Raw genomic sequence first — 1,001,376 nt, 5'->3', positions numbered from 1 at the left:
TTTTTGGGGTTTTATTTTTTCCGAGCACTAAAGACGGCTTGGCAGAGGTTCTTGTGGAAATATCCGCTCATTTTCGCTTCATTCCATTTCACTTGCCGAAATTACCATCGGTTTTCTCGGCTATTTGATTTTATTATTTATTTATTATTTTGTATTCCCAGTAGGGCGTCATATATGGCAGGTTACTATCATAAATGACGCCATACTAAAACTTAAGAATCAATTACGTTGAATACCCCTTTTCTATTATCATGATGACGTCATTTTGTGTGTCTGTGTTTCCGTGTTTATGTCGTCAAAATAAAATCGAAAGACTAAAAAGTAAAACATGACTTTTCAATTGTCAACGAGTTTTTTGGTGTGTATTTGGTCTATTATCCGCGCAATAAGCAATACTTTTCACATATCCTTCCAGCCGATGAAGCTACAGCTCAGCGCTAAAAACCATGTCGATGATCCAAGCACTCTAAGGTGCCAAATAAAAATGAGTTGAATTTTAACGATCGAAGCAAGGTAACAAGGTGACACTTCTTGATGCCAAAAGTCTGATATTTACGTGAAATATTTGATAGCTAATTGGTTGTATGCTTTCTGGGAAAAAGGGAAACCACCAGCCGAAATTTCGGTGATCTTGTTGGAAATGACACTTTTACATATACAAGAAACCTATACCATAGGATTCATATTCATATATACGAAAATACAAAATGCTGGTTTTTTTTTACATAAATGTGGTCACGGATACTTGCTCTTTTCTTTTTCTATTGCATTATTACCCAGTGGGATCATATTTAACCTGTAGTCGTAGAAAATTTTGTAGGTTTCTCATTTGAACAGATACTGGATGTTCTAGCATCCTTCTAAAATGTCAGAGGTGATTGGAGGGCAACTAGGCATCTTCTCTTGGAATAAAATTTCAAAGCACAAATTATTTTGTCACAAATTATGCAAATTTACACATTAAGCGTAAAGGCTAATTCATAAACTTTAGACAAAAACGTGAGCATACTTTAAATTTTGAACTTATCTTTAAGATTATAAGTAGTCTCATTAGATTGACAGACTCTGTGCCCTCCTCTTCCACATTTCTACCTAAAACTACAACCACGAGGGCTCTTCGGATCAAGCCGATTGTTATAAGATATTGAAAGAGGCGCAATGTCCCATCAAAGCAGACCATGGCGTGATCTTTCCAATAGTATTCTATTTTAGCAGAGTGAGTTGATCCCTACTTAATAATTTAGAATCTGTGGTCTGTTTTATTTCTTAGTATGGGACGTGTTCGTCTCTTTTTAGGCTGCCGCTACCGCTACAACCCTGATGTGGGGCCTAGAGTTAGGTCCCAGCAGCTGCCAAGCTAAGAGAAAGCCTTGGCTTTCTCTTGCACAGAGTAGAGGTGCTCTGAAAGCACCTCTAATTGTAAATGCGCCTTAAAAACTGAAAAAACAATCCCCGGCAACTAACGTCCTATGTGATATCAATGACTCTACAGAAACATTTTCTTTATAATGTTGCTCTTATCTTTCATTTGAAGTTTCTTCGTTAGATTTAAGAGACATGTAATAAAATCTTGAATGCAAAACACATTGTTCTTTCACAGATCTACTTATAAACTTCTTATTTTATTGACAGAATTGCAAAAATACAAAAAAAAATTCAAATGATGCTCAATAAGATGATTAAACATTCCAAGAAATTGAACGGAAGACCATTTTATTTTTCAAAAAAACAATCAAAGTGATCGTTTGTTTATAAACAGGAAAGACTTATGATCACCCAAATCTTTACAGATTATGAAAATAGTTGTAACTACCATTATAGTGGCAACATTGCTTAAGTTCACTACTGTTGCTGCCTTTGACGAGCAAGGGACCATTGCCACTGACAAATTAAAGGCAATGAAAGAATGTATTGGCCCTCTACAGAAATCGAATTGTGAAGGCAAACCAAGGGGTCTGTGCTCTTGTAAAACATTATTTCTATGGACAGATAGAACTGCCCCTGAATATTGCGAAAAATTAGTCGGTGATCTCACAGAGTATTTCTTTTTAGAGCTGGAAGAAAATTGGAAAGCAGGAATATCGAAACATTTCAACACATTAAGAGACGAAAAGAATTTCAAAGGAATAAATGATACAGACAAAATATGGGTTTGCGAACACAAGTTGCAAGATGGTCCAATGTACTTTGATGTGTCTAAATTAAGACATTGCAAAAATAGAAAAAGTAAAATTTCCTATGGATGCGTTGGTAACCCAAAGAGGAAATGCATTTGTGAAAGCGCTTTTCTATGGGAGGTCACAAGGAAAGAAGCATCGGAAATTTGTAAAAAAGGAAACGGTAAACTTACTGGTCATGACGAAACGGCTGAAATTTTCTTCGACCATCTAAAGCACAAATTTCCAATTAATAACACTATAACAAATTTTAAGCGATTTAATTTGGAGGAAAACGTATCCACGAAAGTGGACTGGTCGGAACCAAAAGGTAAGAAGCTAACTGATGAAAATTCAACAAGTGAAAATACCTATATGCCTTTTGTTTGTGAATTCACCATAACCGATGATCTAAAATACCTTAAGACATCGTCTCTAAAAGATTGTAATATTTATGATATACAATATCCTTATGATTGTCTTGGGAATACCAAGGGGAAATGTTCATGTTTGACAGCTTTACAACATCCAAAATCAAGAAAAGAAGCAAAAGAATACTGTGAAGAGGCGAATGGGAGACTGTCTAATGCTTCAAAGATAGAACTAAATTACATTTTTGACAGGCTATATGCTAAAAAAAGGAAAAACATAGACACAACGAATTTATTCAGTGTGGGAGGTGGAAGGTACATAAAAATCAACTGGTCAAATGCCCCTAATAGCAGAGTAACTGAAATGGAGGAAACAGCTGAAACACTGAAGATGGATATGCCTTTCCTTTGTGAGCTAATTGTGAATGATAAATTAGAGTTTGTAGATAAAGATAAGTTAAAGCTTTGTAAATTGCATAAAATACAAAAACTTTATAACTGTTCTGGAGGCATGTGCTTATGCATGGCAGCATTGCAGCATCCTATATCAAGAGAAGAAGCAAAGGAATTTTGTGCTGAATCGAACGGTATTCTGACGATGGGGTCATCTAAGAACATTACAAGACTGCTTAAGTATCTGATGGATTTAAATGGTGATATTGTTAAAAAGCATACTCAATTCTTTATTGGGGATGAAAAGTTCGTAGAAGTTGATTGGTCAAAAGAGCCCGATCCCGTATTAACTATTAAAAATTTAACAAAGGAAACAAGAACAACAAAGATGGCCTTTCTTTGTGACTTCCCAATACAAGACAGTACTCAAAGTTCGGGGGTCGAGAGTACAGACGTCATTCGTTTTTTCAAAGCAAATTGGAAGTTATTTGCAATAGGAATTGCAATTTTTCTGGTAATTTTGGTAATTTCTGTGGTAATTTGGTGTTGTCTATACAAATAAGACGGTAGTCTATCCAAATACCTTATTGAGAATTACAGTCGAATGAAGGAACGCGTTATTTTTCCGCCGTTAAAAAAAAAAAGAAGTAAGGAGAATCAAAGCCGATATTATTAACCACTACCAAGAGAATACAAATTGTATGCAAGTTATGACTCTGTGAATTATAATCAGGAAGGAGATATTTAATTCACGCGAGGATTTCTTAATTCAATTGAATTTGGTGATTTGTCACCGCTTAACTTAAAGCTAAAGAATAGCACGATGATTACGATACTGCATAATTTGAGGATCACTCGTATTTTTCTGTATTTTCTGTAAAAAAAAAATACCTTATTTACCATAGCAGCAATACAAATTTTTGCCAAGTTTTAAAGCAAAAATTGGTAGTAAAGGGAAAAATAATTATATAAAAATGTTGCCTGATGCATAAATTCGAATGAAAACCATTAAATATGTCTAAAACATCAGCGTTCAAATTGTAAGCTTGATTCATCGCCTCAAGACGCAAATTATTCTCGAACATCGATATTTAAGCCACGAGGTAGCCAATTTCTTATCTGTGAAAAGTTTATTCTCACTTAGCTAAATTTTCGAAAAACTGCAATTTCAAGCAAGCCGAATCATGCGTGAGAAAATTCCCATAGTAATTTTTAACTTATATTTTAATTCCGTCAACGGATGTGTTGGTCTACAATTATCGCCTTTGAATGTTTTCTTTCTTTGTAGAATGCAAATTAACAAACCTGTTAGCGCGATATTTTAGTTGTACTTGGATCTCTGTTATCAGAAAGTACTATCTCTATTCAATTGCATATGTATTGAACAAACCTTTTCTCCTTCTTAAATTTTACCAAAATTGAAAGGATAAAAATATGCAAAGAAATTTTATTATTTTCTTAGTTAACAAAAATGTTTATAGAGATCATAGTCGAAAGAATAGCGTTGAGATAATAAAGAGTGATGCGTCTAAAATGTTTTTTTCCTATTTCGTGACATGAAACAAGTGAACATGGTTGTGGATGCCACAACCACGAAAAGCCAATCAGAGGACGCCCGAACACCCCTTCAATACCATTGGTGTCCTGGACACACGACCCCAGGTTACATTTTACCCAATCTTAAAATTAGGAGATTTTCATCAAAATAGCCAGAAAGCACAAAACATGTACCTGTGACGGCAATAAGATCCTTGCAGTCCTCCTGGCAAATATACAAGAATTACGTAAGTTTTCTATTTTAAACAAAAAGAAGCTTTATAAATACATTCTAGTGCAAAACAGAACATGTTTTAGAAAACAGAATCATGAAAATACTTTCAGCCTGTGTGCTCAGAGCCAAAAGTGAGATCCGCGGCCCTTCCCTCTCCCAACTTCATGCATAATTAGACGCTTGACCTGTTACAAATCGTGGTCACGAAGGCTTTTAGAATAATAATTTCCTTCAGGTTTTGATTCTAAAATCACAGTCTTAATTCAAAATTTAGTGTATGTACATTTTACGAAAAAGCATTTTCCAGTCACTAATTAGGAATGTGAGGCTAAAATTGCAATATAATTATGGTGAGTGTTGTCCGTCGGTATCATTTGCGTAACCCTTCAGTATCACTGTTCTGGCATCGGTTTTATATTTGAACCACCTGTCTCGAATTGGAGACCATCAGTCTCGACTAAAGGCTTAAAGTACCACTTTCGCTTTCAATAGCTTTGAATCAGCAGAAAATAAATCTGACTAGTTGAAAGTGGTGTCGTGCGATTATTTTCATCATGATTTCCCTCTTAGTGGTAACCTGGTAAAGAACAGATCCTAACCCATAGTAACCAAAAATTTGAAAACAGATTTAGAGAAAACCATGTTTAGTAAGGAAGAACCATGATGCAATGATGATTTAAAAAACGTAACTATTATTCCAATTAATTTAATTGGTAAATGTCTATTGTGAAAACTAATTTATGAAAATTTCACCAAATAGCTTAAACGCCGTAAAAATGGTGTTGGATTGAAAGAAAAACTGAGCCATTGGAATAACCATAGTGGAAACCCATCTAGGAAAATTACAGTCTCGCATCTTAAGCAACAAGGAAAATCACTATCAAACAGTTCGTGATAGCGAACTGTAAGTAAGGAGCGACAATATTCAATAGTAACCAAAACTCCAATAACTAGAACTTTGACACCAAAAGATATATCGAACGAATTTGTTTATTATGGCTATTCCAAACATATAATATTCATTAAGTGTGGTGTCACCCATCAAAGGCAAAGAGCCTGAGAAAATTTACCTGATTATCAAAAAAAGGGAAAACACCCCATAAAAATCAAGTGAAAACAACACCATCAGATTCAGTGTATCTGAAAACCCTATTGTGACGTGTCAATCTCCCATCTGCAAAAATGTGCAATTTATGTTTTTTGCTGCAAGTAAGATCACGGGTGCTTGTTTATTTGTTGTTGTTTTTTTTTCCAGGGATGATTACATCGAACCAATAGTCCTAGAATACCGGGAAAGGATCATTTTGACATAACTTCAAATTTAAATGGACATTTTTAGGTTACCAAAAAGATTAGAGGGCAACTAGTCCCCCTTCCATCCCCCCTTTTCCCTCAATTTCGTCCGATAAAAATTTTAAATTAGCCATTTTGTTCAGCATAGATGGAAGGTCCAGTAACTATCCCTTTGGGGACAGCTTGACTCCCCGCGTCTCCTGGGAGAGGTCTGTAAGTAATGAAATTTGTCGATTGTTTACGTGTAGCGTTTGTTATTGGGAAGCATACAGATATTTTCGGGGAGGAGGGGTGAATTTTCTGTTGTTGAGATTTTCCATGGGGATAATTTCCCGTGGAGAGGAGATTTTCTGGGGAAGAACTTCCCAGGGAAAATTTTATAGTGGAGAATTTACCAGAATTCTTACACAAGTTCTTTTTATTTGTCTTAATCTCTCTTTGCCAACTCAATTTTACATGTTGAGATGTTAAGGGGAATTGTCAAGGGGAATAAGGGAAAACTTTTCCATAGAGGAGGGAATATCCGGCATGGTTATAAAAACAAACAGAATTTTTCTTTTTTTTTCAAATGAAAGTTCGCTAAGAAAAAATTTTTACGCGGCATAACCCGCAGTAAATTTTCTGGGGGTAATTTTCTGCTAAATGGAATTATCTGGAAGGAATTTTCCTGGTAGGAGGGGGTATTTTACGTGAAAAAACTTTTCATAGAAGGATTATTCGTGGGGGAAAAGAATTTTCCAAGGAGGGGGAGCCGTATTTCCCGCATCTCAACTATTTCAGAAACATCCATATTGAGTCTAGACAGCCATCGTGATCTTGATTATAGTGGGTGGTCATGGTAAATGTTCGACATTCAGTTGAAGTGTTATTTATTTTGGTTACATTAGCTTAAGAATAAATTAATTTTTTATTCATAAACATTTATTGAACATCAATTAAATATTGACATTATTAAAATTATTAACGGGAGGAGTGCGATATGCGCTTGTTATTCACCATTTAACTTCTCAAAACCGGAATGAAATTAGACATGACACCCCCATTTATTGTTCAGTGCTAATGCTTGAGCGATTCCTACTTTTTATAAAAAAAAATCAACCGAAAGGAGCTGAAAGCTTTCAACTGAAGGTAAGGAGCAACATCAAAATTGAAACGAACAAAAATTATTCCGTATATGAGTGTCCCTTCCTCAACCCTTGTTTTTTCACGCTAGGCTTTAAGTTATTTATGTCCTTTAAAAAACTTATCATTCAAATTCAAAGATCTCTTTGTGTTTTAAGCATATGAAAGGTATGGCTGACTCCCGGCATTTGGATACTAGTCCTTATTCATTTCCTCTGTAACAAAAACCTCCTACGAAAGCAAAACGAAGTCAGTGAATGCTAGGGTACAAAAAGCGGGGCATACACATGATCCAAATTTAGAAGGTTTTCAAATCGTTTTGGTGGGTGGTAGGAGATCAGATTTTTTTCTAATATCTCTCCAAAAGCCTAAAGGTTCGCTATAGTAAAAGTATTAGAAATTAAATAATGAAATAAAAAACCTCTACTTGATATATTGCCTAGTTTTGTTTAAAAAAACCGCCTCTTGAAAATAAGTGTTTCATTTGTTTTAACTTGATTCAAATTAAAGTATTGAACAAAACATTGCCGTCTAGAGTAGGCTTATTAAAATAATTAAATAAAAAAAACTAGTTATTTTAACTTAAAGTAAGGAGCAACATTAAAACTTAAAACGAACAGAAATTGCTTCGTATATGAAAGGGGGTGCTTCCTCACCAACGCCCCGCTCTTTCCGCTAAAGTTTGACTCTTTCTCTCAACTCTTCTTTTTAAAACAGTAAAAAACTTTAGCGTAAAGAGCGGGGCGTTGGTGAGGAAGCAGCCCCTTTACGCTAAAGTTTGACTCTTTCTCTCAACTCTTCTTTTTAAAACAGTAAAAAACTTTAGCGTAAAGAGCGGGGCGTTGGTGAGGAAGCAGCCCCTTTCATATACGAAGCAATTTCTGTTCGTTTTAAGTTTTAATGTCGCTCCTTACTTTCAGTTAAAAAAAACTTGTTTTTTTTTTTATTTAATTTCTGAACGTTTTTGAATCAATGCATGTTTTGATTTTGGCTCTCCGCAGAAGAATAATTAAAACGAAATTTGCATTTTTTTTTATTTTTTTTTTTTGGTTAAATGGCTTTCGCATAATTTTGATCGAATGATTTTGAGAAAAAAGAGCGGGGGAGGAAGCCTGGTTGCCCTCCGATTTTTTGGTTAATTAAAAAGGCAACTATAATTTTTAATTTTTTACGAATCTATTTTTTAGTAAAAGATATACGTAACTTTGAAATTAGCGAAAGAAGTTTTGTATTCTCATGTTTTTATTACATATATGAAGGGGTTCGCCCTCTCGTCAGTAACTCGCTCTTTACACTAAAGCTTAAATTTTGTCCCAATTCATTAAGAATGACCCCTGAATAACAAAGCCGTAGAATAAATAGTTGACATTACTAAAAATACTTTAGCGTAAAGAGCGGGGTATTAGGAGGAGGTGAGCCCCTCATATGGGTAATAATTTCTCTTCGTTTTAAGTTTTAGTGCTGCTCCTTACTTACAGCTGAAAAAAACTTTTTCATATTTATTTTTCCATTGTTCTTTTTTTAAATAATGCTAGTAAATCCTGCGCTCCCTTCATGGAAATTTTCTTCCACCATGACAAATTCCTCGATGGAAAGTTCCCCCAGCCTATCCCCCTCTTGTCAACCCCTCCCCCAAACCAAAAAGTCCTCCTGAAAACGCCTGTACACTTCCCAATAACCATTACTATATGTAAGCACTGGTCAAAGTTTGTAACTTGTAGCGAAAGTAAAACAGTTCAAAATAGGGATGAAACCTTTTAATTGACAGTGAATATATATAAAAATTATTTAACTGGATATTTCGAACACATATACAGTGTTCATCATCAGTTTTACTGCTGATTATGAACACTGTATATGTGTTCGAAATATCCAGTTAAATAATTTTTATATATATTCACTGTCAATTAAAAGGTTTCGTCCCTATTTTGAACTGTTTTACTTTCGTCAAGGAAAGGCAGTGTGGTCTTCGAAGTTATCTACGTAACTTGTAGCCCCTCCCACTGGGACTCTGGGGGAGTAAGTCGTCCCCAAAGACATAGTTATAAGGTTTTTCGACTACGCTGAATAAAATGGCTATCTCCGAATTTTGATCCGTTGACTTTGGGAAAATAATTAGCGTGGGAGGGGGTCTAGGTGCCTTCCAATTTTTTTGGTCACTTAAAAAGGACACAAGAACTTTTCATTTCCGTTAGAATGAGACCTCTCGCAACATTCTAGGACAACTGGGTCGAAGTCCTAGGCACACTAATTTCAGGAAATGGCACAGAGCGGTCAAGCAAATCACTGGCAAGTCCATTCATAACAGCATAAAAATAAGCCACCCTGACGGAACTTACACAACTGCTGATGAGGTTAATCAATATTTCACCCGCATCTGGACCTCATTTCCTTCTCCCACACAAGCCCAGAAGTCTGAAATACTTGACTCCTGTGCAGATGAACGTGAAGTTGTTATCGATGAGATGACAACCTATAAGACCCTGATGAAGGTGAAAGTAAACTGTTCAAATTATCCAGACGAACTTCCACCCAAACTGATTCGAGAATACGCCCCTTTCATTGCGAAACCACTCTCAGTGCTGATAAACCTTTGCTTTCGTATAGGGATCTTTCTAGCTGTTTGGAAGAAAGCTTACGTTAGAGTAATTCCGAAGGTTACCAACCCTAAGAGCTGTGACGAACTTACACCTATTTCGCAAAGACCATGCCTGGCGAAAGTGGCCGAGACCTTTATCATGAGGGTCTTACTTGATCAAATCCAGGGATCTATCGACCAGAGACAATACGGCGGACTGAAAGACTGTAATACCTCAGTGTGCCTAGTGAGGATGTACGATAGTCTCCTTAAGTGTATCGAAAAAGGTCACAGTTTTGTAGACGTTGGTGCCATAGGTTTCCGAAAGGCATTTGATCTAATCAATCACATTGTAGCTGCCCTTTATCTCAAGCTAATGGGGGCTAAGAAAAAGACTCTTACGCTCGTGTTGGACTTTCTCAGTCAGAGGATGCATCGTGTGTTTGCTCTCTACGAAGGAACACCAATTCCGAATGGTCCTCATCCACCTGTGGAGCCCCTCAGGGCACTAAGCTTGCAGCTATTGTATTCTTGTCTGTAATTAACTTCCTCATAGCTGATTATGACGACCGCTACAAGTTCGTAGATGACCTGTCATTTATCCTGAAATATTTAGTACAAAACGGAGTTGTGACGCCACAGTTCAGTTCAAATTTTTTCTGTGTTTTCACAAAAGAGTGCGCGGATCTAAATCTTAAGATTAATCTGAACAAGTCGAAGATAGTGCGCTTTAACCCGCTAAAAAGTGATGTCATGGAGCCAAATGTTCCATTCCCTCTAGCAAACAGTATCAAGATCCTTGGAGTTACTTTTTCCAATGACTTCAGCTTTGCCACACATATTGAAAACGTGGTTAAAAGTGCAAACGCTAGTCTACAGACTTTAAACGGTATGCGTAGGTTCAGAGCAAACACAGAGCGTATTAAGTATGCATACATAGCGTTTGTCCGCCCCATTCTGGAATATGCGTGTCCTGTTTGGGTGCCCTCAGCATTGAGAACAGTGTATCTTTGTCAGGAGCTTGAATCGGTTCAGAAGCAAGCGGTATCGATCATCTTGGGCCGCCGTGACATCTCCTAGGAAAAGGCTCTAGAAGTGCTAGGACTGCCGTCACTCCAAAACCGGTACGAAACTCTGATAATGAGTTTCGGAAAGTACTTGCTTTCTAAATCTTAGCAAACGTCTACCATCAAGAACGAGAAAGCAAGATAAGTTAGTTCCCGTTAAAGCAAGAACAAACCGATATGGTGATTCTTTCGTCCCGGTTTTCGTCAAAATGTATAATAAGAGTTAATATTTATAGTTTTATTTATATTTACAAGTGTAGCTTGATTTTGTATATGTTGTAAAGAAACACAAATCAGCGACAGCTGTCAAGTTTTTGCTATTAAACCTGTCTTCTACTACTACTCTACGATACGATCACCCCTGGGAAAAAAAAACAAACAAACAAATAAACACGCATCCGTGATCTGCCTTCTGGCAAAAAATACAAAATTCCACATTTCGTAGATAGGAGCTTGAAACCTCTACAGTAGGGTTCTCTGATACGCTGAATCTGAAGGTGTGATTTTCGTGTAGATTCTATGACTTTTAGGGGGTGTTTTCTCCTATTTTCTAAAATAACGCAACTTTTTTCAGGTTCGTAGCTTTTGATGGGTAAGACTAAACTTGATGAAACTTATATATTTAAAATCAGCATTAAAATGTGATTCTTTGGATGTAGCTTTTGGTATAAAAATTCCATTTTTTAGAGTTTTGGTTACTATTGAGCCGGGTCGCTCCTTACTACAGTTCGTTACCACGAACAGTTTGAAATCTGTTTTTCAAGTGTTGTATTGTTCAGGCGAGCCTACTGAAATTGTAAAATGTTATTGAAATATATTGATAGGCCATTAAAAGACAATAGGAAAAAGTGGGAGTTATTAAGGGTGTGTTCGAGGACTCAATGATCATTGCACTCATTATTACTTGTTGCTACCTTTAGTCTAGAATTGTAGACAACAGAACATTTTTTTTTTCGAAAACACCTCGAAAATTTTATATCAAAATTGGTACTAAATTTTTCTTGTCTAGAAAGACGATCTAGAAACGTCAGGACATTCAGAAGACTCGTTTAGAGCCTCAATTCTGAAAAAGAAAATATTTTTTGCATGAGTGGAGTCACAATCATGTGCATTCAAAGATCAACTTTTATCGCAGGGGTAATCGTAATGATTTTGGTACTTGTATTTACACACTCCGAAAAGTTTGCTGAATGTAACATCATTCAAAACCAATTTCATAGCTACAAAAAGAAATGACGCGTGACAGAATGCATAGGACTTGTATAATCTGGGTTATAAATTTGCACATTGGGAAATGGGGAGGGGGGTAAAGCATTTGTACAGCGTGGTGTTAGAAAACAACTCTTAATTCCTAATATGCAGAATAATTGTAGGTAATACACTTTGTAAGGAGACCCACTATACTTTACCACCTAACATGCTTAACTTCACTTCTCGATTGTGTACAGAATTTTACACAGCTACCGATTTTGGTATTTATCATGTATGCATAATTATACAAGATTGCCAATGAATCCGAACAGCTAAATCAAAAGGTACGGAAAACATATATGAGTTGATGATGAACGACAATGAAGCACAACAAAATATGTGGCTAGAAGATATACAACAATGACCATCACAGCAATTAACAAATAATTTCGCAAATGAAAACGACGTACAACCACATATGCGGTCATAAGACAAGTAACAGTGAGAATCCCAACGAATTGTAAACGAAAAATCTGCAAAACAAAACCTGCAGTTAGGAGACAAATCAAAATTCCAATTTAATGAAGGGACACGTTATCTTAGCGGTGCTCCAAGAAGAAGTAAACAAATTTAATGCTGAGATTGTGAATCGCCTCCCAGAAGAACACAAATTCTATGAAAGTTACAATTCTGTGAAGGATTAACAGGAGGGAGGAGTTGACTTCATGCCAGCACGTGTATAGGAACTTAATCTAAGGAGGAGCCTTTTTTCAGTTTATGAAATTGAAAACAAATACGATCATGAAAGCAAAAAATACGCATCGTCTGAACAGTCTGGTAGGAAAAATGGTCACTAAAATGGAAAAATAATTATTACACTATGCGTATCTGCATTGTACGTTAGAGGAAAACAAGGCACGTTCAATGGCATCAAGCTAGTTAATCGTCTTTCAGAACGGCTTAGTTCCAGGGTATTCCTGCCGTTTTCGAACAATAAGGAAATGAGGATAATTTTTAGTTTATTAAACTAAACATAAATATATGAACCAAATGTGCACGCAGGAGCCCCCTTCTCCCTGAAGCTCGTGATGTGATTAGGATTTCAACACATATTTACCTATAATATCACATATACTCCATTTAATTCATTTATTTTAGTTACGCTTTTTGAAGTCATATCCTCCCCCTGAGTATAAGGATAAACACAGGTCTAATATGAATACTTTATTATATATATATTCGGTTATTCTGTAATTATTTTTTTTAATCAGTTTCCACATTTATTCAACATAGGTAAAGTTCTAGTCAAGGGACTTATTGCTATCTTGGAAAGTAGCTGAGTTTCTTGAATAGAATTTTTACAATGTACCTTTTCCCTATTTTATGGGTTTAAAAGATTGTATAGATCACAAGCATATGACCTATCTAAATTTTGACAAAAAATACTTCACCTTAAATGTAAGTCTCCTGTCTCTTTTTTATTTGCTCTAGTTTTTGAAAAATTCCTATAATTTCAGTAGATTTTCAAGAATTTTTCCTAAATCTAAAATATAAATTTTCAAATCTTTAAAACCTCATAAATTATGGCTGAGTAAATGTATGAGGAATAAAAACACCTTTCTCGTGCCACATTTACTCAGTAGGCTATATTTATCTCTAAAGATTTCTAAAGGTTAAGAAATCTTTAAATATCATCAAAGTTCAGTGCCCTTTGGAGGAGGAAGAAGTAGAGGTATGTACTTCAAAGTATATACCCACAGATCCAATTATGGCTTTTATTTCATTCCTGAAATTTGCATTCACCTTCCTCAACAACTTTCCAAGATAGACAAAAAACCTTCGTCTGGAATGTCACCATACCACTAACAAACGAAGGTGTAGGCTACCGAAGTCCTAAAGCTATAAGATTGATAAAAAGAATGGGATAGAAATGGCTTTCCTACAGGACGTTCAAGAATTTTCTTGCATGCTCCATACAATAACATTCATTGCTAATGCTATTACAGCAGTCTTATCCCCCCCCCCCTTTAAGAAAATTTTGAATCTAAAAAAATAAAAGTTTATTTATTTTATTGAAATGCCCATACATCCTGAACATTAATTTTTAAGGAAGCTGTATAATTAAACAACTGTTGATATAAAAATAAAAAATAAAACGCTCCCAGCGAAATAAAAACTATGTTAGACAGACCTGAAGGAAAGTACCAAATTTTTAACTTTACTTGCCCACAGTCAAAGCAAGACTGAAGAAATGACTCCGCCCTTATTGATCGCATCATTTAAGGCAGTTTTATGCAAAGTAAGTAACTTCAAGGCTTTTCCAATATTCTCTTGAACCTTTTTCCAGAAAATTACAGGTCATAGGGCGTCGCTCCTTCCTTAAAAAAGAGACGCCGAGTTTCGAATATCCAGTGAGTGGCTAAGATATAAGCTGTATAAGCTTTGAGGTAATAATTTTAGAATCTTTGTCCTTCCAAAAGCTTGAATAGTATTTATAAAAATATGTTAAAAATCGATTTTAGTAAATTGCAAATGTCTCTGATAAGTGACATCATTAAAAAAAAAACGTACCTTTTAAAGAGAGAGAGAAAAAAAATGGAAAGACATTACGATGTGATCTTACTTTCGAGATTCTGATAATACGGAGAGTTACGCTTATTGGGGCCTTCCAATTTTTCTCTTCAGGGTGGGGTAAGAACGCCCTTTTTAAAAATCTTTCTTCTCTTTAACATGTACATTTTATGGGCATGTTAAGGCTGTTCAGGCCGTTGGTGATGGTGGGGGTTTATGAAATGAAGATTTCAGAGGTTGTAGCCTCATTCATTTTCAGCCCAAAATTATTTCACTTCCTATTTAAAATAAATAAACAAAAATCTTGTTGATTATTAAAACCATAAATTGTCAAACAAATTTATATAATGTCAGATGTCTATAATTACAATTTCAATGTTAAGTTTTGATGCTAGAGAGTGGTAGTTCCCCTACTTTCAAGCAAGAAACTTTTCTATAGAAAAGAAAAATATGAATTAAATAAAAATATACATTTTTTTACCAAAGTTTAGGACGAAGTTAAAACGTAAAACGAACAAAGACTACCTTAGAGATGAGGAGGCTGCCCCCTCCCTTTCATTTCATTTTCTTTATAGTGAAGTTGACTTGCGTTTTACTGTCCAATCGACGTTTCGATTACGTGTGTTTCAGGATTAATATGTCCGAAGGGCTGGATCGAGTAGGTGCGGGGCCCGATTGGATTTTTTTTGCGGGACCCCAAAATTTTTGAACAAAATTTCAATGGAGAACACAGATACACAAACGCGCGCATATATATATATATATATATATATATATATATATATATATATATATATATATATATATATATATATATATATATATATATATTTATATTTATATATATCGAATTTCCATATGACCTTTAGCATAGCTGGTTGTGTCTTGCATTATTTCTTCCAAGAGATCTGGTCGGTTACGACTGATCTATTGGTTTAAAAGATATGAAAGGTGTTCTTTAACATCTTCATTGGGGTCTAAAAGTACATTTGGCCATATGAATACGGTTCAAAATCATCTTCAGAGGTCTGTAATTGGTGTGCCGTTATATTGATTTTCTGATAAAAAATTTCAGCTATTTTGAAGCTGAAAACATTACGACTATTTACGGTTTGATCATCCCTTAAGTTGAATAAAGCTAAAGCAAAACATGAGTTCAAGTTTCGTATTTGTTTGTGAAATTCTTTAGAGAGCAAATGAAATCCTGTAACAGACCAAACAAATTTAGTTTGGAAATTGTTGATACAGGAATGACATTGACCAAGTAGGCAGTAGCCCCCAAGTAAATCATCTTTGTTGGCTACTTCTCCTGTGGGATAATTGAGGACTCCACAGTGGATACATACAGAATTGAAGGGTCCTAATGACTTGTAACTAATGCTTGCGTAGTTTACGACATCTTTGTAGATTTTTACTGGGTTTTACGTCACAGTTTGATGGCATCGAAGATTGTGATGGTGTTGTTCTTCTAACATAATATTTATTCTTCTGTACTTTTTTTAATCGTTCTGATTCCTGTTGTCTTCTAACTGCACAGTTCTTTGTTCTTCACTGTCATTTTTGACGCTTTCTAATATTCGCTTTCGCGTGTATGCTAGCCCTACAACTCTTGGTTGTTCACTTTCATTTCGTACACGTTCTGATTCCTACTGTTGCTTGTAGTTCTCGCTGTTTATTTATCTTCTAACTACCTATTTCTTTGTTCTCGTTGTCCTATTTCTTCTAACCACACATTTCTTTGTTCTTCATTTTGATTTTGATTCTTTTGGTCTTCATTGTCGCAAGTCTTGTAATTGCATATATTTTTTTTCTTCCCTTTCTTTCTTGAGTCACTACGATTCTCGCTGCTACTTTTCTATTAATTGCATGTTTCTGTGTTCTTCAATTTTGTTTTTGATTTGTTCTAAATGTTGATTTTAATAACATTCTAACTTAATATTTCTTGACTCTTTATTCTTGTTTATCATTGTTTCAGACATTTTCCAGTGCCTTTTGCCTTAGCTGCTTGGATTGGTCTTATCACTTGTGATGGTAAGGTTGTCCATTATTACCCGGACATTTACATTTCTCAGGTCATTATTTTGATCTTGTCTCATTTGAAGATCCGGTTTATTCGTTTTGAGCTTATATTTTTGTCCTCTTTTGTTCTTTTTCTGTCCTCAATTCGTGCTTATGTTAATTTATGTTTGCGTCTCCTAGATATAATAAAACTTCCGAAAATACCTTTTGAAATTTACATCAAGGGGACACATGAATTTACATATTTATAAATTTTTGTTCTTTAAATTCTTCATAACGGTTTTAAAATCTATTTCCCTTGCGTTTTCAGTTTCGATCAACATAAATACTAAACAATTTAGTCTATCCTAATTAATTGTTGATATCAGATAGTTTCTTTTAATGCTTTTAGACTGTAAAATGATCTCTCTTCAGAAGCTAAGCCTACTGAAATTGTCAAGAACATTTCACAAATTTGAAAATCAATTGTTTGATTTTGGGGCCCTTTCAAACGCAGGGCCTGATTAAGTCCAATCGTTCAAATCGCCCTTTTTCCGGCCCTGCATGCCCGCTTCAAAGTTAATCACTCTTTTAATAGTTTAATTTTAATTCAGGTGTGTTAATTGACAATGGGGACAAGAGAAAATTCCGTCTAACAACTGATTCTATTTATTGCACTCTATTAAGCTATCAGCAAAAGGAACTTAGCCTTGAGCTTAAAGAGCAGTGGGTTGGTGAAGATAATTTTGTTAATTTATCTCGTTTTTAGTTTTGAATTTGCTCTTCACTTTCAAATGGTATAAATAATTTAGAAATATCAAGAGAAATAAAAAAAAATTAATTATTAAATCAGATTTGTAAAAAAGGAGACGAAAATAGAATACAGACCATAATGACACTTAAGAGGGATTTCAAGGTTAATGGTGCCAATTCACCGAAGAAACAAAAACATATGTCAAAATTCTTTTTGTTTCTTGTTTTAAACAGAGTTTGGCACTAAGTCAAGGTAAAGCCTATTGTTTCCACTTCAATTCCTAGCACACGACACTGCAGATGAACTACACGCTTTTGTGGTCTAAATACGTTCCCCTTGAATGCGGAACATAATTACGTTCACCACTCTACGCTCATCAAATATGAAACCGTGGATAAAAGCAGTTTGTTCAGCCTTTGTTGTTTTTTTTTTCCATACACTTTACAAAAAATCATTTGCCTAGAATATAACCTGCCCGTTATTTTTATAAGGATTCTATGCTGTTGTACCAAAATATTTATAATATTTTTTCCTTTCTTATTTGGTATGCCAAACACTTCATTGTAACGAACTGTAAATAAGGAGCAATGCAGCTCAATAGTAACCAAAACTCTAAGAAACAGTCTTGATAACAATATATACATCAAAAGAATCAAATTTTGATGATTATTCAAAATATGTAAAATTCATCAAATTTAATGGAACCCATCAAAAGTTAGGAACCTAGAAAAATTTGCCTAATTTTTGAAAAAAGTGGGACACCCCAAAACATCAAGTGGTCTTAATAAAAATCAAACCATCAGATTCAGCATACCAGAAAACCCTGCTCTAGAGGTTTCAAGCTTTTATGGGCAAAACGTGGAATTTTGAATTTTTTGCCAGAAGAAATATCACGGATGCATGTTTATTTGCTTTTTTTTCCTAGGGGTGACCATATCTAACCAATGATCATAGAAGATTGGGATAGGGCTCATTTTATCAGAAATAAAAAGTTCTAGTGGCCTTTTAAATTGGCCAAAAATATTGAGGGGGGGGCAGCTGGCCCCCCTCTCACGCTCATTTTAGGGTTTTGCGGTTACGTGGGAGTTTCTTTCCATGAAGGAATTTTCATAGAGGAAAAGAATTTTCCATCGAGGGGAACCAGATTTCACAGCAATATTAAAAAAAGAACTATCAGAAATCAATTTTAAAAAGAAGTTTTTTTTCAACTGAAAGTAAGGAGCAACATTAAAACTTAACCGAGCAGAAATTAGTACGTATATGAGGGGGTTCACTCTTCGTCAATACCTTGATCTTTTAAAGTTTTTTTTTACTTTTATAAGCATTATTTATTCTAATTAAGCGGCCTTTGTGATTCAGGAGTCATTCTTAAGGAATTGGGACACAAGTCGAACTTAAGCGTAAAGAGCGAGGTATTGATGAGGGGGAGACCCCTTCAGATACGTACTAATTTCTGTTTGTTTTAAGTTCTAATGTTTCTCCTTACTTTTAGCTGAAAAAACTTGATTTATTATATAATATTAATAAGAAATCTTAACTTATTTTCAGTGCTAGATTTTTGTAAATTAGTTATAATTTGATATATTTATCATTTTCACAATTTAATTGATGTTCAGTTTTTGCATGCATTTTTAATAAACAAAAATTGTTTAAAATATTTTTTATTTGTCACCCAAAATTTTTAAGTTACTGGTTATGCTATACAGAGTAAGTTAGTCAAGAAAAAAAGAAAAGTAACAAGTTTTATTGTAATTGAAACTTTACAAAGATTTTTTTGTACAACTAACTTTGTTTTTCTTTGTTATTGAGCTGCTTAAGTCTTCACTGTTATATTGAAAGACACAAGTTCTTTAAGAATAGGCCTGATAACTGAAGCATTTTACTACTGTCCTTCCTTTTAAAGAGGTGCTAAGCGAGTAAAAGATACTGCTTTACATTGACGCAGGTATGATAAATATTGTTGCAGGTCATTAATAGTCAACTGATTTTGTTCGATTGTTAATCAAGTTGAATTAAAGAGGAGTTTTATATCTAAATATTTGCCATGGACCTCTCTCATAGGATAACCCTGACTACATAAGAGAGATCGACACATCAAATGAAGAATACAATGAATTGCTGTTATCTTGCATGGCATACTATCGTATCTACCAAGAATCGGATTTTAGATTTTGGATTTTTTTTTTTTTTTGAATAGACCTAAAATCCAGCTCAAAGTCATTTAGAATTTTCAGAAAATATAGAACCCTTATCAGAATCCTAATTCATAATTCAGAAGGTTCTGTAAATGTATAAATGACTTTGAACTGGATTTTCAGTTTATTTACGGAAAAGAAATCTGACATCTGATTTTTAGCAGATGTGATAGTACAGAAGACAGGTGACAAAATGTGTTGGAAATTATTGCTTCGTATATTGCATGACATATTGCTGGAAACAAACTAATTCAGAAAGAAAAATAAATAAAGCGGGAAGAAACTTATAAAGCCAATTAATGCCATTATGCAAGCTTTGGAAAACGATAATTAAACTGTCCATGTATCGTACTTTAGGGAGGAGATATCGTATTCTTTAAAATCCATGGTTGCGAAGTCACAACTAGTGGGGTAGTATAGTTAAACTGTAGCCTTGCTAAAAATATTATATATGGTCAACTCTGCAGTTATTCTTTGAATTTGGACTCATGTAAACAAGTAAAATTGGTCTTGATTCAATTTTCTTATCTGGTAGTTTAAGACGTATTGGAAAACTAATCAACAAATAAAAATGCGAGAGAACTGTTGCGAGAAAACTGTTGCGAGAAAAAGGCTTTTAACTAACTCAGAAAGTTCTATGCTACTTGAATTGAACAAACTTTCAGAAATGTATCTACTGCCAGAATCACGATCCAGGCGATGATTTCAGGACTCTACTAACCCACCCTCCGTCTTTCAAGCTTAAAAACATTTTTTGAAGATGGGTCTGTTTCATAATTCGACAACCTGTTTTAACTAACCACCCCTCCTAAGAAGTAAAATTGACTAATAACTTTTTCTCTCTTTATCTGTCGTTTCTAATAAGGCAGCTTTCAGTATTTTAGGTGGATTTCAAGCAGAATTGTATTTTTTTTTCCAAATTTTAAAGGACCAAGCGGAATTAGGAGGTTTCAAATCCCTTTTCTAAACTAGTTTTGCCTAATCGTTTGGGGGAGGGGTCTTTACCCCTTTGCATGGGTTCAAATTCACTTATGACGAATCTGTTAGGCAAAACAGGTCAACAAAAACCTAGACCATCGAAGTGACAGGTCAAGGGACAATTTTATGCTATGCCCTTTCATTTTTTGTGGAAGAATTCGGGTACGGTTCAATTGCTTCAAAATTACTTACGATTTTTCAATGAATTAAACGTATACCTGGAAAGCTGTTGGATTGAATGTCTTATCCGGATTTGGTTAATAGGTATATAAAAAAAATTAAAGGGAAAGGAGATAATATGAAAATACGAACAAAAAATAAAATCAGCTTTACTCCTTTATAAAAAAAACATCCGTAAACAAATCAAGATTAGTGAACTGATTGACATACGACTAATTCAGTGGTACAAATTCAAAAGAATGTTGGGAGAGGAGAATATTTGTTTTTCAAAATCTAGGAGAGGGCAATCATTTTTTTTTTAAATAAAAATTTCAAGAAAAAGGCTTTTTTAAACCCACAAAAAAGGATTTTTCCAAAACTTAGGGTGGGCAGATTCCTCTTTGTACCCCCACCTCTCCCCCGCCGATTGGTACCACTGAACTCAATACAGTACCTTCAAGAAGTAAGTGAAAGCTAATGTTGAATGTTGTTAAAAATAAGTCTGACAATTAAGATAAAACAGATTGGACACCAAATATGACTGATTGTATTCACACACAAAAACAAATCAATCAATCAGCCAATTTATATAACAGACATGAACAGTTTTGAATCTTTCATTGGATCTTTGAATTGTATTTTATCAAGCAGCTGCCTTGGCCTGAATTGTTCGTGAAGTTGATTCGACATCCTCGTCTTTGACCCTATTTAACAATATTTAATTTAAAGAAAGTTTTAACAACTGACTTGATGGAAAGCAAAGCTTCGTAGCAAGCTTTATCATAAAATTTGTTGTAAGGAAAGACTTGTGTATTTGTTGGAACAAAAGTTCGATCACGTTAAAAGTCTCCCGGCATGTATAAAGTCAACGAAAGCTCAACTAATCTGACAAAAACGAAGTACCTTAGTATCTTAGCAAGGTAACACTTTGCAACACAAAGAAGAAAAATACATGTTAAAAATGAAGTTGAAAGCTCTGATTTAGTCCTATCTTTTCCAGGCAAAGTCAGCTAAGTGCTGTGTCAGTTAAGATAGCTGTTTGATACCAAACTTGACTTTCCCTGCAAAGCCACTGCTAGTCGCCTAATTTTTGCACCTTAAAAGTCGTAATGATGATTACTACTCTGAGAAACTGTCATAAATTACTCTGTAAGAGCTATAGTGTCAAGCAAAATTTATTAAAACAAAAATGGGTTTTTCAAGAAAAAAAAAATAAATAAAAAGAAAGCTTAAGACTCTGTCCAAATTGTCATGACAAAAATTAAAACCCTATTTAAAATATATATTAGGCACATTAGGAGGCTTTTGTCTAGGAAATTACAGTCGGTGTTCAGGAAACTGTCATGACTGACACAAAACTTTGCCACTTTGCCTAAAACACCAATAGGCGTCGATAAATGGGCTTTTATTTGCATGTAATGCCAATTTAGCCGATGATAGCTACGCACCACTTTGCGACGGCTGTGAAACGTGGTTGTGCGTAGAATGCCTGGACATGTCGAAATCAGAATACGAGCTTTTCACGAAAATGAGTCGTCGCCTGGGGTCGACATGGTACTGCCCGTTTGCCCGTTTGCGGATAAACGTTCAAAAGGCGAAGTAAAAGTCGCAGTTTTGCAGGAAATTTCAAAAGTGAGGAAAATTCTATGTGAAGATCCCTTGAGCACCCAAGTAAAATCCTCTACAAATTCCGTTCAAGCAGTGCAACATGAGCTCTGTGATTTAACACAAAAACAGAAAAACCTTATATTGTTCGGGCTACAAGTGAAAGGGATGGCAAGTCCAAAACTGCAGAATAATGTCGATCTAAAATTCATTAATAATGAAATGGTGCAGATCTGTTCAGTTAAATGTTCTCTTTCGGTGTGTTTAGATCGTAAGGGGATTAACAGAAATAGACCAGTTTGTTAATGTTTAGTATTCTTGAAAAGTTAGACACATAAAAATCACCAGATACAGACGGATTCGCGAATGAAATGATGAAAAAATAGCTGAGGAAATTGCAGAGCCACTTACTTCCATATTTAATTTGTCTTTTGCACGTGGGTTGTATCACTCTTGCTGGAAGAAAGCATTAGTAAAAACCCTTTCATAAAAAGGGTTCCAAATCAGATTTTACAATTTATCGGCCAATGTCAATAACATCTTTTTTTGTCGAGTGATGGAAAAATTGATTGCAGAGCAAATTCAGAAGTACTTCGATGACAGTAGTCTTTGGAGTCCTGCTCAACATGGTTTTCAAAAACGAAGATTTTGTAACGAAGATCTTGAGGCAATTTTTGACTTTCAGGGCTTTGCAGACCTAGGTATACCATTTGATTTTGTATATACTGACTCTTCAAAGGCTTTCGATAAGGTATCGATACCCTTACTTCTTCGTAAATGTGCTATATACAACCTAGGACCAAGAACAGTTTCGTTCATAGCTGATTATCTAAAAGAGTGTACTCAACAGGTAGTTATTGGGGAGGTGATATCATCTCCGCTTGAAGCAATAAGTGGAGTGCCCAAGGGCAGCTGCCTAGGACCTGTTTTATTATGTTTATTTGTTAGTGACCTGCCCTCTTCTATCCATCATTCGTTTTTAAAGTTGTTTGCCGGTAATGGGAAAGTCTAGTTGTCCATTAAATATCTAACGGATATACAATTTATGCAAGAGGACTTTGATTCACATTGTTTAGTAGGGCCGTTTCACCTTGGAATAGTCTACCCTTTGAAGTCGTGGAAGCTGGAAATGTGCAGATATTTAAACGTTCTTTAGTGGAAACACCTTTCTATTTGGGAGTTTGTGATATTTAGTTATTAGTTATAAGTTGATCTTTGGGCTATTAGTTTTTGTTTGAATTTATGAGTTTTGGATATGGGTTGCTTTTTTTTCTTTCTTCTTCTAACATTTTTAAGTGTTGCTAATTAGCTTATTTTTCGTTTTGTGTTTATGGTGACAAGCATTATTGCTTACCGTTTGATGTATTAATAATTAAATAATAAATAAATACAAATTTAATGTTACCTGTCTAGTCAACCTAACAACAAAATTTTCAAAATAGCAGTAATGGCTTTTCAATTACCACAACCAACAGAAAATATTATTTATTTCTAGTAAGATCCCTTAATAATTTTAAACGCTCTTCGAAAAAAACAAAAAACAGAAGGATTTTCAGCACCAAATTAAATCAAACAGTTCGTGGTAACGAACTGTAGTAAGGAGCGACCCGGCTCAATAGTAACCAAAACTCTAAAAAATGGAATTTTGATATCGATAGCTACATCAAAAGAATCTCATTTTAATGCTGATTTTAAATATATAAGTTTCATCAAGTTTAGTCTAACCCATCAAAAGTTACGAGCCTGAGAAAATTTACCTTATTTAGGAAAATAGGGGAAAACACCCCCTAAAAGTCGTAGGATCTTAACGAAAATGACACCATCAGATTCAGCGTATCAGAGAACCTTACTGTAGAAGTTTCAAGCTCCTATCTACAAAAATGTGGAATTTTGTATTTTTTGCCAGAAGACAAATCACGGATGCGTGTTTATTTGCTTGTTTTTTTGTTGTTGTTTTTCCCCAGGGGTCATCGTATCGACCAAGTGGTCCTAGAATGTCGCAAGAGGGCTCATTCTAACGGAAATAAAAAGTTCTAGTGCCCTTTTTAAGTGACCAAAAAAATTGGAGGGCATCTAGGCCCCCTCCCACGCTCATTTTTTTCCGAAAGTCAACGGATCAAAATTCTGAGATAGCCATTTTGTTCAGCATAGTCAAAAACCATAATAACTATGTCTTTGGGAATGACTTACTCCCCCACAATCCCTGGGGGAGGGGCTGCAAGTTACAAACTTTGACCAGTGTTTACATATAATAATGGTTATTGGGAAGTGTAAAGATGTTTTCAGGGGGATTTTATTTTGTTTGGGAGTGGGGCTGAGGAGAGGGGGCTATGTTGGAGGATCTTCCCTTGGAGGAATCTGTCATGGGGGAAGAAAAATTCAATGAAAAGGGCGAAGGATTTTCTAGCATTACTATAAGAAAACAAGGAAAAATAAACATGAAAACGTTTTTTCAAATGAAAGGAAGAAGTAGCATTGAAACTTAAAACGAACAGAGATTATTACGCATATGAGGGGTTCTAAAAATACTTTAGCATAAAGAGCGAGGTATTTAGGAGGAGATAAATACCTTGCTCTTTATGCAAAAGTATTTTTAGTAATTTCAACTATTTATTCTACGGCCTTTTTGATTCAGGGGTCATTCTTAAAGAATTGGGACAAAACTTACGATTTAGTGTAAAGAGCGAGGTATTAACGAGGGTACAAACCCCCTCGTATACATAATAAAAACATAAGGTTATGAAAGTTTGTTGCGTAAGTTAATTCTTAAGTTACGTATATTTTTTACTAATAAAAACGTTCGTTAAAAATTAAAAGTTCTAGTTGCCTTTTTAAGTAACCGAAAAATTGGAGGGCAACTAGGCCTCCTTCTCCACGCCTTATTTCTCAAAATCGTCTGATCAAAACTAAGAGAAAGCCATTTAGCCAAAAAAAGAATTAATATACAAATTTCATTTTAATAATTTATGTGCGGAGAGCCAAAACCAAACATGCATTAATTCAAAAACGTTCAGAAATTAAATAAAAAAAACTGATTTTTTTAGCTGAAAGTAAGGAGCGACATTAAAACTTAAAACGAACAGAAATTACTCCGTATATGAAATGGGTTGTCCCCTCCGCAATCCCTCGCTCTTTACGCTAAAGTTTGACTCTTTGCCTCAATTCTACTTTTAAAAAAAATTAAAAGCTTTAGCGTAAAGAGCGAGGGATTGCGGAGGGGACAACCCATTTCATATACGGAGTAATTTCTGTTCGTTTTAAGTTTTAATGTCACTCCTTACTTTCAGCTAAAAAAATTAGTTTTTTTTATTTAATAACTTCAAAGAATGAAAATAAAACTTGTAAATTTTCATGCTTAAGAAGTAGCTGCAGACGTATTTTGGCTTTTACTTTTCTGACTGGTAGCTTTATTCTTGTTTTGGAGTTTTTAATGCTGCTGCAAACCTTTGCTTGTTTTTGGAAGTCTGTTATTTGATTTTTCTCCCTGTTAATGAGTTTTCCAAATTTTTTTGTGTTAACACGAGCAAGTGGAAAATTGTTGTTAAGAACTTTCTCGACTGGAGGAAATAAAACTTATAACTCAGAGAAATATGTATATAACCCAAATATACAGCCCAAATTATATACATCATATCTACCTCCCAAGCGTCCTAGTCGTTTCAATCCCGTACCTGTAAATTGAATTATACACGAGCTAGTGGAAAATTGTTGCTAAGAAATTTTTCCGCTGGAGGAAATAAAACTGAAAACTCAAAGAAATATGTATATAGCCCAAATATACAGCCCAAATTATATACATCATATCTACCTCCCAAGCGTCCTAGTTGTTTCAACCCGTACCTGTAAATTGAATCAACTTGAGTGTTTTCTGAATAATGGCAAGTACCAAATGTAGTTATAAACTGTGAAACACAAAAGTTACCAGTAAATTTTCCTTAAATGAAAAATTATGAGTTTTAATTTCTGTGCAATTGCTCTTCAGCTTTGGCTTCAATATAGGCCAGAGGACCAGGAGAATGCCAGATTCAGCAACATTCAGCCGTTAGATCGGTCTCGCACCATATTTACATTTTTGAAATCATGGTCGCAATTTTAAGATTCAGCTAGATAGTATTGAAATTTGTATGATTATCCTCTATTTGATCGTATAAAAATGGAAGAAGAAGCATTTCAAACAGTAACTTAAACTTTTCAAATTGATACCAAAATTTAATTGTATCAGATCCCGACGCTTCTTGACTACTAAGGTCCCTGTGTCGGCCCTGCAGTGCATTGCTGCAGCATGATTCGATCTCTGGGTCCCGTATTACCAAGCTAAGGTCAAACCCACTGCGCGACCACAGGACTCCAAAATTTAATTATTCTGTATCACGACACAATCCGATCAAAATTGTTTTGCCAAACCTAGCCCCTATCCTTTTTTTTTCGTATTCTTAAAGTTTAAAAAAAAATTTACCAAAATGATTTTCTGTTCGCTGGAAGACACAATATTGGTTCTAAAATTATTGCTGCATCTTTTTGTACAGTGAAAATAGACCCAAAAGAAAATTTAAGTTTTCTTAGATGGCGTATGACAAATAAACTTTTGAACGATTACCAACCGGAATCCAGCACATAGGTAGCCTACGGAAGCAGAGTTGCTGGAGCTGGAAAAGTTACATTGGTTTGTGTTAAATAAACCTATACTATACTAGCAGTAAAATTCTACTTTTCGCTATCTCGGGAAGGTGTTAGGTTAAGAAAATGAAACTTCTAGGGATGGATCTACAGATTAAAGTACGTCCCAGGAGGGTATTTTGAAGTAGCCTACCTCCACTCCTTCTCCCTCAAGAGGATCCTGAAATTTGCCTAGGCTAAGTGACAGGTCTATATCTAATGAAGTTTTGACAAAACAACATTTTACCTTAATTTTTAGTTATTAGCCTAGTTTCTTTTTCTCTGGTTTTAGTTCTAAAAATGTAATTTCTGCTATTTGAGTAGAACTTTCAGCCATATCAATGATTTTTCTTCAAAATCTAGGAAATGTATTTGCATATCTTTAAAACCTTATAAATTAGAATTGAGCAAAGTTGTGAAGCTGAAAACAATTTTGTTGTACTTCATTTAAGCAGAAGATATATTTTGCAAGGTTTTACTTTTATAACACACATATTTTTAAAGGTCATCAAAGGTCAGGGCCCTCTAGAGGGAGAAGGAGTAGATATAGCTGCTTCAAAATATTTTAAGTGCTATTGCAAACACTAAAATTTGTGATATGGAGCAGTGCTTGATCAGCAAAAACAAGAGTGGTATTATTGTAAGTTATGGTTGAATATATAAAGTGGGATGTGAATTAATCCAATAGGGAGGGTAGTGATAGTAAAGCAAAGCAATGCATAGAATGATATAAGTTAACATTTATGGGGTAAATTTGCAGTAGTGTAATTTAGCTAGGATGAAAATGAGTACATTGAATACAACTAATTTGCTGTTTGAGTATCAGCTACATTGACATGTTTAGATTAGCCAACCAGATGGTTATTTGATATCACCCATCTATGCACTTCAGTCTGAATTAGTCAGCTTATAAGAGAACTTTATACACTTTACAGAATTAGCTAACTAGTTGACTGTTAATATCCCATGTATATATAAACTTTAGTTTGAAATAGCCAACTAGTCAGCTATCAATAAAGTTTTAATAAACAGTAGATGTAGCTAACTAGTTTGCTGTTATAGTCTCAGCTATATACATATTTAGATTAGCCAACCAGTTGGCTATTTGACCTCACTTATATATAGGCTACACTTTAGCTTGAATTAGACAGCTAGTCAGCTACTAAGAGAACTATATATTCTTTATTGAATTAGCTAACTAGTTGGCTATTAATATCCCATGTATATATAAACTTTAGTCTAAAATAGCAAACTAGTCAGCTATTGATAAAATTTATAATATGCTTGACAAATTAGCTAACTAGTTGGCTGTTAAGATCTCACCTACTCATACTTCTCAGCCTGAAGTAGACAAATAGCTAGCTATCAATACAGTTTTTAATAGTCTATACAGCAGAATTAGCTAACTAGTTGACTATCTCAGTATTTATTCTTTGTGTTTTTAAAACTCTCACCAGATTATTATATCTCTATGGTTTGTTAGCTAACATTGTTTCTTGGCAACATTTTGTTCAACAGCTCTATTTTTGCTATATTAACAACAATTATTACCTGGCTTTCTTAGCTTTAAATTGGGTGGCAGAAAAAAAAGCCTTGCCAATTTGAAGGCCTAATGTAAGAGAAAAAAAAAGACTTTACCAATAGTATATTCTTTTGCCATATAGAAGAAGACTTACACAATATTTACCCCATTACTCTCAGACATGCTCTTTTTTAGCCAGAATCTTAAGATATTGTTCATTCTTGTTTTGTTTGAGTAAAAAGCACAATACTCTTTTTATTCAATTTTTCCAATAAATTTTTTAGAGTATGCATATCTCAGCAAAATGGATTTGAAGATGAATTCTTGCTGAATTTATTGATTTAAGTACTGGAAGTGGCTTATCAATGGGGATGTCACCAGATGCCCCCTTCCCTTCAAAAAGAAAACTATTTGCAAGTGTACTTGCTGTTTATCCTGGCTTGCTGATGCCCTTTTATAGCTCTCTATCCTAAAACTAAACTCTGCTAACTTGTGAACCCCCCACAAAAAAATTGTTCCATTTTTTCTCTATGCATAAACTATATTTTTTGTAGAGCTCTGTGGTAAATATCTGTTTTAATATTAGCCAAATATTTTAATATTATCTAAAGATGCAAGAAGAAAGCAAGATACTCCATATCCCTGACCCCTCCTGCTCAATCATAGTAAAATGATGGGAAAGAGAAAATATAAATTAATTGGCACTTCAAATCAATTATAATTTGCACTTTGCAAACATAATCATATTTTTCCTTAATCCTGGCACTGCTTTTCTAATCTCTTTTTTCCTTAGATAAACTCCAGTCAACACCCTTGTACCTACTCCTCTCTCATCCATTAAAGAAAAATATTAGCTCTTGTCAGCAGACAATCATACTTTGCTAATTTCCTTTCCCGTATATACATAGACTCAAACCAGTAGCCAACCAGTTCACTTTTTTTTTATTCTTGTGTATATTCCAACTGTTTTTGAATTGCCAGCTGGTTGGTTATTTTCAGGATGTTTATACATTAAGCAGTATCAAAGTAAAATGATGGGAAAGAGAAAATCCCAGTTAATTGGTACTTCAAATCAATTATAATTTGCATTCTGCTAAAATAATCATGTTTTTTCTTAGTCCTGGCAGCCTTTTTTCTAACCCCCTTCTTCCTACCCCTTAAATGTATCCAAATCAGGGTATATATTTGCACATCATGGGGGTGGGTTGAAGTTCATTTGTGATGAAAACGAATGTTATATTTAGATTCAGGATGTAATTCTGGGTATATATTTGTACATTAGGGGGGGGGGGGTATGGATACTCTGCTAATATATAGGTTCTAAAAGAATTCGTGAATTTCTTTGAAAAACAAGAAGATCATGGAAAGAAGTGAAGACAGAGATTCTCACCCTGCAAAATGTGTTAACTATGATTATTCTGCATATTATAAAGTAAGAATTGTTTTCTTGACATGTTTCCTTATGTCCGGCTGGAATCCTAGGCTTTCACCCTTAATGGGTTCCCATTTGGCCCCAAAAGGTAAAACAGTCCATATTTGCCAAAAGTTTAAACGCATGTTCTTTAAAAAACAAGCCTGAAACCCCTCAAAACTTACATCATGTCATTTTAAGGGGTTTCTGGCTCTTTTTAAGCTGGTGCAAATTTGTTTTCTAAGAATATTTTAAGACAAAGGAATATAAAAAGTTATTTTTCCTGAATTAGATACAAATGGCAATTTTTCTAACTAGCAAGTTTTTTATAAACATGCTTTTGACTTTTGGTGACTATGGGCTATTCCAAGCCCTTTGAGTGGCTAAAAATGGAATTTGCCCTCAAGCCATTCTTGCACCAAAACAGAACTTGGTTAATTTTAAAATGAATTTTATATTCTGAATTTATTTACACTAAATTTTATACTGTTTATTTATTGAATTTCTTATACTCATTCATTTTTTACTCCAAGTCAGTTGCTTGCTTATTATTGTGCCTAGTTAGAACTTAGCCTGTTTGCTCATCTTGTCAGTTTTCTGCTGTGGCTTAGCTCATTTTTGTACTGTGTCAGGAATTTGATTGTTTATGCAAAGAATTTTTCATGAGTTTGAATTCTACCCATTTTTTAGCATCAAGTCAGTTTTCAGCTGAGTCCTAGCTTGTTTTACATATATCCACTGTAGTGGTTCTGTCTCAAATTTGGACCACTGTATCTCCTCTCCTTCATTACAAACTTCAGTACTACATGTCAATGAAGATGAGAGAGATTATGATCATTTACCTCTGTATTTTGATATTACGGTTACTTCTGACGTATACTTGGGTCAGCCATCACTATTGCATAAGTGGTTTGAAAAACGTGATTGGTCTAGTGCAAATATGCCTCTTTACCTTGCTACACTTGGAGCTCTACTGTCCACCGTATGTGTCCTTTTCCATCTTCTTTGCACAAACGCGTACCCCACTATTGACAATGCTCCTGCTGATTTGAATTGCTATTATCGTGACATTATCTCATGTATAAAGCAAGCTGAAGATCTGACCATCCTGCTGATCCATGTCAGGCAGAATACCCAAAATCAATATGGAAGTGTAATCCTATGCTGAAAAAAGTCAAGAATAAGGCCAAATTCTGGTTAAGGATCTGGTCTGCCTACAGTCAACCTTCTTGGGGTAATGTGTGAAACTTGGAAACTTGAATTTAAGTGCCATCTTTGTGGTGTTTGTTACTCCAGTGAAACTTTTCCGAAAAGTAATTGTGAGTGGCGAAAAGTGATAAATTCTGCCCAAGTTTCCAGATACAAGTTCTGGTGATGCTATACCTCGTCCATCTTGGATCAAATATTATTCAAAAATATTTTCGAAAGTTAAGTATACAGTGCATAAGCGTTTCTCATGTTTGCTCTTGCCATCACGTTTATGTCAGGGACATGTGATTCCAGTTGAAAAGTTGGTTATTATTAAAGATATTAAGGGTTTAAAATCAAAATCTTTGGATCTTCCTAATTCTTTTGAACTGGTATCTCATCTCCAACTGTTTTTTCAAATGTGTTTTAGTAGTTCGTGTATGCCCGATTTGTTCTTATACGGTAGCGTCATGTCACTTCTAAAAAAGGAAAAGACCTGGTTTCTTGCAGTTCTTATAGGCCATAATGGTAGCATGTACTCTTAGCAAGTTCTTTGAATACCTCCTGCTACCTTATATCACTAAGCTTGCTCTAAATGATGATAATCAATTTGGTTTTAGATCTGGGCTAGGCTGTCAGCATGCTCACCACGCTTTGACTTCTTTGTTAAAAGATGCCCATTGCACTCATCACATACTTCATTTTGCAACCCTAGGCTTGTCTAAAGCATTCAACAGTGTTTGTCATACTCAATCATGGACAGCGTTATTCCGGAGAGGAGTAAATCCGTTGGTAATTCACGTGCTTCGTTTTTCGTACTCCTGCTCTTACCTTCGCCTTAAGTCATTAGATAATTCTTATTTTGGTCATATCCCTGTTCGTTGTGGAGTAAGACAAGGGGGAGTTCTTTCTCTGTATATTTTTAATGCTTGTATTGAAAATGTGTTATCAAAAATATCGACTGCATGCCTACTAGGATTAGATGTCTCATATCTGGCTTATACAGATGACCTTCTTATGATTAGTCAAACTGAGTCTGGTCTTGCCCATTCATTGAAGTCAGTTACTTCTGCTTTCTGCGATATCAGCCTGTACCTAAATATTGACAAGTGCAAGTTTCTTGTTTTCAACTGTAATAATTGTTCAGAATCACTATACTACAGTGGTTTTAGTATTCCTCGTGTTAAATTGTTTTCTTGGCTTGGCATAACAGTTTGCGATTCTATGAAAGCTCTCCTGTCTCGTGCTGTCAAAGATATTAGTGATAAGCTGAGGCTCGGCTACTCTAAGATTGTGGCAAATCGTGGACACTATAGGAGAAGAGCGCTAACTTGGCTTTACTAAAATTTTTGTGATCATTCTGTACTCTTATGTTGACTGGTGATCTAAAACGTATTTGTATAAATTATTACTGGTACTGCAAATTTCTTTTATATCTGCCTTGTTCTTACCGGAATACAAAACTGGTCAAAAAGTATTTTGTGACAGATATCACTGGTGTTTTCGAAAAATTATGTGCCAAGCCAGCTATTGAAGCGCCTTATAGGCTAGGGTGTTTTCATTGCCCTATCCGTCTTTTTTCTGTATGTGATTAACTATGTTTCTTGTTTTTTCTTTTGCTATTTTTCTTTTGTATTTACTCCACTTAACCTCTGTATTGTAAAGTGGGTGATAAATAAATTCTTGTTATTATTATATTAAGTCACCAATTAGCTCATTTTTACCCAAATTAGTCTGTAGCTTAGACCTAACTCATTTTTTGCATCAAGTCAGCTCGAAGCTTTGATTTTGCTTGTTTTTGCACTGATTGAGAACCTAGCTCATTTTCCCACCATATCTCCACGGTTTTGCAGCTTGGAATTTGCTTGTTTTTGGGCCAAATCAGGACATTGCTTGCTTTTACACTAAAATTAAGATGTTGTTTGTCTTTACACAGAGTCATGACTTGTTCTTGACTGAGTTGGTTTTGCACCAAGCCAGTCCCTGGACTTGGTTTGTTGTTGCATTGATTTTGGGAATTCTTCAAACAACCTTTTGAATTGGCTTACCTTTCGCTAAAATGTTGGAAGCGAGAGGGTGTTAGGGGGTCATGGGCCTAGTTTTTACCCCATATCATACAAGTTTGACTTCCTTGGAAGATTTTGGTTGTTTCCAATGCGTAATGTGCCCACAATCCTTGTCCTTTGGACTGCATGGGATAACAGGGACTTGCACCTTGTTCAGCATCATGATTGACAAATTTTGATGACTGGCAAAGATAAAAAATTTAATATTTAATGAAAGGGAACAATTGAAGGGTAATTCTTGAGAAAGTCTTACAGAATTTTTAGTTTACCTTAAATCGCACTTGCTAGCGATATGGATGAATCCAGTGTATGCCAGTTAGTGATTATGGGGCCACGAGACATCTGCTGCATCCCATTGAGTGAGCCATAGTTCTGTTGCCCAGTTCTTTTTTAGATTGGATTTGAAGCTATCAATTCTTGTAGATCCCATTGTCATCTCACTTGGGCAATTCAACAGACTTATGATTCAATTGTAGAAGAAATTGTTTCTTTTTCTTGTCTTGGCACACTTGCAGAACAGCTGTGCTGAATGACCTCTGGTACTTGACGATTGGACAGGTTTAAACATATCTTTGTCGTCAGACTGGAGCAACTTATAGGTCATTATTATACCGCCTCTGGGTCGACGGTATATCAGAGTTGGCAGCTTCAGGCTTTGCAGTTGACATCAATACTCTTTATTGTTGAGACCCTTTATGCATTTAATTGCCCGTATCTTAACAGATTCGAGAGCCATCTGGCATGTTTTATTAATGATGCAAATGCAGATATACTTGGATTCATAATGTAATACCTCTCATCCTCAGCTCCTTAGCTTATGAGAAGAATACCTATTGTGAGGTGGTATGAATTTCCTCTTTGAGCCTACAATAATTTTATTTTCCCAGTCTAATTTGATTAGTTGCATTGTATCTGCTGCATCAGAGAAAATATAAAGTCTTTGAAAGGAAGTGATACTCTTCTTCATGAGTTTTGGATAATCGTCTTATATTCTTCTGTCCAGGTATTTACTACTAAACATTATTAGTTTAATGCATTGTTCTCAATGTATTGATAGTAAAGAAGAAAAAAATGATTGTTTTAGAATCATATTTTATGTTTTTCATGGCCAATTTTTCAGTATCAATTGAAAAAAAATATCCTCACCATGCTTTCAGTTTAGCTTGCACATGGTACATGCATAATGATTGCATATCTAAAGGAAAATATGAAGCAATCTTCTTTGGAAGTATTCTTGTGGCTGGTGTCAAAGAAGCAGATGAAACTAAGAATTGGTTCCACAAATCATCTTTGGTGGTTTTTGTGAATATTTTTGAGTATGATTTCTTCTGATTCTTTTCTTCTTCTTTCTCTTACTGATGTACACTACTAAGACCTGTTCAGTTTTTCAAATATTAGTTTTTAATTTATTGGATTCCTTCTGATAGTGTTTCTATTGGTATAGTTACAAACTAATTGGTATAGTTACAATCCCTGCTCAGAAGCTATGTTAAGAATTCAAACAGAATGCACCCTTTTTTTAGCTTGCAAAAACGAAGGCAAACAAAATTAATTGAAGATGGGTTTGGCTCTTGAAAAAAATAAACTTCTGTCAATTGAAACTTGTCACAGCGTTATGCCAGCTAATCTCCAGTGATTAATGGTTCTCTGTCACCCTATTTTTGACAAAAGTTTGTTGAATTTACCCAGATTTCTTGTTGATATTTAATTGAACTGTATTGAAAAAACCAACTTACCCATTTATTGTACATTTAATAAGATCATTCTTGTTAGCTGTTTGTTCCTGGAGCAACTTGTAATCCATTTTAGATGTTACTTACAATCCTGGTAATAGCAGGAAAACAGTATTCAGAATGCCAAAAACCTATCCTTTAAGTGTATAAGTAAATAATATAAGTAAAAGTAAACAACTTGGCTCAAAAAAGAAATTAAGACATTTGTATTAAAGATAAATTTAAATATTTTTGTGATACATAACAATTTTACCATTGAATTTTTAATTGTTTTCCTTGCATATTTTTATTGTTTGTTGTATCTTTATGACTTTTTTTTTTTTTATAGAAACAGCAATTGTTTGATTGTAGACCCTTTTGCTGCTATGAATTGATTCTAATGCAGATTTGAGGCTATGATAGAAGTTTGCAGAAGTCATTTCTACAAAATAATACTTGGCTTAGTTTGTGCTCTTACCCTATGGCAGCTGCTTGTCTTGCAAAATGTTCAAGAACGAGTATTTATTGCAAACTTCCAGTATAACATCTCAAACATTGTCAACCACTTTAGCAGTGAAAAGGTCTCAAACAGTTTCAGTCTACCCAAGGAAACCAGATCAGCAGGGGGAGTCAACTTCAGTTCCTTCTGGGAGCCTAGTAATTTGTATTTAAGGAACGAAACTGAGTTTGGAAATTCAAGTTATGATTTATGTCCAGAGACACCTATAAATCTCGGTAAGTTATCTTTTTGATTTCGTTGAGACAAACAATCTTTGCTGTCTCTGTATTTTCAGAATATATTTCTCTAGGATGGGGGGTGGGGGAATATGGAGAGGTTTAACGTTAGAAAAGTGTTCTTTCGTACCATTTTTACATATTTTTGTTGGAGACCCCCCCCCCCTGATTTTCGTCTTCAGGACTCCCCTCCGCCCGCCAATCAGAAAATTAAAGAATAATGACCTAAAATACAATTTTCCTCTCCGAAATTCCAAAAATGGTAATTCATTTTTAATGTCAAGTGCTGTATTTACTCTTAACTTGATTTGAATGAGAACGATAAATTGGATATTCCCAATATAGTTGTAAAACAGGATAGGGGCAAAGTTATAGAACTTGCTTAATTTTAGCAAGTTTGATTATGTTGTGAAGTTAGGATTTGGATTAAACTCATGGGGACTTCTTTTTTTGGAATTTACTCAAAACCTGAACAATAAATATTCAGGACTTTAGTTCTACACGGCTTATAGAGCCAAGGTGAAGTTTTTCTTGCTTAGGATTACAATTTTCATGCCCAAATCCATATATGGTAATTCAACAGTTGAAAATTTTTGGTAAACTTGGATTGTCCTTTCACTGTTTAGTCCACAGTATCAAAATGATCATGGTTATATTATATGTTCTTGCATGATTCCATGCTGTGTAAAGTGTAAGATGTCTGCCTTTTCTGGTTAAAGGTTGTGTTTAATAAAAAAAGAAGAAAAAATAGTAACCAGTAAAAAAAAAGAGAGATAAAGCAGATTCATCAGAAAGACCTTCACTAAACCCTCTTCAACACTCTAAAAAAGGAAGGAAAAAGTTATACTAAAAGTTAAACTAAACCTTCGAAGTAAGCTTTACCTAAACAGGGATCTGACTGAACAAAAAAAAACAACAAAAAAACAAATGCCAAACAATTGAAACAGTAACCAAGAATCAGATTGGACAAGAATTCCCTAGCAATTACTGCTGCCTTTCTACTGACCTGATTTGTGGTAACACTGCTAATTGATTTTGTTTTAACATGAGGATGTACAATTTGAATTTCTTTCCACAAAATCATCATGAATTAGGTTTGTAAAAATATCTTTAGTATCTCTGTTTAAAGTGAGGCTTTTGCGTATACAGGCTATTTTATAATTTCAATTGCCACCTTGGAACATTGTGGTAAACCATTTACTATAGACGCTAAAGTTGTTTCGTCAAAAATAACTAAATGCTGCGGATGTTTGAAAGCAGAGAAGGCTAAAACACAATCAAAATCATGATTTATTTTTCTTTTAGGTTAGAGACATGTTTTTTTGAAAGCTCATGTTTGTGTGACCTTTCTCCCAACTGTTGACGATTTCTTCCAATGTAAAATTTTCCGCAGGAATATGGGCCTCGGTATACGCCACTACCAAGAACAGAATCAGTTTTTGCTTTTTTTTTTAAGGAGCCCGAAAGGATGTATTTCTGTTAAAAAAAAGTTTATCTATGTCATTTTTTCTTTGTTCTTCTCATTTATTGTCAAACGTTATGTATAGCCAGTATGATCTCAGAACATATTTAGGCAAAAGATCATTAATAAAGGGGAAAAGGTAGTGAGTTTCGAGGGGTGATACGTCTATTTTTACATCTAGCCATACATATTTAAATTCCTTGTATGATTTTAGTCTTATCAAGATACAGTCTGACCGCCTTTTTGACTAAAATGGGTCTGAGTAATGTGCAGATTATATGATTTGTGTCATAACCTATCAAGTTCCGTAAGGCTGAATGGGTCATATCCCCCTTGGAACGTTATTTGTAACTTTTTGACCAATCTGAGCGAATGCCTATCTCACAATTTTGATTCAATGCTACTAAGATCTTGAGGGATCTCTTTAAGCAAAAGACATGGGAGGGTGGATGATAGTCTCCTGATTACTTTTCATCCCTCAAAACTGTACTGGAACTGTCAATTCCTGATCAAATGAGCCCTCAATAAATTTTGCGATCATCTATTCTACTCAAAGTGACAAATAATAATAATTGTATCACAGAGACATATTGCGCCTTATGATTTCAACACTGCTGTGTCGACTTTGATGTCTGACGGTCACTATAGCTAGGTGTAATTAATTAATTAGTTGTGTGGCTCAGTATTGAACGGATCTTGTTCATATTTAATAACTTAGTGCAGGTTCTGGTCTGCAACTGCTTAAAATTTCACATAACTCTTTTCAGAACCTTTGAAATATGACCGTCAGCTTGGCATGTGTAAAACTCGTTGTTTAAAAAAAAAGATATTCTGAAAGAGCAGCGTGGTGATTTAAAAGGTTTTTTGACCTACAATTTCCTTGTTCTGGACCGTTTGTCTTCTTTGCGGGTATAAGGTTGACATGAAACATAGATGCCATCTGCTGTCAACAGAACTGCCTGGGAGGGTGCATGGATGGCAACATTGTCGTGCATCTAAAGACTTCAGTTGCAAGTTTTTCCCTGTCAAATTAATATTTTTTACTCGCCAACCAACTGATTATGCTTAGGACTTGTGCTCTTGAGAGTATCATACAATAGGTCATTAACAGTAAGTATACATAGGAGGGTTTATAGCACCGTGCATTTTTTTCTCCTCTGTTTCATACACCTAGGGTTTAACAAGAAAACGTTTTATTCATGTCTCTATTTGTTTGTTCCAGATGGGCATATCACCGTTTTAAAGACATCTCCTACACTAGAAGAATTGGAATCTCACATAACTAACCTGATGCCAGGAGGAAGATTCAAGCCTTTTCACTGTAAAGCTCGCCATAAAGTTGCCATTGTTGTTCCCTATAGGGACAGAAAACAGCATCTTGCTGTGTTTCTTCAGCATTTGCATCCTTTCTTACAGAAACAGGAATTAGACTACGGGATTTATGTAGTAGAACAGATAGGTATGCAGTTTTTTCTTATTTTTTTTTTTATCTGGAAAGGTGCTATTATACAATGACAAATTACAATAAATGGATTTTTTTTGGTCTCTTTACGCTCTGTTTACTGATTGTAGGCTTAGATTAAATATTTTGTAACCAGTCATAGTTCTGAAAACCTTGAATATCAACTGTGGATTTTTATTTTAGGTAGAAGGGGGTGGAAAGAGGTTTCATAAAGATAGTTTAAGAACTGCAAAATGACCTGATAATCTTGATAGTGCTCATCAGATCATGGTGATTTTATCTAGCACCAATAAAAAGTCAAAATCAATTCTGTAAATGGCCTTTTAAGCACCGAATGTCTTATTCTAGTCTTGGATAAATAGTTTTACCATTGTATTTTAAATTACCAAAGGCTCTCAAAAAAGTGTACTAGCCCCCATCCTCCTCCGTCACCTCCTCAAAATAATCTGGTTCAATTATAAAAAAAAACATTCAATGTGAAAGTAAGTAACTTAGGTTTGATTCCATGGATGTCTTAAAGTGTACTTGTACGCTTGTATCCAGGGGAGGCATTGGATTTCTCCTGTGGCGATTCCAAGACGTAGGAAAATCCAATTTAAATGGCATCTGATTCATTGAAGTTAAGAAGTTGAAGTTCAAAAAATGATGTTTAGAAATTTTTTAAGCTGATTTAGAGTTTTGCCTAGCTTTAGTAGCTGATGTTTACAAACTTCAAACAATTTGACGATCCTTGAAAAATTGAATAGTAGTTGCATATACTCTTTCAATGCGTTTCTGTTACATATGTGAATATCTCACCCATAGACCGGATAATAAACAGAATAAAAATGTTTACACGGGATTAGATTGATGTCTTAGTTTTAGAGGGAATTTGTAATTTGAGGTTGGTTAAGGGGTAAATAGACACATTTCATAATTGAGTGCATTGTCTTGTATCCCTTAATAAAACCTTAATCGGATGATATGTTTTAAAGTTTGATGCGTTTTATTAATTCAAGTTATTTGATCATAGATAATTCCCCGCAGGCGTACAGGAAGAATTCCCTCAGGAAATTGCATATAAACCTTAAAATGTGTGAAAATCTGAAAAATTTAAACTTCCTATATTTTCTTCTAACATGTTTTCTCCTTCTTCTCTCCTGGGAAGATTTTCCTGATTCCTCTAGTATAGGGATCTTATGTAAGTTTCCCATTGACTTTGAAAAAAAAATTGGGGAAATTAACATCTACATTTTGTTCGAATAAAAATTTACTAGTGTTGATCTTGCATCATTGCTAGACTTTCTGTCAACTACCGACATAATACGTGTTATTTGATTTTGGATTTGGTCTAGGAATCTGTAATATTGTTCAGTGATGGGTACATAAAGTAAAACTTATTTCGCTTGGTTCTATTCCACTCCTATTAGAGTTCCTGGAAGGGTCAATACTATAAAGACGGCATTAAGTTGAACATTTTCGCATTGACAACCTTGATCAACCGTATTATTGGCGCGCAAAAGTCCAGAAAAGGGGCTGGTCCAAAGCCAAATCTCCCTATGTGGCTCATATGGTGATTTAAGTGTTTCAACAGCTTGTGAATGCTGCTTTTGCTCCAAATAGGGTGTATCTGATGCCAAAATATGACGAAAAATTCCTGATATCATATGACATATGAGAACTCTAAAATATTTTTTGCACTTTGTTTTCATGTAATTAACTTTGGTGTCAAGCTTCATTGAGGTTTTTGGATTTCTATACTCCCTCGGGCCTGGTCCCCCCTCCCACCCCCCTAAGAAAAGAAAAACAGCTTTTGAAAATAACTCCATACCAAAAAAGATAATACAAAAATAACTAATTCCAAAAATGTATCCTTAAAACAGAAACCCCCTAACCCTCAACCGCTACTGGTACCTCACGGGCAATTTTCAAACACAGCGCTTTTGATGACTAATAAAGTGATTTCCAATACTCACACATATGAGTCACGAAAAAAAAACAGAACTTGTGACCGACGAATCTGTCATTCAATTAGTGTCTGTCTATTTAGGAGTGGGGTCATTTCATTTATATTATGGATTCTCCATACTGCACAAATAACCCTTTTTGTATCTTAATTATCCCTTTCGCGCAATTGGGATTATAGTGGGTAGCATAATCAAATCCGATCGGCAAAGCTTCCTATGTTTGGGTAGTTCTTTTAATTTGAGTCATTATGAATACAATAGGTATTGCGCCTACGAAAAGCCTAAACAACAGGTACCTACAATGCTGAAGCCATTGCAGATTGCATGAGCCGTCAAGAACCTCCCTTAGGTATATATATGACAAACTGGTTACAGTGGTTCCGTGGCACACCACTGGCTCCAAAAAAAAAAAAATACCAAAAAAAAATTGATCATTCTCATGTTGAATGAGAGACTGATAATTTTTTTTACCCAGGTAAAATAGAAGTGTGCGTGCTTCTTTTGTAATGCAAGCGAATCAATTGGCAAGAAAGGAAATGTTGATTATCTTAACAAAATTATTCAATCCAGTATTGAAAAGGATTTAGCTCAGAATTCGTCCTTACAGAAAAGAGAAGGTATTACAATTAAAATCCCAGTTAAATGCTCAACAATCTCAATTTTCCAGAAAACTCGAAAGAAGCAAATTTTTTGGTATCTTTTCCTGTTTAAAAAGATTCAGGATTCATTTATTTAAAACAGCTTTCATAGTATTGGCAAAAGCCTCAACCAAATTACGTTATCTCTTGGAACACAGGAAAAAAAAGAGAAAAACTAAGCATGATTAAAGACACTTGTTTAAAACGAATAAAAGAATTGCTGAAGCGATTCGTTGTGCATCTTATTTGCTGAACTTGTTTGTGTGTCGAGTGGTGGCTTTGGGGGCACCACTTTGTTGTGTGGCTTTGGTATCAATAAAAGGAGGCAACAACATACTGTGTTTTTCACTAACGAGGAGTGATTGTCCAAATTTGCACATGAGATTGAACCTCTGTTCTCTCAGCCTTGGTATTTTCAACGTTGCCGTTGTATACGTGTCATATTTGGGGCCCAGTAGGATTTTGTCGCCCGTTTTTGTATAGCCTTGGAATCTTCAAATAAGTAGTCAATGTTGTACACCAGTGGTCCCCGATCAGGGCACGCGTATTCTAGCTAGTTGTGTATAGATATACGCTAGTCGTAACTGATTCACTGAGAAACCTAGTCGTCGGAGTTAGCGACCGCAAAGCATAGTTACTCTTTTTCACAAGGTTAGAAACGTGGTAGCTGAAAGAACAGTCAGTACTGAAAGTCACACCAAAAATAATTGCAGTTGAAGTGGTAGAGAACCAGAGTTCAGGACAAGCTACGTCCTTTCTAAGCGGATTAAAACGCATCACTTTTGTTTTATTGACATTAGTTTGAAGTACATTCACTAATCAGTGAAACTGTCTTTCAATTCACATTGGAAATGGGGTATTGCTCGGGATTCATCAAAGTCAATGCGAACATAGTTGATCACAGTCAAGAACAGTAAGACAGCCAGCTTGGTACCTTGCAGAGCAACACGTGTTATTTCAGATTCAGACTATTCAGAGCTGAGGTCTCCTGCAAAAAGTGCGAACACTGGTGACGGCTTCTGAGGAAATTGACTATCAACACAAGGGTCTGTTTTCTAGCCCCCATATCTTTGAGGTTTTATGCAGCAGTGATATGGCCGAATAAATTGAACGCTTTACGGTAATCAGCGAGCAGGTCTACTATGGAGTTTCCCCTGTCTAGCCATTCAGTTATCAGGTGATTGAGACGCAGAAGATGGGCAGGGCTGCTTCCTTTCAAGCAGGCATACTGGAAAGGGTCTATGGAAGGTTTGATATGCGTAAGGAGTTCACGATAAAAGATTCGGTGACCTTGGCGAGATTCGGGTTTTTGAAATTGGACAGAGTTGTTCACACGATTTCGGGTCCTTCACTTTAGGTATATCCCCTACATATGGTCTTTTTCATTCTTGAGGGAATGTCTGATCTCTGAAGCACTGATTAATTTCGGACGCCAAAGGTTCAGCCAAGAATGGTGCATATTCAATTAGAAATTTGACTGGCTATCATAGCTGTTTTAGTGAGGAAATGTTAATAATTTTTCTGCATGAATTGAAAAGTTAGTAACTCGACTTTTGAGGTTGATGTCTTTTAATGAACACATTTCGTCAAAGTCGAAGGTTCCTATCCATCTCCCAAAAGAAGAGATAGACTCCTTAGTCATGGTTCGAGTTGTAAACTTCTTCTTTGGCCTGGGGAAGGTAATCTTAGCTTGCCTCAGAATCATGAAGTGATCGGAACTTTGTAGTAAACCGAGGGAACGAGGAGGGAGGTAGTAGTTAGAAAGGTTAGTAAGTGTGAGATCCGGCTTACTACCACTCTGGTGGTGGGAATTTCCACAACTTTCTGCAAGTCGAGCATGCTGGACATCCACTGTTAGCGAGTCTGATTGAAATTGCCGGTAACTATGAACACAAAACCAGCGCACTGATGGCGCACATTGTCAATAAACGTTTGTAAATAATGTATCAGGTGTTTCCTGTTCTTAGCAGTTGCATGATAGTACATAACTGCGAGTCTAAGACACGAAAATTGTCTAGAGAGAAAGTTCGGCTTGCATTCAGCCCATATCATTGCATGATAAGTGTCCGTACGTTGGCTTAACAGCTTATGCGGTGTGTCTTGCAAAGTGCACACGCCAAAACCTCCACCACGGCGCTGCAAGCCTTGATCCCATCTTGTATTAAACAAGTTCGTATAATAGTTTATACGACCAGTTTCGTCAGTAATGTCCCAGCATTCGGCAACAGCTGCAATCAGGACATTGTCTGTTTGATAAGAACTTCTAGCTTGTCTACCTTGTTGTTTAGATACCTTGTGTAATTTAGCAAGATATTAGGCAATCGCGTCTTTGCTGTGAATAAACCCTTTTTTACTGTTTTAAAATGTAGAGTTAAAAGAAAGAGTCAAACTTTAGCGTAAAAAGTGGGGCGTTGAGGAGGAAAAGCCCCATTCATATACGAAGTAATTTCTGTTCGTTTTAAGTTTTAATGTCGCTCCTTACTTTCATTTTAAAAAACTTGTTTTTTTGGTTTAATGTCGTAAAGGCAAGAGTGTTCCAAAGTTACTGTCTTACCATTGCATAGGACACCAGCAATCATTATGTGGCAAGTTTTTCAGTATGAGCAATATGATGAAAACAGTCATCAAATTCATATATAAAGTAAAAGTTCAAGCACTTCAGAGAGAATTACAGTCCTCCGATTTAGGAGCATTAGGAAGCAGTGGTTTGTCTACTTTTCTCTCTCTCTCTTTTTCCTCGTCTGTTTTGGGACACTGAAACATAATAGATATTTTATTTCTTGAAGCTTAAGAATTAGGACAAAAAAGTGCCATCTCAGTGTTACCCATGCATTTAATTTGAGATTTAGAAAACTAATCAATCAAATTTTAATTATATTATCGCTTCGTATATTATACAAGAGATATGTATAAAACTAGATAAAAAAAAACTAACTCGGGATATTTCGCAGTATTTGTAGAATAGTGATAACTGAAAAGACTAGAGAGGAAATCAGCTGTAGTGTTGATATTCAGGCCTTCTTTAAAAGTTATTCTTTGCAAGATATTATTTTTTCTAATTAGGATATTACTTTCACGCCAATATATTCTATATCCGTGAGGCAAATATAACACCACCTTTGATCTTTGCCTCAGATTTAAGGAAAATTAAAGCATACATGGTACATCTAACTCAAAATCTATTCTTTTACCGAAAAACTAATCAGAAAAAAAAAACGCTCTTGTTCTTGTTGCTTCAGCTGAGTGGATGAGATGCTGCCCATCCATACTAAAGGTGACTGTGTTTCAATAAGGCTGAGGTAATTTCTGGGGTAAGCTGACTGAAGAAGCAAGCCTGAAAACAGGTGAAAGATTAAAAAAAAGCAGCCTTTTTTGCGTTAGAGAACCATCAAGAATTTTCATTTATTTAAAGTATAATGAAATTGAAACGTCGAGGACAGATTCCATCATGGCTGGAGCGTCAGATGCAATTTAGTACAGACCGAATTTGAGCTCATTGTAACCGAAAATTTTAAAATGCGTTTTTGGAAAAGCTATCAAGTGCGGAAGGATCGCCGTTTGAATTTGGTATAGAAATGGTAACTGTCGTTTTCGTTGTTCTTAATGGTAATAATTGAAAAATAAGGTTTGAAAGTAAGTTGTAACTGGCCAAGTTTTCCTTGACCAGTCGAATTTTCGCGATTAATCTGATACAAAGCTGTGAAGAGTATTTTCTATTATATAACAAAATAAAACTGAAAAAGATTGAACTCTATTATACACTTCAATGAAATGGCGTGCGAACTTACAAGAAGCTTACTGAAGGCATTCCTTACCATCTTGCTCGAAAAATGTTTTTTTTTTTAAATATATATGATTGACTTCTTTCCAGGTAAATCTTTGTTTAATAGAGCCATGCTGATGAATATTGGGGCTGCTGAGGCACTTCGACAGTATGATTACCAGTGTTTTATTTTTCATGACGTTGATCTCTTGCCTGAAGACGATAGGAACATTTATTCGTGTCCTGAAATGCCTAGACACATGTCAGTTGCTGTGGATGTTTTTGACTACAAGTAAGAATGTACATTCAGAATATTTGGATTTAACTTAGTAATTGGACATTTCATGTTTTAATCATTATTTCGGTTGTTTTCTTTAGAAATTAGCTGAAACGCTGTTTTTACTAAACGAAAAGAGTCTATGGACCATAATTTGTATGATTATTGAATTTTGTTAACATATTCTGTTGCTATAGGCCAAGCTGGATTAACGAATATGCACAGTAAAGCATATGCGTAGGGCATCAAGTGAAGGGGGCACAATGCACACTGATTAGGTCAATATTTTGGCTTTTATAAAAGGAAAGAAAAAATATAGAATTTCAGGGCAAATGTTTGCTTGTGTCCAGTACTTTGGATCGTACGTTGCCTACTCTATCGTGGGCACCTGTGAGAAGGTGGGCAATGGCTCCCCTTTATGAAACATGAAGTCATTGTATCAGATTAACGACGCTTCTTGACTACTAAGGTCCCTGCGTCGGCCCTGCGGTGCATGCATGAAGTCATTTAAAAATGTGAAACATCCATTTGAATCTTGGCAAAAAAACAAAGCTCCTGATAGCGCTTTCCCCCGTTGGTATATTTTCTAGAGGTGATTTTCTGGAGGCGCAAAAATTACATTGAACTGCAAACGAAAATGTGACTTAAAAATATAGAATGACACGATAATTGTATAATTTAGGTATTTCAGAAACTACAATGAAATAAGGAATGTGTTATTTTAGCGTCTGTAAAGGATAAACAGGAAGGAGGAATATTCATGTCTGAACTTTTTAATTCAACTGAAATCGCTAATTTGCCATCCCATGACATGAAACTAAAGAGTAAAACAATGATTACGCTAGTCTGCAATTTATTTAAGAGGACATAGGCAGTGGAACATTCGTGGTTGCTACTGAATTTTATAACAACGCAATTAGAGCAAAAATGTAACGACTGAGAAAAAGTTGGGAAAGAAGGTTGTTGGTATCTATGATATCGTGCAAAATTGTTCTTGATTTTGGATGAATCTGAACAGTTAAGGCAAAAGGCATGGGAAAATACCTGAGCTAATGATGCACGAAAAGGAGGTACAGCGAAATCCGTGGCTTTAAGACATACGGCAACAAGCTTCACATCGAATTCCCAATTAAAATAATGGACAAGCAAACCTGCGGTTAGAATATATCGACAGGGATGATGACAACGAACCTTAGATTAAATCTGCAATAAGAAGAGAAGCATCAGTGAGAATAACAACAAGTCCCAGGAGCAAACAAATCCAATGAAATGGATAATTCTTTGGTACATTAACAGGAAGGAGGAATTGAATTAACCCCAGAATTTCTTAACTCAATTGAAATTGCTGACTTGACACCTCAGGATTTAAAACGAAAGAATAAGGCACAGGGCCTATCATGACGGCAACACAGGTTCGTTACGACCATCCCAGGAAAAATATAAATTCTTCCTTAAAGTCCTGACCTATTTAGACCTCTCTTTTCCTGACCTCTATATATGGATATATGGACTATCGCTTGTATTCTAACCGCAGACGTGAGCCTCTTCTTTATGTCATGACGGCAACACAGGTTCATTACGACCATCCTAGGAAAAATATAAATTCTTCCTTGAAGTCCGGACCTATTTAGATAGTTCTTGTGACCTGAAATGTCAATGATGTAATATATATTATAATTATTAATCGTTTAATTAATTTAAAAAAAGATATCACTCTAACAGTAAGACGTTATGTTGGTAGTTGTCAGGGCTTCCTTCCACACTTCATCATATGTTCTTTGGTCATTTTCAGGTGGTAGCAGAACTTTTAAGCTACGTTGTCTTTTCACAAGAGAAAATGCAACGTATAACACTCCATCATTAACAAGAGCTAAGAGCCCATATGGCACATGTGACGAGGTCAGAAGAGCCAAGAGTTCATATAGCATGAGCTCTAGAAAAATTCTAAGCATCAATAGATTGATTTAAAAGGAAAATCAGAGGCGTCCGGTCGGGATTCAAAATAAGAGCTCTGAGACACGAGGTCCTTCTAAATATCAAAATTCATTAAGATCCGATCACCCTCTCTTAAGTTAAAAATACCGAATTTTTTCTAATTTTTCCTCTCCCTTCAGCCCCCCAGATGGTCGAATCGGGGAAAACGACTTTATCAAGTCAATTTGTGCAAATCCCTGACACGTCTACCAATTTTCATGGTCCTCACACGTCCAGAAGCACCAAACTTGCCAAAGCACTGCACCCCTAACTCCCCCAAAGAGAGCGGATCCAGTCAGATTACGTCAATCACGCATCTACGACATTTACTTATTCTACCCACCAAGTTTCATCCTGATCTCTCCACTCTAAGCGTTTTCCAAGATTTCCGGTTTCCCCCTTCAACTCTCCCCAATATCACCAGATCTGGTCGGGATTTAAAATAAGAGCTCTGAGACATGAGTTCCTTCTAAATATCAAATTTCATGAAAATCTGGTCACCCATTCATAAGTGAAAAATACTCCAATTTTCTAATTTTTCCGAATTAACACCCCCCCCCAACTCCCCCAAAGAGAGTTTATCCATTCCAATTATGTCAATCACGCATCTAGAACTTGTGCTTATTCTTCCCATCAAGTTTCATCCCGATCTCTCTACTCTAAGCGTTTTCCAAGATTTCTGGTTTCCAAGATTTGTTTCTCCCTCCAGCTCCCTATGTCTCGGATCTGATTCGAATTGAAAATGGAGCATTTGATAAATAAGATCTTTCTATATCAAGTTTCATTTAGATCCGATCACCCATTCGTAAGATAAAGACACCTCAATGTTGACGTTTTCCAAGATTTTTGGTTTCTCCCTCCAACTCCCCGTCAATGTCACCGGATCTGTTTGGGACTTAAAATAAGAGATCTGAAGCACAATATCCTCCTAATAATCAAATTTCACTAAGATCTGGTCACCCGTTCGTAATTTACAAATACCTCATTTTTTCTAATTTTTCCGAATAACCCCCTCCCCCCAACTCCCCCAAAGAGAGCGGACTCGGTCTGGTTATCTCAGTCACGTATCTTGGACTTGTGCTTATTCTTCCCACCAAGTTTCATCCTCATCTCTCCATTCTAAACGTTTTCCAATATTTCTGCCCCCCCCCCCACGACACTGGATCCGGTCGGGATTTAAAATAAGAGATTTGAGTTACTAGGTCCTTCTAAATATGAAATTTCATTAAGATCTGATCACTCCTTCGTAAGTTAAAAATACTTCATTTCTTCTAATTTGTCAGAATTAACTCTCTCATCCCCCCCAACTCCCCCAAAAGAGAGCGGATCTGTTCCGGTTATGTCAATCACGTATCTAAGACTTGTGCATATTTCTTTCACCAAGTTTCATCCCGATCCCTCCACACTAAGTGTTTTCCAAGATTTTAGGTTTCCCCCTCCTACTCTCCCCAACGTCATCGGATTTTATCGGCATTTGAAATAAGAGCTCTGAGACACAATACCCTTCTAAATGTTAAATTCCATTAAGGTCCGATCGCCCGTTCGTAAGTTAAAAATACCTCATTTTTTTAATTTTTCTGATTTTACCGTCTCCCACTCCTTCCCTCCAGATGGTCGAATCGGGAAAACGAATTTAATCTGCTCTGGTCCCTGATGCGCCTGCCAAATTTCATCGTCCTAGCTTATCTGGAAGTGCCTAAACTAGCGAAACCGGGACCGACAGACAGACCGACAGAATTTTCGATCGCTATATGTCACTTGGTAAATACCAAGTGCCACAAATAACTGGAGTACTAAGGTCGACTCCAACAAATTCAAAAGTTTGCCCTCGCGACTTATGCATAGCCATGCTGATTTGCATCATCCTCCATTTGACGCATTTTTCTTAACCTTTGGCATAGTCGTCTGTGTCTCGTAATATTTCTTCCAAAAGACTCATTAGATTACGAGAGATTTCATAATTCAAAGGATGTGTGAGGCATTCCTCAACAGCTTCATTGGAGTCTAAAAAGTACATTTGCCCATGCGAAGGTGGCTCAATTTCACCTTCAGTAGTTTGTGATGGATGTGCTGCTAAATGGATTTTGGGATAAATTTGTCCGGCTACTTTAAAGCTAAATATAACGCGACTATTTATGGTTCGATCATTGCTTAAGTTGAATGAAGCAAGATCAAAACACGGGTTCAAGCTTCGAGTACGTTAGTGAAACTTTGGAAAGCAAGTGACGTCTAAAAAAAGGCAAACCAATTCATTTGGAATTTGTGGTGGTGACAATGCAATTTGACCAATCTCCAAAGGAATTACCTTTATTTGCTTCTCTTTTCTCTGGAAAATGAAGGGCTCCACAGTGAATACAAATGATGTTGAGGAGTCCCAATGACGTATATTTAACGTTTACCGAGTCTATGGCATGATTGTAGTATATGCTTGACACCGGGACACAAATGACGACCGGGACACCGGGACACAAGGAATATAAATGACGCCTGGGACACTCAAAGAGAAATCACAGACTGGGACACCAGGACACAAATGACGACCGGGACACAGGGAATATAAATGACGACCGGGACACAGGGACACAACTACAACGGGGACGCCGGAGGGCACAGGGGGATATATAAATGACGACGGCGACAGAGGGAATGGTCGATTAGCAATCACCATCAACAAAGCTCTAGGGCAATCATTAGAATCATGAGATATAGATCTGAATACGGATTGTTTTCCCATGGACCATTATATGTTGCATGTTCAAGAGTCGGTAAACCTGACAATCTATTTATATGCACAGACAATGGGACAGCAAAGAATGTTGTATATTCGCAAGTTTTACGTAGTTAAAAACATATATATATGTATATATATATATATATATATATATATATATATATATATATATATATATATATATATATATATATACCCTATATAGCCAGTGTATTCTCCTGATGAGCCCTTATGTTGGGTGTTGCCTCTGAATTATTTGTCTATATTATTTTTTCTATTGTTTGGTAAATGACGACTTATACTTATTGACGACATGACTGCCTGTCCATGGATTATTCTTTATGGTTGATTGTGTGTGGCTATGCTGTTTGACCTATGTGATTGTATGGATGAGTAGGGTTAAGGCCTCATTCAAGTGCTGGTCTATATTAATCACTAATTTAGGAAAACAGTCTTCCTTTTCTCTTTCTGTCTCTTTTTTTTTTTTTTTTTGTGTTTGTGCTGTTGCATTGGTGATTTCTCTTTTCATGATATTATTCCAGGTTTGATCCAGTGCTGGTGGAGAAATTTTTTTTAGTTTTCTCCCCGACAGACCTTTACCCTGGTCCAGGTTTTTAACCTGATATTGTTAATTATTGGTGAGATGGCACTTATGCAAATTTCATGTTCTTTCATGTTTTTGTTTATGTATTTATTGACCTATTGACCTTGGCATGTTTTTTGGACTTTGATTGTTGGATTTTGATTTGGATGTTGGTTTGTTTTGGATTTATTTTCAATAACTTTTTATCATGAAAAGAGAAATCACCAATGCTACAGCACAAACACAAAAAAAAAAAAAAAAAAAAAAAAAAAAAAAAAAAAAAAAAAAAAAAAAAAAAAAAGGAGACAGAAGGAGAAAAGGAAGACTGTTTTCCTAAATTAGTGATTAATATAGACCAGCACTTGAATGAGGCCTTAACCCTACTCATCCATACAATCACATAGGTCAAACAGCATTTTTTTGAAAGTTAGTAAGTGTAAAAGTCGTTGTTTTCTTTGCCAAGATCATTTTGTCCCACGGACTTCTGTTAAGAGTACATTGTATAATAAAAATTTTGCATGCAAGTTACATGGTAATGTTAATTGTAGAACAACCAATGTAATTTACCTATTAGAATGTAATAAATGCTGCCTACAATATGTGGGGGAAACAACTAATAATATATACAAAAGATTTTCTGGACATAAGACAACAGTTAATAATGAAAAAACTAATAACTATCTAGTTCAACACTGTAATAATGGTAAATGTTCCATATCAGATATAACTGTCACAATTTTAGAAAATTTAGAATTAGAAAATTTAAATAAAGAAGAGAAGAATAATAGACTACGTAAACAGGAGGATTTCTGGATCCATACTCTTGGTACAGCTTATCCTTTTGGGCTAAATGATCGTGTAGCAAAATATGGTGACATGTCTCATGTTGTTGTTAAATGTATTGATGGTTTTATGGACCATCCTTCTTTTACCTGTCCTACTAAACGTAAAAAACGATCGAGAGGACATAGGAAAAATAATAGAAAAAATGAATTAGATGTACATATGCATTCTATAGATCTATGCCAGCTACTTGAATCTAGGGGTATGATTTCTGTAATAAAATGTCTAAATAATTTATCCAAGAAGAATTTAATCAAACTTTTCTGGATTGTTAAGAATAATACAGCTCTTGATTATAATTTTAAAGTAATATGTGATACAATTTGTATTCTAACTAAAACGAAATTTATTTCAAAAAAGAAAAAGTTCGATAAGATTAGTAATAAGGATAACAGATTATATTTACCTATTAATTTTACTTGTAAGCAGATTGAAGATATTAATTTACCAGAAATTTTAAATCAGCGGCATGTGAAACAGGCCCTTCCTAGTAATTTGAATTATAATGATAGTCCAGTTTTAACTTATAAATTTTCAAAAACTATTGGGCAAATTATTTTTAATTATAATTTAATACTAAAAAGACTAGATAGTGATATAAATTGGAAACCGGTTTGTAATTGTAAGCAACTTGGCCCATTTGTAAATCCTACTTACAAACATGTTATAACAGGGGACTTGTCAATAATAAAGCATGATGATCTTCAAATTATAATGAATAAAGGGGCTAATTTCCGTCTTTCTCATCATCTGAAACCATCGAGTGTTCTTGATGGCTTGGAAAATGATTTTGATTTATTTATTGATAAGTGGTGTAAGAAAGAGAATAAAAATAAAGAGAGTTTTCAAAGTTGGAAGAATTTAATTATTAGTAGAATAAGAAATAAAATATACTCCAACTTAAAAAATAGTAACACTAAATCATTATTTTATAATGCGAAGATTAAACAAGTAATTGCTAATTTAAAGAATGAATTTGTAATTGTGCCAGTGGATAAAGCTAATAATAATTTTGCCATAATTTGTCAGAAGCTGTATTGTGATATCTTAAAAAGGGAGTTATGCACAACTAATGTTTACGAAAAGGTAAATATAGAGGATGAGAATTTAATTAAAAAGACTGAAGAAATACTTTTAAAAAAATTTAATATTAAAATAAATGACAATGATAAAAAGTTCCCTTTTCTATATTGGACTGTAAAATTTCATAAGAATCCCCCTAAACCACGGTTTATTTCTGGAGCAGCTAAATGTCCAACCCGCATTGCTGCTACTGACCTCTCTTTAATTTTAAAGGAAATTGTAAATAAACTTAAAACCTATTGTTCTGGTATTAAAAAATTTTCGAATTTTAATCCATATTGGAGTGTTAATAATTCACTGCAGGTGATAGATTCTTTAACAAAGGTTTCAGCTAAAAGAACTGAGTCTTTCGATTTTGCGACAATGTATACTAATTTATCACTTAATGTAGTGTTTGATAATTTAAAAACTGTTATCAAGAAATCTTTCCTCTTATCTAGTAAAAGGTTCTTAAAAATAGACATTTATAATAAAAAAGCTATATGGACAAATTGCTTTAATACTACAGTTAACTTGAGATGTTACAGCTTGGATGTGATTTTTGAGTTATTGGAATTTGTTTTATACAATACTTATATAAGATTTGGGGGTGATTTGTACAAGCAAATTGTGGGAATTCCCATGGGGGTGAATGCCAGCCCATTTATAGCTGACTTGTTTTTAAGTCAACTAAAATATAAATATATGATGGATTAGAATAATCCAATTAATTTAAAACATGTTTGTCAAATAATAAAAGATATTTAGATCATATTTTGGTCTTAAATTGTAAGGATTTCATTGATGTTTCTAAAAATATATATCCATCAGAGCTTATTCTTGAGCCTAGTCATGGCGCTGGTCATGAAGATCCTTTCTTAGATTTAAATATTAATATTTGTGATAATAATAAATTAAGTTTTAAAATGCATAATAAAACGGATGATTTTGATTTTGAAGTGATTAGTTTCCCATTCCCTGAAAGTAATATACACTCAAATATCACATATTCAGCGTTTTTCTCACAGTTACTTCGTTATGCAAGGATTTGTAGTAATTATATTGATTTTAAAAATAGATGTAAAATCTTAAGCCAAAAATTGATATCAAGAGGTTTTTCTGCAAATAAATTAACTTGGCAATTTTTAAAAAAATTTAGTTTTCATTATAACGAACTTTTAAATAAATATCAAAAGAATTATCTAGAAATACTTAAAGAAATTTTCAACTAATTTCGGAGGTTCGAGAAATGTTGTCGCAGCGCCATTTATTTTGAATTGTGTTTCTAATTGAGCGGATTTTCTTAAAAATTAGCCACATGGTAAAGATGAATTCTATAATTGTTTAGTTCATTCAGGTTTTTTGCAATGTGTTAATATTTGTGATTTGGTAAAATTTATAATATTTAGTTTACCTATTGTTGTTAAAGGGAGGGATATATTAACAGGATAAGCTTGTTTTTGTTTTACTTGGTTGTTTTACATTTGCTGTTTTTTTTCTTTCATAGGCATGTATTTTGGGGGTGATACCTGACGCGGGGATGCCATGGATATTCTGTGGTAGCCACAACACTGTGCTGGGTAGAGAATTTAGAGTGGCGAAACCCTATATAGGCCAGTGTATTCTCCTGATGAGCCCTTATGTTGGGTGTTGCCTCTGAATTATTTGTCTATATTATTTTTTCTATTGTTTGGTAAATGACGACTTATACTTATTGACGACATGACTGCCTTTCCATGGATAATTCTTTATGGTTGATTGTGTGTGGCTATGCTGTTTGACCTATGTGATTGTATGGATGAGTAGGGTTAAGGCCTCATTCAAGTGCTGGTCTATATTAATCACTAATTTTGTCACTCTTTTTTTGTGTTTTTGCTGTTGCATTGGTGATTTCTCTTTTCATGATATATATATACATTTATATATATATATATATATATATATATACTAGCTGTTGGGGTGGCGCTTCGCGCCACCCCAACACCTAGTTGGTGGGGGCGCTTCGCGCCCCCCCAAGCCCCCCCGCGCGCGTCCCTGTTTCCCCCGGTGTCCCCGTTGTAGTTGTGTCCCTGTGTCCCGGTCGTTATTTATATTCCCTGTGTCCCGGTCGTCATTTGTATCCCGGTGTACCGGTCTGTATATACATTCGTTTTTTAGTTTTGTTTTTCTCCTTTATTTTTTTCCTTTTTTTTTCTTTTTTAGTTTATTTAGATTTTTAGATTTTTTAGTTTTTTTATTAGTTTTTAGTTTTTTTTCTTTTTAGTTTTTTTGTAGTTTTTACCTTCTTTTTAGTTTTGTTAATTTTTTTTTTTACTTGTGTCCTGGTCGTCATTTATACTCCCTGTGTCCCGGTGCTTTGTTGATTGCTAATCGAACATTCCTTTTGTCCTGGTCGCTTTCTCTTTGAGTGTCGTCATTTATTTTTTTCTTTTTTAGTTCTTTTAGTTTTTACCTTTTTTAGTTTTTTTTTAGTTTTTAGTTTTTTTAGTTTTTTACCTTTTTTTAGTTTTTTTAGTTTTTTAGCTTTTTTATTTTTTTTATTAGTTTTTAGTTTTTTTGTAGTTTTTGCCTTTTTTTTTAGTTTTTTGTCCTGGTCGCTTTCTCTTTGAGTGTCGTCATTTATTAGTTTTTTCCTTTTTTTTTTTAGTTTTTTATTGGTTTTTACCTTTATTTTAGCTTATTTTTCAGTATTTTCCTTTTTTTTAGTTTTTTTTATTTTTTATTTTTTTTAGTTTTTTACCTTTTTTTAGTTTTTTTAGTTTTTTTAGTTTTTTAGCTTTTTTACTTTTTTTATTAGTTTTTAGTTTTTTTTTGTAGTTTTTGCCTTTTTTTAGTTTTTTCAGTTTTTTTTTTAGTTTTTTATTGGTTTTTACCTTTATAGTTTTTTTAGTTTTTTAGCTTTTTTATTTTTTTTATTAGTTTTTAGTTTTTTTTGTAGTTTTTGCCTTTTTTTAGTTTTTTCAGTTTTGACGTCACCTAATCCAGTTTTTTCAGGTGACGTCACCTGACACATCCATCCACACATCCATCCACACATCCACAGACAGACAACTTATTTTTATATATATAGATAGATAGATATATATATATATATATATATATATATATATATATATATATATATATATATATATATATATATATATATATATATATATATATATATATATATATATATATATATATATATATATACATATATTCACAGGTGGGACACATGGACACAACTACAATGGCGCGTAACGACTTACGCGCGCGGGGGGGAGCTTGGGGGGGGCGCGAAGCGCCCCCACCAACTAGGTGTTGGGGTGGCGCAAAGCGCCACCCCAACAGCTGGTATCTATATATATATATATATATATATATATATATATATATATATATATATATATATATATATATATATATATATAAATAAGTTGTCTGTGTGTCTGTCGAGTGACGTCATGTTTGTGTGTTGACTGACGTCATGTTTGTCGACTGACGAAATTACAGACCGGGACATCAGGACACAAATGACGACCGGGACACCGGGACATAGGAAATATAAATGACGACCGGGACCCTCAAAGAGAAAGCGACCGGGACACAAGGAATGTTCGATTAGCAATCACCATCAACGAAGTACCGGGACACAATTGACGACCGGGACACAGGGAATATAAACGACGACCAGGACACTCAAAGAGAAATTACAGACCGGGACACCGGAACACAAATGACGACCGGGACAAAAATGACGACCGGGACACAGGGAATATAAGTGACGACCGCGACACTCAAAGAGAAATTACAGACTGGGACACCGGGACACAAATGATGACCGGGACACAGGGAAACAACATTAACGGGGACGCCGGGGGGCACAGGGGAATATATAAATGACCACGGGGACACAGGGAATGTTCGATTAGCAATCACAATCAACAAAGCTCAAGGGCAATCATTAGAATAATGAGGTATAGATCTGAATACAGATTGTTTTTCCCATGGACAATTATATGTTGCATGTTCAAGAGTCGGTAAACCTGACAATCTATTTATATGCACAGACAATGGGACAGCCAAGAATGTTGTATATTCGCAAGTTTTACGTAGTTAAATATATATATATATATATATATATATATATATATATATATATATATATATATATATATATATATATATATATATATATATATATATATATATATATATATATATATATACACAGGTGGGACACAGGGACACAACTACAATGGCGCGTAACTAATATGGTGCGTAACGACTTACGCACGCGGGGGGGGGGCTTTGGGGGGTTGCGCGAAGCGCCCCCACCAACTAGTGTATATATATATATATATATATCTATATATATATAAATAAGTTGTTTGTCTTTTGACTAACGTCATGTTTGTGTGTCGGCTGACGTCATGTTTGTCGACTGACGTCATTACAAGGATTCAAATAACGACCGGGACACAGGGAATAAAAATGACCACCGGGACACAGGGACACAACTACAACGGGGACGCCGGGGGCACAGGGGGGATATATAAATGACGACCGGAACACAGGGAATGTTCGATTAGCAATCACCATCAACAAAGCTCAAGGGCAATCATTATAATAATGAGGTATAGATCTGAATACGGATTGTTTTTCCCATGGACAATTATATGTTGCATGTTCAAGAGTCGGTAAACCTGACAATTTATTTATATGCACAGACAATGGGACAGCGAAGAATGTTGTATATTCGCAAGTTTTACAAACATATATATATATATATATATATATATATATATATATATATATATATATATATATATATATCTATCTATATTCACAGGTGGAACACAGGGACACAACTACAATGGCGCGTAACTAATATGGTGCGAAAAAAGCTAAAAAGAAGAAAAAACCCAAAAAAAAAGAAACTTAAAAAAAAGGAAAAAAATAAAAAAGGTAAAAAACTAAAAAGAAAAAAACACCGGGACACAGGGAATATAAATGACGACCGGGACACAGGGACACAACTACAACGGGGACGCCGGGGGGCACAGGGGGATATATAAATGACGACGGGGACACAGGGAATGTTCGATTAGCAATCACCATCAACAAAGCTCAAGGGCAATCATTAGAATAATGAGGTATAGATCTGAATACGGATTGTTTTTCCCATGGATAATTATATATTGCATGTTCAAGAGTCGGTAAACCCGACAATATATTTATATGTACAGACAATGGGACAGCGAAGAATGTTGTATATTCGCAAGTTTTACGTAGTTAAAAACATATATATATATATATATATATATATATATCTATCTATATTCACATGGGACACAGGGACACAACTACAATGGCGCGTAACTAATATGGCGCGTAACGACTTAACGTAACGCGTAACACCAACTAGGTGTTGGGGTGATGCTTCGCGCCACCCCAACAGCTAGTATATATATATATATATATATATATATATATATATATATATATATATATATATATATATACTACAAGTATACTAAATTGTAGTATCGTCCTAAGAATAGGAAGGAACTGGAACTATAGAGTGAAAATTGAAACTTTGGCGTCCATTTAAATCTGCCGAAAATTGTATGCAAATCCTGAAGCTGAGATTCAAATGACTTTTCAGTTATGGAGCAGCAAATTTCACATTACTACATATATTTAAATTCATTCGTTCTTTGAAAGTTAAAGTGAATGACTAAACTTTAGAGAGAGCATATTGTAGCGTTAACGAATTAAATTTTCCAATAGTGCTGTTTTACTCCGAACGGTAATAAAGCCAATGTAGCGAGAATCGTTTCATTGCAAATCTCTTTTTTTAAGAAATCTTATTTGCTATATTCCGTTGTTAGAGCTGAATCTTTGAAGAACAAAAAAAGGTAGAATTTTGAAAACGTGTCATTAAATTTTTTTAACTTTTTACTTCAAATCGGGATGAGTCGATGAAAAAGAATCATCATGCCCAAAATTAAAGGGTAGGACTCACATCTTTTTATTTTGTGGGAAGGCGAAAATTAGTTCTTAAACTTTTGGCATGATTAGTTTTTTGTTAGAGGACTTAAATTCACATGAAAAAAAATACATATTTTTTCTCAAGTTAGTGTTTTATCCAATACCAATTTGGCGTAATTTTTCTATTAGGTATATAAAAGTATTTTGGTAATTTGTAAGTAAGAGGCACTGAATTTTTTTTGCTCACATACCAACCCTTCCTCTATATTTGACCGTCCATGCTGTCTGCATTTGAACTACTGCTTCTGACAGTTTTCTTATAAGGAAAAAAAGGTCCTCGTGCATTGTTGTATATAATTAATACTTCAGAGGAGGAATGGCTTTAAGAATGCAATAATCTCAAACATTTTGAAAATAAACTAAGCAAATTAGAAATTTACTCCATATTTTGTTTATCTCAGTTTATTATTGGCAAATAATATAACAGATTTTGACTGATCGTCTTCAATAATTAAAAACTTGGAATGTGGCATTTCTTGTAAGGCTTGTATTTTTAATAGCTTCTGTAAAACTGGATTGGAATTTACCTTACGTTTTAATTTGTTTTCGAAAGGGGGAGAGATATGTCATCTTGATAATAGGAAGGACGATACCAAAACCCAATTTTTATCAATATTCAAGAGTCATTACAGAATTTGATAAAATCGAGATTTACTCAGGAATTCATATTGGCAAGAGGAGGGGGGACTTCATCAAAACATTTGAAAATAAGCAAATTATAATTAAAATATTTAAGCACGGAAAAATACTCTTTAAATTAGTGGCAGTTCTAGGCTTGGGCAATGGGGGGGGGGGTAGCTACCCCTCCCAGCTTTTCTGAAATTAACTTCGTTTTATTTTATGCTTTTCTCTCCTATGCTATACCTTGGTCCCCACCCCCGAGATTATGAGGCCTAAAACAGCTACTAGTTCAAAGTTTAAAATTTCTGTGGGTAGTCCCCAGGCTTTTCTTCACATATTATGAAAATACGCATTAATTTCTTATTTCTCTGTTTATTTAGGTTACCTTATCAGGGTTTATTTGGTGGTGTATCGGCCATGAACCGATCTCACTTTGAAAAAGTGAACGGTTTTAGCAACATGTTTTGGGGATGGGGAGGAGAAGATGATGATATGAGCAACCGTATTCGCTATAAAAAGCTGCTGATTTCACGTTATCCAGCGAATATTGCCAGATATGTCATGTTGTCACATAGCAAGGCAAAACCTAATCCTAGTCGGTAAGTTTTTTTCTTTTACACAGTTTCTCTGATTTTAGATTTATTCTCCTTTGTGAACCTATTTGAAACATTCCATTTCATGTCCCCAAAAATTTTACATTTATGGTCCTTATAAACTGTTTCTTATGAGGTTGGGGCACTCATACCTGTTTTCTTTTCCCTTCCTTTAAATTTCCGGGGATTTTAACCAAGGTAGTACTGATCTTGCATATTTAAGACACGCCCAAGTCATTTTATGTTTCAAAACGCTACTGCCTCCGTCCCTATTCCAGCAGGCTACCATTCAAAAATTTGTTTGTATAACCATACCGTTAAAGCGTGTATTTTTTTTAATCATACCGTTAATATTGAGAATGATACCTAAAACGACCTAACTTGTTTTTTATATTTGATTTATTTTTTATGTTGGATTGTTTAACTAAAATTTAGGAATAAAGGAATTAGTCTTTTTTTATATTTTTAATGAGACCTTACTGATTTATTTGATAGCCTTTGACCATTTTTCTATTTTTTTGTCTATAAATAATTCGCTTTTTTCCTTAAATATGCTTCTGTATGGGATTCTGTTCTGCTTTTTTTTAAGTGTTCATCATTTGCCCTTCTGAATTACGACCTGGTCTGCCCTGTGGACATCATGTTAGTTATTGGCTAGTTTTCCTTGATGTAGGGCAATCATGGGGAGTATGCCCTCACTCAAGTATATGATCTTCTGCAGTATCACTAAGGGAGTCATCCTTTCCCCTTTCAGATGTTTTCTTCTACTATTTTTTTTTCATGTCTTTATAAAAGAAAAAAAATAAGGACAAGTCTTTATGATGCTAACAAATTTTTATTTTCTATTATTTAATGTTTTGCTTATCGTCAGACCATGACGATTTCTTTCTAACATATTTTATTTACTTGCTAGTAGAAAACGTAATTAAAAATCAAAGAGCAAGATCTAGGTTGGGGTTGAGACACCATTTCACCGTTGCGTTCTATTTCACCGTTCCTTTTGCATTATTTTAAGTGTGTATATCATTTTTTTGCGTGTTGTGTGCCAAAAGAAATCATGACTTGTCAGATCTATTGCCTGATCTAGATTGTTTTCTTTCGATTTTTTTTCCTTTCTTCTTTTATCTAAGCTGATCAACTAGAAGTCACAAGTTTGCCACTTGAGTTACCAATGACCCACTTGCTTCAAGTTCTGAAAAGTGTCTGGGATATCCACAAGAATAAATTTTTTTGGGAATATGTAAGCGAAGTAAAACCCGATATTCCCATCCAGACTGAAAGGTTATCACAAATAGGGTTTTATAAATAGAAAGCAAGTCGCCGAAATCCAATAAATATCGAAGGGGGTAATACAAAGTAATACAGGTAATACAAAGTTAATAGCTGTGTTGACTAAACATTAGGCACGTACCTGATAATGTCTTTGAACTTGTTGGAAGAGAAGACACTTTGTGTCTGCGAGGTGATATATTTGTCAGAAAAAAAAAATTCATAGAATTTGTTTTTGTCTATACAAAGAGGAGAATCTCGTATTATCATCATTTTGTAAGAGTTAAAATATGGTTCTTAAAAGAAAGGCCTTGAGTTTAAGAAATGCCTTGGGATTGTCTTTAGTATAAGGAAGGTCTTTGGAGTAGATAATATCTTGGGTATAAAGATCTTAAGCTTTTCGCGGAATAACTTTTTGCCTGGGATTTGAATGAGAGGAAAATGTGTAAAATTATTGTTTAGCTCCCTCTGATATTGGTCCATAGAGTCCAATCATCCTGGAACAGTTGAGAAACACTACCATAAAAACGTACCTTTTTAGTGTTTCTCCCCTCTTCCCATAGGGATCGGGGGTTTATTCACCTGTGGAAAATGAAATTCCGTTCAATGATCCTTGGTTCTTGAGATATTACAGATGCGCCATTTTAATAGTCTGGATGCATATACCTTCTTTAGATTTTTAGCTCAACATCATGCTCAGCATTCCCTAAAAGTTTTAACTTAATACACTTTGCAGTTATACCTTTTTGACAGTTCGATGCAGAGTATTGTTTGATTTGGTTTTAGAAACTCTCAACTTTCCCTGAAAGTTTTTGCTAACTACTCTTAGTTCCTCCTGAGCTACTGCATATATGCCAATTTGACAACCATAATGCACTTGGTTTCTTTTGATTTAGTAAAACATCCTCTCGACTGAAAATTTGTACTCAATACTCTTAGGCATTCTTGAGATGCTACAAATGCTGCCTTTTTACGACCTTTATGCTCATAGTGTCCTTTAATTTTGTTCCACGCCTTCCTCACCATTCCCCTGAACTTTCAACTTAATACCATCATAAGTTCCTGATATATTACAGATATTCCCTTTTGACAACCTGGATATGCTTAGCTTCTTATGATTTAATTCTACACCCCCAAAAAATTTTCTGACAGTTTCAACTTGCCTCTTGGTGTTCCTGAACTATTGCTTATATGCTGTTTTGAAAACCATGATGCCCTTAGATTCTTTTGATTGAGTTCAATATCCCCCTTGATATTTCCTGAAAATTTCAACTTGATACTCTTAGCCCTTCCTGAGATATTGTAGATGAGCCTTTTTTACGACCTTGATGCAAATAGTGTCTTTTGATTTTGTTCTGCACCTTCCTCGCCGTTTGCTGAAAGTTTCAACTTGAAACCCTTAGCCATTCCTGGTATTTTCCAGATGCGCCCTTTCGACCCATTGGATGTATATATTGTGTTTTGAGAAGCTTAAACTAAAAATCATGGTTTGTCTCCCTATCTTTCTTGAACTAAGCCTCCACCTGCAAATTTAATAATTAAATAAAGATTCATTCGAGGAATTATCTGTGCATTTTCGAAATTAGAGTGAAATACACTCTTATTTTGATAGCTATGACATAAAGGAGTACTTGCTCAAATTGTTTTCTTCTATACCACGTTTCATCCCTGTCAGGACTTTTTCGCTTCTTGTTCGAGTCTCTTGTTCTTCTTTAGCTGTTCTTTTTATTGTTATCTTTATATTCCGCAGGTTCCGTGTGATGAAAAATGGAGCAAAAAGAGCCCAAGTAGATGGATTAAAAAATCTCCGCTACAAAAGAGTAAAAATTCAGTTTATGAAACTATGCACATGGATATCAGTTGATATATCGCCCAAAGAAAGATCTTAGATTGTGATACATTGATAAAATAGTAAGATTCTTATTTTGAAGTTGTTTTAATTTGAAGTATGTGTGTGTTCAAACTATTCTAAAACTTCGAAATCATGATTATGCAAATGATTATCCTTCTAAATAACTAATTTTTTAGCTTTATTTACCTAGAATCCTAGATGACCAAAAAAAAAACACCAAAGAAATGAATATAAAGACAAAAAAACGGGTCTATGACCAGTAAAGGAAAACGAAGAGACACAAAAAAAATCAAATGAATATTTCACCCGTATACAACAAGGTGTTTTCAGCCTAGAAAAAAAAAAACAACTAGAAACTAAAACTAAAAAATGTAACTGAAAAATATATATAAAACTAAAATAGACTAACATAGAATATTTAGTATACAATTAGTTACATTTAAAATTGGCAGCTACCTTCAAATATAAGTAATTGTATATTATATATTTTATGTTAGTCTATTTTAGTTTTATATATATTTTTAGTTTTTTTTTTCTTCTACGCTGGAGACGCTTTGTTGTATAAAGGCGAAATATTCGTTTAATGTTTTTTGTGTCTCTTCGCTTTGATTTACTGCCTATAGACCGGTTTCGTTGTCTTTACATTCATTTCTTTGTCATAGATGGCCAGTTCGTTTTAGATTTTTTATTCAATCCAATATGAGCAACTAGCGGGTGCCAACAAGCGTTTTAATCTTAGATGAATAGTCAAATTTCGGAAAAATTCGAAGTACGATAAAGAAGATCTGTCGAGCAATTATATTAATAAGGCAGAGTGAAGGATTCAAAGTAACCCAGACATTACATTCGCGCGTTTATATTGAGGAACAACATGATGAATTCTTAGTTATGGTAATTTCAAATGGGTTATGTTTTTTTGTCAGATTAAATTCTATTTTTGCATATCTTAAACTGGAAACGCGTGAAAAGTTAACCAAATCTGTTTACGAGCATCTGATTTTAGTCTCCAGATATCTGGAGCTTTCTGCTTTTTTCTTATGCCGCATAATTTCTCCTTTTCTCGCTTGCATAGGAGGTTGATAGGAAATTCCATTTTTGATACTAAAATTGCGTTGTCGTGTCTTGAAGGCCGAACAAATTATCCTTGTATAAAAAAATAATCATTATTAACAGTCAAAACCCGAAAATCCTTTCCTTCCATTTTTGCTCTCCACTATAACTCATGTCTTTAAACTTTCTGCATTTTGATTTGCTAAGTGGATATCGAGGTAAATGAATTTCATACAAAAAAATCCATCCAACTGTTGAAGTTATATGAAGTATAAAATTCATTAAATGATTTACTTAAATCTTGGCTTTATTTACGTGCAATGATCGAATTTTCGAAACGTTTGTGCTATATAGTGATGTATGTGCATAACCATCACAGTATCGGAAATAGATTATATTTCATGTTTGCTCAATGTCTACAATGTATCATGAACTTCCTCTAAGCATATGGTATACGCTTGTGGCTGCTATTTTCAACGTTTAGCTGCTAAATATTTATGTAATGTTGTTCCTATTTTTGGACGCCTTTTGCAAGTTTCTTGAAAGTTTTATATAACTGTAGTTTTTTGATTAGAATTCGTGTTGTTTGTTAAGGATTTTGTTGAAAATTTACTTTTATTGTGCGTACATAAGAAAGTAACGTCATGCATTCTTTAATCGGATTTTGTGTCAAACCTGTTTTTAGTTTCTGAATTAGATGATAATGAATTTGTTTTTATTAAAGCCTATGAATCTCCATGCAGTCACTATGCTCCTTAAAGAAAATACCAAATATGACCCTCGATTTTAATTGCCAAAGATTTCTGTTGTTTAATTTTTTCTTTCATGAATTAATCAGGAATAAACAACTTTCCTCTTTGGATTTACTCTTTTACAACGAATCTGAGAAAAATCTTATTCTGTTTAAAATTGATTTTCCTGGACATATGATTTTTTTTGTGTTTTAAAGCCATATTGTATGTTTTAAAAGTACTTTCATAAGGAAAAGTGGGTAGATGTCTAAAAGTATGTAGACTTTACAATAATTGTCTTTTATTTCACATTTTCTCTAATTATGTTAATTTCTTTTTTAAATGCAAAGAAGTGAGGATTTGTTTGAAGTTTCGTTTTGATTTTTCTTTCCTTTTTAATGTAAGATACGCGTTGTTTTATAAAATGTCCTTTAAGAACTTTAAGAAGTATCCCACCAATATTCAAGTCTAGCTTACCTATGTTAAGATCTTTATGAGGATTACGTTTTTACCTCTAAATTAACATTTTCTTTTTTGAATTTACGATTGAATAACTTCTGTTGTTATTATAGTCAACTGTTCTAATCTAGTACCACAAGCCCAATACCAGTTTTTTTTTTTTAATTCACATTTTATTTTGGTTTTCTTTCAAGGAAATCTAAATATAATTTATTGTTTAATTATATATGCTATTATAGATCATTTAGAAACATAAAGGTTGGGGACATTTCCGACTTTTATTATAGAATAACCTCTGTTATACCGACCTTCAAAAAGGAAAGTGAAATCGCTCTTTGCCGTATTTTAATGAATTGTTTTTGTTTTTATTTGTTTCTATTGTCATTTTTGTTCCAATGTTATGAGCTTTTATGATTGACCTATAATTTACTAAATTTACACCCAGCAGTTTTATTTTGCCTCTATACAAGCCAGGAGCTAGGATAGACCTGTATGTGTTAGAATGGACAGTAACAATAGAAAATAATGTCAAAAATAAAGACAATGATACATGCCATTTTCATTGAGCTTTTGACATTTATTTTGTTTTCATACAATTTTTTTTTGTTTTGACTTTAATCAAGTATTTATATTCTCCTTTTATTCATGGGTTTTTGACGTAAAAAGGAATTGCAGGAATCTTAGTTATTGAAAGCCATTTTTAGACCATAGTGTTTCTAATTTAACATACAACTTATTGCATTAAAGCTTAAATTGCTTATTTCTGTTTAGTCGTTGTACCCCCCCCCCCCCCCCGAAAAAAGTAAGCTGAAAGGCATCTAAAGAGGATTTTAGGAAGGGCTTTGCTGCTTTGTTTGTAATTTTTGGTAGAGTATGGTAAATCAGAAAATTGTAATTATACAGAAGATATGATTTGGACCGTACCCCTGCATGCGTGCCTGTAGAAACATGGATAGCAGGGATACGTTTGCACAAAAAGAAAGACTGTAATACAAATAGGGGTAAAAATGAAACCATTATTTTCTTTAGTAGTTCCTATAGCCAAAACTAAAAAAGAGACTTACAAAACACAAACAGGAATCACGTGTTCCTAAATTTGGGCCTTTTCGCATCTTACGTGTGTATATTTTAATCTGAGAGTTTTAAAATAAAATTACTTTCCGGACTAAAGTGCAGATGGAAAAGAGAAAAATTTTATTTTAAAATATAACATTGACATGAAAAAAAAGGTATGTCCCTTAAAGCCTTATGTTGCATATCACAATAGTATTACCAGTTTCCAAAAAGTCATCCATCACGAAAGAATACGTAGACATCTTCAAAACACTATAAAAACCGCAGAATTTCTTGTGAAAAACCTCGTCTGACGATCTGCAAAATATATAAATTAATGAATTTTCATAAATAAAAATTACAAGAGATAGAAAAACGAAAACACGGCTAAAATCGCAAAGGTATGATCAATGAATTAGCATTACACAGTACCACTATTTTTTGATATATTAATAGAAGTGTTACCGGTATTTGCAGTTGTTATTAAAAAAAAAAAATCCCAGTCGATTTTTTTTTCGCACGAACAAAAATAAACATGCATCCATGATAATTTTCTTGAAAAAAATCCAAAATTTTGCATTCTTGTAGATAAGGACTTGAAACCACTTTGAAAAGTTTCTCTGGTATGCTATATTTGATGTTGTGGTTTGAATCAAAATTACTCACCCTTTTGGAGGTGTTTTGTACCTTTTTCCAAAATAGTGCTAATTTTCTGAGGCTTGTTTCTTTTGGTGAGTAGCTTAAGATTCAATAAATTTTACATATTTAGAATATCCCATTAAAAGGCAATTCTTTCGATATGTATATTGTTATCAAAACTTTTTTTTATAGTTTTGGTTACTATTAGCATGAGAAGCTGCTTACTTACAGTTTGTTACAACAAACTGTTTGATTTCCAAAATAACGTTCCATCTAATTTTTTTTCCTTAAACTACTTGGCAGTGATGCAAAAGCTTACGACTCATGTGTTGTTGTTTTTTTATTCTTACGTTTTGAATTCTTTTCCTATATATCTCAGTCAAAGTAAATCGTATTTCATTCTTTCCAAAGAAAACTTTGGTTGGTCTTTTTGAAATAAAGTATATTCTATTTTTCTTTGTTTTTTTTTATATTCTTATTTATCTATTTAATGAGTAAAAATTGGAAACCATAACCTTAGAATCACAGTTGTTCGCATAGAAGTACTATTCGATTGTCGCCATAATTTAATAGTCAACTTTAACCATTTATTGATTACAGCTCTTATGGGACAACTAGGGCATTTTTTGTACACAACAGCAAAAGCCAAGGAACAGGCAAGTTTTGGAATGAAAAATTGGCTGACGTAAAAAATCTTGGGTGAACACAGCATCAATTAAAGTTGTCACTGATCCAATTCATGAATACTCTCTATCACAGCAATGTTTTCTGAGGGTAATTTTATTAAGGTGGTCAAAAGTGATGTAAATAACGCCTACTTGAAAGCTATATGTATTTAAGGAACCTCCTTATTAGCTTTTTGTTTCATTCTTTTAGCAGTTTTTCTTTTTTCAAAACTTTGAAGAATAGCAGGGAGTAAGGAATGAAAAGAAATATGTCTGAGGTTTGGACAAGTTCAAATAGGTGGAGTTCCTATTTAATAAGACCAAGGACTATAATTCTGCTTTGAAAAAAAAAAGAAAACCACAAGATATCGAGCAAGAAAATAGCTTCTACCTGAGTGAGTTTAAAATATCAGTTTATCAACAAAACATTTCTTGAATAATTTATCTTATTTTTATGTAACTTGCCACAGAGAAATATTTAAAAAAAATTATTTTTTTAGACATAAAAGAAGCAATTTTCTAACTTGTATACAATTGCAGTAAACTACAGTACAGAAACAACAAAGAATGGAAAATAATTCCATTTAGTTCTTCAGTACAAAATGAAATGCGTAATCTCTCCCAGTACTACTGTAAAGCAACAACGACAACAGAAGAAAACTACGACTATGGCATATGCTTTAATAATCATCTATGATTCCTGGCTAAAACCATTCCAAGAACAATACTCCAAGAAAAAAGCAAAGCAACTTCTTCCAAAAAAAAAAAAAGATTCATAACTGTTTTTTTTAACCCTGAATGTTACAGTTATCCCTAGTAAGCTGGTTGTACAAAACATCTACTGTTAATATAAAAATGATTTTGTAAATATAAAAACAAGGGTACAGAAGTAAAAACATCTTTTTATCTTAGTAATCCCAAGTAAATATCATATTTTCAATTAAATTTTACATGGCCAAGGAGCTTGATTAAGCGCATACCAAGACTGAGTGGCAGGGTAGATGAATGAGTTCCCATGGACCTTTTTAGAAAAACGGGTTAAAACAGGGCCTTAGACATTGGGGCCCCCTGGCAAATCCTCTGATGTCCCCCTAAAAAAAAAATATAGATGTTTACACCAACAAGTGCAGATGTCTGATCCTTAAGGGTAGAGCAGAATTTTCTGGAGGGGGGGGAGCGAGCGCATTAGAAAAGTGCAAGCTTAAGCCAAGATGTTTTAGTTTTTTAGGAGGCGAAAATCCCTTCTCCTCCTGTATCCAGGTATGTTATATAATACGGCATCTATAATTAATTAGCTTGTATTTCAAGTTCAACTTACATTGTCATTAAGAACACATTAAAAAAAATCAATGCTTTTTTCTAAAATATCGTGGAATTTCTTATAATTCATGTGTCCATATATGCCTGAATATCATACACAGAGAGGATAGGTAATATTTTGGCAGTACAATGTACCAATTGATTGATGTGCAGTTGTAATTGCAGAGATTTTTTAAGATGTAATAAGTTTTATCTAAAAAAAAATAGCTATCATGCAGTCAGATGGACTGAATTCGCACTTTAGAGTCAAACGTAAAAACAAACACACCAAAACAAATATGATTGGTCTGATAAAAAATTAGATGCATAAGCCAACATATCAAACAGACTAAAAACAATGAAAATTAGTTGAGTTTATAAAGGAAATGATGTAAATAACAAGGTAGAGGGAAACTATAGGGATTCGATTTCTTAAATTGTATTTCGATAATGCTATGGGAAACTTTTAAGAAATATAAAAAAAAATGACTATACAAATAGAATGTTCAAAATTAGTAAAACAGGTTTTATGCAATGATTGGTAAAATTTGCTTGTGTTAAATATTGGTTATGCAGGGAAAAAAGTGCTCTTGTGTTTTTTCTCTGGAAAATTTTCTTGGGGCGAAAACTGAATTTTTGTTTGAAGCAGAACAAGGAAGGCACGATCTGGGGGGGGGATCACTAGTGAAAAGTGTATTTTCCTTGGGGTTAGTGAGGGCACTACTGGTGAAATGGTGGGAAATTTTAAGTGGTTCAGTCAATTTACATTTAAGTGGGTATGTAATTTCAACTGAAGGCTGCATAGCCCTTCCAGGCTGTTATACTTACATCTTCCAAGTGTGAACGGACACCTTCTTGAAGCTTCAAAACTGTGTCCTTCACTGCACCTATTAAAGTCTGGTCACCGGTTGTAATGAAATTTTTAATGCCTGTTTTTTGGCTTGGGGTAACAGCTCTGATTTCAACTTTTCGTGAAGAAGGAAGTTTTCTATCTAAATAGTTCTCATAAAGGGCTTTCAAGCTTCCACTAAAATTTTCAGAGTCCCATAGCTTAAGACTTTCTTGATAGTAATGCAGATAATGCACTTTTGAAATGCGGCTGAGAAAATAAGTAAATAAATATGCTGTTTCTGAATGAACTAGAACATAGTCCAAAGACTTCAATTCAACAATTCCCTTGAGAATGGAGATAGAGACACTTCTAACCAATGTAGGCCACTCATGAGTTTCCAATTCAGTGCCATTTTGATTGGCCATTTCTTAAAGAAGAAGAAAATTCATGAAAATCTCAATCCAAATCCTAGAAAAAAAGTGATGGTCTGAAGTTTTTAAGCAGCTAGAAGGGGCTTGTATATTAATAGTTAGAATACAAAGCTTTCACTTATTAGCAATTTCGCTAGTAAAATCAGCAATTCATTAATTCTCATCTTTGTCAAACAGCTTTGAACATTTCCTCAGCATATGTTTAAACTATCAAAGATTCAGTATTGTTGACTTTTTTTTGTTTTACATTATTAATTGCTTATTTATCAGACAATGAATATATTGTCAGGATACCAGAGTAGGAAGTCATCTGACTTCCATAGTTGAAAGTCCTTCATCACTTGAGCACATTAAATAAACATCTTAGTTTACAGCTTTGTTCTCAACCAAATGTCATCCACGTCTGGAAGCAATTTGTTCTTACAAGCAGTGCTTTCTTAGCTAAAGTGGTTGTTTGTACCATATTGTTCAATTCGCTGAGAGAGGGAGAAATCCCCCCCTTTTCCCGTTTTCAAGCACACAGTTGGTAAAGTAAAAATCAGTTTTTGTTCTTGGACGTTCATGTATGACAAGATGATTATTTATAATATTGATATTTTTATTAAATACTACCAAACCTTATCTAAATATTTGTAAGCAAACCCTCGATGAGGAGATATGTCATTATGACACAATGTTATTAACTGGTTGGTTTTCAGTTCTTTTCATTGCTGCAAAAAAAGATGCCTTGGAATAACACTAAATGCATATTTTCACGATGTTATAATCTTTCCTTTTAATTTGCAATAGCAAAGTTGGATCAAATACAGTATTATTTTTCTAATTGAAAGTAGTATTTTATAAATAATTTTACTATTCCCTGAAGTTACTATGACCTCTTTTGCAGAAGAAAAACAAGAACATTGGCAACATTCACCAAAAGTAAGATATCATATATAAAGCAAGATAAGTGATACATATATGAATTCAGTGAATATTGACTGAAGTGACACCCAAGCAAGCTAGTGATTAAATAAGGCACAGAAAAATTAAGTGATACAACGTCTATGATCTATTGTTTGAATGTGTCAAACTCCAAACAAGAAAAGCAAGATAACTTACATGAAAATATTTTTGCTTCTCCTAGTTTTTTTCTGCAAATACAGAATACTTTGGTTAGCCTTTGGTAATATAAACATGGAATGGTGGTCAAGGAAAATAAGTCTTTAGTCAAAAATTTTGCTTTTCCTTCAGCAGATCTTCCTATTCCTGTAACTAGATATTCATCTACAGTTCAAGACTTAGCCAGCAACATTTTGGTTTTGTCCTTTTTATTTACTTTTGCTTATGCTGCCAGTTTCAGTTAATTGCAACCAAATATTTTTGCTGTTGAGGGGAAAGCTTTGTTTAAGCAGGCAAGTTAGAAGTTTCTAATTGTTGAAGTTAGATTAAAATTCAAAAGCACTTAAGACGTGTAGCAATTTCCTAGCCCTGTTACCAAAATACTTTCTTAGAATCTGAAATAGAAAAACTTACAGCTTCAAAAAAGGAGAATTTTCCCATGAGTTTGCAAGCCCTACCATTTGCTTTTACCTATCTGTTCTTAATTTGATTTGGTTAAGTTTGCTTTCTTGCTTCTATGTTTGGTACTAAGGCAAAGGAACAGTATCACTTACCCAAAATTTACATTCTCCCATTGCCAAAAAAAAGAAAATAGGGGTATATCTCCTTTTGCTACCTTCTTAGAAGTGTTAATAAAAATTTAGACCAGAGCAAGAAAGTTAGCTTTTGAGCTAAGAGGTAAAATTTTCTTTTCAATGCTGATCAGTACAGTACTCTCAAGAAAGCTGATGAATGATATTGTATCAGTTGTCTTGTACAACAATTTTTCAGTGAGGTGTGCCATTTCAAAATGTTCGAGGGAATAAAAATTATTTATTGCAGTACATACCAAAAAAAAGAAACCTTAATAATCCCTGTGCTCAAAGCAAGCTACGACCTGGTTTTTTGCAATAGCAACCTGGAGGTATAAGTGAGTCCTTGGCTCATTGGTCACACCCAACTCAACTTTTGGCAAAAAGGTAGGCATGTTGTGGTTAGTTGAATCAGAATTACAAAAAAAAAATCAATTTGTATGATTGAAGAGGGAAAGTGGGCCAGTGGCAGCTTTACTACCCTACTGCTGCAAACTCTTTAGCAGAAAAGTAGGCAATTTGCATCCTATTTGAAGCAGAATTGTACAAGATCTGTACAATTCGAGGCAAAAAGTGGCTCAATTCCTTTTTTTTCTTTCTTTCTTTCTTTACTGATCAGCATGAAATTTATAGGATCAGTATCCTCAGCCAATGGAACATTAAAATGATGACTTTTTATCTATGTTCCCTTTACCAGCCTCCAATCTGCTTGAAACTCACAGAGCAATTTATTTTAGCCAAGAAAACAGAACAGATAGATTTTCAAAGCCACCCACCACTTCCCACCTAGTTTATGCACAAAAGTGACTGCATCCCTTGAAATTTGGTAGAAAGAGGAGGCTACCTACACCCAAAAAGATATTGATCAAGAAACTACATACCAAGAAAACTGAACAGATAGATTTTCAAAGGCACCCACCACTAGCCTATTTACAAAAGTCCCACCTAGGCTATGCACAAAAGTGACAGCATTAACTTGAAATTTGGTAAAAGGAGAGACTACCTACACACAAAGAAACATTGGTCAAGAAATTTTAAACCACAAACTTTACAACCCAGGCACTAACAGGCTTCAATGTTCTTTTGTTTGGGTGCTGCTCCTCCATAGCAAAATGCAACTGCAAGCAAGAATCATAAAGCATCTTCATCTTGAGGGATACAAGGTTACATACTTGTGGTAGTTGACCCACCTTTTATTAATTTTTAATACATTTTAGGGTAAGGAAATTTTTCTCAAAGAGGTTATACAACAATCATAAATAATAACACAAGATAATAATCTACTTTTGTAATTATTTGATAAATTGTTCTTGTGGCAATTATCAGGTCATAGACACAAATTCAAATTGCTCAATAACAAAAACAACTAACAGGCACCATGTTTTGAGATAAACTAACTTATTCTTAGTCTGTACATGCTGTAATTTTGAAATGGTAATGTAGATTTCCTGTTATTTCTTTTTACAATATAAATTTGCCATATTTTGCCATAAAGTTACATACCTTTTGCTTGTACATGCTGCAATTTAGAGAAATCAGCAGAATTTGAGACCATCATTAGGGAATCAGTCATTATTTTATTTTTTTGACTAAAGATTATTCTTGAAACATAGCATACTACTTTTAAATATGACAACTGCATTCAACTGATGGCAAAGGAACAAAATCCAAATGTTGCTCCTGCAATAATTTTGTTTGCAAAGCTGACCAAAGGTTGCTATAACACTTCAAGTTGCACCAGCAATGTAAATCTAAATGGCATTTTGTGCAAGTCAATATGCCAGTAACTAGATCATTAAGTGACTTAAGAATTACTTGGCACAAATCAATTTTTTTCCTGTAACAACATAAATACTTCAGTTTCTGTGCTGAATCCTTACAGTCTGTTAGTTTTAATCATCAAGAGTTTTATGAGTCAAATAGTGTTTTTCATCCAGAAAGTACCATGTTCAGAGTTGTTTATTTCCAGACAATTGAACAAGAAAATTGATCAGCAGCAAGAAAAGTATGTGGAGCATGAGCTGGTTAATGGAATCTTCCTAAAATATACAAGCAGAATTCAACATTTTAAAATGTGATGCATTGTAAAATGAAGTCTGGTGGCATTGTCCATGTTTCTTATATTATTGCAATGCATTGTAAAATAAAGTCTGACAGCATTATTCAAGTTTCGAGGTTCCAATGTACCTCTTACACTCTTCTGCCTTAGTTGCTGTATCATTGACTGGTTAATACTTTAACATATGCTACCTGCTGCTACAATACAAAGTTTTTACTTAGCCAAAAGTTAAATTTTCAGCAGTTTTGAGGGGTGCTGGTGTCTGGTTCACTGGTTACTTCTGCTTCGGGGACAATAAAAATTACACAAAATAATTTGCAATAAAAGGAACATAAGTTTTTATCTTCTCTACCATGTGCACATATGGCATACAAAATTTGGATCAAACTGGAAGTAGCTCTTAAATTCTAGTAAGCTGAAATTTTCAAAAGACAGTGAAATAAGAATTTTTATATTACAGTGCTTAACTTTGAAGAGGACCCACAGTAAATGGTACTAGGAACCTTACATTACATTTACCTTGGGGGCAGAAGAACATGGTAGGCCAAAAAACTATTTTGACTTACACAGCAGCACCTTTTTGTGCTTAGTAAGAGGAGTCACCCAAAGAAACCATGGCTAAGAAATAAAATAATGCAGGTTGCACAGCAAAAATAGAGGACAAGAGTTCTTAGAGACATGTCAACTTACCAAAGGCTCAATGGAGTTTAGAATAGACTCATTCACCAGAACCAAGCCCAGTTTGTTGCAAGAAAAGCCATTGAAATCAAACTAGCAGCAAAAAAAGAATACAAGTAGCCTATTCAAGCATCTCTGAGATATCATAGAAAATAAAGCTCCTACATTGGGACCTGTAAATATCCAGGGATAAGACACATCTTTCTTCTTGTCTTGAGCAGTAAAGGGAGCACTTCTGCTCACTCCTCAACAATAGATGCCCATCTGTACCTCCTACTGATAGTCCTAACAAACCTAGCAGTCTAAGCCCTGAAGCAGATGCTCACCATCCAGACAAGCCTTTTGGTCCCTCAGAAATTGGGAACACAGTGAAAAGACTCAAAATAAAAAGCTTCTGGTGTCTGCTGCATTCCAAATCATGACAAGAAACTGCCAAGGATGCACAGTGGCCCCAGAACTTTTCAATGTTGCAATGGATTATACTATGAAATAGATAAATTCATGTCTCAGCTTTGGGCTGAAGCTCAAAGACTGAGTCAATGCACATCTGCTGCATCCCATTATATGAGCCAATGGTTTAATTGTCCAGTCCTTGTCATAATTTAATTTGAAGCTATTGATCCCACTGTTGTCTTGCTTTGACTGTTTAATAGACTTATGATGTAGTTGTAGAATAAATAACCCCCAGCAACAATACATAATGACCCAAAACCCAGAGAGTCACCACATACTGGAACATGTTTAGGAGGAGAGAGACCTTGGAGTTATTGTAGACTCCCAGTTGAAATTCAGCTCCTGCTCACAGAAGATCTCAGCCAATGCTAGCAGAGCACTAGGCATCATTAAACACAGCATTACCAGCAGAAGTAGACATGTAATCACCAAGCTCTACAAAGGACTGGTAAGACTGTGTTTGGAGGTGGGGACCATCCTGGCCACCCCTTGATATAAAAAGGACAAGGTAGTGCTTGAGCAAATCCAATGAAGGGCCACTAAGCTGATTGCCAGTATTGAAAACAAGCCCTACAGTGAATGGCTGAGGGAACTCAACCTCCCCTCTTTAGTCTACATGCAGATATGATCCAGGCACACAAACTCCTCTCTACCAATCAAGAAAATAAGCTCCTAGAGATTAACCCCTCCCACATAGCATGAGGACACCCAAAAAAAAACTGCAAACTTCATGCAAGGACTGGAGCAAGATGCAGCTTCTTCTCAAACCAGATTGTGAACCTCTGGAACAACCTCAAGGAGAATATTGTTTCTGCTGAATCAACAGATGTATTCAAATGCCGTCTGGATGCTGAGTGGAGTGACAAACCATGGAGATTTGGCTGGGATGCACCAGAATCTAATCAACCACATATGTAACTGTCATCACAAGGAGTGATTAAACAGGATCAAAAGCCCTTATTTCACTCCAAGCTGTGATTTAAGGTAATTTAAGGTAATTTAAGGTAAATGGTTTCTTTTTCTTGTTATGGCATACTTGCATAACAGCTTTGCTGAATGACTTCTGGTACTTGATGACTGGGCAGGCTGAAACATGTAATTTTGGTGATGATTACTAGTGTTGCTGTCTGTTAGCCAAGACAGCAACACTAGCATTGATATCCACCTAGTAGTGCTAAAATCCACCTACCTGGGCTCCATAACATTGTCAAGTGGCTCACAAGCTGCAAGTATGAATATCCAAGCCATCTTTGGCCAAGGGCAGAATAAATGGTCAACTGGCAAAACCAAATATCATTCATACAACAAAGTTTTTAATTTTCTATATACTCATCAGCTCTAAGATACTTTACAAGTTTAGACATGACAAGCATCACATACAACTGTCAAGGTTATTGAAGTCTTTCAGTTTAAGAGCCTGATGAGGATCAAAGGTCTACAATGGTTTGACTTTGTCAGCAATGAAAAGCTGCTGCAGTTCTCTAAACAGCCTTGGTTTTCAACCCAAGCAGCTGGGTGCACCTTATAGTGGTTTAGACACCTACTGTAAATGCCTTCACATCTATCTGTAAAGATAATCTACAACTGTGACTCTACCCAAGCTGTCTAGAAGTGACCCTGGGGTTAACTGAAGAAGCAATAGTCTAACAGTATGTCCAACTTCCTGACAATTGTAAACATCTCATAGAGCAAAACACAAACACTCACCATGGACCAAAGTGGACAGAGGAGGCAGTGTTCACTCTCCTTACTGAGCAGCACCAAGCAGGAGACATAAGTGTCTCTTTAAATGGCTTTTTACTACTATTGGCAATGCTTCAGCATGGCCTCTGATTTTCATTTTAAAAACATAATATTTGTGTAAGTTCATAAGAGACCAGCACCCTATGGAGAGGGAAGAGTAGGAGATAGATACTTTAAAGACCTTCTCAGGATATTCATTAGACTCTGGAAACATTCTTGTTGATTTTGTTAAATTAAAGCAACAATTGTGCTTTCCAAAATAGCAGAAAGCCCTTCATCAAGAATTTTACTGATTTAAGTATTAGATGAAGATTCAACCTTGTATATTTGTTTCTTTTTATAATCAAAGGTAAACCTGTAGAGGAACAGGTTTCTAAAAAAAGTTTTGATAAACAAAAAAGAGGCATTTTTGGATTGCATATTTTATGCGCTTTTTTATGGTTAAAGTTGTGTTAGTGATAATTCACCCTCACCTGTAATGGTCTCAAACATAGGACTAGGCTATACGCAAAACTAGAATAATATAAATTATAAACCATTAAACATATTATTTAATGCTCCTTTTAAATATAAAGGATGTTACCCTGACAATGCACCCTAACTTGCCTGATACCAATATATAGCTCTAATAATATGTTTGTTTCAGCAATCTAAAAATTCCTCTCTTTTTCAGGTAACACGTCTTTATCTGGAGAGCCGCAGTTCTACATATTTACCTAAGCCAAAAAAATGGCCTTGTTTGCAATTTTTGAATTTCTACGGCAGAAAGGATCATAACTATCAGAAACGAAAAGTGAAATTACTTGCATTTCTAGCGAAATCTTTAAACGGGTGAAACATACTAAATTTATAATTTGTTTGCTCTTTTCTTTAAAGCTTTAGAAGATAGGAAGTATGTTTCCCAGGGAGTAAAATAGTGTGAGCCTGTTGACAAATGCGATACTTTTATCGTGAAGAGCACTGTCACCCGATAATGTGACAAACAAATCAATGGATATCATCAATGGAAGTAGGTTAGTATATATGCTAGTTCAATATTAGTTCCATACAGAGGTGTTGCTAGTTAAATTTTGTTTTGTGTGTGTGTTTTACCATTTTGCTGCTCATTTCTACTGACCCTATAATTTAATCAATAAATACTACAATATCCTTTTTCTCATACCTAATAATTAAGAGAAAAATTGATTATGAAATTATCTTTCATCTAATGAACCACATAGAAAGGATGCTTCAGAAATTGTCAGATGGTTTTTGATCTTTGAATAGGAATAAATATTAAATCTGTTCACTTATTCGAAAATGGCAGAATTTCACCTAATTGTGCTGTTTGTTAATTTTACAGGACTAAGGCATAAGGTTATATCAAGGGTAGTTTTCAGGATTATGACAAGGATCTTTGGTTACTGCAATATCTAGGCCCTTTCCCAGAATCAGATTTGTTGCTCTGGAAAGTCTTTCATATCGTCATCCTTTTGGCCCATTAGTATGCTGGCTCCAGAGATAACCGAATTGTTGTAGATCCAAGCATTAACCCTGTTTTTTAGCACTAAGATCTTATTTTAAGATATCACATCTTTCTGTAACGATTACCATTCTTTAATTCGTCACTGTTCTAATATCTTACAGCTCACTGATGCTGGCAAAAAGTATGAAGAACGCCATTGTTCTGCCACATAGAACAGTGATGAAAGAACTTTAATAAAATACTCAACTTTTTTCTTAGACGGTTGATCGAAGCAGAATGATGAAAACCGTTTGTATAAAAACGGTGTAAGAAGTAAGATCTTAGTCTTAAGATTTCCCTTTCCCGTAATATTATATCAAGGGAAATATTACTACTATTATTATTATATTATAATATTACCAAATCTTACATTAAGATTTCCCTTCCCGCATTATATATATATATATATATATATATATATATATATATATATATATATATATATATATATATATATATATATATATATATATATATATATATAATATATATATATATGCTCAACATTTTTCTTAGACCGTTGATAACAGCAGAATGATGAGAAATACGTTTTTATAAAAACGGCATAAGAAGTAAGATCTTAGTCCTAAGATTTCCCGCGATATTATATCAAGGAAAATGTTATTCTATTATTATCATTATTATATTGCAATATTATCAAATCTTACATAAAGTTATTTGTGAATGTTATTGAGACAGGTTTTGTAATTTTTTAAGGAATACTAGTTATAAAATTGTATTAAGGTCTATTTTGGACAACTGGTGTAAACATTAATTGGTAAATATACTTCCATCTATTATCCAGATATTTGGGCAAAAACTCCACAAGTGAAAATGAACTGAAGGTGAGTTTCGATAAAACTGCAAGGATTGAACTCATTCCTGCTCAGTTTCTGATTTAATTCCAAACCAACTATTATACCTTAACGCAACAATAATCCTATGCTATATAACGCTGATCACTTTTATGTATTTATCTTACATAACAAACAAGGATATGACCTCCAGTAAGCCCCTTCTATGGGCTGATCAGACGCTTGTTAGAATTCTATAAGACTGAGGGCCAACGGATTCTGTTGATTCTCATACTTCTCAGTCGTTAATCTAAGAGTGAAAAGTTGGTCGACACATCTTTTCCCCTTCCTAAATGCATACTGTTTCTCTCTTTAAGCTCTAAATATAGCATTGCTAAGTCTAAAAAGTATCACCATACTCAGTAATGTGCCTCCTACAGAGGCCAAGTTAATGTCTCTGTAATTACCAAACTCAATATTGTCACCTTTCTTATAAAAAAGTATAACTCAAATTTTCTTAAAGCGCTAGGCACTTCCCCTTTTCTAGAATAATATTCATAATCTTTAGTAATTTACTTCTAATTTCGCAACCAACACGTTTAAAAAACTCATTTACCAAGCAATCAGTGCCAGAGTCTTAGTGTTTTGTAATCCTTTTAGCATTATGTTTAGCACTTCTTCGTGAAATAAATATTCCTTCCCTTCCAAACTGTCACATACTTTTTCATTCATTCCAAAATTATATCTTGTTATATTGTACCGCTTTAGCAGTTTTTAAAACTTTCTGCTGATATCTCCTTGACACTTTATACTTGTCATGAATCGAGGTCCCTTTTATATATTTAACTGGGAGAAGTCCATGCTGAGTGCTTCGTCTCAGTTTTTTAACATGGCAATGCAGTGCTTTCCTATTATTTTGTCTGGCTGAATCTTCCGGATCTTCTGCAATTTCATACATGGCCTCCACTCTACTCGTTCCCAATGGTATTTTCTGCTTCCCTTACTTTCTTCTTTCTATCACATGGTCTGTGACTCAAATAATTTTTGCACAAACCCCCTATTTTCTACTAAGATTAAAACGTTTCCATAAATATTCTCAGCTGCATTTCTACCTTTCTTCACTATTACCATTTTATACTTCCAAGACTATTTTCTAAAATTATTCTATCCATATCCTGGATTGCTAAATTTTATACTCTCCAGTTTCATATACAAACGTTCCTGGAAAGTTTGTTTCAATTTATTACTTTGAAATCCACCAGCGTCTGAGCTTCCCGGAAAACAGTTATTATTGCTAAATTTCAACTTCCTAAATTTTGCTTTTAATACCAACAACATCCTATGTTCACTTGTATTGATCCTACCCAGTGGCGGTTCTGACTCTTTGCCTGGGCAGGGGGACATCTGCCCCCTCCCCCAGATTTTTCTGATAGCTGACATTTAAAATCTTTTTTTTTTATAATTTACACTCCTATGGCATATTTTGCACCACCCCAGATTATAAGGCCAAAAACCGCTATTTCTTACCATTCTTTCAATTTAGGTTGGCTTTCTTACCGTCATATGAGTATAATAATAACTTACGGGCTATTTTATGAACAAATACTGTGTTGCTATATAACGAGATTGTTATACCAATAAAATTGCAGCAGTCTATAACCGTTGCTATTTTCCTTTTCTACACCAAATTTTCCTAAGCCAGTATACCGTCTATACCTTTTCTTTCCAACCTGGGCATTAAAAGCCTCTAATAAAAAACAAATAAAAATACTTGGGATCCACTCTATTTTTTACTGTAAAACTAAACAAGATTCATCTGAATTAGTGCTATCTAGATACCTTGCACTTTTCAGTCGAAAAACGAGCAGCTAGAATTCTATTATTGATACCTTCCCAACACAAGAAAGACTTTTGAAGCTTCTTTATTAATCAGAAGCCCTACCCCTTGCCTTCAAGTGAGGAAATGGGTAGATTCAAAGGCACTCTTTAAACTTTCCACACACCTGCATTTACAACTATTTTTAGACTGAAATGGGCATAACTGACGTCGGAATAAGTGACTGATCAATGTGTGCTTTGGCATGGCTGGACCAGCTCCTTCTTACTTAAGTCTGTCGTTTGATACCTATAGGTTTTCGTAACACTTAATGTCAAAAAGATTTATTTTGTTGACAGAAAATTGTTTGACACTACCGCTGACATTTGGAGCAGAAATCAAAAAAGCTATATAGGTATTACGGCCCATTGGCTTGACTCTGATTATGTAAGGAAGTCCGCTGCAATTGTGTGCAGACATTTTATTGGAATCCATGCTTTTTCTGGTTGTGCTGCTCATCTGAACTCAATCAATAAAGACTTTAGCTTATGCCAGACAAAAAAAAAGTCAAAACAGTCACGGATAATGGCAGCAATTTTGTCAAAGTTTTCAGTGAGTATACTGCTCGATCATTGATAGAAAAAGAGAGTGAAATGCCAGTCTTTAGCGTTTTGGAGTATTTTGATGATGGGTTTGACTCTGATGAAGACACTGTTGCCATGGAATCCGTTGTTCATATTCTCAACAACAGCATATATGATATGGACAGTAGAATTTTTATCTACAAGAGCATTTGTGATACTATAGTCATACACTGAACCTGGTTGCACAAAAAGATAGTGAGTGAGCATTTTTTTAGTGTTTCATTTCAAAAACTTTATCAATCTGCCATGTCCAAATGCCAAAGCATATGGATTGCAACAAATCATAGCGCAAAAGCTGCTAACACATTTTGTAAATTGCTGGAAGGCGCCCAGTCGTATCATATGCTACACGCTGGAACACTCTCCATGATGCAGTAAAGAATGTTATAGACATATCTGATGCGGAAAAGTTATCCAGTACCTGTAATGAACTGAAACTTACAAAGTTGAAACCTGTAGAAAGGAATCTGCTTAAGCAGTATGTTATTATTACACATCCATTCTGCCAAGCCTTATTTTTTGCAAAGAAATCTACGGTGAAAAAAAAATAGCCGTATTGGTGCTGTTTTGCTAGTAATTTATGGTTTTGGAGACAAAACTAAAGGGTTTTCAGAATATCCGCACTCTCAAGCATGCTTTGTCATTAGTAGAGGCCATTTTAGGTAAATTGCATGAACGCTTCTTGCAAGTTTTTTCGATGGAATTGGAAGAGAAAGCCTTCAGTGAACTAGTCATAGCTACTTGCTCTCACTCGAGTTTCAAATTACGATGGTTGACTGCAGCCTTGCAAGGGCAAAAAAAACGAATAATAAACATAGTGAATTTAGAAATGAAAAAAGTGGCCATGCTTGTCACCAGTGATGAGGTGGCTGAAGATGCTGTGGAGTCTGGTACAAATGAGACTAGTGGTTTATTTTCATTAATGGAAGATGATGATACTATCAATAATTAAGAAGTAAATATAGGCACTAGTCTCAAAGTTTAATTAACCAAATTTCTTAAAGACAAGAGGAGGACCGTCGATTCTCTGAAAGATTACCCGAAATTTGGAAAACTGTTTAAAAATTTTAATACCCCTCTCCCATCATCTGCACCTGTTGAACGCTTATTTTCCGAAGCAGGAGAAATATTGACCGCAAATAGACGCCGCTTAGAAGATACTAAGTTAAAGAGGTTTTTGATACTAACAATAAACAAAGATGCCATGACTCCTGATTAAAATAAGGGCTTTTTCCCAGATATCTTTTTTTGCAGTAGTGTTATATTAAACTGCGCTGTTGATCATAGTAATATGGCAACTGCTTAGACAAAGTTTTCATGGTTCAAGTTCCTTCTTTATTGACAGATTCTGGTGCCAGATTACGGAATTCCGACCAATGAAGACAAATCATCTGTCGACGGATCTGTCAATCTGTCCGAAAATGACCGATCTTCATTAGTCCAAATTCTGAAATTTGGTGTCAGAATCTGTCAAAAAAGACTGAACTTTAATTTCTTAAGTAAATGTAATGCGTTGTTCAAACTGATGTGATAAGAAATGTTACCTGACTATATCCAAATTTGATAAAACAGCCACACAAAGCTAATATTTTGGTCATTTTGACTTCCACATCTTTCTTGATCAATACTTTGATCCATACCCAAAATCATTCTGATTGGTGATTCATGCGAGAAAATAGAAGCGAGCTTAATTTTACTTATTAAGAATTGAAAAAGGTTGAAAAAAAAATTGAAAAAAATTGAAAAAGGTAGGAAAGCTTATTTGACATAGGAATTGGATATGCTATGTTTGTCACGTCACCTGTCATGCTCACTCAATGAAGCCTCTATGAAAGTCGGTACTGGTATAATTTTTAGATACTTTATATTATTATAATGAATTCATTATTCAAACCAATTTCAGAGGTTCAAACCTGATAACTGTCGACCCTGGATATGGCCAAGAATCGTGAGTTCTTTTTTACTTCTCCACTAGAAATAATGCCAAAACTAATTTCAGTTTCTCTTTTGACGACCTAACCATATTCTTTACCATGCAAAAAGCCTTCAAGTCATATACTTCTGTACTTAAGGCCCAGGTATACGGTCTTTTCTTTCAATCATTTCCATTTTCCCGAGAAAGGGTCAAGTTCTTAGGCCCAGACCTCATCATAGGGTTTTGTCGCAACGCTGCTTATTATCGCTCTGTGTTTATTTAAATTTATAAGTCAGTAGTTGGACCGCAAGGTGTAAAGGGTCTTTTGGTATTTCACTTCACTGCTATGGCTGTTGATAACACAATAATTGCAAATCCGCTTAAGTAAGCTAATCATCGATCCTTTAAAAAATCAAAGTGTTAGAAGTAGGCCTAGGCTGTATAATTCGGGCCAGGCCTTAATATATTTGTGCATTAAGGGGGGGGGGCTGAAGTATAGCAGGGAAGAATGTGTTAGGTAGGCTATAACCGAGTTATTCTGCATGTTATGAATTGTTTTCTTGTTGTTGATGTAATTTAATAGAGCATGTAGAATTTCTTCTCTATGCTCCATAATTGTTTTCTTAATATATTTCCTTCTCAAGGCACCAAAGGTATGGTTGTAGATGACTCTTTTTACTACATTGAAAAATACTTACATTAGGAGTGTTACTTTTAAAATTGAATTAGGTTCCTAATTGACTTGGTCCTGGGAAGGTGTTTTCAAGGTCTTATATCTCTTCTTTAAAATTTTTCAGATTGGTACCTTAGCTCCAGTAAGACTTCTATCTCAATGAATTGTAGTAGGCCTAGTCCTCCTCTAGAATTTCCTTTAATGCCCTTGTTGAGGCTGCTTTCATCCTGTCCACTAGAATAAATTAGAGATAGGTGTTTAAAAAATTCTTCCCATGACATATTTTATTCAGTAGACTCATCTCTGCAAGTTTCATTTTCCTAACCTAACCCCTGTCCAGGATAGTGAAAAATAGCTAAATTAGAGTTTTACCCTAAAATGCGTGTGTAATTTTTTCCTCTTATGCATAGTTTAGCTATAAAGAAATTAAATACATGACTTGATGGCTTTTTATGGTTTTTCTGTGTAGCCAATAATAATTGTTTATGGGGAAAATTCCTTTTTGGGCCCTAAAAGGTAACTTGCTACCTTATCCATAGTTTTGAAAATGACATAATGTTAAAATATTAGTTAAGAACTCACAATACAATTATTAAATCTATTACTTTAAAATAATATATTCCAAAGGCATTAGGTAAATTTATGACAGTTCATATTATTGACTTACCAATAAAGTGAACATACCACTTGATGCCTTTTTTATGATCTTTATGAATATAGTAATTGATTCTATTGCAAACTCAAATTTAAGCACTTTTTGACCTAACCCAGCCTAACCTAAACTAACCTTATATGATATTGGTTTCCATTGCAAATTCAATTTTAACCCAACCTATTCTTTCTAGCCTTACCCAAATATATATCACATGTTTTATATTCCCTATGCATTTATTGATTCTTGATTTTGTCATTGTTGGTTAAATTTACAGGTATATAAGCTGTATCTTAAATAATGGGAAAAGGTATCATTTTTGAGGGTCTGTAGAGGGCTTAAAATTGAATTTGCAACAGAAGAGAATATCATACTGAGTCTTGTACCTTTGCTAAATGGTGATTTATTAGGTTTTAAAAAATATGGAATAGAGTTTTGTAAATAAAAAAAAAAAAATGCCGTTCATGGCTTAAAATCTCATTGAAATTATTGAAATTGTGTTGTTAAAAATTAACCATGAGATTAATCCTTAGAAGAATTGTAAAGGTAGAGGCAGGAGATGGAAAGGGCCAGCCAGGGATTTAATTGGTCTTTGAGTCAGGTCATATGAGTTTTCTGAACTACAGTACTTTCCAAGATAGGAAAATTTTAGGTAATGGTCTTCTTTTTATCTTGAGAGGTAGTTGAGTCAGATGAACAAAACTTCTGGAATGAACTCAGAGCCTGAATCTTGACCCAAGATTGTATTTTGAAAGCTCTTCCATATTTTCTAATGATCATTTCATGTTGCACTTTAAGTTACATAGAAAACACTATTTCTTTTTACCGGAGTTCACAAATGCATAAAATTATGTTGTAATTAGGACTAGGACAGGGTAGACCTAATTCACAAGAAAGAAGTGTTAGCTGCTATTATTGTACAAAAAAGGCTTCTTCAATTCTGATTAGTCTTCATGTCATTAAATTTCCCTGTAGCATGGGAAAGCCACCTCCAGATTATGAGCACTAAACAGGGCTGAAAGCTGGTTATTTCAGTATGACCAGAATCCAAACACCAAAGCCTAGAATGAAATTGGCAAGGAATTCCCCCAAAGATGGAAATATGTGGGTGACTTGTCAATCCTTGAAGTATGTCATAGGAATATTAAAAGTGACCCTGTTGAAATCATAACCCAATGTTTGGATGAATCTAAGAATCTAAATATGACAGTAAATCCCACTAAATCACAGATAATGACAATCAACTTCTTGAAATCTACCCCTGCGTTTTGCAACCCAATCCCAAGCAATATGCTAGTGAAACATGTTAAGCTTCTTGGTGTACAATTTATAATGATCTTAAGTGGGATACACATGTTTCCAACATTGTTAAACAAGCAAATGTTTCACTCCATTTTTAAGCTGCAAAACAAATTTAATTGTCCTAAGATACATTCCCTCCATGTTTACTTATCCTTTATCATGCCGTTACTAGAATATGCATGTCTGGTCTGGCATTCACAACTTTCAAATGAACTTAATGACAAAATCGAGTCAGTCCAAAAACGTTTGCTAAGGATCATTTACAAAGAAGGCAAAATTCCATACTCCTTCCTCCTTAAAGCTGCACGCATTACCACCTTAAAAGAAAGGAGGGAAAAAACTTGCCTGCTTTTCACTAAATCAGTCATTTCCAATCCCCATACTGAGGACTTACTCCCTGATTTTCAAAACCCCATTAGACTCCAACTCCCCCAGTCAGCCTCCTTAGCAATCCCAACTTACTCTCCAATCCATGCTGTTACAGAAAGGTTTCGTAAAAGTTTTATGCCCTTTATTCTGGAACACCTTAATAATAATTTGTGATTATGTACTTGCCAAATTCCCCTTTTCCTCTATTGTTGTTTTTATTTTTTTTTTATTTACTGCAATGTTTTTGTAATTTAATTGTTAAGTTTACTGATTTGCCCTTTATCTTTTATGATTTTGCTTTTACTGACATATAAAGCAAATTCGGCTCTATAGAGCTTGTGATAGTCTTTTGAAAATAAATATTATCTTATCTTTTATCTTATCTGAATGGCATATGATGCTGTACTACCTGTCTTCTCTGGAGAAGAATGTCATGTTGCAGAAATGACATGCCAAAACAGTTGTTGGTGTCATTTGTTGTTGCTGATAACATAGTTATCTGTGTTATCACAGTTACTTGTCATTTATTTGGCAGTTAATACAGTTATCTGACCAATAAATTTGTCAGAACTTATTTGTTTCTTTTTCTTTTCTTTCTTTATTACTCCATCAGTGTTCTATCTTACATTTTTGATTGGCACTAAATTTATATGATAATATAGTGAATAGAGAGTTTATGCCATAGGATATTTCTGTGAGCTGACAATATCATTAAAGTGTAATGTAATGTCCTATTACACAAACAACAAATTGGCATATTTTTTGTTTAGAATAAAACTGGCTCCCTTGTCCACATAGTTCAACTTTTGCTTATCTTTTATTATTTAGGACCTAAAGAAGGAAAGAATGAGGGACCAGATTTTGAGGGAAAAACTTTTTCAGACTTGCAAACAGAATCAAAAGCAGATTAGAACCAGTGTTTTTTGTAAATATACAACTTATTTGAACAAATTATATGGAATAAATTCACTTGTTTAAAAAAATCCAAGATATAACCTGCTATGCATCATTGGGCATCCTGAATATTGATTCCTGGGCAGACATGTGTCTACATGCAAGTCTAACCAGATATGCGTGGGAAAACTGCTTGAAAGAACTAACATACCTGGTATTTTTAGGATACAAACCAACTGTAATCACTTGCATTTGGCTACCAGAGACAACTCACACAGGGAATATAATATGCACTAGCATAATACACTAGCAGCTGAATATGTTTTTTATGAGGGAATAACTTTTCTGGACTTACAAACACAATCAAAAGCAGATTAGAACCAGTATTTTTTGTAAATATATGACATTTTTAAACAAATTACATTGAATAAGATCACTTGTTTTAAAAAAAATCCAAGATATAACCTGCTATGCATCGATTTTGGCCATCTTGGAAATATTTTTCAGTTATGAGAACTCCATGTTTCTGCTTTTTTTTATTTTTTAGGTACAAAAATAAATAAAAATTAGTGAAGTTTGAATTCCATAAGCACAGTAGACACATTTTTGGCTATTGACTTCAAAATTACAAGTTTCTATAAAGCACGGTTTTGGTTTCTTATTTATTTTTGTATGAGTGAAAAAAGGGGAAAAAAGTTATTTATGATATATAATCCTTATTAACTTCTGAGTTACCAGCTAAAAGTTTTTCAAACTGGGAAATATCTCTAAAACATGGGATCCTCCTGTAAATTTTCTTGTGCAATTTGTTTAGGGAAATCAAAACCGTACTTTATGAGAACTCGTTCTTTCGAAGTCTATACCCAAAAATCTGTCTGCTATGCTTATAGAATTCAAACTTCATTAATTTTTATTTTAGACCCAAAGAAAAAAAAAATCAGCTGAAATATGGCCTTGATAATTTTTGTGCAAAGGCTGGGCTTACCTCATTCCAATTAAGTGTAAATTGATAGTAGGCCTACTTGCTGATCGGTTTTGTATACTTATTCGTACAGAGCAAGTAGTTTTGCAAAAGCCTGAATGGATTCTAAAGAAAATAGACTTTTCTTATATACACTGTCTCTAAAATGCAGCTTAGGAAGTTTTGCAGCTGGCATGTATGCTATTACAGGCGAGTATTATTAATACTTTATGAAGATTGAAAGAGCAAAATGAAAGATCACAAGTAACCTTTCAGTGACACTGACTTCTGTTTTTCATGTGATATCTTTACTTGGGGAGGTATATCCCTTAGACATAGATACTAGTCTCTTTGGTCATATGCATGTCAGCCCTCAAGTATGAGCATAAGTGCTAGTCATGTTTGAAAAGTGGGATAATTAACAACGAGTGAAATATAGATTGATGTATGGTGAAGCTTTAGAAAAATGCAAGCACCATTAAAATAGCAGGAAGTTTTGTATTGATTAGCTATTAATAGTAAATATTTAGTATTAATTGTTATCTAATTTTTATTTGTTGTCTTTTAGATTGCTGAAATACACTGAAGTTCTGGAATATTCTTTGGTATGTATCAACTTTGTTAAATTGTTAGGTTAAATGTTGTTGTTAGGTAATTATAGTTTTTGTTTAATCTTAGTTATTAATGCAGGAAGAGGAACACAGATCATAACAACCCAAGGTACTGCTTAGAGAGCCTGAAACCCTTGCTCCTTTGAAGCTTGTCCCTTTGGTACTGAAAGTTTCTACTTTCCATGTTATATATGAAATTTGTGGTGAAATTATTGATTTTGTTGTTACCACAATCTGATCAAATTAAAACAATGTGCCCCAACCCCCTTCAAAAATGAAAATATAATGCATATTGTTTAAGCCCTCTTGAGAACCTAAAAATTATGCTAAGGTGTGGCTAACCTATGGCCTACAAGCCCTATGCAACCTGCCTTTAAAATTTTCATGGCAATGAGAATCATGATACTGTTACAAATTGTATTTGTTTTTAAAATGTCAAAAATAGGGGAATGAATATATTGAAAATTTCAATATTTTTGTATCCATGTATTCAAAAGTTGACCGTCAAAATTACAACAAAAGAACTAAGTCTGACTTGAAAAATAGTTTGGCTAAATTCTTGCAAAAGTTTGAGTGATATTGCCTGATTTGTTTCAGAGTTTACAATTATGAAGTCCTAGAATGATATTATTACATTTTTTGAAGGAGCAATGTGCACACATCATGGAGTATCCAATTTCTAATATATGCACTTGTAAGCGCTGCCTTGACCCCTTGATATGTAAAGGTAATTTTGATAACGGAACAAATTCTCAATTTTAAGTAAAAATTAGATTTTTCTTTCGTTTTGTGTACTGAGACTGCAGGATCATATTTTACTGCACAAGTATAAGGGCAAAAAAAGAAGAATAGTGGCGAAAATAGAAAGTATGCCAAGGAATGTGGAGAAAAGTAGTTCTTCATAGTTCAAAATACAAAAATTTTGTGTTTGATTTGTCATTAGGTCATTGCTGTATTCAAACAATTTAATGTTAAGAAGAATTACAAAACAAAACACCAAGATTTTTGCAAGCAATATAATTGAAGGTCAAAGAGTCTCATTTGCAATTAATGGTTCAATGAAAATGGTTGGTGCAGCATTGCAGCAGCTTTCCAAATTGTTAAGGCAAGCTATTCTTTTTCATTTTGATTTGAGTTGTTTTAAAAAAGCTTTTCAAAAAAGAAGTTTTTCACTGAAAATCAAAGAGCCATATTGAAACTAAAACGACCAAAAACAAAGTCATATATTATTTAAACAAAAATAAACAGAAATTACTATGAATGAATAGATGAATCCGAAAACGAACAAAAATTAAAATGAATAATCATATCGAGTATAAAGGCACCAGATGCCAGTTTGGACGAATCCTAAAACGAAGAGAAATTATAATAAATAATCAGGTTAAACTTAAACGAATAGAAGCTTCCACAAATAAAAATAGGGCTACCAGCTTTGCTTAAATCATGACCAGAGCATCATATGTGCTTCATTGTAAACGATTTCTATTTTGAGCCGTATGTTTGTTTTTATTTTTCCTAATATCATCAATAATACAACAGCAAATAGCATTGCAAGACTAATTAAGGGTTAAAAAAAGGAGCTGCCACAAATAAGTGGGGGGCTATACCACTCCCTCTTGAATCATCTAAAAGGCTTGAGTTTTATTTGGACTTTGCTGAAAACCAAAGAATCAACAAAGAAAATCACAAACAAGATTATGGGACCGAATTTTTTTTTGTACTATTACATGTTTGACTTTCAGTTTAATTTGTTTTTAAAAGAATGTTTGTTTTTATCAAAGCTTCTTTTTCTGATTCAAACATATAGAAAATTAATCCTTAAATGATATTTGTCAAACCAACATTGGTAATCTTTGAAGTAATCTTTTTAGTTTGTTGAAGTGGTATTTTGAGTTGATGAAACAATGAATGATTTAAATATGAATTGTCTATGTTTTTGAAAGGAATTCATTTAAAAGGACAAAAGTACAGATAAAAATTTACTGTTTTTAGACTAATGAAACTAGATCAGTTGTTTAAAATATATAAAGATGTTAATCCCTGAAAGTGTCAGCAGTTTTTGTTTTTCAATGTTATAATCAGGGTTGTATCCAGGAATTTTTTTTTTTTTTTTGGGGGGGGGGGGTATAAAAAATCTTCAAAAAACGTGTCAAAAATGTGTTTATATTCATTTTTGTTATGTTTTTACGAGTCGGACAAACGTTTCAGGGGGTGGGGTCCAAACTCCTTCCCCTGGATATGGCCTTGTGTTATAATTGTAAAAGAGAAACTATTTAGCTAAACTTTGTTTCCAGTAAAAGCGCAAATGACTCTCTGGCTCTTAGAGGGTGAAGTGGGGAAGGTCAATAGCACTTTTATTTGTAATAATGTCTGTTCATTTTAGGTTTTACTTAATTATAAATTGTAATTTCTGTTCCTTTTAGGATTCACTTATTCATCCATAGCAGTATCTGTTAGCTTTACATTTCATGTTATTATTGATTTTAATTTCTGTTCTTTTTGAGTTACAATTCTTCATTTAAAGTAATTGTGTTGCGAGAGCAACACTTTGGTTTTGTCGTGTTTTTTTTTTTTTTTTTGTTCCTAGCACCCCGATTTCAGCTTATTCCTAGAAAGTGGTAAGGGTCTAACCTCTGTGGTTTTTACGGAAAGTGTGGACCTTAGGCCGGATTGATGAATATCAATCAATCAATCAATCAATCAATTTATTAATACTAAAGAAAACTATTACAAAAGTAAATCAATTAATAGGCCCAAGAAGCTATGCTTGTAATGGGCCACAGAGCACAAAAAAAAAAAAAAAAACACTTATAAAATATATACAAAAAAAAAAAAAAAAAAAAAAAAAAAACAAACACTGGAACAAGACAAGATTTTAAAAGAAGAGAAGTGACATACAAATTGGGATAGAATTAAAAGAGAGACAAAAATTATTTAACTGGAAAGACCCGACGAAATAATGCATTTGCAGAAAGAAAAAGAGGGACATCCAAAGGGATGGAGTTCCATAATAGAATTGACTGATATACAGGAGACCTCTGAGCTGCTGTAGAGGATCGTTTTGGTAAAATAAATCGTCGAGAAGAATTACGCAAAGAAGAAAAGTACCTACCTGAGCCTGTCCTTGAGAAAAACTGCTGCAGGGTCGGTGGAAGAGTACCTAGAAAAGTAGAATACGCTAAATAAAGAGTATTTTTACCTATAATATGATCCAGCGGAGCTATTCCAGTATCATTATAAAGATCAGAGGAAGGGTAAAGCCGAGGGAGAAGAAAAGTAGCCTTCACTGCCCTATTTTGGGCTCTTTGAAGTGAGCAGAGAAGAGATTTATTAGTATTGCCCCAGACAGAGCAGCAATAAGAAAGGTAAGGATGAATAAAAGCATGATAAAGAGAAACCATAATATCAGGAGGAAGAAATGAATTAATCCGGTGCAACATTGAAGACTGGCGGAGTATTAAGGAACGGGTGTGAGTTATATGCGGTTTAAAAGAAAGAAAACAGTCAAGATACACACCAAGAAGTTTCACCATAGTAGCTTGGGGTATAATATCATTCCCAAAAGTCAGGGTGATTGGCTCCCGTACGTCTCTCATGCGGTAAGGGGTCCTAAAGTTGACAATGGCACTCTTTCGGCTGTTAAGAGCCATACCATTTGACCAGCACCAATCCTTTACTTTATCAAGAAGACCTTGAGCTATAGAAGTGGCAGATGGCAGGTCCACCGCAGCAATGAAAAAATTACTGTCATCAGCAAAAAGAACAGGGTGAATATGGGGATGAATACCATCAACAAGATCATTAATGTAGATTAGAAACAAAAGTGGTCCAAGCACAGAGCCTTGTGGGACACCTTTCAATACAGGCAAAGTAGTGGAAGAAGTACGGTTAACCAAAACATACTGAGATCTATCTGAGAGGTAGGACCTAAACCAATCTAGTGGGACTCCATGCACACCAAATAAGGATAGTTTAGACAGAAGAACATTGTGGTCAACCATATCAAAGGCCTTTGAAAAGTCAAGAAATAGACCCAAAACACACAAGCCCTTGTCCAGATTAACACGCACAAACTCTGTAGCATCAGTAAGTGCATGTAAGGTAGAGAATGAGGGACGAAAACCATACTGATGGTTAGTGATGAGAGAATTTCCATCAGTCGAATTAGTACTAAATACAAATGAAGAGAGTCGACGATACACTACTTTTTCAACAACCTTTGAGATGACGGGAAGAAGAGAAATAGGTCTGTAGTTTGAAATTAGAGACGAATCACCTTTTTTATGCAAAGGTAGAACAGTAGCAACTTTAAATGAATGAGGGAAAATACCAGAAGAAAGAGAGAGGTTAGTTATGTGTGAAATCGGATGAGAAACAAACTGACTAATTTTTTTAAGGACATTATTACTCAAACCAAAACTATCAACTGAACGACTGCTAGGAAGTTGGGAAATAATACTAGAAATCTCAGTAGTACTACATGGGGAAAGGAAAAAAGACTTCTCTGCCAAGGGAAAACAACTTACTCTACTCGGGGGTGGAATTAGAACTGAAGGAAGTGTGGTGAAATACGAATTGAAGGCACTCGCTGAGGATTTTTTGTCTACAACAGAACCATCAGCATTTCTATAAAAACATGGAGAGGAATGTTTGTGTTTCTTGCGAGAGAGAGCTTCATTAATTACAGTCCAAACCTTGCGCAAATTCCCCTTGCATTCATTAATTCGACGCGAAAAATACAGCTTTTTTGCTACACGAACTGAAGAAGTGAGCACATTTTTGTAATGTTTATACTTCAAAAGATCATCCTGTGTCTTACTTTTACATGCAGCCTTGAACAAAGAGGCTTTCATATGGGTTGCATTGATCAGACCTCTAGACATCCATGGGCATTTGGGTGCAAAATTCCTTGGCTTATTTCTAAGAGGAAAATGCTTATCCAACAGAGTCCCCATACGACACAAAAATAATCTAGTTGCACAATCAGCATCATTAGCTTCAAGAACACTAGACCAATCATTACTCTGAAGACCATATATTAAATTAGAAATTTCCTTATCTGTAAAAGTTCTGAAAGAAGATTTACCTTTCTCATCCACAGTAATCTCAGTTTTAGGCACAGATAGTGATAGATAAATAGGAAAGTGATCAGAAAGATCAGTGAAAACAAGACCAGAAGAGAACTTCAGATTAGGAGAATGAGAAGTGAAAATATTATCTATTAAAGTGGCAGAATTTCTTGAAGGGTCAACACGAGAAGGAAAAAAAATTGAAGGAAGTAGCCCTGAAGAAGAAAATACATCAAAAAGATGGTCACATTCATCATTTGATCCAACATTTAACATATTGCAATTAAAGTCTCCCAAAACACAAATTCGTTTTTTAGAGAAAGTCCCCACACCAGAAAGCTGATCAAGCAAATCACAGAACAGATGTGTTGGAAAAGGAGGGGGCTTATAAAACAAACAAACAGTATCACATGCAAACTGGCTTTTCAGATCAATGACAAGAGAATAAACTGTCCTACTATTAGACACCACTGATGTAAACAAGGATTCAAGGTCAGATCTTCTACAAAATTCAATATTAGATTTTATAAACAAAGAAATACCCCCAGAACACTTTGTTACCATTCTAGGGACATGAATAGCCATATAACCATCCATATCATAAGCTGTAAAATTATCACTATCAGATAACCATGTTTCTGTCAAGCCTATGACATCAAAAGGGCAAGAATTATTAGACCACAAATACGATTTAAGACTGTCCCACTTATCTCTTATTCCACGCACATTCAAACAAAATACATTAAAGCAACTATTTGAAGAGAGTGAGGGCAAAATGTTATCACAATAATCAATGGTGGTGTGATAATTGCAGCTAGAACTAACCATAGATTCAAGGAGAGGGTCAAAAGTGTGTGCCTCCTGTCTACCAGCACTACTTGGTTGATCAAATATAACTGAATTAAGAATAGATGAATTCAAAAGAAAGGAGAAATCACCCATATATACTACACAAGACAAATGTATACAACAACTTTACAAATGAACACAATATCCATACAAGCAGGCTGAAGTAAGAGAGGGTGGATTGAAAGGTAAGACATATAGGCAACAATAGAGAAAACAACTGCAAGAACAAAGACAATAATAAACTACTAGGTTCAAAGGGAATAAAAATAATAAACAACATTATGCAAACATAAGAAAAACAATTAAATCATAAATAAATTTACAAAACAGAGCTGAAAAAAAGAGAAATGATTTATTTCACTCCTGGGAGGGGCTTTGATGGACTTGGATGAGCTGTAATTAACTGATAGAGAGTATCAACTTGAGATGCCTCTTTGACAGTAATCACTTTACCATCAGAAAGCTTTGTGAGTATTTCTCCTCCACTAGACCATGTAGACCTCTTCCCAAGCTTTGATTTAGTATAATTAAGTAGCTGAAGTCTAGACTTTGTGAGTGACTCAGAAATAAAGACACCTCTACCTTGCAAGCATTTCTTTTCTCTAAGAATGAGCTGCTGCATTCTAGAACTGCAAAATTCCACAACAAATGGACGAGGTTTCAAACCTGAGCCATGCTTACCAATCCTTCTAGCAGAAACTATATCATTCTGGGTCACAGGAATACCAGGAAATCTAGTACTGCAAAATCCAAGGAATCTGCTTTCAGAAGCTTCTGGATAAGGGTCTTCTTTTAAACCAAATAGAACCAGCTGATTTGAGAGTTTCATTTGGTCAAACTGATCACTCAGATGATCAACATTGGATTGAATTGGTTTCAGAGAATTTTGCAGCTTTGACAGACCTGAGTCAAGCAATGTCAGGGAGGATTCAAGCTTTGTCATCCTCAGATCATATTGTTTGAGTGATTTTTCAACAAGCACATCAAAATCCATTTTCAGGCTAGAGTATACCTCTTGTTTGATTATTTCTATACTGTTGGCATCAAAAGTAGCAGGTTCATGACTAGGGGTAAGTTTTTTAACAGAGGCCTCAACCAATGGACCAACTTCAGTAGACAGTGCTTGACTGACAACTTCTGCCATTGTAGTTTTGAGCGTTTGATCATTCAGCTTCTGCTTATTCTTTAGGGTGTTTAAGTGAGAGGTGAGCAATGCAATTTGATCATTAATGGATTCAGTACCACTAAACTGTATGGAGCAGTCTGATCTCATCTCTCTGGTGTTAGGTCTATAGCTCTTTTTTGTATCACCCATGATTTAAAGATATAGCAGAGATATAGGCATCAAGCACAAAATAAAAAGACTGTACCTGTACCAGTTTCAAATTGAAGATGGACTAAAATCTATAAGTGTTAAATATATGCGACAGTTACCCTGCCCCACAGCCAATATATCTTCTTTGAATGATCAATGGAAAAAATTACAGAAATAAAAAAGTGGGAACCGAAAGTGCTGCCATCTATTGTTTCTACCCATTTCTGTTCCGTGATTTCAGCTGAGTTTATCATTCGGTTTTTCGCACTTGGGACTGCGGTAGAGAAATGGTATCAGATGTGCCTCTTAAACTTTAAAAGTTCTCTCATTGCTAAAGAAATTAGAGTTTATCCTTTGCTCCTTTCTAAGTGATGACGTTAGAAAGTTGGCCTACGGCAAAAAAGTCAACTTTTGAACTAAGACAGATAGATTTTTTTTCGACGGCAGTCGATAGCTTTTGATGAGCTGATCAAAGTATATGTCATCCATTTTTTTGTACAAAAATTCCTTCATGAGATATACCAGTTTGAAAGTTTAAAGGGGTTGACAACTTCAGTAGTAAGGTACACACTGAAACCAAAAATAGGCCGATACCAATTGTGAGACATATGGGGGAGTTGTAAGCAAAAGTCGGCTGTTAGCTCATAATCATCCTCGGCAATGAGGGGTTTGCAACTCTTACTAGTTGGTGTACCTATTTTTTGTTTCTGTTGTATTTGATGGTAAGACCAATTTGGTTCCAGTGGTAAGGCATGTAGGGGACTTGTAAGTAATAATCGGCTGTAAGGCTACAATCATCTTTAGCAATGAGGAGTTTGCAACTTTTGTGAGTTGGTGTACCTAGTATGTATTTTAGCATCCTTATAGATTAACAACTTCAGCGTTTAGTCGCAGCGAGGAAACAAAACCAAAGTGTTGCTTTCGCAACACTTTACTCGGCGAAGCCGAGCAAAGTTTGCCGCAACACCTCACGTTGCCCATGCAACGTAGATCTAGTTTCTGTTTGTTTTAAGTTTTTTGTTATTGTAAGACTTTATTTCTGTTTGTGTTGACAATTGTTGATTAATAATAGGAACATTTGTGTATTTTTGACAGTTTCCCTGCTTAAAAACTAATATTCTGGATTGTAATTAACATATTCGACTAAATTTGAATGTCCAGTCAATGCTTGGAAAACATTTCATTAAATTAATTTATATTCGTTTTTAATTGACAATTGTTGGTTAATTGTAGGAACGTTTGAAAAGTTTCGACTGTTCTCCTGCTTAAGAACTAAAATTTTGGATTGTAATTAACATTTTGCGTAAAATTTTAATATTCAGTAAAAAAAATTTGACCAGCCATAGACTTGTGCAATAATTTTTAATAATATATTTATTATAAAATATTGGTTGATGTGTTTACTTTATTCATTTAGATCGAAAATCTGTGTAACTTTTGGTCATCTGTATGGATGAAAGCTATCCAGTAGAAGCTCTTGAACATTCACATACCTTATTCACCATTTTATTAAAAGAAATTTTTTATGTTCTATTTTTTGTAACTGTTATTACAAAAAACATTGAAAATAAAAATTAACCAGACGTCACAAATCAACACAACCGGAGTTGTTTTCCTAATTTTGTGTCTTATTAGAGGTTCCCTAGGCCCTATTGAATGTCCGGAGATTTTCAACCTGGATCAACGAAAAAAAGTAAGAAAATTGATTTTTCTATGCAAAGAATCAATACAACCAAATTGTTGTTCTTACTAAGGTGTGTTTTTTCAAAACCTTCCCTATTCCTCAATTATGAACACTTATGGACACAAGGATCTTATAAGAAGCGTTAACCCTTTGAGTATGGAGGACCTATTTTAGTGATATATAGTTTAGTCAAAACTTCTACAATATTTATAGAAGTTCTAGAGTTTCCTATGATTTCTAAAAATTAAATATAACAGTCTGAAGTTTTCTATAACTATTATAGAAAGGTGGACTGCGACCGGATGGAAGAACTCCTGGTGAAGCAAGAGAAGCTGCTATATCATCCGGTTTTATTGGTACAGCAAATGGCTCGGGCTGTATGAAACTTGATCGAACCTCTGCTGTGTGTGGTATCAAAGTGGTAAGTGAAATATATCACTCTCTTCATCTTGAGGAGGTCTTTGCCAATTTATTAGTGGAACGAAAAGTTAATGTGTGGGTGCAATTCAGGGGTTTCCTTCACCTAAAAAGTTAAAATTACTCAGTCTAGAACATGTTATTAAATTGATGCGTCGCTTCTAAGATATTGTGATTTTTGCTGTGGATTTAAAGAACTTTTGAAGAAAATTCGAAATTGTTGTGTGTCTGTAGATTAGATACTGCAATAAATGTGTGATTTTCCGATCTTCTTAGCAGTTTTATTTCAAACTAACACCATTTTGGGTTTATTTGTACATTACAAAACATCACCTATCCTTATACTTTTGATTTATTTGTGTATTTTTATATTTTAATGCTTTATCCTTTGCATCAGTTCACTTTTAGATGTTTTTTGACCAAGTGAGAATAAAGGAAAAGAGGAGTTAAATACGCCGAAAACTTTTGTTTTGCGGATTTTTTTTTTATTGTATTGGCTATAAAAGATGGAAAGCTTTAGTGTTTAAAAGCTCAAGTTAAACGTGCAAGTTACCATTTGGTTCTATTTCAGGATTTTCTCTTACAGGCCAGTGTTGCCACTTATGCCGCATTTTGCGGCATTACGCCGCAATTCTGAGAGAAATGCCGCATAAAATTTTAATCATGCCGCACGCCGCGATTATGCCGCGAAATGGCTTTTTATACCGCATTTGTTCCCGTATGTAAAATTTGTCCAACTTTAAGTTTCTTATCTTTCGCAAGCATAAAATGGGGATTTCAAAATTTCGCTGAAGTCAACTACAGACCTTGATTAATGACCCAACGGTCGGCAGCTTGTCCCCTGGGAGGCCAGTGTGTTCGAAGGGGATTGAGTTATTTTTGCGGGTTTGACGAAATTTGACGTTTGAGTTTCTCAGTTCATCTCATGACTTCATGACCTCTATCAGCTCAGCCCTGAAGTGTTTTCAGGCCAAGTGTTTTCAGAAGTGTTTAACACTTCTTCAAATAATCGAAATAATAATCGAAGGTCTCTAATAGTGGTTTTACAGAAGGAAACATGCTAGAACAAAAAAGATACTTAAAAGACATAACATAGTTTAAAGATAAAAGTATAATTTGCAAACTATATATCTGCTGCAGCATGCCTCCCTGTGATTATTAAATAAAAGAACAAGTTTTTTTAAATGAAAGTAAGGAGTGACATTAAAACTTAAAACGAACAGAAATTACTCCGTATATGAAAGGGGCTTTTCTTCCTCAACGCCTCCCTCTGTACGCTAAAGTTTGACTCTTTCTCTTAGCTCTACTTTTTAAAAAAGGAAAAAATTTTAGCGTAAAGAGCGGGGCGTTTATGTTTTATTTCCAACAAAATAATACTATGTTTTCTCTGTGTTATTTTCAGCAAAATAATACTACATTTTCTCAGTGCTAAAATTATTTATAATAATGTTAGATTAGGTTAAAATGTACTTGAATCTGAATTTGTGGTAGAAGTTATTAGTGTTTTTGTAAAGAGCATAAAAAAGGCATCAAGTGGTAACTTATTGATGGGTTGGATCAAAATGCTGAACATGCTCAGAACAAAACACTAAAAAAAATAATATAGCCTATTTGTCACTTCTATAGCCTACCTAGATTAGAATAAGTATAAAAGTACATTATAGCATAAATTCCAGTTTTAATTTCTTGTTCTGTGCTTTTAGTTTTGATATTGTAATTCCTGTTATTTGAGCAAAATGGTAAAATTTTAGAGTTGCTACTTGTTGCTATCTTGGAAAGGAATTAGGTTAGAAAAATGAAACTTTCAGTAGTCTTGAAAATCCTGGTAAAAAATATATACTCTGGGAAAGTATTGCCAAGCTTTTATGTTCACCCTCCTCTGATTTCTAAGGCTTCAACATTTGCCTATTTCACAGGTCCTATACCTATTGAAACTTTGGAAAAACAACATTTTACCTTCATTTTCAGTTCACAGTTTCTTTTTCTCTGGTTTTAGTTCTGAAAATGCAATTCCTGTTGTTTGAGTTGCATTTTAAGCCATATCCGTGAGTTATTTCTAAATTTAGGAAATGTTTTTGTGGATCTTTAAAACCTCATAAATTGGTATTGAGCAAAGTTGTGAAGCTGAAAACAGTTTTGTTGTACTTCATTTAAGCAAAAAATCTATTTTGCAAGGTTTTTCTTTTATATAACAAAGATTTTAAAGGTCATCAAAGGTCAGAGCCCTCTAGAGGGAGGAGTGATGGCAGGTACATCAAAATACCTTTCTGGTACATGCTTTTAGTCTGTAGACTCGTCCCTTAAAGTTACATTTTATTACCCTAGGCTTTTCCAAGATAGCAAAAGGTAGCTAAAGTAGAATTTTACCATGCAAAATTTCAGGCTACATCAATTGTTCAGAAATCAGACCAGATTAAATTAGAAATAGTCTCTTCCCCAATTCAAATATCTGAGGGGAGTTGAGGGATGGTTAATTAAAAAAAAAATAGAAAGATTGAGGTATTTTTAACTTACAAAGGGGTGAATGGCTCTTAATGAAATTTGATATTTAGAAGGATCTTATTTTAAACTTCAGAGCTCTTATTGTAAGTCCTGACTAGATCTGGTGATATTGTGGGGAATTGAAGAGAGAAACCAGTGGAAAAATGCCTAGAGTGAGTGGAGAGATCAGGATGAAACTTGGTGGGATGAATAAGCACAAGTCCTAGATACATGATTGAAATAACCAGACTGGGTCTGCTCTCTTTGGGGGAGTTGGGGGGTTCAGTGCTTTGGCAAGTTTGGTGCTTCTGAACATGCTAGGGCAATAAAAAAATAAGACCAAAGGTTCTATGGGATCCCAAAAATGCAATATTTAATCCAGACATTGGGTTTTTTCTTCGCTTGATCCAGTCTTTGCCAGACTCCTTGAACATTTTTACTCTTAAAGATCTAGAAACAGATTAAGGCCAAATGGCTAATCCTCTGAGAAATCCAAGTTCAGATTTGGATTCAACATGTGTGTTTACCTCTATAAGTCATATCTATTTTGACGATACCGATCGAAACGATCCTGCCTTTTGCCAATTTTCCGGTTTCGCCGAAATTCCGGAGCTACTTGTCTGGCGAAAAATTGAAGCTCAGAAACGAATTTAGCGTATCTCCTTGAGTCCTTACCCCTATTTCCAACATCTAGTCAACTTCAAATAAAAAATGTACGTATAACAAATTATCCGGTTTCAGTCGGATTCCAGACGAAATATATGTCCGGCTAAAAAACGATTGTCATATACGGTTTCAGCATGCCCTCTTACCCCGAAATCGAACATCTTATCAACTTCAAATAAAACTGTTACTTTTAACTAGCTTTCCAGTTTTGGCCGGATTCCCGGCGAAGGATTTATCCGGAAAGAACAAAGGGTTCTCAGCAGGCTGGCGCTGGAAGAAATTAAACTAATGGAGGTTCGTTTCTTTCACCAGCAAGTCAATCCATGAAAGAAAGGACATAACAGCTAAATATTTCTCTTGTTTATAGACCAAACGTGTTACAACATAATGGCAGAAGTGACAGATATCGATCAGGAATATAAGGACGGTGATAAAGACTCAGACGATAGTGAACCCTCCAACAAAAAACCAAGGATCACAAAGAAAAGGGCCGACCAAAGATACAAGACTGAGTGGGAAAGAGAATCTGACTTTAATGAATGGTTACGAAAAGGAAAGGTGCAGACTGGTCAAAACAGTGGATATTTAGCTCACTGTCTTTACTGCAAAAAGGATTTCGTTTGTAAAAAAGGGAAACACGACGCAAAAAGGCGCAAACAGACCAAAGCTCACGAAGAAAATAAAAAAGCGTGGATAACTTCGTCTTCTAAGACCATGCCATTGAGTCTTCATTATTCTGGTGATTCAAAAATCGAAAGAGTCACTGTTGAAGCGAAGCTAGTGACATTTCTCGTTGAGCACGATCTATCCTATTCGCTTTCTGAAGACTTGCTGAAACTTGTGAAAGTATGCCAGGCCCAGATCTTCTAAGCCAGGCCACTTTTGGTAGAACTAAAGCAACTAATATTGCTCGACAAGCGTTGGCCCCTCATTTTCATGAAAAGCTTCTTGAAAGCCTGAAAACGAATCTTTTCTCCGTAGTAATTGACAAGACCACAGATTCCTCTGTAGCCAAACAACTTGCTGTTTGTGTCAGCTTTTGTGACGAAGCAATGAATGTGCAGGTATATTTGCTCGCTCTTGTCGAATGCAGCGACGGATCAGCGTCTGGTCTATTCAACCAGCTAGTGAAGGTGATGGATTATGTCAAGAAGGCGGGTGTTCCTCTACAAAACTGGGTCTGATTCTGCTCTGACACAACGAATGCTATGATGGGGATAAACCACTCAGTTAAAACACTTGTTGAAGGGAAATATCCCTGGGTTACAGCTGTGAAATGAAGCTGCCATCTGTGTGCCCTAGTTGCAAGTCATGCTTGCAAAAAACTGTCCAAGAGCCTCGAAGATCTATGTCGGACTGTGTGCAATCAGTTCAGGCACAGTACAAAATGCCAAGATGCATATAGGAAGGAATTTCAAGTCTTTACTCAAGTGGAACAGCACAGATTCCTTGCTTTGGCTCCAACACGCTGGTTGTCGTTTCAAAACTGTGCACGCCGTATTCTCGAACAGTGGGATACTCTTACGTTGTACTGGGACTCGTTGGTACTTGATGATCCCTCGCATGCTAATGATCATGTAAGAATGACACTAAACAACCCATATTCGAGGGTTATGATGTTCTTTGTCGAGTACGTGTTGGGAGAGCTGAATGAGTTCAACACCATCTTCCAGTCTGAAAAACCCCTATTTCACCTCATGAAAACCCAGGTGGAAAAACTTCTTCGGACATTAGCCATGAACTTTATGAAGCCTTCATATGTTAGAACAGTCAACCCTTTTGACATCAATCCGCATGACGCAGTGAACTATCTTCCCGACGAAAATGTCTATATCAGCTACAAAGGATACAATTTCCTTGTGGGGCTCGAAACGAGAGAAGTTACCAGTGGCCGTTTTGTAACGGAAAGTCTCCGAATTCGTCGCTCCGCGAGGGATCTCTACGTCGAAGCTGTTCAAACAAATTCTTGACCGTTTTCCATTCTCTGAAAAGATCTACGACCTGGTACACTTGCTTACCCCAAGCTCTAGTTATGAACTGAAAGTTCCCAGTCTTCGTCAGTTCTTCGATTACTACTATTCTGCGCTTTGGAATAAAGCAAAGCTAGATCAGGAATGGCGGTCTATACCGAGTGTAGCTCTACCTAGTACTGTCGATCTCCCTGACGTAGATGACATGGACATTGTCGTTTACTGGCGCCACATCTTGCAAACGAAGTCACCAAATGGTAGTCGGATGTTCCCAAATGTCGGGAAAATTGTTCAGTACTTTTTCTCACTCCCTTTCTCAAACGTTATTGCCGAGCGTCTCTTCAGTTTGCTCAAGGAAGTGAAAACTGATCAGCAAAACCGACTGAGTGCAGTGACTCTTTCGGCAACACTGAAAACCAAGTGTGGCCTTAAGCGCAATTCTAAAGCGCATCGGGCAAGTCAGTGCTAGAGCTAGAACCCGGACTAGTCAAGCGTGTACTCAAAGTGAAGGCTAGTGCCTCTTCTTGTGACTGTAACGTTTTGAACCAAAGCATTGTGTTTGGTCTGGCCAAAGATATTGTTTGTGACACACGTGAACAGTCCGATTCCGATTAATCTTGTCTGTTTGTCTTGTATTATTTATCTGAAATTAATCTTGTCTGTTTGTCTTGTATTATTTATCTGAATGTTCCTTCTTGAAGCTTTTGATATTGATTTTCACTAAACATTAATCAAAAAAGGTCGAGATACGAGAATCTAGTTACTCATCAATTATTCTATTGGATAGGCTTGAAGGCCCAAGGGAAAATCGCTTTTAATTTCTTCACTATTCACTTAACATTTACACGGTTTTCCCACCGTGGACTTTCCCTGCTGTGATACCTCTGCACTTTTATTTCTGTTGCGTGCTTGACGAAAACGATGAACGACAAATGTGTGTTCACGGACTGAGCTGACCATACTTGCCTTTGACCGCTGAAAAGAAGGATAGACAGCACGTGTTTTCTCAAATTTATGACAGATCTTCACCACACTTCACTTGCCACTGAATCAACATTCATATTAAAGCGAGATTTTTCACCCATTCTCTCTCAAAAATACAAAACACAGCTTTTCCGAGAATTTCGGGCATGCCGCGGTTTTTACCGCATTTTGGTTCAAGGATGCCGCAGAAATGCCGCTTTTTGACGAGGCCGGTGCCGCGGAGCGCTGCCGGTCGAGTGGCAACACTGTTACAGGCATAGGGAAAAATATATCTTACAGGTCTTAAATAATTTTAAAACCCCAAGTGAAAGTCAGATGTTGAAGGATATAAGGAGTAATACTGTATTTCTTAGGATACCAGTGAGTTGTGACTGGAGGAAGGGTTTAAATCCCCCTGGAGGATGGGTTTGAACCTCTTTAGAGTCATCTCCACTCTCCGACGTTTCTTTGGCCGAGGTCACGTTTTTTATGCAGCTCTTGTTTTATAATCATAAAAGTGACTAAACAGATAAATTCAGGAAAAACGGCACTGTAAACATAGTTCAGACATCAAGAGCCTTTCTGATTTACTAAACAAATAGTTTTCTTCATTCTTCAGTCATTTCTTGGCTTCAAACCGAGTGCTTAGAGTATACTATTTAATACTCGTCACATAAAGCTTCTTTTTTGTCTTGACAAAATAGGATTAGTTTTTCTTAGAAAATTAAAAAAAAAATGTTCTAAATGATTTTTTTTTGTTCTTTGTGCTTATCTTTTCTTCCCTGGGATATTTTTGTAATGAATTAAACAAAAGGGAATATTCAGTTTAATGTAGACCCATGTCTTTTTCACTTTTTTTGATTAGAAACAAAGGCGCCTTTTTTGAAAATGAAAAGCTCTCTCTTTTCTAAAGATGCAAAGGTGATTTTAGTAGCTTAGCTAAAACCTTTTTGTGTTTGCTTCAAAGTGTGATCTCATAAATCCATTTAATTGGTTTAGCTTCTCGTTCATTCTAGGAATTGTCAAAGGTTCCATTAAGTTACACGAAAGGGAATTTTTCGTGCAAAGTTCAGTTTCCTGCAGTTTGTTCGGTGAATTCACGTAAAGGTCAAATACAGCAAACGGATATATGTAACTCCATTGAGCTTTTAATATCAGAACTAATTGAGCCAGGAATAATAAATCTTCCAGGTAGGTATGCTTAGAAAAATGAATTTTATTGTCTGATTGTCAAAAGGAACCCGGAGTCAAGATATTATTGCTTATCTAAAATTCTGGTGCAAGTTCACTTTTTATGGAGAAGTAGGGACCTATACGGAATTTGGGGAGAAAGAATCTCTGGGTTTCGTACCCATAATCGAAATAATTGAGGCTTTAAACGGGATTGCAATTTTTATTTATTTATACGTTGGTGCTTCCCAATTTCAAAAGGAGACTAGATGACACTACCTGTTCCTAGTTCTGTCATAAAGGCTCTCGAATATTCAGTTGTCGTAACGACATTATTTGCTAAAAGATCATGGTTGTAGTTTAAATAAATGTTTTGCAAGATTAGGGCCGTGTAAAGTTTTGACAATTAATTTATTTTATTGTCTTTTGACAAACTTCAATCGCCTAATCTATTTTCACTGTTTCTTAAGACTTCCATTGCGAAGATAAGGGATAAAGATTTGGAATTGAAGACAGTGTTTCATATATGTATGTTAGTATTTTGAGAAAAATTTAGCTGAATCCAAGACAGTGTACAGGTGCTAAATGTCGTAATAACCCATCTGTTTAAGGCTAAGATTTGTCCTGATTAGGTGGAATAAAAAAAAAAGTTAACAATCAACTATATTAAATGAAAGAATAGAAAACTGAAAAGAAAGGCTGATGACTGGCTGTTATACTTACTGTGGCGTAGATTTAGATCATTGTTAATATATAGCAGTCCGAAAGTCAGGTAACAAGACGATTCAGCTGGCTCTATATATATATATATATATATATATATATATATATATATATATATATATATATATATATATGTATATGTATATATATATAGATAGAGAGAGAGAGAGAAAACATTTATTATTAAACCAATACAAAACAGTAATAACAGCCACCCCGAGAATTAAACACTTGTCCGAGGGGGTGGCAAAAATAAATTAGAAATAATACAGGAAAAAGAAAACAAAATTATTTATAAAGCCAATAAAACGACCTTAGACAATATGCCATCAAAATCTTTGGAGAAATGCCCACGATGAGGTGGAATCCACTTTCAACACCAGTCTTATCGTTAGAATTTTGTAGGAACATGTCAATGCATGAGTTTAGCATCAGTTGAAGATACTAAGATTTATTAGTTCTATTCCGTGATGCGAAAAACCTTAGGAAACCGCTTGAATCTTAACGTAGAGTAAAACTCATAGTAGTTACTCAACATAGTTAGACTAGGAATAATTTCCTGTTGAAATATTCTTCGGAGATATTAGCTTAATCTCAGCTGCTTTTTTTCAATTAGGAACTGAGAAGCCATTGATCAAGCTTGAAGACCTTCGAATATTAGACACAAATTGGGTTTGGAACTTAGATGCTAATGTCTTGTGTACATCTTATGATGGAAATGCTACTGATGTCTGTATTGGAGCATTTGTTGCAGCGTTGAAAAGCTGTAAGACCCCTTTTCTTTCTGGTTGTATATTTCTTTCTAGGGAATTTGTTTGTAAGAGTTAGAAGCGTAGTTATACGAGGTTACGAGTTTCACTTTTTTGGTCCCCTTACAAAATCTAAACCTTCTAGCGATTTCAGCTGTGAACTTGTACTTAAATTTTGGATTATATTATTTTCTTTAGACTTTGACTAAGCCCTAGTCATTTTTAATATTTCAAGACGGTTGTAAGCCATGTAAATGCAAGATATATAAATATGTAAGTTCTGGATTATATTATTTTTACTTTGACCTAACGCCGGTTTTTTTTTTTTCTGATATTGACATTCCCAGGCAGCCAGACAGAGAAGCTGCTAATAGTAAAAAAAGGAGCTCAAACTTGGGAAATTTTGTTATAATAACAGGGTTTAAGGCGACCCGTAATATCTTGTTTCTTCTTGATTTTCTTTTGTATCGTGTTTGAGCTTTTATGAATACTTTTAGTCAACACAAAAATATAATCATAAATGTGTTTAATGAACTCATATGATGGCAGCCAGAGAGGCTGCCATCAAAGAAAAATGGCAAAAAGAGAGGCTAAAGCTTCTTTTTGTAATAACAGTGCATGGTGACTTCTTTTACATACTTTTGTAGGTTTTATGCATACGATAAACTAGTCCAAAATTTAAGAGCCTATCAAAATAAAAATTGGTTTAATATTGATTTTCCAATTTCGGACTCAGCACATACATGCAAACTTTTTGTAATATCTCTTTTACTAATGAACCAAGGATATCGTTGAAAACTATTCTGTACTACGGCTTGGATATGATATTTTATTTGTTAGTTTGGGAGTTATTCAGGTCAGAATGTATTTTCAGACATACTCTGGCTCGGAAATTAAATCCTGACATTTCCAAATTACTGAACAATTTTTTTTTTCTTTTAACTATGCAAGTAATCAACGTTTCGCTGGTTTTGGGAGAAAATGTCATCCCTTAAGTTTAAGTTTCACATTTTGAGAAAAAAAAGTAAGTAGTATGTATTACATCAAATGCAGATTATTTTCTTGGAGGATTTGCTTCTATTTAAAACATGGGTTGAGGCTTTCCCTCTATTTGACTCTGAAAGGAGACTCCTAAGCGTATTCCCAACTTTCAACTCTGACTCCAAAAACCCAAAACTTCTTTGGTAAACAATTCCTAGAAGAGTTTTTGCACTGTTTATTATACTTATTCTTTCTGTCTGTTTTGAACCCTTGAAACGAATGGGGTAGACTGAAACAGGCACATGCATAGAATATTTTTTTTTTTTGTGGGACGTAATTTTGAAACAAAATTTACAAAGATAGGCGAATTATATAGAAAATTTTATATATCAAGAGCAAATTATAAAAACATTGAGATTTAGATGGGGGCACAGGCTACTAGTATGCTACTTTGGTGGTCTTAGTTAAACCGTATTAATTTGTTTTTAACTTACAAATTTTTTCGCTTTTTTTTCATAAATATAAGCATCTAGTATGAATAGGGGCTCTCAATAAATATTGTATATAAGTTAAAGAGATGTTCTGTCTTGTTCTTATGCTTTATTCTTCGACAATCATTGCTGAAAATTCTTCAGTGCTTGAATTTTCATTCAAAATCACATTTATGGTTAATAAAGTTTCTTTTTTTTTATTTTATCAGTAGAACTGCCCGCTGTTGTAGTAAATAAGGACGATGGGAAACCTTTAATTGACGAGAATGGGCCAAGAACAGGACTAGCTTTAAATAGCCACCCGTTCTCCACAACATTTGCTTTGTACGACCAGTGAGTACCTCTTGTTAGTGTTAGTATTTTAATCCTTAATTAGCTATTTTTTCTCTCATTTGTTATTTTAGTTGCTTTTTCTTACTAAGTATTACGTAACTGAGGCCGTGTCCCATTTTTGAACTGAAGGAATTGTATTGTAACCCTGGATAGCCTTTCTTGTTACATTGTAATATCTGTCAGCTACCATACTGGGAATCTGATTACATTAGTCTTATGGGATTGCCATTTTGCATAAATTTTCCGTAAATTGTTTAATCAAGCCCGAATTCGGACTACCGGTACTGCTGCTGAACTGTTAATTCGAGCGATTGAAAAACAAGCTGGATTTGACTTCGATCAGATTTGGATTTACAAAAAAAAACAAAAAAAACAAAGCGTTAGAAATCTGAGAAAGATATCCGGAAGTGGGGGGAGAGGGTATTCTAGTTTCCTATTAGAACTTCCTTTCAGGTCTATACCTCTTCTACGAATGATTTTTTCACGCTTTCACATCAGGGACTATCTCTTGTGGCAACATTAATGTCTATGTGCTATATAATATCCAGTATTTTATTATATATTACCCCACTCCGTGGTCGCCAGTATGAATCCACCTTACATCTTCATCTGGTCGAGTGGATAAAATGGGCTTCTACCTGTATTGTAATGTTATCATATAATGTTTCTGCGATACTACGACCCTAAATTCTAGCGGTAAAAAGAAAGTTAGAGCATCTTTACACCTTTAACTTGTTAGCTTCCTCATTTGTCTGCATTTATGACTTCTGTTCGTGTGAAAACGTGCATAATTGAGACAAGGTTTTCTGATTAATATATCCAGCCTATACAGACGTCCAACCTGTCCAAATTTTTACAGTAACTACTAATGTATACTGTTTTTACTATTAGGACATTAAATACTTGGTATGAAGTGTGCTTTAATAGTTTCATCTGCTTTTTTCGATATGCAAGGCTTTTAGGAGTTAATATTGACTAAACAGTATATGGGTTTTCTTTTCGTAAAGTTGGGGCTGGCAAAAGGAACTCTGTTTCATTTGAATTTTGGTGATGATGAAGTTAATGTTCAGGTTAGTTTGTTTTTCAATCATATATACATAACATACTTAATATACAAATCTGGCAGAGAGACAACATCGTTTCGTACAGATAAAAACAGCTAAAGAAATAAATGGATAATCAATCAAAGAAAGACATGACAAAGAAGAAAAAAATAATAGACATAATATTAATTATTCACCACGCCATAGCAGACACCCCACCCGATATACAAAAAATATTTTTCTTCAACCAGCAATGGGACAGCCAGAGGGAAATCAAGACCCGAGAACCCCTCCCCCCCCCCCGCCCTGTCAAAAAAAGACAAACAAGTAGAATAAATAATAATAACTATCCAAAAGGAAGTATTTCAGCTTAATTTTTGAAATTTCGAACGACAAATCAAAATCGAAAGTAGACTCATTTCAGTTTCATGCAGCAACTCCTCTGTTTATTAGAGAAAACGGGACCTCTCTGAAATTATCAATGGCTGGTGTAGTTCGCGTATATCATGCGTCAAATGTGAAGATAGCACAGAAACTGGGAACAAATCAAAAGAAAAGAAATAGCTAAGCAGTGTCAGGAGAAAATTTTGTAACTTTGAATAATAACGAACGTAAAAGTAACTGCCAGTTCAACGGGAGGAATATTCAATAAAGAATATGAACTTCTTTTAGAGGACTTACTTGGAAAAGGAAGGGAAGAAAACTTTTGAAAATACGAAGCGCCTTATCTTGTTGTCTTTGGAGTGAAAATAAAATGGGATCTGAAAGTATTCAAGTAAATAAGTGAACAGTAATTTAGGTAAGAATGAACAAGAGCAAAATAAATAGAACGGATAGCTTCCAGAGGCAAAACGAATTTCGTACGGTGCATAATACCTATGTTCCTTCCAAGCTTCAGTCTTACACTTTTAAAATGGGGCTTCCAACTTAAATCTAAGTCCCTTGGGATAGAAGACTTAATCAACTTAAGATCTGGCAGTCTTAAGTTGCCTTATCATCTGCCTTATTAAACAATAACAATAAGGCAGATATTAAACAATCTGCCTATTAAACTTTGTGCAGGCCATATTCCTGCATCCTATTTAGCTCTGAATGTAATTGTAAGTTCCGTGGTTTCCAAATGCAATATTGCCTTTTCTCAAATGCAAAAATAGTTAGAATTAGGAGCTTTTGACATCAAGTTTGTTCTTGTCTTATCTTGGAAGCAAGACAACAATCGCACCTTTTGAATTACTACCACTGAACTATTGTCTCTGCTTGACTTTTTCCTTTTTCCATTGCAATGATAGAAAAAACTGCAACGATGATTTAACATGAAAATTAAATTGAATACTGCTAAGTAGGCTCATGAAAAAAGTGTTAATCTTTGCCACATTTTAGCCTAATCAGTCTGTGATTTGACGGCTAATTTTTCGCTGTAAAATTATTTGCCGGAAAAGTTGATATCAAATTACTCTGGTTTTATTGATGGGAGATGAAATAAATAACGTAGTTCCTTGATTTTGTTTCTTTTTTTAAGTGGCAATGTTTCAGCCTTTCACTTTAACGGAAAAATGAGCATACATTTTTTATATCTTTGTGATTACACCATGGAACAGAGTATCTTGCCGCTCTTATTGGCTGGTAACACTATAACCGAGTAGCTTTTAAGGAAGATTCAAGATGTCGTTTCGGCTCAGCTCCTATGATAACCAAGGTCCATTTATTTTTCTTTTAGAATCCTACTTATGGATCCCACCGGTTTGGAAGAAGAGGCTTTGTTTGGTAACAGCTTAACAATTATTTCAGATGGAAAAGAACCAATTAAGGTCTCAAAATCAGGTAATTTTTCTTTCTCGTGGGAAAATACTTACAAGAAAATTATATCATCTTTGAAGTCAGAATTATAACTTCAGTTTATCTGAAGACCTTGAGCAGTCTTCCCTAACCGTATTAGGCGCTGGAATGACTCTTAATGCTGACTTCGTATAGGTCCATTATAAATCCAATAGGGGTAAGTACTGCCTTGGCTTTCTCATTGTTTATTATTATTCCTCTCCCCGACCCTTGATCATACGTTAGTATAGACACTAAATATCAAAACTCCTTCGGTTTCTACTGGCCCTTTAAGGTGTGGTCTCGTTGACTTTTTGACTGGTTGACCATCAAAACCTTGGTTTTTTGATTGAATATTAGGCTGAGGTTTCCACAACTTGTTTCACAGCCCTTTAAAGACCACCAGCTTTGCCATCCAAGATCACAGGATCTGTACAACCAGAATTAGTGCTTGCCAGTGGAATATTGTTTAATTGACAAGTAGAATTCTTGGTGAGATGCCAGGACATTAGAAATTATTTAATCTGTCTCAAAATTGAAGGGACATAGAGAGAGTGGTCAACCTTGCTTGACTCCGTAGTTTATAACAAGACTCTCACTTTCATATTTTCAACCTGTGCTACTCTCAACTTTCTACTGTTATAAATATTTTGTAACGTCATAATTACTTTCCATGATCCCGATCGCGACAAGGTGGCACTGCATCTTTGGCCACCCTTTCAGCCAAACGATAGAGAGAGTTGGAGGTGCTGTGTATATATCAACTATGATGTTCTCGCCTCAACACTTGCAAAACATCTGCAATGGTTGATGTACTTACTTGTCTTTGGAGCAGGACACGAGCGTTAGCTCTCCCTGGTGTCATATAGCTTCATCACGATCGTGTGCCAAGAGCCTTTATCTTTCTTGAGTGACTTGATTAGTTCAAGTAAGGACTTGTCCCAGAGCCTCTCATACCTTCTATATCTGTCGAGTGGCTCCGATTTTAGCTTTAAAGACACTCATCCACTTTTTCTTCTCTCCCCCCCCCCTCTCTCTCTTTCTCTGTGTCCGGGTAGCGAAAGGCACTTGGCGACTTTTTGAATAAAAGTGCTTTCAGACCGCCTCTGGGCGCGGCCGAATCCCGAGAGGGGTCTCTGTTGGATCACCGTATCACTGAGCTTAAATTCCACATCTTCATCTGTTTCTTCTCCTCCAGAAAGGGAAAAAAAATCCATTATTTTGCGATTTTTTCGAGAACTTGAGAAATTCAGATACTGGGCTCTGGCTGAGGACAGCCGATCTCTGTCTATATCTTATTTTTAATTGATTTTTAGTTACGGTAAAGATGATTCTCTAGATTTGCAGTAATTCTAAAGGTGGTTTGTGAAATGTTTTACATTTACAGCCTAGCCTTTTAAACTAAGGAAGTTTCATCGATGGGTGTAACAGGTTTTCTGCTTTCTCATAAGGGTTTTAAGATAGTTTCACATTCTTTTCCTTTTAAAATGTGACATTTTTCATTTTCTACTCACAGTGCTATACAGTCGGAAACTAGAATGAGTTTTTAAATGTAGTTCGTAAAAGTGCTTATAACCAAGATACTTTTTTATCAGTATTTTCACTCAAAATTTAATTACTAATTCAAGAGTGAAGGTCTTTAAATGTCAAATGTTATTGATTCCGGCTATTTCCTAAGTATGTGGTGGTAAATTTTAAGGTCTTCAAATCCGATTTACAAAAAATGGAGTCTTGCAAGGAACGACATTGCTTTCTGGCTAAGGCCCCCTGTTAAATACGTATAGATCTATTTTCCATATTTTATGTAGGTACTGCTTTTACTCTCCAATGCTACTTGGTTTTAAATTTGGTAAAGGTTGAATAGATGAAAGACAAAATTCAAGTTTTTAAGAATTTTCATATGACTCGTGTGCAGCATCTATAAACATTTAATTTCATGATTAGGCTGAAACTAAAATACAAGGTTAGGCAAGATATTTGCTTGTAATATAAAACTTGCTAACCTGTAAATGGAAAAATTAAATTTGTTAAAAAGTTTATATTTACATATTTTTTTAGGAGGGTCAATCTCAGCCACGAAGCTCAGAGAAGCCATCAACATTGCAAATATTAGGCAGGCCACTCTATTCCAGTTGATGATGGACAATGGAGAGAGTATTGATAAATAAATTCATTAATGTGCTATTTTGATTCGAACTTATTCTTATTCCTATTCTCGGTAAATAGTTCCAGACCTTGGATAAGGATAAAAATAGAAAAAAAAAATAGATAGTTTTTTCAAGACTTCAATCACGTAACTGTGTTGCCCTAAATGTCCTAAATCTCAGAAGCCTGGCCACTGGTTACAAATCTGAGGCAAAGATTGCATTATGGCCATCCAAAAACAGTAAATCATCAACATATTTTACTTTTTTGCGTTTCATCTGCAATATATGTATATCAGTTTCATCGCACCAATTAATGACATCTAATAATAATACCTGGCTGACATAGGCATTATGCCAGTCAATATGCTGCCTGCAGTTTTCTATAAATGTATATATATATATATATATAAATGAACTTTTTCTTCTTTCTTTTTTTTTGCATGATGTATTAATGAGAATTTAAGCAAAAATCATCCAAATTGGGGTCCGAAAATTGAGAGTTGCCATCCTTAGTCGGTGAAACCACAATTGAACTTACTTTTGCTGTGAAAAAAACAACAAAAAAACAAACAATCGAGTACTACTGACAAAATTCAGAAAATTGACACACAAATGACTCCGGGCAGGTGTATAAGCTAAAAACGAACAGTGGATCCACCCAACTTCGCCCAAAATCGCGTGATTGTATGCCTTATTCCTATTGTATGTTATATATTTCCTTTACGGTAGCCTGCTGTTTGTTGTCAATCAAAATTGTGTTCCCCTAAAATCGGCTGTGATAATTAAAAGGGTGTCTTATCCCCATTTTAACGTTTATATGTTCGTAAAAGGGCGACATATGCCATTTTGGTCGAAAATGAGCTATGCAAGTGTCGTGGGTAAACTCAGCGCGAGGAATCGAACGGTGCAGTCAAAATTGTCTTCTCTATCTCGTATCGTTACGAAGAAAAAGACACGAGCAGTGCACATGTCTCCTTTTTGACCCTGTTCTTTTGGGACTTTGTTATCATCTTATGGAGCTATAACATGGGGACCTGGCATTTATCTCCTTTTTTGTCAAGGAAAATGGAGACATACGCCTTAAAATGGAATAATTTTGAATCCTTCCAGAATACTTGAGTTTAATTTATACCGCTGAAAAGAGCATCAAAAATGGTTTAAAAAATGTTCCCTTTAACTCCATTAGCCTTATTCTTGAGAGCGACCACAGCTGACAAACTTCTTTCTGTTTTTGGCTCTCCTGAAAAGTTACAAAAACGGCGTATGTCACCCTTCTAATTATCACAGCCAAAATCCCCCCCCCCTAAAAAGCTCTGCGTTCATATCTGGTCAAGAATGTACACAAGGGTCCGTTGTTCTCTCTCTAATCTAAAAAATGTAATGACTTCCCGTGACTTTATTATTTATATAATTAGTCAGTTTTTTTTGTTCTGTTTTTTTTTCGTTTCGCACACTCTTTACAAACGCAAGCCCTCTGAAATAAGTTTCTGCATACGGGTACGATACGCTTAACCGCTTAGATCCTTATGTAATAACATTAGTATTGACAAAACATTATCCAACATAATGCTTTTATGCTACTAGTAGGATTTAAAAGGGGGTGAAATACGATTTACCTTCTCGTGGTTTGTGATTTGAGACTAAACAAGGTCTGATTCTCGTTCTTTTATTATTCCTTTCTGGAGCAAACAAGTTGGTCTTTATCCTCCTAGGGGACCAGGCGAACCAGCCCGAAATCTTTAGTATATAATTTCGTGTATTCCCAGCATAATATTGTACATTTGCTTTCTCAGCACCCCCCTTCCACCCCTAAAACTAATTCCTGTACCTGAGGTAACTGATATTCCATATGTTTAGTTGATGTTCTTTTTCTTTAACTTGCTTCTCATCAGATAACCCAGCAATTTCAAATTCAGCTCACACTGGAAAAACCTAAGTTTACGTTAGGTTTTGTCAAGTTTAACTTGTTGAATATGTGTTTTCATATGACTTGTTGATTTATTTCGCCCGAAATCATGTTGATTTTTCAACATGAGTTAAAAATTATGCATTTTTATGCTTATTTTTATTATGCATTACATTTTCCAAATAATTCGTATTTTGCTTGTTTTTATCAAAGCTGTTTCTTCCCAAAATGTCCCCTTCCCGTCCCGTCCTTAAAAATCATCATACATTCATGCCTGGCCGTGTATGTACACAGTGGACCTTGGGCCCTTTCCTAAATCTAAAAATACTGTGGTTTTCTCTAATTCTCATATAAATTAGCCTTTTTTTTCTTTGTTTACATTATATCAGTTTTCAACTCACAGCTATGTATCATCATACGTCCTGTAAATTTCTATTGACGGTGACTTCAAGGTGCAAAACATATGATATGATATAGATCTAATAACTACCAAGTTTGTAGAAAATACGATAGGCGGCAGAGTTTAAGAAAAATAATAAATAAAGTAAACAAGAGCTAAGAGCTCATATGACACTTGTGAAAAGAGATCGGATCCGGTCCGGTTATGTCAATCACGTATCTAGAACTTGTGCTTATTCTCGAACTCGCCAAAGCACTATAAATCCCCCCCAACTCCCCCAAAGAGATCGGATCTGGTCCGTTTATTTCAATCACGTATCTAGAACTTATGCTTATTCTTCCCATGAAGTTTCATCCCGCTCTCCTCACTCTAAGCGTTTTCCAAGATTTCCGTTTCCCCACTTAACCCCCCGATGTCCCCGGATCCGATATGAATTTAAAATGGAGTATCTGAGACATGACATCTTTCTTTATATCAAATTTCATTAAGAGCCGATCACCCATTCGTGAGATAAACATTCCTCAATTTTTACCACTTCCCCTCCCTCCAGCCTTTCCCCCCCAGATGGTCGAATCGGGGAAACGACTGTTATCAAGTCAATTTGTGCTGGTCCCTGACATGCCTACCAATTTTCATCGTCCTAGCACGTCCAGAAGCACCGAACTCGCCAAAGCACTGGAAAGCCCCCCCCCCCAACTCCACCAAAGAGAGTGGATCCGGTCTGGTTATGTCAATCACGTATCTGGGACTTCTTCTTATTCTTCCCACCAAGTTTCATCCCGATCTCTCCACTCTAAGCGTTTTCCAAGATTTTCGGTTTCCCCCTCCAACTCCCCCCAGTGTCACTGCATCCGGTTGAGATTCAAAATAAGAACTCGGAGGTACGTGGTCCTTCTAAATATCAAACTTCATTAAGATCTGATCAACCGTTCGTAAGTTAAAAATACCTCAATTTTTCTAATTTTTCCGAATGTCCTTCCACTCACCCCCTCCCCAGACGGTCGGATCGGGAAGCGACTATTTCTAATTTAATATTGTCCCATCCCTGATACGCCTGCCAACTTTCAGCGATCGCTATATTGATCACGTATCTAGTTTCGGATCTTCTTCATGTAAAAATTGGATGGTCCGAGATTCGACCCTAAGGGTGCGACCTCTCGCACCCTGAGCAAGAATCACACCACTAGACCAGCAAGCCACACTTAAGAAAAACAATCATTTGTTTTATCGGCAAATAAAATTCTTCTCAACCATCTCGTTCGCTTGCTCCCCCCTCCCCCAAGATGGTCGAATAGGGGAAGCGACTATTTCTAATTTAATCTGGTCTTGTCCCTGATACGCCTACCAACTTTCATCGTCCTAGCTTATCTGGAACTGCCCGAACTAGCAAAACTGGGACCGACGGCAGAAATTGCGAACCTTATATGTCACTTGGTAAATACCAAGTGCCACAAAAAGATTTTGACTTTCAAAATCAATTTTGACTTTCAAATAAATTATTCATCTCAAGTCTGCCCCTGAAAAGTTACCCAAGGATGACGAAGAGCTTCTTATGGAAGTTTGCTCCTCTTATAGGAAATGACATAGTGGGGTCTAACAATCCAAATATACTGACCAAATGCCGGTTTTTGGAACATGGTGGAAGCTCAAACAAATACGTGGCATATTTAAAATAAATTGCACGTAGCTTTGTCTCCTCTGTCTGTGCAAAACGATCCCAAGACAGAGAAATGTAGAGACAATTTGGTAAACAAGCGTATTATACAATCGAGCTAGAATTTCGCGACTAAATCTTGCATTACTCGGGACAAGCTTTCCATAAGGATAAGGAACTTTTCTAAGGAAATCTACAATAATAAGTGCACCAGTGGTCTTCAATGAAGTACCGATTGGGGCCCCTAGGTAAATAAGCGCTTGAGCTGGTCCTTATTTTCTAGGATTACCCGTGTATCCTCAGTCGACACTTTATAATTAAAAAATAACTATTCAGTTTTCGATGGATTGAATGGTCACATACATTCAATGTACGACGGATTGACTGTATGGCCACAACAGCAAATTCTACCTTTAATGCACTAAAACATACCGTTATTCCATGTAGAGTACTATTAATATTTTAAATGTCAGCATAATTTATAAGCGGCATATCAATTCTGTATAAAATGCACGTTGTTGGGGCTTCCTATTACACTTTGATTACGGAACTATTGAAAAGTATTGGTGAATTTACTAACCTTGTCTTATGCCCCTTTTCACTGGTATATCAATTTCCATAAGGATATTGCAATCCCGATTGGGATACTTTATTTTAACACGAAGATTGCTATACACTGAGTCAAAGGGCTCGATGATCGAATGTTCTACGCCTCTTTCTGCTGCAGCATGCAGGATATGTTTGTGGACAGATGAGTCAAAAGCACAGGCAAGATCATGAAGTGTTAAAAGTAGAGTATCACCGTTATTTTCTGAGTCGGTCAGTGCAAACACCATCGAATAAAGGACATGAACACGTCTGAGCTATCCTTGGAACCCAAACTGGTGTATCTTATTTGATACTAGTGTAGAATATTCCCTCTTCTGAACTAAACAATATAATAACAAATTCGTACTTTATTGAATGCTTGGATAGCGCCCTAAGATATATACGAAAATTTTCTGTTTTTTCCTTTAAAATGGATATTATTTGGCATTATAAACCAACTTTTGGTGAGAAAGAAGTACACTAAATTATACTAACCAAAAACATCGAGATAATGAGTGGGGCTGAGATGTAGTAAAACTTCAGGTAAATCTAATAAGTTAAAATTCCCTACATGTAATTTTAATTAATTTTTGGCCTTATGTCTAATTCACAGTTGATTCATAATCCATTAAAAAAACTACATAACCAGAAAATTTTCGCATAAAGCCGTCGGCTATATTCATTGTGTACATAATATAATGCTATTACTCCCCGTAATGGCATAATAGTCATGAATATATAATGAGTTGGAGTTAATAGGCTTGAGATTGTCTGTGCTGGCTTACAGCCCCATTTGATAGAAGAGCATCGGCAAATGCTAAAAACCTGCTGAAAAGTGTTGTGACCGACATGGGGCCAGGATTACACAAAGTCTCCGTTCAACTGGAGGTCCCAGGGATTTCTTGGTGTCCGGGTTTAAGCCGGCTCAAGCGCCTTGTGTAGACTTTAGAAGATGTGCTAGTCCCCATCCTGCACTGGTTCTGGGACCACTGCTTTTCCTAAGGCGACAACAGTTTTAATGAATCAAAGAATATGAAAATACAACTTGGAATGGTACAACGTTAAAAAATCACTATCGTATCAACATTTTGACCGACGAATTTAAAGGCTTCGAGCTGGATTTATTAAGAGTTTTAGAAACTCATATCACAGGAGTAGGAAACATGGAATTAGTTAATATAGAATTTATTTGCTCATGCGTAAAGAATGGGGTATATAGACAGGGTGTAGGGCTCATGGTCAATAAGGAAGGTAAGTCTTGTTTAGGTTGGGAGGGTATTGATAATAGAATGTTAATCACTCGTTTTATTACCAAAAAAGTAGTTGGTATCAGTCATAGTAGTATATGTCCCTGTAGAACCGACTGACGAAGATAATAGTGACTCGGACGAATTTCACTTGTAGAAATGAGGATATATGGTAGAAATAGCGATTGATAATGTAAAAGATGGATGGAATAATTTTTATGGAAGTAGTATGTGAAGTCGGCGAGGGTGTCCTAGGGAAGAAAGTTTAGAATGCAGCTAGGAATATTAGTGAAAATGCTTTATATATAATAGAGAGGAGGAGGTTCTTGTACAGAAATTATCGGAGTGATTAATCACATGAAAATAAAAGGAATGTAAAGAAAATGGAGAAAGAATTAAAAAATGAACTAAGGTTGTGTGAAGTGGAGGTCATAGATAAGGTTGTTGAAGTTCTGAAAGATACGGCATAAGATACTGGTATGTTAATTATAGGTTAATCTGGACTTGTCTCAGTTAAAGATAGGAATGGCACCACAATTAGTGATAAGCAAAGAGTTAAAGAGAGATTGGCAGAATGTGTTGAGAATGTGCTTAACCGTGATAAGAGTTACAAGAAAAGGTATCGATGAGAATGTAAGTTTGTGACACCTTAGATGTTGTGGAAAATATATTTTGTGTGGAAGAATTAGTGACAGTACTAAAAGCAATAAAAAAAAAAATAATAATAATGGCACCAGGTGCGGGTAATATTATGCGATTTTTGGAAAACCCTAATTAAACCCTAATTAAACCCCTGTATAAGAAAGTAATATAGAGGTATTAGCCTGGTTTTAGTAGGTAGCAAATTACTTTGATAATACTTTTTAGACTTAGAGATGCTGTAGACAAGGTTTCAAGAGAAAAACAGTGTGGTTTTAGGAGGGGTAGAGGATGTGTCGACCGGGTTTTCACTCTTAAATTACCGATTAAGTCACTAAACAACTTTGGTCCTCAGTTTTATAGCTTATGAGCAAGCATTTGACTCAGCGGATAGAAGAGTTCCAGCGAAGGTCTCATCCTTGTATGATATACCAGACAAATGCACAAAAGTAACTAGTGCTATTTACGAGAATAAGGTAGGAAATAAGGTTAGTAGCGGGTTCCGTATTAAATCAGGAGTTAAGCAGGATTGTGTTCTATCCTCATTTATATGGATCATTTTGATAGACTTTGTCTTAATGAGCTCAGCAAAGGCATTGGGAAGACACGGAATCAGATGGAGAAGTAAAACTTTCCTGGACTTATATTATGTTGATGATTTAAGCATCCTAGATGAAAGTGTTAGCGAAATGAATAAAGTTTTGCAAGTTCAGGGTGCAAGAATATATTTGAAAATTAATGTTACGAAGACTAAGTTGCAAAGGCTAGGAGTAACTGAAGATGAAAAGGTGATGTTGAGTAACGAAAAGACCGATCAAGTGGACAGCCTCACTTACCTAGGCAGTGTTAATAGAATAGCTAAGGCTAAGGATGTTTTAACACAGCTAAAAAAAAAAACTTTAAAAATAGAAAGATAAGTCTGCTAACCAAGATTAGAAGCTACAGGGCTGACAGTGGTCAAGTATGGTTTTGAAGCATGGACGCTCCGAAAAACGGAGGAAGAATTGCTTCTTTTTTCCAGATAAATTGCCTATGGATTGTTTTGAGTACCTGACTGGCTGACCGTATATCATCCGGCTTTCTGGGATATAATGAAAGAAAGGCTTAGATGGCTGCGAAAAGCAGGACGTCCTCGGGTGGAGTGAGAGGATGTTATAAAGAAACATTTAAGGGGAATAGAAACTACTTGGGAGGGTGTAAAGAGGGAGGCTTTGAATGGGATGTAGGAGGATCATGTATGATCCTCCTACGAAGCGACATGGTGGAATATAACACTTAATGTTCAGGTGTCCAATTTTTAATCGGCGACCGTGACCGGAAATAAAAGATCTGATGTTATTTGTCGGTTTTCTGTAAATTTAAAAATCCAGACTATTTTAATTCTCCAAAAAAAGAACATCCACAAAAGGAACTTTCCCATCCTCTTCTAATTCTACAGTTAATTTTAAGTTCCCCCAAACACATCATTTTTTACATCTTTTAATTTTTAGATGTGTTTGCGGGGGAGGGGAGGGGCGAGGATTCAAAGTTAACTGTAGAATAAGAAGAGGATTTGAAACTTCCATTTCTGGATGTTCTTCTTTTAAAGTATGAAAATAGTCTGGATTTTTAAGTTTACAGAAAACCGACTAATAACATCAGATCTTTGTCTTTTATTTCCGGTCACGGTCGCCAAGTAAAAATTGGACACCTGAACATTAAGTGTTAGGTTCCACCATGTCAGTTCGGGTTTCAGCCACTTCTCGGTTGTGCCCTGCTTTGTCCGTTGTCCCGAACGCGTTGATATGAGCAGAAGGGTTTGATTCTCTCATTCACGCCGCCATGTTACTTCATGCATTAAAACGTGGGGTGAGACCTTCATACATCAGAGCCCTCCGAGAAATGCATTCTCGCTTTAGAGTTCGCCTAGTGCTTCACTCATCATCGAAAGCGGATGGCCATACAATGTACCATTCTGCTTTTAACCACACACCCACTCCTTGTGTTTTAATGGACGTCGAGAAAGGTATCTGTCAAGGTTCCGCCCCCCCTTCACTCTTCATCAATGGACTTCTTGATGCGAAGTCCGCTTCCTCCTCACCTTTCATCCTGTCCTGTCTCAATTCGTCTCTCGTCTGTAATGCAGATGACATTTTGAGCTTTAAGTAGCACTATCCAGCACATCAGCGACTTCTTAATATCACTACAGTCTGATAATGCCAAAATTGGTCTTGAATTCAATGATGAAACATCCGAAGTTGTATTCTTCAACTGCAAGCACGCAACACCAGCAGATATTCCTCTCGGAAACAGCAGGATCAAGCCAGTTAATCACATTACGTACCTCGGTTTTCCCATTGGCTCCTATATAAAAAAAAAACGATAACTCCTTGTTCTCAAACGCCGAGTGGGGCTATCGTATGCTTCTTTTGTGATAAATAAGCTACGGTTCAACTGCCGTCTTCTTTCAAAACTTTTTAACTCAGTTGCTCTACTGCATTGTTTATACATAGCACCGTTTTGGAAATGTTAACTAAAACTGATAAGTCAGAACTTCGTTCACTTTTCTTTCGTTTCATAAAATATCTTCTACGTTTCCCCTCTCCACCCCCAACGAACTCGCAACTCATATCTTGTAAGAAAATTCAGCTTAGCTGACCCTGTTTTAGCTGTAGAAAAGCAAGTCTCTATTAACAATATTACATTAATTTATCGAAGTATTTGATGTTCTGTATTTATTTGTGTTTAGTTGTATTTAATTGTGTTGCGAGATCAACACTTTGGTTTTGTCGTGTTTTTTTTTTCTAGCACTTCGATTTCAGCTTATTCGTAGAAAGTGGCAAGGGTCTAACCTCTGCGTTTTTTACGGAAAGTATGGACCTTAGGCCGGATTGATGAATATGATTTTGCATTTTGGAAAGCTTCGTAGAGCTCCTGCCTAGGGCCAAAAAGGATGGTTTTTGCTTGTTCTTGAGCCAGAGCCTATAGTGAGTGAAATGACTTCGAGTTTTATAGCCTATGTCAGAGAGAACTATCTGAGGTTATGCAGTCAAGCTTTCGTTTCATCAGACCATGTTTCTGCTTTCGAGTAAAAAGCCCCGTTCTAGCAGGTAGGCACCAGTTTCAAATTGAAGATGGACTAAACTTTATAAGTGTTAAATGTATGCGGCAGTTACCTGGCCCCATAGCCAATATACCTTCTTTGAGTGATAAATAGAAAAATTTACAGAAACAAAAGAGTAGTGACCGAAAGTGCTCCCATCTACTGTTTCTACCCATTTCTGTTCGTGATTTCAGCTGAGTTTATCCTTCGGTTTTTCGCACTTGGGATTGCGGTAGAGAAATGGTTTCAGATGTGCCTCTTAAACTTTACAAGTTCTCTCATTGCTAAAGAAATTAGACTTTATCCTTTGCTCCTTTCTAAGTGCAGAAGTTAGAAACTTCGCCTACTGCAAAAAGTCAACTTTTAAACTAAGATGGATAGTTTTTTTTTTTTTTCAACGGAAGTCGGTAGCTCTTAATGAGCTGATCAAAGTATATGTCATCCATTTTTTGGTAGAAAAATTCCTTCATGAGATGTAACAGTTTGAAAGTTTAAAGGGGTTAACAATTTCAGTAGTAAGGTACACACAGAAACCAAAAAAGGCCGATACAGAAATGGTATCAGATGTACATCTTAAACTTTAAAAATTATCTAATTGGTAAAGAAATTAGAGTTTATCCTTTGCTCCTTTCTAAGTGGTGACGTTAGAAACTTGGCCTACGGTAAAAAAGTCAACTTTTGAAATAAGACAGAGATTTTTTTTCGACGGCAGTCGATAGCTCTTGATTCCTTGATGAGATATAACAGTTTGAAAGTTTAAAGGGGTTGACAACTTCAATAGTAAGGTACACACTGAAACCAAAAATAGGATGATACCAATTTTGAAACATATAGGGGAGTTATAAGCAACGGTCGACTGTTAGCTCATAGGCCTAATCATCTTCGGCAATGAAGGTTCCGCAATTTTCGCTAGTTGGTGTACCTATAATTTGTTTTCGGTGTGTTTGATGGTAAGACTAATTTGGTTCCAGTGGAAAGACATGTAGAGGACTTGTAAGCAACAATCGGCTGTTACGCTACAATCATCTGCAGCGATGACGGGTTTGCAACTTTTGCGAGTTGCAATGAGAGGTTTGCAACTTTTGTGAGTTGGTGTACCTAGTGTTTATTTTAAGATCCTTACAAATTAACAACTTCAGCGTTTAATTGAAGCGAGGAAACAAAACCAAATTGTTGCTCTCGCAATACTTTATTCGGCGAAGCTGGACAAAGGTTGTCGCAACACCTCACGTTGCCCATGCAACGTAGATCTAGTTTTTTATGCTTCGTCTTTCTTTTATTTTGTGTGATGAGTTCTGAAGTAAATTATCATTATTAAAATGGATTAAAAATAAATATATTTTTCCTTGAGAACCAATGTTTAATACAAAAGAAATCAGGGACACAAAACAGATTGAACTTTCTGTAACTTGATCTTTTTAACTCTTTTTCCTCAACTCAGATTTTTTTTTTTTTTTCATTTATGCACTTATGCCTTAGATCAATTTGATATCTACGTCCCTCCTATAGGTAAACATGGTATACCTTGCTCGAATCAAGATATGCAATGATTATCAATATGTATGATTTGGTGCATAGAGCTCCACCCCCCCTCCAGCAACTTTTAAGCAGTAAGATGGATATACTGTACCTTGTTTCAAGCGGTTCCATGCAACCCAATTTCCAATCTGTATTGGGGCGAAAGGTGACCGCTTAGCTTCTTCAACACCCCCCTCCCTTCAATTTCAAATTTTTAGCAGCAGAATAGGCATACTGCACACTGTTTGAACAAGAGTCTCTTAAGGCTTTTAATTTGTATAATTAGAGAATTGAAGTGGGACAATTGCCCCTTCTGAGCCCACCAGTTTAGAGCTCGCCTACCTTCCACACTAGAGCCACATTCACTTTAGATTTGGTAGGAGGGTTCCTACAGTCAGTAAATCGTTCATTAAAATTTTTTAGACCACTGAAGAATATAGCCCAGGTGCTAGCAGGTCTCAAAGTTTCATTCTTTGGCGATTCCTCTTCTACTAAAAGGAGTACATGTAAGCATGAAACGCAAAAATACAAGACGTGTTTATCTTCTGTGATGAGGGGTTACATACGAGCAACCCCTATTACATATACTAATCAGCTTGCCTTTTGTTCATTTCTTATATACTTTAGAGAAGGAAAATTGGTCTTGATGCAAGTGGTTACTCAACGATTATAAATAATAATATAGCTCAATGACGTAGACTATTAATAAAGCGTTTTTGGGTAGCCACTCGGTGATAGACATAAAATCAAACTGATGTAACATTCAAACATGTAGGAGAAACTCAATATGAGCTACTTTGAGACCGTCAATAAGAGGCACGTCCTCTTTTTCTTCATCTTTTTAAAGAAAAATTCTTCTTCAAACGCATCATTCTTAAAGTTTAGCAGCCCATAACACTATAGTCGTGGAGGCCTACCAAAGGTTACAGCAAAACTTGGAGTTACCCTAGCAATAAATCTAGTTGTAGTTTTTTCTTTTTAATTCTGTACTATCGTCACTATGTCACTATTAACACCCACAACAAGGAACAAATTTCACGGTTGTCCAGGATGAAAAAACATTTTTGACACCTTCAAGTTAGATACGTAATACATTAATATCCAAAAACCACCCTAGAGGCCTCATTTGAAACAAAATACATTTTCTGCACAAAATATTAACGTTTGATGCCGCACATTTGCTCTCCCTATTTTTGATTTACTGATGAAAAGACATTTTTGCATTTTATAAAAATAAAAGAAGATAACTAAGATAAATCGTATGCGAATTTACAATAGTCAAAAGTAAACTTAAAAGAAAAATCCTTCAAAGGAAAAATTAGGTGAAACTTCTAAATGAATTTAGGCTGAAAAACAAATTAGAAATTTCATTCATAGTTCTCAAGTTACAGAAATCACTGGCTTTAAATAAGCACTGACAGCCAATTAAGAAAAAAAAAGAAGATAATAAATAAACCGTTCTTACTATAATGAATTTATTCATAGCAGTATCTTATAAGGTTGGCAATCCGCGTAACATTAAAACTTATAAAACTTTCTCCGTTGGAATGTCAGAAAATAATGCTTAACTAGACTTACCTACCAAATAATCCAAAATAAGAATCTCAAATAATAGTAAAGAAATATAAGGTGAGTAATAAGGTGCAGAAGGTAATGATCAAAATGAAATGTATTTTTTCCAAACAAAAAGATGTACTAAAATAAATAGTTTACTTTTTCATTCCATCACCCCTTATGAACTGACTCGCAGAAAACATCTAGAAACATTCCATACAGACAAAATTTAAGTATTCTAACGTTTGAAGAGGGAAACTTCATTACACCAAATTTGCTGTGTAAATAGAATTTTTTTTTTTCAAACATAAGACTTTCATGAATCAGGTCTAATGAAACGATACTTTAATGATAGCAAAAGAAATTTTCTAAACTATCATATTTAATAAAAATGATACCAATGGTAGTTCAGAATTTCACAGAAAAAAGTTCTGTATAAGTAGTGTTATCAACAAAGTTTCCTTCTTTTAAGTTAAGAATATTTGCTTAAATTTTCGTTTTAATCTTCCTCTTCGTCTTCAATGACTGCATCGTCATCCTCATCAGTAGCATACTCGGATTCAACAGCAGATGCTTCCTTCTTTTCATCTTCATCCGAGGATATATCCCATTGGGGATGGTCTTTGGGCAGTTCAGGAGCTCGTTTCACATCCATCTACAGACACAAAAGTTTTTGTTTCAAAATGATATATAATGTAAGCCACCATGTTTTTAACTGGTGAACCATTGGCCGTCACATATGTAAGAAATTAAGCTTTAAGCAAAAGAAATTTGAGACAACCAGTTTATTTAATGATGGTGATTCAGAAGATAGTTGCTTTGATTTTGATAGATCTTATGCTGGGCACATATAGCCTTATATTCTCAATAACTTTTGATTGCCGTTATATATTATATATATTGCGTTATATATATTGCCGTATTGCCGTTTCGATTATATTTTTAATGCCGTTTGAACAAAAGATGGTCAGTTTTACTTGAACAGTTCTTTTTTTTTTTTTGCGAAATTGAAGAACTAAAAAAAAAAACAACACAGAAGATTATATTACTATCACGCATACTTAATCACTACCAAAGATCATTTGGTAACCAAATATATATGATACACGTATGGACAAACAAGCACTTGAAAATGCTCTGAGGTAACTTTCAGGAGGCAACTAGTTAAACTGAAAAATCGAAGTAAAATTTGCAATATTGAGATAATTGTAATGCTACTTTGACTGGACTAAGAGGACATATGACGGCAGTACAAGCAAACATTAAAAAGATTAAAACGCAGTATCAAAATAAAAAATTAACAAATACGCACTTAAGATGATATATAATTGCAATTTAAATTCAAACGGCCTTACCAATTAGCTATTAGGAAATTATGTGTCATTTAAATTGCCGCTTTTTCTCTTCTTCTTTTTTTTAAATCCATTTTCCTCCCAATTTCATGTCTAAAATTGGCGGATTCTATTGTTCTCCGATTGTTCTCATTATTTGAAGCTTGAACCATTTTACGAGGCCTACGCCAATTCATCAACTGCCTAGTGCCGAATTGACCACTGTTATTCAATAAAAGACGGACTAACTGCTCAGATTGGGAAATTTGGTTTAGTATATTAGCATGATAATAATAATAGCATATGATTACTTTTAGCAGACGTTACACACTGACCCCCCCCCCCCCACTGAACAGGCCCCTACACATAAGAAATGCTACAACACTCTAGACGTAAGAAATGCCACTAGATTGAATTAACAAAGTGAACAGTAAAAGATAAAGAGTTGTAGGATTTAAAGAGGAACTTAATGTTACATAATTATTTAGCTGTCTACATCATATTAGTAACATCATTCAGGCGTAGATACTTGGATAGAACCAAGTTTCTTAATTACTTATGTTAGCATATCTATAGTGGCTGTACTCGTTGTTTTTTTTCATTTCTTGAATCGTTTTGTTTGCAATATTTATAATTCGAATTGTAAAGCGAATTGTCAGAAGCAATAATAGTTCAGATTGACTCGCATGCCAGTTAATAGACAGCCACACATTTAAAAACAAACGAGTAAACAAAGATTAAGCCATTTACATATAGGATTCGCGAATGATGCAGACTATTACTCAGTTCATCATAAAATCCACGTAAAGCATAAAATATACAAATCTGCCCCAGCAGTTTTGCCGGTTTCTATGCTTTTGATCAACAAGGAGTAGCTTCGAAATTTCAAATTATATCCCATACAGAATGCTACGCATTTGTAATCCACAAAAAGAGGCAGATTTCCATTAAATAATGAAAGGCACTATTCGAAATGTTGTGCTGATGCTGAAACCCTTTTATTTTTAGCTTTTTTAGAAGCATCCACCATCCCAAAAAAGTTTCACATAAAATTATTTTTTTGCCGTTGGAGATTTACAAATACGCACCATTCCACGAGCAGCGCCATTTTCAATTCAAATGTTACCCCAAAAGTTTCATCCAGCAACAATTCTAATTTGCTTCAAGATCTGAATACTTTTTTTACAATGTATATTTAAAACTTACAGCATCTTACTTGGATTGGTTAGGTTAGGTTGGATTGTATACCTATCATATTGGTCAAGTCCTTAAGTGGCTCTTTAAACCGGCAGTGAAATAGGATTCGGAATAAAAAATAAAATGTTGTGTAAAAACTAATTTCTAAATATTTTAACCGTTTATAAAACTCGGAAAGAAACATTGGAAGTTCTGCAACCGAAAATTGTTATTGGAAGGGGAGGAAGATATCTTAGACTAGAGAGGTGATTTCTGAGAATTCGTTCTAGTTCGGAGACGCGGGGTTGGATACTATACGAGCCGTTATTAGGAAAGATTCCTGCTTTCATTCCCCCTGCCTGAAGGCATGATCGAGAGCTTAATCTATACATCTTAATTTACCTAGCACACGAAAGGAGCAAAAAAAAAAAAAAAAAGTGGCAACCCATCTTACCTTAATATCCTTGAACTGGTCAAACCCAAGGTATGAATCCGACCTAACACACAATGTGAATGTGTAAATTCCAGGCGCTAGAGGTGCAGTAAATCTCATCGGAATTTCTTCTTTATCTACCAAATTTGTTACATAAAACGGAGCTGTTAACATTGTCTGAGTTTTTCTATCAGTCAAGTAAACCCACCAATACTCTTGCTTATCCTAAAAATTAAAACATAAATAGAAAGCAAAATATTTTGAAATAAGCGCCTTTGAAAATACCAGAGCATAACAAGGGGAAGACAATAGTATCATAAGCTAATAGCTTATGCAAATAGCTTTATGTACCAAAAACAAAATCTTTAATTCAAAAGCCCTTAATAAGAGGGATTCAAGACCTTGTTCAATTTTTACTGAATTCAAGTTTGTAGTATTTATTCAAAGCTAGGCTACGATTCTCCAAAAGAAATTACTCGCCAGAATTATGTTGCAATTTAGCTATAAACAACTAGTAATACATTTACAGCATGACAAACAACGAGGTGTTGGAGACAACTTTTAAAAGTTCGTGAACAAGATTGAAAAGTTGGGTTGAAGTCAATATAAAACCTTGTGCTCCATATGCATCAAATTACACTCTGGAAAAAAAGAAGCAAATTAAAAGAATTCGCAGGTTCTTCAGATAATCAGAGCAAGCTGTGTGTCTATGTATTTGTCAAGCAAAGCTCCAGCTGAATTTAAAAAATACATTTGAAATGTCTGTAACTATGACGATCTAAAGAATAAGTCAGCAGCATTACACGATTTTGGCAGCCTGGATATCAACAATGGTCGTTAAGCTCATTGAGACTCAAAAGGACCCAGATATGCCCAGATCAAAGAGGTCTTTGATTTTGAATAACTATTTTATATTGTGTTTACCGTCCGAGATATTAAGGACCTGATTTAGCACTGAAGCGAATTGTCTACCATTGAAAAATAGCATTATTGAAATAGAATTATTGAAAAATAGAATACCATTGAAAAAGTTTCTAAAAGAAAAGGCAAGCTTCAGATAAGGGTTATTCCTCCCCCAGGTGTAATTTAGGAATTGAGAATGTGTCACATTTTCTTTTCAGGTGTCAGGGGCTAAAAGAGCTAAGAGGGAACTTTCTTAGGGTGGGTGGTCGTGAGCCTTTTCTCGGAACTTTGAAGTCGACGTCAAAAGCAAATATAGTAGCAGTGGGAAATTTTGTCCAGAAGGGCCTTATTATTCGAAAGTCGAGTGTTACATGATTACAGCTAACCTCAATAAGGTTAGCTGTCTCACCAAAACATCATATGAATACCTTGTTAAGCTTTGGGCCATTTTGTAACCAAATACTGTATTGGTTATAACTAAACTAATTGCAACAGCTTGAAACCGTTTTCGTTTTCTGTACCAATTTCACATCTACTAGGATACCATCAATCCATATTTCTGCCGGCCTGGGCATTAAAATTCCCTGATAAAAATACTATATTTCTACCTGGGATCCTGTCTATTTGTTCCTGTAGCTGCAAGTAAAATTCATCTGAGTTACTGCTATCTCCATCTGTCGGTTCTACAGGGGCCTCTATTACTATGCCTGAAACCCTGCACTTTTTAGTCATGAAATGAATTTTATTATTCAAACCTTCCCAACCCAATTGACTTAGCAGCTTTCGTATTCATCGTAAGCCCTACTCCCTACCTAAGCACCCAATCCTTCCACCTGAGTAAATAACTTCTATATCACTTAATTTCATACATCTGAAACTCCTAAAAGCCCAGTTCGAAGCGTCTAGATTCGTCACTCAAAATGTCGATAAGATAATTGTTTTTTTTTTAACGTTGTAACATTCCAAGTTGCAATTTACATATTCTTTAGATCATTGAAACTAATACGGCCTCGGGAAAAGCAACGGTCCCAGAACCAGTGCAGGGCGGGGACTAGCACATCTTCCCAAGTCTAGCATGAAGCGTTTAAGTCGGTTTAGAACCAGACAACAAGAAGTTCCAGGGATCTCCAGTTGAATGGAGGCTTGTGCAATCCTGGGCACATCTAGGTCACAACATGATTTTCCATGTTTGGCGATGCTCTTTTTTCAACAATGGTCGAAACCCGGCACAGACAATCTCAAGCCTATTACTTATGACTCATTATATTTACTTGTGTCTATAAATACTATGCAACTAAGAGGAGGCAGCCCATAACGTAGCTAAGAAGAGGCTATTCAGCCCCAAACAGCCCATCAAAACAGACCAAACCAAGAAAAATTATCTTTTCGTCAGAATCCAGTGCAAATGCTGTGTCATTTAACATGCTCTGTTTTATGGAGCAAGCTACTAATCCTAGTTTTGGAGGTAATATCACATAGTACAGTTTGAATTACCACAGACAGAATATGCTGATTGAAATTTCGTAATAAAAAAATGTCATATCCCCGAAACAGGAGATATACTGTAACAATATGAAAACCTCATTTCAAATACCCTGTACAGCTAAAGTTCAGCGACCGAAGCGGATGGAAAGACAATAACAACTTTAAAAAGATCCCTACGATATAAGATTACGCAAATGAAAGATCAAGATCACTAGTTTACGTGTCGCGTGACTCTCAAAGAGGTCATAAGGATGATTTAAAGGGTTGAATAACAAAATATCTATATACCTAATTACTTTCATTTCAAGCTTTCAAAAACAAACTATTAAATAGTCAAGTAGATTCAAATTCAAAACGCAACTGATGAGCCAAAGGTAATGAAAGAGAGGCGATACCGAACTCTGAACTGCCATTCTTGGGTGACACCTGACAGTCTACATTTCCTACGCGGATATACAGACTTTGGTCTTGACAGAATTGGAGCTAAAATTTTCTCTGCGACTCTCTGGTTTGAGGTGTTGATTCTGTCAATTTCCTACACTTTGCATAAGTAAAATGCCCTAGCTTCGAAGATAACCGTTTAGAAATCAAACAACTTGTAAATCTAATAGAACTTCATATTATCTCTAAGACAGCCTATGCAAAATTTCCGCATATCTCATAAATTTTTGGAGAATAGTGACTTCAAAAAAGAAGTTTCTTTTTTTTTAGCTGAAATTTTGTTTTGATCTTCACCATATTTCAGACGTTTAATACTATGAAAATAAGCAAGGAGACATCCACTATTCGAAATCTGAGAAAGAACCGTACACTAAGAAATAAGAGTTTACACAATGAGCAGTTTCACGGATATTCATTAACCACAGTAAATAGTATACAGCCTAGTCTTATTACAAGCAAAAGCAAAAATAATGTAGACACAGAGTCTGGTGATCAATTCGTACAAACAAAACTTATTTCAGAAGTTCTCTAAATTACACGCTGACCTTATAAATAAATACTCACAATAAACGTAACGCATCTCCAAACGTGATACGGAAGCATATACAATTATTGTCCATGGGACAGTTGCATGTGGTGCTTCGCAACAGTGAGTCACGGATCATAGTTGATGCAATACTCAACGGGGTCTTGACCCCAGAGGTCTTATATTATTATTTTTTTTTTTTTAGTTTCTGCCCGATTTAGGTTTCATTTCTTCAGCCATAGCAATTTTCACTCGTTTTAGCTTTTAAATCGCTCTTTACTTCCCAAAAGGCTAATATATCGATTGCACTTTGTTAAAAACAAAATCGACGGTTTGTTTTAGTATAGAATTTAAGAAAAACCACTCAAACTTTATTTACGAAACCACTCAGGATATAATTTTCGACATAACTATATTTGTGTAAATCAATTTAGTTCTATTGTGAAGACCTAATATGTTAGTAACTTACATCACTCTTTTATAACTATTTAATGGATTCCTTTCAATGGTATAAAAACTCAGTTGACTAGCCAAAACGTTTAATTCACGAAATTTATCTAGTTTTCAGTAAAGTACAAATGATATTTTCGTGCCATGACGCTTGTGCAAGGCACTCGCCTTTTGGGAATTGGGAGGGGGATAACATTAAAATTCTTTATGGCAATATATTTTCAATTTAAATACCACTCCATTGCTAATAGTAATTGCTATTCATTTTAGGTTTCATTTCTTCATTCATTGCCTCGTTTTAGGTTTGACATTTTAATTATTGTAGTTTCAGCCCGTGTTATGTTTTAAATTCACTCAGAACAAAAGTTGAACAGTTTTTCCACTTCTGGTGAATTTTTTTTTTAATAAATTTAGTAAGAAAAGGTATAAACTTAGGCAGTAAAGATTGAAGCCTTAAAAGCGTCTGTGAAAATGCTTCATACCTGAAGACGTTTTGTTAGCTTATGTTGAGGTGAGCGACCTACTTGTAGCAATAAAAGGCAAAATATCACCTGTCAATGCAAAGCAATTAACCATGCTATAAAAAGCATCATTTAGGGGTGTAATATTATGATTTGCTCTACTCAACCCCAAACGTTTTATCACCTCAATGGGTATATATATTTGAACCACATTTCGAAACTAATAGTCAACTCAAAGCTCAAGTGATATGAAGTTGTTCATTGCAGTAAGTTTAAATGTTTTATATATAAACAAAAAAAAACTTTGTTTCATATTTTAGTCTTCTTTTTGTCAGTCAAAAGATTGATAAATCAAATATACAAATTAAATTTTTTTTTCAAGCTATGGGTGCTAAAATTACAACTTTAGGAAATACTAAGGACGAGACTTAGTAGTTCCGCGATATACTTACCTAACTTAATATACACGATGTTGTTGGTTCGTGTCCAACCGACAGCACGATTTCCCTTATAGTAGACAATTAGAAACTTCATATATATTAACATAAAATAATTCAAAAAAATTGCATGCAAAGGGAAGTGTGGAAGCCTGTAAGTCAGTATTTTAAAAAGTTTCAAATGTTGGTAGAGTTTCATAGTGAAGCTGAATACGTTTTATTTCAAAACGTACAGCGTACATCAAATGCGAAATTAGTAGACTTCTATCTTTATCTGTGTAGCCTATGAGCCATTGAAACACGATTTTGTGCCAAACGCTATGTTTGCTCCATTAAAAATAGGAAATTTCAAAAAAACAAATGCAATTCCAAGCCATAGTCCTACTTCATACTCCATTTCGTAGATCGCTTTAAACAAGACCAATATTTTAATTTTGAAAAATTTTCAAAATAAAGATTTAGGACAAAAAAAGGATAAAACATGAATAAAAATTAATTAGTACCCTCAGGATATTCGTATTATTTTCGTTTTGTATGTAATCTCTTTCAAATCCAAACATCTATTTTAACGCGGTGTCAATATATCACTGTGCTTCAACTTGCCACCATCAAATTATTGATTCATACCTGAACATAATTAAATATAAAAAAGAAGTTTTTTCCACTGAAAGTAAACATTAAAAATTTAAACGAACAGAAATTATTCCGTATATTAAGGGATTGCTCCCACCTAAATCTCCCGCTCTTCATTCTAAAGTTCTTTAGTACTTTTTAAAAAGCTCCTTATTCTAATTATACAAACTTGTAATTCAGGAGTCTTTCTATAAGAATAGGGACAAAAAGTCAAACTTTAGCGTAAAGAACGAGGTATTAAAACGGGACAGCCTTCTAAAGTACAGAATAATTTCTTTTCGTTTTAATTTTTAATATTGCTCCTTACTTTCAGCTGAAAAAGATTGTTCTTTTTTATATTTAATGTTTTGATCGTTTCTCGAATAATGCCGGGAAATCAAGCTTCCCTCCATGGAAAATTCTCTCCCCCATATAGAATATTCTTCAAAGTAAAGATCCTCCCAGGTAATATCCCCCACCCACCTATAAAATACCCCCCCGGGCAAGTCCATTCATGTTGAAAATTCTCCAGGAAAAATTCTCGCGGACGATTCTGCCTGAAAAGTTTTCCTTGGCATATTTTCATTTGAAAGGACTTTACTTTCTGATCGTTTCTCATATAATGTCGGAAATCCCCCTCCGTGGAAATTTTTCCCAGAAATCCCTTCAGTGCGTGTGGAAAGTTGCTCCCGCGAAAAAATTCCCCAATGGAGATTTTTTTCACGTATCCCCCTACTCTTCCATGGAAAAATCCTCCAGGCAATTCCCCGCTGAAAATTTCCCCCGGAACATCTCCACATAAATTTAGTAGGCAAAAAACCCCTGCAAAGTTCACCCCCAGAAACTTCCTTCCCCACTGAAAATTCTCATCGTGGAAAATCCCCCAACCAGACCCCCCCCCCCGAAAAAACACAAACAAATTTCTGTATGCTTCCCAGTAACAAATGCTATGCGTAAATAATGGGTAAACGGGTAAAAAATTTCATAATTTACAGCCCTTTCCCCAGGGGGCAGGGGGTCATATTATCCCCAAATGCGTAGTTAATGGGACCTTTCAACTATGCTGAACAAAACGTCTACCTCAAAATTTGGATAGGGTGAAATTAGGGGCAAAAGTTGCGTTAGAGGGGGGGACTAGCTGCCCTCCAATCTTTTGGGCCACATAAAAAGGTACTAGAGCTTTTTTATTTCCAATCAAATGAGCCCTCACCCCATCTTCTAGGATCTGAAAAAAATCTTCTATTACCCCTGAAAAAAATATATAAAAAACAATAACAAATTAACACGACTCTGTGATCTTTCTTCTGGCAAAAAAATGCAAAGTTCAACATTTTGTATATAAGAGTTTGAGGCCTCTGCATTAGCGTTTGCTAATATGCTGAATGTGATGGTGTGACTTTCATTAAGATCGCTTGACATTTTGGGGCTGTTCCCTCCTCCCCCCTTTTCAAAAAATTAGGTAGATTTTCTCGGACTCTTAACGTTTGAAGGGTAATATTAAACTCAATGAACTTAACATATTTCGTATCAGATTAAAATTCCATTCTTTTGATGCTTTGTTATTAAAATTCTGTTTTTTGGTGTTTCGGTTACCATTGAGCCGCGTCGCTCCTTACTTTCAGTTCGATACCACGAATTGTTTGATTCGACATCCTAGTTCTTGAGCTTACCTGCAAAACTTTTGCAGGTTACTAAGGTGATCACTTTTTTTCGGGTAGATAGTTGTCAAGACGAGATAAAGTAAATAACTATTCTATGATTTGACACCTGGGTTAACACACCAAAGGAATAGAATCAATTAATTGACAAGGCGATGAATTCCAAAAACTAAACAATAGGGACAAAGACAAATTTCTTAGACAAAAAAGATAAATCGGTGTTTGTCTAAATTGAGTAGCATTTTGAAAATGGCAGCACAGGGTGAGAGTGAAGAAAAGGGAGAGAACCAATAGACAATATCAGTAAAAGAAATGTATAAAAATCAGACACGTATGCAGCAATAATTTCGCGGGGCCCAATAAAAACTTCGGGAGTGGGGGCTCAATACTAAAAAACAATCTTTATTTGAGAATTTGTATAAGAGGTACCTAGAAATTAAATAATTCAGGATTTGGGGTGCACTTGGATCCAGACCCCCCCCTCATAGGTCCCTGACTAATATGATTTTTCATCTCCCCAGAATAATAATGATGTGACAATCATCTGGTTTGAAATGTTCTGTGTTTGTGTTGACGTAAAATATTTTCGTCTTAATTTATATGGATGTTATTTGCAAACGCGAGTTTAATTTTCCCGGTCCAATGTGCAAAAATTAAAAGAAAAGGTCCACATCTCCTAATTGTTATTTCAAAGTGCCCTACTCACAAGAAGACTCTCTTATAATCGAAATGACCCCAAAAATGATCGATTTACAGAAAACCAAAGCTCACTACCAAAAGCGATTAATTCAGGAGTTAATATTTTAGCATGGCTATTGAAGGATTTGTCCATAATTCTCAAGAGTGATTCAAAGTTCATCAAATTATAAAGTGATATAATCTGATACAGTTATCACTGATGATGTCTTGTTTTAGTCTAGCATTGCCTAACCAAGTCTGTAGATTCAGGTTATTAAGAGTTTGAATAACAATAACAAATATATAAGACTTAAAAATTTGGAGAGAATATTCAGAAAAAAAGATAAAATTTTTGATTGAAATGTATAGTTGAGAAAGATAAAGAAAGAAGAAAAAAAAACATCCGCATTTTTTAAATCAAAATAAAGGGATCTAATCTGTCACAGCTTTATTTTATATTCGAAAATTTTTAATTCAGCCCGGGTATTCAAGCCTACCAAAGTGCATATTATAATCTAGATAATGCAATATTACACCAACAGGGATTTACTTATTTTATCTTCAAAATTTGTATTCGAAGAAATAAGCGAGATACACACGATAGAAAGTTGACAGAGGTCGTAATGGTTTGTCAAATTTTAGAAAATCGTTTGATTCGATAAGGATTTATATACAGATTTTTAATTGTATGATATAAGTCTTTCAAATACCAGTCGATTGTTTTTTTATTTCTTATTTTCTTTCTAGATGTTGTTTGGTAGCTTAACATTTGCACAAAGGAGCTACAAGTACTCGTGGAGAATAAACGATGGCAGTACAAATGACATAAAATCACACGAGGAAACTGGCGATGGTGATACAGTACATGGGGTGTATACTGTGTTACATCCAGATGGTTGCGAACAACAAGTTAAGTATCAAGCAGACGAAGACGGATATAAGCCAAAAATTACATATAAGGGAAACTGCAATGCAGATATATATTTTCCGCATCAGAGTCTATCTGCTATATGGAAAAGTGGATACGTAGTAAACCTTCCTGACGGCTGTGTCCAAACTGTACAGTATGAAGCAGACGAAAATGGGTATAGACCGAGGATAACCTATAGTGGCAACTGCAATCCAGCTCTTTACATACCAATATCACCACAAATTCCGGCACAAGGCCAACCTTCTCCCAACGATCCACAAGGGCCCACTCGGAATTTCAATTCACCATTACAAGAATCAATAGCCAAGTCTGAAACTCTACCGACGAATCCTTCGATTAAACTTCAAGTCCCATCTATAAGGCCGACATCCGAGTCTAGTCCTAAAATCAATCCAGCCTCGAGTGCGCTTTTGTCAGAAGAAAATACACAGAACGAAGCTGCAGAAACTGAACTGATTTTTAAACCTACAACACCAATTAGGCACAAATCGAACGCAGTACCAGTAAATGAAGTCCAATCCTTCATGAACTTTGGAAAATCAAGTTCAGACTCAATTGACCTAGCCCGTAAAGAATCAAGCGCAATCAATGCTAAAGATCCTCAAGGCAGAGATGAGTTTTTAGAAGAAAGCCGTGTAGAACTGAGCCCTGGTTCAAGTGATACAAGTTTCAGCTCTGACAAGGTGAAAGTAGCAGAGCTTATAAAGACACACGATGAACTTGAGCTGAACAGGACCGTAGATGAATTGGTATTTAACGACCTAGTAGAAGACTCAAAGGCAAGAAATACAATTCAAGATGAAAACCCAAGTTTGGATCGAGACACTAGCACCAAGGAACAAAAGTCAAACAACAAGGAAGCTAAATCTATTACTATTCTTCCAATTCTAAGTAAATCAGCAAATAGAACCCCTGAAACATCTAAAATTAGTTCTCTTAGTCTTGAAGGTCAAAATCAAAATCTGTCTCCATTTCCTGGGCCTGCTACAAAAGGTCTATCCCAATTAACAGATCAATCACAAGAGATGCAACTTAATGATAATGATACTAGTCAAATACTGGACACTATCACCAAAAAATTAAATGATTCCTTACGAAGTTCTCCCAAGACCTTTTCTAAAGTTCAGCAAAACTCAAGCCAAAATACTGATGACGTTAATGCGCCAACGCTGAGCGACACTGCCCTAAACAGCAATATATTTCATCAAAGCTTGACAAACTTGGAGCCAAAATTAGACGATGGGCGAAAGAGAAAAGAAGGAAATATATTCTTTCAAACTTCAAGAGAACCCATAACCAGTACAAGCAATGAGCCTCTCCTTTTACCTGAAGGTTCAGAAACTCTGGAACCAGCCAAAACCCCTTTTCCAGTAAGCTTTAAACCAACGGCACACATATTAAGTACAAATTTTTTTGGAACTGGAATTGGAAACTTGCCTTTAGAAGGCGAATTCAGCAATAATGAATTATCAGAGAATCCAGGTATATTCGCAACTGCAGAACCGGTGTCAAGATTTATAAGAATGACCGACACAGAAACAGTCGAACAAGTCGTTTCGAACCGTAACTTCAAAGGAAACGAAAGGGAAGTGCTGGCATACCAGGGGAAAGAACAAAAAACATTTCCTAATGAAACGGCAGCAGAGACAAACAATATAAAAGCTTCAAGTCTCCCCAAATTAGGGCATTTAAGACATCGATTCCCGACTGCAGCAACTCAAGAGAATACACAGCCAAATAGTAGCACTATTGAAAAAGTAGCGAAGACCACAGATATCAGAGAGGAAACGAAACATCTTAATGCGCCACCAAGAACATTGAACAAAGGGTTAGGTCAAATAAAACGACCATACCCTATTCCTTATTACTGAAGTTAATAGATATAGTCACATTTATATTTTTATGCAATTGTTTTAATTATTAAAAGATCTATTTCGTTCAAATTCTATCGCTATCCTGGGAATCGCGCCAGATGCAACACTATCACATGGGATTGATATTTATTATCTAATAAATCAATGAAGCTAAGGGGGTTGGAAACATTTCGGTTGTAACTTGTCAGCAGCTATTCAAAGGGTGAGTAATTCAGGTATGTAAGGGCCCCTCCAGTCACTTAACTTTTCTTGTTACAAAATTTAGGAACCATCTACGAGATGGATATGGCTATAAGGTTATCAATCAGGCTAGTTAGACCAAGTTTGGATTGATCTCACTAAAGGAGTTATTTGATCTGAACACAGTTCCAAATTAGCTCTAATACCATTATCATATTCTATTTTCTTTAATGTTCACCTTCTGGAATCTTCTAGTAGTATTAATGACAGATCAGGGAGGTCATGATTCTTTCGCCGGACTTGGTTGCAGTTCACTGAATTCAAATTAAACTCAACATCTACACGAGTTTTCAAAGGCTGTCCCACAAGGCCCGCACACAGAGGATGGGGGACTAAGGGTCCAGGACCCCCCCCCAACTGAAATTGTGATTTTTCCAAATTTCCGAATACTTCTTACTCACATTGTTGAATAAATTTTTTCATTATTTCCTCCCCCCCCCAATTAAATTATGGAAAAAAACTATTTACTAGAGAAAAAAAGAACAGAAATTAAGTTATTTTTTTCAAACACAAATTAAAGATCGACCTTCAAGCTTGAAACAGACATAATTAATTTAAATGGGAGGGGGTCCACTACACCCCTTCGTAACTTGAAACTAATGCTTGCGCTTTACTGAGTACTTATTATCATACATTAGATACTTACTCAAACTGAACTTACACAGCAAATTTGTCAAATTCAACAGACATCAGAAGATATCACGAGTTAGTCTAGTTGAGGCAGTTTAGGAGGTATATATTACGTGGGTATTCTTCAAAACGATAATTGTTTTCGTTTTAAGTTTCAGTTTCGCTCTTTGCTTCCGTAAGAATTACTTTGTTTTTTAGAATAATTTTTACTAGTTTTTATTTCTTTTAGATATACTGGATAAACCTTACAGAAAGATTATTTGTCAAACAGTTCGAGGTAACGAACTGTAAATAAGAAGCGATGCGGCTAAATAGAAACCGAAACTGTAAGAAACCCAAGACTCTAAGAGTCTTGATAACAATAGATACATCAAAAGAATTGAATTTAGATGCTTATTCAAAATATGCAAAAAAAATTCATCAAATTTAATGTCACCCATCAAAAGCTACGAGCCTGAAAGGTATGCCCACTTTTGAAAAAGATGGAAAACTCCCCCCCCCAAAAAAAAAATATTAAGTGATCTTAATGAAAATCCCTCCATCAAAGTCAGCATACCATGTAACCCTCCTCTAGACGTTTCAAGCTCCTATGTACAAAAATGTGGAATTTTTGCACGGCTGACCAGTGATCGTAGAAGAGCGGGAGAGGGGTTACCAAAAATATTGGAGGGCAGCTAGTCCCTTTCCAACGCTCATTTCTACTTCAAAGTCACCCGATCAAAATTTTGCCATTGTTTCAATATAGTATTGGTTATTGAGAAGTATACAGACGTTTTCAGGGGGAGCTTTTCTAGTGAAGGGGTCGGGGAGTTGAGTGTTACGCGGGGGGCTCTTTCCATGGAGGAAGGGAATTTTTTCATGGAGGGGAAGCCGAACGTCTAAGCATTATTTAAAAAAACGATCAGAAATTAAATAAAAAAACAAGTTTTTTTAATGAAAGTAAGGAGCAACATTAAAACTTAAAACGAACAGAAACGATTACTTATATAAGGGGGTCACCCCCTCGTCATTACCTCGCTCTTTACGCTGAAGTTTTTTAGTACTTTTAAAAGAGCTATTTATTTTATTTGATCGGCCTTTATGATTCAGGAGTAATTCTTAAAGAATTGAAACACAATTCGAACTTTAGCGTAAAGAACGATGTAATGACGAGGGGGTGATCCCCTCATATACGTAAAAGTTTCTGTCATTTTTAGATTTAATGTTGATCGTTACTTTCAGTTGAAAAAACTTGTTTTTTTATTTGATTTACTTTAGGTGATGAAACTAAAAGTCAATATAATTTTTTTTTTTATTGTCAATATAAAGGAAACACGTCCGTGCTACCAGTGTAAAAAAGTGATTTTCCTTGTTGTAGAATGTGGCTTCAATTCTCCTGCATAGGGTTTTCTACCATGATGATTCCAACACTGCACCTTTCATTTTCATCCTACACTGTTTTCGTGGGATTTCAGACTCCTTTCGAAAGTTCCATAAATTCGTTCCACAATAAACTTTCATGGTTGCTGCAACCATGTAAAAGGTCAACCATGGCCCTTAGTAACAGGAAGTTTAAAAAGGCGTTTTAAAAATTGACAAACCAGGATGATTAATTTTAATACCCCTTAGACTCTTTACGACAAAATTGCAGTTTTTTTTATAGGGAAGTTTAAGAGATACTAAGTAGAACTAAGATACATTTAATGCCCTATTTGAAAAAAAACTCATGCTGACTTCATTAGACACAGACGAACCTGCAAGGTTTATTGAGTACATATTAAAAACCTAAAAGCGAACAAAAACTACCTTAAAACAACAAGCTTTTTGAAGAAAGTAAAGAGCACTGAAGAAAGTAAAGTCGAAACTTTAAAACAAAAATCACTGCTTCGCAATATATGCAACATATATCTGAAAAAAGGGTTTCAATAAACTGACTCGTAACACCTCCCCATATCTGTAAAATTCTCGAAATTTGGGACTTCCCTGAAAACTACGCTTGCTTGAATTGTGTTCAGATTTTCAGGCTATTAAAGGACTTCTCTGCTCTTAATCCTGTTCTGTTGCGTCGGTTTTGTATTTTTAGTAAAGCGCTAGTTTTACAGAATTCTAAAAACAGAGGGAAATATCAGGTATCATTTTATTTGAACCAGTTTTTCAGATACATGTTGCATAAACTGTTTTCACGCGTTATTTGCAACTAGCCGGTATAATTTTCACTAGCCTGTCTGATAAGCCACCTTAGTTTTCCATCTAATTTTCGCGACCATCACTTTTTTGGCGTTAAGACATGTCTTGTGGCGAATACCTCGCTTTGATGACGCCTCGAATGAATCAATTTAGTCAAATACAGCTTAAAAATAAGTGTCTGTAACACATACAATACAGTTATAAAAACTCGATTTATTTTTGGGACACAGTGCGCGGTAGCGATCTTAGCGGCTGGAGACAGGAAACTGGCAGTCTGAATCTAAAAGTCGGAGCAATTCACAGCATAGATGCCAATATAAAACAAAATTGCGTTCCCGGCTATGGTGTTGTAGTACGATCTACGCGTCGGAGCGCGCTTGGAGGAGGCGCCAAGTTCAGAGCTCTGAACCAAAAGCTTCTCATGGGCAAGATAGGAGTTTTCATAACTGTATTGTATATATAAGCTGTGGTCTGTAATAACTGTTCGTTTCGTACAGACTGCATATATGCTCAGGGACGATTGCGCCAACGCGGCACCCCTTTTTTCATGGGTGACTGTCATTTTCAAAGGACAGTTCATGATAAAGTAAAAAAATTTGATAGTGGGAATTGAATGGGACGACGTCCCCCTCATATTAGAAATAACATATAGAATAGAAGTTATAATTAAAATGGGAGAATTAAACATGAAAAATAAATAAAATAGCCTACATATGAGACCAATGATAGGACTTGTGCATAAGAAATTATCCTTTATGTGAGGGGAATGCCACCCCCCTAAAACCCAAAATATTAATGCTAAAGTTTCGCTTATATTTATTGACAGTATAAGGAAAACATCCATAATATGCTGAAAATTTAGCGGAAGCTCCCTATACTCCCATCATATACCAAAAACTGAAAAAAAATAGGAGCTTTGATAACAATATGCTGCATTTACAACAAAAATCTCTTTTTCCAAAATATGTGACTCCAAATATGTGAAATTTATTATTTTAATATGCAACATATTACATGCATAAAAAACAAATATATTTGGAAAAGGAGAATTAAAATCCCTAAAAAAGGGGTACGATGTACACCATTGATCGCCAACCTTTTTAGTTAAATTTAGCTGGGACACAATAAAGAACGAACCATATGAAATAAGGCATCAGTCACGTACTTATGACATCATACCATAAAAAACCAACTTTTAAAAAGATATTTATTACTAGTTGTTGGTGTGGCGTTATAGTTAATTTTAATGTCTTTACATGTGCCCATAAATTACAATTTTTCAGGCAAGCATTCATTTCGTCCGCAGGGGTTGATCTAGGTATTATAGGTAATGTTTGCCTGAAATCTCCCGCAAGCAATATTAATGTGCTGCCAAAGGGTTTCGAATTTTGTATATGACTATGCAGCTTTTGTCAAAAATTACTACTTTTTTTTTTAATTTTCCTACTTATTACCTTTCCTACTTACAAAAGCCCGTAGATTAAAAAAAGCTTTTAAATTAGCCCTTAAAAATATCTCTATGATGTTTCAGTGCCCCACTAGGAGCGAAGAAAAAAAAACAGAAGAAAAAGCCGACACATCACTGCTTCCCATAGCAAAAGTGATTTTCCCTGTCCCTCAAGACGGGGGACTGTTAGTCTCCTATGTAGGATTTCCTGCTATGGATACTCCAATAGTGAAGTTTTGTTTCGATTGACACCTTTTTGTGGACCGTCAGCCTTCAGGCTATTTTTGGAAACACCCATTAACTTGTTTTCACAATAAACTTTAATCATTAAGACTATTCGAAATAATAGTTATCTTATCTGAATCAGGTTCAACTGGCCTTACTTGACAGTTTTATTCAAAACGCGTTTTTATGGCACTTGGTATTAACCAAGTGACATATAGCAGTCGCCAATTCTGTCGGTCTGTCTGTCTGTCTGTCGGTCTGTCGGTCTGTCTGTCTGTCCCGGTTTTGCTACTTTAGGCACTTCCAGGTAAGCTAGGACGATGAAATTTGGCAAGCGTATCAGGGACCGGACCAGATTAAATTAGAAATAGTCGTTTTCCCGATTTGACCATCTGGGGGGGAGTGGGGGCCCGGTTAATTCGCAAAAAATAGAAAAAATGAAGTATTTTTAACTTATCAGCGGGTATTTGGATCTTAATGAAATTTGATGTTTGGAATGATATTGTGTCTTAGAGCTCTTATTTTTAATCTCGACCGGATCTGATGACATTGGGGGGAGTTGGAGGGGGAAAACCTAAAGTCCCGGTTTTGCTACTTTAGGCACTTCCAGGTAAGCTAGGACGATGAAATTTGGCAAGCGTATCAGGGACCGGACCAGATTAAATTAGAAATAGTCGTTTTCCCGATTTGACCATCTGGGGGGGAGAAGGGGCCGGTTAATTCGGAAAAATAGAAAAAATGAAGTATTTTTAACTTATGAGCGGGTGATTGGATCTTAATGAAATTTGATGTTTGGAATGATATTGTGTCTCAGAGCTCTTATTTTAAATCCCGACTGGGTCTGATGACATTGGGGGGAGTTGGAGGGGGGAAACCTAAAATCTTGGAAAACACTTAGAGTAGAGGGATCGGGATGAAACTTGATGGGAAAAATAAGCGCAAGTCCCAGATACATGATTGACATAATCGGAACTTATTTGCTCTCTTTGGGGTAGTTGGGAGGGGGGAGTAAGTCTTAAAAATTAGAAAAATGAGGTATTTTCAACTTACGAACGGGTGATCGGATCTCAATGAAATTTGATGTTTAGAAGGATATCGTGTCTTAGAGCTCTTATTTTAAATCCCGACCGGATCTGGTGATGGGGGCGGGGAGTTGGGAGGGGGAAACCTAAAACTTGGAAAACACTTAGAGTGGAGGGATCGGGATGAAACATGGTGGGAAAAATAAACATAAGTCCTAGATAGATGATTGACATAAACGGAACGGATCCGCTCTCTTTTGGGTAGTTGGGGGGGGGGTTAATTCTGAAAAATTAGAAAAAATGAGGTATTTTTAACTTACGAATGGGTGATTGGATCTCCATGAAATTTGATTTTTAGAAGGATATCGTGGCTCAAAGCTCTTATTTTAAATCCTGACCGGATCTGGTGACATTGGGGGAAGTTTGGGGTGGGGAGACCTAAAATGATGGGAAACCCTTAGATTGGAAGGATTGGGATGAAACTTGGTTGGAAAAATAAGCAAAAGTCTTGCATACGTAATTTACATAATTGGAATGGATCCGCTCAATTGCGGGGGGGGGGGGGTAATTCTGAAAAATAAGAAAAATAACGTATTTTTAACTTACGAAGGAGTGATCGGAACTTCATGAAACTTCATATTTTGAAGGACCTCGTAACTCTGATATCTTATTTTAAATCTCAACCGGATCAAACGTAATTGGGGGGGGGGCAGTTGGGGGGACCGGAAATCTTAGAAAATACTTAAAGCGGTGAGATCAGGATGAAACTGGATGGGAAGAATAGAAACCTGTCTAAGATACGTGACTGACATAACTGGACCGGATCTGCTCTCTTTGGTGGAATTGGGAGGGGGGAGGTAATTTTGAAAATTGAGGTATTTGTAACTTACGAAAGGGTGACCAGATCTTAATGAAATTTGATATTTAGAAGGATCTTGTGCTATAAAGTTTAACTTTAGGTTCTGACCTTCTCACAAGTGCCAAATGAGCTCTTGGCTCTTGGCTCTTCCGACCTCGTCCAAATGAGCTCTTAGCTCTTCCGACCTCGTACCATATGAGCTCTCGGCTCTTCCGACCTCGTCACAAGTGCCATATGAGCTCTTAGCTCTTGTTAAATTTCCAGTTACTAAAATCAAATATTCTATCATAAACTTATTTTTTCCAGCCTAATCAGATCGATATTGCGTTATAAAGGTAAAAGGTTACAACCTTTTACCTTTATAGCCCCTGTAGGAATGGCTGCAAGCTATAAAAGGTTATAAAGATCATCTGCGTTCAACACATCACAACATTAGCAACAGTTCCAAATGTATGGGTGCAAATTCTCTTATATGTAGTGTGATAGCAAGGTAGAAATATGATGCATGCGAGTTTTAGTTGAGGGGGAATAGCCCCTCTAGTATGTATATCAACATGTATATGATTTCAAAATGAAAAGTAATTTAATATTAAAAAATAAACAAATATTCCCGAATGACAGCAAAGAACGTCATTGAAGCTACAAATGAGTAAACATTATATTAAATATGAAGGGACTGCCGCTCATAATGCCAAAGTACGATTTTTTTTCTCTCAATGCTTCAAGAATGACTGCACTTACAAGAGAATTCAAGTTAATAACATTAAATACATTAAATATTAGATATGAAAAAAAAATGAGGACAACCAAGTTTAAGGACCAAATCCAGGGAGTGGCTCTTGTCTTGCTAACGGATATTCTTCGTGCCTTCTTTTCGTTTTTTTTTTCTGCCGTCTCACAGGCATTTATTTGTAATGAACATTTCAATTTTCTGGTTTGTCAACTAGAGGTTTGAAACACATTTTCTTTTAACGCGTTTTAAGGTAATTATATTTTTCTTTAAGGTATACTTCGGTGTAACTTTGTAATTTCCCTTCGATAATTCGTCCTATATGTGCCCTATAGAATAACGCCATTAGATACAGGAGTGTTTGTGGAATTACTTCGTATATGAAAGGGGCTGCTTCCTCATCAACGCCCCGCTCTTTACGCTAAAGTTTGACTTTCTCTCAACTGTACTTTTTAAAACAGCAAAAAACTTTAGCGCAAAGAGCGGGGCGTTGATGAGGAAGCAGCCTCTTTCATATACGAAGTAATTTCTGTTCGTTTTAATCAAGTTTTAATGTCGCTCCTTACTTTCAGTTAAAAAAAACTTCGTTTTTTTTTTTTTTAATTTCTGAACGTTTTTGAATCAATACATGTTTTGATTTTGGCTCTCCACAGATGAATAATTAAAACAAAATTTGCATATTTATTTATTTAGGCTAAATGGCTTTCTCATAGTTTTGATCGAATGATTTCGAGAAAAAAGAGCGGAGGAGGAGGTCTAGTTGCTCTCCTATTTTTTGGTTACTTAAAGAGGCAACTAGAACTTACAAATTTTTTATGAATGTTTTTATTAGTAAAAGATATACGTAACTTACAAATTAGCTTACAGAACGAACTTTGGCATTCTCATGTTTTTATTACGTATATGAGGGGGTTCACCATCTCGTCAGTACCTCGCTCTTTACACTAAAGCTTAAATTTTGTCCCAATTCCTTAAGAATGACCCCTGAATCACAAAAGCCGTAGAATAAATAGTTGAAATTACTAAAAATACTTTAGCGTAAAGAGCGAGGTATTAGGAGGAGGTGAGTCCCTCATATGAGTAATAATTTCTGTTTGTTTCAAGTTTTAATGCTGCTCCTTGCTTCCAGTTGAAAAAACTTTTTCACATTTATTTTTTCATTGTTTTTTTTTTTTTAATAATGCTAGAAAATTCTGCGCTCCCTTCATGGAAATTTTCTTCCCCCATGACAAATTCCTCGATGGAAAGTTCCCCCAACATACCCTCCTCTTCTCAACCCCTCCCCCAACCAAAAAATCCCCCTTAAAACGTCTGTACACTTCCCAATAACCATTACTATATGTAAGCACTGGTCAAAGTTTGTAACTTGTAGCCCCTCCCACAGGGACTGTAGGGGAGTAAGTCGCCCCTAAAGCCATATTTATAAGGTTTTTCGACTACGCTGAATAAAATGGCTATCTCAGAATTTTGATCTGGTGACTTTCGGAAAATAAGTAGCGTGGGAGGGGGCCTAGGTGCCCTCCAATTTTTTTAGTCACTCAAAAAGGGCACTAGATTTTTGCATTTCCGTTAGAATGAGCCCTCTCGCAACGTTCTAGGACCACTGGGTCGATACGATCACCCCTGGGGAAAAAAAAACAAACAAACAAATAAACACGCATCCATGATCTGCCTTCTGGCAAAAAATACAAAATTCCACACTTGAAACTTTTATAATAGGGTTCTCTGATACGCTGAATCTGATGGTGTGATTTTCGTTAAGATTCTGTGACTTTTAGGGGGTGTTTCCCCCTATTTTCTAAAACAAGGCAAATTTTCTCAGGCTCGTAACTTTTAATTGGATAAGACTAAACTTGATGAAACTTATATATTTAAAATAAACATTAAATTGCGATTCTTTTGATGTAGCTATTGATATCAAAATTCCATTTTTTTTAGTTTTGGTTACTATTGAGCCGGGTCACTCCATACTACAGTTCGTTACTACGAACTGTTTGATAGAGACTCCTGTGTATTTGAGGTAGCCTATGTGTATATGGTGAAATCACTACAATGCCAAAACTGGTTTCCGTGATTAATATATAATGATTTTCATGTATAAGTATTCTATTAGAAGCCTTCCAGATTGTTTTACAGGTGCAATTCTCAGAGGGTTGAAGTTCATTATCACAACATTCGGAAGTTAGCAAGATTTAAATTTTACCCTGGCGTAGTGATTTATATCTGTAATAGTATATATTTTTATTTATTATGTAAATAAAAGTAAAAAAAAAGTCAAACTAAGTTTCCTCGTCTTAGTTCAAGTTGGAGCGCTTCTTAATTATTTATATAGGGCCTATCATCTAAACTTTGGAATAAGCTAAGTCCAAGCATAAAAGGATAAATCAGTTCGATCAATTTAATTTTGAATTAAATATGGAACTGCTGAATATTCATACTCTTGGAATAGATTTAAAGGGATTCATTTAGTAAAATTTAGTCTTCTTTTTTTATATGGGAAATTTCATATTGTTCCAGGTTATGAAGGTTTCGGTACATGGTTTCACCCCTGATTATTATTTTTATTGATTAAAAAAAATATGATTTATTCGCTTCTATTTACTAATAGTTTCACTTTTTAGTTATTACTATTCTGTCAACATGCCGCCACAAGCCTAGCTTTTGGTGTGTTGTTAATCTATTTCCTTGTATTTTAATTTATAATATACTTTTATTTTACTACTACCACTACTGCTATTATTAAGAGGCATTTGTTCGAACACGCAGTTTTCAACCTGTTTATGCATTCATTTTCCCAAATTGTAAGTAGTTTAGTAAGTGTGACACCTTATGTCATCTTGATCATCGTTTCTAGTTCTGCACACTTGTGTATCCATAATAATTATGGACACTAGCGTTTTATCACGGGAAATCATTGATGGGCTACTGGAATTTAACTTAACTGGTTGAACTAAACATGCACAATAGGATGTTCAACAAGTAGCCTAGGGTCTAAAAATAAGAATTATTAGTAAGAAAAAACGTATAATGCCAATAGTAAAAAAAGGAAATAAAACCACCTCAGTTAACTTATGGTCGAAGCAAAATTTGCTAAGCCTAATTAAACTTCGGCAAATAAAGCAGCTTTAGCATTCTGAAAGAAAACTAGACCTTGGGTCAACAAGGTTGCTGAAGTTTTACAGCAACGTACAGCAATGGGTCTCAGTTGCGCAGCAACATATGCACCTATATTTCACAGGGAATGATTTTCAGTTTTTCCTCTTATGTAACAACCCTGGGCGATTTCAAGTAGTTACGGATGTAAAATGATCATTTAGGGACACGAATACACACTTTAACCAAATCGAAAGCCAAACCTAAATGCTCAAAAATGCTGACTTTTCTATAGTAGTAAAAGTCCTGTAAACCAATGGTTTGGACTGGATACTCCTCACCTACCTGCCACTCCCTTATAAATTTAGTTGAGATCTGACGAGCCCATCTGATGGATCCAAATGATACGAATATGACCTTTTCCTCGCAGAGGTCGAACATCCAAAACCGCAAATGTAGCTGGTGACCAGTTTTAGCCAAACAAACTCCACCCACCCACCTAATATCAAAGGCAGGTGACAAGATAATCTGAAACCTTGCCACCCTAAAGCCCACAGAGTCAGATCCGTACCCTAAAAATATACAACTGTGCCTAGCGCTTGCTTCTTACCAAGTTTGGTAAGGGATCTGAAGTTTCGTTCTGGTTCCAATTAAAATGATTTTGGGCCTCCCTTCCCTCCTTGCAGGGATCGAAAGTACAATTAGAACACAAGTTCCAACCAAGTAAGGTTAGGGCCCGACGTCTCCTTCTGGAAAATGTCGACGATAAAAATTTTAGAGGTCCCCTTCCTCTCCTGCACAGAAGTTAAATCGGTCTTTGAGTCCGAATAGACAGAACTAGCTCATCAAATATTGCCTATCACTCAACTACTTCTGGTAGCCATTTTTATAAAAAACCCTCTCCACCTCTCCAAGCAGAATTTAAATTATGACTGGAGACTCAAGAGGCACAACCACGAGACTAGCTCTCACTTTCCATCAAGTTTGGTCGATACCCGACATCCCTTTCTTGCCGATAAGTTGATTAAAAGAAATTAAGATCCCCCCCCCTCTCCAGAAGTTGGATCAAGATTAGATGGAACAATTAGGATACAAGCGCTTACTTAACCCTAGGGAAAAGTTTAATTTCCGATAACACTTGTTGGAAGAAATCGTAGCAACAAGAATTTAGGGCTCCACTTTCTCCTCTCTCAAGAAAAATTGGGTGTAGGCCCGGAAAGGCGCAGCCTGACCACTCCCTCAGGGGGTTTCTACCAACTTTCTGTTGAGATCTGACAACCTTTTATGGTAAATCTCGAGGAGATATGAATTTAGAGACCCCTTCCCCATCCCCGCCCCCAAGAGGTCACATTGGACTCCAAAGTGGCAAAGGGGAATTCAGTACTCATTTTTCACAATTTCTTTCAATCTGACCCCTGTTCTGCTAGGATCACAATTTAAGAAATTTGGATATCCCTCCCCTTTCACCAAGCTCTTATTTTTCAGATTGGGTTGAAATCTGACAACTTCTGGTGCTTGCCATGGGGAAGGAAATCTTGGTAAATTCCCTCCCCTTACCGTCAATGATTTAGACCATGACCAAGCTCCAAGCTAAATATATACCTAATATTTTTTTTCAAAATTCAAAACTACCAAGAAGCCAAAAAAGCGGAACTCGGCATTTTGGGCGTCTTGAAATTTCAAGCGTTGAGCTCGAACCCCTTACCGTTATCGATCGAACCCTCGGATATGAAACATTATTTAAATGAAATTGGAACATATCACTTCATGTTTACTTAAGTTACAAAAGTATCACATTCAAACTAAAACCAGATCTAATGAAACTTATTACTATATTTTCAAAAGTTGTCCCCCTCCCGCTTCAAAGAAAAATGGACCACTGTTTATCCCCAGTAAAACATTTTTTACGAGTTTAGCAGAAGGGGGCAGGAGGGGAAGGGTCTGATTTACTTTTTCAAAGATACTGTCGTTCTTGTGATAATTTCGTGCAGTTTTCTTAGAATTCGCGTGTTTTACAAAACTATTCATCTTCCTTCCAGAAATACATTCCCACATACATACCTACTTGACCCATTATATTGCCGTCAAATTATGAACAAGCAAGAAACTATGCAATGAAGCCAGATAGTTGTAAATTGAAGCTGTTATTCATAAGATAAAATCACGTAATCTAGTGCAAGGACGTTCAAACTTTGATCAGAATATGAGTAAAAACAACCCTTTGAAATCACCCTTGAGGACAATTACCTCTTACAGTATATAAGCTTGCAGCAAACCATTCATCAATATCAGTCAAGTTTCGAATTCTTAAAAGTAACATGAGAAGATTTCTTGTGGTAAGTGGAATACTCTTTTAGCAGTACTATTGGAATACAAACATTATTTATGAAATATTGCATGAAAGCAAAATAAAAATATTGCTTGGAAGCCACAAATTTCATCTTGTAATGTAAACGACTTTTAGTGTATATAAGAATTCCCTGAAGTACTTAAAATACAATCAGAGTCGTAATCTATGTTGAGATAGTTGTATTGGTTTCCTCGAACAATTCGAAAAAGTTTAAATTCCACTAATTTAGATCCCAAACGGTACCAATGACTATGAGGCTACTTATGGCCCCAAAGGCGATAGGCTATCTTTGAATATGCCTGATTCAAAGCAGATCCTCAGCCTGAATTCTCAGTTCAATAAATCGAAACCCACAATTTAATTGGTAGTGACGATCTTCTTGTTTCCCTGAAGCATACAGAATTTGTCATCATGGTCTTTAGCCCTTAATTTAGATTCGCTTTTAATGTTCCATATAATAACCTATAATAGCCTTACCGAGAGGGGCAAGGTTCGTGGTTTCCACATTGTTTGGTTCTCCTTTAAACCAGTACTGCCAACACAGATAATAGAAATATATGCCAAAAAAGAGTGTAAAAAGAAATGATAATTTTGGACGCTAAAAATTGGCTACCTTGCGGCGTAGTAATATTTTACCCTCCAAAATAGTCTTAAGAGAAAGTTATTTTCGGAAAAATTAATTTTTAGCGGTAAGATTCATTATTCTCTGCTTATAAGTAGAGGACATTTTGGAGATCTATCCAAGGATTATTCTGAACCTAAATTAGTTTTCCTTATCTTCACACTACAGAAAGTCTTCAGGGTGTTTAAATTAATCTTAGACTTTCATGATGACATACTAAACGTATCTCGGCCGAGCAAGCAATGATAGGAATTAACTTTATTTACAGTTGATAATTAAGAATATCTAAGCAACTCGGTAGATTCCTAAAACCACATCTTTTTATTTTCTCCTTTTTTCGGTTATATGTTGTTTTTAATTATTATCTTCTATTTAAAATAGATAACTATATATATATATATATATATATATATATATATATATATATATATATATATATATATATATATATATATATATATATATATATATATATATATATATATATATTATATATTATATATATATATATTACTTGAGTAATATTCATTATTTGTAGTTTCTTTTAAAAAAACGCAGTTCATCCTCCCTTTTAAACGAAACACTACAATAAAACAATTCCAACTTTATTACATTCACAAAATTTACATTTATTGGATTTTTCAAATTGGTATACAGTTCAACTGTATGCCATCCCCTCTTCACCTAAACCCTGACAATAGCCCTAGTCTACATCCAAATCTTTGCAGATTCTGAAATTTTTTCAATTGGCATGAATTGGCATTATGAACAAACTGTTCATGAGAAATAAGTACACAAAATATTGCAAACGAACAAAACCAGTAAATTTTTGCACATACTATGGGACCATATTCAGGCATTACAGGGAAAGTGGAGGGGTATGATATGCTGGGATGCAGTTAAAATGGGAAACGACTCTTACTCAGTACAAAATTTTCTGTATGTAAAGAAGTAAAAAAAAAATATTATAGCGTTTTGTTCAGAACAGGGGGATGTACTATACTGTTAAAGAAATAAGTAAACAAAAAGAACGCGAAATAACAAAATCAGCAAATTTAGCATTTAGCAGAAGGCTATATCCAGGCATTAGGGTCGAGGGAAGGGGGGGGAGCTAATATAAAAATCAGTTGAAAACGAATATGATAGTTGGTAGTCTTAAGTGCAAGTTTCCCCTTCTAAACTAGCTACAACAACAGTTCGGTTCATGCCTTCTGAAACAAACACTGTAATGACAAAATTTGTAATTCATTCACATTCAGAAAATGTATATTTATCGTACTCTCCCTCCTAATGCCTGGATATAGCCCTAGGCTAGTTAGTTAAACCCCCTAAAAACCCAATAAATAAAATTTTCTAAGATATAGAGTCTAATCACAGACTTGGAAATAAGAGTGCTGAAAGTAGTTTAAATGTATTGCAAGTGGGGTAAGATTGTGCATAACTGAATTCGGCAAATATATAGAAATTACTCTATAAATATTTCAAACTGAATAATTATGAAGTCATTTGAAAGTTTTGAAGTTTTGAAGCATCAAGATACAGAATTAGTAATATCTAAACTTGGGGTTCTTAAACGAATTTTACAGGCTAGAACTGAGACTACAGAAGGTCACAAACATAGAGATCACAATAAGAAATAGCGGCCAGATTGTCGCTAGTTTTTACTATTTATTTCATTCTTCCACTTTTCAATGTGACTCCGAATTAACGGTAAAATCTGACCGCAAAATTTTGGAGAACTTGTTCTCTATTTATATTTTCTATCTACGATCAGAACAAATCAAGAGATTGTATTACATTTTTTAGAACAGATTTATGCACCGTCTCCGCAAGTGGGGCAATAGTATTCTGAAGGGTCTTTTCTGCTTTCCAGTGCCAAATTTAGTTCTCGATACAGTGACGAGTCTTCGCAATTCCCTAACGATTCTAAAGGATTTTAATTCATTAAAATGACCATTATGCCAAAGCAGCTATAATTCCTTATGCGCATAAGAAAATTTCGATAATAGCTATGGAACTAGAGCTAGCTATGGAACAGGGTATCTTTAGCAATTAGATAACCGATATTCTGTATTTTCATATTCTCTGGTTTTTTTTTTTCTGAACTTTATTGTCGACGAGTATATCTGGTTAAAACGGGGGGAATCTCTCTCAACAATCAGTCTCAAATCAAAACAAAGCACAAAAAATGATCTGCTCACTTTCCCTAGGACAAATTATCTGGACAATCAAAACAGGATGTACCTGATTCTGATTGATTCTTTCTTGCAACTCTACTTTTTAAAATAATAAAAAACTTTAGCGTAAAGAGCGGGGTGTCGAGGAGGAAAAGCCCCTTTCATATACGGAGTAATTTCTGTTCGTTTTAATTTTTAATGTCGCTCCTTACTTTCATTTCAAAAAACTTGTTCTTTTTTATTTAATTTGAACAAGAATCGATGGTGATAAATAAAAGCGAAATGCAACTGAAGAAGAAAATACCTTGTCATTAAATCGGGATAGAAATAAACTAACAAGAGGACATACAGAAGTTAATACAGCGCAAGTGTTTACTAATCCAATAGAATTTAGAAAGGTGCTTTTATTTTTATTTTTTTCAGGTGTTGTTTACCGGGTTAGCGTTGGCCCAGGAAGGCTATGACTTTTCATGGAGCGTCAACGATGGTATCAACAACGACATCAAATCACATCAGGAAAGCAGTGATGGTAATACGGTTCGTGGGGAGTATTCTGTGGTACATCCAGATGGCTGCACACAACTTGTGAGGTACGAAGCTGATGAAAATGGGTACCGTCCAGAAATAACTTACAAAGGAAACTGTGATCCAACCATCTATTTCCCAGAACAAGAACAATCTTTAGATCCAAAGGGAGGAGAATACATGATCACCTTTTCTGATGGCTGTACTCAAACTGTGAGGTACGTAGCAGATGAAAATGGTTACAAACCAGACATATCTTACAGCGGTAACTGTAATCCAGCTTTATATTTTCCCATTGTTCCTCTTCCACCAGCACCCCCAATGTCCGAAGGCCAAGTTAGTTCCAGTGGTACAACAGCATTTGCAGGATCAGTTACATCGACTTCCTCACTTTCACAGGGGTCGTTTTTACCAATCGGACCTTCATTTAACCAACAAAACCTACCAGTAGGCCCAACATTCAATCCCACTCTTCCTATTGGTCCCACTTTTAATCCCGTCCTACCTATCGGTCCCTCTTTCAATCCCAGACTACCTGTTGGGCCTACTTTCAATCCTACACTTCCCGTAGGACCAACGTTTAACCCAGAACTTCCAACAGGCCCGACATTTAACGGAGTACAAGCCAATCAAGCTACCTTATCTGCAATCTCTAATGTACAAAGCTCAGGTTCAGTCATGTCGGCTGGTGGAATGTCAAGCATGGGTACTGTAGGAAGTTCCGGGAGTGCCAATCAACTCGTAGGCCCAACCTTCAATCCCGAGCCACTCAGAGGACCAGTATTCAACCCTGTCGGACAGAGTGGTCCAACATTTAACCCTGAACTGCCAAATGCCCCACAATCAGCAGGTGCTATTCAGAGACCGATTTTTAACGGCGGAGTAAAAGGACCAACATTTGATGGTGCTATAAAAGGGCCAAATTTTGATGGTGCTCTTCCAACACCAGCTAATATTGGAGCAGGTGGAGTGAAAGGTCCAAATTTTAATGATGCTCTTCCAACACCAACTAACTTTGGCAATAGTTCCGTTCAAGCCCCTAATTTTAATCCTGTTCTACCACTAGGACCCACATTTAACCCTACACTCCCCGGTGGGCCAACATTTAATCCTTCCCTTCCTGTTGGACCAACATTTAACCCAACTCTTCCAGTTGGACCAACATTTAACCCAACTCTTCCTGTTGGACCAACATTTAACCCAACTCTTCCAGTTGGACCAACATTTAACCCAACTCTTCCAATTGGACCAATATTTAATCCTCAGCCACCCAACGGTCCACAATCAGCAGGTAGTGTTAAGGGACCAGACTTCAGTGGTGGAGTAAAAGGACCAAAGTTTGACGGGATAGTAAAAGGACCAAAGTTTGAAGGCACCCTCCCAATATCATCTAATATTGGTGCTGGAGGAGTCAAAGAACCGAACTTTAATGGTGCTGTTCCAAAACCAGCTAATTCAGGCGCTGGATCTGTCAAAACTCCTACTTTTAACTCTATTCAACAAGTTGGACCAACATTCAACCCTACTCTACCTGTTGAACCAACATTCAACCCAACTCTTCCAGTCGGACCAACATTTAATCCTAAAATGCCCAAAGGTCCACAGTCTTCGGATAACATTCAAGGACCGGATTTCAACGGTGGAGTAAAAGTGCCAATGTTTGATGGCTCAGTGAAACGTCCCAATTCTAACGAACCCATTCCAATTCCTAACACTTTTGGCACTGGTTTTATCAAAGGGCCACAGTTTAATAACGCTTTCCAAACTTCAGGTAATTTTGCAGCTGTTGCTCTTCAAGGTCAATCTAACAATGCACCTTTTAATGGTCAAAGCTTCAACCAAGATTCTTTTTCAAGACCAGCTTTCAGTCAAACCCTACAGCAAGGGCAAGAATTCAATGAAGTCAATACTGGATCGAAAACACCAAATAGTTTTAAAGAACCTGCATTCAATGGAGCAATGAAAGGACAAGCAGCATACGGCGCTGAAGCACTAGCACCTGCCGAATCCCCTTTCCCTAGTTCCTTCCATCCCACTAAGAAAACTTCGTCCGCGATGTTCCCTGCAGCGGGGGTAGGCAGTCTGCCTTTGGAAGTTCAAACAGGACATGTGGCAATGCCACAGAAACATACACAATCTGCTCAGAAAAACCAAATTATGACAGAACTCGGGACCATGGCTTCTCTTGAAAATAATAACGACCAATCATATTTATCTGGTTCCCCAGTTTCAAACTCAGAGAATTACTTTGAAACACCTAACCATGTTCAGACCAATCTCAAATCTCCTAAAGACTATGTCTTATCAAGCAAGCCCGAAAATGGTTATTATAATAATCCATACGCACAGGGACTTGAACCAAATAAACCAATGATGGTGAATCCAGAGAACAAGCCTTTGAAAAATGGATACATTGTTCCAGTAATATTCAAAGACATTCAACCAACAACTACAATGGCACCTAGACCACAATACGCAGAAGTGACCAAAGCACCATCTGTCCCAACGATGTCCCACTCAGAAGTTAGTAGCAACCAAGATAAAGAGCATGATGTATCAAAAAACACTGTCCCAATGGGGGTTTACGAGACCAAACCAAGTCAAACAAATAAGCCAAAATACACTGAAGCTTCTAGAGAAGAGCCAAGCATTCAAGACGCTCCAGCAAACGACGTAATGACAAAAATACAAGAAGCACCTAAATATGCTATTCCAAATGCACTGAAGCCTGTTGAACAGTATAATATTGACTACTCATACCAGCAGTTATCAGAGCCGGTAATCCCAGCTGTGAAACAACAAGCTCAACTAGATTACGTTACTCCTATAGTAGCCAAGACTGGTCAGTCTGAACAAGTGCCACCAAAGACGGAAGTTCGCCCAATGGCCCCTGCTAAGCTCATGCAGCAGGGCAATACCGGTTACTCACATCATTATTCATTAGAACCGGTAGCCTCAGTTATGAAACAACCAGCTCAACAAGGTTATGCTGGCCCAGTAGAGATAAAGACCAGTCAGGCTGAACAAGTTCCGCTGAAGACAGAAGTTCGTCCCATCGAGCCAGTTAAGTCTATGGTAGAACCAAGACCCTACCCACTTCCTTACTATTAATGTTACTGAAATCGAAAACAATTTGACTGTGTTCCTAAAAGTTGACATAATCTGTGTTTTACTTTTGTAAACAGGGGGGTTGTGGATTGTATATAATAAAATAATTATTTTGTTGTAAAAGGTGTTCACGTTCTGAGTTTCAAAGGGTTCTGAATCAACTTGTTCAGTTTTTTTGGTCAAATCCGACATATTATGACTTTTAAAAAAAGTCAGGCGGATTTTTATAATAGCCCATTATGGAACAAATCCATATTATATGTATTTGAATAAACGTGCGCTAAAGAGCGACAATTTGCTTCAGCTTCATATTGCTTAATGTTACTAAATATGTCTTTGAACGAACTTAGTATTCTGGAAAGCGACATTTTGCTTCAGCTTATATTTTCTTCTTGTTCTCTTCCTTTTTCTTTAACCTCCTTTCATGAGTTTCCCAATTGTTAGTTACGGTATGGCCCCCGAAAAATATAAGTTTTCAACATAAGAGAAGACAAAAGTAAAACAGTTCAAAACAGGGATGAAACCTTTTAATTGACAGTGAATAGATATAGAATTATTTAACTGGATATTTCGAACACATATACAGTTATCTGCTGATAACTGTATATCATCTGCTCATCTGCTGATGATGAACACTGTATATGCGTTCGAAATATCCAGTTAAATAATTTTATATCTCTTCACTGTCAATTAAAAGGTTTCATCCCTATTTTGAACTGTTTTACTTTCGTCAGGGAAAGGCAGTGTGGTCTTCGAAGTTATCTGAGAGAAGACAAGTTCCGCTTGAAACGCTGTTTTGGGGAACTTACTGTAAAACTGGCCAGGGAAGTAAAACATGGCATCTTTCAAGATGCAATTTAAATAGTTTGTGGGATAACTATAAATGTATCCATAAAATATCAGATTTTAAAAGACTGAAGATTTCGTTGTGCCGACACAACGAAACTGTAAGAAAATCTCAAGAAATAATTCGCTCGGATGTCTAAAGCGTATAGACGAGTCAGCTATTAAGAAAGAAGGTTAACTTCTATTAGTTGGGTTTAGCATAAAACTTTCAGAGATATACCTCATTTGGGACAATACAGTTACGTCACTATACTGAATAAATACAGCAAAGACAAGGTTTGATGTGAATGCATGCGAGCAGCGAACAAGTAAAGGTTTCAACAGTCGACAGAGGCATCAAACTTTCGAAATTTAAAGGAAAAATTGGTTTCTAATGTACCTTAGATTATATTGAAAAGAATAATTCCATTTATCCAATAGAGATTATTATACAGCCAATCTTCAAAACGGGTCTAAGATATCTTTTTATTTTATTTTTGTTGGGTTCGTCAAAGCTTCCATACCCAGTATTGCTTTTGGATTAGGATCAAGTTCGTTGTTATTTTTTGCAACTAAAAGTAGTTTATATTTGCAAAGAACTTTTAAACTGGAATAAGAAATGTCGCGTCAGGCAAAAAAAAGTAAAGCTTGAAAATCAAACTCATGTGAAATATAAGAAAGGGGATTTTTATGACCCACTGTTCCAAGTCCTGTTTTAAAACCACGATTTACGGTATTATTTACGCTAAAAATCAATCAAAAACAAAGACTGACATTAATCAAGTACGCTAATGTTAAAAAAAGAGTTTAAGAAACATTTGTATGCAATAGCTTTTTTTAAATATACAAAACATAAATAACCATTAATTGAAAAGAGCATAGCTTTTTAAGTAACAGGAGGGAACAATCAAAAATAGCAGATATGGTGCAGCGGGTCCAATTATAAAAAGGCAGAAAGTATACGCTGTGTGATGTCTGATCGCGCTAATTCTGGGTACCTCCCAGCAAATTGTAAGAAGACTTTTGACCGGCGTTGAAAATACCAAGATATATAGGAAAAACCACAACGATAGATGCAAAAAAAGTTTCTACAACCAGCTTGTTGAAGAGAAAACTGAATTTTGCGTTGAATAAGATAATTCACAATGATGAGAAAAATAGAAGTTCCAAGCTTAAAACACGAAGATCGAACCGTAATTTTGATCCCAATAACACCCGTTCCTTAGTGGCAAAACGCTCTTGATTTATAGATTACAGACAAGGGAAAAACTTCCTGACACAGACGGAATATTCTTTTAAGTCAACCATAGCTGCACAGTTAAAAACATTTCTTCAACTAGAGATATGTCATAAACATAATTTATTTCATACTACTATCACAGAACAAATATGTCATGGGGGCACACATAAGAGTGCACACAATAATAACACAATAATATGATATAAAAAAATCAACATTTTGATATCTTGACTTGAGAAAAAAAAAGTGAAACTTGATTACTGTTGAAAATACGAATTAAGCTCATAAGATATTGAACTGTAAAAATGGGAATAAGCGTGATAAGTTTTAATTACTTGTAATATTATAAGTAAACTTAGACAAGCGAGAAAAAAATATAGGCCGACAATTAGCCAATTCCCAACAAAAACAATCGAACTAAGTATTAAAAGTAAAAACATTCGCAAAAAAAAACTATAGTAGGCTAATAAACTCTTATAAAAAAAAGACTTGTGATATGGACTAACTACATTGAGTCTAACTAGTTTATTAAATAGAAAGAAAATTGTTTTTTTATCCCACTAAAAGTTAGGAGCAACATCAAAACTTAAAACGAACAGAAATTATTCCATATATAAGGGGAGCTGCCCCTCCTCAATCTGTTCACGCTAAAGTTTTTTAAGAAGTTTTAAAAGAGGTTCTGGATTTTAATTACACAGCTATTGTGTTTCAGGAATCATTTTTAAAGAATTTGGACAAAAGGTCGAACTTTAGCGTAGGGGTATTGAAGGGAGGGCAGATTCCCTCACATAAAGAAAAATTTATGTTCGTTTAAATTTTAATGTTGATCCTTGCTTTTAGCGGAAAAACTCGTTTAAAAACGATTAATTTCTGATCGTTTTTCAGATAACCCCTGGAAATCCAGCCCCTCCGTGTAAATTCCCCCCTCCCCACAAAAATGAGGGGAGTTCCATATAAAGTTCTTCACAGTAAAATTCGTCCACTAGGAAACTCCCCCTCCCTAAAAAAATTCCTCCATAAAAAGGTCTTAGTACGTAAAATTCTTCCGCCAGGAAATTCCCCAGAAAATGTCTTGCTTACGATTCCGCCTGAAAATACTCCTTAGCATACTTTCATTTACAGAAATACTTGTTTTTACTTTGTTTCTGATCCTTTTTAAGGTCATGGGGGAATCCTCCCTTTGTGGAAAATATTTTCCAGAAATCCCCCCCCCCCCCCTCCTTCAACGGAAAGTTTCAACCGCAAAAAATTTCCACAAGGAGAATTTCTCCAAGTGACAATTCCCCAACGGAGAATTTCTCTCTTGGAAAATCTCCTTCCCCTCCCCCCCACCACGTAAAAATTCAACAGAGAATTTCAACTCTACTGAAAATTTCCATGTAAAATGGGGTTGCCAACGAGAAAGACAAATAAAACGAAGTTCGTATAAGAATTCTGGCAAATTCCCCATGTAAAATTTCCCCCTGGAAATTTAATCTCCTGAAACTTCTATCCCAATGGTAAATTCTTCCCGTAGAAAATCTACCCCAGAAATCCTCCCTTGAAATCTTTTGGTATACTTCCCTATGACAAATACTGATATAAACAATGGGCAAATTTCATGACTCGCGGCCCTTTCTCCGGTGGTTCTGGGGGGTCATGTCATCTCCAAAGATTTAGTTATGGTACCTTTCAGCTATACTGAACAAAATGGCTATTTCAGAATACTGATCTGACTTTTGGGGGGAAAGGCGCAAGGGGGGGGCTAGCTGCCCTCCAATTTCAGGCGAAAATTACAAAATTTTCAATAAAAAATTACTATTTTCTTCAGGGAAAAATTACAAAATTCCATATTTTTGAAGATAGGAGCTTAGAACATCTACAGCAGGATTCTCTGATACGCCAAATCTGATGGTTTGCTTTTCAAATATTATGCATTTGGAATCAGCATAATAAGCCAATTCTTTAGATAGACATTGATATGAAAATTCCCGTCTTTTAGAGTTTTGCTCATTACTTACAGTTCGTTACCACGAACTGTTTGATAAGCTAGACTTTATTAACTTCATATTTTCTTGTGACAAAATAACGATATACCTACATCCTGAATTCGACAGAAACGTTCTCTTTCCACGAGTATGTCACAAAAAACCACTGTGCGAAGCGTTGTGGTTTTACCGGCTCATTCTTCAAGTTTAATAGAAGATAAGAACAATAATATTAAAAATTAAAGAATAATGATATCAATTAACGATAAAAATACTAACATAACAACCACTGAAATCTCGATTGTCAAAATATCAGTCTCAGTCGGTAAATGCAGCAATTTTAGCAACTTTATTTGTAAGTTAGGTTAAAAAGATGGATATAGGATTGACAAAAATAATTATTAGATCTACCGCCAGCTTGATAATATTCGGTAATTACAGTAGTTTATCCAGCTGATAACAACAGATAATTCCATGGAAACATTAGCATGCGGTAACAACTACTTGGCATGACAACTACAATTTTGGTAAAAGCTGTGATTAGGTACCAACTGACTGGGAAATAACCCACTAGTGTGATACCAGGAATCAATTCTACTATCGATTCTTAAGCTCAAAATAAATAATTTCTCAAGAGCACGGACCAGTCAAGCAAAAATAAAGTGCTTAGTATGCACAAGTACATTCAAGGAGTACTCTTAGCGTCAAAATATGAAACTTGAGCTAAAATGGATTTTAGCGATCATTCAAGTTGTGCTCAATCTGCTTGCTGGATCAATCCTAAGCTACATTAAATTGGTGGTTTGTTCCAGCCAAAAGAAAGAAAAGGTATACATTTAAATTGCTCAATACCCATCGAGATGTGGATGGACTATCCATCAACTCGGTCTCGCGACCTGACCTCAAATCTCAAGATTTTTCGATATCTTCTAATATTTTACATACGATATGAATTTTTTGTTGTCTCCCAACCAAAAAAAAATCGACCAAATAAACTCACGCTTAAGTAGTCTTCAGCCCTTTCTCGTAGTAAGGCGATACCATTTAGCAACAACAATATCTAAGAGGAAATAGCTCAGTAATCTCTAATCATAAACATGAGATTTATGAACAATTCCAGAGCCTTCCCCTCTTCGAAAAGTAAAAGTTGACTGCTATATTGCACGTGTGTTGTTTCTTTCTGAACCGTAACACAAAAAGACAGAAAGTCCACAAGTAAAAAGTGGACTATGTTATTGGAGTAAGAAGACGAGCGAGATGGCCGAGAAAAGAAAAGTAAAGTGAATGAATATTTTCAAAGGCGATTTCTTATTCTGCACAACTCGCTGGATGACTGAAAATGTTTTTATGTTAACAAAATCTATGGTTACCTCAGATTCAAAGACAGTTCTTCGGGAATTTTAACTAAATATAAAATTACTGGTGGAAATTAGGACCCTTTTTCACGGCTATTAACAGTTTGATACAGATTATTTAACCTCAATCATTTGTTATTCTTGTTAGTGAAAAATAATAAGAAATGATTTTCTTCTTCCTTCAAGAAATTATCGATAGTGAAATAAATAAAATGATTGAGTTGTATTGAGAGAGGAGGTAAACATGCAAAAAGGGGTTTTAGGAAGAGAATTGTCATCCTTACTGAAAGAGTAAATTTTACCACCAAGACACCATTCCCGAGCTAGACCTATGATGAGATGGCTTTTACCGATGCCAGGGATTACCAAAAATAAGTATATTTCCATACCGATCTATAAATTCTCATTGCACCAGATATTGTATCCTGGTTGATGATAATCCGGTAATATGTTTTAGCTCGAAGTAGCTAGGCAGCTTACCCCGAGAGCTTTGTCAGCCTTAGTAGTAAATAGCCTTGATTATACAATCCACAACAATTGCTTTTTTCAGGAACAAGCAAATCAAGGTCTATTAACGAAAATGGGTGATAGCTATGAAAGGCTTTCGAGAGTACCAAAGCTGTTACCAGAACAGAAAAATCCTGCCAAAACCACGTTGGACAAAAAGTCCTAGTTATATTTTTGTCCCCGGACTGAGATTTTCAGCAATACAATCAACATATATTGCGTGGTTTTTAGGCTCTCTCCAAAGAAAAATTTGCTGTCAAGTAGATGTTCTTAACTCTCTAGTCTGCCAATTGCTGCCGCGACGGAAAGAACTTTACAAAGAGAAAAATTTAATTGCCACAAGGTATTAAACACATTTAATATGCATTTACGTTTAATATACTGTAAGGAGGCTAAACGTTTAATTCTTATTGAATGAGTACAATTGAAAGAGTAAAATTCTTTTTATAATAAATAAAACTTAATAAGTAAAATTCGAATAGCGTAATATGTATTTACATTTCACTACTGTAGTAACTGGAAAATATAATATTTGTAATATAATTCGCTTTCAGTACAGCGCCAATGACGCAATAGGATTTAGATTTTTAAGTTGGGAGAGGAGGCAGTAGCTAAATTCTTGTTTGTAGTGGAACTAAATTTGTCATGAACGGTTTTGTGAAGAAATAAGATTAAACTAAATATTTGATATATAATGTTAACTGTTGAAAAGCCCATCACTTCAAAACGAGCAGAAATTATTCCGTATATGAAAAAATGTTGTCCCGTCCTCAACGCCTCACTCTTTATGCTAAAGTTTTTATTGTTTTACAAAGTAGAGTTGTGACAAAGAGTCAAACTTTAGTGCACAGAGGGAGGTGTTGAGAAGGGAACAGCGCCTTTCATACACGGAATAGTTTCTGTTCGTTTTGAGTTTTAGTGTCGTTCCTTACTTTCAGTTAAAAAACTTGTTTTTTTTTTCATTTGATTCAAAAAAGAAAAGCCTATTGCCTATAGCATACACATAGCATTTGTTATTAGAAAGTAAACAGACATTTTTCGGGAGGCAAAATTTTCTGGGGGGAATTTTCTGTGGTGGGATGTGGGGGAAGACCCCTCTTAAGTATTTCGCTCTTTACACTAAAGTATGACTTTATATCCCAATCCTTTAGAACAAAAAGTGAAACACAAGGTTAGTTAAATTAGAATAAGATTACTTTTTGAACATTCTTGATAACGCTAGCGTGAAGGGCGAGGTATTGTTTCCTGCCCTTATCGTAATAATTTCGGTTTGTTTCATTCTTAATTTTTGATCCTTAATTTCAGTTGAAATTAACTTGCTTTTTTTTTTGTTTAATCACGAAAAGGCACAGACGATTCTCAGGAGGAAACATTGAAATGTCACTGATTTTTAATAGCTTAAAATAGCCAGTAGTACATTTTCCTTTATCCTGAGGCTGAGTCCGGGTAATTCAAATTTAGATTTTTATGGTAAGCATTTATGTCATCAAAGCTTGTTTTTACATTATTCAATGTTTGGAAACAAACTGTGCAAAATACTCTTTAATTTCAGTTTTTGTTATTGAATTTGGGCAAAGCGAAGAGCTAGTTAATTGAGCAAAAAAAAAATGATCGGAGATACCAAAATCATTATATCAGTTTATTATGGTTAATTTTAAATACACAATGCATTTTTTTTAAAAATCTTGTATTTTCGAGGTATTTTGACAAGTCTGTGTTATCCGAACAGTTTGACTGCAAATTCACGGGAAGAAAATAAATTCCCACACTTGATACACTAGGTATTCAAAAGCATAAACGGATTCCCGTGTCATTTATACAGGAATAATGTTAAGGTGGAATTCCTGAAAACATCTATGTACGTCTGAAAAGACAGTGCACGAAGTGTTTTAGAAGTTCTGCAATTTTTACGTATTTTCTGCAAAACTCATTCGCTAGGAAAATGGTACTCACATGAACATAAGAGCTTTTATCTGACGTATTTTGGAAGTACAGATAAAGGCTGGCACGGATTTTAAATCTTCGGTTCTAGGTATGCCACTGTTGATAAAAAGTTTCCTTTATAATTTCAGGTAAAAATATTGTTGATTTTACGGACATACAGCAAATTGGGGGAGTCCCCGCCAGAAATTTATCGAAAGGATCCCTTTCTAGAAAACATTGGCTTCAAAATTAGCTTCTTTTGCCAAAACTTACTTAAGAACTTACTTGTTTTTTTAGTGCCCAGAAGTTGTGATTGCAAGAACTTACTGGAAAAAATGCTACTTTTTTTCTATAATCCTACTAGGTGATGTGAAAAGTGCTTACCTCCGGAAAATAGGGACAATGGACGGAATGTGATATCCTAGATTTTCCTTCTAATGCTTTTTGCCGTTTATTGAGTGGATTTTGGAATCTATCCCAATCCTCGTCATCTTCGTCACCTCGTTTGTTTTCAGACTACAAGAAAGAGAAGAGATGTCAATTATCCAGTAGAATTAACTCAATACATTGAAGTCACCGGAAAAAAAATATACTAACAATTATCAAAAGTTGTAAAATCATCGAATACCAAGGAAAATGAGGAATCTTGCGGAGGCTTAGAGTTTAATAGTAGAAGTCTTGAATTTAAAGTCAGCAGTATATTTGCAGCTAAAGGAGTTGAAGCAAAATCACAAACTAGAAATTAAAAGTCAAAATTATTTTTAGCGGGGTTAGTGTCTGAGTCAGTGAAATATAGTTCTACATAGAAAAAAAAATCGTACATATCTCAATGCTTAAATAGATCATTAGCATTAAATGTGTAAGAATTTTATCAATATCTAATATTTTACAAAGTAATGCCCAAAGAATGCCCCTAATATCTTTTTTCACATGAGCACAATTTCAGCTCATATAGAAAATTTCTGTGAGTAGAGAAAATGACACTTGAATTCATTTAAAAATTAAATAGAAAAAAACTAGTTTTTTTAACTGAAAGTAAGGAGCGACATTAAAACTTAAAACGAACAGAAATTACTCCGTATATGAAATGGGTTGTCCCCTCCGCAATCCCTCGCTCTTTACACTGAAGTTTTTAATTGTTTTAAAAAGTAGAATTGTGGCAAAGAGTCAAACTTTAGCGTAAAGAGCGAGGGATGGCAGAGGGGACAACCCATTTCATATACGGAGTAATTTCTGTTTGTTTTAAGTTTTAATGTCGCTCCTTACTTTCAGTTAAAAAAACTAGTTTTGTTTTATTTAATTTCTGAACGTTTTTGAATTAATGCATGTTTGATTTTTGCTCTCCGCACATAAATTATTAAAATGAAATTTGCATATTAATTCTTTTTTTGGCTAAATGGCTTTCTCTTAGTTTTGATCAGATGATTTTGAGAAATAAGGGTTGGGGAAGGAGGCCTAGTTGCACTCCAATTTTTCGGTTACTTAAAAAGGCAACTAGAACTTTTAATTTTTAACGAACGTTTCTATTAGTAAAAATTATACGTAACTTAAGAATTAACTCAGGTAACAAACTTTTATGTTCTTATATTTTTATTATGTAAATGAGGGGGTGTGTCCCCTCGTTAATACCTCGCTCTTTAAACTAAAGGTTAAATTAATAAAAATACTTTAGCATAAAGAGCGAGGTATTTATCTTCTCCTAAATACCTCGCTTTTTATGCTAAAGTATTTTTAGAACCCCCCATATGCGTAGTAATCTCTGTTCGTTTTAAGTTTTAAGGCTACTCCTTACTTACAATTAAAAAAACTTTTTCATGCTTATTTTTTAATTGTTTTTTTTTTATAGTAATGCTAGAAAATCCCGCGCCCTTTTCATTGAATTTCTCTTCCCCATAACATATTCCTCCAAGGAAAGATCCTCCCACATAGCCCCCTCCCCTCAACCACACCCCAAACCAAAAAAATCCCCCTGAAAACGTCTGTGCGCTTCCCAATAACCATTACTGTATATAAAGACTGGTCAAAGTTTGTAACTTGCAGCCTCTCCCGCAGGGACTGTGGGGGGTAAGTCATCCCCAAAGACATAGTTATTATGGCTTTCGACTATGCGGAACAAAACGGCTATCTCAAAATTTCGATCCGTTGACTTTGGGGAAAAAATGAGCGTGGGAGGGGGCCTAGGTGCCCTCCAATGCTTTTGTCACTTAAAAAGGGCACTAGAACTTTTCATTTCCGTTAGAATGAGCCCTCTTGCGACATTCTAGGACCCCTTGGTCGATACGATTACCCCTGGAGAAAAAAAAAATAAATAAATAAACACGCACCCGTGATCTGTCTTCTGGCAAAAAATACGAAATTCCACATTCTTGTAGATAGGAGCTTGAAATGTTTGCTACAGGGTTCTCTGATACGCTGAATGCGATGGTGTGATTTTCGTTAAGATTCTATGACTTTTAGGGGGGTGTTCCCCCCTATTTTCCAAAATAAGGCAAATTTTCTCAGGCTCGTAACTTTCGATGACAAAGACTAAATGATGAAACTTATATATTTAAAATCAGCATGAAAATCCGATTCTTTTGATGTATCTTTTAGCATCAAAATTCCGTTTTTAGCGTTTCGTTTACTATTGAGCCGGGTCGCTCCTATTGAGCCCTACTTGAGTTCGTTACCACGAACTGTTTGAAACAATAAGAAAGTATTTTCCCTCGTGTCAACGGGCAATAATAAAATATAAACAATAAGAGTTGCAAGCAAAAATATTTGCCATTTAGTTGCTTACTTTTTCATCTTGAGATATACTATCCTCTGAATCTGAATCCCTTTCATCATCTTCAATCTCAGAGTCTTCACTATCACTTTCATTCTTTTTCGTTTGCTTTTTGGCTTGGGCCTGAAAACAGAGAAGATATATTAAATGGTAATGTAACCAAAGCGAATGAACTCACAATCAAGCAGTACCAGATTTAACCAGGAGAAAATACCGTAGCTAATAAAAAGGATAAATATTTTCCTGAGCCATTGCTGGTACATAGACGTCGAACCGACATTTCAGTTTTTTTTTTTTTTTTTTTCACAGGGAAAAGTAGCAAGCTTGTCGCCCAAGCTTGCTGCAGTAGAATCAAACCCTGGACTCCGTATTGCCAAGCACAGACTCGATTAATTGTGCTACAACAATGTTACCCAGCTAGTGCAAGAACAAAATAGAGAAGCGCAGTTAGCTGATCTGTAAGACGATGCTTGTAGAATTTGTGAGCGAAGAAAGCATTCTCCATCTAGGAAAAGGTCTAAATGATGAAAAAACCTTCTCAGACCCTCCAACCTCAGTAAGCAAGCCATCATGGAGTAAGTCCTCAAATGCGCAGCATAAGCTACATTCCCAGTCAGAGGCTTTACCAGAACCTCCTTCTTGAGGAATCTGGTTCAACTTTGGCAGTTGCCACCAGAACAGAAGCTAACATCCTGAAACAAATCCCAATATGGGCTAAAAGGCGCGCTGGGAGGCCATACGGTTAGTCTAAACATTGACTTAATATGCTAGACCTTAGCCCCTTTCTTCAGATCTACCTCAAATACGGAACACATGCAGGAGGATCTAGGACGGCAAGGACCATCGCTGAAATAAGATAGATGTAATTCATTTCTCACTTGGTTGGTAAGAAATTTACAGACAGCTTTGTTCAAAACCTAAAAAATTCACAGTCACAGAATTCACAGAAAAAAATCGCAAAAACTCTTAAGTTTTGATATGGTGAATTCAAAGGACATTTCATTAAATTACTACTCAAAACTAACAAATGTATTAACTTGAAAGGTGGACTGTTTCTTTTTTACATTCTGCAAAAAAACAGCCTTCCAGTTTTTATATTTTTTTTTTCGCATATTAGAAAGCTACACTTAATAATGGCCGGGAAGTTCCATCAAACATGGAGTGATCGCCTAATAATTTAAAGTTCTGATCAATACTGACGAATCCGCAATTAAATTTCCTTATAGGACAATGACATAACAAACAACTTTTTAACCACGTATGTATCAAGCATTGTAACAAACGTATGGTAACGCATAGTATGTTCTAGAGATCTAGAAACTAAGATAAAGACGGTTCTTTCTTAAACAGTCGATGAAGAATGCTATATTCGATGCTCCAACAGGAACAGATAGAGAAACAAAGTGAGAGAGAGAGAGAGAGAAAGAGAGAGAGAGAGAGGGGGGGTGAGGGGTAAAGTGGAAGAAAGGAAAAATAATCTTGCCCTTTTCTTTGGAGTTGTATTCTCCTTCTTGTCCTCTTTCTTTTCTTCGGGAGCCTGTTCAACGGGAGCTTTAACAATATTGTTGTGTTGACTAGGCTTTTTGGAGGCTTTTTTCCCAGCTCCTCCTTTCTTGGATTTGTTCTTTGGCTTCCATACAGGAGTTTTCTTCTTCTAAAAAAAAAACAAGAAAAAAAAACAATAACATTTTACAGAGAATCCCATGCTATGTAAATGAAGCAGGTACCCAATACACATTATTCAACAATTATCTTACCCTCATTCCTCCCTCGGGAAAAACTTGATCAACACAGGTATTACCTGAGCCGAACTCTGATCCAATTATTCCCAGAACCAGCGAAATCTTAGACAGCACCAAAACTGATTCGGACTGTTTTGATTTATTCGCCTCTCATAAAGAGCTCGACCTGTTCCCCCTCATCACCACATTTACCTCTCAAAGTATATGGCTACATCCTTTGTAATCTTGTAAATATTCTATAAGGAAGAAATAAGGGGAATTTAAAGCAAGATATTCCGCTTCTAACAGAGTTGTAATCCTTAAGGGACTAACATTTAAATTTTTACAAAGGTAAAAGGGGGAGGAGGTCTAAGGCCTTTTCAGACCTGAGTATACCGTCTGATAGTGTCGAGAGAGTGATTGTGTTTAATTGTCTAAAGTAGGATGTCCTTTGCCTTTCATTGGATTTACTGTTTTGAAGCATTCTGGGGAGATGAGCATAGTAATAACAACAACAACAACAACAATCTTTTAAAACCCTTTTTACATGCAAGGAAATTGAAGAAACACAAAGAAAATAAAACAGAAAATAAATAAATTGTCCCTAAAACAAAACTACAAAAGGAATGCATCAAAATAATCAAACAAGAGGGTGATATAAACCTAACCGATCCCGACTTTTAATAACATCTAAACATCAGAGTAGCTCCAAAATTATGAACAATCTTTCAGTATTTGTGCCACCAAAAGGAAAACGTCAGCTACAATGAAAATACATAACTCATATATCTGGCATATCTTGATCATTAAACAATGGGTGCAAACCTGATAGAAACAATAGAAAGAATAATTTGTGCATAAATTTTTTTAAACAGAAAGCAAAAATTTTAACAAACAAAATGTGCCAAAAGATGAAGGAGAAGACGATGAGACAACTCCTTTGTCTATTCTCTTAAATAAGAGGAATGTAAAGAAGAAACAGTAATTCAGTTCATAAGAAAAGTTATGTTTCTCCAGGGTGATTCATCCTTCCATGCTAAATAAACTAAAAGCATATTCACAAATTAGCATATTTTGAGCAAATAATTAAGTTGAGATGTTAATTACGACGCTCTATTAATGATTTGCGATGTCAGTTTAGGAGTATTACAGACTGAACAAAAAAGGACTTATTGGTGGATAAAAAAAAGCATAATCTTATTTTTAAAAATTCGCAAAAAGCCATTTCCGTGGGACGATCCATGTATCTATCTTGGGTATACTGAAAGCATATCCCTACGCTAAACCGTTTTCAGGAAAAAATGAAGTTGTCAAATAATGAAACAACGTGAGAGATTGTATGAAGACGGAAAAACTTGCGGATCCCAAATATAATACGAACCGATTTATCATTCCATCTTATTTAAATTAAAAGTACGTTGCCAAGTTGGAGCATTTTTAGGCAATATTATCAGTTATTTTTAGCTAACCTTTTTAATTTTCAGTAAATTCCATCAAATAAAACAAAGCAAAATGAATCATTTTTAACCAATCACGACAATCTTTAATCTGTCATGACCTTCAATTATCAGCAAACTACATGTATCCAAGATTGCAGAGCAATAAATTAATAAAGAGAAAAATAACAACTAACATTTTTTTGGCCCGCTTGTATGTAAATTGCCATCTACATTCTCATAACCAATATGATTAAAAGACGATGCTAGGCTAGTTGCGTTACTGATCTATTCTCTCTTTTTTCATCTTGTTAGGCTAATTTGGAATAATGTGAAATACATAATTTCATTTGCACCCATTAAGAGCCTTACTGACATGAAAATTAAGCGTCATGATCTGCTTTTAGCTATTTGATGAAAAGTATTAACTTTCTAAAGAGTAAAAGGCTACTGGGTTAGTTCCTACTACATTTAAACGCAGGTGTACAAGAAATTTTGCATCATTTGAAAAATTCTCCTTTACCGTATTTTTTTTTTTTTTTTACGAAATAAGAGTTCATTTTTGAAATTTAATTTTTTTGGAGAATTTCTAATAAAAATTGTGTTTCACCACTTTTTTTAGGTTTTCCAAATCTGATAATTTTCATGCCAAACTGAATCAATAAAAAAGAAAGAGCAAATAAAACAATTAAAAAATATAAGAAACACATTCACAACAAAATAAATACTTTTTTTGTTCAATTAAAACTTTTCTATTACTTTCTTACTACACTGAAATTAATCTACAACTTCTACACATATTTTCACTCATGATTTAATATAATAAAGTAAACTTTCAGAAGGAAGTAGTCCATAGCAGGTCTCAATGAACTAAATCCAAATATTACAAGTTTTCGCTAGTAAACAAAAAAAATTCGGATTTGAAGGGCTGTGCATCGAAATTCGACTTGTTTAGAAAGCCCATAATAAATGAAACAGACTTACCTCTTCTTCTTCTTTTTCCTCTTTGACTTCCTCCTCTTTAATTTTAGGCTCATTTAGTAGTACACTAGTAATAGTAGATTCGCCTCCCACATTCAACAACGAAGAAAATGATTTCCTTGACAAAGAAACTGTGACAGTAACAATAGCACCAGCTGTTATAACATTTGTTTCTTCATCGTCGACAACTAAAACCAGAAAAGGAAATTGTAAATATAAACAGAACAAAGCAAACAAAATATTAAAATAATGGAGAAGTAGAAAAAGGTCAAAATAAAGGATAAAGATAAACAAAAGATAGATAAATCGCGTCTCAATTTTTTAGGCAATCTTTCAGCAACAATCTGCTTCCTCCATGACGATTTTGGCAACATACCCTTCCTTTAGATGGAGGTGGTATTTCTCTACATTATTTATGTAGTGAAATAATCGTACAAATTAATATTGTAATTTAATCTTCCAACTGAGCCTTATTTTTGGTGGCTAGACTTGACTGAAGTAGAAGGTTGTTTATGACCTACCTAAGAACTCAAGAGTGACTGATAACTTTACATTTACTAAAATGCAGCTTTAAAGGATAGATTACTCCACATTTATCCACAACGGATTATCCATAATGGATTACCATCCCCTCGGTTGAAAAAAAAAATCGTTATCTTTTTGTACACCATGTTTAGTGGTGACATCAACAACTATATAAAGAGCGAACGTTTTAAGCCTAAGGCAAGCTTAGATGACTTAACCTGGTTAAAGGCCACAGGCTATTATAGTAATATTACTAGCTCTGAAGATTTTAAACCGGTCAATACTTAGCAGCATTTACCCAGTAGGATTGACAGCATCCCTTTGACGCATATAACAATCACGCACCCTTCTCAAAAGTGGCAAAATTGAAAATTGACCGCACCTTTTACGTAACAAAATTGATGTTATATGACCAATAGTTTACCAATGAAAATTTCCAGACGAGGTCGAAAACAGCTCAAATCTTTGCTTTAAACTAAATATCTGAAAATGGTTCTAAGCAAAAGCTATTATCTCTATTATCAGACCGATCAAAGCCGATCAAGACCGTAAAAACCGATCAAGAGCTTGAGCTACAAATTGATTCAACTCCAACTGTTTCCTAATAGACCTAGATATATTACATTCAAAAAAAAAAACAAAATCGAGTGCGTCGAATATCCGAAGTAAAAATTTTATGATGCTTATCCCAAAACATATCGCTTTAGAATGCTAAATCTCAAACAAAATCAGGTTCGAAAGCTTGGATGTTTCGATTTTTCTCGCATCGGGAATAGCTCTTTATTGTTGCTCTACAATCCCTAGTGAGCTGATCAATTTCCTTGAAATAGTTAACACTCCAGATATAAAATATTATGGATATCGGCAAGACCAAAGAACTACACGAAAAAGTCTATATCGTCTATACTATTTAGCGGCATTGATTACCTTTCCTAAAGCGTCATTAAAAGATAGCTTCTGAAGTATCTAGAAATTTTGAAGTTATGACTAAACAGCTTGAGTTCCCGCGCTACGCCACATCAAGAAACATTTTTAAGAACAAAATCCTGTCCATGAGGCATTCTGGCAATTGATCAGTTAGCGAACAGAACTGGCTCAATGAACACGAGCAGCAGTCTCTATAAAGAAGCGATAAAGTAAAAATTAAGAATTTCGTAGATCAATGCTGCCATATTGAATTTGTCAAAAATGTTAGTGATGACAGAAATGGGTTGGCACACGATGACATAAATGTCATGGCAAAACCATAAAAACTGGTCGGTCCAATTTCGCCACACATAAAAAATGCACACCTAAGTCGCTCAAACACCAAGTGGATGTTGATTATTTTATTGTGAACTGTTGTGAACTTGTTCATCACCAATCTTTACTACAGTCAGCAAGGAATTCTACGTACAAATTTTTAACTTGTAAGATGAAGATGTGTGACGGACGAAGCCTGAACTATTGAAAAACAAGGGATGGATTGTGCAACACACCAACGCTCTAAGTCACTCGTCTCTTCTGGTTCGCCAGTTTTCGACAAATAACAAAGCGATTATCCTACCCTCCCTCTACATATGCCACTAGCAGAATTTTTTCCTCTCTGAACCAAAAAGATAACTTAAGATATCACTGGTACAACTAAACGACATTGCGCTACAGGAGTTCTAAGGAGTACATGAACGGAGGAAAAACGCTGGGACGGTGCTTAGCAAGCAAGGCTGAGTACTTCAAAGGACACAAGCAAGTACAAAGTTGTTAGCATTTTAATCAAGATGTTAAGACAAATTTCCTTCCTTTTTTGAATAGACCTCACACACTAAAAAAATTCTGTACGTGCTACCCTTACAGTGGTAAACAAGTTCATAGACGTTTTTGTAGTACTACCCAGCCCTTTTAACAAGCTCTCCATGTTCTGCCAAAAATTAAGATAAAACATAACACGCAATATTACTGAATTGCAGCTAGTTGCAATAATTACCAAAAAGACCCTTGGCTTAGGACGCCAAAGCTGAATAGCCCTTGATTCTAGTGAACATGTCCCTCAACCAAAAGGTAAATACGCTGTTTGGATGTTCATCTAACACAATAACCTAAGAAAATTTTAAACCATGGATTACTCGTGACTTTTGAGAATTAATCAAATTGCGTGACAGATTGTAGGAAGAAGCACAGCCTTATGAATCCAAAAACTCTCGTTATCATCATTAACAAAACTCGTAAAATCCGTAAAAATGGCCACCATAGTATCTACAACAGATTTTTTAGCTCTCAGCCAAAGAAATTACATAATACAGTTAAAAACTGTAGATATGTTTAATACTTCAACTTCAACAATATATGCCCCAACAAAAAGCAAAGCTCGAAAGGCTAGGACAGTACAAAGACATAGAAAAAACATCAACATCTCATCATACTAATAATTCCAAAATTTAACACGGCAAAAACAAATAAAAATAGAAAAAAAACACAAAAGAGAAGTAATAAGGATAAGTAAATAACTAAATATCGGGCAGGAAGGGCGTGGGAGGCCATCCCAAACACAGGGACACAAAAACAAAACACACAAAGAAGATCAAATAATTTGATATTCCATCATCAATGGTGAATAATCAAACATTAACAAACAATTTTTACTAATTGTTTTTTAAATTCAGCTGAGATTTTTGGGATGGATCAAACATATAATAATAACTTTCTATTTTTCAGTGATCAAGGTATACCTATTAGTGCAAGTGTTATAAATGATTATTTTTTGTTGGTATGTCGAAGCCATCCTCCACTTCCCCTGCTTTCTGGTGACACTGGTGACAACAAACAAATTTTTTAAAAATAACGAAGTTCAGAAAAGACTTCAAAATCTTGAATTAAACTTGGGATAAAAAATCCCTGATATCCCGCTGAAACTAATCAAAGATTATTTATATTTCATAAATTGACCAGTAACTTACATTTCTAAGTATTGTCGTATTGTTAGTATTTTCCACGCATTTTTAAACGTACTTTATTTCTCCAATCCCCAACATATATTCCCTAGTAATCTTAGTCACCATAAGCCAATTTATAGCAAATCAATTTTTCCGAGTTTTTCGAAGTTTATTTGCGTTTTAATGATTTGTTTAAGAACTATCCATCTTTCTAATACTTGATCCTGTATTGATCAACCTTGCCCCGCTAAAACCTTGTTTCAAAAAAGATCATACATCTAAAATTGGAAATATTCAAAAAAGGCTTTTAAAAGTTATAACAAAGGAGCCTTCAATATTCGACAGTAAACTGAAGCATGGATGCTCATTCTTTCTGTTTTAGAAAAGCAAACTATGCAGGGACGGATCCAGGATTTTTCTTAGAGGAGGGCTCATAATAGGTTGCTCCGATGAACTTGTGAACAAAGAAATACCAGCAATTTAAAGCGAAACTCAACAATTATACGTCGTAGGTAAGTAGTGGAAATGGTCGTAAATTTAATCTATAATCTGTCTAGGATTAAAGTTTTGATAAATCTGTTGAAGTTCAAATGATTTAAAAATACTGAAAGAAAAAACATTAAGCTATAAAAACCACCCCACCATCAAAAAAAATAAAAGTCTGTTAAACATCTACAAAAAAACACATGATATTTAATATTTTCTGCATAATTTTTAGCCTTTGTACTTCTGACTACTATAGCGAGTGAGTTAAGCTTTGTATTGTCAAAAAAAAAAAAAAAAAAAAAAAAAAAAAAAAAAAAAAAAAATCTTGAGCCATCTTTTGGAGTCATGCACCTATTTTTATAGGTCAAACCATTTAGCATATCGCCTAACTACATGCCATTGCTTAGTAATTATGATGGTAATGAAGAGTAGGAAATTGGGATTAGAATATATAATAAAACATTAACTAATCACTTTTTCTTTTTAAAAGTAATATTTTAATAAACAGCGTCAACTTTGGCAAAATCTCAAAAATTTACAAATTAAAATTTCACTGTTAATAACAAATGTAGCGTATCATTCCACTTTTTAAAGTTCGATATATTTTGCTAAAATTACAGAATTTACAATTTTATAAGAAAAAGTCTATTTTTTCCTTTTTAATCCCGCCATATCTATTTATTACACGGTCGATGTCTACCTCAATATTTCGTTGAACGTTTATAATGGCGAGTCTATCAGTTTAGAGTTCTTCGTCAGTATTTCTTCTTCTATTCATCCTAAAATAATTCAAATAAAGACAAAAATTGTCAGAAAAATATGAGCTCTAATAAGGATGCATGTAGGTATGCGCTTCAAACTAAGAGTACGAGTCAAAATACTCCTTAAAAAACTAACAATTATGTGTTAGTTATTTTTGTATTTGATAGGTCCCCTTGTATTTTTGTATTTTCGTATTATTGTATAATTCGTGATTTAAATTCTCAGGGTTTCAAGCTGAAGTAGAGTTTAAATTTAAATTTTTTTAACTTGAAATTTTCAGATATTCAATTCAAACATTTAAATCTCCATATCGTCAACTGGGTATCAAAAGGATGTATCTCCATAACTGTCAAATTTCAAAAGAGCAAAAACAAATCTCATAACTTTTTATTTTTCCTACGATAACCGTGAAACAAAAACAGATCGATATGTAAATCAACACATATCAATCCATTTTTGTTTTACGGTTGTCGAAGGGAAACAAAAAAGTTGTGAGTTTTTTTTTTGCTCTTTTGAAAATTTACAATTATGGACAAACGTCCTTTTGACAAATTTTATCTTTGGCCCAGATTTAGCATTAAGTAAGAGAGTTGTCCTAAAATAATTTCGAATTTACTGACAACTAATCGTGGAAATATGATAGGATGGCATGTACCAAAATAAGCATAAAAATCCTCCACGGTATATACAGCAGCATGTTCAATTTTATGGACAAATATATGCAGCCCCTATACATAAACACAACTATATTTTGTGACTGGTTGGTATAGAGAAGGTGAGAAATTCTAAAGTAATATTGTAGTTGCATTCCGTTTCCGTTAACTCAAGTTTTAACACCGAAATTTCGTTTCGGTTAACTCAAGTGGTGTGAATTTTTTTCAAGATTTCATTAGTAAATGCTTGAAAAAAAAAATCGATGCCATTTTACTGATTTACATTGAGAATTCAAAGACCCATCTTTACCGGCTAGATAAAAAAAAACATAATTATTCGCCTTTTTTATAAACAATTTTTTGAAAATCTATTTTGCAAAGGTCGTGTGGCAACTAGACCTTTGAAGAAAATCTGTGTTTCTTCAAAGGCCGAAGCACTCCGAACTTTGAAGGAATATTTCGACTCATATACTTAGTTTTAAGTGCATACTTATATGAACCTTTATTAAAAGTCAGATATTCTTAAGAGTTTGGCCTTTATTTTAAAGTTTAGATGAACAGAGGCGGTGATATGTCATATAACGCAGCTCTTTAAGCCCTAGCCGAAGTCCAGACATTTTATTCCCTAGTCTTTTCATATGCGGCAAATCAGTCAAAGTCAAAGTTATATCAGTTTTCTTCACCGCTTCCACTAAACAAATATGAGAAGGTTGAACTCACGGGGTTTCTCACTCAAAATTATGATTATTGCATTGTTATTCTTCGTAATTTGGCAAGTGAATAGGAAGATTTATTTGCAAAAGAAATATTATTCGAGGGGAAAATTAGAGAAATTATTATTCGAAAATAATTTTTTTCTTGGGGGGGGGGTCAATTCTTACGCAAGAAATACCAGGAAAACACGGGAAAATTAAACATTTTGCAGGAAAAATTAAGTATTTTGCAAAGTTTGGGAGAGGGGGCGAATCCCTCCCCTGCGTGCGTGCCTGTGGTCTGGTCATCATTATTTGCCAGGGTGCAGTAAAAACTTGCGGAAATTACAAATAAAAACTACATGTTTTCGGGTTTTTACTTCATGCAGACCTATTTACACAAATAAAATTTTAATAATTGCTTGCAGCGAAGTGACCAATTTACTTAATTTTATTTATCTATACGGGTCAATAAATAAATTCTAAAGCTTGAGTGATGCTTGTGTATTTGTATATCTGAATTTGTATTCGGATAAGACAGTAATTACACATGACAACTACCTACACCTGGCATAATTTGATTCATTTAAACGGTTCCCGTATCTCCATACTTCTTGGCAACCTTTCGTCGACGATGTCTGATAACAGCGGTTGAAACTAACTAACTCTTCACTGAATCGCTCAAGAACAATCCGAGTCGTAAGTCCCTTGGTCTAATTCATGTATTCTCACGCGCTCCGATAACAACTGCATCTAGTCTTTTGAGGGGAATTTTTGACTTCGGAACACAAATATGTAAAGTATTTGAAGGGACTGCAGCCAGCAAGTACATATTATAGAAGTAAGTTTCTGATTGTTGAATAGAATATCTTTTGCTCTATTTTTTGATACCCCACAACAACAATGTCAAGTGTAGCAATCTAGAATGCAAACCCAAAACAGGCTTTATAATTATTTTGGCATTGTAAAAAAAATAATTGTCGGCTTTAAGATTTGATTAGATCAAAATATTCGCCAGATCTTTTTCCATCTGTTAAAATAAAAACCGCCGAGATCACTAAGTCAGGAACGTCAGGCAAACTCCAAATGTTTAGCATGGGAGGTATAGGAAGACTCCTTGAGAGTCCGTCCTGCCTTAATTAGACAAAAACAGGCAGTAAAGTGGCCACCATTTGCTAACCGAAACCCAAAACGTAAATTAATAATATCGTTGCACTTTTCATACATTTACTTTTTATTATACAAATCTCCCAAAAAAAACATCAATGTTGTAGAAACCACCTCGCCTCGCAAAAAAAGCAAACCCAAACTTTTTGACATTCCAAAAAAGTAATGATATCAATTTCTATTAATTTACTTTTTCGCATAAAAAAGCCAATCCAAATTTTATGACAGCCAAAAAGTAATGATATCAACTTCTTCGCCTCTGTGCCATAGCAAGACTCGAAAACAAATCTTTGACAGTAAAAAGAAATTTAAATATTAAGTTTCTCAGCCCTGTTGTGACAGCAAAAATCCTGAAATATCCTTTCGACAGCCTAGAGAAGCTATAATCTTAAATTTCCCTTCCTTTTTAACACGAAATGAAGATTTTCACCTCCCACTTGGCTTTTGTGGTAACACGGACACATTCCCGTGATAAATCTAAATTTAATTAAAATAATCTTAGGTGGTACGCGTCAGAAGTAAAATCTGAATCTTTATTTCAAACTGGCTTGGAAAAAGAGACAGTCTTAACAACTAAAAGCGTATTTGTAACTTAACTATTAAAAATCAATTACAAAAATAGCTTTAAAATGTTACATCGTCCTAACCCCAACCGGAGAAAGCGCACCCGACCCCAACCCCAAATCAGCCACTATGTTAAAGAGGGAGGACTCCCCCCCCCCACCTGGATCCACCACTGAATCTGTGCATATTCAGTTTAGCACAGCACAACTTCACCGACAAACAGTTTCTGCAGCAAATAAAATTTCCCTTAACAGAGAAAAAACTGAAAAAAGCTGATGAATTAGGACTTGTGCTCAAAAATAAGACTAATAAAAAAAGAAGAAAGAAATACGTATATTTACCTTCTACTTTAGTTTGAACATCAAGCAAAGGCATATTGGCAAGCACTTTACAAACATTACGATACTGATCTTCAGTTAAGCTTCTGAAACACATTCTTCTATCATCTTCACCAAGTCGAGCCAATTGTTCTAAAGTTTTAACATGATACTTTTTAGAATTGAAATGTTTCAACATATCTTCCTCAACATGAGGCAGTTGAAGAAGTGGACTCTTGTAGTCCCAAAGGGCTTGGACGATCATGGGACATAGCTTCATAGCATTTTCTAATGAACATAAGTTTGGCATTTTGCTAATCCGTCCTGCATGGGCTAACATCATCAGCTGGCTTATACACACACCCATCTCTTGAATTAACGTAGGACATTTCCTGACGACAGCTATTCTATCTTTTTCCAAAGTATGGGGATTCAGGGGTAAACGAGATAAATGGGCGTGTATTAATGCTCTTGCTTTCACCGAATAAGAAAAACATAACGGCCTTTCCTTATTCTTTTCGTTTAATTGCGGTAGAACTTTGAACAACTGAAAAAAAATACCAGCATTCATTAAATATATATATGTATAAATACGTATCAAATATATTTAAAACTGTTAGCTGGGAGCCCAGCTGAGCAGTACGGCGATTCCTAACATCGAAGTACATGGAATCGTTAGACATGGCGTTGAAACGTGCCAAGGAAACATCGACATATGCAAAAGTGGTAGGAAATACTGGACAATGTCATTGCGGGTGGCGAGACTTGGGTATCTGGGTATAAAGGAAGAAAGACAGAAAGAAAGAAAGAAAGAAAGAAAGAAAGAGACGAGAGAGAGGGGGAGAGAGAAAGAGAGGGAGGGAGAGAAAGAGAGTGGAGGGAGAGGGAGAGATTTTCCCTTTCCAAAAAAATCACCAAATAAAGACTAAGTTTTACAAAGGAAAAGCGCCAAATTTTGTCGAGGTCAAGTTACAGCTTAGAAACGGTGACTTTCAAGTTCCAAAACTTTTACAGTCTGCTCTAAAATATTGTTTATTTGATGCCTGACAACTGCAGGCTCGTAAAAAAATGGAAAAAGGTGATTGGGCCCTAATAAAATATATAAATGTATTATATATGTATTGCGGCCGAAATAACAACTCCAAAAATATTGACCCCATTTTATACTACTAACTATGTAACTATGTTAAAAATAATTACGGTAATTTAAATATACGGATCTTTACAAAGTAAAGTTTTTTAAAAATAAATTATAGGTTTGTTATTCATCAGTATAAGCAGTTTAGACAACATAAAACTATTATTATCGCCTTATAACAACAATTTAGCCATGCTTTGAATATGATCAAAGTTTAGTCACTCTTATAATAAACTTTCAGAAATATTTACCATAGGAATTTCTTGGTTGTCACTGGGTCTTTCTTGGATCTCAGAATTATGTTTGACATGAAACTCAGCAGATGCACCTAATACCATGATAACCCGTTTCAGTATCATATTGGGCGTCTTATGGAAAAAGTAGTAATACATTTGCGAAGTATCGAGCAGAACCTTCTCACCTGAATATTTAATCGATCGACTCCACCAAATACCTGTCAAATATAAGGAGAACGGGTAAGTAAAACACTGCTGACACAAATTTTCCAGCTTTTTAGGGGACAGAGGGTCATATCTACACGCAGGGAATGAATGAGGCGGGGGGGGGGGGGTCATCCATGGCGAGTGATCTAAACGACTCCTCTATCCAAAATCAGTGGTTCTTCAATACACTTCGTAACATTTTTCGATTGTCTCAGCCGTCAAACCGCATAAAATTCTTGTGTAAGTTTCCTGTAATTTTGGCTAAAGGCATCAATGGAATAGAGATACCAAAGCCGGATAAAGAGCTGACACCTTTAAATATATTTTCTAGGCCAAAGAATACAGATGTTTAGAAAAAGCTTCTTTGTGCAAGTGTTGGAGGAACATTTCCCTCCTGTGCAAATGCAGACAAAACATCTTCATATTTTCTAGTCAAAAGATTTAATTTTATTCGTGTCTTATTTTTTACGTTTTATCTCTATTATTAAACTAATATTAAACTAACTAATTCAAAAGTTTTAGGTGAAGAAATAAAAATGAGCTCATGGTTGTAGCAATATGTACAACCAAGTAAAGAGCAAACTATAACCAGTAATAGCTTAAAAAAATATGTTTTGAAAGAAGTTGTATAATGCTAAAAGAATCAGGTATGAAAAATACTATGTATAATGTAACCATTAACAGTAAAAATTACTTATTAGTAAAACGAAATTAATACCAATTACGAAAGCAAGCATTCAGTTGTTTCAAAAAAGAGCTCAAAACCGCTCATAAAAACCGGTAGATTGAATTTCAAAATACACAATTAGAATTAACATGACAGAAAACCGAATAAAATCAACATGTTTAAGTCTGAGTACCTGATGTTGTTTTCCCCTCCAGAACTAGCAGGCATTGGAATATCATAGAGAGATGATTAAGGACTCATTTCAAAGCTAATTCTTACATTTACGTGATTTTCATAAACACGTCAATATAGCACCAGAATAAACGGGCATAGGGAGCCAAAAACATCACTTTTCTGTTTCAACTATATACGTCATCTATCCTGATGCCCATTCATTATTTCACAAAATAAAATTTTCCATTGCCAAAGGATAAACTCTTTTTAAAAAACGGTAGCTGCATGAACATGCAGCTGCACACTAATTTTTTTTCTGTGCAAAAATAAGACTTAAAGGGAAATTTTTTTTAAGTCAGTGTCAAAGAAAATTTTTGACAATATTTGATCAATTTAAAAACAAATTCTGACACTATCTTTAGAATAGGAAAGTAACAACACAGACTGGATCTTCATTTATAAAGAAAAATATCAACTGATTTTTTTCCTACAAAACCATTTCAAGCGGAATTTATCTTTAGCACGGATTATTAGAATAATTATCCTTACTTCTGATTATTCGTAGGGAAAGCATGAGCATCGGAATTGTTGGTTGAGGTTCCAACAAAAAAAAGTGATTTTTTTTCAGTTTCAGTAGTATTACAAAAGAATAAACCGTTTCATTTCCTCAGTATCACCCGTTTTCTCGGAACATAGTATGGTCTGAGAGTTGATCATACTTAATTTTTCACAAAAACGATAAGTTCAGAAGCTACAAATAATATCAGCATAAAAATATACTTAATTTACTAGAATAAAGACATACTAGATGCACAAGGCTTTAGAAACTCAAAAGCGAAAGGGTCGAGTGCCAGCTCCCTGGCGCACATCAATAGAAGCATGGGGAAAAGAAAATCAGTAAACATTGCAAAGAGGGCTATATACATCTTATTTAGGTCAATATCAATAGGGTTATTCACTCCCGGGTCTCCTATTATTTAGAGGAACATATTTGGACTAAAATGTCAAAAGAAAAAGAGCACAGAGATTTAAAAAAAAAAGAGTTAAAAAAATGAAGCAAACCAGAGTTGGTCAGTGACAAATGGGTGGAAACAAATAGCAATAGAAGGAAATCAAGAAGAAAATCAATTATATAAGGCAGAACAATAACAAAAACAGAAAAATCAAAAGAAACCTAAGGTAAAAACGTTAACTGTTGTAGAATTATCAAATTAGTGACATTAAGGAAAAATTCAAAGTTTTTTAGTGTTCTTTACAAAAACATTCAAAACGTATTATTTTCAGTATAGCACCAGAAATCACTTGAACGATATAGAATGGAAAGGGACAAGAGCTGCTTTTCTATTCCAGGTACTTTTCACTCCTTTTGACTTTGAAAGTCACGCTTGAAAACTATTAAAAAAAAAAACTTGCTTTTCTGTATGCAAGTTCGGATAATAGCCAAAAATCACCCACAATCCACAAAATCATTGCAGTTTTCCTCAAAACGTAGCACGTGGGAATCACGGAATGATAGTTTTACCTTAAGGAAAGATGATTATTTGTTAATGCAAATATTTGGACACTTCACTCATTACATGAAATACGTTGGGCTCTGAAGCTTTGGGGCCCGTATGCTATAATCTAAAATAGTCTATTGAGTTGACAAGTTGTTTCGGCAATGGGCCTAAATCTAATATTTAATGAATTCAACCTATGTTAAAACAGCAATTTACAAATTAAGTAGTTAACGCGCCGAACTCACGAGCGAAGGGTCGCTGGTTCGAATCTCGGTGGTGCCGACTGTTTGGTTTTAGGACGAGGGTTAGTGGCGTTTCCCCGTAAGACAAGCCAAAAGTTTACCCAGTTTCAAATGGGTACCTAGAGAAATCTAGGGAAAAGCACGGGAAAGCGTCGGATGACTAGCCCCCAACCACGCATTGCACCCCGGCCGAGGGCGGAGAATCAGGAGATCGGCACCTGCGCTACGCGAACCCTAATCGGTTTGCATGCGAAAGTTTGCTTGTTTGCTAATTTAGGTTCCGGGCGCCTCATGCCTCAATCGTAAAACTCTATAATCTATCTTTATGGTACTAGTAAATAGTGTACAACAGTAATCTGTCGCAGTTCCAAGGAATAGTAACTGGATATAAGGAACCAATATTGCTTTTATATTTTTTTTGTTTTGTTTTTTTATTAGCAAGCTCTGAGACTGGATTACTTTTGGCACCAATAAATTTCAGTAATCAATAAAGCAAACATTTATTGGACTAGATTGGTATCGATCCCTCCAATCAAGCTCAGAATAGACGACGACGAATCCCAATTAATCCCAAAGAATTTGGCTTTTTATATTTATTACCTGTATGACCCAACATCTGTCAGGGAGTTTAATTCCAACTGCAGAAAAAACTTAGGATCTTTTGTAAAGATCTAATAATTATGACTCACCGACGGTAACAGGTAAAACGATCATAAAAATTAAAACGTAGACTAGTAGAACGAGCATTGAATTTTCTTTTTCTACAATCCAAGAGGGTAAAGCTATTCCAAAGCTTATTGCACTTGGGCCATCAGGATTCCCATATTGCTCCCAGTTTCTTTTTGCAGTTTCATCAGTTAGCGCATCGTAAGCTAAAGGAGAGAAAGAGACATTCTAAGAAAAATAAACTCAAAAAATAAGTAAAATGATGCTTAGATGAGACATTTATCCATATACCGTCGACAAACAATATTAAACCATAACAGCACATTCAACATCACATACCTCCCACAAAGCTAAAGAAAAAAGAAGAAGAGAAAAAGAAAAAAGAGAAAAAAGAAAGAAAAAAAAACAACAAAAAGTAAACTAAAACCCACTGAAAATGAACCTCTTATTAACCAAGTATTAATCTTAAAATACCACCATTTCACACAGAAACTATAAAAACATATCCTTTACGCCACGTCATAGTTTCAGGAGAAAGCGCAAGACCATAACAGCAAAAAGTTATTCTTCCCAAAAATGGAATAGTTGTGGGCATCAAGCTATGGCTAAGTGTAGAAAAAGCCAAGACAGATGGTTCAATTGAGTGAGAGACAATTCTGGCATTAATTCCCTCCTTATTAGGATTGTATAAAAATGAAGAAATGATGTTAATTCATTTGTTAATAGATATGTCTATCTATTATCCGTCCATGCGTCGTTCCTAGGGCAGTAGAACCATGGAAGATAGTCATAGAGCTAAGATAGTGAAAAAAAAGAGAGAAAAAAAGAAAGAAAAAACAAACATAAGTAAACAAAACATACTGAAAATGAAAATCGAACAAATCAGGTCTTGAAACAGATCTATATTAGGTCCTTAATGAATCCATAATTTTTTAAGAGCTGAAACTTACGTAGTAAAGTCTTTCAGTATCAATTCTACTTTATCTATAAATAAAAAATAAACAACCTTAAAAAGAAAACATCAAAAGAAAATGTAATTCGTGAAGACGTACAATTATTAGGCTTAATGTATATTTGCACGAACTTGAAAAAAACGCATATGGAATAAAAAGAAAAAAATAAACAAACGAATAATTATATACTGAAACTTGTTTTCAAAATGGACTAAAAAGCAGATTTCTTTTTACGAGGGGCGTAAAACAATTGGGTTTTACGGAACACAGGCATCAAATTGGTCTAAGTTATAAACTTAAAAACGAAAAATGTTGGTGTGTTTAAAAATATGAGTTAAAAACATCAATTCATGGGAAACCAATCTGTTTTGGGACCATTTGATTCTTCTCTGGGATCAAAAAAGACCTTTACTCTTCTCTAACAAAATAATTTTGTCTTATCTAACATTCAAACCCGAAATACTACGATCGTAGGCAAGTATTCTAACCATTGCACTATTAGGTCTTGTATAATTTAAAAAAAAAAGTTTTTTTCAACTGAAAGTAAGGAGCAACATTAAAACTTAAAATGAAGAGAAATTATTCCGGATATGTTGGAGGACCTATTCCTTCCCCAACCCTTGCTCTTTACGCTAAAGTCTTGACGTTCTTTAAAAATACTTTCATTAGTAAATGGATCAAATTCTTAGGTGTCACTGCTACACCAATTCGGTCTGACTGTTGGAACCTGATTACTACTTTATCTTTTTTGCTCGTTTGGTATCTTTTTTTGCTCGTTTGGTAAATAAAACCGGGAAGTTTTTTCTGTGGTACTTTTCCGTTAAAATTCGAAACGTAACTCTCCAATGCATATCTTTTTATTCTTTTATTGTTTGTTTTTTTCTTGATTGTGCTTTGTTGTAGTCAAGAATGCTCTTCAGATGTTGAACCATCCACTTTATCCGTCTCTTTTCATTTGTACATCCAACTATACTCTGCTTCTTCTAATTGCTACTTAAAGATTTTTCAATTAGTTTTTTTTTGTATTAAACCCATATGTTGGAGTCAGAATGTTACACACCTGGACAATTGGTAATAAATCCCTACTAACAGAGTATTGATAGGAAAAATCTTCTTTCAATTTTGCAGAGGTCACTTTTGCGGTTTGGGTTGTAAAAACGTAATATTTCCATTGACGTTTCAAATTAATCTTTTTTAAGATTATTCATAAAATTCACACCTGCTAATGAAGCTTTTTTGTGTTTGTGATTCCACCCTCCTTCCGAGAATATTTTAATCCCTCTCCCCACCCAGGTTCAGATTTGTCTGCACCTATGATTAATGTAATTGTAAAAGTTGAGAAAATCTAGCAGAATGTTACATAGTGGTTAATCATCTAAAACTCAGATGCAGTTAGAAACATATACGGTGAAAAAAAATCTTTTATTGTCGTTGGATTTTAGGGTATCTCGGCCTTTAATTGTCTTTTTACATATTTGTTTTATTTTGGGATTAACTTTTTTTTTATTCTTATTAATATTCTGCCCCAATAATAATAAATTAAACTCGTACTATCAAAGCAAATAAATCTTCACCTTTTGTTAATTTCATAAATAGCATTTCATCTCCAGTTTCTTTGTCAGGGTGATAGACCAGGGCTTTTTTCTTGTAGGCTTTCTTGATTTCAGCATTTGATGCTCCAATATCTATACCAAGGATATCATATGGATCGAAGTTAGCATATTCATAGTCAAACTGCTGAGCTTTATAGGCAACAAATACCAAAAGTAGCCATCCACAGATCAGTATACTCTGACTAAAAGAGAAAAATAAATCACTAAAAACAGATTTATGAGTTATATGGGTAGCATCAGAATAATTAGGCTGTACACCACACCCTACCCTTTTCAGCTGAATAGCAATAAAAACAATAGGGGGCATACACTAAGCCAGCCCCCAAGCCACATACTACATGAAACGACCTACAATAACTTTTTTGGAGTCAGGTTGGTTAATTTGAGGAATAACCTTTTAAAATACCATATGTGCACCCATATTCAAGAAGATATTAGACAAGGAGTGGTCTGCTACACCACTGTAATTTGACTCAGATGTTCCTAGGCCATCCACTCAAATGTGATTTAATCAAACAATTGACTCCAACAAATCAGACGTTCCAAACTTCGTGTAGTCATCAACAGGGGATGAATCTACAATATGACAAACTTTTCATCCCTTTAAGATTTCAATTAATACAATAATATTAAGATTTACAGTTTTGGAATTAATCCTGGCACAAATCTTTTGAATCTAGAGATATTATCAAAAAATAAAAAAAAATGTAGCCAAAGAATAACATTTTGAAAGCTGGTTATTAGCTTTTGAGAATGTTACTATTTTTCCAATAAATGAGGTTTAATGATAAATACCAACATAACCAAAATATTGAAAAATAAATATATAAAAGGGTGAAGGGAGGCTAAGGTTTCCTAATTTCTTCAAAGCAGTGCTGAATACATTAAAAACCTCTTTGAAATATCACAATAAGGTATTACTCAATAAGCCAAAATCACATCAAATTGTGAAATGTGGTGAGTTTTTTTTTATTTCCATAAACACAAAAAATCAGAGACTAGATTATCTTTCTGTAACACCCTACTGCTGAAACAAAAGTGTGGAAATTAGACACTATTTGTGATTTTTTTTTTATGAGCCTGTCACAAGGACAAAGTTGAATTGCGTAAGGCTTAATATAAGCATAAAAAAACAAGAAAGAATTAGAACAAACAACAAAGAATCTTCGTGCAAAAACTAGAACAGCATTTTTGCCAGTCCCATGTTCTTTCTGATATCGATAAAAAAAATGGCTACAGTGCTCAGTTGCACAGTTCATGAAAATGTCTTATAGTTTTTCTTAGTTATGTGAATTCTTCTTCTATTTCAGCAAACGTAGGCTTTTCAGTCCAGATTTTTTAGCCCTTTTCCTTTTGACTCACTCTGTAAATTGAAATGATCTACTGCAAAGGTTGCTCCTTATTTATCTTGAATCTGCTTAGATATCTTGCAGTAAATATTTTGATTCTAGGAATTTAAATATAAGAGGATATACATTGAGTTCTGTGCTCTGTGTGCAGGTACGGTCTGCTAGACTTTTTGCTGATAGTGCTGATAGCGAGATTTTGTGGTGTTTGAAGCACTTTAACAGTTCATATTGCAGGGTATATGATGCAGACGTCAGCATATTACATTCAAATAGGCAATGGTCAATTGTTTCATTTTTTATACTGAAGTGTCTTCAAAGAGAGGATGAGGGAATTGAGCCACTTGAATTAGGAAACTGATACAAAAACGCAAGAGAATTTAGCCCATTTGACCCAGACCAAATTCTATGATAAATTTTAGAAAGGTACTTATTGGGGAAGGGAGATAAATTTGGTTTCCTCATAATCTCCAGCGATAAATGTATCTAATGCTGATTGGTCTTCCACTTGGCTGTTCAATATTTAGAGTATTTTTTTGCAATTTCATCTGCCTGGTGGTTACCAGTTATACCTGAGTGGCTTGGAACATACTGAAGGTATGTTCTTATGCCTCTTGAAGCAAGAGTGTTAATAATGCTAAGACAATAAAATGTGTTAATATCCATCTTATACTGAGAACCTGAATATAGCAGCTCTAGGCCTTGACAAAGAGTCAGAATAAATTATAATATTTTGTTAATTGGAATCCAAGGTTGATTATTCATAAGGTGCTTGGAATGTAGGTGCAAGAGACTTTGCTGGGACTGGGAGTTCCTTCTGAGTACTGGCAAATTCATTTGCAATGCCTCTATACACGGATGGATTTCTTAACCAGTCATGCAGGGTATGTGAGTTATTGACTTCAATTTTTTCAGATACTTTATTAAAAGAAATCTTCGTCTATCATATATTGTTGATAATCCACTCTCAGAAAGCAGTAACTTAGTACTTGTTGGTTTTCTAAGACCAAATATGAGACTGACTATATCTTTGTGTGTTGTTTCAATTTTTTGCATCTGGGCCTTAGCAGAAGTACCATAAACAATGGGCCAACGATCAACACAGGGTCTTATATGTGATTTATAAAATTGGAGTACAGTTTTCTCATTACAACCCCAGGGTGTGGATAGTAGTCTTTTTACTACTCTGATTTTCATATAGTCATTTTTACTGTATTTGTGATGTGAAGGTGGAAATTAAGTTTTTGGTCAAGTATAAGATCTAGGTAATTTATTTGATTATCCTCTGGAATGATTATACAGTTTAGCATTAGTTTTGCATTAACTTTTTTTTTTGCTTATGGTGGAATTGGATGATTTTTGACTTGGTAGGTGCAACGGATTAATCAGGATTTTAAGAAAAAATTTCAAATAGAAAAGTGACTTTTGCAACTTTAAATGTGCAATCTCAAAGGTATTTCCTGTTACCCATAATATCAGATCATCAGCATATTATAAATTGGTGTGTGGTAGGTTCATGTCCCAGAGAAATAGGGAGATGAATAGGCAGCTCAGGACTGCACCCTGTAGACGACCTTCTGTTGTTGCAGTTTTGGGTGAGGAGGCTGAACCTGCACAAACAATGAAACTTTGATTTCCAATGAAAGATTTTATGAAGGATACTAGCTTTGGAGGCAATCCAAGATTTGCAAGTTTGGCTAAAGGATCTGGTGGCTCAAATTGTCATATGTCCCTGCAAAATCTAAGAATGCGGAAACTAGGACATTATTTTTTTATAGATTCATTTATGGCATTTGCTAACAAAATAAAAGCATCTGTTGAGGAATGGTGTTTCCTGAAACCACTTCGAGCATGAAATATCATATTATTCTTCTGAACAAACTAAAAGAGACGGTTGTAAATCATTTTCTCCATTAATTTTCGCAGCACAGGAGTAATCATTATAGGCCTGTAAGACTCTGGGTCATATTTAGGTTTATTATTTTTTTTTATTGGTGGGAGGGACGAGCATGTCCAAACATTGGGGAATGAAGAAGTAGCCCCTGCATGATTATAGCAATTTAGGAGTCCCTGTTTGCAAGAAGGGGTGAGATTTTTTACCCATGTATGGTGTATGTTGTCGTAGCTACTAGTAGCTTAAGTCCTAATTAACGTGCTACTAGTAGCATGTCCAAACATCGGGGAATGAAGAAGTAGCCCCTGCATGATTATAGCAATTTAGGAGTCCCTGTTTGCAAGAAGGGGTGAGATTTTTTACCCATGTATGGTGTATGTTGTCGTAGCTACTAGTAGCTTAAGTCCTAATTAACATGCTACTAGTAGCATGTCCAAACATTGGGGAATGAAGAAGTAGCCCCTGCATGATTATAGCAATTTAGGAGTCCCTGTTTGCAAGAAGGGGTGAGATTTTTTACCCATGTATGGTGCATGTTGTCGTAGCTACTAGTAGCTTAAGTCCTAATTAACATGCTACTAGTAGCATGTCCAAACATTGGGGAATGAAGAAGTAGCCCCTGCATGATTATAGCAATTTAGGAGTCCCTGTTTGCAAGAAGGGGTGAGATTTTTTACCCATGTATGGTGTATGTTGTCGTAGCTACTAGTAGCTTGAGTCCTAATTAACAGGCTACTAATAGCATGTCCAAACATTGGGGAATGAAGAAGTATCCCCTGCATGATTATAGCAATTTAGGAGTCCCTGTTTGCATGAAGGGGTGAGATTTTTTACCCATGTATGGTGTATGTTGTCGTAGCTACTAGTAGCTTAAGTCCTAATGTGTTGCATTGCATTATTCAGTTCGCAAATTGTGAATGGTTCGGTTATTTCTGAGTCTGGGCGAGGCTAGTACATGGGATTCATGGAATTTGATGAATTGTTACTATTATTTGATGGTATAGCTTATTGGATAAAAAAAAGTGGCATAAAAGTTTTTCTTTTCATTATCCCTATCATAATGACTATTTATATAATACCTCATACTGGAGTGGGCTGGGAAATGTTTTTCCCCACAGATGTGGCTTATGAGTTTATGTATAATTGGCTTACGTGCTTCTCTGGATAAACTATTTGCAAAATTATTCCAGTAATTAAATTTGGCATTTAATATAGCCTTTTTGAGATTAGCCTGAGCTTGTAATGTATTTAAATATGTAGCAAGAGAGTGTTTTTTCAGATATGTTCTTCCAGCTACTTTTTTTGTTCTCCATTTATTTTGGCACTCATTGAATTACCATGCTTTGGGAGTGTGTTTAGGGGTCATTTTTCTAGGTTTTGTCTTGGGGATAGCATGATTAGCTGCATTTGTTGGTATGGTTGCCAAAACTTTAGCATGTGTGTCAGTTGATATATTTGAAATATATGATCCCTGGATGAGGCTTGGAATTTTATCATTAAGCTTATTCTTGAACAGTCCAATTTGCTTTAGTGTTAATATATTAGGGGATATGTGACTGAGTTTTAGCAGGTTCATCTATTGAACCAACTATGGCAAAGTGGACTGTGCAAAGGTTATCAATTTTCTTCATATAGATTTTATTCATAATATTGGAGAAATCAATCAACCCTGATTGACGTTTGAGACTGAAGTCCACCCTATGAAACCAGTTCAGAGACCTTAATAGCAATCTGGCCTAGACTTTGAAAATAGTAGCCATTCTAAAACATAACACAATCTGTCCATGATTTCTGGCATCAAACTTAAACAACACCTCAAGCCAGAAGTGGTTCTTCTGATCATATAGGGTTTACTTACAATGAGACGCATTAGTATTTTTGAGAGGCTCAGCTATAGTGAATCATTTTCTTTGGGAATTCAATTGCACTAAAAACATAATTTCCCAAAGAAAATCTGTATCATTAAAGAAAATCAGGGTAAAAATAAAAGCAAACAAAAAATATCTTTTAGAACTTTAGCTGCATTTCTGTCTAAACAGATGAACAGACATCTTTCCAGATCCTGAAAAATATCCAGAGAATTAAAGTTATGATGGTAGTGTGCTGAACAAGATATGAAGCAAGTAAAATTGCTCTAAATTATGACACATCTTCCTGTTGAAAGCAATGATAAATCCAAAATTGTCAACATATGATCTAACATTCTTTTTAGACTTGGAAGCAAGAAGGACAAACAAAATGTTTGGAAGAATTGTTTGGAAAAAAATTGTTTGGAAGACAAACAAAACTTGTATAAAGGAAATAGGCAAACAGAAATAAATTTACCTAATAAACTTGAAAATTACCTCCCGTTTTATGAGAACTACAAGCTGTTACTGGAATAAGGGAAAGATGAAGGAGAAGATTGTTTGCTTTTTGGAAAAGAGAACACCTCTATACTAAGGATACAGATGAAAACAACATTAGTCATATAGAATCGCCTCAGAGATGGATTTTCGGTTTAAAAAGAAAAGAAGTACATGTGTGTACTCAAAGGTTCTTATTTGAAAACCTGAGAATACAAAATTTACTTACATTACATACTGTCTAAAATTCTTCAAAGGCTTTTGCTTCTCTAAGAGTCCATCCTTTATTCTACATCTATCACAGCTACATTCTTTGATCTTCTTTTCTGGATCTAAGGAAAAATAGAAAACCATAAGGACCATTACACTGTTCTGTTTTTCTTCTTCCTTTTAAATAAATATAAGCTGCCCAAAAATTTTACTATACATGGATATTTCATTCAAAAAATGATTCACAGAGGGATTCTAGATTTTATCTACAGCTATTTATTACAAGTGACTATCAAACAGTTCGTGGTAACGAACGGTAGTAAGGATCGACCTGGCTCAATAGTAACCAGAACTCTAAAAAATGGAATTTTAATACCAATAGTTACATCAAAAGAATCGAATTTTAATGCTGATTTTAAATATATAAGTTTCATCAAGATTAGTCTTTTAGAAAATAGGGGGAAACAACCCCTAAAAGTCATACAATCTTAACGAAAATCACATGTCAGATTCAGCGTATCAGAGAACCTTATTGTAGAAGTTTCAAGCTCCTATCTACAAAAATGTGGAATGGATCTTCCCATGGAGGAACTTTTCAGGGGGGAGAGAATTTCAATGAAGGGGGCGCAGGATTTTCTAGCATTATTTTTAAAAAAAATGAAAAAATAAATATGAAAAGTTTTTTCTACTGAAAGTGAGGAGCAGCATTAAAACTTAATACGAACAGATATTATTACGCATGTGACGGGTTTTTCTCCTTGTAATACCTCGCTCTTTACGCTGAAGTATTTTTAGTAATTTCAACTATTTATTCTATGGCCTTTGTGATTCCGGGGTCATTCTTAAGGAATTGGGACAAAATTTAAGCTTTAGTATAAAGAGCAAGGTATCGATGAGGGGTGAACCCCCTCATATACGCAATAAAAACATACGAATATAGAAGTTCGTTACGTAAGTTAATTCGTAAGTTACGTATATTTTTTTACTAATGAAAACGTTTGTAAAAAATTAAAAGTTCTAGTTGCCTTCTTAAGTAATCAAAAAATTGGAGGGCAACTAGACCTCCTCCCTCACTCCTTTTTTCTAAAAATCTTCCGATTAAAACTATCAGAAAGCCATTTAGCCAAAAAAAAATTATTTATGTGCGGAGCGCCAAGATCAAAACATACATTAATTCAAAAACGTCCAGAAATTAAATAAAAAAAACATGTTTTTTAAATGAAAGTAAGGAGCGACATTAAAACTTAAAACGAACAGAAATTACTCCGTATATGAAAGACGCTTTTCCTCCTCGACGCTCCACTCTTTACGTTAAAGTTTTTTACTGTTTTAAAAAGTAGAGTTAAGAGAAAGAGTCAATTTTTAGCCTAAAGAGCGGTGCGTTGAGGAGGAAAAGCACCTTTCATATACGGAGTAATTTCTGTTCGTTTTAAGTTTCAATGTCGCTCCTTACTTTCATTTAAAAAAAAACTGTTTCTTTTTAATTTAATTGTTTTATAAATCTGCAGTAAGAAAGAGAGAGAGAGAAAAAAAACACAGTTCCTACATACCAGAGCAGAACCACATTATTATACATTTTTTTTAGTAACTTACAAGAAATCAAACATAAGGTAGAAATTTCTAATTAAAAGTAGGCTAGTATTTATTTTCTCTTTCCAGTTATACTGATATGTAGTATATTGGTATTTGTTGAGCAACAGACATGTTGCTCAGAACCATAGCTTTATACCACTCTTTTCTTGAACTTCTACAATTTGCTGGAAGTATCTTTCCCCTTTTTTATTCAACTAATATCATAGGTAGCGCAATAGCGTTGCCTAAGTAAAGAGTAATTTGAGCACAATATTTGCTATTTTTGGGGAGGAAGGGGGGAACTAGGGCACTTCGTTCACAGGGTGATGTCATAGAAAGTTCGAAAAGACTCATTCAATTGGAAATTGCAATTTCTAGTACCTTTTTTTTAATCCACAAAAGTGATTGGAGGACAAACAGCCCTCCCATGCCCATTGTTTCAACAAATACATCCAACCAAAATTTTGAGATAGTCATTTTGTTCAGCATAGTTAAAAGGTCCATTATTTATGTCTTTGGAAGATTACACCCTCCCCCCCCACACACATACAGCCGTTAGAATAAGGGTTGCAAGTTATGACCTGGGAGCATATAACGTTTTTATGGAAAGAGTTGTTGTATAAACTTCGGAGGGGGCTCATTGGATTGGAAATCATTAGTTCTAATGCCTTTTTTAATACCTAGAAAGTAATTGGAAGGCAACCAGCCCCCCATACTCATTATTTCCCCAGTTACATTCAATCAAAATTTTTAGATAGCCATCTTGTTCAGCATAGTTGAAAGGCCCTGTAGTCATGTCTTTGAGGATAACCCCCAAGCTCTCAGGACGAGAGTTGTTATTTATGCCCCAGGGGCAAATAAGATAGATAGATAGTTTATTTTAGCCCACCATCAGAACAACAACATGGCGGAGTATAAAGAAAAAAAATAAAAAGGAAAAAGAAAAATGCAAAAACAATACTACAAGATTAAATGATTAGATTACATTCACTATATATATTCATAGCTCGTATATGACGTGCAACGGCAGGAAATCATAAAGGTGCTCAAGGGCACCTTTTCTAGCATTAATTTCCTGTTCTGCCACAGCTTCACAGGGATCTGGAATTTGATACTTATTCAAAAGAAATGAGTTTCTCTCGAATAGCAGTATGCGTATCAAAAACTTCAAATATCTACAAAACGCGGACCTAACTTTTAGTCTCTCTGTTTCTGTGAACCATTCCCAAAGCAGGGAAAGGTAAAGGACATGTGGTAATGCCACTGCTCTGTACATCCTCGCCAAAATTTGCTGATTGTAAGAATACTTTATCGGGGCTAGTTTAGCATAGCTCACTCGCAGGTTAGACACAAGGCTATCAAGGCAAAGAGTTCTTGTCGTTTTCTTATCTCGTCCGTACCGAAGTCCTAAATATTTGAGCGAAGAAGACGGTGCGATAATAGCATCATCTACGGATACAGTTGGTGCTGGTGCCTCTTGTTTCGCAGAGCTGAAAACCAGAAATTCAGTTTTCTGGCCATTGACTTGTAGACCAATAGCACTATAACCAGATACATGTTCAACTAAATTATCCTGCAGTACAATCAATGAGAAACTCAACATAAGTAAATCATCAGCATAGCTTATTAAACTCAAATCACAAGTATCAAATCTTAGCCCGTCAGAAACTTGTTTTGTAACCTTAGAAGTCAACGTGTTAAATAATATCGGACTTAAGACGGAACCTTGTCGAAGTCCTCTCTTTAGTTTAACTGGCTCACTGAGTTTTTCAAGCCCAAGTTTCATTCTTATATAGCTATTAGAGTATCAAAATGATAACATAGCTACTATATGGGCGTTCACACCGGCATCTAGCAAGGTGTGGAACACAGCAGACTGGATTACTGAATCAAATGCAGCAGAAATGTCAACACTACATATATGTACAGATAACTCAAGTGAATCAGCCTTGGCAAGAATACGCTTCAGAAGTTTATGGGCGAGATGCTTTCGAAACCCAAACTGCCTGTAGTCTATCACACACTTCAATATAACTTCGTGAAGGACCAATTTTTCCAGCACCTTGCTCAATGTACTTGAGACAGTAATCAGCCTGCAGCCTCCACACTCATTTGCGTTTTTTCCTTTCTTCAGGATGTTTGTAACGACTCCGGTACAAAACGATTTGGGGACAGTGGCATTATCTATACACATCTGAAAAAGTAGTTGCATATGCTGGATCAAAAGCGATGAACCATTGCACAGATGATTACCACTGACACCATCAACACCTGGAGCCTTGTTAACCTTTAACTGGCAAACAGCCCTCAAAACGTCATTCACGGATATAAAAAAATAATTTCTCTTTTTCAGCAGTAAATCAAGACGCGATTCATCAAATTCCTTTTCCAAGAGAGTATCTTTAGACCCGAAGACCTTCAAATAATGTCTTAACCACTGTTCCTCAGGTATCATGACACGTGGCTTGGACTGCATTTTACTACTTCTGAATTTTCCCACATATTTTGTCAAATAAACTTCAAAGGGAACTCATTGAATTCGAAATCAGAAGTTCTAGTTCCCTTTTTAAGAGTCAATGTAATTGAAAGGAAACTAGCCCCCCCCCCCCGTCTCATGTCCTATTTTCCCCACATATATCTTATAGAAATTTTAAAATAGCCATTTGTTCAAAACATAGTCCAAAGATCACACAACAAGGCCCCCAGAGTCTGGGGGAAAAGGTTGTAAGTTATGCTCTCAGGGCATATAAGATTTTTTATGGAAGGTGTGGTTGTGTGAGCTTTAATGAAGGCTCATTTGGTTGGAAATATGAAGTTCTAGATCCCTTTTAAGAGTCCAGAAGGATGGAGGGCAACTGCTCTCCCCCTCTCTGACACCCTCTTTTCCCTAAACATAAATGATCAAATTTTGAAATAAACACTTTGTTTACAATGCCCATAGAGCATACAACAATGCCATTAGGGTGTACATCACCCCCAGGAGCCAAGTAGCAAGGGTTGTAAGTTATACCCTGAGGCATATGAGGTTTTTAAATAATAGATGGTAGGAAGTTCTAACAGATCATTGGAAGATCTTGGAGGTTGGAAGCTCTAATGCCCTTTTTAAAAGTCAAAAGTGAATGGAGGGCAACCACCTCCCCCAAGCATATCATTTCCTAAATCACATCCAATCATAGTTTTAAGCAAGTTATTTTGTTCAGCACTGTTCAAAAGTCCATTAATTATGTATTTGGGGATTTCAACCTCCCACAGTTTTCAGGGCATGAGTTGTAGGCAAGGCAATTTGTTCATTGTTTACATATGGTACATGTTATTGGAAAAGGTATGTCTGTTTGAACTTAGCTTTCCAAAAAGACAAATGGCATTCAGGTGAGCCTTTCAGAGAATGTTAAGGAGAGTATTTAAGTAAATCAAAACATATTGTGCAAATAGATTGTCAAAAGGATGTAACTCTGGAATGACTGAGTATATTAATTTGGAACTTTCAGGAAATAACAAGGAAGATGATAGAAAAAGCACTTTGCATGATACCACTACAACTGCTACCACCACTACTACCAAACTACTCCATTTACAATACTGAGAGGAAATTTGAACATAATCGAAAGAAACTATTTGCAAGTATATTGTCAAAAGAGCATATATCAAGAATTGATTTGGCCATTAAGTTGGAACTTTAAGAGAATGCTTAAATGGGAAGATTACCTGAACAAAAGGCAATATGTGCATGCTACTACTCATACTACTATCACTGCTACATTTACTACTACTACTACTTCTATTAAACTGCTCGTAAGGGTAAGAGCATTGATATGAAAATTTCAAGAAGTGTATGAGTATGCAGGTTATCAAAAAGACGTATCAGCAATGTCATAGCAATGGCTAATTGTATGAAGCTAAAACTTCCCTCATTACTTCTACTTTGCTACTATTATTACTACTTCTGCAACTACTAGTGCCACTAAAGCTAAGGCTGCTACTATTAATTTCTACTGCTACTAAAACTAAGGGCATTAAGGTTACAAATTTAGAAATTTTGTAACTGTATGGAAGTAAATCGAAACAGACCATACTTACACAGGTTGGTAAGAGGATACATTAGAAAATACTATTAATACTACCACTAGAATTACTGTAACTAACTAACTATGCTAATGACACTAAGGTAAAATTTTTAGGGAGTGTTTAGGGAGAGTTTTACTTAAACAAAAAAAAACTACATACATGCAGGTTTCCAAAAGAAGATATAAGCAATATCATAGGCAACACTGCTCTACAATAATTAGAAACATCATAGAAACTTTTAAATGAGCTAATTTGATTGGTCAAATGCTAAAGATCTAATGCTCATTTAAAGAGTCAAAAGAGATTGGAGGTCAAGCAGCTCTCCTCCTATGCCCATTCATTTTCCCAAACATATCCAGTCAATATTTTGAAACAACCATTTTGTTCTGTCCAGTAAATAGGCTTATGTTTCTTGGGATATTTGGTATATCAAACCCCCACAATTGTGCATTTAGCTAATTAAGCTTTAAAACTAAATGTGACTTTAAAACTAAGCCAAAAAGCACTTTGTGTATGGTTGCCATAATTTTGAAATACTTTCTAACAAAAAGTATTTCATGAAATTGACATGTATTGAAATACTTGGGGAATACTTGTGGACAGATCCTGGTGCATTTAACACCCCTATTCTTTTTACTTTATTTCTTTGTTTCTCTTCAACTTTGTTTAATTTGTAAATTCACAAAACAATATTCAACATTTTTCAGATAGCAGAAGCAAAAAAATTGCCTCTGGTATAGGAACAAAATTGCATAATTATATGGAATGTAATCTTGTGACCTAGGTCATATGTCTTTATTCTTTTTGTCACATATGCCACAAGAATAGGATCTCCAAATGCTATCTGGAATGGCCCACTTCCTCTCAGCTTTACATGGTCCAGCAAAGATTTCTTTGTTGCTCACAGTGAATATAATGTCAACATTTAGCCATATCAGAGTTAATCTGCCATTTTAATCCAGTTAAAAAAAATTTGTTTTGACCATCCTTTGTCTAGAGTATACAGAATCCTTGAAATATGCAAATCCTACTTAAGACTATTAGAAATTTGTGACACAAAGGAGATTAACATGTTTCACTGGCATTTTGGATGGGATAGGGTCTAAAAAAACAAAAAAAAACAGGAGGTGATAGTTGGTATAAAACATTGTTTTTGTTTAGTTTGTTGCTTGTTTTTATGTGAATAAAAAAGGAACAGAAATGAATTTGGGATATAGAAATACACTTTTGAATGTTTTCTCTCTTTTGACTTTCATAAACAAAAAAAAATATTAGAACTTAAGGAATAAATATCAGCATATGTATATCCAATTGATAAAACTCCATGATCATTTTTTTTCAGTAAGATGGAAACTATGTTCTGGTCTTGAGAAGGCATGGGGGTTGTACTACTCATGTTAATTTTTGCTCATTTTGAGTTTGACTCTATTATTTATTGCAATTTCAGTTTGTTTTAGTTTCACATTTATTGATGGCAATTTGTGGTAGTTTTACACTTGGAAGATTATTTAACTTTATTTCAGCTCATTGTTGGTTTAATGTAGCTCTTTACTTTCCTTTGATTGACTTGTTTTTTGGAAATAGTTTTTAGATTTAATTACAGTTAAGAGCCTCCCCTAGATAATACATCAAAACCTGCAAGCCTGAAACATTTTACAAATATTTTCTCACATGCACAATACAGAGCACTTTCAGTAGTAATCAAATATTCACCAAAACAGTTTGCTATTTCTTTTCCACTGTTCTTTCACACAAGCAACATATAAAATGTGGTCAAAACAGGATTTTTTTTTAATTTGATGTAATTTTCCTTTACTGTCATCAGCCACCTCTCAGAGGAGTATCTACAGTTTATACAGTGCTTGTAATTTTAATTAGGACCTTTACTCCTTGTCATTTTTTAATTGTTTTTTTTTCTTGGTCCCTTATATTTATTAAAACGTTTTTCTAATTCTGAACTTAAACTTTCTATAGCCCACCATATCAAAAACAGGTTAGTGGAACTTTGATAATGTTTATTCAACTAACTATGGTTCTCAGCCACTCAGCTCATCATCTTATTAAAATACTACTGTTTAGGTTTTACCAATATATATTTTGTTCTTTCATGCTTTAATCCAAAACAACATGTTTACAAAGCAGCATAGTTAGATCTTGCTTCCAAAGGAAGGGGGAACTATGGTCTTCTTCCTAGACACACCCTTAATCTATATCTAAACCAGATGTCCATAAATTGTAGTTACTATATTTTTTCTGGTTTGATGTTGCTGTTTTGGAGTGACAGAGCTGAAGACCATATAAGCTCAAATTCATTTCAGGGGAGGTACATTTTCAGACATGGGGGAATTTACAAATATACAATAAAATAGAAATCTTAAGTACAACATAGGAATTTACATAAACAATTTTTAGATTCAATATCACTTTGCTAAACAAATTGGGATTAAGTAGTTTACAAAGATAGTCTACTGGGTGGAATAGACTGCCAATTTAATAGTGCGAAAAATTAATGCAGCAAACAGGCTAGCACAACCTACTTATTTATAACCCATTTCAACTTGGGCTTGGTTTAGATGGGAAGCAGCATTTTGACGCTAGTATGATTCCCTATTGAAAATAATAGCACATGTCAACCCTATATATTCACTTGACTGGCCCTTAAACTTGATAGATTTCGTTATTCTTTGGTTTCTTTATTCTGTTTCTAGCTTGCATGGTTGTTTCCAGCTTGCAAAACTGCTGTAATTACTGAACAAGACAAAGATAGTAGTAGATACTATGTCACAATTTTCATCTATTTGGTCAATCCTTTTATGTTATTTATTTCTTACATCAACTTAGATGTTGACTCTGTAAAATTACTGTATTTACTATACAGAAGAAAATGTTTTAGCTGATCCAAATTCAAGCAGTTATCATGTCAGTGTTTTCATCTCTTCTACTTGTCTTATCATCAAATGTTGTTTATTGTTCTTGTTTATTTAATTTAAATACCAAGTCAATAACCATATGGTGCTTTGCATTATAGTTTACTTTTACTGAATTACAAACAATACTCAGGTAAGTCCTCCTCCCTTTCCATACAGATCAGCTTTGATTGTATTTATATGCAGTACTTCTTGATTTTAAGCATGTTGATTGTTAAACTATCAATATTTACAGTGAAAGCCATGTTTATACTGGCTGGTGTTTAATTCCTTGGGAGGATATACAAGTTTTGATTAAACACTAAAGAAAGTAATGATTAAAAAGTAGTGATACATCCTACAAGTAAGAAAAAAATTGAAACATGAGGTTGAAAACCCCTTCAACTACTTTGCTTGGATAAAATTATAGCTTTTTACCAGCTCAGAAAGTATTTGAGCAAGGTGAAAAGGCTCAGGAATTGAGCTATAGCCTGATGGTGGATTGGGGGAGTATCTCTCAGGATTTTATCTGTATCACTCTCCCACATAGTATTACAGATCTCTTACAATCTAGGCATTAGATACACATATGAGTTTTACATAGACCCCTGCAAAAAGCATAAAAATTCGGTTTTCTTAAATATTTGCTGGATACAAGATGAAAATACCACTTAATGTACCTTTTAACACTCTTTCCAAATACACTAATCCCTACCATTGCAAATGGATCTTGCTCCCACCCCCCCCCCCCTTAATGTCCCATTCTACACAGAAAACTTTGCTAATGTTTTTGTTTTGCATTAGCTTATGAGCTTATTTATATTAACACATACAATCAAAATAATCTTTCATACCTATTGGTGTTATAATACCAAAATAATAATGTTTCTTTATAATACAAGATTTGGTCAACATACAAAATAACCTACATCAGCAAAGTTTTACAAGCAGCCTAAAGCTCTATTAGGAGGGGGGATGCTTTTGAAGAGCAGCAATTATTATGTTCAAAAAGAGTGCTAGAAGGTGCAAGAGGTAGCACATTCATTTTTAACAAATTAATTGAGATGACAAAATGAGTTGATGTAGAACAACAGAATATAGATTAATATCGATCATAAGTGAATGAATATTATATATTTAGAATATATATATTATATATTTAGAAAGAGCATAAAAAGAGGCATCGAGTAGTAAAGTCATCTTGTCCATATGACAGCAATGCAGCTAGGTATATATTTACCCAATGATCCCCCAGGAATGTGTTTTCAGTATTGATCTCTACTCCTTTCTTTCTAAAAGGTGCTGACCTTATATTGACTTTTATAGTCTTTGTATTGTAAAAGTGAAATCTTGAGGTATACATTTACTATTCAAATAAGGTATAAGCAAAGAGTTTTGAGCTTCATATTGTTAATCTATCCTTATTTATAAAGCTTAATTTTTATTTAATTTTAAAAGATTTAATGTTTTTTTCAATTTAGGGCAAGAACCCTTGATACAGCTAATCCTGCTGAAGCAACAGGTTCCAAAAACAATGGCCTATGAAAAAGAAACTGAAAATCCAAAATTAAGGTCAACTAGAAACTAGTCCCACAACTAGAACTTCATTGCCATTTCTAAATGTCATGGTTCCTTATCTGACAATGTACTCCTCACCCTGATGGGTCTAAACTTAGCCCCCACAATATATTTCATTGTTAAGCTACATGCCATCAAGATGTCATTACTCTTTGCTAAGGAAGTTTTTGTGTTCTCAACTCTAATGGATTTTAGTTTTGTCTTAGTGAACAATACAATTATTGATATAATTCTTTTTAATGATTTAAAAATGTGGAAAATGGAAGAAAACATGATAACCTGATTAATAAAACATCTTGGTAAATATTTATTGGTTTTCACTCCCTAGGAAAAAAGACATACTAAAGAAATAAAAAACATACCATTAGCTCCTTAATTTTATACTACCACTCCTCCCTCCCCTGATGGTCTTATATATAGCTTTGATAGTATTTTTTTTTATCTTTCTCTCTTGATGTGTAATATAATGGAAGCCTGTTAAGACTTGAAGAATCCAGTTTGTACTCCTGTATCTTTGCCTTGATTGGGAGCATTATTTACCACACTGTTGTTCTTAATCTGTTTAAAACCAGTTTCTCTATTTGTAAGTGGAGATAATCAGTATAGCCTGAATAAAATAATCTTTTATGCAGGTTCATTTTAGTAAAATATTAAACAAATAGAGTTGGTTGGTTTAGGTATTTAATATAGCCTAATGCATTCTGGGCAACATTCACATTCCTTATTTATTTAGAATTATATTCCCTAATTCTCTTTTGTATTCACATTCTCTGCTTCCATAATTTTGTTACTGAAATCTTATGTCTTAATCATATTTTGGTATATTTTATTCTGATTAACCTAGCTTCACTTCTTGAGTGTTGTAGAGTATTAAGTACTTGCCAAAACATTATTTGAAATGTTTTAAGAAAGTGGAGAACAGTAGAAGAAAACATAAAACATGTTATAAAATAAGCAATCAAATACTAGTACTTTTATTGCATTGACATGCTTCCTTACAAAGAGTTTAACCAGTAAGCTGATATGATTATAGCCTGGATCTAGGCAATATATAAAAGTTAGTGAATTTGAATGTTTTGTCAGTATTCTTGTTTGTTTTTTACCTCATCAATATTGTGTTCATAATGTAAGATAAATCCAATTGAAAAATAAAATCAGCAAACATTTGTAAATAGAGTAAAACTAAATCTCCCTTAATAGGGAGGGGAACTGTGATATAAGTGCAACAATAGTGATCATATTTAGAAAGGGTGATCATATTATTACATCATCCTAAATGATGGGCTTTTGTATATCTTAGAAAGTAGCAGATGAGAATCTTGGGGACAGATTGTAAGCTTTAAAGATCAGTAGATAGAAACAAAATGACATTACTGACAAGGTGAACATGTTACTTGATGCCTTTTTCATAATCTTTCCAAATCTAAAAATTGTCTCACTTGTAGATAGCCTTCCTACACCAGGTGAAGCATAGTTACCATATACACTCATTAAAATATAATGGCTTTTGGAAACATTTTTCTTCATATTGAAGTAATAATGTAGCCTAGAATTCCTCACAAAAAAGGGACTATTTGGCAGAAATTTTGTTTTAGTATTTTACAAAATATTTGAAATAGGCCTATGTCTACTTTTCAGAGTGCATGGTGCAGCCTTCTGAAGAATAACTATGCTATACTGATAGCCTATACAATTTTCAATTACGGGAGAGAGGCTATAGGAAAGCATTGGACTTTTAGGATTGAGATAGTCTAGTAGGCTAGTCTAGGCTATAAAAAGGAATGGTAGGCTAGTATATTTAAAATTATTGTAGTTATTTTCAGAATTTTTAAGAGCTTCCTTCAAATGCATCCCTCTCCTTAATTTTTCTTAAATTTTTTCAACACTTACCTTCTTGTTTTTTCCTTGGCCAGAAAAAATAAGTGAGAGGTATAAGAACTAATGCCAAAAAGGACAGCAAAAAATAGTAGAAAGTTGATCCAGATTCATCATACTGAAATTTTTGAGCCATATCAGCTTCCTTACATCAGGTACTTTACACTTGTGTCTCTACCTTCTTTTGTAGGCTATTTGTTAATTTCTCAACTTTGGAAAGTCAAGTAGCTTCCAATTCTTCCTTTGATTACTAAATGAAGTGTTAACACCATGTTGTCTTCATCTTAACACAATTAATAGTATTATTAGGCCGAAAAACAAACTACTTCTGTGCTGGTTTGTTCCGTAAAATAAGCGTAATTGTTGGTTCAGTTCTTTTGATGAAATATCGTGACAAAATTGGACTTATAAACCATATTTTAAGACAGTAAATATTATATTATAACATTATTCAGGTCTCAGCAAAATTTAAAAGAAAAGCAAAATGATGTTTCCGAGTTCTAGAAAAAATATACTTATGGCTTCATGCCTTCTTCAAAAAATGTCAAATAAGTAAAATATGAGAAAAGTAGGGCGTAGTAAAGTTTTGAATGGTGATTATTTTGCTGTCTTAGATAAATTGTGTCCAGGGAAGGTTTTTTGAAATTTCTAACTCCACCCCTTCCCCTTTTATGCGCCAATGACCTTTAACAAACTTAGCCAGCCTATGTGTTAAAAAAAGAACATTTTAGACATAAATCTACAGTTAAAATGAGCTTAATCTTTCTGTCGTCTTAATTATTTTTCTAGTGTATTTTTAGAAGATAACATTTGATGTGCATTTTGACACTCTATCCCTAATGTCTGCTACCCAAAAATTGAACCCAGCCCACTCTTCTTATTAAAGCCAGATATATTCCTAGATTTTACACAAGGTTCAGCAGAACTTTATTTTGGTGCATATTTTGAATCAAAAGTTGATTCGTAATGCAATGTATAGCAAATTCGAAAAGAAACAACAAAAAGGAAACCCTTCAAAATAACCTCGGGCTAAGCATATATTTTGGTAAACTAGGATTAAAAAGTTTGGATGCAATTTTAATAATGGCAATTATTCTATTTAAAAATAGTGCTGAAAGGGAAATTCAATGGAATGTTGTTTTTTTCTATCTGATTTCTGTCCTACATTATAAAGAGAAGAAACCACTCAAAGTTTCATTGCCAGGAACAACCCGCTGTGTGCAAGTTTAGGTGTTTCACTGCTTAGCTGGTAGTTGCTGTAAAAGGGTATTTGAGTGACAAATTTGCAATATACTACTCGAAACAAAATTACCCACTATGCTTAGCCTTCTAATCTGGTCTTCTAGTTTTATTTGTTGCTAGATATTATTCGATGCTTCCAATATCATCAGCCTATTTGTATGTTCTCTGCAAACTTTTAGATGTAAACTGCATGATTCCTAACCGACAAAATCACTCTTATAATATCTCTTTTTAACATTTTTAGCCAATTTTAGTTATTCCGATGGGAGTTATAAATCCAAAATGTTAGAAAACTAGAGATCCAATCAGTGGCAGATCAAGGAGATGCGGGGGGGCAGGTACACCCACCCTGACGTGGTGGTGGATAAGTGGTTGGGACTACTTGCTCTGGTTTGGGTTGGGACAAAAGTAGTTTTTTTGTAATTGCTTTTTAATAGCTAATTTTTAATAAGTTTTTAATTATTAAGACCGTTTCTTCCTGCAAACAAGTTTGAAACAAGGTTTTAGTCACTTTGTGCGATCTCTATTAGATTTTACCAATGTCACATACCGAAAAAAAGATTTAATTAAATTTAGGTTTATCAAGGGAATTTGTCCGTATTATCACAAAAGCGAACTGGAAGGAGAAAATCTTTATTTCGTAATAACAAATAAGGGAAATTTTAAATAATAACTTCTTTGGGCTGTCGAAATGATATTTCAGGATTGTGCTGTCACAACAGGGCTGAAAAGCAAAATATTTTATTCTTTTTACTGTCAAAAATTTGTTTTCAAGTCTTGCTATGTCTTTAATGTATATACAATATATATTACGAAATATATATTATTATAATATATTATAATAATATTATATATTATTATAATATATATATATATATATATATATATATATATATATATATATATATATATATATATATATATATATATATATATATATATATATATATATATATATATATATACTAGCTGTTGGGGTGGCGCTTCGCGCCACCCCAACACCTAGTTGGTGGGGGCGCTTCGCGCCCCCCCAAGCCCCCCCGCGCGCGTAAGTCGTTACGCGCCATAATAGTTACGCGCCATTGTAGTTGTGTCCCTATGTCCCACCTGTGAATATAGATAGATATATATATATGGTTTTAACTACGTAAAACTTGCGAATATACAACATTCTTTGCTGTCCCATTGTCTTTGCATATAAATAGATTGTCAGGTTTACCGACTCTTGAACATGCAACATATAATGGTCCATGGGAAAACAATCTGTATTCAGATCTATACCTCATGATTCTAATGATTGCCCTTGAGCTTTGTTGATGGTGATTGCTAATCGACCATTCCCTGTCCCGGTGTCCCGGTCGTCATTTACATCCCCCTGTTTCCCCCGGTGTCCCCGTTGTAGTTGTGTCCCTGTGTCCCGGTCGTCATTTATATTCCCTGTGTCCCGGGTCCCGGTCATCATTTGTATCCCGGTGTCCCGGTCTGTATATACATTCGTTTTTTAGTTTTGTTTTTCTCCTTTATTTTTTTCCTTTTTTTTTCTTTTTTAGCTTATTTAGATTTTTAGATTTTTTAGTTTTTTTTATTAGTTTTTAGTTTTTTTTTCTTTTTAGTTTTTTTGTCCCGGTCGTCATTTATATCCCCCTGTTTCCCCCGGTGTCCCCGTTGTAGTTGTGTCCCTGTGTCCCGGTCGTTATTTATATTCCCTGTGTCCCGGTCGTCATTTGTATCCCGGTGTACCGGTCTGTATATACATTCGTTTTTTAGTTTTGTTTTTCTCCTTTATTTTTTTCCTTTTTTTTTCTTTTTTAGTAGATAGTTTTTTTTTTTTTACTTATGTCCTGGTCGTCATTTATACTCCCTGTGTCCCGGTGCTTTGTTGATTGCTAATCGAACATTCCTTTTGTCCTGGTCGCTTTCTCTTTGAGTGTCGTCATTTATTAGTTTTTTCCTTTTTTTTTTAGTTTTTTATTGGTTTTTACCTTTATTTTAGCTTATTTTTCAGTTTTTTCCTTTTTTTAGTTTTTTTTTATTTTTTATTTTTTTTAGTTTTTTACCTTTTTTTAGTTTTTTTAGTTTTTTTAGTTTTTTTAGTTTTTTTAGTTTTTTAGCTTTTTTACTTTTTTTATTAGTTTTTAGTTTTTTTTTGTAGTTTTTGCCTTTTTTTAGTTTTTTCAGTTTTTTTTTTAGTTTTTTATTGGTTTTTACCTTTATAGTTTTTTTAGTTTTTTAGCTTTTTTATTTTTTTTATTAGTTTTTAGTTTTTTTTGTAGTTTTTGCCTTTTTTTAGTTTTTTCAGTTTTGATGTCACCTAATCCAGTTTCTTCAGGTGACGTCACCTGACACATCCATCCATCCACAGACAGACAACTTATTTTTATATATATAGATATATACATACATATATATATATATATATATATATATATATATATATATATATATATATATATATATATATATATATATATATATAATATATTACGAAGTACGGTGAGAGATTCTTACTTACTGCTAAATCTGATTCAAATTTTCATTTTGGTGCTCAACAGACGTATTGAGATTTAAACCTATGAATTGAATATCTCAAAATCTCAAGATTAAAATAAAAAACTAATTAGAAATCTACCACTGCTTGAAACCTTGAGAATTTAAATCACCAATCTATACCTATAAAATACAAAAATAACAAACACCTTAACAATTTGTTTTTAAGGGAGTATTTCGACCCATATACTTAGTTGAAGCAAATACCTACATGCATCTTTATTACGAGTTCATATTTTTCGGACAATTTTGGTCTTAATTTGAAAATTCGTGGATGAATAGAAGAGGAAATACTAACGAAGAGCTCTAAACTGACAAGACTCTAGACTGACAGGACTAGCCATTACAAACATTCACCGAAATATTTAGGTAGACATCGACCGTTTAATTAATAGATATGGCGGGATTGGAAATAGAGAAATCGACTTTTTCTTATAAGTGTGAATTCTGTAATTTAAGCGAAATATATTGAACTTTTTAAGGTGGAAAGATACGCTACGTTGTGATAAACAGCAAAATTTTTGTTAGTGAGTTTTTGAGATTTCATCAAAGTTGAAACTTTTTATTGAAACACTATTTTTAAAAAGAAACAGAGATTAATTAATGCTTTATTGCCTATACTTAAAACTCTCGTTTTAAATGTCTTCTATGCATTTCCTTGTTCTTTTTTTTGTTACATTCCTAAAAGAACTAGTATTTAATGCTTAATATGTCTTTTACGAATATACAAGCTGTATCTTTATCCTCATATCCTACTCTTCAGTACTATCATAGCTACTAAGTGATGCCACAAGGTTAAGCGACATGCTAAATGGCTTGACCTGTACAAATTGTCATAAAGCGTGCGTGACCCCAAAAGATGGTTCAAGACCAAATTTTGTGTTGATAATAAAAGGCTTAATTCACTCACTATAGTGATCAGAAGTACAAAGACAAAAAATTATGCAGAAAATATTAAATATCATTTTTTATATAGATGGTGAGCAGTTTATTATTATTATTTTTTTTTTTTTTAATGGCGGGATGGTTCTGACAACTTACTATTTTTGTATCAATATTTTTTTAGCATTTTAATTTCAACAGATTTATCAGAACTTTACCTCTCACCAGATTTTGGATTAAATTTACAACCATTTCCACTACCTACCTACGACAAATAACTGTCGAAGTTCCCTTTAAATTGCAGGCATTTCTTTATTCGCAGGTTTATTCAAGCAACCTATTATGCACCCCTTCTAAAGACAATCCTGGATCCGCCCCCGGGTCCAATGTAAAATTACATGATTCCTAACAATGTCACACACATTCCTTGGGCAAACTTCTTGTTTCTGGTCGATAAAAGTGTAATAAATCGGCAGCGAGGAACTTCAGATATTTTAAAACAATGGTCTTGCAAGAATGTGTTAGACGGGACGTTTCAAAACAAGGTCATCGAAAAATAACAGTGCTATTTAATAGTTGAGAAAGAGCGAATCACAGGGGTGACATGTGCAAACGACCAGTTAGCCCTTCTCACTGGTCTCATATAGCAGAATAGTTAGATTAGAAAATAACTATATGATAGAAATAGCAAGGAAAATTTAAAAGTCCAAGGGATCAGGCCCCCTCCAATTGGTGCCACCAGGCTGACGAGGCCCCGTAGGAATGATACGTTTTTTACATAGTACTACTTATATCTTATGGAACTATTTTTCGTCTATGCTCATTCGTAATACTGGGTAATAAAGATTTTCTTTGACTTTCCTTGCTTTAAAAACGCACAGTATTTTGCGAAAGGTCGTGGATTTGACACCGTCTGAAATGATTGATAAGCGACACATAACTTTTTTATACAAAGCTATTTTGTAGTTTTTCCTCCCACCACACACTAAAAAAAATATGTGGGTTATGAAGGCTAGGCTCCAGTGTAAAAAAATTTATTTTTCTTACTTACTCATTGTGTAATAGTAAATCCACCTTTATTCATTCTTAGCACTCAAATACTCGTTTTTGCAAAAACAAAAGGTGAGAATAACTAAATAATCTCAAACTTTCAATACGAAAATATATATTGTACAACTAAAAATAAGACAAGTTAGAACCGATATAGATAGCTTACACTTTTCTGTTCAACCCGAGAAACGGCGAAAATGTAACAATAGGTGTCTTTAACAGTAAAACATATCCCCAGTAATCCGATTTTGTGCTTTCAACATAACGTCCCGATCGCAATGATGCCATGTTCTAAGCCATAAGTGTCACTAAGAAAATAGGTTATAAATTTCATAATTTTGATTATATTTCATTTCGTTCCACTTATGCTCTACATCAGAAAAATGCTGCTCTACTAAAAATCAGGATCGTGATTTCCTAATCTAGATTTTGAATTCAAAACGTCGTTCAAAAAACGAATATTGATTTTCCTGAGTGGTTGGTCTGATTTATACCTTTATCTAAGCTTTATATTTCAATAATTTAACCTTTTTTATTGCTTTTATAAGCGTCTTTGTTTTGTTACCCTGATGGCTCATAATTTATTTTTGTTCGTCAGTGGGAAATGCTTTTAAACCTCTTTGCGTTAGTCCTTAAGAAAGATATCGAAGACGGCTAGACCTTTAATTTTTCTAACCCAGAAGAAATTTTTTAAAATTAAGAAAAAATTGACATAACGATGGATCAAGGAAGGATTACTGGTGCCCAAAGAGAGCAGCTTATAGAACAAGTTAAGGAACAGATAGCTGTAGCTAATGCTCAGGAGCTATTAAGTGTGAGTTTTAATTGACAAGGCTAGTCTAGTGTGTATGACAGGGTGATCAATTCCTTCCTGAATAAATTTTAGGTAATTCTGCACAGTCATTCCCAACATGAAGGAAAAATTAAGGCAAAATTCTACTTTAGTTACTTTTGGCTATCTTTGAAAGGGCTATGTTATGAAAATGAAACTTTCAGGGATGGGTCTACAGGCTAAAGTATGCCCCATGAAGGTATTTTGAAGTACCTACCTCCACGCCCTCTCCCTTTAGTGGGTCCTAACGTTTGATGACCTTTGAAAATATGTGTTATAAAAGTGAAACCTTGCAATATAGATCTTCTGCTTGAATGAAGTACAACAAAATTGTTTTCAGCTTCACAACTTTGCTCAATCCCAATTTATAAAGTTTTTGTAGACATTCAAATACATTTCCTAAATTTTGAAAGAAAAAAAATATTGATATGGCTCAGAATTCTACTCAAATAACAGGAATTGCATTTCAGAACTAAAGCCAGAGAAAAAGCAACTGGTAACTGAAAATTAAGGTAAAATGTTGTTTTAAAATGTTGAAAATTAAGGTAACATGTCATGTAGACAAATTTCAGGGCTGTCTAGAGGGAGAAGGAATGGAGGTGAGTAGCCTACTTTAAAATACCTTCCCAGGATATACTTGAGCCTATAGACCCATCCCTAAAAGTTTCATTTTCCTAACCTAGCCCCTTTCCAAGATAGCAAGAAGTCACTAAACTAGAATTTTACCAAATTATTATTTAAAAATTTGCTTTCCATTCTCTTGGCACACCCCTTGCATTCTGGTACTAGAGGACATTCAATGAAGCTCCCCATGCAGCATTCCACAAGTAGACATAGAAATCATTTCTTCAGCCAAAGAGTCCTCAGTCTATAGAGTCAACTGTCTGAGGAAACAGTTTTTACAGCTTCAACCAACATGTTCTAGTCCCACCTCACCTTGATTGGGAATGGCTCTGCCAGGAGTTTCTTTACAATTGGGAAGCTGCAGAGTCCTCCACAAGAGTCTAGATCAACAACCACAATCTACACCAAATAATTTTTTTTTTTCATCACTAGAGCATCACAAGGATGGAAAATCCTTATATTGCTCCAAGCTGTGATTTAAGGTAATTTAAGATAATTATAGATCCCATGCCTCTTGACTATCCACATATGGAGCCCTTTCCCCCCCCCCCCAATAAAAATGCCTAAGATTTGCTCCTGGTTGGCTCTCATTCTTTATTTCAATTATTTTTCTAGTTGGCTAGTATCTTGTTTGCTTAAAAGTAATGTTCAATTAGCTAATTAGTTGGATAAATTATACTAAAATTGAGTATAGTTAGACATTATTTTTACATTTTACAGAATATAAATTTTAGACATTTTCCATTGAGTTGGGTTTATTCCAACCTTGTCTCTACATCAGTAACAGAGTTGTATAAATATCTAGCATAGCCAACCAAGAATAACCCAGTTTGCCAATGTTTCATTAATTTTGTTTCTATGTTATTAGAGGGCAACTCTCTCCTTTTGCCTCCCCCCTCTATACAATGCTCCTGGAGCCAACTTAGTGTCTCTAGCTAGGTGGTTAATACTTTATCTTAACTCTTCCGATATATATTTAACTAGGAAAACTAATTAAACATTTCATGCAAACTAGTAATAATATCCAACTAGCTAGATAATTTTTTCTCTTGTTTTTTTTGCCCTATCTATGCATTGCATTACTATCCTATACACCTCTAAGAAATGCTCAGTAAAATAAATACTTAATAAAAAAAAATATGTTTTTTACTGAGTGTTTCTCAGTAATATATAGGATAGTATTGCTATTGGCCAATTGGGTGGTTAAAAAAAAAAAAAAAAAAACTTGGTAAAACAAACATTGATGGTGGCAATGCATCTGTATATTATCAGTACAATAAACAGTGGGCAAATAAAAAATCATTTATTTTAATGCTAATGTTGAGATGGAAGCAGAATAAAATGGAAGGGTCATGCTCAGTTTTTTTTTTCTTTTTTAAGCTGATGAGTGAGTTTGTTTGCAGAGGTTATATCATAAAAAAATTAAATTGCAAGTGATCAATGTTTTTTTCTTCTGGGAAGGGAGAGGACAATTGCCAAAAAAATGCTAGATAATTTGATTGGGGAGTGTCCAGAAATCCAAGAAAGTTTAAAATGTCTGGAGATTGGGCCCAAATTAGCCCCTGTCTTTGACTCTATGCAAACCAAACCCTATTTATTATGAATAAATAAAATGAGTGTCATTCAGCTTATTTGTCCTAAACTGAATAATATTTTAACAAAACTTGAATTCATTTATGTTATAGAAAATGCTACCCATTGTTATAGAAAATGCTACCCATTGTTATAGAAAATGCTCCCATTGGTTTTCAGAATAGTTTCTAGTTTAACTGCTGTCTTCTCCCAAGACTGTATCTGTAGTTAATTCTTACAAATATAGAGGCAGAAAATGACTGTGATGTATTTATGATCTACTATGATTGACTGACAGTGCAGTGGTAGAATGTTCACCACCTAGCATGTCCATGCTGAAGCAGTAACATCAAAAATTGATTGGTAAAAAGCACCAATCTTGCCTATATATTATAATATTATATATTTTGTACAAATTTGTATTATTTTTAAATATTTATTTCATTTAAAAATGTTATAATATTTTACATTCTTTCATTATTAAATATCTAATTATTCTTATTATTATTCAGATCTTCTTATGTTCATACTGAAGAGAAAAAAAATTGAGGATTTCTTTTTTTATAATCATAATGAAATTTGACACCATTCTCAACACCAAAACAACACAAAGCAAAACCAAAAACAAGAAAAATTCTCAAGCTGAAATCAATGCTGTTTTCATAAGAAAACAGCACCCAATTTACCAAATTTTGCTGGAAAAAGCTATGTGTGTTCTTGGCTTTTGACTGGGTAAGATTATTGCATGTCCACAGGCCAAATGATATTGCTTTCTAAAAATTTTATGTAAACTGGTCATTAAAAAATAATAAGCAAATGTAAATAAGGTGATAAGCAGTAAAAGAAGGGCTAGTTGAACACCAATTAATCACTCAATCATAAACACTTCACAGCAAAATTAATGAGTGCAATATTCAGTTATATTACTTTCTTTTGCTCTGCTGTGTAGCCAGTAAAATTATGATAACAATATCATATCCAAACCTGTTTCTCCCAGCCTTTTGGCAGTTTTTTGCAATGATAAATACAGGGCGCCATATAATATGTCAGTAAAATATATAAAATGCCAATAAAATAAGTAAAATAGCAACTTTTACAGGGGTACATAAAATTATGGTAAAATAAATAAAATACCCAGTGTATGGGCAACTGAACTACCATGTGACTGAACCACCATGCAGACAAACCCTTGTGTAACTGAAGCTTTGTGCAACTGAACCCTCGTGCAACTTGATCCCCTCAGAATTCAACCTTATTTAACTGAACTCCTGTGTAAAGCAACTATACAGCTGAATTGTTTGTGACTGAACCCTTGTACAACTGAACCACTGTACTCAGTTTTTCAGCATTCTACAATATGAGGCAATATTATTGGGCAAACCAATCTAATGACCATTTGATAGCTAGTTCAAATCTTCTTTCAAATCTGAGTGTTCTTAAGTTGGTTGTACAGTTGTTTATGTGCATGCTCAACAATGTAGGACCCAGGATGATCCCCTGAGGTACTCCACTCTTGAATGATTGCAATTCAGAAAAGAGAGCATTGCCATTGTAGTTGTACACCAATACCATCTGAGTCCTGCTGGTTAGAAACCTTCTATTGAATGTACTACATCTTTGAGCACTTCATATGCCTTAAATTAAAAAAATACTAGTTTTTGCTGAACTTTGTCCAAGGCTTTGGATGGGTTCAGCAATATAACATCCACTGATAGACATTTGTGAATGATAAAATTGGGTATTTTGGTTCTATTGCAATTGAACCACTTTGTAACTGAACCTCATGCAATTGGACCCCTGTGTAACTGAGCCACTGTGCAACTGAACCACTGTACTGAGTTTTTCAGTATTCTGCAAATATGAGACAATATCATTTGGTAAAACACAAGTTAGAATCTTTACAGGTTCAACGTTGTTGGAATTGTTTTTTGTTTTTTTTTTTAAGTCATTATATGTCAAGATGATTCATGAAAAAGCTCTGTTTTGTTGTCACAAAAACAAAGATAATTGGATGTCACAAACCATTAAAGCCAGATTTATCTCTCCTTTTTTAATGTCTGTTGACGGGGTTCCCTACACCCTGCCACTGTATACAGGTCTAGGCGTTTACCCCTCCCCCAGAACGCCCCTTCCCTGCAGCTGGTTGGTTTTCAATCACTTTTGACTTATAGAAAAAGACTAGAATACTTAATTTCTTTTTGAATGAGCATCCTCCAAAGCTTATACAACCATGAGGCAGAAATGGGGATGAGGAAAGGGCAGTCCCCCACCTATACAGAATAAATTCTTCTCATTTTGGGATCTAATGTTACTCTTTACTTTCATAATAACAACATAGACCATAAATATTCCCAGAAATCTAGAGGGATTAAATATCAATTTCACATTTTTTATGTGTTTTTTAGATTTTTTGTCCCCCCCCCCCCTGAAAAAAACCCCCCAAAGAAAAGTCCTGAACATGGCCCAAAGGGTTATGTGTCAATTTGTACCTTCACCCCCCCCCCTTGTCTCTTTCTTAGAACTACGTCTGTATTTATCTTAAGGCTCAATGGAAGTTGGGGTGTTTTGGTGTTAAAATGCATCCTTTGAGGCATCTCCCTCCCTCCCTAACTATCCAAAATACTTTTAAGGTCTATACAAATTTCACTGTCTTAGGTAAGTTTCCTGTTGATTTACTATTCCAAACATTTTGCATATAAGGGCTTTAGATCTCTACAATGGGGTTCTATAATTATTTTGTAGTTAGGGAGAGAGGAGATGCATCAGAGCGCATTTTAATACCAAAGCATCCCAACTCATTGAGCCTTCAGATAAATACAGAATGAGTTCTTAGGGAGAGACAAGGGGAGGGTAGAGGTAGAAATTGATATATAATCTTCAGGGCCAGATCCAGGACTTTTGTTAAGGGGGATTCTTTTTTTTGGAAGGGGGTGTAAAAATTTGGAAAACAAATTAAAAATGTGAAATTGATATTTAATCTCTCTTGATTTCTGGAAGTATTTCTGGTTTACACTGTTATTATAAAATAAAAATTAATATTAAACCCTAAAATGAGCAGAATTCATTCTGTATAGGAGGGGGACTGCTCCTTCCTCATCTCCACTTCTGCCTCATGGTCATAGAAACTTTAGAAGATGCTCTTTTGATCAGAAATTGAGAGTTCTAGTCCTCGTTTTATAGGTCAAAAGTGATTGGAAACCAACCAGTCGCAGGAAATATTTCCAAGGGGGGATTTTCTGGGGGTAGACACCTAGACTCACAGACAGTGGTAGGGCAAAGGAACCCCCATTAACAGACAAAAAGGAGAAATAAATCTGGCGACATCCAATTTTCTTTGTTTTTCTGACAAAAAAACAAGCTTTTTTATGAATCATCTTAACAGGCATTTATGTCTTGACTTTAAAAAACAAACAATGCCAACAAGGTTGAACATGAAAAGAACTAACTTGTATTTTACCCAATGACATTGCCTCATATTTGTAGAATACCGAAAAACTGGGTACAGTGGTTCAGTTGTGCAAGGGTTCAGATGTACAGGGTTCAGTTGCATGGGGGTTCAGTTGCAAGGGGGTTCAGTTGCATGGGGGTCCAGTTGCACAAGGATTCAGTTGCACAGGGGCTCTGTTGCACAGGGGTTCAGTTGCAATGGAACCAAAATACCAAATTTTACCATTTACAACACTATCTATCAGTGGATGTTATATTGCTGAACCCAGCCAAAGCTTTTGACAAAGTTCAACAAAAACTTTTAATTTTTGAATCAAAGGCATATGAAGTGCACAAAAATGTAGTACATAGAAGGTTTCTAACTGGTAGGACTCATAGGCTGTAGGTGTACAACTGCAATGACAATGCTATCTTTTTGGATTTGCAATCACTCAAGAGTGGAGTACCTCAGGGGACCATCCTGGGCCATACATTATTGAGCAGGTACATCAACGACTGCACAACCAGCTTGATGACCAGTCAAATATGCAAGAAGATTTGAAATAGCTATCAAATGGTTGTCAGATTGGTTTCTGGAGTTCAATGCCTCAAAACAGAAAGTCCTGTACCTTGGATATAACAATGCAAATTGACCATTTCATTCAGGAGACACCCAGCTTGAGGCAGTTAGTGAGAAGAAGGATCCGGGGTCATTGTTGACTGATTGTTGTAGTTTTTTAGTTGTAGGCAGTACATTGGTGCTGCCTAAGTAAAGAGCAATGTGGGCACAATGAATTCTTTTCTTTTTCGTCAAGACACTATGTGTAGAACGAGTTGTTGTAGAAACTTCAAAAGGAGCCCATTTTATTGGAAATTGAAAGTTCTTGTGGCTGGAAATAGAAAGTTTTAGTTCTAGGGCAACCAGCCCCCCTCCCATACCCATTAATTCCCTAAACACACTCAATAAAAATTTTGAGATGGCCATTTGTTCAGCATAGTAGAAATGTCTAGAAACTATGTCTCTGGGGATGTCAAGCCCTCAGGGTAAGGCCTGTAAGCTATACAATTTGCCCATTGTTTAAACATAGCATTTGTTTTTGGGAAAGAGGGCTTGTTTGACCTTAAGTGTTCAAAAAGATCAAGAGCATTCAAGCAAAGCTCTCAGAGAATGTTGAGGGGAGTGTTGAACTAAGTCCAAAAACATTATGTGCATAAAGGTTGTCAAAAGGGCATAAATCAGTAATGACTGAGGGTATTAAGTTGGAACTTCGAGGCAATGATCAAGGGGGTGATCAATTGACCAAGAAGGCAATATTTGCATACTACTACTATTGCTACTGCTATTGCTACAGACGATTTTCCAGAGGACTTGGGGACATCCAAACACAAAGAAATGACGTATTGATGTCACCTTTTTAACTTCCTTAATTTAAATTTTTAACTTAAATTTTTTTAACTTTTTGAGAGAAGGAATCCTTCAAGTCAATCTGAGGTAGGTACTGCACCTCCCCTCTCCATAGCAAACAGGTTGCACAATACTAAACCCTCCTAAAACTTGTACTTTTTTCTGTAAAAAAAGAGCAAAAGACTAATACATCCTATATGTTGGCATTTACAAGCTATTGTTAATATAGTTACATATGATTATAATGATTTATTGCTGTTTTTTTTTCAGAAAATGACAGACAAATGCTTCAAAAAATGTGTTGTTAAACCTGGCTCTTCTCTAGATAGTTCTGAACAGGTATGTATGTATGTCTGTATTTCCGAAAAAGCTGTCAGGCTATAGGGGAAAAAAAAAGAACATAAACATAACAAGACCAACAAAAAACATAAATAAATTAAAAAGAAAAACGTACTTATATATGAATCTTCACGAAATTATTTATAAAGAGATACATCTTTCATGATGTATTAGCCCTTCATCTACATACTTAGCTATATTCCTTAATGTCATTTTAACTTGTATATATCAGCCTATTTTCTAATAATTTTTTCTTTTTTGCTAGATAAAAAAAAACTAAATAAAATTAGTTTTTTCCGTTTTGCCAAATTTTCTTTGAGTATTTGTTTAAAAATTGTATATATCTACTATATTTTGTGCCTTCAAAACTTTTTGTTTATATTCTTTCTGTGTAATTATTTGGGTGGACAATTTTTACAGTATGCTAGGGTACATTGTCCATTCTTAAGATTTTTTAATGGTGTCTTCCCATTTCTTACCCTCTCCCTAAATCAGTTAAGTTATATTTTATAGAATGTGTTTGAATACTGGTGATTTTTACCATCTTCCTTTTAAAACATTGCTTAGAAAAGAATGATTAAAAGCAAATGGTGAACATGTAACTGAACCCTGTTCAACCGATCCCGATTTAACTGAGCCTTCGTTCAACTGAACACCTGTGCAATTCAACCCCATTTAGCTGAATCCTTGTGCAACTGAACTCTTGTTTAAATTTAAACCCCCGTTAAAATCAAACCCTATTTGACTCAACTCAAAAACGGCCTAAGAAAAAGCTTGAGCTAATAAGGCCTGATTTTTTCCTCTTTTTTTGCAATCTATGAGCTTTTCAATTAGTGCTTGGGTCAGGATTTTGCAAAGGGGCAAGGGAAAAATTTTGATTTTATACCCTATGCGATGGGGAAATAAAACACTAATTCCGACAACCTTGGATGGTTACCCATTTCACCGCCCCTGCGATGTTCCAGTAACCTGTTAGTGCTGGAGAAAGAAAAAGAAGACACATCTGGGTATCAAGCATTTTCTTGTAATTCCTAAGAATTTGTTTCGTAATTATTTCTAGTGTTGAAATGCCAAGAAATAAAGTCTATCATTAGCGGATCAGCTTTGTATTTTAATGATCTTTTTTCACTTGGTAGTTTTTTTAAAATTCGTTCTTTTTTTCACTTTCAGAGGTGACTGGGAAGGGGAGTATTAAAGGAGAGGGAGGAGGGGGTTCAGCACAAGTTTAAGGGTTTTCGATTGTGGAGATTTCAGTGGTAACTCTTATATTTTCAAGCCTTTACACCAGAAATGACACTAAAATCTTATTTTGGTGCAGTATGGAATTTTATGATGGTGTTGCCATGACGAAACTATAAAAAGCGTATTTTTGTAAATTTTAGCTGTCAAACGACCTTAAACAGCTTTCTACGTAGTTTTTTAAAATACCCACATATTTTTCTTCTGAAATAAACTTTTATCATTAAGATGACTTTGAATAATAGCTATCATTCCTAAATCAGTATTAACTGGAAGTTTTTTTTTCAACGAGGGTTCGGTTGCATTAGGGGTTGATTTGAATGAGGGTTCAGTTGAATGGGGTTGGATTGGACGAGAATTCAGTTAAACTGGGGTTTAGTTGCACAGGGGCTGAGTTTCCTGAGGATTCAGTTGAATGGGGTTCAGATGCACTAGGGATCAGTTGCAATGAAACCAAATTAAATACGAAACATTTTAGCATTGGTGATAAATCCGATTTGTGACTACCCTCACAGAGTGTAGTTCTCTTTTGGAAAAACATAATAGGTGTTAGGATCTTAGTCTATTAAATGGGCCCTAGTATAATTGGGATAACCGGAAAAAAAACAACAACTAGAGTTTAAACTCAAAATATTATAGATTATGACAAAAAAAATATGGTACGTGTCAATTACATTTTCAAACAGCATAAAAATTAACTCTATAGTACTGACAAGTAACGTTCCAACACAGGTGCACCCAGGCTCAACACTTGGAAGGGAGGAGTGTTTATGCCAGTGGAAGGGCCCATTCAGACCAATTCCAGTGGGGAAGTTCTTTACCATGTGGCCAGGCATGCTGTAAAAATAAATCACACAGATTTGGGGTTTAAAACCTGGTGTGTACGAGCACTGTTTGAAAGTATGATTAAAAAAAAAATAATCGTCCTTTTGTCCTTTTTTATCAGTTATAAACTGATAAAATTATTCGATGTTCATCGAATAATTTTGCTGTAATTTGGCAAAGAATTACTTGCATGAACTGCCTTTCAGAGAGTGCATTATGACTGAAATTCTACAAGACTTTGTCTATTTTTTTATGGATTAGAATAATTAGGCTCATCATCTAAAAAGAAAATGAATAAGACCAATAAAAGTTTCAACTTTTTTTTTTTTTTTTTTTTTTTTTTTTTTTTTTTTTTTTTTTTTTTTTTTTTGGCTGTATTGTTTGTAGAGTTTTGGTTAAGAAACAAATTGTTATACCAAAATGGTGCACAGAATAATATTGTGGCCTAGAATGTCAATTCAAATTACATGTACTTACAACTATTCCTATTATCTCAATAATAGCTACATATACAGCGTTTGAACAATCCCATCATGTATCTTGTGGCTGAAAATGCCAGAAACATTCCTCAAAATCATAAAGATGGTCCGTAGATTTTGACGGCCACTTCTCGTTTTTTTTTTGTTAGAGGGTTTTGATGTTTGACTTTGTCTTTTCTGTTACCAAGGGATTCTGTTCTACAATAAAACCAGTATTCGCAAGACTATATTATCATAGAGATACATTTGCTGATAGTCATATCATTGAGTAAGGGACTTGGTTTTGTCTTTTGTTGCCAAAAGTATTTTGGTGATTGATATTAATTTAATTCCGTAGCAATTACTTTTGTGCCAGAAAACATTAAGAATAATTCCAACAGCCCGCTAATGAGAAAAACAATTATTAATCCTCTATCAATATTTATTAATTCTGTATGTATGATCAATGGATCAATCTTATCTGACCTTTTGGTGTCAGTTAAGACAGATCCAAGTTCCCCCATTTATTGATGCCAATTTGCTATATCTATGCCCAGAATATCCTATTTTGTACACAAGATCTTTGTTCTTAGGATATACATTTTCAAACTCTTGTAATTTGGAATCAAGGAATACTGAAAAAAAAAATCGAATTACCTAGAGTTCAAAATAACAAGTAGTAATAGTAGTAGACAGGTTTAATAGCAAAAACTTGACAGCTATCGCTGATTTGTGTTTCTTTATAACGTATAGAAAATCAAACTACACTTGTACATTTTGACGAAAACCGGGACGAAAGAATTACCATATCGGTTTGTGTGATTTTTATATCATGGAATCTGTACGATTATTGATTCATGCTTTTGTGCAGTAAATGCACAATACGTACTTTAAAAGTTCATTTAAAAAAGTCCCGTTATTTTCTTTCAAGCAATGGACCATTTAGCATTGTCAAGTCAATTTTTGATTCTGATAAGATCTAAAAGACTTGATTTTTTGTTTTTCCTTCAACAAGAAACCACCCATAGGGGCGTTTTGTCCTTTACACTGACAAATCTACTTGCAATTTTTTGAGACAGAAGTTTACCCCGGATTAACTTTTTTGTGCTCACCCTCAAGAAACTTTTGGTGACACAATCTTTGTCTTTTGACATCGTCAACATTGTTAATGAAAGAGTTTGAGTTGATTTTGATATTTAAACATTCCAAAAACACAAATTAAACCAATTGTGTACTAAACTTCAAAACTTAGATTAACTGGATTAACTTTTTTGTGCTCACCCTTAACAAAATTTTGGTGATGTAATCTTTGTTTTTGTCACCGTCAAAATTGTCAATGAAAGATTTTGTGCCGATTTTGATATTTTAAACATTCCAAAAACACAAATAAAACCAATTGTGTACCAGACTTCAAAACTTGGATTAACTTGAATAACTTTTTTGTGCTAATTTAAGAAAGTTCTGGTTACATAATCTTCGTTTTTTGACATCATCAATAATGCTAATGACATTTAACATTTTTTCCAAAAACACAAATTAAACCAAAGCATACCAGACTTTAAACCTTGAGAAAAGATTGTGAATTCAAATTATTCGGATTAGGGAAGCATTGACTTTAAGTTATAAACATGTCAGCGAGCAAGATATCTTGCTACAAATTCAAACTACCGAGGAGACCAACTCATGTTTGTTTTTTCAAGGGGTTATGAAAAACCTCAGATTAATTAACGATTCTAATTAAAAAGGACAAATTATTAAGAGTTGACTCTATGTTAAAAGACTGTCTAACTGAAGCTTGTCTATCACTCAAGTATTGATTTTTTGAAAAATAACTAGTATTTTTTTTTTCAGAAGTGCATTGCAATGTGTATGGATAGATATATGGACGCATGGAATCTAGTATCAAAAACGTATTCAAGTAGATTGCAAAGAGAAAGATAATTTGACTTTCAAGCGTTTACTTTTGTCTTTTTAGTTAAAGTTTGTAATAAAGATGTTGAGACTAGACCAAAAGCATCATGGTTTCTCTTTGTTTTTATCTTTTGAAAAAATAGTGTTTGTTTTTGTTCTTATTTTATCTCTGGCAAATTTGGATTTATTTCGTTCCAAACTCTTGGAATACAGCCTGTGAAAAGTACTGAACATTTTTTTTTTTTTTTTTTTTTTTTTTTTTTTTTTTTTTTTTTTTTTTTTTTTTTTTTGCACATTTTGTCTTTTATACTCAAGAACCGAACAGACTGTAACAGTGGGGACGGAAGGTAAATTTGCACACTAATACTTGTCAAAACAATTGTCTATAGTCATACCACAATGTTGGTTTTATCCTCAGAGGTGATAATGGTTAACAGAAAATGTATAAATAGAATATTTTGATTGAAAATTATTTATTTATTCCACCCACCATTCTCTCATTCTTTTCGTTTAAGGGTTTACTTTTGATTTTGAATGTTTTGTTCTAAAATAAAGCAACTCTAAATCAGAGCAATTATAATGAATCCATCTTAGGTTTCTTACGAGGTTTGCTATTATCTTGACCCAAAAAGAGAAGACTAATCGAAATTTTTACTTTTTTTGTGATTTTTGAATAGTTTCTTGTGGAAGTTAGCGATATGTAGTATTTAATATAAACGCAGAAAAAGATAGAAATGATGATCTGCTTTTAGTTTTTTAGTGCTATTTGCCTTTTTCTGAGGAAAATATTGATCAACTTGTTTACTTTTATCAAATCTAGCTCTTACAAGCATGGAAAAAATCTGTGAGGTTTATTTCGTGCTCTTTTACTGTATGAAATACAAATTTGCTGCAACAATCATGGTTATCACTATTTTTATTTATTTATTTTGTTTTTCACCCACACGATGCGTAAAGTAAATATGGCGGAGAAAGAATAAATATAAAAAAAAAACACAAAGAGAAAAACAAATAAACACACAAAATCAATGAAAAAAAACGGATAAGACGGTGGTGAGGGGATAGGCGCGCAGAAGCTGCACTGGAGAGTTTCTGTGTAGAATCTCCAACTTTAAAGTTCTATCAGCAACTCAAAATTTTCTAACAATAATCCGATTTTTTGTCCAAGATGGAAGATAGAGAAGAAATTTAAAAAATTGGAAATAAATTATCCGAATTCTTTTTAAATTACCATTATTAAGAAGGGGGAAAATCCCTGAAGCATAAAGGATAGAATGATCACAGAAAGTAGAATAAAGTTGGCCAGCGCACGTCTATTGTACTTCTCTCTGTTTGCAACAATCTTTGCATAGTCAATCTGGATCTTTCTACTTATTAAATCAAAAAACTAGTTTTTTTAGCTGAAAGTAAGGAGCGACATTAAAACTTAAAACGAACAGAAATTACTCCGTGTATGAAAGGGACTGTTTCCTTCTCAAGGCCCCGCTCTTTACGCTAAAGGTTGACTCTTTTTTTCAATTCTTCTCTATTAAAAAGTAAAAAAAAGTTTAGCGTAAAGAGCGGGGCGTTGAGAAGGGAACAGCCCTTTCATACTCGCAGTACTTTCTGTTCGTTTTAAGTTTTAATGTCGCTCCATACTTTCAGTTAAAAAAAAACTATTTTTTTATTTAATTTCTAAACGTTTTTGAATTAATGCATGTTGGATTTTGGCTCTCCGCATATAAATAATTAAAATGAAATTTGCATAATAATTATTTTTTTGGCTAAATGACTTTCTCTTAGTCTTGATCAGACAATTTTGAGAAAAAGGGGTGGGGGAGGAGGTCTAGTTGCCCTCCAATTTTTCGGTTACTTAAAAAGGCAACTAGAACTTTTAGTTTTTAACGAACGTTTTTAGTAGTAAAAAATTTACGTAACTTAAGAATTAACTTACTTAACGAACTTCTATATTCGTATATTTTTATTATATATATGAGGGGGTTTGTCCCCTCGTTAATACATTGCTCTTTACATTAAAGCTTAAATTTTGTCCCAATCCTTTAAGAATGACCCCTGAATCACAAAGGCTGTAGAATAAATAGTCGAAATTAATAAAAATACTTTAGCGTAAAGAGCGAAGTATTTAGGAGGAAAAGAACCTCATATGCGTAATAATCTCCGTTCGTGTTAAGTTTTAATGATGTTCCTTTCTTTCAGTTGAAAAAACTTTTTCATATTTATTTTTTCATTGTTTTTTTTTTATTTAATAATGCCAGAAAATCCTGTCCCCCTTCATTGAATTTCTCATCCCCATGACAAATTCCTCCAAGGAAATATCCCCCACAGAGCCCCCTCCCCCAACTAAAAAAATTCCCCTGAAAACGTCTGTACATTTCCCAATAACCATTACTATATGGAAGCACTGGTCAAAGTTTGTAACTTGCAGCCCCTCCCCCGGGGCTGTGGGAGAGTACGTCATCTCCAAAGACATAGTTATTATGTTTTGACTATGCTGAACAAAACGGCTATCTCAAAATTTTGATCTATTGACTTGGGAAAAATATGAGCGTGGGAGGGGGCCTAGGTGCCCTCCTATTTTTTTGGTCATTTAAAAAGAGCTCTAGAACTTTTAATTCCTGTTAGAATGAGCCATATTGCGACATTCTAGGACCACTCGGTCGATACGATGACCCGTGAAAAAAAAACGCACCCGTGATCGGTCTTCAGGCAAAAAATATGAAGTTCCACATTTCTGTAGATAGGAGCTTAAAACTTCTACTCTAGAGTTCTCTGGTATCCTGAATGCGATGGTGTGATTTTCGTTCAGATTTTACGACTTTTAGGGGGGCGTTTCCCCCTATTTTCCAAAATAAGGAAAATTTTCTCAGACTCGTAACTTTTGATGAGTAAGAATAAATTTGATGAAACTTAAAATTTTAAAATCAGCTAAATATCCGATTCTTTTAATGTATCTCTCAGTATCAGAATTCCGTTATTTAGAGTTTCGTTTATTACTGAGCCGGGTCGCTCCTTACTACAGTTCGTTACCACGAACTGTTTGATATCACAAACAGTACACTGACGTAAGCTCAAAAGAGTGTTAGTAATAGAGATACCAAGCCAACAATCAACAAGAGGGATAGTGAAGTTATTACGGTGAAGGGGGGTAGCAGTAGTACAATTGTAGGGAAAAAACTCCCATTTATCTATATCAAGTGAAAGGCCAATATCAAAGAAAGCATCAGAAACTATAGAGACCATTTGGGAAAGACTCTTTCGGTATATTTGCTTTGCTCCAGTTGCTTTTTTCAAACCACTTAAATTTTTCTCGCGAGCAACTGGTTTTCGATAGGTCAGTATCCATTGCAATTGTCGCTGAAATTTGCTTGTGGTCAATATCTTGCTCGTTAACATGAACAGAAGCCGAAGAAGAGATAATACCAGGCGAGCAAATAATATGGTCAATATCACTTGTACTTCCAGAGTGATGAACATTTGAAAATTTGTGGGACTTGGGTACAACGCAGTACAATGGAAGACACTCAAAAAGCGAATCACTTCTAACAGAAGATCGATTAATATCAGTATTAAGGTCCCCAATTATTGTATACTGTAGCCGAGTTTGACAGTACGTGATTCACCAGATTCTTCCGCATACCACAAACCTTTAAGAATTAAGTCAAGGATCAGATCGAGTATCCTTCATATTGGAGATAAGAATTTATAAATACGATACTGCCGACACGCACAGCCAAAAAAAAAAATTGTGGGAGCAGAAGAGTACTGGGGAGGGTAGACGAATGTCCCGTTTAAAGACGCAGGCTAGTCCACCGGAAGGGCGACCACCAGTAACTTTTGCTGGACTCAGGAACGCGGTATGATGCTGATTTCGACGCAAAAAATTCAACTTGAAGCAGTGAGAAGATGCTCCTGGAGACCTACCAAATCGTAGGAACCATACAACTCATCAACAATAAATCCTTATCTTTTGTGCCGTTTATATTAAACGAAATAACTGAGACTGATGCACTCATGGTTGAAAGTTGGAGTTGTACTTTATCCGATCTTTAATAACAGGGCAGGAAAATCTATAGGAAGGGGGTTTCTGGCTGCAGTTTGCGCAGTTGGGATCAGCAATGCATGGTTCATCTTTTGTTGATATGTGCGGCCCTCCACAACGACCACATTGGGGAGAATGCTGGGAAAGGAGTTCTGCTGATGGTCTAATAATCGGTATTTAAAACAGTATTTGCTCGCTTACTGGTAAAATAAAATGATTCTCGCTTTCTGGTTCAAATGATTCAATAGTAATAACTCAATAATTCCTTTCTATAGTTTTTAATGTACAAATAGTTCTTTTGATAATCCTCTTATGTTGGCCAGAGTTATATGCCACTTATTATTGCGAAACCTTGAATTATAACGAACTAGTTTTCATTAGATAAAGGCTTATAGCCGAGTGTTGAAATAATTCACAATTCTTGAACTCAAAGGGCTTACTTAATTAACAAGTTCATAAAATATCCAATTTAATCCAAGTGTGCCCCAAGTCTCAGAAGGACTCCACTTTCAAGTTTTATTTTTTTTAATAAAAAAAATTGTATCTTAACATTTTACTTATCATAGAAACACACCCATTCCTTGGATTAAATAAAAAAAAACAAGTTTTTTAAATGAAAGTAAGGAGCGACATTAAAACTTAAAACGAACAGAAATTACTCCGTATATGAAAGGGGCTTTTCCTTCTCAACGCCCCGCTCTTTACGCTAAAGTTTGACTCTTTCTCTTAACTCTAAATTTTAAAACAGTAAAAAACTTTAGCGTAAAGAGCGGGGCGTTGAGAAGGAAAAGCCCCTTTCATATACGGAGTAATTTCTGTTCGTTTTAAGTTTTAAGTAATGCTAGTAAATCCTGCGCTCCCTTCATGGAAATTTTCTTCCCCCATGACAAATTCCTCGATGGAAAGCTCCCCCAGCATATCCCCCTCTTCTCAACCCCTGCCTCCAACCAAAAAATCCTCCTGAAAACGCCTGTACACTTCCCAATAACCATTACTATATGTAAGCACTGGTCAAAGTTTTTGAACTTGTAACCCCTCTCACGGGGACTGGGGGGGAGTAAGTCGTCCCCAAAGACATAGTTATAAGGTTTTTCGACTACGCTGAATAAAATGGCTATCTCAGAATTTTGATCCGTTGACTTTGGGAAAATAATTAGCATGGGAGGGGGCCTAGGTGCCCTCCAATTTTTTGGTCACTTAAAAAGGGCACTAGAACTTTTCATTTCCGTTAGAATGAGCCCTCTCGCAATATTCTAGGACAATTTGTTCGATACGATCACCCTTGGGGGAAAAAAAAACAAACAAATAAACCCGCATCCGTGATCTGCCTTCTGGCAAAAAATATAAAATTCCACATTTTTGTAGATAGGAGCTTGAAACTTCTACAGTAGGGTTCTCTGATACGCTGAATCTGATGGTGTGATTTTCGTGAAAATTCTATGACTTTTAGGGGGTGTTTTCCCCTATTTTCTAAAATAATGCAAATTTTCTCAGGCTCGTAACTTTTGATGGGTAAGACTAAACTTGATGAAACTTATATATTTAAAATCAGCATTAAAATGCAATTCTTTTGATGTAGCTATTGGTACCAAAATTCCATTTTTTAGAGTTTTGGTTACTATTGAGCCGGGTCGCTCCTTACTACAGTTCATTACCACGAACTGTTTGATATTGGCAAGTCTGATTGAAAATAAGCTAATGGGTTTCGACTGTTAGTTGTCGATTATCTCTTTATGAATGAGTTAAAGCCAGTCATTTCTTTATACAGTTCTCGACTTTAATGACATAATAAATTAGGATCATCTATTTCGTTTGTCGGGCATCGTGGAAATAATTATTTCTGTTTAGATTTAGCTCTTATTCATTAGTTGAACCTATAATTTTTTTGCAAGAAAGATATGCACATGTTCTGGGCGAAAATAAAATTAAATATATACCTTAATATGGCATATTCTCATCATTTCTGGTCGTAGTTTAATTTTCCTTCTTTTCCGTTTTAATATAAACCGGCAAAAACACGCGTAATCTTGCCGCAACTAAATTGAGATGGAAACAATTCATCACATCAAGTGACAAAAATTAAATCGAGAGAGAAAAAAAATGGGGAATGAATCACAGAGGAAAGTGAATCATGAAAGAAACAGAAGTCGTGAAAAAAGAGGAGGAGACTGAGATAGAGGAGAAAATATAATGGTCAACAGCATCGATCATACTACTACTATTACTAATAACCCATTACAGCACCAACCCGCCTGAGACCAACACAGCTACACACGGTCTTCCTCCATCTCAGTCTATTCAAAACCTTCTTCTTTATACTCTCCCAGGAAGGACACATTTCCCTTCTATCTTTTCTTACGACATCCTCCATCCTTTTCGGGATGATCTGCTTTTTGTTTGGCCCTAGATGGCTCGCTGACAAGTACAATCTTTGGTAATCTGTCATCCTTCGCATGTAGAACGTCCTAGAAAGCGGGATTGAACCGTATTATCAGTGCAGCTGAGTGTTTGAGATACGTTTAGTCAGTCGGGTACCCAAAACAATCCAAAGGCAATTTCTCTGGAAGAATCTAGCAAATCCTCATTCTTTTTTTGGATAACTCACGCTTCAGAACCATACTTGGCCATGTCATCACTGTAGCTTCCAATATTCTAATCTTCGCTCACCAACTTATCTTTTTATTCTTCCAAACTTTTCAATTGTGAAAAATACCCTGGGCCTTAACTATTCTACTTTTAGCATCTTCACTGCACCCACCGTCTTTACTAATAATATTACCTAGGTAAGTGAAGCTGCTCACTTGGTCGATCTTCGCGTTACCCATCGTCACCTTTTCACCTGCACTTATTCCTAGTCTTAGTGACATATAGTCTCTTTATTATTGTGTTGCAACACTTTGGTTTTGTCGGTTTTTTTTTTTTTTTTTTTGCTCCTAGCACCCCGATTTTAGCTTATTCCTACTAAGTGGCAAGGGTCTAACCTCTGCGGTTTTTACGGAAAGTATGGACCTTAGGCCAGATTGATGAATATGACTTTGCATTTTGGAAACTTCGTAAAACTCTTGCCTGGTACCAAAAAGGATGGTTTTCGCTTGTGTTTCTACCCATTTCTGTTCTTGATTTCAGCACAGTTTATCATTCGGCTTTCCGCACTTGGGATTGCGGAAGAGAAATGATATCAGATGTGCCTCTTAAACTTTAGAAGTTCTCTGATTGCTGAAGAAATTAGAGTTTATCCTTTGCTCCTTTCTAAGTAATGCCGTTAGAAACTTGGCCAACGGCAAAAAGTAAACTTTTGAACTAAGACAGATAGATTTTTTTTTCGACGGCACTCGATAGCTCTTGATGAGCTGATCAAAGTACAAGTCATCCATTTTTTGGTAGAAAAGTTCCTTCGTGAGATGTACCAGTTTGAAAGTTTAAAGGGGTTGACAATTTCAGTAGTAAGGTACAAACTGAAACCAAAAATAGGCCGATACTAATTGTGAGACATATAGTGAAGTTTTAAGCAACAGTCGGCTGTTAGCTTATAATTATCTTCGGCAATGAGGGGTTTGCAACTTTTGCTAGTTGGTGTAACTATTATTTGTTTCCGGTGGTAAGACATGTAGGGGACTTGTAAGTAATAATCGACTGTTAGACTACAATCATCTTCAGAAATGAGGGGTTTGCAACCATTCCTAGTTGCAAAGGGGGGTTTGCAACTTTTGCGAGTTGGTGTACCTATTATTTATTTTAAGATCCTTACAGATTAACAACTTCAGAGTTTAATCGAAGCGAGGAAACAAAACCAAAGTGTTGTTCTCGCAACCTTTACTCGACGAAACCGAACAAGGGTTACCGCAACACCTCACATTGCCCATGTAACGTAGATCTAGTTAATTTTCAAACCTGTTCTTCCACTCTGAACTCGCAAAACCTCTAAGAATTCATTCATTTTGTTAATATTTTCATCTAGAGTGCTTAAATCATTTTACTAATCTAAGAATAAAGATTTTTACTTCATCATTTCATTCCGTATAGTCCATTGCCTTTGCTGTGCTCCTACAAATATCATCAAAATGATCCACATAAATGGGGATAGAATGCAACTCTGCTCAACTCCTAATTTAATGCAATACCAGCTGCTAACCTCATTTCCTACCTTAACCACAGCAATGTTATTCTTATATCGCACTAATACCGCTCGATAGCACTAATCACTTTAATATATTTGTTTGGTATACCATACAAGGGCAGGACCTTCGCTAAAGCTATTCTATCGGCTGGGCCAAACGCTTGCTCATAATCTATAAAACTGAGGACTAAAGGCGTTTGAAATTACAGGCACTCCTCAATTATTAATCTAAGAATGAAGATGTGGTCGACACATCCTCTACCCTTCCTAAAACCGCACTGTTCTTCTCTTAAAATTTTGTCAAGAATATCTTTAAGTCTAAAAAATATCATCATACTAAGTAATTTGCTTCCTACCGAAACCAGTGTAATGTCTCTATAATTAACACACTCACTCTTGTCACCTTTCTTATAGATTGGTTTAGTTTCCTTAAAATGCGCTAGATGCTTTCCCTTTTTCAAAAACCTTATTCATAATGTTCAGTAACTTGTCTCTAACCTCATAACCACCATATTTCAAAAACTCATTTACCACACATATTAGCACCTGGGGCCTTATAATTTTTCAATCCTTTTAGTACGTCACTAATTCTTCCTCACAAAGCAAATCTTCCTTCGCTTCCAAAATTTTGCAAACTTTTTCATTCTTTTCTACATCTCTTCCCGTAACTCTACCACGGTTAAGCACATTCTCAAAATGTTCTGCCTATCTTGAACTCTTCCTTATCGCTAACTCTGGCTCCGTTCCAATTTTTAACAGGAACAAGTTCAGATTTTCTATTCCCTCTCAATTGATGAACATGCCAGAACAATATTTTACTATTGTGATGTCTGGCTGCACCTTCCAGCTGTTCGTCAATTTTATCCATGGCCTCCACTTGATGCCTCCTTAATTCGTATTTTAATCCTTTCTTTACTTTCCTCTTATTTTCATATTTTCGTACATTCCTCTATATTTAACATAAAGCATTTTCATTGATATTATTAGTTGTGTTTCTAACATTTTCCCTAAGAGACCATTAGTGGCTTCTCAAACTATTTTCCTAAAGCTATTCCATCCATGTTTTACATTGTCAAATTTTAAATTCTCCGGTAAGTAGCCAACTGTTCCTGGAAAGTATCTTTCAAATTCTCATCCTGGACTCTAACAACATCAATAACAGCACTCCTATATACCCTAGTACCTTGAGCTGAACCTGCCAGTCTTCGGTTGTAAATGCTATATTGGTTGTAACTAGAATATTTTCTTTTCCTACACCAAATTTACATAGGCTAAAATACCATCTATCCCTCTTTCTACCGACCTGGGCGTTGAAATCTAATAAAAATGCCATATTTCTACCTGGGATTCTATTTGTTCCTATAGCTCCAAGTAAAATTTATCTGAGTCACTACTATCTCCATCATTCGGTTCTACAGAGGCATATACTACTATGTCTGATACCCTGCACTTTTTAGTCATAAAATAAAGGACTAGCATTCTATTATCAATACTTTCCTACCCTAAAAAAAAACTTAGCGGCTTCCTTATTCATCATGAACCCTACTTCCTGCCTTTGCACCCATTCTTCCTGTCTGAGTAGATAAATTCTATATCACCCTAAAGGGGCGTTTCGTACCCCTGGAATATGAGTTTCTGAAACTCCTAACAAGTCCAGTTCGATTGGTCTGAATTTTTCAATCCGAATGTCGATACAATGATGGTTTTTTAATGTTGTAACACTCCAAGTTGCAATTTTCTTGTTCTTTATATCACTAAAATTATTATGGCCTCAAAAAAGCAATGGTCCCAGAGCCAGTGCAGGACGGGGACTAAGATATCTTCTCAAGTCTACCCGAACCGCTTAAGCTGGCTTAGAACCGGGCAGCAAGAAGTCCCTATGACTTCCGGCTGAAAAGGGGGCTTTTGTGTAATCCTGGACCGATTTTGGGCACAGCATGGTTTTCCACTCTTGGCGATACTCTTCTATCAACAATTTAATGTTTTCGTAGTACTGGATGCATAAAAATAGCACTTTTTTTTAGATACTTAAGAAGGTCCAATATTGTGAAATACTAATGAGTTAGATACAATAATACTTAAACTTTTCTGCGTTAGTCTTTTCCGATAATCGTTTTGAAGCAAATCGAGGTTAATTTTTGTATAAAAATGTGTCTAATACAAAGGCACAGAATTGTTATGCAAAAAGAGGGGGGGTGAGTTTGTCAAAAGCCTAGAAAATAAGCACATTATTTCTTTTGCTCCTCATTAAAACCTTTACCTTAAAACAATGTATCCCGAGATATGTCAAGAACAGCTTCTCAACATTCTTTATATGGACTTGAGAAATGCGTTTCATTGTGCTGTTTTAGTGTAAATTGTCAGTCGGAAACTACATAATAAATAGTTCAAGCAATTCGTAAAGTCCCCAAATCCCACTCATTGTGGCTATCTGCATCATGTTCCAAATTACTTTGTAATTTCTAGTCTATCTAAGATTAACCTCATCTTTAAATTCCGTCATTGTGGATTTTATCTCCCTTTGAAATTTTACCGCGGTTAGTGTTAGTCTAAATTGTTCTTTTGATCGTTTTCTTGTAATTTGAGATTGTTTTCCTCCTTCTTTTGCATTGGGTTGCTAGCGTTTGGTTACTTTGCATTTTGTCCTTCTTCTCACTCAGTTCCTTTATTCTCTCTCTCCCTTGATAAAGGGCTTGTGGTGTCTCTCAATGCTGTTAAGCGTTTATGTATTAAAATAGAAAAGAGGGGAGTGAACTTCTCTTTTCCTGATGTACAAACCAGAAAAACAGTCAAAAACTTCAATAATCTTCCAACATTATTTTTTTTATACTATTTTACTATTTACTGAGTCTACAGTCAAAATCTTGGAGATTCTATTGTTCATTCCAACGTAAGGTAAAGCTAAAAATTGTATTACTCACAGTTCCAACGATTTTTTTTTTCATGCTGGATACAAATATGTCACAATTATACAAGTTCCAATCAAACATCTGCCATTCAGTGGCACTAATTTACGAAAATATAGGGGGAGGGATATTGCAATGAAGATACCAAAAAAGGTGTTTAAAATCTAGCGGGACCGTCTCCCAATCGCCCCCAACTACCGTTATAATTGCTGAAGACCAATATTCAGTCATAATTAGAGAAGAAAGTCTTTTAGTGGGGGGGGGGCAATCTTGTTTCATAATTTGTAGGCTAGGGAACAGATTCTGTCTGGAGCTCCACAGTCAGTATTTACAAGGGTCATTCTCTTTTTCCTCCTCGATAGATATGTTGATTGATATTATATTTCGTTAATCAAAATGTACTTGTTTTTCAAGACCTTCTAAAAAATAATAATCCTGTGACCAAAATTTCGCTTTTGATGACATAAGTCATTGTTATTTTCATAAGAGGAGACAAGAAGGAAGGGGAAGGATGGCCTTCGTTAGTGAAGCACAGATAGACTGAGTCTACATATAGAGATTTTTGGTAAGGGCTGCGTCCTTCACATTGCAAGATAGCTGACTCTGAGTGACTTTTTAACCAAATTAATTGACTTTGTGAAATAAAGAAAGATGACTAAGAAAATAAAAAATTCTTTTAACCATTTTGGAACAATCATTTCAACAAAACTACTCTGTAATTGCTTCCTTGTATGAGCCAAAATATAAATTGCTTCTGTACGACAAAACTGACCCAAAACTTAAAAGGAAGAAGACGAAATTTTAATTTGAAAGGTGCGAGATAGAAATATTTTAATGGGAAAATTTAAACACTTCTTCTAGAAGTGTATTCGTATAATTTGTACTTTGGCTCATTGTAGGAGACGGTTTTCCGTTTGGGTGTAGATGGCGAAAATGTGCGAAATTTTCAAAAATAGGAATCACGCAAAATATCGACAAAACGATTATTTCAATGGAAAAAAATATGTAATTCCAAAATGGTACGAGAAACCCTATTGTTTCATGTACGCTTAATGACTGATTAGAAACATGTTTTTCAGACAATGTCAGTGTTCACAAAAATCGGTTGTAAAAAGCAACCTTACACATATACAAATTAAAACAACAAATAAAATATTCAATTGAAAATTAAAATCGCCCAAAACCCAATTAAAAAGCATTCAAATTTTAAAGCACAACCATTTATACGTTACGGACCAAATGATTAACAAATGGCATTATTCATAATGTCATGCTCGTTTTTTGAAAGCGTCAAAGCAAAAAATAAACAGAAAAAAGCATATATTTGAGTAGCGAATGCTAAATGATTTGAGCAACTATAAAATGACCTGTTATAAAATGGGCATAATTTTAATTTGACAAGTAGGCAGTCATTGGTCGCACAGTAGTTACGTCATTTTTAAAAGAATTTAGATATCAATGTTCAGATTTTAGCTCAAGTGACAAGAATAATTACTATCGTTAACCATGAAAATTTTGAGTAATATCTAAATTAATTAAATATTTCAATCAGGGAAAAAAGCAAAAAAACTAAAGTCCGAGTACTATCTTCTTTTAAGAAGAAATAGTGGACTTTCTAAAGTAACTTTTCAAATTCTTGAAAAAAACTTCGTTTTTGAGTTGTGACTTCCAGAGATCATGGGCAATATCTAAGTGATATTCGTATTGGTCCAGCATCGCAAATAATGCCATATATTCTCACTATGTCCATAACATACATTCGTTTTCTGCATGCTAGTTTCACTTATAATGGGAATAAGATTTGCATGATTGTCTTCTTTAATAGGTACATTCTTCTGGATAAAACGGTCAAAATATTGTCGACAGTGTTGTAGTCTGAGGCAATAGGGAGATATATTATTCACAATTTACTATGTGAATTCAGTTCTCAAATTTGACAATGAAAGTCATGATAGCTTGAGAACTATGCACTTTTAATTTTAGAAAGATACGAATTAACTGTACAATTGAGCACTTCTAGCGTTCGCCATAGGGTGTGTTTGTTTTCACTGGAAATTACTTTCACCTGCCCCTCCATACATTGATGACTACGTCACTGTTGAAATACTTCAAGGGTTAATGTTCAGTGTCACTATCTGAATAACCTCCGTTTTCGTCGTTCATGACAGCCACTAAACTCCCAACAGCCTTTCCAAGGTCGTCTGAAAAAGAAAAAGCGATCAAAACTTTTTTTTTATAATAAATGGGAAAAAACGGGCGTAGTTACATTATAATCTTCAGGTGAGTAACTAGTCTAGATATGTGATTAATTTGAGGTCTCTGCATGCGATCGCTTTTTTTTCAAATTACAGACAATCTATTTGGCTTTGTTTTGTGTTGTATGATTTTCCGTCAGTTGACGTTGGATTATGTCTTGTATTACATCTAACGGGCATCGGATTATATATAATAGAGAACAATTTAGTTTATTTCCATTGAACATATAAGATACAGTCAACTATCAGTCAGTCTTACTTTCTTCATATTGACCATTTTCATTCATCTAAATCTAATTGAGAATTTTGGTTAACAGATACTAACATACAGCAAGCATGCTTTATTTTTAGACTAAATCGCAAATTATATTAAATGCCTCTAGTGAGGCATTTACAATAATTGGCGATTGAAACTTGTTTGGAATTAGACATCCTCTTGAGAATAATTCCTGCCGTTGTAACAAACCAATCAATCAATAAGACATTGCTTCGCTAAATATTGCTAAAAGATGAAGAAGAATAAAACAGTGATATAAAAAGCAAATTCATTACTAAGAATTCGATGTAGCAACATCGAATTGTCAATTTTCGTCGGCTGACGATTTTCCTCGACGGAAATTTCACCATCATTTTCCTAATAAAAGAACTGAACTGATGTAATGCTAAATTGTAGCGGCTAAATCTTTTTCTATTGTTACTTAGTTTTGTTTTACAAAATTTATTCTTCTTCTTATAGGAAAACAGAGGTTGTTATTTTAACATTGTTTCTTAAAAAAATTATTTATTTTCTTCTGTTTTATTATTTTACGGTTTATAGTTGATTTTGACCATAAAAAGCTCTTGTTTTTTTTGGAATATATTTGTTCTGTGTTATTACATAGTTTTTGGCTGGTTTTATCCATTTATCCTCTTGAAACCTTCTGAATTCAATATTTTGAGCTTTAAAATGAGATGTTTCCCATTCTACATAGTCACTATTCCTTTACAAAATAAAAGTATGTGACAACTATGCAACCAGCTTTGATCATAAGATGAATGACGGCTAAGTTCGAAAGGCAACTTCTAAAGATAAGCATAAATAAATGTACGACTAATGATAATATACTCACCAACCATACTGAAAAGGTTACCGACTCCTCGTGCCATAGGAGGAGGTGGTGGTCTTGACGCACTCCTGGAATCACGGGAAGTCAGAGACTGAGAGTCTGATAAGGCTTCCGTTGACACTGCAAATAAAGCAAGAGAAATTGATCGTTAAAAGATGAAGGAATTCGTAGAATCTTTGACATGTTATCCTTGCTTAGATCGATGGAAAAAAGGCATAAGATAAAGGAAAAATGGTGAAGTAAGAGTGAAAAATTATAAATAAGAGACAGAAATTTTCAATATGAGAAAAAGGGAAAAGAACCTAATTATTCATTAAATTTATGACTACAAAGTAATTACTCCTTACTTCAATAAATTTTATATTATAAAAACATAATTTACAATTTTAGTTTTCTAGTATGGTAAAGGCAAGCCCTGCAACAGGGAAAAGCTTCGCAATAGAGTTGTATTTTGCTTTTTCTCCTTTCTACTTTTCTTTTCTGCTAAGCTTGATCCTCTAGAAGATAGTTTTAGAACAGGTGACATTGACAGAATATCAGTATTACTTCTTTAGTCATTCCTTTTTTGCAACCTTGATTGTTTATTACAGTGCATAGTACAGACCGTAGGACACTTCCCAATATTTTATTCGTCAAATAACCTACCATCAACTAGAAGGTAAAAATCACCATACCTTAAAGTAAGGCTAAACATATTAAAGTGTCCAAAAGCGAAGAAGATCTAAAAATTAAATTGATTAGAGAACTTGATCAGAAAAGTCTATTAAAACTTCTTTGGCCTCTCGAGATACTTTTCATCCCTCGGGGCTAAGCTTGCAGTAATCCATGATAACAATTGTTTCTTTTACATCTAAAATACTTTGCTTACTCAAAACCTATGCTAGAAATATAATGCACAGAGTTCACCTAACCCAAATGAAGAGTCAAAAATTGCTCTTGTTAAGCACATTGACAAAGCAATTCATTTGAAAGGAAAGGGAAATCGCTGTTTTTTGGGACCAAATTCGCTTACAATAGGGTATTTTTCAGGTAAGTTAGGTAACGGTATCTTAGCTTTAACAGGTCTATTTCGGCGTTCAAAGTTTAGCTAATGTCCGAGTTTACATTGCGAACGCTAGGAAATGAGAGAGAGAAAGAGAGAGGAACCCAGAAAATGTCTCAGCAACTTTCTGACTTTTGGTAAATCTAACAGTTTACTATTTAATTAAAGGCATCAAACATTTACTTCATAGTTTAAATAAACTCAGAGAGATTAATGAAACAACAGTTAAAATAATACCTAGGTATCAGGAAACTATTCGCGAAGCGGTTCTAAAACTGTAGTGGAACTCGAGTAGAAGTAAAAAAAAGGAATAAAAACATTTAGAACACGGTACCACATGTGCACTGCATTATACAAAACTAAAGGTTTTTTCAGAAGAAAGAAACAACTAATTTGGTTTCTACCAAAAAACGTACAAGAAATCAAAAAAATGCGCATGAGTATGTCATTTAGGACGCTTATGCATGAAAATCAGGCAAATTCAACGGTAATGATACAATACATATAAATATTTTTCAGATTTGTACAAACATACGATACACTCATTTTGGTTTTACCGAAAAATCGGTAAATTTTCGCATTACACCGTTCGACAAGGCTCAAAAAATTGACTGCTTAAGAAATTTTTCCTAAATATTTGAATTCCAGGCATACACACGACGACTGCAAAAAGTAATTCGTCGAAAGCCATTTATAGAAAAAAAGGAAAGGAAAGCTATAGATTACTTACATCTACTACTGGATTCGTGATGCTCATGTCCATTCACACGGTATGGTATATCTGTGGCAAGCTGAGATGCTGTAACAGCTCGAGTTTGAAGCGTCCCTGATCGACTTGGAGACGATGAAGGTACAGGCTAAAATAAGACAGTGACCGTTACTGGCTGATGAGCAAGCGCTATTCAGAATTTAAATTGGAATTTAACAACACTATGGTTAACATAAGAAAGGAGGCTAAAAACTTGTTTGCATAAAACTTTCTAAAGAAGATGAATACATTTAAAAAGGAGAAAGTGCTGCAGTTCAGCACCAAAACATTTACAACTTTATTATAAGATATTATAAGGAATATCATAAGCAAAAATTCTTTTGATGTAACTATTGGTATCAAAATTCAGTTTTTTTTAGTTTCGGTTACTATTGAGCCGGATCGCTCCTTACTACAGTTCGTTACCACGAACTGTTTGAAAGCGGGGTAAACTTATAGCAAATCGTATAACTGGCTTTCGTATAAAGTGAATATACCACTCGATACCTTTTTTAATGCTCTTTATGAATATAATAATCGCTTCTACCTTAAATTTAAATTTAAGCACTTTTTCACCTAGCCTAACCTAACCTAAACTAACCTTATTATAAAAAATTTTAGCACTGAGAAAATGTAGTATTATTTTGTCGAAAACGGGGCGGAGAAAACGTAGTATCATTTTGACGGAAACGACGAATAACTCGTACTTTAATTGAAAATTCGTCATTTTTAAGAGCTTAAAAAGTGCGTAACTTTGAATTTGTAGTAGAAGCGATTATTATATTCGTAAAGAACATGAAAAAAAGGCAACAGTGGTATATTCGCTTTATTGGTACGTCAGTTATATGAACTGTCATAATTTATTGAAAATTCGTCATTTCTCAATAAATCAAATTAAGAGCTCAATTAAATCAAAAAAGTGCTTAAATCTCAATTTAAGGTAGAAGCGATTATTATATTCGTAAAGAGCATAAAAAGAGGCATCAAGCGGTATATTCACTTTATACGACAGCCAGTTATACAAATTACAACAATTTTACCGAAAGCGTTTCTCGTGATTTACTAGTTTAATTTTAAAATAACTGAATTGCCTATTGGCCAATATGAATTCAAATGGTACGAAAATGTTCCACTGAATTCACTATTATTTCAAAGTCAGATATACGTTATGTTTGGCTTTTGGCAAATTAAAAAAAAAAAATCGTAGAAATTCAGAAATTCAAAAAAGAGTAATTTTTTTAAAGAAGAAAAAAAGAAGCAACTGCATGAATAGTCTTAAGGAGCTGTAACAAATTTCAAGGAACCCAATTTACCTAATTGGACCAACTAGTACAACATCTAATAGCCAACTAAACTAAAAATAAGATACCACTCTACTTCCATTGACGTGTAGCATAATTCATACTTACTTCTGCTAAAAGCTTCCGCAGTCTGGCTAGCTGTGCCTCTAGCTGCTTATTGTGCTCCTCTAGAATATTCATCCTTGCTTCTAGCCTAGCCTTGTGCTGTCGAAGCATTCGTGCTTCAGCTAGCATTTCCCGCTCTGTATCTGTGGTCAAGACAATTCCATCTAAGGATTGATTTGGATCAGATGTGGACGACATACTTAAACTAGGTGACTGGTGGCCTCTAAGTCTCTCATACTCTGCTTGAAGAGATGCATTCTCTTCTTCTAGTTCGCTATAATGTATAACCATTTAGAATTGTAGCTTAGTGTACATGCTGACGATGTCAAAACCTTAATAAATATGAAAATTTAATATCAGCTCAATTCAAAGCAGCTGAGGATTATAGAGCCGTTTCTTTTACGTTCTTTCAGACAAAATTCCTCAGGAAAAAAGAAAAAACCCTTGTGCAAGGCTAAAGTTAATAAAATCGTACCCTGGTACATTTCTAAGCAAAAAAACACCATGTGTATTCTTATAGCTAAAAAAAAACAAAACAAAAATATTGAAATAATTTTTAAAATTATATTTTTCCTTAACATTCCATACAAAATACGAAATTACCGAAAAGAGTTTTATTCATAAAATTGTGTTTCATATTTCAAGCATGTTGTTAAAATATTGTGTTCTAGAATTTTATTGCAGTATTTTTATTCACACTTCTTGGGAAATTTTTAATGACCACTTAAATACACAGACTGTCAAACACTCAGCTTAGTCTTACGCCTGAGGTTGGAATTCCCACGCTCCTTTTAAAATTAAATTAAAAAACAAGTTTTTGCTACTGAAAATAAGGAGCGACATTAAAATTTAAATCATATCAGGAATTATCAGAAAATTTAAATTAGGTCAGAAAGTATTCCGTATACCAAAGTGGCAATTTCTCCTGACAAGCTCACTCCCTGAAAACTTCCCTCTCAATGAAAAATTCCCCCATGTAAAAAACCCATCAGAAAATTTGTTCCCCCCCATCCGATAATGTATGCATGCATCCCAATAACAAATACTATGCGTAAACAGTGGGCGAATTTTATTACTTAAAGACCTTTCCCCTGGGGCTTTGGGGCTTCCGATATTCTAGGACCACTAGGTTGATAAGATCATCCCTCGCAAAAAAAAAAAACAACAACAAGTAAACATGCTGATCTTTCTTCTGGCAAATACAAAATTCCACATTTTTGCAGATTGGAGCTTGAAACCTATACAGTAGGGTTTTCTGATTACACTGAATCTGACGATGTGATTTTCATTAAGATCACTTGACTTTTTGGGAGTTGTTTCCCCCTTTTTTCGAAAATCAAGAAAATTTTCTCAGGCTCATAACCTTTGATGGGTAAGACTAGACTTAATGAAATTTATATATTTGAAATCAACATAAAAAGCCGATTCTTTTAATATACCTATTGGTATCAAAATCCTTTTTTTAAATCGTTTTTTTAGAGTTGCCGTTACTATTGAGCCGGGTCGCTCTTTACTTACAGTTCGTGACCACGAATTGTTTGAACCACAATTTTCTCAGATTTTTCTTTAGGTTGTTATTACGTATATGAGGGAATTGCCCCTCCTCAGTACCTCGCTCTTTACGCTAAAATGTTTGTGAACTTGTAAAAAGCTTATTAATCTAATTAAACAGTCATTGTGTGTCAGGAATCATTTCTTAAATAATTGGAACAAAAAGTCTAACATTAGTGTAAAGAGTGAGGTACTGAGAAGGGGGCAAATATACGCATAATTTCTGTTCGTTTTAACTTTCAATATTGTTCCTTACTTTCAATTGGAAAAAAAAACTTCCTTTTTTTATATTTAATAACAACCACAAGCTGAAAACATACAATATTTTTGGTTTATTATCACATAAAAATCATAGTTAAGAAGCTGCTTAAGATAATAGGAAATACTAAGATTGGCCGAAAAGTAAAACAAATTATTGTATATATCGGCCACTATTTAAAAAAATTCGAACTTTAGCGTAAGAGCGAGATACTGACCAGGGGAAGAAACTCCCTCATATACGTAATATGAAGGGGTTCGCCCTCTAGTCAATACCTCGATCTTTACGCTAAAGTTCGAATTTTGTAGCAATTATTTAAGAATTTCCCCTGAATCCTAAAGCTTTAAGTTTAATTAGACTAAATAGCTCTTATGAAATTACTAAAAATACTTTGGCGTAAAGAGCGAGATATTAACGAGGAGGCGAATCCCATCACATACGTAATAATTTCTGTTCGTTTCAAGTTTTAATGTTGCTCCTTACTTTCAGTTGAAGAAATTTGTTTTTTTTTTTTAATTTAATTTCTGATTGCTTTTTAAATAATGCTGGAAAATCCAGTATTGCCAAATATGCCAGATTTGCCTCTCACTCAATCGGATTATCTCTCTTGGCTTTTTGTACAATTAGCCATGGCTTGATGCCCACAACTACTTTATTTTGATTCCCCCTTCATAGAAATTCTCTTCCCCACATTAAAAATTCCTCCATGGAAAGATCTTACAACGTAACCCTCTCCCCCCGACCCCCCTCACCCCAAAAAATCCCCCTGAAAATGTCTTTATGCTTTTCAATAGCCAATACAGTATGTAAACAATAGGCAAAGGTCATAACTTGCAGCCCTTCCCCCGGGGACTGTGGGGGATTAAATCGTCCTCAAAGACATAGTTATTAGATTTTTCGACTATGTTGAACAAAATGGCTAAGTTGTCTCAAAATTTTTATACGGTGACTTTGGGAAAAAAATGAGCGTGGGAGGGGGCCTAGTTGCACTCCAATTTTTTGATAACTTAAATAGGGCACTAAAAGTCTTAATTTCCGCTCGAATGAACCCTCTCGTGACATTCTAGGACCAATGGGTCGAAACAATCACCCCTGGATAAAAAACAATAAAAACATATATACACGAATGCGTGATCTTTATACGGCACACGGTGTAACAATTGGTGGGTGAAATTATCCCGATTTCATATTTCTGTACAATCATCATCCGGCAAGTCAATTAGACTTGATATACTTAATAATTTTATGCTAATCTTATGACTTATTTTCAATTTTTTAGACATTCAAAATTATACCAAAAATGCAAGAAGATTTACATGATTTTCTAAAAAATTGAGCTAAAAAGACAACCCTCATAAAATAATGGGATATAACATAGTGGAGCATAATAGAGCAGCCAGGTATAAATTACAAGCATAAGATTCATCAATAAAGAGAAAATACTGGTTACCCTGCCGTTTACCCTATAGGCTATAAAATGGATAAAATGGGAAATGCCGTTATTGACCTTCTCTTGATTTTAGACATTTGAACAGGTCTAAAGCCTATTGTTCTCTGTTTTTCCAATTCACGTTCCGTTACACTTACGGGTTTTTATGGCAGTTGGTATCTACCAAGTAACATAACGCGACTGCAAGTTGTGTCGGTCAGTCTGTTGGTCCCGGTTTTGCTAGTGTAGGCACTTCCAGATAAGCTAGGACGATGAAATTTGCCAGAAGTATCAGGAACCAGACCAGATGTAATTAGAAATTATCACTTCCTCGATTCGATCACCTGGGGGGAGCCGGGGGACGGTTAATTCGGAAAAACCAGAAAAAACGAGGTATTTTTTACTCACGAACGGGTGATCAAATCTTAATGAAATTTGATGTCTGGAAGGATATCGTGTCTTATAGCTCTTATTTTAAATCCCGACCTGACCCGGTGACACTGGGGGGAAATTTTGAAAAATTAGAAAAAATGAGATATTTGCAACTTACGAACGGGTGATCAGATCTTAATGAAATTTGATATTTAGAAAGACCTTATACTTCAGAGCTCTATTTTAAATCCCGACCAGATCCGGTGACACTGGAAGGAGTTGCAGGGGGAAACCGGAAATCTCGGAAAGCATGAAAATTGAGGTATCTTTATCTTAGAATCGGTGATCGGATCTTAATGAAACTTGACATATAGAAAGATCTTATGTCTCAGATACTCTATTTTCAATTCGAATAGAATCTGGGGACACAGGGGGTTGGAGGGGGAGAAACAGAAATCTTGGAAACTGGAAATATTGGAAAACGCTTAGAGTGGAGAGATCAGGATGAAACTTGATGGGAAGAATAAGCACAAGTTATAGATACGTGATTGACATAATCGGAACGGATCCGTTCTCTTTGGGGGGGATGGGGGGTGTTAATTTGGAAAAATTAGAAAAATAGAGGTATTTTTGACTTAAGAAAAAAGGATCTTAATGAAATTTAAATTTTAGATGGAACTCATGTCTCAGAGCTCTTCTTTAAAATCCCAACCACATCTGTTGACATTGGGGGGAGTTGGAGGGGGAAACCGGAAATCTTGGGAAACGCTTAGAGTGAAGAGATCGGGATGAAGGTTGGCGGGTAGTATAAGAAAATGTCATAGATACGTGATTGACGTAACCGGACTGGATCCGCTCTCTTTGGGGGAGTTAAGGGTGGGGTTCAGTGTTTTGGCGAGTTTGGTGCTTCTGGACGTGCTAGGTCCATGAAAATTGGTAGGCGTGTCGGGCAGCAGCACAAACCGACTTGATAAAGTTGTTTCCCTGATTCAACCATCTAGGGGGCTGAAGGGAGATGAAATATTAGAAAAAATGAGGTATTTTTAACTAACGAGTGTGTGATAGGATATTAATGAATTTTTATATTTAGAAGGACCTCGTGACTCAGAGCTCTTATTTTAAATCCCAACCAGCATTAAGCCTCTGATTTTCCTTTTAAATCAATCTATTGATTCTTAGAATTTTGCTAGGGCTCATGCCATATGAGCGCTTGGCTCTTCTCCAGCCTCGTCACAAGGAACTCTTAGCTCTTGTTTTTCGTAAAGATCAAGACTTTAAGAAAGCTTTCTGCACGACTGCTTGAAATTTACAATAGACTCTAGCATTTAGATAAGTAATTTTTTTAAGCTGAGACGTACCTCTAATACTCCTTATTTTGCAAACTTGATAAATAATATTTTAAGGAATCTGAGGACAGTTGCGTCAATTGGGGAGGCCCCCTCGGATATTTAAAGAATACCGTTTTTGGTATTTTCATTGAAGAAACTGAAAGGAAAGAACGCAATTGTCCCCTCTAGATTTTGAAAAATATATTCTACCCCCCTCCCTCGACATTCAGCCTCTAAAAAGGTGTTGACCTCCAAAAAAGCCTACTACCTAGCTGATCATGATATTCTAATCATAAGTTGTAAAACATCAGAATTTATACTCTGGTCTCTTCGTATTCATTTTCGGGTAGCGCAGCGAACTATATCGGGTTCCCTGCGATAAGGTTCCCAGCACGTTCCCTTTAATTCACCAGTCCGTACCCTTATTGGAAGCAACATGAGGAACTTCATTCCCCTTGTAACTAAACAGCTAGAGTTGTGCTGCTTTGACCTCAAAAAAATGGAATTATACGAAGGAAAAGAAGAAACAAAACTTTCATAAAACATTAATATAAAAATTAAATTGAGATTTAGTTGTGTCAACTGACTCTCTCGCAATCTATATTTTTTTTTCTACATGGCACTGCTCTATTTTATCTTGCTAGAACGTTTGTTCATTCTCACCGTATCATAGACTCGAGTTCTTCCTTATGGCTTTGGTCAATTGCAGCAATTAGTTGAGCTGGCGATTTTGGTCCAATATTTGTGTCTAATCGTTCACTGGATCGTTCGTTTCGACTATTGGCAGTCAAAGATCGACAATACTGAGCTATTAATGCATGCTCGTCTTCTCTAAAAAAAGATGACTTGATGAACTATAGCTGAACATTACTTTTACGGAGCCAATAAAAGAAAAATAGAAAAACCTGATTAATAGTTTGCATGTAAAAGGACGACATTCAATCTGAAAACTAATATGTATTTAATAAACAGTAAAATTCCCTATGGTTAGAAGCATTTTTAGTGGTTCACCAACAATTAAACTGACTAATAGAGTTCTCGGTACCATTTTGTTTTACTAATTATATTACTTTACGATTATTCGCAATCAAAGAAAAAACTTGGAATAATCAATTCAACCATAGAAACTAAAACTTCATCTCGAAAAGCTTTTGACTCAACAGTACTAGACAACCGTATACCAGGAAGAAACAAAAATTTTCCTGTAATTGCGATTAAAATGAGATTATTTTCTTTCGCATTACATCACTGACTTCATTTGGCAGCTCATCAGTTCAACTTCTATAAGACCAGGTAAGCTATTACTAGAGAGTGCTTGTCGTGACCCCCCACCCCACCCACCCTCGTGAAAAAAGGTAATTAGGTGGAAATACAAATGTACATTTTAAATCAGGATTTGTTCGTCTGCCTTGAGTTCCTTGCTTGTTACATTTTTCATTTTGATTTGTCTTATTTCTGTTCTTAGGTGTAATATAATAATAACCAGAAATATGTCAACCCTGAAAATCAACTTACGAATCTGGAGAAAGGTCACGGGTCAAAGAAGTGCGACTAGGAGTCCCACCATCAACGTGTGACTCAGCTTCAGCCAGCCTACTTGCATAGAGCTCTAGACGAGCATGGACATCTTCCCCAACTCCTGTTGATTGGGGTGTATCAAGGTTCGACTGAAAACAAAAAAATATAAATAAAAATATCTGAGCCCTAGCGGGAAAAGCGCTCATTTGTGGCCTAATTTGGGAACGCTAAGAATGATTTGTTAGAATAAAAGTGTACGGCAATCCTCTATTCTGGAAAAAAACATAGTCTATTGAGCAAAAGCAAGTCTTTTCTTGCCCGTTCCTCAGCAATAGAGTTGCAAATAATAGATTTACACAGGAAGTGGAAACACCCATCAAGAGCTGCCCGAAACGCCATTCCAAAAAGAAAATAAAAAACGTTAACCAATGCATAACTTTTCTAAGGTGGTGTGCAGTTTAACTCATAGCCATTTATAACTTTATTTGTAATATTAATAAAACGGTTATTTTGTTGGTTTGTTAGTTTTTTCGCAATAATATCCTAAATTAATAAATCGATTAGGCTGAAACTTGATATGTGTGACTATTCCTGGCAAGAAAAAATCAAAAAGAAGGTGGGGAGAGGGTGGTAATTTATAAAACTTCATTTAATGCGATTATAGCACGTGTAAAATTCTCTAGGAGGAGAACGTCATGAAGGGGGTGGGGAAGGTACCAGCGGAAAAAGAGGGAGGGGATGCTGTTGAAAGAAAGGTACCAACTGAAAGATTCATTTCCAGTTACTTACATTATACATGAATTGGCAGGTGATATTATTATCCACAGCTATCTCAAGGTTCTTTAATGAAAGAAAGATAAACTTAAAATAAGTCATTGTGTGATTTCTCCAATGTCAATTTGGTATATTAGGGCAAAAATTCTGCTTTAACGGTGGCCAATGGTGAATAATGACTGGAAAAGTCAAAAGCAGTTGATGGAGAGTTTGCTGAAGGATATTTGGTAGTAGGGTGGCAACACAAAGCACTGACAAATTAGAAATGTGATAATATTATAAGGATTCCCCAGTAACGACAGACAATTTTAGCTGGTTAGTATACAATAAAAGAATAAAATGGACAGCCCAAAAGTGAAAAAAGCAATGTTTTTCCACAATGATTAATATCAGTTTTAGCTAAAAAGCAGCCAAATTGGCTCCAAAGACAAAGTGACAGACTGGCAAAAGTAACCGGTCTGCAAAGGATAAAAAGCTGAATGGCACTAGTCTAACCTGTCAGAATTGTTAAAGCTGGCCTTCACAAATTTCATTGAACTAAGAGGAAGAGAATAACAATAAAATAAGACCAAACACAATTAGCCTTTAGTCATATTTTGTGAGTTATGGAATAGCGGACATCACCCTAAAATACGTCTAGAGCACATTTGTGGCCGATTCAACTAGTCCAGTGTTCGGCAAACTTATTTGCAACAGAGTCGAAAATCAACAGTAAAATGATAAAAAGAAACGTGAGAACCAAGTCAGTCTATTTGCCTATGTATACCTTCACAAAGTTACAGGACTACTGAATAAACCTCGATTTTGTTCTGAATAATTTTTTTTTACATATTATTGAAGAATATGACAAACATTTACTGCGAAGAACGTTCCCGCATCTCCTTGGAAAGTTTGGGTATGTCAGGTTTGTATATTGTTAATACTAATAATAGACACCCTTCCAGGTTTTGTGCATAATACGACTTCTTTTACTGTACATAAAATTCCTCCTTGACTCCCCACACCCCCGATAAAAATTTCCTGGGAAAATACCTTTTAGGAATACATTGAGAAACGGATGCTATCAAAGTTTTTATATTTGCCTTCACAATGCAAATATTAGGAGTATAAAAACCCTCCCACCCAGAAAAATTCTCCTGGCATTACCTGCTCCTCTTAAAATTGCAACGTAGAAAGTGAAGTACCATCTTAAGAAATGTATATGCATATTGTTAAGCTAAGCTACCATATCTTAATTTCTCTCTGGCTAATTGTGCACAATTTTGGGTTGAATCTTCCGGATAGATTGTTTAAACTATCGAAATTGACCCTATTTCTTGTGTGTTTATTATTCATTTTGATCATAGAATAAGCAAGGTTTTTGCTAGCTTCATTTTTAACTTTTCCGTTAATGATATACACAATTGTTTTTGATTTGACATTTTGAAATCTTATAGATAATTCAGAGCCACACATGAAGAGCCAAACAGCTAACTGTGGCTCAAGACCCGCACTTTACCGAACCTCGGCCTAGTCTTCCAAATGAAAAATCATCCAAGATTGCAGTATTAGTTGAGAATATTGTATTTAAAACTTTCGGAACCACTTAATCACCCAAAATTAGTTTTATCGTATACCCGGACAGAGCTAAATAAACCTGGTCGTTCTGAATTACCGGTAAAATTAATGCCACAATTCTTGAATTTATGAGAAGGACATGTTTTCATCTATTGACAAAAAAAATGTGTAATTCTGCGAATGATCCAAACGGCGTTATAGATCTTAGTGAACTTAAGTTTATGTTTTTATAAACCTATGCTGTGTCGTAGTAATTAGAGACTTGTTCAATTCGTTCAATTCAAAAGCTAATAAGAAAAGCTGATAATTCCAGCATTATTATTTAGATCTAGTCGACAAAATATGTGTTTCATTTGTTCTACTAAAACTATTGCTGACCCGGTTTCTGAAAATTCGCACTTTGTAAAATCAAAAAGAGGGACGGATGAGGGACGAAATTCCTTTACGAAAGACGTTCAGTTTTATTTTCACCTGTAGGAAGAGTTTTTTTTCTGTATTTGTGCGAAGTTGGTGCAAAACTGCAAAATTAGCGAAGCTATGCTTCTAACAGTTGCAACTTTGGCAAATTAGAGAGATTTTTTTTCTGTTCTTGTACAAAGTTGTTAGAAGAAATGATAGGACAAAAAAGAAAGGGCTAGATTTTTTGTACCTATCATATTTTCCTTTTCAGCCAAAAATTTCATTGAACAAGTGGAGACGTTCCTCCGAGGGAACCGTCCCTTTGAAACTAAGCCTCACTGCTCAACTTATGGCAGTGTGTCTTATTAAGCCTCCCTCTGGTTAGCAAGTGTAAAATTTTAAGCTAAATTTGAGGCCCTGAAAGTTTAGCTATTACCTTTCCCATAAACAAAGCATAACTCATTTTAGTGAATCTTTAGTTTTTCCAAACAAGTCCATTGTTCTTTCAAATCTTTCGTTTTCCACTTTCAAACGCTAGGGGTCCAATTATTCATCAACAAATAAGGGATTCATAATAGAATAGTCGTTCAGTTAAATTCAGTCAGTTTACAAGAATTACTGGATATTGCCACTGTAAACCAAAGATGCCTACAATACAGTAAACCCTTCTTGCTTTAGAAGGAAAGGCTAGTTTCTAATCAAATAAAAGAACAGCTCTCCGAAAAATACAGCAAAAGGTTAAACTAACTGAAATCTACATCGATATCTTTTGTAAATACATGACTCCCATACTTTCATATCCAGCCCAATTGGTAAATCCTTTAATACGTTTTAGCTGATTCAATCAACTCAACCGAGGGAGAAGACCCTGATTATCGTTATGTAGTTGAAAATAAAATTAAAAGAGTGGCTCTGCAATAGCAAACAGTCGCATCAATTAGGGGTGTGTGTGTGTGACATTTCCCTCCTTAAATTCTTTACTTTGTCCCTAGATTTTGAGAGTTACCTAATTCTTGTTTTGGACGGGGGGTATTCTCATGACAACTAAAAAATTTGCCCTCCCGTCAGATCTTCGAGAATTGAAGCCACTGTTGGATAACCTAACACCCTTTAATTACTTTAAAATTTACAGTTCTAAATTCCAGGCAAAGACGGGTCAATTTTGACCATTCATTGTTACAGTTGTAAGAAAGAAATAGTCCACTGCTATACTAGACCGAGAAGAAAAATACACTAGCTTACCATTGACGGTGTGATTTGCCCTGAAGTTGTACTATCCCCAGCTGTACTTTGGTTGGCGGAATCATTTTCTAGCTGAACTGGTAGATACCCGAGCTTCTGGTGCTTTTGAAAATATTTTTTTGACTTGAATTTGTTTTTCAAAGCCTTCGTGAAGTCCTTGATATCTTCGCCAGATGTAGACTACAAATAAAAACTGTCATAAGTAAGCAATTTGACGACAAGCTAATTGACGATTCTTTGGAATGCAAAGAATTCCAGATATACAATAATCCCAGAGGTCCGAGATCCATTTTAGTAGAAAATTTGTAAACGAGCTTACAGTAATTAAATACATCCAGAAGCTTCTAAGCCTGAATGAGTAATTTGAAGCATCAACAAATAGAGTTAATCAGAGGTTACATTGTTGAGGAACAGATAACTTCATTGATACGTGAATTACTGTAGGAAACTGCCTATATACAACGATGGTAAAATCTTAAGCATGTAAATGATTTGATAGTATTATATAATTTCTAGGATGGAATTAGGTAATCATGGCGAATAAGAAAATCCAAGATTCTGAAATTAAGAAACAAGGAAATGGAATCAATAATAGTTAAAGAGCGACAGATTTTGGGCCTATTTTCGTTGTTCGCCTCCCAAGGGCGCCACCAGTAAATTTTCAGGCGGGGGGGGGAGACGCCAAAATAGAAGTGCTGGTGGGGTGACAGGGGACAAATTTCAGGATATTTTTTCGTAGGAATAAGTTTATTTTTTAATACTTTTAGGAAAAACTCTCAAATAAAAAGAGCAATTAAATTGCACGCAAAATGAAACAAAATACAGTAAATTTTAAACAACAAGGATTCCTGGCAAAGGGATCAATTTATCTAAAGAAAACCAAACTCAAACCAAAATTACAGAAAGATTTATTGCGTTTGTAGATTATAACAGATGTAGACTTGTACATGATGTACTACAATAGTTTACAGAAGGAGTAAACTATTCACACATTTAAAAAAAAATAGAATAGCGAAAGAAAAGAATATTTAAACTTAAGTATCCAGCTGTCAAGTTGACCCTCTTTCTTTTTATTGTCCTATTCAACTAAATAAAATGAACAGGTTCAAAAAAAATTTCGTAACAAGAGAATCTTATCAAATAGTTTGTGATAAAAAACTGGAAGTAAAAAGTGACTTGGGCTAATATTCACGAAAATTAAAATGCAATTCTCATGAAAATTTCTATACCGGCAGTATCGACTCTTTATGCTGATTCTAAATACATAAAATTCTTTCAGTTTATTATTACCCACCCAGAACCAAAAATCTGGGAAAATTTGCCTTATTTTTGGAAAAAGAGGAAACACCCCCTCCCAAAAGCAAGCGATCTTATTGAAAATCCTTTCATTAGATTCATCATATCAGAGAACCTTACCGCAGAGGTTTCAAGCTCGAATCTTCAAAATGTGGTATTTCGCATTATTTTTTTTTTTCAAAACAAGGTCGATGTATGTTTATTTGTTTTATTTTTTTCCCGGCGGTGATTGTATCAAACTGGAGGTCGAAGATACTGGAGAGGGAGGACATTCAAACGTAAATTTAAAGCTCTTTTTTAAGTTACCATACAAGTTGGACCAGGGGAAATTCTTGGGCAAGGGCACGCTTAATTTGTAATGAAATTAGGCTACGTTTGGTGATCTGTAATTGCGTATCAGCTACGATGAGGGGATGGGTTGAGTCATTGTTTAGGTGGGGGGTAGGATAGATTCATAGAAAAGTACATTTTAATGTATAAACTGCTTACTCTGCATGTGGCTTCAGATAAATGTTAAAAGAGTTAGGGGGGAGTAGGCATTAATGAAAATGTTTCTCCATACAGCTAAAATGTTACATTCCCATATCTTTCAGCACAGAGATGGAAAAAGCACGGCAAGCCATCATCAACCCCGCCAGAACATTTCTTTGGGGTGGCAAATGCTGCTAGGAATTTACTTTTCAGCAATTTAAATTGGTAATATTTTTCTTTTTCTATTTATATGAAGTACTTCACTGTATTTAAACAAATGTATGTGATGTATTTATCGATAAGAAAACACTATTGTAGAAATTGTGATGGCTTCAATTATTTAGAAGCTCAAAAGTCTCACAGAATTTCCATCAATACAAACAGCATACATCCATGTATACTGTTGGATCCATTCCATACATCCATGCAACAGCACAGTATTATTATCCTCCTTTTCATCCAACCAAAATTCTTTAGTAGTAATATTAACAAGGGCATTTTACCAAAATTGCCACACATCGCCAATTTTTTCAGTATATTCAAATTTTCATCAAAATTTGCAAATTTTAACCCAAGACAGCACTAATCAACTTAAGATTGTCGATTTACACATTTTAAAAGCAATTAACCAGGAATTTAAGGGACTGGTACCTCAAATTATATCTTGGTTAGGCCTAAGCATGATCTAGAAAAAAAATCAGAAATTCAATAAAACAAGGAGCTTTTCAACTGAAAGCAAGGAGCAGATTTGAAATCTATTCGAACAAATTATTCTTTATATAACGGAGGCTGTTTCCTTCTTAGCTCCTTACTCTTTAGTGTGAAGTTTGACTTTTGTCCAAATTTTTAAAGTAAATTTGCAATTGGAAATTTTTTTTTTCAAAACACTTAAAAACTTTTGTTTAATGAACAAGGTGTTGAGAAGGGGACATTCCCCTTATATACAGAGTAATTTCAATTTATTTTAAATTTGCTCATTATTTTGGTTGAAACTATTTTTTTCCTAATTGTTTAATTACATTCCAAGAAATTGTAAAGTTTTATGAATACAATACTTTTGGTAATGCAAAAAAACGATCAATATCTCAATGATCTCTGTTTAGATTTTAATGGGTATAGTAAACACCTTAAATTAAGTATCAAACTGTTCATGGTAACGAACTCTATGTAAGGAGCGACCCGACTCAATAGTATCCAAAACTCCAAAAAAGAGATTTTGATAACAATATATATATTAAAAGAATTAGATTTTTATGCTGATTTCAAAAATATAAGTTTCATCAAGCTTAGTCTTAACCATCAAAAGTTACAAGCCTGAGAAAATTTGTCTGATTTTCAAAAAAAAGGGGGAAAAACCCTCTAGAAGTCATAGAATCTTAATGAAAATCAGACCATTAGGTTTAGCGTATTAAAGAACCTTACACTAGAGGTTTCAAGTTCATATCTATAAAAATGTGGATTTTTGTTCTTTTTTATCACAAGAAAGATCACGAATGTGTGTGTGTTTTTTTTTGTCTTCTTTTTGTATTGACACAGTTGGCCTAGAATGTCGGAAGAGGGCTCATTATAACGATAATGGAAGCTTCTAGTGCTCTTATTAAATGACCAAAAAAATGGAGGGCAACTAGGCCCCCTCCCATGCCACGCTTTTTCCAAAAATCGTCCGATTAAAATTTTGAGATAGCTATTTTGTTCAGCATAGTTGAAAAACCCAATAACTATGTCTTTGGAGATAAAATGACCCCCCTACAGCCCCTGAAGAAAGGTTTTTAAGTTATAAAACTTGCCCATTGTTTACATATAGTATTTATTATTAGAAAATATTCATACATTTTCGGGTGGGGAGGGGAGGGTGAATTTTCTGCTGGAAGGATTTTGCACGGGGAGAATTTTCCATGGAGAGGGAAGTGTCCAGGGAGTGAACTTTTCAGGGGAAATTTTATACTGGGTGAATTTGCCAGAATTCCTTTACAAAATTTCTTTATATGTCTTGGTTTTCTCTTTACCGATTCAATTTTACACGTGGAAATGTAAAAGGTAATTTTCCGGGGCAAATTTTTGCCAGGATTGAATTGTCCAGAGAATATTTCTGTGGGGAGTGGGATTTTTTCGTGGATACGGAGCCAGATATCCTGGCGTTATTAAAAAAAACGATCAGAAATTAAATAAAAAAAAACAAGTTTATTCAACTGAAAGTTAGGAGGAACATTAAAACTGAAAACGAACTGAAATTGTTACATATATGAGGGGAGTCTCCCCTTCATCAACACCACGATCTTTATGCTAAAGTTAAAGTTTTGAAACCCAAGGGTCGTTTAATTAAAACAATAAGTAATTTTTTAAAGTGCCGAAACACTGTGGCCTGAAGAGCGAGGTGTTGAGGAGGGGACAGCCCCCCTCATATACGTAATAATTTCTGTTGGTTTTAAGTTTTAACGTTGCTTCTTATTTTCAGTTGAAAAAACCTGTTCTTTTTTCTTTATTTCATGAGGCTTAGAGACTAACATTTTTCTAAAGGCAATTGAAAAAGTATGTCAATTAAAGTAAAAGTATATAAAATGAAAAAAGTAAGTATTTACAAAAAAATACACAAAACAATAACCTACTTACAAAAACTAAGATATAAAATCCCAGCATTCAGTTCTGTTGAGCAATGCCGAAGCGTTGGATATCGACAGTTTTGAACTTGGTTATCAAACACCAAAATATTTAATTTCTTTGGTCCAAGTGTTTGTACAAAGAAACACATTATCAAAGTAGTTTGTTCAAAGTAAAACATTAAAACCAAGATTAAGAAAATCAATAACTTATATTTAAGCAAATATTAATTTATATCTTTTTTTACTAACGGTCAAATTTATTGGCAGGCAGCCAACGATAGAGCAACACACATTTTTGTCATGGTTTTTCCCTATTCTACTCTCTTTCCTCTGGTTTCCTTATAATTATTTTATACTCCCAAATTTTCAGGGGGACATGCCCCCCCCCTGCAGGCACTAATGTCGCCTTCATCGCGGGAAAAATAATGTAAAGAATAACAAGAAGAGCTAAAACTAAACAGTCATAAAAACTAGGCATAAGATCTCACGAGAAAAATAAAAAAAAAGAAGTATGAAATCAAGAAAAGTCAATAATTAGTTAACAGGAAAAATGAGGGCAGAGTTTCAATCGGTAGCTGATTACTATAATTGTTAAGTTAAATAAGTGTGTATTTTAATAGTTTTTAGTCTTCTTTTGTTTTATTTGGCGGGTTTATGGTCTTATTTTAACAACTTGTGTTTACACTTTCATTTTTGGGTGCCAAGGACAGACTGTGTCCAACACAGGTCCAAGAAATCTACTACTTTTTTTTAAAGCTAATATTGACCTTATCGTTTTGTTTTATCTTAGAATTTTATGTTTTCTCAGATTTTTCTTATTGGGCAGAGGTTAACATGTGATTGCATGTCTTTTACCTCTAAAATACATGGGTAATTCGATATCCATAGACCATTGAACACGTGGGACTGCAGAAGGTGCCTAAATTGATCTAATCCCCTGCATATTCCAATTTTCTCAGTTACATTGCATACCCATCAAACTTTTCAATCAAAATTACCATGATCAGCCAAAAAAAGCAAAAAAGAAAAAGAACCTGGCTGATAGTATACTCCTAGACACATATCCGGGTATTAGTATTTAATTTCACGATTACTGCAGTAGCTACAAAAATGAAACAGCCAATCATGGCCCATTAACTGAAAATCAAAAACACCTTTTTAAAGAAATTCTCCAATAAAAAAGACTTACCATTTTTCCTTTTGATTCAGGAATGGTAACTCTTTTCTAGGTTATTGCAAAGTAATTACAAAAACTTTACATTTACCTTTAAGAGTAATTACGAAAACAAATTGTCGGGAAAATTTAAAATAGAGTTTGAAGTCACTTTAAATGGGAGTGGATAAAAAAAAGAAAAAAGAAAAGGGTAAACCATCGTAATTACCATGGCCCAAACCATTGACAGGAGTTTTTGCTCCCCCCCCCCTATCTTGAAAAACAAGCGCATCAAATTTTAATTTAGGTTGCACAGATATGGGCTGCTACTTAAAGGTAGCACAGATATTTCTTTCTTGAGGAAAAAATCATAATCTAAATTGAATTATATAAGTTAAATGAGAGCATTCTTTCGTTTTCACTAAATTCCGTTTCATTTCGTTTTCAACTGTAGTGGGATTGTTCCATAGCAAAAAAAAAAAAAATTAATCCTATACAGACACATAGCTTTTCTGTTTATTTTGCTTCTCCTTAAATGTTCAGTTGATTTTTCTTCTTCAGAAATCTAATTTCTGTCCTTAAGTATTTTCATTCTCGACCACCAAAGACATGCGGAATTGTCATATAAACTAAGATAATCACAAAAGTACCTTCGTCACTGACGTATTTTGCCATTACATTGCAAGGTAAAAAAGCAGTAAAAAAGGAAGCCAGTTATTGGTAATTTAGGAAAACCTTCAGTAATGAAAGAAAAATAGAAACACGTAAAGAGATACAAATTTAATCTCTCAGGGCTGCAAAAAAAGACTACAGTGATTTATTTCTCTCTCTTCACATTTCTATAATCGAAAAACTGTAATAAAAAGAGAAAAGGTACGAAAATCTAATCCCTGTAGCCTTTTCTCCGTGTTTTGAGCAAGAATAAGCCCCTCAAGTTTTCCTATTTTCTTTCTTTATTGTTTTTCAACTAAAATCACTGGAATTCTTTTTATAGTTTTAACATCAACAGTACAAATTTATTCAAGGAAGATTCGTAATAACAGCTGAGTGTGTCTCCCATAATTAACTAATGTACAATCTTCTTTCAATTTGAAAATTCGTTTACATTATTCATTTACGTTTAGTTTCACAAAATTGCAAGAATATATGATCAAAATCGAAGGGCGTATAATTTTGCATGAAAACATACGGAGTAGGTAGGATTTGCTGCACTAAATTTAAATCCAGATTTATTTGTAGTCTATTATCTCTGGTGTGCCTCATAAGATTATTCATCCATCAGCCAGAAACTAATCAAATTTAAAGTTTTTTGGTTGGCATTAAAACGCCATCAAACTGGTAATTAAATCAGAGAACTGCTATTTATAATGATAAACACTCAAATACAATATTTTAGCGGATGTGACAACGCTTTATTCAAATTTGGTAAAAAAAAAGCAGTTTCACCCATTTTTATTTTTTTCTTTCCATTTTTTTTAAATGTAGAGGACTGAAAAATATAAGATTTTTAAAGGCTCTTCCCAACTATGTAGGCACATATTCTATAGCCTATTTTATTTGATTTCATTATTAATTTTTAAAAATAGAACTTACCGTTTCTGAACGATCAGAAATGGCCAATTTGAAACACAAGTCATAAATTGAAACAAAGTTTATTTTCTTCGAATTCATGAAAAAAGGAAACTGGGTGGAGTGGAGAAGCTTTAAAAGTAGAAAGTTCCGTGATCATTGCCCACATTTTATACGCTATTTTTACTAGGATAGGAAGCGAGGGAGACATTTTCGAAAGCTATATTAGGTTGTAAAAAATTATCAATTCAAATGAGTCACGGAAAGTTAGTTCACATTAGAACCCTCCCAAGCAATATTTAAATAAATCATTTCCCCTTTCTTTCATAATAATTTTTCCTTTTTGAAATATACTAGGATCTACTGTATTAGGACATAATGATCGGATTCAAGGTTCAAATTCTCAACATATTACTATATTTAAGCTTCAGACTTCATGCATCCTCCCTTTTCATTTTCAACAGACACACAACGCTTTCTCTCTCGGTATATATTTTAAGCTAGGGAAATGGGTCAAAAAGCATAAGCAAACAGATTTAGTGTTCGTAAAAGATCTGTTCAAATACACTATAAATAATACTAAAAAAACTATAAAATGAGGTGAGAATGCCGAAACATCTCGAACCACGAAAATATAACTGAGAAATTCAATTTTGAAGTCGCTTAGTGTAGACTAAAAATCACTTAAATATACCATAAATAATACTAAAAGCTACAAATCGATGTAAACATGTCAAAACATGTCAAACCACTAATATACACTTACGAGTTTCAATTTCAATTCAATGAAGTCTTGATCGCGGTTCAGAGAAATGAAGACAAAAATGAAGACAAACAGAGCCATAATTAGTACTAGTGGGCAGAATTTTCTATATATCACATTAATGCCCATAAAAACCTTTTTTTTTAAATTTTTACCTTAATCCGTAGCCCATATATCCGTGCTCAATGATCACTGTAATTTTACCAAAAACAACGAAGTCACTTTAATTTATAGATGGTGCTGAAAGGGGCAAGAGATATAATGTCCTCATCTTAAAACTTTATCAAAAAGTATTGTCCATATTAGCACCTTTAGCCTAATAAAAGCTTAAGTACAGTATTTCAGCCTAGCTAAGCGTCAAATACCTATCTCAATAAAAAAAACTTCAGATTATGAAAATGTCGATGAAGCGATCTATCCTCTCCAATTAAGATTTGAATGATTGTTCGCCATGTTAAACCATTTCCAAAAAATATAGCTTTTACATTAACAGCAAAACTAAGTGACTCCTTCAGTGCCTACCAAGCTCAGAAGGCATATTTTTAGAAGCCAATCAAGGGTTACGAAGAGGCAGAATCCTCATTCATTTTTCATATCTACTTTATTTGTTTTCATATCTTACGCGGAATCATTCAGGCATGTTTACTTTTGCATTTCGGATACACTTTTATTGCTGGGGCAGAGAGGAGGGGAAATGAATTAGAAGTTGAAGCAACTTATTTTCTTAAATAAGTGCTTTGTTATCATGTTACACATCCAAGATATAAGAAATACGTTTTAAGATACACTAAAATAATATAGACTAAGAATAATATTATAGACTAATAATCACTACAGCATTAGAGGGAGAAAAGTCGACAAAAACGAAGAAAAAAAAGAAACAAACTTACGTGTGAACAGTATTCGTGCATAGGGTGGCTTAGCTTATGATGTTTGGCAATTTTTCCAGAGAAAAAACAGCTTTGACACAAATCAAAGTTGAAACATTTCAGACAACGATATCTAAACGAAAAGAAATGAATAGTTTTTAAAATTTCGATCAAGGATTAAAAAACAACAGCAGTATTTTACCAAGATTTCTATCCAGGTAACAGTTTAAATAGCAAAAATTTATATTCATTCAATTAAAAAATGTAATTGTTGCTTCAGCCAAAGTAAAAATATTGGTCTCGTTATAAAAAAAAAACAACAACAAAAAACAAGAACGTTAATTGGACAAAAAAACTTCCTAGTAAAAAAGACATATTACGATAAATCTATGCGCTTAGTATACGCTAACCGTGATATATTTAATATTTTGACAGTAGCGTCATCTCATCAAATATGTTTATCATGTTGGATGAGAATCTAAAACATAGTGTTAGACTTAAAGTTAGACGTGTTAAAAGTGTAACTTTCGACAAAGAATACATGCCATTCATAAACAATTTTTTTTTTTTTTAACAGGAGCCATTATGTTTTCCAATCATTCAGGACATTAACAGCAGTGCTTAGACTTTCGAGATGCAAGCCGTATTAGAGGCGTTTTTTTTCACCAATTTATAGTGAAATTTTAGAGTTAAGGTTTTATATTTTTGTTTCTTTTTGCTTACCAAGATAATCTGAGTTTAAAAATGATGAACTTAAACGTCTTAGTAGATTAAGAATCTACAATGTTTTTGTAGTGCAAATATGATGACATGATTATGCGGTCTGGTTTCTGACCGCACAAGATTATACGTGATTCAGTTTCTATTAATCACGCTTTATAGTTATGTCTGCGCTCACTAGACCAGTGGGCATGACCATACCAAAATGGTCAAATCAAAATCATTATAGCAAAAACAGTAGACAAATCTCGGGATATCAAATGGTTTGGTTCCCGAGACTCCCTGCATATTAGCCTAATCTTTATTTTGCACAATTCCTTCTATAAGAACAGCAATCTTCTGCAATGATTGCTAATACGAGTAACCGAGTGACCAAGGAGACGAGGTGACTTACAACGAGTCAAAGAAAGGTAAAACGTCACCATTCGAGTGAGAAGGTGATTCTTGACTTTTGTTTTTGGTTTGTCTATTTTTCTGTTTGCAATGAGGACGGCCGAGCGGAGATCTCGGCTGAAATATCTGCATTTCCCTTCTTTTTTTTTTCACTGGCTATAAATCACCTCATTCGGTTTCCTTATCAAAATGTTTAGCCAGTGCGGTCTCGGAAATTATTTATTTAACCACTTTTTTACATGCTCTAAGAAAAGATGAAGCAAAAGCTGAAATGTTTTTCGTGCACAAAAGAAGAGAGTATAGATTTATTAAAGTTATCTTCTTTATAAATTATCCTAGTGTATACCTCAGCGGTTTCAAATATAGCTTCCACATAGGGGCTTAATCTCGCAACTAGTTTAAGGGTTATTTTTGTGCATTTCCTCGAAAGTAGTAAAATTTTTTAACCATGTATTCTAGCATAAATATAAATTTCCGGGGAAAATTAGACTAATTAAATTTCTTAGATCTGGTAGCTTTTCCTCTCGATTTGCTTTTTTCCCGAAAAAAAAAGGCACCGCAGAAGACATACATTCTTTCTTTAGTTCCACATTATGTTGTACCTTTATCAACACAGATTTTTAGTTGTGGCCACCTATGGTATTACAGGTAAAAAGAAATAAATAGTTGGTATACTCGATAGATAACTCCTTTAGGGGGCTTCATATTTAGTAATATTTTCGCCACAATCAAAATAAGACGAACAATATGAAGGTTTCATTTATGTGCAAAAAAGAATAATAAGTGAAGAAAGTAAGAGAAGCAGGGAAAGAGGCGAGAAGAAAGGCATGGGAACAATATAAAGCATTTTATAAAAGTTTTGACAAGGTCGTTTAAAGAAAAATTGATCATACTATTAGACAGATCAGATATATTATTAAAATGAAAGCGCTGAAGTCTCTTTCAAGGCAATTTAAAAAACTTATTTTTTTAATCCTCATTATTTACACACACCTTATTTCGATTTCTTGGGAAAGCATGTTATTTGTCATGTAAAACTAAGCAATGCTTCAGAAGTTATATAAAAAAGAAAGGAAACAGTAGTACTGATAATAAGGTCTAAAAGAAAAGTTTTGGTCCTAAAAAAGAAATAACGCCAATTACCTGAGCCCTACGATAGGTGACATTTTACAGATATTGCACTTAGCTTGATGTTTAGCCATCTCAGAGGCAGATATTCTGTGCAATACTGGAAGCCAAACTAGACTCTGAGGTTCTGCTTTCAACCAAGACATGAAATGAACAACCTTAAAAGATAAAAAAAAAGAAGCATAATTTCGCTTTAATGAAGGTTAAAATGAGATCTAAAGCAGGGTTTCCCCGATTCAAAACGTAAAAACGCTTAAGGAGGACAGAAGCTTTCCATAAGGGCCTTTATTTAATTCTTAGCTCTCTGAAGACAAAAAAAAAATAATTCCAAATTCTGCTTGCGCCATAAATCCAACTAATCTTTCCTTCCCATACCCAACTGGCATACCCAACTACCGTAGATACGAGAAAACTATCTACCTGTCTTGCGTTGTTTTAATTGCTACATATGACACTAATAATAAATCTGGTGCAGCGGAGGCCATCTTTCAAGAAAAAGAAAACATTTCGAGAAAAATAAAAAGCATTAAATTGACAAACTGTAGGGTTTTCCTTAAAAGTTTCTAGAAATCCCCTCAGAGTCATCTTAATCCACCAAATATCGTATCCCTTAAATATATACTTCATATAAACAACCAGATGAAGTGACCAAAAGCTATGTTTTTATATGGATTGTGACGCTTTTCAGTCGTTGTTTTTTTAAATGTAAGTTTGGCTTCAGTTTCAAATTTCCTTACTACTAAACTGTACCTCGTCAAAAATGTGGTGGCAGAAGGCAGCCACCCTCATTGAAAGACGTGTTGGTAAGTTTTGTTCTCAAACTGAAACGAACACATTGCAATGCAAACAAGGATTTAAAAATGGCCCTAAAATCAAAGGTCAGGAACTTCCTTCGAAATATTTCAATAGCATTACATAAAAATCTCTGGAAGCGGCGCAGAATACCTCTTAAGTTGCGTCTATACAGTATCTTAACATTTCTGTAGGCTTCTTAAAACCTACCATTGATTGTTAATTAAGAACTTATTTCCAAATCCTGCATAGCCAAACGTGACAAAACTGTGGGTTGTCGGTCATCAAGTGGTTGATATTTCAATGGGACACAAATACAGCATTACCCCTACCAGAAAGATCGGGTTTTTCCAATTTTTTGCTATGTTATATTTGTATTGTTTTTTTCTTCGCACTTATAATTCCTTAACCATGCCCACAAAAGATCATAATTTATTCTGTGAAATGACGAATGTCCAAGAAAATATGAAAATACTTAAATAGGAGTCAAATAGATCAGCCAAAGCGGGTTAATAATTACTAATAGAATTAATCTGATAAGCCCTTTTAAGTTCTGAACAAAGCCAAATGTATAATTCTGACTTAAAAAGGTTTTTAAAAGATAGCTGATAAAAAAACTATTTATAAAAATTGGAAAATTCATTTTAATATACAGTGACAAACAATTTGCAATACAAACACCCTAACTGTTAGACACGTTTATACATATAATGAAAAAAAAATTTAAGGCAAATAATCAATAAAAGTAATTTAAGTCAAAGACGTAAGAAAGAAAGAGTTATAGAGAGAGAGGGAAAGAGAGAGAGAGAGAGAGAGAGAGGAGAGAGAGAGAGAGAGAGAGAGAGAAGAGAGAGAGGAGAGAGAGAGAGAGAGAGAGAGTCGTAATGAAATGGTACTAAAATAGAGATAAAAATTACTTCAATTGTAGTTTTATCCTTTCCAGCTTTTTGTATGCAAGACCTAACAGATGGTTCCGTGTTCGATCCACCAAAGGAGTTTATCTCGCCCAGTTCTTTAGGGACTTGCATGCAGGCATCAAGAAGACTACTGATTCCAGAGGAATCTGCCTGTCTTTGCTCATTGGCGACAAGCCGGAAAAGATCTAAAACAGAAAAGAACGTTATTATTTTATTCAGAATCTTCAGACCCTAGAAACAACAAGAGCTAAGAGCTCATATGGCACTTGTGACGGGGCAAGAAGAGCTAAGAGCCAAGAGCTCTTATGGTATTAGCGCTAACAAAATCCTAAGAATCAATAGATTGATTTAAAAGGAATATCAGAGGCTTAATGCCGGTCAGGATTTAAAATAAGAGCTCTGAGTCACGATGTCCTTCTAAATATCAAAATTAATTAAGATCCGATCACCCACTCGTGAGTTATAAATACCTAATTTTTTCTAGTTTTTCCTCTCCCTTTAGCCCCCCAGATGGTCGAATCTGGGAAAACGACTTTATCAAGTCAATTTGTGCAGCTCCCTGACACGCCTACAAATTTTCATTGTCCTAGCACGTCCAGAAGAACCAAACTCGCCAAATCGATGAACCCCTCCCTCCAACTCCCCCAAAGAGAACGAATCCAGTACGGTTACGGCAATCACGTATCAAGGACATTTGCTTATTCTATCCACCAAACTTCATCCCGATTCCTCCACTCCAAGTGTATTCCAAGATTTTCCCCTCCAACTCCCCCCAATGTCAAAAGATCTGGTCGAAATTTGAAATAAGAGCTCTGAGACACGAATTCCTTCTAAATATCAAATTTCATTAAGATCCGATAACCTATTCGTAAGATAAAAATACCCCAATTTTCACATTTTCCAAGAATTCCGGTTTCCCCCTCCAACTCCCCCAATGTCACAGGATCTGGTCGGAATTTAAGATTAGAGCTTTAAAGGACAAAATCCTTCTAAATATCAAATTTCATTAAGATCTGGTCACCCTTTCGTAAGTTACAAATACCTCAATTTTCAAAATTACCCGCCACCCAACTCCACCAAAGAGAGCAGATCCGGTCCGGTTATGTCAGTCACGTATCTTAGACAGGTTTTTATTCTTCCCATCCAGTTTCATCCTGATCTCTCCGCTTTAAGTATTTTCTAAGATTTCCAGCCCCCCCCCCCAATGACGCTGGATCCGGTTCAGATACAAAATAAGAGATAAAGTTACGAGGTCCTTCTAAATATGAAGTTTCATGAAGATCCAATCACTCCGTCGTACGTTAAAAATACGTCATTTTTTCTAATTTTTCAGAATTAACCCCCCTCCCCCCAGTAGAGCGGATCCGTTCCATTTCTGTAAATCACGTATCTAAGACTTCTGCTTATTTTTCCCACCAAGTGTCATCTCGATCCCTCCAATCTAAGCGTTTTCCGTGTTTTTAGGTTCCCCCACCCCAAACTCCCCCCAATTTAACCAGATCCAGTCCGGATTTAAAATAAGACAGATCCAGTCCGGACTTAAAATAAGAGCTTTGAGACACGATATCCTTCTAAATATCAAATTTCATTGAGATCCGATCACCCGTTCATAAGTTAAAAATACCTCATTTTTTCTAATTTTTCAGAATTAATCCCCCCACCCCCCAACTACCCCAAAGAGAGCGGGTCCGTTCCAGTTATGTCAATCATGTATCTAGGACTTGTGCTTATTTTTCCCACCAAGTTTCATCCCGATCCCTCCACTCTAAGTGTTTGCCAAGATTTTAGGTTTCCCCCTACCAACCCCCCCCCCCCCAATGTCACCAGATCCGGTCGAGATTTAAAATAAGAGCTCTGAGACACGATATCCTTCTAAATATCAAATTTCATTGAGATCCGATCATCCGTTCGTAAGTTAAAAATACCTCATTTTTTCTAATTTTTCAGAATTAATCCCCTCCCCAGCCACCCCAAAGAGAGAGGATCCGTTCCGGTTATGTCAATCATGAATCTAGGACTTGTGCTTATTTTCCCCACCAAGTTTCACCCCGATCCTTCCACTCTAAGTGTTTTCCAAGATTTTAGGTTTCCCCCTCCCCCCCCCCCCCCAATGTCACCAGATCCGGTCAGGATTTAAAATAACAGTTCTGAGACATGATATCCCTCCAAACATCAAATTTTATTAAGATCTGATGAACCGTTCGTAAGTTAAAAATACTTCAATTTTTCTATTTTTTCCGAATTAACGGGCCCCCACTCCCCCCCCAGATGGTCAAATCGGGAAAACAATTCTAATTTTCGAATTTAATCTGGTAAGGTCCCTGATACACCTACCAAATTTCATCGTCCTAGCTTACCTGGAAGTGCCTAAAGTAGCAAAACCGGGACCGACAGACAGACCGATGTCACTTGGTTAATACCAAGTGCCATAAAAATCGACAATTGCAAAGCTATGGTAATATCAAAGTATTTACCAAAGAGAGAACCGAAGACGTCTAATAAATTTTAGACGAAAAAAGAGCTAAATTACAGTTAGCCCACCAGTGCTGGTTCTGAATCCATGTTGCTGAAACATTAATAAACCCAGGCCAAAGTTTCAGCGATATTTCATCTTAAATTTAGACAGAGATTTAACATATGATATGTTTCGTTTAGAGCCAGGTCACATTCATAATAATTGGTTTTTATTTGCAATCCCTGCTGTAGTATATAATTTCCGAGTTGCAGCGGTAGCTAGCAACTTAGTGAGAGACAATCACGTCTCATAATAAAAACTACAATGCCCCATAACTCCTAAACTACCAACAAAAACATGCCTGGCCTCTTAAGAAGATAACTTGGACGGATGTCAAAACTACTTGTTTCCCTCGATCCGTTATTCTTGTTTTCTAGAAAAGTGTTAATTTGGCTTCATTCTAAAGAAGCTTTCAATTTTATAGTTTTTTAAGATTACCCTCTAAATGAATGGGAAATGATTACATAATGGAAAAGCTTGGTTGGATTAATGGTTATTTAGGAACAAAAACTTCAGATTGTTCCCGAATAACTGTATCATATTAATGAGATTGGTTTTTTAGTCTGTTTTCACTCAAAAGGATATCACCTTTGGCAAACTGAGTTTTTGCAAAATATATATGCATATCAATAAAACAGGAGCATCAATACCTACCCCCCTGCCAAGCACCATTGAATGCTTAGTAAATACATTTCTTCAAACCAAAAAAAATTATGAGTAAATTGATTCCCATTCCCCCCCCCTTCCTCCCCAGCTGATATTACCTAATCACCATACATTTAGATCCCTTCGCGCAACAGTTGTCGTTTTGTGGCACAAAAGGGTCAAAAGAATACTTTAGTGTGGCAGGATCCCTTTTTTTTTACTCATAAACAGTACTAGAACTGTTAATATCAGTTAAACGAGCCCTGCCCTGATCTTCTGTGACCGTGGGGTTGATAAAGCCACCCCTGAAAAAAAAAACGAAAAAAAAAAACGAAACGCAAAAAAACGCAAATCTGACTTCAAGTATTTGTCACACCCGTTTGGAGCGATAATGTACTTTTTTTTAGATCAAACCCTTTCGAGAGTTTTTCATACCGTTTTTTTAGAATTATACAAATCTTCTTTTACTAATAAATTTTGGCAGGTAACTTAAAACCAAATTCGTTTTATATATTTGAGTTGAGCATAAAAGTGGATTATTTTGATGCATAAATTCTGCTCAAAATGTCGATTGAAGCCCTTTGGTTGGAATGTTGCTTTGCCTCATCATTGTCCACTATCATAAATAATTTGACAGAAAAGCCTTGCTTAATTTAGGAACAGTCTAGAATGACATGCCAAAGAAGACGCATAATTTTGTCGAAGGGAGTATAATCTTCGTCCCAAACGATTTGTACTGTAATATGTGTTTAACAGTAAGCAGTGGCAGTAAGCCACATAAATCTTTATGTCTTGTTTAATTAACCTACTTGAGATTATAAACATAAATAAGGTAGATAAAACATACATCTGTACTTACATTTGTACTTGTCGTCGAGATGACCATTCGTAAGAAGACAAATGCCAACTTTAAACGATAAAATCTGAACTTCCCCACTTCTTTGACTAAAATTAAAAATAGAATTCTCAACAAAGAAATAACAATTGCGATGCTTTGGAACAAAAAAAACATTTAACCACATTTGAGCACCTCTTCTGTGAAATTTCATCCTTATTTCTAGCGTTTTCAGGGTCTAATTTGTTTTATAATTAATCTAATTAAAAATTTTCACCAAGATCTCCTTGGTTTTACCGACTTAAAAGATTCCATTCAAATGTGTTTTAATATCACATTAAAAGCAATAAGGAAAAATCAACTCGGAAAGAGAAAAGAGAGGAAAGAGTAATTTATTTCCAATGCTTTTATAGAAATTGATCAAAAAACACTAGAAAGAGAGATTGCAACATTGGAATTATTTAAAAACTTCTGGGAGGGATTCTGAGAGCTTCCAATGGCCAATTTCATATATAAATATGGTACAATGAAGGAAAAATCTTTGAAGAATGTCAAAAATGTCTTTTGATTTAATATAAGAAGGCAAGTCCTTTTATTATCTCCGAATTCAGACAATTATAAATAGCAAAAAGAAACGAAAAAAGACCCAGGGAAATTGAATTCAACAACATATATTCGTTTGTTTGCATAATGCACTACTGTATGAGGCTCTACAAACCATAAATGTGTTCATGCATTGCATTTGATTTGATTACAATGCACTGTATTTATATATGGTAATTTTTAGTTGTAATTCTAAAGAAGTACTTATTATAACCTTTACCGTTCACAAACTTATAGCTAAAAGGTTATGATTCATTTTAACAGTTTGTATGCTTTTCTTTACAGCTTTACTTGGAATACTAGGCAAAATATTTTTCTACTAAGTTATTTCGCTAGTCTGTTCTATGGCATATTAAAGCAAATAAATTATAACATTTCGTCACGCAACAGAATACTTATTACGGCACAAAGTTGGAACAAAAATAAACATCTATTAAATCATGATGTTTAAGAACGAAACATTAATTTTCTATTACACAACAGTTAGGGAATCCCATGGTGATCTTTGGGAAAAGCACAAATCTTCGAATTTGTGTACTATATATATATATATATATATATATATATATATATATATATATATATATATATATATATATATATACATATATATATATATATAAATGATACCGAGAGCTTAGCGGCTTCACCGTCGGACCACGGCACTCGGCATGCGGCAGGCTTCTATACATGGATTCTCACTGTCGCTAAACGCGACAATTTGTCTTCTAAACGCAGACAATTTGAGCCTTTTCTTGATGTCATGACGTCCAAATGGACCTTAAATTAGAAGTAGTACCTTCGTAATATTACGAAAGTGCATTTCGTCATTATGGAATACATATCGCCGAAGCTTTGTTTTTTAACAAAGGTATAGTAGGCATTGGTGATTTTATCCATGTCAAAACCACAAACCCAATCATCATCGCAATCACTTTCAATTTTGAAACGTTTTGACTCTCGCTGTCTAGATGGATTTTGATTGACTCGCTCACATGTTCGGTGTCGAACGTCTTCTAACCGCGTGTGTCTGCTCTTCATTTTCAATTTGACACGTTGCCGCTGTTCTCCTAACCGTGTGCGTATTTGCTCTTCATTTTCATTTTTGCCTCGCCCACATGCTCGGTGTCGCATGTCAGACTTCCAAATTATAAGAAAGATCTTTACGAACCGAATATGTACAACCATTAGTAATGTAAAAATCAAGACCTCCTTTGGACATTCTCGACCCATTTAACCATTCAATTGCATAACCTGGAATTTCAACCAATGAATCATTATTATCATTTAAAAATGTTTCATACAATCCGATTATGCGATTCACAAAGAAGGAATTTAAATCATCAATAGACGAACAAAGGCCTTGAATATTCAACTGTGTAACTGATAGCTCACCGACTCCAACTTGGCCTTCGATCAATCTACTTCTATATTTGGTCTCATTTTTATCAACAACCCTTAAATAATCCTCTTGCCGCATAATTCCACTTCCCTCATTCAATACCTCTTCTGAATCTAACGGTTCTTTTTCCAAACGCTCAAGACGGCCCAGGACAGAAAAACCACTAGATACATTTAATGTATTATTACAAGCCAGTTCAATCAACTGCTCACCTTTGTCTGAATACGCCATGATAGCTTGGAGATAATCGTGGATTCAGTATTAGGGATAGGTAATGCCAACAAATTTTCAAGCAAAAACATAAGAAAGAAGACACGAACATATAATAAATAAAGACAAATAAAATGAAACCAACCGAAAAAAGAAAAATGTCAGAAAAAAGCTAATTCTTTTTACTAGAAGAAAAAAATAATAACACAGCACATGAAAAAGACACACACACACACAAAAAAAGAATGATAAGTTGAAAGATCATACACGGTCTGCAATAGACCTGATTTTTCGTGCAGAAGGGTCTCCAGGTAACTTAACGAGAATCTGGCTGCGATCTGACCACACATTTTTCACGCCAAATTTGTCCCTTACTAGATTCATGACGTTCCAGCGACTTTTTGTAAGAGCTTACGAAACGTAGATAACAGTTTTTACCAGTTTGGACATTGCCTTGTATATTCTGTAAGCCAAATTTTGACTTGTGATTTTGACAAAAACCGGAGGGAATTTTTCCAAACTATTCTGTGATTGCGATGTATTGTCCATTCTGAACCGGTAAGTGCTATGTCACTCTCCGATACTTTAACATCCATATTTTGGTTGATCACACCAAGCAGGGTAGTTTTCCGACTCACTCCTGGTTTCTGCTTCATTCCTTTGAACACAAGACTGTCACGCACAGCATTCTGGTCGCATCCATCCAGCTTCAGTTCAAGTCTTTCGATTCGCTCTTCCATGTTTTCAATTCCAGTCCTAAGACTTATAAGTGACTGTTGGGTACTCTGAAACTTCAGACTATATTCTAGCATTATAGCATCATAAATTTCATTTGTTATTGTTTGACAAGCCTGTCTAAGAACACTCTCGTTGTCTTTTAATTTTTCAGGTATCTTACGGCTAATATCGTCCTCAATCCTTTGTTTAGTTTCCGCAAGGTTTTCTTCTGTTGCAGCAAATTTTTCTAATAGTCCAGATGCTGTGATTGCTCTTGGGTTTGAGCCGCATTAAGAGCAGCAAAACTTTTGGAAACGATTTTATAAATTTCTGTTGACGTTTAGACTTCCTCAAATGCTTTTTTGCCCCCGTTTGTAGTTTTCTTAGCGGCTTCATCAGAATGATCCTGGAAGGATGTTCAGCTAGCTTCAAATACTCGGTGCTCAGAATCCGATCCATAGCAAAACAACAAGTAGCTAGTGCCTCCTTTAGCATCAGTAGAAACTTTTAGGATCCTAGCAGGCCATAGTGGGTATTCCCGGAAATTTGATAAAACCAATTCGGACTGCTTAAATTTGGCCTTCATATAAATAAATTAAACCAAGGATCGATCAGATGTACTTAACTTAAGTGGGTCAGGCCCAAGGTAATATTCATGGTCACCTTGTGGAAAGGTAAATGAAAGCTAGATAAAACTTATCTTTAAGTAAGGGCTGGATCTCATGAGAACATCCAAAGTTCAAATCCAACTTTTGTGAGGTCAGCTCATTTGCATTACACAGTTCTTACAATATATTCTAAGCATATTCATTAATCCTTCAAATAATGCTAGAGAAAAATTCGTTCACAGAATTCATTAACAGAATAATTAATCACAGTGTTTTTACAATAAATAACAGTTGTCTATGAACTAATGTTTTATTTGTTTTACATTATAGTCAAGTACAACTAAAGTTGTACTTATATAATTTGTCCTCCCGCCTTAATACACAGTCACAAATTGGGCTTTTTATTACGATGAAAGCAGTGTGGTATAATACCTGCAAAGCTGCCTACTATAATTTGTAATATTATTTGTACTTTATAGTAAAGTTTGCATTATATTTTATAATTAACATTAAAGACAAAATCAGAAGTTCTATGTACCTTCTATACAGCAGTGATCTTCCATTAAAGCTGGAACATTGTCTAGCATAAAATTATAAAATTATGTTATGTATTATGTATATGAACAAGAGTAAAAATGGAATGTAAGATTTCATCCCCAGCAATTTTTTTCAAGTGATTCTCTCAGTCAAACTTTGAATAGTGGGGTCTAGTTCTCTCCCATCTTGCAAAAAACTTCTCCATCCCCCCTACATGCTTAATCTACATGCAACATAGACTCAATTGTCTATCGACTGATCTGTTCTTAGTTTTCCACCAGATGTTCTTTTCTAACCCAAAGAAGGCTGAAAAATCCTGAAAAACTTACCAATCAAAGAGATTAAGAATCCAATTAAGACACAAATCCACGGAAAGGGGCAAATTAATTTGAAGGGAAGAATTAACTTTAGAGTACATCGATCTTAAAACAGTCACTATTTCATTCACAGTAATAACTCCTTCATTTCGAGATCGAAGGCCATGAGCATCAAATGTTTCTATGGCACTTGATAAAGGGATTTGATGCACTAGAATAAAGATACTGAATTAGTAAGCTTAACATAAAAAAATAATTTGAGCTTGTCGAAAGAGGCTGGTTTCAACGAGAAGTAGTGTGTGTGTGTGTGTGTGTGTGTGTGTGTGTGTGTGTGTGTGTGTGTGTGTGTGTGTGTGTGTGTGTGTGTGTGTGTGTAAAATGTCAAAAGCGAAAATAATATATAATATAAGAAAGTTATGAAACGAATGCAGCCGAATAAATTTTCGGCAATAGTTCAAGAACTTTCTTTTTTAGTTTTGTTGTCACTTCCAATTGTTTCTAACTATTGGCAATGTACAGAATATAGGGGGCCAGGGAAGAAAACAAACAGTGAAACAAAACACACATTAAAAGATATTGTATAGCTATTAGGGTTTCAAATAATTCTAAGGAGCAACATTAAAAACTATTGGATTCCTTAGTAATTAGTGTGCATACATATTTGAAAAGATCAACTTCCTGGAACAATTGAAGAAATAAGCCCCCACATTTACCTCTTTTATAGATTAGTACATTCATTTTCTTTTCTCGTTGCTGTTGTTCGAGAAATTTACTCAAATTTCTAGTCGGATTTTGTTTTTGTTTTTAAAGAAATTTTGAACTAATCTCAGATGTAAATAAGTAACATGTTTATGCAAAAAGACGCATTCAATATAGCTTTTGAAATGCAGTAGCTGCATTATATGGTTAGCCAGATTCTTAAGCAGCTCTATTAAAAGATCAATGTTTTCTTTCACTAGTGGAACTGCATTAGGACTTCATACAAAGCATGTTGATTAAGTCTGATCTTTCAATTAAAAAAAAAGTTATATAAATAGCCAATACTTACATGACACTAGCAAGTGTCAGGGTGTTTTGCAATTTTCGGATGATTTTGGAGAAATTTAAGCAACAATAAAAGCTATACTATTTGCCAAATATTTCTTTGTCACAACACTAAGCATGTTTTTTTTAAGGCAGGTGTTGCAGCGTATCAAATTTATTACAGTAGATATCTGTCAAAGAGTAACAAGTGAAATTACTCGAAAGCATCAGTTCATGCGATAAACTAAAATACGAAATTGACTGAATCAGTCCAAATTGGCACCTAATTCATTTTCCGATGAGTTTGTCTGGAAAATCTAGCATGTCTTCCACTAAAAGTATTGGCTTGATCTAATTTGACCCTTTAGCATATTGCCGAAATATACATCGATATTTATAAAACCGAATGCATGTCTATCCGTCTGTCTGTCCTTTACACAGTACTAGCTGTACTATACCATAAATTATTGATGCTTACGCAGGTATCTCACTTCATCATTATTATCAAAAGTGATCCGATCAGATGATTTGCCTTCCTAAAGATTGATCATATCCAATTAAATCGCGCGGGCGGAGCGTTAGCCAATCCAATGACAGTGCACGGGCGGGTGAATTTTGTTAGACAGCCAATATAGTAGAGGAATACCTCGTCCAATGTATTTCGCTGGGAGTGAGATACTTGGTGAAGCCTAATAGATAACCTGTGACTACACTGTTTAGCCGATCGCCAAGAAACTAGAAGAAGTTGTTGAGTACATAATTGCGGAGATTTGGGCATAAAATTCCCCCCTCCATGACGTTCCTAATTTATTTCACGTTGATGAAATTGGAAATCCCTCAGCACAAATAACTGACAGTTTTATCCAGTAAAATTATTCAGATTTTCCGGATATTCAGTTAACGGATTAGTTAACTATGAATTTTATCATCTAAAACAATTCCGGGAATTATAAATTCCTTTTTCAGTAAACTCTCTTAATTTGTTATTAAATAATGCTTTTCAAATATAAAAATAATACAGTTATTTTATACGTTTGAAAAATTTTCCTGGGGGGATTGTTGAAGGAGAGAACTCCGTGGGGGTGGGGGGTGGGGTGAATTTTCCATATTGAAATGAATTTGATTTACATGTCTTTTTCCGACTCTTGGCACAAGAAATGAAAATTAATTAATTAGATAATTCGTATATAGGCTAAAGGACAACCTTATTAAGCATGGCATTAATCTATTGTGGAAAGCATGATGTTTGAAAAAAAATCGATGATCTTGTTTTTCCATTCTATGCACTATTTTGTTTTTCTACATATTAAGAGAAACCGCCACAGGAATTTTCCACACGGAGTGGAGAAGACGGAGAATTACAGTGGAAAATTTTCGGTGGGAGGACGGGCGGGAAAATTCAGCAGGAGAATGGTACACGAGGGGAGGTGTTTTCCGGGAAATCTTTTCAAAAACTTATAAATTTAAAAATGTGATCATTATTAATGCACAGGGGGACTTTTCCGCAGGGGAGGGGGGTTGATTTTTTGCAGGAGTTTTCTAGGGGATAACTTCCACAGTGGAATTTTACTTGAAGGGGGCTTTTACGCAGGAGACTATTTTCAACGTGAGAAATTTTCATATAATGTTCATCCAATCGCCAAGAAACGTTAAGAAGCTGTTGAGCACGCTTCTGCGAAGATATTAGATATAAATCCCCTTCCCCTAAGGCCCTCTTAATACTTTTCGCACTAACACAAAAATTACAAACCCTCCGTGACAAATGCTTGACAGTTCCTTCCAATTATATTATTCACATTTTCTGGATATTCAATTAGCCGGTTGGTCAATTCTGAATTCTGTCATCTAAGACACATCCGAAATTATAAAACTTCCTTTTCAATAATTTCTCTGAACTTGGTGTTTCTCTGAATTTTGACGCTAAACCTAAGGTTTCAAATACTTTTAAATTTAAAAACAGTATGTTTATTTTTTATGTAACCCTCAAAAGGACTATTGTCGGAGGGGGGATTCTGTGGGCGGTGGGGGCATTCCATATTAAAATGAAATTGATTTGCTTGTATTTTTCCAACTCTTTGTAAATATAAACAAACTAAATTAATTAGATAATTAATGTAATTGTAGGGTGAAAGAAAACTTATGTATTTTATGTAATGTGCTTTAAGATTATGTTCCTTATGGAACATGCAATTTTGCGAAGGACAAACTGCTGTTACTTGCACTAAAAGGTGCAAGTAGATACTTATACAATTAAGTTCGTTAGTTTAAGATTTATCCATTCACGAAGCCTACATTATTTTATTACTTAAACTTTAACGTCTCAGAGCGATTTAATTTAGTTATATTTTGGTCTAAACTTGATTAAAGATACAAAATGTTCCTGTTTTTGTACTTTTTTTCATAGATTATCAACGTATTTTATCAATAAAACAAGAGCTAAGAGCTCTTATGGCACTTGTGAAGAGGTCAGAAGAGCCAAGAGCCAAGAGCTCGTACGGTATGGAGTCTAGCAAAATTCTACGAATCAATAGATTGATTTAAAAGGAAAATCCGAACCTTAATGCCGGTCAGGATTTAAAATAAGAGCTCGGAGTCACGAGGTTCTTCTAAATATAAAAATTCATTTAGATCCGATCACCCATTCGTAAGTTAAAAACCTCAATTTTCAAGGTTTTCCTCTCCCTTCAGCCTCCCAGATGGTCGAATCGGGGAAAACGACTTTATCAAGTCAATTTGTCCAGGTTCCTGACACGCCTACCAATTTTCATCGTCCTAGGACGTCCAGAAGCACCAAACTAGCCAAAGCACTGAATTCCAGCCCCCTAACTCCCCCAAAGAGAGCGTATCCAGTCCGATTACGTCAATCACGTATCTACGACAGTTGCTTATTTTACCCACCAAGTTTCATCCCAATCTCTCCACAAAGCGTTTTCAAGATTCCCGATTTCCCCCTCCAACTCCCCCAATGTCAACAGATCTGGTCGGGATTTGAAATAAGTGCTCTGAGACATGAGTTTCTTCTAAATATCAAATTTCATCACCCGTTCTTAAGTTAAAAATACCTCAATTTTTCTAATTTTCCAAATTAACAACCACCAGCTCCCCCAAAGAGAGCGGATTCAGTCCGGTTATGTCAATCGCGTATCTAGGACTTATGCTTATTTTTCCCACAAAATTTCATCCCGATCTCTCCACTCTAAGCGTTTTCCAAGATTTCTGTTTCCCCCCTCCAACCCCTTATGTCGGCGGATCCGATTCGAATTGAAAATGGAGCATCTGAGACATAAGATCTTTCTATATACCAGGTTTCATTAAGAACCGATCACCCTTTCGTAGGATACAGATGCCTGAATTTTCACATTTTCCATGATTTCCGGTTTCCCCCTCCATCCCCCCCCCAATGTCGAAATCTCTTGTCATGATTTAAAATAGGAGCTCTAAAGCACAGGATCCTTCTAAATATCAAAATTCATTAAGATCTGATCATCCGTTCGTAAGTTACATATACCTCATTTTTTTCTAATTTTTCTGAATTACCCCCCCCCCCCCAACTCCAACAAAGAGAGTGGATCCGGTTCGGTTATTACAGTCACGTATCTTGGACTTGGGCTTATTCTTCCCACCAATTTTCATCCTGATCTCTCTGCTTTAAGCGTTTTCCAAGATTTCCGATTCCCCCATCCCCCCAATGACATTGGATCCATTCGGGATTTAAAATAAGATATCAAACCCACGAGATCCTTCTAAATATAAAATTTCATTAAGATATGATCACTCCTTCGTAAGTTAAAAATATCTCATTTTTCCTAATTTTTCAGAACTAACCCTAGCCCCCCCAACTCCCCCGAAGAGACAGATCCATTCCGGTTATGTCAATCACGTGTCTAGAATTTGTGATTATTTTTCCCACCAAGTTTCATCCCAATCGCTCCACTCTAAGCGTTTTCCAAGATTTTAGGTTCCCCCCATCAACTCCCCCCAATGTCACAGGATCTGGTCGGGATTTAAAATAAGAGCTCTGAGACACGATATCCTTCCAAACTTCAAATTTCATTAAGATCCGATCACTCCTTCGTAAGTTAAAAATACCTATTTTTTTCTAATTTTTCAGAATTAACCCTCCCTCCAACCCTCCAAACAAATCAAATCCGTTCCGGTTATGTCAATCACGTATCTAGAACTTCTGTTTATTTTTCCCGCCAAGTTTCATCCTGATCCCTCCACTCTAAGCGTTTTCCAAGATTTTAGGTTCCCCCTCCAACTCCCCCCAATGTCATCAGATCTGTTCGAGATTTAAAATAAGAACTAAGAAACTCGATATCATTCCAAGCATCAAACTTCAAGCCTGCCAAATTTCATCGTCCTAGCTTACCTGGAAGTGCCTAAAGTAGCAAAACCGGGACCGACAGACCGACAGAATTTGCGATCGCTATATGTCACTTGGTTAATACCAAGTGCCATAAAAAAAGAAAAGCAATATGCAAAAACTAAGTTTTGAATAACAATAAAGCCGAATCCCAGCTATCGACAGATAAGAAAATTTTGAATTTACGTTGAAACATTAAAACTCTAGGACAACAGAAAAATAAATACAAGAAACGCATACAGAGAACACAAACTTGAAGGGAAACTTATTATTTTTGCATTTAACATTTAAAACTAGTTTTAATACGAATGAAAGCTGAAATAGTTATTTCTTTGAGACAACTAAGAAGTAAAATAAAAAAAAATACATAAAAAATAAATATTTAAAAATTTTAAAACAGCTAGAGAGTTCCACCTACTTCTTAGAAAAAAAAATGAACGAATTGAAATTTTCCAGTAATAATTGCAAAAGAGTTTCAGTAATTCTATTAAGAAAAGCCAATGAGAACTAAAGAAAATGTCTCTTTTGATATCGGGGTACTGACTATTACCAGCAAACAAGATATCTACTTACATTCAAGGGCTTTTTGGATGTGTCTTAATTTGAGGCCTGTGCGGTATGCTGAATATCGAACGTCATTAAATGTAGTAAGCTCATTCATTATAGCATCCAACCTGGGATGGTCCCAGTGAGTTGTCTCTGTTTGGTGGCTGAAAAAACATTATTATTAACGAATGGGTACAACTTAGTACAAGATACAAAAGACCTTCTCTTATTTGAATTTCGATCAGGAAATTGCTGGCCATATGATATGCTCAGTAAAACTGACCCTAACTATCACCTTTTAAGCTAAATTAAATAAAAACAAAACAAGTTTTTTTTTACTGAAAGTAAGGAGCGACATTAAAACTTAAAACGAACAGAAATTACTTCGTACACGAAAGCTCCCTCTTCAAAGCCCCGTCCTTTACGCTAAAGTTTTATTTAAAAAAAGCAGAGCTGTTAGAAAGAGTCGAACTTTAGCATAAAGAGCAAGGCGTTGAAGAGGGAGCAGCCCCTTTCATATACGAAGTATTTTCTGTTCGTTTTAAGTTTTAATGTCGCTCCTTACTTTAAGTTAAAAAACTTGTTTTTTTTCTAATTTAATTTCTGAACGTTTTTTAGTTAATCCATGTTTTGATTTCGGCGATAATCGATATGCAAGGATTTGTAGTAATTATATTGATTTTCAAAATTGATTGCCAAAAATTGATATTAAGAGGTTTTTCTGCAAATACATTAACTTGGCAATTTAAAAAAAAATAGTTTTCATTATAACGAACTCTTAAATAAATACCAAAAGAATTATCTGGAAATACTTAGGGAATTTTTCGGTTAAATTTCGTAGGTTCGCGAAAAGTTGATGTAGCGCCATCTATTTTGTGAAGTGTGTATCAAAAAGAGCGGATTTTTCAAAAATATCCACATGGTAATGATTATATCTGTAATTATTTTAGTTCATTCAGTTTATTTATTCAGTTATTATTCAGTTTATTTATTCAGTTATTATTTATTCAGTTCAGTTATTATTTTAGTTCATTCAGCAAAGAGTTATTATTTGTGATTTGGTAAAGTTTATCACATTTAGTATAACTACTGCTGCTAAACAGAGGATTATATTAACAGGATAAGCTTGTTTTGGTGTTACTTGGTTGTTCTACAATTGCCGGGTTGTTTTTTTTCATAGGCATATATTTTGGGGGTGATACCTGACACGGGGATACCATGGATATTCTGTGGTAGATAAAACACTTGACTGGGTAGAGAATTTAAAGTGCCGAAACCCTATAGGCAAGTGTATTCTCCTGATGAGCCCTTGTGTTGGGTTGTTGCCCCTGAATTATTTGTATTTTTTGTTTTTATTGTTTGGTAAATGACGACTTATACTTATTGACGACATGACTGCCTGTCCACGGATTATTCTTCATGGTTGATTGTGTATGGCTATGCTGTTTGACCTATGTGATTGTATGGATGAGTAGGTTTAAGGCCTCATACAAGTGCTGGTCTATATTAATCACTAATTTAGGAAAACAGTCTTCCTTTTCTCCTTCTGTCTCCTTTTTTTTGTGTTTGTGCTGTTGCATTGGTAATTTCTCTTTTCGTTATATATATATATATATATATATATATATATATATATATATATATATATATATATATATATATATATATATATATATATATATATACATATATATAATTTTTTAGTCATAATGACGAGGAATTAGAGCTATTGCCTTGTCGGTTTTTATCAGAAATATTCTTTCAGTACTTAAATTTGATATTAGCCGATATGCCTTACAGTTAATTAGCACTATTGACGCTTGCGACTATAAATTATATCTATTCGACAACGTTTTTATTGCTTCCCAGACTTTTATAGATACCTATTTCCGGCTTCTACTTTATTACTAAGCGACAAAATTTTACGGCTTTTATTTGTAGCTGTAATAAGATTTTAATATGATACTCCAAAAGGCGTAAAAACACCTACTACGGTTGTGAATTAGTTTGACCGTCCGTCTTTTACAGGTATATTCTCTTCATTACACTCCATTCAAATTTATAAACGTAAGCTAAGAACGTAATTACGGGTACTCATAGAGGATATTTGCCAGATACATTGAGAAAAACTATGGCAATTCTTACAATAAATTAGAGAGGATTATACAAGTCAAGTTCACATGATATTGGTAGTTAACTTGCAGAACCAAGGAATTCAAAATAAAAAAAAAATGTTTCCCCCTAAGCCCACCCTGGGATCATATACATGAAAGCCGAAATTTTCTAAGATTTTGCTTTTGGTTGTTTCAAATTATAGAGTTTTTGGGGCTGTACCATACTTTCATTTGCGTTGCCATATTAATTCGTGAAAATAAATCAGTAGATAATTAGTAAGTGAATTAGCTAAATTTGGCAACATTTTTGTCAGTAAAAAATCCAGTATAAACATCGTTTGCTTCCCAGAGACAACTACACTTTCAAATGAAAGCTAAATCTTTTTAAGCCATTTGGTGTCATGTGGTTTTAACTTATTTTTTTGCTAATTTTTCAACTACATTTTTTTTTATTTGGATTCTGCTCTTATCAAAAATAACATAGCTGCGTATGGATGCCTTTTTAATTAGGAATTCTCGATTTACATGAAATACACCTGGTTGTGTAAGTTTCTGGTGAACCAATTCCAATAATGAGATTTCATTTCACTTTCCTTGATACTTTAAACATTCTGAAAACTTTAAACATGCTTGGTAAATATGTATGAAGTGTATAAATAAATGGTCTATTGCTCAATTATGGCTACACTAAATTTACGTATTAAATAGTACCCATCATTCAAAATGTTTGGAAATATTACGTATCTTATTTATCTAGTAGCTTGCATTTTCTCACAACCATAAAAGTATGATGGTTTAATTGAAAACAGTTACTTAGTCATTTTTGACATTTTCATATTCTGTGGAATGCTCCCAAACAGAATGATAAGAAGGAGTTTCCAAATTATTAACCTCAAGTATTTTACTTCTTCGAAGATTAATTTCAAGATGTAACTCTGGCGATTTGCAACTCTAAATTATCAAATCGGAGCATTATTAGTTCCGCTCTAAAACAAGGACGAAACAAGATCCAAAGATCAGCCAGGGACGTACACACCGTTTTTCGGGAAGGGGGATCCATTAAGAATACATAAAATTTGCTTAACAGTTCTAGCAAATTTTTGCTTCATCAAATAAAAAAAATTGAGTTATGAAAATAATTGGGTATCTAAATACTGAAGGGTAAAAAAAAGCCAAAGTGCTCACCGAACCAAACTTTGGATACAATTTTCCACAATAGTATTTAGGGGTGGCAAAAGATGCTCCGGAACTATGGAAATATAAATCTACACAAAGTAATAGAAAAAAAAAATGCCCTTTTCAATAGCATCAATTTGCGATAATTTAGGGAGAGTGGGGCAAAATGCACTTTTCAACATCCAGGGAAGATTGCTGTTTTTTCAATTTTTCCAATGAAAATATAAAAAGACATCTGTCAATGAAAATACCCCGAAAACGTATCTATCGAAATCTAGAAGGGCACAGGCTCGCCACCAATCGACAAAAGTGTTTACTTCACTGACTACTAAATCGACTCTATTTTTACTTTCGATTTATGTACTTTCACTTCTAACGGTTAATTAATAAAGTGTATTTGACATAAACCTGTCATTTAAGAGTTTGCGCCAGAAAAAAAAAAAAAAAAAAACCTAATTGTCAACTTCCCAAAAAGAAATCTCAAGACGAATAAGAGGTAATTTCTAAAATTTTCTAGGGAAAAAAATCAATAAAGACAGCAGCCCCATTCATCAAGAATAGGGAAAGAAGATTCCTTTGTCATGTTAACAGCTCAATGCAGTGAAACATAACATAATATTTCTCATTTTCACAAAAAAAGAGGTTTAAGAGACTATTAAATATATTTAATCTATCTGAGGGGTCACAGGTGTATTATTGATGTGGGAAATTAGTTAAGAGAAAGGCGTTTAACAGCATATGTTCCACAATACGAACCTGAATATACTGTTCATATCTTCTGGTAACAAATAAAGAAAATGTGATTAAATGATCATAAAAATGTGTTAACAATAATATTTCGTTGAAACATTTTGTACAATCAGGTTCTTAAGTTTGATATCCTAATGCTGATTTTCATTTAGAGGATTAAACGAAGTATTTCAAATTTATTCTTTTAGAGGCCATTTGAACAAGATAACTTTTTATATTTTTGGAAGCACAAATAGAACAGACAAGAGAACTTGTTCTTCCAGTACGTTTTTGATTTTTTATGTGAGAATATCTCAAACTTGTCCATGCTTCGAAACAAATCAATTGGAGGTAGCTAGAGTATTCTGGAAAAGACACTATTGGTCTGAAATGATGTGTCATTATTTGAATGAAAAAGCAAAATAAAAATTTTGAATTAAAAGCAAAGAGTGAGAGTATTACCGGAATTTTAATTTTAGTTTTCCACCGCAGTGTTTATGCAGAAAAGGCATAAAAAAAAGAAGAAAACTTGCCACAAGTTGTTAAGTAATGTGTATGCACAGCCGGAATAAGACACTTAAACGTTCCATGCCAATGAAAGAATTAATCATCCCCTTCCCCTCTCTTCCCGATGCCTACAATTCAGAAACAAACAATAATAAGCCATTAAAGAAAAAAATTCCTGATTGTAAATTTGATAAAACTTTCAATGAATATTTTTTGATCATCAGAACATACATCCGCGTAGAGAAAGTATACTTTTTGGTGAATATTTCTACACTAGGCTTACCTAAGCCATCTAATATTTCGAAAATTTTTATATAATTAAAATTCAGCTTGGGTTAAATTTGTTTTAAAGGTTACTTCTTTCAGCAAACCCTGAAAATTCTATTATAAAACATTTCTGCTTTTCTAATTCGAAAAATAATAAAAATAAGGTATTGCTCTATTTCAAATCTCACGTAGCAAAAATATTTCAACCTGAAAATGTATACTATAGCTGAGGAACAGAGTTCATCACTAAATATGAGGCCAAATTTTCTATACGCCAAATACATGTTGCATACAAAAGTATTACTCCTGAAACTTAACCAAAGAACTTGCATTGAAAGCCATAGCTTGTTTATCTAATCAGGCTCACTTTATTATATAATCTAGAAGAATTAAACTAAAGTAAATATTTGCAGAATTGCTTACCCTTGATGCCCTGAAGACCTGCTTATTGGTTAATCTAGCATTTGGATATATTATTTCAAAAGAAAACATTCAGATGTACACCTTCCGAATAAGCCAAATCATCTATTTGTGAGAATTTTAGAGACAGGTGTGTGTTGTTCATCCAATTTTATAAGATTTTTATTAATCCTTTTATTCTACATTACGAAAGCTCAAATATAAACTTGCAGCCAAGTTTAAGAGATTAGATTACATTTAAAAGTGAAGCAACTCCAGAGGGTAGGATTTGACCAAATTGACACTTTCCTTATTTTTCGCTAAAGTATACTTACTTGATATAGTAGGGTACATCAGTAGCCATTAGGGCTCTTTCCCAAGGATGATCCACACTGACAACTAAGAAATTTTGACCTCCAATGCCCGTAGTGGCTCCTCCCAATGCTGACAGTTGTTGATATCGTTCATCTAAAGACGACTGCAACAGTCTCCATCTAAAATATTTGGCTTTTTTAGAATAGATAAAGGGGATCTCCCAATAATTTTAATAATTTCTAAATAGTTATAATATAAATCCTCTTTGGTCCAAAAATTTACGACAAGGGGGAGGAGGTAGGGGCTTTTGTCCAAGAGAAAGAAAAAAGCGCTTTAATTAATTAAAAAACTGAAAACTGAGACGAAATATTTTTAAATCAAGATTTCTAGAGCTTTGAGAAAATGACAAAACAAGTCAATTGACTTCAGGTTAACCAGTTTAGTATGTTGTAGCTAGGTTAAATGAAATAAAAGATGGTAAATAACTTGTTTCTGAGACCACACTGGCTAAGTACGACAATATTAAAAAAAAAACTTATCAAGGACATTTTATTTCGCAATGAAAATCCCGTTAGTTTGCTAGAAATAATTATATAAAAAGGCTAAGAAAGGCAGTAAAAGATGTATCAGCATCCCAAGCCCCAACTGAAAGCACTTCATTGATGATAAGAAAAATTTCATTGCTTTACCCTATAATCCAAAATTGTATTAAAACAATATAACCTTAATGTCAGATGTAAGGTATAAACAAAGTACAGATCTTTTTTAACTGCAGGAAGGATAAATCTAGGTAGTGAGGTGTATAAAATCCCACGTTCTTATGGTCATTTTTATATCGGGGAGGTTACGAAACACAATCATCTATCGACAAAGCCATGAAGTCATGTCAAAGGACCGAGCGATTTGATTCCGGCTTGGCTTAACATGTTTATGATAACCCATATCATTTCATTTTTTTATTGTATTTTCATTATTTCTCCAGATGAAGGTCTCTTACATGTTTTCAAGGAGGCAGTAGAAATCTAGAAGTATATACACAAAAAAAACACCCTTGACAGAGATACTTGAAAAATTTATTGAAACAAACCCAAATTTGCCAACTGATGTCGGGTAATATCACGCCTGGTAAGCGATTGGCGTTCCAAAAAGCTTCATATAAAATGGTTTCCCATTTATGAATAGCCATTCAATGTCGGATTTTTTTTTTATTCAGTTGCTCTTTCATAGTTACTTGGAATGGGCCTCATTTACTTTAGTTTTTGTTTTTAGTGTTTTTCTTTTTTTATTCTATCCTGCGGACTTTATCTATATTTTTCACTTATTGCTTCCTTATTTTGCACTGAGGACGGTTGAACGGAGGTCTTGGCCAAAATATCTGCACACTATTCTTCTTTTTTTCAGCGGCTGGAATTATCTTCTATTTTTCCTTCGCTAAAATTTTTTTTTCTTTTGTCCCGAAAGACATCAATAAGGACAAGAAACAAACTCCTAAAAGAACTTAAAAAAGATTAATAAGTTAAAAAATATGAGTTTTTAGGCTCATGTATGACCCCGAAAATGAAAGAGTGGGTATAAAGGGCTGGAGCTGTTATGGCGTTGGGGAATGTTTGTAAAGTCTTGATCCGCCACAGGCTCGAGTTTCTGTCCCCAATCCTTGAAGAGAGAGCGTTCAAGACAGTCTTTCAGCAGCGTCAGCGAAACCCTCTCATGAGCTCAGCTGACCAGAATTGTGATTGCAAACAGCCTAACACGGTGAACATTGGGACAGATGTCTCTTGAGAATACAATCAACTACTTGATGACGCAAGACTCAAATGGATTTTGAGCAATGGACAGTTTCTACAAATTTAGTTTGTTTTAGAGAGCTTTTTTGGGTTACTGAACCTCCTCTCGAGATACTATTCTTTTATAATTTTCTTTTTGCAATAGAATTCAGAGTAACAGCGAGAGTTTCTAGAATTTTCACTCGCAGCAAAGATGCTTGTGAGTTCTAGCTTCTTATAGAGGACTGTATCTCAAATTGGACTTATTGGCTGGTTTCATAAGCTGAGAAAAAGCTTCGATATAAGGTTCATATTACAAACTTTGACAACATCACATTTTAAAATCACCACATTAGAAACCCGAAATTTTTTCGCTAATATTCTTTGCTGCTTGTATAGTTTTCTTTTCTAGTCATTTCTAGCTGGTAATCAAGTAACTTTACAGTCTATCATTTTTGGCGAATCAGCTGAGACTAAACGAGAAGCATGGCTTAGAAAGGGACGGATAGAGGCTGCAAAAAAAAAAAAAAAAAAAAACAAGCTGAAGAATACATGAGAGGGAGTAAGAGCAAGGCCTTAAATAGAGTTGGATGAAGAGGGAGCATTTAATGCTAATCTAACCTCGGGCACTTTGATGCTGCGAAAATTGTTATTAGCTGCTGTGAGATTTATTTATTTTGAAATTTCCCTAGTAAATTTTATCTATAGTCAGACTAAATTGTAAAGTTTTACTGAAAAAGCTCCAAGAAGTCTTCGCTCAAAATTTCGTTCATTTGTCTATCTAACTTATGCATTAAATCAATTTGAATCACTAATTTGTAAGGATATAGAGCATATCTCTATATTTTACTTACCTGGTGTTGAGCTCATCAATTCTAGATAGATTTGAATGGGAGACTGGTAGACCATTGTCAGCAAGTCTAGTTGCTGCGTCATTTATTTCGTCAACTATCTCTTGAACAGGTGTGAGGGAATCACTAAACATCTGAAATATTAAAAAGAAAATAAATATACAACTCGCTGGGTTCCGTTGTAATCAACTACTTCTTTTGAAAATCACAAGGAATCCGATCCTTCTGCCCGTAATCGGAGGGGGTATCTCACGTATTCATGGCTTTGGAGGAGTAAAAAAAAAACAAGGCGCTCCGTAAAAAAATTGATTTCCCAAGGATTAATTTGAAAAAAAAGCAAAAATCACCATGTATGATGTAAAACCACGAGAAATTGTAAATTATGTGGCCTCATTTTAGTATGTAATACAGGAGAATTACATTAATTATCAAGCCGTAGGTGGTAAGTATATTTCGACCCCGATTACCTCTTTTATCTTCTATGGAGTAAACACATCTCTGAACACAAAGAATGAACGAACGGGAAAACCTCGGACTTGAAACCCCCAATTCTCATAACGAAAAAAGCTATCCGACAGTCCAAAACAAAACAAAGCAGTTGGTCATTTGGATCTTAAAAAGTTACTTTGAAAGTTAGTTTGGAACATACAAAGAGTGCTAGGCTTCTAGACCCTTTAATTAGTTGTTTATCGACAGCCCTGGCCATAACTCATAATACCAAAACTAGTTCTGCTAACATAACGGAAGGTTAAGAATTAAGGGGTGATACCAATTAGAGGCAAAATATTCAACGTGAGACATGTATGTCCTCGTAATTTTCATAAATTTTTCAATGGTAGATAAATTGACTTAGAACAGGTGAAAAATAGTAAGGGTTTTGGCGACCTCGATGCGATTATTCTTTCATTTCGCCACCAAAGGTTTTCTACATATTCTTTCAGAAGTTTTCTTTATTATTTTATATTTCCTAAGCGAAGCCGCTATTGTTGCCAGCCAAAGGTGGCTCCGTACTTTCCCACCAATTGCAATCATTTTCTTTTACTAACCTGGTAATGAATTTACTTCATAGATATATGGTAACATTATGGCTGCTGTGTGAACGCCTTATATAGAACATTTTCACCGAAAATAACTCCTTATGTTCCGGTCCAGTGTTTAATGTCATCTCTTTTAGGTATCGGAAAAAAAATTATCACTAAATCTTTTAAGTTTTCCCACTAAAAAATGTTTCATATTTTTCTAAAATCGTTTGAAACGTGTTTTATTGTATAACCTAAAAATTTTTAAAAATCATCGTCTTTCTCTTTTGACTGGAGTAGGCTAATAGTATTTCCATATCCCGCGTCGCTTAGATTTTAGGTAAATTACATTTTTAATAATCAAAGTAAAAATTTACATTTTTCTCTAATTTTGCTGCTTGAAACAAAGATGTTTTCCAGATTTGACACTTCATCCCCCAAAAAGAATAAAGACTTATAGCCTCAACTTTGGCAGCAATCATATTTGGAATTTCCCTAAAAGTGCGATATAGCATATAGTAAAAAAAAAAAAAAAAAAAAGAAAAAAAAAAAACAAAAAAAAAACGCCAAGATGGTTGACTACTTTTCCACCTATTCTGTATTCTTCGGATTTGTGAATCTGTCAAAATAGCAAAAACAGGCAAAAATATGAAAATGGTGAAAGTAATCATAAGATTATGGGTTTGAATAACATTGTGGCATTTATACTCAATCTAGGTAGGCATGGGATATAGGTGATAGCAAAATGATATAGAATTTCATTGGAAACGGCCACTTAAAAGAATTAAACATAATGCAGAAGCATTAAGGCTCATTAAATAATAAACAGTAGCGCACATCGAGATAGGACGGAGGGGAGGGCATGCATCCCCTAGATTTTTTGCCCCTCCCCCTCACTTAAAGACTCTTTGCCCCTCCTATTTTGGACAGTACATTTTGCCTCCTCCCTAAATTTTGTGATTTGGCACCACCGATAATATCTCTTTTACCAATGAGACGCTTCTACTTAATAGAATATTGCAGTCTTACCTGGTATGTAGTTTCTTACACACCTACTAGGAATGTAATCGTTTATGATAATTATCTTTCTAGAGTAAAGTTAAACTTAATGAATTTTACGCATTTGGAATCACTATAAAAACGATTTATCAAAAAACTATGGTATACACTATGTTTTCGATACATTCTATGAGAAAATAGGGGCGGCAATCATTTATGCTAATAATTTCTCATGAGAAACTTTAAATTTAATGAATTTCGCTTATTTCGAATCACCATAGAAACCTTTAACAACAAATTTCTATATATACTATATTTTCAATAGATTCTATACGCAATGAATCTGAAAATGGCGACCTACTCCTGAAACTCCTGATTTCTATATATAATATATTTTTTTAATAGATTCTATACGAAAGGGGCATTGAATCTGAAACTGGCACTGAATCTACTCCTGAAACCGCTGATCATTTGGAGACACAGCATTGCAATTGAACACCTATTTCATCCAGCATCCTTTCATCATAACCCAAAATCACACATATTTGCGACATATTTTGATGAATTCAATATGAAAAAAGAGTGATGAAACCCAAAACTAAGGGTGAATTTACAGTTAATAAATTTGAGCAGCCCGGGATGTGCATCATCAATGTATCGCCACCATTAAACACTTGTCATCAAGTATTCATTCCTCTTATCGCAGGATTCTCCCATCAATACAATACATTTTGAATGCTCAAATAAGGAAAAAATTTATCAAATCTGAAAACATATTGACAAAAAAAATTTCTAGAGGTGAAACTTTGGTGGGTATACTCTTGAAATTTCTGAAACTCTTAGACTTGAAAGCGGATACTCTCTTGAAACTTGAACGCAAGTATGCTCTTGAAGATTTTGAAAACGATTTATTCCGGAAACCTCCATCCTTACCCAGAATTTCGTACTTATAACGATAATTACGACCTATTTGGCTGATTTCTATACGAAACAAGAGCTAAGAGCTCATATGGCACTTGTGACGAGGTCGGAAGAGTCGAGAGCTCATATGGTACGAGGTCGGAAGAGCCAAGAGCTCATTTGGACGAGGTCGGAAGAGCCGAGAGCTCATATGGTACGAGGTCGGAAGAGCCAAGAGCCAAGAGCTCATTTGGCACTTGTGAGAAGGTCAGAACCTAAAGTTAAACTTTATAGCACAAGATCCTTCTAAATATCAAATTTCATTAAGATCTGGTCACCCTTTCGTAAGTTACAAATACCTCAATTTTCAAAATTACCTCCCCCCTCCCAATTCCACCAAAGAGAGCAGATCCGGTCCAGTTATGTCAGTCACGTATCTTAGACAGGTTTCTATTCTTCCCATCCAGTTTCATCCTGATCTCACCGCTTTAAGTATTTTCTAAGATTTCCGGTCCCCCCAACTGCCCCCCCCCAATTACGTTTGATCCGGTTGAGATTTAAAATAAGATATCAGAGTTACGAGGTCCTTCTAAATATGAAGTTTCATGAAGATCCGATCACTCCTTCGTAAGTTAAAAATACATTATTTTTCTTATTTTTCAGAATTACCCCCCCCCCCGCAATTGAGCGGATCCGTTCCAATTATGTAAATTACGTATGCAAGACTTTTGCTTATTTTTCCAACCAAGTTTCATCCCAATCCCTCCAATCTAAGCGTTTCCCATCATTTTAGGTCTCCCCACCCCAAACTTCCCCCAATGTCACCAGATCCGGTCAGGATTTAAAATAAGAGCTTTGAGCCACGATATCCTTCTAAAAATCAAATTTCATGGAGATCCAATCACCCGTTCGTAAGTTAAAAATACCTCATTTTTTCTAATTTTTCAGAATTAACCCCCCCCCCCCCCAACTACCCAAAAGAGAGCGGATCCGTTCCGTTTATGTCAATCATCTATCTAGGACTTGTGTTTATTTTTCCCACCATGTTTCATCCCGATCCCTCCACTCTAAGTGTTTTCCAAGTTTTAGGTTCCCCCTCCCAACTCCCCGCCCCCATCACAAGATCTGGTCGGGATTTAAAATAAGAGCTCTAAGACACGATATCCTTCTAAACATCAAATTTCATTGAGATCCGATCACCCGTTCGCAAGTTGAAAATACCTCATTTTTCTAATTTTTAAGACTTACTCCCCCCCCCCCAACTACCCCAAAGAGAACAAATAAGTTCCGATTATGTCAATCATGTATCTAGGACTTGCGCTTATTTTTCCCATCAAGTTTCATCCCGATCCCTCTACTCTAAGTGTTTTCCAAGATTTTAGGTTTCCCCCCTCCAACTCCCCCCAATGTCATCAGACCCAGTCGGGATTTAAAATAAGAGCTCTGAGACACAATATCATTCCAAACATCAAATTTCATTAAGATCCAATCACCCGCTCATAAGTTAAAAATACTTCATTTTTTCTATTTTTCCGAATTAACCGGCCCCTACTCCCCCCCCCCCCAGATGGTCAAATCGGGAAAACGACTATTTCTAATTTAATCTGGTCCGGTCCCTGATACGCTTGCCAAATTTCATCGTCCTAGCTTACCTGGAAGTGCCTAAAGTAGCAAAACCGGGACTTTAGGTTTTCCCCCTCCGACTCCCCCCAATGTCATCAGATCCGGTCGGGATTTAAAATAAGAGCTCTAAGACACAATATCATTCCAAACATGAAATTTCATTAAGATCCAAATACCCGCTGATAAGTTAAAAATACTTCATTTTTTCTATTTTTTGCGAATTAACCGGGCCCCCACTCCCCCCCAGATGGTCAAATCGGGAAAACGACTATTTCTAATTTAATCTGGTGCGGTCCCTGATACGCTTGCCAAATTTCATCGTCCTAGCTTACCTGGAAGTGCCTAAAGTAGCAAAACCGGGACAGACCGACAGACCGACAGACAGACCGACAGAATTGGCGACTGCTATATGTCACTTGGTTAATACCAAGTGCCATAAAAAGTGACACAGGAGTCACATATAATGAATGTACATATAATGAATGTACACTTGGTGTAGCTGAGTATTTAGAGACAAGGCGTCGCCAATATGGTTGTACTACTCAAAATCATACCATAAGTCATTTACCCTCATGTCCCAGACTTCGGTAGAAACATACAGCGTTTTTTGATGAATCCTATAAGGAAGAAACTTTTCATAGACAGTGATTGATTTTGCAACTGTACCACTCACTGCATATTTGCTCATGTCTTTATTACAAGTTCCATCCATTTTTAACATTAAAAAAAATTTTATTTGCTTTTTAACTAGTGTTACTTAATTTTAGATAAAATCTATTTTATTCTCTTTGGAGATAATTCTTCTGTACTTTTACACACATGGATGGATGGCAAGAACTTCTCTTGGAAATTCACAATCTGTTTAAACCCATAAGGAAGAAAGAATTATTCCCAAAGGATTTAATCTTAGCAATCAAAGTTTTGCAATACGTAGATATTCCAATTCCCATACCAAAACTGAGAAAAAGAATGTTATTCCTTCTGTTTGAAAGTGAGGGAACAGGAAAAGTTTATACAGAAATAAGAGTAGAAAAAGGCAGTATCTCACCCTTAATTTCTCTAAGTGTGTTGATATTTCGATTGGATCAATGTCAGCTGGACGAATCCAATTTGCTTTTGTCTTTTCTGCACCAATGAGCCGACTTGTTGCGTCATCTATGTTACTCTGCAAACTTTTTAATTTCTGAAATATAAAAAAATGATTAGTGAAAATAGGATACAAACCTAGAAACCCAGTCTCAATAGACTTAAAATAAAAAATTTCAGCGTTTCTCTATTTTGAAAAAGTGGTAGAATTAGGGAAGAGGAAAGAATCTTGAAAATCCACCTCTAAAAAAATCCTTGAGTTGAAAATGAAAACACATAACGATGGGACCATCCCACCGTGAGAGGTCAAATGGAATGTCAGACATTAGAATGAAAAACCATGAGCCTAGTTCTTATCTCCCACCGAGTTTGGCTCAGATCTAGCGTCCCTTTCTGGCATGTTTACTGGTGACCGTAATTTAGGACCCCCTTTCACCCAGCCTCACTGAAGTAGAATCAGTATATTCAGCTCCCGGTTCCGATCGAAGTGACCCGATAAAAGCTGATCCGATAAAAGTGATCGAAGTTTGCATGAAATCCGGCAAATTTTGTGTAAAAATCCTGATAAATAGAATTTAGGACTCCCTTCCATCTACACAGAGGGTGGGTTGGTCCCCGAACCCCAAAAGGCAAAACTAGCACAATAGCTGTTATCTTTCAGATAAATGTGATTGACATAAAAAAATCTCTTATGATAGATTTCTTGAGAAAAATGTAGAGAAATCTTTTTTCCTACAGGGATTGCATCAGACCTGGGCCCGAAAAGGAACATCCGTTCAGGTAGAGGTTTCTATAACAAGAATTTAAGGACTCCCTCCCTTCCAAAAAAGTCAGATCATACCCAAAGAGCAAAACTTGAACACTAGATATTACTTCCTGCCAAGTTTGGAAAGGATTCGAGACCCGACATTTAATTTTATAGAAGTCGTGATGACAAGAACTTAGAGACACATCCTCCTAATCTCCACAGATATAAGATGGAAACCTAAAAACACGAACAGGAAACTGAATATTATCTCTTTCATAGTCTGGTTGACCCAAAATAATCCTTCGGAAGAAAATATGGTCCATCTCCCAACCCGAAGAAGGCCTGACTGGATCCAGTTTACCATAATAAGAAACGGGGACACATGCTCTTATATCCCGTCAAGTTTGGTTGGAGTTTAGCAGTACAACTCTTTCTCGTACACGCCCTGTTGACCAGAATGTAGAGACACCCCCTCCTCCTACAAATGTCGGATTGTGTCCACATACCTATGGACACTTCTGATCGAGGTCAGTTGATATCTAACAATCCGTTCTGGTAGACGTGTTAATGACAAGACTCGGACGTTCCATCCTTTTCTCTCCCAATACATGACACGGATTGCAGCCAGGCTCATTTCGGTTTATTTCAAAATTACAGGAAACTCGATCAAATTAAAGAGCAAGTCTCCAAAAGCAAAAATTCGAAACTTTATGCTTGAAGATCCCTTTTTTCTAGAATTATATCCTGGAGATCTAAAAGGAATACATAATTTAGATCGTAGGTTCTCCAAGAGATACTTCCATATTTTACGCAAGTCTGATATTTCGCATTTTTGGAGTTTCATCTCTTGCTGTTACCAAGCTACAGATTGTTGATGACAAAGAAAAAGGAGAAAAAATGAATAGGGACTTTGAAAACAGTAGAGCTGCTCTATATCCTAATTCTACATACAGAAGTCAGCATTGGTTTTGAGTTCCCCTGCAAGACCGAGGAGATACAATGTAAGTGTAATAGCATCCTTAAAATGAAAACAATTACGCTGTAAAACGTGTAACATGTTATTATATTAAGATATAACTTTCGTTCAACTTTGTAAATTATACTGGGAGTTATATGGTAAATTAAAAAGATATCTTTACATATGAAATTTGTGGTTGTAAGCGTGATAACAATAAATCTATACAAATATATAATGTTTATAACTCACATGAGACAAAAATGTAAATAGCGGAGCAAAAAGACATAGAAAAAGAATGAAAAGCACTAACTATGGAAAAAATATAAATTTAAGACAATGGAATGCAGGAAGTTTGTTTTCTTTATTATCTGAAAGCTTACTATTTAGCACGGCAACTGTACTAAATTCATTATTCATCCCGAATTTTGACAGGATATTCCCATTACGGTACGATGGAAGAAAAAAGAAGAAATTTACAATACTGGAAATACTGAAAAATGGAAATATGCAAAGAAGATACGTGGCAAAGTTTCACCACGCATTGCACAGTCCCCGCAACGATTGGGATAGTTCAAAAGCTTGGTACACTTTTGCAAGTCGGCGGCCCCTCGACCTATGAATACAGCCTGTGTGTTTTGCTTAGCTGATCTATATCAGCTCGCTATACAGGCAAATATAGACCTGCCACGTACAAATAAATTTCAAGAAGTAACAATACCAACCATATAAAAGTAAAAACAAATGTACATTTTACCTATCTACCTATTCATCCCTTTAATAAGAGAGTTGAATCACCATTCCAATACGTTTTTTTTTCGGATACAAAACAAAAGGAGGTTATTCACAAATGAGTAGTGGAAGATTCACCAAGAGGATTCGGGTTCACTGGTTAAATTTGTAGTTCCTACTTTTAAAATATTTATTCTTTGATTGACATAACTATTCTTTCGTGTTAAAGAAACGTATCAGTATACATGGGGTAAAAGTAAGGGCCAACATCCTGCTTCAAATTACCTTACTTACCTGTGAAAACTTGTATCTACTCTTAAGACTAGAAGCTGACAACATTCTCTTTGAATAAATGGTTAACACTAGGATTTACTAAACTAGCCTACGGTACCCTAATTTATTAAGAAGGCTAAAAAACCAAATCATGATTGCAGTGGTGGCTGCAGCCTATTCAAGAGCGAACCACAGTCTATAGTAACCAAAAGTTAAAAAATGCGCTTGGAAAAAACCTGCCCATTGAAATTTGACAATTGCCATTTGACAATGACTCAGGAATGAATACTACTATTTCAGTTAGTCTTAAAAATAAAAGTTTATTGCGAAAAGAAATTTACGTTGATTTCGAAAAAAGTCTGAAACCCCTTGAAAATGGCGTCAGATCAAACTGAAAACTCTACATTGGAATCAGCATGGTCGAAAGCTTGTACAAGGAAATTACAGTTCGCATCGGTAGCACTAATCTGTCTCCCGTTGTTTTTTTCTTTTTTTTTCAGCAGGCCTAGAGGGCTACCAGAACATCATAGAAAGATGCTTAATGGCTCATTCAAAAGCTATTTCTCATATCTACATGCTTTTTATGGATTCTGCCATATGCAAGTGCCATATGGCACTAAAATAGTACTTTATGTGCCATTTCTGAAGGGGTAGGGCTAGCGGGCTACCAAAACATCTTTGACAGATTTTTTATAGCATCAGACTGACTACGAAGCGTAGATTCTCGAAGGAGCTCTCCCTCCACCGCGAATCTCTCGTTGATAGCTATTCCGCCCGTGCAAAACAGGATCGAAATTTTCTTTTCAAGTCTGTATCTTTGGCAAAGCCTATCCCTCTGTTGTCGCCGTCTGAAATCCCTGTCGAGGGTTAGTATTCTTATTATGCGAGTGAATTTGCTGCTCCTAACCCTCAGCTTGAAGACATGTACGAGAGAGAATTGGATGAGTTCCTTGATAAGCTTCCGTACGGTGATTTTGTTTGTCAGTTTAGAGTCGGTTATTCAAGCAATTCGTCGGTTGAAAAATAAGTCTTCTTGCGGAATTGACCGTGTTAGCGCTATCCATATTAAACATGGTGGTTCGGTTCTCGCTATGCATCTTTCGCTTTTTATGCAGATGATGTTCACGCAAGGTGTTGTTCCCTCCTCTTTCTGCGTAGGGGATCTTACCCCCATTCCGAAGAAAGGGAAAAATGACATCAAATGCTCGTCTTTCCGCCCCATTACAGTCGCTACATCTTTATGTAAACTATTTGATCTTCTATTCATTAATGAACTGGAAACTAAATGCTACACCCCGCCACGTCAATTCGGATTTAAGCGCCGCACTGGTTGTGCCGATGCCTTGACGGCTGTAGTGAGTGTGCTACTCGATGCGGATTTTTCTGGAGAGAGCATAGCCTTAGCTAGTCATGACATCAGCCGTGCATTCGATTCACTCATACACGCTGCAATGTTATTAAAACCTTCACAACGAGGTCTGAATCCCTGCACAGTTCGATCCCTACGTAATATGTGCTCGAGGCTGTCCATTCGCCTAAAGCTTCCTCCCGACAAAAATTTGCCTCCCCGGCCTCATGAAAAATTGATCCCCGTTGCATTCTTTCCTCTATAGACACCTCCTTAGTATGCTACGCCGACGACGTCTTGAACTTAAGTAGATCATTGCAAAAAGCTTCTGACATTTTTGAAACGCTTAAAACCGAATATCTAAAACTTGGCCTCAGTTTTAACACTGAGAAAACCGAGATAGTTCTCTTCAATTGGCAAAAAACACCACACGTGCCTTCAGTGCTTTTTGGTGAAAATCTCGAGAATACTGCTGACCACATAAATTACCTCGGAGTCCCTATTGGCTCGTCTTTAAGGCGTACACGTCTTCTACTGATCAAACACCTCAAACGACGAATCTCCGGCTCGTATACTTCCATAGTCTCTCCCAAATTCCGTTTTAGCCACCCCTCCTTGCCAGCCTATACAACGCTACTGTTTTACCTCATATCCTGTACCTGGCACCATTTTGGAAACTATTCTCGAAGGCTGAACTGTCTAAAATCTGTGCGCTTTTCTTCCGTTTTGCTAAATACCTCCTACGTTTTCCTCCCTGGTACAGAAACTCAATCCTCATTAAAAAGTATCACATAACCGACCCTCATGTTGCAGTTGAAAATTCAATCAAAAAGACACAATATTAAAATAGTAGATCACGATTGGCATAATCTCCTTTTACAATAGATCTGTTTTCGTTTTATTCATTTTAGTGCTATTTTGTTTGCTCTTTTATTAGTTGAGTCTCTTTCTAGTTATGTCTCTTCTGATATGTTCTTATATATTTTCTTATATTTATATGTTCGTGCTCCGTCTTTTTCATTTCGTATGATTGACGGGTTTTCAAATAAATAAATAAATAAATAAATTATGCAGGCTTATCTTAGTTTTGACAAAATTTTTGAAAAAAAAAAACAAATTTTAGCTTGGAGGTAGACTGGGGTCTAAAGGGGGGGGGGCAGACTGGGTTCCGGGAGGGGGTCTTGGAGGGGCAGTTTTCCCCTGCCCCACAGCAAATTACGCCTCTGGAAAAGAACCATAAAATTTTCACATCAAATGTCAAAATATTGTTATACTTACATAAATAATAAGCAATTGAGTCTTTTTATTCCAATCAACGATGAAAAATGGTAATTCCATTTTTCAATGCCAGCGAGTAACAAATCAAGAATCTGAACCTTGAACAATCAATATCAATAAATGAATTCTGCGTATCCTAACTAACTAACCTTTTTCTCTTTGTATACCATTTCATATGTGATGAATGAAGTAATGTGATACTATAGATTCTAGCACCCTACTTCCGGTTTCGATAAAATTAATAGGAGATAATACTGAGAGCTATATACAGATTAAGCTATATATAAGATTATGTTACTTAAGAGATAACACTCGGACAGTGTTTTGATTATAATCAGATGAAGGCAACAAAATACTTCCTCTAAAAAAAAAAAAAAAAAAAAAAATGGGAATAACACTCATGACTCTCCTTTCTATTAAATTCAATGGAAATGCAATGCTATTCCTTTTCAGTGGAAAAAGCAGTAACTTGGCTTGAACACAGCCTGGTGTAAATCATAGGTTAATGTGTAAACTAATTATTGATAAAAAATAGTCAATATCTTCAAGGGAAAATACCGTGTTTCAAAGGCCGTATTCAGGGGGAGGGTAGGAGTTTTGACCCTCCCCCCCCCCGAAATGTTTGTCCGACTCGTAAAAACGTCACAAAATAAACATAACTTTTTTTTACGTCTTTTGAGATTTTTGCGTGACCCCCCCTGAAGAAATCTTTTTGTAACATACCCCCACCCCTTCCCCACTCAAAAAAATATCCTGGATACGGCCCTGCATGTTTAAATAAATGGACTAGCGGAGAGTACTAAATTTAATACTTCCGGGTTGAAAGTTGATTGAATACTTTCAGCTTCTGTAATATTCTTTTTTGTTTACAAAATTTACCATGGGAACATCCAGGCTTTTTTCTTATTAACAGTTTAAATCAAAATTGCTTTAAACATCCTACGGTTATTGGCTATTATTTACAGCATAAAAGATTTTTTAATATTGATAGCTGTGCCATATTTAAAGGTTATAGGCCACGCTTTCACATCTCTCTAGTTATTAAAAAGACCAAAGTTTTAGCAGCTTCTTAAGCAAAAAAAAAAGGTTTAGATTAGAACTAAAAAGTACCAAAAAAACACAAGGTATAATTGAGACTTACGCTAAGAGTTTCTTCTAAAGAAATACCCCAGCGTTCTGTCCTATCACGCAAGGCAACCCATCGTTCAGACAGCTTGGTAGTTTCAGATTTGAGGGAGCGTGTTAGTTCTCTAGCTGCCTCTCCAGCACTTGGATATCCCCTTGAATCACCAGCTAAATCTCGACCTGAATAGAAATTAAACAGATATATAAAACACCAGATTTAAGCTAATCTGAACTTGAAATTTGTGTTATGTAGAGCGCTTTCCCAACTGCTTCAAATGAATACACTCAGCTAAAAATTAAATTGAACTAGTGCTTCAGTAAAGCTACAGACTTAAGCCTCGAGGTAATACTTTAACCAGTAGCCTACAAGAGAAACCTCTGTTGTTTTCTCACTTCCATTTTTTCTTTTCTGTGTTTTTAATATAGACATTTCAGATATATGCTAAAGAAGATAGATGCTAGATAAATGCTAAAGAAGAATAAAGTTATTTGACCCAAATATTTTATTTTTATCATTACCTTATTATCCTCATTATTACACTATAAAGATTATGTACTCGCTATTTCAGTACTGTATTTACACACAATCTACTCCATTTATTGAAAAGCGAAATCTTTAAAAATCAATTGCCGGTCCGTAGTCATACAAATGATTTATCCGAGACTGGTCCAAGGTCCTAGGTAAAGGCATATCCAGTTTTTTTCGGAGGGAGGGGGCTTAAATCAAATTTTTTTTATACGCATTATTGCATAATAGTTAGTTCACAACAAAGTGATTAAAAATAGTTGGTTATAAGATATGCAATCAATTACCAACGAATATGAGCTTTAATTTCAGTTAATCTTATCCATTAAATATTTATTTCTATCCCCTTTTCCGTTGTTCCAAGCCAAACAAAAATTTCTGGGGGAGGGCTCAAACCCGCCCCTCCCCTTGATATAACCTTGGTTCTAGGTATATATATATATATATATATATATATATATATATATATATATATATATATATATATATATATATATATACATAAGTTTTATCATAAATATAACACCAAAGAATAAAGTTTAATATTAATTTTTTCGCAAATAAAACACAAAACAGCGACAATTTGCGAACTATTACTAATAGACTGCTGTTAAAATTTTATGACAAATGTCACCTAAATCGTTCAATATATATATATATATATATATATATATATATATATATATATATATATATATATATATATATATATATATATATATATATATATATATATATATATATATATATATATATATATAGTTCGTTCACAACAAAGTGATTAAAAATAGTTGGTTATAAGATATGCAATCAATTACCAAAGAATACGAGCTTTAATTTCAGTTAATCTTATCCCTTAAATATTTATTTCTATCCCGTTTTTAGTTGTTCCTTCCTCGAAAATCCCTGGACATAGAGTTGTTCTTTTGATAGACAACTCCCCAACTTACCAACGGATTAAACTTATTTTTTTAGCTAATCCTAAATGTTGAATATTTATTATTATCCTTTTCACAGTTGTTTTTTTTAAGTTAATTTTTTTTATGTTCTCTTTAGTGTCATTACTCTGTCTTTTTTTCTTTTACAAAAAAAGATCTTTCAATAACGTTTCTCAAGTTTTTGACATTATTGAGAGCGAATTGGTCCATCGCTATTCCCGTTTGTAGAACCCAATCTTTAATTGTACAAAACTTACTTTGTATTCTATCAAGAATGCTGTAACAAGTTTGACATTTTATATTTTCAGTTCCATTAATGGCGGTCACCTCATATCGATCGAATTCTGCCCTAACAATGAGAATTCATATAGCAAATACACACACAATGATATTAATGACTTGAAAATAAAAGGTTATATTAAGCTATATATTGTAATGCAAGTACGGCTACTACTAAGGAATGTTGCCTAGGATTTAAAGAACAAGAGCTAAGAGCTCATATGGCACTTGTGACGAGGCATGAAGAGCTAAGAGCCAAATGAGCTCTAACAAAATTCTATGAATCAATAGATTGATTTAAAAGGAAAATAAGAGGCTTAATGCCGGTCAGGATATAAAATAAGAGCTCTGAGTCACGATGTCCTTCTAAATATCAAAATTCATTAAGATCCATCACCCACTCGTATGTTATAAATACCTAATTTTTTTTTCTAATTTTCCCTCTTCCTTTAGCCCCCCAGATGGTCGAATCTGGGAAAACGACTTTATCAAGTCAATTTATGCAGCTCCCTGACACGCCTACCAATTTTCATCGTCCTAGCACGTACATAAGCACCAAACTCACCAAATCACTGAACCCCTCCCCCCAACTCCCCAAAAGAGAGCGAATCCAGTACGGTTCCGTCAATCACGTATCAAGGACATTTGATTATTCTATCCACCAAGCTTCATCCCGATTCCTCAACTCAAAGTGTTTTCCAAGATTTACCCCTCCAACTCCCCCCAATGACAAAAGATCTGGTCGGGATTTGAAATAAGAGCTCTGAGACATGAATTCCTTCTAAATATCAAATTTCATTCAGATCCGATCATCTATTCGTAAGATAAAAATACCCCAATTTTCACGTTTTCCAAGAATTCCGGTTTCCCCCTCCAACTCCCCCCAATGTCACAGGATCTGGTCGGAATTTAAAATTAGAGCTTTAAAGCACAAGATCCTTCTAAATATCAAATTTCATTAAGATTTGGTCACCCTTTCGTAAGTTACAAATACATCAATTTTCCGAACCCCCCCCCCAACTCCGCCAAAGAGAGCAGATCCGGTCCGGTTATGTCAGTCACGTATCTTAGACAGGTTTTTATTCTTCCCGTCCAGTTTCATCCTGATCTCACCGCTTTAAATATTTTCAAAGATTTCCGGTACCCCCCAACTGCCCCCCCCCCCCAATTACGCTGGATCCGGTTGAGATTTAAAATAAGAGATCTGAGTTACGAGGTCTTCTAAATATGAAATTTCATTAAGATCCGATCACTCCTTCGTAAGATGAAAATACGTCATTTTTTCTAATTTTTCAGAATTACCCCCCCCCCCCCCAATAGAGCGGATCCGTTCCAATTATGTAAATAACGTATCTAAGACTTCTATTTATTTTACCCACCAAGTTTCATCCCGATCCCTCCAATCTAAGCGTTTTCGATCATTTTAGGTTTCCCCACCCCAATGTCACCAGATCCGGTCGGATTTAAAATAAGAGCTCTGAGACACGATATCCTTCTAAATATCAAATTTCATTGAGATCCGATCACCCGTTCGTAAGTTAAAAATACCTCATTTTTTCTAATTTTTCAGAATTAACCCAACCCCCAACTACCCCAAAGAGAGCAGATCCGGTCCGGATATGTCAGTCACGTATCTTAGACAGGTTTTTATTCTTCCCATCAAGTTTCATCCTGATCTCACCGCTTTAAGTATTTTCTAAGATTTCCGGTCCCCCCCCCCAACTGCCCCCCCCCCCAATTACGCTGGATCCAGTTGAGATTTAAAATAAGAGATCTGAGTTACGAGGTCCTTCTAAATATGAAGTTTCATGAAGATCCAATCACTCCTTCGTAAGTTAAAAATACGTCATTTTTTCTAATTTTTCAGAACAACCCCCCCCCCCCCAACTACCCCAAAGAGAGCGGATCCATTCCGGTTATGTCAATCATGTATCTAAGACTTGTGCTTATTTTTCCCACCAAGTTTCATCCCGATCCCTCCACTCTAAGTGTTTTCCAAGATTTTAGGTTTCCCCCTCCCAACTCCCCCCAATATCACCAGATTCGGTCGGGATTTAAAATAACAGCTCTGAGACACGATATCCTTCCCAACATCAAATTTCATTAAGATCTGATCAACCGGTCGTAAGTACCGGTCAACCGGTCCAAACATCAAATTTCATTAAGATCCAATCACCCGCTCATAAGCTAAAAATACTTCATTTTTTCTATTTTTTCCGAATTAACCGGCCCCTACCCCCCCCCCCCAGATGGTCAAATCGGGAAAATGACTATTTCTAATTTAATCTGGTCCGGTCCCTGATACGCCTGCCAAATTTCATCGTCCTAGCTTACCTGGAAGTGCCTAAAGTAGCAAAACCGGGACCGACAGACCGACAGAATTTGCGATTGCTATATGTCACTTGGTTAATACCAAATGCCATAAAAACGAAGATATTTACCTCGCAGCCTAGTAGGTTACTATGAAAAACAGATGGGACATTAAATGGAGTGTAATGATTAGATCTCTGACAACCTTTTGGGCAGAGTCTCATTCGATCTGTTTTCTTTTACTGATAATTCAAGCAAATACGGATATAAAAAAGGTGAATAATGAATAAACTCAAAATGTGTTGTACAGACAACGTCAATTTGCTGTAAAGAAAGATCCCAGAGTCTAGATTCTAGATCCCTGATTCTAGAGATTTACAGATGCTAATTTCTAGACTTCCAAAAATAGGTTTGGTTCCGTTAATTTGAAAGACAACATGTTATACGGTATAAATTATATAGGAAAGCAAAAAAACCTGAGAACTCATTTTTTTTCGATTGTTATTAACCAACATATGTATCGACAAGCAATACGTGTAAACAATTAAATAAAAAAAACCCAAAAAAACACAAGTTTCGTCAACTGAAAGTAAGGAGCAACATCAAAACTTTAAACGAACAGGAATTATTAGGTATATGAAGGGGATCGCCCCCTCCTCAATACCTGGCTCTTTATGCTAAGGTTCTTTTTTAACTTTTAAGAAAGTGTGTTATTCTAATTAAACGGCCCTTGTGTTTCAGGAGTCATTCTTAGATAATTGGAACAAAAAGTCAAACTTTAGCATAAAGAGCGAGGCAATGAGGAGGTTAAACCACGAACTGCTTGATTTTAATGTCGGAAGATCCAAATTCCAACTATTTTTACATTTAAGAAAATGAGATATCACCCATCGTAAAAAAAACGAAACATTTCTAAGCCTTGAGTTACATAATATATGCGAAAACAAATTGGACCAACCAAAACAGAGATGATTGCTTGACGATCGAAGCAGACATCACACAAAGAGTAAACAGGGCCTGTTTCGGGTTCTCATTTACAGTTCATGGAGCCTTTGTGGGGATACGTTCTTTTGTATGTGTATTTCTTGTAAGACTTTTTGATTGAGAATACGTATATATAAGTTTACTAAGATTGGACTGGTTGAAGATTTCCTTTCAGTGACGAAGGGGATTTAGTAGGGACATAAAATATATAATCAATCTATTCGGTCAGTGGATAAAATAAATAAAACAGTCAAGGAAAAAGAAAATTCACAAACTCAAATAACAGTATGATCGTTTTAGAGCAATAGCGTAATTTGTGAATTTAGAAATAGTTTATAAGGGTATTTCTAAGGTTTACAACAATACTACTCATACTCCTTGGATAAACTCAAACATATGTACTACACACAAGTATATACACTATTTATTTAGTCAAAACACATGTTTTAGGGGGGTTGCGTTGTGAATTGCCTTACACTATGTAGTTTTCCATGATTTTCTTCCTCTTCTACTTCACTTCTTACGTACCATTAGAGCGAAACAACTTGGATTTGCAAAACTGCAAATTCACCGTAGACAAATGTTAGTAGGCAACTCTAAATAGATACACGCAAGAACTGTAGTAGGCGGGGAATTTTCTCTCTACATGCCATGAAAAGGTTTGAACATAAATTAATTGGTTTTCTGTCAGCTTTTAATTATTTCAGTCACATTTTCAAGGATGTGTGCAACTTCCATTAGAAATTATTTAAAATATTTATGATAAAGCAAAACAAGGATAACAGCCTTGAATGATTCTAATAAAAAGAATTACTAAGTAGAAAAAAGATAAAAAATAACCATGGAAAAAAAAACTCAGGACAATTCAGAGAATTGAGAAGTTTGAATGCATCCAAGTTAATTAACTTTCAGCAGATCTAGGAGAAAAGCTAAACATAATTAAAATAAATTAGCTATCAACAGATCTAGAGAGAGGGATAAATTCTAGAAATAAAGGAAGCTTTCCCGTAAAACACACGACAATTACATTTTAGGGAACTATTGTGACAATTTTTAGAAACTCTCCTTTCAATTAATCGCCAGTTTAAACAGTCAAATTTGAAAGGTACCATATATAATTGTTTAATTAAGAATGTGTCTGGACGAATTTTCTCTACCTCTAGTTTTGCACGTGCAAACCATTAACAACTACTACATCAATATTAATCATATATTGCGGTTCTCTCATTAACACCCCAAATCACACAAAAAAATACACTAATGAGGAATCATTCACGAAAATTTGACAAGATATGACATACTCAGTATACTACTAAAGTTTATTTGTGTTAGTGTCCTGATCAGAATGATTAGAGAAAACGACGTTTCCATTTTGAAACGAAGTATTCTTACTTTTGTTCTTTTTTAAGAATATAAAAGGAGGTAGGGTAGGCCAATGTGGTTTAAGAAATTATCTTCTCTTTCCAGCTCACCTTTGAAGAACAAAGTTTCTTTAGGCTGGGAAATGGAAGCTCCAACAAGAAACGATTATCTGCTTTTAGAAAATGGAAAAGTTGCTCACCTTCCAAGTCCTCCGAATCAGCTAAGGGAGGCTCCGAGGATATCAACTGTTTGCCCGTTAGGATGTTCTGCTCAATTAAAGTTCTTTTATCTTCTAACTGCCTTTTGAAGGCGCGGAAGTCGTCCTGAAAATGAAAAGGTCCTAATAATTGTGGTACAAGAGCCATTATCTTTCAGAGACGAATTAGACAAAATACATATATAATTTCGCCAGTATTTCTACTTTTTTTTTACAAAGGATCTTAGGGGGGGGGGGGGAGAGGACGATTTATTTTAGAGACTCAAAAGTGAATTTTACCATGGGACTTTAGTAAAGTTTCTGATTCTTTTCTCCTTTTATTTCCTGTTAAGGTTTCAAAAACTAAAAGTTTTCCTTTAAGATCCCAAATATTTTTAGACGGAAATTTCATATTTTTCTAAATTTTAGTTAGAAAGATGGGTTAAATTTGGTACGTATGGGCGATAGTAGGCTCTCATATGATGTTTGGTGTTACCCACCCCCCACTCCTGGCAATAGAAGGCGTGGACGGCAAAAGTGTCGCTAGTCTGATGCCTAGAGAGGAAGGCTACACTGGGGGGGGGGTACATCTTTGCTTCACTTGTGGCTGCAACCTCGTCAGGAATCATCGTGGACAGGCATCGGTGTTGCCTTATGCGCAAACCGGCGTGGGAGGAACTAAGTCTAAGTAAATTAGATTAAAAAGTGAAATTACGAAGAGGACGAAAAGCACACACCCTTCGCATGAAGGAAAGATTTCAAATTTTTCATTTTTTTTTTTGGAAAGAGAATTTTCTCGAGCTATAAATAACAGTCTAAATAGTTCGTATTTTGTTTCATTGAAAAATGTCAAAAGGTTTAAAGATTTTGATATTGAAGATTGTGATTTTATTTAAACTCTAAGACATCTTAAAATTCGAAAGTACAAACATAGAGCTTGTCATTGAAGAGAAACAAACCAGCAATAGTATTTAGTCGTTGCAAAGCAAATACATAAAAGGAAAGAGCTTTTGAAAGTGTTATATTTCAAGAATTATGAATTAAGTCTTCCGGTTAAGTACATTCACCAAAGAAAATATAATAACGCACTTTGATTGAAGCATAATAAAGCACTTTAAAATATAGTCAAGCACTTTGACATCAAAGTCTGTGCAGCAGGAGAGAAGGAGAGAAAAACAGCAAAGGAGCATATTCAATACTGAAGTTTTACAACATAGAGCATCAATTAAAAATAAAATAAAAATGAAGTAAGTTGTGTCACACATTGCTGAAGGGTCAAAATGTCCAAAGCTGGTCATCCGCTGAATGATGCCTTGAAGAGCCACTAAAGTGTGCCTTAAAGAGATTATATAAAAAAAACAAGTTTTTTAAACTGAAAGTAAGGAGCGACATTAAAACTTAAAACGAACAGAAATTACTCCATATATGAAATGGGTTGTCCCCTCCGCAATCCCTCGCTCTTTACGCTAAAGCTTTTAATTGTTTTAAAAAGCAAAATTGTGGCAAAGAGTCAAACTTTAGCGTAAAGAGCGAGGGATTGCGGAGGGGACAACCCATTTCATATACGGAGTAATTTCTGTTCGTTTTACGTTTTAATGTCACTCCTTACTTTCAGTTTAAAAAACTAGTTTTTTTATATAATTTCTGAACGTTTTTGAATTAATGCATGTTTGATTTTGGCTCTCCACACATAAATTATAAAATTGAAATTTGCATATTAAATCCTTTTTTGGCTAAATGGCTTTCTCTTAGTTTTGATCAGACGATTTTGAGAAATAAGGGATGGGGAAGGAGGCCTAGTTGCCATGCAATTTTTCGGTTAAATAAAAAGGCAACCATAAATTTTAATTTTTAATGAATTTTTTTATTAGTAAAAATATACGTAACTTAAGAATTAACTTACGTAACAAACTTTTATATTCATTAATTTTTATTATGTATATGAGGGGGTTTGTACCCTCGTTAATACCTCGTTCTTTACACTAAATCGTAAGTTTTGTCCTAATTCTTTAAGAATGACCCCTGAATCAAAAAGGCCGTAGAATAAATAGTTGAAATTACTAAAAATACTATAGCATAAAGAGCGAGGTATTTATCTCCTCCTAAATACCTCGCTCTTTATGCTAAAGTATTTTTAGAACCCCTCATATGCGTAATAATCTCTGTCCGTTTTAAGTTTCAATGCTACTCTTTACTTTCAATTGAAAAAAATTTTCATGTTTATTTTTTCATTGTTTTTTTTATAGTAATTTTAGAAAATCCTGCGCCCTTTTCATTGAATTTCTGTTCCCCCATGACATATTTCTCCAAGGAAAGATCCTCCCACATAGCCCCTCCCCTCAACCTCAGCCCCAAAACCAAAAAAAAATCCCTGAAAACGACTGTACACTTCCCAATAGCCATTATTATATGTAAACACTGGTCGAAGTTTGTAACTTGCAGCCCCTCCCCCAGGGACCCTGGGGGAGTAAGTCATTCCCAAAGACAAAGTTGTTATGGTTTTTGACTATGCGGAACAAAATGGCTATCTCAAAATTTTGATATGTTGACTTTGGCGAAAAAATGAGCGTGGGAGGGGGCCTAGGTGCCCTCCAATTTTTTGGTCACTTAAAAAGGGCACTAGAACTTTTCATTTCCGTTAGAATGAGCCCTCTTGCGGCATTCTTGGACCACTTGGTCGATACGATGACCCCTGGAAAAAAAACAAAAAACAAACAAACAAACAAACAATAAACACGCACCCGTGATTTGTCTTCTGGCAAAACATACGAGTAGATAGAAGCTTGAAAATTTCGCTATAGGGTTCTCTGATACGCCGAATGCGATGGTGTGATTTTCGTTAAGATTCTATGACTTTTAGGGGGTGTTTTCCCCTATTTTCTAAAATAAGGCAAATTTTTTCAGGCTCGTAACTTTTGATGACAAAGACTAAATTTGATGAAACTTATATATTTAAAATCAGCATGAAAATCTGATTCTTTTGATGTATATTTTAGCATCAAAATTCCGTTTTTTAGATTTTCGTTTACTATTGAGCCGGGTCGCTCCTTACTACAGTTCGTTACCACGAACTGTTTGACTGACCCAGAAAATAGAACATAACCAAACCCTACTAGCAACAACGTTATGTTGATAGGAAGCAACATATAATAGGAAGCAATAGGAAGCAATAAAATTCAATCTTCATACGTTTAAAGTGAAGTAATATCTTTAAACCTTCAAAAAAAAATTTTACTAATGTTTGACTTGTAGAGTTAGATAAATGTTGTACACTAAAAGATATGACCCATATTTAGCTAAAAATCTGCGAAACTTAAAACATAAGACGCAACCTTTCTCATGTTCAGCAAAGGTAAGGCATTTGTCCTATATATATTACTACACTGTTCATCCGATCGTCAAGAACTTCAAGAAGTTGTAGAGTAGACCCTTGCGAAAGTTTTAGGTATAAAATTCCACCCTCCCCCCAATGCCCTCTGAACACTATTCATACTGACTGAATAGAGACCCCTGAACAGAAATACTTGACAGTTACTACTGTTCACATTATTCACACTTTCTGGATATTAAATTTCAAACAACGACCGACGGATAAGTTAATAATCTTAACCTAACTTTTTCAAATACTTCTAAATTTAAAAAAACGATCATTATTTTACACCCGGATAAAAGTTTCAAGGGGGGATGTCGGGGAAACTTTTCCACGGGAAGAATTTGCCCGGAGAGAAATTTCGAGGGGAGGTGTAAGTTTTCCGTAGGCGCATTTTTCAAATACTGTCAAATTTTAAAATACGATCGTTATTAATACGCGGGGAGGGGGGATTTTCCCTGAATTTTCTTTATATTAGGTCGCAGCCCCGTGCGACGAATAATTTAGAGCCTTATATTATTTCGTTGTCAAAATGTTTAGAAATCTCACAAACAGAAACAGGTAGTAAACGAATTTTTTGGTCAAAAATCTTTTGCCATATCTTAAATGTTTAAAAAAAATCCCTTGTACAAGCAAATGGTCCTTAATAACTGTCACAAATCTCGAAAGCTATTTCGAATCTCCTGTAAAACTAATTCCATGCAAAATAAAGTCGTTTTAATTGCCAAAGCCGCATCGAGTGACAGGTTTTTTCTCTTTATATAATAATAAAAAAAATTATGAAAAACGTTTCTTCGTTGACAAAGAAAGAACCGAAATCCAGAGTGATATAATGGAAAAACAGCAATCGTAAATACGGAAAGACAAACTGAAAATTTACCTCATTCTCGTAGCTCCAGGTTAGAAAAAAAAATATAGATAAACATTAAAAACACAGAACAGAATGCACTTTGCTCCATGTACGCACACGGGGAGGGGAGGGGTACCCTGGGCCCGACGACTCTGAAATCCATCCCCCAAAATTTTAAATATTCTGGAATTTCTTGACACCTTTTACTCAAAGTATCAAATAAAAAGCTTTTTATTGTCACCCCCTCCCCCTTCAAAAAATAAAACCTGCGAGCATGCCAGCTTTGCCCCATGAAGATTAGACCGTCAAATAAATTTAAGTTTCAATCTATTTCATGTTTTTTCCTTATTAAGCTAACTTGCAGTTAACCGTGAATATTGATTCACACGTAGAAAAGTGGTGGTTTATAGATCTCGAGATTAAACGACATAAAAAAAAACGCAAAAAAATCAGTATTCAAATATTTTTTCTAAAGACCTCTTTTACATAGGGTGCAAAGTAGGTATACAGCGATAAAAAAAGAGAAAACACGTATATATTTACCGCATTTATAATATGAACACTAGTTGCATCAACAAATAATAAGAAGCACATACGATAAGAACAACTTATAATAAGAAGCTCTAATCGCTAAGGTACTCAAACTGATTATCATCAGCATTGACACCCTACTGTAATCGTGAACCAACACTCATGCACATTCTGGAACAAAGATTTGTATCAACATCTATTTCTTGATAAGCTTCTAGAATGAACTGAATCACATCTTTAACAGTGCGAGGCAATTTTTGGGGCATTTTTACAGTTCCCCAAAAAGGGAAGTCCATAGGAGTTAAACCTAGCGAGTGTGGTGGCCAATTGATGGCACCACGGCGTCCAATCCATCTGTTAGGAAATTCTGAATCAATTAGTGCAGACAAAAAATCGGAGTGAGGTGGGGCCCAATATTACTAAAAATAAGTCTTCGCATTGGTATTGTCCCCTTACTCGTGGTATTACTGTATCCTTTAACATGTTTAAGCACACAGGTCAATGGTTACAAGCTTAATAATAGGCCCAACAACACCCTTGCAAGAAGGCCGATCCCACACTGATACCGGCCACTGATTGAGAAATTTTTCAATAGTAATGTGAGTGTTTTCGGTTGTAAAAACAAATGTGTCGGTTAACGTCCCTCGATAATTTAAATTTTACTTTTTCAGACCATACAATTTTGTCCAGAATAGAGTCATCCTATAATTCTTCAAACATAAATTTTCAAAAAGCTGTAAACGACGATCCGAGTCATCTTCTAATAAACCATGTATCAATCCAAGTGTGTGTATCTTTAATCTTATACTTTTCTTTCTCTTTTCCTGTTTCCTTTTCTTTAGTTTTCTCTTTTTTATCACTATACCTACTTTTTGCCCCCCTCCCCCCCGTACATACATTTTTTGCCTTTATCCACCTTGGAGATGAGCCCAATCTCTAAAGCGTGTTTTATGCTTCATAAAAATTGAAGTGTGCTTGAAGCGTTGAAAAAAAAAAAAATTACCTACATTTACAGCTATAGCTGTACTTCCTTTTTTACTACCAATAATTATGAATTTTTTACAAAAAAAATATGCATTCAAATAAAAAAAAAATATGCATTCAAATAAAAAAAAATATGCATTCAAATAAAAAAAAATATGCATCCAAATAAAAAAAAATATGCATTCAAATAAAAAAAATAAACACATGCATTAACACTACATTTATCCAATTTAGAAGATTCAAACAATCGATATACCACGATTAATTTAAGAGTTCAGACGGACACTCAAATACCTTAGCTGAATAGATATTTCCAGCGATTAAGGTGGTTAATAGAGAAGAATAAAATAAAACCAACCTGCTGTTTTGTGAGACTCAAAAGATCCGCTCTTAGTGGTCCCAGACTCGTTAATTCCATATCCTTTCGGATGACCCATTCAATCAGTTCTCTTAATGATAGCAAGACCGCATTCCAGTGTTCACGATTATTCTCTAGCCGGTTCCTAGGGAGCACAAAATCAGTTATTCAAGGGCTGACAATAAAGCGAACAAAAAATAAATGAAAAGAAAATGTCATCCGTACGGTCACTTCTAACAATTATTTTGAGAGATAAAATCGCATGGGACCGAAGTTTCTTTTTACTTTACAAACACAGGATGTATTGTTTTTTTGAAACACTTTTTCAACAAAGAGCAAAGAGCGATAATAAAACTCTAAACGAATGGGAATTAAACCATATATAGGATTTATCAAACATAAAATTAACGCAATTTGTTATGTATGAAGAAAATCCAAAATAAACTAACGAAAATTATAATGGTTAAAGAAATCCCCCCCCCCCAAAAAAAAAAAACACACACACACACAAGTTACTTCGGTCAACACTTTTTCCTTTTAGATTTATCCTGTTCAAAAAAAAAAAAAAAAAAAAAAAAAAAAAAAAAAAAAAATGAAAGCCAAGTAAACATTCAAAAACGTAAAACACCTTAGCTAAATTTCAAGCTATCTGTTTAGTGTGAATGATTATATACCTCCAAGTGGGTTTGAAAGGGGCAGCGGCCCAACTAAAATTTAGGGCAAATTATGTTTGTTTTAAGTGTGTCTTCATTAACTATTGTAAGTTCTGTTCACTCTTATCTTTTTATCAGCGTTAGTGGGATATTAGGACATCGTAGAGGGAAGCAAGGTCAAAATGGATAACCAAGCGAAGTTTTCGAAGTTAGGACGACCCGTCAAGACATGCATGAACTGATCACTTGTTTTGACGAGGCGTTTACCCCAGCCCTCCTGAAAATACCCCACGCATAAAATACCTTCTCTGTGGAAAACACCCTCCCTCCGAGAAAATAACCTTCCACGACTGGTTGGTCTCCAATCACTTTTAACTTATATAAATAGGACTAGAATTCTCTATTTCTGATCGAATTAAAATCCTCCGAGGGTTCTACGACTATGAGGCGGAGCTGAGGATGAGGAAGGGCGGTCTTTCTTCTATACGGACTAAATTCTGCTCATTTTGGGGTATAATGTTACTCGTTACTTTCATAATAACAGGGTAGACCAGAAATACTCCCAGAAATCAAGACGAATGAAATACCAATTTCACATTTTTTATTAATAAAAAAAATGTCCTACTTATCACCTTACCCTACTTATGAACTCTGATAATGTGCTCTTTTCTATCGATAAGGAAGGTATCTCCCTCTCTCTCTAACTGGCCGAAATATTGTTAAGGTCTAAACAAAATTTTACTGTCTTAGGTAAATTCTCTGTTGTTTTACTATCCCAAACATTTGCATGTAAGGGCTTTATATCTATACAATGGGGTTCTATGATTATTTTGTAGTTAGGGAGGGAGGGAGATGCCTCTAAAAGTGCATTTTAATGCTAAAAAATCCCAACTCTTATTGAATCTTCAGATAAATACGGAACTAGCTCTAAGGGAGGAATGAGGGAGGGTGGAGGTAGAAATTCACACATAATCCCCAGGGCCAACTACAAGGCTTACGTTTGGGGGGTTATCTTTTTCGGGGGGGGGGGGGGGAATAATCTCTATAAAACACCAAAAATATGAAACTGATATTTAATCCTTCTCGATTTCTGGGAATATTTCTGGTCTACAGTGTTATCGTGAAAGTAAAGAGAAACATTAAACCCCAAAATGAGCAGAACGTATTCCATATAGGAAGGGAATCCCCCCCTTGTCCCTGCTTCTATTTCATGATCACAAAAACTTCAGGGGGTGCTCATTACGTCAAAAATTGAGAGTTATTGTCCTTTTTTTATAAGTCGGAAGTGATTGGAGACTAACCAGCCGCAGGGGTCATTTTCCGCGGGAGGGGGAGGGGTAAACACCGACTCCCGTTTTGAAATCGTATACGGGAAAGTCATTTGGGGCAGGGGAGGGCACTGGTCCCCTTGAGTTTACAGAATTTTCTTGTTTTAACCGTGAATTCTTTATAATTATATAATGTTAATGATACATTTTTCTAGAATGTTGAATTCGAAGAGCTATAAATAACGAAAGTATATTTTCTTGTGAGAAGTTCAAAATTCTTTTCACTATTGCGTTAGGAAAATTACAATAATAATAACACAAATTTCTTTAAATTATATTGACTATTCAGATATGACTACTATATTGACTATTCAGATTGACTAACGACCTTCAGTCGTTTTTTTATAAAATCTCTATATTTCATAAATAAGTGTGTTTTCTAGCTAAAACTTTTCAAAGATACCGATGATAATATACCTCTTAAGGACAATTTCGAAGAGGTGAGAAGAAAAACCTATATTGAATGCCCCATATTGACAAAAGCTCTTGATGACTCGCTATATTCTCCTAATTATGGAATTCTGGAAAACGATAGATTTACTGAAAACTGAACAAAATTGAGCTTTATTTTCTGCGGGCAATTCGAGGACTTTTCTTTTCCTACCAGAATATTCGGTTTGTTGCCTCGATTCTCTGTTTTTAGTTAAGTTCTAGTTTTTCTCACAAAAAAACAAACAAACCAAAAAAAAACATAGGGAACACAATTCAGCTTATTAGAGCTAGTATTGCAAATATATTTTGCTAAATAAAACTCAAATTTTACCATATTGTGTAATATAATGTAATATAAATTTTAATACGTTGTAATGTAATATAACTGTGTAATATTATTCAGCTTATTAGAACTAGTTTTGCAGATATATTTTGCATAAGTTACGAATAATGATTTTTGTTCATATAAGTTTCAACTCCGCTCTTTACCTCAACTAGAATTTTTTTTTTTAATAAGTTAATGAAGGCTAAGAGAAAGAGGGGGGTTCGGAACCCGGAGCTAAATAAAACTCAAATTTTACCATACTGTGTTTGGAATAATAACACCTTACTATGAAAAATCTGTCACAATCTTTTACACATTAGACACTACCAATGGACTATGATAAAACAATTAACAGAACATGAAATCCCAGCCAAGCAATTCAGCATTTGCTCACTATACTCATTGCGCCAATCCATGTGTAAAATTATGATAAATAAAAATAAACCAGGCGAATGTGAATGTGTATCCTTAATCTGAAAGTATATTTTTTTCATACATAGTATAGATATTTCATAATCTTACTCAAAAGATGTTATTCTTTTTTACAAACATCGTAGCATCTTAAAGGTCAATCATTATAATAAATAGCAAAATGCACACTGTAGCACAGTACTAAAGAGCTGCGATCTAAAATTAATGCATCCTTTTGGATAATACAAGAAAACACTGCTTTCCAAGAATCAGAATTTTTGACACTAGCATGTCTTAACTGTTCTGTTTTCCTCATCAGTAAACTAACACTAAGAAAAAAAAGAAGGCGTCTACCCAAGTTACCGAAAGCAAAATATTATTCCAAGCAGTAGTATACTAACTCCTTAAAAATAACAGAATACTAAGTTTCAAAGTTTGTGCTGGGATTTTACTGACCGAATGGCAACAGACTTGGCTCTAAGAGTGTGCCATCGTCTATTAATATCTTCGAGTCGCCTACGAAGCATGGCAGCATCTTCAGGGTTCTTGTCTGGGCCGGTACTTTCTAATGTAGAAAGCAAACGCTGACCAGCAGCCGAAAGACCAGCATGTTCTTCCTTTCTTCCATTTATTTCCGCAGTTAGCTCCTATAATACAAATATAGACATCAATCAAAACATAACTTTTGAATTGAATTTTAATTTCATCTAACTTTCAGCTCTACTTTGTCCAAACTTTTTCTATCAAGTACAGACTGCCTACGAAATGAGTGTTTCTATAAAAAAGTTAATAAGTAAGTGGCTGGGTCTTTGACATAGTTACAGTTTCCAGTGGCTAAGTGTAAACAGAATGAAAAAAAAAGTACGAGAAAAAGTCTTCCTAGAACATATCTCCTGAAGAATATATATTTTTTGGGGAGTGCATTCAAATATAAACTGTTTTAACTTAAAAAAAAAAACATATAGGTCAATGTACTGGAAGGAAAAGTCTTGTTTTTCTGAAAAACAACAAGAACTAAAACTAACAGTAGGGTAAAAAAAAATATATGAAAGTTGTCATAAGGTAAGATAGATTTTGAGTTCGGAAAGATCTTTCAAAAGAAAAAAAATTCTGACTTTACGTTTCTCGTCAAATGAACAAATACAGTTTCAGCTAGCTTTGATTTTTGCCAATAAAAAAAAGAAAACATTATTGAAGAAGAAGGATTTAACAGCATAGCCAGAAACAAAATTTTGAGACTTGCTAATTAATACCTCAAATTCTTACCAACAGTATAAACAAACAAATTCACATCATACAATAGAAATTTAAGAAGGAAGAAACAAATTATTTAACAAAAAGGAAAATTATCTGAATACAGTAAGAAAAAAGAGCTATAGAGGGCTAAAAATACACCCTTTTTACAGCATTAAAACAACATGAAAAAATTAAAACCAGATTGCATTAAAAGTATTTCAATAGTTGACTATTAACAACAAAACTGTCGTATTGTTATTTGGAGATTAGTTTGCAATATTAATAAGTAACTTGTATTTAAGTTAAACATTCTTGAAAAAGTCAGAAATGAGAAATGAACCGAGAGATTAGGACCCTCTAGCAAGCATGGACATAGTTTCTCGAATATTTCAACAAATCTGAGTGGTTGATGTCTCTCTCAGTTTTTGAAAAGCACTGATAACATTAAAAAACTGATAATACTTAAATAAAAGATTCATGACAACTTTTGAATAGAAAGAGAGGGTGAATACTAACATTAAATCAAATTTTGTAACTTTTATATATCCCTATGAATTAAAAAGGAAGACAACCTCTCTTTCTATAATGAATACATTTTATAAGCTTTTTATAAGCCGAATTAGGTCGACACATATTCATTAAATAGATTATCATAATTGGCTATGGCACACAGGTGGATCTGCAGGGTGTAGTGTGGCAACTTTTCTTCCTTGAAGCTATTTTTTTTTTTAACACATTGTTAGTGAAAACGGAAGAATTTCTTCGAAACATAGAAAAGAGCCTTTTCTGCAGTATCTACCCTCCCCAGAAACAATACTGGCCACGTACGCACTAATTTTATGGCACTTAAATTGTAAATTAGATTTAACACAAATTTTTGTCATTTTTGTATGCCATATTGTTGTTTTTGTGGATAATAAGACATACTTCTACTACTACTCTATAAAAACCAAAAAGCTCGAACTGTAGGAATGTAAAAACTAAAATAAATTTTGCTTTCTTCAAAATTCTTTCCCGTCATATATTAGTGAGGGTTGCTAAGAACAAAATACCTCTTCAAATAGCATCAATGCACGGAGCAGGGTGAAGATGAGAAACACGAACCTTGCATCTTCAATATATCCATTTCTGCCAATTTTTTTGCTCTGTAATGCGTACCATCTGCGACAAAATTTCTCTTTTTGGGTCTGAGATTTTGACAAATGAGAAACACGAGCAACTATATCAGAGGCACATGGAAATTCAACATTTTCATATTTAGGAGAATCGTCACCTGTCGGAAACTTAGGCAAATCGCATAGCTCTTCACCAAAAACACCTATTTCAGGAAGATACTCAGCACTTATATACGAGCCTCTTGGCTGGTGGGGTAATTCTGGGATACTTAAATCACCCTCTGATACCGAGCGAGAGGAGCAACATAAGCCATGACATAGATATTTATTATTGAATCGTCTTCGTCGCTTTGGACAGCACATTTGAAGACACTGATAATACGCCATCAAAAACCAGACAGCCCATTTAATCAAGGGTAAAAAAGAACCTAATATAGGGGATAATAAGCCCTCACACTTCTTGAGACACAAGGCACTTGGAAAGATCAAATACTGTTGGCATTAGGTTATTAAATTCATTGTCAAGTACGATTGAACCTACAGTTTTTTCTAAGATTAAAACCATTCTTCATCTCCTTCCAGGTGAAAAAGGATCACAGCTCACAGGAATAAGTTCTATATAGTCACTATTTGGCATGATCACAGACATGGTAAGCAATTAACATAATAAGAACACTATCGTCGTTCTAAGGTTGAATTTTAAAAATGCCAAAAAAATGAAGAATCAAATTGCACCAAATATATCTAAGCTACAGGATTTTCCAGCACATTGCGACCTGATCTAATCGACCATGACTAAAATCCACTTTAATTCATGCATACATACATACAATCATTCCAATCATCCATCCATTCTGATACTAAAAGAAGCTAGAGGCTATGTTCCCCGGGTGATTATTCAGACTTTCTCCGGGAAAAAAGAAGTTCAGCGCGGAAACACCTAGACGCCACTACACAAACTATTATTCTGCTTTGTTCGCTTATGTAGGTAAAGAAAAAAAATATGTTATAACCATTATCACCGCGACAGAATCAAGTTGAAGGAGCGATGTGTCTCCCATAAATCAATTCTTTTCCATAGGGGGTCAAAATATAGAACAGATGGTCGCTGAAGGTTTAGAAAAGACTCATTCCATACAAAACCAATCCTAGGGAGGTCAAAATCCTCGGAGGATAACCTGACACCCCGTCTACTTGCCATGTCCAAATCACAAAATAACCATTTTAATCAGAATGGCCAAAACAATGGCCAACATGATGAGTGTGCGCCCTGAGGAATGAGCCCCAGATCATCCAAATAGCCCATATAAAACAGAAGCTTCCTAAATATATTTTAACATAAAAGTGGATATATAACAATTTTTTGAGACCAGAATGATTCAAGGATTTTCGATCACTGCAGCTGAGAGGGCCAAAACCAGGCTTTTGATCCCATGACTTTCAACTCCTCCCTCCCTTACGTTTAGTTTTATATTTCTTTAGTAAAGAGGGAATTTGAGGCCTCGGAGCTTGCTCAATATAATTATACATCCTCTGTTTTTGAGTTTTTTTTTTTTAATGAGCTTGCTGGTTACTAACCTTAGACAATATAGACGTCCAAAATCAAAGCAAATTAGTTATAATTTCTCTAATGGTGGACATATCAACTCTGTTGACGTCAGGGTCATGAGAAGATTCTCAATCTGCACGATATGAAAACACCAGGCTCATTTTTTGACCTATCACCCTCGCTGTCCCTCACTTTTCACATAGACATTTTAGGGAATTTTAAACCTCTTCCGGCTCAAGATGATTCAGGGATCATATATGGACTGTTCAAAAGTGATTAAATGTCACTAATAAAGACCATTGAAATTGCAGAATGATTGTCCTAAACCAGAACACACTAAATACATATTTCACAAATGACGTTTATATCCCCCGAAATCGGTCTATAAACGGGTCGGGGCTCTTCAGTATGCAGGCCTGGTTTCTGTATCCAGTAATCCAGAAGTAACCATTCGAAACCAAAAACTGTGTCAATCTCTAAATATTTCTTAAACGGTATGTCCCAAGAGTATATTTTTCTAAAGAAAATGATGAAATTACTGTGAAAAATGGGTCGGTTTTTGCTCCTCAAAGACGGTCAAGTCTCTACGTTTTTCAAACAGTTCGTAGTAACGAACTGTAGGAAGGAGCGACCCGGCTCAGTAGTAAACGAAACTCTGAAAAATGAATTTTGATACCAAAAGTTACATTACATTAAAAGAACCGGATTTTTATGCTGATTTTAAATATATAAGCTTTATCAAATTAAGTCTTACCCATCAAAAAATATGAGCCTGAGAAAATTTGCCTTAATTTGGAAAATAGGGGGAAACACCCCCTAAAAGTCATATCGCTTTCATCGTATCAGAGAAACCTACTGTAAAAGTTTCAAGCTCCTATCTACAAAAATATGAAATTTCGTATTTTTTGCCAGGAGACAGATCACGGGTGCGTGTTTTTTTTTTCAGGGGTGATCGTGTCGACCCAGTGGTCCTAGAATGTCACGACAAGGCTCATTCTAACGGAAATTAAAAGTTCTAGCGCCCTTTTTAAGTAACCAAAAAATTGAAGGGCACCTAGGCCCCTTCCCAGGCTCATTTTTTCCCAAAGTCAATGGATCAAAATTTTGAGATAACTATTTTGTTCATCATAGTCGAAAAACCCAATAACTATGTCTTTGAGGACGACTTACTCTCTCATAGTCCCCAGGGGAGGGGCTGCAAGTTACAAACTTTGACCAGTGTTTACATAGAGTAATGGTTATTGGGAAGCGTACAGACGTTTTCAGGAGGATTTTTTTGGTTGAGGGGATGGAATTACTTGGAAGGATTTTTCCATGGAGGAGTTTGTCATGGGGAAGGGAATTTCCATGAAGGGGGCGCAGGATCTTCTAGCATTTTTTAAAACAAAAAAAACAATGAAAAATAAATATGAACAAGTTTTTTTTTTCAACTGAAAGTAAGGAGCAGCATTAAAACTTAAAACGAACAGAAATTATTACGCATCTGAGGGGTTTATCTCCTCCTAAATACCTCGCTCTTTGCGCTAAAGTATTTTTAGTAATTTCAACTATTTATTCTACGGCCTTTGTGATTCAGGGGTCATTCTTAAAGAATTGGGACAAAATTCAAGCTTTAGTGTAAAGAGCGAGGTATCAACGAGGGGGAAAACCTCCTCATATACGAAATAAAAATGTACGAATGTAGAAGTTCGTTACACAAGTTAATTCGTAAGTTACGCATATTTTTTTATTAATAAAACGTTCGTAAAAAATTAAAAGTTCTAGTTGCCCTTTTAAGTAGCCAAAAGATTAGAAGGCAACTAGGCCTCCTCTCCCAGCCCTTTTTTCTCAAATCGTCCGATCAAAACTAAGAGAAAACCATTTAGCAAAAAAAAAAAAAAAATATGCAGATTTCGTTTTAATTATTCTTGTACGGTAAGCCAAAATCAAAACATGCATTAATTCAAAACCGTTCAGAAATTAAATGAAAAAACAAGTTTTTTCAACTGAAAGTAAGGAGCGACATTAGAACTTAAAACGAACAGAAAGTATATGAAAGGGGTTGTCCCCTCCTCGACGCCTCGCTCTTTACGCTAAAGAATTGTGAGAGAGTCCAACTTTAGAGTAAAGAGCGGAATGTCGAGGGGACAAACCCTTTCACATAATGAATAATTTCTGTCCGTTTTAAGTTTTAATGTCGCTCCTTACTTTCAGTTGAAAAAAACTTGTTTTTTTTAATTTAATCAATAGTAAGCTCCGTTTTAGCAGAAAACTAGTCCGGTGAGCCATATTCTGTCTTTAGGACAGAGCCTTAACAAGGTACAAAGCAGCTAACTTTCTGCTGAAGCAGGGAGTGAAGCAGTCAAGTGAAGGAGGGAGAATTCTAGAGGGGCTAGGATTGCACTGTGACCCTCTAACCATACACATTGCAAACCCTCGTGATACAAATTTCTTTGGTAGGGAATTTAGTTCAATTTCATCAATTAGTTCAATTTCTATCAATTTCAAGCGAATCCAGAATTTTTTTTTTGCGGAAGTTAGACAGGGGTCAGAAATTTTATATACCCCTGAAACACCGTCCTTTCCGAACCTGAAACACCATTCCCATGCCTCGATGCAATAGCCTCATTAATTCCAATCTTGATTACTTTCGCGCAAAAGTAAAAAAAAAACAAAAAAAAACAAAAAAAAAGCCGTGCGGTTCTGAAAATCATCATATTCATTTTCCATTAACCCAAAAAACCTTCCCCATAAGAGCGTAAGTTTCAAGGCGTTCCCTAAAAAAAAACGGACGAACCTTTCTCCTGAAAACTGGGCAGAGGGGGGATGTGTTGGATGGGAAAAGAGCCTGCCCAGGCACTAAGTTTGAAAATCCTTGATGCTTCAGTATCGCACCCGATTAGTGCTTCGGATCGTTGATTAAAAATTCATGCATGATTCTGGGTCAAATAAGGTTCAATATCAAGGACGTTGAGTTGGAACCTCCGGCGGCCTTAGTTCTCTAACCATACAGAATCAAAGTCCTTGCGCAATTCCAATTCAAGCAAGGGGCAATATTCCTACATTTCTGCTACAGGCCATGTCTCTAATAAAAAAAAAATTCTGTTAACTGAAAGTATGGAGTGACATTAAAATTACAAAAAACGAACGGAAATTATTCCGTATATGAAAGGGACTGTCCCCTCCTCAACGCCCCGCTCTTTACGCTGAAGTTCTTTTATTGTTTTAAAAAGTAGAACTGTGACGAAGAGTCAAACTTTAGCGTAAAAAGCGGGGCGTTGACGAGGGGACAGCCCCTTTCATATACGAAATAATTTCTGTTCGTTTTAAGTTTCAATGTTGCTCCTTACTTTCAGTTAAAAAAAAACAACTTTTTTTCACCTTTTTTGAACATTTTTGAATTAATGCAGGTTTTGATTTTGGCTCATCATATATGAATATTTAAAACCACATTTGCATATTAATTTTTGCTTTTTTTTTGGCTAAATAGTTTTCTCAAAGTTCTAATCGGACAATTTTTGGAAAAAAGGGAAGGGGAAGGGGGCCTAGTTGCATTCCAATTTATCGGTTACTTAAAAAGACCACTAGAACTTCAGTTTTATTTACGAACGCTTTTATTAGTAATAAATATATGTAGCTTACGAGTAGAATAAATAGCTCTTTTGAAATTACTAAAGATACTTTAGTGTAAAGAGCGAAGTATTGAGGAGAGGACAAACTCCCTCATATACGTAATAATTTCTGTTCGTTTTAAGTTTTAATGACGCTCCTTACTTTCAGGTGAAAAAACTTGTTTTTTCATTAATTTCTCCTTTTTTTAAATGCTGGAAAATCCAGCATTTGAAATTCTCTTCATGGAAATTCTCTTCAACCATGATTAATTCCTCCTTGGAAAGATCCTCACCACGAAAAGCCCTTCCCCCGACCCGAGCCCCTCCACCACCAGACAAAATCCCGTCTGTTTACTTCCATTAATCAATACTATGTGTAAACAATGGGCGAAGCTCATAACTTGCAGCCCTTCCCCTGGGGACTGTGGGGGATTAAGTCGTCCTCAAATACATAGTTATTAGACTTTTCGACTATGCTGAACAGAATGACTATCTTAAAACTTTGATCCAGTGACTTTGGGGAAAAATGAGCGCGGGAGGGGACCTAGTTGCCCTCCAATTGTTTGGCTACTTAAAAAGGGCACTAGATCTTTTAATTTCCGTTAGAATGAGCCCTCTTGCGACATTCTACGACCACTGGGTCAAAACGATCACCCCTGAGGAAAAAAAAAACAACATAAAAAAAAAAACTAAACACGCATCCGTGATCTTTCTTCTGGCAAAAAAAAACAAATGCAAATTCTACATTTTTGTAAATAGGAGCTTGAAACCTGTACGGTAGGGTTCTCTGATACGCTGAATCTGAGGGTATGATGGTATGGCAAAAAAAAAAAATGCAAAATTCCAAATTTCGCAGATAGGAGCTTGAAACCTATACAGTAGGGTTCTCTGATACGCTGAATCTAACGGAGTGATTTGGAGAATTCCAGTATCAACAATACAATTTGTAACTTTATACCATATCTTGTTGCTCCTCATTAAGATTACTCATCCCAAATACAAAAAGCTGCTATTGACATGTCCCTACTAACTTGTGCATAACTACATAGTAGAGAGTACATGCATTGGTGAGGCCTCAAAAGAATGAACTCTGTCAAATGAAGCTCACGAATACTTTTTTTAATCATAGCATTTGAACTTGTACGAAATAACTATACGCCTCGGCATTATAGCCATTTAGTTAGATTTTTGACGGCTCTAAATCGATATGTCATATCAGAATTTTGGCTTGATAAAATATTCCTTTCTTCAGAACAATTTTGTAACCGCAAATGGCGGGAATATTGACACTTTTTCCATTCCTTGAACAGGAATTTGATTGAATTTATGAAAAAAAATAATTTATTACAGCCAGAAAGCTAGAATGCAGCAACACATACACAAAATAAAACACAAGGTTTATACTATTCATTTATTACAAAATGGCTTATAGTCAGATGCTTTAGCACCAACCTTTGCAGTAAGTTAATAGCTTACTGAGAACTGAGTACAATCTTTAAACGCTGGACAAATACTTTCCAAAGTTTTAGAGAGTGTTAATTACATTATAAGATGAGAGGACATATACACATTTATATGCGAAACTTAAGTCATTTAATTTGTCCCTCCATCACGTTTAAATAATTATTTCCAGTGATCTTGCTGTTTTTTCTAATCTTAATCGCCATCTAAATTTAGCATTCAGTATTTGAATGTAGGTGCCGTCGGTGTCGAGACTTCTTTTAGAGTCTGAAAAAAATATTTACTATGGATATGTTCGGAGCCCTTCCGAGCTTCATATATCAGCTAGGTTGCATACTGAATTTGTAGCTCCATATAGTCTTAACCTCGTGTGATGAACAGTATTCCCCCCCCCCAGACAAATTTAGATAAACTTACACTGTAGTAGGGAAAGCATAAAAAACAGATAACACTTATACGTTTATAAAACGAACTAAGTTGTAGTCACAATTTTCGTCCATTTATTCTGGTTCTAAATTTATTCTAAAAGTTTTTTTTATTATTTTTTTTTTAGTTATCATGATTCTAACTCATTCAAAGGCAAATTCCTTTTTTTTATATCACCAGCCGTCTCGTATTTCGGTCCCCCTGTTTGACAATATTTATTTTGTATTATTTCATCGTTCATAGCTATGTTTTATGTGAATTCTTATTTCTTAGCAAAACTGTTAATTAACTCCAATATTTCAGAAATCAAAGCTATTTTTGAATGGGTAAAGCTCACCTTTGGGGCGAAGCATAGTTAACATTCATTGAACTTCCCGAGACAATTCTAGGTAAAGCTAGTGCTGCATAGCGTAATATCCTAAATATTTTTGTTTGCAGAGGTAAAGGCAGCTCAGTAACAGCGTTTGGGTCAATTTGCTAGCTCGTCTAGGGCATTCTTCTAAATAATTCTGAGTATACTATCATATGTTCGTCTTTTTTGACGGGGAGCCAATTTTTGACATACGAGAAACTGTTAATTTTCATCATGTCATGCAAATGTAGAAGTTCCGCAACCAATGAAAGATGACAAAAGAGTAGTCTATTATTGCGTTCATCTGAGAGAATTCAAAATATGAATGGAAAGCGAAGATGTTACGAATGATCTCCTTTGGTGAGGGAGTTTAAAGGAGAAATTCTATAATGACTATAGTAATGTGGATGTCTTTTGTACGATATTTTACAACATAAACTACCTGAAGCAAGTTTAGATCATTCTAAAAGAACAAGTCCAAATGGTTTCTTAGTTCTAGCACAATGAATGGACAAATCTGAAAATATTGAATCCAATGGTCTTGTCCTTCCGGTACGAGTAACAGGTACAGACTGTCAAAGAACCTTACATTTCACAGGGGACATAGACGATAATCAGCGTTGGTTTCGACTATCAAGGACAGTCATAGGTTTCTACAAACTAGTTTGTATATTTGTTTTGCCACCAATATCAGTGGCAAAAGAAAGAATTTATAGCCACATATTAAAAGATTAATTTTTAGGAACAAATAATCAAACTGAAAAATATCTGGCCGGAAGAATGCTTGTAATGTAATGTTTTTCAGGCCAAAATTTATGTTTTATACCGCAAAAATGGAAACTGCCTCTTTGCTTCGGTCCAATATCTGTTGTTTCTTAAAAAGACAATAAAAAATTAGTTTAATTCAGCTATCTCTCGATAATCTACGATCACTTGTTCGACATGATTACCAGTTTACCAATGAAAAGACAAAAAAAAGACAAAACAGCAACAGCAGGCGCAACTATGCCAATTTTTACAGATAAGGGCTTGAATCATCTTCTCAAAAATTCTCGAACACTTTGACTTTGGTTGTACAATTCTACTCAAGATCAAGTCCCTTTTTAACATGCCTTCTTCGTTTTTTTTTTTAAATCATACACGTTTCCTTATTCTAAGTACTTTCGATGAGTAAATTTAAAATAAATCGATTTTAAATATTTGAATCATTATGAAAAGAGATTATGTTCTGGTTCTAATTGGCAAGGTATGTTCTTTAGTTACCATTGATTACAATGAGCACTTTAAATTTATGAGCCAATATGCTCTGTCATTTGACTATCTCACATATTTTTACTATTACTTTAATTTCATAATTATATGCCAACTTGTGTGGATTTTTGCCTCAAAGGAAAGTAGCAAGCGACAACCTTAGCTTGTAATGAGATTTGCTTTAATGATTTCCGTAAATAAAATAAGGGTTTTAATCATGAAATAAATTGAGCTGTTATGCCTGGCTATGTAAAATCATATAAGAACTTAGTTACTATATAAAGGCCAAGATTACCCCTAATAAAAAGTAAAAAGCACCTTATAACAAGGATTAATAACAGTCGGCATTACTACGAAAAAAAAAATACAACCTTCCAAGATTTTATCTAAATCACTAGTGGTTTTTCCTTCTTTTGTTTGAACTTGAAAATGAGTTTCTCGTGTTAAGCTTGTGTTTGCTGTCTGAAAGTGTCTATTACTATTAAGTAATTACAAGGAAAAGCAATCACAAAAAGACCCATTTTTGCTCTTAAGTATGATTTGCTTCTTGTTCAGAGGTTCAGAATAATTCTGCAACAGACTCTAAACCTTATTAAAGGCTGCTGTTTTAATACCTAATAGTATATACTAGATTTATACTGCAGCAACCTTTGGTCAAATTTGCAGACAGAACTATTGAGGAAGCAACACTTTGGCTTCGTTCCTCCATCGTCAACTGAATGACACAACTGGTAACTCCCTCAAAAGTATAAACATCAATTAAGGAGGTATGATAAGTGAAAGCCATGGATAAAATACCGAAGATCTGGAACATGCAGCCAGACAGCACAATAGTAAAATATTTTTGGGGCATGTTAATAAATTGAGAGAAAAAGTCAATCAAAAATAGGAACAGGGTCATAATTAGTGATATGGAGAGAGTTAAAGAGAGATAGGTAGAATATTTTGAGTATGTACTAAATAGTGACAGAGTTACAGGAAACAGCGATTTTAGGAAGAATTTAATTAAACTCCTTTATAAGAAAGGTGATAAGAGTGAGAGAACAAATAGATAGTATGATGATATTTTTTAGACTTAGAGATGGTGTAGAGAAAGTTTTAAGAAAAGAACACTTTTAGATTAATAATAGGGAAGTTCCTGAGGAATCAAACCCCATTAGTTCTCACTTTACAAATTATGAGCAAGCGTCTGATTCAGCAAATAGAGCTAAGATCCTATCCTTCTACGGTATACCCGATGAATACATTAAAGTGATAAGTACTATATCCAAGAATAACATTGCTACGGTTAAGGTAGAAAGTAAGGTTAGTATCTAGTTTCTTATTAAATCAGGAGAGGGGTGTTGGAGCTGTCACACGGCCACTGTGGGCTTCAAAATAGAACTAACTGGAAGTCCTTGCATGATTTTGGATCGAAAAAGGCCCAAATGCCTTAGATTTTTATAAAAGGTTAGTGGTTAGATGTGCAGGGGAGGTGGGAAAGGGGTGTTAATGAGGTTAATGGCCTATTTTGATCCTCTATTCATATAAAATGGAAATCGTTGGAAGATTCTGCTTCAAATAAGGCACAATATGCCTACCTTTCTATTAAAAAAGTTGACAGTGGAATGGGCGTGGAGGGAGGGGGCGTTGGATATGATTCTCGGAATCCTGGCTTGATTTTTATCTCTAGTTTCTTTTTAATTCAAATAATATTTTAGTTTTTTTAAAAGCAAAGTTATTATAATTTTTTTCCAGTGTGTGCCCCAAAAAAAAGGTGTTAGCCCCTCAAAATGTTCAAAATGGTCTAAATCAGGATCTTTTTTTTTTTTTTACTAGAAACTGAGGCAGGACATACTCCCTAGCTATTCAAGGAGTACCGCCTACCGTCAAGTAGATGATTTTATCTCTATCAGTTAAAAAATTCATTTTGTTACGATGGAACAGCTTTCTAATATTACCGCTTAGAGAGGAGCAAAGAGAAAACATTATTTTTTTTTAGCAATCAGGAAAAAATTGAACCTCAAGAAGTTCGTGCGATACTATTAATCCAATTCAGTCTCAAACGAATTAAATAAAAAAAACTAGTTTCTTTAACTGAAAGTAAGGAGCGACATTAAAACTTAAAACGAACAGAAATTACTCCGTATATGAAATGGGTTGTCTCCTCCACAATCCCTCGCTCTTTACGCTAAAGTGTGCCTCTTTGCCACAATTCTACTTTTTAAAACAATTAAAAGCTTTAGCGTAAAGAGCGAGGGATTGTGGACAGGACAACCCATTTCATATACGGAGCAATTTCTGTCCGTTTTAAGTTTTAATGTCGCTCCTTACTTTCAGTTATAGTTTTTTTATTTAATTTCTGAACGTTTTTAAATTAATGCATGTTTGATTTTGGCTCTCCGTACATAAATTATTAAAATGAAATTTGCATATTAATTCTTTTTTTGGCTAAATGGCTTTCTCTTAGTTTTGATCAGACGATTTTGAGAAATAGGGGATGGGGAAGGAGGCCTAGTTGCCCTCCAATTTTTCGGTTACTTAAAAAGGCAACTAAAACTTTTAATTTTTAACGATTTATTAGTAGAAAATATACGTAACTTAAGAATTAACTTACGTAACAAACTTTCATAATCTTATATTTTTATTATGTATACGAGGGGGTTTGTACCCTCGTTAATACCTCGCTCTTTACACTAAATCTTAAGTTTTGTCCCAATTCTTTAAGAATGACCTCTGAATCAGAAAGGCCGTAGAATAAATAGTTGATATTACTAAAAATACTTTAGCATAAAGAGCGAAGTATCTATCTCCTTCTAAATACCTCGCTCTTTATGCTAAAGTATTTTTAGAACCCCTCATATGCGTAATAATCTCTGTTCGTTTTAGGTTTTAATGCTACTCCTTACTTTCAATTGAAAAAAACTTTTTCATGTTTATATTTTCATTGTTTTTTTTTTTAAATAGTAATGCTAGAAAATCCTCCCCCTTTTCATTGAATTTCTCTTCCCCCATGAAATGTTCCTCCAAGGAAAGATCCTCCCATATAGTCCCCTCCCATAGACCCCACACCCAAACCAAAAAATCCCCCTGAAAACGTCGGTACACTTCCCAATAACCATTACTGTATGTAAACATAGGTCAAAGTTTGTAACTTGCAGCCCCTCCCCCAGGGACTGTGGGGGAGTAAGTCATCCCCAAATACATAGTTATTATGGTTTTCAACTATGCGGAACAAAATGGCTACCTCAAAATTTTGATCCGTTGACTTTGGGAAAAAGATGAGCGTGGGAGGGGGCCTAGGTGCCCTCCAATTATTTTGGTCACTTAAAAAGGGCACTAGAACTTTTCAGTTCCGTTAGAATGAGCCCTCTTGCAACACTCTAGGACCACTTGGTCGATACGGTGACCCCTGGAAAAAAACAAACAAAAAAAAAACAACAAATTAACACGCACCCGTGATCTGTCTTCTGGCAAAAAATACGAAATTCCACATTTTTGTAGATTGGACCTTGAAATTTTTTCTATAGCGTTCTCTGATACGCTGAATGCGATGGTGTGATTTTCGTTAAGATCCTATGACTTTTAGTGGCTGTTTCCCCCTATTTTCCAAAATAAGGCAAATTTTCTCAGGCTCGTAACTTTTGATAACAAAGACTAAATTTGATGAAATTTATATATTTAAAATCAACATAAAAACCCGATTCTTTTGATGTATCTTTCAGCATCGAAATTCCGTTTTTTAGAGTTTCGTTTACTATTGAGTCGGTCGCTCCTTACAGTTCGTTACCACGAACTGTTTGAAAAATGGAATCATGACAAAAATGGCTTGTGAAAGTAGATGGCAGCATACTCGGACTTATGAGAAAGTGCTCCTTTTTTGAATGTCTAAATTTTTATATTCCTCATTTTAGAAAAATATTCCATAAACGGGTCAGGAAGCAGTAGCATTTTTAAAACTCATTTAAATTTTAATCTAATTTCAATTTGAAACTGCCCACTGCTTTCTAGCTTGAATGCAGGTTTCCACTTGAAAGCAGAAACATGGCTCGAAGAAACAAAAGTTTGGCAAAACAACTTCAGACAGTCTTCTATGACATGCTTTATAAGACTCTCCTTCGAATTTTTCTTGCACTTTTCCAACTAATTCTCATCATCATGAATACCAGACAACTCATAGATCTGATTTTTCGCGTGATTAAATAAGAAAAAAAATAAGTTTTTTTTTTAGCAGAAAGTAAGGAGCGACATTAAAAGTTAAAACGAACAGAAATTATTCCTTATATGAAAGGGGTTGCCCTCTCCTCGACGCCCCGCTCTTTACGCTAAAGCTTTTTATTGGTTTGAAAAGTAGAGTTGTCAGGAAGAGTCAAACTTTAACCTAAAGAGCGGGGCGGTAAGGAGGGGACAGCCCCTTTCATATTGGATTAATTCCTAAGTTTTAATGTCGCTCCTTACTTTCAATTAAAAAAATCGTTTTTTTTTATTATTTAATTTCTGAGCATTTTTGAGTCAATATAGGTTTTGAAGATTGCTCACCATACATGAATAATCAAGACGAAATTCCCATTATAATTTTACTTTTTTTTAACTAATAATAACCTTATAATAACCTAAGTTTGATTTTGTTCCAGTTGTTTAAAAATGACTCCTGAATGACAAAGGCTGTTTCATTAGAATAATAACCTCTTTGAAAAGTTAAAAAAAAGTTTAACGTAAGAGCGAGCTATTGAGGAGGGGCAACTCCCTCATATACGTAATATTTTCTGTTCGTCTTAAGTTTTAATGTTGCTCTTTACTTTCAGTTGAAAAACTTATCTTTTTTGTTCATTTTCTGATCGTTTTTTAAATAGTGCTGGAAAATCCGGTGCCCCCTTCGTGAAAAATTCCCTTCCCGCATGAAAAAGTCCTCCATGGAAAGATCTTCCCACGTAACCTTCTCTTCCCGACTCCCCCATCAGACCCCCCCCAAAAAAAAACCCGTCTGTATGCATCTCAATAACCAATACTATATGTAAGCAATGGGCAAAGTTCACAACTTCCAGCCCTTCCCCCAGGGACCGAGGGTTGTTCCATTTCTCCACCCCCCTCTCGTTACACTAAAGTTTGACTCTTTCTCTCAATTCTACTTTATTAAACAGTAAAAAACTTTAGCGTAAAGAGCGGGCATTGAGAAGGGAGTAATTTCTGTTCGTTTTAATGTCGCTCCTTACTTTCAGTTAAGAAAACTAGTTTTTTTTTAAATTTAATTGATAATTCGACTTTATTGATAAACAAATTACTAACTTTAAACTATCGTTTATTACAAAAAGATACTGAACAGAAATGCATAACTGTTTATTCATTTTGAAGGGTCTTGATATTAAAAGCTAAAAAATGTATGTTCTGGTGAGGTCATTACCCAATGCTCACATCTGTAGATTATATTTTCTTCAAAGCCCACCAGAGGAGAGAGAAGCTATTAATTCTTATAACATAATTTTTAAAGATTTTTCACGTTTAAATTCTCAGAGAAAACCGACTTTATTTACACTCTCCAGAAAAAAACAACTATAAAATTGCGAGACACAACTTTCTTATTGGAGATGACTATATTTTTCCTTGGAGGAAGTGATCTCAGCCCATCAGCCCACACCTTGCAACGCAAAAAGGGAGATACGTTATTTTATATTCTTAACATTGTGTCTTAATGGCAATTTTTTACTAATAAAACTTATTCATCGAGATTCTTACTCTAAAGACAATCCTAATGGCAATCAAATACAATAAGATAGATATTATAACTCGTATAGATAATTTCAATACTAAAATGTGCAGTAGTATTTTACCAGCTTAACAGAAATTATAATAGTACCGCACCTTAAAACTAGTGACAAAAGCAAAAGCTGAGAAAAACTTCTATATATATCATGCAACATTGGCTCAGGAAATTAATATCTTTCAGTTATAACGAAATTATATAACAAGAAAACCTGCATTTTCAGCAGTTCATGATTATATAACAAGAAAACCTGCATTTTCAGCAGTTCATGATACCTTAACAGAAAAAATAATGACTTTCTTTGGTCTTTACGACATAGAAAGGTGTGGAAAAAAACTGAGACTTTTCACCTCAAGGAGCGCGCTAGGAAGTTACTTTTAAGATGATTTTTCTCTTTTGATTCAACGGTTCAGCGTGCTTTATCAATTTCTGAAAACAAGGCCCATGAGAGAATTTCCGTGATTTCTTTTCCACTTCTAGCGGTCATGAACGACTCCATAAACAGAGCTTTTGGTCCCGACCGATAACAGAATTCCAGCTTCTTAAAGTGATAAGATTCTTACAGAAATTTAGAATGTAATAAAACTACGGAGGAATTCCTTATCCATAGAAAAGAGCGCATTATCAGAGTTCACAAGTAGGGCAAGGTATTCTGGAATGTGATTATGGATATAATTAATGTACTTTCGTAATTAATAATTGAAGTACAACTCAGGCCAATACCACTAAGAGTTTTAGGAACTAGCAGCTTTAGGCATATAGGAACTTTTTTTGACAGTCAGGAAACTTTTAATAGTCAGGGTAAATTATTTTCAGCCTTACCAATACTTGACGAAAGACAATAAAAGACGTGATTTTTTCTTCAGCAGACATTTGTTTTCTCATCTGAACTAGCAGAAAATTGATATATATATATATATATATATATATATATATATATATATATATATATATATATATATATATATATATATATATATATATATATATATATATATATATATTATATATATTGCAATTATCATTGAAGTGAATCTGATTGTAAATAGGTTTCAATTTCAAACTATATCTTTGCTGTCCTGCATAGATATGTATAACATTCTGTTTCAGTAATATGATATTAATATATTTTGAACAAGGGACTAAGAATCAGGAGAAAAGAAGAAGCAACAAATATCATTCCTTAGACCTTAGATCGTCCTATACCTCCAAAGGTTCAAACAGCATCAGTAAATAGCCCCCAATCGTATACATATCTTCACACATAGAGGTATTTTTAAAAGGCCTTGAATAGACTCAGTTGAGTATACTCAGATAAATTTAGAGGGAAGATATGTTTTCCAAAATCTAGAGGAGGGGGCAAAGTTGTCTGTTTCCCATAAAATACCGAAAAAGTCGTTTTCAATTAACCCCCCCCCCATCAAGAAAGCTATTTTTTAAACTGAAGAAGGGTGGGGAAAAAGGGGCACACACCCCTACCCATCCAATTGACGGCACTGAAAATAACAATCACGTTAGAAATTGGAAATGACCAAAAGGAAAAAAAACGCATCATTAAAAGTGTTCTGATATTAAATCAAAGTTTCGCAAATACAAACATAATGAAAAATAATGCAATACAAAAATATTCAGATTTGATGACAAGATACCTAGAAAATCTTATAAAAAAAAAAAAAAAAAAAAAAAAAAAAAAAAAAAAAAAAAAAAAAAAAAAAAAAAAAAAAAAAAAAAAAAAATATCCAATATTTTTTTTATATAATTATATAAACTCGCTAGTAAAATTCTAGGTTCGATTTGAAGCGATATTCCATACATTTTTATAGTACAACCTTTATAAAATTCATTTTATTTAAATGCATTCAGCATTACTTTTTGCAAAAACATTGTTATTTATCTTTCATTGATTATTCTTTCTTTTCATGTTTTTCAATATTTAACTGACGTGAGGACGGCACGGCAATATTTGGCAAAGTTTATGTAACCGTTATTTTATTCTTATGATTAATACTCATTCATTTAAGTACAAGTTGAAACCAAGTTCCCACAATAAAATTGATTGAGCTCAATAAAAGAGAAGAACTACGCAATTGTTAATTATTTTTAATTATATAACATATAACCTAATTTGTTTTAATATATTGCTTCTTTCAATTAGAAGAGTTTTGAACGTGTCCCAACATTTTGGATAGCGCATATTTTTTTTTAACAGAGAGTAAAATCATAAAACCAAATTCGACCTTGACCTATAATAAGTTCTGTAATTAAAATATTAATCAAACCCCGAAAACTTCGCAAGGATAAGGATGAAACTCTACCTTTGATATCCGCTCTTGTGTTTCCACGATTTGGGAAAGCAGAGAATCTCGATTATCTTGCAGATTGCTTGCAGTTTCGTTCTGAAACTTCACTGAGGGCAGTGCAGCGTGAGGTGTTCTTAAACTCTGCTTGGGTATAAGACAAGTTTTAGGCGTATTATTCAAGCTACCTTTCTGCTTGTCTTCTCTGAAAGACTTAGAAAAGTCCAATTTGTCTTGAGTATTTGAAGTACTTAAGTTTAAAAGATTGTCAAGGCTGCGCTTTTGTTGTTCGTTCCACTGATCTTCAAAATCTAACTCTTTCAATGGCCTGGAATTACTTTTTGAAGTGCTCTCATTCAATTCTCTAGGATATATACTTAATTCATAGAAGTCAGATATACTAAAAGGCCTTGCTCGTATTGTTGGTTTTGAAACAGGCCTATCCAGGTTCTGAGACAGTCTATTAGCACCTTTTTTGCTAGGCATGCTAAGGGACCGCGGAGCCCGGAGTGTGACTGCCTCTTTTTTTAGTTGACAGTCTCTTCTAGCTTCACGATCAATTTGAAAACTCACAGAGGGTCTTAATTTTGGAGAAGACCAAGGTTTACTATTGTTTGAAGCAATTGGTTTTCGAGCAAAAGGCGCTGGACTTGGGACAGTATATTCCTGAATATTTTGAGTAGGGCTTGGGAATGATGATACAGTTCTTCTGTTAGATTCATGATTTCTACCGTCAAAGTATTGCACTCTTTGCTCGACCAATGAATCATTCTTTAGCTCCTGAGAGTTAATTCCTTTTTTACAGAATCTTCTGATAGGGGGAACTGGTTTATATGTAAAATCGTTTCGATCAAACACCGTAGGAAACACGGGAGCATAGCCAACAATTTCATTTTCAATCAGATTGGAAAATGACGACCCTTCAGCGTCTGTTCTGGATTTCATTCCAGCTACTTGCCTATTCAAATTCATAGTCTTGCAAGGAAGTAAAGAAGCCAAAATTACCATCACATTATAAACAGCCTCTACTTAACCAATAATTAGTTTCTTCAAAGCTGCAATGCCCAGTTTTTTCCGATTTTTGGATAAATGCATTCTCACTTCTTAACTAGCAAAATAGACAATTAACTCCAATCAACTTTGCGAATATCCAGAAGGAAAAAAAATTCGAGGAAACCATCTTATAAAGTATACAAGTATTGAGCTTGTTTCATCTAAAACTATCTGACTATGTAACTACAAATAAAATGGAAAGCAATATCGTAACAGGCTGCACAGCTAAAGCGGAATCATAAAAGATTAACTACTACGAATAATCCACTAGTTATTACGTAAAAACAGAAAGAATTAGCATACACTTACATGCATTAAAAGCGTGCGCCAAGCATAAAAAGGAAATTGAAGAAGAAAGAAAGAAGGAGCAATGAAAAGACAATACAAGGGGAAAATGTGACATAGAGAAGTGATACAAAAGCAAAGAAGCAATTATTGGAATTAGAATCTACCAGCACTGCAAGGTTTCTATTTTGGTCACTTCTTTGAAAACAAGTTTACAGTTAGAAAAAAAAAAAAGCCTGTGAAGCATTTGAAGCTACTACAGAAAACAGTTAAAAAAAACTACTTTAAAAGTTAACACAAATTTTACCGCACAATAGGAATTTTTGGTACTAACTAAGCAACAGTATCTATTTCATCAGGGAGAGTTAAAAATTTCAGAGATTATACGTTACAAGACCTATACGTTACAAGAATGATCACAGAATTATATATCGGATTTTGTACTTCGTTGAAAACTAATGGAGTGCTTGATTGGAGTACTTGGGGGAGGGGGTATATGACCCCCTTTTGAAGGTCGAGAGTTGCACTAATTAAAGGAGTGGAGGGGCAAAAATTACAATGGGAGAGCCCAGGTTTCATTGGTGCTTCACTAATATCTGTATCCATCCCTGGAAGTATGGACACTAAAGAAACACGAGGGAGACATTCAATACATTTTTCATTGTTTATGGATAATGGTAGGCACAAAGCTTAAAGGTGATAAATTATCCCATTCATCGTAAAAATAAGTTGAAAACTAACAAAAAAGGACAGAAATATCAGATACTACAAAAAAACTAACTCCAGGAATGCCCTCCTCCGTGCACCGAAATTCCACATACACTTTATGAGATAACCTATAGCCTTTTGGATCATATATTTGGGATAACATATAGCCAAGAGTTTTCAGCAAAATAAATTTTCAACGCAATTAGCAACGGGACTAATTAGCTGTACTTGTTGCACTTCCATAGGTATTCAGTAAAAGTTTAGCATAGAGGTTTTCACCCTTTTAACAGGGGAACGAAGACCCCTCATGTTAAGCGTAATTTCGTCTCGAGTGGAAGAATTGGTTTATTAACATGACAATGCATTGAAAAACAAAAGAAAAACGAAGATAGTGCGTACAGTTGGGACAACTATTAATATAATATAATTAATATCACTCTTGGTTGGCCCGGAGTGACTTCAATGAAATGTATCGACATTATATAAATACAAGTTGGACTTCATAGGATTAATAACCAATAGCTGATTTTCAACCAGTTTATAGTGGTAAAATTCCGAATACATTAATCTTATTCTATATTCTTATTAAATAGAATATAGTCTTATTAATTATATTAATTATAGTCTTATTAATCTTATTCTATATTAAAGCTATAAAAAAGCTTTACATTATAAAGCTTTTTTTTGTGCAGGGTTGAATTTATACATAAGGATATTATCATAACACAATTAACGCTTCAACATATAAAAAGATTCATCACAGAAAACTCCCAATCTTTAGATAAATTGTAAATAATTATTGCTGGATGACAATGAGAGATTTATTTATGCCGTAAAATCTATAATAATAATATAAGAGAAACTACACAAAAAAGCGTTGAAAAAATGCTTTAAAATACTTTCAGAAACCAATTTATAGAGTCGAATATCAGCTCACCTAATTCAGACGACTTAATTTATTTACTGCTTCCTTGCATTAAAATATGAAGAAGAAAGAAGGGAATTCAATTAAACTAGTGGATGAGCTTAAAGTACCTAAAAACGCTCAGGCAGAGCATAGATACCAAGCGTTACCAGTAGTTAAAGTTCATTTAATTTGATTCTTCCGATATAAAAAATTCATTTCCCCTTCTTCACCACAATAAATTCTCCAAAAACGGCTTGCATTTTCTTAAAATGCTAGGGCGAACAGAAAGTCTATTCTTCTTTAGCATAACCAGAGTAGTAGCATCTCGAATATCTTCACGATATGTTTACTTTGGATTGAATATAATGCTTGAAAGGAAGATAGAAAAATGGCATTTTAACATTTTGTAAGGTAAACCAACAAGATTCCTAAGGCAAAGAAATGTGTATTTACCATGAAAATGTCTTTGACTTACGAGGATCAAAAACTTTAGAATACGACGTGACAACGTCTCTCTAAAGTAAAAAAAAGAATCCCAGTGAAGCGAATTTATTCTAAAGGTTTTCAAGTTGAATTCAAGAGGCTCTTGAAATCGAAATGAGGCATAGTATCGGAACTAAAACTCTAGCAGGGTCCGTCAGCCATTTTAGAGTGAAGTAGATTTTTTCAAAAATATGTCTGGCTCGACGAAAAAGAACGATAAAACCAGAGGGGGCTGATATTTCAGAGTAATGCGTTAATGGGCAGATTTATTTTTCAAATATACTTCAAGAAGTTTAATCCATCAAAAACTTAGTATCTATAAAAAGGAGAAATGTTTCTTAAAGAGAAATCCACTGAGAAACTAAGTTTAGAAAAAAAAAGAGGTGACACTGTATCTACGTTTTTTTTTTTTTTTTTTTTTTTTTTTTTTTTTTTTTTTTTTTTTTTTTTTTTTTTTTTTTTACAAGTAATGGTGTACAATTATTTCTTTTAAATTTCTTCACTAGTCTAGATTTACATGAGCTTTAGAGAACACCATTAGGCTAGTTATTTAAACTCATTAATATATTTCTCCGCATTTTTCCATCCAGCATTTATCAGTTATTTATAATTATGACCCGACTGTCATTCGTTACTAATTCCTGTTCACAAATTTCCTTTTGTAGGGGATCAAGAACGGGACTGCCACTGGTCAAAAATCATTCTTATTAGAATCGTTCGAGTAATTTTCAGCATTTCGAAAAAAGTTTTCATAGGTAAGTACGTAATTGAAACTCCCCTTTAGATGCTAGAAAAGGTCTTAGGTGGATCCTTAGACCGCAGCAAATATGGATTTAAGTGAATCTGGGTGATTAGTGACTACGCAAGTACATTATAGACATTCAGATTCAACGCCACTTTGCCCGATTCACTCACCCAAAATATATGACGAATTGATAAATTTGCTCTCAAGAATTGCCATCTTAAGAAATTATGATAGCAGCGACAAAACAGCAACCATCCCAAGAGAGATGGACTGGTGGAGAGGTTAAATGAAATTTTGGTGCAGATGCCTGGGAAATTTGTCACAGAAAAGCCAAAGAGGTGGGATTACTACATATCGTATCTCGTATTAGTTTATGAGCAGTCCAGGGAAAATTTAATAGGTTTCCCAACATTTGCCCTTATCTTTGGAAATTCTGCAAGAAGGACCATTGTATGTCCTGAAAAGGGAATAGGAGAAAAAACAAAAAATAAACGGGAGCATGAATCCGCAGTCAGTTACTTCGTCAACGTGCGAGAAGGACTAGCGAAGTGTAATAATACAGTAAAGAGAACTGACAGACAAGATAGGATCAACAAAAGATCTGGTATGAGCACAAGCTTAGGTAAAGAATTTGAAGTAGGAGACGAAGGGTCTGTGTTGCCATCGTACGGAATCATTAGGCTTGAGATTTAACGAATAGGTTTATAAAAGATATTGAAGGATGTAAAAAGCGTCAATTCGTAAAGGGAAAGAGGTTGAAGCTCCTAAATAAGAGTCAATGGAGTATACAATAAAGTGAGGACATACGGTCAAGTGAGTGATTCCATGGGTCCAAGTTTAGAAGATGTGACTGATTACAAAGGCGCAAAACACTTGACAGCGCCATCTGAAAATTAATGGATCGAAACCAGAGTCTTGGTTAAAGGGTGAAACTGTCTGTTATTCTGAAATATTAAGGGAAACGCTGTCAGACAATTCTTGGGAGACCAACCTCTTCCTGTAACAGATCCATGGCATTAACCACCTATAGGCATACAGGAAGTCATGTCATGTTCCAACAAAATATAGCCTCTGGTTAAGGCTAAAATGGCAAGTACGGTGAAAGATCACCTGACCTAAAGACCACGATTATGCTTCCCAAATAGTCTTGGTACCAAAGTCTGATAGGAGCGTAAGTTTTTTGGCTGACTTTCGGAAACAGAACCAAAAAATATATTCCAGGAAGACGAATTTGACTAAATAATATTAGGAAAAAGATATGAATGCGAAAAGAGTTCACAAAGAAGTGTTTTGCGAATGCACGATAGGAAGTGGAACAATAAGACCTTGAGCAAACAAGGTCCCGGCCAGGGATCATGAACTACCCAAGGTCTGTCTAAAAAAAAGGATTAAAACACTTTCATACGGAACTTTTCACTGCTTCTTTAAGTTTAGAAAGTACAAATTTTATATGAGTCGCATTGCCCATCTTCAGAAAAGAAGAAGAAGAATGGAATCGAAATAACTTAGGGAAAACATCCAATAATGGCAAATTTGTTGATATAGATATTGTCGCGACTGGTTAATCAATTGATTAGGATAATAAATGTGGTCTATTAGAAGAAAAGTCGATTCTTTTCGGATGTATTGTAATTAAGCTGCAATGAAAGCTCAAGACAAATCTATGATCTTCCTCTTTTTATTGCTCTTTCCTTTTAGAATTTAGCACTTGGAACTGAATTTTGTTGTATAAAAAGATGGGAAAGATAGAGACTGAATAGAAATCTCGAGCGATTCGAAACAAAAGGTCTATTGAATAGAGAGCATTGTTTGATCTAGCAAACAACAGTTAATCTATATTATGAGATTGGGATCAAAAACCAAAAGCATTCAAAAGTTTAGACGTATTGATTTTCTTTATGCCCACGTACCAAGCAAATATCAGCCGTCAAAACTTTTAGAGAATCCAATGTAAAACTTTAAAGCAAAGGCAAAGGTAAAAACAACAGAAGTCACATATCGTGATTTAATCGAAACAAAAAAAGTAACAACACTATTTTTTTATTCTTTATAAAAACTTTTACAGGACCACTATCCTTGGTATAGGATGCACAAACATAGTTAAATTTATGCTGTTAGACTCGTACTCTAATTGCCTGTAAGTTAGTAAGAATAAGATATACTTTAAACTTAAGAGCTAGTGAGTGAAACACGTCAGATACTATGACGCAAAACAAGCATTTGGGATTGAATATTATTGTAAACTAGGAAAATCAATCGGCTAAATAAGATAAAATGGTCAAACAAACATCCAGCAGAAAGCTGACTCAATATGGGCCCTCCCCCTGAAGTTAAAATCGATCCATATTTAGCCTACAATCCCGTGGAGGGTGTCAAACAAACGCAAAAATTAGTTACTCGACTAAATTTCTTTCTACATACACTGAACGAGACTATAAAACCAGCGCGATTCATCTCACCTCAATAGCATTATTGGTCGACAAGTAATACCTTTCGGAAACAAATTTTCAATAAATCTGACCAGTAGCATAAGGGAAAATTTTATGGAGCTTGACATCTTCTGGTAATGAGTTAATGATCATGGCACTGCATGCTCGGTTTTTTAGCTTTGTGCCTGCATAGAGAAGCAGGGAATTCAGTTCTGAAAATTGTGCTGACACAAAATATTTTAGTATTTTTAAAGATAGAAATTTGATACAGAAGAATTAGTCAGATTTTGCTTCTTCTTTTTTTCTGGCTAAAAACTCGACATGTAAATGTATGAATATAATGTACATTAAAACAAAATGTAAAGTATCTACGTCAAATAATGCAACCAGCTTAGGAAGCGACAGGATATCAGCAGAAATGATCAAAGCCTCTTTAGGCGCTTGCATAACTGTGTGGATCACATTCTTTGCATGTATATGGAAATCAGAGAAAGTCCCCGAAGAATGGAGAAAAAGCACACTCATCAAGCTTTTTAAGAAAGGAGATGCAGCAAAATGCGATAACTGGAGGGGCATCAGTCTCCTTTCTATCCCGGGGAAACTATTCTCACAGATAATCCTTCGTCGCATCCAGACAGCCTTAGATAAGCACTTGCGAGACGAGCAACATGGCTTCCGCCCATCCCGCTCCTGCTCCGACCTTATATATGTCCTACGCATGATGATCGAGGAATGCAATGAATGGAGGCAAAAGATGTACCTTGTCTTTGTGGATTTCGAAAAAGCCTTCGATTCAATACACCGAGATTCGCTGCGGAATATCCTCCGATATTACGGCATTCCAGAAAAACTTGTATCCTTGATCATTGCCCTATATGAAAACACCGAGTGCTGCGTTCGGACCCACGAAGGAAATACAAGGTATTTCCATATCATGTCCAGTGTCAAACAGGAGTGTGTCCTCTCCCCCTTGCTTTTTGTCCTTGTAATCGATTATGTGCTCCGAGACTGCACGGGGTTTGGTATCCAAATCTGCGACAACAAACGAATAGCAGATCTTGATTTCGCCGACGACATCACCCTGATGAAAGCAAACAAGGAAAGGCTCCAGGATCTTCTCGAAGTAATCCGAGAGAAAGCGAGTCTTTTGGGACTAAAGATCAACTCGGACAAAACAAAAAGCATGGCAACGAGCGACTCACCACTGGGCTTAAAGTGCGGGGACAATACAGTAGAGCAGGTAGTGGATTTTAGATACCTTGGAAGTACAGTCGAACGAACTGGATCCAGTGAAAAGGAGGTGCAGTCTAGGATTGGACAAGCCAGTGGAGCTTTTAATCGACTAAAGCCAGTGTGGCGATCGAAAAAGTACTCCCTGAAACTGAAAATGAGGCTGTTCAACAGTAACGTCATCTCCGCCCTCCTTTATAGCTGTGAATGTTGGAAACTAAACCAACACCAAGAAAAGAGGATTCTTGCCTTCGAGAACAACTGTCTTCGCAGAATACTGAACATTAACTGGAGAGACCACATAACCAACCAGACTGTTCGGTCTATCTCGCGCCAGCCCCTGGTAACAGATGTCATACGCCAACGAAGATGGCGCTACCTGAGGCATGTTATCCGTATGGCGGGAGATAGACTCCCCAGAACTGTACTGGAGTGGCAACCAGAGGGAACCCGAAGAAGAGGGAAGCCGAAGAATACACTTCGTCGTACGTACCAGCGGGACCTAAAACACATCAATGCGATAGTCCAACCCCAGTGGGAAGACGTCTGGGCAGCAGCACATATGAGGGACGACTGGCGGCTCTTTTAGGATGCCCTGGGTGCCTCTGGCGGCACAGGAGGAACTAACGTCTAAGGTAAGGTTACAAAAATACGTAAAAAAATTAACCACTGGATTTAAAGCACACTTTTTACATGGAAGCAATGGAAACTAATCTCTGCTTTCTCTTTGTTACCAACTTCAAGCTCCACCGACAGTTTTACTCTTGGCAAACAACCACTATTTTTTTCACTGATTTGACTACCATTTGTCAAGGGAGCCTCATCTTTTATTTATCTTTTATTTTTCATCTTTCATCTTTTATTTTATCACTTGACGCATCTACCTTAAGGAGTTGTAAACCTCCAGTAAACTTGAAGATAATAAAACTTCTTGCTTTAGTTGTGTCTTTGGTTATCCAGACACAGTTCGACCTTACGCGAGAGGGGGAGGGACAGGGTTCCTAAATTATTGTCACCGGGACATATGCTAGAAGAGGAATAAACGGTCCTCCTTTAAGGGGCTAGAACTGGTCCAAACTCTTTGGGAGAAGAAAAAAGGAGGACAGTTGCCACCAATACATACATCACCAAACAGAATAGACCATCAGGTATCAACCATATTTGGTGAAAAATAAGAGTAGGTATCCAAGGGTTCTTACGTGTTATCCCCACTACGCTCAAGTTCTTGATGTGAGTAAAACCGGTTTCTCTGTCTTTATTCGGAGATAATTAGCTTAGCCTCAGACATTTAAACTACTATGTAGGTATATTTTAATTAAATATTTAATACATACAGTTGGTTAGGTTATGATAGACATTTAATAAGTTTGGGCAGCCTTCTTTCCATAATTCTCTGTTGTAGTTTCCATAATTTTGTTACTAAGTATTATATCTTCATTAGATTTTGGTATGTTTCATAATGATTAACCTAACTTCAATTCTTGGGTGTGGTCGGGATAACACACAGGTACCTATCCAAGTAATACAATTGGGGACCTGCACCTGATCCGACCTCTATGTGTATATGGAGGGGGAATCCTTAAATTTTTGTCATTGGGCCATTTAACCGAAGAGGTTGCCAGACACTAGCCAAAACCTGGTGGAAAGCAGGAGCCAGAGCTCTAGTTATTCCTTCGTAGGTTCATACTTAATTTGACTCATGCAGGAGAGGGTTCTAAATGCCTATCATCATTATAGCTACCAGAAGGGGTTGTCAGGTCGTTATTGAACAAGGTTGAAAGTAAGAATAAGCTTCTTAGTCTCTTGGGAGTTCATACCTTATCCTACAGCTGCGTTGGGAGGAGATACCGGATTTATTGTCATCATGAGTACCAAAACAGATTGTCGGATTCCAAAAAAAAATCGGTGGAAAGTAAACATTCTTCCTTTGTATTTTAAATGGTTCAACACCTGAGCTAATCTTTGTGGAGGAGGGGGTTCCTAGATTCTGTTTATTCCTAAACATAGCAGAAAGGGTATTCTGATTTCAACCAAACTTGAAGTAAAGTAGGAAGAACCGTACTGGTTTTCCCTTCTAAGAGTTCTTACCCGATCCGGCACTTGTAGGGGACTGTGGAGGGAAAGTTCCCTCCTTGTGTAACAAGTTATGAGATATTAATAGGACTTGGTGAAAAGTAAGAGCTAGTGCCAAACTTGTGCTTTTTTTAAGCTCCAGAGCCAACCCTATTTCGATGGGGAGTAGAAGAAAGAAGCTTAACTTCTTGTGCTCAGGACATCTTCCGCAATAGGCATCCAGATTTCAACCAAATTTGCTGATAAGCGAGAGTTGATGGTCGAGCTGTGCCTTTCGTGGTATAGGCCAGGTTTGACCTACATTTACGGAGGTCTCAACTAGACCGGCTTGGTCTCAACCAAACTTGGTGTGGGGGGAGGGGTCAGAGCTAATATCCTAGTTGTGCCTTTCAGAGGTCCAAGATTAGCCTTAGCTCTGTGTATGTGTGTGCGTCTATTGGGGGAGGAGGTAAACATACAGAAATTATGGTCATGCAGTTATGCACCAAAAGGTGTGGTTGGATCTCAAATAAAATTAATTGGCAGAACGAGTCAGTGTCATAGTTTGCATTTAGTCTGGAATCGATTCAACCTCAGTGAGGGAGGAGAAAGGTGTATTTAAATTCTTGTTTCGACCGCATCTTTTGGAAAGTGATGTCAAGTTCCAATCAGAACTCGTGGGAAGTAAGCAGTATGCCCATTGGTTTACTTTTACGGTCACCACCTTATCGGACCTCTGTCTGAGGGAGAAGGATTTCAAAGTCTCAACTCAAAAGCTTTATTAGTAAACAGGATGGTGACAGTCGTTCAAACAAACCAAACAATCAAATCAAACAAATCAAACAATCTGTTCGATTAGATACCTGCGAGAGAAGTTTTGCGTTCTTGTCTATATCTATCAGAATGGCTTACCTGACCTTCATCAAATTCGGTAGGGAATGAAATACAGAAAAATGTTATGATAAAACATCTCATCTCATGAACATAGTTGAAGAAAAAAAAACAGCACATTTTTTATGTTTTTAATAAGTCACAGGTTTCTTTTACTTAACGGTGACTCACGATCTTCGGTAAATAAATCAATCGATCACTTTATTCATAAAATTACAGGTAATAATTGCCTTTATGATATTTGTAGAGTGTGCTCCTAAATCATTTGGCCATAATAGGATTGGAAAAAAGAAGAAGAAAAAACCCGAGATTGGAAGAGCCTTTACATTCCGTATCACAAAAGCCAGGTCTTTGGTAATTACAACCGAAGGAAATATGATCGATGACCTGTAATTCTAGTTCTTTTCCTTTTAAATTCTATTCCAGTCTCTATCGACTATGAATTATTCTGATAGATGAACAGGGAGTAATTTTTTTCCAAAAAAATAAATTGTTGGTGACACCGAGGTAAACTAAATTACGAAAATAACGACGTAGGAGACTAGAACTAAAGGTGGCTACACAGGTAAAATTCACTCTGACATGCTTCTCTAAAAGAATTTTCTGTCAAACATACTTTATGGAGTGGATAGTAGAAACGACAATTAATTGGCATTTACCGACACGGTTTGTCTAATTTTAGTGCATAGCTTCGTTAAATTTTTATCTAATGCGAATTTTAAAGAGACAAAGTCTTTTTAGTCATTAATTTTAGAATTTAGGATTGAAAACAAAGATTCTAATTGAAGCACGGCTGCAACAAAATTCAATAACTAGAAATTAAGTTTTACTGGGGCAATCCATTCTTTGAAAGAAGTTCAACAAAGATGAAGATCATTTTGGGCCTTTGTTTGACAATACATAATGAAAAGCCCGTATTCCTGTGTAATTTTTCGCTTCAGTGAGGGGTTAAATTCAAGAGTTGTAAGGGCTAGTAGGACTTGGCGGATAGAAACGCCCGCTAATAGCAAAAACAAATTTTATTACTATTTGGTAATATAGGAAGTTTGCAAAAGCCAAAGACAAGTCATGAGAGTAATTCTTTCATTTTCTATTTCGTATCATAATTTTGTTTCTTTAACACTGGAATATCATTATCCTATTAGGACTCTGTCAGAGGTAATACTCAAAATAGGAAAAAAGGACTGAAGGAAATAGCAGACAGTTAAGAAATTAGAATTGCAAAAACAGTGGTAGTCAAACGGGCATCAATGTTGAACATTTAATAGACAAGTCGTCAATGTAGGTAAGCCTCTCAGAGACAGTTAAATTCCTAGCCATTGAAAATATTGAACCCGATAACTTAAAACAATAATAATAATTAAGAAGAAAATACACTCATATTTTGTCCATATTACAATGAATTTCATGAACAACACAAATATATATCTCACTCACGAAGCCTAAGTACTACAGACAGCTCATCTAGATCATAGGTAGCGCAATAGTTCTGCCTAAGTAAAGAGTGATGTGGCCACAAGGTATTACTTATTTATTTTTATTTTTTGGGGGGTTTTAGACCAGGGCACTTCGTATCGAAGGAGATGTCTTAGGAACTTCGAAAAGGTCTCATTTGATTGAAAATTGAAAGGGCTAGTGTCCTTTTTAATACTCGAAAAGGATTGGAGGACAACTAACTCCCCTCCCACGGCCACCATTTCCCCAAAGACATCCAAGCAAAATTTGATAGCCATTTGGTTCAACGTAGTTAAAAGTTCCAAAAATTATGTATTTGAGGTTGACAACCCCACAGAGCCCTCAGGGCAAGGTTGTAAGTTATGCCCTGGGGGCATATAAGGTTTATATATAAAGGGTGATCGTATAAACTTCGTAGGGGGCTTATTGATTAGCTATTCAGAAGTTTTAGTGCCATTTTTGAGAAACAGGATTATGGGAGGATGATTAGCCCCCCGCCCCAACACACACCTCGTATTTTCCCGAAATGCACCTGATAGAAATTTCGAGATGCCCATTTGTTGTCGTAGAAACTTTGAAAAAGGCTCATTCGATTGGATACTGAAAGAGCTAGTGTCCTTTTTAACAGCCGAAAGTGATTGGAGGGCAACTAACCCCCCTCTCACACCCACCATTTTCCCACACACATCCAATCAAAATTTTTAGATAGCCATTTTGTTCAACCTAATTTAAAAATCCGGAAATTATGTCTTTGAAGATGACATCCCCCCACAGCCCTCAGGGCAAGGGTTGTAAGTTATACCCTGGGGGCATATAAGGTATATGTAGAAAAGGTGATCGTATAAACTTCGGAGGGGACTCATTGGATTGGTAATCAGAAGTTCTAGTGCCATTTTTAAGGTTCAGAGTGATTGGATGGTGGATAACCCCCCCCCACACCTCATATCTTTCCGAAATGTATCTGATAGAAAATTTGAGATGGCCATTTGTTGTCGTAGAAACTTCGAAAAAAAGCTCATTCGATTGGAAATTGAAGGGCTAATGCGGTTAATTACAAATATAGCAATTATAGCTATTAATCTATTATATTAATAAATTTATATTTTTTGATATGCTATATTACTGATATTCTGAGATAGCCATTTGTCAAAAACCATCCAAAGGTAACATAGCAAGGCCTTTGGCGTTGACAGGATCCCCCAAAGCCTGAGGACCTGGGTTGTAGGTTATACTAAGGGGGCATATAAGCTTTTTATGGAAGGTGTGATTGTTTGAACTTTAGAGGAAGCTCATTTGATTGGAAATGTAGTTCTAATTTCCTTTTAAGTCAAAATTGATGTAGGACAACTAGCCCCCCCCCACCTCCCTGACAACCTATTTTACCCAAACGCATCAAATCAAAATTGTGAGATAGCCATTTCATTTTGCAATAATCCAAAGAGCATATAACAATAGCTTCAAGGTGGACACAGCCCTCCAGAGCCCAGGTGCAAGGGTTTTAAGTTATGCCTCGGGCATACAAGGTTCTTATGGAACGGATGGTCGTATAAACTTCGGGTCGGATGGGACCCATTCGATTGGAAATCGAAAGATCTAGTGCCCTTTCTAAAAGTCAAAGTGAAAGGAGAACAACCAGCCTCCCCCCACAATTCTATCATTCCCCAAAACACATCCAATAATAATTTTAAGAGAACTATTTTGTTCAGCATTATTGAAAAGTCCAGTAATTATGTCTTTGGGGATGTCAACCTCCCCACAATCCTCAGGTTAAGACCATCATATACAAGAAAAAAACTGGAAAGATATAAAATGTTATTTTTTCCATGAAAATAACTATGTCAATGAGAAACGAACAGAAATTAATTTAAAAAAACTTTTTCCATATAACAAATTTTTCAAAGAAAAGTAAAGAGCTCCATTAAGCCAAAAATGAGCAAAAGTCCAGTCAAACAATCTTCCAAGTGTAAAACTACAATAAATCACTAACAGTAAATAAATGAAACTCAAAACAACCATAAATTACAATAAATAGCCGAGTCAAACTCAAAGGGAACAAAAATTAACATGAGTAGGGATGATAGCCCCCACGCCTTCTCAAGATCAGAACAAAAGTTGCACTTTATTAAAAAAAACAAAAAACAAATGACCGTGGATTGTTAGTTTAATTGACATATACTGATATTTATTCCTTAAGGTTTTGATATTTTTTTATTTATGAAAGTAAGAAAATTGAAAACATTTCAAACATATTTTTTTTCAGTAAAGTGCAAATTGTGTTCTGGCCTTGAGAAGGCATGGGGGTTATCAACCCTACTCATGATAATTTTTGCGCGTTGAGTTTGAGTCGGCTATTTATTGTAATTTCTGTTCGTTTTGCGTTTCTTTTATTTATTGATAGTGATTTGTGGTAGTTTTACACGTGTAAGATTATTTGACTTGATTTTGTTCATTCTTGGTTTATTGAACCTCTTTACTTTTCTTTGAAAACTTGCTAAGTGGAAAGTTTTTCAAATTATTTACAAAAAAAGTTAAAAAGAACAATACCGCTGATTGGGGTGGCAGGACAGGGGGAAAGGTATTCGAAACCCGTCCCCCGGAGATTCAGAAAATACCTATTTGATATTTGTTACAGAAAAAGTAAAAAATAAAACAAAATTAGCCCCTCCCCAACATTTTCATGAATTGTCGCCACAACTAAAAAAAGGAAAGAACATGGACAAAATTCGTCATACGAGGGCTTTTTGGACCAGAAGGCTTTAAAACTCTTTTGGATTTTGTGACCATTTATATTTTCTTACTTGAAATGCTAAAATCTTCCAAAAAATCTTCCAAAAAATATTGGAACAAAAGAATAAAGAAGGAAAAAATCTGGAGGTGAAAAATTGCTTTCTTTTTCCGAGAAATTTCAAAGCGAGATCAATTTTACATAAATGGTAGACAATAGATTCTCAGTAAATTTTGACCTAGTACAGAAAGAGTCTAGTAATGTATTTAGCAAGATAAGTAAATTCCTATGGTCTCAAAAAAAAACCTTCCTCATGCAGTAATGCAAAAGATAATGTTTGTCTGAAATCTAATATTTGAATCCGTTTTTTTCAGGTAATTTTTTCTTCATTTCTTTAATATAAAGGGCAGTTTATATTGTAGAATTTACAGAGCGGGGTTGAAGGATAGAGGCGCCACCCTTATAAGGACGCATTTCTGCTCTCTAGAGATTTAATCTAACGTCACAATTACTCAAAGAACATATTTTTTAAGTCTCACTTCCATTTGTTTTAACGAGTATATCCTACAGTGAGAAGTGCAATCAAGGTAGCCTACAGTCAGAGATTAAACTTTGTCTACTGGACTGTAACATAAGAATATAGAGCCATTTCAAAAACTATCCGATTTATGATACGAAGAATATAACATATTTTATTATTTCATAAAAGGTGTTAAAAAGTATAATACGGGACTATCAGAGATGTTAAATCCCACTGGTAACACAATCGCCTGAGTATGATTCTCTTTTCAGTGGCCCTCTTTAGTTAATAATCGTGTATTATTTCTAACGTACAACTCTAATCTCAGCAGAAGTACCGAACTTCGGAATCAGCATGTAAAAAACGTTTTACTTTCTACTAAGAAGTCTGGACCAACCTTTAAACTGTCCTTGCAATTGATCACGGGCACTATTTAGGGAAATAAACCCTACGCATCCCGACAAATTTTCGATGTCCAGATATTGTAGAATAAAGAAAAGAAAAGAAAAACTATCAATGAAGACGATACAACGAAAAATCTAAACAGGTTTTTTGCTTCATTAAGCAACTTACTAAAGATAATGTTAATTAACATTCATGCGAAGAAGAAGAAATTCTTAAAAGCAGATAATTTAAGTTTAAATATATATTCATTTAAAAAGGCAGTAAATTCTGAAAAGCAAGTCTCACAAATAAGTAAAAAAAGCTTAATTGTAAAAGACGGTTTCCTCAAATTTGTGACGCCTCATTACGAGCGGAGCACTTGGATGATAACAAAATTCACAATGGTAATAAATAGGGATATCCATGTTTGACGTCTTTAGTTGCACAAAACCCTTTATATAACTAAACTGATAGCCTACAACACTATCAGCTTTCTAATGATTTCCAAAACAGGGAAAATCCCTCGGAGAACGTCTTCACCAGTTCTGGAACAGCGCATGATACCCACAACAATAAAAAAAGAAAAAAAAAATGAAAAGCAGGCACTACAATCAGGAGTCCGCCTTATTATCTCAAGCACCTATACACCTTAAAAGCCAGACGTAGTAGACAAAAACAAGGAGTGTTATCCATCAAATGGAGCGGCTTTTTTGACAATATTGATTAATAATATAGACCTTTTTTGTAAATATGTACTAATAAAGACGAAAGCAAAAATATGATAATCAATTCTTGAAAAAAAAAATACAATTCGGTAAAATTACAAAATTCCAGACTCCAAAACTATTAGAACGGGTGCACTAAACTGAAATCCACTAAAGTTACTTTCCATCTATTCAATTTTGCTTTCCTAAATCAAGTTTAAAACGCATGTGCTTTGACAAGTAGCCTATATTACATACTTCTGTACTTAATTACTACCACGCTAGGAGTGCAAGACGTGTTTCACTTTTTTTTTGTATAAATTTCTGTTTTAAAATGTCAATGGCCAAACTCAGCTTGTCCTTAGCGTTGCAAAATTTTAATATCTACTCATTTTCAACATTATAATCTAAAATAACCGAAATATGAAGGAGCTACTACCCGCTCAATCTGAAATCCTTTTGGAATTTTTTTCTTTTTTAAACAATATTTCAAGAGTAAAGGGATCGATGATCCCTTTACATAATAAAATATGATTATTCTAAAATAACAATCTTAACATTTTTCGATAATGCACACTGTTTGTAATTTATTTGCATTTTCACGCTAGATGCAAAAATAATTCTGATCAACAAGTGCAGAGCTGTCACCCTCCTCTGCACCCAAATTAGACACTTTGTCCAAGTATTTTCACCTGAATGAAGGAAGGCAAGGGAGCACAGCAGTGGCGTAATTTCGTCAAAATCTTGGGGGAGGGGGGAAGTTGGCGCCAATTTCCCTAAGTAAAGTGAAAAAGACAGTGAAAATAGAAAAATGAGCCATATAGTACCTCAAAGGTAAAGATATACTAAAGAAGACTGACCCGTTTCTGTGGATGCTTGAATTATGCAGGCCTAACTCAGATTTGACAATATTTTTTAAGAAACTAAATTTCAGTTGGGGGGACAAACTGAGGTCTGGGAGGAAACCAAGGTCTGCCAAAGGGAGTTACCCCCTGCCTCATAGCAATTTACGTCCCTGGAGCGCAATCCCACTTCCTTGTCCATCTGAAGAATATCCCATGGGAGGTTAGGAAATGTAGTCTTAGAATATACTCTTGAGGTTTCTTCCCTCTCTCTATCATAAGTCCGCAGTAGCCCCCCTCCCAAATAACAGATGGTGCGTAACTATGAAATGATGAGCACCAATGAAGAAATACTCAGATAAACCAGCTCTCTCAAATGAAGCTTAGTACGAACACAATTCATACCTCGCTCTTTACGCTAAAATATTTTTAGTAATTTCAACTATTTATTCTACACAAATGCAGAACAAATGATGATTCAGGGGTCATTCTTATAGAATTGGGACAAAATTCAAGATTTAGTGTAAAGAGCGAGGTATTGACGTGGGAGACAAACCCCCTCAACGTAATAAAACATACAAATATAGAAGTTCGTTACGTAAGCTAATTTGTAAGTTACGTATATTGATAACTAATTAAAACGTTCGTAAGAAAATAAAAGTTATAGTTGCCTTTTAACGTAACAAAAAATTGGAGGGCAACTAGGCCTCCTTCCCCACCCCTTTTCTATCAAAACCGTCCGATTAAAACTAGGAGAAAGCCATTTTGACAAAAAAAAATTAATATACAAATTTAGTTTTAATTATTCATATGCGGTGACCCAAAATCAAAACATGCATTAATTCAAAAACGTTCTGAAATTAAATAAAAAAAACAAGTTTTTTTTTAACTGCAAGTAAGGAGCGACATTAAAACTTAAAATGAACAGAAATTGTTCTTTGTATGAAAGGGGTTGTCCCCTCTTCAACGCTCCGCTCTTTACGCTAAAGTTTTTTATTATTTTAAAAAGTAGATTTTTGAGAAAGAGTCAAACTTTAGTGTAAAGAGTGGGGCGTTGAGGAGGGGACAACCCCTTTCATATAAAGAATAATTTCTGTTTGTTATAAGTTTTAATGTCGCTCCTTACTTTCAGTTAAAAAAAACTTGTTTCTTTTTTAATTTCTGAATGTTTTTTAATAATGCACGTTTTGATTTTGGGTCACCGTACACGAATAATTAAAACTAAATTTGTATATTAATTTTTTGTCAAAATGGCTTTCTCCTAGTTTTAATTTTGATATTTAGATGTCCTGGTATCATTAAAAGCCAGTAATGTTCCAAGCTTCCCATTTAGCAGTCATGATTCCATGTCAGCATTTGGCAACCATGGCATCCTACTTATCCATCATAAAGAAACCCATACCCAGCTTGGAAAACGTTGAAACTCCTTGCACATTAAGAATACAAGTCCATGGTACCACAAAAAAAAATTATTCACAACTTGTTTCCCTCCCCAAGATAAATTCCGCGTAAATTGATGACTTTGTTCATTCAAACTCGAAAACAAGTCTTTGCAAAAAAGGCTTTAAGTTAGGTGTAAAACGAGCATGCTCTACCGATTGGGGAAGCTTGAAAACCTCTTGAGGGTTTCTTTTTATCTATCCCTGTTTACAATAGGCCTACAGCATATGCTATCATACTCCATACGACGTACTAACTTCACCTTAGAATTCCTCAAGAATTGTTTTTGCATGGAATGTTTTTCAATCAACTGTGCATAGATATGTGGCTATTCAGTATTGTGGTTAGCTATACTTTAAAAAACACATTATGTTCATATTCCTAGTCTAAATTTGCTAAGATATTGAGTTTTCGGGGGGAAGACTGAAGATTAGCTCCCTTTCCTAGGTCGGAATACACGTATGTTGAATTCATTTAATGTTATCATTATATTACTACTTGAAAAATGTAAACGAAAACAAGAAAAAAAATGCATTTGTAAGCGCAATCAAAGTTGCAATACCAATCAGAGAGAAATATTACAATTCTGCCGAAAAATTGGTTCAAAATTTCTAAAAAATACTGGCACCAGAATGAAATAAAAGGAAGGCTAGTAGTATATTCTTTATGTCAAAACCATTTCCACCTAAATACTGAATTAAAATACTTTTTAGCCACAGCCAGCTTTAGAGCAAAATAATAAATTATTCAATATAACTCTCAGCATTTAGCCTGATTTAATCAAGGTGAAAACTTAATTCAGGCCAGAAGATGTTAAGTTCCGCATGAACAGATAGTACATGTCAGAGAACTTATTACTGAATGATGCAGGAAATCGAGAAGGAAAGAAGGCGTCATGCCGTAAACAACGCTTTCTAAACCAACAAATACGATTTAATCTAAAAAACAGGATAATGAACTTGATTCAATTTAGTGAATCAGAGCTGCACGATAAGGAGCCATCGTGCAGAATAGAATACAGAACTCAGTTATAAGGATTTAGCTTATTTCGTTGTGAAGTAATAGACGAGAACCATTCAGAGTTTCAATATTTGTTTAGGTGCTAGTGAACTGGGGCTTTCTCACTTACGAAATGCCAATGAAAACATCCCTAACCTCCAGATCAAAGGGTATGAAAAAAGTGGAAAAATTGAAATTAAACATTTAAAGGTATTTGAAGACAACGAAGATCAGTTTTTAAATTACTTCGTCCTAAGTGGCTTTTTACGAATGGTCGGAAGCAAAAGAATATGCGTAATTTCTTTGCTCTGTCTATCGTATACTCAAGATTGTGAAGATACCAACAATCAAGTAACAAAGCCCTGGACCATATCCCAAATTAACACATACAAATTGAAAGAATGAAGAATAATAAATTGGATGTCTGGCATGCAAAGGATGAAAATAAAAACAATTTAATGAAAAAATAAAGATCAGTTTAAATTTCAACAAATTCCATTCTGAAAACCTTATACTAAAAAAAAATAATCAAAAAGCGCATAAACTGCATCAAAGTATTTTCAAACATCTTTAAAATATCAAGATTGGATAGGCCCAAAGGTCCATGTTATAGCTGGGAGTCGTTGATACGGCTAGAATCCTCTATTGTGAGCATAAATACGCCCCTTGTATCAAAACTCTATTTAATATATAATTCCAACTCTTACTGTCAAATATATTTGTTATCTGAAGAATTAACTCAGAACCTTCACTATCAGATTTTACTATTATTAAAAATTTTTTAAGAGTGACCTTATTTCTCTTTCAGTAACGAAAATTCAACCGGTATATTCCCACAGGCCAGTCTATCCAAACTTCACAGACGAAGCTACGCTTCGTTCTCAGCTATACGTAAATGGCTCTTTGATAGTTACCGAAACAATATTTGACTTATAATAGACCTTGAGACACTAAATTTATTAAACTCCTCCCCTAATCCATGAGCCTGGGCCAAAACAGCGAGGGCGCGAAACTCAGTTTCCCGCCTCTTACACAATGTGATCTTCAGGACTATTCTTTTTAATAAAATTAAATGAAAAAAGCTTTTTCAGCTGAAAGTAAGGAGCAACATTAAAACTTAAACGAACAGAAATTATTGCCGGTCGCCCCCTCCTCAACACCTCGCTCTTTACGCTGAAGTTCGAATTTTGTCCCAATTTTTTAAGAATAACTCCTGAATCATAAAGGAATTTTTTTTACAAAAAATGTAAAATTCCACATTTTTGTACATAGAAGCTTTAAAACTTTACAGTACGGCTCTCAGGTATGCTGAATCTGATGTTAGCGTTTTGGGGGTGTTTACACCTTTTTCAAAAAATTGGTAAATTTTCTCAGCCTCATAACTTTTGAAGCGTGCCCTTAAATTGGGTGAATTTTACATTTTTGAATAAGCATCAAAATTCGATTCTTTTGATGTATCTATTGTTATCTAAACCCTATATTTAGAGTTTCAGTTACTATTCGGCCACATCACTCCTTACTTACAGTTCGTTACCACGACCTACTTGAAAGAAATACTATTTCGTGTGACCTCTCTTTTCCATATTTATTTCCAAAAAAGACAATTTTTCATGAGCAGTTATGCTGACAGACTTTAGATAGAGCTTCCAAGGTGGATACGAGGGAAAGTTCTTAATTGATTCACAGAGAGAATAATAATGACAGAAGAGTCGGTGCAATTAGTTAGGACTTGATCGAAGTCCCGTAATCCCCTAAAGAATGAAAACACTCCAAAGCAATATCCCACGAGATGACATCATGAACAACAGACATATCGTAAGCGACAAATTATCCGGGCAAGCCGTACCCAAGGAATGTAATATATCTTAGCTGCTTAATCGCTATAAAATTAATTCCTATATGCATTAGATTTATGATTGATACAGGGGACAGAGAAAGAGAGAGATAGGAATAGGGTCTGTTTTACTAGGCAAAATACTATTTATTCAACTGAGCAGCTCTAAACACAACTTCGAACAATTCTAAGCTGAATTTTCAACACAGTTTTCATGTTCATCTGTTGTGTTGATATACTTTTACTCCCTTTTCGTGTCCCCCAAGATGCTTTTTTTATTTAATTTTTTCGTTTTATCTATAGATTAACAGTTGTGAAGGGCGTATTTCTGCCCCCTCAATCTAAAAAGTGGTAATAGAAAATCTTTTAGATGAGCCTAAACACAAATGTTGAGAAGCGTTGACAAAAATTTGGCCCACAACTCACAGAAAGGTGTTACTTACTGTGAAATTTTAAAATAAGAGGCGTATATGCGAATATCTATACGCTGATGCTGTTGATTGTTTTTATTTCATACAATCCGTCTATATTTTGAATTTTTTCAAGATGTTCCCCTCTCACTTAGGAAAAAAATCGCTCAGGTATTCAAACCTGCACATATTTATATTGATAAAAAAAAGGCTACATTTATATTCCGTCCATTCCTACACTAACAAAGCATTTATTCCTATTCTTTCAAATGATTTCCATTTCAAATTTTAGCAATCTGGTATCAGCCCTTCTTTAGGAAGAATAATTGAAATTACAAAGAAAAAATGTTCTTTGTATGTCTCTTTCTGTGCCGACGATTCTCAGCAAGAAGGAAAATTTAAAGCCATCAGGGCGGAAATACATCGTTCAATCTAAATTCCCATTGTTGTCTCAATTTTAGTAAAGAAAGATGTTTGATAATAGTTTCTAACAGCTGTTGTGACAATGGCGCAAGAAAAGAGAAATCGAATCACATATCTTAGCTCAACAGAAACAAGAAAACTGTTCATTTCTGACGATTTTACTAAGTAGTACTAAGATAACACTGCCTCCGTTGCAGCGTGAATCAACGATCTTATATTATAGAAGTTTAAATTTCCTTATATTTTTGTACTTTCATTCAGCAAAACTTTTGCAATATTTTGATTTCAAAACAACGATTTTACTTTTCTGATTCAATCCAGCTAAAGAGTATGTGGCCCTGATTCTACTTAATTTTATTCAGTGGTAGTCACATCTAGGTCCAAAAAGACATGATGATAAACATCCATGGCAGGTCATGCACCTGCTTAGGTATGAAAGTCCGGCACATAAAATGTACTTGAATAATTCATCGCTGTTTCTTAAAATATGACAAAGCAGTACTCCATGCATGGAATTCCAAATTGTCAAGGATCTGCAAGGAAATAATGTATGCAAGCTTAAATTTCAGTTGTACACTATAGTGTAAACAAGTCTGCTTTTGTTTTGTTTTTTGGTCCTGAAAACGTAGATTTTGTTCAAAATAAAGTGTACTTGCCGGGAATTTTATGGCACTGCTTTACCCAAAAGAAGTCGGCAGTCGAAGCACACAGAGTTCTTATTGAGACTTAGGGTGGCAATGTTATGCCGAATACGACATGAAGGACTGGTTTCGACATTTCAAAAAAAAGAGGATATAGAGCATTCTGGAGCACTGAAAAAGCTTGAAGACAAATCTTTCGAGGAATTGCTTGATCAACTCATATTGGATGTTAGTGGAACCTCGAAAAACATTTCATGTAGATTAGTGAACAGTTTAAAGCGTTAGCAATGATCCAGATAAAGCAGCATTTGGACTGGATTTATTTTAAAAGTCTTTATCATAAGAAAAAAAAAAAAAAAAACAACAAGTAAATAGCCAGAACTTAATCAACGTTCTTCTACTTTTGTCACTTAAGCGCAGATGATGGACATAGTGCAAAAGGGGCTTCCTAATAGATAGAATTTGAAATCTTAGGGATAAGATTCTAGACTACAGATATGGACGTTTTGCTATAAATTGTTGTAACCAAGCTTTAAATTTTACATGTGGACAGAAACAGCCAGAATATTGATGTCTAGATAGACATGTAAGTCTAAATAGACATACATATTAACCCCCTTCGAAAGACTTGTTAAATAGCTAAAAAAAAGAAGAAGAAGATGAATCAGGTTTGATCTTTAAAAGCAAACACCGCAGTCAAGTATAAATCTGCAGACGGGAGCCATTTCATAATGCTGGTAAAACATCTGCCTCAACTGAATTTGTCCTTTACCATCACAAAAAGAAAAGGGCAAAATTTGGGTTTCAACACTTTTTATGATAAGCGGTGAAGACATTTACCTATAAAACTTTTAGATTTTTTTTATTACATTTTTGTTTCCGGAAAAACTGTAATTTATCTAAGGGATATTGAAATTCGTCAACAATAGCACTTATTGGGTTAATCCCAACATTGCTTAATTACTTCTTCAACATGAGTAAATTAAAAAAAAAGGAAAAAAAAGAATAAGAAAAAACCCAAGATGAGCAGCAAAACAAAGTAAGAACATATTATTAAGCTATTCGTTAAAAAGATGAATAGAAAAAAAATGAAAACATCTAGAAAACATGAAGACAGTGGCAAAAGCAAGAAAATCCAGAGAGGAAGGGTAAGAGTGATGAGCGCTAAAGAACACATAAAAAAGAGAATGACCAATTTTCAATTGACAACAGAAGAATTGAGACTTGAAAATACAGGTAATGGAAGCAGAGTTATGACACATGACTATTAGATAACGTTCATAATATGTCAGTATCCCTATTCTACTTACTGGATAGTATTTGCACCTTAAGCTTTTCACTAAGATAATTTCCCCTCATTCTTTAAAGAATAAAAATAGGCTTGTCATTCCTCAATAATTTCCTTTGGAGCATTAAGAGGGTAGTCGCAGCTGTAGAATCCTCAAGTATCATTTCCAAATGCTGCTAGTTCGTGAATTTCCCTAGAGTCTGAAAGCTAAAGATCAGGAACAAAGGAAACTCCAGCTAATTTCCTTCTCACAATGAAAAATGTCTGTCGACAAAATCCGCTTTAACAATGTTACTAAATTAAAATCTAGCGTATGCGACTTAATTCATGTATTTTGAATTTCCAAAGATCCAGGGAAACTAGAAATACGGCCCACAATCTAGGCAATTAAAACATGTTGCTTCTATCCTTTGTTCCTACTTAGTTCTGGGTAATTGAAGTAGCTGACTTTGATACAGTGCCTGCAGCTTCTGAAGTTCATGTATAAAATGGAAAATTCCACTGCAACAACTATTTTTACATCTCACCCTACACGGTATTTCTAAGTACGCTACCTTCCATAAGTGCCCAAATCTTTTTAATAAGAAACAAAGGCATATTCATCGACATATGGCTATAAGCATTCGAAATGAAAACAAAACACAACTAGTGTAGTTTCTATGCCTGCCAGAAGGTAAGATCTACGATTTCTCTTCTTTCCAAGAAAACTGAGCAATCAAAATAATTTATCTTCGAAAAACTCGGTTCGCACGCAAAAGCTTAGTTCCATAAATAAAAAGGAAGAAGACTAATGGATCCTCTTCTTTCGCTACAAACCAGACGATTAGAAGCAAAATTACCGTCATAAAAGCTGAAGATCTATCGTTACTTAGCTACTAGTAATTATGGTACCCGAATGGTCGGCCAGCCTAATAGAACACAAAAGCATTCTGGATTGCAGAAATATATGGGTACATAGGTTGAAGATCATAACTGCTGCTGTGTAAACCTCTCATTGCCGATTTTCGCTGAAAACGGAACGACGTGAACAACTGGGGTACTCAATGGGTATACAAGGCATAAAAGCAGCAGCCATGAATGATATAATCTAATTATATGAATAATTTAACCGCATAGTTAATATTAAAAAAAATGTGAATTATAAGGACATTAGTGACAGTGCTGTTCTGCGCAGGCCACACAACTGTCACAGGATCTTTTTTTTTGAAATTATGCCTTGTAGCTCCGATCATTAGGTATAACAGCGAAAAATCAAATAAAGGACTGGCTCAATTGATTTAACAATTTTTATTCAAATCGTTAAATGTTGTCAATGTATGTTGCATTCTTCATTACAAATTTGCAAGATATGACAAGCTTTAGTATCAAATTTTACAGTAAATTTGCCCTTGTGTTTTCAAAGTCACCATAAAAAAGAAATAAGTGGAACTATAAAACCACTTGCTGTTTTCAAGACATCCTTGTTCCGTAAAAAATTTCTTAGACTGTGAAAACATTCTAATATTGTTCTGTGAAATTTTTTCCAATTCAATTAAGGCCCACTACTAAATACCAACAAACCCTGAAACCTACAACAAATAAATGGTACAACGAGCTTGTTTTTATTACACTCGAGCTCTTTTAATAGTTCGTCAATTACAATTCCAGTTGGAATATCTTTCATAAGGCAAAGCTCGCAATCGACAGAAAAATGGTTTTGAAAAGCACCTTAAGAGCAATAAGTGGAACTGGGAAAATTCAATTATATGAAGCAGTCCCAGGGAAGAGCTAAGCCAGCAAAAATAAAATCTGGTAACTAAATTGATAAAGATCAAAGATAAGTTTGATAGAGCGTCCATTTTAACAAAGAACAGCATTTTTCTTAATATTAAACACAAAGTCTAAAGGAAAACACATTTTATTTCATTTAGAGACAACATTTCAATCCATTTTAGAGGTGAGTAAAGAGGGAAAAAAAATCACAAATTTTGGCAACTTTGCAACGGCATTTCAGCAATTTGAAGCCTTAAGAAATGTAACCTCGGTCCAATAAGCCTTCACCCGAATTTGGTTTTTGACTATGCCTAATTTGCTAGATGCAGATTATTGCACAAGAATCTATGTACAAGATAGATCCAAACTATCCAAAAACCAAAGCTACGTGAAATGGTTGCAATTAAAAACGGACAACAATAGTTTATGATCAAGTTAATCTCAGATGGTGTGACTAAAAAATTATCTATCCAAATAATTAGCATAAAAAATACAAAAAAAAACTAAAACTACGTTCGCTTATCAAAATAATTTTGATTTTGATTATGCGCAGTATCTTCATGAAAAAGCAATGAGAAGCACATTCCAAATACGCATTGAAAAGAGCATAAAAATGAATGCCCAATTCAGAAGACGCAATGCACATTAAGTCATAAAGGCCAAATGACGCAATAAGATCCCTCCAGAAAATTTTTTATGCCTAGGAAAAAGCTCGTACTTTTTAAACTCACTCTCAACATTATGAAAATGCCGCAAGGTCATTATGTTTCATTGTTTTTTCTTTTTGGTCGAAGAAATTAAGTTCACATTCTATAGTTCCGTAATTCGAATAATGTTGACTAATCTCAGTACTTTAAAAACATCAACCACAAAATCCTGACTATTGGTCAAATTGCAAAGAGTCAAAACAAAAGCATTTTGAATATAACTTACAAATTCTGAACCCAAAAGGCATTACAAAGGATCATTTTAGTCTCCCAACAACTTCTTGAAATAATGGAGTTTTGCTGTTATATGTTATCCATTCTTTTTTCTGTGGTCCCAAGGTGGTAAATAGATTTGATGCATTAAAACTGAATTTAGTTTTTTCTCACATGAGCTGGTAATTGAAAACACAAGCTTCGAGCGTATATGCATTACCACGCCCACCTTCTTCTTCTTTTTATTCAACTGATATGGAAAAATTTACCGATATTACTAGAAAAAATAAGACATCATATTTGAGAGAAATAAAAGAAAAAGAAGGCAGAAATGCCTAAAGAGCATTTTCTGAATTTTCCTGTTCATAAGCAAAGACACAGAAACTAAGTTTTCATACTATATTTCCGAAAAGTCGGCTGTGGTGATCCAAACGGCTATATGTGATCCTTTTGTCAACTTTATATTTTACACAACACTACTAAATTAAATTTAATATTATGAATTTTTAAACACTGCTAATGTTTAAACATTAAACTTGTTTAAACTTCTTTAAACATAATTAAACTTCTAACATTATTAAACTTGATATTTTGTCATCACTGTTAAATAATATATGTTTGATTGACTATTTCAATTCACTTTCTTACAATTTAGCATTTTGACTATTGGGTAAATCTAAATTTTCGAAACAAATAAGCAATAAGTTTGAATATGTTGTCCAACACAATGCTGCCTATTATAATGCAATGTTAGTTAATATTAGAGTCTGATCAGAAATGCAAAATAATGGTCAGTCTCGGACACTGGATTTTAGGGTTGGAACAAAATATCTCAATGTTTAGCAGATTCAACCATAGACAAGTGCTGTCAAGAAGAATAATTGTATTTAAATAGGCTAGACCAGGGCTTTTTAAACTATGGGTCGCGACCCCATTTGGGGTCGCGTAGCAAAATTATGTGGTCGCGAGTGATAAGAATGCAATTTAACAAAAAATGATTTTTAACTTGTAAAATTATTGTTATAAAGAAAAATAACAATCATCGTAGATAAATATATAATAAAATCTTCTGGTTTGGAAAGACTGTTTATACCAGCATTTCTATTCCGATCATTATAATATCTTGTATAAATTTACTACGAATCAGAAGAAGTTATAGAAATCTATAAAAAATGTCGATTTATTTTTGTCAATCTCTTAAAACCGAAATAATCCTGATATATATTATCAACAAAATTTCTAAGTACTATTTTGAAGAAACTACATAAAAATTTCGTGTTATTTTCATTTAGCCATTGTATATTTGTGAACGAAGTTCATGTTATTCCGAGTTAGTCAGTTTGACCCTTTCGCGAACGACGGGACCTTACAGTCCCAGCATATAAAAATCCTATGGGCGCTTCTTAATTGATTAATAGCACCAGAATTGAACGAAGTGCTTCAGGACGCTGTTAAGGTCATAAATTGTATTAAGAGCCATGCCCTTAACAGTCGCTTATTTTCAAATCTCTGTAAGGATACGGATTCCAACTACACAATTTTGTTATTACATGTAGAAGTAAGATGGTTGTCAAGAGGTCAAAGTTTAAAAAGATTATTGTTATTAAAGGATGAGATCGAAATATTTTGAACTGAACGAAAATGTGAATTTGCTGCTTTTTTTCAAAATGACTTGTGGCTATCCAAGCTGTGTTATTTGTCAGATATTTTTGCGAAGTTAAACGATCTTAACTTGTCTTTTCAAAGAAAAAATTGTGATATAATTACTTCAAACGACAAAATTGAAAGTTTTAATAAAAAGATCAGCATTTGGAAAAGTAGGGTCCAAACAAATTCGTTCGAAATGTTTTCCAGTGTCGACAATTTTGTAATTGAGAAAATTCATCGTAAAACTTTTATTGCAAAAACTATTGTAGATCACTTAAAAGCACTAGAAATACAGTTCCGGACATATTTTATTTTAAATACTAATTTACAAAAAATAGTTTGAATTCAAAAGCCGTTTTGGATTGGCTTATGTGAGATTGATCATCTGATACTTAAAGCTCAAGAGGAATTTGCAGAGCTTTCGTGTGACTCAAACTTAAAACTACAATTCCAAAAAAAGCCCTTGACTGAATTCTGGATCGGAACTAGAACTGAATTTCCCACAATCACTGATATGGCGTTAAATGTACTTCTGCCATTCAGCACCACCTATTCATGTGAAGTTACTTTCTCAGCTTTAACACACATTAAATCCCAATATCGCTCAGCGATAAAAATGTTGAAGAGGTGTTACATCCAGCAGTTTCAAACATTACACCAAGATTTGATTTGTTATGCAATAAAAAATAGGCACATCCATCTCATTAAATTTTTAAAGTAAACTTTAATTTAATATTTACCACGCAACTACTTGGATATATTCGAGAGAATTAAGACGGTCAGAATCCACTTTTGTTTAGAAACTATAATAAAAACATTTCTAAAACATTTTGTGCAAATTTCAATTTTAGATTTTTATATGTTTCAAAACGAATTCTAAATTTATATATTTTCATATGCATATGTATATTGTTACCTAATAAATATATCATCAACAAATATTAATTTATTTTTCTTTTTTATTTGTTGGGGTCGCTAACAAACTCGAAATCATAAATGGGGTCGGGAATTACAAAAGTTTAAGAAGGCCTGGGCTAGACTATTGTTGTAATTTTTGCTTAAGCTTAAATATTAAAAACAAAATTTCCCAAGAATGATGTCAGCGAAACCCAACATACCTAGTCATATCTATTTGTAAAGCTGGTGAAAAGCAATAGTAGGAAAATGAGAAGAATCTACAAAAAAAGAGTTGATGTAGACGAATAGAGTATGATTTGACAGGCATTATGAAACAATTTCTAACGGATTGACATCTTGTAGACGTGGAACTTGCTTCTATTTCACACCCGCCACTGTTTAAACTCATACATCTCTTTACGCCCATTTATCTTCTCTAATATTCGCATCTTACGTGGCTTCCATGCACCTACTGCCTCTATTACAGCTTTGTAAAATGGAGGACCTATCCTCACCCAGGGACGCATTTTGCTACGGGGCCGGAGGACAACTACCCCCTCCATACCCCAGTTTGCCCCCACCCATCTGCTTAAATTTAGTTTGTTCAAAAATCATGTCAAAACTAAGAAATACCTGCATAATTCAAGCATCCAGAGAAAAGGGTTAGTTTATTTTAGTATATCGTAGCTTTATGGTACTATATGGCTCATTTTTCATTTTTCATTGTCGTTTTCACTTGATTTGTAAAAATTGGCTCCAAATTTCCCCCCCCCCTAGTATTTTGCTGAAATCACACCACTGTCTTCACTCCTATATCTAGATGGATATCTTTATACGCTAGCGATTCTTACAGCCTTCTTGAAGAAATACGGTTTAATTAAGGCTACAACTCTAAGATACGGCAATCCAAATATTCGGAAAATGACGTTCTGAGATGCTTAAAAAATAGCTACTAAAAATGAAAAGCTAATTTAAGTTTCCAGAAAAAGTTATAAGGTTGGAAACTAGAAGCTGAGAAAATTTGCAAGTTAATGAAGAGCTCAAAGTAGAATTCTCTCGCAAAGAATGATTTTAATCATACGGCAGATGAGGAAAAAGAAGCTATACACACCAGATGTTTCTAAGAGAGCAAATTATGAATCCTTTTTTCTAATTCTGAGAAGTGAATAAATGTCATTTGTATTATTAAATCCAATAATCCGTGAATTTTGCTAAGATCCAACCAATATCAAATATGAAGAAATCAGTGAATATTTGAAATATAACGTAGTTTTTTTTTTTCAATTGGAGTATCCTAGGAAAAACCATACCTACAACAGAAACAATATGAAGTCTTGAGCATCACGCGACTTTCTCATTTGAAATAATATATGCTAAAAGCCATACACATATTCATCACTAGTCAAAATAAAATTAAAAAAAAAAACAAGATTTTTTAACTGACAGTAAGGGGCGACATTAAAGCTTAAAACGAATAGAAATTATTCCGTATATGAAAGGGGCTGTCCCCTCCTCAACACCCGCTCTTTACGCTAAAGTTTGACTGTTTCTCACAACTCTACTGTTTAAAACAATAAAAAACTTTAGCGTATAGAGCGGGACATTGAGGAGAAGACCGCCCCTTTCATATACGGAATAATTTCAGTTCGTTTTAAGTTTTAATGCCGCTCCATACTTTCAGTTGAAAAAAACTTGTTTTTTTTTTTTATCTAGCTTCTGAACGTTTTTGAATTAATGCAGGTTTTGAATTTGGCTCACCGTATATGAAAAATTAAAACGAAAATTGTATATTAATTTTACTTTATACTAACTAATAATAACCTTATAAAACCTAAGTTTGATTTTTCCGGTTGCTTAAGAATGACTCCTGCATCACAAAGGCCGTTTAATTAGAATAATTAGTTCTTTTGAAATTACTCAAAAATGCTTTAGCGTAAAGAGCGAAGTATTGACGAAGGGATGAACTCCATCATATACGTAATAATTTCTGTTCGTTTTAAGTTTTAATCTTCCACTGGGTCGATACGATCACCCCTGGGGAAAAAAATATATACATAAACACGCATCTGTGATCTTTCTTCTTGCAAAAAATACAAAATTCAATATTTTTACAGATGGAAGCTTGAAACTTCTACAACAGGTTCTCGAATACGCTGAATCTGAGGGTGTGATTTTCATTAAGATTCTTAATGAAAAAAAGGGGTGTTACACCCTTTTTCGAAAATAAGGCAAATTTTCTCAGGCTCGTAACTTTAGATGGGTAGGACTAATGAAACTTATATATTTAAAACCAGCGTAAAAATTCAATTCTTTTCATGTATCTATTGATGTGAGAATTCCGTTTTTTAGAGTTTCAGTTACTATTGAAATGGGTTGCTCCTTACTTACATTTCGTTACCCCGAACTGTTTGATAACTTTGCGAAAGCACTGAAATAGAATTCCTTGGGCAAGGATAATTGGTGAACCTAATCTTTGCTCAACTTCGCTTCTCAAACTTGCGATTTTTCCTAAGTATAGACAAATGCGTATTTGCCTATTGTTACAAAACAAATCTTGTAGCAAATTGACAGAAGTTCGAACTTGCAAATTTGGAAAGATGATGATTCATGATTAATAACGGGCTCCCTGACTATCATTTTTCGTGGCTCCGAAACATTCACCGAACTATTTAATCTACTTAATTAATTTAGTTTATTCAACCTATTTAGTTTTCGTGTTCTATAGTTTCATTTTATTTGGATTTATTTATTTATTAATATTACTGTTTTTTTTTCCTTATTTCTCTTCTCTCTTTGAGTAAATGGCTATTTTAATTTTTTCTTTCCTTCTCTGAATAAAGGTAAAGGATACAGCATTAGACTTTACAGTCCCTGCCGGCGGTGTTGTTTCTTGGTCCTTCAGCCAGGAAGTGCAATGGGGGGTTGGGGGCCAGCCATCCTGTGCTTTCGCACACCCTTCCTGTTTACCTTCCCCAGATTTCTCCAGGCACCCATTTAGAGCTGGGTCGACTCTGGCTAAGCTTACAGAGTCACGCCACTGACCCCCGTCCCAAACTGAATAATTGGGTACACTGGGATTCGAACCCGCGTCCTCTCAGACAAAGGATCCCGAATCCAGCGCACCAACCCACTCGGCCAGGACGGCTTTGCTCTGAATAAGTGACTCGTTTGTCTTCCCTCTTCTTGACAGGCCACTGAGCCTTTGGACGAATAGTAAAAATGTAATATTGTATGTGTATTTTATGATGAATACATCTTATTTTACTAAATACATGAGCTAATACAAAAGGTTGTGCTTTGTGTATAAGTGCAAAAAGGTATTTAAGGTCACTTTAACTACCTAAATGATAAGTTAATTACTTTCCAAACCTTTAATCTTTTCTTTGTGTGGAGCTAATCAATTTGGAATCGCTCAAAAGAAATATCCTTTAGCCCCAATGATGGGCAACATGCTACCTGTGTACCACACATATCTTTGGTAAATGCTCTAAGGACGCTCTGATTTGTGTTTTAGATTCGGAAATACAAATTTTGATATGAAAATAAAAAGGAAGTAACAGAAAATAAAAAGTGGAGATGTAGCTTTTGTTGCTTAAAGCATTTTGAAAGATATGGGAAAAGATCAGTCGCCCACCATTGCTTTAGCCTTTGCTTTTCAGAGGTCCTTATGAAGGATCTTTATATAGTCAATAGATCTTTTGATATCCGCTTTTTGCTTACTATAGCTAATATATTATAAAGCATATCGTGTTCAACGATAGCAAATGAATGAAAAAGCCCACCAACTACAAAGATCTTTTGTCGCATTTCCCTTTACTTTATTGATTTGATGTTGGAGGTGTAAAATTTCAATTACACAGCTATCTTTTCCAAATGGTTCAGGAAAACTAGCGGAATTGCCATGAGTTCTCGAGGGATTCCTTTTTGCAATATTTTCAACATCAATCTTAAAACGACATCCATTCCTTCCAGCAACAAAAGTTGAATTAGACTTTAAAATTAACGGCAGAGGTTTTTCACTACTTTTCCTTTGAATAACAATTTCAAAGACAGAAAATTACCTACTCACCGTTTTATTTCTCATAAATAAAGGCCTATTAATCTTTAACAGTCCAATTTCAAGTTTACTGGCTAACATGTCGTTTTAAGTGGAAATGCACTTAATAAGAATTTTTTACGATAACTTCCAAACGCCAACTAGATTAGGGAAATAAGGGGTTTCTAGTCATTTCTTAGCACAAAGAAGACCCCCTCCCTCATGACACACTCTCGAATAGAGCCAATAAATTCAACCTGGTTTGGATGCTTATATTTATTTATTTTTAAAAGTTTAGTCACACAAGATGTGTAGGCTACGGTGAAACTGAAAAAAGGACTTAGGGAGTCCTCATGAAAAACGCGAATTATTAAGTGTTTTGTCGCTTGATTTTACATATTCTAAGCTTTTCAAAGTTTACCATGCGTCTTCAAATTAATTGAAAGCGTGCTTCTAGGGATTTCAAACTTTCTTTTGGCAGTCTTCTTTCCCCAACCCTTTATAACTTTTTCCAATTATACTGAGTCCGATGGAAAGAAAGAGACGCCTAACTCAGGCATTTGATAAATTCAGTATCAGGACAACGCGGTTCATTTGAGGATGTCTTTAGTGTTAATGTTCAGTTAAATTGACGCGTAAGAAATGATAAAGATGAAGCTCTACTATTATCATAGTACACTGTCATGACCCCTGAGTGCACTATTATTCCATTCCCCAAAAATGTTTATCTTTTATACAGACTAAATATCCAATATATAAATCGTATTTTTTTTTAACCAGCCTCTGATATTCTTGTTTTTGAGACATAATAGTAACGCAATAATCATCAAATACGAACATCATTGACTTGACCATTGAATCACGAATATATTGTTAACTCAATCATTCAAAATGAAGTACAAAAAGTTTCTACCTACTAATCCCTTCATAGTTTTACGAGGGGATAAACTTGAACCTGGGAAAACTGGACAGAAACGTGATTGTGTCATTCATCTTCCATCTTGTTTACGAAAAGTGAAAACAGGTCAAGAGTATGTCCTTACAAAGAAGGAAATAATTACCCAGATAATATCTTGAAGGAGAAGACCATCCAATGCGAGATTACTTCTATCTTGAGGTATAAAGTGTACCAGAAAGGTTTCAATCTTAATTAAAGAATCTACTTTTACAAGAGCTATTACATTTAAAAGATTAATAATAACAACAAAACAAACGAATGGTGTAAAACAACCTTGGCTGAGACTCTGATATTGATAAAAGGTTCAGGACAAAAGGATTTAGCCTACTTCCCTCTTAAGTGTGGGAGTGTTATGCAAAAAATGAAGAAATCGACCAAAATGACTCCTATACATTCTTTATCCGGTTTTGGGAACAGCACGCAGGATCTTATTTAAATCTATTAGCAAATAAGTTAAAGCAAAAGTTTTTTTAACTGCTGGTAAGGAGCAACATTAAAATTAAAACTAACAGAAATTATTCCGTATAGGAAAGGAGTTGTCCCCTCCTCAACGTCCCGCTCTTTACGCTAAAGTTTGACTCTTTGTTACAGTTCTACTGTTTAAAATAATAAAAAACTTTAGCGTAAAGAGCGAGGTATCGTGGAGGAGACGAACCCCCTTATATACGTAATAATTTCTGTTCGTTTTAGGTTTTAATGCTGTTCCTTACTTCAAGCTGAACAAACTTTTTTTTTATTTTCTCATCGTTTTTTTTTTTTTTAATAATGCTAGAAAATCCTGTAGCCACTTCATGGAAATTCTCTTCCCTCATGATAAATTCTTCCATGGAAAGATTCTCCCAGGTAACCCACTTTTAGGGGTGTTTCCCCCTATTTTCTTAAATGAGGCAAATTTTCCCAGGCTCGTAACTTTTGATGGGAAAAACTAAACTTGATGAAACTTATATATTTCAAATCAGCATTAAAATGCAATCCTTTTGATATAACTACTGGTATCAAAGTCCCAGTTTTTAGAGTTTCGGTTACTATTGAGCCGGGTCGCTGCTTATTTACGTTCGCTACCACGAACTGTTTGATAAATTTGTGTACGTTTTTTAGTTTTCGTTTTTGACTACCTGCCAAGAACGGAATCTAAAATTATAATAAAGGGATTAATTGCACATTTTTTAGAGTCGTATTCCTTCTTGTAAAAAATGTTAGAGATGCAATTAATTCACAATTGGGCATAGTAGAGCTTGCTAAAATTACCGTATGTACTACCTTGCTTGGATATATTCCCAATTTTCCAGTCAAGTATAAGCTTTGTCAGTCTTCTATTTTTTGAAGTAGCAAATATAAAAGAACATTTCACCTTAGGTCATGTATTGCAAGTGGATTTAAAATTAATATGGTCAACACATGTTTAAATCTCATGCAGTTACATTTTAGCGTAATAACAGTTTTGGAAGGAAGAGAATGTTTCTTTTTTTGGAGGGGGAGGGAGGGCTAAATCTCAATATTTTGGAGGTACTCACACTTCATGAAACCTCGACACACCACTACATTATTAGTAGATATGTATTTGATATACTGCTGTCACGTAACAACTTTAGAAATTTCGCCTTCGACTTTTTCTCACAATTTTATGGAATTAAAATCATTAATATTTGCCTTTAAGGGCACGATATTCGAGCATCTAGCACTAAAACATTAGATTATCTTGTCGTTGGTATAAAAACCAGGTGGAATTTTTGTTTGGTATCTTTCTGTTTTCAAGCAGTAACACTGCTAAAATAAAAACATCTGAAAGCGGAAATTTTTTTAGCAACAATGAGACTTTATTCAAGTAAGAAATATGAAGAGAATCTTATGCAAAAAAATAAATATTCTTTACTTTAATGAATGAAAGTTATTATGCAATAAATAGAAAATGAAAATTATACAAAATGAAAGCAATTCAATGCAAAGTGACTTTTAATTTAGAAAAAAGCAGACAATACAAGTTAGATGGTGTTTTTCACGACATCTGAACTTAGTGACGTAGATGACAATAAGAATAAAATTTTGAAAAATTTACTGACTTATCAGTAATGCAAGCAAAGTTTTTTTTTTGATGATGATGAATCTTTCAGGATATGGAGTTCATACAGCGAATTTCATACGGCAAGTTGTATTTCAATTATTTCAATTTGAATTTGCTGAAAACTCAGTGCAGTTAGACTGTTTATCACCTTACTACAAGACATCTCTCTGCATGACCCTACAAAGTCCAGTCAAAAAAGATACTTGTAATCACAGCCAAAGGAGAAGGCCACATGTCTTCACAAAAGACATACTACTTTTCCACAACATAAACAATAAACAATTTATAAAATGGGGACTGAACAATCCCTAATTTAGAGCTATATCTTTTGGGACAAACCAAACCTGCCCAGAAGATATAACAAAGCAAAGCTATTATTACTTTTTTGAAGATCTTTATATCAATCCTCAGTAAGATCAGACACAAAAACCATGCATTTGAGTTGTGCATAACAAATTAAGATAAATTAAAAACAAGATATTTCCACCATAAGTTCAACGGTCGTCACCACTAGATTATAAAATGCCAAAATCTTTAACAAAGCTAGCATGCACAGATAGCGAATTAATAACTATCAGAGAAACGAAGCAAAAGGAAACCTAGATAGAGAAAAGACAAGCATATTACCTTGATTTTGGAAAATATCCTTTCCGGAGTGGCTCTGTGTCCCCCTGGTTCTGTTTCACACTCCACTGATTCCAACATTGACTCAGCGTCAGAAAGCCAAGCCATAAAACGATCCAGTGATCTGTCCAAATGATGAAGAGTGCCGAAGGCTGCATTAAGAGCCTTGCCCCTGGTGGTAACGCTAAAACAATTGCAATTATAAAAAGACAGAAGAAATCAAAACTAATGCAAAGAAAGAGAGAGAAATTAAAAACTAAGCGATCAAGATTAAACTTGATAAGGGCTAGTTTGAAATCTTATATCAATCAATATCTACGAATTTGTTACAGCAAATTTGTTTTCGAAACCAACTGTTATCGTTAAGATTAGTCGAAATAATAGTTAGGGTTTCTTAATCAAGTTCAATTAGCGATTCTTCCTCACTTGAGAGTACTTTACAAAACGTGCTTTTAAATCTTCAGCTCATATAGACTAGAGTTTGTTCTTTATTAGGTTGCCTCTGACCCCTCAATCATGATTCCTTTTGATAAGATCAAAATAAGATTAAATTTTTGGCAAAAATTACATCTTCATAGTAAAGATGATAAAACAGACAAAGATTTAGAAACGTTGCGTCTTTGGAAATTGGGATACAATGTCATATTTGAATAGAATAGAATATATTTTACTCACTGCAATAGCTGGAGCTAACATGAGCATGTCATGACACAGAAAATAAGACCTAAAACAAATAAACAGCTCCACAATAAAAAATTGAGGCAGCAAGTGCTGCTTCAAGGTCAATAAATTAAAATGAGTCATAAAAAATATTAATATAAATCAAGAATCTATTTTCACAATTAAAATAGCGACCGTTTATACACAATATTTCAGGATAATTAAGTATATAAATGGTTGGTATATTCAAAAACAGTTATAGCCAAACAGCTGAAATAAACTGCATCGAAGATTAAATATTTTTCAAGGTAATATTATTAAAATACCGAATAAAATAAGGGAAAAATGATTTGCAATATCTCTCGGTACTAGAGGCTCGGTAAGGCATTAACTGTGGACAATTATTTTTTATATCGGAGTCTAGTAACTGGTCCTTCAATGGGGTGGCTCTCAAGGTCGAGTAGTAGACCACGATGAGCTGGATAATTAAAACAATTTAGTCCAAATCGATATCTCAACTCATGTGTACGATTATCAAGTGAATTCAAGTTGAGTTGTTTTAGTGCATCATCATATGTTGAGTAGTTATGTCCAAATATAATTTTTACAGCTCTTTTTTGTATTATCTCAAGTCTATCTGATTGATCTTTCGTCAAACCCGGATGCCAAGCTGGACACGCTTCATAATAGCATCATAGTTTTAGCAATAGCTGTAACCTAGCAGAGAATGAAAATAAACAGATAAATCCAGTGAGAAAAAACTCTGTAACGATTCCTAGCAACGATTCCAGCTTCGAATGAATGTTGTGAAGGTCTAGCTCTTCACCAATGTACTATCGATGTCATAACTTATTATGGCTTTGACAAAAAGCTATAACATAGTCTCAAATCAGTATTTTCTTAGGGAGACATTGTTAGGGTACAGGCGCCAAAAGACTACTCTAAATTATTTTTACATTTCACTAAGTTGAGTGTTTCAGAAAATCTCAATTTTCGATTTATAGATGGCATCCCCAGCAGTTATTCTATTCACAAACTCTTCCTCTATTTTCAAGAATAAAAAGGAATTCTCAAGGTGATTATAGATATGATTAGTTTAAACATATTAGAATACTGAGCACTGCAAAAGTATTTCAGAAATCATGATTCCAGCAACCGCTACAATCTAGCAGAGAATGAATCACGGCCCATACTGAACAAGGATTTAAAAACACATTAAAAAAGAACTGTCTAATGAGAAAAAACTGCCATTTGTAGCTGATACAGGAATGGTAAAAATTATTTCGGCTAGTCTTGATTGTAAAATATTATTTTGAAAACAAATCAATTGGAATTTTAAAAAAAAGCCTTCAACCCATCGAAACAGGTTTGGAGTCAAAACAAAAAGAACACCACTGAAATCGCCATTGCTCAAATCCTACTACAGGAAACTGAAAGCTTAAACAACAAGGAAAACTACTCTTTTGCATTGGTAACACATAAGTGCCCTCTTTTTTACTTTTTTCTTCTTCCCCGCTAGCGGGACACTGGAACATCATAGAGCCCTGCTTGCAGACTCATTTGAAAGGAAGTTGCAATATTTCGTCCCTTTTGTAATTAGCGAAAGATAATATTGTAATATTGTAAAAAAGAGGATTGTAAAGTAGAAAATACTGTAAAGATAGGAAATATTATAATATTGCACAACACTACAATATTGTAATAAAATACTTTCAGGGAATACTGAGTGGGGTATTGAACCGCATCGAAGCACACTATGTCGATGTAAGCTATAAAAAGGGCGTAACGACTACATCTCAGAAGCAGCTTAGAGCATTAAGTTGAAACTTTCAGTGCATGTTGAGGGGGATTTTGAACCAACCAAAAGGTACTATATACATACTACTACTACTACTACTTCTACTGCTATTACTAATATTGCTACTAAGGCTAACGGTAATAAGGAGCTATTTTCAGGGTTTTTTTTTGGGGGGGGGGAAGGGATGAAGTTGAATCAAACTGAAACATCCAATTTGCATGCAGGCTGTCAAAAGTGCGTATCCGCAATATCTCAGGAACAGCTCAGAGTAATAGGTTGAAACTTTCAGAACCAGACTAAAAAGACACAAGATGAATACTATTACATCTGCTATGACTAATACTACTACTTCTATCACTACTGCTACTCCCAATACTCCTACTGTTACTTCAGCTACTACCACAACTACTACTGCTAATTAAAGTATTAGGTAAACTTTCAGGGAATGGTGAGGGCGGTATTGCACTTAATAAAACATACTATGTACACTTACGTTATCAAAGGTGTGTATTAACAATATCTCAGTAACGCTTTGAGGCATTAAGCTAAAGCTTTCACGGCTACTAATATTACTACCACTTGTGTCTATACTTCTTGGGACTTATTTGGGATTCCATGAACTTGATTATGCCTTTTTAAGGAGGTCTAAGAGGAAAGGATTTGGCAAATAACTTTTACTAGATGTTTTTGAAGCTTATTCTGAATATAAAGTTCTTTCAAAGATATAGAATTTCATTCAAGGTTTGGTTTACAATTAAATGCTTTTGCTTAGTATTAGCACGAGTTGCTGCTTACTTGCATTTTGTTACTACGAATTGTTTTAAAAACGATGAACAAACACAAAATACAACTTTTTTTTATGTAGACATCGATTAAAACTAAGCTCCTTATAGCACTTGATTCACTCTCCTTGGAAATTCCCCAACGGCATTCATGGTGCTCCCCTAGTCGTCCCCCTTTGTGGCAGTAAGCATATGAATGTAATGTTATAAGTTAAAAGAAACATTTGTCTGCAATTTCTACATGCCATGGACATTTGATTGACATTACTGCCTCCGAAACTGGGGAGTTTATCAGACAGTATCTGATAATTTGAAGTCCATTTGCTATCTTAAAATTTTCAATCGATAGCAACTTGGTCCTCTTTGGGGCAAAATTGTGGTTTTGTGCCTCAAAATGGCAGAAAACGTTACTTTAATGTGACACAATATTTTTGGCTACTTAAAAAGGGTGCTGGAATTTTTTATCTTCGTTTATATGAGGCCTCTCCCGATTATTCAGTTTAAGACGACCACCACTAAAAAGAAAATAAATAAAACATGCATCGGTGATATTCCTTCTCGAAAAATTCGGCATTTTTGCAGATAGGAGCTTGGAACCTCTATAGCAGAGTTATCTCATATGTTGAATTTGATGATGCAATTTTCATCAAGATAAATTGGCTTTTCTAGAGGTTCTTAATAAAACCGGGTTTCGGTACCTGAATTTGCCCTCTTTAAGATCTCAAACCGAGGCAGTAGTTTGATAATCTGGAGATCTAAAGGCATCTAAATTTGCAATAGCAGCTTGCTGATTCTGGTTTTATCTTTTTAATTTGGTTCTGAACAGCAGCACTAATTCACAAAACTGTTGTCGGAGAAAGAATTTCTGAATTTCGCCTTTTCCGATGAACATGCAAGAATGTACTCTCCAAGATCTAGGACGGGCGTATATCTGATGTTTATTTTTCCAATGAAAATACATAAAGGATAATTTTTGAAATCTAGAGTCAATTACGAGACCCCTCTCCTATGCCAATTGGAATGATTGTTCAGAAAGGAACAACATTGAGGAACAGCTGGGCGTAGTGCGAATAGAGAATGGCTTGACTGATTTTTTCTATCTTAAAAGTGGTTTAAGGCAAGGTTGTGTCTTGTCCCCGACACTTTTCACTATAATCATTGACTTTGTCTCAAGACATTGCCGTTTCCGTGGAGGAATTGAATTGTGCCCAAGACAGTCGCTCCAAGATGGCAACTTTGTAGATGATGTAGCCTTGATTTCTCGCTTTCAAGAAGAAGCCTCGATATCGTACTTTCAAGAAGATATGCAGAATCTTCTTTGACTCAGACCAGGAAATTATATCATTGAAACTGTAGATTAACCCAGTAAGGTCCAACCAGTGAAATTGAGGAAGTTCCAAGAAAATTAAGACAAGTGATGAATCAGTGGAACCACTGTCTAATAATATTACTTCAGCTGTCATAGGCTCCTCAGAGAGAATATTTGGCTACAAACAACCTCATCCAAAAAGACAAAATTCTACTCCGGGATGGAACAGTAAATGCCAGAAAGCCTACCTAGAGATGAAAAAAGCAAAAAATAATTTCTCTAGATACCCCTCAATTGAGAATAAAATAGTTTTTAAGCAAAAGACAGCAGAATACAAAAAGACACTGAAAACTGAGACACAAGATGGATAGAGAAAGCTCATTGAAGACAAATTTGGCCACAACATTCCCGTTCAGAAGCTATGGAGAAATTTCCAGATTTTTTCAGGCAAAAAAAGAAGGAACCCCATCCCTGTAGAAATACAGATGGGTAGGTCCACAGAATCTTCAACCAATGGTAAACTTAATTTCTTATTAGAAAAGTTTCTGAATGTAGTTACTCCATTACAGTACACACCCCACCAACCTAGTACCAACAATAGTACTGCCCCCTTTCCCCTTTTTAGCTCCCAGGAAGTTAAAGACACCATTTCAAAGCTCCAGCCTGGTGCAACTGGCCCTGATGGAATTCACAATTTGATGCTGAAAAATTTGCCAGATTCATTTGTTGAGCTACTGACAGAGCTATTCAACAGATCTGTCATAGAGTCAGCAATACCATCTGGATGGAATAAGGCAATAGTGATCCCACTCCTCAAGGCAGGCAAAGACCCTAAGCTAGTTGATTCCTACCGCCCCATATCTCTCACTTCTTGTGTTGCAAAACTAATTGAGAGGGTAATAAAACAAAGAATTTTAACCCCTTTATCAGACCACATCCAAATTGAACAGCTTGGCTTTTTACCTGGAAGAAGCACCACAGATGCCCTAGTTAGACTAGAACATCTAATAAAACTTAGTTTCAAAAAAGGAAAAGCTGTCCATGTAATATTTCTAGACATGGATTCAGCATTTGATAGAGTTGATGTGGGGCAACTAATCAGAAAGCTATCTGTAATGGGTTTACCAGACCTACTGGTAAATTGGATCCACCCAGTCTTGATGGGCAGGGAGGTTCAGGCTTCCTTGGGTGGCTCCTACTCAGAGTTTAAGAGAAAAGCTTACAACATTGGACTCCCTCAAGGATCTGTTCTAAGTCCACTTATCTTCTCGGTGTATTGTCATGATATAAGCCTGGAAAATGTCCTTGAAGCAGAGCTGTTTCTGTATGCTGACGATATTGGTGTTGCAGTTGTGGGGAGAGGCCCTTTATGCTTACAGTCAGCCTCCCAAAAAACTGTAGATACGCTATCAATTAGGGCAAATAGTAATAATATGGTTTTTTCAACCCATAAGTCAGTTAGTGTGTTGTTCCACAAAATACATAACCTGGCTGCTTTCAAACCACAGGTGAAACTGAATGGACAAGGGATTGTAGTTGCAGAACATGCACGCTTTCTGGGAGTTATATTTGACCATAAAATGACATGGAAACCCCATCTGGATGAGCTGATTGGCAGTCTCAAACAAAGACAAAATTTCATTAATGCTCTCTGCCTTGGAAGAAGAGGTGCCCCCACAGTCTTTGCCTCAACTATTGTCAAGCCAGTGGTGATATCCAAGATAGACTATGGATCATTTATATACGGATCAGCTAAAAAATGTCCCCTGAAATCTACTCCTATTGCAGCTATGTATTGTGAAGCAGGGATCCAGTCCCTTCACTCCAGAAGAAAATATCTCCTTGCAAGATATTTTGAAAAGAAAATAAGACTCAGGAACCACATTATCTACAAAGAAATTATTAGCCACCACAACCCTGACATCCACTTTAAACCAACAGAGATGTCTTCTTTCCAGAGATTCCTTAGCCTTCCGGGCATGGATGAGTTCATGGAGAATGGCAGGCTGTCTGTCAATTTGGATGACGATTTGCCTAGTGCCTCAAAAGGAATTAAGGAATTGATTATTCCTAAGATCACCATCAAAAAAGGAGGGCCTCCCCAAAGCACCGATGAAAATCATATTCCCAGGAAAGTTGGCAGAATATGAGGAATACATTCAAGTTTACACAGATGGATCAAAGACAGAAACAAAATGCAGTTGTGCAATAGTTATACTCTCCCAGAGCCTGTCTCTTTCATACCGTTTACCCCCTAACCTGACAATTTTCTCTGCAGAGCTTATGGCAATTAAGTTTTCACTTCAAGCCATATCAAGCCAAACAGAGAGCAAACATCAGAAGTATATTGTCTGCACTGATTCACTTTCAGCTCTGGATTACCTCTCACACCAGCAACACCAAGCAAGAAATGTTGCCATTGAGATTGAAAATTTGGTTACTCAACTTGCAAAAAAGGGTATATCTGTTCTATTCATATGGGTTCCAGCACACTGTGGTATAACAGGAAACGAATTAGCAGATCAGGCTGCAAAACAAGCCTCCCAACTAGGCCTGATCACTCAAACCCCTATTACTGGTCCTGAACTTTTTTCTTCAATCAGCTTAAAAATTTTGGAAGAAGAGGCCTGGCTCCATTCTTCCCATACTCAGCTCCTCGATCTCTATGATTATAAGCAGCCTTCAAAAGAAATGTACCTCACATCTCGCATCCTTTCTACCTGCCTATTTCGTCTTAGATGTGGCCATGCAAAGACAAAATCAACACTATTCCAGTGGAAAATGACTCCATCCCCCAACTGTGACAAATGTGGAGTGTATGAAGATATACGTCACATCATCTTTAACTGTAGAAAATATGAAAAAGAGAGAGAAGTACTAAGAAATTGCTGTGAGAAGGCATTTAATGAATTCACAATGCGTTCTGTTCAGGGACATCACACGTCTCCTCCTTGGGCTAGAAAACTAAGCACAAACCTATTAGGTAGAAATTTTCAGTAAGGTGTCAGGTTTTAAATAGAATGAAAGAACGACTTTGCATAGATTAATTAAAAAAATAAGTTTTTACAAAAGAAGTTTTTCAAAGAGCAGAAATAAAGTCAAAATGTAATTCGAGTGCAAACCGCCATTAATAAATAAATAAAACCCAAAAACGAAGAGAAATTACACTGTATAATGAAGTCAAATTAAAAAAAAAACAAAAACAGAAAATACTACAAACATGAGTAGGGCTAACCCCCCTATGGTTTCCAAAAACCAGAACGTCATTTGTACTTTTCTGAAAACAATTTTCATTTCAAGCTGTGTCTTTTGATTTATCATAACATCAACAAAAAGAAAGAAATAAAATCACCATAATGACCAAGATTACTGAAAAGAGCTTATTAAATGTAGATTGACAGTTTAAAATAAGTTGACATTCATTCTGAAATTCTTAGCAGTTTTTGGATTTAATAATGTTATAAAAGATAAATGTCTAAAAAATATTTTACATTCAATAAACCGTAAATGACGTTCTAATCTTTTAAGATATAAGGGGCGTTACCCTACTCTTAGCTACATTTAAGCCTAGGCAAGAGTCGGGTAAGACGGACCCGGGGGAAAGACGGACTTTTTGTCATTGCTCGACTTGAGCGTCACCTTTATTTATCACTCTTAGAGCTAGTCACACCGGCCATCTAGTGGCAAGTTTTGGAACAAAGTTTTAGAGTTGAAGGCAGTCTTGTCTTCGAGAAAAATATTTTATTCATTTTCATATTTCCGAAACCGGCTTTTGAGGAAAATGTTTTTCTTTTCAGGTGTTTATTATGTTCTGTTTCATGCCATGGTACTTATCAGTACAGATATGGGGGTCTATGAGAGTAAGCGAGACGTGAAATTTTCATCGCAGCGCGATCAAAATTTTGTCGATGCTTCCTCTCTCCTTACAAAACTACACTCTTCTTATTTAAAAGCTTTGCTTACAGCATCTCTAAGTCTATTAAGTATAATCATGCTCATTAATTTGCTTCCTACAGAAATCTAAATAATTCTTCTGTAATTATCGCACGCATTTTTATCGCCTTTATTAAAGGGAAAACAGAAAGAAACAAGAACTACATTTTAACAAACTTATATTAATAGACCCAAATATTACCAAAGGGGGGGGGGGGGGGTCAAAAACACATTCAAAATACGAAATGCTATTCTTTGGAAGATATCGCTAATGCTAATGTATCTTCATTTTCAATATCTGACTTCAAGCAAGAATCTCTTAACCACTGTGTGGAAGTAACCGTTAACGAAGGAATTCCTGCATATGTGACTATTATGGAGTCACATAGACAACAGAGATAAATAGAAAAGTACATAGGTAAGACTCTTCCAGTTCAGCACAGCTTCAGCCAAGCGCTTTTTTGGCCTTTTAGACCGAAAGAGCGTGTTATTTAAAAGGAGTACCTTTTCATATTTGTGGGATGCGAAATATTATTTCATCAAATAAATACAAAATTCATTTCTAGCAATATAAGCTTTACGCACGTTTTTTCTTAATATAATTATAATAAAAAAAGAGATGGGGTCAAGTCTTCTTTTTTTTGTGAGCTTTGTGTTACCTCAATTAATTAGTTTTAAACAAAAGATTACGCTAAAACTAATAGCATAGAACAAAATCAAATTAAATACACTATAATATAAAATCATTTTTCTGCCACTCGAAAAAAAGATTTTTTTAAGTTTGAAAACAAAATCGAGGGCAATCATGACAAAAAAAGATCCTGAACATTTCTGGTAATCATGAAGATGTACTCTTATGGTCGTCACAAACAAGACCCAATAAACAACATATAAAAAAAACGAAAAAAAATTTACTCGTTTAATAGGTCAGCTAGATTAAAAAAAAACTTTCTTAATGTTATCTATAGTAAGGAAAAGAAATAATTTGTATGGAAATAAAATGAGCATAAACAAGGTCACTAAAATAAAGCAGAAAAAAATAGAGATTTTCAAAAAAGGGAAGAGACATATTGCGAATGTTTAGAATTTTAAACAACAAAAAACCAAAACTTGTACTCTAATTTAAACTCCAAATAGAGATATCCATTACAGAATATGCACAAGAGCAATATGTATAAAATGTTGAAAAATTCTAAGAGGCATTATGAAATTTTTTGATGAAATGTTAAACATAAACGTACACAGACTTGACTTTCAGAAAACAAGTTTTAATTTCATGAGGAATAAGATGACAATGCCATCTAGAATTTAAAATCCGATAGAGAGCGCTAAAACTGCTTATGAAACTCCACTTTTAATAGATACCTTAGACTATCTTAACCCGCAATCACGTTTTGATAGCAGGGTAGCTAAATTTGTGCGAGGCAAACTACATTTAAAATTGAAATTTCAAATTGTATCTCTTCTCGTGCTCTGTTTATTTGTAAACCTAAATTTCAAGTTTTAGGCCAAAACCCCTTTTCGATTCTACACAAATGTTTTTGTGTGATTTCCTATCTATGTTGATGCTGTGTTGGAAAGATTTAGGAGAAGATGCATAGTTGCAGACAAGATACCGATAAATGACAAAGCATAGAATAAAAGGGTTACTTTTCCACGTTTGTTTCTGTTAAATTTTTTACTGTTCAGACACGAATAGGACAAAAACTGATAGAAATTTAGCAGTTTCAGCAAATTCAAATGAAAGAATAGAAAATTATCAATCTAATAGTCCGTTCAGAGGCATGGGAAAACCAACGAGAAAGACTGATCGGTACGAGGGGAAAAATGTTCAAACGATAGGTGCAATATTTTTCCTAAAACGCACAGATAACATGCACTTATCGACAGATAAGAGATAACTTATCTCTTACACTTATCTCTTACTCTCCAGAATATGATTATGGATAAGAACCACCAAATCTCGAACTTTTCCGTGCTTAACAGTTGACATGTTTTCCACTTTCAAAAATGTCATCTCATTTTTTAATCGACGGCACGCGAAACCACAGGAAAATTGTAAAAATTACTAGCACCAAAACCGATTGGCACTATGAGAAAAAACGAGTTTTCCCATGGTGCCAATCGGTTTTTGAGCGTTTCCTCATGCGTCTGAAAAGGTTGTAAGCCTCTTTCGGTCTGATCTGATTCTCGTTTTGCCAACAATACGCCTGAAATGATATTCTGATATGGGTTCTTACCACTGCGCCAAAGAGTTGGCTTTAGTGAATATTATTTTCCCACAAACCATTCAAAAAAACCTACCGAAAACGGCGAAAAAAAAATATTGTCCTATACCTATTGCATGAAAAATGACACCTGGAAAAGAATGACATCTGGCCTATCGATTTAGCACGACTCTATTGTAAAGCTCACAGTACCATGTGCAGTGGAGCGGTGCACAATCAAGTCAAAACGGTGAAAAATAGTACTATAAGCAAAAGGATTGAAAGTGACAATGAGAGCAACAGTCACTGCCATGTACGAGTTTAGACAGAATGAGAGTCGATAATCCCATAGGGGTTCTTTTTGCCTTTGTTTTGAAAACTTATTAAGTTGTTAGTCCTAACACTAACGTTAGATTTTGTTTTCATCGGCTACTAATATCATCTACCTTTTACCTTTTTTGTCCTTTATTACATCTTTTACAATGATTTTAGCAAAATATTGTTTCCGGCTATTCAAACACCATTCATTCATCAACCAGTCTTGAGCCAGGCCCTTTTTTTTTTTTTTTTTTTTTTTTTTTTTTTTTTTTTTTTTTTTTTTTTTTTACAAAAATTGAAAATAGGAACCTAACTCGATGAAGAAAATTCATAGAGAAGAAAACTAAGTATTTTGAACTTTCAGAATACTCGACTGCTGCAGTTGCAGACTTCTATTCCAAGGAAGGAGTAGATGCACAATTGTTTTTATTTTCTTGGTTAGTGTTTTATAAATACCAGAAGACTCTAAAATCAATTGGATCTTGACGGGCAATAGTTTTGCTTGTATTAACGGGGGTGATTTTCTTAGACTTCATATCTTCATTTTGTATGATTTCTTCAGTTTACTCAGCTTATTTCGTCAGTTTATTTACAGGTTATTTCGTCAGTTTAGTGACAGGTCTCGTTCATGCAAAGGAAGCAGCTTCTAGTTGTAGGCTATATAAAAGGATTCTCATTGGATAGATTTTATAGTGACAATGCAGTATCAGTATGACATTGCCCAGACAGTTATTCACGGAGTCACTGAACCCGTTCAGTCATGATGCATAGAATACACTTATCGGTCAAATCTAACCACCTTTTTAAGAGGGATAGCTTCCCATATCCTTTCCCAAAAGCCAATCCTGTGGCAATTTGCTGGCTCAATTGTATCTCTACTTGCAAGTTGATGCATCCTAGCAAGGAGAAACGTTGAGAAGAAATTCATGCTTTTTAGTCGTTTCCTCGAAACTTTTTTAGTAGGCAACTGTTTTAGAGAAGTAGAAGAATTCCTCTATTCCATTCTATATCTACAAAACTGTTAGTAGTCAAATGTTAATTTCTAATTTCTTATTAAATCTTATTCGCTTAAAAATATCTTACCTTGAAACTAAAGCAGCATAACGTTGACCTAGTGACTCAGCAGTGGCTTTAATTCTAGTAGCATCTTCATAAGGATAATTAGTAGCTAAGGCATGCACAGCAGATGTAACTTGGTCTAGTTGAGCTCTAAATTGAGAAACTTCTGAATGGAGAGCCTAAAGGATTAAAAATTTTCATTTTTTTAGTTGTAGTTGATAACAAAACAAAGTAACTTTTGATCACAAAGTAATTTTGTGAAACCTTGTGTTCTTTTCAGTGTTAAAAGAAACAAGGATTCTGGATACCTTAAAATTTAAATGAACGGCTTAAAGTAAAAACATGATGATCACTAAGGAGTTTTCTAAATGTTTTAAGAATTTTCATACCCAGAGGCCGAAGTAAGAGGCTCAAGGCTTAAAGGTTACCGTAATGACAGTTTAAAGAGAAACAATCAAAATGCATACTGACCATATACCATTTTAACACAGGCAGAAATACCGAGAACCTGAACATATACACAAAAAAAAAGAGAAGGAAGAAAAATTACTTTTTTCGATTGTACATATTTTAAGTTTTATTTTTGCAGATTCTGAACATAAATTCCTGACACAACAGGACACTCTTTCCTTGGTGATCGAACTTTGGCATATCTTGAAAGTTTGTAACAAATACGTTGCAACTAAACTTTAATTTCTGCTATTCTAAAAACGCTCAGAAAAATTCATTTGTCCATGTCTTCGAGTTACTTAATTAACAGGAACAAATCAGCACGCTCCTAATAAACTATTTAGCAAGAAGTGAGAGCCTCAACGTGTGGAAGAGCATTATAAAACAAAATCAGAAAAAAAAATAGTTTCAATCCTATGTTGCTTCTGAAGTAGCCTGAATTTAGTTTCCATCTGATTCGTACAGCATGCACGCTTCTCACCAGAATCAATAAATGGACCGAAATCCAAAATAGGAGGCTTGATTAATTACAACTATAACTTGGAATTCCAATGGTCGCGTGAGACGATGACAAAGAAATCTACCTACCAGCACTTTTAAAATAAATCGTACACAAAAATTTGCAAATGTCAACAGGAGCAAAACCAATTTTTTCTTCAAAATGGACTTGCATTCCAGATATAAAGCAAAAACTTGCTTTCAAAATAGTCTTCTTCCGGAGAAAAAACATCAAATCCTTTAATCTTCCGATTTCCGATCATAAGTTTCAAGTTTTAATGCTAATTAGGCTACATAACTTTCATACATATTTCCCGAAAATTTGACACGATCAATACTTTTTGTACATGATTTATGCAGTTTTTAAAAGCCCAACAATTTTAATTATTTTCTTTTTCTCTTAGCACTCTTACAACAATTAGAAATCCTTACAGTTCTTCAATGTAGGGCGAAAAACTACGGCAAGTTTTATTCCACTGGGTATTAAGAATTCTAAATCCCTTTATCTAGGGAGCTGTAAACTGAATAATTCTAAAAGAAAAACTAATAAAACAGAAAAAGCTTCATTTATCTTGTTTCCATGATTTTCAAGCTTGTCAGAATTTAAATAATGAAGAAAAAAATAGGATGTTTCAATTTTTGTTTCTTTTTTTTTGTTCAGCCACTGCTGATACTACTACCAGACAAAAAACAATTTTTGTCGTGTTAGTTTTTCCCAGGTTAATTTCTCTTTTCATTACATTACCGTTACGGTTACTTGACTTTTTTGTTCAAATATTGCTAAAAAGAAGTAAATCAATCAATAAATCAATTTATTTAAAAGAAATAGAGAAAAATTACAAAACTTTAGACCCCCACAAAGGCTCTTTGGCTTGTGAGAGTGGAAGACTAAACACAACATTAAATAGTAGCAATTAATCAAACAAAAGGAAAAGAAGAAGAAAGAAAAAAAGAAAGAAAAAAATTTAACAACAAGATAACTACCATGCCAATCAAATAAATGAATTGAACAAATTGAAGTGGAAAGATAGAGGGGAAAAAAAAGAAGGGGTGAGAGAACTATTTCTCTAGGCATAAGATGCTGTTGGCTAGCTCTTTTTTAAATTGTCCACAAGTAGGACATAGCCGAATTTTAACTGGTGGAGAATTCCATATGGAGACACAACATAAAACTGGATTAAAATTTGATCTTATGGTTTTGGTTTTATGAATGAAAATATTCAAAGTTTTTTTGAAACTTTCATAAAAAGTTTCACAAGAGCACGGTTAATTTGAAAGAAAGATTTTCGTCCAATAAAATACCCAAGAATCAGGGGAACAAGTTATATCGCCATTAGTGGAAGAAATAGTTTGAACCAAAGGACAACAAGTACCTGATCTGGAAAAAATAAGTAGACTAGATTTTGTTAGATTTAGGGCAAGGCGATTTGCATCGAACCAAGCAAAGGCCTTTTCTAGAACATAACGCACTTTCTTGATAATTAAGAGAAGAATCCATCATTTCCGAACACCCAAGAGTACTATCGCCTGCAAATGCAAGTAGCACTGGGTCTTGAGCTGCCTCATTAGGTGGAAACAAATTGTGGTCACAAATAATACAACAAATCCGCTTGGTTTGTTCAGATAGAGCAATAAAAATATCACTGATGAATATAAGGAATAGCCAGGTCTTAGGATATACCCTTGAGAGACACCAAAATCAACATGGAATTGATCTTGAAGCTTAGGGTCAACACGGATAGACCTTTCAGATAAATAAGTTTTAAACCAATGATAACTGTTTCTCCGTATCCCAATGTGTTCCATTTTGGAGAGAGTAAATAAAGAGCATAAATGCTGAATTAATCGGTGTGTCCGCAGATATTAGTTTTGCAAGATGCTTTCGAATTTAAAACTATCTGCAACATATTTGTATCTGTTTCCTTCATCACTATCACCAAACACCCCCATCGGCAAATATTTAATATTCAATCCTCAAGCACAGTGTCCCTCATCTTGTGTACTGCTTGGTCTTAACCTTCTACTTGTTTCTTGTGCTGATTTGGACATTCTGATTATCAACCGGCCCTTAATAGGTTTATGTACCTATTATATTATATTACAGAACCTTATAGGTTCTGCGGCTTTATTTTAAGGACTTTTGATGTCAGAATGTCATTTTGCGAGTCTCAGCGTCGGATGGCAGTCTCAAAGACAAAGGGTCCATTAGCAAATTCTCCCAGCACCACAGCAATTTTGGTAAAAATTGATAGGGGCTCATTAGATCCCCGTACACAACCCCGTAACACAACACGAAACTTACAATGCTGTCAATTCAAAGATACTTCTTTTGAACTGATTTTGAATATTTTCCAAGCAGGTATACTAGAATAATTTTCAGGGACTGTCCTTTCCTGAACTCAAAAGAAAAGTCTGTTCTGTTCATTAAAAAAAAAAAAAAAAAAAAAAAATTATTGGTATTCTACCAGAATACCAATATATTCTAAATGGTTTGGCAAACTAAAAAAGCTAAGGTAATCCTTTAACATTTCGAACGGCCTCAAGGAAGTTTTTTTTGTGGAGGTCAGTCCCACAAATACAACTTTGAAAATGGCTCTGGCACCTGAAACTCTTAAGTTTGCACCGTTGCGTTATTTTTCGCTTATTCATCTCATTTTATGTCTTTTTCAACATTCTGAAATATATATCTTTTTTACACAAAAAGGCTTGTTGCATTTTATTGTTTTAACAAATAGACTGTAACAGCAGGCCGGTGGTGCGGTTTAAATATTGGGTAGTCATAAGAAATGGAAGAGGGTCATTTGAAAGAAAAGTTGGAGTCCTAGCGCATTATTTTAACAACAAAGGAGATCAAACAACAACAAAATCCCGTTTCTGTTCATTGTTTGCCACACAACAACAATTTCAACGTAAATAAGGCCCAGAATCTAATAGTGCTACCCAGAAAATTCTGGGATGGCCAATCCATTTAAAATTAAAGAAACGCGACAAAATCTACCGGTGTAAACGGCCCACTGCTACGCAATGTTGTTTTTCGTCGCTGAAATATATCCGTAATTCATATAAATTAAAGGTTTATTATATGCACAAATCTGAAAGCTTCATTAGAATTGTTTGGTTCATTGGACTTCTGTACAATATTGTATTGTAGCACGCCACCTCGAATCTTTTTCTAATGCTTGGGATGAATTCTCGAAGGGTGCTTTTTGAACCAAATTTATCAAATTTTGGTTAAAGGTCCAAATTACTTTAGTGTAAAGAGTCCCAAAGTGGGGACTCTTTACTGTCAGTGCAAGTACATTTACTTGCACTACGGGACTGTCATTTACGGGACTGTCAGTGCAAGTAAATTTACTTGCACAGAATTTTTTTTTTTAGCTATTTAATTTAATGTATGAAAAAGAGATTCCCTGCGACGTTTCAATATATGCTCGTCTATACAGCCACACAAAGGGTAAGAGGTACATTGAAAAAAAAATTTAACAATGATCATTTTGATTAATCTATCTAGTATTACTGTATAGAATTAATATAATTCTAATTTGCATGACAATACTTTGAAAATTTTCTTCGTATCATTTTGGATACTTGCTGAGTTAAATATGGGTCTTTCAAAGGAGTAAGATTAATTTGACTTTTAGAATGTTTGGCTAAGCCTACAAAGTTCATTTTAAGAAGCTATATATTTTGATAGCTAGTATTTTGACTCGGTCGTTGAACTTTCAATCTCACGAATATTTAGTCCGAAATTTGTATTCATCTTTTAGCCAAGACTAGCTTTAGCATTCTCGAATAAGCAAGATTGACCTTCTAAGATTCACAGGAAGGAAAAAATAACTTTAAAACTCTGAGATATGTATTTTCAAAATAGCGTAGCAGTATTATGTCCCTATGTAAGAGGAGCAGCACTCAAATTTAAAAGTTGCACCCTTCCTATCGTTTTCCTACTTTAAAAAGAGCGAGAAGGGGAGCAGGGAAGAGGGAAGGAGAGAGAGAGGAAGAGAAAGAGGAGGAGAGAAGAAAAAACTAAAGCAAAGATGTCCTTTCTACTAAATATTCGATTTATTCGCCACATCACGAAAACACTGCAGGGATTAGGCTAGACAAAAATCAAACATTTCTTTTCAGTACATCTCTCAGTTTAGTCACGGAAGCGGTGAAATATCCCCTGAATCCTTTCATAAAAAACATGGATATTACATACAGGGGAATCCCATGTATATGAGAAAAGTTTTAAATTATTTGCTAAAACATAATGTCCAGCAAGAAATACCTAAAAAAAAGAAAGAAAAATGAAACATTTCCCAAATTTTCCCTTGAATTATATGCAATGAGAATTAAAAGATAGACCAACTGGAAATGCATTCTTTTTTCTCTTTCTGTGGTTACAAATTCACAGCATTTTAAAAGCATATAAGTATCAACTAAAAATGCTTTTATTGGTAATAATGTGGTTTCAATACCTCAGAAAATATTAAGCCATAAAACAATCCCTCCAAACTTAAACTAGATAAATTTTCAGATAAATTAGTTGCATCAAGAGGATAGGGAATCCTTTTCGAATATCGTAGGGAATTAATTTACCAGCCGTTATAGTCACTTTGTTTTGTGTCAAAAACAGAATCCTTTGAATAATCATCTCAAATTTATAGGCCAAAAGCTTATGACTAAAGTTGAAGCATATTCACACTTAAAATACTAATACTCGAAGATTTGATTCTAAGGATTTAGTCTAGAGAGCTCTTTCATGAAAATCAAACTACTTAGCAAAAACTGATCAAAAGAGAGGGGATACTAAAAGACAGACGAAAACAACAAAAATTAATAGCCCCAGTTATACATTTTATGTATAAATGCAGCATAATAATAGCATAATAGCTAATGCGGAGGGAGTTTTAGTAAAAAAAAAAAAAAAAAGAATGGACAAGAACCCAAATTATGCAGAGAAAAAGGGAAACAGCCTATTACAAACTTGATGCGTAAAAAAGAAAAAAAAAAAACACGTTTTAATTTCTTACTTAGGATGAACAGTTCATTTTTATTCAAAAACATTTCTTCAATTATCCTTATTAAAGCTGATTCAGTTTTATGGACGGGGTAGGTATGATTTAATATCAAGAAAGAATAATAGACTATTCAACACTAGGAAGTTATATGGCAATATATGTCGAAATATCTTTTATGGTTCTCCTTCTTTAACTTTTGGAACATATGAAAGGGGCCATTAAGGCTATTTTTATTGACTAGGAATTTAGGAGTGAACAGCGGGACCAAATTGGCTTTTCATTTAAGTGTTATGGACCAAACATGTCACATCAAAGAAAAGCAGAACTCAGAAAGAGACAAGTAGTCACTCTCAATCTGACAGGTTTTAGCGGCAACATAAGTTAGCTACAGGAATATAGAACAGTGATGTTTTAGGAAAGTGACGGGATACATCGGCAAAGTTCCCACTCTTATACAAATATTCGAAAAGCGTCTGAATCATCAGAACCGTATACTAATCAGTTTTAGAGATTATGAAGACGTTTTATCCAGTTGATAGATTAGACAATTTTGAATATACTATCCTTGTATTGTATGCTAAATAAGCATATTAAAGTGATTAGCGCTATATACGAGAACAATACTGTTGCGGTTAAGGTATGAAATGAGTTTAGCAGTTGGTTCGGTGTGGAATGAGGTGTTAAACAGGGTTGTGTGCTACCCCCCTTTATGAGGATTATTTTGATGGACTTGATCCAAAGGAGCATGACAAAGGCTTTAGGAGAGCACGATATATATTATTGAAGAATTTTGTAAAAAAATTATTTTTTTTCATATACGGAGATTACTCCGTATATGAAATGGGTTGTCCCTTCCTCAACGCCTCTCTCTTTACACTAAAGTTTGACTCATGGCCACAATTCTACTTTTTAAAACAATTAAAAACGTTAGCGTAAAGAGCGAGGCGTTGAGGAGGGGACAACCCGTTTCATATACGGAGTAATTTCTGTTCGTTTTAAGTTTTAATGTCGCTCCTTACTTTCAGTTAAAAAAATTAGTCTTTTTATGTGATTTCTGAACGTTTTTTTTTTTTTATTAATGCATGTTTGATTTTGGCTCTCCAGACATAAATTTAAAATGAAATTTGCATATTAATTCCTTTATTGGCTAAACGGCTTTCTCTTAGTTTTGATCACACGATTTTGAGAAATAAGGGGTGGGACAGGAGGCCTAGTTGCCTTGTAATTTTTCGGTTACATAAAAAAGGCAACTATATATTTTAATTTTTAACGAATGTTTTTATTAGTAAAAAATATACGTAACTTAAGAATTAACTTACGTAACAAACTTTTATATTCTTAAATTTTTATTATGTATATGAGGGCGTTTGTACCCTCGTTAATACCTCACTCTTTACACTAAATCGTAAGTTTTGTCCCAATTCTTTAAGAATGACCCCTGAATCAGAAAGGCCGTAGAATAAATAGTTGAAATTACTAAAAATACTATAGCATAAAGAGCGAGGTATTTATCTCCTCCTAAATACCACGCTCTTTATGCTAAAGTATTTTTAGAACCCCTCATATACGTAATAATCTCTGTTCGTTTTGAGTTTCAATGATACTCCTTACTTTCAATTGAAAAAAACTTTTCCATGTTTATTTTTTCATTGTTTTTTTTATAGTAATTTTAGAAAACCCTGCGCCCTTTTCATTGAATTTCTGTTCCCCAATGACATATTTCTCCAAGGAAAGATCCTCCCACATAGCCCTCTCCCCTTAACCCCACCCCCAAAACCAAAAAAATCCCCTGAAAACGTCTGTACACTTCCCAATAACCATTATTATATGTAAACACTGGTCGAAGTTTGTAACTTACAGCCCCTCCCCCAGGGACTGTGGGGGAGTAAGTCATTCCCAAAGACATAGTTTTTATGGTTTTTGACTATGCGGAACAAAATGGTTATCTCAATATTTTGATCCGTTGACTTTGGAGAAAAAATTAGCGTTTGAGGGGGCCTAGGTTCCCCGCCACTTTTTTTGTCACTTAAAAAGGGCACTATAACTTTTCATTTCCGTTAGAATGAGCCCTCTTGCGACATTCTAGGACAACTTGGTCGATACGATGACCCCTGGGAAAAAAACAAAAAACAAACAAATAAACACGCACCCGTGATTTGTCTTCTGGAAAAAAAACGAAATTCCACATTTTTGTAGATAGGAGCTTGAAATTTTTGCTATAGGATTCTCTGATAGGCCGAATGCGATGGTGTGATTTTCGTTAAGATTGTATGACTTTTAGGGAGTGTTTCCCCCTATTTTCCAAAATAAGGCAAATTTTCTCAGGCTCGTAACTTTTGATGACAAAGACTAAATTTGATGAAACTTATATATTTAAAATCAGCATGAACATACGATTCTTTTGATGTATATTTTATCATCAAAATTTCGTTTTGTAGAGTTTCGTTTACTATTGAGCCGGGTCGCTCCTTACTACAGTTCGTTACCACGAACTGTTTGAAAACAGTTGATTCAGTGAAGGTGTAAAAAGTAGAATCACCAAGGTACAGGTGAAAATAAAGTTTGAATATAAGCCTTTGGAAAAAGTTTATAAGAATAGTAAGATACGTCCACGAACTAAAATATTGGAATCTGCCGTCAGGATCGCGGTCAAGCGCGGCTCTGAAGGGTGGGCGCTCCGAAAGGTAGATGAAGATTTGTTGAATATTTTCCACAGAAATCCTCCAAGAATAGTTTCGGGTGCTTGTTTGACAAACTGTATGTAAAACAGAAAGTTATACGAAAAATTGATTCGATCCTACTTACTATGGCTATATTGAAAAAAAGGTTAAGTTGGCTAGGCCACATTTTATGGACGAAAGACGACAAATTGCTGAAGATTGCGGGTTTTGGCCATCCATATGGGGACAAGCGAAAAGCAGGATGGGAAGAAGTTGTAAGAAAAGATTGAAAGAAAACTGGAACTTGATTGGGGGGGGGGGTGAATCTTTAAACAGATCAAAGCGAATAAGAAGCGTGTAGAGCTATACGCCACTTGATACTGCACAGAGTTGTTAGTAGTAACAAGGACAAATTCGAGACAAATGTTCCTTGCAAATGAAAGATTTTTTTTCCTTTCTTGATTACCGATATCAACTTTGATGAGAGTTTAGTGAATAAATCCCATATCAGAGTTGGTTCAATTCATTCCATTGGAAGTTCTAAGCATGGACGTAAGTAGAGAGAAGGGACTTGCACCCGTCTCCAACTCCATATCTCGACATTTCTGAAGTTGTTCCTAAATTGCCGTGCATTTTTCTTATAACTAACGAGTTTTTACGTTCCTTTCGAATTTGCGGCTCCTCCCTTGTTACGGGAAATAACGCCAAACAATCCTTCTATCGTAAAAAAAACGACACTCGAAGCCTTTACATATAATTGTCCAAATTTATAGGCTACATGTCAGCGACCCTCCCCCTGAAAATATTATTGATTCATGGCGGAATAGTTTTGTAAGAAAGGGCCAAAGTCAAGCCTTAAATATAACTTTCAAGTTCAGTAGCTTCAAAGCTGACATATTTTGGCTATAGAGCTCCTTCAACTAGTTAGTTCTTTCCTGTCATCTTGCACTGTTCGCAATTAGAACAATAGAAACACAAATCTTCTTGAAACACAAATCTATCAAAAAGGCTTTCCAACAAACTTATAGGATGTTCCAAAATACCTGATCTTAAACTGTCAAATAGCTCCTATCCCCCCTGGAAGGTCAATTGAGCGATGGCATGGCTTTAGCAGTCCTTTATTAACGGATAATTTTATAGATATAGCCTATGCCTTGTTCAAAATCTTTTACTCTTCGTCAATCCTCTCCAAAAGAAAACAGTAATAAATGGTCAGAAGAAAAATCAATATTTTGCTTTCGTTTCCAATTCTTACTAAAGTAGAGAAGCTTTATCGTTCAGCATTTTAAAATACTTACCAATATATTACAAGCGACTATCAAAAATTAAAAATAGTACGAATACTGTGGATCTTGTAATTTTGCAGATCAATAAGCATTTTTTGTGTTTTTTAGAGAAAAAAAAACTTAAGTTAGTATGAATGATAGATATTTTTTAAATTTGTGCTTCTTTCATTTGCTACCCTGTTTCGTTTTATTAATGTGGCAGAGCCACACTATTGCTTTTATTTATTTATTTTTAAATTATATATATATAGTTATTTATAAATTACACACACACACACATATATATATATATATATATATATATATATATATATATATATATATATATATATATATATATATATATATATATATATATATATATATATATATATATATATATGTATACATATATATATATATACATATATACATAAAATGTATATTCGAAAAAAAAGTGTAGGGATTGCAAAGATGAGGTGAAAAATTTCGTTGAAATTCACTGACAGCGAACTTTTCAGAGAGCATGAGGGGTCGGATATGCCTAGACCTTAGAACTATTTCTCCGAAACTCGAGGCCAAAACTGAAGTTCTGTTGCATTTCTAGAAAACAAATCCTTAAAGTCCACTTAGCAATCCAAAATGCCGGATCTTTGGGGTCCGGATCTTTCGGATCTTTGGGGTATATACGAAATTTTCGTGTATGATCGACCATTTTGAACATGATCTGCGTCATCCCACTTCAGATGCAAAATGCCAACCTTTCTGCTAAAGCGTTGGCAACGAGAGGGGGATATTGAAGGGGTCATAACCCTACTTTTTCATGTCAATAATACAGATAAAAATCCTTGCATGTTTAAAATCCAAACAAGGTGCTACCTGCTAGCCTTTGGGATTGGTAATTGGGAAAGACTAGGTGTCAACAACATTCTAATGTTTGGGCTTGGCTACCCCCCCCCCTCCTAAGTCAGTGCTTAACTTATTTTTACATCCAGTAAAGACTTGGCTCATTACGCATTAAGTCAACCTACAGCTTGAACTTGAGCTCGCATTGACAGCCTAGTCAGGATGTATTTTGTTCTTGCACCCAGTTTCCATTGCAACCTTTGAGTTCTTCAATAAGAAAGATTAAAAACCTTGATAAGATTCTGGTATGAAGAGAGTATAACACGCCCACCTTTCTACTAACACGCTGAGAGTTAGGGAGGAGAGGGAGTATTATACAAATAATTTGTAACTCAGGTCATACATGCCTAAATCTCGTCTATGATCCTGGTTTTCAAAGGTGCGATATGCTCAATTTTTCAATTTTCTTATAATTAACGAGTTTTTACGTTCCTTTCGAATTTGCGGCTCCTCCCTTGTTACGGGAAATACCGTCAAACAATCCTTCTATTATAAATAAAACGACACTCGAAGCCTTTACATATAATTGTCCAAATTTATAGGCAACATGTCAGCGACCCTCCCCCCTGAAAATATTGATTCATGGCGGTATAGTTGTTGCTCGGTTTTTTAAAGATGTTTATTGGTAAAGAAATGACAATTTGCGCAATTTGGGGCACCTGCCTCTAAGGCTACGAGGGTCGGGTACCTTCCCGAGGCTCATTTTTGCATCGTTGACCCTTCTAGGTGAGACAGCTCAATCAAAATTATGATCCCGTGGCGTAAAGCGCTACAAGGGTATTGGGACAAAAAGGAACTGGAAGAGGGGTCGGTTGCCCTCCGATCACTTTCGACTCTTAAAAAGGGTGATAAAACTCCCCATTTCGGATCAAACAAGCCTTGTTTGTCTCGATTGTTGTCTAACGCGTAGACAACAATCGTCCTCCAACGGTAGATCATCCATGGAGTGTAAAAACGGATTATTAAAAAATTATAGCGTTTCTCAGATTCTTATAGGTCAGTCCTTATTGAGAAATGACTTAGGTTTGTTCACCTGATATATTTGTGATTATCAGTGCAGAGTTCATTTTCATGAATATATGTTTCGATAAAAAGAAATATGAATATCGAGTCAGAAACACGTAAAACGTCACTTAAGGTTTACGGGCAACACAATATATCAAAAGAAATATTACATGCTGAAGTTGCAAAAATTAATATAAAAACAATCAATGCATTTTATATTAGTATAAAATATTAGCATTCCTAACCCTTTTTAAATGATTTCTATATTGGTCAAGAAAAGCATATAAATGGTGAACTACGTCTTTATCTACCTTTTTATTAGGTATTACTTTCTTATGTCTTGCAATATATAGAGAAAAGCTCAATCCCACTTTTTCTCGCATCTTTGATAGACATAAGTATTTTTCTCTCAGTATCTCCTACTTTATTACGTATTTAGTTTGATTTCTATTCTTTGAGAAATTCTACTTTGATTTCCTATTTTAGAAGTGAAAATCCTAAATAAGTTTAAATTACAGAGTTTTTATATTCCTAGAGAATTCCCAAATATTTCCAGGAAGTGCTGTTCCCACATTGTCCATATGAGTTCTTCTGATGTGTCTTGGCACCTTTAGAATAGTTTTTCCAACCAGAATCATTATTATTCTCGGGCAACAAATTTAAAGGGCAGAAGCTAGTAGTGACTATTTCTTTTACCAAATTATTTATCTCTTTTAGTTATCTACGAAAATGAGAGTTTTAGCAAACAACGATCTTGGTTTTTCGTTCTATATATATTTTTTTCTGCCAAAGTTTTCTATTTTCAAACTCCACAAATAATATGAAACTGTTCTTACTTCCCTTTTCCCTTTTGAAAGTTCTATTTTCCTTTCAAAGAGTCAAAAGTGATAGGAGGGCAAATAGCTCCCCCCAAGCCCTCCTTTTTGCCAAATGCACCAATTTGACTTTTGAGATAGCCATTTTGTTCAAAATAGTCCAAAAATCACATAACAATGGCTTCGGGGTTACACAATCCCCATAGCAAGAGTTGTAAGTTATGCTTCAGGGGCATATCAGGTTTTTATGGAAGCAGCGGTCGTAAAAGCTTTGGAGGAGGCTTATTTGATTTGAAACTGAAAGTTCTAGTTCCTTTTTAAGAGTCAAAAGTGAAATTGATTTTATTATAGTTGGTAGGGTGATTAGGGGAGAAAGGGTGGGTTTGGGAGGTAAGGTTGGGGCTAGGGAGGTAAGGGTGGGTTAGGGAGGTAAGGGTGGGCAGGGGAGTAAGATGGGGTTGGGAGGAATGAAAGTGAGGAGAGATATTTGTGCATTAATGAGTAAGAGAGTGTTACATATGTGGACTTTCGCGCGAATACAAACCCTCATAGGTTTTCCCCAGCGCGAAAGTGTTGTATTTTATTTATTTATTTGTGAATGTTGAAATAAAAACTTGAACTCGAACTTGATCGGAGGGCAACTATTCAACCGAAATTTTTAGATAGCCATTTTGTTTAAAATAGTCCAAACGTCAAATAACTATGGTTTAGGGTTTGAAAATCCCCCCTCCCCTCTAGCCCTATGGGAAAGGGCTATAGATTCCACTAGTTACACATCGTTAACATATAAAGTTTTTATAGAAGGTGTGGTCGTATAAACTTTGGAGTAGGCTAATTCGATTGAAAATCAAAATTTTTTGGGTCTTTTCTGAGAATTAAAAGTGATCAGAGGGTAACCTGCCCCATACCCCTTGCGCACTTTTTTCACCAAATGCATCCCAATTTTGAAATATTCGTTTTGTTCAAAATAGTCAAAATTAAAATAGCAATGACTTAGGGGTCGAAAAACCCCCCATTGTCCCCGGGGCAAGGGTTGTAACTAATGCAAGTAGCCAAGTGTTTACATAAAAGGTACCTGCAGAAGGGGGGGGGGGTATTAACTATGGAAGGGGCTCATTCGGTTGGAAAATCAAACTTATATCCTTTTTGAGAGTCAAAACTGATCAAAGGGCAACCAGCCTCCCCCCCCCGCACATTTTTTCCCCAAAGGCATCCGGTCAAAACTTTTGAGTTAGCCATTTTGTTCAAAATAGCCCAAAGGCTAGATAGCTATGCTTCCGGGGTTGAACCCCCTCACCAGAGTCCCCAGGGAAAGGGCTGTAAATTATGCAAGTAGCTGATTGTCACTTTGATACTCTGTTTACTTTGATGCTTGGATTTACTGATTTATGGGGCAAGGGCTGTAAATTATGAAAGTTTTAGTAAAGCGCCAAATACGCAGTAGACTTTAGACCTTTACATTTAGGGAAACGGGCAGTAGCCAAACTCTTGTTTGTAGTGAAAACTAAATGTATCTTGAACAGTTTTGGAAAGAACTAATAAAATTAAGGTGAATATTTGATATAAATTGATATTAATTGTTGACAGCACATCCCTTCAAGATATTATTTCACTGTAGTTTTCGTTTTGTTTTGATTGTTGTAATAAGCACAAAAGAAAATATATATAATATAATTCGCTTTCAGTTAAGCGCCAATGATACAACAGGTTGTATACTTTTACAGTTAGGGAAGGGGACAGTAGCCAAACTCCTGTTTGTCATGATTTTTGCTCGCTTTAAGCCTAATTAGCATCTTCAATTTAAATTTTACTCGTTTTAAGATTTATTTACTCAATTATAGGGTACTACATGGTACTCATATACCTCATATATCAATTATATGGTGCTCATATAGTTTTCAGTAAAGCGCCAACGACGCAGTAGGTTTCATTTATATTATTAGTTGTTGTATGTTTGCTTGCTATGATTAGTTATTTAATTTCTGTTGTTTTGGGCTTCATTTATTCTTTAACAGTAATTTCTGGTTGTTCTGAGTTTGAATTATTATAGATTTTTATTTCTGCTGATCTTAAGCTTGGCATGACCTTTACTTCTCACTGAAAAGTATCTTTCTTTGAAAGTTTTTTTAATTAATAAATGGAAAAAGAACTAATTAATTTTGGTAGTATTTCATAGTTTCATATTCAATTTTGAACACCCTAGTCCACATTAAACAGCACAAAAATAAGGAACCGATAATCACTAAAAAAGGATAGATTCATCCTTAACAAAGTTGAGAATATAAACATTAGCTGATGCGATTTAGCTGTTGGAGAAATTTCCCAGTTTACTTGAACCAAACAGTTCTTCAAGCCATTACTCTTCTGGAGCATGGCAAGATAATGCTATTTATTCACATCTTTGTTTTCTTTAAAATTTTCGAAACTTTGAAGAAGACAGCATTTATAAGGACTCTATAATTTTATTTTCATTTGGTTTTTAGACTGCAGTAATATTCCTCCAGACTTAACATCTAGAATGGGATTAACTTAATAGGTGTGATCAATCCCTATGCGTGATGGCTCAAAATAAAAAAGTCTGCTTAAACCAGTATTTTCAATTCGGCGATTTTCATAAAAGATGGAAACTCACAGCAAAGAAGTTAAAAATATCAATTATCGAAACAATTTCGTTTCTGAGAAAATAAATATAATGTATTAATAATGCAACTTTACTGATACTACTAATCCTTGGCAAAAAATTGTAAGACTCGAAAGGATTTTCTGAGCCCAGTAGAGCCTGTCCTAATTTAGAGCTTTCCAGTTTATTATATAAATACTTCTTCGGGTAATTATTTTTCTCATACCGCCTTTTTAGGTAAATGTCCCTACTGTCACATAAATACGGTAACCGTCAGCACCATCTTTTGCCGAGAGACGGGGAATAAGCTCATGACCCAAACTGTTCCCTTTTCAATTGCGACTACATTATGAGAGGAGTGCCAAGGTTAAAAGATATCTTCTCGTTCGCTTCTATTATGAAAATAATTGTACCGTACATTTATTTGTGGCCTTCTGATTGATATTCAGGATGAATTTAATATGGTAGGCATCTTAAAAGTCAATACGTGTTAGTTTTTAAGAGAAAACAATGCATTGATTTATATCTGAAAGTGCTTAGAAATGGAGCATCAAAATTCAAAGCCAAAAAGGTAAGGATCAATTGTGATAGTAATCAACATCTTGGATCAGGGTAAGGAGGCATCCCTACCCCCTGAGGAATACGAAAAACTTCAAATATTTTAGTATCCAAAAAATTTAGTTGCAGAAAACACCTTTAAATCCTTTGTCCCATCCCCCCGCAAAAAAACTGTTTACGAGTGCCTACCCTTCTCAAACAAAGTGCTATATGAATTCTGGAATCATGGTTAGTGCGATGCATAAACTGTTTTAGTTTTAGCTAAAATTCTTCCTTCTTTATTTTTTTTTTTACACTGGCAATACAATTTAATACCTATGGTGGGCTTAATACGGCAGAGACTCAAAATTTAATACATAGTAGTTAACGAAGGATAACTAGGGACGCTTAATTTTATGCTTTAAAATCTTTAATTTTGACAACAAAAATGTAAATTTGAGGCAAGAACTATACGTACATTTCTGACCACCGACGTAGTTTTTACGCTAAATAAAGGGACACGTAATACATACATTTTAGTAGACATATATAAGTCATTCTTCAAAAAAGAAACAGACTTACGGTCGAAAAGAACAAACTAAAAACAGAAACCTAAATTAAGCTTTCCAAGTTCACTGCATAAAAAAAAACAATCATTTCAGGCCATTATTTTTCAGAAGCTTGACAAGGAGACTGTTTTCATTAAGTGTTTTCCTTCTATTTCAATTTTTCAGGCCGATAACATTTATAAAATGATGACTCTTGATGAAAACTATGGCAATATTCATTAAGGCTATCTACAATGATGTTCATATGGGAGTCCCGATATTAATGCTGAAAACATAAGCAATTTTTATTTTAAGAATGATAATTTTAATAAGCATGAAAAAAAAGAAAAATGTATTATATATAGGCAGGTGCGTATGGCAGGGGATAAAAAAAATAACTAAAAAAAGTTGAATCATATAAAAAGTGTAGAGCATTGCATAGGGAAGCTCAAAACATAGAGGGGGGATAAAAGGTATGCCGGGCCCAACCCATGTCCATGCCGTCATGAAAGATATAGCATTTAAATTAAGCATTAAGACATAGCATTAGATTTAGCTTTTTCTTTCTTTTTTTTCAGAAACCCAGTCTAACCGACAGAAACTGAATCCCTTACTATTGGTTACAATTCCCATGGATCATTAAACAATTGTACAACCAATTTTCTATGCTAGGTGAAATAATTGTCCTGTAAAACTTGGGCTCAATTAACCAAACCAAGGCCACTTTTATTTGCTTGACAGCTGTTATGAAAGGAAGTTAACTAATCTTAGAGCCCTTAGCAACAATATTTTAACCAACGCACCATATGAATCATATTTCACGAATTCATTGAAAATATTGAGTTTCAACTATGTTGAGGATAAAATGTTGAGGATAACACATTCATATCAATCCTTCTAAAGAGGACAAAAAGCAAAGGCTAGCTTACTCCAACATTAATTATTACCTTTTGTTCCCTTGTCTGTGAATCTAATAAATCAACAGTTTGTCCAACCGGTGGAAGCCGAGATATTTTGCTTTCCATTCGAGCCATCCAAGCTTCTGTTTCAAGCCTCTTTGCCTCGAACCGATTGGTTTCGACAAGAATTTCTTCTAGTTGTGCTGCCCGTGAACTTACAGCAGAGGATGTGTCGTCCCAATGCTCTCGAAGTTTCGAGACTGAAATAAAAATGTATATAGCTTGACCCTTCTTCATAGTAGACAGAGATGCGACATTATCGGATAACTAAATAAACACAAAACACAAAAAAAGTGTTTGTTTTATGGTAAAACTATTCAATATTAATTCAAATTATACAATTAATATAATCCATACAAATAATTCACATCAATACAGTATGAGTTTTTTGTCTCTTTAATTCTTTTCATTGGCTTAACCTTTACGCAAGAAACGACTTGAACCTTTTTAGATTGTGCAACACAAAAAAGTAGTTAACAAGTCTTTAGATTACAACAAGCTTTAATGCCCAGAATAGTTCCGCAAACTAGCCCACAAGTGGGAAAGAGATAAAAGCGGGGCATCAAAGATTATACCCGTAGCGACAATATATAAAACGATCCACAATGTCTGACGATTTCAAAGGAGCTTACCCAAGCAGATGGTTTGGGAATAAGAAATTGAAGGAGTCATTAAAAAATCATTCACAACTTTAGAAGAGATTGAGAACGATATTTAAGCATTCTTGCGAGCAGTATCGCACTAACATCAATTCGCACTAACATAGGTAGGGGGGGGGGTATATTTTCAAATCTTTACAGGGGGGATTTTGTTATTTTTTCAACTTTTAAATGAAAATAACAAAAAGAAACATTTTGTTATGAAAATACCAAAAAAGTAATTTTTTTTCTAAACCCAGAGGATCAAACCAGGAGTTCGGTATTGCCAAGCAGATTTTATTCAACCATACTACCACATGAATTTTTATACACTCTCTAGTCAAAATGTAATTTAACTTGCACAAAACCTGCGATTTATATTTGAAGAGCCGAAAAAAAAATGTTTAAATTTTTAGAATTGTTTCTCTTTTTATTAATTGCCGTTTGCTAATCTAACTTTCCCTACCAAAAAAAACTTCGGACAAGACTTCATAAACATTCAAGATCATGTAAAACGACTTATGATTTCAGAGGATTTCAAGACAGATGGCCAAACCAAGAAAGCTATTTTAAAGGGGGATTCCTTGCCAGATTTTCATTATAAATGGGCTAATAATGTAGTTTATTCGTAGAAGCTACTTTTTTTTACAGGCAGCATGACAACACAGAAAAACTAAGAATTTTTGAATCAATAAGACTCTGTAGAGGGACCCATACAGTGAAGTAACCAATGTCTGTTTTACTAAAAATGAGCAAGTAAAATGATGAGCAACCAGCGATTTTAAGATTAAGATATTTGGCATATTCTTTCAGCATACTAGTCAATGTTTATTTCAGTTATTTACAGGGTTACATCTACACACAAGGAGAGATTGTAAATTAAAAACGATAAAAAATATTTAAATTAGTATTTCTTTTAAAAGTTCAGTGTGCGGTCTAAAGGTTGAACTCGATACCTTTATAAGTTAGCAGCTTATTTGATGAACAAGCGGATTTTCAATACTAACTGAGCCGAACGTATTTGCTGTTTCCTCCTAGCACTATTTTCAAAGACTCTCAAGGGGCAAAAATATTCACATTTCGGTTACATAAACTAATTCTGTTTCAAATCATACTGAAGAGCTGTGCAAGAATGGTAAATTAAATTCAAAAGAATTCGACTAAATCCTAGAAACAAAGTTTGAAAAGCTAAATCAGTATAATGTTCTTTGGCAAACATTTCACGATTTTCAAAGTTTGCAACCGAACTAAGCATGCAACCGAAATTCGCTAAGCTAAGCTTAGCAAAAAAAAAAAAAGAAATGAAAAAGAAAAGACTTCAAATACTGGACTTCAAAACTTCAAACAACTTCAAAAGCTAATAAAGTGCCACATTTTGAACGGATGCAAAACTTACAAAATAGAAATCTGTGACACAAACAACAGCCAAATAAAGTCAGAGGCATTCCAATCTAAATAAAAGGTAATAAAAGACTTCACTGGCAACATTATTCAAGGGAAGACTTATAACTGAACGTTCAAACTGAAGTTAGGATTAAATCTACTACGTCAGTAAATATTGACCCAGTCGCAAGGATTTAAATCCTATGTAAGAAAGAAACTTAAAAAGGGCTGGAAAAAATGTAAATGAAAGCGACATTATGCAAGGACGAGGAACCGAACAACATTCGAAAGTCTATAGATACAGATAATCAAACAGTTCGTGGTAACCCGGCACGACAGAACAGTTCGACCCGGCTCTATAGTAAATGAAACTCTAAAAAACGGAAATTTGCTGCTAAAAGATACATCAAAAGAATCGGATTATGATGTTGACTTTAAATATATAAGTTTCATCAAATTTAGTCTTTATCATCAAAAGTTACGAGCCTGAGAAAATTTGCCTTATTCTGGAAAATAGGGAAAACACCCCCTAAAAATCATTGAATCTTAACAAAAATCACACCATTGCATTCGGATCAGAGAACCCTATAGCAAAAATTTCAAGCTCCTATCTACGAAAATGTGGAATTTCGTATTTTTTGCCAGAAGACAAATCACGGGTGCGTGTTTTTTTTTTTTTTTTTTTCTCCAGGGGTCATCGTATCGACCAAGTAGTCCTAGAATGTCACAAGAGGGCTTGTTCTAACGGAAATGAAAAGTTATAGTGCCCTTTTTAAATGACCAAAAAATTGGAGGGCACCTAGGCCCCCTCCCACGCTCATTTTTTCCCAAAGTCAACGGATGAACATTTTGAGATAGCCACTTTGTTCCGCATAGTCGAAAACCATAATGACTATGTCTTTGGGAATGACTTACTCCCCCACAATCCGTGGAGGAGGGGCTGAAAGTTACAAACTTTGACCAGTGTTTACATACAGTAATGGTTATTAGGAAGTGTACAGACGTTTTCAGGGGGATTTTTGTGGTTTGGGTGTGGGGTTGAGGGGAGGGAGCTATGTGGGAGGATCTTTCCTTGGAGGAATATGTCATGGGGAAAGGAAAATTCAATGAAAAGGGCCCAGGATTTTCTAGCATTACTATAAAAAAATGAAAAATAAACATGAAAACGTTTTTTCAATTGAAAGTAAGGAGTAGCACTGAAACTTAAAACGAACAGAGATTATTACGCATATTAGGGGTTCTACAAATACTTTAGCACAAAGAGCAAGGTATTTAAGAGCATATAAATACCTCGCTCTTTATGCTAAAGTATTTTTAGTAATTTCAACTATTTATTCTACAGCCTTTCTGATTCAGGAGTCATTTTTAAAGAATTGGGACAAAACTTACGATTTAGTGTCAAGAGTGAGATATTAACGAGGGTACAAACCCCCTCATATACATAATACAAATATAAGAATATAAAAGTTTGTTACGTAACTTAATCCTTAAGTTACGTATATTTTTTTACTAATAAAAACGTTCGTTAAAAATTAAAAGTTCTAGTTGCCTTTTTAAGTAACCGAAAAATTGGAGGGCAACTAGGTTGAAAAACCTTATTTCTCAAAATCGTCTGATCAAAACTAAGAGAAAGCCATTTAGCCAAAAAAAGAATTAATATGCAAATTTCATTTTAATAATTTGTGTGCGGAGAGCCAAAATCAAACATGCATTAATTCAAAAACGTTCAGAAATTAAATTAAAAAAACTAGTTTTTTTTACTGAAAGTAAGGAGCGACATTAAAACTTAAAACGAACAGAAATTACTCCGTATATGAAATGGGTTTTACCCTCCTCAACGCCTCACTCTTTACACTAAAGTTTTTAATTGTTTTAAAAATTAGAATTGTGGCAAAGAGTCAAACTTTAGCGTAAAGAGCGAGGGATTGCGGAGGGGACACCCCATTTCATATACGGAGTAATTTCTGTTCCTTTAAGTTTTAACTTCGCTTCTTACTTTCAGTTAAAAAAAAACTATTTTTTTAAATTTAATTAGTAAATGAAATAACTTCTGGCGTTGTTCCCTGAAAAATCCGGTTTCGCAACAAGGCTACAGCTATAACTATCACCGAAAGATATAGATACTTATTTTATTGAATTTATTGGCTTTAGATATATCCATTCACAGGGCATGGATTATGGCAGTACTTAGAATTTTCCGAAGAGAATGATCCAAACTCGCAAAAAAAAAGAACAGAAGAATTTTCGGATTTTCGCAACTTTCTGATGTATTTTCAACACAATTATCTATGTAAAAAATAAATACAAAGCAAATTTAAAAATATAATTTGATAGATGGAAAAAATCGAAAGCCAGCTATCGAATAACTGTCGTCTTTCTCAACATGTCGTCTCTGGTACAGACAAAACTAAAGCATACAAGACTCCGAGATAATCTTTTTTTTTCATGTTAACTGTGGGTGTGGCTTTTAAATCCAAATGAATAACAAATTTTATTTTCTTAGGCTTGCAAAAGGCACCACACATTTTTTTATTTTTTCATTTTACATAAAGGAATATTTAGTCAATCGGGTATCAAAAGGATGTATCTGTCCTTTTGAAACTCAAAACTTTTTTATTTTCCCTCTGATAACCGTGAAACAAAAACTGATTGATTTTACATATCGATCCATTTTTGTTTTACGGTTATCAGAGGGGAAATAAAAAAGTTGCGAGGCTTTAAAGACGCTCAAAATGATTGAATAGCGGAAACATGCAAGGCAACATTTAAAAAATTTTTTTTTTTTAATTCTTCAATAACAGCATAACGAATGCATTACGAATTAGATAAAACCGCATCGTAAAAAAAAAACTTAAAATCAGGTACGTTTCCATTAACGCAATAAATTCATTTTATCTCAAACTCTTGATAAAACTTTGTTTATCACTAGTACCACAGCACCCTTAAAAAAATAAAGCAAATTTCTTAATGCAGTGCCTTATATTAATCATTTTTTTTTTAGTTGCTTAGACGATTAGTGTTACTAGGCAGGATGCATCACCGTCATTTGGGCGCCTTTAGAGGTGGCTGCATATTGAATTATTTAGATCAGCATGTTTCCATAAGTTTTCTTTTTTCTTTTTTTTTTTTGCAATCAGCACATTTTTGCTCGGAAAATGACACCTATACACTGCCTCTTTTATAGCGACGCTATCTAATACTAGATATCTGACAACACTGATTAAAATCTGGAGAAGGCAATTTATGATTCTTGAAGTTTGACGACCCGTTAATCGGCATAAAATGGGTTTATCAAAGTGTCATATCATGATTCTTCCGCAATTCGGTGACTTAAACGTAAAGACTTTCTAGAAGCGTTTTGTATACTTTATACAAGGATATAAAATGGTTTTAGCCAAGCTACATACACTGATACGATGAAAGCATTGTTAGTCACTCGTGAATACACATAACTATGTTTCTCAATTTTTTATGAAACTTCACATTTTCTTAGACCTTAGCTAGTTATACATTCCACAACTGAAACTTTTGAATCTTAATAACCAGTGAAAATATTCTGTTCGTTTTCGGTTGGTAATTTGAATTTAGTCTTCTTTTTTAAACTTATTTCTTTGTATATTCTTTTTTTTTGTATTTTCATTCAGGGCTTGAAGTAGGTAGTAGGTAAAATCCCAACATATGTCTGTCATTTAACTTGTTGAACTTTATCCGTTTGAATATAAGCATAATTTTAAATTTTGCAGCACCTATGGCAATTAAGTGGCATTAAAATCAAAAAATATCATTCAGATATTTAGTAGCTCATTGATAGACGAGATTATCAAACTCAGAAACTTAGGAATTATGTAGAACTTAAACAATTTTTGAAAGTTTAAAGAAAATATGAAACATTTAAGATCTACCATAAAATTCGGGCTTGTCAGCTGAGATTCAAAATGAAAAAAGTACCATGCAGACTGAGAATTACCATATTAGTATAAAACATAAAATTATGCTCAAAAGTAGCCAACAAAATACCTCGTAACACAGTCCTCACATGGTATATAGCATTCTGCGCAAGGGAAAAATCAAGATCTAAAATAAAATTAGACAAGAATAGTGATTAAAAAAAAAAAGGAAATGAAAGAACCGTAACTACAAAAATGGACGAAAACACAAACTAATCAGAAAACAGAATCAGAAATGTAGCACCAGGTGGGAAATATTTTTCTCAAATATTTCTTGTAATATTTACTGACCCTTGAGATGTTCAGTGAATTGATCATTAGGAGACTGCTATGCCACTTCATGAGGGCATAAGCAAGGATTAAAAAATGTTTAAATGGGGTTCCAGAAACATTTAGTCACCAGGATTCAATGTGAAAAATCAAGGTGATTTTCTCAAAAAAACATACTGGACTTAGCTAAATCGGAAAGTGAAAGCCAAAGTGTTTCGTAGACCTTTAAAAATTAATATTTATTGAGTAAGTAACATAATGTAATACATTAGATATACAAATTACGAATTGTTTAAAACAATACAAACTAAATAACGTCATTTCCCGCCAGCGAGGGAGCTTAAAAGGTACACGTGCACCATTTAACTAAAATTTGGGGATGAAGCATTCGCGTCAGGTCCCCAACAAGTACGCGCTTGTACATCTCAGAAAACTTGAAAACTAGAAGATATATACAGGAATTGTCATCACAGAAATACAGGATGGGGGGATATTTTAAAATTTCAACCACAATAAGTCTTTATATATTTGGTTTCTGTGAAATGAAGTAAATTTTATCTAAGAGCTGTCTTTCTGAAGTGCTCCAAACAGGCATTGAGAACCAAGAAACAATACAAAGATCTTGTCACACGGTAAGTAAAAGCTTACAGTTTTAACTGTAGTTCAATGTAAGGCATAAACTTGCCTAAAAAAACTTTTACACGTACTGACCAACGGTCTGCATAGCGCAGGTAGTGATCTCCTAATTCACTTCCTTCGGCCGGAATGCGATGCGCGGTTGGGGCAAATCATCCGAAATTTCCCGTTTTTTCCCCCTAGAAGTCTATAAAAGGCTATAAATATTTATTCTTAAAATAACCCGGAATAGCTATAAACACCGTGGATATGCATATTAGTTGATTTCTTCTATACATATTTTTTACTTTAGCATTAAACAAGGCCCAACATATGCGAACGACATGCACCGAAAGGGTCCAATAGGTATATATATATATATATATATATATATGTATATATATATATATATATATATATATATATATATATATATATATATATATATATATATATATATATATATATATTGAACACTGGTTCTAAAAGCAATAAACTAAATTAACCTTAATTTTGGGTAGAAACCATCTCTTTTTTCAGCAATAAATCCGACGGGGCCAGTTAGACCATTACAATAAACAAACAACGAAAATAAGACAAAAAAAGAATATTCATTGCCAACTTTAATTTTTATATACCAGGGGTCTTCAAACTACGGCCCGCAAGGCTTTCTCATCTGACCCAAGGAATCGTTTTAAACACAAGAAAAGGATGGTGTTATATCAATTCATTGACTTTTCGAGGTCAATGAAATGATATAGCGCCATCTAATGGAAGAGTTGGCTTCCCCACATAGCATGCATGGCGCATACTGGAGAGGATATGTTCAATGTTTTGAAAAGAGAACACTTTACTGATTGCAATATGGATTGGATTAACTTCAGTTGATTGACTGTTGATGGAGGAAAGAACATGAGTGGCATATAGAAAGGATTGGTTGGACAAGTGAAGCAGATGTGCAATAAGGAACACACTCCACAACTATTGGTCCAGCACTGTATTATTTACCAGCAAGATTTGTGTACTATATATATGGGCATTTGAGTTTAGTGAATCCTGTGGTGAAGATTTTGAACTTAATAACTTCGCACGAGCGAAAACGGAATTTTGATGCTAAAGTATACATCAAAAGAATTGGATTTTGATGCTGATTTTAAATATATAACTTTCATCAACTTTAGTCTTTGTCATCAAAAGTTACGAGCCTGAGAAAATTTGCTTTATTTTGGAAAATAGGGGGAAACACCCCGTAAAAGTCATAGAATCTTAACGAAAATCACACCATCGCATTCGGCGTATCAGAGAACCTTACATCAAAAATTTCAAGCTCCTATCTACAAAAATGTGGAATTTCGTATTTTTTGCCAGAAGACAAATCACGGGTGCGTGTTTATTTATTTTTATTTTTATTTTTTTTCCAGGGGTCATCGTATCGACCAAGTGGTCCTAGAATGTCGCCAGAGGGCTCATTCTAACGGAAATGCAAAGTTCTAGTGCCCTTTTTAAGGGTGACCAAAAAAATTGGAGGGCACCTAGGCCCCCTCCCACGCTCATTTTTCTCCAAAGTCAACGAATCAAAATTTTGAGATAGCCATTTTGTTCCGCATAGTCGAAAACCATAATAACTATGTCTTTGGGAATGACTAACTCCCCCAAAGTCCCTGGGGGGGGGACTGCAAGTTACAAACTTTGACCAATGTTTACATATAATAATCGTTATTGGGAAGTGTAGAGACGTTTTCAGGGGGATTTTTTGTTTTGTTTTGGAAGTGGAGCTAAGGGGAGGGGGCTATGTGGGTAGATCGTTCTATCGAGAAATATGTCATGGGGGAAGAGAAATTCAATGAAAAGGGTTCAGGATTTTCTAAAACTACTATAAAAAAAAACAATGAAATAATAAACATGAAAAAGATTTTTCAATTAAGGAGAAAGTAAGGAGCAGCATTAAAGCTTAAAACGAACAGAGATTATTACGCATAGAAGGGGCTCTAAATATACTTTAGCATAAATAGCGAGGTATTTATGAGGAGATAAATACCTCGCTTTTTATGCTAAAGTATTTTTAGTAATTTCAACTATTTACACTACGGCCTTTCTGATTTAGGGGTCATTCTTAAAGAATTGAGACAAAACTTACGATTTAGTGTAAAGAGCGAGGCATTAACGAGGGTACAAACCCCCTTATATACATAATAAAAATATAAGAATATAAAAGTTTGTTACGTAAGTTAATTCTTAAGTTACGTATATTTTTTACTAATAGAAACGTTCGTTAAAAATTAAAAGTTATAGTTGCCTTTTTATTTAACCGAAAAATTGGAGGGCAACTAGGCCTCCTTCCCCACCCTTTATTTCTCAAAATCGTCTGATCAAAAATAAGAGAAAGCCATTTAGCCAAAAAAGGAATTAATATGCAAATTTTATTTTAATAATCTGTTAATCTGATTCAATACAAAAAATTCAATAAGATTGGACAAGTCCTATGGTGGAGAGCCAAAATCAAACATGCATCAATTCAAAAACGTTCAGAAATTAAATGAAAAAAAAACTATTTTTTTTTAACTGTAAGTAAGGAGCGACATTAGAACTTAAAACGAACAGAAATTACTCCGTATATGAAATGGGTTGTCCCCTCTTCAACGCCTCGCTCTTTACTCTAAAGCTTTTAATTGTTTTAAAAAGTAGAATTGTGGCAAAGAGTCAAACTTTAGCGTAAAGAGCGAGGCGTTGAAGAGAGGACAACCCATTTCATATACGGAGTAATTTCTGTTCGTTTTTAATTTTAATGTCGCTCCTTACTTACATTAAAAAAAAACTAGTTTTTTCATTTAATACTAAAATAGAATTATTCTGTTCAATGGAAGAAAAAAATTAATTTTCAGAAAAAGTTCGAAATGAGCCATCTGGTTACTTGCACAACAAAGTCTTCGTTATAAAAGGAAATCAACCGTTATTAAAAATAAATGATTCCCCACACAGGATTGGCAGATTTGTTTATTCCCCAAGAGATACTGGATACTATATTTACATTCCAACATTTCCTGATGCGTCACAGCAAAAGCAAAAGCCTATCTGAGCTGGAAAAGACGTCTCTAATATCAATAGAGATATAAATGGTCCTTAGTTTTGGCTTCAGTCCTAGATTACATAAAACAAGAAATCTTAGGGTAATATTATCACTCCCATCTCTTCAATGACTCTTAAGCCTCTCTATGAGTAACTAAATTATTAGAAATAATAATAGGTTCGGCAAAGCTATAAGAAAAGTAAATTCCTAGCAACAAAATTATGAAAATTTTCATAAAAAGTTAAGCATTTTGAAGCTTTAATATGCGTAAATGCATAAACAATAGGTCAAATTTTTGCACGAACTTCATTTGGTTGCTTAAAAACTTTATATGAGTGGGCACAAAAGTGTGAGTGATTTTACGTCCTGTCTACCGAAACGCAACAAATAATTGAGACTTTTCTAAAATTAACAGTAAAAAAATCAAATAATGATAAAATTAAATTTAGGTATAGATGAGTGCAGCAAAAACATTATTTGTTAAAAAAAAACACTAAAACGAACGTATGAACAGAAAAAAAACTCAAACTCATGTTTAAAAAAGTTTGAAAAATGAAAGTTTTAAATTGCTGTTCCAGTAGCAATCGCTGTTCCCATATTACTTCAAAAGAAAAAAGTAATTCTGATGAATTTCCTTCTAGGTTGGATTAAAAGAATTAATTTATCAAAAAAAACTTATTTGATTAGTAATTGCACTAACTCAGGTTTATTTTATTTTGAATTGGAGCAAACCAAAGAGAAGGCCTAATTTTTTTCAAGTTTCCCAGTCACTGACAGATGCAAACAGGCACGTACAGAGGAGAAAGCGCGTCTTGAGGCCAATCCACCTGACCAGCTGAGCTAAAATACATGCGACCCCGCTTGAAAACCCCAAAGATTTACGTAAGAAAAAAAAAATACAAAATTGCATTTGATTTGATGACCAGAAGCGTTCTCAAAATGGCTTTTCCATTGTTAAACTTTATCCCCCCCAAGCTAGAATCAAAATGCTTCAGAAAAAAAATAATGAAACAATGTATGTGAGAATTTTTTCCAAGCTTAGATAATTATTTATTTATTATACTTCGAGAGTCAAAAGTGATCGGAGGGCAAACAAACCCCCATACTCACGTCCTGTTTTACCCAAATAGATCTGATCAAAATTTTGAGATATCTATTTTGTTCAAAATAGTCCATGCAGAAAATAACTATGCTTCCAGGGTTTATAAAACCCCCCAGAGCCCCCCAGGCAAGGGCTGTAAGTTATGCGAGTTGGCCATTGTTAATATATGAGGTTTCTTATGGAAGGGTTGTTTAAACTTTGAAGGGATCTCATTCAATTGGAAATCGAAAGTTCCAGTTCTCTTTTTAAGAGTTCAAAGTGATCGAAGGAAATCCAGCCCCCCCCCAAGCGGTTAATCCCCAAATGCACCTGATCAAAGTTTTGGGATAGAAATTTGGCTCAAAATAGTCCAAAGGCTAAATAACTACGATTCCGAGCTTGACAACGGTCCCCCATCAGCCCGTGGGAAAAGGGCTGTAAGCTGTGCAAGCTGTCCATTGTCAACACCATTGTTTACATACGGGATTTATCGTTAAGAAAAGGGGAACTATTTTATTCTAATGTATCCATAAAGGCTAAGAACATTAAGGTGAAACTTTGGAATATGTCTAGGGGTAGGCCTATGTCCTACTAAATCGAAGGGCACTATTTGCATCAACTTTATAAAAAAGAAGCTGACAAAAAAAAAACACTTTATCAATTTTATCAAAAATGTTTTCTTTTATACTTGCAACTTTGAAAATAAAAATTGCACTGAAATAAAATCTTCACTCCCTGGACTTTCAGCAATTAATATCGTTAAATATCAAATTTTTAATTTAATTTTATTAGTTCTTTCCAAAGACTATTCAAGACACATGTAGCTTTCAATAAAACGCAAATGACACAATAGTGTTTAGACTTTTACAGTTGGGGGAGAGCAGGGGCGTATGAACCGGTTGGAATTGCTTGCTAGGGCCCCGCTGGAATTGGTTGCTAGGGCCCAAATTGGAATTGACTGCTAGGGTCCCCCGTTGGAATTGGTTGCTAGGACCCCGATGAAATTGGATGCCAGGGCCCCGTTGGATTGCCGTTGGATTGCTTGCTAGGGCCCTGCTGGAATTGCTGGCTAAGGCCCCGCTGGAGTTACTTGCTAGGGTCCCCGTTAGAATTGACTTCTAGGGTTCCCCTTTGGAATTGGTTACTAGGGGCCCCCGATGGAATTGAATGCTAGAGCCCCCCGTGGAATTGGATGCTAGCGGCTCCCCGTTAAAATTGCTCGCTAGGCCTCTCCCTGTGGAAATGACTGCTAGGGTTGCCCGGTGGAAAAGGTTGTTGGGGGATTCAGTGAAAATTGATGCAAGGGCCCCAGGTGGAATTGGTTGCTAGGGCCCCAGTGGAATAGCTCGCAAGGGCCCCCATTGGAATTCGTTTCCAGGGCCCGGTGGAATTGACCGCTAAGGTCAATTTAGAGTGGGGCAACTCTAAGGTAAGAGTTGACATTGGTTGCTAGGGCCCCGTTGGAATTGCTCACTATGGCCCCAGCTGAATTGGTTGCTAGGGACCTGGTGGAATTACTTGCTAGGGTCCAGCGTCTTGAAGGCTCCCCACTAGCGGGCTCCAGATGATTTTTCCCTGGCCTTCTCATGTTTTTTTTAAGAAAAAATACTCTATTGAAAAATATTAATGTGGAACAAATTATGAAGTTTGCTTGACCGCTATTTTTATCGTTTTCCTTATGTTAAAAATGAGCATGGGTTAATTAAGAAAAATTATCTGCTCAGTATAAAGAGCAAATTTGACACTTGAAATGAGCAACTGTTTTAAGGCTGCTTAATGAATTATAATTTTTACAAATGGACAACTGCCCCCCCTCAACGACGTCAGTAGGGGGAGGTGGAAGGGGCAGTTGCCAAATGCTTGGCTGTAGTGATTTTTGTTTGTTTTAGGTTTGGCGTTTAGTTTGGGACTTATGATTAAACGTGATCATTAATTTTGTATTAATAAAAACAAAATTCCGAACAAGAAGTTTTTCAAAGAAAAAGTAAAGAGCCATATTAAGCTTAAGACGAGCAAAAATATATTTCTAGAATATTTCAAACTCAAAAAGAATAAATGAAACTCAAAACGAACAAAAATTAAACAAATAATCATAGCAAACAAACATAAAAAAAAGTCTAAAAAATATGTGTAGTAAAAAACAATAAATGAATAAATAAATATTAAAAGGAGTGAAGCTTAAATTGAATATTTAAATCAAACCTAAAAAGAACAAAAAAACAGCAAACAAGATTTTGACAACTTTTCCACCTCCCCCAACTGCAAAAGTCTGAACACTACTATAATTTTGCCAAGAAATTACAAAATGATATTCAACATACACGAAAGCCCCGAACGTAAAATTTCCACAAATATGAAATTTATGTTTGTCTCTTTTGTTTTTTCTTTTTAGAAAAGGACGGCTACGCATGTTTGATTGCTTATTCCCCAAGGGGTAACCATAGTAGCCCGTAGTTAGACCCCAGCGCTGCGCCGGCGCATGCATCGAACACCGCCGACGAAACGCCCGGCCGACCATCTTCAAAGTGTCGTAACGCCAAGACGTTACGACACTTCAAAGTCAGCCGCAACGCCGAGGCGTCGACGTTCGGCTATAATTTTGCCAAGAAATTACAAAATGATATTCAACATACACGAAAGCCCCGAACGTAAAATTTCCACAAATATGAAATTTATGTTTGTCTCTTTTGTTTTTTCTTTTTAGAAAAGGACGGCTACGCATGTTTGATTGCTTATTCCCCAAGGGGTAACCATAGTAGCCCGTAGTTAGACCCCAGCGCTGCGCCGGCGCATGCATCGAACACCGCCGACGAAACGCCCGGCCGACCATCTTCAAAGTGTCGTAACGCCAAGACGTTACGACACTTCAAAGTCAGCCGCAACGCCGAGGCGGCGACGTTCGGCTGACTTTGAATTAATTTGTGTCAATTCTTTATTGTGTCAACCGTAATGTTGGAGCTTTTCTTTCCTCGTGTGGGTAAGCATTTCGATTTTCCTGCTTAGAAATCAAGTGCGCACACAAATGGTCTGCAAGAATTCCTTGTGCTTACAGGGTGAGCTTTTATACAGCTTTAGGTCTTATAGCGCATTCATTGAATAGACAACTGTCTTTCGAACAGACAGATTAAAATACAGGTAGGAACTGGAGACCTCTCTACTTCAGGACACCTTGGTATAGCATAAAATCAATATTTTTAGAGTCCTTGCCATAGGCAGATGTTTATAAATACAGATGTGTTGATTCCCTGATACAGAGGCGTTAATTGAAACGGGAGGTTAAGAAAATTCTCAAGTTACTAACTGTTAAATCCTGAATTTAACACTGAGGATATTTAATGTCTTTCCTTACTTGTCATAAAACCAATGGAGGTGTAATAACTAAGAGTAGACTAGAAGATGTATAATTACGGGAGGCGGACCTATTTCAGATATCGACAGAAATGAATGGGAAGGAAACTACAAATGCAGGTCTCCTTAATCACAATCGCAACAGTTATATCTATTACACTACTACTAATAACAACACACCGAAGCGCCAAGCTGCCTGAGACCGACAGAGCTACACACGCTCCTCCTCAATCCCAATCTGCTCACAGCCTCTCTCTTTAGACCATCCTAGGAAGTTCCCATTTCAATTGAATCTTTCTTTATGACATCCCCCCCCCCAACTTCGGACGACCAGCTTTCCGTTTAGCCCTAATTGGCCAAAAAGAATAATCAGCAGCAATCTGTCATTCTTCATCTGCAGAACGTACCCTGGCCATCTCAACCTTTATCTTATTATAGACCTAGAAAGCGGGATTGAACCATACATTTCGTACAGCCTACTGTTTGAAATACGGTCAGTTAGCCGAGTACCCAGTACAGTCCGTAGTATTCGTATAATCCGTTCTCTGGAAAACATCTAGCAAATCTTCATCCGCTTTTAGGAGCGCCCATGCTTCAGAGCCATATTTGACAACAGTCATCACTGAAGCTTCCAATATTCTAATCTTAGTTTGCAAACTTATCTTCCTTTTCTTCCAAACTTTTTTTACTGTGAAAAAGAAACCTTAGGCCTGGCTATTCTATTTTTAACATCTTCACTGTTCCCACCGTCTTTACAAATTAGACTACCAAGGTAAGTGCTGCCTAACATCAAATTTTGACGTCATTATTCCTAGCCTTAGCGACTTAGTCTTCTGAAGATTAATTTTCAAACCTATTCTAACATCCTGAACTCGCAAAACCACTAAAAGTTCATTCATTTCGCACACACTTTCATCTAGGATGCTTAAATCATCAGCATAATCTAAGTACAGGAGAGTTTTTTTTTTCTCCCCATTTGATTCCGTGTTCTCCCAATGCCTTTCCTGTGCTGCTTAAGGCAAATTCCATCAAAATATTCCATATAAAGGGGGATAGAACACAACCCTATTTAACTCCAGATTTAATATGGAACCAGCTGCTAACCTCATTTCCTACCTTAACCGCGGCAGAATTATTACCGTACATAGCACTAATCACTCTGATGTAATTGTCTAGTATACCATACAAGGATAAGACCTTCGCCAAAGCTATTCTATCAACAGAATCGAACGCTTACCCATAATCTATAAAACTGAGGACCAAAGGTGTTTGATAACTCAGAAATTATTCAATTATTAACCTAAGAGAGAAAATTTTGTCGACACATTTTCTACCTTTTCTAAAACCGCACTGTTCTTATCTTTTAACTTTGTCAACAACATCTCTCACTCTAAAAAGTATCATATTACTAATTAATTTGCTACCTACAGAGATCAGGCTAATGCCTCGGTAATTATGACACTCACTCTTATCACCTTTGGTTTTCCTAAAATCGCTAGGTACTTCCCCCTTTTCAAAACCATATTCATAATCATCAGTAACTTATTTCTAACCTCAGAGCCACCATATTTAAGAAGCTCATTTACCACAGCATCAGCACCTGATGCCTTATTATCTTTTAGTCCTCTTAGTACTGTCACTACTTCTTCCTTACAAAACAAATCTTCCTTCACTAACAAGGTATCCAAAACTTTTTCAGTGTTCTCTATATTTTTTCCAGCAACTCTATCGTGGTTTAGCACATTCTCAAAATGTTATGCCAACCTCTCTTTAACTCTTTCCTTATCACTAATTGTGGTCCCGATCCTGTCTTTAACTGGGACAAGTTCGGATTGACTACTATCTCTCTAAATTTTCTTAATAAATATTTCATTACTTTGAATTTTTCACCCAAATACAATAATAACTATTTTAAATGCACAGACAGTTAATAGCAGAGGCCTAATTGTAATTGCAAAATTTTAACTTGAGTCTCATTTTGGAAAACAGGCTACTGCCCAGTCTTGGATAAAGAGGAGTAAGAAAGAGAATAGAAAACCTTTCATAATTTTGGCACAACCTATAGTTAATGGTATCTTAAAAGAGAAAAGAAAGATGTCAGTCACAGGACATTAATTACTGAAGACTTGTGGTCTCCTCATTCAGTTTCAAAAAAGTTGAATTTATTATATAAAATGGAGTACTATATATAAAGTTATTATACATGAAACTAAGTTTGACATTTTAAAGTATTCTTACCACAAAAGTTTATTTGTAGAGAGAGGAGAAACAAATTTTGAATTTAAAAAACCAATCATTTTAAATTTTAAATAGATCTTATTTTAAATTCAAAATTTAGAAAAACATCATTGTTTATCATCCAGTGGCTACGGATAAAGTAGAAAGCGCTAAGTCACACAATCAAATATAATTTGTCATATAGCCAAACATGAGTGTGAAATCGTAAAATGTGGTTGCTAAGAGTTGCCACGTGACAGCTTTAACAACGCTAGAGTTTGACTCGTTCTCTTAATCCGACTTTTTAAAACGGTAAAAAACGTCTTGTAAAGAGCGGGGCGTTGAGGAGGAAAAGCCCCTTTCATATAGGGAGTAATTTTTGTTCGTTTAAGTTTTAATGTCGCTCCTTACTTTCAGTTAAAAAAAACTTTTTTTTTTAATTTCTGAACATTTTTGAATTAATGCATGTTTTGATTTTGGCTCTCCGCACATAAATAATTAAAATAAAATTTGCATAATATTTTTTTTTTGCTAAAGGGCTTTCTCATAGTTTTAATTCGAAGATTTTGAGGAGAAAAGGAGCGGGGGAGGAGGCCTAGTTCCCTCCAATTTTTTGATTACTTAAAAAGGCAACTAGAACCTTTAATTTTTTAAGGACGTTTTCATTAGTAAAAAATATACGTAGCTTACGAATTAATTTACGTAACAAACTTCTATATTCGTATGTTTTTATTACGTATATGAGGGGATTCACCCCCTCGTCAACACGTCGCTCTTTACACTAAAGCTTAAATTTTCTCTTAATTCCTTAAGAATTACCCCTGAATCACAAAGGCCGTAGAATAATTAGTTGAAATTACTAAAGATACTTTACCTTAAAGAGTGAGATATTACGAGTAGGTGAACCCCTCATATAAGTAATAATTTCTGTTCGTCTTAAGTTTTAATACTGCTCTTTACTTTCAGTTGAAACAAAGTTTTCTGATTTATTTTTTCATTGTTTTTTTTTTAAAATAATATTAGAAAATCCTGCGCCCCCTTCATTGAAATTCTCTTCTCCCATGACAAATTCGTCCATGGAAAGATCCTCCCACATACCCCCCTCAACTTCGCCCCCCTCCACAACCAAAAATATCCCCTTGAAAACGTCTGTACACGTCCCAATAACCATTACTATATGTAAACACTGGTCAAAGTTTGTAACTTGCAGCCCCTCCCACAGGAACTGTGGGGTAGTAAGTCGTCCCCAAAGACATAGTTATTAGGTTTTTCGACTATGGTGAATAAACTGGCTATCTCAGAATTTTGATCCGGTGACCCTGGGGAAAAATGAGCGTGGGAGGGGGCCACGGTACCCTCCAATATTTTTGGTCACTTAAAAAGGGCACTAGAAATTTTAATTTCCGTTAAAATGAGCCCTCTTGCGACATTCTAGGACCACTGAGTCGATACAATCACCCCTGGAAAAAAAGAAAACAAAACAAATAAACACGCATCCGTGGCCTGTCTTCTGGCAGAAAATGCGAAATTCCACATTTTTGTAGACAGGAGTTTGAAACTTCTACATTCGGGTTCTCTGATATGCTGAATCTGATGGTGTGATTTTCGTTAAGATTGTATGACTTTTAGGGGGTGTTTCCCCTATTTTCTGAAATAAGGCAAATATTCTCAGGCTCGTAACTTTTGATGGGTAAGACTAAACTTGATGAAACATACATTTAAAATCAGCATTAAAATGCAATTCTTTTGATTTAACTATTGGTACCAAAATTCCATCTTTTAGAGTTTCGGTTTTTATTGAGCCGGGTAGCTCCTTATTACAGTTCGTTACCACGAACTGTTTGAAAATCCATACTTTCAGGCTTCCAAATGTATTTTAAAAAACATGTAATTACATAGTGGATCAGTGTTATAAAAGTTGGTTTGTCTATTCATAAAAAAAACCGTTAACAGGCATTTAAACATTGGAAGGTCTAGGCTGCAGCCAAGCATGGAAGTAAGACTTGTATGGGTGGGTGGGGCAACAATTGAAAAATGTAATATGGTATAAATATGCGGTTGACCTTAGAAAATTGTAAACACTTCAAGATTTCTTGGGAACAAGGTCCCAAAGGCTCTACTGTATAAGTCTGGTGTTATTTTAATAATGATAAAAGAAGAAATTACAAAATATTAAATTTTAAGGATAATTGTGAATAACAGCCAGCGACTCGAGAAGTTTCTAACTCATGAATAGGCCAAAATCTGTTATGAATTAAACCTATTTTTTGAGAAAGAATGATCAAAACATAAATGTTCGCTGTAAAAAACGATCACGCCGGCTGCGCGCCACCGAAATCTCAACGACTGCAGCGTGAAAAATTTACGAAATTTTTTTTTGGCGCTGCTGCTGTTTTTGCCCCTACCGCTGCCGGCCTTTTCTTATAGGCGCTGCGCTGGGGTCTACCCGTATTTGCAAATTATGATTTACTGCTAAAAATTACGATGGAAAGCTCAAAGATCTGGTGATCTTTTTACATGAAAGAATGGATCAAACCACACCAAAGTACGAAATTATGCTTTTGTTTCGTAAAATAACAACAAAGGCCCGAAAACTGCTGAAACATTATTCTGAGGGAACTATGAAAATGATATTTCTAAACCCCCTAGCCTCAGAAATCATACTAGCACTCAGTAAAACATCAATCCCTATAAACAGTTCATTTAATAACTGTTGTAGGGTTCACACAGTTGCGAACTATCTATAAGTGTGGAGACGGGTGGATTCTTTTATGGAGAATGGAACTCTAATTTTCTTCGGGGAAGACAAGGTCAAACTTTCTGTGAGAGGTGTTCATATGAAATGCATGAACATTGGGACGAACGTAGATTTATGCTCTGACCACCCTTCATTCGAAAGAATATATAATCTAGGACCTAGGTGAACTCAGGATGAAGCATGCAGTCTGGGCATTGATGGAAGAAAATTCCCCGCTTATTACGGGAGCTACAGTTTATCTCTTAAAATGTCACTTTGTTTCAGAGCACAAAAACTAGACGACCCTCGTTTATCGACGCAGTGCTATGCAAAAGGTAAACTTTAGCGTAAAATTAGAGCTTAAAAGGAGGTAGCTCTCCTTATACTTGGGATCACAGTGTGAACAGAATTAGAGTGAAAAGAAATCAACAAAAAACTCTTTTCTTTTTAAACGCAAGGAAAGAGCAACCAAGCTTCACGCCCAGCAGATAATAATAAATCGATAATTGCGCTCCGTGTGCCCGTGAGGCAGGGGACCTTGGGGTCAACTCCACTCCCAAGATGGGTATTCGATGGATCTTCGATGCCGAGCAAGGTGGAAACAAACTGATTCCTGCCACATGTGCAAGTAAGTAAGCTGTATTTGTTACGTTTGGAAGTCCTTTCAGAATGACAATACAGAATTTTAGTAATAACAGTGGGGGGAGGGGACGAAGAAGAGGTGCACCTCCCTTAAGTACGGGATGAATTCTTTTTGTTTAAAGGTTTAATGCCTCTCTTTACTCTCCATTAAAAAAAGCTTTAAACTAAGTAGTAATACTTATAAAGCTAGCTATAGCGCACAATGTATATATATATATATATATATATATATATATATATATATATAAAGTAATATTATCTGCTGTACCAGTTGTCCCAGCTACAAAAGCTAATTTCTCCGAAACCATCATTTATTTTTTAATAATAAAGAATTATCCACCACTATGTAAAAATAATTGCTTATTCCATTTATGAAGGAGGATCTTCTCTACTCGCTATATTTTCGTTTCCATGGTAGCTGATACTTGCCTAGCCAGTACACACATGGATTAAAATAAACAGAAAAAAGGGCACTAAAAAAGAATTTTATGTACCTTTTCCATGTGTATTATGTCTAGCACTATCCCTTTTTAGTCCTTCAGCTGCTTCTACAAGGTCATCCAATTGTGGCTTTTTCTGCTCAAGCTCCCGAAGTACATTCTGCAAGTAGAAATAAACAATACAATAAACTTATTTTTATACCCGTTGTTTTTACTCGCCTTCTTCTTGTTTGCGTATAAAGATTTTTAATTTCTATTGCATTAGAAGGAAAATGCTATATTTAGTATTTCTGTTTTACTCCCAACTTTGGCAAACATTATTGTCGATATTCATTCTACAAGCTTCATAATAAGGTTTCATTCCAACTATTTTTGCTTTTAACATTTCATCTCGTGACCACGCTTACATCTCCTACAAGCAATCAAAGCAGACATAGTACTGAATGTGGCTGTCTTCTTCACAGACAATCGAACACTATAAATGGCACTATAAGACAATCGAATACCTGTAAACGCCTAACTGTAACACGTACTTCCTCAAATTATAGCCTAAAGACACGAAATTAAATAAAACAGTTTAAATGATAAAATCAGGGGGAGGGGAGGATTAGACGTCTTATGGTATATTCTTTCTCCCGTAAACACAGAAGAAAGGACGGTGCCTGTAGAATTCTTCCGCTTAAAATATGTTGCCACAAAATGTAAAAGTACAGGAAATATCCTAACATTTCTGTTTCGAAACATATTATATTTGAGCAATGGATCCTCTCCTCGGCAGAATCTCCAATTAATCCTAATAAAGGTGGACTGTTAAAACCAGCATATTGTTAAACGAATGATAAGATGTGTGTTAGGAAAGTGACCTCCATTGAAAAATCGCTATAAAGAAAAGATGTATGTCCAAAGTGTTGCTTATATATTTTAAACAATAGCATATCTCTTACATATTAATCATTTAAACCTAGGTATTTTCCATGTGCTTTTAAAGGATTAGAGAGTCTTCTTCATGAATTTCTGCCACCTGAGATTTTAGCCCGTTTGCGATGTCGTTTCAAAAATTTGCGTCATTCATAAATCATTGCTCCAAACCCAAGTAGTATTTTACGTGTAGTCATTATTTTTTCCTGTCTACAGGACTTCCTGTAGATTCAGTGTTTTTTTTTCCTCAATAAGAATCCCTTTTAGATTCAGGCTAAGCTCACTGGACGAAGAACCCAGGCCACGAGGTGAATGATGAAAAATACCATCTTAAGAGATTCAGCAGTTCTTTTCTCCCTTTATTTAAGGCTGAATACTTCGTCCCTCCTCTTCAGTATCTTTTCCGTCCATACTTAAAGATCGGTCCTCTATATTACCGATGCAGAACACCTTCATTATCAATGTGTTGTCTGTAAACAAGGGCGAACGTTTGTTTTTTACAGAATTTCACCCCGAAACCTTGCAACACCGCTCAATTCAAATTTGGAAGGGATTCTTTTTGCGAGACAATTAGGGATGAAGATTGTGCACTGGTGACCTTATCAAAATTACAATTAGACAAATTTCAAGTTGATATGTCGTTGCCCCAAGATGGCTGTAGCTCTTGAATAAATCCTCGGACTGCCCAGTTACGAATGCCCAGTTACGTCATACCTACTATAGAATGACATGTGAGATGTGGCACGGGTAGACCTCTGTGTCTCAGAGTTATTTTTCTAGGGAAGATGGCAAAACTCGGAAGAAAAAATTCTTAGGCCACAATTTTCTAGGATTGGTTCCTTTGGGATAATATCTGGGAAAACACCTCTTTGTTTAATGACGTGGGCAATAGTCTTTGAAGATGAAGAAAAAAAAAATATAGCGCAAAATCGCGCCTTTTCAAGTTTCCATATAAAAAAGCGTGAACTGACGGATTCACTTGAATGGAAGCAACCGTTTCCTTGCAAGAACTCAAAGATTCTCAAGACCCACGTGATAACACTGATCTCTTCTACCAGTCTTGTTGAAAATACTATGTAGTCCTAATCAACTAGATCAAACCAGTTCAAGTTTGAAGACTACATTTATGAAATTTGTAATGCAAGTAAATAAAAACCAAAATCTCAAAGACCACTTTTTGTGAGACATCCTGTTCTAATAAAAAAGTATTTCCTCCAAAAAAGGACGTAGAATGAAGATCACAGGTAATGACTGATATGAGCTTCATTCGGGATATGCCCTACTTGAAGAACTGTCAGAGGAGCAATGCTGGAAAAAGATAAATGGTCTGAAGACCATTATCGTGCGGTGACGATATCAAGTACCCAGAACTGCGGAGGTTCACATCACTAATCTTCTCGTTACCTTTTAGCAATGTTCCAGCTGAGCGTTTGCTGAGCTTCCTGAAATTGATCAAAATGAAATAGTCTCGAGAATGTCACCGCAGTCTCACTAATTAGAGTCAATTACTGTTGGAAAACGAATACAAAACTTAATGAACTGTCAGGATGCCGAAAGCTATCGCTGACTTCACGACGAGGGCAAACGCTACTTGGGATGAAGTCCTGGAGATAACATTTATTTGAGCTTTTTTTAAAAATGTTTTACCGTTAGTGTAAAAGATATTATATGCTATTACTATCTCAAGAAAAAAGCAACAATTTGAAATTGCGCTGTTTTTTTCATATAAATTCTGTGGAAATCTGGGGCAAAATATTCTTTTATTTCTAGAGAGAAAAATAGGGAGAAATCATACCTCAAAATAAGGAATTTTAGAAAGCTGGAATGAAAATATGGAGAATCGAATGCAAAAAGTCAAAGCACTTCTGATAGGTTGTCAAAAATCGTACTTTTTAGCAGTCCAGCTGGGCCAAACGAAGCGAAAGTCTTGAAGCCCATTCTCACATTCACAGTGAGATTTTACTAAGACTAATATTTAGCTAGCACTAATTTGAGCCAATCAAGTCTTTGATGGAGCCGAACAGTATTCTGATTGGCTACTGATTTTTCATAAAAATTCTGATTGACCAAATTAGCACTGACTAAAACTGGGTGTTAATAAAATCTCACGGTGAATGGGCCGTTACTCGACTGGGGCGAGAAGACGTCAGTGAGCAGCTTCATGGGAGTGGATACCGAATGAAGCTCTGAACAGGGTATAGTAGAGGAGGAGCGTTCACAGCTATGTTGGCTTCCGGGGACTCGTGCGGCAACGAGTTTTTAGTCATGGAAGTAGTGTACAAAACCATAGGATGTCTTAAAACTACTTTTTGAAAAGAAGTATACCCCCAAGTGTTCCTCCACTCCATTATATCCAAATTAAAAGTTAAGTTTGAACCCTCTAAGTCTGGAGCAGAAACCACCTTTGGGCGACAAAAGTTTCGGAGTTTTACAAAACAAAAACAATGGCCATTCTTCTCTTGAAGCTCACTCAATAGCCTAGTTTCATGCAGTGTTTTCAGTGAATTTTCTCTTCAATAGGTAATTTCTAATTTAAACTGATTCTTATTAGTAACTCAGTGGCGGACAAAAGCCTAAACCAGCAAAAAAATAAAATCTTTTTTGTTAAATTCAATTAAGAAGTTAAAAACATGGCGAGCTCTTTTTTTAGACGCCCATGAAAGGTGCCCAGAAGCTCATGTTGAAGTGCTTTGACATCAAGGATCTGCCCTCGAAATTGAAAATATTTGCTTTTCAACGTTTCTAGGCATTTCAAACTGAAAAAGGGAGAAGTGCTTATTGTTAGCCTGCTACTTATTAACGCTTCATGAAGGTCGACTTGTAAGGTCCACACAGGTCTATCCTTGGTCCTTTGCTTTACATTGTATATGCCAACGACTTATATTCGGCTATATGAGATGCTCCAAGGTCCTATATCCTAATGCTCCATATCCTAATTCAAATATATTGAACAAAATGTTGATTTATTTGCATTTGCTGATGATAGTACGCTTGTTTGTGCCGAGCGGGATCAAAATAATTCGGTAATAAAGCTTCAAATACTGATGGACATAGCTTATGAGTGGTTTGAAGCAAACTGTCCCGCTCTTAATGTTTCAAAGTCTCAATTTTTTTTTTCAGAATTGGCTTGTAATGTCCTGGTTTGAATATTATTCGAAGTTTTAGAGGTATTATTTCTCGATCACAAAAAAGGTTTGTTAGGTTTCTAGGAATCCTTGTCGATGAGAATCTGTCATTTAAGAACAATATTAATCTCTCTACAGCTGCACATAAATAAATATTCTATTGTTTGGATGAGTACTTTCCCATCCCTATTAAAGTCACTTTGTCTTCTTCGTGAACGCATGTAGTAGAGTTTGGAACTCCATACCGAAGAACATCAGAGATTGCCACTCCATCGGGATCTTCAAAAGATTGAGCCATTTGGGTCAATTTTTCTTCTTTTCTTTTTATATATACTTTTTACTTTTACTTATTACTTTTTATTAATAGCAATATATTAGTTGGCCAGTTCAATTGAGGCAAAATGACTAAAAAAATGGTTTGATATAACTATTCGCATTTTTTGTTTTTTCTTTTTTTTTTGTTATTTTTTCCTCTCCGTGTTTATTTCCCTTATTTTGTATTATGTATCTTGACAGATATGATTGTAATGCTCTTCTTTGGCTATGCACATGGAGCCAGGCTTCGACCTGAGCTTCTGATTGGCACAATAGTCGCGACTTACCCACTGTTTGAGTCTCGCCAGGAAAATCCCTGCTATGCTCTTGTGTTCTGTTTTTTTCTTGTTTTTTTGTCAAAACTATTTATTCTAAAATAAAATTGAGAAACAAAAGCCCTTTCTTTTAATCTTAACTAGATAATCTAGTATTTCTAAATACTACGTGAAAAATGTTGCCAAACTATCTCATACTAGAACATTGGATGTTATATTGCTTTAATCCTTAAGGATTAAGATTTTAAACAAATCCTTGAGCATTGATGAAAAAGTATTAAAACGCTTTATGGCTGGATATTTCCAAGACGTTTTACAGTTGGCTGAATCATATGTTAAACAATTCTGTAAGCGGCTTCCACATTCTGAACTTAATTAGACATATCCGCCGTTCTAAATTAGTATGCCTGCTATCCTGCTCAACTCATAACAAGGATCATTTCAGTCAGTCAATACTTCTAGGCTCAGCGATGAGTATCCCATATATTTTCCCCGAAAATTTATGATAGTTTTCCTTCCATTTTCCTCTGGGAACTATAAGTTCAAGAACTAGGAGCTTTTCCGAGACAGAAGATACCGATTATACACAAATAATTAAAAGAACAAAGAAGCATAAATTTAATGAAAGAGTGGCTTCCCGTCCAGAATTACTATACACAAAAAGATTTGGAGGGTGGGTGTCAAAGAATGTAATAAAAGTGTATTTTGGCATGATAAGAGAACATCTTTCAACAAATTCACTACTCAGGTGATAAATCGCTCGGAGGGGGCTCAAGTCCTCAGATTGAAGTGACTAATAATACTCTAGCGTAAAGAGCGAGGTATTGAGGAGGAGACGAGACCTCTTATATACGTGATAATTTCTGTCCGTTTTAGGTTTTAATGCTGCTCCTTACTTCCCGTTGAAAAACTTTTTTTTTATTTATTTTCTCAGCGTATTTTTATAAATAATGCTAGAAAATCCTGCACCCCTTCATGGAAATTTTCTTCCCTCACGATAAATTCCTCCATGGAAAGATCTTCCTACGTAATCCCCTCCCCCAATCTACTCCCATCCCCCAACATGAAAAAGTCCCCCTGAAAAGATCTGTAAACTTCCCAATAACCATTACTATATATAAACAATGCATCCCCTGAGAGCGGTTTTGTCGTATCTGCAACTTTTTCGGGAAGTGGAGTTAAGACTGCCATCTAATGTGAAATTTTTTGCTCTATCCGATTCCGTCGACTATTTTATTGTATCTCAACTAGAAGTGCCTCAATTTTAGATTTCTCGTTTATCGTATCTCACAATTTGCTGTTTTGTTGAGAGCGGTTTTGTCGTATCTCAGATGGGAAAATTACGTCGGTATTTTTGTCGTAACTCCGTCGACGTGCACTTTCGAAGAAGAAAAGATTTAGTATAAGTTTCACAATGAGACCTAAACGGACATTATTTACATCTGCACAAGCTGTACAATATTTACAGGAACCCAGGTACTTCATTTTTGTGGAATTTACTAATATTTTGTTCCAAGAGTATAATATATATTATATTGTTTATATTATATTATATATATAGAATATAATTTGATGTCATAAAATACCTGATTTGTTATGATTTTTGGTGCGAATCAGCGTTCAGAACAAATCTTGGCTATGATCATATTTTCCTTGTAATGGAGCAGCCGGTCGGTAAATCTTTCGCAGTTAATATTATTGACTTACAAATAAAGTGAATTTACAACTCGATGCCTTTTTTTATGTTCTTTACGAATATAATAATCGCTTCTATCACAAATTCAAGCACTTTTTGAGCTCCTGAAAATGACCAAAACATGGGGTATAAAAAAGGCTTAAAACATTGGTCTAAAACTTTAAAACATCCGTCTCAAACTTACTGTCAAACAGTTCGTGGTAACGAACTGTAGTAAGGAGCGACCTGGCTCAATAGAAACCGAAACTCTAAAAATGGATCACATCAAAAGAATCGCATTTTAATGCTGAGTTTAATTATATAAGTTTCATCAAGATCAGTCATACCCACCAAAAGTTACGAGCCTGAGAAAATTTGCCTTATTTTAGAAAATAGCGGCAAACACCCCCTAAAAGTCATACAATCTTAACGAAAATCACACAATCAGATTCAGCGTATCAGAGAACCTTATTGTAGAAGTTGCAAGCTCCTATCTACAAAAATGTGGAATATCGCATTTTTTGCCAGAAGACAGATCACGGATGCGTGTTTTTTTGTTTTTTTTTTGTTTTTTTTTTGTTTTTTTTTTCGTATCGAATGAGTGGCCCTAGAAAGTCGAGTGAGGGCTCATTCTAACGGAAATTAAAAGTTCTAGTGCCCTTTTTAAGTGACCAAAAAAATTGAAGGGCACCTAGGCCCCCTCCCATGCTCATTTTCCCACCAAAGTCAGCCGATCAAAATTCTGAGATAACCATTTTATTCACCATAGTCGAAAAACTTAATAACTATGTCTTTAGGGACGACTTACTCCCCCGCAGTCCCATGGGAGGGGCTGCAAGTTACAAACTTTGACCTGTGTTTACGTGTAGCAATGGTTACTGGGAAGTGTACAGACGTTTTGAGGAAGATTCTTTGGTTTAGTGGAGAGAGTTGAGAGGGGGGGGGGGGTTACGTGGGAGGATATTTCCATGGAGAAACTTCTCATGGAGGAAGAAAATTTCAATGAAAGGGGCGCAGGATTTTCTAGCGTTATTTGAAAAGACAATAAAAAAATAAATAAGAAAAGTTTTTTTACTGAAAGTAAGGAGCAGCATTAAAACTTAAAACGAACAAAAATTATTACGCATATGAGGGGTTTACCTCCTCGTTATACCTCACTCTTTACGCTAAAGTATTTTTAGTAATTTCAACTATTTATTCTACGGCCTTTGTGATTCAGGAATTGGAACAAAATCTAAGCTTTAGTGTAAAGAGCGAGGTATCGACGAGGGTTGAGCCCCCTCATATACGCAATAAAAACATACGAATATAGAAGGTCGTTACGTAAGTTAATTCGTAAGTTACGTATATTTTTTACCAATGAAACCGTTTGTAAAAAATTACAAGTTCTAGTTGCTTTTTTAAGTAATCAAAAACTTGGAGGGCAACTAGGCCTCCTCCCTCGCTCCTTTTTTCTCAAAAATCTTCCGATTAATTGAAATTAATTAACATGCAAATTTCGTTTTAATTATTTATGTGCGGAGAGCCAAGATGAAAACATGCATTAATTCAAAAACGCCCAGAAATTAAATAAAAAAAACAAGTTTTTTAAATGAAAGTAAGGAGCAGCATTAAAACTTAAAACGAACAGAAATTACTCCGTGTATGAGAGGAGCTTTTCCTCCTCAACGCCCCGCTCTTTACGCTAAGTTTCTTACTGTTTTAAAAATAGAGTTCGGAGAAAGAGTCAAACTTTAGCGCACTGCCAAGCTTGGACATACCCTTAAAGATCTAAGTGATCTAACCCAAACAGAACATACAGAAGCTTGACAACCATCTAACTAAAGTAATGATCTTTGGGTGCTTCTCCTTTATGATGTGTTGCAATTATAATATTATGAAGATCCCTTTCTCCCCTAGACGGACTATAAACTCCACTTTTAACACTGGTTTAGGGATTTTATGAGATAGAATTTGTACATTTGAAAAAGATCGAAAGATATGTTTAAAAAGTATCGAAAAATTTTCGTACACACCCTCCTTCTTTGTCGAAAGATCCCCCCCCCTCTAGATTGAAAGGCTGAAATGTAGTAACTTTTCTGACTGGTGTACTCAAGACTTGAGCTATAGTTTTTTTTTTCTAGCGAGGAGGATCTATCTTCTGATTCAGAAAAAATATATGATCCTCTCTATCGACCGGAACTAGATGCAAGCAGCATTTCAAAACTAAATTGCCAAGACTCTGATCAGGAAATAGCTGAGACTCTTCAAGAAAATGTGGATTATGATCTCTTTACAGAGATCAAACTTGATGAAACTTATATATTTCAAATTATATATTTTAGTAACTCTTGTTATCAAAATTCCGTTTTTTAGAGTTTCGGTTACCATTGAGCCGGGTCCGTCCTTACTACAGTTCGTTACCACGAACTGTTTGAAAAACACAAGGATTAAATATTGATTGTTTCGTGAAAAAACTTATTATTTTGCCTCTGAAGAGACAATCCCATATTCACTTTAAGATATATATATATATATATATATATATATATATATATATATATATATATATATATATATATATATATATATATATATATATATATATATATGTATATATATATATATATATATATATATATATATATATATATATATATATATATATATATATATATATATATATATATATATATATGTATATAAGCATATGAAAATATATAAGTCCTTTCATTCAGGAGGCATCGTTATAATGTTGTTGCTTTTTTAATCTAAAATATGTTAGTCTTTTTAATATTACTAAATTAAAAAAAAACAACAAATTTTTCAACTAAAAGTAATGGGCAACATTAAAACTTAAAACGAACAGAAATTTTTACGTATCTGAGGGGGGTTGCACCCTCCTCAACACATCGCTCTTCATGCTAAAAGTTTGTTGGTACTTTAAAAAGTTACTTATTGTTCTAATTAAACGGTCCTTGTGTTTCTGGAGTTGTTTTCAAAGCATTGGGATATAATTCAAACTGTGACTTCTGTGACTTCTAGAGGGTCTTTCCCCCTTTTAGTGAAAATCAGGCAATTTTTCTTAGGCTCGTAGCTTTTACTGGGTAAGACTAAACTTAATGAAACATATATATTTGGCCACTTCTTTTGATATGCCTATTGGTATCAAAATTCCTTTTTTAGAGTTTCGGTTACTATTGAGCCAGGTCGCTCTTTACTTACAGTTCGTTACCACGGACTGTTTAATATTCAGTGACCTAAATATTAGAGGGTACGCCGCTCTCTGAACCATCTGGTTCATATGCTGAATTCAAACTGTATAATACGTGTTATAACGGTATTGTTATGTAATGAAGCTTCGAGAATAAAGGCTCATTTAGGCGCGTTTACTTTACACAATAAAATAGAAGTTTTCTAGATGTTACCCTCACCCTCCACCCCTCGCTAGCCCTTATCATATGTTTGGTACACACATATTGCTCTAAACTTGAAGTCAAAGACATGTCCAAATCCAAAGTGAAGCATTCTTGAAGAAGGGGGAGGGGGAACTTGAAACTGGGGGGTCAATCTTCTGAAAGTATGAATTTTTTTAATAAAAATGTTACGTTTTTATTTTTGACTGATAAAGACACATAAACAAGGCCATGAGTGAAACAGGTGTCATGTATGAAAAGCTCGATGTCAAGGATACATGGGGTATTTGGGAAGGATCCGTTTATACCTTATCAGCTTTCTATCTGGATCATATTCTGAGGTAAAGAGGGTTAAATCTCCCCGAAAAATTTATTTGAAGGACCTATCATGTAGATTTGAAAATGTTCCCCTGTAATTAAACTTTCTTATGCTTTAAGTATACTCCCCATAAAAAAAGATGTAATGGGCTTCCCTTACAGCTACTGCATAAAATTGCAATGCTGCATAGCAGTTTATATTACTGAATAAATATTCCACAATAACCGTTCATTTCGTCAGTACTGTACACATTTTTAGGGATAAATGCATCACCACATGACAGCAGGACCTTTGTAACTGGGAGGCTATACGTGTAGCTTTTTGATAGTTCTGGCACGATTGATTGTCTCGAATTTTTCACTCGATAGCACTTCATCCCTAATCAGACCAAAATTTTTGTTTTACTACACAAACTGACAAAAATCAAAACTCTCGTGTGGTACGACCTGGAATCCGGACATGAAATATAAAGCTTTTGTCCTTAGCCGAGCCATTTTTTTTTTTTTTTTTTTTTTTTTTTTTTTTTTTTTTTTTTTTTTTTGCAGGGCAAGATGGTAGACATCGGTACTCCTCTGTGTCATGATCTTTTCTGTTGCTTCGAAAGGGCACTAAAACTTTGAATTTTCCTCCGAATGATCCCCCTCCCAAGGCTCTAAGACGAGTGGTTGTGTACCGCCCCTGGTAAATGGTAAAACACAAACAAAGACATAAACGTGCATCCTCTGTTATAGGGTACATGCTGATTTGATAGTGTAGCTTTCATCAAAATTGCACCCCCCCCCCTTTTAGCAATCAAATATTCTTTCGCTAAAAATTGTGAAAGACATAACGAACATCACAGATTTGAAACTATATCTTTTTATGATACAACGTTAATAAACTGCAGTTTTTCTTAAGAGTTTTTGTTATTATTGGCACAAGTTACTAGAGTTTTGGTTTTATTGACAAGGGCCACCCTTTCTTACACTTTTTTACCCCGAACTGTTTGATTAAGCAAGAGGAAACTGCTCGATATTAGACCTGGAGGATGTACCTCATAATTCCGGTTTATTTTCAAGAATGTTTTACAAGGGAAATACATGTCAACGGACAATGCCTTTAACAATCATTATTTGAATTTTAGCAACTATGGGCCGTAGTTCACTCTCAGCTTGGTTGCAATTCCTGCCTTTAAAACAACTAGTTGACGATTTTAAAACCGCCCTTAAAATTGTCGTCGGCCATCGAATAGGTACAAGCTACAAATTTTAACCCACAAACGTTTAAAACAAAATTACGGATTGCATTACACAATCTAACGGAATTTTTTTTTTAATACAGACAAAATTTACATGGAGCAAGGAATTTTTAAGGTAATTCTTAATCACTAAGGCGAAGTTAAGATTTTTTCCAGTGTTCCTAGAGTTCATAGACTCTTAGAAACGCAAGTTATTTTGGTATGGGGGAGAGTCAGCCCGTGAGACAGTTTCTAAGGAAGGGGGGGGAGGATTACTTTCTTGACTATTTTCATCCCTAAACACTCCTATTAGGAAACACTCTGCTGTCGATCGTAAAATAGTATATAATTGCAGCTTATGAAAATTGCACAGCTTAGAGTTAGGCTTTTCATTAGCAGTTTCAGAGCCTGATGTAAAATTAGGTTTACAGGAGAACTAAATTCTGAACACTACATTCTACTAAAGAGAAAGAAATGAATAAAATCTCACATCAAAACGCCTTTGGAATGTATCCCCTTGCTCCCACATCAAATCGAAACTAGGTTTGCCAAAAAGCGAAGATATTTGAAACGTTATCCCAGTCGATATCAAATGAATATTTTGCACCTATAGACATGAACTGAATCAAGGGAAACATTTTCCCCTATCTGGAAGGCCAGGGGGAGTTGCGCTACTGATCCCTAGGACAAGAGAGAAATTGGAGAAATCTCAATTTCTCTTTAAGAGCTTAAGAATGAAATGGAATAAGGTGACAAGACATCCCAAGAGGCATCATGGGAGCTATTTGAAGCAGTGGAGACAAAGTGATGAATAAACAAAAGGAAAAGAGACGAAAGGAAAACTGAAGAAGAAACCAGAAAATTTGAGAATCAAATGACTTGGAGCTTAAAATGGTTGTAATCAGCAAACAAGAAATGTAACCAAGATTACTATTTAGGAACAGATATATCTGGAAAAATAAAATTAAAGAATAGTTTTGTCAAACACACCATCAAGAATCTCTGACAGATATATCTGTTTATGTCGGTCAAATATGTTGTATACATGTCCCTTCACTTTTATATTTAGCCACTAGCAATTTTATCTATGCAGTTTTAGAAATGTGCCAACACCTGATCAATGTTCTGTCACTTAAGATCATAAAAAAATAACTTAATAAACTATGACCTAAAATCAGGTGACCTTGCTTTTAAAAAGTTAGATCACGGTATTGGAACTGTAGCGTAAAAAAATGTCTTTTATTTTAATTAAATAGCTCGATAAAAAAAAAACAAGAAAAACTACAAAAATAGTCTTGTTTGAAAGATAAGTTCAGTCATGCAAAAAAGCTCTAACATCTGGTATACATCATTAATATTTCTTTATTCGACTCCCCTCTTCATTGGATATGCTACATAATGACAACCGACGTTTCTTAGCTTTGTAGAGAAGAAAAAAAAAAACGGACTACTACGCATCCTACTCTCAATCATACTTATCTATTTGGTTCAGCTTCAATGAAACCTGAAAACCATTATATTTCATTCAACATGAAATACCTGGATCGAAAATTGCACGATAACTAGTGCATCTCTTTAAGCCTGGTTTTCTTAATTAGTTCAAAAAACTTCAAATTTTGATGTTTTCCTAACCAGTTCGAAGAAATCAATGGATCGTGAATGTCATTTCTGTTTTAATGTTACATCTTACAAATATATGTCCTGAGATTTCTTTTTGCCTGTCTCATGTTGGTGGGAAGTATTATACTGATACTGATATATTCTTCAGCTGGTCGTCCACGACCAGGTAATCTAAGAAGTAATACCCACATCAGCGAGGCTCTGAACTAACTTCTAACCGTATTTCTTTGACACTGTATTTTAAAGTAACACCAAGTCAGGAATCTAATGACAAAATAAATATGGTTAAATATGCTGTTTAGACTTCAGACTTCGACGTTCGAACTTTATTCTTGAAACTAGCGTTAGTAAACCCAGATCATTCATTAATTTTCCGTGAGGAAAATATAGGGCATTGTTCCTGCACTAAACATTATTCACTATGTTTTCTGTTTTGTAAATTGTCAAGGGTGTAAGACTTTAGGTAGTTTCAGAGCCTTCATTTCAAAATTCTTTCAAAGAAACACTAGTAACATTTTTTGACAGCATAGACTGTTTGGGAGACATCTCTACTAATTCTCATTTCTTTGACAGGTCAGATATTCCACAAAAAAATGCTAGATTTTTTCAAACGGTCCAACTAAGCAAAAAGGTTGTATATCATTGTTCTATTATAGGGTGGCACACCTTCAAGAGTCAAAAGAAGAATATACCAAAATCCAATGAGCAAAGCAATAAAACTAGTTGCCCCATTTTCGACCGAGAAGTTGCATTAAAAGTTTTAATAAAGCACCACAGATGAAGAAAGGCCATATTGAAGGTCAATGAAACGGAGATCAGCACCGCCAGCTTAGATTATGAAGGCTAGCGCGCATCTTTTGCCTTTTTTCCGCATGAAGAAAGTATCCCTCTGATAGTTTCCCTGATGAAAAGACTTTAAATTTTTACGTTGATGTTTACAAACAAATGAACACAACTTCAGACACTAAATATATTTAAATATATATATATATATATATATATATATATATATATATATATATATATATATATATATATATATATATATATATATATATATATATATATATCATATTCTTGTCAAACAGTTCGTGGTAACGAACTGTAGTAAGGAGCGACCCGGCTCAATAGTAATCAAATCGCCAAGAAATGGAAATTTGGTACCAATAGCTACACCAAAGGAATCGCATTTTAATGCTGATTCTAAATATATAAGTTTCATAAAGTTTAGCCTTGCCCATCAAAAGTTACGAGCCTGAGAAAATTTGCCTTATTTTAGAAAATAGGAGGCAACACCCCCTAAAAGTCATAGAATCTTAACGAAAATCACACCATCAGATTCAAAGTATCAGAGAACCCAACTGTAGAAGTTACAAGCTCCTATCTACAAAAATGTGGAATTTTGTATTTTTTGCCAGAAGGCAGATCACTGATGCGTATTTATTTGTTTGTTTGTTTTTTTCCAGGGGTGATCATATCGACCCAGTAGTCCTCGAATCTTGCGAGAGGGCTTATTCTAACGGAAATGAAAAGTTCTGGTGCTCTTTTTAAGTGGCCAAAAAAATTGGAGGGCACCTAGGCCCCCTCCCACGCTAATTATTTTCCCAAAGTCAACGGATCAAAATTCTGAGATAGCCATTTTATTCAGCGTAGTCGAAAAACCTTGTAACTATGTCTTCTCCCGCAACTACTACTAACTACTCCCCCGCAATCCCCGTGGGAGGGGCTACAAGTTACAAACTTCGACCAGTGCTTACCTATAGTAATGCTTATTGGGAAGTGTACAGACGTTTTCAGGGGGATTTTTTCGCTGGGGGGAGGGGTTGAAAAGAGGGGGATATTTTGGGGGAACTTTCCATCGAGGAATTGGTCATGCGGGAAGAAAATTTCCATGAAGGGAGCGCAGGATTTTCTAGCATTATTTAAAAAAAACAATAAAAAATAAATATTAAAAGTTTTTTCAACTGGAAGTAAGGAGCAGCATTAAAACTTAAAACGAACAGAAATTATTACGCATATGAGGGGCTCACCTCCTCCTAATACCTCGCTCTTTACGCTAAAGTATTTTTAGTGATTTTAACTATTTATTCTACGGCTTTTGTGATTCAGGGATCATTCTTAATGAATTGGGACAAATTTAATGTTTTCTTTAGTGCAAAGAGCGAGGTACTGACGAGGGGGTGAACCCCTCATATGTGTAATAAAAACATGAGATTACAAAAGTTCGTTACGTAAGCTAATTTATAAGTTACGTTTACCTTTTATTAATAAAAACATTCGTAAAAATTGAAAGTTCTAGTTGCCTTTTCAAGTAACCAAAAAATCGCAGGGCAACTAGGCTTCCTCCACCGTTCCTTTTTTCTCAAAATCATTCGATCAAAACTATGAGAAAGCCATTTAGCAAAAAAAAAAAAAAAAAAAAAAAAAACTTGCAAATTTCGTGTTAATTATTCCTCTGCGGAGAACCAAAATCAAAACATGCATTGATTCAAAAACGTTCAGAAATTAAATAAAAAAAAAAATTTTTTTTTAGCTGAAAGTAAGGAGCGACATTAAAACTTAAAACGAACAGAAATTACTTCGTATATGAAAGGGGCTGCTTCCTCATCAACGCCCCGCTTTTTACGCTAAAGTTTTTTACTATTTTAAAAAGCAGTGTTGAGAGAAAGAGTCAAACTAGTAGAATAAAGACAAAACCAACAAAAGTATAAGAGAACTACAACATTAAGACCAAAGTTTACAAAAAGTTTAATAAGGAGAAGGCTATACGTCAGTCCCAAAAGGAGACAAGTTAATGAAAGAAGAAAAGAAGAGAGCAAACAAAGCTACTGGAGGGGAAAGCAACTGATCCTTTTCAAAGATGCGCGGCGAGAACTCAAGGGAAATGAATTCCTAAGCCCTCTCAAAAAGATCTAGTTACGTGGTCAAACTTCCTAATAGAATACAGACAAAAGCTATAAGGACCAAAGATGAAAAGGTCAAGAAAAATAACTTCCATCTCCAGTCTTCTGTCTAACAACTTGTACAGGAGAGAAAAAGAGACTTATATCCATGCCTAAATGTCAAAGGATTGTGTCTTCATCTTGAGTAGTTATATAGGTAAATACTTAACCAGAACACAAGGGGCCAAACCCCTCCCCCACTGACATTGACAATGCGTTTTATCAATGCATTTTATTTTCCCTAATAATTTTAAAGATACAGGGTACCAATTCATCCAATCAACTGTGCTTAATATATTGGAAATAAAAGATAAAAAATAAACAGGCCTTGAATGAAACAGTATAGAGACAGAACAGGTCAACAAAAACAAGGGACCTTTTTCTGTGCTGGTTTTTGGTAAAAAGTGAAAACTGCCGTTTTCGTTCGAAAAACAACTATTTAAACAGCTGTTTATTCAACGCTTAAAGAAAAAAATAGAGTAGGTGATAAGTTTTGTTTTATAATTCAAAAGTTAATTATAGATACATTTCTTTGACCCTTGACAACATGCGCTTTTCCAGTGTTTACCAACTTTTAAACCTCATTTGGGGTTGTGCAAAGAAAGCTAGATGGTATGATAAAAGGTAGTATGTTGTATTATTAATTTTACTTGACAATTAGAATTATACTTGGTGGCAAATGGTAAAGATAATTTATTCAAAAATTTTTGTGGTAGTTTTAATTCGTTATATCCAGCTGATTTCATCCTATTGAATTGAAACAATTGCAGTGAGACCAAAAAAAAAGAGAATTTTCATTTTAAATGCCGAGAAATACTAACTGCAAGTATTAAACACAAATCATCAGATTCCAGTATCTTTTTTTTTTTTTTTTATTCGTCCATTTCTTGTTTTGGCTACTTCTATAAAATGAGTTGCTGGCAAAAGTGCAGACATAACCTCTTTCTATTGATTGAACTGAATAAAGAAAAAACAAGTTTTTGTAACTGAAAGTAAGGAGCAACATTAAAACTTAAAACGAAGAGCAATTATTCCGTATATTAGCGGGGGGGGGCTGCCTTTTCCTCTATTCTCGCTATTTACGCTAAAATCTTAAAGTTCTTAACAAATACTTCCATTGAAATTCAACGGCGTATGTTTGAGTAGTCTTTTTTTTTAAGGAACTGTGATAAAAAGTCAAAATTTAGCGTAGTTTAATTAGAGCCTATTTGGTGTCAAATTATTTTATTTCTGACCGCTCTCCAAACCTTTCCAGGAAATCCCCTTCTCTCCCTCTTGGCTTCCTCTTGAAAATCCCCCAGAAACTTCCCTACCTACAGATGATTCTCCGCGTGGAAAGTTTGCCCCTCCCACACTGAAAACTTCCCAAAAACTTGCGTGCATTTCCCAATAACAAATACTAAATTCAAACAATGAATAAATTACGTAGCTTAGAGCCTTTTCCTTAAGGACTATGAGGGGTCACGTCATCCCCAAAGGCTTAGCTATTAGACTTTCAAACTTGGCTAAATCAAATGCCTGTCTAAAAATTTTGATCGGATGTCCTTGGGAAAAAAGAGGAGCGTGAGGTGGGCTAGTTGCCCTCCAATTTTTTTGGTAGCTAAAACGGGCACTAGAACTTTTGATTTCCGTTCGAATAAGCCCTTTCCTTGATCATCTATAAACCCTGGTTTATACTATCAGCCCAGAAAAAAAATTTACACGAATTTATGATCTTTCTTCTGGCAAAAAACATAAATTTCCACATTTTTGTAGATAGGAGCTTAACAGTAGAGTAGGTAGGTAGGTAGATTTTCATTTAAAACCTTTATATCACATACATACCAATTAGTCGCAAAAAGGCCGTTCTGGCTTGTAATAGCGACTACATTCATGTTACTTTAATCAATAATACTAACTAATTAAATACAAAAAAAGCCTGAGAAATTCTGGATAGCCCACTGTCATTCAATACGCTTCTCTCCACCATCTTGATAGTTCATTATCCAAAAAATGCATTTTCAACTGGCGCTCAAGCTGTGGGAGACTCTCAGACTCTCTTATATACTCTGGGAATGGATTCCAAACTATCGGGCCTATGTGTTAATAGGCACAATACATGACGAGTACTTCGTTATGTTGAATTTTAAGGCGTGATTTTCATTAAAACTGTTTGACTTTTTGGGGCTGTTTTCCAGCTTTTGATGGGTAATATTAAACTCAATAAATTTTACATATTCCCAATCAGAGTAGTAAAAAACCATTTTTTTTGTTGTATCTAATATTATCAAAATTCCCTTTTTTAGAGCTTCAGTTGACATTGGGCCGAACAAATAAACGTTCAAATGGGGACAAATCCATTTCTTTACACAGTGAAGACAGATACAAAAGTCAAAGTGACGTTCAAATGGGGATAAATCTATTTATTTAGACAGTGAAAAAAGGTACAAAAGTCTAGGTAATTGTCTAAATAAATGGATTTATCCATTTATTATTTTTAACGTTTATTGGAAAAACGTTTATTTTTTCGTCATAGAACGAATGTGTGGAATGAGAAAAGGATACCTGGTATTGGGTCGAGTTGCTCCTTACTTATTGAGTTTGAAGTAAAATAAATGTTCAGACAGGGTTTCAAACAAGTTGAACTGCTTTTGCTGATTTTTGCTTTTTATCCCTTAAACTTTTTACCTTTAAAAGAGCTTTAGGGTTGGAAAAACCAAAATCACTTTGAATACCAATCTTTCTTCGTCACAAACAACAAAGACAAGAAGAACAATAGGGAATTTCTCAGGACAGTGGGAAACAAATTAGAATGAATATTTCGGCCCTATGTCCAAGGGCCGTCCTCAGCAATGCAAAAATATATAAGAAGAAACAACTTAAAACAGGATAAAATCAATAAATATTACGATATTTACTTCATAACGATAACCTATTAGATTTTTCTTAATTATATGTGGTATGTGGACTTCCCCTGAGTACTTATTTATTTCTAACGATTACATAGCAGATTCTGGAAGAAGTAAACAGCTAATAGATCAATTTAATTATCTTTAATTTAAACTAGACTAATTTAAACTTAAAAATCATGCTTGTCAAAGCAACTAACTACAAACTAGAAAGCGAGCACTTTCCTTAGGTTATCTGCTAGAAAACATTTATACTGAACTAAATAATTTTATATTAACGTATATTTTTTGTCTTTCCTTTTTTAGAAAAACATACCTTTTGTTTTTCGAGCACATTTCGAACATCATCAGCGTCTCCGATAATAATAGAATTTTTCTTGACATTTGATTCCAAAACGGTCAACCAATCTCGGATCTGAAAGAAACAATCATGACATCTAAGTCTCTAGTGAAAAGAAAAATTTCTCAAAAACTGCAGCTTCATTTGGGATAATAAACGCCGAATGGACGAAAATATCGTAGCTCAATACTGAAAAATGAGGAGCACAAATTGAATGACAAAAGTCATCCTATTTCCTTAATTGTCGACGAAAAAGCTTCAGTGTCAACAAACGAACAGAAAACCTTGCAAAAGACTCAGTGAAAAAAAAAGTCGGATATGCCGTATTTAGAGGACCTAAGCAAAAACAGCATGTTATGAAAAGCGGAAGTAATGTCTAATCGTATAAAAAAACAAGAAAAAAAAACCTATGTTTCAAGACTATTTTAACAATGCTTCAATATGAAGATACTCGTAATTCGCTGATAACAGTAACTTTACTGTGTTAAATAAGAAATATAAAGATTCAAAATTAAATAAGTTTTATTAAAACATAAATGAAAAGTCAGTTCAAAACTATATCCCTAGAAGGTTTTCCTATAAAAAACGTATCTTAGATGCTTATACATCTAGATCCATTCATACTCCTGTTATAGAAGCAATGATAGTCTTTTCAAATGAACAGATACAATAAAAAAAAAACCTAAAAAAAAACAATTAATTCTATGCGCTTACAAATACCGAAATGGCAATTAGACTAATCATGCTTGTGAAAATGATCTAATTTCCCCGAGCGCAACACCTCTAGTGTTGCATGTTTGACACGACAAATACGTAATTATTCCCTTGATATCTATTTCCAAGGAGTAGACAATGAGGACACTAACTTTACTGGAGAGTGCAAAGAAAGTAACACGTGAATTTGGGATCCTCAGTCTTTTTCCACTGTCACAGACGAAACTATTCGGTTCGAAATACAAAACATACACTGCAATGCCCTGGATAACTCCGAGAGCAGGCTAGGAGCACAGGGAATATATCTTTCTCAGTCGTAAGTCAAAGATAATAACTGGCATCATTCAAATTCCGAAAGCGGACCCAACTATATTTCTTCCTAGCCTGCAGAATATCATTTCTCGTTCATTTTTAATGAAAGGTCTCATAAAATAAAGATTAATTTCTATCCAAGCCTTACTGAAAACAATTTCGATAGATGGCAAGTCATTAAAATTCACGACACCGTCTAATAGCTACGTTTCCTCCGTTATAAACTGCCAAGCTGGAGCCAAGCTAATATCTTTTAGATTAATGTGTATAAGCTGATCGGTCTTTAGAGCCAAAGCTCGTCAGGTTGATAAGACTAAAAAAAGGGCAATGAGAATAAAATAAAAATGAAACTAAAAAAAGAAAAATGAGAATAAAAGGAAAACGAGACTAAAAAAAAAGAAAAATGAGAATAAATGACAAGTCGATGAAAAAGGTGCTTCCTTTGGAATAACATTATTTATGCTAGTTTCCGTCGTTCTGAACTGTTAATTCTCAGTAATAAAACACATTATTTCCAAGGTGTTATTTGTAATTGCTTGAAACCCTCCTTCACACATTTAATCCAGTGGCCTTTTCCGGTGATTACTTTTAAACACAAAAGCAATGCTTAGTCAAACCGATAAAAAGCAGTATAATGGCGAAGACTTTAAAAGCGTCCGACCTTCTTTGTTCACCAAGTTGTATGACAAATTTATGACAGATTGGCTAAAGACGGAGTTATGCCCTTTATAGACAACAACCAGTTGAAAAATATTGACAAGATCCCCACCTGTATTACTTAGTAAGTATCCTTGGTGCTATGTTTCTGCCTTAACCTCGTTTGAGCTACTTTCGAGAACACGGGATTATTCATTGGCAGGGAGGGGCTACCCAAGGTCAAAGAAACGCACTTTCAGGCCAATATTCCCAAATCGCCACGAGAGATACTCCAGATGAATTGGATGAGCATTCAGATGAATATGACTTTAATTTCCAGTCTCTCTTAATTTGGAAGAATAGAAGAATATAGAATAAAGCGTGCAGTATCGTTGCTAAGGGGAAGAAAGCTCCCCATTTATCACAGAAATAATAGTTTGCTTTGGAAAATTCCATTTTATTTTTAAAAGTAAATGCATTAAATAGATGCTTTTTCAAGAAGCATCACTACTCAGAAGATTAATTCTAACGTAAAGAGTAAGGGATCGGAGGTGAAATCCCTCTTCGTATTCAAAATAGCCTTGAATGTGGTATTAATAACCAACGTAAATTAAAGATGAAAAAATGAAGTTGTTTAAGTGAAAGTAAAAAGTAAGAATTAAAACTAAAAATTAATAGAAACTGTTCTGTGCAAGAGAAACACACCCCCTCTAACCTCCCGTCTCTACGCTAAAGTTTGACTCCTTTCGTCAATATTTCAAGAGCAAATGCTCTAGCGCAAGAACAAGGGAATGGGTAAAACTGCTATAAGAGTTTGATTAGATTCTAAAGAAAATCTTGTCTGAGAAGCTATTATTTACTCATTATCTCATTTACTCACTTACTTTTTACTCTTTGCTCTTTTACTCAGTATCAATAGCTCTTTAATTACAACTAGAAATGAAAGACCGCCTCGATATTATCATGGTTTGGAATTGGTTTTCTCGCCGTTTGTTAATAAACTGTTGTCTTAATCTAGTTAATATATATGTTAATATGCTGCGACAGTTATTTAAAGACAAAATGCGACACACAAAACTTATTACCTGCAAAATAGATTTGTCGAGACTAGCAAGCAATGGTGCCTTTTCAGGGCTGAGTGATTCAGGGGATGTTGCTCGGTGAAGTAATTTTTGAGGTGTGAAGCTGCGGAGTGAAGCTAAGGATGCCTTGCGAGAATCGTCTAAAATATAAAAGAAAAATCAAACCCTTGACGGAGTAAATAGCACAGAATTCAAAATCTAACAGAACTCGAATAAACCAATACTAAGGAATATGTTTCTTTAGTAATTTCTTTTCCAAGGTATATTACCTAATTCAAGTCAGAGAAAATAGATAAGTCCATTTCAGCTGTCAAGAGAAAAAAAAATGGAGCCGCTACGAGCACCCCTTGGAAAATGTGGAAATTAAATTGTGTAGGAAGCAGTAGAGGCAATTTTTCTCTACTCATTTTCGTCAGTAATACGCCGTGTTTCCATCGTCAGGCACAGAACAACTAGCGACTGAATTTTTGTGGCATTAATTTAAAAAAGCAAACTTTTGCCGAGGGAAGTAAAGAGCGAATTTGAAACTTAAAACGAAAAAAAAATTTTACTTCACAGCCTATCTAACATATATCAACAAAACTAGTGCAAATAAATTAAGTGGTGATATTTCCCCATATTTGTAGGATTACAGAAAACTAGCACTTTACTGAAAACACAAAATGAAATAGGAGTTTTGGTTCCGTAAATGTACACCATTATTGAAAGCACAAAATGAAATTTACTGAAAACACAAAATGAAATAGGAGTTTTGGTTCCGTAAATGTACACCATTTAAGGACACATTTAATTAACAGTATATACTAAAGCACTTTTAGATTGTTCTTTTATTTATTTATTTCTTTTGTTTCATCTAGTATCACTTATGCATAATGAGCTCAGTTCAATCATTGATTGTTACTTTGGATCTGAAAAGGACATTTAATGTTTATTTTATTTTATTCTATTATTTTTTTGTAGACAAATTCGAAGTGACGGAATCTTATTAGTAATAACAGACTCGCATTAGAATTTGTATCACAACTTGAAATTCTTCGTTTTTTAGAGAGAAATAACTGGATTTCCAGAGTTCATGTTAAGAGGTTGGTATGTTCTTCATTTCGAGTAATATTAGGTGAAACCAAGATATTACCTGATAAATCAATCTATTATTTTGTATGCTGTTTAATGACTTTAAACATATTATTTTTGTGCCTTAGTTTTTAAGATGATTTTAATTGTATACTGAAAGTTACTGATATCGCAGCTCATGTAAGACTACGAAAAGCGTTATAGATTAGTTTGCTGTTTTGAGGCAAAGTATTTACTTTTGACTCCTAAATCAATATTCTTGTTTTTATACTTGGCTTTTGTGTTTTCAGTAAAGCGCTATTTTTTTGTAATCCGACAAGCATAGGGAAATATCACCAGTTGATTTATTTGTACTAGTTTTATTGATTTATGTTAGATAGGCTGTGAACTAATAATTTTTTTTCGTTTTAAGTTTCAAATTCGCTCTTTACTTCCCTCGGAAAAACTTTGTTTTTTTAAATTAATCTTTGCTCATTTTTAACTAAAATTTAAGTTACAAACAACACTGCCAGGATCTTTTTTATTTATACGGAATAATTTCTGTCCGTTTAAGTTTTAATGTTGCTCTTTACTTTCAGTTGAAAACTTATTCCTTTATGTAACTTCTAATTACCTCCAATCTAGGGGAGATAAAACACGTCAACCCTTACTAAGGAGCTGAACAAAGAAGTCGTACTGGAATTGAAGGCAAACATGTGTTTAAAGGGACAAAAAAAAAAAAATCAAAACAGTGTCGCTTTTTTTCTTTTTTTAAGAAGAAATAGATCTTTAAATCTTTGTTTCAAAAAATTGAATTTAGTAGTACTTAAGAAAGTAGCTCCAGGCGAGTAGCTTCGACACAAAAGGTTAACTAAGCAGACAGGTTTGCAGATGGAAATGCTTGTGGAAATTTTGCTATCTCGACAGAAATTTGCCTTTAGGCCTAGGAAGTTATTTGACCTTTCCCTTTATAGAAAAGCCCCTCTTAATAAGAAATCAACCAAAATTTCAAAAAGGATATCATTTTCAAACAGTTCGTGGTAACGAACTGTAGTAAGGAGCGACCCGGCTCAATAGTAATCAAAACTCTAAAAAATTGAATTTTGATATCAATAGCTACATCAAAAGAATTGCATTTTAATGCTGATTTTAAATATATAAGTTTCATCAAGTTTAGTCTTACCCATCAAAAGTTACGAGCCTGAGAAAATTTGCCTTATTTAAGAAAATAGGGGGAAACACCCCCTAAAAGTCGTAGAATCTTAACGAAAATGACACCATCAGATTCAGCGTATCAGAGAACCCAACTGTAGAAGTTTCAAGCTCCTATCTACAAAAATGTGGAATTTTGTATTTTTTGCCAGAAGACAAATCATGGGTGCGTGTTTATTTGTTTGTTTGTTTTTTTTGTTTTTTTTTTCTTTTTTTTTTCCCAGGGGTCATCGTATCGATCAAGTGGTCCTAGAATGTCGCAAGAGGGCTCATTCTAACGGAAATGAAAAGTTCTAGTGCCCTTTTTAAGTGACCAAAAAAATTGGAGGGCATCTAGGCCCCCTCCCACGCTCATTTTTTTCCCAAAGTCAACGGATCAAAATTTTGAGATAGCCATTTTGTTCAGCATAGTCGAAAACCATAATAACTATGTCTTTGGGGATGACGTACTCCCCCACAATCCCTGGGGGAGGGGCTGCAAGTTACAAACTTTAACCAGTGTTTACATATAGTAATGGTTATTGGGAAGTGTACAGACGTTTTCAGGGGGATTTTATTTTGTTTGGGGGTGGGGCTAAGGGGAGGGGGCTATGTTGTAGGATCTTTCCTTGGAAGAATCTGTCATGGGGAAGAAAAATTCAATGGAAAGGGCGCAGGATTTTCTAGCATTACTATAAGAAAACAATGAAAAATAAACATGAAAACGTTTTTTCAAATGAAAGGAAGAAGTAGCATTGAAACTTAAAACGAACAGAGATTATTACGCATATGAGGGGTTCTAAAAATACTTTAGCATAAAGAGCGAGGTATTTAGGAGGAGATAAATACCTCGCTCTTTATGCTAAAGTATTTTTAGTAATTTCAACTATTTATTCTACGACCTTTCCGATTCAAGGGTCATTCTTAAAGAATTGGGACAAAACTTACGATTTAGTGTAAAGAGCGAGGTATTAACGAGAGTACAAACCCCCTCGTATACATAATAAAAATATAAGATTATGAAAGTTTGTTACGCAAGTTAATTCTTAAGTTACGTATATTTTTACTAATAAAAACGTTCGTTAAAAATTAAATGTTATAGTTGCCTTTTTAAGTAACCGAAAAATTGGAGGGCAACTAGGCCTCCTTCTCCACCCCTTATTTCTCAAAATCGTCTGATCAAAACTAAGAGAAAGCCATTTAGCCAAAAAAAGAATTAGTATACAAATTTCATTTTAATAATTTATGTGCGGAGAGCCAAATCCAAACATGCATTAATTCAAAAACGTTCAGAAATTAAATAAAAAAAAAAACTGTTTTTTTTAGCTGAAAGTAAGGAGCGACATTAAAACTTAAAACGAACAGAAATTATTCCGTATATGAAATGGGTTGTCCCCTCCGCAATCCCTCGCTCTTTACGCTAAAGTTTGACTCTTTACCACAATTCTACTTTTTAAAACAATTAAAAGCTTTAGCGTAAAGAGCGAGGGATTGCGGAGGGGACAACCCATTTCATATACGGAATAATTTCTGTTCGTTTTAAGTTTAATGTCGCTCCTTACTTTCAGCTAAAAAAATTAGTTTTTTTTTATTTAATTTGTGTAGGTACGATTAATGGTATTATAAACTAAGCTTGTTTTCATTTCAGAAATTTTAGGAAGAATGACCCTGAATTCTCCTATACAACTGTTTCCATTTGTCTTTCTTCCTCTTTGGATGCCCAATCTTACGTATGGAAAGAATATTACGGTCGAATTGTCAAGTAAATAATTTGAATAAGTAAGTATAACAATAAGTAATCTTTGTAATAATATACAACTTTGAGTGGTTCCAGAATCACATGCCTACATTTCTCCAACTATTAAGAGGCAAGGGGTTGGGTCAGGGGTGTAATTTGCTATATAGCAGAGGGTGCAACTGCTCCTCCCAGACCTCAGTTTTCCTTCAGACCCAGTTTGACCCCCACCCCCCTGCTGAAATTTAGTTTCTCCAAAAATGTTGTCAAAACTAAGATAAGCCTGCATAATTCAAGCATCCACTAAAACAGGTCAATTTTCTTTAGTATATCTTTACCTTTTTTATTACTATGTGACTCGTTTTTCAATTTTCTCTGTTTTTCAATTTTCTCTGTCATTTTCACTTGATTTGAGAAAATTGGTTCCAACGTTGACACCCACCTCCACAAGATTTTGACAAAATTCCGCCATTCGTTGAGGTATGGATTTAGTGATCTACTAAGAATGTCGTTGCAAACCAAGAACTGAATGACCTCTATTCCCTTTTGAATCAAAATGCTTGACATAATACCTTCCCGGGATATGCTTCAAAAAATTAGTGCGTCACACTTACAAAAACAGTGAAATTGTCTGAAAATGATCCCATAGAAGGGACAAAACCGTGATTGAAAAAAAAGCAGAATCGAGCGCAAGACACTCTAATTTGAAGTCCAACGCTGTACTAACAGAACCACGCCTCTAAGAATCTAACTAAATATATTGATGTTCGTACCTTAATTGCGAAGCTTACTAAGGGGGCTTGGAGGAGGAACATACAGGAGGTGTTCTTGCAAACCTCCAGTTAAGGAATTTGGACCATAATTATTACAACGATGATATCTTTTTAAACTTCCAAGCTTTTGTATTTAAGAAGTGACACCAAAAGTGTTGTTTCTGTTGCTATATCACACTTACGGATGGTAGAATTGATAAAGATCACGTAGATATGAGAAATAGCTTTCAATTGAGACATTAAACGTAACTCTAAAAAGTTCCGGTAGCCCAATAGCCCTAGCTTTTCCACTTGAGACATGACACTAAAACAGCCGTTTTTAGTGCCATTTGCAACTTGCTGATGGTGGAGTTTATAGGAAGGACGTAGATATGAGCAATATCTTTAATATGAGCTATCAAAAATCTGTTTAACATACCTGCGATACCAATACGCCCATACCGATACGCTTGATATCGATACGCCTGATACCGATGCAGCGTACGATCCTTTCCCCATGGATCATGGAGGGTCATATCATCACCAAAACCATAGATATTGTATCTTTGAACTATGTTGAACAAAATGACTATTTCAAAATTTTGATTCAATAACCTTGGGGGGAGGAGGCCTTTAGGGAGGGGGGGGGGCTATTTTTCCTCCTACGTTTTTTGTCACTTAAAAAGGGCACTAGCAAATTTAGTTTCCTTTCAAATGAGCCATTAAACACCTTTTTAATATTTTCTGGTCATTCGCTAGCCCTGGTGGAAAAAGGAGACATAATAGTGCTACCCATGCAAAAAAGTGATTTTCCTTGGTATTCACGGTAGAAGACTGTAGTTGTCCTAATACAGGTTTTCCACCATGCTGATTCCAATGGTGAATTTTATTTCGATCAGACGCCATTTTCAAGAGGTCTGAAACTATTTTTCGAAATCACTATAAACTTGTTTTCGCAATAAACTTTTACTTTTAAGATTGAGCGAGACAATAGTTACCATTCCTTATTCAGTGTCAGACAGCAATTTTTTCCCACCTGGCAGTTTTTTTTTACACGTTTTTCAACTTTTGGTTGCTATGGGCTGTTACTAAGCTTTTACTTATCGCTTTTTACTAAGCCGCAGCTACTACTGCAACCATGAATTAAGAGATGCAGTTTGAAAAATTACATAAGAGGAACGTACAAAATTTTGGAAATTTTTTCCAACAAGTTGGAAAATGTTGAACATTCTTCAAAATTTTGGAAAAGACGTTGGAAAAAATAAGAGGAACGGAAGCAGAAAAAACATAAAAAATAGTTGGATGCGTAAGCAGCAAGCACGATATGCATGTTTCAAATGGTGTAATCCATTATTCTAATTCTTACACTATTCTGGCTAAAATGTGATATTTATCAATTTTACAACCACTAAAAATAGGAATTACAAGTTATTATGCACCTCTTCCATTGGTCGTCTATTTTTTTTCAATCATCAGTATTTCAGCATCTGAGGTTTTAACGCTGTGACAAATATACAGCAACGAAGGATGGCTGCTATACAACACGCTTATGTCATACGTTCAACATTAAAAGATGAAAAAAAAAATAGCGCCACTGAAATGTGTGAATTTTATTAATTGTCTTTTGTTCAATACTTATAATGTATAAAATGTTTGAAATTCGAAGTAAGTACCATCAAAATTTATAATTTATGCGATTTCTCGACAGTTTTGTCAGAATAAACCACTGAGAACCAAAATCGATTTGCTGAAAATTGAAAAATTTTATATTTTCAGTGAAAATGTCGTCAGCGTCAAACGCTGAAGTTTTTACCCCTTTTGAAAAAGCTTCCTATTCTAATTAAACTACCATTGTGTTTTATTCTTAAAAAATTGGGACAAACAATCAAAATTTAGCGTAAACAGCAGGATATTGAGGACGAGGGCAACTCCTTCATGTACGAAATAATTTCTATTCATTTTTACATTTAATATTGCTCCTTGCTTTCAGCTAAAAACTTATTTTTTAAAAATAAATTTCTGATCATTTTTCAAATAATGTCGCTAAATCTGGATCACTCTCTATGAAAAATTCTCCCCCCTTACAGGAAACTCCTTTGTGTAAAGTTCCTCCCACGTAAAACACACCCTCCTTCATAAAATTCCTTCCGGACAATTCCATCCTCGTTTAAAATCCCCCCCTCCATCTGTAAAATTTCTTATAGAGTAGTCATCATGAAAAATTCTCCTTAGCTTAGCTTTTCATTTCAAAAAGACCATGTTCTAATGAATTTCCCAATCACTCCGGAAATTCCCCTTCCGCGGAACTTCCTCTCCCTTCCGAACGCGCTAAAAAATTTTCCCAAGACATTTCCCCCAGAACGTCTGCACATAAAAAATTGTGTAGGCAAAGAGAAACCAAGACAAATAAAAAGACATATTGGATATTCTGTCAAATCCCCCCCAGTGTAATATTTCCCTTGGAAAGTTCGCCCCCGGAAATTTCCCTCCAAACGAAAAGTTATCCCAAAGGAAACCCACCCCAAGCAAAATTACTCCCCCCCCCCCAAAAAAAAAAATTACAGTATATTTCCCAATAACAAATAATATATGTAAACAATAGGCAAATTTATAAATTAAAGTCCTATCTCCAGGGGCTGGAGGAAGCGGTCATGTTATCTGCAAAGGCATAGTTTTGGGACTCTTCGACTATGCTGAACAAAATAGCCATCTCAAAGTTTTGATTGGGCAATATAGGGGGAAAAGGGAGCATGGGGGAGGGAGGCTTGTTGCCCCCCTTAATCTTTTTGGCGACTTACAAAGGGCACTAGAACTTCTAGTTTCGATTCAAATTATAAGTTCTCCCTCTCCCAATGGTCTAGGAGCACTGGTTTGATACGGTCACCCCGGAAAAAAAAATTATCACGCATCCGTGATCTTGCATTTGATAAAAATACAAAACTTCTCATTTTTGCACATAGAAGCTTGAAATCTCTACTGTAAGGTTTTCTGATACGTTGAATCAGACGGTGTGACTTCCATTGAGATCCTTTGACTTTTAGGGGGTGTTAACCTTCTTTTTTTGAATCTGGCAAATTTGTTCAAGCTCTTAGCCTTTTATGGTTTTATGGTTTAACATAAAGCTTAAAGAATCTTAAATATTTGGAATTAGCATAATAAGCCGATTTTTTTTTATGTATTTATTAATATAAAACTTTCTATTTCTTTAGTCTCGGTTATTATTAAGCCATGTCGCCCCTTACTTACAGTTTGTTCCCACGAACTATTTGATTCTAGTGCAATTAATTCTAGCGAAAAAATAGAGTAAGCTTCGGACATAAATAGTCTTACTATGATATTCTAACTCTGCAATATAACTGATATATCGCACAAATTTGATTTTTTTTTTTTTTCCTTTTTTTCTCAATTTTACTTACCCAAGCTGGTCACTTTTATCTCTTTGTTAGTACCAGTAACGACGGAAGCAGTTTGTGGTTCAACAGTGATGACTTCGACGGTAGATTTACTTTCAAAAAAATTCGATGGTTCCTCGACTAAAGAAGCAGATGCTGTTGCAGGGTAAAATTCTGTCACTTTTGGAGCTTTCAAATATGACATGTTCCTCCTATATGAACTTGGCATCTTATAATTGGGACGTCGCATTCGATGAAGGAAATCTATTTTTGTCTATAGGGAAAGCAATCACTTTAGACAATGAAATCAAATAAGACAACGATAATGATTAGACGCAAAACAAAACATTAAAGACTCAAATAAGGCTTTTGAAAAGACAGAAGAAACAACATTTCAGACAAGTTAATAAACAAAATTACATTTAAAAAAGGGGAAAAGAGAAAAAGATAAATTTTTGTGTTCTCGATTATTTCGCTAGCACGATGCAACTTTCAAAGCCTTTTCCAAATATACTAATCAGTTCCCTTACAAATTCCATTTTAGGCCCAGACGAGACCCTTAAAGAGTCAGCTTGCTCCTTATTTTTTTCATCCAATTGGAATGAGACAAAAACCTACAATTCAGTTCAAATTTAATGATTTGTTGATATTTTTCAGTCATGTATTCCAGTTGTATTGATTTATTGCGAACAAATGCAAAAACTTGGTGATTTAAAAATATTTACATTGCGCCATTTTATTTTCATAATTGTTAATAATTCAAGAACGGGTTTTGACACCGCAAATGAGGCAAATTACAGATATCTCTTATTCGACAATATTGACGGAAAATAAGTCAAAATACAAACTGTTTTCAAGCGAGAATATTTAATGAAAAAAGATTGGAAAAAAATAAAACACATAAAATTAATTTGATGCTCTTTCCAAACATAATTATTACTGCCGTCACAATGGAACCCAACCCTAATGATGCCAGATACAGCTCTAGGTCACATACTGAAGTTTACTGATTTTCTTTTATTTCAAATTCGCTTTATCTGGCAGCATGAACAAACTCTTGATACGATATAAGCACAAAAAATATTGCAAATCCATATGTTGTCTAGGGCTGTCTGGTTCAATTAGGAGGTTATGGGGTGCAATTTTCTATGACAGCAACAATTATGTCGCCAATAATAATGTTAAAAGACCATTCAAACGCAACTAATAGCTGCATTAAATTTGTTTATATCGAAAATTGTTTTTAACTCATTTCTGCCGGTAGAAAACCTTGTGGAATTTTTCTTGTTCTCCTTTAATTCTGTCAGATGAGCATAATTTGTAATTTGTCTCACTCGGGCAGCGAAAACCCAGCCTTGAGAGAAAATGGCGGGATTAAAACATGAGTAAATTGTTAGGTTTATTGGGTTTGATCGTAATAAATCCCTACATGTGAAATAGATGTCCGCAAAAATATTAAATTAGCATTAGATTTTGAATCGAAATGAATGTTTTTATCTTGGTTTTACTAACCAAAAAAAGGAACAAGTTGTTGCTTTTACATTGCCTTTAAGAGCCCAGAATGAAATTTAGACATCTATCGAATAGATCCGGAAAGAACTTTGAAAGGCACATCGACTAGTTTTTTCATCTTCTAGCTAGCGAATTCAAGAAAAAAAGAAAAAAATTACTAGGAAAAACATCAATGCGATGCGATAGCTATAAGTTCCCAAGATAAATAGATACACATAAGATATATTTTAAAAAATCTCTTCTCCGTGAATCCAAGCATGTCATACCCTCCTATAAAAATTCATATGCCACAAGCCAAAAGGCGGGATAGGCTTGAAAAGGGGGTTACAACTCAATTTCCTTCAATATTGCCGACCATGAAGATTTACTTGCTTCTTTGTCCTCCCCGATTCCAAGAGAACTCGATATAATGTCATCAACCCGTTACTCAAAAAAAAATTTCTACAGAAAATCCAAGATTGATTTTGAATAATACATATTACTTTTAGTTGTATGCTCCATTACTGAAAATACAGAGTCATCCATCTTAACCATAATCATAAAAAGTTGTTTTAATCATAAAAAGTTGTCAACCAGCTGCGTTTATTTTTTGAATGTTTTGTTTTCGTGAAAATAAAGTTCTTGATATTAACAACAAAGGTCACATTCCTGATACTGTTATTACTACGGTTAAAGTCGACAAAGAGTCAAGGATCAAGGGACAAAGGTCCATTTCTTTCTGGCTTCTTGATATTACCATAGGGCATCTTGATTAAAATATTTTTTGTTAGGTGCCTTCTGAAGAGTGCAGAAGTAATTTCATTTGGGGTATTTTTAGGACTTCTTTAGCTGAAGTCCCCTTCCCATCCCGAAAACAGCTGGAGGTTGCCAAAAAAGTAAATGGCAGCAATTCTTATTAAGATGATTACTCATGTACATGGTTTGCTTGTTTTCAAATACCGCTTTTGGATAATTGAGCTCCTATGCACTTTAACTATTTCTCACACTATGCACAATTGACTGATACTCACTCTAAACTTCTAGGCACTATCTTGCTATATAGCCTTAAGACAGAATCCAGTGGATCCAAAACAGTTTTGCGCACTTTCGTGTAAAGCAAGTAGACAGCACCACAGCAAAAAGTGTGGAATTCTGCCACTTTGTCCCGCAAAACACAGATTTTGACCCGAACAGGGCCAAAATTACATATCAAAATGTCAACACTCTATCTATGATATAGTATATAAATAAATAAGTTCTTGAAGAATAGTTTCTATACTTATTCCGTCAATATACAACAAGGTCAAATTATAAACTCTAGTTTCATTATTAACGGTACCAAGAAAGTTAATTTCAATCAATCTTATCCTGGAGTCTACCGTCATAACTACCGATAAAGTAGCTAACCTTCCTAAATTTCTGCTTTAAATTAACCCTTGGCACTACTAAATACTGATATTTAATTTTAACATGAATAACGGGACTCCTATATACACTAGTGTTTTGCATCGATCCTGGCAGTCTTCGAATTACAATAACACAATTAATAAGCTAGGCTGTCTTACCATTTCGTGAGTACGTTGTTAACTTATGGCCCATTTTATAACCAAACATCGTATTAGTTATAACTAGATTATTATACCTAAGAAACCGTAGCAGTCTCTTAACATTGATATTTCCTTTCCTTATACCAAATTTAGATAAGATAGGAACGATCTATCCCTATTTGTCCCACCATGATCATTAAATTCCTTTAGTAAAAATACCATATTTCTATATGGGATCTGGTCTATTTTTTCCTGTAACTGTATGTAAGGCTTAACACTTTCTGGACAACTTTAAGGTCGACAGCAACACTCCGGACAATCCAGACTTTACATAGGTTGGTAGGATATCATCTATATCCAGAAAATTGACACTGCTTTTTATGGCTGTGTTACTCTCAGGCGAATTTGTGCAGCGAAGTCGTTACTATTGTAATTAAGAAACAATCTATAAAGTCTCTTTGTATTATTTGTATTACCATGGTTTCAAAGTCTCTTAGTTAAAATACCATATTTATGCCTGGGATTTTGTCTATTTGTTCCTGTAAATATATGTAATGCTATATATCACCCTAGGCAAATTTTGAGGAGCACAAAAATACGCGAGCCACACGTTGAAAACCAATGTCATAAACAACAATTAGACCAATACCTGTATATCTGGAGGAATTGGATAATTTTCTTTTTTGCAGTCATCTTGTAGACTAGAGTATCCAAGAAGCAGTTCTTCAACACGCTTAGCAACTTCATCTGGATAATCATCGTCTATAACCTGAAATATAAAAAGGTAAAAATATTCATTCTTGAAACGAGTCGACAACATGCAAAGAAGGTTTAAATAGTAATACAATATTTACAACAAACATAGTAATAATTCTAAAAATATGAAAATACATTAATTAAAACCAATCACGAAGCCGATTTGCGAGGCTGAAATCACTTATTCATAAGGGTCAGACATCGACTCCAAAGCAAACATATGCTAGAAAATGGGTAAAAAAGGCCATTCCCATAAGGTTCACTTAAAGTTGGGCCCACTGAACCCACATTGTGCAATATAGTAGGCACGTCAAATTCGTTCATTAGAAGATGCAATTTTAGATACGTAACGTCATGTAAAAAGCATAATTCTAAAAATTGCTAATTTTAATACCCAAACCAAAACCAACAGCTGATTTAATTTTAAATACAGTCCTGCTTTTATGACATATTTCGGTTTCAAATTACGGAATATTCAAGAAAAACTAAAAGGCAAAATAAATAACTCAGGGGACGGGAGAATAAAATGAAGAATAATGATAGAGGAGGCCACAAATAAGCAATACTTAAACACCCTCTAGAGCTTCACTGACCCTCCATCACCATTAATCCCAGGGAATGGAGACTTTTCTCCTCTTAATGTATATCTGCCCTGTATCGATTTGTCATGTAAAATCTCTTTACGTCTGTATTCCCTTGTACTTCAGCGAAAAATTAAGATAGAGATACTATTCAATAGCAAAAAGTATACTCTCGAGTACCTTGATTTTTCTCTTTTTCAAATTTTTCAAAAATGCTAAAAATGATTTTGAAAAGTGTGGTCTAATTAAGAGTCTTGCATGTCTTTATTCTGGATCAAAATAAAACAACATCCATACAAATATTTTCACCCCTTCCTGGTAAATAATTATGAGGTCAAAATTGAAATATTTCTCCAAATGGTCTCATAAAAGAACTTCTTGAAAAAAAAACACAGAAAAAACACCGTATTTTAGAGGGTATATAATAGCTGGTTTCTCGTTTATTGTGAAGAGACTGAATTATGTGGGCACATGGGGTGGAAACAGGTTTCATTAAAGTATTTGCCTGCTTCAGGATAGACAGTTGAATAATATTGATCTGATTATCTCAGACTTTTCGTGCAAACGGATTAAAATTAAGTGAAAAAGGATAATGAGGAATAAGAGACTGTCAGCGATTATTAAAAGACGAAAGTTGGGACAGTTCCGAAGGTAAGTTAATTTTCTTTTATATTCTATGAAACATGTGCATACTTAAACTTCATTATTCAGTTTACCTTGTTCTAGGTCAATTCATTTAGGAATCAAATAGAAAATGAAACTTTTGGTATTTCTGTATTAGCCAGTACATGCTTTAAAATTTTGCTCTCTTGGATGTGCGAGAACTCTTTTCTTATCAGTCTGTGTTCAGAAAAAATTAGCTTACGCTCAGCAGAAAAACTATGATGTAGTTAAATTTTAGTCAAATATCAAACAGTTCATGGTAACGAACTGTATTAAGGAGCGACCCAGCTCAATAGTAACCGAAACTCTGAAAAATGGAATTTTGATACCAATAGTTACATCAAAAGAATCGCATTTTAATGCTGATTTTAAATATATAAGTTTCATCAAGATTAATCTTACCCATCAAAAGTTACGAACCTGGGAAAATTTGCCTCATTTTAGAAAATAGGGATTAACACCCCCTAAAAGTCATACAATCTTAACGAAAATCACACCATCAGATTCAGCGTATCAGAGAACCTTATTACAGAAGTTTCAAGCTCCTATCTACAAAAATGTGGAATTTCGCATTTTTTCCTAGAAAACAGATCACGGATGCGTGTTTATTGTTTGTTTTTTTTTTTGTTTTTTTTCCCCCAGGGGTGATCGTATCGACTCAGTGGTCCTAAAATGTCGCGAGAGAGCTCATTCTAACGAAATTAAAAGTTCTAGTTACCTTTTTAAGCAACCAAAAAAATTGGAGGGGCCCTATGCCCCCTCCCACCCTCATTTTTCCCCAGAGTCACCGGATCAAAATTCTGAGGTAGTCATTTTATTCATCATAGTCGAAAAAACTTATAACTATGCCTTTGGGGACGACTTACTCCCCCGTCGTCCCCGTGGGAGGGGCTGCAAGTTACAAACTTTGACCTGTGTTTCAAGCAGTTCGTGGTAACGAACTGTAGTAAGGAGCGACCCGGCTCAATAGTAACCAAAACTCTAAAAAATGGAATTTTGATACCAATAGCTACATGAAAAGAATCGCATTTTAATGCTGATTTTAAACATATATGTTTCATCAAGTTTAGTCATACCCATCAAAAGTTACGAGCCTGAGAAAATTTGCGTTATTTTAGAAAATAGGGGGAAAGACCCCCTTAAAGTCATAGAATCTTAAAGTCAAACGAAAATCACACCATCAGATTCAGCGTATCAGAGAACCATACTGTAGAAGTTTCAAGCTCCTATCTACAAAAATTTGGAATTCTGTATTTTTTGCCAGAAGGCAGATCATGGACGCGTGTTTATTTGTTTGTTTGTTTTTTTTTCCCAGGAGGGATCGTATCGACCTAGTTGTCCTAGAATGTTGCGAGAGGGCTCATTCCAACGGAAATGAAAACTTCTAGTGCCCTTTTTAAGTGACCAAAAAATTGGAGGGCACCTAGGCTCCCTCCCACGCTAATTATTTTCCCAAAGTCGACGGATCAAAATTCTGAGATAGCCATTTTATTCAGCGTAGTCAAAAAACCTTATAACTATGTCTTTGGGGACGACTTACTCCCCCACAGTCCCCGTGGGAGGGGCTACAAGTTACAAACTTTGACCAGTGCTTACATATAGTAATGGTTATTAGGAAGTGTACAGGCGTTTTCAGGAGGATTTTTTAGTTGGGGGTGGGGTTGAGAAGAGGGGGATATGCTGGGGGAGCTTTCCATCGAGGAATTTGTCATCTAGGGCGCTTCGCGCCACCCCAACAGCTAGTATGTAATAAAAACATGAGAATACAAAAGTTATTTACGTAAGCTAATTTATAAGTTACGTATATCTTTTACTAACAAAAATATTCGTAAGAAATTAAAAGTTCTAGTTGCCTTTTTAATTAACCAAAAATCTACTGAAAGTGAGGAGCAGCAATAAAAAACTTAAAGCGAACAGAAATTATTACGCATATGAGGGGTTTACATCCTCGTAATACCTCGCTCTTTACGCGAAAGTATTTTTAGTAATTTTAACTATTTATTCTACGGCCTTTGTGATTCAGTGGTCATTCTTAAGGAATTGGGACAAAATTTAAGCTTTAATGTAAAGAACGAGGTATCGACGAGGGGCGAACCCCCTCATATACTCAATAAAAACATACGAATATAGAAGTTCGTTACGTAAGCTAATTCGTAAGTCACGTATATTTTTTACTAATGAAAACGTTCGTAAAAAATTAAAAGTTCTAGCTGCCTTTTTAAGTAATCAAAAGTTTGGAGGGCAACTAGGCCTCCTCCCTCGCTCCTTTTTTCTCAAAATCTTCCGATTAAAACTATGAGAAAGCTATTTAGCCAAAAATTTAATATGCAAATTTCGTTTTAATTATTTATGTGCGGAGAGCCAAGATCAAAAGAAACATTAATTCAAAAACGTCCAGAAATTAAATAAATAAAAAAAAAACAGTTTTTTCAAATGAAAGTAAGGAGCAACCTTAAAACTTAAAACGAACAGAAATTACTTCGTATATGAAAGGGGCTTTTCCTCCTCAACGCCCCGGTGTTTATGGTAAAGTTTTTTACTGTTTTAAAAAGTAGAGTTAAGAGAAAGAGTCAAACTTTAGCATAAAGAGCGGGGCATTAAGGAGGAAAAGTACCTTTCATATACGGAGTAATTTCAGTCGTTTTAAGTTTAAATGTTGCTCCTTACTTTCATTTGAAAAAACTTGTTTTTTCGTTGTTTAATTTAACATAAAGAGTTGTTTTTTTGGTTGGGTTAGGTTATGTTAGGCATTTAATATAATGCGTTCTGGGCGGCCCGCTTTACATAATTCTTTGTTGTAGCCAAGGTTCCATAATTTGCGTAATAAAGGTTATATTTTCATCATATTTTGGTATATTTCATCAGGATTAACCTAACTTCACTGCTAGTGTGTGTATTGGCTAATATGGAAGTACCCAACTTTTCTCAATAGGAGCGGGCAGTTGCTCTTACGTAAGCATGGACGCCCATAATGTGGGGGGGGGGAGATCAAGGATTCAAAACCCACCCCCTTTGCCATTTACATTTTTACATATTTAATGGGAGAATCGTGTGTTTGTTCAATAAGGTGCTCTCTAAGAAAAATAATAAGAGTATATACGGATATTCAAGGAAATAAAGTATTTTTCATAGCTTTCCCCCCTAAATGCAGAGAAATCCTGCACCCTTACTAGAAAATTAAAACTGGGAATCCTGTTTACTTTGAAGATATTTGATAGTGTTTCAATTTGTTTCTTCTGGTCGAGGAGGTCATAACACACACATACACACACACACACACAAAAAAACAGATTGCCCTGTTTCAAAGCTTTGTTTTTCCCGAATTCAACTGGTCGTATTTGACATTTGAAGGTTCTGAAACAATATGCTGAAAACTGTTTGCTAAACTGTTCTCAAAGGAACTATTAGTGGGGAAATTTAGATACGGAGAAAACAGTTTTGGCAAATAATCAGAGTTGTGAAAATTCCAAATACGATTATTAAGCCTGGGAGTAACTATACATTCATCAGTAGATCGCAAACCAGTCTTTTAATGCACAGGAAGGAGGATAAACACCAATTATCTAAAAATCAGCAAAGCAAAGTGGCAAGGAAAATTACCACAAAGATGAAAAATATTACACTTTTCTTTTCTATTGTCAGGTGGCACATCTTTTCGAGAGTGGACAGGGGATAACGGAGCTAGTAGTATAATTCGTTCAGTTTCCAAATCGATTCACTTAAAAGTAAAAGAAAAAAAAAAACATAACAAATACGACAACACAGATCGATTGATTATTTGATTTTGATGCATATGTTGGAGAAAATTATTATAATTATTATTTTTTGTGTGTTTACTTTTGATTTATTTGGCATGGAGAATCTGTCTGAATACATGGCCAGATATTTCATTTCGGGACTTTGATCCTCATTTTTAGGTTATTTGCTTACGAAAAAATTGAATGCAGAATCAATAAAATATATAAAAGTGGAAAAGCTAAATTAAATTTTGAACCACCCAAACATGAGCTGATATAACCTATAATCTAAAAATACGGTCTCTCGAAACTAGATACCATATCACTTTCTTCAAGAACATCAAGAGAAAGCCTAAAGGCCCATTCATAATGTGATCTTACTAATACTAAAATTCAGCCCATTCCGAAACCGAGTATAAGCTGATGCTAGAGATCAGATTTTACAATTCGAAACGGTTAATATAAACGCTGAAATCAACTTATACCGTAATTATCCAGTGTTTTTGTCTTATTCTTCTTTTTTATGAACTTCATCCCTCTCAGAACCGAATTTCAATGTGTCTCTACTTTCTAAAAAATGCTAATTATATCTCTGTTCTGTTTATTCTAGTAATAAACTCTCAATTTTTATAAGAAGTTGAAACTAATCACCGAATCATTTTTGAGATGCTAAAAATAAACATTACATTTCAAATTACTTTTGTCTGTTAATTTATTACTAGAGGCTAAACCCGTTGAGTTTCGTGTACGTGGGGAGGGGGGGGTATACTTTTTCTGCTCCTTTCAAAAGAGTAGACACCACTGTCTTTTTCCTTCTTTCCGATGCCTGTCATCCAATTGGTTCTGCAGCTAGTAAGAACATAAATTTATATTTAGCAGAATTTTGGCAAACTTATGGCACAATGACAATGAGACTTTACAAAGATCGAGAGTTACCTTAAGCCATACAAGACAATCATAGTAAGAAGATAAGAAATAAAAATTTTAAACTACTTAGACAACTTATTATAAAAATACTGCTAAAGAATGCGATTGGAATCATATGAAGTTGCCGAATATAAGAAAAGGTAAGTTTATTTTGAATTCATGTTATAGTTGTATTTTATTGTTCTACAAGAACATATTTCAGAAGAGTGATAAACTTGAAAAGTGTAAATAATACGCTTATGCCTGTTGTGAAAATACGGCAATAGACGGAGAATATTGTCATACAAATGTTCTTGAGCTCCAATAGCTTCTCTCAATAATCCTTTTCTTTTTTATTCAATTTTTTTCATTTATTATTTTTCTTTTTGTTTGCGGTATTTTATCTATTTAGATAAGTTTCGGGTATTAGCCAATCAGAAAACTTAATGAAAAAATTCTGGTTGGCTCGACCTTAATTAAATTCAAATCAATTTAGCTTCAGTTTTGGCTCGATCCCGCTCTTGGTGCTAGCTAAATCTCTGTTATGGACAAGTTGGATTTCAGACAAATTCCTGAAATTTGATTCTTCAAATTAGCTCTACTTGAATCTCTGTATTAGTAAAAACTCACTGTGAACAGGCCTTAACCAAGACATTTTTTTTTTTTTGAAGAAAAGCAGTTACGCTTAAGATAAATCACAGCCGTCCATGATTTTTTTTTTTTTTTGTGGGAGAGGGATTTAGCTTTGGTAAAAAATCTCCAAAAATTGTATGAACAACAGTTTCACTAATAGTTCAAAGAAGAAAAAATGCAAAGGTTGGATAATATTTTTAAGCTTTTAACACAAAAGTCGGACTTCAAACCGACTGCTTCCTCCATGACATAACTTTGAGCAGTAAAATATTTGAGTCCTAAGACAAGTTCTTAATCCATTAATTTTAACACACTAGAAAATAAGATACTAGACAATAACAGAAACAGTTTTGACATAATAGAAGAAATTTTGAACCAAGAAGAAAATTAAAGTTAAAGTCCCATCAAATCTTATTGATGAAAGAGCCCCGAATGACACCCGATTTGTAAAGAAATTGAAAAAAAAAGACAGAAAAATGCAAAACGAACCTCTTTGGACGTAGCATTCAACTGAGCTGCAACTGCATCCATCGTTTCATCAAGAGAAACCAAAAACTTGCTCGCTTTTGAATGTCGGTTTCCGATCAAATTCAATCTTTCCATCAATGCATTCCTAACCTTAAAGTAAGTTTTTAATCTAAAAACAAGCTCTGAAAAAATGATAAGAAAAAGTAAATTGAACATATTTTTTTTAAATTGGTAGAATTTTTTTTCTACCAATGATTATCCAACGATGTCATTTATCAGCATGATCCGCTAATAATTTATGAACTGACAATCTACAAAAAGATTATAGCGGATATAGAATAAGGAGAAGAATAAACACTGGAATTAAATGAGAGAATAACTAAAACGATTATAATTATAGTGTTGAAGCGTTAAATATTCTTAAAGAAGATTCAAAGAATATTGACCGATATAAAACTTACTAAAGAGCCGTAAATCTAGAAAAAGATATCACTTAATTAGGGAGCATTAATAATGTATTATCATAGACCATCGTTTCTCAACCATTCTGATGTCAAGACCCCCCCCCCCTCCCCAAATAGCTAAAATACTAATTTAATCGTGTTAATAAAAAAAAAGAAGAAAAAAAAATACTGGATATTTCGATCACATATACAGTGATCGTCATCAGCAGATATACACCAGCAGAGTATATCTGCTAATGATGACCACTGTCTATATGATCGAAATATCCAATATTTTTTATTATTTTTCCACTGTCTAGTAAAAGGATTTATCCCTGTTTGGACTGTTGAAATAGTTTCTGGAAGAGTGGGGACAGCAAAAGATGAAATAAATTATTTTTCTTTTGTATAAAAGAAAAATTTGCCTTTCTCTTTATTTTGTTCTCTGCTCCGTTTTATTGCTTTCCAACATTTTTTTCCAATGTTTCGTTAACAGTACACGTTTAGTCTATATTTTGACAAATTCCACTCCTAAACAAGTCAAAAGGTTCATGCCTAATACTTATTTTTACTTTCTTATAGATACAAACATATTTAGAAAAGTTCACAAGTGAAAATATTTACTTGTTTTCATATGGCCCAAGAGTTAACAACAAAACTTCAATATAACGATCAATGTAGCCCGGGAACACAACAGGCATGGAAAAATCTTCGTATCAGTGGTGAAAATAAAATGGAACTTACATTAAACTGGGCTTCAAAAACTGTAATTAAAAAATAAAACAAATTTGAAACTATTGAAATAAAATGAATTTAACAAATGAAATAGATCTTGAAATGAGTACAATTTATACTAAATCCATCCTTACTTTCCATTTCAGTGAAAAAATAAATCACGATTTTAAAAACAACTTTAGGTGCATTAATTCCTATTTTCAAAGCGGCCAAGGTTCGCGAATATCAAAATAAATATTAGAAAATTTGCCCATACATCAATGAACGCATCCAGTTTTGGCCAGAATTTTTCTTTTTACAACAGAACTTAATTTTAATTGATCATTCTTGAGCACAGGCAAAACTACAGATAATTAAAATCTTGTAACTTCTTTGAAAGAGGGGTAAGATCCTACTAACAAGATGAAGTTTGATCCTTAAAACGGATCAATTAAGAACTTTTGTTTCAACTACTAAATAAGGCAGCTTTTCCCTCAAATAAAAAGAAGGAAAAGAAAAAATGAAGAAATGAGAATACTAATGTTCCCAATGGGAGTAATGTCATTTCTAAAAAAGAATAGTAACACTGGGCACTAAATGAAGAAACAGTTTTTTTTCTGTTTTTTTTTACCTAAACACCTGCAAAAACTAAAGATTTGTAAACGGAGACAATTAAATTCGACTATTTCCTTTAAAGTCTGCCAGAACAAGAATATAAGCCTACCATTATTACATTATAGTCGATCATTGCAACATTATTACTAAGAAGAAATTCAATAGTGGCCACGGCTAACATCACTCAAAGAAGTCCTACTGTTAGTAAGTAAATGTAGACTACTTTGCGATACAGAGTGTGCCGCAAAATAGGTAATTGTAGAAATAGGCAAGGTTTCATTTCTTGTGGCAAATTTTTGTTTACGAATTAAGACTATCTTTAATTTGGTCTGATAGCTACGAGTATCACTATTAATGTTTAAATCAAATCCCTGATAAGTGCGTAATTAAGGATTTTTGAATACACCATACTATAAATGTAATGTCACAAAAATTAATTAATTTGTTCACATACATTTTTACGATTCCTTTACTGCATTGTCAAACAAGGCACTTTTACAAATTCACATGGCTTCATTAATTCAAGCAAAAAGTTTATAACTATAATTGATAAAAGGGAAATACGCCCCTTTAAGATTTTGAAAGCACTTACTTCATTCAGTTTGGATTCTATAGCTTTTGCCTCTTCAGCTTTGGTCGAATCCAGAGTGGCAAAAACACGAAGAAAGTTGCGTTTCGAGTCTAATTCACCTTGACGCTCCTGGAATCAATATTAGGATATTATGTGATAGCGAGGATTCAAATCAGATAGTTACAGCATAAAGTAAAAGAGATAGTAACCTAAAGTTATTTCTGGAAAAAATTCTTTAAATTCTTAAGTTAAGTTTATGGTTAATGCATTTCATTTTCTCAATTGCGAAGGTAAGGATCTTTCAGCATCAAAGATATAGATCAAGAGAATCTATAGCATCCACATTACTGGACCCACATACAATTCAGCTCTAAAGAACCCAAAGATAATAAAATTTAACCACGCAATAAACAAACCTTTTATTCACTTTCTGATACAGAATTAAAAGGCATAAAACTCAGAACTTTCTTACTTTACGACAAGATTCTTTTTTTTCTTTAAACAAACAAAAGTAAGAATTTTACCAACTTACTATTACATATATGAATTTAAGATGTCGAAAAAGGGCTTCCTGCGCCTCTGAGAAACGATGTCCTTCTAAATATAAAAATTCATTAAGATCCGACCACCCATTCGTAAGTGAAAAATACCTCATTTTTCTAATTTTTCCTCTCCCTCTAGCATCCCAGATGGTCGAGTAGGGGAAAACGACTTTATCAAGTCAATTTGTGCAGGTTGCTAACACGCCTACCAAGTTTCATCGTCCTGGCACATCCAGAAGCACCGAATTCGTCAAAGCACTGGACCCCCCTAACTCCCCCAAGGAGAGAGCGGATCAAGTCCGGTTACGTCAATCACGTACCTACGACACTTGCTTATACTACCCACCAAGTTTCATCCCGATCTTTCCACTCTAAGCGTTTTCCAAGATTTCCAGTTTCCCCCTCCAACTCCCCCCAATTTCATCAGATCTTGTTGGTATTTAAAATTAAAGCTCTGAGACATGAGTTTCTTCTAAATATCAAATTTAATTAAGATCCGGTCACCCGTTTGCAAGTTAAAAATACCTTAAGTTTTCTAATTTGTCCAAATTAACACACACACCCCCAACTCCCTCAAAGAGAGCGGATTCAGTCCGCTTATGTCAATCACGTATCTAGGACTTGTGCTTATTCTTCCCACCAAGTTTCATTCGGATCTCTCCATTCTAAGCGTTTTCCAAGATTTCTCGTTCCCCTTCCAACTCCCCCAATATCACCAGATACGGTTGGAATTTAAAATAAGAGCTCTGAGGCACGAGGTCTTTCATTAAGATCCGATCAACCATTCGTAAGTTAAATACCTCATTTTTTTTTCCATCTGCCTCCAGCCTCCCAGATGGTCGAATCGGGGAAAAGACTGTTATCAAGGCAATTTGTGCAGGTCCCTGACACACCTACCAATTTACATCGTCCTAGCACGTCCAGAAGCACCGAACTCGCCAAAGCACTGGAAACCCCCTCCCCTCCCCTCCCCAACTCCCCTAAAGAGAGCGGATCAGGTCCAGATATGTCAATCACGTATCTAGAACTCGTGCTTATTCTTCCCATCAAGTTTCATCCCGATATCTCCACTCTAAGCGTTTTCAAAGATTTCTATTTCCCCCCTCCACCCCCTATGTCCCTAGATCCGATTCAAATTGGAAATGGAGCATCTGAGACATAAGATCTTTCTACATATCAAGTTTCATTAAGATCCGATCACCCATTCGTAAGATAAAGATACCTCCACTTTCACGTTTTTCAAGATTTCCGACTTCCCCTCCTACTCCCCCCAGTGTCACCGAATCTGGTTGGGATTTAAAATAAGAGCTCTGAAGCACAAGATCCTTTTAAATATCAAATTTCATTCAGATCTGATCACTCGTTCGTAAGTTGAAAATACCTCATTTTTTCTAATTTTTCCGAATTAACAACCCCCCACTCTAAATACCCAAAGAAAGCAGAATCGTTTCTGTTATGTCAATCACGTATCTAGGACTTGTGCTTATTTTTCTCACCAAGTTTCATCCGATCTCTCCACTCTAAGTGTTTTCCAAGCTATCCGGCCCCCCAACCCCCCCCCCCCCCCCGACATTAGATCCAGTTGGGATTTAAAATAAGAGATCTGAGTTACGAGCTCCTTTTAAATATAAAATTTCATGAAGATCCGATCACCCGTTGGTAAGTTAATACCTCGCTTTTTTCTAATTTTTCTGAATTAACCGTCCCCCCACTCCCCCCTAGATGGTCGAATCAGGGAACTGACTATTTCTAACTTTATCTGGTCTGTTCCCTGATACGCATGCCAAATTTCATCGTCCTAGCTTATCCCGAAGTGGCCAAACTAGCAAAACCGGGACAGACAGACAGACCGACAGAAATTGCGATCGCTATGTCACTTGGTAAATACCAAGTGCCATAAAAAGCGGAACTTAAGACGAGCTGAAATAAATCACATAATAATTCAAACCTAAAAGGTATAAAAAAATATTCTTAACCCTAAAAATGAACATGTTTGGTTTTCTAGTTTGTTCAAAACGCATTTAAGTATATTCCTAAAATAAACGAATAATCAAACTATGTCAATTATGAAATGAAAAGAAATCAACTTAAAAAAATGTTAAAGAGTTCAAAAAAGGAAAGTAAAGAGCGATATTAAAACCTACAGGCGAGCAGAAATGAGCTCATATAATAATTAAAACTTAAAACTAACCGAACTTACTATAAATGATTAAACGAACAGAACAGAACATAAAAGACGAACAGAAAATGAATGACATCACATCAAACGCAGCACCCCCTCCCTGAAAATCCTCTAGGGCAAGACCATCATTGAAAAGAAAACATTTTAATCAGTTTTTCATTTGTCAAAACAGTATTGAAAAATAAATATTGCTGAAACTTCAAAGAATTAAAAAAAAATATATTTTAAACAATCGATGCAGTTTCATTATTCTGATGAGCAAATAAATTTTCATCCATATCTTCTTTCTTTTAAATATACTCTTTTCAACTTTATAGATAACGAATTGTTAAATAATTCATTGATTTATCAATCCAAAATATTGCAGCAAAAACCCCAGCTTCATTGGGCTAATGGTGCAAAAACTTTTAGCAGGATCAGAGACGCAATTTCTTTGACCCCCTTCTCAAACCACAAAATTTCAAGTTCCAACAACACTCCGGAAGTTTTAGCTCAACCCTCCCTAGCCGTTTACCGAGATATAGCAGACACGTCATTTTGATGCTCCGGGAACACACAGTCTTTCGACGAACCTTCACACCTTCACATTTGAATTTGCTTTTTTATACTTTAATTAGCACTCCAATTCATAAATTGGGTACAGTAGTGTTCAATCCTGTAGTACATTAAATAGAAAAAGTTCTATAGCGCATTAGAAATACTACTCGTTCCGATTCAACGAAACTTGTGTTTCAGCAGCCGTTCTTGACGAGTCGGGGCAAAAAACTGAACTTAAGCGTAAAGAGCGGTGGTTAAAACGGGGAAGCTCTCCTGATATACAGAATAATTTCTGTTCGTTTTAAGTTTTGATGGCGCTCTTGTCTTTCCTTTGAGAAAACTGCTATTGTTTTTTATCTAATTTCGGTTCATTGTTCAAAGTGTACCCAAGGTTACCATAAATGCAAGAAAGGCTACCACCCCTCAAATCCGACTCTATGAACCAAAAGTTAGCTTTTGCAAACTATTCACTGTTGCTTCTTTTCTAACCGCAGATTTCACTTACGACTGGATGTGATCATCCCTGTACCGTAAATTTTCTTTTCACTTATTCTCATTTGGGATTCGTTGTGGTACTTGTTGTGTCACATGCCTTCTAGCCACAGATCTCGTTTGTACTTCATTTTCGTGCATCATTACCTCAGAAATTTTTCTATACCTTTTGCTATGGCTGTTTGGATTCATCCAAAATCATGTGTAATTTCGCACGTCGTCTTAGAAACCAAAAAAACTTCTTTTCCAGGTTTAACTCGGTCGTTATATTTTTGCCTTAATTGCGTTATTATATAATTCTATATCAACCAGGTATGTTGCAATGTATAAGCCCTCTGGAATATCCAAGTTATGCTTTGACATAATCATCGTTATAATTTTTAGCTTCAAATCATAGGGTGGCAAATCAGCAATTTCAGTCAATAAAGAAATTCTAACTTGAATTTTACATAAATTCAATTCTTCTTTCTTTTCTATCCTTCGCAGACACCAGATAATTCATTCCATCCTAGGGTGGTCAGGAAAACCAACAGAGTAGGTTAGGCAATGAGTAGAGGGGGGTCCCCCCCATAAAATTTCCTGGTGACACTCATGATAAAGCAACTCCACTTTTCTACCTCTGTATTGATAGGCATGTGAAATATGATATTTATGCTACATAGAAAAATATTGTAGTAGTTGGGAACAATCCTCAGCACCTATATTAAAGGCATAGACCAAAAACATTCTTAGGAATCAAGAAATAGAAATCAATTTATACTAGAAAATGGAGTCTTTGTTACAAAAGAAAACTTTTCTATGCAATAGGAAGAAAACGATCAACCCGCAAAACCTGTAATTCAGTCTGAGTTAAAATGAAAGGAGATTAATTCCAATCTTTCCCCCAAGAGCCCTTCCTTTATTTATCTGAATACTCATAGAGACGTCAAACAATTGGGGCATTAAAATGCACATTTTGAAGTATCTAGCACCCGCCCCTCTCCACCCAAGCAATGAAATACTACCCCTCCTTCGTGATTCGTGAAGCACAATTATACATCACTATACATAATTTCATAGAGCATCAAGTCAATCAGCTCAGTTAGATGCATCTTTAAAATGAAAATCTGTTTTAACCATTTGTCTTGTATGGATTATGTCACTTTTTAAGAACGAATGTACCAACGTGCTACATAACTTCTCCTGAAACTGGAAGGTTCAATCTATAGTTTTCCGACACTTTTGAGTTGACGGGCTATTTTGGAAGTTTCCTTTGAGAGCAATTTAGCCCTTTGGGGCAAAACCGTAGTTTAAAGTATCACAAAATGGCAGAAGACCAAGCTTTCTTGTGGCACGATATTTTTAGCTACTTAAAAAGGACACTACTATGTCCTTTTTAAAGGAACTACTAATTTCTGTTCAAACAAGTCCTCTCCCAAATTTCTAGGAGCATTGGTTCGATATTATCACCCCTGGGGAAGAACAACAAAAAAGAACAAACAATTAAAAACACATCCATGATCTTTCTTTCCAGAGAAAAAGACGAAATTCCCCACTTTTGTATAGGATCTTGAAAACTCTACGAGGAGTTCTCTGACACGCTGAATTTGATGGTGATACATTCACGAGGACAACTTGCTTTTTTTAGAGTGCTCCTCCTTTTCCAAAAATCAGGAAAATTTTACCCCGTTCGTAGCTTTTGATAGATAACTTTTAACTGAATGAATTTCATGTATTTGAAATCAGCATAAAAAGGCGGTTCTTTTAATGTATATCAAAATTCCCTTTTTTAGAGTTTTGATTACTAACAGCCCCAGGCCACTCCTTACTTACAGTTTGTAACCACTAACCGCTCAATAATAAAAAAAAAATCATCCCAGCCATTCAGCATAATAGAAATTTGGCAACGCAAAATGACTCAGAAAGAAATGTTATTTCGCTCTTATAAACAATTCAATTTCGGAACTGCCTAAGTTTATTTGCATCTTAATCACATCTGGTACTAGGATAGATCATTAAAATGACTCCTCGCTTTTCACAAAAACAAACATTTTCACTTCTGACTTTAGGAACTGGTAGTTACATAAATAGATGAGGTTCACCTGGTTTCAAACATTATTTGCTTCTGAAACCAAAAGATTTTGTCAATTCAACCTATTTCCTAATTAAAACAGTTACATACAGCAAAATTAGTAATAAAAACACTACAAAAAAGGCACAATCAGCATGAACGCAACCAAAAAATTATCACATAGGGGGAGGATAAGTAATACCAGGCATTTTTTTTTACCAGAATTTAAATGGGAGTGGTCTGAGTTTATTCATCAGGTTAGCAAAAGTATGAAATGCTACTAAAAATAACACTTCACAAGGTTAATAGTAAAAAATGAAAATAAGATAAAATTTGATAGTGATACATTAGTTATTATTTATTTTAACACTATTAGAGAGCGAGAGACAAAATTTCCGCACATATGCATATCGTACATTTTTTGAGGGTTCACAACTTGCATTTCATCAATATGTTGGGTCTTTAGTTTTCACTGAATCGACATCAAAATTTACAATTTAGTAGCTATTAAATAAGCAAGACAGCTATAAACTGTCACAACCACAAATATTACGACTAGAATCAGCTAACAGGCAGAAATAGGACAATTACGCTTCCTTCTCATGAAGCTTAGTTAAGATACAAAAAATCCAATTTGTTAGATTTTCGGATGACAAAAATTCCCACCCCCGCAGAGGTCTATTTAGATATGATCTATCAAAATGCATAATCAGGGCCGTTAGCCTTATTTCCAAGCAAGTTTTGAATATATAATTATGCCATCAGGCAGCTGTTCTGATACCAAAAATGTTGAGCTTCCTCCCCTTTCCCTTTTTCAAGAAGGTCAGATCAGGACCAGATCCTCAAAAAGCATAACTAGGGTATTAAGTTTTAGTTTCCAAAATTTTGATTAAGATCCAAACGGCTTTTCCGCTGGTCACCCTGCTGACAATAATTCCTAAGCCTCATCCCCCACATAGGCCGGATAGAGCACAAACACCCAAAACACATAGCTAAGAATCCGATACGAATTTCTGCGTTCGGACAGATATCATGATGACAATAACTTAGGAGCCACACTCCACCCAGAGGGTGGAATACATACGGAACTCGCAAGGGCACAACTGGGGCAGTTACTTTTACTTCTAAAAAACTTTCTCTGGGAACTTATAGTATGTCTGCTGAAAAACCAGACGACAAAATTTGGAGACCTACCCCTTGCCCTCATAAAGATCAAATCTGGCCTGTCCTGATCCCAAGAAGGCGTAATTGGGACAATAACTTCTGCCTTCCTAGACGTTTCATTGGGCCTCTTTTCTGGATGTTCTAAAATGCAGGTATGTTCTCCTCGCCCACAAAGTATGTATTGCATCTGGAAACTCATCAATCCCCACAAAGCTTCAATGGGACCTTAAAAAACCTTTGGTAGACGTTTCACGACAAAGTTTACGGACCCCAAGGGAAAGAATTCGGGTCGGGCTCTAATCCACAGAAGGTACTAAAACCCTAGCAATTGTTTCCACCAAGTTTGGACTAGATTTGACCATCACTTATGCTAGATTTCCTAATAAAAGAAATTTAGGAACCTGACCTGTCCCCAAAGGCGGTGGCATTATGTCTGGAGATCCCAAAGAGACACCTGCACATGGTTTATTTCATGTCAGGTTCAGTTGAGACCTGAAAACCATTTCTTTCAAATAAATATGCAAATGAAAGCACTTTATGGGGCCTCCTCCATTTTCAGGTATTAGGACTGCAGCAGGATTTGTTTCAGTCAGCTTTTTGGGCCAAAGTTTAACTTGCATATAAAATAGCCATGACTTGATGCCTCAAAACTATTCCATTTTAATTCAAAAATCAACAGACTCGGTCGATGCCTCCGGCCTCTAAACTGCTGATCGAATAAGAGCATTTCATTCAAACCGAAATTTAAGAATATGGATTGTCCGACTGATTTTCCAGAAATATTTTCTAAAAATCTAGAAAATACATGAATTTCGACTTCAGGAGTCAAAATGCTCTGCATTGAATCCGAAGTTATAATTTTACTTTCTTAAATAGGACTGTTTTGCTTGTTTTCAGTAAGCTAGAAAAAAATGACCTCTAATTCTTTTTTTCTTGATAATCACAGGAATTTTAAACTTCAGAGGAGTTTCCCTTTTCCGATTCCTAATTCCTATACAGGGGACTAGCTCCTCCCGTTACGGACAAAAAAAAAGGCTCTTTCCGTTACGGACAAAAACAAAAAAGCTGCGGATTTCCACATTGACTTTCAGACCTCGTTCTTAGAAATATAGAAAATAAAAAGAATTTTCGATCTCAGGACTTGAAGAAACAATTTTATGTTCAACTCGAGTCCGAGGATTGGGCTCAAATTGCGGATTTCCACATTGACTTTCTCAACTATTTCTTATAAATAGAAAATAAAAAGAATTTTCGACCTCAGGACTTGAAGAAACAATTTTATGTTCAACTCGAGTCCTAGGTTAAATACTTCCTAAGAAGTTTACTTTTTGAAAATAGACAATTTTGCTTTTTCTTCATCAATACTCTTTAGTAGGCAAGACAAAGAAAAGTTTGTTTGTTTTTTTTTTCAGAAAAATTACAAGAGATTTTTTAAACTTTAGAAAAAAATTTTTCTCTATTTCACGATCCGGGTGCTGAGTTTTTCTTTTTTTTTATTTTAAGACTTTTTATGTCTTACTGTTGGTAGTTAAAACCGTTTGCTGTTGTTTTCCTTTCTAGGCTTCCTGAAGCAGAATATTCAGTCGGTATCAAGCAAACAACGGTACTAGGCAATATTCAAACGACAAAATCACACTTTTTTTTATGTTTTTATTCATCCCTGAATTATATTCAGGCGAAACATCGCCAGGCGAAACATCGCGGGAATTATACTCCTGCGAAACATCATTTTTTATTTAATGTTTTGAGTCGTTGCAATGTACACAATATTTCGAGTAGAATACTTACTTTATCCTTAAGTGCCTTTACACTTCTTTTGTTTTACCACAAAAAAATCACTTTAAAAACTTGGAATAAAACATAAGTAATATGCTAAATAATCCACACAATCTACAGGGATATGAAAGAAGCACTCTATTGCTTTTACTAGTTCTGCAAGCAAACTATTGAAGGATTCGAGCATTAAGTTTTGAATGAATTCACGCTATTGCGGGAGTTTAATTGCTCTTACAGTATATTCCCAGGCCAAACGCCAGGGAATCTCTTGCAGTCGGGAAAAATTCTTTAGATTCAAAAGCAAACACATGCAACCAGTTGGCGAACCAAGGCTTTACTCTTCAAACGCATTGTGACCTACATATCCGTTTATCAATAGTTTGTACCAACAAACAATTAATCGAACAGTATAAATGAAAAACGATATATATTTAGGGTTACATATAATACCAGAGATATGTCCAGTCAATGGAATAATTGCAAGGAACTTCATGTTATCAATGAATTACAATTTTTTGACAAAAAATAAGTGCAACTGAGCGGTAACCATCGCATATGCAGCAGTTAATTTGTTAATTAAGCGAGAACAAATAAACATTAAAATATCATCTTACAGCAGAAGTTCATCTATTAGCATCTATGGTGTCGGAACCATGAAGGAATAGCCATGAAAATCATTGCACATTTTCGGTTAAAAAAAGATAGAACATGGCAATTCTACTTGAACTTGCATGGCGAAGTATGTTGGCGAGATCTAAGGCTCATCTTGGTCATCCAGTCAGAGAGATTAAAAATCATGGCATAATTCCGGCTCAAACATTGTGCTAAGACCTTAGAATGTTTTATATTTCTATGCTAAAATGTTAGCAGGGTCATTAGAGCAGCTGCTTGGCCACTCTGGTTCTCTAATCATACCGATCGAAAATCCATGCGTGACTTCGGTTCAAACAAGATGCATGTTCCATAATTTTCTTTTAAAAAGTTGGCAGCGAGGTTCATGGAGGGTGTTGGTGTTATTGGAAGAGGCATAGCCTATCATGAAAACCTGCAGATTGACAATTGCCTTAAAATGCGACACAACATGCCTGCCTTTGTGCTGAGAACTTTAGAGGGAAGGTCATTAGAGGGTCTCAACCTCATGTTGGGGGTGGGAGGTCATAGGGCAGCCTCATCCACTGGTTTTCCATGTCGATTGAAAATCCTTCCCTGATTACAGTTCAAACAAAGTTCAACATAACATTGGCCCTCGGACATCCTCTCCCTTTTATCGCCACAGTTCTAGCAGAATTAGGCATGTTACACCCTGTTTGAAACGAAGTCAAAAAACAATCTGAGACACAAAGTTAGTCGTTGGCTCTCCAGAACACATCCCATCAAAAACTTTTCAGGAGAAGGATAAGCAAGAATTCTTTATCGCTTGTTTTCTTGCAATTTATTGGGTGAATGCCCTGGTTCAATCGAACAAGAAAATGATGATTTTCAAAGGAGAAATCTGTTTCTCAGATCTCTAGCCCGTTGGAGACTTATGGAGCAAATAACTGTAGGCTAAGGAGACAGAGTGGATGGATTTTCAGAGTCTTCTACCCCTTTAGAGTCCCGCTTATCTTCCGCAAAATAAACGTTTGCATTCACTTGGGATTCCGTAGGATATAACTGCAGCCAAAGAAACCCTAGTAAAAAAAAAAAAAAAAATCATACTAATGAGCATCACAGCCCAGGCGTTAAAAGACTTCAACATTTCATTGCTCGGGGCTTCTTCTCTATCATAAAGAGTGGGTTGTAAGCACGAATGTGAAGCTTGTTCCTCCTCAGGGACGCGGGGTTTTACACTTATACATAGGGAAATTTGCCTTCTTGGAAGTGGTTATAGAACAATAATATTAAAATAATGAACGGAACATAAGGATGTAGTTTTACAATTATTAGTAAAGTGCTTATGTGGCAATCACTTGGTGACAGGCATATAGTCTAATTGTTTCGCAATCAATTACATAGGTAATCACTAACAAGTGGTATGGTTTCAGGCAATACAGCGTAACTTGAAGTAAGTTTTTTTTAACTGAAAGTAAGGAGCGACATTAAAACTTAAAACGAACAGAAATTACTCCGCATATCAAATGGGCCCGCAATCCCTCACTCTTTACGCTAAAGCTTTTAATTGTATTAAAAAGCAGAATTGTGGCAAAGAGTCAAACTTTAGCGTAAAGAGCGAGGAATTGCGGAGGGGACAACCCATTTCATATACGGAGTAATTTCTGTTCGTTTTAAGTTTTAATGTCGCTCCTTACTTTCAGTTAAAAAAAACTACTTTTTCTTATGTAATTTCTGAACGTTTTTGAATTAATGCATGTTTGATTTTGGCTCTCCACACATAAATTATTAAAATGAAATTTGCATATTAATTCCTTTTTTGGCTAAATGGCTTTCTCTTAGTTTTGATCAGACGATTTTGAGAAATAATGGATAGGAAAGGAGGCCTAGTTGCCATGTAATTTTCCGGTTACATAAAAAGGCAACTATAAATTTGTATTTTTAACGAATTATTCTATTAGTAAAAAATATACATAACTTAAGAATTATCTTACGTAACAAACTTTTATATTCTTTAATTATTATTATGTATATGAGAGGGATTGTACTCTCGTTAATACCTCGTTCTTTACACTAAATCGTAAGTTTTGTCCCAATTCTTTAAGAATGACCCCATGAATCAGAAAGGCCGTAGAATAAATAGTTGAAATTACTAAAAATACTATAGCATAAAGAGCGAGGTATTTATCTCCTCCTAAATACCTCGCTCTTTATGCTAAAGTATTTTTAGAACCCCTCATATGCGTAATAATCTCTGTTCGTTTTAAGTTTCAAAGCTACTCTTTACTTTCAATTGAAAAAAGACTTTTCCATGTTTATTTTTTCATTGTTTTTTTTTTATATTAATTTTAGAAAATCCTGCGCCCTTTTCATTGAATTTCTGTTCCCCCGTGACATATTTCTCCATGGAAAGATCCTCCTACATAGCCCCCTCCCCTCAACCCCACCCCAAAAACCAAAAAAAATCCCCTGAAACCGACTGTACACTTCCTAATAACCATTATTATATGTAAACACTGGTCGAAGTTTGTAACTTGCAGCCCCTCCCCCAGGGACTTTGGGGGAGTAAGTCATTCCCAAAGATATAGTTATTATGGTTTTTGACTATGCGGAACAAAATGGCTATCTCAAAATTTTGATCTGTTGACTTTGGAGAAAAAATGAGCGTGGGAGGGGTCCTAGGTGCGCTCCAAATTTTTTGGTCACTTAAAAAGGGCACTAGAACTTTTTATTTCCGTTAGAATGAGCCCTCTTGCGACATTCTTGGACCACTTGGTCGATACGATGACCCCTGGGGAAAATAAAAAAAAAAACGAAAAAAACAAACAAATAAACACGCACCCGTGATTTGTCTTCTGGCAAAAAATACGAAATTCCACATTTTTGTAGATAGGAGCTTGAAAATTTTACTACAGGGTTCTCTGATACGCCGAATGCCATGGTGTGATTTTCGTTAAGATTCTGTGACTTTTAGGGGGTGTTTCCCCCTATTTTCTAAAATAAGGCAAATTTTCTCAGGCTCGTAACTTTTGATGACAAAGACTAAATTTGATGAAACTTACATATTTAAAATCAGCATGAAAATCTGATTCTTTTGATGTATATTTTAGCATCAAAATTCCGTTTTTTAGAGTTTCGTTTACTGTTGAGCCGGGTCGCTCCTTACTTACATTTCGTTACCACGAACTTTTTGAAAAGAAAATAATTCGGTATTTCGGGGCTTCTGACATTATTACTCCTTTGCGGAAGTTAGGCTCAAAATTGGAAAAGGATTATATTTTTTCTCTGTGCCCCTTCTACCTCTTAGTTCGTTTATTTTCCCGTTAGTTTTCACCTGTTTTCGCTTTATAGTTGTGTTATCTCTTAGCACTTCTTTCGTTAGTTGAGTTATGGTTGTGGTATATATGTTTTATCGCTCGTATAGTTGTGTTATTTTCAAATTATACTCCATAATAGAGAGGCTTCGAACACCCAGCATTGTATATTAAGCTCTTAATTTGACGTTTTTTTTTAACGTGACCAGATTCGTCCTGCGCCCTGCGCCCTTTTCATTGAATTTTTCTTCCCCCATGACATATTTCTCCAAGGAAAGATCCTTCCACATAGCCCCCTCCCCTCAGCCCTACCCCCAAAACCAAAAAATCCCCCTGAAAACGTCTGTACACTTCCCAATAACCATTATTATATGTAAACACTGGTCGATGTTTGTAACTTGCAGCCCCTCCCCCTGGGACTGTGGGGGAGTAAGTCATCCCCAAAGACATAGTTATTATTGTTTTTGACTATGCTGAACAAAATGGCTATCTCAAAATTTTGATCCGTTGACTTTCGGGAAAAAATGAGCTTGGGAGGGGGCCTAGATGCCCTCCAATTTTTTTGGTCACTTAAAAAGGGCACTAGAACTTTTCATTTCCATTAGAATGAGCCCTCTTGCGACATTCTAGGACCACTTGGTCGATACGATGACCCCTGGGAAAAAAAAACAAAAAAAAACAAACAAATAAACATTTTTTGTAGATAGGAGCTAGATAGGAACTTCTACAGTAAGGTTCTCTGATACGCTGAATCTGATGGTGTCATTTTCGTTAAGATCCTACGACTTTTAGGGGGTGTTTCCCCCTATTTTCCAAAATAAGGCAAATTTTCTCAGGCTCGTAACTTTTGATGGGTAAGACTAAACTTGATGAAACTTGATAAAACGCATTGGTGATTTCTCTTTTCATGATATTTAAAATCAGCATTAAAATGCGATTCTTTTGATGTAGCTATTGATATCAAAATTCAATTTTTTAGAGTTTTGGTTACTATTGAGCCGGATCGCTCCTTACTACAGTTCGTTACCATGAACTGTTTGAAAAATGCGATTCTTTTGATGTAGCTATTGATATCAAAATTCAATTTTTTAGAGTTTTGGTTACTATTGAGCCGGATCGCTCCTTACTACAGTTCGTTACCACGAACTGTTTGACAACATACATTTTAGGTTTTATAATTTGAAAAAAATGAAGAAACAAAAAGTGGAACACCAAAAACGATAATCTTTAGTCAGTGAAAGAGAACTAGTGGTAATGCCCCTTGTATGATAACCTAATAAAAAGATATTCAATACAAATTCCTTCTTGTCCTCGGAAGGAATGTACATATTCATTCCTCTATAAATTACCAGTTAGATTATTCCATCCAAACAGGATGGCGAACGTTATCCACCAAGTCTCTGGGTTATTTTAAAAATGAAACATACTAGTCTTTCTATTTTCGATCATTAGTCCCAGCTAAATTGCACTGGAACAACAAGTTTCAAATTCGAACCACTAGTCTCACAAAATTTAAATTTTTTGTGTTAAGAAACATAGGTTTTCTTATTTTTCTCTGTTAGTTTCTAATATTTTTTAATGGAGCTTGATTTTAAATAAAACCAGAGCTTGACTTTTTACAGATGCACCGATTTTGACTGTAGGTTTAGTCATTTGGAACTTAAAAAAAAGAAATTTTCTTAATATAGCGAAGTAAAAATTTCTTATTAGGGTATAGCCTCTAGTTTAGAACAGAAGATAAATTAGACTGGGTTAATTTGTAGCATAGCACAGAAGACAGATAGAAAAAGATATACCATTGGATTCCCCATTCAATCTTCGTTCAGAATATAATAATCACTACCATTATAATTAAGTCCCATTCCCCTTCCTCTAATGAGACCAGATATAGCCCTAGGTTATGTACAAAGGTTTCCCGATTTTTTTTTTTTTGCTCTTTTTTTTCAAATTGGCTTAATTTTGGATTTTGAACCAACTTATAATAAGATTAAATAAAAAAAACTAGCTTTTTAACTGAAAGTAAGGAGCGACATTAAAACTTAAAGCGAGCAGAAATTACTCCGTGTATGAAAGGGGCTGTTCCCTTCTCAACGCCCTGCTCTTTACGCTAAAGTTTGACTCTCTCTCTCAATTCTACCTTATTAAACGGTAAAAAACTTTAGCGTAAAGAGCAGGGCGTTGATTAGGGAACAGCCCCTTTCATACATGGAGTAATTTCTATTCGTTCTAAGTTTTAATGTCGCTCATTACTTTCAGTTAAAAAAAAAATAGTTTTTTTATTTAATTTCTGAACGTTTTTGAATTAATGCATGCTGTGATTTTGGCTCTCCGCACATAAATTATTAAAATGAAATTTGCATATTAATTCTTTTTTTTTTGGCTAAATAGCTTTCTCTTAGTTTTGATCAGACGATTTTGAGAAATAAGGGGTGGTGAAGGAGGCCTAGTTGCCCTACAATTTTTCGGTTACTTAAAAAGGCAACTAGAACTTTTAATTTTTAACGAACGTTTTTAGGAGTAAAAAAATATGCATAACTTAAGAATTAACTACGTAACAAACTTCTATATTCTCATATTTGTATTATGTATATGAGGGGGTTTGTCCCCTCGTTAATACCTCGCTCTTTACACTGAAGCTTATGTTTTGTCCCAATTCTTTAAGAATGACCCCTGAATCAGAAAGGCCGTAGAATAAATAGTTGAAATTACTAAAGATACTCTAGCATAAAGAGCGAGGTATGTAGGAGGAGAAGAACCCCTCATATGCGTAATAATCTGTTTTCGTTTTAAGTTTTAATGCTTCTCCTTACTTTCAATTGAAAAAACTTTTTCATGTTTATTTTTTCATTGTTTTTTTTTAGTAGTAATGCTAGAAAATCCTGCGCTCTTTTCATTGAATATCTCTTCCCCCATGGCATATTCTTCCAAGGAAAGATCCTCTCACATAGCCCCCCCTCCCCTCAACCCCCAAACCAAAAAATCTTCCTGAAAACCTCTGAACACTTCCCAATAACCATTACAATTTGTAAACAATGGTCAAAGTTTGTAACTTGTAGCCCCTCCCCCGGGGACTGTGGGGGAGTAATTCATCCCCAAAGACATAGTTATTATGGTTTTTGACTATGCTGAACAAAATGGCTATCTCAACATTTTGACCCGTTGACTTTGGGCAAATAATGAGCGTGGGAGGGGGCCTAGGTGCCCTCCAATTTTTTTGGTCACTTAAAGAGGGCACTAGGACTTTTCATTTCCGTTAGAATGAGCCCTCTTGCGACATTCTAGGGCCACTTGGTCGATACGGTGACCCCTGGGGAAAAAAAACAACAAAAAACAAACAAACACGCACCCGTGATCTGTCTTCGGGCAAAAAATACGAAATTCCAAATTTTTGTTGATAGGAGCTTGAAATTTTTGCAATAGGGTTTCTGATACGCTGAATGCGATGGTGTGATTTTCGTTAAGATTCTATGAATTTTAGGGGGTGTTTCCCCTTATTATCCAAACTAAGGCAAATTTTTTCAGGCTCGTAACTTTTGATGACAAAGACTAAATTTGATGAAACTTATATGTTTAAAATCAGCATTAAAATGCAATTCTTTTGATGTAAGTATTTTTATCAAAATTCCGTTTTTTAGAGTTTCGTTTACTATTGAGCCGGGTCGCTCCTTACTTAAATTATTTAATTATTATATGAAATTATTTAAGATTTCATAGACCTTGGAAAAACGATTGGAGAGAAACTGGCCTGGGAAATTTCAATAGAAAATCAGCTGTCCCTGAGAAGCTTACAATATCTGAAATTTGCAGAAAAAAGAATAACTAAAATATGGCAGAAAACTCCGAAAAAACAATTGGTAATCCTGGGAGAATCACTCCCTATCACTATCTAATTTTTAGGAATTAAGAAAGTAACCTGGTAGACGGACAATTCCTGAAAAGATCAATTCCTGGCAAGATCAATACCCCGCAGTATTCCAAAGATAATTGTGACAAAGCTGAAATACAAATAAAGTCTAGATTTCATAGACCTTGGAAGAATGACAAGAGAGAAACTGGGCTGAAACAAAACTCAATTTTCTCTAAAAGAGGAAAAAACTATTTAAATGTATACAGAGAACAAAAGACCAAAAGACTGAAGATCCTTTAGAGCCATTACTAGTGTTGAATCGACGCCCCAGGGAGAACAATTAGAGAGTAAATGGGAAAAAAAGCAAAGAACAAAAAGAAACAGTAACTGCAGAACTTCGCACAAATTAAGAAATTTGTAAGTACGATAAGCTATGCTTATAATATAGTAAACTTGGCTGTAATTGTTATTTGCCTGCTTGTCTAATGTGTTTCAGTAAACAAGTTGCCGGATAAGTATTTTGTTATCTTTTGCGGATTATCTCCAGGAAAGTTAGTGTTAAGCCATTAAGTCGGATAAGGCATGTTCGAACGCACTACTTTTCTTAGTGGGTTAAGCTGCTTTCCCCGACAGGATAATTGGACTATTCATTAGTTAAGGGTAAGGGGATGATGTTCCTTCTTTTACAAGTTGCTGAAATTCAGACTGAAGATTATCAATGAAATCTCTTAGTTCGGCAAGTCTCTCTGAACTCCTCCCCTGCTAAAATCAGAAAAGCTGTATGTGCATTTGAGACTCAAAAGCGTGACATAAGTCATGTAGGGCAAGGGCTCATTAGACTCGCCAATGCCACCTAAAATTGAAAGTAGGGCCGCTATTGCGTCCGCACGACTAAGCTCTTGTTTACCACCAAATTGCGGGGGAAGGGTTGAGTAATCTTATTACCTTCACCACTATGTGGTTCTTTAAAAAATCACAGAATATGGCTGCAAATCAGTAATTTTGGTCTCAAAATGCCTTCAAATGACTCAGAGAACTGATAGGCTAGCTGAATTACCCTTATTGTATGATTAACTATCGTAGTTCTACCTTAGGATCAGTGACTGTCATCAAATCAAAATAATCATTTTATAGTACTCTCAAAAAGTTATGCCAGCTATCCCTCTTAGAGGAACTATCAGTCTTGACATAACTCTAATTAGGCTCTCAAGTCTTTCATTACTTTGAACAAACTGTCCATAGTAATAAGCCCATAATAGCCAAAAATTTTAAAGCACATTAGAGTGAGAAAAAACTGCCATTTGTAGTGGATATAGGAATTTCAATTATTATTTCGATTGTTCTGAACAGTAAAAACTAATTTTGAAACCTAGTGGAAATCTCGAAAAGTAGCTTGAAATCCCTCGAAAATAGCTTTGGATCGAAACAGCAACCGTACCATTGGAATTGTCATTGCCAAAAACCCAATATAGGAAACCTATAGCCTCCCCACCCTGAACAACAAGAAAAGTCGCCTTCTTTCTTTCGCTTTTTTATTCGCCGTTAGCTGGGAACTAGAATTCCATAGAGGGTTGTTTAAGGGCTCATTTAAAAGGAAATTTCTATATCTACATGCTTTCAAGTAACAAAAAACAGTATTTAAAATAAATACTGTTTTGACAAAAACTGTGTCTTGGTATAAAAAAATGATGTAATACACGCATTTTTTCACAAGATAAAACATAAATGCGCACGCACAAGATAACCCACAGATTTTTTATAGTTGGTTATCTGGGATATGATGTTATATTTGATTAACTCTGCTGCCTAATTTCCTGGAGTTCGTTCTTTACTACATCAATAAAAAAAAACTTTTCGAAAAGGAATTTTTTCAAAGAAAAGTAAAGAACCTTTAAACTTAAGATCAGAAGAAATAAAAACCTAAAATAACTCAGTCAAAATGACCAGAAATTACTGTTGAACAGTAAATAAAACCCAAAACGATCACAAATTAAATAAACAGTCATAGCAAATAATTCCTGAGACTACACAGACTAATCATGATAAAACAAAACAGAAATCGCGAAGAGAGAACGAGGACAACAAAAGCCCGTGAAATTCGGAGGTCAAGACCTCCGCTTGACCGTCCTCAGTGCAAAATAATACAGATAAAGATATAGAAAACCAAACCTTAAAAAAAAAAAACAGAAAACTAATTCAAAGATGACCCTTTCAGAGTAACGGTGAAAGTGTAACTGAAAAAAAAAGAGACTAAATAGCATTTTACATTATTTCATCTTACGTAAAGCACTCTTAAAAGCTTATCGCTTGCCAGGTAGGGTATTATCAAAGGTTCTATTTGGTAGCGAAAAATGATTTTATGGACATTATTTTAGAGTTACCCTTTCACTGTTACTCTGAAAGGGTCATCTTATTTTAGTTTTGTGTCTGTTTTGTGTCGGTTCGGTTTTTTATATTTTTATCGGTATTATTTTGCACTGAGAATGATCAAGCGGATGTCTTGACCGAAATCTTCTCATAGTTTTTTTTTTATTGGCTGTTTTTGTCCTAGTTCTCTCTTCTTCGCAATTTTTTGTTTTGTTTTGTCCTTCCCCCTTTTCCAGGACTTTTAGCTGAAAAAAGGGTCAAACCCGGACAAAAATTGCAATATAAACGAAAATGGTACCAAAATGATCAGAAAAAAATTCTGTGCAACTTACTAAAAGTCCGCATAAATCCGAGTGGGGTGAATACCCGAAAAACAGGGGAAAAGGGGAAAATGCGGGGAAATCGGGAAAACTGCCGAACATGCCCAGAAAATAGTTCAAAGTGAGTTTTCTGGGGCTTTCCCATACGCTGATCATGAAACTGGCTTCAAAAATTCAGTATATAATAAAAGTACGACGGAAAGGGGAGAACAGGGGGGAGAGGGGAAACGATTTAAAAATACAGGTAGGTGTAAAAAGCACTTTGAAATATATTTTCTTGTGTCTTTCTACCTGCTGATCCCGAAACTGACATCTAAAATGAAATAAAGAACATAGAGCCCCACCATAACGGGGGAAAAGGGGGAAATAGGGGAAGAAAAGGGACAATTGAAGTCAGGGGTAGAAAGCAGTTTGAAATGTGTTTTCTGGGTTTTCCTATCTGATAATCACGAAACTGACACCTAAAATGAAGGAAAGAAAACGAGAACCATGAAAACCAAACAAAACTGGAGGAAATAACGGAAAAGGGGAAGCGAGGCCTGACTCCTGAGCCAACTGCTAATGGCTAATAAGTAGACCTATGGACGAAATAACTCGCTTAAGTATCAAACTTTTACTTTCTTGAATCAGAGACATTTCTTAAAACCATTTGAATTGCTAAACATACAGAAAAATACGGCTTGGCAGTGATCACAGTATAAAACTTCAGCTATTATAGGTAAAATTTGCACTTTCGAAGCCAATATCGTTGAATAGTTTCAACGATAGTTTCGTGATCAGCAGATAGGAAAACCCCAGAAAACATATTTCAAACTGATTTCTACCCCTGACTTTAATTCTCCCTTTTCTTCCCTCTTTTCCCCTTTCCCCCCGTTACGGTGGGGCTTATGTTCCTTATTTCATTTTAGATGTCAGTTTCGGGATCAGCAGATAGAAAGACCCCAGAAAACATATTTCAAATTGCTTTCTACCCTTACCCTGCATTTTTAATTTTTTTTTCCATCTTCCCCTTGTTCCCCCCGTTTTCCGTAGTGCTTTTATTCTATACTGAATTTTAGATGTCATTTCGTGATCAGCGTATGGGAAAGCCCAAGAAAACTCACTTTGAACTATTTTCTGAGCATGTTCGGCAGTTTTCCCAATTTCCCCCGCATTTCCCCCTTTTCCCCCGTTTTTCGGGTACTCGCCCCACTCGGATTTATGCGGACTTTTAGTAAGTTGTACGACTTTTTTCCTGATCATTTTGATCCCATTTTCGTTTATATCACAATTTTGTCCGGGTCAAACCCTAAAACTGGACTACTTCCCCAGTGGAAAAACTCTCTCGCAGAAAGTTCTTCCATGGAGAACTTCACCCACAAAAATTACTCCCATGGAAAACTTCTCCCGTGATAAAATCTTCCTCCAGCAGAAATACCCCCTAGACAATTCCAACCAGGTGAAAATTTGTCATTTGTTAATTTTTCTTTCCTTACATTCCCGGCCATAAAGCCTTGTGGGGGTGGGGGGGGTATTCGATGTCTGATATACCGCCTTTATACTCATCATTTAATAAATGACAAACTAATCAACAGAACCGTTCCTCATATGTCAACTAACATGTTTCCAATAAGTCAAATAAATAATTTACACTACTGAATTATAAAGATTACGTTTCTGCTTCACTGTACATTTAGACAAACAGAGAAAGAAATCAACAAGAGCTAAGAGCTCATATGGCACTTGTGACGAGGCGAGAAGAGCTAAGAGCCAAGAGATCATATGGTATGAGCTCTAACAAAATTCTATGAATCAATAGATTGATTTAAAAAGGAAAAGAAGAGGCTTAATGCCGGTCAGGATTTAAAATAAGAGCTCTGAGTCACGAAGTCCTTCTAAATATCAAAATTCATCAAGAACCGATCACCCACTCGTAAGTTATAAATACCTAATTTTTTCTAATTTCTCCTCTCCCGTTAGCCCCCCAGATGGTCGAATATGGGAAAACGACTTTATCAAGTCAAATTGTGCAGTTCCCTGACACGCCTACCAATTTTCATCGTCCTAGCACGTCCAGAAGCACCAAACTCGCCAAATCACTGAGCCCCTCCCCCCAACTCCTCCAAAGAGAGCGAATCCAGTACGATTCTGTCGATCACGTATCAAGGACATTTGTTTATTCTATCCACCAAGCTTCATCCCGATTCCTCCACTCCAAGTGTTTTTCCAAGATTTCCCCCTCCAACTCCCCCCAATGTCAAAAGATCTGGTCGGGATTTGAAATAAGAGCTCTAAGACATGAATTCCTTCTAAAAATCAAATTTCATTAAGATCCGATCATCTATTCGTAAGATAAAAATACCCCAATTTTCACGTTTTCCAAGAATTCCGGTTTCCCCCTCCAACTCCCCCCAATGTCACAGGATCTGGTCGGAATTTAAAATTAGAACTTTAAAGCACAAGATCCTTCTAAATATCAAATTTCATTAAGATCTGATCACCCTTTCGGAAGTTACAAATACCTCAATTTTCAAAATTACCCCCCCCCCCAATTAAACCAAAGAGAGCAGATCCGGTCCGGTTATATCAGTCACGTATCTTAGACAGGTTTCTATTCTTCCCATTCAGTTTCATCCTGATCTCACCGCTTTAAGTATTTTCTAAGATTTCCGGTCCCCGCAATTGCCCCCCCCCCCCAATTAAGCTTGATCCGGTTGAGATTTAAAATAAGAGATCTGAGTTACGAGGTCCTTCTAAATATGAAGTTTCAGGAAGATCCGATCACTCCTTCGTAAGTTAAAAATACGTAATTTTTTCTTATTTTTCAGAATTAAACAACACCCCCCCCCCCCAATAGAGCGGATCCGTTCCAATTATGTAAATCACGTATGTAAGAATTCGGCTTATTTTTCCCACCAAGTTTCATCCCGATCCCTCCAATCTAAGCGTTTTCCATGATTTTAGGTTCCCCCACCCGAGACACGAATTCCTTCTAAATATCAAATTTCATTGAGATCCGATCACCCGTTCGTAAGTTAAAAATACCTCATTTTTTCTAATTTTTCAGAATTAACCCCTCCCCCAACTACCCCAAAGAGAGCGGATCCGTTCTGGTTATGTCAATCATGTATCTAGGACTTGTGCTCATTTTTCCCACCAAGTTTCATTCCGATCCCTCCATTCTAAGTGTTTTCCAAGTTTTAGGTTTCCCCCTCCCAACTCCCCCCCCCAATGTCACCAGATTCGGTCGGGATTTAAAATAAGAGCTCTGAGACACGATATCCTTCTAAATATCAAATTTCATTGAGATCCGATCACCCGTTCGTAAGTTAAAAATACCTCATTTTTTCTAATTTTTCAGAATTACCCCCCCCCCCCCAACTACCCCAAAGAGAGCGGATCCGTTCCGATTATGTCAATCATGTATCTGGGACTTGTACTTATTTTTCCCATCAAGTTTCATCCCGATCCCTCCACTCTAAGTGTTTTCCAAGATTTTATGTTTTCCCCCTCCAACTCCCCCCAATGCCATCAGATCCGGTCGGGATTTAAAATAAGAGCTCTGAGACACAATATAATTCCAAACATCGAATTTCATTAAGATCCCATCAGCCGCTCATAAGTCAAAATACTTCATTTTTTCTATTTTTTCCAAATTAACCGGCCCCCCTCCCCCCCCCCAGATGGTCAAATCGGGAAAACGACTATTTCTAATTTAATCTGATCTGGTCCCTGATACGCTTGCCAAATTTCATCGTCCTAGCTTACCTGGAAGTGCCTAAAGTAGCAAAACCGGGACCGACAGAATTTGCGATTGCTATATGTCACTTGGTTAATACCAAGTGCCATAAAAATAGAACCAAGACACTCACGAGCAACCAGCACTTAACCTTTGTTAAGACTAATAAGATTTTTTAGTTTCTTTTAGTTTAAAAGGCAGCTAAGCGGCACTGATCGTGTTCTCAGCGTCCAGAATTCAGAGCGTCCACACATCTCTAGATGTCTTTCGATTGGCTGTTATATGAGTCGAACAAACTCTCAAGTTAGGCGAACTCTAAAACACATTGAATGATATCTTCACCAAGCTGGGGCCTGAGATTTACAAGTGAATCAGACTTGCGTGAGCAGCTCATGGCTGCCATTGTGAAGCATATTAGAAACACTAGATAAGGACAAATATGACAATTTCAATTCGCCCAATTTTAAAACTAGGGCGAAATTAAATGAAATATTTGCATTGAGTAAAAACAAGTATTCGAAAACTGTTTAATAATGAGTTTCTACGTCATCTGGTCTTCTTACCATAGTAATTCCTGTCTTTCCCTTAATTTTCTTACGTCATAACCTATTCCAGCCAAACATGACTAGTTTACGATAGAAAATACTTTAATTAGAGGCTAGACATAAAATTTAGAAGCCTAAAAAATGGTGGCACAAACAAGACTTTAAGTTGCCTTGTGGTTTTGAATTATTAGCTGTTAAAACCGCCATGAAAAACTTCATTCTCAGTTGCGATGGTTAAAGGATTATTTTTTTTTCTATTTTGTCAACTTTCAACCTTTCACATAAAAAGGTATTACTTATAATTTGAAGTTTTATTCTGTCTTTTTTTCTTTTTTTTGCTTCAAACTTTCAAATTTTTAATCGTTGGATTCTAGCTTCCTTTATCACCTGTAAGATTTTACATATATTGCTTCTATTTGTTAATGTTCATTTTTAAAAATAGTCTACAAAATAGGAGCAAAATGAACATCAATGATTTGTAAGTTCTTACCTCGGCCACCCTTAGAGCAGCACTAAGTTGTATTTCATCAAGAGGATTTATACGCTCTTCCAAAAGGTGAAGGGTCGATTCTGCCCATCTTAAAATTGCCTCTTTTTCCATCTCCAGAGTTTGAATCGTTGTTTTTGGAAGGTTATCAAAAGCTACATTTATTTCACTCCACGTTTGGCATAAAGTTTCCAATTTTGCTCTCAGCATTCCTGCATCGGCTAAACTACACTTTGAAGCAATCTCTCGGCACAGAGTGGTTATTCGAGCCATCAGCCTAAAGTAAAGTGAAATATATAATATTGTCATGCTGCAGAAACAGTGAGTCTAAACTTAAAACATAATGTACAAGTCCTTTTCCTCTCAAAAGTGTTACAAAATACTCTCTGAAGGCCTTCAAAATATACAGAACTTTTATAAAGCTCAAAGGCTATTAACTTTAAATTTAACCCAAAGCAATGTCAAGGGAAGGGGTTGCGCGGAAGGGGGATTCATTCGGCTACCCTCCCGTGGGACTGGCAGAATGGAAAAAAAGGTTGGTAGTATTAGAACTGTTAGAACTGTTGAACTTGGTAGTTTAGAAGTACATCACTGGTCAAGCTGTCTTAAAAATTACAATTGATACCAAAGGTTTCAATAGTAGCAAGATCAGTTTTGCTTCTTTATTCTCACAGACAAACAGGCTTACATTCGGCCTAGCGTACACATTTGTCAGGCACGGTAATAGTATGCGTTTGAAAATATGTCCCCTCTATCCTATTTGCTCAAGGTACTTGCCCAATGAATTCTAAGCTGAACAATAAAAGAAAAATAAAAGTTTACATCTGTTGTCAAAACTTAATTAAGTAGTGTTGGAGGGACCAATTGGCCAATTTGTGTATACAGGCCTACAGAAATCACTCCGTAATTCCGGTTGAAACGCGGTGTCATACGACTAACTTCATACCAAAAAGCTGGCCATGAGAGGCAGTACTGGATGGGTACAGATATAAATTGACTGTTTAATTATAAGGATAGAAAACATTTGAATTGTTCCGGTTAAAAAAACAAACAAATAAAATAAATGTACTAAATGCCTACATTTCTGATCACAATTAATCACTTGAAGGGAAGAAGGATGTTGAAGGAGCCACTGGCCACCTTGGACTCTCGACTGACAGAGATTGGAAAACCTTGAATGCGTTTGATGCATACTAAGTGCTAACTGTCTATTTTTCATTTTAAAAGTTGGCGGTGGTGGGAGGGGGAAGGCTGAATAATTACGGTTTTAGCTTAGCTCGTGGAGTTAGCTCATTTTTGAACCAAGTCGGGATTTAATAGGCCAGGTAGTCAGACATTATCTACTTTTTACCCAGATATCTACAACAACACTAAAGTTGTCAACCCCCAAAATTGTTAAAAATGACTCCTAATTTTTGACCAAAGAGGTGACCCCTTTCAGAGATGACACCCTTACCGCTTTCTTACCAATAAACCAAAGTCGGCTACATTAAAAGAAGAAAAAAGTCAAAGCGAAAATGTTGCTTCCGGAACACGACCAAGTAATGTTGACAACATTCCAAAAAATAAAATAATGCTGATGGCGATAGAGCATTAGGTAAAGTGATTTTTTTTTAGAATTAAAAAGAAAAGTACGCTTCGAACAAAGATTAAAACGTTCAAGATATCTCGGCTGCAGTATTTTAAAAGGATTTGCAACCATTTTGTCAAATTCAAATTTATTCGCTATAACTCAGGATGCTTAGTAGGTTGGTTTTCGCATGCTGTTTTTTTTCTTTTTTAGCTTAAAGGAATACTTAAAAATGAAGATTATAGCACCAAATTTTGGTCGGTCATATATTAAGTTTATAATTCCTTTCTTGAAATTAAAGTAAACCTTCTCAGTTCCTCGAATACGACATGTTTCATTATGTCAATACTAAGGGTGAACGGTACCAAAATTCTTAATAATGAATACACACTCACTGATTATCAAGGCTGACATACTTTTATTTCAACCGTTCTAAAAAAGGGCCGGTCGAATAAGGCACCGTTTTTCAAAACGAACTTAAAGCGTTTTGATTAATTTTTATTTACAATATTAGCCTCGTATTTGAAATGAACAGCAAGATGTAACAAGTTCCCCATTTACCAAAACTGGACTTGATGTGTTTTTATGCTGGACTTTTACATTGGAACATTAGCCTCAAAGTTGTAATAAGTAACCCGAAGTATCCCTAAACACCACCGTTTGTGGAAATCAAACATTATTCTTGAAACATGTACTAAACGTCGTTTGACTGACACTCTGATGTTTTACTATATAAGCTTCAGTCAACAACTTCTGAAACTCAAAACGCTCAAGCGGTCGTGGGAGGAATGACGAAGGGAGTTTGAGCTCTAACACTCTATTCATTACCTTGCAATCACAAATATTGAAATCCTTGCAAAACTCTGATTTTAAGGAAGTGAAATATGTCTACTCGTTGTCAAATATTTATTTAATTTGATTTGACAATCAACCTCAAATAGTTATCAATAAGCTTAATTATCTTCAAATACTATTTTTGGCAGAAGAAAATAATCTTTTGTGGTGGAAGGGAGGAGTGAGAATGTGCAACAGACCACCACTTTGGGCCATCCAATTATACTTGAAGTCATTCATGACTCTGATTTCAACAAAGTGCAACATGTCCTCCTTTTTTTTTCAATTAAAATATTCTATGAGGCCTCGGTTTGATATTGGCTATTTGAATATTTTGAATCTTTCGTCCCAGGGGCTGATTTATCATGTCAACCTCAGACTCAGAGCATATGTTTTATACCTTTGTATCGTTCTTATTTAAAGGGCTATCTTAGAGTACATGAGATATTACTGCCACTACTAGCACTACTAACAAATCACTGCAGCACCAAGCCGCTTCAGGCCAACATAGCAACGCAAACACCTCATCCACCCAAACATATTCAAAGCCTCCCTCTTTACACCCTCAAAAGAAGTTCTCATTTACCCAAAGTCTGTCCTTATCATTCTTATAGTTCGTCCCAAGAAGGGACGAACTGCTTTTCGCTTAGCCCACAAGGACAATCTTTGGCAATCCATCATTCTTCATCTGCAGAATGTGTCCTAGTCTTTTCAACCTTTCTCTCATTATAGCCGTAGGAAGCGGGAATGAACCACATTTTTCGTACAGCTTACTATTTGAGATATGGTCTGTCAATCGGGTATTGAAAAAAAAAAGCGTAGGTAATTTCTCTGGCAAGCATCTTAAAAATCCTTTTCCGTTTTTCGGAGCGCTCACGCTTCAGAGCCATACTTGACCACTGTAGGTTCCAATATTCTAATCTTGGTTCTTATACTGATATTCCTAGTCTTCCAATTTTATTTTCAACTGTGAAAAAGAAAATACTTTTACTTTTTACCGATTCTACTTTTAACATCTTCACTATACCCACCGTCTTTGCGAATAATACTGCCTAGGTATGTGAAGCTGCCCACTTGGTCGATCTTCTCGTTACCCAACAATACCTCTTCACTTTCACTTATTCCTAGTCTTAGCGACTTAGTCTTCTTAACATTAGTCTTCAAACCGATTCTTACACCCTGAACTCGTAAAGCCTCTAGAAATTAACTCATTTTTCTAACTATTTCATCTAGGATGCGTAAATCATGAGCATAATCTAGGAAAGTTTTACTTCCCCAATTGATTCCGCATATTCCCATTGCCTTTGCTGTGTCAAAATGTCGAACGATAGCTGTTTTTAACGTTGTAACATTACAAGTTGCAGTTTTTCTTTTCTTTTAAACCATTGAAGTTAGTATAGCCTCAGGAAAAGCAATGGTCCCAGAACCAGTGCATGGCAGGGACTAAGACATCTTCTCAAGTCTACATAAAGTGCTTAACTTAGAACCGGACAACGAAAAGTCCCTGTGATTTCTAATTGGAGGCTTTGTGCAATCCTAGGCCCATCTTGGTCACAACATGGTTTTCCACACTTGGTAACGTTCTTCTATCAACAAGAGTCGAAATCCTACATAGACAAATTCAAGCCTATCACCTCCAACTCATTATATGTTCATGCCTACAATTATTATGTTACTAAGGGGGAGGCAGCGCATAGTAGATAACTGACTAGAAAGAGGATCTTGAGGGCTAAATAGGCCACCACAATGGACCAAATCCAGAATAATTACGCATTTGTCAAAATCCCGTACAACGCTGTTTCGTTCACTAGGTTAAAATTATCTCGATGACAAGATCATTCTTCATCTAAGATCATCCAAGATCAAGATCATCCAAGATCAATCATGACAAGATCATTCTTCAAGATCATCCTGCAGTGCTGTTAAAAGTCACGGTTTGGTTAGAGAAAATCGTGAAAAGTCTATTCTAATACCACTATGAGACCGCACAAGCAGGATTTCCCTGCCAGGGATAGGGACGGAGAAATGAACTTATGACGGAGCGGATACCCCTAACCATCTCACAGGACCAGAACAGCTCCAACCTTTTATATCCAGCCTAGCCTCGTCAGGGTTTATCAGATTTTAATCTGACAATAATATAGAAACCAGAGCACACAGGGCGTTGAGGTAGTGTCAGGCTACTCTCCGATCGATTTAGAATTCAGAAAATGCTGAGTGAATGAACACTTTTCCAACTTTTTATCATCAACCATCCTATGCGATGGTCTATGAAGTAAAACAAAAACAACAACAAAATATATAGAATACACACCACTGTTTGCTAAGTCAATGCTACTTCGTAAATTACGAAGATTTCTGAGAATCCTATGCGTACCCCTTGTGAAGTTCTTTTTTTCTCAACGATGGGATTGCTTTAACATCTGTGAAGTTAACAATTTCAGCCATAAATGGCATAATCAGTACAAAGTATTAAAATATTTAAGTTCATCTAAAATTTGACTATAAAATCATTCACAAAACTTACTTCAAATTCAATAATGAAAGCCTTATTTCGAAGATGCTCCAAAGACAGTTTTTCGAGTTAAAAAATTCAATTAGTCTGAATTGGTAGATATTGAAAAAAAGTGAAAAAATAAAATAAAATAGCAAGCACAATCAATTGAAATAGCTCAATAACCCACACAAATAAAGCTTTAAAAAAACTCCCATTACACATCAGCAAAAGCAAGATTTTGCAGAGAATCAGGCTCCCACCTGAAAATTCATTAAAATCAATACAGTGTTCAAATCGATATATATATATATACATATATATATATACTGATCTCAACAGTGCTCCGATTCAAATATAAACAAGCTACAACCTATTAAAATAAAAGCTAAACATAACAATGGACGATATTTACGGATCTTGACATTGCTTAAAAATTAGAAATTGTATAGAGATGAAAATACCTGCTGTTCTTTTCAATTTCCTGGCTAATCTTCATTCTTTCTTGGGCACATTCTTCAGCGTCATCGGCCAATTTTATCCTTATTTGAATCTCGGCGAACCAAGCTTCAATCGATTTAATGTCGGAATGGATACTCCGCCATAAATCAGAAGCTTTACTCCAACGACTGAAAATAGCAATAGAAACCGTAAATAAGACGCCTATCACACTTACTTACGACACGTTTAAATTCGAGATCCAACGACCCATTCATTAGTGTATAACTTTGAATATAAAGTGAAAAAATGGCGCTACTATCAATGACAAAATGTATCCTACGAACTGGTCAGGTGTCTTTCAGCCAGCAAATAAAACAAATAGAGCAAAATGGATTTACAGGAATAAATATTTTAATGTACTTTTTTCTTTTAAGAATTTAATCTTAGTGTTTAGACAGTTGCTAAACAGCTGAGGGGTGACTTAGGACACTCCTTAAAACAAATAACATAAAGAAAGGCGACTAGAATGAGACCGCCAGAAGCAGCGATTAGACTTGTCTGCTTTCGTGCGGTCTTGTCTCTCTAGTATATTTTCAACTTGATTTTCTCAACAACAACACATTTCTGAGAAATTATGGTCATTTTTGTTAGTTCTGAAATATCAGAACAGATAATTGTGGGAATCAAGCCCCCGTTCCAAAGACATGACATGCCCACGTTATTAGACATAGTTTGGATTGTATTTTAGGACAAATAACAAAATTTTCAAGATATGAAAAATGACTTGGCAAGACCATACATAGCCCATAAAATTTCAGGTGTGTCTGTTTCCCATTGAACTTGCCACATGAAGCTACTCTTTGGCACAATTTTCACAGATTTAGGGCTTTCTTTTTTTTGCTTCATCCTTCTTCCTTTTCCTCTTTCTTTATTTGTTTCTAGGATTCAAATGTGAACAATTTCATAAAGTTAATGAATTTACAAAAAGTCAAATTTTATGGCGATTCGCTCCTTGAGTTGATTTATTCCCCAATTAAAAATGTTCTGTCTTCTGTTCTTTTGGGCTCTTTTTTCTAACATCCAGATTCTATTCATTACGTCTCGAAGCCTAAGACTAAAAATTCAGTCTAGTGATATTTCCAATACTGAACGTTGATCAAAAGCAGTTTAGCCACACTGATAAAAGAAGTCATAATAAACCAAGTCCATGTTCCACTCTTCTTTTGTTATGTCAAATAATCAGCCGACGTAAGTGTCTGTCTGAATGCTCTTAATATCAATGGCAAGGCTAGGGGAGACTTGAGGGCGAGTGAGGGTGATAACCTCTCCTAAAAAATGCAGGGGTTGCAGAAATCTACAGTTTGGGTTATATGACAGATATGAAGAACTTTTTCCATGTTTAAAGCCTCCCAAAATTGTTCATTATTAGGACCAACAACAAAATTTTTACTTTTTATTTTTTTTATTATTATTATTTTTTATTATTATTTAATATTTTTTTTATTGATACTTTATTTATATTTTATTTATATTATTATTATTATTTATTATTATTATTATTTATATTATATTATTATTATTATTATTTATATTATTTATATTTTATTTTTTTTTATTTTTATTTATTTTTTTTTTTTTTTTACAAAGTTTTTGTATTGAGGGATGTTTACAGCCGGAAAACTATTTGAAAGATAGAAACAAAAAGCTAAGCACTGTCGTTGCAATCATATAACATTTTCAGACTTAAACTAATTTTTTTTCAAAATCCATTTATGCAAGTGTGACAATTTCGCTCTTAAGAGACAGCGGAGTCTCTGCGCAAAAAAAAATTGCTTAACTTACCTGCTTTTCTCAGTGTAGAACTGATTAATCAAGTCCCATTCGTTGTCAAGTTTTGCAATAGTAGCATCTGTTTCACGTTCAGGTTTTAACAACTGATTTCCATCTAGAAATAGTTGGGAGATCGTAGGTTGTAGTATGGCTAAGTTTTCCCTGATTGCCTGGAATAAAAAAGTTCAAGTGAAAATAACACTTGTGAAAATAACACTTATGTTGTATTGCATTGGAATATTCATACAAATAAAAAGATCATTTTCTAAAACTTATAAGAAACCATATTCTCTGTATATTCTCTTGTATATTCTAAACAATCTGAAAACTTACCCTGTCGAAAAAAATCATGAATTAATGATGTTAGAATGCTAGATATAGATGAAAAAATACATTTCAGGATTTTTGAACTCATCAAGTCACTACCGGACGAACTATTTCTCATGGCAAACATGGTGTTCCTTTGCTCGTCCAGGGTAATCTTTTTTATATGCAACATTATATAACGTCAATAGGGGATGGTAAAGTTGATCCCAAAGGCGGATCTTCCAGAAATGGGGAAATAGTATCAGCTATTATCAAACCTCAGCTATTATCAAACCTACTGAAATAAACTGATTCTGAAACTCATTACAAATCGTAAAACCGTCTGCAGCTATGGCCTTGTTTACTATCACTTCAGATGGTATTTTATTAGGACTCTTACCTATAAAAATACGAATTATTTGCCAGGTCTTCAATGGGTTACCTCCAGCTTCATTAGATTTCGTGCTAAAATACCTTTTTTTTACCTCTCGAAGAAGATTAGTCAAACCAGTACGAAAAACAGGGTATTGTTCTTTACTCTCATCCGTAGGCTTTAGAGCTTGTAACTTAAACAATCCCCTCCCCAACGCCTTGCTCTTTATGCTAAAGTTTGACTCTTTCTCACAGCTCTAATTGTTAAATATATATATGTATATATACAGATAAAAGACTAACTAATTTAACATTAATTAATGAACGATGATTTTATACAAGAAAAACGTAAAAGCCAAGCATTTAATCCTCCAAACAATTGTTCTCGCACGTAACAACTTGCATTTAATGTAACAGGTGAGTCTGAAGGAGCTACCAAACCTGGTAGGTACATCGTGAAGTAAATTTGCATTGCAACGGTCTTTCGATGAGCTTGACTGTACAGAGTCAAAACAAATTACACGTACACAAATACCTTGACAGGACTTATATTTTAGATCCGGCTCACAAGATTTGTATTCAAACGCTTGAACTTATGTCTCTTAAAACAAAGTGTATAAGAAAGAAATCACCAAATTTAAGGATATTTTTTTTTAATCACTAAGAATAATGTTTAGCTTTTATCAATGTAAAGATATGCAATTCCTCTCAGCTATATTATCTCCTTTTTTATTAAATTCGTTGGAGTCGGGGAATAAAAAAGTATCAAAATTCGCACCAACAGTTTCGATAAGTCTATCACATCTTTTTTTTTTATTAAATTTCAAAAAATCCAAAAGAAAACAGGATAAAAATAATAACTCTCAAGAGACTTCAGATGGTTTAAGTTGATTCTCAAAAGAACATGTCTACCTCAAATATCTAAATTAAAATGAAAAACAAAATTCTAAACTAACTTTGACAAAAAAAAAACAACAGGAAATTTGTTACAATCATTTATAATTACTTGAAACAATTTCTATAAAAGCATCGTTTAGGTTAAATTACACAACTATTAGAGCTCAATACGAGCTTAATTTGTAGCTGGTTCTATCAGCAGAAACTTGAGTCAAGAGAATTTTATCAAGAGCCCGCTCAGAGGATGAAAAGTAGGAAGCTTCTCCCCCTAATAAACATCAAACACATAATAAATTAAGAACAGAAAAGATTACCGTGATGACATTAGACACATGCACCAATTTACAGCACTTCAATTTATCTCACATATTCATTATTTTCATGTATAGCTTTCATCAAAGTATTATTATAATCTAATTTTTCAATTTCTTTCCTTTTCACAGTTGTAAGACTTCTTACGATTCTTTACCCTCTTCACAATCCTCTATCAAATTATTTTCCTTATTTAATTCATGCGTGCTATCTTTTTTTTCTCTTTCTCTTTTTTTTATGTACGCTACCTACCATTCTGCATATTTAAATATTTTCTTATAAAGCATATAATTACGCTTTATTTTGTATTTCTGTATTTATTAAGTTTAAGCATAAAGAATTTAATTATTTGTCACATTATTTATTCAATACTTGACCGCCGACTTTCCTTAACCTTAAAAATATCATTAAGCAAATTAAGAATGTTAGCATATTGCTGAAGATTCACAATTAGAAAAGAAAATCACTCTTGAAGTGTCATAGAATAGAACGTTGAAGGACATTATTGTTGGAAAAGTGATAAATTAGCAAGGATCGGCCATTGTTTTACCTTCAAAGATGTCTCCTGAGCACTCAGTTGTTCATAATCTTTCAATGACAAGGGTGGTGATAACATTTGTCTTCTCAGGGAGGCAATAGCCTCTCGGGCGCGGGTAATACGTGTGAGAAAATCTACACCAACCATTTTACTTAACTGAAACAAAAAATTGGGTATAAAAAAACAACGATCTGAAAAATTTTAAAAACCTTCCAATTCTTGACAAAAAACTATGATTGATCAAGAATTTCAACAGAATATACATATTTTACACGAAATTCAAATTGCAATCCAGTGTTCTAGTTCTTAAGTAGAAAAAATTAAGTAAAAGCTTTAAACACATCCATAAAATTAGGACATATAAACAACTATATGAATAAAAAACGATAAGAAATTTAATTTTTTTTTATTTTCCAAGCAACAGATTTTTCAAAGTAAAGAACAATAATGGTGACTGAATCCAGTAGTACTGAAATCATATAATAAGTCAAACTTATACAAAACAGAAGAATTATAATTAATAAATTAATAAAACCTAAAACGAAAAGAAATAAAATAAATAGTCAATTCAAACTTAAAATGAGCAGATATTACCAGAAATATCAATAGAGCTGCCTTCTAAGCAAGCCCCTAAACATCTGTGCTATTTTCACTTTATTGAAAAAAGATATTTTTAACAGCTTTTTTCGATATATCATTAGATCCTGCTAAAATTTCCGTTTTTTTTTTTTTTTTTTTTTTTTTTTAGATCTCAGATTATCCAGCAGAACCAATTTAATTTCTTACTCTAGTATACAGTACATATTGAATTTACATGTAGTCTTTATTTTTAGACATCAGATTATCCAGCAGAACCAATTTAGTTTCTTACTCTAGTATACAGTATATATTGAATTTACATCTAGTCTAATACATATTATGATACACATTTAGTTTAATACATGTTAGATATTTATTTAGTTTAATTTAGTCTATTATGATCAATTATTGATTCGTCTATTCAAAAGGTTGCTTCGGTGATGTTGCTAAACAGATTGCTAAATGCTGCTAAAGGTTGTCAGTAATGTTGCTAAACGGATTGCTAAAAATAATAATAATAATAATCAGTTGACATTTTTGTAGTTGTGCCGACGCGGAAAATAGCAATGAAAAACATGTTGTTCAAATACTGCTAACTAAATTGAAAACAACAAATGTATTCATTTTAATATTTTTTTGTTTCTCTTTTTATTCTTGATTAGATCTTCAGTTCTATATTGTCATAAACAAAATCACACTGTTCAAAACATACATGGTTTTCGCTAAAGAGCAAATGACTCTCAAACATTTAGGGCGTTGTAGGAGTTGGTAGCTCCGCTCTTATTTGTACTAATTTCTTTTCATGTTGAGCTTGACCTGATTACTTATTTTAATTTCTGTTCTTTTTAATAATTCATTCCAATTTCTATTTCTTTAAGTGTGACTTACTATATGACTTCCTTTCTGCTTTCCCATATTAAAATATCAGCCCTTTACTTTTCTTTAAAATTTTTTTTAGAAAATATTCTTCTAAATTTGTATAAGAATAAGCACCCCGGACTTTACCCTTCATTCCCCCTCGATTGTCACTACAAATACTAGACTATAGATGGTACTTTATTAAACAAACTTTTCAGGAATAAACAAAATGAAATTAGTGAAAATCAAACAGTTCGTGGAAACGAACTGTAGTAAGGAGCAACCCGGCTCAATAGTAAACGAAACTCAAAAAATAGGAATTTTGATGCTAAAAGATAAATCAAAAGAATCGGATTTTCATGCTGATTTTAAATATATAAGTTTCATCGAATTTAATCTTTGTCATCAAACGTTACGAGCCTGAGAAAATTTACCTTATTTTGGAAAATAGGGGGGAAAACCCCTAAAAGTCACAGAACCTTAATGAAAATCACACCATCGCTTTCAGCGTATGAAAGATCCCTAAAGCAAAAATTTTTCGTATTTTTGCCAGAAAACAGATCACGGGTGCGTGTTTATTCGTTTGTTGTTTTTTTCTTTTTCCCAGGGGTCGTCGTATCTACCAAGTGGTCCTAGAATATCGCAAGAGGGCTCATTCTAATAGAAATGGAAAGTTCTAGTGCCCTTTTTAAGTGACTAAAAAAATTGGAGGGCACTTAGGCCCCCTCCCACGCTCATTTTTCCCAAAGTCAGCGGATCAAAATTTTGAGATAGCCATTTTGTTCCGCATAGTCGAAAACCATAATAAATATGTCTTTGGGGATGACTTACTCTACCACAGTCCCTGGGGGAGGGGCTGCAAGTTACAAACTTTGACCAGTGTTTACATACAGTAATGGCTATTGGGAAGTGTACAGACGTTTTCAGGGGGATTCTTTTGGTTTGGGGGGTTGGGTTGAGGGGAGGGGGCTACGTGGGAGGATCTTTCCTTGGAGGAATATGCCATGCGGGAAGAGAAACTCAATGAAAAGGGCGCAGGATTTTCTAGCATTACTATAAAAATAAACAATGAAAAAATAAACATGAAAAAGTTTTTTCAATTGAAAGTAAGGAGTAGCATTAAAACTTAAAACGAACAGAGATTATTAAGCATATGAGGGTTTCCAAAAATACTTTAGTATAAAGAGCGAGGTATTTTGGAGGAGATAAATACATCGCTCTTTATGCTAAAGTATTTTTAGTAATTTCAACTACTTTTTCTAAGGCCTTTCTGATTCAGGGGTCATTCTTAATGAATTGGGACAAAACTTAAGATTTAGTATAAAGAGCAAGGTATTAACGAGGGGACAAACCCCCTCATATACATAATGAAAATATAAGAATATAAAAGTTTTTTGCGCGAGTCAATTCTTAAGTTACGGATATTTTTTACTAATAAAAACGTTCGTTAAAAATTAAAAGTTCTAGTTGCCTTTTTAAGTAACCGAAAAATTGGAGGGCAACTACGCCTCCTTCCCCACTCCTTATTTCTCAAAATCGTCTGATCAAAATTAAGAGAAAGCCATTTAGCCAAAAAGAGAATTAATATGCAAATTTCATTTTAATAATTTATGTGCGGAGAGCCAAAATCAAACATGCATTAATTCAAAAACGTTCAGAAATTAATTAAAAAACTAGTTTTTTTTTGCTGAAAGTAAGGAGCGACATTAAAACTTAAAACGAACAGAAATTACTCCGTATATGAAATGGGTTTTCCCCTCCGCAATCCCTCGCTCTTTACGCTAAAGTTTGACTCTTTGCCACATTTCTAATTTTTAAAACAATTAAAAACTTTAGCGTAAAGAGCGAGGGATTGCGGAGGGGAAAACCCATTTCGTATACGGAGTAATTTCTGTTCGTTTTTAAGTTTTAATGTCGCTCCTTACTTTCAGCTAAAAAAACTAGTTTTTTTTAATTAATGTCTACAAAACTCCACATCAACACAAATGCAGAACTAGTTCAAGGTGTTTCCATATTAGAGAGTTTAAGGTTTTAACAGAAAGTTTAAAGTATTTAGTTTAAGGTATAGTAATAGGAAGATAAGTGTTTTTTTTTTTAATAAAATTCTCAACTTACATACCTGACAGCTGAGGCATGGAAAAACAGGAAAAATAAGGATTTGGATATATTCGGATCTATGCCTATTCCATGTGTTGGAGGCAGGGTATTTGTCTAGTTCCCACAAACTCGGCTGTACGTTAAAGATCCAATTTATTTTCATACCCGTTAATGTTCAATAAAAGAAAGATCTGCCATACGTACCTGTAACTTCGTGATTTCAGTAAAGGACAAATTACATCCTAGTTGAGGATCGGAATTTCTTTTAACATCCGATAATTTTCGTACGTTTAAGCACAATCACTCTACTTTGATTTGAATAAACTATTTGTTTATATTATTCGTTGCCTCCTTCTTTACTAAATAACAAGCAACTCAGCTAATGGGTTCAAGCTTAAAATACCTTTTTTAGAGCTTAATAGTTATAATAGTTAATTTACAAAAAAGTTCCATTATTGTAAAATTCCATTATTATTTGATTCTTAAAATCTATCATTATTAATTGGCATTTTTTATCACAAAAAGTCATTAGCTCTGATTAAAGTGGCAATTCTTAAGAGAACAAAATAGTTTTATTTTCTTTTTTTTTCTAAGCCCTCAGTAGTTGAATGGCACAACAAAAAGTACTAACACCCTAAAATCCACCAAAAGTAGAAATATAGCCATTTTTGGTAATCCAGTTGCGATTTAAGTACAACCAAATAAAACTTATAGCCTAACTATTCAGCGTTTAACACTGAAATCATCTTAAGATACTTATCTCAAGTACCCACCACACTCAAGTTTTTGGTCCGACAAAATCGGTTTCTTTCTGTATTTGTACTCGGTGATAATCAACATAGTGTGAGAGAGTGTATATACACTACAATGTAGGTATATTAAATATTTTATTAAATTCAGTATTTTAATTGAATGTTTTATTTGGTATTTTGCTTTCGTTAGGTTAGAGACCATTTAATATAATACGCTCTGGGGGGCCTGATTCCTATAATTCGCTGTTGTAGTTTCCATAAATTTTTTTACTATACTAATTTATTTTCACCCAGTGTACCCAATTCTTCAATTTGGGACGGGGGTCAGTGGCGTGACTCTGTAAGCTTAGCCAGAGTCGACCCAGCTCTAAATGGGTAGCTGGAGAAATCTGGGGAAGGTAAACAGGAAGGGTGTGCGAAAGCACAGGATGGCTGACCCCCAACCCCCCATTGCACTTCCTGGCTGAAGGGCCAAGAAACGGAGATCAGCACCGCCGGTAGGGACTGTAAAGTCTAATGCCGTATCCTTTACCTTTTACCTTTAATTTGTTTTCATCATACTTAAGTATATTTCATTAGGATCAACCGAACTTCACTTCTTGAGTGTGGTGGATACATGAAATAAGTACCCATCTTAAATGGTTCGCAAATTATATGACCTAGGAGGACAAAAATACATTTTACGAGATGTGCTCATCCAAAAGCACTTTAGTTCAATACAATCAACAGCTGTAAGTCTCTGAAAAATGTTTTTTTTCCTTTCATAGAGATATAATTATCAAAGAATTTTCAGACACAAAAACTAATTTACCTGGAATATTTGGCACTGAACATTCAAATCAAGCCACTGGTTATTGAGTTTTTGTAACGTTTCTTCTTGTTCAGCTGAATTTCTGGCACATAATTCTAAAGCTAGATCATTCAGTTTCCGTATATCGGCTTGCTTTTCGACAATCCGGTCCTGAATTAAGTCCAGTTGCTCACCAGTAAGAGCTTGGTTCTTATTTAAAATGCCGCTAATTTCAGACAACCATAGTTCTAATTCCTGAATTTTGTTCTGAGAGCCAAAAAGGAGTGATTCGTCATTAACTTTTACTGGCTGTAAAACAAAAACTTTAGAAATAAAATATCATTCCACCATTGAAATCAAGATAAAAAATAAGCACATGAAGAGCGAGAAATATAGCATTTTTATAGGTTTGATGACACTTTAAAGAAAATTGATTTGGTTCACGGAGGCGACCAGGGAGAAGGAGCTTAGGGCTCGCCTCCACCCGAAATAATTCTAAATCTTGCCGAATTCCAGGGGTAAAATTGGGATTTCTATTACTGCCCCTCCCCCAACAAAAAAAAATTCCTCCGTACGCTCTTGATTCGGCTATATAAAAAATTAAAAAAAAAATTGTGCAGTTAAATTAGACAAATTACTTTTACCACTAAAAATATCTATCAAAAATTTCATGTCAGAAGATAACTGTTCAAAAAACAGATCTGATTGGACACTGATTTCATTACCATACTTCAAGAAAGATTCATGAAGGTATTGTGGTTTCCAAGATACAAATGTAATGATTGTTTGTGTTTTCTTTCAAAGACTATCTGCAGAAGGGGCGTAATTTGCTATGAGGCAGGGGGCCAACTGCCCCTCCCCAGACTTAAGTTTGCCCCCCCCCCCAGCTGAAATTCAGCTTTTTTCACAATCTTGTCAAAACTAAGATAAACTTACGTAATTCAAGCATCAACAGAAACACATCAATGTTTTCTAATTACATATTTACCTTTACAGTAATATTTATTAAATAAAAAAAACAAGTTTTTTAAATGAAAGTAAGGCGCGACATTAAAACTTAAAACGAACAGAAATTACTCCGTACATGAAAGGGGCTTTTCCTTCCCAACGCCCCGCTCTTTACGCTAAAGTTTGACTTTTTCTCTTTACTCTACATTTAAAACAGTAAAAAACTTTAGCGTAAAGAGCGGGGCGTTGAGAAAGAAAAGCCCCTTTCATATACGGAGTAATTTCTGTTCGTTTTAAGTTTTAATGTCGCTCCTTACTTTCATTTAAAAAACTTGTTTTTTTATTTAAATTCTGAACGTTTTTGAATCAATGCATGTTTTGATTTTGGCTCTCCGCAGAGGAATAATTAAAACGAAATTTGTGTATTTTTTTTTTTTTTTGCTAAATGGCTTTCTCATAATTTTGATCGAATGATTTTGAGAAAAAAAGAGCGGGAGAGGAAGCCTAGTTGCCCTCCGATTTCCGGTTAATTAAAAAGGCAACTAGAACTTTTATTTTTTTTACGAATCTTTTTATAAGTAAAAGATATATGTAACTTATAAATTAGCTTACGTAAAGAACTTTTGTATTCTCATGTTTTTATTACATATATGAGGGGGTTCGCCCCCTCGTCAGTACCTCGCTCTTTACACTAAAGCTTAAATTTTGTCCCAATTCATTAAGAATGACCCCTGAATCACAAAAGCCGCAGAATAAATAGTTGAAATTACTAAAAATACTTTAGCGTAAAGAGCGAGGTATTAGGAGGAGGTGAGCCCCTCATATGGGTAATAATTTCTGTTCGTTTTAAGTTTTAATGCTGCTGCTTACTTCCAGCTGAAAAAAACTTTTTCATATTTATTTTTTCATTGTTTTTTTAGGTAATGCTAGTAAATCCTGCGCTCCCTTCATGGAAATTTTCTTTCCCATGACAAATCCCTCGATGGAAAGTTCCCCCTGCATATCCCCCTCTTCTCAACCCCTGCCTCAAAAAATCCTCCTGAAAACGCCTGTACACTTCCCAATAACCATTACTATATGTAAGCACTGGTCGAAGTTTTGAACTTGTAACCCCTCCCACGGGGACTGTGGGGGAGTAAGTCGTCCCCAAAGACATAGCCATAAGGTTTTTCGACTAAGTTGAATAAAATGGCTATCTCAGAATTTTGATCCGTTGACTTTGGTAAAATAATTAGCGTGGGAGGGGGCCTAGGTGCCTTCCAATTTTTTTGGTCACTTAAAAAGGGCACTTGAATTTTTCATTTCCGTTAGAATGAGCCCTCTTGCAACATTCTAGGACAACCGGGTCGATACGACCACCCCTGGGAAAAAAAAAAACAAACAAAAACAAATAAACACGCATCCGTGATCTGCCTTCTGGCAAAAAATATAAAATTCCACATTTTTGTAGATAGGAGCTTGAAACTTCTACAGTAGGGTTCTCTGATACGCTGAATCTGATGGTGTGATTTTCGTTAAGGTTCTATGATTTTTAGGGGGTGTTTCCCCCTATTTTCTAAACTTTATTTTCTCAGGCTCGTAACTTTTGATGACAAAGACTAAATTTGATGAAACTTATATATTTAAAATCAGCATTAAATGCGATTCTTTTGATGTAGCTATTGGTACCAAAATTCCATTTTTTAGAGTTTTGGTTACTATTGAGCCGGGTCGCTCCTTACTACAGTTCGTTACCACGAACTGTTTGATAAAGTATCTTTATAGTACTTTGATAGTTCTAAATAGTAGACTACCTTTATGGTACGAAATGGCTTTTTTTTAGTTTTTACCGTCATTTTCACTTTAATTTATATAACTGGCTCCAATTTTGCCCCCCCCCCCCCAGAGCTTAACAATTACGCCACTGATGTCCATTCATGTAGATTTCATCAGATCTGGACGTGGTTTTTTTTTTCTAATGTGAAAGAGTTTCTTCAATTTGAAGATGAATTCTTACCTCCAAATGAGATTAGCTATGAGACCTCTGGATTGTTCGGTTGCAATCATGAAAGCGAATGTACATAAAACTTGAAGATGAATTCTTTAATTTGAAGATAAATTATTACCTCCAACAGAGCCTTAAAAATCTCATGCTAAATTGACCAACATGGCAAAATCCACACAGTTAGAAAAAAATGCCAGGAGATCCTACTTTATACCGGGAAAGAAGCTCAAGAATTAAAAGTAAATACAAAACAAAGAGAAAAAACGAAACATTCAATGCAAATATACAATAGTTCTACAACTGAAACAAATAATATAGCTCTTGTCTAGTCTGGAAGGTAATGAAATACAAATATCAACTTGAACAAAGAGAAAAAACGAACAAAACAATGAACAAAGAGAAAAAACGAAACATTAAATGCAAATATACAATATTTCTACAACTGAAACAAATAATATAACTCTTGTCTAGTCTGGAAGGTAACGAAATACAAATATCAACTTGACAAATGAAGGAAACCTACTTATCAATCCAAATTGGAAATACTCCTTTACTTTGTTCGCACAAATGTTCACAGGGTTTGCAATACATACGAAACAAAGGATGATTCCAGGACTGAATGGATAATCTGGCTCTCTGAGAGAACCAGAATATTAGAACTTATCTTAATTCGTTAAATCAGTGTTTGAATTCAGTCAGATTCTACGTTTGTATCATTTTTTTTTTAATTTTGAACCCTTCCCCTTAAGGAATGCCGAGCGTCCCTCTCTCTGACACAAATTCCTTGGGGAGGGTACTTGAAATATAGCTTTATTTTATATCTAAATTCATCCTTATTTGTATATATTCTTTTAATTCTGTTTATTTTAGTCTTTGCTACATTTAGTACTAATAACTTAACTCAAAGCAAATCCATAGTTTTGGTTATTCTCGACCCATACGGTATAGAGATAGAAACTTGACTAAGCTGAAACCTAATTTCAGCGGAAAAGTGTCCCATCTCGTCCAAGTTTTACTGTCAGACGTCAATTTTTGTACAAACTGTCTGGCTTCTTATGAGCTCCGTTATGTTTTAGTCTTGCCAGCTAATGTAGATTTGACTATAAAACAAAAAGATCCATTGAAAATAGAAAACATTTCTTCAAGGAGTATTCAAGTACGAGTTAGGTACTTCTACCTGATTATTACTTTTCACAGGTGTGTTCTCTATTTTTTTTTTTTACTTTTTTAGTATCTTTTTTTTCTTGAAATATATCTAATTTTTTTTTTTGTATTTTGCTTGAAAATACAATTTTGGCTTATTATAGCTTGTGAACTTCACTTACCAATGAATTATTATAGCATCCTGTCTCAACTACTCAAGTGCATTTTTATCCAGGGATTTCAAACCTGACTTTTATGCAAACAAAATACTTTTTTTATACTTAATAGCATAAACAATTTGAACTATTTTTTCTAAGAAAACACCCCTTCTAAAAGACTTCACGGGAATCACGCTTTTTTTATAAGAATTTCAAGCAATTAAAAACTCTAATTATAAATCCAACTCCTTTCATCATCATTAACATACCAAATCAAGCAGTATATTTTTTTCCAATTAACTGTGTGATGAAAGTAAGTTTACCGAATCGAAATACATTTTAGCAGTTAAAACAACAACTTTTGGACTGGAAACGGTCAATCAATAAAACAGAGTAGCTCTTTGTCAAATTAAGCAACGTCAAATGTAATCCTTTGTGACTTTGACAGAAAAATTGCATCAGTTCCAACAAGTTAACGACTTAAATCTGGCAGTCTTGCATTATTCATTCATTGATGCGTAAAAGAAGGAAATATATATGGGCCTACACTTCTTCCGCAGGAATAGCATTTCATTACGAGGAAAAGATATTCGACTTAAACCCCATTACATGGTTGACGATTTTCGGGACTCGCGTCATCTTGAGTCACGACCATGCATGCCATGCAAGGTTTCTGATACGCAAGGATCCAACAAGACCAGTTTTTGGCAGTGCGAAACTCGATTCCTACTGTGTTTCCTTTACTGACCTTTTATTACTCCGTGCTTGTTATAGTTTCAACAATATTGTGGCAAACAAAATAGAAAACGTGTGGTTTTTCTGATGTTTCGATTATCCTTGTTACGGGTTTAGCTCATACGGCTGTTTTTGTTATGACTGTTGTAGCCTTAAATTATTTGCTAAGTAGTGAATGCAAGAAAGGAAAAATTATGCTTTCGTCACTCTTCAAGTACATTTGAAAGAGGTTTCGAGATGACAAAAAGAAAAAAAATGGTAGGTACTTTCACGGGTCCTTTCAGACGAAATAAAGTGTTTACTCAAATTATTTTCTTTCTTATTCCTTTTTGTTATGTTACATTTTTATCAATCTTTTTTCGTTTTATTTGTATGTGTTGCTTTAAAAACTATATATTTACAGTTTTTTTTAATCAACATTTTTCAAGCATGACTGGCATTCCTACATATTCTTCTGAAATTTCCTTTTTCTTTCTTTCATCATATAACGAGATAATTCACTGCCATTGACATGCATGGTTGTTACATTGTCAAGGATACTGCTTCTTCTTTTTCACTTTTTGCCTCTTTTATTAGATGAATTTCAAAGCTATTTCCTGTATTTTTTCTTCTTCTAAATTATTCCAATAAGCAGTAGAAATATCGAGTTTAGTATAGAATGTATGGCATTTATTCTTTCAAACATCGCCGTCTTTTAGTATGTAGTGAAGCTACAAAATCCTACTAAGAACTTGTTATAGGAAGGGTAAGTTTTGAGTAAGAGAAGAGGTTGGTAAAAATTTTATCCTTGTCTACAGGCCTTGTTCATCTTTTACTGAACATTGCTATGTTTTTTTTTTAAGGCATAAATAGTTAAAAAGAGCATTAGCAGAGCTGCTTGAGACATGGTAACTTTGTCGTACCTCCAGAAGGCTGCATGATTGCCACGTAAGCTTAAATCAGAATTTTAGCAAAAATTCCAAATAACTAAAGATAGTGCTGTATCATGGGTAAAATTTGACATTTCTAGTATAACGCTACCAGCCAATCAGTTTGCAAACGACGCTCTTAAATCTAGAGAGTTAAGGGAAAATGAAATCCCACTTTTATTTGGTGCAATTTCTTTTCGTTTTAAGTTCGGCCGGATTATTCATTTTAATGTCTGTTCTTTTATGTTTCATTTTTTCATTCGTAGTTGTTACCAGCCACTTAAAGCTTGCATTATATTATAAAGCTATTATTATCTTTTTAGGTTTTAATTGGGCCTATTTACATAGTTCGTTTTTCATTTTTGAAAACGTTTCAAAACGAATGTTCGTTTTTGAGTTGACACAATTTTATCATGGGTTAACAATAAGATCATTTAATCAGTATTTCTACTCAAGCTAAAACGTCGGATTGTAATTTAAAATTTCGACAAAATGTGAACATTCAGTCAAAATGTTCGATCAGACGTAGTTTTGTAAAGTAATTTCTTAATAACATTTTTAAAAGCTAATCCAGAAAGTTTCAATCCAATTGGATCAAAACAATGTTAGGCACATTTTGGGGTGCCATGAATGAATAGAGCCCTTTTTTTTCAAAAATATTTTCTCCTCTTCAACTTGTTTTGCTCAGGATACATGTTCAGTAAATTGTAATCAGATTGGAGACAGAACAAATTTCAGTCTGTTATAGGCATTAATGGCCAATGCAGCCATTTTTTCAGAATTTTTGTCTTCATTAAAGCCCTCCTTGACCGTGCCTAAATATCTTAAATTTTCAAGCCAATCGAAGGAAAAAAAAATTGACTTTTCTTGTATCATGAATCGATGCAAGCATATTTCTTTTTCTTAATTGGCTGAACCAAGGGGACTTCCCTTGTTTCAATCAACTTACCTTCCATGTTTAAGCCAATCGAAGAAAACTGAATTGTTGGCCCGATTTCAGGTGTACCCTATCGATATAACCAAATTCAAAATGCTTTTTCTTCATTGAACACTAGCTTGCTCTGTCTAAAAAACCATAACTTTTAAGCCTATTAGAGACGAGACAAATTTTAGGCCCATTTTTGGACGTCAAAAGTCGATACAGCCAAAATAGGTTTAATTTCCTTTTCCTGCATAGGAATTCATCTGGGGCCTAGGGCTTTAAACGTAATTTTCCAGCCGATTTGAGCCACAAAAATTATGACCCTTTTCTTAAGCGCTATGAATCTTTTAGTCTTTTAGTTTTGGATTATCAAACACATTTAGGTAGCTACTTTCGGTATGGGCTGAATAAAAATACTATCAGTCCAGACCGACCGGAAAACATTTGAAGGCGAAACAACAAGTTATTTTTCATGTTTGTTTTGAGCATAGAGGTCCCGTCGGCCCAGGAACTTGCGAATATGAATTTCGAGTTTTCAAAAAGAAAACGGTTGGCATTTTCGGGTGAACCATTATTTTGGTTTGCTCGGAATGTCGATATGATTTTCTCACTTAAGTAGCAATGATTGGTGCCATTGGGTCAACACCAGCGATATAAAACGTGTCCAGAGTGCATTCTACCTTACTTTGAAATTTCATTTCAACAAGGTTCTGTTCAAGGTCTTTTCTAATGTTTTCTTTAAATCTTCTGAGCTTTTTTTCGTTATACAATTTGATGGCTATGACTTTTCACACTTTCAACATCACAACATCAACATCACAACATGGTCCTCTTACTTTTCGATCTTTATTAACCTTTTCTTCTCTTTAAAATCTCTCCTCTCCCATTCCAATCTTTCGTTCCATTTTTTTTATCTACTCCTTTAATTGGTTTAAAAAAGAACTGATACTGGGAATTAAAGCATGAAAGTACTAAGCGAATAAAAAGGAAAATTTCAAAAGCGGCCAAATATGAGGACAGAATGAAAATTTTCAAGAATGTTTGATCATCCAATTGGAAAAATTAAAATAACTTCCAATTATAATAGATTCCAACAATCTGATCTAATTTCACTTAATTCATACATCTTTCTTGGAGCAAAAATTTGAGCCACTGAAGTTCAATCTTTCCCATTTGTTTTTCTCCCTTTCTAATGACGTTTTTCTCCGTCTTCGTTAAAAAAACATGAAATGGTTTCAAAAAGTCTCTCAATATTTCTAGAACAGCATTTCATAAAGGCCTTCTTTTCCGTATTGCGTCATTAAGCATATGTGAGTAAACAAAGAACACATGGGCATTACAATTAAGACAACATTTTTGTTGTAGCAGTTTCGAAATTATGAAGATGCATGAGGGCCTTACCCTCCTCCTCTTCTTATCAAAATTCCAATATATATCTCTGTGGTGCTCACACACGATTCACGACGTAGAAAATTATATTACAATGTACGAAGCTATCTCTTTATAGAGAGTTGCCGTAATTAATTTTTATTTAAGCTAAATACAGGAATGAGTTTCAAATTAAACATTTAAATACGTTTGTCTATCTTGAAATAGAAATACAAAATTCGCTTACAGTTCGAGAGAGAATCCTCCAAGGAATTCATTAGTATAAAAGCATTTACTCACTTCAAAAGTCACAATTCGATTAATCTGCGGAGTTTCGTAGAAAATGAGTTTATTTTTAAGTAAGAGACCTTGCGGTGTCGGAGAAAAGCTATGAAATAAACGATCACAGAGCAGGGACAAGAAAATGGAAGAGACATTATACAGCTAAAGCTATTAACTCAAAAGAAAAGTTGACATTTCTGTTTATTTCTTGTCAGCAAACTTTTCTGAGCGACACTTCTTTTACCATATGACTTTCTCAAGCTTCTCATAAATGATACTCGTACAAGATTTCGGTGATGAAAATATCCCTTTCCAAAAATTACTTTCGTTGCAAAAAACAAGTGCGTCAAATAAAGTCTTTAATAACAGTCAGTAAATATAACTGTTACAAAATTTTTTAGAACATTCTAAAAATGAACCAATAAATGCTCCTTATGAAGTATATATATATATATATATATATATATATATATATATATATATATATATATATATATATATATATATATATATATATATATATATATATATATATATATATATATATATATATACGTATATTGATGATACATATATATATATATATATATATATATATATATATATATATATATATATATATATATATATATATATATATATATATATATATATACGTACATTGATGATACATTATATATATCATATATGATATATATGATGATATATATATATATATATATATATATATATATATATATATATATATACATATATATAGGATAGCTGAGTTTACGAACTTAGTCAGTTATTTATCCAACACAACGTCTGTAGGAAGGCCCAAAAAAAAATAAAAAAATTTGCAGTTACAGTTACTATAAATGATGATTCTGTGGAACCATCACCTAAACTATCAAACGTGTTAAGATGTGAAAATTGACAACCTGGACCATCAGTTGCGACAACACCAATACGGGCAGCTAAAGCAAAGGCCATTGCTAAAGTATCTGAAGTAATCAAAATCCAAAAACGTGTCAAAATGAACAACAAAGACACGCGCGGTAAGAAGATAAACGAAAACGAGAATTAGAGCGCATCAAAAACGAAAATGAAGAGCAAAGAGACACGCGGTTAGAAGATAAAACGAAAACGAGAATTAGAGCGTGTCATAAATGAAAATGAAAATCAAAGACAAACACAGTTAGAAATACAGCGGCATCGTTATCTTCGTCACAAACGAAGTGTGGCACAAAACCAAGTACATACGTACAAAGATGCCATAAACTCAGTAAATGCTACATATAAGTCCTTGGGACCCTTCAACGGACCATGTGGTACCGGTAAAACATTTGTTTATAAAACCTTGTACCACATTATGTGTGGAGAGAATCAGAAAATAAAATGTATGGCATACGAGAACAGCAGCAACTTTATTGCCATTAGGACTAACGACACACAAGACCTTTGGTTTAAAAGTTCCACTTTCCTCAGATTCTGTTTCGAGTATAAAGCCTGGTTCAAGCAAAGCTTTAGAATTAGCTTAAAAAGATGTTTTCCTACTTGACAAAGCACCCATGCTTCCCAAGTATGGCTTGAAAAATATGGAGTTCAGTTGTTGTAAATCCAATCAGTCCATTGCAAATCCAAACTTGTCATTTAGTGGGAAAATTTTAGTAGCTGGAGGAGATTTCCGACAGTGTTTACCACTTCAACCCTGAAGCAACCGCAATTACACATTCGATTTATCAATAAATAAAAGTCTTTGGAAGTATTTCAAACATATTTTCTTTGAGAAAGATATACGGGTTGATCTTGGACAGGAAGTATTTACAAAGTACATCCTTCAGTTGGGAATGGAAATCTTCCTAAAAATCTTCTTAATGAAATTGAATTACCGGAGGACATAATTTCCAGCGGCAATTTAGTTGAAGAAGTTTTTGGAGAATGTCTGTCTAAACAAAGTTTCAATTTCATGAAGGATTGAGCTATTTTAGCTTCGATCACCAAAGAAGTTAGTAAAATAAATGCGAAAATTGTCGATCATCTCCCAGGAAAATACAAATCGCATAAACGTTAAGATTCCGTAAAATATATAAAAAAGGAAGAATTAAATTTACTCCAGAATTCCTCACTTCAATAGAAACTGCAGAATTAACACCGCATGACTTAAAAATTAAGAAAAATACGATAATCATGTTTTAACGAAACTTAGATATTTCAGAAGGGATGTGTAATGGGACCCGCCTTATCGTTACTGAACTATGTAACCACACAATAAAGGCGAATATCATTACTGGGGAAAAAACAGGAAAAGAATTTCACATTTCTCGACTTATATTGGACTCTAATAAGGGTCAACTTGGATGTACTGTTCTACGACATCAGTTTCCACTTCGACTCGCATTCCCTATGACTATACTTAAGTCGCAAGGGCAAACTTTTGAATTTGTTGGTGTCGACCTTAGTACTCCAGTTTTTAATCATGGATTGTTATACTTGGCATTTTCTCGAGTGAAAAGACAACGTAGCTTAAAAGTTCCTGCAAATGAACGAAGAACATGTAACGAAGTGTGGAAGGAAGCCCTGACAACTACCAACAAAAACATTTTTGTTACAGTAAAATTTCTTTTTCTTAATTAATTAAATGATTAATAATTATATATATATATATATATATATATATATATATATATATATATATATATATATATATATATATATATATATATATATATATATATATATATATATATATATATATATATATATATATATATATATATATATATATATATATATATATATATATATATATATATATATATATATATATATATATATATACATATATATATATATACTAGCTGTTGGGGTAGCGCTTCGCGCCACCCCAACACCTAGTTGGTGGGGGCGCTTCGCGCCCCCCCCCAAGCCCCCCCGCGCGCGTAAGTCGTTACGCGCCATAATAGTTACGCGCCATTGTAGTTTTGTCCCTATGTCCCACCTGTGAATATAGATATATATATATATATATATATATATATATATATATATATATATATATATATATATATATATATATATATATATATATATATATATATATATATATATATATATATATATATATATGGTTTTAACTACGTAAAACTTGCGAATATACAACATTCTTTGCTGTCCCATTGTCTTTGCATATAAATAGATTGTCAGGTTTACCGACTCTTGAACATGCAACATATAATGGTCCATGGGAAAACAATCTGTATTCAGATCTATACCTCATGATTCTAATGATTGCCCTTGAGCTTTGTTGATGGTGATTGCTAATCGACCATTCCCTGTCCCGGTGTCCCGGTCGTCATTTACATCCCCCTGTTTCCCCCGGTGTCCCCGTTGTAGTTGTGTCCCTGTGTCCCGGTCGTCATTTATATTCCCTGTGTCCCGGTCGTCATTTGTATCCCGGTGTACCGGTCTGTATATACATTCGTTTTTTAGTTTTGTTTTTCTCCTTTATTTTTTTCCTTTTTTTTCTTTTTTAGTTTATTTAGATTTTTAGATTTTTTAGTTTTTTTATTAGTTTTTAGTTTTTTTTTCTTTTTAGTTTTTTTGTAGTTTTTACCTTCTTTTTAGTTTTGTTAATTTTTTTTTTTTACTTATGTCCTGGTCGTCATTTATACTCCCTGTGTCCCGGTGCTTTGTTGATTGCTAATCGAACATTCCTTTTGTCATGGTCGCTTTCTCTTTGAGTGTCGTCATTTATTTTTTTCTTTTTTAGTTCTTTTAGTTTTTACCTTTTTTTAGTTTTTTTTAGTTTTTTAGATGAAAATTTTTTTTAGTTTTTTCCTTTTTTTCTTTTTAGTTTTTTATTGGTTTTTACCTTTATGTTAGCTTATTTTTCAGTTTTTTCCCTTTTTTTTTATTTTTTTTTTTTATTTTTTATTTTTTTTAGTTTTTACCTTTTTTTAGTTTTTTTTAGTTTTTTTAGTTTTTTTAGTTTTTTAGCTTTTTTACTTTTTTTTATTAGTTTTTAGTTTTTTTGTAGTTTTTGCCTTTTTTTTAGTTTTTTCAGTTTTTTTTTTAGTTTTTTATTGGTTTTTACCTTTATTTTAGCTTATTTTTCAGTTTTTTCCTTTTTTTTAGTTTTTTTTAGTTTTTAGTTTTTTTAGTTTTTTACCTTTTTTTAGTTTTTTTAGTTTTTTAGTTTTTTAGCTTTTTTATTTTTTTTATTAGTTTTTAGTTTTTTTTGTAGTTTTTGCCTTTTTTTTAGTTTTTTTAGTTTTTTAGCTTTTTTATTAGTTTTTAGTCTTTTTTGTAGTTTTTGCCTTTTTTTAGTTTTTTTAGTTTTTTAGCTTTTTTATTTTTTTTTATTAGTTTTTAGTTTTTTTTGTAGTTTTTGCCTTTTTTTAGTTTTTTCAGTTTTGACGTGATCCAGTTTTTTCAGGTGACGTCACCTGATCCACGATCCACAGATCCACAGACAACTTATTTTTATATATATAGATAGTTTTTTTTTTTTACTTATGTCCTGGTCGTCATTTATACTCCCTGTGTCCCGGTGCTTTGTTGATTGCTAATCGAACATTCCTTTTGTCCTGATCGCTTTCTCTTTGAGTTTCGTCATTTATTTTTTTCTTTTTTAGTTCTTTTAGTTTTTACCTTTTTTAGTTTTTTTTTTAGTTTTTTAGATGAAATTTTTTTTTAGTTTTTTCCTTTTTTTCTTTTTAGTTTTTTATTGGTTTTTACCTTTATTTTAGCTTATTTTTCAGTTTTTGCCTTTTTTTTATTTTTTTTTTATTTTTTATTTTTTTTTAGTTTTATACCTTTTTTTAGTTTTTTTAGTTTTTTTGGTTTTTTAGCTTTTTTACTTTTTTTATTAGTTTTTAGTTTTTTTTTGTAGTTTTTGCTGACATCTTCAAAAACCATGTGCACGTTTTTTTATGGCTTATGACAGGAAATATTGTCAAGTATAAGACCATAGAAAACACTTAATTTAAATCTAACTTGCTTTACATTTTTACAAGAGAGGAAATAAGTTTTTGAAGTATTCTGACCACCTTTTTTTCAGAAATATTTAAGGTAGAAAACTGCAGAGTAGTGTGCCAATTTTGACACAAACGCACTTTTCGTAATATCTCTTTCATTGAGTCATCGTCCTATTTATTTCGCTATGCATGGTAGAAGCAATGCCTGTTAGCAAAACTAATCAAAGAAGAAGCTTTAGTAGAATATGAACATCGTCAAAAACTACTCCAAGATAAGCTCGTTCAATAGATCAGGGACAATTTTATGGATGAGTTTGAATGCCAAACAAAAACTCCTCCGAGGGAAAAATTGAGAAATTGATGACGCCTAAAATCATAGTACCGTACGAAATCTTAATCCAGCAAGAGAAAGAATATCTAATCCAGTACTGTCCAAGATTTTGTTTAAACAAGCGGAGTCAGTCGTAGAATTTCAATTAAATTCTTTTTCTTAACTCTACAAATACGTATAAATACCAATAAAAAATACAGAAAGCCAAGGCCCCCTCGGCTCTGGAACGCTCCTAGTCTAGGGCAAGATATTACACTTTTTTAGAATACAAAGAATCAGAATAGACCAATTATAGTGATAAAAAACAAACAAAAAGTATAGTCTGTCTTGTAATTTTCCAAGATCACATCAAGTTCTTTTCTACTTTTTTTTCATTTATAGTTTAAAAGCTATATTTACTGGCAGTCATAAAAAGAGAAAATGATTATCAAAGCAATTTAAATAACAAAAAATCTAAAATTGAAAAGTACACTTCCAATTATACTCCGTCTCTCTAGCTAATCAAACATTCGTTGTAACGAACTGTATGTAAGGAGCGACTTGGCCTAATAGTAACTGAAACTCTAAAAACCGAGTTTTGATAATAATCTATTTAGAAAAAGAAATGGTCTTTTATTCTTATTCCAAATATGTAAATTTGATAAAATTCAATTTTAACCACCAAACCTAAGAGCCTGAGAAAGTTTACCTAATTTTTGAAAAGGGGGTCAAACACCCCCAAACGTCTAGCAACATTAATGAAAATCAGACCATCAGATTCAGTATATCAGAGAACCCTACTGTAGAGTTTCAAGCTCCTATCCATAAGTTTTTTTTTTTGTTTTTTTTTTTTTTTTTTGTTTTTTTTTAGAAAACCACTGATGCATGCATTTTTTTTTTCAGGGACATTTTTTCCATTGTCTTGGTTCATGTTGAACCAATGGCCTTAGAATATCGTAAGAAGTCTCATTCTAACAGAAATCAAAAGTTCCAGTGCCCCTTAAGTGACCAAAAATATTTTAAGACAACTAGCTCCCCCCCCCTCCCACACTCTTTTTCCCAAAACGATATATGACCAAAATTTGGAGATAGCCATTTGATTCAGCATAGTTGAAAGGTCCAATAACTATGTCTTCGGGGATGACATGACCCCCCTCCCAGAGTCCCTAAAAAAGGAATGTTGTTCATATATAGTATTTATATATAGTATTTCCCGTTGTTCACATATAGTATTTGTTTTTAGGGAATATGCAAAAACATTACGGGGGGAGTTGAGGGAGGAGAAGAAAGACATGATTTGAAAAACATTCCGAACTTCAATAATTTTTTTTTAACTAAAGCAACAAATAACATTAAAACTTAAAACCAACAGAAGTTATTCTGCATATAGGGGGATGCCCCCTCGTCAACCTTCGCTCTTTGCACTAAAGTTTAACTTTTTGTCACAATTCTTCAAAAAAGACTGCTCAAACATAAGGCCTGTTGAATTTGAAGGAGAAGTATTTAATAAGAACTTTAAAACTTAAGCGAAAAAAAGAGGATCGAGGAAGGGGAAGTGCCCCAAATAAACGGAATAATTCCTGTAAGTCCCAATATTACTCCTTAATTTCAGTTAAAAAAAAATTCTTTTTTTTTATTTCATAGTAGCTAAGAGGCAATCAACGAAAAATTACTAAGCCATAGACTCAGTCATTTAAATACACTTTCCTTTATAATACTTTCGTTCAAAGCACTCTGTCTCCTCGGAAGCTCCAACAAAAAAAAAAAAAAAAAAAAATGAATCTTACATTTATTTGCAAGACAAATTTTTTTACTATCCAAAACTAATAACTACTTTTATATACCGCCTACAATAAAAAAAAAACAACAAAAAACTACCAGATGAAAAACACTTTCAACTGGAGTAGTTAAACTAAGAACATAGTATTTTTGGGTGTTCTACATCCAATTACCGAAATTCAGTATCTTCCTAGCCATTCTGCATGATTTCACGGTGGGAAAAATACTTTTTACTCCAAAATCTCACTATTTACCTTAAATCCCCTCCCAACCGAATTACTCGCTATTACTCTAGATCCACTCAAATGAAAAATCCGTCTTTATATCACTTTTCATAAAAAGCACGTTCAACAATTCGGCAAGGTTCCCTTTCATCATTTTAACTTTTAGTTCAATCATTTTCATACATTTAATCATTGCAATCATTTTCATACAAAATATTTAATCAACAGAAGTCGTGATCTTTAAGGGAACAATGGTGCTTCTGAGAGTCCTCTGGTTTGTTATATAGAGCTTTAACCAGATGTCCCTATTTTTAATAGTAGATTCTATTAGTAATAAAGTAGATTCTTGTTGAACCGATATTTGAAACCAAGCAGAACTAATTAATAATGATAAACAATAATGTAAGCCTTGAAAGACCTTTTTGGAGTCGAGAAATGTGAATCGAAACCAAAACTGTAGGAGGTGGAAACACAACTTGCGATGTGAAAACAGAAAAAGATCGACATAATATAGATCTTTAGTACATAACGTATATCTAACACTTATATTATACGAAGGCACCATCTAACGAAGGAATTAGCAGATGCTTCGGAGCCGTAATAATACGGAATATTTATTATAATAAAATCTGGACGGTTGAACATCTCTGGGGTTTTAACTTGGTAGACCTGCTAAAACGTGGAATAGAATTGTTATCTCTTAAATCATTTCACATACCTTATTTAAGCTCTTGACCTCAGTCCAAGATCTTCTAAGCTGATTAGTCAGTGCAAGAACTGAACCAGCAGAAGATACATCTTGTATCTTGAATACAAGCGTATCACCTTGGCTAATCAGTTGTGCCACATCTGGCTCAAGAAGGATCCAATCACCAACCTCATGAGATACAGAATGCCACTGTTTTAGACGTTCCAGCATAAGCTTGATCGCTGATTTAAAGTCACTAAGCTCGCCAATTGGAGGTTGTACAGATGGTGATGTAGGAGAATCCAAGGATTGTAGTCTTTGACGAAGCACTTTCGGAGATACCCCATGATTCATCTGGATAAATAAAGAAACTAAAACTAACATCAAAAATATTTTAAGTTAAATTGTAGGAATTATTTTAAGTTAATTTATAGGACATTATGAGAATATGGCTAGAAATATAGAGTCAAAATCAGCTTGAACAAAACTAACAGGGTGTCACCATGGAAATCTTACATTCTAGCTAATACATTCATTTAATCTTCATATTTCAAGCTTTGCTCAGCTCTGACAAAACAAAGTTGTATACGACTACGTTACTTACTTGCAAATTTCATTTTAATTCAATTTTAGGCAGGCTTGTGGATTCCTGGCTTAGAAAACAAAGGAATTGTTTTCTTACTTTTTCTACTAAGTAATGTACATAAACTATTGTCTAATTATAAAAGAAATATGCATCTCATTTGCGCATGAGTTAGATTTATTATGTATCTTATCTATATGATTATTTTTACTATAACACTTTCAACTTTTAATGAGAAATTATTTAAACCTAAATTTTGATCAAACAAAAGACAAAAGGGTCATTCTTAGAGATATTTCTTCCGATGATTTGGCAGACTTCCATGCGTCAATGAATAACTATACAAGCATAACTGATCAGGTAATTCTTCCAAATATATTATGATATAAATATTTACAAAGCTATAAACAGATAGAGTACACATGCAACTACGAACATCTAAGTGATGCTTTCACTGTCGCGTTTGGCATAACAGACGAATGCCATTGTTTTACACATAGATACTAAGGAGAAAATTGCGAAGAAAACACACCTTAATCAGATTCGATGGATGACCTAAAAAAAAAAAAAAGAAGCCAATTATGAAAAACTGGGTTTATTGTCGTAAGTGATTTTGTCTAAGTATGACAGCATGAGCTCAGTAACTACCATATTTCTACTTCATTTCAGTATTAGCTACTACTAATGCTAACAATTCACCACAGCACCAAGCCGCCTGAGGCCAACACAGCTACATACGCTCCTCCATGCTCCCTATCTATTCAAAGCCTCTGTACACCTTCCCAGGAAGTTACCATTTCCTCTAAATATTTTCTTACGACACCCTTCTGCCCCTACTGAGGACGAGCTGCTTTTCGTTTAGCCCTAAACAGTTGGCCAAAAAGGACCTTTTAATATTAAAGTAAATAAAAACGTAAAAACCATACAAAAACGCATGATGATTCCTTTTAGGTAGATACGAAATAAGTTTAATTCTTTATGATGAATAGCGTCGTCATAGGGACATCAGTTCTTTTCTCCAAAAGTCAGATTTTTCTCCAAGTTTGTCTTCTCTAGAGCTTTTTGACCCCAATTTGTCCACTACGAAAACACAACGAAAAATATACAAGAGCGAATATACGTTTATTGTTTTCTTTATTTTATATATTTTGCTTCTCCACCTTCACCCGGTTTACGGGAAAGCAAAAGTTCAGGCACAAAGCCAAGATTTTATTGCGTATCAGAGCATAAAAACGAATTACAAAGCATAAATTCAAGCCTTCTTATCAATTAGCTTATTCCTATTCTATGTCAGCAAATTACTTTGCCTTGATTATCATGAAAAGTAAAAATTAACGAAAGTAACTTTACCTTCCTAGGACTTGTAACTGGTGTATCTGTTTCAGTTTCAGAATCCGAAAGATATTCTGCAGGTGTTACAGCTTCTGAGCTTGAAAATTCAACAATATCATCAGTCTCCTTATCACTTGCATAAAAGCTCTCTAGATCATCGTTATCATACTCATCTGATTTTGAAAATCCACCTCTTCCTGAGTCTGGCGTAATACTAAGGTCGTAAATACTTCGGGGTGTCGCGACATCCTTTTCATGACTTACATCAGATTCTTTTTCAGATTCTGATAAGCTTAGGGTCATCTGGGAAATTGTACTTTGTCGGTTTGCGACTTGAATATCTGATACTTGTGTCTGTGTATAGTAGTCACGTGACAACTTTGAGGACGAAGACTTGTCCATTTCCTCTTCCTTAGATAAATTTGAAAGAAGAGTAGACAAATTATTCTCTGAGAGATGGCTGTTCTGACCCAAACTTAATGTTGTAATTGCTGACAAATGCACAGCAGCAGACACGTTTCTTCTCCCGTCAGCAATGTCTTTTTCTGATTCAAAGGGCGAGTCCAGTGCTTCATCTATTTCAGGTGACGAAGGAATGTAGTGAACTAGCTCCATTTCTGCTCTTTCAACAGATGGTAAACGTGAAGTTGCGATTTCAACATCAGTTAAACAAATTTCATGAATTATATCTTTAGTAATTTCAATAGAATTAACTACAATCTCTTTTTCTTTAACTTCAACAACTTGACATTCATTTTCATCCTCTAATGGCTCAATTTCAACGATACTGTCATTTGGAGAAAAAGACACTGACTTTTTACGTTCTGGAGCTTGAATAGGGCTCTTTGGTATATTATCTTTTACTACATCGGACAGAATTTCACTCATTTTATCTTTTTCATTGCTTTGAGATATTAGGTCAGTGAGTTGAGTAACAACTTGACTGATTTCTTCAACTGACATCTGACTTGTTGTCACGTCATCTATTGACTCGTTCAATCCCATTTCTGATGGCATAACTTCCATGAAGTGACTTTTTTTGGATGAAGGTGTGACATCTGGAGATTTAGCAATTGAATCATCGCTTGACAAGGAACTAGCTGAGCTACTATCGTCCCCAACAATTGAACTATTCTCGTCATCTTCAATAATAGTAGTGACAAATCTTTGATAACCAACAGACTGGGATGATCGTTCTGTTGCTTCATCATCATTATCATCAAAAGCCTGATTTGAGTAGCCACATGACTCCACATTGTCATAATCTCCTTCTTCCTGAATCGGAAAACTTTCTTCTCTGCTGACCTTTTTATGTTCAACGGATAGTGGTCCTTCCTTCGCCAAAGACATTTCCTGAAAATAAATAAACCTTAAATTCAGACATAAAACACTGCATCCACTATTGCTAGACACTTATGGGGTATAATAATTTTGTTTCAGCTATCTTTAAGTTATCCGAACAGGATATTGATTTATTTGTAAAAAACAATAAATACTTGATGTATCCTAACTCCGCAAGTTTTATAGAGCCTAGTTGACTGTGTAAATACATCATAGTTGGGTGTGCATCCCTTTTAAATTAGAAATTTCTGGTTTGACTTATATTTAGAAGCGATGTCCAAGGCGCCATAACTGTCTTCTCGATATCCATACCTATCTATCGTAATAACAAAATTCACCCAAAGAAATCTTACCCCTGGATAACCTACACCCGGAAAACTTGCCGTCATATATCTTGCCCCCAAGATTTCTGATAAATCACACCGAGAAAATCTGTCAAGAAAAAGTCACACTCAACTTCCTGACGTTGAACTTGCCCCAAAAGAAAACTTGGTCCAAGAACACTTCCCCGTAAAAACAGCCAAACGAAGCTTGCCTCCCAGAAACAATTTTGGGACATAAAAATCAGCTTTCGAATGAAAGAATACAAAAGAAAAATAGGGAGAATAGGGGATATTTCGTTTAAAATTTTGTAACTGGTTCAAAAAGGGGACAGTACTCTCTCAAGACAGTTTTATACTTAATTTAAGTAAACAAATTTTGTGAAAACTGATAAAATGTATTTAAATTGTGTGTAGCCGCTAAGTGGAAAAATTAAACTTATTTATCAGAATTATGTTTACTTAAAGCATAAAAACTGGTTTGAAGTAGGCATATGTTGGATCTACGCACAAGGTCAAGCTTTAAAGCTATGGTTATTCGAGATAAAAGAATTATTGGTAAAAGGGCAAGTAGCCCTCTTCATGAACATTCCCACGCTTCTAGCAATCCTTTTTTGGGTCTACTTGAAGTTAAAAATAACATCTGACAACAGAATCACCATTAAAACAACCCATACACATTGAGCAAATGATTCCTTAGGTATTGTCACATATCAATTAAAAATTTAGTCATTTGTCTCCAACAATTGTATCATGTTGGTTGAACTATAATCTTGAAAAATTCCAAATGAATCAGAAGGAGATACATATAGATTGCTCATTTTTGACACTCAGAGAAACATAGAATAGCTTAAGTATTTCATACTTTTGGTTTTTGGACTTAATATTCATGATATTTCTGAAACTGTTTTTCCAGCTATATATATGTTCATGTCTTGAAGCGAGGAAGGTGTTCCAAGTGATCGACACTTTCTTTCCAAATGAAACTCATAAAAAATTATTCTCTTATAAACTACGAAATTGCCATCTAAATGCTATCAGAGAATCATTTAAAGAAGCAGCGGTTATAAGATGTTTCTTCAATTTTTACAAGTCTATTCATGGCAATCTACAGCAAGATGCTCTGCGAAACACTATAAATCATTCGACTTCTGCAAACATACAAGTAAAATAGTTATTCCTGTTTTTTCCTACCAGTATATAGTTTTCGACGCCTTCAATAAGGAGGCGAAAAATTTTTTCAAACTAGAATCTCAATATTTGACTAGTTTGAGAAAAGTCTTTATTCATTTTGTTCTGAATACGAGCAAAAATTACATCGATTTTTCGATTCTCGATTCGGTGGGAAAACTTGCTAAGCCAAAGCTACCGATTGACCAAGTGTCAAACAAGTTAAGTACTGAATTGGAGCTCTCTACTCAACAGTTGTGCTCCGAATAAAAACAAAAATGAGTTGCGTTCTGATTTGGTGCCAAATTACATAAGTCCTGACTCGGTTAAAAAACCAAAAAAAAAAATTCTGAGTTGGTTGAAAAACACAGTACAAACAGCGGACTGTAATACAGAAATGAGCTAAACCTTAACTAGGCGAAAAATGAACAAAGTCTTGACTAGGTAAGAGCTAGGTCCCGTCTCGTTTCATATACAAGATGAGTTGCATAAAAAGTTCAAGCTAGGGACTGATTTGGTGAAAAAACAATCTGAATCATTTCTTTTGCAAGAACATGTTAAGTCCTGACTCGAAAAAATATAATCCAAGTCTCATCTCGGATCAAACACGCGCTAAGTTAAACTACGGACTTATGTGGTACAAAATCAACCTTTTGTTTTTTACTTACTCGGTAAAAAAAAGAAAAGCGAAGCGCTGACTCAGGGCAAGCACGACCCAAATTCAAGATAGGAACTGACTTGATGCAAATACAAGTCCTAACTCGGTAAAGAAACGAGATAGGTCCTGACTAAGATGAAAAACAGCTCATGTCTAGACTCAGCAAAAAAGCAAGCTAAGTCAAAGCTACAAGCTGGCTTGGTGTAAAAATCCTAGCAAAAAACTATAACAACATCAATAAATTTAAGGTTAACAAATTACGAACACTTAAATCTACTGACAAAAAATGGAACAAAAGAGAATTTTCAAGGTGCAGGATTTTGGTGCGACGGTGCAAATGGAAATTAAGCTAAGTGCAAAAAAAAAAGCTAATTCTTTCCTTGATAATGAGCTTGTCTTGACTCGGTGTATACAGCGAGATTTGGTCTGTAGTCCAAACTGCAAGCAGGTCCAAGTCCTCCCCCATGGCAGCTTTTCGGTTACCAGAAAGTTAGTACCTTGTTTAGATCAGAATCGTGCAACGCTTTTCAATTGGTATGATCTGAGGATCTGAGGAACAAAGTGGCTTCGCGGTGGGGTTGAGGAACAAAGTGGACTCGACGTTATGATGAGCTAAGTCTTTATTCGGTGTACAAATGAGCTAATTTTTTATTCAGTTTCAAGTCCAAGCTGAAAACGAGCTCAAATACTCCTCCCAACTGACAGTCTTTTCACCACAAAGTGGCATATTATTTAGATTAGAAATATGCAATGATTTTCAAGTAGTATGCTCTGAGGAACAATGTGGGACCGCGGACCCTAGCATCACCTGTAATTTTTTAGCAAAACCATAAGTGATATTCCATCTTGTTGGAACAAGAATCAGGCAAGCATTTATAATAAGTATGGTCGCTACAAGCAACCAGCTTTTTATCAGAAAGGCTGGCACAGTACATCCTGTTTTAACCAGAATAAACAAGGATTCTCAATTTAAATGACTTGAGGACCAAAGGAGATCTGCGGCCACTCTACCCCCCCCCCCCTCCACCACCAAAATAACCAAGTCTTGATGTAGTAAGAAAAAACCTTGGCTGCTGAGTTTCAAAGACGTTTAAAAAAAAAAAAAAAAACAGTTTACTCTCGACTTAGTGCAGAAACTATTCAACACATGATTATATATAAAATGAACTAAGCCCCGGCCAAAATATATAAGTCCAAAATATACTAAATACACTTTTTCAAAGTTTTTCTCACTGCCAATTTTTTTAGAAGAAAGGTAGAGATGTGGTACCTTATTATAACCCAAATCCTAAAATGATTGTCAATCTGCATAAATAAAGGAATAAAGTAGACTTGCGGCCCCTCAAACACCACCATCCCTCGCAAATTTTTCACAGCGCGAACTGCAATTGCTTAAACTTATAAACAGTTACATCAATATCGGTTGTGAAAGAACTTCTGCAGACCCACGCCCACGCCAAACCCTTAACCACTACCAACTTTGTAAATATAGACACAAGGGCAATGAAATTCTAATGCTAGCCTAGTCCAAACATATTCTTTCAAATAATGGAAGGCATTCTCCCGAATGATGGAAGGCATCTCACTTTTATTTATATTACATATTATAGTAAAAAGTTTTTCGTGAGAATGAAGAACTATTTGTGAAAGTGTCACGAAAAACAGTTTTCATAAGAACGAAAAACATGAGTGCGAATATAAAAAAAAGTGTACTAAGTACTGTTACAACTTAGCTGAACAACATGAACAATATGGTATATAAGCTCAGTCCAAGTAGATAAAAGAAGCAGTGTGGAACCCCGAGGTACTCCAAATTGTTCTGTTCTAGTCATTTTCGGTCTCCTCTACCTGCTATGATGCGATCTTTTCCAAGAATACGATTTTGTATTAGGAGCACAAAAACTCACTCTCAGAAAAAGTGCAAAATTTACCCCTTGGTTTTGGGTACGACCATATACAATGGGGCCCTGATATTTTAAAAATTCAATTCCCGCTACTTGCAGATTCTCAAAAACAGACTTCATTTATTGTCATACACATTTCCTATATGAAGCCTAATTCTGTCAAATATATGGGATATTTTTCATTATATTATGTGGCCCTGTTTTGTATTTTATAATTCAACAGAGGATCAAGGTATAAAACCTACATGGTTGCAAAAAATCTTGTTCAGTTCTATTAGGTTATTATATACATTATTCAACCGGATTTATGTCAGGGCAGAGTGATTTTCAAGGTATTCACTTACTAATACATATTTCTGGACCAAGGGAAACGATTCGAGGATTGAAAATCATCATTTCATAAGTATAATTTTACCTGAATCATGCCAAGTCTTGAATTAAGCCTCACTTGTAACCTTTGAACTCTTTCAGCTGTTTCAACAGTTTTGGTTCCGGTCCCTTCCAAAAAAGCTGGATCACACAGGCCACAAAAAGTCTGAAAATCTTCAGAAATTCTCGTCATGACATTCTCGTGAGTAACAAGCTTTTCTGCAGACTCCTGAAAAAAAAAATTACTCAAAATAAGGGTTGGTCAAGCCAGTTATCAGATGACTTGATTAAATAGAATGGTTTTATATAACTGGTTAAAGTGTGATTGGTATTACGAAGGAAAGAAGTAAAAGAAGAAAACGAGGTAAATTGTTTTCTTTAGTATTGTAAAACTTTATTTTTTTGCTTTTATTTTTGTTAATCGCAAAATTTGAGTATTTAAACTCTCTCTCTCTCTCTCTCTCTCTCTCTCTCTCTCTCTCTCTCTCTCTCTCTCTCTCTCTCTCTCTCTCTCTCTCTCTCTCTCTCTCTCTCTCTCACTCTCTCTCTCACTCTCACTCTCTGTCTTTATGTATGTCTCTCTCTGGCTATATTTTTATAGCTATATATTTATGTCTCTCTCTGGCTATATTTGTGAGGGCCAAAGACCCAAGCGAACGATGGAAGGCCGTAAAAAGCTAACGAAGCCGGCACAGCTAAAGATCCCGCAGATATATATAGAATCAACGAGTGTATGAATGGGCAAGTCATATTGGATTTGCGAGGAGCGAATGCCCAGGACAACGGAGGGAGGTTACGATCCGTGGGCAATTTCTATGGTAAACATCTAACAAATCTTCATACACTTTTTGGAGCACCCATGCTTCAGAGCCATAATCTTGGTTTGCAGACTTATTTTCCTATTCTCCCAAACTTTTTTTAACTGTGAAAAAAAAAACACCCAGAGCTTTGGCTATTCTAGTTTTAACATCTTACACCTAAATATATAATTTTTAACCGTTTATACGTTTAACAACAACTACCTTACTTTTTGAAAAAGAATAAGATAAACACATTTTGAAAGAAAAAAAAAACGAAGAATTATTTTTCCACCAAGAATAAACGGTATTCAATGCTGTATATGCCAAAAAAGAGGAACTTAAAAGTACTATATCAAACATTCTGAAAAGGTGCCTTAACTTTTGATAATACCAGAGAAAGTTTTATGCGACAAAGACTAGACCGTCTGATGTCAATTTGCTGACATATGTATTAATCTAAATACTCTGCGCTCTTAATAAACAAAATACGATTGAAGTTTTAGAGTGAGAACAGGGGCAATAGGAATAGAACAACATGGCAACAGATATGCTCTATATTTATGCTTTTTATTGTAGGCTCTCCAAGGGACCTGCCACGTCTGAAAGACGCTCGTAACGAAAATTCCAGTTTGCTCACAAATTCTGGAGCATGAACAAGACGATATTTTTATTTCTCCTTACTGTTTTCACAGCATGTCTAACAAACGCCTTTGGGGAGGAGAGCTATGAGGATTATGAGGATGAGGATTATTACTCTGAGGTAATGGCAATACCTTATGTAAGAGTCAAGGATTAACATAGAAATTGGGAATTGTTATCCAACTTTAAAAGCATCATTTTTGTTTTGGACATTACAAACAGTTGTTTTGTGTTGCTTTACTTATCATGGGGAAGATAGGACAAACATCCACCTATCCCATAGCCATGGGCATTCATGATTATATTGGAAAATAAACAGTTTGATCACTGACTGTCTAGCTATTTATTGCACCTCTAATTGTTTTGGTGTTTTTTTTTATTTACATTGGTGTTGCTAAAATCCTATTTTGTTACCTTCTAATTCATTTTAGAGCTATCTCTTTATATGTACTACCTGTTTATACATTATGCATAAACAGTGAAAGCAGGGGGTTGGTTTTGACTTGCAAGTTTTACGACATCGCATTTTACAATTTGTCTAAATTTATCAAAAAGCCAATCCACAATAAAACTTTTACTTATACTGACATTGAGCCCAGTCCAAAAACCAGCATCATAAGAGTCGAAAGTGATTGGGGACAACATCCCCTTCCCAATCCTTTTTTGCCATCCCACCCCTCTCCTCTGTACATTTTTGCCATCTGATCTGAGCTAGGGTCACATGTAATGGCTAGGCGCCGTAAATAATAGAAATGATCAATTGTTTACAAATAGTTTTTACAGGGAAAAATAATGGGATTGACTTCATATTTGATCTGGGGTCTGCGATTGCCTCAAAACTTTGAGATATGGGCCTAGAGGGCCATGTATTTTGTTGGAGCGGGAGAACGGTTTCAGAGGACCCAAAAATTGTGTGTCCCTAACCAGTTTGAAACTTAACAGTTGTGAGTCCTAGCGCTAAGAGGAACCTAACGTACAAAAAAAATTGCTTAACAGCATCGGCCAGCCAAAAATGAGGCCCAAAAACAATTTCCCGAACAACTCGAAAGTTATATCCTTAAGTCCTTAAGGCTAAGGCGACCCAGATGCTGTACTATTCCTTCCAAACATGGGAGCCAAAATAGAGCCAATTTTGTTATTCCTATCAGGTTGAACCTTAAAACCGTAAGTCCCTGCGCCAACGGACCCTCATGTACAATAGGCAATTTTAATTTGGAGCCATGAACCTAAAAATGGGAAATTTTTTAGATTGGCTTGAAAATACTATCTTAAAGCCATTTGGCCATGGGAGCCCCAATGATAAAAAACAACAACTGCATTTTAAGAATTTGTTTGCCTGAAAATTTAGTAGAAATCTCCAGAGATATTCTTTGTACTATTGGCTTGAAACTTTTGAGAGTTTCAAGCCAAAGAATGGTATTAGGCAGCCCTGAAATAGGCCAAAAAACTTGTTGTCCCTGACCAGTTTGGAACTTAGAGCCGTAAGTTCTTGGGTCTAGAGGAATCTAACGTAGAAAAGAAACTGTCACAATTTTAGAAAATTTAGAGTTAGAAAATTTAAATAAAGAAGAGAAGAATAATAGACTACGTAAACAGGAGGATTTCTGGATCCATACTCTTGGTACAGCTTATCCTTTTGGGCTAAATGATCGTGTAGCAAAATATGGTGACATGTCTCAGGTTGTTGTTAAATGTATTGATGGTTTTATGGACCATCCTTCTTTTACTTGTCCTACTAAACGTAAAAAACGATCGAGAGGACATAGGAAAAATAATAGAAAAAATGAATTAGATTTACATATGCTTTCTATAGATCTACGCCAGCTACTTGAATCTAGGGGTATGATTTCTGTAATAAAATGTCTAAATAATTTATCCAAGAGGAATTTAATCAAACTTTTCTGGATTGTTAAGAATAATACAGCTCTTGAATATAATTTTAAAGTAATATGTGATACAATTTGCATTCTAACTAAAACGAAATTTATTTCAAAAAAGAAAAAGTTTGATAAGATTGGTAATAAGGATAACAGATTATATTTACCTATTAATTTTACTTGTAAGCAGATTGAAGATATTAATTTACCAGAAATTTTAAATCAGCGGCATGTGAAACAGGCCCTTCCTAGTAATTTGAATTATAATGATAGTCCAGTTTTAACTTATAAATTTTCAAAAACTATTGGGCAAATTATTTTTAATTATAATTTAATACTTAAAAGATTAGATAGTGATATAAATTGGAAACCGGTTTGTAATTGTAAGCAATTTTCCCCATTTGTAAATCCTACTTACAAACATGCTATAACAGGGGACTTGTCAATAATAAAGCAAGATGATCTTCAAATTATAATGAATAAAGGGGCTAATTTCCGTCTTTCTCATCATCTGAAACCATCGAGTGTTCTTGACGGCTTGAAAAATGATTTTGATTTATTTATTGATAAGTGGTGTAAGAAAGAGAATAAAAGTAAAGAGAGTTTTCAAAGTTGGAAGAATTTAATTACTAGTAAAATAAGAAATAAAATATATTCTAATTTAAAAAATAGTAACACTAAATCATTATTTTATAATGCGAAGATTAAACAAGCAATTGCTAATCTACAGAATGAATTTGTAATTGTGCCAGTGGATAAAGCTAATAATAATTTTGCCATAATTTGTCAGAAGCTGTATTGTGATATCTTAAAAAGGGAGTTATGCACAACTAATGTTTACGAAAAGGTAAATTTAGAGGATGAGAATTTAATTGAAAAGACTGAAGAAATACTTTAAAAAAATTTTAATATTAAAATAAATGACAATGATAAAAAGTTCCCTTTCCTATATTGGACTGTAAAATTTCATAAGAATCCCCCTAAACCATGGTTTATTGCTGGAGCAGCTAAATGTCCAACCCGCATTGCTGCTACTGACCTCTCTTTAATTTTAAAGGAAATTGTAAATAAACTTAAAACCTATTGTTCTGGTATTAAAAAGTTTTCGAATTTTAATCCATATTGGAGTGTTAATAATTCACTGCAGGTGATATAGTCTTTAACAATGGTTTCAGCTAAAAGAATTGAGTCTTTCGATTTTGCGACAGTGTATACTAATTTATCACTTAATGTAGTAATAGATAATTTAAAAACTGTTATCAAGAAATCTTTCCTCTTATCTAGTTAAAGGTTCTTAAAAATAGACACTTATAATAAAAAAGCTATATGGACAAATTGCTTTAATACCACAGTTAACTTGAGATGTTACAGCTTGGATATGATTTTTGAGTTATTAGAATTTGTTTTATACAATACTTATAAAAGATTTGGTGGTGATTTGTACAAGCAAATCGTGGGAATTCCCATGGGGGGGGGGGGGGAATGCCAGCCCATTTATAGCTGACTTGTTTTCAAGTCAACTAGAATATAAATATATGAGGGATAAGAATAATCCAAATAATTTAAAACATGTTTTGTCAAATAATAAAAGATATTTACATGATATTTTGGTCTTAAATTGTAAGGATTTCATTGATATTTCTAAAAATATATATCCATCAGAGCTTACTCTTGAACCTAGTCATGGCGCTGGTCATGAAGATCATTTCTTAGATTTAAATGTTAATATTTGTGATAATAATAAATTAAGTTTTAAAATGTATAATAAAACGGATGATTTTGATTTTGAAGTGATTAGTTTCCCATTCCCTGAAAGTAATATACACTCAAATATCACATATTCTGCGTTTTTTCTCACAGTTACTTCGTTATGCAAGGATTTGTAGTAATTATATTGATTTTAAAAATAGATGTAAAATCTTAAGCCAAAAATTGATATCAAGAGGTTTTTCCGCAAATAAATTAACTTGGCAATTTAAAAAATTTAGTTTTCATTATAACGAACTTTTAAATAAATATCAAAAGAATTATCTGGAAACACTTAAAGAAATTTTCAACTAATTTCGGAGGTTCGACAAATGATGATGTAGCGCCATTTATTTTGAATTGTGTTTCTAATAGAGCGGATTTTTTTAAAAAAAAGCCACATGGTAAAGATCAATTCTATAATTGTTTAGTTCATTTTTTTTTTTTTTTTTTTTTTTTTGCAATGTGTTATTACTTGTGATTTGGTAAATTTTATCATATTTAGTTTACCTAATGTTGCTAAAAAGAGGGATAAATTAACAAGATAAGCTTGTTTTGGTCTTACTTGGTTGTTTTACATTTGCTGTTTTTTTTTTCATAGGCATGTATTTTGGGGGTGATACCTGACACGGGGATGCCATGGATATTCTGTGGTAGCCACAACACTTGGCTGGGTAGAGAATTTAAAGTGGCGAAACCCTATAGGCCAGTGTATTCTCCTGATGAGCCCTTGTGTTGGGTTGTTGCCTCCTAATTATTTGTCTTTATTATTTTTTCTATTGTTTGGTAAATGACGACTTATACTTATTGACGACATGACTGCCTGTCCATGGATTATTCTTTATGGTTGATTGTGTTTGGCTATGCTGTTTGACCTATGTGATTGTATGGATGAGTAGGGTTAAGGCCTCATTCAAGTGCTGGTCTATATTAATCACTAATTTAGGAAAACAGTCTTCCTTTTCTCCTTCTGTCTTTTCTTTTCTTTTCTTTTTTTTTTTTTTTTTTTTTTTCTTTTTTTTTTTAATGTGTGTTTGTGCTGTTGCATTGGTGATTTCTCTTTTCATGATATATATATATATATTTATATATATATATATATGTATATATATATATATGTATATATATATATATATATATATATATATATATATATATATATATTTAACTGGTAAGTCCTGGCATTTCTGAAATCATCTCATTGTCCCTTGTCTTATAACCACAGACAGTGTGAGCTTTTGTTGATGTCATGGCGTCACCATAGGTTCGATACAACCACCCTGGGAAAAATACGAGTTATTCCTTAAAGTTGTGACCTAATTAGATCGTTTTTGTGGCAAGAAATGTCAATTTGCCGGCTTTAAGAAGAAGAAAAGACTATGTAGCCGATTTCAAGGCCGGGCCCTGGCACTCGGTAGGCTTGTATATATTGATTCTCTTTGTCACTTCTCTTCTAACTGCAGATAATGTGAACTTTTTTTTTGACGTCATGGCATCAGGTTAGGATTGATGCAACCACCCTGGGAAAAATACTAACAAGGCATACAATTCTAACAAAAAGATTTTTTTAAATAAATACACGATTATGCATTTAAAGGGAGTATATACATTCGTTATTCGTTTGTCTTAAGTAATGAGGTGTCAAATAAGCATTAACAATTGAGTTAAGAAGGTATGGCGTGAATTTAATTCCTCCTTCCTGTTTAATGCATGAAAAAATCATTCACTTTATAGGATTATTTTCTTCTGGAACTCGTATATATAACGGAACTCATGTGATTTTTTCTCTCTAAAATTAAGGGTCTAAACGAATTTGGCATAATCATCACGTTATTGTTTAGTTTTAAGTCATGAGGGATCAAATCAGCAATTACAACTGAATTAAGATATTTAGGCGTGATTTCAATTCCTTCTCCCTCTTAATCCTTCACAGTAATACATTTTATATGATTTGTACTCTTCTGGGATTCCTAGTGATTTTCACTGTTGCTTCTCTTCTAAGCAGAGACTTCGTCTACAATTCGATCTGATCACCTCTGTCACAGCCTTTCAGCCGTAAATTATGCTATTCATTTTTATTCATCATTACCTCAGATATTTTTCCACGCCTTTGCTTTAGCTGCTTATATTTATTGATCGTCTTATATAATTTCTTAAGACGTCATTGATACCAAAAGAGGTCTTTTCGGGTTTCTAACCACAGATGGCGGTACAAGATCTTCGTTTACAATTCGATGTGATTTTCCCTGTCATTTGTTCCATGCCTTTTACTTTAGCTGTTGCGATTCTCACTTTCACTTGTTTTCTAATCAAATTTATTTATGCTTCATTTTCATCAAGCAATCCCTTAAAACATTTTTTTCATGCCCTTTGCTTTAGATTTTTGGATAGGTCTTGTCGCGTTTGATTGTCCGGGATGTTGGACAAAAATTTATTCTTGTTGTTCAAATGACGTATCTTTTAATTAGTTTATGCCATCTTTGTAGGTTTGTGCTGGGCTTTGCATCACATTTTATTGGCCTTGAAGATTATGATGGTTTTGTTCTTCTAACATAATATTTCTTTCTTCTTCACTTTCATTTTTGACTTTTGTTTTTGACTCACTATAATTGTCACTGACACAAGTATTCTAAGTGTATCTAGCTGCCGCTTATATTCTGACCGCATATTTCTTCTAACCCGATATTTCTCTGTTCTTCACTTTCAAATTTTACACGTTGTAATTGTCGTTGTCACAAGTAATCGACACGTATAGTTCTTTGTTCTTTATTCTTCACACGCATATTTCTTTGTTTCTTTGTTTCTTTGTTCTTTCTTTGGTCTAAGTTATTAATTTGTCCACTAGGTATCATGAAACTGCTGAAAACGTGTTTAACAAAAAGACTCAATACACTTGATGTTTCTTGTGAAATTTCGCCTGCATCCTAGACACTAAAAAAGACACAACAAAAACTAATGCAAATATGACATATGTATGCTCTTGAAATGCATTCATAAATATGACGTCACTCATGGTTTTTTTTTTCAAAACTAAGGCTCTTAACGAATTTCCTGACATTCATGACCTATATAGATAGTCTTTTAGGACAAAATCCCAGACAACCAATTTTCCAAACAAAATATGGAGCTGTTTTCGAGAAAAAAAATACAATTATTACTCGTTTAAAGAGACTATATATATATTTCACTGTATTAAATAAAACTTACATTCGTTATTACGTTTTCATTTCCTCTTAGTTACTTTTGAAACATCATTTATATTTGATATATTTTACTTATATGGTCGATATAGTGTAAGCAATTAGAAACACTGAAATACAAGTTTTTACTCGTTATTAAATAATTAAAAAATAAGTTTTTTCAATTCAAAGTAAGGAGCGACATTAAAACTTAAAACGAACAGAAATTATTCCGAATATGAAAGGGGCTTTTTCTTCTCAACGCCCCGCTCTTTATGCTAAAGTTTGACTCTTTCTCTTAACTCTACTTTTTAAAACAGTAAAAAAACTTTAGCGTAATGAGCGGAGCGTTGAGGAGAAAAAGTCCCTTTCATATTCGGAGTAGTTTCTGTTCGTTTTAAGTTTTAATGTCGCTCCTTACTTTCAGTTAAAAACAAAAACTTGTTTTTCTTATTTAATTTCTGAACATTTTTGAATTAATGCATGTTTTGATTTTGGCTCTCCGCACATAAATAATTAAAACGAAATTTGCATATTATTATTATTATTATTTTTTGGCTAAATGGCTTTCTCATAGTTCTAATCAGGAGATTTTGAGAAAAAAAGGAGCGCGGGAAGAGGCCTAGTTGCCCTCCAATTTTTTGGTTACTTAAAAAGGCAACTAGAACTTTTAATTTTTTACGAACGTTTTCATTAGTAAAAAATATACGTTCCTTGCGAATTAACTTACGTAACAAACTTCTATATTCGTATGTTTTTGTTACGTATATGAGGGGGTTCACCCCCTCATCAATACCTCGTCAATATGTCTGTACACTTCCCAATAACCGTTACTATATGTAAACACTGGTCAAAGTTTATAACTTGCAGCCCCTCCCATGGGGACTGTGGGGGAGTAAGTCGTCCCCAAGGACACAGTTATTAGGTTTTTTCGACTATGGTGAATAAAATATCTATCTCAGAATTTTGATCCGGTGACTTTGGGAAAAATGAGTGTGGGAGGGGGCCTAGGTGCCCTCCAATTTTTTTGGTCCTTTAAAAAGGGGACTAGAACTTTTAATTTCCATTAGAATGAGCCCTCTTGCGACATTCTGGGACCACTGAATCGATATGACCACCCCTGAAAAAAAAACAATAAACACGCATTCGTGATCTGTCTTCTGGCAAAACATGCGAAATTCCACATTTTTGTAGATAGGAGCTTGAAACTTCAACATTAGGGTTCTCTGATACGCTGAATCTGATGGTGTGATTTTCGTTAAGTATGACTTTTAGGGGGTATTTCCCCCTATTTTCTAAAATAAGGCAAATTTTCTCAGGCTTGTAAGTTTTGATGGGTAAGACTAAACTTGATGTCATTTATATATTTAAAATCAGCATTAAAATGCGATCCTTTTGATGTAACTACTGGTATCAAAATTCCATTTTTAGAGTTTCGGTTACTAGTCAGCCAGGTCGCTCCTTTCTTGAGTTCGTTACCACGAACTGTTTGACTAATACTATCCTGGTGTTCATTAATTGACGCACCATAAAACCGTTTTTTTTCGTTAGTTTCTTTAAGCTTACCGTGAGACAAGACAAAGAGAAGTGACAAAATGGATAGAAAATATATAATTTGGGCTATATATTTTTACAGTATAGAGGGTGTGTGTTGGTGAAGGATTTGGACAGTGAGAGGTTAGAAAACAATTCTTACTACATAAAATGCAGAATAATTGTACCTAGCACATTATGCATGTAGACCCGCCATACTTTACCCCCATCCCCACGCCCTAATGTGCAAATATATAGCCCAAATTTGTTTCCAAAGTATTATATTTTTATCTTACTTTGGTAAATTTCATTAGTAAATTTCTTTGGTAAATTTTATTTCATTGAGCGTTGGAGAAACATATTAGAAGAACATTAGGTAGGGTGTTTATCATACAAGTACGACTATTCTTAATACGGAAAGGCAAAGAATGCTCTTTATTGACGCTGTTGCTTATATTCTCTTTCCGACAAAGAAAAGGCAAGATAAATGAAAATATTATCTTTTTCAAGGTAATGCAGCGTGCCAAGACATTTTCCTCGCTTTCATTCATTTTCCATGCTCGTCGATATACGAAAAAACACCAATCATTTTGCAGCACCATCATATTTGTTTAGGACAATTTAAACGATTGTATTTAAACGTCTCAATGAAAAATAGATGTTATGCACATTAAGGGAATGTAGTACCTTTTGGAAGTTACTATATTGTCTAATATATGCTGAAAATCAGGGAGGGGGGGAATTAAATACCAATAGATTTTTGTTTTCCCAGCCTGTTCTTACGCTCGGGCCTTGCGAATTTTAATTTTTTGTTTTTTCACAAGTCAAGCTTTTTCCATGGAAACTCCAACACGGGATTTTTTTTTGTCTTACTGTTAATCATTGTTTTACTATTACCTGGATACTCCGAGCTAAAAAGAATTCTCAGTTTTGGCTTTTAGGTATTATTATACTTTTGTGAGGGATTATTAATTTGGAGCTCCAGGTCAACACTTTAAGCACTACGAGTTGAACCTTCAGAATTCCAGCACTAAAAAGCAAAGTTCCTGGAGTCGAATCCTTGGCCCTGAAAGGCAGCCCAAGTATTCCGACAGTATATATCTGAAGTCTTGAAGTCAATAGCCCCCCTCATCAGAATTTGGTCCAAACTCGAAGCTCGAAAGCGGTGGTTAAATTCTTATGATGCGTATTAGTCAAAATAACGCACTAAAATCGTTGGAATCGGTAATTTGAATAAATACAAAGAAAATGAACTTTAAAGATGAACAATATCAAATATCAGTCTACACGCCAAGAAATCAAAGAAAATAATTCTGAATAAACGAAATCGCGGTATTCAACAATTAATGTTGGTTAAAACCAGTCTTGAACGGTTAAGGAGACAGAACAATTCTTTTCACAAAAAGTAAATAATTCCAGAATTTGGGAAACGTTGCAAAAATTGACAATTGGAGGTTAAAAATATAGAAATGCTTAGTGAAAGTCCTCTTGTTTCTTAAATATTAGAGGATATTGACGAATAGCAAAAGTAACGAAGAAAAAAAACGGATTTTTGTGATTAACGTTTTTGAAAATTGGAAATTCTGAAAACAAAATTCAAAGACCCGCAGCACAATAACTTGGGAAAGCATTTCTAAAATAAGACACAAGCTGAATGAGCTAATTCTTATTACCAAATAAGAAAGGTTCAAATTATTTAAGAGCATTCCAGAGACAGAGCAATTCCAATGTTTCGCAATAATCGTGCTTGAGAAAAGGGACCAAGGAGCCTTCTTTGCAGGTTCTCGTCTCGGTTCATAAGTTTTTGCCAAAATAATGTTGATCCCGACCATGTTCTAAGTTTCCGCACATGGGCAATTAAATAAAATATTACTATGATGCATAGATCTTTTTTTGTCTAAATGTATATAAAACTTCCAATGTGAACATTATTACTAAATATGTTGTAGCGTCCAGTCTATCTAACCACTCTAAGGACATCTAAATGTACATCAATTTACCAACTGCGCGGCACACATATATGCTTAGCGCAAGGTATTTGCCACTGTCTTCAGTTTTTACACATACCCAATTGTAATTAATCCACATATGTTATTGACGTAATTTTGTCCCCCAAAGCAATAACAACAACAAAAGTTCGATCTGCTGCTATTTTTGTTGCAGCTTGAATTCTGCTGGCAGTACTACTCCAAATGGATATTTTTGTATATTTTAAGACAGGTTTGGTGGATCAAATCACCCAAAGACTAATAAATCTTCACCATAGTCTGTTTTGATTACAGCCTAGCTTTGGAAAGTGTCAAGGAGCTTTGTTGTGGTCAAGTCACTGAGCTGAATGCCTTCGTCAATGTATTGGCAAAATCTTGCAGCGTAGTTTGCAATGCATTCAAGAAACAAATCGTTCCCACCACAGAAAAGAAGCTACATCACACTTAGACACGGTGCTTTTAAAAAGTCTTTGTTTAGTTCTTGCGGAGCCACTTGTCAAAAATTTTCAAATTCCGATTTGTTTCAAGCTCTAAATAACAGTTAAATCTAAAAACTTCACCTAAAGTTGACGTTTAGTTCTTTCACAAGCTCCAACGAAGCTATGAGCACGTCAGCTCCAGTTCCTGCCTTTCAGTTGGTCATTGGCAGTTACAGAAGCTCTCCGATACCCCCTCCCCCTTATTATAAATCCGGTTGTTGCCATTATATTAAGGTTAAACTATCTGTACATCTTATGTTCAGAAGTATTGTTTTCACCTTATATGCTTTGTTTATATTTTTAGTTTCCTCTGCAACATTACCGCCAAGTTTGATTCTACAAAGCGGAATTAAGCATATTTATGAGTTAAATAACACTACAATAGTCAGGCTAAAAAGAAAAGATGTAACACTAGTGTAATTTTTCCATGACATAAAATCAAGCAATGAGTGAAAAATAGGAGAAACAATAAGTTGGTTCAGCAAAGGTCTTTAAGTCTAGAAAAACGCATAAAACCCTTATTTTTACTTCAGCCTTATGTAACCCCCTCTAACACTATTCTTAAATTTTTAGCTAGATGACACACAGATTGGAATACCAGATTCGTACTATCCGGTCATAACCGAATTACCCGAGCTTCAACTAGAAGACCTAACACCCCCCAATGAGCTATATGACGATTACGATTACAGTGTGGAAATTGAACCGGATCCCAGGTGAGTTCCAAGTGACCGTTAATATGATCATTCAGTAAATGGTGATAGTCCGAATCGGTCTATTATCTTTAACAACCGAGAATAAGCATGTCTATATCCCAGTGTAGACGATTTTGGTCTTTCGCTGCGTTGACAGCCGAAATATATGCAAAGTTCTTTAGATCTCAGCTAAGCTTACGAATAATTCTATTTATAAGTTTTCTGTTAACGCTTAAATCCACGTAAATCCCAGCGTCGGATACAAAATCGTTGTTTGGAAAGAGGGGGACAACAAAACTTCGCATCCCTCATTGATATTTAACCCTTTATTAAATGTCCTTCAACTTTCTAAGGTGCAGGGCCCGGGCACGTAAAACTAACCTCTAAATCCGCCCCTGTTTAAGCCAAGCCCTCAGAAAACATTGATCAGAGACATCGACGTTCTTTTAGGCACTAGAGAAAAAAAACGGCATTAGACTTTACAGTCTCTACCGACGGTGCTTATCTCCATTTCTTGGCCCTTCAGCCAGGAAATGGAATGGGGGGTTGGGGGCCAACCATACCGTGCTTTTGCACACCCTTCCTGTTTACCTTATCCAGATTTCTCCAGGTACCCATTTAGAGCTGGGTCGACTCTGGCTGAGCTTACAGAGTCACGCCACTGCCCCGTCCCAAACTAAATAATTGAGTACACCAGGATTCAAACCCTCGCTGTCTCAGGCAAAGGATCCTGAATCCAGCACACCTATCCACTCGGCCAGGAGGGAAAAATCTGGTTTTTAAGTAATTTGTTTGTTATGCAATTTGTTATTCAGCTTAAAAGCTGTGTATCACAAACTATGTTTTGTATCAATCTAGAAATCATCTACTAAATCTTATGTTCGAAGGATCCAAAATTAGAGTAAACACTCCAAATTTGCATATAGTAAAAATACATTGAAGCCATAAGCCTTCAATGTATTCTTATTATTTATTTATTCGTTCTCAGAGTCACTTCATCGGAAGGGACAGTTGTATGAACTTCGAGGGAGGCTCATTCGATTGGAAATTGAAACTTCTAGTGCCCTTTTAAAGAGCCAAAAGTGATCGGAGGGCAACCAGACCCCTTTCCATCCTTTTTTCTTCAAAGACATCCCATCAAAATTCTAAAAGATCCATCTCGTTCAAAATATACTAAAGGTCAGATAACTATAGCTCTGAGGGAGCACAACTCTCACAGCCCAAGTGACAAGAACTTTAAGTACTGAAGATTATTCATTGTTTACATCTAAGGTTTTAATTTACCGGGAAAAGGTGGCATCTTTGATCCTGCGTCTCCAAAAAGGCTTAGGGTATTAAGATGAAGGTTTTAGAAGATGTTGAGAGGAGTTCCAAGCAAAATCTGCAAGGTAGTTTTCAAAAGTAAGCGTCAGTAATATTTAAGGAACGACTAAGGATGTTAAGTTGAAACTTTTAGGGTATGTAGATGGGGGTATTGAAGAGTGATCAGAGGGCAACCAACCCCCTTGTCTTTTTTAGATGCCGCTTCCCCTGAACACTGATTGAAATTTTTAAAAATATATTTTGTTCAAAATAGTAAAATGGTTTGATATCTATGTCTCTGGGGATACCATGGCCCTCACAGGCCCCGGGGCAAGGATTGTAAATTTTACAGTTCTCCCATTATCTGCATTAAAGGCTTATCATTGGAAAAAGGTGGAATGTTTGATTCTGGGTGTGTTCAAAGAAGCTAAGTGTATCATATTTTGACAAGCGATCAAAATTTTGAAATAGCCATCTCGTTCAAAAAAGCCAAAGGTAAAATAACATATGTCTCTGGGAATGATACGACCCCCTCGTGCCGTGGATGACTGTAGGTTATGCAAGCTGTCCATTGTTTATATATAAGGTTTGTAATTGGGAAAAGAGGGCATGTATGATCCTAGGTCTCCAAAAAGGCTTAGACTATTCAGATGGAACTTTCAGGAAATGTTGAAGCGGATGTCAAACAAAATAAAAGCACACTATATGCAGGATGGTTGTGAGAAGGGCGAGTCAGCAACATAAAAAAGACACTATGTGCATCCAGGTTATCAAAAAGACGTATCCACAATACCTTAGGAATGGGTTAGGGCATTAACTTGACAGTAAGTGCGACTACTTGCGACTACGACTACTTCCAACAGCGAATACTTGCAACTGCGAATACATGCGACTACAAGTATTTGCAACTGTGATTACTTTTACGTGCGACTACTTTCAGGAAACGCTGAGAGGTTTCCATGCTGGATGTCAAAAGGACGTATCGGTTATTTTTTAGGCATTAAGTCGAAACTTCATACCCTTAATACCTAAAAACCTAATACCTAAAAGTCAAACTTCTAACGAACAGAAATTAAAATGAATGGTCAAGTCGCTAGATATTTTTTACGAGCTCTTTCTTTAGAAAGATACAAAAGTTGCTCAAGCTTCTGGAATTTTTTTTTATAAAACCAACTGGCGAATCATTTATTCATTAATTGATATTGATTTTTTTATTTTTTAGTACCCCAATGCTGGCATGTTTTTAGTTGGCCATGCCAACGACCTTACAATGAATTCTTTTTGCTCCTCACTTAAAGTAAAGCAAATTGCTAAAATCCAAACGACTCGGAGAAATACCTCTCTTGATGTTATTTTAACTGATATGTATAATTGTTACAGTCCTCCCTCAGCTTTACCCCCATTCCGTGGGAATTATCATCTTTAAATTTTTTTATCCCCCTCCTCAAATTTTAACCATTCTTTCTCAATAACTTACAGCACTTAACGCCCTCTTCAAAATTCTGGTCTTCTTTCTTTTGGTATGTGGCTGAATATGTGACTGAAAATTGGTCTGATATTTATAGTTAAAAAAAATCTTGATGAGAAAATGGCTTCGTTCCACAAAAGCTAACTGATAAATATCACATTTGTTTCCCATAAAAAAGATTTATTAGGTGCCCCAGTGATAAATCCTTTATTAATCAAACTTTATTAATCAAACCAAATTGAAGCTTTTCAAAAATGGAAAACTGGATGAAGCCAATGAACTAAGAAAATCAATTAAAAGAGAAATTCGTAAATTGGCCGATCGTACTACAAAATATGGTCGAAGAATTGTTCACTAATAAACCAAACAAGAGCTAAAAGCTCATATGGCGCTTATGACGAGGCAAGAAGAGCTAAGAGCCAAGAGCTCATATGGTATGAGCTCTAACAAAATTCTAAGAATCGATAGATTGATTTAAAAGGAAAATCAGAGGCTTAATGCCGGTCAGGATTTAAAATAAGAGCTCTGAGTCATGATGTCCTAAATATCAAAATTCATTAAGATCCGATCACCCACTCGTAAGTTATAAATACCTCATTTTTTCTAATTTTTCCTCTCCCTTTAGCCTCCCAGATGGTCGAATCTGGGAAAACGACTTTATCAAGACAATTTGTGTAGCTCCCTGACATGCCTACCAATTTTCATCGTCCTAGCATGTCCAGAAGCACCGAACACGCCAAACCACTGAACCCCTCCCCCCCCCCCAACTCCCCCATAGAGAGCGAATCAAGTACGGTTACATCAATCACGCGTCAAGGACATTTTCTTATTCTATCCACCTAGCTTCATCCCGATTCCTCCACTCCAAGTTTATTCCAAGATTTCCCCCTCCAACTCCCCCCAATGTCAAACGATCTGGTCGTGATTTGAAATAAGAGCTCTGAGACATGGATTCCTTCTAAATATCAGATTTTATTAAGATCCGATCACCTATTCAGGTGATCGGATCCGTTTACCCAATTTTCACGTTTTTCAAGAATTCCGGTTTCCCCCTTCAACTCCCCCCAATGTCACAGGATCTGGTCAGAATTCAAAAATTAGAGCTTTAAAGCACAAGATCCTTCTAAATATCAAATTTCATTAAGATCTGGTCACTCTTTCGTAAGTTAAAAATACCTCATTTTTCAAAAGTACCCCCCCCCCCCAACTCCAAAGAGAGCAGATCCGGTCCGGTTATGTCAGTAACGTATCTTAGACAGGTTTTATCCTTCCCATCCAGTTTCATCCTGATCTCTCTGCTTTAAGAATTTTCAAAGATTTCCGGTCCCCCCCCAACTGCCCCCCAATGACGCTGGATCCGGTTGAAATTTAAAATGAGAGATCTTAGTTACGAGGTCCTTCTAAATATGAAGTTTCATGAAGATCAAATCACTCCTTCGTAAGTTAAAAATACGTCATTTTTTCTAATTTTTCAGAATTATCCCCCCCCCCAATAGAGCGGATCCGTTCCAATTATTTAAATCACGTATCTAAGATTTCTGCTTATTTTTCCCACCAAGTTTCATCCCGATCCCTCCAATTTAAGCGTTTTCCATGATTTTAAGTTCCCCCGCCCCAAACTCCCCCAATGTCACCAGAATCGGTCGGGATTTAAAATAAGAGCTTTGAGACACGATATCCTTCTAAATATCAAATTTCATTGAGATCCGATCACCCGTTCGTAAGTTAAAAATACCTCATTTTTTCTAATTTTTCAGAATTAACTCCCCCCCCTCCCAACCACCCAAAGAGAGCGGATCCGTTCCGGCTATGTCAATCATGCATCTAGGACTGCTTATTTTTACCGCCAAGTTTCATCCCGATCCCTTCACTCTAAGTGTTTTCCAAGATTTTAGGTTTCCCCCTCCCCCCAATGTCACCAGATCCAGTCGGGATTTAAGATAACAGCTCTGAGACACGATAGCCTTCCAAACATCAAATTTCATTAAGATTGATTTTGACCAACCGTTCGTAAGTTAAAAATACTTCAATTTTTCTATTTTTTCCGAATTAACGGGCCAACCCACCCACCCCCCATCCCACCCCCAGATGGTCAAATCGGGAGAACGACTATTTCTAATTTAATCTGGTCCTGTTCCTGATACGCCTGCCAAATTTAATCGTCCTAGCTTACCTGGAAGTGCCTAAAGTAGCAAAATCGGGACCGACAGACCGACAGAATTTGTGATTGCTATATGTCACTAGGTTCATACTAAGTTCCATAGAAATTGGTAACTCCGAGGTTAGAAAGCTGTGTGGCAGGAGGCTTGAGCAGCTTAACTTCAACGTACTCGAGCCCCCCGATGTTACTGCCAATAATCTAAATAAATTTATAGCTTCCATTGTCCAGAGCCTTCCAGCATTGTCCGATCAATTACGAACAGGAGCCCTACCCCCTTCTTTTCCCACTGTTTCACCGTCTGAAATAGAAAGAAGAATTACAAGAGCTAAGAACTCATATGGCACTTGTGACGAGGCAAGAAGAGCTAAGAGCCAAGAGCTCATATGGTATGAGCTCTAACAAAATTCTAAGAATCAATAGATTGATTTAAATGGAAAACCAGAGGCTGCCGGTCAGGATTTAAAATAAGAGTTCTGAGTCACGATGTCCTTCTAAATATCAAAATTCATTAAGATCCGATCACCCACTCGTAAGTCATAAATACCTCATTTTTTTCTAATTTTTCCTCTCCCTTTAGCCCCCCAGCTTGTCGAAACTGAACAAACGACTTTATCAAGTCAATTTGTGCAGCTCCCTGACACGCCTACCAATTTTCATCGTCCTAGCACGTCCAGAAGCACCAAATTCGCCAAATCACTGAACCCCTCCCCCCAAGAGAGTGAATCCAGTACGGTTACGTCAATCACGTATCAAGGACATTTACTTATTCTATCCACCAAGCTTCATCCCCATTCCTCCACTCCAAGTGTTTTTCGAGATTTCCCCCTTCAACTCCCCCAATGTCAAAAAATCTGGTCGGGATTTGAAATAAGAGCTCTAAGACATGAATTCCTTCTAAATATCAAATTTCATTAAGATCCGATCACCTATTCGTAAGATAAAATTCCCCTAATTTTCACATTTTCCAAGAATTCAGTTTTCCCACTAAAACTCCCCCCAATGTCAAAGGATCTGGTCGGAATTCAAAATTAAAGCTTTAAAGCACAAGATCCTTCTTAATATCAAATTTCATTACGATCTGGTCACCCTTTCGTAAGTTACAAATACATCAATTTTCAAAATTACCCCCCCCCCCCAACTCCACCAAAGAGAGCAGATCTGGTCCGGTTATGTCAGTCACGTATCTTAGACAGGTTTTTAAACTTCCAATCCAGTTTCATCCTGATCTCTCCGCTTTAAGTTTTTTCTAAGATTTCTGGTCCCCCCCCCCCGCCAACTGCCCCGCAGTGACGCTGGATCCGGTTGAGATTTAAAATAACAGCTCTGAGAAACAATATCCTTCCAAACACCAAAGAGAGCAGATCTTGTCCAGTTATGTCAGTCACGTATCTTAGACAGGTCTTTATTCTTCCAATCCAGTTTCATCCTGATCTCTCCGCTTTAAGTTTTTTCTAAGATTTCTGGTCCCCCCAACTGCCCCCCCCCCACCAGTGACGCTGGATCCAGTCGGAATTTAAAATAACAGCTCTGAGACACGATATCCTTCCAAACATCAAATTTCATTAAGATCTGATCAACCGTTCGTAATAGTTCAGATAACGGGCCCCCACTCCCCCCAGATGGTCAAATCGGGAAAACAACTATTTCTAATTTAATTTGGTCCGGTCCCTGATACGCCTGCCAAATTTCATCGTCCTAGCTTACCTGGAAGTGCCTAAAGTAGCAAAACCGGGATCGACAGACAGACATTGCTATATGTCACTTGGTTAATATCAAGTGCCATAAAAACTAAGAAACAAGTGTTTGTCCTTTGGATATCCCGTTTCCTCTTATTAGTGCCTTTGGTGACTTCCTTTCTAAGCTCTTGTCTTTCCTGTTTAAAGAGATCACAGAGTCTGGGCAAATTCCAACAATTTGGAAACGGGGTTTCGTAACCCATTTGGAAAAGAACAAGAGCTAAGAGCTCATATGGCACTTGTGACGAGGTCGGAAGAGCCGAGAGCTCATATGGTACGAGGTCGGAAGAGCCAAGAGCTCATTTGGACGAGGTCGGAAGAGCCGAGAGCTCATATGGTACGAGGTCGGAAGAGCCAAGAGCCAAGAGCTCATTTGGCACTTGTGAGAAGGTCAGAACCTAAAGTTAAACTTTATAGCACAAGATCCTTCTAAATATCAAATTTCATTAAGATCTGGTCACCCTTTCGTAAGTTACAAATACCTCAATTTTCAAAATTACCTCCCCCCTCCCAATTCCACCAAAGAGAGCAGATCCGGTCCAGTTATGTCAGTCACGTATCTTAGACAGGTTTCTATTCTTCCCATCCAGTTTCATCCTGATCTCACCGCTTTAAGTATTTTCTAAGATTTCCGGTCCCCCCAACTGCCCCCCCCCCCAATTACGTTTGATCCGGTTGAGATTTAAAATAAGATATCAGAGTTACGAGGTCCTTCTAAATATGAAGTTTCATGAAGATCCGATCACTCCTTCGTAAGTTAAAAATACGTTATTTTTCTTATTTTTCAGAATTACCCCCCCCCCCCCCCGCAATTGAGCGGATCCGTTCCAATTATGTAAATTACGTATGCAAGACTTTTGCTTATTTTTCCAACCAAGTTTCATCCCAATCCCTCCAATCTCCACCAGATCCGGTCAGGATTTAAAATAAGAGCTTTGAGCCACGATATCCTTCTAAAAATCAAATTTCATGGAGATCCAATCACCCGTTCGTAAGTTAAAAATACCTCATTTTTTCTAATTTTTCAGAATTAACCCCCCCCCCCAACTACCCCAAAGAGAGCGGATCCGTTCCGTTTATGTCAATCATCTATCTAGGACTTGTGTTTATTTTTCCCACCATGTTTCATCCCGATCCCTCCACTCTAAGTGTTTTCCAAGTTTTAGGTTCCCCCTCCCAACTCCCCGCCCCCATCACAAGATCTGGTCGGGATTTAAAATAAGAGCTCTAAGACACGATATCCTTCTAAACATCAAATTTCATTGAGATCCGATCACCCGTTCGCAAGTTGAAAATACCTCATTTTTCTAATTTTTAAGACTTACTCCCCCCCCCCAACTACCCCAAAGAGAACAAATAAGTTCCGATTATGTCAATCATGTATCTAGGACTTGCGCTTATTTTTCCCATCAAGTTTCATCCCGATCCCTCTACTCTAAGTGTTTTCCAAGATTTTAGGTTTCCCCCCTCCAACTCCCCCCAATGTCATCAGACCCAGTCGGGATTTAAAATAAGAGCTCTGAGACACAATATCATTCCAAACATCAAATTTCATTAAGATCCAATCACCCGCTCATAAGTTAAAAATACTTCATTTTTTCTATTTTTCCGAATTCTCCCCCCCCCCCCAGATGGTCAAATCGGGAAAACGACTATTTCTAATTTAATCTGGTCCGGTCCCTGATACGCTTGCCAAATTTCATCGTCCTAGCTTACCTGGAAGTGCCTAAAGTAGCAAAACCGGGACTTTAGGTTTTCCCCCTCCGACTCCCCCCAATGTCATCAGATCCGGTCGGGATTTAAAATAAGAGCTCTAAGACACAATATCATTCCAAACATGAAATTTCATTAAGATCCAAATACCCGCTGATAAGTTAAAAATACTTCATTTTTTCTATTTTTTGCGAATTAACCGGGCCCCCACTCCCCCCCTCCCCAGATGGTCAAATCGGGAAAACGAATTCGGGAATGTCGGGAATTTCTAATTTAATCTGGTGCGGTCCCTGATACGCTTGCCAAATTTCATCGTCCTAGCTTACCTGGAAGTGCCTAAAGTAGCAAAACCGGGACAGACCGACAGACCGACAGAATTGGCGACTGCTATATGTCACTTGGTTAATACCAAGTGCCATAAAAACGGAAAGACGGGTTTTGAGGGCGTTCGTCCTATTACTCTTACTACTATTTCTCGAAACTTTATGAAGGATTCCTCACAGACTGGCTAAAGAAAAAAATCCTCCCTCTTACTCACCTAAGGTAATTCGGGAGCCTAAAATCTACTTCTACTTCCCACTACCTCGTTTCTCTTATTGACCACATCGGGAAAATCCTCGAAAAGCCTAGTTTTCGGCTAAATTTAATTTCCATTGACCTTCAGAAAGCATTTGACCTAGTTAACCACAATATTTCAATTGAGAAACATGTCAGCGAGTTCAATGTTGATCCCTTACTGGTGAAATTGGTTGCCTACTTCTTAACGAACACATCGCAGGTTTTCCAATACCAGAATCATTATTCAAATCCCGTTCCTGTCCACAATAGCATATTCTAAGGTACTCTCCTAGGTCCCCTCCTTTCTTCAATCATGATTAACAGCCTCGCGAAGGGATTTCCTGACCGATGGAAATTTGTTGATGACCTAACGGTTGTTGATGCTTGCTTCCGAAATCTAAAAAGCGAACCTAGGAGTATCCTTTATAGTGTCTTTATTTAAACTACTTGGTGTCACAATTTCTTAAATTTAAAGTGGGATATCCACGTTAAAGACATTATCCATAGAACTAATGTGTCTATCGCCCTCTTTAAGCTCATAAACAAATTTAGCGTCCTCCCTCCCCCTCCTTACGAATTTACACGTCTTTTGTCCACCCACATCTTGATTATGCTTGTCCAGTTTGGCACCCTTGTATATCTCGCGAAGAATCGGAAAAAAATTGGATCTATCCAAAAAAGCCTTGCGAATAATTTTCAATGAAAGCAAGGTGCCATACTCTCTGCTCCTAAAATAAAAGCTAGTTTGGAAATCCTTAAGCGAAGGAGGGTGTCGTTGTGCCTCCGTTTTTGCAAAAAAAAAGCAATAACAAATCCTCGGACAGCACGTATTTTCCCAAAACGTCACTCTCCATCCAGATTACGGCCGTTTCGAGCTGTTTCTGAGCTGATCCCTATTTTGTCCCCCATTCGCTGAGTTACTTCCACATACAAAAAAACTTTTGTTCCCTTCATCACAAAAAAAATGAATAAAATATCCCACCAGTTTCTCCCTTTTGTTTCTCTCTTTTTTTTATTGACTGATGGTGCTGCCCAGGTTGTTGCACTTATTTGCTTCTTCCCTCCCCCCCTCTATTTTTATTTTCCCTTTTAATTTACATATGTCGTTCTCTTTTTGTGTTTATTCACTTATTTTTCCCCCTCCCCTTTTTCACCAGTTTTTATCTTTTTAGCTCTTTAATTGAGTTCATGCAGCTAAATTACTGACACTTTTAATTTATACATATATATATATATATATATATATATATATATATATATATATATATATATATATATATATATATATATATATATATATATAAGGGTATATATATAAGGGTCGAACTCCGAAGTCCGAGTTCGGCCCTTTGTGGGCTTGTGATAGAGATTTTTTAAAAATAAATATCTTAGCTCATTAGTCAATTAAAAATGCTGCTCCAACAAACTAAACTGATTGCTTCACAAATTACCACTTCGTTTCAGAAGTTTTATTGGGGCATCAGTTTCTGTACTTTTGAATTAAATAAAATCAAATGGAAAGGTTTTGACAAAAAAAATATGTCCTTTCATATTAGTAAAACAGAACTGAAAGCCACAAATATAACTGTTCTAAGAAATATTTATTTTCTTTCCAATAACCTTTGTTAGTATTGTGGTTTCAGTAAATTGTACACGGCACTGCTCTTTTAGAGGGTTTAAGGGTGCAGAAGCCCCACTCATGTCTGTGGCATCACTTTTTAGGCACCCTTTAATAACACTGCGCTTTTCTTTTCGTTGAAAAATAAATGGTTCGAAGTACTAGTCGGTGTCAGTAAAGCTATTTGTATGCATGATTCTGATCGATTTTGTCCTAAGGAACACAACAAAAGCTATAGAAGAGCATGGAATCCAATGAAAGAGTAAAACTATCTAGACTTAGAACATTCTGATGATTTGAGTGTCCTAATGTTTGCAAAATGAATGATTTTTTAGAGGTTTTGAAAGTTCTGGGTGATAGACCAAGTCACTTAGACTAGGAATAAATGATTGTGAAGAGGTGATGTTGGGCAACGAGAAGATCAATCAAGTGGATGGCTTTACTTACCTCGGTAGTATTATTATTAAAGATGGGTGATTCAGTGAAGATGTTAAAAGTAGAATAGTCAAAGCCCTGGGTGTTTTCCACGGTTGAAAAAGGTTTGGATGAATAAGAAGATAATTCTGAGAACTAAGATTAGAATATTGAAAACTACAGTAATGACAACGGTCAAGTGTGTTTCCAGAGAACCAGTCAGAGGATAGTTCTGGGTGCCTGTTTGACTGACCGTCTTTCAAACACTAACCTTAACGTAAAATGTGGATCTATCCTACTTTTAGGGCTATAATAACAGAAAGGTGGAGACGGTTTTGAGGATGAAGGAGGGCCAAAGATCGTCCTTTTCGGCCACATATCTAGGGCCAAACAAAAAGCAATTTGTTCCCTAATGGAGTGGCAAGAGGTCGTAAGAAAGGATTTAACGAAAATTGGAACTTCTAGGGAGGGGGTAAAGAAAGAGGCTTTGAATTGGTTTGGATGGGGAGAGGGGCGTGCGCAGCAGTGTTCGCCTCAAACGAATTCGTTCTGCAGCGAGTCGCTGGCAGTAACAGTAGCTGTAGTAGTTGTTGGTATAATGTGATAGTTCCTATTTGCTTTGAATTCAACTTGATTACTGATTTTAACTTATTATACCAGTTTAAGTTTCATCTGTTCATTCAAAACAATTTCTGTTAGTTTTAAGTTTGACTTATTATTTTATTTTATTGTGTCCACTAAGGATATTAACATCAGTCTCTACTTTTCTTTTTAAAAAATTCTTAGAGAGCTTTTTTTAATCAGCTCTTTTTAGTCAGTTTTTTTTTCAACAGTTCGTGGTCACGAATTCCATTTAAGGAGCAACTCGTGCTAACAGTAACCGAAATAAGTTCTGATGACAAAATACACATCAAAAGAATCAGCTTTTTATGGAGATTCCAAATATATAAAACTTATTAAGTTTGAAGTTACCCGCCATAAATGATGAGCCTATGAAAATTTGCCTGATTTTCTTAACAGGGTGAATTATCTAGCTGGAAATTAAAACACGTATTCAGAACATCAGAGAACTCTGTGGCAGAGGTTCCAAATCCCTACAATAAGTGAAGTTTTTTCATTTTCTTTTACTGAGTAGGATGATCACGGATACATGTTTATTATTTTATTTGTTTTTTTTTTCTGGGGTTATCGTATCGGTCCATTAGTCCTAGAATACAGCAAAAAAATATATTAGAAAGAATATCGAAGGTTCTATATCCCTTTTTAAGTAGAGAAAAGATTGCACTTCAGCGTTTCCCGTACCATAAGGCTTCCAGTCCCATCACGGCACCAAACTCGCACCTAAAGAAGCACACAGACAATACAAACAAACAGTTAATATAGAACAGACATTTATTTTAAAGCTCCATTTAACTAAGTTGACTCATTTAAACCTTGATGGATTGTGAAGAGGTTTATAATTGCACATCAGCCATTATGGGAGAGGGCCGGTGGATCTTAGTGTAAGTGGAGGACTTTGCTTGAAGCCTCAAAAAGTGCGTTTTTGTACACAAGTTCCAAACTCTCTGTGAACGTTTAGATAAATATAAAGGGATTCTTTTTTAGGGGGGAGTAGAAATTAATCTCCAAGCCCCTTTAATTGCAAGAATTGTTTTTAACAACAACTGTAACATGGGTGCTGCGGGAATGACAGCACCCCCCTTACTGCAGACAATCCTTTTCTATGTAGCATAAAAGATTACAGTCACATGCTTTCCGGCACAAAAGGTGAAGAGGTGGAGAGAGGCATCATGAGCCCAGCCAGGAAATTTCCCCTCAAGTGCTGCCAGGAGCTTAGTTTTTGCCAATATATCAATTAGAATATTTCTCACTTTCCCATTTATTTACACGATATAATTTCTTCTATGAACGATTTAAGTTCATATTTAAAAAATCTGTTTAATTTAAGAAATGCTAAGCATTAAGTTCCAGCAATTTGACATACTAATGACTATGAAAGCTAGAATCCTAATGATTTATTTTTATTTCTAGATACCAGAAGCCAGATGGAAACATACTTGAGCAAAGTGAAGCAGCTACGATAGCTACTTTCACTCTAAGACCCACAACAACGACAACTCAGGCATCAACTACTACAACAACTGAGACCCCGACTACACAGCATCCTCCTGCTCCTCTCCAGTTTCCACCAATAGAAAGAGGAGACCAAAGTCCTCCATCAGCAATCGAAATTGACGATTTTCCACCTATTCGTGGACCAGTCCCTGCAACTATAAGTCCAAGAACATCGATTTTCCAAACTGGCCAATCAAATATACCAACTACGACTTCAAAATATATATATAGAGCGCCAGGAGAAGCTGGAAGACCAATACAAACAGAAATAAGTGCTGAATCTGAGACTCAAAGACCTCCAACTGGAATACCTTCATCATTTAAGGCGCAATCATGTCCAGCAGGCTGGAGTTTGAGCTTGGACAGACTGACAAAGGTCCACTATTGTGTAAGAACAATAAACTGCACAATAACGTGTGTAGAAGATGCACTAGACGCTTGTTCAGAAATTGAAGGTCAATTAGAAACCCCAATTCCAAGATTGAAGAAGGTACTAGAGTATAGCCGTTTCTTAACAACAAGTATAAAATGTAAGCGGCATCCTGTATATTGCTGTAAACCAGGCTGGTCAATTTTTTGTACGGACAATACCGTGTGTTCGTGTTACAAACGATACGACGAAAGGCCAAAGCATTGGAAGAAAGGGAATAACTGCTGCAAGAGACTGAATTCTACACTGGTAACTATTGAGAATCACAAAGAAAATCGCTTTATTGCGGAATTCGCTCGTCAAACTGTTAGTGATCAACACGAACTGATATGGCTTGGATTCAAACGACGAGAAAAATCTACAGGTAGCAATATTTTTTTTTTTTTTAAATTAAAAATAACGTTGTCAATTCCTTTTACAAAAAGACTTCCTGTACGAGCAATCCAAATATTATTATTTGACATATTATTCGATGGTTTGATATATTATTTGATGGAAATGTTCTTTGATAGTTTCTGTATCTTGTTCAGCAGATACCTTAACAATAATTCCGTTAATTCTATATAAATCCAAGTAAAGCTCAATAGCAAATTTCCAAATAATATAAACTATAAACGCCAATTTTCAATCTTCAAATCTTACTAACATGAGATTTTAAAACAGAACTCTGTTATGTCCATAATATAAAGAGTAGCGGGGTTGCCGCAGTAGCTGCAACCTAGTGAAGAATCCACCGGAGCCGAAATTTAAAAAATAGTTTCTAAAGAAGATGTTTAGTGACAAGCATTTCGGGACTTACACTTAATCAGAAACAGTAATTTTCCGATACAAGAAAACAGTAATTTGAAAATATGAAGGGATTTTTTCAGTATTTCGAAAGAACCTGAAACTACTGTAACATGACATCAAATCGAAATAAAAAGTACACCCTTTAAAAAGCCATTGTCGAAAACCCTCAACTTCAAGTTCGTAGTCTCGCATCAAGAAAAAAAAGGAAAGTCGTATTTGTGCAAGCGTAGCACTTTTTACTTTTTTTATTCGATAGGATCTCAAAAATCATAAGAAAGATTGTTAAGGGGTCAGGTCATTCCAAAAAATATTTTTACATTCGTGTGATTTTTATAAATTCATGTTGATAGGGCTAGAGTAGAGTGCAATATGTAACCAAGAATTGCACTCTTTGTCGCCATTTCCGGTGACAGCTACAACCTAGTAACAAGTAAACCACGTTCCATAATTACTGGTGTTTAGAGAATATGTTTCCAAAGAAACAGTTGGTTGGGAAAAATATCCCAGTTGAGACTCATTTGGATATGGTAACTTTCATTCAGGTTCTATAAAACCGCAAATTGTAATTACAAAAAGAAAAATTAAGAGCCGATGAATGACAGTTTTTTCCGATCTCAGCTTCACTCTCAGGCGAATCGTTCCAGGTTTGCTCTTTCGTAGAAATATATTAAGCAATCTTTTTAATCCTTTTCTATGTCCCTTACTTTCCAAATACTGAGAAAATTTTACCTAGAAGGGGGGAACGACAACTCCCCTTATCTATAGTATAATTTATGTTAAAATTTTAATTGCTAATGTGTGCTTTGCTAAACGGCAATGTTTAGGCATTTTAATTTTCGGCGAATCAAGACAACTTATGAAAGAACATATAGGTTTTGATTTGTCGAAAGTGATGGTAATTGGCAATCAACGTCAGTACGTGGGAAAATTGAGGGGGAGAAGTGCTTCACAATAAATGCACCCGTTCAGCTTGTATGTAGAATCAATATGTATCAATTCGATCAAATGACAAATACAAACAGTACTATAATTTACTGTTTCCTCTATCTAGGAGATAAATTTTATTAAGCACTTTAGAATAACTGTCCCTGTTTGTGATACCGTGTTACACATGGAAATGAATAACAATTAACATTAGGGTTGCAGCCGCTGAAAAACAACTTATGAAAATGAAAATCCATTCGTTTGATACATTTCATGTCCTTTTTTATGACATATCCTTTCTTCTTTTTTCTTTGCACTATCTTTGCCTGTTTGAACCAAAGAATATGCTTCGAAACTATTACTTGTGGAATGATAAGAGGATAAAAATAAGAAAAATTCCAATTCGAATTTCAATTCCTTATTTTCATTCGAGCTCAGCGCATCCTTTACTAATTTTGGAGGAAAGCCTGGCAACTTCCATAAACCGAAAAAAAAAATTCACGGTAATAATCGCAGTCTAAAATCCTTCATAACAATATGCTGCCAAAAGCACTAAACAAATAGTAACTGCTTCACACAAGGGTATCACTATAACCAGTGCCTACCAATTTTTCATACTTTCCCTGTTTATGATAAATTTTGGCAAAAACTAGCACAATCGTTCGTCACTAAACTGGAACCAAGCAGAATGAAAATATCGTTAATTTGAATGTTTGGAATGATGATTGTTTTGCACCTGGTAATAAAACAAAGACGTACAGAAATGTAGATGCAATTAATGCTGCTAATGACAAATTTTGGCAAAAACTAGCACAATCGTTCGTCACTAAACTGGAACCAAGCAGAATGAAAATATCGTTAATTTGAATGTTTGGAATGATGATTGTTTTGCACCTGGTAATAAAACAAAGACGTACAGAAATGTAGATGCAATTAATGCTGCTAATGACAAATTTTGGCAAAAACTAGCACAATCGTTCGTCACTAAACTGGGACCAAGCAGAATGAAAATATCGTTAATTTGAATGTTTGGAATGATGATTGTTTTGCACCTGGTAATAAAACAAAGACGTACAGAAATGTAGATGCAATTAATGCTGCTAATGACAAATTTTGACAAAAACTTGCACAATTGTTCGTCGCTAAACTGGAACCAAGCAGAATGAAAATATCGTTAATTTGAATGTTTGGAATGATGATTGTTTTGCACCTGGTAATAAAACAAAGACGTACAGAAATGTAGATGCAATTAATGCTGCTAATGACAAATTTTGACAAAAACTTGCACAATTGTTCGTCGCTAAACTGGCACCAAAAAGAGTGAAAATATTGTTAATTTTATTTATATAGATTTGAATATTTGGTATGATGATTGTTTTGCACCTGGTAATAAAAATAAAGAGGTACAGAAATTTAGATGCAATCAGTCCTGCCAATGACAAATTTTGATCGCCACTAAACTGGCACCAAACAGAATGAAAATATCGTTTGGTATGACGACTGTTTTGCACCTGGTAATAAAAATGAAGAGGTACAGTAATTCAGGTGCAATTGATTTTGCCAAAATGGCAAAATATTATCTCCAGGAGGAAATTATAGTGTGACTGTAGATTTAGCCCACTATGGCTTAACATTAATTTGGCTGGTTCAATAAATCGTTCAAAATAATATGATGCAACTTCATCAATATCAGCGATTTTAATTAGATCATAATTCCCAAAAACCAATTCCTTATTCATAACTCAAATAGAAGGTAGCAATAGTAAAAACTACACATTAATAATCATAGTATTTTATCATAGAAAGACTTTGTCGTTAAATTTGCAAACACATCTCCCTAAGCATTAATTCTAAGGGATCCGAATAGAATCCTTATGTATTTCACAGAAAAAACTTCCCAAATTACTACACCTCAATACTTTGAAAGAACTAGAGTCCGAGCTTGGCTTCTTATTTAGAAAGATAACAGAAGATCTTTAGTTTATTTACAAGATCTAGAAAACATATGGCAGTGCATGAGGGGAAAAATCTAAAATTAGCGTCTTCCGACATTTCCAGGCCTTGATACACACCGGAAATAAAAATTAAACCAATCCGTTTATGTCTATGTCAGAAAATTTTGAAATTAGAAAATCTTCCAGCAAATGAAGCGGCAACACCGTGAGGAAGATTTATGATATCTAGAAAATACTATAGTAGTATGCAAAAAATAGTGGATGTGATAAAAACAAAAATTATAATAAAACAACGATAATCATTCAGAAAAGATTGAAAACTTTAATCGCGACCAAAACCGTCAGTACTAAAATAAAAAAAAGGAGACAAAAAACATCCATCAAAGCCACGTAAGTATTTTCAAAAAATTTAATTTTTAAAATAAATTATCCAAATTTAAAGGATTTACAGGCAATCTCTTTTACCTGTTAAAAGTGGCACACTTTTTTTGTAAATGCTTTTTTTGTTGTTAGATCCAGTTGTTACATAAAATAAGTTAATATTGTCGATTATCTTTTAAGCATATAGTTGCTGTAGTACGCTCATGTCCCTTTAGTGGAGCTAAGTAATAAAATATAGCAACAAAACTTGCCAGAAAATCACACTTGGCAAATTTTCTATCCAGTCAGTTGATATGAGGAGTTTTGACTTTTACAGGTGATAGATATACTTCTGAAATGCATCAGAAACTACATGCTCGTTCTCATTCCTTTTTTAAATTAGGATCAATCAAGATTTAAAGTTTTCGATTTTTACAATTTTTTTTTAACCTAAAATCCCTCAAAAAAATACTGAAACTTAAAGAAGATAAACAATAGTCTCAAATTTTGCATGATTCAACTTGAAAGATGACCATTAATGAAGTTGGTAGGTTAATACGACTTTAATGTTTTATTGGCAAAAAAATTAAATACTCTGTCAAAATAAAATACCCTGTCAAAAGTACTATGTCACGGCACAGGGGAAGAAAGTACTCTGTCAAAAGTAAGTATTTGGTTAAGTATCGGCGACTAATTTTACACGCGTGTTCTATCTAAGAGTTTTCAGCTAACAGTAATAATAATACGCTAAAAAAAAAGTTAGATAACCTTTTTCTAGTGACAATTTTGACAACCAACTAAAATAAAATATGACCAAAGCCACAGCCAATACTTCATGACATAAAATATGGTTAACATTTGACCAAAAGGTACTATTCAAAATAGATATCTTAAAGTTTGATTTTCTCGTACTAGGATACGATTCAGTGATAGATGAGCCACCGACATATTTTAACTGGGCAAGTAATGCAGAGAAACAAGGAAATTGTGCTGCCATGGTTGCCAGGACGTCTAAATGGACGTACCAGAATTGCTACAAGCCAAAGTCAGTTATATGTGAAGGCCACCCATACCTTTGGCTGGACAGCTCTACTGCAACAACTACGGAGCTAAAAACAGAAAGCCAAGACAGCCGGAAGAGACGGAGAAGTCACTATCAATAATCAATATTTGATGTAGGCTAACTTTTAGTTATAACTAACAAAACTGGTGCGCTTCGAAGTAGATAAACGCTGTTAAGCCTGCTAATTTTAGCTATTCCTCTTTCTATTTTTAACTTTGTTCTTTTCTTTTATAAAACACAGGTTTCAAGAACATTATAAATTCAGATTACAAAAAATCATCGAAACTTAGTTTATAGCTATTCTAATCTATTTACAATTACTAATCAAGTCATTTACAATACTACACAAATACATTAGCAAACTGGTGAAGCTAATAGCTCGCAGCAGTTAAGCATATGCGGTGCTCTATAATCATTGTGAACAAATAAAAAAAAAAAAAAAACAATAGCAAAAAGTGGAATTTTTGTAGTCCTGCGAAGTATCACTAATACTTCCATTTTTTTCTCTCTCTCTCTCTTCAGCAGCAGGTCTATAGCTTTTAAATATTAAAATTTCAAAACTTTTTACAAATATAGCGATAGCGAAGGAGAAAAGTTTTTCTGCAGCTTGAGACATTCCAGAAAAAATGTTTTTTCTTCAAAACCCGTGGAATAGCATTAAAAGGAATAAAAAAATTAAGATTGTCTTAGCTCCGAAAATAAACCTTTTAGAGATTAAATAATGTCTGATTAGTTTAAATCTTTCAGTCATTTTTCCAATACCTTAAATCGAAATTTTTTTTATCCCAACTAAGTTTCCAAAGATAAGTCTGGAAAGTCAATTTTAAAGTTCCACAATCCGATTCCCTTTTTTTGTATTGGAATTTACGATTCATGTCAAATTTTCTGAAATTACATTTGCATATGGCAAAAAAAAAAACTAAATCTGCCTGTGATCTGATGCATATTCTGGGAGAATAAAAAGAGATGGGGATTTTCCAGAATCTGGTCATTTGCACATCAGCCAAAAGGCTGATAGATCTCAGCCAAGCTTGGTGGAAAATTAGAATCAGCGTCCTAAAATTGTACCCTTTGGCTATCCATACATAGATCAGCCTCTTTTGGTGAAGGGTCCCTAAAGTGCTGTCATCAGGAAATTTAATAGAAGGGATTGTAGCACCTCTACCAAACATGCTGGGAAGTAATAGCTAGTGTATTAATTATTTAACTAATTAACTAGCTTATTAGCTCGAATCTCGAGGAAGGATGTCAGCGGCATGTCAAAAATACGTTCTGTGTTTCTTCATTTTTCGCTATTTCAAATTAAGGATAGATGAAGCTGGTTAATCAAGTTCAAGTTCTATATTATTCTTTAACTATACATATTTAAAACTATTCACATAACTTCCCCGGCAGGGAGACTGGCTCGAAAGCCAGGCGACAATACAAACAGTATAAACAAACAAATCCAGAAGAAACGGATGTCACCACACTTCTCACTCTATTTCACACCAAAAAATAAATGCCGAAAAAAATTTATTAAAATTATTATCAATATTTATCCGATCGCTGAAGGGCCGAGAGCTACTCAAAAATTAATATTTACTAATTAGCAGAGCCATGATTTTACTTTTTAATGTTAATAGCGATAGACACTGATCAAAAAAAAATTCATATGTGTTCCAATAATTTGTAATAATATTTTTAGGCGGAAATCTAGACCATTCAGAGACAATGAAAGGCGCAGGAAACTTACTTAAAGGACAACGAGTATTATATGGTCGAACTGAGGGAGGGTCTGGAAAAAATAATTTAAAACAATCTGGTTGCATATCCTTTAGATAACGGACACGGAAAAGTATACATTGAAAAGCTAAAATTTGTCTAACCGGAAAGATATTAAAATAACTGTAAAGACTCTTAGTTGGAGATTTACCAGGAAGAGAAACTGGGGAATAAAATGACATCTTAAGGATTCTCATTGCTTTATTTTGTAACTTCAAAATAGGAAAAATATGTGACTGAAACGTACTCAAATAGATAATCGAACAATAATTAATAAACAAATGAACAAGAGAAAAATAGATTGATTTTAAAGCATAAAAAGGAAGGAAAACTTTAAGACGATGCATTACTCCTACGTTCCTTCCTAACTTAAGCCTTAGGCTAGTGATACGAGCTTGACTGGGTATTTCTCCAAAAAATATATTTCGTAGATGCAATGGGGAAGCGCAGCAGAAATTTCCACAAGCCTGAATGAATAAAAAGTGAGTTCGCCATTGAATATCTACTAGAACAGGGCATACCTCAGTCAAAGAAAATTGGTAGACAGTGAGCGTAAGTTTCATAGTTGTGCCTTTTAGGGGTACTTCCAAGGGGGGAGGGAGGTCACTAGTTATCAAGATGGCTACATACCAAGTAGTATGAGACATAAATAAACTTGGCTGAAATACACTAATGCACTACTTTTGCTAATTTAGGGTTCAGTCCCAATTTTATTTGTGTGAGGAACGGCGAGGAAGCCTAAATGCTTAAAATTAGGGCATATACCAGAACAAGTAGTCAGTTTTCAGCAAAATTTTCTGGAGATTAGTAGTTCCGCGTTGGGTCTGTTTCAGCCTCGATTCCATTTCCGTAGTGGGAGAAGGTCCCTAAACTCTAGTCATTAGAACATTCACCAAAGAAAATTTTCAGGAGAGACAGTCAAAATACACAGTTATACCTTTTCAGAGTCGAGGATCTATTTTAAAGTCTTGTCATGACAATACCTAGAAGGGAGAGTCTGATCCCAACCAAACTTAGAGGGAAGTACAAGCTAAACTCGTGGTTGTAGCTTTTTGTGGTGTGCACCTGAGCTAACCTCTGCGTAGTAGGGGGGAAGGTTAAAGTCTCTTGGTATCAGCCTAATTAATAGGCGGACTAGGAGAATCCATAAACCAAAACCGGTCAACAGTTACACCTGTTTTTCTGAGGGGCCTGCACTCGATCAAACCTCTGTAAGGAAAGAGCTACATTCTTGCATCTTATATCTATCAGGTTTTATTGTAAGCAAGTGCCATACAAGTTTTTAGTTGTTTTTTTGTTTTTTTTTAAATCTAAGTCATAACATCAGTAAACCAAGAGGCTGGGATTTAAGAAAAGCTTTTCCCGAAAGTCACATCGGGCACACAAAACTTATTTCTGAAGTTATCTAACTCCAGTACGAAGGAAAACGTGAAACTGAATACGGAAGTCGGTTACAGGGAACTACAGTCGCATATGCTCCGGATCCAGCCATCATAATTGTCGCAACACTTTACGTGGCAAAGTCTGCCAATAACTAACAAGTCTAGTAGTTATTGGTGTCTAAAACATTTAATAATCGGAAACTTTATATTTCTTACCATTGACCATTTTAATTGGTGGTCGATGCAGCTTTGAACAAAGTAATTATTCAAGACCCTAAAATGTCAAAAAAAAGAATTCAGCCCTCATTTATGAGCAATAGTCTATTTCTTACCTTGCAGAAAGAAATCTCTTCTTCAAAGTTGTTAACAAGGGTGTTTGGCTCACGTCGATTGAGTCCGTCCTCAATTTCAGTCAATAAGGTAGTCATAACATCAAAGTCCGATTGAAGTCTTACACTGAGACTACTCGCTTCTTCTAAATTAGATCTGGCCGTAGCTACTTCTTCCCCAAGCTTAAAAAAATTAAATACGGATACAATAATAATAATAATAATTTATTTTTAACCCACTAAAATTCAAGACAAGTGGAGCAAATAAAAGATAATGATAGAAAAATAACAAAACTATACGACAGATAGAACATATACAACACAACCATATCTCAACTAATGAAAGAACCACTAAAACATAGCACAACTATAAAACGAAAACAGGTGAAAACTAACGAATAAATAAACGAACTAAAGGGAGGAAGGGGCCCAGAGATAAAACATAATCCTCTTCGAATTTTGAGCCTAACTTCCGCAAAGAAGTAATAATGTCAGAAGCCCTGAAATACTGAATTATTTTCTTGTTCCTATAAGACTGGGGTAAATAAAGCAAAAACTTACAATAGCGGAAATATAATATACGTAATTCAGCCAGATCTTTTTTTTTTCAGGATAGTTGTAATACCAGACAGGAAAAGTATTGAATGGTCACAAAAGCTACTATATAGCAATGCATGCGCTTTTCGAGAACAATGACCACGAATAGCCACTATTTTACCATAGCCCACTTAAGTTTTTCATTGACATTCAGTAAAATATTGGTCCTAAAAGTTAATAGATTCGAACAAATACGAATGCCTAACCACTACAATTCAGAGACACAACGGACGGAGAAGTTAGAACACGGAATACAAACGGGCATAGACTTTGCATTAAAGATTAGGTACTCACGCTTATCAACATTCAATGATAGGCCAACACTTTGGAAATGTTTTGCTATAGATGACATGGTATTCGAGAGGCTAGACCTAAAATGGCTTAAAAGAAGTATATCATCCGCACTTGCAATATAAGAGACATTTACCAAATCACAAAAGAGAGACCATAATTTTGGATAGCATACTGTAGATATAAATACTGAAAAGATGCGGTGAGAGAGCACCACCTTGACGCACTCCCGAGCGGATTGGAATATTCCCATAAAAATTAGAGTGAAATTTTAACCAAACATAGGAATTACTATACCAAAACTGAAGAACCCGAACGACAGAAACGCTGACTCCAAAACTGACAAGAGAAAGCATAACTTGAGCATGAGAAACACTGTCAAAAGCTTTAGACAGGTCCAGGGCACAAAAGTGAACTTCAGAGCCACTGGCTTGAGCCTTTAAAAGGACAGAAGTTAAAACACGGATGACATGCTGGCAACCAATACGCCGCCTGAATCCAAACTGATTTTGACTGTTATCCATAATCTCTGTAACAAAAGGTAACAAAAAATACTCAAAGACTTTGCTAACATTACTGGCCACAGTTATGGGTCTACAGGAATCAAAACTTACAGGATTCTTTCCACGCTTCAGCATCGAATAGAGGATGCCAAGCACATTTATCATACAGAAAACAATACCATACAGAAAAATACCAAAAGTATACTTTAGGAGTAATGAGACCTAGGATTTGAAGGGGAAGCAGATACTACATGATTGAAAAAGAACATAAAACGTACATAACACTGAGAGGACAATCCAGATATGCATGAAAGTTGATGTTGTGGAATTTATTGATCTACTGTGAAGGTGATTCTATGAAGTGAAATTGAATCTATGAAGTGAATCTATTGAAGTGAAATTAACCTATTGACGTAGATAACTTACAGTATAAAAAGAAAACTTATAGATGTAGATATGCATAAAAGTTGATGATGTGGGATTAATTGATCTACTGTGAAGGTGATTCTACGAAGTGAAATTGAATCTATGAAGTGAATCTATTCAAGTGAAATTAACCTATTGATGTAGAAAAGTTACAGTATAAAAAGAAAACCATTGCTTTATTATAACTGAAACTAAAATTGAGCTTTATAAGAATTGAACAATTTCGCCCTCTTCGTAGTAAAGCCTTGGCATTTGAAGAATATATCACCCAAGATTATGCCCTGTTAGATAATTTTTTAACTCACTTCAATTCGAAAATAACACCGTATATCCCACAAAACGACACTATAAGAAGCATGTACCTTTTTAAAAAAAATATGAGATGATTTTTTGGAAATATATTAATTTTATATCCATTGACTTATCATCCTATTCCTCCAAACTTTTTCAACCGTGACAAAAGACCGAGGGCCTTTTCTATCCTACTTTTGACATCTTCACTGCATCCACCGTCTTTACTAATAATACTGCCCACGTCCACTTCCACTTCATTGATCTTCTCGTTATCCAACATCACCTTCATTTATTCCTAGTCAAAGCGACTTTATCTTCTCAAAAATAATTTTTAAACCTATTATTGCCTATCCAACTAAACAAACATTGACTTCATGGTATTACTAAGATGGATACAGCTTGAAAAAAATAATTATCTTTTGTAGTAAGTACAGCAGAATATATCTAAGGAAGCATTATTACTTATTATCAGCATTCATCTTTTCATATCGCTACAGCTTTGTTTCTATTAAAATTGAACTAGAAAAAAAAAATTACATTTTCAAGTTTAAATTAGTTTAATATAGCAGCCAACTTGAAAGAACTTTTTGTCAAACACTAGAGCGAACAAAAAATTACATTAAATACCATTTAGAAAAATTATTAGCTAAATAAAATACTTCTACGGTAAAAAAAAAAACTTGACAAACACTTAAATTTTGAGAAAAATGAGAAGAAAAATCCCAAAAGCAGTTGCAGGTACATGTACCCAAAACAAGAATAAAAGCAGCAACAAAAAGCAATCAAGGATCGTTTGATTTATTCGCGGGAAATCTGCTAATATCCTGATTTGAATTTTTAATCAAGAAAAAAAATTAATAAAAAAAATTCCGAAGTACCCCTCATAGAGCTAAATGCTTGGCACATGATCATGGCACTAAACAAAACTGAACGCTCGAATTTTTTGACAGGGAAAATGATGAACATACAAACAATATGCAAAAATGTTGTAACATTTAGTTTCAAAAGTAATGCCATCTAGCACTCAAATAATATTGCTATAGTCCTACAAATTACAATGGGGCCAACTAGCCTACTCCACGGGATTTAATATCTTCGTTCTGAGTGTAAGTTCATCAGCCAGAGAAAATTAGCTCTAACTCGGAGCTATCTAACCTCTAGCCAGGCAGATTAAACTCTAGAGGGAACGTTGGTCACCTTTAAAATAAATATACAACAATTTTTCCCCTAAATTGTCACATAAAGTACCTCTTATTCAAGGAGCTAAAAAATTTTAATCAATTCTTCAAATTTTCCACATGACTGTGAAAAACTAAAATTTTGCACCTATCAGAATTTTGAAATAAATGTGTGCCTATGACAGGGTTTTAGGTATCCAATAGATGTGCAGGTTCAGTCAACTCATTTTTCCTAATGTCTAGTGTAATTATGTAAAGATACAGCAGCTAAGGCGCATTGTCCTAAACAGAAAAATAAAGTTTAATTTGTGGGTATTTTAGTAGTTTGTAGGCTGCACATTTATAGGTTGACACCTTTACCCAACAATTGCCGAGCCGTAGATCAGCAAAAGACAACCAGCAACAGTAATCTTACTGTTTTAACATAGCAAAAAAAAGAATAGAGAACAACTTATACAAGTTAATATATACAAATACAAAACAATGTTTTCATTTTCTAAAAAGAACTCCCTCTTAGATGGTAAAAAAAAAAGATCAGAAAATTGGTTCAAACAATACAGAGGATAAGAATATTATGAAGAGATTAGGAGGCGCTTACCAGGCACGAACTCTGGCATAGTGATTTCAAAAGCAAGTCCATTTTTAATTTAAAGATACAAAAATTTCTAAAAGCATATTTCTAAAAATGATATCCCTCCAAAATAATAACAAAACAAGATTACTAGGAACAAACTCTGGCTAGTGATTTCAAAAGCAATTTCATTTTTAATTTAAAGACACTACTATTTACACAAAGATTTTAATGGAAAGCAAGAATACGATTTTTAACCAGAATTTGCAAGAAAACAGAACGGTTCTAGTCAGGAGGTTTGTCATTAAAAAAAAAACTAAAGTTTTAAGAACAAACTCTTTATAAGACAGAAAATGGGCAGATTCAGGCCAATAAAGAATATTGTTGTGTTTTATAATAACTTATCCAGGAATTTATACCTTTCGACTTACTTTCCTCAAAACTAACCAAGGATTGGGGTTCTTAAAAAAATCCTAAAGAAGAAAATTTTCAGCAACTTACGACTCTTTTAGAAACGGCACCTGGTTTCGCAATCCATATTGATAATTACATATTGGGTGTCAATTTGGAATAAATTATTAGATTTACAATACTAGAGCCAAGTAAAGATCTACAGTAGAGGCTACATCTATTTTAACGATTTGGCATTAAAAAAAAAAATCTCCCAAATATTACATACATACCCGATATATTCTTAACTACTCTTTATGTAATGCTCTTGCCATTGCAAACTTACACTAAAATCAAATAATACTTAAAAATTAGTTCTTACTTGGTTATACAGAGCCTTCAAACAATCCAAATGCTGAGTAAGCGATTCTGCATCATCTACGGCATTTTCATCAACAAGCTTACGTCCTTCCCGAAGAACTTCCTCAACTTCTGACTTTACTTCTCGAAGTTCTTCATAGAATTTCTGAAGGAAAAAAAAAGATTAAATTCTTCCCTATTTCAGAAGACGCAGGTAATTTAACTGTATTAAAAGTATAATGTTTTTGTTACCCAGCCTAAGGGCATACGATGTATCTTAACGAAACTATAAAGAAAAGAAAATTACTCAAAGAAGTAAGTATCAGTTTACACTGGAATGTTCATAAATTCAAAAAAAAAATTACTAAGACAAAGTAAAATTTATCACTTTAAGTTCGTTAACTTTATTCACTTTTATGCTCATAATGCATCCAAAAAGCATATTGAAAAAACTTTTACGCCCTTCACAGCCGCGTGTTGGTTATAGAGGAAAGCTCAACACCTGAAATAAAGTAGCCATACAAAGAAAATCTATTCATTTGACAGTTCGATAGCATTATTTCATATTATCCGACATGCAGAGCCGCTCAACATTCCTTAGCCAATACACAGGTAAGCTATACATGCAGAACATCAAGTGTATATGCTTTTTGTATGTGTTTCGGAACTCAACTATTTAAACTACAAGTGTAATATCCTTCAAGAACAATCTTGGAACCATGATAAATAGTCGTAAACTACACTAATCACGGACTGGCTGTAAGAAATTCCAGAAAAAAAATATCCAATATCACGCAAAACCTAAAGGCACAAGCTGCCGACCGTAGAAGCACAGCAAGGGCACATTTGCAGGAGCAAAGGCTCAAGCATCACCTGAGCAGAGCGGGAGCCGTTTTTGAGGGCCTTGAGCTCAAGTCAGCACAAAAATCTGCTGTGATTTTGCTACAAAAGGAACGGCAAGTCAGCTCTTTGGCTTGTATACTATAAATACATTATTAAGCAAAGCATGTGTATCTGCAACATTTTACTTTGAAGAATTAACACCAATCTTCTAAAAAAAAAGATAGCAAACTACTCTCCTTTTTTCCCTAGGTTATATGCACGCACACACGCATTATATTTATGGAAGGGAACATACTTGGGGTGGACCATATTTGCCAAAACAGCAAAAAACGCATATTCCGTTAAAATTGTTAACAAATACGACAAAAATTAAGGAAAAACGTACTTCATCACTGGAAAAAACTAGTTTCATTTATTTTGCATTTCTATATGTCTTTTGATAAGTGGAAACACTGTTAATAACAACTAACGTTGCTTTCATTTTCAAAACAACTGTGCAAATGCTCATATTGATGCTGTGGCTAATGAGGATTAACAGGCATAAAAAAAAAATGAAGGGAGGATATTTTCTTTCTACCTCCTGATACTACTAGAAGTTCCAGCTCATTGAAATGGTAAAGAAAGATAGATAGAGACGTGTAAACTTTTCTTAATGAGCGCGATAAATACGTAACATTTATAGGACTTAAAGAATATAGCATTAAGAGCATACTGAATGTAACTCGCGCAAAAACGAAATAATTTGAAAATGCAAATAATAAATGTAAACTATAGCCTGTGTAGCACAGCGGCAGGTGCGTTGGACTTAGTTCATAGGTCGCAGGTTCGATTCCTGCCACAGGCACCATAAAACTATGGTCTGTGGTGGCGCAGTGGGTTTGCCCTTAGCTTGGTAATACGGGACCCAGAGATCGAATCATGCTGCAGCAATGTACTGCAGGGCCGACGAAAGGACCTTAGTAGTCAAGAAGCGTCGTTAATCTGATACAATACAATGTAAACATTGTAAGCGCAAAAAAAATTTAACGGAAAAAGAAAAATCCCAAAAATGAAGAAAAGCCATGATATTTTTCCTTTCTTTTTCTTTTTGTCCTCTGCTTTTCTCCTGTGTTAATCAGCAGGTTATAAATAAATTATTGCGCTGTTATTGCACAGCAGGATCCTTCATTCTTGTAAAATTTATGTAATTTTAAACGGTCAATGGTTAAAACGTAATTCTCAACTGAATAATTATCTAGTTAATGCTACAGCTAGGTGAACCTACTAAAACTTGAATGAGCCCATTAGAAAACATTTTCTCTTTCTACTCTTTAAAATATAAATATGATATGGACCTTTTTAAATTTTCTCTATAGAAAATTATCCCGGGTAATGTTTCTCTTCTGTTGACTTAAATCGGATAGAAACCAGCGCACAATAAAATCAAAAGCTTACTAGACAGTTACAAAGTTGACTTTCAATTGCTTCTGGATCATCAGATGCCAATTCAATGAACGCCATCTTGTTTTCAAAGTCCCGGAGAATTCGGGTTAGTCGGTCCAATCTTTGTTCAAATAAAGGCGGATCTGTGAAGTGTTTCAGCTTGACTGAAACCTCTAAAAGGCATTGCTGCAACAAAATAAAAATAAAAACATCAAAATTCATACCTAATCTTAGATTCCATCACCCTAAAAGCAAAAAAGCAAGGAATGAGCAATTTAGTCATAAATTGACTGATAAAAATATAACATGCATAAAATGAACTATGCTAGCAAAAATGTTACAAGAATAGTAAACCCCCTATGAAGTGGCCATAATCACATTCACTCTAGACAAAGAGGGAAAAAAGCTAATCCTGAAACACATTACGCCCATGATTCTTTGCTAATGACTGCAATCAAATTTCCGGTGTTGCACCATTACACATGTTCATACAATTAACAAATTTTAGCATTTCTATGCTATAGGTCTTTCTAGATTTCCAGTTCTTAAGGTTTTCTAAAGAAACGAGAACATATGAAAGGTTGGACAGGGCTTAATTACAGTTTTAATAAAAGCAAAAGAAACTATGGTAATATTCATTTTGAGGGGAAAAACCAATAAAGTCAGTAGTACAAAAACGGGAGGAGTATTTATGTGTACCGGAGGAAATACGTTCCGCATCAATCGCTACTTGATTAACTGAATACTAAGCAGTCTCTGGAGTCTACTGGTAGTTTTTAAATATTTCGCAATATTTCCGTTCCGATTTTCAGAAGCTTACGAGAGTAAAAATTAATACAGACATATTTGCCGGTTGTATAACCCACACGAACGAGTGAAGAGGTAGGGCCCCTTCCCCCTAAAACTTGAAAGCATACAAACAGACAATATAAAACACCAATTTGCTGTATTGCAGCTGTTACAAAACCTTGCAAGTTATGTTTGGAATAGTGGGCTGGAAGAGAATCGATATGAATCGAAATCCTTTCCAATCATTTAAGAATCAATACCCTTTACAGAATACAGTGATAGTAGCTCATACCTTTTTTAAAGTTGCATTGAAATGGTAAAAAATTTGGCAGGTCCAGCCATACGCTTTTAACCTAATCCTGGGTACACCAGGTATACGTTATAACTAGTCGCACTCAACTCTTTGCTAATTCAAATTGGGGGGACCAAAGTATAATAAGAGGTAACCATAAAACTTAACATATTTTTAGAAAATGTCCGACAAAATAGTAAATTATGTATGCAAAAGTTAATTTAACAAAAAGGCGATTAGCAAAAGGGTCAATTTCATCCTGAAAAACGGTGCGCGTGAAGAGCAAAATCACAAAATATTACACGAAGTATAAATCTCATCGAGGTTGCGACCACCAGAAGAGCGTATTCTATCAAACTTCCAGATTTCTTTTTTCTTTTTGCAGAACAAAAAGACGAAGTGCATTTCCAGATAACCAAAATGCATTTCCAATAATTTGCCAAAAGAAAAGTTGCCTTTAGCAATTCAAAAAGATTATAGATCAACACGACGAGAAGAAAAGTCAATTTTCCTTCTAGATTATGGAGATGGCATGATTGACCTTGGTTATTAATACCTATTTTCTTTTGCATGACTGTTGAACAATCTACACAATATTATTCATTCCGCAAGGATATTTTGATGAACCTAAGGCTATTCCAATTTTGCTGCTTATTTAATCTTTACCCAAGATTTTTATTTTTTAGATTTTCTTCTATTCGTTTCAAACTCAATGCTGATACAGCCGGGATAATTGTATATTTTGAAAATCTATTCTTCACTGTCATGAAAAAGTACACAAGACAGTCAAAAGACTACATGTTGCTCAAAATGCACTCCTTGTTGACAGGTAACTAAACGTAATTATGTAATTAACAAAAAGAGTTGTCTCAAATTAAACACAATTGTTGCCTAATGAATCTCAACATAAATAGCTTCTCAGGGTTTATATGCATATGGGTTTTTAATTTAAAACTCTCTAAAGCTTCATCACGAGCACTTAAAATGTTTGCAAAAAAAAAAAATACATTTTAGCAGAAACTAAGCAAAATTACAAAGAGACTCGGAATTTCCACTGACAATATCGACGGTGCAGTGGCCTAACTAAAGGCACTCGTAAAAGTTGTTTATCAGTGTTTCTTCTTTTTCCACATAATTATTATTCCACATAATATTGATTACTGACAAAAAGATCTACTTTAGAATAAAAACAAGAGCTAAGAGCTCAGATGGCACTTGCGACGACGCCAGAAGAGCCAAGAGCTCATATGGTATGAGCTCTAGCAAAATTCTAAGAATCAATAGATTGCTTTAAGAGGAAGATCAGAGGCTTAATGCCGGTCGGGATTTAAACTAAGAGCTCTGAGTCACGATGTCCTTCTAAATATCAAAATTCATTAAGATCCGATCACCCACTCGTAAGTTATAAATACCTCATTTTTTCTAATTTTCCTCTCCCTTCAGCCCCTTCTCTCCCTTCAGGTGGTCGAATCAGGGAAAACGACTTTATAAAGTCAATTTGTGCAGCTCCCTGACACGCCTACCAATTTTCATCGTCCTAGGACGTCCAGAAGTACCAAACTCGCCAAAGCACTGAACCCCACCCCTAAACTCCCCCAAAGAGAGCGAATCTAGTACGGTTACGTCAATCACATATCTACGACATTTGCTTATTCTACCCACCAAGTTTCATCCCGATTCCTCCACTCTAAGCGTTTTTCAAGATTTCAGATTTCCCCCTCCAACTCCCCCCAATGTCAACAGATATGGTCGGGATTTGAAATAAGAGCTCTGAGATACAAGTTCCTTCTAAAAGTCAAATTTTATTAAGATCCGGTCACCCGTTCTGAAGTTAAAAATACCTCAATTTTTCTAATTTTTCCAAATTAACACCCCCCAGCTGCTCCAAAGAGAACGGATCCGTTTCAATTATGTCAATCACGTATCTAGAACTTGTGCTTATTCTTTCCACCAAGTTTCATCCCGATATCTCCACTCTAAGCGTTTTCCAAGATTTCTGTTTCCCTCCTCCAGCCCCCTATGTCCCGGATCCGATTCGAGTCGAAAATGGAGCATCTGAGACATAAGATCCTTCTATATATCAAGTTTCATTAAGATCCGATCACCTATTCGTAAGATAAAGATACCCCAATTTTCACGTTTTCCAAGAATTCCGGTTTCCCCCTCCAACTCCCCCCAATGTCACAGGATCTGGTCAGAATTTGAAATAAGAGCTCTAAAGCACAAGATCCTTCTAAATATCAAATTTCATTAAGATCTGATCACCCGTTCGTAAGTTACAAATACCTCATTTTTTCTAATTTTTTCGAATTATTTCCCCCCCCCCCCCAACTCCACCAAAGAGAGCGGATCCAGTCCGGTTATGTCAGTCAAGTATCTTGGACTTGTTTTCATTCTTCCCGCCCACTCTCATCCTGATCTCTCCGCTTTAAGTATTTTCTAAGATTTCCCGTTTCGTCCTCCAACTCCCCTCAATATCACCGGATACGGTCGGGATTTCAAATAAGAGCTCTGAGACACTAGTCCTCTGAGAGGTCCTTCTAAATCCGTTCCGATTATGTCAATCACGTATCTAGGACTTCTGCTTATTTTTCCCACCAAGTTTCATCCCGATCCCTCCACTCTAAGCGTTTTCCAAGATTTTAGGTCCCCCCAAACTCCCCCCAATGTTATTAGATCCGGTGGAGATTTCAAATAAGAGCTTTGAGACACGATATCCTTCTAAATATCAAATTTCATTGAGATCCGATCACCCGTTCGTAAGTTAAAAATACCTCTTTTTTTCTAATTTTTCAGAATTAACTCCCCCCCCCCCCAAACTACCCCAAAGAGAGCGGATCGGTTCCGGTTACGTCAATCACGTATCTAGGACTTTTGATTATTTTTCCCACCAAGTTTCATCCCGACCCCTCCACTCTAAGCGTTTTCCAAGATTTTAGGCCCCCCTCCAAATTCCCCCTAAAGCCACCAGATCCGGTCGGGGTTTAAAATAAGAGCTCTGAGACACGACATCCTTCCAAACATCAAATTTTATTAAGATCCCATCATACGTTTGTAAGTTAAAGATACCTCATTTTTTCTAATTTTTCCGATTTAACCGTCCCCCAACTCCCCCCCCCCCCAGATGTTCGAATCGGGGAAACAACGATTTCTAATTTAATCTGGTCTGGTTCTTGATACGCCTACAAAATTTCATCGTCCAAGCTTACCTGGAAGTGCCTAAAGTAGCAAAACCAGGACAGACAGACCGACAGACCGACAGAATTTGCGATCGCTATATGTCACTTGGTAGATACCAAGTGCCATAATTATCGTCATTACTCTGGAAACAGAATAAATGCTTCTTTCTTTTACTTCAGATGTCAAAATGACAAAACAGAAGTAATATTTCAAACAGCCTCACCTTGATTTCCTTCAAATGATCACCAAATTTGTTCACAATATCGCTGTTAGAGTGACATGTCACCCTTTTTTCAAGTTGTATGAGGGTAGCCTCTTGCTGACTCAATTCAACTGTGAACCGTTTACTGTCTCCAGGTGCATCTTCACTTGTTAAATCATGGCGTAATTCGGTGGTCAAATCAGAATCTAGGGCTAAAATCCAGTCTTGAAGCTGCATAATCTCTTGTTGAAAATCTTGAATTTCTTTAATTGAATTATCAAGGTATATTATCCTTTGTCTGGCCTAAAGAAAAGGAATCATCATAAAATACTGCAGTAAACACTTCACTCAAACTAAAAGAAAAAGAATAATAACACAGATTTTATTACTATTTAAGAACAAAGATGTAAGTGAGGTTTACAGAGCTATGACATAGTTAACTCACAACTATCTTAACAAAAAAAAGATCAAAAAACAGAAAACAAAAAAATAAACCTATAACTTGTAATAGAGTAGTATTTGAAGCACTAAGCTCTCGAGCACTTCAAATCAAAGTTCAATTTTATCTTCCAATTAACAACCTTTCCAATTAAACAGCCTCTCCGTTTCCTTTCTGTTTTTCGTCTTTTTTTTCTCTTTTTGTGCTACAAGGGACGCAGATTTTCATAAATGGCCCTTATTTTTCAACAAGAACCAAATACACTAGATAAGTGCAATTTTTTAACAGCATACAAACTGTTTTTTAAGTCGTTCTTTAAATGTTTTTTTGTTCCACAGTCGGGAAGTAGTCCTGACATTGTTTTCTCAATAAATTTAGTTTCAGTGTAAGACTTTAATATAAGGCCTTCTGTGGCGATATGGTTGATCAATAATTTGTTCCAGCAAGACATTGCTGGAACAATAGTCGTGACCAAGAGTTAAATTTGAGGTGAAATTTGTTTTTGTTCAAATGTACATGAAAACGACCCAGAACTGAAATCAGTGTTCATCAAACTTGTTAGTCTAATTAAGCTGGAAATTTCAAGGCAGAATATCGCAGGTGAAATTTGTTTTTGTTCTTGCAATTTTGGAAAAGAGGCAACAGCTACTTTGCCATAAAGCCCGTTTGGTTTATTATTAGCATGATCTCTAATTTAAAATATGACAAAATATGACATTAGAAGGTACTTTCATTAGAATTATAGAGATAGTTAAAAGATAATCTGCCCTTTTCCCCTCAAAAGGGCATTGAAAACATTTTGTTTTGTAGAACTGTAACTTTGAGAATTCAATCAGACACTGAAAAGCTGTACAAAAGTAAAAACGAGTCTAATAGATAACAGTAAAACAATGATCAACTGATTTTGAAAGAATTGCCGTTTATTTCCGATAATAATACATTCCACAATTGTTGATAAACCAATCTGTTCTCGTGGTTCCTACAACTTGGCAACTCAGCCTAACAAAACCACCAGTGTACCGAGAAATTCATTGTTAAGTACATCTGGATATTTTCACACAAGCTTCTTTTTTTAGAACGTGTTGGTCTTAGGTGTTACGACTAGATAATACCCGTCCAAATTATTTTTTGACGTTGAACATAAATGGTGATGTGTGGTATAAGAAGTGACGCTGGTCAGGATCAGAATTTTAGGATGCCGGAGCCCATGAAAAGCTTTCTAAGAAAATGGCCCGAATTTCATATTTTCAATGCATTCAACCTCCTGTCACCTGTTTTTCTAGTTCGCCTCAGCGCCCCGCTCTTTGCGCTAAAGTTTTTTATTGTTTGAAAAAGTAGAGTTGTGAAAAACAATCACACTTTAGCGTCGAGAGTGGGGCGTTAAGGAGGGGACAACCCCTTTTACACGTGGAATAGATTCAGTTCGTTTTAAATTTTGATGTAGCTCCTTACTTTCAGTTAAAAACCTTGCTTTTCTATTTAATTTCTGAACTTTTTTGAATTAATACAGGTTTTGATTTTGGTTTCACCATAAATGAAATAACTAAAACGAAATTTGCATATTAATTTTACTTTTTTCGGCTAAATGGCTTTCTCAAAATTTTTATCGAACTTTTTTGAGAAAAAAGGGGCAGGGGAGGGGGCCTATTTGTCCTCCAATTATTTGGTCAATTAATTTTATTTACGAACGTCTTTATTAGGAATAAGTATACCTAACATACGAATTAACTTACGTGACGAACTTCTATGAGAATGACCTCTGAATCACAAAGGCCGTTTAATTGGAATAAACGGCTTTTTTGAAATTACTAAATATACTTTAGCGTAAAGAGCGAAGAATTGATACTTTAACGTAAAATACTTTAGCGTAAAGAGCGAAGAAAATACATAATTATTTCTGTTCGTTTTGAGTCTTAATGTTGCTCCTTATTTTCAGTCGAAAAAAATCGTTTTTTTTATATTTAGTTTCTCGTTGTTTCTTTTTTAATAATGCCGGAGAATCTAGTGCCCCCTTCATAGAAATTCTCTACCCCACGAAAAATTCCTCTATGGAATGATTAACCCACGGAGATGGGATTCCCACTCCAAAACTCTACAGTAGGTTTCTCTGATATACTGAACCTGACGGTCTGATTTTCATTAAGATTATATTACTTTTAGGGGGTGTTTTCCCTTTTTCTCAAAAATAAGGCAAATTTTCTCAGGCTCAGAACTTTTAATGGGTAAGACTGAACTTACATATTTAAAATCAACATAAAAATCCGATTCTTTTGATGTATCCATTGCTATCAAAATTCCGTTTTTTTAGAGTTTCGGTTGCTATTAAGCCGGGTTGCTTTTTACTTACAGTTCGTTACCGCGAACTGTTTGATAAAGAGTAGTGCAAGGATTTTCAATCTAAATGATTGAAGGGCAGCAGTCAAACGTGAAACGAACAAAAAATATCACAAATGGAGCCATAATGGACTGTTTGGTTGATGTAGCAGGCTCAAACGGAATATATGGTAATGCCCCCCTTCCCCGGCATCAGAAGGGATAGAGCGTAAGAAGTGACCCTTAGCCGATGTTTAGAGAGGAGTACTACATCGGCGAGAGCATCTTTGGAAAACTTGAGGCCGCAAGCTCTTCGGAGGTCGTCGTGGGGAGGCACCGTTGTCACCTGATGCACCGGCCCGCGTGGGGTACTAAGTCTGAGCAAGTAATAAGAGTGGCGACACCTTCAGAAAAAAAACACATTTTCTTTCAATGTCAGTATTTCTATTGCAGTAACTTTAGTTTTATTTGTCTAATATACAAGAAATTTTCCTAAATTTTCTTTACTATCACATGTATTCCTTTCAAATGTATAGAAACCCAAATGGCTATTAAAACTAGCCAACTTTAATATACATATTTAGTTTTAAGGAAAGTAAAAGTGACATGTAGCATTTGAAGGGTTTAAGATGCAACAACGCTACGCTTATTTATGATTAAAAAATAATTTACATAAAACTTTCGTAAAAATTAATTTAAGCTGTTGAGAAACGTTCATATTTTCACCACTTTTTTCTTCACTTTAAATTCATTCTTTTCAAATGTATTGAATAATTAGCTAAACAAATCTTTCGACTTGAAAGTCTTTTTCGTTTTCAGTAAAGTATCTCGAAGGGTGGCAATACTAACATATTTTTGGGTAATTTCTGTTCGTTCCAAGTTAAGATTCATTGTTCATCATTATTTCCGTTCAGTTGGGTTTTCTTTCATAGCAAACTTCCACTCGTTACATGTTTAACACCTTAAATAAGCTAATTTATACTCGTTATAAGTTTTAAAGTTTGTCTTAACTTGTCATGGTAAAACCTTGCTTTGTTTAATTTACAGCAAACAAGGAAAAGTCTTAGGCCTTAACATACGCCCATTTTACATAAAATGGCGTAACTGGCAATTTTTTAAAACTGGCGAAACGGATACTGCCCAGTTTGTACACAATTTAAATGATACTTAAATAGTGCGCAGACTAAATGAAATTTGAGGTTGAACTCGTAACATACAAAAAGGCTGACCAAGGTAGGATATCACGTCGGAAATACAGTAGCTTATGTCCATCAGCTTCATATATAATAACGTAGTCTTTTTATTTCCTGGGAATTTTTGCGCATCAGTCTAAAGAACCGTACAGCAGGAAAGGGAAAAAAACTGAAAACTAAACTTAGCAAAGTAAAACTGACCTTTAGAATGATATATAAAATAAAGGTAACAAAAGAGCAAGACAAAACAACTGGCACTATAATATCCATCACATTTTATTTCCTTAATGATCAGCTCAGCAACGCAAAACTACATCAAAATAAAATAAATTCTTTGTCTCGAAAAGAATAAACAAAAAAAAATCTTACACCGACGCAAGTGGGAAGCCAAAAAAAGTCAAATTCCTTGCAAAATCTATACAGATTAGTGAAGAGATCATTACTATTATCTTAATAGAAGGCGTTGAAAATTACAGCTAACAAAAAAAGAATATACTATCCGTATATATAACAAAAAGAAGGGGTGGAATTCTTGCTAAAAAATCATGTTTCTCATGTTACATCAGCCATTTCTGTTTTTTGTTTTCTATATGAGGCTTTGAATGGGAAATCTGTGTAAAACTTAATTGTTTTTTACAAATTGCGTTGTAAGATCAGATTAACTGAATCTACGTTTAAACCTCAAGAAATTTTGATTTAAAACTAACTTAATGTAACTTTGTTCAGTTGGGACGGGGGTCAGTGGCGTGACTCTGTAAGCTTAGCTAGAGTCAACCCAGCCCTAAATGGGTACCTGGAGAAATCTGGGGAAGGTAAACAGGAAGGGTGTGCGAAAGCACAGGATGGTTGGCCCCCAGCCCCCCATTGCACTTCCTGGCTGAAGGGTCAAGAAACGGAGATCAACACCGCCGGTAGAGACTGTAAAGTCTAATGCCGTATCCTTTACCTTTTTTTTAATGTATCTTTGTGCTTGAATAAAATATACCAGATCAAAAAAAAGTATAGTGAAAAATGTTTTCGTTTTTTTATAATAATTTTTTTAAGTTACATATTGAAAGCAATTCGTCAGAAATTGCGGTTTCATTTTGCCTCGCATTGTAGCACATCTAGTGAAATTTGTTTGGCTCAAAGTTTTCCAAAAACATACGTTAAAAAACCATGAATGTTTTCAACTTGCTACTAAAATATGAAGTACCACCACAAAGCGCGGTTATGATATAAAGATATGATGTAAAGTAAAATCGTCTCTTTTTTAAATTTTAAAATGTGCAATCCAACAAATAATTTCCCAAACAAACATCTAGAAATTCATCCTGATAACCACATGTACTAAAAAGAATCAAAACCTCGATGAATTTTAAAAACTGAATTTGGAAGCTAAGAATAAAGTATCTAGAAAGTGACAAAACTTTTCTAAGAAACATCCTAATATTGCCCTAAAGGAATTTCAAGACATATATATATTCTAAAATGAAGCGTCAATTTATTACTAAATAGTTTTCGATTGACTCTTTTTACATAAATAAAAAAAATTACTGAACTCCTGAGAGGACGTAATACATAGAAGAATACATACCTCCTCTGTAGTTTTATGCCATCTAGTACTCAATTGGGAAAATTCTATACCAATTAGGTGCTCAGTAAAATTCGCTTCCGATACAGAATCAACGAGTGTTTTCATTTTTTCAATGGTATCACAACAATAGTTTTTCATGAGGTTTTCTAAATCATCAAGTTCTTCCGATAGTTCTTCTGCATCTCCTGTGTTCTCATCTTGTTTTTTCAATTTCCTCTCAAGCTTACTAAGCCAGTCGCTCTCTTGGGCAAGCAAAACTAAAATTAAAAAGAAAAACACTTCATGTTTTACATATAATTAAATAAGAAAAACGAGTTTTTTAACTGAAAGTAAGAAGCGACATTAGAACTCAAAACGAACAAAAATTACTCCGTATATAAAAGGGACTGTCCCCTCCTCAAAGCCCCGCTCTTTACGCTAAAGTTTTTATTATTTTAAAACGTAGGGTTGTGAGAAAGAGTCAAACTTTAGCGTAAAGAGCGGGGCGTTGAGGAGGGGGCAGCCCCTTTCATATACGGAGTAATTTCTGTTCGTTTTATATTTTAATGTCACTCCTTACTTTCAGTTAAAAAACTCGTTTTTTATTGAATTTCTGAACGTTTTTGAGTTAATGCAGGTTTTGATTTTGTATCACCGTACATGAATAATTCAGAGGAAATTTGCAAATTAATTTTACTTTTTTTGGCAAAATGAATTTCTCAAAGTTCTGATCGTACGATTTTGAGAAAAAGGGGGGAGGGAGTCTAGTTGCCCTCCAATTTTTTGGCTACTTAAAAAGGCCACTAGAACTTTTAATTTTATTCACGAAAGTTTTTATTAGTAATAAATATACGTAACTTACAAATTAACTTACATAACGAACTTCTATATACGTATATTTTTATTACGTATCTGAGGGGGCCCCCTGAATCACAAAGGCCGTTTAATTAGAATAAATAGCTCTTCTGAAATTACTAAAATACTTCAGCGTAAAGAGCGAAGTACTGAGGAGGGGAACCCCCCCCCCCCCCTCATAGACGTAATAACTTCTGTTCGTTTTAATTTTTAATGTTGCTCCTTACTTTCAGTTGAAAAAACTTGTTTTTTATTTAATTTATCATTATTTTTTTAAATAATGGTGGAAAATCCAATTCATGGAAATTCTCTTTCCCCATGATAAATTCCTCCATTGAGAAATCATCTCATGTAACCACTCCCCCCTCCCCCCACCACCAGAAAAAATCCTTAATGAAAACGTCTGTATACCCAATAACCAGTAATATATGTAAACAATGGGCTAATTTCATAACTTGCAGCCCTTGCCCCGGGGACTGTGGGCAATCAAGTCATCCTCAAAGACATAGTTTTTAGATTTTTTGACTATGTTGAATAAAATTGCTGTCTCGAAATTTTGATCCGGTGACTTTGGGAAAAAATGAGCGTGGGAGGGGGTCTAGTTGCCCTCCAATTTTTTTGTCACTTAAAAAGGGCACTAGAACTTTTAATTTCCATCAGAGTGAGCCCTCTCGCGACATTCTAGGATCACTGTGTCGATACCATCACTCCTGAAAAAAAAACAAAAAACAAATAAACACACATCCGTGATTTTTCCTCTGGCAAAAAATACAAAATTCCACATTTTTGCAGATAGGAGCTTGAAATCTCTACAGAAGGGTTCTCTGATACGCTGAATCTAATGGTGTGATTTTCATTAAGATTATAATACTTTTAGGGGGGTGTTTCTTCCGTTTTTAGAAAATAAGGCAAATTTTTTCAGGCTTGTAAATTTAAAGTGGGTAGAACTATACTTGATGAAACTTACATATTTAAAATCAGCATAAAAATTCGATTTTCTGATGTATATATTGGTATCGAAATTCCGTTTTTTAAAGTTTCGGTTGCTATTGATCCGGGTCGCTCTTACTACAATTCGTTACCACGAACTGTTTGATGCTTGCCAAAGACAATGAATATATAAATAAGAGACCATACAAAACTGCAGACAAAAACGTATATTGAGATACGATGGTATTATTCTCATACTTATTTTAAAATGAGTTTAACGTTGGTGCCACAAACAAATTTCACTCTTTGATCATACATATTTTCGAACATATTCAACTTTCTCAAGTTTAATTGCCAGCTTCAGCAATCTCAGCTGCTTTGACAAGCATTTTATCAAAAAATTAAATGTTTTGCTAGGCAACTATGCAATTTTTCTGGCGTTTCTTTCTACCGAATAGCAACAGAACAGCCATGAACAAAAATTGCTTTATAGATTTTGTCTGAATATTTGTTGGTGGCTATACTGGATTGATACAGCTTTTTCTTTCTGAACCTAGAGGAAGTTGGCATTTTGTTGAAATACCTGAAATAGGAATCTTCAAAATAACAAATTTACTGATATATGCTCTCTTCTCCTAATTTTAGGTTCCGTGCACAACGAGGTCTTGCTAATACTGGGATTTCGTCAACTCTAAAATCCAGTATTAGCACATTTGTAACTGGATTTTAGATTTTATTTGTAGTTCAAGACTAGATCATACCGAAAATTCATATCGTAATTTCAAAGATGCTAACCAATTAAAATTTTCTGAAACAAGACTCTGATTCGTCAGCTTACCAAACCAAGATCAAATTGATTAAGCTTCGGTTTTATCCATATCAACCAATTTTGGACCTCTTTTATAAACAAGTCTGAATTCAGTCAATTCAGTGAACTCTAAAAATTTAAAATTTGACGAGCTTTGATGCTAGTAAAATCCCACTGTGAATGGACGTTTCCTTGTCATAAACTTTTCGCACGAGCAACAATGAGTCCAAATTAATAAAATAAAACAACCTATTTAGATAGGAACTCGGTAAACAAGTTATCCAAATACAGAATAGTCCTATCCTATAGATTTTTATACAAAATATAGGCTCTACTGCTCTTTACGCGGTTCTATAATGCACACAAAACGTTTTGGAAGAAACATTGCATGATTGCTTTAGGCAAGTTGAACAAAACATAGGTAATTCCTACATAGCAATTCTTTGGATAAACATTAGAACTACTCCCAAGGCCGTATCCAGGGAGGGGGTAGGAGGTTTAAGCTCCCCCACATGCTTGTCCGACTCGTAAAGACGTAAGATAATTAATATAAAAATTTGTTTATGCGTTTTTGAGGGTTTTTTTTGTGCAACCTCCCCCCCTCCCCTAAAAATTCCTTTTGTAAAATCACTTCCGAAAAAAAAATTCTGTATACAGCCCTGACTCTTCCCCTGCAAGTTCTTTAGGAAAATGTTAAAATGTGCGACAATCCAAACAATAGTGTCTAAAACAACTTTTTTTCAGCATTGTAAGGTTTCATTAATTTATTTCAACAGTCAAATTAATAACCTTAACCAAGAATTTTAAATCTTGTGATAGCCTTTGAAAAACCACTTTGTTCAAAAAGCTAATCTTTTTTTCAAATTCCACTTCTCTCTACTAGATTTCCATTCGCCTGGAATGGCATAAAGCCGGAAATATAATCTAAAAAGACCAAGAAGTATGCGTAACAGAATCTTAATTTATTGAAAGCTGGTACCTGAAAAAAAATATTGGGTTTAAAGAGGATTATAAAACATTGGTATGAATGGTACTAAAGCATATATTGGAGACAAAAAGAAGTTTTGAGTTGTAGAAACAATCAAAAGGCCCTTTCTAATCACAAGTAGAATGTTACTAAAGAAACGCAGGTCCGAAAAACCATTCTTTTGAATGTTGGTCTTTATTTTAACTTCAATTTCAAAAATAGAAGATCAATTATAAAAAAAAGTGACGTCTAAGTTAGTCATTGCGTTTCAAGAGGGTATGAGAAATATTTTCCATTTTCTTTGCTGTCGATGGAAAAGCAATAAAAATCCCTTTTTTAATCAGTTGTTTGACGGATTCTTGTATTATATTTTCTCTCTCTTTTTCCTATCGTTTCCGCAGTTACATCATAAAAATAAAGTCACAAATAAATTGGCATTTTGCAAATAAAATGTTTTTTTATTTGAAGAAAGAAAGTAGAACGAGAGAGGAGAGAGAAGAAAGAGAGAAAGAAGAGAGAGGGATAGAAGAGAGGAGGTGAAGAGAAAGAGAGAAAGAAACAGAGTACAATTACCTTTGAAATCGTCGTAACATCGTAGCAAATGCTTGAGGTGGTTTAGTTCCTTAACTCTTTCCGTACAATATGTCCATCGACTCAAAAGCGTTTCACAAACATCCTTCATTCTACACGGTTCAGGCAAAAATTGACCTTTCGATTTATCCAAACGGGACATTTTCTCAGAGATTCCATCAACTTTCACTTTGATATCATTAAGTGCTTTGACTTGATCATTTAACTCCTTGGTATTTCGTATAGAACAATCACACAAACTAACAACAGTTTCATAAATACTGTTTACAGGTGCTGTCAGGGCATTGATTTCTTCTGAAATTAAATTCGTATTCTCTAAGACAACTTTCAAATTTTCACACTTCTTTTGTATTTCATTTACGAGATTTTCAAAATTATTTTTAACCAGAGACACTTGGCGTGTCAAATCTGCAGTTAAAGTTCCATCACATTTGGGAATCAATTCATGCAAGTTCAAATCAATCCTTTGTACTGTTGCAGATAATGTTGGAATGTCATCTTTCAACTCCTAAAAGATAAATTGGTAACATTAATTTGGGACGCCAACAACAAACAAAATGATTAAAGAGCTGATCAACAATCATTAAAATCGTTAATCGAGTAAGACGTTCAAGTTTAGACTGAGGCACTTCGTATCGAGGGACTTGTCGTAGAAACTTCAAACAGGGCTCATTTCATTGGAAATTGGAACAGCTAGAGCCCTTTTTAATAGTCCCTCGATTTCCAATTAAAATCAAGTAGTTGTGGGCATCAAGCTATGGCTAATTGTAGAAAAAGCCAAGACAGATAGTCCGATTGAGTGAGAGGCAAATCTGGCATAAGTCCCTATTAAGATTGTATAAAAATGCCCCAGGCCCAGCATTCCCCCAAACACATCCAATCAAAATTTTGAGATCGTCATTTTATTCAACGTAGTTGAAAGGTCCAGAAATTATGTATTTGTGGATGACAACCCCCCTTTAGCTCGCAGGGCAATGGTTGCAAGTTATGCCCTGGGGCATATAAGGTTTATATAGAAAGTGTGGTCGAATAAATTTCGGAGGGGGCTTATTGGATTGGTAATCAGAAGTTCTAGTGCCTTTTATAAGATTCAGAGTGATCGGAGGGTCAATACCCCCCCCCTTAACACCTCGTATTTTCCGAAATGCATCTGATAGAAATTTTGAGATGACCATTCGTTGTCGTAAAAACTTCGAAAAAGGCTCATTCAATTAAAAATTGAAGGGGCTAGTGCCCCTTTCAAAAGTCAAGAGTGATTGGAGGGCAACTAACCCCCCTCCCACGCCCACCATTTCCCCAAACATATCCAATAAGAACTTCGAGATAGCCAACTTGTTCAGTGTAGTTAAAAGGTCCGGAAATAATATCTTTGGGGATGACTACCCCTTCCCCACAGCCTTCAGGGCAAGGGTTGTAAGTTATGCCCTGAGTGCATATAAGGTTTTTTTTATAGAAAGGATGGTCGTATAAACTTCGGAGGCGGCTCAATGGATTGGCAATCAGATTTTACAATACCCTTTTTGAGATTCAAAGCGACCGAGGGCGGATACGCCCCCCCCCCCTACAACTCGTATTTTCCCAAATGCACCTGATAGAAATTTTGAAGTGACCATTTGTTGTCGTAGAAACTTCAAAAAATGTTCATTCGATAGTAAACCGAAAGGACCTTTTTTAAAGGTTAAAAGTGATTGGAGGGCAACAAGCTCCCCCCCCCCGAAACCCATCAATTCCCAAAACACATCTGTTTTGAGATAGTCGTTTTTGTTCAGCGTAGTTGAAAGGTTTGAAAACATGTCTTTAAGAATGACACCCCCGCCCCAACCCTCAGCGCAAGGGTTGTAAGTTATGCCCTGAGGGCATATATGGTTTTTTATGGAAAGTGCTGTCATATAAACTCCGGAGGGAGCTTATTGGATCGGAAATCAGATGTTCTAATTCATTTTTACGAGTCAAAGTGATTGGAAGCAGCAACAGACCAACCCCACCCCTCCCATCCCCTACGTCTTATTTTTCACAAATACATCTGATAAAAACTTTGAGATAGTCATTTGTTCAAAAATCGTCGAAGCATCATATAATGAGGCCTTTGAGGTGGATAGAATCCTCCACAGCCTGAAGGTAAGGGTTGTAAGTTAACCCCCAGAGGCAAATAAGGTTTTTATGGAAGGGGTGGTTGTGTGAACTTTAAAAGAGGCTTATTTACAAGTTCCCTTTTAAGAGTCAAACATGACGGAGAGCAAGTCGCCCCCCTCCCTGACGTACTCTTTTCTCAAAATCTCCCAGAGCTCATGGGAAAGGGTTGTAAGTTATGCCCCGAGGCATATATGTTTTTTTTTGGAACGGCTGGTCGTATAGGCGTTGGATCGGATGGAGCTCATTTGATTGGAAGTCCGAAGTTTCAGTGCCCATTTTAAGAGTCAAATATGAATGAAGGCAATCAGTTCTCCAACCTTATCATTCCCCAAAACCCCATCAAAATTTAAGAAGTCCATTCTGTTCAGCCTTGCTGAATATGTTCTGACATAATCACGAGTTAGGTCCAGTGATTATGTCTTTGAGGATGTCAACCTCTCCAAAGTTGTCAGGACAAGGGCTGTAAGCTAGGCAATTTGTTTATTGTTTACACACAGTATATGTTATTGAGAAAGGTATACATGTCTGAATTTTACTTTCCAAAAAGACGAAGGGCATTCAGGTGAGCCTTCCAGAAAATGTCGAGGACAGTGTTGAACTAAATCAAAACACGCTATATGTATAAGGATTGTCAAAAGGGTGTAACACAGGACTAACTGAGTATATTAATTTGGAAAATACAGAAAATGATAAGGGGTATGATCAAAAAGGCAATATTTGCATGCTACCAACACTACTACAACTAACACCACTACTACTGCTAGAATGCTCTATTTACATTTATTTAGGGGTAATTCGAGCTAAATCAAAAGACACTACGTGCATGCAAATTGACAAAATAGCGAATCTCAAGAATTAATTTGGGTATTAAGTTGGAACTTTCAGAGAATGCTTAAAGGGGAAGATCATCTCACCAAAAGGCAATATCTGCACACTTGCTAGTACCACTGTTACTGCTGCATTTACTACTACTACTACTACTACTTCAATTGATGCTACTTATAAGGCTAAGAGCAATGAGAGGAAAATTTAATAACATACAGGTTATCAAAACGACATGCCATATCAGCAATGCCATAGCAACGGCTAATTGTACGAAATTGAAACTTCTAGAACTTGATGAGAGGGACTTTCTATAGATCAAAAGGCAATATGTTAATACTATTAATAGTAATATCAATGCTACAACTGTGACTACTGTTACAACAATGCCTAAGGGTATGAAGGTGAAATTTTCAAGGAATTTTGAGGGGGGAAGGTGAACTGAATCAAAACACGCCGTCTGTATACAGATTGTCAAAAGGGTATAATAGTGATGTCTTAGGAACAGTTTAGTGTGTGAATTTAAAACTAACAGGGCTTGTTGTGAGGGATGTTAAATTAACCAAAACAAAATATTTTCATCCTAATGCTACTGCTCCTACTTGTACTACAATTCCTGTTACTATTATTGCTACTTATATTACTACTACTGCCACTAAAGCTTAGGCTAATACAGTTAATTCTACTGCTAATACTACTTCTACTGCTATTAAAGCTAAGGATATTAAGGTGAAAATTTTGGGATATACAGAAACTAAATAGAAATAATTCGGAACGCATTACGCCCACATAGGTTTTCAAGCGGACGCATCAGATATGCTTCAGGAACGGTTGATGGTATTAAGCTAAAACTTTCAGCGTGTGTTGAAGGGGATGTTGAAGAAACCAAAGGTGCTATGCGCATACTGCTACTAATACTGCAACAACTATTTGCTACTGTGCAAGCTAAGGGTGTTAAGGTGAAGCTTTTAAGGAATATTTAGGCGGATGATGAAATAAATCAAAACAAACTATGAGCATATGGATTTTCAAAAAGTTGACAAAGCAATATCAGAAGAACAAATTATATTATTAAGTTAGACCTTTAAGGGTATGTTGTGGGGGATTTTGAACTAGCCAGAAGGCACTATACGCATACTTTTAATGCTACCACTACAGTTACTGCAACAAATGACGCTAAGGGTATTGTGGTGAAACTTTTAGGGAAAGTTTCGGAGGAGTTCCAACGAGACGAAAAGACTGTATACAAGCAGGTTTTCAAAAAAGAATACAAGCAATATCATAGGCAGCACCACTCTATAACAGCTAGAAATGTCATTGAAAATTTTAAAGGGGCTAATTCAATTCAGAATCAAAAGTTCTGGTGGACTGAAAAACCTCTTCCAAGCCAAGTTATCTATTAAGGAATGCCTCCACGTAATAGCATAATACTTGTAGGCATGTATACATAATGTTTCGGAGGTGATAGACTTTAGATTGTCTGTATAGGATTTTGACTCTTGTTGATAGAACAGCATCACCAAGTGTGAAAAACCTTGTCATGACCAATATGGGCCCAGAATTGCACAAATCCTCTACTCATCTGGAGGTCCCAGGGACTTCTTGCTGTCTGATTGTAAGACGGCTTAAGCACTTCGGGTACACTTCAGAATATGTGTTAGTTCCCGTCCTGCACTGGTTCTCAGACCATTGCTTATCTAGAGGCAGAAATAATTTCAATAATTTGAAGCGTCTAAAATTCAGAGGCTTCAGACTGAAGCTATTAGGAGTTTCAGAAACTCATACCCTAGGAGTAGGAAACATGACATTAGGTAATGTAAAACTTATTCACTCATACAGGAAGGATGGGGTGTATAGGAAGAGACTGAGGCTCATAATGATTAACAAAGTTGCCGGGTCTTTTTTAGGTTGGGAAGGTATTGATAATAGAATGCTAATCACTCATTTCATGGCTAAAAAGTGAAAGGTATCAGTCATAGTAGTATATGCCCCTGTAGAACCAATGATGGAGATAATAGTGACCCGGATGAATTTTACTTACAGCTACTGGATAAAACCGACAGGGTCCCAAGTAGAAATAGATTTTAAAGCCCAAGTCGCGTGAATTAGCATTTTAAGTTTGCATGCTATTAGTATAATGATAAGACAGCTAACCTTATTTATTATGTTTTTGTAAACCGTATGTTTTTTGTATGTTCTTGTATACTAAAGCTTTTAATTGTTTTAAAAAGCAGAATTGTGGTAAAGAGTCAAACTTTAGCGTAAAGAGCGAAGGATTGCGGAGGGGACAACCCATTTCATATACGGAGTAATTTCTGTTCGTTTTAAGTTTTAATGTCGCTCCTTACTTGCAGTTAGAAAAACTAGTTTATTTTATGTAATGTCTGAACGTTTTTGAATTAATGCATGTTTGATTTTGGCTCTCCACACATAAATTATTAAAATGAAATTTACATTTTAATTCCTTTTTTGGCTAAAAGGCTTTCGATTTTGAGAAATATGGGATGGGGAAGGAGGCCTAGTTGCCATGCAATTTTTCGGTTACACAAAAAGGCAAATATAAATTTTAATTTTTAACGAATTTTTTTTATTAGTAAAAAATATACGTAACTTAAGAATTAACTTACGTAACAAACTTTTATATTCTTAAATTTTTATTATGTATATGAGGGGGTTTGTACCCTCGTTAATACCTCGCTCTTTACACTAAATCGTAAGTTTTGGTTCGATTCTTTAAGAATGACCCCTGAATCAGATAGGCCAGAATAAATAGTTGAAATTACAAAAATACTATAGCATAAAGAGCGAGGTATTTATCTCTTCCTAAATACCTCGCTCTTTATGCTAAAGTATTTTTAGAACTCATCATATGCGTAATAATCTCTGTTCGTTTTAAGTTTCAATGGTACTCCTTACTTTCAATTGAAAGAATTTTTCCATGTTTATTTTTTCATTGAGTAATTTCTGTTCGTTTTAAGTTTTAATGTCGCTCCTTACTTTCAGCTAAAAAAATTAGTTTTTTTTATTTAATTTCTGAACGTTTTTGAATTAATGCATGTTTGGTTTTGGCTCTCCGCACATAAATTATTAAAATGAAATTTGTATATTAATTCTTTTTTTGGCTAAATGGCTTTCTCTTAGTTTTGATCAGACGATTTTGAGAAATAAGGGGTTGAGAAGGAGGCCTAGTTGCCCTCCAATTTTTTTATTACTTAAAAAGGCAACTAGAACTTTTAATTTTTAACGAACGTTTTTATTAGTAAAAAATATACGTAACTTAAGAATTAACTTACGTAACAAACTTTCATAACCTTATATTTTTATTATGTATAAGAAGGGGTTTGTACCCTCGTTAATACCTCGCTCTTTACACTAAATCGTAAGTTTTGTCCCAATTCTTTAAGAATGACCCCTGAATCAGAAAGGCCGTAGAATAAATAGTTGAAATTACTAAAAATACTTTAGCATAAATAGCAAGGTATTTATCTCCTCCTAAATACCTCGCTCTTAATGCTAAAGTATTTTTAGAACCCCTCATATGCGGAATAATCTCTGTTCGTTTTAAGTTTCAATGCTACTTCTTCCTTTCATTTGAAAAAACGTTTTCATGTTTATTTTTCATTGTTTTCTTATAGTAATCCTAGAGAATCCTGCGCCCTTTTCATTGAATTTTTCTTCCCCCATGACAGATTCCTCCAAGGAAAGATCCTCCAACATAGCCCCCTCTCCTCAGCCCCACCCCCAAACAAAATAAAATCCCCCTGAAAATGTCTGTACACTTCCCAATAACCATTACTATATGTAAACACTGGTCAAACTTTGTAACTTGCAGCCCCTCTCCTAGGGATTGTGGGGGAGTAAGTCATCCCCAAAGACATAGTTGTTATGGATTTCGACTATGCTGAACAAAATGGCTATCTCAAAATTTTAATCCGTTGACTTTTGGAAAAAATGAGCGTGGGAGGGGGACTAGATGCCCTCCAATTTTTTTGGTCACTTAAAAAGGGCACTAGAACTTTTCATTTCCGTTAGAATGAGCCCTCTTGGAGACATTCTAGGACCGCTTGGTCGATACGATGACCCCTGGGGAAAAAAAATAAATAAATAAATAAACACATACCCGTGATCTTTCTTCTGGCAAAAAATGCAAAATTCCACATTTTTACAGATAGGAGCTTGAAACCTCTACAGTAGGGTTCTCTGATACGCTGAATCTGATGGTGTCATTTTCGTTAAGATCCTACGACTTTTAGGGGTGTTTCCCTCTATTTTCCTAAATAAGGCAAATTTTCTCAGGCTCGTAACTTTTGATGGGTAAGACTAAACTTGATGAAACTTATATATTTAAAATCCGCATTAAAATGCGATTCTTTTGATGTAGCTATTGATATCAAACTACAATTTTTTAGAGTCTTGGTTACTATTGAGCCGGGTTCGCTCCTTACTACAGCTTGATTTATATGGTATACCATACAAGGATAAGCCCTTCGATAAGGCTTTTCTATCAGCTGAATCTAACACTTGCTCATATTCTATTAAACTGAGCATTAAAGGGATTTGATGACTCATGCACTTCTCAATAATTAATCTAAGAGTGAAAATTTGATCACTACTTCCGTTCCCCTCCCCAAAATCATACCGTTCTTCTCTTAACAGCGGAATTTTGGATTAAGCATACAAAAATGCGCTTAAAATTTCTAAACAATACGAAAAAACTAGCGTAAAATACCCAAATTTTGCCGAAAAGAAATTTTGACAAGTTATTACAAAATTCAGATCTTCTTTTGCTTGATACAGGAAAAAGCAGTTTTTCAACAGAAAAACTTGATCTGCGTTCTCCTAATGTGTTTCACTCCCAAATTATGTCTCTCTTTCTTTTTTGATGATCTGGTAATTGGAACCAACAAATATAACCTAAACTTTTCAAAATTCTTTTTTCTTTCTTTTTTTTGCACCCCCTAGCTTACCACTACTTTGCTGACACTCAAAGAAGCGTCTGTAAAACGGTAGACATAGTTCCAACTAACTCGTTCTCTAATCTCCGAGTATTTTTTGAAAACTTGGGGCTTTAATCCGTTTTAACATTCAGAAAAATGGAAAAATCACTTGGGAACAGATAAAAATAAAAAAAAATAAAAACAAAAAATACAAAACTTACGTTGCACTGTTCCAGCTGAGCAGCTAACGCCTCAATATCTCCATAGGCGATATCTTCCGCTTTTAAAAAGCCTTCAACTTCTTGAACCCAATTCATTAACGATTGACAATCATCAAAAATGCACTTCGCTGTACTCAAACTTTCTTCTAAACCTTTTATTCTATCCGCTAATTTCACGTGAGAATCCTCCCATGATTGAAGGAGACTATGGAATGTATCACGTCGATTAGATTTGTCATAGACCAGGTCCAAATCGTCTTGGAATGTACCAGTTTTTTCAAAAATATTCTGCAGGAAAAAATCAAACTCTCAGTCGAAAAGATTTCGGAATAATTCAGAAATACTAAATTATGGAGTAAATCAAGCTTAAATAGATTGCTAAACAGGCAGAGATCCAAGGGACATAATCTAGTCCTTTCTGATACCAAAGGGTTCTGACAAACGATTTTAATTAATTCAATAAAAATCACTTTTATCTATTGCCTGAAGACCTTTGGTATTGGTGAAGAAAACCTCGAATCCCAACTAATCGACAAATCGTAGCATTGGCCATCTAAATAAATTCGATTTGCCTATGTATAAAAATCAGCTAAAACATAAAGCTGGCTTCGCATCAAATAACATAAATCTTAAAACCATACTGGCATATGGGGGGATGCAACAGATCTGCGACGGGAAGAGTTGGAAGGAAGGATCTCAAAGTTCTGATTTTAACCGAGCTAGTCTCCCTCCACTCTCCTACCTGAAGAAAATAGGTATGACCTTCCCCCGTTATGTGTACTAACAAACAATCAACAAATCAAAAATAAATGACCAAAGCTTGTACGTGTGCCTAAATTGTGTCCCGTAGAAGAAATATTTAACGTAAAATCAAGTAATTCGAAACATTGGTCCTCTTTTGGGATTTGAGGCTTCACATTTGATTTATGCCCAGACAAGTTATGCCCATTTGAAAAAGTTAAACACTTTTGTTTAATTAAGGAACTGGCCACAGATAATGAAGCTTCTTGCGCGTATTTTAGGACTACAATGTCCTGTAAAATTGCCTGGCGGCTTTTAGCCCTAAAAAAGTTCACAGAAGGTTCGTCATATAAGCTTAAATTAATTCCAGAATAAAAATGTACTGTTTTAAATCCTCCGTTCAACTTTATGCTCGTTACCAAAGATATACAAAGTGAATGCATAAGAACAATTAGTTTTTGAAACTAATATATATTTCGTGGATTCAAAGATTTTGCTATTCTTTCAACAGTTGAAGATTTCGTAAATCTTCAAAACATTAGTAATCTAAAACATTAAACATAAAATCTAAAACATTAGTACTAATTAGCTTTGCTTACTTTTTTGATGGAAAATTCGGAAAATTTTACAGATATGAATAAATTTGAGAGTTATATTATTAACAGGAAGTTCAAATTTATATCCGTCAACAAGGAAGCACTAAGTGTATGCGAAAAACAACCATTACAATTAGTGTTGAGAATAATGAATATTTTAGTAAATTTAAAGATTCCATAATTTTTCCAAAATTTGAAATTCTTTAAATCTTCTGTAAGGTAAAAGCATTCAGTAGCTTGTCTTTTCTTTTTTTATAGAGCACTAGGATATATCTTACAAAAATTGATAAATCTGAAAGTTATTTTAAATCTTCACCCAAATTAGTACCAATACATAGCAAAATTTATTTCTCATTTTGAACGAAGCCGAAATATTATTTCTCTCGTCATAACATATGAATAGTATTGGCCCAATGAAGGCGCACTAAATGAATGACTGAGTACTTTTCGAGCTGTAAGTAAAATCACCCAGGAAGAACAAATTACTGAAAATATATAGTTCAATCCAATACGATTATTTCCCCTGTACTAACTGATCCGTATTCCAAATGAAACAGCTTTGACCAGTTTTTTAGTCTAGTCATGACCGGTTAAATAAGCAGGCCGATTTTTGTTAGATTTGACTATTTTACTGTTAGTAAAATCATCCAGAAAGGATAAGTTACTGAAAATATACACAGGTTAATTCAGTTATGATTATTTCTTCTATATTAACTGATCCATATTCACATTGAAATAGCTCTAGTCAGTTTTTGAAGGAACAATGGGACAAATTTGAAAATCATATTAAACTGTCATCCTAATGAGTACCGATATGTTGCAATTTTAGCTGCTCATTTTTGAGAGACAACAGACAATATGACATTTTTCTCACCATAACATATGAATATAGTAAATGAATATAGTGATGATAGAAGGTAATAAGCTTACCTAAGCTATGGATGTCAGGTGATTGTTTTTTCTTCTAACGATAATTTCGACAGGACATGTGCCTGTCATCATCAGGTTAATTCAAATTTCTTGCCAGAAAGTAAAATCACTAAATAAATAAAACTAAAAACACTGAACAACACTAATGATGAGCCGAACCTGGAGTTATTGTTGTGCCATGGCCCGAATTTTGGTAGAGGCGTTGATGGCTGCTGTCCTAGTGGATCTTAAAGAGGTTGGGCCTTTAGGAAAGGGGTGGAGTTTTTTGTGAGTTTTCAATTTATGGGTGATTGGTTCCCAAATTTCGCTAATATGAAACTCACCATTGTCTTTATTGATGGCTGGTTTATTTTTAGCAATTTCCAAAGCTTCTCTGATTTTCTGCTTTAAGAGTTGTGGGACAATACCAATAAGTTGGGCTTGATCAAACTTAATGGAGTGGGAAGGGTTTTCAAAGATATGATGGGCCAATGCAGAGAAATTATCTTCCTCCTTTAGCTTTGTCTTTTTAAGGCAGGCGTCAATGGAATCAGCATGTTCTTTTAATAGAGCATTTCTGGTGTGCTCCTCTGATTTTGAGCTGAAGGCTGAACTTGATTATATAAGAGATGTTCTGATAGGTAACGGATACCCCCAAAAAGTCATTGACAAGGTTATTTTCAGGAGAAAGATGAGTGGAATTACCAAGAATTTCGCTCCTAAGATTGAAGATGATAAACCCTTCTTGTCATTACCTTATATCAAGGGCATTACTGACATTTTAAGCTCCCAACTCACTAAACTTGGCTTTAAGGTGTTTTTTCCCTCTGGAAGGACTATTTCCTCCTTCTTGAACAAAGGCAAGGATAAGATTAATTCAGATCCACCAGGGGTATATGAGATTCCTTGCAGTTGTGGTGATACCTATATAGGTCGTACCATGAGACCTCTACATCACCGATTAAAAGAACATGCTGATTCCATTGATGCCTGCCTTAAAAAGACAAAGCTAAAGGAGGAAGATAATTTCTCTGCATTGGCTCATCATATCTTTGAAAACCCTTCCCACTCCATTAAGTTTGATCAAGCCCAACTTATTGCTATTGTCCCACAACTCTTAAAGCAGAAAATCAGAGAAGCTTTGGAAATTGCTAAAAATAAACCAGCCATCAATAAAGACAATGGTGAGTTTCATATTAGCGAAATTTGGGAACCAATCACCCATAAATTGAAAACTCACAAAAAAATCCACCCCTTTCCTAAAGGCCCAACCTCTTTAAGATCCACTAGGACAGCAGCCATCAACGCCTCTACCAAAATTCGGGCCATGGCACAACAATAACTCCAGGTTCGGCTCATCATTAGTGTTGTTCAGTGTTTTTAGTTTTATTTATTTAGTGATTTTACTTTCTGGCAAGAAATTTGAATTAACCTGATGACGACAGGCACAGGTCCTGTCGAAATTATCGTTAGAAGAAAAAACAATCACCTGACATCCATAGCTTAGGTAAGCTTATTACCTTCTATCATCATTATGTATGAAAGTCAGGTTGGCCTTAGAGAATATAATAATGAATATAGTATCAATAATAATCTGCAAGTAGAGTCAACAATGAAGGATAGGTAGCATTATAACTGATCTGCATTCTAATTTAAAAATAGGTGAAAGATAGTATTAATACCGCTCCTTATTTGCAGTTAAAAAACTAGTCTTTTTTTTTAATTTCTGAAATTTTTTTAATTAGTGTATGTTTTGATTTTGGCTTACCGCACATGAATAAATACAACAAAATTTGCTTTTTTTTTTTTTTTTTTTAACTAAATGGCTTTCTCACAGTTTGGCCAGACGATTTTGAAAAAAAGGGGGTGGGGGAGGAGGCCTAGTTGCCCTCCAATTTTTGGTTACTTAAAAAGGCAACTAGAACTTTCATTTTTTTTCCGAAAGTTTTTATGAGTAATAAATATACGCAACTTATGAATTAACTTATATAACGAACTTCCTTATTTGAATTTTTATTACGTAAATGAGGGTGTTCGCCCCCTCGTCAATACCTCAATCTTTACACTAAAGCTTGAATTTCGTCCCGATTCTTTAAGAATGATCCCTGAATCACAAAGGCCATAGAATAAATAGTAGAAATTACTAAAAATACTTTAGCGTAAAGAGCGAGGTATTGTGGAGGAGACGGACGCCCTTATATACGTAATAGTTTCTGTTCATTTTAATGCTGCTCCTAACTTTCAGCTGAAAAAACTTTTTTTATTAATTCTCTCATTTTTTTTTTTAATAATGGTAGGAAATCCTGGCATAGCCCCCTTCATGGAAATTCTCTTCCCTCATGATAAATAACTCAATGGAAAGATCCTCCCACGTAACTCCCTCCCCGACCCACCCACTCCCAACAAAAAAAGTCCCACTGAAAACGTCAATACACTTCCCAATAACCATTACTACATGTATATAATGATCAAAGTTTGTAACTTGCAGCCCTCCCCGGGGACTGTGGCGGATTAAGTCGTCCCGAAAGACATGATTATTAGGTTTTTCGACTATGCTGAACAAAATGTCTATCTCAAAATTTGATCCGGTGACTTTGGGGAAAAATGAGAGTGGGAGGGGGCCTACGGGCCTTCTAATTTTTGGTCACTTAAAAAGGGCTCTAGAACTTTTAATTTCCGTTAGAATGATACCTCTCGCGACATTCTAGGACCACTGGGTCGATATGATCACCCTTGGGAAAAAAACAATCAAAAAACAAAAAAACAAATATGAACTATAGTAAGGAGCAAACCGGCTCAATAGTAACCGAAACTCTAAAAAATGGTATTTCGATCAACAATACCAAAAAACATCAAAAGAATTGTATTTTTATACTGATTTTAAATATATGTTTCATCAAGTTTAGTCTTATCCATCAAAAGTTGCGAGCCTGAGGAAATTTGCTTATTTTAGAAAATAGGGGAAAACCCCCTAAGAGTCATAAGAGTTTTAAAGAAATCACACCGTCAGATTCAGCGTATCGGATATCCCTACTACAGAATTTTCAAGCTCCTATCTACAAATATGTGGAATTTTGTAATTTTTTTTGCCAGAAAACAGATCACGGATGCGTCTTTATTTGTTTTTTTTTTTTTTTCCCAGGGGTCATCGTATCGACCCAGTAGTCCTAGAATGTCTTGAGAGGGCTCATTCTAACGGAACACTACTGTATCAAAGATCCGTACTGCAGAGGAATCAAGCTCCTATCTGCAAAAATGTGGAATTTTGTATTTTTTGCCAGAAGGAAGATCCCGGATAGAATGTTACGTAGGGAGAGGGTTACGTGGGAGGATCTTTTCATGGAGGAATTTTTCATGGGGGAAGAGGATTTTCCATGAAGGGGGCGCCGGATTTCCCAGCATTATTTAAAAACGATCAGATATTAAATTAAAAAAAAAAGTTTTATTCAACTGAAAGTAAGGAGCAACATTAAAACTTAAAACTAAAAGGAATTATTAGGTATATGAGGGGGCTTGCTCCCTCGTTAATACCTCGCTTTTTACGATAAAGTTTTTTTAGTACTTTCAGAAGTGCTATTTATTCTAATTAAAGGGCCTTTGTGATTCAGAGGTCATTCTTTAAGAAATGGACAAAATTCGAACTTTAGCGTAAAGAGCGAGGTATTGACGAGGGGCGAACCCCCCATATACGTAATAATTACTTTTTAAGTTTTAATGGTGCTCCTTACTTTCAGTTGAAAAAATTTGTTTTCTATTTAATTATAATATGTAAAGTTCATTATGGCATATATTTATAGTTCTATACATAGCGTTTTTCTCGTTTTCTCGTCACATTGTCCTTTGAATAGGTTTTAATCTGAATAGCCAGCCATTTTACACGTAAAATGTACAAATACATGGAACTTGATGACGAAATTAAAGTTGCTGGACTATTAGTAAGACAGTGTGCAACGGATTTCCGTAAAACTTTACCTTATACTCAGATAGGATTGCGTTGAAACTAGCTGACAAAGAAATCAGAGGCACTTCACTTTGAAGAATAGTATTGACTGTATTTAGATGAAATTGCATTTTTTCCATTGAATTCGTAAGTTGATCATCTGTGTCCATTTCAGAAAGACCTATATCTTCCATTGATTGCGCCATCTTTACTTTATCTTGGTGTATTACCTCTTCTCTTCTTTTCTTCTTTGGGCTCCCAAGCATTGCAATCTGAAGAAAAAAAATACTAGATGCAGAAAACTCGACTAAAAATTTATCGTAGGAATATCAGCTGTTCATACAATTTTTCCCCCAATGTCCTTTTCCTCCATCAGTAATGAAGGGTAGGACCAGTTATGTGGGGTGACGTTTAATGCTGGGAAACCAATATAGCTCTGTCACGATATTTTTTCTTATTCTTTTTTCTTAAAAAAAAAAAAAAACATTTTAGTGACTTTCCAGTGACAAAACGCATTTTATAGCTTTCACTAGTACTGATAAAAAAAAAGTGTGATACTTTTGAATTGCAGGAATGTTTTCCAATTAACTACAACATACACCCCAGGCACCATTTACGGACGTGCTTGACACCCGCCACAATAATACAGGGTACTCTATGATAGTCTCAAATTAAGAATTCTTGAATGGGAATCATTGTATTTACACCTCTAGTACGTGTATAGCCGACTGAAAAGACCTGATCCCACGGCAAGTATTAGAAAAAAAAATACAAATCAACTGTTTCCGAGATAAAATCGTTTCTTTTCTTTCTGTACAGAATTGTATATCTCTAGTAGCTATAGCCTCTTCCCTTTTTTTCTAAATTTTCAGGCTTTTGCGTCTGGTATTCATTTTTAGCCCCCTTCCCCAAAAATTTTCAAAAGAAATATAACCTTGCAAAAATGCCGCTAACATATCTTTAGTATCTAGACATGATGTTTTTAGTATCGAAAAAAAATGTGATTTTTCTATAATATGATATTTTTAGTATCTAGAATCAAGTGGTCATAGTGGACCAAATTCAAGATTCTTGAACGATTGGCATAACAAGTGGAATTTCAGCGGCATAAGGGGGAGAGGGTTGAGGGGACGGAAAGTCCCATCAAATAACAGATTATATGTGTTAATTTAATTGAAAACTCGTCTACAAAAGCGCTGGAAAAACCGGAAGATAAAAGTGAAAAAAAAAACAGACAACGAAAAAAACGTAAACTTTAAACAATTACGACCATATTAATTAATTTTAGTCTAAAATTAATTTATTTTAGTAATAAAAAGAAAATAAAAGAAAAAATTGACAATAAAAAGAAAAAAAATTGAACATAAATCAGATAAGAATTCCAAACTATGAGTGGCCAACAATTTTCTTCTTTTTTTTCTATATCAGTTTTAACAATACGATTTCTGGGTCGGTTATGCAATATTTGTAGAACAATCTTGAGTTGCAAGTCCATTGTGGTACGTGGAGCAGATGTTTGGTGAAACAGGAGAAGATGAAACGGATTTTGCTTTATCGGTTTTTGTGAAAATCTTCCAGAAAGAAACAGGATACCGAATATGAGGCACCACAACTACGTTATAAAGACTGAAGAGGTAAAAGCGATTGCAACAAAACTTCTTGGAAACAATTGTAGCATTGGAGACGGATATTCGTCAAAAAATGTGAGTAATCAGAAAACTGCAGATGTGGCGAAGAGAGGTGCTGATAAGGAAGCCAAGTTATGAGATACGGTCAACAGTCTTAGTAATGGAGGTATCAATGGATATAGCCTGTGATGATTCATTTTGACTGCAATAAAAAAAAAACTTCTAACTGTTCTAAAATGAATTCTATGCTGAGATTACGGTATTCATCAGCTAAGAGGAAAAAGACTTCTGAGGTACCCTCAGTAGTCCAACTTAGCTCCATAATATCATCAGCGTACGAGTAAAGGAAGTGCCAACCTCCTATCAAGCTTCTTTAAGAACATAAACGTATATCTTACAAGTAACTGGAAGACTATTACCGGTACGAGGAATCTTGATACGAGTATTAAGACACGAGTATAGGTTCCTAAATGGTCTAGTAATTGCAGAATTGTCCCTTTTTTTAGAGCTCGGAGCAACATGGCGCAAAAACAAGAAGAAGAAGAGCCCACCTCACGTCAATTCCCGCCAGGACCTAACGTGGACCAGAAGCATGGCATCAATCAATACATTTGGAACTGCTCACAAAATTTCTATTCACCCGATACTATGTTCAAACCGAAATAATTCAGTTTGCAGAGTGTTGTGGGAAAAGTAACGGGGTGGAAGAAAGTACAGCGGGATACTGGTTTACCTTTCTTTGAGGTGAGAGTAAGATCTCAGTGTAGAAGGTTGAAGTTTCAACGTCGATCTTTACTTTCATCTGAAAAAACTTTAATTCATGCTCCTTCTAACATTCTCTTTAGGTATTTATTTAACGCAATTAAGTAGTACTTTTGTACAGATGATGGAGGCTACAACCCAACGCAATACCATTTTCTGTTAATGATAGGGGCTTTAATACTAAAAAGAAGTTAATTAATTTGTTAAATATTTTCCAAATAAGAGTCTAAGGGAAAGTGGGATTTAAAATTCCCAAGCCCTACATTTGGATCTGGATGACCTTACATGATGGTTTGGAAATGTGGGCCTGAAAATGCACTCCAATTCAGCTAAAACTACTGGTGATCAAAGAATCTTCGACCGATAGTGTTTTTCCCCTATTTAGGCAAAAATTGTCGTTTTCCGGTAAAAAAAAAAATTAGCAGAAATTACGCTCTGCAGTGGCATGATCTTTAAATTGTCGTTCAAATCAAATGAGCCCTCTCCCGACACTAGACGACTACTAATTTGATAAGATTATCTACATTAAAAATACCAAATGTTAGAGGCGGAAATTGGGGGATGACAGAAACAATCCCTTCTCCTCCCCTTAGATTCTAAGAAATGCCTTGTTTTGGTGATTTTCATTGAAAAAAAAAACGATAAAAAACAAAATTCTCCCCTTATATTTTTAGAAATACTTCCCTTGTATCTTCAATTAAAAGAAATTGAAGAAAATCCTTACCCCTATAACGTTTTCGTGAATTTGTGCTCAATAGCCGTTAGTAACATTTTTTTTTTTTTTTTGTGCAAAAATGTGTATTTTTTTCAGGTAGAGCTTGAAATTGCCACACTAGAGTTCTCTGGCACAGTTAAACTTGATTATGTATAATTTCCCTTTGGAGATTGTCACCCCCTTTGGAGTAGTTTTCCCCTTTTTTTTCTAAAATGACACAAATTGTCTTACTCCAATAGCTCTTGATGGCCATATTTAAAATCAATATAAGTTGCATACTTGAAATTAGCTTTGAATTAGCTTTAAAATCAATAGAAGTTGCATACTTGAAATTAGCTTTGGAAGCGGATTCTATTTATGTATGTATCTTGATTAAAATTTGTCTTTTATATATCCGGTTTCTATTCATAAGGGTAACACTTTACTTACCGTTTGGTTTGAAAGTGAACAAAAGTAACAATAACTAACATTTTACTTTCCTCCACTTGTTTATTTGTGCTTACATATGTTTTGTTGCTACCCCCTAGGTTTATTATTAAATAGCTTGCCTTTTTAGCCTCTTTCAGTTATTATTATGGTTAATTTGGTTATCATCGAATTGCTTGACTTTTCGTTTCTTTCAGTTTTTATGCTGTATTTTTTTAATGAACAGTCAGAAACAAACATGAATAATCCAAGTAATATTTGTGCTGATGACGAGACTTTTCTTTTTGCCTTCAGCTTTAACATTCTTGATAAACACTCGCGACGTGTATACAATTTCCGAAAGAGAATACTAAAAGCGAAGCATTAGAGAAGTTGAGAGAACCAAATTCAATTGACACAAACAAGGAGATTAAACAAAACATACCCTTTGTTTTTGAATATCAACTATATCCATTAGGGCATCAAGTTTATCCTGGAGATTTTCTATTTCCTCTGTGTATTGAAGAGAAATTTTTGGAACCGCTTTTGGGATCTGAAAAATATGTTTTTAGGGTAACAGATTCACATTTGAAATAAAGTTGTTATAGTTAAATATATGTCTCTACACAGACTAATATATATCTAGGGGATCAGAAGCCGTATGGATAAAGCCAGTGACGAACCCAGGATTTTGGGAGGAGGGGGTTAGTATTCCAATCACTCCTTTTTTTCTTTTTTTTAGCTCAAGAGCTTTTCATAAATCTAAGGAAAAAAAACACAAAAATTAAACTGTACCCACGCCTGAGGGGGGAGGGTCTTAACCTTGGCAGTCGGCAGTTCTTATAAATTTAAGTAATAAAGGTGCAAAATCAAACCATGCACAAGCCGAAAGGGTCAACCCTCATCCCACCTCCTGGATTCATAGCGGGAGGTACATATTTAGCAAAATTAAGAAACAAGACTCCCAATGTCCTCTCAGAATTTCTTTTTAGAAAGCTATGGAGGACGCCACCGAAAACTCTTGGTTCTTTTTTAACACGAAGTGATTTTGAACTAGTGGAAAATGAAGACAGATAATGTCTAAATTTAGTATTTGGTCAGGTATCCTTGTCATTTCACTGCGTAGAGCGTAGGGGGATCTTTAACACTCTTTCGGGGATTCTGCACCAAAGTGTTTAGTCATGATAGTCCAAGCGGAAAGACAATATTGCAAGCACAATCAGGCTAAAATTTGAAGCTCTTTTTTTCTACATGATACCCTTTAAAATACAGAATCACTAGAAATGTATATTGTTTTCACAAGTACAACGCATATTATCGTCTTTTTTTAGGCCAAATAAAGGAAAAATTAAAAAGAAAAGAAACCCACTAGCCCACTAAAAATAAAAATATTACTTTGATTCTTGGCTAAAATTCCTTCTATCATTGACAAGGCGTTAGCACGACAAGACCCGCAAACACACAGGGCAAAAAGTAAAATCTGGAACACACAAAATGAATAATAAACTTCCAATTCGGCTTGGGAAACTAAGTATTGCCACTGCCAAACTGAAAATATTTTGACAAGTTGCCTCATTAATGCGCAGACATACAAATGCACCTTGTTCTTAATAAGCATAAAAAGAAAATACAATAAACGCGCTCATATTCAAATTTAATACAGAAAATAAGCCAAATATATGTATTCCCTTTCAATAACAAGCATAGAAAAAAGGTTAATAAATCAATAGAAGAACGGTTTCTTATCACCATCTTTTACAAAATAAACCTAGTAAACATGGTCTTTTTTTGCAAGCTTTGCAATAATAGTCATATAGAACAGTGCCTAATAGGCACGTCACTTATTATGTAAAAGGTATGGGGAATGGATCAGAGAAACAAAAACGAAACATAACTGTAAGTGCCCAAGAGAATCTGTCCGCTAAATCGCCTTTACTTCATTAGCATGAGATAGAGCGAAATGCACATCATTTGAAACTTGCATAGTATCTATAGCACTTGCTAGTCGGTTTGTTAAAGGTTTAATTTGATTCCCCGCTTGCAATAGCTTCAATTCATTGAGATCTCAGACCCTTAGATCCACCTGTACCTCCATAGACACCAAGGGCAGCTGGAAGGAGTTGCCAATCATTCCGATGGTTTCCTGCAGCCAGAATACTCTCCGACTGATGAAGGATCGACATGCGCATATGCAGATCAGTTTGATATGTTCGTCACAGGGCGTTTCTGCGTCTGCATCTTCAGTGTCAGCACTGCATTGGGTAGTCGGATATTGTCCATACGTAGTATGTCGTCAAGGTATTTCCATCTATGACTTATTGTGACATCTTGGTTGCAACGGTAGCTGCAACCTAGTAAAGAGCGAACAACAGCACATAGTAACCAGAAGTGAAAAAAACGCGTCTAGAGATAAACTACCAAGTGGAAAAAATTGCCATCTGACACCGATTCAAGAATGATTAAATAAAAAAAACTAATTTTTTTAGCTGAAAGTAAGGAGCGACATTAAAACTTAAAACGAACAGAAATTACTCCGTATATGAAATGGGTTGTCCCCTCCGCAATCCCACGCTCTTTACGCTAAAGCTTTTAATTGTTATAAAAAGTAGAATTGTGGCAAAGAGTCAAACTTTAGCGTAAAGAGCGAGGGATTGCGGAGGGGACAACCCATTTCATATACGGAGTAATTTCTGTTCGTTTTAAGTTTTAATATCGCTCCTTACTTTCAGCTAAAAAATTAGCTTTTTTTCTGGACGTTTTTGAATTAGTGCATGTTTGGTTTTGGCTCTCCGCACATAAATTATTAAAATGAAATTTGTATATTAATTCTTTTTTTGGCTAAATGGCTTTCTCTTAGTTTTGATCAGACGATTTTGAGAAATAAGGGGTGGAGAAGGAGGTCTAGTTGCCCTCCAATTTTTCGGTTACTTAAAAAGGCAACTAGAACTTTTAGTTTTTAACGAATGTTTTTAGTAAAAAATGTACGTAACTTAAAATTAACTTACGTAACAAACTTTCATAATCTTATATTTTTATTATGTATACGAGGGGGTTTGTACCCTCGTTAATACCTCGCTCTTTACACTAAATCGTAAGTTTTCTCCCAATTCTTTAAGAATGACCCCTGAATCAGAAAGGCCGTAGAGTAAATAGTTGAAATTACTAAAAATACTTTAGCATAAAGAGCGAGGTATTTATCTCCTCCTAAATACCTCGCTCTTTATGCAAAAGTATTTTTAGAACCCCTCATGTGCGTAATAATCTCTGTTCGTTTTAAGTTTCAATGCTACTCCTTCCTTTCATTCGAAAAAACGTTTTCATGTTTATTTTTCATTGTTTTCTTATAGTAATGCTAGAAAATCCTGCGCCCTTTTCATTGAATTTTTCTTCCCCCATGACAGATTCCTCCAAGGAAAGATCCTCCAACATAGCCCCCTCCCCTCAGCTCCACCCCCAAACAAAATAAAATCCCCCCTGAAAACGTCTGTACACTTCCAAATAACCATTACTATATGTAAACACTGGTCAAAGTTTGTAACTTGCAGCCCCTGCCCCACGGATTGTGGGGGAGTAAGTCATCCCCAAAGACATAGTTATTATGGTTTTCGACTATGCTGAACAAAATGGCTATCTCAAAATTTTGATCCGTTGACTTTGGGAAAAAAAATGAGCGTGGGAGGGGGCCTAGATGCCCTCCAATTTTTTTGGTCACTTAAAAAGGACACTAGAACTTTTCATTTCCGTTAGAATGAGCCCTCTTGCGACATTCTAGGACCACTTGGTCGATACGATGACCCCTGGAAAAAAAAAACCGTGATTTGTCTTCTGGCAAAAAATACAAAATTCCACATTTTTGTAGATAGGAGCTTGAAACTTCTACAGAAGGGTTCTCTGATACGCTGAATCTGATGGTGTCATTTTCGTTAAGATTCTACGACTTTTAGGGGTGTTTCCCCCTATTTTCTTAAATAATGCAAATTTTCTCAGGCTCGTAACTTTTGATGGGTAAGACTAAACTTGATGAAACTTATATATTTAAAATCAGCATTAAAATGCGATTCTTTTGATGTAGCTATTGATATCAAAATTCAATTTTTAGAGTTTTGGTTACTATTGAGCCGGGTCGCTCCTTACTACAGTTCGTTACCGCGAACTGTTTGATAACTATTATTTCGGTTCGTATTAAAAGTAAAAGTTTATTGCAAAAAGAAATTTACGGTGATTTCAAAAAAAGCCTGGAACCCCTCGAAAACGGAGTCAGATACAAATGAAAAGTATACCATTGGAATTAGCATAGTCGAAAACCTAGCACAGAGAAAATACAGCCCCCCTCCCACCGCGAACGACAAGGAAAGTCACTTTTTTCCATGGGTGGCACTGATTCGTCTCCCGTTTTTTTGTTTTTTTTTTCTTTCTTTCTTTTTTTTCAGGGCTAGCGGCTTACCAGGAAATCATAGAGAGATTTTTTATGGCTCATTTAAAATCTATTTTCATATTTACGGGCTTTTTATAAATTCCATCATCTGCAAGTGCCATATGGCACTAAAAATGGCACTTTTGTGCCATTTCTTAAGAGGCGGGGCTAGCGGGCAACCAAGACATCGTAGACAGATGTTCAACAGCTCGTATAAAAGCTGTTTTTCGTGTCTACATTTTCCCATTAATTCCTCCATCAGCAAGTGCCAAATGGCACTAAAGATGGCACTTTTGGTGTCATGTCTCTGGTGGAAAAGCTAGGAAAAGTGGGCTACCAAAACTGCTTAGAAATTTTCAATGGCTCATTTGAAAGCTATTGCTCATGTCTACGCACTTTCTATCAGTTCTATCATCCGTAAGCGCCATATAGCACTAAAAATGGCACTTTTGCTGCCACTTCTTAATTGGAAAAGCTTGGAAGTATAAAACGGTACCATTATAAAAATTATGGTCCAACACCCTTGACTGGAGATTTACCAGAGTCCCTCCTGTATACTTCCCCTCCCACCCCCTTAGTAAGTCTCATTAGTCCGTTGGTAGAATTCACTATGAACTCTTTCACACAGCTAGCCGACATTGAGGCTCGCAAAATGATTTTTAAGGTATCGAATGTTCTTAAGAGGACAAAATTGATAGAATAACAAATAATTGAATCTTGGAATTTCAAATGACTATTCCTTGCTGTACCTTCTCCCCTCAGCTGCACCAAATATAGTTTAATGCTCTCACTCTTTATAATAGAAATTTGAATTAACTCTATGTTTCATAATAGCCAATTACAAATGTATTTTCTGAATAAGGTCCAATAACTATGCTTTTGGTGACGACACATCCCTCCATAGTCCCTATATGTCCCTACATTAGGTATATAAATATACCTAAGTATGATGAAAATATAATGCTTAAGAAACAAATTTCAAATATATATTTTACATTAGGGGGGATGGGAGTAAAGTATAGCAGGTCTGCATGTAAAATGTTTTAGGTACAATTATTCTGCATATTATGAAGCAAGAATTATTTTCTAACTTCACACTTTCCAAATTCTTTACCCCCCCCCTTCTCTAATGTGTAAATATTTAGCCCAAATTATGTTTCCAGCCAATTCTGTCCCTTTTTTGTTGTCTTGTCTCACGCTAAGCTGAAAGAAACTAACGAAAGAAACCGGCTTCACAGTGCGTCAATGGACGAAGAACTTGAGCGCTAGCGGTATAATGCATAAGTGTCGTTCCACAATTATGATCCTATATTAGCCCATATATTGTAATTCGATCATCAGCCGCCGTTACCAGCGCGTTAAACTTTGAATCAGAATGATAAGGGATCAAATCCTTAATCGGGTATTATTTTTTCCTATTATGTTTTTTTTCTTATATATGATTATTTTTCTGCTAATTCAATATTTCTATGATTTTTTTTTTGTGATTTATGAAATGTTCCATAGACGATCTTTGGAACAAAATACGCCCCGGGCCACAAACCCTTCCCACTTTGGGGTTGGAGAAGTGTAGGCATATGATTCTGGAACCACTCAAAGTTGGATCTTCAAAGTAGGATTACTTATTATTATACTTATTTATTCATACTATTTACTTTTTATACTATTTGATAGACATGTTAAAACTATTTGCAATGTATATGGAGATCATAGCACAAAAAACATATTTGCATTTTTTTTCCGTGATATTTTTCTAGTTGTCAGGTTACTTTCCAACATTTTTTGTGTATTGCTATTCCAACCTGTGTGTCTAAAGTATTTTGGTCTAAAGCATCAGGGAGGAAGGGGAGATGATTAGTAAAATAATTAAGAGATACCGACATTTTCCTTAGGTTTTGAAAACCTTAAAAATCTCTTTAGAAAAATAGTTTCTCTTTCCTAACTGTCTAGGTTGACCACCTTCAAAAATCGTTTAAACCATTTTCTGTAGAATGGATTCCTACGCATTATTTGAAAAACGACCAGAAATTGAGTAAAAACAGTTTCAGTGCTTCCTTGTTATATAGAACACACGTGAGAATTGAATTGTTAATCATAATGAAATGTACCTAAGTAAGATAAAAATATAATAATATAAAAACAAATTTGGGCTATATATTTCCCCATTAGGGGGAAAAGCAGAGCATATGTTAAATACATAACCTAAACAAACTTATTCTAACCTAACATAACCTAACCAAAATACCAACTAAATATTTAATTAAAATATAGCTATAATGTATTTTCCCACCGAGCCGAAGCTAATTGTCTGGTATAAAGACCATGAAAACCGGCTATAGTCTCATGTTCGCGATACAATTTCTCGCGTGCGTTCTATATAACAAGGTAGTACCAAAGTTTTTTCAACTGAAAGTAAGGAGTGATTTTAAAAACTTAAAATGAATGGAAATCATTCCGTATATGAAGAGGTTGCTCCCCCCCCCAGAAAAAATAAAAAGATAATTGTAGTATTGCTTCTACATTAAATTTAAATTATAAATGGGTAAAGATTAATTTTATTTAAACAATAAACAATATATTATTAAACAATGACTCTCTCTCAACTCTTCTTTTTAAAACAGTAAAAACTTTAGCATAAAGAGCGGGGCGTTGATGAGGAAGCAGCCCCTTTCATATACGAAGTAATTTCTGTTCGTTTTAAGTTTTAATGTCGCTCCTTACTTTCAGTTAAAAAAACTTTTTTTATTTAATTTCTGAACGTTTTTGAATCAATGCATGTTTTGATTTTGGCTCTCCGCAGAGAAATAATTAAAACGAAATTTGCATTTTTTTTTTTTTTTTTTGGCTAAATGCTTTCTCATAGTTTTGATCGAATAATTATGAGAAAAAGGAGCGGGGGAGGAAGTCTAGTTGCCCTCCGATTTTTTGGTTACTTAAAAAAGCAACTAGAACTTTTAATTTCTTACGAATGTTTTTATTAGTAAAAGATACACATAACTTATAAATTAGCTTACGTAACGAATTTTTCTATTCTCATGTTTTTATTACATATATGAGGGGGTGCACCCCTCATCAGTACCTCGCTCTTTACAATAAAGCTTAAATTTAGTCCCAATTCATTAAGAATGACCCAGAATCACAAAAGCCGTAGAATAAATAGTTGAAATCACTAAAAATACTTTAGCGTAAAGAGCGAGGTATTATGATGAGGCGAGTCCCTTATATGCGTAATAATTTCTGTTCGTTTTAAGTTTTAATGCTGCTCCTTACTTCCAGCTGAAAAAACTTTTTCATATTTATTTTTTCATTGTTTTTTTTATGCCAGAAAATCCTGCGCTCCCTTCATGGAAATTTTCTTCCCCCAAGACAAATTCCTCGATGGAAAGTTCCCCCGGCATATCCCCCTCTTCTCAACCCCTCCCCCAACCAAAAAATTCCCCTGAAAACGTCTGTACACTTCCCAATAACCATTACTATATGTAAGCACTGGTCAAAGTTTGTAACTTGTAGCCCCTCCCACGGGGACTGTGGGGAGTAAGTCGTTCCCAAAGACATAGTTATAAGGTTTTTCGACTACGTTGAATAAAATGGCTATCTCAGAATTTTGATCCGTTGACTTTGGGAAAATAATTAGCGTGGGAGGGGGACTAGGTGACCTCCAATCTTTTTGGTCACTTAAAAAGGGCACTAGAACTTATCATATCCGTTAGAATGAGCCCTCCCGCAACATCCTAGGACCACTGGGTCGATACGATCACCCCTGGGAAAACAAAACAAATAAACACACATCCGTGATCTGCCTTCTGGCAAGATAATACAAAATTCCACATCTTTGTAGATAGGAGCTTGAAACTTCTACAATTGGGTTCTCTGATACGCTGAATCTGATGGTGTGATTTTCGTTAAGATTCTATGACTTTTAGGGGGTGTTTCCCCCTATTTTCTTAAATAATGCAAATTTTCTCAGGCTCGTAACTTTTGATGGGTAAGACTAAACTTGATGAAACTTATATATTTAAAATCAGCATTAAAATGCGATGCTTTTGATGTAGCTATTGATATCAAAATTCAATTTTTTAGAGTTTTGGTTACTATTGAGCCGGGTCGCTCCTTACTACAGTTCGTTACCACGAACTGTTTGAAATCAACATTCTTGTTTCTTATACTTGGTTTTTGTGTCTTGAGTAAAGCGCTAGTTTTCTACAATCCTACAACCATAGGGAAATACAACTAGTTGGTTTATTTATACTAGTTTTATTTATATATGTTAGATAGACAATAATTTTGGTTCGTTTTAAGTTTCAACGTCGCTCTTTACTTCCCTAAAAAAAAAATTGTGTTTTAAAATTATCGGCAAAATTAATATCTTGGGATATTCTCGCATAAAAAAATGATCTAGACAGGTCAGAAGTCCTAGAAAATTCGTTAAGAGCCTTAATTTTAAAAAAATTAGCTTCAATAATCAAATATCTTTGAACATTGCCAGCATGAAAAGACACTAAATTGCGGAAAGAACAAAAAACTTGTAATTGCAAAAATATTTGTATATATTTTAACAAGGGATTACAACAATTCCAAAACCATAAAAAGAAAATAAAAACTTTGAAGCTTAGTAGAAATTGTTGTTAGAAATTAGACTTGCTGTGATAATAAAATATTTTTGAATAGGTGCAGTATGAGAAGACATTAAATTAGTAAAGAGCAAAAAACTGGTAATTGCAAAAATATTTGTATGTAATTTAACAAGGGATTACAAAACCTTAAAAATTCAAAAACCTTAAAAAAACAAAAGTTTGAAGCTTAGTAGATATCGTCCTTAGAAATCGGACATGCTTTAATAAACAAATATCTTTAAAAGAAACAGTGTGAAAAGACAGCAAATTGTCTGTGGTTAAAGGAAAAGCGACAATGAGAATCCACATATAAAAGCCTGTCGCGTACCGAGTGCTGGGGCCCGGCGACTGGTAACTGCGGAAATATTTGAATATATTTTAACAAGGGAAAACGAAGAGTTTGAAGCTTAGTAGACATCAATGGAAGAAATTGGACTTGCTTTAATAATAAAAATATCTTTGAAAATAAGAGCGACAATGGGAATCCATTTATAAAAGCCTGTTGCGTACCGAGAGCCGGGGCCAGGCGACTGGTAATTGCGAAAATATTTGTATATATTTTAACAAGGGATTACAAGAATTTAACAAGAGATAAGAGCTCATATGGCACTTGTGACGAGGTCGGCAGAGCCAAGAACCAAAAGCTCATATGGCATGAGCTCTAGCAAAATTTTAAGAATCAATAAATTGCTTTAAAAGGAAAAATCAGAGTCATGAGGTCCTTCTAAATGTCGAAATTCATTAAGATCCGATCACCCACTCGTAAGTTAAAAATACCTCAATTTTTTCTAATTTTTGCTCTCCCATCAGCCCCCAGATGGTCGAATCAGGGAAAACGACTTTATCAAGTCAATTTGTGCAGCTCCCTGACACACCTAACAATTTTCATCGTCCTAGCACGTCTAGAAGCACCAAACTCGCCAAAGCACTGAATCCCACCCCCTAACTCCCCCAAAGAGAGCGGACCCAGTCCGGTTACGTCAATCACGAATCTAAAACGTTTATAAGCGTTTTCCAAGATTTCCGGTTTTCCCCTCCAACTCCCCCCAATCTCAACAGATATGGTCGGGATTTGAAATGAGAGCTCCCACTCGTAAGTTGAAAATACCTCAATTTTTTTAATTTTTGCTCTCCCATCAGCCCCCAGATGGTCGAATCAGGGAAAACGACTTTATCAAGTCAATTTGTGCAGCTCCCTGACACACCTACCAATTTTCATCGTCCTAGCACGTCTAGAAGCACCAAACTCGCCAAAGCACTGAATCCCACCCCCTAACTCCCCCATCAAATCGGGGAGACGACAATTTCGAATTTAATCTGGTCTGGTTCCTGATACGCCTGCCAAATTTCATCGTCCTAGCTTACATGGAGGTGCCTAAAGTAGTAAAACCGGGACAGACTGACCGACAGAATTTGCGATCGCGTTATGTCACTTGGTTAATACCAAGTGCCATAAAAACCTTAAAAAAGAAAATGAACATTTTGAAGCTTAGTAGATATCGTTGGAAGAAATCGAACTTGCTTTAATAATAAAAATATCGTTGAAAATGAGAGCGACAATGAAAATCCATATATAAAAGCCTGTCACGTACCGAGTGCCAGGGCCCGGCGGCTGGTAATTGAGAAAATATTTGGTGCCGGGGTCTTTTTTAAAACTTTAGAAAAGAAAATTGCAAAAATATCTGCACATATTTTGACAATGGATTACAATAATTCAAAAACCTTGAAAAATAAAACCAAAAGTCTAATGAATTATATCATTCCCCCCCCCTCCCAACCAAAAGAGTGAATTTATCATTATTTGCAAAAATTGAAGATTTTTATTCACGGAAAAGCTTACATTAAATTGCTTAAAGAGCAAAAAACTGGTAATTGCAAAAATATTTGCATATATTTGGCAAGGGATTACAACAAATCAAAAACCTTAAGAAAGAAAACAAAAAGTTTTAAACTTAGTAGAAATCGGACTTGCAGTAATAATCAAATATCTTTGAATATTTATTTGAATTTGAATTTATTTCCGTTTTTTAGTAACAGTTCTGGCTCTTCGTGATTTATAGGCTAAACTATTTAGCAAGGGTTTTGTATCTTTTTTTTAAGTGTTTGATCAATATTTGATAGGTTTTGATTGTAAGTGTTATCATTTGTTTTTTCTTTATATTATATTGTAGCGTACTCCTCATTTTTTTAGGGAAATAAAGAAAATAAAATAATAAATAATAAATAGACTTTAGTATGAACAGACATTAAATTGCGTAAAGAGCAAAAACTGGTAATTGCAAAATTATTTGCATATACTTTAACAAGGGATTACAACAATTCAAAAACCTTAAAAAAGAAAACCGAAAGTTGGAAGCTTAGTAGAAATCGTTGCTAGAAAAACATCATTACCGAATTTCTTTTATTATTCGGTAATGATCAAAAAAGCAGTAGCAAATTTTGACTTTTAAATTTCAAAATTTGTTATCACATTTACAATCAATAGCCTAAGAAATCTTGAAAAACTTACTTCAATGATAATAAAACAATTTTTGTGAAAAATCTACTCAGTACATTTTTATATTTTACTGTTATATTAAAAAAATTGTAATCTCAGATTTGAAGTCTACAAGCTTAAAAGCCCATAAATGTCTTACATTGATAAAAATCAAATATTATTTTTGAAACGCATATGATGATATTAAATTGAAAACTTGAAGCCCTTTGAATAAAAATTTTCCAACTCTGAAAGATGACAATTAAAAATCAGGCTAAACATTCCCCAGGGATTTGCTGACGTAATGAGATTCGGTTGTACATCCATTCGGTTGTACAGCCAGCCGCTATGGCTGGGGAATTTTCGCTTATTGCGCAGTAATTGGAAACAATTTCAAAAGTAGGCGGTGCCACGAGAACTTGTAATTTGTATCAGTTATTAAATAACTTTAGAGCAGTAGACACGTAAAAAGCTTGTAAGAATTTATCCTTTTAGAAAGCATTGAAGAGTACTTTATAGAAAAGGATCAGAATATGGGAAATATTACATTTGAAGAATTTATGTTGGGAATGCGAAATGAAATATTCAAGCAGAGAGTCTTCAAAACCTATAATGGTGACCACACATTTAGAAGCCACAACGAAGAAGGACGAGCAAAACAGATATTTACATTGAGAATGAAAAGTGAACTTTTTGCAGAGACTGTGTACTCTTTGGTAAATGGCACAGGTTTTACACCAAAGAATACTGCTGAGATTGCTACTACCCAAGAAACGCCGAATCAGCAAGAACTAAGCAAATCAGAGGCAGATTTATCAGCAGGAAAATTATTGACTGATGGCCAAATTGCCAAACCGAAAGAACTGAGCATGTACGAAAGCCTTAGACAAAGGCTTGAAAGACTTCGAGATAAGAATGGACAAATTGCCAAGCAAATTGAAAAGAAAATGAGTATTTATGAGCGACTTGGACCTCATGTAAGTATTCAAGAGAAGCATAGCCAAATTACAGAAAAAATCAGTATTTATGAAAGACTTGGACCTCCTGTCAATATTAGAGAAAAGCATGGCAAAAAGTTTTACAAGAAGTTACCGAAACTGGCTGAAGACGAAAAATTCAATAACAACAATTTTAGAAGAAATTACCAACCAAATAGAGCAAAATATGCTGGGAGGACTGGTGGCCCAGGTTCTCAACCTCAGATAAAGTTCAATAAAAACCAACAAGTTTGGGGACCTGACAAAACACCAAGAGCGAAGTTGAGAAATAAACGCTGTAAGTATGGAAGAGAATGTTATAACTACAAATGTGTATTTATTCATTAGAACAGCTATAATTTTTCGATCTGACAGATACTAAATTATTTGTTTAATTTTTTTATATTGGTTTGAAAATTTTGAGTTTTAATGTATATCAATATTAATTTATTGCTTAAGCTAGTTTTTAGATTATTGTTTTTTTATACTATGTTTGTGATTCTTGAAGATGTTCTCTTTGTCGTAAATTTGGATATATAGAGGAAAAGAACATCTTCCCCAATTCTTTTTTGGCACAGAAAAAACACAATTTTAGCAAAACCAGGCGACAATGAGTGAAGATAGCCTCTTCATGAACCCCTGTCGGTTGAGCAGATAATACTCACTTCAAAGTAAGTGAGGGGGACCTGGGAGCTAACTAAAACTATATAAATATAGAAATAGGTCTTGAAAAAAAAAGTTCTATCATTTTTAGCTAACTCAAACATGGGCACCCACATTTAGGATCGGGGAAGAGGCCAGTCCTCCATCCTATCCCTTTTTAAGACAAAAGTAAATGAATGTTGTCATTATCTGACAATGAGGTAGTCCCTCTAAATTTTTTAAGTGATGTCTGGGTTTAAATATTTTTACAAATCTTGTCAGAAAACCCTCTCCAAAGAATATTCCAGAAAATCTCTCAATCACAGTTGAAAGTTGTTCCCACTCTCATATGGAGAATTTCTTCCATGTAAGATCCCCACATCCCATGGAAAAATCTTCCAGATAATTCCAATTATGATTAAAATCTCCCCCATAAAATACCCATATGTTCAATCTAGTCAGCAAAGGCAGTGACAAAATAGTTTCGCGCAGGAATTTTGGTAATTTTTCCAGTGTAAACATTTTCCCTGGAAAGCTCACCCCCAGAAAAATTACCATGAAAAATTACCCAGGCAGAAAATTCCCAATTCCCCCCCCCCACAAAAATTTCTATATACTTCCAAATAATAAATGCTATACATAAACAATTAAACTTTGTAACTTACAGCTCTTTCCTCAGAAACTGTGGGGGTTCGTTTTATCACCAAATGAATAGTTATTGATCGTTTTAACAATGCTGAACAAAATCACTATAAAGTTTTGATTGGACGACTTTGAAGGGTGGGAGGTTAGAGGGGGCTAGCTATGATCCAATCTTTTTGGTTACTTAAAAAGGACACCAGAGCTTAGTATTTTCAATCAAGTGAGCCCTCTATCGATACGCACATCCACGGGAAAGAAGCAAAACATAAAAACAACAAGTAAATACGCACCGATAATCTTTTTTCTGACAAAAAATACAAATTCCACATTTTTATGAATAGGCTTGAAACCTATAAATTAGGGTTCTCAAATATGCTGAATCTCATTGTGTGATTTTTATTAAGATCCTTTAAAGTTTTGGAGCCATTTCCCCCTTTTTCAAAAATCAGGAAAGTTTTCTCAGGAATGTAACTTTTCTTAGGTAACATTAAACTTAGAGAACTACGTATATTCTAAACCAACATAAAAGTTCAATCCTTTTGATGCATGTATTGTTATCAAAACTCTATTCTAAATTTTGGATACTACTCAGCCACTTCTCTCTTTACGTACAGTTCTTTATCATGAACTGTTTGATATATCCCAATCTTTCTTCAAAATTGTTTTTATATTAATAAAAAAACACATAACTATCACCAGGCACGCATTCAACATTTTATTTTGGAGCAGGACAGGCATTTGTGAGTGGACACAATTCCGAAAAATAGGAAATAATATATTGCAAAAACTAAAGAAAAGTTGGTATTATGGGCAACCATTAACATGACCCATCCTTCACATTCAAAGTCCCTGATGAACTAAACAATCAGAAATTCTGCCATAAGGCTCCAATGTTTTATTGTTATTTTTTTTTTCAGAGGACTTCATATAAAAGAAGCAGTATAAACTTTGGACGGTGCTCCTTTGATTGGAAATTAAAAGTTCGAGTGCCCTATTTAAGAGTTAAAAGTGATTGGAGGGCAACAAGCCCTCACTCCCTTTTTTCCCCAAATGCCTCCAATGAAAATCTTGAGATAGTCATTCTGTTAAAATAGTTCAAAGATCAGATAAACAAAAACTCTGGGGTCAATACCAACCCCCAGGCTTGGGGGCAGGCTTTGTAGTTCACCACAAGACTACGAAAATGCTGGGTTCAACACAATACCCCAGGGCCAGGGGCAGGAGTTTTAAGCTATGTCCTGGAGAAATATAAGGTTTTTATGCAAGGGGTGGTCTTTTGAGCCTCAAAGATGGCTCATTTGATTGGAAATTTACAGTTCTAGTTACTTGTGAGTCAAAAGTAATCAGAGGAAATCTACCCCCCCCCCTACCGCACACCCTTTCCCCAATACGTATCCAATCGAAATTTTGAGATAGCTAGTTTATTTTAAACAGTTCCAGTAATTATATAAAAAAAAAATTGAAGTCAAAATAGCCACCCTGAGTCTAGGGGAAGGGTTGTGATTTATGTCCCAGGGTAAATAAGGTTTTTTATAGAATAAGTAGCTGTACAAACTCCAGAGGGGACTCAAATGATTAGAAATGGAAAGTTCTAATTCTATTTTTAAGAATTTAAAAGAAATTTAAGAATTAACTCTCTTTTCCCCTAATCCATCCAATCGAATTTTTTATGTAGCAGCTTTGTTCAAAATAGACAAAAAATCATATAACAAAAACTCCAGGGATAATACTGCCACCCCCTGAGCCCAGGGCATACAAGGATTTTTATAGAAGGGATGGTAGTATAAGCTTTGAAGGGGGCTCATTCAATTATAAACTGAGATTCTTAAAACCCTTTTTACAAGTCAAAAGTTACTGGAGGCCAATTAACGCCCCTCCCCCATAAGGCCCTTTTTCTCCCAAATGCATCTGGTCAAAATTTGAATAAGTGATTACCAGAAATTTGGAAGAATTTCATATTTTGTGGGTAACAGTCCCTGTGCCTGCTCCTATGTGTACAGGTCTGCCTGTACATACCTACTTTTATAGTGAAGTAGTGTTTTATTGTTCTGGATATAAACAACTTAAATAGCCAATAGCAAAAATTTTTTTGAAAACTATTGCATTTTGCAAGTATAATTTGCCAAACAGGGCACCAATCTGCTGGGCTACCAAAGGGTTATGATCAGAATTGAAATATTCTCCAAGGGTTATATATCAAAATTAAATATTAATTAAATTTAAAGTATTCTTATTAACATGACAGCCACCTTATGGTAACCGTAGTTACATTAAAGTACATTTTTTGACTTCTTAAAATCTGTGAAGTTTCTAAAATCTGTATGTTTTTACAGTGTTCCTATATTATCCATGAATTCGCCTGTACCAATGAATTTATCCAATGGGGTTGGAAATTCCCTAACATAACTTAAATTGTTGAAGCATAGGCAACAAAATGCAGTCTTTTTCAACATTTAACCATGTCCTAATTTTTTTTGTTCCTAGCTAAATAGACGAACTCTTTCTTTCATAAAGAGGTAGGAGGGGGTCCAACCCACAAGCAATGTGGGTAATATAGAAAGCATCCGAATTTACTAAAGAAGTCTTAAATAGTTTCCTGATTTGGGGAAGATATGTATTGTTGCTATGCAGTCATACAGAGTTGCCACCTGGTGAAAAAAAAACAAAAAAACACTAGATTTTCGTGATTTATTGGTTGAATTAGTGACTTTCTTCAATAATCTAGTCATTTATGTTCTGATTTAGAGTTTTTTTGTTTAGGCTATATAAAAAATCACTAGAAATAGCGATAAATCCCTATGGATGGCAACCGCGCATACAGATCATATAAAGTGGGTACAGTGGGTACTATATAAAGTGCGTACAGATCATATTATATTTTTAGTGGGAGAAAATCTGGCCAGGTGACAGACATAAAAAATGCTACTTTTTATAAAGTAGCCAAGATGACCAGAGTAAGAACATTCCAACCCCCTCCAAAGAACAAAGTTTGAAGCCTTAAACCTCATTCCGTAAAGAAAACATTCTTGAAAGTTTTAAACACACACCCCCCGCCCTGCCGTAAAATAACACTGAAAAGGGTTACTAAAACCAAATACGAATTTGATACAGACAGTACATTTATTGATAACAAGAGCTAAGAGCTTTTATGGCACTTGTGACGAGGTCGGAAGAGCCAAGAGCTCATATGTTATGAGCTCTAGCAAAATTCTAAGAATCAATAGATTGCTTTAAAAGGAAAATCAGAGGCTTAATGCCGGTCGGGATTTAAAATAAGAGCTCTGAGTCACGATGTCCTTCTAAATGTCAAAATTCATTAAGGTCCGATCACCCACTCTTAAGTTAAAATACCTCAATTTTTCTAATTTTTCCTCTCCCTTCAGCCCCCCAGATGGTAGAATCAGGGAAAACGACTTTATCAAGTCAATTTGTGCAGCTCCCTGACACACCTACCAATTTTCATCGTCCTAGCACGTCTAGAAGCACCAAACTCGCCAAAGCACTCCCACCCCCTAACTCCCCCAAAGAGAGCGGACCCAGTACGGTTACGTCAATCACGAGTCTACAACATTTATAAGCGTTTTCCAATATTTCCGGTTTTCCCCTCCAACTCCCCAAATCTCAACAGATATGGTCGGAATTTGAAATAAGAGATCTGAGACATGAATTCCTTCTAAATATCAAATTTCTTTAAGATCCCCTCCCCCAACTCCCCCGAAGAGAGCGGATCCGTTCCGGTTATGTTAATCACGTATCTAGGACTTGCGCTTATTTTTCCCACAAAGTTTCATACCGGTCACTCACTCTAAGCGTTTTCCAAGATTTTAGGTTTCCCTACCCCAACTCCCCCCAATGTCACCTGATCCGGTCGGGATTTAAAATAAGAGCTCTGCGGCACGATATCTTTCCCAACATAAAATTTCATTAAGATCCAATCACCCGTTCGTAAGTTAAAAATACCTTCTTTTTTCTAATTTTTCCGATTTAACCGTCCCCCTACTCCCCCTCCCCAGATGGTCAAATCAGGGAGACGACAATTTCGAATTTAATTTGGTCTGGTTCCTGATACGCCTGCCAAATTTCATCGTCCTAGCTTACCTGGAAGTACCTAAAGTAGCAAAACCGGGACAGACTGACCAACAGAATTTGCGATCGCGTTATGTCACTTGGTTAATACCAAGTGCCATAAATACCTTAAAAAAGAAAATGAAAAGTTTGAAGCTTAGTAGATATCGTTGGAAGAAATCGAACTTGCTTTAATAATAAAAATATCGTTGAAAATGAGAGCGACAATGGAAATTCATATACAAAAGCCTGTCACGTACTGAGTGCCGCATCCCGGCGGCTGGTAATTGAGAAAATATTTGGTGCCGGGGTCTTTTTTAAACTTTAAAAAAGAAAATTGCAAAAATATTTGCATATATTTTGACAACTTATTACAATAATTCATAAACCTTGAAAAATAAAACCAAAAATCTAATGAATTATATCATCCCCCCCCCCCTTCCAACCAAAAGAGTGAATTTATCATTATTTTCAAAAATTGAAGATTTTTATTCACTGAAAAGCTTACATTAAATTGCTTAAAGAGCAGAAAACTGGTAATTGCAAAAATATTTGCATATATTTGGCAAGGGATTACAACAAAAAAAAAACCTTAAGAAAGAAAACAAAAAGTTTGAAACTTAGTAGAAATCGGACCTGCAGTAATAATAAATATCTTTGAATAGACTTTAGTATGAACAGACATTAAATTACGTAAAGAGCAAAAACTGGTAATTGCAAAAATATTTGCATATGCTTTAACAAGGGATTACAACAATTCAAAAACCTTAAAAAAGAAAACCGAAAGTTGGAAGCTTAGTAGAAATCGTTGCTAGAAAAACATCATTACCGAATTTCTTTTATTATTCGGTAATGATCAAAAAAGCAGTAGCATATTTTGACTTTTAAATTTCAAAATTTGTTATCACATTTACAATCAATAGCCTAAGAAATCCTGAAAAACTTACTTCAATGATAATAAAACACTTTTTGTGAAAAATCTACTCAGTACATTTTTATATTTTACTGTTATATTAAAAAGACTGTAGTCTCAGATTTGAAGTCTACAAGCTTAAAAGCCCATAAATGTATTACATTGCTAAAAATCAAATATTATTTGTGAAACGCATATGATGATATTAAATTGAAAACTTATAGCCCTTTGAATAAAAATTTTCTTAATCAAAACTCTAAAAGATGACAATTAAAAATCAGGCTAAAGATTCCCCAGGAATTTGCTGACGTAATGAGCTTCGGTTGTACAGCCATTCGGTTGTACAGCCAGCCGCTATGGCTGGGGAATTTTCGCTTATTGCGCAGTAATTGGAAACAGTTTCAAAAGTAGGCGGTGCCACGAGAACTTGTAATGAAATTCCTTTGTAATTTGTATCAGTTATTAAATAACTTTAGAGCAGTAGACACGTAAAAAGCTTGTAAGAATTTATCCCTTTAGAAAGCATTGAAGAGTACTTTATAGAAAAGGATCAGAATATGGGAAATATTACATTTGAAGAATTTATGTTGGGAATGCGAAATGAAATATTCAAGCTGAGAGTCTTCAAAACCTATAATGGTGACCACACATTTAGAAGTCACAACGAAGAAGGACGAGAAAAACAGATGTTTACATTGAGAATGAAAAGTGAACTTTTTGCAGAGACAGTGTACTCTTTGGTAAATGGCACAGGTTTTACACCAAAGAATACTGCTGAGGTTGCTACTACCCAAGAAACGCCGAATCAGCAAGAACTAAGCAAATCAGAGGCAGATTTATCAGCAGGAGAATTATTGACTGATGGCCAAATTGCCAAACCGAAAGAACTGAGTATGTACGAAAGCCTTAGACAAAGGCTTGAAAGACTTCGAGATAAGAATGGACAAATTGCCAAGCAAATTGAAAAGAAAATGAGTATTTATGAGCGACTTGGACCTCATGTAAGCATTCAAGAGAAGCATTGCCAAATTACAGAAAAAATTAGTATTTATGAAAGACTTGGACCTCCTGTCAATATTAGAGAAAAGCATGGCAAAAAGTTTTACAAGAAGTTACCAAAACTGGCTGAAGATGAAAAATTCAATAACAACAATTTTAGAAGAAATTACCAACCGAATAGAGCAAAATATGCTGGGAGGACTGGTGGCCCAGGTTCTCAACCTCAGATAAAGTTCAATAAAAACCAACAAGTTTGGGGACCAGAAAAAACACCAAGAGCAAAGTTGATAAATAAACGCTGTAAGTATGGAAGTGAATGTTATAACTACAAATGTGCATTTATTCATTAGAACAGCTATAATTTTTCGATCTGACAGATACTAAATTATTTGTTTAATATTTTTTATATTGGTTTGAAAAATTTGAGTTTTAATGTATATCAAAATTAATTATTGCTTAAGAAGGTTTTTAGATTCTTGTTTTTTATACTATGTTTGTGATTCTTGAAGATGTTCTCTTTGTCGTAAATTTGGATATATAGAGAAAAAGAACATCTTCCCCAACTCTTTTTTGGCACAGAAAAAACACAATTTTAGCAAAACCAGGCGACAATGAGTGAAGATAGCCTCTTCATGATACCCCTGTCGGTTGAGCAGATAATACTCACTTCAAAGTAAGTGAGGGGGACCTGGGAGCTAACTAAAACTATATAAATATAGAAATAGGTCTTGAAAAAAAAAAGTTCTATCATTTTTAGCTAACTCAAACATGGGCACCCACATTTAGGATCGGGGAAGAGGCCAGTCCTCCATCCTATCCCTTTTTAAGACTAAAGTAAATGAATGTTGTCATTATCTGACAATGAGGTAGTCCCTCTAAATTTTTTAAGTAATGTCTGGGTTTAAATATTTTTACAAATCTTGTCAGAAAACCCTCTCAGAAAAACCCATTGGAATTTTGGTAATTTTTCCAATGTGAACATTTTCCCTGGAAAGCTCAAGCTTCCCAGGCTTGGGGGCAGGCTTTGTAGTTCACCACAAGACAACGAAAATGCTGGGTTCAACACAACACCCCAGGGCCAGGGGCAAGAGTTTTAAGCTATGTCCTGGAAAAATATAAGGTTTTCATGCAAGGGGTGGTCTTATGAGCCTCAGAGATGGCTCATTTGATTGTAAATTTACAGATCTAGTTACTTGTGAGTCAAAAGTAATCAGAAGATATCTACCCCCCCCCCCACCCTACCGCACACCCTTTCCCCAATACGTATCCAATCGAAATTATGAGATAGCTAGTTTATTTTAAACAATCCCAGTAATTATATAAAAAAAAAATTCGAAGTCAAAATAGCCCCCCTGAGCCTAGGGGAAGGGTTGTGATTTATGTCCCAGGGTAAATAAGTTGTTTTTTTATAGAATAAGTAGCTGTACAAACTTCAGAGGGGACTCAAATGATTAGAAATTGAAAGTTCTAATTCTATTTTTAAGAATTTAAAAGACATTTAAGAATTAACTCTCTTTTCCCCTAATCCATCCAATCGAATTTTTTATGTAGCAGCTTCGTTCAAAATATACAAAAAATCATATAACAAAACTCCAGGGATAATACTGTCCCCCCCTGAGCCCATGGCATACAAGGATTTTTATAGAAGGGATGGTAGTATAAGCTTTGAAGGGGGCTCATTAAATTATAAATTGGATTTTAAAGCCCTTTTTATAAGTCAAAAGTTACTGTAGGCCCTTTTTCTCCCAAATGCATCTGGTCAAAATTTGAATAAGTGATTACCAGAAATTTGGAAGAATTTCATATTTTGTGGGTAACAGTCCCTGTGCCTGCTCCTATGTGTACAGGCCTGCCTGTACATACCTACTTTTATAGTGAAGTAGTGTTTTATTGTTCTGGATATAAACAACTTAAATAGCCAATAGCAAAAAATTTTTTGAAAACTATTGCATTTTGCAAGTATAATTTGCCAAACAGGGCATCAATCTGCTGGGCTACCAAAGGGTTATGATCAGAATTGAAATATTCTCCAAGGGTTATATATCAAAATTAAATATTAATTAAATTTAAAGTATTCTTATTAACATTACAGCCACCTTATGGTAACCGTAGTTACATTAAAGTACATTTTTTGACTTCTTAAAATCTGTGAAGTTTCTAAAATCTGTATGTTTTTACAATGTTCCTATATTATCCATGAATTCGCCTATACCAATGAATTTATCCTATGGGGTTGGAAATTCCCTAACATAACTTCAATTGTTGAAGCATATGCATCAAGATGCAGTCTTTTTCAACATTTACCAATGTCCTAATTTTTTTTGTTCCTAGCTAAATAGACGAACTCTTCCTTTCATAAGGAGGTAGGAGGGGATCAAAAAAAAAAACTAGATTTTCGTGATTTATTGGTTGAATTAGTGATTTTCTTCAATAATACAGTCATTTATGTTCTGATTTAGAGTTTTTTTTTGTTTAGGCTATATAAAAAATCACTAGAAATAGCGATAAATGCCTATGGATGGCAACCGCGCATACAGATCATATGAAGTGGGTACAGTGGGTACTATATAAAGTGCGTACAGATCATATTACATTTTAAGTGGGAGAAAATCTTGCCAGGTGACAGACATAAAAAATGCTACTTTTTATAAAGTAGCCAAGATGACCAGAGTAAGAACATTCCAACCCCCTCCAAAGAACAAAATTTGAAGCCTTAAACCTCATCTTATAAAAATAACATTCTTGAAAGTTTTAAACACACACCCCCCCTGCCGTAAAATAACTCTGAAAAGGATCACTAAAACCAAATAACAGTACATTTATTAAAAACAAGAGCTAAGAGCTTTTATGGCACTTGTGACGAGGTCGGAAGACCCAAGAGCTCATATGTTATGAGCTCTAGCAAAATTCTAAGAATCAATAGATTGCTTTAAAAGGAAAATCAGAGGCTTAATGCCGGTCGGGATTTAAAATAAGAGCTCTGAGTCACGAGGCCCTTCTAAATATCAAAATTCATTAAGATCTGATCACCCCAGATGGTCGAATCGGGGAATACGACTTTATCAAGTCAATTTGTGCAGCTCCCTGACATGCCTACCAACTTTCATCGTCCTAGCACGTCCAGAAGCACCAAACTCGCCAAAGCACTGAACCCCGCCACCTAACTCCGCCAAAGAGAGCGGATCCAGTCCGGTTACGTCAATCACGTATCTACTACATTTATGAGCGTTTTCCAAGATTTCCGGTTTCCCCCTCCAACTCCCCCCAATATCACCAGATCTGGTCGGGATTTGAAATAAGAGCTCTGAGACATGAGTTCCTTCTAAACATCAAATTTCATTAAGATTCAGTCACCCGTTCTTAAGTTAAAAACACCTCAATTTTTCTGATTTTTCCAAATTAACAACCCCCAGCTCCCTCCAAGAGAACGGATCCGTACCAATAATGTCAATCCCGTATCTATAACTTGTGCTTATTCTTCCCATCAAGTTTCATCCCGATCTCTCTACTCTAAGGGTTTTCCAAGATTACCGGTTTCCAAGATTTCTGTTTCCCCCCTCTAACCCTCTATGTCCCCGGATCCAATTCGAATTGAAAATGGAGCATTTGAGACATAAGATTCTTCTTTATATCAAGTTCCATCAAGGTCCGATACCTCGATTTTCACGTTTTCCAAGATTCCAGTTTCCCCCTCAAACTCCCTTCAATGTCACCAGATCTGGTCGAGATTTAAAATGAGAGTTCTAAAGCACAAGATCCTTCTAGATATCAAATTTCATTAAGATCTGTTCACCCGTTCGTAAGTTACAAATACCTCATTTTTCTAATTTTTCCTAATTACTCCCCCCCCCAACTCCACCAAAGAGAGCGGATCTGATCTGGTTATATCAGTCACCTATGTTGGACTTGTGCTTATTCTTTCCACCAAGTTTCATCCTGATCTCTCCGCTTTAAGCGTTTTCTAAGATTTCCGCCCCCTCCCCCTAATGACGCTGGATCCGGTCGGGATTTAAAATAAGAGATCTGAGTTTCGAGGTCTTCTAAATGTGAAGTTTCATTAAGATACGATCACTCTTTCGTAAGTCAAAAATACTTCATTTTTTCTAATTTTTTAGAATTAACCCCCCCCCCCAACTCCCCCAAAGAGAGCAGATCCGGTCTGGTTATGTCAATCCCATATCTAAGACTTGTGCTTATTTTTCCCACCAAGTTTCATCCCGATCCCTCCACTCTAAGCGTTTTCCAAGATTCCAGGCTCCTCCCCAACTTCTCCTTCACCGGATCCGGTCGGAATTTAAAATATGAGCTCTGAGACACGATATCCTTCTAAACATTAAATTTCATTAAGATCCGATCGCTCATTCGTAAGTTAAAAATACCTCATTTTTTTAATTTTTCAGAATTAACCCTCCTCGCCCAAATCCCCCCAAAGAGAGCGGATCCATTGCGGTTATTTCAATCACGTATCTAGGACTTACGGTTATTTTTGCCACCAAGTTTCATCCCGATCCCTCCACTCTAAGCGTTTTCCAAGATTTTAGGTCTCCTCTCCCAACTCCCCCGATGTCACCGGATCCAGTCGTTATTTAAAATAAGAGCTCTGAGACACGATATCCTTCCAAAAATCAAATTTCATTAAGACCCGATCACTCCTTCGTAAGTTAAAAATACCTAATTTTTTTTAATTTTTCAGAGTTAACCCCCCCCCCCCCAACCCCAACTCCCGCAAAGAGAAAGGATCCGTTCCGGTTAGATCAATCACGTATCTAGGACTTGTGCTTATTTTTCCCACCAAGTTTCATCCCGATCCCTCAACTCTAAGCGCTTTCCGAGATTTTAGGTTCCCCCCTCAATTCCCCCCAATGTCACCGGATCCAGTCGGGATTTTAAATAAGAGCTCTGAGACACGATATTCTTCCAAACTTCAAATTTCATTGAGATCCGATCACACCTTCGTAAGTTAAAATTACCTCATTTTTTTTTTTTCAGAATTACCCCTCCCCTCCCACTCCTCCAAACAGAGCAGATCCGTTCCGGTTATGTCAATCACGCATCCAGGACTTCTGCTTATTTTCCCACCAAGTGTCATCCCGATCCCTCAATTCTAAGCGTTTTCCAAGATTTTAGGTCCCCCCCAGCTCCCCCAATGTCACCGGATCTGGTCGGGATTTAAAATAAGAGCTTTGAGATACGATAACCTTCCAAACATCAAATTTCATTAAAATCCCATCACCCGTTCGTAAGTTAAAAATAATTCATTTTTTCTATTTTTTCCGAATTAACCGACCCCCCACTCCACTCCCCCCCCAGATGGTCAAATTGCGAAAATGACTATTTCTAATTTAATCTGGTCCGGTCCCTGATACGCCTGCCAAATTTCATCGCCCTAGCTTACCTGGAAGTGCCTAAAGTAGCAAAACCGGGACCGACAGACAGACAGACCGACAGAATTTGCGATCGCTATATGTCACTTGGTTAATACCAAGTGTCATAAAAAACCTACAGACTATTTGTTGAGAAGTGCTTGCTTAGTTTCAAGCTTCAGTTACCTGTTATATAACATCACATGACTGTTTTCAAAGCCAAGAATAACAGAGATAAATCCAATTAGTGTATTTTATATCATTATATATATTAATATTACTACTATTCTATATTGTTTTTCAAAAGATAAAGAGATCACCAGAGTTCAAAATAAAAATTCTGTTTGGGAGCAACTGGGGTCACTACTGGCCACATGCCAAATTAGAGCCAACAAGGAATTTAATTACAATTAATCCCCCTTTCCTAACTAATGTCACTGCTTAAATAGCTTTTCTGAGCTATCTTATGTGACCAATTTCCAACTACATGCTTGAAACACAAATATCCCAGTAAGGAAACGATTAAATTTAAATCATTTTTGTCTTACGTTTATGTTCTTACTAAAACAACAGACTTAGTGACGAGTCTACAGCTATTATGGTACCAAAGGGGCCAAGATATTTATATTAGCAGTTTTAAAAGGGATAGATCTATTCATTCATCAATTCCAAATTAGGATATTAAATAAAAATTGTCTAAGATAATAATCTAAACTTGCCTTTAAATAGAGAGCACATTTTAAAAACGTAATTTGATGTATTACCTTGTATGTTAAATATTACCTTGAAAAGTATGTAGTATGTATGATTATAATCTAATATTTTGTTTTTCGTCGAATGAGTCTTGGGTTATGCTTGAATTTTAATTGGTAGCCCTGCATAAAATAATAGTATTTGAAAAGACTGGAGTGTTCTATTTCAGCTGAGGAAACTAATTTCAAGATTTTGATAAAATGTAATTTTGTGTTGAATCAGAGCTCGTCTTAAAATCCACTTCACTATAAAATTCTAACACAAATATTTAGCACCGTTTAGCGGAAATTATGAATTCCCGATTATATTAATTAAATTAATTAATTTCAATAATATAATTACAAAATAAAATATTTTACTATAGTATCGAATCTTATAGTACCTCATATTATTATTTTAACTATATTATTATTATTACCTCAGAACATACTCAGAAAAATGATAAAATTTGAATTAGACAGATCTCTTTTTTCGTTTTTTTTTATTATTTATTTTCAAATAATTTGAAGCACAAATGAAAAGGCAGTTAGATCTAAAAAACTTTTTTATATAGGCTCATTAAAAGCAATAGTTTGATTTATAATCAATATTATTATACTGACATTGCTAAAGTATAAGCAATGTCTTTTTAAGACATGAAAAAAAGTTGAAAAAGTTTTTAAGTTCAGTTCAGAATCGCCAAAGTTATTATGTAAACTGCAAAAATATTTACGGTGCCTGAGCAATAATTTTAATGTTTTAATTCAAACCAGAAAAATACCCAAAAATTTCAAAATTAGTTTTTCTTTTTTTGTTAGATAAAATCCATTCGCTACGTGAACTTTTTTTCATGTCTTAAAAGAAATTTTTTCTTTTAGAAACATTAAAAAACTTTAGCGTAAAGAGCGAGGAGTTGAGAGAAAGAGTCAAATGTTTGACTCTTTCTCTCAACTCTACTTTTTAAAACATAAAAAAACTTTAGCGTAAAGAGCGGGGTGGTGAGTAGGGACCTTTCATATACAGAGTCATTTCTGTTCGTTTTAAGTTTTAAGGTCGCTCCTTACTTTCAGTTAAAAAAACTTGCTTTTTTTTATTTAATTTCTGGGCGTTTTTATGGCACTTGGTATTAACCAAGTGACATATAGCAGTCGCCAATTCTGTCGGTCTGTCGGTCTGTCTGTCGGTCCCGGTTTTGCTACTTTAGGCACTTCCAGGTAAGCTAGGACGATGAAATTTGGCAAGCGTATCAGGGACCGGACCAGATTAAATTAGAAATAATCGTTTTCCCGATTTGACCATCTGGGGGGGAGTGGGGGCCCGGTTAATTCGCAAAAAATAGAAAAAATGAAGTATTTTTAACTTATCAGCGGGTATTTGGATCTTAATGAAATTTGATGTTTGGAATGATATTGTGTCTTAGAGCTCTTATTTTAACTCCCGACCGGATCTGATGACATTGGGGGGAGTCGGAGGGGGAAAACCTAAAGTCCCGGTTTTGCTACTTTAGGCACTTCCAGGTAAGCTAGGACGATGAAATTTGGCAAGCGTATCAGGGACCGGACCAGATTAAATTAGAAATAGTCGTTTTCCCGATTTGACCATCTGGGGGGGGAGTAGGGGCCGGTTAATTCGGAAAAATAGAAAAAATGAAGTATTTTTAACTTATGAGCAGGTGATTGGATCTTAATGAAATTTGATGTTTGGAATGATATTGTGTCTCAGAGCTCTTATTTTAAATCCCGACTGGGTCTGATGACATTGGGGGGAGTTGGAGGGGGGGGACCTAAAATCTTGGAAAACACTTAGAGTAGAGGGATCGGGATGAAACTTGATGGGAAAAATAAGCGCAAGTCCCAGATACATGATTGACATAATCGGAACTTATTTGTTCTCTTTGGGGTAGTTGGGGAGGGGGGGAGTAAGTCTTAAAAATTAGAAAAATGAGGTATTTTCAACTTACGAACGGGTGATCGGATCTCAATGAAATTTGATGTTTAGAAGGATATCGTGTCTTAGAGCTCTTATTTTAAATCCCGACCAGATCTGGTGATGGGGGCGGGGAGTTGGGAGGGGGAACCTAAAACTTGGAAAACACTTAGAGTGGAGGGATCGGGATGAAACATGGTGGGAAAAATAAACACAAGTCCTAGATAGATGATTGACATAAACGGAACGGATCCGCTCTCTTTTGGGTAGTTGGGGGGGGGGGGGGGTAATTCTGAAAAATTAGAAAAAATGAGGTATTTTTAACTTACGAACGGGTGATTGGATCTCCATGAAATTTGATTTTTAGAAGGATATCGTGGCTCAAAGCTCTTATTTTAAATCCTGACCGGATCTGGTGACATTGGGGGAAGTTTCGGGTGGGGAGACCTAAAATGATGGGAAAAGCTTAGATTGGAAGGATTGGGATGAAACTTGGTTGGAAAAATAAGCAAAAGTCTTGCATACGTAATTTACATAATTGGAACGGATCCGCTCAATTGCGGGGGGGGGGGGGTAATTCTGAAAAATAAGAAAAATAACGTATTTTTAACTTACGAAGGAGTGATCGGATCTTCATGAAACTTCATATTTAGAAGGACCTCGTAACTCTGATATCTTATTTTAAATCTCAACCGGATCAAACGTAATTGGGGGGGGGGCAGTTGGGGGGACCGGAAATCTTAGAAAATACTTAAAGCGGTGAGATCAGGATGAAACTGGATGGGAAGAATAGAAACCTGTCTAAGATACGTGACTGACATAACTGGACCGGATCTGCTCTCTTTGGTGGAATTGGGAGGGGGGAGGTAATTTTGAAAATTGAGGTATTTGTAACTTACGAAAGGGTGACCAGATCTTAATGAAATTTGATATTTAGAAGGATCTTGTGCTATAAAGTTTAACTTTAGGTTCTGACCTTCTCACAAGTGCCAAATGAGCTCTTGGCTCTTGGCTCTTCCGACCTCGTACCATATGAGCTCTCGGCTCTTCCGATCTCGTCCAAATGAGCTCTTGGCTCTTCCGACCTCGTACCATATGAGCTCTCGGCACTTCCGACCTCGTCACAAGTGCCATATGAGCTCTTAGCTCTTGTTGAATTATGTTTTGATTTTGCATGTCCGCAGATTAATAATTAAAACGAAATTTGCATATTTATTTTTTTGGCTAAATGGCTTTCTCAAAGTTTTGATCGAATGATTTTGAGAAAGAAGGAGCGGGGGAGGAGGCCTAGTTGCCCTCCAAATTTTGGGTTACTTAAAAACACAACTAGAACTTTTGATTTTTTACGAACGTTTTTATACATAACTTACGAATTAGCTTCCGTAACGAACGTCTATATTTGTATGTTTTACTAGCTGTTGGGGTGGCGCTTCGCGCCACCCCAACACCTAGTTGATGGGGGCGCTTCCCCCCCCCTCAAGCCCCCCCGCGCGCGTAAGTCGTTACGCGCCATATTAGTTACGCGCCATTGTAGTTGTGTCCCTGTGTCCCACCTGTGAATATAGATATATATATATATATATATATATATATATATATATATATATATATATATATATATATATATATATATATATATATATATATATATATATATTTTAACTACGTAAAACTTGCGAATATACAACATTCTTTGCTGTCCCATTGTCTGTCCATATAAATAGATTGTCAGGTTTACCAACTCTTGAACATGCAACATAATAATTGTCCATGGGAAAACAATCCGTATTCAGATCTATACAGCATTTTTCTAACGATTGCCCTTGAGCTTTGTTGATGGTGATTGCTAATCGAACATTCCCTGTGTCCCCGTCGTCATTTATATATCCCCCTGTGCCCCCGGCGTCCCCGTTGTAGTTGTGTCCCTGTGTCCTGGTCGTCATTTATATTCCCTGTGTCCCGGTCGTCATTTGTGTCCCGGTATCCCAGTCTGTAATTTCTCTTTGAGTGTCCCGGTCGTCATTTATATTCCCTCTGTCCCGGTGTCCCGGTCGTCATTTGTGTCCCGGTCTGTAATTTCTCTTTGAGTGTCCCGGTCGTCATTTATATTCCCTGCGTCCCGGTCGTCATTTCTGTCGCGGTGTTCCGGTCTGTAGTGTCATCTTATAATGACGTCATATACAAAGCCTTATATACTTATAATGACGTCAAATGCGAACCCACAAACAAACAAACATGCATATATACAACTTATTTTTATATATATATAGATACAGTTTCTTATTTAGTTTTTTTTCTTTTTTAGTTTTTTCTTTTCTTAGTTTTTCTTTTTTTTAGTTTCTTCTTTTTATTGATTTGTTTTCTTCAATTTGTCAATGTTCATTCTAACATTGACACTTGGAAAAATCTTTACGTGCCAAGCATGCTAAAGCTCCAACAATTTATAATAAACCTCAAAATTTTGGGTATCTGTTTTAAGGTTTTCGAATTACTTTAATCTATTGTCAAAATATATTGAAATATTTGTGCAATTCCCAGTTTTTTTTAGTTGTTTCTTTTTTTTAGTTTTTTCGCTTTTATTTGTTTTTTTTTGTCTTAGTTTTTTCTTTTTAGTTTTTTTTAGTTTTTTACCTTTTTTCTTTTTTCAGTTTTCTTTTTCTTCTTTATTTTTCAGCGTCACTATGAAATACATATCGCCGAACTTTTGTTTTTTTTAACTAAAATCTGGTAGGCATTGGTGACCTTATCCAAGTCAAAATCCCAAACCCAATCATCATCGCTATCATTTTCAGTTTTGATACGTTTTGACTCTCGCTCTCCAGGTGGATTTTCATCTAACTGCGCGGTTTTGCGTTCTTTAGCCGCAAGCCTTTTGGCATTAACCCTTTGAGCAGATTCCTCGGCTGTTTCTTCTGCCATTGTAGGATTTATACTAAAATTTCTCTTTGAATTAACTATATGAGCATATTCCTCGGCCGTTTCTTCTGTCATTTTAAGATCTATACTAAAAATTCCTCTTCACGTGCCAAGCTTGCTAAAGCTCAACAATTTATAATAAACCTAAAAATTTTAAGTATCTGTTTTAAGGTTTTCGAATTACTGTAATCTATTGTCAAAATATTTCGAAATATTTAAGCAATTCCCAGTTTTTTCATTTTAGTTTGTTTTCTTTTTCTTCTTTATTTTTCAGACGTCATATGCAAACCCTCAACACAAAAATACATACAACTTATTTTTATATATATAGAAGATATAATCTGGCATAAGAGACATAGTGTAACAGACATAACCCACGGACAACTTATTTATATATGTATATAGATTACGTATATGAGGGGGTTCACCCCCTAGTCAGTACCTCTCTCTTTACACTAAAGCTTAAATTTTGTCTCAATTCTTTAAGAATCACACCTGAAACACAAAGGCCGTAGAATAATTAGTTGAAATTACTAAAAATACTTAAGCGTAAAGAGCGAGGTATTAGGAGAAGGGTGAACCCCTCATATGCGTAATAATGTCTGTTCGTTTTAAGTTTTAATGCTGCTCCTTACTTTCAGTTGAAAAAACTTCTTCATATTTATTTTTTCATTGTTTTTTTTTTCAAAGTAATGCTAGAAAATCCTGCGCCCCCTTCATGGAGATTTTCTTCCCCCATGACAAATTTCTTCATGGAAAGTTCCCCCCATATGACCCCCTCCCCTCAACCCCTCCCCACCAACCAAAAAATGCCCCAGAAAACGTCTGTACACTTTCCAATAACCATTACTATATGTAAGCACTGGTCAAAGTTTGTAACTTGTAGCCCCTCCCACGAAGACTGTGGGGAAGCAAGTCGTCCCCAAAGACATATTTATAAGGTTTGTCGACTATGCTGAATAAAATGGCTATCTCAGATTTTTGATCCGATGACTTTGGGAAAAAATTGGCGTGGGAGGGGGCCTAGGTGCCCTCCAATTTTTTGGTCACTTAAAAAGGGAACTAGAACTTTTAATTTCCGTTAGAATGAGCCCTCTTGCAAAATTCTAGGATCACTGGGTCGTTACGATCACCCCTGGAAAAAAAACAAAACAAACAAATAAATAAACATGCACCCGTGATCTGTCTTCTGGCAAAAAATACAAAATTCCACATTTTTGTAGATAGGAGCTTGAAACTTCTACAGTAGGGTTCTCTGATGCGCTGAATCTGATAATGTGGTTTTCGTTAAGATTCTATTACTTTTAGGTGGTGTTTCCCCCTATTTTCTGAAATAAGGCAAATTTTCTCGGGGCTCAACTTTTGATGGGTTTTTACGATGCTTTTGATGTAACTATTGGTATCAAAATTCCGTTTTTTTAGTTTTGGTTACTATTGAGCCGGGTCGCTCCTTACTACAGTTCATTACCACGAACTGTTTGATTATACATTTATTATCTTAGTGTTTTAAAAATTTCTCCACTTTTGTGGTTTTCCAATATAACAGTTAAATTAAGCGTCAACTAATGACAAAACTTATGGATATTCTTTGTCTTTCAAACTTGTGACTTTTCAGTATAATAGCGCTAATTTAAATCATAAAGTTAATTTAAACGCAACAAAATAAAGGATAATACAAACTTTAGAAGGAAGGTCTTCTTTGGGCTGTTTTCCTTGAAAAAGTAACTGCAATGCTTGGCTTAACTTTTGAATAAGACCGTCAAGGCGAAGGAGCTCGGAAACAAGGGTTTTCACTTCTTTCTCCAAGTCCTAGATAAAAAGTCAATAATATGTACATATTCAAGCAAAGAAGAAACCAGTCTGGGAAAAAGTTTATTTGTTACAATAGACAATGTTTTTTTACATTTGGCATGAAAGTTTTCCTTACAACACTTCCATATATATATGGCTTTTTCTTAGTTGGAATAGTAAGACAGAATTCTCAGTATGGCACCATATGCAAGATCCGATGAAATTTCAAATATCCGATGAAACTTACTTTGGATTCACTTATGACGTCATATGTGATTTCGACCTACGATTATGACGTCATCCATCAAGTTTGTACATGAAAGTGCAGATTTTCGTAAAAATGATTATATTTAAAAAAAAATATTTTTTGTAAATTACAAAAGGCGTTAGATGTGGCAATTTCCATTAAAATAAGCCATTAAACAGCTCTCTACGATGTTCCAGTGCCCCGCTATCTGAGGAAAAGAAAAAACAAATGCCGTATGTGCAGAATATCGTGGTTGCAGCCATTTTTCTTGATTTTCAAACCAATATATTTTCCATATTATTCAAGCCAAGGGACAGTTAGTTTCCTATACAGAGGTATTGAACAAGGCAGTTCTAATAATGTACTTCTTTTTTTTTTTTTCTGGCTCTAGTTTTACAAGTTATGGGCTATTTTGTTTTTTACTCTAGGACATGATAGTCTCTTACTAGGTTGCTAGCTGCCGCTGCAACCCGGATGAGAACTGAACATCATATTACAGTCAGACCAGTACGCCAAAGAGAAGGGCCGTCTTTGGACCTCTTTCCGTAGAACCAGCCTTTCCCCTCCCAAAAATAGGATGATTTTAATGATTTGTACGACAACCTATACGTTTTCGATGTAATTCATCTATATTCAGTCCTTTTTCCAACGTCCCTTAACAAAATTCTACGTACGTGTATGCCAAGGCCAGGCAAACCTCTGGTTACCAAGAAAGAAAATGTGTTGACAAGCTTCCAACGAGTATGGAATTATTTTTTTTGAAAAGGACTTAGAAGCATCTGAAAATAAAACTATGTTGTCTGCTGTTCCGTACAATCCTAATCTCGTTTTCGTCAATCTAAAGGGTGGAACACTCTCCTAAGCCACGTGTCAAAACTCTTTTCCTTCGTTAAATCTTTTAACCAATATTTGTTTAACGTTGTTTAAAAGGTGTCAACAAAAATATCAGTAAAAAAACATAACTTGTCGACAAAAATAACTTACTAATGTCAAAGATATTAAGCTAGATTGTCCAGCCAAATACAATGACTATGGCCAGCTTGATCTTTCAACATAATTAAATTGGCGTTTAAATTCACATAGGCTGTGGATTCATAGGCTTTTAGACAGGAAGTTTCAAGCAATGTTTTTAACGGGACTTGTGCCAAGCCCACCTAAGGCTTTTTTAATTTTTTAATTATCCGCTAGAAAACTAGAAACTAGAAAAATAGAAACATACCAGAAAGGGACACACTACCAGATAAAACTTATAATACCAAAAATAACCTGGGTTAATTTAACATTGCAAGGACTAAAGAAGACGATGCCTTTCCTTTGCTGAGGCAGAATTTGTTGTCGGAGGCCGGCATTGCAAAGGGGATTTTTTCTCAAATAATATTGTTCCAGCTTATTTATCACTGGATCTCATATCCCACTTATTTTGATCTCACCAACGTCTCTGTTAAGAGCATGCCAAAAAAATCCGACGAGAAAAACGAACCAATTCGGCCTGAACAAAGTCTCGACGGCAGCCATGTTCGTCTTACGAATTTTTTACAATATTAGATTGACGAAGGCTATTTAGTGTTTATTAATCCTATTATCTAGGTACGTTTTGACTCCCTGGTTGACGGACAGCTCAAAACATAAACATGACTTAGAATGATGTTGCAAGGTCCCGCTGAAATGACTGCTCGAAAAACCATCTGAAAGCCAGAATACCCATATTTCCATATCTTCATATCTTACCACAATTTTCAATTTGCTGGCAAAAGGTTAATGAACAAAGTCAGACACGCCCCCCCCCCCACCTGGAAGCTAAATCTTCATGCACCCACAATCTTCATGAATAAAATAAGGAAATTTTCAACACCCAAAAAAGGAACTATGTGAGATTTTGTTTTAGTTTTTTGGGCTTAAAGTTTTGAAAGGTTTACGGAGTAGGTAAAATATTGAATAAACATCAGACTCATTACTGGTAGCTATAATTAATAGTAAAAAAAAAGAAGAAGATAGTACAAAAAAATAGCATCATCTGCGCAGTTGCAATTACATATTTGCCATTATTTTTATAGCTTTTCGTTCGTTTCTTTCTTTGTTCTTTTTTTAATTGTATGAGTGTTTTATAGCGATATTCTTTTTTTTTAATTTCAGCATTTTAGGACTTAAAAACAAATAATACGATTTAGATCATCAACCACAAATTAGTCTCGCAAATTACAATGATCTTTTAAGATTACAAAAGAATGGAAAGTCATTGTGATATCTAAAAATATCTTTTTGTCTGTTTTTCTTCGCAAAACCATTGTCTTCTCTATCCTTTAACTTATACTACTGGTCAATAATTAGGACCAGTTTTCTTACGTGATGTTTCTCAACTCCATATTTTATAAGTTCAAATATTAAGTTAGTTTCAAAAAGGTACGCACCAAAAGCTTTTCCTCCTGTTCATATTGCACATCAATGTTTGCTTCTAACATTTTTAGGGCCTGTTCTGAAGTTTGAACTCGTTCTTTGGTTCTCATTAGGATATCCTTGACTTCACTATGAGCTTGCATTATTCCCTCTACATTTGGCCATCGCTCCCTCGACCATCGACATACGTGAATCCATCTTTCCCCAAGAGCATTCAATTCATCTTCTAAATGAGCCCCAGCGTCAGGTTCTTTATCATCAACCACAACAATAAGCTTAGAGAGATCTTCTACTTCAGTTTGCTTTTCATCTAAGAACTCTTTCAGCTTGGTATGGTATCCAAGATACTTTTCCAGAACAGATATATCTTGTGGCATATTTCCAAGTCTAGATATCTGATCTTCACAATCTCTAAGCCAATCTCTGAACGTTATTAGCTTGGACTTCTGCATTTCCATAATGGATTTATGTATGATGGATTGGCGGTTCATCGCCTTTAGTCGAAGACTTTCCCATCTGTCTGTCAGCATTTTCATCTGCAGAGTAACATCAGCAAATTCTTCGGTGGGCATTGTAGTATTCCTTAGCAGGCGGTGGCCTTCCTGTATTGCTTCTCCAATAGATCCCTGTTGTTGGGTCAACTCAATAAGAAACTGTTCAAGCTCATGAAATTGATTTTTCAAATTTTTCAAGTCAGTTGCAACTGGTGCCATCGCTTCAATTTTGTCTCCCGAAGCAAGAAGCCAAACGAGGACCTCTTCAAGAAGGACGTGGTAAGAGGCTAAATCTGAATTGGAAGTAGGTGGTTCTTCTGGCTGAGGTAGTTCCATTCCTTCATGTGGTAGAGCCTATTGAAAAAAAAAATGTTGGTTCGAACATTTAAAACGAACGTTCTTTCTGGTAATTTATATAACAACAATTATTTATGACAAGTTACAAAAAACAAAACAAAGAAGAACCCAATTCCTGCAAGAGACAAAAAAGTTAGAACATGCAGAATATGTAGAGTTTACAGCTACAATATGAACGGGCAATGAAACAGAAACTAATACTTATTAATGGGTATAATGGGAAGGGAGGGTTACTTCCCTCCATTATATGGTATTTTATTTGAGATAACTTGTTTCAAATAATAAAGCAGGTCAGGAGATTTCTTAATTTTAAAGGTTCCGAGGCTTCAATGAAATGGGAGAAAATGTCTGGTATTTGTCATTAGAATAAATGAGAATTTTAAACCAAGGACTATTTTGTGTATTGTTCCATTATTAAGCAAAAACAGTATGTAAATATGGCAGGGGATATTCATTGTTAAGAAACTGGAGGCACGCAATAATTTAAAGAAGATGAAAATATTTTGTCTTCATTAAAAATAATTGTAATAAACAATTAACTTTATTAAACACTTTTATTTAACTCCGTCTGTTACATCAAAGGTCGAAATCTAACCTTGTCCAAATTAGAATCAATATTTCGCATACTTCCGTGGTCTGACACAGCTGAAATCTTATCAAAATCGAAATAAGTAAATTTCCTTCCACAAAGAGATAAAACAACAAAAATACGATATACTGGTGCAGTCTACTGAACATTCAATTCATTAATTTTAATTGAGACTCTATTTATCTCAACTTTCACAAGCTTCCGCCCTGAATGACAACCTGTTACGATCGCTAGTTAAGATTTATGCGCTTAAAAATTGCTTTCATTTTTGTAGCCTTTTAAAAAGAAGTGCAGGGTCTGAAACTACCAAATTAAATGGAAGATGCTTTTTGATTAAATTAAACTATTAAAATAAACCTAGTACGCCATAACTTGCAGTAAAGAATGTTGATTAACTTGAGGAAAAACTAAAAATAATTATCTGGATGAAATTCAACCCGTTAATTAACACTCGCAACATTACCTAAGCGTAGCAACTTTGTTTTAGTGGCGAATATTACAATAGGTCAGATATAAACTAACTTTAAGTTGAAGAGCGTTGTAAGCAGTTTGACATTATTATCCCAAACCAGTAAATCAACTATTATTTAAAATTCTCATAGAAAAGGCAATTCGTTTATAACAACTAGTATTTCAAAATAAAACATCTTAAATTAGTGAAACTACTGTTAAAGTAGTCAAAATAATCCCCATCTCCACCCTTCCCCTTTTTGGTGCGTACCAAGTTGCCGTGATCTAGCATTTTACTCAATTTTATAAAAAGACTAAAAACATTAACTGTGGAAAGAGTGCTTGCCAGAATTTATCAGAGCTTCCCAAAGGGAAGGTTTCCTTTCAGCTAAAATAATGTGGAGGATTTGAGTATTTACTGTACAAAACTGTTCTGCTAAAAGAAACATCAATGCCTATTGGCTTTCATTACGATACTCTTCTAACTATATTTCTAAGTTCAGATCAACGATCCAAAGTCCACACACACAGTTTCTACTATTTCAGTTTTCACTTCAATGTGGTAATATATGCGGTAATAGCTCATGCTGAATCAGTTGGTAAATTCTGAGAACCAATACACGTCGCCTTTTTATTTATCCTGATTAGAGACAAATCACTTAATACACCACCCCTTTCTTTGTAACAAAAAAATTCAAGCTGCAATCGCTTAGAACCTGAATTTCGCGCTTGATGTGCTTTGATTTCAAAAACCCAAGCTAAAAGCAAAAAAAAATCGGCTTCAGCAACTAGTAGGGAGATAAATAAAATAAATGAAAGATACATGATTCTTTAACTTTCGAACTATTTTCCGAAAGAATTGGCTTAACAATAGTACTTTTAAAACCAACCTGAAAAAGGCACAGAACATAAATGAGAATCGATTTCTTGTCTGGGCTGCTATTATTCACATCTTCGGGATCAAGCAGTCTTTCAATTTTAAGATGATTTTTCGCAGTTCGAAATGCATGTTCGAGTCGAGCGTTAGGATGTCTTTTTGATACAAAATCCCAATCGAATAAATTGGGTCTCCAACGGTGAATAACAGCATTAAAAGCCAAGCCGTCCGACCAAGAGCTAGTGAAATTGTTGATTCCAACACCTTCGTAGTCTTTGACCGAATATCGACACCATGCGAGAAGCGTTTTTTCTAAATTACTCATTTGAAGATCTGCCATCATCGGCTTTAATTTTTCATGTACCTGTAAGCAAAGGAAGAATGAAGCTTAAAAAAACGTTTTGGAGAAATGGCGGGTTTTCAGTTACTTTTGTTTAGTGTACGAATTGTTTACAAATCTTGTATCCAAAAAAGGAACAAAACTCGCAACTATTAAAAAAACATAAACATTTCTAACCAGTAATTTTATGAAGCTTTTTAGATTTCTCTTGTCATACAGCAAAACAGAAAATTGCAATTAGCAAAACATCGAGTTTCTCTGCATTGATCACGACACTTTCTTAAATTAAGAGTTCCGTTTATAGGCGTCAGCCCCTGTCCCCCTACAACCTATGGGTATTAATAAAAAGTGGTATCTACGCATTAATAAAAAGCAAAGAAAGCGAAAAAATTCACAGATCAGGGATTGTTAAACTTATTATAAAAAATTTACAAAGAAAAAATGGGGAAACAAATAAATTGCAACCAAATTAAGATTTCTTCTTTTATTAGACAAAATCTGCAAAAGCTCTTGTTCCTTTTACCTAAAAACGATTCGTATATTATTATATGACATAGGTTTTTAATAAAATATTACGGTGATCGCATACCCCTGGAAAATACAAAATGCAATCAAAATCCAATCATTCCCGATTGATTAAGCCCATTCCTTTACTGATTAATGCCACGCGTATTGACTTTAAATACCTCAACACCTGCCTCATAAAAAGTTCGCCTCTCACTCCATATGATGCGAACAAATTTCTACAATGAAACAAATAACAGAAGGGCAAATGAATTTTATGGACTTTGTTTCATTGTCTATTTTGAATCCAGAGCAGTTTTTGATTCTATCGACGAAACATGTGGGACTCCACATGAGCCATTCCTTTCCTGTGGGACAGGAGTCCTGTGGGACTCCTGTCCCACAGGAGCCATTCCTTACTAATACTCAACTATGCATTCAGATACAGAGTTAAGTCTGCCTAAATGGCCAACAGAGCCCCTTCTTCTTGATCAGGACATAAAAAGGGCTACTCTGGGGAGAATAGCTGTATCACAACTCTTTAATTGTGCAACTGATCTCATCTTGTCATTCACAACATAGATATTGACTATCAGTCACGAGATTGGGGACAGAGTCGGGAATCGTGACCATCTGTCACTTCACACATAGCTTAGAACTTCTCAACAGCTATAAACTGCAGCTTCTCCTAGCCCTAAGTTCTCTGTCCGATGGAGCCAATAAAAGTGGCATATTAATAAAGTAGAAGAAGGTCAAAATCATGAAAGCCAAGCCAGCCAATGTGGATGACATGTCGAATTAATTTGGTCATCGAAGAAAATAAATTCAAAGGTTAGTCATTTCACCTATCCTGGCTCTGTTGATCGCTCCACCAGCCCCAAAGTTCCTGCCCGTTCAGTCAATACCCTAATGTTCTTAGACGATCCATCACCGTCTGGAATAGATCGACCATAAGACGAGTGGCCAAAAATGGGAGTCTGCAGGCTTCATTTCATTATATCATGTGTAAATTTTGCCTGCGAATGCAACAAACTCAACATCTTCCAAATTAATGGCTCCATTAAACAAGGTATATTCTTAAAGTTTCTCAATTAGGTGTGTGTCAATGATACTATTCTTTGACTGCGGCACAGGATAGCATCCCAGCTTTACACCAATCCTGTTTAAAGCTTCTTCTTTGGTGCACTTCCCAAAAAAAAAGCAAAAGATATTAGACAGTCTGAGTGTGAGGACAACATATAAATAAGGTCATATTGCTTAGAGCTCCAAAATTAGAGCTGGACGGTATTTGCTGGACGAATTGGTGAATGCCAATTTTTAAAACCCAAACCTGACTCTATCTTAGGTTTCGTGCTTTTAAACTCAATTGCCTTGCTTTGAATTCATTAATGCATAATATTTACTTTAAAAATACAGCAAACAATTACATCAAAACTATCCTAATACCAAAAATTAGGAGTCACGATGTCAGATTGAAAGTTTTGTCCATAATATAATTTCAATTACAAAAGAAGATCCCAACCTTTTAGGGTTATCTTTGTCATAATTATCCTTTTCCTCACTACAAAGTTTTATATGGATAGAAGACTAGTCATTTGATACACGTCATTTGATTCAACCTTCTAAACACGAACCTGAAATTCTGTTTAATTTGAAGACGAAAGGAAACCCTAAATATAAATAATTAGCTCAAGTAGCAAAACTGACTCATCCCACCTACGAACCACATGCATCTAAGAGGCGTTTATGACAATCTGCGGAATCTCAAAGACAGTCATACACATTTACTAAAGAAAACATACGACGTTCATTTTAATTGCTAAACCATGTACACCAGAAAGAGGAAATGCGTAAATAAAAATAACACAAAATATAAATAATAAAAATGTGTATTATAATTATATGCAACACCAGTGAAAACAGTACAAAGAAAAAATAAGATTAAAAACTTTTTTTTTCGGGAGAACTTTTTTTCAGTTTACCTTTCCAGGATCTCAGAAGGCTCTCTAGCATATATCCCACCTTCTATTACCACAACCATGAGATCAAATTTCTTTGATACAACATTTCATACATTAAGCCACGCCACTTAAATTTCACCAGTTAGTTTTTTGGTTATTTTAAGGAAAAGTTTTTCTCATGTGAATTTTGTACGTATTCGTACCCTGAATAATTTTGAAAAACTACATGCCAAGGGATTCCTCAAAACATGCATTAAAATTCTGAAGGACTGAACTTCACTTTTCTAAAAATTAATTTATACATGATTAAAATTTTCTAAGAAAAGCTAAATAGCCTTAAAGGAAACTTAACCCTGTTTGTTGGCCATTTAGTAATAATCCGATCCAACTTTGACATCAATATAGTGTTTGATACCAGAACTGATCTTGACCCAACTATTCATAAAAAGTAAAAGCACAACAGGAAACGACACATTCCAAATTACGATACAAGCCACTAATCCTTGGCGCTGAAATTTTAACCACGATTATATTACAGAGTTAATGCGAAATGCAGTTGACAGGATTTTCCCGAAAGATTAGTACAGGGACTCCTTCAACATTAAATTTACATGATTTTGGTCCATGTAAATGATTTTGGTCCATGTGTTCCAACGACCTTTACAATTTGAGGGGTTTACGAGATGTGTAAGGGGGTAAGAGTATAGCATTGTGTGCAGACATAGGATCAAAGCAAAAATGTCAGATTTATATATATATATATATATATATATATATATATATATATATATATATATATATATATATATATATATATATATATATATTTATATATATATATATATATATATATATATGATATATGGAATCTTATATGCAATGGGGCTATAGCATATGCTTACAGGGTATTTTATCTTACATTTACATGATAGCAGAAACGAAATGTTTCTGATATCCTAATCTTTTCTTCGAAGTACGTTTAAAATATGAGAAAAGCCAAAAAAAAAAAATCGTGAGGTTGGTTTTGGCACGCCTGAGTCCACAGTAAGCCAATCGTTACTGTCCGGATCAACCACCCGTATGGATCAAAATTTTAAAATATCATACAATGGTCACATAAATGTACCCTCTGAACAGAGCAAAATATTGAGGATAAATAAAACACTGTAATAAATAACCACACATTATCCAGCATGCCAAGGAACAAAGATGAAATCAATCTCAAAAAAATAAATAAGTAGAATTAAGAAAAAAGACTGCACCTGCCAGTGGAGAATGATACTCCAAACAAGTCCAAGAGTGATTTTCGGATTTCCGTCGGCGATTTCTTCGGGCGAAATGTTGACAAGTCGCACGTTCTGGTGCTCCAAAATAGCCAGTGCCTTGCTTACATTATTTATGTGATGGACTCGCAGCAAACCTCGCTCTGGTCTCTGCAAAACATATTAGAATGATAACCAAATGTTATATTCACAGCTTAGAAAGAATTTCGTCATATTTTGCCATTGAAGTGACATAATAAAGAAAACTGATAAATATCAAAATGACTAAAAGTGTATATAACTCATAGCTATTTCAAAGTTTCAGCCATATCATAGTCTTATCCTATGCTTTTGTTCTAGTTGATTATTTTTGTTTTATATTTGGTCTCTTTTTTCCTTGTAATTCATTATTCCACTTTTGTCTTGTTGTTCATAGTAGGTTCAAAATAAATTACTAATTATTATCATTATGCTCCCGAGTATTTATGTCTATTTTTCAGGGTCAAACCATACACGGCTAAAATTCTACAGATTCAACAGATGTTTTAACGGGGTAACATGTTCGGGGAGTCAGTTCCAGGTGGACATGCAGTATCGGTGAAATCCTATTTCTATTACTTTTGTATACGGACAACATCCCCCAGACACTGAGGGATTGTGTCAACCCCAAAAGCATTGTTCCGTCATAATTGGACTAATTTCTCTTTAGCAGATAGCAATTTCAATATTTCTATCAATTACTTTTGGAAAAACAGGACGTGGGGGAACCCTCCAATCATATTTACTCTTTAAAAGGGCACTAGAACTTCAGATCTTTCTTTAATTAGGCAGTACAATTACCTACGACATGTATGCATGTATGTATTTTTTCTCGAAACCGGTATTTTTTTAAAAATTGGCGCCCTGGGATTTTCTAGCCTAAACAAACGATCTAGATAGGTGACTATCTTTAGAAAATTCGTTAAAAACCTCAATTTGGAAAATAAATCCCGTGAGTAACGTCATGTTTATGAGCAAATTACAAAAGAATACTTTAGATCTCCCCCGCTAGCAGTGATCGTAGTTTTTGGTATCTATGACGCATACAACGTTACAAAAGGAACATAGCTAATTATAAAACCGTATACACTTCTTATAGCAGTGTCTCTGATTTGCAACCCCTTAATGCAGACTCCTGGTAGAATCGGAATTTGAAAATATTTACACTATCTTTATAGCTTGCAAAAACCAGACAGAACAAGGGATGCTGTTTGACAGTAATCTATATTATAGATTACTATAGCAATATAGTAATATTTATACTATAGTATAATATTTATACTATAGTAATACATAATATATATTATAGTAATATTATATAGCAAAGTGCAATCTATGATCTAAAACAGTCTTGTCATATCTCAAATTGGCGTTACCTATACGTTTTCCTACCATTTCTTGAAAACTATGTGAGCCATGACCCCTCGGCTCACACTAAATGAAGTCCTTGGCTAGAATACTACAAGAATAATACTAGAATACTAGAATAATACAAGAATACTACTCTAAAACCAAATAGAACAAGTTTTTTTTCAAACAGTTCGTGGTAACGAACTGTAGTAAGGAGCGACCCGGCTCAATAGTAACCAAAACTCTAAAAAACAGAATTTTGATACCAATAGTTACATCAAAAGAATCGCATTTTAATGCTGATTTTAAATAAATGAGTTTCATAAAGTTTCGAACGTAAATGAAAAGTTCTAGTGCCCTTTTAAGTGACCGAAAAAATCGGAGGACACCTAGGCCCCCTCCCACGCTCATTTTTTCCCAAAGTAGTCGGATCAAAATTCTGAGATAGCCATTTTATTCAGCATAGTCGAAAAACCTTATAACTATGTCTTTGGGGACGACTTACTCCCCCACAGTCCCCGTGGGAGGGGCTGCAAGTTGCAAATTTTGACCAGTGTTTGCATATATCAATAGTTATTGGGAAATGTAGAGACGTTTTCTGGGGGATTTTTTGGTTGGGGTGGAGGGGGGTTGAGAAGAGGGGGCTATGTGGGGGAAATTTTCCATGAAAAAAACAATGAGAAAATAAATATGAAAAAGTTTTTTTTTCAAGTGGAAGTATGGAGTAGCATTAAAACTTAAAACGAACAGAAAATATTACGCATATAAGGGGTTCACCTCCTCCTAATACTTCACTCTTTACGCTAAAGGATTTTTAGTAATTTCAACTATTTATTCTACGGCCTTTGTGATTCAGGGGACAAAATTTAAGCTTTAATGCAAAGAGTTATTGACGAGGTATTGACGAGTGGGCGAACCTTCTCATATACGTAATAAAAACATACGAACATAGAAGTTTGTTACGTAAGCTAATTCGTAAGTTACGTATATCTTTTACTACTGAAAACGTTCGTAAAAACTAAAAGTTCTAGTTACCTTTTTAAGTACCCAAAAAATTGGAGAGCAACTGGGCCTCCTTCCCCTCCTTTATTCGCAAAATCATTCGATCAAAACTATGGGAAAGCCATTTAGCCAGATAAATAAATATGCAAATTTCGCTTTAATTATTCATCTGCGGAGAGCCGAAATCAAAACATGGATTAACTAAAAAATGTTCAGAAATTAAATAAAAAAAAACAAGTTTTTTTAACTGAAAGTAAGGAGCGACATTAAAACTTAAAACGAACAGAAATTACCCCGTATATGAAAGGGGCTGCTCCTTCTTCAACGCCCTGCTCTTTACGCTAAAGTTTTTACTGTTTTAAAAAGTAGAGTTGAGAGAAAGAGTCAAACTTTAGTGCAAAGAGCAAGGCATTGAAGAAGGAGCAGCCCCTTTCATATACGGGGTAATTTCTGTTCGTTTTAAGTTTTAATGTCGCTCCTTACTTTCAGTTAAAAAAACTTGTTTTTTTTTTTATTTAATTCTATAAAACAACTGGTCTGAATATTCTTTGTTTCTCCTTTCAGTGGAGCAGACAGGTGCAAAATTCGCATTGAAATGTGTGGTCTAAATTTCTTCAGATTTTGTGAAAACGGTCTGGAAAATAGGAATAAAAAAACAACTAATCTAATCAATCGACAGAAAGGTTTCGTTAGCATTCAGAATGAAAAATTCAAGATTGGTATGCCGAGGCATGCATTAATTACCCGTTTTAAGTAAGAAACAAATTACCAAGTTTCTTTGCTTAAAAGGACATTCAAGATTGAAGTCTTCTGCTACAAATTACCAATCTCTTAGTTACGAAATGGAATAATATGCGGAAGGATGTTTAATAAACTTTGCACGTCTTACTTCTTGGAACAACAGGCAGTCCATTCACCAAATCAGGCGTTTCATTGATCATTCAAACCTTTGCATAAATAGGCAAATGAAAACAAATATGATTTTTGAAACTCTTGAATGAACTAATAAGATAAAAAAAAATCTTTGATAAAAAAAATTTGTATTTTAAGCTTGCAAATTTTAAGCTTGAAAGGATTTTCAGCTTGCAAATGTTTCAAGAAATCAATTTCTGATTTTTTTTAGACCAAAACGCTCTAAAAAACGTTCAAGGTTTTCCAACAACCTTATAGGATATCTTGAAAATAATTTTAAACTGATAGTCTTTCCGTCTTTTAAGGAAAACTTTATGGGAATACAATATCTGAGCTTGGTCAGTCAGTCTGGTACTCAAAACAGTCCATAAGCAAATTCTATTTTTTCAACTCTGAAAAAACACCCTGGGCCTTGATTAATCTATTTTTAACATCTTCACTGGACCCAACATCTTTCATAATACTAATACCTAGATAAGTGAAGCTATCCACTTAATCGATCTTCTCCTTACCCAACATCACTTCTTCACCTTGACTTATTCCTTATCTTACAAAAATAAAATTAAAAAACGCATCAAAAAATTTTTCTGTGCATTTTTACTATGTTTTTATGAGTCAGACTAAAATTTCGAAAGGAGTTCAAATCGAGTAATCCCTCCCTGAATGTGACCTTGGATGGTGAACATGGAGTGATTATCTTTTTTTATTCAAAGATAGACTATAATATTAGAAATATACAAAATCCTGAAGTGATTATCTTTTAAACATAGCAAAGTCAAATTATTTTTCCCAATGCTACAGAATTTTGATGGGGTTTACCTCTCGTGGGCTTTGTCTAGCGGTATCAAATAAGTGGCTTTTTCGTACATTTTAAAAATTAATTTGCGAGTCGGAGAAATATTAATTAGTCTTTTTGGAGAAATAGTCTTTTATACTGCATTTTTTATGACAAATTTAAGATTTATAATTTTTTAGGTGATGAGGGAGTTATAATCACAAAACACTCCCCACCCCTAAATAAATCCCTGCATACAACCCTGTTGGATTGGAATAAAAATTGCAACAAAAAGTAAGATAGCACACAAATAAAGAAACTTTCGTGTTTACTCACGCAAGGTTTCCCAGTTAGCACTTCCAACAAGGCTAATAATCTCGTGCCATCTCTTAAATCATAAAACAAGTCTGTTAATGGAGGATGATCTCCCTGCAATAAAAAGCAACAAAAATTAACAGAAATGATCCAAACTCTTCAGAAGAAATTGGTACTATTTAGAGTATAAAAATTGAAAAGAGCCGCAGTATTTGCATGACATGATTTTCAAGCGGACAAATTTGAAGTAAAAAAAAAAATCAATTCAAATGGTTAGCTTACCGCTCTCTATCTGGAGGATGAGTCCTCGTCAGCACGGGCTACCGAGGACAATTTTCCAGGGGAACAGGTAGACACCAAAATAGCAGTGTTGAGTGGTGGTCACAAAAGTATATTTTAGGATACGGGTAAACCTCATAGGAATACGATAGTTTTCTTAGGAATAAGTTTCTTTTTAAATACATTTAGAAACAAATTCTCAACTAAAAAGAGTAACTAATTTTATATGCAAAATTAAACAAACCCAGCAATTTTAATTTAAAACGGCAAGAATTTCTGGCAAAGGATTGAATCCATTTAATCTATTATATATTTAATTGTTATGCATTATTAGGTAGTTGATCTTAATAAATTATGTGCCAAAACCTAGAATAAAAGAAAATCCGACTCAAACCGAAATTAAAGAAAGATTTATAGTTTTCCAAGATTAAAACAGCCATAGACTTGTCTTTATGAAATTTTATAAGGCTTAGAATAGGCTGAAGGAGTAGCGGAGATGGGTATTTAAAACGGCTTCCATTGGGATATTTTAGGCTCTTATTTCATTCCAGGAAGCTCAATTTAAATCCATAGATCAACAGCTTTCCAGGATCTCAAAATCCCTAAAGAGGGGCTTTGCTGAGATCTTCACGCGTGTAAGAGCCCACACTGAAAACTCACATCTCCCTGCATACATAACATTTTTTATTTTGAAATGGGTATGTGAAATACACCAATTTCATAATAGGACAATTCTCCGCCTCGAACTAAAATCTCTTATATCTTCAGACATTTAAAAAAATCACAGAATGGCAAAAAGAAAAGCTAAATAGATCCAGTTGTCAAAATAACCGTGTTTCTTTCAATGCTCAAATTCCACTGAACAGAATGAACAGGTTCAAATAAAATTGTTTATCACAAGAAAATCTTATCCAAGAGCTTATTTAGCGGCAACAAGCTCATTTAGTAAGTAACGACTCCTGCTAATATTCACAAAAACTCTAAAAACGGAATTTTGATGAAAATTTATATATCAAACAGAATTGGCTTTTTATGCTGATTAAATATAAAAAAAACACCTGTTTTTCAACTGACAGCAACATCAAAACTCAAAACGAACAGAAATTATTCCGTATATAACGGTGTTGCCCCCCTCTTCAATACCTTACTCCTTACTCTAAAGTTTTTAGCACTTTTGAAAAGGCTTCCTATTCTATTTAAATTGGCCTTCGTTTTCAGGAGTCGTTCTTAAAAATTGGGACAAACAGTCAAACTTTAGCGTAAAGAGCAAGGTAATGAGGAGGGAGCCAACCTCTTCATATACGGAATAATTTTTGTTCGTTTTGAGTTTTAATGTTGCTCTTTATTTTCAGCTGAAAAAAAAAAATATTTAATTTCTGGTCATTTTTCAAATAATGCCGGTAAAGATGGCTTACCCTCCATGAAAAATTCCCTCCCTTCACGGAAAACTCCTCCATGGAAAGTTCCTCCCGCGTTCCCTCCAAATAATGCTATCCTCACTGAAAATACCCCTCTCCCGTAAAACTTCTCGCGGACGGTTCGGCCTGAAAAATTCTCCTTGGCATACTTTCATTTAAAGAAAGATTTTAATTTCTAATCGTTTTTCCGGTCACTCCGGAAATCCCCCCTTCCGTGGAATTTTTTTCCCGGAATCCAAACCTGCTGAAAATTTCCTCCGGAACATCTCCACATGCAAAATTGAGACGGCAAAGTGAAATTCGGATTAAAAAAAAAAATTTCGTATAGGAATTCCGTCAAATCCCCCAAGTGCCATATTTCCCCTTGAAAATTTACATCAAGTTCAAGTTCCCTCCCCATGGAAAATTATTCTCTTGGAAACCCACTCCAAGCACACACACACACAGAAAAATGTCTGTATACTTCCCAGTAACAAATGCCATAACTAAACAATGGGCAAATTTTTGTAACTTAAGGACCTATCCCCAGAGGCTGTGGGGGGGGGGTCATCCTATCTTCAAAGGCAAGTTTTTGGACCTTTTAACTATGTTGAACAAAATGGCTAATCCAAAATTTTGATTGGACAATTTTGAAGGAAAAAGGGGGCGGAGAGCTAGTTGCCCTCCAATCTTTTTGGTTACTTAAAAAGGGCGCTAGAACAGTTAATTTCTGTTCGAATAAACCCTCTCTTGATGTTCTAGGACCATTGGCTGGATACGATAACCCCTGAAAAAAAACACGTAGGCTATCCGTGTTCTTTCTCTAGCAAAAATACAAAACTTCACATTTTTGCAGATAGGAGCTTGAAACACTACAATAGGGTTCACTGATACGCTGAATCTGATGGCGTGATTTTCACTGACAGTTTGACTTTTATGTGGTGTTTCCCCCTTTTTTCGAAAATCGCAAAAATTTTCTCAGGCTCATTTTCTCAGGATGTTTAACATTAAACTGAATGAATTTTAAATATTTGGAATCAGCATAATAAACCGTTCCTTTTGATATATCTATTGATATTAAGACTCCGTTTTTTAGAGTTTCGGTTACTTTTGAGCCGCGTCGCTCCTTACTTACAGTTCGTTTCCCCCGAACTGTCGATTCTAAGCATCAATAATTCATTCAGTTTATTGGTGCCCACCAGACGCTACGAGTCTAGGAAAATTTGCCTGATTTTCGAAGAAAGGAGGAAACACCCTCGAAAAAGCAAGCAATCTTAGTCAAAAACCGCTTTATTTAAAAAAAAAAAAAAAACACTTTTGTTTGCAAACTCCTACCTACAAATATAAATGTGGAATTTTGCATTCTTTTTTTCCCAGAACAAAGATTGAGGATGGGTTGTTCTTTTTACCCAGGGGTAATCGTATCAAACCGAAGGTCCTACGAAATCGGGAGAGAGCTCATTCGAATGTAAATTAAAAGCTCTCAGGCCTTTTAAGTGACCATATTGTGCCACGGGAAAATATCATTTTCTCCCATTTTATCGCACCAAACTACGATTTTGGCCCAAAGTGGACCAACTTACTGTCGATTGAAAATTCTGAGACAACCAATCGATTCAAAAGTATCAGAAAACTATATGTTATGATTCCCAGTGGCAGAGGAAGTAATTCCACATGGTGGTAGTACTGGAATTAGCTAAGTTTGATTCTCCTCATTTTTTTATGAAATCATGTTCCGTGATGCATAATTGCGTATCAGCTATCATGAACGAGAGACGGTGAATCATTGTGTAGGCAGTGGGGGGGGCAGATGCCTAAAAGAGCACATTTCAATGCCCAAACTGCTAACTCTCCATGAACCTTCAGATAAATATAAAAAGGGGTAGGAGAGTGAGTATAAAATTAATCTCTCATCTCTTTTCACGTAGAATAAGCCTAAAAAATTATGGTGGAGGTGATATCTTTCTTCTTATTGCAGGAAAATATTACTGACATTCGGGGTGGAAATTGATACATAATCCCTGTTGATTCCCAGGAATATTGTCGGTCCCTTCCCAGTAATGGGGAGGGATAATACTCTTCCTACTACTAAAATCTATTATTGTTTAGCATGAAATACTAGCCAGATGCCATCCATCACAGAGGTGGAAAAAACGAAACGGGCCACCATGAGCCCCCTACATCATATCTTAAGCAGGCCTGGACATGATTTGAAACAAAAAAAATCAGAAATTGTGTATAAAAAAAAAAGAATTGTTTCACCTGAAAGTAAGACATAACTTTAAAACTTAAAATGCGAAGAAATTATTCCTTATATCAGGGGGCCGTCCCTCCTCAACTCTTTTCACTTTATGTAAAGTTTAATTTTTCGTCCAAATTCTTTAAGAAAATTCGTTGAAACACAAGATGGAAAAAGCAAAACGGCCAATCATGAGCAATAAGCACCCTACAACATATCTTGGTAAGGCCGGGGCACGATTTGAAAAAAAAAATCAGTAATTAAATATAAAAAGGAGCTGCTTCAACTGAAAGTAAGGAGATCCTTTGTAAATTTAAATGAACAGAAATTATTCCTTACATCAGGGGGTCCGTCCCCTCCACAACTTCTTCTTCTTCACTCTAAAGATTGATAAAATATTTTCCAAACTCTTTAACTAAACTGTTTTGCAAGGGCCTTTGGACTGGACAAAGAACCTAAGCACTAAAAACTTTAGCTTAACGAGCAAGGAGTTAAGAAGGGGGCATTCCCCCTTATATATGGAATAGTATTAGTTAAGTATAAAAGTTGCTCCTTACTTTCAGTTGAAAAATCTTTATTTTAATTAAATCTCATGATTAACTATAAAACACGACATTTTTGATAACATATATAATACGGGCGATATTTCACGCTGTCTGTCAGGTTTTTGATGGGTAGCAAAGCACTAGGCGTAATTTTTTTGAAAGGTAATGAAAAAAGTATGTCAAATAAAGTAAAGGTATGTAAAAACGAAAAAACTAAAGTAATTACAAAAAAGATACAAAAAACAATAACCTATTCATGAAAAATAAGATAGGAACTCAGTTTTGTTACAAGAGGTAAGTTTTAATATATCAGTTTGTTATAAGAGGTAAGTTTCATTGAGCAACGTCCAAGTGTTGGATGGACGTCCTTGAGCAGAATGAATATTTTTGAATTTGGTTATCAAACACTGACATATTTAATGCCTCCACAATATGTAATTATAAAACGTAAAAGTATTTCAATGTAGTCCGTTTAAAGTAAAGCACCAAGATTAAGATTAAGAAAATCAAAGAATTCCTAGTACTGGGCGTTACTTAGAAAGGCTTTAGTGCTGAACTTTGCTGAGTAATATCGACATTTTAATTTCATTTTGAATACCAAAAATCGATACATTTGACGGCTTTAAACTTTATAACTGTATAAAATTTAATATTTTTAAAGTAAACAACCAAACCAATGCTATGACTCCTGGTAAAAAAAAGGTAATACTAAAACACTAAAAAAAATGCATCCGTTCTGAGTAAAGAAAAATAGAACATTTCCTTTTATAGTGGCTTCAGATATCGACTCGAGGGTACTCAGACATGCTGAATTTGAAGGAGTATTTTTCACTGGGATTGCCCCTTTTAGGCTGTTTTCCTTCTTTTTCTGTAATTATGCGAACTTTCTTGTATACTAAGGACTTTTGATTTTTAACTTCAAAGTCGAAAAAACGCATATTTGGAATCCCAATAAAAAGCTGATTCTCTGATATAATGTTATAAAAACTTCGGTTATTTTGACAAGGGTTCCTCTTTGATTACCAGTCATTACCGTGAAGAATTTGATTTTTTACTCAAACTAAAACATATAGAAATTTTCTTATATGGGAAACACGAGAGGGGTCATTCAGTCACAAATCCAAACTTATATTGCCCCTTTTAAGGGTCAAAATCTATTAGTAGGCAGCCAACCATGGGCCTAAAGATATTTTTCTTTTTTAATGTGCTTTTTTGCTTCAATGGTTTTTCTTCATTCTGCTCTCTTTTCTTTGGTTTCCTTACAATCACTTTATAGTCCTCAATTTCCAGGGGGAATTGGGGACTATAGGATGGGGGGCAAGGGCACCACCTTGCACCCCCCCCCCTGTGGGTGCCCATATTCGCCAGTGTGTCAATTACCGGCAGCTTAACGTTACAACCAGTCTACACTGTAATCAGTAGCCTATACATTCGGATAAATTAGTTTCAATCATCTACCCAAAGCATTTTTAGAAAGAAAGTCAAGGAGTTCCTTCGCAACATGACTGCTAGGAAAGATAGCTACCTGTTGTCACAACACACGACCATTTATGAACTTGTATTTTGCCTAAATGATTTTATTCTTGAAAAAAGGGTAAGCTTACCTTAGATAGTTGCGAGTTGATCCATTTACCGAAAGTCTTTCTCTGCACGTCTTCTCTTTCAGCTTCAAAAAGAGAAAGAAACATATTAGTCATAGAATTTCATTTGCAAATCTAAATCTTTAAAAAGTAATGTCCAAAAAAAACTTCCTAAAAAACTAAGAGGTTAATAGATTCCGATTTAATCCAGTGTTCACTAGCTGACAATAAAAATAGCTGATTCTTCGTTACAACACTGGAACGTATTTGTTCTAGATGAGTTATTTACGACCGGTTCAGAAAGTTGTACCTTTATTCGCATATCATATTTCATGCAAATCTGGAATCCAATAATAAACTAAAAATTCACATTCTCACATATAAACAATTTCTGCCACGAAATTAAGACTTTATTTCTTTTTCGATCTGTAGGCTACTACACCACTATTAATAGGTAGTACAGTTTAGGCAAGCAAAATATATGCCTTTTCCATGATAAAATAAACAAGAGTCCCAAATAGGGACAGGTCCTTTTACTAGACAGTGAAACAAAAGTATAAACAAAGGCTATAGATATTTCGATGACACAGTCGGTCATCATCATCCATCATCATCATCAATAGAGTAACTCTATTGATGACCGATTTCAAATCGGTCATATCAAACACAATCGAAATATCAAAAGCCTTTGTTTATATTTTTCTTTCGCTGTCTAATAAAAAGACCTGTCCCTATTTAGAACTCTTATTTATTTAGGCATAGCAACATTTTGGTGAGTCATGGATAGGACGTGCACCCTTCGGTTGACTATACCAAAGACTATGAGGTAATCCAAGAATGAGTTATAAACTGTGAATTGTTTTCTAGTTGGTCTATGAATGTGATTGTTTGTGTTAATGCGTACATAAAAATATTTGTGTTCATATATGCAATCGGTAAAAAAAATATTTCCGGTTTCCCCAATCAATAAAATCAGGTTGTCTTGAGTTGCATTTCGACGTGAAACATAATTTTTATATAATTCAGATTCAAATTACTTTAAGTCTTTAAAGAAGAAGTTTGTAAAAAGATCAGCAATATAGTCTCAGTTTAATATACAAACGGTTGGGGTCAATCGTACTCTTGAGGGTAGTTATGAGATATCTCTACTTGTTGCCAAGAGCAGAAAAAAAATCATAATATAGGAGAGGATATAAGAAAACTATCAATATCACCATTTCTTAAAACAGCCCTGGAAAAGGATGACAACATTGTTAAAGCCATACCACTCAGTAACAACACTTATCGAAAAGCTGAAATCCAGAAATGTGTCACTAAAAATGGATGAATCAACTCTGAGAAACTGTGAGGTTGTATTGCTACTATATGCAAGATATCTTGATAAAGGTGAATTTGCTAAAAAAAACTGGTATACTACCAATTATCAGAAACCACCACTTCCATTGCTGATACATATGGTAAGCTAAATAATTACTTACGCGCCAATAATTTACAAATAGAAAACATTAACATCTTATGTTGCAAATGCTGCTCCTGCTATGATGGGAAAAAAAGACTGCTTAAAATTGATAAAAGACAATAGTCCAGAAATGATGGTAGTGCACTATGTTATTCGTAGTGAGAACTTGGTGGCCAAAAATAGTAGTTCTGTTCTTGAGGTACTACACTATTTTATAGAAAGTATCAATTATACCAGAGTTAATGCAAAATGTGAGCGTCTCTTAACAATGAGAAAGCGGGACTTTTACTTTACACTGAGGTAAGGTGGCTCTCAAAGGAGAATTGCCTAAAAGATTCATGGATTTGCATCATGTTCTTAGTGGCTTTTTAAGTGACAAGCCTGAAATAAAGCACCTGAAAACTGCTGATGGTAAAGCATTTGTGAGTTATTTAACAAATATTTTTGAGAAACTGAATCTGTTGAATAAAAGAATTCAAGGATCAAATAAGATTTTGTGGATGCAAAGACAATATATTCTGCATCGTTAGTTTATTGAGGTATGTCAAAAAAATATTTATACATTTCTCACAAAAAATTTGACCAGTTTCATTGGCTAAAAAATGTGAGGGGACTGACGCTACTGTAGTTGTCATTATGGATCCTTTAAAAATAAGGCCTTGGATTTTAAGAAAAGATTTTCAGGTTCAAAAATAATTTATATATTTTCCAAATGGGTGATGCAGTACATGCTAGTGGATATATTTAATATTTCGATAGAGTGCCAAGAAAAATTCTCTGAAATACAAATGGTGAGCGTGTTAAACTTTATTTAACATAAAAGGGATGATTTCATGGCTTTGTGATGAGACAGACACTAAATACTCACATTCAGTCAAGTCAGCAGGAAAATTTTTACCCTTCCATCTTCATATTTAGCTGAATCTGGCTTTAATGCTGTCAATGATTTGTTGTCAAAGAAAAGAATTCGACTTGGCATCACTAAACAAGGAGACTTGAGACTTAAGCTTGCTAAATTGGAGCCGGATATGAAATCTATCTCTTGCTGACACATCAAAAGCTCAATAACTGGTATTTTATGGTGAGCTCATTCTCATTATTACTAGAACATTAGTAAAATGGTCAAAGTATTTCTAAACAATGTTTCATTCAAATATTTGTTATTTATGCATTTTAGTTCTCTATTACATATTTGAAAACTTTATTTATTAGACTAATTTTTCATATTTTATTTCATTCTTCCATGGATGACTTATTCTTTTGAAGCTTGTTAAGATACCGAGTTCTTGGGCTTTTAAGCTTCCCTCGGGTGAATAAACATAAAATTTTGAATAAGAAAATTTAAAGATTACAAGGGGAGCATCATGATTTTAGAAATGCGTGGGTGGAGCATGACCCAAAATTGATTGGGAACCACTGCTCTACCCTAGAGTATGCCTACTTCAGAGAAAAAATCAGATAGATAAATATAACTGAAGAGTCGTTATGGCCATAATTATATCTACACACGGTAGGAAAAACGGGTTATTACCACCCTATGATTGGGTCACAGGACCTCTGATCTTTGGAAATTGCTCATCTAATATGTGCCTCCATATTAGTTTTTTTTATATAATCATACGAAAAGGGTGGCCCTGAAAACTTTAAGGGCGCATTGTCGCGAATTAAAAGATTCAGGGATTTTTTAAGGGTCCAAACTTATCAGAAGGCCACCGTGCCCTCCAAAGTTCCACATTGCATCAGATCAAAAGCTTGAAACAAGCCATTTAAACCACAACAATCACAAGGTCCAAACACTAAAACTTGAACGAATGTAAGCAAAACTTAAATCAAACATCAAATGTCACAAGTAAGCATGATGTTTCTGCCACTCAAGCTACTAAAAAAGACTACAATTGCATTGGACTTTGCTGAAAACCACAGTAATATAACTTTTCAACAAGTAACTCTACTGAAACCCCTGATTTGCATTTTCGAAATTTCAGACCCCCTCCCCCAGAAACATCCAGTAACCTTTCCTTTAATAGTAGGCGCGCAATTAAAATCGAAAACCATAAATTACTGAAATCTTAAAATGAGTCAACTTAGTCAGTCAAAGTTCCAAAATAAGTACCTATAATAAATAATAACCGTTTATTTTGTATGGACTGTATATATCTACAGGTACGAAAATTCTACCATTAGGAATAATAGCCACTGAAACTAGGAGCCTATAGACGCAAGTTTTCAATAGTTCTAAACCGATTGGCAAACTCAAGCTTCCACTCAGAAAGATTTTTTTTCCCTTTTTTGAAACAGTAAAAATTAAGTACTGTCCAAAGTTCTAGGAATCTTTTTTTTTTCAGAATGAGTATATTTGTAACAACCAACATAGTTCTGCTAATTAACTAAATTAGTCATCAGCTATATATAAATATATAATATATATATATATATATATATATATATATATATATATATATATATATATATATATATATATATATATATATATATATATATATATATATATATATATATATATATATATATATATATATATATATATCTTGTACAAACTAATTTCAGTTCAAAAGCTTTACTTTTCAAGGAAGAACATTGTTGTTTTTTTTCACATACAATAACCCTAATGTAGAAGTATCTGCAAAAATGTGGAGTTAACTTTTAGTTTTAACTTACTTTCATTTTTTACTGAAAGTAAGGAGTAACATCAAAACTTAAAAGCGACAGAAATTATTACTTATATGAAGGGGTTTACCCGCTCCTCAATTCCTTGCTCTATGCACTAAAATTTGACTTTGGGTCCCAATCCTTTAAGAATGACACTTGAAACACAAGGGACATTTAATTAGAATAATAAGTCTTTTTAAAAGTTCTAAAAAAAACTGAAGCATAAGAACAAGGTATATAAACTGATTAGTTGAGTGGAGCTGTACAAAACTTGGTATTTTGTCAGTCCAATGTAATGTTCATCTGCACAAATTCAACAAAAACCAATTGCCCCTCTAGAAAATGACTCGTTGAGCCGAACCCTACAAAACTTGATATATAGTCAGTCCAATCTAATATCATTAAAGACTTTGGTTGGGCGAGGGACTAAAAAATTTACTGCTTCATCTGTGCAAAGTCAACATAAAACTTAATATTTTGTTGGTCCATTACTATGTCATGAAAGACTTCAGTCAGGCAAAGGCAACAAAATTGACTGCTCCATCTGCGAAAAGTTGACAGAAACCAATTTGCCACCTAGAAAACCACTTGTTGAGTGGAGCCTTACAAAACTAGATATTTTTCAATGTGTGGGTTAGCCATGACAGTTGGCATGACAATTGACAATGGCTCTACGGAGGAAAATATGTTGGGAAATATTGTTGTTTCTTTCATGTAGAAATAAATTCAAACCAAACCAGTTTATTAAGAGTGAGGAAAGTTTACAGGGAAGTTTCTTTGTGACCTAGGATTGCAATTTGAATTAATATGATTCTGCATTTGTACCTAAAGGGGTGCTTGGAGCACTATTTTATTTGTTTAGATCATCAGTACATGAAAATGTTTGCAGAACAAAGGAAAAGATCCAGCTAGAATAAAGCTTATGTGTGAAGTTTGTTTTTAAAGAAAGAAAGATGAAAGGTATTAAAAGTTCGACACTGATTATTGAGCTATTCACATTCTAAAGCATCATAGTGAGGAACTGAAAAAAGGTACTGAAGTGGAGATGATGCCAAAGATTGTGCAAAAGGACTCTCTATTCGATATTCCAAAATGGTTACCCTACAGCCAGGAAGCTAAAAAAAACTGTAGAAGGCCCTGTCATGAGCAAACTTAATCTCAAATAGCAAGACAGCTCAGTGAAATTTAAGTCAGCAGAGGGCTTAGAGTCTGTCTTCAGTGATACCAAATGTCACCATTATATGTTGGGTAGTAGCCAAAATAAATTAATTGCGAGTGTTCAAACAGAGCTAGTTTAAAAATTGTAGCAGAAGTTGATGAAGCTGACTTCTTTAGCACCTTTGCAGACAAAACACCCACTGCCAGCCATGTAGAGTATTTAATTATTGGTGTACAGTACATTGATAGAGAGGGATTCACTAAAGAGCATTTATTTGTCATTGTAGATTCTGAGTCAAAGAAAGGAGCTGATATAGAAGAAGAAATTCTACGAAATTTTGGATCAAAACTCATTGAAGAAAAACTGGCATTTCAATGCTATGATTTTGCAAGCAACATAAGTAAGCACTTTGATGGAACAGAAGCTCACATTTCCAAGAAGTTTGGAAGAAATATCCAATACCTAAGATGCCTAGCCCACAGAGGGAACATTATCATCCCTTTTGTAAGAAATTTGCCAAAAGTGCTAGAAGTAACATTGAGTTTGCCAAGTTGTTCTCTCTAACAAAAAGAACAGGTGCTATTTGTATTTAGTCTCCAGAGCATTCCCTTTTGCAGTGACATTCGGCCAAATATGAACAAATACTTAGCAAGATGGAAACTGTCAAGAATAGATTGAGATAAACTATAGAAAATGTTTGACCTGACCATCTCATGTTGATGATGTCAGAAAAAGGCCTACTGGAAAAAATTGACATCACCCTAATTGTAGAAAATTGGAAAGTTGGAAAGCCATGCAGCCTTAAAGTTTAGCTTATTTTCTTTGCCTTGATTTTCGTTTTATGCCTGAGTTTTTCTTCTCAACATAATATTGAGAAATAGGTTATATGAGAGATATTTAGTTGATTGAAGCGATGTAGCTTTTAACCTATTTAAAACACAGAGGAATCTAGTGAATAAACTTCGCAATTTCTAATTTTCATAATCATAAATTTGAAGACAGCAAAGGGAACATGAAAGAAACATGGAGGACAATAAATGATATTATTGGTGACAAAGGAGATAAGAGGAATGAAGAAGTGTGTTTAAGTGGTTGCGACCGTGATGATAAAAAAGCAACTGTTAATAAATTTGGTAAATATGACAATTTTCTGCAACTAATGAACATTATCTTAACACCTAAAAAGCAAATGTTGGTTGTCATCAAAACCTACCCAAATTCCTTGGAACATTTTGGACGTCCCCCCAAAAAGGTAAAAGGCTAGTGATGTCCCTGCTTCTGACATAAAGTTTGTTACCATGAACTGTTTGATTTAACATGCCAAACTTTAAGAAACAGATATTATAATGAATAGATAAGTGAAACCTAAAATAGACATAAATTTAATGAATAATTCAGTCAAATCTTAAACAAAAAGGAATGTTGTTCTTGTGTAATTTTACATTAGCTCTTGCAAAATCAACTGCCCCCCTCTCCGATTAACATGCCTACACCAAGCATAAAAATTTGTCTAGTTAACAGAAAAAATTTCCTTACTCTTTATGCTAAAGTATTAAAGCTCTTTAAAGATACTTCTCATTCAAAGTCACCTGACCCACAGAAACACAAATTCAACATTCACAAAAGTCATTCCATAGATAAGGGAGGGGCAACCCCTTCCTAAAACCTCACTCTTTATGCTAGTCTTAAAGTTATTTAAAAGTGAATCTCATTCAAGTTCAATGGCTCTTGTGCTTGTGCAGTCTTTCTTAAATAATTTTGACAGAAGTCAAACTTTTTTTTAAAGAGCAATGGTTGAGGTAGGGACAGCCCCCCTCATATGCAGAATAATGTCTGTTTATTTTTAGGTCAAGTTGAAAAAACTTGTTACTCCTTTTGTTTACATTTCTGAATGTTTTTCTGATCATACCATTACTGTCTGCATCTAGAGCCATATCTAAACCCATTAGCAAGGGGGCTGGGGTAATGTTAGCCATTGACAGCACTGATTATCATATCTTGAAATACATTCAATGGAGAATCAAAGGCTATAGTTCTTTTTCTTTATCTGATGTAAGTCTTAGGCCTATAGGCAAACTTAACTGGATATAATTGTCACTATAGCAACCATTATATTTGAAACAAGTGTTGAATGGAGAATTGAATGTTAGGCTAACCATTTGATAAATATATAGTGGTGGGCCACCTCTAATGGAAGCATACTAATCTTGTTTATTTCTTCTTGTAATTAAATCACCTCTTTCTTTGATTAGAAATGGAAGGTTGCATAGCAGGAGAAAACTTTCAGACATAATTCTTATTTGTGGTTTTTTGGCCAGGTCTTCATTACTACTGTTTTCTGCAGGTATGTATTGTGGGGCTTAAAAATTGTATTCTTATCATGCCATTACATAATCATATGACTTGATTGTGGATGTTGATATTAATCTATCCCTCTTTGCCACTATTTGTGCCATCTATGTAGAAGCCAGGTCTTAAGAAACATTTTTGAACTGTTCTATTCTGAATTTAGTCAACAGCCTTTTTTTATCAGAACAGTTACATCACACAAATTTATTTACACCTTTATAATAGCTAAATTATCACAAAATGCAGTGCATCCAGTTGATGGACCATGATAGATCCGTAATGTTTCTTGCATTTGGAGTTTCTGTGTAATGGATTCCTGGTATCACACGGACCATAAGCATTAATTTTGTAATCTTTAACTTTTGGTTTCTGTATTTTGTATAGGTATTCTCCATTGCACAAAGAAATATAAAGGTTTTCTGAAGAAACAAATATTTTTTCCATGTGTCAAATTTTCTATTTTATGCAAGTTTAGCTATAGGCCAGACAGGTTTCACTATAGTATAAAATAAGAAACCTAATGGCAAGGCTTTTGGTTATAATGTACTGTTGTGTCCACTAAAAAGGAGACCCTATAAAATTCATGGAGAATATGTTTAGCCATTAAGATAGGAGAAGGGTATAGTGGAGTGTTTTTAAGAATAATATTTGTATCTCTTCTTGTAAAGCTCTAAGTTGTTTATGTTACTTAGGGTATTATATCCAGAATTTTATAGTGTACCCCTACAAGTAGATGACTCCTACATTACAATTGTACTTTTAGTTGTTAAGTTTGTTTCCTTAAGAACTGGCTTACTGCTAAATATTTACCACACTTTTTGCCACTAAGGCCCATACTATATACACTTATTAGTCAATATATATGAAATTCCATGACTGATATAAGCATAAGGAGAACACATAACCCAATTCCATTTTTTATGCCTTTTCAAAATATAATGATCAATTCATTTGCAAATTTACCCTCTCCTCTGCTGACAGACATATACACTATATAGCCCAAAAATTATATAAGAACTAACCAAAATCAATAAATAATCAAATTCTTACTTTATTATATACAGGATGTATCTATTCCTTGGATTATCATGTTTCCTCAAATATTATCTACTCTTTAAATTATTTCAACTAATATTTTGCAAATTATACACTCAGTCACATGCAGAGATAAATTCCAGACTGAGAATCTAACCAGTTTTAAATAGCCTAGGAGCTATCAGGAGGAGGGGTGCAGAGAAAAATAGGCTACTGTATCAGATCTATATATGAGCCAACAGGGGGGGGGTGCATTTGCAATTGTATTAATTATTATATTTGAAGAGGATTTGATTAGTCCCTATGTCAGCAATAAAATCTTGTATATATTCACTGACTTGGCTGATTAGTTCAGTTAGGCCTACACCTATCTTTTTCAAAAAAGGAATCTTGAGAAAGATTCAGCAGCAATTCTATGCCTGGGCAGGGGGAGCGGCTCCCCTCTCCTGATTTTTCTGGATTTAAGATCATTTTAATAAAATTTGTTTATGATCCTGTGACACACTTTGCCCTCCCAGATTATGAGGCTTAAAATTGTGGTAAATATATGACTGTGTATATTAATGACTTACCAATAAAGTGAACATACCACTTGATGCCTTTTTTATGCTCTTCATGAATATAATAATTGCTTATATAGCAAATTCAAATTTAAGCACTTTTTGAACTCTTAAAAATGACAAATGTTCTATTAAAGTATGAGTTATTGATCATTCTCTATTGTCATTTTCTATAGTATTGATCATAAAATAATACTACATTTTCTTAGCCTACTATTTTCTTAGTCATTTTGACTAACTAATACTACATTTTCTCAATGCCAAAATTATTTATAATAAGGCTAGTTTAGGTTAGGTCAAAAAGTGCTTAAATTTACAATAGAAGTAATTATGGTAAAATTCTAGTTAATTGACTTCTTGCTATCTCAGAAAGGGTTTAGGTTAGGAAAATGAGACTTTCAGGGATGAATCTACAGACTAAAGTAGCCTATGTCCTAGGAAGGTATTTTGAAGCAACTACCTCTACTCCTTCTCCCTCTACAGGGCCCTGACCTTTGATGACCTTTAAAAGTATGTGTGTTATAAATGTGAAACCTTGCAAAATAGATCTTCTGCTTAATTGAAGTACAACTAAATTGTTTTCAGCTTCATAACTTTGCTCAGATCAGTTTCATAAGGTCTTAAAGATATGCAAATACATTTCCTAAATTTTGAAAAAAAAAAACATTGATATGGCTCAGAATTCTACTCAAATAACAAGAATTGCATTTTCAGAACTAAAGGCAGAGAAAAAGCAACAAGTAACTGAAAATTAAGGTAAAATGTTGTTTTGTCAAAATTTCAATAGATATAGACCTGTCATGTAGGTGAATTTCAGGGCCCTCTAGAGGTAGAAGGAGTGGAGGTAGGTAATTTAAAATACCTTCCCAGGACACACTTTAGCCTGTAGACCTAACCCTGAAAGTTTCATTTTCCTAACCTAAACCCTTTCCAAGATAGCAAGAAGTCAATTAACTAAAATTTTACCATTATATTCATAAGGAGCAAAGTAAAAGACATTCAGTGGTATATTCACTTTATTGGTAAGTCAATGACATGAACAGTCATACATTTACCAAAATTGCTACTGTAAACATAGGGGCCTAGGCTTTCTTTTTACCAAATTTCAAAAAATAGACTAATTAGCATTTAGAGGTAAAAGCATAACTGAATCATGCAATCCTTGCCAATGAGCTTGGGAGGACCAAATTTGCCTACATGGGCCAAGTGATTCCTAAGTCTTACTGGAAGCAGTGGCGTAATTTCATCAAAATCCTAGAGGGGGACATAAGTTGGAGCAAATTTTCCCAAATCAAGTGACAATGACAGTGAAAACAGAAAAATGAGTAATATATTAGGCTACCATAAAGGCAAAGGTATAGGCCTACTAAAGAAATCTGACTACTTCTCTGGATAATTGAATTAAGCAAGCTTATCTTAATTTTGAGATAATTTTTCACAGAAACTGAATTTCAGCTGGGGAGCAAACTGAGGTCTAGAGTGGAAGGGCAAGCTTGGATCTGGAGAGGACAGTTGCCCCATAGCAAGTAACGCCCCTGACTGGAAGTAACTTGTATCAATTAGCCTAACCCTTACTGAGATAAAAAGAAAGCATAATGCCCTTACATTGTGCGATGAGATCCGGTTCCATTTTAAAACTTTAATCCCTTTGAAAATTAAACCATATTTCGCATCTTTGAATATTAAGAACCCTATCTTATTTTTCTCTTTTGCGAAGTGTTCTTAAAACAGCGCCCTCTATTTAAAAGAATGATGTAATTTAATATAGATGCCGAAAGAGCATTCTTCTTCTTCAGCTTAGGCTTTGGGTTTTCAGCTTTAACTATTTTATTTCAATTTTTTTCAATTTTCAATCACCTTCAATAAAAAAATAGAACCAAAAATGAATTGGAACTAAAATGGAGAACTATTTCAAACATAATGATATTTGATGTTGATATAAATGGATCCTAAAACAAAGCAGAAATTAAAATCAATAAGCAAAACTTCAAACAAACAGAAATTACCACAAATAGGAGTAGGACCACCGAATCCTAAGCCTCCTGAGGTCCAATGCATCATTCGCACTTTCTGAAAAGTAAAAAAAAACTTAAAAATTTTGTTTTTGGCTATTATACTACTACTAATAGCTCACCGCAGCACTAAGTAGCCAAGCCACCAGAGTCTGACATAGCTAAGCATTCTCCTCTTCCATCCGAATTTATTCAAATTCTCCCTTTTTATTCCCAATTTGTTTGAATTTACCTCAAATCTTTCCTTACAATCTTTGGCAATGTATCATCTTTCATCCCTACAACCTATACTATCCAATTTGACATTTCTCTCATTATACCCATAGAAAAAGGAACAGAACTACTTTTTCGTACAGGTTAATATTTGAAACACGGTCAGTCGCGTTGATACCTAAAACAATTTGTAGACAATTTCTCTGACAATTTCTTTCGAAAATATAAAATTGAAAAATCGGAAATTATTGAGACTTCTAAGAAATCATATTATTAAATATTGGACAATCAGTCTGCTTTTATTAGTTTTTCTCATTGTCTTGACCAATTTGATGGCTTTTATTTTTGTTTTTGCTGTTAATTTTTTGACAGATTAAAACTTAGCTTGTCAAACTGAATATCACTGTCAATAAAATGAAATAACACTGCAACCTTTTAGAAGATTAATTATACTGCTTAGAATTCATATCGTTGTCAGCAAAGTGCTTATTACATTGCAGTTCAAGATTCATTTCTTCAACTATAGCAGTATCTGTTATCTGTATATTTGATGGGATTTTTATTTTAATTTGCGTTCGTTTTGCATTTCATTTATTCATTAGTTGTAATTTCTGTTGGTTTCAATGTCGATTCAACATTTCTTTTGATTCAACAGGTATTTCTGCGTGTCATAGGTTTTAACCTCACTCTTCGCTTTCATTTGAACACTTCGTTCTGAAAAACGTTCCCTTAAAATAAATTAAGCTCCGTATTAATGACATAGTTTGATTGTTAATTATTAGTAGTAATATTTGCAATTTTTTTTCCAGTATTTCTGGTCAAGAATTGAAATTTTAAATGTGCATTGAAAACGCTGAATGGGAAAAATGAAAAATTGAAATTCTTGGTCTCATAGCAGTGTCAGGGTAAACTTTTCGCGAATTTGTCTTGCCATAACTATAACTGGAAAATACATGGCAGAATGAGCTTGAGGAGTTTTGCCATTCATGGAATTTATACCCTAGTTAAAGACATTGCATTGCATTATATTTTGATTAATGCTTAATTCTTCTGGGTTTGTATGTTTTGATGGTCTTTTTTGGGGAAAGAAACTTCTGCTTAGCTGAGGGATGACTATGGGCTGCCTCCGTATTGGAGTATTTTTTGTGTGTGGAACACCCAGGTTGGTTAGGGGTATATAATAGATAGGATGCGGTGTTTTTGTTAGGGGATTTTAATGCCTAGGTTGGTAGGAATAAAGATACATGGTATCATTGCCTAGGCAAATTTGGCACAGGATATGAAAATAGCAAACGTAATATAATCTGTTACAAATAGCTATCTTGTTACAACCAATACAGTATTCGGTTACAAAAAGGCCCATAAGTTGACAAATACTCAAACGATGGTAAGACGGCCAGCCGAATTGATAATATTATTGTGAATCCAAAATTGGCATGACCCAACACAAGATACTAGGGTTTAATGGAGTACTGCCATTGATTGCAATTAATTTTAAGAACTCTCCCCAAAAGTAGTTTTCGAAGAAAAGTAAGAAACTACATTCAACCAAAGATGAGCATAAAATAAAGTCAAATAATTCTTCAACGCGAAACTACCTAAAATCACCATCAATAAATATATGAAACTCAAAACGAACAGATATTACAATAAATAACCAAGTCAGGCTCAAAACACCCAGAAACCAAAAGGATTAGGGTGACATACCCCATGCTTTCTAAAGTCCCAAACACAATTCGCACTCTACTGAATACAATCGTTATTACAAGTTAGCGTTTAATTTCTCATAACACTAAAAAAAACTGATATCAATTCCTGAAAGTTTTATTAATTTTGTAATTATTAAAACTAAAAAAGTAGAAAATATATAAAATGTATTTTGTTTTCCTCCTCAACAAGCCTGAAATTTATATTCAACAGGGGTTCAGAAACACCCAGTTTCTTGTTTAAAATTCCTCTGTTACGTCATGTCTTATTTATCTACTGTAGTTGTAAGTAAAACAATTATTTGGTCTACTTCACTGAACTATGTCACTTCATTTTTTATCTAGATATTGTGTATAGACAGTAAAACACGTAAAGGCTGTTTCAACGCCAGCTAAACCAAACTGGCTGCGTTGAATTCTAGTTACACAGCAAGTGCGTACTCGCTAACTTGTATTGTCCCCTTGCTGTGCTCCATGCGCTATATCTTACTACTTTGGGATTCACTATATAAGACCAACAAATTGAGGGTTTACTAAGTTTCCTGATGTTTAGTATGAATATATATTTTTTTTTTTTTAAATAGTTACCGACCTTTTGGATGTCGTAAAATATGTAGAGCTCGATGTATTTTGCTTATATTAATATTGTATTTGTTATTGTTCAGAAGTAGATTTTTTCTTTATTTTTCCCCTCATTCCAGTCTATTTTTGTATATTTGTAAGCGGGCAGGAATAAGTTCAACTTATCTTATTGTGAGATTAAACAAAAAAAAAACAAGTTTTTTAAATGAAAATAAGGAGCGACATTAAAACTTAAAACGAACAGAAATTACTCCGTATATGAAAGGGGCTTTTCGTCCTCAACGCCTCGCTCTTTACGCTAAAGTTTGACTCTTTCTCTTAACTCGACTTCTTAAAAATTTAAAAAACTTCCATTTTTTAGAGTTTTGGTTACTATTGATCCGGGTCGCTCCTTACTACAGTTCATTACCACGAACTGTTTGATAACCAGTCTTCCAAATATTTTTGTCTTCTTTGAGATCTACCTGGCCCTAAATATTTGCCCTGTAAGTTACGGGTCTAGCAGAGACGAAGTAGCATCTAGGCTCATTTTTAGGATCACAGCCAAAATTAGTATTAAATTTGATTTCTGAATAGGGATTTACCTGGCCAAGAAAATTATTAATGTCAAATTCAAGCCGATCGGAGACTTACTTTCTAAGACTCAGCTCCTCCTCTGTCTTGAGGTGCATAAAGCAGAAACTGGTAACCACCACTTCCCTCGGTACCGGGATAGCGACAGGAACTCCTCTTTTGACCTTTATAACCCTATAGCCTCCTTCTCAAGTGACCACCCAAGGGTTGTACGATGCCTAATACTTCTGTGTAGACCAGGCGGTTTCAAACACCACATATTAGTCTAGGTTCTAATCCGTTCCTTAGATGTTTTTTTTTTAGTTCAATGCACTACTAGTATTTTTCTCAGACAATTGTGTTTAAACTCATTCAGTCTTCTTTTTTTTTGCTGTTTTTCATCTGCTCTATGATTCATAATTGCATAGGAGAATGAAAAGAACATTACCATTCAAAAATCAAAATTTAAGCTTTTGAGAGTATATTGAGTCCTTCCATAAATTATTTAGCTTGGAAGACGCTGCTCCTGCGTCAACAACTTGTGATATTAACTCCTTGTCACAATTTCCGTCTTGCATTCAAGCACTGCCAAGGTACCAAAATTTGTTATTTTCTTCAGGCTCGAAATCCCCAACACACGGACCTGCTGCCAAGTTTTTAACCACTGAGTTAAACAAGTTTTTTTTCCTGTTGGTATGGATCTGTAATTCATTGAGGGAGACTTTTTTTGCTAGCACATCTATGTTTCTCTGCATATCTTCTCGAAAGTTTGATTGGATAGCTGAATCATTTGCAAGACCACCGTCATGTCGTGGATCAAACGCTCAGGATTGAGTCCAATTTATCTACGAAAGTTGTAAGTCTTTATGACAAAGTCAATGCTTAAAGTAAAGAGTGTTGACGACAAAATGACTAAGTCAAATTTTTTCGAAATCCCATAAAGACGAGTAATATGTGCACTTAACATTCATTGGTTTCTTCAAGTAATACGCTGATTACAATCTTTAAATCACGGCACAATATATTAGGACAGAAACTTTGTTGCTCGTTTTTAAAAACTTCTTTAATTTGCCGCTACATTCTGTTGAAAATAGTCCAGAAAAATATCTTGCTGTCATCTGACAGGAGAATAATTATCCAATAGTTATCACATGCCGAACGTTTCTTCTTCTTAAAAGGTTTAGCAACAGAACTCTTTTAAAAATCAAAGCCCCATTTTCCTACCTCCTGAATCTCTAATTTTTTAGTAGAGAATCATCAAAAGCACTAAAAGTCAATTAGCTTGGCTGAACAGGGTATTACAAGTTCTAGGTAATCAGGAAAAAGCTTTAGGCACTTTTTTATGATGAAGTAATTTTTCAAATTTTTTTTTCTATCCTTTTGACCCTATAGTTTATGGATACAAGTTTGAAGTTTACAAGGGAAAATTTTCAGGCCTTTTTGAATGAACCTATATTCCGAGACAAAAATGTTTTGGCAATCCTATATTTTATTTAAATACTGTCTAATATTTGAATTCCCCTTCCCTTTTCTGAGCCCTCATTCGCGGAAGGAGCATCATTTTAGTAGAGCAGAGTTGCCAGTTACAATTCTTAGATAATTGAGACAGCTTAAATGTCGCACTAAAGCGATTTAGGTACAATTATAAGGCATATTCTGCAACTATATGCAATTTCCTATATTTTACTTGAAATGATTTACACTTTTTTAGCCGACACGTCATTGTTTGATACTATTGATAATCAAAATTTATCAATACAGAACTATTATAAATCTTTAGTTGCTATTATGGGACATATTATGAACTCATATGTAATTTATTACATTGCTTAAGAAACTTATATGCCAATTTTGAAAAATAAGGTAAATCTATATCACAATACAGATTCTTTAGTGACATTCTTATGCTTGGGACTATTCATAGTAATCAGACTATTTTATGATTGCACATGGTAAAGAATGTGACTAAAGGCTCTTTTCCTATTTCAAAAGTTTTAGTAGGAAAAATAACATACAAACACACACGACTACACAAAGTCAAAAACACAGGCAAAAACAGTCAAACACACAGGCAGGCAAAAACAGTCAAACACACAGGCATGGTAGCAAATTAGAGTTTTTCGGTGACAGCTTTTTTTAGATAATTGATATGGCATGTAATGTATGTCACATTAAAGTGATTTATGTACAATCATAAGACACATTCTGCTCTATATGAATGTTACTGCATTGCTTGAGTTTATTGACACTTTTTAGGCTTATATATAATTGTTTCAAACTACTCATAATCAAAATTTGGTAAGTCAGAGCTGTAATAATCAAATTACTAAGAAAATGTGGATTTGTCTGGAGGTTATAGAGGGAACCCTTGGCGAAAGGTCAGGATTTTTGTTCGTCTTTCCTCAAGGGATACTGGTTTGGTAGTGCGAAGAGGGGAAACAAAAGGCAATTAATCCTCGTTAAAGACAATTGCTGAACATCTCTTTTGGACTGCCTCTATTCTCTCCAATGCTTCCTTGGAGATACTAGGAGGCTAAGGAGGTCAGGCGTACTCACAGATTGGGCGCACGAAAGTGAGGAAATCTCTCAGACAGTGTGAATTTTTTTACGGTATTTCAGCGTAGGTATTTGCGTGTTGCAAAATGTCATTAATATTATGATCTCATTTAAATATTTTCAGATGGTAATACACAGTTGTCTCATTGTAACAGAAATAATATGAAAAAAAACTTCGTTTTCTTAAAGAGTTAAAAAGGCTGCGTCCCAAAGTCGAACCTTAAAACGTACAGGAATTAGGAGAGGCAGAAGGGGGGCTGCCGCCCCCCAAACCCCCCGCTTTTAAAGACTCTTTTGTACAGGTTTTTTTGTTGTGGGGGGGACTTCATTGTTACTAAATACTAGTTTCGGCGCAATGGTTCTCCTGTCCTATTGTGTTTAACATTTTTCGAAGTTATTCTATTATTCATTCATTTCATTTTTTTTGTTAATTAAAAAAGGCCTTTCCAAAGCCAAGATCAGGGGGTTAGGGGGGCGGCAGCCCCCCACAACAAAAAACCTGTAAAAAAGTCTTTAAAAGCGGGGGGTTTGGGGGGCGGGAGCCCCCCTTCTGCCTCTCCTAATTCCTGTAAGTTTTAAGGTTCGACTTTGGGACGCAGCCTCTTTAACTCTTTAAGAAAACGAAGTTTTTTTCATATTATTTCTGTACGTTTTTCTACAATCCATGGTGGATGTAATTTAATAATTCCTGTACTCCTCGTACAGGAATTAGGAGAGGAAGTTGGGTGGCTGCCGCCCCCCCCCCAACCCCCCCCCCCCCCGCTTTTAAATCATTGTATAAAATAGAAAAAAAATTAGATAGAATGACCGAAATGTTTCTTTTTTTCTGGAATGGAGCTGGATTTTTATGATGCTTGCAGTCATTCTCGCCGTGCAAAGCTGATTATTTTGATGTACTTGAATGTTGATATTCGCAACTTTTAAGAATTTCAAAAATTAACATGGGCTCTTATTGGGAAATGGGTTTTTCTAAGCTAGAAAATCGGGGGGGTTAAGATTTCCCAAAGAAACTTTCCAGGAAAATTACTCGGAGAATTCCGCGTCGAATGAGTCTTCGTACACCTTCGTACATTCCTGTACGTTTTAAGGTTCGACTTTGGGACGCAGCCTCTTTAACTCTTTAAGAAAACGAAGTTTTTCTCATATTTTGTGAAAAAAAACCGCCCGATAGGGGACTTGAACACTTTGATCCAAGGAATAAAAGTCCCACGCTCTACCGACCGAGCTAACCACCTGCATGTCTGTAAATATAACTTTTAAACAACTTTTAAAAACTTCAAATTAACATGGGCTCTTATGGAGAAATGGGTTAATTGTGGCTAATGCGTGGTTTCTGGAAAACAGAGAAGGAGTTATCGGATCGAGCTGAAATTTCGCGGATAAGCTCCTGGGCCGTAGGGGACCTTAACTTGTAAATTTCAGCCCGATCGGACAACGTTAAAGGGGGGTGGGGTGGGGTTGGGGGGTCGAAACTTTTGGGGGGTTAAGATTTTCCTACGAAACTTTCAAGGAAACTTACTCGGAGAATTCCGCATCGAATGAGTCTTCGTACACCCAGATCCGATGTCGGCTGTGACCTGTAGGCGTCGAGGAAAAAAAAAGAATATGAAAATTAAGTGGCTATGCGTGGTTTCTGGAAAACAGGGAAGGAGTTATCGGATCGAGCTGAAATTTTGCGGATAAGCTCCTGGGCCTTAGGGGACCTTAACTTGTGAATTTCAGCCCGATCGGACAACGTTAAAGGGGGGCTGGAGTTGGTGGGTCGAAACTTTCGGCCAGATTTTCCCCATGAAGGAAAAGTCGGAGGGGGATGAAATTTGGCAGGTTTCTTAGTTGGAGCTCGGGCTACGAAATGCATCCCTCCTCATCCCTCTGCGACCACTGGAACCGAAGATCGCTTAACATTGTCGTGGTTCGCCTCTTTATAGAGGCACGAGTGTGCCTCCTTGATAGCCAATATTTCAGGGGTATAGGGCGAATGATAGAAGGGAAGTCTTAGGGAAGTTAGTTGTTGAATGTGAAGGATTGACTGTTTTAAAGTTTCATTTGATATCTTTTCCAGAATATCAATGGATTTAGAGCACCAGTCAATTTCCATCTATTCAAAAAATCATCAAAATTGTTTCTCATTGCAAAGAACAGAATTAAGCCTATCAGGGTTCACTGTGGTACACTATTGTAAATTAGAAGACAATCGCTTGTGTCCTACATGAAAAGAAAGGTGCAATTATTCCGATTAAATGGGGTCGACCTAAAATTTATCTAAGAGTTTGTCTACCTACAAGTTTATATAGTAAGTATTTAAATCAACATATGTCTGTTGTTAAAAGATTAAGCCAGGCTTCAGGTTTTTCGATTTTGCTGTATACCATTTTCATTTTATATTTCAAAAATATCACAAGCGAAATTCTTTTACTATTGGCTTGAAAAAAATCATCTTGTGATATTATATTTGAATGTGCACTTTCAAAATGTTTTGTACTCTGTTTTGCACAAAGCTCAATGAAGATATGCTTCTTTGAATCAAATATGGTGTATAAGCGCTTTGTGCAAGTCATTTGTGTGAACTCTATTTTGACCAAAGGTCGATGAATATACGCTTCTTTGATTCATATATGTGGTTCAAAATTTTTTATACTCTGTTTTGCACAAAGCTAGATGAAGTTACGCTTCTTTGAGTCAAATATGTGATATGCGAGCTTTTTGCAAATCATAGGTGTTTGTCCTGTTTTGCCCAAAGCTCGATGAAGATACGCTTCTTTGAATTAAATGTGTGGTTCATAGTGTTTCATACTCTGTTTCGCATAAAGCTCAGTGAAGATACGCTTCTCTAAATCAAAAACGTGGAATGCGAGCTTTGTGCAAATCATGCCCGTCTGCTCTGTTTTGACCAAAACTCGATGAAAATACACTTCTTTGAACTAAATTCGTGGTTCAACATGTTTTGTACTGTGTTTCGCCCAAAGGTCGATGAAGATATTCTTCTTTGAATCAAATGTATCGTTTAAAATGTTTTATTCTCTGTTTTACACAAAGATCAATGAAGATACGCTTCTTTGAATCAAATGTATGATTTTTCACACATTTGTTTTGTATAGAGCTCGATAAAGATACACTTCTTTGAATCAAATATGTGATATGTGAGCTTTTTGCAAATCATATATGTGCACTCTGTTTTGCCCAAAGCTCGATGAGGATACGCTTCCTTGAATTGAGTAGTTCATAATGTGTTTTACTCTGTTCAACACAAAGCTATATTCACCGAAGCTCGATGAATATACACTTCTTTGAATCAAATATGTGGTTCAAAATATTTTGTACTTGGTTTTGCCGAGTGAAGATACATTTCTTTGAATCAAATATATTATTCAAAAAGGTTTTGTACTATGTTTTGCACAAGGCTCGCTAATATACGTTTCTTTGAATCAAATTTGACACAGACACAAGCAAACAGCCATTCAGACAAATAGGCACAAAGAGAATTAGCGAGAGACACAGAGGGAGAGAGAGAGTGAAATAGAGAGAAAGAGAGAGGGTGAGACAAGAATAGCTACAAACACAGAGAGTCAGAAAAACAAACATACAAAGAAAGACATGTGGTCAAGTAAACAACCGCTCAAAAACATAAGTACAGTGAGAAAAACAATCAAAAACGGAGTCATACACACAGGTACAGAGAGATAAATACATTCTATCACCTAAAACACAAGAGTCAGACACAAATACACACAAAGACGGACAGAGAGAAAAGCAAACAGCGCTCAGGCTCATAGGCATAGATAGAAAGAGAGAGAAAAAGAGAGAAAGAGAGAGAGAGATAGAGATAGAGAGAGAGAGAGAGAAACACATACGAAAACACAGATTCAGACTCACAAACAGACAAAGAGAGAAACGGGGCCAAGCAAACACACAATCAGACACAGATATACAGATGGAGATAGAGAGAGAGAGAGAGAGAAAGAGAGAGAGAGAGAGAGAGAGAGAGAGAGAAACACATACAAACACACAGATTCGGACACACAACATACGAAGAAAGAAACGGGGACAAGCAAACACCTGGTCAGAGACACAGGCACAGAGAGAGAGAGAGAGAGAGAGAGAGAGAGAGAGAGAGAGAGAGAGAGAGAGAGAGAGAGAGAGAGAGAGAGACAAAAATACGTACAAATACACATAGTAAAACACATAAACACACAAAGACAACAATGGGATCTGCGTCTCTCTGTGCCTGTGTGTCTGATCAGGCATTTGCTTGTTTCTCTTTGTGTGTTTGTTTGTCTGACTCTGTGTCTGAGTAGCTGTTTGCTTGTCCCTGTGTCTGTCTTTGTTTGTTTATGGGTTTGCTTTCCCCGTGCCTGTCTTTGTCTGTTTGTGTGACTGAATCTGTGTGTTTGTATGTGTTTTAGCTCCTTCTCTCTTTACCTTTGTGTCAGAGTAGCCGTTTGCTTGTCTCTCTCTCTCTCTCTCTCTCTTTTTCTCTCTCTCTCTCTCTAACTATGTATTTGAGTGGGTGTTTGCTTATCCCCGTGCCTGTCTTTGTGTATTTGTCTGAATCTGTTTGTTTTTTATGTGTGTTTGTCTCACCTAATCTCTGTGCCTGTTTGTATGAGCGGCTGTTTGCTTGTTTATCTTTGTGTATTATTGTGCCTAACTCTGTGTGTTTAAAAGTGTTTTAATCCCTCTTTCTGTGCCTGTCTGTCTGAGCCGATGTTTGCTTGTTTCTCTTTGTTTATTTGTGTGTCTGATTCTATGTGTTTTTATGTATTTTTTCTCTCTCTCCCTTTCTCTGTACCTGTAAATCTGAGCGGCTCTTTGTTTCTCTCTCTCTTCTCTCTCTCTCTCTCTCTCTCACTCTCTCTCTCTCTCTCTACCAATGTGTCTTGGCGGGTGTACGCTTGCCCCCATGTCTGTCTTTTTGTGTGTATAAGTGTTTTTGTATGTGTTTTGTCCCAGCACAAAACACTTTGAACCACACCTTGGATTAACGGAAGTGTATCTTCGTCGAGCTTTGGGCAAAACATTGTACACACATTTGGATTTACACAAACCTCGCATACCACATATTTGATTCGAAGAAGTGTATCTTTACCGAGCTTTGTGCAAAACAAATGTGTTCAAAACCAGATGTTTGATTCAATGAAACGTATCTTCATCAAGCTTTGGGAAAAACAGAGTACAAAACAATTTGAAAGTGCACATTCAAATATAATATCACAAGATGATTTTTTCAAGCCACTAGCAAAAGAAATTCACTTGTGATATTTTTGAAATACAAAATGAAAATGGTATACGTATGTTACCCATTTTTTGTTTTTTTGTTTTAGAAGAACAATATTTGTAATGACATATTTTTTTTATTTAGTTTTTTTGTTTTGTTCATTTTTTTATTTATTTTTTATTTATTTCAATGCTATTAAAAGTCTTTTCTCGGCGCCTTTTGATATAATATTTTTAAAATCCCACTTTATGTTTACTGAATATAGGATTCCCATAAAAATGTAAACCGGTTTCATTCAACTCAAATAGAAAATTTATTCCTACGTCTGTCATTAGATTTAACCTGTGTATCATACCTAGACAGAAATATGTAAATGAAATGCTGACTGGATTATGCTAATGATGTATTTCTCTTGTAGTATGGTTATGTAAGTAAGTCAATGACCCAAATATAGACAATTCTTAGAGCCAAAATAAGGTTGTTAGTTCTGTAGTGCCTATAGCAATACTACTGAGACTGGATATAGTAATTTAATTTGAACTTTACTTAAAGATGTCTCTACGATGCTTTACTGCCTTACTGGTTGTGACGGAAGAAGAAAAAAAAACACGAGACATCACTGCTTCTCCTGTAAAAAAGTGATTTTAAAAAAAAATTATTAGAAATCTGCCACAGCTTGAAACCCTGAGAATTTAAATCACAATCTATACCTATCAAATAAAAAATAAAAAACACGTGATTATTTATTTTTTAAGAAGTATTTCGACTCATATACTTAGTTTGAAGCACATACCTGCATGCATGTTTATTGGAGTTCATATTCTTCTGACGATTTTGGTCTTTATTCGAATATTTTAGGATTAATAGAAGAGGTAATACTAACGAAGAACTCTAATCTGACAGGACTCTAGACTGACAGCAATAGCCATTAAAAACGTTCTCCGAAATCAAACAATTCGTGGTAACGAATTTGTACTAGGGAGCGACCCTGCTCAATAGTAACCAAAACTCTAAAAACGGAATTTTGACACCAATAGTTACATCAAAAGAATCACATTTTAATGCTGATTTTGAATATATAAGTTTCATCAAGTTTAGTCTTAACCATTATAAGTTGCGAGCGTGAGAAAATTTGGCTTATTTTAGAAAATAGGGGAACCCCTAAAAGTCACAGAATTTTAACAAAAATCAGGTTCAGCGTATCAGAGAACTCTACTATTGAAGTTTCAAGTTCCTATCTCAAAAAATGTGGAATTTCTGTTTTTTGCCAGAAGCCAGATCATTGATGCGTGATATATATATATATATATATATATATATATATATATATATATATATATATATATATATATATATATATATATATTGCAAAGAGAAATCACCAATGCAACAGCACAAACACATTAAAAAAAAAAAAAAAAACAAAGACAGAAGGAGAAAAGGAAGACTGTTTTCCTACAGTAGTGATTAATATAGATCAGCACTTGAATGAGGGCTTAACCCTACTTATCCATACAATCACATAGGTCAAACAGCATAACCATACACAATCAACCATAAAGAATAATCCATGGACAGGTAGTCGAGTATAAGTCGTCATTTACCAAACAATAAAAACAGTAAAAAAAGACAAATAATTCAGAGGCAACATAATATATATATATATAGCCTATATATATATATATATATATATATATATATATATATATATATATATATATATATATATATATATATATATATATATATGTATATATATATATATATTCAGGGGTGATCATATCGACCCAGTGGTCCTAGAATGTTGTGAGAGGACTCATTCTAACGTAAATTAAAAGTTCTAGTGCCCTATTTAAGCAACCAAGAAAACTGGAGGGCAACTAGGCCCCCTCCCAGGCACATTTTCCCCCAAAGTCACCGGATCAAAAATTTGAGATAGCCATTCTATTCAACCTAGTGGAAAACCTAATAACTATGTCTTTGGGGTCGACGAAATCCCCCACAGTCCCCGGGGGGGCTGCAAGTTACAAACTTTGACCATTGTGTACATATAGTAATGTTTATTATGAAGTGTACAGACGTTTTGAGGGGGACTTTTTAACGTTGGGACGGGAGTGGGTAGGGGGAGGGGGTTACGTGGGAGGATATTTCCATGGAGGAATTCAAGGGGAGCAGGATTTTCTAGCATTAACTAAATAAAAAAAATGAGAAACTAAAGAAAAAAAATTCACCTGGAAGTAATGAGTAGCATTAAAACTTAAAAAGAACATAAAATATTCCGTTTATAAGGAGGTTCGTCTCCTCCACAATGCCTAGCTCTTTCTGCTAAATTTTTTTTTTGGTAATTTCAACTATTTATTGTACGGCCCTTGTGATTCAGGGGTCATTCTTAAAGATTCGGGATAAAATTCAAGATTTAATGTAAAGAGCGAAGTATTGGCGAGGGGAAAGACCCCCTCATATACGTAATAAAAATACACAAATATAGAAGTTCGTTACGTGATTTAATTTGTAAGGTACGTATGTTTATTACTAACAAAAACGTTCGTACAAAAAATAGAAAAAATCTAGTTGCATTTTAAGTAGCCAAAAAGTGGAGGGCAACTAGGTCTCCTCCCCTCCCTTTTTTATATCAAAATCATCCGATCAAAACTATGAGAAAGCCATTTAGCAAAAAAATAAATTAATATGCTAATTTCGTTTTAATTATTCATGTGCGGTGAGCCAAAATCAAAACATGTGTTAATTCAAAAACATTCAGAAATTAAATAAAAAACTAAGTTTTTTTTAACTTCAAGTAAGGAGCGACATTAAAACTTAAAACGAACAGAAATTACTCCGTATATGAAAGAGGTTGTCCCTCCGCAACGCCTTACTCTTTTCGCTATTTTTTTTTTTTTTTTTCAAAAAGCAGAGTTGTGACAGAGTCGCCGATAAACTTTTAATTTCGCTCCTTACTTGCAGTTAAAAAATAATTTTTTATTTAATATTTAGGTAGAGATTGACCGTATAATAAATAGATATGGCGGGAGTAGAAATAAAGAAATGTACTTTTTCTTATAAAACTGTGAATTCTGCAACTTAAGCAAAATATACTGAACTTTAAAAAGTGAAAGATAATCCACGTTGTTACAAAAAGTGAAATTTTGATTAGTAACTTCTGATATTTCCTCAAAGTTGACTTTGTTTATTAAAACATAATTTTTAGAATGAAATAGTGACTAATTAATGTTTTATTACCTGTACCCAAAACCCTCGTTTAAAATGTCTTCTATGTATTTCTGTCTCTTTGTTCTATTTTTCTTGTTACACCCCTAAAAGAATTAATATTTAATGTTTAAAACATCTTTTATGAAGATAAAAGATGTATCTTAATCCGCATATCCTTCTCTTCATTACTAGCATAATTACTAAGCGATGCCACAAGGTTATGCGACATGCTAAATGGTTCGCCCTGTGTTAAAAAGAATGCATGACCCCAAAAGATGGTTCAAGACCATTTTTTTTTTTCAATACAATACAAACTCACTCACTATAGTGGTAAGAAGTGCAAAGGCGAAAAATCATGCTTAAATATTAAATATCCTTTTTTAATGATGGTGAACAGCTTTTTAGTTTTCATTGCGGCGTAGTTTTTTTTTAACGTACTATTTTTTTTTATCAGTATACCATTTTAATATCAACAAATTTATTAGAACTCTAACCCTCACCAGATTTTAGATTAAATTTATGACCATTTCCACTACCTACCTACGACGTATAATTGTTGAGGTTCCTTTTAAATTGCTGGTATTTTTTGTCCACAAGTTTATCAAAGCAACCTATTATGTACCCCGCTAAAGAAAATCCTGGATCCGCTACTGGCCCCGCCAGGATTTCCTACATTCATCTCAATCATGTTTAATCCCTTTATCCACAACATCAGTGGATATTATAGTCACCAGGTAGAAGTAGTTGTGTACCCCTGTCGCTCAGATGACGTCATGCATACTTAACCAACAAGTTTGATAATACAATGCAATAAAAATGAACCAGTGCCAAGCTAGAAGTACAGAATATAGCTTAGTGAAAATAATTTATTTTTATTGTCTTAATAAGTTCTAATAATTGTGTGTCATTATTAAGATTATTATAATGGGATGCTAAGATGCGGATCGGATATATTTTCACTATTTCTCTCATATTAGGTAACTTTATCTAGCCTACCAGTTTTGGCATTCTGCATTCTAGGACTATTAATAGTTAATACCCATAACCTCCTTCAGTCTTATCGGCATTAGGCACATAGGCTCTGCAGAAATTTATTTCAGGAGTGAGAGGGTGTTGGCGGGGGTCGAATTTCCAGCATTTTCGGTAAAATTCTAGTTAGTTGACTTCTTGCTATCTCAGAAAGGGTTTAGGTTAGGAAAATGAAACTTTCAGGGATAAATCTACAGACTAAAATATGTCCCGGGAAGGTATTTTGAAGCAACTACCTCCACTCCTTCTCCCTCCAGAGGGCCCTGACCTCTGATGACCTTTAAAAATATGTGTTATAAAAGTGAAACCTTGCAAAATAGATCTTCTGCTTGAATGAAGCACAACAAAATTGTTTTCAGCTTCATAACTTTGCTCAATTTCATTTTATAAGGTTTTAAAGATATGCAAATACATTTCCTAAATTTTGAAGAAAGAAAACATTGATATGGCTCAAAATTCTACTCAAATAACAGGAATTGCATTTTCAGAACTAAAGGCAGAGAAAAAGCAACTAGTAACTGAAAATTAAGGTAAAATATTGTTTTGTCAAAATTTCAATAGGTACCTGTCATGTGCGCAAATTTCAGGGCCCTCTAAAGGGAGAAGGAGTGGAGATGGGTACTTTAAAATACTTTCCCTGGACACACTTTAGCCTGTAGACCCTTCCCTGAAAGCTTCATTTTCCCAACCTAAACCCTTTCCGAGATAGCAAGAAGTCAATTAACTAGAATTTTACCGAATGAACAGAAATTATTCCGTATATGAAGGGGTTGGCCCCCTCCTCAATACCTTGCTCTTCACGCTAAAGTTCTTAGCACTTTAAAAAGCTTCGTATTCTAAATAAACGGTTCTTGTGTTTCAGGAGACGTTCTTTAAACAATTGGGACAAACAGTTAAACTTTAACATAAAGAGCAAGGTATTGACGAGGAGGTAAATCCCTCCATATACAGAGTAATTTCTGTTCGTTGTGAGTTTTAATGTTTCTCCTTACTTCTAGTTGAATTTTTTTTATTTAATTTCTGATTGTTCTTTCAGATAATGCTGGTGAATTTGGCCCGTCCTCCATGAAAAATTCCCTACCCTCGCGAAAAACTCATCCATGGAAAGTTCCTCCTGTGTAGAAATACACCCCCTCCGTAAAATTCCTTCCGTGCAATTCCATCCTCGCTGGAACCTCCCCTCCTTTCCGTAAAATTTCTTGGGCCAATGTTCCTATCAATGTACTCAATGTACCTGAACAATTGTTTAGGGTCATGAAACTATTGTTAATAGATGCATTTTGACTTTTGGAACATCTTTTCTCTCTTGCAAAACTACCGCAAACTCACCGTTATGGAGTTATTATATATTTGCACACTAGGGGGGGTGGGGGTAAAGCATAGCATATATTAAATGCAGCAATGGTTAGTTTACGTATTTAATATATGGTATGCTTTACCCCCACCCCCCTAATGTGCAAATATATAGCCCAAATTTGTTTCTAAATTAACTATTACAGATTCGCGATTTTAAATATCCGATCAACGAAAACGGAAATTATTGCAATTCTATATGTGTGAATACAAGAATATTTGGGTTGGAATAACTCCATAACGGTGAGTTTGCGGTAGTTTTGCAAGAGAGAAAAGATGTCCCAAAAGTCAAAATGCATCTAATAACAATAGTTTCATGACCCTAAACAATTGTTCAGGTAATAGGAACATTGACCATTTCTTGTAAAGGATTCAGTCTGAAAAATTCTGCTTAGTAAACTTTCATTTAAAAAGACTGAGTTCTAATCGTTTTCCCGACCACTCCGGAAATTCCCCCTTCTGTTTAAACTATTTCCCAGAAATCCAAACACGCTGAAAATTTTCCCCGGATAATTCATGTGGAACATCTCCACGTGCAAAATTCAGCAGGCAAAGAGAATGTAAGACAAATAAAATTTTGTATAGGAACTCTGTCAAATCCCCTCAGTGTAAAATTTCTCCTGGAAAGTTTGCCCCTGGAAATTTCTCCCCACACGGAAAATTACCTCATGGACTCCTTTACTTCAAAAAATGTCTATATACTTCTCAATAACAAATACCATACGTAAACAATGGGCAAATTTCATAACTTAAATACCTGTCCCCAGGGGCGGGGGGTGGTCATTTATCTCCGAAGGCGCAGTTCTATGGAACCAGAAGAAGACTTTTGAGACAGCCCCTAAACTAGCCTAGAATTTTAGTGGCAATTTTTTTTCGATTTTTTTTTTTTCAGTGGAAATATCATGAACGAAGTATTTTTTGAAATATAGGGGAATGTGGGGGTGCAAATATTTTGGTATAAGTCTTCAACTGGGGCTGTTAAGAAGGAATCTTGTACTTCCATGCATTTTGCCATGCGTCACTTGTTTCAACTTAATGCCCGTAAATTGAATCAAAGCTGACGAAATCAAGAAACGGAAAAGCACATCGGAAATACATAATTTAGGCTTTATATTTGCACATTAAGGGGGTGGGGTAAGGTATAGTGAAGTGCCCACAAAGTGTGTTTTAGCCTACAATTTTTCTGCATATTATGAAGTAAGAATTGTTATAGCCTACAATTTTTCTGCACATTATGAAATAAGAATTGTTTTCTTAACATGTTTCCTTCTCAATACCCACCTAATGTGTATTAATACCCAATGCTTAGCCCATTTCGATGTGTCACGAATCAATACAGCCCACGTTTTTCCTCCATATATGTTTGTTTTGCCCAGTAGATAGCTAGCTGATCCAAGACAAAATAAATATGGACCTATTTTGGGGTTACGAATCAATATGACAGATTGTGTTTGTTATGTTTTGTTTTGTATGCATTAAGGTCCCTGTTTACAATATCTGTCTCTGTTTACAGACCCCGTATATATAAGCCATTTGTTGAAAAAAAAGGTTGCCCAGTATCAAATATTACATATTGATACAACCCACCCTTCAAAATACTTGATGGAGCATCCAAATATTTAATTATTGAGGTCTATGTAGACCTATGTACCTGTCATGTAGGTTTCAAGTCTATCAGAGTTTAAACAAATTTTTGGCTCATTTTTGGGTGTCACGAGTGGATACCGCCAAAATCAGTTTCAAAGTTTGTCTTCTCAAGTTATGTTTGTTTTCAAACAGTTCATGGTAACATCAAAATAATCGTGTTTTTATGCTGATTTTAAATATAAGTTTCATCAAATTTAGTCTTACCCATCAAAAGTTACGAGCCTGAGAAAATTTGCCTTATTTTAGAATGTAGGGAAAATACCCCCTAAAAGTCATAGAGTCTTAACGAAAATCACACCATCAGATTCAGCGTATCAGAGAACCCTTCTGTAGAAATTTCAAGCTCCTATCTATGAAAATGTGGAATTTTGTATTTTTTGCTAGAACCCGGGGAGGGGCTGCAAGTTACAAACTTTGACCATTGTTTACATGTAGTAATGGTTATTGGGAAGTGTACAGACGTTTTCAGGGGGGCTTTTTCGCGTTGGGGGGCGGTTACGTGGTAGGGTCTTTCCATGGAGGAATTTATCATGGGGGAAGAGAATTTCCTTGAAGGGGGTGCAGGATTTTTGTAGCATTATTTAAAAAACAATGAGAAAATAAATAAATAAATAAGTTATTTCAACTGGAAGTAAGGAGTAGCATTAAAACTGAAAACGAACAGAAATTACTACGTATACAAGGGGGTCCGTCTCCTCAATACCTCACTCTTTACGCGAAAGTATTTTTAGTAATTTGAACTATTTATTCTACGGCCTTTCTGATTAAGGGATCATTCTTAAAGAATTAGGACAAAATTCAAACTTTAGTGTAAAGAGCGAGGTATTGACGAGGGGGCAAACCCCCTTATATACTTAATAAAAATATACAAATATAGAAGTTCGCTATGTAAGTTAATTTGTAAGTTACGTATATTTATTACTAATAAAAACGTTCTTAAAACAACTAAAAAGTTCTAGTTGCATTTTTAAGTACGGTAACCAAAATTGAAGGGCAACTAGGTCTCCTCCCTCAGTCCTTTTTTATCAAAATCGTCCAATCAAAACTATGAGAAAACCATTTAGCAAAAAAAAAAAAAAATGCAAATCTCGTTTTAATTATTCTTGGGCGCTGAACCAATATCAAAACAGTTCGTGGTAACGAACTGTAGTAAGGAGCGACCCGGCTCAATAGTAACCGAAACTATAAAAAATGGAATTTTGATACCAATAGTTACATCAAAAGAATCGCATTTTAATGCTGATTTTCAATATATATATATGTTATATATATATATATATATATATATATATATATATATATATATATGTATATATATATATATATATATATATATATATATATATATAATATATATATATATATATATATATATATATATATATATATATATATGTGTGTGTGTTTCATCAAGATCAGTTATACCCATCGAAAGTTACGAGCCTGAGAAAATTTGCCTCATTTAAGAAAATAGGAAACACCCCCTAAAAGCTATACAATCTTAACGAAAATCACACCATCAGATTCAGCGTATCAGAGAACCTTATTGTAGAAGTTTCAAGCTCCTATCTACAAAAATGTGGAATTTTGCATTTTTTGCCAGAAGACAGATCACGGATGCGTGTTTATTTGTTTTTTTTTTTTTTTGTTTGTTTTTCTGTTGTTTTTTTCTTCCCCAGGGGTGATCATATCGATCGAGTGGTCCTAGAATGTTGCGAGAGGGCTCATTCTAACGTAAATTAAAAGTTCTAGTACCCTTTTTAAGTGACCAAAAAAATTGGAGGGCACCTAGGCCCCCTCCCACACTCATTTTTTCCCAAAAGTTACCGGATCAAAATTCTGAGATAGCCATTCGGAAAACCTAATAGCTATGTCTTTAGAGACAACTTACTCCCCCACAATCCCCGTGGGAGGGGCTGCAAGTTACAAACTTTGACCTGTGTTTACATGTAGTAATGGTTACTGGGAAGTGTTCAGACGTTTTCAGGGGGATTTTTCTTGTTTAGGGGGGAGAGTTGAGGGTGGGGGGTTGCGTGGGAGGATATTTCCATGGAGGAACTTTTCATGGGGGAAGAAAATTTCAATGATGGGGCGCGGGATTTCCTAGCATTATTTGAAAAAACAATGAAAAAATAAGAGCTAAGAGCTCATATGGCAGTTGTGACGAGGCGAGAAGAGCTAAGAGCCAAGAGATCATATGGTATGAGCTCTGACAAAATTTTCTGAATCAATAGATTGATTTAAAAAGGAAAATAGGAGGCTTAATGCCGGTCAGGGTTTAAAATAAGAGCTCTGAGTCACGATGTCCTTCTAAATATCAAAATTCATTAAGATCCGATCACCCACTCGTAAGTTATAAATACCTAATTTTTTCTAATTTTTCCTCTCTCTTTAGCCCCCCAGATGGTCGAATCTGGGAAAACGACTTTATCAAGTCAAATTGTGCAGCTCACTGACACGCCTACCAATTTTCATCGTCCTAGCACGTCCAGAAGCACCAAACTCGCCAAGTCACTGAACCCCTCCCCCCAACTCCTCCAAAGAGAGCGAATCCAGTAGGATTCTGTCAATCACGTATCAAGGACATTTGTTTATTCTATCCACCAAGGTTCATCCCGATTCCTCCACTCCAAGTGTTTTTCCAAGATTTCTCCCTCCAACTCCCCCCAATGTCAAAAGATCTGGTCGGAATATGAAATAAGAGCTCTTAGACATGAATTCCTTCTAAAAATCAAATTTCATTAAGATCCGATCATCTATTGATAAGATAAAAATACCCCAATTTTCACGTTTTCCAAGAATTCCGGTTTCCCCCTCCAGCTCCCCCCAATGTCACAGGATCTGGTCGGAATTTAAAATTATAACTTTAAAGCACAAGATAATTCTAAATATAAAATTTCATTAAGATCTGGTCACCCTTTCGTAAGTTACAAATACCTCAATTTTCAAAATTACCCCCCCCCCCCAATTCCACCAAAGAGAGCAGATCCGGTCCGGTTATGTCAGTCACGTATCTTACACAGGTTTCTATTCTTCCCATCCAGTTTCATCCTGATCTCACCGCTTTAAGTATTTTCTAAGATTTCCGGTCCCCAATTACCCCCCCCCCCCCCAATTACGCTTGATCCGGTTGAGATTTAAAATAAGAGATCTGAGTTACGAGTATCTTCTAAATATGAAGTTTCATGAAGCTCCGATCAATCCTTCATAAGTTAAAAATACGTAATTTTTCTTATTTTTCAGAATTAACCCCCCTCCCCAATAGAGCGGATCCGTTCCAATTATGTAAATCACGTATCCGGTCTCCAGTCAGGATTTAAAATAAGAGCTTTGAGACACGATGTCCTTCTAAATATCAAATTTCATTGAGATCCGATCACCCGTTCGTAAGTTAAAAATACCTCATTTTTACTAATTTTTCAGAATTAACCCCTCTCCCAACTACCCAAAAAAAGCGGATCCGTTCCGGTTATGTCAATCATGTATCTAGGACTTGTGCTTATTTTTCCCACCAAGTTTCATCCCAATCCCTCCACTCTAAGTGTTTTCCAAGTTTTAGGTTTCCCCCTCCCAACTCCCCCCCCCAATGTCACCAGATCCGGTCGGGATTTAAAATAAGAGCTCTGAGACACGATATCCTTCTAAATATCAAATTTAGTTGAGATGCGATCACCCGTTCGTAAGTTAAAAATACCTCATTTTTTCTAGTTTTTCAGAAATAACCCCCCCCCCCCAACTACCCCAAAGAGAGCGGATCCGTTCCGTTTATATCAATCATGTATCTAGGACTTGTGTTTATTTGTCCCACCTAGTTTTATCCCGATCCCTCCACTCTAAGTGTTTTCCAAGTTTTAGGTTTCCCCCTCCTAAATCCCCCCCAATATCACCAGATCCGGTCGGGATTTAAAATAAGAGCTCTAAGATACGATATCCTTCTATACATCAAATTTCATTGAGATCCGATCACCCGTTCGTAAGTTAAAAATACCTCATTTTTTCTAATTTTTCAGAATTACCCCCCGTTCCAACTACCCCAAAGAGAGCGGATCCGTTCCGATCATGTCAATCATGTATGTGGGACTTCTACTTATTTTTCCCATCAAGTTTCACCCCTATCCCTCCACTTTAAGTGTTTTCCAAGATTTTAGGTTTCCCCCCTCCAACTCCCCCCAATGTCATCAGATCCGGTCGGGATTTAAAATAAGAGCTCTGAGACACAATATCATTCCAAACATCAAATTTCATTAAGATCCCATCACCCGCTCATAAGTTAAAAATACTTCATTTTTCTATTTTTTCCGTTTTAACCGGCCCCCCACTCCCCCCCAGATGGTGAAATCGGAAAAACGACTATTTCTAATTTAATCTGTTCCGGTCCCTGATACGCTTGCCAAATTTCATCGTCCTAGCTTACCTCGAAGTGCCTAAAGTAGCAAAACCGGGACCGACAGACAGACAGACCGACAGAATTTGCGATTGCTATATGTCACTTTGTTAATACCAAGTGCCATAATAAATATGAAAAGTTTTTTCTACTGAAAGTAAGGAGCAGCATTAAAACTTAAAACGAACAAAAATTATTACGCAAATGAGGGGTTGATCTCCTCGTTATACCTCACTCTTTACGCTAAAGTATTTTTAGTAATTTCAACTATTTATTCTACGGCCTTTGTGATTCAGAGTGTGATTTAAGTTCTAAAGCTCAAAGCTCAAAGTCACTAAAGCTTAAATGGGACATTTAAGCTTTAGTGTAAAGAGCGAGGTATCGACGAGGGTTGAACCCCCTCATATACGCAATAAAAACATACGAATATAGAAGTTTGTTGCGTAAGTTAATTCGTAAGTTACGTATAGTTTTTACCAATGAAAACGTTTGTAAAAAAAACTAAAGTTCTACTTGCCTTTTTAAGTAATCAAAAATTGGAAGAGATTTTGGTCTCCTCCTTCACTCCTTTTTTCTCAAAGTCTTCCGATGATTGCAATTAATTAATATGCAAATTTTGTTTTAATTATTTATTTGCGGGGAGCCAAGATCAAAACATGCATTAATTCGAAAACGTCCAGAAACTAAATAGAAAAAAAAATTTAGCTGAAAATAAGGAGCAACATTAAAACTCATCACGAACAGAAATTACTCCGTATATGACATGGGCTTTTCCTCCTCAACGCCCCGCTCTTTACGCTAAAGTTTCTTACTGTTTTAAAAAGTAGAGTTAAGAGAAAGAGTCAAACTTTAGCGTAAAGAGCGGAGAGTTGAGGAGGAAAAACCCCTGTCATATACGGAGTAATTTCTGTTCGTTTTAAGTTTTAATGTTGCTCCTTACTTTCATTTAAAAAAAACTAGTTTTTTTTCTAATTAATTAAATAAAAAAACAAACAAGCTAAGTAAGGAGCGACATTAAAACTTAAAACGAACAGAAATTATTCCGTATATGAGAGGGGCTGTCCCCTCTTCAACGTCCCGCTCTTTACGCTAAAGTTTATTTTATTGCTTTAAAAAGTAGAACTGTGACAAATAGTGAAACTTTAGCGGAAAGAGCGCGACGTTGAGGAGGGGACATCCCCATCCATATACGGAAAATTTCCTGTTCTTTTTAAGTTCTAATGTCGCTCCTTACTTTCAGTTGAAAAAACTTATTTTTATGGCACTTGGTATTATCCAAGTGACATATAGCAATCGCAAATTCTGTGGGTCTGTCGGTCTCTCTGTCTGTCGATCCCGGTTTTGCTACTTTAGGCACTTCCAGGTAAGCTAGGACGATGAAATTTGGCAGGCGTATCAGGGATCGCACCAGATTAAATTAAAAATAGTCGTTTTCCCGATTTGACCATCTGGGGGGGGGAGTGGGGGGCCCGTTAATTCGGAAAAATAGAAAAATTGAAGTATTTTTAACTTACGAACGGTTGATCATATCTTAATGAAATTTGATGTTTGGAAGGATATCGTGTCTCAGAGCTGTTATTTTAAATCCCGACCGGATCTGGTGACATTGGGGGGGAGTTGGGAGGAGGGAACCAAAAATCTTGGAAAACACTTGGAGTGGAGGGATTGGGATGAAACTTGGTGGGAAAAATAAGCACAAGTCCTGGATACACGATTGACATGACCGGGATGGATCCGCTCTCTCTGGGGTAGTTTGGGGGGGGGGGGGTAATTCTGAAAAATTAGAAAAATGAGGTATTTTTAACTTACGAACGGGTGGTCGGATTTCAATGAAATTTGATATTTAGAAGGATATCGTGTCTCACAGCTCTTATTTGAAATCCCGACCGGATCTGGTGACATTGGGAGGAGTTTGGGTTGGAGGAACCTAAAATCATGGAAAACGCTTAGATTGGAGGGATCGGGATCAAACTTGGCGGGAAAAATAAGCAGAAGTCTTAGATACGTGATTTACATAATTGAAACGGATCCGCTCTATTGGGGGGGGGGCTAATTCTGAAAAATTAGAAAAAATGACGTATACGAAGGAGTGATCGGATCTTCGTGAAAATTCATATTTAGAAGGACCTCGTAACTCAGATCTCTTATTTTAAATCTCAACCGGATCCAGCGTCACTAGGGGGGCAGTTGGGGGACCAGAAATTTTAGAAAAAACTTAAAGCGGAGAGATCAGCATGAAACTGGATGGCAAGAATAAAAACCTGTAAGATACGTAAGATATATAAGATACGACTGACATAACCGGACCGGATCTGCTCTCTTTGGTGGAGTTGGGGGGGGGGGTAATTTTGAAAATTGAGGTATTTGTAACTTACGAAATGGTGACCAGATCTTAATGAAATTTGATATTTAGAAGGATCCTGTGCTTTAAAGCTCTAATTTTAAATTCCGATCAGATCCTGTGACATTGGGGGGAGTTGGAGGTGGAAACCGGAATTCTTGGAAAACGTGAAAATTGGGGTATTTTTACCTTACGAATAGGTGATCAGATCTTGATAAAATTTGATATTTAGAAGGAATCCATGTCCCAGAGCTCTTATTTCAAATCCCGACCAGATCTTTTGACATTGGGGGAAGTTGGAGGGGGGAAATCTTGGAAAACACTTGGATTGGAGGAATCGGGATGAAGCTTGGTGGATAGAATAAGCAGATGTCCTTGATACGTGATTGGCGTAACAGTACTGGATTCGCTCTCTTTGGGGGAGTTGGGGGGAGGGGCTCAGTGATTTGGCGAGTTGGGTGCTTCTGGACGTGCTAGGACGATGAAAATTGGTAGGCGTGTCAGGGAGCTGCACAAATTGACTTGATAAAGTCGTTTTCTCAGATTCGACCATCTGGGGGGCTAAAGGGAGAGGAAAAATTAGGTATTTATATCTTACGAGTGGGTGATCGGATCGTAATGAATTTTGATATTTAGAAGGACATCGTGACTCAGAGCTCTTATTTTAAATCCTGACCGGCATTAAGCCTCTGATTTTCCTTTTAAATCAATCTATTGATTCTTAGAATTTTGTTAGAGCTCATACCATATGAGCTCTTGGCTCTTAGCTCTTCTTGAATCGTCAAAAGTGCCATATGAGCTCTTAGTTCTTGTTTATATATATTTAATCTTTAATTAGAAAGCAAGCTTTCTTCAAGCTTTCACTATATTACTTTTTTCATAGTTAAGACCTAGAACTGGGAATCAGGAAAAAGTTCCCTTTTTCATCGTTAGTAATTTCAAATTCTTTCAGCTCGAACTCGAGGTATTTTCGCACTGATAGGAAATTTTATAGCTTTGATTTATGCCAAGTTAATCGAAGAACAAGTCACATTTGGGCATAGACGCGATATGTTGTTTATCGGGTTGTAAGTATAGAAGTTGCGTGGAAAAGTATTGTGCCTAGTTTCATATGTCACAAATTTAAAGGCTTCAGCATATTTGTTTCAAAATTTTGCGCTTTCATTAAGATTTTCTTGGTCCTGTCATCACATAATTTTAAGCTGATTGGTAAATACCTATCTATGGTTTTCCTACATCTTGAAAAAAAAATGTTTTTAACCGTCTTATATGCCCGTTTGCCACAATGCAATTTTTACATTATATTCTCTTTGGTGGAGGGACTTACAGCTGTAAGTTTCCAATTAATCAAATCACATCGATTTTTGGCCCATTTTGGAACCTTTTATCCTCCCCCCACCCTATCAAAAATATGCTCTCCTTATTCAGACAACAATCCGTGACAGCTTCAAGCCTATCAAAAAAAAGTATTTTGGTCATATTTGGGCTCCATTTCCAGAGGGTAGCCCAACCTCCAAGCTAAAATTTTATTGTAATTTAAAGCCTACTTGGCTTTGCGATTTTATAAAAATAAGGTTTGAGCTGATCAGGATACCATTCCCTCAAACGAAGTTTTTATATAGTAGACTCGTTCTGGCCGGGACTTACGGCTGCAAGTTTCAAATTGACCAGGGACTACACGGCTATGCCCCATTACTGAGTCACCTAACACCCTCCCTTCAAACTCAAATGTGATGTCCCCTTAGTCCTGGCAATGATCCTTAGAAGTTTCAAGCTGAGCCGAAAAAACTTATTTGGATCCCCATTTAAAAGGGATCATATCCTTAAACTATAATCTTTTTTATACATCTGGATCCACTTGGTCAGAGAGTTACAGTTTTGAGTTTCATGAAGTTCAGAAAACAAAAAAGTTGTCTGGTCTCTTTTAGGGATCCATTTTCAGTCGAACCAATATTTTTTTTTTCAACCGGTCAGGATTCCTGTTCTTGTCTATTTTAATTTTTTTCTGACCTGTTTCCAGCCTGTTTCTGTCTTCGGAATTTCCAAAATCTGTGATTATGGGCGTTGAGAGCATGGACCTGATCTGGATTCGAAAATTGTGTTTTTGCCACTCGTGCGGTCAAATTGAGATCACATGGTCTAGTATGTTTTTCCTAGCCTTAGGAAATATATCTAAAAAACAAAATGTAAATAGAATGTCGCAGACATCAGTAGCCAACTTGCCAGACCAGTGAACATGTAGACGAGGCTTCACTACGACGAAATAAAATTTTTCCATTGATATGTTGAATTTTGGTTGACTGTTATGGTGTAGTTCACTTAATCTATGCGGTACAACATAACCCTCCACAACAAACAATGGTACTTGTGTATTATACTGAACACACTCAAGAAGTTAGGTTAATCGGAATGAAAGATACAAAAATATGATGGAAATATAATGCTTTAGAAACTAAATTATGGAAACTACAACCAAGAATTATGGAAAGCAGGCCGCCCAGAACGCATTATATTAAATTCCTAACCTAACCCCTAACCACCTCTATATATTAAATATTTAATAAAAATATACCTGTATCGTAGTTTTTCTCTCTCTGATTAAGGCTGGCCTAATTTTAACCGATTGTAGACAGACGAACCGGTTATTCTCAAATCAAAAACACAGATGACGTTTCGAGTGTTTTCGAAATAATACACAAGTACCCAAACAATTTTCATATTAATTCAACAAATATAGTTCAACGTAGAACATAGTTCAACATACATGCTTCCGCTGCCTCTTTTCACTAGCAACCTCCTTGTATTCACGATGTGGAGTTGCTAATCTTGTGATCGGGGGGTAAAAAAGAAATGATAGGTGCCGAAAGTAGATTAGTGTTGAAAGCACCTTCGAAACTGTTCTATATTAACTTCTAATTTTCATCATTGATTGTACTTGTTTCTTTGTTTTTCTTTTTTATTGATTACTCTGTTAATGTTGTAATCTTACATTTATGGTGGCAATAAAGCAATACATACCTGCACACGTATGTATTCGATTTATTCACCCCGCTAAAAGAATTTTAAGTTCATTCTCAATTAGTTGCTCAGATCTAATGCATAATTCTGAAGGGCAGCTCATCTACACGTTCACCGACCCAAATTTAAATCTTGCATTATGCTGTGCATGATTTTACAAATCCACTGAAAGTAAGTCAGACTAACTCATTCAATTAGCCCAGATTACATGTTAGAAAAATCAGTGGTCACTGGAAGAAGGGAAAACAGAAAGAGCTCATCTCCAAGCCGCATGCAGTTGTTATTCTGTATCTGAAGAAAATGGAGTACATCTATTAGTAGTAATATCTAGACAGTCATCATAATAGACTAACTTTTAAGTGTCTACATTTAATAATTTGAGACGGAAATCTATTAGTGAGACAGATATGGACAGGTATATCGAGGCGCACACTACTTTTGAGACCCACCTACTTTCGTTTCGAAAGTACCTGGATCCTTTTGGAATTCGATGGGCAAATAGTTGCAGTCAATAAGATCTTTTAGAGAGATTTTAGACCGCTAGCCTTTTTTTTATCCAGGTGGTAGCAGGCTTCAAAGTTTCCAAATTCAATCCCTGAAGCTTCCAAAATTGAAGTCAGCTACCACATGGACTGCATATGTTACTGGTCTTTAACTTCCACAATCTCTTGGATCCATAGGTTAGATTCCTTTGTGATTTTACTGTATGATTGGAGGTGTGAAGAGGGCATCCTCCTAACCCTAATTCTTCAATTAGCGTTAATATATTACTTTTTCTCCTTGCGTTAGTTTTATTTTACTCTTTATGTTTCTTTAAGAAGTTTTTGAACGTCATAAAAAAAGACCAGCACAAATAAACCGAGTCTTGAGGTGGCAGTCTTGAGGTCTTCATATCTGAAGGGCAGTATAATCATGATTGGCAGAAATATATTTTTTTGTCAACAAAATAGATTTTCAGATCATCTCAATACACCAGTGCGATCAATTTTTGAGACTTAAGTCTTTTCAAGTTGCGACTCTACAAAAAACAACGTAAAAAATGACTATTTACCAATGAGATGGCTTGTGAACCTGTGGGTGTCGATGGCTTCAAATCTGGCTAATAAAAATTTCACGAAAAAACAGGACGCAGCGCTTTATAACACTATCCTTCTTTTTGTGTGTTTCAAGAAATTTTACATTTTCAGGTTTGCTTTCCTCAGTAACTGGATCATCTATTTTACTGTATCCAGATCAAGAGGAAGAAATAATTCTGAGTGGAGCTGCACTAAAACTCCGCTGCGAGGCCAGAAAAGAAACTTATTGGCATTTTAATGTTTATCCTGATTCGGTAAGCTTATTTTCGGTACTCTAATCTAAAGTGAGCTAGCCTCATTGTTGGACTGGATAAACTATTTTTTCTGGGATCAAATCTGTTCATTGTGAGTGAATTGGATGGATTAAAGAGATACAAGTTTGTAAAGTGTTTTTTTTTTTGTAGAATTAATTTAGAATATGTCTTAAAAAAAAATCAAAGAAAGTTAAAGAGCAATATTGAAACGTAAAGCTAGCAGAAGTAAAGTAACGTAATTAACATGAATAACCACACCAAGCTTAAAACGAACAGAAATCCCCACAAATAAGAGAGGACTACCACTCCTCAAACCCACTAAAGCCTAGAGGGCTGTATGTGGTTCGCTGAAAACTGTATACATATTGAACGATGACTTATTTTTATAACATGCAAAAAAAAATATTGATGAATTTTACGACAGACAGTTAAAAGATTTTCTTCCAATAAATGCATTAATGACACTAAATTTATGTTTTTATAATTTTAAAAAGACGCTTCTTTTGTTACTATTTTTTCTTCGTAAATGGGCACTTTTGGAGCAATTGGTTTAGTGTGCGGAAGCAATATTTTGCATTAAAAATTAACAGATAGTTTGTCAATTCATTGTCTACGTATTTGAAAGGAATTAGTTAAAACGAAAAAAAAAATGTTTGTGAATATTTATTGAATATTGATAAATTACGCTAAATTGATTGTTTAAAATCAAATGGTATACAAGAAAAGTTATTCCTGGAAGATTTATCAGTTTAAATTTTCAATGCTGTTGCGAAAAAAGAAAGCTGTTTAAAATATAATTTGCGATGGCTACGCAAAAACATTGCAAGTTTAGTGTAAATCCTTTTGGTCTGGACCGGTTGAAAATGTTCCAAGTCTACGAACTTCTTTCTCTCTGAGCTCGAAGATAATCTAAGCCCAGTAAGTCCTTCTGGCCTTCTGGTCTTCCTTGTCGAATAAGTACTTTTGGTTTAGGCTGATTGAACATATCTCAAGCCCCTTGATCCCTTTTGATCTGAGCTGATTTAAAATATTCCTTGTTTGATAACTGCTTTTGGCCATGCTTTGCTTGGACGTTCGGACTTTAGATCCTCGTCTGCCTTCATTCTTTTTTTCTTTTTCAGGGAAAACTTCGAGATATATAGCCAATGATTCTAAGGTTATTCTGAACGTATAGCCACAAATCTAGGATTCGAAAAGTAGTCCTACAAAAAAGGCATTTTCCCAACTGTCACCTCTTCCCCCCTCTCCAGGAGTAGTATATATGAAATACAAAATTAGTGAGAATATTGTGTGAATGTGGATGTAGATGTCTTTAGTATTTCTACAGGTAAAAAGTGCTTGGCTTGTTAAATAAAAAGTAGGCTAGATAAAAACGTAAAAAAGTCGAGAAGAACAATTTTTTTAAACATTACTTGTAAACTAAAGAGTAGGGAAGGATAATGAATAAGCGAAGGTAATGAGTCTGAAGTGCATGGAAGTTGGAACCATGGAAATTTTGACTAGTAGTAACCATTACGTTGGAATGAACGTAGTTTGTTTTTTCATTGAGCACCAATCTGGTTAAGGAATTTACCAGCAACTCCTGTTTAGAGTTCCTTATTTTCCTATGTAGGCTATGCTACTTGATGATAATCCCGATGTCATTATATTTCAGGACCTCAATAAGCAGCAGCACGATATCGAAGAACGAAGTAACGTAACCTCCTGGAGAAATCCCGATAGCGACTTTTCGTTTATTTCCGAGTTAACTGTCTCAAATGCCTCTTACTTGGATACAGGATATTTTACTTGCGCTCATGTTGGAACTACCAACTTCAAGGACATATTTAACGCCAAACGTATCTATATCTACGTTGATGGTCAGTAACTTTATATTAATATGGTTGAGGATTACCCTTGCGGATAATATTACCACCATTAGGATATTTTAATTTGAGGTTTATTAATAATGATAATAGTTACATTGTGGGAGGAACACGTTGATTTTATCTTGTTTTTTTTTTATGCAATCGGCCTCAGGTTAACACCGGGACGACTCTTCGTTTTTTTTTTTTGCGGAAAGCATAGACCTCAGCCCGCGTTGATGAACAAAATACTATACTTAGGATAGTTGCTTGTTCGGGGGAAAAAGATGGTTTTCGACTGTCCTTCAGCCAGAGGCAACATTGTGCGAAATGAAGTCGAATTTCAAATCATGTATCAGAGAAGTAAGTAAGCAAGACGGCACTAGACCTTTAAGGTCCAAACCGGCGGTACTGATCTCTGTTTCATGGCCCTCCAGCCAGGAAGTGCAATGGGGGGGGGGGGCTGGGGGTCAACCATCCTGTGCTTTCGCACACTTCCTGCTTACCTTCCTCAGATTTCTCCAGGTACCCATTTAGAACTAGGTGGACTTTGGATGAGCTAACAAAGTCACACTACTGATGCCCGTCCCAAACCAAATAACCGGCCATGCCTAGTATTGAACCCTTGGCCCATGGACAAAGAATTCTCAAGCCATCGCGCCAGCCACTTAGCTGGGACGGCTCCAGATCATCAGATCTTGTATCAGAGAAGACTCTCTGAAATTGTTTCGTGAAGATTTTGTTCCTTATAGGCGTGTTTATGCTTCGAATGAAAAGTTCTATTTAAGCAAGCCCGCGCCAGTTTCATACTGAGATTAGAAAAGGATCATTTTCTACTGGGCTGAAAGAGCTGAAATCTGCTAATAAAAGCTATTGTGGTTCAAAGTAGGTCTGAGTCCTTTAGACAGTACCTCGTTTGAACTGCCGTCATATAAAATTTTCAATCAGTATGGTTTGGGAACCAAAGTGCACCGCAGGTCCTTTTAATCATCACCTTTTTAGTCTAAAGGTTGGCATGTTGCTGCTCGTTTGAACTGCCAGTGGGCAAGGCTTTTCAACCAGTATCAACGGAGATAGAAAATGTGTCTATGTCCCCTCTGTTACTCCGCCCTCATCCCTTGGTGCTCCTAACGGCAACTTTTTAACAGAGCGAAAGCTATGTTGCACCGTTCTTAGACGGGATCAATATGGATAATTTTCAATCTGGATAATTGGAGAACAAAAGCGAATCAATGATCGCTCCAATACTGCTTCCGCTCCCACCGCCACCTTCTCAGTAAAAGGATGGGCTTACTGCATCTTATTTAAATCAGTAACATGGAATGGTTTTCAGTATGTTTGATTGGCCGCAAAATGTAGGCGCCAAGTGTTGCGGTAAGCCCATAATTTAGAAGTGTGCAGTGTTAGTTTTGAAGCAGAATCGCAAAAGGATCATTTTATTGCAGGCACAAGGTGGGTCAGCTGTCAGACTAGCAGTCCTCCATCCCCAGTCTTTCAGAAGAAATTTATACTTATTTTAGTTGAGTTTTGACTGGAATTATGCATAGATTTTCGATCTGCAAGATTGGAGGCACGAGATGTAGCGAGGCTTCTCTAACACTGCCAACTTTCAACCAAAGGTTGGCGGTTTATTTTCTCAACGTTGGGTTAGAGAACTATGAAGCACTTATCTTGATTCAATAGGTCAGGAGAAAGAAGATTTCCAAACCTTTCCAGGGTTCTCACATCCGCTTGCAGTACGAGTACCTTTGGCAAAGGGGACGAATGTTCAGAGGCGTATGCCGCTTCTGAACCCCATCTTCCTTTAGAACGAAAGTGCCTAAAATAAAATGGATCATGGTAAATGAAAATGGATGAGTAAATGAAACATAAAACGGACAAACAACACGAAAATAGGTCTGGACACTCTAAAACTGCAGAAAGGCTGGAGTGTCACCTTTGATTTTTAGAAAATGACATATATTTTGAAGTGTTTTTATTTTTCATAACATAAAAAAAACTAAATGATACTTATCAAGCCCAGAGTATTTCCAATAATAAAGACATCTGCAACTTTCACTTTAGTTTTTCTATTTTAAAACGACACTTATTTTCGTTGCTACTTTTGATTTAATTCAAAAGTGTAGATAATTGATCCGTAATTAAAGCCGTTCATTTCCAAACTATCCTTTTTAGTTTTCAGGAAAGCAGAAATGACACTCTAGCTTCAAGGGAGGGCGGAAGTCCCACTTATCTGTGGTAATTTATCTTAAGTTCGGATTGATTATCCAGTTCAGTTTCCGTTCGTTTTGGGTTTCATTTATTTGTTTATAGTATTACCTGTTTATTTGAAGTTTAGATCATCATGCGACTTTATTTCTCCTTGGTTGGACCTTAATATCGCACTTTATGTCCTTTGACAAATTTTTCTCTGACTTAGTTTTTCAAAAGTTGATCCGCAAGAAAAGTCTACCTTTTTGGTTGTTAGCTCACTTTATGCTTATCAGCTGCACTTTATGATTATTAGTCTTCGCCTAAACTAAAACAATTGAGTGTCAAGATGTCACCTTCAGTAATTTACATTGACTCAGCTGAAGAATTTTATAGTAGGCCTACTACTATATAAGTATGGTTCACGCAAGAATGCAGACGATTCGTCCTATCATTATTTTTAAATGCTATTACTGGTGCGCATGTTTAACTACGCTAAGTCTGATCGGTTCATTCCAGTAATGAACAAAATTAGAGCAAGGTTGCCACCAGGGTTAGTTCCTAACCGTGCATTAAAAAAAAAAATGGACAAAATCCAGTAGTGAGTTAAATTTTAAAACTGTGTCGCAACATGGATAAGGAAATATGGCAGAAGTTTGCCATTCCTTTTCAATGATGTGTAAGGACATGGATAAATCACCTGAGAGAGGAACGGATCATACAGTTGTGTAAATAGTAGAGGGATGGAATCCTTTTAACATAAGTATCTAACTTTTCTTCAACAAATTCCGAAAGTACATTTATAGTTTGATCTTATTTTGTTTCGAGACTTATGCTGATACTATGAATGCTTTACACCAAATATTTCTGCAATTCATTGTAAAATCTATTTCAATTCTTGGTAACATCCATAGTATCTCATCAAAACGTAGGAGAAAATAGTAACAACAATAACGTAACTATGGCCAGTAGGAAGAAAAAGAAGAATATTTACACGAATATTTCGCCCTGTATCAAACAAGGCGTGTCCAGCACAGAGAAGAAAGAATGTCAAACAAAACTAAATAAAAAAGGTGGAAATTTGGAAATCAAAGTAGAATAAAAAGAAAACAATCAAGGGAATTATATGCTATTGCTATTCCATGACATAAACCTGCACCAGAGCTCCCAAGTCCCAACATACCGAATCGCCTAAAACAAGAATCTATGCTGTGTGTATAGGTGCACAGAGGCTCGAACCTTAAAGAGGGAAGAGGTCTCTATGTGATTCTTCTTAGATTGTGGGTTTTAAAATGAAATTCGTTAAGCAACATTTATTTGCTCGAGGGTTTTCTTCAGAGTTGTCTAGGAGGGCCCTCTCACCGCCAACTTTTGATTGAAAGCCTTTTAACAAACTTCCCCCTCCAATACCCCGACCCAACTTCGCACAGACATTGTTAAACTATTCGGACTCAAGATCATTGAAATTATTTAGGGAATCGTCAGAAATTACAGGAACTAAATTCATTGATTGATTTATAGGAAACTTATACCTTAAGATCACACTATTTATTGTCCTAAATGCACAGTTACACAATTTAAACACAGTTGTGTGTTTAAACGCAAATGCACCATTCTTTTTCAATCTTGCTTACCGTACCAATATAGATTCTTTCCCGAAAATTAAATAAAAAAAAAAGTTTTTTTTAAATGAAAGTAAGGAGCGACATTAAAACTAAAAACGAACAGAAATTACTCCGTATATGAAAGGGGCTTTTCCTTCTCAACGCCCCGCTCTTTACGCTAAAGTTTGACTCTTTCTCTTAACTCTACATTTTAAAACAGTAAAAAACTTTAGCGTAAAGAGCGGAGCGTTGAGAAAGAAAAGCCCCTTTCATATACGGAGTAATTTCTGTTCGTTTTAAGTTTTAATGTCGCTTCTTACTTTCATTTAAAAAAACTTGTCTTTTTTTTATTTAATTTCTGAACGTTTTTGAATCAATGCATGTTTTGATTTTGGCTTTCCGCCAAATAAAACAAAATAATTAAAACGAATAATTAAAACGAAATTTGTATATTTATTTTTTTTGCTAAATGGCTTTCTCATAATTTTGATCGAATTATTTTGAGAAAAAAGAGCGGGGGAGGAAGCCTAGCTGCCCTCCGATTTTCGGTTAATTAAAAAGGCAATTAGAACTTTTAATTTTTTACGAATCTTTTTACAAGTAAAAGATATGCGTAACTTATAAATTAGCTTACGTAAAGAACTTTTTTATTCTCATGTTTTTATTACATACTAGCTGTTGGGGTGGCGCTCCGCGCCACCCCAGCACCTAGTTGGTGGGGGTGCTCCGTCCCCCCCCCCCCAAGCCCCCCCGCGCGTGTAAGTCTTTACGCGCCATATTAGTTGTGTCCCTCTGTCCCACCTGTGAATAGATATATATATATATATATATATATATATATATATATATATATATATATATATATATATATATATATATATATATATATATATATATATATATATATATATATATATATATATATATATATATATATGTTATATATGTATATAACATATACATATAAATATGTATATAACATAAACATATATCTATATATATATATATATATATATATATATATATATATATATATATATATATATATATATATATATATATATATATATATATATATGTTTTTAACTACGTGAAACTTGCGAATATACAACATTCTTCGCTGTCCCATTGTCTGTGCATATAAATAGATTGTCAGGTTTACTGACTCTTGAACATGCAACATATAATTGTCCATGGGAAAAACAATCCGTATTCAGATCTATACCTCATTATTCTAATGATTGCCCTTGGGCTTTGTTGATGGTGATTGCTAATCGAACATTCCCTGTGTCCCCGTCGTCATTTATATATCCCCCTGTGCCCCCCGGCGTTCCCGTTGTAGTTGTGTCCCTGTGTTCCGGTCGTCATTTATATTCCCTGTGTCCCGGTCGTCATTTGTGTCCCGGTCGTCATTTGTGTCCCGGTGTCCCAGTCTGTAATTTCTCTTTGAGTGTCCCGGTCGTCACTTATATTCCCGGTGTCCCGGTCGTCATTTGTGTCCCGGTCTGTAATTTCTCTTCGAACATTCCCTGTGTCCCGGTCGTCATTTATATATCCCCCCCTGTGCCCCCGGCGTCCCCGTTGTAGTTGTGTCCCTGTGTCGCGGTCGTCATTTATATTCCCTGTTTCCTGGTCGTGATTTGTGTCCCGGTGTCTGTAATTTCTCTTTGAGTGTCCCGGTCGTCATTTATATTCGCTGTGTCCCGGTGTCCCGGTCGTCATTTTTGTCCCGGTGTCCCGGTCTGTAATTTCATCAGTCGACAAACAACTTCATGACGACATACAGCTCAATCCTTATAATGACGTCAGTCGACAGACACACAAACAAACAACTTATTTTTATATATATAGAAGATAGATAGATATGAGGGTGTTCGCCCCCTCGTCAGTACCTCGCTCTTTCCACTAAAGCTTAAATTTTGTCCCAATTTATTAAGAATGACCCCTGAATCACAAAAGCCGTAGAATAAATAGTTGAAATTACTAAAAATACTTTAGCGTAAAGAGCGAGGTATTAGGAGGAGGTGGGCCCCTCATATGGGTAATAATTTCTGTTCGTTTTAAGTTTTAATGGTGCTGCTTACTTCCAGCCGAAAAAAAACTTTTTCATATTTATTTTTTCATTGTTTTTTTTTTAAGTAATGCTAGTAAATCCTGCGCTCCCTTCATGGAAATTTTCTTCCCCCATGACAAATTCCTGGATGGAAAGTTCCCCTAGCATATCCCCCTCTTCTCAATCCCTGCCTCCAATCGAAAAAATCCTCCTGAAAACGCCTGTACACTTCCCAATAACCATTATGTAAGCACTGGCCAAAGTTTTGAACTTGTAACCCCTCCCACGGGGACTGTGGGGGAGTAAGTCGTCACTAAAGACATAGTTATAAGGTTTTTCGACTACGCTGAATAAAATGGCTATCTCAGAATTTTGATCCGTTGACTTTGGGAAAATAATTAGCGTGGGAGGGGGCCTAGGTGCCCTCTAATTTTTTGGTCACTTAAAAAGGGCACTAGAACTTTTCATGTCCGTTAGAATGAGCCCTCTCGCAACATTCTAGGACAACTGGGTCGATACGATCACCCTGGGAAAAAAAAAAACAAAAAACAAATAAACACTCATCCGTGATCTCCCTTCTGGCAAAAAATATAAGATTCCACATTTTTATAGGTAGGAGCTTGCAACTTCTACAGTACGGTTCTCTGATACGCTAAATCTGATGGTACTTTTAAGTTGAAGTATTTTCTAGAAGTTCTATCTTTGCTACACAAAATTTATTAGTTAAAAAGGCCAGGGAAAGGTTAAAGAATAAGCTAGTTCATTTTAAGGTTCTTGGAAAAAGAAGCATGTTTTTGAAGCTGTGCCGATTTTTGTCTGATAACAGAACTTGAATAAAAGGCTCCTTAAAATTTGAAAATATGGATTGTGTAAACAGAGCATAACGAAAAGGTTTGCGTGCTTTTGGGTGCTTGGGTGCAAGTTTCTATTGTCCTTACATCTTTTACTATTATGCACTAACCCATCACTTTCAACGCTTGAATGATATTACATTATATATTTCAAAATATTAAATTTAATTTTCTTTTTACCAACCCTTTTTCTTATATATTAATAAGGTCAGTAATCATCTTTTCTTTCCCTATTGTAGGTATAATAATAAATTTAAGAACTTGCTCAAAATGTAAATAGACTATGCCTAGGGTTGCTCCTCTTTGTGATTAGTCTTATACTTTTTTTTGTTTTTATGACAATAAAAGACAAAAACTTTCAGAAAACGATTGACAGGTGATATTTAAAAATATATTAAAAATAATACAAATTGAAATAAAACAATTAACCTTTCTAAAATGTGGAAAAAATGCCAAAATTTAGGAAAATAGCGTTTCAAAAGCCAAAGATTAAGACGCAAGTTAATGATTGATTTGCAAATATATTTTAAAACATGCAGATAGAGTGTGTTTAAAATATTTTTATTAAATTATTAAGATGATGTTATTCACAACAATGTACAAAGCGCTGGCTATTGCAGGGAAACGTTGTGCGAGGAGCTAATATATTGCAGAAAACACACAAACTCATATGTTAAGCAAAAAAGTGAAGTATTTGAAGAAGGTAAATGCCTTGAATTTTAAACAAAACAGGTGTATTCGTTTGTTAATATCCATTTTTACGTATGCAAGTTTCTAGCGCATGTCTAATTTTGTAGCCCCTTTTTTTTCTTTTTTTTTTGTTATACAAAATCAAGTGGGCCCACAAAACTAACTAAGTGTGCGATAGTTTTCCACTTATTAACTTTTTTTCTAACTTTGCTTGATGTTCAAGTTGTACATAGCGAATGACTTAAAACCTGTTTTTTTTTATCAGGGCTACAAAAACGGCAATAGGTAAACGGTTCCTTGTTCTATATTTTTGCGCTGTTAGAATCAACTAAAAAAAACCTCTATCGAAAATATCTTAATTCCAATACTAACTTTATTGCATAGTATACTTACGTAGTATTGTTTGTTCTAACAAAAACTCTTACAAAAACACACATTTAATTATGCCAACGTTGCTAGCTTATTTTTCCTAATGGGCTAAGGATTTCAGATACGTCAAATGGGCATTTGCTTCCTTTCCTGTCACTGACCCAGCTCCAGGTTATAACAGTTACCCATCATGGTCGAGCTGTACTTCCTTGCAAACCCTCAACCCCTGCTGTATCGGTGGTCCTCAAGAAATCTGGCATGCAGGTACTAAGGTCCTTTTTTCTTCTGTGCCACGCTTATGTCAATACACTGCTTTTATTTGGCCATGCTTAGGTTTTAAATCGAATAAACTAAATACCTAATCTGATATTTATATTAATATTTCCTTATTAGGTAATTTTGGGTTATGTTTTTGGCAGCAGAGACTACTTTTGTAAGGCTGCTGAACAATCCCCAAGATAATTCTTCTCACTTACGCGGTTACTGTGGCACCATCGCTTCTTCGTTTGCTTCTTTATTATGTTCATACAGATTTGAAAATAGGAAGTACTAAGACATAATTAGGATAAAATTCATATTAAATGGCTTTATAAAATAGTCTAAAAAGTTGCCATAGGCAAACTATTAAAAAAAAAAAAAAAATGTGAAATGGAATTCTATCCGGAAATTTCATCTTGCTGCCACTATGTTGACCTACGTAATGTAAAGTTCTAAGTGGGGCTGGGATGTAACTGAAATTGCTTACGTTACGGAAAAAACTTGCTGTATAGGCCTATATAACGTAACATAAATTCTTAAATTATGCTAACATAAAATGTTCTACGGTGTGTGAAAGCACTATAATCCTCGATACATCATATGTTTGATCTCTTTTAGCACTTTTTGGTGGTGGGGAGGAATAGTATTCTTCACATATCTTGGGTAGTTGCTCAACTTGGCTGTTATTCCATTTTCTGCACTGTATTCAATGCCATGAACGATCTGTTTTTACCTCAGTTTTGGGCCAGTAGCGTCTGTACACGCTACTCCACTACTTAAACATAATTTAGAAATATCCAAAACTAAATTTTGGATATACAAATGGAAGTGACTGTTACCATTTCCAGCCTTTTTGGGATAACTGTTAATAATTAATAATAAGTCATATTAGGGTAATAGACCAAGAAAACATATATACCAATAGACCAAACATGTAGACCAAACTTGGTCTTTAGATAGACCAAGGAAACATTTATAAGACTTCTGAGACAGTACTATTGCAAAATTTCTGCAGGTTCCGCGCTTGTGCCCTCCAAAATTATGGGATTCGTATGGTGTTCCGCAATAATTTTTTTTTATTTCAATGTAGTTTGTCCACTTTTTAATTTGTTTTTTACTGGTATCTCCTCCCTAAGATAAGTGACAATGATATTTACTCATCTATACTTCTTTTATGTTAGGGCATCTTTTTCTCTGAGAAAAAGATGAGATAGTAAAATCTGAGCACCTCATTCCGCTTTGCTAATCGTTTTAATATCGACACGTGGTTTTTAATGCCAACACAGTGCTTGTTCGTCATTTGTGTTGCTTTACATGTTTAATGGGTGCCTGTTTAGCTTGGCTTGCTTTCAGACGATGTTCAGCTAATTGCAGCACCTGAGGCAGACATTCATTTGATCAGTGGAATGGCATGGAGGGTTACTACACTACCATGTAAACCCACTTTACCGTGGATAAGCATGGATCTTTATAAAGACAGTGAAAAGGTAAGTGGAAGTCTAAGTGTCAGTAGATATTAGATTTTAATTGATTATTTCCTATGATATTAGCATAGGCGCCTTCACAAAGAGGGAGTGGAACAGAATGGGAATTGGTCTCTCTCCTCCTAGAAAACCTAAAAAGTTGAAAATGCACAGTATTATATAATTGGCTTGTAAATATGATATTTTTCGTGAAAAAAACTTCTCCCAGTATCCTCCCATCCCGTTGTGAAAGTTTTTTGTTTGTTTGTCTGCTTCTGGGAGAACGTCCAGGGGAACTCATAGGGTTTGAGTTTGCGCAAAACGCATTGTCTTTTCAAAAATAAATAAATAATTGGATTCACTGTTCGTAATTGGGATGCTTTTTGGATCTGCTCTACAAATTTAAATTTTAATAGAACTTTAATTTTAATAGGTTTTTAATCTTTCGACAAAAATTTTATAAGGCAGTGACAAATTTCTTTCCAAACCTTTTCATGTCTTATAATGTAAAAAAAAAAAGACAATTCCGAAGTAAAGCTGCCTTGGTAATGAAGATCCCCAGTCTTGCTTTAGGGTGGGTATGCTCAAGTATTTTGAAGATAGGCAATTTAAGAAGGTACAAAAAGTTTCGAAGAACAAGTCAAACTGTACAATGTATTCATATTTTTCACCAACAAATTACTTTCTCAAGTTAGAGTAAGGAGTAGTGACGAAACACTGCATAAGTTCCTCTTGTATGATCATTGATCCAGGACATTAGTTGTTTCATGAAGTATTTAGTTATTATTATTGAGCTAGTAATCTTTCCTTGTGAGATACTTGTTGTACTTGCTTGGGAACTATTCAGGAATGGGTTAGTTCCTCCCGAAATAGAAAAATTCATAAATCGTGCTTTGAAATAAAAAAATCTTTAAATTATGTTAAGAGGAGTTACATATTGTGAAAGTTTCGGAGTTAAATACATATTGTTCGAGCTATGTCTTATAAAGTTACTATCTCGGAATCTCAAAATGTTTGTAAAAGAAACGTCACTCAAGGAATTTCCATCTTATCAGTCATCGACTACGCTTAGTGCTTTGAACCGTGTATAATCACCTTAAAAAAGATAATAACTGTTTGATAACACACTTATCATTAGGACTTGCCATTATCTAGGATCTCAACATTCACTATTTGGAGTAAACTGCTTGCATTTTTTGATCATAATACTGAAATCTAGAATGAGGGGTTAGTCCACTCAAATAAATCTCCATGACAATAATAGATCTTCAGTAGCGACGTAGCAAGTATATCCATGAGACAACGATGTTGCTCTGTCAAGTAAGTGTCTATAGTGCGAAATTTTACGGTTAAATCTGTAATAGCTAAAAGGCTAAAATGAGGTGCTAAAATGATGAGGCACGCGTTTAAATATTTATGCTGTATAGTACTTAAGTGATTCTTCATTGCGTCTTGGAGGATATCCACAGAATTCTGTAGTTCTAGATTTCTTGGAAATATTTAAAATCAATCCTGAATGCCAAGTTCTGATTTTTTGGGGGGTATATTTTCAGAAATTTAAAATGCTGGCCTCTTGTATTTTAATCAAGTTTTATCATGCAATGTGCGCAAGATGCCAAGAGCTTTGTTACATACGAAATTGCTCCGTTAACTTCGAAATAATTTCCATGATACCCCTATTTTTGTATCCTAGAGGAAACTTTTTTTCGACGAGGTAGAATTTTTATTCCAACGTAGATATACAGTTCTTGATCTTCTAAGTAAGTTGAATAAAATTTTTGTTAAATAAAATTCCTTGTGTGACTTTTCTATTTTGTTTTGGCGAGTTTCCTATACTTCATCTAAGTTAAGTGTCCTAGGTTTGAAGCTAAACTTTTTATAAATCAAATAATTTTGAATATTGCCACAACTTCATTTTTATTTTCGAAAATTGAAACAAAATTCCCGTATCTCATGTAAGAATTTGGGAAAAAATACCATAAACCCTGATTTTGAAAAACAGAAATTCTAATTTTGTTCATTTTTTCCAAAATTTTTGATTTTTATATTTATTATATTTTTTGCTTTAAACGCCATGAAAACTAAGCAAGAAGACACGGATTCTTCAATATGAGAAAATGAACTCTAGACCTATACTTAGAATTAATGTCTAAAGTTGTCATCGCGCATCGATTTTTTCGACATATAACTTCTTTTTCTGGACAAGGTAGAATTCTTTGGTTTTCCAAAAATGAAATTTTGTTCTGTGACTTCTCCTATTTTAAAGTTTTGAATCTGCGAACTCTCTACATTTTGTCTAAGTAAAATATCCTAGCTTTTAAGCTAAACTTCTTAGAAATGATAAGATTTGAATACTGATAGAACTTAATATTATATCTTCGGCAATCGATTTAAAATTCTCACTTTTTTGGGAAATAATACTGGTAACTCTAATTGCGAAAAAGCAGCTCTAATTCTTCTTTTTTTTTTGTAGAATTCTTGATTTTGATGTTTATTATATTTTATCTGTTTGATTCCATGAAAAGTAAGCCAGAAGACATGCACTTCTCTTTATCCAAAAATGAATCTTACCCTAAGAAATAAAAGTTCAGACTATTTAACCGTTCTGCGGGTGTTCATTAACAGCAGTAAATAGCACACAGTCTTAATACAGGTAAAAAAAAAAAGCGAATAAGTTTGACGATTACTTCTTACCCACAGAACTTACTTCAGAGTCCAGACGTTGCTTAATTAGACGTTGATTTTGCAAATAATAACTTACAACAATCATAACTCATCTGCAAACGTGATTCGGGAGTGTAGAAATTAATTATGCGTAATATATAGTTCCATCAATTGTTGCATGCGTTGCTCCGTAATTTTGATATTGTAGAACTTTCGTTTCTTCCCTATGCCTCTCAATTTTTTTTTATCTATTTTTTAATATTTTGGATTCTTTGACAGACTACACCCTGCATCCTAAGGGCTGTTGAATTTGAGTTAGAAGTATTTTTAAAGAACTTTAAGACTTTAGCGTCAAGGGCGAGGAGGAAGGAGGAAGGGGTTGTCCCCCTCATATTGGGAATAATTTCTGCTCGTTCTAAGTTTTACTGTTGCTCCTAACTTTCAGTTTATTTTTTTATTGTTTAATAAGTTCTAAGGACGTGGTGGTAGCAGACGAAGTCTGACAGATCTTGGATCCTCATCCTATAAAGACGACGATTTAGTCATGTTTTGAAAGAAGAATATTGTTTAAAATTTAGGTGATAAAGGTAATAAGCTAATGTTAAGCTACATTTTCAGAAGGTTTTTTAATGATGAAATAGTTTGGTTTTTGAAATTCATTATTTAGTTTCATGTTCCATTCATCCCTAATTGTCAATTAAATAAAAAATAGAAAATATTTAAGGGGATTGCCCCCTTCTCAAAATTTCGCTTTTTACGCTAAAGTTTTTGAGTACTTTTAAAAAAGCTTCTTTTTGTTTTAATCAAACGACACTTGTGTTTCAGGAGTCGTTCTTAAAGAATTGTGCCATATTCGAACTTTACCGTAAAGAGCGAGGTGTTGAGGAGGGGAAATCCCCTTCTTATGCGTAAAAATTTCTGTTCGTTTTAAGATTTAATGTTGCTCCTTACTTTCATTTAAGAAATCTTTTTTTTATATTTAATTTATGATCGTTTTTAAATAGTGCCTGGAAATATGGCCTCACCTCCACGGAGAAATCCCCCTAACTAAGGAAATATCCCCTAGACCATTCAATGCCGGTGAACATTTACCGCGGAAAATAACCCTTTAACACTCCACGCATAAAACTAAGACGGAAAAGAGAAAGCGAGACCTATAAGAAGAACTTCGTATAGGAATTTAAATTTCCCCAGTGTATATTTTCTCCTGACAAGTTTACTGTCTTGAAACATCCCTCCCTGTGGAAAACTCACCCCCTGGAAAAACCCCCAGTGAAAAAAATCGTCTCCCCACCCGAAATTGTATACATGCTTCCCAATAACAGACTATGCATAAACAGTGGGCTAATTTTATAACTTAAAGACCTTTCCCCTGGGGCTGTGGAGTGTCATGTCATATTTAAAGGCATAGTCATTGGGCTTTTTCAATTATGAGGAACGAAATGGCTATCTCGACATTTGGATCTGACGATTTTGGGGAAAAAATGGCCCTATATTCTTCTTAGTCACTTAGAAAGGAGTAATGGTGGGTTTCCAGCTACTGAACTTACACCCTTATTTGGGCTCTAAAGCTTGCCTATACGATTTGGGTCATTGACCTACTTACATAATCATACTACAAGAGGTAAATCATTAGCACAATCCAACGGGCATCTCATTTTCAAATATCTGTATGGACGTGATTAACTTAAATCCATGTTTTGATGATTTAATTCTATGAATAAATTTTTTACTTGGATTTAATGAAACTGGTCTGGTCATGGGCTTGGGTATACCAAGTAATGTTCCCGAATGAATCAAATGCTATAACATTTTAGATGGAACTTACGGTCGTCCATGCCCAACATCCAAGGGGCCCAATGCCCCTCCCCAAATTTCCCCCTCTTTTGTGCTTATTTTTTTTAACTTTAATTTTTTAATTTTTTTAACTTTAATTTTTTTTTGTCTTTTTTTTACTCAGAATTTTTTTTAACCTTCTTTCATGTCTTAAAATGACATCAAATATACTTAAAAAAAATCACTTTTGATATTTTCAAAATACGAAATGAAGATGATATAGATATATTAGTCGAGATTTTTCCTATTAGAAAAATAATGCTTGCTGTGACATTATTTTTTCTTTTTTTTACTTTTTTTTACTTAAATTTTTTTGGACTTTTTTGCTCAACTTTTTGCTTGGAGAAGTTTCCATTGGTGAAGTTCTTAGGGGAAATTTTATAGTGGGGGATTTTCAAGAATCCCTAAACGAAATTTTTCTTATGTCTTGCTTTCTCTTTGCCGACTAAGTTTTACGCATGGAGATGTTAAGGATAATTGTCAGGGATTAATTTTTACCAGTATTGAATTGTGTAGAGGATATATCCGCGGCAGGAGGTTTTTTTTCCTTGGAGGTGGAGCCGGATTTCCTAGCATTATTTAAAAAACGATTGGAAGTTAAATAAAATAAAAAACAAGTTTTTTTAAACTCAAAGTAAGGAGCTACATTAAAAATTAAAACGAACAGAAATTATTACGTGTATGAGGGGTGTAGCTCCCTCCTCAACACCCTGTTCATTAAGCTAAAGTTTGAATTTTGTCCCAATTCTTTAAGAACGACTCTTAAACACCAGGTTCGTTTAATCGGTACAATTAGAAGCTTTTCGAAAAGAACTAATAACTTTAGCGTAAAGAGCGACTTGTTTAGGAGAAGGACCCCCCCCCCTCATATACGTAAGAATTTCTGTTCGTTTAAGTTTTAATGTTGCTCCTTACTTTCGGGTGATTTTTTTATTTAATTGTCTAAGAAGCTTAAATAATCTCAGTTTTAAGAAAAACACTGCGAAGCAATAATTTTTGTTCATTATAAGTTTCAATTTCGCTCTTTACATTCATCAGAAAAGCTTGATTTAAAAAAAAATTGATCGTTTTAGTTTTCAACAATAAACCTTACAAAAAGATCATTGCCTAATTTAGGTGAAGAAACTAAAGAAGCTAACAGGAGTTTTTTGTTGAAATAGAGCACTAAACTTAGTTTTGAATTCGCAATTTTTTTAAGCGTTTCCACCCAAAAAAAACATGTTTTTATCACATAAAGAGTCCAAGGGATATGTTATCATCGGTATATTTGAGAAATTGCAGATAAAGAATCAGTTATTTGTGAATTTTGTCTTATATCCCAAATAATGAGATTTTAGAAAACTGAAGGACATTAAAAGAAGTTTAATGTGTAGTTAATATAACTGTTGACTTTCTAATAAGAAAGTATGTTATCGTTAGATTTACTTCTTAGACTTCAACATTTCAGAAGAACTGATTATCAATATCACATTATTATGAAGAATACAAGGTTAAAACGAAACTTACTTCAAATGCAGAAGGGCAGGGCCCTGTCCCCAAATGACTGTCCTGTGTGTGACTTCAAACAATAGCATCAATTCACGAACGCCTTGATGGGATGGGAGCTAAAAGTCTAGTTGCTAAAAGTTCTCTTGGTTAAACATTTTGACCCACCTACAATGTCACAGTGCCCTGCCAGCGCTGAAAAAAGAGTAATTTACTTTTACTGTTAAGACAATCAATCATAAATAATATTTGTCGTTGTTCCTGAATAAGCTCTGTATTTGAGTGAAAACATTTTTTCAATTGGCAGTTTTTCTTTCAAAACTCTGTTTTGTTTTATTTTATGTAGTAAGGGGGCTGGGAGGAGGAGCATTCAAGAGGGGGATGTTAAGTATGTGGTTAAAGATTTTTGGCCATGGAGATTTAGTCTAACCACGGAGGTTAATGGTATCCTTTTTATGATTTCCAACTTTTCAAATAAAAAAAATGGCTCCAAAAAGTTTTATTTTTGGTGCCATGTGGTACTTTATGACTGCGTTATCGATACAACTTTGCAAGAAGTACGTAATTATAATCAAAAGCTTTGACTAGAGTCATTAAACATACCTCTACGTAGTTCTGCTAGTCAGCACACGATTTATGAAACTAACTAAGGTGGATGGAAGGGGAATGTACAAGAGAGAGAATGTACACCTTCTGTTCAGGATTTTGACCATGAGATTATATTAGCAACCTTTTTATGCTTTGCAGTATTGCCATCCTTATGAGTTTGCAATTATTCACAAGCTGCATAACTCTTTATTATTTGGTTTTGCGCTTTGATCTGTGCCGTTGTTGTTACGCTTTGTTTTGCGGGTTTTGTAAATGGTTCTGACGCTTTTGTAAATGGTTTTATGTGTATTTAGGTGTACCCTGCGGAAGACAATGAAGTGGATCAGAGAGTAATATTCTTTCCACGAGAAGGTTTTATTATCAATCCAACTGCGTTAACAGATAGTGGTCACTATGAATGCGTTGCAACAAAAGGTGATGCCGTAGAGCATTACGGAATAATCGTTCACGTTACACGTATGTCATGTATTTCTGTTTAATTGCTTTTAAGTAGGATTTACTGCACCGGTAAACTGTGCTTTTGTGTAATAAAACATGGGCTAAATTGACCGATTCACTTAACGGATTGGTACAAATATGATTTGGGAAAATAATAAAAGCTAAGCAGAACTGTTATCCGGCTTTAATGGTTAGGCAAATGCAGCTTTTTTTTATCAGGTTTTTAGGGAGCGTACGTGTTTGAACAACTCGACATTTTTCTGTAAGAGAAGCCAGTGCTTTTTGTTATCTTTTACGAATCATTGATGCATGGATGCACAAAGAACAAAATCTTTTTGGTAAATTGTAAAAACACTGAAAATCGGCTTTGATCTAAAGAAAAAAATCAAGGTCAAAAGCGGACGTTGAAGACTCCCTTAGTCCCTTCTGCATATAAGACAATTTTAGCTGGAGAAACTACATATATCCATTCTTTTGTGCTAGTACGCATTTATTAAATGGGCACATGTACTTGCGTGTTTATATGCAACTGAGAGGCTTGCAAGCAAAACAACATGGCTCTTAATCCGTGAATGGTGAGTTTCAGACATGCTTGAAAATGTCGCCCATTCTTTTAAAACAACAAAAGCGATTGACTGACTCGGTAAAACAATACTATTTGTTCTTTATTTTTTTTTTTTGTCCAAGCACCACAGACCGTCATGCGTCTTATTTTTACGTTTATGTAAACTTTTCTTTCTTGAAGGAGGATAAACAAATTGATAAAATGAAATATGATGCAGCGGTTGTAAACTTTCACGGAAATTAGGTCTCATTTTGCATTGCAAATGCAACTGCCTCTATGGTTCATCCCGCTTCGACTTCAAATAGCCCATTATTACAGCATAAACTTTTTTATATTACCCTTTTTTCGGTTGAGAAACCGTTTTACCATTATGTTGGTACATACAACGAGGAATTTTGACTTGAATGAAGCTTATTTCAGGAAGAAATAGACAGTTGGTTTTTCGATCCGAAGGTTGGATTTTGGCTAGACAACCCATCGATTGCTGACGATTTTGGGTATTATCAGTGCTTTGCCACTTATAAAGATATGTCTGAGGAACAGTTTCACCTTTTAATTATTACCCGTGAGTTTATTTTGTAAGTGTGAGTTCTTGTCTTTGGTGGATATGAGTCTGTGTTCTTGGTGGTGTCCTTTAATTGTGTGCTATCAATTTCGTCAGAAGATGGAGAAGCAATATAACTCGGTAAAAAAAATATGCATATAATCCTGAATTCATTAAAAAGGAAAGAAACATAAATTGGGTCCCTTCAAATAAGCCAAAAATACACACCCCTTCAAACAAAAACACCATTGTGCTCCGGAGTAATACTACTACTTACGCTGTTTCTTTCTTCGTTTTTGTGTTGATGAGCAGTCTATTGCTCAGAAACCTTTTCTTTGATTTGAACCTTTCTGAACCTTTTCTTTGATTTGGGAACTCGAGATCGTGAAACGTGTGATTAGCAAATTTGCTAGACTAGGAGCGAGGCGACGTGGTATCTCAGCCACTGTTGGTGGGAAGCAAGTGCGAATATTATAGTCGCGCTTTAATGGATGTCAGGGCTCAATCAAATCTGCTCGAGAGGATAGGCAGGGATGTCCCTAAACTGTTTTCACCAGGATATCTGTCAGAAGTGGTTGTCAAATCTTAACTAGACTTGGGATGTGAGTACAAGTCTTCTGGATATGCTTTTTGAGGATGCAGCCGATCTGACTTCTGTGGGGTAGGGAAAGAGTGCATATTTTGTCATCATGACATATACCCAAAGGGACTACCGGATATCAGTAAAACTTAGTGTGACGTAGGAGCTAGTGTAATACCTGTGCCTTTTGAGGTCCAGACCTGATTTTTTCTCCGTACGGATTCGTGGAGGGGGCCAAATTTTTAGACATGCCATCCGCCATAACGGACTACCAAACGTCAACGTTGTTACATCTTATTTCCCGTTTGAATTATTGGCATTTTGTCTTTGGGCTGTCGTTGTTTCAGTTTTTGGGGAGTTTTGTCTTGACTTTTATGTTTGTTTGAATTTCAACCTTTTTTTTGCCCTGTTTTGCTGATATAAATAGCTTCTGTTAATACTTTAAAAATTATTACAAAACCTATTTAAGAATTCTCTTAGTTTCTAAAACAATCTTGAGGTGTTCAAATAGAAAGAGAGAATGACGCAAAAATCCCAAATGAACAGTAAGTTATCCTTTATAGGATGAAGGGGTTGTTCCCTCTTAAGCCCACCAGTTTTTACGTTAAAGCAAAGAGTGAACCTTTGCCGGAGGTTTACAGTCCCTCAATTTGAAAACTGAGGAAATTGTATTTTTGCATGGGTAGCACCGACGGGGTTTTCTTTTCCTTGGGGCCGCAATTTTGCAGAAGTCATAACTCGGTACTGACAGCGTTATACTTGAGTGCTACTTTTGGCTTTGTTTTGCCGAAAATTTACCTTTCCCTCTTAAAATCATTAAATCACCGTTGGGCAGCATCGGAAGATACAATTCCTTAAAAACTTGACATCTCTTTTTATCATTCTAATTGTCTTTGTTGAAAACATGAAATATAATGAAATAGATTAGTTCAAACTTTGTAACTAGCTCATTGTAACGAGGTCGATTACGCGCTGTCCTATCAACTTTTTTATTTTTATTTTTGAAAACAATATATTTCCTTTAATTCTATCTATACGATGTTAGAATTCTCTATCGCTTTTTAAGTTGATGTTTCGCTTTTTGAGCTAGTCATAAGATTCTATTTTCTCCTATGGGATAGCCATCATCCACTATTCAAAACTGATTTATTTTGAATTTGTTCGGCAGATTAATTCCTTTTTGTAATTATTTTGTGTTCATGTTTAGCTGATACAGGTGAGCCTGATCCTCATATTTCACGAGACAATAGACATGTGGAAATGGGGGGCAATTTTAGCCTTGATTGTACAGTGCATTATCCAGTCGGAGGATACATATATCTCAATTGGACATTCCCAGACATGTCTGGACTTACAGTAAGTTCAATCTTTTATTTTCATCTTTATATGTTTTAATACTATAAGGGCTCCATTGAAACAAATCATGTAAATAAAATCATGTACTACTACGAGCCACATACGAAGGACATTGTTTCACTGGGTGGGACGGCGGCAAGCTCAAATAATTATATGAATATTCAAGGGCATCTTGGGAAAAACCGATAAAGTCCAGATCTTCTGTAGGGGTGGGTGGCACGGATCCTATAACCTCTATCAGTTTCTGTGAGTGGTTGCTCCCGTTCGGCCGTATTTGATAATTAAATGTGTGAGATATGCCATTTTTGTTACTTTTCAGGAGAGCCCAAAAACGGGGAATAGTTTGGCGGCTATAGTCACTATGAAGCATGAGGCTAATGGGGATAAAGGAAACATATTCTAAACCAACTTTTTGTGCTCTTTTCAGTGATATAAATTAAATACAAGTATTTCGAGCGAATTAAAAATTATTCCATTTTATGTCGTGTGTTTCCTTTTTCCTTGGCAAAACTAGGAAACAAATGGCAAATCCTCGTGTTATAGCGCCATAGTTCGTGTTAACAAACTGTAAGTAAGGAGCGACCCAGCTCAATAGTAACCGAAACTCTAAAAACCGGAATTTGTGATACACATAGATATATCAACAAAATTGACTTATTATGCTGATTTCAAATATATAAGTATCATTAATTATATACTTACTTATTAAAGGATACGAGCCTGATAAAATTTCCTAATTTTTGGAAAAATGAAGAGACACCCCCTAAAAGTCATAGAATCTTAATGAAAATCACACCATCAGATTCTGCGTACCATAGAACCCTACTGTAGAGGTTTCAAGCTCCTATCTGTAAAAATGTTGGATTTTGTATGTTTTGCCAGAAGAAAGATCATGGACGCGTGTTTGTTTGTTTTTGTTTTCTTCCAGGAATGATTGTACCGACCCAGTGGTTCTATAAAATCTGGAAAGGACTCTTTTTGAACAGAAATTAAAAGTTCTAGGGCCCTTTTTAAGTGACCAAAAAGATTGAAGGATGACTAGGCCCCTTTTTTCTCAAAACTATCCGAGCAAAATTTTGAGATTGCCATTTTGTTTAGCACAATTTAAAGGCTGAATAACTATGCCTTTGGAGGTATCATGACCCCAGAGGCGCCATTTGGGGGGGGGTCAGGGGTGGGCAAATGCCCACCCCAGATTTTCCAAGGGGGCCCAAGCTTCCACCATAAAGGACCCTTTGTTGGCCATGATAATCCATTATGTCCAGCATAATCTATTCTGTCTAATTGACTTGAAATTACTGCACGCCTATTAATCAAAGAGCGTAATTACCTGACGACCCTTGGGGTAATTACGATATTTGGTATTAACCATTGTAAACTTTGAAAGTAGGTTAGACACATAATTAAATTCTCAAGTTCTGTCAAATGCCCATTTCCTAGATGATTATATTAATATTATAAATTCTGAATATTTGCAGTAACTCATCTAAGTTGAAAGATGTTTAGTGAATATAAGCCACTGTTTTAGATTACTCGAGTCAGTTCTTATTCTGTTTCTCTCCTTGTCATATGTACATTTACTGTATCATATGTGTAAATAACACTTTTATGCTCGACAAAGCATCACCAAGCATCTGAAACAATTTGTGACAACTTTCGACGCTAGGACAGAACTTCATCCAATCTGGAAATTGGACTACTACTTTGGCGGATGAAATGAAGCGAGAGTACTCCGAGACTTTCGACCGTCTACTAGCCGAATTTTACAGAAGGTTCACAGATAACTTGCCAGTGCTGAGCACACTCGAAGCCTTGGATCCAAGCTCGACCAAGTTTATGGACATAGAATTGCTCAAGCGTTTCTCTGCTATTTATGGCGAGCTGGATATCGACGACATTCTTCTTGAATCTCAAGCTGGTATTGCCAAGCGTTTCTTGCTCGATGAGGAAAAAAGCTGGAAAACTTCCTAGACATTGTCGACCATCTTCAGGCATTACCAGTGGCTTACTCAGAAGTAATTAAAGTACTTTGTATTGCTGCCACGCTTCCTGTAACAACAGCGAGTAATGAGCGTTTGTTTTCTAGCCTAGAAATAGTGAAAAACTACACGCGGTCTACAACAGGATACGATCGTCTCAGTCACCTCCTTTTGATGTTTTCAGAGAAGGGTTTAGTAAATATTTGACTACGACCAGCTTGTTGACGATTTTGCAAAGATGAAACCTCCGCGGTTCCCCTTGTTACCCTGAGTGTTGTAATATTTTTTTCTCTTGTTATGTTTTTCCTTTTTGTAAATATATTTGATCTGAAAGATTTCGGCTGATGGAAAACCGAGATTTTGGTTACAACCCTCAGCATGTTAATGCAGATTACTTTCACCGACGTATTGTTTACTTAAATAAGAAAGTTTCTCGTTGAGGAAGGCCAGCTCGTAGTCTGGTTGAATTTTCCACTTTCAGTTTAATCACTTAACCTCGTTGATTGTGATCTTCGATGTTGTAATTAATCTTAGAGGTCAGTGTGGCTGAGTTCCACATTCGGTTACAGTACATTTCCAATTAACACACGGGTGCTGAACATGCGTTTTTACTTAGAATATTCGATCGATGTGCTTCCAAAACCCGCATTTTTTTCTTACGCAACACGAAGTGAGTCGGGGGGGGGGGCAAGATGGAGTTCATGCCCACCCCAAGATTTGGCCCAAATGGCGCCTCTGCATGACCCCCCCCCCACAGCCCCTGGGAGAAGGTCTTTAAGTTATACAGTTTGATCATTGTTTACATTTAGTATTTACTATTGGGAAGTATGCGTACACTTTTAGGGGGGGGGCTCCTGTTATAGCTCCATCGTTCGTGGTAACGAACTGTAATTAAGGAGCGACCCGGCTCTATAGTAACCAAAACTCTAAAAAATGGAATTTTGATACCAATAGTTACATCAAAAGAATTTCATTTTTATGCTGATTTTAAATATATAAGTTTCATCAAAATCAGTTATACCCATCAAAAGTTACGAGCCTGAGAAAATTTGCCTCATTTTAGAAAATAGGGATAAACACCCCCTAAAAGTCATACAATCTTAACGAAAATCACACCATCAGATTCAGCGTATCAGAGAACCTTATTGTTGAAGTTTCAAGCTCCTATCTACAAAAATGTGGAATGTGGAAAATCATTTCGGACATTATATGCAAGACGATCAGCAATATAAAGCATAAGGCCACCTCTCGCCATCTGTTTCCTATTCAGCCTCTCCATCCTATATCCTGGAATATCTAAAAGGATATTCTTCTCTGAATCCAGGAAAGTTTCACATAATCCTATAACATCAGAAGTTCCATCAATAACGTTCCGTTTCAGCTCATCAAAAGACGAGTAGAGTCCCTGAATGTTATGATGAAACACAGAGAAAATATCATCTCGTTTAGAGGAGGCAGAACCATTTAATTGCGAAACTCTGATTTCTACTTCAAATTGAATTATTAATTATATTTTCTATATCTAAAGGATTATTTTGTAAATCAAGTAAACGATCCCCCAAAGAGTTGATACCAACCTGGCCACTAACAGAAATCGTCGATTTACTCATGGTGGATGGCAGTTCCGCCCCACGACCAAGCCCACCAGACCACAGGTATAAGGAAAAAATATAAGGAAAGAAGAGTAAAAAATAATATAATCAAGGTATGGATTAATAATAATAATAAAATCAAGGTAAGAATAAATAAGAAAAAACAGGGAAAGAGAAGAACAAAGAAGCAAGGAAAAACTAAGAAATAAACAAATAATCAGCACTGGTAATATAAACCATTCATTCATAATCATAATAATAATATCACCCAAACCATTATCATACCTTGACCTCACGCCAAGGAGTACTCCTCCCCCATGCCTCTCCCATTGAAAAGTAAAAGCACTAAAACTCACAGTAAATGGGTTTGTTCTAATACTATACTGTTGGTGCAAAATAAAAACAAATAGCAATACAATAAAAAAGACACGATATTTGTTGTAGCAGAAGATACCATTATATAAGTCACTATTACTATTTTTATTGCATCGGACCAAACTTACTCAACAAATAATTCAAGCAATACTTTTTTCTTATCAAAACACAAAAAGTGTCCGGGCTTCCACAAACTCACTAAACAAAAAAAAAAAAAATATTCAGTCAGGTAATCAAACAGTTCGTGGTAACGAACTGTAGTAAGGAGTGACCCGGCTCAATAGTAACCAAAACTCTAAAAAATGGAATTTTGATACCAATAGCTACATCAAAAGAATCGCATTTTAATGCTGGTTTTAAATATATAAGTTTCATCAAGTTTAGTCTTACCCATCAAAAGTTACGAGCCTGAGAAAATTTGCGTTATTTTAGAAAATAGGGGGAAACGCCCCCTAAAAGTCATAGAATCTTAACGAAAATCACACCATCAGATTCAGCGTATCAGAGAACCCTACTGTAGAAGTTTCGAGCTCCTATCTACAAAAATGTGGAATTTTGCATTTTTTGCCAGAAGACAGATCACGGATGCGTGTTTATTTGTTTTGTTTTTTTTTTTCCCAGGGGTGATCGTATCGACCCAGTTGTCCTAGAATGTTGCAAGAGGGCTCATTCTAACGGAAATGAAAAGTTCTAGTGCCCTTTTTAAGGGACCGAAAAAATTGGAGGGCACCTAGGCCCCCTCCCACGCTAATTATTTTCCCAAAGTCAACGGATCAAAAGTCTGAGATAGCCATTTTATTCAGCGTAGTCGAAAAACCTTATAACTATGTCTTTGGGGACGACTTACTCCCCCACAGTCCCCGTGGGAGGGGCAACAAGTTACAAACTTTGACCTGTGCTTACATATAGTAATGGTTATTGGGAAGTATACAGGCGTTTTCAGGAGGATTTTTTTGGTTTGGGGGAGGGGTTGAGAAGAGGGGGATATGCTGGGGGAACTTTCCTTCGAGAATTTGTAATGGGAGAAGAAAATTTCCATGAAGGGAGAGCAGGATTTACTAGCATTATTTAAAAAAAAACAATTAAAAAATAAAAGTGAAAAAGCTTTTTCAGCTGGAAGTAAGGAACAGCAATAAAACTTAAAACAAACAGAAATTATTACCCATATGAGGGGCTCACCTATTTCTAATACCTCGCTCTTTACGCTAAAGTATTTTCGGTAATTTCAACTACTTATTCTACGGCTTTTGTGATTCAGGGGGTCATTCTTAATGAATTGGGATAAAATTTAAGCTTTAGTGTAAAGAGCGAGGTACTAACGATGGGGCGAATCCCCTCATATATGTAATAAAAACATGAAAATACAAAAGTTCTTTACGTAAGCTACTTTATAAGTTACGTAAATCTTTAACCAATAAAAAGATTCGTAAAAAATTAAAAGTTCTAGTTGCCTTTTTAATTAACCAAAAAATCGGGGGGCAACTAGGCTTCGTCCCCCGCTCTTTTTTTCTCAAAATCATTCGATCAAAATTATGAGAAAGCCATTGAGCCAAAAAAAAAAAAAAATATGCAAATTTCGTTTTGATTATTCCTCTGCGGAGAGCCAAAATCAAAACATGCATTGATTCAAAAACGTTCAGAAATTAAATAAAAAAAACAAGTTTTTTCAACTGAAAGTAAGGAGTGACATCAAAACTTAAAACGCACAGAAATTACTTCGTATATGAAAGAGGCTGCTTCCTCATCAACGCCCCGCTCTTTACGCTAAAGGTTTTTACTGTTTTAGAAAGAAGAATTGAGAGAAAGAGTCAAACTTTAGCGTAAAGAGCGGGGCGTTGATGAGGAAGCAGCCTCTTTCATATACGAAGTAATTTCTGTGCGTTTTAAGTTTTGATGTCACTCCTTACTTTCAGTTGAAAAAACTTGTTTTTTTTATTTAATCCAGTCCATAGAATTGCCCCTGCCATTTCCTTGCCTTCTCTGTCGTTGCGTTTGTATCAGACTACTAATATCTGGTGGGATTTCATCAAACAAAAACATTTCCACTGGCCCTTTTTTAAGGTGACAAATACATAGAGATGGTGGTATGGATTTCGCAATCCAAGTTTCAAAACCTGTTCATCGGATAAAAAAATATTCTGATTGCCCATGATAGTTTTTCCACGAAGATTTTGAGCCTGTTTTAGAACTGCCACTTTCAGCTCCCTGTTCTCCATGATAACCTTTACCAGCTTTTTTTCAGGCTTAACATCAGCTATCGTGTATTTGGGTACCTCATGGATTCCAAGGCATGACGAAATTATACTATCGAAAATCGCCTTAGCGTTTACAGTATCAATCGCTGTCACGTTCCATACTAGAATATTTTTATCGGTTTCTTTACTTTTCAACTTCATCATTGTATGCTTTAGGCTAGATAACTGCGATTTCAGTAAAGAATTTTCATCAACCAGCACAGAAATGTGGCTCTTCAAATTATTGGTTTCTACCTCAAGGCTGATCACTTTAGGCTTAATACCTTCCACCTCCAATTTCGATTCCCATACAGATTCTTCGATCTTAGAAATCCTTTGATCTAATCCTTTAAAACGAGCATTCAGTTCATTTAACGTATTTGAATTTTCTTTAACAGTCTGTAAAACTAGACTCAAACTATCAGCTAGTGATTTCAATGAGATTCCTTCGATAGGACTGGATGCGAGAAAAAACTCGTCAGATTTTTCCTTCTTCTTCTTTCCTCCCATTATACAAAATAGTAATTGAACTCCAAGTAAAAATAGACTGTAGAAATATACTACCACATAAAACTCCTTTAATTACTCACTTTGCGTAATATTGGCATCTGAATCTATCCAGACCTTGCTGAACACTAAGTGAATGGTCCGACGCAAAGTAGGAGTATTTACCTCGAATGCATTCTTGTTTTATCAAAACTTTGTGAGAATAAATCCGGTTTAAGATGTTCACTGAATGAATGCTATATGTGAACTGACCAATTGAGACTTGACCAATAGAGATAGATTATACTTTTTCTAGACCTCCTTCCTTCGTGTCTGTGAACGCCTGTAATGACATTTTTAAGAGACAATAGACTTCAGCTATTATTTAGCGATCCAACTTGTGCTCAAATTCAGTACTCATGCCCGAGCCACACTGTAGTCACACTTAATCACGCAAATATATATATCGCCAATAGTGCCTGTAGTTTGGGCTACTATATTCAACTTTTGAACTTATTTTGGCTGACAAATCAGAGTGAAGATTGAAGGCGGATATTTGAAATTAAGGAAATACGGAAGCACAGCAAAGTCGTTTCCCTATCACTATGTTCAAACTGATAGAAATTATAAAGGTGCAGTATTGGTCGAAAATACGTGAGAACAAATTACAGCTGACATAGGCGTTCTAAACCATAAACTCACTGTTTAAATTATCTACTTGTATAGCGCAAGTATGGCTGCAAAATTAACAAAGAGAATGGATCATTTCATTAAGCTATGATTATATATATATATATATATATATATATATATATATATATATATATATATATATATATATATATATATATATATATTCAAATCTGATTATAGTGTGCCTCTGACATAATGTAAGGATTTTCTGAAACTTCTATAAATGTTAGAATTTTATTTGTAAATGAAAAACGAAGAATTTAAAATTACATTGTTCTTCGAAGGATGGACGCATCCATATTTCCGAAACGACTCGAGCCGATTCCATTGTTGGGTCTAACGAATACGAGGCAATCAACACAATTACTATTACACGAGCTCGAGCCTCTGATCGAGGATCTTACATATGCATGGCCTCTAACCATGAAGCACAAGGAACTGACACCGTTTTTGTGGATATATTTGGTAAGCATAGTCTTAAAAGAAGTCTTAGATGCGTTGTTTTTAGAGATACAATTGCATTAACACTGCTAATAGTGTTAGCTATCGTAAACTTTAGTATCCATTAACAAATATTTGCTTTGTCTGCATACCAGCGTATTTAAGTGCATGTTATATTCCTTTGTACCTATTATTTTGTTGCTTAAGCGCGTACTCAAAATTGTTTGTTCGGGGGAGGGGATTTCGAAGATACACAGTTGCCAATTAATTACTACTATGAGCGTCCAATCAGCAAATTTTGGGTTTAAAATGTTTCTCATCAGACAATTTTGGAGATGAGGCAGGGAAACACAGCATGTCCTGACTCCGTCCTTTTGAGGCTTGCTTATTAAGTAACAAGCAAAACCATCTTCTTAATACGAAAATAAAGAGCGACATCAATACTTGAAACCAACATAAGCCAAACTACATATAGATAAAAAAAGAAGCCCAGAGATAAAAAAAAATTGCGTAAAGACTGAAGGGTTAAAGTGGGTGCTTGCCTCCACATAAGAATGAAAATTCTGTTTCGTTTTAAGTTTTAGCAACGTTCCTTTCTTTCATTTGAAATATCATTACAAAAAAGCTAATGGTACTTATGTATTATACGAGAAACACTCAAGAAGTGAAGTTTGAAAAATGCTAATGAAATAAAACAAAATATGATGAGAATAAAATACTTTATTGGCAAACTTGTGAAGACTACAACTTAGAACTATGTGCCCCGAACACAGAAATGTCCTTAAGAGTCGCGTTGAAATAAGTTCTAGTTTTACAATTCCAATGATGTTGCTTCTCGTGAGAGTGTGTCCATTGACCCACTGCTTTGTTTTGGGCAACAACCCCTTATCCTGGAAAAATATAATTGCCAATTCTCAGGTCCTTGGCAAATCCCAAATCTTAATTGAAACATCCATGGTAAGACACTATTCTATCGCTATGCCTTGCAAGCTAATCGGTTATTGTCTTATTTGATCTTCGTGATCCAAATTCTCGAATGTTTCTTGTGTAATACATAAGTACCAATCCAATTTCTACTCGTTTGATATCATATGCAGAGCTATCATAAATCTGAAGGAGACTTCCGTACCCCTCAATCCACCTCTAGTTTGAAAAAAAGAGACTCGCATTCATAACCATATGGATTCAACCGTAGCAAATACAAAATTTCGAATTTTTGAAGGTCTTAAAACCCCTCAGAAATGTTAATTTTCAACAAAACTTCTAACGCTTCTGTGAGATGTTTTCCACCCTTTTTCAAGTTGGTGGACATTTTTAATTTAATATATTTGGAAACAGCAGAACAAAATTCTTCCGATGCATATTTTGTTTAAACCTCCGTTTTTAGAACTTTCAACCTTCCAGTTCAAAAGAAAACTGTTGATCTTCACTCTTTACTTAACCTTTATTACTAATGACAGTTTGATAAATAAGCTAATTTCCGGTTTATTAATTGATTTTTGTCTTTTCGTAAACACGTTCATGATGAAAATGATGACCTTTATCAAAAGCCTTATCGGTTAAGATAGAATTCGAAGATTAAGAAAAATCTTATCTGAAAAGTCTTTATTGATTTTTTTCTTCAATTCAAAGTTGTTTCGACTCATTTTTTTTCGTCATTTTCAAAAACTTGCTTCTACAATGAAGTTGGCCGGTGAACTCAAGCCACTGTGAAATCGGCAGTTAGTGTTGGTAATAAAAAAAAGTTAGCAAAACTACAGCCAAGCCATTGTGCTGAGAACACAAGATATGACGATTGCATGGTGACAGCACTGGACAATGACAAAAACGTAAATAGTGTAAAAGTCAAGGCCGTATCGATGGTTGGGGAGGGGGGTAAACGAGAAAAAACAGAAAAATGTGTTTATCTGCATTTTTGTTACTTTTTTTAGTCGGAATTTTTTTTTGGAGGGGGCCTCCACCCCTTGGTTGAGGCCTTGGTAAAAGTACCTAATTACGATTTGCGAGTCCTCAGTAAAAAATATGAATGAAATATGTGAAATATAATTTTTTCTGGGGATGGGGGTCAAGCCCTGCACCCCCCTGGATGCGACCTTGGTAAAAGTACTTAATTTTAATTTGCCGATCCCCGGTAAAAGTTATGAATGAAATATGTGCCTGGTTCCTTTCAATTCAGTTCCAAAATAAACTTTACATCCGCATTAAGAGGAGGGTTGCCATTGCTCACTACTTAGAATAAAACTCACTATGCTAACAGGTAAGAAACCATTACTATCAGAGAATTTACTTTAGCACACTAAAATTTATTTTAATGAAATAGTGTAAGCTTCGTTAAACGAAATATATTATGTAAAAAGACATGAAACATGCTAAACTGAATTGTTGTATTCAGTTAAAGCTTTATAAACATATGCTAACAACAAATGCAAAACAAAAGACTTAGTTTCTGTTAAGTTTCAAAGAATATTTGACGTTCTGTTTAGTTGTACTTTAATTTGCTAATAAATTCTCACAATACCGACTAGAATAATAGTTTCAACATAGATTATTTTCGTAAAAGATGTATTATTTCAGAATGATTCCCTATTTTTTTTTCTTTTTATTGTAGTCATACGCTTGAAAAGCCAGCACCAACTATAGTGTAAGTTAAATGCAAGTGGTAACACTGGCTTATAGCAGGTTCAGACACGAAACGTTGATTTCGAAACTGCACAGTTCCCTCTGTTATATGGAAAAGCGAGTCCGAAAATTGAATAAATTAATATTAATGCTAAAGTTTCAGATGCTTGCGTTTTAGCCAGACTTACTCAATGTAAGCATTCAGGCGCAATTCTGATATATATATATATATATATATATATATATATATATATATATATATATATATATATATATATATATATATATATATATATATATATATAATTTTTCTTATTTAACTAACTCTATTTAAATTACAGCATTTCAAAAATATTAATGTATATGCCTAAAGCACCTCGATTTGATTGATGCGTGTAATATTTTCTGTTTTAGAGGGGTCCTTCAAGGAAGTCCTAGAAGGTTAATTCAAGGATCACAATTTTCATATATATTTCTTTGACTTTTCGAGGTGTTTTGAAAGCGACTTATGCAAGAACGATGTTTAACATTGTCTGTCGTATTAAGTTTGCAACAAATGGGAGGTAGCAATTGTATGTCTACAGTTGTTTTCTTCTTGTTCGCTTTTAGTTTTTTTCCGATCTTTCTACTTTATCAATAAGTTACATTTCGCAAAAAATTATTGTCACAGGCCTAAATTCGCATGTCAGGGTCGAACTTAAAACTAAATTTAAAAAATGAAACAACAAGCATGATAAGATAGCTGAAAATGGCAGAAAAACACAGATGCATAAGCCGACAAGTCAAAAAGATTAAAAGCAATTAGAACCAGTATTTGTTGTTTTTTTCTGTTCCCGTATATTGTCGAATCATTAAAATACATTTTTTGTCCATGGCCCCTTCCTGGTTACCAGTTGCCCTTTCGCAGAATATATTCATAACAGCCACATGTAGTGTGTCTTTTTTTCGGGGGCTGGGGTCTAATAATAAAATTAGAAACAGGGGGTCCAATAATAAGGAGTACCCAGAAATTTAGAAAATATAGGATTCGGAGAGAGGGCTGGGGCCCTCTTGTTTACATCCCTGTCGAAGCATATTAATCTATCATTTTTTTATTTGTCTCTCTTCTCTTATTGCAGTCAATAAACTTTGTGAAGGTTTTTCTTCTTAGGTCAAATCAGTTTGAAACAAGCACTTTAGTTTGGCCCAAATAGGACCAAACCAAATTTTGTTACTCATATCCAAATTATTTTTACCAATAAATTTTGTTTACTCGAATCAGTAAAGCGTTTAGAGACTAAGGGATCTTTTGCCGCAGCTGGTTTGCTGACACTTCTAAAGCCTTTGACAATCTGGACCACTCAATGTTGTCCAGAGGACCACTTTATTGTCCTCGATGGGGCTGGAAAACTTGATGCAAGGAAATCCATCGGAAATCAAATCCATCAGAATTCTGGGCAGTTTTCCGTCTTATGTGGATCATTGTGTTCTTCCTCCAAATTGGGGTAATTGCCGTACCGATATTTCATTTGGGTGAGCGCATGGAATGGAACTAATTTAAGCCCCTTTTCTATTCTGATTGTTCTCAATATTGTGTTATGATTACCAAAACTAAACTTATCATTATAGTGTTATGAGTAATTACCAAAATCGCTTTAAGTTTGCATATGACTTAACTGCTTTTAATTTGAGAAATATTATTACACTTACAACATAATTTAGTATTGACTCCTTTGAGACACTTAACACACGATCTTGAAAAGTGAAGCTTACTTTGAAGTGAAAAAAAAGGTTACCTCCTTAAAACCAATACAGATGACTGCATTTACTCAGAACAGTATATCAAAGACTCAGTAAAGCTCTGGTGTGTTTGGTTAGACAGTGACCTTAAGTTTGATTCTTATATATCTAAAATGGTTAAATCTGCTATTTTTCTTCTACAATCCTTTTTTCAACTGAACAGATTTATTATTGCTCTTTCTTTGCTTATTATGAAGATGATAAAAATTCCGTCTCACTTCCTTGGAAACGAGACCACATAAACCTACCAAAACTTTGGACTGAAATGCCCACAGTCTGATTTTCACCCAGTGACATCAATGGAGAAACAGAGTAGTTGTTCTCTCATATTTTTTTTTTAGCTCTCTCCCCCTACATTTCTGAAAATACCCTTTTCTGGCTACTTTCATTGAAAATCTTATTTTCTTGATATTTTCACTGGAAAAGTTGAAAAAACGACAAACTTGACCCTCTTCTGGATATTGACAAATAAATTTGCCCCCCCCCCCTACATTATCATGCATTGACGCCACTGCATTTCACCGTCACCACCTTCCTCTCTACCAATACAATTTGGCAACTAATAATCATCCTAGACATATCAGAAAGAGTGCTACTAGACGTTTAGAAAGTTTTAGAAATTTCTTTTAGACATTTTTAGAAGAAGACGTTTAGAAATTACTAGACGTTTAGACGTTAGAAATTAGAAAGAGTGTTTGTAGACGTTTACTTCAAAAGAATATTACTTTTGCAATAGAAATATATCGTAGTTCCTATGTGCAGCATTTTGTCCTTCTTCTTGATACTTTGCATTTTCGTTGCTGCTGTTTTTTGTAGTTTCTTGCATTATTTAGTTCATTTTTTTACATTCTCATGCTAGGTTAAATCACTTAGCGAGTAAACATGTCCTATTCTATCTCAGTCCGTTATTTACTTTTCTTCTTTAAAAAGAAAAAAAAAATCAATTTCAGGAGAGATCTACACTAATAACTTTTTAATTGTATGTTTTATTAGCCTTTTTTCTATAGTAAAGCTAGTTTTAATGGTTCGTTTAGACACATAGGCTTATCGAGCAAGAATCTTTACAGTGTGAAAGGAAAAGTGTTTCTTACTTGCAGAAAATACATTTAAATCCACTGCTTTTTTTTCAGTGTAAAGCTTCTTGCAACGTAGTACTTTTTATGACTTCTCGTAGTACTTTGTGCATTTATACTTGTGCTTTTTTCAGTGCATTAAATTGAAAAATTAAATGGAGAAATAATAAAATAATGGCATTCCTGAAAATATGGATGCTTTGCTAGATATTAGTTTATGTATAACTGTATCTCCTTGAATTCTTAAATCATTTTTTTCTTGAAGGAAAACCTCAAAGGAATTGTTTGGAACCCTAGGGATACTGTTTTATCCTTAAGATGCGAAGCACAAGGCACATTATACTATCTCTATTGTTCTTGCAGAAGAAAACGTCAATGTTTTGAACGTTACTATTGACGTCAAGAATATCCAGGTAACAGCTGGTTCAGTGGCGCGTTGGGTTGCTGTAATCCATGCTGCGTATCCAAAGCCAGAGATCATATGGAAAAACCAGAAAGGAGAGGAGATGAAAACGGAGAAAAACTTTCGGGTTATGTCTACAGATGTGGAGTCTGTTCTGGAGATCACCAAAGTTCAGTCAAGGGACAGTGGATGCTATACTTTTTTTGCTCAAGCAGGAAACGTGACGAAAGTTGAAGGCTTAACTCTCAGAGTTCGAGGTACTTTGTTTCTTTAGATTTGGCTGATGAATTAAGGTTCTTCCCCAATGCTCAAAAATTTGTTGTATTAGTTTTATGTTGGGTAATTGTATTAGTTTCCCACCGTATTCAGTGCCCGTTCACTTAACCATTTTAGGATTACAAAGTTTTTCGATTTGTGGAGAAGTATGATTCAAGTTTTTGTTTTGGTTTAATAATAAATGTTTTCTCTCCCTCAAGAAAAAATATTTAATGAATGAAATTTCGAAAATAGAGTATAACATTTATTTTTTAGTTCTTGTAGGGTTATAAATGTTGAGCATAGCTATCTTAAGCTAATAATGGCTAAAAATTTATTTCTATTTGGACAGTTTTATTGCTGAAATATTAACTAAACATCTTCAGAATCCTGAAAAAATAATATCGAGTTTTGAAAGCTTCTTGTCTTTTGTTGAATTCAATTTATTTAAAAAAAAAATTAATGATGAAATAGTCATATAGTCTAATTGTTTTAATAAGCTTAAAAAACTATTAAACTTATAATTATTATAATTGTTTAAAAAACTAAATTTCAACATTAATTTTACAGAAATTATAAAACAACAAAATATAGGAGAGCTGAAACGTTTTGCTTCTTTGACACATGTATTTTCCAATGAAAATAAAGAGCTGTACAAAAACCTACTACGGAAAAATATTACCCTCATATAAGGGACCTGCCAGCTCTCTCAACCCCTCAATTTAGCTCTTTGTGCAGAAGTGTGACGCTGGCTTTCCTAACTGTATTCTGAAATGTAAAAAATGTACTCCTCTGGCTGTTGAGTGTGTTTTATTTACCAATTACCTTTCAAAACATTTTAAGCCTTTTCGCTCTTTAATCATCGCGATAAAAATTAATACTCTTGTCACTTTGCTATTGTGCCGAGCTTTCATTCTTAATGCATTGAGAAAAAAAAAAGAAAAGTTAAACTTTGGTGTAAAGAGCGGGGGTCTGACGGGGCTGTAGTCTCGTCATTCCTGTTAGTGTCCTCTTTACTTTCATTTGAAACATTTTTCTTTTTTATATGAAGTTCATGATTATTCTAAAAATGGGGAGAGGCCCCCCTCCCCCTACCTGCTCTAAATTTCCAACTATTTACCGTTATACTTCGACATCTGAAGCTTACTTGGTTAAGAACTATCATTCCCGAAGTAAGGAAGAAATTACAACCCCCTTAGCATCCATGTTACACGTTTAGTCCATCTTCCATAAAATTAGGGGAGACTACGGTGTAGATCCCATTCCCCTTGCAGCCCTCTGTATTGATCTGAAGGCTCTTCGTGGTAAGTCTGATCATTTAGACCTAAATGAAATGGCCATTGTTGAGCTTTAGGGATCCCTTCATCCATTCGAAAACATGCCCTTACCCCCCCCCCCCCCTAATATTTGGATTGTAACTATGCATAACTTTGTAACCATTATTATAACAACGTAAACGAACTGTTTTAACCGTCTATTTTGTATGACACCAAACCTGCACTGTTAGGGACAAATACGCCACCTCGTAGCATTATACCCTTTGAAACTGGGAAATTATGTAAATAAGTTTATGATAGTTTTTTTCAAACCGATGTATTATTTCAGAATCTGCACTTGGTAGCATCTTGGCCTATTTGGGTGAAAATTATCGTTTTGCGGCACAAAATGATATCTTCTGTGGTGCGATCTATTTTGTTACTTAAGAAAGGAATCAGAACTTAAGATTTTGGTTGAAATTATCCTTCCCTTAATATTCTATGGCCAAAGTCCTTGGGGCATTTTAGCTAGGGAGAAACCGATCATATTTAGAGCCTTTTTTTCGGCCAAGGAGCGCTGTTTTGAGAGGGTTGAGGATAACTTATGAAATTCATTAGTCATGATGCTGGCTGCAATTGCTTGATGCATGAGTTCTGATTATCATGAACAAGAATTTTATAATTTATATATCACTCACAGAAAACAAGGCAAAGGTCAACTAGGAAATATGTCATTTGAACCTAGTAAAGTATAAATCAGAGGGAATCTGGTGTTGGAATCAGTCAAACATGACATCTTAGCCCAAAAAAATCATTTTCAATAGATACATGCCTTATACCATCTTTTGTCAAAATATGTGTGTGTTACATCATTTTGTAAATAAAGATGCATTTCTTGACAAATATTGCATCATATTTTAAGTATTATCGTTTATTAATTGCAAAAGACACTAGATATAGCAACTTCTCGTTAAGTGAGCACCTAAAAAGGTCTATGTGTTGTTTCATTTCCCCGCTAGCGGTGACGAATAAAATGGAAAAAAGTAGACACATCAGTGCTACTCATGCAAAAAAAGTGATTTTCCTCGTTGTTCAAGTCAGGGAGCTGTAAGTTTCCTGCATTGGGTTGTCGACTATGATAATTCCATTAGTGTACGTTTTGTTTCCATCCGACGCCATTTCCAAGGGTTTCCAGCTTTCGAAATTCCTATAAGTTTGTTTTCAAAATAACGTTTTACTATCAGGACTAATCGGGTTTAATAGATACCATTCCTCAATCAGCAACAAATGGCATTTTCTCACTAGCCAGTTTCTTTTTAAACGTGTTTTTTTTAATTTTTTATTAGTATGGGCCGTTGTTCGTTCTTTACAAGATTGCTGCTACCGCTGCATTCTTGATTTCCCAGATTGTCAGAAGCTTTTAGACATTTTGGAATGGTTGGTTGGCATAGCTTAGGCGGATGTCCCATCTTTCAGTGAGATAATTGGCCTCGGATCTTAACGGGAAATCAGTCCGTTTCGCTTAAAATTTAATCCATTTGATTAAACATAATCCAATTACTATCTGAGAAGTCTTAGTTACTTTCGATTAATTAATTCGCTAAAAGTAACCTCATTGTCTTTAAAATAATGACCTGGTAGCCTACTGTAAGATACTGGAAAATAACATTAGTCCTTTTTTGATTAGAATTATGTTTTCCTGAAAGTTTTTGCTGCTAAAATTCACTGCCACCGAAAATTTGTCATAGTCATCAATTACGAGCTACTAGAAATAATAACCTAGAAGGCAATTAATTATTATACCGTCGAAAATGATTAAACATTTTTGACTTTTGTTAAGGTCCCAATTTCATATTTATACAATCTTCATTTTAGAAAAACCAACGACTTCAATTGAAAGCACCGGGATGTTTGTGGTACACAACGATAAGCACACCATTACATGCTCAGCTGAAGGTTTTCCATTGGCAATCATCGAGTGGAAATTCAGAAATTGTTCACTGCCAAATAGCTGTGAAGAAGAATTCAAGCCCGTGAGAACCTAGTTTTGTATCGTATGTAGTTATATGTGTGCTGAATCTTCAGATCACCCCAGAATCTTACCACATTGCTCTGCATTTCCTAACTGCTATTAAACAAAAAAACTAGTTTTTTTAAAATAAAAGTAAGGAGCGACATTAAAACTTAAAACGAACAGAAATTACTCCGTATATGAAAGGGGATGCTTCCTCATCAACGCCCCGCTCTTTACGCTAAAGTTTGACTCTTTCTCTCAACTCTTCTTTTTAAAACAGTAAACAACTTTAGCGTAAAGAGCGGGGCGTTGATGAGGAAGCAGCCCCTTTCATATACAGAGTAATTTCTGTTCGTTTTAAGTTTTAATGTCGCTCTTTACTTTTATTTAAAAAAACTTTTTTTTTGTTTAATTTCTGGACGTTTTTGAATTAATGCATGTTTTGATCTTCGCTCTCCGCACATAAATAATTAAAACGAAATTTGCATATTAAGTGGCCTATATTGCATATTAAATGCATATTAAATTTAATATGCATATTAAATTGCATATTAAGGAGAGGCCTAGTTGCCCCCATTGTGTCCCAATTCCTTAAGAATGACCCCTGAATCACAAAGGCCGTAGAATAAATAATTGGAATTGCTAAAAATACTTTAGCATAAAGAGCGAGGTATTATGAGGAGGTAAACCCCTCATATGCGTAATAATTTATGCTCGTTTTAAGCTTTAATGCTGCTCCTCACTTTCAGTAGAAAAAACTTTTCATATTTATTTTTTCATTGTTTTTTTTAAATAATGCTAGAAAATCCTGCGCCCCCTCCATTGAAAGTCTCTTCCCCTATGAGAAGTTCCTCCATGGAAAGATCCTCCCACGTACCCCCCCCCTCAACTCTCCCCAAACCAAAAAATCCCCCTGAAAACGTCTGTACACTTCCCAGTAACCATTACTATATGTAAACACAGGTCAAAGTTTGTAACTTGCAGCCCCTCCAACGGGGACCGCGGGGAAGTAAATCGTCTCCAAAGACATAGTTATTAGGTTTTCCGACTATGGTGAATAAAATGGCTATCTCATAATTTTGATCCGGTGACTTTGGGGAAAAATGAGCGTGGGAGGGGGCCTAGGTGCCCTCCAATTTTTTGGTCAATTAAAAAGGGCAATAGAACTTTTAATTTCTGTTAGAATGAGCCCTTTCGCGACATTCTAGGACCACTGAGTCGATACGATCACCCCTGGGCAAAAAAACAACAAAAAAACAAATAAACACGCATCCGTGATTTGTTTTCTGGCAAAAAATGCGAAATTCCACATTTTCTAGATAGAAGCTTGAAACTTCTACAATAAGGTTCTCTGATACGCTGAATCTGATGGTGTGATTTTCGTTAAGATCGTATGACTTTTAGGGGGTGCTTCCCCCTATTTTCTAAAATGAGGCAAATTTTCTCAGGCTCGTAACTTTCGATGGGTAAGACTAATCTTGATGAAGCTTATATATTTAAAATCAGCATTAAAATGCGATTTTTTTGATGTAACTATTGGTAGCAAAATTTTATTTTTTAGAGTTTCGGTTACTATTGAGCCGGGTCGCTCCTTACTACAGTTCGTCACCACGAACTGTTTGACAAACTGAGAGGCTTAGGCCAAAAAGGCCTTGCATTACATTGAAGGGAAAATAAAGAAAAAATAACTTATACTTATATACACAGAGAAAGAATTAACATCTTACCATTATTGCTTTGGATTTCTTAATTGTATGATTCAACCAGCCTTGGCTTATTTATAATATATTGCTAGTCTTGGCGTAAGAGGGTTTTTTCTTTATGTAATTTCATGACTACTTTATATAGGGTGTACATTATATAGCTTATTGTAGGGTTTTGATAAGGGCTATAGCTACTCTTCAGGAAGTGTAACGATATATCTCTTTGGTAAATTCAGCTTAGACCTCCCTCCAAATAGTTCGGAGTAGGTGACTAATCATAAAATAGGACACTAGTCTTTGGGTAAAACTTTTCGTCATTCTTGTTGGTTAACTCTGTAAATACCTACCCTCCCCCTAATCACTCTACCAAAAATGTCCAAATTTTCCGTGGTTTGCCTAATATTTGCCTATGTCTTATGTATAATTGGCTGGTTTTTGGATGGTTGCGACGAGCGTAAACTGGGAAAGTGGGCTTCTACCCCGTTCAGCCCCTTGATGTGCCTGAGATCATGAAGCATCTATAGAAAAAGAAATTGCCACAGAATATGTGTTTGCTTAGAGGCTCTTTCCCAGTTAAATCTAACACTTTACTACCCTAACACTTTTTTTGGGAAGGGGGGCATATAAAAAAGAACATAGGACGGGGGAAGAGGTAATCAAAGTATAATTTGATAATTTGAATAAGAAATGCCTTGAAATTTAAGGAAATTTGTTGTGTTCATTATTACAACTTTGTTTTCCACACCCTTTTCCCTTCCCGCTACATTTGTTTCGAAGCAGTTTCAAAGTGTTTTGACGTGTTATTTATGTACTTGTTTCAGTTGGAGGTGTCTAATCCTAACCAGTTGCGGAATTCAAGGACGCTTATTTCGACCAGAAATGCTGCTTGTGATCTTGTACGGGTCAGGTCAACTCTCCAGTTAGTTGGCATACAGTCGGGTGAATACCTATGCCTTGCTAGTAATGAGTTTGGTAAAAGTGAAGCTCAAACGAGGTTTTATGTTGTTCGTGAGTATTTTTGTCATCTTCCTTCTTTTTTTAAGAGCCTAATACCTTTAGGTGTTTAATCCTCAGTCTTTTACTGAAAGAATTCTCGAAAAAAAAAAACCAACTCAAGTTGTCCTGTAACGAACTTATTGAATTCATTTTATGTCTTATTTAGGATGTATTTCTCTATATATTCGGTTTATGCCTTAATCATGTTCTCTTCCTCGCTCTGTTTAATTCATTAATCATGTTCCTTCCTAGTTATTGGCTTGGAGTGAACAGGGAAAATAATTTTTTCCCCATGATCCCTCGCATAGAACAAAATGGTCATGGTAACTTGTAGGACTTGAAGGACGTGGCACTTGCTCATCATATCGCAAGTTAACAGTTACAGCGTACTTTTTGAGGACAGAAACCAAAAGGAGAGTAACATGGCACCCCTTCAATATCCCAAGTATCCCCTAGTCCCCCGTTAGAACGGATCGAAAGTTCAAGGTAGTGGTTTTACTCCAGGATAGTTGAAAGGTTCATAAAATGTGCCCAGGAAGAGGGTCTTGGAGGTTCTTCGCCATTTCACAATCTCTACACATAAAAATAAGTTTGATATTTTTAGCACCGTTACCGAGCGATTAAAAAAAACAGAAACACTACAAAAATAGTATTATTGCTTCCCAAAAACCAAACCAAAAACTTTTTAAGCCCTCACTCTGCTGCTTTTAAACAGTGCTATGGTCAGTTTTTCGCCATCAGGTGGTGCCATCTTTTTTTAGGACGGGCCTATTTTGCAACAGGCGTTAGTAATTAAAATTTTTAATATGCTAACACAGTTTCTTAATTTTGCCAAAAACTCTGTCGAAATATGACATGAATTTCAATTGGTTTATTATACTAATAAACATGAGTAAACTACTTATGTGGCTAATTTCAAAAGATCTGGTTTTGAAAAGAAAATCCCAGCTGTTGTCCTCTTCAGGCTTTCTTGACTAATGACCATCCCGATTTTGACTCAGCAAAGAAGGGGATTCTTTATTCTTTATAAGCGGGACGCATCTTTTTTCAGAGGTTGAGTAGGTCAGAAATGAAAGCTGCAATAAAAATTTCCTTTGAAAGACTTGAATGTATATGCTGTTGAAGTAAAGATAAAGTAGGAAGCAAATGAATCAAATTTTTGACACAGAAATTGCTAAACAAACGAAAATAAGAGTTCTCAGTAAAAAAAAAAAAAAAAAAAAATGCTGAAAAGAAACGATTGAATAAATATAGAAAGTTCCAGAGATTTGTGGGGGGGGGGGGGGGGCTTTTCAATATTATCTGATTTTACTTGATGGTATGTTGATATAAGTAATCTGAAAAGGAGTTTGAATTTATCTTTATGGGAAGAGATAAATCATCTTTTTTTTTCTGTTATGTTCTTCACTAAGCCCATATTATACTTTTATGTTTCTATAGTTGTAGTTTTTTACAGCCTCAAATGAGCCGGTAGATTTGTCTGCAAGAACGACCGAATTATATGAAGGAGAAAATCTGTCTTTACGATGTGCGATCAGTCTATTTAACTTTACAAGAGAAATTAAGTGGTACTACCAAGCTACCTCCACTGATCCAATTTCTGATTTGGTTGAAGGTCAAACTGGTCAGTAATATTTTTCTTGTTTTTTCTCATCAACTTATGTAGGGGATTCCAATTTAGAACTTCAAAATCGTAAAGTGAAAATTAGATTTGAGATTGTTCTATCGCTTTTTGAAAAACCTGACCGAATTTGTGCACATTTGTCTTTTTAGATAGTGAATAAATTGTAGTCTTGGAATCGAAACCATACTAAAACTTTTAAGTTCTTATTACTTGAGAATAATGCTATGCCAGCTATCAATTTCTCCAAGGTTAAAATTATTCAAAAGAACAATTATCTCTTTTATTGGTACAAAAAAAAAAAAAACACATAAAACTCTACACGGAAGCCCCTTACTCTAATCATAATAGCTAGGTAAGAAAAAAATTCTATGAAAGGACGTTAATCTAAAATACTAAAAACACTGGAGTTATTTAACAAAAATTGATGTTACCTTAAGAGAATAATGCAAGTGAAACTAACGTCAGTTCTTTGGTACCCGGGTCAGGCCTCTTTGGGCCTAAAGTCTGGGTAGCAACTTCTTAGTTTCGGTATCCTTGACATTTAAAGATATCTAAAATCAGGGAGGATCGATAAAGTAATGTAGCTTATATGATAGTACCTCTCTGTGTACAGGGCACCAGTATACCGGCTAAGAAACATAGAAGTCCATAGTATATGTTGAAGGAAATCGTGATAAACTTTTCCTTGTGTGCTACCTGCACACTCCCCCCCTTCCCCCAAAAGCTAAAAATTTAAAATCATGATATTCAAACATTTTTGTGCTAGAAATTATCGAAGGCTACCCTACCTTATCAAACAGTTCGTGGTAACGAACTGTAAGTAAGGAGCGATGTGGCTCAACAGTAACCGGAACTATTTTCCTTAAAGTCACCCTATTAAAATTTTGTGATAGCCATTTTGTTCACTATAGTTGAAAGCTGCCCCTATCATGACCCCTCATACCCCCTGCGAAAGGTCTGAGTCATAAAATTATGCGTAGCGTTTGCTATTGGGAGGTATGCAGGCATTTTTTTAGGGGGGATTTTATGATGGGTGGATCTCCCAAAGGGGGAATTTTCTATGGGGAGAGAAATTTCCAGGGAGTGGATTTTCGTGAGGAACTTTTAGGCTGGGGAATTCACCAGAATTTATATACGAAATTCTTTTTGTTTATCTTACTTTCTCTTTGCGGAGTCGATTTTGCATACGGAGGTGTTGAGGGGAATTGTCTGGGGAAAATTTTTGATGGGTTGAATTCTCAAGAGGATCTTTTCATAAGAGGGGGATTTTCCACGGGAGCAACTTTCTACTAGGGGGGGGGGGGGCTATTTGCGTAAAAAATTTTCCACACAGGGAGGATTTCCGACATGATTTAAAAAACAATCAGAAATGAAAGTCTTTTTCAAATAAAAGTGTGCTAGGAAACATTTTTCAGTCGGAATCGTCCATGAGAAATTTTCCTGGGGGAACTTTTGGTGAGAATAGAATTGTCGAGGGGATTTTCCTGGTGGGGGGGATTTTACGATCGGCATTAATTTCGCCTCTAATCTTAAACTTCTTAATGCACTTTGGAATTACTTGCACTGTATTTGTAGAGCCAAAAAGTCAATTTTGAAGATTCGATCATCCAAATGAAAGATAATCCTTTTATAGGTGACAAAGGATGGGAAGAATCAAAACATAAATATTGGTTATTGTTATTATCATTATTTAGCATTATTAATGGTTAAAGTTCCTCTACTTTTTAAGGTTTAATTTTTCTGGTCTGATCCATATTACTATGGGTTTGGGCTTAGATAGTTCGCGAAATACTAAAAATAACATGTTTACATGTTCTTCCATTAATAGGAAGATAACAATTAATTTCTATTATAATATATTCTTAGGCAATTCTAAACTTAGCTTTAAAATCAATTAAAAAATTATTGAAATATTTTCTCTAAATAATTTAAACCATGTGTGTTGTGGTTTTTCAAAACGCAGCTCATAATCCTATTTTTGCATTGTACAAGTATATTTATCAATTTGTGAGCTTTGGATATTTCAGATTTAATTTTTTTTAGTTTGAAGACTAATTGTTTCCAAAAAATGTTGCCACTTATTGTGTTCTAAAGTGGTATTATCCTGTCGGATTAATATTTTTCTTTGTCATGTCTAGTCGATTTGATCTTGCATCAAAAAATTACAGCCCCTTTGACTTTTTTGGAAATATCATTTCGGTTTGTGTTATTAGTTGGTTAATAGTTGGTGGTTTTGTTTGGCATTGACTGATTTTTAGGTATTCTCAAACCTTGAAAAGATATATAAACCTTGATTGTATTGATATAATTGAAATTTAGTATCGGAACGTAATTATACACGCAAACGCAACACAAGTGTTGAAAGAACGAACTGGCATAAAAATTCGGAAGTCGATTTTATAAAGTAGCAACTATTTATTATTTTTTTTATGTATTTTAGGGGTGTTAATATTCAAAGGAGAAGATGCTTATGGCTATTATCAAACATTAGAGAAGCCAGGAATAAGGTTATCTGACAGTGGTCAATACATATGCGAGGCTAATTCATTGAGAGGAGAACTTATTAAGCAGTCTGTGAAAATCTCCATAATGGGTAAGAACTTTAACGCTCATGAATGGGCTTTGGGTTTAGCGTTTTAGGTAGTTAAAGTGATGAAACCCATATATGCTTTTATTATTTCTGATGATACCAGTTAGAAAAGAGGTAATTTATTTCCTTTAAATTTGTTTCTGTTGTTTTACTCGAAGTTCAATTACATTTTCATTAAATAAAATATTATTCCTTGATGCTAGCTAATCATTTAAGTGTACGTATTCATTCAAGTACGTACTTTATTAACATTAAAGAAAGATAACAATATGGTTAGAAAGTTGAAGAAAGAAAAGCTGAAGAAGAAAGCTGTTCTTTCATTTTTAGATTCTTTTTCCACTGTTAAATTTGTCACTCTTTTTATATGTTCTTATTTTTATTTTCTGCTACGCGTCATTTGTTTTTGTCGGATCTTGACTAACACATTCTAATAAAAATTTTTATTTAGATATGAAGTAAAATTACGAGAAAAATATAAATTCTAATCTTATATCCCATGCATATATTCGAACTTTCACAGGGTTATTGGTAGAACACATTAGCATGTAGGGGAAAGGGGTTCCCATAAGACCCTGGCCTTTCTGCACATACGTTTTTTTTTTTCATAATTGCATAACAACTGGAAGTTCTAGGCCTTAATGCACACCGGATGTGCTGCCAACTAAATTGATTCCTTAATGCCTGTCGGCATTTACTTTGAAGAATTCGAAGGGTGTTTCTTGTGCAAACGGTAGTACAGACTTACGAAGTTTAGACCAAGTATGTAAGCGAAAACCTGTAGATCTTTTCCATGGATACGGGAGTTTTGCTTGTTGTTCAAAGTATTTCATCAGGGTGAGTATTTTTTTTGGATTCGGGGGGGGGGAGGGAGAGTGCCTTCTTTAATGCTGGGGTTGCATAAATAATATTTTGATTTGTATTTCCAACAGAGGAAAGAGGGATAAGTTATATCATAGATTCACCATCACAAGAATAAATGTTTCAAGTTATATTTATTTTTAGATCAAAGCTCGCCTCTTTTTACGTCTCATAATATGGGAAAGAAAATTGAAGTAGAAAAGGGAAAGCCACTGGTTCTCCAATGTAACTTCACTGGTAGACCACCTCCATCCGTCACATGGCTAAAAGATAGAAGAGAAATCGAAAGGTCAGAAGAATATTTGCTTAGTCACGATGGGAATTCAGCCACCCTAAAGGTTCCATTCATAAGGCAGAGTGGAGCTGGTATATATTCTTGCAGCTTAGAAAGTATAGCAGGATCTGCCTCTATAGAATCTGAAGTTGTCGTTATTGGTAAGTCATTTTCATGTCCACAGCTTAAGCTTTTCTAGATTCTCTGTAATATTCTTCTCGTGTAATTTAAAATCATCTGTGTAGTAGAAGAAAGACTAGTGTTTTTTAGTGGAGTGATGGTGACCACTAGACGCTTATTTTATTTTCTGCAATGTCAAATTTATTCTCATTGAATATTGTATACTGTTCAATCGAACTGCGCATCAGGGGATTTCTACTTGCGATTCATCCAAATGAATCAACCTTGTGAAAAAATATAATAAACTATGTCCGAAGGTGTTGTTTATTGCCTTGATGCACAAAAGTAGAAACTCCCGTTTTTACTTTTTTTCACTTAGATTTTGTAGAATTGGAACACAATCGTGAGACGTATATTTAAAGGGAAATGGTTACTAAATGTCGCTTGATATTGTGGTAATTGTGTTCATACGCGTTTTATGGAAATAAATTTACGAAAAGGGAAAAACAGGAAACCGTACAAAAAGGACAAACAACAAAAGTATATTACTAAACATTAAGACTTCTTCAAAATTCATGGCCGGGCAGGATCAACAATTCTATGCGTAAAGAATGCTGAAATTTTCGATTGATTTTCAATTTTTTTTGCGCCAATACAATATATAAAACATATCTGAGCTTGATCGGCACAAGTTTTGTAACCTTATTGCTGTGTTTTAAGAATTGCACTCAGTTCCAACAGATTTTTTTTTTTGAAAAAAGGATAATCACTTGCGTTACATTTATGAAGAGGGAAAAAAGAGGAAATTATGCCCTGTTTTGGTATTCTATTTAAAAAAAAAAAAAAACAGCAACTAAATTCCCTCCTCCTATATTTTGAGAAATACATTTTGCCTCTTGCCGTAATGTTCGTGTATTGACGACTATGCTAAAAAGCTCTTCTTACCAAAAGCTTGCAATGCTCAAAATTCCTGATGGTTACAAAAACAGTTTTTCTGAAGTAATGAGGATGAATAGAGATGGTTTCATATAGGAAAATGTTGGTTAAAGACAATTTTACAGCAATGATTTTCATGAAATGTATCTATAGATCAGACTTGAATCAGAAGATCTCTCTGGAAGCACTATATTAGGAATGTTCAGAACAACGCGACATTGTGGGCGCCTTGTTAGCAACAATGAAAAAAAATTGATGAAAAATTTATTCTTGCTGTATTGTTTTATCTGGCATGGTTTTACCATACTAAAATGTTCTCATCGCAGAATATAAATCAAAGTTGACAAAAATAAATATATATGTTTTGACAACACCGGGTCAAACCGATATATTGCCCTTTTTTTGCAATGAAAAAAAAAATTTGCAACAATGAAAAAAAAATTGATGAAAAATTTATTCTTGCTGTATTGTTTTATCTGGCATGGTTTTACCATACTAAAATGTTCTCATCGCAGAATATAAATCAAAGTTGACAAAAATAAATATATATGTTTTGACAACACCGGGTCAAACCGATATATTGCCCTTTTTTTGCAATGCTAATCGTTAACCCACATAGCCACAATGCTGTTCCTTACTTTCAGTTGAAAAATCAAAACTATAAAATTAATTTAAGTTTTACCGTCTTGCAATCCCACCCGGAAATCCCCCCCTCCTCGTATAAAATTCTTTTCAGATAGTTTCCTCCTCACGGAAAGCTTTCCTTGTGAAAAATTTAATTAGAAAAAAGTTATATGTGAAAAATTTAAATATAATTTAAATAGAAAGTGTAACAATTTTCCTTCCCCTGTTTTATTTAAATTATGCCCGTTTCTCTCTCTCTTATATTCTGTAAATGAAAAAAACAGTGTGGTCCAATAAATTATTTATGATTTTATACCTGCACCATATAATTGACTAATTGTCCCGTAAAGCATAATTGAAAAGAAATTTTGGAACCTATTCAATTTGAGTTAATCGAAACAAATAAATAGCAACTAAACTAAAATAGTTCCCCATACACCTAGCTACACACACATATCTATTAAAAAAATTGATGAGCCATAAGCAAAGGATAAAAATAAAAACAAAAAGAACAATATAATAAAAAGCTAATACTGAATTTTGTTGTTTTTCCCTAAGAGCGATAAGCGTTGTTTTTAAATTTTTATGATTTTCCCAGTTACTGTCTCTCGTAATTAGTGAACATCGGTAAATGAGCCTAAACCCTTAAACAATTAATATTTACTAGTTATTGCAAAGAAAAATATTTCCAAAGGTTTCTGACCACAGTAATATAGTTATACCGTAGCTTGTACACATAAATTTATACCTGAAACAGGCTAATACATATGTTATTAATTAGTTTATTCAAATATACAATAAAGTCATGTGTGTATACATCTATAAGCATGTAAGCATATCTATATATTTACAAATTAGTACGTTTATGGTTGCGTATATGATTGCGGTCCCCTGCCACCTCGCAGGTGTGTCCTCAATAAAATGGCGCTGAAGAATTTGGATAAAAAACAAATAAATGTTGGGAAAAAAGTTGAAAAAACGAAAAAAACGAAAAAGATTGGGAAAAACAAGTAATATTAAGCCTAAAGAGTATTATGTATATGGAATCAGCATAAACACTCAACATTCTTATTTGTATCGTTATAAAAATTCTGCATTTTAGAGCTTCGATTACTAACGGACTGAGTCGCTCTTTACCTACAGCTCGTTACCACGAACTGTTTGATGTGGGGTCGGATGTAATCTTTTGGAATTTTGTGTATTTGGTTGCTCTGGCCGAATTGGCCTCAAAAGTCGTCAGTTGGTGTTGATTGATAGAGCGATATATAGTACGTATATTAGAACATATTTATATTGCGTATCATCTTTCACGTATAAATAAAATCATACATTATATAATGCGTACAAATTATATTGATCTAGGAATCTAGATTTTTCATTTGTATCCTTGTTTTTTTTTTTCATTATTCGTATGATTTTCTTTTTTATTATATAAAATTGGGTATTCCAAAATTTTACTTTTGTTTTCCAGATCCACCATTGAGTGCATGGATTCCAATTGTAGGTGTCATTCTTGCCATAACTGTTATTATACTTTTGGCTCTGCTTTTGGTGAAAATGAAAAAAGAAAGGGTAATATTTTTCTCCTTTTTTATTGGAAAGCATCATCATAACTAAGAGAGTAGTATTTATTTATCTTTATCTTCTCCACTTGGACCATGCTCGAAAAAGCTCACTGAAGGTAGGCTCGTTTTGATGTATATATATATATATATATATATATATATATATATATATATATATATATATATATATATATATAATTGGAAACCAAAAGTGTAAACGCTGAAGCTATAAGTTATAAGCAAAAAATAGCTATAAATGAAAACTATAAGCTATAGCTGAAGTTTTTGCTCAATGGCTCTTTAAAAAAATTCCCTCTATAATATATACTGGGGTCCAGGGGCGTTTATATATTTTATGTGGAATGAAATTACACGAGTGAAAATATGTTAGTAAAACATGTTCATAAGCGTTGAATAAAAATTTAAGTTTGTTCGTTAAGTTTTCAATGGTTTATGCTTTATACGTTGAAATTGTTTATAACTTGAAATCGTGCCCATGTTTGCTGCTTTGACGTAACAATGAATGTTGTCAGTTTTAATATGCTGATGACAATGGAGAGAAAATGTTTGCCCCAAAACTTAATAACTTTGTTTTTTTGTTTTTTTTTTGAGTTGCCAAAAGTTTTAGAGAAATACATAATACATAAATGCAGCATCAAGTAGCATCTTACGGTGATAAGAACCGAAATACCCTATGTGAGCTTTTTAAATTTTTCTTGACTCAATCTGTTTAGTTAACCTTAGTTTTATTTTTTAATATTATTTATTTATTTCCATCAAAATCGAGTAGTATAATAAAGTACATAAATTAAATTGGAAAAATACAATAAAAAAGAAAGAAAAAAATGAACGAAGCTGTGATTTACAATAGACCTCAAAACATTACTGTCTAAAATACATGAAATAAAAATAAAAATAATTGATACCTCCTAACGTTCTTTAAATTCTGGAGAAAAGCAGAAAGATTATGTATAGAGAGAATTTAGACTTACGGTAAAAGTTGTCTGTCTTTGTTAACTCAAACGACTCTTTAATCTTAAATGTTGAAACTAATTTAGTCTTACTTTGAAAATTTGGTAATTCCAGTAAAAATATTCATCTTATGATATTGGCATATATTCTATAATTAAGTTTTATGCGTGAATTTTTGGTGTTAATTTCCACTGCATCTAATCTTATCCATTTTATGCAAGATAGGTCATAATAACAAGAATAGCACTTTACTCAGCGTATTTGTTGTCAGCATTTCATGTTTTAGTGTATGTTTTCCTTAAATGCTTTGTTGTTTAAACTCCTTCTTCTATATGACTGCTTGTTTCATGCAGATATAATGATTATAGTAGAAGCCAGCATTTCTCGCTGTCATTGCTATTTTGTTTATTTACTGAATGTTACTTATGGCGTTTTATTTTCTCCTCGCGCTTTTATGCTGTTCTGAGAAAATTGTTACGTTTTCTCTTTTTTACTTAACCTCTTTTTGAACTACTATTTGAAAAAGACTTTTGATTTTAAAATGTATCGTTTCTAGAGTTCGAATGAAAAAACATGGTAATTTTCTTATGTGGTTCTGTTTACTATTATTTACTGAATCCAAATTTTGATGTTTAACTATTCTGTTATTTTCTTGCTCTTCTTCTTCTTAACAAAAGAAGGTATCTTTGGCGTTTTGTAATCTGGGAAATACGAGCTCATACAAATTATTTTTTATTAATTCAATAACTTCTTATAACCGCGATTTTACTGCACTTTTCTTTTAACAAATCCTCCCCTAGAAACTCAGTGAAGAAATTTGAAACAAAGAAACTCATCTCATAAACATTGTTATAGTGTATTGCATTTATTGCATCAGGAATTAGTTCTTCGTCTTTATCTTCTTCTCATTTCTTTTTTTATTATTCTTAGCAAAGGAAGGCGTTTTTGGCACTTCATAATCTGGAAAAATTCGAAGAAGGAAACCCTGAGATTATCAACCCTGAACAGACTTTAGATGAACAAGCAGAATTGCTGCCGTACAATAAAAAGTCTTGGGAATTCCCAAAGGAAAGACTTAAATTAGGTATGAATGCATACGATATGTACGTTGAGGTTTTTAGTCATCTCCATCAAGTTATGTTGGTAACTTCAATAAAAGCACTAATACTCAGCTCTGAAAACAATTCTGTGAAGTTTTACGAAGTGTACCTGAAGCAATTATTTCCCAGTATACGCTATACAGTCCGAGTCATTAGGTTCGATCAGTGCGAATAGGTCCTCACAAGAGAGTATACGTACCGGTTTTTTTTATGCCTGTTGCCTAACGGGCTCTGCTACTACTTTTTGTAACTTAAATAATGTTTTTCAATTAATACTTAGAGAAACACAGCTATAAAGTTTTAGTAAGCTGCTATTATTGGTGGGTTGGAGGACTTAGTGAAGTGATGGTGCTTAGCGATGAGGCATGCTTCATTTTTTGGTATTGGAGATTACAGTAAAGTCTTATAGACCTACTTTAAAAAAAAGTTCAATAATAGTAGCTCAAGGTAGCTCAATAGTTTATAAAAAAAAGCTGAATAAAAATAATGCCTTTTTCTCGGGGCTCTACTCGCCTGAGATTGGAACTGTAGAACTTTAAATAGTGAAGGTTAGGAAGATTCGATTGATTAAAGCAAGGAAGTACTTTAGCTATCATCTTTTTTTAGATAGAGCATGGCAAGCTACGTTATCCCCGCCTCCCCTCTTATAAGCTGCTTTGTCGATAGAATACAAAATATAAAAAGTCCCATATCAGTCAGGCATTAATTGGACGTATTTTTATTGCCTTGGTATTGCACCTAACTACTGGTTATAAACCAACGCACTAAGTCTGTTTAACCTTGTAATGATTATAGTCTCTAATGAACCGTCCAGTAGGATCTCATACATTTGAGTGTTGGAATAAATCATTCTTGTTTTTTTAGTTTGATTCCATTCCACGATAGCTTCCAAATGTTAACACAGAGATCGAGGAACGGTTCTTAGAGATTTTGTCTCAAACATCAGAGCAAGAAGAACAATAGGGAATTCTTTTCGCAAGCCAGTGAAAATCCAATTAGAATGAATATTTTGGCCCTATGTCCAAGGGCCGTCCTCAGCAAAACATAAATATGTAGAAGAAGAAAAACTTACAGCAAGATAAGACCAATATAACTAAAAGGGATTTTTTTTTCATTTCCAAAACTACTGGTTATAAACCAATGCAAGTTGGGAGTTTTTAACCTTGGAATAATTATAGTCTCTAATGAATCGTCCAGTAGGATCTTCATTTGAGGGTTGGGACAAATTATTTTTGTTTTTTAGTTTGATTCCATTCCACTCCAGCTTCGAAATGTTAACACAAAGATCGAGCAACGGAGATTTTGTCTCAGGTTAAAAACCCTACATCAAGGGTTATTTTCAGGCGTACATTCTCTCGTATTTTAGACTCTGAAGTTTAATGCAATCTAATGATAAAATAAATTTTTTCATATACAGATAGACATCAAACGGGTAATGGATATGAATCAAAGAACAGACTAATCTGATACGCAAAGAAATAAGCGTATCTATTATAAGCGAAATAAGACCGGGTAGATTTTTAAAGAGTGAATATTTATCGGAAAGTTTCATCCTGTGATCAGCTCCTTAATGAAATGCCCTTGCAGTTGAACGAGCCCCCAATTTTTTATCCCCTTAAAAAGAAAAAAAATGAGGGAATTTCCCGGGCTGTTGCGGTTACTGTCAATCTTGCTATCAAATTTGTTGACACAAAAAGTTGGGGTTTACTTTTCTTTCTTTTCTTTTGTTACACAGAAAACTATTTGCAGTTGATTAATTTGTTTTTCTTCCAAGGTAAACAATTGGGTGTTGGAGCTTTTGGCCGAGTAGTTCAAGCCGAGGCTCTGGGGATCGTTGAAGGAGAAGCAAAAACAACAGTGGCGGTGAAAATGCTAAAGCCCTCTCCTGGGCGCGAGGCACTGGCTGCTCTTGTTAAAGAGCTTAAAATAATGACAAATCTTGGAAAACATTTAAACGTTGTCAATCTTCTTGGTGCTTGCACTCGTAACATCGACAAAGGTGAGTTATTTTAATTATTTACTTCAATCAATTTATTCAAAAGAAATACAGAAAAAATTACAGAACTTTAGACCCCACAAAGGCTCTTTGGCCTGTTTGAGTGGGAGACTAAACATAACATTAAATAATAGCACTAAGTTCAAACAGAAGGACAAAAAGAAAAAAAACAATGGAAAAAACTCCCATGCAAATCAAAATAAATGAATTAAACAAATTGGAGAGGAAAGATAGAGGTGAAAAAAGAAGGAAGGAGAGAACTAACTGTCTAGGCATAAGAGGTGGCTGTTCAGCTGTTTTTAAAATTGTCCATAAGAATGATATAGCCGAATTTTAACTGGTAAGGAATTCCATATGGAGGCACAACATAAAACTGGATTAAAATCTGATCTTGTGGTTTTATGAATGAGAATATGCATGTCATTTCTGAGGGAAAAATTGATATAATTGTTCGAAGAAATTAGGTAGGAGTCTCTGAAAATACTTAAAAATTGAAACAAGAGGAAAGAAAGATGTATGTGGATTGACCATCCAATAAATTCATGCTGAGCTGGTCTATCACCTCAGACCCTAAATTAATTGCTCTGTTATACATTTTAAAAACAAGAAAGGTAAAAGAAGAGGATGTTGATAGCCATACTGTTGGACAGCAGTACATATAAGGCTGAATGAGAGAGTGAATGAAGATTTTCATTATTGAAGCAAGGAAACAATGATGGAGCTTCCGAAAAGCTCCTAGGGTTCTGGAGATCTTAAGTTCCATGATATCACAGTGATGTTTCAAAGAAAGATTGTCGTCGAATATAATATCCAGGAATCGAACATGTCTATCAGGGGGGCGAATTATATTACCATGAGTGGTAGAAATAATTTAAACCGAAGGACAAGAAGTACCTGATATGGAAAAATAAGTAGACTAGATTTAGATAGATTTAGAGCAAGGCGATTTGCATCGAACCAAGCAAAGGTTCTTTCTAGAAAAGAACACACTTTCTTGATAAGTAAAGAATCCTTCATTTCTGAACACCCAAGAGTACTATCGTCTGCAAATGCAAATAGCACTGGATCGTGAGCTGCGTCACTAGGTGGAACATAATTGTGGTCACAATTACTGCAGCAACTTCGTTTAGTTTTTTCAGATACAGCAAAAAAAGATCATTGATGAATATAAGGAATAAATCAGGTCATAGGATAGAACCTTGAGGGACATCAAAATCAACACGGAATCGATCTTGAAGCTTAGGGTCAATGCTGATAGACTTTTCAGATAAATATGTTTCAAACGAATGCTAACTGTTCCCCCGTATTCCTATGTGTTTCATTTTGGAGAGTAGGATAACATGTAATATGCTATCAAACGCTTTTCTGGCATCAAGGAAAATTGCAGGGGGAATTCTACCCTCATCAAGGGCCTTGTGAATAAACTTTAGCAAAACCATGCAAGCATGTTGTGTTGAGTGTTTAGGGCGAAAAACAAACTGATTATAATGGAAAGATTGTTTTTTTTTTATCAAGAAACGACAAAAGTCTAGAGTATATACTTTTTTCAAAAAATTTACTATAGGCTGATAAAGGAGAAATTGGTCGATAATTAGAAGGATCATCTCTAGAACTACCCTCATGGAGAACAACTAATTTGGCAGATTTTAGGGCACTAGGAAAAGTTCCATTAAAAAATGATAAGTTAACAAGAATGGTGAGAGGAGATAGAATAGAGGGTAAAATAAACTTTAGAGCCTTTGGTCAGATCCACAAGAGGAAGATCCTATTAGCTCAGAGACGATTCTCTGGACTTCAAACTCGGAAACCGGATCCAAAGCCATCGATTTTTGGCAAGAAGGACCGAGGTGCGCTTTAAAGTCACTGTTAGCAGAAACGCAAATTTATTTGGTAAGTTATTTCTTTTGGAATTGGATAAAGAATTGTGTTTTAAGTTGCCAAGTTTTTCTCATATTCTTTCCGAATTTAGAGAACACATGGGAGTATTAAATATACTTGGCTTTACGAATTAAAGAATTCAATAAATCACTGTTTTTTATACTTTTCAAGATGATGATAAGAGTTAGAGGACTTGAATGCCTTCCACAAGTAAGTTCTTCTTTATGTACTCTTAAGAAGGTGCAAGTTAAAAACTTCAAAGTCCTAAACAAACATATTATGACCTGAAATAAAGCGTTTGTGTCTTTTTGCATTCAAAATGCGCCTTGCTGGGTTCCTGTCCTTTATGTTTCTGTTTTTTATATCTTAAAACCAAAAACTTGGCACATAAAACATCTAATGTTGAATAACTTAATACAAACTATGATTTCTAGCGCAAAAAAATTGTATGATATCACATGAGAATGAGTAGTATGGGAAATGTTTATTCTGTCGATTATTGCTGTTGTCAATGCTCAAATAAGACTGATAAATATAGTGTAGCACGGAGGCCCTCCAAATACGAAAATCTGTCATTTCCAAAGTGAAATTTTGTGCAGCCTTGCAGTTTTTTATTTTATTCTATCGACGTATCTATAGATATATATTCTATCGATGTATCGCTTTTGCTGTTGATACTCAAATGAGACTGATAAATATAGTGTAGGACGGAAGCCCTCCAAATATAAGAATTTGTCATTTCGAAAGTGAAATTTTGTGCAGCCCTGCAGTTTTCTTTTTGTTTTTTCACTCTACTTCTGCGGCTAATGCATATATGCATCTTGGATTTCTCAGCATTTTTTTTTTAGGGGAGTTGCTGCTTATTGTTGAATATTGTAAGTATGGAAATCTTTTAAAATACGTCCAGAAGAAAAGGAACAATTTTGTTGACCAAATAGACAGAACCAATTCTAAAATTGACATCTCAGTTGGAATGGACAGGCTACTGCGCTCCACGTCAACCAGTTCTCAAAGGTTTGTTTTTAATGTTCAATATTATTATTTGAAGGGTTGCGACTAATTTAAATGAGTTCCAAAATATTTCAGTCGAAGCTTCAACTCTCGTAGTTAAATACATATAGCTAGATTAAATAAATTAGCAATAGATAAGACTGAGAACTAAGTCTAGAATATGGAAGCTATGGTAATGACAGTCTTTAATATGATTTTCAAATGCGGGTGCTTTGAAGGGATGAAGATGTTTGAAATGCTTTCCAGAGGGACTCTAAACATAGTTTTGGGTATTTTTTTACTGACCGTATATCAAACCATAAGCTCTACGAAAGGTAAGGTTATATTCCAATTTCCAGAGCTATAACGAAAGAAAGGTTATGATGGCTAAGATATGTTTTACGGACGAAGGAGACTATTGGATCCAGACAGAATCGTTTTTGGGTAAAAAAAAATTAATTAAACTTAACGCACCCTAATGGTATGGCAGACTTAATGTTTAGGGAAGGGGTCTAGGGCGTGGACCCTCCCCCTTATATATCTAGATTCTTAGGGTTTATTTTATATTTTTCATAAGTCACGTGTTTTTTTCATTTGTCTGATTCTGCCCATCTCTTCTTATTCCCTCTCCAGAAAAAAATACTGTAGATCTCTTTTCCAGTGAAAGATCCTTTTTTTTTTTACTCTGTTATCTATTATATGCTGCTTGATGCAGTCAAATGTAATGTTCAAACTACAAGAGATATAGTTAAAATTACTAATCCGAAACGGTCAATATCTGCGATCTAACCAAAATGCTACGGGAAGATCGGTGTGCTAAGGAAAAAATATTTTTAGACCTTTAGGAACTATACAGGACAAGTGTATATAATTATTGCTAAGTAACCATAATTTTGGATTATAATTGAAGTTCATCAAATTATCACCTAGATTATAATCTTTTTCCCATAAGCTAAGATATAGTTTTTCAATCTTATACTGGAAAAAAATAAAAGAAAAAAACGTGCAAAACTTTTAGTGAATAGAGTGAAAAAGTACAAATTTCTTCAAAAATTTATTCAACGGAATTAATGTAAAAAATAAAATACTTGATAATAAAACATTCTAAGAAAAATTAAGCCCAAAAGTGTTTATATTATATATCCTTATTGTATTCTTCTTCTTTATTTTGTTTTATTTTTTTCTGATATAAAACTTTTCCCTTTTCCCGTTTTTTATTCATATTTCCGTTTATCAGAGAAGTATTTCTATTTATACTATTTTATGATTCTGTCACAAACCGTTTACATTTCGGTTTATTTTTTTCTGTTTATATCAAAGTGGTATTGTTTATATCAGAACTCAAGGGTTGAAACTGAAAAAATTGGACTGCGTTTGGTTTTCCCCCTATATTAATTAAAAAAGCTACCCATATTTTTAAAAATACTGAAAGTGAAAGCCGAATAAAAAAAATTAGTTATCATTTTATGAGATTAATTTAAGACAGGTTCCTTTGTCTCAGGCTATATTGCCGACAGTAGCTTTGGGATAAAATTCACCGAAAGACGAAATTTTATTTTTGTTTCCATGACAAGATCCTACTCTGTATCTAAGAAACTGCCAAATACGCTTCGGTGTCTATTTGTTTTTTTTTTTTTTTACAAATTTATGCAAACGAGGTATGTAATTCAAGATTCTGAATCTTTAATAGTGACACTTCAAAAATAGGGTCTCCATATGTTACTAATTCCTCCTTTAATGCTACCAAAAGTCAAAAACGTACAAAAAGCCATTAAAAACGTGTTTATACTAATTTCTGTTATGTTTTTTATGAGTCGGACAAGAATTTTGGGGGGGGGGTCAAACCCCCAACTCCCCCTCCCTGGATACGGCTTTGACTGGAACTCACTATAATCGTAATAACTTTATAATCCCTTTTAACTATGTACATGTTTTTAGCTCAGTGGCTTCAATCAGTGGGGTAGGGGGGGGTTTCTACCCCCTGGATCTCTCCCCCCCCCGCTGAGATGTTGGAAAATACGTTTTTGGGCATCTTCGTTGAAGAATGCCTGTTTTGTATTTCCATTGAAAAAATTGGAAAAGTGACAAATTTGCCCTCCCCCCTTCCTAATTTTTTTGTGAATTGACGCCACTGAGTATTTGTATTGTATTATTTTGAATATTATATAAATTGGTCTAATTTTTTATCTGAGTTTATAAATTTTGTTCGGTGAATCGGAGGTTTATTTTGCCAAAGGGTTGGAATTGGCTAATTTTAACGAAGAAGGAAATACTAACATTCGGTTAATTCTGTTTGATATTGGCTTTAATTCTTAGCAATGGAAAATGGTATCAATAATCCCCTCAACACAGCATCTTAACATTTGCATGCAGCTTACTAACTAACCCCGCGTTTTCAGAAACTATGTGAATATTCGTCCCGATAGGAGTGCAAGTTCCACAGCGCCATTAATACCACCTGATTCGCCGTTTGTGCAATATACGCCTTCACCGACATCCCCTACCTCGCCAACTCGTTTCAATGGACATGAGAATGCGGCCATGACATATCTAAGAAGAATGTCAAATGGTATGTCGAACCTTTTCCTTTTTTATTTAGCAATATAGAAAATGCTCCATAGTTTAAATAAGCGGTTATTTGGTTTTGATAAACACTCAAATTTCATGTCGATTATATATACAACAAGAGATTAAGAAGGCTCTAACCACCGTTTTATGAATTCTGCTGTTTTTCCTATACATACAATAGCTTCAAAATCTTTCAGACAAGGTCATATTGAATAAAAAAAGAAAACAATCCCCCTCCCACGAAAAAAAGAATTAGCTGAGGATAATGAAATTATATTGGCAGTATATATTCAGCTCCAGCCGAGATTTGATCTATAAGTAAAATAATGTCTCTGCCGAAAATAAATTGACATTAATCTGCTTTCTACACTCCGTCCAATAGCATTTGAGGTAAAAAAGAATTAACTGTTCAAGGTATATCTTAGTTATTAATTAATCTATCAAGGCACATATCGGAGTTCAGATAGTTTTGCTTTGCTGCTTGTTTATGCAATGAAGTAGATTAGAAAACAAAGTTTCGGTTTCCTTCTGGAAAAATAAGGAATTATTTGTAAACTTTTTTTTCTCCGCTCCACCATCTCCACACTGAAAACACATGATCTTCACACTGATTCCCACTGTTTCTTGCCGTTATATAGATAGAAACAGCTCATCATAAAAAAAAAAAACATTAAAGACATCAAAAAGTGTTGCTCCGCAATACGCTAACAAAGACTAATAATAAAACAGTTAAGCAGATAGTGACGGAATTCGTATATTTCTAATTTTTTTTTTTGTCTTTAAGTTTCGGATTCTCTTCCTGTGGATTCCTGGACAAATGCTTTTGATTTTCTGAACAAAAGTAATTTTTTTCTGTCTTGTGCCATAGCCTTACTGACAGTGTGCATTCTTGCTCACTTTCTTGAAGTTAATTAAATTGGAGCATGCAAAAATAATGCAATTAAAAGCAGCTACTGATGATCTATTTTGAATTATGCTTGTAGGTGCAACTTAATATATGCTCTCTTATCTTTCCATATTTCTAGCTTTGTGAGGCATTAAAAGGCAGTGGAAATTCACTGTTATTCCACTATCTTCAATAGCTTATTAGTAAGGTTTGCTGCTGGTACTAACTCATATATCATCATACCCAAAGTATATCATCATATCACGCAAAAATTAGTGCCATCACGATCCAGCAAAGTGGAGTCCAATCTTTTGCTGCGTCCTCCTTGCGATTGGGAAAGCTGTTGCCCAGCTTAGGTCCTGGCTCAAATAAAAATAATTACGTTCTCATTAGAGTGTGTCTTAATTTGTTAAATTTAGTATATTTAGGATTTAGATGGAGTTTCCAAACGAGGTGGTAGCTTGTCTGTGCTCATGATCAATATTCAGAGTCTTTTTTGTTCATTTGATGAGTTGAAACATATAGTACGCAGTGGCCATCCGGATTTGATTAATCTTTGTGCTTGATTTGAAAACTGAATCTCTGTTGCATCTCCCTGGGTATGAGATGTGGTGTTTGAATCGAAGTAGAATGGTTAAAGGTGGCCTTGCTGTTAATGTCTCGGAATATTTTCTGCAATCTGTTAGACGTGGTCTGTCCAAAAATGAAAAAGGGATGTCTGAATCCATGTTTATTGAGATTAAAACCCAAACTAAAGCTTTGATTGTTGGTTATATATACCAATCTTCTAGTAGGGCTGTTCCATTTTTTCTTCATATTCTTGATAAGGATTTGGAAGCAATCGAACAGCATTTTTGTGAACTTCTCATTATGGGGACTTGAATATTAATTTTTATCGTTCTCGTCCTTGGATTTTCTTTCAGCTATGCTTGGTTGTGGCACATTATCTTCTGCATGTATTCCAACCCGCATAACTGACACTACTACTTATTTGCTTGATAATATTTTTTCATCGTTGACTTTGGTGCGAAGTTCTATATTGATGAGTGATCTCAGACCATTTTCATGTATAATCCTGTTTTTCTGATTCCTAGATAACTAGGAGACACCCGGGAGCTGGTCTTTCTTCTTTAAAATTTGATGATCAGGAGTTAGCTCTTTTAAGTCTCGATTGGTGGATCGTGAAGTATTCGTGAAATGTTTTTGAAAATGAATCTGATTTAGATTTTCTTTTTACTTCGTTTTATGATTCTTTGTAAGAAATTATGTTTGATGCATGTGATGCGTTCCAGTTGAAACCGGGTTAAAAAAGAACGTCCCTTTTGAATGTTTGGATGACTCTTGGGCTCCTTAACAGCTGGAGGAAGAAAAATGATCTTTGGAAGGTCTACAGGCCCTCTAAGCCATCTTTGCACGATTCTCGACTTCAACTTTCAAAGCTTACAGAAGAGTTTATAATTCGCTTTGTCGGAGGGCCAAAAATCGTCATTTGAATATAATAAATTCTCTGTGCGCGGTTAAGGTAAAGGTAAAGGATACGGCATTAGACTTTACAGTCCGTACCGGCGGTGCTGATCTCCGTTTCTTGGCCCTTCAGCCAGGAAGTGCAATGGGGGGTTGGGGGCCAGCCAACCTGTGCTTTCGCACACCCTTCCTGTTTACCTTCCCCAGATTTCTCCAGGTACCCATTTAGAGCTGGGTCGACTTTGGCTAAGCTTACAGAGTCACGCCACTGACCCCCGTCCCAAACTGAAGAATTGGGTACACTGGGATTCGAACCCGCGTCCTCTCAGACAAGGGATCCCGAATCCAGCGCACCAATCCACTCGGCCAGGACAGCTCTAAATAATTAAACGCTTCACGATTTTGCGTGTCATCCTTGCGCAGGGGCCATTCTAATCTTCTCTGTATCGTTCCAATTTTAGTATATGTCTCCCCGAAGGAAGGTTAAGACAGTAGGAAAACGCGGAAAGTAATAAATTCTATTATCAGGCCATCTCCTTGGCCTCCATCTGTCCCTTCAAGCATATTGGTTGACGGTGAAATCGTAGAGGGTGAGCTAAAAGCTAATATCGGGAAAACTACAGTCCCTTCCGTAAGTCCTTCTTTTTTAAATGATTTTAGATCTAATCTTGGACCACCTTGTCTTAAATCAATGGCTTTGAAGCCTATCTCTGAAATTGAAACAGCCAGAATTATCAATGGTTTGGAGGGTTCTTCATCTTCTGGTCTAGACCGCATTTCTACTAAGTCTGGCAAGTTTATTCCTCTTGTCATCGTTTCTGCTCTTACGAGACCTGTCAATCTTTCTTTTCAAAATGGTGTCTTTCCAAGTGCATAATTGCCTGTTCGTAGTATTATTCTTTTTAAAGGAGACTCACGGAATTACCCTGCAAGTTATCGTCCTCTATCTCTCTAATTATTGTTTAATAAAATTTTTGAAAAAAGCTATGCTTTCCGGACTTCTTGATTTTCTTAATTCTAAACACTTTTTTCATGATTCTCAGTTTGTCTTGGGGCAAGACACTGAACTGAGCATGTATATGCACTCTTTTGAAGTATTTACATACAGCTCTTGACTCTGGTCTGATACCTGCAAACAATGTGACTCAACAGCACACAAGATTCTTCTTTCGAAACCGTCCCATATTAGTATACGAGGGAATACTTATTCTTGGTTTTTATCATATTTATCTGGGTGATTCATCTCAGTTGATCCACTCCTTTCTAAGCCAAAGATCTGTGAGAGGGCTAATAATCTTTTTAATGTATGTTAATGACTTCATAAATGCGATTAAAAATCTTAAACCTGCCATTTGTTGTCGTCTTTGCCAACCTGCATCTGTCACTAATTGTGACAAGAGTTCATCTTTTTCAGATACACTAACTGCTTTTGCTGATCGGAGTACGCTTGGCACAGCCGGTAGAACCGAGTCTGATCTCTGCTCCAACATTATTGCCTTTTTGGAAGAGTTATTCAGTGGTTTGATGTTAATTACCTTGCCATAAATATTGGAAAGTCACCTAAGGATCAAAGTGTTCGATTCCTAGGTATCTTGCTTGATGACAATCTTTCTTTCATGCATCATATTGACCTGATCAAAATGAAAGTTTTCAGAAACCTCGGGATCCTTAGAGAACCCAAACACATATTTCCAGCGCCAATTCGTACTATCCTGTTCTCCAGCTTAGTTCAGTGTTATGTTTCATTCTGTTCTATTATGTGAATGTCAACTATTCCCTCTTCACTGAAGCCACTTTCAAAACTATTTGATAAAGCAAGGACTCTCATATAGGATACTAACAGTTCCCTATTTAAAGCCTTGCTTGACTTGAAGTCTCGACATTGCTTCTCTCACTTTTTTAAAGTTTCATGGCCAGCTTCATGCTGCCCTATGCAGTAATATATCTTTTACTTCTGAGAACCAATTTCCGCACTTCCAATAACATACAGATTCCTCATTCTCCATCAGTGCGGTCTGACTTCTACCCCCTGATAGCTTCCAACAAGATGTAGAAAACTCTGAGTCTGCACGGAGCTGCCACTCATTTGTTAGCTTCAAAAAGGGAATTTTTAGTCATTGAAGTGGGTTAGATGTTTAATTGAATTGGTGGAATCACGTGCTACTGCCCTGCTTAGTTTTTTTTTTTTAATTCATTGATAAATAAAAGCTGGGGGACTGGGAGTTACAGAAATAACCAATTAGATGGGTAGATTGCATCTCTCCTGGCTCGGTTTCAAATATGAGTTTTGAAATAATTGATTCATATGATACACCCCTGCCTAGGTTGTGATTTTGGGGATGATTGTTTTTTTGTGTGTGTACTGAGTCTATTCAAGGTGTGAATGTATTCTGTTGAAAATGTTTTTGGTGTATTTGCCTTATTTTTGTTTCTCCTCTGTTTGTTTCCTCGCCATAGACCCTTACAGGGGAGACTGTGTCGGAGTATTTTTCGTTATAAATTTATTAATGAATAAGTAACTCTAAACTTTTAAGTCAGTTCAAAAGTTGAAATAATATAGGAAGAAATTTTAAAAATTACAGTATGCAGCCCAAGAATGTGGCTTCAATTTTGTATATAGCACATTTACTTTGTTGTCAAAAATGATCTTTGTTTTGCCATATTACGGCTGGTTACGACCCAATACTTTGATTTGTTGCCTTTTTGCACTACTTAGGCTATTTGATTGTTAAAATGTTATTTCCACTATCTTCCACTTTGTTTCTGCTTGTTGTTTCCACTTGTTTTCACTTATTATTTTCAAATTTTAATTTCCACTGGGTCTTGTTATCAACTGGAAATTAAATTGGCCAAGTGAATAACATATCTGGGTAGCATTATTATTTAGCGGATACAGCCCAGAAGTGAAAAGTAAAATAGCTAAGAGGTAGGTTGTTTTCTCATAGCTAAAAAACGTTTAGAAGGACAAAAAAAAACAGAATGAATCCATTGTTTTTATTTACGTCATTTATATGTGATTATCAAAGCGTACTTTTATAGGCGCTACAACTGGTGGCGAAGATAGTGCTGGTCAAATGGCATCCCCTTGGGCATCTAATTATCGTGGTGACATTGATGATAGTCCTTTATTTACAAAGGATCTCCTATGCTGGAGTTATCAAATCTTGTGTGGAATGGAGTATCTTGCCTCCAGAAAGGTTTTCTTTTTTTCTAATTTCCTTCCTTTTAATTCTGTCTTTCTTTCTCAGACGTTGGTGAAGTCCCTAATGAAGTTGGGACTTTTTTCACAATTGTATCTTGTTTTTCTTTTAGAGTTTGAAAAGTACCCTGCTGTTTCTGATAATTATGCTACCAACGGCTGGATTTTTTTGTGAGACCATATTTGGATATGGGGTTAAATCTTCAGAGCCATAACTTTATGTACTTCTAAAGTTCCTCTCAGCATCAAGCCAGCTGAAGTTGACACGCTGCTGAACATTCTTTCCCCATCCCAACCCATTCAAACCTTTGATTTTAGGCATCTTCTGCAGAATATTGCCGATCTATTTAAATAATATTGCTTCGTGAAACAAAAAATACACAAGAATTACTTAAGAAAAAAAGTTTTAAACTTAAATAGCCTTCTAAACGGCTATCTTTATTGATATGTTGCACTGCATAACGACTTAAAATTTTTATCCGAGTGAATGCAATTTTTGTCAAAGTCATCTCCGCTTTTGGAAGTGTTATTCCCCTTTTTCGACAGTTATGGAAATTTTCTTCCGCTAATAAGTTTTGATGGGTAAATTAGATTAGAGTTTTGTCTTTATTCTTGTTAATATTCGGTTATTTAGGGTTTCATTTTCTATCGACACGGGATCGCTCTTTACTTACTATTTATTACCACCAAAGGTTGGACGCAAAATGATTGAAGCATGAATGCATGTTTTGAATGGTTGAATGCCTGAGATTAATTAATCTAAAAGAAATGTTAAAGAGAGGAAAAAAAAAAATCACGGATCGTTCTAATATCTCGTTTCAATGAAAGGTATTACATGAGTTAAAGATCCAAAACTTTTCTTTTCTAGGTTTGTCATGGAGATTTGGCTGCCAGAAATATTTTGTTATCAGAAAATAACATCGTGAAAATATCTGACTTTGGCTTGTCGAGGGACGTTTACAAATCAGGCTTGTATACGAAAAAAAGTAATGTTAGTATCTTTTCTTTTTATTTGATAGTCAAGACTTCAGACAAATTATTCTGTGGAATTCTAAAGTCTGTTTTTTTTACTATATTCTAGTTTAGTCGTAGGGAACCACTCATTTAGAAATTAAAAACATAAAGATAAAATGGGAAATGTTGCCCAGTGAGAAATTTGTATGAAGTGCAAATTCTTATACTCCCTTTAAGAGCTATGATTTTATTCCCTTAATCATGTGCTACATTATCCGAAACATACTTCTTGTGTAAGCTTATTATTACTCTTTAACGGCTTAAAAAAGAAATAGTAATTTTTTTCTCTGAGAATTTTTGAATTTTCGGCAACACATACAGTTTAACAAAATTTTTGCCTATCATCTCTTTTTTTCTAGCCTAATGTCCTTATGGGATAAAATATGAAAGAAAATATTACTAACGACAAAGCTCTTTGCTTGCAGCTTAAATTTGACAAGGCTAAAAGCTTAGCTTTTCTACTTTTTACCTCTTCTGACACTATCAATGGACTTGTGACTGTACTCTGAGATTTTCTTACAACAGTTGGCTTTTGGTACCTCAATAGAACATATTCAAGTTCTTTTTACATTAAGCTAAGGCTGAAAGGGCTATTACGAACTTGCACGCAGCAATTACTTATTTAAAGTCTCAATTTTTAATTATTGCCACACTCTTCTCTTGGCCTCTTTCCCTTATCAAAGGGTAATCCTACTCCATGTAATATTTCCTTGTATCGTTATTTTTGATTAAAAATCTGTTTTTCCTTCATAGTATTGAATTTATAGGATCTGTTTCTTTCAGACCAGTTTTTGTTTTTTGATTATTAAGTATCTTTAAAATCCCAGTAGCTGCACTAGCCCTGTTTGTTGTTGTTTTACGAGGCCAAAGAGCTTTGCAGAGCGTGATGATGTAATTAACCTATTTCGGTATTTTTGATAAAATATACTGAGTTTTTCTTAAAATATACTTTGAGTCTGCAGCTTACTCTAAAACATTCTTTTACGCCCTGTGGGTGGCAACACTCATAATTTTGACGACAAGGAACCCGTTAAGAAGAGGGTTCCCGTCTCAGATTGTATAAAATATTTATAGGTGCGTGTTTCGACTCTTGATTTGAACCTTAGTCTGTTCGCAAACTTGTAATGACATTTGCTTTAAGTTATCAAACCAGCTACGAAGTCCTTAGTTATACATACAAAATTAAATATGAAAAGCTGAAGACTTTGGTTAAAGTTATTTTGGGATTTTAGCTGCTAAGAAAGGCAAGTCTTTTTGGATAAGGTATAAGTAATTAATAAGAAGCAGAAGAAAATTTCAAGCTCAGTTTGAATTTATATGCTATTAAGCCATTGACTTGGAGTGTTTTTCAGACACCAATGCCTGTAAAGTGGATGGCTCCCGAGTCAATAACAACTCTTGTCTTTTCTACCCAATCAGATGTCTGGGCCTTTGGAATCACGATCTGGGAACTATTCTCTCTTGGTGAAATGCCCTACGCAGGTACATACAATTGTTTGCTTTATAGTGTAAATATGATTTCTAGAAATATTTGCGTTCAATATAAAATGACTGCTCAATCAGGCAATCAGCTACGGATTCTTTCTTTTAGGTGTTTGTGTTAAGATATTGAGAATACCTTAAAACCATGACTGCAGTATACAGATTCCAGAACTGAGGTTTTGAAACCTATATACTGCAGCTATGTTAGACCTTCTCTTGAGTATGTGTGTCCTGCTTGGGCATCCGGGTTTGACGAAAGATCAATCAGATAGACTTGAGATGATACAAAAAAGAGCTGCAAAATTATACTTGAACATAACTACTCAACATATGATGATGCACTAAAACAACTCAACTTGAATTCACTTGATAGTCGTACACATGAGTTGAGATATCGATTTGGAATAAAATTGTTTTAATTTTTCATATCATCGTGATCTACTACCCGACCTTGAGAGCCACCCTACTGAAGGACCAGTCACTAGATTCCGACAAATAAAAAATAATTGTCCACAGTTAATGACTTACCCAGCCTCTAGTACCGAGAGATATTGCAAATCATTTGTCCCTTATTTTATTCGGTATTTTAATAATATTAGCTTGACAAATATTTAATCTTCGATGCAGTTTATTTCAGCTGTTTGCCTGTGAGTGTTTTTGAATATACCAACCATTTACATACTTAATTATCCTGAAATATTCTATATAAACGGTCGCTATTTTAATCGTGAAAATAGATTCTTGACTTATATTAATTTTTTTTTTATGACTCATTTTAATTTATTGACCTTAAAGCAGCACTTGCTGCCTTAATTTTTTTTTCTGTTGCTGTTTATTTGTTTCAGGTCTTTTTTTTTTGTGCCATGACATGCTCATATTAGCCCCAGCTATTGCAGTAAATAACATATATTCTATTCTATTTGAATATTATGAAAATTCCAACTTATAACGTTACGAAGTTAAAACAACTATCGTATTGACAATCTTTTTTTTACTAATGAATTCAGACGTTCTAAAATGGACTAAACATCGGCACTGTTTCTGTTTTTCAGAAAAAAAGAAACGGAAAAAAACAGATGAAGAAAAAACATAACAGAAACAGAAACAAGTCCGTCAAAAACAGGTGACCTGTTTCTACTTTCTGTTCTTTTCCTTGTTGGAAACAGATAACTGCTGTTTTTTTCGTTTATCTTCCTCTTTTTTAGATGTTGTATCCTGGCATCTATACTGGACGGGTTATATGCTGTTAGTCTTAAGCTTGTATAAAGAAACCACCTTGAAACCATCCCAGATCCACTAATCCATCTTATTTTTAATCAACTATAGGTGCATATAATATGACCCCGACTGCACAGGCGATTCTAAAACCTATTAGTGGATCTGGGCAATGCACGATTTTGTTCTCTCCACCTCAAGATGTTGAACAACAGAATATGAAATTAAAGAAACAAACTTTTCTTTCAAATACAAAGGCATAACAGCTTTGAATAAAATGAAAGACTGAAGTTTAAACAGTGAACTTGTCATTTTGAAACATTCTTGTTTCGAGTGTTCCAACAATTGTTCTTGCACATTGGATTGCTTGCACTATCCAAGCTAAAATACGAATTTCTTTGGTTTTTGGAGTGAGGACTGTATACCTTCAGTTAGGGGTTTACAGCCATAGCTATTTCATTGGTGTACTGTTTTTTCGATTCAATGCCATTTTCGGGAGGTTTCGAGTTCTTTTTCGAAAATAAGGAAAATTTGTTTTTGCGCTAAGATTAACGTTGAAGTTCTATGGTGGTAATAATTAACATTACTGAATCAGCATCAAATATTTTTTTGCGCAAAATTGTTTTTTTTTCTAAAAACAAACTTGTTTATCTTTGATTGCTATAGGCCGAGATTTGCTCATTACTAGTCTGCTGATAGTCACGCAGCTACTGATGCATCCATTGTGTCTAAAATTCACTGAGTCTGAAAACACTGATAAATCACTTGAGCCACCTTTTCTACTGAATTGTACTATAACACGCTTTCCACTTTTTTGCAAACTACCCAATCATATTTACTTTGTTTTAAGATCTAAGGTAACAGTACTGCAAGCTTCTGGCTCTGTTTTTGACCAGTTTCAAAGTTAATGTTGAGCTACATGTTCTCATCCTTCGGAGGATGTTTTGTGTTAGACTAGACCTTCATCTTAGCTGAAAAAACATTAGTTACGAAAGCTAGCTAAATAAAATAAAGTGAAAAAACTATGTCTCTAGTGCTACCTCCAGGTCATATGTAGTTTCAGCCCACTCATCACATGCACTTTCTTCATTCAGCTTGTCAGGGTCATCCATATTAGACGCGGTGCTAGCAATATCCTCAGCTATGACATCGGGTAGATCATCTTCGTCTGCATCCATCTCTTGCTCTCTACTTGAGCCTTCTTCTAGTTCATCATCAGATTCATATTCCACAACATGCTTAGCATCATTTTCTCCCAAGAACTTGAGATCGTTGGTTACACAGAGGTGAAGGAGGTGACCAAAGCATGACTGATATATAATCCCTTTTGATACCAATGGTTTTTTGGTGTATGCCTTTATAACTGGTGTTGAGGAGAGGGAGTATGTAGAGTTTCAAGTTGAAACTTACAGGATATATTGCGAGGGATATTGAACTAATCATAAGTCTAGTTCATGTTAACATTACTAGTACTACTAGTATAACTGCTGCTAAGACTCGCAATAGACAGCTATTTTTTGAGGTTTTTTTAATAGAAAAAATTCTGGGATTAAAAAAAAAATATGTGGTCGAAGTAAAGAGCATATTTGAAGCTTAAAACGAGCATCTATAGCAAATGGATATGTGTTCTTCATCAAACACAAGCACTTGGTTAAACGAAAATAAAAGCAGAAAACATATAAAGAAAACAACAGAAACGGAACAAACAAGTTAACAAAATACAGAACAGAAACAGAAACAGGTCCGACAAAAACAGATGTCCTGTTTCTGTTTTCTGTTCTATTTTTCTGAAAATCAGAAACAGAAACAGGTTCCACAAAAACAGAAACACCAATAAAAACAGAAACAATGCCGAAGCTTAAAATGGACTTGTTGGAATTACAGAAACTCATATTCTATGGGTTGGAAACATGAAATTAGGTGATGTAGATTTTATTTACTCAGGAAAGAGGGATGGGGTGAATAGGAAGGAATTAGGGCTTATCATGAATAAGGAAGCTTCTAAGTCTTGCTTAGGTTGGGATAGTATTAATAATAGAATTTTAGTAGCTCATTTTACGATTTAAAGGTGCAAGTTATTTGTCAATATAGTATATACCCCTGTAAACAGACTGATGGAGATCGTTGTGACTCAGATGAATTTACCTATAGTTACAAAAACAAATAGGCATGATCCCATGTACGAATGTGGTATTTATTACAGGATTTTAATGTCAATATTGGTGGGGATACAGAAAGATGGTATGTTAGCCTAGGTAAATTTGGTGTAGGGAAGGGAAATATCCAATACAGTATTTGGTCATAAAATAACCTACAAGTTAATATGACACTCATTTGATCGTAAGAGAGCCAACCTTACAGATTAGGTTGTTGTAAACCGAAGGCTGGCAGGATCAGTACAAGATACTAGGGCATATAGGATGGGTGTTTATGATGTTAATTAAAAGTAAACATCGCCTTTTAGTAGTGTCTAGAGTTAATCTAAAGCTAAAAATAAGGAAGGGTAATTGCCTTCCGGAATGCTATGACGCCGGTAGACTCCAGGATGGGAATTTGACAGAAACTTTTCAGGAGCAGTTGGATATCAAACTACAGAGTCTAAAATTGTATAATGTGAAAAATGGATCGGATAATTTTAGGAAAGTGTTTAGTGAAGTAGCAGATGGTGTTTTAGGGAGGAAAGTTAAACACGTGGCTAGGAGTATTAGTAAAAACGCTTTAAGTTTGGTAGAAAAAAAGAGGGGTTTGTAAATGAAGTATTTGAGCGATAGATAAAATTAGAGGCCATAGATAAAATTGTGGAAAATCTGGAATACGCAGTAAGACGGCATAACAGTAAAATATTATATAGACATGTTAAAAAATTGAGAGGGAATAGTCAATCTGGACTTATCCCAGTTAAATATGGGAACAAGACCTCAAATATAGATGCGGTAAGAGTTAAAGAGTAATGGCCAAAACATTTCGAGAATGTTTTAAACCGTGATAAAGTTACAAGAAATGATATAGAAAAGAATAAAAAAAATTTGTGACATTTTGGAAGTCAAGGAAGATTTTTTTTTGTAAGGAGGAGCTAGAGACAGGGCTAAAAAACAATAAGGCCAAAGGTGCTGATAGTGTCATAAATAAGTTTTTCAAGTATGGGGGTTGTGAAGTTTGATGTAAATTCCTGAATATTTTGAAAATGATTTTGAAAAATAGGAAGTGCCTAGAGAATTTAGTTTAATTTAATTAAACCCCTTTTTAAGAAAGATGACAATTTCTTTGTATGATGATACTTTTTAGACTTAGAGATACTGTAGATAAAGCTTTAAGAGAAGAATTGTGTGTTCAAGCAAGGTTGTGTTTTATCCCCATACTTAAGGATTATTTTGCAGGACATGAACACTGCAAAAGCTATGAGAAGGCATGGAATTAATTGGGAAAGTAAAACTCTCCAAGACTTGGACTATGCTGATGACTTAAGTATCCTAGATGAAAATGTTAGCAAACAAATATGATATCCTGGTGGTTTTGAGAGTTCAGGTTCCAAGAAAGTCACTTAGACTAGGAATAAATGAAGGTGAAAAAGTGATGTCTGGTAACGAAAAGATTAATCAAGTGGATAGGTTTAAATACCCGGGTAATATTATTAATAAAGATGATGGATGCAGTGAAGATATTAGAAGTTGATTAGAAGAGTAGTTTACGCTCAGTTTTTTTTTTTACAATTGAAAAAAAGATTGGAGAACCAAGATTAGAATATTAGAAGTTACAATTGATGACATTGGTCATGTACGGTTCTGAGATGTGGACGCTTCGGAAGACGGATAAGGACATGTTAGATGTTTTCTATAGGAATTGTCTACGGGCGTTTTGGGTACTTAACTGACCATATTTCAAACACTAAGTTTTACGAAAAATGTGGCTCTATCCCACTGTCTAGGTCTTAGTTTAACACCACAAAATCTGAAATTAATTGATCAAATAGACCATTCGTATTGTCACCTTTTATGCTTCGCCTCACACTTACTCTGATTGTCTCTCTTTTTCAGGAATTGAACCAAACGCCAAATTTGTTGAGGGTTTAATAACTGGGGCTGGTCTTCTTCCAATGCCAAGATTTGCAACGAAAGACATGTGAGTAATGCATTCACAATCAAAAAGGCTTTATTCCAATTTTTAGAAGTAGCTTCTCGTCGCAAAACGGATAAGCTTGACGAATCTTCGACATATTGTTTTGTTTCTACTATCTATGAGCTTTGAGTTTGCTCGGTTTTAGCCTTGTCCTTGATGCGCCACTTCAAAAATAAGACGAACTTCATGACCTCAAACTATAATCTTTGTTTCCTATAGTTTCTTCTGATTCTTCTTTGGATTGAACATGAATTTTATTTTTATATCCGGTCTTAAGCCAAATTTGAGTTATTCTGACCCCCCCCTCTGTCTCTCTCCTTCCCTCTATCCCTCCCCCTCTCTCTCTTTTCTCCCTCTCTCTCTCTCTTTATTTCTTTCTACCCCCACCTATCTCACAAGAAAGAGATGAGGAGAGACCACCGTATGAAAATCTAGGTGACAGTATGATTTCATGGAAGGAAGCTTAAATTAAAGTTTTAACCTTCTTATTTGATTGTAAACTAGACCATTCAACCTAAAATTCATGTTAAGACTAAAAATTAAAAAAAAATGAAAATTGAAAACAAGAAAAAATTCAGTATAGACTGCAAGAAATTATTACAGGAAGGGATATTATTTATTACAATGAAACCAGCGATACATTTAGAGTGATAACTCTGGCAAAGATGTAAGGTTACAGCTCCAGCTCGGCAAGAAAGATGTACTTGCCAAGATATTCAGGTCATCCACCGTAAATAAATTGAAAATTTCTTTTGGTGAGCAGGTTGGTATCAACTCTTTGGGGGAACATTTAGTTGAATTACAAAATAATTCTTTAGATATTAAAAGTATAATTAATAATTCAATTGGAAGTAGAAATCAGAAGAATAATGATTCTAATTCGGTTAATAAAAGTAAGAAAGTTTTGCAATTAAATGGTTCTGCCTCCTCTAAACGAGATGATATTTTCTCTGTGCTTCACCTTAACATTCAGGGACTTTGCTCGGCTTTTGATGAGCTGAAACGGGTCGTTATATGTTATTGGATTACGTGAAACTTTCCTGAATTTAAATAAGGATATCTTTTTAGATATTACAGGATATAGGATGGAGAGGCTGAACTGGAAACAGATTGCGAGTAGTGGCTTTGCCTGAGCAGAAATGAGGAAGGAATCCTTGAACCCCTTCTTATTGAGATTTAGTCAGTGTCTGGCACTTATGCAGGGGGGTGGGTCTTCGGGCCACTCCCCCCCCCCGAAATTTTGTGGAATGTTTAATTTCCCCGTGGTTTCTTGGGATTACTGGCAAAAGTAGGACATTTATTAAGAATCTGGATACATTTGTGAAGCCTTTTTTTGGGATTTTACAGCATGCAATTATCCGGTCAAGTCACTGCCCAATTATTAGCCCATTTTCTGTCAATTAGTGATTATACTGTAATTTTTTTTGTAAAGAGAGTTTGATTTCCACATCAAAATAGAATTATCCTTGATATTAGGGCGTTTATCCCCCCCTTTTCAGGATAAAGTACAGCTTTTAATGGATTAATTTTGGAAACTATCATTTTTCATTAAAATCAATGTTTTTGCAATAGAAGAACTACCCCCCACAGCACCCTTATTGCACTGTTAACCCTAAAATTTCCCTTTCGGTGGGATACAATAGATTAAACACTGGTTCTAAATCGCTATGAACATAAGCTGAGCCTAAAACGTACTTTTGAGGCTTCAGTCTTCTTCCCCTTATCCGCTACAATACTACAGATTAAAGCTAATCTGTATTTTCCGATGTACGTGCTTTTTGCATTTATTTAGTAACTAAATAAAAAAAGTGCTACTTTATATCTAGTGTTTCGAAGGTTTTGGCCCCCCCCCCCCGAAAAGAGGTTTTGGACTCAGTCCAAAAGCATCCATGTGAACTAATCCTTATGGGCGATTTCAACCTCAACCTGCTGGATCAAATTCTGCTTCAGCTATAGATTTTTTGTCGGTGATGGTCTCTTCGGTAACTCTCAGTTTGTATACCAACCCGAGTTACTGACACGCATGCTTCTCTTATTGATAATATTCTATCATCACTAGATGTCTTAGATCATTCGGTGCTGGTTAGTGATATTTCTGATCATTTTCCCGCTATTTCCCGATATAAGAGCGGAAATAATTTTTGTATGATTTCCAGTTTGGATTCCCAGCCAATCATTCTGCAGAGCATGCTTGTGCAGCTTTCTTGAATTTCATTCACTCGGCAATTGATTCTGGTCATATCCCGGCAGCTTTATTTTTGGATGTTCATAAAGCTTTTGATTCCTTGACTCATCGAATTCTTCTTTGGAAACTATCGCGTATTGATATAAGATAAAACGCTTTTTCTTGGTTTGATTCATATCTTTCTGGTAGGCTTATTTCAATTAATCCGCTTTTCGGAGCCCTTCCGAAGTATATTATGGTGTCCCTCAGGGATATGTTCTTGGCCCCATTTTATTTCTGTTATGTTAATGACTGTTTATGTCTTGTGTTTAAGTCTGTTATTGTTATGTTATGATTTATGTTAATGATCTGATTTTGGTGGTAAAAAACACCAGGCCTCTGGCATGCTGCAAGCTTTTTCATCCTGATGCTCGATCGTGTTCCAATATTACTTCTAATGAAGATTTTCTTGTTGCTTTTGCTGGTGAAACCACTCTTAGAAACCTTGGGAAGACGGAATGTTATCTCAAATCTAACCTTGTGGCAATATTCGAGAGAGTTATTTCATGGTTTAATGCGAGTTTATTGGCCTTGAATTTTGTTAAGTCACATTTTCTTATTTTTTCTCTAATTGGTATAGCTTTCCTTGAGCTTACACACCTTCATGTGTCACAAGGCTCCTTGTGTAGACCAGAGAATCGGGTAGTCCGGTTTCTTGGTATCCTGCTTGATGAGAACCTTTTATTTAGAAACCATATAGCCATGATTAGGGTTATGGTCTCACGGAATTTGGGTATCATTCGAAACTTTCGACACAAACTTCTTGTATCTATTCTGAAGCTTCTTTTTTTCAGCCTTGTCCAGTCATATGTTTCTTATTGCCCCATTGTATGGATGTCTTCTTTTCCGTCTACAATGTGGTTACTTTCTGTCATGCATAATAAAGCACGGCGTTAGGTTAAGGACACCAACCGTTCCTCATCAATACTGCTCTTAATTCTATAGTCTATTTACATTATTTCTTGTGCTTCTTTTGTCTTTCATCAGCTTCACGGCAATCTTCCAAAATCTCTTCAAAAAACTCCTGTATTTATTTCTGATTCAGCTGCTATAGCCTTCGTTCATATAATATCTGCATTCCGCAACCCCTACTATTTGATCAGATTTTAATCCCCTCATTGCTTGTCAACAGTTCTGGAATTCACTACCTTCTTCATTAGAGAGATGCCCCTTGTTTGGGACTTTTAAAAGGATTCTTAAGGATCTTTTAGTAAAGAACCAAATAGAATATCATTTTTTTCCTTTTCCTCTGAGGAATTGATGTCCCCTGAGTGTTTGTTCATGGTGTATTGTTGTCTTCTCTGCGCTTTGACTCTCAGGCCTCAGGTATGTTCTCTCTTTCATCTTATATGCTATTTAGCTATTGGTCTCTTATTTTAGTTGTTGCTTATATTGTATTTCTTTTGTATCCCCCTTGTATCCCTGGCCATGGAGCCTTTCGAGGGGGAATAACGAGTATTGTATTTCTATTTCGTATTTATTGGTGAATAAAACTCTGAACTGAATGTACTCTGTAAATGATGAAAAAATAGTAGTCATAACCTATATATATATATATATATATATATATATATATATATATATATATATATATATATATATATATATATATATATATATATATATATATATATATATAGGCTGTATATAATGTTTGAGTAATTGAACTTTACGAAATGTGTATGCTTTCAGATCCATGGCTTTTAACAAGCCATTTCAGCTTTTGCTATTGTTGTTTTAATTTCAGTTACGATGTGATGAGGGAATGTTGGCATAAATCGCCAAAAGAGCGGCCAAGTTTTTCCGAGCTAAAAGAACATGTTGGTAACCTGTTGGACGAAACAACGAAGCAGGTAATTCAGCAATAATAATTATACGACATAGACTGATATTTAATTTATAGTTACTCTACTAAAATGATGTTATTGAAGTGTAGTCCATTATTATTATCGATTATATTTTCTCCAATAATTATCTAGTATTACTTTTTCAATTTATAAGACTTTCTGTAGCATTAGTTTTCACTGTCTTTTTTTTCACTTTTTTTTCAGTCTGCGTTTTTATTTGGTCAAGATAGAATTTCTTGCTTTTGCTTTAATACTTTGTGACTTTACAAAATAGGAAAATTTCAAATGTTTTTCCTATGGAATTTGGATTTTCAGTATTTCAGAAGAGACAAATACGTATGGCTAGAAGTTAGAGAGGAATAAAGCAAGCAAACAGTTTTTTTTTCCTACGGAGAAAACTTCCAGGGTGCTAGGGTTTTCTTAGAGTGTTTTTTTTCTTAAGAAGATTATTCTATTTTTAATATTGTAGAAAAGTGCACATTTTGGTTTTTTTATGAAGATATGACGCTCCCCACCAAATCCAGTAGGGACACCCATGTCAATGGGAATTTCTATATTATTTTACCAATAGGCTTCCAGTAAAGGATAGGCTTCATACTTCTCTTTAAAATAGGCTTCAACAATGTAAAACATATCCTAGTTTACTAGGAAAAATTACTTTATTCTTAGTACAGATAGGTTTTTATGGCACTTGGTATATACCAAGTGACATATAGCGATCGCAATTTCTGTTGGTCTGTTGGTCCCGGTTTTGCTAGTTTGGGCACTTCTAGATAAGCTAGAGTCATGAAATTTGGCAGGCGTATCAGGGACCAGACCAGATTAAATTAGAAATAGTCTTTTCCCCGATTAGACCATCTGGAGGGGCTGGGGGGTGGGGGACGGTTAACTCGGAAAAATTAGAAAAAGTGAGGTATTTTTAAACTTACGAACGGGTGATCGGATCTTAATGAAATTTTATATTTCAAGGGATATCGTGTCTCAGAGCTCTTATCTTAAATCCTGACCGGATCCGGTGACATTGGGGGGATTTGGAGGGAGAAACCTGAAAGCTTGGAAAACGCTTAGAGTGGAGAGATAGGGATGAAACTTGGTGAGAAGAATAAGCACATGTCCTAGATACGTTATTGACATAACCGGACCGGATCCGCTCTCTTTGGGCGAGTTGGTGGGATTTGCTAGTTTGGGAACTTCCAGATACGCTAGGACGAAAGTTGGTAGGCGTATCAGGGACCAAACTAGATTAAATTAGTCTGGAGGGGGAGCGAGTGAACAATATAGTGGAAAAGAATTTTATTGCCGAAAAAAACAAATGATTGTTCCTATTAAGTAAGGCTTGTGGTCTAGGGGTATGATTCTAGGGGGTGTGAGAGATCTCAGGTTCGAATCTCGGACCTCACCAATTTTTACACAAAAAAGATCCGAAACTAGATACATGGTCATATAGCGATCGCGGAAAGTTGGCAGGTGTATCAGGGACCCGGCCAGATTAAATAAGAAATATTCGCTTCCCCGCTTTGACCATCTGTGGGGGGGGGGAATGGAAGGACGGTTAATTCGAAAAAATTAGAAAAATGAGGTATTTTTAACTTACGAACGGGTTATTGGATCGTAATGAAATTTGATATTTAGAAGGATCTCGTGTCTCAGAGCTCTTTTTTTAAATCCCTACTGGATCCGGTGACATTGAGGGGGGGGGAGCTGGAGAGGGAAACCGGAAATCTTGGGAAAATGCTTAGAGTGGAGAGATCGTAATGAAACTTGGTGGGAAGAAGCTCTTAGCTCTTCCAACTTCGTCAGAAGTGCCAGATGAGCTCTTGTTTCTCAATCCTGTTCCGTCCTCCCCTGGAAAAAAATTGAAAAATTTTCACTTATGTTTTTTTTTTATAGATGTACATAGATCTCAATCAAAGTTATATGAATATGAACCGAACTCAATTCCAAGACAGAGTCGATTACCTGACACAAATGGCGAACCCTGTTTATGAAAATTTTGACCCTCAGTTGATGTCAGATCATGAATATGTCAACACCCCGTCCAAAGTTGTTCAGATTGGGGACGACGGTTATCTATCCCCAAAGCAAATTAATACTAATAGCGAAGGTAATAATATACTCTCAGTTTTGTCAATTCTTAGTGTGTCAAATGTTTTGATGTGGTATATCTTTTGTACTGTCTGTGATTTATTGTGAAGTATCATTTATTGTCTGCAAGGTTGCCAAAAAGACACTATTAGCGCTTTTATGGTATTTTTCTTTTTTACTTTGGGTAACAACAGGATACTTTAGGATTGGAAAAAGACCAATTTTTGAAAACAAAGGGGCACATTTTTTTTTCTAATCATACTCTCGTCAATTTTCTTTGCTTTTCGTAACATGGCAAATCTTTACATATTTTTAATTTCTATCGAACATGTGGATAGGCTGCTAAAAAACTTCAGTAATCAATAAAGCTATGAAAAGTTTGACTGCCAGTTTAATCACTAATTGACTTTGTAGCTAATTCTCAATTCCTATAGACAGGGTGTACACAATAAAACCCTATTTTTATTTTGTTCTGTTCACCAAAGAAAAAAATGATGGAACTTGTACTAATAAACGTAAGTTGATTAAAGAAGTATGTATTTCAGACAAAAAATCCCCCATTCAGGGCGCTCGACAGGATGGATTCGGACCATGAATTGGCTTTTACAGTCTCTCGATCTCACATTTTTGATTTTTATTGGAGGAGGGGGTGAGGTTGCTAAGTGGAGGTCGTGTAGAACATTTCAAAAATCTTAACACCGATTGTGAAAGTCACTGTTACCATCCCTCGTGGTATCTTAGAGTGAACGTAAATGGAAATGGAATGCTGGAAATCCATGGAAGTCATTTCTGTCTGTCATTACAAGGTTTGTACAGAAATACATTTTTTTCGCTCTTTCAATTACTCCTTATATTTACTTCTGGGCCGTAGGGCATTAATTGATATTTGCTTTTCTTCCTTGTGGTACGAATCCTGCCATGGGAAAATCACTACTGGGCCTTTCGAAAAATGTCCCAAGCTCTGTAAAAATAAAAGAAGGCTTTAGTTGGGGTATCAAAAAGTTAACGTTTTCTCATGAATATAAATGCTTGTATTTACCTGCATTTTTGGATGAGTTTTCATAAATGGCAGTAAAGTTTTCATAAATTGACTAGGATTGGACAGAAAATCGGTAAAATCACTAGAACGCTAATCTATTAAAGTTGCGTCTCTAGTTTGATATATTTTTTTTTTATAGCCATTAAACTTATTTTTAAATTAAATTTTTTCTTCTGAAATTATTGCAAATGTAAGTGTCCTTTTTGTTATTATTCAGTCTCCATTCAAGTTACGTTTGTGAATATAATATCCTTACGCATTTTCATCTTTTTTTCTAATAGGGAGCAAACTAAAAAGGGAATTGTTGGTGTATTCATTATGTATTTTTGGGCCTACATCCTTTTTTTACGCTTCTATTATAAATATTCGAGTTTCATAAAGACCTCTCTAGCGCATCCTGTCCTTCTCTGTGTGATGACCATACACGCTGTAGCTAAAGTTTTGAGTTTTGAAAAAAAATGACTCATTCTCTATCGGATTAAAGTTAAAAGAATTAAAATAGCCTAGAAACGCTTGTAATCATTAAAAAAAATGAGATGAAATTTCTTTTTTACATTTCAAAAACTTAAATGTTGCTGTCAGCATCATTAATAGCGGCGTTCGGGCGCATGTCTAGTTAAAATTTCATGTTTAGACACATGTATGTCCAGACAGTCAATATCAACGTAGCTTCTTTTTACGTATAAAATTTGGTGTTTGGCTGCAAAAAGTTGCAGCTCAGCATCTAGTTCTTGACTTTAGAACTCTGTGTCTATATTTAAAACTTGACAAGCCAGTAACATCTTTTGCACTTTTTTTTATCATTTACACTTAAAAGTGGCGTTCACATGTAGGCCTACGTTTTACTGAACTTCCATCCTTAAGCATATGAATGGCCAGAAATATGTGTCTAGACGTGGAAATCTTGCTATATGGAAGATGCGATATGGATTTGAAATTAAGTACGAACGAGTTTTACTTGTAACCTGGTCCTCTTGAGGTATAATCTTGTGTTCCGTAAAATTCTTACAAAACCTTACAAGGTAAATTAAAATTTATGCCAAGGTTTGAAATAATTTGATGTGCTTGTTTTACAACTGCGCTTACAGTTGTATTCTTAACTAATTATATTCTGATTATTTTTCTGAGCAGATTTCTTTTGTCAAAAACTCAATCCCAAGTCTCGTCTTTTCGTCGTACATTTACATTAATAAAATTAATTGCAAAATCTTCCAATAGCTTGAAGTTTATAAACAGCTTGCTCCTGTAAACGATTTAACTTTGGTTTGATTAAGCGCATCTTTCATTTAAAGTAAAATCTAACTGAAATGTTTGCTTATTTTGACAGCCTCGACCTAACGGCAACTAATCATAGCCTTAATAATTGTTTCTTTTCATTTAATAGGCACATTAGTTCAAAACGCTCTCTACTTCATCATGGAAAAAATCTCTAGCGGCTAGTAAATCTCAGGTGAGGGCTAGTGAGCCAGGGGCTTATAGCGGCTAAGCACTAATTTAATTTCATCGTAAAGCTATCTTATAGCTTCCTAACTAAGGAGTTTCTTTTCCAGTTATGTTTTACGCCTGAGCCTCATTATAGTCACACTTATGAATACAATATAAATTAGTATAACCCCAGCACCAATCATGTCAGCTGTGCTTAATTTGGTGGTTTGTGCAATGCTCAACTTCCAAGCACCAAGTTCACGATTAACTATCACAGCGAAGACCTAAGGCATCATTTTTTGAAACTCAGGAAGATGCAAGTTTGAACCTGGCTGTATCAATACATCTCAAGGTCATTGCAAGGACCTTAGTAGTCAAGAAACGTCGTTAACCCGATACAATGAAACATAAGGTTTCCTATATGTATGGTGAATCTCTCAAAAGATACAGAAACTTGGTATTAGTAGACAATGTTGGCAGCAATTTGTGTTGACTGGTATATATTTTTCAATCCAATTTGTTGTTTCGTTTTTTCGGTTCTGCTGTACAAGCATGACTTTATAATCAAGGAAAAACACGGATCATTTATGAATGTCGGCTTTTTTATGTGTGACTATAGTGCGGCTTGGTCATTACGCTCCTAATTTAAATAATTTTAGGAAGCCAGATCAAACCACAATTTGTTTGGTTTGATTGCTGGGATTTGATTTGAATTTTGAATTCAAGATAATTTCACGAAGCGTCAAACAGAATCGAAAAAGCTGATTTGTTCAAACTCTTATCCAGCTTTTTCTCTGACTGTTCAGTACAGTCTTTTTCTGTAAGAATATGAATGACGGGTAATATGTTGCAAAGAATGTTGCTTGTATTTACAGAAATAAAAAAAAAATGGGAAGCTAGCTCTGAGCTAAAGCGCTGAAAATCCTTGCTTATACTAACTTTACATCTCTAACAACATTAACACGTTTGCATTTCAACGTCAATTCACAATTATAATTGCTGCTTACCTTTTTGCATGTGCTCAGAATTTCTGTTTGTCAAAATTAATGTTGCAGTTTTTTACAACTAACAAAGCACTGAGTGTAATAATCCATAATAAAACCTATAACCGAAACTTTGCATTTTTATAACGATATTTTACGCTATATACTTTCGTTAAGAACCGGAAATTCACCCTGGAATGATCTTTTTCTACTCGTACCTCACGAACTTCTGGGGAAACGACCTTTGTTTTCCAAAATCACCGGCAATATCGATGGTAAATTCTCTAAAAGGTCGAAATTATCTGTGACATCTTTTTTAATTGTCCATCCTCCACAGAGATTAATGTGACAGAATCGTTTATCTTGCGGCGACTACTAGAGCAAGTAAGACAGACTATCGACAAATACCAAAATGGCGGACTGCCAAAATGTGGGACGTCTGTATACCTAGTCAGAATGTACGATCAGATCCTGAAATGGCTTGAAAAGCAAGGCTGTTCTGTCGACCTAGCAGCCATCGACTTTTGCAAAGCTTTTGATCTCCTATCACACCTAGTGGCCTGCCAAAACCTGAAACGAATAGGTGCTAAACGCCAAAAGCTAGCCATTGTGCTCGATTTTCTGTCTGAAAGACAGCAATATGTATTTGCTTTACACGAAGAGGACTGTAACTCAAAGTGGAGTAAAATAAACTGCGGTGCCCCGCAAAGGACGAAACTAGCAGGAATAACGTATCTTGTCATCATCAACTACTTGCTGGTTGAACATACCGACAAATTCAAATTTGTCCACGATTTGTTGCTCTTACTCCCCTATCTTGTTCATGGCAATGTCCCCACCAAACAATTCCCCCAAATCACTTTCGATCCACTAAGTTCACAGTGCTCTGATACGAAATTGACTATTAACTTTGTTAAAATCGAAAAGAGACTGAACCCACTAAAGAGAGAATTCGTCCCTCCTGAAGTTCCTTTCCCTGTTGTGAGTGAGGTGAAAATACTAGGTGTCATTTCCTCACGTGATTGCACCTTTGCTACCCATATTAATAATTAGACCCGTAAAGCAAACGCATCTCTGCAAACCCTTTCAAAAATGCCTCGCTTCGGGTGCAACGCCCACAGTCTTCTACGGGCATACCTCCGCTACATACACCCCATACTTGAATACGCCTATCCCGTCTGGGGCCCGTCAGTATTAAGAACCGCCTATTTAATGCAGGAACTAGATTCAGTCCAAAAACAGGCAACCATGATCATCCGGGGTAATAGAGACATTTACTACCACGATATCCTAGCAACCCTTGAACTCCAAAGTTTGGAACTCCATTTGGGTGACCTTATCCTATTTAGTCCGCTTATAAATCTGTTTATTTGTAAGCATTTGTACGTATAATTGTACATATTTTGTTTTATAAATATATATATTTGGTCGTTTTTGTACATACAAATCTACGTATCTATGTTTAAAACTATTGTATAGAAGATAGTGTCGCAGAAAGCTAGTAAAAAATATAAAGCCGAACTGGCCAGCCAAGACAAAACAAAGAGAGAAAAAATATCAAGCTGAAGAACAAAACAAACGGGACTACGGTTTAGAAGGAAGCGACAAGCTAAACGGTGGATATTTGGCCTGTATAGAACAAGACGTAAAATATGTCACTTATTATTCGTCAGTAAAATCCGTTATTTATTTATATGTACGTGTTAAACCGTATTTAAACAGGCGAAAAATCCGCAATTTAGTTTGTTTGTTCCTTCTGACAAGCAACAATGATGATCATTGTCATAGAATCATAGCCGTGCCCCCTTTTGCGTTTTTTAAAAATTGTTCCATTGTAATTTTTCAGAGCATTTCTTTTCCGAACATCTTTTTGTTTAGTTTTTTCAAATATATTTTGATTTCTTGTAAAATGTTAGAATAATTTTACCAAAAGAAGATAAGGTCTAAAAGTTATAATTTGAACCAAGAGCAAATCAAACAGTTCGTGGTCACGAACTGTAAGTAAGGAGCGACCCCGCTCAATAGTAACTGTAAATCTAAAAAACGGAATTTTGTTACCGTTAGATGCATCAAAAGTTTGGTCTTACCCGTCAAAAGATGCGAGCCCGAGAAAATTTGCCTTATTTTCGAAAAAAGGGGGAAACACCCCATCGTATGAAAATCACCCCATCAGAGTCAACGTATTAGACAACCCTACTGTAGATGTTTCAAGCTCCTATCTGCAAAAATGTGGATTTTTTTTTTGCCAAAAGAAAGATCACGGATGCGTCTTTTTTGTTTGTTTGTTTTTTTTCTAACGGAAATTAAAAGTTCTAGTTCCCTTTTTAAGTTACCAAAGAAATTGGAGGGCAAATAGCCCCCTCCCACGCTCATTTTCCCCAGAGTCACTGGATCAATGTTTTGAGATGGCCATTTTGTTCAGTATAGTCAAGATGTCTAATAACTATGTCTTTGAGGACGACTTGATCCCCCAGAGTCACCGGGGAAAGGTCTGCAAGTTACGAACTTTGCCCATTGTTTGCATACAGTATTGGTTGTTGGGAGTCATAGAGACGTTTTCAGGGGGATTTTTTTCTGGTTAGGGGTTACGTGGGAGGATCTTCTCATGGAGGAATTCATCATGAGGGAAGAGAGTTTCCATGAAGGGGGCGCTGGATTTTCCAGCATTATTTAAAAAAACATTGAGAAAAAAAAAAAATCGACTGAAAGTAAAGAGCAACATTAAAACCTATAACGAACAGAAATTATTACGTATACCAGGGGGTTCGCCTCCTCTTCAATACCTTACTCTTTACGCTACTAGAGTAAAGAGCGAGGTATTGATAAGGGGACGAAACCCCTCATATACATAATGAAAATATACGAAAATAGAAGTTCGTTACGTAAGTTAATTCGTATTTTGCGTATATTTATTACTAATAAAAACATTCATAAATAAAAATTAAAAGTTCTAGTGGGGCTTTTTAAGCAACAAAAAAAAATGAATGGCAAATAGGCCTCCTCCCCTCTCCTTTTTTCTGAAAATCGTCCGGTCAAAATTTTGAAAGTCATTTAGCCAAAAGAAGTAAATTAATGTGCAAATTTCGTTTTAATTATTCATGTAAGGTGAGCCAAATTCAAAACCTGCATTAATTCAAAAATGTTCAGAAATTAAATAAAAAAAAACAGTTTTTTCTAATTGAAAGTAAAGAGCGACATTAAAACTTTAAACGCACAGAAATTATTCCTTATATTAAAGGGGCTGTTCCCTCCTCAACGCCCCGCTCTTTGCGCTAAAATTTGACTCTTTATCACAACTCAACTTTTTAAAACAATAAAAAACTTAAGCGTAAAGAGTGGAGCGTTGAGGAGGGGACAGCCCCTTTCATATACGGAATAATTTCTGTTCGTTTGAAATGTTAATGTTGCTCCTTACTCTCAGTTAGAAAAAATTTGTTTTTTTAATTTAATAATGAAAAACATCGAAGAAGATGCTTGGTTATATTTGTATTAAGGATGTTGTAGATACACAACTTATTAGGGAAAGGTGAACAAGGATATTTTATAGCTTCTAGTAAAAATAATTCCACTTCTCAATGCTATTTGTCATGCTGTTGCCTTTATTCTTTTTTAAATAAAGATTCTGAATTTCCTTTTTTCAGGTTACGTATCCGGTAACCCTTCATATGCCTCTGGATCTGAAGTTTTTATTTTTCCTGATTCCACTGCGGGGTACAGAAGGCTGTCAAAACTTGAAGAAGAGCCTAATGAAACGCAGCCTATGCTAGAAGACTCTGATTATCTTCAACCCATAAAGCTTACAACTAATACAGATTCTTGATTGATAATTCCGGAAAAGTAGACCAGCTCCTATAAATTCGAAATATATATGTATTGCCATTACATTATGTGATTATTATTTAGTGATTAATTTTATTAATTAATTATGGTTATTTTCAGATTGACATATAGACTTTTTAACTTACAGCCAAATGTGAACTGCTGCGAGTATTAATTATGTTTTATAGTAATAGTGCATTAAATATTGTTTATAAAATTCTTTCTGTATATTAAAAGAATATATGAGATCTTTAAAGTTTGTGGCTGTTTGCGTAGTGTGTGCATCACGATCGAATTCCAATTCGGTAATATGTCACTGAAAACACTGAATTAGTTTTTTCACGACAATAAAGTGGTTGTATAATTAACGATTGTTGTACACAACATGAACCTAAAATATTTTCGTAGCCAGCTGCTATATTTGTTATAATATTTGTTGGGGGGAGGGGAGTGTTTTAACATGCGGAAAACCAAGTTTCAACCAATATTTTCCATTTTTCCACGCATGATTTCTCGGTTATGCTCGGAGCATAATTTGTCCGTTGATTTGTTTTTTGTAGTTGAATCTGGTTTCAATAATATAGCTTCCATTTTTGGAAAACAGAAAAATGAATTGGATACGAAGCTATGGAGTGATTTAAGACAGAAAATAACATTGAAACATACAAAGCAAGTCTTTTTAAAAGTTAGCAGGCAAAACCTTCTTTATCAAAAATATATTTTTTCAGAAGGAAAGAAATCGTTAGGCAGCATGTAAGTTGTTTTTAATGTTGTTATAGAGGAGGTTAGTTAGAGGATATTTAAATCATAGATGAGAACAAAGTTGGGACACCCCTGATTTATATATTACTAGGGAATTATCTTATTCTAAAATGAACATAAGCCATTATGATTTGTTACCAATATTACAGTGTATTTTTCTTGCCTTTTTTAAAGTAAAAACGAATGGTTTCTATGGATATATATTATTTCTAACAACCGTTTTGTGTTTTCTCTTATGCTTACACAAACGTTATTTTCAATATCTTTAACTATTAACTGATGATTATACGAGCCACAGAGAACAAATATACAAAGAACTTTAACAGTTACCATGGTCAATTCGATCCATTAAACGCTTGGGATTTAAAAAAGATGGATGTCTCAATAGATTTGGGGACAAGTGAACCCACTGTTATTTGACTAGTAAAATCCACTAATTGTTTTGGAATATATCTTGAAAAAAGCGAATTTTCAAGCTTGAATTTTAAATATTTAATGAGAAACTTTTTAGGGTAAGCAGTTGGGCACCCTTTTGATTTAGCTGTCTTTTGACAGCCGCTAAACTTTAATAAATCTAGTTTTGCCGTCTCCGCTTAATAATTTGAGCGATTTTTCCTCTAATTTTTTTTATTAGAAGTTTATCCTACTTAGCTAATGTTCACATCAAAGGCTACTACAAATTTTTTCCCATAAGCTACTTAAACTTACATGTATAAAATAAATAACAACTAAAATATTTTCAAGTTAACTATGAAAGGTCAAAATTTATGGTTACTGAAAAATATTGCGAAATTTTTTTTTTAGCGTTTATAGTTTTGTTTTTTTATGTTTGACCGATTTTTAACCTTCTAACTTGTTCATCTTCATTTTTGTTAATCTGATACGTTTTCTCAAAGAAAGAAACAGTCAATATGAATACTCCCCTATGAATATAGGGGAAACACATTTAAATAGTGTTTTCTATTGCTTTAAAAAAAAGTATTCGTTTTAGGAGACCGTAATGTCTGTGTCTGAAACTAACTCAGCACTGCGACGACTCCCAGAGCGCTACCTAATATTTTTTAACAAATCAACTTTATCGCTATAGCAAAATGAAAGATTATTGTGTTTTAGCTGAATTTTCTGAAATTCATGGTCCTTCAACATTAATTTGTGTTCCATCTGACCCACAATTTCAGTCGAAAATCAACTCTATGGTACTAAGAATTATGACTGTTGACTATCAGCCCCCTGGAAGGTAAGATAGGTATAGTTCTTCTATTTTCTCTCAATGGCCTAGGCCTGTAGCCTAATTGTGTTGTGATATTAATCCAATTCTTTAGGGACATCCACCATATGGCTAATGTGGGGGTAAAGTTCATTTGTGATGGCAAATGAATTTTATATTCAGGATTCAATTCAGGGTATATATTCACACACTAGGGGATAGGGATATACTAGCCTACTACTAATAACTCACTGCAGCACAAAGCCGCCCGAGGCCAACACAGCTATGCACGCTCCTCCTCTAATCTAATATATTCAAGGCCTCCCTCTTTTCACCCTCCCAGGGAAGTTCCCATATCCTTCAAATCTTCATTTATGACATCCTCCCAACCCAGACAAGGACAACCTGCTTTCCATGTAGCCCCAGACAGTTGGCCAAAAAGGACAATCTTTGGCAATCTGTCATCCTTCATCTGCATAATGTGGCCTAACCATCTCAACCTTTCTTTCATTATAGCCCTAGGAAGTAGGATTGAACCACATTTTTTATACAACCTACTGTTTGAAATATGGTCAGTCAGCTGGGTACCCAGAACAACCTCTAGGCAATTTTTCTGGAATACATCTAGTAAATTTTCATCTGCTTTTCAGAGCACACATGCTTCAGAGCCATATTTGACCATTATTTATTTATAGTCAATATTTGACCATCATCACTGTAGCTTCCAATATTCTAATCTTGGTTTACAGACTTATCTTTCTATTCTTCCAAACTTTTTTTAACTCTGAAAAAACACCCTGAGCCTTAGCTATTCTACTTTTAACATCTTCACTTCTCCCACTGTCTTTACTGATAATACTACCATGGTAGGTAAAGCTGCCAACCTGATCAATCTTTTCATTACCCAATGTCACCTTTTCATCTTCACTTATTCCTAGCCTAAGTGACTTAGTCTTCTTAACATTAATTTTCAAGCCTATTCTGGCACCCCCTGAACTTGCAAACCCTTTAAAAATTCATTCTTTTTGCTCACACTTTCATCTAATATGCTTAAATCATCAGCATAATCTAAGTCCAGGAGCATTTTTCCTCCCCATTTGATTCTGTGGTCTCTAATTGCCTTTCCTGTGCTCCTTAAAATGAAATCCATCAAATTGATCCATATAAAGAGGGAACACAACCATTCTTGACTATTGATTTAGGCCTAATGCAAAACCAGTTACTAACCTCATTTCCTACCTTAACTGTAGCAGTATTATTCTTGTACATAGCACAAATCACTTTAATTTATTCTTCTAGTATACCATATAAAGATAAGATCTTTGCTAAAACTCCTCTATCAACAGAATCAAAAGCTTGCTCATAATCAATAATAACTGAGGACCAAAGGTGTTTGACAACTAAGGGACTTCTCAATTATTAACCTAAGAGTGAAAACTTTGTCAACACATCCTCTACCTTTTCTAAAACAACACTGTTCTTCCCTTAAAACTTTGTCTACAACATCTCTCAGTCTAAAAAGTGTCATAATACTAAGTAATTTGCTACCTACAAGAGACCAGACTAATGCCTCAATAATTACAGCCCTCACTCTTGTCACCTTTCCTATACTTATAGTATCATATTACTAAGTAATTTGCCACCTACAGAGACCAGACTAATGCCTCAATAATTACAACACTCACTCTTGTCACCTTTCTTATACAGTGGTTTAATTAAGGTTTTCCTAAAATCATTAGGTACTTCCCCTTTTTCAAAAATCATATTCACAATCTTCAGTAGCTTATTTCTAACCTCAGAGCCACCATATTTAAGAAACTCATTTATGACACTGTCAGTACCTGGAGCCTTATTATTTTTTAATCCTTTTAGTAGTGTTGCTAATTCTTCCTCATAAAACAAATCTTCCTTCACATCCAAGGTATCACAAAATTTTTCATTTTCATCTATATCTTTTCCTGCAACTGTATCTTGGTTTAGCACATTCTCAAAATGTTCTGCCCACCTTTCTTTAACTTTTTCCTTATCACTAATTGTGGCTGCATTCCTATCTTTAACTGGGACTAGTCTGGATTGACTACTCCCTTTCAATTTATGAACATGCCAGTATAATATTTACTATTATGCCATCTAGCTGCATCTTCCAGATCCTCAGCAATTTTATCCATGGCCTCCACTTCACATCTCCTTAGTTCATATTTTAAAGCTTTCTCCACTTTCTTTATATTCCTTTTTGTTTTCATATTACCTATCACTTAGATAATTCTAGTACAAACCTCTTCTACTCTCTGTTAAACATAAAGCTTTTTCTCTAATATTCCTAGTTGCAGTCTTAGCACTCTTCCCTAAGACACCATCAGCAACTTCACAAGTTGTTTTTCTAAAATTATTCCATCCATCTTCCACGTTGTCAAATATTAATATTTAGTATTTAACTGTTCCTGGAAGGTTTTTCTCAAATTTTCATCCTGGAGTCTACCAACATCATAACTTTCTGGGAGGTAGTTACCCTTCCAAAATTTCAGCTTTAAATTAACCTTAGACACTACTAGATAGTGATCTTTACTTTTAACATCAATAACAGCACTCCTATACACCCTAGTATCTTGTATTGATCCTGCTAGTCTTTGGTTTACAATAACATAATCAATAAGGTTTGTTGTCTTACCATCATGTAAATACCATGTCAACTTATGGGCCATTTTGTGACCAAATACTGTATTGGTTATGCCTAAGTTGTTATACCTACAAAATTGCAAAACTCTGTAGCTATTACTGTTTTCTTTTCCTACACCAAATTTACCTAGGCTAGGATACCATCTATCCCTATTTCTACCAACCTGGGCATTAAAATCTCCTAGCAAAAACACCATATTTCTACCTGGTACCAGTCTATTTGCTCCTGTAACTGTAAGTAAAATTCATCTTAGTCACTAGTATCTCTGTCAGTTGGTTCAATAGGGGCATATACTTCTATGACTGATACCCTGAAGTTTTTAGTCATAAATTGAGCAATTAGTATTTTATTGTTAATACCTTCCCAGCCTAAACAAGACTTAGCAGCTTCCTTATTCATCATGAGCCCTACTCCTTGTCTATGTACCCCATCCTTCCTGCCTGAGTAAACAAATTCTACATCACCTAATTTCATGCTTCCTATCCCTGGGAAATGAGTTTCTGGAACTCCTAATAAATCCAGTTTAAACCGTCTGAATTCACCAGTAAAAATGTCAATGTGATAGTCATTTTTTAACATTTTAACATTCCAAGTTCCAATTTTCATGTTCTTTAAATCTTTGAAATTATTTTGGCCTCAGGAAAAGCAATGATCCTGGATACTAGTGCAGAACAGAGACTAACATGTCTTCTCAAGTCTACACTGAAGCGCTTAAGCCAGCTTAGAACCAGACAGCAATAAGTCCCTAGGACTTCCAATAAGTTGGAGGCTTTATGCAATCCTGGGCCCATCTTGGTCACAACATGGTTTTCAGCACTTGGTGATGCTTTTCTATCAACAAGAGTCAAAATCTTGCACAGACAGTCCCAAGCCTATTACCTCAGACTCATTATATATTCATGCCTACAAATATTATGCTACCACAGGGTGGCAACCCATAAGAGTTAAATTAGCTAGGAAGAGGTTTTTCAGCCCAAAAACGCCCATCAAAACAAACCAAGCCCAGAAAAATATCCAATAATCAGAATCCCATGCAAGTGCTGTGTTGTTTACTAGGCTATAATTTTCTCAAGGGGTGCCACTCCTCAAGTGGGAAAATTTGACTGCAAGTTTCCCAGTCTTGCAGGTACCCCAGAAGGGTCAAGGTAGCCCTTTACAGAGGCCGTGTCCATAGATCTGGATCTTATGCCCTACTGCAGTTGTCCTCCTATTGAGGATCCTCACACAATGGTGTTCAGCATCACCATGCAATTTAACCCATTACTGGGAGAAGGTTTGTAACTGATGGGATGTGTGGACATGCCAGTGGGCCCTGTTGAGTGTACTTTTGAGGGGCCTTCTTCCTCCTCCACTTGTATTTATGGCTCCAGGAGAGGGCGCCCCAGTTTGTATTATGGACCCCCAGGGACAAGGTTCTTCTTGGTCTGTGCCTCCTATGGAGGTACTCTACATATCTGTAGGGCATTCTTTTATCTGTTGTCCTCTACCAAAACCTAGCATGATTATCTCATAATTAACTAACTAATGCAACTAATAAATAGTTGCAGTAAATTGCAACTTTACTTTTAATTTAGAATGTAAAGTAAAGGATAAAGACAACACATACAAGCTCTGTTGTCCTCTGCCAAATCATTAACTAATTAATTCAGCTAATTAATAGTTGTAATAAATTGCAACTTTCCATTTAATTTATACCCTAAAATAAAGAAAAAAGAAAACAAAAAAAGCTCTATTCTGTTTCCAATTGCCAGCAATTGATCTGAAAATATTTCAGCAGAGTGACCGTTTTGCAATTGGACATGTATATTTATAGTTAATTTTAATGTCTTTACGTGTACCCATAAATTAGAATTTTTAAGGCAAGCATTCATTTCGTCTGCAGGGGTTTGTGTGCCATTTTGCACTCGTCCCAAACAATAAGTTTGCATTGCTGCAATACTTTACCCATCCCAGATGATTTGGAAATGTTGCACATGGGAGTTTCTGTAGACTGCATATTCAGAGGCAATTTCAAAGTGAAATGAGCAGCTCTTTCACCAAGCAGCAATGTTGCAGCTATTTCAGACGATGCAAGGGCCATCGAATTGAAATTCAAGGGTCCTCTGACAAAACCATAGTTGTCAAATTTATGGGCACTTTCTCAACAATGAGAGATTTCAATGGTTGTTGTTTCTAATAATATCTCATTAAAAAAAATATATGTAAAAAAAGGCTTTTTAAAAAATCATTGCTTTACCTTATATATGGTTTTACTATATAAATAAGATGCTAGATTTTTTCCATCATCTGAGGAGCTGCCACTTGACCTCAAGCCATGTTCATATTTTTAAGCTTTTGACTTAGTTGATCACAGCATCCTAATTCATTTGTTACTAAATAACTTTGAAGTATCATAACTTTCAAGGAACCTTATTTGGACTACTCATATCTAATAATGTTTAATGCAACTGGTAAGATTCCCTCAAAGATGTTAATACAGAGATGACTTGCTGATTCTTGAAGTATCTCAGAAATATCAAAAGTAGCTCCCTTGAAATCATACCCAGGTTTTGGATGAAGTTAAGAATTTACATACGAAAGTAAATTCCACAAAGTTAAATATAATGACAGTAAACTTGTTAAAATTCTTGAAATCCACTCCCGTTTTCTTAGACCTTAACCTTATCCCATCTGAAATGCTAGTGAAACATGTTAAACTCCTTGGTGCCAGAAATTTCTAATATTCTTACATAGGACACGCATATTTCAAGGATTCTGGGCTTTCCAGATAAAGGATAGTCCAAACTAAAGTTTTAAAAGACTGTGAACAACAAAGAAATCTTTGCTGGACTGTTAAAGCTCAGAGGAAGTGGGCCATTTCAGGTAGCAGATGAGATGCTATTCTTGTGTCATCTCCAAACGCTGTTGCATATATACCACACTGTTAAAAGAACGAAATGAGTCACATGACCTTGGTTACACAATTACACTCCATATGATTATCTAATTTCATTCCTGTACTTGAGACAATTTGGAAAGTTTTCTTGCTTCTACTATCTGAATAGTGTTTTATACTTTTACACATTAAACAAAGTTGAAGAGAAACAAAGAAATAAAGTTAAAAGAATAGGTGTGTCAAATGCACCAGGATCTGCTCACAATCATTCCACAAGTATTTCAACATATGTTTAATTGGGTTTCAACTTGTATTGAAAACAGGTTTTTTTGTTCTGTTGAATTTGTAGGTAAAATCGCTCCAATTTATGAAAGTTTGAGTTTGTACCCTATTCTAATAAAACTTCTAATCAAACAGTTAGATTCCAAGATGTTTTTCCTACATACTGAAACCTTTTTCAAACAAAAAGTCTTTAATTAAGCCCTCCAGAGTAGAAAAGGTGTTTTTTTTTTTTTTTTTTTTTTTTTTTTTTTTTTTTTTTTTTTTTTTTTTTTTTTACAAAACTTGTGAAATCATCAGTGCCTCTACCCTAGTAATAAATGAGTTGAAGTATTAATATGCTTCTACTCATCCACCTCCCCCCTCAAGATTCCATAAAAATTTCACCTTTATACCCATAGGTATAGTTGTAATAGTAGTCACAGTAGTAGTTGTATTCGTATTACTAACAGTATCTGTTAATAGTAATAGTAGTAGTACTAATAGTAGCAGTTGTAGCAACAGATTGCTATTCGGTCAATTGAACATCCCTCTTGTCAAGTCCTGGAAGTTTCAACTAAAATATAATTAGCTATTGCTATGATGTTGCTGACATGTCCTTTTAATAACCTGTTTCTTCATATCTTCCTGAAATTTTTATTTTAATGCTCTTAACCTTACAAGTAATTGCAATAGAAGCTGTAGTTAAAGTGCTAGTAGTAAAGTAAGCAGTGATAGTAGTTTTAGGCCTTTTGGTCAACTGAACATCCTACTTCTCAAGTCCTGGAAGTTTTAACTTAGTACAACAAGCCATTGCTGACATGTCTTTTTGATAACCTGTATGTCCATATGCTTTCTGAAAATGTCATCTCAATGCTCTTAGCCATACAATTAGTTGCAGTGAAAGTAGTTGTTGAAATAGTAGTAGTAGTAGTAGTAAATGAAGCAGCAATAGTAGTAACATACACATATTGGCTCTTGGTTAGATGATCCTCCCCTCTAAGCATTTTCTGGAAGTTCCAACTTAATACCCGAATGAATTTTTGAGATGCACTCTTTTGACAATGTACATATACATAGTATCTTTTTATTTAATTCACATTTCCCTTCAATATTGTAAATGGAGTAGTGTGGTAGTGGTGGTAGCAGCAATAGTGGTGGTAGTTGTAGGTTGCTTAAGGACCGTTGTTTTGATATTTATGACTTGATATTTATTTTTTTTATAAAAATAAAACAAGGAAGTAGTAGTGTTGTCATATTAGATCGATATAATACAGGGTCTCAAGTGGTAATTTTTTGTCTGTTTTTTTTTTTTTTTTTTTTTTTTTTTTTTTTTTTTTTTTTTTTTTTTTTTTTTTTTTTTTTTTTTTTTTTTTTAAGGAATCCATTGATGAGTGATTTGTTTTGTATTTTTGAGAATGGTCACACAATCCATAAGGCTTTTTGGCAAATTTCTCTTTTTTGTATTGTTTTTTCTGTTTTTTAAATAAATTCTCTCTTTCTCTAAGAAAATATACTCAGTAATTCCTGGGTTACGTTCTTTTGTCAATCTTAATTCATATAACATGTTTTGATTTAGTTCAACTCTCCCCTCAGTATTCTCTGGAAGGCTTACCTGAATGCCATTTGTCTTTTTAGAAAGTAAATGTGAAGCATGCATACCTTTCTCCATAATATATAGCATATGTAAACAATGAACGAATTGCTTAACTTACAGCCCTTGCCTTGAGGACTGTATGGAGGTTGACATCCCCAAAGACATAATTACTGGACCTTTCAACAATGCTGAACAGGATAGCGCTTAAAATTTTGGTTGGATGTGTTTGGGTAATGATAGGCTTGGAGAGGGAGCTGGTTGCCCTCTTTCACTCTTGACTTTCAAAAAGGGCGCTAGAACTTCCAATCAATTGAGCCCCATCCAATCTGAAGTTCATACAACCACCGTCAAAGACATAATTACTGGACCTTTCAACCACGCTTAACACTTGGATCATCTCAAATTTTGATTTGATGTATTTGGGGAAGTAATGGATGTGGGGGGGGGGGGTCTGGCTGCTTTTCAGTCACTTTTGATTATTATAAAGGGTACTAAAACTAGAAATTTCCATAATCAAATGAGCCCCTAATGAATTTTCTATGACATGTCCTTCTATAGAAATTGCCCCAGTCTAAAAAAATGAGTAAATAAATAACACATTGTTCCCATATTGCTCTTTACTTAGGTATATGTTCTATTTAGGTTAGGTTCTATTTGTTCATTTAGGTTCTATGTATACGGGTTCCAGCATACTGCATTATAACTGGAAACGAATTAGCAGATCAGGCTGCAAAACAAGCCTCCCAACTGGGCCTGATCATTCAAGTCCCTATTACTGATCCTGAATTTCTATCTTCAATCAGTTCAAAAATTTTGGAAGAAGAAGAAGCTTGGCTCCATTCTTCCCATACTCAGCTCCTCGATCTCTATGATTATAAGCAGCCATCAAAAGAAATGTACCTCACTTCTCGCATCCTTTCTACCTGCCTATTTCGCCTTAGATGTGGTCATGCAAAGACAAAATCAACAGTATTCCAGTGAAAAATTGCCCCATCCCCCAACTGCAACATATGGGGAATGTATGAAAACATACGTCACATCATCTTTAAATGTAGAAAATATGAAAAAGTGTGGGAATTACTAAGAATTTGCTGTGAGAATGCATTTAATGGATTCACATTGCGTTCTTTTCTGGGACACCATACGACTCCTCCTTGGGCTAGACGACTAAGCACAAACCTTTTAGGTAGATTTGTTAGGACTACTGTTTTGGTTCATTCCCTATAAGTTTTTTTTCTTCACCTATATAATAGTTGATTTTAGAGTTATCCTATTCGTCATTTTAGATATATTTTATCTGGTTGAGTTTTTATATTTGGTTGTATGAGACTGGTTGTAATGTGTAAAATCTCATTATTAATTATAATTGTGTTGCATATGCATTTTAATTGCCGTTTGACAATGCATAGTTGCAGTATTTTGATTCCTATTTCTCAACGCAGGCAGTTTTTGCAGGTGAATAACCCCTCTCCATTAGCAAGTTATGTAATACTGATCTAGTTCAGTGAATATTGACTTAAGTGACACCCAAGCAAGCTAGTGATTACAGAAGGCACAGGACAACTGAGTGATACGAACGCATATGACCTACTGGTCGAACGCGTCAAACCCCAAACAAAAAACAACAACGTTTATACGGCAGTATTACATGACTTTATTTATATTACTTTATAATAGAAAAAGATATTAAAAAGTCTTCTGTATGGCTTTATTTAGGCTGCTTTGTAATATTACAAGGTATAAAAACTCATCTGCAAGGCTTTCTTTTATTCTTTATAATAAAAGAAAATGTAATATCGTCTCATGTTGGGCTTTATACTACATTCTATATCATAGGCAGTGCAATAGTGCTACCTAAGTAAAGAACAATGAGAGCACAATGTATTTTTTTTTCGGTTTTAGACCAGGACATTTCGTATCAAAGGAGTTGTAGAAACTTCGAAAAGGGCTCATTCGATTGGAAATTGAAAGGGCTAGTGCCTTTTTTGATAGTCGAAAGCGATTGGAGGGCAACTAACCCCTCTCCTATGCCCACTATTTCCCCAAACACATCCAATCCAAATTTTGAGATAGCCATTTTGTTCAACGTAGTTGAAAGGTCCGGAAATTATGTCTTTGAGGATAACAGCCCTCAGAGCAAGGGCTGTAAGTTATGCCCTGGGGGCATATAAGGTTTATATAGAAAGGGTGATCGTATAAACTTCGGAGGGGGTTGTTGGATTATACTGCATTTTATATAGCAGTAAAGGACAATATTCAATTGTTAAAATATAAAGAAAAATTTCTACGTTTTCGTATGCAGGGAACCCAACACAAACAAAACCATTAAAATGAACATAAAATTAGCAATCTGAAAGTGTCTCCATTCTTGTTCTACCGTGTCTCTTGCAAAAGAACCACTATTATAGGCCTTTGTCATCATGATACTTGTGCCAATGTCTCATGGATAGTAGGCTCATAATGCCAGATAAAACCAATTAAAAAAAAGCAAACCTTTTTTCTAGTCTAGTGCTAAATATAGGTCCATTAGGAGGGAGGCGGGGTTAGGCTGCGATATAATTGCAACAGATGTGATTGTAACACCTAGAAAGACCATTCATCTTTTCTGTGTGATAATTTAAATTTACCAGATTAGGAGCAGTTTTTAAGGTTTTGACAGTTACTAGTTGGTGGTAGTATCGAGCGATATTATAATTAAACGATGTATCGATGTTTTTAGTTTTGATATTCCGTAATCGATTTCGATACTTTAATCAATTTTTTGCTGAGATTAACTTTAGGGTTTGGCAAAATTCAAGATTTGCAAATATAGAGTGGAACAAAAAGTTAACATAAGCGTAAAGAGAGAGGCATTGAGGAACGGGATCCGCCCTCATGCACGGGGTAATTTCTGTTCGTTTTAATGTAGCTTCTTACTATTAGTTGAAAAAATTAGTTTTTTTTCATCTAATTTCTGATCGTTTTTCAAATAATGCTGGAAGATCCACCTTTTCTCTCCATGGAAATTTACCCAAGAAAATTTTTCCTTTGAAAGTTTCTGCCGCGTAAAATCCACTTTTCCCCAGACAATTCCATCCCTGCTGAAAATTCCCCATAAAAAACTTCTTGCGGCAATTCCACCTGGAAAATTGTTTTTAACCAACTTTTGTTAAAAAAAAGACTTGTTTTTCTTTCCATTTTTCAATGGTTTTTCAATTTAGGCCAGAAATTCTCCCTCCGTGAAAATTTTTCCCTGGAAATTCTCCCCATCCAATGTCTCGATGGAAGGTTTCTCCTGCGTAAAACCCCCCCATAGAGAATTTCTCCTGCGGAAAATTACTACCCCGCAAAAATATCTGCCAGACAACTTTGAAAATTTTATCCGGGCTGTTTCTCCAGAATATCTTCAAATAAAAAATTGAATTGGCAAAGAGAAAGTAAGTAAAATAAAATGAGCTTCGTATAAGAATTCTTGTAAATTCCCCCGTGTATAGTTTCCCTTTGAAAATTCATCCCCGGAAACTTCCCTCCTCACGAAAAATTCTCTCCTTGGAAAAAAACTCGGAAAAAATTTACGCCCCTTATTCGGGCGGGTGAAAAATCATCCGCCCCGAAAAACGTTTATTTACTTCCCAATAACAAATACTACATGTAAATACTGGACGAATTTCATAACTTAAAACTCTTTCCCTAGTGCTGGGCCGCTTCATTCCCAGAGACATGATTACTTGACCTTTCAGCTATACTGATAAAAATGGCTATCTCAAAACGTTGATTGGATGACTTTGGGAATAAGAAGCGTGGGAGGGAGGGTAAATCTATTTGCCCTCCGATCGTTTTGATCATAAGATGGAGAATCAGAACTGTAATTTCCGTTTGAGCAAACCCTCTCGCAATTTTATATGACCATTGGTTCGATACGATCACCCTGACAAGAAAAGAAGAAAAAAACCCAACAGAACTAATAAACACGCATCTGACATCTTTCTTCTTGCAAAAATTACAAAATTTCACATTTTTGTAGATGGAAGCTTGCAGTATGATTTTCTGATAGGGAAAATCTGATGTTGCGATTTTTATTCAGATGCTTTGACTTTTCCCACTCTGTATAAAAACAATTTCTATATAAATTTTCATGCAAATTTTCTGAGGCTCGCAGCTTTTGATTGGTACATGAAACTTGATGAATTTTATATATTACATATTCATATATTTTATATATTCAGCATAAAAAGCCAATTCATTTAATGTATCTGTTGTTATCAAAATTCCGTGTTTTAGAGTTTCGGTTGTTATTGGGCCGAGTTGCTCCTTACTTACGGACGGTTAACATGAACTATTTGATCAACTGATGAGGGTAGGAATCCACTTTCAGAAAGGACATTGGTGGCGGACATGGATACTAATCTTATGAGAAGTTCGTATAGGTATTTCTGAGATCGATATTACAAAGACTTCCACGGCTTGTGTGGATCGGTTTTTACCGGAAGTAAAGACTCCCTACTGGTAATCTGAAGAGTCGTGATAGATGCAGCTGCTGACGAAGCTTGCTCTGTATTGACTATTGAATTTCCGTCATATGCTCACCACAAACTTGCTTGATTCTGTAGTGGCTGAATCACAGGGACTGTGACGGCACTTGCATCTGTTGATACAGATTTGAGTAAGGCCCAATCCATGTCTGTTGCTATTTTACTCTCAACTTGGAGACGATCGTCATAGTGTTCATACACAATTTCTACAAACGTGAATTAAGGTATGTGGCAATCATGACCTGACCTAAAGTGTGATCTGAGCAAGGCCTGTGATCTTAGAATATATTTTATGTAACCAAGACTTTAGAGGTTCTCTGCAACTTTTGAGAGTCCACCCAGACTAAACTTAGTTTAAGAACACGCATTTGTCAACTTATGGATACATTTGTGTATGCTGTGTATCAGCATATGAGTCAGTGGATTTCATACGTTATTCTTCTTCTTGGCCATTTGCGAACTAAATTTATTATATTGGATATTTTCTGCTGGACGTTCACCGGTAGATAACAGAAAAAGCAGAAATAATATCGTTTTCGATTGATATTTAGATTTAGATTTTTATATTTAGTGCAATATATCGATATAATATCGCCCAACACTAGTTGGTGGTTCTCTGACTTGATGCAATTTGAAAGTTGATAGAAATATTTTTTGTATTAGTGAACAGTTAGGCACACTCAAAAGAAAACACAACAAATTCTGGAAACATCTTCAAGAAGTTCTAGCATACTTACTTATATCATTCCTAAAAGTACTCCACTTTATTTTACCCCCACCATAATGTGCAGTTATATAGCCCAAATTTTATATTTCCCATACATTTCTTCATTATGCCACTCTTTTGTTCAAATAGATTTAATGGCAAAGAAGCAATGCTGTCAAAATGAAGAAACAGAAAAAATAAATGGAAACATTTAATTTGTACTATATATTTGCACATTAGGGGAGGGAGAGTTTTAGGAAGGGTATTGATAAGATAAAGCAAAGTACTCTTAGGATTGATATAAGTAATTATTTTACGATTTGTTAAAGTTATTTTCAGAAACATTTCAGTGGACCAAACTGTAGGCTTTAGTATTTGATTTTTTTTTTTCAGAATGCCCAGTGCCTATATTTTACAAGGGTATGTTTTTCTGGAATTTTGGTAGACTCTCAAGCCAAGTCATATTTATTTTAAGTCTAAACCTCATTTTTGGGTGCTGGTTAACTGTGGTAATCAGTGTTGTTGGTAATTCAGAGATATATAGAGACGAGCAAAATATTTTGTTTTTTAAACTAGAGGAAGGGTTATTTTTTATTTGTTTCCAATGATGCCAACAAAAAACATCGTCAGCAAAAATTCCAAAAAAGGTATTTTTTAGAAACTTGTGGGTTGGGAAGGGTTGACACTCTTGGATGGAGATGCAAATGGCCCCCTCTTCCCCAATCAATGTCTGTCGTGGTAAATGGTTATCTTATATGTAGACCTGCCAAAGGTAATAGGAGGAGCGTGCGTAGCTGTGTTGGCCTCAGGCGGCTTGGTGCTGCAGTGAGTTATTAGTAGTAGTAGTAGTAGTAAGGTAGGCTAATGTGTACATTGCTGATATGCTACTTTTTCAACAACAATATCCTATTGGGGCTCTACTTACCAGCAGAATTCTGAATTTTTCCTAACATTTCTTTTTGAAATGCTGAGTTTTACAAATAGTTTCCGTTGGTGTCAGTAAGGGGTTTGCGATAATATCCAATTTGGATCAATTAAACACTGTATGACAAGATTGTTTATATATACATAGCTAGTAAATATGAAACAAATTTATTGAGAGCATTTTATAGATGCATACCTCTTGAATTTTGGTAGACTGTGAGTAAAACTATCTTTATTATCATACATTTCCTTAGGATTAGTGAGATGCTAAATTCGTTCATTACAAGAGATCATTTCAGGCATGTTTGCTCATTGAGGATTAATGTTAACACTGCAGTGTAGAGTTTTTGTTTTATACCATCTTTGAAAGGTAGGTAAAGTAAACTTTAAGAAAGGATCTGTAACCCAAAATTGCACATAATGGGATGTAAAAAAAAATTATAAAGTATATTTTCTTCTTTGAAGTTTCTTGTTGTTTTCTTTTTGAGTTTTTTCATGGTTGTTCCTTTCAACTTTAGATCTTTCTTTGTTCTACACGTGCAAACAGAAATATATGCCATGAACAGTACATCCTGCAGTTTAGCACTGGTGCTCTGTATTTGTGATTGAACACTTACTGCAATATTCATTCCTTCATTAAATAGGAAAATAGGCCTTTTTTGGTACCTTAAAGAACTAGCATAGTTAGAATTAAACAGTCATTGAAGTCAACAATCTTAGCTGCCGACCAAACATTTATTAGAAGGTAGCAGGTCTGACCTATGAATTGTATTCTGTTAAATAAACATATGCTTGATACCATACTTGAACAAAAAAAGGATCTACCCCAGATGCTTATCTATTTGACCCCTGTTCTAGAAATTTGGAATAAAATGAACTTTTTTATACCTTTGGACCCAGGTAAGTTTGGCTCTAAATCTTTTTTTTTTTATGCACAAATAAAAGTATATGCCATGGACCATGCATGCTGATGTATACATGAAAATGGAGTCAAGTCTGTATTAACATTTGTTTCGTTAATGCATTTGTTTGTCTTTAATAATTTCAATAAAACAAGATAAAAGAATAAAATTGCAAAAAATAAGAGAAGCATGACATGCAACAATCTTGCCACGCTATCAACCATTTGCTATTGGCTAGCTTTTGTGGTGTATATACTTTGTGTTAATATATGAACAAGCATCTGCTGTCTAAAATAGATGTAATGGGAATTTTAGGACAGATTTATCCATAGGACCCCCCCTGAAAATATAGTATAACATTGCTTTGGCTTATACTCTCAAAGAGCTGTTCTGATTTTTATATCAGCTATAACTACTATCCTACAAAACTAAATACAGGTAACATTTTTCCTATAAGGCTATTCACTTTAGTCACTTACTCTTCATGAAAAATTATGCAAAGAACATGTTTATTTTATAAATTTAATTTATTCTTATTTTGAATTTGTGTTCAAAAAATACAAATTATGGTAAGTCCTTAAAGCCTTGGACTTAAATACTTTAATTAGTTTTATTTAGATTTACTATAGTGGTCCTCTTTAAGTATGATAAATGCAAAAGCATTGCTTGACAAATTGAGTAATTTTCCTCCTGCAAGTTTATTTTAGCACATTTTTTTAGATACTCTACTAATTCCTGGTTTTTCCGTTATTTGCAGATGTCCCAGCAGAACCGAATATTTTAAAACACAATGAAAAAGTAAAGTTTCAGTCCATTTACAAAGTTCTTCAAAGGATGTACCAAGGAAACTTACATTATATTGACTCTGGGAGCACCAAAAGAGTTTGTTTTTGTATTGTCTCAGGGTTTGAAAGGCTATATAAGGCAGTGTAGTAGCCTTTATGTTGCAATATGAAAATAGCTTAAAACTGATAAATGAAGTAAAAAGCTAGATTTGTTCTGTTTGGTAAATTTTATTAAATCAAATTGTTTGATTACACAGAACCAAAAAGTGAGGGCTTTAAGAATATGGCTTCTTTAGTCAAATGAAGCAATTCAGGGCTTCTCTCCAAGTTCAAGGTCTTTTCTGTACATTTCATGTGATGTTGAAAGTGTCTTTCTTTTAATTTCGATGTAGGTCTATCCTGCTGACAGCCACTTCCGCAGTTGCATGGTGCCTGGTATCTATTTGTCTAGACAATTTGTTGGGTTCAAAAGAATGTATACAAAATAGTTAAGTAGCTCTTTTCTAGAGTAATCATAGTGTTACAATTTTCTTAAGTAATTTGAGTCATGTTTTGAACCTGTCCCCCGAGTAAAGATCCTGTAACACCTCCTCTTTAAGGGTTGAATCTGTATTTACCTATGTTTATGACTATGCGTACATATAGAATGGTATGCTGACATTGAACCAGAGGCTGGAAAAATGCAGTCTAAAAATGGACTCGTTAAAATTTTCATCCCCCCCCCCTCACGGATCAGATCTGCGCATGCCCATGATTATGACAAATTTATCCCATTTTTGTGAATTTTTAGGTTGCACTCTCGTCTACTCTACAATACGTATGCTCTTTTGAATCATATCGTACCTGGGGTAAATGGATTCGTCACTTATTTTACCCTTTATGACCCGGATGCAAGAGGATTTGTTCGCCCAGCCTGTCTTCTATTTCTTTCAAAGTGCTTTGAGAAACTAAGTTTTGTTATGAAAGAACTACGTGCTGACATGGTCAAGGTCTGATTTCTTTTTTCTTTATTTGTGTACTTTGGTTTTCTACCCTATTGATCCATAGGCAAAGAATTTGACCAAGAGCAGCTACAAATCTGATTTTGTCATTATAATAAAGTTCTTATCAAGTAGCTTATTCAAACGTGATGTAATGGGTTTTCTAAATCTGTCCGATGCTTAAGTAAAAAAAGAAAGCGCAAGTGCACCACTTCCTTAGGTTTGAAAAATTAATATATTTAAATTTTACATTATTTATTTTCTAACCCTATAAAACTTTTAAAGTTAGACACCCTAAGTGTTTTACTTACAACTGTTTCTACAACCAATATAAAAAGTTTTTCTTAAAAAGAAAGAAAGAAGAAGGTTCTTAGCACCAAATAATGTATAATAAAAATATTCTTATGCTTATGTGGTTAAAACATTTGCTCTTTCAATTCGCAACGGTTGGAATTGTTGTATATGTGGCAATACAGAAGTTTACAATGAACAAAATGTTTTGACTCATGCTTCAAATACTGACTGTCATTGTGTTTCTAAATTCTTAAACCATATTCTCTTTTTTTTCTGTATGATAGAGTTGCTGTATGCAACAAAAGTGCGGAGACAGATTTGAGGGTAACATCGTTGTGCCTGATTTAAGAGGCTTTTGTGTAAGGATTCCTTGCAATATCTAGTTTATTATTAGCCTTGCTGATTGTATCCCAAACCTGTCAAAGGGTTTCTGTGGAGGGTCACTTGGACGAAACACGGCCAATGCAGATCCAGAACAGGTCGTTCCGAAACTCATGGTAACTAAGTAGAGAAAGACCAGTCAATTGGTTCTTTTGCATTTTTACTGAAACCAAAATATATTTGAATGGTCGTCCTGTTTTTGGTATATCACATAAAAATTAAATGCTGCCCAAGCTTGGGGGCATTTTATTTTCCTGCGCTACGTAGCTTTAATCTGGAACAATATACATACCCTTTTTAGTCTAATTGACAACTCATTTCCTTTTGTTGGGAATTTTTTTTTAAGTTGGTATTTTGACTATTTTTGGGGGGCATTATGGCAAAAAAAACCACTAATCAAAAATTTGGTAAATGTAGATGATACTGTTGCCTTTAGTGGTTTTGAGGTTGTAGCACTATCTTTCTTATTTGTGGTGATTTCTATTCATTATATGTTTAATATCATCTATTCATAGTTATTCTTGTTTGTCTTAAGGTTGAATATGCTTGTATTAGGTTTTAATGTTGCTCTTTACTTGGTTTTCAAATTGATGTCAATAAAATGTCACATTTGTGTAGCTACTACCCAGTACATTAAAAAAATTTCACATGTCAACATTTCCTATTGGTACAAAAAAGTTTACATTGACACCCATTTAGTAATCTCCATTAACATGATTTCTACGGGAACCATGTCAACAATAAAACATGAAGTCTATTATGCAAAACGGATTTATCAGAGGCAACGTTCAAGTAAACAGCCATGTATCTCCCGTGTATCGTAACATTTATTTTTCCCTGACCACTTTGTCGAAAATGTAACAGTCCAAAAACTTTGTATGGAAGAGTTGGTTGTAGGAGCTTGTTTGGTTGTGTTTTATTGGAAACTTAAAGTTCTAGTGCCCCTTTTTAAGGATCAAAAGGGATTGGATGGTTATCAGCTGTCCTTGCATGCCATTTCTTGCTAACCACCTGCCCTCCCATCGCCACTCATGATATCATATCTAAATTTTGAAATGTACGTTTAACAAATATTTCTAATAAATATGGTGCCAGTGTCACATGAACCTCCCAATCCCTTCCTTGGGCAAGGGTCATAAATAATACAGATTGCTAATTTTTTACAGTGTTATAAGTTTTAAAGGCTAGTGGGAAAAGGCAAAAATTTGGCCTTGGATGTCTGATTGGCTTTAAACTCCCTGATATTGTTCCCTAGCTCAAAAGGAATACATATTGTACTAGCTGTTGGGGTGGCGCAAAGCGCCACCCCAACACCTAGTTGGTGGGGGCGCTTCGCGCCCCCCAAGCCCCCCCGCGCGCATAAGTAGTTACGCGCCATTGTAGTTGTGTCCCTGTGTCCCACCTGTGAATATTTCATACAACTACAAATAAGTCTTGAACTGTCTACAAATAAGTCTTGAAACTGTGAATATAACTACAAGTTTTACGTAGTTAAAAACATATATATATATATATATATATATATATATATATATATATATATATATATATATATATATATATATATATATATATATATGTTTTTAACTACGTAAAACTTGCGAATATACAACTTGCGAATATCCCATTGTCTGTGCATATAAATAGATTGTCAGGTTTACCGACTCTTGAACATGCAACATATAATTGTCCATGGGAAAAACAATCCGTATTCAGATCTATACCTCATGATTCTAATGATTACCCTTGAGCTTTGTTGATTGTGATTGCTAATCGAACACTCCCTGTGTCGCCGTCGTCATTTATATATCCCCCTGTGCCCCCCGGCGTCCCCGTTGTAGTTGTGTCCCTGTGTCCCGGTCGTCATTTATATTCCCTGTGTCCCGGTCGTCATTTGTGTCCCGGTGTCCTAGTCTGTAATCTATATATATAAAAATAAGTTGTCTGTCTGTCTGTGGATGGATCAGGTGACGTCACCTGAAAAAACTGGATCAGGTGACGTCAAAACTGAAAAAACTAAAAAAAAGCAAAAACTACAAAAAAAACTAAAAACTAATAAAAAAAATAAAAAAGCTAAAAAACTAAAAAAACTAAAAAAAGGCAAAAACTACAAAAAAAACTAAAAACTAATAAAAAAGCTAAAAAACTAAAAAAACTAAAAAAAGGCAAAAACTACAAAAAAAACTAAAAACTAATAAAAAAAATAAAAAAGCTAAAAAACTAAAAAAACTAAAAAAACTAAAAAAAGGTAAAAAACTAAAAAAACTAAAAACTAAAAAAAACTAAAAAAAAAGGAAAAAACTGAAAAATAAGCTAAAATAAAAATAAAAACCAATAAAAACTAAACAAAAACTGAAAAAACTAAAAAAAGGCAAAAACTACAAAAAAAACTAAAAACTAATAAAAAAAGTAAAAAAGCTAAAAAACTTATATATATATATATATATACGTATATATTGTGATTCCTCGGCACGCTTTCTGTTCTTACTTTCTCTATCAGCCGCAAGTTTTTTGGCATAGACTCTTTGAGCAGCTTCCACGGCTGTTGCCATTGTAGGTTCTTCAGTCATTTTACAATTAAACATTTTTCCGTCCACGATCTTCTTACAATTAAAAATTTGTCTTTTGAGCAGCTTCCTCGGCTGTTGCCATTGTAGGTTTTTCAGTCATTTTACAATTAAACATTTTTCCGTCCACGATCTTCTTACAATTAAAAATTTGTCTTTGAACGATTTTCTTAAATACCTTTAATGACGTCATCATCATAACAAACATGACGACAACTAACTTCATGACGAAATGACGACATGATGACATGGCGTCACTCGATAGACCCACAGACAACTTATTTTTATATATATAGATTGGAAGATGGAAAGACGTTACGGAACATGAAAACAGGCCAAAACACTTATTGTCTCTGATTAGTTTAAAACTTGAAGCTGTAAGTCATTGGGCCATGATCAATACACAGAAAGAGTTGTTTGGGGTCATGGACCCTTCTTTAAAAGCCAAAATTTTCGTTTTATTGAGTTGGCAAGAAACTTATGTCTTTAAGGTCTTGGACTAAGGAGATCCAGATGCAGAATGAAAGATAGAAAAAAAAGATTGGTTCTCCCCAAAACCGGTCCAAAAAGGGCCAATAAACTTTTTTTTCTGAAAACTACTACTAACAACTCTCTGCAGCATCTAGCCACCCTATATTGTTGGCCGACAATCTTTGGCAATCTGTCATCCGCTGAACGTTTCCTAGCCATATCAACCTTTCTCTTATCGTAGCCCTAGAGAGCAGGATTGAACCATATTTTTCGCACAGACTACTGTTGGAGATACGGTCAGTCTGACGTGTACCCAATACAATCCATAGGCAATTTCTCTGGAAAACATCTAGCAACTCCCCCTCAGTCTTTCGGAGTGCCCACGCTTCAGAACCGGGCTTTACCACTGCCATCACTGCAGCTTCCAATACTCTAATCTTAGTTTGCAGACTAACCATCCTATTTTGCCAAGCGTTTTTCAACTATGGAATAAACAGCCTGAGCCCTTTGCTATTCTACTTTCAACAAATTCACTACACTCACCATCTTTACTTATGATACTACCTAGGTAAGTGAAGGTGTCCGCTTAATCGATCTTTTAGTTACCTAGAATCACCTCTTCACCTTTACTTATCCCTTGTCCTAGCGACTTAGTCTTCTTAACATTAATTTCAAACCTATTCTTGCACCCTGAACTCTCAAAACCTCCAAAAAATCATTCATTGCTCCAAAATTTTCATCTGGGATGCTTAAGTAATCAACAGAGTCTAAGTCTAGGAGAGTTTTACCTCCCCAATTGGTTCTGTGTTCTCCCATTGCCTTTTCTAACTACTAACCAGCTACTAACCTCATTTCCTACCTTAACCGCAGCAATATTATTTTCATACGCAGCATTGATCACTTTAATGTATTTTTCTGGTATAACATATTAGCATAGCATTATCACAAAAGCTCTTCTATCATCTGAATCAAACCCTTGCTCACAATCTATAAAACTAAGGACTAGGGGGTTTTGATGGCTCAGGGACTTCTCAATTATTAGTCTAAGAGTGAAAACTTGGTCGACGCATCCTCTACCCTTCCTAAAACTACGCTGTTATTCTCTTAAAGCTTCGTCTTCAACATCTTCAAGTTTAAAAATTATCAACATACTAAATAATTTGCTTCCTAAAGAAACCAAGCTAATGCCTCAATAATTTCCACACTAACTCTTATTACCTTTCTTATAGATGTGTTTAATTAAAGTTTTTTTCTAAATCACTAGGTACTACCCCCTTTGGAAAAATCCTATTGATAATCTTCAGTGATTTATCTCTCCTTCACAACCACCATGTTAAAAAAGAAAAAAAAAATCATTTACAACACTATTTGCATTTAGGGCCTTATTTTTTTTAATGATTCTAGTACTATCACTAATTCTTCCTCACAAAATAAATCTTCCTTCACATCCAAAATATCATAAACTATTTTACTATTTTCTATATCGTTTTCCTATAACTCTATCATGGTTTAGCACATTAAAGTGTTCTGCCCATATCTATTTAACTCTCCCCTTTTCACTAATTGCGGGGCCTTTCCTATCTTTAACTGGGAAAAGTTCAAACTGACATCTCTGTTAATTAGTATGCCTGTACAATATTGTACTGTTATGCCGCCTGGCTGAATCTTCTAGATCTTCAGCAATTCTTGTACTACCCCCTCCTCCACTTTAAACATAAAGCATTTTCACTAATGTTCCCAGCTGCGTTTCTAACTTTCTTCCCTAAGACTCTATCAGCAACTTCACAAACTGTTTTTATAAAATTATTCCATCCATCTTCTATATTGTACAATTACAGACTCTCCAGTCTAGTATTCAACTTTTCCTGGAGATTACCTCTAAAATTCTCATCCCGGAGTCTAACAACGTCAGAGCTTCCAGAAAGGTAGTTACCCTTCCTAAATTTCAGCCTAGGATAACCCTAGACATACTAGATTGCAGTCTTTACACTTAACATCAATAACAACACTCTTATATACTGGTGTCTTGTATCGATACTAGCAGTCTTTGGTTTACAATAACATAATCAATAAGGTTAACTGTCTTACCATCATATGGCTACCATATTAATTTTTGGGCCGTTTTATGACCAAATACTGTACTGGTTATAAGTAGATTATTATACCTACAAAATTGCAGCAGTCTGTAACCATTACTGTTTTATTTTCCTACACCAAATTCACCAAGGCTAGGTTACCATCTAGGTATACTAGGGTCAATGACTAGGACCATGTGTTACCATGTTAACTTAGGGGCTATTTTATAACCGAGTATTGTATTGGTTATAACTAGATTGTTGTACCTACACTTTGAGAATGTGCTAAACCGGGAGAGAGTTACAGGAAAAGATAGAGAGGAAAATGAAAAAGTTTGCGACACCTTGGATGCGAAGGAAGAATTATTGACAGTACTAAAAGGATTAAAAATAGTAATGCCCAGGGTGCTGATGTGTGATAAATGAGTTTCGTAAATATGGTAGTTGTGAGGTTAGAAATAAATTATTGAAGATTATGATTATGCTTTTTGGAAATGGGGAAGTACCTAGTGATTTTAGGAAAACCCTAATTAAACCTCTGTATAAGAATGGTGATAAGAGTGAATGTAGTAATTATAGAGGTGTTAGCCTGGTTTCTGTAGATAGCAAATTACTTCGTATGATTATACTTTTTAGACTTGAAGATGCTGCAGATAAAGTTTTAAGAGAATAAGCAGTGTGATTTTAGGAAGGGTACAGGATGTGTCGGCCAAATTTTCACTTTTAGGTTAATAATTGAGAAGTGCCTGAGTAATCAAAAACCTTTAGTCCTCAGTTTTATAAATTATGAGTAAGCGTTTGATTTATCTGATAAAGAGTTTTAGCGAAGGTCTTATCCTTGTATGGTATACTAGACAAATGCATTAGGTAATTGGTGCTATGTACGAGAAATGTTGCTGCGATTAAGGTAGGAAATGAGGTTAGTAGCTGGTTTCGAATAAAATCTGGAGTTCAGCAGGGCAGTGCTCTATCCCCATTTATATGGATCATTTTGATGGACTTTGTCTTAAAGAGTACAGGGAAGGCAATGAGAGATCACGGGATCAAATGGGGGAGTAAAACTTTTCTGGACTTTGGTTATGCTGATGATTTAAGCATCCAAGATGAAAGTGTGAGCAAAATGAATGAACTTGTAGAGGTTTTGCGAGTTCAGGGTGCTAGAATAGGTTTGAAAATTAGTGTTAAGAAGACTAAGTCGCAAATACTAAGAATAAGTGAAAATGAAAAGGTGACGTTGGATAACGAAAAGATCGATCGAGCGGACAGCTTCGCTTACCTTGGTAGGATTATTAGTGAAGACGATGGGTGCAGCGAAGACGTTAAAAGTAGAATAGCCAAGGCGGTGTACAGGGTGTTTTTTTTACAGTTGAAAAAAGTTTGGAAGAATAGGAAGATAATTCTACGAACCAAGATTAGGATATTGGAAGCTACAGTGATGACAGTGGTCAAATATTGTTCCGAAGCATGGGCGCTCGAAAAAACGGAGGAAGATTCGCTAGACGTTTTCCAGAGAAATTGCCTACGAATTGTTTGGGTACCCGACTCACTGACCCTATTTCAAACAGTAGGCTGAGCGAAAAGTGTGGTTCAATCCCGCTTTCTAGGGATATAATGAGAGAACGATTGAGATGGCTGCGGATGAAGGAAGACAGATTGCCGAAGATTGTCCTTTTCGGTCAACCGTCTAAGGCTAAACGGAAAGCAGGTCGTCCTTAATTAGAGTGGGAGGATGTCTTAAGGAAAGATTTAAGGGGAGTGAGAAATTTTTGAGAGGGTATAAAGCGGGAGACTTTAAATAGATTGCGATGGAGGAGGAGCGTGTCTAGCTTTGCTAGAATCAGGGGAATTGGGGCTGCGGTGAGTTGTTAGTAGTAGTAGTATACCTACAAAACGGAAGCAGCCTATAACCATTACTGTTTTCTTCTCCTAGAACGAATTTACCTAGGCTACCTAGGCGTAACTGGAGTGAGTCAGGCCTGGAGGCAAGCGTTTTAAGCTCCAACCCGAATTGACTCTAGCGCCAAGTTTGATAATAAAGTTCTCCTCTGATCATACTCTTAAGCTCCAATTTTTAATATCTCAAAGTGATCACTTATCTTAAAAAAAAAATGCAAGCAAAATCAATCTGAATGCTCTGACTTTGTGATGCAGCTCTCTCCTTTGACCAGATTCAACACACGAATCAGAGAAAAAAAAACTTGTTTGCATGCTGACCTATTGTCTGCGTAGCGAAGGTACCGATCGCCCGATTCTCTGCCTTCAGCCGGGAGTTCAATGCGTAGTTGGGGGCAAATCCTCCGACTTTTTCCTTGTGTTTTCCCAGATAAATCAGAGAAAAGGTATTGGAGAAAATAAGTTTCACTCCCTGAAGAATGTCTTTATGAGAAAGTCTAAGTCAAAGGTTGGCAAACCTTTCCTTTGGAAGGTCATTTTATAAACTTCATTGCTGACAAGGGGCTGCATATATCACATACACTTCAATTATACTTTACACAAAGTATGAATTAATCATTAACATATAACTGTATTTTTGAAAATTTTGATTAGAGGCGACCTTTCAAATTGTACTTCTTAAAGGCGGCTATAGAATCTCATCACAGGAAGCAACAAATTTTTCCGTCAAACAATTGCCTTAAGATAAAACAATATTCAGCAGCCCATTCTTCATTAGACACGTGCCTTTTATCCTCATTCTCCTCGTTTTTTTTTTAGCAGCGCTCATTGTTAATTAAACGTGTATCTTATTTCATAACTATATAATACTGACACACACTTTTCAACATAAAGCTAAACCCATGCTATCCTTTGTTTTGTACTATCAGTTGATCAGAAATGCTTTCAAACTGTAAAAACTTCTTAAATAACTTGTTCGTTACTTGGTACTCCCTCCCTCCCCCCGAGGTAAATTACTGTATTGCTAGCTTTAATTGCTTAACTTAAGAATTTTGTTCTAAAATTATCTAATAAACTCACAAGCAAACACAGATTAGCTCTGAACTGATGAGGCATTATGCTGAGCTTACTTTTAATTGTAAGTATGTCAGACAGAACTGAATCCAACTAACTCCACACTAAATTCAGTTATAGGACACAAGCTTTCAAAACTTTTTTAGTTGGATGCATTTTAATATATATGCAAAAGAGATTGGCTATTGACGTATGCCAAAAAGGTTTTATCTCGCCCTGGAAAAGCAAAAAACTACTGAAACAGAATTTGAGTTTATTTTTAAATGTTTGAGTGAATTTGACGATTTTTCGGCAGCTAACACTTTTCAAAATTTTTCTCTGCCTACAAAGATTTTTGCTATCCCACATCCACAGGAAAAATTTATATGCATGCCTTTTGTCGTCTAATTTTTCCACACTTGTGCTAAGGCATATTTTTAAAAACACTAAAATAACAGGGAAATTCTTTGGGTCAAATTAAAAAAACAAAAACAAAAAAATCTGGTTGTTACGCAACGGAAAAAGTAATGTGTTAGTGATTTAAACAAAAACGTAATGTGGGCTTGTAATTTTTGAAAAAAAAATATATTAAGCGAGTCATGGTACATGTCGTTGGTTTCCTGCGAATTTTCTTTTTCATTTGGTTATCGTAAACGTAGATTTCCCCTTAGCTCAAAACAAGACATAAGTTCGACATTCATCAAGTTCTTCGATTTATCTTTACCTATTTTAGTGATGGATTGGCAAGGCTAGTTTCTCTTGTAAATCACCTGGCAAGAGCACTTATTTCTTATTTTGTTTCCACAAGAGACACAACATTTTGAGAAAAGGAATTTGCTTTTGCATTTAGTTTGGTGATTGTCCAGAATATATTTATACCAGATAAAACTCACCCGTGAGCAAAAGTCTTTCTTTTATGCATTGCTAATTACAAATCTCCGCAGGGGAAGAAGAGGGTCTTCCCTTTTAAAGATTGTTCCAAAGAATATTCAAGGATATTGTACCATAATTCCCCTTAGAGAACATGCTCTTATATCCGTAATGGTTGGACTTATGTGCAGTATATCTGACTAATTAGAATTATAGACTAATAGAAACATGTTTTCTCTTATAGATAATTGATAAGATGAAGTCGGCAAACTGTTCATTGATTCAGTGTCACCCTTTAGCTACAACAGCCTTATTTACAAGCACATCATCATTTCAGACTAGTGACCTGGGCTCAAGTTTTGTCTCTGGAACTATGCACGAAAGTACCAAATCTACGCAGCGATTAAAAAGCGTTACTGACCTGCCAACAACCAAAAGTACAAAAAATAACTGCTCAAAGCGATTTAGCCTCGACTCTTCTATAGGAGGGACACTGGATTCTTCCAATTCGATGTTTACATCAATTGGTAGTTCAGGGATTTCTTTTCAGAGTACTGATGTTGTGCAACCAGAATCTGTCAAGACTGAAAGTAGCCCCAAAAAGAAACCAATTAAAAGCTTATTTGCTACTTGTGGGATATCTAAAAATATAATTTTGCCTTATGTGATTCGTTTGCATGGAAAGTACTCGAGAGCTTTTGAAGAAATCCTCCTTGAAGCACATGTGTAAATGCGCTCTATAACTATTAGATCACGTAATTTCATATTCAGTACTATTAAAGAGAAAAAGAGAGATTATTGTCCTATACTTCTGAGTTAGAGTTTATTTTCGTAACATCAATTGTTACATTTTTCTGAACCAATCACATTATTCCTTGTAAGTATACCAGAAAACGAAGCCAAATAACCCCACATTTTTAACTATTGCTGTATTTTATTTTGACAAATTTGGAGCCAGTAAGAAGAACGAAAAGTTGTCGGGTCACAGCATTCTTACAACTAAACTATCTGTTTGTCTTTGGTACAACGCTTCACTTTGTTCGTTTTTATTTCTGATAATTTCGTTTTTCGTTCGCGTATATTGTGGATCAGTTTCTTTTGATGATAATTGCCTTGTCTTTTTTAGTGAGATATATTAGCATAAAGCATTTTGGTGTTTTGGATTTGTTATAGCTGCCATGTTTTGTGTGGTGTTCTGCCTTACTTTTATCACTCATGTTATTTGTATTAATTTTACAAGTTTTGAAATAAAGTGAAATGAAAGTTTGATCTTTTACCATAATCTGTATCAGGTCCAACCTTTATAGCAAGTAAGTAGAGAGACATAGGACGGTTTCGTGTACATGTACGAGTGTTGCTGGGGCGCGTGGCGCCACAGCAACGCGTGGCAGGGGTCAGCTAGTATATATATTATAAGTGACCTATAATTGTATATATACATATGTATGTATTTATTTTATTTTTTTCTCAAAAACGGCTCCATATTTTTGCGGGACAATTGGTATCTTGAGATATTCTAGCATAAAAGAACGATCTAGATAGATCAGAAGTTCGAGAAAATTCGTTAAGAGCCTTAATTTTGGGGGGGGGGAATCATGTCAGTGACGTCATTTTTCCATACATCATCGCAGTACTGCAATGACGTTATCACAATTATGTGGAAAAATTGAAGATTTTTGTGCATGGAAAAGTTTACGTTAAATTGATTGATTGTATAAAAAATAGTACAAGATTGTACAAAAATAGTTGTATATATTTTAACAAGGGATGACAACAATTCAAAAACCTTAAAAAAGGAAACCAAAAGTTTGAAGCTTAGTAGAAATCGTTGTTAAAAAAAAACTTCAGTGCCGAATTTCTTCTTATAAGTATTAAAGAAAAAAACAAGTTTTTTAAATGAAAGTAAGGAGCGACAATAAAACTTAAAACGAACAGAAATTACTCCGTATATGAAAGGGGCTTTTCCTTCTCAACGCCCCGCTCTTTACGCTAAAGTTTTGCTCTTTCTCTTAACTCTACATTTTAAAACAGTAAAAAACTTTAACGTAAAGAGCGGGGCGTTGAGAAGGAAAATCCCCTTTCATATACGGAGTAATTTCTGTTCGTTTTAAGTTTTATTGTCGCTCCTTACTTTCATTTAAAAAACTTGTTTTTTTTTATTTAATTTCTGAACGTTTTTGAATCGATGCATGTTTTGATTTTGGCTCTCCGCAGAGGAATAATTAAAACGAAATTTGTATATATTTTTTTTTGGCTAAATGGCTTTCTCGTAATTTTGATTGAATGGTTTTGAGAAAGAAAGAGCGGGGGAGGAAGCCTAGTTGCCCTCCGATTTTCGGTTAATTAAAAAGGCAACTAGAACTTTTAATTTTTTACGAATCTTTTTATAAGTAAAAGATATACGTAACTTATAAATTAGCTTACGTAAAGAACTTTTGTATTCTTATGTTTTTATTACATATATGAGGGGGTTCGCCCCCTCGTCAGTACCTCGCTCTTTAAACTAAAGCTTAAATTTTGTCCCAATTCATTAAGAATGACCCATGAATCACAAAAGCCGCAGAATAAATAGTTGAAATTGCTAAAAATACTTTGGCGTAAAGAGCAAGGTATTAGGAGGAGGTGAGCCCCTCATATAGGTAATAATTTCTGTTCGTTTTAAGTTTTAATGCTGCTGCTTACTTCCAGCTGAAAAAAAACTTTTCATTGTTTTTTTTTAAGTAGTGCTAGTAAATCCTGCGCTCCCCTTATGGAAATTTTCTTCCCCCATGACAAATTCCTCGATGGAAAGTTCCCCCAGCATATTCCCCTCTTCTCAACCGCTGCCTCCAACCAAAAAATCCTCCTGAAAACGCCTGTACACTTCCCAATAACCATTACTATATGTAAGCACTGGTCAAAGTTTTGAACTTGTAACCCCTCCCACGGGGACTGTGGGGGAGTAAGTCGTCCCCAAAGACATAGTTATAAGGTTTTTCGACTACGTTGAATAAAATGGCTATCTCAGAATTTTGATCCGTTGACTTTGGGAAAATAATTAGCGTGGGAGGGGGCCTAGGTGCCCTCCAATTTTTTTGGTCACTTAAAAAGGGCACTAGAACTTTTCATTTCCATTAGAATGAGCCCTCTCGCAACATTCTAGGACAACTGGGTCGATACGATCACCCCTGGAAAAAAAAATAAACACGCATCCGTGATCTGCCTTCTGGCAAAAAATATAAAATTCCACATTCTATAGTAGGGTTCTCTGATACACTGAATCTGATGATGTGATTTTCGTTAAGATTCTATGACTTTTAGAGGGTGTTTTCCCCTATTTTCTAAAATAACGCAAATTTTCTCAGGCTCGTAACTTTTGATGGGTAAGACTAAACTTGATGAAACTTATATATTTAAAATCAGCATTAAAATGCGATTCTTCTGATGTAGCTATTGGTACCAAAATTCCATTTTTTAGACTTTTGGTTACTATTGAGCCGGGTCGCTCCTTACTACAGTTCGTTACCACGAACTGTTTGACAAGTAATGTCTTTTTAAGACATGAAAAAAGTAAAAAAAAAAAAAAAAAAATCAGTTTAGAATTGCTAAAATTATTAAGTAAACTGCAAAATGTTTACGGTGCCTGAGCAATAACTTTAATGTTTTAATTCAAGCTAGAAAAATACCTGAAAGTTTTGAAAACAAGTTGTTTTTTTTTGTTCGATAAATCAAATTTCTACGTGATTAAGCTTACAGGTTTGAACGCAATCAGTTATATAATGTCAGTAGGAAGGCCTAAATTTGCAATGATGGTTCAATGATACAAATGATGATTCTCTATTTTTACAAGGGATTACAACAATTTAAAAACCTTAAAAAATTAAACCAAAAGTTTGAAGCTAAGGTGAAATCGTTGTTAGAAATTGGTCTTGCTTTAATAATCAAATATTTTTGAAAATATACAGTATGAAAAGACATTAAGTAGCTTAAAGAGGAAAAAAAGTGGTAATTGCAAAAACTTTTGTATATATTTTTACAGGGGATTACAACAATTCAAAAACCTTAAATAAATAAATTGGCAAAACACAAAAATAATGACAGTCGAACCACCCGGCCCAGTTCGGTCCCAGGAATTCATCACAGTTTGTGGAGTCCACGTTTAAGTTGTTACTATCTTCACCTATCTTGGCTTCGTGATTTCGAATGATGGCTCCGTGGACGCAGAACTGGGCAGCCGAATGGCGAAAGTTTCCTTTGTCGTCGGAAGAATCGACGAACAAAAGGAGTGTTCTCAAATAAGTAATGTGAAATTTCTACCATCAAAAAATACACTGGGAATGGTATTCTCACGCATTCTCCTACTACTCCATATCTGGTCAATGTATGATTAATTTTTTTATTCCGACCCTCTCCCCCTTTGAACTCCCCCCCCTCCAAAAAAATGGTTTTTGATGGCTAAAAACCATTTTTATTTAAAATTTAACGGTTTGCAAGGCAATAAGCTTAAAAATCAGTTTTAAAGAAGCCTAATCCGTTATCAACTTCAATTTTAACATAAAAATAAATTACAAAATATCAAATTATAATCATCAAAAACAGTTCTATGGCCTAAAGGAAAAAAACAAAAGTTTTCTCACAAAAGAAAAACGAAGTTGAAAGCATCAAATAAAAATACCTTAAGTACGAGGGGGTTTGCCCGCCTCAACCTTCCGTTTTGTACGCTGAGGTATAGCTCCTTTCACTTTAACGCTCCAAGAATCTGCGTACTCATTGGGGTACTTTAAGCAAAGGCAAGAGATAAATATAACTATTGCCATCACTAATCGGCCATATTTAATACATTCTAATAAGCTCTGAAGAACATCTGATGAATTGAGAGGGCAGTAATTATCATCATATTGAAGGTAATTTCTGTTAATTTCAGGCTTTAGCGTCACAGTCTTATCGGAAAAAAATTATTCTTTTACAATTTGATTTTTGTCTGTTTTTAATTTGTTTAATGGCAAGTACATTATAGACTGGCAAGATATGCTTGATAGTACGCTTTTGGAAACCGGTAGATCTTTATAAGCCTCTTACAATACTAACACGAAAATGAAAAAGAACTGCTAAAAAAGATTCTTTCAACCATTACTAAAAATTTTTATTGACAGAAGTTGAATTATGTGACAGAACTAAAAAAAATGAATAAAACACTTGAAAATACTTAACATTATAAAAACAGAACACATAAACTAAATCTTTTTTTGTTGCTTCTCATCGTGGAATAAACTGTATATGTATTCCTATAGGAGAACAGTTTTACAACGAAATAAAATTAGCTTATTAGAAAAATCTTGGTAACTAAAAAAACTATCATTCAAATCGATCAATAATATTCGCCTAAAGCTCTTACACATACAAACAACAGAAAAAAGAGCAAAAAGCGAATACATCGTCAAGTAATAAAACAACTTTTTTATTAATGGCATGGCATTTTGTTTATCTATTTATTTGCTGTTTATATTGAAAGCAGCTTACAAAAAGGCCCGACACTAACCAAAATATGGGGAGGGGGGTGAGATCTGACATATTTTAAAGCCTGTTTTACCACTTCTACCATCTGTCTTACTGACGTACGGGATTTCGGTAAATCGTAACGCATAATTACAACACATTGAAGGACAAAACTTCTCTATTTCGCTTAGTATTTCCTGATATGTATCTCCAAGTATTTGGTATTTCCAAGTATCCTGATAGCATTTCCAAGACCATATCCAGGTTAGGAATAAGTTACCATGATTTTAATCCCTACTCCGAAAGTTATCTTTACAACGAGATTCGACCCCCTGACATTTTTTGAAAACTTTGAAGGTCAGACTAATAGCAAACTTAGCAACCCAGTTTGAAAAAGAACAGTAAAAACAAATGTTCAATAAAATTCATTTACCAAAAACCATTAAAGGCATGGTGCAAATTGCTCTTTTTATCAGTACGATAAAACACAAGGAAGAGAAAATTATACAATTCTCCTATAATCAACAAAGAAACAACAGAATCTGTACTTAATAGATCAAATATCCTATATTTGTATATTTAATCTATCCAACAGGAGTATTTCTGGTAAATACCTGGGAAAGAATAGCTGCTAATGCATTAAAGTAAGCATAAACCAAATGAATACTATGAGAGGTAGAGAAGCGTACCATTTAGATACAACCTAACCACAGTTAATAGCAGGTTTTCTTTTCCGAGATCGGGAAACAGATAAGAAAAATTTACATATCTGCTTATAACGGGGCACTGACTATGATTCCCTGTATGGTTCAGTGCGGCATCAAAATTAACGAGTTCTAAAGCAGCATTACAGGATGTTTTTTATTGGTTCAATCGATTGTCAGCCAGCAAGAAACGAATCTTATGCTAGCCCTATAGTTTGGGCTAAGCTGGCTCTTCATGTACATACAACTGTGGTAAAGTGCTGATTAAAATAATTGTTTTCAAGTCAGCCTCTGTGGCTTCCGTTCTTCTACTGGAATGTATTAAGGACTCCTTTCCTAATCAAAAATAGGAGCTTAAATTAAAGATTCGCATCGTGTAAAACAAAACCCGAAAGAGAAGAAGAAACGACAGAAAAAGTGATCACAAAATTCTATAAGCAATTTCCCACTTTTATTAAAAACTTAATATATGATTCGCTATCGAAACTTGAGCACTGATTACTGCAGCAAAATTAATCACAGTATTAACTAATTCAACTAACCGTAACTCTGACACTATACAGTGCTTTCCTTTCAGGACGAGTGGAAAATAACTGTACCAAGAAAATAGGAATTATGTTTCGAATTGAAAAAACCCAATTTTTTATAACAAAATTTTGCTTATAATAGACTAACTAGTTAGCTTCAGGAATAACGCTATCAAAAAGTAACGCAGGAATTAGGTGTCTTGTCACACATCAAAATTCATCGGCCATTAACCTAATGCCTACTGCCTACAAAAGAAGAAAAGTCCTTCGATTTAAACATCAACTCGGAGAGCATACTTCAACAGCTTGGCTACATCTTTCCTATTTTGTACTACATTTGAACTTTCATCGCTGCTAATATCTTTTTCTAGTCGGAGTTTATCTTCAGCTACTTGTAACATACCTTCTTCAATTGTTTCTTTACTGATTAGCCGAATCACCTTGACTTCCCTGTAAAATAGAATATTCATTTAGCAAACATTACCAATTTTCACATAGGAAAACTAAGAAACAGTTGATATGACACTATGCTAAACCACTTTTAGGTGTTGCAATATCCACCTTAAAGTGTTAGTCAGTTGCAACTCTTTATGAAAGAAATGGATCCATATCTCTTGGTATATTTATCATGAAAAAGCAGCGTAGAAAGCATGGGCATTTCATCATTGACAAAGGCCAGACAAATAGACAAATTTGACTGAGCAGCACACCAAGGGGTAGGGAAATGGCTGGGTGAGATGGACAATCCCACCTCACCCTAGATTAGCCTTCTAGGGAAGCCATTAACCATCTAGATAACCATTATACTAGATTAACAATGACCATCTTGAAATATGGTCAAACATTCCTAAACCAGACGAGATGAGGGGAGTTTGGGTCTCAAGGGAACGAGTTTGTAGTAGAAATAGCTTAGATTGACTTTCTAACAAGACTCATGTCACATACCTGTTCAAATATGCAGATCAAAAGCCTTGTCATTGAGGTCAATCAACAGGTATACTAGAAAGGGTAATATGAGCGTATCTCAGCATAATATACTTGACATCAATAAGGCACATTTCAAAGATGGAAAAAGATCGTAGCGCTAAAAAGCCGCAAGCCTATTTCTAGCCATCATTGAACCTGCGACATATTAGGAAACAGGATTTTCAGTGCTGAATAACTTACACACCTCTTTTAGGACATTTTTTCACTGTTGGCACATTCTCATATACTACTCAAGATGAACTTTATGATATACTTTTAAGATTTTCCTTTATTCGATTTCGTAACGAGAATATGCTAATGCCTATTTACCTTGATCACTTTTTTTTCAATAGTTTCTTTTCCATTATTGAAACTGGTGCATATGATGCGATGCTATTCACATGACTGATTCAGTCATACCGTAAGACCGATTTATATGAGGATTATGCATGTTGATTAACATTATTGACACTTAATCTAAAAGCAATGCCAAGTTCCATAAATAAACTCTCTTGGTTTTGCTGAATGAAGGAAAAGGCTATATCGCATAGCATTAGTAAGATAGCTCCCTAGGAATGTTAATTAAGTCAAAATAAAAAGAAATAAATTAATAAAATAACAAAATGACCCACAAATTAGTTAGGTTGTCACAGGATAAAGAATGATGCACAAAAAACGTAATTAAGTGAAAAATTAATAAATAAAGTGGAGCATTGGGTACTTGTTTATTAAATGAAACACACTCAAGAATTACGTTTCGGCTAGATCTGAGAAAACCGGTTTCATAGCCACAAAGAAAAGTGACAGAATAGATGTGTAAACTAAACATAATTCTTGAGTGTCTTTCGTTTAATCAACAAGTACCAAAAATTGTTATGAAAGACCACACACATGTTCAAAAAGGGCAGCAAAACTGAACAATTCAAGCTGCTTGAAATGTTCAAATCAAGTGCTTGAAATAGGCCTTTAAAGCATTATAAAAGGACGACAAAAAGAGATTGATCCTATCTAGCCCTTAGCAGGAAAATAAAAAAGAAGCTAACCTTGTCTGTCCAAGACGGTGACAGCGGTCTTCGGCTTGTTTATCATTATGCGGGTTGAAGTCAATGTCGTGAATAATTACCGTATTGGCTGCTGTAAGATTGATTCCAAGTCCCCCAGCTTTGGTTGACAGCAGAAAGATGAATATGCTAGGATCATTTGTATACTTATCTATCAGGGTTAGTCTGAAAGTATAGATACACAAATAGGCATAGAAAAATAGGCAGCACTAAGATAGGAACAAAATTATCTGGAAGCTTGAAGCCCATAATGGATCATTGATATGCTAGGCACACGCAACCCCAGCATAAAATAAGAAATAACGCAAAAGGTCATACAGGTCGAGATCTCGGAAGTTGAGTACAAGTCAAAAGTCACAATACATAACTTCACACATTTAATCCAGCAAAAATACGGCTTTAACCCAGATTTTTAGCAACTGAAATGTTTTGCCACCAAAATGTTCAGGAAAATTTTGAATTGACCAAAATCGCGGGTTCAGAAATTTTTTTAGGGAGAAGAGGTGAAAATCTCGAATCAAACTTGTGCAATATTTTCTGGATTGAAAGGTCGTTTCCTATTAATCCAAGTCCAGAAGACCGATAAAACACATTGGCATTTGAAAATTCCATCACTTAGTAATCCATTTCTACCCTAAACGAGGTCAGAGGGGGATGAAATATCAGATTTTTTAACTCTGACGTTATTTTCGACCTCCCCGGAATTCAATTAACAGAAAACAATTTTTGAATCCGGGAAATGTTGCAGAAATTAAAATTAGAGATTCCCCTCCATCTTTTCCCTCAAATAGGGATTTCTGCAGAGACGATTTCGACCGGTTTTGTATATGCTACATTATGGTGCCAAAAACAATCTGTTAATCAAATGCCGAGGATTAGTCTTTTTTTCGTAGTTTTACTGGACTAGTTCAATGGTTCCATTCTGAATGAAGAAAATCACAAAAAAGGCAGAGATTGATGAAAAGTAAAGAGGGTAGAAGGAGATACAGAGAATGATGAAATAGGAGGAAGAAGGTAGAGTATATTGGGAGAGGAGATAGAAACAGGGAAAGAGAGAAATAAATAGAAAGGGGGGGGGGAAGAAGAGAGTTAAGAAATACTTAGGAATACAATACGATTTCAGTGGACATAATTTTAGTTTTGATCAAAACATGCGATTATTATGACATGGCATCAAACACGTGTACAAATTATATGATTTTAAGTGCAAAGGATTCTATTGTCCTTGTCATGCAGGCAATACTTTGATAGTTGATCAATTAACTACTCTTCCAATTTTATTTTTCAGCGTTAAAATACTTGACCGGCGTTTATCTTCAAGCTTACATAAAGAAATCCTGTCAAATCAAGTTGTTTTTAAATTTTGAATAATAAATAATTGTATTTCAGCAGCTATAATCTGGTTAGGTTCATGTATTTTCTTCTTCTTTTTTACCTATTCGGCCAAGTCGGGTTTATTGTGAGAAAGTGTCGAGGGTATAACCCTGTGATTCTTCCCAGCGTGGGGCGCATGCCCCAACGTTGGGGCATGGAAATATTTCGGTGGGTCATGGACAGGACGAGTACCCTTCGGCTGACTATCCTTTAGAGTCTTAATTTTGAAAACAAAAACACAGTTTAATGTGAATAACGTCACATTCAAACGCATTTAAAGAACGAAAAATATACAAGATAGTATTGCAAAGGCGTTATTCATTGTATAAAAGATGTTATATTTAGAAAATATTTTTCGTTAGCATAAAATATGCCTAGAGGACGAACCAAAAAAGAATTCCAAGTTAATGGTCTTTTAAAATTTTGAATAACAAAGTTTAAATATCACGAGGGGCCATCACGATTTTAGAACTGCCTAGATGTGGCATTGCCCAAAATCATTTGGGAACAACTGGTTTAACCTCTGTAGTTTGTACTGAAAATGTGGACCCCGAGCCGGGTTGATAAATGGCACATTACATTTTGGACAGCTATGTACAATTCTTTCCTAGGGCTAAAGAGGACTATCTAAAGTGATTTTTATAAGCTTTCGTTCCTTCAAGTCATTTGTCTCCCTCTGGGCGGAAACCTCCACGCTAGCAGGCGAGCAAGGAGGTACTAGTAATTGAAGCAGCTCTAGATCTTTGTGTACTTAACTTGTGCGACAGTTCACTCACCCATCGCCAACAGTTTTTTTTACACTGATCAGTGACGGGTTACACTGAGAAAGACAGAAAGGTAAGGAAATAAACAATACCATATCACTTTTTTTTTGTAAAAAAAAAAAAAGTCGTTCACGTAATACATAATTTCAAAATTTGGAAACATTCGTACACACCAGGAAAAAAGATCACATGACGATTCCTGAATTGAAGAATCGAAACGGACTATGTCTTAGACCCCCCTCCTCCTCACTTCACCAAAAGATTTTGACTAAACAAGTAGGTACGTAGCAACACATTACGCTGGACAACATAAATATAGTCATTGCTCAGAAACCAATTTTACCAACTTCACACAAAGATGTAAATAATATATTTTCTATTCTCAAACACACATGCAAACACACACAAAAAGAAAAATAGGCCTTGAATATTTTTTTTACACTAGACGATAATAAAATTCCACTAGATATCCACTTGTTATTTTGATCATGATCGAAGACAGGGTTGTATACTCTTTGACAGTATTCTCCATGTTTTTTTTTTTATTTTTTATTTTTATTGAATTATTCTATTTTATTCTAATTATTCTATTTAGATGCTGAGCCAACAAAGGCACCTTAGAGTCCAAATCTCCTTGAAAAGGTTCTCTATAATCTTCAATAAAGAAAAACCTCCAAAATTCCAAGCTAGAAAAAAAGATAAAGATGAGAACAATGTAAATGAGTACTTACCTTTCGGAGACTGGCGTTGAGCCATCTAAACGCAGGTATTTATATTTTCTGGACTTCAAATATACTTCTAGGATGTCAAGCATAATAACAAACTGCGAGAAAAGAAGGACTCTAGATTCTTCTTCCTTCATGATCGGTAGCAAAACATCCAATTGTGCAAATTTCCCAGAGATAGTAATATCTTCGGTTGATAGGATGAAATTTTTGATAGTCTAAAAAGTCAAAGTTGCAGCAAAATATGTTATTGGTGATAAAAAAAAAAAGCCATTGAAAACACAAAATTTACTTTTTAATAATAGTAAAAAATAGCAAAAACCCCATGAAGCCATATATTGGGGTTTGAATTTACTCGAGTCTGACAATACCAGACGACACTTAATCAGATCCATGAATAGTTTGCGGGTATGGAGGATATTCACCGCGGAGTCACAACCTGAGATCTGCCACTTAGTACAATTTTTTTCTGTTCTTCAAATGGTCTATTTGGGGACTCCGTACCACTCTCTGTTGCTTGTTAATGAAAAATCCAGTTGTATCCTAATCGACACATTAGTACTTTTCCTGACAGCGAAATTATCTATTGAGCAAAATTATCCCATCCTGCTGAAGAAAAAATGAAGCTGATACAACTTCATCAAATGGACTATGGAGTGATCCAAAAAAAGTGTTCAAATCTTTAATAGCGTGAAGCGATCTAACCTTTGTCTTATGGATTAAATGCCCTTAATTGTTTATACTTTTCTTATAGGAGGCGCTCCAAACCTTTAGAAAATAGGTTCTTGACATAATTTCAAAAAAATAAAAAGACTATCACTGTCACTTTCATCTTCCAAGAGATTCCTACATGAGTACAAAACATCAGAAAGGTCAAATAGTTCGTTGTAATAATTTATAAGTAGAGGACTATCTCGTCAATTGAAACTAAAACTCCGTAAAAAGAGATTTTTACAGCAAAATATACATAAAAGGATATACTTTTCATGCTGATTCCAAATATGTAAAATTCATTAATCTTAAATTTACCTATAGAAATATAGAATATAAAATTACAATTTTCGTGAATTTACAGAAAAGGTAAAACAGTTGGTCCAATCTTGATGAAGCTTGTACCATAAAATTCATAGTTTTAAGACATCGGAACAGAGCTTTGAAGCCCCAACCTACAACAAGAGCTAAGAGCTCATATGGCACTTGTGACGAGGCAAGAAGAGCTAAGAGCCAAGAGCTCATATGGTATGAGCTCTAACGAAATTCTAAGAATCAATAGATTGATTTAAAAGAAACATCAGGGGCTTAATGCCAGTCAGAATTTAAAATAAGAGCTCTGAGTCACGATGTCCTTCTAAATATCAAAATTCATTAAGATCCGATCACTCACTCGTAAGTTATAAATAGCTATTTTTTTCTAATTTTTCCTCTCCCTTTAGCCCCACGGATGGTCGAATCTGGGAAAACGACTTTATCAAGTCAATTTGTGCAGCTTCCTGACACGCCTACCAATTTCATCGCCCTAGCACGTCCACAAGCACCAAACTCGCCAAATCACGGAACCCCTCCCCCAAACAGAGCAAATCCGGTACGGTTACGTCAATCACGTATCAAGGACATTTGATTATTCTATCCACTAAGCTTCATCCCGATTTCTCCACTCCAAGTGTTTTCCAAGATTTCCCCCTCCAACTCCCCCAATGTCAAAAGATCTGGTCGGGGTTTGAAATAAGAGCTCTGAGACAGGAATTCCTTCTAAATATCAAATTTCATTATGATCCGATCACCTATTCGTAAGATGAAAATACCCCAATTTTCACGTTTTCCAAGAATTCCGGTTTCCCCCTACAACTCCCCCCAACGTCATAGGATCTGATCGGAATCTAAAATTAGAGCTTTAAAGCACAAGATCCTTCTAAATATCAAATTTCATTAAGATCTGGTTACCCTTTCGTAAGTTACAAATACTTCATTTTCCAAATTACCCTCCAACTCCACCAAAGAGAGAAGATCTGGTCCGGTTATGTCAGTCACGTATCTTAGACAGGTTTTTATTCTTCCCATCCAGTTTCATCCTGATCTCTCCGCTTTAAGTATTTTCTAAAATTTCCGGTCTCCCTCCAAAACTGCCTCCCCCAATGACACTGGATCCGCTTGAGATTTAAAATAAGAGATCTGAGTTACGAGATCCTTCTAAATATGAAGTTTCATGAAGATCCGATCACTCCTTCGTAAGTTAAAAATACGTCATTTTTTCTAATTTTTCAGAATTAACCCCCCGCCCCCCCACCAATAGAGCAGATCCGTTCCAATTATGTAAATCACGTATCTAAGACTTCTGCTTATTTTTCTCACCAAGTTTCATCCCGATCCCTCCAATCTAAGTGTTTTCCATGATTTTAGGTTCCCCCACCCCAATGTCACCAGATCCGGTCGGGATTTAAAATAAGAGCTTTGAGACACGATATCCTTCTAAAAATCAAATTTCATTGAGATCTGATTACTCATTCGTAAGTTAAAAACACCTCATTTTTTCTAATTTTTCAGAATTAACCTCCCCCCCCCCAACTACCCCAAAGAGAGCGAATCCGTTCCGGTTATTTCAATAATGTATCTAGGACTTGTGATTATTTTTCCCACCAAGTTTCATCCCGATCCCTCCGCTCTAAGTGGTTTTCCCGATGTCAAATCGGAAAAACGACTATTTCTAATTTAATCTGGTCCGGTCCCTGATACGCCTGCCAAATTTCATCGTTCTAGCTTACCTGGAAGTGCCTAAAGTAGCAAAACCGGGACCGACAGACCGACAGAATTTGCGATTGCTAATTACTCACTATTAATCACTTAGTTAATACCAAGTGCAATAAAAAGACGAAATTTCGTATTTTCCCCTGAGAGAACGATCACAGATACATCTTTTTTTTCCAGGGGTGATGCAGCTAATCAGTTGTCATATAATATCTGAAGAGGGAATAGAAGCTTCCAGTGACCTTTTTAAGTATTACAAGAGATTGCACCACACCAAAATGGCAATTTTTCCATTTTGTGCTTCAATATAATGATTTGGATCAACGACAACCAAAATTTTGTCCAATAAAAATTCTGATACATAAAATAAAATCAAGAATTATCAAAAAGAGTTTATTCAGCTTCCCAATTTCAAAGACCGTACTACCATACAGAGGCGAACCCGTCCCGAAACATATTGAAAGTCTGCACAAATGACTAGTTATTATCAAATCTTAGACGGTAATACTAATGGTTATGCAGAGTTGCATACTTAAATTCCAGCTATTAGGAAGATGATTATTGGATCTTTTTGCGAGGAGGAGGGGATACCCGACGCCTCAAAATACCCAGTTTTTATAGAGCCCAATTTTACAACTTTTGATTTAAGGTCCCAGTTTTTAGGCCCTAATTTTTAATCTTCGGTTTGAGATCCTTTGACAGTGGAGTTTACCCTAATTTATATTTATTTGGGGTAATATATTAGAAAAACTGTTTAATATGAATGATGATGGTGCAAAAGCTCTCATCTTATTACAAAATATTTTGAGCATAAAAAAGAGGATTATTTTGATATAGTTTTTTTCCACAGACGTAGAAACGGAGAGGAGTATTTACTCCACAAATAACATTTTTTCAATAGCTCTTCATCACAAAATTTAAAACAGCCTAGAGGATCGTCCTTTGCATTTTTACCCTAAAAATCCATCCCAGAAATGTTTTAGAGGTTGCACTTTTTAAGGGATGGTAATGGTTTCCAGACTACTGCTATGCAAAATTTAAACTTCAGCGTAAATAGCAGAGAATTGAGGGGGAGGGGGGCAGAAACCCCCTAATATGGGATAAACTTGGATATAAAATTAAAAAGAACATGAATTAAACGTAAAAATAAATTTTTTTCAAAGAAAGCAGGAGCGACGTAATAGTGGAGTTTAACCAATGCGTATAAATATTATCTATAATTTATCAAAAGTTTTGTGAAAAGTGAAAGCTTAGAGAGGCGGCAGCGGCCACCTCATATATCGGATAGTTTCTGTTTGTTTTAAGTTTAAGCAACATCTTAAATTTTAGTTTAGAAGATATTGTCTTCTTTTAATTTATTCGCCAGTATGAGTCAAGTTTTGTTTCAAGCATATTTTGAATTGTAGTTGGATTGTAGGTATAAGAAAAGAAGAAGTTGAAATAGTTCAACTTTAACTATTTTCCCCTAGGTTGTATCTGTTTATGGCAGAACATAAACTGCCATTGTGAAACAAAATCTGTATATGAGAATCATACACTCTACCGAAAAACTAAATTGAACAAAGGACAAAGTCATTGTTTACATTTATTTCTGATTTCAAACTCTGATAACAAGCATTGACCTACCGAGTGTTTGATACCGAAGATACCAGGTGTTTTTTTCTACTATGTCAGGTGTACGCTAATACCCCCCCCCCCTTATTGAAAATAAAAACCTCGTTTTTATTATTGAAAATAAAAACCGCATTGAAAATAAAACCTCGTTGGTATCTCCATTACATGAAAGCAAAAAAATTCCCCCTCTCCCTCCCTTATTTTGAAAGACATGAGTTTTTTATTTCTACGCTAAAAAATCGTTGTCTCCCCTCTATGTTTTTTGTTTCAAATTTTAAGTGCTTCGATATCTGATTCCGAATTTTTCGCTTTAACATCGAAGAAGCAGACGAATAAATTTCGAAATGAAATAAAACCAACTAAGTGTAAGGAGAATACAAATAAAGATGAAATAGAGTGAAGTCCCGCTCTTATTCCTCTTTATTGTTTCTTTCAAATCTATTCATAGATTTCCTTCTGAGATAAAGTTTTCCTCTCTTTTTCTCTAATTTAAATTCTAGAATACAGGAAAACGAAGATAAAAAAGGGGAGGAAAAATCAATTTGGGCTCCATTCCAATTAGGATGGAGAACAAGTCTGGACAAGTCTGAGAACAGGAGGAACAAGTCTCAATTTTGATTATAATTTTAGACTTCAGTCGAAATTGCAGATCTTGGAATTCTATTGAACAGGGTGGGTTGAGTTGAAGAATATTTGCTTTACTCAGAGGAAACTTATCAAGGACAATGTATCTACTTACAAAGTTTCATAGGATAACCAAAAGATAATGATACTGCAAAGATGAAGTTTCTGCTGAATCACGAAATCAATGACTTAAACATGAACAATGTTTTTTTTGCTTAGGAAAATCTACTCGGAACAATAGACTTAAAAGGATAGAAAAGCGGTATTTAAAAAAAGTTCAAGACACTACGTCATAAAAAGGGTAATTCAGGAAAATAGAAAGTCGAGTTTAGGGAAACTGAACAAACAAAAGATTCATGTATTACAGTTCTACACAATAAATATATGAATGGGTTTTCCTTATAGGGTGGATGGGTGGGTGGACATGCTCTCAGAATTTGCAGGGTATCGCTAAAGTCTCACAAGAAGCAAGTGAAAAACGATTTCAATAAGACTACAAACAAAGGACGATTTTAGCCTGTCCAGATTATCATGTATTAATTTCAATTATACCTAATCAGGTTTGTTTATTCCTCCAAAAAATGTTAATAAATATGAAGTAAAATTGTACTTACTGGATACATATAGCAGGTATTGTGCAATTCAAAGTCTGACATGCTTTTTAAGTCTTCCAAAATATAATCTTCACGTGCCTCAGCATGTATAGGCTCCTTCATTAATTCCCGTGCCATCTTCTTCAAGATGGTGTCTGTGTATCTAAAAAAAAAAGATAGGAAAACATTGTCTTTGGTGGCTTTGACACAATGACAATATAGAACACAATATAGAACGCAATGCCATTCTAGTAAAATACTATATGCTTGAAAAAGAGAAAATAAACACGTAGGCTACAAACACCTAAGGTAACTTTTCACCTTAAAAACATCACCATTTCCAATAGAAAGCCATGTCTCACTTTTTTGACATCCTAGACAAGAGCAAAAACGGGAGTTTAAAGCTTATTGGGGGAAAGGCTGATTTTTGGTCGTTTAACCAAGAATCAAATCTAGAAAATATACAATATCGTTTGATTTTCTAATCAAAATTTTGACATTTTGACAAGTAATATTAACAATGATATCAGATAATTTTTTAGGTAGAATTTACGGAGCACATTCAGTATTTAAACTTGACAAACGAATAAGGATCCCCTAGAGGAGTCTAAAGAACTTAATGGCTCGTTTCTTAAGTATTTAGGTTTTGAAGAGACTGCATGATCTCTTTTAAACAAAGTCTAAATCATAATGAACTTATTAAATATAAATTGAAGAATTAAAATGTAAGTATTTACTATAGTTTTTTCATTTCCAATGTTCTATTTGTTTCCTGTTTTGAGAAGTCCACAATAACGAATCTGTTTTCGAAAAAAAGATGTTTTATTTGTTGCATTTTGAGAAGCAATGGGAGAAGTAAAAGAAAATATTTACTTGTCTTAAATAATCAGATAATAGAAAAAAACTCATGGAAAATTCACTTCTCTTCCATTACCACACACCTGGTACAAAGCAGCCCACGTCCCATGGTTAGCAGAATCAATGAATTTAGATAAAAGAACAAATATTCTCTAAATCCAGTGATGGCGCATAGGCCGTCGAACCAACGTTCCACTGCCCATGATATTTTCTACCGGGACAAAGAGCAAGACTGCCACTCAATGTTGGGGTAGCTGGAATCGCACCCCAGACCGCGTATTGCCAATCAGAGAATCAATCCACTGTGATACAACAGGGTTAATAAAATGAGAACTTGAGGAAAATATTTAGTTAAACTTATATTGTTTTTAGCACCGATTAAAAACATTCGACCAAAGTAAAACAGTTCAAAATAGGGATGATACCTTTTTATTGACAGTGAATAGATATAAAATTATTTAACTGGATATTTCGAACACATATACAGTGTTCATCATCAGCAGTAAAACTCAGTAAACCAGTAAAACCAGTTTTACTGCTGATGATGAATAGTGTATATGTAATCGAAATATCCAGTTAAATAATTTTATATCTATTCACTGTCAATAAAAAGGTATCATCCCTATTTTGAACTGTTTTACTTTCGTCATGGAAAGGCAGTGCGGTCTTCGAAGTTATCTAAAATATTTGACCATTTGCAAGTTAGTGTTACACGCGAAAAAAGTAATTAGGATAAGAAAGCTATTTCAGAAAACATGGCTTGACTTGCAAAACACCCGAGAAAGTCACCAGATTTCGTAAAAATCTTGCTACTTATCAGAGAACGCAATACCCGACATTTTAACACCTTTTTTCAAGTATTAATGTTGTTCTCAAACCTATTTTAGGGTATGATTATATTAAAACAAAATCATAATATCCAACGCCTTGTTAAGTAGCTATAAACATCATACAGCAACAAAAAAGAGTTTTCCACAATTTTCTGCCACAATTCGACAATTTTGGCCCTTAAGTCCTATACGGGCATCAGGTAGAATTTAGAAGAACCAAGCAGGTCTTATGACATCTATATATATTTCAGCACACAAGATACTACACGGGGACACACGATGTACACAGGTATCTGAGTTTAATCCATCAAAATGAACGGTTTGCTTGGGCTGTAATTTGAGGTTCCACTTTCGTTTCTGGAGACCAGTGTTAAACATTTTAAGGCTTGATCAAATCAGTCACAGATTTAAAGGCGATTTCGTACAAACTAGTCCGTGGTTGGAGAAAACACAGAACAGACTGGATGAAAATCCTGACTGAGCGGAATGATCTGAACAAAGCACAAGAAAGCAAGCCCTAATGACACAAACTAAAAATGTGAAGCGTCCTCCTCCATCCAAGGTAAATTAAGAAGACCTAGTTGTAAAAAATGTTTTGTATACATTGAAGACCATCCTCTAGGAATATTTATCTAATAAAGAAAATAAAAAGGTCAATCGAGTATGGAGCAATGTACATAGCTTTTTAGATCGAGGTATGTATAAAGTGCAAGTTTAGAGCCAGAAGATAGGCTACGCAAGAACCTATTTCGGAGAGTTTTGGCAGGGGATGGGAACAACCAGGCAGATTATACGAAAAATACAATGAAAACTGGTAAAAAATTGTAAAAACATAGAGATGTCATCAAGTTTGATCCCAATGCCACCTCCCCTCAAAAGTGCCTGCCTGAGTTAGGGTCCAGACGCTTTAATGTAGTTGATTTGGACGGATTAGATACAGGAAATATTTGTAACCATACATAAGTGTATTTATTTTGGATTTAGACATAAACGCAGTGAAAATAAACGAAAAATTAAGACTTTCTATTTACGAGAGTTACGGCCACTTAAAACTCAAAATTAGCAAACATCGTAACGCATAACCGGGTTCTCACCTCCTTAACCCCCCACTAAGCGAGCTAGAATATAGTTTGCCCTTAACTTAAAACGACACATACAAAATAAATAAAATATGGTACACATTCAAGAAATGAATCAAAATAGGATTCTTACATTTTAAAAATCCATTCTTGTTTTAAATAAAGTACAAATAATATTTTGGCACATTTAGCGCGGATCGATAAGACAGAGGTCCGTCCAATTTGTGGTAATTTTTGACCTTCAAAAGTTAACCTATATTTTGTTTGTTTAATGTAAATTAGACTTTTAGTCCATCATCAATAAGCAAGTCATGATAAACATTGCAATCTCTAATTTATTATATTTTTCGTTACTTTCTCTACGTTAGTTGTCGTTTTTGACAATAATAGAGACGTGGTAGAAACCTCAGTATTAAGAGAAAAGAGCTGATATTGCTCTTTCTTAATATTGATATTGCTCGAAAGCCACTGCTAGTCAAGACATGTTACCTCCGTCATTCTAGCGACAATATTCAAATCAAATCAAATATGAAATATTACATTAAACTGTACTCATAGACCTCTTTCGTCCCTGCATTTGTGAGGAAATAAATTCCATATATCTGTGTCTCGTCAAAAAACCTTATTAAAAAAAAGAAAAAAAAAGCTGAAAATATATAAAGAACTAAGATAGATGCCAGTTTTTTTTTGTTTTTTTTTTTTTTTTATGATGATATTCTATTTTTGTAGCCTATTTTCAATGATAGCTATTGGATTCGAATGGACATTTAACAATGCATTTAACAATGGGCCTCAATTTCACGGTTGGCACAAGAGGATCTTAATAAATGAACGTTCCGTAGCAGCCTCTCGAAATTTTGGAATGGAGACTCAAGTAAAAAAAAAAGAAAAAAAAGAAAGCCGATTTTGTCCAAAAATTGATTAGCAGTTGTAGTAGCAGCAGCAATAACAGGCGGTGCATATCTCCTGCTTTGTTTCCATATTCGTACTAAAGGTTACAAAAAGGGCCCCTTTTCTACTGTTTACAAGTGGGGCGGAAAATTAAAAATCTCATAAGAAGAATAATTCAACTGAATTCCAGAAAATGCAAACGACAAACACAGTCTGACATTAGGCGTTTTCATCAAATCAAAAAAAAAATTCGGATTTCTAAAATTCATCAGCCCCAAAAGTTTTATCTTTATTCTATAATTCTTAAAAAATTTCAATTCCGTAATAAAATAGGCTTCAGAGGGAGTTGTCTTTCAAAAAAAAAGGAGTTGTCTTGCCGCATTCTTTCAAAAATAGGAAATGTAACAAAGATTTGAAAATAATAAGAGACTAATAAAGAGGGCACATTTTACTTTTTTGAACAGCAATTTTAAAGAAAACATAAACAACAAAAGGAATTGCAAAGTACAAGGTAGCATTCAGGTAACACAAGAGCTATCAAAGAATTTTATTTATTCTACTAACTTGTATCGGAGCAATAAAGGGTGATTAGCGAGCTTCCTGAGGTCCATTAGCATATGGCCACCAGACGACATCCCCTTTTTGGGCTTTCCCTCTTCAACACATTGCAAATCCGCAATTTCTTCGTCGATAACAGTACCACCTCTTTCTTTCACCTGCTTCGAAAATTTGTTTACCAATTCACAATAATGTTTCTGTTGATCCTCCGCCATTGGAACTCGAATCACTTTTTCCGTTTTCTTTGGTAGGTCTAAAAAAATTACAGTTCGTTAATGATTACAGCTTAGATGTAAATAAAGCAGGTGCCTTTGGATCTCGCCAATTTTGCGTTTATCGTACAAAAAAAACTAAAAAATAAATCAAAAATTTAATAGACTAAAATTAAAAGATTATTGGTAAATTCTGACAAAAATCAGAAATATACAATGATTATAAAGAAACGAAAAACCATACTAAAATTAAGAGAGTATATGGAACTAAAACGCGGTAAGCAATTTATTATGGAGTTCATGTAAATCATGGCTGCACCAGTAGGGGCAACCTAGTAAAGAGCGAACCATGGTCTATATTACATACAAAAGTGGATACAACACTTCTCTAACGCCAATTGCAATGAATTGGAGTGATATTAGGGACCTTTTAGCGTTTCATCTTTGGAAGGTGACTCCTGATTGGATTGTGGGCGGGGGCAATATTGCCTGGGCTCGTGGAACTTGAATTGCTTCATTTCAACGTTTACTTCCCTTAGTTAAAAGATAGTGAATTATTGAGGTGAGAACTGAGAATTCACTTTTAATAAATTAGAAGTAAGAACCAAGGATCTTTTATCGTTAATTTTCATATTGCTAGTATAAGATGTACCGGAAACATCATCAGAAACATCAAATACACAGCCTTTTATACTTTTCTTTCAAAATTAAGAAACAAGACACGCCATCAACGTGTTTCTATATTCAGCGTTGACTTTTATAACTACCACTAATCATAAAAAAGGAACAGTAAAGGGTCAACCACAAAAACTGGTAGAAAGCTGACCCTGTTCAACTGTTTCACTTCATTGTTTCAATTCAAACTATTTAAATAGCTTAATTTCTCCCTGCATCACACTCTTCAGTTTCAGAGTTACATCAGGCTTCTTAAAGTATATATTTCTTCTGGGAGCCAATTTCAAAAATTCTTCAATAGTTTCGCTTGAAAAATTCAACCTTAGTATCAGGGGAATCCGTATTCAGTACTCCAATATAAAATTCCTTAATATCCAATTCTCAAAAGATAGTAATCGGTCTGTCAGTAAAACTACATCTTGATTACAAGATGTAGTTTGATCTGTTTGGCTTCAGTTTTAGGTTACATTTTTACATATAAAATAGGTTACAGTTTTAGGTTACAGTTTTAATATAAAATAAAAGCCCCACCACAATGAAGACAGAGTAGTGGATAAATAACGGTAAGTATTCATACTGTTGCATCAAGGGGCGTTTCACGTTTCGAAGCAGGGAAGTTATTCTTATTTTTAAGATGAAAAATCTTAGAAAAGTAATGGATTTAAGTAATTAAAGTTACGCAAAAGATGCACGAGAAAGAATATTTGATTTGGACAAGGTCCACGCTAGACTGTGGCATTTCTGCAATTTTTTTTGGACTTTTTTAATATGGGCAAAATAAACACAGCCAATTGAAATTAAGAAAAAACATCTGTTTACTATTAACCCGTAGGACCTCATCGCGACTACTAGTGTCAGGTATACAAATTAAACTGGGAAGAAAGTGGTCACATGAACGGAGCGAAGCCCCCCTCTCCTGTTTTACCATAAGAGTAGTTTTTGGATCTAAGTTAAATTAAATTTTGTATCCAGCAATTTCTAGGAAATCCGGTTTCTTGTAACGAACTTTTATTACGGCGAGAGTCTATGGGATTTTGAAGTTTCTCAAGGCAGTGTGTTTTTATGGAAGGTTTAAAAGATGCCAACTTTTGAATTTGTTATTTTATGGTTTGGTGAAATGTCACAGTACAGTCAATCTACCGTTTAACCAAAAAAAAAAAAAAAAAAAAAAAAAAATTGCGATAGTTTTGATTTTGGTACCATTCAAACCGGAAAAAAAAATCTACAACCAATAAAAAATCGGTCAATATCGGACAAGGCGAAATTGACCGTTTTTCAGATAGGGTACAGCTGCTGTTAAGTCAAAGAACAGCATACTTAAGCATACTTAAGAACAGCATGCTGTTCTTAAGTCTCCATCCCCAATTTTCAGGACTAAGGGCAGAGCTCTGCAAGCCCACTCCATTCTTGTAATTGAAGATATCGAAATTTCAAGACAGTGAAATTTCACTGCTGCTGAAGCAAGAGGTAGATCTTGGGGATGGAAGAAAGTTGTGCACTTTGCTACTTTCTATTGAAAGACTCGGTGTCGGTAATCGTCAATATTGTCAGTAGATTGTCGGTAACCGTCAATATTGTCAGTAGATTTTTCACCGTACAATATAGAAAGTGTAGCCTCTCCCGCTGCTTTAATCTCTTCTTTCGAAGCATAGTTACTTACTTGTACTTGTTGCTCGTTGGAGCCGCATCCAGGCTCATCGCGGCGCCCAGCAGACGACGACATGTTTCTTTTCAGAGATTTCGCTCGAGAGTGGCAGGCTCCATAATTTCAAGTCAGTGACGATCCCAGTGTCGCCCAAATTTTCGGAAACCTCCAATATGCTCTAGGTTAGCCTTGACTGTCGCAAGCTATGTTTTCTTCTTCCACTGCTTTGCTGGCGTTCACGTTTTCTGCAGCAGTCATGCAAGTGGCAAGGCTTCGAAGCGATACCGGATCACCCTCGAAAGGAGACGACTGCTTAAGAAAGTCGAATACTATTTTTGTGTCTTTACAGTCCATCTGCTGCCTTGAAATACCAGACTCTTTGTGTTGATCACTTGTGTCCGGTTCAACCCCGACCTCCCCTATGTAAAACCGGGTTTCACGTGCAATAGAAGCTGATTGCTTTAGAGTAGGAATAACACCAATCTCTTAATATGCTTTTGACAGCTTCACAGGTCATTCTTGTCATACCGTACGTATAATTATAAAATTACGGTTAGCGTACGTGTAAGCGTACAGCTTACACGTTCTTTCAAACTCAAATGTCGGCAAAATGAGTCAGTTTGTTCTTGCACATTCCCGCAACTATTGAATACTTTTTCACCAAGAGCGCTGAAGAACATTGCAGATACGGGATAATTTTTAGGTGTGTCATAAACCATTTATTGGAATGGGTGTGCGTTAGGGGGGGGGGGGGCAAAATATGCAAGATACTAGAACACGACTTTTTCCTAGCATCACGGTATAGGAAGTGTACAGTTTCTCTGCGTGGATTCGACTTCGTGTAATATCCGACGCACATTAATGCATGCTTTATCTCACGCGTGTGTGGGGGGGAGGGGGATAAACGACTCAGGGATGGTCAAAACACAGAAATGAGTCAATATTCGTGATTTATGTATCAAATTTTCCTATCAAAGGTTTTTTAAAAGTGCAAGTTATTTTTTTAAAGTCGACAAAAGACGACAAAACGTCGATTTCACCTCGACCTATTTTGCCGATGTTTTATATGTTTTAGAGAATTTTTCGTTTTTGGTTCGAATGATTCCACGATCAAAACTATTGCAAATTGTTTGAGATAACCCATAAAATTAACTTAAATTGCCTGTACTATCCGTGGGATTAGGATTATAGGATTTATCATAGGATTAGAGAATTTGCTGAACGTGACACACACACAAAAAAGGGAAGTACCTAACGATTTTAGGAAAACCTTAATTAAGCCACTGTATAAGACAGCTGACAAGAGTGAGTGTCGTAATTATCGAGGCATTAGTCTGGTCTCTGTAGGTAGCAAATTACTTAGTAATGGGATACTTTTTAGACTGAGAGATGCTGTAGACAAAGTTTTAAGGGAAGAACAGTACGGTTTAGAAAAGGTAGAGGATGTGTCGGCCAAGTTTTCACTCTTAGGTTAATAACTGAGAAGTCCCTTCGTTGTCAAACACCTTTGGTCCTCAGTTTTATCGATTATGAGCAAGCTTTCGATTCCGTTGATAGAAGAGCGTTAGCAAAGGTATATCCTTATACGGCATACTAGGAAAATACATTAAAGCGATTTGTGCTATGTACGAGAATAATACTGCAGCGGTTAAGGTAGGAAATGAGGTTAGCAACTGGTTTTGTATTAAATCAGGAGTTAAGCCAGGTTGTGTTCTATCCCCCTTTATATGGATCATTTTGATGGACTTCGTCTTAAGGAGCACAAGAAAGGCAATTGGAGACCACGGAATCAAATGGGAAGGAGAAACGCTCCTGGACTTAGATTATGCTGATGATTTAAGCATATTAGATGAAAGTGTGAGCAAGATGAATGAATTTTTAGAGGTTTTGCGAGTTCAGGGTGCTAGAATAGGCTTGAAAATTAATGTTAAGAAGACTAAGTCACTAAGGCTAGGAATATGTGAAGATGAAAACGTGATGTTGGGTAACGAAAAGATTTACTGACATAACTGGACCGGATCCGCTCTCTTTGGTGGAGTTGGGGGGGGGGAGTAATACGGAAAATTAGAAAAAATGAGGTATTTGTAACTTACGAACGGGAGATCAGATCTTAATGAAATTTGATATTTAGAAGGATCTTGTGCTTTAAAGCTTTAATTTTAAACCCAACCAGATCCGGTGACACTGGGGGGAGTTGGAGGGACAAACCGGGATTCTTGGAAAACGTGAAAATTGAGGTATCTTTTTCTTACGAATGGGGGGATTGGATCTTAATGAAACTTGATATATAGAAGGATCTTATGTCTCAGATGCTCCATTTTTAATTTGAATCCGATCCGAGGACATGGGGGTTGGAGGGGGGATACAGAAATATTGGAAACCGGAAATCTCGGAAAACACTTAGAGTGGAGAGATCAGGATGAAACTTGATAGAAAAAATATGCACAAGTTATAGATACATGATTGACATAATTGGAACAAATCCGTTCTCTTTGGGGGAGCCTGGGGGTGTTAATTTGAAAAAAAATAGAAAAATTGAGATATTTTTAACTGAAGAACGAGCGACCGGATCTTAATGAAATTTGATATTTAGAAGGAACATATGCCTCAGGGCTCTTATTTCAAATCTCGACCAGATTTGTTGACATTGAAAGGAGTTGGAGGGGGAAACCGGAAATCTTGCAAAACGCTTAGAGTGGAGAAATCGGGATGAAACTTGGTGGGTAGAATAAGCAAATGTCGTAGATACGTGATTGAGGTAACCGTACTCGATCCATTCTCTTTGGGGGAGTTAGGGGGCGGGGTTCAGTGCTTTGGCGAGTTTGGTGCTTCTGGACGTGCTAGGACGATGAAAATTGGTAGGCGTGTCATGGAGCTGCACAAATTGACCATCTAGGGGGCTGAAGGGAGAGGTAAAATTAGAAAAAATGAGGTATTTATGACTTTCGAGTGGGTGATCGGATCTTAATGAATTTTGGTATTTAGAAGGACATCGTGACTCAGAGCTCTTATCTTAAATCCCGACCGGCATTAAGCCTCTGATTTTCCATCTAAATCAATCTATTGATTCTTAGAATTTTGCTAGAGCTCATACCATATGAGCTATTGGCTATTATGGCCTAGTCACAGGTGCCATATGAGCTTTTAGCTCTTGTTTTATTTTGCTCTTTTTGGCGTTTGGTAATGCTTTAAAGACAAGAAAATGAATCTTTTGTTAGTTTGTTATGTTTCTTTTGTCATACCTACAAAAGTTGAGTGTAAAAAAAAGTCGAAAGTGTAAAAAAAGAGATAATAAGTAAAGAAGTGCGATAGTCAGCAACCCCGAAAGGTCCGCATTTTATACTAACAAATCTTCTATGTTAGGTTTTGAAAAATAACTTTTGTATTTTCTCAAAAGAAAAAGAAAAAAAACACCAAAATTCAAGATTTTAACTATTTTTTCTGAATTTTTAAACTCTCACACTTCCGTGAATTGGCGCAGCTATACTTCATCCATGTTTTATAGTTTAATAACACAAAGTGTAATAGTAAGTTTGTTAAGGTATATCGTTACAGCAACAATGGGCCAGACAGAAGGTGACTTAAAGAAGACAAAGATTCAACTAATACAGTTAAGTAAAAGAATATATAGAGAATAAGGAACGAATCAAAGAAGTGAAAAATGATTACGATAGTTACATAAGGCAAGGACAAACAATGAATTAAAAAAAAAAAAGAATGAAAAAAGTAAAATTGAATAATTAGCTGAGTGATAAAGATTAAAAAGGATAAAAAGTGAATTAAGAAAGATGAATACGAAACTATGTCCATTATGTTTGAACTGGTGGCGAACTGTGTCTATTAATTTCCATAGCTGAGAAAAAGCACAAAAGCCAAAAACATATCACAAATAGGTAGGAATAATAGATAAAAAATGGAGAATAATAAAATATAAATTTTAACCAAACTCTATATAATTGGTAATGTTGTTAAATCCCAACCAATGACACCAAAGGGTAACTAAGACTTATCGGAAGATGTATCACCTTACCTGAAGCGTCAGTTTGTTTCTGATAATCATCAGAGAGCATTCAACGGTTTCTCTTCTTTTTTATGTTTGAAGGAAAGAAAAATTTTTGTATTACACAGATAGCAAATAGCTAGGGTTCATTAAAGGTTACAAATTTTGCATTTTTGTAATTCTATGTTGTCTGGTGGATCGACTAACAACTTTCAGGATTTTTTGGCGGGAGGGCGACGTAAGGGGCTCAAGGGCTTCAAATTTAGTGTTTGGAGGAAGAAGACAAAATTTTTGCTCCTTAGCCTCCACATATAAGTGTATGCTCCATTTTTTTTTATGCCAGTGGTCTGACAGGCTCTTCGACTTAAATAGAAAAGAAAACATAAATAAACAAAAAAAGTAAAGAGACACACCTTGAAGTACTTCACTTTTCAATCTCCTTAAGAAAAAGGGCTTCATAATGTTTTTGGCTTGTGCTATTCGTTCACTTTCAAACTTGGTCTTCTCTCTCTGCTCCACGCCTTTTGGGAACATACTAAAAACGTTTTTGAGAGTTTGCATTTTGTTATGAAACATTTCAGGCATCACAAACACGAGCAGAGACATCAGCTCTACTAAACTATTCTGTAGTGGAGTACCTTGAATAAAGGAATAAAACTAAAAACATAAACAACAAACGTCAAAACGTAAATATTACTTCGCGGCTTGTCAGCACAACTAATATGAAAATGGTGAACAGAACTGTATACAAGATAGGAGTATACACGTATCAACGTGTATTCCTGTTGGAATGCATATACAGAGTGGCATGCAAGATAAGGTCCTGAGGTAATCCCTAAAAAAGACATTGCTACATACATCTGAGCTAAACCATACAGCTCCAATATGTTTGATAAATTTTTATGGTCTTAAAAATGAGAAATTATGCATAATGTTATAACAACGAACTAAAGATCCTGGAATATTCCTGATTCTAACTTTCAAATATCTACTTCCAGAAGTTCCAGAGCTCACAGTTATTTCTCGAATTAACGAATTCAAATAGTTTTTCATACTGTTCTGAGGGCATCACTAATGAGGTTGAATTTGGAGCTGATGAATAACCATTATTAGTTGATTTATAGTTTTGTTTTATTTACCTTTGGGAGCACTGGCAGCCAATCTGTGCCTGCTTTTTCACTTATTTCCTCTACTTAGACAATTTTCTGTGTCTAAACCTTCATTCTTTCACTATATTCTTTTTTTTGTTTTGTGTTTATGATTTTTTTTTGTCAGCTTCTCTCAACTATACAGACTGGTATCACATTGGGAAGATTAGAGCACTTTCATAGCTTCATTTTGTGGTAACCTATAAAACTATAGATAAAAATAGTACTGAATACCACAGTTGCACACTTTTACCCTTGGACGGATAATTAGGAAAATAATACAAGATCTTAAAACAAAGCGCCTTTGGTCCGAGTTCTGTCACTTATTACAAGGACTTTTAGATAAAACACAGTGGTTTGGATTTGAGCTGAAATAAGTTTAAATAAATCAATAAATTCATAGAATTTTAGCATGAAACCTGAAGGATAATCTCTTTGATGCAAGTAGGGATCCCATCAGAATAGATTAATTCTTCCTTCCAAAGTTCAAAAACATAGTAAAATATATGTAAATGGACAAAATTAAGCACATTGGAAAAGACATTTCTAGACATTCCGAAAAATTAGGCCAATGACCGAAAAAACATCATAAATGTTCCTTCCTTGTCAGAATTAAATTGTTTAAAGGCCACGCTCAAATTTTGGTCATCTTTCATATATTTTTATCTTTCGTCTTTCATATATATGAGCTCAAAATATGAATCACGTAATAACAAGTCTTAGATATTTGACATAATGTTTACTTTTTTCTACTCCGGTTTTTTACGCTGATTACAAATATGAAGACTGTTTTGCTTTATCACGTCAGATATTCAAGACTTCATCAAAAAAATAATTTTGATCCCTTTTGACAGATTTTGTTGGATAAAATATTACAAAGAGATGTTTAAACGCTCATTTGCACACTAATTTCTAAATGCAAATCTTTTTCTGGTGCACTTTTTTATGCTGATTAAAAACCTGAAGGCTTTTTTGCTCTATCCCTTCAAGTTTTCAAGAAATCAACAAAAACGGTTATTTGAATAATTGGAACAACTTTGATGAGTGTGAATATGTATAAATGATTAATTTCATATATCTAAAAAATGGTGGGTAATTGAGACCAACGGTTTGCATATTTTTAACCAGTGTGTCTCGATTACCTTAAAATAAGTTAGGGATACAAAGATATCTGCCAAAGCTCTTTTTTCCTAACCGGCTATCTTATTAATTTCAAAAGGTTAATTTGAACAAAACACAAAATATTGTGACTAATAGAAAAAAGCCTTTGAAATTGCGACAAGATCCAGAAACGGAAAGGGGGATGTTAGGCACCTTTTCAATCGATTAGTTTTTCTATATACCTAAGGATTTATAGTACAGTTCTTTATTTTGCCTAGTATTATCATATATAGAAAAAATCTAACTTGCATTTGGGCTAAATCCAGTACAGGATACTAACTAAACATTTTCAGGAATGTGTTTAGAATTGGCGGATTTCCAAAACTGGGGATCATATTGACTTTTGCTAAGCTTCATTTTATCCACAAATAAGTATGAAATACGACTAAATTTATTAACAAATAACTGGGAGTTCGTACAAGAAAGCTGCAGTGAAATGGACTAAGTTATTATAAATCCGGATTCTCCCCAAATATTCATCTCGGTCTAACCTCATTACCATAAAGTAACCTGAGGTCAAAGTAGCTTGAGGGGATTCCAATTTCTTATGTTCGAATGAAAGCCTGGATAAAAAACAGTGCCCCCCCCTTCTTCTGTTCAGGTATGAGTATGAGCATTACGATTTTTTAAATTGAACTTATTTAAAAATGAACAATCAAACCTGTCAATAAAACTCGGCGAGGAGCACTGACACGCATAAGCTGCTCATAGCGTTGAGTTCCCATATTTTTTAGCATGTGAGCCTCATCGTAAATAACATATTCAAATCCCATTTTTTTAAAAAGAGCGCGGTCATCAGAACTGGATATAACCATGTTATACGTTGACAAAACCAACTGAACGTTATCCAGATGTCCGTGCATGTAATCGACGCGGATTAATCTTCTTTCCTCCTGAAAAATGAATGACTTTTTAGTTTAGAAAATAAAATTAAAAAAGAACAAGTTTTTAAATTTGAAGTAACAAGGAACGTTAAAACTTAAAACAAAATGAAGATATCCTATATATGAGGGGACCTGTCCCTTTCTCCTTAACCCTCCCCTTCTTCACAATAAGGTTTTTCTAGTGCTTTATCGAAAGAAGTTTTGAATGCAACAAAGGAGAGTATTAAACAATTTTATGAAGCTTTGTATTAAGCAACAAGTGACTATGTTATGGATAGGAAAACCCAAAGTGTTTTAATTACCGATTTCCTTTCGAAACATCTGAACCGAAGCAGTATTGCGTAAAGTAAATGCACATCAACAAGCCCTTCCATTCTTGAAGCACTTTTGAAATTCTTTTGCACCATCCCCACTTGCTCTTGAGGTCGAGGATTCACTCATGAAGTGCTTGGGAAAGCAGTCAAAATTTAGCGTAAAGAGCAGCGGTTGAGGGGTGGGGAAACAGCATCCCTCATGCAACAGATAATTTCTAAAGTTCTAATTTCATTTTTACGTTCATTTGAAAAAAAAAAAACACAAAAAGTTTTTGAATGAAATTTCTGCTCGCTTTTCATACTGTTTCTAGAGTTATCCTAGACAGGGCAACCCAAACCCTTTAAATTTCTGTTTAATTTTCCCAAATTCTTCAAAGAAAAAGCACGACTTATTGCACTTGCTTTTCAAAATATAACGTAATTTTCAATAAATAAATGGTAGTCCGGATTCTTTTGGGTACCCGTTCAACTTACCGTATTTTAAACCGTAAACTGTATAAAAAAAATATAGTCCGATTCCACTTTCTAGGCCTACGACAGGAGAAAGTTTTGAGATGGCTAAGACACATTCTGCGGATGAAGGTTGACAAATTATCGTAAGGAAGGACTGAATAGAAATTTGAGCATCTTGGGAGGGTGTAAACAGGGAGGCTTGAAACAGATTGGGATGGAGGAGGAGTATGTATAGCTGCGTTGTTCTTCGGTACTGCAGAAAATTTTTAGACCCAGTTTGGGATCAAACTGCTATTTTGTAGGATCAGTTCTAGAAATTAGAACTTAACTGTGCCGTGATCTCTTTTATTTACTTAAAAAAGGCAGGAGATCTTCGAATTTTTCGTTCGAATGAGCCTTATCTCGACAATCTAAGACTAGCAGGTAAACACGATTACCCAGTTAAACAGTTTTGTTTTTCATTTTTGGTTTCTATTCACAGGGGTCACTTTGTGCTTAAAGTTTCTCACATAAAACTATTTGATCCAGGGCTCTCACAAATGTGAAGGAGCCTACCAAACTCCTCGTCTCCCAATTTTAAATTTAAGTTTAATATTCGTACAAACATAATTCGATCATCCCTAAAAAATTAGACCTACTAAAAAACGAGGAATTTACAATGAGACAAGTTGGTCTGAAATATCACAAAATCTTCATCTGAATTGTTTCCACAGCATTCTTCGTAGAAATCCATTTAATACTGAATCCTACTCCCCCCTACAATTTCTTTCTGTACAGATATGCATATGCACGATATGCACGATTCTGCACTAAGAGGGGAGGTGTCACTCTGCAGCATCCAATTAAGCACTTAGTTCAAACATATTCTTCGGAATGAAGGAAGATTAGAGGTAAAATTTTCCCACCTCTTTCTCAATCTATATTTAATTGAAAATTCACTTCAAAGCAAGAAAATTTGTACATAGAAACAAATATTTTGAGACTTCATCCCCACTACATGCTATAGAAAGATCCACTGAGTTTCCTCCCTTCCTCCAATAGCTGATACACAACTATACACCATTGTACATAATTCTATGAAGCCCCAACCGAAAAGACACATTTAGATGAAGCTTAAAATAACTGTCTATATTAACTGTTTATTTGTATGGACTACATGCTACAGCCAATGCGCCATCTGCGGCATTACGGTCTCTAAAACTGGTAAACTGAACATATAGCTTTACAACAATTATAAATCAATTGTTTTTTTTTAGATTCTATCATAAGTTAAACAAATCGTTTTTTTACTCCACAAAGTGACAGAAAACGCCACTTTGTAGTTGCGCCATCTTTTCTTCTACTAAAAAGGGCACTAGAATTTTGAGTTTCAGTTTGAATCAACCCCTTCCTGATATTTTAGTAACTATGATTGGATAAGGCTGACTCTTGTAAAAAGAAGAAAAAAATTACACGCATCCGTGACCATCCTTCTAAAAAATCTACTGTTTTTGTAGATGGTTGCTTGGAACCTCTTTAAGGCTCAGAAACTTCTAAGTCTCATCAGTATACCGAATATCTGGATGTAAGTTTCATGAAGACCACTAGTTTTTAGGGTGCTTTCCCCCTTCTCTATAAGGCCATTTTTTATGCACATACTGTTATCAAAATACCATTTTTCAGAGTTAGGGTTACTATCGGTGCAATTTGCCATTTATTTTCAGATCGTTAAGACGAACTGTCTGGTTTATTATAAGAAGTCCAGACTATTCCAGTTAAACACGAAAGCCATCATTATAACCGTGCACATTTTTTTTTTCTAAGGTAGATGGTAAAAAAAAAATCACGAAACGAAAGTTAAAGGAACAGTGGGGAAAAAAAGAAAGAGAGTGAGTGAGAAAGAGAGAGAGCTATCTACAACTACATATTCCTACGAAGGGGGGGGGGCATTGTTTGGATAAGACAGAGAATATAAAATTTAATATATGTTAGGAGCCTAATATTGATCAGAGAGTTATGTGCAATCAATCTCAAAACCTAAGTTACTTTCAAGAAAAAAATACCGATCGAAATTATAATTGATATTATAAGCAAATATATTAAAGACAAGAAAAAGACAAGAAAACAATATAATATTCAAAGCAAAACTCGTTAGATTTTAAAACTGGGTTTCGAAATTTACTAACCTGACTGCCATGATAAACAAGAAGTTCTACTGATGGTATCCATTTTCGAATTTCTCGTTCCCAATTATCAAGAGTACTAGAAGGAACAACTATAAGATGAGGTCCTTGGTGACCAGCCTCTAATAAGTATGCCAAAAACGAAATAGCTTGAATTGTTTTTCCTAGACCCATTTCGTCAGCTAATACCCCATTTAAACCTTGTTTGTGCATCAAAACAAGCCAATTGAGGCCAATAACCTGATAGCCAGACAATTTCATTTCTTTGGGTATAAGGGCTGGCTGCTCAACAAACTGACTCTTCTTCCGACCTTAAATGTGTAGAAGGTAAGTAAGAATAGAACAGATTAATAAGATATTTATCTATTCAAGGAAAACTGCAGTAAGCCCAAGGCCAGTTGCGAAAAAAGAAAATATGCATGAAACACAAAATGATAAAAACAAATTTATTTAGCCATCCTAAAAAAAAGAAAGCAGACATATACTAACATAATTACTATATTGAATAGAAAACTTTCTCATTAAGTGAAAGTTGCACCAATTCACACTTAAATCATTCAATATTATTGACAGAACTGCCAACATGGACAAGTAACGTTTTTCTAAAAAGAAAGTATTGATTGGTGATCTACGCTGGAGTTACTGAAAAGCGTATTGGTGAATTTTCTACTGAATGCCAAGAGCCTTCCCATCTTTGGTCGTTTCTGTTTGTCCCGTCTTCTTAGTGGCCGAAGTGTATCTTTCTTTTGTCTGCTTTTTGTTTTTCTTGTTTTTACTCTGTCTTTTATAAGATGCGTTATAAATAACAGAATGATGATAAAGACGACAGAAAGCATCAATAATAGTTGAAGAAAGTTAAGTCCAATTCTCATACACTCAACTAACAAAAGAATATTGACCAATTATTTTGTACGATATATGAAACACAGAAGCTGAGACCAACAGAGTCATTTGGATAAAACACGTCATTGCGAAAAAGTAGACGGCTCAAAAATGACATGTCAGCATTATTTCTTAACCATTATCAAGAAGCGTGCAAACGTATTCTCGTGAAGACATGAATGTTCAATGGCTATTGTTTTCAATATCTGGACTGCAATAACCATTGTCTAGAAACTTATATTCAGGTATCGTGGACCATCGCATTACCAACCCGTGACAGTTTAAAACAGGGGCAAACCTTTAAAGAATAGTAAGCTAAAAAAAAACTAAATGTCATAAAGAGTGTCTTTATGGCATTCCCTGTCAGGACGACACATTGTCGATGTTTTAAGCAATCTTTTATTTTCACATCACTCTAAGAAGAATGTAACAACAGGACAAAACTTATAACATCAGCTATAATAATTTATTAATATATTTTTTTTTATCTAACTGAGCAATATTGTACAAACAAATGCAATGCCACTAGATTAGTTTTTTTTTCAAATTCGGCAACCATGCTGTGATAGAATTTTTTAAAATAAAATTCTATTCTATTCTAGATGAGTAGTTCGCATGTGCCTTATTATCCAACAGAAAACGTTATGTCTGACGGGTGTATTAGGACAATATCTTGCACAAGTAGCAATAGGTATTTTTTCTTTGCTACTGAAAAACCTCAGAAGAAGACGAAGCTTAAGTTAATAACAGCCCTGTGACTGAAGACGCTCTGTCTATTCTAACAAGAAAAAAAATTTATCGCTGGCATCCTTCGAAGCCTGATTTACCAAAGTATAAATCCGAAAAATCCAACTATTCACACCTCTTGACCGAGCGTCTGTTAAATTCTTTATTGAAATACTGAGGGCCTGCAAAGTCCATTCTTATTAGATGGGTAACATTTATTCGCAGAATTTTTTTTAACACAATACGGGAAGGAGAGTCATAAATTTTACAACACAAAAGAAGCAAAATCCATTTTACTCTATTTAAAGTGTAAGCTTCAAAATCTTTTAATATTTGTCTTTGACAAACAGAAGGCAATACTAAAATAATTCAATTATCAAAAGAGCAACAGAACAGGGATTTAAACTCAAAGCTCTTTGAGAGCCATTATAAGATACGGGAGAGTAGTTTGAATCATGCGATCGAGCCTGCTCAATTTAAAACCATTCAATACCTAAAAAATCATTTTACAAACCTCGTTGGCGGCATACCTCCTCAAAGTCATAGAGTACATTAGCAAATTTCCTCAGCACTACGGGGAACTCCCAAAGCTATCAAATTACTCAAACGATATTTCCTTAAGACCTTGGTAAAAAATGATAGGGGATTTTAAATGTGCCAATAGTTCGACAAGCTAAAGAGAAGCTAATTAAAATAAAGAAAAGACATAATTTCTAACTAATTCTTAAGTAAAGCGCTGTCTATTCAAGGTACCTACAGCATAAAAAATACTTCTCCTCTGATGGCAATGTTTTCAATCAAATTGGGTAGTACCAAAGGGAACTTCCAAAGCTTTGAAATTATTCAAATGATGATTTTTATTGTTTTCCAAGCGGGTATGTAAAGATATTTTTAGGCCCTACCCTAAACTTTAAAAAGAAAATTCTTTTCCGTTTAATCAAAAAAAAACGAAGCTTATCCGTTCTAGTGATGCAGATTTCATTAAATCTGAATATCTCTATCTCAGGCCAAGAAGGGGGAATTTACATAGTTTTCCTGAGATTTCTGTGAAAGTAGGTATCGGCTTTTAGGCCATTTAAAAAAAGTAATTTTGGCCATACAAACTAAGAAAGTCTATAATCAACGAGAAAGGGTGGCTTTTTAAGTTGCTATATTAGACAGGTGGACAACAAAGTTTTTGGCCAAATAACAAATCAGTGAACTTCTAATTAGCCTGAAGCCACTATATGAAACATTAAATCAAACTGTTTGGCATACAAGTGATACAGCAAAGGAAAAAATGCGTGAACTTTTCTAGTTTATTAAAAAAACTTGGCACTTTAATATAGACAATAAAGTGCTTACCAGAAGTGACGTCTTCAACCCTTTCGAGCAAATTCGCAGAAATTTTTTCGCATCTTTTCATCAACTTATCCACATCATTATGCATCATAATCACCTCAATCGCTGCATTTAACATATCTGTGGTTAGTGTCTTTGACTTCTTGAATTTCTTTACGAGTTCATTCCAAGTTGCAAAAGGCCTCATTTCAATTATCGTTTCAGCCTTCTTCTTCGAACACCTTGGCACCGCAGCCAACATATTTAATGTGGCTTCATTGTAAAATTCTTAAAAGATATAGTAATGTATTAGACAAAAATATGCAAGTTTTAATAGAGTAAAAAGCACAAATATCATTTCCGGGATCGTCATTTTAGAATATTGACCACGTCTACTCTTACTCGCCTCAGGCTTTTTGATCTGCTTAGACTAGTATGATTTTCACTCGAGTGGTGGAACTGGCTATTCAGGTGAAATATTTCACAAAATAAGGTGGTTTAAATAGTGACAAAATAAAAGGACTTTATCAAGTTAAAAAAAAAGTCATTGCGCGCCAAAAGAAGCAGGGGATGATACGTACAAAGCTGAATTTACAATTTTGACTAAAATTCCACTGATTAATTTTGACTAAAAATCGGACTGATTAAACGGGTTTTTCTTCAAACACCAACAATTCAAGGATCAGATAACACAAGATGGGAGGAGGGAATTGACAGGATTTACCGATGGCTAAACTCTACACATAACAAGATGATATGACAAAGGCGCGAATTCCAGGAAAAAATAACCCCTTGATCCCACAGTATTGTTTCGGGCACATGGAATTAATATTACCCGCAAGGGCTTTATGTCCCCAATCCCAGGGGGAATAACGGAAATGTAACCCCCTATTAACCACCAACTTACTGAAAAGGGTGCTTAAATTCGAGAAACTGGCGGGTCCGATATTCAGTTACGCGTTACACAATGTGTCCAAATCATCTGCGCCTTCTGCTCTTGACGATAACGTCAACTACTCTGCAACATGTCAAGATCCCTACTTTCTCAAAGCGAGTTCTTTTGTAAACGAAAAAAAGACTAGAAAATGTAAAGATATACATTGGGAGTCTTTTGTCTATTAATAAACCCCTTTCTTTAAAGTATTTGAAATTTTTCTAAAGCTTGTTGAGCTTTATGAAAGTCATTTGCCTGAAATCCAATTGAGCTGTTTAACAGTAGAATAGGAGCTTTGGCAGTTTGGCATAACAACTTCCAAATTAGAGCCGAATTAAGCCCGAGCAATAAGGAACTACTTTTAAAAACTTTTTTCTACTTTAAAAAAGTTTAAAACAAAACCTTAGAAATTCTTTAGCAGAGATTTGCAAATCTAAATACTCAGATGTTTCCAGTCAGGCAACAAAAGAGATGGATATTCTAACAGAAAGTGGACCGAGGAACTAAATTTTCTTTTGCGCAATTAATTCATTAGATGCAATGTCTGAACTTAATACATTTCTATAACGACATAAAATCCTGAAAGTGTTTATTTCTCATTTAATGGCTGAATGTGCAGATTTGATATCACTCGGATACTTGTAAATTGAAGTCGACAAAATTACCTCTAAGACCACCAAGACTACATTTGTTACCAATGACATCTTTTCCCCGGTTTATACTATTCTGACCAGGGCCAGAGTTAGAGATAATTACTGCCTTGGCTTATTGGTTTATAGCGTGGGACCAACCAATATAATCTTGTCTATCTTTGACGAGAAACTTTTTGCTGTTAAGCCACAGTTCCTGCTCAGGTTCTTTTTCCGGGTGATGGGGATAGCAAAAAGTCAAATAGAGGAGGTCATATAATAAAAAACAAACTAATTTTACTTGATAATTTAACTAAGAATTGCCCAGAAATTCAAGAAAATCTAGGATCACGGGGGAGGGGCAACCCTCAAAGCCTCCTTTGGGTACGCCCATAATTAGGACCACTCTCCTCCCCTCCCCTGACCAAACATTTGGGTATACGCCCCTAGTTAGTCATATTGTTTTTTGTTTTTTTTTTATAAATTTAACTTTTGGTCTTCAATACTTAGAGGATAGATTTTGAGTAAACTGATTTGGTGCAACAGTTAGTTCAAAATCAGAGCCACTGAAAGAAGTTCTATGCCCTGAGCTAGACATTCTCATTGGCTCTCTTCATTCAGTCGGTAAAACGATTTGTCTTTGCTTTTTCATTGTCTGAATAATTTCCAACAAAAAGTATTTATCCAAATACGCTGCAATTACGTTCCTCACTATTCTTCCTTCTTTTCAAGCCTCCATAAAGCAGTAGCATTCAAAATATATCGTAATTCTTACCTTCTCATTAAAGTTATCAATTTCTTAATTTACTGAAGTTGCCTCTTTTCTACTTTACATAAGAGGTAACAGCGAATTGAAAAATAGGGGGTTTAAATATACATATATATATATATATATATATATATATAGACTATACAAAATTAGCACGAGGTTTTTCTGGAAATAAAGGGAGGTATCCCAGTTCAAGATTATTAATTTGGATCTTCTCAAAAAATTCAACTGCTACTTGAACGAAAATTGCAGGAGTGGATGCGAAGCCTAAATTAAAAGTAACTTGTAAGAGTTCAAACATTCTGTGAAGACACGTCCAGTACATGCCTAAACTTTGAAACAAAAAAAGATTCAGCTTGGGCTTCGATTTGCTCTTCTTTACCTGTTGACTACAGTAAAATGGTTCCACGAACTTGAGTCAGATTCCAAGCCAATTCTGTCTTAATTACAACCAGAACCTTCCTAGCCCTACCTGTAGAGCAAAAAGCAGCTTCCCTTAAAAGGAATTTGCTCTGCAGTTGTAATTTTTAGAATTTTCCATTCTGGAAGGGAAAGGAAGGCGATAGGAACTCTAACACTTTCCCTCTCCTTAATTTTGGCTGAAGATCCATTCTTGGAGATCTGCTTTCTGAATTAGGGAAAAGCCACTTTGCTTTAGCTTCGTCGAATAAAACGGTATTACAAAAATTTGGCAGATATTTTAAACTTTCTTCTTTTTTTTACTACTGAATGACAAATGGGATGAAAAGGAATACACAATTTACTATTTAGATAGATTTACACTGCCAAAATTAAACTGGAATAATATTAATGAAATGTTTGTGGCGCTATACTTAAACATTGCTTTGTTCCTCATCTACCGCAACAGAAGTGCTAGGATTAAAATTAACTACTAAGGCTTAAAAAGCATTATTTCTCTTACATGAGAAATGTAGGCATACACAATCGAAATATCTAGGATATAATCGAAATTTGTTCTTATATAGAAAACTAGCACGTCCAGAAGCACCGAACTCGCCAAATCACTGAACCCCTCCCCCCAACTCCCCCAAAGAGAGCGAATCCAGTACGATTCTGTAAATCACGTATCAAGGACATTTGTTTATTCTATCCACCAAGCTTCATCACGATTCCTACACTCCAAGTGTTTTTCCAAGATTTCCCCCTCCAAATCCCCACAATGTCAAAAGATCTGGTCGGGATTTGAAATAAGAGCTCTGAGACATGAATTCCTTCTAAAAATCAAATTTCATTACGATCCGATCATCTATTCGTAAGATATAAATACTCCAATTTTCATGTTTTCTAAGAATTCCGGTTCCCCCCTCCAACTCCCCCAAATGTCACAGGATCTGGTCGGAATTTGAAATTAGAACTTTAAGCACAAGATCCTTCTAAATATCAAATTTCATTAAGATCTGGTCACCCTTTCGTAAGTTACAAATACCTCAATTTTCAAAATTACCCCCCCCCCAATTCCACCAAAGAGAGCAGATCCGGTCCAGTTATGTCAGTCACGTATCTTAGACAGGTTTCTATTCTTCCCATCCAGTTTCATCCTGATCTCACCGCTTTAAGTATTTTCTAAGATTTCTGGTCCCCCCAACTGCCCCCCCCCCAATTACGCTTGATCCGGTTGAGATTTTAAATAAGATATCGGAGTTACGAGATCCTTCTAAATATGAAGTTTCATGAAGATCCGATCACTCCTTCGTAAGTTAAAAATACGTTATTTTTCTTATTTTTCAGAATTGCCCCCCCCCCCCCCCCCCGCAATTAAGCGGATCAGTTCCAATTATGTAAATCACGTATGCAAGACTTCTGCTTATTTTTCCAACCAAGTTTCATCCCAATCCCTCCAATTTAAGCGTTTCCCATCATTCTAGGTATCCCCACCCCAAACTTCCCCCAATGTCACCAGATCCGGTCAGGATTTAAAATAAGAGCTTTGAGACACGATATCCTTCTAAAAATCAAATTTCATGGAGATCCGATCACCCGTTCGTAAGTTAAAAATACCTCATTTTTTTTATTTTTTCAGAAATACCCCCCCCCCCCCCCCAACTACCCAAAAGAGAGCGGATCCGTTCCGTTTATGTCAATCATCTATCTAGGACTTGTGTTTATTTTTCCCACCATGTTTCATCCCGATCCCTCCACTCTAAGTGTTTTCCAAGTTTTAGGTTTCCCCCTCCCAACTCCCCGCCCCCATAACTAGATCCGGTCGGGATTTAAAATAAGAGCTCTAAGACACGATATCCTTCTAAACATCAAATTTCATTGAGATCCGACCACCCGTTCGTAAGTTAAAAATACCTCATTTTTCTAATTTTTAAAAATTACTCTTCCCCCCCCCCCCAACTACCCCAAAGAGAGCAAACCAGTTCCGATTATGTCAATCATATATCTGGGACTTGCGCTTATTTTTCCCATCAAGTTTCATCCCGATCCCTCTACTCTAAGTGTTTTCCAAGATTTTAGGTTTCCCCCCTCCAACTCCCCCCAATGTCATCAGACCCAGTCGGGATTTAAAATAAGAGCTCTGAGACACAATATCATTCCAGACATCAAATTTCATTAAGATCCAATCACCCGCTCATAAGTTAAAAATACTTCATTTTTTCTATTTGTTCCGAATTAACCGGCCCCTACTCCCCCCCCCCCAGATGGTCAAATCGGGAAAACGACTATTTCTAATTTAATCTGGTCCGGTCCCTGATACGCTTGCCAAATTTCATCGTCCTAACTTACCTGGAAGTGCCTAAAGTAGCAAAACCGGGACTTTAGGTTTTCCCCCTCCAACTCCCCCCAATGTCATCAGATCCGGTCGGGATTTAAAATAAGAGCTCTGAGACACAATATCATTCCAAACATCAAATTTCATTAAGATCCAATCACCTGCTGATAAGTTAAAAATACTTCATTTTTTCCATTCTTTGCGAATTAACCGGGCCCCCACTCCCCCCCAGATGGTCAAATCGGGAAAACGACTATTTCTAATTTAATCTGGTCCGGTCCCTGATACGCTTGCCAAATTTCATCGTCCTAGCTTACCTGGAAGTGCCTAAAGTAGCAAAACCGGGACCGACAGACGGACAGACCGACAGACCGACAGAATTGGCGACTGCTATATGTCACTTGGTTAATACCAAGTGCCATAAAAAAACAAAAAAACATGCATTACATAACAGATCTAAAATAAATCCCAAACATCATTTTCGTACGATACATCCTTTAGAACAAGTAGGGCAGAATAGAGAAGTTGTAAATTGAGAATTTACCAAGAACAGTTTTCCTGTGACTATCTGTTTGGGTGGGGTTGTGATTCTTCTTCGAGACATTATTGTCCTCATCTTCGTCACTGTTTTCAGAAAAATACACTTTTATTTTGGCATCAAAGGCTTCAACTTCCTCTTCATCAGATTCCATGTCCACTTTCACACGTTTACATTGGAGCTTTTCATTTTGATACATGGGGCGATATCTTTTCTAATAAAATACAACAAATTAATCATTATCAAAATGATCAAAATCGTCAGGACCATACTCTCAACACACCACACAAAGGATACATCTTAACTTGTCAATATGCATTTCTAATAAAACTTTTCATACGACGAAATTATGTTAAAATCATCAAAAAAAGAAAATGTCTCTAGTCTGCAAACAAGAAAGAATCGCTTGAAACATCTTCTGCCCATCACCCGTTAGATCATGGTTTTACCAACACAAAATCCAGTTTCACAAGGGTCATACAAAACCATACTTGTCATTTTTTCGCATTTGGAAAGCGATTAGCCCCTAACAAAACATAAATTGAAACCAAACTATTTAGAAGCATCCTACAGTCTCTTATGTCAAAATTCCATATTCTGCCTCGCGTATTTATTGAATTTTATGTGTACATCCAAATAAATTTTGAATTTCTAGCTTTGCTCGAGAAATATTATGGCGTTGTCCTGTGGTGGCGCAGTGGGTTTGACCTTAGCTTGGTAATACGGGACCCAGAGATCGAATCAAGCTGCAGGAATGCACTGCAGGGCCGACGCAGGGACCATAGTAGTCAAGAAGCGTCGTTAATTCTTAAATAATAATAAATAGTATGGCGTCATTCCTATGTTTATTTTCTAAGCTTTTTATTTTTATTATAGGATTTCACATTCAAAAAATTGTCTCAGTTCATTTCGTACAATCACAGGCATTCTAAGAGATTTCCGAAGAGTCCAGTTTGAGCCGATAAGGAATTTATCAGTGGAAGGAACAGAAAACAGGACGACCAAATGCGAAGGAAGTGTTGATATATAGCATTCTTCAAATCAGGGAAAATTAGTTCGAGAAGATGAGGACCCCTTGCAAAGAATGCCAGAGTTCTATTTTAATTAGAAAACGGAATCACTCAAATCCTCACTATGACTCTGTTGACAAGTATAAGTCCAAAAGCAGTCACTTTACTTTGTACATATTGTTAGATTTATCTCAGCAATTGCAAGCAAAATATTGCCCTTTCCCCCCCCCCCCCAAAAAAAAGTATAATCAGGTGAAATTACATGATTTTGGAAAACATGATTTTCTCTGCTTCTGACATGTGACCTCTTCTTCATGGAAAGTATTCACATATGCCAACACACCACTTCATTTTGGCAACAAAAAATCACTTAATCTTTAATTTCACTGCTCTATTGTTCACAACTCTAGCATTTTCAGCATTATCTTTGAAGGATTACCACCCTAAATGTTCAAAATAATCAAGATTCAGATTGGACACTGACCTCGGAGGGGTGAAGAGACCATATATAAATTAAATGACGGTTTCCATCATCCCTGATACGAAAATTTTACTACCAGCGAATCCAAAATAAACCAATTTCACAGAAGTCAAGACACCTTAACTTATTAATTGCCATCATATTAGCTAAATATGCTGAGCTTCACTTAATATTCTACAATTTCTAGAGGATTCTCAAGAAACAGAAAACCATAAAAATAAATGAGATTGTTTTTTTATTAAGAAGGTGTGGTATTTGGAAAAACTCCTTTTAAAATCAAGACTGAGAACACAAATCATAAATAAATATTTAATCTCTAATAAAGATTCTTACTTCTTTTCTCTCTCGACATATTACCTTTGAACCGATGGATGGACTTGAAGACGAAGAGGTACTGGTTTTGGATCCGATAGAAGCTGAATCAAAACTTGCTTGCGTCTTATTGTTTATCTTTCCTTTGCTCAACAGCATATCTGAGGCTTCATTCAAGTCCCACTTGCTCTTGCACAAAACATCCTAAAATTAATTTACAAAGATGCAGCAAAATACAAGACAAAGCACAAATAAAAACATAAAATTTCATCAAGAAAAAGGCTAAAATGATAAAGAGAAATTTTCACAGCACTTGTAATGCCCATATCACTTGTAATTTGTTTGAAAATACCACTTTGGATGGCTATACAGGATAAGCCTTACAAATAATCTTCAATACCAAAATTGGTATTTGACATACAATTTTTCCTCTTCTCAGTAAATGACTCAGAGATATCCCAACCCAGAAAAGTAGTTATAGCTTAAAACCCACAAACTTTCCCCCTGGGATCCCTGGGAGAATTCTCTGACTATCCTCCCTAAGGTTAAAACAGTGTGTGCCTGCTATGTCCTATATGACATACAATTAAATAACAATGCTGTTAAGAATAACATTTGAATATTCAAGATGAGACAGGAACTGTTTTATTAGAATTTGTATTTTATCCGTCGTCAGCTAATACAATCAAAAACATCTACTATCAAGTACAATTGAAGAACTGAAATTCTAAAAAAGGAATTTTAAAAAACATTTTCCACATAGAGTATCACATTGCAAATATTCAAGTAAAGTCTATTCAATAAAAAAAAAAACAGACATTTAATGATTAAGCAACAACCTATTGTTGGCCTTTCTCCCTCCATGTTTGGCCAAGCACTTCAATTAAATTTCATGAAATTACTGCTAAAATAGTAATTTCGAAAGAAAAGCAAATAGTTTAGTTACATAAAACGATTAGCTTAACTCAAATATCCTATTTCCCTATTAGTTGAAATCTTCTGCTAGCATGACTAAAACACAAGACTACTTAAAGAAGGCCAGAGGTTTAAAACAAAACTAACCATTCGGAGATAGTTTCAATATTGGCATTTTAAAAGTGTTCACGGAAATCGGGTAGGCTACAAGTTGTTGGCTGGTCCCATGTGAAATTCCATAACTAAGCTCAATTGCCCCTCCCAAAACCTCCCTTCCATTGATGCTAGAGTTGAATTTGGTTTAAAAAAAAACTAATATTTGAAGACAGTTTCTATATTGGCATTTTAAAAGCGTCCATGGAAATCAGGTAGGCTACAAGTTGTTGGGTGGTCCCACGTGAAAGTCCATAACTGAGCTCAATTGCCCCTCCAAGAACCTCCCTTCCACTGATGCCAGAGTTAAAATTGATTAAAAAAAACTAACGATTTGAAGACAGTTTCTTTATTGGCATTTTAAAAGTGTCCTTGGAAATCGGGTAGGCTACAAGTTGTAGGGTGGTCCCAAATGAAAGTCCGTAACTAAGCTCAATTGCCCCTCCAAGAACCTCCCTTCCATTGACGCTAAAATTGAAATTGGTTAAAAAAAAACCTATCTAACTATTTGAACAGTTTCTATATTGGCATTTTAAAATTGTCCATGGAAATTGGGTAGACTACAAGTTGTTGGGTGGTCCCACGTGAAAGTCCATGACTAAGCTCAACTGCCTCTCCAAGAGCCTCCCTTCCATTGATGCTAGAGTTGAAATTGCAATTTGACAGCAAATCAAAAATAAAATTTAACCAAAGTGAACCTGTGTTCAAATCAACTGAAAAAACAAGCCATAGAGAAACCAAATCTACCACTTCTGATTTAATGTCAAAAACTTTACAGTTTTTTAGTTAAAGAATATTTTATTCTTATTTTACTATGTTTAAGGTTTATTTTTCATCCTAGCAATTCACATGTATATTTTATACAAACAGCTCGTAAAAGCTTCTTATAAAACAGCTTCTTGCTTGTAAAAGATCATGCTACAACCACGCCTACGTATCATTAAAAACAATAGCCTTAGCTGCATGTACATACGTGATGATTGCAATGTCTACAAGCAAATATTGGAATTTTTAAGACTTAATCCTCTAAACATAAAGGGTTACATAAAAGCAAAAAAGGCACTGTCTCCTAAGGCTATTAGCCTACATTCTGCCTACCATTAGGATTCTCAGCTTACCATAACTGGGTAAAAAGGAATGCAATATACCTGAATGTCTAGTTCGTCTTTGCCAGGAAATATTGATTTCAGCTGATTGATTTTCTCTTGGCATTCTTCAGCATTTTGGCTAGATAAGGAAACCAGTTCTTTGGTAGGACTTCCACTCTCAGACTCACTTGGAAATTTTTGAATGCCTCTGGTCTACACAAAAAAAAAATGGAAGCTTATTTTTAGTATTTTATTGTCACATCAATTGCATAAACTTTATTATTTTGAAATTGCACCATGTGCATAAACTTTATTATTTTGAAATTGCACCATGTATACATAAATCTTTTTTTTTTTTTTTTTTTTTTTTTTTTTTTTTTTTTTTTTTTTTTTTTTTTTTTTTTTTTTTTTTTTTTTTTTTTTTTTAATAGAACAACCAGATGAGAGCTGGCATTCTATATGACAATATGGCAAATGACAACTTTTTGGGGCATGTACATCATAAGAACATTATTTTCTTTATAGAAAAATGTCAGCTAGTAAGTCTCCAAAAATGCTGAATAGACTTTAAACCCAAGGTGGTTATAGGTCTTATCAGGCACAAGGGGGAGATACCCCCCCACCAGTTTTCTGACATTAAATTCCTTTTGTTTTATATTTTTACGCTCCTATGGAATACCTTGCCCCCCCCCCCTCCCCAAGATTTTGAGGCCTAAAACCACTACTACTTAAACCCTAAATGTTCGAAGTGTATATTTCCTCTTTAAATTTGATTGAATATTATTTTCATAAGGAGGTAAACAATTTACCATTAAAGTGGACAAAGTTAATTTTTTGGGCTTTCCCAGCAAATGCTACCCAAAATGGATCAATGCTGGTATTTTTCAGCAGACAGTTGTCTTTTTCTAGAACAAAGTTTTATTTTGTGCATTAGCCAGAGTACTTTAGAAGTTGACAAAATGTTCTAAATATTCAATTCCATTTTATAGCAACAATTGAAAGTAAATACAAACAACAAAAGGTAAACCAATTGTATGCCCCATTGTTTTATCAGTTCTTGTTTGTATGATGAAATGATAGTGTGATCTTTGTTTTTATTTCTGAAAGTCAATGATAGAATTTAAACAAATTGGCTTCAACAGACCATATATATTTGTTTTGACTTGATCCGCTTTATTAATGAAACATCAGAATACTGCTCAAAACTGAAGATTTATTAGTCACTTTAAATCAGTCTACAATATACCTTCTTGAGCCCATCAAAACTAGCATTTTCATTCCCAAGACTTTCTGAACTGGGACTGGTTTGGTAATTCTCTTTATTTGATTTCAAACTTGAATCTTCCTCTTCATCTGAATCAATGAATGGCTTTATAGATGATGGCTTTATTCTTGAAAACCTCTTCAGTTTCGCAGAAATGTCAGACATCTAGAAGAAAGGGAGTGCAATTTCCAATTTTATTTACCAAGCAAGAAAACCACATGTTATTTGACTCACCATCGCAGCATCAACAGGTACCTCATATAAGCAAAGCAATCAACATCATCTGATCTAGTTTTTATTTACTTTGCTGTTTTTGGACTAGGTTAGAAAACAGACATATTAATGGTGCAGTGATAGGATAAAAAGAAGAATAAACAAAGTTTAAGGTTTTTATTTTATTTTCGTTTTCCTTTTCTGCATTAAAAAAAAATATGAAAGAACAGAATACACTTTGTATGCAAGAGGATATGCAACATGTACAGTTCCTTTCCAGAGGAAAAGTTGTGGCAAACACAAGTTAAAACATTTTTCATTACAATGATAATAATATCTAACTGTTTTTAAATTGAGTTTTCATCTTAGAAAACCTATCTAAAAAGTAAATAAAATAAAAATACTTAGACACAAGATTAATGGGTAAAACCTTCACATAGTATAGTTAAAAACTATCCAAATCAAATTTTACTTGTCATTTATATATCTATATATTTTCCTTTTATTTACAAATAGGAAGGCAACGTGATCTAAGGAATAATTCACCTTGGAATTAGATAGAGAAATTTCTTAATTTTAGTGACATAAACTTAATGCTACTAAATTTGTATTTATTAACATACTGCCATGCAATCAAAAATCAACAATATTTCTGAGAAAGCAGTAAATTGACAATAGCTCTACTTCCCAGCATTGTCAGAGTAGAATATAATAGAAAGAATGTTTTTGTGTTCACTATGTGGAATAATGCAGAGAACTTCTTTTTGGCCAATTTACAAGAAATCCAAAACAGCAAATTTCCCTATAGAGATCTAAGTCATAGGAGGGGGGGATAAAAGTGGATTTAGAGGGGACAATAATGTATACTTTGTGATTCATGTGAAATTTGAAGCATTTTTATCCAATATTTAATCAATCACTCAGGCTAAAATGAATATCTTTATTCTACACAGCAACTAAGCTACATGTTGCACAGTACATGTTAAATTGATGTATACTCACATAATTTAGCTAGGAAGAAAGTTCATACATCCAGGGCTGTCCCAAGCGTCTTTTCATAGGGGGGGGGGGACTTTGTAGATTTTACTGAATTGCTTCCTGATTTCCACTAAATTGAAAAACAAAGTTGGCCTTTAAATATACTTTAATATATAGAGATTGCATAATATGTATATGATCATAATAAGAGAGAGATTTGCTTAATTTTCATTCTTTTCCACTTTTGAACTATCCAAGACAAGTCACAATGGTAAATAAAAAATGAAAATCAAATGAAAAAAAAATATAAAAACTTGTCAAAAATCCATAGCAAGGGGTTTTTGTTGGAGGGAGGGGGGTAAAAAACTTTCAAACGATTTTACATGGGGGGAGAGTATTTTCCACAGTTGGGTATTTTCCATATTGGGGTATTTTCTGCAGGGGTATTTTCCAGGAGGGTAGACACCAGCCACCAATAGATCATTTACAATAGCTTTAACTTTCTATGATGCATAGATATTCTAAAAAATTGTAATATACATGGACAAGAGTATTCTCCAAATTGATAGCTAAAATCATAGCAACAGATACTTTTTACCTGATACTGATGAATGTAATAATGCAAAATAAATTGATATCAGCAGTATTTGTTTGTCACTTCTCAATATGAGAAGTGACAAACAGATTGAAAGAACAAGGAATGGTAACAATGAATAGAGATGGTGAAAGCACTGTGATATTACTACTAGTACTATTAATAACTCACCACAGCACCAAGCCACCTGAGGACAACACAACAACGCACGCTCCTCCTTCAACCCAATCTATTCAAGGCCTCCCTCTTTACACCCTCCTGGGAAGTTCACATTTCCTTCAAATCTTTATTTATGACATCCTCCCATCCAAGACAAGGATGACCTGCTTTCTGTTTAGCCCAGATGGTTGGTCAAAAAGGACAATCTTTGACAATCTGTCATCCTTCATCTGCAGAATGTGGTCTAGCCATTGCAACATTTCATTCATTATAGCCCTATAAAGTGGGATTGAACAGGATTTTTTGTACAATCTACTGCTTGAAATATGGTCAGTCAGCCAGCTACCCATAACAATCTGTAGGCAATTTCTCTGGAAAACATCTAGTAAATTTTCATCTGCTTTTTAGAGCACCCATGCTTCAGAGCCATATTTAACTACTGTCATCACTGTTCCAATATTCTAATCTTGGTTTGCAAACTTGTCTTCCTATTCTTCCAAACTTTTTTCAACTGTGAAAAAACACTTTGAGCCTTGGCTATTTTAATTTTAACATCTTCATTACTCTCACCATCTTTACTCATAATACTACTAAAGTAAGTGAAGCTGCCTACCTAATCAATCTTTTTGTTACCTAATGTCACCTTTTCATCTTCACTTATTCCTAGCCTTTGTGAAACATTGATTTTCAAACCTATTCTAGCACCCTGAACTTGCAAAACTTCTAAAAATTCATTCATTTTACTCACACTTTCATCTAATATGCTTAAACCATCAGTATAATCTAAGTCCAGGGGAGTTTTTCCTCCTTATTTGATCCTATGGTCTCCAATTGCCTTTCCTGTGCTCCTTGAGACAAAGTCTATCAAAATGATCAATACAAAGGGGGATAGATTACAACCCTGATTAACTCCTGATTTAATACAAAACCAGTTGCTAACCTCATTTCCTACCTTAATGGCAGAAGCATTATTCTCATACATAGCACAAATAGCTTCAATGTATTTGTTTGGTAAACCATATAAGGATTGAGACCTTTACTAAAGCTCTTATATCAACTGAATCTAATACTTGATCATCATCTATAAAACTGAGCACCAAAGGTGTTTGACAACAAAGGCACTTCTCAATTATTAACCTAAGTGTGAAAACTTGGTCAACACACCCTCTACCTTTTCTAAAACCACACTGTTCTTCCCTTAAAACTTTGTCTACAGCATCTCTCAGTCTAAAAAGTATCATATTACTAAGTAATTTGTTACCTATGGAGACCAGACTAATACCTCCATTAATACAACACTCACTCTTGTCACCTTTCTTATATATTGGCTTAATTAAGGTTTTCCTGAAATCATTAGGTACTTCTCCTTTTTCAAAAATCATATTCATAATGTTTGCTAGTTTATTTCTAACCTCAGAGCCACCATATTTTAATGCTCTTTTACACACAAATTAATTCCAAAGATTCAAGATGATGCCCCTCCACCCTTACCCAGAAATGACAGACTTATTTAAGTCTTTAAAAATATCCAGAAAAAAAAATTTGGTTAATACGTATTAAGATAAAAAGAGATTTTGTGCCTGAAAGTATTGATTGTAAGGTGGCATCTCCACTCACTATGACATCATCAGGTAGTGGGAGGGCCTTAAGAATTGGTGAGGCAGTTATTACAACAGAAATACTTTCACTGACAAAAGCTGTAATGACCAAAATGTTGTCATCTTGCTTTTGCTTCTTTGATGCCATAAATGGGTCTTTAAACAACAGGACAATCACATATTTCAGTGCTTCTTCAAGGTTGTTGTGAATATGACAAACATGATCTTTAAAATAGTCATTATTCATTTTAGCATCACTTTCGCAGCATTTGACAGTTATTTTTATTGGCACTTGAAATTTCAAAGCAAATGTTGGAACACCTACCATCCAAGCCAATTTCATAAAACTATGAGTACATTTCTCAAAAGAAATATAACTATTCAATGAATTCTACTTTGCCTTTTTTTTAATCCATTTCAAACTGGCCAATTGACTGACAAAAATACTGTCCAATAAAAAAAAAATGTTTCTTTTTTTCCAAAGGCACTGAACACCTAACTTTAGTAAGATAAAGGGATGACAACTTCAACTCATAAAAAGCTAAAAAGGGGAGTGGAAAAATTTATAGAACATATAAAATGGGAGATGAAATAATAGTTATACAGAATGGTAAAAATTCCCAACAAAGGAGTTGCTTTCAACTTGAAAGTTGCTTTCGATTTGTATTTCTTGTAAACTGAATGTATAATAAGAGTTAATATTTATAGTTTGATTTATATTTACAAGTGTAGTTTGATTTTGTATATGTTGTAAAAAAACAAAAATCAGTGATGGCTGTCAAGTTTTTGCTATTAAACCTATCTACTACTACTACTAAAAAAGTACTCAATGTGACAAGTTGTTTGTCAGTCAAATGAAAAGTTATAAGTACTTGTCTTTTGAACAGAATATATCCAATTAGTGGAGTTAGGCTATTTCTAATTAAATATAGCCTACCAGAACATGATGATAATATAATACTTTTGAAACAAAATAATGGAAGCTACAACTGAGTATTATGGAAAGCTGGGGGTGTACTTCTACTCTCAAAAACAATACTCTATGCCAAAAAATCTTGATGAACCTTCAAATGTCTGTACAAGAAGATATCTGGTTATATGAAGAAGATACTTAGATATCTGCTCAAAATGTCTGGTCATGTATGTTTAAAATAATAAAATGACTCTAAGAAATGAAGACTTCTAGCTGAAAAGGCTCAAGCTCAGTATGATTGACTTATTTGTTTCTTCTTTAAAAATATGGCCTTTGTTCTATGTTGGAAAACAGACATCATTGAAAGGCCTTTTGTTCTAGGCCTATAGCCTGATGACTTTCATGAAAGATCAATTACTTAATTGGTTAAAGCATTTGGGAAAAATGCAAGAATGTGAACCAGCTGAAATTATTGAATCTTGTAAGGGGAAGTACTAAATCAATACAATTCAAAACTAGAATGGGCCTAATGCTTAAATTCTACAAGTATAGAAACAGATCAGATAGGAACCAAGAAAAAACTTTGATAAATTTAGTGGAAGACCAGGACAAGTAGAACAACAAATTAGGTTGTTTTTTAACTGCTTACAACAGCAAAAATTTGCAAATGTTTACTGAATTACAATAGGAGTCCGATGGATTGTAATGAACATGTCAAAGTGTAGGTTTCCCTCCCTACCCCCTCTTCCCATTTTTTTCACTAAAAAAACTTACATGCTGGTATTTGGCGTTAGGTCTAGATAGTAGCCTAGGCCTATGAAAAGAGTTGTGGCAGCAGATTCACTAGGCTTTTGGGTCCAGACTTTCTCTAGCTTCAGAAAATAGCCAAATGTTGGTTCTTTCAAGGAGCAAACTTACAAATATATGTTGTTTTTCACTTTACTCAGAATAATTATTATTTAGCCTAAGTCAAAATTGAAAAAACTAGGCTACATCAACTTTCATAAGCTATCGAGATCCACAGAAACGACGATTTCAAATTTTTCTATATGTAAAATCCCATGAATTTCTTTCATTAGCCTATAAGTTTCTATTGAATAATATGTTAAAGATGGCAATCACAACGTGACGGGTTTCTGGTAGTATTAAATAAAAAACAAGAAGTTTTTTTTTAACTGAAAGTAAGGAGCGACATTAAAACTTAAAACGAGTAGAAATTACTCCGTACATGAAAGGGGGTTTTCCTCCTCAACGCCCCCTCTTTACGCTAAAGTTTGACTCCTTCTCTTAAATCAACTTTTTAAAACAGTAAAAAACTTTAGCGTAAAGAGCGGGGCGTAAAGGAGGAAAAATTCCTTTCACATGCGGAATAATTTCTGTTCGTTCTAAGTTTTAATGTCGCTCCTTACTTTCAGTTAAAAAAACTTTTTTTTTTGTTTAATTTCTGAACGTTTTTGAATTAATGCATGTTTTGATTTTGGCTCTCTGCACATAAATAATTAAAACGAAATTTGTATATTGATTTTTTTTTTGGCTGAATGGCGTTCTCATAGTTTCAATCGGAAGATCTCGAGAAAAAGGAGCGGGGGAGGAGGCCTAGTTGCCCTCCAATTTTTTGATTACTTAAAAATGCAACTAGAACTTTTAAGTTTTTACGAACGTTTTCATTAGTAAAAATATGCGTAACTTAGGAATTAGCTTACGTAACGAACTTCTATATTCGTATATTTTTATTACGAACATGAGGGGATTCAATCCCTCGTCAATACCTCGCTCTTTACACTAAAACTTGAATTTTGTCCCAATTCCTTAAAAATGACCCTTGAATCACGAAGGCCGTAGAATAAATGGTTGAAATTACTAAAAAATACTTTAGCGTAAAGAGCGAGGTATTATGAGGTGGTGAACCCCTCTTACGCGTAATAATTTCTGTTCGTTTTAAGTTTTCATGCTGCTCCTTACTTTCAGTTGAAAAAACTTTTTTATATTTATTTTTTCATTGTTTTGTAAATAATGTTAGAAAGTCCTGCCCCCCTTCATTGAAATTCTCTTCCTTCATGACGAATTCCTCCATGAAAAGTTCCTTCAACGTACCCTAGCTTCTCCCCCCCCCCCCAAAAAAAAAAAAATTCCCCTGAAACGTCTATACACTTCCCAATAGCCATTAGTATATGTAAACAACGGTCAAAGCTTATAACTTGCAGCCCCTCCCACGGGGACTGTGGGGAAGTAAGTCGTCCCCAAAGACATAGTTATTAGGTTTTCGACTATAGTGATTAAAATAGCTATCTTAGAATTTTGATCCGGTGACTTTGGGAAAAAATGAGTGTGGGAGGGGGCCTAAGTGCCCTCCATTTTTTTGGTCACTTTAAAAGAGCACTAGAACTCTTAATTTCCGTTAAAATTAGCCCTCTCGTGACATTCTAGGACCACTGAGTCGGTACGATCACCCCTGGAAAAAAAACAGCAAAAAAACAAATGAACACGCATTCATGATCTGTTTTCTGGCAAGAAATATGAAATTCCACATTTTTGTAGATATGAGCTTGAAACTTCTACAATAGGGCTCCCTCATACGCTGAATCCGATGATGTGATTTTCGTTAAGATTGTATTGCTTTTAGGGGGTCTTTCCCCCTATTTTCTAAAATACGGCAAATTTTTTCAGGCTTGTAACTTTTGATGGGTATGACTAAATTTGATGAATCTTATATATTTAAAATAAGTATTAAAATACGATTCTTTTGCTGTAACTATTGGTATCAAAATCCGTTTTTTAGAGTTTCGGCTACTATTGAGCCAGGTTGACGAACTGTATTACCACGAACTGTTTGATTAGTTGCTGAACTGGCCTAGTCAGACCTGTCAAAAGGAATGTCAGAACCTTTCAAGACTTCCCTCTCGGTAGAAACCGGAACACTTTAGAAATAAATACATTTTGATAAAAGAGCATTAATGGCATTTTTTCACCGCGATCCTTTCTTAGGGTTCATTTTCGCTCTTTCCTTGGGATTAAATAAAATTTTTTTTATCTAAACTGAAAGTAAGAAGCAGCATTAAAACTTAAAACAGACAAAAGATTTTCCTTTGATGAGGGGGCTACCCCTTCCTCTAGTCATTTTCTTTATGCCAAAGTTTGACTTTTTTCGAATCCTTTAAGAACGACACCTGAAACTCAAGGGTAGTTTGATTGAAAAGCCTTTTGAAAGCAATAAAGAACTTTAGCATAACGAGTGAGGGTTGAGGAAAGGGCAACCCTCTTCATACATAGAATAATTTCTGTTCATTTTAAGTTTTTATGTTGCTCCTTACTTTCATTTGAAAAGGCCCCTCTTTTTGTATTTGATCAAACAGTTGACGAACTGTAACGAACTGTAGAAAGGAGCGATCCGGCTCAATAGTGAACGAAATTTTAAAAAAAACGGGATTTTGATACTAAAAGATACATCAAAAGAATCGAATTTTTATGCTGATTTAAAATATATAAATTTCATCAAATTTATCAAAAGTAACGAGCCTGAGAAAATCTGCCATATTTTGGGAAATAGAGGGAGAAACCCTTTATAAGTCATATAATCTTAAAAAAAATCACACCATCGCATTCAGAGTATTATAGAACCCCACTGTAGAATTTTCAAGCTCCTATCTATAAAAATGTGGAATTTCGTATTTTTGCCAGAAGACCGATCATGGGTACGTTTTTATTTGATCGTGTTTTTTTTTTTTTTTTTTTTAGGTTTTTTTCCTCGGGGTGATCACATCAACCCAGTGGTCCTAGAATGTTGCAAGAAGGCTCATTATAACGGAAATTACAAGTTCTAGTGCCCTTTTTAACTGACCAAAAATATTGGAGGGCACCTAGACCCCCTCCCACGCTCTTTTTTCCCAAAGTCAACGGGTCAATATTCTGAGATAGCCATTTTGTTCAGCTTAGTCAAAAAACCTAATAACTATGTCTTTGGGGAGGACTTACTCTCTCACAGTCCCCGGAGGAGGGGCTACAAGTTACAAACTTTGACCTGTCTTTACATATAGTAATGGTTTCTGAGAAGTGAACAGACGTTTTCAGGGGAATTTTTTCTTGGATAGGGAAGGGGTTGAGGGGAGGGGGTTACATGGGGGGATCTTTCCATGGAGGAGTTTGCCATGGGAGGAGAGAATTTCCATGAAGGGGGCGCAGGATTTTCTAATGTTATTTAAAACAAAAAACAATATAAAGATAAACATGAAAATCTTTTTTCAACTGAAAGTAAGGAGCAGCATTAAAACAAAAAGAACGGAAATTATTACGTATATGAGGGGTTCGAATCCTCTTAAATACCTCCTCTTTACGGTAAAAATTGTTTTTAGTAATTTCAACTATTTCTTCTACACCCTTTGTGATTCAAGGGTCATTCTTAAAGAATAGGGACAAAATTTAAACTTTGGTGTAAAGAGCAAGGTATTAAAGAGGGGGAAAACCCCCTCATATACGTAATAAAAATATGCGAATATAGAAGTCCGTTACGAAAGTTAATTCGGAAGTTACGTATATTTCTTATTAGTAAAAACTTTCGTAAGAAATTAAAAGTTCTAGTTGCCTTTTTAAGTAAACAACAGATTGAAGGGCAACTCACTCTTTTTTTTTTTTCAAAATCGTCCAATCAAAACTAAGAAAAAGCCATTTAGCCAAAAAAATATCCGAATTTCGTCCTAGGTATTCATGTGAGGAGAGCCAAAATAAAATATGCCTTAATTCAAAAATGTTCAGAAATTAAATTTAAAAAAACAAGTTTTTTTTAACTGAAAGTAAGGAGTGACATTAAAACTTAAAACGAACAGAAATTACGGTCTGTTCCCTCCTCAACGCCCCGCTCTTTGCGCTAAAGTTTTTCACTGTTTTAATAAGTAGATTTGAGAGAAAGAGTCAAACTTTTGCGCAAAGAGCGGGGCTTTGAAGAGGGAACATCTCCTTTCATATACGGCGTAATTTCTGTTCGTTTTAAGTTTTAATGTCGCTCCTTACTTTCAGTTAAACAAACTTGTTTTTTTTTTTATTTAATGCATACATAGGACGATCAGAAGAGACCAAGCACGTTGTTTTACTTTGGCGTGCTAATAATCTTATTCTTGTTATAGCCTAAAAATGAGCGGTCCTTACTACTGCTGTATTCCAGGTAAGATAAGCCACTACACAAATTAAGACTGACTTAAGAGGTATGCACGGGACTGCTGTGATCTGTAATAGATTCGCAAAGCTATATTCTCTTTAGTTATGTAACGTAGTGTCTTATTTAGAATATAGATTTTAGAATGACTGAATTTTTAGAAAATGATCTATCAATATAAATCATTTAGCATGATATAAGGTTTATTTGTGATATAAGTATTTATTTGTAATTCCAAAGACCGCTGTTATCAAACAGTTTTGGTTATGAGCAAGAAAAAAAAAAAACTGTTTTAGCTAATAAAGCAATAAACAGAAACGTCTGCAAAAGAATAAATAGAGAATAACCATTTGGAAACTAATAAACCTCAATAGCACTGGCTAAATAAAGAAAAACATGGCTTCAATTGGCTATATATTTTTTCTTTTCAACAAGCAGCTTCAAATGGCTGGAGTGGTCACATAATCTTGGAGTTGGCTCATTTCATTGAAAATTGAAAATACAAGTGCCGTTTAAAAGAGTTTAAAGTGATCGGAAAACAACCAGCCTACCTCTTTTGTCTTTTTCAGCTGGCTACATACCTTAACGCACAATGACAACCGATAAAAATTTTGAGCAATACATTTTGTTCAAAAAGCTAAAAAAATCAATAAGTAAAGTATTATAAATAAAGTAAATTCAATAAGTTCATTAATTAATAAATTTTGTTATAGCTATTTTGTTCAACGTAGTCAAAAAGTCTGGAAATTTCGTCTTTGAGGATAACCCCCCCCCCCCCCTGCAGCCCTCAGGACAAGGGTTGTCATAGAGTCTTCAAAAAGGGCTGATTCGATTGGAAATTGAGACACCTAGTGCCCTTTTTATTAGTCGAAAGTGATCGGAGGGCAAATGACCCCCCCCCCACCATGACCATCCTTTCCCCAAACATTTCCAATCAACATTTTTAGATAGCCATTTTGTTTAAAGTGTTTGAAAGGTCTGACAATAACGTTTTTGAGGACAACAAATCCCCCGCCCTCAGGGCGAGGGTTGTTGTTATGCCCTGGGGGCATAAAAACTTTTTTTTATAGAAAGCGTGGTCGTATAAATTTTTGAGGGTGTTCATTACACTGGCAATCAGAAGCTCTATCTCTCTTTTTAAGAGTCTAAGTGATCAGAGGGAAGCTACATCCCCTCCCCCCAGACATACACGTCATATTTTTCTAAAATGTATCTAATATAAATTTTAAGATATTTATTTTATTAAAAATATTCTAAATATCATATAACAAGGCTTTTGGGGTGAAAAGAAACCCCAGAACCTAGGGGCAAGGGTTGTGAGTTTGCCGATGGTGTATTTAAGGTTTTTATGGAAGGGATGGTTGCACAAACTTTAAAAGAGGTTCATTTAGTTTCAAATCGGAAGTTCTACTTCCCTTTAAGAGTAAAAAATCATGGACGGCAGGTAGCCCTCCCCACCCCCAACTACCCCTCTTAACCGAACGAATATGATTAAAATTATCAGACAGCAATTTGGCTCAAAATAGTCCAAAGAGCTAAAACAATGACTATGGTTGAGACAATCACCCAGAGCCCTGGGGATAGGGCTGTAAGTCATGACTTCGGATCGTATAAGGCTTTTATGGAACGGGTGGTCGCATAAACTTCCGATGGGGCTCATTTGATTTCAGATTGAAAGTTATGGTACCCCTTTTAAGAGTAAAAAGTGATTTCAAAGCAAACAACCACCCCCCCCCCTACGCTCATCATTCCTCCAAAGAAATTCAATCAAAATTTGGAGATACCAATTTTGTTCATGGTAGTTGAAGACTCCGTAAATTAGGTCTTCTGGGAAGACATCCCCGCCCCCGCAGCTCTCGGGGCAAGGGTGTAAGTTATGCCCTGGGGCAAATAAGTTTTTTTTATATAAAGATTGTTTGTATATACTTCGAAAGGGGGGGGGGGTCATTGAATTGGCAGTCTGAAATTCTAGCGTCCTTTTTGAGAGTCAAAGTGATCAGAAGGTAGTTAACCTCTTTTACCACTCGTCAACACTTTGTGTTTTTACCCGAAATACAACGAATAATGATTTTTGAGACAGTCATTTTATTCAAAATATTCCAAGGATTATATAACAAGGCTTTTGGGGCTGAAACAAACCACTAGAGTCTATGGACGAGGTTTGTAAGTTATACCGCCGGGTATTTACAGTTTTATGGAAGGGATTTCTGGTTGTTTAACTTTAGAAGAGGCTCATTTGGTTAAAAATTGTAAGTTCTACTTCCTTTTTAAGCGTCAAAAGTGATGGAGGGCACTTAGACCCCCCCCCCTTCCCGAAAAAACCTCTTTTCACCAAACGCATCTGATTGAAATTATCAGATAGTGATTTTGTTCAAAATAGTCTGAATAATATATAATAATCTCTCCAGGGGTGACACAACCCCCCAGCGCCCTGGGATAGGGTTGTATGTTATGCTATGAGGGCATATAGGGTCTTTATGGAATGAACAGTCGTATAAATTCCAGATGGGGCTTGTTTGGTTTGGAATTGGAAGTTGTAATGACCTTTTTAAGAGTCAAAGTGATCAGAGAGCAACCTGCTCCAACCTACACTCATCACTTCCCTTAACATCTCCAATCAAAAGATGTATATAAAAATTTTATTCATCATAGTTGAAGGTCATCGCAGTTGAAGGTTTTGAGACAGTCATTTTATTCAAAAGATTCCAAGGATTATATAACAATGCTTTTGGGGCTGAAACAAACCACCTGAGTCTAGGGACGAGGGTTGTAAGCTATGCCGCAGGGTATTTAAAGTTTTTCTGGAAGGGATTTTTGGTTGTTTGACTTTAGAAGAGGCTCATTTGATTAAAAATTGCAAGTTCTAGTTCCTTTTCAAGCGTCAAAAGTGATGGAAGGTATTTAGACTCCTCCCTTCCCAGCAACCCTCTTTTCACCAAACGTATCTGATTGAAAATATCAGATAGGGACTTTGTTTAAAATGGTCCAAATTATGTATAATAATGTATCTAGTGGTGACACAACCCCCTCGGAACCTCGGGATAGGGTTGGAAATTATGCCATAAGCGCATATAAGGCTCTTATGGAATGGACAGTCGTATGAATTTCAGATGGGGCTTGTTTGATTTGAAATCGGAAGTTATTTTTTCAACATCTTCTTCAACACACGATGACATTTTTAACTTAATACCATCAGCCGGTCCTGAAGCACTGCTACTGCGTTCTCTTGACAACCTGCATGTGTATAATGTGTTCCGATTTATTTCAATGCAATTACAACTTTGCCAAAAATTATTGCCTTCATATCTTTAGGTTTATAAGTAGTATTAGTACCACTATTAGTTATATTAGTAGCAGTAGGTGTACAGTTAATAGTAGTAGTACTAGCTTTAGTAGCAGTAGTAGTAGTAGCATTGATAATATTAGCAGCAACTGTAGTAGTTGTAAAAGTAGAAGCAGTAGTATTATGATGCAAATTTTGTCTTTTGGTTAGTTCAACACCCCCACAACAAGCGTTTTAAGATTTAATTTCACGCTCGAAACTGTTTCTAAGATATTGCTGATATGCCTTTCTGACAACCCGCATATGGCAGGTTGTCATCCATAAAAGTCATCCAGTTGTCCATGGCTTACGAGGATTCTGTTTCTTCACTCTTATAACCTTAATGGGACACGCACTGTTATAAATAGGAAAATAGAAGACATTAGACTATCAAGCACTCTCGTAAGGGATTCTTCTTCAGAAAACATGGGGGTGCAACTGATAACACTAACATCCTCCACAAGCTTTTGAAGATTCTCTTTTTTCATTAACCGTCTCTTTATTTTCTTTTTCTTTGGTCCGTGCAACTGACATCTCATAATACTACCCGATGGAAGATGGTCAGAACCAGGAAAATCACAATATCAGCAGAACAAAGTTTCAAATCAGCAGAACGAACGAAAATATTATCAGTCAGAGTTGCAATCCGTCCATTAATTCTCGTGAATACACTCACAAGCGGTTATAGGTCAATTGATATTACAAAATTAAAAAAAAATCAACATTGTGACTAGACAAATCAAGCAGCTTGAAATTAAAATTACTCATAACAACATAACTAGCTCCAGACCGTACATTTGGAATCAGCTGACTCATTCCTCCCACAAAATCATCAAGTTGAGCACCAGGTGGCACATATACCATACTAATTATTTTCGTTTTCCCATCAAATCAAATTTCAACTGAAAAAAACTTCAACCTCACCTTCAATCCATACACTAAGATCATCCATTTGATTATAATTCAACCCATTCTTCATAAGGGATCCAACCCCTCCACGGCCCATCACCAGTCGGTTCTTCACACGAAGATCCTAATCTTGAAACAAATACAGTGAGAAAGACTAATTTGTACTAAAACTGTTTCCCATTATCCTATAATATCAAAAGAAGAAGAAAATTGTTCACTAGATTCCGAAATAGCCAGGTAGCTCATAGTCACGAGGACACTCCAAGAACACATTTGCAGACTTTTTTCATTTATATTATAATATTTTTCCATTTTTCATTTATGTTCGGTGGCAGCCGAATATATTCACTCTTCTTCACAGGTTTTAGCTCAACCATCGATATATTATCATCACTGGCAATACTTCTTGATAAATAATTCAGAAGTGCAAATCGACCTTGATCAAACATTATCATTTTTCACATAAAAGAACAAAAATAGCACTTGAAAAAGAGGAAAGAGAACAGAAATGAAAGAAAAACAATTCTTAAACACAAATATCAAAAACAATATATAAGGTTGTCAATTGACCAAAAACACCTGATTGGAACAGTCTCAGTTTCGGAAATAAAAATCAATCGTGGCCTTGATCAGACCACACCCTGCGATTTCTCAACCTGTCACTTGAAACGCTCAGAAGATCGCGCTTAGATTTTGCAAGATTCTCAGCTACAAATAAGCCTGAGTCATTAAGATGTTTTTCGCTTTAAACGCATGGTGAGCTATTTCTTTTGGTCGGAACTGGAAGAGGACATAGGCAACTTTATATGGTTTTTAAGCATTATTTGACCCAACTCTAATTCGTCGAACAAATATGTCTGGATCTGTAAAATTAGTTAGACCCATCTTGACATATAATATGTGTTTATTGGTGTTACCTGCAATTTGCTAAGAAATCTGCTTCATGCTATTAAATAAAAGAGAATTTTTCTCCCTTCCCTCTCTATTTCGCCTTGTTTGAGCTCAAGCTGATTAACGCGGTTTTGTAATAGATTGGTAATGTGCATTCGGGCTTTTAGGGGTTTCATAATTAGTTCAAATCTAGGATAATAATCAACATGTACTGCCTCATAAATTTCTGAAACTGTTGTTTCAACTGGAAACTTGGCATGGATTTTACCTGCAGCCTGCGAAATGAATTTTTTAGTCTTTCGTTAATTTTACTCTTGATTTCTTTAGCTTAGATTTTGCAAGTTCGTTTCCTGTAGCAACTATTAGTCTACGGAGATAACTACCTTGTCTACGGGCCAGACCTACCTAGTAGGTTAGCTCTGGGCATACAGAAAGTGAAAGAAGTGCTGCGTCAGCAGCACTTCTGGTCACACTTCAGGGAAGACCTAGCGGGCAGGTTGAAACAATATTGCTTTTTATAATCGTGGATGAAACCACGGACGTCTCTGCTAATAAACTGCTATCGATTTGCATCACTATTGCTGATGGTGGGCTAAAGACGAAAGTTGATATGCTTGATCTAGTCTCTTGTCCAGACAGACAGTATTTGTGTTTATGGGGTATTTGGCAAACTAAGTCATTTTTTGAAAGCACCAGAAAAGGAAGGCGTTGGCTTACGGAACTGGGTCGGCTTTTGAGCAGACGCAACTAATTTTATGATCTGCCGTTGCCATAGCTTATTAACACATATCTCAGTCAAGTGTCCTTTGCTTAACAATTACCAGCGAAAACAATTAGCTTAAGGTTGACAAGGCAAGCTTGACAAGGCAAACTTGACAAGGTATCTTGGCTTAAGTACCGGAAGACACCTTTTGGATTTAATATCTGATCCCCAATTCGCTGAAGGCAACAAAAAAGTCTAGAGTTTGGCCAGAAAATTCTACAAAAAAGCAGTAACACAAATTCAGAAAATATTTTCGCTTCCAAGTGAAATATACAGCCTTGTTAAACTTGTAAATACGCTTTTCGTTCTTTCAAGAGAAGATAAAACTCTGAAAACTTTTTTTTTGCATCCTTTGGACTTCCTTTGTGGAGCGTAGCAAGCATTGAAAGGAGGTGGGGAGACTTGGCTTTATATACCCACACAATGACATGAATTGTGAGAGTGGAGACCCAGTTTTTCTCTGGAAATGTGTTCCAAGGGTTAAAACGCTTATCGGACATAAGAAGTTCGATAACGTTTAGCAGTAGTAAAATTTCTCTTCAGTTATTTATCTTCAAAAGCAGTAGTAGAAATTCTATTTAGTCTCTAAAAATCGATCAAGACTGAAAAGCGCAATCGGCTAGCCAGTATCACCCTTTGCACCACTTATTCGACGACATGCGGATTGAAACGAAAAGGCTGCTATAGCCACATGGTCATTGACGATTTAATTAAAAAGCGCTTGGAGTGTGTTAAATCTAACGCTACAGCTTTAGAATGCTAAAGCAGATGTCTATTTTCCCTATTAGAGTTTAATTGTGTGGTGGTGCTTTTGAGTAAATTCTGCCTTTTCAGCTGGAAGTATTTGAAATGTTTTTTGGGTCCGACCGCATTTGGCTTAGCTAGTCAGCATTTTATCTGATCTTATCCTTTTCTATTTTAATGCTGGTTTTACACATAACATCTTTTATCTGAGTTAAGCCTTACGTGAGCCTGGGAAAGTCGAATTTCTTATTCAAGTTCTTCAAACAATTTATGCATATACTACTCATTTTTAACTTATATTTGAACCCGTTTCTACTTCAACTCTACTTATTTTTTAGACTCGCCAAATTCTTTTTGGACAACACTGTCATTTGTTTCTTATTGAGATAGAATATTTCAAAAAAGCAAAGCTGAGCTTTCACAATTTCATAAAAAGTCAGAGAAGCTAAATACTTGTGCATAGTAAGCTTTTTTTTTTAATGTTAGGATTAACTTCATTTAACTAATATTTTTCTTGTTAAGTCATATCTGTAAAATTCTAGTTAATTGACTTCTTGCTATCTCGGAAAGGGTTTAGACTAGGAAAATGAAACTCTCAGAAATATGTCTACAGGCTAAAGTATGTCCCGGGAAGGTATTTTAAAGTACCCACGTCCACTCCTTCTCCCTCTAGAGGGCCCTGAAATTTGCCTACATGACAGGTCTATACCTATTGAAATTTTGACAAAACAACAATTTACCTTAATTTTCAGTTAGGCTACTAGTTGCTTTTTCTCTGCCTTTAGTTCTGAAAATGCAATTCCTGTTATTTGAGTTGAATTTTGAGCCATATCAATATTTTTTTTCAAAATTTAGGAAATGTATTTGTGTATCTTTAAAACCTTAAAAAATGAAATTGAGCAATGTTATGAAGCTGAAAACAATTCTGTTGTACTTCAATTTAGCACAAGATCTATTTTGCAAGGTTTCACTTATATAACACATATGTTTCTAAAGGTCATCAAAGGTCAGGGTCCTCTAGAGAGAGGAGTAGAGGTAGTTGCTTCAAAATACCTTTCCTAGATATACTTTAGTTTGTAGATTCATCCCTGAAAGTTTCATTTTCTTAACCTAAACCCTTTCTGAGATAGCAAGAAGTCAATTAACTAGAATTTTACCATGGGTAAAATTCTAGTTGAGTGACTTCTTGCTATCTTAGAAAGGGGTTAGGTTAGGAAAATGAAACTTCCAGGGATGGGTCTACAATTGAACTATACATTTATCTTCAAAGGAGTTGATCTTTTGTTAATTGTGTTTACAGATGACTTATTAAACCTTTCCTACACTTCCCAAGGATGGTCTTCAGCTTTTGAGTTTCACCAAGAAGAGTACACACACATCAGTGTCAGCTTTAATACTGATAAAACAGTTGTTTCATCATTTGACTATAAAGAGAAATAAAAATTTGATAAGTCTATCTGGATCTGAGGTTCCTTTTGCTAGCAGCCTTACTTACCTCAGCATGCCTATTAGAGCAAACCTGAAAGAGAGAAACTGCAAACCTGACAATGAAAAATTATGTTAGTAAGATCTGGGCTGGATATGCCTCCCTGGCTTCAAACATTTCACATATGAGTTTGATCTGGTTGTATATATCATTCTGGTTATATAATTAATAAAAAAATACAACTCTAAAAAGAAGACATTTTATTGGCAGATGTCAGGTTTACTTTCATCCTTCATTATATATTTGTCATTAATTTTCAGGAGGTAGTAGAACTTTTAAGCTATGTTGTCTTTTAACATAAGAAAATGCCACATGTAACATATCATGATTAAAAACAGGAGAACTAAGGTCAACACCAACAAATCCAAAGGTTTGGCCTTGCAACTTATATATAGTCATGGCAAATTCAGCATGAAGTGGAAATTGATATACTTTCTAACCACATTTGTCTTTCTTCTTCATTTTGGATTTTGGTTATTTCAGACAAATTAGTAATGCCCTTTGCTTTAGCTGCCTGTGTTGGTCATCCAGGTTTTTTGTTTTCACATACACTTTTCTGAAGCTTAAGACAGTTTACTTGAAAAAAACTTTGTGATCCCTCCCCTCCTTTGGTCTTAGTTTTCTCATCTTGTGGTAGTATATGAAGGCTACTTAAAGAATAAATATACCTATAAATCAAAAGGAAAGAAATGCACATACATTACTACATATAGGTTACTGGATAAACAGGAAAAGAGCAGGTGAGGCAACTTATAAATGATAACTTCTCACTTAGCAACACTAGTTGGATAAGGTTCTATTCTGTACTTCTATGGCTGGCAAAGCTGGCACAAGGACACAAGAGTCTAAATGTTTTAAGAAATAATAAATGAATCTATCATTTGGATCTAACATTAGTGTAATAGCCTAGTTTATAGGCTGGACCTTTTCCCTCAAAAGGGGTCCTTTGGATAAGTCCTTTAGGCCTATAATTTAAAATACTACCCTCCTCCTCTATGCAGGCTAAAGTAAGGTAGTCCTTAAGCATCAGAGATAAGTCTCAAAGATGTAATGTGGAGATTGCATTGAAAAGAGCTGTAGTTGGTATTGTCCCTTTTTTTTAGTTAAAAAAACTTTCTAAAATAGCACATAATTTAAATAGATGCAATAGAGATGACCTTAAAAGACCTAATTCATAGTTGTGCATGTTGAATGAACAATTGCAGGTGTAATTATAGCCAAGACCAATAAAACAGAAATTTGAAAATTTGCAAGACTCAAGAGAAAACTGAAAAAGAAAATTTCTTCTTCCTATTTTAAAAAATTTATTATTTACTACATTTACAATATTGAATTATTGCCATTTTGTATTGTCTTAGAAAGTATAAACTCCAGTTATTTTTTTATGAAAGGTAAATTGTGTGTGTGTTTTTTTTTATTGACCAAATTTAGTTAAAGACTTTTATGACTAATTAAAATCAAAGCAACAAGTCAAAATTTGCCCTGGATCTACTAAAAGCCCATGATCACTCTGGATCACTAGAAGCCTAGGAAAACAGTTAAAAATTGCTGCCAAATTGTGTTGACAAAACACATTTTTCTGCATTAAATGTCCTATTTTTCTATAACAAAAATGTATTTTCCTTAGCCTTTTCCCTTCTCTCTCTTTTTATGACTTTTTGCTGACACTTATTCTTGAAGCATAAGTTATATCATACCTTAGTATTTTCCAGCCTAAAACTTAATCTACATACAAAGTGTGTTCAACTATAATAAAATTAAAAATATACTAACTTTAGCTATAATTTTAACTCACTCGTTTGAAGAATTTGGGTCTTGGACCCCTCCCCTTGGCTGTGTCATGAAGGCCTGTATACCATTTTGGCAGCTTTGGTTTCCATCTCTTAATTTTAAAGATTTTCTGCCAAACAAGCAGATAATTTTTGTCATTTATAAAGCTGCAACTAATAATATTCAATTTTATTTCCACATCTAATTGCTACTCTTTCTGTCCCTTATATTTTCTGTATTTCCAATTTTCTAATCAGAACTACACTAGCAACTGTCCATTTGGTATAACAATAATAAACTCATAATTAAAGATTTTCTCAGTGGTAGTACAAATATTACTTACTAGGTGGCACAATAGATCCAAATAGTATACATGTATTTGGCTTTTGAATCTCAGCTAAATAGAAACTCTTAGTAAAAATTGTATGTAATAGTTTTCTGTAATCATATATTAATGCTAAAAAAGGTCAGCACCCCTAAGACCATTTGGCCCAAAAATTGTGAAATATGCTAATATAACAAATTAGAAAGGTTTAAATCAAAGAAAGACAAAAAGCAAGGTTACCTTCAAACCCTTAAAGGGCCAGAGCTATATAATCGCACCCGTTTGGTCTGAAAAATGACAAAAATTTGCTAAGGTACCTGATATGCTCATTCTTTTTTTCTCATTGGTTATAATGTCAAACCAGTAGTTGTAGATTATGGAAATGTCTTGTTTGAATGTACAATGAAAAACCCAGCTCCCTATTAACTCATGAAATAGGTTATGCCTCAACTAAGTGGCGTTTCTGCCATTTTTTGCTGAAAAAAAACTGTTTGTATTTTGTTTTCATGGCAATACATTTTAAACGTTTTCACTTTTACTTTAATAAATAAAAAAAAAATCATCAAACTTTAAGAAATAAATATCAGTATATGTTTATTTAACTGACAATTCACAGTCATTTTTTTTTCAGTAAAGTGCAAATTATTTTCAGGTCTTGAGAAGCCATGGGGGTTGTCAGTACTACTCATGTTAATTTGTACTTGTTTTAAGTTTCATTTATTTATTGATTTTGATTTGTGGTAGTTTTACGCTTGGAAGATTATTTTGCTTTATTACTGCTATTTTTTGGTTTAATGAAGCTCTTTACTTTTCCTTGAAAAGCTTGTGTTGTGAAATAAGTTTATTAAATTAATCACTTAAAAATAGCACTAGATCTTTTGACTTCTGTTCAAATGAACCTTTTCCCAATATTATAGGATTATTGGCTTGATGCATTCACCCCTGAAAAAACAACAAAAACAACAAGAAAATAAACATGTGGGTATCCATGGTCTCTCTTGTGGCAAAAAATTCAAAACTCCCACGTTTTCGTAAATGGGACCCGACAATTATACCATAGAGCTCTGTGGCATGTTGAACCTGATAGTTTGATTTTCATTAAGATCAGTTGACTTTTTCCTCCTTTTTGGAAAATCATGCAAATTTTCTCAAGCTTTTAGCTTTTGATGGGTAACATTAAATTTAATGAAATTGTATATTTGAAATCAATTAAAAAAAACAATTCTTTTAATGTATTAAATAAAGAAAAAACAAGTTTTTGGAACTAAATGCAAGGAACAACGTTAAAACTTAAAACGAAGGGAATTTATTCCGTATATGAAAAGGGCTGCTCCCTCCTCAAAACCCCGCTCTTTACGGTAAACTTTTAAGCACTGCACTTTTAAAAAATATTATGGTTCTAATTAAACGGCTCTCGTGTTTTAGGAGTTTTTATTAAGGAACTTGGAGGAAAAGTCAAACCTTAGTGTATTGACCTTAACTAGGTATTGAAGATGGGACAGTCCCTTTTATATACAGAATAATTTCTGTTCATTTCAATTTTTAAAGTTGCTCCTTACTTTCAGTTTAAACACTTGATTCAAGTGTTTTTTATTTAAAAAAATAAAAACATTATTATTTTATTTAAATAATTTTTTTATTTAATTCCTGATTCTTTTTCAAATAAATCCTGGAAGTCCACCTCCTCTTCCATGCCCCAACCCTGCAAAAAAATCCTCTATGGAAAGTTCCCTCTGCATATAATCTTTCTCCCAGGAAATTACCCTTGAAAAGTTTCATCCTCACTAAAATTTAACTGAAGAAAATTTCTTGCAGATTATTCTGCCTGAAAAATTCTCCTTGGCATAATTTCATTTTAAGAAAGTTTTTTTTTCTAATCATTTGTGAAGTCATGCCAGAAATCCCCCCTATGTGGAAAATTTCCACAGGAAATCCCCCTCCCCCATTCGAAAAGTTTCTCCCTCAGAAAATATCCCCATAGAGAATTTCTCCTAGTGATAATTCTCCCTCGGAGTCCCGCCCTCTATGGAAAAATTCCTATGAGAATTTCCACCCAGTGAAGTTTGCCCCAGACAATTTCCCCAGAACATCTCCAGATTTAAAATTAACTTATCAAACAGAAAGTAAGACAAATAAAGCAATTTTTTATATGAATGCTGGCAAACTTCCCCATGTAAAATTTCCCCCTGGAAAGCTCACCCACAGAAACTTCCCTCCCAACAACACATTTTCCCGTAGAAATCCCACCCCCCTGCAGACAACCCTCCTTTAAAAAAACTATATGTAAATAACGGGAGAATTTCTGCAACTTGCAGCCCTTTCCCCTGGGGTTCCGGGATGGTGTCATGTCACACCCAAAAGCATAGTTATTGGACATTTCAACTATGCTGAACAAAATGGCTATCTCAGTATTTTGATTGGACGATTTTGGGAGGAAAGGACGTAGGGGGGGGGGGGCTAGTTGCCTTTCAATATTATTGGTCACTTAAAAAGCCTTAACACTTTTAATTTTCATTTAAATGAACCATCTCTCGATTTTCTATGACCATTGTATCAATACGCTCACTCAAGGGAAGAACACACACACACACAAAAAAAAATGCATTTGTAATCATTCTTCTGGCAAAAACTACAAAATTCCAGAGTTTTACAGATGGGAACTTCAAAACCCATACAGTAGGGTTATCTGTTACACCGAGTTTGAGGTCCTATTTGGAATAAGATTTCTTGACTTTTAGGGGATATTTTCCCCCTTTGTCAGAAATCTCAAAAATTTTCCCAGACTCATAGCTTTTGAAAGGTAACATTAAACTTAGTAAATCTTATATATTTGGAACCAACATAGAAAGCCAGTTCTTTTCATGTATCTACTGTTATAGAAATTCTGTTTTTTAGAGTTTCTGTTCCTATTGGGCAGAGTTGCTTCTTACTTTCATTTCGTTGCCACAAACTGTTTGATCTATCGTTATCGAAATTCTGTATTTAGAGCTTCGGTTGCTATTGGGCTGAGTCGCTCGCTGGTTTATGCACTACCTTCCTATTTTAGTCTCTGATGCAAATTTTATGGTTGTATGATTACAATTTTATTCTAAAATCTGTTTTTATACAGTACATGCCGGATTTGTTAGTGTCAACACCTATCACAGAATTTAAACAAACATTAAAAAAAAGAACTGAGAGAGATGCAATTGCATTTAACAGTGAAAAAGGCACTAATAAATCACTAGTAATTCCACTACCAAAGTTGGCCTACCTATGGAGGATTCTCTGCCAAAAATGTAGTATCTATTGTTTTACTTGTTAAGTGAGTCTTCAAAATTTATTTGTTGTTGTATTAAAGCAAAATATGGGAATTGCTTAAGGTCTTTAGGTTTGAGTTTCGAAAATATAAGAATAATCTTTTCCCAGGCATATGTAAGTCGATTTAGTAAGTTCTGCCAGCTTGCAGAATTAGCTGTAAATTTATCGTTTTTGTGCTTTTATTTATTTATCCAGATGCGCAGCATAATTGCCATTGTTGCTATCATTAAAAGATCAAATAGATGCGAACTTTTAGCAAAGAACAGCTTTTTTTTCCGTTTAAACAAAAAAAAAAAGAAGAGATAAGGAATACTGCTTGAATTAACAATGAATAGCCTATACATTAAAAACAAAATAAAAAATACCGAAACATATGAATCAGATTTTGTTCAGATTTGCTTAGCCGTTTCTGTGTTGAACCTTGTGTAAATCTAATCTAGAATTCGTTCAACAAAGCATAACACACATATCAGCCAATCTTGGTATTATAAGAGTGAAATAAATATGAAATAAGTGTTTGCATCTTCGCTTCTAATGAGCATAGAAGGGAATGAATTTTTAGTTGTCAGCCATTTCAGGATGAAGAAAATAACGAGTAATTAATCATGAATAATAATTGACTTTGGAAACACTGCCCTAGTTATAATTTGGTTTAAATTGATTAACGTTGGAAAACACGGCAAATGTTTTTAGTGCGCTTTCAGTGATCCGAGATACGGTGAATGCTTGACTCCAAATGAATATCTCTTGCCTCCCTCTAGATGTACCTGAAAGAAGTAAAGCAATTAATTAAAATTCCTATTATATTTAACTAATTAGTATATAACGCAAAAAGTATTATTTTTATCTTCTCTTATGGCTGGAGCATAGGTAGGCTGCAAGGGAAAGGCAGTTTTTCTTCCTTATATGTGTACAAGCATTGTAGATCAAGGCAGACTACAGATAAAACCAAAGAGATAGTATATAGAGCGAAAATATACAGCTTATCCTGGAATCACATTTTAGTCACTGGTAACAGGCTGGTTTCAGCTCAGTGTTGACATCAATATTTCCATTTCAGGGATTTCCACCCTAAAATGGGGATTTTTGAGTTTTTTTTAGGTGCAAACTTTTTTTATTTAGGTAATTGAAGATTTCCAGGGATTTGTACAGCTCTTCTGAATTTTTTTAAAAGAAATTTCTGGAGTTTTGGACTTAGAAAATCCTCTTCCGACCTGAAAAGGAAAATGAGACGGAAGTAGGCCTAGTTTTTCGTCCCATTTTCCCAGAAATCTGATACTCTGGACGCACCATAAAGGGAACTAAGGATCTTTTGCTTAGTCGATTTGGAAGTATAATTTGTTTGAATGCTTGCCTTTGCTGGATAGAGTCTTCTCGGAGACGTCGACAATAACATCTAAATTGACTTAGAAATCAAGAGAAGAGTGATCTAAATTTCTTTTAACACCACTAATCGTTTGAAGAAAACCCCGTGAAGGTGCAGACTAGGAACCCCTGCAGTCAAAGGTGCAGGGGTACTGCTTTATTAAACCAAGACTTATCAACGAATGCATTCCAACTTAATTGAATTTCCCAAGTGTTAGCTTCCCCTCGAAAGTATTTACTTGGGTCCAAATGGGCAGGACTGTCTCTTGATACTGAAAGCATATCCTTGCGTGCCCCATGATGCAGTTTAAAAGATCCTCAGAGCTACACAAACTTTTTATGTAGAAGCTGTGTAGCAGATCCAAACGTGATTTCGTTTCGATAGAAACATTTAGAAATATGCAGAAACAATTGAGCCTGTATCAGATCAGTCACTACAGCTCGGTTCTTTACAACCCTTTGTTCGGAAGTATCATTTGATGGAAACAAAAACGAACAGGAGTGTAGGAAGCAAAGTCTCATCAATGTTGAAAATATGGATCCGATTACCTACTGGCATTTGGTTTTTTCGAAGAAAAACTTCCGGAACCGAGGGGTAAGCAAATCTAAAATTGGTCATTATATTTGTGCTTTCTGTTCCTTTCTCAAACGTTATCGCCGAAAGATCTTTAGCGCACTAAAAATCATAGTGAGGGACATATGGAACAAGCTTATAATGGAAACGTTAGATAGAAGTCTAAAAGCAAAATATGGTATGAATTGGGCCCAAGTAAGTTCCTCGTGGATTTTTGGTGACAAGCAGCTACCGCTCCACATGAAAAGAGTCAGGGCTTCAGTACCATCGGAAAAAACAGGATAAAGGTGTTAAATCCGATTCTGACTAAAAATAGATTTCTTTCTTTATTTTTGTTTTTTTATCATTATAACCGGATAATGAAGCAACTGGTGGATTGTTCACCTTGGTATGATAAGCAGTGTGGCCATGTAACACAAAGTACCACAAATAATTATAGGAAATACATATTTATTCATTTTTACCACCATATCCACTGACGCACTGACACAACCGATTATGCATTTTGATTGGTCATACATAACAGAAAACAGAATTGTAATCTATTTTTCTTATTCTTCTTCCACCATCTAATACGTCTTAACGCACCTTGCTATATGTATGTGAACAGTGAACAAGTATTGTTTTATTTTTTACCTTTTCTGTATTAGGCTTATGCAAAGTACATCTTAAGCAATTTTCTATCCTTAAAGTTCACATATTCAGTCTTATTCTGATAGATCTGTCGACAGATAACTTTTTCATTTTTTTTTTAAACATTTTATTAACGTAAACACAACCCAAAATGGAAGCAAGTTGAAACAAAAATAATGCTTGAAAAAGCTACCATTTGAATATCATTAATGCCAATCTATCGTACCGATTCAAATAAAAACGAGGGTGTTGCAAAAACAGCAATAGAAAAGGAAAAAGTAACGACAAAAAACATATTTTCATGTGGTCTAGAATCCAAAATTTGGCACCCAAATTTATAAAACAAAACCGAATTTAACTAGTCGATAAATACAATGAATTGGTTAAACGTCAAAAGAAGATATCTTGGTACAAGTAAAGGTCTTGAGTTGCAAAATAAATCATTTTGAACAAATGCTACTAAGATCAGATGCAATTCCTCTTCGTTTGGGGTTTTATTTATTTATTAATGAAGTTTTGCGCTTGGATTATAATTTGAATTCATCTATGCTCGTCTTACGTTTAATGTAGCTCCTTTCTTTTCTTTTCTTTGAAAAACTTCTTCCGTGGATTGTTTTTTAACTAACTTATTGAAAGGCCATACTTACATTTTATCTAAAGCCTTACACCACACTAAAAATTATAAAGAAATTGAAAAGAAAATTTGAACCAAATGGAAATTTAAAATTCTGATCGGATGTTTGTAGGGAAAATAGGCATAGAATATGGGCTAGATCTCCTCCAATCTCTTTTGCCGCTTAAAAATAGTACTAGAACTTTTGATTGCCTTATCGAAAAAAGTCCAGATTTTTCTAGATAAGAGCTTGAAACTTCTACAACGGATTTTGAGTTTTTGATGGTTAACATTAAACTTAAATAATTCACATATCTTGAATCTGCATAAAAAGCCAATTGCTTTGATGTGTTAATTGTTGTCCAAATTCCTTTTTAAGTGGTGGCTACTTTTGGACCGAGTGGCCACGAGTGTACCACGTTACCAGTTCGTCCCCACGAACTGTTTGATATCTGCGGGAGCGGTGAGCTAACATTATTTTTCGTTGTTACTGTGAGCTTACACATGAGTAGGTCAGATCCCAAATCAGCGAAATCTGTAAAACATCCACGGAAAAACATCTTTACTTGTTGGGAGTAGAATGTGCTAATTATTTGGCGGAAAATAATGTTCAGATTTTTCCCTTTTCTTTTGCATGTATGTGGATTTCGCTCCTGCACTTAAACAGATGAAATGAAGACTAAATAATTTAAAGGTTGTTTGGAAATAAAGCAGAGAATGCAATGCATGTTAGGATACCTTTTCGGGGGAGTGAGCTCCAGGTCCAGGTTTCTGCGTAGAGTCTGAAGGAAGATGTGTCCTACTTGATAGTGAATATGCCGGTGATTTTGGCTTGATTTTATCAGGACTGGATGAGTCATACTGACCAGGACCGGGCAACATTGGTGGTGGTTGTGTTTTTCCTTTTCCTGAGATAGTATATGCTGGTGCAACTCCAATGGCAGGAGGAATGGAATATGAATTTGGAGCTAGAAAAAAATCAGGCATCTTTATTTTTTTTTTTACTTTTGTAAGCTTTCTTTATTTAAAAACAACAAATGACAGCATAATATATCGAAACGATAAACTTGACTTTTTTTTAAATTAATTGAAAAGAAATTCCCACAAACTAAGTTTTTGAAGGAAAAGTAAAGAACTCTGTTAAACCAAACACGAGGAGAAAAGAAATTGAATTGCCTATCAAGCGTAAAACTACCACAAATCACCATCAATAAATAAATGAAATCCAAGACGAACAGAAATTACAATAAATAACCGATTCAAATTCAAAGCAAGGAGAAATTTACATGAATAGGGCTGACTACCCCCCATGCCTTTAAGACTTTAAGGAATTTATTGGAATTAACGCATATTTTGTTTCAGTAAAGTGTAAATTATGTATCCATGCTTTTTTTTTTGGGGGGGGGGGGTTGTCAACCCTAGAGGCTTTCTTATATGATCTTATAATCAGATACGTTTGGGGAAAAGAGGGCATTGAGGGGGTGGGGGCTAGTTGCTCTCCATCACTTTTGACTCTTAAAACGGAACTAGAACATTCAATTTCCAATTAAATGAGCCTCCTCTAAAGTTTATACAATCATCCCTTCCATACAAACCTTATATGCCTTCGGGGCACAAATTACAACCCTTGCCCCCAGGCTCTGAGGGGTTGTTCCAATCCCGGAAACCTTGTAATATGATCTTTAGACTATTCTGAACAAAGTGGCTTTCTCAAAATTTCTATTGGATGCATTTGGGTAAAAGAGGGCGTGGGGGGGGGCTAATAACCCTCCGAACACTTGTGACTCTTACAAAGAATACTAGGACTTCTTATTTCCTATTGAATGAGCCACCTCTGTTTATACGGACCATCCCTTCCATAAAACCTTAAATGTTAACAATGGTCAACTAGTATAACCTATCGCCCTTACTCTCAGGGCCATTGGGGTTGTTATCTTCAAAGACATAATTACTGGACCTTTCAACTACACTGAACAAAATAGATATTTCAAAATTTTGATTTAATGTTTTTGGTGAAATTATTGGCGTGTGGGGGGCAGGGGAGGGGGGCTATTTGCCTTCTAATCACTTTCGACTGTTGAAAAGGGCACTAGCCTTTTCAGTTTTCAATCGAAGGAACCCATTTCGAAGTTTTTGCGACAACTCCTTCTATATGAAGTGCCGTGGTCTGAAAAAAAAAATAATAAAAAAAACATAGTGTCTACATCCTTCTTCACTTTTCTCTATGAACGGAAAGGTGCAATGGTGTTAGAAATGTTTTTTTTTTTATTCCAAAAACGAAATTCCACTCTAAATTAAGATCTCCATTTTAGTACGTCTGTTATTCCTTTGATAGAGTTTTTTAATGGATTAAGATCCCCCCCTCGCATTGTCTCTCCATTGCCTTGTATCTTTTAATCTCTAGCCAGACTTTCAGTTATGCTTCTCTAAGGTTATTGAACATTAAAACAGTCAATTGTTTTATTTTACTCTTCTTATCGTTTAATTTAACAAAGGACAAAAAAATTATGTCGATTGACTCTGTTCTATTATTTTTCTGTTCAAATAGATTTTTTATGGTGTTTTCTCTTGGATAGCAGGATTGTATATATATATATATATATATATATATATATATACATATATATATATATATATATATATATATATATATATATATATATATATATATATATATATATATATATATATATATATATATATATATATATATATATATATATATAAACTGATCAGGATGAGGCTCAGTCTCTCGTGATTTTGATTATCGTTGCATCACCACCAATGTGTGATATTTTACCTGGGATGTTATCAGGCTTCTCTATCTTCAATTTTGTACCAAAAGAATACGCGGGTGTATGTTCTCCAATGACTTTCTCTCCCTTTTCTGGGCAGTAAGTGCCCGGAGCAGGAGTAAGATCTTTCTTCGGGTCTTTTGGACGACCTGCGATAGTTGGAGCTGGATGTTCGTCCTTTCCTGGAAATGAAATGGAAAATTAACCAGAGTTGGGCTGCAAAATGCTTTGAGTCCTCTATACAAGTTAAAAAAAAGACAAATCAAAGGCAAAGAAAGAACCCTGGCCCTTAATGATTGGAAGTTTAAAAACGCATTACGAAAAGAAAGATCTGCCGAGTGAGGAAGAATCGCTATTTGAACCTAGTTCATTATTTCGATTAGTCTTAATTATAAATTTCGTCCCGAAAACAAATTTATGAGAACTTTTAAATGAAATTAAAGAGCGTCTTCAGCCAAGCAACATTTATCGTGAATACGTAGTCTGACGCCTTGAAATGCCACAACAAATTTTATTGATATTGATACAAATATTGTCAAAATGGGATGCCTCCCACCCGTCTTATATCTCTTTGCATGTAATCACATCAATTCGCTTGGCACTCAAAACACTTCTACAATCGGCTGCCACTTTCTTAGTATCTCGCTTAGTAATGCACTGTTTGTCCAAATATATTCCTACAAATGAGGAATTTTATGGGGTAAATCGCCACCGCAATGCTGATCTGAACGATAATTCGCGAACAGCTGGAAAATTGGGTACTAAATTGTAGTTAAGGTTCCAGGCACCCCCTCCGTAAAAAAAATCTACTTACTCGTCTTTTAAATGTCGGGGTAAAACTATGCTTTATTATTTAAGCGTTAGTAAAATCATCCTTCTTTTTGCACTGACTGCATATCAAGACTGTGTCAGTAGCTGCAACATAGTACAGAGCGAACAACAGCCCATGATAACCGAAATTCAGAATGAGTGTTCAATCTAGCTGTCTTGTTATATATGTTTCCCAATTGCCATGTTTGGAAATATTATAGGTTCTTTCAGATTCAGACAAATCGTAATTTGTAATCCTGAAATGAAATTTTTAAATACAAATCGTAATTTGTAATCCTGAAATGAAGTTTTTGAATATTTCTATAAGCAGACTGAAACTCTTGATATTTTACGTCAAATCTAAATAAAAGTTTCACCATTAAAATTTTTATTGTTGAACATAGGAAGTCGATTGGTAATCTTAGAATTTCCGCTCCACGATTTTTCAACTCTCTTTAAAGTTCATAAACAGTAAAAAATGTAGGTTCTTTTAACGGATCATATCTTACTTTAATCCAATTACTCTAACAAAGCGAGAGATTTAAAACCCCCTAAGAATTTTTTTCTAGGGAGAGGAGAGGGAATTCCTTCGCATTGCTGTTGGGATACTCCTCCTTATTGCCATGTCTGATCGAAATTGATACGGTTCGTCGATTTTTTATTTATCCCTTTGATTTGAAGAACCGTTCTGCCATCTTATGATTATCTGCTTGACTTTTTGCCTAAATGGTCAAATTTTGTCTACTAATTTGCCATGCCTGGTGTATGCCCAATAAATGGATAGAACTTTGATCAGCTATATTTTTAGTGTTCTTTATTATATTCCCAAGACTTTTTTTCATCAATTAACTCTTGAATAACAATGGACTGTGTTGAATTATGATCAACTACAAACGATGGATTGTAAACAGTTTTTTCTTCTTACAACAACTTGCTATATTCACAAATCTTCCTATTTTAAATAGTCTGGATTATGCTTTTTAAATCTTATTTCTGAATCTTAGTTTATTGGTGTGGATGGATTGTGGATATCAACATCAAGTTATTCTTGCTGAGTAACTGTCTCATTCCATATACCCGATGTTTCATGGGGAGGAAATGTCCTTAAGCCGTCACTTTATCTTATTTAATGTACCACCTACATGAGTAGGTGGTTTTGTATTTATGGAGTTTGATAGGCTAGAAGCTATAATTACTCCTGACTCTGTCTCGTTAGTACCATCTATGGTGAACGCTGACTAAAGCTCTTTAAGACTGTACAGTTGGTCGTTCATCAATATCTGAGATTTACAAGTTCTATGACATCTGAAGTCTTGCAAACTTATAATTGTCTATTTTGCTTGTCCTTTTTTGGTAATGAAAAATTAGTTCCGGTTGCAGATAACCACGCGCTGTGTATCTCACTTTAAATAAATTGTCCAGCGTGCATATTAGTCACAGCATTCAATCTCACCGTATTATTATTCATCATTTATACATTGACTGAAGTAGACGAATAGCTAGTGATCCAAACTCATATTTTCCATATAAATTGTAAGAGAGGTACGAAAATATCTCTAATGATAATTGTTTTTGTTTTTTATCTTAAGAATCGACAGGGAAAACACTCTAATTTAGAACCAGGCACATATACAAGTGGGACATTAGCCCGTGTCCCTTCCTCACGAAAAAATGGAGACTTATTAATAAGTTTTTGAAGGTTACGATTTGCTTGTTATCTGTTGTTTTTTTTTTCAAATTTGAAAACAGGCTCTAAGATTAATTATTTCCTAGAAAGTGTGCTGAGAGACCAATCAAAAGAAAGATTAATGATTTAAGGGTACTTGGTAGATTTTTACGGCACTTCGCGTTAGAAAATACTGTCCTAGGCCATCCACCTAATACGTTCTTAAATAAAATTAAATCTCTCATATTCTGAATTTCAAAGAGACTTAGTCCGTTTGCTACATAATACTTTCTTTAAGTAATCTCTTCTCTTAAATCAATTTTCAAAGGGATGCAAATATAATGACAATTGCACTTTTTGATAACTTATTTCGAAAATGTATGCCGTAAATACTTTCTCCGAAAATACTTTCTCCAGCCCATACGCTTGCTCTATTGTAGAAATTGTTACCACCTCAACATTTTGTTTTAAGAATAAGAGTGGGCATAAATTTGATCATGTAGGCACGTTTACGTGTTCCATTTCAAAAGAAAGGGGGGTAATGACACCCTTGACTATAACTAACGATAAGTACTGAATCTAAGCAAACTAATTTTATTTCTTAGCCAAGCCCATCCCCCCTTCAGAAACTCTAGATCTGCCAATATTTCAAAGGTGTAAATATAACAAAGAATGCACTTTTTGACCCCCCCCCCCTCTTCCCCTGGGTTTATATAAATTTGCGATACTGTATTTATGCAAATTAATTAGAAAAAGCTTACGGTACTGGAAAATTCCACGTCGCTTTGATAGATAAAGTAGAATTTTCTCCTCAAACGATTTAGAGTTGCTGACACTGAAGGACACGGTTTTGATACCTATTGTGTCCAAAAACGACTGGAACAAGCTTTTCTCACTGGACTCTACCATAGCCTCAAGAACTTAAGCTGTACAAGGCCGACTTGGGGTGGGCGATCTTGTGGTTCCTGCAGCACTACTTAATATATCCTACTGTAATGGTGTCAAATACTGAGGGGCCAGAAAGCAATCCACAAGTGATAACCTTTCAAATGTTGAAGGATCCGGATAAGCTGCTTTTTGGAAAAGAGTAATTTCAAAATGATAGCTCGTTACAAAATGCGTTTCCAACTTCACGACCATGCGTTCTTTTAGGATTGCAGCAACGGGCCATCACCGGCTCTAGTGTTACGAAAAAACTCAAGCCCTTCTAAGACTATATGTTCTCGACTGCCAGTTGAATATAAAAAAACACTTATCAGTACGGTGGCATTGTGCATGTGAGAAAGTTCGGTAATAGCAGCTTCTAGTAAAGTCCAGCCATTAAAGATAAGCCGGAGACTTAATGGAATCGTTGCATTCATCGGATAATAATAAAAAAAAACGATATCCAGGCTCCCTACGTTTTTGTAAACTCAATCATTTCCAATCTGCTATTCCATCGCACCTTCATATCAATAGGGATACGAAAACGAAGGGCTCTCTCTTTGCAACATAATTTAAAGGTACCACTCTGGACAGTGAAAACTTTTCGTTTTTTATATAATTTTCGCAGTTTTATCACTGTTAGAGCAAGTGTAACGTGTCTTCGAATAGCCTGTGTTGCAACCTCGTTTTTCTGACTGACTCCCAGCTCCTCACTCTTCATCAGCAAACTTATCTTCACCTCCAGAGTCTTCAGACTCACAAAAGCCGTCTGAATCTTTTTCACCTGTTGGCTTGCCATCTTTGACTTCATCATAGGATTCCAAATAATCGTCTTCTAGGATGTCATTGGCTAAGTTTCCAGGTGACCAAAATCCAAGAGCACGTGTCACAGATAAATGAATACAACGTGCAAAACATGAAATCCAGAAAAGTGCTTATGGCCTACAGGCTTTGGTGACATTGTTTCCAGAAGCATTTCCCTTCTGCTTAACTAGTTGGTTTTCCTGACAGCAACGCTTATTTGATGATGGATGGTTCCATGGGATGGTGCTTTCAAGCCCCCTGTTGTTTATCAAGCTGGTACGTATCTGGCTTGTCAGACACAAAAAGTGACAATTTGTCCTTAAACAGTGTTTTACAGCAGAACATGTGCAGAGTAGCTTGTTTTGATGGATTGGACATGAGAATGATCGTATGCCTGCTATTCTTGTTCCAGATTTAACTATTTCATTGCCCGCTGTGTTACTTACTTTGCTATGTGGAGCCTTTAATAGGGAATCAGTTCAATTCAGTTCTTTTTTTATTTACACTCAATTACCAAAAACATACACAACTCTCCCATGAAGGGCACAACCGTGTCCTGTGCGGGAGCGCATGACATTTATTAAACAAATCATCAACAATAATACACATCTACCCCACCCACCATACCCCACCCCTATCAACTAATAATAATCTATATATATATATAAATAAGTTGTCTGTCTGTGGATCTGTGGATCAGATGACGTCATGTTTCTGTGTCGGCTGACGTCATGAAATTAGTTGTCGTCATTTTTGCTTTGACGGTGACGTCATTAACGGTATTTAAGACATTTGTTCACGGAAAAATGTTTAATTGTAAAATGACTGAAGAACCTATTGGGTTCGGGATTTTGACTTGGATAAGGTCATCAATGCCTACCAGATTTAAGTTAAAAAAACAAAGGTTCGTCGATATGTACTTCATAGTGACGCTGAAAAATAAAGAAGAAAAAGAAAACTGAAAAAAGAAAAAAGGTAAAAAACTAAAAAAAAACTAAAAAGAAAAAACACTCAAAGAGAAATTACAGACCGGGAAACAAATGACGACCGAGACAGAGGGAATATAAGTGACGACCGGGAACCTCAAAGAGAAATTACACACTGGGACACCCAGACACAAATCACGACCGGGACACAGGGACTATAAATGACGACCGGGACACAGGGACACAACTACAACGGGGACGCCGGGGGCACAGGCGGGATATATAAATGACGACCGGGACACAGGGATTGTTCGAATAGAAATTACAGACCGGGACACAAATGACGACCGGGACACAGGGAATATAAATGACGACCGGGACACTCAAAGAGAAATTACAAACTGGGACACCGGGACACAAATGACGACCGGGACACAGGGAATATAAATGACGACCAGGACACAGGGACACATCATTAGAATAATGAGGTATAGATCTGAATACGGATTGTTTTTCCCATGGACAATTATATGTTGCATGTTCAAGAGTCAGTAAACCTGACAATCTATTTATATGCACAGACAATGGGACAGCGAAGAATGTTGTATATTAGCATGTTTTACGTAGTTAAAAACATATATTTATATCTATCTCTATTCACAGGTGGGACACAGGGACACAACTACAATGGCGCGTAACTAATATGGCGCGTAACGACTTACGCGCGCGGGGGGGCTTGGGGGGCGCGAAACACCCCACCAACTAGGTGTTGGGGTGGCGCTCGCGCCACCCCAACAGCTAGTAATCTATAAATATTTATTAAAATACTGGGTTTGTACTCAAATTATAATTTTGAGTTGGTTGGGATTTGTTTTTGCTGCACCAGCGGCATGTATATTATCTTTGTGTATATCAAACATTAGCGTTTAGAGACGCTCTGCAGAAGTTGCACCTGATATTGTCTTTGCTTCCTTTTTCCTATAGGATACCTTCGTGGTTCGTAAAGCTAGCCTCGTGGTTTTGCTTGGAACATCCAAATCATTAGAACATGACGTCATGCTTTTCTTAAAACAAAGGTTGATTTTTTAATTTTCCACAAAATTAGAAGCTCCTTCCCGTAGCCTATCATTTTGAAAATTCCACCTCCTCCAAAATATCTGACCTCTTTCACCTCAGTCATGTAACTAGGGGGAAAGGGGCAAATTGCCCCCTGAACGGTTTTATTGGCACATCGAGCCAAGAAAATCTGTCCGCAAATAAAGGCAAAATTACAGATCCCGATTACTGTTCCCTAAAAATTTACACCCTTTGTAGCACATTATTAATTTTTAACGGGGATTTGCTTGTCTATAATAGGCATCTAAGAGACAGATACAAGAAATAATACACTTCTTAGTGACATTTTTTTTTATTTCTTGTGCTGTGTGCCAAAACATACCATGTTCACCTGACGATTGGTATCCTACTGAAGGAAAAAAGTGTATGAACATTCTACAGAACTTCCTAAAAATCATTACAGGGCCTTCCTGAAAACCAGCTAGTTACGCCACTGTTTCAGCTCTAGGCTGTTCCTTGAAAGGGTTACCATTGGTTTTATTTAGAGATGGTCTTATTAACACAAGAAAAGGTATTTGGCTATGTTGTTATGTTGATAGAAAAGAGATTTGCCAGCAAAAACATACATTTCTACTAGGAAAGACTTCAATACATTTACATTCCTCTCTAACTAAGCATTTAAGAAAACGCGCAATTAATAACCAGAATGAGTTAATAACCGGAAAAAATCGTAAGTAATAACCGGTTAGTATGGTAACCATAGCAAGCCATCGTTATTTAGCAGCATAAATTCCATACAAACACTTAGATAAAAGTTCTCCCGGTTAAAGGTGCAGATTACTTCCCCCCGTAGTATAGGATGCCAAGGCTCTACCAATAGAACCAGGATATACAATAAGAAGTCATTTGTTTGTATCCTGATTCTACTGTACAGTATCTGTGCAAATTTGCTGTCCAATTGACTGAATAATATACAATAAGAAATAAGTTGTTCTAGTGGAACTAAACTACGCCTTTACTGTTCTCCCATTTACACACACGGTTTCAAGGTCCTGTCTGCAAAAATGTGGAATTTCGTATTTTTGGCCAGAAGAAAGATCACGGACGTGTGTTTATTTTTTTGTTGTTTTTTTTTCTTCCCAGGGGTGATCGTATCGACCCAGTGATCCTAGAATATCGCGAAAGGGCTTTTTCGAACGGAAATTAAAAACTTTAGTGCCCTTTTGAAGTGACCAAAACAATTGGAGGGCAACTGTTCAGCATAGTCGAAAAATCTAATAAATATGTCTTTGAGGATGAGTTAATCCTCCAGTCCCCGGGGGAAGGGTTGCAAGTTGTGACATTGCCCATTGTTTACATATAGTATTTGTTATTGGGAAGTATACAGACATTTTCAGAGGTAATTTTTTTCTGGTGGTAGTTCAGGGGGAGAAGGTCACGTTGGGGGATCTTTTAATTGAAGAATTTTTCCATTCAGGGGGTGCCGGATTTTCCAGCATTATTTAAAAAACTATCAGAAATTAAATAAAAACACGTTTTTTCAACTAAAGTAAGGAACAATATGAAAAACTTAAAATAAAAAGAAATTATTATGCATACGAGGGGGTTCGCCTTCTCGTCAATATCTCGCTTTTTACGCTAAAGATTTTTTGGTACTTTCAAAAGAGCCATTTATCCTAATTAAACCCTTTGTGATTTAAGGGACATACTTAAAGAATTGGAACAAAATTCGAACTTTAGTGTAAAGAGCGAGGCATTGACGAGGAGGCAAACCCCATCAAGTACGTAATAATTTCTGTTCGTTTAAAGTTTTTATGTTGCTCCTTACTTTCCGTTGAAAAAACTTGTTTTTTTTCAATATTTAATTTTTTGTATGAACAGAAATAGAAACAGAGCCCATGCTTATTCAAGCATTGCAGTAGCTGAAGAAAGAAAAATATATTGTTGTTTTTTTTTGGCATTATCCATACGTAAAATGTTTTTTTTTTAATGATAAAATTGGTATTAGACACTTGATGTTAAAGAATTTTTCTATGTTCTACGTTGAAAAAAAAAATCCTAGAGGTGAAATCCCCCTCACTTCCCTTACCTTTGTATGCGTAAGAGAATTCGTGGGTCTTTAAATACTATATCCAAATATATAGAAGTAAAATTGAACATTCATGCGGTCAAACTCAGTGCAGATTCGAAAATATGGATAATTAGAAATTCAATTCCAAATTTCATAGCAAGCCCTTTGAAACAGAAAATAATTATATTTTTTGTTGGCCTTGCGTGTACGACTTGTACATTTCCCGTGATTCTCTGAAAGCAAAGTTCATCTAGTCAATCAAGACACTTCAAGGTAAATAATCTTCAACTAAAATGCACCTTTAACCCAACAAATAATTTGACTTGCTCAGGCAAGTGAGTTTCAGAATAATATCTCAGAGACCTTTGCCATTTTTCTTTTTTGTGGCAGTCTATGTTTTCTTAATCAACCGTATAAGACAATCTGCTCATGACCGGTCATGTCGAGCTACTGCCAATTTTATTTATTATATTTCTATATAACAGTGGCGGTCTTTCTTTTTTGTGGCAGTCTATTACGTTCTCTTAATCACCCGTAAAAGACGATCTGCTCATCTATCTATATAAAAATAAGTTGTCTGTGGGTCTGTCGAGTGACGTCATGTCATCATGTCGTCATGAAGTTAGTTGTCGTCATGTTTGTTATGACGATGACGTCATTAAAGGTATTTAAGAAAATCGTTCAAAGACAAATTTTTAATTGTAAGAAGATCGTGGACGGAAAAATGTTTAATTGTAAAATGACTGAAGAACCTACAATGGCAACAGCCGAGGAAGCTGCTCAAAAAGTCTATGCCAAAAAACTTGCGGCTGATAGAGAAACTAAGAAAAGAAAGCGTGCCAAGGAATCACAAGAACATAAAAGTAAGTTGTCTGTCTGTCTGTCTGTCTGTCGAGTGAAGTCATGTTTGTGTGTCGACTGACGTCATGTTTGTCAACTGATGAAATTACAGACCGGGACACAAATGACGACCGGTACACCGGGAACATAAATGACGACCGGGACACTCAAAGAGAAATTACAGACTGGGACACCGGGACACAAATCACGACTGGGACACAGGGAATATAAATGACGACCGAGACACTGGGACACAACTACAACGGGGACGCCGGGGGTACAGGGAGGATATATAAATGACGACCGGGACACAGGGATTGTTCGAAGAGAAATTACAGACCGGGATACCGGGACACAAATGACGACTGGGACACAGGGAATATAAATGACGACCGGGACACTCAAAGAGAAATTACAAACTGGGACACCAGGACACAGGAAATATAAATGACGACCGGGACACAGGGACACAACTACAACGGAGACGCTGGGGGGCACAGGGGGATATATAAATGACGACGGGGACACAGGTAATGTTCGATTAGCAATCACCGTCAACAAAGCTCAAGGGCAATCATTAGAATAATGAGGTATAGATCTGAATACGGATTGTTTTTCCCATGGACAATTATATGTTGCATGTTCAAGAGTCACTAAACCTGACAATCTATTTATATGCACAGACAATGGGACAGTGAAGAATGTTGTATATTCGCAAGTTTTACGTAGTTAAAAACATATGTATATATCTATCTCTATTCACAGATGGGACACAGGGACACAACTACAATGGCGCGTAACTAATATGGCGCGTAACGACTTACGCGCGCGGGGGGGGGGGGCGAAGCGCCACCCCAACAGCTAGTGACTGATAAAATCGAGCTACTGCCAATTTTCTTTATTATATTTCCAAAATATTTGCAAATTGTTTATATATAGTGGCCACTGAATTATTTTTTTTTTAACTAGTTTATGAATTCACCTTATGTATCGGAATAGTTTTTTGTTAAATTTAAGTAAATTCTATTTGTTCTTTACGTCTTCTTATTTTATGCGGGCCAGCCGAACATTCTTCGAGTTCTCGTCTAAACTGGCTTGTAAATTGCATAAATTAATTTGGTCTTGAATGGGCCCTACTTAGTACCCAAACTTAAAATAGCGAGAATTTATGGTTTTTATTGCCTAAAACTCGTGGGACAACGATGAAAGGTCTTTTGTTATGGAATTCGTTAAGTGTTATTTGCTGCTCAAGCTATGACGAACTTCAGTCTTTCTAACATATTGGAATTCTTAAAGTGAAATTTTTAGTTAAATTTCCAATAAAAAAGCTTTTCAGCTTTAAACCTTTCAAAAACAAAATAATTAAATTTTCTTTTTATGTCAACACATTCATGCTCAAAAGAAATGCAATATCCTATTAAAGATTGTTTCATAAACGGGAATACGTTCTTGGTTTTATTTTTATCAACAGTAATTTGTTCTATAGTAAAAAATAACAACTTATTCCTTTCTTTATTCTATAGCCTATAAGAGTTTTTTTTTTTCAATATTAGTTCTTACCTACTGCTAGACTTGCGATGCTTACCTTTGTAGGTGAGCTTTGTAACATTATATTGACCAGGTCCAGGACCGGGTGACTCGAGCTTGTCTTCTGGTTTTGAACCAAAACTAAATGCTGGGGCTTTCTTAATTGTTGATTCCTGTATATTAATACCTGTAAGAATAAGAAGTAATACCTTAGATAGACGGTCTTGCTGAATATATCCTGATATTTTTCGTTAAGTGTACAATGTTTTGTAAATGGATATGACACCGAAATTACTAGGAAGTTTTCTAAAATGCCTTTTCTTTTAAGTAAGCCTAAGACATGACGAACATTTATATCAAATTAACAGAAAACAATCTTAATGAAGCTCAAGGAAAGGATCTTATTTGCGGTTTTATTGACATTTGGGCATACGCTTCTAATGGTTTGGTGCCTGCCCATGAACAAGTAATTACAAGCTACATGTGTATATAGCGTATCGTATAGCAGTTCCGAAGAAAAATTGCAGAAATAACTCAGAAAATAAATAAATATTTTCGAAGAAAAATTTGACTGTAAAATAAGTCAGACTCTATTTCTTAATAAGTTGGCAACTTCGTTGTGAAGGTATTTCATCGAACCCAAACTACGGCGGCAAACACAATCTGGGTTTTTATGGCACTTGGTATTAACCAAGTGACATATAGCGATCGCAAATTCTGTCGGTCTGTCTGTCCCGGTTTCGCTACTTTAGGCACTTCCAGGTAAGCTAGGACGAGGAAATTTGGCAGGCGTTTTCCCGATTTGACCATCTGGGGGGGGATTGGGGGGCCGGTTATTTCGGAAAAAATAGAAAAAAATGAAATATTTTTAACTTACGAACGGGTGATGGGATCTTAATGAAATTTGATATTTGGAATGAGATATCGTGTCTCAGAGCTCTTATTTCAAATCCCGACCAGATCCGATAACATTGGGGGGAGTTGGAGGGGGGAACCTAAAATCTTGGAAAGCACTTAGAGTGGAGAGATCGGGATGAAACTTGGTGGAAAAAATAAGCACAAGTCCTAGATACGTGATTGACATAACCGGAATGGATCCGCTCTGTTTGGGGGGTTGGAGGGGGGAGGTTTAATTCTGAAAAATTAGAAAAATGAGGTATTTTTAACTTACGAAGGAATTATCGGATCTTAATGAAATTTGAAGTTTGGAAGGATATTGTGTCTCAGAGCTCTTTTTTAAATCCCGACCAGATCCGGTGACATTGGGGGAGTTGGGGGAAACCTAAAATCTTGGAAAACGCTTAGAGTGGAGTGATCGGGACGAAACTTGGTGGGAAAAATAATCACAAGTCCGAGATATGTGATTGACATAACCGGAACGGATCCACTCTTTTTGGGGGAGTTGGGGGGGGGGGTTAGGGTTAATTCTGAAAAATTAGAAAAAATGAGGTATCTTAGCTTTCGAAGGAGTGACCGGATCTGAATGAAATTTAATGTTTGGAAGGATATAGTGTCTCAGAGCTCTTATTTTAAATCCCGACCGGATCCGGTGACATTGGAGTGGGGGGAGTTCAGGGGGGATCTAAAATCTTGGAAAACGCTTAGAGTGGAGGGATAGGGATGAAACTTGGTGATAAAAATAAACTTAAGTCCTAGATACGTGATTGAACTAACCGGAACGGATCCGCTCTCTTTGGGGGAGTTGGGGGAGGAGAGTTATTTCTGAAAAATAAAAAAAACGAGGTTTTTTAAACTTACGAAGGAGTGATCGGATCTAAATAAAATTTGCTGTTTAGAAGGATATCTTGTCTCAGAGCTCTTATCTTAGATCCCGACCGGATCCGGTGAAGGGGAGGTTGGGGGGAAGGAACGCTTAGAAAAATCTTAGAAAACGCTTAGAGTGGAGGGATCGGGATGAAACTTGGTGGGAAAAATAAGCACAAGTCCTAGATACGGGATTGACATAAACCGGAACGGATCCGCTCTCTTTGGGGGAGTTGGGGGAAAGGGTTAGTTCTAAAAAGTTAGAAAAAATGAGGTATTTTTGACTTACGAAAGAGTGATCGTATGTTAATGAAATTTCATATTTAGAAGGATCCCGAAACTCAGATCTCTTATTTTAAATCCCGCCCGGATCCAGTGTCATTAGAGGGGGGATTGGAAATCTTGGAAAACATTGAAGCGGAGAGATCAGGATGAAACTTGGTGAAAAGAATAAGCACAAGTGCAGGATAGGTGACTGACATAATCGGACCGGATCCGCTCTCTTTGGTGGAGTTGGAGGGGGGAGTAATTCGGAAAAATTAGAAAAAATGAGGTATTTGTAACTTCGAACGGGTGATCAGACCTAAATGAAATTTGATATCTAGAAGGATCTTGTGCTTTAAAACTCTCAATTTAAATCTCGACCAGATCAGGTGACATTGAAGGGAGTTAGAGGGGGACACCGGAATTCTTGGAAAACGTGAAAATCGAGGTATCTTACGAATGGGAGATCGGATCTTAATGAAACTTGATACAAGAAGAATCTCATGTCTCAGATGCTCCATTTTCAATTTGAATCGGATCCGGGGACATAGAAGGTTGGAGAGGGGAAACAGAAATCTTGGAAACTGGAAATCTTGGAAAACCCTTAGAGTGGAGAAACCGGGATGAAACTTGATGGGAAGAATAAGCATAAGTTATAGATACGAGATTGGCATAATTGGTACGGACCCGTTCTCTTTGAGGGAGTTGGGGGTTGTTAATTTGGAAAAATCAGAATAATTGAGGTATTTTTAACTTGAGAACGGGTGACCGGATCTTGATCAAATTTGATATTTAGAAGGAACTCATGTTTCAGAGCTCTTGTTTCTAATCAAGATCAGATCTTTTGACATTGGGGGGAGTTGGAGGGAGAAACCGGAAATCTTGGAAAACGCTTATAAATGTCGTAGATACGTGATTGACATAACCGGACTGGATCCGCTCTCTTTGGTGGAGTTAGGTGGTGGGGTTCAGTGCTTTGGCGAGTTTGGTGCTTCTGGACGTGCTAGGACGATGAAAATTGGTAGGCGTGTCAGCGAGCTGCACATATTGACTTGATAAAGTCGTTTTCCCCAATTCGACCATCTGGGGGGCTGAAGGGAGAGGAAAAATTAGAAAAACCGAGGTATTTTTAACTTACAAGTGGGTGATCGGATCTTAATGAAGTTTAATATTTAGAAGGACCTCGTGACTCAGAGCTCTTATTTTAAATCCCGACCGGTATTAAGCCTCTGATTTTCCTTTTAAAATAATCTATTGATTCTTAGAATTTTGCTAGAGCTCATACCATATGAGCACTTGGCTCTTCCGACCTCGTCACAAGTGCCATATAAGCTCTTAGCTCTTGTTAGTAATAGCGTTTTAACATTAGTCTCAGTCCCATTCTATCTCCAGCAATAGCATTGAATGGGAATTTGGTGAGTCATCTTAATTCTCTCTGTGTACCAGACTTATAATAGTAATAAAATTTTCATTTAGAACATCGAGCTACATTCTCACAATTACTATTATATTTTATGAATGTTACCGATTATAACTGATAACTGTAAAATACTGGGAAAATAACCAAATTGGACGAGCTTCATTTCATATGCACCAAATCACAAAACAGAACCTAAAATGGGACATGACATTTCATGGGCAGGCTGAAACTTCCAATCAGGATGTGTGGTCTTCTTAGTACCGTCTAGCGTACAAACTTCCCAAGAAAAGAAAAAATGAACAGATTGGAAGTTAAAATTCAGGAGTTTCTTCACCTCCAATGTCACCTACTAGGTATCAGTGCATACTTTGCCAAAAAACGAAAGTGTCACATTTTTTTACGAAATTCCGATGATATGTATTTCCGATTCATTTTTTATTATTCATTATTGTTGGAATGCAGGATGTTGATAAAACAAATCTCTGTTGGTGTACTATACTATTAGAATGTTTATTAATTCTAATTTTTTCAAGCGTTAAATGATAAAATAAGGGAATATTGCAAAATTGTATAATGCGGTATCGGAAATGAAAAACATTCATGCTCAATGTTGCTCATCTACGTGTTGTCCTTGGTTTGATTATTCTTTGTCGAGCTATATGCGTACAGCGATAGGCAACACTCCCGGCAATTTATAATTATAATATATATTACAAATCTATTCCGCCTTAATGTGTACCATATTATTCAAGGGTGTATGAAACGTATAATACACGAAATTGAGATCCCAATGGGGGTCCGTTTTGAGATAGGGGTTAACCTATATGGTCAATCTCAATTTGGGCTCGACATTGTGATTTGCAAACATGATTTCCGCATTTGACAATTTATGCCAATTTAAGGCTTTGAAATTGGAATACACAGTACAAATGAGATCGACTCCACAATCCTTGTTAAATATTGAGGGTATTCGATGTGGCAACTTAAAAATGAGCCCCTGTGAAACTGGTTACTAAAAGAATTGTAACCGTTGGCGCTGTTGGTTTTTACTTCTATTTCTGTTTTTGTCTAGCCTTTTTCTGTTTCTGTTTTTTCAAAAACAAAACCGAAAGGAGAAACAGGTCACCTGTTTTCGACGAACCTTTTTCTGTTCTGTTCTGTTTTTTTTTTTTTTTCATCTGTTTTTTTTTTCGTTTCTGTTTTTCTGAAAAACATAAACAGTGCCGAGGCTTAGTTCGTATCGAATGTTTCCTAGATCCGCAACAAGAGCAAAATGTTGCACTTCCTATAGAATAACTATTAAGATTTACTGTCTATCGCCGCGACTCAATCATGTCGCTCCCTGTGCCCTACTCATATAGTTTCCTGCGTCGCTTATGCCTCTTCTAATCAGAAGTAAAAATTCTTGACATTTCTAGGGCCGTGGAGGATAAAATATGTACTATTGCATAAAATAGCGCTTATTGCGAAAACTCCCACTGCTTTCATGAAGTTTTGGCCTACTGGACTTTCCCTGAATATTGTTCCTTTTCTACTTGTGTCTCCTCGTTTGATTTCCACCTGTTTTTTTTTATTTTATCCAAATTTTAGAATTAGCTAAGGAAAAAATCGTATGAAAATCAATAAGTGTGAGATAAAGTGAAAAACGGCTAATGGCTTTTCTAATTATAGTTGCGGGAACACTTGGTATCGCTTGGCTAGTTAGTCCAAGGATACTGAATCTAAATAGAGACCAAAGCTTGGATTTTTGGACGTTTTCTATCTTTTTTTACATGAGACAATATCTTATGTGTCGGGTGTTTCTTCAGGTGTAAAACCAAAACGTATAAATTATGCAACTGAAAGAAAGGAAAATAGAGTGTCGCGAATTGACCGAGGCTAGAGCCACTTTTTACACGCTTTTATGTCTTCTTGTAAGGAAGAACTCCTTGAAAATTAGCTTTTTTGTATATATGTTTGAAAATATTGGATGCCTCTGTAATTACTGTGTCTACTTCGATAAAAGTTGAGCAAATAATAATCAAATATCAGACCTAAGAAAGGAGCCAAGATTCTTCTTAACTCTTTTAGTCAAAGTTATGTTGGTAGTTATACGGTAGCTAAAAACAATTTAAAGATCAATCAAAACGGATACATATCTTAAAATTCAAGCAAAATTATATGTACAACCAGGCACACACAGAGGAGGGAGGAATTTTGGGATATGACCCTCGCTTCACAAACGATCTCAAGATAATTTCCTTATTTATGGCCTCCCTTGAGAACCAAATGGTGCGCATACGGCAATGTACGAAGGTCTTGCAGTGAGTTTTAATGACTTAAATAACAAGAGCTAATAGCTCATATGGCACTTGTGACGAGGTCGGAAGAGCCAAGAGCTCATATGATATGAGCTCCAGCAAAATTCTAAGAATCAATAGATTGCTTTAAAAGGAAAATCAGAGGCTTAATGCCGGTCGGGATTTTAAATAAGAGCTCTGAGTCACGAGGTTCTTCTAAATATCAAAATTCATTAAGATCCGATCACCCACTCGCAAGTTAAAAATACCTCAATTTTTCTAATTTTCCCACTCCCTTCAGCCCCCCAGATGTTTGAAACGGGGAAAAGACTATATTAAGTCAATTTGTACAGCTCCCTGACACACCTACCAAATTTAATCGTCCTAGCAAGTCCAGAAGCACCAAACTCGCCAAAGCACTGCACCCCAACATCTAACTCCCCTAAAGAGAGCGGATCCAGTCCGGTTACGTCAGTTACGTATCTACAACATTTATCAGCATTTTCCAAGATTTCTGGCTTCCCCCCTCCAGCTCCCCCCTATGTCAACAGATCTGGTCGGGATTTGAAACAAGAGCTCTGAGACATGAGTTCCTTCTAAACATCAAATTTCATTAAGATCCGGTTACCCGTTCTTAAGTTAAAAATACCTCAATTTTTTTTAACTTTTCCAAATTAACAACCCCCAGTTCCCCCAAAGAGTACGGATCCGTACCAATTATGTCAATCTCGTATCTATAACTTGTGCTTATTCTTCCCATCAAGTTTCATCCCGATATCTCCACTCTAAGCGTTTTCCAAGATTTCCGGTTTTCAAGATTTCTGTTTCCCCCCTCCAACCCTCTATGTCCCCGGATCCGATTCCAATTGAAAATGGAGCATATGAGACATAAAATTATTCTATATATCAAGTTTCATTGAAATCCGATTACCCATTCGTAAGATACCTCGATTTCACGTTTTCCAAGAATTTCGGCTTCCCCCTCCAACTCCCTTTAATGTCACCGGATCTGGTCAGGATTTAAATGACAGTTTTAAAGCACAAGGTCCTTCTAGATGAGTTACAAATACCTCATTTTTTCTAATTTTTCCGAATTACTCCCCCTTCCCCAACTCCACCAAAGAGAGCGGATCCTGTCCGGTTATGTCAGTCACCTATATTGGACTTGTGCTTATTCTTTCCACCAATTTTCATCCTTATCTCTCCGCTTTAAGCGTTTTCCAAGATTTTCGGTCCCCTCCCCTAATGACACTGGATCCGATCGGGATAAAAAGAAAAGATCTGGGTTTCAAGGTCCTTCTAATATGAAATTTCATTAAGATACGATCACTCTTTTGCAAGTTAAAAATACCTAATTTTTTCTAGTCTTTTAGAATTAACCTCCCCCCTCAACTCCCCCAAAGAGAGCAGATCCGTTCCAGTTATGTCAATCCCGTATCTAGGACTTGTGCTTATTTTTCCCACCAAGTTTCATCCCGATCCTTCCACTCTAAGCATTTTCCAAGAGTTTAGGTCCCCCCCAACATCCCCTTCGCCGGATAAGGTTGAAATTTAATATAAGAGCTCTAAGACATGATATCCTTCCAAAAATTCAAATTTCATTAAGATCCGATCACTCCTTCGTAAGTTAAAAATACCTCATTTTTCTAATTTGTTCAGCATTACCCCCCCTAACTCCCCATCAACCAAGAACCCTCCACTCTAAGCGTTTTCCAGGATTTTAAGCCCCCCTCAAGTCCCCCAATGTCACCGGATCCAAGCGGAATTTAAAATAAGAGCTCTGAGACACGGTATCCTTCCAAACTTCAAATATCATTAAGATCCGATCACTCCTTCGTAAGTTAAAAATACCTCATTTTTCTAATTTGTTCAGAATTAACCCCTCCCCCCAACTCCCCCAAACAGAGCAGATCCGTTCCGGTTATGTCAATCCCGTATCTAGGACTTGCGCTTATTTTTCCCACCAAGTTTCATCCCGATCCCTTTACTCTAGGCATTTTCCAAGAATTTAGGTTCCGCCCCCCCTCCCCAACATCCCCTTCGCCGGATAAGGTTGAAAATTAATATAAGAGTTCTGAGACATGATATCCTTCCAAACATCAAATTTCATTAAGATCCGATCACTCCTTCGTAAGTTAAAAATACCTCATTTTTTCGATTTTTTTCAGAATTACCCCCCCCCCCCCTCAACTCCCCCAAACAGAGCAGACCCGTTCCGGTTATGTCAATAACGTATCTAAGACTTCTGCTTATTTTTCCCACCAAGTTTCATCCCGATCCCTCCACTCTAAGCCTTTTCCAAGATTTTAGGTTCCCCCCTCCAACTCCCCCCAATGTCACCGGATCTGGTCGGTATTTAAAATAAGAGCTCTGAGACACGATATCCTTCTAAATATAGTAGCAAAACCGGGACAGACAGACAGACCGACAGAATTTGCGATCGCTAAATGTCAGTTGGTTAATACCAAGTGCCATAAAAAGCGTCAGTGATACGCCCAGAGTTAGAAGACACATAAATCAGAGAGTGTGGTGTCAAAATGGCACCTTTCTAATTTGCAAGAAAGAAATGTAGAAAATCGATCATCAAAGATATAGTTGTAAAGTTCATTTATGGCTTTTTAGCTGATGGACAGAAATAGTGAAAAAATAGGAGGAGGTTGGAGAAAGAGAGAGAGAGAGGGAGAGAGAGAAAGGAAGAAGCAGCTTGCCTATACTTGAAGGAAGTACAATCGTTGCTGGACCGGGTGTTTGGAATTCTGCAGCTATCGGTCCTCGTCTTTTTGTTGGTGTGTAATTTCCCTGAGTTCCAGAGCCCATACTGCTTTTGGATGTCTCGCTTGAACTTCTTCTAGACCTGTAAATTCATGACAATTACTTCGTGTTTGGTCGATAAGGAAATTTTCTTTATTTTCCAAGAAATCCTACTTGGGCAATATCAAGAAATACCACCGATGTATGGGAATATTGCATGTGTAAAGGGAAAAGTTTGTTTTTAAAGAATTATGATGTGAAACTGCATTTAGTCACGAGAAAGTAAAGAAAAAATGAAGTAGGGATTTGATTTTGTCGTTAATTTACTTTACCTTGACATTCAGTTTCAGTGATTTTAAATTGATAATGCTTATTTTTATCCTTTAAATGTATGGACCTAGCAACGATAAAGTAAGTTAAAAATATCCTATCCGCGGTCGATAGTTCTACATTAGAAAGAAACGGAAAAATCTACGGTTCCCTTAATGTAGTAATAAATTAATCATTTAGTGATAATTTGTAGACGTTTTATCAAACAGGGCGCTGAGCCTGAAGAGCGTAAGTACGGAAGGAAAATTTATCCGCCATGGCTTTCTGAAAACAGTAGAATCTAGTTTAATTTTTTTTTTTATTATAATTTTTCAGCTTGAATATAACTTAATTTCCTCTTGTTGAGAACAAAAGTTAAGGGAGAATAATAATTGTTTGAGCTTTCTTTATTCTAATATATACCTTTCAAAAAAAAATGAGTAATATTATAGACTTAATTAACTTGGTAAACCTAATGAGTAACAAAAGTAATGTTTGAAAGATTATAGACGCAATTGGGGCGCTACTTTGGACAAAAAAAAAAGAGAAAAAAAAATAGTATAAGAGGAGTTTGTGATACTCCAGAATCAAAACACATTTTCCTTAAAAAATAGTATTTTTGGGCAATGACAGTTCGAAGATACTAAATTGCATTGGGAACAGTGACAAATATTGAGTTCCAAAACAGACACATCTACTGCTTTTGCAGATTTTACCGGAATATAGATATTGTTTAAATGAAATCCACATATGGTCCATCTCTAAGCCATTTCTTCTTTTTTTTAAGGGATTCTGCGTGGCTTTCTGATTTGATTTGGAGATTTGTTTTGAGTTCTGGCGACTATTCTGGAAAACTATAAACTTGTATCTACAGTATTTAAAATACTAGTAAAAACTACAATTTTTTTTTAGTTTAATTTATCCAACATTGTTTCTGTTCAGTTTATTTCTTCTCAATATAATCAAGATTATAATTTGTTATCTCCATGTTATGTACATGCGATTGATTGAACAGGAGTTATATTTACGAAAATTTAATTGGCTCACCTTAATAACAATATAGTTCAAGGCCAGAATGAAAATTAGCATGCTAAAGAACTGATGTCGATGACCGTTGCTTCAAATTGTTCATTATAAGCTCGTGTTTGTCTTAATATTCAAGGACTAGTTTGTCAAGTTAAATTTCAGCTATTATAAATTCTAAACGGGTCAAATATTAAACATCTCAAGAGTCCTGTATGTCATAAAACTGTAGGTGAACATAACTAAGAATGATTGAATCAAAGGCAGGCACGTAGCCAAAGATTTTTTTAAAACAAATTTATTTGGTAATTTGAATAGGAAGTGCCCAAAAAATTTTTGAAGGGAGGGACCCCCATGCACCTCCCCCCCTGCGTATCCCCCTGATGAAAGGCTGCTCTTTGCAGTAAATGTGCATGGATCTCCCCTCTGTGGCTCTTACCCAAGCTCCGAATTCTACTCGTTTTACAGTATTACCCTACGTTTTACGTTTGTTCTGTTTTATTCTGCCCGTTTTACGTCTTTGTATCTGGTCTTTGCCCTGTTGCAAACGAAGTAACCGAGTGTGCAACCCCATAGATTTAATTTTATTCCAGAAGAAACTGAAATCATAGGTGTATTCCAGGTTGTAAGCTGTAGTAAGTCTACATAAACTGCAGAAGTTACTTAAGGTTGACATCCACTAGGAACTGTTGTGAAGTAACCAAGGGCTCATTAGGCTTATAATGGCTTAATTTTCGTAAAATATTTCCATGACTCCCTCGGTCTAATAATATTTGTATATGTTTCAAACTGATAATAATACTATGATTATAATGATGCAGATTTGCTTCGCTAAAGATGCTTGTTAAGCAATCTTTAGCAAAATTAACTACAAAGGTAAATTCAAAGTTACTCTTCTATCGCTCCAGCTATTACAGCAACGAAAAACCTAACTTTTAGTCATTTTTGGTCAAACATGGAATATACCTCATATTAAAGCGATATAGTACCGTCAGCGAATCCGATATCAAAACATATTCCCTACGTAAACCAAGCTTAGAACACTTGTAGTTTGAATCTGCTAGGTTGCGTAGAAAATGATAGCATGGCCTATGTTGTGTTTCGAATAAGAATGAATAAACCGAGAAATTTTTGGGATTTCACAGATGCAACAAATAAACATAGCAGGCCAGAAAAGAACCTCTTCAGAGGCTCAAATACCACTGTACTGTAGTATTTTTCCCATTGTGAAATTTGCAATAGTATCTTCAGTTTTTGTAAACTTTAAATCTAACTTAAATTATTTAGATTCCATTCTTTTCGGTGCTTATAACAGGTACATTAGTTAATATACCCAAATCAGTCTAGATTCCTAGCATTTTCTGTTTTGTTTTTTAAACTACTAACTCACATTAATTTTTTCGCTTGCCACGGATCTTTCCTCGGAGGGGAAACGATTCCTCTAGGATTGGTCCTTAGAGATTCCTCCCAGAACAATATTTGGCATAAAATTCTGATTTTCGCCCGCCCGCCCTCGTTGAGGTTTCGCCGTTGTGTACCTATGACTACCCACCGTTCTTGAGAACAAGCCTACTAAGGTCCGCCCAAGGGGGATAATACAGGGGGGATCCAAATAATACGCGACAGGGAATCAAATTAACGTCACATTCGTCAAGAGTTTTTTGGCTCACATATTTTTGGGGGGCTAGTCCCGTAAGAATGACCCACTATAAAACTTTTAATATAAGGTGGCGGTTTTGACATATAAGGGGAGGTAAATGTGGAGCATGTGACTTCCCGCTGCTCTTAAATAGTTGCTGCTGGTAATCCATTAAAACAAAACTCATAGTGCACTGCGCTAGTGTATAAAAATTGAGCCTAAGACTATATTTAAATCCACTACATTACCATTTAACATTAATAATAGTACCATTTCGAATTGCAAGTCCAACCTCTTGAAAAAGGGTATGTGCGCCCTTGCCTTTTAGAGAATCAGTCAGTTTTTTTTTAATCAAATAAAATTTTAAAGTGAACAGTGTTTTCATTAATAAACAGATGCTAACTGTTTGGTTGGAAAGCTAGCTTTTTTTTAAGTTCCCGTCGCAGTTGAGAGTATGGTTTGAATAACCAGCTATAAATTTGAACCAAAAGACATTTTGTAAGGCCTGTAGACCCAGCCCACTGAAATCTTGTGATGTTTTGGCATTTTCCTCTGTAATACCTGCATAGGCTTAATTTGCTTATTTTAACGAATTGGGTAAAACCAAACCAGTTTCTCTGCATATGTCTCGGGGTTCTACTCTTTTCTTCGGGTCTTTTTTCGCACCTTATTTAAATCTGGGAGGAGTGATCCATGTTTACTTAATACTATTAACATTGGAATAGATTTAATTAATCTTGTCATTATTCGAGCAGTTTATTCTTCCTTAAACACTTACCTGAAACTCTGACTGACACTATCCTAGAACAGAACCTTGTGTGAAAACGAGACTTACTGAAAACTCCGACGAGAATTATTCATCTTGTCCCTTTTGTAGCTATTTCTATGATCGTCCAATGAGAATCTAAATCGATGTCTGACGTCACATTAACTAGAATGTTATAAAATAGTTAGTCATTCGTGTTTTGTGGTGATACCTTATTTGGATAGTTAGTTCCATGCCCTTTTTCAGGTTATGTCCATGTACTTTTGTGTGATCGTTTTCGACCAAATTTGGGAAGATTGCTACCCGATTTGCTAATTTTTGTACCCTATTTTTATTCGATTCCAATCCTGTGTTCATTTTAGAAATGAACTGAAAAAAATGACTTTAACCCAATTTTAGTACAGTAAACAACCTTTGTATTTTATAATTATTGTTGCACTTCGTTTTAGGTAATTTTTTTCTTGCACTCGTAACCGAGGAAAAGGTTGCTGGCACTGGACAGTGAAAAAGGGTAAGTTTTTAGTGCAAAACCACTTCTGGATGAAACATGTTGATATGATAAAAGTATTACTATTAAATTCCTTATTGTATGCTGTTTCCTAATATTATGATCGCTTTTCTGGCGATGTACCGCCCCCCTCCTGATGGTCCCAGATATAGCCCTAGATGATATATTCTTTCATTGTTTTTCATCTCATGGATGCTTCATGTCTTTTTTGTTAACGAGTTTCTTGGATTCTTAATATGCGAAAAGCATTCAACCTAAGTGTTTGCTATAGTATTGCTAAAATATTATTTAAAATTGTGGATAACAATGGAAGAAAACGTTATAATCTGATTGATTAACTTTTAATTTGATATGTATCCTAGCGATATAGTATATCTGGGACCATCAAGGGGGGAGGGGGTGCATTGTGAACAAAGTGACTATGATATTTAGAAAGAGGGTACCTATGCATTATAGTGGCTCAAGTTCTTGACATGAGCAGAACCAGTTTGTCTGTCTGTAATCAGTTATAATTAGTTTAGTTTTACTGAGAAAAATGATTTAGGTGTATTTAAATTAAATATTTAATATATGCAGGTGGTTATGTTAGGCTTGGTTAGGTATTTAGTATAATGCGTTCTGAGTGGCTTGCTTTCCATAATTCTTTGTTACAAAGTTTATTAATAAAGTATTATATTTTCATCATATTTTCGTATATTTCAATAGGATTAACCTAACTTCACTTCTTGAGTGGGGGCGCTATAATACCTAAGTACCGAAAAGAGCATGGAATCTAATGGTAACCTACTGCTTGTGTTTCACCAACATTTTTCCTTTAGAAGAGGTAATTTATTAGAACTGCACCCGTAAAAGGAATAGGGTTGTCATTATCCTTCTCTCCAAAGCTCTAAAATTATGGAATACGAGCCAGGAAGAATTTATTGAAAAATGGACAAAATTCACTCTTGACCCCCTCTCTCGTAAAATCCTTGCTGAAATATCTTCGCCAGCCGACGGTTATGAATTCAAGCAGATAACTTCGTTATGCTTAATGGCAGAGCCACAATCAGGTGATTTTTCTCTATTTGATCCCATGATCTGTATTTAAAAAATTTGCCATATTCAACTGTTACTTACATTTAGATACATCCAGTTCAAATAATACTACTTGAGAGCTTTTTTTTCAAAACTTTGATATGGTTACAGCTTCTTTGAAACTGGTCTACTACGTTTCTGAAATCTTGATTATTTCGTGCACTGTATTGGTGAAAAGTTGAAACTCCGCTTTTTTCGTCAAAGACACTGTTATAACTTATTCAGAGTTGACACGACGCCTCCTATGCTACAACTAAACATGGAAGCAACGCCCATCCTGATTTTTTTCATAATGCTATTTCTTAATTGCTATTTTGTAGTATCACTCATGCATCTTCTCAAAGATAACACATTTTTGATAGATTTAATGAATTCCTCTTTGCCATTAGTGGGAATAAAAATTTTCTGGTGGGTTTCAATCTTACATTGGATGTAAAGTGTCTTGCCAAGACCTTGACTCAAACTTAAGAGGGGCTAGATAGATTTCTGAAAAACTGATTCTATTTAAAACTAAATACAGTTTAATTTCTATTTATAATGTATTCCTGGAAAAAGCGTTGTTTTTTTGTTGTTGTTGTTTGTTCCTTAGCTACAAGATTGAAGGTAAAAGTTGGATAAAAGAATTGGACATATATAGTAAAATTATTGTTATTGCTAATTTTTATAGAACCTGGATCAGGTCACGAGTCATATTAGCTAGGCTAGAAATCCATCAATAGATCCTGCCGTATATTACGTAGCGATGCATTGGGCTCAAGTCAACTCTATGCAATGAGGATTAAAATCTTTGAATGAATTTCTCAGTTCTGACATTGTTTATGCATCATTTTGCTCAACATTGTATCAAACATAAGTCTAACAACAAGAACGTATCCAGGATTTTTTTTTTCGGGGGAAGGGGGGGTCTACAGAAGAAAGCTTCAGAAAGCGCATCAAAAATTTGTTTATTTTCATTTTTTACGTTTTTACGAGTCGGCCCATTTTTTTTTTTTGGGGGGGGGGGAGAGTTCGAACCTTCTTACCACCCTGGATACGACCTTGTCTAACAAAGTGTCTAAGAGTACCTCGCAAATTAGTGTAAGTGAGCACTCTTTGAACCCGAAGATGGCCCTTGCCCATTCATAGGCAATAGCCAACTAACACAGCACCATAACGTGACCTTTTTTGTTTCAAGCAATCGTAAAATTTTCGTCTCTATAGGAAAAGTTTGACTCTTTGTCTCAACTCTTCTTTTTAAAACAGTAAAATACTTTAGTGTAAAGAGAGGGGCGTTGATGAGGAAGCAGCCCCTTTCATATACGAAGTAATTTCTGTTCGTTTTAAATTTTAATGTCGCTCCTTACTTTCAGTTAAAAAAACTGTTTTTTTTTTATTTAATTTCTGAACGTTTGAATTAATGCATGTTTTGATTTTGGCTCTCCGCAGAGGAGTAATTAAAGCGAAATTTGCATATTTATTTTTTTGGCTAAATGGCTTTCTCATAGTTTTGATCGAATGATTTTGAGTAAAAAAGAGCAGGGGAGGAAGCCTGGCTGTCCTCTGATCTTTTGGTTACTTAAAAAGGCAACTAGAACTATCAATTTTTTACGAATGTTTTTATACTTTCTAACTCATCGTCAACTCCTTGATATTTATTTACCCTACTCCCCCTTATAAGCTAAAACTTTCTTAGATTAGCGATGAAAGTTAGGAAAGTAGCATATTTATGTGAAAGCAGATATGTAGCCTACTGTAAATGATGTATGCAGTCCTCCGGATGGACAAAAATTGTATAGTAGTTTCTATTACATAACTTACAGCGCGGTAAGTGAAAGGAAGACACCATAGACAAGGTTGATATTAAATCTTGCATAATTGGTTAAAATCTGTAAATATATTTAGGAGCTGGACAAAGATCAAAGCTTTAAACGGCTAGGAAAAAGTTTGAGCCTCGGTGTTGGCCTCTGAGGGTTTAATGCTGCAATGGCTTTGTAGTGATAGTAGTTTAATGGCAACAGCTGCAACTATGTTACATTTCCTCTTCTCTTAAGCGGATACATAGTTAGAAAGGGAATGAATAGATATACGACTATCTTAAAAAACAACAACCAACAGACACCAGATATAAGCAGAGTTTATTTTTGGGGAGAGAGGGGATGTAGACTCCGTTGGTTAAATAGAAAACAGACGAATCCTACGAAAATTATAAGGCATGTGGTAAAATATACCCCTATGGACATGCCTAAGAGTAGCCATATCTTTTAAGTCATTGTGCAATTTCCAAACCTGCAAGAGGTCAACTTGTATTTAATTAGAGCTTGTTTGGTGGTGAAACACCTGTATTTAGTCTTGTTCACTTTTTTTTCTTAATTTATATCTGACAGAAAAGAAATTACGTTTTAAAGAGATTCGAGACCCTTAAATTTTAAAAGCCATTGCTTAAGATTTGCTACGGCAAGTTTTTTTTTATCTAATGTTTGCTCTGCGTGTTGCTGTAACTTGAATATTACAAAATGCGAAATATTTTCGTTTTACAATTTTAATTTGAATATTTCAAAGTAGGTGAATATTTCAGTGCTGCCATTTACTTGTACTAGCCATTTCTTTCTGTGATTAAATAAAAAAAAAACTATTTTTTTAACTGAAAGTAAGGAGCGACATTAAAACTTAAAACGAACAGAAATTACTCCTTATATGAAATTGGTTGTCCCCTCCGCAATCCCTCGCTCTTTACGCTAAAGTTTTTAATTGTTTTAAAAAGTAGAATTGTGGCAAAGAGTCAAACTTTAGCGTAAAGAGCGAGGGATTGCGGAGGGGACAACAAATTTCACATACGGAGTAAGTTCGTTTTAAGTTTTAATGTCGCTCCTTACTTTCAGTTAAAAAAACTACGTATTTTTTGTTTAATTTCTGAACGTTTTTGAATTAATGCATGTTTGATTTTGGCTCTCCGCACATAAATTATTAAAATGAAATTTGCATATTAATTATTTTTTGGCTAAATGGCTTTCCCTTAGTTTTGATCAGACAATTTTGAGAAATAAGGGGTGGGGAAGGAGGCATAGTTGCCCTCCAATATTTCGGTTACTTAAAAAGGCAACTAGAACTTTTAATTTCTGACGAACGTTTTTATTAGTAAAAAATATACATAACGTAAGAATTAACTTACGTAACAAACGTTTATATTCTTATATTTTTATTATGTATATGAGGTGGTTTGTCCCCTCGTTAATCCCTCGCTCTTTACACTAAATCTTAAGTTTTGTCCCAATTCTTTAAGAATGATCCCTGAATCAGAAAGGCCGTAGAATAAATAGTTGGAATTACTAAAAATACTTTAGCATAAAGAGCGAGACATTTATCTCCTCCTAAATACCTCGCTCTTATGCTAAAGTATTTTTAGAACCCCTCATATGTGTAATAATCTCTGCTCGTTTTAAGTTTTAATGCTACTCCTTACTTTCAATTGAAAAAACTTGTTTATGTTTATTTTTTCATTGTTTTTTTATAGTAATGCTAGAAAATCCCGCGCCCTTTTCATTGAATTTCTCGTCCCCCATGACATATTCCTGCGAGGAAAGATTGTCCCACATATCCCCCTCCCCTCAACCCCACCCCAAAACAAAAAAAATCCCCCTGAAAATGTCTGTACACTTCCCAATAACCATTACTGTAAGTAAACACTGGTCAAAGTTTGTAACTTGTACTCCCTCCCCCAGGGACTGTGGGGGAGTAATTCATCCCCAAAGACATAGTTATTATGGTTTTCGACTATGCGGAACAAAATGGCTATCTCAAAATTTTGATCCGTTGAGTTTGGGAAAAAAATGAGCGTGTGAGGGGCCTAGGTGCCCTCCAATATTTTTGGTCACTTAAAAAGGGCACTAGAACTTTTTATTTCCGTTAGAATGAGCCCTCTTGCGACATTCTAGGGCCACTTGGTCGATACGATGACCCCTGAAAAAAACAAACAAAAAAAAACAACAAATAAACACGCACCCGTGATCTGTCTTCTGGCAAATAACACATTTTTGTAGATAGGAGCTTGAAATTTTTGCTATAGGGTTCTCTGATATGCTGAATGCGATGGTATGATTTTCGTGTTTCCCCCTTTTTTCCAAAATAAGGCAAATTTTCTCAGGCTCGTAACTTTTGATGACAAAGACTAAATTTGATGAAACTTATATATTTAAAATCAACATGAAAATTCGATTCTCTTTGATGTATCTTTTAGCATCAAAATTCCGTTTTTTAGTTTCTTTTACTATTGAGCCGGGTCAGTCCTTACTACAGTTCGTTACCACGAACTGTTTGAAAATTAAATAAAAAATAAAAAAATATTGAAACTGCAAGTAAGGAAAGACGTTAAAATATAAAACGAACAGAAATTATTCCATATATGAAAGGGGTAGTCCCCTCCTCAACACCTCGCTCTTTACGCTGAAGTTTGACTCTTTCTCACAACTCAACTTTTTAAAACAATAAAAAAAATCTTCAGCGTAAAGAGCGAGGTGTTGAGGAGGGGACAACCCCTTTCATATACGGAATAATTTTTGTTCGTTTTATGTTTTAATGTCGCTCCTTACTTGCAGTTAAAAAACTTGTTTTTTATTTAATTTCTGAACGTTTTTGGATTAATACATGTTTTGATTTTGGCTCACCGCACATGAATATTTAAAAAGAAATTTGCATATTAATATTTTTTTTTGGCTAAATGGCTTTCTCATAGTTTTGATCGGACGATTTGAAAAAAGGGGTGGGGGAGGAGGCCTAGTTGCCCTCTGATTTTTGACTACTTAAAAATACAACTAGAACTTTTTATTTTTTTTTACAAACGTTTTTATTAGTAATAAATATACGTAACGTATGAATTGACTAACGTAACGAACTTCTATTTTTGTATATTTTTATCACGTGTATGAGGGGATTCGCCCCCTCGTCAATACCTTGCTCTTTACACTAAAGCTTGAGTTTCATCCCAATTCTTTAAGAATGATCCCTGAATCGCAAAGGCCATAAAATAAACACTTGAAATTACTGAAAAATTTTGGTGTAAAGAGCAAGGTATTGTGGAGGGGACGAACCCCCTTATATGCATAATATTTTCTGTTCGTTTTAAGTTTTAATGCTGCCTTACTTCCAGTTGAAAAAAACTTTTTTTTTTATTTATTTTCTCATTGTTTTTTTTTTTTAAATAATACTAGAAAATCCTGCGCCCCCTTCATGTAAATTCTCTTCCCTCATGATAAATTCTCTTCCCTCATGATGAATTCCTCCATGGAAATATCCTCCAGCGTATCCCTCCCCCAACCCATCCCCACTCCAACTCGAAAAAGTCCCCCTAAAAACGTCTGTACACTTCCCGAGAGCCATTGCCATATGTAAACAATGGTCTTGCAGCCACTCCCCCGGAGACTGTGGGGAATAAGTCGTCCTCAAAGACATAGTTATTAGGTTTTTATGGCCCTTAGTATTAACCAAGTGACATATAGCAATCGCAAATTCTGTCGGTCTGTCGGTCCCGGTTTTGCTACTTTAGGCACTTCCAGGTAAGCTAGGACGATGAAATTTGGCAGGCGTATCAGGGACCGGACCAGATTAAATTAGAAATAGTCGTTTTCCCGATTTGACTATATGGGGGGGGGAGTGAGGGGCCCGTTAATTCGGAATGAATGAAAGAATTGAAGTATTTTTAACTTACGAACGGTTGATCAGATCTTAATGAAATTTAATGTTTGGAAGGATATCGTGTCTCAGAGCTGTTATTTTAATCCAGACCGAATCTGGTGACATTGGGGTTGGGGGGTTGGGAGGGGGAAACCTAAAATCTTCGAAAACACTTAGAGTGGAGGGATCGGGATGAAACTTGGGTGGGAAAATAATCACAAGTCCTAGATACATGATTGACATAACCGGAACGGATCTACTCTCTTTGGGGTAGTTGGGGGGGGGGGGGTAATTCTGAAAAATTAGAAAAAAGAGGTATTTTTAACTTACGAACGAGTGATCGATTCTCAATGAAATTTGATATTTAGAAGGATATCGTGTCTCAGAGCTCTTATTTTAAATCCCGACCGGATCTGGTGACATTGAGGGGGGGAGGTGGGAGGGGGAATGCTAAAACTTGGAAAACACTTAGAGTGGAGGGATCGGGATGAAAATTGGTGGGAAAAATAAGCACAAGTCCTAGATACATGATTAACATAACCGGAACGGATCCGCTCTCTTTGGGGTAGTTGGGGGGGGGGGGTTAAATCTGAAAAATTAGAAAAACGAGGTATTTTTAACTTACGAACGGGTCATCGAATCTCAATGAAATTTGATATTTATAAGGATATCGTGTCTCATAGCTCTTATTTTAAATCCCGACCGGATCTGGTGACATGGAGGGGGGGTTGGGAGGTGGAAACCTAAATCTTGGAAAACACTTAAAGTGGGGGGATCGGGATGAAACTTGGTGGGAAAAATAATCACAAGTCCTAGATACATGATTGATATAACCGGAACGGATCCGCTCTCTTTGTGGTAGTTGGGGTGAGGGGTTAATTCTGATGAATTAGAAAAAATTAGGTATTTTTAACTTACGAACAGGTGATCGGATCTCAATGAAATTTGATATTTAGAAGGATATCGTGTCTCAGAGCTCTTATTTTAAATCCCGAACAGATCTGGTGACATTGGGGGGGGGGTTGGGAGGGGTAAACCTAGAACTTGGAAAACACTTAGAGTGGAGGGATCGTGATGAAACTTGGTGGGAAAAATAAGCACAAGACCTAGATACATGATTGATCGGAACGGATCCGCTCTCTTTGGGGTAGCTGGGGGGGGGGGCTAATTCTGAAAAAGTAAAAATGAGGTATTTTAACTTACGAACGGGGGATCGGATCTCAAAGAAATTTGATATTTAAAAAGATATCGTGTCTCAGAGCTCTTATTTTAAATCCCGACCGGATCTTGTGACATGTGGGGTGGTGGAAGGTGGAAACCTAAAACATGGAAAACACTTAGAGTGGAGGGATCGGGATGAAACTTGTTGGGAAAAATAAGCACAAGTCCTAGATACGTGATTGACATAACCGGAAAGGATCCGTTCTCTTTGGGGTAGTTGGGGGGGGGGGGTTATTCTGAAAAATTAGAAAAAATGAGGTATTTTCAACTTACGAACGGGTTATCGGATCTCAAGGAAAATTGATATTTAGAAGGATATTGTGTCTCAAAGCTCTTATTTTAAGTCCCGACCGGATCTGGTGACATTGGAGGGAGTTTGGGGTGGGAGAACCTAAAATCCTAGAAAACGCTTAGATTGGAGGGATCAGGATGAAACTTGGTGGGAAAAATAAGCAGAAGTCTTAGATACGTGATTTAGATAATTGGAACGGATCCGCTCTATTGGGGGGGGGGGGGAGTTAATTCTGAAAGATTAGAAAAAATGAAGTATTTTAACTTACGAAGGAGTGATCGGATCTTCATGAAACTTCATATTTAGAAGGACCTCGTGACTCAGGTCTCTCATTTTAAATCTCAACCGGATCCAGCGTAATTGGGGAACCGGAAATCTTAGAAATTACTTAGAGCGGTGAGATCAGGATGAAACTGGATGGGAAGAATAAGAACCTGTCTAAGACACGTGACTGACATATTCGGACCAGATCTGTTCTCTTTGGTGGAATTGGGGGGGGGCTAATTTTGAAAATTGAGGTATTTTTAACTTACGAAAGGGTAACCAGATCTTAAGGAAATTTGATATTAGAAGGGTCTTGGGCTTGAAAGCTCTAATTCTAAATTCCGACCAGATCCTGTGACATTGGGGGGAGTTGGAGGGGGATACCGGAATTCTTGGAAAACGTGAAAATTGGGGTATTTTCATTTTACAAATAGGTGATCGGATTTTAATGAAATTTGATATTTAGAAGGAATTCATGTCTCAGAGCTCTTATTTCAAATCCCGACCAGATCTTTTGACATTGGGGGGAGTTGGAGGGGGAAATATTGGAAAACACTTGGAGTAGAGGAGTCGGGATGAAGCTTGGTGGATAGAATAAGCAAATGTCCTTAATACGTGATTGACGGAACCGTACTGGATTGCGCTCTCTTTGGGGGAGTTGGGGGGAGGGGTTCAGTGATTTGGCGAGTTTGGTGCTTCTGGACGTGCTAGGATAATGAAAATTGGTGGGCGTGTCAGAGAGCTGCACAAATTGACTTGATAAATTCGTTTTCCAAGATTCGACCATCTGGGGGGCTAAAGGGAGAGGGAAAATTAGAAAAATTTAGGTATTTATAACATACGAGTGGGTGATCGGATCTTGATGAATCTTAATATTTAGAAGGACATCGTAACTCAGAGCTCTTATTTTAAATCCTGACCGGCATTAAGCCTCTTATTTTACTTTTAAGTCAATCTATTGATTCATAGAATTTTGCTAGAGCTCATACCATATGATCTCTTGGCTCTTAGCTCTTCTTGCCTCGTCACAAGTGCCATATGAGCTCTTAGCTCTTGTTTTAACTATGCTGAACAGAATGGCTATCTCAAAATGTTGATCCGGTGACTTTGGGAAAAAATGAGCGTGGGAGAGGGCCTAGATGCCCTCGGATTTTTTGGTAACTTAAAAATGGTACTAGAACTTTTAATTTCCGTTAGAATGGGCCCTCTTGCGACATTCTAGGACCACTGGGTCGATACGATCACCCTGGGGAAAAAAACAACGAAAAAACAAATTAACTCGCATCCGTGATCTGTCTTCTGGCAAAAACAAAAAATACAAAATTCCATATTTTTTGTAGATAGGAGCTTGAACCTTCAACAGTAGGGTTGTCGGATACGCTGAATCTGATGGTGTGATTTTCGTTAAAATTCTATGACTTAGGGGGTGTTTCCCCCTATTTTTTAAAATAAGGCAAATTTTCTCAGGTTCGTAACTTTTGATGGGTAAGACTAAACTTGATGAAACTTATATATATAAAATTAGCATTAAAATTTGATTTTTTTGATGCAACTATTGGTATCAAAATTCCGTTTTTATGGCACTTCAAACCAAGTGACATATAGCAATCGCAAATTCTGTCTGTCTGTCTGTCGGTCCCGGTTTTTCTACTTTAGGCACTTCCACGTAAGCTAGGACGATGAAATTTGGCAGGCGTATCAGGGACCGGACCAGATTAAATTAGAAATAGTCGTTTACCCTGTTTGACCATCTGGGGGGGTAGGGGGCCCGTTAATTTGGAAAAAATAGAAAAATTGAAGTATTATTAACTTACGAACGGTTGATCAGACCTTAATGAAATTTGATGTTTGGAAGGATATCGTGTCTCACAGCTGTTATTTCAAATTCTGAACGGATCTGGTGACATTGCGGGGGGGGGGGGTTGGGAGGGGGAAACCTAAAATCTTGGAAAACACTTAGAGTGGAGGGATCGGGATGAAACTTGGTGGGAAATATAAGCACACGTTCTAGATACATGATTGATATAACCGGAACGGATCCGCTCTCTTTGGGCTAGTTGGGGGAGGGGGGTTAATTCTGAAAAATTAGAAAAAATGAGGTATTTTTAACTTACGAGCAGGTGATCGGATCTCAATGAAATTTGATATTTAGAAGGATATCATGTCTCAGAGCTTTTGTTTTAAATCCTGACCAGATCTGATGACATTGGGGGGGGGAGGGGGAAACCTAAATTCTTTGAAAACACTTAGAGTGGAGGGATCGGAATGAAACTTGGTGGGAAAAATAAGCACAAGTCCTAGATACATGATTGACATAACAGGAACGGTTCCACTCTGTTTGGGGGAGTTGGGGGGAAGGTTGATTCTGAAAAATTAGAAAAATGAGGTATTTTTAACTTACGAAGGAGTGATCGATTCTTAGGAAATTTCATATTTAGAGGGACCTCGTAACCCAGGTCTCTTATTTTAAATCCCGACCGCATCCAGTCATTGGGGGAGGGGAGTTGGGTGGGATTCAGAAATCTTAGAAAACGCTTAAAGCGGAGAGATCAGGATGAAAGTTGGTGGGAAAAATAAAAAAACAAGTCCAAGATACGTGACTGACATAATCGGACTGGATCCGCTCTGGATCCGGTAACATTTGGGGGAGTTGGCTGGGGAACCTAAAATCTTGGAAAACGCTTAGAGTGGAGGGATCGGGATGAAACTTGGTGGGAAAAATAAGCAAGAGTCCTAGATACGTGATTGAAATAACCGGAACGGATCTGCTGTATTTGGGGGAGTTGGGGGGAGGGTTAATTCTGAAAAATTAGAAAAAATGAGGTATTTTTAACTTACGAAGGAGTGATCGGATCTTAATGAAATTTTCATATTTAGAAGGACCTCGTAACTCAGATTACTTATTTTAATTCCCGACTGGATCCAGTGTCACTGAGGGGGGGGGGGGACCGGAAATCTTGGAAAACACTTAAAGCGGAGATATTAGGATGAAACTTGGTGGGAAGAATAAAAACATGTTCAAGATACGTGACTGATATAACCGGACTGTATCCGCTCTCATTGGTGGAGTTAGGGGGTGGAGTAATTCGGAAAAATTAGAAAAATAAGGTATTTGTAACTTACGAACCAAATCCGGTGACATTGGGGAGAATTGAAGGGGGAAATCGGAATTATTGGAAAACGTGAAAATTGAGGTATCTTTATCTTACGAATGGGTGATCGGATCTTAATGAAACTTGATATAGAGAAGGATTATATCTCAGATGCTCCATTTTCAATTCGATCCGGATCCGGGGACATGGGGGTTGGAGGGGGAAACAGAAATCTTGGAAAACGCTTAGAGTGGAGAGATCGGGATGAAACTTGATGGGAAGAATAAACACAAGTTATAGATACGTGATTGATATAATTGGAAAGGATCTGTTCACTTTGGAGGAGTTGGGGGAGTGTTGATTTGGAAAAATTAGAAAAATTGAGTTATTTTAACTTAAGAACGGGTGACCAGATCTTAATGAAATTTGATATTTAGAAGGAGCTAATGCCTCAGAGCTCTTATTTCAAATCCCGACCAGATCTGTTGACATTGGGGGGAGTTGGACGGGGAAACCAGAAATCTTGGAAAACGCTTAGAGTGGAGAAATCGGGATGAAACTTGGTGGGTAGAATAAACAAATTTCGTAGATACGTGATTGACGTAACCGCACTGGATCCACTCTCTTTGGGGGAGTTAGGGGGTGGGGTTCAGTGTTTTGGCGAGTTTGGTGCTTCTGGACGTGCTGGGACGATGAAAATTGGTAGGCGTGTCCAGGAGCTGCAATATTGACTTGATAAAGTTGTTTTCCGCGATTAGACCATCTGGGGGGCTGAAGGGAGAGGAAGAATTAGAAAAAATGAGGTATTTATTACTTACGAGTGGGTGATTGGATCTTAATGAATTTTGATATTTAGAAGGACCTCGTGACTTAGAGCTCTTATTTTAAATCCCGACCGGCATTAAGCCTCAATCTATTGATTCTTAGAATTTTGCTAGAGTTCACACCATATGAGCTCTTGGCTCTTCCGGCCTCGTCACAAGTGCTATATGAGCTCTTAGCTCTTGTTTTCTTAGTAATGATATTAGAAAGGTGTTTACAAAAATAAAATAAATTTCTGAACTAAAAGAGATAAATTGTGAGGGGCTGATAAATTTTTTGTTACGGTAAATCCAAGAAAACATTATATACTGACTCTTCTATATAAAGAGCTAAGACATGAGTTATTGTAAAACAAGCTAGAGTCAAAATTGCGACAGAAAAGGTGGGACCCTTTCCCTTCCGAAACCTTTTCACCCCTCCCAATCAAAGGTTTTGGGAATATACTCACTGACAAGCTTTTGGTATAAGGGTGGGCATAATGCGCCTTATTGTGACTGAAATACGACTGGATGAAATCCGACTTATTTCGACTGGATTTTCAGTTAATATTGTAAGAGAGCACGAAGTTAGTTAATGGCCCGGTCAATGCTGTTCCATCCCCTGACATATCCCAACCATTTGTTTTCTTTGTAGAAAGGCAGGACATGTTGCCCTTTGTTTGAAGTAGAATGATGAAGGAATCTCAATATATACTATGTGAGGCATAAAGTGGGTCCTGGCTGGAATCTCCTCATCCCTCCCGTAGCCAACTTTTCAGCTAAAAAATTGGGTAGTTACACCTTGTTTGAGCCGGAATTACGCAAACATTTTCAGCTCGTATAATTAGAGAGCCAAGCTGAGCAAGATGCCTTCCATTGTCACCCGCCCCTCCTATCACCAACTTTTACTGCAAATTAGGTGTATTGAGCCTTGTTTGAAAAGGCAAGATCATTATTTGAGCTTTAATGAACACAATATGTCAGTGAAGCTTACACCTTAAATAGATGGTTTTTTTCCATAACCTTAAAAAAATAGTTGATCTAGTTTATAGGAAAAAACAAAGTCCTTTTAGAATAAAAAAAGCGATCATCAATTAAGTTTTACTGCTTTAAAAGCATACTTTTAAAGGAAGATTTTTCCTTTTACTTCCATTTCGTGCGGAAGTATAGAAAATGGAGGCATAAATAAAACTTTCAAAATCTCAATTGACAGTTTTTGAAGTATTACGGTTCAGTTTTCATTCAAACAGACTCTTATGATTCTACTATTTTATTCTGATCCCCCTTTTGTCATAACCATCAAAAAAATAAAATAAAATGTCTTAGAATAAAAATCTTTGGGATTCATCAAGTTTCATTATTTTAAAAGGACAATTCCGTAAGTGCTATCTTTCCTTCTAATTTTATCCTGTTCCCAAGTTTTAAAAATTTATGACTAAATAAGAATTTTAAAACATTAGTTTATAATTTTTGAACCAGCCTCTTTCGCTATCAGTGAAGTGCGTATGGCACTCACGCCGTAAGGGAGGTTTGGGGTTGTAGCAGCACAACTACTATTTTTCTTTTAGTTTGACTATCTATTTATAGTTATTTCTCTTCGTTGAAATTTTTCCTATTATTGGACTTCGTTTCTGATCCTTTCAGATTTTAATGGGTTTTTTTCAAAAGCTTTTTTTTTACAATATTTTAAATTTATATTAGAAGAAAGATGGTCACATTGCGCGTTTAAGGAAATTAAATTTAAAAAAAAGTTTTTTTTTTACCAAAAGTAAGGAGCGACACTAAAACTTAAAACGAACAGAAACTCTTCCGTATATGAAAGGAGCTGTCCTCTCCTCAACGCCCCACTCTTTACTCTAAAGTTTTTTATTGTTTTAAAAAGTAGGGTTGTGAAAAAGAGTCAAACTTTAGCGTAAAGAATGGGGCATTGAGGAGGGGACAAGCCCTTTCATATATGGAATAATTTTTTAAGTTTTAATGTCACTCCTTTCTTTCAGTTAAAAAAACTTGTTTTTTTATTTGATTTCTGAATGTTTTGAATTAATGCAGGCTCACCGTAGATGAATAAGTAAAACGAAATTTGCATATTAATTCTACTTGTTTTTGGCTAAATGGCTTTCTCAAAGTTTTGATCGAACGATGTTGAGAAAAAAAGGGTGGGGGAGGGGGCCTAGTTGCCCTCCAGTTTTGGTTACTTAAAAAGGCTACTAGAACTTTTAATTTTGTTTACGAACGATTTTATTAGTAATAAATACACGTAACTTACGAATTAACTTACGTAACAAACTTCTATATTCGCGTATTTTTGTTACGTATATAAGGGGGCTCACCCCTTCGTCAATACCTTGCTCTTTACCCTAAAGTTCGAATTGTGTTCCAATTCTTTAAGAACTACCCCTGAATCACAAAGGCCGTTGATAGCTCTTTTGATATATATAGCTATAGGTAAATAGCTCTTTTGAAATTATTAAAAATACTTTAGCATAAAGAGTGAGGTATTGAGGAGGGACAGCCCCCTTATATACGTACTAATTCATGTTCGCTTTCAATTTTAAGGTTGCTCCTTACTCTTAGTTGAAAAAACGTGTTTTTTTTTAAATTTAATTTTTCGTTTTTTTTTAAATAATGCTGGAAAATCCAGCGCCCCCTTCATGGAAATTCTCTTCAACCATGATAAAATCCTGCATGGAAAGATCCTCCCACTTGACCCCTCCCCGTGACCTCCCACCCTCCACCACCAGAAAAAATCCCCCCTGAAAACTTCCCATCCCAATAAGTAATATTTCCCAAAAACCTGTATACTTCTGTATGCAGGTTATATTATTGGTTCCCAATAACCAATACTATATGTAAACAATGGGCAAAGTTCATAACTTGCAGCTCTTCCCCCGGGGACTGGAGGGGGGGGGACTAAGTCGCCCTTAAAGACATAGTTATTATGTTTGTTGACTACGTTGAACAAAATTGCTATCTCAGAATTTTGATTCGGTGACTTTGGGAAAAAAAAGCATGGGAAGGGGCCTAGTTACCCCCAATTTTTTTGGTCACTTAAAAGGGCACTAGAACTTTCAATTTTAGTTAGAATGTGCCCTCTCTCGACATCCTAGGACCACTGGGTCGTTATGACCACCCCTGGAAAAAATAAACCCACCTAAAATAAACACGCACCTTGAAACCTATACAGTTGGGTTTTCTGATACCCTGAATCTATTGGTGTGATTTTTATTAAGATTCGGTGACTTTTAGGGTGTGTTTTTCCCCTTTTTTTCGAAAATAAGGCAAATCTTCTCAGGCTTGGTAACTTTTGATAGGTATGATTAAACTTGATGAAACTTAAAAGCAGTATAAAATGCGTGATTTTCATTAAGATTACCCCTCCTCCTTTAGGGGATGTTTCCCTCCTTTTTTGAAAATCAGGCAAAGTTTCTCAGGCTTGTAGCTTTAGATGGACATCATTAGACTTTACGGATTCTATATATTTGGAATCACCATAATAAGCCGATTCTTTTGATGAATCTATTGGTTTCTAAATTCTGTTTTTTTAGAGTTTCAGTTACTATTGTGCCGGGTTCCTCCTTACTACAGTCCGTTACCACTAAGTATTTGATCATAATAATACTAGTTTTAATACTCTGTATAGCTAGTAATCATCAAATGGATCCTTAGGAGTTGTTTCGATTAAGTATTATTGAAGCACCCAAAGAAATCAAAATAAAACCCCCCCCTGGACCCATTTTAGGTCTGTTTGTGCCTGAGTTCTTGATTTTTTCAAGATTTTTCAAGTTTTCTCGTAATCATTTAAAAAATTAGATTTCTTGTTCCTTATCCTGTGTACTTTCAGAGGTTGATCCCTGACACTTGCGGTTCATAGATACATGTAACTGAAAGACTAGTGTGTCACGCTTTGTTGAAAATTAAACTTTAGAAAAACAAGTTTTTTCAACTATAACTAAGGAGCAACATTACAAATTAAAACGAGCAGAAATCATTACGTGTGTGAGGGGCGTCCACATCAGCACCTTGTTCTTCGCGCTAAAGTTTTTGAGTACTTTTAAAAATGCTTCTTATTGTTCTAATTAAACGACCTTTATGTTTCAAGAGTTGTTCTCAAAGAACTCAAAATTTAGCCTAAAGAGCGAGGTATTTAGGAGGGGTTAACACCCCTCATATACGTAATAATTTCTGTTAGTTATAAGTTTTAATGTTCCTCCTTACTTTTAGTTGAAAAAGCTGTTTTTTTTATATCTAGTTTCTGATCGTTTTGAAACTATGCCAGGAAATCTGGCTCCACCTCCATGGGAAAAAACTTCCAAGGAGAAACCCCCCTCCATGGAAAATCCCCCTCCCCACGGAACTTTCCCCTAAAAAATTCAATCCCGCTGAAAATTTACCCCGGACAATTGCCCTAACATCTCTACCCGTAAAATTAAGCCGGCAAAGAGAAAGAAAGACATATAAAAATTATTTCGTATAGGAATCTTGACTGATCTCCCAATGAAACATTTTTTCCTGAAAATCTCATACCCTGGTAACTTCCCTCTCCATGAGAAATTCTCCCCTTGAAAAATCTCCTAATATGAAAATTCGTCCCCCACCCTAAAAAAAATGCATGCATACTTCCCGATAACAAATGGTGTACGTAAACAATGGCCAAATTTTAAAACTTAAAGACATTTCCCCAGGGACTTTGGGGGTTATGCTATCTCTAAAGGTATAGCTATTGGGCCTTTCAGCTATGCTGAACAAAATGGCTATCTCAAAATTTTGATCGGATGATTTTTGGAAAAAAGGGTGTGGGAGGGGTCCTAGTTTCTCTTAAATCTTTTTGGTCTCTTGAAAGGGCACTAGAACTTTTAATTTCCTTTCGAATGAACCCTCTCCTGATATTTTAGGACCACTTGGTCGATATGATCATCCCTAAAAAAAACGAAAACTATTCACCCATCCGTGATCTTTTTTCTGTCAAGAAGTACAAAATTCCACATTTTTGCAGATAGCAACTTGACACCTCAACAGTAGGGTTCTCTGATACGCTGAATCTGGTGCTGTGATTTTATTAAGATTCTGTGATTTTAGGCGGTGTTTCCCCCTTTTTTGAAAATCTAGCAAAAATTCTCAGGCTCGTAGCCATTGATGGGGAATACTAAAATTAATGAAACTTGTATATTTGGAATCAGCATAATAAGCCGATTCTTTTGATATATGTGTTGGTATCGAAATTGTGTTTTTTAGAGTTTCGGTTACTATTGAATTGCGTTGATTCTTACTTACAGTTCCTTATCACGAACTGTTTGATAAATAATGTCAGGATTGGTAATCTCTATAGCTCCAGATTCCCAGATAGAACCAATCCCTTAATTCCGTCGTATAGACATATTAAATCTTAGAACTGGGAATATTGAAGTATTAACGATTATGAACGATTCCAAGACTCACTCCTACGCCTCTCGATATACTATATATATATATATATATATATATATATATATATATATATATATATATATATATATATATATATATTATGTATATGGACATATCACATCTAGTTGAAATAAGGATTATGCGAGGATTGATATAATCTACGAGGCCGTGACATCTGAATGAAGGCACTTCAACATGTCCTGTATCGCTCGTGCTTGAAACTTGTTTAAGACTCAAAAAAAGAGAGATAGCCCCTTCTATTCATGGTAATCAGGTTAAGGATTCTGGAACAAAGATCAGTCAATGATTAAGGGTATGCCGGCCAGTCAGTTTCGTTTCCTAAAAACCAGAAGCAAACAAGATTCAACTTAACTGATGGTTTTGACGATGATGGTCGAGATGTAAGCGGTGTTAGGGCTGTGGCAGAAGATTGAATTTAATTAATGTGTAATTTAGTAGTGACAGTTGTTAGGGAGTTAATAAGCCGAGAATGGTGGTATTAGCGTTGGTGGAGCCCGAGGAGATAACACTGAATATAGGAATACTGTTGATACTACTACTATTCCAACTATTATTATAAATATTACTGCTATTGATGCATAATAAAACTCAACTAAAGAACAAAGTGAAGCTCTTTGTATAAACAGATTTTTTCAACGAAAGCTAAGTATGATCTTAAAACTTTGAACAAGCGAAAAATAACTCATATAAGAAATTAAATTTAAAATAAACCAAAGTTAGCATGATGCAAAAATCAAATGTAAATGCGCACATGTTTCAAGGAACGTAACAATTGAACTGAACGTGAATTACCACGAATAAAAGCAGAGCAGCTTCGTTATTCCCCCATCGTTTTTGAGTGTCTTCCAATGGAATTATGAGGGGAGTTTGGGTTCTCAGTCTTATTTATCGTAATTTTGATAAGCAACAGGTAGCAAAAACTGAAGCAATCCACTCAGTTTTAAGTAAAATGAAAATAATATTCTACATTAAGCATGTTTGAAGTGGGTGAGTTTGATATCTTCTGTCATGGTAATTTTGGTTCGTTTTGGTGCTTGGAAAGAACTTTATCGTTCATTTATTGAAAAATAGTCTATCAAATTCCAACTTGATAAAGATCTTGTGGATAGCTACCACTTTCATCCCCAGATCTTTCTCAATCCTTCATCGAACATGTTTTTTTTTTTTTTCCAACGTTTAATTGTTTTGTTTTTATATATTTTTTTCTTTGTGAAGACAACTCTAGTAAATATTAGTGATAGTTATAAGTTACTGCATCTTTGCCTAATTTTGATTGTCCAGCTGCTTTGAAATGTTACTTTTTAGCACATTTATAAAGCATTAAAATGCCGGAAATTTGTTCTTTTTAAATTATTGTCATGAAAGAAAAATGTCACCGACTTAGCCTATTAATGTCATCTTAGAAATGGTGCTGCTCGTGAATGACCATATTACTGGAATTTTATTTATTGTCGTTCTTGTCGCCAGTGCGTGCCCCAGCTGCGCCTTCAAGTGCTGTTTCTGAGATTGAGGATATTTTAATACCTGTGTAGAAACATAAAACACGCTGCTTTTACTTTACTTCAAATACGACATTTAATTTTGAATAATCTTTTATGTATTTGCAGTCATTGGTACGGTTGACAACACAGTTCTTTTCCCTTTTGCTCTGCCAAAATTTGAATAAAAATTACATCTTGATTTATTTATTGAAAACCATAAAAATAAATTTTATTACAATAGATTGCAATGAATAAGTATAAAGAAAAGTATTATTTCAAGAATTTTGGGCTATAAAAATTAAATAATCCAATTGTTAATTACTTACTTTTAGTATTATATCGTGTTCTGCTATCATACTCAATTCGTTTTGAATTTAAATTTCAGGTTTCTGAAGCCAATGCTCCAATATGGAAGACTTGCAAAAACTGGATTTACAAGCGGATACAAGCCAAGTTCCTGCCCAAAGTGACATTCCCACTTCTGAAGGTACATCTAGAAACCAGATGCTAGAAATTGTTTGCAGCACAGGAAAAAAGCAGAACGAAGTGAACGTACCTCCTAAATCAGGAGAGGAAGGGCTGGACGAGTCGTCTCAAAAAGGAATTGATGATTCTAAAAATAGCTCAGAACAATTAGAAGTTGATAAGGCTCTAATAGACAATAATTATTCGTTTGAAAATGGCACATATGTGTATTCAACGCCGGATGGCCAAAAATATTCATGGAATGAATTAAGTAATAGCTGGGAGCAAGTTCGCAAGTCGTCTGAAAGTACAGAACAGACTGTTGATTCCGCTATTAATTCTACAGAACCACCAAAAAAGAGGCGTAAATCAACTAGTGAAAGTGAAGAAGAAGAGGAAAAGACTCAAAATTCAAACGCTTCTAATTACACTCTAGAAAATGGCACCTATGTATATACTAATGAAGTGGGAGAGAAACTTGCTTGGAATCAAAGTACAAATGCTTGGGAGGCAAGGCAAGAAGTTGCACCGAACTATGTTTTTGACGGTGATACTTACTTTTATAAAGACACTGCAGGGAAATATCTAAGGTTCAGTAAAGTAGAAAATAAATGGGATGAGACATCAAGTGAAATATACCATGCTGCAGTTGAAATGCAGAAAAACATACCTCAACCAACGCCGACTGGAAATACACAGGTTCAGCCGGATGAAACAGGTTCATATGAATGGGACCCAGAAAAAGGAGCTTGGTTCCCCAAGGTTTGTTTTATTCCAAATTTCTATTTATTGTTTGAAGAGGAACCTGTAAAAATAATCCACTTATGTACAGGAACCAGTGGTGACTGGCGCATACGCCTCCTTTTCTTTCAGGGAGGGATGGGGGGAGGGTGTTGGGTATGACTTTATACTATTATTGACATCATTTATTAATATTACATTGTGATATTATTTTAGAAATTACAGGAAAAGTCATAAAGAAGCTAATTTTTTTTTTGGGGGGGGGGAGAGGTATGTATCTGAAGACTTGACGTACGCATTGACTGGTCATCTGAACCAAAAGTACGTTTGGAGGGAGGTGGAAGTCCATAGTAGCGTTTGATCAACCGGAAGGAGGTGTCCATAGTAACAGCCGGACTGTAAAACAAATTTATTCATTAGGCCCAGAGTTCAGGTCATCAGGATTTTTAAGGCTTCTTTTTGGTTAGAAAGGGCCTATATTATACACGGACTGGGGAGAGAGGTCTGGTTCCCTTCGTCTATTTCCTAGTTTGTGTTACTTGGGCTTTAGCATTTCACCGAACGCTAGGTATACTGATCTGATGTTGTATAGAGCAAAGGCATGGGTAGGTTTTCAGAACGGGGGGGGGGAATATCAGTTTACGTGCCTGCCCCCTTAATAAACGCAATTTTTTTTTTTAAAAGCCATGTATCTAAATGACGCCCCAACAGATATTTTGCCCGAGGACAAGTTTACCCCCTTAGTTCTCCCTTATATACGCCACTGGTTTAGAGGCCTCAAGGGGTCTGGAATATGTTAAGAAGTAGATTGAAAAAATTATGTCTAACAATAAAAAGTTAACCAGAAGGTGTTTTCCTCTGTATGGTTAACGCAAAACGGCAGAAAATACCACTTTGCTATGGTACGGTCTCTTTTGATACTTAAATAATACAAAAAATATTGTGATTTTTGTTAAAATAAGTCATCTCCCAATATTCTACGACCATTGGGAAAAAAAGAGAGATCAGCTCTAAATATGCAAAAAATGATTTTCTTTGTTGTTCTAGGTCGGGGCCTGTAACTCTCTGGTTTTCGACAATGGCTTTTTCCAATGGCGTATTTTTCTTTTTAATTTGTTGCCAATTTCGGGGGATATCGAGCTCTTTTTTGAAATATTTTTCACTAAAATAGGAATTTTTACCATTAGACAGTTTTTTTTTCAAACCACGTGTTACGCTTTTGGCTACTATGAGATGAGTTTAGCACTGCCTGGTTTCAGCTATTGCTGCAACTACGAGTAACCAGTGATTGCCTACCTTATTATCTACCCTTACATTGTAAGTGCATTAAAAGTTTGGACTAAGTTACATTAGTTACCCATAGTGACCAAACTAGCATCTAGAACAATTCTACCCATTTGATCAAGCAATTTCTTTTAGATATTCTGTTTTCTTCTTACATTTGCATATGTCTGCTTATCCAGAGCGTCCCAAGTTCCAAATTGCTAAACCTAAAGCCAACAATTAAGATCCATCAAAAACGATCAACTCCTCAAAGAAAAAGAAAAACTCCTCAAATTCAATATCCAATAATAATCAAGCGACACAAAACTATCAAACACTGTTCAATGCGCTCTTGTAAAATGCCTTACGAGTAAAATCCTAACCAAAAAATTTACCCCGTATAACTTGCTCCTGGCTAAAAATTTTCTCCAGAAAATTTCCTCCAGATAATTCCCCTTAAAAAAGTCTCCTTGCTTTCATTGATTTTTTTTTTTAAATTCAATTTCTTATAGTTAGATTTCTAATTGATAAAGTTGATGGTATAGTCAAATCATGCCACAACTCCCCCCCCCTTCCGTAGAAAATTTTCAATTGAAAATCTCTCCCTCCGAAAGAATTCTATGGAAAATCTTTCCCTCCGAAAAATTTCTGTATATTTCCCAATAACAAATACTGTATTTAAATAATGCGCAAATTTTATAACAAAGTCCCCCTCCCTTCGTGCAAAATTTTTACTAGAAAATTCTTTCCGAAAAGTTTCCTCCCCTACGAAAAGTTCTCCCGTCGGAGGCCAATCCCGCCGAAATCCCCTCCCCAAGAAAAGTTTCCATGTATTTCCCAGACAAATACTGCGTATAAACAACGGGCAAGTTGCATAACTTACAACCTTTTTCCCTGGGGCTGCTGGGGTCACGTCATCCCCAGAGGCAAAGTTATTAAACCTTTCAACTATTCTGAACCAAATGTCAGTCAAATGTCAAATTTTTGATCGGATGTCATTGGGAAAAAGGGGGCATGGGAGGGTGGCTAGTTGTCCTTCAATGTTTTTGGTCTCTTCAAAAGGATTTAGAACTGTTTATCTCCGTCTGAATCAGCCTTATCCTAATTTTCTATCATCATTAGTTCGATACGATTACCCCTGGAGAAAGAATAAAAACAAACAAATAAACACGCATCCGTTATCCTTCTTCTGGCAAAAATACAAAATTCCACATTTGTGTAGATAGGAGCTTGAAGCCTATGCAAAATGGGTTCTGTGATGTGCTGAATCTGATGGTATGAGTTTTTATTAAGATTGCTTCACTTTGAGGAGTTTTCTGTCCCTTTTTGGAAAATTTGACATTTTTTCTAGGCTTGTAGCTTTTCATGAGTAACATTAAACTTACCGAATTTTATATATTTGGAAGCGGAATAAGAAGCCAATTCTGTTGATTTATTAATTGTTACCAAAATTCTTTTTTGGAGTTTTGGTTCTTATTGGGCCGAGTCGCTCCTTGCTTACAGTTCGTTACCATAAACTTTAATTGTATTCTAATTGTATGCTAGAAATTATCGATATCAGGGCCGATGAAGGACTATTGAAAGCCTTATAAATTTGTTTTTTATTTTCTGCACGCCACTTAATGGAATTTTTAGATCCCCAGAGAATATCCATTGGTGTCGGTTTTATGTAATAAACCATGATAAAGAAGTAAGAAAAAATATAGAAAAAATAACTATTGTTGACAATTTAGAACTGAAGGAATATTTATTTTGCGAAGAGGAGTTAGAGACAGTACTATTAATCTTAAAAAGTAATAAGATTTCAGCGCCAATAATTTGGTAAAACCCGTTTTGAAATATGTTTGTCACGAAGTTAGAGATAAATTACTGAAGATTATGAATAAGATGTTTGAAAAAGAGGAAGTACTTGGTGATTTAGGAAAACTTTAATTAAATCGCTTTATAATAAATTTGATAAGGGCAAGTGGGGTAATTATGAAGGCATTAGCTTGGTTTCTGTAAAAAGGAAATTACTTACCATGATGATAGTTCTTAGACTAAGAAATTCAGTAGAAGAAGTTTTAAGAGAAGAATAGTGCAATTTTTGGAAGAGAGAGGATACTTCTACGAAATTTTTGCTTTTAGATTAATAATTGAGAATTGTCTGAATGATATAATTCTTTTAGTCTTTGGTTTTATAGATTATCGATTTTGAACAGGGATTTGCGAGTGGCTTAGAGTAGAAATACATGAAGGTGAAGAGGTGAAGTTGGGTGATGAGAAGATCAATCAAGAGGATAGCTTGATGTACCTGGGTAGCATTATTAGTAAATGTGGTGGATGTAGTAAAAAGTAGAATAGCCAAGGCCCTGGATGTCTTGTCATAATTGAAAAAAAATTGATGAATAGGAAGACAAGTTTTCGAACCATATAGTATAGCTCGGAAGTGTGAGCACTTCAAAAGGTGAAGGCAGATCTTCAAAGACAATTTGACTGACCTATTTCAAACAATAAAAAGAAACAAACAAAGAAACAATAAAAAGAAACAAACAATAAAAAGAAACAAACTATTTCAAACAATAAAAAGAAACAAACATAGAATTTTGGTAGAGAAGTATAGGAAAGGAAAAGGGAGAAGGTTATTTGCAGCTTTTTTAGACCTGAAAGGAGCATATGATAATGTGGATAGGAACCTGTTAATGTTAAACCTGTTATCTTTAGGACTGCCTCACTATTTTGTATTGTTGCTGTGCGAAATGTATAAGTACGTGAAGTTAGTAGTGAGAGTGGCGGGAAAGTGCTCAACTCCAGTGCAATCTTTATTGGGACTAAAGCAGGGATGTGTGCTGTCACCGAAATTGTTTAGCCTTTATTTGAATGATGCCAATGAATTTTTCGTTAAGAACAATGCACCAATGATATCGATAGATTTGCTTAAACTGTGCTTACTACTATTTGCTGACGACATCGTATTACTGGGAAACAAAGGAGAAACTGCAACAATTATTAGAGATTACGGAGGTTTATTTGGAAGAGAAGAATTTAATCCTGAACACATCGAAGCCAGTGGTGATGGTATTTGGTCGTAAAGCCATGGAAAGTGAAGATGTGAATTTTTTCTTTAAAGGTGAAACTATACCAGTGAATAATGAATTTGTTTATCTTGGGGTAAAGTTTACTAGTAATGGGAAATTCAGCGGGCATCTGGATCTAGCGAATGCAAGGGGGAGGTATATTAGCGGTGAAATAGCGAGGAGTAGTCTTAGACGGGTGAGAGACATTAGAGTACATAAGAGGATTTGGACAAGTAAGATAGTACCGGCGATGCATTATGGAGCAGAGATCTGGGGCTATCGGAAAGGTCCAAAACTTGAGGTGGTTATGATGAGATATTATAAAAGGATGTTAGGACTATGGGATTCGTTTAGTAATTTGGTAATCCAGGGGGATTTAGGGCTAGTATCGCTGCGATCTATGAGGCTAGTGACCATGATGAGATATTGGGTTAGGATACTGGGTATGCAGAGATTTACGGTAGCAAAGGCAGCATACTTAGAGGCGTTGAGACAGAATAGTAAAACAGGGTGGCCGGCGGAGATTAAGGATATCTTAGATAAGTGTGGATTAGGGGAATGGTGGAATGAAGGAAAGGGGATTATGGGTATGGAGGAAATAGTAATAAGGGAGGTACAAGAGAGGTTGAAGAACCAAGAAATACAGATATGGTGGGCAAGTCTGGATCGTTCAGGGTCGCTAAAATTGTATAGACAGATAAAGGGTAGTTGGGGGGAGGAGGTATTTTGGAAGGCTGGGTTAAGTAGAGAGGATTTGAAGGCTTATTTGGATTGGAGGGGAAATAGATTTTTGATTGGGGAGAAAAGAAAGTATCAAGGGAGAAAAGGGGAGAAGGTAGAATCTATTGCTTGTCCTATGTGTGGATCTCAGGATGAAAGTTTTAATACATTTTTTGTGTGAATGTGTCGAATTGAATGAGCGGAGGCGAGAGATGTATGGTAAAGAAAAATTGAATGAGATATGGATGGTAGATAGAATGAAAGAGACAAATTTCTGAGTATTAAAAGGATAGCAAGATTTGTAAGGATTGCAGCGGCACATCGGGAGTGTTTTCTTTAAATAGTATTAATTTAATTTAGTTAATTTCTTGTTTGTTTTTTGTTATGTAAATTTCTTATGGCCCACGGGCTTTTTCTGGAATAAATTATTATTATTAAATTATTATTATTATTATATTTCAAACAATAAGCTGTGCGAAAATGCGGTTTTATCCGACTCTCTACAATAAAATTATACTTTCAACCTTCCTATAATGAAAGAAAGGTTGAGATGGTTAGGACAAATTGTCAAAGATTGTACTTTTAGCCATCCACTTGGAACCAAACAAAAAGCAGGTCGTCCCCGAATAGGGTAAGAAGAGGTCATAAGGAAGGATTAATAGGAAATTGGAACATCATGGGAGGAGAAATGAAGCTTTGAATAGATATAGTGGGAGACAGAATGTCCATAGCTGCGTCTGATTCATGCAGCTTGATGCTGCATTGAGTTGTTCTAGTAGTATTAGTAGCAGGTTTTATGTTTTTGTAAAGTGCTAACTTTTATAATCCTAAAATGCTTGAAAATATCACGAATCAGTATGTTTGGGAGCTGGTTATGTAGACATATCTTATGTAATGTGGGAAGTAATAATTTTGTTCGTTTTAAGTTTCAACTTCAGTTTGAGTTTTTTAGCGCGAGAAAAACTTCATTTTTAAAACAAATAATGTCTCACGGTTTCTTCTGGTTCTCATATACTTCACGTGTTTTGACTAGTATCTTGCTTTAACTTCAATTGTTTTTGATTGAACAATTACTAGTTTAATTTTTTGTTTCTATTTTTACATTTTAGTTATATATATATTTTTTTTCGTTGTGGTTTTCGAGTGTTTTTTGGGGAGGGGGCTTTGACCTAGTTGTTGTTTGAAAAATGCGTTGTCAGATGGTTTTCTATTGGATTAATGAGCTTAATATTTTTAGATAGACGAGGATTTCATGGCAAGATACCAGATGAGCTATGGTGTCACTGATGAAATTCAAACCGTAGCAGAGAAGCATGTGAAATCGAAAGATGAAGCTGTTGAGCCTGAACAGAAGCCAACTCAGGAAAAGAAAGCACCCAAGCCACCATGTAAGAAAGATTCTATATCACATTCTGCGTCATTACAATTATTTTTAGAGAGGCCCTAATTAGTTGCTATGAATCAAACTACAAATTTTAAGGGTCGTCCTTCACATTTTTTAATCTTCCACCGAGGCTTTCATATCCCAGTAATAGAAAAATTGAGATTGAGATTTTTGCTTATAAGTTGTAGTCTAATTATGTCGCACAGAACCAACTCGTAATTTGGCTTAAAAAAATGATTGAAAAAAAAAAACGGAGAAAGACTAGAGAACAAACTATCAATGGAAATAAAATAATTTTTTAGTGGTTTCTGTGTAAGTTCTTAATTTGAACAAACAAATAAAAAACTTACATTTTGTTTCAACAGTTCTACGACCTAAAATTGAAATGTATCTTATTAGTTATTTTGTAAACTTAAATAGAGAGATCTTGAAAATTGGCTTTTTATCTCAAATAGTAGAAGAATTTGAATTCATAATGTTAGAAGTGATTTTTTGTGATAACACATCTGTCATTCTGAAGTGTGTCTGTCTGTGTTTTGAACTGAAAGATGAGTCAAACTGTTTATGCGGAACGTGAAATTTTGCAGAGATAATCTTGGAAATTATCCAACAATATTCCAAGGTGGCTCTTTGGAAGTCAAAAATAGAAAAAAAAACTTTAAGTACATAATTCACAAATGACCGATGTATGCCACCTTGTTGAAATCAAAGCCATATAATAGGTTTGTCAATCTGTATGAATGGGGAGTCTTAAATAGAATGATTGGGCCCTTACCTTGCTCTAAAGTGCTTTCAATAAAGCAAGAGTCAAAATTTTGTGTCAGAGTGGGGGAGGGGAGGGCTGAGGGTTTTGAAAAAAGCTTGTCTTTATCAATTGAATGTAAAGGGTGGCCTTAAACTTTACAGCAGACAGAAACTTTTCTGCATATGAAACTTTTCTGCTGTACCTCTGAGCCCCACGTCTACCATGGTAAAATCCGATCAGGACTTTACTGAAAGCGTTTTAGACTAGAATAATCCTAACAATCATGTAACTGAAAGCGTTGCCTTTCAAAATAGTTAAACAATAGTACTATTGTTTTAAGCAAACACAAAAACTAGATTTTTTAAACCTCCGATTAGCTGAAAAGAAAATATAGGTGAATATAAAATGATTACAGAAAATATACAGTTGTTTCAAGTAGTTTGGGATCTAGATGTATTGCTTGTAGAACTTATGCAGCCTGGGAACAATAATTACAGCAGATTTTCATTGTGAAACTTTATGACGCCTACAGAGAGCTATTCAAAATATCAAACAGTTCGTGGTAACGAACTGTAGAAAGGAGCAACCCGGCTCAATAGAAACTGAAACTCTAAAAAAGCGGAATTTTGATACCAATAGTTCCATCAAAATAATCGAATTTTAATGCTAATTTTAAATATACAAGTTTCATCAAGTTTGGTCTTACTCATCAAAAGTTACGAACCTTAGAAAATTTGCCTTATTTTAGAAAATAGGGGAAAATACCCCCTAAAATTCATAGAATCTTAACGAAAATCACACCATCAGATTCAGCGTATCAGAGAACCCTACTGTAGAAGTTTCAAGCTTCTATCTACAAAAATGGGGAATTTGTATTTTATTGCCAGGAGACAGATCACGGATGTGTTTTTTCCAGGGGTGATCATATCGACCCAGTGGTCCTAGAATGTCACGAGAGGGTTCATTCTAACGGAAATTAAAAGTTCTAGTGCCCTTTTTAAGTGACCAAAAAATTGGAGGGCACCTCTCACGCACATTTTTCCCCAAAGTCACCGGATCAAATTTTTGAGATCGCCATTCTGTTCAGCTTAGTCGAATACCTAATTACTATGTCTATGGGGACGACTTCATACCCCACAGTCTGTGGGGGAGGGGCTACACGTTAGAAACTTTGACCATTGCTTAAATAACAATTACAATAAAATAACAAATAACAATTGTTTAAATAACAAAGTTTTAATAACAAGTCTCAGGGGGAGTTTTTCACGTTGGGGTGGATTGGGGAGAGGTGGTTACGGGGGAGGATATTTTCATGAAGGAATTCATCATGAAGGAAGAGAATTTCCATGAACGGGGTGCAGGATTTTCTAGCATTATTTAAAAAAAAAACAATAAGAAAATAATTTTTTTTCAACTGGAAGTAATGAGCAGTATTAAAACTTAAAACGAACACAAAATATTACGTATATAATGGGGTTCGTCTCCTCCACAATATCTTGCTCTTAACGCTAAAGTATTTTTAGTAATTTAAACTATTTATTCTACGGCCTTTGTGATTCAGGGGTCATTTTTAAAAGAATTGGGACGAAATTCAAGTTCTAGTGTAAAGAGCGAGGTATTGACGAGGGGGTGAACACGCTCAGTACGTAATAAAAATACACAAATATAGAAGTTCATTACGTAACTTAATTCGTAAATTACGTATATTTATTACTAACAAAAACGTTCGTAAAATTTTTTTTTTAATTTTTAAATTTTTCAATTTAAACGTTCGTAAGAAAAACTAGGCCTCCTCCCCCACCCCTTTGTTTTATCAAAATCGTCCGATCAAAACTATGAGAAAGCTATTTAGCAAAAAAAAATTAATGTGCAAGTTTCGTTTTAATCATTTCATGTTCGGTGAACCAAAATCAAAACATGCGTTAATTCAAAAACGTTCAGAAATTAAATAATAAAAAAAATAAGTTTTTTTTAACTGTAAGTAAGGAGCGACATTAAAACATAAAACAAACAGAAATTGTTCCGTATATGAAAGGGGTTGCCCCGTCCTCAACGCCTTGCCCTTTACGCTAAATTTTTTTTGTTGTTTTAAAAAGTAGCGTTGTGACAAAGCGTCAAACTTTAGCGTAAAGAGCAGTTAAAAAAACACTTTTTTCATTTAATAGAAGAAGAGACGAGGTGACTGAGTGTTCTTGTAAACCAACGATCGGCGATTTAAAGCAAAAAAAAAAAAATAACATCAATCACTCAGAGCATTGTGATAAAAAAGTAAAAATTGTAAGTTAAAAAGTTTAACTTAAAAAGTTAAAAAGTTAAATCATATTGTTCATGCATTAAAATGTTTAGTCTTGAGCTATTGAGCTACAAAAAACTCAAACTTTAGTGATGTGAGCGTTTATGATACCGTTAAGGGAGGTAGTAGCCCACTTAAGATTTTATATGGAACATATATGTTCTTTTAGAAATAGTATTGAAGGAAATACTTTCTTTTATTTGCTCTACCACCATACCTGTGCGCATGGTAGATAGAGGGGAAAGTAGTCCCTAAAATAGATGCGGAAATCCTGTATTTGTGTGGATATTATTTTCTTTTCTTGGCGAAAGGATAAATTGGAAAAAAAATACAAAAGTAAGTGAATTATATGAATTATAATTAGTATTACCGGGAAAATCGTCAGCATCCATGTAGAGAAAAAGAGTGAACAAGAGCCCACTCTTTTCCTCTAAATGCCTGTGTAACTGTGCCATTTTGGCACTTCTGTACTCAAAACAGATAACGATAAGCAATGGATAATATTTATTCTTAGTTTTGACTCTGAAATCCCTAAAACTGCATGTAGTTTGAGAAGCTATCCAAATTCGTCTTTATCTGTTTTTTTTTTTCAGAAGGATTTGAGATAATATAATCTTTGGTGGCCAGTCCAACATTCCATCATTTTCTGTAAGCTTTGCAATGAAATTATGGATATATCAAAGTAGTATCTATTCAAAATTTATATTCAATAGCTAATGGTTTCCAGCTGATTGCAAAAAACCTTCGAATATCTCTGTCTAGAAAACTATTTCATTCACGACTTTCTTCCCTCTGAAAAGAAGCTAAAAAGTGACGAAGCTCTGTAAGCAGTAGAGCAAACCCGGATGAATAAACGTATCTTTGTAATGTGTAATAATAACTATTTAGATCAACAAATGGCGAATAACACCGTGAAAACTAGCTTGACTATCTGTTAAAATGCGCTTTGTAACTTGGCATTATAAAAGATAAATAGCATTGAATGTCATTTGGATATTGTGATAAGCATTTAAAGAAAACTTCGTAGTCATTTTAGTCAAAAGAAATGAGGATGAGATGCTAGCAAGATGTTTTTGTGATCAATTTCAGGTTCAACTTGAAGGCCAGTAGGTTTTCTAATTGGTAAGGATTGACGGCTGTACTTGCTGTTATCAACTTATGTCCAATGCATAAAAAATAGGTGAGAAAAGAAAATCAACAAATATCAAATAAACACATTTTTGGGATAAAAGGGCTCTGTCCAAAAAGTTTTTAATTTAAAAATTTTGTTAGAAGCGTTTGTGAAGGAAGTACAAACTGTCTTAAATTGACATTAAAACTTTTCTTTTGTTAAAAGCTGTAGTTAACGCTGTCCAATTTTGGACAGCGTGTGGTAGGTGGGGAGGGGGGGGCAGACTCATCATTTCTACCAAAATTTGTTCAAAAATTTTCTATTCCCGTTAAATTATTATGTTTTTATGAATAACTTTTCTGTTTTTCTATTTTTCGAACTTTGCCCATTGCCCAAAGTATATTCATGCGTATGTCCCTGTTATTGAAAAAATTTTATATATCCGTTTCACTCTAAATGATCTGAAGGTCCAAAAATGTACCTTTTGGGGAATTGATGAGTCAACCAATTCAACCTCAAGGGCAAGGACCTCAAGTATCGCGCCGTTTTCCACAGATACAATATGGTAGAAAATACTGCACATTATGAAAGCTGGAATCATGCAAAGCATATAAATCTGTATGATTGGAGGTACGCATTGGGCCTTAGATCCATCGAACTCCCACTCCCCGAACTCCCCTTACTGCTAACTTTTTAGTAGACATGGAATCATGCAAAGCATATAAATCTGTATGATTGTAGGTACGCATTGGGCCTGGGACCCATCGACCTCCCACTCCCCGAACTTCCCTCACTGCTAACTTTTTAGTAGATAAGAAGGTATTTTGCACCTTGTTTTAATCGGAATCATGCAGGGGTTCTCAATCTCAATGTAAGAGAAGCAGGTCCAAGCTCTAGACAGCATCTCTGCAAAGCTGAATCAAGTCATCAATCACTACAAAAAGATACGAAGTCCAAGCTGTGGAGTCCTGGTGGCGTGGTGCCGAAAGCATATAAGCCCTAAATAACTGCAAAACTGAGCTAATTTCTCACTGCTTATAGACTAGTTGCAATGTGAGCGTAGTCTTGAATTAGCGCGAAACTTAGCTTATTCCTGACTTTGGCACGAATCCGAGTAAGTCCAAGCTACAGAATTTTGGTGGCGTGCTAGAAAAACGAGCTAAATCCAAGCTGCGAGCTCATTGACGAAAAAAAGAGCTAAGTCTTAAATCAGTGCTTAAACCCGCTAAGTCCATACTGCAGACAGATTCGGTGCTAAAACGAGCTAAGTTCTACTCTTGTACTAAAAAGAGTAATGAACACTGAACAGTTGCCAATGCCGTAAAAGCGTGTAACGCTATACGAGGACTGCATTAAGGTTCTGATGTTGCCAGCATTTGCATGCAAGAGGATATGGGCCTTGGGATCATGGCACTAAAAGTGCTTGACTCCGGTAATATGAATCTTATCTTTCGCTCTGGTCTGTCAAATAAGGGATCGCAGGCAAGAGGTGATTCTTTCTTGTCGTTGAAGGAGAGGAGGACAAAACTTTTTTGTATGTCTGTGCTGTCTTCTTCTGAAACATTCTTAATGCCGATCGATCAGTGAGAAATCTGCAACTCGTTCAACACGGGTGTCGAAAAGTATTGGGAAAAAGCTAAATGGAGGAGGCTGAACTGGGATACTATATGGGAGCTACATCACTATCGAGATATCTATAGAAACTCTCTACTATCATCACACACTTAGCAGCATAAAAAGTCCAGTGATTGCCCTGCTGCCAATATTTCGTCAGTATGTTCTGTGAGACATTGTTCTCATCACCAAATAATCAAACAGTTCGTGGTAACGAACTGTAGTAAGGAGCGATCCGGCTCAATAGTAACCAAAACTCTAAAAAATTGAATTTTGATATCAATAGCTACATCAAAAGAATCGCATTTTAATGCTGATTTTAAATATATAAGTTTCATCAAGTTTAATCTTACCCATCAAAAGTTACGAGCCTGAGAAAATTTGCCTTATTTAGGAAAATAGGGGGAAACACCCCCTAAAAGTCGTAGGATCTTAACGAAAATGACACCATCAGATTCAGCGTATCAGAGAACCCTACTGTAGAAGTTTCAAGCTCCTATCTACAAAAATGTGTAATTTTGAATTTTTTGCCAGAAGACAAATCACGGGTGCGTATTTTTTTTTTTTTTTTTTTTTTTTTTTTTTTCCAGGGGTCATCGTATCGACCAAGTGGTCCTAGAATGTCGCAAGAGGGCTCATTCTAACGGAAATGAAAAGTTCTAGTGCCCTTTTTAAGTGACCAAAAAAATTGGAGGGCACCTACGCCCCCTCCCACGCTCATTTTTTCTCCAAAGTCAACAGATCAAAATTTTGAGATAGCCATTTTGTTCCGCATAGTCAAAAACCATAATAACTATGTCTTTGGGAATGAATTACTCCCCCAAAGTCCCTGGGGGTGGGGCTGCAACTTACAAACTTCGACCAGTGTTTACATATAATAATGGTTATTGGGAAGTGTACAGTCGGTTTCAGGGGATTTTTTTTTGGTTTTGGGGGTGGGGTTGAGGGGAGGGGGCTATGTGGGAGGATCTTTCCATGGAGAAATGTGTCATGGGGGAACAGAAATTCAATGAAAAGGGCGCAGGATTTTCTAAAATTACTATAAAAAAACAATGAAAAAATAAACATGGAAATTTTTTTTTCAATTGAAAGTAAAGTGTAGCATTGAAACTTAAAACGAACAGAGATTATTACGCATGTGAGGGGTTCTAAAAATACTTTAGCATAAAGAGCGAGGTATTTAGGAGGAGATAAATACCTCGCTCTTTATGCTATAGTATTTTTAGTAATTTCAACTATTCATTCTACGGCCTTTCTGATTCAGGGGTCATTCTTAAAGAATTGGGACAAAACTTGCGATTTAGTGTAAAGAACGAGGTATTAACGAGGGTACAAACCCTCTCATATACATAATAAAAATTAAAGAATATAAAAGTTTGTTACGTAAGATAATTCTTAAGTTACGTATATTTTTTACTAATAGAAAAATTCGTTAAAAATAAAAATTTATAGTTGCCTTTTTATGTAACCGAAAAATTGCATGGCAACTAGGCCTCCTTTCCCATCCCTTATTTCTCAAAATCGTCTGATCAAAACTAAGAGAAAGCCATTTAGCCAAAAAAGGAATTAATATGCAAATTTCATTTTAATAATTTATGTGTGGAGAGCCAAAATCAAACATGCATTAATTCAAAAACGTTCAGAAATTACATAAAAAAACTAGTTTTTTTAACTGAAAGTAAGGAGCGACATTAAAACTTAAAACGAACAGAAATTACTCCGTATATGAAATGGGTTGTCTCCTCCGCAATCCCTCGCTCTTTACGCTAAAGTTTGACTCTTTGCCACAATTCTGCTTTTTAATACAATTAAAAGCTTTAGCGTAAAGAGCGAGGGATTGCGGAGGGGACAACCCATTTCATATACGGAGTAATTTCTGTTCGTTTTAAGTTTTAATGTCGCTCCTTACTTTCAGTTGAAAAAACTAGTTTTTTTCTTATGTAATATTAAAGAAAATCAAAGAAACTAGTTAACATATGAAGTTAGTGGTGCCTGCTTAATCCCGAAGCACATTGATGATGAGCCTGCAGTCGAAGAATTAGCAATCAAGCTTCAGTAGCAAAAAAGCCACTAGTTTTTAATTTTTATACCATTTGTCATAATGATCAAAACATAAGGCTGCTACTACTACTAACTATTTGCTGTAATATCAAGCCGCCTGAGGCCAACTTAGTTGTGCACACTCCTTCTCCATTCCATTATATTTTGAGATTAACTCTTCATCCCCTCCTTCCTATGTAGCCCAGACCCCTCCCCAGCCCTTTCTTCCTACCTTTTCCCTTCCCATTCTGGGAAGAGCTGCTTTTTATTATGCCCCAGATGTATGGCCCAGAAGCCCAATCTTTGTCTATCTGTCATCCTTTATCTGTAAAACTTGGTCAAGCCATCTTAACCTTTCTTTTAATATAGCTCAAAAAAGTGGAGAATTGAACTGCATTTTTCGTACAGCTTACTTTTTAATGTAAGGCTAGTCAAACGAGAACCTAAAACTACCTTCAGATAATTCCTTTGGAAAACGCTTAACAAATCTTTCTCAGGTTTTTGAAGCGCTGGTGTCTTCAGAGCCACTCTCGACCACTGTCATAACTATGCCCTCCAATATTGTAGTCTTAGTTCGCAAACTCATCTTCCTATTCTTCCAAAGTTTTTAGTGCGAAATAACACTATGCGGCTTGACTATTCCACTTCTTATATCTTCACTCCGTCCACGAGCTTTACCAATTTTGCTACTTAGGCAGCAGATGAAGCTATCAGTTTGATCAATTTTGTCTTTACCTAACGTCACCTCTTCACCCTCATTTATTCGTTAAAAAAAGGAGAAATAAATCAATCAACATTCTCCAAGTTGCAGATGGATACTGTTTTAGGCTTTTTTTATTATTTAGTTTAAATAGGGCTGGATCCAGTTCTTACTTGCACTGGAAAACGTTTGATGGTCGATTGGCTTTTGGTTGAACGACATTGTTATTGTAGTAATAACAAGGGTTCTTCGAAATTTGTACTATTTTCTAGTTAATTCCATTGAAGTGGAAGTTTAACAACTATATAAAGCCCTGGCGCCTCTTCAACGATGGTTCTGAACCAACTTTAAAATTTAAACGGCAACTCTTTAAAGAAATAGTTCCATCGAAAGTTAAAAATGTCTGAAACCTAGAGAAAATTCTGTTCTGGTCTAGTGACCAAACTACGATTTTTTAATCTGTAGTTGTGTCAGGATATATTTGACACCCTGTATAGTACTTGAGATTTAGTGTACCCTAAAGTAAACCTAATGTCAGAGTGCCAGAAAAACTGGACATCTTTTTCTGATAATACGTTAAGTTTCTGTTCTGGTCTAGTGACTAATCTATTTAACTTGAAATGATATGTCTAATCCCTTTGCCATATAAAGAACTTGCAACAATATTCCGGTTTTGAATTAAATTCGTGTTTTGGGCAACGCCCTGGCTGACCCAAAGCTATTATTAATTAAGATAATATGAATAATTTATACTGTGTTCTTTTTAATATAGCGTTGCGAGATCAGTCTAATGAGATTTGTTATTTGTGTATAAAGAGCATAACAATTTTTTTTTGCACTGTTGACTCTTCAACGTGGACTGATCTCTTACCTCCTTCAACGTGACTCTTCAACGTGTCATCTTTTACCTCCTTTTCTTTAGAGAGCTTTTCTTTACACTAGAGTTTATCGTCAAAAAATTCCTAGATTCTCATATTGTTCTTATAGATTGTATCTCTCTAAGTGAGAAAAAAAAAATATTTTGGCGCAATGATACAAAAGGATTATAACTTGGCACTATTTAAAATTACCTTCTATTGAAAGATATAGTTGTCGCCTCCTCGGCCCCTTTTTGCTGTACATCTTATATCTGAACTGTCAGGCGGAAGAGATAACAAAAGCTAAGAGCTCATATGGCACTTGTGACGAGGCAAGAAGAGCTAAGAGCCAAGAGATCATATGGTATGAGCTCTAGCAAAATTCTATGAATCAATACATTGCTTTAAAAGGAAAATAAGAGGCTTAATGCCGGTCAGGATTTAAAATAAGAGCTGTGAGTCACGATGTCCTTCTAAATATCAAAATTCATTAAGATCCTATCACCCACAATTTTTTTCTAATTTTTCCTCTCCCTTTAGCCCCCCAGATGGTCGAATCTGGGAAAATGACTTTATCAAGTCAATTTGTGCAGGTCCCTGACACGCCTACCAATTTTCATCGTCCTAGCACGTCCAGAAGCACCAAACTCGCAAAATCAATGAACCCCTTCCCCCAACTCCCCCAAAAAGAGCGAATCCAGTACGGCTACGTCAATCACGTATCAAGGACATTTGCTTATTCTATCCACCAAGCTTCATCCCGATTCCTCCACTCCAAGTGTTTTCCAAGATTTCCCCCTCCAACTCCCCCCCCCCAATGTCAAAAGGTCTGGTTGGGATTTGAAATAAGAGCTCTGAGACATGGATTCATTATAAATATCAAATTTCACTAAGGTCCGATCACCTATTCGTAAGATAAAAATACCCCAATTTTCACGTTTTCCAAGAATTCCGGTTTCCCCCTCCAACTCCCCCCAATGTCACAGGGTCTGGTCGGGATTTAAAATTAGAGCTTTAAAGCGCAAGATCCTTCTAAATATCAAATTTCATTAAGATCTGGCCACCCTTTCGTAAGTTACAAATACCTCATTTTCCAAATTACCCCCCCCCCCCCCCAACTCCACCAAAGAGAGAAGATCCAGTCCGGTTATGTCAGTCACGTGTCTTAGACAGGTTTTTATTCTTCTCATCCAGTTTTATCCTGATCTCACCGCTTTAAGTATTTTCTAAGATTTCCGCTTCCCCCCCCAACTCCCCCCCCAAATTACGCTGGATCCGGTTGAGATTTAAAATGAGAGATCTGAGTCCCGAGGTCCTTCTAAATATGAAGTTTCATGAAGATCCGATCACTCCTTCGTAAGTTAAAAATACGTAATTTTTTCTAATTTTTCAGAATTACCCCCCCCCCAATAGTGCGGATCCGTTCCAATTATGTAAATCACGTATCTAAGACTTCTGCTTATTTTTTCTCACCAAGTTTCATCCCGATCCCTCCAATCTAAGCGTTTTCCATGATTTTAGGTTCCCCCACCCCAAACTCCCCCCAATGTCACTAGATCCGATCGGGACTTAAAATAAGAGCTTTGAGACACGATATCCTTCTAAATATCAAATTTCGTTGAGATCCGATCACCCGTTCTTAAGTTAAAAATACATCATTTTTTCTAATTTTTCAGAATTACTCCCCCCCCCAACTACCCCAAAGAGAGCGGATCTGTTCCGGTTATTTCAATCATGTATCTAGGACTTGTGCTTATTTTTCCCACCTAGTTTCATCCCAATCCCTCCACTCTAAGTGTTTTCCAAGTTTTAGGTTTCCCCCTCCCAACTCCCCCTCCCCAATGCCACCAGATCCGGTTGGGATTTAAAATAAGAGCTCTGAGACACGATATCCTTCTAAATATCAAATTTCATTGAGATCCGATCACCTGTTCGTAAGTTAAAAATACCTCATTTTATCTAATTTTTCAGAATTACCCCCCCCCCCCAACTACCCCAAAGAGAGCGGATCCGTTCCGGTTATGTCAATCATGTATCTAGGACTTGTGATTATTTTTCCCACCAAGTTTCATACCGATCCCTCCACTCTAAGTGTTTTCCAAGTTTTAGGTTCCCCCTCCTAACCCCCCCCCCCAATGTCACCAGATCTGTCCGTGATTTAAAATAAGAGCTCTGAGTTACGATATCCTTCTAAATATCAAATTTCATTGAGATCTGATCACCCGTTCGTAAGTTAAAAATACCGTATTTTTTCTAATTTTTCAGAATTAACCCCCCCCCCCCTCCCAACTACCCCAAAGAGAGCGGATCCGTTCCGGTTATGTAAATCATGTATCTAGGACTTGTGCTTATTTTTCCCACCAAGTTTCATCCCGATCCCTCCACTCTAAGAGTTTTCCAAGATTTTAGGCTTCCCCCTCCCAACTCCCGCCCCCCAATGTCACCAGATCCGGTCGGGATTTAAAATAACAGCTTTGAGACACGATATCCTTCCAAACATCAAATTTCATTAAGATCTGATGAACCGTTCGTAATTAAAAAATACTTCAATTTTTAATCTGGTCCGGTCCCTGATACGCCTGCCAAATTTCATCGTCCTAGTTTACCTGGAAGTGCCTAAAGTAGCAAAACCGGGATCGACAGACCGACAGAATTTGCGATTGCTATATGTCACTTGGTTAATACCAAGTGCCATAAAAAAGATAAATATTACCAGCTGCATGGTCTAGACAAAGGTATGACCATGGTGTATTTTTATTTGAAGGGGGGGGAGAATCAAATGCTATTGTACAGAGCAATAATATATAGCTTTAGTTTTTTATGGCACTTGGTATTAACCAAGTGACATGTAGCAATCGCAAATTCTGTCGGTCTGTCTGTCTGTCGGTCCCGGTTTTGCTACTTTGGGCACTTGCAGGTAAGCTAGGGCGATGAAATTTGGCAGGCGTATCAGGGACCGAACCAGATTAAATTAGAAATAGTCGTTTTCCCGATTTGACCATCTGGGGGGGGGACCCGATAATTCGGAAAAAATAGAAAAATTGAAGTATTTTTAACTTACGAACGGTTGATCAGATCTTAATGAAATTTGATGTTTGGAAGGATATCGTGTCTCTGAGCCTGGCACGTATGCAGGGGGGGGGGCCTTCGCCCCCCTCCCGAAATTTTGTAAAATGTTTAATTTCCCCATGGTTTCTTGGGATTTCTGGCAAAAGTAGGACATTTATTAAGAATCTAGATACATGTGTGAAGCCTTTTTTTTTGGGCGGGGGGTTACAGCATGTAATTATCCGGTCAAGTCACTGCCCAATTATTAACCCATTTTCTGTCTAACTTTTTACCCTCTTTGTAGTAATTAGCAATTGTACTGTATTTTTTTTTTGTAAAGAGAGTTTGCTTTCACAGCAAAATAGAATTATCCTTGATATTAGGGCATTTAGCTTTTAATTGATCAGTTTTGGAAACTATCATTTTTCATTAAAATCTACGTTTTTGCAATAGAAGAACTACTCCCACAGCACCCATATAGCACTGTTAACCCTAAAATTTCCCTTTCAGTGGGATATGATAGATTAATCACTGGTTCTAAATCGCTATGAACATAACCTGAGCCTAAAGCGTACCTTTGAGGCTTCAGTCTTCTTCCCCCCATCCGCTACAATACTACAGATTAAACTTAATCTGTATTTTCCGATATACGTGCTTTTTGCATTACTAAAAAAAGTGCTACTTTATGTCTGCTGTTTTGAAGGTTTTGCCCCCTCCCCCCGAAAAAAAATTCCTGCGTACGTGCCTGCTCAGAGCTATTATTTTAAATCCCGACCGGATCTGGTGACAATGAGGGGATTTGGGAGGGGGAAACCTAAAATCTTGGAAAAAACAGTGGAGGGATCGGGATGAAACTTGGTGAGAAAAATAAACACAAGTCCTAGATACATGATTGACATAACCGGAACGGATCCGCTCTCTTTGGGGTAGTGGGGGGGGGTGATTCTGAAAAATTAGAAAAAATGAGGTATTTTTAACTTATGAACGGGTGATTGGATCTCAATGAAATTTGATATTTAGAAAGATATCATGTCTCTGAGCTCTTATTTTAAATACCGACAGGATCTGGTGACATTGGGGTGGGAGTTGTGAGGGGGAACCTAAAATCTTGGAAAACACTTAGAGTGGAGGATCGGGATGAAACTTGGTGGGAAAAATAAGCACAAGTCCTATATACATCATTGACATAACCGGAACGGATTCGCTCTCTTTGGGATAGTTGGGGGGGGGGTTAATTCGGAAAAATTAGAAAAAATGAGGTATTTTTAACTTACGAACGGGTGATCGGACCTCAATGAAATTAGATATTTAGAAGGATATCGTGTCTCAGAGCTCTTATTTTAAATCCCGACCAGATCTGGTGACATTGGGGGGGAGTTGGGAGGGGGAAACCTAAAATCTTGGAAAACACTTAGAGTGCAGGGATCGGGATGAAACTTGGTGGGAAAAATAAGCACAAGTCCTAGATACATGATTGACATAACCGGAACGGATCCGCTCTCTTTGGGGTAGTTTGGGGGGGGGGGGGGGGTAATTCTGAAAAATTAGAAAAAATGAGGTACCTTTAACTTACGAACAGGTGATCGGATCTCAATGAAATTTGACATTTAGAAGGATATCGTGTCTCAAAGCTCTTATTTCAAATCCCGACCGGATCTGGTGACATTGGGGGGAATTTGGGGTGGGGGAACCTAAAATCATGGAAAACGCTTAGATTGGAGGGATCGGGATGAAACTTGGTGGGGAAAATAAGCAGAAGTCTTAGGTACGTGATTTACATAATTGGAACGGATCCGCTCTATTGGGGGGGGGGGTTAATTCTGAAAAATTAGAAAAAATTTCGTATTTTTAACTTACGAAGGAGTGATCAGATCTTCATCAAACTTCATATTTAGAAGGACCTCGTAACTCAGATCTCTTATTTTAAATCTCAACCGGATCCAGCGTCATTGGGGGGGGGGACCATACATCTTAGAAAATACTTAAAGCGGAGAGATCAGGATGAAACTGGATGGGAAGAATAAAAAACTGTCTAAGATACGTGACTTACATAATCGGACCGGATCTGCTCTCTTTGGTGGAGTTGGGGGGGGGGGATAATTTTGAAAATTGAGGTATTTGTAACTTACGAAAGGGTGACCAGTTCTTAATGAAATTTGATATTCAGAAGGACCTTGTGGTTTAAAGCTCTAATTTTAAATTCTGACCAGATTCTGTGACATTGGGGGGAGTTGGAGGGGGAAACCGGAATTCTTGGAAAACGTGAAAATTGGGGTATTTTTACCTTACGAATTGGTGATCGGATCTTAATGAAATTTGATATTTAGAAGGAATTCATGTCTCAGAGCTCTTATATCAAATCCCGACCAGATCTTTTGACATTGATGGGAGCTGGATGGGGAATTCTTGGAATATACTTGGAGTGGAGGAATCGGGATGAAGCTTGGTGGATAGAATAAGCAAATGTCCTTGATACCCGATTGACGTAACCGTACTGGATTCGCTCTCTTTGGGGGAGTTGGGGGAAGGGGTTCAGTGATTTGGCGAGTTTGGTGCTTCTGGACGTGCTAGGACGATGAAAATTGATAGGCGTGTCAGGGAGCTGCACAAATTGACTTGATAAAGTCGTTTTCCCAGATTCGACCATCTGGGGGGCTAAAGGGAGAGGAAAAATTAGAAAAAATTAGGTATTTATAACTTACGAGTGGGTGATCGGATCTTAATGAATTTGGATATTTAGAAGGACATCGTGACTCAGAGTTCTTATTTTAAATCCTGACCAGCATTAAGCCTCTGATTTTCGTTTTAAATCAATCTATTGATTCTTAGAATTTTGTTAGAGCTCATACCATATGAGCTCTTGGCTCTTAGCTCTTCTTGCCTCGTCACAAGTGCCATATGAGTTCTTAGCTCTTGTTTTTGTATAGGACAGAAAACATCCTTCACACCCATAGGTTTAGGTGTTATCTATTATAGTCAACGCAATAGCGTTGATTCAGTAATAAGCGATGTGCTGTTCACATATTCTCATTATTTTTTCCGATTTGTCTTTAATTTGTCACGCTTTCTACTACAATTAACAACTCACCGCAGCACCAAGCCACCTGAGGCCAACACAGCTACGCACGCTCCTCTTCCATCCCAATCTATTCAAAGCCTCCCTCTTTGACCCTCCCAGGAAGTTCTCATTTCCCTTAAATCTTTCCATATGACACCCTCCCAACCAAACCAAGGACAATCTGCTTTCGATTTAGTCTAGACAGTTGGTCGAAAAGGGCAATATGTCATTCTTCACCCGCAGAACATGCCTTAGCCATCTCAATTTTCTTTCATTATAGCCCTAGAAAATGGGATTAGACCAAACTTTTCGTACAGCCTACTGTTTGAAATACGGTCAGTCAGTCAGGTACCCAAAATAATCCGTTGGCAATTTCTCTGGAAAATGTCTAGCAAATTTTCTTCCGTTTTTCGGAGTGCCCTTGCTTTTAGAAGAATTAGAACCATATTTCGAAAGTCAGGTTGTTTTGTCCCTTAACTTTCTCTTTTGCACTCACAAACATGTTTTATTTTTATTTTTTGTCTCATGATCGTTCAGGAATCATTTAAAGAATGGTCCCGATGATGAAATAATCGTCATAAATATCGTTTAAACAATAAAAACAAAACAAATGCAAAAAGTATATTTCACAAGCGTGGTTTGATTTAAGCCGAAGTTGGTACATTGGGGTCAGAGCTTGTTGGTTGAAAATCTGCGGCTACTACTTCAATATAGACGCTCAAAATAAAATGAAGCTTATAGTAAATTTCCATAAATAGCGTAGAAACTACATTTTACTAAAATTGTTCAAGGATTTCTTATTTCCTTGACTGGAGGTCAAAACTGAGGGCCATTGACCCTACGATCCTCTAATCCACACCCAGCTTCAAATGTTGCTTATAGCTTATTATCCTGCTTATCCTGCTATAGCTTTATCACATTATCCTGCTTATAGCTTTACTCTTTACTCCCTCCAATGAAGTTCCTACTTTTTTTATGGCCATATCCCACCTCATCTAAGGCCGTCCTACTTTTCGTTTGGCCCTAGTCTGAATGCCAAAAATTTTTCAGCGCCTGAACTTTCAGGAAGAGCGATATATCTCCCAAGTGTTGTTCTTTAATTAATTTCGATCTTTCGGCCTCATCGTATAGAACGAATGGTCATAGGAACAAGGGAGTTCCTCCTTTGGTCACAAATTAATAGTATAAGTGCTTGTATTAAGAGCCGAAAGCAGTAAAACGAAAAGATCCAAAAACAGTCCTTCAAGGAGAACAGGTTAAGTCCAGCCTCATGGAAAAGGGCCCTAAATTGATAATGGGTATAAAATATGGGTTATGCACACATTAGTTTAAAAGTGGAAAATTATTTAGTGGAAAAAAGGGGAATATCTTACAGACGTGGAAATCAGAGTAATACAAAAATTTTAGTCTGTATGATTGTAAGGCCCAAAGGGAATTCCCACTCAATATTTAATCTGTATAATTAAGAGCCTAAAATGAGGCTCTTAGATCTGTTCCCCCTCAACCCTCTTATCTCTTCTCTCATTTTTCTTTTTTAATGGAAAGGTGGACACGGCTGTACCTTGTTGAAACCTGAGTAGGCCTAATGCAAGGATTTTCCAACTGTATTGTTGATGGTGCTAAGGTGACGCCTAACGACGGACGTCGTTACTTATTGTTGAAATCAGAGTATTACGCGCATGATCAACCTGTATGATCTTAGGGCCCAACATGGAATCACTGAGTATGACCAGTCATCCAAGCATTTTGATTTTGGAATGATTGAATGGCTCCAAGTGAGATCCTTAGACCTTTACCCACTTCTTTCTAATTTGTATTCACTAAAAATGATTTTCAAGGGTTTCCAAGCCTTCTGATTACAAATATAGGGTTGATTTTGTTACGGAAACGTCCAAAACTGACACATGTTTTAGCATAATTCACAAATGGCGCAAGTCCCTGAAACCCCTTCAAGCATACCTTCACCTAAACTGAGAGTATTAAGGTTCGTATATAGACACCCTTGTGTCGAGTGTCAATTGTATAAAATAACATAAAAATTGAATATTAAAGCATTTCGCAGTTTTTTCTTATAGATAGTTTTAGCCCTTGGGGTGATAGTTCTCATTTTGCCTTCCCCTCTCAGGCCCTTCGTACCAATGTTGCATTTATTTTTCAAGTCTCACATGAATGCAAGTGTGTAATATTTAGCTTAAATTATCTAAGATCTATTTTCAGCTTGGTTTGAGATTGAAGATGCTCAGAATACAAAAGTCTATGTCAGTAACCTACCTTTGGACATGTCCGAGAAGGAGTTTATTGAATTTATGACAAAATGTGGACTTGTTGCAAAAGAACTTAAAACCAACAAATGGAAAATCAAAATGTATAAGGACAAAGAAGGCAATTTTAAAGGGGACGCCCTGTGTGACTACATCAAGGTATGTTTCAATTTTCAATTTTTCGCCACGTTTTTACCTTGTCCTGTTTTTTACTTTTTTCGTTCCTATTTTACCTTTAAACCTAATGTATAATGTCTATTAGTTTGGATTTTATCATGCCATCTGTTATTATTTTGCATAGATGACAGGCTGTACAATATTGTTTTGGCAGATTCTCTTTAAACTAGAAGAACAAGATATTTTTTTTTTCTTTGAAATTTTTCTGAAATACACTTTAATGTGTTTGCAATTTAACGTAGTTTTTTTACGCATACATTTTTTAATCAGTATCCAGTTTTCATTTTCTGAGAAATCACAGTTTCTGATCACCTTGTATATCGCCTTGTATATATCGTCGCAGCACTGTATTAATCAACAATATAGCATACATAGCAGCTGAGTAAAAATCCCAACATAAGTCAGGCAAAGAATTCTAAAAAAAATAAGCTGAAGCAAATTAAATTAAAAAAAAAAGAAACACTGAAGAAAGTTTCAACAAACATGTCAATTCACATTTTGATTTTGAAATTTTGATTGCACATTTTGATATGATATATATTGGCGATATGATATGATATTATCATATCGCCATATCGTCAATATCATTTTGATATGATATTGAAAATTGGCGATTCGTAACAACAAGAATAGTTGAGAAGATTCATAACAATATCATCGATGTTCAATAAAACTTTGTATCTCGATCTTTTTTTCTTTTTTATAGTTTTTCAAATTGTTTAGGAGAGTAAAGAAACTTTACAAAAGTAAATTCAAACATTTAAGAAAAACTTTCTTGGGCTAGTTACTTTTAATCTACAATGGCTGTAAAAGTCATTAAGTGCCGCCCGGTAATTATTCTTTACTATTAAAATGGCTTAGAGAGAAAGTCTCCTTTTTGAAGAAAAAATCAGACAAATTTCAGAATGCACTGATTTAAGCTTTTCTTTTTTTATTGACGTTTGTTTTTGCTATTCTTACAAACATTATTTCTTTCCAGTTATCTGGAATGGGCCGAGTCTAGAAAAGTAACGTACGAATGTATGCTTCAGCTGCTTCGTTACTAAAGTAGAATTCCTCTGTTTTGATAATGATTTTAAAGAAACAGCACATGATTTTAATATCAACTTCAAGTATAAAATCAGCTTCAAGAAGCATAATTGTTACGGTAAAACCTGAGAATAATAAACCAAAACAAAACCAAGTGGATCTGGCTTACTGTTGCTATGAATAGAGATCATCTGGCTCTAAAGCACTGCAGTAACTACTTAAAAGTCTTGATCAATCTACGAATTAGATCTTGGCTCTTGAATGCACAAGCAGATATGAGCATGAACTTGGCACACTTGAAAACGTTGCCTCATTTAAGTAAAACGTATTTCGTATAAGCTTTTGTGATGGTTTAATACCTCATAAATTTTTCCTGTTAGATTTGTCAAAGTCTTGGCTTTTGTCCCTCAATGACCTTTTAATATTGATAATTATTTTTAAGAATTACCTCTTTGACCCCCCCCCCATATGGCTAAGCAAACTATGCTACATATTTGATCATATATCTCTAACAACTTCCATCATTGTAAAGATTAAAATAGCTTTTCAGCAATTTGGAACTTATTGTTATGCAAGCATTTCAAACTACAACACTGTTATACAAATAGTTCAAAATTAGGCCATGAGCCACAGAATTGCACTGAACCAATCAACAAGCTCTCTCTCTACAAATGTTGAAATCAATGGAACTTCAACGATTAGTTTTCTGCCGAATGTAGTTTGTCACTTCAATCCAATAAGGCTTTTATACCTTTTAAAACTTAGCATTTTTTTTCGCGTTCTTTTTTACTTATCTTTAAAACTTTATATTACATCATAAGTAGGAGAGGAAAAAACTTATTGTTGTTTTTTGAACACTTCTACAGGAATTTTACAAATCCTTCAAAGGTTCAGATTTACGATATTGCTGAACTTAAGTCACAGAAGAAGCTCTAAGTAGTGAGAGATGGAGAAGTAATCGCCCAAATCACTAAATGATAAGAAGCAGATGAAGGCTATGATAAGTTCCTAGTTGCAGTTGTCATTGTTGTAACATTTCTTAATGGATTATGCCTTTTTGAAGATCCGACTTTTGTCAGTGACGTTTCACATATGTAATGGAGACGCTTAACACATAGCTTGTGGTTCCAGTTGTATTCTTGCAGTGGATCCATGAAAATGCAGTGCCAATTCATAGCATTTACTGGTGCGAGCTGACCAAAATTCAGGTAGGAGACCGGTGCTCCTTGAGCACCCCAAACCCATTGTTGACGAGACCAATCAAAGAGACCACCAATCCATCGTTCAAGGCGGGCTAAACAAGAAAAGTGTTAATGGTAAATGATCGTATTACTGCTCATGCTGAAATTACTAGTATTAATTTAGAAAATAAAGGAAAGACAGTTCAAATCATAGAAATAATCTACCAACAAAATAATCTACCAAGAAATAAGAAAAAAAAAACTTTTGTAAAATCAGTGATGGTTTAGAAGGGCAGGAACGGCAACTTAAATGTTTACTTTAATGACGAATTGAAATTTTAGGGTACTTCTAAAGCTTGTGTTTTCTGTTATTTGTCAGTTTTTTTTCCCACTGGCATAATTTTCTTGATCTTAAGTTTAACAACGCTTGTTCTGTGGTTTTACTTTCTTTCAATAACAATGTATACTTGATCAATTTTATTTATGTGTTCCTCTTCTTCTGTACCGTCACTACTCCTCTTGTGAAACTGAATTTACAAAGCTAAGTACTTTCAAAGACAATTAGATTTCTGTTGGATGAAATGTTCCGATATTGCCCCATTGCTATAGGCGACCCAGCTTTTACGCAGCTTAGTTTTCTTTTGGGAGCTTTACTTCTTTTCTTATCCTTTTTCAAAATCACTTTGAAACACATCGTCTTGTTTTTCTTTTGGGTCTTGTAAATATATCATCCCTCTCTCCCTCTGCTTCTCTCCCAACCTTACCCTCCTTCTCTTCCCCCCTCTCTTCCTGTCTCTTTCTCACTGCATATTATTTCTGCTTGTCTTTTTTTGTTGTCATATTTAAATATGGCACCTAAGTTACGACATCTCTAATTACTCAACTACAACCTGAATTATTGAAGTATCTATGAGAGCACCGAAATTACTCAATAAAAAGTGTACTTGCATGCAGTGGGGTGATGAGTCCCTCCCCCTCCAAACTAATATTGATTTGAAGAACACAGCTGCAAATTCTAAAATGTTCGCACAAAATTTTGGGTCTGCTTTTTACCCTTTCCCCTCCTTCTTGATTGAAACCGTGATATCCTTTCCGCTTGAAATACCTTTACTAGTAATATTTTGTTTTTTCCTTTTCAATTTCCAGGACCCATTTCCCGGTTTTCTTCTTCTTGAGATTTAGTTTTCTCTTTGTTTTCAATAAAATCTTGAAAAGAAAGCAATTATTCTTCTGAATTGGCAAATGCCTACTTAGGCAGTAGTGTTCCATATCTTCATCTTTAGCACACAAAAAAGGAAAAAGGAAGTAGAGCAAAAATTTAAAAGGAAAGCGTGAGGAAACGAAGATTTGTGAGAAAATACATAAAAGAAGAGTAAAATATATTTAATTAAAACGAATTAATTCTTTATAGATAATGATTTCACAGCTTATCAGCTTTTCATACAATAGGATGAGACGAAATCTGTTCTGTAAGTCATGCAAAGAAATTTAATGCCTTTCAGGAATGTTATAAAAATGGCATCCCTAAAGTCGCCCTGCACCACTAAAAATTTAATTAGATTAGCTTTTGGATGATATAAGTTTATATATTTAAATCTTCCAATGTGTAAAGTGGGCTGAGTTGAAAAATTAGCCTTTGCCTTTAAACGTCAAAATATTCGGCAGTAAGGGAATTTTCTACCGTGCCGTTCCCTAGTACGCACAGCAATAAATTTTGCGCCATTTTTCTTAAATTTGGAGTATTTAAGGGAAGCTTTTTTACTACAGCTTTAAAAAAAATTAAAAAAAAGGATCCCAAAAGCTAAGATGCGTAATTGTGAAGTGGGAGATTATGTTGTGTAAAGCTATTGAAATGAATGATTGGCATTTTTAGCAACTTCACTGTGTTCGGTAAAAAAAAAAATTAATTTAAAGCGATAAAACCAATGTACTATCATTTTGTTGCATTAATAGTTGAATTGTTTATTTTAGACCCTTTCTGAAGGGACTTTGGAATACTCTGCAACTGAAGCCAAAGAATTGGCTTTTATAATCAAGAGCTAGAATTTTTTTCCTGAAAAAAGCAAATTTTATCTTTACCGAATTCAGCCCTGTTCAAGTAGTTCCTCATCGTTCGGTCTTTCCATTTTGTGTCAAGACTAAGCAAAGTGGAATTCCTCTCTTTGCACGAAAAATGGGCGTCTTGCCAGGTGCTGATGTGGCTGCTCAGGTAATAACAACCGTTGCCTAGTCGGACGAACTCTGGTGGACATATATATCGACGTTGTGTGCCAGGTTTTATTGGTCTAACAACACCTAATTGAAAGCCAGATTATATTAAAAATCATAAAATGGTTGCAATATTTACTGCTTTTATTGTCACATAGACTATATTGTTGAAAATACTACCACTAATACTAATAACAGCTCACTGTAGCCCCAAGCCACCTGAGGCTAACACAGTTCCTTCACTTCAATTTTCTCAAATGTTCACTCTTTACCCCCTTCCATGTAATTCCAATTGTCCTCTTCTCACTTCATTCGGGTACAACCTGCTTTTTGTGCCTCCTCAGATGAGTGGCCAAACGGACGATCTTTGTGAACAATAAGAAGAAAGGCCAATCCTATCATTTGCCGGTTTGTTTTTTTTTAAGGAAAAACGGCACTTAATAAGATTTTTAGATAGGAGTAAACAACTTACAGTATAGTAACTAGTATGACAGTGGTTTGTCGTTTATTCATGGAAGATCTTTGTGAACAATAAGAAGAAAGGCCATTCCTATCATTTGCGGTCTTTTTTTTCAGGAAACACAGCACTTAATAAAACTTTTAGATAGGAGTAAACAGCTTACAGTATAGTAACTAGTATGACAATGGATTGTCGTTTATTCATGGAAACATTTTCATTATTTATGCTAATTCAAAATATTTTCAATGAGAAAAATAACAATCATGTCATATTTTTACTGGTAAACTTCTATTTATGTCTCTTTTAATCGATCCAATTACAGCCAGTGCCAATGAGTCTAAGCCTCTCCCAGACTTTATATTTTGCAGCTTTGTCCTGTAGCGGGCTAAGCCTCTTTGCAAATCTGTTTAAAGCTTATATTCATCTACTTGTTAATTTTTTATGCAATCGTTTTTTTTTTCTAAAAGGAAACCCTACTTGTCAAAATTCCAGGACCTCTTTATGCCTGTCACACAGGTCAGCATCTTTCCTAGTTTAGAGTATTTAATTCAGGGTTTTAATTCATTTTTGCACGTTTCGCTGTCGACAAGTAATCTATCCGTAATCTTGTTAAACACCGCCTGCTTTTTTTTTTTTTATCAGCAATCGACAGTTACTTGTCGTTAAGGTGCACCAGTATTTACCGAGATGGACAAGATCAGTTCCTGACTAGGTTTTACTGAAACATTTTGATTTCCTTTCAAAACTAAGCAAGTGCTATCTTCCTATATTTTCATGGACATTGGAATAAATCGTAAGCTTCTGGAGCTCGACATTCGGTCTGTCCTCTCCTTTCTCGTGAAATATATTCATAAGGGTTATTTGCGCTGCTCAATACTACTGACTGTCTAAAAATTTAAACACTAAACTATAGCATAAGTAACACTTTGGACAAGTTTACTATTTGTTTGTTCGTATACATCTTCGCTTGGATTCCTTTTTTATGACGAATTATTCAGCATAATTTCTCATACGATGATTGCTATTTTTAGATCTACGTAACAAGTATGCTTACATTGGTGCACAAAGTCGTTTTTCTTCCTTGTTTGTCCCATTTTTAGTGGTGCAATTTCTTAATTATTAAAAAGTGCTGTAAATGAGTTTTCTTCCTACCGTTGCCTAAAGAAAGAAATAATCCAATCAGTAAGAATATACAGCTCTTCATTAGTGATAATACGGAATGGCTGGATATTGAAATGAAACTGTTCCTATGTCCTGGGCGTTTGCCCTGAGCATTCACCGGAGAGATGCCAAGTTGAAATGTAAACATACCGCGTGTCAATTTTTTTCTGTTCTGTCTTCATTACTAACGAGACAAGGTTTGATGTTATGGCACTTCATCCAAAGTTCATGTTTACTTTTTGACAATATAGAATGCTAAGCTGCCAATTTTCTATTTGAAGGAAATATTTATGAGGGAGCTGAATTGCTTGGTCCTGGAGTATATATTGGGAAAGCCTGGGTTGAAAAATTTATTTTAGATGAAGAAAATTTACGCGTATGTACCAAAGGAAAGACTTCTGTTCAATCATACTAGGTAGAATATATAGAACAGTGAAAACTAAAACAAACTTGCTAGAACATACCATAATACGTGATCCTGAATACGTGCGTGAACATACTTGAATAAAAAAAATAGAACGGTGCAAGCTTTAGAAATCTAAAGAGTCAAGTACTAGTTTGAGCCAAAGATTTGGTGCATAGAATTATTTCTTGAATCTTCCTTAGAATAAAAAGCTAAATATTTCTGTGGGTATTAGTTCAGAATCTAGTTCGAAATTTTGCGAACTCATTCTTTTTATTCTCGCCCCTTGGTTTCTAATTATGGGGTAATGTATGTGAGGAGGTTGTCTTTTGTCGGGATTGGGCTTTGCTGCTTTGAATGTATTTCCTAGGAAAACCATTTAACTTTACTTCTATTGGGGGAGTGGGTGACGCTTTGCTAGTCTGTTTTGGAAAAGGCTCAACCCGGTGTACCTCTTAGCCTAATGAACTATCTGTATCACGATTTCTTGATTATACATCTTCTTAGTTAACCATAATTGTAGACCTTTTATTGCCTGTTCTTCATTTTACCGCCTTTGCCAGTTTCGAAATTTCGCAGGATAGGGACAAAGTATATTATCGGTCCTAGCGCCCTAATGCCACGAGGAGTTTTTAGTAGTAATAGTAGTCTGGCTTTCCCCGAGCAAATATTATGATCCATTTCGGGTTTGGGCCTTTACGGTTCGACTGCAATAATTCATAATGTGATGTGTGGGGACTTCCCTTTAACGCTTGGATTTATAGCCCACTCAAAGCCATGGTAAATAGAAGACAAGGATGTATAAGCAAAAATACAGGATCCATGGAACGCTTAGTTGAAATCTTCAGCGTCCTCATAATTCCAAAATTTCTAGTTAATTTATGTGGTAATATTCTCATCATGATCATTGAAAGGCACTCTCATATTCGATGACCCCTAAATATTTAATAGATACAACATATGTTTTTTCCATCAAGGATAATAATTAGTAAATCTACTGAAAGCCATAAATTTTCATTTATTAATAATAAAGATGTAGTCTATTAGCCCTAAACCAAAAATTAATAAGTTGAAAAGAGTTAAACCACTATTATTTCTTAGTAAAACTGCTTTTTTTCTTAGATGTGACCAAATGTTGAGCCACTAGCGAATGATGTTATATATATCTATATATATATATATATATATATATATATATATATATATATATATATATATATATATATATATATATATATATATATATACATATATATATATATATATATATATATATTCATATAGATTTGTCAATTTGGTTATCATGGCAGCAAGACAGGAACTTTCACCTGTATTTGAGCTACGTAAATCGTTTTTTATATTACAAAGAAGTAAAGGACCTAGAAGCGATTCTTTTGGTATAATACATAATATGTTATCCCTATTCGTGGAGTAGTCATTACGTTTGCATATGGGCTTCTGTCAGATAGAAAGTTTTTCAAAATCAAGAAGTCTTTTCATAGGTTCCGTATGTGTGTAGATTGATTAGGAAAAAACAGATCCTATCAAAGGCCTTTGAAGAATTTATAAGAACTTAAGCTAATTTGTACTCATTATCCAAACTGTTATTAATCTTAGAAGCCAAATAGCTTAGCGCCTTTTATGTTATCTTTTTCTTCCTAAAGCCAATTTGGGTGTCCCTAATTGAAATATAATATTTGAAAAAATACTGTAACCTATCGTCAACACATTTTCAACTAGCTGGCATATTACCAGTACCAGTAACACTCATGTATTTCTGTAACTGTAACACTTATTATTATCCCCATATTTAAAAATGGGTGTCACACTCACAGTTTGTATTGTTTTAAAAATCATTTTTATTGACACAATCATTTAAAAGGCTATTCGATTCCTTAAAGGATCACCCTATCTTTTCCATTATAATTTTTTTTTAAGTTTGTGTGACCTAGCTATTTAAAAATGGTCGGGTGGTCTTGCCATAACTTGTAGAGCATCGAGAAGAGATTCGAATAAACGACAGAAAATTAAACGCCAAAACCTATTCTCCTGAAAAAAAAAAACATTTAGCTTCTCCCATTCTGTGCCAGAGATAAAGATATTCAGCTTTAAGTGAAGCTGATATAAATAGAAAGTGTTTTGGGAGCTCTTTGTTGTGGTACCCGCCTTTTTTGAAAACATTGCCGACACAGGATGAATATTATTTATGACGTATATACGTTGAATAAACACCGCTTTAATTTAAAAATTAGTAAGAGAGTATACATTTTTTTAAACTAGCTCCTCGTTTGCTTTTCGAACTGTTGGCACATTTAACATCACCTTTCGATTTTTATCAAAGTTTCTTTGGGATTTCCCCTTGGTCCTTGGGAAATTCGCTAATGGGCTCTTTGTCTTTGAAACGGTCAGCCAACAATGAGACTCAAATGATTTTTAAGATCTCGAATTCCATTATTAAACTGTCTGAAATTTACTGTACTAATTTCCTCAAGAATGTTTGTTTTAATCTGATGAGATCTTGCTGAATTAATTATTCTCATTATATAACGAATTTGCCTCAAAATATTTCCTCAAAAACATTATGGAGCTATCCTGCAAAGGGGTAAGGCACGTTTACTTTAAGGCTTCTCAGCAACATAATTTACTGAGAAGTTTTTTCTTGTATTACGAGCTTTATTTTATCTGACTTCTGTATTGTTTGAGTAAACAAGTCACAGGAGGGTCATAGTTGTCTTAAAAATTTAGATATCGATTCGAACAATATTTATAGTCTTGTCTCTACAGTTATATTTGTAGTTACGATCAGTGTTCTGGTAAAAAGTAAATTAAGATATTGTATCATGGACTTGAGACGAAAGTGTCCCCTGTCTGCCTTTCACCACCGCATTCTTCTTTCAAACCAAGACAGATTGTAATCGAAATGCTGTAGAGTGCTACACTAACTATAAAGAATGCGAGTTAACTCTTTCTTCAATGAGACAACAGATTGTTGCCGTTGGATAGTATATTAGTCGTTATTTTTCATTTCATTACCCGACATTTGTTTTTACCCAAATACGTTGACCTTGAAGTAGAATTTATTACTTTGAATTCTCGCTGTTGTTGTTGTTGTTTTTTTCTGTAGTCTGGCTCTTATTAGCATTGCGCAATTAAATTGAATGGACATTCTATTATTGCTGTTTTGAAGGTTTTTTTGCAAAAGTGTTTTTGAAGAATTATTTAACTAAATAAAAAACGTATGTAGCTCAGTAGTTCAGCCTCATTTGGGTCTTCAGTAAATGAAATGGAGCTTGAGACATTCAAACATTTCTGATCTAATCATTTCTTGTCGCTTCTACCTGTTTGAAGAAGTAATTTGACATCTGTAAATATTTTCTGCTGATTTGAACACAGTTTAACTCGATTTGAACTCATTAGAAGACTTTTAGGAGTGGAATAGGTCATTTTCGAAAGAAGTGTCTATGGTCATACATGTACAGTACGATTCTAAAATGAATCCTAACATTAAATAAAGGCTATTGCAGTTGATCCTAGAAATCTACTAAGATCTGCTGAATATATTATTGCAACCTCCACCTGATTTGCTTCTGAATAACGCAATTAGAAATTTTCTTTTAAGCATAAACTTTGATGATGATGCTATGAATAAAAGGTAAAATAGTACGTTTTAGGTTTTAGCTGGTTTTATTGATGTTTTCAACCAGCTTACTCACTTTTTGACTTTAATGATGAACTGTAATTTAAATAAATTTTTATCTTACTTGTCTTGCTTTGCTTTAAAAACCTGTCATAATCGCTAATTTCTTAGCAATTTTTAAAAACAGGATTTACTTTTCAGAAGATTTTTCTTACTTTAATTTGATCTGTAAATCTTTTCTTTTTCTGTTCTTTCGTCGCGTGACAGAACAGTGTTTTTTCCCAAGTGCAGCCATCTGTGTTTTGCAGGTTGAATCTGTCCCTCTGGCTCTTCAATTTCTAGATAGTTCTGAAATAAGAGGACACAAAGTGCGGGTTGAGAGAGCAAAATTTCAATTGAAAGGTGAATATGACCCGGCTCTGAAGCCGAAAAAGATGAAGAAAAAGGACCTTGAAAAACTGAAGAAAAAGCAAGAAAAGTACGTTGCTTTTGAAAAATTTATTCTGAAATTAATTGGCTTTATTTGAAACCTTTGGCTGCTCATGATTTTTAGGAAGGTCATTAACTTTTTTTTTCTTAATTACTATATTTAATTTTCTTGCTTCACATGCAACAAGTTTCATAGGTATTTCAAAAGACGACGTAGCATCGGACATGAAGTTTTTATAAGCCGAATTAGGCCAAACAAAACAACATACTAAAAAAAACATGACAGTATAAGAAGTAAAAAAAAAAGTTCCCCTTCCCAAAAAACAAACGCATAGAAAAAAAGAAAAACAAAACTTGTACTACTTCCGTTTTTTGTCATTTCATTGATATAGTTGCAAAGCTGAATCAGTGTCCATGTTGAAGATGTCTGTGGGCGCCGTGAACTCCAGAGTTTCGCCCTTAAAAATTATTTCAAGTTCTTTTCTTAATTTCGGAATATAGTTTTTTTTAGAAAGCTGTAAATGAGGTCGTTTCGACACTTATCAAAACGGTAGTACTTCATGAAACAATGCTTATCGCCATTTTTTTTTTTGTCATCTCTCCTTATGATTTTCATTTAAAACAACGACTGTTAAAACCCCATTAAGGTCCGTTTGAGTCTTGTCAATTTTAGTAGGTTTCTATATAATAGATTTTCATCACTGAAAGAGCTTTGTTTCGCTAGGCTGAGAAACAGCATGTGTCTACTGCATATTGAGTAGTAAAATAAAGCTGTTTCCTCGAAATTCTAAATTAGTGATTTTCTATGCTGCGATTTTTATCACAGGAAGGGCTAATGAGGCCCCGTTAAATGCAGGTTCAACTATTTTAGAGACAGTTATCAATATAGCAAATCAGTAATATATAGGTATACTCCTGCTGCTTTTATTTGTAATTTTCTCATTATAGACAGCGCAACAGCGCTGCCTAAGTAAAGAGCAATGTGGCACAATGTTTTTTTTTGTTTTTGTTGTTTTCTTTTTGGCACCAGGGTACTTCGTATCGAAGGACTTGCCGTAGAAAATTCAAAAAGGGCTCATTCAATTGGAAATTGAAACGGCTAGTGCCCTTTTTAATAGTCGAAAGTGATTGGAGGGCAACTAACCCCCCTCTTACGCCCACCATCCCTTCAAACACATCCAATCCAATTTTTTAGATAGTCATTTCGTTCAACGTAGTTGAAAGTTCTGGAAATTATGTATTTGAAGATGACAACCCCCTCCCACAGCCCCCAGGGCAAGGGTTGTAAGTTAAGCCCTGGGTGCATATAACGTTTATATAGAAAGGGTGATTGTATAAACTTCGGAAGGGGCTCATTGTATCGGTAATAAAAATTTCTAGTGCCTCTTCGAAGATTCAGCGATCGGAGGGTGAATAACCCCCCCCCCAAAAAAAAAAAAACCTTGTATTTTTCGAAATACGTCTGATAGAAATTTTGAGATGTCCATTTGTTGTTGTAGGAACTTCGAAAAAGGCTCATTTGATTAGAAATTGAAGAGGCTCGTGCCCTTTTAATAGTCGAATGTGATTGTAGGACAACTAACCCTCCTCCTACGCCCACCGTTTCCTCAAACACATCCAATCGAAATTTTCAGATAGGGATATTGTTCAGTGTAGTTTAAAGGTCCGGAAATTATTTCTTTGAGGAAGACAACCCCCCCCCCCCCACAGCCCTCAGAGCAAGAGTTGTAAGTTGTGCCCTGTGGCCTTATAAGGTTTTTATAGAAAATGTGGTCGCATAAACGTCGGAGGGGGCTCATTGGATTGGTAATAAGATTTTCCAATACCTTTTTTAAGAGACAAAGTGATCGTAGGGCGATACCCCCCCCCCTCAGACATCGTATTTTCTTGAAATGTATCTGATATAAATTTTGAGATGGCCGTATAGACACTTAAAAAAATGCTCGTTCGATTCGAAATTGAAAGGACGTTTTTTTAATAGTCAAAAGTGATTGAAGGGCAACTAGCCCCCCTCCCCCTCTATGCACCCATCAATGCCCAAAACACATCTAATCAAAATTTTGAGATAGTTATTTTGTTCAGTGTAGTTGAAAGTTCTGGAAATTATGTCTTTGAGAATGACACCCCCCCCCCCCCAGCGCAAGGATTGTAAGCTATGCCCCAAGGGCATATAAGATTTTATGGAAAGGGCTGTTGTATAAACTGCGGAGGGGGCTCATTGGATCGGAAATCAGATGTTCTGATTTCTTTTTAAAGAGTCAAAGCCAAAGAGGACGAACGCCCAAGCACTGGCGGTAAAATTCTTGTGACCGAATCAGGCCTTTGGGGTAGACAAAATCCCCAAAGTCTGAGGGTAAGGGTTATAAGTTATGCCCTAGGGGTATATAAGGTTTTTATGGAAGGGTTGGTCGTATGAACGTTGGAAGAGGCTTAGTTAATTTGAAATGTATAGTTCTAGTTCCCTTTTAAGAGCCAAACATGACGGAGAGCAACTAAACCCCTTCCTGACATCCTCTTTTCCCAAAACGCATTCAGTTGAAATCGTGAGATAGCCATTTTCTTACCAATAGCCCAAAAATCATATAACAATATCTTTAGGGTGGACACAATCCCCCAGAGCCAATGGGCAAGTGTTGTAATTTATACCCCGCAGCCCCGGGGGATGCGTTTTATGGAACTTTTTTACGGAACGGATGCTCGTATAGGAGTTCTACTTTAATCTGAATTTACCAGCTAGATATTTGACGTTGTGGGTGCAGCTCAGGGTCAACTGCCTGCCAATTAGTGCAAGATTTATAAAATATTCTAAGAAAGATGTTCCAATGAAGATAGATATACTAACCCGCAATGCGGATATACTTGCCCGCAATGCAGAGTTAAAGATGATTATTTAGTGCATTGCTTAAGCCGGTGCCAGGGGCTCTCTACGATAAGGGAAAGGATATTTGGAAATAGTGTTTTGATACTTCCTGGTGTCTTAAATAGTACGTCATCTCAGTTTATTTGTAGAATAGCAGGGTATCTGGAAATTTCGTTAAATACAAAAAAATTATAAATAAATAAAAATCTCAGTATAAAGTAAATATAATGTTTTATTTATGTCTTTTTCCAAGTGTTAAGTGTTCTTTTCGAGGACCTTTTTTTCAAGTATTAAGTACTAGTATTAGGTTAATGCAGTGTTTCATTTAAGCGTTTTATGATGATCGCTGATCAAAGTTTATGTTATTTGTGTCTTTCATTATGTTATTTTACTGTGTTCATGGCTGTATATTTGGCTTTAAAATACACTTATCTATCTATCTATAAGCTTTAGATCGGATGGAGCACATATGTTTGAAAGTCCGAAGTTTTAGTGCCCTTTTTAAGAGTCAAAAATGAATCGAGTGCAATCAACCCCCCCTCCCAATTATATCATTCCCCAAAACATATCCGATCGAAACTTTAAGAGATCTATTTTGTTCAGTCTTGTTGAAAGGTTCAGTAATTGTCTTTGGGAGTACCAACCTTCCTACAGTCCTCAGGACAAGGGCTGTAATCTAGGCAACTCGTTCATTGTTTCCACACAATATATGTTATTGAAAGATGTGCATGTTTGAACTTTATTTTCCAAGAAAACGAAGGGTATTGCGGTGAGCCTTTCAGAAAAGGTTTAGGGGATTTTTGACATAAATCAAAACACGTTATGTGTATAAGGATTTTGAAAAGGGTCTAACAGGAATAACTGAATGGATTAATTTGGAGAATTCCGGAAATGATAAGGGATATGATCAAAAAGGTAACATTCGCATGCTACCAATACGGTACTCTATTTACAGTATGGGAAATCTGAGCTAAATCAAAAGACGCTGTGTGCATGCAAATTGTCAAAGTAGTGTAACTCAAGAATTGATTTGGGTATTAGGTTGGAACTTCTAAAGAATGCTTAAAGGGGATGATCATCTCACGAAACATAAATCGCGAAAAAGAGAGAAAACGAGGACAATAACAGCCATTGAATATATACAAAAAAAAATTGTGCAAATATTGACTGTCCTCAGTACAGAATAAAAACTGATAAAATATAAAAAACCAATCCTCAAAACAAAACACAAAACTAAAATAAGATAACCCTTTCAGAGTAATGGTGAAAGGGTATAACAGCAATATCTTAGGCATAACCCTTATGCTTTCTCAAGACCAGAAAATAGTTTGTGCTTTATTGAAAACAAAACACGTTTTAAATGTTTTAAATTTTTTTACTTTTATAAATAAAAATTATCAAAACTTCAAGGAATAAATATCAGTATATGTCAATTAACCTGAAATCTACGGTCATTCGTTTTTTGTTTCTTTTAGTAAAGCGCAAATTATTTTCTGGTCTTGAGAAGGTATGGGGGTCATCAGCCGTACTAATGTTTTTTTTGCTCATTTTGAGTTAGACCTGGCTATTCATCGTAATTTCTGTTCGTTTATTCATTGGTTTATGGTAGTTTTACGTTTGGAAGATTATTTGACTTAATTTTTGGTCATTCTTGGCTTAATGGAGCTCTTTACTTTTCCTTGAAAAATTTGTTTTGTGGAACTTTTTTCAAAATTAATTTAGAGTATAATTCGAAAGAAAACTTCATCATTCCGAATAATTGTTACTTTTTTCTGTAACTATAGAACTATAAAAAAATATATAATATTTTTTTTTTATGAAAAGGTGTCATTCAAAAATTTGTATAGTGTTGAAGTATAATTCTTCGAACGCTTTCCCTGGCACTTTGTTTTAAGGTATCATGAAAAGAGAAATCACCAATGCAACAGCACAAACACAAAAAAAAAGAAAAAAAAAGAGAGAGACAGAAGGAGAAAAGGAAGACTGTTTTCCTAAATTAGTGATTAATATAGACCAGCACTTGAATGAGGCCTTAACCCTACTCATCCATACAATCACATAGGTCAAACAGCATAGCCACACACAATCAACCATAAAGAATAATCTATGGACAGGCAGTCATGTCGTCAATAAGTATAAGTCGTCATTTACCAAACAATAGAAAAAATAATATAGACAAATAATTCAGAGGCAACACCCAACATAAGGGCTCATCAGGAGAATACACTGGCCTATATAGGGTTTCGCCACTCTAAATTCTCTACCCAGCACAGTGTTGTGGCTACCACAGAATATCCATGGCATCCACGCGTCAGGTATCACCCCCAAAATATATGCCTATGAAAGAAAAAAAAATCAGCAAATGTAAAACAACCAAGTAAAACCAAAACAAGCTTATCCTGTTAATATATCCCTCCCTTTAGCAACAATAGGTAAACTAAATATTATAAATTTTACCAAATCACAAATATTAACACATTGCAAAAAACCTGAATGAACTAAACAATTATAGAATTCATCTTTACCATGTGGCTAATTTTTAAGAAAATCCGCTCAATTAGAAACACAATTCAAAATAAATGGCGCTGCGACAACATTTCTCGAACCTCCGAAATTAGTTGAAAATTTCTTTAAGTATCTGTTCCTTCTGGAAAAAGTGATTCTGTAACAAATCTGCAACTATAACTCTCACCAAATCGACAACATACTTACATCATTAGGTTCATTAGTATCAGATCTATCCATTCACCGAGTCACAATTATTATTTTACTTCGACTTTTCTTAGAGAAAGTTTTTAACGTATAGAAAAAAAGGAAAAATGTTTTTTTTTTTCAACGCTGTTCAACCAAGTTCCAGCGTAATTTCAATCTAAAAAACCTTGTACACGCAATTTAAAAAAGTTGATTTGGTAAAAGGATAGAAATGAATGTCAGATATGACTGATGGATAGATAAATACATTTGAAACAAATAACAATAATCATTCTATAGATAAAATTGCTTATCCCACAAAGGCTCCATGGAGTGTAAGGGAGGGGGGTCATTAAGAAAAATATTAAAGTGTTAAACATCTAAACACTTACTATTTGAATATTAGGGAGGGAGGGAGAGTTCATTTAAATTTAACACACTTGCAACTCAAAGCAGACGATACGGGAATCCACACCCAACAAACAATCTTTTTTTTACGATACCACTTCCTAAAACCAACTCGAAAATTAACGAAAAAAATGACACTTAATAAAAAATTAATCCAAATTATAAGAAAGAAAAATAATATGATAAATAAAAAAAGTGACCTCTAGCAGTATGATTGTAAAGTTTTCGTCTTTCATTGACGTATTGAAACCATAGGAAAGTAGAAAAATAACCTAAGGAAATTTGTACAGGGAACACAAGCCTTAAGATGGTAAATACACAATGCTTATCATTGTACATCTGTTCTATTTTTGTCTATTTTTACCTTCCACAAAAAGAAGGTTTCAAAAACGGTTTCCACGAAACTACTTCCCGTAACAAAGGTTAAGGGCAACTTTGTATCGAAGCATTCATTTTTTTCGTCGTTGGAATATGTGTCAATGAGTAACATGTTTCTTGATTTCATCTATTTTTTGGAGGGGGCTATACCTGACGCAAACTTGGTCATTTGTCTTGTTAAAAGTAGGACTCAAAGCCTTGATAATTAATTTTGCTCTCTTGCAATGCAGCCTTTACCCAAATCTTACAAATTTTCTTATTCACTCTTTTGTTTTTAGGCTACTAGAATGGAAACCGGAAGCATTACGTGGAGAGAGACAGAAGCACGAAAGTGTCGTTGTTATTAAGCGTCTTTTCAATCCCGAAGATATAGATAAGAATCCACCACTCCTACTCGAGCTACAGAACTTGTTAAGAAAAGAATGTTCTAAGTTTGGAGAAGTTCGAAAAGTTATTGTACATGATGTATGTATTTCTCTCTTCTTTCTTTTTTTTTCTTTTCTTGTATTCCTGCTCACATGCCGCACTAAACATTTAATATAATACGCGAAGAAACCCAAGGAAAATAACTCATTGGTGAATTCGATGATTCTAAGTAAACCGAGACATCCGTTTGTTCCTTGTGATGGTCTTGGTAAAGCTTCAAAGTGGATTGCAATGTGGCATTTATGTATTGTAAAAAATAAAACTTTTATGTTTCTTGCATTTGGTAAATCATGCCCTTCTATGTCATTCAATCAGTTTTTTTCGTTTTCCTTTATCTTGAATGTATGTATTTACATCTGATCATTTGGGGGGTATTATATGGGTCTACACATCAAGGGAGATATGATTAAGGGGTAAAATCACCGAAAAAGTTCTTTTTTGCCCCCAAAGTCTTCCAATTGTCTAGGAGAGGGATCCTTCAGACCAATCATTGAGGTGAGACTCCCCTGTTTTGTTCAGGCATAAGATTTTTCATTTATATTTTTTTCATTACTGATGTCGAAGTGTTTTTTAACTGCCCATAAAATGGTTACCGTAGATGCCAACCAACAAATCGTTTACAAACTAGAAAAATTTTTGCAAAAACTGATTTGCAAATGAAGTCACGAAGAAGTCTGTACTAAATAATTTAGTACCTCTAATCTTAATCCCTTTTTCAATTTAATGCGGCCTGTTGCCTGACACTATAAAAATCTAGTTAGAATTTTTGAATGGACTATATATCGTAAAATTGTGTCAGAGGAAGGCGGTATTTGTTGTGTCTCTAAGGCTGCTTGTGCATTCATTCATATTTTGTCGGTTCTCGTACTCTACACCTAATTAGGTGCACGAAATCGTAGAATAGAAGTGTGAAAAGACTGTGCGTCTACAAGCGGCCTGTCGGAAACTTATTATTTTTTAGCAAATAATTTTAGCAGAGGTGCCAATTCACGGAAAATTCTGGAGGGGGGGGGCAATGTGAATTTTTCAATATGTAATACAAAAACGTATTTTTAGGGAGAGGGGGTAGAATTGTCGTTTTTGCTGGGTTTTTTCGTAAAAATATGAAAAAAAGTAATTTTTGGTGGGAATACCCAAAAAAAGACACTTTCAAAATCTTGAGGGATCTAGGGAGTATGGCCCCCTTCTCTCCCCCTCTTAATGTACGCCGCTGTTTTTAGACTCTGCGGCATAATGGTGTTAAAAAGCGTTTTCTAATATATTCAAGCACAAATTAGGCTAACTATTTGTCAATGCAAAAAATATTGCTATTTTTTAATAGTGTGATCTAAATGGGTTTTATATTATTATTTTCGGTAGTTGACATTCCTTCATTATACAGCTCATACTATTATCCAGTTGTGTTCATAAACCCTTACCTTTACCAAGGTTATATGCACCGAATAATATTGAAAAAAAATCTTGTGCTTGAGTAATGTATAGAAGTCCACGGTGAAATATGTAATTCAAAAAATCTTTGTAGGATTGGGGTCGGATTGTCGTTTTAGCTGTTTTTTTCCGTAAAAATATGAAAAAATGTAATTTTTGATGGGAATACTCCACAAAAAGACACTCTCAAAATCTGGGAGAGGGATCTAGGGAGCACGGTCCCCTTATCTCTCCCCCGCCAATTTACGTCGCTGTTTTTAGACTGTGCTACATAATGGTGTTAAAAAGCGTTTTCTAATATATTCAAGTAAAATTAGGCTAACTATTGGTCAATGCAAAAAATATTGCTATTTTTTAATAGTGTGATATAATTGGATTTTATGTTGATATTTTCGGTAGTTGAAATTCCTTCATTGTACAGCTCATACTATTATCCAGTTGTGTTTATAAACCCTGATTTTTACCAAGGTTATATGCACCGAATAATCTTGAAAAAAATCTTGTGCTTGAGTAATGTATAGAAGTCCAAGGTGAAATATGTTAGTTGAGCTATAACTTACGTCTGCTTGTTCTGCATATTCAGCCTCTGTGCAAATATTTAAAAATAGCTGGTCCTTAGATTTAGGCTGATCAATTAAATGGCTAGGTACCCAAGTGAGAATCAAATTTATTTTCCCTTATACCCAAGTAAGAATATAGTCACATATGTGATTAGCGAAAGAATTAGGCAAGATTATAGCCAATAACGTTGGACTTCGTTCAAATTTAAAATGTAAACTTTTGTGGTTTACAAATCAGAGTCAAGGTTGGTCCACAGATCTTCTTGGATATGGCTCACACTGAGCAGTTGTATCTCAGCCGGATGCAGTCATCTGTTGGCCTCTAGGGCAATCTTTTCAACACTCTTCTATAGATGTGGCGACATCTGTTCCACTTATTTTTCCAATGGGGCAGGAAAGGCAACTAAAGGATCCTTCTTATGGTTGGAACCTTCCAAATTTACATTATAACCATGTGAGAATTTTTCGATGAAAGAGACTTTACTACCGATAGTACCGGGAATTTGCAGATTTTAATGGAGCAATCTGATCCGGAAATATGCATCTTATAAAAGTATTCCAGTTTAATTCTATTGAAACAATTTAATATTCAACTAATCTAAATGATAAAAGTATTTTAATGTTAGACACGTGTACAAGAGTTATTTTTGTTGAAGGAAGGGGGAGCTTTAACAAAAACACAAAAATAAGCAAACTATAAGAAAAGGAAATTACAGCTTTAAGAAGGGTGCATTAATTGTTACAGATGTTGACGCTACTCGGCCAACTTCGCCTGAAAAAGATAGGTGAAGACATTGCCTAAGAGTTTTTGACCATGGCAGCATAAGGAGAATTACGGGTCCATCTTAAAATGGTCTTAAAATGACTTGCAGACAGGACTGCTCTACTGACAGAATTTCGTCTAAAGAAATCAGAAAGCAATGCTTTCAACAGTACGTCACAGTAGACATGATAAAGAAACGTTGGACGACCTCAAGCATATTTTATGAACACAGTTTGCATACCACTATCCTCCTGGGAGAAGATACACCCTGATGATCAATAAAAACTTTGGCTAGACGCAATCAAGGCTGATCTGACGGGACCTCGTCCAGTAATTTTCTTTGGGAGGGGGTATCAAAGAGCTTTTGTTCGGCTGGGGGTGGGTGTACCGAAACAATGAAGAAGAAGGTTTACGTCCTGTGGTGGAATTTGTCAAACGGTTTATTTACCTGTATTTTTAAGGTCAGTTTACGAGTCGGGGAAATATTTCAGGGCGGAGTATTGGGCGGAACTCTGGGAATATTGAGGAGCATGTTAAACTAAATCAAAAGATACTATGTGCATTCAGTTGATCAAAAAGGCTTATCTGCAATATCTCAAGAACAGCTGAGGGTGTTAATTTTAGACTTTCAGGTAATGTTGAGGAGGATGTTAAAAAGTAATCAGAGAGCAACCAGTCCTCTTCACATTCCTTTTTTAGCTGCTCTCCCTCCAAAGATATCTGATCAAAGTTGTGGAATAACCATCTTGTTCAAAATATTTGAAAGTCAAATAACTATACCGCTGAAAATGGCATAACCCCCATAGCCCCTGGGGTAAGTTTATAAGCTCTATAAATTGCCCATGGTGTATATACAAGATTTGTTATTGGGAAAAGGGGGCTACTTTGCTTTTAAGTCTCCAAAAGGGCTAAGGGTATTAAGGTAAAGCTTCTAGAAAGGGTTGAGAGGAATGTCAAACAAAATCAAAACACATTATGCAGGAAAGTTGTCAAAAAGACACAACAGCAATATCTAAGGAACGGCTAAGGGTATAAGACATGCTGAGAGGGATGTTAAAAAAAACGGAGGCAACCGGTACCCCCTCTTACCCTTCAAGAAGTCCCCATGACACTGATAGAGTTCTTCAAACACCATTTTATTCAAACAATTACAATATGTCTATTAGCTATTCTTCTGGGAATGCCATGCTCCCACATCCCCCCAGGTCAAGGAATGTAAATTATGCAGTTTGTAAATTGTTTTTACATGCAGGGTTTTGTCATTAAGAAGGAGGGGGGATATTTGATCCTGGATGTGTCCAAAAAGGTTAAGGGTATTAAGGCAAAGTTTTGGGAAATTTTGAGGGGTAAGTTGAGCTAAATAAAAAAAAAATATCTGCATACTAGTTATCAAAAGTCGTATCCACAATATCTTAAGGCAGGTAAGGGCATTAGCTTGAAACTTTCAGGGCCACTATTGCTCTAACTACTATTGTGACTACAAATGAGACTGGTTGCGACTCTAACTGTAACTACTTCAAACTACGACAACTTGCAACTGTGATTGCGATTGCTTGCAACTGCTACTATATCTACTTGTGACTACTTTCAGAGAGATGTTTATGGGGATGTTGAACTTTGAAACTTTTATGCTGAAAAAACATCACTCTGATGTTTGAAAACTTTGACGTTGAAAAAAAAATTGACATTGACACGGGGGATGTCGAAAAACTTGAAACTCTCGCAATCAAAAACAAATAGAAATTAATTTCAAAGAACTTTCAGTAAAAAATAAATTTTTCAAAGGAAAATAAAAAGACATATTAAACTTAAGACAAGGAGACTAAATTAATATAACAACTCAAACTCAAAACGACCAAAAATTACTATTAAAGAATAAATGAAACCCAAAATGAACAGATATAAAAAAAAAACAGTCATAGCTAGCATACATAACTGGTACTAATCTAAATGAATAGATAAATCTTACGAGCAAAAGTTAAATTGAATATTCAAGTCAAACTTAAAACAAGCAAAATCTCTACAAACAGGAGTGTGGCTACTGCCTCCTTTTTCCTCCCATAACTATAAAAGTCTAAGCCTGCTGCGTCATTTATGCTTTACTGAAAACGAACTATGTTACAAATATTTTCTTTTATATTTACATGAAAGAAAATTTGAATTGCCGAGCTTTCAGAAATTAATATCGTTATATATCAAATATTCAGTTTAATTTTATCAATTTTTGTCATGGACTGTTTTAAGACAAATATAGTTTTTAGTAAAACGCAAATGACGCAGTAGGCTTTAGACTTTATGTTTGGGAGAGGGGAAGGGGCCAGTAGGAAGACCCCTGTTTGAAGTAATTATTGTTTGTTTTAAGTTCGACTTGAATATCCAATTTAATTTTTGCTCGTTTTAAGATTTATTTATTCATTTATAGTAGTGCCTTTCATTTATATGGTTTTGTTTTAAATATCTTTTCGTTTTGGGTTTCATTTATTCTTAAATAGTAATTTCTGGTTGTTTTGAGTTTGAATCATAATAGGAATTTATTTCGGCTTGTCTCAAGTTTAATACGGTACTTTACTTTTCTTTGAAGAAGTTTCAGGAAGTTTTTTTTTAATTAATTATCATAAAAATTCTATTTGACTTTTTCATGAAATGATGGAAAATAATTTTGTTGTTATATTTTTCCAAAAGATATTGAGGTCCAGAATAATAGGAGAGCGTAGTATAGGACTTACCGTAAAAGTTTTGACAACACGGTGACGATCTGAATTTTCGTCCTGGGGAAAAATATAAATTGCCGAATCATTGTAAATTCAACTTATTGCTACTAAAAAAAAAATAGATGTGAACTATCAAAATAGATTGGAAAAGCTTCGGAAAAGCAACATTTTGATTGAACAGACAGAAAGGAAATTGCCATGGAAAATGTCAATTAAAAAAAAAAAAAAAAAAAAAAATAACCTGCCTTTGGCATTGTTTTTAATAGACTAGTTAATATGTATGTCGCAGTTTCTTTGAGTATATTCTCGTGTAGAACTGTTAAAAAAAGGATAAATTTATTATTGAGAAACTTGAAAATAAGGTAAAATTATCGATATTTAAAAGTAAATAGCAAAGATGAAATGATATGTTTGCAAAAATAGAGAAGGTATTGCATCCGTCAACGCAGCAGTGTTGTCTTAGCAAATTTCTTCTTCCCTTGGTTGCAATGGTTGAAAATCCTAAGAAATAAGTCTGTACTCTCTTTGAGGACACACAAAAAAAAGAAAAAGAAACCGTGAGCCAACTCTGTACTCGGCGAAAAAACAAGCACTCTTCAGACTGTTCACTCTTCCAGACTGTAGTCTGCGGTATGCGGGACCAAAACGAGTTTAGTCCTTGTTGACTTGCTGCGAAAATCAGCCCAAGCAAAGATTTTCAATCTGTTTGACTTGAGAGTTAAAGTGGGCCAGTAGCCCCTACAACAGCCCCCCCCCCCCCATTAGCACCGTATCACCCATTTTTAGCAGAAAGGCAGGTGTGTTGCAGCGTGCTATAACTGAAATCATGGAAGAATTCTCAATCTATATAATTGCAGAGCCAAAGTGTGGTCGGTATGTCTCCCCCCCCCCCTCTACAACGCCAAATGTGAAACGAATATAAAGACATGTGTCATCTTCTTTGAACCAGAATCATACGAGGATTTTCGATTTGCTGAGGTTGAAAGCGGGTTGATGGTCCAATTTTTGGGCTGAATAGATGCATTAAAAGTTACTATTTTACGTTTTATAGTTTTGCTGTTTTTTTCATATTTCAATAAAATGGAAAAAAAATTACAAAAAAGCATATATTAAAATTATACAAACTTACTTCTATTGTAAGTCACAAATGTATTTATTCTAAGAAATTGCTTTTTCCATTCCTGTTAGCTGAATATGGATTTGTCTTTTTTTCTCTTAGAAAAAAAGAGAAATGATCAAATAAACTAGAAATTGTCAAATAAATTTGCTAAATTTGTGAGCCCTTTTTCGACCACTTCTGAATTTTCGATTACTTCCAGATTTGGTCAGTATATGAACTTCTGACAACAGTGCAATAATACAACATCGAATTCCTCCCCCCCCCCCTGTATACTGTCCCTTCCTGCTCCCTTGGTATTTTTAAAAATTGTCTGCTGACTGAAATTAGAAACCCCTGAAGGTTGAAAGACCTGAGCATAAGTAGGAGGGTTTTCAAAGAGAATGACTAGATGCATTTTGCAGTCAGATTTAGATGAAATATCAGATTGGTAATGAGTCATAAATTGAGCACAGCAAAAATTATAAATCAAACACCCTTATTGATTATAAATCAAACATGATTTGATAGCGTAGCAGTTTGAACACCTGCCTGTGGCCGGGTAGAATACTTACCTAGTAACTTAGGCTTGAATTTTAGATAAGAAAAATTCTTAGAGAAGTCTTAGAGAAGACTAAAAAGTCGAAAATAATAGAATTCTTCGAATTCATTTACAGAATGGACTAAAAAATTGACAATTTTTTTCTCGAGAATCTGAATATAGGTGAAAACAAGGGAGGCAAAATGTATTTGGGCTTTACTTAACTTTATTTTTTTACTCGATTTCCTAAACTCACCGACTTTTTTTTATTTCTGCATTTATAACTCGGATCAATCTAATATCTATGTTATGTATCCATTTTGTGCCCCTTTTTTTCACTTGTAATTCATAGATTTTTAAAAATAATTAACTTCTACTTTTTAGTCCTTCTTGAATTTTTTTTTTTAATCTTATGTTTATTATCTCTTATTACTACAAGGTTTACTATTTAATAGCATCAACATACCACTAAATGTAATCCCAAAAGTAATATAAACTGGTCGTCTAAGACAATAACTCTACCCTGAAACTCTAACCTACGCTGTTACATTTGTCTGCTTTGGCCCACAGTCACGAGACCCTACCCTTATTTTTGTTTTAATCATCTTAGGTTTACCTGGGGCTTTCTGTTGCTTTGTCTTTTCCCCTTGTAGACGATTTATTAAAATTATCTTAGAAGTTCGATCTTTATGCACCCTGAGGACATATCAAGCAATTCAGTTATTAAAAAGCCTTTTTTTTTTATCGCTTTCATTGCTAAACCTTAAGATATATGTAAGGAATAAAATATGAATGAAACAAAAAGGTGCAGTCCTTATTTTAAATTCTAGTTTTGTGTCTTTATGTATTTGAAAAAGTGAATTCATCTGCTGATAAGCTCTATTATTTTTATGGCTACCAAGAGGGTCTCTAGTGTTATATCAATTGTCTGTGCAAGCATTTCATGATTGAAGAACTTTAGCCTGAGTCGATCTCCCGAGGTCCGAACAATAACAATCAGTCTAAACAAAGGAAATTGAGTGTAAATTGGGATAAAAATAATTTGTTCGAGTAAAGTCGTCGCACTGCAAAGTCGTTTCCAATATAATTCAATATTTTACTTAAAATGCTATTGCAATTAAATGTTAAAATTGCTAATTTGATTCTACTGAAAATTAAAAATCAAAATTCTATTGCAGCATTCCCGTTCATGTTTTTCTGTTTTTACAGAGGTATTAATAAAAAGAAAACAAGTTTTTATAACTGAAAATAACGACATTAAAACTTAAAACGAACAGAAATTATTCCGTATATGAAAGGGGCTGTCCCCTCCTCAACGCCCCGCTCTTTATGCTAAAATTTTCTATTGTTTTAAAAAGTAGAGTTGTGGAAAAGAGTCAAACTTTTGCACAAAACATGGGACGTTGAGGAGGGCATAGCCCCTTTCATATTCGGAATAGTTTCTGTTTGTTTTAAGTTTTAACGTCGCTCCTTACTTACTGTTAAAAAACTTGTTTTTTTTATTTCATTTTTGAACTTTTTTGAATTAATGCATGTTTTGATTTTGGTTCTCCTCACATGAATAATTAAAACAAAATTTTCATATTAATTTTACTTTTTTTTGGCTAAATGGCTTTCTCAAAGTTTTGATCGGAGAATTTTGAGAAAAAAGGGGCGGAGGAGGAGGCCTAGTTGTCCTCCATTTTTTTATTTTAAAAGGCCACTAGAACTTTTAATTTTATTTACGAACGTTTTAATTAGTAATTACTTTACATAACTTACAAATTAGCTTACGTAACGAACTTCTATACTCATATATTTTTATTACGTATATGATGGAGTTCGCCCCCTCGCAAATGCCTCGCTCTTTACGCTAAAGTTCGAATTTTGTTCCGATTCTTTCAGAATGACCTCTGAATCACAAGGGCCGTTTAGTTAGAATAAATAGCTCTTTTGAAATTACTAAAAATACTTTAGTTTAAAGAGCGAGGTATTGAGGAGGGGACGAACCCCCTCATATACGTAATAATTTCTGTTAGCTTCAAATTTTAATGTTGCTCCTTACTTTCAGTTGAAAAACTTGTTTTTTTTAAGTTTCATTTCTGAATGTTTTTGAATTGCTGCTGCTTTAGATTTTGGTTTTAGATTTCAGCTTTAGTTCTACTAGCTATGGCAAGACCGTCTAATCCATTCAAAGTAGTTTTGCCTTATAAACTGAAAAAGTTTATAAGGACGAGATTGTGTGGTGCTATTTGGTTTTCACTTCTTCAAGCTCCAATGAAAATCCCTATCTTTAAGTCCCTGCACATTAGTTATGTTAAGAGCAGACTTTGAGAATATCGGCGACCCTTTGTGTTTCAACATTCTGCTTTCGAACAATCCACTATTTCAAACACTAAATATTTAGAAAAATCTAAAAGAAAATTCAAGTACACAGGGAAATTGGAAAAACTCAATGTGTTACAGAAATACTTATTAAGAATTGAAAAAAGGTAGTGTTTGGCAAACTCGTGATATTTATTTAAAGAAGACACTTGAAAGAACTTAAACACGTCTCGGTGACTTATTTGTGCATACTTATTGACTAATAAACATTTTAAAATACAGGTATCGGTATAGATGTTTTGACATTCGACCAGGTCCAAGGAAGCAATTTGGTTCGAAAGTAGAGTGCCACAGGGGCGTAATTTTGTCAAAATCCTGGGGGGTGGGGGCAAAGTTGGAGTCAATTTTCCCTAATTAAATGACATTGACAGTAAAAACTAAAAGAATAAGCCGTCTGGTACCATAAAGTTAGTACTTTAAATGTACTATAAAGGTACTTTATGGTACTATATAAAGGTAACTTACAGTACTATAAAGGTAAATATGAACTAAAAAACTCATCTGTTTCTGTTGATGCTTGAATTATGTAGATTTATCGTAGTTTTGACAAGATTTTTGGAAGAAACTAAATTCCATCTTAGGGTGTGGTAAACTGGGGTTGGGGGGAGGTCAGTGAGGGGCAGTCGCCCCCCTGCCCCATAGCAAATTACGCCCCTGGAGTGTCGCCTGCATTTTGTTCTCTACGACGAATTGACTAAAAACTCAGGTTTAGGAGTTGAGACGGAGACTTCCAAACTATTTCCTAAATTCTGAGGTCTTCCACGATTGAATTCGTTTGTGTTTGCGAAAAGCTTGGCTATTTTTAGTTGCATTAATGCCAATTCAGGAAAATATTACATGGGAGGGAGATTCGTTTTTTATTGATTTTTTTGTTAAAAATGCCAGAAAAGGATATTTTTAAAGAATATGCCATGAAAAGGTATCTTTGGAAAAATGGGGCAGTCTAGCCGGGGATCAATATAATCTATATCCTAATCTTTGAAATCTTTCACGACTAAATGCTTCTATGTTTGCTAAGATCATTGTTTTTTTTAAGTTACATCCAGAGGGAGTGGCTCAAGTATTCTTTAAGGACGCTGAAAGTGCAGATGACTGTGTTGTTTATATGCATGGTCGATGGCTAAACAATTCAAAGGTGTCTGTAGAAACTTGGGATGGAAAAACCAAATACAAGTAAGTGGATAGATTCTTTGTTTCTTTATGTGCTTCATTGCTTATAGTATAATAACAACATCTACTACCAGTTTTAAATAAAATTATACTGACGGGATAAAAATATGAGAAAAAAACAAAAATTTTATCAGAAAGCATTCTATGCCGATGTAGGTTTTACCTTCAGTAAGTTTTTCTGTATAGCTATTTTTTTAATTAAGTAAATAGAATAAACTTTCTGTTTTGAAAGATAAAAATATTGATGAGTTTTTGTTTTACTACACACCTATCGTTTGAATTGAACAATGGTGAACCCTAATACCTTTAAATAAAAATTTAGAATAGAAGAAATTACTATACAAAACTGCTCATCATTACAATGGTAACTCATTTTGGAAAATTCATTTCGGATGAACTACTACTACTTTAAAAATGAATTTGCCATTTTATGGAAAAAACTTGTTTTGAAACCTTAACAGAAATAGGTTAGTTGTAACAGAAAGTTTTAGTTTAATAGAATCTTTAGCAGAAATCACTTAGTTATAGTTGTTTATCTAGACATTTAGTTGAATCTATCAGGTGGCTGGGAATCTTCGATTACAAATAATTCTGGATTTCGATCACGTACTGTTTCCAACGATTTCTGTTTTTTTCCTTTTTTTGCTCCTATGATGTAGAAGTATTAAATAATGAGAATTCCCATTTACCTCGTCTAAATGAATAAGGCGGACTTGTTCCACCAAAAACTATCTGTATCATTTAGTTTGAAATTTGAGCCCAATAAAGTTCGAAAAACTTTGTTGATTGTATTATTTTTGTTTTAAAGGCTTGGACACGTCTGAACTTCATGTCTGTAAGGAGAGGAAGGTAATGGTGCAGGCAAGGGCAGCTCTGGGGGGACGGGGGTCAAAAACCCCTTGGAAAAAAATTGAATGAAAACGTGTGTTTTGAAGATTTATACAAATTAATATATTAGTTTGTCTCATTTTAGCTCTAAATTAAAATAGACCTTTTTTTGTAATTTTAGTTTAGACAACTATAGATAATAATTTTATTATTTTCTCAGGATACAAGAGTCTGAAGAAGACAGGAAAGCTCGACTTGAAAGATGGGGAAAATTCTTGGAAGAAAAAGCAGAAGATAAAATTGAGGAGTAATGCTTTAATATTGTTTTGTGGTTGGCAAAATGAAGTAAGAATATTGTTTAATATGGTTGCATTTTTATTTTAATTGTTTTGAATCACATTAAATCCGTAATTTAAAACCTGACAGAGTACAGATTACAGACTGATTTGTACAGAAAGGAATTTAATATCCAGAGTGTGTACTTGGAATGTGCACGGTGCTAATCATAACAGTATCAGCTGTAAAGGAACTTATGTTTGTGGTTTTAATAAAAGGTTAAAAATTCTGAAAATGTACTCCAATACCATAAAATTGATCTAAATTACACACAGTAGAAACTTTAGGATGACGAACCAACTATTTTGGTCAAGATAATAAAGTAATACAAATCCTATCGAAAATAAGATATGAGTGTGAAATGAAAAGTAAAAAAACAAGACAAAAAATAGAAATCCGTGATTAAATATGAAATACGGAGTAGGAAACTCTCCTGAAAGTCGGTTTCATTCTTCATATGACTCGCTTGACTGTAACAAAGCAGGCTTACTTCTTAGTGGCAAAGCAGGCTCACTTCAAAGAGACCTAATGAGACCCACTTCAGATACTGAAAATCAGGCTTGTAGACGTAATTTTGAGTTGAAGGTAGGACATAGAGGGTTAAGGTATTTTTTAGCATTAAAAAAAATTATTGTATATCTCATCTAGGTTCTTCCATTCCAACATAGCGACAAGCATTATTGCTTACCGTTTGATGTATTAATAATAATGATAATGGAATTCCAATCCTGTTCCCCCAAATTGTCTGAGGTTTTGAAAGTGTATTTTTTGGCCCCAATATCAGAATATGTGCATATTCTGAAGTGTTATTCCTAAGTTGCCCTCAATGAACCACTAATAACTACCCTGGGGGAGGGGGCGGTCCTCCTAATTTGTCTCTGAGCAGGAATGTAATCAATCTTATATCTACTTGAATTTTTTTTTTTGAAAGTTCAAGCAGATAAATTTTGCGATGGATAATTGAAAATTTTGAGTTAAATACGGATTGGATTAGGTAATTGAAAAAGTGTATGTTTAACCGAAAGCAAGTCCGGATTCCAGTTTATTGAGCTTTACATTTTATATAATCAATATACAATTGATACAATTTTCAGGTTGGAATTTTGAGGTAGGTTTAGTAGCAGACAGTACGCAAAATATGCAATGGAAAATTTTCTGCTGTCAGCTAATCTTAAAAGTGAAACATTTTACGATATATTCCGGGAAAATGATGAGTTATAGAATATTATCCATTGAGTTATAGAATATTATCCATATTCCAATCACACGTTCAGTTTTAGTTAAACGGCTCAATATTTAGCTGATTTATAGCGGATACAGGTTTGATTTTACAAGAGGAATTAGAATATTTTCCTATAAGTTGAACAGGATTTTACAGGAGGAATTAGAATATTTTCCTATAAGTTGAAGAAGTCGAGATGGGTCAAAACATATGCTTTTAGACTGGAACTTTTCAAATCGTCATAGGTAGGGCCTCCTTATCCTTCTTTTTTGCGGATATGCTTTGAGCTTGATTTTGGAGGGTCTCAATAACGTTCTGCTACAGCCTGTTAAAAATTTGCCTTTCAGTTTCTGGATAGATCAATGAGCAATATTTAAAACATTGACAGAATAAATACTATCTTCCTTTGTGTTAGATATGCCAAGAGATTAAAGTTTTTCAAAATGAACCTTTTAATGGAATAATTGATTCCAACAATTTTAGACACGTCTTGTTTTCTTAGTTTACCTTTCTAAGTGTTTATATATTTTTATTTCTTGCTTTTTTTCCCAAGGAATTAAGTTGATAGATTTCTTCAATGCCCACTTTTGCCTAAATGATTGATCTTAATAAACCCTAACCTTCGGTTATTTGAATTTTACTGAAACCGTTAGACTTTTCAGAAATTCTTAATTGTAATAGAAATTTTCGGTGGCCCCCAAAAAGATGAAGGAAATAGTGAAAAAGTCTAAAAATGTAACATAAAAAGATGAATAATTGACTACTGAAACTACATTACCTTTCCATCAAAAATAGTTACAAGTTTTAGTTATATTTGCTGACATGAATAAATCTTGGCTAAAAAGTATTCTTTGTTGGATCATTTTGGTCTTTAAAAATGGACAATAGTGTTAAAAAGAATGTTCATTTAAAAAACATTTGATTTTATCTTTCAACATCTTTTTTCTTGAAAACTTCGGTTTAGGTGAAAATTGTATATGAAAGGGATTTAATGGAACCCACTTGAATTATTTGTGTTTGTTTAGTTATTTCCGAGGTTATTTCAGTGGGACGTATGACTTTTCCATCAAGAACCTAAGTTCATTGTATTCCTGGCGCTGCTAAGGTGAGCCCCCCTCCCTCCCAAAGAAATACTTTACCATGACTTATGCAGACAATAGCTACATGTAATCCCTCAATTACCTGTGATATAAAATTTATTAGAGATAAATTGAATGTTTGAGGCTATACAATTTAGCGACATAATTTATGTTTTAAATTCCGTTAAAGTGTAAGTTACAATTCAAATTGCTTGGAACAATTGTTAAATTTGAGTTTTGAAAGACAATGTTCTAAATTTCTATAGTAGATTCGTTTTGGGATTTAATAATTCCCCCTCTCTCTTATCCATATATTTTTGACTTATTTTTAGTTGAAGGTTAGGAAATGCCAGAAAAAGGGCCGACGATGACTTAGCTGAACTGCGGACGATTGTTACTGACACTCATTCCATATTCCATATTTTATTATTGTGATGGGGGAATGATGAAAGGGATGGTAAACATACGAACCAGTTGTTAGTAAAAGGCTTAAAGTTTCTATGAGGAGATGTTTCTAAAATGCAAAATGTCTTTGTTCCACGAGAAGAAAATAGCATCTGCAATAAGTACAAGGATTGCTTAAGAGCCTTTCTTTTTCTTTTTTTTTCTTTTTTTTGTAGAACAATTTAGCAGTACAACAGTTTTTTAGCTTTTTTATTCGTTACAATAGGATGGTTATCCTTTGTCAAGTAACCGATTAATTACTATTTGCTGTGTTAATTTGACGGTTTAAAAAGAAGCCCGACTACGTGTTGCTTCTTGGCAATAAAAGGAAAGTGTAAGCTGAATGGCAGACAATGGAAAAGGGGGAAATGCTAATCTGTAGGTATGCAACTGATGTGGATCTGAAATTGAAAAAAGGAGTTTTGTAAATTTCTTGGATCTTTGGTTAGAAATTTAACCCTATCGATTTCCAACGTTGAATGCTACATTTGAAAATTGCATTGCAGGAGTGCAATAGTAAACCTAAAAAGAAGTGACAGTGGAGACAGTGGAATTCACAGAGAGACAACAGACAAGTAGAGAGAGTCATTGGGTTTGGGAGGGACTGAATTTTATGGATGCTGAGAGAAATAGAGATTTGAACGGAAACCCTGAAGTTTTTGATACGATGTGGTCTCAAACCATGCCAGACTTAAGATTTATGAATAGGGTCCTAGACTTTAAACTATAGACTATTCGGATTATTCACGGAAATAATCTAGACTATTCATGGAAATCAGTGTTTTTTCATGGAGTCCTACTGGAGGGATGAGAACATAAACGTAATAACTGATTCATACTTGTTGGAAAATGAATCACTGTTGACATATTACTATGATTGTTCCCGATTCCGATGCCAGTACTACTTAGTTCCGATGGAAGTAATTGTGAATTTTGAATTGTAAACATGGGTATTTCATCTTCAAAAATATTTATATATAAAAAAGGATATACTCTTAGCCTTATCCCATGTCAACTTACTATATATCTAATCGCTTTCAACTCCCTTTTTTCAGCTGAGTCCTAACGACTCCCAAATCATACGTTTCCCCGCCACATAGCTTCCCACCATATAATTCCCCATTTAAGCCTTGTAATTTGACTGAATATCCTGAATCTTAGTAGGAGGGGGTACCAGAAAGTACTTCCAGGACAGTCAGACCAAACATTAATGCAATAGAGACCAGGGTCATGCAATCTTAGAATGGAAGAATGAAATGAATATCGAAACCAGCCAGAATTCAATCTTTCTATCTCTGTGTTTGCACTGTACGTTACTTACAAATAGTTTTATGGACAAGCTAGAATAGGACATAGAGATTAATAACCTTCGAACCCTGCAGGTGCAACTAAAGATTGCGACTTCCTTTAACCTACAAGTAATGATGTCAAAGCATCGTATCGGCATTTTGACTGACGGATTCAGACGCTTCGAATTGGACTTGTTAGGAGTTTCAGAAATTCATATCCGAGGGGTAGGAAGCATGAGATTAGGTGATGTAGCAGGATGAACGGGGTGCGTATGCAGGGAGTATGCTTATAACGAATAAGAAAGCTACCAAGTCTTGTTTTGGTTGGGAGGGTATTAATAATAGAATGTTAATCCCTCATTTTATGGGTAAAAAATGCAGGGTATCAGTCATAATAGTATATGTTTCTGCAGAACATTTTGAGTAGGTGCTAAACCGTGATAGAGTTACAGAAAACCGAATAGAAAGGAATGAAAAAGTCTCTGAAACTTTGGATGTGAGGGAAGATTTGTTTTGTGAGGAAGAATTAGTGACAGTACTTGAAGTATTAAAAAAAATAAGGCCTCAGGTGCTGATAGTGTGGTAAATGAGTTTTTTAAATATGGTGGTTTTGAGGTTAGAGATAAGTTCCTTAAGACTATGAATACGATTTTCGAAGAAGGGGAAGTACCTAGCGATTTTAGGAAAACTTTAATTAAACCCCTCCATAGAAAGAAAGGTGATAAGAGTGAGTGTGGTAATTATAGTGGCATTAACCTGGTTTCTGTAGGAAACATACTTTTTATACTTAGAGATGCTGTATATAAAATTTGAAGAGAAAAGCAGTGTGATTTTAGGAAGGGTACAGGATGCGTGGATCAAATTTTAGATCTTAGATTAATAATTGTGAAGTGGCTGAGTCATCAGACCTCTCTAGACCTTAGTTTTAAAGGTTATGAGTAAGTGTATGATTCAGCTGATAGAAGAGCTTTAACGATGGTCCTGTCCTTGTATAGTATACCAGAAAAATACATTAAAGTGATCAATGCTGCGTACGAAAATAAGATTGCTGTGGTTAAGGTAGGAAATGAGGTTAGTAGCTGTTTCGTATTAAATTAGGAGTTAAGCAGGATTGCGTTTTATTCCCGTTTGTATGGATCATTTTGATGGTCTTTGTCCTATTGAGCAAGCAAAGTAAATGGGAGAACACGGAATCAATTGGAAATTAAAGCTCTCCTAGGGCTAGATTATGTTGATGATTTAAGCATCCTAGATGAAAATGTCAGGAAATTGAATGAATTCTTAGAGGTTTGCGAGTTCATGGTGCAAAAGTGGGTTTAAAAATTAATGTTAAAAAGAGTAAGTCGTTAAGACTAAGTATAACTGAAGGTGACGAAGTGATGTTGGGTAACGAGAAGATCGAGCTTCAGTTATCTAGGTAGCATTAGTACCAAAGATAGCAAAGTAGAATAGCCAAGGTCCTGTGTTTTTTTTACATTTGAAAATAGTTTGGAAGAATAGGAAGATAAGTCTGCGAACCAAGAATAGACTATTGGTAGCTATAGTGATGATAGTGGTCAAGTATGGTTCTGAAGCGTGGATACTCCGAAAAATGGAGGAGGGTTTGGTAGATGTTTTCCAGAGAAGTTGCCTACGAGCTGCTTTGGGTACCCGACTAACTGACCGTATTTCAAACAGTAGGTTGTGCGAAAATTGCGGTTCAATTCTGCTTTCTAGGGCTAATGAGAGAAAAGATGAGATGGCTTGGACACGTCTTGCGGATGAAGAATGACAGATTGCCAAAGATGTCCTTGTCGGCCAACCGTCTAAAACCAAGCAAAAAGCAGGTCGTCCCAGAATGGGGTGTCAGGGTGTTGAAAGGAAAGATTTAAGGGAAATAGGAACTTGGGATTGTGTAAAGAAATAGGCTATAAATAGATTGGAATGGAGGATGAGCGTGAGTAGCTTTAATGGCATCAAGTGGCTTGATGCTACAGTGAGTTGTTAGTAGCAGTAATTGTAGTAGTACTATTAACCATGAATGGTGATTTCCCTTGACCAAACTGATGGTGTTAAGTGAGCTGGTTATTTGGTTACTCTTTGTAGGTCTTTTTTTATTAAATTTGGATAAATCTCCTGGCAATGAAGAAAACAAATAGGAATATTTACCCAAAATTGTCCTATTTGTTTAAAATTGCATACTTTCTAGAGTTGCCTTCTTTTTAAATCAGCATATGTTAAATGAATTGCAACCATTACTGCAGTTTAAGCTTTATGAAAAATAAATTTTATTGTGAAAACTGACAAGTACTCTTTCATTTAAGCAATAAAAGACCACTCTCTGTTAGAACGGTTTTTGTTAAAATTAAAACACTTCCTTGAATAAAACAAAGGAATAGTGCGCAAACATGAAGACCCAGCCCTGAAGTCACTGAAATGTATGTATGTATGTATCCAGACATTTACTTGGATGCGACGGTTGCCACTGGTCCCCTTATCGTTATGGTTTGGTTTAGCTCTTGGAGGAGTAAGATTTTATTGATAAAAGGGCATAATGAGGTCGAGAATCAGTGGTAGATTCAGTCAGAACATGCTTGAGGGATAAAAGATTAACTTCCTCCAGGATCTGGAAGCAATTCACCTAAGGTCTGCTTCAAATCGAAGATCCCAAAGGCAAACCTAGATTTCATGAACTGTTTGGGTTGCGCTCAAGGCCGTATCCGGTTTTTTCGGGGGGGGGGGATTTTTTTTCCTCTGGTGCTACTAAATCGTTAAAAAACGGATCAAAATGTGTTTATGTATATTTGTTTTGCATTTTTTACAGTCGGACAAACATTTCGTTGGGGGGGGGGGTCAAAACTACTTGCCCACTCCTGGGTATGACTTTAGCTATGCTTCATCTTTGTGTACTACCCCATTACAGTGTAAGCGTAGTGAGGCATTCCCCTAAATTGACCAAAATGAAAGCCAAACTCAGAAATAGCCCGGCTGTTTTAATACAAAACAATAAATAATCCCGTCACTGAGATTTAAGAAACGAAAGTAAAGCTGTTTTAACTGTTGTCCCTCTTAAAGAGTTTTCCCCTTTCAATTTCCGTATCCATGGCTCGTGTGCTCTTCTTCGAAAATAATTTTCGAAGCAATTTCTACTCTCTGTGGAAGGTTGGGAACATAATTGAAGAATAGATTTAGGAAATAATCTTCTTAAACTATTAAATAATATTCTTGGAATACTACAACCTGAAAATTGAAGAAGGAAGAATCAAGGAAAATCCACCAGGTCTCTGAAGCCTCGATAGAGCACAAATACTGGAAATTTCCTTTCCTAAAAAGGCAAAAACTCATAAAGTCCTATTTTTCTAAATGCGATATGAGTTTGAAGGGATAATTCTGCTTTTGGATTTTTTGTAACAAAAGATGGTAACAATCAAAAGAATAATTTTGTTTATGTTTCACACACTCTTTTATAGATCCATAACAGGATCTAAGGAAATGAGAAATTAAGAGTTAGAAATCTCTTCATCCAAGAAACTTTACGATCTTTTTGTAACAAGGAGCAACAAAAGTTACGTTGAGATTTCCCCGGTGACACTCGAAACTTTTTGAAGATTAGCTTCTGGACTTTGGTACAATGATAGCCTATAGAAAAATAAAAAGCCAGGCTTTCTATTTTACTTTTGTCCAAACAATTGAAAAGTCAGATTAAATGTATATCGCTTGCCTAAACTCTTCCTAATCCCAATTGTGTAATATTAACAACTCCAAGTATCTTTTCAACGGCCAGCCTTCTTAGCCAATGATCGCCAAATATTCTCAAAATTAACCAATGAACAGACTATATCATTTAAACGCACTCCGTGCGGACCAAATTTGCACACTGCCTTTATTTCAAGTTCAAGATTTGAATAGGTAAAATGTTTATCAAACAGTTCGTGGTAACGAACTGTAGTAACCGAAACTCTAAAAACAGGATTTTGATACCAATAGTTACATCAAAAGAATCACATTTTAATGCTGATTTTGAATATATAAGTTTAAGTAATTAATCAAGTTTAGTCTTACCCATTAAAAGTTACGAGCCTGAGAAAATTTGCCTTATTTTAGAAAATAGGGGGAAGCAACCCTTAAAAGTCATAGAATCTTAACGAAAATCACACCATCAGATTCAGCGTATCAGAGAACCCTACTGTAGAAGTTTCAAGTTCCTATTTACAAAAATGTGGAATTTTGTATTTTTTGCCAGAAGACAGATCACGGGTGCGTGTTTTTGTTTGCTTTTTCCCCAGGAGTGATCGTATCGACCCAGTGGTCCTAGAATGTTGCGAGAGGGTTCATTCTAACGAAAATTAAGAGTTCTAGTGCCCTTTTTAAGTGAACAAAAAACAGGATGGCACTTAGGCCCCCTCCCACACACATTTTCCCCCAAAGTCACTGGATCCGAATTTTGAGATGGCCATTCTGTTCAACTTAGTCGAAAACCTAATAAATATGTCTTTCGGGACGATCTAATCCCCCACAGTCCCGGGGGGAGGGGCTGCAAGTTACAAACTTTGACCATTGTTTACATATAGTAATGGTTATTATGGAGTGTACAGACGTTTTCAGGGGGACTTTTCCGCGTTGGGGTGGGAGTTGTTCGGGTGAGGGAGCTACGTGGGAGGATCTTTCCACGGAGGAATTTATCATGAGGGAAAAGAATTTCCATGAAGGGGCGTAGGATTTTCTAGCATTATTAATAAAAAAAAACAATGAAAAAAAAATTCAACTGGTAGAAATGAGTAGCATTAAAACTCAAAACGAACGTAAAATATGACGCATATTAGGGGATTCATCTCCTCCACAATACCTTGTCCATTACGCTTAAGTATTTCTAGTAATTTCAACTATTTATTCTACGGCCTCTGTGATTCAGGGGTCAATCTTAAAGATTTGGGATAAAATTCAAGCTTTAGTGTAAAGAGCGAGGTATTGACAAGGGGGCAAACCCCCTCATATACATAATAAAAATACACAAATATAGAAGTTCGTTACTGAAGTTAATTCGTACGGTACGTATGTTTTTTACTAACAAAAACATTCGTACAAAAAAATAAAAATCTAGTTGCATTTTTAAATAGCCAAAAATTGGCGGGCAACTAGGCCTCCTCCACCAGCCCTTTTTTATCAAATTCATCCGATCAAAACTATGAGAAAGCCATTTAGCCAAAAAAAATAATTTGCAAATTTAGTTTTAATTATTCATGTGCGGTGAGCCAAAATCAAAACATGCATTAATTCAAAAACCTTCAGAAATTAAATAAAAAAAATGAGTTTTTTAAGTGCAAGTAAGGAGCGATATTAAAACTTAAAACGTCCCTTCCGCAACGCCTCGCTCTTTACGCTAAAGTTTTTTATTGTTTTAAAAAGGAGAGTTGTAAGAAAGAGTCAAACTTTAGCGTTAACAGCGAGGCGTTGAGGAGGGGACAACCCCTTTCATATAAGGAATAATTTCTGTTCGTTTTAAGTTTTAGTGTCGCTCCTTACTTGCAGTTATAAAAACTTGTTTTTTTTTATTTAATACTTATTAAGTTTCAACCTTCGTGTGTTCTTTGATCTTTAGACTCTAGAATGGACCAAAATTAGGGTGTGTTCTGATCCTCTAGAAAGTACAGCAGTTGGAGTTGCAGCAAGATTAAAGGGTGAACGCAAAACAGACCCCATGTGTAAAATAGTTTTTAGCCCAGGTAAAATCATTAATGTTTCGAAACAGATTTAAAGTCAAATTCCACATGTCCGGACACTTCTCGTGAAGATGCACCCGGCCATCGATAAGAGCGTGTAAAAAAGGTTGAAGCATTGAATTTTTTGTTTAAAGTACATTTCTAGTTGAAAGTGCCATTTTCTGGGTAGGAAGGGTTAGAAGGCCGAGACGTTGCTCTGAGACGGTGTTTAAGTGGCTTAGATGCCCCTGAAACTCAAAGGATCTTTCCCTTTTCATAGTCAGTGTTCCCTTTCTGGGCGTATTTATTTGGGATTTTTTTTCTTTCAGTTATTAAGTAGATCTTGTAAATGTAAGGAGAGAATTGATCGTGCCAAAAGATGAAGCCATATAGCTGAGTTAGATTTCCAAGTTTTTTGCAGGTTTCACTGACAAAAAAGATACATGATACTGGTATCTTAACCCTTAATACGCAGAAAGTAGAAAGTCTATAGAACAGTTTTATGTTCAGATTTGTGGCACTGGAAAACAATAATCCAATTGCGCTGAAAGTACGATGCGAAGATCTGTATGATGAACAATTAGCCGTAAAGGAGCTTGAAGAATGCTGTTCCCGTGAATCTATTTCAGGAGGGGCTATACTCTTTCCCGAGACGGGAGGTCTTCAGAAATGTCTATTATAACCAGTTGCCGACAACATACAGTTTTAACCCCCCCCCCTCCATCCCTGGCTTCCTTACGAAGTTTGAGGTTTTAATTAAGACAATTATTCGCAGCCCTGCAAAGGACCAAGTTTCAGAGGGAGCTTGAGGAGTGGTTTCTCTTTAGGGATTTATAACCCAGTAGACGACACGGCACTGGACTTCATTTCGAGCAAAGGATAAGTCATTCGTGTTTCGAAACTTTTGGTAAGCTGTTTAAGCTCCTTCAGGTTATTATTTGATAAAGTGGGCTTTACAGCCAAAAATACGGTCATGTACACAAAAAATCACAAATAGTATAAACGTACACAGCGATCTCTTCTTTTCCAAATTTCTATCATAAAAAAAAAACTTGAATGAAATTTTACACATTTACTTAATAAACTAAAATTTTCTTTTAATAAACATAATTTCTAGATACCTCGCTATTTTACAGATAAAGTGGCGACGTACTATTTAAGACATCTGGAAGTATCAGCTAAGTTTTTCCGAATATACCCTGCTAGATCATAGAGAGCCCCTGGCACCGGCTCAAGCAATGCACCAAATAATCCTTCTCGTCGTTGAAAAGCGGACAAGTATGCCTGTCGTCTTCGTAGCTTCTTTCTTTTGAGAACCTTTAAATCCTGTGCTAATGGGAAGGCAATTAGTCCTGAGCTGCGTCCACAAAGTAAGATATCTAGCTGGTAAATTCAACTGAAGGATAGAGTTCCTGTCCATAAGCTATCTTAACATTCTTATAAAATTTAACATTTCCGATTTCTTTAGCCCCTCACTCCATTTTTGTATCCTTTGATTTTCTAGCACGATCTCAATCTCAATATCCCAATTTGGGTGTTTATCCATTGCTCCTCTACCTCTATTCCAAACAAAAGAAAACCCTGGTTTATCTAAAATGTCTTTTATTTTAAATCACCATGATCATTTTTCCCGTGCAAGATTAAACCTTCGTAAGCTGCCTTAAGCAACCTATCACTCGGTAACTGAACAACTGTCGACCAAAATTTGATCATTGAGACTAGTATGTAATTTTTTAGTGGTCATAGACCTAGATCACCATTTGAAAACTGGGAATGAGTCATTCTATGCAGTCCACACAATCTTTTTAAGTGCCCTAATTGAAGACATTCTAGCTGAACAACTTTCTCTTGTCCCCCAAATCTCTACCCCGTAATGTAGAACTGACAATATTTTCATAGAAAAACCCTTTTACGAAATGACAAGTTCTTTGTTCTCATTACATTATTCGAGAAAATTGTACACATTGCTGCTCTTCCCCGGTTTAACGTTTCCTTTATATGTGAATTACATTTTCCATTACTTTGGAAAATATATCCAAGATAGATATTTATCCGGAACTTGGATATCCTCCCCCTTCAAATTAAAATCTACTTTGACATTTATAATTTCTATTGTTGAATATAGCCACATTCGATTTCTGAACACTTAACTGAAGAAACTTCATCTTTAGAAAACCTTCTGTTAGACCTAGGAACCTCCGTAAATCATATGCCACGTTTCACCACTAGAGCAGTTTCATCCACAAACAACAAAAGTGAAAAGGTTTTAGTGCCTGAGCTCACTGTTTGAGCTTATCTTTTTTCTAAAAAATCAACCATGTCATTAATAGAAACCAAGAGATCGAGGTGACAAGGCACTTACCTGCGAAGTGACAAGGTATATTATTTATTGTCGATTGTCTTCCCATCTTTTACAATATATGCAGGTATGAATATTTAATGCTTTGAAGATAGTAGGCCTGAAAGTATTTGCAGGATTTGACTCTTGTATGTAATCGAACCATCAAGTTGTTGGTAAGACAGTGTGGCCAAATGTTGAAAATTATGTCGAGAAAAAGACGAGGTCAGATTTTCACAAAGCCTTTGTTCAACTAGAGATCTTGGTCATTTCTTATTCTCTAGTTATAAGCCGCTTAAAGGGTTTTCAGTAGACTTGAGAAGGATTTATTAGTCTCTGGCCTGTAATGGTCGAGCTGATTGCTTTTCTTGGAGATGAAAAGCTTTCAATAATTGGGTCTTCTTGGCCCAAGACCATAAGAAGGTAAGTTTCAAGCTGATAGGGGAAAAAAAATTAACTCATTTTAGGCCCGATTTTTACTGGCTCATGCTTTCAAACCAGATTATTTTCCTGTACATTAGGGTTACTTTGGCTCTGTTACTTACAGTTATTAAATAAAAAACAAATTTTTTAACTGAAAGTAAAGAGCAACATTAAAACTTAAAATGAACAGAAATTACTCCGTGCATGAAAGGGACTGTTTCCACCTCAACGCCCCGCTCTTTACGCTAAAGTTTTTTACTGTTTTAAAAAGTAGAGTTGAGAGAAAGAGTCAAACTTTCTGTCAAGTTTTCAATCTTACAGGCAATTGTGGCATATTTTTTTTTAACAACGCATCAATCATAGCTCCCCATAAGTTAAAGTTGAATGGCCTGTTTCCCATCCAAACAAAAATGACTCCTCTGAGATATTGCACATGACGCTCGAAGATAGAAAGCAGAAAGGAAAAGTCTCTTGTTTGATCTCTTTGAATTGATATGAGCTGTCTGCAAAAACTGTTAGGCTATTAATTTTATTATTGAAAAAGAGACCCGATTGTCTTTGCTTTTCTTAATGTGTTTACTCTGTGCTTGCCGCTACATGGATAAGGTCCAATGTTTCAAATGCTGAACAAAAAATGAAAGTAGCCATTCACACTTTTTATCAGATTACTGGTCTTGTCCCAGGGGTGTCAATTTGGGGGAAGGGGCATTTGTCCAGTTCTAATTCCCTCCTAGATTCGGAGAAGCATCTTCTTTGGTATTTTCATTTAAAATAAAAATGAGAAACGACAAAACTGCCCCCCCTAAATCTTGAAAAATGTGTTTTACCCCCCCCCCCCTGCATTTACATTAGTTGACATCACTCTCTAGTCTTGAGTAAATTTGTTTTTTTTTTCTCGATGTGACAAAATGGAAATGGAATCTTTATTCATTAAAATAGACAAAGCAAACTTGAGTGGGTCAACGACAATAGATATGTAAATAATATTGACATAGACAATAATAAGCCTGCGAATTATGGGCATTTGTAGATTTTTTTTTTTTTTTTTTTTGATGAAGGAGGGTGTCAAGCCAGAAAAATGTTTTTCCAGGAGATTAAGGTTAGAATAAAGTTTTTTCGAAAAGTTGCTAGATTTTGTTTCTAAATGGTACAATAATTTGTTTTTTTATAACTGTTATTTTTGTATAATGGAAGAAGGGGCAAAAGCCCTTTTCCCCCAAGCTAGGGGTGTCATTGTGGGGAACATTACCTTGAGCCAACACAAAAACTGATAAGCTTCAATATTAAGAATAGCAAATTTAGAGCATGAAAATTAAAAGAATATTACGTCAAAATAGTATAAAGGAATAAAGGAATTCCTTTACAGCTATTTTGGGGTACTTTATGTTTTAAGTCAATACAAATTAGTTTGGCTCGTGTTCTTACTTAAGGTTGAGTCCATTAGGCTTTAAAACAAGACAAAAAGGAGCAAAAAGAGAAGCGTTTATTCATAGTACCCTTAATAAACAAAGCGAAGCACCTCTAGAGGAATTTATTGTTCTGTTAATATATTATATTGGGTTCCCCAGATTTATAACAGCAAGCTCATGAATTCTTTGATGCAAATTGTAGGAAAAATTCAAATATGTTGTGTCAAGCAGTGTGGGCTGCATACTGTGTTTTATTTAAGACATTGATATTGTAGTGTAAGTCTCATAGTTGTGGTCAATAGCTTCAAACCCTCATATACGGACCTTGGTGGAAAATAAACACCATTTGTATTGTAATCCCAAAAAAATTTGATCTACATTTTACACTGGTTATTTTACTTTTCAAAATTTACTTTGCTCCTATAATTAACGGCCTTTTAAACTAGGCTGCACCTATCAGGAACATGGGGATCATAGGCATGTGGGTATATATATATATATATATATATATATATATATATATATATATATATATATATATATATATATATATATATATATATATATATATACTACCTTTTACCTACTCTTTACGCTTAAGTTTTTCACTGTTTTAAAATGTAGAGTTAAGAAAAAGAGTCAAACTTTAGCGTAAAGCGAGGGGCGTTGAGGAGGAAAAGCCCCTTTCATATACGGAGTAATTTCCGTTCGTTTTAAGTTTTAATGTCGCTCCTTACTTTCAGTTAAAAAAAACTTGTTTTTTTATTTAATATGTAAATCAAACTGACAATCTACGGCCATTTTGCTTTTCGTTTTTGTTTTTCAGTAAAGTGCAAATTATTTTCTCGTCTTGAGAAGGCATGGGGATTAGCAGCCCTACTCAAGTTGATATTTACTCCTTTGAGTTTAATTCGTCTATTTATTGTAATTTCTGTTCGTTTTGAGTTTCGTTTATTTACCTATAGTGATTTGCGCTAGTTTTGTGCTTGGAAGATTATTTGACTTTACTTCTGGTCGGTTTTGGCTTAATGGAGTTCTTCACTTTTCTTTGAAAAACTTGTTTTGTGGAAAAATTTTTCCAAATTAATTAGTTTATGAAGCTCACAAAATAAATGGTGCTGAAATATTGAATTTTTACTTGTTTACTTAATCTTTAAAGCTGATTATAGCCTACCACAATGACTCCCATTACACATAATGTTCCCAGGATAACCGGTTTGAAGCCTTATAGAACTTACCGCAAAATCTGTTTCTAATAGTATAATCGAGTTGTTGTGTAATCTCATCTAGTTAACTGTGCAATAAATCAATCTATTCAATTCCCAAACGTCCTCATTTCAGGAGCAGATTGGGGGATCGTTTTTCCATAGCCCCCGTGCGGTTTGTAATAGATACTTTACAGTTGGGGCTTCTTTGTTCCTCAAATAAAAAGGCACCAGTTCGTTGGTTCCGATTTAACGTGTGCCGGGAAATCAAACTTGGCAATAGTATCATCCATGATAGCTTCGGATATGTAGCTGCATATTTCGCTACTAAATAGGGGAGCCAAGGCATTTTTGTAGGAATTTATTTGAGAGTGGAGGATAGGTAAATTTTGGAAAAAAAAAACACAGAAAAAAAAATAGATGAATTATGTGGAAAATAAAGGAATTTGTGCGGCGAATCATAAAGATATCAAATGGGAGGTTGGAGGTGCCAGAAAGGACGCCTCTGAGGGAGTTCTACTTGTAAAATCTCGGAATTACAGCTAGATGATCTAGATTGTACTCAATCAAGCCTTGGCAAATTAGAAATAAGACTTGCTTTACTGAACATCGTGAACATAAATTAGCGTAGTTTTTATTTTTTGCTAAAAATAAAACCTTTAGCCGTTAATTGTTGGAAGAGGGTATTTCTGATTCTTTAGTTTTTTTTTGCGAAAATAAAATGTTAAATACTAGCAAACAGTTCAAAGGGGGGCAACTGGGTCTGCTATCAAGGGTACCGTAGCTGGAGAAACTAAGGCTGGGGAATTACCCACTTTCATCAGGTTTTTTATTTTAATTCAGCTTTTTTTGTTTATATTTGAGTCGGTTGGGAGGTGCTGTAATCAATTTTTTCCCCGGGTGCCACCAATCCTAGGAACAGCTCTCCTAGCAAGTGTCAAACCATTCCAAAAGAATGTCATGAAACGGAAAAAGATTATTTTTGTATTATAAAATGAATACAGATCTTTGATAATGACGGATTCATAGCAAATAAAAGAAACGATTTTCTGTCCCATAATTAAGCTGCATTTAAGCTAGTTACACAATGCTCTCATAGTTTGCTGGGTACAACCCAGGTTGGATAAAAAGTTATTAAAAACTAATTTTTTCGTTTTAGCTGACCTTACCATAATAGCTTGAGCGACAGAAAAGTAACTCTGAATTTACATTTTTATCAACTTTTACTAACGGGCATCTTTAGTAAAGTGAATCTAAATCATTATCATCATTGGTACTACTATCCAATTGAAACATATTGAAAATGTTAATAGAGTGAAATAGAGAAGGATACTTAATTGAAACTCATGAAGATTCTACTTCTTATAAGCCCAATAATTATTTAGTTACTTCACTAAACCCCCGTATAACTGAACCCCCTTGCAATTGAACCACCGTGTAACTGGACCACCGTGCAACTGAACCATCATGCAACTGAACAACCGTGCAACGGAGCCACCGGGGGATTTTTCGGAGGGATATTTTCCACGGGGAGGTATTTTCCGGGGTGGGGGAGGTTATTTTCTGCGAGATGGTATTTCCCATATATATTTTCCACCGGATGGGTTTTTCATGGGGGTTGGGAGGGTGGTTGCCCTACAATCACTTTTGACTTTTAAAAAGGGCACTAAAACTTTCAATTTACAATAAACGTGATCAACAAAACCCCCACAGTCGTCAGGGCAAGGGCTGTAGGTTATTGCAAGTTACATATTGTTAAAATTTTAGGTTTTTATAGAGGGGATGGTAACTGAACAACCGTGCAACGGAGCCACCGCGCAACTGAACTCTCGTATAACTGAACTCTCGTGCCGTTCAACCACCGTACTTAAATTGGGTAAAACACAAGTTAGAATCTTTACATGTTCAACCTTGTTGGAATTGTTTGCTTTTTAAAATCACGTTATAAATGACTGTCAAGATGATTAGTAAAAAAGCTCTGTTTTCTTGTCGCAAAAACAAAGAAAATCGGACGTCATAACTCTTAAAGCCAGATTCATTTCTCCTTTTTATGTTTGTTAATGGGGGTTCCCTTCGTCCTGTCACTTTCTACGGGTCTAGGTTTTATCCCCTCTCTCCCATGTAAAAACCCTCCCCTGGAAAATATCATTTCGTGGAAAATATGGTTTCCCAAATTTGAATATTTTATTTGAGTTCTGTTATTTTTTAGTTTAGTTGAGAAATGTTAAGGAAAGTGGAAAAAAATAATTAATGTGTAAGTTTTACTCTCCCCTCTGTACAAAAATATGCTCTCATGGAATCCTCCAGAACCCCTCCATCAGAAAAAACCCACGCGAAAAATGTCTGTATGTTTCCCAATAACTAACACTATCTGTAAGCAATGGACAAATTAAAAAAACTTAAAAAGGCACTTAAAATTCTACAATGGGGTTTTCTGATTTGTGGTTAGGGAGAGAGGGAGATACCTCAAAGGGTGCATTTTAATTCCAAAACATCTCAGCTCTCATTAAGCCTTCGGAAAAACTCATAGTTATCTCTAAGAGAGACGAGAGGAGGATGGAGGTGGAAATTATTTATAATCCCCAGGCAGTTCTGTTTTTTTTTATAAGTCGAAAGAGATTGGATACCAAACAACCGCAAGGGGGATTTTTCGGAGGGATAATTTCCACGGGGAGGTATTTTCCGGGGTGGGGGAGGTTATTTTCTGCGAGGTGGTATTTCCCATGTATATTTTCCACCGGATGGGTTTTTAATGGGGGTTGGGAGGGTGGTTGCCCTCCAATCACTTTTGACTTTTAAAAAGGGCACTAAAACTTTCAATTTACAAATGAATAATAAAACGAGATTAATAAACGTGATCAACAAAACCCCCACAGTCGTCAGGGCAAGGGCTGTATTTTATTGCAAGTTACATATTGTTAAAATTTAAGGTTTTTATAGAAGGCATGGTTGTACAAACTTTGGAGAACGCTCATTCGACTGAAATTTCAAGTTCAATCTCGAAGGATCGAAGGTAATCAGAGGACAATCAGCCCCTCCTTCTTAACCGCCACCCCCTCCCCAAATGCATCTTGATATTTTTAGAATACTGAAAAAACTGAGTTCAGGGTTTCAATTGCATAATGGTTCAGTTGCACGAGGGTTCAGTTGCAATGTGGTTCAATTGTACGGTGGTTCAGCTACACGAGGTTCAGTTAAATGGGGTTGATTTTCTCGGGGGTTTAGAGGGTTTAGTTAAATCAGGTTCAGTTACCCGGTGGCTCAGTTAGACGACGGTTCGGTTGCATGGGGGTTTGGTTATCAGGAGGTCAGTTGCGCGGTGGTTCAATTGCACGGGTTCAGTTATTCAGTTATTTAGTTGCACAGTGATTTAGTTGCACGGTGGTTCATTTGCACGGTGGTTCAATTGTACGGTGGTTCAGCTACACGGGGGTTCAGTTAAATGGGGTTGATTTTCTCGGGGGTTAAGTTACACGAGGGTTTAGTTAAATGAGGTTCAGCTGCCCGGTGGCTCAGTTAGACGAGGGTTCAGTTGCATGGGGGTTCGCTTATCAGGAAGTCAGTTGCACGGTGGTTCAGTTGCACAATGGTTCAGTTACATGGTGGTTCAATTGCAAGGTTTCAGTTGCTTGTGGTTCAGTTACGTATTGGTTCCGTTACATGCATACCGGTAGAATGTGGATGGGCTACAAAAACTTTCTCCGTGCATCTGGTGCGTCTCTCGCTTACCCTGGTTGTATAAACAGGATCTTAGTTGACTTACAAGATCTTTTTTTTTGGGGGGGGGGGTAATTTGATTGCGTTTGCAAAGAAAGCAAATAATTTTCAAA

The 1,001,376-nt window shown here is 35.1% G+C and overlaps 16 protein-coding genes and 1 pseudogene across 40 annotated transcripts in view; 9 read left to right on the top strand and 8 right to left on the bottom strand.

The window, feature by feature from the left end:
• LOC136041993 (transient receptor potential channel pyrexia-like) overlaps positions 1 to 14,203 on the bottom strand; it is a 91,503-nt gene extending 77,300 nt beyond the window's left edge. Inside the window, exon 1 of the mRNA XM_065726825.1 lies at positions 14,134 to 14,203. The gene's annotated coding sequence lies outside the window, so the exon portion shown is untranslated. The remainder of the gene's footprint in view (positions 1 to 14,133) is intronic.
• A 2,322-nt stretch (positions 14,204 to 16,525) lies between these two features.
• LOC136042007 (beta-1,4-N-acetylgalactosaminyltransferase bre-4-like) lies at positions 16,526 to 62,663 on the top strand. 2 transcript variants are annotated; one of them, XM_065726857.1, is made up of 6 exons: positions 16,526 to 16,544; positions 35,107 to 35,492; positions 38,177 to 38,413; positions 44,872 to 45,055; positions 59,271 to 59,489; positions 62,503 to 62,663. In XM_065726857.1, the coding sequence occupies exons 2-6, from the start codon at positions 35,174 to 35,176 to the stop codon at positions 62,639 to 62,641; spliced, it is 1,098 nt and encodes a 365-aa protein (XP_065582929.1). In that variant the 5' UTR covers positions 16,526 to 16,544; positions 35,107 to 35,173; the 3' UTR covers positions 62,642 to 62,663. The 2 variants fall into 2 exon arrangements, with proteins under 2 accessions (XP_065582929.1, XP_065582920.1); XM_065726848.1 differs by lacking the exon at positions 16,526 to 16,544 and adding an exon at positions 26,782 to 26,865.
• A 3,360-nt stretch (positions 62,664 to 66,023) lies between these two features.
• LOC136042017 (uncharacterized) lies at positions 66,024 to 77,152 on the bottom strand. Of its 4 annotated transcripts, none has more exons than XM_065726875.1 (3): positions 77,086 to 77,152; positions 69,329 to 69,800; positions 66,024 to 66,215 (listed from the first exon to the last, which is right to left on the bottom strand). In XM_065726875.1, exons 2-3 carry the CDS (start codon positions 69,755 to 69,757, stop codon positions 66,171 to 66,173), a joined length of 474 nt encoding a protein of 157 aa, XP_065582947.1. In that variant the 5' UTR covers positions 69,758 to 69,800; positions 77,086 to 77,152; the 3' UTR covers positions 66,024 to 66,170. The 4 variants fall into 4 exon arrangements, with proteins under 4 accessions (XP_065582947.1, XP_065582963.1, XP_065582956.1 ...); XM_065726891.1 differs by having other exon boundaries at positions 69,329 to 69,759; positions 77,086 to 77,148; XM_065726884.1 differs by lacking the exon at positions 77,086 to 77,152 and adding an exon at positions 76,976 to 77,082.
• Positions 77,153 to 83,298: 6,146 nt separating this feature from the next.
• Positions 83,299 to 113,407, top strand: LOC136041988 (exosome complex component RRP43-like). The gene is made up of 8 exons (XM_065726812.1): positions 83,299 to 83,426; positions 88,462 to 88,498; positions 97,705 to 97,842; positions 104,935 to 105,109; positions 106,428 to 106,577; positions 108,242 to 108,365; positions 111,126 to 111,229; positions 113,282 to 113,407. Exons 1-8 carry the CDS (start codon positions 83,389 to 83,391, stop codon positions 113,389 to 113,391), a joined length of 876 nt encoding a protein of 291 aa, XP_065582884.1. The 5' UTR covers positions 83,299 to 83,388; the 3' UTR covers positions 113,392 to 113,407.
• Positions 113,408 to 122,767: 9,360 nt separating this feature from the next.
• LOC136041973 (uncharacterized) lies at positions 122,768 to 139,434 on the top strand. Of its 2 annotated transcripts, none has more exons than XM_065726804.1 (2): positions 122,768 to 122,893; positions 137,297 to 139,434. In XM_065726804.1, exon 2 carries the CDS (start codon positions 137,297 to 137,299, stop codon positions 139,349 to 139,351), a length of 2,055 nt encoding a protein of 684 aa, XP_065582876.1. In that variant the 5' UTR covers positions 122,768 to 122,893; the 3' UTR covers positions 139,352 to 139,434. The 2 variants fall into 2 exon arrangements, with proteins under 2 accessions (XP_065582876.1, XP_065582872.1); XM_065726800.1 differs by lacking the exon at positions 122,768 to 122,893 and adding an exon at positions 133,393 to 133,430.
• LOC136041966 (translocation protein SEC63 homolog) lies at positions 125,863 to 206,789 on the bottom strand. The gene is made up of 12 exons (XM_065726786.1): positions 206,547 to 206,789; positions 194,555 to 194,657; positions 188,702 to 188,922; positions 186,198 to 186,380; positions 182,735 to 182,937; positions 181,370 to 181,892; positions 173,274 to 173,458; positions 170,616 to 170,786; positions 169,145 to 169,255; positions 166,750 to 166,881; positions 128,920 to 129,123; positions 125,863 to 126,613 (listed from the first exon to the last, which is right to left on the bottom strand). Exons 1-12 carry the CDS (start codon positions 206,665 to 206,667, stop codon positions 126,458 to 126,460), a joined length of 2,313 nt encoding a protein of 770 aa, XP_065582858.1. The 5' UTR covers positions 206,668 to 206,789; the 3' UTR covers positions 125,863 to 126,457.
• Positions 151,991 to 158,671, top strand: LOC136041960 (uncharacterized). Its single transcript, XM_065726774.1, has 2 exons — positions 151,991 to 152,102; positions 155,339 to 158,671. The coding sequence occupies exons 1-2, from the start codon at positions 152,085 to 152,087 to the stop codon at positions 158,549 to 158,551; spliced, it is 3,231 nt and encodes a 1,076-aa protein (XP_065582846.1). The 5' UTR covers positions 151,991 to 152,084; the 3' UTR covers positions 158,552 to 158,671.
• Positions 206,790 to 212,869: 6,080 nt separating the features above from the next.
• On the top strand, positions 212,870 to 224,988 carry LOC136041955 (mitochondrial import inner membrane translocase subunit Tim13-like). Its single transcript, XM_065726768.1, has 3 exons — positions 212,870 to 213,066; positions 220,382 to 220,450; positions 224,824 to 224,988. Exons 1-3 carry the CDS (start codon positions 212,971 to 212,973, stop codon positions 224,911 to 224,913), a joined length of 255 nt encoding a protein of 84 aa, XP_065582840.1. The 5' UTR covers positions 212,870 to 212,970; the 3' UTR covers positions 224,914 to 224,988.
• A 12,010-nt stretch (positions 224,989 to 236,998) lies between these two features.
• Positions 236,999 to 664,917, bottom strand: LOC136041926 (utrophin-like). 4 transcript variants are annotated; one of them, XM_065726724.1, is made up of 55 exons: positions 664,787 to 664,917; positions 653,974 to 654,035; positions 647,931 to 648,023; positions 643,517 to 643,687; positions 639,463 to 639,813; positions 636,697 to 637,530; positions 633,931 to 634,059; positions 602,018 to 602,125; positions 598,095 to 598,334; positions 591,877 to 592,164; positions 583,746 to 584,271; positions 579,634 to 579,890; positions 574,134 to 574,415; positions 569,662 to 569,835; positions 567,407 to 567,550; positions 562,778 to 562,957; positions 527,804 to 527,986; positions 522,014 to 523,348; positions 520,111 to 520,434; positions 503,692 to 503,979; positions 498,607 to 498,750; positions 496,182 to 496,339; positions 494,363 to 494,527; positions 489,004 to 489,277; positions 465,090 to 465,197; positions 462,747 to 462,875; positions 455,631 to 455,750; positions 451,968 to 452,217; positions 443,827 to 443,963; positions 441,056 to 441,154; positions 422,106 to 422,211; positions 407,705 to 407,761; positions 401,655 to 401,866; positions 384,422 to 384,576; positions 372,335 to 372,515; positions 316,427 to 316,617; positions 312,822 to 312,966; positions 306,732 to 306,855; positions 300,150 to 300,313; positions 293,637 to 293,771; positions 288,051 to 288,181; positions 285,454 to 285,612; positions 279,954 to 280,090; positions 274,004 to 274,202; positions 269,622 to 269,707; positions 265,603 to 265,787; positions 263,909 to 264,051; positions 261,674 to 261,785; positions 252,932 to 253,111; positions 248,957 to 249,108; positions 248,105 to 248,272; positions 242,506 to 242,776; positions 241,079 to 241,205; positions 239,310 to 239,426; positions 236,999 to 238,146 (listed from the first exon to the last, which is right to left on the bottom strand). In XM_065726724.1, the coding sequence occupies exons 1-55, from the start codon at positions 664,809 to 664,811 to the stop codon at positions 238,061 to 238,063; spliced, it is 11,301 nt and encodes a 3,766-aa protein (XP_065582796.1). In that variant the 5' UTR covers positions 664,812 to 664,917; the 3' UTR covers positions 236,999 to 238,060. The 4 variants fall into 4 exon arrangements, with proteins under 4 accessions (XP_065582796.1, XP_065582806.1, XP_065582815.1 ...); XM_065726734.1 differs by lacking the exon at positions 407,705 to 407,761; XM_065726743.1 differs by lacking the exons at positions 643,517 to 643,687; positions 647,931 to 648,023; positions 653,974 to 654,035; positions 664,787 to 664,917 and adding an exon at positions 641,816 to 641,901.
• Positions 529,155 to 559,484, top strand: LOC136041946 (uncharacterized). The gene is made up of 4 exons (XM_065726762.1): positions 529,155 to 529,317; positions 540,572 to 540,714; positions 553,695 to 554,572; positions 559,152 to 559,484. Exons 1-4 carry the CDS (start codon positions 529,207 to 529,209, stop codon positions 559,397 to 559,399), a joined length of 1,380 nt encoding a protein of 459 aa, XP_065582834.1. The 5' UTR covers positions 529,155 to 529,206; the 3' UTR covers positions 559,400 to 559,484.
• A 15,131-nt stretch (positions 664,918 to 680,048) lies between the features above and the next one.
• Positions 680,049 to 780,775, top strand: LOC136041867 (vascular endothelial growth factor receptor 1-like). Of its 10 annotated transcripts, none has more exons than XM_065726696.1 (26): positions 680,049 to 680,204; positions 694,187 to 694,329; positions 695,984 to 696,188; positions 705,542 to 705,675; positions 712,539 to 712,701; positions 715,580 to 715,728; positions 723,372 to 723,552; positions 729,363 to 729,659; positions 732,789 to 732,946; positions 735,452 to 735,638; positions 737,083 to 737,250; positions 739,691 to 739,843; positions 740,843 to 741,133; positions 744,124 to 744,224; positions 746,120 to 746,273; positions 748,064 to 748,288; positions 751,012 to 751,177; positions 753,553 to 753,722; positions 759,111 to 759,268; positions 760,139 to 760,261; positions 761,637 to 761,766; positions 767,016 to 767,100; positions 771,069 to 771,174; positions 773,059 to 773,272; positions 775,677 to 775,742; positions 780,342 to 780,775. In XM_065726696.1, the coding sequence occupies exons 1-25, from the start codon at positions 680,165 to 680,167 to the stop codon at positions 775,730 to 775,732; spliced, it is 3,957 nt and encodes a 1,318-aa protein (XP_065582768.1). In that variant the 5' UTR covers positions 680,049 to 680,164; the 3' UTR covers positions 775,733 to 775,742; positions 780,342 to 780,775. The 10 variants fall into 10 exon arrangements, with proteins under 10 accessions (XP_065582768.1, XP_065582763.1, XP_065582755.1 ...); XM_065726691.1 differs by lacking the exon at positions 705,542 to 705,675 and adding an exon at positions 704,052 to 704,194 and having other exon boundaries at positions 780,342 to 780,478; XM_065726683.1 differs by lacking the exon at positions 775,677 to 775,742 and having other exon boundaries at positions 753,580 to 753,722.
• LOC136024584 (U6 spliceosomal RNA) lies at positions 756,450 to 756,561 on the bottom strand (annotated as a pseudogene).
• A 1,560-nt stretch (positions 780,776 to 782,335) lies between the features above and the next one.
• LOC136041860 (uncharacterized) lies at positions 782,336 to 809,576 on the top strand. The gene is made up of 3 exons (XM_065726640.1): positions 782,336 to 782,518; positions 798,514 to 798,712; positions 808,552 to 809,576. Exons 1-3 carry the CDS (start codon positions 782,373 to 782,375, stop codon positions 809,035 to 809,037), a joined length of 831 nt encoding a protein of 276 aa, XP_065582712.1. The 5' UTR covers positions 782,336 to 782,372; the 3' UTR covers positions 809,038 to 809,576.
• Positions 809,577 to 813,404: 3,828 nt separating this feature from the next.
• Positions 813,405 to 861,663, bottom strand: LOC136041833 (SWI/SNF-related matrix-associated actin-dependent regulator of chromatin subfamily A containing DEAD/H box 1-like). Of its 4 annotated transcripts, none has more exons than XM_065726614.1 (14): positions 861,554 to 861,663; positions 856,087 to 856,269; positions 854,901 to 855,053; positions 852,730 to 852,888; positions 850,888 to 851,095; positions 845,299 to 845,562; positions 842,350 to 842,657; positions 839,195 to 839,426; positions 836,638 to 836,862; positions 829,699 to 829,945; positions 825,498 to 825,639; positions 819,910 to 820,121; positions 817,023 to 817,205; positions 813,405 to 815,463 (listed from the first exon to the last, which is right to left on the bottom strand). In XM_065726614.1, the coding sequence occupies exons 1-14, from the start codon at positions 861,563 to 861,565 to the stop codon at positions 815,286 to 815,288; spliced, it is 2,706 nt and encodes a 901-aa protein (XP_065582686.1). In that variant the 5' UTR covers positions 861,566 to 861,663; the 3' UTR covers positions 813,405 to 815,285. The 4 variants fall into 4 exon arrangements, with proteins under 4 accessions (XP_065582686.1, XP_065582692.1, XP_065582697.1 ...); XM_065726620.1 differs by having other exon boundaries at positions 861,335 to 861,597; XM_065726625.1 differs by having other exon boundaries at positions 815,100 to 815,463; positions 861,479 to 861,605.
• Positions 861,664 to 872,669: 11,006 nt separating this feature from the next.
• LOC136041790 (17S U2 SnRNP complex component HTATSF1-like) lies at positions 872,670 to 982,546 on the top strand. 3 transcript variants are annotated; one of them, XM_065726547.1, is made up of 9 exons: positions 872,670 to 872,797; positions 908,485 to 908,546; positions 928,244 to 929,085; positions 935,341 to 935,491; positions 953,171 to 953,373; positions 963,779 to 963,948; positions 970,515 to 970,701; positions 981,162 to 981,298; positions 982,344 to 982,546. In XM_065726547.1, exons 3-9 carry the CDS (start codon positions 928,267 to 928,269, stop codon positions 982,432 to 982,434), a joined length of 1,758 nt encoding a protein of 585 aa, XP_065582619.1. In that variant the 5' UTR covers positions 872,670 to 872,797; positions 908,485 to 908,546; positions 928,244 to 928,266; the 3' UTR covers positions 982,435 to 982,546. The 3 variants fall into 3 exon arrangements, with proteins under 3 accessions (XP_065582619.1, XP_065582626.1, XP_065582634.1); XM_065726554.1 differs by having other exon boundaries at positions 872,696 to 872,770; XM_065726562.1 differs by lacking the exon at positions 908,485 to 908,546 and having other exon boundaries at positions 872,702 to 872,797.
• LOC136041809 (ciliary microtubule associated protein 1A-like) lies at positions 878,976 to 909,867 on the bottom strand. Of its 3 annotated transcripts, XM_065726575.1 has the most exons (7): positions 909,660 to 909,867; positions 908,105 to 908,200; positions 904,256 to 904,401; positions 895,879 to 896,007; positions 885,202 to 885,378; positions 883,140 to 883,369; positions 878,976 to 879,983 (listed from the first exon to the last, which is right to left on the bottom strand). In XM_065726575.1, the coding sequence occupies exons 2-7, from the start codon at positions 908,128 to 908,130 to the stop codon at positions 879,906 to 879,908; spliced, it is 786 nt and encodes a 261-aa protein (XP_065582647.1). In that variant the 5' UTR covers positions 908,131 to 908,200; positions 909,660 to 909,867; the 3' UTR covers positions 878,976 to 879,905. The 3 variants fall into 3 exon arrangements, with proteins under 3 accessions (XP_065582647.1, XP_065582656.1, XP_065582667.1); XM_065726584.1 differs by lacking the exon at positions 908,105 to 908,200; XM_065726595.1 differs by lacking the exon at positions 909,660 to 909,867 and having other exon boundaries at positions 908,048 to 908,180.
• LOC136041825 (lithostathine-1-beta-like) lies at positions 954,465 to 959,572 on the bottom strand. Its single transcript, XM_065726606.1, has 3 exons — positions 959,422 to 959,572; positions 957,681 to 957,896; positions 954,465 to 955,714 (listed from the first exon to the last, which is right to left on the bottom strand). The coding sequence occupies exons 1-3, from the start codon at positions 959,471 to 959,473 to the stop codon at positions 955,416 to 955,418; spliced, it is 567 nt and encodes a 188-aa protein (XP_065582678.1). The 5' UTR covers positions 959,474 to 959,572; the 3' UTR covers positions 954,465 to 955,415.
• Positions 982,547 to 1,001,376: the final 18,830 nt, after the last annotated feature.

This window comes from Artemia franciscana, chromosome 2, assembly GCF_032884065.1.
Source record: "Artemia franciscana chromosome 2, ASM3288406v1, whole genome shotgun sequence".
In the NCBI taxonomy this organism is placed as follows: domain Eukaryota; kingdom Metazoa; phylum Arthropoda; class Branchiopoda; order Anostraca; family Artemiidae; genus Artemia; species Artemia franciscana.
Note: the sequence above shows the minus strand (reverse complement) of the source record. Positions and strands in the feature narration are given on the sequence as shown.

Coding starts and splice junctions, on each gene's coding strand:
- LOC136042007 (XM_065726857.1), top strand. CDS start 35,174: ATGATAGAAGTTTGCAGAAGTCATTTCTACAAAATAATACTTGGCTTA. Junction 45,056..59,270: donor GTGGATGTTTTTGACTACAA/GTAAGAATGTAC, acceptor CTGTTTATTTAG/GTTACCTTATCAGGGTTTAT. Junction 59,490..62,502: donor GCAAAACCTAATCCTAGTCG/GTAAGTTTTTTT, acceptor TATATTCCGCAG/GTTCCGTGTGATGAAAAATG.
- LOC136042017 (XM_065726866.1), bottom strand. CDS start 73,078: ATGCAGTTGTCATATTTAAAAGTAGTATGCTATGTTTCAAGAATAATC. Junction 69,760..72,939: donor GCAGCATGTACAAGCAAAAG/GTATGTAACTTT, acceptor TTCTTCTTTAAG/AAATGGCCAATCAAAATGGC. Junction 66,216..69,328: donor TCCGTTCACACTTGGAAGAT/GTAAGTATAACA, acceptor TATATTTTGCAG/ATCGTCAGACGAGGTTTTTC.
- LOC136041988 (XM_065726812.1), top strand. CDS start 83,389: ATGGCTGTTGATAACACAATAATTGCAAATCCGCTTAA. Junction 83,427..88,461: donor ATAATTGCAAATCCGCTTAA/GTAAGCTAATCA, acceptor GTTGTCTTTTAG/ATTGCTGAAATACACTGAAG. Junction 88,499..97,704: donor AAGTTCTGGAATATTCTTTG/GTATGTATCAAC, acceptor TAACTATTATAG/AAAGGTGGACTGCGACCGGA.
- LOC136041966 (XM_065726786.1), bottom strand. CDS start 206,667: ATGGCTCAAAAATTTCAGTATGATGAATCTGGATCAACTTTCTACTAT. Junction 173,459..181,369: donor TGTTCAAACTAAAGTAGAAG/GTAAATATACGT, acceptor TTCTGGTTTTAG/TTGTCGACGATGAAGAAACA. Junction 126,614..128,919: donor ACCAGTTCAAGGATATTAAG/GTAAGATGGGTT, acceptor TTGTGTCTGTAG/ATGGATGTGAAACGAGCTCC.
- LOC136041955 (XM_065726768.1), top strand. CDS start 212,971: ATGGATCAAGGAAGGATTACTGGTGCCCAAAGAGAGCAGCTTATAGAA. Junction 213,067..220,381: donor ATGCTCAGGAGCTATTAAGT/GTGAGTTTTAAT, acceptor TTTTTTTTTCAG/AAAATGACAGACAAATGCTT. Junction 220,451..224,823: donor CTCTAGATAGTTCTGAACAG/GTATGTATGTAT, acceptor TTTTTTTTTCAG/AAGTGCATTGCAATGTGTAT.
- LOC136041946 (XM_065726762.1), top strand. CDS start 529,207: ATGAACAAGACGATATTTTTATTTCTCCTTACTGTTTTCACAGCATGT. Junction 529,318..540,571: donor ATGAGGATTATTACTCTGAG/GTAATGGCAATA, acceptor TTAAATTTTTAG/CTAGATGACACACAGATTGG. Junction 540,715..553,694: donor GAAATTGAACCGGATCCCAG/GTGAGTTCCAAG, acceptor TTTTATTTCTAG/ATACCAGAAGCCAGATGGAA.
- LOC136041926 (XM_065726724.1), bottom strand. CDS start 664,811: ATGGAACCGGATCTCATCGCACAAT. Junction 288,182..293,636: donor CACACTTAGAGAAATTAAGG/GTGAGATACTGC, acceptor TTAATATTTCAG/ATGTTTAGTGATTCCCTCAC. Junction 239,427..241,078: donor TCACGAATCCAGTAGTAGAT/GTAAGTAATCTA, acceptor CTTTATTTGCAG/TGTCAACGGAAGCCTTATCA.
- LOC136041867 (XM_065726652.1), top strand. CDS start 680,165: ATGCGGATCGGATATATTTTCACTATTTCTCTCATATTAG. Junction 680,205..694,186: donor CACTATTTCTCTCATATTAG/GTAACTTTATCT, acceptor TTACATTTTCAG/GTTTGCTTTCCTCAGTAACT. Junction 744,225..746,119: donor TGAAAATGAAAAAAGAAAGG/GTAATATTTTTC, acceptor TATTATTCTTAG/CAAAGGAAGGCGTTTTTGGC.
- LOC136041860 (XM_065726640.1), top strand. CDS start 782,373: ATGAAAGATTATTGTGTTTTAGCTGAATTTTCTGAAATTCATGGTCCT. Junction 782,519..798,513: donor GACTATCAGCCCCCTGGAAG/GTAAGATAGGTA, acceptor GTGAATTTTTAG/GTTGCACTCTCGTCTACTCT. Junction 798,713..808,551: donor TACGTGCTGACATGGTCAAG/GTCTGATTTCTT, acceptor TTTCTCTTATAG/ATAATTGATAAGATGAAGTC.
- LOC136041833 (XM_065726614.1), bottom strand. Junction 845,563..850,887: donor TCACAGGAAAACTGTTCTTG/GTAAATTCTCAA, acceptor ATATCTTTTAAG/AATTTTACAATGAAGCCACA. Junction 825,640..829,698: donor CCTTTATTGCTCCGATACAA/GTTAGTAGAATA, acceptor TTTTTTTTTTAG/ATACACAGACACCATCTTGA.
- LOC136041809 (XM_065726575.1), bottom strand. CDS start 908,130: ATGAATAATTCTCGTCGGAGTTTTCA. Junction 896,008..904,255: donor TGTACTTCCTTCAAGTATAG/GCAAGCTGCTTC, acceptor TTATTCTTACAG/GTATTAATATACAGGAATCA. Junction 879,984..883,139: donor GAGCTCACTCCCCCGAAAAG/GTATCCTAACAT, acceptor TACTTCTTTCAG/GTACATCTAGAGGGAGGCAA.
- LOC136041790 (XM_065726547.1), top strand. CDS start 928,267: ATGGAAGACTTGCAAAAACTGGATTTACAAGCGGATACAAGCCAAGTT. Junction 953,374..963,778: donor CCCTGTGTGACTACATCAAG/GTATGTTTCAAT, acceptor TGTGTTTTGCAG/GTTGAATCTGTCCCTCTGGC. Junction 963,949..970,514: donor CTGAAGAAAAAGCAAGAAAA/GTACGTTGCTTT, acceptor TTTTGTTTTTAG/GCTACTAGAATGGAAACCGG.
- LOC136041825 (XM_065726606.1), bottom strand. CDS start 959,473: ATGAAGAGCTGTATATTCTTACTGATTGGATTATTTCTTTCTTTAGGC. Junction 957,897..959,421: donor ATTTCTTTCTTTAGGCAACG/GTAGGAAGAAAA, acceptor GCTTTCAATTAG/GTGTTGTTAGACCAATAAAA. Junction 955,715..957,680: donor CTTGAACAGGGCTGAATTCG/GTAAAGATAAAA, acceptor TTTCTTGTTTAG/CCCGCCTTGAACGATGGATT.